The following is an 858,554-nucleotide window of genomic DNA, read 5'->3' as shown; positions in this document are numbered from 1 at the left end:
TGTCTTCTGGGTCAATGCTATTCAGCTGAAGCGTCTCTTGCTTATTTGGTGAAGTCTGATTTGATGCCAGGACTTTTAGCATTTTGGGTGAGTGATATGGGATAGGAGAACTGGAAGGCGCTGGAAGAGAACGAGTAGCGAGTGAGTGAGTGAGTGTGTGTCTATGTGTGTGTCGATGTGAGAGAGAGAGAGCCCAGGCTGAGCACTCACAGTTTAAAGAGGCTATGGGCTGCAACATGGAACATATTTACATGGAGCACTTGCCATATTGCCAGGTGTTCACACTGCCAACAGATTCAGTCTTTTTGACCTGTATTTTAAAAAGGTCTTTAAGTGGCGTGTTCAGAGAAACACCGAGCTGCCCGGAGACCGTGGGACCCACAATGGAGCGGCCACTTCCTTACAGTAAACAGAGCTCCTCCCGTCACCTGCAGCCACAGTCCCGCGATTTCAACTCAACTCCAGAACAAAGCCGCTCCAGATTCCACCAGGACTCTGACCTGAAGCTGCACTGAGTTCAGAGTTTCACTGGTTGGGGAGTCCCAAGTCGTTTCACACACACGCTCAGTTTCCCGGGAAACCCTCTCCAAACTGGGGAAGTGGGCCCACCATTGGGAGGTTTCTCCTCCTTCAAGGGGAGTCACTGATCCTTGATACACCCCAAATAATCAACAACATTTTAGTTGGCGTCAAACCCGAAAGCTGGGCTTCTGATTCACAAAGACCGGGTTCAGCACCAATGCAGTGAGAACATTCATTCCTGACTGTTTCCCTCTGAAGAAGCCTAACATTCACCAGATTTTATAGCGAAATGAGCGTAAACAAGTAAAATGGAAGTGTGGAAACAGTAACATTATCTTCAGATGGTAACATGCCCCTTGGCTGCCGATTCCACACAGAGGATTAGCTTCAACCGCAGACTCTGTTGTGATAGAAACCACATTTCAGCATTTTAAAATGATTGGAATATAATCAGGCAGGCGGGTTGATTGTTCTACAGGCAATAATCTAGCTGGGACCCGAAACATCTTTTAATCAAGTCTTGTCTATAAATTACATTCTGAAAATGAAGCAGCGACATCTCTTCCAGAAACCTGTCGAAAGGGTTGAAGGTTCTCACTTGCTCGGTGTTCTGACAGTGTCTCAGAATCGAGAGGACTCTGAACTCTCAACCACACATTAAAGAAGAAGGATCTTACATAGTTTCTCGCTTTTGTGATGGAAATGGTTGAGCAGCCTGATCAGAGAAACTCTGACACACATCTGGTACAGGTGGGAAGTGAACCCAGGCCTGGTGGCTCTATCACTGGGGCTGGTTCAGGGGTAGGGACACTACCACCACACAGGCGACTGACTGGGTGGAGTTTGCACGTTCTCCCCGTGTCTGCGTGGGTTTCCTCCAGGTGCTCCGGTTTCCTCCCACAGTCCAAAGATGTGCGGGTCAGGTGAATTGGCCATGCTAAATTGCCCGTAGTGTTAGGTAAGGGGTAAATGTAGGGGTATGGGTGGGTTGCGCTTCAGCAGGTCAGTGTGGACTTGTTGGGCCGAAGGGCTTGTTTCCACACTGTAAGTAATCTAATCTAATCTAATCACAGGAGTGCTCTCACCTTTGGGCTATGCTGGACAAGAGGTCAGGAATCATAGGCAGTTATCTACTTTCCAGACAGATAACTGATACGGCTGGCAGATTACGATTAAACAAGTGAAGGGGAAGGTGTGAAGGCACCATCTCTATGAACTACCTCGGCTGGTATTGGGATAGAATCCAAGCTGTTGACTTATATTCTGTACCACTCTCTAGTCATAGAGTCACAGAGATGTACAGCATGGAAACAAACCCTTCGGTCCAACTCGTCCATGTCGACCAGATATCCCAACCCAATCTAGTCCCACCTGCCAGCACTTGGCCCATATCCCTCCAAACCCTTCCTATTCATATACCCATCAAGATGCCTTTTAAATATTGTAATTGTACCAACCTCCATCACTTCATCTGGCAACTCATTCCACACACTTATCCTCTGTGTGAAAAAGTTATCCCTTAGGTCTCTTTTATATCTTTGCCCTCTTAACCTAAACCTATGCTTTCTAGAACTGGACTCCCAGGGAAAAGAGTGTTGCTGGAAAAGCACAGCAGGTCAGGCAGCATCCAAGGAGCAGGAGAATCGACGTTTCAGGCATAAGCTCTTCTTCAGACTTTTCAGCTCTGATCTCCAGCATCTGCAGTCCTCACTTTCTCCAAGGGAAAAGACTTTGTCTACTTATCCTAATCATGCCTCTCATGATTTTGTAAGGTCAACCCCAGGGAAAACAGCCCCAGCCTGTTCAGCCTCTCTCTATAGCTCAAATCCTCTAACTCTGGCAACATCCTTGTAAAACTTTTCAGAACCCTTTCAAGTTTCACAACATCTTTCCAAGAGGAAGGAGACCAGAATTGCACACAATATTCCACAATGTCCTGTACAGCCGCAACATGACCTCCCAACTCCTGTACTCAATACTCTGACCAATAAAAGAAAGCATACCAAACGCCTTTTCACTATCCTATCTACCTGTGACTCCACTTTCAAGGAGCTATGAACCTGCACTGCAAGATCTCTTTGTTCAGCAACACTCCCAAGGACCTTACCATTAAGTGTATAAGTCCTGCTAAGATGTGCTTTCCCAAAATGCAGCACCTCACATTTAACTAAATTAAACTCCATCTGCCACTTCTCAGCCCATTGGCCCACCTGATCAAGATCCCGTTGTAATCTGAAATAACCCTCTTCACTGTCCAATACACCTCCAATTTCGGTGTCATCTGCAAACTTACTAACTCTACCCCGAATGCTCACATCCAAATTATTTATATAAATGATGAAAAGTAGTGGACCCAGCATCAATCTTTGTCACATTCCACTGGTCACAGGCCTCCAGTCTGAAAAACAATCCTCCACCACCACCCTCTGTCTTCTACCTTTGAGCCAGTACTGTATCCAAATGGCTACTTCTCCCTGTATTCCGTGAAATCTAGCCTTGCTAACCAGTCTCCCATGGGGAACCTTGTCAAACGCCTTACTGAAGACCATATAGGTCACGTCCATCACTCTGCCCTCATCAATCCTGTTTGTTACTTGTTCAAAAAACTCAATCAAGTTTGTGAGACATGATGTCCTACGCACAAAGCCATGTTGACTATCTCTAATCAGTCCTTGTCTTTCCAAATACATGTACATTCTGTCCCTCAGGATTCCCTCCAACAACCTGCCCACAATCGACGTCAGGCTCATTGATCTATAGTTCCCTGACTTGTCCTTACTGCCCTTCTTAAACAGTGGCACCACGTTAGCCAACCTCCAGTCTTTTGGCACCTCACCTGTGACTCCTGATGATACAAATATTTCAGCAAAAGGCCCAGCAATCACTTCTCTAGCTTCCCACAGAGTTCCAAGGTACACCTGATCAGGTCATGGGGATTCATCCACTTTTATGTGTTTCAAGACATCCAGCACTTCCTCCTCTGTAATCTGGACATTTTTCAAAATGTCACCATCTATTTCCCTACATTTTATACCTTCAATGTCCTTTTCCACAGTAAACACTGATTCAAAATACTCGTTTAGTAACTCCCCCTTCTCCTGCGGTTCCACACAAAAGCCACCTTGCTGATCTTTGAGGGGCTTATTCTCTCCCTAGTTACCCTATGACTCAATGTTTCATAGAGTCATAGAGATGTACAACATGGAAACAAACCCTTCGGTCCAACTGGTCCATGCCGAACAGATATCCTAACCCAATCTAGTCCCACCTGCCAGCACGCGGGCCATATCCCTCTAAACCCTTCCTATTCAGATACCCATCCAGATGCCTTTTAAGTGTTACAATTGTACCAGCCTCCACCACTTCTTCTGACACTCACTCCATATATGTACCACAATCTGTGTGAAAAGTTGCCCTTCAGGTCTTTTTTTATCTTTCTGCTCTCATCCTAAAGCTTTGCCCTCTAGTTCTGGACTCCCCCACTCCAAGGAAGAGACTTTGTCTATCTATCCTATTCATGCCCCTCATGATTTTATAAACCTCGATAAGGTCACCCCTCAGCCTCTGGCAATCCAGGGAAAAGAACCTCACATTCAACTAACTGAGCTAACCAATCCCCCACTCCATCTCCAACTAGGTGAGAGGAGTTTGTACGAATTATATACACTGTTGTTTTAAAGCAAGGATTTAAGTACTTTGTGCAGCTAAAGTGATTTTGGATGTAAATGTTCATAAATCAGAGATTTGATTAAGTAAATCAGTACTGAAATGAAGCCTCTAATATCACTGCTGTAGCTAAGTGTTATTTATATAGTTGCAACTGGTGGTTAATCTGGATGAAAATTGAATTGCAAGAGAATTGAAACCAATAGTTCTCAGTTTACAACCTGGCTTTTCAAAAGAAAATGCTCTTTGATGTGATTCAGGTATCATTGGTCAGGTTAGCAATTTATTACTCATCCTTAGTTGCTCTTGAACTGAGTGGCATGCTCAGCCATTTCAGAAGATAGTTGAGTCAGAGAGATGAACAGCACAGTAACAGATCCCTCAGTCAATTCACATTGCTTTGGGTCTGGAGTCACATGTAGGACAGGCCAGGTAAGGCCAACAAATTTTCTTCCCTAGAGGACATTTGTAATGGGTTTTTACAACAATTACAATGTGGTCAACATGATGGAAACCAGCTTTCATTTCCAGATTTTTAATAATTGAATTTAATTTCAACAGCTACCATGGTGGGATTTGAACCTGCATCCCTGGATATTAGCCAAGGCTGCTGAGTTATTAATCCAGTGACAATATCACAATACTACCATCACCTCTATGCTTCAGATACATTAATTTGATATTTTGAAAGTTCCCCTTCCCCCTTAGTTCAGAAATATTGACAATTAATTGGTTATTAGGTTGTGAACAGGATTATTTCAGAATAGATATAAGAACTCTCTCCTGTCTGACTCAGTCACACACAGGATCAATCCACTGTTCCTAACCTTGAATTAATTGGTGACAAAACAAAATCTCAACCAATCCAACATTATGCAGTGTTCACTTGGCAAATCAGTGCTTTGTCAACAGGAATTCCTGTTCGCCCCTTCTTCAGGGGTTTGCTTATTTACAGCCAGTGTCTGCATAAACTTCTCAAATATCTCTCTGAATTAATTTCTGAACACTTCCCCATTATTTTCTAAAATAACCTCTGTATCTGTTGACTAACTCCTGTGTGGGGGGAATGTGCTGATAATAAACAGTAAGTCAGTGAACTAGTTCAAATATCACAAATCATAGCTGTCTATCTTCTACCATCGAACACAGTTTCTTCAGCAAAACTTCAAATTAGCTTCCAGGCTTCTGCTAGTGTTAGTGCCACCTTGTAATTAGCTGCCAATATCCTGAGTTTGGTGCCAGCTGATGTTCCCACGTTTAGTAGGGCAGCACCTTGCATTGGTTCAGTGCCTTGATTTGAGAGACTGCATGCTCACTGTTCAAGGAATCAATGAGGTAAGAAAAATCACAACATGCATTTATATCACAAGGATGTCTTAAAGTGTTTCACAGACAACAATGTACTGTACAGTATTGGCACTGTCGTGCAGCAGTCAGTCACAGCAACACAGGGTCCAACAAACAGCAACAAGAAAACCTACATATGGTATGTCTGACTGATATTGGTTGAAGATAAATGTTGATTCAGGACATAAAGAGAATTTTCCGAAAACCCCATTTATTTTATATTTGTTGTTCATCCAGTTTGACTCCAGTGGGTGTATCACTGACTACTGAGGCTGATCTGGAATGTTCCATTGCAATGCAGAAAACTGAGTTCTGGACCAGATGCTGGCTTGGAATCTCCCCCTTGGGGTTTCTCTGCCTCTGATACAAAGGGGGCGGGCTGGTTTTTATTTGGTTTTATCTAGGAGCAGCAATCCTGGACAAGCTTTGACCAGGCCTCAGGGTCAATATCAAAACTAAGCAATACATTCAGATTGCACTGTTTCCTTTCAATGTCACAAGACTCCCAACACTCTGTGGAAGATTCACTTTTGTCTGAGTGCCAGGCATTCTGTCCAAGACACTTACCCAACTCAATGTGACTTTTTCAATGAAGTGTGCATGCTTGGCAGGCCAGCTCATCGGAGAACGTAAGTGACTGGTGTTTTGTTTTGTCCTGTCTTCTGCTCTTCAGAAGCATCTAAAGTCAAGTCATGTAAAAGTGATTGAGCTTCTTTGCATGACTCTGGTGCAGAGTCAATGTTCGATATGTGTGGAGCAGAGTGGGCAGAACCACTGTTCTGTTAACTTTGACTGGTTGCAGACTTACTCCTCTTCAATCCCAGACCGATGTTTGACATCCGCTGAAAACTACATTTGCTTTGACAATTCTTCCATGAGCTTTGTCATTGATATACATAGCTCAAGAGTCTGCTGCAGTGGTATGTCAGTTTATCTGCTTCTGACAGATTCAGGTCATTGATGAAAACCTTGACCTTGAGATGAGGTTTTCCTAAAGCAGGCTGTCTGACTTCAGTGGCTCCTTAGCTTTTCTACCCTTCTCAGTCTTGAATATACTCAGTAACTGAGAATCCACAGTGCCAGCGAGTAGGGAATACCAGAAATTTACAAATCTCTGATTGAAGAAATTTTCCCTGATCACAACTTAAATGGCCAACCTGTTCTCCAGGATGTTGACCTCCTATTGCAGAGTCCCCAGCCAAAAAGGGCAAGATTGAGAAACTCTGATTCAGATCAGAGATATGGAGATAGCTTATGAAAAAATAGAGTTGAGGTAGATAATCAGTCATGATCTACAAAAGTAGAGCAGGCTCAAAGGGCTGAATGGCATACTCCTGCTCCTATATTTCTATGTTCACCATTTTTGCCATTGAGAATACATTTTATAGCATAGACAAGATTATGTGTGGATAGCACAAGGATGAATAGTTTAATATTTGTAGATGTGTTGAATGTATTGTGTTTCCATGAAATGGTCTTGAAATGGGGGAAAAAACTGCAGGAAGCTGCAGCATAGAGGGATTTTGGGATCCTAGATTACAAGGTCAGCAGTTACAAGGACAAGCGACTGGAATTTTGGCTTTTATTTCAAAGGGAGTGGAGTATAAAGGTCAGGAGTTCATGCTAAAACTACATACAGCACTGCTCAGATCAAAGCTGGAATGCTGCGAACAGTACTGATCCTCTTATCTAAAGAAAGATATACTGGCACTGAAAGCAATCCAAAGAAGGGATAGACAGATTTTTAATCAGTATGGGAATCAAATTTGTGGAGAAAGATTGGAAAGTGAAATTGAGGATTATTAGATCAGTCATGACATCATTGAATTGCACAGCAAAATTGATGGGCTGAATGGTCTACTTCCTCTCTAATGGCTTATGGTCTTTGTCTGATCCTGAATATAGATGGACTTTCATATGAGAAGTTGAATAGGTTGGGTCTGTACTCATTGGAGTTAAGGAGAATGAGAGGCAACCTTATTGAAACATACAAAAATCTTGGTGGGCTTGACATTCTATATAATGATCGACCAGGCTTGATGGGCTGAATGTCCTACTACTGCTTCTATATCTTCTGGTCTTATGAATGAAAAGTGAAAATGGTAACTGTGCAGGGCTGGATCTGGTGGTCTTTCAGTAGAAAGAATTATCTGCACAAGCTGAACTGTCTTTTATACACTATGGCGTGAAAGATATATCAAGTGACAACAGTGATACAGAGTCTGATGGTGGAGCTAAACTCTCAAAAGTGTTGTTTCCTTAGATGAGTATGCCTCCCAGCAGTGAGGCAGATACCTGGAACATTCCGGTACTTCCTCCTCCCAAACACACTGGTTCCATCTCCTCCTTTGTGATTGCTGAGTTTGACCTTCTTCCCCAAATGCTTCTGGTAATGTAACATAACTCTAAAGGGAGAAGCATTCAGGTAATTGAACCCAACTACTCTATGAAGCATACCAACAGTGTACATGTAATTTTTATTTAAGTGACAAAATGGTCATTTGTTTTTTCTTTATAACTGTAAGGACCAGAGAGGTTGGACAGGCTAGGTGGGGGAAGAAGTTCCTGATGTTGGGGAAGTCCAGAACTAGGGGGTCACAGTCTAAGAATAAAGGGTAAGCCATGCAGGATTGAGATGAGGAAGAATTACTTCGCTTAGAGAGTTGTGAACCTGTGGATTCTCTACCCCACAGAAAGCTGTGGGGGCCAGTTCATTAGATATTTTCAAGAGAGAGCTGGATGTGACCCTTATGGCTGAGGGAATCAAGGGGAATGGAGAGAAAGTGGAAGTAGGATACTGAAATTGCATGATTAGCCATGATTATGTTGCACGATGGTGCAGGCTCGAAGGGCCGAATGGCCTACTTCTGCACCTATTTCTATGTTTCTATGAGAGCTTTACCAGGTTTCTTCAATAAACTCAAAAATCAATAAGTGGAAAGACAGAATTAAACTATACCCCCTTAAACCAAACACATATAGTCACACAACAGGCAAGATGATACAACTTTGCAGAGATTAAAATAACTTTTAAAAATGGCAAATGGGCCAAGGGGTAAAAATGGGAAAACTTCTAATAGTTCAGTCAATTTCCTGTCAACAGCAACTTCAGTTCAGAGGCAAACTTCAACATATAGGACTCATCTTTTCCAAGCCAAGTTTCTCAAGCAGTTGAAGCCATAAAGTCCATTCGGAGTCCCTTAAAATCTTTGCCTATCTATTTTCCACAAAGTCATTTCACTTCTACCCAAACAGCAGATGGCTAATGGTTCACAGTAAATTTTTGACTTCAGTATTTACTACTGAACACTGTCCTCAGAGATCACATGTGCCTTCAGAACCTTTCTAATTGAGGTGTTTAAAAGGTTACATAGTCTAGTTTCTCATAGTCCTAAAACATTATTATGTATTCCCAACTGACCTCTATGATTGCCAGATTGAATTAATCAACCAGCTTTATTGTCACATGTACTCACAGGAGTACAGTGAAAAGTTTACAGGGTGCCACTTATGGTGCCATCTCAGGTACCAAGGTACCTAGGTACAGATTCTTGTGTACAAATTCTTAAGAAAACAACAAAAATAAAGAAATAAAAAGTCCAGCATTACAGTCCTTCAAACAAAATCACAGACTGTAAAGAATGCAATAAATCATCACAAATGTGTTTCAAAACTCCTCTTCACATACAATGGATTCAATCATCATCAGCATGTGAACATTGAGGGGTGAATATGGTCTTTTGTATTGTCCATTTTTGTTTTCAATGTCCAGAGTGCTCTTAGGCACAACTGAATCTTTTTTTGCCCCATCACCAAATCACCCAAGGTATTTTTTCATCTAGTAACCACCACCAGTGAATCACCCGTTTTTCAGCTGATTAATTTACATGCAAAACCTGTTAACGGCAATGCAGGCCATCAATGATGAGGGAGAGGGGGAGTGGGCTAAATTAAATTGGTGTTGGAAACAGTTGCAAGGTTTGTACCCCTGCAGTGCTCACCTCTATCCAAATACGCATTGCTCAAAATCCTTAGTCAAGATTCTGTTCAGTTGATTCTTTTTAGGCAAAACTACTAAACATGGTGAACAGCTTTTTTAAGGCATGCTAGCAAATCATCTAATAGTCAAACAGTCCCTTAATATTCCTCTGAACAGCTTTCAAATCCTTGAGCAAAATATTATTTTATGTTAAACCTGAGCTATACAGCATTGCAACCACAAAGAACCTAACTTAGTGCCAATAATATCCAAGAAAGGTGACCCCTCGGGAAAAGAAGAACCATATAAAAATTCACCTATTCATCCTCTTAACCAACTAAAAGCCTGCTCCCAGTCCTCCCACACAAAAGTACTTCGACAACTCTCAATCATAATTCTTATTAAAATATCTATTCAAAGATTTCCTTTACAAAATTATCAGAATGGCCCTGATTTAATTATCTTCTCTGGGAGTTTGACTCATGTCCACTGTCCTGATGAAAATCTTGTATGCATGCATCATGCTGAGGGTTTCTGAACATCATATCTGTGTCTTCTTATCCTATATTTATTACAAACATATTCTTTGTAAGATCTGTTTTGTGTTGCCCCTCAAACATTATTCCAGCATTTGTTGCTTGATATTTAAGATTTTCTTCACACATTCATCAACGAGGTGTGAAATCATTCTGATTGCTTTCCTCTGAACCTTTCTTTAAAATGGAGTGAGTATGGTGCCAGATTATGGCGACGTATACACCTTTTTACTGTATTTTCATAAATACAAGTGACAACAAATTACTATTGTATTCCAAAGTATGGTGAGTGTCAATGCACACAATATTCTAGAATTGATCTTGCAGAGATCAGTGCAGCAGCAATATAATTGGCTTTGACTTGTAGTCCAATATGTTCCAAATGACACTCAGCACCTGATTATCCTCAATAAATATCTCCAACTGACTGGGTGCTTTCACAGAATAATCAGCAGTCACTTCCAAATCCCCAAGGAAATGAGTAAGCAAATCATACCACTGCCTCCGGTTAGGAAGTTGCAGACAAGTTTATTTTGGCAATGGATTAAAAAATATTTGCAGTTCTTCTGCTGGGAAACAAAAATAATGTATTTATTTTTCCTGTGTTACACTAAAGCAGCATGAAGAGGCAAAGGCTGACAATCTTTTTCCTATTATTTTAGTCAAAAAGTCTTTGAAAAATCCCTTTTTAAAAGTATTGTACTTTGTTTTACCAGCTCTTAATTCAATGACAGTAGATTTTGCACTGAAAAGGTCTTGAGATGAATGTCATGAAATAACCTCTGATGTATATTACACTGCAAATTTACAACTCAACACGATATTTACTTGGAGTTGCCATCATATTGACCCCAGCATGATCACACTGGTGACACAGAGCTTCAGCAGCACGTGCTCAATCATGACCGGTAACACACTCTGCATTTGTAACTGTATATTCTTACACCTATACCACAATAAGGCAATTGTGCCAAGTTTTAGGAGTAGCATCGTCAACTGTACAATGGGTGTCAACCTTTAGCAATAAGGAAGAACCTGTAGAGTACAGCTATCATTGTGCCAACCATTGTCATGTTCTAAACATCAAAGTCTGTTGCCACATGAGGAGCATTGCTACTTGTTGGCCACCTAGTGGAGTCTGTGACTGGCATTTGTATACTGACTCCTTTGCGATTGTTCTTCTTTGGAGTGTTTAAAAAAATATTCCACCATGGGATATGAGCATTGCTGGGCAGCATTTTTTGCGCATCACTAATTGCTCTTCCGAGGGTTCCAGTGATATTCATAGTTTTTGGAAGTTCAGAGATGAGTCAGCTCCAGGTACTAGAGTGAATAATTCAATTCCTGAACCAGATGAGCCATTGGCATTCCAGAATCCTGGATAATTGGCCTACTCACCTAAATCATTATTGGTATCCAGGAGGGTAGACTTTTCAATTGGAATGGGATTTTTTCCTGTTTATAGTTAGTCCCTCAGGATGGTGCATTATTGGATAGAGCGAACCACGTTAGAGAACCATTGAAAACCTACCAGAAATGCAGAATACCGCAAATGCAAGAGATCTGAAGTAAAAATGGAAAATCCTGGAAATACTCAACAGGAAACTTGCCAGATTGAACAAATTGCATAACTTTAGATTGTTAACCATCCCCCATCATATGTAGGAAGCATGTTGGTATTATTATGACTGATTGCTATATATTAACAAAAAAAAAGAAATGCTGGAAAGACTCAGTAGGTCTAGCAGCATCTGTAGAGAGAGAAAAACAGAGTTAATGTTTCAAGTTCTGAAATAATTCTAAACAAAGGATCACAGTGAGCTTGAAACATGAATTCACGACCGAACAACCCAAATGGCCTCCTTCTTCAAAGACCGCAATCTCCCCTCAGACGTGGTCGATGATGCTCTCCATCGCATCTCCTCCAATTCCCGCACCCCCGCCCTTGAACCCCGCCCCTCCAATCGCCACCAGGACAGAACCCCACTGGTCCTCACCTTCCACCCCACCGGTCCTCACTTTCCACCCCACCAACCTCCGGATACATTGTATCATCCTCCATCATTTCCGCCACCTCCAAACAGACCCCACCATCAGGGATATATTTCCCTCCCCACACCTATCAGCGTTCCGGAGAGACCACTCCCTCCGTGACTTCCTTGTCAGGTCCACAGCCCCCACCAACCCAACCTCCACCCCAGGCACCTTCCCCTGCAACCGCAAGAAGTTAAAACCTTGCGCCCACACCTCCTCCCTCACCTCCCTCCAAGGCCCCAATGGATCCTTCCATATCCGTCGCAAATTCATCTGCACCTCCACACACATAATTTACTGTATCCGTTGCACCCGATGTGGTCTCCTCTACATTGTGGAGACAGGCCGCCTACTTGCGGAACGTTTCAGGGAACACCTCTGGAACACCCGCACAAACCAACCCAACCGCCCCGTGGCTGAACACTTTAACTCCCCCGCCCACTCCGCCAAGGACATGCAGGTCCTTGGCCTCCTCCATCGCCAGACCCTGACCACACAATGTCTGGAGGAAGAGCGCCTCATCTTCCGCCTAGGAACCTTCCAACCACACGGTATGAATGTAGATTTCTCCAGCTTCCTCATTTCCCCTCCCCCCACCTGATCTCAGTCCCAACCCCCGGATTCAGCACCGCCACCTTGACCTGCAAACATCTTCCTGACCTCTCCGTCCCCACCCCCTCTCCGGCCTATCACCCTCACCCCATCATTCTTGACCTGCCATTCTATCTCTCACCCACCCAGCTGCTGTCCTATTCCCTTAATTATCTCTGTCGCTAGCAATAATACAGAAGACTTGTGTACCAGAACTGTTCCAGTACAGTTACAACACTGGTAACTACCCAACAATATGTAAAATTGCCCAGCTATATCCTGTACACAAAAAGCAGGACAAATCCAATGCAGTCAATTACTGTTCCATCAGTCTATTCTCGATCATCAGTAAAGTGATGGAAGGTGTCACCAATAGTGCTATCAAGCAGCACCTGCTCAACGATGTTTGGGTTCCACCAGGGCTACTCAGGTCCTGACATCATTACATCAAACTCTCCGCTGGTTGGAGTCAGACCTGGCACACAAAAAGATGGTCATGATTATTGTACATGAATCATCTCACCTCCAGGTCATCTCTGTAGGCGTTCCTCAAGTGTCCTTGGCCAAACCACCTTCAGCTGTTCTATCAATGACCTTCCCTCCATCATTAGGTCAGAATTGGGAATGATCACCAATGAGTGCACAATTTTTAGCACCGTTCGCGACTCCTCAGATATTGAAGCAGTCTATGTTAAACTACTACAATATCTGGACAATATCCAGATTTGGTCTGAAAAGTGGCAAGTAACATTCATGCCACACAAATGACAGGTAATGGCTATTTGCAATAAGTAACAATCCAGCAACAACTCCTTGACATTCCATGATGTTAACAACACAGACTTCCCCACTAACAACATCTTGAGGTTCACCACTGACCAGAAACGTAATTGATCTCACCATATAAATATAATGGCTACAAGAGCAAGTCAGAGACTAGGAATACTGTGGTAAGTAACTCACCTCTTTCCCCAGATCCTGTCCACCATCCACAAGGAACAAGTCAGGAGTGTGATAGAATACTTCTCACTTGCCTGGATATGTGCAGCTCCAATGTCACTCAAGAAGCTTGACACCATCCAGCAGCCCGCTTGATCCACAGCCTCCACTATCAACACGCAGTAGCAGCAGTGTATACTATCAACAAGACACATGCAGAAATTCACCAAAGATGCTTAGAAAACTCCTTCCAAACTCACAACCACTTCCATCTAGAAGGACAAGGGCAGCAGATACATGTGAACACCACCCCCTGCAAGTTCCCCTCCAAGCCACTTACCATCCTGACTTGGAAATATATTGCTGCTCCTTTACTGATGGTGAGTCAAAATCCTGGAAATCCCTCCCTCAGGACATTGTGGGTCAACCAACAGCATGTGGATTGCAGCAGTTTAAGAAGGTAGCTCACCACCACCTTCTCAAGGGCAACTAGGGATTAGCAATTAACACTAGCCAGCCACCCCATTTCCAATGAGCAAATAAAAACAAAGACATCATGACAATGGTGTATTGTTTCTTCACTGATTGTATTTGCTACTAGATTTTCCATGAACTGTTGGTGGGAACTGTATAAACCTTTAGAATGGAAATAACAATCAAAACATAGTGTTAAATTCAGTAGCTTGTAGTGCCTGTTCTGGCTCATCTGGTAGTATGGTTGCCTCTCAAGTAGAAGTTTATCGGTTTCAGTCCCAATCAAGGCAAACACTCCAGTGCAGTCCTAAGGGAGTACTGTACTATTGCAAGTGCTGTCTTTGGATGAAACCTTAATTCAAGGGTCTCTCCATCCTCTCAGATTGGCCAAACAAATCCTATTACACTATTAAGAGGAGGAGCAAGGGAGTTCTCCCTAGAATTCTGGTTCATACTGATCTGTCAACAAACATCACAAAATCGGAAAGTGCAGTGCTGGAAAAGCACAGCAGGTCAGGCAGCATCCGAGGAGCAGGAGAATCAATGTTCTAGGCATAGGAATGAGGAGGGTGGGTGGGTGGACTGAGATATAAATAGTGGTATGGGCTGTGGGGAAGGTAGCTGGGAAGGCGATAGATAAATGCAGTTGATGGGTGATGGTGATAGGTCAGTGGGGAGGGTGGAGCAGATAGGAGAGAAGGATGATGGACAGTTCAAGAGAGTGGTGCTGAGTTGGAGTGTTGGATCAAAGATGAGGTGGGGGGAGGGGAGATTTGGAAATGAGTGAAGTCAATGTTGGAGGGTCCCAAGCAGAAGATGAGGTGTTCTTCCTTCAGCTGTCAGGTGGCTGCCTGACCTGCTGTATTTTTCCAGCACCACACTTTTTGACTCTGACTCTCCAGCATCTGCAGTTCTCACTTTCTCCTAGTCGCTGAAAACATCTTAATATAGGCATTAACTGGTCATTATCACATTGTCATTTGAGAGCTTGCAATGTGCAAATAGGCTAACATTCTGTCCAGTACGACAGTTACTAAACTTTCAGAAGCTCTATGTAAATAAAATCCCTTTTCAAAAAAGAGATGACAACTGGAAAAAAGGACTATGAATAAATTTGAATGGAGGTGCCATGGTGGGGAGACTTATAAAACTTTTCACTGTGGTTTTGCATGTAAAAGTACACTTGAAAATGAATTTCTATTCTATGCTAAAACCTTGAATTGTGCATGCATAAGTCACAATGATGAAAATAAGAAGCCACAAAAATGTTTCAAAGCAAAGCTGGTGCCTGAACCGAATCAATTCTTTTATGTAACACCATTAATGTAGGAAAACAAGCTTGGATACTTCACTGATCACAGCAAAGCTATTAAGAAAAAAATCAAGTACTTTCAGAATATAAATATTTGTTAAAGTCAGACTTCTCAAAACTAGATTATTGAATGTGGAAAGCTAAATTCTCAACTACTACTTTTGTTTGAAGAATGTATATCTGGTCACTCAGAATCTAAATGAGTTACAATGCTCTCGAAGGGTCATGCATGTAAACTGTTTCCCTAAGTTATCGACTCATTATATAACTAATTTGCACTCAAGACAAAATTCCTTAAACTGCATGTTCACAACTGAGTTGCATGAATTAGGCACGTTATTTGAACCAGTAAAGTCAAGTAAACCACATTTATAGGAAGACACTATTTCCAGCCACATTTTTGAATGTCATTCTTCCACAAGATCTGACAATGATGGGCACATTAGCACAAGGTTGCCTCCAGCATGTCAGTTACACGAATAGGCTTCAATATTAGATCAAGTTTTCATGGCAGCATGCTATAAATAGATGCATCTAACACCTCGACATTAATTGTTCTGCCAATAAAAAATCCACCAAAGAAATTGAAGTGCAGCATGGAATGTAAATTGATATAAAAATTAATTTCCGTATGAAATAATTCAGGAAAGTGATATGAGAATTAATAGGAACAACAAAAACAGAAAGCCCTAAAAGAGGTTCTTAAAAAAACCTGCTAAGACAGTCATTCAAAATACTTACAGTTGCTTGTGGAACTGAAAAGTTCTGATATCTTGAACTCAGAACCAAAGAGAATTTCCATGCAAACAAGTAGAAGAAATACCAAGAAAATCTAAAACCAACACATATATTGTGCAAAGGAAATATATTGCGCAAACCTAATGAAATATTCTGTAGTCTTTTTCACGAGAGAATAGAAAGTGTCTTAAAACTGTCAAAGTCCAATAATCTATGTCACATTATCTTCCTTTGGGGCCCCAGGTTTTTCCAATCACCTGGGAGCACTTTACAGAATTACTTCCACAATAGCCCAGCTTCAAATTCGGAGAAATTGGTAATGATTGACTAGGTGAGATAATTAAACAAGGCACTGCATTAAAGACACCACAGTATAGGGAAGCATGTAACCACTCACATAAATATCTAAAGTATTCAACCAAAAGAAAGTTCAGAAAGCAAACACCTGGCCTACTAAAACAAAGATTAAAAATCAGCAAAACACCACAATTGATAATGCCTCCTCATACTCATGTGCAAAGTCAGCTGTGTACCTGCTGTAGCTGTTTTTCACTGCTGAAAGGCCTGGATTTAATGTTATAACTCTTAATCAAGAGAGCAAGGGCTATTTACAACAAATAGTAAAGTTGGTGGACAGGACAAACAACCTACAATATCTATCAAGATCTGTTCTCCAACAACCATCCAAACATACAGACTAAACAAACTATGTCCTACAGTCTCATAGTAAACAAGGTAATGTAGGAGAGGTCATATAGTCGGATGTTCAAAGAACCTTCACTAAGGTACTGCATGGTTGACTCATGATAAAGATTTTAGTCTGTGGAGTCTAGGGGAAAAAATAGATTGAGAACAAACTGGCTAAATGAAAATAAAACTGCAAAGTGTAGGGAGAAATTTACTTGGATTGTACAAAACTACTGCTACGCATAATGCACATTAATTACTTAGACTGAGAAAGAAGTACTCAGTATCACAATTTGTGGATGACAAAGTGCGAGGGTAGTTAACAGTGAGAAAAAGTATGACATGATACAAGTATAAATTAGTAAACATGCACATTGGGCAGACGAGTGATAAATGGGTCTTTACATAGATAAATGTGAGGTGATGTACCTCATTAGGAAAAATAAAAAGCACCACAGATACCTTAAAACATACTAACGGAAACACATTATTCAGTCCAACCAGTCCATGTCAGTGTTAGTGCCGCACTTGAGCCCCCTCCCATCTAAATCAATGTAATAGCTTTCTATTTACTTCTCCCTCAAATACTTGTTCACCTCCCGTTAAATACTTCTGCACTATTCACTTGAACCACTCCCTCTGGTTGCGACTTCCACGCTATCTGGTCAAGAAATTTATTCTAAATAAATTGAAGAGCAAAGGGATATAGGTGAACAAATTCTTCAAAGCAGCATCAAAAGTCTGTAAGGCAATTAAAAATACTAAAAGAGGCACTGAGATTTATCCCTAAGGGTAAAGATTTCAAAAATAACGGAGTTATGACAAAACTCTGATCAGGCTGCTCGACAGCAAGGTGCACAGTTTTGGTCTCCATGTCATTTATGCACCTTCACCAATGCTTCTAAGATTTATAATGATGGTCCACACTCGACAGATTGGATTGTGGTAGTGGCATTTACCATTTTAGGATGCACTGGAGAAACTCACCAAGACCCTTTGTCAGTATGGGCATTAAATGATTATCTTGCAGAAATGCTCACATCTCATGAATGAATAAAATAAATTAACTTGATCAATAAAAACAAAATGGATGAAAAGGACCTTGCTTCGATTGGCATGGCTACAACAGTTAGCAATCACTACTGTGTTGACCTACTTGGTGGTTTATAAGTGTTACATTTTGCAGTGGGACTACATTCTCATATTATTAATCATACTCACATCTCCACTCATGCCCCATAACTGATTATGTCAAATAGTCATTCAATTTCTAAGAAGTCAGTCAAAATATATCCCTAACATCGTTCAGTAATGTGGATTTCTCTTTTGCGTCTTGTGTATGTGTTGGTTTCTTGAGCCAAGATGTTACTTCCTGTGTGAGCTTGTAACTATTTGATAAATGATATCATAAAATGTATTAGCTTCTGAACTTATAGTATTTGAATTATAGCAACTGTTTTCTGAAAGCATTTTATTCCATTAATAAATAAGAGATTTTTATTGCACTATTTCAGTGCTCATTCATATCAGGGATACAGGGACTACTTACATTGGATAAAAGAAAATTTAACTGAAGGCATTTTAATTAGGAAGGGCTTTGATAATGGGAATAGAGAAAGATGATATTTTATGGTTGGACAGTGGATAACAAGAGATCATCAATTTGAAATTGTCACTAAATCTGAGGAACAAGCTTAGGACTGTTTTTTTTAAATGCAGAGCTACTGGATCAGCAATTGCTTTTCCATTGGGAATAGATGAGGCAGAGATCATTGTATATTTTAAATGATATATGGATATATATTTGAAGCAAAGCAAGATTCAAGGCTGCGGGGAAGAGCAGAACAATGGGACTAATAATAGACTCTACAGAAGGTGCTGATATTACTTAGCAGGTGTTTAGATCGAAAGACAACTAATGAACTCAAAATGTTAATTCAATTTTTCTCTTTCCACAGATGTCACCAGACCAACTGAGCTTCTCTAGAATTTTCTGTTTACTTTCAGATTTCCAGTATCCATAATATTTAGCTTTTGATATTAGACTGTTCTATCAAAGAAAGGCTGAACAGCCTTTTTCTATATTATAAACTTACATTGTTCTGTACTTGGGAATAAAGGAGCTTAAAGTGTATAATAAAACAAAGAACTGTGGAACCTGAAGAAGGGTTACTGGATGTGAAACATTAATGCTGTTTTCTCTGCATAGATGCTGCCACACCTGCTGAGTTTCTCCACTGATTTCTGTTTGTGTTTATTTACAGTGTATGGCCTGGTTCAAAAAATGTTCAGACAGACATTAGCTCTGTTGAACAAATTAAATCCTTATACCATTTTAACTTACCGTTTCAAACTTTGGACCTATGGGCATGTTTCACTGAATTGTAACTATGTGGGTTATTAGGCAAATGACTTCTGATATTTTTTGTTGCTCATCTAATGACTGGTCTTTCATATTTGGAATGGTAGCAGTGTGCAGATCAAGAAAAATGTTGCCATTGATCTCACACTATTATTGGTGCTAACTGTACAGATTGTAATTGCATAATTTAATGCTTGTCTATTATGAAGTAAAAAATAATTACAGTACACCATGTTTTCAGTTAATGATTTTTATTCCAAACTTTACTATTTTATTTTTCCAAACTACTCCTGGTCAATTAATTCCTTGACTCAGTTTTTAAAAATTAAAAATACTTATTCACTGCAAAATGTAACAAGAAAGAATGTGAACACTTATTTTAACAAATACCAATGGAGAGATGCTTTGTTTAAGCACAATATATCCCCCAATTTCTACAGTAGTACTATATAAGAGCAGTATAATCCACTGCTCATTAAAATTATTGGACATTGATTCATACCTGTATTTGTCCAGCTGTGAGACTTCGATTCAATCCAAGCCAGCAGGGAAATCCAAAAACAGAGGCTAGGCATTTCGCCACAAGTAGGGGTGCTCACAGGCAACATGGACAGAAGCCTTTGAACACATTACTTGCCATTCCCTGAGCAATGAAAATGTGGCAATCCTGCAGAGAAAAAGATAAAATGAACAAAATCAAAACAGATTAGCCACTGACTATTTTTTCTAAAAGTACAAACTCCTTAATTACAATTGCCAATTACCCATCTTGAGAATAAGTCCGAAGTTCACTTCAGGAGATTTAACATTTAATGTTTTGCAAAACCTAATTCAAACCAAATGCTCATGACCTTTTAAGTATTCAATTTGACAGATATGATGAACAAATATTCTTTGGATACCAGTCCTTACAGCAATCTGCATGAAAACTTCAGGCTTCCAAAGTTGTGCAGGGCATTCTGTTAAATGTGCTTTCTACAGCAATCAAATGGGAAAACCTTCTGCAGTTGCACCAGAAAACATCTGTTCTCGATGACTGAGATTGATAGGTTTCTATTTACCTTGCTGCTTGCAATTTAACTTTCACTCTAATATTTTGAGTTTTATATAAACTTCTCTTAAATGCTAGCTTCTAATAAGGTAATATAAAATTGAGGGGGTCAATTATATTTTTAACTGTACTCTATGGATTTTCTGTTCTGCCCCACGTGAAAGGTTGTAAATAAATTGAATCTTATAAGCTTAGTTCAAGTGATTAGTCTTTATTGCTTTCATTATTCTGATAGTCATAATTGACTGCTCATGTATTATTCAGATATGGGTGCATTTGAATCATAATATGATTATGGATACTTGTGTTACACAAAATGTATAGTAACAAACTGAATAAAAGTTTTAAAGGGTTAGGTTATAGAAACATGTTGCATAGAGTAGGCTTGTATTTCTTTAAGAATATAAGGTTAAAGGATAGTCTACACCAATAAAAACAGAAATTGTTGGAAAAGCTCAGCAAGTCTGTCAGCATCTGTGGAGAGAAATCAGAGTTAATGTTTCAGGTTGTGTTACTCTTCCTCAGATCCTCTCAAAGGATAGATTAATTGTTCAACAAGCAATGGTCTTAAATGTTTATATCGCATCATATTTTATCATCAATGTCACTCTTTAGGAGGTTGCATCTTCATGGAGCAAAAATTAGTGACAGGCTGAAATGAGAATTTAGCTATTAATGTTCAATCTAATATTTAATTAATCAAACACAGACATGAAAAGCAACCAATTCAGAATATCAATAAAAAAAAGTGATAGGGCATAATGGTAGAGTGCTTTGTTCTGAGCCAGAAGCTTAGTGTTCTAGTCCAAAGCCAGGACTTGCTAGCCATGGAAAGTGCATTCTTAGCATGGCTCAATGAGCTGATAATTCAAAATTAGAAATAAGTAAGCAGGATAATATTCAACTCTTAAATTGATTATTGTTTCCCTAAAGTTGAAATTAGTAAAAGTAGTCAAAATGATAAAATGCTTCATATAATTTCTTAAAATAGTTTTGCTTTCCATTCTTCTTCTTAATGAGCTGAGTGTAAAGCAATTTGAAGCCCTACATCTGTCAGAACTTTTAAAAAGGAAACAACTATATACATGGATAATTAAACTGGAAATGCCTCAGGAATGTTTGCCACAGTTAGGTATATCTTTGAGCCGGAAGCCTGGGAATTTAGTTGCATTTTTCAATGACGCAGTTTTCTCAGTTTTTATTATTTTGGTCTATCACCACGTGAATTTTTCAAAAATGGCCTCAATTTAGGTGCTTGTCGATTAGAATATGTTTCTCTTAAACAAAAAAAAATTATTTCCAAAATCATTGCTTCCTCCTGTATGGTTTGTTTACCTGTCTAAGCTGAATATAAAATTCATGGTACCGTATAACTAAAAATATATAGAACATCAATGGTTTGTTCTGAGAATACGGGGATATTTTAAACCTACATATAGGTTCCACCATCAGTATTTCTATCAAGATGAGAAACTTTAGAAATTAGGATTAGCTTTTATATTCTTTCTTTAATAACAATTACTGATCACTTGAGGAGAAATATATCAGAGGAGATTCTGAGCCTGACAGCATGGATGCATTAAATAACAAAGTTGGAATTAAAGGATAAAATTCACTGATCCTAACTCCCAGCATGATACCACACTTGGGGAATTCTGGATAGAGAAATGGCAAACATGTTGCAGTCTTAAATCCAAACAGCATTCTTCTTGGCTTTGAGACAGACCCAGTAAATTTACCCTTATCTTAACACTGAAAAACCTTATATTTTCAACCACATCTCCAATAACTCTAATTCAGCTTTTGTATTGTTGGATTCAATTACTAAGCTAAGTCAGCCCTCAATGAGACCATCAGCACTAAATGTGTAATCCAAAACAAAAATGAACATGGATAATTATTTTGTAAATGTGCCCACATAATTGTCCTTTAATAATTGCTTAAAATACATTAGTCACCTCATACTTACACGATAAAAATTTCCTAGCTATTTCTTCACACGTTATAATAGTAATTAAAATAAACTGTGTCTGCCTATGAGCATGGTTGATAACCATTCCTTTTCGTTACCAATTTGATCTGTAGATACATAAAAGTGATTGGAAATAGAATACTTTCAAGTTGATCAGTAAGTGCTGTAACATATTACACCATCAAGTTACACAAAGATTATTGTTATCCAAGAAATTATTCTATAACTTTAAGAATTAAGAATTGTAATCAAAAAGTAGCTACAGTACAGGAGGCCATTCAGTCTGTTAGGTCAATTCCACGGTGTGCAGCAGCTTATTGGTGGTATAAAGCTACGACGGTTAAATGTATGCAGTGAAAATAGTCTATGACGGTAGAGCAAAATGACCAATAGATCGCCAGCGGCCCTTCAAAATTCTACACAACTTTCATTTTCATTAATCTTTGCATTATCACTGAAGGTCCAACCTGGTCTGCACCTAGTGCCTACACGACCAGGACCCACACCAGGTGGCTGGAAAAGTAACAGGAGCAGTCAGCCAAAGGCAGGAAGGGCATAATAAAAATGGACGCTATCACTTTGACAGTACTGCACCTGAGTAACTTTCCATTAATTGGAAGGGTGGAAGACCTGATGGCATCGGGATAGAATTTTTATAGAATCCCTGCCGTGTGGAAACAGGCCCTTCAGCCCAACAGACTGGGTGCAATTGTTGGAGGAAACCCACGCAGACATGGGGAGAACATGCAAACTCCACACAGAGAGTCACCTGAGGCTGGAACTGAACCCAGGTCCTTGGCGCTGTGAGGCAGCAGTGCTAACCACTGAGTCACTGTGCCACCCCACATTTCATCTTCTGCCAGTTGGAGTTGCAACTCTTTGCCTGCATCCTGAAAGTAGGAAGTGGGTTAGTGTTGCCCCAGGTAGATCTTGCAGAATCCAAAACATGTTGCCCTGAAATTCTAGGCAGCCACTTTAGTTGTTCTCTCCAAATAGTCCCCAAAATCTTCTTCAGATGTACTGACAGGTCTGCAAGTCTAACAGTAGGGGATCAGAAAGGTCAAATGCTTTTTGTTTAAGACTTTTTATTAGATTCCCTACAGTGCGGAAACAGGCCCTTCAGCCCAACCAGTCCACAACGACTCTCCGAAGAGTAACCCACCCAGACCCATTTCCCTCTGACTAATGCACCTAACACCACGGACAATTTTGCATGGCCAATTCATCTGACCTGCACATCTTTGGACTGTGGGAGGAAACCGGAGCACCCGGAGGAAACCCATGCAGACACAGGGAGAATGTGCAACCTCCACACAGACAGTCACCTGAGGCTGGAATCGAACCTGGGATCATGCTGCTGTGAGACTGCAGTGCTAACCACTGAGTGTGATGGTACCAGATTGTCAAATTCATTTATTCATTTTGAATTTTGGCACAGAGTGTGATGGGGGTCTAAACTGTGACTCTTAATACAGATTTCAGTTTCTGTGAGATGGTTCTCAGTAGGTCTAGGTGATTATGATTCAACATCTCTTTCGAACAGAGCCACAGAGATGAGAATTCACAGGTTTTAAAGACTGCTAAAGACTGCTGTCAGGTAATAAATGTAAAGTTACTGTGCTGGTATGTTTCTGCAACTACCAAAAGACAAAAAGAGTAACCTCCTAATCAATATAGAAATATTAGCCAAAGGGGTACAATAATCCAAAAAAATGCTTCCACAGCATAAAACAGTGCTAGTTCCTCACAAAAATAATGATTTCTGAAGGCAGTCTAACAAAAACACTGTCCTCATTAAATTTGTGCTTACAATAGACTCTTCAATGACCTTCCCAAAATTGCTAACAGTCACACAATTAGTGCTAAATGTGGAAATGATGGCAACATTTGGGTGTGAGGTGTTTAAAGGGTCATTACTGAAGTCAGAACAAATTAATCCAAAATCCAGCCAGAAGGACACTTGCAAATCTGCTTTGAGTTCATTAAGACTTAAAGTGACATATAGAGTTTGCATGATGATATCATGTCATCACAATACTGATACATAAAAGTTACATTAATTGCAGGGTATTCAGAATATTCACGACTGTTTAATATTTAAGAAAAGAAAAATACAGGATAATTTAGAAAATTTGATCCTAAGATTTAATCTTAAATTGAATATTTTAATCAAGTTGGTAGTTCAGAACCCTAAGTACCTCTCGGCAAAGTTTTAACTTCAGAATTATTCTGCTGTAAAACTCAGCACTGCTTGCAAAAGTTGAGTTAAAGTAAACTCAAATTCAGGGACATGAAAGGTATCTAATTAGGAGGCTTTATTCATGTATTATCCTTAATTCCCTTTGAGTTTCATGAAAATTTGCTTGCACTTTCCGCATTAAAGTCTATTTTCTAATTAATGCAATCTGATAATGTAAATTAGTTTTAATATGCATAATTCAAGGCAAGATTAATTCTAATAGTGCACTGATTACAGGACATTGACCCAGATTCATTCTGGAGTATGCATCCAACAATGAAACTGTAAGTAATTCTAAATATGCAAATAGAAAGGCATAATGTTCTTGAAGAGACTGAACTCTACATGCTGTTAATTTGCCTCCCATCAGTAATGAGAGGGAAAGGGTGCTTTGGACATCTACCTGTAATCTATGGCCACTGACATTCGTTTTTCTTTTTGTAGGTTAACAACAAATTGAATTTCCATGATGCTTTTTTTGTGGAGTCCACATGACCCTGCCATTCACTACATGACTCTGGAGAATAGAAGGAGTTATCCAGGTGCAAAAGTCCCATCATCAGATTTTGGCAACAGAAGGAAGGGGAGGGACATGAATCAGACAGAGAATTCAATCATACCAGGATCATTTGAAATCCAAGCTGAGCTTGAACAGATCCCATTTTTGCTGTTCCAAAAGCCTTAACTTACAGCATAACAGTCACAAACTTATGGACTAGATGTAAAAACTCTTGAAGGGCAGAAACAATCTGTTTACATGTCATGATATCTAGCCCTTTAAATATGAATTCAGTTTTGGTCGAACCTATGACACTGATTTGACCTCAGCTAGAGTATTATGTCCAGTTCTATGCATAACATTTTCGGAAATGTATGAAGGCATTGGAGAAAGAGCACAAGGAGGTGGCGATGGCCTAGTGATATTATCGTTAGACTGTTAATGCAGTGACCTGGGTAATGTTCTGGGACCCAATATTGAATCCCGTCACAGCAGATGGAGGAATTTGAATTCAATAACAAAATCTGGAATTTAAAAAAAAGTCTAAGATGATTATGAATCCATTGTTGATTAGTGAATATCAGTAGCCATAGATTATAGGTAGATGGGCCAAATCACCCCACGCCCACATTCTGGGAGGCAAATTAATAGCACAGGTGAAAGTGGGTACTGCAGATGCTGGAGGTTAGAGTCAAGATTAGAGTAGTGCTGGAAAGGCACAGCAGGTCAGGCAGCATCCGAGCAGCAGAAAAATCGATGCTTCGGGCAAAAGCCTTTCATGAAAAAAATCATTCCTGATGAAGGACTTTTGTCTGAAACATCAATTTTCCTGCTCCTCGAATGCTGCCTGACCTGCTGGGCTTTTTCAGCACTTCTCCAATCTTGACTGAAATTAGCAGCATGTAGAGTTCAGTCTCTTCAAAACCATTATGCCTTTCTACTTGCATATTTCAAATTATTTACAAACCTTGTAACAAATCCAACCTGTCTGTATTAGTTGTTAGATTAGGATTTACTCCCAGAATCTTGACTTTCCAATGACTATTTCTGTGTAGGAATTAGATTATCATTTGCAAATCACGATGCTTGTCTTTATTTGACCAGAAAGGATACATGGGTTTAATTATTTTAATGTTTAAGCAAATGTGTATCCTTATTAAGTAGAAATTTTCACTTCATAGTAAAGTAGCAAAGAGATTAAAGTTTCAGTGGTAACTATATTGGACATTTTATCTTCATCGAGAGTTGTTACAAAGCAAATTGATCGTACTTTTCCTTGGAACTATGGATATATACTTAGGAAGGAAATATTTGCACATCTGTGGATCCAGAGAAAGGGAATTGAATTAATTGGACAGCTCTTTCAAAGAACCGACCCAGGTTCAATAAGCCATTTCCACCTTCTATGCTGTGAGATTCAATGATGGCACTTGCTTCAGGATGACCATATAGATACCTGTTACACAGAGGCAATCATATGGCGCCAATAAGACTAGTAAAACCTAAAACAAAAGGTACTTATTTCACAAATCATTAAATAGCTGTAATTTATAATACAAAACAGAAGTCACCTCACAGTGTAAAACAGCTAAATAACAACCATGCTGATGTGGAGCAGTTACAGCCTTTCCTTCACTCCAGTGGAACATTTTCAAAATGTCATCAATATTCCACAGCAATAATGTCACTCACAATGTTGATTTTTTTGAATTGGCAGGAGATGCTGCAATTATTAAAATAACAAATATAATTAACAGTTGACCAGGCTGAATTAATGTACAGCACACATCCATAATTGACACGACTCTCTGGGTTAATGAGTCTAAGTAAATTCTACTCCCTCGTGTTAACAGACTCAGCCACCATTTCAAGCCAATTTGATTACCAATGAGTTTAACATTTCAGATTTCAAACAGTCATTTAATTCAAACTGTCACTTGGTAGTACACAAATTGAGTGCTGTTGGAAAAATGCACATGATGTCAAAACTTTGAGAAATAAATTTTGAAAAGGACATTTTCTTTAAAGAGAAAGCATTATTCATAAACCTTTCAAAAAATATTTCCAAGATGAACATTAAGGAACAAATCAGTACATACACTATTAACTGGCATTCAATACGTTGGTTCTGAACTCAATGCGTATTGATCAATTTGTAAGTAGTTCAGAATTTGTAGCTTTATTAAGAACGTATGAACTAGGAGAGGGAGTAGGCATGTCAGTCCCTTGAGGTAAAAACAATGACTGCAGATGCTGGAAACCAGATTCTGGATTAGTGGTGCTGGAAGAGCACAGCAGTTCAGTCAGCATCCAACGAGCAGCAAAATCGACGTTTCAGGCAAAAGCCCTTCATCGGGAATAAAGACAGAGAGCCTGAAGCGCAGAGAGATAAGCTAGAGGAGGGTGGAGGTGAGGAGAAAGTAGCATAGAGTACAATAGGTGAGTGGGGGAGGGAATGAAGGTGATAGGTCAGGGAGGAGAGGGTGGAGTGGATAGGTGGAAAAGGAGATAGGCAGGTAGGACAAGCCTTCATGGGGACAGTGCTGAGCTGGAAGTTTGGAACTAGGGTGAGGTAGGGGAAGGGGAAATGAGGAAACTGTTGAAGTCCACATTGATGCCCTGGGGTTGAAGTGTTCCGAAGTGGAAGATGAGGCGTTCTTCCTCCAGGCATCTGCTGGTGAGGGAGCGGCGGTGAAGGAGGCCCAGGACCTCCATGTCCTCGGCAGAGTGGGAGGGGGAGTTGAAATGTTGGGCCACGAGGCCTCTTTCACCATTGCTCCCTCACTACCAGACGCCTGGAGGAAGGACACCTCATCTTCTGCATCGGAATACTTCAACCCCAGGGCATCAATGTGGACTTCAACAGTTTCCTCATTTCCCCTTCCCCTACCTCACCCTAGTTCCAAACTTCCAGCTCAGCACTGTCCCCATGAAGGCTTGTCCTACCTGCCTATCTCCTTTTCCACCTATCCACTCCACCCTCTCCTCCCTGACCTATCACCTTCATCCCCTCCCCCACTCACCTATTGTACTCTATGCTATTCTCTCCCCACCTCCACCCTCCTCTAGCTTATCTCTCCACGCTTCAGGCTCACTGCCTCTATTCCCGATGAAGGGCTTTTGCCCTAAACGTCGATTTCACTGCTCCTTGTATGCTGCCTGAACTGCTGTGCTCTACCAGCACCACTGATCCAGAGATCAGTCCCTTGAGCCTGCTCTGCCATTTGACACAGCCGCTGCTGACTTCATGTCAGTCTCAACTCCACTTTCCTATCTGCTCTCCAGAACTCTTAAATTCATTAATAATTATAAGAATATTTTGGGCTGACTTTGGAATTTGGAACTCAATGTCAGAATGAAAAGGAGAAAAGCAGTGGCATAGTGGTAATGTCACTGAACTAGTAACCCAGAAGACCAGACTAATGTTACACTCACAGTGGCGCCGATCCCACCATGACAAGTGGTGGAGTTTAACTTCAATAATTTAAAAAAAAACTATAAAGGAGGCTAATCTCATCAATTGTGACCCATGAGTTCTTTCAAATAAAGACAAACATTGTGATTTGCTAGTGATAATCCAAAACCTACATAGCAAGTTGTCTTTGGAAAGTCAGCATTCTGGAGCAAATCTTAGCTGAACAAGTATTGCTGACAGATTTGGAACATTGAGGCAGAAATATTTGAGGAATTGAATTCTTATTATATGATTCAGATATTACTCTTGGGAAGCATAACGATAGCATGAAGAGATCTGTCTCTTCACGAACATTATGCCTTACCATTTACAAACCTAGAATTACTTACAATTCCATTATTTGATCAGCAATGTAAACTTGTAAATGCTTTACCAACCTTCACCTTTAGAGTTATTTCTTTTCTGGACCTGCTCATATTGTTATTAAAAAAAAATGCCCAGTTCACTAATGTTCTTTCCCTTCTTTAGGGAAGGAAACATTTTCCATCCTTATCTGGTTTACATGTGACTCCATACCCAGAGCAACGATATTGATTCTGAAATGACCTCATATGCAATTCTATTCGAGGCAGTTAAGAACATCTAACAAAAGCTGATGTTGCCAATAAATCCAATATTGCACCAAAAAATACAAAGAAAAGTGGGTCCTTAGCTGTCATTTGTTACCAATGGATTGTCTCAGTGATTTCACAGTAGGTCCAATCAAAAGAAGGTGGTCACTGCTGATCAAGGCAGGAGAAGGACTTCAGGAACTGGGAGTCAGGTAAGATTACCAATTGGCTATCTACTTCTTGGAGTGGAAGCTTCCACTGGGAAAATGCCCTGGCGATGTGACTATGTCATGGAGTTGACACATCTCCTAGGGAAAAGACAACTATCATTAACTTTTATCCATACCCGTCATTATTTTATAAACTTCCATGAGCTCTTGGCTGTTTGTGGCAAGTTGCAGAAATGAGCCAGTCATAGAACCAAGCACCTCTTTACGTAGGATCATAGAAGTAATGATGTCCAATAACAGGCTGACTTGCTGCACCAAGGTCAGAGTTCCAATTCTTGGGAGTAGAAATTATAACCAATGCACTAGAACCCCACCTAGTTTCTGGCTATCGTAACCAAAGATGGAACCTTACCATACCTTGAATGATGAAGGCTATGGTGAGAAATCTGGGAAAATCATGTGAGAAGTCGAGAGAGGCCTACACTGATGTCAGGACCAATTACCTGAATGTCCTAACAGAGTTGCAGGCTTCAAGACGTAATTCTCTCTAGGCAGTGGCAAGAGGCGAATTAATGGGGATTATTGATGGTTACCCATATTAACTGAAAATCTTGCCTTATTAATATGCCACAAAGAAATTAGACACCAAGAATAGTTGACACGGAAGTCAGAGCAGTTATCTGGTGATACCGGCTCACCACTTGCTCCTTTGAACATTTATCTTGGACAGCCAGCATCGACATCTCTGGGCAGCAGCCACGCACACACCACATCCACAGGTACAGACATCCAACAGGTGCCAGCCTCTCAATGCTATCACAGCATATCTCCAATCGACTTGTAGTCCTCTTTGCTCTATGATGCTGCAACAGCAGAGCACTGGCAAATTTCACTGAAATGCTGCTGCACATAGGGACAGGCATCAGCAACTTATGGCTAATCTACTATGCATAGCAACTATGCAGCAACTTATGGCTCCTCGTTTTCTCTCTTAATGCTGTATCTCTTCGCTCTTATCTGGATGCAGACAGCAGCTGTTCCTTTGCTGTATTGCTCTTTACAAACACATGAATAGTAAGGGAATAGAGGGATACAGATCATGGAGGTGAAGACAGTTTTCATATGGAAGGACAAAATGTGTCGTCCCAGGCTTGGAGGGCTGAAGGGCCTGTTCCTATGCTGCATTGTTCTTTGTGTTCATACCATCCTTGCGTTGCCTTTTTGTGCTTTCCCCCTCAACCAGAGTTTAAAGGTTCGTTGTCCAGTTGTGTTGACTTCTTGTTTAGTGCTGACATTAAGTCAGGCAGTTTCTCCTCTAAACTGCATGCACACATGGCCATTCTGATGTTCCACACATGGCAACTGGTCTGTCATGATACTTATAACAGTCTTGACTAAAATAAAATCCAAAAGAAGTGCTGGCGCTGTAAATCAGAAATAAAAACGGAAATTGCTGGTAAAGCTCAGCAGGTCTGGCAGCATCGGAGTTACCGTTTTGGGTCGAGTGACCCTTCCGCAGAACTCCTGAGGAAGAGTCACTCAACCAGAAACATTAATTCTCATTCCTCTCCACTGATGCTGCCAGACATGCTGAGCTTTTCTAGCAATTTCTATTTTTGTTTGTGACAGTATTGACTTCCTGTTCCAGAATTTATTCACCGCACGTGGACCTCAGAGTCTGTGCTGAAGAAAAAATAAATTAAAAGGAACACTGGTCAGTAGTCATGGGAATGGAAATGTTGTTCTATGGCACATTGCTACATCAATCTCAAACCTGCACCACATACCAGCAATGAATGCAGCAATCACACCGCTTATACTACAAGCAATTGGTCATGTCTCAAAAGAATAATCCTAACTGATGTCGAGGGAGGCACTCATCAGTCAGGGGTCCCCAGCTGCACAGTCTGGAGAGGAGGTCATAGTTAGCCCTGTGGATCCAGTGCAGCCCATCCAGGGCATCACAACAACACAATCAAGCAGCAGTATGGATATCAGTCATGAGTTTGGTCACTCATCATTCGGCTAATTTGTTCAAGAGGGTGGGCCACAATCATTCTGGGGGTGGGGTATCCATCCACTAAACTATCAACAGTAAGCAGCACTCTGGCTTCTAAGGGAAACAGTGAAGTACAAGATCTGGCATGTTCAACTCATATGGATGGGACTGTGAGTGGAAATATGAGCAGATACAGACTTAGATAAACATGTTGGGGTTGTGAATTTGATAAGATGCAACACCTATGGGATTCATTGGGAGGACTACTAGGAAGGAACATTTATGTTTGGGGATTTGTCTACATAGAAGTGAAACTGATGGTCTGAGGGGCAGCTGCTGTTGTCTTCCATCATCCTGGAAATCACAAGTGCACAGTTTATAGCTATGTGGGGCCTTTCAAAGGGCAACACCAGTTGAAATGTACCCAGATAATCTAAGTGAAACACACTCATGAGATCAGCATTCCTGTCACCCTTAGCTGAAGTGCAATCCAACTCCTTGAGTCAAGCATTCTTGACCATTTCATGCACATTTACAGCTGAACTCCACTGACCTGTGATGCAATAGCAATATCTGCACATCTAGAAAGATGGAGCAAGGTCACAGGCAGCTGTGATTCACCCATTGCAAGCTCATAGTGCAGCAGCTCCTCATTTCACACCTTGCTCCATGGAGGATAGTGGCTTCACTACCTGATATTTGTGGCTACACAGAGACCTGGATAAACAGATGATAACCCCAGGAGGTGAGCAGCCTGTTAGGAGTTCCACATATCTCTTGCATAGGGCAAATGGATACCAGCTAAAACCACTATCCAGAAGTGCATCAAAATCTACAAGACAGCTTCTTTTGCCACTCGATTTCCTAGCTGTAACTAGTCCCACAATATATTGCTGTTAGAAGGTGCTCTTGGCAAGTGGCAAAGATGTCTCACAATGCAAATAGTACCAGAGGGTTTACAAGTCCCTGTGCCCAATGTCCTGGGTGAATGAGTAGAATAATCAATTTGGAGCTGGAACCTACCCTGGAAAGATACAGTGTGGCCTATTGGATGTTCGATAGCTCAAGACCTGCTTCAGATCATTTTTTCTGCCACTCCTTGGATAAGACGAAGTTTGGTTACTTTCTTTAAATTCAACTTGCATCCATGTGGAATCATTCTCATTTTAATCTGCTCTTCTGCAAGGATACAACAATAATGCTGGCTTGTAAATGATGGAAATCCTGAAGACTGCCATCTGGGCTAGGCCAGGGATCAAGGTCCCTGCTTTTGGTAATGAGCCACACCATTAATACTGGAAGAGATTAGTGGGAGTTAGTGTGACTGCGATAAATATTGCTGCATAAATTATTCCTCTCTTCACTCCTGCTAACATAAAAATAGCCAATGAGTAAGTAGGCTGTTTGGCACCTCTTAGTAATCCTAATAACTGACATAGAAGCAGCAATCAAAACTGGAGGTTTGAGAATTCTCGTTTAAGATAAGGAAAGCATCATTTAGATACCATGCTGTTTCAATCTGAGTGGAGGCAATTCTGAATTCACAATTAATTGTCTTTGGGTCTGCTACATATAATATTGCTAAAACAGATACCTGTTTTATGATTCAAATAGAATTCAGAGTCCCCTGGTACTATTGCCATAGTTGGTAAAAATAACAATTCCTAAAATGAAAAAAAAGTCAAGGGATAAAGCTACCTGATTACTTAACATAGAGAAATGTTTGCCATCAGGAATGGATTAATGGTTTGCTCAGGAAATATTTGCTAAATGATCTGAAAATTTAATGAACATTTGGAGGATTATGTAATTTGGAAATCTGGGAAGGGCAACCTGTTTGTTTCTTACCTGAACAATGGGAAGGAACTCCAGCTGGTAAAATCAAAGCTTATCTGAGTGGTAGACATGTAAGTAAATTCATGCACGATACAATGTGTGGTCATACCACGGAAGGAGGCCTGTCTGCATTTGAAGTTTGCATAGATCTATGAGCTGGTTAGCTCAGTTGGTTAGATGGCTGATTTGTCGCTCAAACACCAACAAAACAGGTCTGGTTCTTGTTCTGACTGCAGTAGACCTAGGACTTGCCTTTTCCTCTGCCCCTGAAAGTGGGGAACAATTAGAAACCATCAATGATAATTTTTTAAAAAACTGCCATGGAGCTGGCTCAGGGTGAAACATCAGCAGACTAACCTTTGGGCAAAGTGCATATTATACCATGACATACACCTTATAGCAATCTTTCCTGCTCTGTAACACAATACAAGTATGCCCAAGTATAGCATCTCCCACCTCAGCCTACCATTTTGTTGTTATGGGCCATGGTGATGTACAATGTAAAGGTACAAAGAAATATGGGTGGCCACTGCTTTAACTGAAGGCTAGCTCTGAACTGATGGCTTCCTGGTTGTTGCAAACAAATCTACTCATCCACCGAGAACTTAATATTTACCAAAGAAAATTTTCTGTAAAAGAGACATTATCTATTACATCAATTTTTGATGCAAACAAAATTATTTCCTCCTCTCCCCCACTCCTATTTTCACAAAGAACAAAAGCATTAAAATGATAATGTTCAAAAATTGCTATAGAGACCAGAAAATCACAGATATGGATTCATTGCCAATACAAGAAAGCATTCTAGAGTCTGGGGATAAAAGCCATGTTAAGATGCTTTTAGCATCTCTCTGCTAATAGGTTTTGAACACAAAATAACTTTGAAGTGACAGTCACAAAATAATCAAGAGCTCTCTTACTGCAGAGCATTTAAGAGGTTTTAGAAAGAAAAGCACATCACTATTATGGTGTGTGACTGGTCCACAAAAACACCACTTACCTAGTTTCCAACTCCCTCACAGGCCCTTAGAAAATACAACTGCTATATTGATAAAAAGACACATGTGAACTGGACAATATGTTTCAAAGACCACTTCCTGGGATTTTATAGATTTCAGTGTGGCTACTTTTAATTCCATCACTAGCATTTTGAAGACCTAGAGAGTGCAAATGGCCTGAGACAAATGTAACAACCTGGAGCAATAGAAAAGCAGAAGACAAAATATAATGTTAAGTAAATAAAATGAAATTGCTGGGAATTGAAAACAAAAAAAAGGAACTTTCCAATGAAGTACACAATATAACTTGTATTGCAGGAAACACACCAGCCAATATAAACACACAAACAACAAGCAATGATGAGGTAATGACCAGATATTTTGTGATATTTTCATTGAGAGATAAATGTTAGCAAGACACCATGGATTATTCTGCTGCTTTGTGAAACGGTGCTATGGGGTTTTCCATAACTATCTAAGAGTGCAGATGACGACTTTGGTTTAGCATATCACCTGAAAGATAGCACCTCTGTTAGGGCAGCATTTCTTCATTTGTCTTTTTTTTCTCCTTGGCTCCTTGTGCTCAGGTGAGAGTTGAACCCACAACACTCCAACACAGAGGCAAGGACACTACAAACAGCCATGACTGACACTGAAACATTCGAAGAGTGAACCTGAGTTATACACAGAAGTTCAATCTGCATCCAGAAATAGAAATGACAATAACTTTCCAGCAAATATCACAACTGAAACATTCCACTTTTTGGGTGACTACTGATTTGAGCTCTGGTTTATGTATTTGTTGTTTTTGTTTCAGATTTCTAAGCAATGCAGGGCTTTTAAAATAAAAGTATTTAAAACATCACCTTTGGAAACAGCTGAAATAATGAATCTGTTACTCAGCCACTTCTACAATATTATCAGAATTGAAACTATGAAACAGACAAAAATTCAGAACTATGGGCACGAAGACCAGATGCCTACTGGAATGTTCATAATTTTAAAAATGGTTATTCTTTGCATTTGGAGATCATTGTAAAACAAGTAAAATACTTGTACCTTCTAACATAGCCAGACATTTTAGTTAGATCACTCATACCAATTTATTCTCTGAAACAGGAGTAGAAGAGACCAATCAATAACCTCTGTATTAAGGTAGATCCTTGGAAACACAATAGCATCAGATAGAATATCCCCTCAAGTGAAGAAAGAGAAAGGAATAAAATATCCGAAGGAAAATCTGGTTGCTGTCAATAAAAAATTGGCAATTATCATTTAAATTATCACTCACCCACCTATCCACTTCCTTTCTCACCCACTCATTCATCCAGTTACTCACTCACCACCCACAACTTTCTCAGCTGTTAAAAACCTTGAGAGACTGGGCGGTGCAGTAGTTCAGTGGTCAGCACTTGACTCACAGCACCAGGGGCACAAAGTTTGATTCCACCCTCAGGTGACTGTCTGTGTGGGGTTTGCACGTCCTCCCTGTCTCTACATGGGTTTCATCAGGGTGTTTCTGCTTCTTCCCACAGTTCAAAGGTGGGTTGGTTAGGTAGATTGCCCATGCTAAACTGCCCACAGTGTCCATGGATGTGCAAGCTGGGTGGGGGTGATGGTGTTAAGACATGGGAAATGCAGGGTTACAGGTATAGGATGAGATGCTGTTTGGAGGGTCACTGTGAACTCGATAAGCTGAATGGCTTGCTTTCACTCTATAGGGATTCTATTATTCTTCTTTGATGTGGAGGTGCAGGTGTTGGACTGGGGTGGACAAAGGTAAAAATCACAAAACACCAGGTCAAAATCCAACATGTTTATTCCTCTGAACCTTTAAATACTGCTGAAGTTGTAATAGAGGGTGTTTTCTCTGTGCTGTTCTGCTTTGCTGATGTGTTGAGGCATTACTGCAATCCAGACAGAAAGTCCCAGCTAAAAGAATGTAAAATGTTCGGGTGCAGAGATCATCACAAGCGACATTGTTACTGACTGGAGGATCTGGACCATTGACTTTATACATCGTGAGTATAATCATCTTGGCTGTTAAAGCAATTTTGTGCTCTCCTGAGATAGTAAAAAGGCTCTGTGTAAATGAAACTTCTTTTGTTAATTTCCTCTTTGTTTGCAAATTTTATACCTTAACTCAATTTACCAGCCTTAGCTCAATTTCCTATGATCTGTGATACAAAACATCTGTCACTATCAATTTCAAAAGCTGACCTGATATGCACTGCCTTTGAGGGAGAATTACAAATATTTACTACCCTTTAAATTGACCAATGAGTTGAAAAGTTCAATACCTATAGGTGCTGCCATTGACTATTAGGGAAAGAGAAGGTCAAAGTTGTCAGGGTATCTTCTACCTGATCATTATCTAGTGAACCCTATTTGGAAGTATGCGTATATCCGACCAGGACAAAATAATGTTCAGTTGTGATCACCACAGCCAACTAACAGTTCAACATCATTGTTAAACTTGTACATAAACAATTACCTGAGCGAGGTGCTGGATAGCTGCTGACACTTATGTAACCATATCCCAGCATGAGTCATTGTCTTCAGAAGAGGAGGTAGTAAAATTAGGACAAAAGGCATAATCAGTGTGCTGCAATGAAATAAAAGCATTCATTTTTTAAATGCAAGTCTTTAACTCCAAATACACAGAAAAACAATCTCCTTGTAATTTTCAGCCTGTTCAAGAAAGGTATATCCAAGAGATCATGCCTTGCATTTCCTCAATCAAAATAAGTCTTACAGAACTGATAAAACAGACAATGTTAGAATTATGAAATCAGATCAGTGATACAGTGATCATGGGCGGCACGGTGGCACAGTGGTTAGCACTGCTGCCTCAGAGCGCCAGCGACCCGGGTTCAATTCCCGACTCAGGCGACTGACTGTGTGGACTTTGCACGTTCTCCCCGTGTCTGCGTGGGTTTCCTCCGGCTGCTCCGGTTTCGTCCCACATTCCAAAGATGTGCAATTCAGGTGAATTGGCCACGCTAAATTGTCCGTAGTGTTAGGTAAGGGGTATATGTTGGGGTATGGGTGAGTTGCGCTTCGGTGGGTCGGTGTGGACTTGTTGGGCCGAAGGGCCTGTTTCCACACTGTAAGTAATCTCATCTCATCTAATTCACAACTTACAAACCTCAAGATAAAGGGGGAAAAAGCTTATCCAACACTACCCTCATCCTGATGGCCACTTTTTTTGTGCAGCAACGTCAGCACACAAATACCAGGTTGCACTATGTGCTGAGGTTCTACCTATCCCTGGTGTTACAAAGGAGAGTCTGGCAGTGTTGCTGCGGAGCATTCCAAGTAGTTGGACTGTGTCATATTACCTGTCCCTCATGAAGAAAATACCTTTGAACACATTCATCAGAATGTGGTCAGCACATAACATCATCAGGAGCCTGCAGGACAAGGTGACAGATCCTATCGGATGGTTTCCTAAGCCATTTGGCAGAATGCCTTTTTGCCAGAACGTACAAGTAAGAACCAACACATAAATTGGCTGGTGGTGAGAAAGGCTCTTTGCATCTGATCCTTCTTACACGTTCAGAGACTCACCCCTTCTGCATGATGCCCTTGAGGTAGTTGTGCAACAGGTGTTGTCTACCTCCCCGTGGAATGTGCCTTTAGAAAGTTCTGGAAAGATGCAGTAGATTTAAGAGTCATAGAGATGTACAGCTGGAAACTGACCCTTCAGTCCAACCTGTCCATGCCGACCAGATATCCTAACCCAATCCAGTCCCACCTGCCAGCACACGACCCATATCCCTCCAAACCCTTCCTATTCATATACCCATCTAAATGCCTCTTAAATGTTGCAATTGTACCAGCCTTCCATCACTTCCTCTGGCAGCTCATTCCATACACACATCACCCTCTGTGTGAAAACGTTTCCCCGGAGGTCTCTTTTATATCTTTCCCCTCACACCCTAAACCTATGCCCTCGAGTTCTGAACTCTCCAACCCCAGAGAAAAGACTTTGCCTATTTACCCTATCCATGCCCCTCATAATTTTATAAACCTCTCTAAGGTCACCCCTCAGCCTCTAGTACTCCAGGGATAACAGCCCCAGCTTGTTCAGCCCCCCCCCCCACCCCATGAAACTCAAATCCTCTAACCGTAGCAACATCCTTTTATATTTTTTCTGAACCCTTTCAAGTTTCTCAACATCTTTCTGACAGGAAAGAGACCAGGATTGCACATTGAAGTTCATCGAGTGACTCCCTTACACAGGACTCCGTGCTCTTCGAACTTTACCCATGGATGCACCTTGAGGACAATCAACTCAATGAATGACACATTTTGGTCTGCCCAAAGCTTTGGACTTCCAGTACAGAGAATTGCCCTTGACCGGGTATGTAGATTTACACAAACCAAAGTCTAGCACTTGGTGCTAACCATTGTGCTAAAGTTTGAGGCAGCTGCTAAAGAAGCACAATAAAGAAAGGTTGCTATGTAAAATCTTTCAGCTTAAGCTATGTGCAGTGTCTCATCACTATCAGGCTTGAATACTCTGCATGTCTTCTTACTGACTTCCTGTTCTGCATCTCCATGAACTCCACATAAAACAAAGCCTTCAAAATATACCCTGTAACCTTATTTCTTTAGATAACCATACATGGTGTGTCCTCCCATTATAACTTTGCTTTATAGAAGGAATATACTTATTCTGAATATTACAAAACATCTCCTTGAATACCTACCACTGCTTCTCTATTGAGTTAACCCCTTGCTTAGCATCCCAGTTAATTTCAGCTAACTCATCTTAGCTGTCCTTATTTAAGTTTAAAATTACTAGTCTTAGACCCATTTGTCTTCTATTTAAACTGTATGTAAAACTCAATCATATTGTGGTCACTGCTGCTTATAGGTGTCTCTACCCTGACATCATTAATTAATCCTATTTCATTATACTTTACCAAGTCTAATAATAACCTGCTTTATGGTAGATTCCAGATTGTGCTACTTTCAGGGACTACCTCGAAAGAGTTCTACGAACTCCTTTCTCAGGCTACCATTGCTCAGTTGATTTTTCCATGTAGATTAAAGTCACTCCCAACTGTGACCCCTTTATCCCATGCATCAAATATTTCCTCTTGCATACTTTATCCTACATTGTAGTTACTGATAGGGGGGCATGCTGACTACACCTACTAGCGATTTCTTTTCCCTACTATTCCTCATCGTCACCCAAACTGATTCTACATCCTGATCTCCTGAACCAAGGCCATCTCTTATCATTGTCCCAATGCCATCTATGATTAATTTTACATTCCTTCCACTAACATGTTTTAGGAGCACAAGTTGAATTTAATTATAAATTTTGTAATATTCAAATCAAAACGTTTTGTAAACTGTCTCTAAAAAATTGGTGAATCATGTGTAGCTCTAGAAAAAAAATTAGATCCAATTTTAACAAAGTTCCTTTCTTCAAATTGATTTTTTATTGTTTTTACAAATGCCTCCTAGTGACTTTTTAAAAAGTCCTGCAAAATGTTTCTCACGAACTGTCACCAATCCTCCCTCACCCTCCAGCACTATTCTCACCAAGTCATAGTGTTCTTATTCTTCCATATTTCAATGAAAATCTTGCCAATGTAAGGACAGAATAATGCTATGGTATTTAACCAGGGTTGCTGCTATACAGCAGACCAAAATGGGAATTTTTATTGTAATTCTGATATTCATTAAAGCACCAAATGAACATACAACATTCCAGAGGGATAGGTTTTTTGTTATTGAAGAATAACTGTCAATATAATTGTGATAGACACGTGAGGCCTAACTTGCTGAAATGTCATATCCCTTGGGTGCCTAACAAATACACCAAACAGTGACCCCACAATTACCTTTACTTAGATGGTGTGCTAAACATGAAAAATAATTCCAGGATATTTCACAGATAAGGTGGCTTGTTCGCTCAGAAGGTAGAGATTGAGACTTTTAATCTTAGGCGTGTGGGTTTGAGCTTCATAACGGGTACCATTGTGTTTAAATGCTGCTGCTTTGGGGATCTGGTTGTGTAGTGATAGTATTCCTATGTCTAAGCCAGAATCACAGAATCCTTAGAGCATGGAAACAGGCCATTTGGCCCATTGAGTCTGCACTGATTCTCCAAAGAGCTGTCCAGCCAGACTCACACTCATGCCCTTTCCCTGTAATCCTACATTTCCCATGGCAAATCCACTCAACCTGCACATCCTCGGACTGTGGGAGGAAACCAAAGCACCCAGAGGAAATTCATGCAGGTGCGGGGACAATGTGCAAACTCCACACAGAGTTGCCTGAGGATGGAGTTCTGAGGCAGCAGTGCTAACCACTGAGTCACTGTGAAGATTGGGCGAACAGCCCACCTGCCCCAGCGGTGTGACATAGCCTGTCCAAGCATCGTAATTAAAATAACTACTACAAGGACAAGTTAAATAAAGTCAAGCAAGTATGGTTGAAATTTGAAAAGGTAAAAGAAATAAGTTTTGAGTAAAGGTTAAGGAAAGGGGTTGAAGAAAAGGCCAAAGCCTGGAAGTGCGGAGGGTGAGGAGGTGGTCTGATGGATGTGATACTGCATGGCAGACATACATGATTCTGGAGTCAAAGGAATCAAAAGTTTAGCACAACTCAAAGCTAAAGGAGGTTGCAAAGATTGAGTGAGGCTCTGCCATGAAGGAAATAATGATGAGATTTTAAACTTAATTTTGACTGACAATGACCAGTTGATTCAAATATTCTGGCACAAGTTTGTTAAAAGTGGAGTTCGTGGAGATGGAAAGGGGTATGTCAGAAAGAAGGCTTTTGGAGTCCTCAAGCCTGACAGTGATGAAGTTATTAATCAATGCTTTAACAAACCAATGGATAAAATAGACAATATGACAGATGGGAAAATCAGCAGCTGTACTGATGAGTGTGTTGGAATTCACTTATCCAGAGTGTGGACCACACTGAAATTGTTCCTTGTAGATTGAGGACAAGCTTGAGCAATGAGGTGATGGGTTACACCTAAATTTCCTATCCCCGGTGTGCTCGTAAACCTGCAGTCATTATATGGCTGCAAATGTGTTGCTGGTCAAAGCACAGCAGGACAGGCAGCATCTCAGGAATAGAGAATTCGACGTTTCGAGCATAAGCCCTTCATCAGGAATAAGAGAGAGAGAGCCAAGCAGGCTAAGATAAAAGGTAGGGAGGAGGGACTAGGGGGAGGGGCGATGGAGGTGGGATAGGTGGTAGGAGGTCAAGGTGAGGGTGATAGGCCGGAGTGGGGTGGGGGCGGAGAGGTCAGGAAGAGGATTGCAGATTAGGAGGGTGGTGCTGAGTTAGAGGAAACCGACTGAGACAAGGTGGGGGGAGGGGAGATGAGGAAACTGGAGAAGTCTGAATTCATACCTTGTGGTTGGAGGGTTCCCAGGCGGAAGATGAGGCGCTCCTCCTCCAGCCGTCGTGTAGTTGTGTTCTGCCGGTGGAGGAGTCCAAGGACCTGCATGTCCTCGGTGGAGTGGGAGAGAGAGTTAAAGTGTTGAGCCACGGGGTGATTGGGTTGGTTGGTTCGGGCGGCCCGGAGGTGTTCTCTGAAGCGTTCAGCAAGTAAGCGGCCCGTCTCCCCAATATAGAGGAGGCCACATCGGGTGCAGCGGATGCAATAGGTGATGTGTGTGGAGGTACAGGTGAACTTGTGGCGGATATGGAAGGATCCCTTGGGGCCTTGGAGGGAAGTGAGTGTGGAGGTGTGGGCGCAAGTTTTTGCAATAGATGATGTTTCCGCTGCACCCGATGTGGCCTCCTCTATATTGGGGAGACGGGCCGCTTACTTGCTGAACGCTTCAGAGAACACCTCCGGGCCGCCCGGACCAACCAACCCAATCACCCCGTGGCTCAACACTTTAACTCTCCCTCCCACTCCACCGAGGACATGCAGGTCCTTGGACTCCTCCACCGGCAGAACACAACTACACGACGGCTGGAGGAGGAGCGCCTCATCTTCCGCCTGGGAACCCTCCAACCACAAGGTATGAATTCAGATTTCTCCAGTTTCCTCATCTCCCCTCCCCCCACCTTGTCTCAGTCGGTTTCCTCTAACTCAGCACCGCCCTCCTAATCTGCAATCCTCTTCCTGACCTCTCCGCCCCCACCCCACTCCGGCCTATCACCCTCACCTTGACCTCCTTCCACCTATCCCACCTCCATCGCCCCTCCCCCTAGTCCCTCCTCCCTACCTTTTATCTTAGCCTGCTTGGCTCTCTCTCTCTTATTCCTGATGAAGGGCTTATGCTCGAAACGTCGAATTCTCTATTCCTGAGATGCTGCCTGGCCTGCTGTGCTTTGACCAGCAACACATTTGCAGCTGTGATCTCCAGCATCTGCAGACCTCATTTTTTACTCGTCATTATATGGCTGGTCCAGTTCAGTTTCTGACCAAGGGTGTTCCCTCATCAATAACATCCTGGTGGTTAGCATTGAGGGAGAAGGGAATGAATGGCTTTGAAGGTATATTTAGATGAGAAAAGATGCATAGATACTCATGTAGAGCATAAACACCAGCATAGTCTGATTTGTTGAGGCGCCTGTCTCTATGCAGTATAGCCACGGTAAAAGCCAGTCAACTTGGAGGGGTGGCAGGCAAGGAATTTGGATAAGGATCAGCAAAACTAAAGTTGTCTGAAATAGCTTTGGAATTAACAATTCATCTTATGCCAAATGTTGCTGAAAATGGATCACGAGTTTTCCTCAGCATTAGACTCTTTGATTGACTTCTTTCTGGAGTATTTTGAAGGTCAAAGAAAAATAATTAATGTCCCAAAGTGCAGCCCAGAAACCATTTGAGATTCTTGAGAAGATTTGAGCTCAAGTAGAGGTTCAGGTTTTAAGTTTGCTCGCTGAGCTGGTGGGTTTTTCTCGGATATTTTGTCACCAGGCTAAGTAACAAAGGAGGAGAAAGTGAGGACTGCAGATGCTGGAGATCAGGGTCGAGAGTGAGTTGCTGGGAAAGCACAGCAGGTCAGGCCGCATCCGAGGAGCATGAGAATCGATGTTCCGAGCATAAGCCCTTCATCAGGAATGCCATCATCAGTAAGCCTCTGGTGAAGTGCTGTCCCACTTTATATTTGTGTGTCTAGGTCTCTTAAGGTGGGTTATATCATTTCCAATTCTTTTTCTCCGAGATTTGTAAATGGGGTCCAAATCGATGTGTTTATATTGATGGAGTTAACTTTGAATGCCAGGCCTCCCTCTAGATATTCCCGTATATGTCTGTTTATCCTGTCCTAGGATGAATGTGTTGTCCCACTCGAGGTGGTGTCCTTCTTCATCTGTATGTAAGGATACTAGTGTCAGTGGCTCATGTTTTTTGGTGGCTAGTTGGTATTTGTGTATCCTAGTGGCTAGTTTTCTGCCTGTCTGTCCTATGCAGTGTTACAGTCTTTGTATAGTAATTTGTAAATGACATTCATTATGGTATAGGGTCCTTTAGGTTCATCAGTAGCTGTTTCAGTGTGTTGGTAGGTTTATGGGCTCCCATGATGCCAAGGGGTCGGAGTGGTCTGGTAGTCATCTCTGAGATGTCACGGTTTCTGGGCATGTTGTGCTTGCTTGTTTGGGTTTGTTGTTTAAGAATTGGCAGACTGTGTTTATCAGGTACCTGATCTTGAATACGCTGTAGATATCTTTCTTCTGCTGCGTGCTGTTTCTTGGTGCTGCAGTCAGTTGTGGGCTGTTTAAATAGTGCCCTGAGGCAGCTCCCGTTTGTGCCAGTTGAGATTATTGCTCCTGTAGTTAAGTATCCAGTCTGCGTGTATTGCCTTCCTGAAGATGCTGGTCTGCATTTCTCCATGAACTGTACGTTCCAGTGTGACACTTAGGAAGGGGAGTCTGTTGCTGTTGTCTTTTGTGAAAGTTATGCCAGTAAGGATGTTGTTGATGATGATGTTGTAGGTTTCTTCTAATTTGTTCTGTTTTGTGATGACAAAGGTGTCATCCACGTAGCAGACCCAAAGTTTGGGTTGGATCGTGGGGAGGGCTAGGAGAAAGTGAGGAATGCACATGCTGGAGGTCATAGAGATGCACAGCATGGAAAGATACGTTTCAGTCCAACTTGTCCATGCTGACCAGATATCTCAACCCCTAGTCCCACCTGCCAGCACCTGGACCATATCCCTCCAAACCCTTTCTATTCATGTACCCATCTAGATGCCTTTTAAATGTTGCAATTGTAGTAACCTCCACCACTTCCTCTGGCAGCTCATTCCATACATGTAACACCTGCTGCATGAAAAGGTTGCCCCTTAGATCTCTTTTATATCTTTCCCCTCTCACCGTTGATTAGTTTGTAGGTCTTGTCATTGAAGGTGCAGTGGGTAGTGAGGCACAGGTCCACTAGCTTGAGGATGTTGTTCTTCCTGATGGAGTTGGCGCTGTCTGGTGTTTGTGTCCTTGGTTCGTCTAGTAGCACAGTCAGTGTTTCTTTGGCCAGGCTGATGCTAATTGATGTGAATAGGACTGCTATGTCACACCTTCTCAAAAAAAAGCTATTTTTCAAATTACATTATATCCCTCAAAGAAGAGTCCACAAATATTTTCAATGATCATTTTCTGTACATACCTATTTCAAAACAAGATTTCCGGAAATGGACATTTTATCTTCCAGGATATTTCCTTTCACTTTAACTTACAATAATTCTAGTGTTTCAAAAAAAAATAGATTTTGAAAGCTACAGTGCTATGTAAAGAAAAATTTTGAATTAACAAAAAGCAGCAATTTTCCTCTCTAGCCATAGATGGCAGTGGAATAATTGACACAGTTCTGTGAATTAAGTTAAAACATCTTCAATCTGCTATCACGCCAAGGTCCAGTTTCTCTTAACCTTTATACTGGTCAAAGAGTATATACGCACATCCAAAAAGTCACAATCTGACTTTGCTCTTTATCAGTAATGGCACAACTGCTGGCTATTTCAAATACATTTCCTAGTTCTTGCCTTTCTCACCCAAAATTAGAGACAAAAAAAAAACTGCAGATGCTGGAATCCAAAGTTGACAGACGGAAGAACACAGCAAGCCAAGCAGCATCAGAAGATGGTGACGTCAACATTTCAGGTACTTTCTCACCCAAAGTAGTGGACTATGATTAGAAGATTGTTGAACCCCATGGATACTAGATGATTTCTGTTTAATCTAAAATGTGAAATAATGGTTGAATAGCATCTTGTGATGCAGTGGTAATGTCTGGTCCCATGTGCTCCAGAAGTGTATAACAACATCCCTGAACAGGAAAAGAATAAAGGTGATTGAAGGAGACTATGACCCTAACTTAAGTTGAAGTGGTAGACATCATAACTGCATTTCTTGTCTGAATAGAAGAACTGCTACAGATAAGGAAAGCCATTCAGCCCATCTATTGTCTTCCCAACTCCTTCCGATATCATTTCTAAGATCTTGTCCTCACTATTTTATCAGATTAACTCCACACATTGATTATCTTTTGAGCGAAAAATAAAATCCTGATGCCAGTACTAAAGTTAGATTTTGCTAGTTTGAACATATATTCAATCACTCCAATCTCCACATTTTATATTAAAGTAATAATGTAAGTTAGATTTGTCCACATTTTAAACAAAATTGCATTGTGGTAGATAAACCAATAACCAATACAATGCTTAATTCTCAAAGTGCTTTATAGAGTTATAACCAGTAAAAAAAATGAAAGAATACCTTATGTAAGTTTAGCAAAAACTTTGGTCTTAAGGAGAATCAGAAAGGATATATTATAGATTTTGAAAGATTTTGGGAGGGAATTCCAGAATCTAGAATCAGGTGACTAGAGACAACAAGAGATAGGAGAAAAGGCTGAAGTCAAAGAATTGGGGAGTTCAACAGAATGGAAGAAGATTCTTGAAATGGGTATGGCCAAGACCATGCAATTTTTTTTGACATGTAGAATCATTTAAAATGTGTGTGCATTGGGGTTCATCAGCAGCAGAGTCAATGTACTTCAGTGAGTACAGCATGGATAGGTAAGTGAGACTTCATGCTGGACAGATTTGGGCAACAGGCTCAAGTTTGCTGTAATGGAGATGGGAGGTACCTGTTCAGAGAAATATTGAAATACTAGTCCAAAGGAGGCAGAGAGATAGGTCAACTTCCAGATCTGCTGTTTTCGGCTAAAAAAACCCTAATTCTCCAGTCTTTTCACAAAATGCAAACTCCCATACTGGGAAGCAGCCTGTTATTTCTTTACCACATGGCCTCCAACTGTTCTTTCTTATATTTCACAGTGACTAGAACTGCATAAATTATTCAACAAATGCCAACTAGAGCACTGTAACATTTCATCATTACCTTCTCTGACATGTTCCAATGTTTGGTTATATAGTTATATCATTGCACATTCATTTGGCTTTGTTGCTTTCCTGCAATGCATTGGTTGGCTATACTTAGTATCAAGGAGAAAGTGAGGACTGCAGATGCTGGAGATCAGAGCTGAAAATGTGTTGCTGGAAAAGCGCAGCAGGTCAGGCAGCATCCAAGAAGCAGGAGAATCGATGTTTCGGGCACGAACCCTTCTTCAGCACTTTCCTCATTCCCGAGGGCTCATGCCCGAAACGTCGATTCTCCTGCTCCTTGGATGCTGCCTGACCTGCTGCGCTTTTCCAGCAACACATTTTCAGCTCTATACTTAGTATCAAATCTACTAACATTTCAAACCTTTCATTCAGCTTCATGGTTGACTATTCCAACTGCATTCATGAAGTGCAAATATCAATCATATTTCCATCCCAAGTGTGGCACTTCACAACTTTTTCCATTAATTTGCTATAACACAGCCCTTCTGCATTTTGCATTAGGCATTCCATGATTTCTGAATTGCCTCCTCCAATTCCATTGTCCCTTCTATTTATAGGAAGGTGGAAACAGGAGAAAGGCCATTCAGCCCTTCAAGTCTATTCAACCATCCCTCTGAAATGACCTAGCAAGCCTGCAGTTCAGGGTGATGATGGCTGGGTGGCAAATTTTCCAGTGGTGCCTTCATCCCATGAAATGACATGTTCTTTATAAAATCCCCAACAGCATAGTTTTTTAATATTCCTCTCTGAAGTACTTATCCAACTGCACTTAAATGCAGTAAGTTTTTGAATGAAGGTCATGGGTATCAGTAACAATAATGCCTGAGATAACCCACTCATTCTGACGTAATTCACTCACAACAACCGGTTGTTTCCTGTGTCTAACTAGATTTAAAAATATATATATATAAAGACTAAACGATAAATAGGTCTGGGACTGTCTCCAGCTTCGCTCTGTGGATCAACGCATATTAATAGAATAAGTGGGGCATCCGATCTGCTTCATGAAGTTCAAATGAAGGTACTTTCCCAAATGTACAAAACATTGTCACTGGGGAGGAATCACGGAAACGTCAAGGATGATATTAGAACCAGGAACAACTAGTCAAAGCAATCCGTCAAACCATCATAAATCTACAGGCAATCAAAACCAAAAGGCCAATCGCACCCACTAAGACAGGAGAGGCTGCCCGCTGGGCCGCCCTCAGTGAGTGAAGGGGGGAAGGAGAGCAGTGCCCGCGGACATTGACCCAGGGAAGGAGGGAGGGAGAAGCCGGCCGGGCGGTACCCTCTCCCCACCCCCTCAGTCGGACCGGGTTCGGGAGCACAGTCTGAGCCGAGCCGAGCCGGTGTCACTCCGGTTCAGCAAAAGCGAGCGATGGCGGCGCGACCGGAGGAGGCCATTTTCCACAGAGCCCAGTGCAGGCGCTTCAAGGGCCTGACCAAAGGTGAGGGGAGGCGGCGGGAGCGAGCGCCTTCGAGGGGAGACGGGGGCTATTCTCCCGGGTGCGCGCCTCGGAGTGGGACACGGGCGCTTCTTGCGGGTGCGCGCCCCGCTGCCGGACGGACGGAGCGCTTCGTACGGGTGCGCGCCTACGAGGAACTGTGGTGGGGGGCCGCTTGTCGCAAGTGCGCGCCTGAGCGGAAGGTGTGGGGGGCGCGTTCCCGCCGGTGTGTTTTCCCGCCCTCTCGGGGTTGTCCGTTGGGGGCGCGAGAGCGTGGTGTCACTCTCTCTCTATCGATCGGTGTAGGGTTTCTGCCGGCTTGCACCCCTCACAGACACACAGGGAAATAAATATTTATTTAGATGTGAGGGAGCTAGCCGCACTAAAATGTCGGCAAGTTGTCTCCGATCAGAAACTTTTCCCGGAGGGCCTGGAGACGGCTGTCAGCGTCCATCAAATTGGTACTTCTCAGTGCAGCAGGATTAATATGGTAGGACTCATGGATTAGGGTTCACCACAAACTATAGAGTCATAGAGATATGCAGCATGGAAATAGACCCTTCAGTCCAACCTGTCCATGCCGACCAGATATCCCAACACAATCTAGTCCCACCTGCCAGCATCCAGCCCATATCCCTCCAAACCCTTCCTATTCATATACCCATCCAAATGCCTCTTAAATGTTGTAATTGTACCAGCCTCCACCACATCCTCTGGCAGCTCATTCCATACACATAACACCCTCTGTGTGAAAAGTTGCCCCTTAGGTCTCTTTTTTATATCTTTTTACTGTTTGTTAATTTTCCCAGACACACTCAGAAGACCAGCGATACAAGAATTCAAACAGCAAAGGCAGTAATTGTGGTGTAGGTGTCAGTCTCTCTCTCTTTCTCCTTCACTGACCTCACCATGTGCTTCCTTTTGTCTGTAGCTCTCCCTTTTAAAAACTGCTGCTTTTTGACTTTTTTTTCCCAAAGTTCCAAAACAGTGCAACAGCAAATGAAACAGTAAATGCTGGCTCCTGGATTTCGAGGAAATTATCTCCAACACCTAAAAAAAATCTAAATAAAGGAGGAGCTGTTACAGCCAGGAATTTTTCCCATCTTCCATCTTGGATTACCCAGAATCCTCATCTATTTGTTTCAGTAGAGTCGTACAACACAGAAACAGACCCTTTGATCCCTAACAAATGTAATCCCAAATTAAACTAGTCACACTTGCATGAATTTGGCTCATTATTCCACTAAACCTTTCCTACTCGTGTATATGTTCAATGCATTTCAATATTCTAACTGTATCTGCCGCTTTCTCAGGCAGTTCATTCCACACCGCCCTCTGCGTGATAATGTTGCCTCTTTTAATTTTTTTCCCATTCATCTTAAACATTTGCCCCCTAGTTTTGGACCTCCCCACTGGAGGGAAAAGACCTTGGGTATTCACCTTATTGATGCCCCTCATGATTTTACAAACCTCAACCTTCTACACTCTGGTGAAAAACATCCCATCCTATCCAGCCTTGCCTTATCATTCAAACCCTCAAGTCTTGGCAATATCCTGATAAATCTTGTCTGAACCCTCTCCGGTTTAATAATATCTTTCCTAAAGTAGGGTGACCAGAACTGTACACAGTATTCCAAAAGTGACCTCACCAATGTTTTGTACAACCTCAACATGATGCCGCAACTCTGGTGCTCAATGTTCTGAGCAATGAAGGCAAGTGTGCTAAATGCCTTCTTAATCACCCTATCTATCTGTGACACAGCTTTCAATCAACTGTGAACATCAACCCCTACATCTCAGTTTGACAACACTATCCAGGGATCTACCATTAACTATACAAGTTCTGCCCTTATTTGTTTTACCAAAATGTAATACCTCACATTTATCCAAGTTAAACTCCATTGTCACTCCTCAGCCCATTGGCCCAGTTGTCAAGATCCTTTGTAATCATAGATAACCTTCCTCATTGTTGACTATATCTCCAAATTTGGTGTCATCTGCAAACTTAGTAACCGTTCCTCTTAAAATCTCATTCAAATTATTCATAAAAATGTAGAAAACCATTGGTCAGGCCTCCAGGCCAAAAAAGCCCTTCACCACTATCCTCTGTCTCCTACCGTCAAACAAATTTTGTGACCACTTGTCAAGCTCTTCCTGAATCTCATGTGATTTAACTTTGCTCATCAGTTTAGCATGCAGAACCTTGCAAAGGCTTTACTAAAATCCATGTGGACAACATCTGTTTGGTTACATCCTCAAAACAATCAAGTTTGTAACACATAATTTCCCATGCACAAAGCCATGCTGACTATCCGTAACTGGTCCTTGCCTCTCCAAACACAAGTAAATCCAATCTCTCAGAATCCCCTCCAAAAACTTACCCACCACTGATGCCAGGCACGTGGTCTGTAGTCCCAGGCTTCTCTTTACACCCTTTCAGAAGTAATGGCACAACATTTACCACCCTCCAGTTCTTCAGCACCTCATCCAGGCAATATCTCTGCTAGGGACCCTGCAGTTTCTTCCCTAAATTCCCACAAATTTCTGAGATACACAAGATCAGGTCCCAGAGATTTATCCATTTTTATGGTTTTTTTAAGATCTCCTTCCTCTTCCGTAATGTGGATTGTTTTCAAAAACAGCAATATTTATTTACTGAAGTTTCCTAAACTTCATGTCTTTCTCCACTGTAAAAACTGACACAAAGTATTTATTTATTATCTCCCATCTCTTTTGGTTCTACACATTGATGACCTTGTTGATCTTTAAGGGGCCTTATTCTCTTCCTAGTTGCTCTTTTGCTCTTAATGTACATATAGAATTTGTTTGGACTGTCCTTCACCTTATCTGCCAGGCTATTTCATGTCCCCTTTTCACCATCTTAAAAATACCTGTGCATCCTTTATACTCTTCAAGAGATTCACATGATCTCGGTGGTCTTTGTCTAACATATGCCTTTTTTTTATTTTTGACCAGAGCCTCAAAATCTGTACAACTATGAGTATCTGTCTCTTTATTCTCACTACTACTAAGGATTACCTCCACCCCATTCCCTACTAGTTTAAAAGGCTCCAGAATAGAACTAGAAAATCTCCCTGCCAGGATACCAGCATCCTCCTGTGAAACCCATCCCATTAAAAAAGTCTCTTCTGCCCCAGATGCGATCCCAATGATTGAAAAACCTGAATCCCTGCTCCCTACAACAGCTCTTCAGCCTCTGATTTATCAGCCCTATTTTCACATTCCTGTTCTTAATAGCACATTGTGCAGGTTTTTAATCAGAGGATTGATCATGATTTCTGATCACCTGATACCTTCAGCTTTTCCTCCCTTCTTTATTATTAAAGGTTGGGGACACCTTTGGTTCAACATTTTCTTTGCTGGTGATTTCCCTTCCTTCTGAACCTCTCCCCTCCCCGTGGTAAACCACCTACAGCCGTCCTTTTCTGATGAGAGAACAGCCTTATGGTCTGGTAGGATTCTGGCATGCTTATCTAAAATGGGGTCGGTTAACTCAGTTGGCCAGACGACTGGTTTACGCTGCAGAGTTAACACCAATCGTGTGGGTTCAATTCCGGCATTGGCTGAGATTAGTGTTCACCCCACCCCTTCGAAATGTAGTGATTCTCAGGTCAAACCAGCCCCCTCTTTTTTTTTCCCCCACCCTACCCCAGCACCATACTCCCTCTTTCCTCTTCCACCCCCAACTCGCTCTCTTTCCTCTTACACCCCCCAACTTCGCTCTCTTTCCTCTCCCCTCCCAACTCTCGCTCTCTTTCCTCTCCCCCCAACTCGGTGTCTTTCCACTCCACCCCCCAACTTGCTCTCTTTTCTCTGCCCCAACTCTTTCTTTTCTCTCCTCCCTCTCTTTTCTCTTCCTCTTCCCCTTCCCACCCCCCACTCTCTCTCTTTTCTCTCTCCCACCCCCACTCTCCCTTTTTTCTCTTCCCCTCAGGAGAGGACAACCCATGGTCTGACTTGGCTGGTGGTCTCCCTGCCGATTGTGTCCTAAGTTAGAATCAAGAGTTCGAAGCTGAAGGAGGGAAGAATTTAGATTCCACCAGTAAACTCACCGAGGTTGCACCAATGACTAATAGCCACAGCCAAAAACACCAGACACAATTATAGAGATATACAGCACAGAAACAGACCCTTCGGTCCTAATCATTCATACCAACCAGATATCCTATATAAATCTAGTCCCATTTACCAGCATTTGGCTCATATCCCTCTAAACCTTTCCTGTTTATATCCCCATCCAGATGTCTTGTAATTGTACCAGCCTCCACAACTTTCTCTGACAGCTCATTCCCTACCCATTCCACCCTCTGCTTGAAAAGGTTGTCCCTTAGGTCCTTTTTAAATCTTTCCCCTCTCACCTTTAACTTATGCCCTCTAGTTTTGGACTCCCCCCAACCCTGGGGAAAACACCTTGCCTAGTACCCTATCCATGCCCCTCATGATTTTATAAGCCTCCGTAAGGTCACCCCTCAGCCACCGACCCTCCAGGGAAAACAGCCCCAGCCTATTCAGCCTCTCCCTACAACTCAAACCCTCCAACCCTGGCAACATCCTTGTAAATCTTTTCTGAATCCTCTCCTGTTTCACAACATCCTTTCTATAGGACTTTAAATTCCTTGTGAGTTATCATAGAACTTCGGTGCAAGAGAAAGAGACATTCCTGATGAAGGGCTTATGCCCAAAACGTCGATTCTCCTACTCCACGAATGCTGCCTGACCTGCTGTGCTTTTCCAGCACCACATTTTTCGATTCTGAGCAGTAGTAGACTATTTGGCCCTTTGAACCTGCTCCACATCTCAATAAGATCACGACTGATTTGGTTGTAGTCTCTGCTCCACTTTCCTGTGCTCCCTATAACCCTTGACTCCGTTGTTGATCAAGGATCTATGTAACTCAGCCTTGTGTACCTTCTGTGGCCCAGCTTCCACTTTACCAGAAATGACAATTCCACAGAATAACAACTCTCTTGAGAAAAATTCTGTTCATCTCCAAGATGTTGCATTTTCACTACCTGAAAAGACTAAGAGAACAGATACAGTTGTCATTTTAAAAAGGGCATTAGATGTATACTTATGTGTATAGGTTCAAGGTCAGTTTCTTCCCTGCTGTTAGTAACTGCTCTAACTTCAAATGATGTTGATCTTGCCAGTATAGATTTTATTTTGTGCGCCTCCTGTCTGCCGTAACCGTGTATGCCTTGCTCTGTCTATGATGTGGAGGTACTGGTGTTGGATTGGACCAGACTGGTGTGGACAAAGTTAAAAATCACATGATACCAGGTTCTAATCCAACAAGGTTTATTTGAAAGTACAAGCTTTCGGAGCACTGCAACCTAACGAAGGAGTAGCATTCCGAAAGCTTGTACTTGCAAATAAATCCTATTGGACTATAACCTATGATCTGTATGTCTTTGTTTGCTATGATCTGCTTGTATTGCTCACAAAACAAAACTTCTCACTGTACTTAAGTACATGACTACAATAAATCAAAAAAAAAGTAAGGATACCCTGAAAGCTTTCCCAAACAAATACAACATCCCCCAAACAAATACAACATCCCCAACAACACATGGGAATTGCTTGCTTTAGAATGCACAAGCTAAGAAGGAGCACTAAAATAAAACTAAGAACAGTGGACACTGAACATCTGAAACAAATAAGGGAAATTGCTGGAGAAGCTCAGAAGGTCTGGCAGTATCTGTGGAGAAAGAAGTGATCATGTTCTAAAATTGTTAAACTTGATTTTGACTCCTGAAGACTAAGGTGCTGAAGTGGAAGATGAGGTGCTGTTCCTCCATCTTGCATTGAACCTCACTGAAGCTCTGAAGCAGGCCCGAGACAGAAATATTGGCATGGGAACAGTGTTATATTGAAGTGGCAGGCAACCGGACACTCAGGCTATTCTTAATGACAGAACGCAGACGTTCTGTGAAATAGTCACCTGCAATTTGTCTCCCCAGTGTAGTGGAGAAAGCATTGTGAGGAGTGAATACAGTAGGTTACATTAAGTGAGCTGCAGGTAAATTATTGCTTCACCTGGAAGGTGTGTCCAGAGTCTTGGATAGTGAGAAGAGAGAAGAGGTGTCAGCAAAGACAGTTCCAGAAAATAAGTCTTCTTGAGAAAAATTCTCTTCATCTCCACAACCTGAAGTGGAAGCCGAGTGTGAGCAATAGAAAGAGCATACGGAATCCAGAGCATCCCATCAGTCTGGCTCCTCAAGCACTGCCTGCCCCACCTGTGGCAGGTCTGCAGTTTCAGGACTGGACTATTCAGCCTTCTCTGAATCCCACCACCCTGGTGTGCAAGCAAGTAACTCTGAACTCCGAGGGACTGCCAAAGAAGAAGGAAGATATATGTTCTGAAACAAAATTTGTAGATGTGTGTGAAAGAGATGGGAAGAAACTAATGGAATCATTCTCGCTCTTGCTCTCTGAGAGAATATAAAGGTGAATAAATCTCCAGGACCGATCTAATGTATCCTGGAATGTTGTGGGAATTAAGGGAGGTAATTGATACAACCCTTGCAGAAATATTTGCATATCTATCTATAGGTGACGTTCCTGATGACTGGAGGTGGCTGATGGTGTTTAAGAAAAATTGTAAGGAGAAACTAGCTAACTATAGATCTGTTAGTTGATTTTGATTGTGGATACACTGTTGGAGGTGATTTTAAAAGATAGCATTTATGGATATTGAGAGAGGTAGAAATTGATCAAAGATAGTCAGCATAGTTTTGTGTGAGGAAAATCATGTCTCACAAACTTGATACAGTTTTTTGAGGAAGTTACCAAAAGAATTGATGAGGGGAGAGCAGTATACATTGTTTGCTTGGGCTTTATTAAAGCCTTTGACAAGGTTCCACATGGTAGACTAATTAGTAAAGTTAGGTCACATGGGATTCTAGAGTGAGCTTTCCAATCGGAAACATAATTGGCTTAACAGCAAGAGACAGTGTGATGGTGGAGCGGTGCTTTTCAGACTCGAGGCCTGTCACCAGTGGTGTTCCATAGAGATCAGTTCTGGGTCCTTTTTGTTTGCAATTTGTATGAAAGATTTGGAGGAGAACATAGAAGGCATGGTTAATAAGTGTGGACAAAACCAGAATTGGTGGCAGAGTAGACAGTGAAGGTGGTTTTCTAAGATTACAAAGGGATCTTGATCAAAGTGTCAGTAGGCTGAAAGATGGCAGATGGAGTTCAATCTGGATAAAGGCGGAGTATTACATTTTGGTATAACAAACAAGGGTAGGGCTTATACAATTAATGAAGGACCTTGGGTAGTGTTGTAGAATAGAGGGACCTAGGAGTGCAGGTACATAATTCTTTGAAGTTTGCTTCAAGGAGAGACAAAGTGGTTAAAAAAGCTTTGAGCAAGCTTGCAATCATTGCTCAGACCTTTTGAGTTTAGGGGATGGGAAGTCATGTTGAGGTTGTACTGGACATTGGTGGGGCCTTTTCTGGAATACTGTGTTCAGTTCTGTCCGTCCTGTTACAGGAAGGATATTATTAATCTGGAGAGGGTTCAGAAGAGATTTACTAGGATGTTGCTGGGTATAGAAAGGCTGGATAAGCTGGGACTTCTTTCACTGGAGCATAGGAGGTTGAAAGATGACCTTTTGGAAGTTTATAAAGTAATGACAGGTTACAGAGATTTAATGGTAGTTCTCTTTTCTCTGGGATAGGATATTTCAAGACTAGAGGGCACAATTTTAAGGCGAGAGGAGAGAGATTTAAAAATGACATGGAGGCACATTTTTTGCATAGAGGATGGTTTGCATGAGGAAATGAAATTTCTGAGGAAGTGGTAGATGTGGGTACAATTACAACATTTAAAAAAACGTTTGGATAATTACATGAATAGGAAGGTTTGGAGGGGTATGGGCCGAGAGCAGCAGGTGGGACTAGTTTAGATTGGGATTATGTTCGCCATTGACTGGTTGGACAGATTGGTCTGTTTCCATGCTGTATGACTCAATGAAAGGGAAAGCTAACTTTTATACCTTATGCCTGAGTGGAGAGTGCTCGTTGATTGACAAGGCTTCAGAAAAGACTTTGATGGATGTTGCCAGGGTTGGAGGATTTGAGCTATAGGGGAGGCTGACCAGGCTGGAGCTGTTTTCTGTGGAGCATTGGAGGCTGAGGTTTATAAAATCATGAGGGGCATGGACAGGGCAAATTCACAAGGTCTTTTCCGCAGGGTGGTGGAGTCCAGAATTGGAGAGCATAGGTTTCGGGTAAGAGGGAAAAATTTAAAAGGGATCTAAGGGGCAACTTTTTCACGCAAAGGGTGGTACATGTATGGAATGAGCTGGCAGAGGAAATGGTGGAGGCTGGTACAATTACATTTAAAAAGCATCTGGATGGGTATATGAATAGGAAAGGTTTAGAGGGATATGGGCCAAATCCTGGCAAATGGGACTAGATTAGGTTGGAATATCTGGTCGAATTGGACTAAAGGGTCTGTTTCCATGCTATACATTTCTATGACTCTGTGACTGTAAGTGAACTCTAATTTGGGAGAGTCAGGTTTATAAGTGCAGTACAGGCCCTTTGGCCCTCGATGTTGCGCCGAACTGCGAAATTAATCTGATACCCGTCTAAACTACACCATTCCATTATTATCCATACGTGTGTCGAATGCCATTTAAATGCCCTTAATGTTGGTGAGTCTAGTACTATTTCAGGCAGGCTGTTCCATGCCCCTAGTACTCTCTGATTAAAGAAAGTACCCCTGAAATCTATCACCCCTCACTTTAAAGCTATGTCCCCTCATGTTAGCCTTCACTTTCCAAGGAAAAAGGCTCTCGTCCACCCTATCTAACCCTCCGATTATCTTATACGTCTTGTTTAAGTCACCTCTCAACCTTCTCTCCAATGAAAACAGCCTCTGTTCCCTCAACCTTTCCTCGTAAGACCTTCCTTCCATACCAGGCAACATCCTAGTAAATCTCCTCTGGACCCTTTCCAAAGCTTTCACATCCTTCCTGTAAATGCGGTGACCAGAACTGTATGCAATACTCCAGGTGTGGCCTTACCACAGCTGAAGCATGACCTTGTGGCTCCAAAACTCAATGCCCCTACCAATAAACGCCAGCACACCATATGCCTTCTTAACAACCCTATCAACCTGGGTGGCAACTTTCAGGGAGTTATGGACCTGGACACCGATCTCTCTGTTCATCTACACTGCCAGGAATTTTACCATTAGCCCAGTACTCTGCATTCCTGTAACTCCTTCCAAAGTGAACTACCTCACTTTTCTACATTAAACTCCATATGCCACTTCTCAGCCCAGTTCTGCATCTTATCTATATCCCTCTGTAACCCACAACATCCTGCAGCACTATTCACAACTCTGCCTACCTTAGTGTCACCTACCAAATGCTCTGCAACCTCCTCCCTGGCTTCCCAGAGAATCAAGAGGATAAATCCCATCCGACCCAGGGGTCTTATCTATTTTCAGATCTTCCAAAATTGTTAAAACGTCCTCTTTGTCAACATCAAACCCATCTAATCTTGTAGCCTGTATCTTCGTATTGTCACTAACATTGCCCTTTTCCAGTGTGAATTCTGATGAAAGGTATTCATTAAGTGCTTCTCCTGTCTCCTCAGAGTCCACACACAATTTTCCACTACTATCTTTGATTGGCCTTAATCTTAGTCATTCTTTTATTCCTGATTTACCGATAGAAAGCCTTAGGAGTTTCTTTTATCCTATCCGCCAACAACTTCTCGTGTCCCCTCCTGGCTCTTATTAGCTCTCTTTAGATCTTTTCTGGCTAACTTATAACTGTCAAGCCCCCTAACTGAGCCTTGACGCCTCATCCTGACATAAGCCTTCCTCTTCCTCTTGACAAGAGCTTCAACTTCTTCAGTAAATCATGGCATCCTCTCGTGACAACTACCTCTCCGCCAGATAGCTATATATTTATCAAAGATCTGCAGTAGTTGTTCCTTGAATAAGCTCAGGAATGAGGCTGGTGTGCCAAGTGGGCTGAGATAAAGGGTAGGGGTGAGGGAATTTGGGGGAGGGGCGCTGGGAATACGATAGCTGGAAGGAGGTGAGGGTGATAGATCGGAGAGGGGATGGGGGCAGAGACGTCGGGAAGAAGATTGCAGGTCAAGAGGGCGGTGCTGAATCTGGGAGTTGGGACTGAGATAAGGTGGGGGGAAGGGAAATGAGGAAGCTGGAGAAATCAACATTCATCCCGTGTGGCCTCCAAGCCCTCCGCTTCTTCCTCTCCCGCCGACCCAACCAGTACCCTTCCACTGACACCCTCCTCCGACTGACTGAACTGGTCTTCACTCTTAACAACTTCTCTTTCCAATCCTCCCACTTCCTCCAAACCAAAGGAGTTGCCATGGGCACCCACATGGTCCCCAACTATGCCTGCCTCTTCATCGGATATGTGAAACAGTCCATCTTCCGCAGCTACACTGGCACCAACCCCCACCTTTTCCTCTGCTACATCGATGATTGTATTGGCGCTATCTCGTGCTCCCACGAGGAGGTTGACCAGTTCATCCACTTTACTAACACCTTCCACCCCGACCTCAAATTTACCTGGACCGTCTCAGACTCCTCCCTCCCCTTCCTAGACCTCTCCATTTCTATCTCGGGCAACACAGACATTTACTACAAACCGACCGACTCCCACAGCCTGCTTGGCACGCCAGCCTCATTCCTGAAGAAGGGCTTGTGTCCGAAACGTCGATTCCCCTGCTCCTCGGATGCTGCCTGGCCTGTTGTGTTTTTCCAGCACCACATTTTTCAACTCTGGTACTCCAGCATCTGCAGTCCTCACTTTCTCCTATATTTTGTGTCAGAAAACCCTCCTACACACATTATACAAAAACTGACCCATCTAAACTACTTGAACTGTAGTATTTCCAGTCAATATTGGGGAAGTTAAAGTCCCCCATGACAACTACCCTGTTACACTCACTCCTATTGAGAATCATCTTTGCTATCTTTGGATTTCAGGTATCCTTTGATACCTGATTTCAGAAGTTTAAATTATGAGGGGAGTTCATAGAAATTAAGTCAGTTTTCTTTAGAATTTAGAAGGTTAGGGGGTGAGCCAGTCAAAATGTACAAGATAATAACAGGAAAATACAGCACAGGTAAAGGTAAACTATTCCCACTGGTTGGGATTCAAGAATAAAGGCTCAGAGTCTGAGAATTTGGACCAGACTCTTCAGGAGAGATGCTTTAAGTATTTCTTTACACAAAGGATCATAGATATTTGGGACTCTTCCACAAATGACAGTGGATGCAGGATCAATTGTTAATTTTAAATCTGGGATAGACCAATTTTTGTTAAGCAAAGGTATTAAGTATTATGGTTTAAAGTTTGGTATATGGAGTTAGGCCACAGATTAGCCATTATCTTGTTGAATGGTGAAACAGGCTTAAGGGGCTGAATAGCCTACACCTGTTCATGTGCGTTGCTGAAGAGAATTAATAATAATTGATTATCAGCAGCAAGACTTTGTTTAAATTTTAAACAGGCAAGTTGACTGTGGTCAGGGCATGACAAATGAACAACATCATCTATTTTGTTGAGTTGCAATCAGTACAGTGCGTATAACATCTTTCCATCTGCAAAGAACCCAACTTTGCATATTCGTATATGTCTTTACCTGTACATAGAAGTGTGTCACACTGCAACTTGACTGATGATCCTAACTTGGTTGTCAGCACACTGAGGGTTATCCTGCAAATACTGTTGAATTACAAAATTTTATCTAACGTTGGATGCTATAGCATATTTTGGTAGATTGTATCAAGCAGCATATTTCTTAGGCTGTTCTCAATGACCGAGGTATTGACTGTAGCCAGCTAGCCTGCATTTGCAAAACTTGCAACTGTTTTCAAAATTAATGTAGTTTTGCAAAGACAAAATGTCTTTTTTCAGCAATACAATTTTATTTGTTTCTGTATCAGATTTAACATTGAGAAGGAGGATGAATTCAAACTTTCCTATTTATTTTCCATTCCTTTAATTTGTTAGCTAAGTTCTGTTGTTCACCAAGATGCTCTCTTGTTCCTGAAATTTGTTAGCTTATGACTTCAACAACTTTTAGGAAAACATTTTGTCAGGTTAAAGGTGCAGGGAACATAACTAATTGGGCATGAGATACCCTGCTTCAACAATTACAGCTCATTTACTGAACATTGGTCATAATATAACAAAAGACCCTATTAGAAATTCGGCATTGTATTGAAGTGTGTAGTTACTCCATAGCAAAAGTCTTTGTGAAGTTCTGTACATGGAATGAATTCAAAAGATTTTAAGCACAGCCTAGCTGTTTTGCTGGCTTTTAGAAAGAACTTTGGCTGATATTTGTGTAAATTCCTATAATTTCTTCTTTTTCCAAGTCCTTGTTTAATTCTTTTAAAAAACTTATGTAATTAACTCCCAGTATCTTATCAGGTTAAACATTCCAAATCATAGCAAATCCCTGAGTGAAAATATTTATTCTCATTTCTTACCTAGAAAGTGGTTTTAAATCTATTATTTTGATTATTGAGCCACATGACAAGAGTTTATTTTTCTCTATTTGCTTAGCACCTTGGAAACCTCCTGTTGTGTTGCCTGTTCTACTGAAGGCCATCCTAAATTTTTGCAAATCCTATTCATATCTGGTATTCCTTCTTCACTGGTAAACCTCCTTAAACACTTTCTAATTCCTTTTTGTATCTTTCCTGAAGGTGGTGCTCAGGAAACTGTATAATTCTGTTTTGCTACAGAGAATGGAAAATACAGACATGTGATTTGGTCCATGAGGATATTTATGTGCCAAGTGCCTCTCTTCCCACTTTCTTCATCTAACGCCATCATATTTATCAATATGGCTAAGTTATTTGCCTCAGTTCTTTGCAAAATGAAATTCCATCTTCTCACCACTCTCTGTATCAAGCTGTGGCTTCTGAATTTCCTATTGAATTTATAGGTAACAAACTTATATTTATGCTTCTAGATCTGGTTTCATTTGCAAATATATACACCTCTATGTTTACATTTTTATCTTAGACCTCAGTCAGGTCACTTCTCAATATTTTCTTTTCAGAGAAAAGAACTCCAGCCTCTTCACTCTTTTCTAATGAAAATGTCAACCAAATAGCTCACTAAAACCCAAACATTGAAACAATTACAAAGTGGTATTTCCAAATTGATACACCTGAGTCTGAAAAAGTTTACTGAACTTTTTCAGAAGACAATCTTTCTGCTTTGGCAATTACTTTAATCTTTAAATTGAGAAACTTTCATTGGAAAAATATTGCATGATTTTATCATGTGAGTGTAGGATGTTTGGTGTTCATTTGTTGTTTGTTTCCTCAATCTCACACTAACCAGAGCAAGGACTCTAGCTCAAACAACTCATTGAAGGTGAGAATCATTATTAGAGGCAGTAAATGTGAATCCCAGTCAAATAATTAAGGATCATGCTTCATTTTATTCATTTGTCTGCTTCTATTTGTACCTTACGTAAATTCATAATTTTGTGCTCCTTCACAATTATCAAACATCAAAGTCACAGCCACATCAGTGAGAGGGAGCGTGCATGGGTTTGAGTGTGGAGCATGTGCATATGAGATCTTGTGTATGAGAGAGGGTCTGAGTGAGTGTCCTCATTTGAACAGATCCTGTGTATGCATAGGGCTTGTCTGTAAGGGATGGCTGTTTTAATATGTTTCTAGCGGGAGCTAGAGAAGTGTAGCAACATGAGGTTATCCAGGGGTTTGCGATAGACTGAGGTGCTGAGGTGTCCATCCTTGATGGTGGTGCAGCTGTCCAAGAATGAGACAAATACTAAATTTAAACAATTAAGCGTTGCATTTCGAGTGATATGACATAGATCCTAAACTATAAACAAACGCTTAAATCAGCTTACTATAACAATCCTGACATTTCAGTTTCCAAGCATCCACCAACTATGGAAAGTCTTTAGTATTTTTAAAAATTTACTGGTGGGACAGGGACATCCCTGGCTGGGCCAGCATTTTTCGCCTGTCCCAATTGTCCTTGAGAAGGTGCTGGTGAGTTACCTTCTTGAACTGCTGCAGCCCATATGCTGTCCATACTAGCAGATACCATACTTCCAATTTCTAGGGCACAGGTCTTTTCAGCGGAAGAGAGACAATCTGGCTGAGTGACCCGCTTGATGAATTGTTAATTGCCACCTTAATCGGGCCCAGGAGCAGCTGCACAAGTAAGGCTTCAGGTCTACCCAGTGGCACTGTGCGGTCATTGATCAGGAGCATGGGACTGAAATGCAACCAGAAATTGAGGAGCAATACCTTAAGATAATGGAGAGAGTCGCAACTTCACACACACACACACACACACACACACACACACACACACACACACACACACACACACACACACACACACACACACACACCCCACATGATGTAAAAACAAATAACTTAACCAGGAATAATGAAAGAATAGGAGATGCTGCAAGTTAAAACATGGGCAGCAGAGTTTAGGATGAGCTCTGTTTTACAGAAGGTACAATGAGGGAGATCAGTCAGGTGCAAGTTGGAATAGGAAGTCCAGAGGCATGGCGCTTAAATTAATGAAAAGACATAAATTAGGGCTTCAGCAGTGAGTAAGCCGAAACAAGTGAAGTTGGGTGATGCCACAGGGGTGAAAATAGGCAGTCTTAGTGATTAGACAAATGAGGTTAGAAATGCATCTTGAACTTGTGACCAGACAAGTGTGTTGCCAGGAAGAGAGGTGGAATTGGTATCTAGGGAACAGACTTTGCAGAGAGGTTAAAAAGATAATGGATTCATTCGTCTTAATATTTAAATACTGAAAATCTCTGCACATTTAGTGGTGAATTTTATAAATCATAGAGTCTCTAGAGTGCAGATAGAGGCTGATTTTTGCACCGACCCTCTAAAGAGCAACCCATCCAGATGTATAAAACGTCCCCACAAAATGCTGGCAAAGCTAGTCTATTAAATACCTTACAGTGAGTGAGTCTCACAAGTATTAAGTTTTTGTAGTTTTGGGATGTGAGAACAATTTCATTCTCTACTGCAGCCGTACCACACAAAGGAGAATATTGTTTGATATTTTATTAATGATGCAATTGCTTGATATTTATGGAATAAAAGATTTTGGGAAAATACAGGAAAGTGGGTGTAACATAAAGTACTGATGTAGGTATGAGGAACTGTGTGGCCACTGCTTGGTTATGGTAGTTCTATGGTTCTGTCATCTTAAGTTCACAAGCAGTCCTTTTTGAGGGTGGTTCATCCATCTGTAAAAGTGCAATTGGAATATCATAGTCATGATGAGCTCTAAGCATTTCCATAAGTGAAACTAAAGTATTGAAATCATGAATAGATTATGGGAAAATCTCTGAATGGTGATCTGTTGTCTTCTCAGAGTGTTGTGATCTTTTCAGTGTATAATAATTTTATTTTGTTACTTCAGTTAACTGTTTTCATACCTGTTGAGACTTTTTCATATCTGTGAACTTCATGCTGATTTGTTGTCAGATCAATGAAAATAAACAATACGATTAACTTGTATCACAAAATGAAAGAAGAAAATTAAAGCAAGTACTTATTAGTCAAGTAAAAGGTGGATCTTTCTGGGAATTTAGTTGAACCATGCTTAGAATAGTGATGTATCACTCTCATTTGCTATCATCACATTGGGATCTGTATGTTTATTTTATGTTGTTAGCCAAAGGTTCAGTTAATGTTTTGTCTTTAGTACTGTTTTTGCAAGTTTATGAAGCATTCCCTTTTTTATTGTTGTTACTATGTTGTCAGCTTGGTAGAGCTGCTAAAGCTTTCACCTTTGAGTCAGACATGCCCCACAATGTGAATGTTTAAAAAGCCATTTAAGTGCTGCACTGGGGCAATGCTTTGAATGAAACATTGTTCCGAGGCCCTCTTTAGCTATATTTACTAAATAAGTTAATTTCCTGATGGCCTTAGAAGAGCAGGCAGAACCTCTGCTATCAAAATTGAACAACTTTTGTCGTAGATTGTGATTCATAACCTATTATGATGGAAGAGAGATCTTTCATATTGAACTCCAGTTGTCTCCAACTTGTGATTACTCATTAGCCTGATATAGTGCTAATAGAAAAGATAAACATCTGTGAGGGAGAGGAAACCGGGGATAGGAAAAATGTATTGACATTTGTTAATTTCATGGAGTCAGGATCAAAGAATTTCTCTGATCAGTTCTCTAGAAATGTTATATACATGCCACAAATCGGTGGTTTCTTACATTGGTCCAGATTACCTTCAACAGAAACTAATGTGTCAGAGTTCTGGATAAGTGCCAGAAACAACAATAGCTACTGCTATGCAAGCATTTACATGTTTTTTTTCTAAAAGCATTTAAAATGTTTATCATCCGTCAATCTTAATTATCCTTTGTACAGAATTCATATAATGTACTATTAATAATGTAACAAACCTATGTGTATGGTGACAAGAAAGGATATTTACACTTAAATCTAATCCTGCAAGAGTTGATGCACTTCCCATTATAAGTGAAGAATAGAGGAAATACTGGTTATCAGAGTCCTGTGGAAGTGGGAATTAAATAGTGTAAAAGAAAGTGGTACAGGGATTAGAAATGTTAATTGCAGATACAGATGTAGTGTTTGAAAAAAACATGGCAGAGCCCAAAGTGGAGAAAGGGTCTAATGTATTTGCTTTCCAGGGAAGAAATAACAAATGTTCTGACTAAATCTTTCAAACAGCCTTGGATATTAAATTTGGAACAGACAACCGAAGGATTGCCCATGTAAAACCTCTGCTCAAATGTGAGGAAAGAGATAACCAAGGAAACTTTAAACCAAGCTACCTAACATCAGTAATGTTTCCAAAAGGCATGATAGTGTAGAATAAAATTAATGTCCCTATACACAGAAGAAAGTCAATTGAGGACATCAAATATAGAGTTATACAGCCTAAGTCATATGTGAAAAAGATTCTTTTGAAGAAATAACTGAACTGAGTGTATTGATAATGCTGAAGGTTTTATTATAAAATCTCACCTTTTTGTTTTCAACTTCCTCTGTAATCTCACCAATGTTAGCCCTTATTTCAAGTGGTTTGGAGGTTAAGAGTAGGAAAGCCTTGCTGCAACAAGGTGTTGGTAAGATCACATTTGGAACTGTGAGCAGTTTTGGTTCTCTTATTGAAGGAAATATATTTCCTTGGAGGCAGTTAAGAGAAGGTTCACGAGGATGATCCCCCCAGTATGGAGGGATTGTCTGATGAACAAGTGTTAAGCAGATTGGAACTCTGCGCATTGGAATTTGGAAGAATGAGAGGTGATCTTATTGAAACACATCGTATTGATAGGGTAAATGCTGAGAGAATATTTCCCTCATGGGAAAGTCGAGAACGAGAGAGCATTGTGTCAGAGTAATGGGACGCCAGCTTAAGACTGAAATGAGGAAGAATTTATTATCTGAGGGTTGTGAGACTTTGGAACTGCTTGTCACCAAGAGTAGTGTGGGCAGTGTCCTTGTTTATACTTAATGCTGAAATAGTTTCCTGATGAAGGGCTTTTGCCCGAAACGTCGATTTCGCTGCACTTTGGATGCTGCCTGAACTGCTGTGCTTTTCCAGCACCACTGATCCAGAATCTGGTTTCCAGCATCTGCAGTCATTGTTTTTACCTAGATTCTTGACCAGTCAAGGGGGAGCCAAAGGGTTGCAGGGAAAAGGCAGAAAAGTAGATGTGGGGAGTGTTGGAAAGCCGTGATCCTATTAAATGGTGGAGCAAGCTATTCTCCTGTACCTATTTGTATTAGTTGCTTCCTTTCCTTGTAATCCCCTCTCTCGCTCTAACCCTCATAAGAGCTTTGTCAAATCTGACCTCTTTTTCTACATTACTGATTTCAATCATTCTCATCTTGACTGTTGTAATTTAGCTGCCAAGGCCCTAAGCTGTGGAATTCCCTCCCCCACCTCCCAAATTTCTCCATATTCCTATCTTTCCTTTGTTTTTAAGATGTTCTTTAAAACCTACTTTAGTGATCTTTTGGACATCTGTCCTCATATTTCCCCTTCTGCCTTGTTGTCACATCTTTCTTAACAATGCTCTTGCGAACTAACTTGTATTATTGTAGCATTAGAGAATCTATACAACTGCAAATTATTGTGTGCGCATGGAACTTTACACGTTTCAAAATATGCACTGTTAAAGGTTTGATTAAAATTAAAGTACTAAAGTTGAAGAAAATGTGGCATCACAGGTTGATGGTTGGTTAAAGAACAGAAAACTGAAAGGGGCAATTGCTGAATGTTTTTCACTGCAGAGATATGAACAGTGGGCCTATGAAATGATTGCATCTCTTATGAGTGCAATTGATCTGCATTATTATAAATTAGTGTAGACAACACAAGAATAGGAAGTCTTGTTAATAGTGACAACACTAAGTGACTTGAAGGCAAGAATCAAATTAGTTAATTGAGAAGATGGATGCCTAGTGAAAACTAACACCGAGATGTGAAGGGATGTATTCTGGTTAATGAACAAAGAGAGAAAATGTAACTTATGGTAAACTTTAAAGGTAGAAGAGCTGACAGACTTGGGAATACTGATATACAATCTTTATAAGAAGACTTTATTGAGAAGACATATTGATTCCGTAAAACACGTGCCCTAGTTTTATCCTTCATGGTGTATGAAGTGTTAATGCTAAATCTATACAAGTCTTTGGTTTGGCTGAACCCATTAGATGGGAATTTTTTCCTGCTCCATCTTTTTTAATATCAATGGTGAGTCTCTAGCAAAGCATGTGAATCAGCAAAGGAGGGAAATATGTTATGAGCAGTCCTAGGTGAGACTCTCCGTTTGATTCCAACCAGGTTACCCCAAATTATGATTTTTGGTGAGGAGAAATGAATTGGTTCCCCTTTATACACCAGTTAATTGCAATAATGTTAATTTTAAAAAGTACCTTTCCTTGTGGATCCCTTTCACCCCGACCAGATAAATTTGTTTTAAAAAGAAACAATTTAACCAGTCTTCCATGAGTTAAAGGAACATGTTTATTAGTCACTAAGTACATAGAGGTTATGACTCAACACTGATACAGATTAGTAAAGAGAAGTGAGTCCAAAAAAGTTAAAAGATGTATGGATCAGTCTCTAGTTTGTTCATGAAGAGTAGATAATACAATGTTGTGGCAGTTACATTGAGTGATATCAGTAGCCCTGTTGGTATTTGAGCAGTGGAGTTTGAGATTCTTGGCTTTAAAGATTTGCTGATATTCTTTTTGTTCTGTTCCCTTTTTGACGGTATTGTATTTCAACATTCCAAGTGAGTACTTGTCTTTTCTTTTCACCCACAGTGCAGGGGTGTCTATGAACAAGGTACGAAGTTAAAAATCACACAACACCAGGTTATCGGGTAAAAACAATGACCGCAGATGCTGGAAACCAGATTCTGGGTCAGTGGTGCTGGAAGAGCACAGCAGTTCAGGCAGCATCCAACGAGCAGCGAAATCGACATTTCGGGCAAAAGCCCTTCATCTTTATTCCTGATGAAGGGCTTTTGCCCGAAACGTTGATTTCGCTGCTTGTTGGATGCTGCCTGAACTGCTGTGCTCTTCCAGCACCACTGATCCAGAACATCAGGTTATAGTCCATCAAGTTGTCCTGTTGGACTATAACCTGGTGTAGTATGATTTTTAACCTTGTCCACCCCAGTCCAACACCGGCACCTCCACATCATGGCTGACAAGGAACAAGAGTAGCCTTCCAAGCCCTTTGAGCCTGTTTCCCTTGTTTTTTGGGCCTTTTGCTGCTGCTGAGTTTTCTTGACAAGGCAGGTACCATGCACAGATGTCTCGGCTGCAGGTTAAAATGTATTCAGAATCTGATTGAGATTGGACATCGATGGCTTGTGGTGAGGGACTCATACTGAAAATGTGTTGCTGGAAAAGCGCAGCAGGTCAGGCAGCATCCAAGGAACAGGAAATTCGATGTTTCGGGCATAAGCCCTTCATCAGGAATATGCCTGAAACGTCGAATTTCCTGTTCCTTGGATGCTGCCTGACCTGCTGCGCTTTTCCAGCAACACATTTTCAGCTCTGATCTCCAGCATCTGCAGACCTCACTTTTTCCTCGAGGGACACCTACTGCCTGAAACATGCATGTTAACTGTTTGGGGCACAGCATGTGAGAAGCCTGGTTTTTATAAGCCCTAAGTTGTGATATTTTAATTACTGCGCCCACTACTCTTGTCAGATGCAGTGGAGGAGGGATTTTAAAATGAGCTATTGTGTCAAATATTATAACGTAGTAATTCTTATAGTATTAAAAATAGTGAGGGCAATTTACCCCTTCACTGGTGCAAAGCGGATGATATTCGATTAACATCCATTTCAGATATATTTATATCAATCTGTTCAGACATGTTATGACACGGGGAAAGTGGTATGTGAACCTGGGCCTCTTGGCTTAGAGGTAGGGCCGAAATCTCTGTGTAATAAGATACTTTTAAAATGCCTTTTCATTTATGCTCAAAGAAAGCTGAAGCTGCATAAAATTAAACATCACTGACATACCTCAAAAATGGTGTTACTTGTATTGGTTGATGTTTGATGGGACTCTGTACATTGAACCAGAATAATATGTTTGTAACCAGTCATGAAATATCCCCTTCCTTTACCCAGCATGCTTTCCAATTAGGCCTATTGGCTGAGCTGCAGTAGACTGCCTCATTCATGGCTTTAGATGATGAGAATCTGGAAGAATCTGGAAGCAATCAATGTGCAATGTGTGCTGTGTGTTCTTTTGGCATAATGGTAGTGTCCCTACCAATGAATCAAAAGGTCCTTGCTCAAGTCCCACCTGTCCTAAGCATGTGTCATAACATCTGAATGGATTGATTTAAAATACATCCACAATGTTGTGGACTAACAAATTGATTATATCTTAGCCTTTGTAGACACCATAGAGGTTCACAGCAAGGAAGATGGCCATTTGGCCCCTCGTGCCCACATTGATCAACAATTGGCTGGCTGCATTAGTCCTATTTTTTTCTTGATCTTGACCCATAACAGGCAGTGAATTCCAGACTCCAACCATCCTCTGAATGAAACAAATTCTCGTCAACTCTCCTTTTAACATTCTATCTTTTAACTTTAATCAATTATCAGAAAAACAGATTTCTGTACTAATGAGGAAAGTGACTTTCTATCCACCCTATCTGGGCCTCTCTTAACTTTTTTTAGACAGCTCTCAGGTCTCCTTTTAACCTTCAGTGCTTCAAGGAACACATCTCAAGGCTATTTAATCTTTCCCCATAGCTCAGACCCTCTGGCCCATGTAGCATGATGCTAAATCTCCTCTGCATCCTTTCTAGTACAATTGCAACATTCCTGAAATTTGGTGACCAGAATTACAGTATTCTGGTCATGAATGAATCTGAGTTCAGAAAAGATTTTCCAAAGATGTTGCCAGAGTTAGAGGATTTGAGCTATAGATAGAGGTTATTTTCTCTGGAGCATCAGAGGCTGAGCAGTAACTTTATAGAGGTTTATAAAATCATAGGAGATTTGGATAGGGTGAATAGCCAAGGTTGTTTTCTCAGGTTTGGGGAGTCCAAGACCAGAGGGCATAGTTTTAGTGTGAGAGGGGAAGGATCTAAAAGGGATCGAAGGGGCAACTGTTTCATGCAGAAGGTGGTGCATGTATGGAATGAGCTGCCAGACGAAGTGGTGGAGGCTGGTACAATTACAACATTTGAAAAGCATTTGAATGGGTACATGAATAGGAAGGGTTTAGAGGAATATGGACCAAATGCTGGCAAATGAGACTAGATTAATTTAGGATATCTGGTCAGCATGAACGAGTTGGACTGGAGAGTCTGTTTCCATGTTGTACTTCTCTATGACTTGATAACCTGCCTGCTCTCATATTTTGTGCCCTCACTAATACATGTAACTCTCACATATGTCTAAATATTTTGTCAATCTACCCTGCTGCCTCCAAGGATCTGTGTATATGCGGACCAAGATTCCTCTGATCTTCAGTACTTTTCAGGGTCCTACCAATCATAGAATGATCCTTTGTCTTGTTAGCCCTCCCCAAATGCATAAACCTCTCTTCTGGAGTGAATTCCATTTGCTACTACTCTGCAAACATGACCAATCTGTTCATATCCTGCAGTTTTTGCTAATCTAATTTTTGTAACACCTATGAACTTCTTGATCATTGTTAAGATATCAAATGATGTTACTGGTCACATCTGACCTGTGACTGAAATTTGGCTTGATTTTTTTTTGTTTTTAAAAAAGGGATCTTTCATTTAAGCACAAGCACACATTGATACAGGTTTGATTTTAACCATAAAACTGATGTTTTATTCATTTGTGGGATGTGGGCGGCATTGGCTGGGCCAGCATTTATTGCCTGTCTCCAGTTGCCATTGAGAAAGTGGTGGTGAGCTGCCTCTTGAACACTGCTGTCCACCTGTTGTGGGTTGACCCACAATGCCGTTAGGGAAAGAATGACAGGATTTTGACCTAGCATCAGTCAAGAAACAGCAATATATTTCCAACTCGGAATGGGAGTGGCTTGGAGGGGTACCGGAAGGTGGGAGTGTTCCCATGTATCTGCTGCCCATGTCCTTCTAGATTAGATTTAAAATTAGATTTTATTATCATGTACATCTGTACTTGAGTACACATGAGTACAGTGAAAAGTGAACAATGGCACCATCTTAGGTATAAAGGTACTTAAGAACAAAAAAATCTTAAGTACAAAGTTAAAAATTAATCATTACAGTCCTTCTTAGTATTAAGTAGAAAAGAAAAAAAGTTAAAACTTTGACAGTCTTTCCTAAGTGCTTAGCCATGCTGGGTTTGCATTCCCCACAAGGGCTCAATTTTCTCCACTTTGGCCCACTCTCTGGGAGACCTTGGGCTGCCTGTTATCACTGCCACCACAGATGCCTGGGGTCCTCTCTCACTGTGGCATTGGGTTCACTCCCCCTGCTTTGGACTTGATGTCTGACTGCCAAAGTTCTGATTAAGGCCCCCAGTCACTGCCACACTCCAGACCACAATGAGCCATGATACTTCTGCCATTGCCTCCACGACTGAGCTCTCTCCAGGAGGTAGGTAAGTAGAAAAAAATCTAAAAGAAAAATGAGAAAACAAAAGTGGACAGAGTGGATGAGCCTATTCCACCACCACCATCATAAATTACCAATGTAGATATCATCAGGAATAAATGATATATTGCAAACAGCTTAACCTTAGAATTATGAATACTAGCAACCTTTATTTTAGATACATAACCATGTTAAAAATTCATTTGGTTGAAGTATCGTAAGAAACAAAGCTTGGTGAAAGATTTTAAACAGCATCTCGAAGGAGTATGAGATTAAGAGACAAAGTGGCTTCACAAAGATGCGAATGGTTGTGGGTTTGGAAGGTGCTGTCTGAGGATTTGCATGACTTGGCTGAGACAGCATTCCCAATTTTGGCACTAGCCCCCAGGTGTTAGTAAGGAAGACTTTGTGGGGTCAACAGTACTGTTTCTGCCATTTGTCTTTTCCTTTGCCTAGGTTGATGCCAGGTGATACATCTGGTTTCTTTTTTTTTGAGACTTTGTAGCGATTGATACAACTGAATAGCTTGCTAGGCCATTTCAGAGGGCAATTGAGAGTCAACCACATTTGTGGGTCTGAAGTCACAGGTCGTTCAGACCAGGTGAGAATGGCAGATGTTGCCATGAAGTCTAATGCTTTCCCTTTTTGTATTGTAGATTTTATAGCTGTGCAAACTGGAAAAGACTGCTGTGCATCTAGATAAGCAGTGTCAGTTGCAACTGGCCTTGAACATTTGTTTAGAAATTGCAAATGGGGAAATTGGCACCCCAACATTACAAACCATATACCTTGTTCAATATCCAAAATAAATGCCAGATGAATTACAAAACTTGCATCACATCATACCCCTAATATTCAAGTCCAGACTATTAATGTACACCACAAACAGATAGCCATTCAAGCACTGGGACATGTGAAACCCCACTGAAAATAGACCTGTCACAGAAACCCCTCATCTGCTTCCTGCACCTCAACTTAGGATCTAATGTGCCACTTGTTTTCCATGGGCTTGTTACTTTCTTGATCAGTCTGTATAAGGGACCTTCTCAAAAGACTTGCTAAAGTCTGTGTCGATCACATCAAGTGCATTGCACTCATCAGCACTCCTGGTTACCTCCTCATGAAATTTGACAAATTTGATCAAGTTTTATTTTTCCTTAAATACATGTTGACTATCTTTGATTAATCTGTGTCTCCAAGTGAAAATATATTCTGTCCCTCCAAAATCTTTCTAATATCTTGCCCACCACAGAGATCAGACAGACTGACCTGAAATTTCTTGGACTATCTCTTTCTCCCTTTTTTAATTTAATTGTATCTTTCCTTTATAGCTTTCTGCATTGTCTTCTTTGCCTGGACAGCAAAGCCATTGTTTATTTTGCAATCTGGCAGATGGATGAAAACTAAACAGGCCCATTGCTCAACTCTGCCTCATGTCCTAATGCTCTGTAGAATTTGGCTTGCAGAGAATTGCAGATTTTAAGTTACACCTATAAGCTTTTGTATAAAAGGCCGCAGTGCATTGTTGAGGACAATTAGTCCTTTGCGTAGGTATTGTTCCATCTAATTCTGTTTCTAATCAATTTGTTTTGTTAGCAATCCTCTTGCACATAGTGATTTGATGTTTTATTGCTTTCATTTTTTTCCACTGTAATTGCTGATTGATTTTTATATTTCATTGTATAAATGGAGATGAATCTGAAGGGATTTGATGATTTTTGTAAAAGTTCTAAAGCTGCAATAATTCAGCAGAAATGCAAATAGGTCTTGACAGCTTTATTTTCACTGGGGATGATTTTGTAAATGGAACAAGTTCATTTGTATTTAAGAATCCCAGGTGACGGGATTCAGAGTTAACAGGTTTGCTTCTGTGATAAAATAAAAAAAGTAATTGATCAAAGCAAAATAAGTCTCACATTTGATTGTGATGCTCTTAAAAGCCTTGGGAACATTGTGACAAATTAGCCTGAGGGTGCTAGTATTGAACAACGAAATAGTGTAGTGCAACCAACTGTTTTGGACAATAAAATAATCTACTACCTGATCTGCTGTCACGTTGCTTAGTTAATCTGGATTCTGAGGCATGCTTATGATGTTCATTTGCTAAAACTGGCTTTTATTTTGGTGCAGCTGGCCAGTTACTCTAGAAATCTAGGTGTTTGTAGCAGCTTATTAATCTCTAAGATGATTTAGTGTTCATACATTGCTTGTAACGTCAGACTAGGAGTCAGAACCCAGAATGAAATGCTTGGTTTCCTTCATTACAGAAAGTGTCATGAAGTGTATCACAAGCCCGTGCTAAACATGAGGTATTTTTAAATATGAAGTTGAATGTCCTATAACATGAGTCCAAGGGTATGTGTTTTGCAAAAAATTGAATGTTATGACAGTTGATGTACATCATATCAGGCAAGTGACTTATGGGTGCCTTCCATCAAATTTAATTTTTATTATTTGACATTCTAAAAGTTGCATCATATTTTTATAATCAAACTGTTTTGTGAAAGTTGCATATTGGTGACCTTGATTATATAGTATAAGATTCTTTAAATGTTCTATTTTCACTTTTTTGCTTTATCTAAGCCCAGACTGTATGTGTGTCTGACTACCCTTCCCGACACTACATAGCCTATTCATCATTTAAGTTTTAAGAATTCTCTTTGTTTGATTTTTTATTTCGAAGGAAAATCTCACCGTATGAAGAAATGCTGATTACATTTTTTATCACCTGCCATTGATTTTAAGTTTGATGTATCTCCCTATATAAAGGATGATTACTTTTGAATCCTACTGAAGCTGGAATGTAAATGTACACACCTCTTTGAGATTCCATCACACAGCCTGTCTGGATTAAAGTTATTTTGGATAAATTTCAAGAACACTGTAACTATGATAACAAATTTACTTCATCCTCCAATATATCTCCAACCATTCATTCAGGTCTTTGAGAGAAGACATTCCTCTTCCTCCTCCTTTCTGTCCTAACTGAGTGACCCCTTACTCTCAGATTATTCCCTCTGATCCTTGATTTTCCCACAAGGGGAAACAACCATTCTGCAGCTACTTTGTCAAATTCTCAAAGAAAATTGCATATTTCAATAAGGTCACCTCTCATTTTTCTAAATTCCAGTGAATACAGGTTCAACCCATCAATGTCTCCTCATAAGACAGTTCTTTCATACCTAGTATCAGCTTACTGAACCTTCTCTGGACTGATTTCAATGACAATATATCTTTCCTTAGGTAGGGGAACCAAAACTGTTTAGTGTTCCAGGTGTAGTCTTGACTAGTGCCTTCTATAGTTTTAGCAAAATCTCCCTACTTTTAGTCTTCATTCCTGCTGAAATAAAGACCAACGGTGCATTTGCATTCCCTATTTCCCACTGATCTTGTAAGCTAGCTTTTGTGATTCATTGTTGAGAACACCCAAATCCTTAAACTCTTTTATAGTTTTCTGCATTCTTTCTCAATTTTAACTAATACTATACTGCCTCTATTCTTCCTGCTAAAGTGCAGAAGCTCACATTTTCTCACATTTCTGTTCCATCTGTCAAATTTTTGCTATCGCTTGACCTGTATCTCCTTCTGAAAACTCTTTGACAATCTCAACATTTGCCTTCCCACCTATTTTTGTCACTGAAAGACTTGGCTATGGGATATACACTTAGCCACCCAGGTCATTTAATATACATTGTAAATAGTTCTGGCACCAGCTGTAATGATTATAATGAGGTCAGGTGGGTGGACCTCCTAGAATATGAGTTCCCTGATTGGGCCAGATTCACAGCCCCAATTAGGAAGCCCTGGCTGATAAATATAAACAGGAATGTCCGAGCTTCTGTTCACTCTGAGACCTGGCTCTGAGAAAGTCGGACCAGTGTCAAATACTATGCGTGTAAAGATAAATGGTGAATGGTGACATCAAACCGGTCTCTGAGGTTATTTCACCAGCATTGGCCTCTGTGGCACAACACTAGTTCTCGGTTGCCATCCTGAAAATGTTCTTCGCCCAACTCTGTCTTCTATTAGTTATCTGATCTTCTTTCCACACTAGTATACTACTTCCAACACTATGGGTTCTCATCTTATTAACTTGTCTAATGTGTGGGGCCTTATCAAATGCTTATTGCAGCTACTGCTTCCCCTTTGTCTACCTATTTGTTAAAGAAGTCTAGTAAATTTGTCAGGCTTGTTTTCCCCCTCATGAAGCCATGCTGACTCTGCTTGAGCAAATTATGTGTTTCTAAATGCTTTGCTATTGCACCCTTTATAATAGAGTCTAACATTTTCCCAATAATAGGACCTACTTTCTTGGGTTTGGAGTTCCAGAGATTCAGGACAACCTTGACCTAGGTCCTCAACTTTAACATTCACTATACAGGATCAGGTATCCTGTTAATTTATGAAGCCTCTTCGTTTGGGATTGCAGTTTTATAAACCATAGATTCTGATGATTTGAGCTTCATTTTGATGCTCTTTGCAGATTTTTACAATTTTTTAACGATGGATATGGAATTTATAATGTCCCTATCCTTGTTTATTGAACCCAACCGAGGTTTACCTTCAACTGAAATGGATTAGAATTCAATGCTATTTTGTATTTCACTTATTGGACAGGATTTGTATTATTGCTAAATCAGTTGAGAATTGATGTAGGCCTGAATCCAAGAATCCTTAGATTCTAGGAAAGTCCCAGAGAATTAGTAGACTGTCAGTATAACACCTTAATTCAAACAGTGGTGACATATACATAGCTAACTATAAGTCAGTTGTTGTTGAGAAAATATTAATAGCAGAACATTTAGAAACAGACAATAAAACGAAGCAGAGTCAACATGGCTTCATGAAGGGGAAATCATGCTTGACAAATTTATTGTAGTTCTTTTGAGAAGGTAGCAATTGGGATAGATAAAAAGGAACCAATAGGTGCAATATATTTGGATTTCTAAGAGGTGTTCGATAAGATACTACACATAAAGCTACTCATGAAGTAAAAGCCCATAGTTTTGTAGGTGATATACTGGGGTGGGTAGAGGATTGGCTATAAAATAGGAGACCACAGTGTTGACATAAAGGGGGCATTTTCAAGATAGTAAACTGTATAGAGGAGTACAACAGGGATTACTGTTGGGCTATACTTATTTACAATATATATAGAAGGTATTATTGCTAGGTTTATGAATCACATTAAAATATGTGGAAGGGCACACAGTAAGGGTGACACAATCTACAGAGGGATATAGACTATTTAAGTAAGCAAAAACTTAGCAGATGGAATATAGTGTGAGAAATTGTGGTATGTACTTTGGCAGGAAGAATAGAAGATCTGGGTATTACTTGAATGAGAAAAGACTGCAGAAAGCTGCAGCACAGTGGAATTTGGAAGTTTTTTAAAATATTGGCTTTGTTGTCTAGACCAGCATTTATTGCCCATCCCTAATTACCCAGAGGGCAGTTAAGAGTCAACCACATTGCTGTAGGTCTGGAATCACATCTAGGCCAGACCAGTTAAGGATGGCACTTTCCTTTTCTAAAGGACATTCGTGAATGAGCTGGGTTTTTTCTGACAATCAACATTGGATTTAATGGTCATCATTGGACTCTTAATTCATGCATGAATCACAAGAAACCATCACCTAAATTCAGTGGGTATTATGGAAGATAAGTGGACAGTTGGCCCTTATTTCTAAAGGAATGGAATATAACGATAGAAAGTCTTGCTAAAATTATACAAGGCATTAGTCCGGTCAGGTCAGCACCACTCTAGTCTTGCCTCTAACCTCCAGCATCTGACTAGTCAGGCCGTCACTGAATACTATGAACAGCTTTGGATCCCTTATCTAAAAGAAGATGTAATGGCATTAGTGGCAGTTCAAAGAAGGTTCATGGGTTGATCCTGGTTGTGGAGAGACTTTCTTCTCAGTACAGGTTGAGAAAGTTTGTGCTTGTAGTCATTGAAGTTTAGAAGAAAGAGAAGTAACCTTACTGAAACATATAAGATTCTTCGGGGTAGACAACATAGATTTGGAAAGGTTGTTTCTCCTTGTGGGAGAGCCAAGGACAAGATGGTGTAATCTCAGTGTAAAGGGTCACCCAGATGAGACAGATGAGGAGGAATTTCTTCTTTTGAGGGTAGTCAGTCTGTGGAATTCATTATTTCCGAGAGCTGTAGCAGCTGTATTGCTAAATATATTCAAGGCTGAGATTGATAAGATTTCTAATCAATAAGGGAACCTATGGTTACAGAGAATAGGTAGAAAAGTGGAATTGAGGATTATCAAATTGATCTCATTGAATGATAGAGTGGACTCGATGAGCCGAATGGCTTACTTCTATTGCAATTTTTAATGATCTGTAAGTGATATCCAGCCACTGGTATTTAAAGACTGAAAACAGAACTTTTTCACCAACAACATTTTGGGGACGTGGAACAGATTCCCATGTGGATGTGGAAGAATGTGAATCAGTTTACTTCATTCAAGAAGAATTATTGTAAAAGAAAGTGAAGTATCCTTAGTGGGATGTAGGCACACACTGTTTATCTGTGATTAACAGAGTATTCATAAAAACCTAAGTGCAAGCTGCTTCTTGCCCCACATGAAGTGTTCCATATTGCATTAAACCTTTTACTTTTAATATCTGTGCAATTAGATGCTTTTTATTGACAGTCCACCACAACATCCTGTTTGCATCAATATTTTTTCTCTCTGGATATACTGGAGGTATATCAACATCAAGTTCTTCCCCTCACTATTGTTAGTCCACCACCTAGACCATTGTAATGCCATCCTTTAAATGATCAGGGTTCACTATTCTGATTGATTATTGTATCAAACACTTAACCAGTGTCTTGTTGGGAAAAGAAATGTGGTTAATAATTTTCAGTAATCACATGGAACTCCTTTTTATCATTCTAATGAGCATTATATCTGAAATGCATACTTAATAAAGCATACTGGACACTAAAACAACCAATTTAATGTTTGTAATCAACACAATAGAAAGAAATAGGTCACCTTGTTGAATTTCTTCCCTCCAGACTCTAATTAGACCACTTTTTTAATATGTTGGAGGTACTTTATAAATGCAAGCTGTTGAAGAAATGGTTTTTGAGTTTTTTTAAAACAATTTACTATTTAATTCATTATATGGATCACTGCGTCGTGAAATGGATTATATAAGGTTTAGTATTTGCCATTAGAAGGCTGGACATTGTTGCATTTAGCATTTACACTTCAACTTAATTTCTGAGAAACATTGCTGGCCTTTCAGATTGAGGAACATGCATTGAAGGAATGAGGATTAAGGTTGTGAATTGACTAAGGGGTTTTAAGGAAAATGCTGTGCTCAGTTAAGAGCATTGAGCAAAATTTTGATTGGGCATATGGATAATTAAAGGAGACAACTTAAAAACTATGTACAATTTGTATGAACAAATCCATCGATTTTTAAACTCTTGGGGGAGTTGTCAGCCATGGATAACACTAACCCATAATGTTAAGCAGGAAAAACACCAGAATGTGAATCTAATTTCTTATCATTTGTTTAAAAAAAAACTCTAGTCATTTCAACAATGACATTTCTATGGTCTCAGTAGTGCACTAACCATAATTAAGAAAGGTTTCTACGATTCACTGTTTGTATCAAGATCATAAAATACATGAATAAGAAAACACTTTTTAAGATGTCACAGGAAATTAGTAACAGCAAAAATCTTTATCCATGATTCATAGAATATTTCATCATCTTTATTTCTTTCTCTAACCTTTAAATTATTTTTATTGTTCATTCATCACATGCTCTTAAAAAGGTGTGCATCAACACATTCACCTATATATCTGTAAAAGCTTAAAATGCTGAACTTGAATATGTCTTCTACGAAACTAAGTAATATACATCTCTTGACCAGCCATCTTCCACTAATTTGTGGCAAACTCAAACTCTGCTTACCCTTGGAATAAGTCTGTCACAAACCGAGATATACCAACCACTCCCTATGGCTTCTGTATCTTTTCATTTGAACTTCCTAACACACTCTTCACTTTTGAAATCTACTATGAGAGAAGAAAGAGATGTACTTGCATTTACGCTCCTACTGCTCCCATAATTACCTGAACCTGGCAACATGGCCGGTTTCTTACTATCATGACTCACCAGCATGTCTTCCCTGGAAGCAGGAGTCTTTTTTTCTCCAGGCTCCCTCTTTCCAACTGTCCTGTTCTCACTTTTCTAGTTATTGTGCCTTCTTGCCCCTTGACATTCATGCTACCACTCATGGCACACCAAGCATCGGTGCTAGAGTCATATAATATAGCGTGGAAGTAGGCCTTTTGGCCCACTCTGACTGCACTGGTTGACAAGCATCTATCTGTTTCCCAGTACATGGTCCATAGCCTTCTACCTTTGGCACTTCAAGTATTAATTTGATAACGACTTAAATATTGTGATGGTTCTTGTCTTTACCCCTGTTTAAGACAATGCGTTCAGATATGCACTACCTTTTGAGTAAAAGCATTTTTCTGTAAATCCCCTCCAAACATGCTGCCCCTTGCCTTAACTCTGCCTCTTGGTTATTCACCTCCTCACTAAGGGGAACAGTTCATCCTATCTATCCTATTCATACCCATCATAATTTTGTTAACCTCAATTAGGTTTTCCCTTGGCCTTCTCTGCCTGAAGGCTGGGGTTGTTTTCCTATTTTTCTTCATAGCTGAAATCATCCAGCCCGGACAACATCCTGGTTGATTCGTATCTGTACCCTCCTTAGTGTAATCATATATTTCACATTTTGTGGCCACTCAGAAATGCATCCAGCTGTGGCCCAACTAATATGTTATATAGTCCCGCTATAACTTCACTGTTCATGCTTTCAGTACCTCAGTTAATATAGGCAGTTATCCCATACATCTTTTAATGACTCTATTGACCTGCCCAGTTGCCTTCAAGGATCAGTGGGCATACATACCAAGGTCCCTCTAATCCTTCATACTTTCCAGAGGCCTACCACTCATTGGATACTCCCTTGCCTTATTCATTGTCCCAAAATTCATTACTTCACGTTTAACAGGATTAAACTCCAATTGTCACTGTTCTGGCCATCTGACCAGACCACCATATATCTCCCTGTATTCTGCAGCTTTTCTCAGATATTTACCATTCCAGAAATTTTTGTGACCTTTATAAACCTGCTGATCAAATTTCCTACATTTGTGTTTCGGTCATTAAATTACACTAATATACTTTCACAAACTATTCTCTCCTGCTGTTACTGTTTTGCTCAACACTCAAGTCTATACAATTTTTAATGTTGAGATCTTGCAGACAAAATTTGACATCATTGTACATTATGCAGTGACACTCCAAAAGTCCATTTCTCTTGTTCTCAGCCCTCAGATTATTGGTCAGATCGTTGTTATTAATTTTCCATCTTGCATCATGTGCCATGGAACTGATGCTGTCAATCTCAATTATCTTTCATTTCTTCATAGAACTCCAGGTAGGGAGAACTTGAATTATCTAAGAGATTAATGGATATAAATACTGCAGATACTAGAAATGTGATATAAAAGCAAAATATCCCTGACTCATGATCATAAAAAGATCAATGCGACCTTTAAAGAATTTTATTCTGAACTATATAGATCGCAGGATTGTGAAGATAGGATTAGGAGGATGCAGTCATTTTTTAAAAATTTGACCTTCCCGGGCCTGACTCCGGAACAGGTGTCGGCCCTAAATACCTCTTTAACAGTCCAAGAAATACTTGAGGCAATTAGGCAACTTCAGAGCGGAAAAGCACCGGGCCCGGATGGTTTTCAAGCTGAATTCTATAAAGAATTTACAGGAATATTGGTTGACCCACTTATGGATATGTATAATTTTGCGCATAGTCAGGTCTGTCTCCCGCCCACGCTGAAAGAAGCAAATATTTCTCTTATCCTCAAAAAAGGAAAAGACCCAGAAGATTGTGCATCTTACAGACCAATATCCTTACTAAATGTAGACTTTAAAATTCTCTCAAAAATGTTAGCACTAAGACTAGAAAGGGTACTGCCATATATTATAAAGGAGGACCAGACGGGATTTATTAAGGGCCGCAGATCATCCAATAATATCAGAAGGGTCTTGAATATGATCCAAGCCTGTCATCAGGGAAAGATACCAGGAGTAGTAATTTCATTGGATGCGGAAAAGGCATTTGATAGGGTTGAATGGTCATATTTATTTTACACATTGGAAAGGTTTGGCGTTGGACAGGTGTTTACCAAATGGGTTTCAACATTGTATAATGACTCCAAAGCAGCTGTTATTACTAATGGGTTAAGATCGGATGGCTTCAATGTGGGTAGGGGCTGCCGTCAAGGATGTCCTCTCTCACCATTGTTGTTTACACTGATAATCGAACCATTAGCAGAAGCCATCCGGACTGATCCTAATATAATGGCCCCGAGGATTGGTACAGGTAAACACAAAATTACCCTCTATGCAGATGACGTTCTCTTATTCCTCAGTAATCCTTTAATGTCAGTGCCTCGTCTAATTCAAGTTATTAATACATTTAGTGCATTCTCAGGCTATAAAATTAATTTTTCCAAATCGGAAGCCATGCCAATGGGTGGTCTGGCTATGATACCCCACTTAATGGACGGATCCCCTTTTCCCTTCCGTTGGTCCCTGGAGGGCTTCTTATATTTAGGTATTTTTATCACGCCAGTATTTGATCAGCTGTATAGGGCTAATTTTGTACAATTAATGGAAAGGATAAGGCAGGACCTCCAGCGATGGAGAGACCTTCCGATTTCCTGGCTAGGGAGAATAGCATTAATTAAAATGAATGTTCTGCCCCGTCTCTTATATCCTATGAGAATGCTCCCGCTGATGCTGCCAAGGCTAGCCCTACGTAAATTATATGGCTGGTTGGGCTCCTTTATTTGGAACCATAGACGGCCCCTTATTAAGCTGAAGAAGCTACAGCTTCCACAGGCAAGGGGAGGACTGGACTTCCCAGACTTTAGGAAATATCAGTTAAGCTCCCTACTAAGTTACATAGCTGATTGGGTTTCATCTGATCCACAATCAATTTGGCTGGATATCGAAGCCTCCCAAGTAAAATACCCACTTATTAACCTTTTATTTTCAGATAAGAGGAAAATCATTACAGACCACTGTAAAAATCCCATAATATTAAACACAATTAAGGCCTGGAATATAATGCGGCAAAATGAGGGTAACTCACATAAAACATCCCCCCATGCACCAATAGTAGGCGCATGGGGATTCCAACCGGGGATTACAGATGCCACCTTTAAACTCTGGAGATCCAGGGGCATCTCATGCTTAGGGGACCTATTTAAAGATGGGATCCTGATGTCCTTTGAGCAGCTGCGTCTGAAATTCGGAATACCTAATGGGGATCTCTTTCGATACTTCCGAGTTCGAGATTATATACAGAGGAAGACTACATTAATAGATAGTTTTTATAAATCAGACAGAGAACGTAATGTCTTACGACCAGCGGGGGCATCCTCCGTTAGTACTATATACCATTTGCTACATGATGGAGTCTCAGGAGACATGGATGACCTGCTTAAAACATGGGAGCAGGACTTGGGGCTAGAAATCTCTGAGGATATGTGGAATGACATTTGGGAAAATGCTAGAAGAATTGCTATCTGTAACAGAACTCAGGCTATCCAACTAAAGATACTTCATAGGGCCCATATAGCTCCGGCTCGACTGGCAAAATTTAAGGCAGGAGCATCTCCAATGTGTCCCAAATGCAAAATAGAGGTGGGTACTCTTGTACATTGTCTGTGGACTTGTCAGAAAATCCGCAGATACTGGACTAAAGTAGCAAATACCCTGACAGAAATTTTAGGAACAGAAATTAGGGTGGACCCTGTATCTCTCCTTTTGGGCTTTTCGAACCTCTCATCTCTGGATATGCATGGGAAGAAACTATTTTCTATTCTCTCTTTCTGTGCAAGGAAAAATATTTTGGTGAACTGGGTGGCTGAGGGCCCCCCTGGACTTTCAAATTGGCACAGATTAATTATGGAATATATCCCCCTTGACTTCCTCACAAATATGGTGCACCGAAAGACTGAATTATTTTATAAAATATGGCAGCCCTTTTTGAATTATATAAATGCAGATATTTCGGCTATCCTAACAAGGGCTTTTATTTAGTGAAGATTTCAGACCGGGCTGCTCCGGGGCCCCTTGGGAGAGGAATCCTGCGCGAATACGGGTTTTATTATATTTGATGTTTATACATTCCGAGCATGTAAGAGACTTAGGTATACACTCTGGTTAGTTATAGGTTAGATTAGTAGAAAGTTGAGTTTTTTTTTCTTTCTTTTTTCGTTTCTTTTTTTTCTTTTTTTGTTTTCTTTCTCTTTTCTTTGTTAAATTATGACTATTGTATATATGATTTAATTGTACATCAATGTTTGTATTTGAGAGTTTTGTTTATTTTTGTAAATTTGCAAAAATGTTAAATTTCAATAAAAATATCTACAAAAAAAATAAAAGCAAAATATGCTCAGCAGTTTGGACAGCACCTGTGACAGGGAAACAAGGTTAATATTTCAGGTCAGGGACCTATCAACAGAATTTTCTGTGTCCCATGGCTCTGTCACATGGAGTGAGAAGACTGAATATTTGATTAGTGTTGAAAGAACTTGGAACAAACTGGGACATTGGGTTTTGGAGGGAGTTGTAAACAAGCATGAAGATTTTGAATTAATTGTGTTGATTGATGGGAAGCAAATGGAGATGAACAAGAAGTAATGATGAGCAGAGCTAAATTATGGTATATGATGCAGACAATGAAGCTTTGAACAAATTGACGTTGACAATGGAAGCTGACCACACTTGTGCTCATATAATGATTGTAGTCAGAAAGGATATCATTGACTTTTGACAAGTGCACAGGCCATAAACTAGACAGAAGTGAATGGGGTGATGCGGAGGGAAGATAGCAGGGTGGTGTTAGCTAGTAGAGACATGCATGCAATTGGTAGATGTATAACAATTCAAATTTACTTATAGATGCCTTTGAGTTCAGTGATGATAATTGCTCCATTAAGCGATTTTTTTTATATATAAATGGCAAATGACACCCGTTAATTTACAAATAGAGCATTGTGTTAGAACTTAGGGTGTAAAATGTAGCTTTCTTACTGTGTTATTCTTTTGACACTATGCGAGGTGTCATTTGGTTAGATTTGTAAACAGTTTTTACTACATTTGACAAAACAATACAGAACACTGTGAAGGATAAGAAACATCTGATGTAATTAATACAGCTTCTATTTGGATGCCAGTGAATAAATATAAGAATGCTTAATCACTAGACTACTCTATTGGGTCTTTACTGAATGGAAAAAAAGTCATTCTCAATCTTTTGATACCTGATGGCTGAGGCAAAGGCAATTTTTCCTCAACCATCTGCTCTATCTGACCGATTTCCCCCCATTGTGCTTATACTTATGTTGTGATGTTCTTGTGTGGCAAGTCTTTCTTGCAGCCTCAACAGATACCAAAAAAAAGATGGCCAGTACCAAGGTCTAAAAATCTTGACTTATCTCATGAATTGTTCATTGCTTGGGCCTCCATGAGGAATGACCTCCAATCTTGCACTGCAAATGTTGTTTATCCACCTGATGTGGATACTACAGAGCTTACCTCAAGTTCAGGTCCACATTCTTTATGGGAAAATTGGCCAAAGAATCTCAAACAGTAATAAAAAGGGCTAAAGCAACAGAGCTGTTTGTTAGAGTAAAAAGTGAGGTCTGCAGATGCTGGAGATCAGAGCTGAAAATATGTTGCTGGTTAAAGCACAGCAGGTCAGGCAGCATTCAAGGAACAGGAATCTGGCCCGAAACGTCGAATTTCCTGTTCCTTGGATGCTGCCTGACCTGCTGTGCTTTAACCAGCAACACATTTTCAGAGCTGTTTGTTAACCTTGTCAGAGAGAAAAAAAATCAGTGAGCTCCTCACACTATTACTGCGTGAATTTTGGAATGCTTCATTCTGATACCTGAACAAAGTAGTGTAGTATTCCATTTTCTCACACTGACATCTCTACTTTGATGAGCGTAGAAATTAATCCAGTGATGAACTTTTTTTTGTATTTTCAATTAAGACTTCTTTGAAGAGAAGGCTACTTCATGAAGAGAAAATGGCAATACCAGGGAGCTGCATTAAAATGACTGCTTCATTTATTGGACAAAATAATCGCCAATAGTCTATGTTTTCCACTCAACTGCTCCATCTGGGTTGGACCGAAGAGTCTATTTCCATGCTGTACATCTCTATGCTCTATCTGTCTTCCTTCTGAACTGTGCTCACCTCTACACCTTTCCCTCTATGTTTCAGTTGGAATATAGCAGCTGGTATAGCCATATGGAAGGGAACAACTTATTATATATGTTGTATCTGTAGGCAGGTGTCAAGTCTGAATACAATTTTTTTTTAACTGTTCCCTAGAGAAAGATTGGAAAGGACCTTTCTACTTCATACAAGGAGCTGATCCACAATTCGGCCTTATGAAAGCGTGGAAGGTTGGAGATCACGATAATAGCGGTGATGAATGGCAGGAAGAAATCAAGCTCACCGAGCAAGCAGTGCAGGCTATCAACAAGTTAACCTTGAAACCCAAGTTCTTTGTACTATGTGGAGATCTTATTCATGCAATGCCAGGTAATCACTATCAATAGAACTTATTGAAAATGCCATGCTATCTGACAACAGCAGTATATTTACACCACTTTGAAAAATGCATTAAATGTTTTCCACTCTGTTTCCAAAATACACTGTGCAGAGATACAGAAATTCCCTGTTGAATCTTCAAATATCTGTTATTGTGTTTGTAGAATACAATGCTTTACAAACCTCTAGATAAAGAGTGAAATGCCTACCATAATTACAACCAAAGAGCTATGAATACCTTCAGAACAAGATGGAAAGTCATTGTTTTCTGCTCTCTGCAGCTCTTGTACCAAAGCTGTGGTGAGCAAGCAGAAATCCACCCTGCAAGCCAACCCCCTCCCCCACCTGAAACTATTAGCATGCTGCTGTGATGCTGGGTATTAATGCTGCAGTTTACCAGGGCGATAGACTATGGGTCATTCTTTACTTCCCTCTTCTGCCGAGTTAATCCTTGGCATCCCATTAGAGGGAAATATTTTTTAGCTGGACTGTCATCAGAGAGAAGACATAAAGTTAATCAATTGAAGCTCCTCGCACATACCTGCTATGACCTTATCATTGGTGAGGCTTTGTTCATGTATGGAAATCAATTTCAGTTAAGGAAGAACTAAATGCATGATTTCGTATAAAAGTCAGATAATAAAAGAGACCGTTTAGTCCTGAAAAGATTGAATAGCTAGTTTAAATGCCAGGAAACATTTTTTGACTAAATGCTGCTGTTATTAATTTTAAATTGCAAATGACTGTTTTTACGATCCCTGACATGACCACCAAATTTATGTAAGTCTGTAAATAAAAGCCATGTTGTGCTTGAACACTCCAAAGGGCACGTTAAAGAGTAAATGCAGTCAAGACAGATTTCACAGATTTCTTGGCAAATCCCCAGATGTTAATGACACTGAGAGTCATCAAATCTCATTAAAACTTTGTCTCCTATGCAAGGGGTTTCAATTCTTCACGCATGAAAATCTAGCCTTGAAACATTCTCAAATGCTGCTCTGTAACGGACTGTGTCTCAATTACTGCTCACTTTCAGGTAGTTCAGTCTCTTTCCCTGGCATTGTGTTCCACTGGATTCCCCAACTGCAGTCAGCATCTATTCATGTTCATAAATTCAGTTCTTTTCATTGACTACTAATTTCACTGAGCAGACACTGTCCCTAGGATTTCTGAGTTCAAGTGTTTCTCTGCACAAGCTGATTATGGATTTAATTCATCCCCACACTCAACTGCACTGAACTATCAATGGTTTCCAGAGACCTCACCTGCCTTAACTGCCTGGAGTCTGCTAGCAGCAACATTATTGAAGCTGCATCTTTGCTTCAGTACCATCCCAGCTAAAATTGTAACTGCACCTAACTTCTTTCAGCAAAAGTCTTTCTGTTGTAATGGTCTTTACAGCCTGAGTTCACTGAATGCTTTCAACTAATTTTGGCTTCAACTCCCAAGACAATCCCTGAACTGTCATCATTACGAGTGTTGTAGATCCACCTCGTTAGCTCTACAAGCCCACGTTTAGGACCCCGTGTCTTTACTCAAACATAGGTAACCTGTTAAAGAAACATGACCTAACCTTTTTCAGTATATAGATTTCAACATGCTTTGTTTGCATTTATCCCATTTCTACTGTTAAAATAAAGTTTTTACTCTTAGGAATTAAAGTTTAGTTGAAATACACTGATCAGAAAGTAGATATTCACAACACCTACTAAAGGAAGAATTAGATTACAGTGTTTTCGATTGTGCTGTCTCCACTAAAATGACGCTGTATTTTCAACACCAATCTTTTCCCCATGTAATAGGAAAAGTCAGCAACTGATAGGTTGACTTCTACTTAGATTTCATTGAAGATGTGTAATTTTGACCTGATCTTATGAAGAACACATCAAACTTATGTCAGTTTTGTAAATGAAGTAACAAACTGTGTTATAGAAACTGAAATGCATATGTAATCAGAAAAAAAATTGATAGCTGATTCAAATAAGCAATCAGCAGGAATGATCGTAGAGCGCTAGAAAAACTGAATAGCCTGAATGTGGATAAATCAGCTGGACCAGATGGACTACGCTCAGAATTCTAAGGGATATTGGTTAAGTGATTGTGGAGGCATTAGTCGTGATCTTTCAGGAATCACTAGAATCAGGGAGGGTCCCAGAGGTCTAGAAAATCGCTAATGTGACATCAGGGAGTAAGGCAAGAGATGGAAAATTACAGGCCAATCAGCCTAACCTCGTTTGTGGGTAAGTTCCTGGAATCCATTGTGAACGATGAGATTTCTGAATACTTGGAAGTGTATGATAAAATAGGGCAAAGTCAGCATGGTTTCATCAAAGGGAGGTCATGCCTGACAAATCTGCGAGAATTCTTTTGAGGAAGTAACAAGTAGGGTAGACCAAAGAGAGCCAATGGATGTTATCTATCTGGACTTTAAGAAAGCCTTGAAAAGGTGCTGCACAGGAGTAAGATAAGGGCCCATGTTGTCAGGGCAATGTGCTAGCATGGCTAGAAGCTTGGCAGTCTGGCAGAAAGCAGAGAATGGGGATAAAAGGGTCCTTTTCAGGATGGTAAATGGTGACAAGTGTTCCAGAAGGTGTTCGGCAAGGCTCCGTGTTGGTGCCACAACTTTTCACTTTATACATTAACAATCTAGATGAAGGAACTGAGGGCATTCTAGCTATGTTTGCAAATGGGACAAAAGTAGATAGAGGGACAGGTGGCACTGAACATGCAGAGAGGCTGCAGAAGGCTTTGGACAGGTTAGGAGAGTGGGCAGACAAGTGGCAGATGGAGTAGAATGTGGGAAAGTGTGAGGTCACGTACTTTGGTAAGAAGAATAGAGGTGTGGACTATTTTCTAAATGGGGAAAAAATCCAGAAGTCGGAAGGGCGAAGGGAGTTGGGAGTTCTATTCCAGGATATTCTCAAGGTAAACTTACAGGTTGACTCAGTAGTTAGGAAGGCAAATGCAATGATGGCATTTATTTTGAGAGGACTTGAATATAAAAGCAGGGATGTACTTCTGAGGCTTTATAAAGCTCTGGTCAGACCACATTCGGAATATTACACACAGCTTTGGGTCCTGTATCTCCGGAACAATGTATTGGCCCTGGAGCATGCTCAGTGAAGGTTCATGGATTTATCCCAGGAATGAAAAGCTTAACAAATGAGGAACATTTGAGGACTCTGGGTCTATATTTGATGGAGTTTAGAAGAATGAGGGGGGATCTTTTTGAGACATACTAATGGCCTGGACAGAGTAGATGTTGGGAAGATATTTCCATTGGTAGGAGACGCTAGGACCCGAGGGCACAGCCTTAGAGTAAAAGGAAGACCTTTTAGAACAGAAATGAGGAGAAACTTCTTCAGTCAGAGAGAGGTGAATCTGTGGAATTCGTACTGAAGCCTGTGGAGGCCAGGTCATTGAATATATTTAACACTGAGATACATAGGTTCTTGAGGATTGAGGGTTACAGGGAGAAAGTGGGAGAATGGCAGAGCTGACTCAATGGGCTGAATTTCTGCTCCTATGTCTTACGTTCTTATTGTCACAATAATTGAGTTGGGTTTCAAGGATGGTCTACAAAGAAGAAATTGAGAGAGTGTGTGCTAGGAAGGAAGTTTCCTATCTTCAGCCCTAGGTGGTAGAAGGCACTGCTGCCAGTGCTGAAGTCAAATGCGCAAGAAATCAGTGCAGAGGAGCACAGAGGTTTAAGCTTGGGGAAGGTTACAGAGATTGGGATAGGTGAAGAAAGAACTTGATCATGATGATGAGAAAGTGGAATTTGAGTTGTGGCAGAATGGAAGCCAGAGTAGATTAGTGAATGCATGGTGATAGATAAGCTTAAATTTAATATGGGATGGAACATCAGCAGTAATGTTCTAAAGATATGAAGGCAGTTGAGGGTGAAGATGGGGGCCTTGCTAGAACCATATTAGAATAGTTGAATCTTGGGGTGACTAAAGGTTGACTTGCTGGTGGTTGATGGTTTGAGGCAAGTGCAACATGGGTGATGCTATAAAGATTGCTGATGATTATACAGAAATGGAAGCAGGCCATCTTTGTGATGGTGAGGATATAAGTAACTGATGTTCAACTGTTTGAATGAAGAGACAACTGTCCATAACACAGCTGATCACAAAGGTACAAAGTGCAACAATATTAGGCAATATGATACCTTGTCTACAAAGCTCAAACTCTGAGAAAAGTTATTTAAATCAAAACTATTCACTTCTTCCACAAGTCAGTCACCCTTAACTGGGATTTTACACTTTATATTCTGAATTTGTTGGGGGTCATTAACATAATACCTCAAATATTCTGTTTTAGTAAAATCAAAGCAACTTTAAAGTCTCTATTAATTTGTCTGTGTAATTCCTATTGTGGTTCTTTTAAACAATTTGGCAACTTGTTGAGTAATTGTTTGTTTGGAAGAATAAACTTGGCTTTATACCAAGCCTCCCACAATATGAGCTGACTTTGCTTTCAATGTGATTCACTGGGAAAGGGTTACTCCTGATTTGATTTTGCTGCAGCTGTATTGCAACCCCAACTGTCAGAAGAGAAACTAAATTACCAGTCTCTTGTTCCTTTAGAGAGCTAGCCCATTTATCTGCCAATCTAGGCTGTCACATTCTACCTAGAATTGTAAAAGATGGTGCAGGTGACTATTATTACCTGTGCTCAGGACTTTGTTATTTTTTATCTGTTAATTTGTGTTACTGCTGCACTTGTGTGCCCTACAAAAATATTTTCACAGCTGCTGGACGGGAGAGAGCTGTCTGAGTTTGTATCAGTTAGCTATACTGATAGTAGTTGTGAGTGAAGTACTGTGGTGCAACTGACAGAAGATGTTAATCTTTTGAATACCTGGGGAGAGCCATATTCATGTGTATTGAATTGTTTTTCACCAAATGGAGGGCATAGCAACTTGTGCACATTTTACTTTTGTATATGAATAACTCAGATTATTTTTGTTTTCTGTTAGATCCATTACGGTATCTCTTTCCACAATTAATTGTAAATAGACAATTTTATCATTTCACAACTTAATGGAGCTGTGCTCTCACCACCTGTGACAAATCCTGTTGCCCTGCTGCTCTTCATGTACCTCAATTGGTTACACAAGCGACCATGCAACATCTTATGTTTTGAGCTTGTGTGAGGGAGAGTGAAAAGATCATTGCAGCATTATCTCTCAACCTATCCTGTCACATTCTACATGGCGTGTAAAAGATGGCGCAGGTGGCAATTACTTGTGCTTGGAGCATAGTTATTTTTTATCTGTTAATTTGTGTTACTGTTGCAGTTACATGCCCTACAAAAATACTTTCACAGCTGCTGGATGAATAATAATGACTGTGGGTTGGTTAGGCTTGAGTGAGAAAGGAAAGCATGATCAATTGTACAACTTAGAAACTCCTGTTTGCCAAATCAATCACACTCAACCCCTTTTGATGAGCATAAGCAGTCCTTACTGCAGCTACTCTATTTCATTATTACTGGAACAAACTTGAATATTTACTTATCCTTGCTTTAAGTGTTATTATAAGCGTCTAAGTAATTACTATCCCAGAACACAATAGGCAGCTGAAGGAAATATATAGTTCAGTTACACAGCATTGCTTTCCACTGAAGCTTTCAGGTAGGTTTAAGAAAGAAACAATATGCTGGTCAGAAGCAGTAGATTACTGTTCTCTCACGCCCTTGAATGAGTTTGCAATCAATATGTAACTCAAGATGATTCCCACTCAATCTAATGACCTTGCAAAAAGTGGTATTTAAAATTTATACATTGTTTACTCATGATAAAGTTAATGAGGAACAGAACCCTTTTTTTATTCTATTGGGGCATGACTATCCATATTTGAGACATTCACCTCAGGTGTATCATGTCAAATGCCTTCCTAAAAGTTGGTCCTAAGTCCAACCTCCAAAAAAATCAACATCTCTAAGTGTATTTTGTTAAAATGTACTTACGTAATGACAGCTATTATTTGGTTTCTCCAGCATGATTTGCAAATGGTGATGTAGGTACCCACTAGAATATTTGGTTGGGATTAACTATGTGGAATGGTTTTACAGTTAGCTGAAAGAAGAAATTTAACCCTTTCAGACTGGCTTTGCTTGTGAACCATATTTAAGTTTTAAAACACTGCTTTGCAAAAAGAAGTACCACTGACCTCAAATAGTTGCTAGGGAAAGGAATAGAGTCGATGATTGATTAAGGTAAGAACTTTGGAAGTAAGACTAAATAAAATGGTCTCATGTGTTCCAAATATTTCAGTTCATTCAATACTAGTCGTGTTAGTCATGAGTCAGTACAATGGTTGAGAATGATGATGGTTCAAGGTTTGTGCGAAGATTTGTAGCTCGGGTGCTTGTTGTAGTGGTTCTGTTCGCCGAGCTGGAAGTTTTTGTTGCAAACGTTTCGTCCCCTGGCTAGGAGACATCATCAGTGCTCTGGAGCCTCCTGCGAAGCGCTTCTTTGATGTTTCTTCCGGTATTTATAGTGGTCTGTCCTTGCCGCTTCCGGGTGTCAGTTTCAGCTGTCCGCTGTAGTGGTTGGTATATTGGGTCCAGGTCGATGTGTTTGTTGATGGAGTTTGTGGATGAATGCCATGCCTCTAGGAATTCCCTGGCTGTTCTCTGTCTGGCTTGCCCTATGATAGTAGTGTTTTCCCAGTCGAATTCATGTTGCTTGTTGTCGGAGTGTGTGGCTACTAGGGATAGCTGGTCGTGTCGTTTCGTGGCTAGTTGGTGTTCATGTATGCGGATTGTTAGCTGTCTTCCTGTTTGTCCTATATAGTGTTTTGTGCAGTCCTTGCATGGTATTTTATAAACCACACTCACAGGAATCCGATTCATGAGAGAAGTAGAAAAGGATAGCCAACTCCCATTCCTAGACGTGATAGTACAGAGAACACCGAATGGAGAATTCACCACAAGGGTACACAGGAAAACAACACACACAGACCAAGTCTTAAACTATGAAAGTAACCACCCCAACACACACAAACGAAGCTGCATCAGGACACTATTCAAAAGAGCTACAACACACTGCAGTACACCAGAACTGCGAAAAGAGGAAGAGGAATACCTATACAAGGTATTCACCAAAAACGGATACCCGCGCAACTTTATCAACAGATGCCTAAGAGATAGACCACGGAACGAGGACATGCCACAACCAAAAGGACTAGCCACACTACCATACATCAGGAGCGTTTCAGAACTGACAGCCAGACTACTGCGACCCTTAGGACTCATAACGGCACACAAAACAACAGCCACGCTCAGACAACAACTTACTAGAACAAAGGAGCCAATACCCAACATGAGCAAAACTAATGTAGTTTATAAAATACCATGCAAGGACTGCACAAAACACTATATAGGACAAACAGGAAGACAGCTAACAATCCGCATACATGAACACCAACTAGCCACGAAACGACACGACCAGTTATCCCTAGTAGCCACACACTCAGACAACAAGCAACATGAATTCGACTGGGAAAACACTACTATCATAGGGCAAGCCAGACAGAGAACAGCCAGGGAATTCCTAGAGGCATGGCATTCATCCACAAACTCCATCAACAAACACATCGACCTGGACCCAATATACCAACCACTACAGCGGACAGCTGAAACTGACACCCGGAAGCGGCAAGGACAGCCCACTATAAATACTGGAAGAAACATCAAAGAAGCGCTTCGCAGGAGGCTCCAGAGCACTGATGATGTCTCCTAGCCAGGGGACGAAACGTTTGCAACAAAAACTTCCAGCTCGGTGAACAGAACCACTACAATGATGATGGTGGTGGGATAAAGTTGGGAGATCTCAGCATCCATGTAGGACCTGATGCTGCTTTCAAATAATATCACCAAGGAAAAATATGCAAATGGGAAATAAGAGAACTCAGGATGGATTTTTGGGGAACACCAAAGACAGCAATATAGGATTTGGAAATGGAGGGAATTCAGGTAATTCTCCTGTATTTAAATTGATAATAAGACTAGGTGAATGCAATACCATCAGCTGAGCTAAAGTAGAGAAGTTTTGAAGGAGAACACTTTACCAGGTTGGGAAAGGCAAAGAGTGATCATTTACCCTTTATCATAGTTATATGCGATGTTATTTGTAATCTCATGATAGCTATCTTGATACTGGGGCACATATCTAATTTATTGATTAGGAGTGCACTAATGGCAGATATGTAGGAGATTTGGACTGTACCTAAGGTGCTGACTCAGCTAAGAATGGCAGTGTAGCCTGACCAGTGGACAAGATCACCCTGCCGAGGGCATGCTAGAGATAGGACAGAAGTAAAAGATGAAGGGCTTTTGCCCGAAACATCGATTTTCCTGCTCCTCAGATGCTGCCTGACCTGCTGTGCTTTCCCAGCACCACTCTGATCTAAACTCTGCTTTCCAGCATGAGCAGTCCTCACTTTTGCCTAGAAGTAAAATAGAATTGAGTCCAGAGCTAGGAGAGCACCTCGGACATATGACCCAATGATGGGCTAGGGACAGGGAGGGAAGCAGCAGAGGCTGTTGAAAGATTTGGCATGATCTTAGTGACAAAAGGTCCTTGAGCTCCTTGTACTTTTTTCTGACCCATTGTACAGGACATCACTTAAAACAATAAGAGTGGGAAGAAAAGCTATTTCAGAAACTAATAATTGGAATACCAGCATGGCTTAAGAGATGAGAAAGAAAGAATTAGGAGAGGAGATTATCAGGAGACTCGATAATCGGTTCTGTAAAGTCATAGAAATCAAAACGTTGTAAGGTGGTATATTTAGCATGTGGAAACTGCAAAAAGAACTAAGAGCAAAAAGCAAGAAAGGTGGTTTGGTAATAGTTGGGGGGGAAATGCCGTTGGCTAATAAGCCTAGACTTGTATCCTGCCTTCATGGAGAGAAGTAGCAGATTTTTTTTAATCCAGCTGGGAAGCAGCATTTAACTCTTTGATTAACATGAGCTTTTCAGAGTTAAGAACTGCTCAGAGTCATAGTCATACAGCACATAAACAAACCCTTCGGTCCAACTCGTCCATGCCGACTAGATATCCCAACCCAATCTAGTTCCATCTGCCAGCACCCAGCCCATATCCCTCCAAACCCTTCCTATTCATATACCCATCCAAATGCCTTGTAAATGTTGCAATCGTACTAGCCTCCACCACTTCCTCTGGCAGCTCATTCCATACATGTACCACCCTCTGTATGAAAATGTTGCCCCTTAGATCTCTTTTACATCTTTCCCCTCTCACCCTAAACCTATGCCCTCTAGTTCTGGACTCCCCCACCCCAGGGAAATGACTTTGTCTATTTATCCTATCCAAGCCCCTTATGATTTTATAAACCTTAATAAGGGTCACCCCTCAGCCTCCGCCGCTCCAGAAAATAGCCACAGCCTATTCAACCTCTCCCTATAGATCAAATCCACCAACCCTGACAACATCCTTGTAAGTTTTTTTCTGAACCCTTCCAAGTTTCACAACACCCTTCCTATAGAAAGGAGATCAGAATTGCACACAATATTCCAAAAGTGGCCTAACCAATGTCCTGTACAGCTGTAATATGACCTCCCAACTCCTGTACTCAATACTCTGACCAACAAAGGAAAACATACCAAATGCTCACTTCACTATCCGATCTACCTGCAGCTCTACCTTCAAGGAGCTATGTACCTGTACTCCAAGGTCTATTTGTTCAGCGACACTTCCTCTGACCTTACCATTAAGTGTATAAGTCCTGCTAAGATTTGCTTTCCCAAAATGCAACACCTCGCATTTATCTAAATTAAACTCTATCTACCACTTCACCATTGGCCCATCTGATCAAGATCTTGGTACGCACTGCTGTGACTGTGCATGTCAAGCAGGCTGCTTTATCCTGGATGATGCCAAGCTTTGTGAGGGTTGTTAGAGCTGCGCACATCCAGGTGAGCATAAAGTATTCCATCAAACCCATGCCCTGAGTCTTGCAGATGGGGTTTAGACTGTGTGGAGTCAAGAAGTGAGTCTCCCGCCAAAGAATTTCCAGCCTCTGAACTGCTTTTGTAGCCAAGTATTCTAAATAGTTGATCCAGTTTAATTTATGGTCAAGGGTAACCTGTTGATGAGAGATTCAGTGATGGTAGTGATGGTAATTTGAAGGTATGATGTTTCGATTCTGTCTTGTTGAAGATGATCATTCCTGCCACTTGTGTGGCGCAAATATTTCTTGTCACTTGTCAGCCCAACCCTGACTATTGTCCTAGTCTTGCTGCATTTGGACACTGAGGACTTCAGTATTTGAGGAGTTGTGAATAGTGCTGAACAATGCACAATCAACAGTGAATAACCCCACCTCTGACCTTTATGATGGAGGGAAGATCATTGATGAAGCAGTAGAAGATGGTTGGGCAAAGAATATTGCCCTGAGGAACTCATTGAGACTAAGACGATTGACCTCCAGCAACTACAACCACCTTCCTTTTGTATTATGTTTAATTCAACCCAATGGAGAGTTTTCCTCCTGATTTTCATTAAATGCAGTCATGTGAAGGTTCCTTGACACCACACTCAATCAAATTGACTTTCTGACTCAAACGTGAGATTGTATCCATTAAGTCACAGCTAACCTTTGAAAGAGAAAATTGAGTTCCAGAAGACAGCATTAGCAGTAAAAGGAGATGAGGTTGGATGATTGCTAAACAACGAGTTTTGATGTCTAGGCATTTTTTCAATAAATAGTTACATACCATTACTATTAAATAACAACAGGGACAGCTATGGACTTCGCTGGAGAATTACTTCAGGTGTTACAAATGTTGGAAGAATATAAGAAGTAATACAAAAATAAAATAACTACAAATGCTAGAAATCTGAAATGAAAACAAGAAAACAAAAAAAAAATGCTGAAACCACACAGGTATGGCAGGGAAGGTGATAGCCTGGTGGTATTGTCACTGGACTGTTAATCCAAAGATCCAGGTAACGTTCTGGGACCTGAGTCTGAATCCCACCATTCACAAGTGGCCTAGGTCTAGGTGAGTTGTATCCCAGGTTGCTGCAGGAAACAAGGGAGGAAATTACAGAGGAAATGGAGGTGAAGGGCTTATGCCCGAAACGTCGAATTTCCTATTCCTTGGATGCTGCCTAACCTGCTGTGCTTTAACCAGCAACACATTTTCAACTGTGATCTCCAGCATCTGCAGACCTCATTTTTTACCCGAGGAAATTACGGAGGTTCAGACCTAAACTTTTACTTTCTCCCAGGTTAGATGGGAGATGCCAGAGGACTGGATGGATGCTAGTGCAATTCCACTTTTCACGAAGGGTGGTAGAAAATAAAACAAGGAATTGGAGACCAGTAAGTCTCACATCAATGAAATGGAAACCATTGGAAACAATTCTGGAAAAGAAATTTAATCCCCACTTAGAGAGGCAAGATTTGAGCAGCATGGCTTTGTCATACCAAACAAATTTGGTTGAATTTTGAGAGGTGACCAGGTGTGTAGATGGGGGTAGTGTGGTTGATATAGTTTATATGGATTTCAGCAAAGCCTTTGACAAGCCCCATGTGAGAGACTGATAAAGAAGGTGAAAGCACATGGGATCCTGTGTATCTAGTATTAAGATAAATTAACACATTCTTTCTTGCATTTGTAAAAACATGAGTAAAAATAAACTAAATACTGTTTGTTTCACGAAGATGTCATCCAGTAATGTGGTTGAAGAGTATGCCCTGGATTAAGGTCACCTAGCAGAATGCATCAGTGTGGGAGAATGATTCAATGTGATTCATGTAAAAATTCAGTACATGCCAAATTTAATTATACCAATAAATATTGAGCTTCTCTTGTTCCTCTTCACCCACAGAATTATAATATTTAGTTGTTTTTCTTTGCCTCTCCAATATATAGTGTGCATAGTCATCTTTTGAGAGAATGCTTACTGTGAAAATGTTTACCAACAGCACCCTAATGATCAGCAGGTCAGGCAGCATCCTGATGATTCCTGATGAAAGGACTTATGCCCAAAATATCGATGCTCCTGTTCATCGGATGCTGCCTGACCTGCTATGCTTTTCCAGCAGCACACTATCAACTCTGACCTCCAGCATCTGCAGTCCTCACTTTCTCCTTGTTGATTTGTACCCCAATAATCAGCCAATCGCACCGTTAGATTCAAATTCCTGTTCAACACAATGTTAGGGTGATTGGTTTTCTTGATATTTATTAATAACTTGCAAATGTTACAAAACCTTTAAACTGTGAGGGGGTTAGTGGATAGGGGAGAGTAGTGAGCACAGGTGGCACATATATGCAAACTGTGAGAACGTCTGCAAACATCGAGAAAGCAGTTAAGAATGTGTATAGGAACACCGGACTTTTGAGTAAAGGTATTGAGTACAAATGCTATGAAGTTATGATAGACCTTTATGAAACACTGGTTTGCTCAGTATTGTATCCAATTCTGGACCTCACAATGTTGGAAGGCACTGGGAGTGTGATTCTGGAGACTAATTGCCTGGCTGTGTATCTGCGCAAAAGGCAAAGTAAAATCAAAGTGATATGAGCCTGTAAATTCTAAATGAGTTGAGAATGCACAAAAAAACAAGAGCAATGTTGATAACATCCAAGTAGGCATAGAGAGAGTAATTGCTAAGAAATCAAATGAAGACATCAGAATGTGCTCTTCTCTGTATGTGTGCCTGTGCCCATGTGCAAAACTGCCTGGCAGCTGAATTACAATGAAAAATATTAGTGTGCTCAAAAGTTCACTTTGGAAGTAATTCATATTATAAGTGAGCTGGAGATGAGCTATGTGTCATGATGCTATGATGAGGCTGGTGCATGTCTGGTACATAAGAGCTTAAGAACTAGGAGTAGGCAATTCAGCACTTTGTGCCTGCTCTGCTGTTTAATACAATCATGGCAGATCTCATCTCTGCTTCAATTTTACTTTCCTGTCTGCTCCCCATAACCCTTTAACCGATTGCTAATTAAAAATCAATCTCCACCTTAAATTTATTCAGTGGTCCCCCTGTCCACTACATTCTAGGTAGTGAATTCCACAAATTCACAATCGTTGGAAAGAAGTAATTCTTCCTCATATCAGTTTTAAGTCTGCCATCCCTTAGCCTAAAAATATAACCGCTTGTTCTAGATTGTCCACTCTTCCTCTATGTTGTCAAGTCCCTTTAGCATCTTATGTTGCTCAATTAAATCTCCACTCATCTATTTAAACTCTAGCAAGTATAGGCCTAAATTGCTCAATCCCTCTTCACAAAATGAGCTGTTTGTCTCTGAAACTAAGCTAATGAACTTTCCAATACGGTTATATCTTTCCTCAAGTAACAGGACCAGAACTGTACAACTGTCTAGATGCAGTCTCACCAATGTCTTATAAAATTGTAATTACACTTTCCTACTTTTATACTCCATTCCGTTGGCAATAAACATCAAGATTCCATTTTCCCTCCCTATTTCCTGCTATACCTACATGATAGCTTTCTGGAATCTTGCATGAGAACACCTAGATTCCTCAGTTTCAAAGCATTTTGAAATTTTTTTCCATTTAAATAATAAGTTGTCTTTTTATTCTTTTGAGCAAAATGGATAACTCACTTTATTCATGTTAGAATCGAGCTGCCAAATTTTGGCCCATTCACCTAACCATTTGTAAATTCCTTATTTCTGCATTGTACCTTACTCTCCCACCAATGTTAGTGTCATTTTGCAAATTTGTATATAGTATATTCTATCTCTGCATCCAAATCATTAGTCTAGATTGTAAGTAGTTGGGGCCCAAGGACCGAACCTTGTGGCACCCAACTAGTTACAGATTTCCAACCTGAAAATGACACATTTAACCTCCCCCTGTGCTTTGTGTTAGTTAGTCAGTGCTTTATCTAAGCTAATTTTACCCCTAGCTGAAAACGTGTTGCTTGGAAAAGTGCAGCAGGTCAGACAGCGTCCAAGGAACAGGAAATTCGACGTTTCGGGCATAAGCCCTTCATCAGGCCTCTGATGAAGGGCTTATGCCCAAAACATCGAATTTCCTGTTCCTTGGATGCTGCCTGACCTGCTGCGCTTTTCCAGCAATACATTTTCAGCTCTGATCTCCAGCATCTGCAGACCTCACTTTCTCCTAGATAATTTTACCCCTAATCCTGTCTGATCTTACTTTGTGTATTAACCATTTGTGTAGCAATTTATCGAATGCCTTCTGGAAGACTAAACAAATTACAGCTAAATCCCCATTATTCCTTATACTTGTTACATAGAATCATTTGATTCCTACAGTGTGGAAGCTGGCTATTTGGCCAATTGAGTCCACAGAGACCCTCCGAAGAGCTTCCCATCCAGACCCACCCCTCTACTCTATTCCTGTAACTCTACTCTTCTCATTGCTAATCTACAGGCAATTTAGTATGGCCAATTCACCTACCCTGCACATTTTTGAACTGTGAGAGAAAACCCATACAGACACGGGCACTCGCCTGAGGGTGGGATTGAACCTGGGTTCCTGATGCTGTGAGGCATCAGTGCTAACCACTGAGCCACTGTGCTGCCCCTTTGAAGAACTCTAGCAAATTAGTCAAACCTGATTTACCCTTCAAAAAGTCACACCGACTCTGATGGACTAAGTTTTGATTTTCCACATATCTCATTACTACTTAATAGTTGATTCTGATTGCAATCATTGACGTTGTTTCTCAACAATGGATGTTGATCTAACTGGCCTATAGTTTCCTATTTTCTGCCTCCTGTCTTTCTTTTTGTGAACAAGACTGCTACATTAGCATTCTTATAATCCTTTCCAATCCAGTGAATTTTGATCTCTATTCCTACTTCCTTTTAAGACCCTCGAGCCCTTAAGATCCTATAAGCTATCAGGCCGTGGAGATATGGCTGTGTCTAATCTCAGTTTGCTCAGTGATGGTGGTTGCTTCCCTAGTAATGGCAATTTAGGTTTTAAGTTCCTTCTTTTGTATAATCTTCATCAATGATAGGGCAGTTGCAGGTGGTTGCCTGGGAGTGCTGACTATGATGGATATCTGGAGAAGGAAATGGTGAACTGGAGCTATTAGCCCAGACTTGCACATCAGAGATTTTTGTCATCTAATTTCCTTCCACTGTCTGGGAAAATAGCAAATTGCATACAAATGAGGGCATTTCCAGTAATAAAGAGATGTTAATACGTGCAAGCAGATCCCTCCCCAATAGCTAATGAGATTCTCTCTTACTGTTAACACCTTGAGTGGAAAATCAGACTTTCCTTTTGGATGTTGAGAAGCTCATCTTTCCGAGCTTCCATTATTTATCTCTTGCTGAACATCAAATATGTGATTCTTATGTGGAGGAATCAATGAAATACAAAATTTGTTTTGGTACTGAGGAGGACTTGAACTTCCAAAACTATTAGTAACAATTTTAAAGCCCCTCCCTTCCTTCAATTTTGATTTGAATAACTCTATCTATGGTCAAAGGAAGAAAAGAAAGTTTCCTTCCATTTCATCTTCATTGAGGAAATATTAAAAAGGAACCGGAATCTTATTCTGTCCCAGCAACCTCCGCAGAACTAATCTGCATCATTTTTGCAGAAAATAATATGGGCATTACTTAAAAATAAATCTTTCTAATTCCTAAATATTCCAGGTTCTCTGAGGAAAGGTCTGTTTTAATTTAAGCTGGGTGGAACTGGGATAAAGTATTATATATGGCTATGTGTTTTTTAAAGAATTTGGGTAATATTAAACTGTCCATTCCACCTATGATTCTACACTGAAGATAAATGCAGTTTTCACTTTTTCAGCTTTGACAGGGAGCAATAGATGCACCGTTTCTCAGGTTGTAATTTTTAAACTTTAGTTTACTACATAGCCAGTTCCTTTGAAATGAACCATTTCTGTGTCAGCTACCAGGCGCCAGCTGTGGTTATTCGCCTGCCTAAAGCTTGATAGACACTGCAGCTGATGTTATATGTAGGAAGGGCCTGGTGCTCATCCAGATTTGCGATTGACTTGGAGAGCAGCATCACAACCATCTGTGCCACAAACTGTGTTTTGAAAAATCTAATTCACTATTGACTTTTCTGAGAAGGAAACTTTCTCTCCTTGCCAGTTGAGTCTTTAAGTGACTTCAGACCCACAACAATTCTTTGATACCTTTTGCATTAAGAATACAAAAAAATTACAGGAGTAGGGTCCATTGCACCTCCAATGCTATTCAATAAAGCTGTTTAAAAACACCCAATACACATACTCATTCACCATTAAGACAAAAGATAGTTTGACATATGTTATGGGTGGAAAAAATATTGGCCAAGAACAAAATTCTATGGATCAAAAGTCCCAATCACTGAGATGTGTTTGATTGCTAAAATCAAAGGAAATTGTAAAACAATGATGATATGCTTTAAAGAGATGATTGATCTTCACTTCGCTAGTTGATCTGATGGGCAAATTATCGTTTCTTTGTTAGAAATTTTATTTTGAAGTTTTCTTGGTTTTTTTTTAATTTTCAAGCCCATGAAAACTGCAAGGAGAGAGATAAAAGTGGAAATTGCTGGTGAAGCTCAGCAGCTCTAGTAGCATCTGTGATGAGAAAGCAGAGTTAATGTTTTGAGTCTGGTGATACTTCAGCAGAAGGGAGATATTTCACTTTTGCCTCAGTACTTTATCAAAATCCTTTTGCGGGTCCATATAAAGCACACCCATTGCACTACTTTATTATTTCTTCAAAGCAAGATTAGTTGAACATGACCTTACTTTTAAATGTGCATGTTGCCTAAACTCTGACAAACCCACATTTCATCAAATATGTAGTATTTTGATCCCATTTCCATTTAGTTTGAGAACCATTTAGCTCAGTTGGTTGGATGGCTGGTGAGTGTTTGGAGTGACATCAATAGGACAAATTCATTACTTCCTCACACAGTGGTAGACTTGGAACCACCTCCTCACCCTGCTCCAGGCATCAAAAGCAATGGCAAACCACCACTGATTTAAAAATGCCAGGAGAAACAGGAATGGGTGAAGCATCAGTAGACACCCCAGGATCTGTCTATGGGAGAAAAGCACACAGGGAATCCCTCTAATGTCTGTAATTTCTGCTGGGTTTCTCTTGCTCTCTAGGATTGTAGCTGAAACTCTGCAGATATGAACCTTTTATTTTTTTCCTTTCTCTGGGCTTTCTGTTGATCTGGCTTCTTTTAATCATCCACATACATTCAAGAAATAAAGTCAATGTAGAAAAAAATATAACGAGACAAATAGAAACATGAGATATGACTGATGAATCCAATATCCTGTGATAAGTAATACATTTCAAAAAATTAGGTCCTATTAAAAATGAAGCAAAAGGATGAATATTTGAGGCTTAAACCCATGCTCCAAGTTATTTTCAAAAATTCCAATTGTATAATACATGTTTGCACACTTTGTCCAAGATTCTTTCTACACAGTTAATTCCTGTCACTGGGAAGAAATTGAATCATTGAACAGAGGACAGCCTGTTCTTCAAATACATCTGAGAGTGCATTTTACATGGTATTTTCATGGTCAGATTACATAATGTGACATCAAAACAAGGGTCAAAAGAGAGTCAGGTTGAAACACCGTAGAGAACACTCCCTGTGCACTAAGTTACCCTTGAGAAATTAAAATGAATTTGAAAGTTTCCCACAAAGATGCGCAACCATATGTTTCATCAGTGTTGTAACTGTCAGTCAGGCATACTGCAGTTGTCACTGTTCTTGCCATCATGTACATTTATGGATTGATATTGTTATCTGGGATGAACAGCTGGCTCTCAATACCAATTTAAACAAATGTCTTTCCTTTACTATTCTAAAAAATATTTCAACTGGTACTAATTTAAGCTATGATTTTTAAATTTAGAGTGCAATTTCAGGACAAAAATGTAGCACTAAAAATTGATGGGAAATGGAGTTTAAAATGTTTTTATTTTTCTTGTGCTTTATTGATTATTCTGATGTGGATGCTTACTGAGCATTTAACTAGGATAGTTAAGCATAGTAACTTTGGATTGCAAGCTACAGTCATTCAAGATTCACCTGTGAGTTTTTATAGCATACAAGCTTTACCTTTTCCTTGAATGTAAACACTGCACCATGAATAATGTGTTCTGGGTGTGGATGCCCTTTTTTTGCCCTTTGATTGTCCCATGTGGAATTTTGTTCCCACAATTTCATCTTTGTTAGATAGGCTACATAATTTTGTATGAACAGTATTGTGTTCACATTTAATTTCCCCATTTACAGAGGTTCAAAAGGCTTTAGAGACATTCTTGGCCAGGTCAGTGACCTATATCTGCAAGACCCCGGCTCTGGAATATCTGCTTTCTGAACCAATGTTACTGCTGAACAATCATTTACTCTAGTAGCTTATCTAACTCCCAATAGAATACATGTGGTAAACCCTGTTAGATTGTGCAAGGTGTTCATCTCTAGAATTACATTTCACACTAACGAGACTGCAGAAGAGACGTAATGCAAAGTTTATCGGAGTGTCATTTTGAAATCTTTGCCCTGGTATTGCTTAGCAACATGGATGGAGCAAGACAATTTTCCTCAGTTGTTGTCACCCCCATGGGCATTCATCTGCAAATCAGTAGTGGATTGTAGTGTTTGTGGCATTGATAAGGCACACATTGCATTGATTTCTGAAACAATTGCACTGGAGTCACTCCGTAACTTAAAAAGCAAAATGCTAAATATGGCAGAAATTGAAATATGAACAGATAATGGTGTCAAAGGGCTGTACTATTCTATGTTTAGTGTAATGTTGGAAAATACTCATTGGATTCAGCATCACTTGGAGAGAGAAAGCATTTAAAATTTTGACTCGATGACTTTTCAACAAGTCATTAACCTGAAATTTTAACTCTTTCTCTCACCTAAGTGCTGCCAGACCTGGTAGGTAGTTCTAGCATTTTCAATTTTTTTTTATTCCCCTCTATCACAACAGCTTTTGTGATCTGCATTCTTGTGTTGAACCTTTTCAGTGTTAAATATGACATATTCTATAAATATCTGCAAATTATTTTGTAAATTTGCTTCATCTTATAGAAAGTGCATTATAAATTGAGAAACATTAAGCATTTGTTAACTTTTTTAAAGAAAAGCTTCTGCTTTTGCGGAAAATATGACCCCCACACCAATTAAATACAAGGCGAGAGGTGTTTATGTATTTTTTCTATTTGACACGACTGTAAGAAAATTACCTGCCTATTCTGCATTATAAAATTTGTCACTTACAGTAATTGAACAACAGCTTTTAATTTTCAATGGTCCTGAAGGTCTCGCAGTCTAAAACAAAGCAGCTGATAGTTTAAATTCTCTATTTAGAAATAATTGGTGTCATGCTACATTTGTGTCAATATCATCTTTCGTTTAATTGGAGGGTGCTGTTTTGTTGCAGTGGAAGTTTAGCTTAATTACTGCAAAGTTTAACAAGTTATGTAAAATAGTTTTCGTCTTCAGAAAGTTCTCTGTATCAAGATTTTGGTTTTAAGAAGTTGACACTAGAAACAGGGGAAATGTATTAGGTGAAGATGTTGTCTTGGGCTTAAGAATGGAAGAACTCAAATGTTTGATAGGGTTGACATTGAGAAGAAGTTTCTGGTTACAGGTTAGAATAGAATTGAGGTCAATAAATATTGGTTACTAATAGATTAATGAAGCCTTCAGACTATTTACCCATAGAATAATTTGATTTTTTGACTTGATTTATTGTAGTCACATGTGCCTAAGTACAGTGAAAAGTTTTGTTTTGCAAGCAGTACAAGCAGATCATAGCAAACAAGAACATTCAGATCATGGGGTGCTTAGACAGAGTGAGGCATACAGATTTCACTGTACAGGAGGTGCACAAAGCAAGATTAATATTAACATAATCAACATGATTTGAAGTTAGAGTCGATTCATCAGTCTAATAGCAGGGCAAAGGTTTTCTTGAACTTTTGGTACTTGTTCAAGCTTCTGTATCTTCTGCCTGGCGGAAGAGTTTGTAGGAGAGCATTATTAGGTTCAGAGGGTCTTCTTGGCAGTCTTTTTGCAGCAATGGGAAGTGTAAATGGAGTCCATGGATGGGAGATTGGCTTCCTTTGATTTGATTTAGAGTCATAGAATCATAGATGTACAACACAGAAACAGATCCTTGCTAACTAGATAGCCTAACCTAATCTAGTCCCATTTGTCAGCACTTGGCCCATATCCCTCTAAACCCTTCTTATTCATATACCCTCCAGGTGCCTTTTAAATGCTACAATTGTACCTGCCTCCACCATTTCCTCTGGCAGCTCATACCATACATGGACCAGCTTCTGTGTGAAAAAACTGCCCTTTAGGTCCCTTTTATATCCCTCTCACCCTAAACCTGTGCCCTCTGGTTCTGGACTCCCTCACCCCAGGGAAAAGACCTCCAGTGCTTCAGGGAAAACACCCCAGCCTATTCAGCCTCTCCCTATAGCTATATTCCTGCTTTCTGTTTATATGTTTGGGTTTCTTTTGGTTGGTGATGTTATTTCCTGTTCTTTTTCTCAGGGGGTGCTAAATGGGGTCCAAATCAATGTGTTTATTGATAAGCATTCCGTTAGGAATGCCATGCTTCTAGAAGTTCTCATGCGTGTTTCTATTTGGCTTGTCCTAGGATGGATATGTTGTTCCAGTTGAAGTGATGTCCTTCCTCTCCTGTATGTTAGGATGCTAGTGAGAGAGGATCATGTCATTTTGTTAATGTATCCTGGTGGCTAGTTTTCTGCCTGTCTGTCCAATGTAGTACGGTTTTTTTTGTAAATAACATTAATTTTGCTTGTTTGTATAGGGTCTGTATAAGTTCATTAGCTGCTATTTTAGTGTCTTGGTGGTTTTGTGGGTTTGTCCGAGACTCCTTGATAGCCCACAAAATACCTACAAGAAACCAAATATATAAACAGAAAGCAAGAATCATCACCAGTGCTTCATCCAGAGGCCCACTGAAGATGTTACCTGGTATGGTGACGAAACATCTGAAAATGAACCTTCTAGCTCAGTGAGCAAACCTACATCCATAAATCTTGATATTGAGAGTTATTGTTCGGTGTTAAACATATCAGAGCCCAGACATCAATTCAGGAATTCATCAGTGTCTTAGGATCAATCAGTTTCAGTTATTTCACCAATGATCTTCCTTCCACCATCATGTCAGGAATTTGGATGTTTGCTGCTGATTGCATTTTTTGAAAAAAATATCACAGGGAATGCACATTGCTGTCTAGTCCAGCATTTATTGTCAATCCCTAATTACCCTTGAGTCAGTTTTAGTGATTCGGAGAAGTGATCCCACAAAGCAAAAAAAGGATCTTGCCTAGGATCCACCAGCAGACTAGTGGGGCCAGCCATTTACCTACCAATTTGAAGAGCCAAGTCAGGTTGTCGCTACAATGACAGACTCTTGATTTGCCAAAACCCAGAAACTAGTTGCTTCAGGTAGGAAGCGACTAGATTTCCTGACCGGAAGCTTTTGATCTCTATTTTCTTAACTAAACTGAAAGGAAATGTTCAGGCCTGTATTTCCAACTCAAAAGACTTAGTCAAAAGGTTGATTTGCATGATTTAAAAAAAACTGTTATAAAGATCATTATATTTTTATTTTTCTGTACATTTTATTGAGCAATGAAATGGGAAAATAGCTTTTTTAAAATATAAAACAAGAATTGCGGAAGGGATTGCCTTTACTTTTTAAAGGCAAGTTACCAATATTTGTTGTCAGTGGTGTTTACACTGCTGCTAACCAATAAATTAGCAGCTTTAGAATTTGTGACCCACTTACTCTGTGCCTCCTAAAAGGAAGTGAAAGTAACAGAAGAAAAGAGATTGTAGATCAGCGAGTCCTGGCAAACAAAAAGGATCATCTCAGCAAATCCGTACTGAGACACATTATTGAACTATTTTCAGTTTTGTTTTCCTCCAGCTATCACATCATTTTTATGTCTCTAAGTGCATGGGTTTTATAAAGGGGTTAGAGTTTTATCTAGTAGTGTAATATAATAGTTTATTTATTTGTAATAAATATTAATTTTTGTTAAGTACAGAAACCTGGCCTATGCTTTCTGATTTCCAGCATGCCACCAATGTGAGGTTTGACACTGCATTCATGCTACCAAATGTGAAATCACCTCTTCTGGTCTGTTTTTGTGTCTGTTATGTTCATGTATTCGTGCTGCTGTGAATGCGCTCAAATATTGAGAAATAAATATTTATTTAAAAATCTAATGAGAAAACCCTCCTCTGTCTGTATTTAATTTGAGTCACAGTATTCAAGGCGTTAAAACATTTCTTCAATTTTAAAAATGCATGTATCTGTGGTCAGTGAAGTGGTGAGAGAATGGGGAACCACCTTTCCATCTCACCTCTGTTTGTTCAGTTCCATTCATAACTCTTCAGATAATGACATAGTTTGTACCTGTATGCAAAAAAACCTGCGCAGCATTCAAGCAGGGGCTGATAAGTAGCAAGTAAGATTCATGTCATAGAAGTACCAGGCAATTACTCTCTCCTAGAAGAGTGAACCTAATAATTTCTCAACATGTAATGGCACTGCCATTTCTGAATTCTTCACTATCGAAAGAAAGAGGGGCAGAGGTTTAGGCAGGAAATTTCAGAGGGCTGGAACTTGATAATGGCGAAGTGATTAAATTGGAGATGCTCATGAGGCAAGAATCAGAAGAGTGCAGATATCTTGGAGCAATGTAAGCCTGGAGGCAATTACAGAGCTAGGGATGGTGAAAGCTGAGGAGAGAATTGAAAAGCAGGATAAACACTTTAAAATCAGGAGATTGCTGGAAACAATTTTCATTACAGTTGAGACCACACCTTCACTATTATAATCTAGCTCCAACCATAACATTTGCAATTAATTTGCAACATTTTTTTCCTCCCCAGTATTTATTCGCCTGATTGTTCTCACACCCCCCCTCAAATGGTTGATTGCTCCGTTAGCATCATTAACAAGACTGTCCAAGACTGACATATGACCCAAGGGCATATGAAGGGCTTATGCCCGAAACGTCGAATTTCCTGTTCCTTGGATGCTGCCTAACCTGCTGTGCTTTAACCAGCAACACATTTTCAGATATGACCCAAGATATCCACTGGGACACTGATGAAGTTTCAGCTTGCTGATCTCCATAGGAATTGCTCAAGAAGTCTGGACTTTGCTGAAATCCAATACAGTGAAGCACCAGGAGACGGAAAGTAGTACAGGCTCATATTCAGATAGAAGTCCTGAAATACATGTTGCTTTAAAATTATATCTGTTATAAGAAGTCATGTGTAAGAGTGAGAAGATCGAGATAATTACAAGGACAAGAAAGGAGAGGAAGAATGGCAAGTTAGAGAAAAAAATGAGCATTCACAGCAGGCAGAGTGTAGAAATAAAAATGGATAGTAGTACAGTAGTTGTAGGATCCAATTAGCAGTGACAGCAAAGAAAAGGACAATTTCTACATCCTCCCTCTCCCACCAGAAATGTGAGAGACCAGCACATGAAAGTACTTGGCTTTACAGTCAGTTTGCTTTGAACAAGCACTGTACCCTGCAGCACACAGACTAGAACTGCACTAACTGCGGAATGCAAGAAGGCCTCTCCATCCTCGAAAAAAATGATGTGGCTTAAATATGTATAACTGTTGCCCAGTTCAAAGCTGTCACATTCTTCCTCTGCCTGACACTTGAAAGCATCAAACACTTTGAGCCTGTTCGTAGACACCAACTAAACAGAAACTCCCCAGTAGCCAAACCACCTTGTACACAATTAGTCACACATTAGAAACAGTGACTGAACAAATATAAAGATTAGGGCAGCCAAATCAATTCACAGGAGCACCATATGTCTTGCTTCATTGTATTAATATACTCCTGCTGTACATTCCATGCAATCAAACATTTATTTTAACACAGATGCAATGCTGGAGGAACTCAGGTGTGGCGGTATCTGTGGAGAGTCCATTATGACTTTTTTTCAGTTCTGCTATCGTACTAACAATCTCAACTGAAATCCCTGCTGGTCAAAGACTGCTGGGTGCCCTTTCTAATCTCCTCTTCCTAAACTTGTCCTATGTCCATGCAGTTTAAAGCACTTAAGGTCTAAATCCAGATAATTTATAAAGGAGTTTAGGATCTCTGCCTCTACCACCAACTCAGACAGCAAATTCCAGGCATCCACCATCTACTGGATAAAAACATTTTTCCTCACATCCCCTCTAATTCTTCTTCCTTTTAGCTTAAATCTCTGCAAAGGAAACAGGTTCCTCCTATATATTCTATCTCTATCCCTCACAATTTAGTATATCTCATTCATGTTACCTCTCAGTCTTCTCTGTTCCAAAAAAAAACAACCCCAACTTCTCCAGTCTCTCCTTGTAGTTCCAATTCTCCAGACCTCACAACATTCTGGTAAATCTTCTCTGCACTCTCTCCAGAGTGATTATGTCCTTCCTGCAATGTGGTGACCAGAACTGCACAAAATGCTGCAGCAGTGGCATTGCCAATGTCTGAAACATTTTCATCATTGTAGCCCTACTTTTGCTTTCTACAGCTCTGCCATTGAAGAAGAGCATTCTATATTGCCTTCTCTACAACGTTATCTACCTGCAATGCTACCTTCAGGGACTTGTGCCCTTGCATGCCAAGAACTCTCACTTCATTCACTCCTGTCGGTATATTCCTGTTTATTGTGCATTCCCTTTTACTATTTGACCTTCTAAATGCATTACCTCACACTTAACAGAGTTGAACTCCATGTGCCACTTTCCTGTCCCTCCACCAATCCATCTGTAACATTTTGGAGCTTACAGATGTCTGCTACGCAGCCAATTCTGGTCCGTCTGCACATTTCCCAATTGTGCCCCCCATGTTCAAGTCCAAATCGTTAATGTATAAGACAAACTGCACGGTTCCTAACACCAAGCCCTGTGGAACACCACTTGAAGCAGCTTTTCATTCACAAGGGGAGCCATTGAACATTACCCATTGTGTCCTGTTACTAACCCAACTTTGGATCCAACACGCATTTAACCTGATCTCGAATTATGTATATTTGACATATAATTTTGACGCAAGGCTAATGTAAAATTGAAGATAGATTCTAGGACTTTAAAAAGGGCCTGTATTGCATCTTTATGTCCTTGTCCAACTTGTGCCCCACTCAACATTTCTTCTTGCTCTGCAGCTGAACAGCCACTCTAAGTTTCCACATATGGCTATCGGCATGCTAACACATGAACTTTTTAAAAAATTCATTTGGAGGATTCTAGTGTCGCTGGCTGGCCAGTATTGATAGCCCATCCTTATTTGCCCTTGAGAAGGTGGTAGTGAGCTGTCTTCTTGAATTGCTATAGTCCACTTACTGTGGGTTGACCCACAATGCTGGTATGGAGGGAATTCCAGGATTTTGAGCCAATGACTGTGAAGGGACAGCGGTATATTTTAAGTCAGGTTGGTGAGTGGCTTGGAGGGGAACTTGCAGGTGGTGGTGTTCCCAAGTACTTTCTACTCTTGTCTTTCTAGATGAAACTGGTCTTGAGTTTGGAAGTTGCTCTTTAAGAATCTTTGGTGAATTTGTGCAGAGCATCTTTTGTAGATAGTACACACTGCTGCTACTGAGCGCCAGTGCTGGAGTATTGAAGGTTTGTAGATGTGGTGCCAATCAAGTGAGTTGCTTTGTCCAGGGTGGTGTCAAGCTTCTTGAGTGTTGTTGGAACTGCACCAATCCAGGCAAGTGGAGAGTATTCCATCAAATTCCTGACTTGTGCCTTGTAGATAGTGGGTAGACTTAGGGGTATCAGGTGAGTTACTCGCCACAGTATCCCACTCTCTGACCTGCTCTTGTAGCCACTGTGTTTATGTGGTGAGTCCAGTTGAGTTTCTGGTCAGTGGTAACCCCAAGGATGTTGACAGCGGGGGATATAGTGATGTTTGTACCATTGAATGTGAAGAGGCAGTGGCTAGAGTGTCTCTTATTGGTGATGGTCATTGTCGGGCATTTGTGTGGCTCGAATGTTACTTGCCACTTGTTGGCCCAAGCCTGAATATCATCCAGGTCTTGTTGCATTTGAGCACGGACTGCTTCAGTATCTGAGGAATTGCAAATGGTGCTGAACACTGTGCAATCAGCAAGCATTCCCACTTCTGGTTTCAATGCCATTCACGGACCTCCAAAAAAAGAGGAAATATTAATTCTATTACACTTGAATACAAAGTGCTGGCTTTTCACACCCATATGTAAAACATAGGATATGTTGATATTGAGGTGAAACTCTAGGCTAGTAGTTAAGCTGTTTTATTTTTGGAAATGAACATTGTCTAGTGGTCATGTGGTGCAAATTCTTTTTACCATTTATCAGTCTGGCTGTTCTCCATATCTTGCTGAGTGCAGGTATGGACTGCTTCGTTATGTGAGAAATTGCAAATGGAGCCAAGCACTCTGTTTGCCTGTATATTTATTTAGAGTCACAAAAGAGGGTTATGTTTAGGAAATTGATTTGTCGCATTCTCTAAATCTGACTCGTGTGAACAGCAGGAATCCAGGGTGCATGACAGATTCTCAATCCATGGGAGGCAATAAAATTTACTGCAGAAGCTAGAAAACAAATGGACATAGAGAATTTCTCATGTTTAGAGTTTTAAAAATTATATAAAAAGCACTTCTTAGTCTGGTAATATAGTCATGATTCATTGTATTTGTGTTACTGTTTTGCAAGTTAAATTTCAATTATGTATGTAGTTGCATTGAGGTGCCATCTTATGTAGTTGCACAGTTTTAGTTCATATCTGCATTTAGTATTCTGTTTTAATGAGGTCTCCTGAGATGATTCTGTGCAGCATGAGTATTAAAGTGAATGTTCCTGCATTCCTTGACTGTCATAGAAAGCATTTGCACTTGATTAAACATTTCATGATGCCAAATTATAATTTAATAGGCTGGGATACTTTCCGGTAGCTTTTAAGACTTCAGCCGCCATTTATGCCCTTCTCAATTGATCTTTAACAGAGAATAATGTAAATCATTGAGGATCAACATTGTAATAAATTTGAATTAGCATAAGTATGGCATTATATTTGCATTTCAGTTGGCAGTGATGTTTAATGTAGAAAATAACAATGAAAGTACAGTCTCAGGATGATAACCTCCAGTGGTTGACCCTTCGATAAGAATTTTCATTCCTGCAAGATTAAGGGCAGTGGGGTGAAATACATGATTGTTAATCATCTTCCTTCAGCTGCCCATCATTCGCAATTGGTCCATTAAATACTTGTTGGTACTTAGCTTCTGAAAGCGGACCTTGGAACTTCAGGGGAACAGCTACACTCTGTGGTGAGATTTTTTGTTGCTGACAAGTACTCCAAGGTGGTGCAAAAACTTAATTAGCAACTTGTAGTGTAATGATATTGAAAATAAACATGATGCAATAGATTTTCATAGAAGGAGGAGGAAGCACATTCTTGAAGAGACCTGCTCAGATCTTGATTACCAATATGTGGTGAACTGGAGACAGTAATTGCATTGGTATGATCAGCAGACCTCATGACACGATTTGAACTGTCTGATTTGTTAGCAGTGACCTTTTGACTTTCCAACCATTATTTTTGGCGGGGCTCTTTGAAGAATCCCCAAAGAAATGGGCCCATCTCAATCTCCTCCAGTAGTCCTCAGCATTACAGATTCCTGCCATCAGCCAATTAGGTTCATTCTGTGATATCAAAAAACAGTTGGAGACACTGGATACTGCAAAGGCTACGAGCCCTGACAACTTTCCAGCAATAGTACTGAAGATTTGTGCTCCAGAACTAGTCGCTCTCCCAGCTAAGTCGTTCTGAACAGTTACAACACTGACATCTACTGGACAATTTGGAAAGTTGCCCAGGTATACCCGGTACATAAAAAGCAGGACAAATCCAATCCGGCCAATTCTCGCCCCATCAGTCTGCTCTCGATCATCAGTAAAGTGCAATCATTGGATATCAGGTGGCAAACTCTCCAGTGATTGGAGACATACCTGACTCATAGGAAGTTGGTCATGGTTGTTGGAGGTCAGTGGCTTCAGTTCTAGAACATCGCTGATGGAGTTCCTCAGGGTAGTGTCTGAGGCTCAACCATCTTCAGATGCTTCACCAATGACCTTCCCTCCATAATAAGGTCAGAAATGGGAATGTTCACCACTGATTGCACAGTATTCAGCATCATTCACAACTTCGCAGATACTGAAGAATTCCATGTTCAAATGCAATCAGATCTGGATAATAACAAGAGGCAAGTAATATTTGTACCACACAAATGCAAATGGCCATCACCAATAAGAGACAATCTCATCATTGCCTCTTAACAGTCAATGTTGTTACCGTCACTGAATCCCGCACTATCAACATTCTGGGATTTATCCTTGACCACAAAGTTGAGAGCATATTGCTGGAAAAGCATAGCCGGTCAGGTAGCATCCGAAGAGCAGGAGAATTGACGTTTCGGGCATAAGCCCTTCATCAGGAATTGAAACGATGTTTCATGCATAAGCCCCTCATCAGAACTGAATCATTGACCACAAAGTCACTTGACTTATGACATAAACACAGCGGCTACAAGAGTAGGTCAGAGGCTAGGAATATTGCAACAAGTGACTCACCTCCTGACTCTCCAAAACCTGTCCACCATCAACAAGACACAAGTCAGGAGTATGATGGAATATTCCCTACTTGCCTGGATGGGTGCAGTTACAACAACGCTCAAGAAGCTTGACACCATCCAGGACAAAGCAGCCTGCTTGACTGGCACCACATCCACAAGCATCACTCCCTCCACTACCAATGCTCAGTAGCAGCAGTGTGTACTATCTACAAAGGATGCACTACAGAAATTCACCCAAAATCCTCAGACAGCACCTTCTAAACCCATGACCGCTTCCATCTAGAAGGACACGAACAGCAGATCTGAAACACTGCCACCTTCAAGTTCCCCTCCAAGACACTCACTACTTTGACTTGGAAATGTATCGCCATCCTTTCATTGTTGCTGGGTCAAAATCCTGGAATTCCTTCCCTTAAGGGCATTATAGATCAACTCACAGCAGGTGCACTTCAAGAAGGCAACTCATTACCACCTTCTCAAGGGCAACTCGGGACAGACAATATATGCTGGCCAGCCAGCAATGCCCACATCCCACAAGTGGATACCTTTTCAAAAATGCCTCCTTTGATCACTGGAACAGATTTGTGGAGTGGTGGGAGGTGACATTGGCCCTTTATTAATATTTAAATTAAATCAGACACAGGGTGTCTCAGTGCAATTGCTCTCTTTGTCTGTTTTTGCCAAAACAATCCCACCATGCATCCTAGTTTCTATCACAATGAGTTTGAAAAAATAATCTGTTCGATATAGAGTTCATTCTTCGCATCTCAATTACAATAAGTTACTTTATTTAAAGGTGGAAACACTAGATGGGCTTTCTAAGCAATATGTTCAATTTCTAAATGTTGTTGTGAGTAAGTCTACAAACAAACCTAAATATTAAAACATTGTAAACAAGTAACTTCTTTGTAAAACAAGTAACAATTTTACTTGCTACTTCTTGTGTTATGACTTGACTGAAATAAGGAATACAGTGCTGCGCAGAAGAGCTATGTTTTTGTCACAAAATGCTCTTAAACCCAATTCTAAGGTGATCTTTTCAACTTGAAAGTAGAAATTGGAGCATGTAATGTCCTCAAGTCTTTATAAAGAACTTTCAAATAACCTAATTCCTTTTGCTTTTGATGTGTAACCCATGAAATAGTGTTGGTAAAGATGGCATTCACTGGTCGTGCTATCTGACATTCCAGTCTCTTGCCAACCAGTCACTTTTTATTGGTTTTTGATGGGCAGCGGATGAGTCTATGCAAATGAGTCCAAGGATTTCAAATCAATCAGCCTGTCAGTACTGAGGCCGGGGAGAATTTGATGTTCCTCTTGCTTCCTACTTCCTGGATTTCCACCCAGTGAAAACCAAGGATTATGTTTGACATAAACATACCACAGTAGGAAATTAATTTGGAAAAGCTCAGATTGGTACTGGAGCCAGAAGCAATCCCACAGCAACATGATTGCATAATAATTGTAACAGCGTTGAAGAGACAATTCCCTTTATTAATGTGAACATCACAATTTATTAGAAAAAAGTTGACAAAAATGTGACAAGTTGTCAAGTGGCATAGACAGGAAGTGTGCACAAATGCATGCGGTGCGGTGGCTCAGTGGATAGCACTGCTACCTCACAGCACCAGGGTCCTAGGATCGATTCCAGCTTTGGGTGACCGTCTGTGTGGAGTTTGCACATTCTCCCCATGTCTGTGTGGGTTTCCTCTGGGTTCTCCAGTTTCCTCTCACAGTCCAAAGATGTGCAGGTTAGGTGGATTGGCCATGCTAAATTGCCCATAGTGTTGGGTGCATTAGTCAGAGGGAAATGGGTCTAGGTGGGTTACTCTTTGGAGGGTCGGTGTGGACTGGTTGAGCCAAAGGGTCTGTTTCCACGCTGAAGGGAATCTAATCAAATATAAAATTTTTAATACAGTATAATACATAGGCAAATATTCAACATCATTTTGGTATATTGCTTTATTAGCTTGGAATGAGTACTGGAGTTAAAAAAAACGATCCTGTAGATTTTAATGCAATTTGTGCATTTGCAATTTTAATAATTTTGTTTCATTGTGAAATGACCATTATTTTTCTTCACTTGCTGGCTCAATGCATTTCCATTAGCACAGCTAATCCTCAAAAATGAGTTGGGAAGAAGGTGAAATTATACATAAATTAATAATCAGATGACCAGAGGCATGTTAGACCCAATAATAGGTACATAGAGTCACAGAGATGTACAACATGGAAACAGACCCTTCGGTCCAACCTGTCCAAGCCAACTAGATATCCCAACCTAATCTATTCCCACCCGCCAGCACCCGGCCTAATTCCCTCCAAACCCTTCCTATTCATATACCTATCCAAATGTCTCTTAAATGTTACAGTTGTACCAGCCTCCACCACTTCCTCTGGCAGCTCATTCCATACACGTACCACCCTCTGCGTGAAAAAGTTTCCACTTAGGTCTTTTTTTATATCTTTCCTCTCTCACCTTAAACCTATGCCCTCTAGTTCTGGACTCCCTGACCCCAGGGAAAAGACTTCGCCTATTTATCCTATCCATTACCCTCATAATTGTTTAAACCTCTACAAGGTCAACCCTCAGCCTCTGACACTCCAGAGAAAACAGTCCAGCCTGTTCAGCCTCTCCCCAGAGCTCAAATCCTCCACCACTGGCAACATCCTTGTAAATCTTTTCTGAACCGTTTCAAGTTTCACAACATCTTTCCGATAGGAAGGAGACCAGAATTGCATGCAATATTCCAACAGTGGCCTAACCAATGTCCTGTACAGCCGCAACATGACCTCCCAACTCCTGTCCTCAATACTCTGACCAACAAAGGAAGGCATACCAAACGCCTTCTTCACTATTCTATCTACCTGCGACTCCACTTTCAAGGAACTATGAACCTGCACTGCAAGGTCTCTTTGTTCAGCAACACTCCCTATGTCCTTAGCATTAAGCGTATAAGTCCTGCTAAGATTTGCTTTCCCAAAATGCAGCATGAATGGCACAGTGCAAAATGCTTAGAATCCATGCATGTTTTAATTTAGTTGATATAAATAAAAGTAGAGCTTGCTTGAAATTGTGCTTTTCATCACCACTGGATATCTCAAAACCCTTTATTGCTAATGGGGTAAGATTGCAACCAGTTAAATTGCAGAGTTTATGCACAAAATCTTGTTAGGTGTGTCTTTGAAATAATAGAGGAGGCTGCTTTGCAGCCCTGTTTTGCCTACAAACATTCCCTATGTCATAAAAACAAATGAAAAGGGTGACGCAGTAAATATGTGGAAAAAGTCTTGTGTCGTTTTTTTTATTTGTTCAAGTTTATAATGGCTTGATTGAGTGCATGAAAAGGCATTGAAATATGGTTTGATGGCTCTGGCAAAGCTCTGTAATCGTTGTCTGCTTATTGTGCTGGCTTTGGATGAGGGTGTACAGTCTGCCATTGTCATCAATGTACTCAGGCTAAACTTTTCTGTGTTTTTGCGATGCATTTAAAAATCTCAGAGCATCCCAGTGGCCTTTGTGGCTTCAGCTAGAGGAATAGGTGAGTGTGTGGCCATTTATCAGAACATTCAGGATCATTGGCCTCCTCAGGCTCCTTGTTTGAAAAATGTACAGCATGTACATTTGTTACAACTGTCCATTCTGTTCTGCAGTGAACAATGTCATCCACCTTGGTGTATTTTTCCATGGTTATCTCTTCTGAAATTTCCAAGCTGGCCTCCTGCAGGTGAATAAGAAGAGCCTTGACATTGGTTAGCTCGTCCCTGCTGCTCCTCTTTCTTTGCTTCTTGCACAGTTGTAACCAGTTTGATTTCAAAGCAGTTAGTAACCGCAACTTCTATCGTCATCTTTCATCATCATTAAGAACCATCTGCCATTGATAGGTTTTTATAAACTCCTCATCAACCCCAATCCATTGGCTCAAGCTTTCAACACTGTATTGGGAGGCCCGCTTGATACTCTTCAGGCCAGCATTGTCAGAATGCACAAGGCAGTTGTCTGTAATGATCATTTTTCTTTTTGCCCTGGTACATTTTGTCTACCCTGCTGATCCTCAAATGCTGGAAGTATTCCAGGTGGTTGTGTTAGCCATGCAGTCTGAGATTACACTCTTCACACTCACAAAGCATTGTGCTTTCCTGAACTTTCCTAAGTAAAGGAAGATTTTTGTTGCCATTCATGTTGGCGCAAATCGGAACAGTGATCTGTTCCACGGTTTGCTTTTCATCATTACACATTTCAACCTTAACCATGAAAGACCATTCTGGTAAAAGATGATAAAACAATTCTGATTTATCTGCATCAGAAATGTCCCTTGGTGAATACTTGTTCAAGATGTGGTCAAGATAATTTTGCAGTCAGTCATCTTTGTTCTTGTTATAGCTGCCCCCCCAATGTGGAAGACAATGCCGCGTCTTGTCTTGAATTGGTTTAGCCGTCCATCACTGCAGGTGAACTCCTTGTGGCCCAGTTTCTTTGCTAGAGCTACTCTTCCAGAAAATGGGGATATTCTCTGCTTGAGCTGAAAATGTGTTGCTGGAAAAGCGCAGCAGGTCAGGCAGCATCCAAGGAGCAGGAGAATCGACGTTTCGGGTATGAGCCCTTCTTCAGTAATGAGGAGAGTGTGCCAAGCAAGCTAAGATAAAAGGCAGGGAGGAGGGACTTGGGGGAGGGGTGTTGGAAATGTGATAGGTGGAAGGAGGTTAAGGTAAGGGTGATAGGCCGGAGTGGAGGTGGGGGTGGAGAGGTCAGGAAGAAGATTGCAGGTTAGGAAGGTGGTGCTGAATTCGAGGGTTGGGACTGAGACAAGGTGGGGGGGGGGGGCGGGTGGAATGAGGAAACTGGAGAAATCTGAGTTCATCCCTTGTGGTTGGAGCGTTCTAGGCAGAAGATGAGGCGCTCTTCCTCCAGCCGTCGTGTTGCTATGGTCTGGCGATGGAGGAGTCCAAGGACCTGCATGTCCTTGGTGGAGTGGGAGGGGGAGTTGAAGTGTTGAGCCACGGGGTGGTTGGGTTGGCTGGTCTGGGTATCCCAGAGGTGTTGTCTGAAACGTTCTGCAAGTAGGCCAGAGAACACCTCTGGGACACCCGGACCATTTCTGACCTCTCATTTCTCATTTCCTCATTTCTGAAGAAGAGCTCATGCCTGAAACGTCGATTCTCCTGCTCCTTGGATGCTGCCTGACCTGCTGCGCTTTTCCAGCAACACATTTTCAGCTCTGATCTCCAGCATCTGCAGTCCTCACTCTCTCCATATTTTCTGCTTGAGCTACCTTAAATCATGTTAGCTGACAATGTCCTTCATGGGATTGGATCAAAACAATCCTTGACCCAACTTTCCCCATTGTTTGGGGTGAAGAATTCCACACACTTTGGGAGAAAAGTTCTCTTCTGTTAGTTAGAGCATTCCAGTGTTTTTATCTTGTGCTTCAGAAAATTGACAAACTCGATGGTGAAATCTCCCACTCATTTGCAATTTCTGCTTTTGACTTCATACCCTAGGTTTCTACTTGGTGTATCAACTTCAGCTTGTCTCCAAAGGATGGCGTGGTTTTAGCTTTCTCATCAGTTTAGCCATAGTTGCAGCATTTCACAAAGGGAGCTTAGTACTGACTGATGGCTTGCCTGTGATCTTGTGCTGTAGTGTGACCTAATGTTTCTTTTGTTAGTTGGCATGGTCATGAGACCATGAGCCAGATCTGTGAATTTGGCTCATCCAGAACTTTTCTTTCCCCCTATTTTGCTGGTGGTGGGAATGGCTGATAATCCATGCTTTGGATTAATGGATTGACTCATTGTGACTTCACTGTACTTAAACATTTGTCATGACTGTACCCCTACCACTCTCTCGTGTAGAAAATTTCTAGACTCTGGACCCTCCAAGAAAAAAATTCACTCCATCTCGATTTTAAATGGGGGAGCCCATTATTTTTAAACAGTATATCTTATGTCCAACCGCTCCCACAAGGAGAAAACATCTTTTCAGCATGTACCCAGTCAAGTCTTCTCAGAATCAGTTGGCTTTCATTCACGGGATGTGAGCATTGCTAGATCAGTATTGATTGCATATACCTAAATGCCCTTGAGAAAGTGGTGATGAGCTACCTTCTAATGCTGCTAGAACTTTGATGTGATCATAAACTAATGATGTCAGAATAACCACCTAGCCAATGCAGTGGAAAATTGGGGTAGAGAATGTCGATAGATCCAATATTGCCAATCTTATGAAAGCAAACTGACTTCATAACTCATTAGTGAGCTTTAGCCTATCCTACGTATGATGAAAAGTAATAATTTATTGTGTTGAGTGAAACAAAAGGTCTATAACCAAATGGCAGCGTCACTTGTAAGTTATGTCAATTTCCAGACATAAAGCCAAAAGCATTGATCGAATGCAGATGTGTAACCTCTATTCATTATATTGTAAAAACAAAATACAAGCAAAATTTCTCCCTAACGTTATATTTACTTAAGACAAGAATTTGTGCCATTTTGGTGAGGAAATCCACAATTTTGATCATAATCCTGATGCAGAATATATATATGCAAGTTATTGGAATATGAATTTGGCTATAGGTTTGTATTTTTTGTAATTTAACGTATTTTTCTAATCAACCTGTTCAGAGATGTTATTACACACCTCTGGAGCAGATGGGACTTGAACCTCTCAATCTAGGAGTAGGGATACTACCATTGTGCCACATTTAGAGACATCTGTAAAAGTTTGTTTGAGATTGTTTAAGTACAGCATTATGGTGCAAATCCTTGTTGTTCCAGTGTGGTCTTGTTTTTTTTTGGGCTGCAGATGTTCCAGAATGTATACTGGCAGTCACACTGAGAAAGTTGCCATGGTTACCTGGCCTTTGCTGACAATGAGAGCAAATGCACCACTTTTTAATTTGAATTCAGAGTAACCTTTGGGGAAGTGCTCCTGGTTAAATCATTATCTTAATATATTTGGGAGCAAAAAGTCATGAGGAAAGGTATAAATAGGAGATTAGAGAATCACAAAATAGTGTAAACATAGGAGGAGGCCATTCAGCCCGTTTGGCCCTCTGAAAGAGCTTTCCAATTAGTTCCATTCTGCTGCCCTTCCTTCTGAGCCATGCACATTTCCTCTTTAATATTTAGCCAGTTTCATTTTGGAAATTGTTATTTAATCTGATTCCTGCACCCTTTCAGCCAGTGTATTCCAGATCATTAAATAGAACAAATTTCTTAAATCTGTGTCATCTAATTATGACACTTCTGCCAATTTAATTTTTACGTTGTCAAAAATGTTCAAGATTTTGAGTGCCTATTAAATCTTCCTTTAAACTTCTCTGCTTTAAAGAGAATTTTTTTTTGACTCTCCATGTACCTTTAATCTTGGCTTCCAGGTGCCATTTTCATAAATCTCCTCTGCACCCTACCTTAGGTTTCATATACTTCCTGAACATTATTCTCAGAATTTAACATAATACTTCAGTTGTTGGACTCGTATTGCCTGTCTGTGCTATTGATTTATAGGATTTTGTATACTTTTTTAACAATTGTTTCAATATGTCTTGTCCTTCAAAGATCTAGTTCATCTTGCTTCTTCTCATTCTTCCAGCTAAAATGTATCATTTGAAATTCCTCTGCATGAAATTGCAACTGTCATGTACCTCACCACAATTATGATCCTAGCTGATGTTATTACTGGAAAATCAGATCCATGGCTGAAATCTGACTTGATTACATCATTTTGTTTTTTCTGGTTTTAATGAGGTGATCTTTCACTGCAGTGTGGCAGATTTAAATTTAACAATAAAACATAAGTAAATTATGCAAAAGCAATTAAGACAAAATAGAATAAACAAAACTATTTGTGTATGTTTAAAGATTTCAAAACACCATACAAAATACAATCCCAAAGATCTCCTGCACCAGAGACAATTCCCTTCTGTTACAGACTGATAAGACTCAGGGCAGCACTGTGGTTCAGTAGTTAGCACTGCTGCCTCGTAGCGCCAGGGACCCGGGTTCGATTGCAGCCTCTGTGTGGAGTTTGCACATTCTCCCTGTGGCTGCATGGGTGTGCTCTGGTTTCCTTCTACAGTCCAAAGATGTGCAGATCAGGTGAGTTGGCCATGCTAAATTGCCCATAGTGTTAGGTGCATTAATCAGGGGTAAAAGTAGGGAAATGGTCTGAGTGGGTTACTCATCGGACGGCCGGTGTGGACTTGGTGCCAAATGGCCTGTTTCCACACTGTAGGAAATCTAATCTAATCTTACTTTGGCATTAGTGCCACATCTTGAAACTTTGATACTCTCTTCCTGGTGCCTTTTTTCTTTCGAATTCATTCACTGGGTGTGTACATTGCTGGCTTGGCTAGTATTTCCTGCCCATCCCTAATTGCCTACAGTTAAGTTACATTGCTATGTGTCTGGAGTCACATATAAGCTCCAACAACATTTAAGAAGCTTGACACCATCCAGGACAAAGCAGCCCATTTGATTGACATTACATCCGCAAGCATCTACTCCCTCCACCACCAATGCTCAGTAGCAGCAGTATGTACTATCTACAAAATGCATTGCAAAATATCACCAAATGTCCTTAGACAGCACCTTCCTCACCCACAAATACTTCCATCTAGAAGGATAAGGACAGCAGATATATGGGAATTCCACCACCCTCAAATTCCCCATCAAGCCATTCACCATCCTGACTTGGAAATATGTCACTATTCCTTCACTGTCGCTGGGTCAGAATTGTAGAATTCACTCCCTAATGGCATTGTGGGTTGAAAAGGCAGCTCATCACCACCTTCTCAAGGGCAACTAGAGATGGGCTATAAATGCTGGCCAGCTAGCAATGTCCACATCCCACAAAACAATAAAAAAAAGCCAAGACCAAGTAAGGATGTCAGTTACCTTCCCTAAAAGACATTAGTGATCAAGATGGATTTATTCTGACAATCAACAGTGGTTTCTTGGTCATCACTAGACTCTTAATTCCAGACATTTATTAGATTCAAAACCACCATCTGCTAATGTGAGATTCGAACCGGGTTCTGGGAACATTACTTGGGTCTCTGGATTAATAGACTAGTGATAATAACACTCGGCCATCACCGTCCTATAGTAAGAAGAGGCTATCAGATACTCAAGATTGAGAATTGAAGTAAAAGTAAACCTAATACTGTCTCTCTGACACAAATTTTTAATTCATCTTTGGCCACAGGAAAAATGTCAAAGGATTGGATGACAGCTAATGTGGTGCCACTTGTTAAAACGGGTGGTAGAGATGGACCAGGAAATTATAGACCACTGAAACTCAACTCAGTGGTAGGGAAAGTATTGGAGAAAATTCTGAACAAGAAAATTAGTACCTACTTGGAAAGGCATGGGTTAATTAGGGATCATCTGCATGGCTTTGTCAGAGGGAGGTCAAGCCATCAAATTTGTTAGAAGTTTTTGAAAATGTGATCACGTGTGGATGAGGGGAGTTCAGTGGATATAGTTTATATGGATTTTAGAAAAGCTTTTGACAAGGTCCCTCATGGGAGACTAATTGAGAAGGTTAAAGCATATGGAATTGAAGGAAACTTGGATCAGAAGTGGTTTAGTCATAGAACATAAAGGATAGTTGTAGGAGATTTTTGAGTGATTGGAGGCCAGGGTCCAGTGGTGTACCACAAGGATCAGCACTGGGACCGTTATTATTTGCCATGTACATAAATGGGATAGAAGAAAATGTGAGGGAAATGTTAATCAAATTTGCAGATGACACCAAAGGGGGTAGAGTCGCTAATAGTGAAGATGGTGACGGTAGAAGATATAGATGGGTTGGTTAGATGGGCAAACGCATGATAGATGGTATTTAACCCTGATAAATGCGAAGTGATGCACTTTGGAAGATACAAGACGAACGAGTATTTAATGAATGGTAGGACATTAGGTAGTTTAGAGGAGCAAAGGAATCTTGGGGCAATTATTCTCAGATTCCTGAAATCGGCAGCGCACATGAATAAGGTAGTTAAGAAGGCATATGGAACACTTGCTTTCATCAGTCATGGCATAGAAAATAAGAGCAAGGAGGTAATATTGAAGTTGTACAGAGCAATGGTGAGGCCACAGCTGGAGTAGTGTGTGCAGTTCTGGTCACCTCACTACAGGAAGGATGTGATAGCACTTGAGGGTGTACAGAGGAGGTTTACCAGGATGTTGTCTGGGATGAAGAAATTGAGCAATAAGAGGAGATTGTATAGGCTTAGATTGTATTCTTTAGAGCAGAGAAGGCTAAGGGGGAGCATGATTTAGGTGTATAAGATTGAGGAGTATGGTCAGGGTGAATAGAGAGTAACTGTTCCCCTTGGTTGAGGAGTCAATCACAAGAGGGCATAGTTTTTGGATAAGGGGTAAGAGATTCAGAGAAAATTTGGGAAAAAAACATTTTCACTCAGTGGGTGATGGAAATCTGGAATGCACTGCCTCTAAAGGAATGCACTGCCGGAAACGTTACAACCTGTAAAAAAAAAACATTTGGATGAGTACTTCAAATATCACGACAATCAAGGGTATGGGACAAGTGCAGGAAATTGGGATTAATTCGCTTTCAGTGGTAGTTATGTCAGTGCAGACTCCATGGGCTTTTCTGCTCTGTATGAATGAATGGTAGATGTGAAATAGAAGGGATTATAAATGTAAAGGAGGCTTTTGGGATTAAGGAGATTGTATTTTATAGGTTGTTTTGAAATCTTTCTAACTACTGTAAACATCCCTCCAGTCTTGGAAAACACTCACCATGAGTCTGTGTTTATTTCCCTTATCCAGCTTTGTGTCTATCTGCTGCTTTAATTTCATGAGTTTCAAATTTGTTTGCTGGTGCATTATGTTCTACTTTAAGAAATATATTTTGAAGTCTAAACAAACATCAACTGCCTTGCCGTCACTTTCATTACTTTACCAGTGACATCAAAATGCCTGCAAGCACTTCACAAAGTACATTACTTGTGAATGTAAACAGATATTCTGTAGTATCAATTACTAACAATGACCAATGGGATGAATGCCTAGTTGTCTATCTGATTTGTTTTGGTGTTATTATTTGAAGGAACAACTAGGGCACAAGGCAAACCCTTTTCTTTTAATATTGCCTTGTGATTTTCAAAGCTTACTTCAACAATAGTGCAAAACCTTCATTTTATGTGTTGTCAGAGGCACAGGCCTCCACTAATGTTTCATTCCACAGCAGTCAACCTACAGTATTCAAGGACTATAAATGCACAACATTCTGATCCGATGGTAGCTGAGTAGACATAAGCATTGCAACATCTATGTAATTCTAAGCATGTCCCACATTTAAATGTCTAATGTACAATTTTAACATGTTTTGTAGCATTCCATTTATGTCTACCTTTAAATACCTCAATGTGAAAACCAGATAAAAAGGATAAGATTGAAATACTGAAATGTCCAAAGACTCTGCCTTCGTAATGTTTTTAATGTAGAATTTGTGATAAGATTAATAGAATAAAGAAGGAAATACAGAACTTTTAGGTGATATGGAAGCCACAAAACACTTCACAGACAATGAAGTAACCTTGAAGATTAATCACCATTATACAGGGGAATGGTGTTGAGAACTCCTCAGCCTATATTTCAATTATTTAATTTATTGCTGATCGTAATAATCATATGATTGATTTTTTAAAAAAGGACTTTAGACAGCTAATAGTTACAATTGGAACTGCATATTCAAAATTGTCTTCATCAGGAATCCTGAGGATATAGTTACTGTTAATGGTATTTTATATAATTTTAAAAAATTGTTGGAATGTAAATAAAATTCTAGTCTACTTTTGTAAGTTGGCATAGTAACCTACATTTTTATTAGGATACATTTCTTAATGTGCAATTCTCTTATTGTTTGTTTGGAAGGTTAGCTAACACTGTCAATAGATGCAGTATCTGATTCACGTGGATGGGATTTGGTGGGCAATGCTGTCATGACTCACTTGAATAGTGCACTGAAAATCAAGCCCTGCTATTCCTGGAGTCATCACAAATGTGAACATTTGATTAAAGCATTGAATTGTGCAATTTTACCTGTCTACTTCAGCTTACCAGGTTCCCTCACCCCCAAAAAAGCAAATAATTATTCATTGTATTCAAACCATTTTTTAATCAATGGCAAAAAAAGAGACTAATTGAATTGCTAATATATAAACTCTATAAATTAAACTCTGTGCCTTTCTTAAAAATTTCCATACACATACAAATAAACACACAAGGGTACAAGATTCAAATATTGTGGATGAGTAAACAAAATGTTGGGGAAGCGTGATTCTGGCACCTGTCTGGATCACAATGTCAATGAATTGTTTTCTTTTGGCTTTCTTGTGATTCTCTGATTCTAGTTAATGATGCAAGATTTTGGATATACCAATTCTCAGTCTTTCATTCACTGGTTGAGAATTGCCCTTTTGTCTCTGAATTCAGTTTTGTTTTGCCATTTTGAATTTGGATTTGTAGAGAGTATAACTTACATCAAAAAGGTGAGGGAGTGCTTTGTGGTTTTTTTTCTCTTCTCCTTGCAGAAGGGAGACAGAGACGGATACTTTTTCTCTGCAAGCTGGATGTTTCTGCCTACAGACCACACCTAAGCCACCTGCTCAGGAACTAATCAAGTTTTTTTTTGTTCATTCATTGGCTGTGGTCATGACCTGCTCGGCTGGCGAGCATCTCCAATTGCTCAGAGGGCTGTTAAGAATCCACCACATTTGTATGGGTCCTGAATCACGTGTTGACCAGACCTGATAAAGATGACAGATTTCCTTCCCTAAAGAACACTGATGAACCAGATAAGACTTTACAACAACCAATAGGGGCTATGCAGTTGTCATTAGGCTAACTTTTTTTATTTTCAGATCTTTATTAAATTCAGAGTTTGTGTTACTAGTCCACTGACCTCATCACTGCCTATCCAATCAATTCCTTGTTGCTATCCTGTGCTCTCCTTAGACTACAAAAACTGATCCCAATTGAAAAGCCTGGCTATCCTGGCATGCCCTGGCATCCCCTGTTACTGGCACTATAATTAAAATCATTGTGCACAGGGTCAAGTGCTGGCTGTCTGAGGCTGCCCTGCATATTTGCAAACAGTTTCTCTGGGCATGGCTGATTGGGGGAAATTGGCATTCTGCTTTGTTTCCAAAGACTTGGAGGTTTTGGTGGGCAGGGTAATGTAGACAAGGGCTGTCATCTACCCAGAAGATTACCATAGGAGGTGTGTCACTAGACCCTGCCAGCCTGTTTGGAGAACCGCACCGTGGTCAGTGTGGTCTCCACATGTCAGAAGAATGACCAGAAGTACAGAAAACCTCATCTGCTCTGCCTCGGTAAATGCTATCATATGCTCTCTGCTATCACACATTCACCCTGTCTGTACTACTATCTCCCACTAAGGCTCATTCAATGCAGCTATCACTATCATATGTAATATTTCCCTGACTCATTCACATCCCAAACTCTTCACAGTACAAGCTCTGCTGTGCCAGCCACTTTGAAGTCATTTATTCAATTCCTCCCTTTTTCTTGAAGGGAAAATGACTCATAGAGTCATAGAGGTGTACAGCATGGAAACAGACCCTTTGATCCAACTCGTTCATGTCAAACAGATATCCCAATCCAATCTAGTCTCATCTGCCAGCATCCAGCCCGTATCCCTCCAAACCCTTCCTATTCATATACCCATCCAGATGCCTTTTAAATGTTACAATTGTACTAGCCTCCACCACTTCCTCTGGCAGCATATTCCATACACGTACCAAAATGCCATCCCGTGTTCCCAATTCTTCCGCCTCCACCGTATCTGCTCCCAGGAGGACCAGTTCCACCACAGAACACACCTGATGGTCTCCTTCTTTCGAGACCGCAATTTCCCTTCCCACATGGTTAAAGATGCTCTCCAACGCATCTCGTCCACATCCCGCACCTCAGCCCTCAGACCCCACCCTTCCAACTGTAACAAGGACAGAACGCCCCTGGTGCTCACCTTCCACCCTACCAACCTTCGCATAAACCAAATCATCCGCTGACATTTCCGCCACCTCCAAAAAGACCCCACTACCAGGGATATATTTCCCTCCCCATCTCTTTCCACCTTCCGCGAAGACCGTTCCCTCCGTGACTACCTGGTCAGGTCCATGCCCCCCTACAACCCACCCTCCCATCCTGGCACCTTCCCTTGCCAACGCAGGAACTGCAAAACCTGCGCCCACACCTCCTCCCTCACCTCCATCCAAGGCCCTAAAGAAGCCTTCCACATCCATCAAAGTTTTACCTGCACAACCACTAATATCATTTATTGTATCCGTTGCTCCCGATGTGGTCTCCTCTACATTGGGGAGACTGGACGCCTCCTAGCAGAGCACTTTAGGGAACATCTCTGGGACACCCGCACTAATCAACCACACCGCCCTGTGGCCCAACATTTCAACTCCCCCTCCCACTATGCCGAGGACATGGAGGTCCTGGGCCTCCTTCATCGCCGCTCCTTCACCACCAGACACCTGGAGGAGGAACACTTCATCTTCTGCCTCGGAACACTTCAACCCCAGGGCATCAATGTGAACTTCACCAGTTTCCTCATTTCCCCTTCCCCCACCTCACCCTAGTTCCAAACTTCCAGCTCAGCACTGTCCCCATGACTTGTCCTACCTGCCTATCTTCTTTTCCACATATCCATTCCACCCTCCCCCCCGCTCCAGACCTATCACCTTCATCTTCCCCCCCCCCCCCCACTCACCTATTGTACTCTATGCTACTTTCTCCCCACACCCACCCTCCTCTAGCTTATCTCTCCACCCTTCAGGCTCTCTTTCCGTATTCCTGATGAAAGGCTTTTGCCCGAAACGTCGTTTTCACTGCTCCTCAGATGCTGCCTGAACTGCTGTGCTCTTCCAGCACCAGAATCTGGTTTCCAGCATCTGCAGTCATTGTTTTTACCCTGATATGTTTCTCAATCCCATTCTCCTGCCTTCTCCCTTAATCCCTGATCTCCTTACTAATCAAGAACCTATCTATCTCTGTCTTAAATAAACACAATGACTTGGCCTCCACAGTCCTTTATGGCAAAGCGTTCTGCAGACTCACCAATCTCTGGCTGAAGAAATTCATTCTCACCTCAGTTCTAAGGATCTCTCCTTCACTCTGAGGCTGTGCACTCTGGTGCTAGTCTTCCCTACTAGTGAAAAAATTGTTTCTGTTTCTACTCTATTCAGGCCTCTCAATATTCTATAAATTTCAATTGGATCCCTCACATCCTTCTAAGCTCCATCAAATATTGCCCCAAAGTCCTTAACCACTCCTCATCTGATAAGTCATTTATCCCCAGGATCATTCTCGTAAATCTCCTCTAGATCTTCTCCAATGCCAGCACATTCTTCCTTGGATATGGGGTCCAAACCTACTCACAATATTCCAAATATGATCGGACCAGTGCTTTATATAGCCTCAGCAGTTCATCTCTGCTTTTGTACTCTAGTCCTCTTGAAATGAATGCTAACATTTCATTTCCCTTCCTAATTGCCAGCTAAACCTGCATGTTAACATTAAGAAAATCCTGAACTAGGCTTCCTACATTCCTTTGTGCTTTACAATTCCAAAGCCTTTCTATATTTAACAAGTAGTCTACACCTCTATTCTTCCTACCAAAATGCATAACACTTTCCCATATTATACTCCACCTGCCAGTTCTTTGCCCACTTTCCTAGTTTATCCAAGTCTTTCTGCAGCCTCCGTGCTTCATCAACACCACCTGTCCCCCCACCTATCTTTGTGTCATCTACAAATTTAGCAATAATGCCCTCAGTGTCTTCGTCTAGATAATCATTAATGTACAACATGAATAGATGTGATCCCAATAGTGGCCCCTGCAGAACTCCCCTAGTGACCAGCTGCCATCCTGAAAAAGATGCCTTTATCTCCATACTGCCTTCTGCCAGTCAGCTAATCCTCTATCCATGCCTCTTCCACCATAGGTTCTTATATAGCAGCCTCTCGTGCTGCACCTTGTCAAAGGCCTTCTGGAAATCCAAATAGATCATACTTACTGTTTCTGCTTTGTCTAACCTGTTCATTACCTCCTCAAAGAATTCTAACAGGTTTGTCGGGCATGATCTCCCCTTGACAAAGCCGTGCTGACTCAGCTGTATTTTACCATGCACTTCCAAGTTCTCCACAATCTAATGGACTCTAATGTCTTACCAATGACCAAGGTCAGGCTAAATGGCCTATAGTTTCCTGTCTCCTACCTCCCTTCTTTTTTAAACAGGGGTATTATCTCAGCTATTTTCCAGCCCTCCATCCTCCCTGACTCCAGTGATTCTTGAGAGGTCACATCAATGCCTCTACAGTCTCCTTCAGAACTCGGGTGCAGTGCATTTGGTCCAGGTCAGACCTTTCAACTTCTCAAGCACCTTCTGCTCACTGATGGCCGCTACATTCACTTTTATCCCCTGACTCTTTTCAAGTCCTGGTATGATGCTAGTATTTTCTGTTGTGAAAACTGATGCAAAGTATCCTATAGTTCCCTGTTACTATTTTCCAGCCTCATTTTCCAGGGCTCCAAAGTTCAGTTGCCTGTCTCTCACTCTTTCATATTACTGGCTAGCTTATTCTCATTTCATCTTCTCCACCCATATTACTTTTTTAAGATATCCTTTACTGTTTTTTAAAAGCATTTACTAAATTTGAGATGGTTAATCTAAGGGGTGTGATGCCTCCTAAAATACAGCATCTAGGTAACTCTCCCCCTCCGTGATGTGTCAGTGTTCAAAGCTCAGACTCCACTTGAGCTTGAGCTCCACAAGCAACCAATACCTGCTACAGATGTGGTCACTATAAACCACAATGGAGTCCATCAGTTCCCTCATCCACATAGTTACAACACATCACCTGGCCCACCACTTTGTTTTTGTTTACTTAATTCATAATTTGATTTTTAAAATTTCATACTGGTCTATTAGTTTGTAGCCTGTAAATATTTCCTCTATTTACCTTCAATCTGAAAGTAACCTATAATAGAAAGTTATCACCAACCAATGAATTATGGTCTACCTGTGATGTCAATCTTTTGTGTTGGGCCCCAATCCTGGGCTCTAATTTATCCTGTTTAAAAAAAAGCCTTACAAACTACGAGCCAAAAAAAATTAAGCAAAAATCACCTCTTCCCCTCTGCCTCCAAATTCCTGTACTATATTGTCACTCTGGATGTGATTTCTTTTTCCTGACAAGTTAGCCTGATTTATGTGCTCAAGTCTTGAACTGGACTTTAAACCACAATATTTTATTTGAAGGATAAGACTGCTGACAGTTCAAGCAAGCAGAAAGATGTATTTGGCAATGATTAAAGTTTTCAGTATGACCACTGTCTCTTGATTAATCTTAGATCACCAGTGCCTTAAATTTGAAATCATTGTTCTTGTCTGTCTTGCATTCAAATTGAAATGAGGGAATGACCAGATAATCTGGTTTTACTGATGATGATTGAGGGATAAAAATTGGCTGAGATCACAGTGAGAGCTTCCTTGCTGCTCTTTGAAGTAGTGTCATGAAATTATTTGAGAGGACAGATTGAGCCTGTGTCTTTTTAATTTCTGTGATTTTTAAAATTTTGCACTGAAATAGCGAAGAACCGTTTTAAAACCAATGTTATGAAGGATTGCTGCATATTTTGAAAAGCAAACAACCTGACACCTTTGGCAAGTATTGACTGGACGGCTGTTTGAGCAGGTGGTAAATTGAAATGGTTGCAGACAAATTGGAGCTGATGAATTCTGAGTACAGTTGGAGCTGGATGGCAACAAGAAATTGATTGGTTTATGGACTAGTGACCAATTAAGAGTAAAAAAAACCTTCTGTCTGTTAACAACTGTGTGATTGGTTCTCTAGTAACTGAACAGCTTGTTTCTAGGAACAAAACAGCAAGGTGGTTCATTGGTTAGCACAGCTGCCTTATGGCAACAGGGACCTGAGTTCAAATCCACCCTTGGGCAACTGTCTGTGTGGAGTTTGCATATTTTCACCATGTCTATGTAGGTTTCCTCCAGGTGCTCTGGTATTCTCCCATGGTGATGTGCAGATTAGTTAGGTTGTCCATGCTAAATTGCCCATTGTGTCCAGGGTTGTGCAGGGTAGGTGGGTTAGCCATTGGAAATGTAATGTTTCAGGAATAGGGATGGGTGTGGGTGGGATGCTGTTCAGATGGTTGGTGTGGACTCGATGGCAGAATGATCTGCTTCCACGTTGTAGGGATTCTGTGAAGATTAAAAAGAGTTTTGGTCTCCACCAGCAATGAAGTTGTCTCTTTGTTCTCTGCAGTTAAAGCCATTTGAAACGTGAAGAAAACAAATTCACCTTTCTTTCAGCAGTTGCTGTAAGCTGTGACTTCTATCTGATATGTTTGAGACTTTTGATACAGCCACCTGTATCTCTTGCAAACTAATGGAAACATCCAAAGAGTGATGACTGAGAGCAATATTCTGACCTGCATAAAAGTCATAAGGATCATTTCAGCCACTGTGAATAGGAACCATTGAACTGCCTGCCATCTTTCCTGATGAAGGGCTTTTGCCGGAAACGTTGATTTTCCTGCTGCTCGGATGCTGCCTGACCTGCTGTGCTTTTCCAGCACCACTCTAATCTGCTTCCATTTTTCCTCTACTCATATCTTACATTTCTCTTATCTGTTAGTTTGACGTGTGTGTGTGTGAATGTAAGGGGGGGTTTATGAGAGGATTAAATATTCAATGTATAGGCTGATGGCTGCCTTTTGCCGGAATCTATTTACTTATAATAAATAGACACAAGTATAGAAACATGGTCAGAGCTTTCCATCAATCTGGAAATAAAAATCCAAGAAATTGGGGAATATGTGTACTTATTGTAACATATTTAACTTTTGTGGACAACTCTGGGAATAGTGGGCTTGATTCCCAGCGTGCTATCCCAGTGATTCATGACAGCATCTCATCTGAGAGACAACACTGGAATGGTAGCCTAGGTTGTACAATCCAGTCTCTGGAGTGGGATTTAAACCTACAACCTTCTGACTTCAGGTGAATGCCTACCAACCAAGCCAGAGCTATTGACTCCATAGTTGTTTTCTTACCTTATTCATCAAAAATAACTATAGTTTGAGTCTGTTTCAATGCCTATGAAAAAAAGATGTTCAGGAAACATTTACGTAGATAATTTGCACGAGAATATTCTTTCCTCCTAAAGTTTCATTTATGAGCTGTAGTTGGCCCCACTTACAAAAATAGAATTTGATCCATTAATAGTGCAGGAAATGTTATTTGTAAACATAATTGTGATGCTAAACATAATTTACATGCACTCTGAGTAAAATCTATGCATTTCCGTTTGCCTGTCATGTAAATTACGGTCATTTTTACATTTTTCGAACAGCTGTGCCACCATCTTCCTCTGATTTTTCAAGCGCTCAAATAGGATATGGAATAGTGCAGCAGTGCATAAATACCAAGTAGCTGCTCCTACCCCTTCAGTTCTGCACCTGGTCCTGCCTTGCCTCTAAATATGCTGTTAACTACATGCTACCCTCTCAGACTAGGGAAGAAAAATGAAGCTGATTCCCAGCAGGAGGCTGGCATGTGCTTAAAATGAAAAGCTACTGTGAGGAAGAAGGGGGTGTAGCATTGAAATGAGTGAAGCAGAAAATAAGTACTCTTAGTAAGGAATGTGTGCTAGTTCTGTTAAGGATATGCTTTTTATAGAGTTACCTTTTGTTTTAAATTGCAATTGCAGTGGTAATTTGCAAGCTGCATAGAAAATAAATCACTGGAAAGCTTGTTGAATTAAAATAAATTTAATGCATTTTCCTTTATCAACTGGATTTTTTTTCTAAAACATAATCTTGCATTTCCTGATGCAAGCTGGCAACTAAATTATTTGGGGAATTATGGTTTTAATTCTTACCAAAAGCAAGATACAATTCCCAGAAGTAAATTCAGCTTCTACTATAATTTTTCAACGAGCCGGTGTATTTTTCAAAACAAATACATTGAACAGAATTAAATATGTTCTGATGCTGACTTATGCTTAAAGCCAGCTGAAATTATGTCACCATAGATAGACAGAAAGCAAAATTTGTGTTGGAAATGGAAATTAAATAATGGGGGATTCACCTGGATTTATGAAGGGGGAATCATGCTTGACATATCTGTTGGAATTCTATGAAGATTTAACTAGTAGAGTTGACAAGGGGAAACCAGCCAGTGTGGTATATTTGGACTTTCAGAAAGCATTTTACAAAGTAATTGTGCAAGATTAAAGTGCATGGAGTTGGTAAGTGTATTAAGATGAATAGAAAACTAGTTGGTAGAGAAGGAAGAGAGTAGGAATTACTTAGTCCTTTTCAAATTGGCACGCAGTAACTAGTGGGGTGCCGCAAGGATTGGTGCTAGGACCCTAGCTATTCACAATATACCACAGAATCCCAACAGTGTGGAAACAGACCATTTGGCCCAACAAGTCCATACCAACCCTCCTAGACCCATTCCCCTACCCTATTACTCTGCATTTACCCCTGACTAATGCACCTAACCTACACACTCCTGAAGACTATGGGCTATTTAGAATGGCCAGTTTACCGAACCTGCATCTTTTTGGACAGTGCGAGGAAACAGGAGCACCTGGAGGAAACCCACGCAGACATGGGGAGAATGTGCAAACTCCACACAGACAGTCGCCTGAGGCTGGAATTGAACCTGGGTCCCTGGCGCTGTGAGGCAGCAGTGCTTACCACTGAGCCACCATGTCACCCATCAATTTATCTTTATGATTTGGATGAGGGAGCAAAATGTAAGGTTTGCAGATGATACCAAGTTGGGTGGGAGGGTGAACTGTGAGGATGCAGAGATCCTTCAGCATGGTCTGGATAGGTTGGGTGAGTGGGCAAATCAATGGCAGACGCAGTATAATTCGGATAAATGTGAGGTTATTCACTTTGGAAGCAAAAACAAGATGGCAGACTACCACCTGAATGGCTGTAAACTGGGAGAGGGGAGTGTGCAGGGGGACCTGGGTATCCTTGTGCATCAGTCGCTGAAAGTAGGCATGCAGGTGCAGCAGGCGTTAAAGAAGGCAAATGGTTTGTTGGCCTTCATTGCGAGGGGTTTTGAGTACAGGCGCAGGGAAATGCTGTTGCAGTTGTATAGGGCCTTGGTGAGAGCACACCTAGAATATTGTGTGCAGTTTTGGTCTCCTTTTCTGAGGAAGGGTGCTCTTGCTCTTGGGGGAGTGCAACGAAAGTTTACCTCGCTGATTCTGGAAATGGCTGACATCTGAGGAGAGATTGACTAGGTTAGGATTGTTTTTGCTAACAGGAATTCAGACAAGTGAGGAGGGATTTCATAGAGACTTACGCAATTCTAACAGGACTAGACGGGGTAGATGCAGGGAGAATGTTCCCGATGGTGGATATATCCAGAACCAGGGGTCACAGTCTGAGGATTCGGGGTGAGCCATTTAAGACAGAGATGAGAAGACATTTCTTCACCCAAAGAGTGGGAGCCTGTGGAATTCATTACCACAGGAAGGAGTTAATGCCAAAACATTGAATGTGTTCAAGTGGCAGCTAGATATAGCATGTGGGGGAATGGGATCAAGGGATATGGGGAGAAAGCAGGATTGGACTACTGAGTTTGACAATCAGTCATGATCATGATGACAGGCAGAGCAGGCTTGAAGGGCTGAATGGCCTCCTCCCACTCATAACTTCAAAGTTTCTATGTCACATGGATTTGGATCAGCAATTGATTGAGTGGGGCAGCTTGAAATCATGAAGACCTGTAGTTGTGATAGCTTTGTTTTATTCTTCTGAGGTTGGGAGGGCTACTCCTGCTCACATCAACTGTTTAAACTATCTTAAGCATGTGGCCAGCACTCTGGCTGCAATTGTTCCTGTTGGTGGGTTTTAAGACTGTGCAAGCCTTAGTCAGCACCATAGTTAAAATTGTGTTCATAACCTGTTACTTTTAATTATATGCAAATGGAGGGAATTCTGGGTTTTTCACTTGAGCAATATAAAGAAATACATTAGGGACTTGTGGTTCAGTAGTAGTGGCCTTACCTCTGAGCCAGAAATTCCAGGTTCGAGTCCCGGAAGTGTGTCATAAACTGTGCATCATTATAAATACTTGTAAAGAATTTGGAAAGGAGAGATATTAAGTTAGGAGTTATATGTTTGTGATGTTTCATTTTAAATATAAAACTGAGTAAAGATGGAAAGCCCATTGGTAAACGATTATTCTGCAGCCACCAGTTCATGTTATATCTCTAAATGAAATAGAAATGAAAACTAAAACTATGTTTGTAAAGTTCACCAAGCTGCATTTTATTCCAAGAAACAAGATTTATCAATTGGCTAAAGCAGAGTATGCTGTTCATTGGTTATCTTGTTGCTTGCTTTTTCTTGCAAACTTTATTGGCTATAGTAGTTTGACCACTTTCCAGTGTTGTAGCAATAGAAAATATTCATACCAACCCAATATAGTCATGGTTTTCCATCTCATTGACACTCCTAAATAAATTTTGTGCCAACATAACTAATCTCAGTTCTATCTCCTTGGTTCTTCCCCAAGCCATTTCTCTGAGAAATACTTGAGGTTTTCTCTTTGTAGATTCTTGTATGTCATTCTACCTCATTGGGTGGATAGTTATTTGATTTCTTGCTTTTCTGAAACGGTGTTAAAATTCTGCACCTTTTCTGAAAATGGCATATTGTGTGACAGATAATGCATTCATTTTTTAATGGCTGGGAACTGGCTGTGCCTGTGAGGCTTGTTTGCTGCAGAGCAGTGGTGATGATTTCTGGTATTTGGTACCTCTCTGCATCAGTGTAATGGTTTCACACATGTGTCATTTGTGGTTTTGTACCTTAAGAACTGATTAGACTTTGTTGGTCCCCCTGCCCAGGTTGTTCTTCTCTTGAGATTAATCTGTGATATTTTGAAGTTCTATTTCACATTCCATCTGAATTTCTCTGGAGTCATATTTTCTTCAAACCATAATAAATTTGACAAACCTATCAGCAATTTTTCTGCAGCAATTCTGTCTCTTATGAATTCTGATTGAAGTCACCACTGTTTCATTTTTCCACTAATCTGTAGATACTGTTAATGAAATAATTCACGGAATCCCCCCCGATGCTGAATTCAGTTAAATCTTGTTTCTTCAAGAATGTTATTAACAAGAATGAAGTAATTGTCAAAAGGTTATTAGTCATTCTTCAAAAGTGTCTGTTGCTTCTTTAACCCTTTGACCAGCTATAACAACATCATCTGTATTCTGTGTATTTACTTTTTCAGTTTTATGTATGAGGAGAGATGGAGTCAGTTCGAATTGTATTCACTGGAGTTTAGAAGAATGACGGGATATCTCATAGTTTCAAATTCTAATTGGTCCAGACAGGTTAATGCAGGAAGGCTCTTCCTGATGGTTGGGGAGTCCAGAATTAGGAGTCATAGTTTAAGAATAATGGATAAACCTTTTAGGAATGAGATGAGACAGTTCTTCAACCAGAGAGTAGTAAGCACATGGAATTCACTGCCACAGAAAGGTTGGGGTCAAAATGTTTTGTTTTCAAGAAGGAAGTTAATACAGCTTTTGTGGGTAAAGGGATCAAAGAATGTGGAGGAAGGCTGTGATTGGAGTATTGAGCTGAATGATCAGCCATGATTATATTGAATGGAGGAGCAGGCTTGAGGGGCCAAATAGCCTAGTCCTGCTCCTACCTGCTTTATTTTTGACTCAGGATCTAATTTGTAAGCAGTTCCGTATCTCAGAAATTGTTTTCTCCAAGATGTCGATTACTGTGTTCTTTTTGGCCCCTCTCTGAAATTAAGTCTTCCTGACAATAATGATGCTATGCCTTCTCAATGTGGTTATACAGGTAATCCTGCTATAATGCACTTTTTGTTAATGTGAATTTTCTATAACATGTTTGACAAATTGGGGACACTTTCTAAAGTGTGAACTTTCAGAACATGTTGACAGTAACTCAATTACATCGCCAACACTTCAAGCGTTATTTCTAAAGCGAGATTTTTCTATAATGTGAAGTTGCACAAGAATGCAACTATCGTTCTAGAAGAACTGCCTGTTTATTTTCCTTGTTTTAAAAAAAGTTTGCTTTCATTGTCATAGCAGTTCTGCTGTTCTTTGACATACTTAAAGGGTTTCCCCAGATTTTGTGAGGAATATGAAAAATTCCTCTGCTTCATATGTAAAATCGAGCATTCCTGCCATTTTGCATCTTCACTTTAGGAATCCTGCTGTTTGCAGTTTTAATAAATTATTCCTTCTTCAGTTGTTGCTTTACTAAATGATTCCCATTTTCCGCAGTTTAACTAAATGATTCTTGCCTTTATCAGTCTCAAGAAGGATCGCACAAGTTTTCCACAATCTGAATAAAGGTCTCCAAAACTTACTATGATTGTTCAAATATGTCTTTTTAAGCTTTTATTCTGCCCACCACTTTAATTACTGACGTCATAATGAGCCCAATCCTGTAACCTCAGATTCCTGTTTCCTTTGCAGTCCTTTACTTCCATTTCTATAGCTGTGCCCTGTGGTGCTTGTTTGTGATGGCACTATGGTGGATCTGAGCTGCAAGTAAATTTTTAACTTTTTGGCCTGATATTTTAAGCTTTAAGTTTTACTCATGCAGCCTCCAATATGTGTTAGCTTCTTACTGAAACCTGACTCACAATGTCGCTTCTCTTCTGTAATTGTAGTCACAGTATTTAGATGCTGAAAATGCTGAATGAAGGTTCCTGATGAAGGGCTCTGGCCCGAAACGTCGAATTTCCTGTTCCTTGGATGCTGCCTAACCTGCTGTGCTTTAACCAGCAACACATTTTCAGCTCTGATCTCCAGCATCTGCAGACCTCACTTTTTACTCACAGTATTTAGATGGCAAATCTAGTTCAATTTCTTGTCAATGGTATCCTCCAGGATATTGATAGTGGGGGATAGTAATGCCATTGAATGTCATTGGGTGATGATATGATACTCTTTTGATGAAGGTTATTACCTGGCACTTGTTTGGTGTAAATGTTACTTGCCACTTGTCAGCCCAAAACTGAATATTGTCTAGGTCTGTTGCATTTGAACATAGACTGCTTCAGTACCTAAGGAGTCATGAATGCTGCTGAATATAATGTAATCATCAGCGAACTCCTCCACTTCTAACCTTATGATGGAGGGAAGGTCAATGATGAAGCAGCTGAATGTTGGGCTAAGGATACCACCACGAGGCACTCCTACCAAAATACTGAGTACTGAGACAACTGACCTCCAGCAACCACAACTATCTTCCTTTGTGCCAGATATGATGCCTATCAGCAGCGAGTTTTCTCCCAGTTTCTGCTGGAACTCCCTGATGCTGCACTCCATCAAATGCAGCCTTGATGTCAAGGGCTGTCACTCTCACCTACTTCTGGTGTTCAGCTCTTTAGTCCATGTTTGTACCAAGTTTGTAATAAGGTCAGGAGCTGAGTGGCCCTGGCGGAACCCAAACTGAGCATCCCTGAGCAGGTGCTGCTGGATAGTATTATTGATGACATCTTCCATCATTTTAATGATGATTGAATGTAAACAGGGGTGGGAGGTTATTGACCGGGTTGGATTTATCTGACTTTTGTGTACAGGAGATCCCCGGCTAGTTTTCCACATTGTTGGGTAGATACTAGAGTTGTAGCTATGCTGGAATAGCTTGGCTAGGGTAATGGCCGGTTCGGGAGCACACATCTTCAGTACTATTGCTGGAATTTTGTCAGGGCCCATAGCTTTTGCAGAATCCAGTTCTTCCAACAGCTTTTTGATATCATGTGAAGTGAATCAAACTGGCTTACAGTTGGCACCTGTGTTGTTGGGGATCTCTGGAAGAGGCTTTGGTTGGCCACATCCATTCATATTTCTGGCTGAAGGTTGTTGCAAATGTTTGTCTTTTGTACTGATGTGTTTGTCTTCCCTATGATAGTGGATGTAGATATTGTGAAGCCTCTTCCTTCAATGAGTTATTTAATTGTCTGCCATCACTCACAAGATGTGGCAGAATTGTAGATCTGATCCAGTTGTTGTACAATCACTTGCTGCAAATGCTGTTTGGCGTGCAAATCATCCTGTTTCATAACTTCAGGTTGACATCTCACTTTTGTTAGGCCTGGTACTGCTCCTGGCAACTTCTCCTGCAATGTTGATCCCCTGGCTTGATAGTTATGGTATACTGGGGAATATGCCAGGCCGTGAAATTGCAGATTATGTTGGAGTACAATTCTGCTGCTGTTGATGGTTCACAGCGCTTCATGGATACCCAGTCTTGAATTCCTTATGTCTGTTAGGACTTGAGTAGCTTAGTCAGTAATGGACATTGCATTCTCTGTCCTTACCAGCTTAGTACTTCATTCCAAGTGGTGCATAACATGGAGGAGTACTAATTCATCAGCTGACGGGATAAGGAGAATGGTATGTGGTGATCTGGAGGAATTTGCTTGCTCATGTTTGACCTGATGCCACGAGACCTCATGCAGTCCAAAGTCAATAAAGAGTACTCCCAGAGTAAGTCTCTCCCAAATATATACTACTGTGTTACCTGGGATATTGCTTGTGAGGTATGGTTCCATGATTAAGGGTAAAAAATGAGGTCTGCAGATGCTGGAGATCAAATCTGAAAATGTGTTGCTGGTTAAAGCACAGCAGGTTAGGCAGCATCCAAGGAATAGGAAATTCAACGTTTCGGGCATAAGCCCTTCATCAGGTTCCTGATGAAGGGCTTATGCCCGAAACGTCGAATTTCCTATTCCTTGGATGCTGCCTAACCTGCTGTGCTTTAACCAGCAACACATTTTCAGCCATGATTCCATGATTAGTTTAGAATGACAGAATGGTCAGAAGAGATATGGTGAGCCAAAGGGCTGTTCCTGTGCTATACCGTTCTATGTTCTACGTTTGTGACTGTCAGACTTCTGACCTGAGGTTCCATGGCATTAGGTTATTCAGAACATGGTATGACAGAGCCTTCCAATTTTGGCACTAGCCCCAAGATGTTGGTACGGTGAACTTTGCAGACTGAACATGGCTGACTTTGCGGTGTCCTGAGTGGTCCATGTGGTTTCATTCCTTTTTTAAGGCTTTTTAGCAATTGAATAGCTTGGTAGACCATTTCAGAGGGCACATTTTACCACATTTCTGTGGGTTTAGAGTCACGTATTAGCTAGACTGCTTATGGATGGCATTTTCCTTCCCTAAGGGGCAGTAGTTGAAACATAGGTTTTTATGATAATGTTTCAAGGTCATGAGACTTGTAATTCCAGATTTTTAGCTGCCAAATCCCTAGAGCAATACCTGAGTCTTTGGATTACTAGTTCCGAAATTCTGAGCTTTCGCCTCCCCTCATTACCAAAAAGATCATTGTTGTCAAATAATCTGAGTTATCAAGAAATCTATGGAATTTACATTGTCAAATGGTGAAGAAATCAAGCTCAATAAAGAACCAAGCAAGCGAAGGTCTCTTCATGCACAGTCCCTTTTGACACCTGTAATTAAGAGTTCATACAAAACTTATTGATGCTAAATAATCACTTGTGATGTAACAGGGGTCATCATTTTGTGATGGTAAGACCGATCACCCCACCATCAACACCGATGTCATTTTTGAAAAAAAAAATTTCATTCCAAAAATTCAGTGAGACAGTTGCTGGTTTGAAAGTGCACTGCAGTGCATTTTTTACTGAGCAGAATGAACAGATTTTATTGTAGTAAATGGCAATTCTGCATGCCACTTCTAATCAGAACGTAGCATAGGGTTGGATCTGCAATTATGACCAACTCCTTCTTCAAGTGTAAAAGCACTTCTAGAATCGATAGTCATTTGAACTTGTTTAACCCTCAAACTGTTAAGCTATCTCTGCCAAGTTATGGTGTTAAACAGAATGGATCATACTAATTCAAAGGCAAAATACTGTGGATGCTAAAAATTGGAAATGGAAATAGAAATTACTGGAAATAGCATCTGTGAAGAGAGAGACAAGGGGCAGTATGTTGCAGGAGTCTGAGCGATGTGGGCTATTGTGCAATGCATGGCAGAATTGGACTGTATAGAAGCTATCACAATGTCAGGAGGACCCTGCGCCATCTGTTACTCCTTCCCTATGGCTTAGCAAGTTTCTTGCTAGGCAGCATAGAGGTGCCAATTAACAGTCTTATTGATTGTTAAACACCTTGGTAATAGCCCAACACGTCTCATTAATATTCAGTCTCCCATCTTGTCAAACTCGACTAGCAAGCTAATTGTCATTATCACTCGAGAAGGAAACCAGAGTGAGCATATGTCAGATTCAGTTTGCTGCTTCTCTGATCCACTTCCACATCAAGGATCTTGTCACAGTTGGCAGCAGAACTCAGTCAAGCCTTTGTTCAGGGCTTCCCAGCACAGTAAGCCAAAGGCAACCTTTGATATCAGTCAGACATTGGTCAGGACACTCACTGTCATTAGTGGGTGAGGAGCTGTGCAAGAGGCAGCACAACACTTATTTCACTCTTTCTGCTCTGTGTGAGGTAATTCTCTCATGAAAATGAGAGAGAAGCAGATATTTCAGGAGGGCAAGGTGGTTGGCATAGCTATTACTGTTAATGCAGGTGAGGAAATGACAGAACGAATGAGCAGAAAGCACAAAGGGAATGCAGGGTTGGTGGTGTCAGGGATTGGGATAGATGATAATCCCTGCAGGTGATGTTGTGGGCAATAGTGAGAGTGGGAGAGCATGAACCTCAGGGCGTGGGTTCAGTAGCAGAGATACTGACTGCGAAGTATCGGGGAGACTTACCTTAAAAGGACATTCATCACCATCTAACAGTGCTGGCTGTTTTCTTCAGACACTTGACTGCTTTAGCCTAGATGGCATCCTTGGACCAGCCTGGCATGGTCTGGTGCCCTGGTCTTGGGGCAGGAGGAAGTCCTACATCTGCACCACACCGTCCAGCAGGATCTCCAGGATCCTCCCCTTAAAGCAGGGTGCCAACTTCACACTGTTAGCCACATTGAAGGCAAATGTCAGCAACCATGTAGGGCACTCTGGACTGACAGTGCTTGTCCAGATGCATATTGGCCTTAAAAAGATGGTGCCTGCACAAGGGATGTGAGTGAATTCTGGGATATTCACTGAAAGGCAAGCTGTTCAGGGAATGGCTTGTGATAAGATGCCATGGGAGTGTGGTAAGTAACCAACGAAGCGAGTTTGATAAACTTGGTCTCTCAGCAATAAACCCTCAAAAAATCTTGTCATGTCTCTAACTTAGCTAAAAAAAAGTAAGATGTAGCGCAAAGTTAACATTTCAGGTCTGTGATTTTCCTCAAAGGATTCAACCTGCTTCAGTTTTTCTTGGCTTCAACTTAAAATTCCTTTAGCATACATTCAGAATAACTGTTTCTGCCTTGGTGGGGATAATATTAATTTACTGCAGTGACTTGAATACGTCTGCAGAATGGACAGGCATGGTGGAGGGTTGCTTTTTGGACTGGAGGTCTGTGGACCAGTGGTGTTCAACAGAGATTGGTATTGGGTCCACTTTTGTTTTTACATTTTATATAAATGGTTTGGATGAGAATATAGATAGTGTGGTTATTAATTTTGCAGATGATGCCAAAATTGATGGTATATGGACAGTGAAGGTTATCTAAGATTACAGAAAGATCTTGATCAATTGGGTCAATTGGGTGAGGAGTGGCAGATGAAGTTTGATTTGGATAAATGCAAGGTATTGCATTTTGATAAAAATAACAAGGGCAGGACTTGTGCAATTGATGCTAGGGCCATAGGTAGTATTGTAGAACAGAGATCTAGGGATTCAGGTATGTAATTCTTTGAAATTTGCGTCACAGGTAGACAGAATGGTTAAGAAAGTGTTGAACACTTGCCTTCATTGCTCAGACCTTTGAATAGAAGAGCTGAGATTGTACAGGACATTGGTGAGGCATCTTCTGGAGTATTGTGTGCAATTCTGGTCGCCCTTCGATAGGGAGGATATTATTAAATTAAAGTATGTTCATTACCAGAATGTTGCCACATATGGAGGGTTTGAATTATTATAATAAGCTGCAGGAGGCTGAGGGGAGACCTAATAGTCAGAGGGAAATGGATCTGGGTGGGTTATTCTTCAGAGGGTTGGTGTGGACTGGTTGGGCCAAAGGGCCTGTTTCCACAGTGTTGGGAATCTAAAAATCTAAAAACAAAACAAAACATGAGTGGCATAAATAAGGTGAATAGCAAGGATCTTTTCCCTCGGGGGAGTTCAAAACTAGGGGCATATTTTTAATGTGAGAGGAGAAAGTTTTAAAAAGGACATGAGGGGCAATGTCTTTACACAGAGAGCAGTTCATGTGTGGAATGAACTATTGCAGGAAGTGGTGGATGCAGGTACAGTTATAACATTTAAAAGAAGTTTGGATAAGTACATGAATAGGAAAGGTCTGGAGGGATATGGCCAAATACAAGCAAGTGGGAGAAGTTTACTTTTGGATCATGGTTGATGTTGACTATTTGAATCAATAGGTCTGTTTCCATGCTATATGTCTATGACAGACAAGATGTGGAGGAGCCAGTGTTGGACTGGGGTGAACAAAGTTAAAAACACAACAGGTTATTGTCCAACAGGTTTATTTGGAAGTACTAGTTTTCAACAGGACCATAAGACACAAAATTTAAAGCAAAAGATTACACTGTCATGCTATATTGAATGATGTATTGAATAATTCTATATTGAACAAACCTAGATTGCTGTTGTGGTTCTGTTCGCCGAGCTGGGAGTTTTTGTTGCAAACGTTTCGTCCCCTTTCTAGGTGACATCCTCAGTGCTTGGGAGCCTCCTGTGAAGCGCTTCTGTGCTGATTCCTCCGGCATTTATAGTGGTGTGTCTCTGCCGCTTTAAATGCCGGAGGAATCAGCACAGAAGCGCTTCACAGGAGGCTCCCAAGCACTGAGGATGTCACCTAGACAGGGGATGAAACATTTGCAACAAAAACTCCCAGCTCGGCGAACAGAACCACAACAACGCGCACCCGAGCTACAAATCTTCTCACAAACTTTGAACCTAGATTGCTGTTGGGTCTTTCATCTTTTAGAAGGGGTTGCAGTTTACGATTCATTAATATGTAATCCCAAAACTTGTTTGAAGTCACATTCTCGAGATAACTTAAGGTTTTATAGAAAAAAAGTGAATCTCACCTCAGACAATGCATTAAAGATGTGAGGTTAAAGTCTGTCTGTGTCCTGATCTTGAGTCAGACTGGTTCTATTTCCAAAGTGGAATTTATAAAATATTACATGGATTGACTGCCTGCAGATTGTGCACTTTTTGAGCAAAATATAATGTATCCACAAATATAGTTCTGCAAATGCAAATACAAATTCACCCCATAGACCTATACGTATGTGTGCATGCGTGTGGGATTCTAGCCAGTAGGTTAGGCTAGAGAAGCGGTGATTGTTTTCTTTGGAGCAAAGTGAATTGATGTGAGGTTTGATAGAGATGTACAAGGCAACAACAGACTTATATAAGATAAACCAGGAAAAAATGTTCCCATTGACTGATGGTACAAGGACATGTGAACACAGATATAACGTTTTAAGCAAGAGAAGCAGTGGAAGTGCTAGGGGGAAGTTTTACACAAAGCAAATGGTAATAACCTGTGACCCACTGTTCATGAAAGTGGGAGAAGCAGAAATCATTAGTGACTTCAAAAACAAAACTGGACAGGCATTTGAAGGAAATAAACTAGCAGCACTACAGGAATAGACTGAGGTGATGGGATTTGTTCCACGGCTTGCTGACATGGACTCAAGGGAATGAATGAACCCCTGTGCTTTAAATTACTAAAAATATTTATCACAAATTTTTTTAAGTGAACTTGAATTTGGAACTGCAGCAAGGTGTGCCCATTTAAGATGTTGCTGAAAAGGAATTCCTTCTCAGAGGATTGTTGATTTTTGGAATTCTCTATCCTGGAGAATAGTTGTGGCTGAATCATCAGAAATATTCTAGAATGAGTTGCAGATGTTTGATCTACAAGGGAGTAGAGAGTTAAGGGCTGGTAGCCAAAAAAGTGATGTTGAGGCAGTGATCAGAATAGCCATAATTAAATGATAGGGCATGCTCAAGGCACTGAAACAATCTCCTATTCCTATTTTTCTCATTTTCTGTGCTGCATTTAGAGCGTAGGGTATGTTTATCATTTACTTAAAATTAGGTTCTGCCTGCAGGAAGAAGTGACAATCTCCAACCCCTCCTGAACATGGCTTTAAAGTTTCATTCCAGCCTCGCCTCACTATTATTAAGTTCACTTACTGAAGTATTAAGGAAGGATGCATGTGGAAGAAAATCATTTGGTTTTATGTTAAGCAAGAAGTGTTGCTCACCTGTTGGCTTACAGTCAACTTTTTTTATGGATGTACAAGAAGTAAAATAAAGCAACAGAAATCCAACTTCAGAGAGCATTGGGCCCCTCGGAAAATACCTGACTTGATATCATGCCTCACCTGATACGGGAATTCCTGGTGGTCAGTGAAAATGATAGTTGAGAGGCTTTTCATGTGTAATCTGATTTGGGTTGGGACTGCTGGCAAAAAAATGCTTTGGATGTCAATGGATGAAAAAATAGTGCAAGGTATAAATGGGATTGCTTATTTGTGTTCCTAGTTTGCAATGTTTCCTTTTCCTTTAATACTGACTAAAAATAATATCAAATCATTGTATAAAGAAAGCAAGTTAATTTACTTTTTTTTGTGATTTGAATGTTATAATAAGCTGTCACTTTCTGTCCCTGTTTCTCTGCCTTCTCTTATTGTGAATCAGTTGCTGACCAGTGCACTCCATGCTCTCCTATCTCTTAGCATAACTCCTGATGTTATGCGTACTCCATCACTTGTCTAATCACATTCATGTTTGTCTCTTTCAACAATTCTTTCCAGGTAATGACAATGTCAACTGGCTGTCAAACAGTGGTCCACCGTTTATTATTTTCTCATCCATAATCCATCTCATCTCCAATCTTGTGCTAGTTCAAGGACCCAATTATTATTCTTGTCCAACTAATTTTCAGCATGTCTGTAGCACCATTAATCAAATGTCTCAGTTTTAAATAAGCATTTAATGTCCTGATAAATGCTGTTACTTTTTAACACCAGCTTTATTTTCTGACAGTATAGAAAATCTTTTATGAAGTCTAGTTTCTATTTTAACAATTTTTTTTCAATTACCTCAGCCATCTGATACAGTTACACTTAGCTGGGTCAACAATGTCACCCAGTCACTCAGTTCCCATATTCTTAAGTCAATTCCAGGAGGTCCATTCAAATCTTAATACTCTTTTAAAGCTATTATCACAAAGAATACTGTATATTTAAACATTCATGATTTGCAGAAATATGAAATTTGTGGCAATATTATCTTCTGCTTCTTATTTATCTTTAGTGGAAAGGAGTAGAAATGACACCGATCACTAGAGCTGACATCTAAATTATTTCAGTATTGAAAAAATGAGGTAGTGAAGAAGAAATTTGAAAAGTTCTAATAATTTCAAACAAAACCATCAGTGTTTAGACAACTTATGATGACCCTGTACTCTTCAAGGGTCTTGTATTCATATTTAAAATAAGAATTTTAAAACAATATCATAAAGTAAACTTCTGAGTGATTATTTGTGCAAAGCCTGTTTGAAATACTACGTTAGATTTAAGGTTTATATGTAAATGTCACTGTTGCTATTGGATTTATAAGTACTCTATGAGTAATAGATGCATCAGAAACTATGCCAGAGTTTAAATAGTAGTTTGTCACTGATTTTTGAACAAACCAGTTCTAATTACAGTTGATCAATATGTTTTAGTTGAAAATCATACACCAAGTTGACTGTTAATATGCTGATAAAATCATTACTGTACATAAGCAGACCATTTAGCTCAGATCTGTGGAGCAATTCAGTCAGTATCAATTCTCCACTCTTATCCTCATGGCCCTGCAAGTTAAATTCCTTCAAGTGCCCACACAATGTGTAGTGACTTTAGTCATGTGTCTACTTTACTGAAAGATTTTTGAAAATCAAAATATATTATGTCTACTACAATACCTTAATCTGCTCTTCCTGTGCTGCTTCAGTGAATTTTCAGTGACAGATTTACAGCTGCTTGCTTTTGTCTGACTCATCTTCACCCATCTTAAGACTCTCGCATGCATCCATGTCCCTGAGCTTAAGCTACTTGAAATGGACAAGAAGCATTTGCATCAAACTTTACTGCTGTGGGTTGATGTCCAGATGAGCATATCTGATGTCATTACTCTGGGCCGTTTTGAGCTGATGGAGGTCCAATAGTGTTGCTCCTAATGAAAATGAACCTTGATGTTAGTATAACCTTTGATTTGAACATGGGCTAATATAAATCTTGCATCTTCAAGCAGATTTTTTTTTCTTGAAGCAGCAAGAAGAGTTAGTAGAGGGGCAGCATGGTGGCTCAGTGGTTAGCACTACTGCCTCACAGCACCAGGGTCCCAGGTTCGATTCCAGCCTTGGGCAACTGTCTGTGTGGAGTTTGCACATTCTCTTCGTGTCTGCGTGGATTTCCTCCGTGTGCTCCGGTTTCCTCCCACAGACAAAAGATGTGCAGGTTAGATGAACTGGCCATGCTAAATTGCCCATAGTGCTACGTGCATTAGTCAGAGGGAAATAGGTCTGGGTGGGTTACTCTTTGGAGGGTCGGTGTGGACTGGTTGGGTCGAAAGGCCTGTTTCTGCACTGTAGGGAATCTAATCTAATCTACAAAGCATTTCTGATGCTTTCGGAAGAAGAATCAAAAGCTGACCTCTATTAGCCTGCAATGTTGTTTCTGTTTTTAGTTCTATGATTTTTGATGCACTTTTCCTTTCACTTTTTGTTGGATACTCGCAGGGTTGTTCATATGCCAAAGGATGCTGAGACCATATGTTTGCGTTCAGGTCCATTAAGAAAGAACACATTACAAGTGCACTCCATCTGACATGCTGAGAAAGGGTTGAGAGTTAAGAAAATCTATTTTTGTATTGTGTCTTTGTAGAAAGACTTTGGACAAAAAGTGAGACTGAAAACTGGTACAGGTGCCGCTTAATGACTACATTCAAATAATACTTTTCATAGATTGTTGTGAGTATGGTCTGACTTGGAACACCATTCTCCAGGCCAAATTGACTACTAGGAACAAAATTCAAATGCAGAAATGGGGCAACACAATGTACAAAAAGGGGCAAGTCTTATAACTTGCATTGTGCCAACTGGTTGTATATTGATCCTAATCCAAGCGGATCCACCATCACCGTTTGTGTTTTTAAAAGTGTACTTCATAAAACTTCTAAGGTTTAGCAAAAAAATAATATTCTGTGAGCAGGCTATGAATTATATTAGCTTTGGCTGAGTAATAGCATTCTTTCTGCCACATTGGGCTTTGAGTTCAAACCACACAGCATGGACTAGAGGACAGCATCTAGACTGGCACTTCAGTGCAATACTCAGATAGTGCTGCTCAGTTGCAGGTACTGTTCTTCAGTGAGGTGTTAAACTAAAACCCCATTTTCACTCTCATGTGGATATTTAAGACCTTGGGGTGCTATTGCGAAAACAGGAATGAGTTTATGCCGGTGTTCTAACTAATACTTAACCTGAACTGACTTCCTTAACAGAGATTATTTGGTCATGATCACATTGCTATTTGTGGGATTTTTCCAAGTACAAATTGGCAGCCCCTTTTTCAATACTACAACAGTGATTATGCTCCACAAGTTACTTCAGTGGCTTTGAAGTGCTTTGGATGTCCTGAGTTTGGAAAGACACCTTTTAAACAGAAATCTCTGAACAATATAATTGATCAGTCATAGTGGATAGTTTTAATTTGTGCTTTTAATCAATGCCAAATTGCCCTATGATTCAGAAAAATTGGAATTCTGTTCCGATATTTGTTGCCAAAGCAGCGTTTTTCATACAGAATGTAAAATTGTTTGCGTTTGTCACTTTCAATGACGTGGACTGACTTCAAAAATCATGTGATGTGAGGTCACCAACAAAATTATTTTATTGCAAGTAAATGCATCATAACTCTTTCAAGAAAAGGTTTACTGGACTAATGACTAATTTGCTACCTTTTATTTTGTAAGAAATGGTCTCATTGTGACTTGAGCACTAAATGTCCAAAAATTAATCTGTAAATGAAAGTTGCCTCCTGCCAAAACTATTGCTCTATAATTAATGTGGCTAAAGTCTTATGTAAGCTAATATGTATCCTTTTACAGGGGTAGTTAAGTTAGAACACTGCTGAGATGATGGGTGGATGCTGAGTCAAAAACTGCTTCGACGCATCGCTATTATTAACGCTGTTGAAAACTGAGGAGGAAAGTGTTGTGATAGATAGGAGTATGGACACCTGTGTAGTTTGCATAGAGAAACTGGGAAGAAGTCACACAGATACACAATTGCACTTATATAATTGGAACTAGTGAATAGCTTGATGTTAATGTGAGACTTATTTTATATTCCCCTGTGGTGCTAAACAAGTGAAAAATTACTTGCTGCCATACACAATGGGGAAGGAGTGGAGAGGGCGCATGGTCATTTTCAAGAGTGAGCTGCCCTTTTCCAGAAATTCTTTTGTGCATTTGGGAATACAAACGCCTTTTCTATTTTGTCTCAAAAAAGAGCCTTAAAATTTGGCCTTCATGGTGTTTGGATTATTTTAATTTTCTTGAAAAATAAGTGGGGATACTTTGTGCCTTTAGTTCAAACTTCAACAGATAGTTTGGTAGAGTTTCTAAATTAAATCCTCTTTAAAACCTACATCATCCATTTTTAATATTCAGATCATAAGTTTAGCGCAACAAATTGGAAGATTTACACTCGACAGTTCCTAAATAGAGTTTTACAATCTCAGCCTTGGGAAATAAGTGCCATGGAACTTACCAAAGTGAGGAATAAAAGTCACAGGTAAGATTGCTGTTGTTCATCACTGATTAACTATCTTTCTCGAGCTAAGTGAAATACCCAGAATGGAAAACACAAGAACCCAAAAGGACCAGAATACAAAAAAAGTTCTTTTTTAAAAATAGCAAACATTCTCCTGCGTTATGCATTTTAAAATCTTGGGTTTCAGTTGTCATGGCCACAGACTTCTCAGTGGTTTTTGAGCTGTGAATTTGTATTAATTTCTAGCTCCCTTTTAGTTCTCAAGAGCAGCAATTTTTTACTAAAAAAAGCAAGTTTAATTCTTGAACAAGATAAAAATTAGTTTATTGCATAAGTATTAGTTAAAATTATTTAGGTAGAAATGGTGAAATTATTAGCTAAAAACATTGAAACAAAGATTAAAAGCAGGATGACCATCATGTGTGAAAATGAAAATGAGATTTGTCTCTACTATCATTGCAGACCTGGTTTCTTTCTCTGAAGGAAAGATGTTGAAACCTTAGATCCAGCAGCTGAAGTGACTTCTATAATTGAATAAATTGGAGGTTTGCCAATAAAGGTGGATCGCTTAGATTTCAGAGAGAGAAATTACAGAATTGTTACTGCACAGGAGGAGGCTATTTGGCCCATCAAGCCTTCACCAGTTTTCTTTTGTTGTTCCTCCTCCTTCACTAGCTCAGCAGTTAAGATTGTGCAGATTGCCTGGATTGTTTTGGCAGAATAGCAGTTGATTTCTGCCTTCCTGCTTGTGCTCCCTTTGGCTGAGAAGCCCATCTCTGATGGTGTATCTCAGCATTCATCGTGACTTCATCTGCACAAAATATAGTTACTCACAGCCAATTATGCAGATCAAAATCTTATTTGTAGTGATTTACCAAAACCGGTAAATCATACTTATTAGATTTCAGTTTGGCCAAAGCCGAAGCACACACTCCATTCAATGTCTTATAGTTGCAATAATTAACTTTTAACTGTCGCTGTCATTAACTTGAGTGGTTCTCATTTTCACATGGTGGTGAGCTACAAAGAGCTGTTCATTCCTCCAGAGGAAGAGGAGTTTCTAGTTAGCCTTGGGAATGTTCACATAATTTTGAAAATTCCCGTGTGATTTTCTCTTTAATCCCAATACCAAAAGAAAGCCACAGGGTAGTCATGTAACTTTTAGAAGCAGTTTCGAAAGATTCTTTGACCATTTTAAAGACCAATTAGCGTCCTTTACAAAATGCAAAACACAACTAGACTTTATCCAGATTGTTACAAGTGAGACTTGAGGGAGCTGTTTTGCTCTGGTCTCGCTACGCCATAGCTCACAGCATAAAATAAAAATACAAGATGATCAATTAAATGTCTGATTTGTTTCATGTTTTAAACAATGAGATCTATCAATCAGTTCTCTTAAGAAATACAAATATTGGTTTATTATCAGAACAAAATTAATATTTTACATTAGAAATATAAATGCTTGTGCCTCTAACATACATACACACACAGACAGACACTCATCCAAGAGGAAATGGATGCAGGAAATCTGAAAATAAAAACAAAGTATTGGAGAAACTCAGCAGGTAGCAAGAGAAACAGAGTTAATGCTTCAAATTTGATATCATTCTTCAAAGATCAACATCTATGATGGAAATGGTTTCTGATGATTTGGACTTAGGGCACAGTTTGAACATATTGAACATATGAACAATGGGTTGAATCCTAAATGTTTTGGGTAAATGTGGATTAGTTTGAGTTTTTTGAACTGTCCAGACGCTTAAGCTCACTGACTTCAGGTAGTTGCTATTTTCTTTCCTATTCCATTCTGTTAATTCCTAACATAATAGAAGATGTCTGTGGTTTTCACCCTTTGTTTCTACATGTTGTTGAGGCCCTGAGCATCTACAAGCCCTTCCCAAGAATCCTATAGACTTCGTACATCCCCAGGTCCTCACCCAACTTGTATAGATGAGCCTGCACCTGTCTATCGTGCTCAGCCTTTCCCATTCATGTATTACCATATTCCCTCCATTACAGATTGTATTGGCCCTCATTGAAATTATCAGTACCCTTTCTTCACCCACCCTGTACACCTCCCTGATACCTGTACACCTCCTTAACATATTAGCCCTAGGTACGGATTGGCCACTCCCTGGACTGCTGAGGCATGGACACCTTTACCAATATCACCCTGACTAGACACCTGTGCATGGTTAATCCCCTGACCTGGTATTAGAGGCTGCCTTTGACTTGCTATGCTGGGACACCCTGATTGAAGGGTGCTTCCATCGACTTCTGAGAAGATGACACCCCTCCAACTTTGAGACATGTTTGCTTATTTATTGCATATGCCTGTCTCTGCCGTCACTGCAACCACTTCTAATGTTATGCTATTCTAGCAAATGGTTTTATGTTATAGACAGACTAACCCTCCTTTAAATATCTCAAATAAACGGCCAAGACCCTCACTTTTTATTATTCAAAGACAAGCATACTGTGCTGTATTCCAGATGTAGTTCAACTGGTTACACTATTTGACTTTAAGCAAATGACACTTTATTCTTACATTCTCGGACAAGAGGTCATAATCTTAAGGTAAAGGGTAGTAAATTTAAAACAAAGTTGAGGATAAACTCCTTCTGCGCTTTTCCAGCAACACAGTTTCAGCGATAAACTACTTCTCTCAAAGGGTTGTGAATCTGTAAAATTCACTATCCCACAGTGTGGTGGATGCTGAGACAGTGAGAAAATTTAATGAGGAGTTAGACAGATTTTTAATTAGTAATGGGTTGAAGGGTTATGGGGAGAAGGTAGAAAAATGAGGATGAGGAGTATATCGGCCATGATCAAATGGCAGAGTAGACTCGATGGTCGAATGGCCTAATTTTGCTCCGATATCTTATGAACTTACAGGATTCATAAAAAGATATTAATTTTTGACTAAACATTGGGGATTAACTTTTACACAATATCAACCATTATACATATACATAGTATACTGTTTTATGATAAAATATTTTGAGTGGGAGTTTGAAAACACGTATTTTTATTGTAGATTGCAATAAACTTGTTCTGTACCTCAGCAACATTCTTTGAATGTGAATGAGTTGATTTATGTTTTCTGAAGTGGTTTATTGTGTAATCAAATACAAGCACCTGAAAACATTCTCACTGATGGATGGTATTTTAATTACTGCCGTCCCATCTTCATTACAGGCATTAAGTAAATCTTGTTCTATGAAGAGTGAAGTATTATTTTCGATATGGCAGTATCATGCCAAAACAATTTACATCATGGTATGATGTGTTTGAAAACAAATATGAGCAAGTTCCTCTAGCACTTTTTACTGAAGATTCTGCCCATTTAATGCAGGTCTTTTTCACGGTCCATGTGCAACAACCACTTAACCAACACTGGATTTAGTTGCAATCTAAGGATGAAGTGCTCAGAAATATCTGACAGAAATGTTACTGTTTTCCATTGTGCAGCTATTAATGTTCAGCTGTTTGACCCCAGTACCAAACAGCTTGACTACAAATTGTTTACTCTCATTGTTTAAAAAATTAGTGCGCGAAAAATTATTGCAGGAAAAATGGGCAAATGAACTTATAGCAACATTACGGCCACCGTAAACATTTAGCTCTTTACCAATGCAGTGTCTACCATCTGTAAAGTGCACTATAACAACCCGCCAAACCTCCTTCAGCAAGCACCTTTCAACACAGTGGCTCTGCCATCTGAAAGAACATACCAGCAGATGCACAGGAATATTAGCACTTACAAATTCACATAGAGCCAAACACACTCCTGAGTTGTAAGTGTTTGGGTATTCCTAGTGTGGGTGCACTAATCCAGATGGGATGCAGAAGTTCAAGATGGCAGTTCATTATCATCTAGTTGAGAACAAATAGGGCAACAGATGCTGACCTTAACAGTAATGCCTACATGCCATGGATTAATAATGAAACTTTCTAATCTAAGGTTATTGACAGAGAAATATTCATTTTGCATCTGTGGCGATAGATGATATAGTAGAAGTCTTGTAGCACTATTGGAAACAGCAAAACAAAAGAAAATAATTTGGAGTGAAGTGCTGTTGCACTGAGAAACCACACATCTTTTCTTCAGTCATTCAGCAGTGCACAATATAATTTAATGTATAAGCTATGAATAGGTATGAATAATTGAATTTAGGACTTTGATGTAACTAGTTTCACCTTGTAGGAATTTGCCACAGTTAAAAGAAATTTTTAATGTTCAAGTACCTCCTTGGCCTTGCCAATCTATCTCTGTAAACATCTCCAGCCATATGTCTCTATGTTTCTCCAACTCTAGATGCTTGTGCTTCACAGTTTCATTCATTCCACCATTGACGGTTGAGCCTTCAGCTATCCATGCTCTAAGTTCTGGAACTCCCTGCCTAAACTTCTCAGCCTTTTGAGATACTGCTTCAAATCCACTTCTTTGACCAAGTGACCTATCCCTGTATTTTCTTTTTTGGCTTAGTGTCTGTTTTTGTCTGATTACACTCTTGTGAACATAGGCACAATAGTAGACTGCCCACTATTCAATTTGGTCATTACGAATTGAATACTTTTATTCACCCCAACCCCACAACCCTGCACACAGCTGGTAATCAGAAATCTGTCAATCATGACCTTAAACATACTGGAAGACTGATCTTCCACAGCCTTCTATAGTCGAGAATTCCAAGAGTTCACAATTCTTTGAGTAAAGAAATTCTCAGACATAGTTGACTTCTCCCTTCTTTTAAAAACTGTGCAGCCCCTCAGTTCTAGACTCCCATCCAGGGGAATCATCTTACCTGCATCTACCCTGTCTGTCCTTTTAACTATTTTCTAAGTTTCAATGACATTGTCTCTCAGTGAAAACTCTAGAGAATACAGGTACAGAGTTAACACAGTCTCTGTCTTTATAGGACGGTCCCACCATCCTGGGAGTGAGTCTAATGAACCTTCATTGCATTGCCTCTATTGCAATAATATCTTTCATGAAATAAGATCAAAACAGAATATAGTATTTTAGGTACAGTCTAACCAATCTCCGATACATTATTCAGCCTGTATTCAGATTAAAGTTACCTATGATAACTGTGTTGCCCACACTATATGATTCTCTCATCTCTTAATTAATATCATGTCCCACACTAACAATACTATTTAGAAGCCGATATCTGCTTTCCTCTTACTTTGTTTTTAGCTCTACCCAAACAGATTGTACATGCTATTCTTCCAATCTAGGTTTCTCCCTTTCTAATTTGTTCATCTCATCCTTTATTGACAATGCAACTCTACTTCCTTCATGCTTCTTGTCTGTTCCTCCTAAACATTGAATATCCTTGAATATTCGCTTCCCAGTCATCATCCTATGCAGCCATGTTTCTGTAATAGTAATTAGATTATACCCATGTAACTTCGTTCCTTTTAGATTGTCTACCTTGTGAATGCAACGTTCATTCAGGTAGAGTGCCCTTAACTTTGTTTTTTTTTGATGCCATTCCGCATTCAAAGCAGAATAAAGTTTCTTGCAATGTTTTTTTAATTGGAAGGCTGTGTTGTCATTGAATTATTTATTCAGGATTTGCACCGTCTGACACGTGAACAATGGCATGTTTCTGTTTAACAATTAGCCACATTACTGCGTGGTCAGAAGGCATCATATCTGAGTTTTGCTATAATATCTCATATTGGATGAAATGAGCTGTTTTATTGGAACATCTGGAAAATATGTTTTACATTATTCCATGCAGACAATACAAATATTTTTTAAAAAATCTCATTGGTACCCTTTTTAAAAGATCTTAAATGAATAAATTTGATTATATTTTACAATCACTGTTTTTTTTGGGGGGTGGGGGTGTTCCATGGGAGAAATTAAGTAATTTTATTTCAAGTAAGCCAATAGAGTTAAATAGACAGCACAGTATGTATTCAACTTGTGCTAATCGGGAATGGGATGGGTAAATGTCTCACCCCACGGATTGTTGACTGGAAGCTAAAGGCCTTGTTATAGTGAGGGAAAGAACAGGAGAAGGAGGCAGCTTTGCCTGATACAAATTTCCAAAGCATCCAGAAAATTACTGGAGAAAAATGTCCTGATACTATGAGTATTCACAATGAAATAAATAGACAACTTTAAACGTTTTATATTTTTATCTTGGCTAAACAAATACTGTCATCATCTTTTTGAGGATTTAACTCGAGCATGCATAATATGATCATTATGAAAAGTAATTGCTAAGTGCAATCAAGGACAGGTGATAGCAATGCACAGGGCTAAATGAAACAGGCTGCCAACTTTATGTTTCTGCCTGTCAGAGTGATGATGTGTACTTTCTATACACTGCATAACATTTAAGGAAGCTAGCGTATATTCAAAGAAATACCTTTACCCCTGCACCCCCCCCTTCTCTTTAATGTGTTCCTGGATGGTTCCTGGCCTCCCATCTCCAAACAATTAGCATACTGGTACACCTACACTCCCATTTATCTGGCCTGACCCTTCATGAATTTGAATAACTCTATAATTTGTAAGGTACAGTGATCCGAACACTGTATTCTGAATGTATTCTAAGTAGGGATTTGTGTGGTTAAAGCAGGCATTTACCCTCTTGTATTCTAGTCCTCTAAATTCAACGGGCAGGATATATCAGTCTTTTGGATGATTTTCTGTTTCTGTTCATGACATTTGAATGATTTATGTAACCAAGTCCCAATCTGCATTTGTCTGCCAAGTTTTTTGAACCTCTAGCTTTTCACTATTTATAAAAGTACCCTGTACTATTCATTATTGATTCGAAAATTCACATTTATCCAAAGTGAAATCCAACTGCCACAGGCTTGCCAATCACTGGTAAGGTCTTCCTTACGCTTGATAATTAATAGCTTAATCCATATTCCCTTGAACATTGACTGAATGGAACATGTACATGAAAGTAAAAGTATGTGGTACTGAAATAGAGATTTATAGCAAAGAACCTTGAATCTGATGTACCATGAAAATAGTGATCTTCCAGTTTTTTTGTCATTTCAAGCCAATATCTGTTACAGGAGGACAGTGAGGGTGAATTTGGTCTTCTGTAGATAAAAGGAAAGTGTTCTAAGTTAAGGAGAATAGTTAAAAAGGAAGTTGGTTGAATAGGCATATGGTAGTTATGGAGAAGTTGGAGAGGAAGTTTTATAGAGTTATTCCAATTCATGAAGGGTCTGGCCAGACAAAATAGGGGCACTGTTCGCACTTGTGTAAATGATCAAGAGTGAGAGGGCACAGATTCAAAGTAATTAGCAAAAGAAACAAAAATGATGTGAGGAAAGCATTTTTCTGTTTAGCATCTGATTGAAGTAGAGGCAGGTTCAAAAGGCATCTGTTAGTTAATGTTTCAGAGAAAAGGTGAAAGAATGGCATTAAATAGATTGCTCATTCAGATGCCAGTCCACGAAGAGTCGAGAATGTGGTGCTTGAAATGGACAGCAGGTCAGGCAGCATCCAAGGAGCAGGAGAATCGACGTTTCGGGTATAAATCCTTCATCAGGAATGAAGGGCTCTTGCCTGAAACGTTGATTCTCCTGCTTCTCAGGTGCTGCCTGACCAGCTGTGCTTTTTCAGCACCACCCTCTCGACTCTGTGATCTCCAGCATCTGCAGCCCTCACTTTCTACTACCTCCCTCATTAAGCCAGTTCTGTGATTCTGTGAAATTTGATTCCAGTGAGAGCTGAACGTGGGCAGGACCAGAATTTGAGGAACTAGGCTGGATAAATAATACACAACTGATCTGAGATCATTAATTTTATGTTGCAGCAAAATGTACATTTCGTTTCATGTGGTGATGAATACGTTGACCATTTAACACAGCATTGCTACTGTTATTTCATTACAAAATATCTTCCTTCCTATTCTTCCTTCTGCAGTCTTCCTATCATAAAATCAATCCAAAATTATATCTTCATCTGTTCGAACCTTGTGTCACCTTCCAATGACCCCATTTTATGGCTGAACAACCTAAGATTTTCCAATGCAGAATTTTATCACAGGTTGACTATTTCAGGGAGGTTTCATGGAAGGGGTTCTTTCTGAGAGCTCTCATGAGTTATATTGTGCAATCCTCTGCTGCTCACCGTGTTATGTATGTACCACATATCACTTTCACGATCTTGCCTTTACAAGCAACGGGAGTGCTCTCTGCTGTGGGGACTTCCTAGGATTTGAGCTGCCAGCACCATATTTAAAGCCATGTTGTGCACCAGGTGAAATGTTGCCAGACTTTAATATGTCTTCATAGCAGATATAGTCAGAGGGACGAATAAGGAAAGTTTCTGAGGGCATTTACATGGCGCAAGTGACACTTCATTGGAAATGGAAGATTGCATCATCAGCTGTCTGATCAACGTCATTATAACAGCATCTACAAGAATGAAGCTGTAGAGGCTGCTTGTCGTTCGTGTCACACCACGTTAGAACCCTGTCTGAAGGAGTTTGCTGTTGTCGGTGAGCTCTAAAGTGCGGTATTGAAATGGTGAATGGTATATAAGTGAGTTCAAAATGTGCCATGATAATGTGGTCGCTCATGACCTTTCACAGATAGCGTTTGCAGGTGGTTGTTGCCTGTGGAATGTGCTTGGAGGTATTGGGGACTGGTGATTCAAACGGGCACCTGTAGGAGCATGCAACAAGCTCTAAACATCGGTTATCTGTTTAGAAATTGATGTCAGGAATTATCGCCATCCTTGTGCTCTCAATGCCTAGGAAAATAGCAAACTATATGTAAATAAGGCAAGATTAGATATTAATGAGATGGTGATGAAAATAGGCCCCTTGCCACTCACTAGTGAGATTCTCACCTCACTCCTAAAACCTTCAGTGGAAAATCAAGTATCTTTTCAGTTCGGAAAGTCTCATTTATCTGACCTCACCTTATTTTCCCAACTGACTTACCATTGCTCATGATGTTTAGAGACTGCAAAGATATCACCTGAAGCACTATATATATTGAGGTACTTCTCATTGTGAGGTATAAATGGTGGCCTAGAAGAATTAGAAATATATGCAGGAATGGGCATGAAACAGTGGATTGAGAAACTAGTGTGAGAAAACCTGGCCTAAAAAGATGTGACTGAAGAATATAGTGGGAGACAAGAAGAACATTGGGAGGGATCTCTAGAAAGTGAGACTCAGGAGACTTAAAGTTGTGCTGCCAGTGGTGGAGCAATGGGAGTGACATGAACTGAAACAATACAAAAATTGAGAAGCCAGCAGCTGCTGGAGGGAGAAAGGTCTGGAGATTTGGTGAGAAGAAGAGTATCTGATCTGAAAGTGAAGATTTTAAAAAATGTCTTTATCAATATTATTATTGAACTGAAATTACAGGGTGGAAATGCTTGCAGTTTTTAATAATAACTTGGTTAAGATGCTAAAGCAACAAAATCTGTAATAATATGAATGCCAAGAATGATATTGATCAATTTTGTCAGCAAACACAAATAATTTTGTGTTTATTTGTGTTTGCTGACAAAGCAGGCACCATAATCACTGTGTTAGATTTAATTTGTACTTTTATATTGTATCAACATTCTGTACTGGAAGAATAAAATACGCTTCTTCCTTGAATTTTTTTTAAACAGTTCAATAATTTTAAAGTAATTGTTCATGATTAGACATGTTTTTATTCTTTTTAATTGCAGTATTCCGGTTCATAAGAATTTTAAATCTCTTTGATAAGTATATGGCATTATATTTTCAACCTATAAAAAGTTTTTGTATACCATCTAATTCAAAAATGTTAGAGCAGTTCTTTAATCTGCACACAGTAGAAATGACGTTAAACAAAATATTTTATAAAGCAACACAGAGGCACTCCTTATTGGTGTTCTGACACCCAGGTAATAGTAAACCCAATATTCCCTTGAACTTGTGCAATAATATGATATATACCATACAGTCCACCATCAGACTATACACCATGTTGAAAAATTCATAGAAATATTCATCACAGCACTGTTCTCTGTACATGCCATTTACGCATTTAGTGTGAGCTCACATCATCTGGAGAATTGACGCAATGGGTATTACATGTGAAGACATTGATTTTGACACAAAATGGGAAATCTACTGCATTGAGACAGGAAATCTTACAAGATATTCTCTCATTTATAGGCATAAATTAAAGGAAAGTTGAGCTCATATAAATCACAGTTTTTTCTTTTATTTTCAGGTAGCCCATTGCGTGAGGAGCAAATATTTGATCTCAAGCATGTTCTGGAGGACATTGATCCTAAGATTCCATTGGTGTTCGTCAGTGGCAACCATGATATAGGAAACTCCCCAACCCCAGAAAGTATTGCCGAATATTGCAAAAACTGGGGAGATGATTACTTCAGTTTCTGGGTTGGGGGAGTGCTATTCCTTGTGCTGAACTCTCAGTTTTTTCAAGATGCTTCCAATTGCCTTGAACTAAAGGAAGCCCACGATCTTTGGCTGGATAATCAACTTGCTACTGCTGAACAGTTAAAAATCAAAAATGTGATTGTGTTCCAGCACATTCCAGCATTTCTGCAAAGCGCTGAAGAAGAGAATGGCTATTTTAACCTGGAGAAGTCAAAACGATTGGATCTTCTGCAGAAATTTGAAAAAGGAGGTATTTTTTTCTATTTTCCTACATGTAGCATCTATTACTCTATTCAGTCTGTAGGAAGTTGGAAAAGAGTCCAAAGCTATTGCACCTGAATGTGGATTTTCCTCTTTGGGTATTCTGTTCCGGAGGAGCACTGTGCCTCTTAGAGAGGGGAGTACTCAAATTTCCCGCTTGAGCCCTTTGTTTCATCCAGCTGCACACATGGGTCCTTGCTCAGTCCCAACAGACCTTGCACTATGTTTGGAGGCAGATTCATGGATATCTCAAGCCTGGTGCAGCAGGGTGAAGAGAGAAAATCCATTTTCCACTTTTTGTCACTAAATTAACAGACTCGCCTGACAATCAAAGGAATGCCTCCAACGAAGAGGTAAATTTCATAACGTCAGTATGTAACATGTGGGATTATATTTTTGCACTGTAGTACTTCTGCTCACAGCCTTTTAGCCAAATTTTGACAATTTTTCTGTTCTTGACAAGCTTTAAAATATTTGTTGAATAGGGACTGTTTTGTTTTTCCAAGAGATTGAGTTCTGTTTACATTGACTTGCTATAGGAAGTAGTTTCCTGGTTGATTTTGATATCTTATTGAGTGGGCAATGTAACAAGCAATATCTTAGGCAAGCTATTTGATTTTCTTTCATTTAAATAGTGGTGTATTATCTGGTCAAACTCATTTCAAATGTCATAACATGCAAAATCAATGTTAAAATTCAGTTATCTGCTTTGGGGAAATCAGAGTAATGGTCTGACCACTGGAAAATCATCCATTTCCTTCTAACAATCCTCCCCATTTTCTTTCAGATGATAGTTCCTTTTGCTTTGAAACTGATTATACTTAACACCTAAATATGTAAAATGAAACTGAACAAACATAGAACACTTAGTAGAATGTGCAGACAGGTGACAAATGCAATTTAATGCAAATACACGATGCAATAGCTTTTATGAGAAAAGAGCAAGAATAGAGTACATATTTTATGGAAAAAACACTGATGAACTTGGGCAAATTGTGCATCCCAGGGGATTCTGGCAAGTGCAGTTAGATACAATAAAAATGACTAGAATTTGGCTTTTTCAATAATGTCTTGAAGTATAAGTGTAAGGAAATTATTAATAAAATGTGCTAGATAGTTCATAATTAAAATACTATGTAGAGCTTTGGACACTCCAACATAGAAAGGACATAAATGCGAACATAAAGCATTGTTTAAGAATTAATCTTGAGACGTGGGAATTGCTGTCAAGTCTGGCATTTATCTCTCACCTCAGTTGCCGTATTTGATACAACTGAATAGCTTGGTAAGTCACTTCAGCAGCATTCAGAATGACAGCAGATATAAGATGCTGTAACTATGAGGAAGAATTGGAGATAGTATGATTATTTCTGCCAAACCAGTGAGGAAAAATACTGTGTCTGAAGTTTGGGGAGTCATTGATGAAAGATCATCTATTTGAAATTTTCATGAAAGTTAAGGAAAGGATAAAGCAAAATCTCTTCCTGCAAAGTGTTATTGGAATTTGGAATGTTTTGTTGCAGGAAGTGTTTGAGACTGAATATCACTCAATTTATACAAGGAACTAGAGATATTGAAACAGAGGAGGATACAAGACTATGGAAAGACAGTCGGGTAACTTTTAGATTGTTCTAACAAAGAGCAGCATATACCTGTACATCTTGGTCTGAATGTCTGATCTTATGCTGTAAATTTCTGTGAATGCCAGCAATTTGAACAGTGTTGGAAATTACATCAAGTAGTACACATATCCAATAATATAAGGGGGAGTGAGTTGGTCCTTGAATTTGAGATAATTAATGAGCTTCCAGGACCTCAATCACCATTGCCAAATTGGAGGCCAGACAGTGGGGTGCAATTACTATTATCTAAGTTAGCAGGTTATCTAGGTTAGTCCTCAATACTTCAAGTCACATTCCATGGGTAGCAACTGCCTGCATCTTTCATACGCAGAGGTTGGCATCAGATGTGCATTAGTCTCACCATGTCATCATGATGAATCTCGGACTCTGTTCTCCACTTCCCCACTGCACTTTGGAGTTCACTCACACCTTACATTGTAACACTGCTGCAAGACTGCTTGCTTGCAGGGACAGGCATCCATCTCATGGATTAGAGCAGAGTGCAGCTTAGAACTGTTAGCTTGTTCTCGTATTCACTCACATTCCACCTACTTGGATGCTGACAATACTTATAGAACATAAGTACAAGGGTAGGAGCAGGCAATTCAGCTCCTTGAGCCTGCTCCATCATTTATGACCGTTATGACTGATCTCATCTCAGCCTCAATTTCACTTCCCTGCCCACTCTCCATAACCCTTCAGCCCATTACTAATTAAAAATCTGTCTCCACCTTAAATTTATTTGATGTCCCATAATCCACCACACTTTGGGCTAGTGAATTCCACAGATACATGACCCTTTTGAGAGAAGTAATTTCTCCTCACCTCTTTTAAATCTGCTACTCCTTATCCCACATTGCCCTTTTACGGGGATCATCCTTTCTAGATCTGCTTTTTCAATCACCTTTAGCATCCTATATATCTCAATTATATCTCTTCACATTCTTCTGAATTCTGGAAAATTGCTCATTGTCTCTTCATAACGTAACACCTTCATCCCTGGAATCAATCTAATGAACCTCTTCTGAACTACCACCAGTGCAACTACAAACCTCCTCAGGGGGATAAAAATTGTATGCAGTACTCCAAGTGCAGTCTCACTAACACCTTGTAAGATTGCAACAACACTTCCCTACTTTTATACTCAACTCTTTTGGTAATATTTGCCAAAATTCCATTTACCTTCCATATTACCTGCTGTAAATACATCCTAGTTTTCTGTGATTTATGCACGAGGGCACCTAGATCCGTCTGCATTGAAGCACTCTGAAGTTCCTCTCCATTTAGATCATAAGTTGCGTTTGTATTCCTCTGACTAAAATGGATAACCTTCCTGTCATCCACATTAAGCTTCGTCTGCTCATTTAACTAACCTATCCATATTCATTTGAAAATTTCTTATTTCTTCACTACAACTTACTTTCCTAGCTATTTTAGTGTCATCTGCAAATTTGGCTGCCTTTCTATTCTGATGTCCAAGTCATTAATTTAGATTGTAAATAGCTGTGACCCGAGGATCAAACCTGTGGCACCCCATTATCTTGCCAATCAGAAAAAGGCCCATTTATCCTGATTCTGCTTTCTGTTAGTTAGCCAATCCTCTATCTAAGATAATAAACTACTCCTAACCCCATGTGACCTTACTTAGTGCACTGCAGCATCTTATCAAGTGCTTTCTCAAAGTCCAGAATACTATATCTACAGAATCCTGATTATCCACATTGTTTGTTACATTTTCGAAGAGCTCAAACAATTTTGTTCGAACCTGGTTTCCTTTCATAAAACTATGTTAACTCTGATGGATTGCATTTTGATTGTCCAAAGGTCCTATTATTACTTTCTTAATAACTAGTAATTTCCCAATGACATGTTAAACTAGAGGGTCAGCAGTTTCTTACTTTCTGCCTCCCTCACTTTTTGAATGAGGGTATTTTATTATTATTTTCTCCAAATCACTGAAACATTTCCTGCATCCATGGGATATTACGTCATGTCTTGCCTTTTAGGGCAGACACAAAACCATGTTTGTCAGCAATGATCAGTAAAGGGGATGGACATGTTCCTGTAAAGCACAGTGATACATCAATGTCACACCTCTAACATGTTTCAGCAGCTTATATGGCAAACACACTACATGGGTTTCAACCAATTGACCATTTCTCAAAATTTGAGCAGATTGTTCCTCAGTCAAGTCAAGAGAGAATGTTGTAAATCAGAGGTCCTGGTGCAGTAAGTAGGGGTATTGTCTGATATCAGTCCACGTGCTTGGACGCAGTTGGTCAGCCACTTGGGGCATTCAGGATCAGGGGTTCTGTATTATTTCATGGAGTGGACTGTGATCAGTCCTGCAGGTCCAGTGCAATCAGGCAGGTGATTAATGGTTTGTAATGTCGGGGAGCTTCGCAGAGATCATTGGAGCCTGGTCACTTTTATAGGTTGGAGTTTTGTTTCCAAGTTGCTAAGGAATGTGGGTCACAGTCAGTCTTGAACGATGTAAAGATGTTATACTGTGTTGGGTGTTAGGGAAAGAACAGCATTCCCTTAGACTAGGTTCTAACATAGTATGGTGCTGAAAATGAGTTGCCTAGTGTAACTGGATCTTAACAAAAGAGAATTAAGGGAAAGCTCAGAGTTTGTTTAATAATAAAATGGTGTAGATAAAGTAAGCCATATTGTTGCATTGCATATAACTAACCAATTAAAGCCAAAAGATATAAGCTAAGAATTCCTTAAAGCTATTCCTGCTTTACACATGTAAGTAGGATTTCCAAAGCACTTCTGATGAAGTTAGCATTGAATGACAGCAACTACTCTGAGAAAATTCTCAACTTCAATTAACATCAGTATAGAATCATTTATTCAAAAAGAGTGCAAAATATTTAGAATTTTCTGAGTGGGGAATCAAAGCAAAAGTAAGTTTGCTGCTTTTCACTGTGCAGTTGAATGCTTGTGAGAGAATTGGGATCAATTATCACATGTTTCACCTATGTTTTTGACTTAGTGTTTTGTCTACTCAAGTTACGTGTGCATGAAGCTAGAAGACAACAGGAAAGCAGAGGAAAATTTAAATTTTGATGGTTTTGGGTACTTTATGTAAAGGGGTATTTTTTAAGTTCATATTTGCAAATAATGAAGCAGTCTAGGCCCAAATATAGCTGGATCTGGATAATATCCAGGTTTGAGTTGTCAGCTGATGAGTAATATTTGTGTCAAGTGGTGACCATCTCCAAAAAAGAATCTAAGCATTGCTACTTGAAATTCAATGACACTACCATCACCAAATTTCTCATTGTCAGCATCCCAGATTACCATTAATCAGAAACTGAACTGGACTAGCAGTACATCTACTGTGACTGCAAGAGCAGGTCAGAAGCTTGGAATCCTGCAGTGAATAATTCACTACCTCCTCCACAAAGCCTAACGACCGTCAACAAGGCACAAGTCAGGACTGTGTTGGAATACTCCAATTTGCCTGGATGCGTGCTGCCTCCAGCAACACTCATTCAGGTCAAAGCAGCCACTTGATTGGCACCACATACACAAATTTCACTCCCTCCACCATCATCGTTCAGTAGCAGTAGTGTGTGTCATCTACAAAATGCACTGCAGAAACTCCCTATAATTCCTTAAGCAGCACATTCAAAACCCACAGACACTTCCAATTAGAAGGACAAGGCCTATAGATACACTTATGCTGTTCCTTTAGTGTAACTGGATCAAAATCCTGAAAGTCCCTCGCTAACAGCATCTCCTGAGACCAAATGAATGGCAGCAGTTCAAGGATCACATTTTTATCCTCAGGCCCAGGCACAGGTTCAAAGCTGTGATCTTTAGATTACAAGATCAAAATTAAAGAAGAGAACTCTCCATCATATTCTCAAGGGTAGCTAGGGCAGAGCAATAAATGCTGACCTAACCAAAGACACCTGCATCCCATGAGTAAAGTTTCAAATGCTAATAATGTAATGATGAATCCAGCTTTTTTTTAGAATCCCTACATTGTGGAAACAGGCCATTTGGCCCAACAACTCCATACCATCCCTCTAAAGGAGTAACCCACCCAGACCCATTCCCCATTATTCTACGTTTTACCCCTGACTAATGCACCTAACCTACAAATCCCTAAACACTCAGGGCAACTTAATATGACCAATTCACCTCACCTGTACATCTTTTGAATTGTGGAAGGAAACTGGAGCACCCAGAGGAAACCCAATCAGGCACAGGAGAATGTTACAAACTCCACACAGTCGCCCAAGGCTGGAATCAAACCTGGACCCCTGGTGTTTTGAGGCAACAGTGCTAACCGCTGAGCCATCGTGCCACCTAACACAGTGCTTCTGGCATATTAATTTGAAAAATAAAACTTGAGATTTATTTTTGCAGCTTTTCATGAAAACCGATCAAAGAAAAAAAGTAGATAGTCTCTTACCTGTGCCAGAAAGGACAGTAGTGAAAAACTAACTAATAGTAAATGGTTAAAATGCATAGAGATACACTGATAAGGCTGCTGCGTTTATACAAACATACAGGAAGCTTTTGACGGTCTAGTTAATTTAACATATAAAGAAAGGGACAGTAAATCTGAATAAAGACTCATGGCTTATGAGGAGATTCTTTAATGTATTTGCGCCTGTTAGAAACGAGAATAACTTTAAAGCTAGTGTAATTTTAATAAAGTTGATGCCAACGCAATGTAACACAAACTGTAAAAGTCAATCTATAGATAGGATCAGTCCCTTCTGTAAAATAAACAGTGGGGGCCACAACACACTGGTAATAAAAATTTCCCCAAGCTGTGCAATACATTGATTTTTGTGGATCAGGTTGTCTGCTAGAATCTATTTCATTTACAATCTAAGGATTTATAAGAGCTAGTATTTGATTACTGTTACAAGATGACTACTTCAATCTTTTACATCAGCCAGGAGTCATTCTTTCACACTGACCTTGTTAGTTGTAATTTATAACAGGATTTTATTAATTGCAATGCTTTTTGAAGTTCAGAGAGAAGGCAGGTAAAAGCAAGTGTATTGTTAGCAAACCTAATGAACTCAAGCATGGAGTAAAAGTATGCACTACCCACTGAGTGACAAGGTGCACCTGACAGCTTTTGTTAACTGCTGGAACAGACTTTGAATTAAAATGTTGTTGGTTAAATTGGATAACATTTGCCCTTTGTTTGATCTGAAAACAAAAGAATATATTCCAGTTTTATTCAATGCAGATTATGTAAAGCATTCATACTGTGGCATACTCGCTAGTTGGAATGTATTCTCTCCTTGAAAAGTGCTTACATGTGTAATACAATTTTATGCATAGATGGAAATTTGTTCTTTAAAGTGCTGTGGTAGAATTGTTGATTTTGTCACCCAATGTGAAAAGGAATTTGAAACTGTGCATACAATTGTGAAGTAGATGAACAAAGATGCTCTTTGTGCAAGAAGATAGCTGACAGATTTGAACCAATCTGTAGGGATAGTTATCAATTCAATGTTATTCTTATGGAAAGATAACTAACACATAATGAATGTTACATTCTTGGGTTGACATGCTATTTCTTTGTCATTACCTTGGTTCAGTGATATCAAATTTTAATCAGGCTGCAAGTAGAATTTAGAAAATACTTATGGAAAAATTATGAATTATTTTTGTGAAGTGGAATGTTAACATGGAAAACACACAAAAAATTGTAAAAGAGAAAAATCAGTGACAATTGTACACAGTATACCATGTGTACAGTTTCTAATGTGTTTAATAACTTTCTAATTCTTAATAACTTGCTAACTTTTTCTACTTAAAGCCAGCTCACTGCCCCTCCCACTTGTTGCTTTCCTCACTGATTGGCCCTCTTCCTCACAGCTTCCTTCTTCCAAATCCTCACCCTTCAGAGAGGAGAAGCAAGAGGGAGAAGGTAAGTGGAGGAATGCAACCAGATGATAGCTCCAGTGGGAGAGAAGTGGCAAACAAAGGAGGGTCAGTTAGTAGTTGGGAGACAACGAGTGGGAGCGAAGCAATGATTCAGTGACTGGCAGAAGGAAAGACCAGTATGGACCACATGGTAAATCTGCTGGTCTTGTAGATGTTGCATCAATCATCATGATTTCCAACTCTTTGGAAATTGTCACTGTAACCATTCAATTAGACTGTGCCACAAATAAAATGAGTTTGTTTGAAATTAACAGTTAAGCAGTTGCAGTTGATAGTTTAGTAAAATAGTATTTTTTAATCCATGTCACCACCATACAAAAAATATAAAGCGGGAGAACGCTTGGCTAATTCTGTCACGATTAGTTGCAGATTAGACTTGGGTCAGAAACTGAAAATCTCCATCCTCATCTTCAAGAGATTTAGAACAATACTGTCATCTACATCCTGGCTTTTCTCAGTCTGAACCAGAAACAGAATCACAGAATTGTTACAATGCCGGAGGAAGTAATTGGCCCATCATATCTCCACGGACTCACAGAGCATCTTAAGTCAATAGATGTGGACCTTGGCTGGAAATATTGACTTTCCTGCTCTTCAGATACTGTCTGACCTACTGTGGTTTTCGATCTCTACATCTATTGACTCTGGCTTACAGCATCTGCAGTCCTCACTGTCTTCTACTCACTGAGCATCTTAGTTTGGTGCCAGTATACTGCATGTAGCTTTGTTTCAAATAATCATCTAATTCCCTCTTGAATGTTTCAATTGAACCTACCACCTACCACTTCAGGCAGTGTATTTCAAGCCCTATATGCTGTATAATCTTTCTTTCTCATCTCACACTTGCTTCAGTTGCAAAACACTTTAAAACTATGCTGTCTGGTTCTTGGCCCATTCACAAATGAGAACACTTTGTCCCTACTCACTCTGTGCAGATTCCTCATGGTTTTGAAAACTCTTATCAAGTCTTCTCTTAGCCTTCTCCTCTCCAAGGAAAACAGTGCCAACTTTTCCAATCTTTCCTAATAGCTGATGTGTTTCATTCCTGGAACCATTTTCATAAACCTCTTCTGCACACTCTCTAATGCATTCACACTTTCCTTTAGTGTGACAACTAGAATTGTTCACAGTTCTCCACCTGAGGTCTAATCAGTGTCTTGTGTAGGTTTATCATAATCTCCCTCCTGTTGTACTCTAATCCCTTATTTATGAAGCTTAGAACACTGTAGACTTCATTAACAGCCCTCACTACCTCTGCTACCACTTTTCATAACTCATGCAAAAACATACCCATTTTCCCTGCTCCTGCACACTTTTTAGAGTAGTGCTGTTTATTTTATACTGTCTTCCCATGTTCTGTACCAAAATGTAGTACTCGCACATCTCTGCACTGAACCTCACCCACCACCTATCCACCCACTTCACCAATGTGTCATTGACATTTTGAAGTTCTACACTGTCCTCAAAGCTTTAAATTCACCATGGTTTGTTTGTTTTGCAAATGTTCTCTTCACACAAAGATCTTGAGTATGTGTTTATATATGAGGAAGATACTGATCAAAAATCCGATACTGATCCCTGGGATTATGCTCATTAACCATTATTCTTCAGAACTGTTATTCTCTGTTTCCTATCCCTCAGTCAATTTTATATCCATGTTGCTACTGTTGCATTTATTCCATAACCTGCAATTTTCTTCACAAGTCTGTTGTGTGGCACTGTATTGAACATCTTTAGGACATCTGTGTATACCACATCAACGACCTTTCCCTCAGCAACCCTCTCACGCCTCTTACCTATAAACATAAATCCCCCAATTTGGTCCTCCTTTTACCACCCTTTCACTCATGAAGTGCTGATAGAAGACTTTGGAATTTCCTTTTACCTTAGTTTCTAGCCTCCTTTTGAAATCCCATGTTGCTTTTCATATTTGCTTTTCACTTTCCTTCTGAATCTCCTGTCCTAAGCTTAGAACAATTGAGAATCGAATTGTCAAGCCTGATTCGCTCGTTGTCCTGACATTTTTTACAGATGTCATTCAGGTATCATTTTTCATTGTAGCAGTACATCGATTTTAATAACCTCATTTGTGGCTTAGTATGCACTAAATTGCCAACATATCTTCGGAAGTGCTGGCAACTGATTTTTACGTTGTTTGGAGCAGCATCATTTGTGGTAGGAAATGGTGTATGGTGCTGACTTTATGAAGATTTTATATTTCCAAGGATAAATTAATTGTTACCTTCATTAGAAATTCAATTATAAAACCTTATTAACTAGATTAGAAAATTATGCCGGCATTAATCTCATGACTAGTGATTTTTTTTTGTTTTTAATAATAACTTGTTGAAAACATGTCAGCGTGCCATAAATAGATTGTCATATTGAAACTTGGATAATTGCCAATTCAGACCTAATTTATGTAGTTAGTGAAGACAATACAGTAATTGCAATTTGCACCCTAAAAGGCCAAAACGTGAATATTTTTGGAGCAATTTTTAATCCAAGTAGTATTGCTTTGGGAACAGTGTACTATACAGATATGCAAGATCCATGAAGTGACAGCTGGTGCAGGGTCAGTCCATTCTCCATGTGCAGACATAATATTTAGCTCATGCTGTGACCCTAAAATAAATGTTACTACATGAGTAATGAAACTAGTTCAAGCCTCAGCACTATAGCTACTCGCAATCAAAAGTCTGTGTCAGCGTATCCATTTTAATTCATTTTAGAGTTTATAATATTTTCTCTCCACTCTTAGAATCATTGAATAGGAGAAAGCGAGGACTGCAAATGCTGGAGAGCAGAATCAAGAGTGTGGTGCTCGGAAAGCATAGCAGGTCAGGCAGCATCCAAGGAGCAGGAGAATCGAAGTTCCCATGAGGAGGTTGAACAGTTCATCAAATTCACCAACACTTTCCACCCTGACCTCAAATTCACCTGGACCAATTCAGACATCTCCTTCCTGGACCTATCCGTCTCCATCTCCAGCGACCAACTAACCACGGACATCTACTACAAACTCACTGACTCTCACAGTGACCTGGACTACACCTCCTCCCATTTCACCTCCTGTAGAATTGGCATCCCTTATTCCCAATTTCTCCACCTCTGCCGCATCTGCTCCCAAGAGGACTAGTTCCACCATAGAATATTCCAGATGGCCTTCTTCCACAATTTCCCCTCTCACAAGGTCGACTATGCCCTCCAGTGCATTCTCCTCCATTTTCTGCACCTCTGCCCTTGAACCCCCCACCCCACCTCTACATTGGGGGGACAGGATGCCAACTTGGGGATCGTCTCAGGGAACAACTCTGGGACTCCAACCAACCCTACTGCCCCGTGGCCAAACACTTTAACTCCCTCTCCCACTCCACCAAGGACATGCAGGTCCTGGGCCTCCTCCATCGCCAAACCCTAACCACCTGACACCTGGAGGAAGAACGCCTCGTCTTCTGCAACCATACGACACGAATGTGGATCTCTCCAGTTTTCTCATTTCCCCTCTCCCCACCTTATCCCAGTCCCACTGCCCTCCTGACTTGTCCATCTTCCTTCCCATCTATCCGCTTCACCCTCACCTCCGACCTATCACCTTCCCACCCACCCACCTTCATCTATCTATCACATTCCCAGATACCTTCTGCCCGCCACTTCTCTCAGCTTCAATCTCTCAGCCTGCCAGCCCACAAGCCTCATTCCTGATGAAGGGCATATGCCCGTAATGTCGACTTTTCTGCTCCTCGGATGCTGCCTGGCCTGCTGTGCTTTTTCAGCACCACACTCTCGACTTAGAATCATTGAATACACAGTATGTAGGGAGTCATTTGACTCCTGCCAGCAAACCCAAAAGAATTTTTCCTTTGCTTTTTCCACATATATTTGAAATGGAAACATTTCAAAGGTATGCATTATTGGATGTTATTATTAATTCTAATTCCATCACTGCCCTAACAAAAAAGCACAAAGCTAAATACTGCAGACACTGTAAATCTGAATTAAAGGAAGAAAATGCTTGGAATACTTAACATGCCTTGCAGCATCTGTGAAGAGAGAAGCAAAGTTAGTGTTTCAGATCATGACGTTTCATCACATTCATCTGTTTTTGTATTGAATGCAAATTTAGATAATGTGCCCTCTACAGTATACATACAGAGAAAGAGAACAATGTTGTAATGCTGATCTCTAGTGGACAGCCCTCCAGTCTGAAAATATCTATTCTCCATTGAGGTAGAAAATGTCCAGTACAGAGGACTGTTGAGTCGACCCATTTCAAATGCCTTGTGCATCAGGATGTGTGTGTTTTATGACAAATAATTTATTTTTAATTCACAAGCTGGAAATCTGAATTGAATTTCATAGAAATACAGACTAAAGTGACTTGACAAAGAAAATTATCTGAATGAACCGTACATCCTGTTCGATTGTGACAACTTCTAAGTAAGACCAACCATCAAACCTAATCACTTGAAAATAGGGACCTTATGTAATCATGTATGAATTGCTGGTCTATTGGTGACAGTAGTCACATGACAAAACAGCCTTCTGTTAATCTAGGTGAGTCCTATTCCTTGTGATCCCTGTTGACCCCATCAATCTCAGCTTCCACACATTCCCACCCAACTCATTCATTTAAATCAACTCTCAACATTACCTTCGAACTCTCAGCCTTCAGCTTGTATTATCGTCTGCCACCCTCAAATGTTGAGTTGAAATTATTAAATAAAATATAAAAGAACTGTGGATCCTGTAAATTAGAAAGAACAACAAAAGTTGCTGGAAAAGCTCAGCAGGTTTGGGGGCATCTGTGAAGAGAAATCAGAGTTAACGTTTTGAATGTGGTGACCATTCTTCAGAACTAGAGAGGGACATTGAACATGAAACATTAACTCTGATTTCTCTTCATTGATGGTGCTGAATATTCCTTCTCTGTGTTTACTGTGGAGAAAGACATGAAGCCATGGGAATTTGTGGAGGTTTATGGTGATATCTTGGGAGTAGTCCATATCATAGCAGAAGAGGTGTTGGACAAATTAGAATGTATGAAGATGGATAAAACTCCTAGTCCTGACCAGATATATCCAAGAACACAGCAAGAGGTTAGAGGAGAAATTACAAGGGGCCTGGCTAGTGTATTTGCATAATTGCTGGCCAAGGTTGAGGTTCTGGAAGATTGGAGGTAGTGAATGTTGTGCCCTTATTCAAGAAGGGCTGCAAAGAAAAGCTTGGAAACTATAGACCAGTAAGCCTAACATCTGTAGTAGGTATATTATTTGAGAAGCTTTGAGGGAGAAGCTATATATGCATTTGGAAAGACAGGGTTTGATTCGAAGTAATCAGCATGCTTTTGTGCATGGGAGATCAGATCTCACAAATTCATTATAGTTCTTTGTTGAAGTGACCAGGAAGGTCAATGAGGGCAGGGTGGTAGACGTAGTCTACATGGATTTCAGTAAGGCTTTTGATAAGGTTCTACATGATAGGCTATGTTGGAAAGTTAGATTACATGGAATTCAGGGGGAGCTGGCAAATTGGATACAAAGGAACTTCGATTATCTGACATTCAATTATCCGCATATCTGGCATTTGATTATCCAGAATTCAGTTAACTGAATGAAATACTCCCCACCCATGTCCTTTGGAAATCGAGGTTTCTCTGTACACAATTGGCTTGAAGGTGGGAAGCAGAGGGTAATAGTGGAAGGATGCTTGTCGGACTGGAGGCGTTTGACTAAAGCTGTGTGCCTCAGAGGTCAGTCTGATGACACTAAAATAGGTGGCATCATGGACAGTGAAGAAGGTTATCAGAAATTGCAGCAGGACCTTGACCAGCTGGCGAAGTGGGCTGAGAAATGGCAAATGGAGGTTGATATAGATAAATGTGAGGTATTGCATTTTGAAAAGTTAAATCAAGGTGGGAGTTTCATTATGAATGGTAGGGCCTTAAGTAGTGTAGTGGAACAGAGGGATTGTGGAGCCCAGGTGCACAGTTTTATGAAAATGGAGGCACGGGTAGACAGGGCAGTGAAGAAGGCTTTTGGCAAACTGGCCATCGTCAGTCAGGATTTTGAATATAGAAGTTGGGAAGTTATGTTACAGTTGTACAGGATGTTGGTGAGGCTACACTTGGAGCATTGTCTGTAGTTTTGGCCACTTTGCTATAGGAAGGGTGTTATTAAACTGGAAAGAGTGCAGAAGAAGTTTACAAGAGTGTTGTCAGGACTCAGGGTCTGAGTTATAGAACATAGAACAGTACAGCACAGAACAGGCCCTTCAGCCCACAATGTTGTGCTGACCATTGATCCTCATGTAAGGTAAACCTAATGTACGAACCCTCAAATTTCTGTGACCATGTGCATGTCAAGCAGTCTCTTAAATATCCCCAGTGACCTCGCTTCCACAACTGCTGCTGGCAACGCATTCCATGCTCTCACAACTCTCTGCTTAAAGAACCCGCTTCTGACATCCCCTCTATACTTTCCGCCAAACAGCTTAAAACTATGACCCCTCGTGTTAACAATTTCTGCTCTGGGAAAAAGTCTCTTGCTATCAACTCTATCTATGCCTTTCATTACCTTGTGCACCTCAATTAGGTCCCCTCTCTTCCTTCTTTTTTCCAATGAAAAAAGTCTGAGCTCAGTCGACCTTTCTTCATAAGATAAGCCCTCCAGTCCAGGCAGCATCCTGGTAAACCTCCTCTGAACCCTCTCCAAAGCATCCACACCTTTCCAGAACTGAACAGGGTATTCCAACAACCCTGTCCACTTGGGTGGCAGTTTTAAGGGATCTATTTACCTGCACACCAAGATCCTGCTGTTCCTCCACACTGAGTTATAGGCAGAGGTTTGACAAAGTTCGTTTTCAGACACTTTGTCACCATACTAGGTAACATCTTGAGTGAGCCTCTGGATGAAGCTCTGATGGTGTAGTCCGCTTTGTGTTTATGTGTTTGGGTTTCCATGGGGTGGTGGCGTCATTTTCTGTGGTGGCGTCATTTCCTGTGGTGATGTCATTTCCTGTTCTTTCTTTCAGGGGTGGTAAATGGGATCCAAGTCAATGTGTTTGTTGATCAGCGTTCTGGTTGGACTGCCATGCTTTTAGGAATTCTCATGTGTGTCTCTCTTTGGCTTGTCCTAAGATGGATGTGTTGTCCCAGTCGAAGTGGTGTCCTTCCTCATCTGTATGTATAGATACTAGTGAGAGTGGATCATGTCTTTTTGTGGCTAGTTGTTGTTAATATATCCTGGTGGCTAGTTTTCTACCTGTTTGTCCAATATAGTATTTGTTACAGTTCTTGCAAGGTATTTTGTAAATGACATCAGTTTTGCTTGTTGTCTATATAGGGTCATTAGCTGCTGTTTTAGTGTTTTGGTGGGTTTGTGGGTTACCATGAAGCCAAGGGATCTGAGTAGTCTGGCAATCATTTCTGAGATGTCTTTGATGTAGGGGAGATGACTAGGGTTTCTGGACGTGTTTTGTCTGCTTTTCTGGGTTTGTTCCCATGCTTTTTGAATATACTGTATAGGTGATTTTCCTCTGCTCTTCGTAGTTGCAGTGTGTGATGGCTCATTGGAATAATGTTCTAATGCAATTTCATTTGTGCATGTTGGGATGATTGCTTCTGTAGTTCAATATTTGGTCCATATGTTGTTTTCCTATAGACGCTGGTTTGAAGTTCCTCATTGGCTGTTTGCTCTACTGCGACATCTGAAAACTAAACTTCCAGCTCAGCGAGCAAACCTACACCCAGAACCTCAACCTGGGCTACAAATCTTCTCAAAACTCACTAGAGGTTGGACAAGCTAGGACTGTTTTCTTTAGAGCATAGGAGACTGAGGATGCAATCATATAGAAGTGTATAAGATCATGAGAGGCATGGATAAGGTGAATGCACTCAGTCTTTTTCCCAGGACTGGGGAGTCGAGATCTGGGGGGCATCACTTTAAGGTTAGAGGAGAAAGAATAAAAGGGAACCTGAAGGGCAACGTTTTTTTACACAGTGTGGTACGCATATGGAATGACCTGCCAGCGAAAGTGCTTGAGGTGGGAACATTAACAACATTTAAAAGACATTTAGGCAAACACTAGGATAAGAAGGGTTTAGATGATATGGCCAAGTGCAGGGAAATGAGGTTAGTGTGGATGGAAATTTTGGTCAGCATGGACCAGTTTGGGCCGAAGGTCTTGTCTCCGTGCTCTAGGACTCTAGGACTCAATGCTGCCAAATCTGCTGATTTTTTTCCAGCAATTCTGTTTTTGTTTCTGAGTTGCAATTATTGTCCATTCTATACTGGAAAAGCGCAACAGGTCAGGCAGCATCCAAGGAGCAGGAGAATCGACGTTTCGGGCATGAGCCCTTCTGGATTCTCCTGCTCCTTGGATGCTGCCTGACCTGCTGCGCTTTTCCAGCAACACATTTTCAGCTCTGATCTCCAGCATCTGCAGTCCTCACTTTCTCCTTGTCCATTCTATATCCTAGCATGATGCCTCACATCAACAAATTGACTTTCCCAGTACAGCAGTGGCCCCTGATAATCTGCCTTGACATTCAGTGACCAGACCCTCAGGACTGATCAAAACTTGTCCTTACAAGTTCACCCCCACTGTGGTCAACTTGTAAGGACAGCTGTGACTAATGAGTAACCAGATCCCTGACTGATCTCTGTGTAGCTCCTTGAGTGATTTACTGTTAATCCCTGGATTGGTTGCACTGGATTTGCAGGACTGATCATGGTTCACTCCCTAGACTGTAATCCTGTGAAACCACTAACCCTGAAACCTGCAAATAGTTGACTGACCATGTCCAAGCCTCTGGTCTGGGATGTCCTCACTGACCAGAGTTTCTCTTGACTGACATGGCCATTTGGTTGAAGCGCATGCAGAATGTTTACCACGTAAGCTGCTGGCACATGCTGTTGGTGTGACATTGATATAGCACAGTGCCATACAGCAACATGTCCACTCCTCGACTGATTACTGGAGTCAAACATGACAAGTTGTCTGATTTTGTGTTTGTGCTGAGACGCAAGGCAAGACAGAAATACTGTAAATCTGTAAATTCTGAATGAGGTGGTGAAATGCAAAAAGCAAAGGCAGAGATGTCGAAGTGAGTGAGCTCTGAGAAAGCAGATGATAAACCCAGAAATGCACCCTGTTCTGATCCATGAGATGTATGCCTATACCTGTGTGTGGATTGGCCTGGCTGCAACATAACGTGAATGGTGTCAGTTTGCATCAAAGTGTAGTACAGTATTGAAGTGAAGGACTGTATTGTAAATGAGTCGAAAATGTGAGGCAGGTGCATGTCCAATGGTAACATCTGTGGACAGGGTTTGCAGGCAATATAGCTAATGCAGCGTGTTATACAATATTGGTGAATGCTGTGTATTTTGGGCTGTCACGTGAGTGACAGAGTCCAGTCACATGATATGAAGATGACGTCATCAGCCATTTTGGAGGAAACGGCTCCTTCGAGTTTGCTGCCTTATAGAGTGAACCCCTTCTTAATAAATGCTTTTGTAGTTTTAAATAGTGCAGCTCCTAGTCCTTCTTGAAACATAACACAAGAAAACTGATGTTGAGGATGTGGGAGAATTGTAATTCAGAAGATCAACAGACCACTGCATCCCTTAAAAGTGAAAGCAAGTCGGTAGCTTTGTATACTTGTGAAATAGGCATTGACAGAGCAATTCCTAAGGTTGCTATCCAAGATCTCAACATTGGAATCACAAAACAACTAAAGAATAGGGAGATTAAAGAAGGCAAAAATTGATCTTTTGAATGCATACTTTCTCATAAAAGCATTAATGAATACTACTGGACAATGTTACTTGGCTGTGGAAGGCAATAAACAATTTGAGACATTTAATATTGGCTCAACATACATTCTTAAGGAGACTACTGTTTTCAGGTTCTCGTGTAGTAATTTTCCGTGTGTAAAATCTCAGCTCAAATACATCATTGGTGAAAGAAAAACCAGTAGAAATCAGAAAGTAACCTAAGAGGTGGATGGTGATAGTAGACAAAGTGATTCTACTGAGCTGTGAAACATCTAAGCCTGATTCTTTAGTGAATTGGTTTAAAGATGAAACAAATTGATTGTTGCAACAAGTCTATAAAGGACTTGGGGAAGTATGCATGTGAAATAGAGAATTCTAAAACCAGAGCCACTGTCATTGTAAATAAGGTGGTAAACCAATTTACCAAAGAATTACACAAAATAGAAACAGAAGAGAAGGGAATTGCGGTTTTTGAATGTGAAATGGAACAGCCATTGGAGAAAAGGGAATGACCAGAAAAGCCAACGAGAAAAATAAATTGTTGCCTGAGGTGTGCTGACAGCCACAGTGGTCAAAGTCCTCTGCAACATCTTACCTACTATCTATTGTATTTATGATTATAAATGTTTCATTGCAGGAACGTTTGATATAAAGGGAAGCAATGTTGTGTATTCGTGCATATTGGAATGTCACTTTTAGAGTGTGGTAAGTGATGCAATGATGGCATCATCAGCCATTTTGGAGAGAAATAACTCAGTATTTTCCCCTGGACCATGTGGCTATCTTTTTTTTTTCTAAACATAACTAATCAGAAAATAATTTAATCCTTAATTTGCTGAGTCAAGTCAAAATTATTAATTATTGGAAAAATAATACAATCCCACAAGGAACCTCAGGTGGAGTTAAGATGAATCATGTCGCGCTTCTGGCTGAGCATTGCTGCAAATGCTTCATCCTTGTCTTTTCCAACTATGTGCTGGGCCTGCCCATCATCTTTTGTGGATAGTTATAGAACCTCCCCCTCCTCCTGTTAGTTTTTCAGTAGTTCACTACCATTCATGACTGAATGTGGCAAGACTACAGTACTTAAGTCTGATCCATTGGTTGTGGGATCACTTTGCTATCTATCAAATGTTGCCTCTACTGTTTGACATATGACTAGTTCTATGTTGTAGATTTAGCAGGTTGACACTTCACTTTTAGGTATGCCTGGTACTGCTCCTAACATACCCTTCAGCATTTTCTTCATTGAACCATTGTTCTTGACAGTGTGGGCAAGGACCAATTGTCTGATTATGACGGACTACTCAGTTTATCTTGCCTTTTACCCTTTGCTACATGGATTTCTTGCTGTTGGGAAAAAAAATTACCACTTTAGATCACTGCCCAGTTATAGTCATCATCATAGAAACAGATCCTTCATTCCAAGTTGAGCATGCTGACCAAGTTTCCCAAACTAAACTAGTCCCAATTGCCTGTGTTTGGCCCATTACTCCTCGATGTATCTTTCCTATTCACGTACCTGTCCAAATGTATTTTAAATGTCTTGTAACTGTACCTGCATCAACCACTTCCTCTGGCAATTCATTTCATAAATGCACCACCCTTTGGTACCTTTTAAATCTTACCCCTCTCGCCTTAAAAATATGCCTTCCAATTTTGAACTCCCCTACCCTAAGAGGAAGACCTTTGCTATTCATGCCCCTCATGATTTTGTAAATCTCTAATGGCCACCCTTCATCCTCCTACACTCCAGTGAAAAACATCCCAGCCTATCTAGCCTCTCCTTATAACTCAAACCCTCCAGTCCTGACAACATCCTTGTCAATCTTTTCTGAATCATCTCCAATTTAATAATATCCTTCCTGTAGGAGGGCAACCAGAACTGTACACAGTACTCCAGAAGTGGCCTCACGAATGTTCTGCACAACCGTGATGTGATATCCCAAATCCTATATTCAGTGTTCTGAGCAATGAAGGCAAGCATGCTAACTGCCTTCTTAATCATCCTGTCTACTTGTGATGCAACTTTCAAAGCATGATGTACCTGAACCCCTAGGCTCCTCTGTTTGAGGAGGCCGTACCCAAGGCCCTGCTATTAACTCTTTAAGTCCTGCCCTTTTTTTTGTCTTACCAAAATCCAGTGCCTCCTATTTATTCAAATTAAACTCCATCTGCCACTCCTCAGCCCATTGACCCAATTGATCAAAATCTCTTTATAATCTTAGATAACCATTGTCCGCTATGCCAACAATTTTGTACATTATTCTTTCAATCTGTGGTGGACATGCAACATTTCCTGAGGTTTGCCTCCAAGAAGCCCTTGAACCTTGATTTCAGCCAACCAAGTTTAACTTGTCATATGTACTACCTGTTCACTGTATCTGAGTTAGGCTGTAATAATTCTTCAATTCCAAACATTTTCTGCACTTTGCAGTATATCAGTGTTAGACACTTTGTTCTCACATTTAATGCCCATGATGTTCCAAATGCATCTCATGGAACCTGTCCAACCACTTAAAATGTCTGAGTACATAGTCCATGTCTCAGCCATATGGTAGGGCAGCTTTGTACACAAGATTTTTTCTAAGTTTTTATACCTTGTTTCCTCTGTCCTGTGTGAAAGTGCAAATACTGAGCTTGTTCTGAACATCTGTATGCCATGCCATCATCAATGCAGACGTTTCTGGAGTATGTGCTTCTGTATTTGATGAAGTTATATATACCCTTTTGGGAGTAGCATTTGGCATAGATAGAAAATTAGCTGATTAATAAGAAGCAGAAAATAGGATGAAAAGGGTCATTTTCAGGATAACAGGATCTCACAAATGGTGTGCCACTGGAGTCGGTGCTGGGCCACAACTGTTTACAATTTATATAAATGATTTGGACATAAGGAGCAAAGGTAAATTTGCTGATGACACAAAAATAGATAAAAATGTGAGTTGTGAAGAAGTCATAAGAAACCTACAAATGGATGTAGATAGGTTAAAAAAATCTGGCAAGTGGAGTACAACATGGGAAAGTGTGAAATTGTCCATTTGGCAGAAAGGATTTTTTTTAAAAAGCATATAATGCACATGGTGAGAGATTGCAGCGCTCTGAGATGCAGAGAGATATGGGTGTCCAGGCGCATGGACTGGAGAAGTGCAGATACAGCACATAATCATGAAAGCTAATAAATAGAACATTATGTTTTACTGTGAAGGGAATTGAATGCAAAAATAGGGGGTTATGCTTCAGTTATACAGGATGTGGAGGTGCCAGTGTTGGACTATGGTGGACAAAGTCAAAAGTCACATAACACCAGCTTATCGTCCAACAGGTTATTTGAAATAGCAAGCTTTCAGAGCACTGCCCCTTCCTCACATGCCACCTGACAAAGGGGCAGAGTTCCAAAAGCTTGTGATTTCAAACAAACCTTGGACTATAACTTGGTACTATGAGACTTTTGACCTCAGTTATACAGCATATTGCTGAAAATGTGTTGCTGAAAAAGCGCAGCAGGTCAGGCAGCATCCAGGGAACAGGAGATTCGACGTTTCGGGCATAAGCCCTTCTTCAGGAAGAAGGGCTTATGCCCGAAACGTCAAATCTCCTGTTCCCGGGATGCTGCCTGACCTGCTGCGCTTTTTCAGCAACACATTTTCAGCTCTGATGTCCAGCATCTGCAGACCTCACTTTCTCCTATACAGCATATTGGTGAGATCACTTCTAAAGTACTGTGCACAGTGTTGGTCACTGTACTTACAGGAGGATGTTAATGCATTAGAAGCAGTTGAGAGAGGGTTTACCAATATCTGGAATAAGAGAAGGGCCAAGTGAGCTACTCTTGTCCTTGTTCTTATGTTTGTGAGGCCATGTTCACAATATGAAAAGGCATAGTCATCAGTAAACAACAATTCGCAAATCTCTGATACTTTAGTTCAGAATCTCAGTCATCTCGAGTTAAAGAGTTTGCGTTATGAGGAAAGGCTGGACAGTCTAGGCCTGTATCATCTGGATTTTGAAAGAGTCAAAAGGGACTTAATTGAAATATAAAAGTTCCTTAGGGACTTGACTGGGTGGATGTTGAAAGGATGTTTCCCCTTCTGGGAGAATCTAGAACTAGGGGTCATTGCATTAAAAAATGATCACCCATTTAAGACCGAGATGAGAAAACATTTTTTTCTCTGAGATGGTTCTGAGTCTTTGGAATTCCTTTCCTTTGAAGGCAATGGGTGTAGAATCTTTAAATATTTTTCAAGGCAGCAATCAAAAGATTCTTGATTACCAAGGAAATGAAAGATTATTTGGGATATACAGGAATGTGCAGCTGAATTTAAAATCAGATCAGCCGTGATCATATTAAACAGCTGAACAGTCTCAAAGGGCTAAGTGGTCCACTCTTGTCCCTTGTTCTTATGTTTGTAAGGCCATCGTTGTGAAAAGGATACAGTCATCACTAAACAACAATTCACAAGTCATCATCTTTACTACCTTAATTCAGAATCTGAGTCATCTCAGGTTGAAGAGATTGCCATTTGTTTTCAATTGAGTGAAAGTTCCATCAAATATTCCAGAAAGTGTGACAGCAAAGAATATACTAAAGAGCCACAACACACCCTGCTTCATATCTTTCTTTTATGTGGAAATCAGAATAGTCTGCAACTATCCTTTCGGTGAAACTGCAGTAATCAGGTCTTTGTAGATCACTGGGTCACGTTCAGTCAGCTTTTTTACGTTGCAAGACAAGTATAACGTAGAATGTGAAAAGATTGCAGGGTTTGTTTGACTTAATGTTGTATATGTGCAGCCATCAAATCAATAAACAGGATGTTAAGCTACTTTTTCAGAATTGCAAGTTAGATGAAGTTTATTTCTGTATTCATATCATCCATTTATGTGGTACTTTGACAGAAGCGTCCAGTTCCAATCACCAACCTGGTCTCTGTTTATGCTCTAGGCCCTAGAACAGTGCATACGTCTCTACATCTGTATATTGGGTTCAGTGCTGGTCACTGAAACACAATACATATTCAAGTTTTGGAGGTAATACCAAGCAGAAACACAAGGCTAGTCACCTGTATTAGATTTTAAATATGAGAAAAGACTGGAAAAGATCAAGGGTTGCAATTGTATAAGATCATCCTACTAATGCAACCTGGACATGAAGAACGATTTCTGTGCCAGAATGATTGAAGGCACAAGACAGACTCAATCCTGGGTCTCATTTAAATTAAGACTGGTGAATTGCTTGTGGTAAAAGAATGGATGTAGATTTCAGACAATGATTCTTGGATAGATGTTCTCAGGATGTGGGTGAGGCAATTACAGAAAAAGTTGATAGAGGGGAAACTTGGGAATACCTATGGCGCACTCTCACCATGGTTAAGTTCCTTTTTAAGACGACTGATGAAGCCACATGTAGACTTGGCTATCCTTCTTTTAATCATAAGTTGCTTTCATGTTACCTGAAATGGGATTAGGCTTCCTAATTGCATATTTAAAACCCAATGTCTTTTTCAAATATTGTGGACAATTATACTTCTGCTGTAAACTATATGTAGGCAATGGGTGTGATTCTTGGGATTCGCAGGCTTCCAATAAGCGATGATGTTTTAGAAAAGAAGATTTTAAATGACATTGAAACATGTTAATTTGGAAAAATAATTTGGATTTGTTGCCCTTTTCCGCTAGTCATTTAAGTTTAAACTAGTAAAGCAGATTTAGAATCTATCAGAATATTTTTTCACACAAAGGATTATCAATACATAGAATAGATTCAAGGACAGAGAAGGAGGTTGAAGGCAATATGCATGGACTCCCTCAAGACCAGTTGAATGATGGGGCAATTTTCAAGTCACTTTGGATGAATGACTTGAGATGAGCTGATTGATCTTTATCTTCTGTAATTATCTTTGGAAATCAAGCCTCATTATTTCTGGAGTTGTCACATAAGTTAACGGGTTTACAAAAGTACACAAATTTTCCCAAATTACCTGTCTTTTACATCCAGAGAACAGAAAGCACAGACAAGGTTCTGTACTTAACAAAATTTGCTATTTATGACAAATAGGTCAATACTAGCTCCAAGCAATTATGATTCTATGAGTTGTCAACTTATGACTGTACTCGTTAAAATGCTAATCTCTTTATAACATGCCCTTACACAACAAAAAATAGGTGAATTAGAATCCCTACAGTGTTGAAACAGGCCATTTGGCCTATAAAGTCCACACTGACTCTCTGAAGAATAACCCACCCAGACCCATTCCCCCGGACTAATGCACCTAACCTACACATCCCTGAACACGATGGACAATTTAGCATGGCCACAGGGAGAATGTGCAAACTCCACACAGACAGTTGCCTGAGGCTGGAATTGAACCCACGTCCCTGACATTGTGAGGCAGCAGTGCTAACCACTGAGTCAACATGCCATTCTGACATGGGCAGAGGGAAAAATTGGGAAGGTAGTTCAATAGGCCCTGTCCATGGGATTTGTTAAGATGATACTTTTGGTTTGTTGCTGTTCCTTCTCCAAAGTGTTTTCACTTACTTGCAGAAGACACATGATCATTGATTCACGCTTGAAGTATTTGACTTATTGATTAAATGCCATAGCTGTGGCAACTGATATGGGGAAGTTACAATAGCTTTCTTCAGGAATGAGATGTTATTTGTACTGCAGAGCAAAAGACAGCCCTTTCTGTTTTGGAGATCTAAGACTTCTGACCAAACATTCCACCCATAAAGCATTCACTTGCTTGGCCTGGGAGCCAGTCACATGGTTTTTGGCATGCAAAGGCCTCTGTCATCGACAATTGGTCACCAATCCCCACACCAATCAGCTACTTAATGTTGGCCAAATCTCTTTCATACACATCCTCTGGCTCCAGCTCATCTGTAGTACTGCTTAAACAAAAGCATTGTACATAGCACTTACAATGGGTGTCAGGTAACTTCCTTCTAAAAAGTGCAATAATTCTTTCCATAATCCTTGGTTTTTAAAATGGTCCTTTTCCCATTTCAGTCCAAAATCAAAAATACGAAAGAGTAAAAAGAAGCAGTGTTTACACCTTACCTTGAACATTAAATTAACAGCCCTTCAGTTGATGTTCAAGTTTGTGCAGACTGCATCAGAAACAATTCTGCTGAAATAATAAGTGGAGGTTTCTGTCTATTTCAGCAGTTTGCCTGGATCAGTAGATGTGAACCGAGCCAGATGGAAGCACTGTTGCATGTACTTGGAGTCTGCCTTAGTTCTACCAGGATTCACATAATAGATTACCATAACTCTCCAGCAGTTGTTGCACTTCTGCATCAAAGCTTATTTTTCAAATTGCTTTTAAATTACAAGATCACTCTATTTACATCCCAGTGTTCATATTTGTTTCGTTGTTGCTGAGATTATTCAGTTTCCATGCTGAACATACAGTAATTTATATATATATAGCTCAAAAGCAACTGGAAGACAAAATAATAGAAGAAAAGGAAAACTTCATGTATTCAGTTCCTTTCACAACCTCAGTACGACCTCAAGTGCTTTCGAGTTGAAGAAATATTTGTGAAGTATTATTACACTTATGAGACATCAAATGTGACAGCCAGTTTGCACACAGCAAAGTCCCACAAACAGCAATAAAATAATGACAAGATTATTCCAGCATTCCAGCACAGTACAGGCCCTTCAACCGTCAATGTTGCGCTAATCTGTGAAACCAATCTAAAGCCTATCTGTCCAACACTATTCCATTTTCATTCGTATGTTTATCCAATGACCATTTAAATGCCCTTAAATTTGGTGAGTCTACTACTGTTGCTTGCAGAGAATTCCATGCCCCTACTACTCTCTGACTAAAGAAACCACCTCTGACATCTGCCCTTTATCTACCACCCCTCAATTTAAAAGTATGTCCCCTTGTGCTAGCCATCACCATCTGAGGACAAAGGTTCTCACTGAGCACATTATCTATTATCTGATTATCTAATATGTCTCAATTAAGTCACCTCTCAACCTCTTCCTCTCCAATGAAAACAGCCTCAAGTCCCTCAGACTTTCCTTATAAGACCTTCCCTCCATACACAGTTGCGTCTTGATAAATTGTCTTTGAACCCTTTCCAAAGCTTCCATATCCTTCTGATAATGCAGTGACCAGAACTATATGTAGTACTCCAAATGCGGCCACCCCAGAGTTTTGTACAGCTGCAACATGACCTCGTGGCTCCAAATCTCACTCCCTTTACCAATATAAAAGCTAACCCACTGTATGCCTTCTATCAACCTGGGTGTCAACTTTCAGAGATCTATGTACATGAACGCCGAGATCTCTCTGCTCATCTACAATGCCAAGAATCTTACCATTAGCCCATACTCTTTATGCCTGTTGCTCCTTCCAAAGTGAATCACCTCACCCTCACCTTAACCTTCTTCCACCTATCACATTCCCAGTGCTCCTCCCCCACGTCCCTCCTCCCTACCTTTTATCTTAGCCTGCTTGGCACACCTTCCTTATTCCTGAAGAAGGGCTTATGCCTGAAACATCGATTCTCCTACTCCTTGGATGCTGCCTGACCTGCTGTGCTTTTCCAGCAACACATTTTTCAGCACCTCACACTTTTCCACATTAAATTCCATTTGCCACTTCTGAGCCCAACTCTGCAGCTTATCTATGTCTCCCTATAACCTGCAACATCCTTCAGTACTGTCCATAACTCCACCAACCTTAGTGTCATCCACAAATTTACTAACCCATCCTTCTATGCCTTCATCCAGGTAATTTATAAAAATGGTAAACAGCAATGGACCCAAAACAGATCCAGTAACTGAATTCCAGGATGAACATTTCACATCAACCACCACCTTCTTTCAGCTAGCTAATTTCTGATCCAAACTGCTCAATCACCCTCAATCACATGCCTCTGTATCTTGTGCGATAGCCTACTGTGGGAACCTAATCAAACACCTTACTGAAATCCATATACACCACATCAACCGCTTTACCCTCATCCCCTGTTTGGTCACCAATTCAAAGAACTCAATAAAGTTTGTGAGGCACAACCTACCCTTCACAAAACCATGTTGACTATCCCTAATCAACTTGAACTTGAAAGACCCTATACAGACAACAAGCAAAACTAATGTCATTTACAAAATACCTTGCCAGAACTGTAACAAACACTACATTGGACAAACAGGCAGAAAACTAGCCACCAGGATACATGAACATCAACCAGCCTCAAAAAGACATGACCCTCTCTCACTAGTATCTTCACATACAGATGAGGAAGGACACCTCTTCGACTGGGACAAAAGATCCATCCTACATCAAGCCAAATAGAGACATATGCGAGAATTCCTGGAAGCACGGCACTCCAACCGGAACACTATCAACAAACACATTGACTTGGATCCCATTTACCACACCGTGAGAAAAATAACAGGAAATGACATCACCACAGGAAATAACACAAATAAAAAGTGGGCCATACCACCAGTGCTTCACCGGAGGCTTGCTGATGATGTCACCTAGTATGGTGATGAAATGTCTGAAAACAAGCCTTTCTGCTCAGTGAGCAAACCTACATCCAGAACAGCAGATCACTTTATACTTTTTCCCCTTTTGCTGTCTATCTCCTGTTTTCTAAGACATTATAAAGAGAAAATTCCAGGTTATTCTTTTGCTCTGTGACCAGCAACACACCATGTTAATTCTGTGCTTGAAGAAATGCTCAGCACAAATGCATAGCATCTCTACAATGCAGATGGAGGCCATTCAGTCCATCGAGTCTGCACTGACATTCAGAAGAGCATCCTACCTAGACCCTTCCCCTCACTCCGGGATTACCATGGCTAATCCACTTAGCCTGCACATCCCTCAACTCTGCGGGGCAATTTATCATGGTCAATCCACCTAACCTGCACACCCTTGGTAGCAAACTGAAGCACTTGGTGGAAACCACGCAGACACTGGGAGAGGATAAAAACTCCACACTGTCGCCCCAAGGTTGGAATCAAATCTGCGTATCTGGTGCTGTGATGCAGCAGGCCTAACCAGTGTGCTACTGTGCTGCCAAGTCAAGGTGAAGAACTGTCAAGCATTTTACTGATATTTATAAGCAGATAGATAAAAGATACATGATTTAGCATGATATAGGATCATCACAATATCACGTAGGCTCTTTTATCACGAATAGGCTAAACTTGTTTTCGCTTCAAAGTTAATTGTCTCATTCTGTTGAGGATATGAAATGTAGTCCAGATGTAATTGAATTTCAAGTCATATGCTGTAGAAAATGTGTGGGAAGGCATTTGAATTAGTCTCGAGAAATTTGTGACGATTTTGACATCGTTTGTCATTCAATATTACTGTACATGACAAAGGCTGCCTTTTACTTTTTTCCAATTGTCTTTATTTGATGAGCGAGTTCCCAATTGTTAATGCTCCTGGATCTAGTAATGAGAAATGAATCAGAGCAGATAAGAGAACTAAACATCAGGGAATATCTAGGTAATAGTAATTATATATAAAGTGTGAAATAATTATCGACTAAGATATAAGTAAGATGAAAACAAATAGAATAGGGAAAAAAAAACTCATTTTGAGGAAGTGAAAATTTAAGTCAAAGACATTTCTCCCAGGCGGGCTTCTGCCTTCGAAGGGAAAAATGTGTGTTCCACGAACGCCAAGTGCCCTATTTTGGCTACAGGATCAACAAGACTTGTTTGTAGATAGAATGTAGGAAGATAACGTGAGGGTGATCAAAAGGGCCCGCTCCCATGTCTGTACCAGGGCTTAAGTCTTTCCTTGAGCTGGTGAATTATTATGGAAGGTTTGTACATAACCTGGTTTCCATCCTGGCACCTTTGCAGCAATTTATTTTAGAAGGGTCTGCCTTAGGAATAGTTGCGTAGTCGAACCATAGCTTTCAGAGAAGTGAAGAAACGACTATCCTTCTCTAAGTGTTGATACACTATGATCCCAAGTGAGATTTCATATTGTCATGCAGTGCCTCTCCATATGGTATCAGGGTTGTATTAGCTCATAGGTAGCCCAATGGAGAGGAACACCTAAAAGCAGAAAGATCTCGTCCTAGCAAAACCTAAACAGCTGGTGATGTTGGGGGCAAGAAAAGTGCTGTCATAACCTCAATTGAAACCTTTTTGGACTCCAAGGGACCAGATCACAATTGAGAGCAAGAGCAAAGTTCGTTGCCAGGAACTGGCTAAATGGGAGAAGACTCTGCAGCAGCTAAATCTAATCTTCCCAGACCTTGAGATGAACAGCTGACTTAACAATTCAGGGCAGCTGCAATCTTGACAGCCTCCAGAATGGGATGGTCACAATTCATGCTCTAGGAGATGACACAGTTTTGTGCTAATGACCCAGGACATCCTTAATAGATGCCTGTACTGTGTTCCTGAGAGTTATGATAAATGACAGTGATATCTGTTGATACATACCATTCTCCTGTCCCTCAGTTTTGGGGATCTTTGCTCCCTCCACTTTACTCTGCAGGTTGTGCAGCAGCTTCTAGAGGTTACTGCTTTTGCTGGGCTTTCTGATCACATTACAGTTATTTTACCTCCTTCAGCATCATCTTCATAATTGAAGTTAAAAATCACACAGCACCAGGTTGTAGTCCAACAGGTTTATTTAGAAATACTAGCTTTCAGAGTGTTGCTGCTTCATCAGGTAGTTGTGAAGCAGGATCATAAGACACAGAATTTATAGCAAAAGATCACAGTGTCATGCATGCAACTGATATATTGAACAAACAATAGATTGCTGTTAAGTCTTTGATCTTTTAGAATGGCTTGCAGGGCACCGCACAACAATCACCAGACAGGGATGTTCCCAGATGAAGAGCTTTTGCCTGAAAGGTTGACTCTCCTGCTCCTTGGATGCTGCCTGACCTGCTGTGCTTTTCCAGCACCACACTCTCAACTCTGATCTCCAGCATCTGCAGTCCTCGCTTTCTCCAAGGATGTTCCCTCCCAGTCGGGGAGCACTTCAGTGGTGAGGACATTCGGCTTTGGATCTTTGGGTGTCCGTCTCTAAGACAGACTTCGGATCACATAACAATGCAGAGTGGCTGAGTAGAGGCTGATAGCCAAATTCGGAAGGCCTCAACAGGGATCTTGGGTTCACGTCACACTGCAGGTGACCCGACTACGCTATACATGCTGACAACATACACATATACACACACTGTTACATACACACTCACGCAGACCCTCTCTCAGATGCACAATTACACCCCCTCCCCCGCACTCTCTCTCTCTATCACACACACACACACACACACACACACACACACACACACACACACACACACACACACACACACCAATCGGCAGGTAGTCAATCCATGTTACCTTTTAGAAATTCCTACTTTGGAAGTTGAACCAGTCTGACTAAAGATTGGGATACAGACAGACTCTAACCTCACACCTTTAATGCATTGCCTGAGCTGAGATGCCACCTCTTTGTATAAAACCTTTATCTCAAGAATGCGATTTGAAAGAAGTTCTGGTATTTACATATTAATGAACCAAAACCTGCAACCCATTCTAAAAGATGAAAGACTGAACAGCAATCTAGATTCGGTCAATATATCATTTCCGTTGCATGCATAACACTGTGCTGTTTTTCTGTAAATTCTGTGCCTTATGATCCTTCTCCATTCGATTATCTGGACATCGGATTATCCAGCCAGATCACAAGTTCCCGATGCTCGACTAAACTGCTATCTGGCATTCGATTAATTGTGTCCTTTGGATAATCAAGGTTCTTCTGTACTTCCAAATAAACCTTTTGGACTCTAAACTGGTGTTGTGTGATATTTAACTTCATAATTGAAACAACATCACAATGATTCCAGCCAAGGTGATCTCCTTCTCAAAAGAAATGAGTAGGTGGTATGTGAGAAATGTCATAAATAGAACAGGTTTCACTAACTGTACTTCTAACTCCTTATACCATTCACAATTAAGTGTCATGTTGTGTGCTGACAGTGTGTGCTATGAAAACTTTGCAAGTAGGTCAATGTCATGCCTTCGTAAGAAACTTTGAAATATGTAATCTTTGTACAACATAAATTTAGCAATCAAAGCATTCTTGCTAAATTAGGGGAGTGGAATTCTGGCAGTAAGCCACCGTAATGGGCCCCTTCCCAAAAAAGGTACACTTGAAAATCTAGACTTGCATACTTATAGTTTAATATGTAAATGTGGTAGCTCTGAAGCGATGTCTTCCATTGTTAGCTGTGGAATATGTTTCATATATGCCAGGCTGAGGTGACACTACTGCGTTCTTATTACATTTGCTAGCTGGCATGACATAGTTAAGATTACTTGTGACCAGGATTTGCATCCCACACAGTTGGATGCTGTGTTCATTTCACGTACTATGAATACAGGTGATGTAAATCTATCGTGTGAAAGTACCTGATTAATTGAATTGCTCCCCAAAGGGCCTCACATTACTCACAAGTAGATTCCCCATACTCAATCAGAAAAATAACACTTACTCCACCCATTCCAGATGTGGTCATGGCATTTTCCATTTCCACTGGACATTTGTGAATTGCATGATTATGGAAGGTAACGCAGATCATGCTTGGCACAGTCCGTCACAAATTCAAACTGGTAGGCAAGGGGCTTGCCCCAAAATCCCATGTTCCTTACTTCCCGGTACTCCCAGTTGCATTATTGTCTCCACTCCTTATATGTTGATTTTCTCTTTCACAATTTTCTCTTCCACAATTATCATCCCCTCTTCATCATTGCCTCCAATCCCCAGAACTGTCTTTCCCGTTCCCTATCACAGCAGTAGTCCCTGATAATCCTTCGACATTCATTGACCTGACCTCCAGGACTGACTAGGGCCCAGTTACCTCACCAACATTGATGGACAGGATTAGAGTGGTGGTGGAAATGTACAGCAGATCAGGCAACATCCGAGGAGCGGGAAATCGGGCAGGAGCCCTCACTTTCACCAACATAGATGGACAGCCCAACTGTTGTGTGGCTGATCCCCTGACTGATCTCTAACTGACTTAAACATGCATCCATGGACTGTGCACTGAACCTGCAGGACTGATAGTAGTCCACTCATCAGACCGTAATGATATGACCACTCCCCCGTGTTCCTGGGTGCCCTGACCAGCTGACTGGATGTTTCCAAGTCCCTGACTCGCTGTGCCAGGACTCTTTGCTTGCAGGTTGCTGCCTGGGCCTGATTGAGGACTATTTCGCTTAGACTTTGAGACGTGGCCATTTGGTAGAAGCATATTTACATGTTTGCTGAGTAAGCTACTGGCACATGTTGTGGTTGTGAGATTGATGTAGCATGCTGCCATACAGCATGCTGCCTAAGAATAAGGTGTAAGCCATTCAGGACTTAGCTGAGGAAAAATGTTTGCACTCAGAGTTGTGAACCTGTGGAATTCTCTCCCACAGAAAGCTGCTGGGGCTAGTTTGTTAGATTTATTCAAGAGGGAGGGAGACATGACCCTGGCTGCTAAAAGGATCAAGGGATATGGAGAGAAAGCAGGAACTGTACACTGAAATTGCATGATCAGCCATGATCATATTGCATGATAGTGTAGGCTCACAGGGATGAATGGCCTACTCCTACACCTATTTTTTATATTTCTATGTCATATGCCCATACCTTGGCTTATCACTGCTGACAACCAAGGCACATTGCCTGGCTGTGTGTGCGCGAAAAGACAAATTAAGACAGAAGGACTGTGACACTTTAAACTCTGGCCGAGAGTCAAAGTGCAAAATGGGAAGGCAAGGCAGACAGAAAATGAGTCAGCACTGAGAGCAAGTGAATTGCCTGGAGATGCACCCTGGTCCGATCTCTGAGATTGGTGGCTGCCCCTGGGAACAAAGTGTCTTGGCAGTGGCATTAGTATGACAGATGCTGGTATACTCCAAAGTGTAGCACTGAAGTTCAGAACAATATTGTAAATGGATGTAGAGATGCCAGTATGTGTCCAATGGCAACACCCATGGACAGGGTGTGGTATGGTTGTAGGCTGAAATGTTGGTGATTGCTGTTCTAGATGGAAGCCCAGAGGAGCAAGTGGCGCGCAGGAATTGGCAGGTAGCCTCTCTGACTTTCATGTAGGAATTGTTGCTATTAGTTTATATTTGACAGGTAGGAGAGTGGGAAACTTCACGTCAATGAGGCAAGATTAAGTAATAATAGCATGCAAAAGAATGCTAATAGGGCTGTTGCTATACATTAGAAAAACTCATGTCTCACTTTTCAAAGCAGCTGGAGAATCGGACAGTTTCCTCTTAAGGTTGAGAATCTAGTTTCTACCAATCTTGCTTGATTTTCCAACTGATTCCCCAACATTTCAGTCCATGACCACACTCCACCCTGCCCATGGATATATTGGCATCTCTAAATCTATTTACAATATTGTTCTGCACTTCAGTGCTGCACTTTGGAGTATACCAGCACTTGTCATAGTAATGCCGCTGCCAAGACACTTTGCTCCCAGGGACAGCCACCAATCTCAGAGATTGGACCAGGGTGCATCTGCAGGCTCCTCACTTGCTATCAGTGCTGATTCATGTGCCTGCCATGTCTTCCTATTTTGCACTTAAACTCTGGCTGAGAGTCAAAAGGGTTGAGGTGCTTCTGTCTGAACTTGCCTTTTAGCCTATGTTGTTTAGGCTAACATCTTGTTTGTCAACAACAAATTAGAAAGTGTCTCTGTGTTGTGATTTTGTTCGCCGAGCTGGGAATTTGTCTTGCAGACGTTTCGTCCCCTGTCTAGGTGACATCTTCAGTGCTTGGGAGCCTCCTGTGAAGTGCTTCTGTGATCTTTCCTCTGGCATTTGTAGTGATTTGTCGCTTCCGGTTGTCAAAAGTGTAAGAAATGTTATGTTGTAACCTCCTTTTCAACATTTCAATAGTGCGTGAGCAGTAGGTTTCCATTTGTCATACCCTCAAATTAATATTAAATGTGAAATTCAGCCAAACCTTTCTCAGATTGTATGTTTAAATATAAATGTAGTATCATTTCCAGTAACTTTTGGTTTCTAGTTTATGGATATAATAGCATATGCACATTGTTACTTTTAGCTGGAAGTTAGAGTCATAGAGTCATATAGCATGGAAACAGACCCTTCGGTCCAACTAATCCATGCTGATCATGTTAAATGTACTCATAGCACATGCTTAATTCAAATAAATTCCATTAAATTTCCTATTCACCATGCTTCGTGTTCAAAGCATTCAGATTAATATTAAATGTCATTTTGATTTAGTGATCATTAGTTGAAGCAATTGGAATAAATTTGGATGGCTCTGCAGCATCCATCTACATTAGAGGGAGACATACTGATACAGAAGTTTGTGCTGACGTTCAAATTATTGTATTGCTGTAAAAGTTTCAAGGACTTAATGCCAATATTGAAGTTGCTTTGTATGATTACAGTAGCCAACTTTAGCAAATCATAACTTTTGGGAAGCTGAGAAAACACTATCAAAAAAATCATGGTTGATCTTTTCCTTGAAAACATAGTCTTATGTACTCAGACATGATCCCAGTGGTCATGTTCTTTCTGTACTTGCATTATCAGAATTACTTCAAGAGGGAATTATCTTGGTAGAACAGCTGCACAGTAATGCCAATTAATTTAGCCACAGATTGGTGGCTGGGGGACAATAAGCTGCCATGGATATGATTAGGGATATTTTATATATAGACGAGCCTTATTTATAGAAAAGTAAGAAACCCTGTGTATGGAGGGCAATTACGTAGATCACCAACACAATATGTTTTGCCTCCTTTCAAAGTGAAATTTCAAAATTATTGCACAATGAAAACCATGTGACATTTTTGTTTGGGAGAATGTGAAATAAGTAATAATTTCCCTACAAATTGTCTCCTCTATCATTAAATATAAAAAAAAGGTTATTATTTTACTTCAATGATGTATTGTCGCCTATTGTAATACTTTGTTATCTGCTATTTATAATACAGTGGCCAATAATGCTAAGATTGTTCAAATTTACATTCACGGCCAGGTTTTATTTAAGACTACGTTAAGTAATTTATTGCACTTGCATTATCTTTTTTCTGATATTTCGACTGCAGTTACACTGCAAACCAGCTTCAGTTTAGATTTCCCTGGAATACTATTCATCTACTGACCACCTCGTCATAGATTGATGTTACTTCTTTGAGGTGATTTTAATTTTGGTACATGATGATATACCATGTTTTATTTTAATTTCAACTGTCTTAAGGTCAATAGCAAGGGACCATAATTTTAAAGTGAAAGGCAAGAGATTTTAGAGGGGAATTTGTGGGAAAATATTCAAGGCTAGGTCCTAGTGCAGGAAGGTGGGACTAGTGTAAGTAGTAGTACATTTTTGGCAGCACAAACTCAATGACTGGAAGGCCTGTTCTGGACCATACAATTCTGTGAGGGTGTATAACAGGTGACCAATTTGATACTGCGTACTTCAAGCTATTGACCACAATTTAAGTTATCCTCCATTAAGTCTGCTGAGCAGTCTAAAGTCTCAAAAGCAACAATGAATTAGGAAACAGTCTGAGGCAAATAAACATAAAATTGCCATAATCCTAACAGACCATAGGGCTTCTCTCTCATTAGAGAGAGAGAGAGGGAGATGGATTGACTGGTGGTGGTTTAATCTGAGAGTCACAACACATTCAGGTAAGGGAAGAGGTTGAGAAGGAAAGTTCTTCATGGTAATCTCAGCTTTTTCAGGAATTGAACCTCCACTGCTAGCATCACTCTGCATTGCAAAACCAGCTGTCCATCCAACTCAGCTAACCAACTCTTCAACTTGAGGAAAGTAGTTACCGCTGTATTCCAGTCAGTCAGCACCATGTTTCCATTCATTAAGTTCTGATTGAAACTCTACAAATTTAGTTTAAAATGAGGGATCACCTTGGGACTGGTTAAAGAAAAACCAGGGAGGACATAGTCTGGCCCATTTTACACCTCCTTACGGCCCTAACAGATGGGAATGTCGCAGAACCGTCCATTTAGAAACAAACTGACACAACAGGAGGCTGCTATCAGTAAACGATGGGGAAGTGCCCCTAAAGTTGTGGGAGGAAGATAATTGCAGTTAGTACAGTGGGGGTCTTGGTTTCTGTTATGTTTTTGCTTGTCTGTGGCACCTGATTTCCTTACCAAGGCCTCATTTTGCACTTGCTGCTAAAATTCATCTTGGGGTCCAGCTGATGTAATAGGAATGTTTAAAGTTGCATTCATGTACTCCCTTTAAAATTTAATTTGTCATTACTTAAGAAGTAATTGCCATGAATACTGACTCACACGTGCTCTTGTACCTATGACTAATGATATTTTTAGTGTCGTTATAGTGTCCAAGCTGCCTCTAATTTGAGGGGTCTATAAAAGCAAGCCTTGGGAGAATACTTTGATCAGGCCTTTTTTCAGTACGTACAGTTTCTTTCAACAGTTATAAATTTAAATATTTGATAAGTGCTAGATGACAGGTAAGAATCCTCAGTCTCAAAAATGGAGTCTCATGAGTTTAAAAATTATCAAGAGCTTCATTGGACCATCTGGCCACTTTTTAAATCAGGCTTGTCAATAGTTTGAGTTCATACCCATGTGGCGGCAAATCAAAGGAATACATATTACAATCTGAGTCAGATTCCGTAATGAGTTTGGAAGCTAATCATGGATTTACACTGCATTGGTGCAATATTATGAGGATGTTTCATAGGTAAGTTGTTCACTTTAAACTGCAAATGAATTTGAAAATTAATTCAGGCCGTCTGCACTTCTTTCATAAATAATGGAAGATTCTGAAAGCACTCGATACGTTTGGCAGCATCCGTGGAGAAAATGACAGGGATGAATTTTTGGTTTAAAACTAGCTAGCTTGGATTGGGAAAGTGCTTAAGTCAGCATATTTGCCTCAGTTTTAAAGATCCTGTCTCACTAAAACTTCACTCTGGAAAGGCAAGGGATGGTTTAGAGTTGGTCTCACTGAGATTGAAGCAGATTGTACGTGACCACAGGGGTGGGAAGGTGTCAAAGTAGGCTGATTAGAAGGCCTGACTTGGTTCTAATTGTTTTGGAAGATGTAAGACTCTCACACTCTCTCTTCTCCTTGCCCCCTCTGGGTCCTCCATAAACCTTTCATGCTATTTCACCCAATAAACATGATGAACAGAACAAATGAACCATAAAATAACAGTGGCAAGTGTTGAAGTGTTGAGGACAAGAGAAAAAACATTCAGAAATCTTCTATGGAAAAGAAATTGCTTTTCACTCATTGCCAGTTGCAGACTGTGGTTCACCATTCTTATGCAGGAGTATGAACCGCACATTACGGAGAAGCTGAACCAAAACGATAAAAATTGTAGGTCACTATGACACACCTATTCCTGCAATTCAAATCAGTACAGGGTATGGGCTTGCTCCCTGTTTCTTTATCCCATCCCAGTGAAATAATTAATATCATGAATAGAGCTGGCTGAAAGCCCAAAACTGAACTGACTTGCTGAAAATCTGTGCCACAGGGTTAAGTCAGTTCAATGATTTTTCGTTAGATTTGGAAGAAACTGGTAATTTAACAGTTTGTAAGTAAATACTGAATTATGGAAATAAAGGAGGATAGGAGGAAAGAACAAACTGGAAGGTCATTGACTGGGTGGAAGATAGGAATGATTAAATGGTCCAGGGGTTAATATTGAACCAGAGAAAGGGATGGGAATTGGACAAGCAAACTCTGCTTTCCTGCTCATCACAAACAATTGGGGACTTCCATCCATTCAATTCTACAATTTTTAACAATTTTGATGAAAATCTGAATTTAATGACCAATTAAACTAGAGTAGTTATTTTAAGACTTGTTATATGATTAAAGGAAGAAAATGTAATACTGAAAAAAAATACAGATTAATATCATAACATAACCTGGGAGCAAAACACATGTAGAAATAAGCAGCTTAATTAGAGTTATATTCAAATCCATCTGTCATCTGATCATCATTTAAAATTACAATTCGTAGAAAGTATGAGGAAAATAAGCAGTGAGGTGACCAGTTCCTGAAATTAGATTTGAAAGAAACGTAGCCTGCTGCTGTGGCAAAGAACTTTCCTGTTGTGTTATATTACCAGGGATGGATAGCATCATTTATTTGACAATAGTCCTCATTAAAAAAATCAATTGTATATTGTGACAACAAATAAGACATGAATCACCTATTAAAATTCAGTATATGGATGCTGAAATCTGTATTTACTATAAATTATGACCATGTATTGTATCTGATTATTCAGAACCCTGAAAGATTATCTTCGCCTCGTTCCTATCATATAAATGAGATGTTTCTACCATACAGCGACCAGGATTCAAAGGAATTTGTGAAGTTACTGTTTCTACATGGTTTGGGCAGGAGAATTCAAAAGAGCTGAAAATAATTTGGAAGCCAGAGCACCAGAGGTGATCTTGCCTGAGAAAGAGAGAAAGAGTTGCTATTGGGAGAAATGGATTGAAATGATGACACATGTGGGATTGGTGTAGTGGGATGGTGGGATGAGTTCTGGATAGAAATGTGTATTTAGGATTCTCATCCTCCAAAGGACTTACTAAAGAAAGCACGAGATTAAAATTTATAGGGGTGGGGGATGTGACATCTTGCCACTCCCCAGAAGGAAAGTCAGATGATAGATGACAAACTGGAAAGAAGCCCATCCTGCTGCTATAACACACTGGTGGCTGAAAAAAACTGAATGGTAGTGAGGTTTCCACCCCTCACCCCATCCACTGGCATTTTTCTGCTATTCCTTCATGAAGTGTGAGCATCGAACATCTGCATTCCATCCCAAATTGCCTGTGAAATCTGTTTTCTCAACATACTATAGGCATAGGGGTTAAATATACCCACAGTGCTGTTAAGAAAGGAGTTTTGGGTTTTTAATCCAGTGAGAGTGAAATGATGGTAGTTATGTTCCAGGTCAGGATGTAATGTGCCATAGAAGGAAACGTGCAGTTGGTGGTGTTCCCATGTGTCTGCTTTTGCTGTTGTCCTTCTAGGTGGTAGGCACTGTTTGAAAAGGACTGTGAAAGGGCTTGGTGAGTTGCTGCAATGCACCTTGAGGATGTTGAGCACTGCTGCAGTGCACCAGTAGTCAAAAGAATGAGTGTTTAAGGTGGAAGGAAGGAGGCTGATCGAGTGTTTTTTTTGGATTGTTCTTGTTGGAGCTGCACTCCTCCAGTTCAGTGGAGAGCATTCGATCACTTTGCTCACTTGTAGGTGGCGATAGGTTTTGGGGAGTCAGGATGTGAGTGACTCACCACAGATTTCCCAACCTTTTACCCTCTCTTGTAGTCACAGTTTTGATGTGGCTTGTCCATTTAGGTTTCTGGTTAATGTAACCCCCCAAGATTTTGATGGTGGAAAATCCCGCATTGGTAATGTCATTTAATGTAAAATGGTCATGATAAGATGCTCTTTTGTTGGAGATAATTATTGCTTGGCACTTTTGCAATGTGAAAGTTCCTTGTCACCTGTCAGCCTAAGCATGAATATTTTTCCAAGTCCTGCTGTCTATGTACACTTAATGCTTCAGTATCTGTGAAGTCACAAATACATTGGAATGTTGTCAATCATCAATTGATACCTCCACTTTTGACTTCTATAATGAAGGAAGGTCATTGAAAAAGCAGCTGAAGATGGTTGAGCCGAGAACCCACCTCTGCTTCAGCATCATCCTGGGGCTAAAATGATTGACCTTCAACCATAATCATCTTTCTTTGTACAAGGTATGAGTCCAACCACTGGGGAGTTTTCTCCCTGATTTCTGGTGTCTTCAATTTTACAAGGACACATTCCCAATACATTCTGTCAAGTACTGACTTGATGCTAAAAGCAGTTACTTCTTCCAGAGGAACTGCAGGAATTCAGCAAGATGTCTGTGACCTCTACAAACCAGAAGAACAAGGAGGTAGGAGCATGGAATCACCACCATCTTTGCAAGTTCCCTCCAAGTATCACACTACTCTGACTAGGATATATTTTGGCTATTGATCATGGTTGTTGGGTCAATATTCTGTAAGTCACCACCTAACAGCATTATGGGTGTATTTGCATCATATGAACTGCAGTGGTTCAAGTAGAAGACTTGCCACCATCTTCCCCAGGACAATCAGTTATAAACAATAGCTGTCAGTCTTACCTACAAGGCCCACAGTCTGTAAATGACTGAGAAAGATTTCTTCAGCCGATACTGTACATTTTGAAATGCAAAATCTTAAAAGTTCAAATGCTATGATTTTCAGTTAATCACTGCACACGTTTTAATATGGAAAATAATTAGTTGTTGACAATTATAATGCATTTCTAATTAGCATTTTAATGAATTATTAGCACTTCTGGATAGCCACAAATAAATGCATCCAAAGCAAATTTTAAAACAGCTGCCAAACACCAAAACTGTTTGCTTATTCCTGTGATATCTTATCACCCATATAAATCCCAGTGACTTCAAAAGATATATTTATGTCAGTAAGTAGTATAATTGATTAGGAAGCAATTGATCACACCTGGAAGATGATTTGGATTTTATGAGGTGAAGCCGAAAATTTTGTCATCAATTCAGGGGATTTTTATCTCGTGCAATGCCTGGCTTTTATATCATTGAATATTAGGAGAAAGTGAGGACTGCAGATAGTGGAGATCAGACTCGAGAGTGTGGTGCTGGAAAAGCACAGCAGGTCAGGCAGCATCCAAGGAGCAGGAGAATCAATGTTTCGGTCATAAGCCCTTCATCAGGAATGAGGCTTGTGGGCCAGGGGAAGCTGAGAGATAAATGGAAGGGAGGTGTGGTTTGGGGGGAATGTAGCTCAGAAGGTGATAGATAGAGAATGTGATAGGTTGGAGAGGAGGGTGGAGTGAATAGATGAGAAAGGTGATGGACAGTTCAGGAGGGCAGTGCGGAGTTGGAGCCTTGGGACTGAAATAATGTTGGGGAGGGGAAATAAGGAAATTGGTGCAATCCACATTGATCCCATGTGGTTGCAGGGTCCCAAGGCGGAACATGAGGTATCGGGTGGTAAAGGTTTGGCGACGGAGGAGGCCCAGGACCTGCATTTAGGCCCAGGACCTGCATTTCCTTGATGGAGTAGGGGAGTTGAAGCGTTCAGCCATGGAGCCGGTGGGGGGGGGGTTGCATTGGTTGGTTGTTACAAGTATCCCAGAGATGTTCCCTGAAATGGTCCACTAGTAGGCATCCTGTCTAACCAATGTTGAGGAGATCACATCAAGTGGTGTGGCACGGTGGCACAGTGGTTAGCACTGCTGCCTCACAGCGCCAGGGACCTGGGTTCGATTCCTGCCTCAGGCGACTGACTGTGTGGAGTTTGCACGTTCTCCCCGTGTCTGCGTGGGTTTCCTCCGGGTGCTCCGGTTTCCTCCCACAGTCCAAAGATGTGCGGGTCAGGTGAATTGGCCATGCTAAATTGCCCGTAGTGTTAGGTAAGGGGTATATGTAGGGGTATGGGTGGGTTGCGCTTCGGCGGGTCGGTGTGGACTTGTTGGGCCGAAGGGCCTGTTTCCACACTGTAAGTAATCTAAAAAGTGCATCGGATATAGTAGATGACATTGGTGGAGGTAAGGTAAATTTCTGTCGGATGTGGAAGGATCCTATCGGACCTTGGATGGAGGTGAGGAGAGTGGTGTGGGTGCAAGTTTTGCACTTCCTGCAGTGGCAGGGAAAGGTGCTGGGAGTGGGGTGTGGGCTGTTGGGGGGCATGGATCTGATGAGGGAGTCACAGAAGGAATGGTCTCTCCAGAATGCTGATAGAGCTGGGGAGGGAAATATATGTCGTCTCCCTAACCTTCATTTACCTATCAAATTTTCAGCTACCTTCCCCCCCCAACCCCAACCTCTCTCCCAATTACTTCTCAGCTCCCCCCGGCCCACAAGCCTCATTCCTGATGAAGGGATTGTGCCCGAAACGCCAATTCTCCTGCCTGACCTGCTGTGCTATTCCACCACTGTCATTGAATATTGTAGTGTCAGGCTCGTATTCAGTAAACCATTTGGGTCACTTCAGTGATATATTTCATAAGTACAAGTCATTTACTGTTGATTCTTGTATTCATAGAAGGTTCACTAGATTGATCCCAGAGCTGAGGGATTTGTCATTGCCTATACTATCTGGAATTTAAAAGAATGAGGGGAGATCAAATTGAAGTATTCAGGCTGATAAAAGGTATGGATAAAATAGATTTGGAGTGGATGCTTCCTACTGTGGGATACTCTCGGATAAGAGGTCAGAATAAGGGGTAACAAATTTATAACAGAATTGAGGAGGAACTACTTCTCCCAAAGGATTGTGAATCTGTGGAATTCACTATCCCAAAGTGAGGTAGATGCTGGGATAGAGAGTAAATTTAAGGAAGATCTAGACAGATTTTTAATTGGTAATGGGTTGAAGGGTTATGTGGAGAAGGCAGGAAAATGGCGGTGAGGAGCATATCAGCCATGATCAAATGGTAGAACAGACTCAGTGGCCAAATTGCCTAATTCTGTTTCTATATCTTTTGAACTTCTGAATCATGTTTTAGGAAGTTCAATTGTGCTCTGTAGGTTTTATTAAATATTGTAAATATCACTTTTAATTATATTACAGTCATAGGAAATGTCTGAGGGAATTAAATGCTTCGCAGTCTCTCTAAACATTAACTAAAATGCAGTGTTTCAGTAATAAATACAGTGCAGAAAACACTCAGCTAGTCGGTTAACATCTTTAAAGACAGAAACAAAGTTAACATTTCACGTCAAATATGACTATTCAGAAGCCAGCTGTGTTTCAGTCTTGGCCAGATATTTTGCCTCTTTCAATATAATTCAGTTAATCTATCAGCAAAATAAATTGGAAGTTGAGAAGTTCCATATCTTTCTTCCACCTAATCCAGTGGGCTATCCACTGTTGGCAGACAGGTGTGATGTTGAAGGTATATCATTCTGCTAGTCGGAGAGAAAGACTGATGTAACTTATTACTACAATTGACATGCGTCTGGCCTGGAAGAATTTTTGCTATATTTCTCATGGGATTTTTCAGGGCAGCCACATGGAGGAAATCATTTAACTTCACCAAATGTTGTGATTTGAACTTGCATTAGGTGCAAGATGTTATTTAATAGTATTTCTTCGATAGTGTTGGGACTTCAACTCCTATGGAGAATTAGGAATGTTAATAAATGCTCCTTTATCTTATGAATGCATTAAAAACGAATGTGTTAGTCACTTTAAGTAAAATAGTCTACTTGAAATATTTGGGATAGTGGAGTATAATTTATAGTTTGTTTATTTTTTATTGTTTAAAAAGCATTTTTAAAAATTCTAGAATTTTTTTTAGGCATCTGTTGAGTTTAAACAATTAGAATTTAACAATCTGCAAAAATGTAAAAGTTGGCAGATGGTGGGTTTCCATTCTGCACATTTCTTCCACTAAATTGCTCAATTATTTGAAGGCAGTTGCAGAATTTCCACAGATCTTCCTGTGACTGCACTGCTAGCTCTTTGCTGGTGGTGTCTGCCTTCTGTTTCATTTATGTACTTAAGGCAATGAAGATGAAAGCGAGGGGAAAAGTCCAATTCAGCAGGATTGGAATTTTACTCAACCATGTTATAGCCTCATAAATAATTTTTGTGCTCTTTTAGAGATGCTCATTTTAGAGAGAAATGATAAGGAAGTTTTTCAAGGTTGTTAACAAATTGTATTTTATGTAGGAAATTAAGTTATTCTTTCCTGAATTCTTAAGCATCAACAACTAACTCAAAACATTATTTAATTTTCCTGCTCGAATGACTTATTTTAAAATGTAATTTTGGTTGCTACCGAAGCCTAAATTTCCTTAACTTACTTGCCATTAATGAGCACGTGGTTAACAGGATCTCGCAGCATGAAACAATTCCTTTGTTCTGGATTAGTTGATTTTCTGTAGATTCGGAAGTGTTCACTTATTTGATATAGGAATGCTGTGTCCTATAAATATTGTGTTATCTGAAACTTTCTTTAAGGATATGAATAATCTGAAGGAAGTGTTCAATACGTCTTCTCCGATGAAGGCTCAGTCAGCTCAAACTGGAATTGGAGTGCAGGGAGTTCCCTGTGCCTTTTACTTTTACTGTTTACTATATACCTGCCTTTCCTTCTGTGGGGAACATCGCTTAGTAAGCCACAACCTGTCAACTTCTTCTGTATTAAAGTTTCAACCACAAGCTACCCAGCCCTCTAAGCTGCTACTAGTGAAAGGCTGCTGCTTGAGTTTGTCCACAAATGTACAATCTTAGAATCTAACACTGTTGCTGTTGCTTAGTTGGGTAGTTGGGGCATCCAGGGAGACATTGTATCTAGATTAGATTAGATTAGATTACTTACAGTGTGGAAACAGGCCCTTCGGCCCAACAAGTCCACACCGACCCGCCGAAGCGCAACCCACCCATACCCCTACATTTACCCCTTACCTAACACTACGGGCAATTTAGCATGGCCAATTCACCTGACCCGCACATCTTTGGACTGTGGGAGGATACCGGAGCACCCGGAGGAAACCCACGCAGACACGGGGAGAACGTGCAAACTCCACACAGTCAGTCGCCTGAGTTAGGAATTGAACCCGGGTCTCAGGCGCTGTGAGACAGCAGTGCTAACCACTGTGCCACCGTGCCGCCTTTATCTAGTGACCATTGAGGCAGGTGCTCAGTTGTAGTCATTCCATCTTACGTGAAGAGAAAGAAGGTGCTAGGCAACAGCTGTGCACTCACCCACAGTATAGGCAGGTAAGCAAAACTGACATATATAAAAGGAAAATACTGTGGATGCATAAAATCTGAAAAAAAATCACAAAGAATGCTGGAGAGACCGTCAGGTCTGGCAGCATCTGTAGAGAGAGAAATGGAGTTCACATTTCAAATACTGTATGACTTTTCTTCAGACTCCTCTTCAGTTCTGAAGAAACAGAATGTTTACTCTCTTTCTCTCTCAACAGATGCCACCAGACCTATTGAATTTCTCCAGCATTCATTGTTTGTTTGACACACTCATTTGGTTCTTCCAGTCAGGTTTCTGAAGCATCAAATTGCTCAATTGAGTAAGAAGCCAATACGGTGAGTTCTATAATTAACAAGAAGAAAATGCAGATAGGCTAAGCACACCATCTAAAGAGGCAGAACTTGTGATAGTTTTTCGTAACAGCAAGAAATTGATTTTAGGCTGTCGCCTGATTAATCATCACACTGTCCATTATTCTGGACACCGCATGTTGAGGGGCTGTTGTTCACTGTCCCCTGTGATTGTGCTCTGACATCCTCTGGCAACAGACCATCCTGTGTTCATCTGCAAATAATCATGGAAACAGGAGCAGCAATAGACTGTTCAACCCTTTGAGCCTGCTTCACACTCAGTATGATCGTAGTTGACCATCCAACTCAGTACCTTGTTCCTGCTTTCACTCCATGCCCTTTGGTCTCTTACTAGGACATCCAAGTATTATTCACTTTCCGTTATCCAATCTATAGCCATTCAAATTAATAGTAGAATTTCCTGTTCCTTGGATGCTGCCTAACCTGCTGTGCTTTAACCAGCAACACATTTTCAGCTCATTCAAATTAATAGTCTGCTTTCCTGTTTTTGCCACCAAAGTGGATAATATTACATTTATCCACATTATACTTCATCTGCTCTGCTACTCTGCATTTGCCTACTCCCTCAACATGTCCAAATTACAGTAAAGCATCTCCGCATCTTCCTCACAGTTTACCCTGCAAGAACATTTATCTCCATGTCAAGTAATTGCTCTTCTAGTCACTCCCATACAACAAACTGAGTCACCTGAAGTGAGTTGTTATTGTCAAGAATACATTACATGAAATGGTGGTAGATATAGATTCACTACAATATCCCAAAAGGGAGGTGGATAAATACGACACCAAAACAAATGTTGAGTTATCAATATGGAGCAGGATAATGAGATTAATTGGAAATCTCTTCCAGAAGTTTGGCTCAGGAATGATGAACAGAATGGCTTCCACCTATGCTGTATCATTCTCAGATCTCTTTGGTTTTAGGTGGTAAATCAATCTCCAAAATGGGCCTAGAACCTCTCACGCATTGTATTTGAGCAGCTCTTTTCATCATTCAGCGTGAAATGCATTATGATCCATAGCAGCAACAAATTCTGGCAAAGCTGTTTAATTTGTCAGCTACGTTTAGAATTTTCACATAAAGAACAGTTTTAAATCTCCACTAGAATCATACAATCATCGTACAGAAGGAGGCTTTTTTTTCTTTACAAGTATATTTTGAATTGCTTTTTGAAAGCTATTAATTACCATTTTAGGTAGTAAATTTCAGATCTTTTTAATGTACTAAATGTAAAACATCTCTCCTACACTCCCATAACCAAAGCTTCTCATCCTTTACCCAAGGAGTGACCTTATGTATATAATATCTGTTAGTGTTACATGTTCAGTTTGTGCAATATCCCCATTAATCTGCTGATAATCCCTCTGGATAGACACCATGAAGCAGCTCAAGCTCTTCTCTAACCTGTAACCAATGAACCTTTTGTGCTGTACACAACAAATGATGTTTACTTTAAAATTAGCAAATGGAAAAGTTAAGCAATAGATTAATCCAACAGAATAGCTCACTAAGTTTGAAGTATGCTTCTGGAAAAGTGTATTTTTGATATCAGGCATTTATAGTTTCACCATCAGTACTAGCTTATTTATTGCATGGGGACAGAAATTCACTAAAAATATAAGAAACCATTGCATTTCTTGGCTGCTTTGAGGTCTGAATGAGGACAACAAAATATACAACAGGATACTTCCACAATAAATATATTAATCAATATAGAATTAAAAAGCATTAGCCCATGCTGATCAATAATTTCCTAGTAATGGGTTTATACTTGTGATGATACTACGGTTGTAACAGATGTATTTTGTCTTGGGTTTTTTTTTATGAAGAAAGGCTGAGACAGAGGTGTCCAATGGTATGCCCAAACCCAATAAAGTAAACAGCTTGTGAGCCTTGTGCTTCATTAAAGTTGGAATAATACAAGCAGCCTGAATGGATGTGGTCAAATTCATTAGACCCAAGAATTTTATTTGTAGCTTTCTGCAGTTTCTGGATTCATGAAGCTGGATGTGGAAGCTCTTATTCCTCTCTCGGTTACAGCTAAAAGCTGGGATGCTGTTCCTGCTGCTAGGAATGCATGTGAGACACTCTCTTACTGAATTTGTCTTTGCCAAGGATGTGTTTACGGGATGTCATTGTATTAGAACAGTTAATTAATGGCAAATATATATTTTAATTTGTTAAACATTTTGATAGTTACAGTTAAGCCAATTCTTTTCTTTTTAGTTTTGTTTTATTTGTATTTTAACCTTAGTGTAAAAATAAAGTTGTTTTGCTTAAAGACAAGTAATTTGACCAATCAAATTGGAGCACAACACCTTACACTTACTTAAAAGTAAGACAAAGTTAGGGTCTCAGCTATCTTCTTACTATATTTCAGTCTGGTCCATAATACATAACAAAAACTCCTCAAACAGGGCAGAGATAGATACCTGCCCCAACAAAAATGTTCAGAAAATTGGGGTTTATCCAAGATGAGTAACCCGGGCAAGCACAAACCCAGCTGCTGCTCCACTCCTCTTAATTGGGAAATCTAACTTGTAACATTCTCACTCTTGACTGGAGGATGAATAACATTTCTGAAACACTTTAATGGCAGTGATTACTCATCTTGACTGTTTTAGGCCTTGTTCCATCATTGTGTGTGTTATTTCTATGATAATTGACATAGGCAGGAAGTGTGTTGGGATGAAGATGACCCAATCTGGTCAGCTACCATGCTCAGCATTTTTCCCTTTGTTTCTTCAACAAATTTTATAATGAAGCAGATATGATTCCCTTATGTTCAGAGCATTACTCCCAAACCATAAACCAGCCCTAAGGAACAACTTTGGTGAGAGACAAAAAAAAACTGCAGATGCTGGAATCCAAAGTAGACAGGAAGGAGGCTGGAAGAACACAGCAAGCTAGGCAGCATCAGGAGGTGGGGAAGTCAACATTTCAGGTGTAACCCTTCTTCAGGACTGGGGTTGAGTGTAGAGGGTACTGCAGATAAAGAGTGTAGTGTCTAAATCATCCTTAAATAACTCCACCGCCAAGAACATCTTCCTTCCCCATCCCTCTCTGCCTTCTGCAAGGACTGTTTCCTTCCATAGTCTTTGGTTAGCGCCTCTCTCCCCACCAATCCTCCTGAGCCCCCAGGTACCTTCCTTGCAACCGGAAATGTTGCAAAACCTGCTGGTACACCACCCCCTTCCCTCCATCCAGGGCCCCAAACAGTCATTTCAGGTGAGACAGAGGTTCACCTGCCTCTCCTCCAACCTAGGTTACTACATCAGATGCTCCGATGTCGCCTTCTCTTCATCGGGTAGACCAAACATAAACTTAGGAACTTAGGGAACAGTTCGCCAAGCATCTCAGCCAGGCCCGCGGGGGCCCAGTCACTGCTCAATTTAATTCTCCTTTCGACTCCCTTTCTGACATGACCATCCGTGGCCTCCTCCATTGCCACAATGAACCAAACCGCAAATTGGCGGCACAACACCTCATCTTCTGCCTGGGCAGCATACAGCCATTTTAAGTAACCTCCCTTGCCATCCCCTGACTCCTTTTCCGCCACCCCCACCCCATCCCTCCCTTTTGACTCCCAGCACACCCTCTACCTGTCCTCACCACCCTGCCCCCACCACCCCGTTTATCTGCGGCTCCCCCTCCACCATCCTCAGTCCTGAAGAAGCGTTACACCCAAAACGTCAACTTCTCCAGCTCCTGATGCTGCCTGGCTCTTCCAGCTTCCTACCTGCCTAAGGAACAAGCAACTATCAATCTAAACATACTGCTGATCATGCTATAGATCATAGAGGGAGTTCAAGTCATTGTGATAACATGAACCTTTACATTCATGTTGCTGCCCGGTGCTATGGATAGTGTTGGTAGAGGCTCCAATTTCATCTCATCTGCCATTGGCATGTGTTGGAAGGATTTGCAAGATGTCACTCAACCCATTATGTTGCATTAACCATCAAGTGGGATTCAAATGCAGAGCATCTGGCTGAGAGATAAGAAAATGACTCACTGTGTTGCAAGTCTTTCTCAGCCTAATTATACAACTTTCCAGCATGCAAAGTCATCATTTAGAGAATTGTATATGTGGTTAAGTTTTGTAGAGAACCTTGAAATGAATCCCACTGTGCCATGTTCTCATCTGATAATCATAAATCTTTTTTTTGCATTAAATATTTATCCATTTTTCTGTTAAATTGCCTGTACCTCAACCAATCCTTCTGGCAAAGATTTCCACACTCTAAAAGTCTTCTGTATGAAGAGATTGCCCCACACTCTAGTTTTTATGGCAGGGATACCACCACTGTGCCACAGAGCTCTAAGGACACCACTTTTAAATTCCTTACTCCCTATTTTCTTATTTTTAAAAACCCACCACCAAATCACTCAGTAAACTGATTTTAAAAATAACAAAGTTCAAGTATTGCCTACGAAGAACAGTATCATCTTGGAAAAGAGAGGTTTTTAAGAGAGGTATAAAAGTAACCCTGGGGGAGTATGTAAAGTGTGAGGGGAATGTAAGAAAGCAATTAGGAGAACAAAGAGGGAGGCATGAAAAAAACACTGACTGGTAAGATTAGGGCGAATCACGATATTCTGCACGTACATCAAGGGAAAGTAGAGCCCATTAGGGATCAAGAGGACAATATGCGCTTGGATTGGAAGACATTGGTAAGTTGTTAAAGGAGTCCTTCACATCTACCTTCACTTGGGAGAAGAATGTACATACAAAATTCAAGAAGATGAATGTGAGGTTTTTGAGCAGATTGATATGGGACATAGTTATTGGAGATTTTGGCTAGCTTAACAGTGGACAAATACCCAGGTCCAGGTGAGTTGTATCACAGGCTGCTGTAGGAAATGAGGGAGGAAAGGCCTCTGACTCAAATTTTTAAATAATCTCTGGCCACAGGTAATATGCCAAAGGTTTGGAGGACATCACTTTAAATGTGATTCCACTTGTCAAGAAGGGTGGTTAGCACTGCTGCTTCACAGCACCACAGACCTGGGTTAGATTCCAGCCTTGGGCAGCTGTCTGTGTGGAGTTTGTATATTCTCCCAGTGTCTGTGTAGGTTTCGTCTAGGTGCTCTGGTTTCCTCCCACAGTCCAAAGATGTGTAGGTTAAGTGAATTGGCCATGCTAAATTGCCCAGTGTCCAGGGATGTGTAGGTTAGGTGCATTAGTCAGGTGAAATGTAGATAATTAGGTAGGGAAATGGGTCCGGTGGGGGGTTACTTTTCGAAGGGTTAGTGTGGAATTGTTGGGCCAAATGGCCTGTTTACATGCTGTAGAGATTCTATTCTATGATTTAAATAAAACGTGAAATTATAGACCAGCGAGTCTCTCATCAGTGGGGAGGAAGCTATTGGAGAAAATTCCAAAGGACAGAATTAGAGAGGCAGGGTTTGATCAAGGATCGTCAGCATTGTTTTGTCAGCAAGAAGTCATGCCTAACAAATTTGATTCAACTTTTTGAAGAGATGTAATTGAGATGGGAAACCTCACAACTTCAAAAAGTACCTGGATGAACACTTGAAATGTCATAACATTCAAGGTTATGGATGAAGTCCTGGAGCGTGGGACTATCCTAGGCTTGTTTCTGACTGCCTGTAAATTCAAGACATGTAGGAGACTCGGCAGACCCCTATACAGTTAAGTATTTTTGTGACCCTGTTATAGCATTTCCAATTTAAACCAGTTTTGCTGGTGCAGATCTGGACTGAAGGTCCTTTATGATTCAATAACAATTTTATAAACCTCATAATTGCAATATGTGGAGTATACAAAATACAGATGAATGTACTATTTTCAAAAGAAATGTATTGTTGAGAGCACCTCTATTTTTCTTTATTTTTCTAATATTTGTTTTAATACTGTGGGCTGAAGTCGAGAATTGAACTTTGAACAGCAGCCTGCTTCAAAAAAAGGAAAGAACAAAAAAAATGTTTACATATGGGAACTGGCTTGAAAAGATGAATTATTGTTCTAAGAGCACTACAGATACTTTGGCACCAGGATTTGTTATGCTCGAGTGGCAGCTGATTGGATATTGCACTGATCATTCAAGGGGAGGCCAATACTGGCTAGTGTACTACCCAGAATGTGGGGAAGAAGAAACAGAAACCACTGATTGAACTGGTTTGATTGGGTTGTTTTGAAGGGCAGAAAGCTGGGTGCTTGGAAGCTACTTAACTAGGAAGCTGTGTTTAAGTTTTATTCTCTCTGCATACCATTAAAGAATTGTTGAATGTTTTAAGAAAAGAATCCCAGTTAACAAGAAATAAACAAATATTCTTAGAGCCTGTTTGCAATGACCACTGACTTCAGAAATCAAGCAAGGTATAATCCTCTGTGCCTGTAATGTGACACATCATTCAGGTACTCCTCATTGAAACTGTTATCGAACTGGCCAGTTACAACACTTATTTTCTTTTTAATTCATCCTTTATCTTTGTGTTTGTCTTGTCTATCTTATCTGTGTGTATGAATGGGGATTAAAATTAAAGAAGATTGGATTTAAGTCACAGACTTTAATTAGATACCTTCTTGTTTAGCTTTGCTTTGCTAAAGTTACAGCTTTATAATAACTTGTTAATTTTTGTTCAAGCAATAAACTCTGTGTCTGATGTCTGTTATGCTTAAAGTCGAGTTAGGAACAATTGGGCAATTTTGAGGGTGACCAAATGTTTTCATTTTGCCGTGTTATGGATCCAGTGTAAATGAGTCTGATTCGGTCTAAGTTATTATTCCTGTGTCATAATATCTATACAATAAATCCGTTGTATCCAAAGTTTGTGAGAAGATTTGTAGCTCGGGTGCTCGTTGTTGTGGTTCTGTTCGCCGAGCTGGGAATTTTTGTTGCAGACGTTTCGTCCCCTGTCTAGGTGACATCCTCAGTGCTTGGGAGGCTCCTCTGAAGCGTTTCTGTGATCTTTCCTTCGGCATTTGTAGTGGTTTTAATCAGTCGCTTCCGGTTGTCAGTTCCAGCTGTCCATTGCAGTGGTCGGTATATTGGGTCCAGGTCAATGTACTTATTGATTGAATCTGTGGATGAGTGCCATGCCTCTAGGAATTCCCTGGCTGTTCTCTGTTTGGCTTGTCCTATATAGTAGTGTTGTCCCAGTCGAATTCATGTTGCTTGTCATCTGCGTGTGTGACTACTAAGGATAGCTAGTCGTGTCGTTTTGTGGCTAGTTGGTGTTCATGGATGCAGATTGTTAGCTGTCTTCCTGTTTGTCCTATGTAGTGTTTTGTGCAGTCCTTGCATGGGACTTTGTACACTACATTGGTTTTGCTCATGCTGGGTAGCGGGTCCTTCGTTCTGGTGAGTTGTTGTCTGAGAGTGGCTGTTGGTTTGTGTGCTGTTATGAGTCCTAGTGGTCGCAGTAGTCTGGCTGTCAGTTCGGAAATGCTCTTTATGTATGGTAGTGTGGCTAGTCCTTTGGGTTGTGGCATGTCCTCGTTCCGTTGTCTTTCCCTTAGGCATCTGTTGATGAAATTGTGCGGTATCCGTTTTTGGTGAATACATTGTATAGGTGTTCTTCTTCCTCTTTTTGCAGTTCTGGTGTATTGCAGTGTGTTGTGGCCCTTTTGAATAGTGTCTTGATGCAACTTCTTTTGTGTGTGTTGGGGTGGTTGCTTTCGTAGTTCAGGACTTGATCTATATGTGTCGCTTTCCTGTATACCTTTGTGGTGAATTCTCCGTTAGGTGTTCTCTGTACCATCATGTCTAGGAATGGGAGTTGGTTGTCCTTTTTTTCCTCTCTAGTCAATCGGATTCCTGTGAGTGTGGCGTTGATGATCCGGTGTGTGTTCTCTATTTCTGTGTTTTTAATGATTACAAAGGTGTCATCTACATATCTGACCCAGGGTTTGGGTTGAATTTGCAGTAAGACTGTTTGTTCTAATCTTTGCATTACCGCTTCTGCTATGAGTCCAGAGATGGGTGTGTCCATGGGTGTGCCGTTGATTTGTTCATATATTTGGTTGTTGAATGTGAAGTGTGTTGTGAGGCACAGGTCCAGTAGTTTGAGTATGCCGTCTTTGTTGATAGGCTCAATGTCCTGTTGTCTGTTCTGTATGCCCAGCAGGTTGGCTATTGTTTCTCTGGCTAGGGTTTTGTCGATAGAGGTAAACAGTGCCGTTACATCGAATGAGACCATGGTTTCTTCCTTGTCTATGTATATATTTCTGATGATGTCCAAGAATTCCTGTGTTGATTGTATAGAGTGCCTGGATCCACTGATCAGGTGTTTCAGTTTCTGCTGTAGTTCTTTAGCCAGTTTGTGTGATGGTGTCCCTGGTAGTGATACTATGGGTCTGAGTGGGATGTCTGGTTTGTGCACTTTAGGTAGTCCATAGAATCTGGGAGGTGTTGTTGTTTTCAGGTTTCATTCTTTGTAGGTCAAACCTGGTTATCTGTCCGTTTTTTTGTAGGTTCCTCAGTGTGTTGTTTATCCTATTGGTGAGCTGTGGAGTGGGGTCAAACTCCCTCTTTTGGTAGGTGTTGGTATCTGCAAGTAGTTGTTGCGCTTTTTGGATGTAGTCTGCTTTGTCCAGGATGACTGTCATTCTGCCTTTGTCTGCTGGTAGTATGATTATGTTCTTATCATTTCTTCGTGATTTTAGTGCTTCCCTCTCCTTGGTGTTGAGGTTGTGTGTTTGTCTTTTCCTTGTTATCAGAGGTACGATACTTTGTCTCACTGTTTGTTGTGTCTCTTCTGTCAGTCCATTGTTCCTCAGTGTGCATTCTAGTGCTGCTAGGAAGTCTGCTGTCTTGGCGTCCCTGTGGTTGTAGTTGAGTCCCTTGGCCAGTATTGTTCTTTCTGTGTCTGTGAGCTGTCTGTGGGAGAGGTTTCTAACCCAGGTGTGTGTTGTGGTGTCCTCTCTGTTGTGTGTTAGTTTGGCCATTTTTTCTTTTAGTGCCGTTTTTTTGCGGTGTGTAGTCCTGTTCTGTCCTATGGTGACAGCCTGTTCTATGGTCTGGGTCCATTCCTGATTGGTGGTTTTTGAAATTCACGATTTTTGGCACACAATTTCTTGTCTGTATTTGTGAAGTCTGTTGTGAGCATCTGTAATAATTACCTGGATCATCTTGAATCCGTTCTGTCTGGCTGTGTCCCTGGCTTGTGGGTTGTTGACTGGTGGTCTGTATCTGACACATGGTGGAAGGATTCGATTCTTTCGGCATTCATGCAGGAACCGGAGTTGTTCGTATGTGGCGCTTAGGCGGTTGGCACAGTTTTCCTATTTCCTGGCTTGTCTTAGCATCTCTCGCCCGTAGGTGTTCAAAGTTTGTGAGAAGATTTGTAGCCCGGGTGCTCGTTGTTGTGGTTCTGTTTGCTGAGCTGGGAACTTATGTTGCAGACGTTTCGTCCCCTGTCTAGGTGATATCCTCAGTGCTTGGGAGCCTCCTGTGGAGTGCTTCTGTTATCTTTCCTCCGGCATTTGTAGTGGTTTGAATCTGTCGCTTCCGGTTGTCAGTTCCAGCTGTCCGTTGCAATGGTCAGTATATTGGGTCCAGGTCAATGTGCTTATTGATTGAATCTGTGGATGAGTGCCATGCCTCTAGGAGGTCTGGAAGAAGATTGCAGGTTAGGAAGGTGGTGTTGAGTGCGAGGGTTGGGACTGAGACAAGGTGGGGGGAAGGGAAATGAGGAAACTGGAGAAATCTGAGTTCATCCCTTGTGGTTGGAGGGTTCCTAGGCGGAAGATGAGGTGCTCTTCCTCCAGCCGTCGTGTTGCTATGGTCTGGCGATGGAGGAGTCCAAGGACCTGCATGTCCTTGGTGGAGTGGGAGGGGGAGTTGAAGTGTTGAGCCACGGAATGGTTGGGTTGGTTGGTCCGGGTGTCCCAGAGGTGTTCTCTGAAACGTTCCGCAAGTAGGCGGCCTGTCTCCCCAATATAGAGGAGGCCATAGCGGATGCAGTAAATAATGTGTGTGGAGGTGCAGGTGAATTTGTGGTGGATATGGAAGGATCCCTTGGGGCCTTGGATGGAAGTGAGGGGGGAGGTGTGGGCATTATTTTGCATTTCTTGCGGTTGCAGGGGAAGGTGCCGGTTGTGGGTTGGTGGGGGGTATGGACCTGACGAGGGAGTCACGGAGGGAGTGGTCTTTTCGGAACGCTGATAAGGGAGGGGTGGGAAATATATCCCTGGTGGTGGGGTCCATTTGGAGGTGGCGGAAATGATGACGGATGATACGATGTATATGGAGGTTGGTGGGGTGGTAAGTGAGGACCAGTGGGGTTCTGTCCTGGTGGTTATTGGAGGAGCGGGAAGTGGAGGAGATGCAGTGGAGAGCATCATCGATCACGTCTGGGGGGGAATTGAGCTCTTTGAAGAAAGAGGCCACCTGGGTATGTTCGGTATTAGAACTGGTCCTCCTGGGAGCAGATGCGGCGGAGACAAAGGAATTGCGAATAAGGGATGGCGTTTTTACAGGGAGCAGGGTGGGAGGAGGTGTAGGCTAGGTAGCTGTGGGAATTGGTCAGTTTATAGCAAATGTCCGTGTTGATTCGGTCGCCTGAGATAGAAATGGAGAGGTCTAGGAAGGGGAGGGAGGAGTCTGAGATAGTCCAAGTAAATTTGAGGTTGGGGTGGAAGGTGTTGGTAAAGTGGATGAACTGGTCAACCTCCTCGTGGGAGCACGAGGCAACGCCAATTCTGTCATTGATGTAGCGGAGGAAAAGGTGGGGGGTGGTGCCAGTGTATCTGCGGAAGATGAACTGTTCCACATATTCTACGAAGAGGCAGGCATAGCTGGGGCCCATGCGGGTGCCCATGGCAACTCCTTTGGTTTGGAGGAAGTTTCCTCATTTCCCCTCCCCCCACCTTGTCTCAATCCAACCCTCGAACTCAGCACCACTTTCCTAACCTGCAATCTTCTTCCTGACCTCTCCACCCCCAAACCTATTCCGGCCTATCACTCTCACCTAAACCTCCTTCTACCTATCGCATTTCCAACGCCCCTCCCCCAAGTCCCTCCTCCCTACCTTTTATCTTAGCCTGTTTGGCACACTTTCCTCATTCCTGAAGAAGGACTCATGCTCCTTGGATGCTGCCTGACCTGCTGCGCTTTTCCAGCAACACATTTTCAGCTCTGATCTCCAGCATCTGCAGTCCTCACTTTCTCCTAGTGTACAAAATCCTATGCAAGGACTGCACAAAACACTACATAGGACAAACAGGAAGACAGCTAACAATCCACATCCATGAACACCAACTAGCCACGAAATGACACGACCAGCTATGCTTAGTAGCCACACACACAGATGACAAGCAACATGATTTTGACTGGGACAACACTACTATTATAGGACAAGCCAAACAGAGAACAGCCAGGGAATTCCTAGAGGCACGGCACTCATCCACAGATTCAATCAATGAGCACATCGACCTGGACCCAATATACCGGCCACTGCAGCGGACAGCCGGAATTGACAACCGGAAGTGGCAGATTCAAGCCACTATAAATGCCAGAGGAAAGATCACAGAAGCGCTTCACAGGAGGCTCCCAAGCACTGAGGATGTCACCTAGACAGGGGACGAAATGTCTGCAACACAAATTCCCAGCTCGGCGAACAGAACCACAACACCCTTTGTATCCATAAAATCGTGAATCGCAAATCTGTCTACTGTGCCAAAACATAAATAACAATATAAATCAATATTCATGCACACAAATCTCATAACTGCGATATTTTTAATCATTTTAACCTATTTTTAGCCAGATTTTTCATCATACATGGGGGTTCTCAGGAATACAGCCCTCGTTGATATGGAGGAATGACTGTATATCAAAATCTAAGAAGTCCAATTTTGAAAGTTACATCCATTTGAAGTGATCTAATTTAAAAATAAGCTAACTTTATGAAAAAGAACTGAATTTACCCTTCTATGTTAGTAACAGCTCTGTGAAGTGCATTCGTTTTAAAGTATAAAACAAAACATTGCTTCCTTTTAAAATATGATCAACATTCTCTTGTACCATCAAAAGAACAGTTGAAATTGGTCAGAATAAATGGAAATGTTGAAGCAGTTTAAAAGCTTTGCTGCATTTTGGTTCAGCTTACAGCTAAAATGGAAAATCCCCACATGTTGTTAGATGTACTGATTGTGGTTTTTACATTGTACATGCCCAGATTTTCTCTCAAGAATTTAAGTTCAGACAACCTTGAAATTTAACAGCTTATAACCTTTTCTTCTTCACAAAATCCCTGATGTAACTTTGCTGTTTGCTGCTTCTAGCACAAAGCCCAGCAGTTGAAAGACTTTCATGGACTGTAACAATTCATGTATATCTATAATACCTAAACATTTACAAAACACTCTGAGGCTTACAATTGGCAAATGAAATTGAGGTAAATGACATTTCTGCCCTAAAATCAGTACATCTGAGAATGGGATTGTCTTCATACAATTCATGTGTCGTGTCCACCCATATCCATTTAAATCATAGGAAAAGGACAGTGGTCTTTGGAATCCAGAGGTTTTGCTATGAACAAGGAGTAATATAGGTTGCAATCCGAAGGCTATAGCTATTAAAAGCGTTAACCGTGACAAAAGCGTTAACTATGAGAATATTTGAGCCTGAGGATTCTTAATATTTGAGCTGTGAATTGCTAAAGCTAGAAACAGGTTTTTCTTGACTGTATTGGGCATGGTTCTGATTGGCTGTAAATTGAAGATCTGGAGGACACTCAGCAGACCTCATTCACATTGTGCAGATCTTGGAACCAGCTATAGCATTCCCAAGGAGAATACTATTTTTTGACATTATTCTGAAGAAAGAGAACGAACAATAGCATAGTTAGGAGCAAATAAGAGTGAAGCAATGTTGGAGGTGCTGACACTGCTCAATATATTACCAGCATCCTTAAAGAAAATGCAGACTACAAACGTACAATAAAGACTTCCATGAGGAACTTCGAGGCAATGAAGGGATTGTGACAATTATTTTATGATATCCAGCAAATATGATCTTCTGTCCAACCTATGCTGTTGTGCCTTGAAGGTAATTGAACTTCCATGAAGCCACAGGATATCTTTGATGTCAGCCAGGCTACAACTGAGGCATTCATTCATCAAATGTGTGCTGCTATTTTCTGCTTCCATGTTTGCCATTGACTCCTCTTTGTGCATGGCACATTCATGTATATCATCTGGTGTAGTTATCTGATCATCAACTCACTGAGGCAAGCTCGTCCTTGCCCTCTTACTGCTTACCTCCACCAACCTCCTAACCCGCACCATCAGCAGCTGCTGTAGTAACAGCTCTTGAATGCTACACTTTCATGTTCAAATAAAGCCAGAATGTGTGGCCATTTTAGCCCGGATTTAGACTGTATATTTGCCTGCGGATATTTATTTGGCTGACTCTCTGAATCATGGTGAACTGGGGAGCATTGGACGAGGTACAGTCCAGCTCAGAGGACATAAACAGCATAATTAGGCCTGGTGGAATGTTGTAATCTTTGTGACAACTAAAGTCTTTACTTTCATCATACAAGAAAGGTGGTCGGGTAGAATTGTCACGTCAACAGGCCTGGGACCTGTCATCAATAACATTCTTTCCTGGAAGCTTAGGAGATGAGTAGGTTGCTTTAATAGATTTTTGTAAACCAAATGCAGTGGCGAATTCTGGAAAAGAAATTGCTTCATTCTCCAGTCAAAATAGCGACTGAAGTTCATAACAACTCCCCTTCAGTTTCCAGATATCTTTTGGAAAATAATGTGATTGTAAGTCAGAGCACTTTCAGAAGAGGGAGATCCATTTATTGCTGTCATGAGAAAATAAGTTTGCTTTGCAAATAAAAATTGCTATTAAAAAAGGAAAGTGAAGAGAATTTACAGCAATTTTAACCAAATCTGCTGGAGTCTAGGTTGATAGACAACAATTGTGTTTAAGGATTAGTATTCAGAAAGAATATTACCAAAAGTGTGAAAAATCTGAACTTTTAAAACTTACAGGCTAACTCTTTATTTTCAGCAGAGGATATTTTAACCTTTGATTTCTACTTTCTGTGTGTTTCTTTAATCTTCCTTTGTGTTCACTCATTTTGTTTTTTTTAAACCTTTTAACTTGCATTCTTTGATTTTTGTCTTCTCCTCCTTAAAACCATTTATTGTAACCACCCCCCACCATTTCTGAATGACTTCCATGTTTCCCTAAAGCTTTGCTATTTTAGCTTTCCTGCTTTTTGCTTTTTCATTTCCTCTTCTCCTCCCCTTACATAATTGGAGTAAATTGGGAGGGTTCAAAAAAAGGAGAAAGTGAGGACTGCAGATGCTGGAGATCAGAGCTGAAAATGTGTTGCTGGAAAAGCGCAGCAGGTCAGGCAGCATCCAAGGCTCATGCCCGAAACATCGATTCTCCTGCTGCCTGACCTGCTGCGCTTTTCCAGCAACACATTTTCAGTGGGGTTCAAAAAAGCCCTCTTTAGGTTTTCTCTCTGATTGTCTGCTTAGAAGATGTCATATGCTAAAATAACACAGCTGAAAACTACCCCATGTATTAGATTTTTATGAAGGTTAAATGGAGGCAATTGTACCAGAAAGGACATGGTTCTAAGCAAATCAGTGATACGACTGGCCCTCATTAAGGTTCAAGCGTAGTTGCTTTTAGCATCCAAATTATAAGCAAATGCAAACTCATAAAAGGTGCAACCATTCTTAAAGAGGAAGCTGGAATGCCTGAAATTTAATGAGACTTCATATGTGGATTCAAGCCTCTTTCATATAAAGGAATGGAAAACGTTTTGATGTACTGCACCACGAAAGAATCTCAGCAGCGAGATGAAGATTCTAGGCTGTTTTCACTTGTGCTGTTTATGCATGTCTGTACTAACCAAAGAGCAGAAGTACTAGTCTCTCTCTGTGAATCTCCACATGATGCCTTCTATATCTCATTGGTGTCTTTGGGATATATTAAGGGAAAGATGTTTCCACAGAAAAAGGAATCTAAAGGCCAAAACATTTAATCCATTTAAATCTCAAAAGCGTATCTCTAATGGTTTGTCTAGGTGCCAGTGTCAGACAAATGGAAATAAGTCGTTGGTTATCTTTTTTCTCAGTTCAATAATGTATGTTCTATGTAGGAATAAATCCAGTGATGGACAGGAAACAATTGACACAAATTAGAATAAAAGATTGAGAAATACTTTGCATTCTGAAAAGAATATTAATATTCATGACCTTGAACCATGTGCACTATTTGTGTAAAGAAGGTTAATAACAGTATAATCTGCTTTTATTAATTTCGGTTGTTTTGATATAACCAAGTATGGCACAAGAATATTCTATGCCATTTACAACTGAATTGCAACTACATTTCATCCCTAAAGCAGGGCTTAAGAAAAGCTAATTAAGTTTGAGCTGAAAGCAATGACCTTCAGCTTTCTATTAATTTATTAATTTAAATTTTTGATATATTGAGGGAACTCTTAAGTCCACACTCATTGTACATAGGGATTTTTTTTAAAAATTGGTTTGTTAGAGGAATAATCCAGAGCTAAACAGACATCACTTTACTCCTGTGATATGATTAGGTATTGTATTACAAATACAAAGGCTGCTCGACATGAATTTTCTATGAAAAGCAAGTGGTTGCAATGCCTCCTGGGTAAGATTACATAACTGCTGGTAGAGTCCGTTTAGTTTAATTTCGGCTGACATGAACATCATTTTCATCCAGTATCTAAGACTAAAAATGGATAATTATTAGCTTTAACCAACAAATTTTACGAAGATAAGTAACCTCATAAGATGTTCTTCAATTGTGTATTTTAATAACTGTATGTTTGGTAGGCCGTAGTGTCAAAATGAGAAGCTAGCTGAACCTGCTTGTTAACATTAAGAGAATTCTGAATTCTGAATTATTTGTGCTTCAAATTTCCAAAGCCTTTCCCCATTTAGAAAACAGTCTGCACCTCTATTCTTCCTATGAAAGTGCATAACCTTATATTTTTGAACATTGTACTCCATCTGTAAATTCTTGCCCACTCTCCTAGTCTGTTCTGTCCAAGTCCACTGCAGCTTCCCTATCTCACCAAGATGACCTGGCCATCCAACTATCTTTGTGCTCATCTGCAAACTTAACAACAATGACCTCCATTCCTCTGTCCAGATCATTAATGTATAATGAATAGTTATTGTCCCAATGCGGACCCCTGTGGAACTCCACTAGTCACCGAGTGTCATTCTGAGAAAGATCCCTTTAGCCCCACGCTCTGCCTTCTTCCAATCAGTCAATCCTCTATGCATCCCACTATCTTGCCCCTTACACCATGGGCTATGATCCTATTCAGCAACCTCCTGTGTAGCACCTTGTGAAAGGCATTCTGGAAATTCAAATAGATCACATCCATTGGCTACCCTTTGTCTAAACGAATAAGAGGTCACGCATTTAAGTCAGTGATTAAGAGGAATTTCTTCTCTCAGCAGATAGTGCATCTGTGATATTCTTTACCCCAAAGGGCTGTCAAGTTTGGGTCCTTGAATGTATTCAAAGCTGAGATACATAGATGTTTAGTTACTAAGTGAATTAGGCGTTAGGAAGACAAGATGGGAAAGTGAAATTAAGGATTAAGAGATCAAATATGATCTCACTGAATAGTGAAGCAGGCTTGATGGGCTGAATGGCCTACTTATGCTCCAATGTCTCATGGTCTTACACTGCAACTTCAGGATACCTGAGTTAATTTGTGCTTGTGCTAATTCCTGAAGTTGCAGCCAGGTTCAGAACAACAGTTCAAATATCCTGGCAATCTCTAGATCAGTAAATTCTAGTGCTTGCTACAAGAACTTGCACCTGACAGACCCTGACAGAAGATAAGACCATAAGACATAGGAGTGGAAGTAACGCCATTCGGCCCATCGAGTCCACTCCACCATTCAATCATGGCTGATGGGCATTTCACCTCCACTTACCCGCATTCTCCCCATAGCCCTTAATTCCTCGTGACATCAAAAATCTATCAATCTCTGCCTTGAAGACATTTAGCATCCCCGCCTCCACTGCACTCTGCGGCAATGAATTTCACAGGCCCACCACTCTCTGGCTGAAGAAATGTCTCCGCATTTCTGTTCTGAATTTACCCCCTCTAATTCTAAGGCGGTGTCCGTGGGTCTTAGTCTCCTCGCCTAACGGAAACAATTTCCTAGCGTCCACCCTTTCCAAGCCATGTATTATCTTGTAAGTTTCTATTAAGTCTCCCCTCAATCTTCTAAACTCCAATGAATACAATCCCAGGATCCTCAGCCGTTCCTCGTATGTTAGACCTACCATTCCAGAGATCATCCATGTGAATCTCCGCTGGACACGTTCCAGTGCCACTATGTCCTTCCTGAGGTGTGGGGACCAAAACTGGACACAGTACTCCAAATGGGGCCTAACCAGAGCTTTATAAAGTCTCAGTAGCACAACGGTGCTTTTATATTCCAACTCTCTTGAGATAAATGACAACATTGCATTCGCTTTCTTAATCACGGACTCAACCTGCATGTTTACCTTTAGAGAATCCTCGACTAGCACTCCCAGATCCTTTTGTACTTTGGCTTTACGAATTTTCTCACTGTTTAGAAAGTAGTCCATGCTTATATTCTTTTTTCCAAAGTGCAAGACCTCGCATTTACTCACGTTGAATTCCATCAGCCATTTCCTGGACCACTCTCCCAAACTGTCTAGATCCTTCTGCAGCCTCCCCACTTCCTCAGTACTACCTGCCTGTCCACCTAACTTCATATCATTGGCAAACTTCGCTAGAATGCCCCCAGTCCCTTCATCCAGATCATTAATATATAACGTGAACAGCTGGGGCCCCAACACTGAACCCTGCAGGATACCGCTTGTGACCGGCTGCCATTCCAAAAAAGAACCTTTTATCCCAACTCTCTGCCTTCTGTCAGACAGCCAATCCTCAATCCATACCAGTAGCCTACCTCGAAAACCATGGGCCCTCACCTTGCTCAGTAGCCTCCCGTGTGGCACCTTATCAAAGGCATTTGGGAAGTCTAAATAGACCACATCCACTGGGTTTCCCTGGTCTAACCTACTTGTCACCTCTTCAAAGAATTCCAACAGGTTTGTCAGACACGACCTCCCCTTACTAAATCCATGTTGACTTGTTCTAATCAGACTCTGCTCTTCCAAGAATTTAGAAACCTCATCCTTAATGATGGATTCTAGAATTTTACCAACAACCAAGGTTAGGCTAATTGGCCTATAATTTTCCATCTTTTGCCTTGATCCTTTCTTGAACAAGGGGGTTACAACAGCGATCTTCCAATTATCCGGTACTTTCCCTGACTCCAGTGACTTTTGAAAGATCTGAATCAACGCCTCTGCTATTTCCTCAGCCACCTCTCTCAGAATCAGGGCCAGGAGATTTATCAACTTTAAGACCTTTTAGCTTTTCTAGCACTAATGTTTGTATAACTGTAACATCAACGCAGTTCTTCACAAAGGTGTGAATAAAATCTACAATGAATATCCCTTTTTTGTACAAGGGAAGCCAGCTACCAATGATTTAATATTTATGACACAAACCTGAGCAAGATTAGAGCTCAGAAAAATCCAGTGGCAGTATTGGCTTGATGGAGCACACTGTTAGTGAAGAGCTGGAGTTATTCTTGTGAAAAAGTACAGGATATTCTTTTATAATGCGATGGTTGCGTTCTTGCGCAACTCTGCATTGTCGAAAAATCGTGCTTTAGAAATAGTGCTTAAAGTGTTGATGATGTAATCACATTGCAGCCAACACATTTTAAAAGTTTGCGCTTTAGAAACAGTGTCCCCAGTTCGTCAATTGAATTACAACAAATTCATGTTAATGAAACATGCGTTTTAGCAGAACAACCTATACTGGAGTGCAAGTTTGGAGTCCATTGAAATAAGCACACAGGAAAGAAAGGTGATCAACAAAGATGGAAACATTAATGCAGTTTGTGACAGACGGCTCTTGAGAGGGAGTTTCAAGTTCAGATCAGAGAAGTGAAGACTTGTAATCCCTCGTGAATTGATATGAAATTTAATGACCCGCTGTAGCATTAACATCTAGGGAAGTTGCTGAGAACTCTGAGAGGTTAGTCTTTAACACATTTGCTATTTGATGTACACTTGGGGTGTTCATATAATCTATTACGTATATTTACCAGGTTAATTCTGAGAATTAGAAATCAGTTGTATGTGCATTGTAAATTGTATTATTGTTTCAACTTTGTTTGATCAAAACTGTCCAATCTTGTGGCTTTATTGTCTTACTGAAGTCGCCGGATCTCTCACATTTTCTACTTTAAAGATAAAAGTTATTGGTCCATTGCCAGATCAAAACAGAACTTGAGAGGTCTGTTCCAGGATTGTGACAAAGGTAAAGTCTTTAGTTTGAACCTTTGCCGTTGCTGTTAAAAGTCATGACTACGAAGCAGTTTTAATAAACATTTTAATCTCCTGTTGAAGCTTTGTGGGCCAGTAACCCAACGTCTTTCTGTGGAATGATGGTCAGTGACAGTGACATTTCAAAGCTAAGGAAAAGTTAGATTATATAACATTTGCTTCTTATCTGACAGTGCAGTGCAGAGGTACCATTGAAAAATGCAGCAACATATCATGAAGCCACCCTGTCTCCCCATTAATTTCTCCATGATACAAATGGAATATCAAAAATGTTAGGTCAGCCGCAGCTCTTGTTCAGAGTGTTTTCTAATCAGATTGTTACACACCTCTGGAGCAAGTGTGACTTGAGAATCTGAGCCACATATCTCCTATCACTGCACCAAAAGAGCCCTGAAAGGTAAACTTGCCATAGTTCCAGATGGCTACCGGGCTTCTCTCTCATTAGAGAGAGCTGAGTGGTGGTGGTTTAAACTGAGGGTCACCACACCTCGAGCAAAAGGAAATGTTAAGACAACGAGTCCTTCCCGGTAGTTCCTGCTCAGAATCTGTATGCTGACTCATTCTTACTCCTTGCTCCGTGTAAAAATTTTGGATATTGAAGATTATGTATTTTTTTTTGTATAGCATGGTAGATTGGTTATGTTTAAAGAAATTATGAATCTAATGCAAAGTAACTGAATAATAAATAAGTACTAATGAAATATTTACACTGTTTAGCAAAGTAGCATGACAATCATAATGAATTATTTTTTTAATGGTGTCTGAGGGGAAAGCACGTAAAAGGATATTTTATCTAAAAATAAGCTAGCCTTCTTCAGCATATTTCTCCATATAAATGCAACATGGGTTTATATTTGTTTTGGCCATGAGTGAGCTGATAATTCTCCCATCCTACAAAATCAGATGTTTGGCTTAAGTATCATGAACTTCTGAATGAAATATCAGGATGTAGAATTTATGGAATTTGTTTTTTAAAGGAACTGCTTAGGTACCTGTTTTAGACTTGATGCTTGAGGAGGAATGAGCAAAGAAATTGTATACAAATGAGAAAGGTTACATCCATGGTAAATTTATGCATATGATCCCAGATTCACCAGACTTTATGAAAGTAATTGTTAAGTAGAAGAGATTCATGAAGTAAAGGACATTGTAACCTTGTGGGAAAGTATGTCCTAATACAATTCATTGTAAGTGGGTTAAGTGGAAAATATGAGTACAACGTACCTACCTATGTATATGTAATAAAACCATTACAATAATTAGCTCTCAAAAATGTTCAATTGATATGAATTATATCCCATTGGCCTTCAGAATGTATTTCACTTGCGATATACATTAAAAATTAATTTGGTGAAGGATTAAATTAGTTAACGAGGTAATGAGATGTGTTTAACGATAGATTACATCCCTCAGTGCAAGCACTAATTAGTTTCTTGTTGTGGAGATGGGATTAGAATGTTTGTGTTTTAAATATTCATTTAACAGGGAAAATAATCCCAGTAATTACAATTGAGGTCACCTCTACGAAACGTAAGGAATATTTTGTGCAAATTATGCCATGATGTGCTATATAATATATGTAACAGGAAATAAAATCCTAAGGCAGAAATTGTTGGGGAAACTCAGCAGGACTGGCAGCGTTTGTGGAGAGAAAGTAGAATTAATGTTGCAAGTCCAATTACCCTTCTTTGGAACTCAAAATATTAACTCTGAGAAGGCATTTTTCTTTAAAATCATCAGAGTCTTTATTTAGACCCCTCTTCAAAATATTGTTACTAGTTCATAGATTCATAGAATCCCTACAGCATGAAAACAGGCCAAGAGGATTGGTGAGGGCAGAGCGGTAAATGTGATCTAGATGGAGTTCAGTAAGGCGTTCGACAAGGTTCCCCATGGGAGACTGATTAGCAAGGTTAGATCTCATGGAATATAGGGAGAACGAGCCATTTGGATACAGAACTGGCTCAAAGGTGGAAGACAGAGGGTGGTGGTGGAGGGTTGTTTTTCAGACTGGAGGCCTGTGACCAGTGGAGTGCCACAAGGATCTGTGCTGTGCCCTCTACTTTTTGTCATTTACATAACTGATTTGGATGCGAGCATAAGAGGTACAGTTAGTAAGTTTGCAGAAGACACCAAAATTGGAGGTGTAGTGGACAGCGAAGAGGGTTACCTCAGATTACAACAGGATCTGGACCAGATTGGCCAATGGGCTGAGAAGTGGCAGAAGGAGTTTAATTCAGATAAATGTGAGGTGCTGCATTCTGTAAAAGCCAATCGGGGCAGGACTTATACACTTAATGGTAAGGTCCTAGGGAGTGTGAGTGAACAAAGAGACTTTGGAGTGCAGGTTTATAGTTCCTTGAATGTGGAGTCGCAGGTAGTTAGGATAGTGAAGAAGGCATTTGGTATCCTTTCCTTTATTGTTCAAAGCATCGAATAATGGAGTTGGGAGATCATGCTGCAGCTGTACAGGACATTGGTTAGGCCACTTTTGGAATATTGTGTGCATTTCTGATCTCCTTCCTATTGGACGGACGTTGTGAATCCTGAAAGGTTTCAGAAAAGATTTACAAGGATGTTGCCAGGGTTGGAGGATTTGATCTTTATGGAGAGGCTGAATAAGCTGGGACCAGATATCCTAACCTAATCTAGTCCCATTTGCCAGCACTTGGCCCACGTCCCTCTAAACTCACCTATTCATACACCCATCCAGATGCCTTTTAAATGCTGCAATTGTACTGGTCTCCACCACTTCCTCTGACAGGCCTTTCTGATCTTTTAGAGGCCCTATTCCCTTCCCAGTTACCCTTAATGTATTTGTAAAATTCCTTTGGATTCTCTTTAACCCTATTTGCCAATGTTATCTCATGTCCCCTTTTTGGCCCCCTGATTTCCCTCTTAAATATGCTCCTACTGCCTCTATACTCTGATAAGGATTCACTCGATCTTTGTCATTTTGTTGTAAACTATATTGGTGCACATAGCTTTCATCATTGCCATATCAATACTAGTGTGTCTACATTTCTTGGCACAATTGTGAGAATGGCTACTTATAATGCGGAATGACTGAATAAGCTGACTAAATACTGTAAAATGTCATTAAGCTGAATAAATTGAAATGTCAAATGGCATAACCACAGACTTGAATGACATTGAGTTGCAGAAAGTTTCAAAATTCAAATTGTTCAATGAAATGCTGTTAAAGTTTTGATTCTGTTATTCAGTTCAAGTGATTATGAATTGTTTGCTCAACGGTCCTTGTAAACTACATTCAAGATGGATGTATAGATATGTGCATTAGGCAGATCTTGAAAATAAACAGATAAGCTACTTTTTTTGTAAACCATCTGAAATATTTTTCTCAGCACATCAGAACAAAAAGGAGAATTCAAATCATTTGCAAGGTTTAATAATCAATGCTGGACTTTTAAAAAAAACTTAACTTAGGAAAACATTTTTTATTATGAAATATTTAAAATGGATATTTATTTAAGGGAGATGATCTGTTGTTCCCTTGGTTGGAATTACTGATAAGGAGACTAATACCAGATGTGGGAGGGAAGTTAATTTCAAACAATCTTTGCACTCACCCATGAATTTTCCATCTCACTTTCTTTGCTAATGGCACATTGTTTTCCATTAACGTCTTAATAGTTGTATGATTTGTATGTGACAGCTTGATAGATTATTTTCCACTGTAGCTAACTTGCCCTCTTTTGAATTCTATTTGTTATTTCACTCCTTGTTTTTCATTCTGAAAAATGTTACACAACCAACAAGTCAACTGAATGTCCTCAGAACAACTGCTGATTAGTCTGTTATATCTGTCTGTATTTTCTCTGATTTGGAGATGCCGGTGTTGGACTGGGGTGTACAAAGTTAAAAAATCACAGAACACCAGGTTATAGTCCAACAGGTTAAATTGGAAGCACACTAGCTTTCGGGGCTTATGCTCGAAACGTCGAATTCCCTATTCCTGAGATGCTGCCTAACCTGCTGTGCTTTAACCAGCAACACATTTTCAGTTCCAATTAAACCTGTTGACTATAACCTGGTGTTGTGTGATTTTTAACCTTGTATTTTCTCTGGTATCATTCCTTGATGTCGCTGTATCATTTCATGAATGATTTCACTCAGTCAAAACTTTTCAAGGTAATATAAAACTTTGACTTAAAGGGTGAACAATCCCTCTCTACTCCCCATTCCTATACACCTGTTCTTATTGAAAGGCTGGATACAATGCAGAAACATAACTGCCAACATACTAATTCCAAATTGAATAAAGTTAAGTACTTCACCACAGGATGGATGAGATGGCAGCGTTTAAAACAGTGGTAACCGATAAGGTTAAATGTGTGAATGGGCATTTTACGTTTTAAAACTCAGAGCAGCTAAGTAAATTGCTGAAAAGAATAACTGCCGTGCAAAAGGTGAGCACTCTATTCTGCCACATTATAACCAGGTTGATAATGAGTTAGGAAATTGACCCCAGGATAAATTACAGAGAGGGTTTTTCCCAAATTAAGTGAGCTTCTTCTTGCACTTGAATAGCAGTAATAGAGGAGATTCTTTGTCCCATTTTTTTTCTCAACTATGTTTCCACATCACAACATGATGTAAGCGCAGTGTTAGCTGGTGACACTTAGCTCCATTCACCACCAGCTTCCTTGTTTTCTCCATTGTCTCTAAACAATCAGACTGTTTGTTCAACAGTTAGTACTGGATGAGCAGGATCTCAGTCCAGTTAAATAGCAGCTAAACCAAAGGTATTGTTCTTTCTCCTTTCTCCTGCTGATTGATTCTGTTCATAAGACCATAAGACATAGGAGCAAAGTTAGACCATTCAGCCCATCGAGGGAAGTGATGGTCTAATGGTATTATTGCTGGACTGTTAATCCAGAGACTCAGGTAATAACTCAGATTACATTCCATAAAATTTGAATTCAGTAAAAAAAATGGAATAAGGAGTCTAATAATAACCGTGAATTCATTGTCGATTGTTGGAAAAAGCCATCTGGTTAACTAATGTCCTTTAGGGAAGGAAACTGCAATCCTTATCTGGTCTGGCCTACATGTGACTCCAGACCCACAGCAATGTGGTTGACTCTTCACTGCTCCTGGGCAATTACGCATGGGCAATAAATGCTACCTAAGCATTGACACCCTCATCCCATGTGTGAATAAAGGGAAAAAAAATCAAGTCTTTTCCACCATTCGATCATTGCTGATATGTTTCTCAACTCCATTCTCCCTGGAAACGATTTTGTGACAAAACTAAATTTATCAAAACCTTCAGATGAATTTCCCACCACATATCCATACCAATACTGCCAATTTCCACTTCTAATATTACCCAGTTCTATGCCTTTCTCAGTTCAATGGTGCTGGAAAGTGAGGTGCTACTTTTTGGACAAGCAAATCAGGGCAGGACTTATGCAGTTAATGGTAAAGTCCTGGAGAATGTTGCTGAACAAAGAGACCTTAGAGTGCAGGTTCATAGTTCCTTGAAAGTAGAGATCCCAAGTAGACAGGATCGTTAAGAAGGGTGTTTGGTACGCTTGCCTTTATTGGTCAGTGCACCGTATAGGAGTTGGAAGGTCATGTAACGGCTGTACAGGATATTTAGAACACCGCATTCAATTCTGGTTTTCCTGCTATAGGAAGGATGTTATGAAACTTGAATTGGCTCAAACAATTTACAAGAATATTGCCAGGGTTGGTGGGTTTGAGCTACAGGGAGGGGCTTAAAAGGTTTTCCCTAGAGTGTCGGAGGCTGAGGGGGCTGACCTTGTTAGACGTTTATAAAATCATGAGAGGCATAGATAGGGTGACTAGCCAAGGTCTGCTCCCAATAGTAGCAGAGATCAAAACTAGGTGGAATAAGTTTAAGGTGAGAGAGGAAAGATTTAACAAGGATCTAAGAGGCAACTTTTTCACACAGAGCATCGATGATGTGTGTATGGAACGAGCTGCCAGAGGAAATGGGGGAGTCCGGCACAATTACAAGATTTAAGAGGCATTTGGATGGATATATGAGTAGGAAGGGGATATGGGCCAAATGCTGGCAAATGGGACTATATTAATACAGAATATCTGGTTGGCATGGATGAGTTGGACCAAAGGGTCTGTTTCCATGCTGTACAGCTCTATGACTCTATAGAATGCCAATTTGTTCCTTTGTTACCTCTTGCCTTGACCATTCTAATACATATCTGTCAGGTGTGCCGTATTCTACCCTCTGTATGATGCCATCCAGAGCTCTGCTCTGTGTGCTCTTATTGTACAAAGTTCCATTCCCCCGCCTCAATCTTGCCTCTGTGTTCACTGACCTGTAGTGGCTTCTGATAAGCAACCTTTTAACTTTATAGAAACAAGAATATGCCATCAGTACCTGAACTGAAAATGTGTTGCTGGAAAAGTGCAGTAGGTCAGGCAGCATCCAAGGAACAGGAGATTCGACATTTCGGGCATAAGCCCTTCTTCAGGAATTCTCACTTTCTCCTCCATCAGTACCTGAAGCCTGTTTTGCCGTTCAGTGAGATGAGCGCTGACCTGCGGCCTAACTCCATAGACCTATATCCCTTAGAAGCTTTGCTAGATAAAAATGTATCTATCTCACATATAAAACTACCAACTGACCTAGCATCAATTGCCATTTGTGGAAGAGAATTCCAAAGATCTATCATTCCAAGTGTAAAAATGCTTCCTAACATCTTTACTTAAAGGCCGAGCCCTAATTTTTAGACCATGCCTACTAGTTGTAGAATCTTCAACTATTGGAGATAGTTTGTCTTTATCTATTGTCTTTTCCTATTAATATCTTGAAGACTTCAATTGGTTCACCTCTTAACATTCTAAAGTCCAGAGAAAATTTGCCTAATTTGTCTAACTTCTCCCCATACCTGAACCCTGAAGTCCTCATATCATTCTTATAAACCAATGTTATGTTCTCTCCAAGGCCAACATATCCTTCCTAAGGTATGATGCCCAGATCTGCTCCCAGTACTCTCAATGGGCCCACACCAGCTATACTTTAAAACTCTCATTCTTATTTTCAATTTAGTGTAACAATTTCCCTAAACATCATGCTACACTCATTCTGTGTTCAGATTCATCATTGAAATGCAACTGTTTAATGTGGTTCCTTTCCACAACAGGTTAGTTGAGAATCCACTAAGTGAATCTTTACTCCTGTGTACCTGCACTGGTCCATACACTCGGTGTATGCTTCAGTACTACAAGATGTAGACAAACTGAAGTATCCTACAGGATAATGGCTACCTCAATTGGATCATTCTTCACTTGCATATAGTCATGAACAGGCCTAAGGATCAAAAAAGTAAATAGTCAACTTCAAGTTACACAGGGGAAGATAACTGTCTCATACTACCAAAATGCAGTGGCAACATGATTGGTATCCTCTACTTGCATGATGCTACTGTCAAGCCAAATAGTCATTCAGTGTAGTGCACAGCTAAACAATATGGATTATGAATTTCAGCACTGATTAATGCCAAGCACATTCCAGTGCCTAATGATTGATCAAAAAACATGTCCTTTTGTCTGCAATAAGCAAACTACTGATTCTACTCAAACAACCCTGCAAACAAAACCAGAGCAGTACATGGTGAAGATTCAAAATATATTATTATTGTTAGGGAACATAGGTTGTAAAGTGGAGAAATTATTTAAAGCTTTAATTTTGATTTGTATTTCTATATTGTTTATGTTAAGAAGGCAAGCACAGACTTCGTTCCATTTCTGGATAATGAGAGTAGTACCAGGTTGTCTGGAGAATTGTTTACATTTAAGTGAGGTTTTTAAAACTAATAAGATAAACAGTTCATTGGTAGAAGAGGATAAAAAAGAAAATACTCTTGCCTCACAACAGGAGTCCAGTATCACAGAAAGACAGAAATCAGACAGTCTGTGCAAGTTCAGTAAAAGTAAGGTGACGTTAGTATCATAGTCTCCAAAACACTCTGCACAAAAAGACCCAGTATCTTAAAAATCTGTCCGAGAAAAGCTCCAGAAGCAGAAAACTGTGAGACAGGATTTCGTGGATCTCATGTTAAGATGTAAGTGAGCTGTGTCAGCAGCTTGTTTCAGGGTATCAAAAAGAAAGATATGTAAAAGAAAATCGTGAATTCAGAAATTTAATTAAATAAACAAATAACAGTCATGTCAACTGAACAAGAATCTTTTGAAGTGGAGACAGGCTGTGATCCTTCACTGAGGTTTGAGTATCTGTAAGGTTTTTATTGAGGATAAAAGGATAGGATCTTTGTTTCTGATATTTTAAACAAGACTGTTTCAACTAGTTTTTGTATACTATCTAATAAACTTTGATGTTCTTTTGTTAAAAGTACATCAGAATCTTGTGAATATGTTCAGTGATTGTTAACCTCAGCAAACAAATAGCAAAAATAAAACTTATGGTCAGTCAATTCAAGTTTCACTCTGGGATCTGACTTATCCAGTATTATCATCAGCTGGGATCTAACAATTATGCCTAAAGTTGGATGTGATTTCACAATTTATGACTTATCCTGAATGAGCAATGAATTACTCTGGCAATGAGTTTGAGATGACCAGTCAGACTTGCAAAGTGGTTCACTTAGAATGGCTGGAAGCTATGTATATTCATGCACAGAAATCTCTCCCCTACATGCAGAAGGGACATGTTCAGGCTTTTTGAAATAAATAGAAGCATAAGGAAAAGTAGCTCCCTGATGCCTAGGAGCGTGAGGGTGGGACTGGGGGAAAGGTAGCTGGGAAGGTGATAGATGGATGTAGGTGGGGGAATGATTGTGATAGGTCAGTAGGGAGGGTGGAGCAGATAGGTGGGAAGAAAGATGGACAGGTGAGACAGGTCAAGAACGTAGTGCAGAGTTGAAGGGTTGGATCTGGGATGAGCTGGGAGTGAAGAGATTTGGAATCTCCCCTCCACCAACAACTGAGTAGCATTTGGGATGTTCCATCAACTTAATGAGATATCCAAAAGTCCCAGCACAGACAGTGAGTGAGTCTTGGTTCACTGTTTTTAAAATCAGAGGAAAAACCGATATGGAAAAGAATGTGACCCATGCCCTGTTAATTTTTTTAAAAATCCAAATTAAATTAACTGTATTGAAAAGTATTTTCCACCAGTTCCTCTCAGTCTTTGAATCTGCACAACAGTTCCAACATCGATTACACTCAGTGATATTCTATCGAGCATAGTGGTACTATAAATAGAATTGCAAACTGAATTTAAAATCTTTAAAATACATTTCTCGGGCTTCAAAAAGCTAAATTATTTGTGAAGAAACTGAACATCATCACAAATTTTAGCACAGGTATGAGTGTCAAAGGAAACTGAATTGAGAAGTCTGAAATGCAACAATGATGTTGTTATGCTGATTAAACATTTTCATTTGTTCCAGGTGTAAAGGCGATCTTTTCAGGCCATTACCATAGGAACGCTGGTGGCAAGTTTAATGATCTGGACATGGTGGTGACTTCAGCGATAGGCTGCCAATTGGGAGAGGACAAGCATGGTGTGCGGGTGGTCGTGGTGACAGAGGACAAGATCCATCACAAGTATATCAGTTTGGATGAACTCAGTGACCTTACAGTCAAGGAAATGATTTCAAGCCATCTTGAAGTAAATGATGAGAGTCCTTGTCTTTTTTATTAAAGTGATCAGAAGAGGCTATTGAATCAGTGTACACAAGGACCATCGCAAGATGAGCAGCATTAATGGGTAAATTTGCGTATCTGTTCAACTCACTTCTATAACCACACAGTGAAATGTCCAGAAAGATTATTCCTGCTGCATTTACCTGAAAGCACCAATACATGTGAATTTGACCAAATCAGCTGCACATTTTTCCATATACTTAGGTAAATATCCAATGCAGTTACACACATAATCTTGAGACTTTAATTACATTCTTTTGGCTACCATCTGTGACAACGTTCCACCAGCTGTCATCACTTTAATCCATGATCTGTATTCAAGCTGTACGCAATCTGTACACGTTGAAATAAATGAAATAATAAAGGCAATGTAAACAAGAACACCGAATGCACTTTCCTTAATTAACAAAAAATCGCAATAAGGATTTTGTTTTTGAAATGTTCATAGCTGAGATAATTAACAATTATAGCAACAGTTTTTTCTATGTAAGGCACAGTTTACAGGATTTCACCTATGGTGAATTTTAATTATCACTTCAGAAGCTTGCCGATAGGCAGGACCTCACGCAGCCACTGAGGTGTGTGTCTGACCAGGGTGTTAATTAGGTGTCACTGTGTTAACGAGACAGCTTGGGCCCATCAATAATTTTCATTCTTGTCAAAAATATAAAGAATAAGCATTCTAGAGAACTTCACAATCACCAATTAGAAATTGATGGGTTTCTAGGATTAAGATCAAAATTGAAATGGCTTTGATTAAAGTTATTTTTAAAAAAAACAGAATTTTTGCAAAGCACAATACAAAATTGACAATAAAGCAAAATGATAATTTTTCATAACTGACTGATCACAAGATGACTTGGTCCTCAGTTCAATTTAATTGTATTATCAAAAGGAACATATGTTTAAGGGAAGATGATGACTATTAGTATTATCGCTAGCATATTAATCCAGAAGCTCGGGTAATGTTCTGGGGAACTGGGTTTGAATCATGCCATGACAGATGGTGGAATTTGAATTCAGTTTAAAAAAGTCAGGAATTAAGACCCAAATGATGATCATGAAACATTGTTGATTGTCAGAAAATCCCATCTGGATCACTCATGTCATTCAGGGAAGCGAATCTGCTATCCTCACCTGGTCTGGCCTACATGTGATTCCAGATACACAGCAATGTGGTTGAAACTTAACTGCCTTCTGAAATGGCCGAGCCTAATTCAGTTGTACCAATCACTACAAAGTCTCAAAAGAAATTAAATTGGAACAGATCACCTGGCATAGACTTAGGCAGCAGAGAAGACAACAGCAGAAAGAGCCCTGTCAACTGTGCAAAGTCCTCCTTCCCAGCTAGTGCTACAATAGGGAGAGCTGTCTCACAGACAAGTCAAGTAAAAGCCTGACATTGTCTGTAAGGTATGATTCCATGAGCATGACTATGTCCCAAACACCACCTATTCCTGGATATGTCCTGTCCCACTGGCAAGACAGACCCAGCAGAGGTGGCTGTACAGTGGTATACAGTCAGTAGGGCATTGCCTTAGGAGTCCTCAATGTTGACTGTGGACCCCATGAAGTCTCATGGCTTCAGGTTAAACATGGGCAAAGAAACCACCTACTGATTACCATGTACCTCGCTCGCTCTTCCTCCTCCATGATGAACAACACTTGGAGGAAACACAGAGGATGGACAGGGGCAAAACATACTCTGGGTGGAGAATTTCAATGTCCACGACTAAGAGTGGCTCAACAGCTGTAGTACTGATCAAGCTGGTCAGGTCCTAAACGGCATTGCTGCTAGACTGAGTCCACAACAGGTGATGAGGGAACCAACAAGAGGGGAGAAAAATACTTGACCTCACCTTTACCAATTTGCTGGCCGCAGACACATCTGTCCATGACAGGATAGGTAAGAGCAACCACCGCACAGTCCTTGTGGAATCGATCATGTTGAGAATATCTTCCATCATGTTTTGTGACACTATCACCGTACTAAATGGGTCAGACTTCGAACAGATCTAGCAACTCAAGACTGGGCATCCCTGAGGTGCAGTTGGCCATTAACAGCAGCAGCATTATACTCCTGTACAATCTGCAACCTCGTGGCCTGGCATATCCCCCACTCAAACATTACCATGAAGCCAAGGGATCAACCTTGGTTCAATGGAGAGTGAAGGGGGGGTGCATATCAGGAACAGCACCAGGCATACCTAAATGAGGGTTAAACCTGGTGAAGCTACAAAATAAGATTATTTGCATGCCAAACAGTATAAGCAGTAAGTGCTACACAGAGGTAAGTAATCCCACAGCCAACAAAACAGATTTAAGCTCTGCAGTCCTGCCACATCCAGTTGACAAAGGTGGGGGACAATTAAACAACTATCCCTCAATGATAGAAGAGCTCAACACATCAACACAAAAGATAAGTCTGAAACATTCACAGTGCTGAGTGAATGATCCATCTTTGATTCCTCCAGTCATCCCCCAACTTCACAGATATCAGTCTCCCCTAATATTAAGAAACAATTGGAGGCACGGAATATTGCAAAGACTGTGGGCCCCTGTCAACATTCTGCAATAGTATTGAAGACTTGCCACTTCCCCAGCCATGCAGTTCCAGTACAGTTACAACACTGGCATCTATCCAGAAATGTGGAAAACTGCTCCTAAATACAAAACCAGGACAAAGCTAACCCAGCCATTTACTGCTCCATCCGTCTAATCTCAATCATCAGTAAAGTGATGGAAGGTGTCATCAACAGTGCTATCAAGCAGCACCTGCTCAGCAATGGCTTGCTTAGTGACGCCAATTTCAGCCAAGTCCACTCTGATTCTGATCTCATTACAACCTGAGTTCAAACATGGACAAGAGAGCTGAATTTGAGAGGTGAGATGAGAGTGAAAGCCCTTGACATCAAGGCTGCTTTTGACCAAGTGTGACATCAAGGACTCCTAGCCAAATTGAAATCACTGGGTATCAGGGCAAACTCTCCACTGTTTGGAGTCATACCTGCTACACAGAAAGAAGGTTATGGCTGTTGAAGATCAATCACTTCAGCTCTAGGACATCCCTGCAGGAATTCCTAAGAGTAGTGTCCCAGGCCCAACCATCTTCAGCTACTTCATCAAACACTTTCTCTCTATTATAAGGTCTGAATTGAGGATGTTTGTCCTCAATTTTCAGCATCATTCATGACTCCTCAGATAGTCAAGACAGTGTCATAATAATCAAAGACTCTTCAACAGTCCCATTTCCAGGGTTGGGCTGACAAGTGACAAGTAACATTTGTCCCCTCTCCCCCATCACATCCCAGATCCAATCCTCCAACATGGCACCACTCTTGACCTGTACTATCTGTCCACCTTCTTCCCACCCATCCGCTCCACCCTCCCCATCTAGCTTTCACAATTACCCCCCACCTGCATCCACCTATTGCCTTCCCATCTACTTTCCACTCTAGCACCACCCCTAGCCCCGATTTATCTATCATCCCTCTTGCCCCTCTAGATTCCTGATGAAGGGCTTATGCCCGAAATGTCGACTCTCCTGCACCTCAGATGCTGCCTGACCTGCTGTGCTTTTCCGGAATCACCCTTTTTGACTCGGACTCTCCCGCATCTGCAGTCCTCACTTTCTCCTAAATGCCAGGCAATGACCATCTCCAATAAGAAACAATCTAACTGTTGCTCCTTGACATTCAGTAGTGTTACCATCAATGACTCTCCCATTATCAACATTGTTGGAGTTATCAATCACCAGAAACTCAACTGGACTTGCCATATAAATACAAGAGCAGGTCAAAGTCTAGGAACACAGTGGCAAGTAACTCACCTATTGAGCCCTCAGAGCCTGACCACTATATATAAGGCACAAATGAGGAGTGTGATGCAAAACTATCCACTTGCCTGGATGGGTGCAGCTCCAATAACACTCAAGAAGCTTGACACCACCCAGGACAAAGCAGCCCACTTGTTTGGCACCACATCCACAAACACCCACTCCCTCCATCACCAATGCTCTGTATTAGCAGTGTGCCATCTACAAGATATGCTGCAGAAATTCACTGAAGATCCTTCGATAGCATCTTTCAAACTCACGGCCACTTCCATTTCGAAGGACAAGGACAGCAGATACATGAGAACACCACAAATTGCAAGTTTCCCTCCAAGCCACTCACTCTCCTGACTTGGAAGTGTACTGTCAGTGATTCAAAATCTGGAAATTCCTTCCTAATGGCATTGTAGGCCAACCGACAGCATTTGGACAGTAGTGGTTCAAGAAGGCAGCTGACCACCACCTTCCCAAGGGCACCTAGGGACGAGCAATAAATGTTGGCCCAGCCAGCAATGCCTACATCCCACAAATGAATTAAAATAAATTGACTTAAATTAGCATTACCATGTTGTGATCTCACTATTGCTTATTCATTATGACTAAAAATCACTTGATTGTCCAGCAGCTAAACAATCAACACCGCATATGCAAGCTTATTTTGCATCAGATCATTGATTCCGACAGAATGGAGGAAAAACCAATCAAATGGAGAAACCAGATTATTGTAATTTGTTAATGTGAAATTTTGAGCATTAGGATGTTACGTAGAGTTCTAAAGAAGGGTTACTGGACCTGAACCATTAATTCTGCTTTCTCTCCATAGATGCTGCCAGACCTGCTGAGTTTTGATTAGATTACTTACAGTGTGGAAACAGGCCATTTGGCCAAACAAGTCCACACCGACCCTCCGAAGAGCAACCCACCCAGACCCATTTCCCTCTGCCTAATGCACCTAACACTACAGGCAATTTAGCGTGGCCAATTCACCTGACCTGCACATCTTTGGACTGTGGGAGGAAACCAGAGCACCCGGTCGAAACCCACACGGATACAGGGAGGATGTGCAAACTCCACACAGGCAGTCGCCTGAGGCAGGAATTGAAACCGGGTCTCTGGTGCTGTGAGGCAGCAGTGCTAACCAACAATTTTTATTTTTGCTTCAGATTTCCAGCATTGGCAGTTCTTGGTTTTATATTATTATAGGATGTTAGATTATTTTGTCTATAGTTTAATAAAGTTTGAAAAGTAATATTGTAAATGATCCCATCAGTCTTCAAGTGAAGCTGAAAGAATGCAATCGCCCAAGACTGAATCTTGCATATTTGGTTAAACTCACTGTCAATAGAAGTAGATTTAGATTTTAAGTTTGACTGTTATATAAACCTTGTTTAGAGCTCCATTTTTGGATCTGAATATGTGAATGGTATTGGGAAGAGTGGGGTGGGGAGTTACTGCTTTGAGTTTGGGAAACTAGAAAGAATGGGTTCCCTGCAGACTCTGACAGGACTTGCACTTTTTATTAAGGTGTCATGGATGCAGTCAACTGGCTTTTGGACTGATAGGCCTTTGAAGAGAAAAGGCTGGAATTCTAGGGAGAAAGTGTCAGCACAGGGAGATCCAAAGCTTTATATACAATGGTGGCTCAGTGCTTCGCACTGCTGTCTCACAGCACCAGGGACCTGAGTTTGATTCCATCATTGGGTGACTGTCTGTGGGAAGTTTACACATCCTCCCTGTGTGTGTGTGTTTCCTCCAGGAGGTCCAGTTTCCTCCCATAGTCCAAAGATCTGCAGGTTAGATTGATTGGTCATGGGAAGTGCAGAGTTATGGGGGCGAGATAGATCTGGGTGGGATAAATTTCAGAGTGTTGGTGTAGACCTGATGGGCTGAATGGCCTGCTGCCAAACTGTAGGGATTCTGTAACGATATTAGGAGGGTCTAGGATGTTATCACGTTTAGGTGATGGGGATGTGTGTGAGAAATCAGAAAGGCATTTGGTCATGGTGTAGGGGGATATGTTGTTTGCTAACCTCATGATATGAAATGGCATCCTTGATTTCCCTCCTTATGTAGTAGACTTCAGCTACCTACGCTGCTGTATCAACCACGGCCTGGAAAAAAGATTAAATTAACACAGGTAAATAAATACGAGGCATTCAAATATAAATTGCCAAACACTTTCCTGGCAGCACATCGGTTGCCCGTTTTCATTAAAATCTGAGGTGGGTTGGCATCAGGTTCAGTATTTTTAAATATTTTAACATCCCACACGTTGGGGTGTTAAAATTTCCCAACTAACTAGCATTCCAGCTTTGTCTGTTGGAACAGGTATTCAAGATAGCTTTTATACCAGTCATTTTCAGAGTAGCTCTTTGTCAATGAACCAGAGTCTTAATTATGTTATGCAAATTTCACAGCAGGTGATTAAAAAGGTGTTTAGCACGCTTGCCTTCAGTCCTTTCAGTAAAGGAGTTGGGAAGTCATGATGACGTTGCACATAACACTGGTGAGGCCTCTTCTGGAACCATGTGTCCAGTTCTGGTCACCCAGTTCTGGAAAGGATATTATTAAGCTAGAGAGGGTTCAGAAGAGAATTACCTGGACATTGCTGGACATGGAAGGTTTGAGTTATAAAGAAAGGCTGGATAGGCTGGTACTTGAATCACTGGAGCATAGGAGGTTGAGAGGTGACTGTATAGGGGTTTAAAAAATCGTGAGGGTATAGATAGTGGTTGGTGTCTTTTCTCTAGGATTTCAAGACAAGGGGGCATATTCCCAAGGAAGTGGTGGATGCAGGCATAGTTACAACATTTAAAAGACACTGATGAATAGGAAAGATTCGGAAGGATGTGGGCCAGGAGCAGGCAAATTTAGTTTGGGATTACGTTCACATGGACTGGTTGGACTAAAACATCTGTTTCTGTGCTGTATGACTCTTAGAGAAATTCACATCCCTCCTGATATCTGATTATTAAATACAAGCATTTCAATCACCAGGCAGCCTGCTTTAGTTAAAGTACCTGTGCTGAGTATTTGGTGGTGATTGTGTCCAATTGAGACCATGGTCACCAATTTCTCAAAAGTATCAAGTCAGGTCTGAATGACTCATATGACCATTATTTCACATTGAACTTTTTTGGTACTCATGTCATGTCATGTCAGGTATTTACCCTTGGCTTGAAAAGAGGCCCGTGGCTCTGTCTGGTGATTCTTCAAGCCCTTTATTTGGCATTTCTTTCTTTATCTGCGTTGGTTTGCCGTTGCCTTCCATGCTGGGGTAGAGTGAGGAGGCAGGTCCAAATTCTACCTCAGCTGGAAAAGGAATTAAACCCTTGCAGTTCCCATTATTCCAACCCACATGCTCATGAACTGTGCTTAGAATGTACTATTCACTGGTAAGGCCTGCATTTATTGCCCATTGTCTGGCGTACAGAAAATACGTCGCAAAATGTTCCAAAATAAATTAGAAGTCTGTTAGACTGAAATCTAATCGAGGGGTTTGAGAGAGATGAGTTTAAATATAGAATGAAATACCTGATACAGAATAATCGGCTGAAACCTAAACTAATTCACCATTTGATTGAGTGCTTTTTAGGTAAATATTTAAGGGGAAGCTGCAAAGTGTTTCCATCTATTCCTCTCCCCCTTCCTATGCTTGTAGGGAATAAGAGAGGCTTGGAGGAGACTCAAAACACCAGCATAAACACCAATCAGAATAGCCTTTTTCTATGTTGTGAATTGAATCTGAAATGTGAAATATATTTGGTTCAGTGCATCTACCTACTGGGTATCAACTGAGTAAACCATATAGTCATTGGGAGTTCCGATGTGGAATTAACATGATATACGGTGGCAAAGAAGCCAATAAAAGAAATGATTTGCATTTATTTGTAGTTTTTATGATATCTTCAATTAATGCCATGGAATTTTTTTTCCATCAATTGGAGATGGCAGATGGAGCCTAAATAATGGCATTTTTGGTAGTGTAACACTCCCTCAGTATTACATCAAAATGTTAGCTAAGACCACGTCTTCAGTTCTCTGGAGTGGAACATGAACCTGCAACCTCCTGACTCCAGGTAAAAGTTTCAGAATATGCCCTATGTTTCACAGATAGTATTGATAATGGATTGTATCAGTGTTTATCCCTTTAAAATAATCCAACTGTTCATTTTACTGATGCTTTGACAAAATGAAAACTTCCAAACCTGTGACCTTTAATGGAGTCATAGTCATAGAGATGTACAGCATGGAAACAGACCCTTCGGTCCATGCAAACCAGATATCCCAACCCAATCTAGTCCCACCAGCCAGCACCCGACCCATATCCCTCCAAACCCTTCCTATTCATATACCCATCCAAATGCCTCTTAAATGTTGCAATTGCACCAGCCTCCACCACTTCCTCTGGTAAGTCATTCTATACACGTACCATCCTCTGTGTGAAAACGTTGCCCCGTAGGTCTCTTTTGTATCTTTCCCCTCTCACCCTAAACCTATGCCCTCTAGTTCTGGACTCCCCCACCCCAGGGAAAAGACTTTGTCTATTTACCCTATCCATACCTCTCATATTTTTGTAAACCTCTATAAGGTCACCCCTCGGCCTCTGACGCTCCAGTGAAAATAGCCCCAGCCTGTTCAGCCTCGCTCTGTAGCTCAAATCCTTCAACCCTGGCAACATCCTTGTAAATCTTTTCTGAACCCTTTCAAGTTTCACAACATCTTTCCAATAGGAAGGAGACCAGAATTGCACGCAATATTCCAACAGTGGCCTAACCAATGTCCTGTACAGCCACAACATGACCTTCCAACTCCTGTACGCAATACTCTGACCAATAAAGGAAAACATACCAAACGCCATCTTCACTATCCTATCTACCTGCAACGCCACTTTCAAGGAGCTATGAACCTGCACTGCAAGGTCTCTTTGTTCAGCAACACTCCCTAGGACCTTACCATTAAGTGTATAAGTCCTGCTAAGATTTGCTTTCCCAAAATGCAGCACCTTACATTTATCTTAATACTTCCCAGAACAAGAGCTATAGATGCCTGGGAATATCACCACCTGCAAGTTTCACTCCAAATCACTCACCATCCCCATTCTAGGTTTGTTCAATACATCAGTTGTATGACACTTTGATCTTTTACTATAAATTTTGTGTCCTATGATCCTGTCCCACTGACTACCTGACAAAAGAGCAGCGCTCCAAAAGCTTGTATTTTCAAATAAACCTGTTGAATTACAACCAGATGTTGTATGATTTTTAACTTTTTCCACTCCAGTCCAACACTGGCACTTCCACATCACCCTGACTGAGAAATACAACACAGTTCCTTCACTGTCGCTGGGTCAAAATCCTGGAAAACCTTCCCCAACAGCCATGTGCATTTGTTTAAATTCCATGGATCTCAGCAGTTTCAGAAGGCAGCTCACCACCACGTTGTCAAAGACAACCGGGGATGTGCAATAAATGCAGGTCCAACCAGCAATGCCTGCAACCTGCTAACAAATAAAAAATATCCAAAAGGTAAACTAAATATAGAACTTTGCTAATATGCCCTCATTATATCCCAGAGTATTGCATTTCAGATCGTCTTTCTTTATCATTTACCTGCACATAATTGCTGTCAGCATAATGGTAAGGTCAAAGGAGTTGAAATTACTTCTACACAAATTGCACAGAGACTTCAGCAAAACCACATCCAAGATTGAACAAGGTGACCCAAATGTTGTTGTTTGAGAAATGCCATTCTGACTTTGAAGCCACAAAAGCAACCTTTCACTCCCTATCTTATGTATGAAATTCAAATATTGGTGCGGTGTAGCTATATTTGAATGAAAGAAATGAATTACATTCACCACAAAAAATTAAATCTTGTCCTTTTTTATTTGTTCATGGGATGTCAGTACCACATTGCACATCTCAAATTTTGTTTTTGGGAAGGTATGTTGAGCTATGGCTTGAACACTGACGTCCATGTGGTTCAGGTACAGGCACAACGCAGTTAGGTAGAATTCTTCAGCTCGTTTTCTAAGTGACAGTGAAGAACAGTGATATATTTCCAAGTCAGTGACTTGGAGGAGAACTATGCATCTGCTGCCCTTGTTCCTGTAACCGGTAAATAAATATAAATTGTTGCTGTTTGTTGAGATTGTGCATTTGGAAGGTGCTGTCGAAGGATCCTCAGTAAGGTGCTGACGTGTAAAGTATACGCAGTGAATGCTGAAGGTGGTGGATGTGATGCCAATCAAGTGGGCTGTTTTGTCCTGGATGGTGTCAAGCTTCTTGAGTGTTGTTGGAGCTGAACTCATCCACTCATGCAGAGTATTCCATTGGCAATGAGGAAAGGTTAAAAAGATTAGGATTGTTTTCGCTGGAAAGATGGTGGCTGACAGGAGACCTGATAGAGGTCTACAACATTATGAGAGGCATAGATAGGGTGGATAGTCACAGGCTTCTCCCCAGGGCTGAAGTTTCAATTATGAGGGGACACAGGTTCAAGGTGAGAGGGGGAGATGTGCAAGGGAAGTTTTTCACATAGAGAGTGACAGGAACAGGCACATTGGCGACACTTAAGAGGCAGCTGGATGGTTACATGAATAGGGAGGGAATAGAAGGGTATGAACCAAATAAGGGCAGGTTTGATTTTTAGTTTAGTTATGCTTGGAGGGCCAAAGGTTTGTTCTTGTGCTGTACAATCTCCTTGTTCTTTATTACATTTCCCACTTATGCCACATAGATGGTGGGCAAGTATTGGAGGTCTGGAATTATTTATTGTATTTTGTTCATGGGTATGGATGTCTTTGGCTGGGCCAGCATTTATTGCCCATTCCTAAACGCCCTCGAGAAGCCAGTGCTGAGCTGTCTTCTTGAACCACGACAGTCCTCAAGTTATAGGGGCTGTTAGAGAGGGAGTTTCTGAATTTTAACCTAGTGACAGTGAGGCAATTTACAATCCTTACCCAGTCCCTCCACTATTAATATCAATCTGATTCATTACCTTGTCTTTGTTCCAAGTGTATGGTTTCCTGTAAATTAAGTGGCAGGTTTCCACTGGATTCCAGTTTAGAAAAGGTTTATTACGCTGATCCTGATACGGAGGGACCATCTTATGAGGAAAGAATAAGTGGATGGATTGGTACTCATAGGAGTTTAGAAGAATGAGAGAAAATCTAATTGAAACATACAAAATTCTTAGGGGACTTGGCAAAGTAGGTGTGGAAAGGTTGTGGGAGAGTCAAGGATCAGATGGCATAATCTCGGAATAAGGGGGTTGCTCTTTTTGGACAGAGTTGAGAAGGAATTTCTTCTCAGAGGGTAATGACTCTGTGATTCTTCACCACAGAAGGCTGTCAAGGCTGGGTCATTAAGTATATTCAAAGCTGAGATAGACAGATGTTTCATCAGTCAAGGGTTATGGAAGTGGAGTTGAGGATTATCAGATCAGCAATGATCTCATTGAATGGTAAAGCAAACTCGACAGGCTGAATGGCCTACTTTGCTTCTACATCTTATGGTCTTATCCTGCAGTAAATTATGGGCCAACCCTTTTACTCATGAAATCACTTATGCTTCTCTCTCTACACCATTCTTGATACCTTTATGAACCTTGTTGATGCTTGTATATTGTGCATGAAATAGTTCTAATTAATGACCAAACCTTTGGTACATTTGATTTACACTACTGTTCGAGCTTTGAAATTCTAATCGACGCTTGTTTTCAAAATGCTTTGCTTCATCCTCAAATTTGAATATTTGTTGTCTGAGGCTTCACTGCCAATTCTATGTCTTTCATAGAGTATATATTTACCCACAGTATTCACTCATATACACTCGTTTCTGTTTGCTGGTATGAAATTTCATTTGTCACTTGCCTGACGAATTGCATCATAGATATATTTTCATAAGGATAATAACTGGATCCTGGCCTTTCCTTCCCTCCCTATTTTGATGTATTTGATTTCACTGAAAGTTTAACTAGTTTATAAATCCGTGCGACTCTCAGAACTGAGGAGCAAATGTTCTACACAAATGCAGAACATTTCAGCACATGAATTACATTTGTGAGCAAAATTAGGGTGCATGGTATTGGGGGCAAAGTACTAACTTGGATTGAAAGTTGGTTGGCTGATAGGAAACAAAGAGTAGTGATAAACGGCTCCATTTCGGAATGGAGGTACCGCAGGGATCAGTACTGGGACTGCAGCTTTTTACAATATATGTTAATGATATAGAAGATGGTATTAGTAATAACATTAGCAAATTTGCTGATGATACTAAGCTGGGTGGCAGGGTGAAATGTGATGAGGATATTAGGAGATTACAGGGTGACCTGCACAAGTTAGGTGAGTAGTCAGATGCATGGCAGATGCAGTTTAATGTGGATAAATGTATGGTTATCCATTTTGCTGGCAAGAACAGGAAGGCAGATTAGTACCTAAATGGAATCAATTTAGGTAAAGGGGCAGTACAGAGAGATCTGGATGTTCTTGTACACCAGTCAATGAAGGTAAGCAAGCAGGTACAGCAGGTAGTGAAGAAGGCTAATAGCATGCTGGCCTTCATAACAAGAGGGATTGAGTATAGAAGCAAAGAGGTTCTTCTGCAGCTGTACAGGGCCCTGGTGAGACCACACCTGGAGTACTGTGTGCAGTTCTGGTCTCCAAATTTGAGGAAAGACATTCTGGCTATTGAGGGAGTGCAGTGTAGGTTCACGAGGTCAATTCCTGGAATGGCGGGATTACCTTACACTGAAAGACTGGAGCGACTGGGCTTGTATACCCTTGAGTTTAGAAGACTGAGAGGGGATATGATTGAGACATATAAGATTATTAAAGGATTGGACACTCTGGAGGCAGGAAACATGTTTCCGCTGATGGGTGAGTGCCAAACCAGAGAACACAGCTTAAAAATACGGGGTAGACCATTTAGGACAGAGATGAGGAGAAACTTCTTCACCCAGAGAGTGGTGGCTGTGTGGAATGCTCTGCCCCTGAGGGCAGTGGAGGCTCAGTCTCTGGATTCATTTAAGAGTTGGATAGAGCTCTCAAGGATTGTGGAATCAAGGGTTATGGAGATAAGGCAGGAACAGGACACTGATTAAGGATGATCAGCCATGATCATTTTGAATGGTGGTGCAGGCTCGAAGGGCAGAATGGCCTACTCCTGCAATAGTCTATTGTCTATTAATTGTACATGTCATTCAAATAAATGTGTCTTTGGGCCTGAAGATTTGTGACCACTTATAGTTTTCCTGTTTTTGACCTTTATATCAGAGCAATAAATTGTTGTGCATTGTGGACATGAATGTATGCGGATTCAGTTTTGAAAGTGTGTTCTTCATACAACAGTTAGGATAGCAACCACCCTTAATAATTAATGAAGCTGAAGAAAATGCAATTAAAATCTCTGTAGTTGCTCATTAATGCTCTTATTATTTAAACATATTCTATATTCATAAGATAACGCTACTAAAATCTATATATATATGGATCACAAGCTTAGACATAATTAAAAACAGTTGAATGAAAACATAATTAGAAGAATTGAAGAAATTCTCCAGTGCCTCAGTTGTAAACACTGCTATTGAGGTTGAATATTCAATTTGTGTTCTTTGATGCTCTGGTTCACCTCAGCACCATGGAATTCTACAATGTTAACATCTCAAGTTAGGCAGGAGTAAAACAAAAGACTAACATTTGATCTTTTCCTTTGTGAAGTTAAAAACCAGGGTTAGGCTCTGCTGTGCTCATCCAAGGACACCATAGTTCATTAACATGCACAAAGCAGGCAAGTACATGAAGAGGTTGGGCCACAGGTTTCACAGCCCCTGGGAGAATTGGAAAATACATAAGATACATGAAAATAAATTATTCAACGAGGAGGAAGATTTAAACACACAGATAATGCCCACCATACTTGGAATGTCAAATTCTAAAGATAATATTATGGAAAGCTAAAATGAAGCTAACACAGATGGCTGAAAATGAAACAGAACTTATGTTGTTATCAAATGTTCTTGCCAAATCAGTTGGAAATTGTAAGTTATCTCATTCAGATTTTTGACGCTGATTCTATTTCTTCCAATTCTTTGTTCACACAACACTATACTCCAGGGCTGAGTCTATTCATAGGTTTTGGCTGTTTTGTTATATAAAGTTTACACTTTTATTTTTCCATACAATTATTCAGAGATTTATCCAGGAGCTGAAAAATAATGTGGAAGTTAATTTATTCATCTTCCTGAATGGTCACGGGGAACTGCTTTGTATATTAAAAGGTGCTACCACATGCTTATAAAACTGCACGTGTAACTACATCACCAGCTACAGAATGCTCTAATTGCTCATTACTCTAACACATTAGAATTATATTGTTCAAAATGACTATTGGAGGGAAGTACTTCATTCACATAGCTAGATTACAGATGGATCATCAACAGATATTAATCCAGTTTTATGATAGATATCTTTTCAACTTCAGTGAAAGGTCAAAGTGAAAATTCCTATAAATCAATATTTCCTCATTAAAACTAGCCTCTGAAGAAATAAACAGCCGTGTACTTTGGATTTTTCTGTAGATGCAATAAGAGCTCCCTAATACTCAAACCAAATTAAAACATAGCATGTCACTGTGTGGCAATGCATAACCAAGCTTCCTCATTCAAATAGACTTCTTTCTGGCAGTAAACCCTGGCATCTACTGAAATGTCAGATAATGGCCACATTGTGAAAATGGGAGTAGAGGTTCTGCTTGAGGCTGGAGTTGCCAGGGGGTTGGGCGGGGGGGGGGCACTGCTCCCTTTTCTGGTTGTATTCATGAAAAGGTCAGAACAATTTCTACATTTAATGGCCATATGTATATTTCTTAGATTTAATGTTAGGGACAAGTTCCTTCCATCAACAACAAGTAATTGGTTTAATATCAATAGCAAACTACTTAAACAAACATGCAAAGATTACTGACAAATGTTTTGAACGAGTAAAATAATACATGTACCTTTTTAAAAACAATAACACAGACAAGTCTGAGGAGAAACAGAAAAGTAGAAACTCTTCAGTGAAAACCAAAATCTATGAATAGACTTGGCTCTGTAAGTGTGCTGTAGTGTTGGGTGGACAAAAGAATTGGGAGAAAAATAGAATTGGTGTCAAACATCCGAAAGAAGCTTACAATTTTCATTTTGGTCATGTCAGAGCTAAGATCATGAAAAAACAATGTCACACTTCGTCCCAAATAGTGTTCTGATTCCAACATTATTCTGAAACACAGGTTCCTGGGGTGTCTGCCTAGAACAGTTGAACCTGTAATTGGCTGAATGTAACTGTAATTGAATTGTAATTCACCTACGCACGCACTCTGAAAGTGGAAAAGAGTCATCTGTGAGGGGCCGCCTTCTGCTGCTGCTGATGAGTTGGCTGAATTCCCTTTGCTGTATTGGTGGTGTTGTTTCCAATGAACCCTATCCAGGAATCCTCTATGATGAGTAAAGATAATTTCCAGCTGGCACAGAGGAAGTGCAAAGAGCGAAGTAGGGAGCAATGTTGCTCTTGTTGTCATTCTAATCCTCTCTGACTGAGTACAAACATGCATTAGTCTCATTCCATTTGCAACCTGGGCCATGTGACCTCTGTCTGAAAGCTCCCCAGATTGTACAATTCCATCCAAGCTCCCTCCTCTTTGAAGGGAATCACTGTTGCTGTTATACTCTGATGTAAGGTGTGATTTGTATTGATTTTAATATTATTTACTTTACAGTTTAGATTTTGAACTAGTGGGTCTTGGACTGTGTATGAGGGGGTTTGGTAATAAACTTATGTTTCTGTATGAGACATTATTTCTAAAATGCTAATTTGTTTTCAGTGAGAGAGTTTTATGAGTGAACAGAGTAAACATTGAAGAGCATTAGGCTACTTTCAGTTAGATGGATCAGGAATTGATTTATTTTTGCTTAGGTAAAACACTCATAACTTGGAAGCTTTTGGTTTCAATTTGTATAAGTTCTGGTTGAAGTTAGATATAAGAGATAATTCACAGAAGTCAGAAATAGGTTACCTCAGTATCAACTTCCTAATGAAGGGTTTATACCAGAAAGGTCAATTCTACTGCTCCTCGGATGCTGCCTGACCTGCTGTGCTTTTCCAGCAACACACTCTCGACAATCTCAGTAACAAAGAAGAGGTTATTCAAAGTTGAGAGAGTCTAAGCTCAGTTGTGTGAGTACTCAAGGAAGAGGATATCAAATTGTCAAAACTGAGCAATAAAAGCACCAACTAATTCAAATCTAGAGATGTGATAGAGATGGGAATTATCGTTGGTGTTTGAGTATTGTAAGGACTATAAAACAATAGAAAATAAGAATAGGTAACAGCCTGTTCATCCCTCGCGACTACTCCACCATTCAACAGGATCATGGCTGATCTGACATTGCTCAAGTCCATTTTCCTGTCCTTTCCCATAACCCGTATTCACCTACTGATTGAGAGTCAATCCATCTCAGCCTTATACACATGGACTTTGCCCTCACAGCTTGCTGCGGTATGAAGTTTGGGCTTATTCCTGTAACATTGATTCTCCTGATGTTCAGATGCTGCCTGACCTACTGTGCTTTTCCAGCACCACACTTTTCGACTCTGATTCGACAGCACGTGCAATCTTCACTCTGTCCGAGTTGATTATAACCTCACTGTGAAGCCTTTTCCAAGGATGCCCACCTTGAAGAAGTTCTCCTTCTCCCTTCACAAGGATCTCAGTGAGGCTCTCTCTCACTGCACCCCCCAGGTCATCAGTCACGTCCTGAAGCAGACTCGCTACTACAGCCACATCTCCTTCCTCAGTACCTGCCCATGCAACCAACTTATACCCCATGGACTCCAGACAACATTCAGACCATCTCAATTTGGACTTGACCAGGACAACCACTACCTACAACAAATCCAAAGTCTCCAGAAATGTTTCTTCCTCCGGATTCTCCGCTCCAGGCTTGCAGCCATGCAGTCTCACTGCAGTTAGCCCTGCCCCAGCTCAGGGCCACACTCTCTCAGACCTGGAAAGGATCTTTGCTATTCTTCATCCTGAGAAGGATCCACACACTCAACAAACATTTTCTTTCTCCAGCTTATTGTACATCAAGGAACGTAAGTACATCAGATTCTCACATACTTACCTTCAAACCCTGGATTCCTCGATCGCTCTGGACCAATCTCTCGGTCTCTGGAATCAGTGGGATGCTAATATCCACACTGCCACTACAGCCACCACTACCACCACAAACAATCCTGATGAAGGGGTTATTCCTGAAACACTGACTCTTCTCGTCCTCGGATGCTGCCTGACCTGCTGTGCTTTTCCAGAGCCATCCTTTTCAACTGAGAAGTTCCAAAGACTCTCAACCCTTTGAGAGGAGAAAGTCATCCTCACCTCAGTTGTAAATTGGTGCCTCTTTACTCTGAGACTACGCCGTCTGGTTTCAGACTCTGCAATGAGGGGAAACATCCTCTCAGCATTTACCCTCTCAACTCCCTTAAGAATCCTGTATGTTTCAATGAGATTACCTCTCATTTTTCTAAACTCCAATGAGTAGAGGGGACCATTGTGTTGGACCTTCTCTGAACTTCCTCCAATGAAACAATGTTTTTCCTTGAATAAGGGGACCAAAACTACTCACAGAACCTCACATGTGGTCTCACCATCACCTCGTACAGTTGCAGTTAGACTTCCCTACTCTTATATTCCAACACTTTGGAAGTAAGGGGCCAACATTCAAACACACTTCCTAATCTTGAAGGTGATGCTGTTGACAGATATAAAACATAATATTTTACTGTGTATTTTGAAACTTTCCAAATTGTGCTTTATTTTAATAACTTGGTTTATTTCATTTTTTTTTCTCATTATCAACTTGTGTTTTATTGTACAAACAGGTTGCAGCATCGTGTGCTTATGCTTCAGTGAAAGACAGACTCTTTAAGTCTGTTCGTGCTTAGTGTCCAATGGTTAGGAGAGGACATGGGGGCTTGAGATGGGGAAGAGAAAGAGAGAGAGGGAGCACCTTCAACCACAATCACACACTTCTATTATCTGTAAAGAACATTGCAACAATGCACCAATACTCTTTCAACATCACTTTCTAAAAACCCACTACTTCTGTCATCTTGAAGGACAAATGCAGCAAATGGCATGAGAACCCAACCACTTGCAAGTTCCCATCCAAGTCCTGCACTGGCCTGACTTGAGGATATATTGCTGTTCCTTCTTTGCTGACTGTTAAAATCCCAGAACTCCCTCCCTAACATAGTTAGTGTCCCTACACCATGTGGACGACTGTGGTTTCAGAAGGAAGCCTGTCACCAGCATGTTGTCCAGGGGAATTATAGCTGGTACATAAATGTTAGCCCAGCCAGCGATGCTCACATTGCCTGAACAAATGACAAAAAAAGTTCAAGGAACACCTATAAGTACTGCTTATGTCAGCAAATGTAAACTCACTGAGGCATAAACAAGTTTGTCATTAAAGGAGGACTCAAATTGGAAAAGGGGAGACCATGACAGACCAGGAAGGACAAAGCAGGATGACCTGGGTAAGAGATGGACAAATTTGAGAGCAATGTTCCCTCTCATCCGTGTGGCTGCTCACAAGTTCCAATGTGCTGTTGCATTGATGTGAGCATTAAAGAGCGGTTTGGCTTGAACACGTGATTATAGCTCGTATCATATATAATAAAATGCCTGAAATACTAAGAAACGAGAACCCCTGTCTCCCTCTGTTCCTGAGTTACCAAAACATCTCGGCAGGGTAACTTGAATAATTCAGAGACTAGAAAGACTAGGAATCCTGCCTAACCTCCCCATTGTCCATGATTCAGTGATGGTGGAGGGCTACAGGGTTGCATTTTCTAGGATGCAGTCTTATTTTTCATTTTTTGATTCTCCCAACATTGGGTAAAGCAGCAGTGTCAGATTATTTGTCCAACCACAACAAAGTTGTGAAAAATAAATTTTAAGCGGAGGTTGAGAGTAGGGAGGGCATGGACAGGATTTCACGGTCACAGGAATGTGTTGGCAGACAGCAAGCTGGTTTGAATTGTGTCTACTTCAAAGCCCCCAGAAGTATCCAAAATAAAGTAGGTGAGCTTGCAGCGTGGATAGGAACCTGGGACTTTGATGTTGTGGCCATTTTGGAAACACGGATAGAGCAGGGTGAGGAATGGATGTTACAGGTTTCAGGATTTCGATCTTTCATTAAGAATAGGTAAGGCGACCATAATTTGATTACGTTTACTTTAGCGATGAAAAGGGATAGGTACATGCCACAGGGCAAGAGTAACAGATGGGGGAAAGGCAATTATAATGCAATTAGACAAGACTTAGGCTGCATAGAATGGGGTAGCAAAATGCAGGGGATGGAGACAATTGAAATGTGGAGCTGGTTTAAGGAACAGATATTGTGTGTCCTTGATAGGTATGTCCCTGTCAGGCAGGGAGGAAGTGATAAGGGAAGGGAACCGTGGTTTACTACAGAAATTGCATCTATTGTTAAGCGGAAGAAGGAGGCTTATGAGAAGTTGAGACGAGATGGTTCAGATGAGGCAATGGAGAGTTACAGATTAGCTAGGAAGGATTTAAAGAGAGGGTTAAGAAGAGCAAAGAGAGGACATGAGCAATCTTTCGCAAATAGAATAAAGGAGAACCCTAAAGCTTTCTATAGGTATGTGAGGAATAAAAGGATAGGAATCAGGCCAGAGACAGAACTGGGAAGTTGTGAGTGGACCCTGTGGAGATCGGAGAGGTGCTGAACGAATATTTCTCATCTGTTCTCACTCGGAAAAAGAATATTGTCGAGGAGAAGAATGAGATATGGGATATTAGACTAGAAAGGATTGAGGTAAGTAAGGAAGAGGTGGTATCAATTCTAGAAGGAGTGAAAGTAGACAAGTCCCCTGGGCCAGATGGGATTTATCTGAAGGTTCTCTGGGAAGCTAGGGAGGAGGTATTGGAGCCTTTGGCGTTGATATTTGAGTCTTCATTGTCTACAGGTTTAGCACCAGAGGGCTGGAGAATTGCAAATGTTGTGCCCTTGTTCAAGAAGGTAAATTTAGACCAGTTGTAGGAAAGGTTTTGGGCAGGATTATAAGAGATAGGATTTAATCATCTAGCAAGCAACAATTTGACTGGAGATAGTCAACAGAGTTTCGTCAAGGGCAGGTCATGTCTCATAAACCTCATTGAATTTTTTGAAAAAGTGACCAAGCATGTGGATGAAGGTAGGGCAGTTGACGTGGTATACATAGACTTCAGTAAAGCCTTTGATAAGGTTCCACGTGGTCGGCTGTTGGAGAAAATGCAGAGGTATGGGATTGAGGGTGATTTAGCAGTCTGGATTAGGAACTGGCTTTCTGTAAGAAGGCAGCAAGTGGTGGTTGATGGAAAATATTCAGCCTGGAGTCTGGTTACTAGTGGTGTGGCACAAGGATCTGTTTTGGGACCACTGCTGTTTGTCATTTTTATAAATGACTTGGACGCAGGCATAGGTGGATGGGTTAGTAAGTTTGCAGATGACACTAAAGCTGGTGGAGTGGTGGACAGTGTGGAAAACTGTTGCAGGTTGCAGAGAGACTTGGGCTGACAGGTGGCAAATGGAGTTCAATGCAGATAAATGTGAAGAGATTCACTTTGGTAAAAATAACAGGAAGGCAGAATACTGGGTCAGTGGAAAGACTTTGGTAGTGTGGATGTGCAGGGGGATCTTGAAGTCCATAAACATAGATCCCTGAAAGTTGATAGAGACATACAAGATGATCAGAGGATTAGATAGGGTAGACAGTGAGAGTCTTTTTCCTTGGATGATGATGTCAGCTTGTACGAGGGAGCATAGCTGCAAATTGAGGGGTGATAGATTTAAGACAGATGTCAGAGGCAAGTTCTTTACTCAGAGAGTGGTAAGGGTGTGGAATGTCCTGCCTGCCAGTACAGTTAACTCAGCCACATTAGGGAGATTTAAACAATCCTTGGATAAGCTCATGGATGATGATGGGATAGTGTAGGGGAAATGGGCTTAGATTAGTTCACAGGTCGGCGCAACATCGAGGGCCGAAGGTCCTGGTCTGCACTGTATTGTTCTATGTTTTATATTCTAAGAGTTCAATGATGAGGTGCAGATCAGCCTCCTGATTAGCTTGCTAGCAGAGTGTTTAACATCACAAGAAAATAATTTGGGTGAATTTCCGAAGAAATCAAAACAAGGGGGACAAACATTTTATATTCCTGACAGTGTCTCCAGGTCAGACAGCCACAGTAATGAGCTGTGCAAATGTTTGCATTGCCAATCCAATCACCATTCTTGTAAAATTAGGGACAAATTGATGCTTTACCTGTGCAAAAGGTCAGAACTGTACTTAAACACAACCTTGAGAGCTGACAGAAAATACCTGTCTGGAGCATATCCCTTCACACAGTTAAAACAAGAGTTTAACAGCTGTCAAAGTGGAGAACACAGGCGTGACATTCTGCTGTTTGCTTGCAGGAAAGCACATTAAAATGTAATTAACGTTTAGTAATTTTTTTTAGGTTCTACACTTCATTATGTTTTTCATTTAAATGATTAAGCAGCAATTTCCAAAACTGTGCAGCCAGAATCTTATTAAAAAATGAACAAGAACAATCAAATACATTCAGCATAGTCACCAAAAACCACTTTACACTGTAATAACCTGCAAGTCGATGGTGAACTGTCTAATGACCCCAGATACTCCTTAATAAAATTGTTGGCAATAGTTCAGTCTGAACTGTATGTCATCTCTTGCTTCCAAGTCACTGCTGATGCCTCACTACAGGAAGTGCCCTGCTTTACTTTTTACTTTATCAAATTAGTTATAGCGTAGTTACTTCCTGACTAGCTCATTAGCCAAAAAGACTAGAGTCTTGATGCAGTTTGATCTCAGCAGCACAGACCTATGGTTCCTTTATTAGTTGTGCAGTTTTTTCGCTCCTTCATCCACTTTTGTTGTCACCCTGCAGCTGCATCACTTTCGGCAACAGAAGGCATCTGAATTAATTTCAGATGGTTAACAAGCAGCTAAAGTAAAATCGCAAGTCAAAAAGAGAACACACGCATAGAGGAAACTTTAGAAGTTGAATTGAACCATGCTCAAGGGCTTCCATCTGCACAGTAGGTGACTAGGAGAATGAAGTCTGTATATTGTGTCCTGCTACTTCACAGAGAAATTCCTCTTACACTGGTCCATTTGTACTGTATTGAATTGTCTGAATGACCTTAGCTTTTTTTTTATGCCGTACAAATTTGCTGAAAAGTAAAATATTCTCTCATTTTACTAAATACAAGTTGATGAGGGGTTTGCTTAAAATTGATGTTAAACACTGCTGTAAGTTATTGATTATAAATTGGTAAACCATCAAGGCTCAACAAAGCAGCAAGATTTTTCTTTGTTAAAAACAAAAAGTGCTAGAGGTCACAGCGGGTTTGGCAGCATCTGTGGAGAGAGAGCAAATGAATCTTGATGACATTTCATCAGAGCTGACGTGAAGTGAGGAGGGGGGTAGGATAGTTCAAGTTACATAATCAAGAGTGTGAGAATGGCAAAACAATGGTGTGTTTATGTACCAGAGTGGAGAGAAGATATTCCCACTGGAGTGGGGTCAGGGAGAGAGGGTAGAGTGACACAGAATGCAACATGTAACGCCAAACACAACGGAAGAAATGGGAATTGTCTCACAATCTGAAGGCATTGAACTCAATATTAAGTCCAGAAGACTGTAAAGTGCCTAGTCTGAAGATGAGATGTTGCTCCTTCAGTTTGTGCTGTGATTCACTCGAGCACTGCAGCACATCATGGTTGTTATTGAAGAATGGAATGGAGTGTCCTGGAGGGAATGATCCCTACGAAATGCAAACGGGGAAGTGAGGGGAAGGTGTGTTTTGATTAGATTAGATTAGATTACCTGCAGTGTGGAAACAGGCCCTTCGGCCCAACAAGTCCACACCAACCCGCTGAAGCGCAACCCACCCATTCCCCTACATTTACCCCTTACCTAACACTACGGGCAATTTAGCATGGCCAATTCACCTGACCTGCACATCTTTGGACTGTGGGAGGAAACCGGAGCACCCGGAGGAAACCCACGCAGACACGGGGAGAATGTGTAAACTCCACACAAGTCGGGAATTGAACCCGGATCTCTGGCGCTGTGAGGCAGCAGTGCTAACCACTGTGCCGCCACACTGTGGTTAGCACTGCTGCCTCACAGAGACAGAGACCCGGGTTCAATTCCCACCTCAGGCGACTGACTGTGTGGAGTTTGCACGTTCTCCCCGTGTCTGCGTGGGTTTCCTCCGGGTGCTCCGGTTTCCTCCCACAGTCCAAAGATGTGCCATGCTAAATTGCCCGTAGTGTTAGGTAAGGGGTAAATGTAGGGGTATGAGTGGGTTGCGCTTCGGCGGGTCAGTGTGGACTTGTTGGGCCGAAGGGCCTGTTTCCACACTGTAAGTAATCTAATTTTGTGGTGGCAGCTGCTGGAGTTGGAGTTGTCCGGAATGGCGGATGATGATCCTTTGAATGTCGAGGCTGGTGGGATGAAAAGTGAGGACAGGGAGGATCTGATCATGCTGTTGTGAGCGATGGGAAGGGGCAATGGTGGAAGCACAGGTGATAGATTGGATGTTGTTCAGGGCCCTGTCAACCACAGTGGGTGGCCCACCACAGTCTTGGAATAAGGAAGCCATGTCAGCAGTGCTGTTTGGAAGGTTTATAACATATTAATCATAAAGCCACACTCAAAGAAGTAACATTTTGAGTTGAATTTTTCTCAGAGAATAATAGTGTCAAAATTTCTCAATCAAACCTGCTCCATTCAGTCCATCAATAATGATCATAGATTTTCCACCCACTCCACCTATAACAGTGTTGCTGACATGGTTTTGGTGTTCAGAAACCAATATTTGGACTGTGTGTCAAATTTTAGGAAAAGATTAAGTCAAGTGGGCGAGTTGGCTAGGCGGCATTTAAAACTAACACAATGTGATGAAACAGGAAGCAGAGAAGAAATAAAAAATTGCTAGTGGAGATAACACATTATGGTACTTGCAGTGGTAGGTGATCCTTTAAAGGCAAGGTTCAGTGGTCCTTATCAAATTGAAAGGAAATTGAGTGAGCTAAATTATTAAATAAGGATAAAAGCAAATTACTGCGGATGCTGAAATCTGAAACCAAAAGAGAAAATGCTGGAAAATCTCAGCAGGTCTGGCAGCATCTGTAAGGAGAGAAAAGAGCTGACGTTTCGAGTCTAACTGACCCTTTGTCAAAGGGTCAGTTAGACTCGAAACGTCAGCTCCTTTCTCTCCTTACAGATGCTGCCCAACCTGCTGAGATTTTCCAGCATTTTCTCTTTTGGTATTAAATAAGGATGCTAGATAGGAAAAAACCTCACAGAATGTATCAGATGAATATGCTCAAAAGGTATTTTGATAAGGAAGGAAAGCAAAAGGAGAATGTGTTACAACACAGAGTGAAAACCAAGTTCTGAGGACTTTGAATTGGACATTCATAGTCATACAGCATGGAAACAGACGCTTGGGCCAATCACTCCATGCCAAATTTATCCCAAACTAAACTAGCTCCACCTGCTACTCCTGGTTCATATCCCTCCAACTCTTTTCTATTCATTGAGTTATGCAAGTATCTTTCAAACATTGTCATTGTACCCACTTCCACCACTTCCTCAGGAAGTTCATTCCATTCATGAACCACCCTCTGCATAAAAAAGTTGCCCCTCATGTCTTTTTTTAAATCTCTCTCCTCTCACCTCAAAAATGTGTCCCTTAGTCTTGAAATCCCCCATTCTAGGGAAAAAAATACCTACCATTAACCCTATCTATACCTCTCATGATTTTATAATCTTCTATAAGATCAACTCTCAACCTGCTACGCTCCAGTGAAAAAGTTCCAGCTTATCTAGCCTTTCTTTATAACTCAAACCTTCTATACCCAGCAACATCCTGGTAAATCTCTTCTGAATCCTCTCCAGCGTAATAATATTCTTCCTACAACTAGGCAACCAGAAGTGGAGACAATATTCATTTCTTCCTATACTCAAAGGACTGAGCAATGGAGGCTAAACAACTTTTTAACCACCATGCCTATATGTGGAACATACTTCAAAGAATTATGTATTTGAATCCCGAAGGTCTACAACATTACCCAAGGCCCTATTAACTGTATAAGTCCTATACCTTGCATTTATCTAGTTTGAACTCCTTCTGCCATTTTTCAGCTCATTGACCCATTGATCAGGTCCCTTTGTAATTTCAGGAAACCTTCACTGTCTATAATGCCACCAATTTTAGTGCCGTCTACAAACTTACGAATCATGCCTTCTATATTCTCATCCAAATTACTTATGCAAATGACAAACAAAAGCGGACGCAAACCCAATCCCTGTTCACAGGCTTCCAGTCCAAAAAACAACCCTCCACCGTCAGTCTCTAGCCGTTAAGCCAGTTATCTACTCAAGTGGAGTGGCAAGCTCATCCTGATTCCCATGTGACCAAACTTTACTAATTAGTATACCATGTGGAACCTTGTCGAAGGCTTTACTAAAGTCCAAGTAAGCAATGTATACTGCTGTACCATCATTAATTTTTTTTGGTAATTTCCTCAAAAAACTCTATCAAGTATCAAGACAGGCTTTAATATAATGAGGGGTACATCGAATTCCAAGAGATCAATTGTGATAGGGGACTCTCTCTACCCACAGACAGATGTTTCTGTAGCCAGCAGCTAAATATCAGAATGGTGTGTTGTTTCCCTGGTGCCAGGGTCAACTATATCTCAGCGATGGTGCAGAATGTTCTCAAAGGGGAGAGGGACCAGCAGGAGGTCACTGTACACGTTAGTACCAATGACATAGGAAGGGAAAAGGATGAGATTCTGAAGGGAGATATCAGAGACTTAGGCAGGAATTTAAAAAGGACATCCTTGAGGGTGGTAATATCTGGATTACTCCCAGTACTATGAGCTAGTGAGGGTATGAAAAGGAGGATAGAGCAGATGAATGTGTGGCTAAGGAGTTGGTGCATGGAAGAAGGATTCACATTTTTAGATCATTGGAATTTCTTCAGGAGTAGAAGAGGACCTGTACAAGAGGATGGATTGCACCTAAATTGGAAGGGGACTAATATACATGCAGGGAAATTTGCTAGAGCTGCTCAGGAGGATTTAAATTTGCTAGGAGTGCAGTTGGGACCCAAAGAGCTAGTGAGGAAAGAGATCAATCTGAGACTGGTACAATTGAGAAAATAAGTGAGTCAAACAGTCAGGGCAGACAGGGACTAAGCAGAGAACAAGGTAGCACTGATAATTTAAACTGCATTTATTTCAATGCAAGAGGCCACACGAGGAAGGCAGATGAACTCAGGACACGGTTAGGAACATGGGACTGGGATATCATAGCAATTATGAAACATGGCTCAGGGATGGGCAGGACTGACAGCTTAATGTTCCGGGATACAAGTACTACAGGAAGGATAGAAAGGGAGGCAAGAGAGGAGGGGGAGTGGCATTTTTGATAAGGGATAGCATTACAGCTGGGCTGAGGGAGGATATACCCAAAAATACATCCAGGGAAGTTTATTGAGTGGAACTGAGAAATAAGAAAGGGATGATCACCTTATTAGGATTGTATTATACACTCCATAATAGTCAGCAGGAAATTGAGAAACAAATTTTTAAGGAGATTTCAGTTATTTGTAAGAATAACTTACAGATGAGTAGTTATGGTAGGGGATTTTAACTTTCCAAACATAGACTGGGACTGCCATAATGCTAAGGTATTAGATGGAGAGGAATTTGTTAAGTGCGTACAGGAACATTTTCTGATTCAGTATGTGGACGTACCTACTACAGAAAGTGCAAAACTTGACCTACTCTTGGAAAATAAGGCAGAGTAGGTGACTGAGGTGTCAGTGGAGGAGCACTTTGGGGCCAGTGACCATAATTCTATTAATTTTAAAATAGTGATGGAAAAGGATAGACAGGATCTAAAAGTTGAAGTTCTAAATTGGAATTGGGCTAATTTTGACAGTATTAGGCAAGAGCTTTCAAAAGCTAATTGGGGGCAGATGTTCGCAGATAAAGAGATGGCTGGAAAATGGGAAGCCTTCAGAAATGAGATAATGAGAGTCCAGAGACAGTATGTTCCTGTTAGGGTGAAAGGGAAGGCTGGTAAGGAATGCTGGATGACTAAAGAAATTGAGGGTTAAGAAATTTGGTTAAGAAAAAGAAGGGAGCATATGTCAGGTATAGACAAGATAGACCAAATGCATCCTTAGAAGAGTATAAGGGCAGGAGGAGTATACTTAAGAAGGAAATCAGGAGGGCAAAAAGGGGACATGAGGTAGCTTTGGCAATAGAGTTAAGGTGAATCCAAAGGGTTTTTACAAATACATTGAGGCCAAAAGGGTAACTGGGGAGAGACTAAACGTATATTTTGCATCAGTGTTTATTGTGGAGAAGGACATGGAAGATATGGAATGTGGGGAAATAGATGGTGACATCTTGAAAATGTCCATATTACAGAGGAGGAAGTGCTAGATGTCTTGAAAAGCATAAAAGTGGATAAATCCCCAGGACCTGATCAGTTGTACCCTAGAAGTCTGTGGGAAGCTAGGGAAGTGATTGCTGGGCCTCTTGTTGAGATATCTGTATCATTGATAGTCATAGGTGAGGTACTGGAAGACTGGTGGTTGACTAACGTGGAGCCACTGTTTAAGAACAGTGGTAAGGACAAGTCAGGGAACTATAGACCAGTGAGCCTGACGTCGGTTGTGGGCAGGTTGTTGGAGGGAATCCTGAGGGACAGGATTTTGGAAAAGCAAGCACTAACTAGGAATAGTCAACATGGCTCTGTGTGTGGGAAATCATGTCTCATGAACCTGATTGAGTTTTTTGAAGTAACAAAGAGGATTGATGAGGGCAGAGTGGTGGACATGATCTATATGGACTACAGTAAGGCGTTTGACAAGGTTCTCATGGGAGACTGATTAGCAAGGTTAGAGCTCATGGAATACAGGGAGAACTAGCCGCTTGGATATAGAACTAGCTCAAAAGTAGAAGACAGAGGGTGGTGGTGGAGGGTTGTTTTTCAGACTGGACGCCTGTGACCAGTGGAGTGCCACAAAGATCAGTGCTGGGTCCACTACTTTTCGTCATTTATATAAATGATTTGGATCTGAGCATAAGAGGTACAGTTAGTAAATTTTGCAGATGACACCAAAATTGGAGGTGTAGTGGACACTAAAGAAGGTTACCTCAGATTACAACGGGATCTTGATCAGATGGGTCAATGGGCTGAGAAGTGGCAGATGGAGTTTAATTTAGATAAATGCGAGGTGCTGCATTCTGGGAAAGCAAATATTAGCACGACTTATACACTTAATGGTACAGTCCTAGGCAGTGTTGCTGAACAAAGATACCTTGGAATGCAGATTCATAGCTCCTTGAAAGTGGAGTCGCAGGTAGATAGGATAGTGAAGACAATGTTTGGTATGCTTTCCTATATTGGTCAGAGTATTGAGTACAGGAGTTGGGAGGCCATGTTGCGGCTGTACAGGACATTGGTTAGGCCACAGTTGGAATATTGTATGCTATTCTGGTCTCCTTCCTATTGGAAAGATGTTGTGAAACTTGAAAGGTTTCAAAAAAGATTTACAAGGATGTTGCCAGGGTTAGAGGGTATGAGCTACAGGGAGGGGCTGAACAATCTAGGGGTGTTTTCCCTGGAGCGTCGGAGGCTGAGGGGTGATCTCATAGAGGTTTACAAAATCATGAGGGGCATGGATAGGATAAATAGATAAAGTATTTTCCCTGGTTTGGGGGAGTCCAGAACTAGAGGGCATAGGTTTAGGGTGAGAGGGGAAAGATATAAAAGAGACCTAAGGGGCAACTTTTTCACGCAGAGGGTGGTGCGAGTATGGAATGAGCTGGTACAATTGCAACATTTAAAAGGCATTTGGATGGGTATTTAATAGGAAGCGTTTGGAGGGATATGGGCCGGGTGCTGGCAGGTGGGGCTAGATTGGTTTGGAATATCTGGTCAGCAAGGATGGGTCTGTTTTCGTGATGTATATCTCTACGACTCCAATATGTCATTTTGTAAGTTTCGCCCATGACTAAAAATACAGCCAGCAACCCTCATCATGAAAAGATCCTTGGATTAACCCTTGAAGACCAGTAACCTACGGGACCAAATGCCAGAAGATGGGTTTAGCCTGAACAGCTTTTTCTTGGTCAGCACAGACACAATGGATCAAATTCTCTTTGACTGTGCTGTGAATACCTCTGTGACTATATGAGGTTAACAGTTAAAGCATCTACTTCATCTTCACACTTAATTCTCAAATATTACATAGCCTTCTGCCATATGAACACCGTGACCCTGATCATTCACATGGCATCCCTCTGGAAAAGCTGCACAGACCACGCTCCATTTAAGATGGTAAAACACAGTGCAGAGACCTAAAAATAATTTATGGTGAAAATAGGCACAGTGTGAACAGCCTTTATCACGCTGTTATGAAATACATTTGCCACAAACTCCAAGACTACTTGGGAATCAAGAAATAGCTAATTGCATTTTAATTAGTAAATTATAAGTTACAGTTATCATTATTGGGCATGTGACTTCAATACAGTATGCTCTTGCTTCTGTGCAGTTCGTTAAACTGTTCTGTGCATTTTACTTTGTTGGTTAATGTTTATGGGATAATTACTGAATGGTCTGTGAAACGGGTCAAGATGTTATGCATTGGTGGCATTGTCACGCTGTCTCTACACGCAGCTCAACCAATCAGAATAAAGACTCCATTGCAGCATGACAAAACTTGACCACTGAAAAAACAGCAGGTCCAATGTATCACATTATGACAAAGACTAAGGACCCTGATAACCAGCGACTAGAGAATTAAAAGAAGAGGCTGTAACACATAAGAACATAAGATATGGGAGCAGAAATTAAGCCATTCAGCCCTGAGTCTGCTCCACCATTCAATCATGGCTAATAGGTTTCTCAACCCCATTCTCCCACTTTTTCCCCATAACCCTTGATCCCCTCGATTATCAAGAACCCATCTATCTCCTTATAACCAACCCAAATGTGTTAAAATATATGAAAGAATGACCCTTGTGTTATCCCATTACTAGAAAAGTGCATTATGGAAAATGGGATTACATATAATCTTGTCTGTTCAGGAAAACATAGGAGGGATCAGTATTTTCCAGACATGTTACTTATCTAAACCCATGCAGCTCAGTACAAATATCATTAAACAAAAAAAAATCTTCTGTCCATAATGAGCATCAATACACCAAATATGTAAACCAAAAGAAAATATATACTTCACACAAATGCAATTCAAATGAAAATGGTTTACTTTCTATTAAATCATATGAATGTAAAATGACTTGTTAAAAGCAAATTAGAGAAATTACATCTTCTTATTGCGTAGTATGCATCATGCAAACAAATATATACAGAACTGCAAAACAAAGCAGATGCCCACAGGACTGAAGATAATAGTAACATGTTTCTTATAATTTGTTGAATATCACATGTAGGTTTCTTTAAAATACACGTAATGATTCAGGAAATATTTATATTGAAAGATATTTAAATTGCACAGAAGAAAGTGAAGAATTTCAATCCTAGATGTGCTCTCACTCAACACATTCATTTTGTACTTATTAGACATCTCTCCAAATCTGGAGAAATAAAAAGTCACTCAGTTCCTCAAATCAATTACAATAAAATTTACAATTAATTTGTCCAATTTGAAACACATCATATCATACTTCCTGTATTCAAGTTAAGGAAAACAAAGTACCTGCAGTGATCAACAGGACTTATAGATATGCAGCATCTTCAGCAACTTTTGAAAAAGATGAAAACGTAGACAATGAATGAATAATTTCTCAATCAGCCTTGTGCTTTCCTTGAGAAGTTAAAAATTAAAATCTTTAGCTGGAAGTTATTATGTAGTTTTTGATTTAGTAGAAAAAGGCAACAGTTTAAATATATACAAAAGAATCAAATTTTAAAAGGCCTGATTGAAGTTTAACCATACATCACTATGAAATAAGATTTCCTGAAAGCATGTTAAAACAGGAGTTTAAAATAAATCAGAAAATGGTGGAATCAAATCAGAAAGTGCCAGAAATACACAGTTGATCAGTCAACATCCATAAAAAAGGAAGTTAATGTTTCAAGAACACTTCTGCGAAAAAGTATTATTAATGACATGTTAACCCACCTGTTTGTACAGAGCATAACTGCCCTACTGTCAATTTCTAACTAGTCACATTCTTTTATATGTTTTCATAAAAACCAATCTTATTTAATTTAAATTAGTTTAATATGGAGGAAGATGACATTACAACCTTTCAAAAAACATCTTTTCCATAGACTCTTGTACCATTTGATACCAGTATAAAACCGCTTCCAACTCACCCATAATTTCATGCTACTGTCAAAGATTGATTTCACCCCCTTTTACCCCCAGGTTTTGGACTAGTCAGAAAATTGACTAAAGGAAGTAAAGAGCAGTGGCTACTGTAACCAAATTAGAATCAATCTACACACTGCTTCCTACCAAAATTTTCTGAAGCAAGTTTATTTGTAATGAATAAATCAAATTAAATTCAATCTTATGGTATAGTACATTGAGGTTAACATTTCAGCATCCTGGCCTCAGGTGCAGAATAATTCTGTACCAGATAAAAACAGCAGACGTCTGCTTATTTCTAAAAAAAAACAATTCTAAGAAAAAGAACAACTGCACAATATTAATGGTTGCACCAGAGATATATTCTGCATTTGATTAATTTAACAACTAAGTAGTTACTAAAAGCTACATTACTCTATGTTAAATACCACAGTCAATGAAGTATGAAATTTGAACAGGAATATTCAAGGCTATGGGTGTAGTGCTAGAAAGTGGGACTAGTGTGGATCTAGTGTAACATTGGCAGTACAGACCAGATGGGCTGAAGGGCATTACTCATTGATTTTGACAAAGTGGCAGAAAATGGTCCAACTCCAAATTGACAAATCTCAAGATTTCAGTGCAAACAATTGTCTAAAAACCGTTTTATCTGCTTAAGAAAAATGTAATTATAAACATCAATAATGAAGACTGGTAATTTGCAATAATTTCCTGGAGAGGAGTTTTAAATCTCTAAATTTGACAGTAAAGGTTCATTTAAAACAAGACATTTTCAGTTCCTGTGCTTTTCTACAGGTTCTTCATTAGATACATCTGCTTTGTAAATCTTTAAGTTTGGATTCTCGGAACTCTAGAAGAAGTCTTTGTGATTAACACAGATTTAAGTTCAAACAACCCACATGTGAATCCCAATGACATTAAAAAAAAGGACTATAAGTAGACCATTTGGCCCTTCAAGCTTATTCTGCAATCCAATGTGGTCATCCAACTCAGCCCCTGTTCCCACTTTCTCCCATAGCCTTTGACCCCTTTGCCCTAAGAACTATAAGTTCTTTTATCTTGTGTTTGAATGTAGCCACTCTTATCAAGTTAGAAGACAATGAAATCTTCTAAGCTTTTCTTCATGGGTTTTGAAGGAGCAGGAATATATGAAGCAAATCTGGTATCCTGCTGCCATCAAGCACTAACCAACTGCAAGATGTTCACAGCATCCATACTGAGCCAGCTTCTGGAATTCAGTGCTGCAAATGTGTTGCTGGTCAAAGCACAGCAGGCCAGGCAGCATCTCAGGAATGATGATGCCTGACCTGCTGTGCTTTGACCAGCAACACATTTGCAGCTGTGATCTCCAGCATCTGCAGACCTCATTTTTTACTCTGGAATTCAGTGCCCAAGCACTGCCTGATCCTTACTGAATTTCTCCCTTACATTCCATCCCAAACCAATTCCTTTCTGCCAGTTGCCGTTTGCCTTGGCAATACTAGCATTCAACTGGGGCTCCCTGCCTCAGGTGAAAACACCAGTTGCAGGCTGGCAGCCACTTCCATTGAGATGGGGTAAGTAGAAAAGCATGAGGGAGAAAGAGGCAAGTTTCTGTGAGAAAATAATTCAAAGAAGCTCGAGTGGAGCATGAATGAGTGCAGCATGGATTGGTTGTATTGACTGGCCTGTTTCTGTGCTCCCATACATGGGAAATTATCCTCAAAGTGCTCAGCAGAATTTAACAATTCATAGGTGAGTACAATTAACATTACAAACTACATTAAGCTAGTAGTGCTTCTACATGATCCATTAAAGAATATTTAATGCACTCAGGAAGCAAAAATCACATAATATTCTCTTCATTTGTTGCAACTTAATTTGCCTTCCTAGACCTCTTTATCTTACACTCTGTTAAAATCACTGACAAAACAATCTAAAACCAGCTGAGAGCATGAAGCTGTCCACTTCAGTCTGATTTTCAGTTTTCTCAGAGCAGCTTTGTCACATATCCATATCAACGAGAGTAGGATTTGGCCCCATGGGATTGCTTCACCATTCCATAAGATCATGGTTGATCTGACTGTGGCCTCAACACTTTCCTCCCTACTCTCTGTCCCTGTCAAGCAAAAATCCATTGAATTCAGCCTTAAAAATCTTCAATAACCTGTCTCTACTGCTCTCTCAGGAGAATAATTCCCCAGATGTACAATCTTCTGAGAGGGGGAAAAAAAATCACTTCATCTCTGTCTTGAGTGAGATACTACTTATTTTTAAACCATATCTCTTAATTCTAGTCTCAACCATAAAGGGAAGCATCCACCCTGTCAATTTTCCTCTGGATCTTTCATTTCAACAAGATCATTTCTCTCATTCCTCTAAACTCCAATGGATACAGGCAAAACCTATCCACTCTTTCTTTATAAGATATCCCCTTCATCCCAGGGATTAGTTGTATGAACCTTCTCTAAATTACTCCTAATGCTATTATATCCTTTCTCAAGTAAGTCAAAAGATCAGTTTTATTCAGAAAATGTAGGCACTGAATAAGATAACATTAAAAAATTACATTAAACTAAAATATAAGCAAATTCAAAAGTGTTCCAAATTACAAGAGACAAACAAGAAATGTGTGGCATCAGTGAATGTAAAGTGATTGCTCTCAGAGATCAGAAAGTGCTATTAGTCATGAACATCTGATTTATTTCATACCCGTTGTGACAATGGATATAAGTCATTAGCATTAGTAATTAGAAGCTGTGAATGGTTTGATAAATCTAACTAAATGCTTACAGAATTCTGTTTTGCAAAAAATAACCTTTACTCAAAGTAGGCCCATTTTTTTAGAGCCGTCCCTGTGCTTTGCTAATGCAAGAATGCATTAGGAACAGCTACTTCAGACAACATTATTGCAAATGCGTACTTTAAGCCAAAATGGTGACGAGTCACTTGATATATCTTAAAACTGCCATTTTATATATATTACATATAGGAACTCTGACAGTCTGTTTCCCTCCCCCCCACCGCAGGATAACACACTAAAGTAATTTATAGACATGAAAACAACAAATGCTGCAGGTCATAGTGGGTCAGATAACATCTATGGAGAACATGCTAATGTTTTGAGTCGAGAGTCTATATCTCCAACATTTGTTGTTTTCAGTGCAGATTTCAGCATCTGCAATAATTTGCTCCTACAATTTATAGACATGGTTGGATAAAACCCATTCATGCCACCATTACCGTATGTTATGCAGTTAGTTCCATTCATTGTATGAAAAATGCACAACAGTAGTAACAGGTTTTTCTGAAGATGAAATCTTCAGTAGAATCTGAAGGATTGACAAAATGGAATAACTTAAGAATTTATGCATTCAAAAATATAATCTTCTTAAAGAGTGATTATTTGATGTTCTTGCAGAGACAAGCCAAAAGGATGGAAAGGACTCTATACAATTCTACAGGAATAATCTTGAATCAATTAAAGTTGATTTCTGCAGTGTATTATTTACAGAAAATTAACTTTCCAATACAGACAAAGTTTGTAAGTGACAAGGGGAATGATCTGGCCCTGTTCACGTAGTTCCAGTACAGGAGGAATTTTTCTGCTCAAATAATTATAAGTTGATCTAACAAAAATATATCAATAGGGGCCATACCTTCTAACCAACTAGATAGTAACCTGGTTCTGAATACCTTTGCAACATTTCAGTCCATAGCATTACTCAGTCAATGGAACTTATTATTATATCTGTGTTTGGGATCAGTTCATTGAAATGAACAGTTTAAATATGAAATACACAGGTTGCTTTCTTGTAAATTGATCGGTTACAAGAGTTGAGAAAACATGGCAAATCAAGTATCTGCATGATTGCATGAAAAGTGGCATGTATTCATTATTCTATAGTTCGTTAAGACATGGCTGAAGGGAATATTTAGAACAGAAAATCCTCTCTTTAGATTTTCCTTGCCCTTTAATGATATTAGAGTGAGTGTCAAATTTTCACTTGGCAAAATCTATACATCAAATTTCACAAGCCAAACTATTAGATTCTCTGGCCGTTCCAGTATTGTAAACCTAGTGAAAATATAACAAAAATGTCAGCATCTTATATTTCATCATGATCATGCATATTTATTAATTATTATTCCTAGGTTCGTTTTCATGGTCCCATAGGCAAGAAAAAGCACTTTTAACAGGACATCTCATTAATTTCTAAAATTCGTGTTTAATCTCTGAACTGAGAGTCCTGTATATATACATTTCCATTATTAAAGTTACATTGCATTATGTCCCCACACACATTTTGGTCCATGTAGCGTTTTCTAAATGGCCTAGTCAGAAACAGTTGTAATGAAATACTTTTCTCAATGAATTTCTAATAAAAAATTAAAATCTAACAGCAGTGCTAAATACAACTTTGAATGTTACATTCCCCACAGGTTGACAGGATAGAGATTAATCTATTTAATATCATGTCTAATCTGCTTTATGTACAACTGAACAGATGCTAACACAGGAGCAGATGACTTCAACTTCTTTCTAAGTAATTAATCACCAAAACAGTGCATAGGAAATGTCAGCACTGCTCAGTGTTAGCTCTCTCCAGTTTTCTGTCACTGCACTTAAGCTTATTTTTCACCAAGAACTGTATACAAGTGAACAGATAAGCATATTCACCAACCTGTTGGATGATGAATATAAAATGTGATGGAAGATGATTGAAAGCTTGTGGTGAAAAAAAAACAGATGAGAGGGATCTGGGCACCTGAATGGATTAGTGGAGTGCTATGGCTGAAGTAGGTTGTAAGAATGCTGAAGACTGATAACAGAGTTGAATGGAGATGATATAGGCCTGCTACAGTATCAACAAAGAGGCTATTAGTTTGGTTTGGTTTTGGGAAACTTGAAGAATTTGAGATTTGATGGAAGAGAAGAATAGAGGGACAAAACATTATTGTGGTCTGATGTTCCAATTCTGGTAAGGATGTTATCCAAAGTGAATTGTAACAGGGTCTTATTTGGTCAGAACGTCTTGAAGCAAAAGGACGAACCTGTTAATGTAACAGCTAATATGGCATTCAAGAGGAAAATAATTTTCTTGCATTGCAATTCATACTACTTACATTTACAGTGTAAACTTTGAAAGTAATTGTAGGTGATATGTATTTTTGATAGAGGAAAATGACCTCAGACTTTAGTATTTGCTCATTTCAGGGAGGAATTACAGTGAACTTTATATAATTTAATTAAAAATGTAAAACTGAAAGCATAAAGATGGACCTAAAATATCCCAAACAAATAATATTGTTTTCAGAAAATGATACTAGCAGAATTACATTTTAAAGTTATTTTGGAGTTGTTTGTTTCTACATTAATCTTAAGACTGCTGCATCTCAATTGGAAAACAATACTGTTTATTAATCATCTCAGATTAAAAGAAACATTCTCTACATTGGCAGATAGTAAACTGTATCTAACTGTAGTGCCTAAATCATGTCTTCACATACTAGGAATGGCGCATCGAGTACAGAGCACCAGTCGTAGCTTTGTGCATTAGTGAAAAATGTATCTCGATTTCCCTTCCTTACTGAGAAACGAAGTTTCAGTTCAACATTATTTTGTAAAAGTCTTGTAACAAAGCTAAGATGCTATATTAATATCTGTCTTTGGATTAGTCATTATTTGTGCATAAGAAGCATATTATCACTGCGAACCTTACCACATTCTCAGAAGAATTAGTATGAGTGGACAATACTTTTATCAATGCAGCTGCAATCATTTCCCAGCGTATAACAATACAAATGTACAGTGACTGATGAGAAATGTTTAAAGAACCAAATTTGGGAATTAAATTGTGAGATTATAACCAGGTGATTATCATGAATTTTAGAGTTGGGAACTATACACATTTTATATTATAAAATTGGGTTCTGAATAAATGGATTTCCAGTTGATATTGAAGATTCTATTAACAAAATAAAACTCATACTCAATCCATTTTTGTTTTTAAAAAGGTGGTGAAAGAAACAGCACTTAGCAACTCTCAATGTCAATAAATTACATCTGGCTTAAAACTTTTTCTGGTTGATATTTATCTGCCAGCTAATCGGTGTCAAATGCAGTAACAGTGCTTTTGTAAATCGGTAAAGGAATTTTTAATCCCCTTAGATGCCGTATATAAACACAGGAGTGGTCATTAAGTGTCCAACAAGTGAACACAAATAAACTGACATGCTTTTGGTGCTTGAGAAAGGGCATTAGGAATTAAGGCAAAAATGTAACGAGCAAATGTTCCAATTGTGCCACCACAATAAATAATCAATACAGACTGTAAACATTTCAAACTGTGCAAGTGAAAGAGAGTCTTATCTTATACTGATATTTCTATGAAGCGAATAATGCATTCCAAATTACCAACAATGTACAAGACCCATGAGAACCTGACACTTTCAAAATCATTTCCCACGACGTTAACACTGTCACTCTATCTTCCTCAGCTTAACCCAGCTGTAGTGTATTGAAAGGTTATCTGATGTTTCACATAAAGGACAGTATGCTGGAATCTTTCGTCAGTTCACAGGTCAAAGGTCGCCACTCTGAGGCTCAGGATTTCGTGTCTCCCTGGGGTGAGTCCTGCTCAATCTAGAAAACTTAGAGGCGACTTTTGACCGTGCCTTACTTGCAGGTTCCCCAGTCGGCTGTACATCACTGTGGAGATAAAAACAATGGATTATTGGCCGTTGAAAAATAACAACATTTTAATAATCTAGCTCATGGTGACTCAACAATTTCATCTGGAAGTGTAGCAACAACAAAACAAAATCCTTGGCTTTTTTAATTGTTTCAATTCAGACCACTGACACTTTGCAGGTATTGCTGTTAAAAAAAAGTGACTCACTGAGAATACTCAGTTTTCTGAAACCACGTTTGTACATCATGACAGACTAGTTCTAGTGATCTACATGTTGCTCTGAAATCTGAAATGTAACTTGTTTAAGCCAGTGGGTCCCAGTAGAATTCAGTTTGTGAGAAATGGTGTCAGCCTACTTCGGAGAGCTAGTCTTTCATTGTTTTGAATCAGATGTAGGATGCCTCCAACTGATGAGCAATGTAACATGCATGAGAACCTGCCAGTTTTCCAGAATATTTCCTATGAAATAAGTTACTTTGTTTTTCTCTGTTTAACTCAGCTTTATCAAACTTTAAGAACTTTAACTGAGAGTAGGAAGCTTGCCACCGTACTCTTGTTCTGATCACAATGCCATTACAATGAGTGCTATCTCAATGGAAAGGGCAGATGTGCTCACAAATGTCCAATATTCTCAACAAGGCTGGGAATGGGAGCATCCTGCCAATCTCAATAGCATGAACACATGTAATGTTGTGCAGTTCTGTTTTCCTGCCCAGTAACCAGCCAACTCACAGCTTGGTCAGTGCGAGGGGAGGAAAACAAGCTTCAGGAATTTGTAGCCTGAAAATGCAAACTGGGGAAAATAGGCTTATGAATGAGAAGACTGTGAAGAGAATTTCGACCCCTCCTGGCTTAAAAAGCAGCAACTTCCTTTGGGGAGCTGGCAGTTCACTAGCCTGTTGCACTGCTGTGCTCCCCAGCTGCTGGGAAACCATGCAGCAGTCTTCGTTATTATCTTGAGACTTGACTATTCTGACAATGCCCTGGGTGACTTCCCATCTCCCCTCAACTTCACTACCCTCTGCTTATCCAAAACTCTGTACCCAATATGCTTACTTGTTCAAGGGGCTGTGCACCTATTACCTGCTGTCCTTCAATGAGCTCCAGATCTAACTTTCCATTTTAAAATGCTTGTCCTTGTTTTCAGGTCACTATGTGGCCTCAGCCCACGTTAACATGGTAATCTCCTTCAGTCTCCCACCCTGCGAGGTCTCTGCTCCCCTTGAATCTCAGCTTCTTCTACATTCTCTTTAAAAGCCCCAGGTGATTGAGCGTTAAGCTGTGTTGTTGGCCATTAGCACTGTGCCCCCTTTTCAAGACCTCTCTGCTTCTCCATCTCTCTTCTGTTGAGAGAAGCTTTAAGTATTTCATCATTTGTGCCTTTGCATGTCACATCTATCACGGCTCAGTGTGAACATATCACAAAGTTATCTATAGCATTTGGTTTTGTGATATTTATAAATTGAAAGTGTGTCTAAATCAGATTCACTTGTCACTGCTAGGCAAAAGAAAAGATTGACCAGAAAGAACGGAGGAGTAAATTTTAATATCAGTCTATTCCAATGATAAATTGCAATAATTTTCCCAATTATGCTTTCTCAGTAAGTATAACATGAATTTTAAATCATATACAATCCATGTTTTTGATATGCAGAATAAATGAATGACTTTGATGTATTACCTGCCCTCACCTGGGACATGGATTTAATTGTGTAAGCATCAATTTTAAACAAAAGCCCTTCAAACTGCATGTCACCTAAATTCCTAGCTCTAAATCAAGTTGCTGAATGTAATGTATCCAGGCCACATGGAATGACCAACTATCTATTGAAATCAGATTATGAGGACATTTCTAGCTATTCAATGCAGCTAACTGCAATAGATTGGTGAAAATATAAGAATTGAATATTTTCCATTGCTACCAAATGCCTGCAATTGCAAATGTTAAATTGCAATTAGCATTTTTCTCTCGATATCACTTCAGCCCATGACTAGCAGCAGGATTTGCTTTCAAGCAGTTTCTGTACTGCATGCAGTCCATTGTGTTGTCAGGTTTATAGACAAGCTATATGTTAAGACCATAAGATATAGGAGTGGAAGTAAGGCCATTCGGCCCATCGAGTCCACTCCGCCATTCAATCGTGGCTGATGGGCATTTCAACTCCACTTACCCACATTCTCCCTGTAGCCCTTAATTCCTTGTGACATCAAGAATTTATCAATCTCTGCCTTGAAGACATTTAGCATCCCGGCCTCCACTGCACTCTGTGGCAATGAATTCCACAGGCCCACCACTCTCTGGCTGAAGAAATGTCTCCACATTTCTGTTCTGAATTGACCCCCTCTAATTTTAAGGCTGTGTCCACGGGTCCTAGTCTCCTCGCCTAACGGAAACAACTTCCTAACGTCCACCCTTTCCAAGCCATGTATTATCTTGCAAGTTTCTATTAGATCTCCCCTTAATCTTCTAAACTCCAATGAATACAATCCCAGGATCCTCAGCTGTTCCTCGTATGTTAGACCTACCATTCCAAGGATCATCCGTGTGAATCTCCGCTGGACACCCTCCAGTGCCAGTATGTCCTTCTGAGGTGTGGGGACCAAAACTGGACACAGTACTCCAAATGGGGCCTAACCAGAGCTTTACAAACTCTCAGTAGCACAACGGTGCTTTTATATTCCAATCCTCTTGAGATAAATGACAACATTGCATTCGCTTTCTTAATCACAGACTCAACCTGCATGTTTACCTTCAGAGAATCCTCGACTAGCACTCCCAGATTAGATTAGATTAGATTAGACTTACAGTGTGGAAACAGGCCCTTCGGCCCAACAAGTCCACACCGACCCGCCGAAGCGCAACCCACTCATATCCCTACATATACCCCTTACCTAACACTACGGGCAATTTAGCATGGCCAATTCACCTGACCCGCACATCTTTGTGACTGTGGGAGGAAACCGGAGCACCCGGAGGAAACCCACGCAGACACGGGGAGAACGTGCAAACTCCACACAGTCAGTCACCTGAGGCGGGAATTGAACCCAGGTCCCTGGCGCTGTGAGGCAGCAGTGCTAACCACTGTGCCTTTTGTACTTTGGCTTTATGAATTTTCTCACCGTTTAGAAAGTAGTCTATGCTTTTATTCTTTTTTCCAAAGTGCAAGACCTCGCATTTGCTCACATTAAATTCCATCAGCCATTTCCTGGACTACTCTCCCAAACTGTCTAGATCCTTATGCAGCCTCCCCACTTCCTCAGTACTACCTGCCTGTCCACCTAACTTCGTATCATCGGCAAACTTCACTAGAATGCCCCCAGTCCCTTCATCCAGATCATTACTATATAACGTGAACAGCTGGGGCCCCAACACTGAACCCTGTGGGACACCGCTTATCACCGGCTGCCATTCCGAAGAAGAACCTTTTATCCCAACTCTCTGCCTTCTGTCAGACAGCCAATCCTCAATCCATACCAGTAGCTCACCTCGAACACCATGGGCCCTCACCTTGCTCAGCAGCCTCCCGTGTGTCATCTTATCAAAGGCCTTTTGGAAGTCCAGGCAGACCACATCCACTGGGTTTCCCTGGTCTAACCTACTTGTCACCTCTTCAAAGAATTCCAACAGGTTTGTCAGACATGACCTCCCCTTACTAAATCCATGCTGACTTGTTCTAATCAGACTCTGCTCTTCCAAGAATTTAGAAACCTCATCCTTAATGATGGATTCTAGAATTTTACCAACAACCAAGGTTAGGCTAATTGGCCTATAATTTTCCATCTTTTGTCTAGATCCTTTCTTGAAAAAGGGGGTTACAACAGCAATCTTCCAATCATCCAGGACTTTCCCTGACTCCAGTGACTTTTGAAAGATCTCAACCAACGCCTCCGCTATTTCCTCAGCCACCTCCCTCAAAACTCTAGCCACCTCCCTCAGAACTCTCTGTTGTACAGATAGAAAGATCTTTTCTCACATTTCAAAATCAAAGTAAGTAAATTTATGGTACAGCCAATTTAGACCAACTAGAGGAACAAAGGACATCGATACTTTTATTGTTTGAACAATCTCAGGAGATTTCTCAGACTGTGGCACATTTGCATGGCACTTTTGATGCAGCGAATGATCTCAAAGCACTTTGCTGGAATAACTATCAAACTAAATGTGACTGAGTCAACAAGAGAATTTAAATTCAATTCAGTGAGGATCCTATTGAATGGCAGAGCAGGCTCTAGTGGGTTGTTCCTATTTCTTTTGGTCTTTTCGATCCCAGCTGAGGGGACATTCTTTCTCCATCTACTATTTCTTTCAGATTTGTGAAAGTTTCTATGCGATCACAATCATTCTTCTAAACTCCAGAGAATAAAGGATTTGTCTCCTTAATCTCTTTTTATAGACAGTTCCAAACTCCTAGGTAGGCTAACCTAAGATTGACCCATTTAATCTTGATTTTTACTTTCTGCCTGCCAATCAATCCCCAACCTACGCTGGTACATTTCACCCAAAACCATTCACCTAAATTCTGTTTACTAACCTCTTCTGAAACTTTCTGAAAATCCAAATACCCCACATCCATTGATTTCTGCTATTGATTCTGTGAGTAGCATCCTTAAAATACACCACCAAGTTTGTCAAACATTATTTCCCCTTCATGCATTCACACTGATTCTGCTCAACAGACAATTATGTGCTAAAAATCCAGAATCACATTCTTTAAAATAGATTCTAGTATATTCCCTACTACTGCCATCAGACTAACAGGTCTGTAGTTCCCCCTTATTTCTCTCCATCTTTTTTTAAACGGTGGGGTTACATTTGCAATCTTCAAATCTGCAGGAAATGTCACAGGACTAAGAGAATTTTAGAAGATGATTGCCAATGGATCTACAATTTCTGTAGCCATCTCCTTAAACGTTCTAGGGTGAAAGTAATAAATTCTGGGGATGTGGCATTTTTCAGTCCCATTATTTTCTCCAGTACTACTTTTACATCGTACTAATTTCTTTCAGTTCCATATTCTCACCAGACTCTTGGATATTGATTATTTCAGAGAGACTCCTTGCATCTTTCTCTGTGAAGACGGATACACAGTACTAATTGAGCTTCTCTGCCATTTTTTTTCTTTCCCATTATAATTTTTTGCCTCAAATTAACCTACATTTATCTTTGATATACTTTTTCATTTTTACACACATATAGAACTTTTCACAGTCCTTCCGTTGTTTCTTCCTATTTTAACATTCACATTCTATTTTCTTTTTCTTTATCCTATTTTGTTGAGTTCTGAACTCTCCCAATCCTCAAGCTTACAACTTTTTGGGCAACTTTGTACATCCCTTCCTTTGACTAAACACCATCTTTAATGTCCCCTGTAAGGTACTCTTCTCTTACTTTTTCTGTTGAGTATCTTTGCCTTAAAGGATTAAAAAATCTGTCATTTCAAGTCTAAGTCTCATGGTAACAATGGAACCACTGTCGACTGTTGTAAAAACCAACCTAGGAGAAAGTGAGGACTGCAGATGCTGGAGATCAGAGCTGGAAAATGTGTTGCTGGAAAAGCGCCGCAGGTCAGGCAGCATCCAAGGAGCAGGAGAATCAACATTTCGGGCATAAGCCTGAAGAAGGGCTTATGCCCGAAACGTCGATTCTCCTGTTCCTTGGATGCTGCCTGACCTGCTGTGCTTTTCCAGCAACACATTTTTCAGCTAAAAACCAACCTAGTTTACTAACATCCTTTACAGTAGGAAATTTCCCATTCTTTCACAGACTACATAGGGCTCCAGAGCTACAGAAAAGTGGTTGACTCTTAAGCACCTTCTGAAATGACCCGGGCGAGCCACACAGTTTTCAACATTAATTAGGGATGTGCAATAAATGCTGGCTTTGCCAGTGATACCTACATTCCATGAATGAATAAGGAAACAAAAAGCAGTTATTCAAATCAGAACCATAGCTGAAGAATGTTTGATAATTTGCTGAATTTTAATCTTGAAAAGAAGTGGCCCGGGGCTGAGAATTGCTAGAATGTGAAAAATCTCAATGGGGGTGGGATTAGGGACAGGAAGCCAATCCACTCACAAGACTGAAGCCTCTGATTAAAACAGCTCTGTATTTTAACTGTGGTGAGGTGTGAATTTCTCAGGCCTCAGAACAGCTGACAACTGAAGGTAGGTTCAGACCAGCGTGAGGAGGAGTTAGTGCTTCTCCCTCACATTCCGAATGGCACGGGGGCCGGATATCTGACAGCCTTCCCTGGGATCAGGTGCCCAAACCCCATGTATTAGAATTCACCATGGGCTCAGGAATTGGATCCTCAAGCTGATATCATTAACAAGGTGTAGCTGGGTCCTACATGTGAATCTCTGCTACTTGCCCAGAGGCCCATCCTGTCTACCAGGCTGACTTCCAGAAGAAAAACTTCTTAAAACAAAACATAATTAGCTGGGGGAGTCAGAACACACTCCAAGCCTTTAACTGAATACACCGCAACCTTCCCCGCGCCCCCCCCCCCCCACCCTCCCAACCCCATCACAAACATAATCTGTCCTGTTAAGAGAGGGCCAATTAATTTGTGGAAACAGATATACAATGAAGGAGTTGGCATTGTATTGGCTTTATGAAGCTCAGAACACTGAATACAGTAAGAGCTTTCCTAGAAGTCTGATCATAGTTTTCAGAGCTGAGTGATTCAAAAGTGCAGCCTGTGATACTCCTCAAAGAAGAGGCACTGTTCTTTTAAACACCATCACTCTGCTGGCTCTACTTTAAGATAAAACCCAAAGGAAGCAGTGTCTGACTTTACGTGGTATCATTCCTGGAGTTTCAGTCACCTAGTTTTCATCTGCAAGGATACAGGAGAGTCAATGTGACAGGCTGTCCCTCCCTCCAAACCACAGATAGCTCACCCACTGAGTATTAAAACAGAACTGTCACATGAAATGACAGGAAGAATGCAAAAGGTTGCAGGACTTTCCAGAGCTATTTGGTTATTTTGGCTCAGTGAGAAAAAGGTAATGCATCTTTTATAAAGACAATAGAACAATTCATTATATAGTTTTTTTTAAGCAAGAATCAAATTTCCTACATTTCTGAACGTACAAAGTGAAGTATGAACAGTTTTTTTTATTCATTCATGGGAAGAGGGCATCGCTGGTTAGGCCAGCATTTATTGCCCATCCTAAATGTTAAGACTCAACCACATCACTGTGGATCTGGAGTCACATGGAGGCCAGACCATGTAAGGATGGTAGTTTCCTCCCCTAAAGGACATTAGTGAACCAGATGGGGTTTTCCTGACAATCAACATTGCATTCATAGTTATCATGTGGTTATTAAAAAAAAATTTACCTCTCAATCAATGCTGCCAAAAACAATTAATTGATCATTTATTAACTTATGACGGTACAAATTGGCAACCATAAGAACAAGTACTGCACTTCAAAATAATCCAATTAATTGCCTTGAGTTCCTCTGAGGACGTATGAAAGATACCATATATAAATAACAGATCTCCATCTTTCTTTGAAAGTCTCACATTCCTCACGTGCTACCTAAAATCATGAAATGTTTTACTCCTGAATAGAATACTTCATGCCCTTGTAATTTCCCCATTTTATATTACTGTACTTTCATTCCAATACAATTCCCTGAACACAGGAGTAGGCACTAGGCAACCTGCTGAGAATCTCTGCTTCAGACACCAGCTGGTTGGACTTAAATAAATAAAATAGAAAATGTTGGAAGGCATAAGCTAGTCTGCCAGCAATGGAAAGAGAAAAGAAGTTTGAAAGAAAATGATTTAGGTATGTGTCCTTTGTAGGAATTGTAAAAATAAACAGATTAAAGAGAAATTGGAAGATAAGAGCACTTTCCAAGCAAGATGTTATTATCAGGCAATCAAAACACATTACAGATAGAGAAAATCAGGTACAACCAAATGCAAGCCAAATGGGATGTGAATGGGAAAAGCTACCAGGCTAATGGGAGAAACAAGGATGGCACGTCATCACAATTCCTGACCAGAGGCTACAGTGTATAGGTGGAAGTTAATGTTTGTGATTTACTCTGTGTTTGATGTTCAACACAGGAGGTTAAAGGTGGAAAGGAGGGAAAAGGAATGGAAGGCGATGTGGTTAGCCAAAGAGTGTTATGGAGTGTGCTTGAAGAAACAGTCAAAATATTCAATAAAGCAATCCAACTGCATTTGATCTCAAAATTGAGAGACCCCAGTGTCCAAAGGAATTTTTATAATCCACTGATATGCTCAGATCCCAAATCCCTACCATCATTACTCAATCATTTTCACAGCAATAAGGTCGTGCTATAGATTTCACCTCAAGTACAGGACTCTCTTTAAATGAATTAATTGGATTGATTGTCACGTGTACCGAGGCACAGTGAAAAGCTTTGTCTTGCGAGCAATACAGGCTGATCACAGAGTTAAGCAGCATAGATAATAAATAATAGGTAAACAGCAGCAAAAACAAAAAACACAGGTACAGGTGAATGTTAAGAGTTTGTAAGTTCATTCAGTATTTTAACAAAAGTAGGATAGAAACTGTTTCGAAACCAGCTGGTGTGCGTGTTCAGGCTTCTGTACCTTCTCCCCGATGGTAGAGGTTGTAGAAAAACATTGCCAGGGTGGGATGGATCTTTGAGAATGCTGGCGGCCTTTCCTTGACAGCGAGCCTGGTAAATGGATTCTACAGATGGGTGGTTGGCCTTTGTGATTCTCTGGGCCGAGTTCACCACTCTCTGTAACCGTCTCCGATCATGAATGGTACAGATGCCATACCAGGTAGTGATACATCCAGACAGAATGCTCTCAATGGCGCACCTATAAAAGTTGGCAAGGGTATTTGCCGTCATGCCAAATTTCCTCAGCTGCCTGAGGAAGAAGAGACGTTGTTGGGCCTTTGTAACCAGTGCATCCACATAAAGAGTCCAAGAAAGCTTGTTGTGGATGACCACTCCAGGAGCTCCACTCAATCCAGCTCTGTGCTGTTAATATGTAGGAGGGCATGAGTAACATCCCACCGAAAGTCAATACTGGAAAGGAATGACTGTAAATCTTCTAGGCAGTAAATTGGAGAGTGTTCAAAATTAGATTTCCTATAAGCTTTCAGCTTCACCATCATCCTTATCAATTTTTATTACTGATGTGTGAGTAGACAGTTTCTGTTAAATGGGACATGAGGAAAAATACATTCTGAAACAACGGTGCTGGTGAGAGAAGCATTGTAGTATCTCATGATTTCTGAGATTATTAGTTTGACTCATTGAAGGAGATCAGGTTTTACAAATTTGAAACAGTCTATCTTTACTTGTTGGTCTCAAACTTAGCAAATTCTTCAGTCTTCTTAGAATTGGCATGAATGTTAGCAAGTCTTTTATTTACTCTCAGGATGAACATGTTGCTGAGAAGGCTAGCATTTACTGCCCACCCTAATTGCCTTTGAGAAGGTGGTAGTGAGTTGCCTTCGTGAAATGTTTCAATCTATGTGTCAACCATTAGTCCACTTCAGAAGCTGAGCACAAAAATCTACCCTGACACTACAGTGCTATCCTGTGGGAGTGCTGGACTCTCAGAGGTGCAGAATTGTCGACGAGGCATTCAACTCCATCTGCCCATCTGGGTAGATGTAAATGATCCCATGGTACTATTTGGAAGAACAGCAGGGTCATAATCCCAAATGTTCTGGCCAATATTCATCCTGCAATCAACACCAGAAACAAAACAATTACCTACTTATCACTACACTGCAGTTTGTGAGCGCTTATTGTGCAAACGTGGCCTACAAGTTTCCCACATTATATCAGCGACTTTGCTTTAAAATATACTGAACTGATTGCAAAGTGATTTGAGACATTTGGTAGCCTTAAAAAGTTGTATATAAATACAAGTCACTCTTTCTTTATTTTTCTTCATGGGAAGTAGGTACATTCTCAGTGATGTTCAGGAGGGAGATCCAAGATTTTGTCTGAGCCATGGTGAAGAAACAGCAATATGGATCTTACATGGTTTGGAGGAAATGTGCAGATGTCACACATGTCCTTCTTCTTCCAAGTAGAATAAGTCACAGGTTTGAAACATGCTGTCAAAGGAGCTCGAGTAAATTGCTGCAATACATATTGCGGATGGTATACATTCCTTCCAGTCTTCAGATGGTGGAGGATGCGAATGGGCTGAACATCCACTTGGCTTCCTTTATCCAGGATGACTAGAAGGTTTCCCATGATTTCTGATTTTGCTAGAGCTTCTTGATGCCACACTTGGTCATTGCTACCTTGATGTCAAGGACAGTCATTATCATCTCAACTCTTCTGCACATATTTGGGTCAAGAATCATTTAATGTTTGCAATACTCAAGGCCTTTCGCACTACCATATATAAACTGATTCTCTGCAAGAACAATTCACTTATTCTAATGCCTCCTGCAGTACCCCTGCAGCCTGCAGATTTTTTTCTCTTTGGACAATTAATGAAATGTCTTTTGAATGCCTCAACTGAATCTGTCTCCCGCCACTGAGATCTAACCACACTTCCAGAGCCTAGCCACTCGCTGTGTCATGTTTCAATTGCTTATTTTGATAGTCATCATAAGTCAATATTCTCGCCTTCTCAACCCTATTGCCAACAGAAACAGCTTCTATCTATCTACTTTGTCCATACAGCTGGTGATTTGGAAGTCCTCTGTCAAATCTTAATCTTCTCGCCTCCAAAGAGAACAATTCTCAAATCTATCCTCATCTATGGAACCTTGAACATGAAATCTTTCTTCACTCTCTCTATTGCCTTCATATCCTTCCAAAAATGTGGTTCTCAGAATTGGAATCTTTCGGTTAATGCTGAATCAGTGTTTTACCCAGCTTTATCAAAACTTGTGTTCTTTTGTACACTACACAGATATTTATAAAGTCCCAAATCCCATATACTTTATCAACCATTTGCTCAACCTGTCGTGTCATCTTCAATTGTTTATATACATACTGCCCTAGCCCCCTCCATTCCTGCATCCTGTTTAGAATTGTATCCTTTGCTTCATGTTTCCTCTTCTTATTTATTCTACCTAATATGTCTCACTTCTCTGTGTTAAATATCACCAGCTACCTGTCTGACCATTCCACAACCTGTCAATGCCCTTCTGAAATTTAACACTGTCCTCCACACAGCTCACAATGTTTCCAAGTTTATGTCATTTGCAAAATTTCAAATTGAGCTTGGCATGTACAAGTCTGGATCATTAATATATATCAGGAAGCGCAAGACAAATTTTCCTGGGCAACTCCTCTGTAAATCATCCTCCAGCCTGAAAAACAATTGTTCACCCACTGCTCTGTTTCCTGTCTTTCAATCAATTTTGTATCTACGCTGCTTCATTTATTCCCTGGCTCCAATTTTGCTGATTATGTGGCTCTTCATCCAATGATTTTTGGAAGACCATGCACAATACATCAATTGCATTACATTCATCCAATGCAATCCCTTCTGCTACCTCAAAAGACTACTTTTTGCTCTTATCAAATCCATGTTAACTTTCAGCAAATTGCCATGTCCAGCAACCTGTAATGAGTTCTGGAATTCAAGGCAATCCAAACTGAAAAGGTTGTTACTGGGTAAGTACCATTTGACAGCACTGTGGACAACAAATGCCACCACTTTGCTGATGATTAATACCAGACTCTTAAGGTGACAATCCACCAAGTTAGGCACATGCTGCTTTTTGTAGATCGGACATACCTGGGAAATTTTCCACATTAGATTTTAGCATTGTGGACGCATTAGAACAGCTTGGCTAGGGGTAATTGCTTGTTTCGAAATACAAGTCTTCATTGGCAGAGCCCCCAGTTTTTGCTGCATCCTGTGCCATCTGACATCTGTATTTATTGTCCATCTCTAGTGGCACTGGAAAGGTGAAAGTTGAACTTTAGGAACTGTTGTGGTGATGTTGTCTCAAAGAAAATAATTCAGCATTAAGCTTTTGTCTCAGATAAATTTATCTGAGTCTATACACGGATGAAATTTCTTTTTGAAAGAGGAAAGTTAGTGATAACTTCGAGAATAATACAGAACATGTTTCAGAGAGGAAACTATATTATTTTATCATGTCAGTATGATGAACCTAACACTTCCATTGACCATTTCAAAGAAATAGATTTTCCTCTTTTTCTCTTTCCTGTACTGCAATGTTGTCAAGTCCATGTTTCTGCAGGTAATGAGAAAAAATATGCGCTGCAGAAAGAAAATTGAACACAAAAAAAACCCGAAGAATTGGTTTGTATGTATGTATGTATTGAAACCATCAGAGTCGTAGACTTGTAATTAAAGAGAGCAGAGATTAAAGGAAAACAAAATCACTAAACTTGAAAGAAGCATGATACATTTGAAGTAAAGATTTATATACTCAGCTTCGATGGTGAGAACTGATAATGGGATACAAAAAAGAGTGGCTAAGGGTACTTCAAAGACTGACAATGAATTTTATGTCCCAATTTAAAATAGAATTTACACAAGCTATAGCTTTAGCCCTTCCTGATTAGATGTTCTAACAAATTATTCAAAATTCAGCAATACATTCTCTAAAAGAATTGGGTGCAAGTATAGGTAGTACCACCAATCAGGAGGCCTGACTCCTAATCACAAAAAATGGAATTGCTCATTCTGCTACATTCTGGTGTTAACAGGATTTATGAAGGGAAATGTAAGGTATTGAGCCATGGCTTTTTGAATGCAGATCTCATTATGGAATCTACAGTAATTATAAAGCACTCATCAACAAAACAGTGCAGTGAATCCTAAAAAGCGATTCTTATATCCATTACTTTGTTTTAGAATTTAATGGAATGTTGGAATTTTAGTCAATTTTTGAAAATGGACAGCGTTATACAGAACACTGAAAATGTGTAAAAGTTGAATGGTGTTTAGATACAAAATTATATGCATCGATCTAATTGAAAACATTAGATAATTAACTGTTGGAAGAGAAGTTTTGCCCAATTAATTTAATGGAGTACTTTTGAAAAAAAAACTTGAACCAGAGGATCAAAAGGAACACTGTAGGTGCTTCTTAACTGGTAAGATGGTACTCAGCAACTAGATTATTGCCTGTAATATGGACAGAAACAATTTAGAAGAGCAGGTAAAAACAAAGCTCTCCAAGATTACTGATAATAACATGGAACAAAATTGGATCAATTAAAAAGTAAGATTACAAGAAATGAGGAGGATCAGAACCAATAACAGGAAATGCTGGAAAAACTCAACAGGTCTGACAGTATCTATACGAGAGAAATAGAGTTAGCAATTCAAGTCCAGTGACCTTTCTTCAGAACCATACAATTTTATAACATGGACAAATTCAATGTAATGAAACTAGCAAAATGAATAAGGAGAGATAACAGACTTATATTCATTTTAAAGAGACAGCTTGTGGAATTTGAAGTTGGTCAAAATCAATGGCACAGATGCATGGTTACAGTAAAGAAAACAAAGATAACTTTGACTGTGCATTCTGGGAGATGGAACATAAACCTCACACCCTCACTGGGTCAGAGTCTAGAACTCCCTGAACACAGCACTGTGGATATACTTACACTGCGCAATTCTAGTGGTTCAAGAAGACAGGTATTTTGAATTGAGCATCTGAGCAATAACAAGATACCTTGGTTTTTGGACAGGAGTATATTAGGGAAAACTAAGTTGGGGAAACTTACTGATATTTTCAAGTCTCTAGCCGACACTGATAAACCGAATGTCTAATAATATGCTTAATGTCACCGACTTTAAAACAAAGGCACATAAAATGGGCAGAGAAAGTGAGTACAGAACAACAAAAATGTAATGACGTTACACAGCAGTGGAGAATCCACAAAACACACCACTTGGATAGGCAACAGAAGAAATCAATATCAGAAAATCCAAGGAGGAAGGGGACATATATTTAGTAGAGGAAGAGATTAAAGGCTTCAAGAATTCAGTGATGTAACATAACTTCAGATTCTCAATAACATACACATTACCACAATGTGAAATCCATGCATTGAGCTGTACAATGTAACTTAAACAATAAAGTCACATTGCTGTATGATACAGGATTTCACTCACATTTACAACACAATCATTTTGCTTCAGTATTCCGTGGCTGAATTCCAAATGTGTTTACTCCACACTATAGGAAACATCTCTAGCACTGGTGAATTAAAAGACTTTTTTTATAATTCATTCATGGGATATGAGGATCAATACCTGGGCCAGCATTTAGTATCCATTCCTAAGTACCCTTGAGAAGCTGCCTTCTTGAACCGCTGCATTGCTTGACAGGCAGTTATACTCACAGTGCTGGTAGGTGGTAAAACATTTTCCATTAGCTTAAAAAAGAAATCAACTCTTTGAAATCTGGGATATTTTCCAAGTGTTGCCAATATTTCAAAATGGAAGGAGTTTAGAACCTAGCAATTATAGGGCAGTTGTTTGATTTCAGTTCGAGGGAAGCTTTTAGAAGACAGTTTCAGAGGTATATTACATGATCTTAGAAAGAGCAGTAGTTATTACAGAATTCCAATATGATTTGTGGAAATGCAGGTCCTGTCTCACTTACTTGGTTAAATTTTCTGAAGCATGTTATGATATATAGAACATGCGCAAATGGTGAGGAGATTTTATGCTGAATTGCAATGTCTTGCATCCTCATAAATAGAGGCAGTAATTAAAGGTAGCATCTCTGCATGGGATTTCACAAGGAACATGATGTCGTGTTCACTGTGCTCAGCAATTATTTCAATCGGGAGGAAAAGTTCTATGCTGCAGATGACATGAATTAGGAACACAGAAAAAATATAGTATGGGCTGATAAACATTTGCTGGAAGAGTGTGACACATGTTCATTAACTTTAATGAATGCCTGAGTAATGCAATTAGAGTCATAGAACACAGAAACAGACCTTTCAGCCCAACTCATCCATGTCTACCAAGTTTTCTCAGCTGAAGTAGTCCCATTTGCCTGCATTTGGTCCATATCCTTCTAAACCTTTCCCATCTATGTACCTGTCCAAAGGTCTTTTAAATGTTGTAACTTAACAACATGCCTCTACCACTTCCATAAAGGACCACCCTCTGTGCAAAAAAGTTGCCCCTCAAGTATCTTTTAAATCTTTCCCCTCTTATCTACACCTATAGTTTTGGGCTCCCCTACCCTGGGGAACTTGGTTATTCACCTCTTGTGATTTTATAAACCTTTATAAGGTTACCCTCAGCCTCCTACACTCCAGTGAAAAAAAACCTCCAGGCTATCCAGCCTCTCCTTATAACTCAAACCCTCCAGTGTCAGTAACATCCCCCTTTCCAGTTTAATAACATCCTTCCTGTAGCAGAGCGACCAGAATTGTACATAGTACTCCAAACATGGCCTTAACAATGTCTTGTATAGTCATAACATGATATTCCAACTCCTGTACTCGATGCTCTAACCAATGAGAGAAAGTGCGCCAGAAGCCTTCTTCACCACCCCATCGACCTGTGACACCGCTTTCAAGGAATTATGTACCTGCATCCCTGGGTTCTTCTGTTCAACAACACTCCCCAGGTACCTATCTTTAACTGTGTAAGTTCTGCTTTGGTTTGTCTTATCAAAATGCAACAACGACGCATTATCAAAATTAATCTCCATCTGCCATTCCTCAGCCCACAGACCTAGTTGATCAAATCCCTTTGTACTCTTCGATAACCTTCTTCACTGTTGACTATACCATGAATTTTGGTGTCATCTACCAATCATGCCTCTTATATTCTCATCCAAATTGCCGATATGAATGACAAACAACAGTGGACCTAGCACCAATTCTTGCAGCATACCACCGGTCACAGGCCTCCAGTCTGAACCACAACCCTTCACCACCATCCTCTGTCTCCTATAGTCAAGCCAATTTTGTATCCAAGTGTCTAACTCTCCCTAGATGCCAAGTGATTGAACCTTCCAAACCAGTCTACCATGCAGAACCTCGAATGCATCTAACTATAAATATAACTTTCAGGGTTTAATGTTAAAGGCTGCAGAATAGGAATCCTGTGGAAGTTATAATTGATAAGTTAAATATGTTAGTGTGCATAGCTAGAATTGTTTAGTGTAAAGTTGGAAACGTGAGGCCATAACTGTGTCCAGTTTTTTAGTTTCATAGAAGCCCTACAATGTGGAAAGAGGCCATTTGACTCATTGAGTCTGCACCAACCATCCAAAGCGCATCCCATCCTCCTACCATATCCTGGTAATCCCACATTTACTATGGCTAATCCACCCAGCTTGTCTATTCCTAGATACTACAGACAATTTAGCATGGGCAACACACCCAAGTTGCACATCTTTGGACTGTGGGAGGAAACCAGAGCACCCAGTGGAAACCCATGCAGACACGGGGAGAATGTGCAAACTCCACACAGACAGTCACCCGAGGCTGGAATCAAACCCAGGTCCTGGCATTGTAAGGCAGTAGTGCTAACCATAGAGCCACTGTGCTCCCATTTTTGCTTCAAGTTTTCCTGCATTGGTTTATCATTTTTAAAATTCATTCACAAGATATGGATGTTGCTGACATAAGCAACATTTATTGTTAATTATAATATCAATTGAGATAGGTTGGTGAATCACTTTGCAGACAATAAAATAACATATTATGCACAACACTTTCCTTTCAAATTATTTTATCATTTCCACTTCTTGTCATCAGGGACTTTTTGATGTCTAATTCAGATTCCATGAACCACCATTGTTGGATTTGAACCCAGATTTTAGCATCCATAGCCCAGCAATAACATCACTAGGCCATCTACTCCCAATAACATTTTAGGATTAAACATGAGATCAGTTAAACATAAGAAGCTATAGTGAATTTCTGAAATGTTAAAAATACTTTGAATCAACATAAGCCTCAAACTGAGATTAACAACTCCTGCCTGTCTTATTTCTTTTTCAAAACTTTTCCTCTCCCTCTGCCAAACAAAATAAGTTTATATTCCTTTCATCTGCTTCCTCAGCATGAATAAAATAGCAAAGCGGGTGAGCAAAGCAGATAGGTAGTCAATCTGGACCTTTCATGAAATCTAAACCACTCCTGCTCCCTCTGTGGACAAAGTTAGGAGTACAACTCTTTACTCACAAGCCAAAACTCATTCAGATCTGGTTTTCAGATTGAAAAAGCCTCAGTTGTCACAGAAGGAAACATTGCCAAAAATAATCTCAGGACTATCAGCTTCTCCACAGCATTGAAATAAAAATATTTGTTCTCTGTCAAAGATTCCTCTATAGCTTTTTCCAAAGTTAGATCTGCAACTGGCCTACTTTCTGGTCTGTGTCATCTGTTTTTTTGGATTTGCCAGTGCTCCTCTTTAATACTGGGGTGGGGGCGTGGGGGTGTGGTGGTGGTGGTGGTGCAGTTCTCACATGAACAATAATAAACAAAGATCTACATGATTATTCAGACTTGTCCTTATTCATGACCTCTTCCCTCCTTGGCACCTGTTTTCCTACCTTCAAAACCTTAACACTTCTCCTCCTCCCACTATTATTTCAGTCATACTCCCTGTTCTTCTACACCTGGTGTTCCTTTGTGAAGCATAGTGCTAAACTTTCCAAAAGTACTACTTGTAAAAATACTATTAATATGCCAATCTTCTCTTATCCTTTTTTTCACATTAGTGGGTGAATGAACAAGTTTTTCTGTCAGCATGCGGTTATGTGGAGCATGTAAAGCCGAGGTTCAAAGGTTTTGTTTTACTTGTTCATGGGATGTGGGTGTTAGCAGCTCAGCTGGCATTTTTTGCCTGTTCTTCATTGCCCAGGGGGTGGTTGTGTTAAGTTAGCTTCATGAATTGCTCCAGTCCCTGGTGTACAGGATTCCCCACATGCTGTTATGAAGGGAGTTCCAGAATTTTGACCCAGTGATATTGAAGGTGCGGTGACTGAAGGAATTCTTTGGCTCGTGTATCTCTAGGTTGACCTGTTTAGTAGCTTTACTGCAAGAAAATCATACAATCCCAGAACACTGATGAAGTTACATGGGTTCATTCTGCTTGATGAAAGAACTAATGAATTAATCATACAGCACGCCATGGAGCTTTTTCCTTCTAAAGTATAATACAGTTTCCCTTTGAAATTTGTTACTGAATCTCCTTCAATCACCTATTCGGACAATGGTTTCCAGATGATCATAACTTGCTGTGTAAAAAAGACTTTTTCTCATATCTCCTCTTTGGCCCTTTGCCAACAATTTTGCATCTGTGACCTCTTGTGCTGATTGAAACATTCTCTCCCTATTGACCCTTATCAAAACTCCCTCAAAATTTTAATTATCTTTATTAAATTCACCTGAAACAAGAATGCTCAAAAGACATTACTTTCAGCTTCCTTAGCCTCTCCACATTACTTAAGTTCCTCAAGCCTCGGGTGGAGGATAAGGTTTTGGGGAGGGGAAGGGTGTAGCCAGTAAAGTGAACAAATAAGTCCACGTTGATCTATCTGCTGGTGAAAGAAACACTGGACATTTTTTTTAAAAAATGTAGCTTCTAAAATGACCCAGCTTTTCAATGAGACATTCTGAGAGCAGGAAGGGTGACACATATGATATATTTTGCAGAAGGATAACAAGTTACAGCTTTGCTGGGCTTAGCACCTGGAGAAAGTGAGGATGGCTGAGGCATTCTTTAGGTGTGAGAATGTCATGACACAATTGCACATTCACAGCTGAGTCTCTGTATGCATAAACAAGCAGGGGATGCAGGATGAACCTATTCATATAATGGGTTTAAATTCCTCAATTAATTACAATTAAAACTAGTTCCATGTAACTACTGTTGATTGCTGTAAAACATTATCTGGTGCACTAATATCCTTTTGGGAAGAAAACATCGAGTAAAAAATGAGGTCTGCAGATGCTGGAGATCACAGCTGCAAATGTGTTGCTGGTCAAAGCACAGCAGGTTAGGCAGCATCTCAGGAATAGAGAATTCGACGTTTCGAGCATAAGCCCTTCATGCTCGAAACGTCGAATTCTCTATTCCTGAGATGCTGCCTAACCTGCTGTGCTTTGACCAGCAACACATTTGCAGCAGGGAAGAAAACATGCCAATCTCACCTGGCCTAGCCTATAGGTCCACAATATACAGTTAAATCTGTCCTCTGAAATGGCCTTGCTAGCCAATCCATTCAAAAGTAATCAAGCACAGCTAACAAATTATGCCCTTGCCAATGATATCCACCCACATGCTGTGAAAGAATTTTAAAATAATTAAAGGATCATATGGCAAATATAAAAGAGGGATTCTCCATGACATCCTCACCAATATTGTAGTCTTCAACCAACATGACAAAATACAGATTATCTGGTCATTATCTCATTGTTGTTGTTGAACTTCACTTGACATAAACCAGTTGCTACATTTTCCCCATTAGCTCATGCCTCATTGGCTGTGAGGACATTCCAAGGTTATGAAAGCCTCTATGTAAATGTAAATTCTTCTTTCCTTTCTCTTGCTGATTTTCTCCTTCCTTCTTTCTTGAAATAATTGATTTATTGAAGGGATACTGTTTCACAATTCACGACCACACACTCATATCTCACCTAACTGACCATTATTATCTCTGAGTCTCAAGTGTCAGCAGTCTTTTAATAGATAGGAGGAAAATCGCAAATGGGCAAATCTCCATTGACGGTCACTTCCTGCAAGTAATCAATGCTTGAAACTTTGGTTTATCCTATCCCAAATGTTAAGGCATTGGAGAAGCCCTGGCTCTCACAAACCCAGTGAGGGATTAAGCAATGGAATCTCCTTGATATTTTGTCTCAGTCATTTACTAGATAAACTTACTGAACAGTTGTGGGTTTAAGAGAGTCAAATTTTGGGAAATAATGTGTCAGCTTTAATTGTGTACACAACACGAGTGCTGCTCAGAAACATAAGGAAGAAATAAAATTGAATATTACTATAGTATTCAAATCAGTTAATACTAATTACACAGTGAAAGTGTGAACTCAGAAACAAAGTCATTGGGATCATGATCTCAATTGGTAAAAAGCAACGCACATTGGAAATCATAAATATAAGTGCTGTTTATGAGAAAACAAAGCAAGAAATGTAGGGGTCATTCTGTGAAAGGATCAAAATGGAGGATCAGCAACAAGTTACTGATGGAAAATATTGGCATTAGAGATCCCAAAACAAAAGCAAAGTAATTTTGTGCCACAGGTGAGGAATTCATATAAGAGAATACCATCTTACTCCTGAAAGAGATTGAAGCAATGCCTTTACAAGAATTCACTTCCATCAAATGGAATTTTTACCCTTACAGAGCTACACTCACTATGTTTAAATACTTTTAAATAATTTGATGTTGAGTAATGTTGTATAATTAATCAAAGATGAATATTTAAACATAAATCATGGAATCGGTTTAAATTGGTTGTCAGCTTTCTCTATATTCAGAAGCATCCTATAAAAGAACAGGTGTTTTAGTTAACACTAGGGCAGTCACATTTCAACAGCAAAATCCCACATGTTTTAGTCTCATTTTTAAATTAATGCAACTCAATCTTTCGTCTAATCATTTCTTCAGTTGCATTTTGCAATATTTCTACTTATATGAAAACTAATCTTGCAAAATTATAAGAAATTGAAGATTTATGCATTTAAAAGGTTGAAGAGAATTCAACAAAACAGAAGCTCCTTCAGTGCATTGAAATCGAAAATCATTTTCTTCTGGACATAGTGATGTGAGATTTCTAGGAAATGGTAGACTAAACTAGCAAATGGTGAAAATGTTCACTGCTTACATCACAGTGATAAAAGTTTTTTAAAAAGCATGGTATATCTATTTAACTCGTTGGTCAAAATCTATTAATTTATTTGAACTGCAAGTATTATTTCATCAAATTCCATGCATACCATTTTTTCAGTCTGTAGCATACTGAGAGCACGGGACTGACAAGTTAAACTCAAGAATCAGAATTCCATGCACTCAAACACTGTTACATTTTCATAGGTTTTAAAATCTCCAGGAAGTAGTAGGGTTAATAGTCAGCTAATAAAAAAAGTATATAAACAGCTTAAACACGACCAAATCCTGCTGTGTAGCTAGTGCATACGATTCTTTTTTAAGAAGTCTCACCTATAATTCTAAGAGCCTTTGCCTTCAATTCACTGTGACTTGTGTGGAATTTATAACTGTGACTAATGTCTACCATCTGATGGTAAAATATCATTCCTTTTGCTACAAGAAATAGCAGCTGAAACAGTAAGTTTAAAAGGTGCATGTCTATGACTATGTTTAGAAAATTGCTAAAAGAGGGTTTAAGCGTCATAAGCATAACAAGCTAGGCTTTTTAATCCTTTCGAAGTTGCCTCACAATTCTGATTATATAGAAAGTAACCTTACTTGTGTAATTGCTGCCAAATTTCAGGTAAAACACCAGCATGAATGCTCAATGTGTTCACAGTCTTGCCTTTCTAATTCAAATTTCAACATTCAGTGTAATCTTGCAGCCTTGATGGATCAATGGCTTTGTCAAAAATGAAAGGAAATAGGAATGCAAAGAGATAAGGAACAGGAAAACGCAGGCTAATGAGAGAAAGAAATATAAGAGACCTAGTCAAAAATACCATACAGATGGAAGAAAATGTCAATCTAATTTTTGGAGCAGGGTTGGTGAGAACTGCCTAGCCAGTCTTTTTCACAATTGCTTTTTTTTTGTGTAAAGCATCATAAATGCTGTAGATAACCTGGCTAAATTCAGGACCATGGTCAGCAGCAACTTGGAGTTTCATTATTAGCAGTTCCCAAGAACTGGCATGGATTTCAACCCCGATAAACTATTTCTTGTGTACAAGACTATCTCTTATTTTTTTCCTGAAAAAGTTTCAAAAATGAGACCTTTACTAAGTATATATGGTCGACAAAGGAATTTTAAGAGTTGAAGAGAAAACTTAGGGTGAAAGCCAATGATATTATAATATATAATTCCAGAAAGTGATCCTTTGGAGGCCCTCAAGTTTGAAGAAAATTGAATGCTTATGAAAACATCAGGCTTTAACTAATCTTCCCCAAAATTCTGAATTCTATCAGTATATTATGTGATGTTTATATAAATACACAAGACTTAAGGGAATTTCTACTGGCTTTGGAGATGGTACAATGATGTTTCACTTATTAGTCACTGGGATATGAGAGAGTGCTCAGGTGTGAGGCTGAGTGAGCTGGGTCTATATTTTCTCGAGTGTGAAAGATGATTTGAAGTGACTTCAGTGAAACATAAAGGATTCTGAAGGGGCTGGATAAGTAGACACTGAAAGAATGTTTCCACTGGGAAATGTAAAACAGAAGATCACGGATTCAGGACAAGGGGTCTATCATTTAGGATTGAGATAATTCATTTAAAGGGTTATGAATCATTGAAATTCTCTGCCCCAGAGGGTTTATGTGTTCCATCACTGAATACATTTGAGACTAGGGTAGGCAGATTTTTGATATCTCATGGATTCAAGGGATAGGGGCAGTGGTTGAGAAAGTGGAGTTGAAGCAAAATTGGAGCCATGATTGTGTTGAATGGTTGAGCAAACTCAGTGGGCTCTGTACTCCTATTTCTAGTATACTGTGTATATGATCTAAAATATAAATGCAACAAAGCAAAATTTGGAGCAGAGAAGGTTGAGGGGGACCTGATAGAGATATATAAGATTATAAGGGGCATTGACAGGGTGGATAGAAAACACTATTCCTCCAAGTCAAAGGGTCAGGAACACGGGGCACATTTAAAGTGAAAGGCAGGAGGCTTAGTGATGTTTCAAGGAAACCCTTTTTTTGACCCAGAGGGTGGTGGAGACTGGAATACACTGCCTTGCCAAGTAATTGAGGCAAGTAACCTCAAAATCATTACACCTCCCAAAATTCACCTACTGTCACAACAGGTCCATGACAGAAGCCGTCTCCCTGGCCCTACACTCATCTCTGGAACATCTAGATAACAAGGAGACCTACATCAGACTCCTATTTATTGACTTTAGCTCCACCTTCAACATCATAATTCCAACAGAACTCATCTCCAAACTCCCAGACCTATGATTCTGCTCCCCTCCTCTGCAAGCAGATCCTCAACTTCATGACCCATAGACCAAATCAGAAATGTTGTATCATACTTTTAAAAAATGCACAAAAAGGCAATTATTTAGAAATGTTTAGTTTATTATAAGTAAGCTTTACTTGGTCATACTGTTGATGACTCCTTTCATCATTTTGCTTATGATTGAGATTAAAATGAAAGGACAGCAACATAAGATTATATTTGTCCTCTATTTAGTCAGTAAATCATACCTGCAAAATCAGATGGATACCACTGCCATCATCCCAATGGAATTGCTTGGAGAGTAATTTCAACATTGTTCTGATACAGAACTAGGAGTTAGAAACACTAGAACAGATCTAATCGCTTTCAGTGTACCCAGTATTTATGTGAAAGCCATATTGAATGAAACAATGGGGTAGACATGGATGGGGATTTGGAAGGGACCAAATGGAATTTTTCATTTGGCTGTTTTGATTGTAGATGTTTATGAACATTTCAGCCTTGTTTCTTGACTTGGGCTGGACCACAGCTTCATTAAGGCCACATTAATGGAGACTCCTCCTCTCTTTATTTCCTCATGACAATCCAAAATATCAAACAGGTGCACTGTTTTACCAATTTCAGCATAGTTAGAAAGACATCTACATATTTTGCCTCTGGTGTGTAAACTGTCAACTTACATGTAAGACTGATTTAATCTTTTCATTTAGATGTATTTTTCTGAATAAGAACTTTGGAAATTTGTTTCAACAAACAACATGAAATATCGCACAGTCAATCTGGTTAGTTGGCCAAAACATTCTGTTCTTATATCCTGCTCTCTGAACCATCTATAATCCATGAGCCAAAAATCCCTGGGCAACCAGATCACTAATTAACAACTTCATGCTTCACCTATTAAAAGGATATGAAAAGAATTTTTGATGAACACACAAGCAACAGGGCACACAGCAGATTAAAGGCTAGCCAGGTGATGCAGTGACACAGTGGGAAAGAACACCAAGAAATGGAATGCTGAGGGAATAGATTTCATTACGCACTCAGTTGACTTTCTGTTTGCCTGTTGGGAACAATAATTCCTGGGCTACTTTTGTGTACCACCTGGCAGGAAGCTTCCAGCAGCATTGATGAGATGTGCAGATGCGTCAGTGAAACAGCCAGACCAAAAGGCACAAGAGGTTGTGCCTTAAAAAAAGACATGATAGGAAAGCAAAAATGCCAATTTCTATTAGAATTGTTTTAGTATGGCATTACTAATGATTAGCTTTATGGAGGGCAGCAATGCTCTTGTTAAAGAATTTAAAAGGCATACTGTAAAACTGTACATTGTGCTTTAGGAAAATGCAGAGAATGAAGTTCTATCCTGTTTCAGCAATCTGTTATTTTCAGAAATAAAAATGAAAGCTGTCATGACACTGGCATCAGTGAAAATGTATTTATTTTACTAGTTAAAGGTAATTAGTACACAATGTTTAAATGCAATTAAACCTTAAATTCAAGTCATGGTTGGTGCATTGTACTGCAGTTATAGTGGGCTGTTCTGATGAAGAATCACTGGAAACATTAACCCTGCTTTCTCCCAATAAGTGCTGATAGATGTGCTGAGTTTCTGTTTTTGTGGGCAGTTAAAAATATTCTGCAAAGTGATATTTGAACTAGCTTTGTCTGAATTTGACACATCTAAGGATGAACAGTGAGATTTTACTTTTTAGGTTCAGGGAATTTCATAGTATAAAACTATGTATCATCTGTGCATCTTTTAGTGAAAGAATTCTTTCAGTCCAAAATGCCTTGTGTAAATTCAATGCCATCCAATTTTTAAAATTAGCATTTGTCTAATTTACTGATACCAATTGGAGAAGAATGCCCAGACAAAGTCTTCAGCAGAAGATAGACTCAGTGTCAATAAATAGAATCAGTTCATTACACAGTACTTCATAGTGTTTTGTTATCTCTCTTGGTCAGATGTGTCATATTATCTTTAAATGATATATACATGATAGCAGTACTGAATCAGCTACGTAATAGAAAGGGAATATGTTGTCACCTCTTCTGAGCATTCTATGGCCAGACACTTGCCACCCCCTCCTCTGCCAATGCCAAGTTGGTGCTGGAAAGCCAGCTGGTCTAGAGTGCTATGACCAGCTGCCAAGCTGCTCAATTCTACAGCTGGGCTCTCTTCAGCCAGGGGTCCTTCAGCTCAACATTCAGAAATGTGTAAGCCTTTGACTGAGCCTCAACAACCTTCCACCTCACATTCTGGAGCAACTGGTGAAGATCTAGAGTAGGTGAGAGAGTGCTTGGAAAGCAGAAGGGCTCACACCTAGCTGATGTATAATATTAGGTGATAGGAAAATTATTTCAAAAATATTTGTGTGCAACATGTGCTCCTAGAGGCAATGTGCTCATTTTTATTCCTGGAGCATTCCTTGATTCCTAACCTGGGCCTCTGCATCTCAGCTCTCCATTGTACAAACTCCCCAGTTAGAACAAAATACAGATATTGTCAAGTTTGGGAAAATGTGACAAAAAAAGTGTTTTTTAAGATGTTAAACACCTACAACATTCTTTTAAAGTTATTTGCCAATGTGTCTAACTTATAGTTTTAATAATTACTTAAATTTCTTCGTAAAACAACCGAATATATAGAAGAGGAGGAGAAAAATCTCAAAATGCACCAAAATTCATAATGCACTGTGCTCAAACCACCTGATGAAAGAGCGGCACTCCAAAAGCTAGTGCTTCCAATTAAACCTGTTGGACTATAACCCGGTGTTGTGTGATTTTTAACTTTGTGCTTAAACAATGCAGTCTCATTAAACACAATGATCATCACAGCACATCCATATTCACTGCACCAAAAAAGGTTCAATGCTTCTACTGACATGGCACAAAATTATTTTGTGGACGATGAGTTGTTCAATGTGCAAGACCTGAAATGCTGGAAATACTCAGCAAATCAGGCAGCATCTGGGTCAGAGAGCAAGAGTTAATGTTTCAGGTCATTGACCTGGGGGGAGGATAGAAAGTCTATAATCAAAAGTAGAAGGCAGGAGATTAAATTATAAAAGGGTTCATGTTATAAGGTTAGGGAAATGGAGAAACTAAAGATTGGTTGAGAGAGTAAATGGGAAGAGCAGAATTATGATCAGCAGCTAAACTAAAATACTACATATGCTGTAAATTTGAAACAAATAGAACGCTAGAAAAGCTCAGCATTCTGAACAAACTGAAGAGCTGTTCTTAACATGAAGTCTGGACTCAAAATATTAACTTTGTTTCTCTCTCCACGATGCTTCCAGACCTGCTAGGTTTCTCCAGCATTCTCTGTGATTGTTGATAATCAACAGCTGCTGTCCAAATAAATAGGGACACAAAGTTATGGCCTGGCTTGTGCTCAATTTTAGATCCAGAAAGCTGGAAGATATCCAGCCAAAAGACAAATCACTATTCCTCCTGTTTTCCATTGAAGCTCAACATGAAACAGAGGAGACTGGGAGCAAACTGTCAATGCTGTAAGAGCAGTGGGAAAACTGAATGCAGGCAACTGGTTGCTTGGAGTCACCTTCCCACAACTTAACAGTACCTAAGGCCTTGATATAATATTTAATAGTGCAGATTTCCTTCAGTATTGGACTATAAACAACACATTACATGACTGCAAGCCCCAATGAAATATTTGATATGAAAAAAACACAGGATCCTGCAGAAATCTGAAACTAATCTGATCTTTGGGATAGTAGGATTGTCCTTTGATGCAAGGTTGAGGAAGAATGTCTTCACTCAGAGGGCGGTGAATCTTTGTTGAGCATATTCAAGGTACAAATTGATAGATTTCTAGATATCAAGTGACGCGGGGATAATGAAGTTTTTAAGTTGAAGATCAGCCATTATCTCGTTGAATGGCAGAACAGGTTTGATGGGTCAAATAACCTACTTTTATTCCTACATCCTGTATCCTAATACAGGAAATGATAGAAATGCTCAGGTCAGTCAGCAGCAGGGCACAGAATGCTTTTGCTTCAAAGCCACAGTGACACTGAACTCTCTTACTTGCAAATTCAATGACCATTCCACTTGGGATTTCTGTTTTTTGACTTTCCATATTATTTCAGTCAATCTCAACAAAGCTGAAGGAATAACACATCATCTTTCTGTTAAACATTTTGGAATTCTGCATCTAGTTTTAAGTATAGCTTTAATAATTTTGGATCATTACTTTATCCACCCAGCTTCCTTAAGGTAAAGGACACAGTGATGCCTGATGGGTCTCTGCATGTTAGTCAGTGGAGATGGGACGAGAAGTGCATAGTGCAGTGGGGAAAAGGCATTCAGTTGGAACACCATGGTAGAGGAACAGTCTGCATTTTTGCTTTCAGCTTACTTGGGTATCTTACAAGTTGTTTGATTCACTTCAAATCTGTTAGCTCTTTTTGGTTGCGAAACCATGCTTCCACCTCAACCCCAACTGAATGGGACACCTCAACTATTCACATACTCTCTTCTGGGCATTTTCAATTACTGTCGCTATGCGTTGCTCTATCATTTCATGTTAATAGCACTTCAATCATGAATCATCTCCTATTTAAACCATTAATTTCAAAATGTTGCTCATCTATAATCTTTTTCAGACCTAACCACTATCCAAAGTTTTAATTATCCTGTGCTCATTGCTTGTGCTAGCTTTGTTTTCCTTTAAATATTTCCTATATATGAATCAAAGCATAATCACAGAATTGTTAAGTGTAGGAGATCATTCAGCTGATCATGTCTACAGCATGCCTGTGATAACTCCTTCTGAGTACAAATGGATAATTTAATGATCCCCATTCACATATGGGATTATTGTTAACATAATCTACCTCATAATACAACCTCAGTAACAATTTTGAATGTTCATTAGTCAGGTCAGAATATTTAAATGTCCAATGCCATACGTGACTTAAGAAGATTTGAAACAGTTTAGATTTAATTTGACATCGTGTTTCACATTGTCCTGACCTGAAGCAGCAAAATAACTCAACTGATGAAGAATCAATGTGGGACTTAAGACATCTGTGACATGCAATGGAAAATATAACCACAGCTGTAACTGCACAGAAAGAAGGTCTAGTTTAAGCTTCATTCTCTATATATTGTTCCTTGGGAGCTCAGATAATCTGTTGATGGTACACAGCTCTATTGGGTTTTTATTTCTCTCAATCCCACAATCACTCCATGCTGTCAGAATTCTAGACCAAAATCAAATAATGCATGAGTCAAACCTTCCTCCAGTTGAACATCAAGGACATCCATTTTGGCTCTCATTAGAAATTTATTCATTTGGCACCAACTCTATCATTAATTTGGGTCATTGAATTGGACTGAACGCGAGATCCTGGTACAGTAGTCAACTCAGAATTAAGGTTCAAACCCTGCATTCTGTCATGAAAGCATTTAAATCGCCAGAGGCAACACCTCCCACCTTCAATCCACCCAGTTTCTTTTTCATATGTTTGTCATCCTGAAACCTCAGTTCTCTGGTTTGTACCTTTTAAAACAAAATTCACAAAATGAGGGTGTTGCTGGCTAGGTCAGCATTTACTGCCCATCCCAGAGGGCAGTTTAGGAGTCAACCACATTGCAATGGGTCAAGACTTACATGTCGGCCAGAGCAGGTAAGATTGGAATTTCTTTTCCTAAAGGACATTAGTGAGCCAGACAGGTTTTTGTGACAATCGGCAATGGTTTCATGGTCATCATAAGACTCTTAATTGCTGATTTTGATTGAATTCAAATTTTATCATCTTCCCATGTCCCCTGAGCACTATCTAGATTAACAATCCAGTGCTAATACCACTACAATACCACCTCCTCCATCGCCTCACTGCATCTCCTCACAACTTCCTAACGTCAAAAACGGAGATGACCACATTCTGTCTACACAAAAAATACAAATTTTAATGGTAGGCAAGTTCTTCTTTAAAATTTAAAGAAAACGTTGAGATAGCTAATGGCATGGTCTAAATGTTGCTCGTAACTGAAAAGAAGCAATTAGTTGTTTGGTTTATCATCCAATTAGTAGTCAGAATTCAGAGAGCAAAGTCCATGTGCATTGTATGTACGAATACAAGTTACCTTGCTTCATTGCAGTAAACAAATATTCAATGGGGATGAATGTGACAGTAAATTCAATGATGATGCCTTTTCTGGTGCCTGGTAGCTGTAGCCTTATAGACAAGGTGCAGGTCCATAAAGCAGTAGCCCCGAAAACTGCTAGTATTATTAAACTGAGGGCATTATTTTGAATCAGGCAGTGGTTAATTAGTCAAAAGAGCAAACTGATTCTTAACTGCTTTACTTAAAATTACCCCAAATTATTTAACTTAATGGATTTGTTTTTAACTCGAGTGAATCCAGTCCCTAAATAATCCATACCACATTTTTAGCTCTTAGACTGACAATATCTCTGTAGTATTTACTATTCTTTGCAAATATTTCATTATAATTGCACAGTAAATCCTAGAATGTGGAACCTCAGAATGTTGCAAAACTATTTACTGTAAAATAGTAGACTTGTCATGTATGGATAATATAAAATAAACAATTGTGGATGCTGGATATCTCAAACAAAAACAGGAAGTGCTGGAGAAACTCAGTTCTGAAGAAGGATAACTGGACTCAAAAACATTCGCTCTTGTTTTCTCTCCACAGATGCTGCCAGAGCTAAAATGTAAACAACTGTGATTGACATGATCAAATTGTCGATGATCAAGTAGTCTGTTTTAGGATAAATTATTGTGCAGGACACAAGGGGGAACAAGACTGTTTTTATTTGAATAGTGCCATGGGCTGGCTACTTTACGTTCACCTGAGAGGGCAGACAAGAGTTTCAGTCCAAAGCATTTCTTATCCGAAAGACAACACTTTTGACAGCGTAGTGCTGCATTTCACCGTGCTGCCCTGACAGAATCTAGTTTAACACTTAAAACACCTGACTGGACTGGAACACAGCCTTCTGACTGGACTGGAACACACAGCCTTCTGACTGGACAGGAACATAACCTTCTGACTGGACTGGAACACACAGCCTTCTGACTGGACTGGAACATAGCCTTCTGACTGGATTGGAACACAGCCTTCTGACTGGACTGGAACATAGCCTTCTGACTGGATTGGAACACAGCCTTCTGACTGGACTGGAACACAGCCTTCTGACTGGACTGGAACACACAGCCTTCTGATTGGATTGGAACACAGCCTTCTGACTGGACTGGAACACACAACCTTCTGACTGGACTGGAACACACAGCCTTCTGACTGGACAGGAACACAGCCTTCTGACTGGACTGGAACACACAGCCTTCTGACTGGACTGGAACACAGCCTTCTGACTGGACTGGAACACACAGCCTTTTGACTCAAAGGAAGTTTGCAAATCACTGAGCCACAACTAACTTACATATCAAAGTTGCCTGCATAACTCTGGTCTACTTTGTTGTAAAATAATCCAAAGGTTTGATTATTTCCACTTTCTATCATGTGTGTGAAGAAAACCAAACCTGCTCAGGCCTATAAATGACCTCTGTAATAACATTTGATTAACACAGTGTAAACAAAGATCTTCCTCAACTCTTACTGGTTAAATATTCATTTTTTGACAACACTGGCACATCCGATAGGACGTATGAGCCCTGGCTGTGCCAATTACGTAATTGCTTATTTTTCCATGTTATGGTACATGTGCCCTGCATGAAGGCAGGTCACTGGCCTAATGTCAGCAGTTCTTTGCCATTACCAGGACAAGAAGGTAGGCTTTCAGTCTAAGTCAGAACAAGAAGCCAACTCTCACTGAGGCCATTATCCTGAAACAGGTACTGGTCAACGAGTCAAAAGAACTAACCAATTCCTAACTGTTTTCCTTAAAATTAACCAAACTTATTTAATTTAAGGGTTTGTTTTTAAATCTAGTGAACCCAGTCCCTAAATAATACATACAACATTCTTAGACTAGCAACATCTCTGTAGCATTTGCTATTCTTTGCAAAGATTTCATTATAATTGCATAGTAAATCCTAACATTGATTAGTGATTAATATTGATCCAGAGAATGTACAGAGTATTAAAACATCTCTAATGAGATGATGCATGTGATAACGTTGTTCTAAATCCACTGGGGACTTCTTTATGACCGAAAACAGATAATTCTGGAGGAAAAATGATAAACTATAATAAATTACAAATCAATTATATGCTGTGAAATTAATATACTGAAGTTCAGTTTATCATGATTTATATTAAATTTAATTTGCCATCAACCTATCTCATCTTTCTAAATATCATACCAGAGTGTCAAGATTATAATGACTATGTTAAAATAATAAGAAAATAAGACCATAAGAAATAGAGTGGAAGTAAGGCCATTCAGCCCATCTAATCCACTCCGCTATTCAATCATGGCTGATGGGCATTTCAATGCCACTTACCCACATTATCCCTGTATCCCTTAATTCCTTGTGAGATTAATAATTTATCAGTCTCTGCCTTGAAGCCATTTAACATCCCAGCCTCTACTGTGCTCCGTGGCAATGAATTCCACAGGCCCACCACTCTCTGGCTGAAGAAATGTCTCCTCATTTCTGTTCTAAATTGACCCCCTCTAATTCTAAGGTTGTGCCCACCAGTTCTAGTAACCCGCCTGACGGAAACAATTTCCCAGCGTCCACCCATTCTAAGCCATGCATTATCTTGTAAGTTTCTATTAGATCTCTCCTCAATCTTCTAAACTCTAATGAATACAATCCCAGGATCCTCAGCCGATCATTGTATGTTAGACCTACCATTCCAGGGATCATCCGTGTGAATCTCCGCTGGACACGCTCCGGTGCCAGTATGTCCTTCCTGAGGTGCGGGGCTCAAAATTGGACACAGTACTCCAAATGGGGCCTAACCAGAGCTTTATAAAGTCTCAGTAGCACAACGGTGCTTTTACATTCCAACCCTCTTGAGATAAACAGAGATCTTTCTGAATAAACAGGGTTCTTGCTTTTAAAAAAAATCATTAATGAGGAACACTCTTACAGAATATCATTGAGAAGGGTATTGAGAAGTATATTCAGAAAACAACCTGATATTATTAGGGGAGGCAGTGACATCGTGATAATGTCACTGAACTAGTTATCCAGAACCCCAGCTGGGGACGTGGTTTAAGCTGAAAAATGTGTTGCTGGAAAAGCACAGCAGGTCAGGCAGCATCCAAGGAGCAGGAGAATCAACATTTCGGGCATAAGCCCTTCTCCAGGAATGAGGAGGGTGTGCATTATTAAAGGACCAGGATTCATTTTCTCTAACAAAGAGGATTACAAAAGGCTCCTTCGAAAAGACTGAAAATTGTGCAGTCCTGTGATTTTATACTTCTGAATCATATGAGAATCTAAAGCTCTCTGTAATAAAGGAAGAAGAAAGATACCAAATATACATAATGCCTTTATATTCTCATGAAGTCCACAAGTATGGTTTTAAAGAAGAACTTGTTTTGCAATGAAGTCAAATGTGACAACCAATTATTATGGAAAGTCACTCAAGGTAAAGACTGGTTAATTTATTTTGGTGATCTTGGCTGCTGGACAAGCATAAGAAAAGAACTCTTCCTGTCTTCTCCAAATACTGCCATGGAATCTATCTTGCCCACAGGCAGAACATTGTGTTTTATTCGAAAGGCAGGTAACTCCAACAATGCAGCAATCTGTCAGCTCTCTGCTGGATTAAGCATTCACTTCCTCAAATGGGGCTCAATTCCATGACCTTCTGACCATAAGATAAACACAAATACTAGGACTGAGCCAACCTGACACTGATGAGTCCAGACATTTCGTTTTAGCAGTGCAAATCTTGCCCGTAGCCTTTGTTATGATAAATATCACAGCTGCAAGTTTGGTTTTCACTAATAACTGCTTCCTAACAAAAACCAAACCCATTTTTTCAATTGCAGTCAGTACAATATTTAAATAATAAGACTTTTCAGGGCTCCTCATTACATACTTCAGTGAATTGTTTTGAAGTTACTATGGTAAAGATTCTTGTCTGTACTGGAGTATAGTTTATATGATTGCAATGGTTAAACTTTTGATGTATTGTGAATATGAATCTTTACACAATGAAGATAAGGTAAATGTATGATTTACACTAAACAACCAATGCAAAGCCAAAAGCAAACCAATAAGCAGCATTCTATTAAATTTGAACCCTCCAAATAACCATCCAATTTAGTTAAAATTATTCAAAGAAGTTAAATAAAATAATTTGAATAATAAAGGACTCAACTCCAGTAAATCATGTTCACAATTATGGAATGATCAATCAATATTACTAAAAAATACTAGGTCTCAACATAAAGTGTCAATTAGTTTTGTGAACCAATAATGTATTTCAGTAACAAGAACAAAATAAAATGAGAAAAATATTTTCATAAGAGCTTGGTAGTTTAAATGATTGCAATGTAAAATACAACACATGAACCAAGCATACATGCAGATTTTTAAATATTGGCAATTCACATATAGATATCCCCCGCTTTTCGAACATTCGCTTTATGTAATTTAGCTTGCACAAGAAACCCACATTAGTACCTATTTTTTGCAAATCAAAGAGAATTTTCACTTTTACAAAAACGGCAATACTCTTTCCCATATAAATCATGCACCTACGCTTTATGCTATTTCCAGCTTACAAAAGGTTTCCTGGGAACGCTCTACTTATGGATAGTGGGGGCTACCTGTACAACGATTATTTGTTGACATGCCAGTGTAAACAAAATTATGGATGAACTGCTTCCATTGAAACAGTCAAATATTGGATTTTATAGCAGAAATACAACCTCAGTAGGGCTAAGAGTGCAGCACTTAACCTGAAAGGTTGAGACTGTGGACATGAGTTCATTGCTAAAACGTAATTCCTCAACCCATTTATGATTTATTAAAGATGATCAGGAATGCTTCAGCAGATTTATTTCCACCTTATGCTTTAGTCACCTCTTAAGCCTTGAATTTCTCTAAAAAAAAATTTAAGCATTCATTACCATCACCAGTTTAGTACAGTTGTCAAGTACTTCAAATGTTATTTATTACTTTAAAATAACTTGTACAATTCATTTAGCAAACTGGGACAACCGTAGGAACAGATACTACTAGCAAAAAGTATCTTCATTTTTGAGATTTATGTTCAAACATCCTAATAAATGAGAAGAGGCTTTGTATCCTTGCAGGTGAGGAAAATAGGAAAAGACATGTACTTTGTATAGCAGGTGAGCTCAGTTGGCTGGATGGCTGGTTTGCGATGCAGAATAATGCCAACAGCATGGGCTTAATGCTCACAGTGACCATGAAACCCTGCTTTCTCAGCCTGGTCTCCCTCCTGAGATGTGGTGACCGTCAGGTTAAACCACCATTCTCTCGCTAATGAGAGAGCAGCCCTAGGGTCCTTTGGGACTACAGTGAAATCCAAATGAGCATTGTGGCTGAACTCCTTTAATTGGTTTCAGAAAACTGGCAGAAAGATACAAATTGCGTGAATAAACATTAAACGGAATAAAAATCACACCATTCCATGAATGAAATAGAAACATAGAGGGAACTGGTGAAAATGGAATATGTATTCCAAAGAAACTCAGCCCTTCATTGCATATTCTGAAAATAAGGCACATATGTGTTCTGTTAAAACAAAAATACATACTTACACACAAAATGGCAGCAGCTGCATAAGGGTCTCTTTTTTAGGATTGGATGTAAACTCTGGAAGTGTTTGTATAATTTTGTTCATTATGCTCCGTAGATACTCCTGGAGTTGTTTACGACGTTCCTCCACAAACTTTGCATCCTTAAAAACATGTGAAAACAAAAATATTGTTACTCATTTGGAAATACACAACTAGAGCATCACATCTCTATCATTTGGAGCCCATTTGCAAAACAATCACCACTCTCCTCTCAGAGTATAAATTTCATTTCCCTTTACTTCAGTACTTCTTGTAAATTGCCCTGAAGAGAATATGAAAATCTTCAAAAAAATGTTTTTCAGCAACCCATAAATAATATTGCATATAGTCCTGACTATATTTCAATACAGTAACACAATGGGCCCAAAATTAAGCTTATACAGCCAATGATCATTTTCAGTATGCTACATCTCAGCAGCACAGACTAGCAACCATTAAGTGTACTTTCTTCCCCACTGTATTAGCTAGTGTTCTTGGGAATACCTACTATATGTCCACGACAGTACCAAAAGTGAAAATAATCTTTTACATTTTACTCTGTTTATTATCTATTTTTCCATATATACTTTGTTTTCAAAAAGGTCTATTGGTAATTTTTGAATGCTGGTGAAATCAATTAAGAAATAATTTGCTTTAAGATTGAAATACAGAAATTCACAAAGAGAAAAGGCTGTCTCCCTGTAGCAAATGTAAAGGTAAAATATCAGAAATAAAACAACTGCTTAAACTGAACTCTCCTGAAAAATGGGGTTTTTACTGTGCAAAGATCCAAGGTTTCTACTAATTTTTAAAAATTTGGACAAAGACACTCGCTGCTTTTAATTCTACATCAAAGAGAAGTGAGTGGATTAAAATTGAACCGATAAATATTTGGTATAATATTCCACTTTAGAAGTTACACAAATATATTCAACACTATTTTACACATTGTGTTCTCCAGTAATATACCATCTGCACACCTGTTAATTCATAGCTGTTTTTGCAACTAATGAATGTCATCATTTAAACATGTGAAGTAACCAACTTTGATCTGACATGAATAAATTGCGTACTAAAATGATTATGTTTGCATCCTTGAATTACAAAAAAAGTTGAGAGATTGTTTGTGTGTGTGTATGGAATGAGCTTGTGTGTATTAGTGCAAGTCATAGTGATCTGCAGCACAAAAAAAATCCCGTCAGCTCATTTTATTCATGCCAGTTAAAAACAACCAGCAAACTGTTCTCCTCCCATTTTCCAGCCCTTGGCCCAAGTTTAGGGATGTGTATCTGTGTGGGTTTGTCTGTACATATTCATGTGCATTTGCAGGTGTGTGCACACACATGCTGACATCCATATATGTATACACTTTTTGTTCTAGCCAAAGTTGTCCCTCAGCACCTTGGTCAAAGCATTGTAAAATCATTAATGGAAGAGAAGTAATGGAGTTCTCCTGACATTCTGGCCAACATGAATCCCTCAGCTAAAACCACAAAACAAATTAGGTGGTAATTTAATCATTGAGGTTTGAGGAATATGACTGCATGAACACTTGTTAGCATGTTTGCCTGCATCTTGATGCCATCCATTTTTGTGACAGTTGGAACACTTTGACAGCATGAAATGTGCTATACAATAGCCATCATGTACAGATGCCGGTATTAGACTTGGGTGGACAAAGTCAGAAGTCACACGACACCAGGTGATAATCCAGCAGATCAATTTAATATCACAACCTTTCGGAGTGCCCCTCCTTTATCAGGTTTACCTTGCCATCCCTGTCCAACGCCGCACCTGCACATCAGGCCTTTCTCAGGTGACACAGGAGCAGTGCTCTGAAAGCTTGTGATTTTAAACAAACCTGTTGGACTATAACCTGGTGTAATGTGACTTTTGACTTTGTGGCATTTAATGCAGGCACCCTTTTTGAAGGGAAAAACAGTTACCATCAAGTTTAGCATCCATTATGTTAGAGGAGTCACAAAGGTTTGTCTGCTTACATTAATCTTTGTTTTTGTCTGTTTGTTTTTGTTCAGATAAGCAGTTAAGACAAATAGGTTTTGTAGCAAGATGATAAATGGATTAGGAGTAATGGTTATTTACACTGCAGAAGTCTGTGTTCTTAAGAGTCAGTACAATTGGCAGCTTTATTTATTCTTTCAAGCTTGATTTCCTCTGTTGCTGTTTGAACTTCAAAGGATTTGTCTTACATCATTAACCCAGCTGACCAGGTTTCTACTTAACTCATCAATAAGTCAGTTGAGAACTGATGTGTTTGCCAAAATGTCATTTAAAATTCTTGTAAGGGAAGCTTAGACCAGGTCCAATTTCATGTTGAATTTTAGTGCAATCATATTTAAAGAGGAATGTTTTGTTGCTCTTGCTTACTTGCTTGAGAACCATGTTACTTTGTGAGAAGGTGGAAGACACTTGGCTCAACACGTCTGCACTCTACAATTTCCCCTTGACTATTGCCTTCGATTTACCCTTTTTTTTCTGAAAAGGTGCTACAATCTCAGTTCTAATTACTTCTTGTGAACAATCTTTACATTTTAAATAACTTTTTTTGAGTAATATACCACCTGGTGAAGGAACGGTGTTCTGAAAGCTAGTGTTTCCAAATAAACCTGTTGGACTATAACCTGGTGTTGTGTGATTTTTAACTTTGTTGAGTAATTTCTCCCCTTATTTTTAATGACGACCAACTGTCACTGACAGAAAGATTTCTCTCATAACACCATCAAATCCATAACTGTTTTAAATAGCCTCTATTAAATCTCTCTTAGCCTTCACAATTTTACTGAAAGTAGTTTCAGTCTCCTTTTGTAGCCATAGTTTCTCCACTCGAATATCATTGAAGTTGCACATTCTATGTGGCTTTCTCTAGTGGAGCTGACAATACTATACCTGTTGCCTTTTATAAATGTAGTAACTTTTATTCATACACTTTGGACGAAATTGAATGCAGATTCCCAGAGTGGGCAAGGTGAAGGGTGCAAATGGATATTAATAGAGAAGACCATGCAACCCATTCCCACTGGCAGCAAAACACAGCCACATTTAGCACTGGGAAAGGGCTGACGGGGGAACCCACTTGCTGGTTACATTGAAACATAGAGAAAAGGAATTGGAGTGGGCTATTTGCCTCTTCAAACCTGCTCCACCATTGTGTGATCACGGCTGAACACCCAATTCATCACTGCTAGCACCTGATGAAGGAGTAATGCTCTGAAAGCTAATATTTTCAAACAAACCCATGGTCTATAACCTGGTGTTTGATTTTTTACCTTGTCCATCACCGCACATCCATATAATTTCTTGCAAACATTCAGTGTTTTGGCCTCAACCACTTTATTTGGCAGAGAATTCCACAGACTCCCCACTTTCTGGGTGAAGAAACATCTCATCTCAGTCCTACATAAACCACCCATGTATCCTAAGATTGTGACCCCTGGTTCTGGACTTCCTGGTCATTGGGAACACCTTGCCCGCATTTTCCCTGTTACAATTTTATAAGTTTCTAAGGGACTTCCACCCCCCCCCCCCCCACCAAAGTCTTCAAAATTCCAATGAAGAAAGTCCTAACCGATCCAGCCCCTCTTCATACATCAGTTCCGCCATCCCAGGAATCAGTCTGGTAAATTTTCATTGCACTCCTTCCGTAGCCAGAACATCCTTTCTTAGATAAAGAAACCAAATCTGCACATAGAGGTTAATTGGCTTCATTGCTGAGCCACCTGAAGCTAAATATAGCTAACCCTACTGCTGAGAGATTCTTCCAAACTCGTGTGCATCTCTTGTGCGTTCTGAAGGTAGGGTGATTGGGTTTTGTCCTTTCAAAGGTACTGAGCGTCTGATCAAGAACCTGGCAGCAGACAGGGAGATGTCCACCAACAGCTACTTGTGTCCTCAACTTGGAAACCCCACCTCATAGCTCTGATAACCTTAAGCCATCTAGGTTTGCCTGGGATCTAGTGAGGATCCCTGGTGAAGTTCTCGGAGAGTATTACTGGCATCAGTCATGACTCTCAGTGGCACTGACTGCCCAGCAGGTCTCAGGGGTGAGACTTTCATTGCACTGATGACTTAATTCTTCGGGAGGCATGTCCCTTGGCGAGATGACACAGATTTGTCACTGGAGGGCTAAACCCCATCAACTACAGTGTTCCCATTCACAAAACACTAAATAGTATTGGACATTATGGCTTGATATACCTCCATTCTTTCAACTCTTAAAGAATAATACGTTATTATACCATCATCTTACGGTTCATCCATCTTTCCATTGAATGTGTACTCCAGGTCCTCTTTGGTCCAACCTGTCCATGCTGACCAGATATCCCAACCCAACCTAGTCCCACTTGCCAGCACCTGGCCCATATCCCTCCAAACTCTTCCTATTCATATACCCATCCAAATGTCTCTTAAATGTTGCAATTGTACCAGCCTCCACCACTTCCTCTGGCAGTTCATTCTATACACGTACCACCCTCCGTATGAAATTGAGTCATACAATAAATTGCATCTGCTGTTTTCCAATTCCATTAAGTTATCCATACCCACCTGATAAACTGTAATAGTCAATGTTTCCCATCTATGCATTTATATCTTAAGCCAGGGTCTGAAGAAATATTTGCTAGACTGCTTTTCAAAGTCTAACAGATTATGAGGGCTTTTGATAGATTCAGCACATTGTCACATTTCATTCAATTCCAGAAATGCTACATCACCGGTTTTTGTGCATTTTAAGTCAAACACTTTTTTCCTAAGGCACCTTGTTTATGGAAGTGATCTTTGATGTTGAACAGAACAAAAATATCCAACTAAAAGCCAGATGTCATAACATAAGTGTAGGAAAGACAAAATAATGTGAAGTTTTCTCAGCTTTCTTCCAACAACATACCTTAAACCTAGCTTTATAAAAGTACTCTTACTATGAATTATTTCATTTGCGCGGATGATTTAGGTGACAAATTAGGGCTATTCATTGCTGTGAAATTAAACCTATTAGGCACTTGCTTGTGACTGCCTGAAATTATTTCACACATAGCTCTTATAAACAACAGATATAAAGAAAAACTTCCATTTCATTAATCTGAACTGGATTTGAACCCACTTTGTCCAATTGTTCCCTGGCTCTTGCATATGAAATGTAACAATTTTTAATATTTATATAACCAAAAATAAAGTGCAATTCATAGCCATTGCCTGAGAAATGGTTTTCCTTATAAATATTGTAGTAATTGATGTTTTCATGGTGAATATTTAACATAACATGCAGATATAACCCACATGTTTTTGGAACAAATTATAAATGTTGTATAGACATAATGTCATCATGACTGAGTACACAGCAGGTTTCTCTCTCACTTCACATCTAAGTGAAGTATAAATCCACAAATACAAAATAGCACAAAATTCATAATTAGCATCGCTGAGTTCAGTACATGTTTTACACATGCTACACATCATTTATAAAATTTCAGATCATAATCTTTTCTTAATTTGCAATATACAGAAAAAAATTATACTTTTCTGGTATTATATCCTGTGCCTTTGATGAAAGAAATCATAAGTGCAATTTAAAATTGTAAATGGTTTGGAAATGACATGTTAATTATCACACCAATGCCATAGATCCATCTCGAAATTGTAAATCATTAAGGTATTATTGGAGACTTCTAGGCATTCCATCAAAAGAAAGTTAATTAAGCTAACTTAAGATGAGATGTCCTAAAACAAATTAGAAGGTTAACATTTTCATTATTACCAACAAAGACACGACAGCTGGCAAACTATAAGCAAGGAGGTCTTTATTCACACTATGTAAAAGACCTACAAAGTTAGCCATGACTCCATATTCTTTGACTAATTAACAATTTGATTTTATATACATATCTTTCAGTTGTCATATTTGTACAAGCTACTCCAATTACTACAGGAATATTTTGTAATTAGGTATAGCCACCTCTAATTATTATGTTCTGAGAATGATGATACTCTACATATTTCCAACCAACAAACAATGCTTTCACATTTGCAGACACTATTAGAACACAGAGATATCTGTACCGAATACTGGAAAGTTATTGAATTGAAATGCTATTTCAGAAACAACATTTAATAGGCAGATGTTCCAATATAAATATATATGAGTTTTAGTAACGGCCCTACCTCTGATCCAGGAGGGCTGGTTCAAGTCCCACCTCCTCCAGAAGTGAGTAATAATATCAAAGAACAGGTTGCTTAAAATAAACGTACTCGTTTTACAGAGAGCAGCATTTGAGAGTAAGCTCTCGACCATGGCCATATTATCTGAATTTTACTGGTTAGCACTATGATAATAGGTACAACATTTGGAATTAAAATTCCTTTTTCTAAAGCTTCATGTTAGACCTTCACTTCACCACAAGTGTGCAGCACTAGAAGGATACTACAGACCCAATACCCAGCTAAGACCTTGGATTATCTTAATGAAGTCAGAAGTCACACGACACCAAGTTATGGTCTAACAGGTTTATTTGAAATCACAAGCTTTTGGAGTGCTTGCTCGTGGGAGAACAACGGTGTGTCTAACTGCCAGACAGGAAATAACAGACAGTCCCACTGGGGTGGGGGGGCACGAGGAGGAGGAGGACACGGTGACAGAGAATGTAACAACTAAAGCAAAAGAAAGGGAAGGAATGGGAGTGGGTTCACAATTTGAAGGTGTTGAACTAAATATTAAATCCAGAAGGTTGTTGATCATTGGACACAACATCGTTCTGCCATTCTCACATTCCGATCACTTAATCTGAACTAACAACATCATTCCTCCCCCAGCACCCTACCCTGCCACCTCTACTATTTCATAAATGCTGTCCCCTCCACATTCTACGTCAGCTCTGATGAACGGTCATCTAGACTCGAAACGTTAGCTTGTTCTCTCTCCATGGACGTTGCCTGACCTGCAGTAATCTTCGGCATTTTTTGTTTTCAGTACAGATTCCAGTATCTACAATAATTTGCTCCTACCCTATTGGTTGTATTAGAAAAAAGCTTATAGTAAAATCAAAGATACCTTGAAATTTTTAAAAGTTTTCTGAATTAGTTAACACCTAATTATGTCTGTTTATATTTATTTCAATATTTAATAACAGTCAGTGTTATGTTATAGCTCTATATAATGTTAAAGTGATTAATTTAAATTAATAATTCTAAACAGAAATACACTGAATTTGGGATGGATCTTGGAAGTGGAGAAGTAAATATAATCCACTTGATTGGCTAAAATAGTGTGAACTGTGTGCCATGGTTTCCTGGCTGGGCGTGCATTCAAATTTCTGATTTAACTAAGAGAATTCCCCAATTAAAGTGTAAGAATTCTTAAGAATTTTGAAAGTATTCCCTTGTACTCACAGTTTTACTTTGAAATGTACACATTAATAGAAATTTACAACATTGGGGAATAGAATTTAATTCAAATTAAATAGACCAAAGCTTGCCTGTGGAAAAAAAAACACCCATATATATAGTTATAGTCTACATGCTTCAAGGTCTCTTTGTACTGAGAGTTCTAGTATTATCATCCAGGCCACATATGCAGATTTATTGAGGACCTTCAATTTATAATGTAACTGCATTTCATAAACAATCTTCTTGTGCAGCTCTGATTAGAGGCGTGTGTTCTGAAACATTAACTCTGTTTGTCCCCGCAGGTTTTGCTTGATAGCTGAATACTTCTAATAAATTTGCTTCTATTTCTTTTGCGTAAGTCTGACTTTAATGGAGCAGGTTACAAAACAACAGTCAATAATTAAGATGAAACACTTGTGAACAGAAATTGTTCACTAATAATATGTACAGTATTGTACTGCTTAGCAATATCTTAAAACACTACAGCAGCAGGAAGGTTCAAAGCACTGAGATTAACAAACACCTCATCTGGATCTAGATTAGGCAAATAGAATGGTCAATTTTATCAGTAACACACACGAATAGGCATTGGCTGCCATCCCTTCAAATTTGGGATCACTACATCATCACGCTTAACCATTGTTAGAATTCAGAGTGAAAATATGGAGGAATTATTGCTTTAGTGCAATATTGCTGAAGGACATCTGGAGTACAATCTATCCTTTGGATCAAGGAATGGGAATGATGAGAAGTCACTAATGAGTTCCTCGTGATAAACCCTAGCTATTGAATAACAGACTACAAACTATCATGGTTGAGAACGCGGTGCTGGAAAAGCATAGCAGGTCAGGCAGTATCCGAGGAGCAGGGGGGTCAACGTTTCGGGCATGAGCCCTTCATCAGGGATGTGGAGGGGCAAAGGGGCTGAGAGATAAATTGGGGTTGGCAGTGGGGTTGGGGGGTAGGGTAGGTGGGAACGAGGGCTGGATGCAAGTGGACGGTTATTGTGATAGATTGGTGGGTCCCGTGATCTTCGGTTTATAAGACCCGATGTCTTACCACTAGCGAGGGTGACCGAGAAAGAGAGGCATCACTTCAGCGCATACATTACAGCCTGGAAGCAGTTACCTGCACTGAAGAGTGGATCATCGGCAACAGCCCCCATGATCAGCAGCAGGAACAGCATCCAGCAGAGGGTGACCGAGAGGGAGAGGCATCTCTTTGGCATTTTTCCCGACTGAGTGCTGCAGACTGGCACATTCCAAGGTTCAGGACTACGTGTTGAGGGACGCGCTGGAGCTTGGGGCAGCTGCCGGCAAGGCGTGGTGGGGGAAGACCACCACGTAACGTCTGCCTGCCTAAGAAGAACAGGGGGCCCACGCAGCCTTTTGGGCTCTGCTGACGCCTCAGCTAAATATATGGACATAGGATTGATAAACATACAGACCTGTATATACAAATGATAAATTCTGATCTCTGTATGCAAATGTTTACGTATGTATGGCATGACCAACTGTACAGACCATCAAATTATTGTATGAATAAAGTATATTTTTGAAATAAAAAAAATCACTTTGGGATTTTCTCACTGACCTATCACAGTTGCCTTCTACTTGTATCCACCTATCACCTTCCCACCAGCCCACCAGCCACCTCCTATTTATCTCTCAGTCCCCTTCCTACCACGCCCCCAGTAGGAGGAATCGAGGTGTAGACTATTTTCTAAACAGGGAAAGGCTTCAGAAATCAGAAGTACTTGCCAGTCCTAGATCAAGATTCTCTTTAGGTTAACATGGAGGTCCAGCTGGCAGTTAGGAAGGCAAACGCAATGTTAGCATTCATTTCGAGAGGGCTAGAATACAAGAGCAGAGATGTTTTGCTGAGACTGTATTAGGCTCTGGTCAGATTGCCATTAGAATATTGTGAACAGTTTTGATCCTTGTATCTAAGGAAGGATGTGTTGGCATTGGAGGGGGTCCAGAAGAGGTTTACAAGAATGATCCAAAGGATGTCATATAAGGAACGGTTGATGACTCTAGGGCTATATTCAGTGGTGTTTAGAAGGATGGTGGGAATCTGATTGAAACTTACAGAACACTGAGAAGCCTGGAATAGAGTGGACGTGAGGATAATGTTTCACTAGTCGGAGAAACCAGAACCAGAGGGCACAATGTCAGAGAGAAGGGAGAACCCTTTAGAACTGAGATGAGGAGAAATTTCTTCAGCCAGAGAGTGGTTGATGCGTGGAACTCATTACTGCAGAGGGCTGTGAAGGCCAAGTCATTCAGTGAATTTAAAACAGAGACGGATAGGTTCATGATTAGTAAGGGAATCGAGTGTTATGGGGAGAAGGCAAAAGAACAGGGTGGAGAAAGGTATCAGCCATGATCGAAAGACAGAGCAAACCTGACAGGCTGAATGGCCTACGTCGGCTCCAATATCATGTGGTCTTATGTTCGTATGTCATAAGCTTGTTTTCAATCAAAACACAGCAAGTATACATGAAAAACATTAAGCTAAATAATAATCTGCAAAGTTTTAGCTATCATAAGTAACATTGTACAGGGTGCAAGGGTTTTTTAAATAGCAAGTTTGTTATTTTAACATGCTGCGGCAGTTGTGCTGACTTGAGCAAAGGACTAGAAGAGAGCAACACTAATCACCATCGAGGTTAGCTGGGTCACTTCGATTTGCTTTCTAATTACTGGAGGATTCTGAGACTATCGTGAGGGAAGACAGGTAGAGTGGTGAATTACTTCATGTACACAGGTAGAAGTAGTTCATGAAATACAATTGGATATATTCACATGCCAGTATAGTCCATAAAAAAATCAGAATGTGTTCGTTTTTTTGTTTGCAAATTGTGTTGTGAAAGTGGCTCCATAATTTATTGAGCTTGTGATTAATGGCTGATCTGTCAGGACCACTCAGGATCGTATACATTTAATTAAGTCACTTCTTACTCTTCTAAACTCCAGCAAAGTACGTGGTAATCAGCAAGAGGTGTCACTGACCATCTATAACCTGATGCCATGACACTTGAAGACAACTCCCTCTGGAACAAGCTACCATCTCTGCTCAATCTGTGGGAAGGGATATACTCAAGGATGATGATGGTGTTGTCTGGGATATTTTCTGGAGGGTACCATTCTGTAAATATGACCAGATCAGGCTGTAGTTTGATTACTGGACAGCTCTCAATTTTTCCACTAGCCCTTGGATGTTAATAAGGAGGAGGGGGCTGGTTTGTTTTATCGATTCCACTTCCTACGTCAGTGATAGGTGATCTGTCATTTGTTTTGACTTTGGAGAAATTTGATATAACTGAGTGGCTTTTTAAGCCATTTCAGAAGGCATTTATAGAGGCAACCGCATGGGTCTGGAGTTACATGTTGGTCAGACCAGCTAAAGACAGCAAATTCCTTCCCTAAAGTATACTGGGCAACCAGATAGGTTTTTACAACAATCAATTACAGTCTATCATCATTAGACTTTTAATTCAGGATTTTTAAAAATGCAAATTCCACCATCTGCCAAGGTGAAATGCAAACTTGGACCTAAAGCATTACCTGGGTCTCTGGATTACTAGTCGTGGCACGGTGACATAGTGGTGAGCACAGCTGCCAGAGACCCGGGTTCAATTCCAGCCTTTGGTGGCTGTTTGTGTGGAGGATGCACATTCTCCCATGTCTGTGTGAGTTTCTGCTCCGTGCTCCAGTTTCTTCCCATGATCCAAGGTTATGCAGGTTAGGTGGGTTGGCCACACTAAATTACCACACAGTGTCTGGGGATGTGCAGGTTAGGTGGATTGGCCATGCTAAGTTACCCCACAATGTCCTGGGATGTGCAGGCTAGGTGTGGTAACTATGGTAAATATGAGGTTATGGGAATAGTGTGAGATACTCTTCAGAGGGTCATTTCAGACTTGATATGCAATGTAGAGATTCCAAGTCAATATCCCTTAAGCTATGGGACTCTAACTACACTTGATACCAAGACAGTCTTAAGCCCCAAAAAGCCCCAGCAAGATGGCGATCAATAATGGATAAGGTGAAAACAAAATAGCTACTACAGTCATTTTAAAAACAAAATGTGGGATATGACAGTCATTGGTAAGGCCAATATTTGTTTCCCACCCCTAAATGCCCTTGAGAAGACAGACTACTGACAGAAAAGAATCTGGTCCGAGTTGCTGGAGGTCTCTCACTACTATTCCAGATCCTAACTGCAGAAGTTCCTCTGGGCAGTGACAATTAACAATTCCGAACACAAGTGGCTAGTACAACAAATAGAAAATGTTATACCAACAGGCATGGAGTGGGCTTCTGTCAATTTCAGTACACATTTTTGGAGCAGAATAATAAGAATTTTAATTTTATTTATTTATTGTCATGTGTATCTTGTTACAAATTATAGTGAAAAGTGTTGTATTGTGTCACCATTCTCTGACACCATCTCAAAACACAGAATACACCAAGACATAGAATATAAAGGCAGAAAAATGAAGTGTTCACCTCTGCAGTCCTTCTTGTTAAGTGCTCCATCATGGGCCACGGGCCTGGTGATCAGGCACACGTCTGCTTCACCGTGCTACTTCTCCTGCTGGAACAAAAGTTGCCGACCTCTGACACCATCTCGCCTCCACCAATACCCTCATCACTATATCCTCAATGGACCTTGCCAATGCAAACGCTTTCAATGTTGCTGGGTATCGCACCGGCCCAGACTCGACTCTCCCACCATGAGTCTGCTCCGGGCACACCTCGCTGATGCAGCCACTGTTGATGACAGCAGATCCTGTAATGGGTCCAAACTCACCTCCATCGCCACCTCCATCAATCTGTGCGAGAAACAGACGCCACCTATAACGCAAACTCGCTTCTATAGCAGCAGCCATGGCTCAGTGCTAGGACCGCATCTATGATGCAGAAAACACTGGGAACCCAAACTTGCCTCTGATGCCACAGCCAAGAGTCCTGCACCTACTTGCTGCCGCCCATGTCATCGCCACAACCAAGCTCTTCATCAAGAGCTAAGTAAAGTAAAACAGAAGAGAAAAAATAAAGAGAGCAAAGAAAGGAAAAAAAAGAAAAGTGGACAAAGCGGACATGACCCTGGCTCAGAAGCCCTACTCCTCTGCCATTTTACTCTAAGTGAGGATATTGACCATGCAGCTGCTAAGTTATGCCAAAACCAGGAAACTTGGTACAAGCAACCAAAGTGCAAACACACTTAACTACCCATTTCCATAACTCATGCACAAGAATACATTACCAGGTCTGAAGCACTGACACAATACAGGTCTTTCTATGTGGAATAAGGATTTTATACCTTATCCATACATAAATAAAAATGCAGAAGACTTGGCAAACATATACTGTATTCAGAAATCATTTCTCTGTTCTATCCCTATTATTAATCATTTGCGATCCAGTTACTTGTCAGGCAAATCCCCATTCCTTGTCCCTGTTACATGCCTCACGGCTATCTAAATTTGGATATCAGAATTACTTTTTTATTCCCCATACAGATTTTTCCTTAGGGAAGCCAATCACTCAATTAAATCTTTTAAAACCATTCTCTTTTTTTTGGATCAATCTGTATTATACATTCAGTGGAGAATATCAAGCCATAAATTCCTGCATAAAGTGGAAGAATTACACTGCATTACTTGGCTAATAGCCATGATTATCCTTCAGGGTTACCATTATCACTCTGATTAAATTCTGTGCCATACCTTGGTGGATGTGACTGCTTCCAACTGTTTCTGGCAAATTGACAGTATCAAAAAACAGCTGGGAATTGTAGCACTAAACTTGAGCATTCAGTACTGCTAATAGTATATATATTGTATAAAATATGATGGCATAAAACACCCAGGAGAATTAGAGGCTGGAATTCAGAAGCCAGCATTCTGAAGCCAGAGGAAGGTAAAATAAATCACCGAGTTACTATGCCTTTTGCCTTAATTACAGCATGAGAAACCCCCAGATTTGAAAGGGGTATTTATTCTGGGTCTTTGCCCTTTTTCCAAGTCTCAGTATGAGTTTTTTTTTGGTAGTGTAGTTCCCACTCAAACCTTTCTTATTATGGATCCATTTGGTAACTCAAGATTTACAGTGTGCCTCTTGACTGGATTGTACTTCTCTGTCCTCTTGCAGCTACAAACAAGGCAATTTCTCAGAATCCAATATACCTTCAAGACCTGCTATCTGAATATGCTGCTTTTTTCAAATTAACTTATCCTATCATATACACTGAGGCAGCTTTAAAAAAAGTGATCTCAATGCCATTCCATCATTGTTGTTGCTGATATAAATGTTTGGCATTTTATCAATTTATGAAGTCACATTTGTTCATAGTAACTTTACTCCTGGGTAAAAGGGAATGCTTGAACAAAACCAAAACCAAATCTAATTTGTCTTTATCGCGGCTGAGGACACAACAGTCAACGATTCTAAGTAAGAAAGGGACCTGGAGGTTTGTCATGGTCATTCATCTATGATAGATGTCAGCAATTTCGCCACGTTCTTAACATGCTGCACAACTAGTAGCTCATAATAGCAAGGAATAATTCCCTTTTACTTACCGTTTATCCAACCTGTAAACGAGATTCAAGATTAACATTATTCTCCATTTACGATTAGTGCTGCAAGAGCATGATAGAGTAGGACAGAACTATCAGCACAGAAGTGAGGAATATCACACACCAATATCCAGTCTCTTTCATGTGAAATTTATTTTTTATTCCTTTCCTGGCAAATCTTAGCCTTTGGCAAGAGGAAATTTGGCAATGTTTAAAAGTGCAGTATTTTGTCTCTCTGGCCAAATAACTTGGAGTTTGAGGTTCAGCATGTGAACAGATTTACTTAAGAACCTCCAGCACCAATCTGATTGCAATTGTTTTGCCATCAGTGTTTCTTTAAATCAAAATTACAATGTCATGTTACAGCCATTCACTGCTCAATGAAATCTTGTTGACTCAACTGTCCTCTCTTGTTCCTTTCAGCAAAGTGAAAAACAGATTAAATACACGGTTCCTGGTACATTAACTACATATTACTTTCATCAAATGAAGTCATGACGAAAAATCACAATCTCTAAAAACTTCAGGGGACAAAATTAGTTCTGAATCTTGGCCATAAACATTGAGTTAGCTGGCCAATTTATGGGCACAATGCTCCCCCTGTTCAATTCCCTGTCCAGTAAGTCTGCAGCTAGGGCAGCAGCCAACTGACTTCCAAATAACTGTGTACCCATCAGAAACAATGCCAGGCATCTTCAATGTGCTTAACAGGAGAGATGATTTTTCCTTCCCTAAGGAAGACAAGAGAACAGTTAATTCTTTAGAACAATCCAAAAGCTTTCATGATCGTTTACCTGGGGCTCACCCACTAATCACTAACTTTACTGAATTAAATTTCACCACCTGATGTGACAAAATTTAAATTTACACTGTTCAAGTCTGTAACTATTTAGATTACAGTGCCCAATCTGAAATAGTAAACTAGGGGATGTTTAATTTCTTACATACCTGTAATCAAGATGCTTAAACTATGATAATTTTGAAACAGCTTTTCTCTTCAATATTCCACTTAAAGATGTCTGAAAATACAATATTTCAGCTAGCTTCTGAAAGCCTGGAATAATTGCTTTAATTGGCTTTGTTTTAAGAGCAATTGATGAAGCACATTGGTGCTTGTGATCATTCGTAGAGAAAAGTCTTTAATTTGCTCTTAACCACAGACTTAAAACACACAAGGCAAAGGGGTAAGTGGGAGATTGCTAACATTATCTAGAGCTCAGAATGAAGAAGAATATGCCACTGGAATGTTAATGTACTGGAAGAAAGAATAAATAAGAAATAGCAATGCTATGTTCCCTTTGAGCACTGACTGAGCATGGTGTGTAAAGCACTTTACAGGATTTATTTAGAAACAATAATGAGCCCTTTTAATTAAAATTATTTTACAATGCAAATTTGTGATATTAGACCTTCATGATTTTCAATCTAATATATACTAGTCACGCATACTTACAGACCAAAAGCAGCATAGTAATTGATCTCTGTGGCACTGCTCGTGAGGATATTATTATGGCTCACATCTCCTAGTCTCTGGATAGTCATCAACCAGATGTATTCTGAACAGTGTGTGGTAAGTCCCTTATGAAAGCCTGCTGCAATGACGACAGAGCAATTGCTCAAGTTTTATAAACTTGCAATGGACAATTATCTGGCATCTGGAACACACCCTCCAGAAAATTACCCAACTATGGGTTAGAGTTGAAGACTTTGGATGGTTTATGTTTACTTAATTGAATAGTCAGCCAGAATATGTAGGAGTGGAATAAAAACCAGCTGTGACTCCTGGCTAACCATAAGTCTGACTCAAATCCAGTCCTACTCCATACAGTTGCAAATGTGTTGCTGGTCAAAGCACAGCAGGTTAGGCAGCATCTCAGGAATAGAGAATTCGACGTTTCGAGCATAAGCCCTTCATCAGGAATAAGAGAGAGAGAGCCAAGCAGGCTAAGATAAAAGGTAGGGAGGAGGGACTAGGGGGAGGGGCGATGGAGGTGGGATAGGTGGAAGGAGGTCAAGGTGAGGGTGATAGGCCGGAGTGGGGTGGGGGCGGAGAGGTCAGGAAGAGGATTGCAGGTTAGGAGGGCGGTGCTGAGTTGAGGGAACCGACTGAGACGAGGTGGGGGGAGGGGAAATGAGGAAGCTGGAGAAATCTGAATTCATACCTTGTGGTTGGAGGGTTCCCAGGCGGAAGATGAGGCGCTCCTCCTCCAGCCGTCGTGTAGTTGTGTTCTGCCGGTGGAGGAGTCCAAGGACCTGCATGTCCTCGGTGGAGTGGGAGGGGGAGTTAAAGTGTTGAGCCATGGGGTGATTGGGTTGGTTGGTTCGGGCGGCCCAGAGGTGTTCTCTGAAGCGTTCCGCAAGTAAGCGGCCTGTCTCACCAATATAGAGGAGGCCACATCGGGTGCAGCGGATGCAATAGATGATGTGTGTGGAGGTACAGGTGAACTTGTGGCGGATATGGAAGGATCCCTTGGGGCCTTGGAGGGAAGTGAGTGTGGAGGTGTGGGCGCAAGTTTTACATTTCCTGCGGTTGCAGGGGAAGGTGCCGGGGGTGGAGGTTGGGTTGGTGGGGGGTGTGGATCTGACAAGGGAGTCACGAAGGGAGTGGTCCTTGCGGAACGCTGATAGGGGAGGGGAGGGAAATATATCCTTGGTGGTGGGGTCCGTTTGGAGGTGGCGGAAATGGCGGCGGATAATACGTTGTATGCGCAGGTTGGTGGGGTGGTAGGTGAGAACCAGTGGGGTTCTGTCTTGGTGGCGGTTGGAGGAGCGGGGCTCAAGGGCGGAGGAGCGGGAAGTGGAGGAGATGCGGTGGAGGGCATCGTCGATCACGTCTGGGGGGAATCTGCGGTCCTGGAAGAAGGAGGCCATCTGGGTTGTGCGGTGTTGGAATTGGTCCTCCTGGGAGCAGATGCGGCGGAGACGAAGGAATTGGGAATATGGGATGGCGTTTTTACAGGGGGCAGGGTGGGAGGAGGTGTAGTCCAGGTAGCTGTGGGAGTCAGTCGGTTTATAATAGATGTCTGTGTTGAGTCGGTCGCCCGAGACAATTCCAACACCGCACAACCCAGATGGCCCAATTCCAACACCGCACAACCCAGATGGCCTCCTTCTTCCAGGACCGCAGATTCCCCCCAGACGTGATCGACGATGCCCTCCACCGCATCTCCTCCACTTCCCGCTCCTCCGCCCTTGAGCCCCGCTCCTCCAACCGCCACCAAGACAGAACCCCACTGGTTCTCACCTACCACCCCACCAACCTGCGCATACAACGTATTATCCGCCGCCATTTCCGCCACCTCCAAACGGACCCCACCACCAAGGATATATTTCCCTCCCCTCCCCTATCAGCGTTCCGCAAGGACCACTCCCTTCGTGACTCCCTTGTCAGATCCACACCCCCCACCAACCCAACCTCCACCCCCGGCACCTTCCCCTGCAACCGCAGGAAATGTAAAACTTGCGCCCACACCTCCACACTCACTTCCCTCCAAGGCCCCAAGGGATCCTTCCATATCCGCCACAAGTTCACCTGTACCTCCACACACATCATCTATTGCATCCGCTGCACCTGATGTGGCCTCCTCTATATTGGTGAGACAGGCCGCTTACTTGCGGAACGCTTCAGAGAACACCTCTGGGCCGCCCGAACCAACCAACCCAATCACCCCGTGGCTCAACACTTTAACTCCCCCTCCCACTCCACCGAGGACATGCAGGTCCTTGGACTCCTCCACCGGCAGAACACAACTACACGACGGCTGGAGGAGGAGCGCCTCATCTTCCGCCTGGGAACCCTCCAACCACAAGGTATGAATTCAGATTTCTCCAGCTTCCTCATTTCCCCTCCCCCCACCTCGTCTCAGTCGGTTCCCTCAACTCAGCACCGCCCTCCTAACCTGCAATCCTCTTCCTGACCTCTCCGCCCCCACCCCACTCCGGCCTATCACCCTCACCTTGACCTCCTTCCACCTATCCCACCTCCATCGCCCCTCCCCCTAGTCCCTCCTCCCTACCTTTTATCTCAGCCTGCTTGGCTCTCTCTCTCTTATTCCTGATGAAGGGCTTATGCTCGAAACGTCGAATTCTCTATTCCTGAGATGCTGCCTGGCCTGCTGTGCTTTGACCAGCAACACATTTGCAGCTGTGATCTCCAGCATCTGCAGACCTCATTTTTTACTACTCCATACAGTTAGTTCACAATCCCTCACACTGACACACACATTGTGGGCAGATGAGCCTCATCACAGACACATACCACTTGCTCCAGGCAGACTTAATTGGTTGTATGGCCTACATCTACATCTACATCTCATCACATCAGATTCAACGTGATACTTGACCCAACTCCATAGCTGACTGACCTAACCTGACACCACCTCATGAGCAAAACCAATGTCGTGTACAAAATCCCACGCAAGGACTGCACAAAACACTACGTAGGACAAACAGGAAGACAGCTAACGACCCGCATCCATGAACACCAACTAGCCACGAAACGACACGACCAGCTATCCTTAGTAGTCACACACGCAGATGACAAGCAACATGAATTCGACTGGGTCCCAATATACCAACCAATACAGCGGACAGCTGAAACTGACAACCGGAAGCGGCAAGGACAGGCCACTATAAATATTGGAAGAAACATCAAAGAAGCACTTCGCAGGAGGCTCCAAAGCACTGATGATGTCGCCTAGCCAGGGGACGAAATGTTTGCAACAAAAACTTCCAGCTCGGTGAACAGAACCACAACAACTGTATCTGTTGCACCCGGTGTGGTCTCCTCTACATTGGAGAGAGGGGCTGTCTTCTTGCAGATCATTTCAGAGAACATCTCTGGGACACACGCACTCACCAACCACACCGACCCGTGGCTGAACACTTCAATTCCCTCTCCCATGTGTCAACAGTTTCCGCATTTCCCCTCCCCCCACATTATCCCAGTCCCAGGCCTCCAACTCAGCACTACCCTCCTGACCTCTCCATCACCTTTCCCATCTATCCGCTCTACCCCCCCTCCCCAAAACCTAGCACCTTCTCTCTCACCTTCTCAGCTACCTTCTCTCCAACCCCACCCCCCTCCCATATATTTCTTAGCCCCCAGCCCACAAGCCTCATTCCTGATGAAGGGCTTGTGCCCGAAACGCCAATTCTCCTGCTCCTCGGATGCTGCCTGACCTGCTGTGCTTTTCCAGCACCACACTCTCGACTCTGATCTCTAGCATCTGCAGTCCTCACTTTCTCCTACATGGGAGATGCAACTAAAGATTAATTGTTTTTCAAGTTTGACCTCAAATTTAATGATGACTTGCATTTATGTAGTGTCCTTCTCAATCACAGGACATCCCAAAGTACTTTACAGCCACTGAAGTACTTTAGTTGTGTGGTTACTGTTACATTGTAGGAAATGTAGCAACTTATTTTCGCAGAGCAACCTCTCACATACAACAATGTGGAATCATCAGATAGTCTTTCTCCTGTGATGCCAACTGAGGGACAAATGTTGGCCAGGACACTGGGCAATAACTCCCCTGCTCTTCTTTAATAGGAATTCCTTGGGATCACTTACATTCACCCGAGACAGAGATGGGGACTCAGTTTAATGCTAACTAACCTCAGAGAGTACAGCATTCTCTCAGTATTGCAAGGTTTGGATTTCTGAGCTCAAGTTGTCATGGAGTGGACTCAGTTACAGCCTTCTGACAAGGAACTTAGATTGCTGCCACTGAATCACAGATGATACATTGGTTTTTATATGTAGGACATTAATTAAGAGTTTGCACCCCTTGTGTCTTATACACACTCTGATTCGGGACAGTTTTTTCAAACTAAATATCCCAATTCCTACCTTTCAGTTATCTGAAATCAGAAACACGACAGATAATATGTACACACGGATGTGAAGTTTTTACAACAATAGAAACCAGGTCAGGGGGTGTGTTGTTTCACAGGAATAGGATCATTATAATATTATGCTTCTGAAGTTTAGATGTGAGCCTTTCCCATGTTATGAAGCTGAACTGAATGAACAATTAATACAAAACCTAATTTTATAGTAAATATTGTGTTCCGTAAAATATCTGGGTTACAAATGACTTTTATCATTTTGAAAAAAGCCATGTAACATACACTAGGCTCTAAAGTCACTAAATTTCCTGTCTCAAAGCAGGAACCACCCTAGGTTCAAGCCCCATTCCAGGATTTGTTGACAACAAAAGGACTCAGCCATTGGTGCAGATGAGCCAGTGTGTATTGTCCTGGATAAACAGGGAGAGCATCTAGAAGCAAAACCACCCACCAAATCCAAAAATGATGGTTAACATGAAGCTGATCAACCAGCATCCTGGCAACCAGGATACATTGGGAAAAACTGAAAGAGAAACTAACTAACACGGAAATGGGCATTAGATATTATGCGGCATCTTAAGTAAATGCAAACAGAATTTACTTTTTAGGAACATATTTTAAAAAAGGTTTTCTCCAATGCAAATTCTTAGTGATGATAACAAGGATAATCTAGATTTATTCAAATAATAAATCAACAATTCTAAATGTATCATTTACAAAGTGTTCATTTGCTGCTTAGCATTGACATTCTTTTTCCAGCGCCTTGTCTGATTGGTAGAATCTGTCCTCAATTTTTGTCTGGAATGCAGTCAATATTACATTCAGTGGCTGGTTAAAAACCTTCACATGAGTGTTACTTAGAGTCTTCTTGATAAATGGCAAAAAGTACAAGTTCCAGAAGACTAAGGGCAGAATCTCATTCCCTCCCCTCAGGTGAGTTTGGTCTTGCAAAGTCACTTAATCAGATAGAAGGGTGACAAATTTGGACACAGTCCTAGGCAAATTCCGCCATTCAGCCCCATCACCAATTAAAGTCCTTAAATGGGAAGTTAATGCCTACCTAAAGGTTTTATCCTGCTACTGCTGGTCTGCACCCAGCACAGTGTGGGGCCTCATGATCAAATCAAACAAACCCATGTGATGTCGCTTTCTGGCTCGTAGATGGTTCCTTATTAAAACAGGCACTCGGGTACCCGCTTGCTGGACCTGGCAATGGGAAGGGGGTGGCGGCAGTGATGCTGAGATGAAGTCACCTCTTCCTTGCACCAACCTCTCCTGCCCATGGTCTGGTGACGATACTAGGCTTCAGGTAGGTGTCTTACTGGCAACAGCCGTCACTTCCCCGGTGGCGTGCCTAGTCAATTGGAATGTCCTTTGATTGGCTGGCACTTCACCCAGTTTGGTCACTTCAAACCCTGGGGTCCTTGATCCCAGGTCGTCCCAATGTTGGCCTGTAAAATGCCTGCATGGATTAAGTTGCTGCAGGACTTTACTCAGAGAGATGGCACAGTGCTCTGGTTGGTTATTCAGCCCTTGAATGAGGTCCCCATCAGCAACATGACAATCTCCCAAAGGTTACTGATCAGTAGATACTCTAGCACTGTTAAGAATTTTGACTGGGAGTCACCATCCTATTATAAAATTGCTGTATTAAGATTCCTCAGCCCATCAACGTCCCACTATTGCATGAAATAGGCACTTAAAGAAGTTCAGTACAGCTTAGTTTTGAGACAAGTAGGGTCCAACCTAGTATCACAAAATCTTACAGCTTATTTGGTCTTTGATTGCTCTGCAAAAAGGCTACTCCAATTGGTCTTATTCCTTCATTTGCTCATATATTTTTTATTCAGTCACTCCATGGAGTTGTTCTTTCAAATACACATTGCTACTCATGCAGAATATCTATTTCTACAGCATCTGAAGTTTTAGCAATTTGCGATAATGAAGCAAACATGTTGAAAGTAGAGTTGTGGGAGTTAATTAGCACAATGCTATTTGCTCTTATGCAGTTTCAGAAGTGGATTATCAAAGGTGTCACAGTGTGATAACAAATTATCCAATTTGTTACCGTCCATCTGTATCACTTACCACAGAAATCATCCTTTGCTGTGTTGCAGGACAAAACACCAGGCTCTACTTTAATGTTTCATTCAGTCAACAGTGAGTCATTATTTAACTTGCTTAATGTTTACACCAATAGCTTTTCATCAATTTTATCTTGGCATTATAAAAAGTAATATTGCAAACAAATCATCACCACAGAAATTCCAGTAGTCTCATTCAACTACACAGCTCCTCTATCAGTATCATGATAAAATCAAAGGGCATCATTTGTGGCATTACTGGAATAAAATTGATACCAATTTCTTTAAAGATCTGGTGTTTTCTTCTATCCTTCTAAACAGCAATAATTCCCTTCTCTCTGATTGCAAAATATTGGATTAAAAACAACCCATTAAAAGAAACTTGTTTGGATGTAACTTGATTGCCTATTAATTTTGGTTAATCACAGGAGAGAGAGGGCAATAAAATCCCAAAACATTTCAGCAAACAAGTTCACAGCAATTACAAACATTCGCATGCTATTTCTGTTTAAAAGGTATTATAATTTTCACTTTAATGTAAGTGTGCTGCGGGTCCAAAATGTAAGCTTTACCTACAATGGGAAAGTTACATTGAAAATATCAGTGTGCATGTTTCAAACATGAATGATCAGCAACATTTGTTTCTATAATTATTAAAATGTGTGCATTTTGCAAAACAATACAAAAGTACCTTGTTTCCAATAGCTTTTTTAGGTGGGAAATTAAAGGTGTTCACCAAAGGGAACTTGGTCCGTAGTCTGATGTGCAGTGCTCTGAATTCAGTGTACCTCCTGTAGACATTCCATTCATCATCTTTGATCCGGATGTAAACCTGCCAGAAAAACAATCAAAACAATCAATGTCTTGATGCTCACAGAGATAATGTGGTGCTACCCAACTGATGTTTGTAAATGCATGAAATTCCAATTTTCATTTAAAGAACTGGAGCTCAAATGGATCATAGATAATTTATATGTACACAGCATGCATCACCAAGTTGTTCTTAAGAACAGTCTACAATCTCCATAATGCCCAGGCTACCTCACAGAAGATACCGAAAATCAACATTCAGTGCAGAAGACAGATTTAAGGGCTTAGATTCTACATAAAAAGTTATTAATACATAAAAAGCAGGAATTGTTACACGTTAACTCTTTCAATTATGTATTTTTCAATTTCATGGAATTACCAATGGGAACTGGACAGGGCCTGTAAGGAATATAAAGAAAGAAGGAAAGAACGCTAGGAGAGAATTAGGAGAGCAAGAAAGGAGCCATTTAATGACCTCAGCAAGCAGGATTAAAGAGAACCCCAAGGCATGCTATACATACATTAAAAGCAAGAGGATAACTAGGGAGAAGGTAGGGCCACTCAAGGGCAAAGGAGGGAACTTCTGCTTGGAGGCAGAGGATGTGGGTAAGATCTTAAATGAGTACTTTGCATCAGTGTTCACCCAAGAAAAGGATATGGAAGATAGTGAAATTTGTGCACAGTATGCTGATATGTTACTGCATTTTGAGATCAAGAAAGAAGTGACATTGGGTTTCTTGAAGAAGTGTTAAGGTGGATAAGTGTCCAAGGCCTCTTGGTATGATTAGATTACCTACAGTATGGAAACAGGCCCTTCGGTCCAACAAGTCCACACCAACCCTCTAAAGACAAATTAGCATGGTCAATTCACCTAACCTGCACATCTTTGGATTGTGGGAGGAAACTGGAGCACCTGGAGGAAACCCACGCAGACATGGGGAGAATATGCAAACTCCATACAGAGAGTCGCCCGAGGCAGGAATCGAACTTGCGACCCTGGCACTGTGAGGCAGCAGTGCTAACTACTGAGCCCCGTGCCATATCTACCCAAGGTTCTTGAGAGAAACAAGAGAGGAGATTGCTGGAGCCTTGACCAGGATCTTTGTATCCTCAATAGCCACTGCAGAACTCCCAGAGGACTGAAGTGTAGCTAATGTTGTTCCTCTGTTCAAGAAGGGAAATAGGAACAATCTGGGAAACTACAGACTGGTGAGTCTCACATCAGCAATTGGGAAGATGTTGGAAAGAATTCTTAGGGATAGAATTTATGCACATTTGGAAAAGTATGGCCTAATTAGGAACATTCAGCATGGCTTTTTGCAGGGCAGGTCATGGCTTACTAACTTGACTGAATTTTTCGAAGAGGTGAAAAAGGTGATCAATGAGGTTTGAGAGTGGATGTTGTCTACGTTGAGTTTAGTAAGACTTTTGGCAGGTCCGTCCTGGTAGGTTCATCCAAGAAGATTAAGATGCATGGGATTAAGATTGATTGGGCTGCATGGATTCAGAATTGGCTTGCCTGTAGAAGGCAGAGGGCAGTGGTAGAGGATGTAATTCAGAGATCTGTACTGGGACCTTTGCTGTTTGTATGATTAGATTAGATTTCCTACAGTGTGGAAACAGGCCCTTCGGCCCAGCAAGTCCACAGCAACCCACCCAGACCTATCTCCCCTACATTTACCCCTAACTAATGCACCTAACACAATTGGCATAGCCAATTCACCCAATCTGCACATCTTTGGACTGTAGGATGAAACTGGAGCACCTGGAGGAAACCCACACAGACACGGGGAGAATGTGTAAACTCCACACAGATAGTTGCCTGAGATAGGAATTGAACCCGGGTCCCCTGCGCTGTGAGACAGCAGTGCTAACCACTGAACCACCGTGCCGCCCATTTGTTATATATATAAATGACCTGGATGAAAATGTAGATGGGTGGGTTAGTATATTTGTAGAGGATATAAACATTGGTGGAGTTATGAATAGTATAGCGACTGGGCTTGTATACCTTTGAGTTTAGAAGAATGAGAGGGGATATGATTGAGACATATAGGATTATTAAAGGATTGGACACTCTGGCAGCAGGAAACATGTTTCTGCTGATGGGTGAGTGCCGAACCAGAGGACACAGCTTAAAAATACGGGGTAGACCATTTAGGACAAAGATGAGGAGAAACTTCTTCACCCAGAGAGTGGTGGCTGTGTGGAATGCTCTGCCTCAGAGGGCAGTGGAGGCCCAGTCTCTGGATTCATTTAAGAAAGAGTTGGATAGAGCTCTCAAAGATAGTAGAATCAAGGGTTATGGAGATAAGGCAGGAAGCGGATACTGATTAGGAATGATCAGCCATGATCATATTGAATGATGGTGCAGGCTCGAAGGGCTGAATGGCCTACTCCTGCACCTATTGTCTATAGAAGGTTGTCAAAGGATATAGAGAGGTACAGAACAGTTGCAGACATGGGCAGAGAACTGGCAGATGGAGGTTAATCAGGGTAAGTGTGAGGGGCTGCATTTTGGGAGAACAAATGTTAAGAAAAAGTATATAATTAATGGCAGGACCCTGAACAGTATTGATGTATGCTGGAATCTTGGGCTTCAAGTCCACAGCTCCCTGAAAGTGGCCATGCAAGTAGATAGGGTGGTAAAGAAGGCAATATAGCAAGCTTGACTTTATTATTTGGGGAACTGAGTGATTGAGGGATGTTCAGAATGGTGATGTTTGCTGTCAATCAGGAGGCAGTGGTCTAATGGTATTATCACTAGACTGTTAATCCAGAGATCCAGACAATGTTCTTGGGACCATGGTTCAAATGCTGCCATGGCAGATGGTGGAATCTGAATTTTTAAAAAAGCTGGAATTAAAAGTCCATTGCCAATTGTCAGAAAAATCTACCTGGTTCGCAAATGTCCTTTAGGAAAGGAAACTGCCACCCTTACCTGGTCTGACCGATATGTGACTCCATACCCACAGCAGTTGGTTGGTTCTTAACTGCTCTCTGGGCAATTAGGGATGTCACCCACATCCCATGAATGAATATAAGAAAAAACTCAGCAGGCAGAGCTTGATCAGTTAGTACAGTACAATGTGGGTTCCAGAGAGAGGGTTGGGGAGAGAACTGGATTTCAGACAAGTGTGTGGGTTTTCTTTGAGCTTCATGACTTGGAGGTGCTGGTGTTGGACTGGGGTGGACAAAGTTAAAAATCACACAACACCAGGTTGTCACTTGATAAAGGAACAGCGCTCTGAAAGCAAGTGCTTCCAAATAAACCTGTTGGACTGTAACCTGGTGTTGTGTGATTTTTAACTTCCTTGAGCTTCACTGTGAACAAGAGGTTCAATATGTGCTAGCACAAAAAAAAATGACTTGTGTTGGTCTCAACATTCTCTGAAAAGAAATTAACGCCATTTAACTGTTCATATACCAAACCAGGCCATCAAATATTGTTATTGTCTGGCTAGACACCAGTCGCTTTTTCTTTTTAAAAGTAAGTGAAATCCAGGTACTCACTCTGGGAATAAAGCAGAAAGATTTCAAGGTTTTGAACAAAGAGCAATAAAATGTACTACACAATGTTAGGACATTAATACAATCTACACACACACAAATACACATAACTGAGAAACTAACCTGAGATAGACAAACTTTGATTGAACAGCCCAAATAATATATTAAATAATCAATCTGGTCAAGAGAGAAACCATGAATTTCTAGCTTTAGAACACCCACAAAAGCCACTCTGTTACAGATTGCCTCAATGTCTGCTCACGTTCTGGTAATTCTTCTTCCTTTCCTCGGTCTATGCTCTCCAGAACTCTGAAACCTGTACTTCAGTACATAGTCACAGGCACAACTCCCACTATTCACAGATACCTAGCTGCACCAAGTTAGTACTGCTCTGGGGTATTTATTTATGTTATTCAGCTGATCCAACAAAAGAACGCAAGTGGACTTTCCAGCCCTCATTCTCTGCTTCACTGGTATATTAACTGTGTGTAGGCTACAACTGAACTTTTCACAGCTCCAAAACTTTCCAAAGACCAGGCCCCAATTGTCACTGCATCTGCTGGCTTCCAAGACTTGCTCTGAGGTCTAACTGTACAGAGATGTTCTTCAGAATTCTCCCTGAGCCCAACTATATAGAACCAATTGCCTATATAGCAGCACTATTCTGCATGGAGTACTCCTGGCCACTCTTTCTTCCTGCAGCTCCAACTGACTGTAACCTCTGAACTATGCTTCAGTGGCCCTTGAATTATTTCAGAGATTGATTGGAGGTCTCATAGTAAGGCTTATTCCTAGGCAATACTGAATGCAAGTCATTTTTTGGAACAGTTGGATATACAACTTCTTGGAACTCTGTTTCCTGAATATTATAATTTTTACTGATTGCTGGCTTACACAGTATTAATGCATGCAAAAATAATGGATTTCATCCCATAAATTTAAAAACATAAACTTAAAGGTAATAGATTTTAAAGCTTCAAATACTGTAGTTCAGGAAAGATCGCCCAGATTGGGGAGCTGGTAATTGGGGGACATTGTGACATTGGTAATTTGTAACCACAAACAGTGCTGTGAAGGCACTTATTGAATGGATAATTTCATCCCTTTAGCTGCCTAAGTTTCTCAAAGCCAGGGAGTCTCTCCACAATGTTTAAAAATAGAAGCTTTGTTAAAAGGTTCCTTTTAAAAGGCTTCATGACTGACCTGCTCCCTGAGGAAGAACTGTATGTGCTTTCATGATTTTGTCACAAATGGAAGTGGGTGGTTTCAAGGTGGTTTGAGTTCCCATTTCAGATTTCGAACATTTAACACCGAATTCAAACCACTCTCACCTGCGTTTTAGCAGGTTAAAGGCACCCTCATTAACTCTTCAATTTCTAACGGTTGAAAATGAATCCTAAGGCAGACACAGAGTGACTGTTGTGAAATTTTTTAAACAGCTTTTTCATTACTGCTCCAATCTCCAAAACCAAGGACAAGCTATTGCCAAAATAACAACCACTTTCCAGATCTCTCTCATTCACAATTATATCACACTTTGATCTTAATACTGCTTACTGCTGCTCCTTGCTGCTTTCATTTGACTATAAAATAAATTTTGAACCAATCTGGCAGCTTCATTTTTCATCAGCCATATGCAGCAAAATGTTGTTCAGCTCAGTTTGTGTTCGTAAGGCTAAAGAAGGCTAAAGACAGCAAATTAAAGTAGTTGGGATTTCAAAGGTTAGCTCAATGTTTTAGTCCAATGAAGATGTTTGCTTTTTTCTGTAACTGTTTTGTTAAACATAGTGCTATGTTTCACTGGGCTTGAAATCAAGCCCTGTTATTCCTGTAATTGTCACAGAAGTTCAAATTTTATTAAGTATGTTATGCAGAATTCCCAAAGTTACCTGTCATTTACACCCAAATTGCCAGAAGGTTTGTGTCAGGTTTTAGTACTTAATAAGAATGCTATTTATTGCAAATAAATGGATTCTAACTGCAGATGAGCGATTATGAACTAAAGGCATGTGAACCTACTAATCAACTTATGAAACTCCCTCTCTCTACCTACACACACAAATTAATGGGTGTTCAGGACAAAGGCAAAGACTGGGAAGGCAGTTCAGCAGTCTAGGGATTGCTGAGATGTTCAGAAAATACTCTTTTTCAATCTTCCTTCACCAGATACTTTCACTTGTTTATATAAGTCATTAAGTATTTGGTTCACACTTATAGAAGTCTCTGACTTACATAATTCGGTCCAATTTGCCCATGCTGACCAAGTTTCCCAAGCTAAACTAGTCCTATTTGCCTGCATTTGGCCCATATACCTCTAAACCTTTCTTATTCATGTACCTGTCCCAATGTCTTCAAAATGTTGTTACTGTACCTGCATCTAGCACTTTCCCTGGTAGTTCAATTCACATACAAACCATTCTGTGTGAAATACTTATTAATTATTATAGCAACTGCCGAGGGGAAATACACTGGCTATATTCAGACTTGACAGGCAGGTGGTGGTGTAGTGATAATGTCGCTAGACTAGTAACTGAAAACCCCAGGCTAATGTTCTAGAAACATGGGTTCAAATCTCACTATGGCAGATGGTGAAATTTAAGTTTAGTAAAAATATCTAGCCTAATGGCAACTATGTAACCTTTGTTAAATAGAGCAAAACAAATCTGAATCACTAGTGTCCTTTGAGGAAGGAAATCTGCTGTCTTACCTGATCGAGAGACAAAGAAACTGCAGATGCTGGAATTTAAGGTCAGCATGCAGGAGGCTGGAAGAGACAGCAAGCCTGGCAGCATTAGGAGGTAGAGAAGTCAACATTTCAAGTGTAACCCTTCAAGAAGGGTTACACACAAAACATCAACTTCTCCACTTCCTGATGCAATTGGGCAATTCAGAATGGGTAATCAATGCTGACTTAGCCAGTGATGTCCATATCCCATGAATGAATAAAGAAAAAATGCGTTACTGCTTAGAAGAAAACTTCTCCTCTTCCAGAGATCCAATTTTGTCTGGCTAAATATCCATAAGCTGTTCAGTTACTTAGGAACGAATCACATAGCTGTTGACAGGTGGGAAGTCTCTAGCATTAATAAATGGTTGGTGGAGTAAGACCAGTCAGCTACTTGTTACCTGCCAAATCCCCATTTGTGCACAGGCCCTTGGCTCCAGATGGTCTGTGACTTGTCTTCCCCACTGCCTGTACCTACAGCTGTGTAATCTGCACTTACACTGACTGTCAGGTTACTTGCTTTTAAGAAGTGCAGCAATCTTCCAACAATCCTTTGAAACCCAATTATTTTTCCCCTTTTCAGTTCTTAATCAAAAATGCAGAAAAATGAAAATGGTCTTCACAGTAGCAACTTATCAGCACAGTAGGAAGTGGGACAGAAATTTGTTATCGGTGCACGAGTCACTTGGCTGAAAGTAAAGGAAGAGAGGCCTGTGCCTAAACTTCACTTTCATGTTGGGCTCAGGATGGCCAATTCCACATGTAGTCAAACTAGCAGTGATTAAATATCTAGCAGGGGTCCATCACAGTGCAATGCTTTTTTTCATACCTTTTTCCATGACAATACTAAGGACATTGCACCCTCCTGTCCTACTATGCTCTTGACTGTCCAATCTTCCACCCAGAAGTTACTCTTGAGCTGTGACTAATGTGGCAGGCACTCAGATTATTTGCACAGAGACTAGAGGCAGCAGCTTCTGAGGCGGAAGATGAGGCGTTCTTCCTCCAGGCGTCGGGTGGTGAGGGAGCAATGGTGAAGGAGGCCCAGGACCTCCATGTCCTCGGCAGAGTGGGAGGGGGAGTTGAAATGTTGGTCCACAGGGCGGTGCGGTTGATTGGTGCGGGTGTCTCGGAGATGTTCCCTAAAGCGCTCTGCTAGGAGGCGTCCAGTCTCCCCAATGTAGAGGAGACTGCATCGGGAGCAATGGATACAATAAATGATATTAGTGGATGTGCAGGTAAAACTTTGATGGATGTGGAAGGCTCCTTTAGGGCCTTGGATAGAGGTGAGGGAGGAGGTGTGGGCACAGGTTTTACAATTCCTGCGGTGGCAGGGTAAGGTGCCAGGACGGGAGGGTGGATTGTTGGGGGCCGTGGACCTGACCAGATGGTCACGGAGGGAATGGTCTTTGCGGAAGGCAGAAAAGGGTGGGGAGGGAAATATATCCCTGGTGGTGGGGTCCGTTAGGAGATGGCGGAAATGTCGTCGGACGATTTGGTTTATGTGGAGGTTGGTAGGGTGGAAGGTGAGCACCAGGGGGTTCTGTCCTTCTTACGGTTGGAGGGGTGGGGTCTGAGGGCAGAGGTGCGAAAGGACCAAGGAAGCCTTCCACATCCATCAAGGTTTTACCTGCACATCCACCAATATCATTTATTGTATCCGTTGCTCCCAATGCAGTCTCCTCCACATTAGGGAGACAGGACGCCTCCTAGCAGAGCGTTTTAGGGAACATCTCTGGGACACCAATCAATCACACCGCCCTGTGGGCCAACATTTCAACTCCCCCTCAGCTGAGGACATGGACGTCCTGGGCCTCCTTCACCACCGCTCCCTCACCACCCAACGCCTGGAGGAAGAACGCCTCATCTTCCGCCTTGGAACACTTCAACCCCAGGGCATCAATGTGGACTTCACCAGTTTCCTCACTTCCCCTTCCCCCACCTCACCCCAGTTCCAAACTTCCAGCTCAGCACTGTCCCCATGACTTGTTCTACCTGCCTATCTTCCTTTCCACCTATCCATTCCACCCTCCTCTGACCTATCACCTTCATCCCCACCCCCATTCACACACTGTATTCTTTGCTACCTTCCCCCACCCTCCTCTGATCTATCACCTCCATTCCCACCCCCATTCACTTATTGTACTCTGTGCTACTTTCTCCCTACCTCACCCTCCTCTCATTTATCTCTCCACCCTGCAGGCTCTCTGCCTCTATTCCTGATGAAGGGCTTTTGCCCGAAACGTCGATTTTCCTGCTCCTTGGATGCTGCTTGAACTGCTGTACTTTTCCAGCACCACTCCAACCTAGTACCTCCTATGTTGACATAGTCAACTTGCATAAAGCAGATCCTTCCTTTTAAGGTAAGTAGCTTCACATAAAACTTTGCTGCCTTTTATAACATGATGTGTCCATAATGCTTTCCTGTTTAGGGTGAGATATAGGAGCAACAAATCCAGAGAACTCTGCCTCAGAATAGTCAGGACTGGATATGAAGAAAAGAGGGTTTTTAACAGGTACAATAGGAGCAAATCAAAGGAGATCGTCATGGAATATAGAAAGTATAGGGAGGAACTTAAGAAAACAATTAGGAGAGCAAAGGGGGCGGGGTGTGAAAAATCACTGATGAGTAAGATATTCTAGATTAGATTACTTACAGTGTGGAAACAGGCCCTTCGGCCCAACAAGTCCTCACCGACCCGCCGAAGCGTAAACCACCCATACCCCTACATTTACCCCTTAAACCCCTACATTTTATCCTGGATCTCATGTGCTTTTACCTTGTTTTTCAGTCTCCCATATGGCACCCTGTCAAAGGCTTTGCTGAAATCCATATAAACTACATCAGCTGCACTACCATCATTCATATACCTGGTCACCATCTTGAAAATGTCAATCAAATTTGCATCTCCAAGTGGAGACCAGTTCTTCCTTCAGAATTTTCTGCAATAGTTTCCTTTTCAATGAAGTGAGACTCACTAGTCCCCAATTTTACTCTACAAGGGACCCACAGAAATTATTCTCCAGTCCTCTGACATCTCCCCTGTGGCCTGAAAGGATTTAGAAATGTGGGTCAGAGTCCCTATACATTCCTCCCTCATCTCTCACAGCAGTCTGTCAAACTGCTCAAGAATCTCATAGTTCTGTTTCCCAAATTTTATACTTAAATTCTTCATCTCCCAAGTGAAGACAAGTGTGAAGTAATCATTTAACTCTTTATCAGTGTCTTTTGGCTCCATGCCCGGATTATCCCAGTCTCTATTGGGCTGTACTCTACCCCTGGTTATAAGTATATCAAGGAAAAGAGAAAAAACCAGGGGTAGAGTACAGCCCAATAGAGACTGGGATAATCCGGGCATGGAGCCAAAAGACACTGATAAAGAGTTAAATGATTACTTCACACTTGTCTTCACTTGGGAGATGAAGAATTTAAGTATAAAATTTGGGAAACAGAACTATGAGATTCTTGAGCAGTTTGACAGACTGCTGTGAGAGATGAGGGAGGAATGTATAGGGACTCTGACCCACATTTCTAAATCCTTTCAGGCCACAGGGGAGATGTCAGAGGACTGGAGAATAATTTCTGTGGGTCCCTTGTAGAGTAAAATTGGGGACTAGTGAGTCTCACTTCATTGAAAAGGAAACTATTGCAGAAAATTCTGAAGGAAGAACTGGTCTCCACTTGGAGATGCAAATTTGATTGACATTTTCAAGATGGTGACCAGGTATATGAATGATGGTAGTGCAGCTGATGTAGTTTATATGGATTTCAGCAAAGCCTTTGACAGGGTGCCATATGGGAGACTGAAAAACAAGGTAAAAGCACATGAGATCCAGGATAATCTGGCAAGTTGGATCCAAAATTTACTTAGTTGTAGGGGACAGAGGATGGTGATAGAATTCTGCTTGTGTGACTGGAGGACAGTGTCCATTGAAGTACCACAGGGATCAGTGCCGCATCTCTTATTGTTTGTTATATATATACACACACACACACATACATATAAAAAACGATAAAGAAAAAAATGTGGGGGTAGGATGGAGAAGTAAGTTTACGGATGACACGAAGATTGGCTGGGTGGATGATAGTGAGGAAGAAGGGTCTTGAGTTATAGGAGGATACAGATGGACTGGTCAAATAGGCAGATCTATGGCAGATGGAATTTAACCCTGAGAAGTGAGAAGCGATGCACTTTGGAAGAAGTAACAAGACAAGGGAGCACTCAATGAATGGCAGGATACTAGGAAGCTCAGAGAAACATAAAGATCTTGGGGTCATTTTCAACAGATCTCTGAAGATGGCAGGGAAGGCTAATAGAGTTGCTAAGGAGGCATAGGAGACACTTGTCTTTCTCAGTCATGGCATAGATGATAAGAACAGAGAGGTATGTTGGACCTTTGATTAGGCCACAGCTCAAGCACAGCATGCAGTTTTGGTCACTGCACTATATGAAGGATAGATGTGATATAGGAGAAAGTTGCCTGGGATAGAGTAGTTTAGCTCTGAAGAGAGGTTGGGTAAGCTTGAGTTATTTTCTTCAGAGCACAGAAGGCTGGGGGTGGTGGTGGGGGGGGCTGATTGATGAGGGACGTGGACAGGGTGAATAGAAAGCAGCTGTTTCCCTTAGCTGAAGGGCTAATAAGAAGGGGCATAAAAAGGACAGAGTGGTGGGAATCTAGAATGTACTGTCTGGGAGGATAGTTGAGTTGGGAAACCTCACAACCTTTAAAAAGTACTTGGATGAGCACTTGAGATGTCATAACATTCAAGGCTACAGACCACCTGCGAGCAAATTGGACTAATGTAGTGTAGTACTTTTTTGTCAGTGAAGACTGATGAAGGGCATCTTCTGTATTAAATGATCCTATTACTCTGTGATTCCTCTAAACATCCTGTTTCCAACATTCTGGTTACATCTGCTTTTGGCTAATTAGCTTATTTCCCTCAAATGATAATTTCAGTTCTGATTGTCCCAGCTGTCAATTTGTATCTTCCTGATGTGGCTAACTCTGTCCTCAATATTGCCACCTAGGTGTAACCTCAGGCCAGTTTTCTCACCCTGTCCATATTCCCACTGCCTTTGCATGTTCCTGCTTTGCCCTGCCATCTCTGCTTCAAGGATCAGTGACTGGAGCCAAGCACTTTCAAGAACTTAAATCGAGATTACAAGCACCAGTATAACAAAGCAAACCAGACTTTCTACCAAGAACTGAGGGAATGGGTTAATGGCTTTCCTGCCATTGAATCAGGAGGTATTTCTTAATCGTTTAACGTGCTTAGTGCTCTTGCATAGCATTAATATGGGGAATCAGCTTTTCTAACTGCTTTACAACTTTGCAAGTGAAAAATTATCTCTGTTATTATGCAAACTATCAGAAGGAAAGCACTGTCAGAGTTGAGATCCCACAATAATATTAGTTCCTTCAGCTAATAGCTCAGAGCATTAATCCTCTGTCTGAAAAATCTCTCCTTTCACATTCACTTCATTTATTCCTGAATCTAACTGAACGGTATATATCCTAGATTCACTAACCCAGACAGCCCAACCATAGTCAGGCCTGCAAGGTTATGGATTGCTTCCTAGTAATTCCCATATCCAAAGGAATAACCCAGCTGACCAAGATCTATACCACAAGATGTCGGAGCTGAAATAGGTCATTCAGCTCATTAAGTCCACTTCACCATTCAATGAGATTATGGTTGATCTGATAATCACTTTCCTGACTTATCCCCATAACTCCAGATATTCTTATTGATTAAAAATATATCTCGGCCCTGAATGTACTTAGTAACACAGCATCAACAGCCCTCTGCAGTAAAGAATTCCACTACCTTCTGAGAGAAGAAAGACTTCATCTTTATATGAAAAGGAAAAACATTTACTTTTACAGAGATTATACCCTCTGATTCCACACTCCTCTCAAGGAGAAACAACCTTTCCACATCTACCCTGCCAAGGCCCGAGGCATCTTGTTTCAGTAAGGTCTTGTCTCATTCTTCTAACCTCCAATGAGTACAAGCACAACCTACTAAACCTCATAAGAAATCCCTCCACACCTGGAATCAATCGAGTGAACTTCCTCTGGACCATCTCCAATGTCAGTATAGCTTTTCGTGGATGAGTGATCCAAGGCTGTACACAGTACTCCACTTAATTCATGTCTTGTATAGACCCAGACCCCAACCACATCCCTGTGTCCCTACATTTCCCATGACTAACCCACAAAGCCTGTGCATCCCTGGACACTATGGGCAATTTAGCATGGCCAATTCACCTGACCTGCACACTCTTGGACTGTAGAAGGAAACCAGAGCACCCAGAAAAACACACACACACACACACAGACACACACACACACACCAAACTCCACACAGACAGTTGGCCAAGGCTGCAATCAAACCCAGGTCCCTGGCGCTGTGTGCCATTGCTATTATCTGCCAAACCTGGATGCTTTGTGATTCAACAAGAATGGCCAAATCCCTCAATTCTGGAGCTTACTGCAGTCTTTCCCCATTTAGAAAGTATTCAGCTCTTTTATTTTCCCCACAAAAAAGCATTACTGCACATTTTCCCACATTATATTCCATTTCCCAAATTATAATCCCTCTGTAGATTCTTTCAGTTACCTTTACTGGCTTTCCACCTTTTTTTTGTGTCATCTCTAAACTTCGCTGTAATACATTCACTTTCCTCATCCTAATCATTCATATATATAGTAAATAATTGTGATTAAAGTCTGGTTGAAGATTTGTAGCTCGGGTGTCCGTTGTTGTGGTTCTGTTCGCCGAGCTGGAAGTTTTTGCTGCAAACGTTTCGTTCCCTGGCTAGGGAACATCATCAGTGCTATTGGAGCCTCCTGTGAAGCGCTGCTTTGATGTTTCTTCCGGTATTTATAGTGGTTTGTTCTTGCCGCTTCCGGCTTCTCAGACCCATAGTATCACTACCAGGGACACCAGCATACAAACTGGCCAAAGAACTACAACAAAAACTGAAACACCTAGTCAGCGGATCCAAACACTCCATACAATCAACACAGGAATTCTTGGACATCATCAGGAATACACACATAGACAAAGAAGAAACCATGGTATCATTCGACGTGACGGCACTGTTCACATCAATTGACAAAACCCTAGCCAGAGAAACAATAGCCAACCTACTGGACATACATAACAGAACACAGGAGGCCGAACCTATCAACAAGGACGGCATACTTAAACTACCAGACCTGTGCCTCACCACACACTTTACATTCAACAATCAGATATACGAACAAATCAACGGAACACCCATGGGATCACCAATCTCGGGACTCATAGCAGAGGCAGTTATGCAAAGGTTAGAGCATACAGCCCTACCACAAATCCAACCCAAACTCTGGATCAGATACGTCGATGACACCTTTGTAATCATCAAAAACACAGAAATAGAAAAAACACACCGAATCATCAACGCCACACTCACAGGAATACGATTCACGAGGGAAGAGGAAAAGGATAGCCAACTCCCATTCCTAGACATGTTAGTAGAGAGAACACCCAACGGAGAATTCACCACAAGGGTACACAGGAAACCAACACACACAGACCAAGTCCTAAACTATGAAAGGAACGACCCCAACACACACAAACGAAGCTGCATCAGGACACTATTCAAAAGAGCTACAACACACTGCAGTACACCAGAACTGCGAAAAGAGGAAGAGGAACACCTATACAAGGTATTCGCCAAAAACGGATACCCACGCAACTTTATCACCAGATGCCTAAGAGATAGACCATGGAACGAGGACATGCCACAACCAAAAGGACTAGCCACACTACCATACGTCAGGAGCGTCTCAGAACTGACAGACAGACTACTGCGACCCTTAGGACTCATAACAGCACACAAGCCAACTTCCACACTCAGACAACAACTCACTAGAACAAAGGACCCAATAGCCAGCACGAGCCAAACTAACGTAGTTTACAAAATACCATGCAAGGACTGCACAAAACACTATATAGGACAAACAGGAAGACAGCTAACAATCCGCATCCATGAACATCAGCTAGCCACAAAACGACACGACCAGCTATCCCTAGTAGCCATACACTCAGACAACCAGGAACATGAATTTGACTGGGAAAACACTACCATCATAGGACAAGCCAGACAGAGAACAGCCAGGGAATTCCTAGAGGCATGGCATTCATCCACAAACTCCATTAACAGACACATGGACCTGGACCCCATATACAAACCACTACAGCTGAAACTGACACCCGGAAGCGGCAAGAACATCCATCAACAGACACATCGACCTGGACCCCACATACAAACTATTACAGCTGAAACTGACACCCGGAAGCGGCAAGAACAAACCACTATAAATACCGGAAGAAACATCAAAGCAGCGCTTCACAGGAGGCTCCAATAGCACTGATGGTGTTCCCTAGCCAGGGAACGAAACGTTTGCAGCAAAAACTTCCAGCTCGGCGAACAGAACCACAACAAATAATTGTGAGCCCAACATTGATCCCTGTGACACTCCACTGGATAAAAAAGTGCCAACCTGAAAATGCTTCCTTTATCTCTCAACTTTTCGTCTTCTATTAGTCAATTCTCTATCCATGCTAACATACTAATCCCAACTCAGTGGACTGTTATCTCATTAAGTAGCCTTACGTGCAGTGCTTTTTCAAACACCTTTAGCAAATCCCTTTGTCTACCCTGTTGTTACCTGATTCTGATAAATTTATTTGGGTACTATTCCCCCTTCCAAGAAGCCATGCTGACTCTTGCTTGACTGTGTTATGCATTTCTGAATGGTCTGAAATTATAGCTTTTATAATAGACATTTTCCAAATGTCTGATGTTAAACTAACTGGCCTATAGTTTTGTGTCTCTCGTTGTGTATCTCTTACCTAGGTTTATGTATCTCTCTCTCTCTCCCTTTTGTGAATAAAAGACTCCTACAACACACTGCCCTTTTTTATGCTTTAGAAGATCCCTGAAAATATCAACATAGTTGTTAAAAACATCTCTAGAACACTCACAATATTATAAATAAAACTGAATATTAACTTCGTATAAATCAAAGGCTCGATACGTTACATGGTGTGAGAAATCACAAGTGTGATCACTCGCAGGTGTTAACTGACTGCATGTGGAGTAATAAAACATCACAAATAATTCCACATCGGAATTGGTTTCACTGCACACATGGGTGCACATTTTTTATATATATATATATATATAATATTTAAGCTTTCCACCAGTGTGTGGCTCCAATAGTTTCAAACGTTTACTGCCACATTTAATCCTTCACATTTTGTAAGTTGGTTCAAAGTAAAACCGCAGCAGGCAGCAGGAATATATAAAATCATAGCAAGATCAGCAGCTGGGAAACTACCAATGGGTGGCTGCACAAAATATATGAAAATAACCAATCCTGAAAAAACAGTAAAGAAAAGCACCAATGATAAACTGTAAAATATTATCCAATTGAATCACTCGAGTGAAGCTTTAGAAGAAATTTTAGATGACAGTTTTGTTCTCTGTAACTGAAAATTCTAATGACCAAAATACTTAAACAAAATAGAAATATTAAAAGAACATATCTTACAATAACATAATTATGTTTGACCATTGATCATTTTAAATCAGAGGGCTGGATTTTTGTTAGGTACTAGGTGAAGAAAGATAAAGAGCTGAGGACTGAGTAAAGATTTAGAACAGCGAGGATTTTGATGAATGGTGGAACGGTATCAAGGGGCTGAATTGTGCCTGTCTATCCTATTTTCTTCTTTAACTTTTAATACTCTGCATTAAGGCTTTTAGTTCAAGGTCTCAGCTTGTATTAAAAATCAAGGCTCTACCTCAAAATTCTTATCCCAAAACTGTTGAGAAGAGTTACTACACACATCCATTAATTTCTCAACAGTCAACAGCTTTCTTAAACAGCTGATGTACAGAGAATTTCTCATATCTAATAAGAATCTGGATTTTTTTCTCTTTTCAAAATTGCTCTGAAACAAGTTGGGAGTTTGGGTTCTCAATACAGGTTTTGCAATAAAATATTAATAACTTTTTCTCATCCATTTTGAACTGTAACTATTACCCCACATGCTGTCAGATAACACTATGTGTCATCACACCTGTGATTTCTCACACTGACATTTAAAGAACGAAAATAAAGTTTGTTTATTATGAATGACCTTTTTTCTCAGCAGAAAGAATGCAACAGACTTTCTTTATCAAAAGTGATTTAAATCTTGGTGGAAGAGGAAGCTGACTTATTGGCTTCCTTCTGGTTATGCTTCTGTCTATTTATTTTCATTCAAAAATACCTACCTGGTTTGACCTACATTCAGACGCCCGGCAATGCAGTTGACTGTTAGCTGCCTCTGAAAGTAAGCAACTCAATTCAAGGGCAAAGAGGGACGGACAAAAAATGCCGGCCTTACATCCACATCCCAATAACAAATGAAAATAAACAGACTAATTCGTCATTGATTGCACACCACCATCAAAATACGCCCGGCTGAAATTTAATTTCACTCATATCTCCCTTTCTATTCACCTTCAAATATACCATCTGTATAGGCTGTGAATGAATACAAGTAAAAGGAAAATAACATCTATAAATATCAACACATTTTCCTTGATCATTTCATTTTGAAATAATCATACAAGTTTATCAGGAGGTCAAAGTAATGAGCACTACCTAGGCTTTTATTAAACACCTCAGTCTGTGGTCTTGGCATCTACATCAGCACAGCTGTTGTTTAGCACATTTTACATTTGTGACAAATGGTAGTTATTGTTTAATCCTAAACCTTATAACAAAATCCTTACTCTCCTGGTGGTTGATGAGGCAAGCAAGAGAGGAATGAAGAGTGTGAGAGAAGTTTTATAATCCGCTTGCCCTATTACTTAATTCTTCTTGCTCTTTGATAGTAAAGAGGAGCTTTCAGAACCAAAACAAATGTTTTATTTCTCTCACCTAGTGACCACAGAACATGGTAAGAGTTTTACATTTTCACATTCCTCAACTGACCTTCAAAGTGAATCCAGCCATCAAACAGTGCTCTAGAACAATTTATAATTGATTAGATTTTTCCACCTATCTAAACAATACAAACTGCACTGTTTATAGTTGCAGGATATTCTAATGCATAAAGCCAAGCTGCAAGAGGAGATTGTGCCTGGGCTGCAAGGTGAAAATAAATTAAAAATGACCACATGCTTCCTGAAGGATTAGGATCTAGATTAACATCAAACATATGGTGCAATTAAACTACTGCATGCCCAGAATCAAATATTTCTGATGAGTTATAACATTCTGGTAACTGATCTAAAATAATTTTGCATTTTGGTTTTGGTATATCACTAAATAACACATTTTACATAAATGATGGATCATGATATTATGTAGACTGTACAAAATATGACAAAATCTTGTATTTTTCGAAACAGATAAAAAGACAATTCAACAATTAATGACAAATCAATATTTTTCAACATCACTGTGTCCTAAAGTCAATTCTTGAAGACAGCAAAAGTTCTAAATAAATGACTTTCTGAACATCAGCAGCAAAGTTTTATGAGATTGAAATAGTGCTGTCAGAATCTGAAAGAAAACTCCAAAAAACATCAGATACAATTATCAATCAGCTAATATGTGAGAACTCTCAACAACGCCAAAATCTCCCTGGTTAGATTTAAAATTTAAATTTTTTTTGTAGATTTTTCATTTTACACAGGCTTAACACAGTGTGCTTTTCTTTAGAGCAAACATAATTTCATGCCAATACATGCCAACAGCTTATTCTTGTTTTGAATTTTTGCCAAAAGTAGATGCACTTAAAAATCCAACACAGTTGTCTCTGACCAAAATACCAAAGTTCCCACATCGCAAATCATAAGTTACTGCTGCTGCCCTGAAGGATTCATGTGCAAACTCCATCTGGATAGGGAATCATCATTCTTGATCCTTCAAAGTTCCCAAATGTTGAGATGTCACCAAAGTTTGCCTCTCTCAGGAACACAGGAGCAGGAACAGGCTATTCAGCCGATTGATCATGGCTGATTACTCACATGAATGCCATTTCTCCCCCATACAATCCCCTTGATCCTTTGTGTCAACTTATAAATTTGGCAATCTCTACTTTAAAAATACTCAATGATTAAGCTTCTAAAATTATCCTTGATTGAGAATTCCAAGAGATTCCCCCATTTTGAAATTGTGTAACTGTTTTTAGATTTCCTCAACCAAGAAAACACCGTGGTTTTAAGTATTTTGGGCGGCACGGTGGCACATTGGGTAGCACTGCTGCCTCACAGCGCCAGAGACCCTGGTTCAATTCCCGACTCAGGTGACTGTCTGTGTGGAGTTTGCACATTCTCCCGTGTCTGTGTGGGTTTCCTCCGGGTGCTCCGGTTTCCTCCCACAGTCCAACGATGTGCCGGTTAGGTGAATTGGCCATGCTAAATTGCCCGTAGTGTTAGGTGAAGGGGTAAACGTAGGGGAATGGGTCTGGGTGGGTTGCTTCAGTGGGTCGGTGTGGACTTGTTGGGCCAAAGGGCCTGTTTCCACACTGTAGGTAATCTAATCTATTTTGTAGGTTTCAATAAGATCACCTTGCATTCCTTGAAATGTGAGTGAATACACATCCAGTTTACCCAATCTCTGAGCGTAGAACAGTCCAGCCATCCCAGGAACAAGTCGAGTGAACCTGCCTTGCATGCCGTCTACCAATTATATTCCTCCTAATATAAGTAGACCAAAACTGCACACAATATTTCAGATGCAGTGTAACCAAGGTGCTATAGCCTTTGCTACCTCTGAACCCAAATTCTTTTGCAATAAAGGCTGACATACCATTAGCCTATCTAATAGTTTGTTGCACCTTTACATTAATCTTCAGAAACTTATCTAAGATACTCAGGTCCTATTTGTACATGTACACTTTCCAACTCCTTAACTGTTATGACATACTTCACATACCTGTTTTCCCATTAAGTGTAAACCTGACTTTTTTTCCACAATATATTCTATCTACCATGTTCTTGCTCGCTCACTAAATCTGTTGAAATCCTCTTGAAGTCACTTTGTATGTTCATCCTAGTGCACGTTCCTACCTAGCCATATATCATCCATGAACTTGGAAACATTATACTTCATCTCCATAACCAAATCATTGATCAATATTGTGAACAACTGGCCCAAGTACTGAGTCTTTCAGCACCACAGTAATCACAGCCTACCAAACTGAAAGTGACCCAGTTATTACTACTCTCTACTTTCTGCCTGTTAGCCAATTGTTAATTGTTGCCAATGCCATACTTCCTATTTCATGTGTTTTACTTTTGCTATCCAAACTCCAAGTAGGACTTTATCAAAAGCCTTCTGAAAATGCAAGTAATCCAAATGCTCCGACACCCCTTTGTTAATTTTGTTATTAACCTCTTCAAAAATTCCACAGGGTTATCAAACATGATTGCCAACTCACAAACTCGCATTCATTATTCCCAACCAGATTATTATCTAACTGTCTATTTACCATAACCGTTATAATAGATTCTAGCATTTGCCCTATGAGTGATTAAAGACTGACAGGTCTGCATTTCCCAGTTCAGTCTCTCCCTCCCTTCTTAAATATTGGGGTGACATTTGTTAACTCTCAATTACAGGAAGCATTCCAGAACCTACAGAAGATGATCACTAATGCATCCATTATCTCCACAGCTATCTCTTTAAAGTCTCTAGGACATAGAATATCAGGTCCCTGAGAGGTATTAATCTTCAGTCCTGTTAATTTCTTCAGCACAACATCATTGTTGATTTTCTTTAGTTCCACATTCTCCCTATTCCTTTGGAGTTTTAATTCTGGGAGATTTCCAGTATGGTCCTCAGTGACAGTTGAAACAAAGGACTATTCTCTGCCATTTTCCCTATTTCCCATTACACATGCTCCTGATCCTGCCTGTAGTAGACTCAACATTTGTCTTACCTAAATGTTTCTTTTTTTAAGTATGTGTACAATCCGTTTTTATGCTGTTTCCAGCTTGTATGCATATTGTATTCTCTCGTTCTTTACCAGTTTCTTGGTCCCCCTTTACTATATTTTATAATCCTCCCAAATCTCAGGCTTAATACTGTTTCTAGCAACATAGAGGCTTTTTCTTTTACAATCTTCAACTTCCTTTGATAGTCACAGTTATCTGACTTTATCTTGTGTCTTGAGGAGTAGGCCATTCAGCCCTTCGAGCCTGCACCGCCATTCAATATGATCATTGGCTGATCATTCCTAATCAGTAGCAATGTAACAAGGCTATCCATTGCCCATCGTATTGTCATACCTTTTAATGATTATCCACTCAACCTCAGCCAAATTTTCCTTCCACTTTCATAATCTTCTTTGTACAGATTTAACAGCCTGGCTTCACTTTTAGATGTAATGTAAAATTCTACCATATTATGATCACTCATCCCTACAGATTATGTTACAACAAGAATATTAGAAACTGTCATTACATAATACTGTACTAAAAACAAAATAGCCTGACCTGTAATCATTTTCTCAACATTCTGCTTAGAAAATTCATCTCCAGTACACTTTATAAACTCATTCTCCACAGCTTCAGCATCATTAGGTTACCCAGTTAATAAACAAAATGAGGTCACCTACGATTGCTGCATGCTTCTCTCTTCACATGGTTAATTCTATAGTGACATTATCACTACTGTTTGATGGCCCCAAAACTACACTCAACTGGATCAGTGTAGCTTGAACAACACTCATGAAATTTGACACCACCCAAGACAACGGGGCACCACATCCACAAGCATTCACTCCATCCACCTCCAATACTCAGCAGTAATACTGTGTACATCCTTCAAGATGCCATGCAGAAATTCACCAAAACTCCTTTAGCAGCATTTCCTAAACCAACAACCACAACAATCCAGTAGAACAAGGGCAACAGGCACATGGGAATGCCACCATCACCAAATTTCCAATCAAGCTCCTCACCATCCTGACTCGGAAATATTTTACCATTTCCATGTTGCTGGGTTAAATTGCTGGAACTCCCTCTCTATTGGCATTGTGTGTCTACCTACATCAAATAGACAGCTAAAAATCATGCACCGGGTTACAGTCCAACAGGTTTAAATGGAAGCCTGAGCTTTCAAAGCGCCACTCCTTCACTACCTGATGAAGGAGAGGCGCTCCGAAAGCTAGCGTTTCCAATTAAACCTGTTGGACTATAACCTGATCTTGTGTGATTTTCAACTTTGTACACCCCAGTCCAACACCGGCATCTCCAAATCACAAATAGACAGCAGCGGTTCAAGAAAACAGCTCATTACCAGCTTCACAAGGGAACAAGGGATAGAGAATATATACTGGCTCAGCCAGTAATGCCCGCATCCCATGAATTAATTAAAAAAGAAGTCTGTTGCCTCAAACTTTTTCTTAGTTCAACCAAAACAGAGTTTACATTTAGTTCTTTCGATCCCAAATTCTCTGTTACTAATGTGGAGAGCATATTGCTTATTATTAGCAGAATGCCACTTGCTTTTCCCTTTTGTCTATCCTTCCTAAGTATCAAATATCCTCCAATATAGTGCTGGCCACCCTGCAGCTATGTTTCCATAACAGCAACAGATCATACCAGGTACGAAAGCAGCTTCACATGTCAGTTGAAGAAACAACATTTTGGAAAGATGCACTTAATTGTGACAGATACCAGAAAATATACCATTATCTCAAAAGAATCCAACAATTTTCATGTGCAGGTGAGATAATGTAAGATATATAAATACATGAAATCATTGAAGCAGTGGTATAGCTTGTTCAACTCCCTCAAGAATGGGTTGATTTCAATTTGTATTCTATGATTTGAAGTTGAAGAGACTCAAGCATAATATATTTGTCCAGGGACAAACAGTAAGTGACAACTTGTCTAGGCATGTTTTTGTTTCCCTAGGACAGATAGGAATACAGGTATTTCTGTCCGCTCAGCATGGAAGTATACAGTTTTGGTAAATGTAGAGAGCAAAACAAAGCAAAATTTGGAAGGGAGTGCACTTTTTGAGTCTCACATCTGGGCTGAAATTCACACAAGCATCAGAATTGCCTCCCATTGACATTATATTCTCTGGATAAAATGTGTATCAGTATATAGAAAAAAAATGATCAGAGTTCTAGGTTGAAAGCAAAATCTCTGTAAGATTGTGATTTGGTTTTTCCCTACAAATACCAAATTATAAACATCAAAACATATGTAACGAATGATGATAAATCTGGATGGAACGAGCAAATGCAAATCTTTTCTATTTCAGTAGTTCCATTTGAATGAAAGTCCCAAGTGCAATGTAAAAATGATAGCTTTCAAAGGAAGATTATTGTCAAAGCTCTGCTAGCCAAAAAAGCTCATGTATTATTCCACTCAAACATTACAAATATTCTCAACAATCATGTATATTTAGCGTTACTCTCAAAAATACAACCTATTTAATGTCCAATGTGAAGAAGTGGAGGTGCCGGTTGTTGGACTGGGATGGATAAAGTCAGGAGTCACATGACACCAAGTTATAGTCCAACAGGTTTATTTCAAATCACAAGCTTTCAGAGTGACCCCTCTGACCAAGAAGTAGCACTCTGAAAGCTTGTGATTTCAAATAAACCTGTTGGACAATAACCTGGTGTCATGTGATTTCTGACAATGTGTAGGAGCACAATGACAATAACACAGAAGTCATTGTGTTCGAATCAAGGTTCAAAACTAATGCAACCATTCTCCTTGTCCATCTTAGAAGAATTTACGTTATAAGTCATAATCATAAATGAAGGCTTAAGGTGGTGCTAAGAAATGAAGTGTGCAATCATTAAGGCAGCCTCTTGAACATTTATAGAGATTCATGATAGTTTCAAGCTACACCCACAGTAGTGCCAGGAGTAGTCAGCAATCCAGTCTCATACTGGTTAGAAGATTATAGGGTAGAATTTTTGACTAACTGGGAATGGAGGCATCAAGTTCCCCAAGCAGTAAACAAGATCCTTGATGCTCATATCAAATCCCAGCATTTGTGTAGAAGATAGTCACAAAGAAACCCCTTGTCAGGAATGTTTTGACAAACTGTTCCATCAAGAACTTCTTAATAAAGTCCACATAGGGAAATGTTTTTTAATTTATTCATTTTAATAGATGTGGGCGGCAGTTATTACCCGCTCAGAGCTGCCCTTGAGAATGTGGAGGTGAACTGCCTTCTTGAACCGTTGCGATCCAGCTGCTGTGAGTTGACCCAAAATGCCCGAAGGGAGGGAATTCCAGGATTTTGACCTAATGACACTGAAGGAACAGTGATATATTTCCAAGTCAGGATGGTGAGTATCCTGGAGGGGAAATTGAAGGTGGTGTTATTCCCATATATCCGCTGAACCTGTCCTTCTAGATGTAAGTGGTCATAGGTTTGGAAGGTGCTGTCTGAGGATCTTTGATAAATTTCTGCAGTACATTTTGTAGATGGTACACACTGCTGCTACTGAGCATCGGTGGTGGAGGGAGGGGATGTTTGTGGATGTGGTGCCAATCAAGCGGGCTGCTTTGTCCTGGATGGTGTCAAGCTTCTTGAGTGTTGTTGGGACTGTCCCCATCCAAGTAAATGGGGAGTATTCCATCACATTCCTGACCTGTGCGTTATACATGGTGGACAGGCCTTAGGGAGTCAGGAGGTGTATTAGTTGCTACAGTATTCCTAGCATTTGACCTGCTCTTGTAGCCACTGTGTTTATATGGTGTGTCCAGTTGGGCTTCTGGTCAATGAAAGCCCCAGGATGTTGACAGTTGGGGATTTGGTGATGGTAACACCATTAAATACTAAGGGGTGGTGGTTAGATGGTCTCTTATCGGTAATGTTATTACCATTTGTTAGCCCCAACCTCGACATTGTCCAGATCTTGTTGCATTTGGACATGGACTACTTCAGTATCTCCAGCTACAGTGACAAAAAAAATGAAACATACATTCTTCCTTCAATAGACTTAGTGTATGCAGTTATAGTTTGCGTGTCATCAACACTCCCTATGCTATGGTGGTTTAAGCAAATGATAGTTTAACATTGTAACCAGTCTTTCCCCTACCAAGTTATCTTCTTTGAAGGGAAGAATATAGTAGAATATTATTTAAATGGAGAAAGACTATAGAATGCTACAGCTTCCATGTGAATTCCTGAAATTCCTTATGCATACACCATAAAATGGTAGCAAGGAAGGAATGTTGGCCTTTATTTCAAATGGAACAGAGCAGAGAGAGGTCTTATCCTTTTATCTAAGGAAAGGCAGACTGGCATTGGAGGCTGCCCAGAGAAAGTTTGTATGATTGATTCCTGATATGAGGTGACCATCTTATGAGGAGAATTGGTTAAGTTGGACCTGTACTAATTGAAGCTTGTAAGAATGAGGAGATCCTATTGTCCCGATTCTTAGGAGACTTGACAGGGTAGATGTGGATTGGTTATGTCTCCTTGTGGGAAAGTCGTGGACTAGAGGACACAATTCCAGAATTAAGGAGTCACCTGTTTGAGACAGAGATGAGGAGGAATTTCCTCTCTCAGAGGGCAGTGAATTTGTGGAACTATTTACTGCAGAATGCTATTGAGGCTGGATCATTAAATAATTCATGGATGAAATAGATTTTTAATCAGTACAACAATCAATGGTTAGGGCAAAAAACAGGGAAGTGGAGAAGATTATGTGATCAACCATATAAGAATTCGGAGCAGGAGCAGCACCTCGAACCCGCTCCACCATTCAATGCAATTACGGTTGCTGTCATCTCAGCTTCAATACGACTCTCCTGCCAACTCTCCATAATTCTCTGACTCATTTCTAATTAAAAATCTGTCTACCTCCTTCTTAAATGCATTCAATAGCCTGGTGTCGAACAATAACAGTGAAAGTGTATTGGACTATAGCCTTTGAATGAAAGTGGTTTGAAGCCCAAGTGAAAAGATTCAAGGATTCCTTTAGAATTAATGTCCACGTAGTACCGAATCGAGTTTTGAGAGGATTTGTTGCTCAGTTTGAAGTTCTGGTTGTAAGTTTGCTGGCTGAGCTGGAAGGTTCATTTTCAGACATTTCATCACCATACTAGGTAACCTCTTCAGTGAGCCCCCAGACAAAGCATTGCTGATGATTCCTGCTTTCTATTTATATGTTTGGGTTTCTCTGGGTTGGTGATGTCATTTCCTATGGTGATGTCATAGGGTCCAAGCCAATCCAAAAAAAACCATGCAAGGACTGTAACAAACACTACATTGGACAAACAGGAAGAAAACTAGCCAACAGGATACATGAACATCACCTAGCCACAAAGCGACATGACCCTCTCTCACTAATATCCTTATATACAGATGAGGAAGTACACCAATTCGACTGGGACAACACATTCATCCTAGGACAAGCCAAACAGAAACAAGCACGAGTATACCTAGAAGCTGGCATTCCAACAGGAACTCTATTAACAAACACACTGACTTGGACCAGATTTACTCCTCCAAGAAAAAGAACAGGAAATAATAACACCATAGGAAATGACATCACCACAGGAAATGACATCACTAACCCAAAGAACCCAAACATATAAATAGAAAGCAAGAATTATCAACAATGCTTCGTCCACGGGCTCATTGAAGATGTTACCTGGTATGGTGATGAAACGTCTGAAAATGAACCTTCCAGCTCAGCGAGCAAATCTACATTCAGAGCACTGAAACAATAAAAGCAAAACACGTTCTTTTATCAGTCTGTAATTCAGAGTGATATAACAAATAAAATAAATATATTGCCTTTTCTAAAATCTTTGCTACCTTTTAGCTTTGTAGACTTAACCTAAATAGAGCTTAGGAAATGTACAAGAAAGATCTGAGCAAGTGAAAAGAAAAGCAAAGCAAATTAATTAGTTCAATTACCATTTTACTCAGACATGGTGAACAGCATGTGGGCAACATCTAATTTCCAGACTAATTATCTTTTGATTTAATTGTTTTTCTCCCGCTCTATTTTGCTAAATTCTCTGTGGAAGAGTAGAATCATACAATCCTTGAGCCAACATTCTACCAAATTCCATTTCAAGGCTGATGCAAAAGAGTTGGACCAATTGGCAAACCTTCAGCTTTGGAGCACGTCCCAATCCCCACAATTAATTTTAAGCATGAATATTGTGTATAATTATAAATGCAAATTCTGCCCATATAATTAAAGACTTATTTTGTTAGGAGGATGTGAATATTATGAAATTGATCATCAAATAAATTAATCTCATGCACAGCCAAGGCACCCATCAGCATGCATTCAGTGTGATACTGCTCTGCTATGTGGCATGAAGAAATCACTCCTTGTCACTAACATCACAGAAGTGCATTCTGGTCATCCTTAATGGATCTGGAATACAAATGACTCCAGATCCACAGCAATATGGTTGACACTTACCTACCTCCTGGTCACTTAGGGATCAGCAACAAATGCTGGCCGAACCAGTAACACCCAAACCCCACAAATGAGGAAGACGAAAAGATGACCAATCAACTGGACCAAAATCTTCCATCTTTCAGCACATACCCATGACAACGTTAGTGAAAGTGCATTACATGGATCAATAAAGTCAACTTGGACTTAGACGTGGGATTTTAACTTTGCTCACTGGTTCCCTGAGTGGAGTAACTACCAGCACCAAAGGAGATCACTGAAACAGAAGACAAGGATGAGACCTCCAGTTCCCACCAACCCAGCCAAAGAATGGGCCAGTTAAGGACTGGCTGCTAGTATGGGGGAGCAGGAAGGAAAAAAGGAAACATTCTTTAAATATTGACATCTTTTAAGGTAACAAGTAGCTACCTTCAGCCAGAAGGGGATGTTCCATCACAGCCTCCTCCAGCAGTCCCCAGCATCACAGTTACCAATCTTCAGTCTTCATGCAATATCAATAAATGGTTGTAGGCACTAGATACTCTAAAAGCTATGAAGCTGACAACATTCTGGCAATAGTACTGAAGACCTGTGCTCCAGAACTTGCCGTTCCCCTAGTCAAGCTGTTCCAGTACAGTTACAACATTGGTATCTACCTGATAATGTGGAAACTGCCCAGGTGTGTTCTGTACACAGGCAACAGGTCAAATCCAACTGGGCCAATTACTGCCCCGCCAGTCTATTCTCAATCATCAATGAAATTATTAAGGTGTCATCAACACTACTATCAAGCAGCTTCTGCTCAGCAATAACTTGCTTAGTGACACCCAGAGCCATTCTTCTCCTGATCTCATTACAATCTTGGTTCAAACACAGATAAAGGAGCTGAAATCCAAAGGTGAGGTGAGACTGACATCAAGATCACATTGGACTGAGTATGGCATCAAAGAGTCCTAGCAAAAACTGGACATAATGGGTTTGAAAGGGCAGATTTTCTGCTAATTGGTGTCATATCTGACACATAGAAAGATGACTGTGGTTGTTGAAGATGAGTCATCTCAGCTACAGGATATCTCTGCAGGAGTTCCTCAGAGTAGTGTCCTCAGCCCAACTGTCTTCAGCTGCTTTATCAATGACCTGTCTTCCATCATAAAGTCAGAAGTGGGGATGACTGCACAATATTCAGCATCATTTGTGGCGACTCAGGCATTGAAGCAGTCCATATTCAAATGCAACAAGATTGGACAATATCCAGGCTTGGGCTAACAAGTAACAAGTAACGTTTGCATCATACAAATGCCAAGCAATGACTGTCTCCAATAAGAAACAATCTAACTCATTGACATTCACTGATTTTACTACCACTGAATCGCAGACTATAAACATCCTGGGGGTTACCACTGACCAGAAACTCAACTAGACTTGTCACACAAACACAGCTGTTGCAAGAGCAGGTCAGATACTAAGAATACTTCTGCGAATAACTCACCTCCTGACCCCCCCAAAGCATGTCCATCATCTACAAGGCACAAATTAGAAGTGTGATGGAATACTCCCCATTTTCCTGGATGGGTGCAGATCCACACTCTCCACACCGATAATCAGTAGCAGCAGTGTGCACTACCTAGAAAATGCACTGCAGAAATTCACTAAAGGTCCTTAGACAACACTTTCTAAATCCACAACCACTTCTATCTAGAAGGGCAGGGGCAGCAGATTCATGGGAACACCCCCTGCAAGTTTCCCTTCGAGACACTCACCACCCCAACTTGGAAATATATTGTTGTTACTTCAGTATCGCTGGGTTAAAATCCTGGAGCTCCCTTCCTATTGGCATTGTGAGTCAACCCACAGCACATGGACTGCAGTGGTTCAAAAAGCAGCTCACCGCCACCTTCTCAAGGACAGCAAGGGATGGGCAATAAATACTGTCCCAGCCAAAATTGCATGCACCTCACAAGTAAATAAAAGAAAAAGTAAAAAATAATTCTGGTGAAGATCCAGCAGTGGATAGCCAACGGTGGGATTTCTGGAAGTAATTAGATGTCCTCAGTTTACCTCAAATGGCAGAAATGCTCAAAGCACTTTCAAACTAAGTATCTACTTCCCAATCTTCAGTTCCCTTCCAGGTTGAGATCATTGCTGTGGATAATCCCAGGACATTTATCTTAATCTACAGGTTTCCTTGGCATATATATTTTTAATATTTCTATATAAAAATCATATATTACAGTGTGTCCATTTTTGAAATAAATTTAGTACACAATTCAATAATTTTGATGACAAAGTTATTTTTATTTTTCAGTCACAGCATGTGGGTGTCACTATCTAGGTTAGCATTTATTGCCCATCCCTAACTTCCCAGAAAGCAGTTCAGGGTCAATCACATTGCTTTGAGTTTGGAGTCACATGTAGGCCAGATCAAGTATGTCTGGCAGATTTCCTTCCCTAAAGGGCAAGAGCGAACCAGGTAGGATTTACAACAATTGATAGTGAATATGCGTTTACATTAGGCTAGCTTGTTATTCCAGATTCAGTTTAATGAATTCAACCGTCACTATTTGCAATAATAGGATTTGAACCTATTTTCTCCGAACACTAGCCTGCTGTTCTAGATTACCAGCCTGATGAAATTGCCACCAGACCACCACATCCTAAACTAGTGGTTATTTTGTCCAATCTCATGATTGACAGCATGAAAAGTAATGCATTTGTGTGGGTGAATTCACTAATTAAGAAAGTAAGGTGACCACAATCTCTTGTGAATGTGAATATGCAGTTATTCAGAAGGATCAGTTATCTCATGGAAAATATTTGAAGAGGAAAACAAATTAAAATAATTGCTTACAAGAGGATGTGATTTGTTCTTTAAAATGTAATCACTTCTGAGACAATGTAATGGTAGAAGGTAGAAGATTAATTAATATTATTAATATTATTATTAGATTGGCTTCCTTTCCCTCTGTGTGAACTAGACAGTTTCTGATTTGTGTCAGTGGAGTGTACAAATTAATGACTTTGTTACTTGACTGAGCCTCCCCATTCATCATCATTTTCTGTTGACTTGAGAAAGAAAGCTAGTCATAATTATAGCAAAGCTTCGACATTGTATAAAAAGATCCCACAAAATCCCACAATGGTTAGCTCACTCTTCTCTGCTGAAAAGCATCTTCATCCGCTAATGTCAAACATTTTTCTGTCTTTATGCTTGCTAAACACTTTTCGTTCCTGGTTTGGAAAACCCTAGATTTTAAAAATCTCATCCTTATTTTCAAATCCCTCCATGGCTTCACCCGTAACTCTCCACGTAAACGCCAACTGTTTTACAATCCTCTGAAATGTTTGCGCTCTTCAAATACTGTCCTCCTGCGCACCCTCAATCTTCAATCACTCTACGACTGACCAGGGCTGCCTCAGCCCATAGATTTATCATTCCTTCTTTGACTATCTCTGGCTCCTTACCAACCACACCTCAAAAATATTCTCTTTGACCAAACACTTAGTCAAAGTACTCAGTAGTAACAGTCTTGTGAAGTGTCTTGGAATGTTTTGCTTCATCAAAAGTGCTGTATACATTTAAATTGTTCTATATATTCAATACAAAGTAATTTGAAGTTTTTTTTCTAGTTAAAGTAAAAATAAACAAGAAAAATTGATTAGAACCAATATTTTCTGAATAAGCCAAAATACTGCAGATGCATGAAATCTGAAATAAAAAATGCTGAAGAAACTCAGATCTTCAGCATTTGTGGAGAGAGATAGAGAATTAATTTGTTTTGAGTCCAATGGCTCCTCTTCAGAATTGAACTCAGTTTACCAATATTCTTATGCCTTCTTATAAATATATTTATTCCTTTCAAAAATTAAGTGATCGTATTCATTTCAACATCCAAAACAATTTCTATGCTCCAACTGTGTTTTCTTTATTCTTTCACACAATGTAGGTCTCACTGACGAGGTCAGCATCCATTCCCCATCCATAATTGCCCAGAATACAGTTAAAAGTGAACCACAATGCTGTGGGTGTGGAGTCACATGTAGGCCAGGCCACATAAGGATGGCAGATTTCCTTCCCTGAAATGATCAATGAACCAGGCGGATTTATACAATAATCGGCAGTTTACTGAATTCAAATTTCAACATCTGCCACACTGGAAACCAAACTCATGTTCCCGGAACATTAATATCAATTACTAGTCCATTGGAATTACCTTGCCCGACAAATTATGTCCTCATTTTTAAATACAAAGTTTAGAAATTATTACAGAACTCATGTCAAAAGATGTTAGCATTAAAAATACATCAGGGTTATAAAACAAAATGTTATAAACATTAGCTGCACTCCACTGTCCAGTAAGGATAGATAGTAACATGAAGTCTCATTCACACTGACTGCTTTCACGCAGAGCAACAAGATTTAACTCCCATTACAGCAGAAATATAATGGTGTCCTTTTGTTTGCTCCATTGCAGAACCATTTGTTTTCTCCACTTCAATTTTCTGCTATAATTTAAGATTATTTCATATCATACAATAATTACAGGCACTGAAATGGTATGCAGTGTTCTCATTTTTATTGAAAATGTGTATTCAAAAAGAACTAGAAATTGAATGCTATGAAAACACTGCCAACAGAAAGATAAAAAGCAGTTTGCAATCTACGCTCTGTAATTTGTTGGGGCCAATGAATACAAAAGTTCTTTATTCTCATTTATGTACTGCACTGTTATTAATCACAACCCAGGGATTCTATTATTGCCTGACCTGCTAGATTACATTCAATTCTACATTTAAACAAATGCTATCTATTATCTATTTAGAGTAACTAGCCATTCTCTACCATTCAACAGTTATTCAAATATTTTACTTTTTGGACCTTAGCAACATCAGCATGTTATTCATTCCACCAAAGTTAAATGTGCATGCAGATAGGTCTATGGATAACATGTCAAACTGATAGATTGGTTCTCAGCTGATGGTCATTTTAATCTGAAGCCATGCTGCTTCAGTTATGCTGCATGAATGTTAAGAATCTGTTGGAACAGAAAACCAAAGCAGCTCTCACAGACACCTGAAATTATTCCAATGCTCATGCAATGAAGTTGGTATAAAAGATGCATAGTGATGCACTTAATTGAAAAATCATTATTTGTAGATGATAACCTTTTTAAAACTTTTAGTGAATAAATAACCACATGGCAGAATTATGAACAACATGTAACCAGCACAGAGGCAATTTAAGGAGAAACTATATAGATATATAAAGGGGGAAAAGGAAGAAAATATACTAATCGGAATAATTGGATTAAGGAGAGAAGAGCTTCTGTAGCATAAGAGTTAGAAGGAGTTCAGGCTTTCTTTCAAGGAAGAAGCAAAGAGCCCTTAGACCATTTCAATGGAAAATGGATGTGTAGAGGACACAGCTGATGCCTGCAAACTGGAAATTTTCAAATTGACAAAAAAAAATCGTCAGAAGAATCATGGGTTAAGTGGGAAGAGAATGGATAAGTGGATAAAAAAAAAATCAAGTCAAGGTAGGAACAAATAAGTTCCATGTCAGGGAGAGGCTGAAACAATGGGTCAGCCCAGGCAATCTTTTGCAGATTTTGCAAAATGCTTACTTCAATGTTCAATTCCTCTTGTAACAAAGGACAGCACTCCATTAGCCTTCCTAATTACACGCTGTATCTGAATGTTAACTTTTGTGACATGTGGACCGAACACTTAGTTTGCTCTGTGCCTTGGAATTCTGCAGTTGTTAGCCATCTGTATTTTAATGCTTCCTGCCAAAGTGAATGCCTCTACATTTTCACACAGAATTCTTCAGCTGCCAGATGTGCCTACCTATAGCCGTCTGCAAACTCCTTCTGTTTTTTGGACAGGATACATTGCATCATCCCTGGATTTGGCTACCATTCCTTTGTTTCCCTCATCATTGAAATTGTGATGAAAAGTGTGTGGCTTGTAAGGAATGTTGTGCAAAAATTCATAATTTATATTGACATCTCTAAAATTTTCTGCTTGAACTGACATCTCTTTAAGCAGCATTGATCCAACAATAGTGTCACATAATCAACACTGTAATAGCTGTAAGATTTGCAGCTGTAAATTACATCATAGAAAATATTAACAGAACAGAGCCTTGGAGAGGAAATCAGGATGAAGTCTTAAATATACACTTCTTAATTCCTGGTTGGAATATGAACCTTTTGTAAATGTGTATGCATCATTGCTTTGCAACATCTGATGCTGGTGAGCTGCCACTCAGCAAGGATAAAAAGGACATTTTACTCAAAGATTGATCAATATAAAAACCATTTTGTAACAAACAGAAACATGCTGTACTCCTACTTTGTGTTGGCTGATGCGGGAAGAATGAACCTCCCAGATGCAGAGGGATCAGGTTATGTTTAGAGGAGTAGAATCTAGTCTTATTGTACCTACATGACAGCAAATAATAGCCAAAGTGAAACCATTGATTCTTTCTCCAAAAGATCAATACATTTTTTGACTCTTGAACACATTGGAAAAGACTTTTGTTATTTAAGGGAATCATAATGAAAAACATGGAACATAAAAGCAAGCTTTAATTTATGTATAAAGCATAGTGATGATCACTAATTTTTGAGATTGCTTTGTGGAACGGTTGGATTGAGTTGTAAAAAGTCTCAATTTTCCAAAGAGTTACTTTTCTTCTCACTTAAACAGAATGTGGGTTAAATCCGTGGCATCCATAGGGATCATCAGAGAACTCTGTACACATTTTTCCATTATATGTTTTATCATGCATCTCAGAACTTTTCCTTATCTGTGACAGCAGAGTTAACTAGACTCTGATTCATAGGTAGCAAATCTCTTAAAAGTAAAGACTAAGTCACCAGTAGCTAGCATTAGATTTCATAGAATTTTTTTTAACAACCTTCCAGCAAGTAGAAGTAAGTTAACATTCCAATGTACCATTCCATTCTGTAGTATTGTTGAAAAAAAGACACATTTTGTTGATGATTTACATCTTGCATTTATTAGGACAATTTGTAATCAGTACTGAAATAATGGGAAAACAACACTTATACTGTATGAGAGGAGAGCGTTAATTGGTTGGCAAATAATTAGTCTGAGGCCAAGGAAAGTGTACCAGTTAATGATAACTGACAGTTAACTGTCAAGTTTTGTTTAAATTGAAAACAAGTCTACATAATTCAAGGACCGCAGATTCCCCCCAGACGTGATCGATGATGCCCTCCACCACATCTCCTCCACTTCCCGCTCCTCCGCCCTTGAGCCCCGCTCCTCCAACCGCCACCAAGACAGAACCCCGCTGGTTCTCACCTACCACCCCACCAACCTCCGTATACAACGTATCATCCGCCGTCATTTCCGCCACCTCCAAACGGACCCCACCACCAGGGATATATTTCCCTCCCCTCTCCTATCAGCGTTCCGCAAAGACCACTCCCTTCGTGACTCCCTCGTCAGGTCCGCACCCCCTACCAACCCAACCTTCACTCCCGGCACCTTCCCCTGCAACCGCAGGAAATGTAAAACTTGCGCCCACACCTCCTCCCTCACTTCCCTCAAGGCCCCAAGGGATCCTTCCATTTCCGCCACAAGTTCACCTGTACCTCCACACACATCATCTATTGCATCTGCTGCACCCGATGTGACCTCCTCTATATTGGGGAGACGGGCCGCTTACTTGCGGAACACTTCAGAGAACACCTCTGGGACGCCCGGACCAACCAACCCAACCACCCCGTGGCTCAACACTTTAACTCTCCCTCCCACTCCACAGAGGACATGCAGGTCCTTGGACTCCTCCACCGGCAGAACATAACAACACGACGGCTAGAGGAGGAGTGCCTCATCTTCCGCCTGGGAACCCTCCAACCACAAGGAATGAACTCAGATTTCTCCAGTTTCCTCATTTCCCCTCCCCCCACCTTGTCTCAGTCGGTTCCCTCAACTCAGCACTGCCCTCCTAACTGCAATCTTCTTCCTGACCTCTCCGCCCCCACCCCACTCCGGCCTATCACCCTCACCTTGACCTCCTTCCACCTATCACATCTCCATCGCCCCTTCCCCAAGTCCCTCCTCCCTACCTTTTATCTTAGCCTGCTTGGCACACTCTCCTCATTCCTGATGAAGGGCTTATGCCCGAAACGTCGAATTTCCTGTTCATTGGATGCTGCCTGACCTGCTGTGCTTTAACCAGCAACACATTTTCAGCAGTACATAATTAAAGTCACAACGGCTCTGACATTGATATTATACATAACTCATTGTAGGTATGCATGCAACCTTTACATAATAAGTACGAGCAGACAGCCTGAAATAGCATAGCCCCCTGGCTATTTGCAACAAGCATGGTACTGGTCGTATATGGTAACCAACCCATGGTTCAAAACTCACAACACAATGTTCAACATTAGATAGTATTCCCTGATAGGCCATTTGCTTAATAATCCTGAGTGGTGCAAAGAATTCAGTCGACAATAACTTAGCATCATCTTTTGGCCTCACAGTATGGCATACTTCAGCAGTACTGTAAGCTACATACATTTATATACAGGTTCTATTTTTTTTGCAGACAAGAAGAACATATACCCGTTTTCCCTCAACAAAATAAGTGACAGCCATTCTCTGGCTTATTTCTAACCAGAGTCAACTATCTGATTTAAAAGTTAAATAAAGTTTCACTGCTGTCAGTCATCATTAACTAGTGCTTTATCCATGGCAATGCCTCCACAAATCAGAGTCCACCAGCCAACTGATCAGCATTGTCCTCCCATGCAATACAAACATCATTTCCCCTTTGTGGCTTTGCTTGCAAATTATCTTGATGAGTGCAAGATGAAAAGTTTCAATAAAATGTGTTTTTTTTCAGAATTAGCCAAATTCTGTATCACTATTAACAATTTATTTCTGTCTTACTTAGAATTTTCAGACAATCTCTGAAAATCTCAAACACGCATTCAGAAGTAATTTTCAACAACTGAACAGAAGCTACACAACATTTAAGTTAGAATCTTATATTTTTAACAAATGAAACATCTACTTGAGTAAATATTATAGGATGTCTACTTTCGAATTGAATTGCTTGATCCCTCCATCTTATACCTGGCTGTCAGATAAAATGTTTAAAATACGTAATAGCTGTGTCAATATGTTTTCCTGCCAATTAGATTATCCAAATCTTGTTATGTGGAATACCATGTAAGATATGAGAGGAAATGTATAAATTTTGCCACAAGCTTTTCTAAAAAACACCTTCACAGGACATCTCTGGCTAGGCGAACATTCATTGCCCCATTCCGATTTACCCTTGAGAAGGTGGTGGTGAGCTGTCTTCCTGAACTGTTGCAATCTACATGCTATAGGTAGACTCACAAAGCTGAGGGGAGGAATTCTAGGATTTTGACTCAGTGACATTGGAGGAACAATGATATATTTACAGGTAGTGGTGTCCCCACGCTTGCAGCATTCACATGGTAAAACAATGCAAAACAAAATAGACAATAGACAGGAGTAGGCTATTCTGCCCTTCGAGCCTGCACCACCATTCAATATGCTCATGGCTGATCATCCTTAGTCAGTATCCTGTTCTTGCCTGATCTCCATAACCTTTGATTCCACTATCCTTGAGAGCTCTATCCAGCTCTAAAATATAAGTTTTACTGCTATGCAAACATGATACTTGATATTTTGGATTGAGTATTTTAACACAAAGGTTTCTAATTTCATCCCAGTAAGAGATTTCTTTCTTACTCTGCACATACAATTTGTTTTAGGACAGTCTTAATCAATTGGTCATTGTAACAAGAAAGTCACAGGCTGTTAAAATAATGGAAAATCTCTTTGCTTCTGATACATTTTGCCTCAGGTATATGGCCTTTGAAATTACACCAAGGCATATTTTAATCTTGACTTATTCACTTGAAACTTCTCTTCATTAATTTTAGTAGAGTGTTATCCCATTCAAAATAAATACTGACGTCAACAGAGGGAGAAATTTCAGAGAAATCAATTAGGCATTGTACACTAAAACACAGTATACAATATACCTGTACTTTTAGGCAAGTTGGTTAAGCATGGAACAAGAAAGAGCTTTTCTTAAAATTGAAAATCAGTTTTACAAGCATTATATTTGAGTTACATTGCAGTGGGATGCAACAAAGAGCACAACGAATGAACAAAATATAATTTTAAAAATCCATAGGTTGTCAATACAATGCATTAAGGTTTCTGTCCAAGACTGAAACACTGTATGCTCATTTATTGCTATGGGGAAAGTAAAATAACAGCAAAATGAATGGTAATCCATCTGCAGGTTTCCTGTTTCTTATGTTTTTGGCATGTGTAGTACACCTCATTAAACAGAAACCCATTACCTATTTGACACAAAATGATTTATCTTTATTATTTGTTAAATACTGCTCATCCATTTTTATAATTTATGTGTTGCTGCACATTATCATAAAGCCAACTCTGAAAAATAGTTATTATCCATTTCCCAAAAGAAATATTTGTCATGCCATGCTGTTAAAAGCAAAACTTTGTGGTTTCCCAACAAAGACAGAATAATTTAGTTGTCAATGTTAACGAAATTTGACATTTGAACAGTTAGATACATATTTCCTTTTGCAGATTGTTCAGTTTGTCATTATATGTTATTGGTTTTTCCTCTGCACTGCAATATACATCGGTATTTTGGGTCATTTTTACTCATTTCTGAAATTCCATTATTTTTCCACTTCACAGCATTATACTTCAGGCTAGCTGCGTCAGTTAATTTATTATGCTATACTCATTCCATTTGCTTTATGTCGGGTAGCAGAAGAAGTCAGTTTGCATTTTAGAATTATAATATTTGTACTGAAAATTACTTTCAATTTCATCAAACCATATTAGAATTAATTTCTGAAGAAAGTACCCCATCGCACAAAACCACTTCCATTTGCTACTTATCACAAAGTCGAGTTCCTAAAATTCCAAAATGTTATTTATTAATATCTGTTGTCTGAAACTTAAAATCTGCCATATCCCTATCTTAATCATCAATAACTGGGTACAATGCAATTGTTCTGATAGTATCTTCCCAGACAAGTAACCTCCCAAGAGCTCCTATCTAAAAGCACATATGAAGAACCATTTGAGAGGGATAACGAACTGCTAGCCACAGCTAGGGGATAGAACCATAGTAATAAGCATCATCTCTGACAGTGAGAAGGCTGAGCAGAATTACAGGAATTTTAAGAGGCATTCTGGCAGTGCAGACTATCAGTTATTCAATCAGCTGGAAAACTGTGTATTGACTCTTGTATTTCCTCATCTACATGTTTCCAAACTCAATCAAACTGCATGGAAGAACACTTGAATCAATAAAGGGCACCGCCATAAAAAAGAAAAGGGTAAGAAATTGACATAGCCAGCTGTTTGGCGCCTCTAAGTTTCTGGATGCAGAACAGGTTTAGAAAAGGTCGAAAACAAGTGTTCTTGTTTGTTTTGGTCAATATGGTAATGGGGAATAGAAACAACAAATAGTAAGTCTTCTATAATTGCTTGGAAAATATCAGCAAGAGTGAAGTTAAGATAAATGAACAGGTCACAGAAGTCAGGCATCTGAAAAAACGTCTTCCATAATTAGCGACTGGGAGCTGGATAAGAGAAGTTTGTTTTTCCTCTGCTCCAGATTATTACAGATTTTTATAATATTGAACTTTGTAGCAATCAGATCCACCAAACCCATCAGGGTTTTATCTATTACTGGCAGGAGTTTTTCGGGCTCTGGAATCAAACATCTGAAAATATTTTATATTTTGTTTCCGCAGCCTTTGTTCAGTCTAATACTGAATTCATGCCGTTTTGATTGAGTTTTCTAACTGCAAAGCCCCATTTGGCATTCTTCAATTTTCCCTAAAGACATACTTCTACAGATTGTCTTAAATTTAGATTGTGCACTGTTCTGAGTCTGCATGATCTATGAAGTCCTTTTCAACCTCAAAATGCCACCACAGTGAGCTGCTATAACTCTAAATCACTTGAGACAAGGTCAGTGTGAGCTGCAGGACACAGATAAGAACCCAAACGTCTGCAGGGAATGGATAATTCTAACTTTTGCCACCAAGCTCTGCAACTTGCAAGTTACAGTTTAGAATTTCATAGGAAGATCATTACTTTGCTGTGAATTTGGGATCACATCCAAAATGTACTTGCGTTGGGCGGGGGAAGGGGAAATAATTTTCTAACACACTATTAATTCAGTCAAGACCTAGGAAAAATATATGAAAAATTATGGTTTGTACTGGTTAATTTGTTTAATTTTACACCATGACTTCTAAAATAACAGACACATTTACTGGGAATGTATGCAATACTAGCTTGAAAATTTTAGACTTTTTTTAACATATTGCTTTTAAAAATTCCATTAACATATTCAATCTTTTCTGAAATGGAAAAATTGTTGCATGTAACCATGAAATGTCAATATGGTTTAACAGAACTCATACATTTTGTTTTACTGTGTTTTTTTTTACGAATTGGCTTGAATTTATAAACATTAATCTAGAAAACAGCTCAATCAAGACAGTCATGTTCATTTTAGCTACTTTATTAAAGGGTGCTGGCAAGCATTTCATTTGTGTTAAAAAGTGTGATACAACTTCTAAATACATTATCCCTTTAGGCTGAAGCTCCCATCTGTTTTAAACTGATAACATTCTCAGTAATGTCACTTAGTCTATATTTTCCCTTTGACCATTCATTTGTGGAATGGGATTTTTTTTAAAGTGCTTCTATAGAAGTCTGCAAAGAGGTTTATGCTAAATAGATAAGTTAACATTTGGCAATAAGAATCATATATATCTTTCATCCTACAAAACGTTTTTCAAAATAATTTTTCAGTCACCAATTCATTATCTAAATTTTCAATATAATGATAACACCATGTTTGATTTCCAAAGTAACAATCAATGAACCATGGAAGCAGTCTTTTGTACTGGAACATAACATCTACATCAGTGCATGTACTGCTTCATTGTAAACCTTCTCAAAAGTACTGAGAAATTTAAAACAGCTTCAAAGATATGCACGTTGGGTGCATTGGCCATGCTAAATTGCCTATAGTGTTCAGGAATATATAGATTAGGTTTATTAGCCATGGGAAATGCAGGGTTACAGGCATTGGGGAGGCGGGGGGGGGGGGGGGGCATCTGGGTGGGATGTTCTTTGGAGGGTCGGTGTGGCCCTGTTGGGCCGAATGGCCTGTTTCCATACTGTTGGGATTCTATGATGATAACCTCATTGTATGACCTGGTGACAGTTGAGGAGGGTGAGGGGCAGAGGTGATGCATGGAGAATTTTCTCAGATGTTGCTACTTAAATAACTAAATTAAATGGATATGGCATAAAGGGGACATTAATACATTACAAAGATATTGAGAGCAAAGGTTCAAACATGTTTCTTAGAAGGCATCATTAGTGATTCAAAAATGCAGACAGCATTGCTAACCTAAATATAGATGTGCTCAAATGTAAGTAAGTAAAATTTAAAAAAACAAAAGTAATTGCAAAAGAGTTAGGTACTTGCTATCTTCAATTATTCTGCAGAGTATTTAGCAATGTCACAATTTCTTCTTTAAGAGTACAGAATTTGTTTAATACCCTGAGAAAGCTCTGCTTTCTGTACAAAAGCATTGCTGTTGCAACGTTGTATTTTACACCCTGACTTACACACAACAGCCTGTTTTTAGTTTTGTTTCTTTTTTTTTAGCTGTTTCTCAGGGCTCAAATTAATTGTTACTTATTAAAACTTTAATTACTTCAAATGTGCAATAATTGGGCCTGAGTGTGTTACAGAGCTGGAACATGTTCCAGAATTTCACAGGATGTCAAACAGAAGGAGCTGTCGTTTTTAAGTCATCAGGTTACAAGGCTAAGCACCAATTTCACAACACTTGGTTTAATAAAAGGCATTGCAATTTCAAGCATTTACCATTATTTTTAAACTTTGTCTTTCTGTTGAACAATATCAGGATGCACTGATTAAGACACTGATAAGACAATAGACAATAGGTGGAGTAGGCCATTCTGCCCTTCGAGCCTGCACCACCATTCAACATGATCATGGCTGATCATCCTTAATCAGTGTCCTGTTCCTGCCTTATCTCCATAACCGCTGAAAATGTGTTGCTGGAAAGGCGCAGCAGGTCAGGCAGCATCCAAGGAGCAGGAGAATCGATGTTTCGGGCATGAGCCCTTCTTCAGGATTCCTGAAGAAGGGCTCATGCCCGAAACGTCGATTTTCCTGCTCCTTGGATGCTGCCTGACCTGCTGCGCCTTTCCAGCAACACATTTTCAGCTCTGATCTCCAGCATCTGCAGTCTTCACTTTCTCCTTATCTCCATAACCCTTGATTCCACAATCCTTGAGAGCTCTATCCAACTCTTTCTTAAATGAATCCAGAGACAGGGCCTCCACTGCCCTCTGGGGCGGAGCATTCCACACAGCCACCACTCTCTGGGTGAAGAAGTTTCTCCTCATCTCTGTCCTAAATGGTCTATTCTGTATTTTTAAGCTGTGTCCTCTGGTTCAGCACTCACCCATCAGCGGAAACATGTTTCCTGCCTCCAAAGTGTCCAATCCTTTAATAATCTTATACGTCTCAATCAGATCCCCTCTCAGTCTTCTAAACTCAAGGGTATACAAGTCCAGTCGCTCCAGTCTTTCAGCGTAAGGTAGTCCCGCTATTCCAGGAATTGACCTCGTGAACCTACGCTACACTCCCTCAATAGCCAGAATAAAACTGATAAAAGGGATAGAATTACTTATTATGTTGCATAGAAATGATACTCATTGGGTCTTCTGAAAAACCTAGGCACTGGAAGTGTTGCTTATGCAGGTGAGAGCATACAAGGCAATTTAGGTAAAATCTGCAGCACCTTGAACCTTAGGGAGCAATGGAATACAGGATAGCCTAATCTCACATCTCGATTTGCTCTCTCTATTGGGAAAGGGAAGTCGATATTCCCGAGGTGCTGGGTGCTTTTGAGACTTCTCAAACAGTGCATCACAAACTGAGAGATGCTGCTGGAGCCTGATGGAAGTCCATTGTGCAAGGTTAGCAAGTGAACCCCAACCCAAATCAATAACTCTGACTTCTCTCTACAGATGCTGTCAGACCTGCTAAGCCTCTCCAGCAATTTCTGTTTTGTTAGTTATTAAAGTGACCTTGACAAAGATTTGTTTGAAGCTGTATTGTGTCTGCAGTAAATTACACAGGGTGGTGACAGCCTCCTTGGTGAGGCGCAGTCCTCTCTCACATTGCTCCGAAGTGAAGGCACAAGAAATACTCTCGCTCTCTCCAGCTCCTTTGTTATTCTCAACATTCTTCAGTTCCTAAAAGCAGACTTACTCAATTATCCATCACTGGAAATAAAACTCTTTTCAGCAATACAGTACAAACAAAAGGTTATTAAAAATAAATTGACGTTGTTGAATGTGGAGTCCAGCAGCCTAAAAGGTCTATCAGGAATTAAACTATATCGAGTGGACAATCCACTTAAATAGCAGCTTTACACATTCCCTTGCTGCAGGTTAGTGTTATGATTTGCTACCTGTAGCATCAGAATGAGCATTTTAAATACTCCTGGTGCCTACATAAACACTGATAGAAGAATCCAATCTGATAAGGTGGTGGGCTGTCTCCCCACATGGAGTGGGATTTAAGCAACTTGTCCTTAAATTTCGAGAACCTTACGCAGTATTCTTGGAAGCGTACACAGGTATTTTAGGTGCAGTATGATGATTTATACAATGGCTCACTGCTTCAATATTTTGATTTAAATTGAACATATTTTCTTTAAACCACTATATTGAATAAGCTCAAAAGGAAATTGTTCTCTATCGGCTTTTCTCAGGAGTAGCATTTCCATTGAAGCTTCTAATTTGACCTACAAAATGTTATATTTTAGCTTCATTGCGATGTGTTGAGCTGCAGTGTTTAATGTGGAAAACAAAGCACGTATCTTGATGCTGTTAGGAAGGTCATTTAGGGCAAGATAGGCAGAATTATGACTGTTGGTAAGGGCAGCTGGAAGGGTTGTCATGGGACTGAACAGCTCCTTCTGGATGCTGCTTTTGAGGAACTGCATTTCAGACAATGTCAAGAAAATCATTTGGAATTTGACAGTCTGATTGTGATTTTCTTGCCTGAAAGACAACCATGCCTGAAGGTACTAGAATTTCAGCTCTGGGTACTACTTGGCTGGACATCTTATATTTTTCCCAAAATAAAGTGTGACTCTGCACAAAGCTATGAAATTAAACGTGTGATGGTATCAGTAAACTGCCTTAGAAACAGTATTTTTCACACTATTGCATTAGAAATTGTCAGATTGCTACATTTATAAAATTGGAGACCTTTTAGTTTAATTTTATTTTGAACACAGATTAATAGCTTTGCAAAGTACTGCCATAGTTAATGCTGTTAAAAGAGCATTAAGATTAATTACAGTAATTTTGGAAAGGCTAGTTGTTGCAAAGCAGCAATATAATGTGAAATTTCAACACAACATTTAAACATGTGACCCACTTAGGAAAATCAATTAATGCTTGAGCCTCACTTATTCCCAGGGTCATCACAAAAGTTAAAGATTTAATCATACTCAAAGTCTCAAATTTTCCTATGTAATGAACTTAGATTAATAGAAAACACTGACCAGCTTTCTGTATCTAAGAAACTATTATTTATTACAAAGACATCAATTTTAACCAAGGGCAAACAAAACCATGAAGTATAAACATATACTAGCTGAAACTTTACTCCGTTTCTTAAATGTCTGAATGCACATACAGATAAACAAACAAACATGGATGTTATGGGTGAAGAAAACATACTGGGGAAAAAAATGTTCAATAGCACCAGTCCATAGAATTCGATGAGGCCTCCTGTTTGCTTGACAAGTCCATCTGATATCTGAGTTTTTTATTCTATACAAGTTTTTTTCAATTCTTTACTGCAGACACAGAGCAACTGGCACACTAATTATTCAGTCTTTCAGTCACTGGCTTGAGGTAACCGTTAATGGCAAACAGTGGGAGAAAATAGTTCGCTATTTTCCAGGTCTTAGTTATTTCACTGGAGACAGTGAGTGAGAGTGAGAAAAAGGGGGTGGGTGGTTGGGGGGACTTTTCCTCTTGCAATCTAGAAGCTTCTGCCATGGAGTCATAGAGTCCTACAGCACATAAACAGGCCCATCAGCCCAAACTGGTCCATGCCAACCTAAATGTTCATTCATGCTAACCCCATTTCTCTGCAGTTGGCCCATATCCTTCTATTCCTCCTGTAGCTAAGGCTTCACTATCCCTCCACTTCAGGCTCACTGCCTTTATTCCTGATGAAGGGCTTTTGCCCGAAACGTTGATTTCGCTGCTCCTTGGATGCTGCCTGAACTGCTGTGCTCTTCCAGCACCACTAATCCAGAATCCCTCTATTCCTTTCCTATCCATGTATGTTCTTATTTATCCAAACTCCTTCTTAGTGTACCTGCCTCAACCACTTCTGCTGGCTCATTCCACATGTGTACCACCCTCTATGTAAAAAAGATCCCCCCTCAGGTTCCCTTTTATTTTTCCCCTTTAACCTTAAAGTGATGCCCACTTGTCTTCGATTCCCTAACCCTAGGAAAAAGACTGAGTGCATTCACTATATCCATGCCTCTCATGATCTTATACACCTCTATAAGGACACCCCTCAGTCTCCTACACTCTAAAGAAAAAAGTCCTTGCTCTTCGAGAGTTATGTAAACATGACCTAAAATGAGTGCAAGTGACTTGTTCTTATAAGGACAGTAACTCCTTCCACTACACTTGATTTAAAGCACTCATTTCCCAAATTTGGTCCACAATCCAAAATAAAAAGACATAGTTGTTGCAAATTATGCAGTGATATTAATATGTTATACATTATTAACGTGAATCACCACATAATACTTCATTTGTAGAAAGGATTCACAATCTGGAAACATTAATGTATCTCAACCTTTCTCTGTTGCAGTATTTTATGCCTTGGGTGCACTGCCAAGAGACTGCATGGTTCCATGTTTTTGGTTATAAATTTGTCAGAAAACATTAGAAAACGGGGCTAATTCATGCTATTGGTGGAGATCATAGAGAGACTATCATGAAAACTGTGTGAGTGGCTGTACTATTAAGAATCATATAGTAATTCAGAACAAGTCAGCAAGATATCCCATAAAAGGTCTTTAATGTTTGTTCAAAAATGTTTTGGTAAAAGGTCATGGGGAATACAGGGAAGAGAATAATGGAATAATCTATAAAGAGCTTAGTTTAGCTTTCACTTCAAGCCATTAGATTAAGTGAAGCATCATGTAAAATTTTCTAGGAGAAAGTGAGGTCTGCAGATGCTGGAGATAAGAGCTGAAAATGTGTTGCTGGAAAAGCGCAGCAGGTCAGGCAGCATCCAAGGAGCAGGCGAATTGACGTTTCAGGCATGAGCCCTTCTTCAGGAATGTAAAATTAGTTGTTTAACATACATTGAAAATCTGTTTAAAGGAGCACAGATTTCACAGAAACACTGCGTTATCACAATGCATGACATTATATGGCATATTACTATTCTCACTCTTACCACATGGGTTTGCCAAGCACTTTTTGTGAAGATTGTGCCCTTTAAAAGCAGCCTATGCATGTAACTGCAATATTACACTCTCGATCAAATCTTCAACACTTCGCCAAGTTAGAATGCAGAAATCAGTTAGCTCAGTTAGCTGGGCAGGTGGTTTGCAATCCAGAATGAAACCAATAGTGTGGGTTCAATTTCCACACTGGCTAACGTTAGCTTCTTAATCTCTACTCTCGCTGACCATCAGGTTAAACAACCACCAGTCATCTCTGTCTCATAAAAGAACAGCACTATGGTAACTTTACCTTTTTAACTTTATTTAGCTGGTGTGGGGGTTCGAGCTGTGCTGTTGATGTTAATTTGAACCTGAAGCTAAGCATTAAAGCAACTGAACTAACCAGGTTCCTACAAGCAGGATTGCTACTTGTTAATGCCAGAGATTTCACCAAAGAGTATAAAATTTGCATTGGTTCATATTTCCAGAGCCCCTATGAACTACAGCAAAGTCAGTAAAAACAAATTTTCAAGTCAAATATAGCTCTTCTTCAGAATAAACAAGAATCATACTCAACTAGAAAATTTTAACTCTGTTACTTTCTCCATGAATGCTGCCAGACCTACTGAGCTTTTCCATCATTTGGTTCTTATTTCAGATTTCCAGCATTCAAAATATTTTGGTTTTATTTCAATGCTTATTTGCAGGAATGCAAATAAGTTCTGCTTTTCTCTTCAAAGGACTTCCATTTGTCAATTTTACTTTGTTTGCCTCCATTGCTTTCCATTTCCCTCCCTGGGTTTAATAAGGTGAAGCAATGTAAATTTTTTTTGCAGTTAGGAATTTGCTGGTTTGCGCTTGGTGTCCCCTTTTCCATTTGATTTAGCAAAGGCGCAGAGAAAGGCTGGCAGAAATGTCAAGTTCTACTGGCTAAGTGCAGTTTGCACTTACCTTTATGTCATCCATTGAACTCAGGCATAGAAACTTAGCAGTGACGTCCGTAAAGTTAAGAAATATAAAAAGGCTCAATTCCTTTATCAGTAGCTGTCACGTTGTATCAATCAACTAATCCTGGTGAAGGGAGACCAGAAGGATTATCTACTCAGCAGATACGGCTATCCTCTCAACTAGCTTCAACACTTTGCTATCTGCTAGAAATAAACCTGCAGATAGCCTTGTATGTAGAGATGGCAATGCCAGTGGCCTTCACCTTGTATACTACAGGATCCTTCCAGACTGATGCCTGGTTAAATGCTGGTAAAAACAATGACTGCAGATGCTGGAAACCAGATTCTGGATCAGTGGTGCTGGAAGAGCACAGCAGTTCAGGCAGCATCCAATGAGCAGCAAAATCGACGTTTCGGGCAAAAGCCTCCTGATGAAGGGCTTTTGCCCGAAACGTCGATTTCTCTGCTCGTTGGATGCTGCCTGAACTGCTGTGCTCTTCCAGCACCACTGATCCAGAATCTGGATAAATGCTGTCATTTATTTTGATGATCAGCATATCCAACTGGCAACCAATAACACTATTCAACGATCTAGCACGTTGAAGTCCCTTCCAGTTAACCTGCAACAGCAGCATGATAGTATTCCTGAAGAAGGGCTCATGCTCCTTGGATACTGCCTGACCTGCTGCGCTTTTCCAGCAACACATTTTCAGCATGATAGTGTTGCCCATTTTTGAAAGTGAAATTCTAGGAGTACAGCAACTTCTCAGGAAGCCACCCAACTGCCAATGTCATACTGGACAGAAACATCCATGCTTAATATAGTGAAGAGCAGTACCACATCTAGGCAGATAAATGTCTGTTTGTTGGGTACAAGCGTTTCAGAAGTTAAACAATAAATTTCAGATTGGAGAAACTTCACAGAGGGTTATGAGGACAATGAAAGTAAAAGAAGTACAAAAAAATGTTCTGCATCCTTTATGTACAGCTGCCCTGTTGTATTAGTAAACCAGGTGAAGGAAGACCAGAGAGGTAAATTGTTCAGCAGCCACAGCTATCCTCTTCAGCCAGCCTTGTGGCAGCTCCTGACAGCTACATTCATAATACTACCTTACTCAGGCCCAATTAACCACTAGGATCAATACGGAACATATGGACTGAACATTGTATCTAACAACGGCATGTCTGAAGAGATAGCATTCCCCATACCACATCAAACTCCAGTACGGGATACTTCGCTACACAAAAAAAGGATGAAATATGAAGGAAAAGTATCATGAGAAAGGAAGCCAGACAATCACACAGCCATAAAAATACAGTTCAAGAAGCTCTACCAGTCAAGTGGACTGGTGCTACAGGGCATCGTTCCAGTCCCATTTAGAGAAATGAAAAACAAAATGCTGAGAAATTCGGCAGGTCTGGCAGCATCAGGAAGAGAAGCAGACTTAATGTTTCTTCAGAAAAAGAGTCATATTGGACTTGAAACATTAATTCTGTGTCTTGCGCCACGAATTCTGTCATACCAATTGAGTTTCTCATCAATTTCTGTTTTTATTTCAGATTTCCAGCATCCATAGTATCTTGCTTTTATTTCACCTTATTAGAACAATCCCATCCACTAATAAAATAAATCAAAATGCCCACTATAGTCTAAGTGCTTTTCCATATGTCCAAAGCAGAAGATGCTTCTATAGGCAAACCCATGTTTTACATGAGCCAAACCATGACCTAATGCATAAAATAAGCTGCAAAGTGGGATGCCTCAGGTGACCACAGAAAATGAAGCTTCTCTCTCCGCAGCTGCTGATTTTCTCCAGTACTTTCTGGTTTTTGTTTCAGATCTCCAGCATGCACAACTCAGGGTGCTCCGGTTTCCTCCCACAATCCAAAAACGTAAAGGTTAGGTAAATTGGCTATGCTAAATTGTCCGTAGTGTTGGTGAAGGGGTAAATGTAGGGGAATGGGTCTGGGTGGGTTGCGCTTCAGCGGGTCGGTGTGGGCTTGTTGGGCCGAAGGGCCTGTTTCCACACTGCAAGTAATCTAATCTAAAAAAAACTCTTTGGTTTGTATTAAAGAAAATCAAGTTATCGGTATTTCATCAATTATTAGAAAAATAATACCCTTGCACACTATTTTAATTCAGACCTCTTCTATATTGTCCAGAGCTTCAAATCCAGTTTCAGAAAAAAAGACTCTTTTCTTTGGTTTATTGCAGCTCTCTGACATTAACCACTTCAGACTTATACCATTCATTTCCTTCACAGATTGAAGGAGAATCTACCAGCGTACAATCAGAGGAGAAGGCATGGGTACAGTTGAGCATTTGCCCGAAACGTCAATTTTCCTGGTCCTCGGACGCTGCCTGACCTGCCGTGCGTTTCCAGCACCACTCTAATCTAGACCACAGTTGTGCATAGTCCAGGCTGCACTCTGAGCTCATGACGAAGATCTTTTTCCCTTCTCATGATTAGCATAATCATTCTGTGTTGCTTGAATGTTGTGTTTTAGTGCTATATCTAACGTATTTGGAGTTTTTCAGTGCATGAATACTTTATGTCTTTTTAGCCCACTGCATTATTCTCACTCACATTTGCTGCTTTTTTTTCATATGCCTGCATGATCTCCTTGATGATCTTTCATATCGACAAACTGTTTTCTATTAAGCAGTTTGCAGAACATTTAACACCATTACTCATTGGCCGACATATCTCGTAATTCTCTCCCATCCCCCTGTATTTTTCTAAAATTACTAAAATGCCTGTTCATCTCTCAACCTTCAATGCTGATGATGACTACAAACCTAAGTTATCATCAAATGCCTTTCCTCTTCAGAAACGCCAACTGAGCTGCCAATATATTTCCAGATTACTCTTGCCTTCTTTGCAGAATTCCAGTATTTTTATTGTCTTTTTTATTAGATACTAGTAGATCTTATATCCTCTGTCACAAACCTCAGATTCAGGTTCCAGATACTAAGAAGTAAGATAAAACATAACCAGGAACAACAGAGCAAGCACTAGCTTTCATTTAAAAATATCCGATTTCTCACCGGTACTTAAATACTTTTTCAAAATTTTAAACAATTTAGAGCTTTGATGCGTGTAACTTGGAAGGCATACTACAGCATTGTGGGTCTACCTACACAATGCACTAAAGCCATTCAAGAGGCAACTCACCACCACCTTCTCTCAGAAAACTAGAAGGGCAATAAATGCTCGCCCAGCCAGCAGCACCCACATCCTGTGAATCTTTTTGTTTAAATGAGAAAAAGCTTACATATTAAATTAAATATTCCCAAGTAATCACTAGTTTAAGGTTCATTAACAGCCTCCATATTACACAAGTTATATTCAACCTTTTGTTATAGGTCAGATCAAATCCCCTCAAAACATGTCAAGAAGATAGCCTAGACCCTAAATTTTGCTTATTTTAAAGGCAAGTGCCAGGCACTGCATTCCTGGTGCAATTTGATTCATAAAACCACCAGGCTTAAAGCAAAACACACTTTATTCATACACTATAGTTAAAATACAATCAAAAGAAGGAAGGATTGGAAAACCTAGCAGAATGATAGATTATTTAACTACTAAACAGTGACTGTTCAATATAGTAACATCTCATAAATACACTCTTAGCAAAGGCAAATTTAGCAAAATAGTCTCACATGCAGTTCTCCAGACCAGGAGGAAAGAACATCAAGAAAAAACTCAGAGAGACCTCAAGTGTTTTGCTGCAGCGTGCAGAGATATACTGAAGCTTCCAAACCCGAACAGCTAATGAAAACTAAAGTAAAATCCTGCTTCTGTGGGAGCTTGACCTGACCGCTTTAGGCTGCTTCTATTGCTCCAATTTTTAAAAACCCAAGGCTCCACAAGCTGTTTATTGGCTTGAAGCAGACTGCTCATATTTCTGTCTCGACTTCTCTTCACAAAAAAAACCCAGAACAAAATGCAGTATTATCACACCTTTGAATACCAATTTAAGATAAAGGAATATCAAAAGCTAACTTTAAAAGTTTTGTCAAAACGATGATCAAAAATTGTGGAGGCAGATATTTTCAATGAATTAATCTGTGTTAATCAATTGGAACATAAACTCCAAAGGAAAATACTGCGAAGGCTAGGAATGTGAAATAAATGTAGAAAATGCTAGAAATAGGTGATCAGCCAGTCCAAGTTGACAGAGGAAAACAGAGTTCATGTTTCAAGTCCATGGTCTTCATAACAGTGGTTCTGAAAAAGACATGAAAAATCAGGGGTCTGTTTCTCTCAAAGCAGGTACAATTCAGCCTCTTCAGCGTTTCTAGCAGTTTCTGTTTAATTCTTGTGGTAGCACTCTGTAAATGAAAATAACTAACATGGGACATGATTAGATTCATGGATCAGTGGCGCTGGAAGAGCACAGCAGTTCAGGCAGCATCCGAGGAGCAGCGAAATCGACATTTCAGGCAAAAGCCCTTCATCAAGAATAAAGGCAGTGAGCCGGAAGCATGGAGTGATTAGATTCATTCCAAACTTTCCACCAGATGCAGGAAAGAAGACAGCATCATGCCTGATAACTAAGACCCATCTCTAGTTTAAGACAATGACAACTAATAGTCATAGATTCATAGAGATGTACAGCACAAATCCTTTGATCCAACCCGTCCATGCCGACCAGATGTCCCAACACAATCTAGTCCCACCTGTCAGCACTTGGCCCATATCCCTCCAAACCCTTCCTATTCATATAACCATACAGATGCCTTTTAAATGTTGCAATTGTACCAGCTTCCACCACTTCCTCTGGCAGCTCATTCCATACACGTACCACCCTTTGCATGAAAACATTGCCCCGTAGGTCTCTTTTATATCTTTCCCTTCTCACCCTAAATCTATGCCCTCTAATTCTAGACTCCCTCACCCCAAGGAAAACATTTCCTCTATTTATCCTATCCACGCCCCTCATTATTTTATAAACCTCTATAAGGTCACCCTTCAGCCTCCGATGCTCCAGGGAAAACAGCCCCAGTCTATTCAGCTTCTCCATATAGCTCAAACCCTCCAAACCTGGCAACATCCTTGTAAATCTTTTCTAAACCCTTTCAAGTTTCACATCATCCTTCCTATAGCTGGGAGCCCAAAAGTGGCCTAACCAATGTCCTGTACAGCCACAACATGACCTCCCAACATACTCAATGCTCTGACCAATAAAGGAAAGCATACCAAATATCTTCTTCACTATCCTATCTACCTGTGACTCTACTTTCAAGGAACTATGAACCTGCATTCTAAGCTCTCCTTGCTCCGCAACACTCCCGAGGACCTCGACATCAAGTGTATAAGTCCTGCTAAGATTTTCTTTCCCAAAATGCAGCACCCCGCATTTATTTAAACTAAACTCCATCTGCCACTCCTCAGCCCACTGGCCCATCTGATTAAGATCCCAATGTTAAGTGAGGTAACCTTCTTCGCTGTCCACTACATCTCCAATTTTGGTGTCCTCTGCAAACTTAGTAACTATTCCTCCTATATTCATATCCAAATCATTGATACAAATGACGAAAAGTAGTGGACCCAGCACCGATCCATGTAGCGCTTCACTGGTCACAGGCCTCCAGTCTGAAAAACAACCCTCCACCACCAGCCTCTGTCTTCTACCTTCGAGCCAGTTCTGCATCCAAATGACTAGTTCTCCCTGTATCCCATGAGATTTAACATTGTTAACCAGTCTCCCATTGGGAACCTTATTGAACATCTTACTGAAGTCCAAATAGAGCACATCCACCGCTGTGCCCTCATCAATCCTCTTTGTCACTTTTTAAAAAAACTTAATCAAGTTTGTGAGACACGAGTTTCCACACAAAAAGCCATGTTGACGATGCCTGATCAGTCCTTGCCTTTCCAAATATGCCTAAATCCTGTCCCTCAGGATTCCTTCCAACAACTTCCCCACCACCGACATCGGGCTCACTGGTCTATAATTCCCTGCTGTGTCCTTACCACCTTTCGTAAATAATGGTACCATGTCAGCCAACCTCCAGTCCACTGGCACCTCACCTGTGACTATCGATGATATAAATATCTCAGCAAGGGGCTCAGCAATACTTCCCTAGCTTCCCACAGAGTTCCAGGGTACACCTGATCAGACCCTGGGGATTTATTCACTTTTATGCGTTTCAAGACATCCAACAGTTCCTCCTCTGCAATATGGATATATTTCAAGATGTCAACATCTATTTCCTCTACATTCTATATCTTCTATGCCCTTCTCCACAGTAAACACTAATGCAAAATACTCGTTTAGTATCATTAGTATCAAAATACTCGTTTAGTATTAGAGACATATAAGATAATCAGAGGGTTAGATAGGGTGGACAGGGAGAGCCTTTTTCCAAGAATGGTGACAGCGAGCACAAGGGGGCATAGCTTTAAATTGAGGGGTGATAGATATAGGACAGATGCCAGAGGTAGTTTCTTTACTCAGAGAGTAGTAAGGGTATGGAATACTTTGCCTGCAATGGTAGTAGATTTACCAACTTTAAGTACATTTAAGTCGTCATTGGACAAGCATATGGACATACGTGGAATAGTGTCGGTTAGATGGGCTTCAGATTGGTATGACAGGTCGGCGCAACAACGAGGGCTGAAGGGCCTGTGCTGCACTGTAATGTTCTATATACTATGTTCTATCTCCCCCATCTCCTGCGGCTCCACACAAAGGCTACCTGTTGATCTCTGAGGGCCCTATTCTCTCCCTAGTTACCCTTTTGTCCTCAAAGTATTTGTAAAAACCCTTTAGGTTCTCCTTAATCCTATTTGCCAAAGCTATCTCATGTCCCTTTTTTGCCCTCCTAATTTCCCTCTTGAGTATACTCCTACTGCCTTGATACTCATCTTAGGATTCACTCTATCTCTCCTGTCTATACCTGAAATATACTTCCTTCTTTTTCTTAACCAAACCCTCAATTTCTCTAGTCATCCAGCATTCCCTTTACCTACCAGCCTTTCTTTTCACCCAAACAGGAATATAGTGTCTCTGGAGTCCCGTTAGCTCATTTCTGAAGGCTTCCCATTTTCCAGCCATCTCTTTACCTGCAAACATCTGCACCCCATCAGCTTTTGAAAGACCCTGGCTAATACCGTATAAATTAGCCTTTCCCCAACCTAGAACTTCAACTGTTAGATCTGGTCTGTCCCTTTCCATGACTAATTTAAAATTAATAGATTTATCGTCGCTGGCCCCAAAGTTCTCCCCCACTGACACCTCAGTCACCTGCCCTGCCTTATTTCCCAAGAGTAGGTCGAGTTTTGCACCTTCTCTAGTAGGTACATCCACAGACTGACTCAGAAATTTTTCTTGTACACTCTTAACAAATTCCTCTCCATCTAAACCCTTATCACTATAGCAGTCCCAGTCGATGTTTGGAAAGTTAAACTGCCCTACCATAACCACCTTATTATTCTTACAGATAACTGAAATCTGCTTCCAAATCTGTTCTCAATTTCCCTCTGACTATTAGGGGGTCTATAATACAATCCCAATAAGGTAATCATCCCTTTCTTATTTCTCAGTTCCACCCAAATAACTTGCCTAGATATATTTCCAGGAATATCCTCCCTCATACAGCTGTAATGCTATCCCTTATCAGAAAACACCATTCCCCCTCCTCTATTGCCTCCCTTTCTATACTTCCTATAACATTTGTTTCCTGGAACATTAAGCTGCCAGTCCTGCCCATCCCTGAGCCATGTTTCTGTAATTGCTATGATATCCCAGCCCCATGTTCCTAACCATGCCCTGAGTTAACCTGCATTCTCTGTTAGTCTTCTTGAATTGAAGTAAATGCAGTTTAACTTATCAGTCCTATCATGTTCTCTGCTTTGTTCTTGCCTGTCTTGATCAATTAACTCACTTCTCTTCTCAACTTTACCACTCTCCGATTGATCTCTTTTCCTCACTATCTCTCTCTGGATCCCACTCCCCCTCCTTACTAGTTTAAATCTTCCCTCTAGCAGCTCTAGCAAATCTCCCTGCCAGTATATTAGTCCCCTTCCAATTCAGGTGCAATCCATCCCTCTTGTACAGGTCATTTCTACCCCAGAAGAGATTCCAATGATCCAAAAAATGAGAATCTTCCTCCCATACTGCAGCTCTTCAGCCACACATTCGTCTGCTCTATCCTCCTATTCCTGCCCTCACTAGCTCATTGCACCAGGAGTAATCCAAATATTACTAACCTCCATGACCTCCTTTTTAAATTCCCTGCGTTCTCCCTTCAGAATCTAATCCCTTTCCTTTCCTATGCCATTGGTACCAATGTGTACAATGACCGCCTGCTGGCCCCTCTCCCCTTTGAAAACATTCTGCACCCTCTCTGAGACATGTTTGATCCTGGCATCAGGGACGCAATACACCATTTTGATTTTTCGCTATCGGCCATAGAAACGTCTATGAAGGTCCAAGGAATCCTGACTCAGCAAAAATCTGGTCCAATGTTTCTTAATATAGATCAAATGTTGCATATTTGGAAAGAGGGAAACTAAAGTAAGACAGTTGACTGGCCATTATCCAAAATGCTCATTGAAGAACAGTGCAGCCATGATGGGCTGAATGGCTTTCTTCTGCACCATAAAAATTCTGTGATTCTATGCATTTTTTAATCTTAAAAGACAGAGATTAATACATTCATGAAATGCTGCCTCGAGAGTTAATATGCCTAACGTTTGACTTGTTCTTAAAGGTTTTCCAGTGAAAGAATAAAAATGCTGGGTGATTGCAGTGCTTTAGTTTGCATTTGAGGGTTCTTTACTTTCTTTTTCAGTTTTTTCATTATTTCCTGTCAACTGCTCAGACAAAAGTGTATTTTTGCAATCTTACAGTTCCTTTCTCAGTCGCAGATCCTTGATATGACATCATAAGATTGGAGATTAAATGAACATGTATTTAGTTTAATGCAGTAAACCCTGTTAGATCCTAGTCCAGTAATAGATCCCAAAATCTACCTGACAGTTATGCACTCTGCTTGGTCAGCATTCAACAAGCAATTTCTCTCTTGGCAGATTGCATTACTCAAACTTCTGCACATATTCAGATAAATAGACAATAGACAATAGGTGCAGGAGTAGGCCATTTAGCCCTTCAAGCCAGCACCACAATTCATTATGATCATGGCTGATCATCCTCAATCAGTATCCTGTTCCTGCCTTATCCCCATAAACCTTGATTCCACTGTCCTTAACAACATAAAATGAATAGTTGTGTTAATAGAGAGACTGGATGTGAAAAAAAGGTTCCCTTAGCAGCTTCATTCATATCAAGTATTTTTGACCCTTACTAAGTCTTGTAAACACATTGAATCTACAAACTAGCTCAGTTTTCTACTATAAAGGTTAGCCCTGTTTTTATTGCATTAAGTAACTGAGGAGCTTCAGCTTCAAAGCAAGTGCTTATTGTTTAGGAACCCACTACCAATCATTCCCTTAGCCCTAGCTCTAGTCAGACACTCGGGTTTAGAAGAGCTAATGAAGCTGTTCAATTGTAAGATTCAGTTCAGCTCACCCAATTTGATAAAAATAAAGTATCTGACGTCTACAATAAGATAATATTTCTTCAAATATTAGATAATCCATTTATTCCCTCATATCACAGCAACATCAATTTCTAAGCTGTAGCAATTATTAATTATTTTGCAAACTGTATTAGCATTTTAAATTAAAGAAAGGAGCAGCAAATGTGGCTTATAAAGCTGCATTTCAGGCAAAGACCTTGAAAGTTAGGTACAATTCATTCTTTTTGTTTCCTTACATCACCCTACTGTCTGAAAATTGGCTGCGATCCAACCAAAAATAAAAGCAAATTTATTGCAAGTGTCTAACTTTATGTCCTTCGATTGCGACTAGACTTATTCATTTTTTTGAGCTAACAGCTCCCTGAGGCAAAAATGGTACTGTTCTTGCCACAAGCAGATGGTCTGGAATGAAAACCAGTAAATGTTCCTAAGAATGTATCACTGACTATAACATGAGAAGTTCACGGACCTTCATCGAATCCAATCACACAAAATTAACGTTGAGGTCATCAGCAACTACACTAAAAAAGATTGCAATTAGATTTATGTTTCAGTCACAGCAAGATGAAATAAATGAAAAAAAATCTGAATATATCTGAACTGAAAACTATGCAATAACAATAAACCTAAATTTACGAATTACAATTAAAATGTGTTCATTTAATGTGGGTGAGGTTGTGTTACTGGTTCCTAGTTTATTGTTTGTAGTTGCTAAAATTCACAATGGCAGGAGAACCCTACCCTGTGGAATGCCCATCTTGCAATATGAGGCAAATCAAGGACATGTCCAGTGTCCATGCTGACTATATAGGCAAGGTTAAAATCAATTAGGAGAAAGTGAGGACTGCAGATGCTGGAGATCAGAGCTGAAAAATGTGTTGCTGGAAAAGCGCAGCAGGTCAGGCAGCATCCAAGGAACACGAGAATCGACATGCCCATTCCTGAAAAAGGGCTTATGCCCGAAACATTGATTCTCCTGCTCTTTGAATGCTGCCTGACCTGCTGCACTTTTCCAACAACACATTTTTCAGCAAGGTTAAAAATCACACAACATCAGGTTATAATCCAACAGGTTTATTTGAAAGCACTAGCTTTCGGAGCACTGCTCCTTAATCAGGTGGTTGTGGAGAATAAGATCGTAAGACACGGAATTTACAGCAAAAGTTTATAGTGTGATGCAACTGAAATTATATATTGAAACAGACCTGGATTGTTTGTTTAGTCTCTTTTAGAATGACCATGTTGGTTTCAGTGTTTTCATATGTAAATCGCAGAACTTTTTTAGAAGTTACATTCTCAAGTTCACTTAAAAGCCAATTGATCAGAGATCAAGTTCAGCATGTTTCTGTGAGGATGAAAGATAAGATGGTCAGAGATTTTTAAAGTTTAGTTAAAAATAAAAAGGTAACATAAGTTATGTTCGGGAACCAGAAATCAAACAAGGCGCTTGAAGAATATAAAGGAAGCACAAAAGAACTTAAATAAGAAATTAAGAGGTCTAGAAGGGGCCACAAAATTATCCTTGTCCTAGGATAAGGAGAATCCCAAGACATTTTATATACATATATTAGAGCAAGAAGATAACTGGGAAAAGAGTAGGTCCACTCAAGGACATTTATGCACGGATTCGGAGGAAATGGGTGAGGTCCTAAATGAGTACTTCACATCAGTATTCACTAAGGTGGAGGTCATGGATGATGGCAAAATTTGGGAGGGTATGTTAATATTTCAGGACATGTCAATATTAAGGAGGAGGTGGTGCTGGGTGTCTTGAAAAACATTAATGTAGATAAGCCCTAGGGCCTGATGACATCTATCCCAGAATACTGAAAGAGGTTAGGGAAAAGATTGTTTGGACTTTGATAAAGATCTTTATTTCTTCTTTGGCCACAGGCTAGGTCCCAGAAGACTAGGGAATAAGCAAACTTGTTCCTTTGTTTAACAAGGTCAACAGAGTTAATCCAGGAAATTATAAAATGGTGAATATTACATCAGTGGTAGGGAAATTACTGGAGAAGGTTCTTAGAAACAGGATTTACTCACAGTTGGAAAATAATGGATTTATTAGGGATAGTCAGCATGGCTTTATGCAGGGGAGATCCTTGTCTGAATTTTGTCTGCTTTTTTTTGAGAAAGTAACAAAGATGATTGATGAAGGTAAGGCAGTGAATGTTGTCTACATCAACTTTACTGAAGTATTTGGCAAGGTCCCTCATGGTAGGCTAGTCCAGAAGACTGAGTCACAAGGGATCCATGGTAACTTGGCAAATTGGATACCAAATTGGCTTGGTTATAGGAGACAGAGGGTAGTTATGAAAGGTGTTTTTCTGTCTGGAGGTCAGTTATCAGTGTAATCTGCAAGGATTAGGGCTGGTACCTCTGTTGTTTGTAAATTATATAACTACATAATTAATTAGATCAAACTAAAGAAGTCAGGTTATAATGTTTTCTTGAGCGTAAAACAGTATACAAAACTAATGCTGAAAAATGTGCTATCAATACACATGGACAAACACAGGAATAAATTTAAAAAGCAGAAATTATCTGCTATAGTAGGGAAGGATAGATTACTCAATTCTAAAAAAAAGTCATTTGCCGATTTAAGTGTTAGATTTTAAACCTGAGGTTAGCTTTCATCTGCTGAATTGCATTCTGCAAAACTTGCAAAGTTTACAGGTCTTGAGTGAATGGTTGTTAGCCCAAATTTCTTTTGCACTGGACACAGGCTTCAAAGTTGAAACAGAAACGTGAAATAGAGACTTGCAGTCTGCTTGTTGTTGCCAGGTAGGACAGGTCATGACGCCGGTACCAGGTTGGAAGGTTGGAACTGGGGTAAGGTGTGGCGAGGGAAAATGAGGAAACTGGTGAAATCCACATTGATGCCATGTCATTGGAGAGTCCCAAGGCAGAAGATGAGGCGTCCTTCCTACTGGTGTCTGGTGGTTAGGGTATGGCGATGGAGGAGGCCCAGGACCTGCATGTTCTTGGCGAAGTGCAAGGGGGAGTTAAAGTATTCGGCCACGGGGCGTTAGGGTTGGTTAGTGTGGGTGTCCCAGAGATGTTCTCTGAAGTGCTCGCTTTTAGAGTATGTAAATGTATATATAAAATACAAAAAAAGGAACAGAGTGTTTTATTTCACTATTTGTGGATAACACCATGTTAGAAGACAGTAAATTACACAAATAGGAACAGGTAGTAACAAAGGACAAGAAACTGATTAATCCAGTGGAAAGTTATGGTAGATAAAGTTCACTGTGGGGAGGTGTGAGATTGTCCACTTTGGATCCAAGAAAGTCAAATTATAGTATTTGCTGTTCTGAAGATGGGTCAGTGGACCCTAAATATTAACTCTGCTTTCCTCGCTCAATATTCTCCCAGAAGATGAAACATTATTTTTACCTGCACCCTGCCAATGTTAAAATGCGAGAAGATGACTGTTTTCAACCAAGTCCTCATTTTTAGCAAAAGCCTTATTTCAATTAACCACGCTCCATAAAACCCATACACCACTGATTACTGGTTTTCCATATTTATACAACCAATTCATACCCAATTAACCCAATTAATATCCATCAACTGGTCCCCTGTTTCATTAGGTTTCAGGCATCACTTCAGACATTATTAGGCAACAACAGTCAAGATCCCATAGGATCTCACAGGGACACCCAGATTTCTGCAGTTCAGAGCTCAGCAGTTTTTCAATATTTAGACAATACGTAGTTTTTTACTCTTGTTGCCAATGTGCACAATTTCACACTCTCCCATGCTATATTTTATTTATCAGACTAGTATTGTAGAAGGGAAAGGTAAAAGATAGGTTAGAGAAAGGAGTTGTAAATAGTTGTTAGTTAATTATTCTCTGTTATGCTTTTAGAAATAAAGTTGTTAATTTTTACCTTTGGGGTTGTGCTTGACCTCTCAAACATTCACATATTACTGCATGGGATAAATCTTCTCTGTGTTGCTGGTTTAAATTAAGTAGGAGGTTTACATCATGTTGTAATATCAAGTAAGCAAATTAAGCCTCACAACCTACCTGATTAATGGTGGAATTTAGCGACAATTGCAACCAAAAGCATCTGTCGCTGTCTCTTACACCGCAACGAGTGCAAAACCAGCGTCCAACAAGTCCCCTCTCACCTCAGTCCTCAGCCCCAAAGGATCCTTTCACATCTGACAGAAATTTACCTGTACTTCCACACACATGATATACTGTATTCGTTGCACCTGATGTAGTCTCCTCTACATTAAGGAGACAGAAGGCCAACTTGCGGATCATTTCAGAGAACATCTTTGGGACACTCGCACCAACCAACCCCACTGCCCCATGGCTGAACACTTTAACTCCCCCTCCCACTCCACCAAGGAAATGCAGGTCTTGGGCCTCCTCCAACATCAAACCCTAACCACCTGGCTCCTGAAGGAAGAAAGGCGAAAGTGAGGACTGCAGATGCTGGAGTTCAGAGTCAAGATTAGAGTTGTGCTGAAAAAGCACAGCAGGTCCCTGTTTCCTGGTGAAAGGCTTTTTGCCCGAAACATTGATTTCCCTTCTCCTCGGATGCTGCCTGGACTGGAAGCAGAAAGCCTCATCTTCCGCCTTGGGACGCTGCAACACGGATCAATGTGGATTTTACCAGTTTCCTCACTGCCCCTCCCCCCCACCTTATCCTATTCCCAGGCCTCCAATGAGGCACTGTCTTCTTGACCTGTCCATCTTCCTTTCCACCTATCTCTCTCTCCTTTACATTCCTCTCCGGCCTATTAATTTCACCTCCACCTTCATCCGTCAATCACATTCCCAGCTACCTTCCCCCCAGCCCCAACCCCCTCCCATTTATCTCTCTGTCCCCTTGGCCCAAAAGCCTCATTGCTGATGAAGGGCTTCTCCTGCTCCTTGGATGCTGCCTGACCTGCTGTGCTTTTCCAGCACCACACTCTCATCTAAAGTTGTGTCCAATGTTCGTTTCTTATACTGTGTTGTTCTCCAGAGTTCTGTAACTGAAAATTCCTTAAGCTGAATTTGTATAGGATTTTCTGTTTTGGGAAGTTTTTGATGTGACATTATTGATGATTATTTAGATCCATCCTTTCTAAGCATTGATTACACTTCTGGAGTAATCAAGTTTGTTGCTTGCCTTCTTATCAGAGGCAGGTTCCCCGTTCCTTGTTACATTCGGTCTTTTCTAGAATTAACCCTTTTAGCTCAGGAGATACCCTCTCCAGGCAATCTTAATTGCCCATTTGTCATAAGGCAGCAGTTTATCGAGCAGTATTACCTCCTCTCTCTCCCATAAAACAACATGCTTATGGTTAATGGGGATAGTTAATTAGCATGCTGCTTTTAACTCCTTTAGAACAATTTCTCCTTGTCCCTTTCATCTCAGGCAGCAGTTCATTCACAAAGTGTTTGAAATAACCCCACAGGGTCTGGCGTCTCATCATTACGTCACCTTTAATTTACCCATTAACAGTGCTCAACTATAATACTATCTTGTATAGTTCAAGCACTTGAATGTCAGTATATCTGACATGCATCATTTTTATGTCAGCCAGAGCTCCCTGATTGTACCAGATTAACAGCCCCAATGAGTAAACTCATATTCTATGAGGTCCACTTGCTGACTGCATTATAATCACTGCAGAGTTATGGCTGATTCTTTCAATCCTTGAACTGTTATTAAAGTGTCCAAGTTTACATTATCACACCAACACTTTAATATTTTATGAAAACTGAAAACAAGTCACTGATAGCAATGGCTTGTTACCTGTTCTGAATTGCTGCAATTCTTCCTTTAAGAGCAGACCAGATATTAAATTTACACTGTATTGTTACTGCACCCTTTCATGGTCAACAGATTCAAAAAATCCACATCAATTCAATGCAAGATTTTTCATTATTATCTAAATAGATCTTGGGTATTTTTTGGTCAAAAAACGTACATTTATACAATAAAAACATAAATTATACATGATGACAAATAATTTATTGAATTAATGAAACCAATAGCTAGCAACAAAAAAGGTTGAGTTTAGTCAACTGTCTAGTGGAAATATTCATCTTAGCATAATCGTTTGTTCAAGTTACATGCATTAAATATTTCTGATCTTATTATTTCAATGTGGATAACAGTCAGTTTGCAAATCCTGCATTAGATTCGTTGGCATATTTCAACAATAAATACTTTCTATTGAATGATTAAACACAGACTCAGTAAGATATCCTAACAGTTGAGATTCAATATAAGGTAACCATGACATTTACCACTAGTTAGATTACGAATAGATAACCATTTGGCTTCTTTGTGGCATACAATCACAGCTCTGCCATAAGCTTTTAATGAGTGGAACCTACCAAATGGAAATAAAGTAGCAATTAGGAGCTACAGTCTGTGACTGCAGTCACTGGTAACTCCAAATGGGCTTTCTAATACTGATTAACTAAATGTAAAAATAATGTTAGCTCTCTGAATCAGTAATGAAGTAAGCCTCATTTGAGAAACTACGCCCACCCGCCTATCAATATTGTTTCTTTGAGGCACAACAATACTAAAACCTTCAGATGTGTAGAATAAATGACTGATCAGAAAGCAGTGTAAGGAAATTAACAGTAACAACAGTGGACTAATCAGCCCTTACAAGCCTGTTCTGCCATTCAATCAGATCATGCTAATCTGCATGTCAACTTCTTCCACCACTTTTGGTCAATATCTTTGCATATTTTTATCAATAAAAATTTGTTGCTGTCAGTTTTGAGAATTTTAATTGGTCAGCATCCAAGGCTTTTGGAGCCAAAATGAGCCATTTCCATTATTTCTTGTATGAAGAAGTGCCTCTCCACTACATTCCAGGTCAAGTTTTCATGTTAAGATTATACCTTTTCATTTAGATTCCTCCAGCAGAAGAAACAGCTACTCTGAATCTATGTTTGAATTATCTCATACAGATTACCTTCGTCTTTGAAATGCAAAGGAACAGAAGTTGAGTTTATGCAGCCTCACACACAATTTATTCCTAAAAACCTTTCCAAACTTAATACATCTTTCCAGATGGGATGGCTAAGGCTGGATATAACATCACTGATTCTCTCCTTTATTTCCAGATCCCTTGAGACAAAAGCAAATATTCAATTTTTTTTTGGCTATTTTTGTATCTCTGCATGAGCCCTGAGGACAAAAATTCTTTACCACAACCATTGTTCCTAGTCTCGCACCATTAAGAAAATAACAAAAAAATACCCAAAGAACTGCAGATGCTGGTAATCAAAAAGAAAAATCAGAAATTGCTGGAGAAGCTTAGCAAGTTTGGCAGCATCTGTGGAGGGAAAGCAGAGTTAATATTTAGGGTCCACTGACCCATCTTCAGAACAGCAAATGCTATAATTTGACTTTCTTAGATCCAAAGTGGACAATCTCACACCTCCCCACAGTGAACTTTATCTACCATAACTTTCCACTGGATTAATCAGTTTCTTGTCCTTTGTTACTACCTGTTCCTATTTGTGTAATTTACTGTCTACTAACATGGTGTTATCCACAAATAGTGAAATAAAACACTCTGTTCCTTTTTTTGTATTTATATATACATTTACATACTCTAAAAGAGTTCAGAAAAAATTTGCAAACATGTTACCAAGGTTTGAGGATTTGAGCTATGGGGAGAGGCTGAATCGGCTAGGGCTTTTTCCCTTGGAGCGTTGGAAGCTGAGAGGCAACCTTATAAAGGTTCACAAAATCACGAGGGACATGGATCGGGTAAACAGACAAGGTCTTTTCCCCAGAGTAGGGGAGTCCAAATCTAGAGGATTAGGGTGAGGGGGAGAAAGATTTAAAAGGGACCTAAAGGCCAACCTTTTCACGAAGAGGAATGAGCTGCCAGAGGAAGTGGTGGAGTCTGGTACAATTACCACATTTAAAGGACACCTGGATGGGTACATGAATAAAAAGGGTTTAGAGGGATATGAGCCAAATGCTGGCAAATGGGATGAGAGCAATTTAGGATATGTGGTTAGCATGGATGAATTGGATGGAAGGCTCTACTTCTATGCTTACAATTCTATGACTCTATAACACTACATGCTCAAATGCCAAGACCTCAGTACAGATGCTAACAACCAGAGTTCAACCCTACTTTATCCTTACTCTTATGCCCAACTTGAAAAAGTACTAGTCTGGCATCTCATGATTATCATTGTACAATACTATCCTAGCATGTTCACACCCCCTGTTAAAATACTTCTAATTGCAATAGCTTAACCATGGCATTTAATAGGTTAGCAGTAATTATGCCTCAAAACTGCCACTATTTCAATAAACTGATGATCTAATGATAAAATACAATTAAAGTACAAGCATTTAATATCAATTTCTCCTGCATTACTATTAAACTGGATAGAAACTATCTCACTTACCTATGTCAAAATCACAGCAGGGTGAGCAATTGTTACACACCACAGGACTAATGATTTTCCTAGTCAAATATATGCAATGTATCTTAACTCAACTTGCAATGTAACTAGAAAACAAAGAGCTATTTCGTGACAACCAAAACTCAACTTTGATGATGATCATCTTTTACATGCTTTAAAACAAAGCCAGGCTCAAATTCTAAACAGCAGATATTTGTCATTTGCTGTTCACTGATGTACATTTCAGAGTGTAATTCCAGTTCACATATACCATAACAGATTAATTGGAAGTAGATCAAAACTTTACTTATTTTAATAGATGGAAATAGCTCATAAAGCTATTATATTTGGAAGGGAAAAAGAGGAATATCCTGATGTTAGAGAGGACTGTCATCCTCTGACTTCTCTGAAATAAGCCACAAATGCCCAACTGAAACTATCCAATCAGCTTTGTGAGAACATTTTTACAGAACAAAAATGCTTCATAAACAACAGTGTGGCTGAGTTGCACGTTATTACCTTTTGATGTGGATGTTTGTGACTAGGTCAGCATTTGTTGTCCATCTCTCATATTTTTGAAAAGATATATATATATTTTCAAGGTTGCTTTATCGACCGCTTTCTTCAACTCAGACATCTTACACAGGATTTTCCAGGCTACTGCAGCTTGTGGAAATGCATGAAAAGTGCACAAGATATAGGCTGTCCACAGAGCAAAACTGACACACTTATATTCATAAAATTGTTTGAGGAGGTAACAAGCAGGATTGATAAAGAGGACCAATAGATGTAATAGATTTGGATTTCCAAGAAGTGTTTGATAAGGTACTACACATAAGGTTACCTAATAAGATAAGAACCAATAGTGCTGGAGGTAGTATCTTAGCATGGATAGAGGATTAGCTAACTCATAGAAGACATAGTTGGGACAAATGGAGTTTTCTCAAGATGGCAACCTGTAACTAGTGGATTGCCAGCTTTGGCAGCACTCTGATAGTTTAGGTTTAAAAGGTTTTGGACTACATAATCCAAAAGTATTATTCACTGGTCTACCCTGGAATACAAAGCTCTGTTCGTTGCTTTTAAAATTCTCTCTTTATAAATTTTTTTCTGCTTCACTGAAAGAACAGGGTATCAACACGAAGAAAAACATAAGGCTCTGCATTCTGATAAGACATCGTATCATTGCCTCGGGCAGAGAAGTTTTCCAAATAACTTGATGCGACATGAAGTCGAAAGTAACAGAGGAATGTGTACCTTTGTAATGTACTGTCTAATACAGATGCAGACCACTGCTGGAAGAAGTTGACTGATCTCATAAAATTGAATACAATAAGGATGGGACACCTCAAAAATGCAACTCCTTTTATGCACTTCTTGAAATTATACTGTTTTCATTCCTCCCTTCTTCAGAGCTGCTAATTCTCATAGGAGAAGGAAGTTAACTGCTTGAAGCTACCAATTTTTAATACCACTCTAAGTTCATGACATTTCGTCCTCGCACCAGTCCTCTTCTGGTACTAGATTCATGAATATCACTTTTCATTATTTTTCTTAGAACCACACAATAATGAAGGAGGTTAATAGCTTATTGTGGCTGTCTTTGCTACAGCTATCTGAGCATTATGCAACTCCATTGCACTTTTTCCATAATCCTGAATCTTTATTCCTTTCAAGTATTTCTCCAATTTTCTAAATGATTATATTTGTTTTCATAATCTTATCAGGTAATGCATTCCAGGTCACAGCAGCACACTGCATAAATAAAGTTCCTCATGTCAACTTTCATCTTTTCATCAATCACCTTAAATCTTAAATGCACCAGTCAGTGAGGTTATCACCAGAGGAAACCAGTTTTTTCACATTTCACCCATCAAAACCATTTGTGATTTTGAACACCTCATCAAATTTAATCTTCTAAGCTTTAGCAAATACAAATCCAGCTTCTCCAACCTCTCCACATAACGAAGAATCAGCTCTGGTTCCATTTGAATATATCTCTTTGTACTTTCTCCACGGTCTTGATGTCCTTCGTTCTGCCAAAACTGAACTGCAGCTCAGGCCAAAGTAATGTTTCACAAAGGCTCAATGTAACTTTCCGCTCTTTTGCATTCTATCAATAAAGTTAGGGATCCCAAGATGCACAGGGGACAATTTCAATGTTTGTAGATGACATGAAACTCAGAAGCATTGTAAACAGTGAGGAGAACAATACAGAACTTCAAAAGGACAGAAACAAGATGATGGACTGGGCAGATGAGTGGCAGGTGAAGTTCAGTGCAGAAAGTGCTCTGTGATACATTTTGGTAAGACATAAAATAAAGCGCACAAATCTTCAGGGTGTACAGGAACAGAGGCATCTGGTGCATATGTGCACTGATCATTAAAAACAAAAAGAGCATTTAGTGAAACAAAAAGCATATTGGGCTTTATCAATTGAGGCCATAATATACAATAGCAAGAAGTGATACTGAACTTGTACAAGGCACTTGTTGGACCTCAGCTAGAATATTATGCGCAGTTCTGGGCTCCATAGAAAAGGAAACATTTGTATGCATTGGAGAGTACACATTGGATAATGGCGCTAATTTAGAAAGCTGGAGCATACATAATGGGCCAGACAGCCTCCTTCAGCGATGTGACACTTACATGATTCCATACTTTGTTTTGACAGCGTTTTCAACTTATTCTTCCATTCTCAAAGATGTATGCCCATGCACCCAGTCTTTCTGTGCCTTTCCCACTCTATTTATACTTACTTTTCTAATTAACCTCTTTAGAAATGTTACTACACATCACTGGAACAGTTGTGAGTTAAATCCAAGCCTCCTAGTCCAAGGGCAGAAACAATACCACTGCACAGTCTTCATCTTGCTTCTTATCAAAATGTATCACTCCACTCCACTTTATTAAAATTCATTTGCTACTGTCTAGCCATTTTATCAGTCTGTCTGTGTGTCCTCTTGAAATTGGTACAAGACCTGGCACTGCAGTAAGCAATGTATCAGAGAGTCATAGAGATGTACAGCATGGAAACAGACCCTTCGGTCCAACTCGTCAATGCCGACCAGATATCCCAACACAATCTAGTCCCAGCTGCCAGCACCCAGCCCACATCCTTCCAAACCCTTCCTATTCATATACCCATCCAAATGCCTCTTAAATGTTGCAATTCTACCAGCCTCCACCACTTCCTCTGGCAGCTCATTCCATATACGTAGCACCCTCTGTGAAAATGTTGCCCCTTAGGTCTCTTTTATATCTTTCCCCTGTCACCCCAAACCTATGTCCTCTAGTTCTGGACTCCCCCATCCCAGGGAAAGGATTTTGCCTATTTACCCTATCCATGCCCCTCATACTTTTTTAAGCCTCTATAAGGTCACCCCTCAGCCTCCGATGCTCCAGGGAAAACAGCCCCAGCCTGTTCAACCTCTCTCTATAGCTCAAATCCTCCAACCTTGGCAACATCCTTGTAAATCTTTTCTGAACCCTTTCCAGTTTCACAACATCTTTCCGATAGGAAGGAGACCAGAATTGCATGCAATATTCCAACAGTGGCCTAACCAATGTCCTGTACAGCCACAACATGACCTCCCAACTCCTGTACTCAATACTTTGACCAATAAACAAAAGCATACCAAACGCCTTCTTCACTATCCTATCTACCTGCGACTCCACTTTCAAGGAGCTATGAACCTGCACTCCATGGTCTCTTTGTTCAGCAACACTCCCTAGGACCTTACCATTAAGTGTAGAAGTTCTGCTATGATTTGCTTTCCCAAAATGCAGCACCTCACATTTAACTAAATTAAACACTATCAGCCACCTCTCAGCCCATTGGTCCATCTGATCAAGATCCTGTTGTAATCTGAGGTAACCCTCTTCGCTGTCCACTACACCTCCAATTTTGGTGTCATCTGCAAACTTACTAACTCTACCTCTAATGCTCGCATCCAAATCATTTACGTAAATGACAAAAAGTAGAGGACGCAGCATCGATCCTTGTGGCACTCCACTGGTCACAGGCCACCATCCCCCACCACACTCTGTCTTCTACCTTTGAGCCAGTTCTGTATCCAAATGGCTAGTTCTACCTGTATTCCATGAGATCTAACTTTGCTAATCAGTCTCCCATGGGGAACCTTGTCGAACGCCTTACTTAAGTCCATATAGATCACATCTACCGCTCTGCCCTCATCAATCCTCTTTGTTACTTCTTCAAAAAACTCAATCAAGTTTGTGAGACATGATTTCCCACGCACAAAGCCATGTTGACTATCCCTAATCAGTCCTTGCCTTTCCAAAAACATGTACATCTTATCCCTCAGGATTCCCTCCAACAACTTGCCCACCACTGACATCAGGTTCACTGGTCTATAGTTCCCTGGCTTGTCCTTACCACCCTTCTTAAACAGTGGCACCACGTTAGCCAACCTCCAGTCCTCCGGCACCTCACCTGTGCCTATCGATGATACAAGAGGCCCAGCAATCACTTCTCTAGCTTCCCAAAGACTACTACGGTGCACCTGATCAGGTCCTGGGGATTTATCCACTTTTACCTGTTTCAAGGCATCCAGCACTTCCTCTTTTATTGGTCAGAGTACTGAGTACTGGAGTTGGGAGATCATGTTGCGGCTGTACAGGACAACGGTTAGGCTATTGTTGGAATATTGCATGCAATTCTGGTCTCCTTCCTATTGGAAAGATGTTATGAACCTTGACAGGATTCAGAAAAGATTTACAAGGATGTTGTCAGGGTTGGAGGATTTGAGCTATAGAGAGAAGTTGAACAAACTGGGGCTGTTTTCCCTGGAGTGTCGGACGCTGAGGGGTGACCTTATAGAGATTTATAAAATCATGACGGAGATGGATAGGGTAAATAGATAAAGTCTTTTCCCTGGGGTGGGGGAGTCCAGAACTAGAAGGCTTAGGTTTAGGGTGAGAGGGGAAAGATGTAAAAGGGACCTAAGGGGCAACTTTTCCACACAGAGGGTGGTACGTGCATGGAATGAGCTGCCACAGGAAGTGGTGGAGGCTGGTACAATTGCAACATTTAAAAGGCATCTGGATGGCTATATGAATAGGAAGGGTTTTGAGGGATTTGGGCCGGATGCCGGCAGGTGGAACTAGATGGGTTGGGATATCTATTCAGCATGGACGGGTTGGACCGAAGGGTCTGTTTCTGTGGTGTACATCTCTATGACTCTAAGTGGCAGATCCTCTGAGTGGGATCAGTTAAAATTGCCAAAGCAATGACCAGCCAACGATAGCCAGCTTGATGTTTAGAAAAGACTAAAATAAAGACATGCATTTATATAGCAGTTTTCATGGCTGCAGAATATTTATGCCTATGAAATATAATGTTACAGAAAGCCTTGCAGTTTACGATCAATATTGGCAGAGCAACAATCAATTTATACGCAGCAAGCTCCCACACAATTCAATGAGATATTGGCCAGACAATCTGAATGCACATGGTTGAAGAATAAATATTGACAGGACGTTGTAACTAACTAACCTGATCTTCTTCACAACAGTGCCATAGGCTATTTTATATTCACTTGACAGCGCAGCCAAGGCCTTGCTTTACTATCGCATATGAAAGTTAGCCCTTCAATTATGCAGGACTCTGTCAGTTTTATACTACAGTGCCTGTCTTGATTAAAGTGCCCAAGCCCTGACGTGTGAAACAACCCTCTGACTCAAGGGTGAGTGTGCTGTCAACTGAGCCATCATTGACAGAGAAAGTGTTTGAGTTTAACAATTATTATCTAAGGATTAGCTTACTGCTTAGTTTTTTATTTAATTATTCGCTTTATATGAGGAGTTGGATGGAAGATTATGGAATTATGAATGAAATGCAATATAGTATATCTGTTTCCTAACTATGTAATATAAATGTACTTGATTATTTCAAATCAAAATCTGGTTCTACCTCACACTCCTATATATCAAGAGTGAAAATTTATGGTGGACCAAGATACTAAGTAGCTAAAAGCAATGATCAGATAGGGCTTGATAGGCAAGCTACAAAAAGCCTAACTAGATTTTAAGCCAAGGATGAACTAAAATATTGGAGGACTTGAGCTAAAATAAGTGCTGTAAAAACATAAAGGTAATTCAGGTAGTCAGTAAAACAGTCAAATTTCTAATGTAATAGCACTTGGGTTTCAAACTGAAAATATTCAAGTAACAAGAGACAAGAAACTTCCCTGGTTAAATCAGACAGAGTGATTTGTGCATGTAGGTTTGCTTGCTGAGCTGGAAGGTTCATTTCCAGACTTTTCATCACCCTACAAGGTAACATCTTCAGTCGGCCTCTGGGCGAAGCATGGTTAATAATTCCTGCTTTCCATTTATATGTTTGGGTTTCTTTGTGTTGGTGATGCCATTTCCTATAGTGATGTCATTTCCTGTGGTAATGTAATTTCCTGTTCTTTTCTCAATGGGTGGTAGATGGGGTCTAACTCAATGTGCTTGTTGATAGAGTTTCGGTTTGAATGCCATGCTTCTAGGAATTCTCATGTGTGTCTCTATTTGGCTTGTCCTAGGGTGGACAAGTGGCGATAGACACAACACTACAACTAGAGAACCGAATCACAGCCCTACTCAAAAAACTTCAGAAATCTGAAATAAATAAGACTGACTTCCAAATAGTGACACTAGATGGATCCAACACACCATGCTTCTACAGATTACCCAAAATTCACAAACCAGGAGCCCCCCTCCAATCCACAATCTCGCAACCTGGAACACCGACTTACAGATTGGCCAAGGAGCTACACCAAAAACGAAAACACTTACACACTCACACCACTCCACCCAAGAATTTCTGAAGACCATCGAAGACACTAAGACAGAGGAGGATGAAATAATGGTCTCCTTTGGTGTAATAGCCCTGTTTACATCTATCAACATTAATCTGGCCAAGGAATCACTGACTACACTATTAGAAGACCCAAAGACACATACACCAAACACCACTAACTTCATCAGCAAGGACAGTATCATCAAGCTAGTGGACCTATGCCTTACCACACACTTCACCTTCAACAACATAACCTACAGACAAACCAACGGAACACCCATGGGTTCTCTGATATCAGGGCTCTTAGTAGAGACAGTAATGCAGAGACTTGAACGAACAGCTCTGCCAACCATCAAACCCAAATGTTGGGTCTGCTATGTGGATGACACCTTTGTCATCATTAAACAAAACAAATTAGAGGAAACCTTCAAGACCATCAATAATACCCTTACTGGCATAAAATTCACTAAAGAGGAGGAAAACAACAACAAACTACCATTCATAGATGTCACAGTAGAGTGAACAACCAATGGGGAAACGTCAAACCAGCATCTACAGGAAAACAACACACACGGACCAAATACTGAATTACAGAAGCAATCATTCCAACACCAACAAACGAAGCTGCATCTGAACATTATTCCGAGTCACCACACACTGCAGCACAGACGAACTACGCCTTGCAGAGGAAAATCACTTATACAATGTATTCAAAAAGAATTATCAACAGTGCTTCGCCCAGAGGCTCAGTGAAGATGTTACCTAGTAGCTTGACAAAACGTCTGGAAATGCACCTTCCAGCTCAGCGAGCAAACCTCCATGTGGAATCTCAACCTGAGCTACAAATCTTCTCAAAACTCGATAGTGATTTATCAGCTCACTAATTAGGATAACAGTGTTTTGTTTTGGATATGAACTGAATTGACTACTGAAATAGTTTCAGCCCGACAGTGTGCTGAACTGCTGGACATACTCTCTTTCAGATGAAATCTTAAACTGAGGCAATGTCTACATTCACCTCTTGATGTACAAGTTCCTGTAGGGACTGTTGAGAAAAAGCAAGTTAGTTACTCCCAAAGTTTTGGCCAATATTTATTCTTCAACCAACATTACAAAAACAGATTATTATCAGTGCTTTTTGTGAGAGTTCGCTGTCCACTAATTGGCTGCTGCCCTTGCTGCATTCCAACACTTTAAAAGTACTTAATCAGTAGTGAAATGTGTGAGACATCTGGTGGGCATGAAATGTGTACTTCATAAATGCAACATCTTATTTTACATGTTTGAGGTACACAGGATATGTCATAGAGTCATGGAAACAGACCCTTTGGTCCAACCCGTCCATGCCGACCAGATATCCCAACACAATCTAGTCCCATCTGCCAGTACCTGTCCCATATCCCCCCAAACCCTTCCTATTCATATACTCATTCAAATGCCTCTTAAATGTTGCAATTGTACCAGCCTCCACCACATCCTCTGGCAGCTCATTCCATACACGTACCACGCTCTGCATGAAAAAGTTGCCCCTGAGGTCTCTTTTATATCTTTCCCCTGTCACCCTAAACCTATGCCCTTTAGTTCTGGACTCCCCCACCCCAGGGAAAAGACTTTGTCTATTTATTCTATCCATGCCCCTCGTAATTTTGTAAACCTCTATAAGGTCACCCCTCAGCCTCTGACACTCCAGGGAAAACAGCCCCAGCCTGTTCAGACTCTCCCTGTAGCTCAGATCCTCCAACCTTGGCAACATCCTTGTAAATCTTTTCTGAACCCTTTCCAGTTTCACAACATCTTTCCGATAGGAAGGAGACCAGAATTGCACACAATATTCCAACAGTAGCCTAACCAATGTCCTGTACAGCCGCAACATGACCTCCCAACTCCTGTACTCAATACTCTGACCAATAAAGGAAAGCATACCAAACGCCTTTTTCACTATCCTATCTACCTGCAGGGACTCCACTTTCAAGGAGCTATGAACCTGCACTCCAAGGTCTCTTTGTTCAGCAACACTCCCTAGGACTTTACCATTAGGTGTATAAGTCCTGCTATGATTTGCTTTCCTAAAATGCAGTACCTCGCATTTATCTGAATTAAACTCCATCTGCCACTTCTCAGCTCATTGGTCCAGATCCTATTATAATCTGAGGTAACCCTCTTCGCTGACCACTACATCTCTAATTTTGGTGTCATCTGCAAACTTACTAACTCTACCTCTTATGCTCACATCCAAATCATTTATGTAAATGACAAAAAGTAGAGGACCCAGCACCGATCTTTGTGGCACTCCACTGGTCACAGGCCTCCAGTCTGAAAAACAACCCTCCACCACCACCCTCTGTCTTCTACCTTTGAGCCAGTTCTGTATCCAAATAGCTAGTTCTCCCTGTATTCCATGAGATCTAAGCTTGCTAATCAGTCTCCCATGGGGAACTTGTCGAACGCCTTATGTCGAAGTCCACATAGATCACATCGACTGCTCTACCCTCATCAATCTTCTTTGTTACTTCTTCAAAAAACTCAATCAAGTTTGTGAGACATGATTTTCCACGCACAAAGCCATGCTGACTATCCCTAATCAGTCCTTGCCTTTCCAAAAACATGTACATCCTGTCCCTCAGGATTCCCTCCAACAACTTGCCCATCACTGACATCAGGCTCACCGGTCTATAGTTCCCTGGCTTGTCCTTACCACCCTTCTTAAACAGTGGCACCACGTTAGCCAACCTCCAGTCTTCCGGCACCTCACCTGTGACTATCGATGATACAAATATCTCAGTAAGAGGCCCAGCAATCACTTCTCTAGCTTCCCACAGAGTTCTCAGGTACACCTGATCAGGTGGGGATTTATCCACCTTTACCTGTTTCAAGACATCCAGCACTTCCTCCTCTGTAATCTGGACATTTTGCAAGATGTCACCATCTATTTCCCTATAGTCTATATCTTCCATATCCTTTTCCAAAGTAAATACTGATGCAAAATATTCATTTAGTACCTCCCTCAGTTTCTGTGGCTCCACACAAAGGCCGCCTTGCTGATCTTTGAGGGGCCCTATTCTCTCCCTAGTTACCCTTTCGTCCTTAATATCCAAAGGTAAAAACCCTTTGGATTCTCCTTAATTCTATTTGCCAAAGCTATCTCATGTCCCCATTTTACCCTCCTGATTTCCCTCTTAAGTATACTCCTACTTTCTTTATACTCTTCTAAGGATTCACTCGATCTATCCTGTCTATACCTGATATATGCTTCCTTCTTTTTCATAACCAAACCCTCAACTTCTTTAGTCATCCAGCATTCCCTATACCTACCAGCCTTCCTTTTCACCCTGACAGGAATATATTTTCTCTGGATTCTTGTTATCTCATTTCTGAAGGCTTCCCATTTTCCAGCCGACTCTTTACCTGTGAACATCTGCCTCCAAGCAGCTTTCGAAAGTTCTTGTCTAATACCGTCAAAATTTGCCTTTTTCCAATTTAGAACTTCAACTTTTAGATCTGGTCTATCCTTTTCCATCACTATTTTAAAATTAATAGAATTATGGTCACTGGCCCCAAAATGCTCCCCCACTGACACCTCAGTCACTTGCCCTGCCTTATTTCCCAAGAGAAGGTCAAGGTTTGCACCTTCTCTCGTAGGTACATTCACATACTGAATCAGAAAATTGTCTTGTACACACTTAAGAAATTCCTCTCCATCTAAACCTTTAACACTATGGCAGTCCCAGTCGATGTTTGGAAAGTTAAAATCCCCTACCATAACTACCCTATTATTCTTACAGATAGCTGAGATCTCCTTACAAGTTTGTTTCTCAATTTCCCTCTGACTATTAGGGGGTCTATAATACAATCCCAATAAGGTCATCATCCCTTTCTTATTTCTCAGTTCCACCCAAATAATATCCCTGGATGTATTTCTGGGAATATCCTCCCTCAGCCCAGCTGTAATGCTATCCCTTATCAAAAATGCCACTCCCCCTCCTCTCTTGCCTCCCTTTCTATCTTTCCTGTAGCATTTGTATACTGGAACATTAAGCTGCCAGTCTGCCCATCCCTGAGCCATGTTTCTGTAATTGCTATGGTATCCCAGTCCCATGTTCCTAACCATGCCCTGAGTTCATCTGCCTTCCCTGTTAGGCCCCTTGCATTGAAATAAATGCAGTTTAGTTTATTAATCCTAACTTGTCCCTGCCTGCCCTGATTGTTTGACTCACGTCTGTTCTCAGCTGTATCCGTCTCAGGTCGATCTCTTTCCTCACTACCTCCCTGCGTTCCACCCCTGCCCCCCGCCCCACCTTACTAGTTTAAATCCTACCATGCAGTTCTAGCAAGTTTCCCTGCCAGTATATTAGTCCCCTTCCAATTTAGGTGCAATCCGTCTTTCTTGTACAGGTCACTTCTACCCCAAAAGAGATTCCAATGACCCAAAAATGTGAATCCTTCTCCCATACTCCAGCTCCTCAGCCATGCATTCATCTGCTCTATCCTCCTAGTCCTGCCCTCACTAGCTCGTAGCACCGGGAGTAATCCAGATATTACTACCCTGAGGACCTCCTTTTTAAATTTCTGCCTAACTCTCTGTAATCTCCCTTCAGAATCTCAACCTTTTCCCTTCCAATGTCATTGGTTCCAATGTGGACAATGACCTCCTGCTGGCCCCTCTCCCCCGTGAGAACATTCTGCACTCTCTCTGAGACACCCTTGATCCTGGCACCAGGGAAACAACACACCATTCTGCTTTTTCTCTGCTGGCCACAGAAACGTCTGTCTGTACCTCTGACTACAGAATCCCTTAACACAATTGATCTCTTGGAAGCCGACGTACCCCTCGTTACATTAGAGCCAGTCTCAATACCAGAAACTTGGCTGTTCGTGCTACGGTCCCCGGAGAATCCATCACCCGCTACATTTTCCAAAACAGCATACCTGTTTGAAATGGGTATATCCACAAAAGACTCCTGCCCTAGGTGCCGACCTCTCTCACCTTTCCTGGAGTCAACCCATCTATGTGACTGTATCTGAGACTTTCCCCTCTTCCTATAACTGCCATCCATCACATATTGTTGCTGTTGCAAATTCCTCCTCGCTCCTATCTGTCTCTCCAACCGACCCACTCGATCTGATAAGATTCGCATCCAACAGCATTTATGGCAGATATAATCCGCAGTAACCCTTAAACTCTCTTTAAACTCCCACATCTGACAAGAAGTACATATCACTGCAAAGGCCATTTTTGTTCCTTCACAATCTACAGACCCAGAAAATAACACTGTCTTATTCCTCTACAAATACTGCCTCAGGTAAAATTAATAGCTATGGCTTATATTTTAAGTTTAATCAAGAGACTTATCTCCAAAAACATATAATCAAGAAAGAATCCTCTATACTCACTACTGCAGCCTTTCTCTTGGACAGACTTAAACAATTAACTTATCTGATTCTGTGCTGTGAACTTCGCCCAACAGTTCCTCCAAGATTAGTTGTGAATTTCACTGTTTGTTAATTTTCCCAGGTGCACTCTGAGTCCAGCGATACACAAATTCAAACAGCAAAGGCAGTAACTGTGTAGGTTCTCTCTCTCTCTCTCACTCTCTCTCTCTCTCTCCTGCACTGTCCTCACCATGTGCTTCCTTTGTCTGCTCTTCTCCCTTTTTAAAACTGCTGTTGTTTTGACTTTTTTTTCCCAAAGTTCCAAAACAATGCAACAGCATATAGAACAGGAATTGCTGCTCCTGGAATTCGAGGAAATCACCTCCAGTACCTAAAATACCTCAAAAAAAGGAGCAGCTGTTACAGCCAGAAATTTTTCCCATCCTCCCTCTTGGATTACCATATGTGTTTAAGCTTTTAATGGCATTTCATTATAGCACAGTACCTTTGATTATGGATGGTGGCACAGGATTTAAAGGGATGATGCTGTGTAAGTTAGGAGATGCTGGAGCTAATTCATTCTACATGTAGCATCTTTTCTTGACACCATTCCGAAAGTAATTTTACTAGATTGCTTTCCCATCAATGCAACTCTCTTCACATCATTCTCTCAAAACTCTCTTGGCTAAAACTTAGAACATAGAACATAGAACATAGAAGGATACAGCGCAGTACAGGCCCTTCGGCCTACTTGCCACCTCTTTCTCCATCTTTATGACCCTTTGATCTTTTACTTATAAATTCTGTGTCCAATATATCGTCCTTCACTAGCACTGAAAAAGGAGCAGCGCTCCAAAACCTTGTCTTCAAACAAACCTGTTGGGCTATAACCCAGTGTTGTGTGGATTTTTGACCTATGCCCTCTGGCTTTGTCCATCCTTTCTGGTTTGGAATTCTGTACCTTTTTCACATTTGGAAAGATGGGATGAATTTTGGAGTTTGGATTTCAACAAAGTGGAATGTAGGTTTTGGTTACTTTGGAGAAGGGTAGTCAGAGTTCTTCCATTACATAGTGACTAATCCAACACTGCTCAGAAAGCATGTGGCTGAGGCCTTTTTGATACACAATGGAATATTGATAGCACTCTAGAGATTAACAACAAATGGGTAAACATTGAAGGTCATTAGTTTGTTCTCAGTTCAGAATCATTAAAGATTGATTTTAGATTAGAAAACACAGGACATGAAGATTTTTAGGGCAGTCCAGAGGAGAGTTGACTGGTATCAGAAGTAATCACAATTTCTTTTCATATAGGACTATAAGACAGTTCAGGAAAAACACAGTCAGCTCACTAGAAAAGCTTAGTTCGTGCAACTTCTAAACCAGGTAGGTTTGGTTAGAAACCTGAAGGTTTTTAGCACTGAGAAAGTTACGCTCTCAGAGTTGCAGAAAAGTCCACATTGGCAGTTTTAAAAAAAGCTTATCAAATCATTTCCACAATCCACAGCGAAGAAAATGCCAGGAGTTAATCAAATAGAATCCGCAGAAGTAACAGAGTCATAGAGCACATAAACAGAATCTTCAGTCCAACTTGTCCACGCCAACCAGATATAGTGGGCGGCACAGTGGCACAGTGGTTAGCACTGCTGCCTCACAGCGCCAGAGACCCGGGTTCAATTCCTGCCTGCGTGGAGTTTGCACGTTCTCCCCGTGTCTGCGTGGGTTTCCTCTGGGTGCTCCGGTTTCCTCCCACAGTCCAAAGATGTGCGGGTCAGGTGAATTGGCCATGCTAAATTGCCCGTAGTGTTAGGTAAGGGGTAAATGTAGGGGTAGGGGTATGGGTGGGTTGCGCTTCGGCGGGTCGGTGTGGACTTGTTGGGCCGAAGGGCCTGTTTCCACACTGTAAGTAATCTAATCTAATCTAATATCAATTCAGTCTGTTTCACCAGCATCTGGCCCATATCCCTCTATACCCTTCCTATTTACATACCTATCCAGATGCCTTTTAAATGTTGTCGTTTACCAGCCTCTAGTACCTCCTCTGGCAGTTCATTCTATACACATACCAACCTCTGCATGCAAAAATTGTCCCTTGGGTGACTTTTAGATCTTTCTTCTCTCACCTTAAACCTATGCTCTCTTGCTTTGGACTCCCCCACCCTGGGAAAAAAGACCTTGACTATCTATTTCCCTCATGGTTCTATAAACCTCGGTAAGGTCACCCCTCAGCCTCCAACACTCCAGGGAAAATAGCCCCATCCTGTTCAGCTTCTCCTGACAGCTGCCACCCTCCAATCTTGGCAACATCCTTGTAAATCTTTTCTGAAACCTTCCAAGTTTGGCAAATTAACTAAAAGTGACCTCACCGATATTCTGTACAGCTGCAACATGACCTCCCAACTCCTATACTCAATCCACTGACCAATAAAGACAAGTTGCAAGATGTAGTGCAATTTTTCTGGACTTGAATTTCTGTGAATTGATGGTAAAGGGAAATAGTTTGAAAAACTTGCTTTATTGTGTGTTGGAAGATTTGTGAAGTGTCTTTATATCTAAATAGATTGTTTCCATCTTTTGTGAAATAAACGTCTATTGCTAAAGAAACTCAGCAACCTCATCTGACTATGTTGCAGTGACGGATCAACTTGTTCACAACAAATATGATAAAAATATGATCTATCACACTGATTTCATTCTGCGGTCTTACTTATCCAGCAGTACCATAAGTTGGGCTCATAACGGAAAAATAAAAGGTAATGAAAATTCTAGTTTATTGCTATTGAAACATTATATATCAAATTGGTGTGCTCCAGCTTCCTATATCAAACAACAGGAAATGCCTTGGGCACAGTTAAATGTTTTATTTAATAGATTGCAATCCCACCTACCCCCAAATACTCTCTTTGGAATGCTTCAGCAAGACACATTATTAGTGACTGAAGTAGCATCTGTAAGTCCACATTCAAATGAAAAAATATCTTGTACAGTCACTAGTGTAAACAGTTGCACGCCATGAAGTGAGAGTTGGACTCTGAAGAAAGAAGGTGACAGGAAGATAACATCTTTTGAAATGTGGGTGTGGTGGACAATACTCAGTATCAGCTGAATATGTAGGAAGATTGAGAGCAGAAGTTCAGAAATCAAAAACTTTTCCTGACCTTAGTTGGAGAAAGAGAGATAGAAAATACAGTCATTAGAAATGAAGACCCAATGCCCTTCACCTGACAATAATTTAAAGAGAAATTGAGGGCAAAAGCAGCAGAGGCAGAAGAAAGAGCAGATCGCTAGATAACATTGAGAGATGGACTATGGGGATCTTGAGGAAAGCCAGAAACAGATTAAGAAGATACTAATGGCCCCACAAAAGCTATGATGAAAACAAGCAAACAAACATGAACTGCTCCCAGGACTCTTATTAAATACTTTTCTGCACAATTTCTTGGTATGTCTTTTACTCATTTCTATAGCCTTACTTTTAAAACATGTCAGCTTAAATCAGTGATGTGTTTTGTTTTCTATATTCTGAGACAACAGGAGTTGAACTGAGTATACTATACATTCTCCAGTGAATATCATATCACAACATATCTTAATTGTTCAATTTTGGCTGTCCCAAGTAAAAACAGCAAAAAAAACCCCAAAAAGCTAACAATCAGTTCACTGGAGATTTGGTCTGCAAGTGGAAACTATTCTTCAGTCACTTACAAAAGAATGAATGTTTTGAAAAATGCTTAGCTGAAGTAAAAACTCACCTCCACAAAAGAAACAGTATAATGGGAAAAGAAAATCAATATCACAAATTTCAGAAGTACCACATAGCACAATCCATCTGATTGTATCTTAAATTCAGTTATGCTTGAGGTTTTGCACAAATGCTGATAATTTTCAGACAACCGAGGCAGAATACACCAAAAGTTGAACCTCTCCACACACACAGAAAGCAACTAATTACTCACACAATAACAATTAGCGGCCACGTAAGTTACTTTAATTTTAAGCAGCCCCGTTCAAGTAACTAATTTCTTTGAATTTTGCTCAGAACCATCTAAGCATAGCACTTTATAAAGTCAGATCTGCACCTTCAAACAGTAGTTAATATATACAAGGAAAAGAAATTTTGACTCTAACCCTACCGCAGAGACGTTAACTGAAGACCACAGACTTCCAACACTAATCTGCAATCACTGAATCCAAATTTAGTACAACACATTTCCTCAGAAGCTAGATTCTGAAAAAACAAATATGTTGTCTTTTCCAATCACTAAAGTGAGTTTCTTTCAGCAGATGCTGCTTACATATGGTTGCTGCACGTTCTAGTCAACACTTAAAATGGTTCATAACGTTGTTGCACTTTTTTTCTTTGTGTATGACTTTAAGAACAGAAAATGTCATCACAGTTATAATGTCAATTTCCCTATGTCCAATGTTCTGCTGATGACCAAGTGTAACTCCAAGATGTTGCCTGTAAACGTGAGTACGGACAAGATGTTATTATGTGCTCCACAGTTTGGTCAAGGTTCTTGTAGTTAACAGCCAGGTAAGGTTTGAGGTGTCTTTTGTACATCAGGTGGCTACTCCGGCCATGTACAGTCCATATTTTATTGGGGATTGTCAACATGCTCCAGGGGCAAATTGATAATTAAGAAGTTAGGTCAGAAACAACATGTTTATGTGGGAAGGTGTTTTTGACCCAAGCTGTCATCCAGGTTTCAGCATTGTTATAGTGTTGCAGATGTTCAATTCACGTCCAAAGGGTGTTTAATAGAATTTTGTTGCATTGGAAGGTGGCTATGAGTGATGTAACTGTGTAAATTAGTTTGGATGGAGGTGAAGAGACAGAAATAGAGTGTATACATGAGTCATGTAGTGAAATATTGTGTTGTTTGAAAGAAAAGGTAGGTTTAGGACAATTATCTTTATTCAAAGTACTCTTGCATAAATAATTTTTCTCACAGCATGGTGTATTTTTGTTGATTTATTGTGTTCCAACTCATGACAGTATATTACCCTCAGTCAACAGTTTATGCCACAAAGTTCTGCAAAACAGAATCACTTGCTAATCAAGGGTAAATCATCAAAAATGAAGTAAAAGTGCACGTCACAAACTCGATGTTTCAAAAATTTAGCTAACTGATGAAAGAGTGTAATCACCCAGGTAAAAAGTGCTGTGAAGAAGGCATATGGTGTACTGGCTTTTATTGGTAGAGGAATTGAGTTCCGGAGTCCTGAGGTCATGTTGCAGTTGTATAAGACTCTGGTGCGGCTGCATCTAGAGTATTGTGTGCAGTTTTGGTCGCCATACTATAGGAAGGATGTGGAGGCACTGGAACGGGTGCAGAGGAGGTTTACAAAGACGTTGCCTGGTATGGTAGGAAGATCGTATGAGGAAAGGCTGAGGCACTTGGGCTGTTTTCATTGGAGAAAAGAAGGTTTAGGGGTGACTTGATAGAGGTGTACAAGATGATTTGGGGTTTAGATAGGGTTGACCATGAGAACCTTTTTCCACGTATGGAGTCAGATATTACGAGGGGGCATAGCTTTAAATTAAGGGGTGGTAGGTATAGGACAGATGTTAGGGGTAGATTCTTTACTCAGCAAGTCGTGAGTTCATGGAATGCCCTGCCAGTAGCAGTGGTGGACTCTCCCTCTTTATGGGCATTTAAACGGGCATTGGATAGGCATATGGAGGAAAGTGGGCTAGTGTAGGTTAGGTGGGCTTGGATCGGCGCAACATTGAGGGTCGAAGAGCTGGTACTGCGCTGTATTTTTCTATGTTCTAATCCAAATACAATGACAAAGCTTGTTTGGAGGGGGTTTTGATGGCAAACTGTTAATAGTTACTCTCTAAAACTGACCATGACTTCAGGATCTAGCACAAATTAGTGCAAGAATTCTTAAGTTGGATTCTGCTACTCACTGCGCCTCCAGGCTGCACTCCAGACACCATGCTTCCTCACTCCATATCATCTCTCTTCTTGCACAACTATGTTGGAAAACTCATTAAATATCACAGATTGTTTAATGAGCATTCTTAATGGCATTCCTAGTGACAACCACTGTTAAATAATGTATCGGATGTGAAAAATAATATTGTATTTTTGGATTATCATTAAAGATCCCATTAAGATTAAGTAGTTAGTTTTTTTTAAAACTAAGTTATTTTCAAAAACAATTATTAAAGATTCTTAACATTTCAGCTTTTACAATCACCTTATTGTATGGCCTACTTTTTTTTATTTTGCTATTTGCAAAATGCTTAACACATGATATGAATAGCATACTTGTAATTTCCTGGTTGGCTGTCTGAGTGAATTCGTTAAGGCTGCTTGGAAAGCTTAATGACAACAAAACTTCTCCAGATAGTAAGTTTCTATTAAAGAGTACTGTAATTCACTGTATGTTGGGTGCAGGTCAGATTCTCACCAAGGAGACTGCTGTTTTCTCAACAAGACTTTGTTCAAAGTCAGCAGCAAGGACCTCTACTTTGCTGTTGACTGCAAATCCTAGGGGAGTATAACAATTGTAAACAAATACTGAGCATAACTAAAGTGTTGATATAAGTACCCTTTCAAATCCTTAACCAAAGAGAATGCAGGTTGACTTTTCAAATAGATATTGCAAAGATGACACAGGACGTGATTCATTGGCCAATGTCATGTGTCTCATCAACTGTTTAGTTGGTGCTTAGACTATACTTGAATTAGGTAGCAAGATCACATGAATCCTGAATAACATTTAACTGTGAAAGTAGACAGCATACCAAGAATACAAATATTCGCAACAAAGGAAAATTTGGAAGGGTAAAACTGTAAAATCAGTGATTCTGATAAGATTTAATACTGAGGGCTTTGAGATATTTTAAAAACTAAGTAAAAGCATTCAACCATGTATTTTCCAGAGGGGATGTCACAGAGGTTCACCAGAATAATTCATGGAATGTTGAGACTGTCACATGAGGGGAGGTTGAGGAAACTTTATTTGTTGGTCTGCATTCTTTAGTGTTTAGTAGAATAAAACATAATATCACTGAAACGTATAACATTATTAAAGAGGAGATGTAGAAAGAATGTCTCTCTTGGTTAGTGAGTATAGAACTAGGGGACACAGCTTCAGAATAATGGAGAAGGCCATTTGGGACTGAGAGGAGAGGATAGAGAATCTTTGGTATTCTCTGCCTCATGAGGTCGTGGAGGCTCCGCTTTTGAGACTAGTCAAGGTGAGACTGATAGATTTCTAGATAAAAATGACATGAAGAAATTTGGGAAGAGTGTGGAAAAATGACTTTGAGATGGATGAGCAGCCATGATCTAGAATAATTCTAGGCCTGATTGGCCTAACCCTGCTCCTATATTCCTATTGCACCAATTCAAGAATTCACTCGATGAGGCAGCCTTTTTATTCATAAAAAAATGTGGATGTAACCCTCTTAAACAAAGTTAACCTTCATGTAAGACTACAGTTGTGCTTGCCCATTGGCGTATTATGAAAGAACATTGCATGTTTTGCTAAGCTGTCAACTTATCAGTAGATTTTGAATTTTCTTCTCATGAGTTTTTTTTGTGTATTAACATTAATGATCAGAAAATTGCATCAACACATCTGCAAGGCTTTATTGATGTGGTCTGCAAAGTATGGACCCAAGAATTTCCAAACTTTATGAGAAAAAGTGCTTCTATTATATCAAGTTTACCACTATTTTTGCAATTACTTCCATTATTGATAGGTTTTGCTAAAATCCCACTTCTGAGATACTAAGGGAATAAAGTTTTCTGTTGATATTGATCAGTGTCCCTTGATGAATTTTTCATTCTCTCATCTGAAGAAGCAGAGTATACGAACAGGTAGAGAGTCAAAGCTTTGGTCGTGACCGCAGTCTGGTGAATCAATATCCATGGTACAGTCACTCGGTTACATCAGTAAAATATTTGTCAGATCTGAAGTTACATATGACAATCCATGTGGACAACCAACAATACTGTAAACACCAAAATTTCTATTCTATGAAAAAGCAAACATGCACAAAAAAAATCTATTTTAAAAGATGGCCAATGGGATTGTGTGCACCCTGTCAGAACACAGAAGGTGTCTCCCCTCAAGAAAGATGAGAATCAGTAATTAATGATTAAGAACTGCTAACAGACATTTAACTTTTAAAAAAGGAACTGGGCAAGATAAAGTGTGGTGCTGGAAAAAGCGCAGCAGGTCAGGCAGCATCTGAGGAGCAGGAGAATCGAGGTTTTGGGCAGGAACTTCATCCAGATGAAGGATCCTACTTGAAATGTTGATTCTCCTGCTTGTCAGATGCTGCCTGACCTACTGTGTGTTTTCCAGCGCCACACTCTATCTACTCTGACTCTCCAACATCTGCAGTCCTCACTATCACCTAAGAAAGTAACTAAAATAACAAAACCAAATCTAAAAGTAAAATTAGCAGAAATACCTATTTACAGAGATAGAATTGTCTGAAGATATGTGTGCATTTATTGATCATTCAGTCCAATTATGTGAACTGGCTACCAACTAATTTCAGTTTTCTGTATACCACAGGCGAGACCACATGAGAATATTAGCCAATTATATTTGGAACAGACTAGTTCAGTGCTATTCACCCAAGAAACAATCTTATGTGTACACTTTCTGCTAGTCTGAAGTGAGATAAGAAATCACCTACTGTCCTAGTTATTGTAGCGGACAGTGAGGATTGTTGGCTCATTAAGATATCGTCAATGAGGATTTATGCTAAGTTCACATTTAACAAAAATATACAATTCACTCACAAATATCCAGGGAACAACAATGTTGAAAAGCAGCAAACATTAGATAAATGTTAGAGGAATAATTTGATAAAGGTATTGAGAAATTAGATTCATACACAGAGGTCCAATAGTCAGCACCATCAATGATAAGATGGGCTGAATAACATGTTTCTGTATCAAAGTTTATATAATTTTATGATTTTCAGCACCAATATATTGGACGAAGCCCAGAAAGTGTCACTCATGTCTCTGAGCTCTAAATTACTGAACAACTTCACAGTGATGAAATAGCTTCGCAGAAACTGAAGATATGGTAGGTGAACATGAGTCAAGGTCTAAAAAATGCTATGAGCAAAATTATATAGATAATAGCAAAACCTTCACTCAGCACCAAAGCACAACACATTAAAATGTTCCAATGTGTTTACAATTAAGAGCTATGGAAAAGAAACAGAATTGTTTCTGTAAAATTGGAGACATTAGCTAGAAAAAGATAAACAAACTCCAGATGTCACATTGTTTCCTGGATTCCTGAAGCTAGAATGGCAAGTGGACAGCAGCAAATCAAGGGTGGTGGAGGAGATGTCAATATCAATAAATACTTGCTATCTTTTTCCTGATTGCAGGAAGTCCTTTCAAAAAAGCTTTCCCACCAGAACATATGCAAAGGAAATTACATATGGTCTGTGGAAGCAGAAACCAAATGAAAAAAACTGTTTATCTTACAGCCATTAAAATGCATGTAACTACTTCAGCTAATTCAGACGATTTTGTTTAAGGTGGGTGGCCTGTGGGATTAGAAGACTGGCAGTGTGTAAATGTGGCATTACGAAAGTCAGGTGCAGATTTTGACAGTTTGACCAACACACACAGTAAAGATACAACATTTTATTGCATGAAACTTTGACTCATACCTGGTAAACATGAAATGCATTAGCAGCTCGTCCACGTAGAAATACCGTTGGAATCCAAACATTTATCAATGCACAGTGAGCCCTAACACAAACAAAGAGATCCACAGTAAATTTCAAAGGAAAGTGCAAAGTTTACAAACCAAAATTACAGACAAAATAATCTAGAGATGTAATTCATTTAGAGCAATTGAAGAGAGCCTCTAAATAATATGTCCAAGATATGTAACATGACAGCTGGCAAGCTGGATCAGCCTCAATGAAGCTTTTCGCACTTCATTTCTAAACTAATCTGCTTAAAAAATTTCTAACTTAACATTTTCAGCAAGTAATAAAAATGCTGCACATTGCACAGTTGACAATGAAACATTCTGTGAAAATGCAAAAAAGTCAGAGGCCTAAAGAGTGCTAATAATGCTAAAGCATAAGGAATCCACATCACTTGAATTTAAAGATTTGTATGGAATCAATGAATGAATACAAACATCAGGAGATCTTACAGTTCACAAAGGTGGGCCAATTTTAATAGTTCACACATTCATTTGAAACAAAATAAGTGCGCTTGTGTAGAAATTGCTGTTTGTTTCTCATAACATTTCATTTAAAGCAGCTTGCAGGCATGACATATTCATGGTTTCTGAAGTGAAACACTGCCTGATGACATGCCAACTATGCAATTTTTTGGTTGTCTTAAGTGCATCCATTGTTTCCAAATATGTTCAGCACAGTACTCATTGCAAGGAGGATTTCTGCGATTGACAGAAAACCTAACCCTGCTGAGAAAGATAGCCGAGGTAGATGAAGTCAGCATTGTAATCAAATTCCAGAATGTGATGGGTTGTCCTTCTGTCACAGCAGGAATGGAAATGAATTTGAAAAGCAGCTACATCCTTTAGTATGGATATTAACCGTCATGCTGAATAATAGACATCTTCCCACTGTTAATGGAAAACAACTCTGTGATAATACTTCAGTTAACATTCATTTAATTCAGCTAAAGCTTAAGTATTATATAAATAAAAATTGTTGTACAGCTTTTCAGTTGTAAACTCAAGTACATTGTTGTAATATTTTCAACCACAGCTCATCATGGTTTTGTCAAAATGGTTTCAATTCCAGGCAATGTGTAATTGCTGCTTCGAGGAATGAAACATTCTGCTAAGTGACTTTGGGTACAACCCAACAAGATTCATCCTTTCTCCCCACAGGGTCTCAAGAATGCTACAGACTGACCACTTCCTGATGGACTAGTGGTCAAAGGTGTTTTCCTTTGCAAATTTCTCCACGAAGGACAGGTGGTACATAATGGTCCAACTACTTGGAATGCTCCACAGCACTGAGGGCAGTCCCAACCATTGCAACACCAGGGAGTGCTTGTTGCCCATCCATGGTTACTCTTGAAAAGGTGGTGGTGAGCTGCATTCACTCAGTCCTTGGGGAGGTTGGTACACACACAGAAGTGGCAGAATGCGAACTCCAGGAATTTGACCCAGGGTAAGGGAAAGAATGGCAATGCATTTCCAAATCCATTTAGGTCTGTGGCCTGGAGGGAAATTTGCAGTTGATGGAGTTCCCATGTATCTGCTACCGTTGATAGTATACAATTATTATTCCAGAGCTGGGAGGATTGCTTGGCTACAGTTAGCACTTAGCATCCCAGTAAAACCATGTTTTACCACATTAAATAGTTATATTTTGGGGGAATTATAGCAGCCGTATTGCAGCCTAAAAGGAAGCAAGCTGCTGTCAGTTCACTGATATTTAAAGATTGCCATTCAGCAGAGACTTCTACGGAGGTGTAGATAATTTATGACGGCAACTGACTAGATGTTCACTTTTAACAGACATGTAGGACCAGAAGTTGCTGTTGTTCCACAGGGTAGAAAATGCTGATAGGTATGTCATCATTACAAGTGCAAAATCCAGAGCTGCAGTGACAATCCAGGTACCCACAGTCTTGCAATATTTTGCCCTTTCTCTCCACTCCATTCAATGGTTCGAGGACCAATCAAAGTAACACAAAAGTAAAATTGAAGGAATTTTCCCTCAAATTTAAAAGAATTTGAAACAATACAATAAGTAAGAAACAATGAGCACTGAACCAGCTAGATATTCTGAGAAGTGGATACACTGCATGTGGATTGGAATATGAACATTGAAACAATGCATTAATGTTAATGCAACTCCATAAATAGTGCTGCAATGCAACCCAATACAAAGTGATGAATACAACCCAATTGAATTGCAGTAACCTATTAGGATGAAAAATGATGTGGTGCAATAGAACTGGAGACAAAACTAAATATAATGAGAAAAGCAATGTAATTGGATGAATTGAATACAATTCAATATGCTGAAAAATTATGCAATGTACTTGAGCTAGTGTCTAGTATCATGAGAAGTGATGCAGTGCAGTGATTTTGCAAGAACGCTAAATTGTAAGGGAAATACATTGGATCAAAAGACCAATAAAATGAAAATTAGTGAAAATTGCACACACTAATGTAACTCAACACAATATAATCAAGCTCTTGTAATGAAATTTCATGAGTCACAAGCCATCGAAGCAATTGCAATGCAAATGAAGAGATATATGACAAGTGCCATGAATAAAGATTTTCAATATGAAAGGATGCGAATACAAGATGCAAAATGGACTTCTGACAGGATTTGAAGTGCTGAGCTGAATCAGAAAGAGCTGCAACTGAGAATCAGTACAATGGGGTTCAAATCAAAGCTTTATAACAGATGAGATACAAAGAGAGCTGGAATGCAAATGGAACACACACTCACGTGATCATTACAGACAGACTAATGAGTTTGGCCAGTAACAAGAACTGATAAAAAATTAGAATAATACAACATTTTATAAGGTGGCAAATGTGCATTTGTTGCAAACTAATTTATAGACAATCCAATAGGGGTGGGGGGTGGGAAGAGAGAAAAGATTTGCAGGTTAAGTACGACTGTTTAATTAGTCAAAAGTATTCTGCTAATGGATTTGTGAATTAATTTATTACTTCTCAAAGATACAAAAGTCTTTTGAATATTAATAATAGAATTTAACTTCTGCTAAGAAAAAGAATGCTATCAAAACCAAGATACTTGCTGCCGAGGAAGTGAAAACTCAATTTTATTTTTAACATGCTACGCGAAGAATTTAGAAATAGTAATGTAGGCTAAAAGGTTATGATTTATGCTTAGGTGTGTTGCTGCCTAGTGTAAACTGCAACAGCCCATATGAATTTGAGCTCAAAGATGAAAAATAGATAAAGGAATAAGATTCACACAAGCAGTCGATCAAATAATAAAAGCAGTGGCAAGTCGAAACACCTATTTGTGCAAATGGAAATACAAAATGAATAGTACAAAATGCATAAGTGTTAAAGATAGGAAATTACCAACAACAATAAGTAAATGCAGAGAATAGAGATCAACAAACTGGAGATTTGGCCAAGATTATCTTCCACCAAAATGAATTCAATTAAAATGTGACAAATACTACACCTGATGAAAAGATTTCCAGCAGATTTCAAAATTAAAATATGAAACCTTGAGTTATTTAATTTGACAAGCTAGTAAATTGGCAGCAATTACCTAAAATAATTGAAGTCCAGAAGGCAAAAACAATACTAAGCTTGAGTAATTGATCACCAATGTGGAAATCAAAATTAAACACATTACATAACACAAAGTCACTTTCGTACTCATAAGAAATTATAGTGTCACTGATACAGATCATAAAATATCACTTAGAATGCTATTTATTATCATATGATGCACATTTGCCAGATCTGGATTATACTGTTAATTTAAAAAATATTGAGGAATAAGTAGCAACAGTATCCATCCTGCTAGGTTTGAAATAAGGTCTGCATTCCCCTGTGAAATAAAGATGCACCAAAATACCACTTGCATCATTTTCTGCATCATACACAAATTAAGTAATGGTACATTTATGAAATATGGTTTTATGGGTAGATATTAGAGGGTTTGGTGTCAGTGTGCTGAGTCAGACAATATTGCCAAATTACAAAATGCTCACATAAATGCACATCCAAAATCAGTTTGTACTGTAACAAGAATGATCCCTGGAATGGTAGGTCTAACATACGAGGAACGGCTGAGGATCCTGGAATTGTATTCATTGGAGTTTAGAAGATTGAGGGGAGACTTAATAGAAACTTACAAAATAATACATGGCTTGGAAAGGGTGGACGCTAGGAAATTGTTTCTGTTAGACGAGGAGACTAGGACCCCGTGGACGCAGCCTTAGAATTAGAGGGAGTAAATTCAGAACAGAAATGCGGAGACATTTCTTCAGCCAGAGAGTGGTGGGCCTGTGGAATTCATTGCCGCAGAGTGCAGTGGAGGCTGGGACGCTAAATGTCTTCAATGAAGAGATTGATAAATTCTTGATGTCACAAGGAATTAAGGGCTACGGGGAGAATGCGTGTAAGTGGAGTTGAAATGCCCATCAGCCATGATTGAATGGCAGAGTGGACTCGATGGGCCAAATGGCCTTACTCCCACTCCTATGTCTTACGGTCTAAGAATAGTGATTCACACTATTCAAAGGAACAGTAGCTACGTTATCAGATTGCCATAAATCTCTTTAAAATGGTTAATGCAGGGATGTAAATGGCAAAACAAAACTCTGGAAACCTAGTGATTATTTATGGATCTCCTCTTGGCTGCATCAGGTGCATTATTTCATAAACAAAAATAGGAATTTCTGGAGATCTCAGTAGGTCAGGCAGCATCTGTGGAGAGGAAACAGAGTTAAAGTTTTGGGTCCAGCGACCTTTCTTCAGAGCGGACCCAAAACGTTAACTCTGCTCTCTCTCTGTAGATACCGCCAGATATGCTTCATTTCTCCAGCAATTCCAGTATTTTGTTTTGGATTTCAGGCATCTGCAGTCCTTTATTTGTTTAGCATTATTTAATAATATTACTTAATAAAAGCAAGACGCTAAAGATATTGGATGTATTCCTATGGTGTTCTTGGGGGTTATTTGGCAGGGGACATAAAATTGGGCACCGTTACAGCAACTTGCAACTAACACCTACTCACTACCTAATGATTAAACTTGCAGCTGGGGAGGGGCAGTGAAGCCCAATTAAGGCTCTTAAATAGTCAAGTATGGGAAGTGTTAGGAAGCATTATTAAGGGTAGGTTGTGTTCAGAAACTTTATTGTTAGGTAGTGCTCACGTAAGGTAGTACTAGCAAGTCTGGAAACTGTTAGCTTCACTAGACAACAGTAAGCCATTATGTTACACTAAGAACAGACTGAAACACTGCTGGCATAATGGGGCCACAGGGAGGGTGAACAGATAACAGGACATTGAAACCGTGTTAGATTGCACGTAGCTAATACTGAGGTAACCGAATCTTATCTCTTCTGGAACCAATACTATTAGAGAATACCGCTTCTTACCAAATAAGGATGTAGCACTGGGATGTGAGGGGCTAAAAGCTAGACAAAGAGAACAATAGATCAGAACGCACCTTCTCCAGTGAAGAGTAAATATCTCACTGTATGTTCTGTGTACGGCTCTCTCATTAAACCAGCTTATATTTTGAATCAGATCCAGTGTCTCTCTCCTTCAAACGAACACGGGACAGTAGCCCCGTCCTAACAGATTGTATTGGCCTAGTGGTATTATCACTAGATTATTCACTCAGAAACGCAGCTAATATTCTGGAGACCCAGGTTCAAACCCCACTATGGCAGATGATGGAGTTTGAATTCAAAAAAAAGTTTGGAATTAAGAGTCTAATGATGACCATGAAACCATTGTCAATTGTCAGAAAAAACCCAAACGGTTCACTAATGTCCTTTAGGAAAGTACATCTTATATCTTTACATTGTCTGGCCTATATGCGACTCCAAAGCCAAAGCAATGTGGTTGACTCTTAACTGCCCTCTGGGCAATAAATGCTATACTAGCCTGAGGAGACTGCAGACTTGCTGTAAAGTCCAGCTCTGCAGCATCCTTTTTTAGGGAGTTCCTGCTTTTTCAGCATTGGCCATCGCTCCCAGTGGCACCTCTAGATCAAGAGAATGCTTGGTCATTTAAAAGCCCAGCTCTTCACAGATGGGGTGGAGGTCCCATCGTAATGCCTGATGAAGTAGTATAGCTGCAGGAAGACTTAGTCATGCATGCTTACTCTTGACTTTTCAGATTGGGGTTGGGGTTGAAGAGTAGGGGGAGTGAGACAAAACCACCAGCTCCACATAAAATGTTAGCATTAATGTCATACCTTTTGGTCTTTCTGGTCCACAGAACCTAACACAATCAAATCAGTAGGATGCAACTAAGTCTGTAATGATATCTTTAAGAACAAAAGGTAAATCTTTGATCCACTTCTTGCGTCTCCAAACTGTCAGTTCCAATTTCACATCTTATTGAATCACAGGAAGGACTGCCCCAGCTCCCTGACTTATTTGACTCATCACAAATCACACTATTGTTCTTCCTCAAAATAACTTCCTTTCTCAGACTACCACTACTTTCATCTTACGACTAAAACTTTGCTGTCCTAGGAAACTACTGTTCTTCAGAAATCCGGAGTGATCAGTTTATTGATTTGAAACCTTTCTCATTCTAAATAGTGGCAGATCTTTGACACAGTGAGGCCCAAAATGTCAGTGGGATACATTTTGGTTTACAGACCTGAGACTTTGGGGTGGCACAGTGGTTAGCATTGCTGCCTCACAGCACCAGAAACCCAGGTTCAATTCCAGCCTCAGGTGACTGTGTGGAGTTTCCACATTCTCTCCATATCTGCATGGATTTCCTCCAGGCACTCTGGTTTCCTCCCACAGTCCAAATATATGCAGATTAGGTGAATTGGCCATGCTAAATTGCCCATAGTGGGATGTGTAGTTTAGGTGCATTAGTCAGGGGAAATGCAGAGTAATAGGGTAGGGGAATGGATTTAGGTGGATTACTCTTCAGAATATCAGTGTGATGTGTTGGGCCAAATGGCCTGCTTCCACACTGTACAGATACTATGCTTTTATGAAATTATTTGTGAATAAAAGATAATCCATCTATCAACATGTGATCTTTCTTCGCCACAGGAACACTCAAATAGATCCTGAAACAAAGCTAGTATTGATGGCTGAGGTGACAAAATAAAATTCAAGTGTTTCAATGAGAAAGAGTTATAAGAATTATGTCAAGCAAAAGGCAACTTACATTTCAAAATCTGATAAACTTTGATCCTCAGAGGTTTGACTTAAATCACCAGGAACCTATTAAAGGAAAGAAAATGATCTTCAACTTGAGCAATTTGATACTTTACAAATTGAAAGTGGTATAATCCATGGACTATAATGTTTGCACTCTAATGCAAGAAGATAGATAACAATCCTGAACGTAATTAACTTTTAAACAGTGCAAATGGCAATATATAGAAACAAAATTTTAAGTGCAGAATAGCAAATATGAACTTTGCTAGGAAGATTCTTTATCTGTCACCGAACACCAAAGGAAGCTTTCGCACCAACATTTAGTTGCAGCCCCAATTATGCTTGTCAAAGAATATCAGAGTTTCATTCAGGAAATCTTGGGTTCTCATCACTGTCTGAGTAGATTATGAAAAATTTGAAACAGAATCCCTAACAGAACACTTAAAATTAATAAATGGAGCTATATTGCACAAAATATTTGTTACAGACATACCAAAATGGCAAAAACAAAAGCGTCCAAGCCTTGACCCAACTATATAAGGCCAAATACAGCGGATACTGGAAATCTGAAACAGAGAACACTGGAGAAACTCAGCAGGTCTATCATCATCTGCGGAGAGGGAGAAAGAATTAACATTTTAAATCCAGTATGGCTCTTTTTCTGGACCCATCTATGTTATTTAGTAGCACCTGGATTGCAGTGGTCAAGGGAGCAGCTCACTATCAACTACTCAAGGGCAACTAAGGACACGCAATAAATGATGGTCCAGCAGTGAAGCCCTCGTCCATCAAATGACTAAAAGAAGAGCATAAAAATAGGTGCCTGGTGCACTCAGTAACTCATCGCCATAAAAGTCTCTGAACTAAACTAATGAAACTATCCGAACTATACTATCAGTAGGTCCCACACAGATTACATTCCTTCCCTAGAGGAAGACACTTCATTTATCCTGCAGGGAATGCCCTGCTTAATGTGAAGTTTTACAAGTTTACAAGCAATAAACTACACACCATTGATCCTGCTAGAGTCATAATATCATCAGGACCTTGGCTTGTGGGTTAATCTAGATACAAATGTAATATTGTGTAGAGTATAATAGTCAACCAACTTAGCCAGGTATAGAATATAGCTTCCACAGCAAGTGTGGTTAGCGTAGAAGGTGACAGTTATGAAGGAAGGTTAAAAATGAAAGCAATAAATAGATGTGACCAACAGGGCATTTGGCCCATAATGTGAAAATAACTTAATATCTGTGTAGATGAAAATTTTGATGTGTGGCAGAGACAAACAGCTTTAGATTTGATTGTTAGGACTCTATGCCAAGCAAGACAAAATAGTGGTCATTTAAGAGAACTTAAGAAGGGAGGATTCATAAAATGGGCAAGGGAATCTCAATGTGCAATTCATACGCATTCAATATAATACCAATTGTATTTCACCTGCTCATTAACATGATTGCTGTGCGGAGTTGTATTGTTATATGCTAGCATTGCTTAAAGCTTGCATGCACTGTTTTGAGGAAACACTCCTGGTTGGCTGTAGTTCTTGACATCCTTCAGTCCATCTCGTCCGTGGCCAAAATTATTTTCATTGAAACAAGATATGTTCTTTTGAGATGAATGATTTTGCAGAACCTTTCAAGCATTTAGTTTGAAACAAGAACAACTTTTAATCTGATATTTAGAATTCTAAATTAAAGCAAACAGATGCACATGAACAACAAGTTCTGAACAACAATAAACAGAAATACACATCAGAATGCACAGATTCCAGCAGTAAAATGAGGAATTCCTGCCAGCAAGATAAATTGTTCCTATGGCATGCTGCATCATATGAAACAGCTGAAATTTGTTTAACAACTTTATCTATTAAGTATTCCTTAATTAAACACATGGACTAATGCACATCAAACATATTCAAATATGCCTAAAAATGCTCAAATGCAAGTCTATCTAAATATGCTGCTGTTACACTTAAATCTGCTAAATTGTAGCCCAGTTACACAAGGTTTGGCATTTCATTAAACTCATTGAGAGGTGGTCACAGTTATTTCAAATTAGATGAACAGCCTGAAGAGGGTTTCAGGACAGAGTCACATTAATTGACATTTCCCTAATCCAATACATTTGTTGACCAAGCTAACAGTTTTTTTTTAAACAAAGATGAACATCTGACAATTCATGAGGTTAAAGCGAGATTTGATTCTTTTCTTTCTGTCATGCAATTATTCACTCAATTAATATTAAGCCAATAGTTTTCTCCTTGCAAAATTATTAACATTACTGGTAAAATTCTGACAGAGGAATATTAAGTTTACCACAAAATGTAAGAATTTAACCGGAAATAATATAAGTACTTTTACAAAGACAAATCTATCACACAGAATGTTTCTATGCTTCATTATCTGAAACAGGTGTTCACATAAGTTTCAGTCGATGTAATAAAAGTCACTGCCCTCTAAAGTTAGAAAATTTAAAATAGAATTAGATGCTCCTTGTACTTATAATAGTAATTCCTCTAAAACTACAATGGTAAAAGTGGATAATTGCTTCACAACATACCACCTGATTATAAACTGATTCTATCAGAACATTAAACCATAAGAAGCATAATGTTTTGTGTTTCCTTTTTAAGAAAACATATTTTTGAACATAAATATTGATTCCCATAACTCTACTTTTTTTTGCATTTATTTTAGACTTTGCAATGGAATTTGACTGGGATATTTCAAATTTCAATGAGAACTAAATTGTAATTAATGTATGCATTGCTTTTCCAGTGAGTACTTTTCTGTTTTGCGAAAAATCAGAACTATTCACAGTGCAGTTTATCTAGACCTGTGGCTAATATATGCAGTTCCTGGCTTGCGTAAGTCCAATATAAGCCTGCCTGATGTCCTTAACTTGGTTGCTGATGTAATTATTAGCACATTCCTAATGAAGGGCTTTTGCCCAAAACGTCGATTCTCCTGCTCCTCAGATGCTGCCTGACCTGCTGTGTTTTTCCAGCACCACACTCTCCACTCAAATCTCCAGCATCTGCAGTCCTCACTTTTGCCTAATTCTTAGCACAGTCCAGTTTATTTCTAAGCACTGTCAAATAGCAAAATTACATCTAATGTTGGACATCATCTCTGAGGCTTGTAAGCATGGACTGGTTGAGCAGAACTGGTATGCTGCCTGCTGCCAATGATCAACAGGACATATTGACTGAAACTCTAAGATTTTGTGGTTCAATGACAATTATAGTCTATGTTTGCTTTGGGAGAGAGCCAAACTGAAAGGTCTACTGGCTCTGATGTGTTTCTTGAAGTGTTAATCAGATCCCTTGTAAGACAGCTTGTCCCTCTGAGCTATTAATTTCATAGATCTCTACCAGAACAATAAAGTAGCAGCAGAATAATTTGATCATCTGTTAGTGAAGTAAAGCTAGCTAGCACACAGGTGCAGCAGGTAATCAGGAGGACTCATGGACTGGTGTCCCTTATTTCGAGGGGGTTTGGAGAATAAGAGAGGGGGAAGTCTTACTGCAACTACACACAGTGCTGCTGAGACCATGTCTGGAATATTGTGAGCAGTTTGGTCCCATTATTTGAGGGAAGGTATCATTTCATTGGAGGCAGTTCATAGAAGGTTCACTAGGATGATCCCTGCTATGGAAGGATCGCCTTGTGAGCAAAGGCCAAACAGGTTGGGACTCTACTTAATGGAGTTTAGAAGATTATGTGGAGTTCCCAATGTTGGATGGGTTGGACAAAGTGAAAAATCACGCAACACCAGGTTGAACTATAACCTGGCTTTGTGTAATTTTTAAATGAGCATAAAAGAATGAGAGGTGATCTCATTGTATCATACAGGTTTCTTAAAGGACTTAACAGGGTTAATGCTGAGAGGCTGTTTCTCCACATGGGAAAGTCCAGGATCAGAGGTCTCAGAAAAATGGAGTCAATTTAATACTGAAATGAAGAGGAATTTCCTCTCATAGAAGGTTGAGTGTCTTTGGAACTCCTTGCCTCAGAGCTGTGGGGGCAGAGTTCTTGTGTACATTAAAGGCTGAGATAAATTGATTCTCAATCAGTCGAGGAATCAAGGGTTACAGAGAAAGTAGACATGTGGAATATCAGATCAGCCATGAATGATAAAGCACATTTGAGGGCTGAACGGCCTACTCCTGTTCCTATTTCTTACAATCTTCTGGTCTATCCTTATCTTTTAACTAAATGAATCTTATGTGAGTCCATAAAAACTGTTGATGCCTGAATCAAATTAACTAAAATTACTTTCAAAAGATCATGCTGGCTTGTGTTCTCCAAAAGAAATAAACAGCATTTAAGATATACCTTAATACTGTACTAAAGTGTGTTAAAACTAGAATGTTACAGTAAAATGTACAGAACTCTAAATAACTATGCAAAACTAATATACAAAGGTTGGTTACATATCTTAAGTTAGAAAACTAAACCTGCTATATCCTTAAGTAAAATATCTTTTGCCTTGAAGCATTTTCAGACTTGTTTATCAGAGTTTGTATTAGCTTGGGCCATGTAAACAGCTATAAAGCCGTAAACACATGACTTTATTTTTGACCTGTCGGGAGTTAGTATGCTCAGTTAACTGAACAGCTGGTTTGCAATGCAGTGTGTTGCTAACAGTGTCAGTTCAATTCCCACACCAGCTGAGGTTGCCATGAAGCACTCTTCTCAACTTCTCCCCTCGCCTGAGGCACTGTGACTCTCAGGCGAAAATAACCACCACTCGTTTCTCTCTAATGAGAGAACAGCCTTACGGTCCAGCAGGGCAAAGATGACTTTACTTTTTCATTTTTGACCTCGACCATTTAGATATTCTTTCTTACAGAAAACCTTAAATAGACAGGACATAATTTAGCTTCTCCCTTGCTTGAACATGTCATAATTATTGAAAAATAACAATCTTATGGGCCCAATTTTGTGAATGAAAATGCTTTAGCATTTGATACTTTACATAGTTTAGTAGCACTTCATTAATTCACCGTGTGTATTCGATTAAATGTATGCGCAAAGATGTACTTAAATTAATATCTTTTCGTCAATTCTTTACAATCCCTCTTTAGCATTTTCCACAGCCCCAAGCTCTTTTCTCATATGTCCAACTCCATCCTTACTTTCCAATTATTATGAAATCATTTTCTCTCAGAAGAATGCCTTTTTTATCTAAAATGTCTTCTTAAACCGACCATCTTAACTAAACATGTTCTGGACTCTTCTACAGTGCCATGCAGTTTCAATATTAGTCACTCCATATGTTTGCGACAGATGTCGACTCACCATAACTGCACAATTACAATGGAATCCCAATATTATGTTGCATTTATTGGTTTCTCCTTAATCATATTTAAAGCTTAAGGGTATCGATACGTGTGTGTGGAGAAGGCTTATTTCTTTCTGATCCCAATACCTTGGAATGATGATCAGTATATCAAATTAAGTTTAAGTCTCTTTAAAGAAAACATTCAGACAAGGATACAAACATTACCAAGAGAAATTTGGCAAATTACTGATATAATCCATACCTTTCTGATTCTTACTAACACACTAAAACAAACGACATCCATAATGTTCAATACCAATTTATACTTGTGTTTTCCTTTACTCTATCTCCTACCCTCGCTCACTTATTCCTTGTAAAAACTACACATTCCACGAGTTATTATCCTATCTGATTCATAAGCATGTAAAAAGGTTTAATGCCTTCTGCAACATTTGCGATGATTCCTTTTTTCAGTAATTACACATTCCATCTGATTCCAAATCTGAATATATGTTATTCATTCTCCCAGTGTCTGTGTGGGTTTCCTGTCAGTGCTCTGGCTTCCTCCCACAGTCCAAAGATTTACAGGTTAGGTGAACTGACCATGCTAAATTGCCCATAGTGTCCAGGGATGTGCAAACTAGGTGGATTAGCCATGGTAAAGATAGAGTTACTGGGATAAGGTAGGGGGGAGGTGGGTCTGGATGAGATGCTCTTGGGAGGACAGTGTGGACTTCATGGGCTGAAAGGCATGCTTCCACACTGTAGGAGTTCTGTCATTCTTAGATAATTATTCTTCGTGAGCGAATCACGGTTTCTTCTGCCTTTATCACAGATGCTTGATACCTAACTGGTTCAAAACAGAAGCTGGATTCTCTTTTTGCTCAATTAATTCATACCCACCTTTGCACATTCATACTGTAAAATAATGTTTAACTCTTCTGAGGATTATTTAAACCTTTCCAAATAAATTATAATCTCTAATTTCCCATAGTTCAAGATCTTACTCCTCCTTTACCTCAGCATTTTTGTTAATCCCTGTGCTTTTTCGCTAACTCCCAAGTTCCTGAGTGCCCAATTGACATGAGCTACATAAACTCAGCATTTCTTTTAAAGTCCTGATCTTCTTTGCATAACACCAGATAACCACTAATAATACAACGTATTATTATTCATGACACCTTTATTGCAAATCATCACACAAAAGAACATCTCTTACCTATTAGAGGAGCACAGTAAATTCCAAAGTTATTTGCATACCAGGACATTAAAAACAACAAATTAGTCACATTTGCTTGCTTCTTACCTTAAATTGTATTTTACTTGGTAACTCACCAAATCATACTAAAATTGTTTCAATATAAATAATCTCAACTTCACACAATAATGTGGTTGCATAACAATATGTTTAATTTATTTCCCTTCAAATAAAAGGTTTCTTCCTTGATACTCAAACACGTAAACCACCTGAATTGTTTTTATATTTACTTTTTATTTAAAATTAAATATTCTAACCATCACTTTTAAACTGAAATATATTTTTTTCCTTTAAGTGAACAGAACAGCAAAAATAAACTCAATCCTGCCATCTTAAGAGTTGTTAGCAGGTGGTACAGCACACACACTTCTAATTAGACCAATACTGAACCGATGTCACACTGACCATTTGTGTGGTCACCAAAATATCTCTTTAGCTTGATGGCAGCACCCAGTTAGTATGGAAAGCAATTCAAGGGTTTACTGCAAAGTAGCAGTGGATACAGCTAGCTTCACCTATAGTTCAAATTTTGATGCACCTTTTCCTTCCAGAGTTACTGAATTAAGCTGAGAACTTAAATCGAAGTGATGGCCATATTCCTTTTCATAACTTGCACAATATACAGTATGTGATGATTTCATTGGGGTAGCTTTCATCATGCAGGAGAATTCTGATAAATCCCATCTCAGTATTGGCTAAATATAAGGTGAAAGTGAGGACTGCAGATGCTGAAGATCAGAGCTGAAAAATGTGTTATTGGAAAAGCACAGCAGGTCAGGCAGCATCCAAGGAGCAGGAGAATCGACGTTTCGGGCATAAGCCCAACGTTTCCTGAAGAAGGGCTTATGCCCGAAACGTTCATTCTCCTACTCCTGGGATACTGCCTAACCTGCTAAATATAAAGTGAGCAAATGACTAAAGCCCTATTAACATTAAGATTGGTCTTGTACCCTGCGATATTGTAGGAATCGCAATGTATATATTAACCAATGAATACAGGTTTTTGGTAGAACCCATGGACAGAGTTATCAGCTAACAGACTGAGGAGAAGGAACTCATTTGAACACTCCATTTCAATGACAAATTTGAGCACAGGATGAATTTTATTTAGTTGTGCACAGAAATTATTTGAAACTGCTGTAGTCTAAAACATGGGTTGAAAAGTGTGGTGCTGGAAAAGTGCAGCAGGCCAGGCAGCATCCGAGGAGCAGGAGAATCGACGTTTCGGGCATAAGCCTTTCTTCAGGAATGAGGCTGGTGTGCCAAGTGGGCTGAGATAAAAATTGGCTGGGGGGAGGGGGGCACTGGGAATACGATAGGTGGAAGGAGGTGAGGGTGAGGGTGATAGGCCGGAGAGAAGGTGGGGGCGGAGAGGTCAGGAAGAAGATTGCAGGTCAAGAGGGCGGTGCTGAATCCGGGGGTTGGGACTGAGATAAGGTGGGAGGAGGGGAAATGAGGAAGCTGGAGAAATCTATATTCAACCCGTGTGGTTGGAGGGCTTCTAGGCAGAAGATGAGACATCGTATGGCCAGGGCCTGGCAACGGAGGAGGCCAAGGACATGCATGCCCTTGGCGAAGTGGGAGGTGGAGTTAAAGTGTTCAGCCACGGGGCGGTTGGGTTGGTTGGTGCGGGCGTCCCAGAGGTGTTCCCTGAAACTTTCTACATCGGGTGCAACGGATACAGTAAACGATGTGAGCGGAGGTGCAGGTGAATTCAACTCTGGTCTCCAGCATCTGCAGTCCTCACTTTCTCCTAGTAGACTAAAATATCATAAACAACTCGTCTAGATATAGGACATATGTAAGGGCTAAGAGGTTATTGAGTAAAAAGTGAGGTCTGCAGATGCTGGAGATCAGAGCTGAAAATGTATTGCTGGTTAAAGCGCAGCAGGTCAGGCAGCATCCAAGGAACAGGAAATTCGACGGTTCGGGCACAAGCCCTTCATCAGGAATGAGGAAAGTGTGTCCAGCAGGCTAAGATAAAAGGTAGGGAGGAGGGACTTGGGGGAGGGGCGATGGAGATGTGATAGGTGGAAGGAGGTCAAGGTGAGGATGATAGGCTGGAGTGGGGTGGGGGCGGAGAGGTCAGGAAGAAAATTGCAGGTTAGGAGGGTGGTGCTCACGAAGACCACTCCCTTCGTGACTCCCTCGTCAGGTCCACACCCCCCACCAACCCAACCTCCACTCCCGGCACCTTCCCCTGCAACCGCAGGAAATGCAAAACTTGTGCCCACACCTCCTCCCTTAACTCTCTCCAAGGCCCCAAGTGATCCTTCCATATCCACCACAAATTCACCTGTACCTCCACACACATCATCTATTGCATCCGCTGCACCCGATGTGGCCTCCTCTATATTGGGGAGACGGGCCGCCTACTTGCGGAACGCTTCAGGAACACCTCTGGGACGCCCGGACCAACCAACCCAACCACCCCGTGGCTCAACACTTTAACTCTCCCTCCCACTCCACCACCGCCAGAACATAACAACATGACGGTTGGAGGAAGAGCGCCTCATCTTCCGCCTGGGAACCCTCCAACCACAAGGGATGAACTCAGATTTCTCCAGTTTCCTCATTTCCCCTCCCCCCACCTTGTCTCAATCGATTCCCTCGAACTCAGCACCACCCTCCTAACCTGCAATTTTCTTCGTGACCTCTCCGCCCCCACCCCACTCCGGCCTATCACCCTCACCTTGACCTCCTTCCACCTATCACATCTCCATCGCCCCTCCCCCAAGTCCCTCCTCCCTACCTTTTATCTTAGCCTGCCTGGCACCCTCTCCTCATTCCTGATGAAGGGCTTGTGCCCAAAACGTCGAATTTCCTGTTCCCTGGATGCTGCCTGACCTGCTGCGCTTTAACCAGCAACACATTTTCAGCTAAGAGGTTATTGGTCATTCCAGCTAAATTTTAATTATATACAAACTGCAGTGCCAGTGTGATGCCAAGCATGTTGACCATACATCCTATTGATTGGTGAACTGCATCAAACAGCACATTCCAGTGACTATTTGCAGCAGGCAGTGGGATGATTGAGCTGAACCAGCCCATGGTTACAAACCTCAGAAAACCATGTCTAACATTAGATGTAATTCTGCTTTTGGACAACATGCATTAGCTAATCTAGACTGTGCAAAGAATTACAACAGAAACCAATTTAAGATCATCAATCACACTCTCAATACGATGTATTTGCATATGTTAGAATCTGCATATATTAAAACACATTATTTTTTGTAAGCAAAATTCATAAATACAATGCATCCTTTTCACTTGGAAAAAGAGGTAATGCAGACTGCCAATTTCTGCTGCATTGCAATACCCCGACCAATCTAACAACCTACCTGGTCTGAGAACTGAGATCAACAGCTAAGTGTTCCTACTGCATCTTAATGCAAATGATGACCTAACTAATCAAGGTCCTCTGCTAATGATGTCTAACATGTGCTTCTTTCTCAAGTTTATTCTTATGTTCTAGTCCTGACAAGTGCAAGACAAAAAGTTTCAAGTTTGTGTTTCTTGTTAGTAATTGGTTCAGTTCCTGCACCTGAGGTCACCATGAATGTCCTACATTTTCAACCTCACCCCTTGCCTGAGGGGTGGTGAGCCTCAGGTTAAACTCACCATCAGTCATCCCTTTCCTAATGATTAAGCAGCCTTATGGTCCACTGGGACTCTGGAAACTTTATTTTTATAAATGCTGATTAATAACATTCCAATTAAAGTTCATAATCCTTTGGTCATCCAGATTTGGTTAAAAAATTTGTAATTTTATTAAATGAATCTGGATGGAGACCTTTCTATCAAGGTCTGCAGTTTTCCAATATTATACTTCTGCATCATTCAAGTGACATTAAGACATATACAAAAAAGAGACTTGACGTAGACAAAACAACTATAAAACATGATGTGGGTCTGTTCATTATTAAGAAATGTAAAGCCCAAGTGAAGCTAAACCTTAATTATAATACAAGAGTAAAAACATTGTTTTGCCTCAATTTGGTGAAGCAATGACCAATAGAAAGTAGTGAGGGCCTTCACACATTCCTACCCAACAGCTACATCATTTGAAAAAGTTGATTTCAACTGGAACGAACATCAAGCAGTGTAAAACAGGCTGGCAATTATCTCCGGTTTATTCTATCCTATTACTAAGGACAAATTTGAGTTTCATTTTTTTCTGTGCAGAATTTAAATCTCATCCATGTTGATTTTTAAAACAATCCAAACTACTTAGCCATACTTTTCTAAAATATGGCATCTGTTTAAAAATATCACCCTGTACTTGTTAAATAATATTGTCTCCTTCCATTTAATGAATTCAACAAGTGGTCTATGATTCCTAATTGCAGTTTACAGTAATTAGCAAACATAAGTCCAAGCAGATAATTTTAGTGAGATTCATTTGACAGTTTATTGTTTGAATGCTAAAACTAAGTGTGAAGGGCTTACTGGGAGTTCCTTATCTTCATTTTAATGTTCAGTTTTATCTTCTTTCCAATCCTCATATTCAGAAATCACACAACACAGGTTATCGTCCCAACAGGTCTATCTGAAATCACAAGTTTTCCGAGCACTGCTCCTTCATCACCTGACTGAAGGAGCAGGACTCCAAAGTTTGTAATTTCAAATAAATCTGTTGGACTATAATCTGGGGTCATGTGATTTCTGACTTTGTCCATCACAGTCCAACACTGGCACCTCCACATTAACCCTCATAGTGTTTAGTTTTTCTTTAAGTTTCGTTGCAACTACCTATTTGACCAATTCAGTTATTCACTTTTATTTAACAACTTCTGATTTCATGGCAATAATCACATTGCTCCAAATGCTTTCCTTATTTCTTGTCTCTCTAACATTTTTGAATTAGATTATTATCTGGTATTATTCTTAAAATTAAAGCTTTAACTCCAATAGTGTTTTATCTCACTTATACTAGATTTAACCCAACATTATGTGAAATCTAACAATACTCTTTCTCCGTCCCAAACTATAATATGCTCTCCATATTACTATCATGGCTATAACACTGACAACTGGTGGATTTCATTTATTTCTTTGCTTAAATGTTGTCAGACATTTTTTCCTTTCTTTGTCGAATTTCCTTGGAGTTAAATCTAGTTATAGTTATTCAGGTATTTTAGCCCCTCTTTCCAATATGAAGGACAATTTAAATCTGCATGCATTCCACTTTTATATAACTCAAAGAAGTAACATAAAATTTTCAAATCTGTTCTGTAATGCTGAGAGAGATAAACTAAAGATCAAGAGAACTAAACACTAAGAAGCCACACAACACAAATCCAGTGAAGCCATCACAGCATCATCTGTAGATCTTCTATTCTAACACTAATCTTGTAAAGTGCAGACTTTGATGAGTAAAAACTTAACATATTCATAATTTATTACATTGTTACTATTGTGCCTAAAGATTCTGCTAATTCCAAGAAGTTAGGGACTTGTAGTCTAAATTCTAAATCCACGGAAAATTAGATCATTCGTTTCTGTCAAGCACAGATTTAGATTAGATTAGATTACTTACAGTGTGGAAACAGGCCTTTCGGCCCAACAAGTACACACCGACCCGCCGAAGCGCAACCCACCCATACCCCTACATTTACCCCTTACCTAACACTATGGGCAATTTAGCATGGCCAATTCACCTGACCCACACATCTTTGGACTGTGGGAGGAAACCGGAGCACCCGGAGGAAACCCACGCAGACATGGGGAGAACGTGCAAACTCCACACAGTCGCCTGAGTCGGGAATTGAACCCGGGTCTCAGGCGCTGTGAGACAGCAGTGCTAACCACTGTGCCACCGTGAGAAATGCCTACAATCAACATTTTCACTTCTTTTAAATTACAACACTGCTTTGCAAATAAAAGGTCTGTCATTCAGAGTTCAAAGCAAATAGTCTTCCACTCCATTTTGCAGTGGCATTAGGAACAACGGTACTTTAAATTTTAACTAAATATCATGGTTTAAGACAGACGTATTCATAATCTCCCTATGGAAATCTGAATTCCAGGATTAATCATATGTGATTTGAGCATTACATAGAACATAGAACATGGAACATGGAACATTACAGCACAGTACAGGCCCTTCGGCCCTCAATGTTGCGCTGACCTGTGAAACCTATCTGAAGCCACTATTCCATTCTCGTCCATATGTCTATCCAATGACCATTTAAACGACCTTAAAGTTGGCGAGTTTACTACTGTTGCAGACAGTGCATTCCACGCTCCTCCTACTCTCTGAGTAAGGCACTTAACATACTAACCAGTTCATAATACATTGTTCATGATAATAACAGTCCATACTCCAGTAATATTAACTGAGGTTTGGGACGTCTAACATCTGTACAAAAATGCAACTTTCATTTTCGCACAGCCTAAAAGTGAACTGGATAAGATATAAAAATAAAGTAGGTTTTAAACTATTTAAGATAAATAAAATACAATTGAAGAATTAATAGTAATTTCAATATTCTGCTTTCAACAACTAATACAATAGATCACTAAAATAGTGATATAAAGTATGATATATGATTCGGGAATTACTCTATGATTTCTGTTCTTTTCACCAGCCTACCTAATCATCATCATCAAGTTTTCCAACTTAAAAAGCAATATGATTGCACATAAAGTACTAATTTATAACGTTTCCAAGCAGGATACGTTATCATGTTTCTGTCCATTGTGAAACTATCTGAATCCCATACATCAACAAAACAATTTAACTAATATATTATTAAAATAATACATAAATTAAGAACCCATGACAGTATTTTCCAACAAATGTGAAAATTAACTAAACTTGCTGGCAAGAAAATTGTTTAGCCTAAAATATTTTCATAGGCCAAAAAATATCTCAACTAGGTATGTAGTTTCTTGCCTCCAAAATTGTAGCCAAGTGGAATGTGATCACATATTCAATCTGGAGCAGGTATATTTTTCAGGAATTATTTGGCCTAATCTTTCAAAATGTTTAAAGTTCATAAAACATGCAAAGCAGGAGTTTTCTATTGATGTTGACTCTCATTACATTGTCTTATGAACCCATAACGTCTACCAACATTGACATAACAGGAGACATCTCAATCACAATAGGGCATTTGTCAGAAACTCTTTTTCCCCCACCAGAGGTAAAGTTTAAAGTAATGCCTGAGTATTTTTGCCAAACTTCTAGTTAGTTTTCTAATGGAAAGGGTGGAGGTTGAATTGAAGCTTCCTGTTCATTGCCATTTCATCTGGAGATATTTTATAGTTCAGGGTGACATAAACATAGTAAAAATGTGCATGAATATCTGTTGAGTGCAGCTATTATGCCCAGATAAATGTCCACTGAGATAGATATCCTGTTAATATCCTGCATAGCTATGAAAATCGATATAAAAATAAAATGTTAGGGAAACTCACCAGGTCTAGCAGCATCTTAGTGGCAGCAAGAGAACTAACAGGATCACAGAATTACAACAAAAGAGTGGGAGACCATTCAGCATTTTGGGATTTAGTGCCAAAATCCTGCTTTTTCTCTGCAAGCTATTTCTATTTAAAAATCATCCAAAATCATTTTGAAAGCTGCAATTGAATCTGCATTTCCAGGATGTGCATTTCAAACACAAACTACTCACTGTGTAAGAGTGTTTTTCTCATAATCAACAGAGCTACTCTCCCTCCTTTCTTGCCTCTCGTTCTATAGCCTGTAAGCCCCGGAACACTGAGCTGCCAATCCTGTCCCGCCCTTGCATGTTTGTGTAATAGCTATGAAGTCCATGTCCCATGTTCCTGTACATGCCCTGAGTTCATCTGCCTTACCTGTAAGATTCTTTGTGTTGAAATAAATGCAGTTTAATTCTTCAGAGCTACCTCATTCTCTGATTTGCACTTGCTTGCCTTTTTCAAATAACTTGTTCTTTTTTTTAAATTCAGAACCATCCTCATTTGTTTTTCTATTCTCACTATGACTTAGGCTCCCCCCATACACCCTCCTCCTATCAATTTAAAGGCTCCTGAATAGCACTAGTAAATCTCCTCACCAGAATATTGGTCCCCTTCCAGTTCAGGTGAAATCCATCCCTTTCATACAGGTCTTTTCTGCCCCAGCAGAGATCCCAATGATTCAAAAATCTGAATCCTTGTCGGCTGCACCATCTCCTCAGCCATTGATTAATCTGCCCTATCTCCTTATTCCTACTCTCACTAGCATGTGACACAGGGAGTAATCCAGACATCACTACCTTTGAGGTTCTGCTTTTTAGCCTCCTGCCCAACTTCCTATATTCTCTCCACATAGGCTCAACTGTTTTCCCTTATTATGTCATTATTATCATTTGATAAAGCAAATATTCTTGAATATATTTAACAAATTCCTCACCATCCAAGCCCTTAACATTATGGCACTCCCAGTCAATGTTTGGAAAGTTACAATTGCCTCCTATTACAACCCTATTATTCTTACATGTATTCTAAGCTCTCTCCATATATTCGGTTCTCAATATCTCTCTGAGTATCAAGGGGGGCTATAGTACAATCCCACCAAGGTGATCATCCCTTCTTATTTCTGAGTTCCACCAACATAGCTTCAATGAATGATCCCTCAAAAATATCCTCTCTAAGTACAGCAGTAATGCTTCCCTTAATCAAAAAAGCGGCTCCCCCTCCTCTCTTGCCTCCTTTCCTTTCTTTCCTCTGTACGATGAGCAAGCTCAGAGGTATTATGTTCCTGTTAGAGTGAAAGGTAAGGCTTGTAAGAGTAGAAAACAATGGATAGAACATAGATCATTACAGTGCAGTACAGGCCCTTGAGCCCTCAATGTTGCACCGACCTGTGGAACTAATCCGAAGCCCATCTACTCTACACAATTCCATTTTTATCCATATGTATGCAATGAGTAAAGATATTGAGCTTTGGGTGGCATAGTGGCTCAGTGGTTAGCACTGCTGCCTCACAGCGCGAGGGACCCAGGTTCGATTCCAGCCACGGGTGACTGTGTGGAGTTTGCACATTCTCCCAGTGTCTGCATGGGTTTCCTCCAGGTGCTGTGGTTTCCTCCCACAGTCCAAAGATATGCAGGCCAGGTGAATTGGCCATGCTAAACTGCCAATAGTGTTAGGCACATTAGTCAGAGGGTGGGTTTCTCTTCGGAGGGTCGGTGTAGACTTGTTGGGTGGAAGCGCCTGTTTCCACACTGGATGGAATCTAATCTTTATTCAGGCTCTGGTCAAGAATAAGGAGACATATATTAGGTATAGATAGCATGAATCCAGTAAATCACTTGAAGAATATAGGGATATACGGGCATTCTTAAGAGGTAAATCTGGAGAGCAAAAAGGAAACATGCAATGGCCTTGGCACACAAGGTAAGGAAATTCCAAAGAGATTCTACAAGTACATTAAGAGCTAAAGAGCAACTAGGGAGACAATAGCCCGCTCCCTTAAAGATCAAAGGAGATGGGAGAGATACTAAACAAATATTTTGCATCAATTTTTACCAAGGAGATGATAAAACTAGGAGAAATAAATATTGATGTCTTGAAAACAGCCCATGTTGCAGAAGAGGAAGTGCTGGAGGTCTTAAAAAACATAAAGGTAGATAAATCCCCAGGACGTGATCAAGTGTATTCAGGTTGTTGCGGTAAATTAAGGATGAAATTGCAAAACCCCTAGCAAAGATATCTGTATTATCTACAGCTACGGTTGAGGTGTTGGGAGGACTGGAGGGTGGCTAATGTTGTGTCGTTATTCAAGAAAAGTTGTAAGGAGAAGACTGGAAACTACAGACCTGTCAATCTGACATCAGTGGTGGGTAAATGTTTTGGAGAGGATTCTGAGAGATAGGATATACATGCATTTGGAGAGGCAAGGACTGATTAGGAATAATTAGCTTGGTTTGAGCATGGAACAACAAAATCATGTCTCACAAATTTGAATGAGTTTTTTGAGGATGACGAGGACAGATTGATGAGGACAGAGCGGTAGACGTTGTCTAGTTGGACTTCAGAAAAGTCTTTGACAGGGTTCCACATGGTAGGCTGATTAGTACAGTTAGCTCACATGGGATTCAGGGATTGCTTACCAATTGGCTTGACAGGAGGAGACAGTAGAGGGGTGCTTTTTGGACTGGAGGCCTACAACCAGTGATGTTCTGGAGGGATTGGCGCCATGTCCACCTTTGTTTGTCATTTATATAAATGATCAGGATGGAAATTCAGGAGGCATGGTTAACGAGTTTGCGGATGACACCAAAATGTTTGGTATTGTCGACAGTAAAGAAGATTATCTAAGATTACCAACGGATCTTGATCAATTGGCTAATGGGCTGACAAATGGCAAGTGGAGTTTAATTTTGGATAAATACGAGGTATTGTATTTTGGTAAAACAAACAAGGGCAGCACTTATACAGTTAATTGTGCTGTCAAGCAGACAGATCTGGGGGTACAGGTACATAGTTCTTTGAAAGTTGTGTCACAGGTAGACAGGGTAATTAGGAAGGCATTTATCACACTTGCCTCCAGTTTTCAGTCTATTGAGTATAAGAGTTGGGATGTCATGCTGAGGTTGTACAGGACATTGGTGAGGCCACTTCTGGAGTTTTGTGTGCAGTTCTGGTCGCCCTGCTATCGGAAGCATATTGTTAAACTTAAAAAAGTTCAGAAAAGATGATAAACTGAAATTGCAAGCACCAGAAGGTCGGAGTCATGCTTGTGAATTAGCAGAGTTGTTCTGCAAAGCAATATATTTTTTTTTAAAAATGACACAAAATGCTTTTAAAGTCCAAGCCATCAAATTCAGGGCAGAAACTATTGGCAGTAGGAGCACAGAGAAATAACATGTCCCATAAATTAACAATTTGTTCATAAGTTAACTCTGTTGCCATCATATGTATTTGTCTTAATATACTATGGGAAAAAATACAATTGTACTCTAAGCCAATTTTCTTCGAAATTGTATAATAAACAAGAACATTACATCAATCATCACAGCTATTAAGTGTACCATATCATAGGATATGAAAAATGATGCACAGCTTTGAGTAAAAAAAATCAAGCTAATCTGAAAGCATAAAAAAACCTTGATCATAATCCAAAACTGTCTAGTGAGTTGGTATTGAAAAGGATTTAAGATCCAATTAGATTTCACAGTGCGTATCAGCAAATGCACAAATCCAAACCTCACCTTGAATATGCACAGCAGAGTTTTACATCAATTTAAATAACCTTTTAAGCTTTTGTGGCATTGTGAGTTATTTTTACAGTTCAAAGAGTGCACACTTTGCAAAGCAAAGCATTAGATGGGACACATCAAAATGTTGTTATAACTCTTTATATGAGCCTACTTAAATGAGCAGAGAAAACCATAGGTCCTTTCCTATTACAGACAAATTGCATCAAGATGCAAAGAGTACATCAGTGCATGTACAAATAATAATTAGTTGTAATTTAATTTTGGTATTGATTATTCAAGGCACGTCTGAAATATGATCAATGATTAGAAAAGGACTGAAATACAATGAAAAACCAAAACACAGATCAAAAGATGGTTGGAAAAATAAACTCAAACAAAACCAAACTTTAATAGAGTAATAAAACAATCATACTATGGGTTCTGCACTATACAAACACTTGTATCATAAATCATTCAGGGGGATGCACACTCAGTCCTTGTCTGTAAGCCTGTCAAATTAATTATGCATTTGTATTTTCTATGTTAAAGCTGATTTTCAGTTCTTGTCTGAATATACCAACACAGATGTTAACCCAGTTAAAATGAACTTATTAGGCCAGTTTTCTTTTGTCATTGATGAATAAGAAATGCTTGTCATTTATAGCAGTTTGACTCACTCATGGACTTTCAGGGGATTTTTACAGTAATCCTACAGTTAAAATTCCACCCCCAACCCCAGGGCCTAGAATTATGTGAACATAACCCTGTAGTGGAATCCATAGCTTCAATGTTCATATGTTTTTAGATAGATCCTAATTGTGAAGGGGGACCAAAAATAGAAACTGAGAAAGGAAACTCTCTCTGGCTTTCTGTGGGAACTGGGGCTGAAACAGAGTGGAAACTAAAACTTCTGAGAAGACTGAAACAGGTTGGAACAAAAAAAGTACAGTCATCCAAAACCAATGAACAATTGTTCCAATGCAGTACAGGCAGACTGAAGATGACAGCACTGATCCGAAAGCTGAGACAAAGTGGATTATCCATTCTTCATTTCTAGCTGAAGATGGACACAACTACTTCAGCCTTACCTTTTGCACTGTTGTGACAAATTCATCCATCACTGAGGGCAGGGATACTTGCAGTACTTCCAGTGGTTATTTAATTATCCACCACCATTCAGAATTGGATGTGACAGGTGAGCAGAACTTGGATCTGATCTGTTGGTTGAGGAATTGCTTAAAAGATTTACTTGATATGTCAGTAGCCCTGCAATGTAGCTTTATCAGCTGGACACTTCATTCTTCTGCTGTTCCTGGCATGCTCTCCTGCACTCTTCACTGAACCACTACTTTCTTCCCACTTGATGTAAATAGTAGAGTGGGTGATATGCCAGGCCACGAAGTTACAGCCGTGGTTGAAGATAATTGATCAACTGATCACAGCGCCAGATGAATGCCCAGTTTAATTGGGAGACCTGTTTGATATCTGTCCTATTTACCACAATACAAGGCTGCATCTTCAAGATGGGACTTTGCCTCCACAGTTACTGTGCAATGGCCACTATCATAAATAAGTGCATCTACAACAGGTAGATTCACGGGGATGAGGTCAAGTATGTTTTTCGCACTCGTTGGTTCCTTCAACAGCTGCATCAAACCCAATCTAGCAGCTATGGCCTTGAGCACACAATGAGCACTGGTCATAGTGGTGCCAACAAGCCACTCGTGGTGATGGATATTGAAGTCCTCTATCCAGAAAGGATTTTGCATCCTTGTCAACAACAGTGCTTCCTCCAAGTTGTGTTCAACTTGGGGAAATATAGATTCATCAGGTGAAGAGAATACTAGGTGGTAATCTGCAGGAGGTTTCCTTGCCCATGATCAGATACCATGAAACTTCATGGGATTCGAAGTCAATGTTGAGGACTCCCAGAGTAACTCATTTTTGGTGCACACCATTGTGCTGACACCTCTGATGGGACTGCTTTGGATGTGATGGTGGAGTCTAGGACATTGCTGCAGCTCTCACATCAAGATAGTATTTGATGAATCTATGCCATCAGACCATCGCCATTTATGATGAAAACAGTGTGCTAGAAACCAGGGTTGGTTTTGCACATTTGTTGGTTGGGGATCAAGTTTGTTCCTTCAAGAAGGATGACCGAAGAAGACTGGGTTCTGAAGGATCTTGTGACAGATTGCTGTGCAAATTCTATCAGAGCTGTTTCTGCAATTTAATGAGTAATTTGAGATTTACAATTGATCACAATTAGCCTTTTAATTTGTAATTAACTAATGTTGATTATGAGTTTTAGACTATAGGGGATTAGTTATATTTGATTAACTTTTACTGAAAACAACGAATGCTGGGGATCACAGCAGGTCAGACAGCATCCTTGAGAAAGAGCAAGCTAACGTTTCGAGTCTAGATGACTCTTCAGTTTGATGCGTGTACAGTGCAAAGTTCTTTTGTTTAAGGTATTAAATCCCGTGGCTTCATTCCTTCAGTAAATGACTGGGATTTTGGGTTTCTTTTTGAAAAACAAAAAAATTACCATCTCAATTGTGAGCATAACAATAGAGCAAGCCATGATTTGGAGATGCCGGTATTGGACTGGGGTATATAAAGTTAACAATCACACAACACCAAGTTATAGTCCAACAGATTTATTTGGAAGCATTAGCTTTCGGAGCACTGCTCCTTCAGCAGGTAGTTGTAGTGTATAAGATCATAAGACACAGAATTTATAGCAAAGGTTTACAGTGTGATACAACTGAAATTATATATTGAAAAAGACTTGGATTGTTTGTTAAGTCTCTCATCTTTTAAAATGACCATGTTGGTTTCAGTTCTTTCACGTGTAAATCACAGAACATTTTTTAAAAGTTACATTCTCAAGATGTCATGTTGGCCCAGAGAATGCACTGAAGGTGTGAGGTGCTAATAGCAGGAGAGATTCCTGGTTAGACACATGATGGAAGAAACCTGGAGTCAATCACTTTCAGACTTGAATATACGTGAATGTTGCTACAGCTGTCTGTGAATAATGCACTACTATGACATGGGAACCATTACTGAATGACATGAATGTTTTCAGCTGATCTGTGACTCATAATTGGAAGTGTCACAGACTCTACTTTTCTAAACTCTAAAGGAGCTAAATATTGCTGAAGAAAGCGAAGGAACTCCTTTCACATTGACTGGTAAGACAATATCAGAACAATCTTAAATTTAAATAATGTTTCACAGTCATTTTCCATTTGTTTGCATGGACACAAGGTGATAATACAAATTATGTTGAAAAGGGAAAGTTACTATGGTCTGGAGGATAATAGGCTAATCTTTCATTAAATACAGACTTGTCAGTTTAACTGGAGGATCACCATCCCACACAAGAAGAACAGTCATGAAGTTGAATCCTACCTGGAGACTTCAGCCAATATGGGAATTCAATCTTTTCAGAGAATCCATACAGTGTGGAAACAGGGATTTCACTCATCAAGTCCACATCGACCCTCTGAAATGTAACCCACCCAGACCCATTCCCTTACCCTATTACACTACATTTACCCCAACTAACTGACACATCCCTGACCACTACAGGCAATTTAGCATGGCCAATTCACCTGACCTGCACATCTTTGGACTGTGGGAGGAAACTGGAGCACCCGGAGGAAACCAATGCAGAGATTGTGCAAACTCCACACAGACAGTCACCCAAGGCTGGAATCGAACCCAGGTCCCTGACACTGTAAGGTAGCATTTCTAACCACTGGGTCACTGTGTCATCCAAATCTTTATTGCTGCCATCACTCTTCATCACAAGCCAGCTACTCAGCCACCTGAGCTAACTGAACCCAAACTTCATCACTACGTCACTTAACAGTTGACCTGGGTCTTACTTTCCTCAAATATATCATAGAACATAGAACAGTACAGCACTGTACAGGCCCCTCAGCCCAAGATGCTGTGCCAGCATTTTATCCTACTCTAAAATCAAACTAACCTAAATACCCTTCATCGTACTAACTTCCATGTGCCAATCCAAGAGTTGCTTAAATGCCCCTAATGTATCTGACTTTACTATCATCGCCTGCAGTGCATTCCATACACTCACCACTCTCTCTGTAAAGAACCTGCATCAACTCCAAAACCTTTCACCTAAAAATTATGCCCCCTCGTGATAGACATTTCCACCCTGGGAAAAAGTCTCTGGCTATCCACTCGGTCTTTGCTTCTCAACATCTTGTACACCTCTATCAAGTCACCTCTCACCCTTCTTTGCACCCTACTCCCTCAATCTTTCTTCATAAGACACACGATTCAGTCCATGCAGCATCCTGGTAAATCTTCTCTGCACCCTCTCTAAAGCTTTCACATCTTTCCTATAATGAGGCGATCAAAACTGAACACAATATTCCAAATGTGGTCTAACCAGGGCTCTTCAAAGCTGCAGCATAACCTCACGGCTCTTAAACTCAATCACACTGCTAATGAAAGCCAATACAACATACGCCTTCTTAACAACGCTATCGACTTGGGTGGCAACTTTGAGGGATCTCTGGACATGGACCCCAAGATCCTTCTGTTCCTCCACACTGCCAAGTATCCTGTCTTTAATCCTGTATTCTGCATTCAAATTCGACCTTCCAAAGTGAATGATCCATTGAAACAGTATACTATTCTTCCAACAGTCTAAACATTAAATATACATTTAAATTAAAAAATATCTGTAACAGTGGAATACCATTTTTGCTTAATTCATAATAAAAATCTTCTCAACTCTGTTTCTCAAAAGTTCTGCACTTTCTGGATTAAAATATATCCATGGTTACACATTGATAATACTTAATGAAATGTTTTACATTTGTACTTTTGTAGTTTACATATAAATTCCATTTCTATACTGCTTAGTTTACTTCAACTAAGGTTTTTACCTATTATTGCCATACCCATTATAATTATGCCGGATCTACCACACATTAACAAGCTGCTTGGTTTAACTGGTTTATGTTGGTGTCTATATGCCACACGAGTCTCCTTCCATTCTGCTTCCATATCACTCTGTTCTTTTTTTCCTTCATTAATATACCCAGCCTCCCCTTCAGGATGTCAATGTTATCTGCTTTAAACACTCCAAATGCGTGTGCTCTCCGCGTTTGGTCACAAATCAAGTCTTCCTTATGGTCAAAGGTATACATGAGAGCATTCAGATGTTTGTTTTTTTAATTAATTCATGGGACATGTTCATCATTGGCTAGCCAACGTTTATTGTCGAGCCCTAGTCATCCTTGTGGTGGTGGTGGTGAGCTGCCTTCCAGAAACACTGCAGTCCACATGCTATAAGTTCATCCACAATGCCCTTAGGGAGAGAATTCCATGGAATCTTTCCTCAGATATTCTGCTAAAACCAGATATTAACTCCACATGCAATGTAATCATTGAATTATACAGTACAGAACAAGCCCTTGAATCCAACGAGTCTGTACTGCTGAAAATCAACCAGAGTTTATCGAGCACTCTTCATAGCTAAAATGCTTCACCCCAGACAAAATCCACTTTGCACCCCCTGCAGTGTAATCACATCCTTCCTATGTGTGTTGAGCAGTACTGCACTCAGTACTCCACCTGCAGCCTAACCAACGTTCTGCACAGCCTCAACATAACCTTCCTGCTCTTATAATCTATACCAGGACTGATAAAAGTAAGTGTCACTTATGTCTTCTTAACCACCGTATTAACCTGTCCTGTGCTTTCAAGGGTCTCTGGACAAGCATCCTAAGATCCCTCTGTTTGTCTGAGCTTCCCGGTGTCTTGCCATTCGTTGAGTATTCCTTTGTTTTGTAGTTCTTCTTTAGTGCATCACCTCACATTTATCAGGGCTAAATTTCATCTGCAACTGATCTGTCCATCTAACCAATCTATATATTTGTCTGTAGCCAAACACTTTCCACTTCACTGACAACCACCTAACCAATCTTGTAAATTTATTTATCATCGCTCTCACATTCTCACCTTCATTGTTTATGAATATTACAACTGATAAGGGACTTATCACTGACTCCTGCAGTACGTTACTGCAAACTGGGTTTGGAGGTTATCAGCCTCCATGCCTTGCATTGATGTTTACCACAGAAGCAGAGGCAGAACACAAAAAGAAGTAAGGTAAATTTCAGACAAGCATGTTTACAACATGTTTAAAGTATTATAGTTCAACTGTCACATAATAATTTAAAAAAAAGATTAACATTGCTAATACTTCCAACCAATTTGCAGTGCGGCTCAGGGTTCAAGAAAGGGTCTGCTGAAGTGATAAAACTTAAAAGAGAGGGATATCACATCTCAATAAATCCCAAGGACTTGACTGCAGGAGTGCCAAAACAGATAAAATCAGATTATGTGTTTTTAAAACATACATTTTGTTTTATTGCAAAATTGGATGGCTGTCATTCTGCATTATTTGCAAAATATAAATGTTAGCAGTGTGACAACTCCTTTCAGATTTTGCAATCTTTATTTTGCAAATCCTGAACAAAATCATCTTTAATCATTTCTTTGCCAGTGCTTTGGGACACATCTTCTTGCTGATTTAATTCCAATATTCAGGTAACCTTCCATATCCAAAGTAGAATAAATTTACAAGCGATAAAAACATGTTGTTAGGTTTTGAAAAAAGAAACATTAGACTATAATGCTGTTAAAATGAAATCAGATAGATCGATGTCACAGATGAAGACATAGAGTCATAACCTTAGCCAAAGAAGAAAGGATGGCATTATGCACAATAAACAAAGTTGAAGCAGTTAGATGTCACCAACATAACATAAATAACTGGCAATCTTACATAATTCCAAACGTTTAATACCTGACAGACACTTCATAATGCAAACAGATTCACTGAAATCCCATGATGTTGCTGCAACTCTGAAAACCAATATAACAACAGAAGCATTGCCAATAAATTATTTATCACATTTGTTTATCTCAAACATAAATATATTGCAACTTTTGTAACTGTGAAGCTATAAAAAACAGGAGTCAGTTCCCAAACTGACTCCCCAACACAGTGGAATGAGTAATTATGTTCCAACTCTAATACCGTGGTGGTTGTAACTCCAGTGATATATGATTTAACACCATCAGCATCTTGCCATACATGTAAGGTGAATAACATGCAGGATAGAGCAGCACCATGTGGAGCAATTTTGCTGAAAACTGAAGAGACTATTCAATGTAACCCTTGTAATACCTCCAGAGCCATCAACTCCTCCTTACTGAAGCTGTGAAATGCAGCAAGATCTGGACAATATCCAGGCTTGAGCTGACAAGTGCTAAGTAACATGTGCGCCACACAAATGCCAGGCGATGACCATCACCAATAACAAACGATCTAAACATTGCGCTTGATATTCAATGGTGTCACCATCACTGAATTTCCCCACTATCAACATCCTTGAGGTTATCATTGACCAGAAACTCAACTGGACTCACCACGTAAACACAATAGCTACAAAGAGCAGGTCAGAGGCTAGGAATGCTGCAGCAAATAACTCACCTCTGACTCCCCAAAACCTGTCCATCATTGACAAGGTACAATCAGGAGTGTGATGAAATGAGTGCAGTTGCCTGGATGGGTGCAGCCCCAACAACATTCAAAAAGCTTGACACCATCCAGGAAAAAGCAGCACGCCTCATTGGCACCACATCCACAAGCATCCACTCTTTCCACCACCACCACTCAGTAGCAACAGTGTGTACTATCTACAAAACGCACTGCAGAAATTCACCAAAGATCCTCAGAAAACACCTTCCAAACCCAAGACCACTTCCGTCTGGAAGGACATGGGGAACACCACCACCTTCAAGTTCACCTCCAAGCCACTCATCATCCTGACTTGGAAATGTATCTCTGTTCCTTCAGTGTCACTGGGTCAACATCCAGGAATTCCCTCTTTAATGGCATTGTGAGTCAACCCACAGCAGATGGACTGCAACAGTTCAAGAAGGCAACTCATCACCACTTTCTCAAGGATGGCAATAAATGCTGGCCAGCCAGCTGTGCCCACATCCCATAAATGAAATAAAAAAATTAATGATCCTGGAACTAAGGGAACAGTTGCTTTCTATTCATCCTGTCCATGCCCCTCATAATTTTATACACCTCTATCATGCCCCATCTCAGCCTTATCTGCTCCAAAGAAAACAAAGTTTTGCACAACTCCAACATAACCTCCCTACTCTGAAAGCCCATACCATGATTTATAAAAGCAAGTTTCCTCTATGAGAAGAAGAGAATGCCGTGATGGAAAAGCACAGCAGGTCAGGCAGCTTCCTTACTCTATTAACTTTCCAATGCCTTCAGGGATCTGTGGACAGTACCCCAAGATCCCTCAATTCCTCTGAGTTTCCCAGTGTCCTGCCATTCACGGACACATCCTTGGCATGTGTCCTAGTGCTTGAAACACAAAAGGTTAGTATGGAGGTACAGCAAGCAACTAAGAAAGCTAATAGCATGTTATGATTTATTGGAAGGAGAATTAAATATTCAAGTGGAGAGGTTTTTCTTCTGTTATACAGTATTCTGGTGAGAATAGATCCAGAATGGGTGGCACGGTGGTCCAGTGGTTAGCACTACCGCCTCGCGGCGCCAGAGACCCGGGTTCAATTCCCACCTCAGGCAACTGACTGCGTGGAGTTTGCACATTCTCCCCGTATCTGTGTAGGTTTCCTCCGGGTGCTCCGGTTTCCTCCCACAGTCCAAAGATGTGCAGGTTAGGCGAATTGGTTGTGCTAAATTGCCTGTATTGTTAGGTGAAGGGGTAAATGTAGGGGTATGTGGGTTGCACTTCGGCGGGTCGGTGTGGACTTGTTGGGCCGAAGGGCCTGTTTCCACACTGTAAGTAATCTAAAAAAAATCTATTCTTCTCAGAATTGGTCACCTTACTTAAGGATGGATACACATGCATCGGAGGCAACTCAGAGAAGGCTTACCAGACTAATAAATGGGTGAGTTGTTCTTGGAGGAAAGGGCTGAACAGGCTCTGCTTGTTTCTGCTGGAGTTTGAGAAGTAAGCAGTGATTCAATGAAACATACAAGACCCTGAGGAATCCTGACAGGGTAAATGTAGAGAGGATGTTTATGATTATGGGAGAATCTATATCTAAAGGTTACTCTTTGACAATAAGGGGTTGCCTTTTTAGCACAGGCATGAAGCAATTTTCTTTTTTTAGACATTGTCAAGAGTCTTTGGAACTCCATTCCTGAAAAGGCAGTGTTGGCAAACCCTTTGAAAATTTTAAAGCAGAGTTGGATAAGCAAGAAGGTGAAGTGGGCGGCACGGTGGCACAGTGGTTAGCACTGCTGCCTCACAGCGCCAGAGACCCGGGGTCAATTCCCGTCTCAGGCGACTGACTGTGTGGAGTTTGCACGTTCTCCCCGTGTCTGCGTGGACCCCCTCTGGGTGCTCCGGTTTCCTCCCACAGTCCAAAGATGTGCGGGTCAGGTGAATTGGCCATGCTAAAATTGCCCGTAGTGTTAGGTAAGGGGTAAATGTAGAGGTAGGGGTATGGGTGGGTTGCGCTTCGGCGGGTCGGTGTGGACTTGTTGGGCCGAAGGGCCTGTTTCCACACTGTAAGTAATCTAAAAAAAATTTATCAGGGACCATGGGAATGTGTATTTGAGGTTACACTCAAATTAGCTACTATCTTATTAAATGATAGAGCAGACTTATGAAACTGGATGGTCTCCCCCCTGCCCCTTGTTTGCAAATTTGTATACAAATTTCACGAAGCTGGTAATGGATTCAATTATGTTGAAAATAGTTTTAATCGGAGTCATAGAGATGTACAGTATGGAAAGAAACAAGGAACAAAGAAAATTTACAGCACAGAACAGATCCTTTGGCCCTCCTAACCTGAGCCGATCCAAATCCATTGTCTAAACCTATCGCCCAATTCCTAAGCATTTGTATCCCTCTGCTCCCACCTACTCATGCATCTGTCCAGATGCACCTTAAATGAATCTACCATGCCTGCCTCTACCCTTCAGTCCAACTCGTCCATGCTGACCAGATATTCCAACCCAATCTAGTCCCACCTGCCAGCACCCAGCCCATATCCCTCTAAACCCTTCCTAATCCTGTACCCATCCAGATGCCTTTGATATGTTGCAAATGTATTAGCCTCCACCATTTCCTCTGGCAGCTCATTCCATACATGCACAACACTCTGTGTGAAAATGTTGCCCCTTAGGTCTCTTTTATATTTTTCCTCTCTCACTTTAAGCTTATGCCCTCTCGTTCTGGACTCCCCTACCCCAAGGAAAAGACTTTCTCTATTTATCCTATCCATGTCCCTCATAATTTTATAAACCTCTATAAGGTCACCTCTCAGCCTCCGATGCTCCAAGGAAAACAGCCCCAACCTGTTCAACCTCTCCCTATAGCTCAAATCCTCCAACCTTGGCAACATCCTTGTAAATCTTTTCTGAACCCTTTCAAGTTTCACTACATCCTTCAGATAGAAAGAAGACCAGAATTGCATGCAATATTCCAACAGTGGCCTAACCAACATCCTGTACAGCCACAACATGACCTCCCAACTTCTGTACTCAATACTCTGACCACTAAAGGAAAGCATACCAAACGCCTTCTTCATTATCCTAACTAACTACCTGCGACTCCACTTTCAAGGAGCTATGAACCTGCACTCCAAAGTCTCTTTGTTCAGCAACACTCCCCAGGACCTTGCCATTAAGTATAAGTCCTGCTAAGATTTGCCTTTCCAAATGCAGCACCTCACATTTATCTAAATTAAATTCCATCTACTACTTCTCAGCCCATTGGCTCATCTGATCAAGATCATGTTGTATTCTGAGGTAACCTTCTTCGCTGTCCACTGCACCTCCAATTTTGGTGTCATCTGCAAACTTACTAATTATACCTCTTATGCTCACATCTAAATCATTTATATACATTATGAAAATTAGTGGACCAGCACCAATCTTCTTGAATTAAATTTTACATAAATGCATTGGAATGTAAATTATTTTAATTTGTTTGTTTTAAAGCATATCTTGTAACTTGCCTTTTTTCTAATTATGCCTTCGCAGAACAACAAACTCGATTTGATTATAAAATCATTGCACACTCCATAGGAAAGTTCTTCATTCTCACTCCTCAAAAACCTCTTCTCCAAGTGTTCCCAAGATTCGAAACGGTTACATATTTAATCTATTTCTTTCCAAATGTCGTAAACAGCAAACAACAGATTTTTTTTTACCAGCTTTCAAATAGAACTTCTGAAATGTTCTGGCATTCTGTCCCTACTTTATTAGCTTCATAACTTTATCCAAACACATGTTTTTCTGTTGCTGCACCTATGTACTTTGTACACATACGATAATCGTCCACTTGAAATGTACAGTTCACAATTATCCACTAGCTCCAAACTGAGTATATAAAACTACTTACCGGCCCTCGTAAATCAATGAGTTCCTGCCTCATCTGTGAGATAAGGGCCTCCTTAGCCATCAGTAATCTGTGTAGTCTTTCATTGAATTCTATGAGTTCACCATGCATCTCTGCCACCTACAAACAAAGGATGCAGAAAATTAGAAATAAAATGCAGCCCACAGGGTTCAAACTCAATTATTTAGATTTCAAACACGCTGTGCCTAATAAAGAAGTCACCAAAATAAGGATTTTCAAGCAACTACAATTGCCAATTTAAAGTTCTACAAAAAAAAGATTGAAATGTCTACCAAGTACTTCAGTGAAATATCTCAACTGGAGAAGTTGTTCTCCTTAGGGAACAGTCAGTTGATGGAAGCATTCAAAACTGAGAGGGTTTTAGGACAGAGTGTACAGGAAGAAACGGTTCCCTTTGGTACGAGGATCGGGAATCACAGGGCACAGTTGAAAGGTAATTGGAAACAAGAAGAAAATCTTATTTTACGCAGCAAGTTATTAAGGTCTGTAAAGTCTGAGTTTGTCTTGGAGCCAGGGCAGGTTTGATTGAAGAATTCAACAGAGAATTGGATCATTATCTGAGAAAAAGCTGTGCAGGGCTACCAAGAAAGTGACACTGGCTGAATTTCTCCTGCAGAGGGCTAGCATGGAAACAATGATCTGAATAGCCTCCTTCTGTGCTGCAACCATTCTCTGAAGTACATGTGAAGATGCAGGGGAACATCATTTCGTTAAAATCCATGCCATTCACCATAAAGTAAAGTGCTTCATGATACTCATGATGCATTCCACAAAAAAGTCAGTACTTTGAGCAATGCAATCAGCTCATAGCTGACTCAGTTGGCAGATGGGTATCTTTTGGAAACTCATTATATTTTGCATTCTTGTGTTATACATATTGGAACATATTAACAAACGTTCCTCATTATGGCCCTCACATCATTTTGACTATATTACCTTAAAGTACGTGAATAGTGTTTTAATATTTTATAGCATGGTTTCCAGCTACACCACTAAATCGTCTACTGTTCATTGACGCCATGGTCTTACACCCACTGCTAGAAAGACAGAATCCACTGATCTTCACCACAAACTATGTTCCCTCATTACTAACGTAATATCTCTCCCACATAACTGTCAGATGTTGAGCCAGACTGCTCACAACCATGATGTCATATCTGTCTCTGTTCTTCATATTATTCATATTCACATGATCACTAGAGACAAAATTATACAGCACGGACACAGACCCTTTGGTCCAACTCATCCCTGCCATTCAGACATCCCAATCTGACCTAGTCCCATTTGCCAGTTTTTGGCCCATATTCCTCTAAACCTTGCGCATTCATGCACCCACCCCGATGACTTTCAAATGTTGGAACTGAACCCACCTCCACCACTTCCTCTGGCAGCTTGTTCCACACATGCATTACCCTCTATGTGAAAAAGTTACGCCTCAAGAAAGATTTTAAATCTTTCCCTTCCCACCTTAAATCTATATTCCCTCTAGTTTTGGACTCCCCAAAGACCTTGACTACACATCTTATCCATGCCCCTCATGATTTTATAAACCTCTATAAAGTCACCCTTCAGGCTTTGGTGATCCAGCCTATTCAGTCTCTCCCTTTAAGTTAAACTCTCCAGTCCTGGAAACACCATTGTAAATTTCTTCTGCACCCTCTCAAATTTAACAACATCACTCCTATTGAAGGACAACTAGAATGATACGCGCATTCTAAAAGTGGCCTCACCAATGTCTTGTACAGCTGCAATATGCTGTCCCAATGCCTACACTTAATGTCCTGATCCGTGAAGGTAAGTATGCCAAATGCCTTCTTCACCACCTTGTCTATCTGGGATTCGACTTTCAAGGAACAAAGCACTTGCACCCTTACAAATCCTTGTTTGGCAACACTCCCCAGGGTCCTACCATTAACTATCAAAGCCCTCCTCTGATCTGCCTTACCAAAATGCAACACCTCACAATATCTAAATTAAACTCCATCTGCAACTCATCGGCCCATTGGTCCATCTGATCAAGGTCCCATTGTACTCTGAGATAATTTTCTTCATTATCCATTCCACCAATATTTTTGGTGTCATCTGCAAATTTATTAACCATACCTCCTATATTTTCACATCCAAATCATTCATATAAATGATGAAAAACAGTGGACCCAGCATCAATCCTTGTGACACACTGCTGGTCACAGGTCTCCAGTCTGAAAAGCAACCCTCCACCACAACCCTCTGTCTCATTCCTTCAAACAAATTTGAAATCCAATTGACAAGCTGACCCTGGATTCCATGTGATCTAACCTTATTAACCAGTCTACCAGGCAGAACCTTGCTGAATGCTTTGCTGAAGACTATATAGATAACATCTAAAATCTGCTTTCATCAATGTTCTTTGTCACCTTTTCAAAAAAGCTCAGTCAAGTTAGTGAGATTTCTTATGCACAAAGCCATACAAAGTATTAACATGTTCTATTTCCATCTGTGTATAGCATCTGATGCTGACCTGGCATCGGCTCATTAATTGTTAAAATCTTCACCCATGTGTTTGATACCTATAGATTTGCTTATTCAATGTATTCCGGTGATCTTCCATATTATTTTCTAATTTCATGATCCCCCTCAAACCTTTGCTGCCTGTGTCCTAATATACACCAAGACTGCTCATCCACTTACTATACATGTGTGGATTTCTTTTGTATTCACTCATGGAATGGCCAACATTTATTGCTCAGCCGAAGATGCCCTTGAGAAGGTGGGGTGAGCTGCCTTCTTGAACCATTGCAGTCCACCTGCTGTAGGTTAGACCCACATTGCGCTCAAAGGGGAATGTCAGGATTTTAACTCAGTGACAGTGAAGGAACGATGATATACTTCCAAGTCAGGATGGTGAGTGGCTTGGAGGGGAACGTGCTGGAGGTGACGTCACCATGTACTTGCTGCCATTGTCCTTTGAGATGAAGGTGGTCGTGGGTTTGGAAGGTGCTTACAAATTGGTAAATTGCTGCAGTACATTATACAGAGAGTACACAGTTTCTATTGAGTTTCTTTTCATCTAGGTTAAACAGCATTTTATATCAGCATTCTCATTTTTGTGTTAAAACCATACAATGGTCTCCTCCCTTTGATTTCTTAAATCTCTTTCAGCCTGATAATTCCCCCTCCATCTCGGCACTTCGACATTCCTGAGTTTCACTGCTCCATTATTGGTAACTATCCTTTCAGCTACTAAGATCCTGAGCTCTGAAATTCCCTCCTTCAATCTCTCCCAAAGCACCCTAGAATATATTATTACAGTAAAGGTGCTAAATAAATGTAAGTTTTCTTGACATTAAAGAATCAAGCACATTTATTTCAAGTAGCGATAGCAAATTCTAACCCATGCTTTGAACATTGGGTATGAAAGTATCATTAAGACATATATCCTCTACAAATTAAGAAAGAATTACTCAAGGAAGCTAGAGATATCTTTGTTTTTCTGTGACCGCACCAAATGTTTCAGACAGCAGTCAATCCACTAAAGCCAAAGTAGTTAACTGGGACCATTTGTAGTGAATGGCCTAAAAGACTGAGTCTCTTTGAATTTACTTACTAGTTAGTTATTATTTTTATCATGTCAAAGCAATCCCCATTAACAGAAGCTCTATTATGAGGACAATGAAGGAGTCATCATGTTAGCATACCAACTTCAAATAGATCAAATGAAACATTTGGCTGCATTAGCTTAACAACGCATAATACAGTACATTCATCCATGAGTCATAGATTGCACAGGACTGTGTTTATGAGCAGTGGAACATCCACTACAGGGAAAAACTCTGCAAGGATCACATGATGAACAGTCCACATTGCAGCAACAGAGACAGAGATCCTCAAGGAGGTAGACGATCCTCTTGTACACAGCTCTTCTTGCATGCTGTTTCTTTTACAGATCAAAGACAAAGCAATAAATTGTTTTAAGAGTCTAAGGTTAAAAGAACCTTATATGAAGAGTCTCCTCATTCCTCTAAACAGTAAAGCATTTCACATTTCTCACTGACATTGATACACTATTGGCTACTCACAGAATCACAGGAATGATTACATTTGACCTATCATCTCTCTGCTGGCTCAACTATCACAACTATGATGAATACATTTTAAGTACATTTCTAATTCAGTGTCATTTTTCAAATGTTCCAACTATTTAAGAAAAATATACAATTTACAAAAAAAAAATTATGGAGGCTTGTTTGCAAAAATCCAAGCCACAGTCCCAAATAGTTGGTCAGTGCTTTCCAGTGGAATTTCGATTATCTACCAGTCTTTACTTTCTTCCATGTGAAAACTCCTCTTCATTTTGGTGGATGTTTGAGATTCTATCCTTGATAACTGGATCAATAAGTAAAACACTAATCTTCTAAATAAAGATGATTCATTGATGATTCAATGATTAGGGGGCGGCACGGTGGCACAGTGGTTAGAACTGCTGCCTCACAGCGCCAGGGACCTGGGTTCAATTCCCGCCTCAGGCGACTGACTGTGTGGAGTTTGCACATTCTCCCCGTGTCTGCGTGGGTTTCCTCCGGGTGCTCCGGTTTCCTCCCACAGTCCAAAGATGTGCGGGTCAGGTGAATTGGCCATACTAAATTGCCCGTAGTGTTAGGTAAGGGGTATATGTAGGGGTATCGGTGGGTTGCACTTCGGCGGGTCGGTGTGGACTTGTTGGGCCGAAGGGCCTGTTTCCACACTGTAAGTAATCTAAAAAGTAATCTAAATCTAAATTCTCTCCCAATTTTCTGAGATAATGTAGTGCAATAATAATCGGTCAGAATTTACTGAAGTAATGATAAGACTAATGGTGCTCCTGAGGATTAATGGATAAATAGTGTACCAACTTCAGGCATGGAACAAATGTGCTGTCAAATATGAATATCCAAAAGTAACTGTCCAAGTTAGATTTGCAAAAGTGGCATTTTGTAACCTGCCTCAGTCTTGCACTGAACATTATGAATTTGCTATATTGCACAGTAGATACAAAATAAACTTGTTGCATATATTTAAATATAATATTACCACAATATGATTTTATATTCATACATATTCATGGGATGTGGATGTGTTGGTTGGGCATTTATTGCCTATCCAAGGGCAGATAAGAGTCAACCACATTTGAGTATGGACAACAGATTTTTTTTTCCCCTAAAAGGGCTTCAGTGGAGAGATACATTTTTATGACAATCAACAATGGTTTCATGGCCACCATTAAGCTAACATTTTTATTGCCGTTAGGGATAGATCATACATGCTAGCCCAGCCAATGATTATTTCATTATATTAATCTCATTAATGAAAAATAAAGCAAATTATTGTTGCAATAACATGTCACCAGTACTTTGAAAATGTACATGGACGAAACTCATGCAGAAAATATGCACAAAGTATTGCGACATCTTGAAGAGAAGCTCCACTATTGAGATGTTAAGAGAACATTACGTTGAGGGTGCAATCTTAAAACTCTGTCTTCAGGATAAAAATCAAATACCGAATGACCATAATGCAGGTTTAGAGTCACAGAGATATACAGCACGGAAATAGATCCTTCCATCCAACTCAACCAGATGTCCTAAATTAGTCAAGTCCTGTTTGCCAGCACTTGGCCCATAGCCCTTTAAACCCTTCCTATTCATATACCCATTAGTCTGGTTAAGTGTTTTATCACGTCACAATCAATATACAGTATAAATTGATTTAACATAGTGGTCACTGCATTTGTAGTAGTTCATTGTTTCTGAATGTGCTATACAAGGGGCTTTGGCAGACTGAATATGTGGAATTGGTGGATAGATGCATTAAAAACCACAACATGCTATTGTTTTTGGGACAGAACAATTATTGTCATTTACCAGCAACACCCAGAAGAGCCGACAAAAAGATTTTCCAGTCAGCCACTCTTAAATCTTGACTGGCTCCAACAAATCATGTCAGCAGTCAATGGCACACAAACCACATAAAAGCAATTGGCAAAGAAGTGTTTGAATAAGGAAAACTCTAGGGCCTCATTTACTTTTAAATGACACATCAGTTTCACTTTAGAATCCAAAATCTTTGAGTTTACCAGCTGTAAAAACTGCTAGTTATATTGGAGATGAATTCCAGAGCCAACAGCCTGCAATATCACAGCTGATGCTGTCCAGACCAGTATTGAGGCTCATATGTATGTGCTAATAAAGGGATTGCTGTTCAGTAAAACCCACTTTGACTGTCAGAATTTTAATTGATTGAATCTCCCACCGTAAGGTCCTGTAGAAATACGTTTGTATATTAGAATCATAGAGATGTACAGCATGGAAACAGACTCTTCGGTCCAACCCGTGAAAGAATTTATTTTCTTTGAGAAGTATGGGTCATACATCTCCAGACTATTTTGGAGTAGACATTTTCAAACGTTGGCAGAACCTTGCGCCTCTCCAGTGACAGATTTTCTAGTAGCTGCAGCATTCAGTCAGGTCAGAGAATGGCAGAATTTTCATGATCCACCTACCTCCAACTTGATTAGATCAGCCCATGATACCCATCCACACTCATCTATGGCTCCTTATAACTTGCATGTCTCCTTACAGCCCCTCTGCCTACATTGTCATGTTGACATATTCATAACCTCAATCTAATCCTTTCATGACCTCTTTGAACTTGTCAATCAAACTGTGAACTTAGGATTCCGTCATGAAATATGAAGTTGATGAGACAACTCAATGACACAGACAAGCTTAAAAGGACTGGAAATTTATCATGGGAAGGACCATGGGTGGCCTTCACATATTCCTGTCAGATGAGCTCTTAACTGGCCAGTTAACGCTGATTGTTGCAGGCTGACCCTTTCTGCAAAGTTTGATGATATTTTTGGCAAGGCTGTAAGATGATACAACACTAGCTTCCTGTGGACTCTTCCCTTCTCAAAGCTCATTTCCTTGACAAAGTGAATCACATGAACCTTATCTCCAGGTAGAAAGGCAAACTAGCTCAACTTTATTCGATCTTGAAATTAAATAGACAAGTTGATGTGTAACCAGCTGCAGAAATTAACACTCCTAACATCTCCAGTGAGTTGAAATCTAAGGCCTAGATTTTCGCTGAGATTCAGAGGACTTTTAAAAATGGCAGAGGGAACTGGATTCAGAACACTCACCCCACATTGACAGATCCCACCTTTGCTGGTAAAGGAAAGGGGTGAGGTTCAGTCCTGGGCTCAAACATACCCCATTTCTTCTGTAGCAAGAACCTTAAAACTGTTTGCAAGTCATGAATTATTTAAGCAGAGCTAAATGTACTTGAGGAATGGATAAGATCTGTAAAACTGACAAGTAATGATGCTATATAAATTTCCAGTCCTTTTAAACTTGCCTGTGTCATTGAGTTGCCTCATCAACTTATTATTTCAAGAGGGAATCTTAAATTCACAGTTTACTGACAACTCAAAGAGGTCACTAAAGGATTAGATTACATGAGGTTATGAATATGTCAGCATGCCAGTGTAGGCACAGGGGTTAAAAGGGGTCATGCAAGTTACAAGAAGCTGTAGACAGGTGTAGATGGGAATCATGGGTTGACATTAAGTTGGCATTAGGGCATTGAAGTGGGACATGGGTGGTGGGGTGAGGGCATATATGGAGTGAGGGCCTAAAATTGAACAAAACAACGAAAACAAACACCGTGGCCTCCTCCAATCTGCACTCAGGGATGGGAAGCTTAACTCTATCCTGCAACTGCTCCCTCAGAATGGAAATCCCACCATTCACAGAACACAGAACATAGAAAAGTACAGCACAGAACAGGCCCTTTGACCCATGATGTTGTGCGGAGGATTAATCCTAATGTAAAATAAAATAATTTAACCTACGCACCCCTCAATTCACTGCTATCAATGTGCATGTCCAGCAGTAGCTTACATGTCCCTAATGCCTCTGCTTCCACCACTACAGCTGGCAACGCATTCCATGCATTCACAACTCTCTGCGTAAAGAACCTTTCTCTGACATCCACTCTATACCTTTCTCCTAATATCTTAAAACTGTGACCCCTCGTGCCAGTCAATCCTATCCTGGGGAAAAGTTTCTGGCTATTGACTCTATCCTTGCCTCTCATTATCTTGTACACCTCTAAACTGCTGGAGTGAGAACAGCAATCGCTCCATCCCTGGATGGTCTCGAACCAGCAACCTTTCGATTAACAGCGAACACCCTGACCAATTGCGCCACAGACACAGACACTCATTCAGAGGAGTTTCTCCTGAGGCAGATGTGGCAAGTTGGGAATATTCCCAACTCTCACTGTCTGCCTTGGAAGCAAAACTATGGCCAAATAATCTAACCACCATCAGTGCAGCTGCTCAGAAGGTTGTTTACATGTGTGACCATCATACAGCTTCTTCCCTGTAAAACAACTTTCCCCACACTTTGAGCAACCAAGCCCAGCATGGACTGATGTCAGCAGAGTTCAAAGCAGGTCAGAAGAGCACCCATTCTCCATCCGCACCTCCATTCCTCCATTTTAGTCTAAAGTAAAGACATAGTCCCAAAACGTACTTGTACAACTGCATAGTTTAAAAAATGATTCCAAAACCCTTTCCATTCCACATTCTTATAAAATGTTACATTTGTAACAGTATGTTCAGATCAATTATTTTTGATGATTTCTCTACTCAGTTTGCCTCAAGGTTAGAAATAACAAGTGGTCTACTTTCAAATTTGTCTGCTGCTCTGTAGTCATACAGTGGAAGATACTTAAGATTGCTGTCACCAGTTGTCTGAGTTGAATGGCTGAGCAGCCAAATATATCAACAGTTTATTCAAACTCGCAGACAGTTGTGATAGAACATGGTGACATTATTGTACTAATAAACCACTGTATTCCATTGGGTCTTAAATATTATTCCAGGCAATCGAGGAAATTGAGTTGGGGAAAACAATTACCCTAACCATTCCTGTTGGAGAAAACAAAAATAACATTGTTGCTGTCCTCTCATTTCAACTAATTACATGGTTCGTGTTTGAAAAATGTGCCATTTTCCAAGTGTAATTAAATACTACCTGTTTCATATTAATGTCACATCGCCATAACTCAGAAATACTATTGCAATCATGTATTTAGAAATTTAGAAATCTGAAATGCAAAGGGATTTGGGAATTCTAGCTCAGGTTTCTCTTTAGGTAAACTTGCAGGTTGAGTCAGTGGTTAGGAAGACAAATAAAATGTTGGCATTCATCTCAAGAAGACTAGAATATAAAAGCACGAATGCATTTCTGAGGCTTTATAAGGCTCTAGTCAGACCACATTTAGAATACTGTGAGCAATTTTGGGCCCTTACTTCAGGAAGGATGCACTGGCCCTGGAGCGGGTCCAGAGGAGGTTCACAAGAATGATCCCAGGAATGAAAGATGCAACATATGTGGAAAGTTTGAGGACTCTGGGACTATACTCGATGGAGTTGAGAAGGATGAGAGGGGATTTGGTTGAAACTTACAGAATGCTGAATGGCCTAGTCCGGGTGGACATTGGGAAGATGTTTCCAATGGTAGAAGAGACTAGGACCCAAGGGCACAGCCTTGGAATAAAGGGAAGACATTTTAGAATGGAGAAATGGAGAAACTTCTTCAGTCAGAGAGTGGTGAATCTGTGGAATTCATTAGCACAGAAGGTTATGAAGGCCAGGTCATTTAGTATATTTAAGACATATAGATAGGCTCTTGTTTGTCAAGGAGATCAAAGGTTACAGGGAGAAAGCAGAAGAATGGGATTGAGAAACGTATCAGCTAAGATTGAACGATGGAGCAGAATGGATGGACAGGATGGCCTAATTTCTGTTCTTATGTCTTATGGAAATACAGCTCAGAGATATGCAGAGCAATGATATAAAATAAAGGGTACAGTTCCAAAGGAAGTTCTAGAACAGGAAGAACTGGGGACATATGCAAATGAAACATAGAGAGTAGCAGGACAGATTATGAGCATGGTTAATAAAGAAAATGGAATGCTAGGCTTATCAACAGAGGGGTAGAGTGCAGAAGCAATGAAGTTATATTAAACATTATCATTATCTGAGAAGTGGGGGTGCCTGTGTTGGATTGGAGTGGACAAAGTTAAAAATCACACAACACCAGATTATAGTTCAACCTGTTGAACTATAACTTGATGTTGTGTGATTTTTAACATTATCTGAGAAGGAAATGTTTGCAGGGCTAATTGGAAAAGCCAGGGAATGACTGTTGTGAATCACTCCTCCAAGGAGCCAGCAAAGACCTAACAGGCTGAATGGCCTCCGCAAATGCTATAACCATTCTGTGATTCTATATAGCCAAACAATTGAGAGCAAATCAAGGGTGTTGTTACTTAAATAGTGCAGTGGGCATGTCAGGCTGCACTTTGATCATCATGCTCAGTTCTGGTCAATCAGAATTCAACTCATATGAAAAGTCTCCTGTTCAGTTTCCTGGCCATAGCATCAGTATGGAGTTATGTGGGATTACATGGGGTTGCAGGTCTCTGACTAAAATCTAAATTTTCATGGGCATTCATCTATTAAAGTGATGTAGAGAGGGTACACAACACTGACTATGTCCCTAACCCCACGTACTTTGCTCAAGTCCCCACTTTCTAGAGGCTATGTATCTGCAAGACTATAGAGAATAACAGCTGTTTCCATTGCTCCATATACAAGCATACAAGTTACTCTGCCATTTAATAAAATTACAATTGCATTTCCATAGAAATCCACAGAATCCGTATAAGGTGGAAACAGGCCATTCAGCCAACAAGTCTACACTGATAATCTGAACAGCATCCCACCAACAGACCCAACTTCCCCAACAACCATGCAAACCCCCTAGCTAACGCACTTGACCTGCATACTATGGGTAATTTGGCATGGCCAATCCATCTAACTTGCACATTTTTGGATTGTGGGAGGAAACCGGAGCGCCTGGCAGAAACCCACATAGACACGGCGAGATTGTGCAAACCACACAGACCAAGGCGAGAATTGAACCCAAGTCCCTGGCATTGTATGGCATCAGTGCTAACCACTGAGCCACCGTGACACCATTACTTCCCATTCCAACCTATCCCTGGACAACCTTCCACCATTTTTGTTTACACAAACACGCATAATACACCAGTGAGAGTGCAACACACCTCAAAGTCATCTACAAGGAAAAGACAAATAGTTAATTGCCTTACGAGACCTAAAGAGACCACAGAACTGTCATGCAAAGTGCTACATTTGTGTCAAGAGTCAGGTAATAGAGAGACTTGACACAAGTGCAAAGAACAAAGAAAATTACAGCACAGGATCAGGCCCTTCAGCCCTCCAGGTCTGCACTGATCCAGATCCTCTATCTAAACTTGTCGCCTATCTTCTAAGAATCTGTTTCCCTCTGCTCTCCGCCCATTCATGTATCTGTCTAGACACATCTTAAATGACGCTATTGTGCCCACCTCCACCACCTCAGCTGGCAACGTATTCCAGGCACCCACTGCCCTCTGCATAAAGAACTTTCCACACACATTTCCCTTAGGCATTTTCCCTCTCACCTTGAACTCGTGATCCCTAGTAATTGAGTCCCCCACTCTGGGAAAAAGCTTCTTGCTGTTCACCCTGTCTATATCTCTCATGATTTTGAAGACCTCAATCAGGTCCCCACTCAACCTCTGTTTTCCTAATGAAAATAATCCTAATCTACTCAACCTCTCTTCATAGCTAGCACCCTCCATACCAGGTAACATCCTGGTGAACCTCCTCTGCACCCTCTCCAAGCATCTACATCCTTTTGGTAATGTCACAGACCAGAACTGTACTTCAATAGTTATTCCAAATATGGCCAAACCAAAGTTCTATAGAACTGTAATATGGCCTGCCAACTCTTGTATTTAATACCTGGTCCAATGAAGGAAAACATGTTGTATGCCTTCTTGACCACTCTATCAACCTGCGTAGCCACCTTCAGGGTACAATGGACCCAAACACCCAGATCTCTCTGTACATCAATTTTCGCAGGGCTTTTCCATTTACTGTATAGTTCGCTCTTGAATTGGCTCTTCCAAAATGGAGCACTTTGCATTTGTTCAGATTGAACTCCATCTGCCATTTCTCTGTCCAACTCTCTAATCTACCTATATTCTGCTGCATTCTCCAACAGTCCTCTTCACTACCTGCTACTCCACCAATCTTAGTGGGTACTTGGAGTGGCTCCACTCTTTCAAAATGACTTTTAATGTTTGTGTTGACTCTACTTGAGGTCACTTCAGCAATAGCAGCTAAATTTGAGGTAGCCTGCGGTCTCCTTTGCCGGCTTGCCTCAGTTGACTGCGTTGGATATGCTTTGGTGGTCCATGGCCTAGAGTGGTCAAGCCTGCAGGGGGTCTCCAGCAAAGGTGTAGTTGCAACCAGTTTGGTATGATCCAATGGAGATGTTAATGTCCCTGGTGGAGGGGAGGTGGTGGTGCAGCACAGCACTTCTGGAGTATCCTGAGGTAACAATCCCTGGATTCTTGTCTGTTACTCCTCATTCCTGTCAAAGTTAAAAATCACACAACACCAGGTTATAGTCCAACAGGTTTATTTAGGAGTACAAGTTTTCGGAGTCTTGCTCCTTCATCAGGTATAACCTGGTGCCTGGTGCTGTGTGATTTTTAACTTTGTCTACCCCAGTCCAAGACAAGCACCTCTACCTCATCCCTGTCAGCATTTAATCTCACCCCTTGAGGAGACACAGCAGCTGGAGGCAGGTTGAGATCCCTAGAACTCCACTCTTACCCAGATGATGAAGAAATGGAGTGAATGGTTTCTGTGTAAATCCAGCAGGTACTGCATGTCCTGCTGCCACTTGGTGCACAGAAGATGTAATACACTTGTATGCCAGAACCACACACCCTGGGTAGTCTCCTCTGCCCTTCACTCCAATCTACAAATGATCTTTGGCATTCCTTCCAGATGCTCCCCTTCTTATCTATGCATCTCCATCTGCTCAATAACCAGAGGCTCATCATCTAAACTTGGCTAAGCAATGGCCTATTCTCCAGCAGTCTTCAGGATGTTCAATGCTTTGACTGCTTCTTTGCCCTCTAGGTGTGAACCCATGCCTGTGTTGTGCTCACTAGAATGTGAGCCCAAACCCACTCCAGTCAAGGCTACTCACCAAAGTGATTGCCTCTGAGCTGAGGAAGGTGGGAGCAATGCCTAAATGTGGCATCCTTGGAGGTTCATGACTGTTCTTCCTCAGAGATTTGGTTCGAGGAGTTAATAGGGATGGCCCTGGGGGGGCTAGGGTTCTTCTTCCTTTTGTCCTGGCTTAGATTGGGATCCAGAGGCAATAGGAAAAAAACAAGAATGTGCCAGAGTCACGAGCTTCTAACCTAATCCAAGGCTTCGTTTAGTCATTGGTGCTTGATGTGCAACTGGAGGCTCTCTCGCTAAATGGCTGGAGTTTTCCAATGTCCTTTGTGGCAAAGCCAAGTACCCCTTGCTCTCTGGCCAGCTCAGTACCTGCTCCTTAAAATCAGTCAGAGCCTTGTGTCAAACATTCCCCTCTGCCTGGTGACTTTTATACTTATTGTGCGTGTTCTTCTCCTGCAGAAGAGAAGCATTCAGCATGCATAAGCACTAGCTCTCCATTGATAGGTAAAGTTAGACATTTCAATTCCCAGAGCCGTAATTGTCTGAGTGCATTACTAGTAAGAATAACTTGGTCTGGGGAAGCTGAGCATTAAAGGATTCTGAACGAACAGTGGTTCAGTATCATCAAAGAGCTGCAGCTAATGTAAACCTATGAAGTAATGTATGATATGTGCATCTGAGGTACCGGTGAAATATTCATCCTAAAGTCATCTTTTGTCCTTATCCCATGCCCACCTTTAGTGAAAAGCTATCAGATGTCTATATTGCCCAATTTGTTGAGAAAGATCAATAAGCTGATGAAATGTGAGAAACCAAGTGTTGTAACTCATTTTATATTTTAGTGAGAGTTCTGGCAAGTAGTACTGTACTGATGGCTGTAATGATGTGACAGACATCGAATGAAGATGAATTATTGAATGGAGTTGCCTGGCACCAAATCTTGCGCATGGCAGTCCTCTGCACTTTCTACCTTACAATGACAACTCTCATTCATAGGGGCATGAAACATTGAGTGGGTAGTGACTCATATCCTGGCAGGGCAGAGATTATTCATCCAGTTATAAACTGGAGTCAGGTTCTTTTCAACTGCCCATAGGTGCTGGTCTCTGCAGCCTCCTTTGTCCAGTGTGTTTGTGGCAGTCAGGATGCAGGAGAACCTCTTGGAAAGCACCACTTTTTGCATAATCTCTGACATCTCTAAAGTGGTTGCACAACATGAACGGGGGTTGAGTGACGTTACTGGGTTGCAGAGAGTGAAGTGTTATCCAAATACACACCCCCGGCTCCAGCTCATAAAACTTGTACTTTACCCATGCAAGATTATGCAATGATTTGTGTATAAAGTAAGCCCATGAGGAAACCAACCAGTCCCTGAACTGGCTGGCCTCCAGACACAGTCTTAAAAAAACAAGTTACGAACTCACAGAAAGACACAGAAAGAAGTGGTTAACACTGCTAACCATTGCCAGGGACCTGGGCTAAATTCAAATTTTGGATGGTTGTCTGTGTGGAGTTTGCATATTCTCCCAATGTCTGTATGGGTTTCCACTGGGTGCTCCAATTTCCACCCACAATCCAAAAATGTGCAGATTAGGTGGACTGGCTATGCTAGCTCATCTGTGATGTGCAGGTAAGGTGGATTAGCCATGGTAAGTGCACGATCACAGGGGTAGGGTGGGGGTCTGGGTAGGAATGCTCTTCAGAGGGTCAGTGCAAACTCAATGGACTGAATGGACTGTAGGGATTACAGTTTACTGACTGTAATATGTTTTAACTAGTCTTAAGCATGTGAGAGGCACAGTATAAATGCAAATCTTCCTTTAGTTCTGAAACGTCAATTGTTTGCATGGGGACTTGAACCCACAATCCTCTGACTCAGAACTGAGAGTGTCCCGCTGAGCCATGACTGACACCTGGAATGTCAGGAGTTATTTAAAACTGCAATTGTGCAAGTGTCTGCACAGTTCTCTACATTTTAAAGGCGAACTGTTGCCTGCAACTGTAAGAACTCAAGACTTGACATTTTTCTTTAAGTGTTTCTTCATAAAGAAACCTCTTGAATACAAACAATAGAAACTTGACTGCTGTTGCATTCTAACAAATGAGCGAGAATCATTTGTGGTTTTTTTGCTCAAGTTCATAATGCAGCTATTTTCAAAAAGTGTCCCCACAGAGCAGAATGACCAACTGGGAGATTTCAGTTCATCAAATTGCGGCATTGAATAGTTCAGTTTCATATGCTGGTCACTGGAAAACATTGGAGGGCACCAGATATGATACAGTTTAATGTGTTGGTTATTTTTGGTTACAAGATAATAAAATGATGCTGTTATTAGTTCACAAGGATATTAATGAGTTTAAACAATGATGAGGAATGGATGCTTTTGATAGACGCACAAAGTGTTATTTGCATGCTGTCAAGCTGGTTTGAAAATTTCATCTGTATTAGGACTCTGATTGCTAACTTGAATACTGTTTCTTTTCTTGCTGTGACATTCTGTACTTTTACACATTGTCTAGGTTTTGTGGTCAGCTATCAAATGTTGCCATTAGTCACTGACTGCACTGACAAATGTGAACTTAGTTTGTTAAGTGCAGCAAGAATTTTTGCAACAGTACGGTCCAACAACAAAACAAACTGTGGGATCTTAGCAGCAAGGCACATTCCTCACAAAAACTTAATGACATTACAACCTGAACATCAATTTTCAGCTCAAAAGCAAGTGAGTGTTTTGTTCTGATTCTGACTACTTCTAATTACTTCAAATATTGTTAAAAAGTGTTTTTTGAAGTACTCAGACAGAGGGCTAAAAGGAAGAGAGACTGAAGCTCGAATTTTAGCACCTGATTGGGAGCGTAGGGGGTTCTGCTTGACGAGGGACAATGTGCTGCAGAGCTTCAGATTTTCATTGCTGCGGTGCCAGGTTCCTGGAAATTGTGGCAGCAGCCTAGAAAACAATGTGATGGCTGCCAAGCTGGGCATGTCTACACTGGCACACCAGCATTCTGTCGAAGGAATTAGAAAAACACAAAAATCAGCCCCTACCCCAACACACATTACACCCCATGTCCCACTCATGCCAACCCATTCTGCCTCATGCTCTCCACCCACCCACAAACACTCAAATCCTCCATGCTGACCTATACCCCCCTACCCACATCCCAAACCACTTTATAGTCCCTATGTCAATCAAAGGTCCTCTACCCGGCTCTGTGGCACTTCATGCCATCCATGTCAAACTATGCCTCTTAATCCATGCTCCATGTCCTTTACAGTCACAACATCAACCTATCTACCTTTACACATGCTATATAATGCCTCATGTCCTTTGTGTCAATTTATGCCCTTTTTGCTCTTTATAGCTCCCATGTTAACTTACCAACCAATGCTCTCTCTACATCACTCTTTGCCCCTACACATACCAGTACAGCTTACTTAGCATCTACCATGTGCAGACCTCAGAACCAACGCTAATTAAATGAAATTCTTAAGTGTTTATTCTTAAATTCATTATTTCAAAAGAAACTCAATTGATAAAAACCCATTCACTACATTGAACATTCTTTAATCCAAGATTTGACAATCAAATTGTGAACTGACAGGCACCCCACTGTGAAAGATGTGAATCAGGCAAGCTGCACTAGTCCTATCATTATAACTGACAGGTTTGTGTCAACAGCCATTGTGAAATTACAAGCATTGGTTTTAGTTAAACACTACGTAGAGTTATTTATGAATAGTTAAAGGCCGGGTGTTTTAAATGTCATAACAGCCAATTTTGACAATGGTGACAGCTCCCTCAGTTCCAAAGACTTTTGCACACGTTCATGTCTACTTTCAAAGATCACATTACCTTATCCAAAAGAGTACCGTACTTCACCAAAGGGTATTCTATCAATTCAAAGAACTCCGGCAGCTTTAGACATTCTCCAACAAATTTTGAAGTTCATACGTCCTGCCTGTGCATCCCTCTAGCAAACATCTGATCAGCGAGAGACATCTGTACATTAAACTGCCTCTGTGAACAATGGATTTGCTAATTTAAATATGCCCTTATCTCTCAACTCCACCCCTTTCCTGGCACCCACAAGATAATAGAAGGTGTTGCGTTCAAGAGTGGAACATCTGGATGCAGGTCTCTGCCTCTGTTTTCATAATGATGGATAGACCCCCTGTTTTGGTGAAAGTTCAAGCAGAAAAGGAGGCATAGAAACGAAAGTGAGATAATGAGATAGATATAGCAAGGAAGAGAAGCTGGGGTTGAAGCCCTGCTAAACAAAGGAAAGTAACAAAAAGAAATCAACAAACAGACATGAGGCCTGGAAACAGCATGAAGGAACAGTGGATTGAGGACAGACAGAAGGAGTCAGACACAGCGTGAGAAGAAGAGAGACTTAAACACTGAATACAGCCTGTCTGACTCAGGCGGTCCCCGGGTATAACAAGAGAGCTGGTAACATGATTATTTGTATACAAATGCTCAGGAGGCAGATGTACAAAATTCTATGATTGTATCCAGAATATTAAATTTGTTTTAAAGTTAGAGTGTCATCAGTTGGAACATGACCAGATTCCCCAATCCATCATCTGGTAATATGTCTGTGTTTTACAGCATGCATGTTGTTGTATTGCAGAAGTTCCTTTCAACACAATTTTTAAAAAATTGAATATGCAACTTTAAAAAAGCCTGACAAATAGTGAGGTTTACACTGTAAATGATCTCACTGTTCACAATGACTTTACACATTTAGATATACCAGGGAGAGTTGTTTTTAATTAAACTGTTTGTTAATTTATACTGTGGAATCTCCTGAAAAGTTTCTGTACCTGCTAAATTCAGCTGCAAAAATAGTTGCACAAATCATTGTAACTTGTGGGCAATTAGCCCATGTTGGTGAATCTCTGCATATTTACAGACCAACTTGAGAGTCATCACCACACACTACCTCCCCCACTGAGGCCCACCAGCAACTTCAGGTCTTCACTTTTGCAGCCCTCAAAGTGGTGAACACCTTAGTGCTTGAGATATCACAGATTTCAAGCCCATATGTTGTATGGAAAAATAAATAATCAGTTGCTGCAAATGGGAGAAAGGTCATTGTGAAGTTGAGTAATTTTAGAAATGAAATTTCATGAATTGCTCATATGAAAGCAGATTCTGACCAGACTTTTTCTGGTTGTCACTTTTCAAATGTCTTGCACCTTGCCATTTCAAATAATTGAAATCAGAATCCATCTTCAGTGTTCTCAAGTCATTATTTTGACACATTCCTAGCTGTGAGGAATTCAGATTAATCCTGAGATCAAGTTGCCTGTGGAGTACATACCTGGCATCAGGCATTTCAGATGCATGATCATTCTTTGGGGTATGTTCAGTCATTTCACTGTTTGTCACATGGATACTTCCCACTTGAGAAAATAAAAAAGTAAAAAGTGTATCGAAATCTTTAAGAATCAGTAATGGTTTTGGAGAAGCTATTGAAAAGGGCTGCTAAAACCTTAGTGCACTGAGAGATGCACTTTCACAATATAAACAGTGCCTTGAATATGATAGCAAGTTGCAGATGATTTTTCAGTCATGAAAAGATGATAATTTGTTCACATCTGCTGCTTTTGTGAACTATGATTCGTTCGCACATCAAAGACCTTCTCTATCTCACTTACAATACTTCGATGTTCTTTCACAATGTGATACATTGATGAACAAAAAGTGGAGGATTTTTGTATGTAGCTGCACATTAGAGACCAACTGGTCCATGGTAGTGTATATATTTCAAATGAGCTGTCCCCTTACCACACCATTTGATTTTATCCAGCCTTATTGGTATGTCCTTCTCTATATTTTTCCTTCGTAAATCTTCTAGCTTTTCCTTAAATGCTTTATTCATTTTAGTTGGCCCATGTTAATGCAACATCTGTCGGTAAAGAAATTTCTCCTGAATTTCACTAACATGCACCAGCTTCCCCCAAATACATCTTAATGTACAATTTATTTTTAAACAGCAGAATCAAGCCCTTGATTTTGGATTTCCATACGAGTGGAAACATGGTATAATCACCCTACATTTATTTATCCAGCAACCAAGAGAAGATCACTCTGCTGTTAAGAAACTGTGATGTGAACTTAAAAGGGAATGAAAATGAAGATATGTCTTACGTTCAAAATGATTCTCCTATTTTTCATGAATATGGAAAGTTATGAATGTTCACATCAGCTTTCTGAATGTCTATGTTTGCACTCTTTTCCTTCTGTGCTGCTCTGATCCTTCACTGCAGAAAGTGGTTTCGTGTGTCAAGGATGATAGTCACTTGAATGCTTGCAATCTACCAACTATTGATGGGCATGCAGTAGAAGTTCTGGGGAAAACCCAGGTTACAATTACCGTGTCCCATCCCTCCTTACATCAGATCCCAGCTTCCCTTCAGTCTTATAATAATAAAGTGTGTACTTTTTAAAATGTATTTGTTTATAAGATAATAAAATGCTGGCTAATCAATCATAGCCACATCCTATAAAAAAACAAATTGAATTGCAAGTTTTGGACTGTGGGAATTAATTTCACAGAGTTAGACAGTGATTACAAGATATGCTGCTATTACAAATATGAAGTTTAAGAGACTATGATGTTTGGGACTGCTCTTAATTTACGGTAAGATGATGGACCTATTCAAACATAAGAAGCCTGTGTGTGGTTTGATTGTCAAAGGTTGTCGGAGAAGAAAGAGGGGAAAAATTGTTTTACTGGGAAGAAGGTGCAAGACATTAGCACCTATAAAAAATGAACCAAGCAGCAATGGTAATGGTGGAAATACTGTTCACTTCTTTACCATAAAAATCCTGTTTTCACAAAAAAACCTGTTATTTATCAAAGAAACCCGGTTGATGGTCATTTTACTCTAAACGTAATACACACAGAATAGATAATAATCCTAATATTGCTGCAGGAACTCAGCATGTCTGGCAACATCTGTGGAGAGAAAACAGTTAATGTTTCAAATCCAGTGACCCTTCTTCAACACTGGAAACTGGACTCAAAATGTTAATTCTTGCTTTCTCTCCAAGTTCCTCCAGCAATTTCTGTTTTTGTTTTAGTTTTCCAGCACCTGCTTTTTTTTTTATTTTAGATATTAATTCATTTTGGTATCTGGATAAAACATTTAGATTAATATTGTGAACAGTGCAGCAGTGGGATTAGAGAGAGCCATGCACTCCTCGAGCCAGGGATGTAACATTAAATCCACATTTATACGTTTAGGTAAGAATTTCATGCTACAGGATACTCACCCCGCCTCCCTCACACCATGGTACTGCAGAGCCAGACTGATCAATTATATGTAAAGGGTGTATTTAAATAACAAGGAAAGTACAAACTTCAACATATTATTTTCAAATAATAATTTTTAATTCTGTAGAAACATTTCAAAACAATATTTTAAATGCGGATTGTTCAGTTGATCATTGTTAAAAATTTAAATATTTTAAGACCACCTTAAAATTCCCATTGAATTGCATCTATATTCAGAGTACATGTTTCCAGGATTTGTTAAAGTTGTGATATTTTTTGATCTGGCAAAACAATGTGATCTTATACAAACAAAAAGAAAATGTGATCATAACCAGAATACTGGGCATCACGGTGGCTCAGTGGTTAACAGTGCTGCCTCACAGTACCAAGGACCCCGATTCAATTCCAGCTTTGAGTAACTGTATGGAGTTTGAATGTTCTCCCCACATTTGCATGGGTTTCACTGGGTGCTCTGGTTTCCTCCCACTGTCCAAAGATGTGCAGGTTAGGTGGATTGGTCATGCTAAATCGCCCACAGTGATCAGGGATGTGCAGAATAGATGGATTAGCCATTGTAAATGCAGGGTTACAGGGATAAGGTGGGACTAGGAGCCTAGGTCTGGGTGGGATGCTCTTTAGAGGGTCAGTGCAGACTCAATGGGTTGAACAGCCTCTTTTCACAATTTGGGTATTCTATGATTCCAAACTAGAGTTCACATTGAGACATAGGTTACACTAAAGAATACGTGGAATGTTCTCATCGATGCTTTTACCACTTTTGACAATGCTATAGCTCAAAAGATGACAAATGATGTAAAATAACAAAGTAAGATTATCTGTTATTAAGTACGATTTTTTTTTGGATTGTGCCCATCCTACTAACTCCTTTCTACCTCAAAGATTTATGCTGCAATACATAGGACGAGGCAGGGATTTAATCCTGTTGGTTGCCCTTTATTAATCAGTTTGTACGTGAATCCTAAATGTGCAATCTTTGATTGCATAATGCTGAACTGCAGAGTAAGTAGAGGATCATGTCTGATCTAGTTGCACTGGATCCTGATGAAGGGCTTATGCCCGAAATGTCAATTCTCCTGCTCCTCTGATACTTCCTGACTTGTTGTGCTTTTCCAGCACTACATTCTCGGCACTGTGTCACCAGTTTGCACACATGTAGTGAGTAGCCACTGAATAAGATACAGGAATGCAATCTTTTCCTTAGTGAGAACACATAGGATTTTGTTGCAGTAAGAAAGCACAGTATGTGGGATCTGCTTAAACTTTGTTGACTCTTAGATTAGATTAGATTACTTACAGTGTGGAAACAGGTCCTTCGGCCCAACAAGTCCACACTGACCCGCCGAAGCGTAACCCACCCATACCCCCACACTTGCCCCCTACCTAACACTATGGACAATTTAGCATGGCCAATTCACCTGACCCACACATCTTTGGAATGTGGGAGGAAACCGGAGCATCCGGAGGAAACCCACGCAGACACGGGGAGAACGTGCAAACTCCACACAGTCAGAGGCGGGAATTGAACCCGGATCTCTGGCGCTGTAAGGCAGCAGTGCTAACCACTGTGCCACCGTGAATCCTCTCCCAGTTTTTCCCCATCTCTGGGCTAGAAGGCTCTGTTTTTTAAATTCATTCATGGGATGAGGGCATCACTTGCTAGGCCAGCATTTATTTCCCATTCCTAATGGTCCAGAGGGCAGTTTGGAGTCAACCACATTGTTGTGGGTCTGGGCTCACATGTAGGCCTGACTGGGGGAGAGGGGCTGTTTCCCTCCCTAAACGGCATAAGTGAACTTGATGGTTTTTTCTAACAATTGGCAACGGATTCATGATCATCATTAGACTCCTAATTCCAGAACTTTGTTTAGTTCAAATTCCACCATCAGCTATGGTGGGATTTGAACCTAAGCGCCCAGAACATTATCTGGGTCTCTGGATTGATAGTCCAGCGATAAGTCTCACGAGACTAATGCCCTATAATTCAGGTCCTGTTTGCTCTAGAGGTGTATAGTACATGTATGAATCAAATGATTGAGAATTAAGGGCTCCTATGATGTAGAGGTAGTGTTTGTAGCTCTGCACTAGAAGATCGTGAAGATGGCATTTGGTTTTTTTTTTATTGGTCAGAGTATTGAGTACAGGAGTTGGGAGGTCATGTTGCGGCCGTACAGGACGTTGGTTAGGCCATTGTTGGAACATTGCATGCAATTATGGTCTCCCTCCTATCGGAAAGATATTGTGAAACTTGAAAGGGTTCAGAAAAGATTTACAAGGATGTTGCCAGAATTGGAGGATTTGAGCTATAGGGAGAGGCGGAACAGGCTGGGGCTGTTTTCTTTGGAGCATCGGAGGCTGAGGGGTGACCTTATAAAGGTTTACAAAATTATGAGGGGCATGGATAGGATAAATAGACTAAAGTCTTTTCCCTGGGGTCGGGGAGTCCAGAACTAGAGGGCATAGGTTTAGGGTGAGAGGAGAAAGATACAAAAGGGATCTAAGGGGCAACTTTTTCACGCAGAGGGTGCTACATGTATGGAATGAGCTGCCAGAGGAAGTAGTGGAGGCTGGTACAGTTGCAACATTTAAAAGGCATTTGGATGAGTATATGAATAGGAAGGGTTTGGAGGGATATCAGCCGAGTGCTAGCAGGTGGGACTAGATTGGGTTGGGATATCTGGTCAGCATGGACAGGTTGGACTGAAGGGTCTGTTTCCATGCTGTACATCTCTATGACTCTATCTGGGTTCAGGATCTAGGTAAAAACAATGACTGCAGATGCTGGAAATCAGATTCTGGATTAGTGGTGCTGGAACAGCACAGCTGTTCAGGCAGCATCCGAGGAGCAGTAAAATCGACGTTTCGGGCAAAAGCCCTTCATCAGGAATAAAGGCAGAGAGCCTGAAGGGTGAAGAGATAAGCTAGAGGAGGGTGAGGGTGGGGAGAAAGTAACATAGAGTACAATAGGTTAGTAGGGGAGGGGATGAAGGTGATAAGTAAGGGAGGAGGGTGGAGTGGATAGGTGGAAAAGAAGATAGGCAGGTAGGACAGGTCATGGGGACAGTGCTGAGCTGGGGGAAGGGGAAATGAGGAAACTGTTGAAGTCCACATTGATGCCCTGGGGTTGAAGTGTTCCGAGGCGGAACATGAGGCGTTCTTCCTCCAGGCATCTGGTGGTGAGGGAGCGGCGGTGAAGGAGGTCCAGGAACTCCATGTCCTCGGCTGAGTGGGAGGGGGAGTTGAAATGTTGGGCCATAGGGCGGTGTGGTTGATTGGTGCGGGTGTCCCGGAGATGTTCCCTAAAGTGCTCTGCTAGAAGCGTCCAGTCTCCCCAATGTAGAGGAGACCGCATTAGGAGCAACGGATACAATAAATGCTATTAGTGGATATGCAGGTAAAACTTTGATGGATGTGGAAGGCTCCTTTAGGGCCTTGGATGGAGGTGAGGGAGGAGGTGTGGGTGCAGGTTTTGCAGTTCCTGCGGTGGGAGGGGAAGATGCCAGAATGGGAGGGTGGGTTGTTGGGGGGCGTGGACCTGACCAGGTAGTCATGGAGAGAACGGTCTTTGCGGAAGGCGGAAAGGGGTGGGGAGGGAAATATATCCCTGCTGGTGGGGTCTGTTTGGAGGTAGCGGAAATGTCGGCGGATGCTTTGGTTTCTGCAAAGGTTGGTAGGGTGGAAGGTGAGCACCAGGGGCGTTCTGTCCTTGTTACGGTTGGAGGGGTTCAAGGTCTACCTGCCCTGATCATGTGTCATAAAATATCTGATTGGTTAGACAAATTGATTAAAACATCGATTCTCCAATCAGATGTTAATAGTTCAGGCTATCAACATCTTTTCTTCACCAGCATCCTGCACCCATTACTCCTAGACCCCACACCCTCCCAACTATAGCACAGATGCTGTCCCGTCCACACTTTATTTCAGCTCTGATGTGGAATCATCGAGATGCGAAACATTAGTTTGCTCCCTCTATATGGTTGCTGTCTGATCCACTGTGATTTCCAGCATCTGTTGTTTTCAGTGGAGGTTCCAGGATCTGCAGTAATTTGTTCTGAGTATTCCCCAATCAGTATGGTTTAAACAATCAAGCTATACCTGTGTGGAAGTTAAACTGCATATTTCATAATCTAGCTTTCCCATTGTTAGAATGCAATGTTTCCTTCAACTTGCTGCAAGCATTCTGACAAGATGACAATTGGTCAATTTAGTACTTAAGAAAAAGTTCATCATGTGCACAAAAATACACAGAATAAGTTTTCTATTAATTTTCATAATCTCTGGCTGAATTTAGTCATTGCTGATAATTTGTAAATGAGATTTAGGCAGATTGCTGATCTAAGAACAAGAAAATAATATATTTTTAATCTCGATGTAAAAGAAAGCACAAGGCTGTCTATTTCAATGTCTCCTATTATCAACTGCCAGATACGGATATGTGTTTTTGCATACAACAGCAGTTCCATGAATGAGGAAATTAATAGTATGGTTAATAAAATGATACATGACACTACCCATCTAGGTATAAAGCAAATTAATACAAATGTTGTCATAGTTGAAATTTTTAACTGCCAAAACCTGAGAACATTTAGCTTTAATAATTTTAAAAAGCTACAAAACTGTTACTTTGTTTTTAATATTTTGCACTGCCAAAAACCTCTTGGTGTAAAGGAAGATTAAATGACTTTCAGATTGAAAGTATGGTGTGTATGATATGAAACAATTTTCATTATTTCAAAGGTCTGGGATATCATGCTGAGAAGGAAATGAAAATGCACTCAGACATACAGGTATTTAACAGATACTTCCTTTGGGGAACTGAATATGTACATTGGTTTGTACTGATGGCTGACACCCTTTTTCTTAAGTAGAATATTGTACACATGTTGAAGCCTATTGCTGAAAGCAAGTGCTCCCAATAGCATGAATTGTGATCTGTAATACCGAGTGCTTAATGTTAGAAGTTAATAGTTTATCAGAGATGTGAGATTAAGGAGGCCTGTTTGGCTGACTTGTCATAAAGATGAGATCTGTGATTGAAATCTATTGCTGCTGAGGCTAAGTCCAGGAATAAAGGCTGGCAACCTTCATCAATCATTGTCATACAATCCCACCAACTTCTAAAGGATGGAGCAGTAAATCTCTTTACAAGGAGGAGAAGCTTGAACACAAAATTTGCTGTTTGCAGAAGCAAAGCTGCCAGATCCCTCACCCACTTACTTATATAAGATCCCGACCTTACTGCTAAGAGAGAGACAGACAGACACAAGGGCCTGGAAATTCAATTTTGCCATTTCTGCACAACAGGCATAAAAAGGGCAATGTGGCAGGTATGTATTCCACGCCAGTACTGCACCAGCTTCCAAACAGAATGAGACTCTTCTGTATGAATTCCGAATGCACGGTACAAACATTTAAAAGTCTTGTTACCATTTTAAGCAACAGTGCTACACTTGTTATGAGATCCATTTGTGAAACTAGTCTGATCTAGAGCACAGCATGATAAAATTCAGCTTGCACTTTGCATCACTAATAGGTAGAAAGGATCCTTTAACAGGACAATTAAATTGATTAATTTACTACTATCGTTTACACAGATTGACTATATGAAAAATTGGAAGGGATGGAATGGTTTGGGCATTTTCTGAATTGAAAAAGGTTTACTATGTAGTTTCATTGAGGAATTAAGTCACACAATTTAATGTGCGCTGTAAGCCAGCTATTGTTTGCTGAAATTCAATTAACTTTACAGAAATGGTTAAGGCACGAGAGGTGGGGTTCATGCCCCTTAATTTTTGTAAAAACTTGGTTTTCAAAGACTATGGGGTCTCCATATGAACATTTACCAAACAACCTTTTCCGAATCTAGTTTTCTTTTTGTTTCACAGACCAAAGTGTCAGTAAGAAAGACACCCCAGAAACAGCTAAACTCTCTTCTTTTCTCTGTAGAAGATCTTGGGAACTGATAAACTTTCCAAATACCAGTATTTCAGATTACTTTGTAAAACCCAAGAAGGTGATCCAAAAGCTCAGATATTGGTTGATTGCAATAAGAACTGAAGTTTTTTCATTGGTCTGTGACTGAGAGCAATTTCAACTTTGTCAACAGGAAACTCCATAGACAGTGAGAAATCATAATGTTTCATCTCTTGTTTTCAGACTATTGGCCCTCATGGACGGTTTTTTCCCTTTTGAACTTTTCTTTAAAAATGAAAACAATCTCCACAGTAGTCTGTTTTTTGTGAATGTTTTGGATTAAGGGTATATGGCTGCAATTTTGGATTCCATATTATCCAGTGTTTGCCACGTTTTAAAGAGTAAGTTTATTTATAATAAAAGGATTATTTTGAATTAGTTGTTTTTTAAAATGGCGCATATCTAGTCTACTTTTTCATTTCAATACGAAAAGGAAACAAGCGGCTATTTTGGTGACTGAATCAACACATTTTTATTTATGGTATAACGGGTAATCCAAAATCTGGTTTCCAGCATCTGCAGTCATTGTTTTTACCTAACTGGTGAAGTAGCAGAGCTTGATCATCAGTGCATTTCTCCCATCAGTATTTTATCCATTTCAGGCTTTTTGGTTGATGTCAGGTATTTTTGTTTGAATATTTTGTGTTTTTAACAAATAATTTCAGATGCACAGTTACCTTTTCCTGCCTCAGAACACTTTTCGTGCAATTGCAAAACCTGCGCCCACACCTCCTCCCTCACCTCAATCCAAGGCCCCAAAGGAGCCTTCCGCATCCATCAAAGTTTCACCGGCACTTCCACATATGTCATTTACTGTTATGTGTTGTTCCTTATGCGGTCTCCTCCAAATTGGGCAGACAGGATGCCTACTCGCAGAGCACTTCAAAGAACATCTCCGGGACACCTGCACCAATCGACACTACCTCCCAGTGGCCGAAAGCTTTAACTCTCCCTCCCACTCTACCGAGGACATGCAGGTCCTGGGCCTCCTCTATCGTCACTTACTTACCACCCGACGCCTGGAGGAGGCATGCTTCATCTTCCGCCTCAGGACTCTCCAACCCCATGGCATCAATGTGGATTTCACCAGTTTCCTCATTTCCCCTCCCCCCTTACTCTAGTTCCAACCTTCCAGCTCCGCACCAACCTCATGACCCGTCCATTTGTCAATCTTCCTTCCCACCTATCCACTCCACCCTCCCCTCCGACCTACCACCTTTACCACCATCTCTATCCACCTATTGCACTCGGAGTTACCTCCCCCCACCCCCAGCCCCACCCTCCTGCCATTTATCTCTCCACCCCTGAGACTCCCAGCCTCATTCCCAGCTTTTGCCCAAAACATCGATCTTCCTACTCCTTGGATGCTGCCTGACTAGCTGTGTTTTTCCAGCATCACACTCTTGGCAGTCAGTTGATGCTAGGTTTTCAGGGAACAGTTATTTTATTTATCTTGAGCCAGTCCTCTGCAGTACCATTATTTCAAACTGTTACTCACAAGCTGGCTACTGGCCGACAGGGACTATCCACTGATAGTATTCCTAAGACCATAAGACAGAGGAGTGGAAGTTAAGGCCATTCGGCCCATCGAGTCCACTCCGCCATTCAATCATGGCTCATGGGCACTTCAACTCCACTTACCCGCATTTTCCCCGTAGCCCTTAATTCCTCGAGACATCAAGAATCTATCAATCTCTGCCTTGAAGACATTTAGCGTCCCGGTCTCCACTGCACTCTGCGGCAATGAAATCCACAGGCCCACCACTCTCTGGCTGAAGAAATGTCTCTATATTTCTGTTCTGAATTGGCCCCCGCTAATTTTAAGACTGTATCCACGGGTCCTAGTCTCCTCGCCTAACGGAAAAAATTTCCTAGCATCCACCCTATCCAAGCCATGTATTATCTTGGAAGTTTCTATTAAGTCTCCCCTCAATCTTCTAAACTCCAATGAATACAAACCCAGGCTCCTCAGCCGTTCCTCATATGTTAGACCAACCATTCCAGGGATCATCCATGTGAATCTCCGCTGAACATGTTTCAGTGCCAGTATGTCCTTCCTGAGGTGTGGGGACCAAAACTGGACACAGTACTCCAAATGGGGCCTAACCAGAGCTTTATAAACTCTCAGTAGCACAACGCTGCTTTTATATTCCAACCCTCTTGGGATAAGTGACAACATTGCATTCGCTTTCTTAATCACGGACTCAACCTGCATGTTTACCTTTAGAGAATTCTCGACTAGCACTCCCAGATCCCTTTGTACTTTGGCTTTACGAATTTTCTCACCGTTTAGAAAGTAGTCTATGCTTTTATTCTTTTTGCCAAAGTGCAAGACCTCGCATTTGCTCACGTTGAATTCCATCAGCCATTTCCTGAACCACTCTCCCAAACTGTCTAGATCCTTATGCAGCCTCCCCACTTCCTCAGCACTACGTGCCTGTCCACCTAACTTCGTATCATCGGCAAACTTCGCTTGAATGCTCCGAGTCCCTTCATCCAGATCATTAATGTATAATGTGAACAGCTGTGGCCCCAACACTGAACCCTGAGGGACACCGCTTGTCACCGGCTGCCATTCCGAAAAAGAACCTTTTATCCCAACTCTCTGCCTTCTGACAGACAGCCAATCCTCAATCCATACCAGTAGCTCATCTCGAACACCATGGGCCCTCACCTTGCTCAGCAGCCTCCTGTGTGGCACCTTATCAAAGGCCTTTTGGAAGTTTAGATAGACCACATCCACTGGGTTTCCATGGTCTAACCTACTTGTCAGCTCTTCAAAGAGTTCCAACAGGTTTGTCAGGCATGACCTCCCCTTACTAAATCCATGTTGACTTGTTCTAATCAGACTCTGCTCTTCCAAGAATTTAGAAACCTCATCCTTAATGATGGATTCTAGAATTTTACCAACAACCGAGGTTAGGTTAATTGGCCTATAATTTTCCATCTTTTGTCTTGATCCTTTCTTGAACAAGGGGGTTACAACAGCAATCTTCCAATCATCCGGGACTTTCCCTGACTCCAGTGATTCTTGAAAGATCTCAACCAATGCCTCCGCTATTTCCTCAGCCACCTCTCTCAGAACTCTAGGATGTATCCCATCGGGGCCAGGAGATTTATCAATCTTAAGACCTTTTAGCTTTTCTAGCACTTTCTCTTTTGTAATGACAACCATACTCAACTCAGCCCCCTGACTCCCTTTAATTGTTGGGATATTACTCATGTCTTCCACTGTGAAAACTGACGCAAAGTACTTGTTAAGTTCTCCTATTTCCTTATCTCCCATCACTAGGCTTCCAGCATCAGTTTGAAGTGGCCCAATGTCTACTTTTGTCTGTTGTTTGTTTCTTATTTATTGAAAGAAACTTTTACTATCATTTCTAAACTCGTCTATCATCTCGTGTCATAAAAACAGGGCACATCCACGGAGCTGACATGCAATAGAAACCATACTGCCAGAAGAAACAGCATCATGCAGAAAGACAGTTTGTGCATGAAAGACTCACACTAACTGTACTATTGCACAATAACCTTCACCAATTATCTAGATTTTCAATCTAGATACGCAACTTTGTTCAGCTCTTACCAACACTTAGCAATTAAAAGTGCAACTGGAACAAAAAATAAAAGATTCATCACACCTCAGGCCGTCACTTCTTACTTGTTTTATTGCACTGCAGATATACAGAGTAGCTTTTATCCAAAATGTTGTATTAAAAGTCTTAGTATAGATTTGGTAAAAGGAGAATTTGACTTATTCAGTCACAGTTCCTGGTGTTATGCCTTTTCTATTGTTAAAACTGCAGTGCTTCGAATTCAGGGGATAAAATCGCAGAGGTAACAGGAGGCTCATTGCTGGTTTAAAGCTAGTGAGAAACCATGTTGCCTCTTTTCAGGAAGACCAGCTACCATCATGTGCCATTCAGGCACTTGACAGGCCAAATGCAAGCTTTGCTCCAAGAACAAGGACTCGAGGAGCAGAAGAGCTGCCTGCTGAAGCTGTTAGCCAACCAGATGCAAATTATAGAATAAAAATTTAAAAAGCAAGATAAAAGAGAAATATGAAAGAAAAGAATGGAAGTAGAAAGAAGAAAAAAATTAAGGTGAAGGGCCAGAGGTTTAGAGGGGATCTGAGGAAATGATATTTCATCCAAAGGGTGGCAGAGGTCATGAATGCACTGCTTGGGAGGGTAGTTAAAACAAGCAACCTCACAACCTTTAAAAAGTATTTGGATGACCAACTTGAGGTGTCATGATATTCAAGGTTATGGACCTAGTGCTAGAAAATGGGATTAGTGTAGTTAGGCCAGTGCAGACTTGATGGGCCTAAGGGCCTTTTTTAGACTGTATGACTCTCAAAATGTTGGGAAACCAAATCAAAATTACAAAGAAACTAGCAAAATGGGTACAAACGAAAGTGGGAGAAGTATGAAATGAAGTTGAGGGAGCACAAAAGACAGAAATAGAGGATTAGAAAAAAAGCAAGATAGGAACAAAAAAGAGAAAGGATAAGGGTAGGACTGCAGATATATAAATAAAGGAGGAGACAGAGAGTAAACCAAACTATAGGGACAGGAGGAATGAGAAAGAACAGAAGCTGTATTAGGCATATGGCCATTCTGGGCTCATTAAAAGAGCTATGTACTGCTGAAAAAGAGTCATAAATACATATATAATACATTTATTTGATCTTTGTCTGTCCATTATTCTAGTGAAGGTTTAAACCCAATTAAAGTATGGTTTACTCATGCAATGAAACTGCACAGGACCTTCATGTCAACACATTTACCTTTTGTCCATTATTATTACTGACAATAATTTTCACCCTAAATATCGTAGATAACAGAGGAGGAATTAATTTCATTTTGTCCCAACTGATGTTTGCATCTTGAAATAATACAAGTTTCCTACCAGAAATAGGACAACAGTTTGGCTATTGACCCAGTTGTACTGCAAACCACATCAATGCAGCATGCACTTTACAAGTTAAAAATAACTTTTCAAACCCATTGGATTTGAAAAAGTACTTTTCAGAAAACAGCACCTGAATGTTTAGTATACTGGGGTGTGCAACCTCATACCTATTTTAACAGTTGTGCGGCCACAGTTATTTAAATGTTAAACGTTGATTAAAAGGGGCAAATTTCAGAAGAAGGAAGTGGCTTTAAACCTCATAATGTGTTCTGAATGACAATAATACTGCAGGTGACCTGAAGATCTTGTATCATTGAGGTATTCAAACAGGTTACTTAGTTGTCAGCATAACTTCTGATTGAATGTAAATAAGATAAAATGCACTGAAGATACAAAAACTGAATATCACACAAACTAACATGAAATCTGATGTTAATAGATAATTGTTTATAGTTCCAAACACATGACCTCTTTAATCTAGAAAGACAAGAGTTGCAGATACATTGGAACATCACTTGCATGTTCCTCTAAGTCACATACCATTCTGCCTTGAAAATATATCACTGTCCCTTCAATTTTGCTAGGTTACAGTCCTGGAACTCCCTTCTGAACAGCACGTTAACTATAGTGGTTCAAGTAAGCAAGTGGCCACTGCATTCTCAATGTCAATTAAGGATGGGCAATAAGTGCTAGCCTAGTCCACCTCTATGAAAGATGTTCTAAAAATATTCTGCTCATGCCAAAAATACAGAAAAATAATGCTATTATTGGGATACAATGAATAATTTGCATATTCTGTAAAGTAGGCATTGCTGGGGGTCAGATGGGGGTGTTGGTCAAGTAAGAACTCATAGGTCTGGAGATTCCTGTGATGCGAGGTGAAGATGGAGAGGAGACAATTAAAGTAGGAAAAGCTGAAATCAGTAGGGTGTTATACACTATCAAAAGTCTGCAATTAAATGCTAAGGGACTGAACAAGGAGCCAAAGTCTTAAACCAAGGGTTGGGTAGTTGCAAAACTCTTGTCATGAAAACATATTATAGCCATATTTCTTTTGTACTTTTAAATAAGCCATGAATTTTTGTTTAAGAATAACAAAAAGGATGTACAAACCAAAATTGGCTGGGAATGTAAATAAGAATACAATAGTGACTATCGAGAGAGCGAGAGAGAGAGTGTGAGCGAGCCAGACAGACGATCAAATGTCACACCAAGAGAGTGTCAATGACCTTCAGACAAAGATATGTGAAAAGAACAAATACAATGCAAAAACTGACCTGTAATTAATGGTGGTTGCAGATTATAGAAATAATCTCCTTTGAGGTGTATCTCAGGCTATCAGCATGGTGTGAAGCAAAAGAATGCAGTTCTGTGTTTTGCCCTCGCAGGGTTACATAAGGACAGGTATTTAATCTGGGTTGGTATGCTAGTCTGATGTTCTTGTTCTAAGGTGCTGAAGAACATTCACTCATTGGCAAAATGTCTTTGCCTCTCACACACATACAAGTCAGCAAAATTGACACTGAGAAAAAAAAGACAACTCTCTTTGGCTAACTTGCAGCACTAAGAATTTCCAGATCACCTACAGTCAAAGTCAGCACTACCTGAACCATTCAACTAAATGGGCATGACATTTCACCAACTACTTCTCATGACCAAACCAAAGGCTGATGCCTATATCCTTATCTTACTGCTCCATATTTTCTGACTTATTTCTAATTTGTGTCTCTGTTGCATTTCATGATTTTTCCTTGTGTTTTTTGTAATTAATAAGCTCTCTCTTTCTTAACTCAAGAAAGCCTAGCTAGATTGGATTATTTTAAAACACAGAATCATAGAATCCTGACAATGTAGAAGGAGGCCGTTCGGCCCATACTGACCTCCCTACCCTATCCCTGTAATCTTGCATTTCCCATGGTTAATCCCCCTAGACTGCGCATCTTTGGACTGTGGGAGAAAACCAGACCACCAGAGAAACCTACGCAGACATGGGGAGAATGTGCAAACGCCACACAGTCACAAGGGTGGAATCAAACCAGAGTTCCTGGTGCTGTGAGGCAGCAGTGCTAACCACCGTGTCACTTCTACATAAATACGCTGGAACTGAGAAAGTATCTATGAGAGAAGGGATGCCTTATGTTAAATTACTCTTGAGCAGGGGTCTTAGTGAATACTGAAGGGGAACCAGCTTCTCTCTCCTCACCCAAGAGTAAGATGTTTTTTGGAGTGTCCATCCACATTCAAACAATTTAGGGGTAGAAATCACCCAGGACTCTTTTGTAACAAATGTCCTGGAAAATCAGTCAGAAGTCTAAAAGAAGATGATTTTGGAACATCTGCTACAAAGGTTCTGCAACTTAAGTGTTATACTTTCAAGTTCAGTTTTGAAAATCAGAGTCTGACAGCAAATAGAAAATAACCATGCTGCTGTACTGTCTGGGCTATAAATGTTTTGATCATCTATCATAGCTAGCTTTTAAGTATCACAATGCATCATTCTATCCTGAAGTAGTTTTAGTTAATGTAAAATAATATTTTGTTAGTGGGTTTAAAACTGTAATTTTCTTTACATCAAAGAGGTTAGGCTCGGGGGAGTACAAATAAGCAAAGTTAGTCGTGGCATTGATATCATTAAATAAATCCAGTACTTATTGTGTGTTTGATATGAATGACACTTAGAAATTCTATCCCCATAAGAGTTGCTTAATGTACTGCCTGGGGCATCATAGAAGTTTAACGGCCAATGCACATCTCCATTGATTTGGAAGGTGACAGTGATCTGGATAAGTTCTAATGAGTTTTTTATTGCAGTCAGTTTTAATAAGACAAATGATACAAAGGTAATTTGTTTTTGTTCAAGAACATAATCAATATAAATGATAAAAAAATGTGTCTTTATATGCTTTTCCAATACTGTTATCTGCAGCCAGAGAACACAATTTGTCTGTTGCCATTCTAACTACAAATAGGTCAAAGCAATTATAGTTACAGAGTGGTGCAGTAATATTGTCACTGGACTAATAACCCAGAGGCCGAGGCTAATGTTCAGGGGACATTTTTGGAGCGTCCCGTCCACATTCAAACAAATTAGGGCCAGAAATTGCCCAGGAATCTTTCGTAACCATCTCACCAAGCAGATGGTCAGAAGTCAAAGCTCTGAAAGTTTATGATTTTAAATAAATCTGTTGGATCTATAACCTGGTCCTTGACCTTGTCCACCCAAGTTCAACACCGGCATCTCCACATCAGGCCTACCTAGCAGTTGGTGAAATTTGAATTCAGTTAATACGACCTGGAGTTAAAAGCTAGTTGTATGGTGGTCATGAAAGCATCCTAAAAATCAATCTGGTTCATTATTACCCTTTTGGGAAGAAAATCTGTTACCCTTACCTATACTGGCCCACATAGTTCCAGACCCACTGCAATGTTGTTGACTTTGAACTGCCCTCTGAAATGCATAGCTAACTACTCAGTTCCAGGGCAATTAGGGTTGGGCCTGGCCAGTAATGCCCACATTCTAGGAAAGGAACAAAAACTTTAATGCTGGAAGGGCTGTCATTATTTGAAAGAAAAAGATAGGTTAGCAGATTATCAAGACAACTGAAATTCTCATGATTTGCAAAACCAACCATTCAGCAGCTTCTTTCAGATTCTGGCTGTCTGCTGTGTAATTCCAGCACTTATTGCTTTTACACTGAATTCTGTGCAGCTACCGCACTTTTTTGAAGAAAATTATATTTCTAGGAACATTACATCTTGCATATTAACATGATAAAAATACTCCCACTGTGACCAGGTGCACATGGACAATTACCAATGTTAAATTCTGATACTATGTATAGTCACCTCAGTAAATCAACATGCAACAAGAACTCTCAATAAATGTGGTTGCTAAATATCGCCTGATGTACAAGTGTTCCATACATTGGTGATCTTGAAATCTGAAACTTGTTCAAAAGTTAAGCTTTCATCCCAATGGTATTTTCCTCTGCATAATTCTTAATTCCTTTTCGTCAAGGAGACGGTGTTGGAGTGGGGTGGACAAAGTTAAAAATCACACAACAGATTATAGTCCAATAGATTTATTTGGAAGCACTAGCTTTCAGAGTGCTGCTTCTTCATCAGATAAATAGCAGTGCTCTGAAAGCTAGTACTTACAAATAAACTTGTTGGACTACAACCTGGTGTCGTGTGATTTTTTTTAACTAATTCCTTTTTAGAATGCAAGTTTTCCAGCAATTACTTTGATCAAGTGAGCAATATGCTTAGATCACTTAACAAAGCCATAAACAGTTTCTGCTGAATGTAACGAAACTGAACTGAGAGGAATAATGCAAGATGCCCTGATACACTGAAGGATTAAGATGACATCAAATTACATTAATAACAAATATCTATTCCTTTGAAAAGTTTTGAAGCATCTTTTGAAAACAAAAATCTCAATATATAACAATGATGTGTGAACAACTCTGCAGTATAACAGTGAGCAGAAAGTGAATGGAAGTAGAGGTCAAAATAACCTGCACACATACACCCATTTACTCAAATCTATATACAGTCCCATGTACCCCATTCATTCACTTGCACTCATTCACTATCACATATTAAGAAAGTTTAATGTTGCTGACTAACATGCATTTCCTCCTGTTTGTCTCACAGTATCAGTTTGTGCTGAAATATTTTCCAGTTCTACTTATCTGCATTTTGAATGACAACTTGATTTGGCAGGTTCACAAGTGGTGGCACAATGGCTCAGAGGTTAGCACAGCGCAAGGCACCCAGGTTCAATTCCACCCTGCGGCGTTTGTCTGCGTGGAGTTTGCACATTCTCTTCACGTCCGCGTGGGTGTCTGCCAGGTGCTCCGGTTTCCTCCCGCAGTCCAAAATTGTTAGGTGGATTGGCTGTACTAGATTGTCTCATCGTGTACAGAGGTGTGTAAGTTAGCCATGGGAAATGCAGGGTTTCAGGAATAGGGTAAGGAGATGGGTCTGGGTGGGATGATTTTCGGAGGGTGGGTATGGACCTGTTGGGCCAAATGGCCTGTTTCCACACCCCCAGCAATTCTATTCTATTGTAAGTCTGATTTAGATCTCCTACTGGGTCAAAAATGCACAAGTCATATTTTGGACACTCCTCTTGTGAAATCTAGATTTGCTTGAAGGCAGTTATCGCGGATGTCTAAAAGTACTGGCCCTCAAACCTCCGTACCCAGATTTAGGTCTCCGGTGCCATTTTCATCTATCTGAGCAAAGATTCAGAGTATGGTATCATATAAGTTATCCTCGGGTGTTTTCGTTTTTCAGATTAATGAAGTCTAAGATTGAGAAGTACTGTGTTTCACTTACATTTGGAATTTTCATTAAATCAAACCATACTGGCTCAGAATTTGCTAATTTAATAACAGTGAGTTTATGGTGCACATCACTGGTGCCTTACAAAGCAACAATTTGCAGCAAGTATTATGTTAAGAGTTAGAATTGCTGCAAATTGCTAAACAACTTGCACTGCTCTGTTGCTAATCCCTCAAAAATAGAACCTCATCAGTCTCACCGCAAGCATCAAGCAATTACTGGAGTTGTGTCCTAAATATGAATTAAACCTGCCACCAAACGTTAGCGCAGCTAATTCATGATAAATGGTTCTGACGTGAAACTCAACTCTGGAAGGCCAGAGAGGGGGGTGCTGTAATTGTGGAGATGTATTCTTGCAGGTAACAAATTATTCTAAAGATTTTGAAATTTTAACTATACTTTCCTCTTCTTTTGCTTTGCATCCCTCTCTTCATTTCTCTTACTGTATCCAAATTGACTCTAAATCAGACTATTTCCAATTCAGTTTTTCATGGTTTCCTTCTGTGTCCTCACATTTGGGGGGCACTGCTCCCTCACAGAGCCAGGGATTCAGGTTTGATTCCTGCCTCGGGTGACTGTCTTAGTGGAGTTTGTACATCCAGCCCGTGTCTGCGTGGGTTTCCTCCAGGTGCTCCGGTTTTCTTCCATAATCCAAAAATGTGCTGATTAGGTGAACTGGCCATCTCAATTGGCCATAGTGCTCAGGGATGTGTAGGTGAGGTGCATTAGTCAGGGGTAAATGTAGAATAACAGGGTAGGGGAATTGATCTGGGTAGGTTACTCTTTGGAGGGTCGGTGTGGACTTGTTGGGCCAACTGGCCTGTGTCTCCACTATAGGGATTCTATGATTCTATGATGCTTAAATTGGTTAAGGAGATTGACTATTGATTCCATCATTCTCTAAGGATACAGATGCCCATTAACATTATCCCATCATTATCAACTTGCACATTCATCAATTTGTGGTCTTCCAAGAATGGTTCTCTGTTCATTGACGGCAGCAAATACTGTAATTGGGGCTTACGTGAGTAGATGTTTGCATCACTCAGCCAGTGTGCAAACACTAACAAGGCAATAATGCCAACAAAGTTCAGCCTCAGCAATGCTTTGCAAGTAAGCTTAACGTGAGTAGACAGTGCCTTTGTTAACAAGCATTTCAGGAAAAAAAATCAAACTTCAAAATACAATAATTTTGATTTTCACAGGAACATCAGAGACATTTCTGATTTCAATCAACAAATCAACACCAGGGAACATCTACCTTTTATTCCTATAATTGCATAGACAGGATAGGCAATACAAACATACAAGATTTATACGCTCAGGACTGAAAACTAAAAAACGCTGTAGATCACGGCAGGTCAGGCAGCATCCATAGAGATCATGCTTCATCAGACCTGAAGTAAAGTGAGGAGGAGGCAGCATTTATGCAATGGGGAGAGCGTGTTGGAGTGCAGGGGGAGAAAGGATGTTGATTGTTCAGATTAAGTGATCGCTATGGATAAAGCAAGTTAGCTTCTGTAATCGGTAAAGTTTCTCAAAGTGTTAAGCAGGAGCATCATCAAAAAGGAGACACTGGCCACACAAGGCATTAACAAGGCATGTAAAACATAGGTTTAAAGGAGCATTTTCAAACAGGAAAAGAGAATAGAGAAGCAGAGTATTTTAAGAAAGACATTGCACAACTAAGACAGCTAAAGACATGGTCATTAAAGGTAGAGAAATTAAAATTGGGAATGTGTGTAAATCATTAAAATTAAAAGGGTGGAGCAGAAATCTCAGAGTTGTGGAGCTATAGAAGATTACAGAAATAAAGAAGCACAAAGTCACACAGAGATTTTAAAACAAGGATAAGAATGACCAAATCAAGGGTCAGCAAATGCGGTGATGATGAGTGAATGGGACTTGGTGCGAGCTGAAGAATATGGACAACAGAGTTTTACATGAGCATAAGTTTGAAGGATTTTTTTTGAGAATGATCAGGAATGCAGTGGATTAATCCAGCCTAATTCAACTTTCATGAAAGTTTCAGTAACACACGATCTGAGGCAAGAGTGGTACATTGCAATGTTACAGAGTAGAAGCAAGTGTTCATATTAATCATGCAGGTATGTGGTCAGATGCACATCTCAGGATCAAAGAGGGAAAAAACTATTTTCCTTTTAAGTTTGCTTTTACTTCCCATTGAAATGTAATGTTAGCCAAACTAAACATAACTGGTAATCATGAGCTAAAAGGAAATTAAAAATGAACAACCTCTTTGCACCTTTGTATGAATGCTTTTTTATTTGATCATTTTGAATATTTGTGGCCTGGTGAGCTCAAGTGGTACAGCATAAGACTCTTAATCTTAGGGTTGTGGATTTGAGCCTCATGTTGGGCATTAATAGTTGGGCAGCATGTAGCACATTGGTTAGCACTGCTGCCTCAAAGTGCAAGGGACCTGGGTTTGATTCCAACCTCGAGTGACTGTGTAGAGTTTGCACATTCTCCCCATGTCTGTGTGGGTTTCTGCCAGGTGTCCCGTTTCCTCCCATGGTCCAGGGGTGTGCAGGTTGGGTGGATTAGCCATGGTAAATTCAGGGTTACAGGGATATTAGGGAATCTGGGTGTTCTTTGGAGGGTCAGTGCCGAATAGCCTCTTTCTGTACTGTAGGGATTCTATACACAAATGTATACGTTAGAGTGAATCAATATTGTTTAATGTCAGGAACCTTGTTCATTTCATCTGAAGCCGCCCAAGAAGTTAAATAAATTACTATTTGATCACCATGGGTTCCTGCCTTTAAATCAGTTTCTAAATTATAAATTCAGGACATAACATTAGAATTCACAATGTCTTCTAATGAACTGCACATAATGGTGTAGATAATAGTGGGGAAACTTGCTTCCTATTCAATTCATTTACTGCATCCGCTGCACCCGATGTAGCCTCCTCTATATTGGGGAGACAAGCCGCCTACTTGCGGAATGTTTCAGAGAACACCCCGGGACACCCGGACCAACCAACCAACCACATCGTGACTCAACTCTTCAACTCCCCCTCCCATTCCACCAAGGACATGCAGGTCCTTGGACTCCTCCATTGCCAGACTATAGCAACATGATGGCTGGAGGAAGAGCGCCTCATCTTCCACCTAGGAACCCTCCAACCACAAGGGATGAACTCAAGATTTCTCCAGTTTCCTCATTTCCCCTCCCCCCACCTTGTCTCAGTCTCATCCCTCGAACTCAGCACAGCCTTCCTAACCTGCAAACTTCTTCCTGACCTCTCCGCCCCCACCCCCACTCCAACCTAACACCCTCACCTTGACCTCCTTCCACCTATTGCATTTCCAACGCCCCTCCCCCAAGTCCCTCCTCCCTACCTTTTATCTTAGCCTGCTGGACACGCTTTCCTCATTCCTGAAGAAGGGCTCATGCCCGAAACGTCGATTCTCCTGCTCCTTGGATGCTGCCTGACCTGCTGCGCTTTTCCAGCAACACATTTTCAGCTCTAATCTCCAGCATCTGCAGTCCTCACTTTCTCCTCCTATTCAATTCAGCCCAGGACTACAATCCTACAGATACTTTACCATTACAATACACACCTTTTATAGTTTGACAGCAATTTATTCAAAGCTGGACAATGATAGAAAATGTAGAGTGTGCAGGAGGTTTTATTTTCTCCCAATGCGAATGTGAACAAAAAACAAAGATAAATATATTTAAATACAACAATAAAATGATTTCTGAAAACTGTTCTGCTTCTTCATTTTTACAAATGAATTGAAAGACTGATGTTCTGCTCATCTTTGTTTCACAGTTGGAAAAATGAAACTTTTATTGTCCAGCTTCAATAAGCTCTAATATTTTTCTCCTGCAGAAAAACTGCTCTGAAATAATGGTAATGCAGTAAATTACAGTGCAATTTCTCCATCTCTCTCTCTCTCTCAGAGGAGCGGCAACAAAGACTCATCACTCTTGGGAAGGAAGACAAAAGTAATGTCTAGATCAAAAGTGACAATGATAGAATCTAAGAAGAGGAATACTGTTCAGTCACTCAGTGAGAAAAAGTTGAAGTTTTGCCCACAGCTTCCAATAATGTGTAAAATGTGGAAGAAAAGCTAACCTCAATTTATTTAGTGTTTGTAACGTTCCCAGAGCTTGCCTAAGCTTTTCACAACCAATTAACTATTGTTTAAGTGTAATCACTGGTGTCATAAGTATTTGGAGGGCACCTCGAAATCATCACTGTTGTCACATTTGTGAACACAATATCCAGTTCCTGCACAGCAAGCTTCCAGACTTGAAGTGACCGATTTATCTGTTTCATTAGTTGAGCAGTGAATGTTAACCACAGGAATTCCATGTTCTTCCAACAAAAAAAAGTGTCTCAGATTGTTTTCCATAGTATCTGTCCATCTGAAAAGTCTAGGTTTAACAATTCATCTGAGAAACAGCTTCTATTTAGGACCTTGAATCCAATCCATAGTATCATTCCTCAGGCAAGTTTTACATTTTTTATTAGTGAATTGACCTTATATTATTTCAAAAGCTATGTGATAATGCTAAAATGCTGGATGAAGAGTGTCATAACATTTGATTGTGTTTGAAACTTTTCAAAAGATGAATAATATAAAAGCATTGCTGACTTGAACCTCATTCTGGTCTTTAACAACACATGATTGTGGGTCAGTGCTTGGTTCAGGGATTACTGGACACCAGCATCTTGCATTGTTTGAGAGCACAAGAATGGAATATAGAAAGAACCATATCCATTTTAATAAATAGGCAATCATGAGAATATTGAAATTAAATCAAATTGTATTTTAAATGTTACTTTTAACTAATCAATTCAGAAGGGAAGGATCATAAATTTGAATCTGTAAGACTTTTCTGCAGAACTCATTTAAATTGCTTAATACATTCTGCAGTGTTTAACACATTAGTGATCCTACTGCCAACAAATGAAAACTAAAGAGTACAGTTCTGCTAATAGACCATAAGTGACAAATTACTGATGAGTTGTCCAGTCATCCTTTTTCATGGAATAGAATCCAAATTCTACTTTCCCAGCTAAATATGTTATTTATATGGATCCAAAATATTTGCATGGCTGCAAAAGATATTTCATTATATTCACTTGTTGAGTCCAAATGTTCAAGTATGTGTTTCATACCACTAATGGGCACCATCACTGATTTGCTGCTGTTGACAACATTTTTCAGGATGAAAGAACTGCTATTTTATTCTATTCATTAATCTGAAAATATGACTTTAATAACTAAACAATTGTCAAAACGTTGCCCAGTGACAGACCATACTATTTTATAATACAGAAGTTATTTTTTTCAGGAAACAGATTACAAATATGTATGCTGAACACTTTCCATTTTGAACTATCATTGAAAATGCACAACACTTGAGATTATCTAAAATATAACAAATTCACAAAATATGGAGCTCAGTTGTAATGCAATTTTGAGGCGTTCTGCAGTTAAACAATAACATTATATAATAACCAAGACATGAACCAAAAGGGATTCAAAACTGGACCCACATTTACCAGTGTTTGCATACAGGCTTAATGCAATATGGATGTACTACAACCTAGAAAATAATGCAGCCTGTATGTCAAAACATCTGTCATGTCTGTGTGTACATAACAAACATCAAAGTTGTGAGGCAGTCTGATATGTATGATTTTGTGCAGCTGCAATAACAACTAGAGGCAAAGTTTATTTTGCACCAGATAAAAGCAAGGGCATACAAAGGAATGAAGGGGAAAAGATGAGTTTAAACTATGAGACAAGGGAGTCATTTAACAAAGAATATTAAGGTAAGCAAATTTTATAGCATGTCATTGGAAAAATGCATTAAAGTATTTAGCATGGATCCACAATCATCACATTTTTATAAAATTAATATCTCCAGAAACCAGAAATGAAGCTAAAACAACATCTGAGAATAAATTAATCAAGACTAAGTACCAATGTATGGCTGGTTAGATTATACGTTTGCTCTCATTGTCTGCAGGTGTTCCTTAATCAAAGATTTAGTGGTCAATAAAAAAAGGTTATCTCAAAGTACAACAGGACCTTGTGGGGCAACATGGTGGCTCAGTGTTTAGCACTGCTAGCTCACAGTGCTAGGGACCTGGGTTTGATTCAAGCCTCTGTCTGTGTGGAGTTTGTGCATTCTTCCTCAGCCTGCAGATTGGGTGGATTGGGAGATGCAGGATTACAGGAAGAGGGTGGATTTGGGGGGGGTGTGTGGACTCGATGGGCCGAATAGCCTGTCTGCGCTCTGTGAGAATTCTCTGAAAATGCATTCTCTTTGCAAATTACTTGCATCTTGGACAAAGAGTCTGCATTTAAAAAGAATACAACAGGATCTTGATCAAACGGGCAATGGGCCCAAGAGAGGTAGCTGGAATTTAATTTAGACAAATATAAAGTGTTGAATTTTGGTAAGGCAAACCCGGGTAGGACTTATACAATTAGTGGTAGGGCCGTGGAAAGTGTTGCTGAACAAAGACACATCAGTTTTTCAATTCATTTGTATGCACCTGATGTATTCCTGATGAAGGGCTTTTGCCCAAAACGTCGATTTTACTGCTCCTCGGATGCTGCCTGAACTGCTGTGCTCTTCCAGCACCACTAATCCAGAATCTGGTTTCCAGCATCTGCAGTCATTGTTTTTACTTAGGATGATGAAGGCAGCATTTTGTATACTTGCCTTCATTGGTCAGAACATAGGAGTATAGGAGTTGGGATGTCATGTTGTGACTGTTCAGGACATTGGGGAGACCACTTTTGGAATACTAGGTACAATTCTGATCACCCTTCTGTAGGAAGACTTTTGTTAAATGTGAGAGCGTACAGAAAAGACTTACAAGAATGTTGGCAGGATTGGAGGGTTTGAGTTATAGGGAGAGCTTTTTTCCTTGGAGTGTCAGAGACTGAGGAGTGACCTTATAGGGATTTATAAAATCATGAGGGGCATGGATAGGGTGAATAGCCAAGATTTTTACCAAGTTGATTTTAACCCTTCTGCAAATCCTCTTGCAAGGATGCCTGCCTTGAAGAAGTTTTCCTCCTCTCTCTACAAGTATCTCAGTGAGTCTCTCTCTCACTGCAACCCCTAGGTCATCTCCTCTGCCTTGAAGCTCTTCAACCATGTCCTGAAACAGACTCGCCCTCATGACCTGTCCTACCTGCCTATCTTCCTTTCCACCTATCCACTTCACCCCCCTCTCTGACCTATCACCTTCATCCCCACCCCCATTCACCCATTGTACACTTTGCTACCTTCCCTCACCCTCCGCTCTGACCTATCAGCTCCATCCCCATCCCCATTCATTTATTGTATTCTATGCTACTTTCCCCCCAGCCCCACCCTCCTTTCATTTATCTCTCCACTCTGCAGGCACCCTGCCTCTAATCCTGATGAAGGGCTTTTTCCCAAAACGTTGATTTTCCTGCTCCTTGGATGCTGCCTGATCTGCTGTACTTTTCCAGCACCACTATAATCTAGACTCTGGTTTCCAGCATCTGCAGTCCTTGTTTTTACCTGAATAGCCAAGGTCTTTTTCTGAGGGTAAGGGACTCCAGAACTAGTGGATGTAGGTTTAAGGTGAGAGAGGAAAGATTTATAAAGGACCTGAGAGGTAACTTTGTCACACAGAGGGCAGTGCATATATGGAACAAAGTGACAGAGGAATTGGTGGAGGCCGGTACAATTACAACATTTAAAAGGCCTCTGGATGGGTATGTAAATAGCAAGTGTTTAGAGGGACATGAGCCAAATGGTGGCAAATGGACCAGGTCAGACTGGGATGTCTGGTCAAGCAGATGATTTGGATCAAAGGGTTTGTTTCCATACTCTATGACTCTATTTTAACGTTAAGGAGAAAGTGAGGTCTGCAGATGCTGGAGATCAGAGCTGAAAATGTGTTGCTGGAAAAGCGCAGCAGGTCAGGCAGCATCCAAGGAGCAGGAGATTCGACGATTCGGACGTTTCCTGAAGAAGGGCTTATGCCTGAAATGTTGAATCTCCTGTTTCTTGGATGCTGCCTGACCTGCTGTGCTTTTCCAGCAACACATTTTCAGTTCTACTTTAACGTTAACCAGTTTTACTATTTAAGTCAGTTGTCAGTTTTGCACATTAAAAGCTTCAGTCATTCTGTCTGGATGATTCCCTTAGAAGCATTCTGCACTTCTATATTATAACCCGTCAACAAATTTTCTTAAGGAGACTGGAGCACAATGATGGAAAGGAGAGTATATGGGAAACGCAAAGTTACAGGGATAGAGTATGGGGATTCTGGGTGGGATGCTTCTCAGAGGGTGAGTGTGGACTCAATGGGTCAAATGGCCTGCTTCCAAGCTGTAGAGATTCTATGATATTTGTCTAATAATACATAATCTTGCTGGCATAATACTCGACCTTAATTATTTTGCATCAAGAAAAACTACTACTATAACTGAGTTACATTAATTAATTTCTGGGTTCCATCATGTGCAATAGCAACGCTAGCCTAACTGATGTCAGAATAATCTGAATCAGTGAACAAATGTAGATTGGAATGTATTGCTTTGTGAAGAGGAGAACAGTTCTATAATCTAGTATCAGGCAAGGACTTTTTTAGCTGCTAAATTCAACAAAATTTGTGAAAATTCATGTGACATTGCTAACACAGAAAGCATTAGGACAGTTTTCCTTTATCACTGTGGTTGGGGTTCCACTCTTATCCCATAATGGACAAGAACAGCATAAAGTAGCAGTAAAAAGTGAGGTCTGCAGATGCTGGAGATCAGAGCTGAAAATGTGTTGCTGGTTAAAGCACAGCAGGTCAGGCAGCATCCAAGGAACAGGAAATTCGACGTTTCGGGCCAGAGCCTGATGAAGGGCTCTGGCCCGAAACGTCGAATTTCCTGTTCCTTGGATGCTGCCTGACCTGCTGTGCTTTAACAAGAACAGCATAAAACCTTCCTCTTTCTGTTTTCTTCATAAAACATGTTTGGTCACACAATGAAGCTTATGAGCAGGAGCTAATACTACAAAGTTTCATGTAATTAGGTAAACACTGACAATTAACCAAATAATTGTTGTTGGAAGAGATAGAAAGTCCATGTTTATCTTTGAGATCAGAGTTAAGGAACATGACAAAAAAAATTGGTGATAGCAAACAAACATTTTTTTGATATACTTTTATTAGAGACCTTTTTAAAGCTTTTACAAAACATCTATATACAAAACAAACAAAAACAGTAAAATAGAGGCAGTACAACATCATATTGCGATAGTATATAATGAACAACCTACTATTCCACCAGAACAAACGTATCAACTTAACTTAAATTAAACTACAAACATATGAAATAAAAATTAAATTAAACAATTCAAATTAACTTAGATTAAATTATATCTCACTACTTTATTCTATTTCACTCATCGCACTGCCACTGAGGCTCCCATCTCTGAGAGCACCAGTCATTGTACCCATATTCTTTTATCCAGCCTCCCCCTCCCAGGGCCCCACGCGTACCCAGACTGATTCCCACATCTATACCACGGCCCTAATTAATATTGCTGATAAGTTTGCATCAATATAATTTAGAAAAGGCTGCTATATCTTGTAATATTGCTCCGCTTTGTGGTGCACCATATTTGCGAGGTAGTCTTGGGGGAGATGCTCCATCACCAGCCTATGCCACCCCAGAAGATCTGGTGGTTTTTCCGACTTCCAATTCATTAAAATGTTCTTTCTCGCACAGTGGGTAAGAATGTTTCACAGTCTCTTCCCGTGTTCCCCGAGAGAGGGAAAATTTGGCAACCTCAGAGGAAGAATTACCAGATCCACGTTAATTTCAATCCCAAGATGTCCTTTAGTTCCCTTACTATAGGACTCCAGTATCTCTGGATCTTACAACATGACCAATAGCAGTGTGGGAGAGTGCCTCGACTAATGTTACACTGGGGACACCCTGATGACTTTCGTTTTAGATTAAATTCCCTACAGTGTGGAAACAGGCCCTTCGGCCCAGCAACAAATCCACACCAACCCTCTGAAGAGTAACCCACCCAGACCCATTTCCATCTGACGAATGCATCTAGCACAATGGGCAATTTAGCATGGCCAATCCAACTGACCTGCACATCTTTGGACTGTGGGAGGAAACTGGAAACCCACGCAGACATGGGGAAAATGTGCAAACTCCACCCAGACAGTCTGCCCGAGGCTGGAATCGAACCTGGAACTCTGGTGCTGTGAGGCAGCTGTACTAACCACTAAGCCACCGTGCCGCCCCAATGACACTCCTCTCTTGAGCTTAGCTAGCCTCTCTGCACCATATGAGCCCTATGTAAGATCTTCAATTGCATGGCCTGCACTCTGTTACATATTGAAATTTTTCTTACTTTTCTCCATATATCTTCCCATTCCTCCAATGAGATATTCTTTCCTAGCTCTCGATTCCACGTCCCTAAGGCACGTCCTTTCTGTAAATGATGCAAAGCACTGACTGAAAGAGCGCCGGTACACCGGAGACTCTTTTCTCCACATCTGACTTGTAACACTGAGCCAGGAGCGTGGTCTTTCTCAGTATATAATTCTTTATCTGACAGTATCAGAAAAGGTCCCTATTAGATAATCTATATTTCTGACTTATGTGGCTAAATGACATCAAGACCACCCCTCAAATAAATCTCCCAGACAAGAGATTCCCTTATTCTCCCATAACTTAAAGCCGGAGTCCATTGCCCCAGGTTTAAATCCTTGGGCTCCCACCAACGGGATAAATGGCGAGGTCGTAAACCAATTGCCCTCGCCTTGCCTCATTATCCTCCAGGCTTTTACCATATTTAAAATTACTGGATTCTTGCACTGCTCAGTCACAGATTTCATTTTACCCATAAATAACAGATTAACTAGGGAACATCTCGACTGTGAGGCTTCAACATTAAGCCAAATCAACTCCGAATTCCCCCATACCCAGTCACTAACATACGCTAACAGGGCGCTTATTTGATATCTCTTCAAGTCTGGAAGATGCACCCCTCCCTCACCCTGCAAAGCTGCAATTTGGTAAATTTAATTAGAGGGCACCTGTGACACCAAATAAAGGACCCTAACCAACCATTGAGCCTCGGTGACACTCAACTGGGTAGCAACAACAGGAGTATTCTCACAGGGTACAACAGGCGTGGAAGAACACTCATTTTAATCAGGGCTATTCGGCCCAACCATGATAACGACAACCCCGCCCACTGCTGCAAATCCTGTTTTATCCTCTCCAGTAGTTGCATATTGTTAGCTTCATACAGCTGGTGGAAGACAGGGGTAATAAAAATTTCCAAATACAAAAAATCTTTTGACGACCATCTAAACAAGAATTACATTCCATCCTTCAGATCAGGCACCTCCACTAATCCCCCCAATGGCAAGGCTCCCAATTTTGTAAAGTTGATCCTGTAGCCCGAAAAACCACCATTTTAATTAATTATTTGAATCAATTGAGGAACAGACTCCTCTGGATTGGCCAAGACCAAAAGGATGTCATCAGTATATAGGGTGATCTTATGCTCCCCTATTTCCACCCTTGGCGCCACTATTTCAGGATCCCTCCCTCAGCTAACAGCTCAATTGCCAAGGTAAATAACAGCGGTGAAAGAGAACACCCCTGTCAACCACTTATTTGAGAGAAAGAGAGACAATCAAGAAATAAGAGGTACAGATTGTCTCTCTTTCTCTCGCTCCCCACTCTCTCATCACCTTTTTCCTCTCCTCTTCCCCCTTTGCTCCCCTTCTCACTTGTTTTCCATTTTGTCTCTGCTTCACCCATCCCCCCCATTCCCCCCCATATTTTGTGACATAGCACTGGCTTCAGCCTTGGTCATTCACAGCTCCTAATCTCCCTATAATCTCTCCATGCACTGTCATTATCACCTCTTGATTGCTACCTTTGCTTCTGGAGCCATGACTCACCTTCGCTCAGCCTGGTATAAATACCTCCCTATTTCTCCCTTTTTTTTAGCTTTGACAAAGGGTCAGTTAGACTCGAAACATCAGCTCTTTTCTCTCCTTACAGATGCTGCCAGACCTGCTGAGATTTTCCAGCATTTTCCCTATCATAATATACTTCCTCAGCTATCTGCAGCTGGGTCTCCAGCATCCATTGTTGCTCCTCCCACTGCCCTTCTCTTCTTAATTAGGGCTCCTGAGAAGTCCTGAAAAACCATTATTCTTGAGGCTTTGTACATTAAAGCCTGTGAATCTCTTCCCAGTTTTCTTTCTCTATCAATCACTAACCGTTTTTCTTTACAATACAGGAGCTGCACTAAGACCGCGCACAGGTGTGGGTCCAACCTGGATCTGTGCATTGCGATCCGGTGGGCCCGCTCCACACTCAACAAGCCCGACTCCACCTCCAGCCTCAAGAACTTTGGAAGCAACTTCTCCAAGAAGACAACGAGGTCCTCGCCTTCCAGAAGACCCACGGGCTGTACGTTTTTTCTTCTATTTTTATTTTACAGGTTGTCCACTTGCTCCTGAAGGACCCGAAACTGGTCTTCCAGTATTTGGATTCCCCCTCCTGAGATCTTTGCCATGGTCTCCAATGCCACGGTCCTCTCCTCCACTGCCTCTCCTCTTCGGTCCAACAGTTGAATTTCCTGCTCATGCTTTTTGCAGTGTGCCAGATAGTGGTTCCACTGCTGCTTCAACCTTCTCTCAGAGTTTGACAAACTCCGAGAGTAACTGCTGCTGCCCCATTAAATGCAAAGGGGCCGCCCTGGGAGTTTGAGCACTGGATGCAGGCACCCCCGATGCAGTAGGGGAGTACCCTGTCTGCTGTACTCCTTTAGGCCCCCTTTCCTTTAAGAGTTTTCATTCTGGCCTTAAAGCTATCACACCACAATTTTAGCAGCTCCAGATGTTCAGCAAGTTTATATTAGCAGTTTGTTTCTCCTGGGGGTGGTTGGTGAGGGGTGGGGGGGGCGGTAAAGGTCACCTTGCCCGAGGGTCTGGCACAGAGCTCAGCACAAGAAACCACTCAGACTGTCGTCATCTTGGATGTCCTTCACAAACAAACTTTCTAAGTATAATACCAGCACTAAGATAGAAGACCAAAAGATAATCCTATAGAGATCTTCAAAATTAGTAAGTGCTTGATCACTTGAGGGGAGATTAGGTAAATACAGGGGGTAAAAAGAACAGCCATGTTGACAAAGTGAGATGAAGTGAGGGGGGAGTAAATTCATATGGAGCATAAACATTGACATAGATCAAAAGGCCTCTTTCTTCACTATTACATTGTGTGTGGCTGGGGCTTGGTGAAACAAACTCGACATGGTTTCATTCAGGCTCATGTCACTGAATGCTGAAGTGAAAAAGTTACATTCCCATTACAACACAGCCCATGAAGACTGTGAATTTACAAACAAATATAAAAAGTAAAGCTTCAGATTCTACTCAGTTGACAACTGAAATAGTTGACTATCTTTCAATCAATTCTTAACAGGCAACTCCAAAGCTGATAATTAGTTACAGTGTGCAATGTACTAGAAAATCAATTAATAGCTGTGCTTCTCTGAACTTTCAAATGACTGAGAAATGTTTTACAGCAGTGGAGAGTGGGATAGGTCATCAGAGATCAGGTAGATACCTAGGTTGCATTAGACTAATTTACTCTGGTGTGTGTGTCAATTTCATGCACACAAAGCATAATCAGTTACTTCTGTGTTGGTTGGTTGCTGAACATCCTCTTAGGGGATGTCTGTGGCAGAGGCCTTTTTGGTGATAGCTGTGTCTCTAAGGGAGAAACCTAGTTTGATGGAAGCTCTCAATTTCTGCCTGCTTAACCCTGAGGAATCTGCTTCAAGCTGCAGTACTTGCACTGGATGCTCAGCTTCAATCTATCAAGTTTCCAGCTGTTATATGGTATGGTGGGAGGAATAACACTATTCCTATTTTAAGATCATCATCATCTTTCTACAGTTCTGCCTTGCTCCCAGTGGAAAGGCCTACATCTTTCTTTCTCTGTGAGTGACTTTACTGCAGAAACCCTCATTGATAGTTCATTCCAAACATCTAGCTGATACAAAGACAGTTTAATCGATAAGGAAATCAAGAGTTCTGAGGAGAAGGGAGGAAAGTGGTATTGAGGATTATCAGATCAGCTATAATCTAATGAATGGCAGAGCAGACACAAACTCAATAAACTGCATGAGCTACTTCTGTTCCTAGGTCTTATGGACAGGAAGAATTTTGCATTGAAAATACCCTTTGTTCAACATTTGTCTAACAGTCTTGCTTCTCTGCCAAGAGTGTGTTTTTTTTATTTGTTCATGGATGAGGACATCTGCAATAGGGTTTGGGTTGAGGTTAGGGTGGCATTTATTGCCATACTTAATTGCCCAGATGGCAGTTAAGCATCAGCTACATTATTCTAGATGTGTAGTCACACGTAGGTCAGACTGGGTAAGGATGGCAATTTTCCTCCCTAAAGGAAATTGGTGAACGAGATGGGTTTTTCTGATAATCGACAACGGTTTCATGTTCATTATTAGACTCTTAATTCCAAAGTGTCACTGAATTCAAATTACACCATCTGCTGTGGCGGAATTCAAAGCTGGATTGCCAGAACATTACTTGGATTAATAGTCATTTGGTAATACCACTAAGCCATTGCCTCCTGTATAGTGCAAGATAGGAAGACATAGGACAGAAAAAATCAAAACAGATTCTAGATGAAATACTGAAAAAGGGGCTTACAATAGGACCTGATCATGCAACACTCACGATGACAATTTATTAGTGAAAATGAAGCCAGAGTTTAACAGCAAGAGGCTGTTAACAATTGAAAAGGTGACACACCTAGAGATTTCAAGAAAAATATACTTAGTATTTTTCCCAATTGAAAAGGAGCTTGAATCTAGTGTCAATAATTACCTCTGTTAATTTAATTTAAAGATAGAAATTACTTTTGAAGTGAAAGATTAGCTTTCAAGCAACAGGTTTGCAAAACTGGACAATCATTTATGAATTGAAACACTATCAAATCAAATGATAGACTTACAAATAGATAGAGATTGACAGCTTTATTAAACACAGACCAAGCTAACTGTTTGTACTGTGACTGTAACAATGCTACTTCTGAAAGCAAAATAAAAATTATCAATATCCGACGTCAAGATTTTATCAGGGCAATGATGGCTGGAATTTGACAAAACCAAAGTTAAACTGGAAAACTGAATTTAGAAAATGGATTTCAATTAGTAACATATGAACCATCTCAGAAACAAAGAATTAAAGAATACCATTAAGCATATTGATAGAATATTTTAAAAAGACAATGACACTTTTAACTGTTAACATGAAAAGTGCTTTATATAACATGGAACTGAACTGGAGAGGACAGTTTCAACAGTTCTCATCATGTGTGCGCCTGATTTCAATAAGGACAGCAGTAAGTGTTGATCAGTGTTATTTAAGGAAAAAGGCACAATATAATGATCAATGTATCTTCCTTGCAATGCTGGAATGACTTATCCTGTATGCTGCAAGTCTGGGCACAACAAACAAAGATAGACCAAGGTTTGGAAACGACACCTACAGGCTGATGTTACTTATTGGCAAACCATTCTCGCAAGTTCAGATATAAAGGGTAAGTCACTCAGATGAGGTCAGCAGTAGTCCTTGCATGAGTTTCCACCGACGTTACAGATGATGACATGAAATGGGAGCAGGAGTAGGCCATTCAATGCTCAAGCCTGGTCTAGCTTTTGATAAGATCATAACTAATCTCATTGTGGTCTCTACTGTCCTATCAAGAGAGGACTTGATAAGAAAAATATGATTGCTAACAGTGTTTTATTACTCTCTAAATCCTTCTACATGATGTCACCTCTCAAATATATACCTTTATTTCAGCAACTCCATGTGTTATGACCCCAGTTACGAAAATATTGGAAAGCTTGATATTTGTTAGGATCAGGACTACTGGACCAACATTATTTAAATTATTTTTGTGGAAGAACTAAGGAGAGGAAAATATATGATAGGATTTCAGGCTCAAAAGGATCTTCATTATACAAGTTTACTTACCTTTCCACACTGTTGGGCAACTGTTAACTTGTCTCATTGGTTCTTCTTGTTTTAAGTTCCACAAAAATATCAGATTTAAATCATGTTTTAAGTGTTAAGTTATTGGTGAGCTATAAAGCTCACAGAAACATTTAACCCAAGTCATCTCTATCTCTCCAAATGTGTCGCTATCCAGCCCTCTCAGACAATCCATCTATGCTTTTCTCCCGCATCTACTAAGGATCCCCTTAAATGCATCATTTCAACAGTTTCTAGTTTCATATTCCAACCACTCTCTGGGTATGACTGAAATTTGTCATAGCCACACTCTAAGTCAGGGAGAGTGTTTGGTTGTCTAGGTCATGGATGATGTCATCACGAGATGCTACCCATTTGGATGAGTTTTCAAAATGTGAAAGTATTATTGTGTTGCAGCAGTTCCAGGGTTTGTTCCATCAAAATTAGGTGCAAATATAGCAAACTTTGTTTTAAATGGCACCTTATAAACCAGCACTTTCGTTTAACCAGAAAATGTTTTATACTTCAAATGCTGGAAGCTTACTGTATTATCACAATTTCTGTGACGTCTACATGGTCATATAAGGGTCTGAGTGAAAAAGCTCTCTGTTAAGTTTTATTTAAGGCAAAGTTGCATTATTATTTAAGTGATTTATGCTGTATATAAAGTATATCGTTTATATATATATATATATATAATATACACACACACACCCTGTTTTACGTTTCTATTCCTTAGTGTGTGCTTTTACATTAAATATGTGGACCTCTTGATTGTCCAGAATATCTGATTATCCAGCACACTCATGGTCCCATTGGTGCCAGAAAACAAAAAGTTTGCAGTACCACTAATTCATTTTGTAAATTCTTGAAGAACACCTCAGGGGTAAATAATTAAATTACTGCAAACCAAGATAACTAACATAATTAACAAATATTAAAAAACAAAATTAGTATGGTAAAGGTAGAATAGAAACAAATGCAGTATTATATTTTGGATGACAAAACTAGGAGTCACAAGCCTGTTTAACTGAGAGAGCATCAATGATTAAAACCTCCAAAACACATGCATTTTGTTCCAAATTTAGAACAGTAACAATCAGAACACTGATTTTCAGCTTTCCTTTTTTTCAACTGAAGGATGTTTCATCATTAATTGCACTGCAGTGTTTCAGCGACTCTGAGAGACAAATTGGACATCTCTGCTACAGCCATCAGCAATTGGCGTCAACACTATTGAAAAGGGATCATTCTGTCACTGGCAAAAGTAGAATGTGTTCAATCAATAAGAGCACACTGTCACTGTAGCTGGTGGTCTATTGTTAATCTTCCCAAGTAAACAACAAGGACATCTGCTGTATCAGACTTCAGGAAACTAAAGTTTCAAAAGGAGGGTACAACTGAAACAAACTCTGGGGTGAATTTTATGATCTTGTGGTGTCAATGTTAATGAAAAGGGATGCAGTGCTTTCCATTTTTGGCAGTATCAACACTAAGCACCCACAGATCTAGCAGAACACTAAGTGGATGCCAAGTTTGTATTTTCTCCAAATATAAGAACATAGGAAATAGGAGCATGAGTAGGAGATATGCAAGTGTGGTGGATTGGCCATGCTAAATTACCCTTAGTGTTCAGTGATGTGCAGGTTAGGTGCGTTAGCTATAAAGAAATTCAGGGATGGGGTGGGAAGTTTGGGTCTGGGTGGGATACTCTTCGGAGGATCGGTGTGGACTTGTTGTGCTGGATGGCCTGTTTCCACACGGCAGGGGTTCCACAGAGTAAATATACAGCCCCATGAGTCTATCCAGAAATTCAACAAAATCATGGCTGATCTTCTTCAGTTTCGCACCAAAAAGTACACTTTCACCTTTGCCAGTATCATTCATTCTCTTGGCCTGAATAAGGATCATTAATACCAGTTGTAAATAACTTTATACCGCGGATTCAAATTTAATAGAAACTACGTAACTTCATTTAAAATGAAACATTTACTGCAGCTTACTACATCACCGATGAAAGTATGTCAAGGACATAAGACACCATCACTTGTCAAACCCCAGGCCTAAATTCCTTATCTCAAGGCTCATGAAAGCTAATCATCATTGCTGAGAGGGAACCTGAAAAACTTTTTGATTCACTTGTTCTTAAACTTTGCAAGTTGGAGGTCCACTGAAAAATGCTCACCCTCTGTGATGATACCAGTCATGATCAATCAGCAGGTGAAAATAAAACTGTCTCTCTTTCTCACTTATGCAAGTTTTCCTTTAACTCTGCTAACTTCAAATTCGATTGTTTAGTTTTTACCACTTTCACTCTATACTTCACTTTTCTTAAAGATATAATCTAAATTTGTTTAATATATCATTACAGCTCCATGACAATGAACTCTTTTGTTATAAATTCTGTCTTTTGTGGGCCTGTTTCACAATCACCTGATGAAGAGGCAGCACTTTGAAAGCTGATGCTTCCAAATAAATCTGTTGGACTACAACCTGGTGTTGTGTGATTTTTTAATTTTGTCCACCCCAATCCAACATGGGCACTTCCAAATCACCACTTTTCTTTGCCATATTCTTTTCACCCATCTCTTTCCCATTTTTTGTCTCTATTTCTCCTTTTTTGTTAATTTACTTCTCCATCACACAAATGAAAGTGCGAGAAAGGAATTAAGCATTTTCACCCAGCAATGAAATGGCAATGCCCACAGTTCACCAAGACTTTATATGTTTCATGATCCAGCTGAAAAATGACAAAGCAACTGTGCTTCTCAGAGGAAACTGCATGGGGCAGAGGGATGCAAGGAGGTAATTAATTGTTTCCACCTTGCCTTTGTGGAATGCAACTGTTGTAATCCAGCCATAGCAATTATTGACAACAGTTATCAGTTTTAAAATTTCACGCAGGTTAAATGATTAAATACAACTTTTAAATAAATGATGTTCTGAATCAGATCCTTTTATGTTATTGAGCAAGGTTGAATGGATTTTATGACACATTCAATGTTAGCCTCAGTTAATGGACTCAAAGTCAGCCAAGCAGTCAAGCCCAAACCATGATAAATGGTTATCAATTCCATATAGGCACTGGAGATTCAACTATGAGAGAAACCTTAACAAAGAGCTTTTTAGTCTTAAAGATGCACACAGCTGTGGGATTAGTTTAGCTCTTCCTATGACCACAGAACTAAAGCAAAAGAGCCAGGTTTTCAGCCTAGATAGCTGTTTCTTCAGTAATTCCAAATGGGCTGCCCAAGCAATCTCCCCCATGGCTTGTATTCATCAGGCAATCAATCTTTTGGGAACAAAATGTACCTTTATAACAAATCAAAACACATAGTAAACTAGAACAGTGTGCAGAATACTTAAATACCTTTTTTATATTTGTTCACAGAATGTAAGCAATCACTAGCTAGGCCAATATTTATTGCCAATCCCTAATTGCCCCGGAAAATATGAGCTAACCTGATGAATCGCTGTAGTCCTGGAGGAGAAAATACCCCCAATGAAGTGTTAGGAAGCGTATTCCAGACTTCTGACCCAGCAACAGTGAAGAACAGCAATATACCTTCCCTCCAAGTCAGGATGGTGCGTTCTGAAGAAGGGTCACTGGATCTGAAGAATTAACTCTGCTTTCTCTCCACGGATTTTGCCTGACCTGCTGAGCTTTTCCAGCAAATTCTTATTTTGCTTCTGATTTCCAGTATCCACAATTCTTTGCTACTCTTTTGTTAGGGTGGTGTGTGGCCTGGAGGGGAATGTGGAGGGGCATGGTGGTGTAACCATGCATCTCCTGCTCTTATCCTTCTGGAATTTCGAAAGTTCTGTTAGAAGTCCTTGTTGAGTTACAGCAGTGTACCTTATAGATGGTAAACAAGTGCAATATGTGTCAATCAGTGCTTAAGAGAATTAAGCTTCAAAGTCAGAGACAGATGTCAACCAAGCAGGCTGCTTTGTCCTGGATGGTGTAATGTTCCAAATGTAATTGAATGTTGACTAGCATCAATTATACCACTGAATGTCAAGGGGCAACTGTTAGATTCTCTACTGTTGCAAATGGACATCATCTGGCACTCATGTAGCACAAAAGTTACTTGCAACTTATTGGTCCAAATTTGCATTATGATCAGATAGTGCTGCATACAGAAACGACTGGTTCAGTATCAGAGAAGTTGAAAATGGTATTGAACATTATGCAACCATCAGGGAAGATTCCCATTTCTGATCTTATTATTGAGGGAAGCACATTGATGAGGTCATTCAAGATGACTGGGGCTAGGACAGAACCTTGTTATACAGTGGTAATGCTAGCTACTTCTAGGCCAGTTAACATTTTGATTCAAGTTTTGGAACATTGCATGCAATTCTGGTCTCCTTCCTATTGGAAGGACATTGTGAAACTTAAAAGAGTTCAGAAAATATTTACAAGGATGTTGCCAAGGTTGGAGGATTTGAGCTATAGGGAGAGGCTGAATAGGCTGGGGCTGTTTTCCCTGGAGCGTCAAAGGCTGAGGGGTGACCTCACAGAGGTTTATAAAAATCATGAGGGGCATGGATAGGGTAAAAAGAGAACGTCTTTTCCCTGGGGTGGGGAGTCCAGAACTAGAGAGCATAGGCTGAGGGCGAGGGGGGAAAGATATAAAAGGGACCTAAGGGGCAACTTTTTCACACAGAGGGTGGTGAGTGTATGGAATGAGCTGCCAGACGAAGTGGTGGAGGCTGGTACATTTGCAACATTTAAAAGGCATCTGGATGGGTATATGAATAGGAAGGGTTTAGAGGGATAATGGGCCAACTGCTGACAAATGGGACTAGATTAGGTTGGGATATCTGGTCATCATGAACTAGTTGGACCAAAGGGTCTGTTTCTGTGCTGTACATCTCTATGACTTTAAGTCTGACCGACTCTAGAGATGTGTTATAACATGCCTGAAAAGGATAATTAAAAGCAGCTACACTTTAAGGTTTTTAATGGCACAGTGGAAATGTCTCTACCTATGAGCTATGAGACCTGGGCTCAAGTATTTGAGAGGTGTACAATAAAACCCTGGATGGTTGATTAAAAATACCTACCCTGAGCAATTTGGAAGCTCTAGTCGAGCACTGGTGGTGTCACTATCTCTGAGCCAGGAGCCCCGGGTTCAAGTCCCACCTGCTCCAGAGATAACAAAACCAAAAGAACTGCTGATGCTGGAAATCACACCTGGACCCTCAACACCAGCTCCATGGCCAAGAATTCCCAGCAGCGTCTCTACTTTCTACACATGCTGAGGAAAGCCCACCTCCCATCCCCAATCTTCATCACATTCTACAGAGGGTTCATTGAGAGTACCATGAGCTGCTGCATCACGGTCTGATTCAGGAATTGCACCGTCTTAGACCCTACAACAGATAGTGAGAACAGCTGAGAAGATACACCACTTGCTGCATCCAAAAATCTAAGAACATTGTGGAAAACCCCTCACAACCCTCACTCAAACTCTTCTCCCCTCTGCCATCTGGCAGAAGATACCCGAGTATTCAGTCTCTCTCGGCCAGACTGTGTAAAAGCTTCTTCCCCTAAGCCATCTGGCTCCTTAACACAGTATTATCGGACCTTTTTGCATCTGAAATTCTTTGCACAACTTTGAATTGCTGCTAGAAAAATATCTATTATCCATCATTCTTCTATTACACAGTAACACGTGTGTTTCGTACTTCTTATGCACTTTATGCCACGTATGATTGTGTAGTTTGTGCTGTCCATGTAGCACCCTCGGTCCCGGAGGGACACTGTCTCGTTTTTACTGTATCAGTTGCATATGGTAGAAATGACAAATAAAAAGCTACTCTCTCAGAAACAAAAACAGAAATTGCTGAAAAAGCTCAATCAGCCTGGCAGCATTCTGAAAAAACATCACAAGACATGAAATGTTAACTCTTCATACATGCTGCCAGACCGGTTGAGTTATTCCAGTAAGGCCTGATTATAGATTTTTCTAGAAGTGCAATTTAGCTTCTTTGAAATTTAGGACAGTACACAGTAGGGAATTTAACACAATAATCACAAAACTAAGGCTGCAAATTCGAGTCCAAAGACAGATTTAAAACCTAGTAATTTAAAAAAAATTGTATTTGTGTATTCCCCAATCGTGTTTAATTATGGAAATAATAACATAATCATAATAGAGACAAATCATTTCCATTAATTGTTTTTTTTTAACAACGTAATTGACAAAACAGAAGTGACACTGGATTTTGAAAATACAAAAGGTCTACATTGTTACTGGGAAAAGATAACTACAACACAGAACAGCAGCCTGAGGTTCTAAGCTGCTGGGACATCGCAAGAATTTTTTTTAACAAGAACTGCATTACAGCATATTTTTCATTTCCAGGTCCACCGAGTTAAAAGAAATCAATTTGAGTTGATTGAAAACACCCTTTTCCAAATACTGCGCTTTGGGAAAAAGATAGAGCTGAAAGTAAAGAATATTTGAGTTGATAACGAAAGCTACCCTGTATAAGTCATAAATCAAAAACATAGTGAGGCTTTACATGTTTCACCTTCAAATCTCCAGCCACAAAATGCTTTTGGAACAACCTTCCTCATCCCATCTCACTTACTGTACAGCATAATTTCTGTATCTATTTAATTCATTGAACAGAATAATCTATTATTTAAAAGCATTTAACCGTAAATCATACAGACTAACACGAGTAAATCCCTGGAAAAGCATACAGGCAGTGGGAGTATATTTAAGAGCGAAATCAGGAGAGCAAAAAGGGGACATGAGATAACTTTGGTAAACAGGGTTAAGGAGAATCCAAAAGGATTTTACAAATACATTAAGGACAAAAGGGTAACGAGGGAGAGAACAGTCCCATTAAAGACCAGCAAAGTTGCCTATGTGTGGAATAACAGGAGATTGGGGAGATACTAAACGAGTATTTTGCATCAGTGTTTACTGTGGAGGACAAGGAAGAAAGAGACCGTGGCTAAATAAATAGCGACGTATTGAAAAATGTCCATCTAACAGAGGTTGTGGTACTGGATGTCATAAACACACAAAGGTGGATAAACCCTGGGACCTGATCAGGTATACTCTCGAACTCTATGGGTAACTAGGGAAGTGATTGCTGGGCCCCTACCTGAGATATTGTTTCACTAATAGCCACAGATGAGGTGCCAGAAGACTGGAGGTTGGCTAACGTGGTACCACTATTTCAGAAAGGTGGTAAAGAAAAGCCATGGAACTATAGACTGGTGCGCCTGACATCGGTGGTGGGCAAGTTGTTGGAGGGAATCCTGAGGGAGAGGATTTGGAAAGACAAGGACTGATCAGGGATAGTCAACATGACTTTGTGCGTGGGAAATCATGTCACACTAACTATTGAGTTTTTTGAAGAAGTAACAAAGAGGATTAATGAGGCAGAGCGGTGAACGCAATCTATATGGATTTCAGTAAGGCTTTCGACAAGGTTCCTCATGGTAGACTGGTTAGCCAGGTTAGATCACATGGAATACAGGGAGAACTAGCAAATAGCTAGTTACAGAGCTGGCATGAAGGTAGAAGAAGATGGTGGAGGGTTACTTTTCAGACTGGAGGCCTGCAACCAGTGGTGTGCCACAAGGATCAGTGCTGGGTCCACTGCTTTTCATCATTTATGTAAATGATTTGGATGTGAACATAAGAGGTATGGCTACTAAGTTTGCCAATGACACCAAAATTGGAAGTCAGGTGGACAACAAAGAAGATTATCTCAGTGTACTGCGGGATCTTAATCAGATCAGCCAATAGTTTGAGGAGTGGTAAATGGAGTTTAGTTTAAATAAGCACTGCATTTTGGAAAGGCAAATCAGGGCAGGATGTGTACACTTAATGGTAATGTTCTGAGGAGTGTTGCTGAACAAAAAGACCTTGGAGTGCAGGTTGAAAGTGGAGTCACAGGCAAACAGGATAGTGAAGAAAGTGTTTGGTATGCTGTCTTTATTGGTCAGGGCATCAAGAAATGGAGTTGGGAGGTCTGTTGTAGCTATACAGAACACTAGTTAGGCCACTTTTGGAATACTGTTTGCAATTCTGAACTTCCTGCTATAGAAAGGATGTTGTGAAACTTGAAAGGGTTCATAAAACATTTACAAGGATGTTGCCAGGGTTGGAGGGTTTGAGCTATAGGGAGAGGTTGAACAAGCTGGGGTTGTTTTCCCTGGAGCGTCAGAGGCTGAAGGGTGACCTTACAGAAGTTTATAAAATCATGAGGGACATTGACAGGGTGAATACACAAAATCTTTTTCCAGGGTAGCACAGTTCAAAACTAGAGGGCATATGTTTAAGGTGAGAGGGGCAAGATTTAAAAGGGACCTAAAGGATAAAGTTTTCGCACAGAGGGTGGTGCATGGATCGAATGAGGTGCCAGAGGAAGTGGCGAAGGCCAGTACAATTATAACATTTAAAAGGCATCTGGATGGGTATATGAATAGAAAGTGTTCAGAGAGATATGGGCCAAATCCTGGCAAATGGGACTAGATTTATTTTGGTAATCTGGTCAGCATGGGTGAGTTGGGCCAAAGAGTCTATGTCTGTGCTGTACAGCTCTATGACTCTACAAGATTGCTTCTTTGCTCGTGAGGGAAGGAAAGGCGTACATCTCCCCAGGGAAATTCAAACTTAGCAAGGCTATTTGAACTTACTGCTGACTACAAACAAACTCCATTTTAGTCTCTACAAGGACTTAATTTGCAATCATGGATTTATAATTCCATTAAAACACCCTTGCAGGGCAGGTAAGGTCTGATCAAGTGAAATGATCTGATGTTTTTAGTATCACCAACCCCCTAAACTTGGAAAAATAAGCAGTCTTAAGGTCTCAGTGAGAGTTTTGAAAAACTCATGCTCGACTACTTTGATTAAAGCAAATCAAATCTGCATATGTGCATAGATTGGCAGCTAGATGGCAACAAGAAGTTGACTGGTCTATGAACTGGTGACCAGTTAGTGATGACTAGGGCCTTTTTGCCTTTTGAGCCTTTTGCCTCAATGTGTATTTGGTAGCAGGTAACTCAACGGCTTGGACTGGGAACAAGTTACAGAGAAGGGTTTTGTTTTCCACCAACTCAAGCGCTATATCTTGGTTCTCTGCAGTCAAAACACACTTCAAACCTGAAGAACACCAGTTAATCTTTCCTTCAGTAGATGCTAAGTTGTGGCTTTAAATTGATGTATCAGACATTTTATAAGTGAACGAGCCATTGTGTGTATCTTGCAAACCACTGAAAGCAGTTGGAAAAGGGAAGCCAGGAAGAAACTTTCGGATCAGCACAAGAACCAACTCAAGAGATTTGAAGACAAAGACAACTGAACTACCTTCCCAGTTTTTTTCCCTTTATCCATGTGTTCTTCCCTGTCTGTACATCTGTATGTGTCTAAGGGAGAGTCTACAAGAGGATTTAAATTTTAATTAGTCAGTTATATGCCAACAGTTTATACTGCTTATCTATAGTTAGAGTCTAATCACTTGTATTAAGTATTAATTCTTCCTAAGTACTGAAATCTGATCCATGCTATCAACCTGTGTCTGAAAATTAGGTAAATTGGAGAATATTGTGCACTTATTTTAAAATCGTTATATTTACAATGATTCTGGGAATAGCGGGGTTTGATTTCCAGTGTAATATCCCAGTGAATCACGACAATGGGCTATAAAGCATCCATTAAGGGTGACCCCGATTCTGGGGAACTCACTGAGAGACAACTTTTGGGTTCATGTTGCAGGCTTCCTGTGCCTTTCTCATGTAGACAAAGTACGCTGCTGTCAGAAGTGGTCTTTAATCAAATCATGAAGTAGGCATGCAGGCCACTAAATTTCTTGGCTTTGGCAATATCTTATGATAGTGACAAGACATCAGGCGTACCTCCCAATGCCCTTCCTTGACATATGGGTGGCATGGTGACTCAGTGGTTAGCACTGCTGCCTCACAGCACCAGGGTCCCAGGTTCGATTCCAGCCTCGGGTAACTGTCTCTGTGTAGAGTTTGCATATTCTCCCCGTGTCTGCGTGGGTTTCCTCTGGGTGCTCCGGTTTCCTCCCACATTCCAAAGATGTGCAGGTCAGGTGAATTGGCCATGCTAAATTGCCCACAGTGTTAGGTGCATTAGTCGGAGAGTAATGGGTATGGGTGGGTTACACTATGGAGGAGGGTTGTGGACTGGTTGGGCCGAAGGGCCTGTTTCCACACTGTAGGGAATCTAATCTAATCATATTGCATGGCCTTTCCAACCCAGCTTAAATGGGCTGCAAAACCTCAGCCCAAAATCCACGAACCCAACTGAAAAAGATGACAGTGAAACAAAAAGCTTGGAAAGCTTTAAGTAATTCTGAAAAATGCATGAACTTTATGTTGAAACAAAGAGAACTATACAAGATTATGAAAGGATTAAAGGATTGGACACTCTGGAGTCAGGAAGCATGTTTCCGCTGATGGGTGAGTCCCGAACCAGAGGACACAGCTTAAAAATAAGGGGCAGGCCACTTAGAACAGAGTTGAGGAGAAACTTCTTCACCCAGAGAGTGGTGGGTGTGTGGAATGCTCTGTCCCAGAGGGCAGTGGAGGCCAAGTCTCTGGATACTTTCAAGAAATAGTTGGATAGAACTCTTAAGGATAGTAGAATCAAGGGTTATGGAGATAAGGCAGGAACAGGATACTGATTGGGGATGATCAGCCATGATCATAATGAATAGTGGTGCTGGCTTGAAGGGCAGAATACTCCTGCACCTATTGTCTATTGGTGGACGAGTAACTGAGAATTGGAATAGAGAGATTATAAATGACATAAAGAAAGGATAGGAAATGCTATGCAAATTTCTTAGCAGGAGATAAATGAATGAGAAATATTATTCAGAGTTGACTCAACATCTAATGCTATTTTCTCGCTCCTCCACCCTCTGTCCTTCCTCAAACACATCTGTGAAAACAGCATTTCTCAGGAAAGTAGCAAGCTAAAGCAACCTGATTCTACTCCCAATCACTGTGTATTCTTATCAGCAGCACAACTGCATCATAACCAAGACCAATTTTGTTTTATCTTTTAAAATGAAGTATTTTGTGAAGTGTAGTAGGTACAATTTTAGAGAATACTGGCTTGTTAAGTAATTAAATGGACTACTACCAAATCCAACAAACTGTAGCAATTGTAATAGTTCTACTAGCTCATAGGGTATAAGTGAAATTTCACATGACCTGCAGCTGCAATATCATCTCAAGCAATGTTCCAGCCGACCGCACTGAAATATAACTTCTTCCCACTGATCCAAATATTTTGCAATTTTGTTCACATTGCCAGCAGGTTATCTTCCTTTGTAATGCTTAAATGCTTTCAAATGTAGTTCAAGGACAGTTGGCTACTCTACATGTGATGCTTTAACAATTCATCCCAATTATTTATTTAAACTTCAGCTTCTGAAGGTCATTTTTCATTTGAATGGAATAAGTAATGGATAGTCAACACACATCCTAACATAACACAGGCCAGATATTGCAATAACAAGTAATTCCACAGCATCTCCCAACAGTCAGATTTGTCTTGACATCCTTAACTCAAAATTAAGAAAAGTGTAAGTGCGAACCAGTACAGGGATAACTTGATTTCTCCAGAACTAATCAGATTGAAGGGTTGAGAAATAATCAGTGAACCTCAGCATAGGTGTAATTGAGAATTAAAATCAGAAATACTGCAAATACTCAACAGGTCTGGTTGCTGTACAGAGAAAATGATTTAATGGGGTAAATTTTCAAGTCCCCTTGAGATTTATGCAGAGTCAAGAGGGCTAATAACACAATGTGAAATCTGTCAGGTTCCCTGAAGCTATCCTATCTTCAGACACCTTTTCCCAAAAGGTCATAATGTCCAAGAAATCAGTGACTAGATCCAATGGGAAAGTGAGGCAACAGGACTAGAAATTAAGCCAATTAAAGCCCTAACATTTTTTTCAAAGTTTGGTCTGTCACATGGCTGCTCTCAACCCCTACGCTTGTAGGGAGCCCAATAACACTGTAGAGGGAGTGTCAAGTAAGGATCTCAGTAATCCACAAGCGGCTGAATTCATTAGCTGCATGAGGGGAGTCAAAGTAGTCAAAGGGGCTGAGAGCAACTGCAGGCCTTCTCACACTGTCATGATGTGCCTCACTTTTCATCACAAAAGAGGAAGGCCTTTGTGAGGTGCGTCAACTTGAGGAACCTTCCTCCTGCAACCCACATCATTCCCAAAGGGTCTGCCATTTGAACATTGCCGCAGGTCCTATTTTTGAGCAGCCTTCTTCAATCAACAAACTTAAATGGACAACAAGAACAGAGGCTGCCAATTAGAAGACCACAAAGTTGTTCTGGCAGGTATGGAAGCGGCTATTTCACAGATTTACCAGAACGATTCCTGGGATGAGAGATTTCAGTTGACGTCCTGATGCTCGAAACATCAATTCTCCTGCTCCTCGGATGCTGCCTGACCAGCTTTGCTTTTCTAGCACCACACTCTTTGACTCTGATCTCCAGCATCTGCAGTCCTTACTTTCTCCTAGTTGATTATAACCTTACTGTGAAGCTCTTCCAAGGATGCCCATCGTGAAGAAGTTCTCCTGTTCCCTTTACAAGGATCTCAGTGAGTCTCGCTCTCTGTCACTGCATCCCCAGGTCATCTTCTCTGCCCTGAAGCTCTTCAGCCACATCCTGAAGCAGCCATAGCCTTCATTCCTCTTGAAGAACTTATGCTCGAAATGTTAATTCTTCTGCTCCTCAGATGCTGCTTGACCAGCTGTGCTTCTCCAGCACCACACTCTTCAGCTTTGATCTCCAGCATCTGCAGTCCTCACTTTCTCCAGAGAGGTATAAGGTAGACAAAGAAAAGCTGATGGCACAAGGCAAAGGGGAGGCACAGATTTAAACTTTTAGGGAACAGATGCCGGGGTTACATGAGGAAGAATGTTTCTCGTACAGTGAGTGGCACTGACTATGAGAGTAATGGAAGCTCAGAAGTACAGATATGGAGCAGGAAAATCAAACATAATGGAAAAACCTAATAGACAGCAATTAATGAGCTGAACAACTTTTTTCTACGCTGCAAGGTTCCTGTGACTTTATGGTCTCAATATCAGGATCCCAATAGCCATAGAAAATTCTAATCCAAACACCTCAGTCTGAATAAAGGGTTGCTAAAAGGCTTGACAAAAGTTTTACCAAGTCACCAATCCCAAATTTCTTGATGTAGGTTTGCTCGCTGAGTTGGAAGTTTCATTTTCAGGCGTTTCATCACCATGCTGCGTAACATCTTCAGTGAGCCTCCTAACGAAGCACCACTGATGTTTCCTGCTTTCTATTTATATCTTTGGGATTCTTTGGGTTGGTGATGTTATTTTGTGTTCTTTTTCTCAGGGGGTGGCAAATGGGGCCCAAGTCAATATGTTTGTTGATAGAGTTCCGTTTGGAATGCCATGCCATGCTTGGCATCATGGTAGTCCACAAACCCACTGACACACTAAAACAGCAGCTAATGAACTTAAAAAAACCCTATATAGACAACAAGCAAAACTAACATCATTTACAAAATACCGTGCAAGAACAGTAACAAACACTACATTGGACAAACAGGCAGAAAACTCGCCACCAGGATACATGAACATCAACTAGCCACAAAATGTCATGACCCTCTCTCACTAGTATCCCTACATACAGATAAGGAAGGACACCACTTGGACTAGGACAACACATCCATCCTAGAACAAACCAAACATGCACGCGAATTCCGAGAAGCATGGCATTCCAACCAGAACTCAATCAACAAACACACTGACATGGACCCGATTTACTTCCCCTGAGAAAAAGAACAGGAAATTACATCACTAACCCAGAGAAACCCAAAGATAAAAATAGAAAGTAGGAAACATCAGCAGTGCTTCGTCCAGAGGCTTACTGAAGATGTTACTTAGTATGGTGATGAAACATCTGAATTCCAGCTCAGCGAGCAAACCTACATCCTCAACCTGAGCTACAAACGTTCACAAAACTCGCTAATCCCAAATTTAAACAGCTTCTTTCTCCACTGAAGCAACCAAAGCTGATGACAAATTCCATCATTTTCAGTTTTTATCTTAGATTTCCAGCACCAGCAGTATTTTGGCTCTGCAATTTAAAGTGGATGAATTAAATGTTAAATATGTGCCAGAGAAACAGTGAGGAAAAATGATTAGATTAAGAGAGAATGAAAAATATTGGCAGAAAAAAGGAAAAGGAAAAAGTATTATTTTCATCTTTATGTTTTTAAAATCTCAAGCAACAATCAAAACGTGAAGAAAATAGACTCCATGCTTGTTAACAGTTAACTTTCAGTGCCAGAAATGTGAATTGTCAGTTCTGGAAATGAGCACATTATTAAAAGAGTATTTATGGTTGAAATGATGAGTTAACTTCAATGATGAGTATAGTTCAGATTTACCCTACAGATACAGTAACTACATGATATTCAATGCATTTCACTTGTGAAGCAGACAGCGGGAAGTCACTTTTGCGCAGTTAATGCTACAATGGTACAATTCAGACAACATTTGAATATTAGGATTCATCCATGCATCTGACCTTTACCTATGCCTGCTGTACCATTTATGCGTAAATAACCTCAAGAATCATTAGCCTCGCTAGCAGGACAGTAAAATCTGACTTGTTCCATGACCACAAATTATCAATAATAAATCCATGAGTTCAACATACAGGCTGCATTCCTTATAATAAGTGAAGCAAACACTGTGATCAATAACATCCTGTGCAGTGAATGATTTCTGTCACTGGGATACTGACTGCTTTAATTCAATTTTATGCTGAGATTTTGAAACAGATTTCCATACATCAATGGACTAATGGTCTATTGTGGAACTATGATCTTCGTTCTTGCTTGAAGATCAAGGATTTGGAAATGGCACTTAAAATGCTTAGTCGGAATCATCATTATAGTGATTAACACATTGGCAGTTGGTGATGATCATTCCAACAGGTAATGCATATGACTTGTGACATACAAAGATAATGTGAGGCTGACGACTCTCTATTCAACAGCAAGTCATCCTGTGTGGATTATGTCCCGAACTGCAGGCACATTTTGTGTTTTTCCTTTGAAGAATACACAAGGACAGGGGATAAAAAAACCACTTTCAATTCCACTGATGTGTGCTTATGGGAGTGAAAATGCTCATGTATGCCAGCCTGTGATGAAGCAATAGCAACACGTGAAGGTCACATTATAGAACTACTCTCAAGTCATCCCTGTATTGGTGTATGGAGTTAGATTACAAATCAACCATGATCTCACTGCATAGTGGAAAATTCTTCTCCATCCCAAATCGTTAAGGCTTTCTACACAAACAAGACAATTATCAAGAACTATCATTTTGATTTTAATTTCTCTGTGGAGGTTGTGTTGTCTGAAATAGATCACAGCAGCACTACTGTCATGAAATAATAGATTTCTAGCAACAGCTGAGTTTGTGTTACTCAAACTGTCTCATTTGAGCATTCAATTTTTAGTCTTCACTTGCAGTTTTCTGTGATATTGTTTATGATGAGCGACAGATTAAGCTGTAACATTACGAGGTACATTGTTGTATAATGGATAACGCATTAACATGATAGATGAATTGCAATGACTGAAATAGCTTACTTGGCCTTTTAATAATAGTAAAATAGATAATATTGTCCTCAAGTTAATGTATAGAAAAAGATAGCTCGCACAGTTTTTCTGGTTTTTCACTCAACAGTGAACAACCAATATTCCACTTTAATTCATCCTGTACCCCAGTCAACCTTACACACTTCAAGTTAGAAACTTAATAGATTTATTTTAAAAACAGATCAACATTTAATCAAATTCATCATCATTCAGTTTGGAATGAAATTGGTCTTAATAATGTACAAAGTGACTGAAATACTATGATACACAAAAACACAGACTATCCACTGATAAAAGTATATTTAAGAGAATCAGTATTTTTTGTGTGTGCATGAGAGAAAGAGAGACACAAAATGAGTAACCGTGTTGATGCTGGTAAATGAGAGACTGTGAAAGAAAGAAACAGAAATGTGTCAAAACTCCAAATGTGCCCCAAAATTTCTTAGCAGCTTTGCCCTGTTACTTTTTCAAGGAACTTTCCTCACTTTTGACTTGTGTAGCTTTTTACAAAATTCTGCTTTCCTGCTGCTTCACTTTGAGTTAATCAGTAAGTTAACAGCTGAAGCGTGACAGAAAGTAAATGTGATTCTTGCAGGAAGTCTGTGCTGTATGAAAGGTTTTTAATATATTGTGAATTTTGTTTAAAATGAGATGCCTTGTGTAAGGTGAAAGCATGCAGAAGAAAATCCTATAACTAAAATGCAAAAAGATCGTTTTAGATTCAAATTTTACAGGAAAAGTCAAATGTTTAAGATTGAGGAAAGCAATATGTATTTTAATGAACCAAAGGGGAAAAAAAGGTCTGTTAACACAGCCTGTCACTGGTTAACCAGCTCAAGGCTCTAAGGTGTACAGAAATGACTTTTTTCAAGATGTGAAAATGTATGCAATTCAAACACTGGAAATATTTAAGTCGCTAAGTGAGATGTCCTTGAAATATATAGACAGCATTAGCAAACATCAAAAAGTGGAAATCTCAGCTTTCAATCTAAAAAGGTAAAGATATAAATAATTGTGGCACAATGTTACTTGAGAAGGTAAGGCATAATTACTAATGTTATCTTCTGATCAACACATAAAACTGGTGCACAGTATATTGAGTGCTTACATTGTATAATACTCACAAAGGGGAGTTGTTTTTAAAAAGCCATACAGCTAAAGGTTGCTTGTAAACAGGTCAGAATTTTCATTTAAAGGTCAAGTCCATTACCACATTTCCTAGGTTCAAATGATGTTTTATTATCAGTTGCACTAATAGAAAATCCATTTATAAAATGGTATAATAGGATCCTATGACACAGGAGCAGAATTAGGCCATTCAGACCATTGAGGTAAAAATGAGGACTGCAGATGCTGGAAACCAGAGTCTAGATTAGAGTGGTGCTGGAAAAGCACAGCACGTCAGGCAACATTTGGACCATTGAGTCTGCCCTGCCATTCGATCATGATGACATGTTTATCAACTCTATTTGCATCATAACCCTTGATCCCCTTATCAATCAAGAACCATCCATTCTGTTTTAAATACACTCAACGAGCTCCACGGATAAACCATCCTCACTGAAGGGGTACATAAAACCATAAGATATAGGAGCATAACTAGGTCATTCAGTCCCTCACGTTTGCTCTGCCAATCTATCCATCAACACTGATGTTTCTCAATGCCATTCCCCTGCCTTCCCTCCATAAAGCAGCAAAGTGGTGGTCAGTGGCAAAGCAACTGGTGAGTCTGGGTAGGACATAGCCCAGCATAGGGGAGAGTGAGCCCTTATCGGGAAAGCCCAACTTGGAGCATCTGCAGGCACATGGCTTAAGAAAGAACTGTAATGTTTAACTTTTAACTTAATTTCTTTATTTTTCTATTTTGTACTAAGAACAACTGTAGTGTTGATTTTTTTACCGTTTCTTTACTTTTCTATTTTTGTACCAAGCTTCGTACCCAGGTACGTTTATACCACTGAGAATGGCAATATTGTACATTTTTCACAGTACACCTGTACTTGAGTACATGTGACAATAAAACCTATTTTACCATGCACTTCCAAGTTGTCTACAATCTCATCCTTAATAACTGACAATACAATCTTACCAACAATGGGGATCTGGATAACCAGCCTATAGTTTCCTGTCTTCTGCCTCTCTCATTTCTTAAACAAGGGCTTTAACATTTGCCATTTTCCAGTCCTCTGGGGTCATCCCTGACGCCAGTGATTCCTGAAGGACCACCACCAATGCCTCTACAATCTCCTCAGCTATCTCCTTTGGAGCTCTGGGTGTAGTCCATCTAATTCAGGTGATTTATCCATCTTCAGACCTTTTAGCTTCTGCAGCACCGTCTCCTTAGTGATGGCCATTATTTAAAAAGACCAGGTTCTATTTGGAACTTTGCTAGATCAGTGTAGGACAGACAGCTATAGTATCTTTTCAAACTCCAACTCCACTCAATCTAATGGGGTGCCAGAAGTCTTAACTACTAGTCATATGCCCAATTTACTTCCAAGCAGGTGTGCAGACAAGACTGTACAAAATGGCACCAAATTAGCAACTTTGCTCACTCTACACCGGGACAGCATATTAGCTCAGTGGTTAGTGGTGCTGCCTCACAGCACCAGGGATCCGGATTCAATTTCACCATCAGGCAACTGTCTGTGGTTTGTACATTTGCCCCATGGGTTTCCTCCAGGTTCTCTGGTTTCCTCCCACAGTTCAAAGATGTACACGTTAGGTAGAGTTAGGTGCAAGTTATGTGGAGCTAGTTAGGTGCCATGCTAAATTGCCCAAAACATCCAGAGATGTGCAGGCTAGGTGAATTGGTCATGGAAAATGCATGGTTACAGGAATAGGATAGGGGAGTGGGTCTGGGTACAAAGCTCTTCAGAGTCTGTTTCCACCCTGTAGGAACACTATGATTCTTGACCTAGGAATGGTTGTGATGCAGAACAAAAGAAATCTGATTTGCAAGAAGACAGCATGAAAATGAAAACTTAACTATTTCCTGGCACTATGAAAACTCTAGAAATGGCCAGAATGCCTAGAAATTCTAAAAAAAAATACAATTATAACTACTGGCATCTCATGCAAAATTATATAGCATAGATCTAATAATAATTAAAGCCTAAATTTACTATTACTTTAAAAAACTTTTGGAAGTTTTACAATTCATACTGTTCAGTTTTTTAAAAATTGGCAGGTATTCAAGTGGCAAAATTGGTCAAAAAATCCTACATTTAAAAAGATCAGTTTCTATTTGGAACATTGCTAGGTCAAGAAAACAAAGAATAGACTGGGGGAGAAAAGCACCATTTAACAAAATGACAACCTGCAATTATTTACACAATACGTGGACGCTATTTATGGGTCTCAATGGCAGATCTAAAGTTCTGGCAAGTGCACACACAGGATCTCAGCCTTATTATACAAGCTTTTGACCCAGTATGTTTTAACAATGCAGTAGTCTTTTCTACAAGAGTATTTTTGGGCACATTGTTCTCCAGATTTATTATACTGTCAGTTACGAGAAAAATCATGGCTGGCAGCCAGCAATTGTAACACTTCACATTTATGAAGAAATGGATTCTTGTCGTCGAAGGATGCTTCAGGCACACTGACGCCTGCCTGGTCAGAACCATCATCTCATACATTGACCACTAAGAGAGTACAATCATTCCTTTAAATCGGGAAGTTTAACACAAATCTCTTTTTTATTTGACATAGAATCTCAGATACAAAGCTGTGTACCCAATATTACAAGTAGTTGTCAATGGTACGAGAGACACTTAGTATATGTCTATAATAGAATGTTCACAGAGAGATCACCAATGTGATTACACAAATCTGATTTGCAGTTCAAAAAGCAGATTAATCCATCAATCTGAATAAAGTCAGATAGTGCAGCTGAAAATCAGCAGAAAAGACCAATCATCACTGTTTAATTGAAGCAAGGTTTACATAAAATGGCTCCCATTTAAAAACCATATTAATGATACATCCCATGGATGGATTACAAAGCATGCCATGGTATAATGTCAAATTTGGAAATTCTGTTTCCCAAGACAGGGAGACGTGCAATAGACTGACCTTTATATGAAGAAGGGAGCAAAACACTTTGAGCTTCAGGAACTATTCTGATGGGTTTAAACTAGCTCAGCAGGGGGATGGGCACCTGAGGTATAGTTCCAATACACAGGAGGGTGAAATAGGGAGGACAGGAACAGGATTTCACAGTCACAGGAATGTGCTGGCAGACAGCAAGCTAGTTTGAAGTGTGTTAACTTCAATGCCAGAAGTATACGAAAATAGATTGCCAATGCTTACAGCATGGATAGGTACCTGGGACTTCAATGTTGTGGCCATTTTGGAGACATGGATACAGCAGAGTCAGGAATGGATGTTGCAAATTCCAGGATTAAGACCTTTCATTAAGAAGAAGGAAGGCCATAAAAGAGGAGGAGGTGTGGCCTTGTTAGTCAAGGACAGTATAGCAGTGGCTGAAAGAACTTTTGACAAGGACTCGCCTACTGAGGTGGTATGGGCTGAGGTTAGAAACAACAGAGGAGAGGTCACACTGCTGGGAGCTTTTCACAGGTCTCTGCAGAGGTCCAGGGAGGTGGAGGAGAGGATTGGCAAAATTATTCTGGGTAGGAGTGAAAGGAACAGGGTGGTCATTACAGGGGGCTTTAACTTCCCCAACATTGACTGGAAAAAGCTATGACTGTATTAAATTAGATGGATCAGTCTTCGTCCAATGTGTGCAGAAGGGTTTCCTGACACAGTATGTCGAAGGGCCGACAAGAGGGGAGGCCCCACTGGATCTAGTGCTTGGTGATGAAACATGCCAGGTGTTTGATTTAATTGTAGGTGAGCACTTTGGAGAGTGAACATTAATTCGGTTACATTTAGTTTAGCAAAGGAAAGGGATAGGTACATGCCACAGGGCAAGTTATCAATGGGACAAGGGCAATCATAATGCAATTAGGCATGACTTAGGATGCATAGAATGGAGGTAGCAAAATGTAAGGGATGGGGGCAATTGAAAAGTGGAGCTGGTTTTAAGACCATACCATAAGACATAGGAGTGGAAGTAAGGCCATTCGGCCCATCGAGTCCACTCCGCCATTCAATCATGGCTCATGGGCATTTCAACTCCACTTACCAGCGTTCTCCCCGTAGCCCTTAATTCTTCAAGACATCAAGAATCTATCAATCTCTGCCTTGAAGACATTTAGCGTCCCGGCCTCCACTGCACCCTGTGGCAATGAATTCCACAGGCCCACCACTCTATGGCTGAAGAAATGTCTCCGCATTTCTGTTCTGAATTGACCCCCTCTAATTCTACGGGTCCTAGTCTCCTCGCCTAATGGAAACAATTTCCTAGCGTCCACCCTTTCCAAGCCATGTATTATCTTGTACGTCTCTATTAAGTCTCCCCTTAATCTTCTAAACTCCAATGAATACAATCCCAGGGTCCTCAGCCGTTCCTCATATGTTAGACCTACCATTCCAGGGATCATCCGTGTGAATCTCCACTGGACACGTTCCAGTGCCACTATGTCCTTCCTGAGGTGTGGGGACCAAAACTGGACACAGTACTCCAAATGGGGCCTAACCAGAGCTTTATAAAGTCTCCGTAGCACATCACTGCTTTTATATTCCAACCCTCTTGAGATAAGTGACAACATTGCATTCACTTTCTTAATCACGGACTCAACCTGCATGTTTACCTTTAGAGAACTCTCGACTAGCACTCCCAGATCCCTTTGTACTTTGGCTATAGGAATTTTCTCACCGTTTAGAAAGTAGTCTATGCTTTTATTCTTTTTTCCAAAGTACAAGACCTCGCACTTGCTCACGTTGAATTCCATCAGCCATTTCCTGGACCACTCTCCCAAACTGTCTAGATCCTTCTGAAGCCTCCCCACTTCCTCAGTACTACGTGCCTGTCCACCTAACTTCATATCATCTGCAAACTTCGCTAGAATGCCCCCAGTCCCTTCATCCAGATCATTAATATATAACGTGAACAGCTGGGGCCCCAACACTGAACCTTGCGGGACACCGCTCGTCACCGGCTGCCATTCTGAAAAAGAACCTTTTATCCCAACTCTCTGCCTTCTGTCAGACAGCCAATCCGCAATCCATCCCACTAGCTCACCTCGAACACCATGGGCCATCACCTTGCTCGGCAGCCTCCCGCGTGGCACCTTATCAAAGGCCTTTTGAAAGTCTAGATAGACCACATCCACTGGGTTTCCCTGGTCTAACCTACTTGTCACCTCTTCAAAGAATTCCAACAGGTTTGTCAGGCATGACCTCTGCTTACTAAATCCATGTTGACTTGTTCTAATCAGACTCTGCTCTTCTAAGAATTTAGAAACCTCATCCTTAATGATGGATTCTAGAATTTTACCAACAACCGAGGTTAGGCTAATTGGCTAATTAAGCGACAGATATTGCGTGTCCTTGATATGTCCCTGTCAGGCAGGGAGGAAGTGATAAGGTAAGGGAACTGTGGTTTATTAAAGAAATTGCATCTCTTGTTAAGCGGAAGAAGGAGGCTTATATGAACTTGAAACAAGATGAACATAGAACAATACAGCACAATACAGTGCCGAACATTTGTCCTAGCTTAAGCACCTATCCATGTACCTATCCAATTGCTGCTTAAAAGGTCACCAATGATTCTGACTCTGCCACTCCCACAGGCAGCGCATTCCATGCTCCCACCACTCTCTGGGTAAAGAACCTACCCCTGACATCGCCCCTCCACCTTCCACCCTTCACTTTAAATTTATGTTCCCTTGTAACACTCTGTTGTACCCGGGGAAAAAGTCTCTGACTATCTACTCTATCTATTCCCCTGATTATCTTATAAACCTCTATCAAGTCACCCCTCATCCTTCGCCATTCCAATGAGAAAAGGCCTAGCATTCTCAACCTATCCTCGTACGACCTATTCTCCATTCCAGGCAACATCCTGGTAAATCTCCTCTGCACCCTCTCCAAATCTTCCACATCTTTCCTGAAATGAGGCGATGGGAACTGCACGCAGTACTCCAAATGTGGCCTTACCAAGGTCCTATACAGCTGCAACATCACCTCATGATTCTTGAATTCAATCCCTCTGCTAATGAACATTAATCCACCATAGGCCTTCTTACAAGCTCTATCCACCTGAGTGGCAACTTTCAAAGAGCTATGAACATAGACCCCAAGATCCCTCTGCTCCTCCACCTTACTAAGAACCCTACCGTTAACCCTGTATTCCACATTCTTATTTGTCATTCCAAAATGGACAACCCCACACTTGACAGGATTGGACTCCATCTGCCACTCCTCAGCCCAGCTCTGCATCATATCTAAGTCCCTTTGCAGCCGACAACAAGCCCTCCTCACTATCCACAACTCCACCAATCTTCATATCGTCTGCAAATTTACTGATCCACCCTTCGACTCCCTCTTCCAAGTCATTAATAAAAATTACAAACAGCAGAGGACCCAGAACTGATCCCTGCGGAATTCCACTTGTAACTGGGCTCCAGGCTGAATATTTACCATCTACCATCGCTCTCTGACTTCGACCGGTTAGCCAGTTCTCTATCCATCTGGCCAAATTTCCCACTATCCCATGCCTCCTGACTTTCCGCATAAGCCTACCATGGAGAACCTTATCAAATGCCTTACTAAAATCCATGTACACTACATCCACTGCTCTACCCTCATCCACATGCTTGATCACCTCTTCAAAGAATTCAATAAGAATTGTAAGGCAAGACCTACCCCTCTCAAATCCGTGCTGGCTGTCCCTCATCAAGCAAAGTCTTTCCAGATACTCATAAATCCTATCCCTCAGTACCCTTTCCATTACTTTGCCTACCACTGAAGTAAGACTAACTGACCTGTAATTCCCAGGGTTATCCCTATTCCCTTTTTTGAACAGGGGCACAACATTCACCACTCTCCAGTCCCCTGGCACCACCCCCATTGACAGTGAAGACGAAAAGATCATTGCCAACGGTTCTGCAATTTCCTCTCTTGCTTCCCACATAACCCTACGATATATCCCATCAGGCCCAGGGGACTTGTCTGTCCTCAAGTTTTTCAAAATGCCCAACACATCTTCCTTTCTAACAAGTATCTCCTCTAACTTACCAGTCCATTTCGGATGCGGCAATGGAGATTACAGATTGGCTAGAAAGGATTTAAAGACAGGGTTAAGAAGAGCAAGGAGAGGACATGAGCAGTCTTAAGCAGGTAGAATAAAGAAGAACCCTAAAGCTTTCTATAGGTGTGTGAAGAATAAAAGGATGACTCGGGTAGGAATAGGGCCAGTCAAAGACAGAAGTGGGACATTGTGTTTGGACACTGTGGAGATCGGAGAGGTGCTAAACGAATATTTCTCATCTGTTTTCACTCAGGAAAAGAGAATATTGTAGAGGAGAAGAATGAGATGGGGGATATCAGACTAGAAAGGATCAAGGTTAGTAAGGAAGAGGTGGTATCAATTCTAGAAGGAGTGAAAGTAGACAAGTCCCCTGGGCTGGATGGAATCTATCTGAGGACTCTCTGGGAAGCTAGGGAAGAGATAGCGGAACCTTTGGCTTTGATATTTGAGTCGTCATTGTCTACAGGTTTAATACCAGAGCACTGGAGGATTGCAAATGTTGTGTCCTTGTTCAAGAAGGGTGTGTAGAGATGACCTAGGTAATTTTAGACTAGTGAGCCTTATGTCTGTTGTAGGAAAAGTTTTGGAAAGTATTATAAGAGATAGGATTTATAATCATCTAGCAAGCAACAATTTGATTGCAGATAGTCAACATGGTTTCATCAAGAGCAGATCATGTCTCCCAAATCTCACTGAGTTTTTTGAGAAGGTGACAAAGCATGTGGATGAGGATAGGGCAGTTGATGTGGTGTACATGGACTTCAGTAAAGCCTTTGATAAGGTTCCACATGGTAGGCTGTTGGAGAAAATGCAGAGGCATGGGATTGAAGGTGATTTAGCAGTTTGGATTAGGAATTGGCTTTTTGAAAGAAGGCAGCAAGTGATGGTTGACATAAAATATTCAGACTGGAGTCCAGTTACTGGTGGTGTGCCACAGGGATCTCTTTTGGGACCACTGCTGTTGGTCATTTTTATAAATGACTTAGACGCAAGCATAGGTGGATGGGTCAGTAAGTTTGCAGATGATACTAAAGTTGGTGGAGTGGTGGAGAGTGTGGAAGAATGTTACAGGTTGCAGGGGAACTCGTATAAACTGCAGAATTGGGTTGCGAGGTGGCAAATGGAGTTCAAAGCAGATAGATGTGAGGTAATTCACTTTGGTAAGAATAACAGGAAGGCAGAATACTGGGTCAATGGAGAGATTCTTTGGTAGTGTAGGTGTGCAGAGGGATCTCGGGGTCCATCTACATAGATCCCTGAAAGTTGCCAATCAGGTTGATAGTGCTGTTATGAATGTGTTAGGTTTTATTGGTAGAGGGATTGAGTTCCAGAGCCGTAATGTACAAATATACAAAATGCTAGTGAGGTCGCCCCATTTCAGGAATGATGTGGAAGCATTGGAAAAGGTACAGAGGAGATTTACCAGGATATTGCCTAGTCTGGAAGGAAGGTCTTATGAGTAAAGGCTGAGAGACTTGCGTCTGTTCTCATTGGAGAAAAGAAGGCGAAGAGGGGATTTGATAGAGACATACAAGATGATCAGAAGATTAGATAGGGTAGACAGTGAAAGCCTTTGACTTGTCCTAGGATGGATATGTTGTTCCAATCAAAGTGGTGTCCCTCCTCATCTGAATATAAAGGTACTAGTGATAGTAGTTTTTTTTTGTGGCTAGTTGATGTTCAAATATCAAATGCCTAGTTTTCTGCCTGTTTGTCCAATGTAGTGTTTGTTATAGTTCTTGCAAGGTATTTTGTAAATGACATTCATTTTGCTTGTTTGATGTATGGGGTCTTTTAAGTTCATTAGCTGCTGTTTTTGTGTGTTGATGGGTTTGTGGGCTACGATGGTTAGGATTTTGAGTGAGAAACCATTATGCAAATTTTGAGGAGATTTATTTACTTACTGCTCTAAGTAAAAATACCCAGTCTTGGAGGAAAAGCTGAAGTGTTCTACTAAGAATTTGCCGAATGTATTAAAACACACTAAACAATAATTTTAATGAGGTTAATGGTTAAAATATAATTTCTGATTTTTAATTTTTGTTCAAAACTCTGTTAGCATAATCCTCCAAATTCTCCCTCATATGCTTACCTAGTCTTAAATATATTGGTAATTTATACCTCAACCATGTCGAGGCAAAAGGTAGCACCTCACACTTAACTGTACTGATATTCATTTATCAATCATAGGTATGTAGTATGCAAACTCGTTACTACCTTCTTTAAGGTATGCTGAATACTTTCTCCATATAGATTACAACCAGAACCTCCTCTCACCACTCCCACCCACACAATTTGGTATCGTCAACAAATTTACAAATTAAGCTTTCGATTCCAAAATCATTAATGTAGATTTTTTTTAATCAAATACGGACCTGGACTTTAATTAAGCTTGATTTTCAAACCAACCATTCACTGTTTGGACACACAAAGAAAAGAACAACTGATAATTCTCGTGACATTTACAATGTCTCAAGGTTGGTGAAGTCACACAACAAAGCCTTGAAAAAGACTTTTTCAAAAGTCTAGGATGGAATATTGCGAAAGGTATAATCTGCCTTTGTAGCCCTTCTTTAATGCTGGCTTTATCTCAATTTGTAATAAACCTCTTGTAGACTTTATATTGACAAAAGATGTAGATTAATTTAGGATCGATGCTAAGTCTTCATTTAAATAAATTATTTGGATGTGAACATAGGAGGTCTGGTGGCTAAGTTTGCAGATGAAACCAAAATTGGAGGTGTAGTGGACAGCGAAGAAGGTTACCTTAGAGTACAATGGGAAAATATTCAGATGGGTCAATGGGCCAAAGAGTGGTAGTTGGAATTTAATTCAGATAAATGTGAAGTGCTGCATTTTGGAAAGGCATATTAGGGCAGGACTTATACACTTAATGGTAAGTTCCTGGGGAGTGTTGCTGAACAAGGAGACCTTGGAGTGCAGGTTCATAGTTCCTTGAAAGTGGAGTTACAAATAGATATGATAGTGAAGGTGGTGTTTGGTATGCTTGCCTTTATTGATCAGTGCATTGAGCAGAGGTTGGGAGGTCATGTTGCAGTTGTACAGGACATTGGTTAGGCCACTATTGGATTACTGCATCAGTGCAGTGAAACCGAATCATTTCTTTGCTGTATCTGTTCCTGTGAGGATCAGGCTTGAACATAAATCACAACCAGCCAGAGCAATCTGTTTATTCTGCTTCAAGCACATAATGATAAAAACAAAACAAATACCGGTAATTCTTCTATAATGAAGGGTTGCATCCCATTGAAACCTTGCTTAATAGAAATAATGGGGTCTATGGGAAAAGTGCGGTTGGGGCAGACCAGCAAAAATTAACATTCACAAATCACTCAAAAATCACCCAGAAATCTAATGCAAAATATAGCACAGCCTAAAATGAAGGTTGAAATCATATTTACTTACGAAACAAAAGTAAATTTAATCCACTACATTTTAAAAAATGTAAGAAAGCTGCTCGCTGTACAGTACCTCTCACAGGAAGTTGCTCAGTGGGCAGGTGACATCAGCGCATGTGCAGAACGATACAAACATCAGTACGTGCACATAATGTAGCATGCAAACTGATCCCCACTGGAATCACGTTATTGCCAATGGAGGTAAGTGTTCTTCAAATACCATTCCCTAATTTTTCAGCGATGTTATAGCCAAATCGCACTGCCTAAACTCATACTATCCCAGAACTACCTGTAAATTCCCCTAAGCAAACTAACATATGAACATTTTTTAAAATCACACTCAGACACACAAGACACTGTATTTGTAATCCAGGCAACTCAGCTGCACAGAAATAAATCATTTGAATCCTTGAATGGATCTTCACATTTTATTTCCAATCTAACCTATCTCTAATTTTTAAAAAATCTACAAGCAGCAAGAGAACATGACCCACTCTCTCACAGCAAATTAAGTGTGTTTCTTTGGATGATCACACAGGTAGTATTTTCAATTCTTTTAAGACCAAAAAAAATGTGCAAAAGTTCAATTGCTCAATGCATTAAATGGGAAGTTACCTTTTGGTGCACTCCAGTTACGATAGACCAGTATATCCACAACCAATTTTGGAATCCACTGTAAATAACAAGCTCTCAACCTAACAACGGCTGAGCTGGAACTCATCACCAATTTAGCTTTCATTTTCTCACTAATTAAACTAAGTTAACTTTTAAGCCTCTTTCTCATAGCTTAATTGTACCAAAGGAAAAAGTGCATTAGCCCAATATATGAAAATACAAACCAGCAGCAGACGTTGGGCATTAAGCCCCTCAAATCTCCTCCTCCATACAGTAAGATCATGTAGATTTGTTTGTGTTCCAAATTCCACATTCTCATTTTCCCCAGTTAACTAACGATTCTTGTTAGGCAGGGGAATCAATCTTATCTTCGCCATAAAAATATTCAATGACTCAGCCTCCACTGCAACCTAATATAATGTTCCTGCATTACAGAGTTCCGTTGGCATTGCTAATTTGAAATGGTATAATGGCTGCAGAAAGGCAGTTCGAGGGGGATCTGCCTTTGGAGGTAGTATGGGCTGAAGTCAGAAATAGGAAAGGAGCAGTCACCTTGTTGGGTGTTTACTATAGGCCCCCCAATAGCAGCAGAGATGTGGAGAAACAGATTGGGAAACGGATTTTGGAAAGGTGCAGAAGCCACAGGGTAGTAGTCATGGGCGATTTCAACTTCCCAAATATTGATTGGAAGCACTTTAGGTCAAGTAGATTGGACAGGGCGGTGTTTGTGCAGTGTGTCCAAGAAGCTTTTCTAACTCAGTACGTAGATTATCCGACCAGAGGGGAGGCCATATTGGATTTGGAACTTGGTAACGAATCAGGACAAATGATGGGCTTTTTAGTGGGTGAGCATTTTGGTGATGGTGACCACAATTCTGTGACTTTCACCTTGGTTATGGAGAGAGATAGGTGTGTGCAACAGGGTAGGTTTTACAATTGTGGGAAGGGTAACTACGATGCTGCAAGACAGGATCTGAGGAGCATAAGTTGGGAGCATAGGCTGTCAGAGAAGGATGTCATTGAAATGTGGAACTTTTTCAAGGAACAGATACGACGTGTCCTTGATATGTATGTACCTGTCAGGCAGGAAAGAGATGGTCGTGTGAGGGAACCTTGGTTGATGAGGGAGGTTGAATGTCTAGAAAAGAGGAAGAAGGAGGCTTACATAAAGTTGAGGAAACAAGGTTCAGACAGGGCATTGGAGGGATACAAGATTGCCAGGAGGGAGCTGAAGAAAGGGATTAGGACAGTAAAGAGAGGGCATGAAAAATCTTTGGCGGATAGGATCAAGGATAACCCCAAGGCCTTTTATGCGTATGTGGGAAACATGAGAATGATGAGAACGAGGGTAGGTCCGATCAATTCAGTAGTGGGAGACTGTGTATTGAGTCGGAAAAGATAGGAGAGGTCTTGAATGAGTACTTTTCTTCAGCATTTACAAATGAGAGGGACTGTATTGTTGAAGAGAAGAGTATGAAACGGTCTGGTAAGCTGAAGGAGATACTTGTTAGGAAGGAAGACGTGTTGGGCATTTTGAAAAACTTGAGGATAGACAAGTCCCCCGGGCCTGACGGGATATATCGTAGGATTATGTGGGAAGCAAGAGAGGAAATTGCAGAACCGTTGGCAATGATCTTTTCGTCTTCACTGTCAATGGGGGTGGTGCCAGGGGACTGGAGAGTGGCGAATCTTGTGCCCCTGTTCAAAAAAGGGAATAGGGATAATCCCGGGAATTACAGGCCAGATAGTCTTACTTCAGTGGTAGGCAAAGTAATGGAAAGGGTACTGAGGGATAGGATTTATGAGTATCTGGAAAGACACTGCTTGATTAGGGACAGCCAGCACAGATTTGTGAGAGGTAGGTCTTGCCTTACAAGTCTTATTGAATTCTTTGAGGAGGTGACCAAGCATGTGGTTGAGGGTAGAGCAGTGGATGTAGTGTACATGGATTTTAGTAAGGCATTTGATAAGGTTCTCCATGGTAGGCTTATGCGGAAAGTCAGGAGGCATGGGATAGTGGGAAATTTGGCCAGATGGATAGAGAAGTGGCTAACCAGTCGAAGTCAGAAAATGGTGGTAGATGGTAAATATTCAGCCTGGAGCCCAGTTACAAGTGGAGTTCCGCAGGGATCAGTTCTGGGTCCTCTGCTGTTTGTAATTTTTATTAATGACTTGGAAGAGGGAGTCAACGGGTGGATCAGTAAATTTTCAGACGATACGAAGATTGGTGGAATTGTGGATTGTGAGGAGGGCTGTTGTCGGCTGCAAAGGGACTTAGATATGATGCAGAGCTGGGCTGAGGAGTGGCAGATGGAGTTCAGCCCTGTCAAGTGTGAGGTTATCCATTTTGGAATGACAAATAAGAATGCGGAATACAGGGTTAACGGTAGGGTTCTTAGTTAGGTGGAGGAGCAGAGGGATCTTGGGGTCTAGGACTGAATAGGACCTTGGTAAGGCCACATTTATTACTATGTGCAGTTCTGGTCGCCTCACTTTTGGAAAGATGTGGAAGCTTTGGAGAGGATGCAGAGGAGATTTACCAGGATGTTGCCTGGAATGGAGAATAGGTCATACAAGGATAGGTTGAGAGTGCTAGGCCTTTTCTCATTGGAATGGCGAAGGATGAGGGGTGACTTGATAGAGGTTTATAGGATGATCAGGGGAATAGATAGAGTAGACAGTCAGAGACGTTTTCCCCGGGTACAACAGAGTGTTACAAGGGAACATAAATTTAAAGTGAAGGGTGGAAGGTGGAGGGGGTTGTCAGGGGTAGGTTCTTTACCCAGAGAGTGGTGGGGGCATGGAATGGGTAGGATCAAGGATAACCCCAAGGCCTTTTATGCGTAAGTGGGAGTGGCAGAGTCAGAATCATTGGTGACCTTTAAGCTGCAATTGGATAGGTACATGGATAGGTGCTTTCGCTCAGACAAATATTCGGCACAACATCATGGGCCGAAGGGCCTGTTCAGTGCTGTATTGTTCTCTGTTCTAGTTCCAAAATCTCACATCTCTCCAAGAGAAAAAAAACCCCTTCATTTCTATACTAAAAGGAAGACCTCCAATTTGAATAGCATTTATAGGTAGTTCCCCTATAATGTAATAGTGTATTCCTGTGTGACATCACGTTATAGAGAATCACACAATATAAATAATGGGGTCTATGGGAAAAATAATGTTGGAGCAAACCGCCAAAAATATCACGAAAAATCAAGACGAAAATAATAGTTAGCCTAACACAAATGGTAGCACAGTCTAAGTAAATCTTTAAATCATGCACTTTAATGAAATAATACAATACATTTAACACTTTAACACTACAATCACTGACTACAGCACTGTACCTTTCACATAGTTGGGTTTTGTTGTTCAGCTAGTGTCAGGGATGGAATCACGTAAGAGTGAACGGGAGTTCACTTTACAAAAAAGGTTCGCTATTCACTAATCTCATTACAGCCAAATCGTGTTTAATAAACACACTTTATAGGAGAATTACCTGTAACACTAGTTCTGGAATCACTCAGAAGAGCAAACATTATATTCACATACACCTTGTCAGTCATTCAGAATGTTGTACACTTCAACACAATCACCCTTGCACTTCTAATTCCAGTGAAAACTAGACCAGCCTTTTCACTCTTTCCTAAGACAATCTGCCCATTATATGTATCAATCTTGTGAACCTCCTCTAGAACATACGACATTACAGTGCACTACAGGCCCTTCAGCCCTTGATGTTACGCTGACCTGTGAAACCAATCTGAAGTCCATCTAATCTAACTACTCCATTATCATCCAACATTATCTTCTGAACTGACTCCAAGGCATTTACATTCTTCCTTAAACAAGGAGACCAATGCGTGGAAGGATATTGTGAAACTTGAAAGGGTTCAGAAAAGATTTACAAGAATGTTGCCAGGGTTGGAGGATTTGAGCTGTAGGGAGAGGTTGAATAGGCTAGGGCAACAGAGGCTGAAGGGTGACCTTATAGTGGTTTATAAAATCATGAAAGGCATGGATAGGATAAATAGACAAAGTCTCTTCTCTGGTGTGGAGAAGTCCAGAATTAGAGGGCATAGGTTTAGGATGAGAGGGAAAATAGATAAAAGAGAACTATGTAGCAATGTTTTCATGCAGAGGGTGGTATGGGTACGGAATAAGCTGCCAGAGGAAGTGGTGGAGGCCAGTATGATTGCAACATTTAAAAGGCATCTAGATGGGTATATGAATAGGAAGGGTTTGGAGGGATATGGGCCGGTTGCTGGCAGGTGGGACTAGATTGGGTTGGGATATCTGGTCGGCACGGACAAGTTGGACCAAAGGTTCTGTTTCCATGCTGTACATCTCTATGACTCTATGATTCTATAACTCAAGCGTTTTTTTGTTCAATTCCTCTTGTAATAAAGGATAGCATCCCATCAGCCTTCCTAATATGTGCATATCTCTTGTAACTCATATTAAGAACACCTCAATGACTTTGCACTTTGGAATAGCTTTCTGCAAGAATAAAGGGTTCATTTCCTGAATCTGACAAATTTTGAAAAATTAACACCAATGCATCTATGAGCTCATTAGCTATAGCTTTCAAGACTCTAAGATGACGTCCACTAGAATTTGAGACTTGTTAGCCTGCAGCTCCAAGAGCTTGCTCAGTACCACATCACAAGTGACTGGAAATTCACTCAGGCCATTTCTTCCTTCTATCTTTACAATTGCAGGTATTAATGAATTTTCTTTGTATCCTCTATAGTGAAGATAGAACAGAAATATTAATTTATTCCACCATTTCTTTACCACACACTATCGACTCTCCATTCATACTCTCGGAAGGATGAACAGTCATTTTACCTTTTTAGATACATATAGTATCTATTTTTATATTTCTAGCTAACTTCATTTCAGGTTTTAACATATTAATTCTGATTAATCTTTTAGCTATTCTCTGCTGTAATCTGACCAGTCATCTGTAATGCAATTTACCTTTGCGCATACATTCACATATGCTCTTTAAGTTTGATGTTCTCCTTAACTTCTTTTGTTAACCATGGATGATGGTCCTCCCTTTGTAATATTTCCATATAGTAGGAACGTACTTCTTCTGAATACTCTGAAACACCCTTTTAAAATCTGTCACTGCTTCTCAACTGGCCTTTATGCTCACCAATATCTGAGTCCACTTCAGCTAGCTCTGCTTTCATGCCCATATTATTGTCCTGTCTTACTTTTGAACTCCTTGCAATGCATCAGTCACACTGAACTTTGAGTGGTTATTGTTTTGCAATACATTCTGAGAAAGCATGGAATTTGACTCAAGGAAAGGTGAACAATAAGAATGAATCCCGTTCCATGGTTGTTCACACAACCATTCCCAGTTACTAATTCACTACATTTCCATGGCAAATGTTCTTACGAATCAGAGTCCACTTGTCAACCAATCAGCATGCTCTTCTCATGCAGTATGGGATACTGTCCTCCTCTACACTGACATTCTTTTGAATTGTCCCAATGAGTCAAAACAAACAGCTTCAACAGAAAATATATCTGATCCAGTAGTACTTAATTTCCTATCTCCATTAATGCACATCAAAAGTATGAGCCATTTCCCCCCTTATTTACAGCTGCCGAGCTGTCAGGAAAACCAACAAAGGAAAATTAAAAAAACAGCTTACCTTAACATTTAGATACCCAAATAAGTGGAAGGGTACATAACTAAAAGGTTTCCTTACCTCTATTAGCTTTCGCTCATAGGTGTTAGCCAGCTCATCATTATCGACCACAGGTTTAGGTTCTGGGATCATAATATCAGAATCACCACTCCGTAAGTTTGGAAGAACTAAACAAGATGAAATAGTGAGAAAAGTTTAAAATTGCGACTTGTTATGCTACATCACACAAAGAAACTTATAAACAGTCAATTGGTCATAAAGAACTTGAGTATTGCTATAAAAAAAGTCTATTTTGTTGAAGCTTTTTGTCTTGCACTCATCAGGACAATTCGCAAGAAATACCACCGTAAAAGGGAAAACATCATGCTGATTAATTGGCAAATAGGTTCCGATTGGTAGAGACACAGCCATAGAAAATGTAGCAGTTAGATGTTGACTGATGACGAATATCAAGCATTTTGTTTGGTATTTCTCACAAATTGTCCAAATGAATGCAAAATAAAAAGCTTCAATAAAATATGTCTTTTTCCTGCAACACTAAATAACCTTATTCCTTATGGTACTGAAGCACTATTGTACACTAAAATATCATTCCAACCACAAAGTTTATTACTTTGGCAGAATCTTCTGTACTTTCTAGTGAGCTTGCAAGTAAAAAGAGCATTTAATTAAGTAAATTAATTAAGTGGTGTGCCAGCACCCCCTGCTTCTCAGCTTCACTTAAGTTGTGAGTGTTAAGACCCATATCGACCCTCTCACTCTGCCACCAACTCATGCCTTTTTAAGAGCTTCAGCCTGTTGCCTGCAGGAATTAATTCAGTTGCAGATGGGCTTGTCACTTATGGCATGCATGGCAGCCAAATCAGCTTACCCCTTATGAGGGAGAAACAAAAGCATTCAACGCTCAAGTGAAATGGACATCAGGAAAAGCAAGGCAGGGGAACAGACACTGAGAACCATCCCACCTGCCTTTTCTGTTGATCTTCCAAGACTTAGCTGTGGTCTGGATCACCTCATAATCCTGAAATTCCGATATATGATCATTTCAGCAATAGCCATGGACTTCCAAGTGGCGCTGATTCCAGGTTATCATAATTCATAACAATAATGTCGGCCTTCCCTAAAAAAGGCAGTACGGGGCACTCACTAGTTTTCCAGCTTGGAAGGAAGAACAGTGATGTCTCATTGAGATTCCATTCTGTATTTTTTAAGTATTGTCATTTAGCCATACCTACATAATTTGTAAAATAACTCTCAACTATTGAATTAGCTTTGAGTTTATGTTATGATATTAATTTCAAATGAATATTTAATATATCACCTTATTCACATAAGAAGCAAGCAACAATATGACTTAAAGATTGAAATCTTAAAAACTGGCACATAAAACTAATAAAATCTCCAAAATAAATTCATCGCTAAATTATCCTGAAATTCCACATTTTTGCTCAAAACACCTTTCAGCATTAAAAGGTTCAATCATGTCTGAAGGTGTCAGTCAAATGAATTGCTAAGATTGCAAATATTTAATTTGTTTTCACAAATTCACTTGTGGAAGAAATAGTTTGTATAAATCAATATCTATATTGGAGCATAAATAATCTTAAGTAGGAATGCATTCTGATTTTAACCATTCACTGTCCATTTGCCAGCGTGCTCCATGCCTTGCAGTCGCTTGAGATTCACGCAACAATTAACCCCATATAAAGATCAGAAATGAGAACGGGGTAACCTACATTTCCTTGAGCCATTTCTGCCGTTCAATAAAATTGTGAACTGTCTTTTATCTTAATTTCTGCCCTGCTGTCTTATTCTTTGAATTCCTTCATATTTAAAATAATAAAGTAATCAAGAAATAACACCTCCCATTTGGGATTAATTAAACAAGATTGCAGGGAAAATCTTTCATAGGATGAATTCATTAAGCTATTCATTACTATATACCTCATATGACACAGCTCACCCAGGCAGTTTTAAAAAAATATTTTATTCATATTGCCAGATTTCCAAATAGCTAAAATTGGGTCTCCAAAGCAACCAATCTCCATTAAAATTATGAAGTTACCATGTTTGAAGGAAGGGTCACTGGACCTGAAATGCTGGCTCTGTTTTCTCTCAGACTTGAGACTATCCAGGGCAAAGTAGCCCATTTGATTGACACTGCATCCACAAGCATCCACTCCATCCACCATTAATGCTCAGTAACAGTAGTATGTGACCAGTGGAGTGCCACAAGGATCAGTGCTGGGTCCTCTACTTTTTGTCATTTACATCAATGATTTGGATGCGAGCATAAGAGGTACAGTTAGTAAGTTTGCAGATGACACCAAAATTGGAGGTGTAGTGGATAGCGAAGAGGGTTACCTCACATTACAACAGGATCTTGACCAGATGGGCCAATGGGCTAAGAAGTGGCAGATGGAGTTTAATTCAGATAAATGTGAGGTGCTGCATTTTGGGAACGCAAATCTTATACACTTAATGGTAAGGTCCTAGGGATGGTTACTGAACAAAGAGACCTTGGAGTGCAGATTCATAGCTCCTTGAAAGTGGAGTCACAGGTAGATAAGATAGTGAAGAAGGCATTTGGTATGCTTTCCTTTATTGGTCAGAGTATTGAGGACAGGAGTTGGGAGGTCATGTTGCGGCTGTGCAGGACACTGGTTAGGCCACTGTTGGAATATTGCGTGCAATTCTGGTCTCCTTCCTATCAGAAAGATGTTGTGAAACTTGAAAGGTTTCAGAAAATATTCACAAGGATGTTGCCAGGGTTGGAGGATCTGAGCTACAGGGAGAGGCTGAACAGGCTGGGGCTGTTTTCCCTGGAGTATCAGAGGCTGAGGGGTGACCTTATAGAGGTTTACAAAATTATGAGGGGCATGGATAGCTTAAATAGGCAAAGTCTTTTCACTGGGGTCAGGGAATCCAGAAGTAGAGGGCATAGGTTCAGGGTGAGAGGGAAAGATATAAAAGAGACCTAAGGGTCAACGTGTTCACACAGAGGCTGGTACGTGTATGGAATGAGCTGCCAGAGGATGTGGTGGCCAGTACAATTGCAACACTTAAGAGGCATTTGGATGGGTATATGAATATGAAGGGCTTGGAGGGATATGGGCCGTGTGCTGGCAGGTGGGACTAGATTGGGTTGGGATATCTGGTCGACATGGACAGGTTGGACCGTAGGGTCTGTTTCCATGCTATACATCTCTATGAATCTATGTACCATCTACATGATGCACCGCAGAAATCACCGAAGATCCTCAGATAGCCCCTTTCAAATTCACAACCATTTGCATCTAGCAGGCTAAGGACAGCAGATACATTGGAACACCACCACCAACTGCAAATTTCCCTCCAAGCCACTCACCATTCTGACTTGGAAATATATCTCCGTTCCTTCAATGTTGCTGGGTCAAAATCATGGAAAGCTCTCCCTGACGGTGTTGTAAGATAACCTACAGGTATGAACTGCAGCATTCAAAAAGGCAGCTCACCACCACCTTCTCAAGGGCAACTAGGAGTGGACAATAAATGCTGGCCCAGCCATTGCAACCCACATCCCATGAATGAATTTTTAAAAATAAGCATACGCGCCAGCATTACAACTTCAAACATTGATCAACTAGCTATACTTCCCACAATGTTGCATCCTTCACAGACACTACTCACACCTTAAATACAACATGCAGCTCTTCAACCAAATGAGGCACCATACACGGACAACCATATTTGCAAACCATATTCAAAATTACCTTCATCTCTTCCAGATCAAACAGCACATAACAAAAAGCAACAGAATCTGATGTTGGATGGTCAACTGTGCCTGCTTAAGATGTTCTGCTATGACCAGAGGACCAGAAGAGAGAATCTTTTCACATAACAATATGTGGCCGCTCCAGCTTCAGTCTTGATCCCTTAACTCCAAAGCGATTTTCACGCCAATGTACCATATCATAAAATCCCTACAGTGTGGAAACAGGTCTTTCAGCCCAACAAGTCTACACTGACCCTCCGACAAGTAACCCACTCAAACCCATTCCCCTACATTTACCCCCAACTAACCTACACATCCCTGAACACTTTAGGCATTTCAGCATGGCCAATTCATCTTTGGATTGTCGGAGTAACCCACACGAACACAAGGAGAATGTGCAAACTCCACACAGACAGTTGCCCAGGGCTGGAATTGAACCCAGGTCCCTTGCGCTGTGAGGCAACAATGCTAACCACTGAGCCACCGTGCCACTGGACAGTCAATTGTAGACATTAAGTGAACTCTGAAAGCTGAGTGTGGCCTTAAGTAGTACTTGATATCCTCAGCAAAATCATTAGCCCCTTACTTACCCTCCAGGCTATGAATTTTAATGCTTGCTTCAACTCATTTGCTAAAAAGCCATCTTGTGTTCACAGTTTAAGACAGGTCTTCATGATAGCTCTTCAGCAGTAAGTAGTATCATCCCCTTAGCACCAGTATGTTTGAAATATATCTCACTGTGTAAAGTGGGAATTAGCTGGATAGCTGGTTTGTAATGCATACTCAATGGGCTGAATGGCCTACTTCTACCCCATATCTTACGTTCTTACGGAATCTGGCAGTTTGAGTACAGATCTCAAATCATGCAAATATACCTATATGGGAACAGAGTCACAAAGCCAGGGGATAGTACCATTTGTAACAAAACATTTCTCATTCTTGTCCAAAGGAAACAAACACTCACAAATAACACATTAGCAATCAATTTAAGGAAATCCATTAACTATTTAATGAGAATAAGCATCAAAATGAACAATTTTACAGGCTAATTGGCCATTTCACTTTAAATGTAATCTCTAGATGTCCACTACATTGCTTACATTTTACACCATGTAAAACCAACTAAAATTTGATGATACTATGTCGAATCAGCTTTGTGATGTCGCTGATTGCTCTTGTTCCTGTTGATCTAATTACAAATACACAAAGTGAAAGAATAGTGCAATTAAGAGTGGTCACTCATTAAAAAGAAATCAATACAAGCCTGATGAACAGCTTCAAACTCAAGTTATAGCGATGCTTAGTTTTAGTGACTGCGACAATATCTCCAGGTTTCCCACCTTGGGTCACAAGCTAATTTTAGTGCAATTTTAGTGAAGAGAGTCAGTGATTTCACAAGGTAAAATCTGCAAGATTCTGACTAGTCCAGTTAAAAATACTTGAGACCGTCCCTCAAGTTGGTTTTAATTTAAATCAAAAATAAAAAGAATTAAATAAGGTTTGGAGTGAGATTCCCAAAGGATTCAGTGTTGAGATCCTCACTGTTCCTGATATATACAAATGAATAGACCATGTTTCAAAAGGTGCTCTTTCTTTTTTTTTGAATGATATGAAACTTGAAAGCATTGTAAATTGTGAGGAAGTAAGTGTAAAAATTCAAAAGGGCATAAAATATAATGATGGAGTGGGCAGATGAGTGGTAGATGAAGTTCAAAACAGAGAACTGAGGTGACACATTTTGGTAGGAAGGATACAGAGAGACAATATAAAATAAAAGGTATAACCCCATAAAAGGAGTACAGGAGCAGAGGGACCTAGGTGTGTCTGTGCATTTTCTTTTGACTTCTGTTATAGGATACAGGCATCACCAGCAAGGCCAACAGTTGTCGTCCATCCGAAATCCCTGAACTCAGTGGCTAACTCAGCCAATTCGATCCACCATATTTCCATGGACCTGTCATCGCATGTCAGTAAGACGGCAGATTTCCTTCCCAAAAAGACATCACTGAACCACAGAGATTTTTATGACAATTGCTAATGGATTCATGATTCGTATTACTGAGACTTTCAATTCCAGAATTCATTAATTGAATTTAAATTCCAAGAGCTGGAATGGTGGGATTTGAACCCATGTCGCCAGAACATTAGATTGGACATTGTGACTACTGGTCCAGTGACATTATAACTAGACCATCATCTCCACCGAAATGTCATTATAGTGACAGGATATGTTTAGAAGGCATTAATGAAGTGCACAATCACCTATGCTTTATTAATAGGGGTATAGAGTATAAAGGTAAGGAGTTCATGTTGATTTCAAATAAGACTCTGGTTCAGCCTCAGCTCTGAGCATAACATTATGGGGAAGTTATGAAGGCATTGGAGTGAATGCAGAAGAGGATTGGGAGAATGGTTCCAGCAGTGAAGAAAATTATGAATAAAGACTGAAGAGGCAAGGATTGTTCTCCTCGGAGAAGAAACGGCTGATCTAACTTAAATATTCAAAAACATGAGAAGTCTGGACAGAGTAAAAAGGGTTTCCACTCATGAATGGATGGAGAGAGAGAGAGAGATTACAAATTTAAGTTTATCAGAGACAAAACTAAAAGTGGTAATGCATGTGTGATTAGGGTCTGAAGTGCATTGCCTGACAGTAGGGTGGAGGCAAGTTCAACCAAGGCATTCAACAGAAAATTAGTTGGTCACTTGAACAGGAATCTACAGAGTTACAGGAAGAAAGCAGAAGAATGGCACTACACACATGTTCATTTGGAAAGCTGGAGCAGACATCATGGGATTTCAGGCCTCTTTTTTATTCACTCACGGGATATGGGCGTCATCGGCTAGGCCAGTATTTATTGCCTATCCCTAATTGCTCAGAGGGAGTTCAGAGTCAATCACATTGCTGTGGGTCTGGAATCACATGTAGGCCAAATCAGGTAAAGACAGATTTCTTGCCCCAAAGGGCAGATTTCTTTTTCCTACACAAAAACGGATACTGAAGCACTTGAGAGGATACTAAGGGAGTAACCAGAATATTTGAAGAGATGGAGGGATTGGATTATAACAACTAACGACATAAATTATTCATATTCTCACTGGCAAAGGTAAGGTTGAGAGGGATAATATGAATACTGTTTTTAGGATTTAAAAGTGACTAGGTTATACAGAACTGGCAAGCTGTTTCATTTCTCCCTGAACAGTAGGGAGATAAATTCTAAACGAACCTTGGGAGACATTATCACAGGGAGCAAGTAGTTAAACCTACAGAACAAGCTCATCAGGCATTTGAAGCAGACAGTGTTGTTTCACTGCAGTGCAAATAAGGTGGATTTCTTCCACAAGATTTTTTTTTAAAGCAGCATGAGTAATTTGAGACACAATATAGCATGCCTACAGAAAAGAGGAAACTCTAAACTTATGCTGGGGATTAATCCAGCCCTACAGCACAGACCTGGAAGCAGAGTGTGTTGGAAAATATGGGAACCTGAATTGAGAGAACTCCAATGCCTTCACACTGCTGGGAAAAGGGAACTTTCATGGAGACAGGTTGGCAACAAGATTGGCTGTCTGCCATACGAAGGAGGGCAGTCAACTAGGCTGTTAAAGCCTGAATTAATGATGAATTTGCAGCCTCCTCAGCAGTCTGTCTAGCAGATTAGCCATTTGTGACATGTGGAGACCACCAGTTCAATGGAACAGCACCACAACATTGGAAAGGAAGTATAGAGCCAGAGACTACATTCCCCAAGACACTGCCAAGCAGGGAAATCCTGCCCTGCACTCCAAGTGATACAAAAGCTGAGGTCCTCGTGAATTTTGATTCTGAACCATGCCTCTACGTCCTGATAATCTTGATGAATGAAACTCGAGTTTCTGGTTCTTGCCTGAATCTGAAGCATTAGGAAGTCAGCTGTTGTGATGAACTTTGCTGCAAGGTTGTGCTCTTGTTTCTGGCAAATGTAGGCTCACTTAGCTCTCAACTTGCTTAATTTGTGCATTTTACTCAAGTGGCAAACTTACTTAAACAAATCACAGTAGCATAAAATTTTGCAAGCATCTGCGGATAAAGGAATAAAGACAGACCCCAGGACAAAGAGATGACATTGTTAAAAACAAAACTGAAGTAGTACTGAAATGAATCATGTGGGCCTCTGTCATTAATCAAAACAAGTTAGTTCAAAATTTGAATTTTATATGCAATGTTAAATACCTGAAATGATTAGGACTTAGCAGTCAGAATATTGATGTCAACATTTTTAAATACAGTATAAATTGGCTGATATATTCATGTATTTAAGACACTACATAAGTTAACATCCTCCTTAATGGGCCTCTGAAATAGTTACTGTCCACCAAAATGCTCAATGTTGATTTCATTATGAGATATAAAGAGTATCAATCCACAAAATGTGTTAACTGATTTTAATTTTAAAATCCATCGTAATTTGTTTATTTTCCTGAGTTGACATTATGAGAATATCCAAATGTTTCACTGTTGAAAACACTGCAGTATTAAATCATGAAATTTACATGTTTTTGTAACGTAGCATTCAAAAACACTGATACAGCAAAGTGATTTAAAATGGCTTCTGCTCTGCATGAAAGCAACAAAATTAAGATCTGCACATCTGAAAAATGCTAAGACTGTCAATGTTCCATGATTAAGAGTTGTCACCGTTCATTCAGAATATTTAAGTATACAATAAGATATTATTACAAATAATGATTTTAAATTATAACCATCTGAGCTTATTTATTCACCTGACCATTATCAAAACCAAAATGTCACTTCTCAAAAAAGCAGAGTGTTTTTGTATCATATAGTATAAGCATTATAGCTGTGAGAACATTTTTAGTAAAATTCAGTCATAAATTCAATCTTAACAAGATGACATTTATTTGAACCTGTAGTTCATGAACACAATATATTCTTCTCTTCCAATATGCAGCAAGTTATAAAATTAGGGTTCCTTGTGATGCAGCAGCTATGTTCCTAACTGGAGGGCTGGGTTCAAGTCCCACCTGCTCCAGAGGTATGGCATAGCATTTCTGAACAGGTTGGTTAGAAAATATCTCAAGGTATAAAATTAAATACAAGGTTCAGGCAATATCAACAATAATGTAAATCAAAATGCTTCAGTTTCAGGGGGAGGTGATGGCCAAGTGATATTATCATTGTACTGTTAATCCTGAGACCCAGGTAATGCTCTGGAGAGCTGGGCTCGAATCCCACCTTGGCAGATGGTGGAATTTAAATTCAATATCTGGAATTAAGTGTCTAATGATGACAATGAATCTATTGTTGATTGTCAGGAAAAGCCTATCTGGTTCACTAATGTTCTTTCAGAGAGGAAACTTGTATCCTTCCCTGGTCTGGCAGGTGTGACTCCAGACCCACAGCAATGGGGTTGCCTCTTAACAATTTGAGATGGGCAATAAATTCTGGCCTAGCCAGCAATGCCCTCATCCAGTGAATGATTTTTTTAAAATTAAAATTGTTCTATGCATCTAACAGTGCCTTCTATTCACCACACAATTTGACTCCGTGTATTTTCTACCAATTGTCTCACTTCTCTACCAAGATGCGAAACCATCCTGAAAAAGCAGAAACTAAAAATAAAACAATAAGAAATGGACTATATCACAGGTGGTACATTCTTTCCTTAATTGAGATTCAGGTCACCAATTTCACATGATTTCAGTGGGAAGGTGGTGTGTCGTGATAATGTCATTGGACATTCTGGAGTTCATGGAATTCAATAAAGATCAGCATTAAAAAGCTAACCTAAACACAAATATGCAATTATTGTCAACCGCTGTCTATATGCGACTCCAGACCTATTCAACACACAACAGATGCTGGCCTAGCAACGTCCACATGTTGTGCACAAAAAATAGAAAAGATTATTTCAGGTTTGCATCAGCTTAAACTGGAATAACTATAGGTTGTGGTGATATGATTTCTGAATGGACTTCATGTCAACTAGTGGCAATATCACCTCCAATAATATAGTACATTGACGTACCAGTTTGATTTTGCTTTGAAACAAGTTAACACCATTAGCAGAAGGCTAAGGTACCCTCTCATAGTCCTCACATTACAAACTCAAACATAAAAAACAGAGCCTTGTACCTGCACCCCTTAGAACATAGAAAAGTACAGCACAGAACAGGCCCTTTGGCCTACAATGTTTTGCTGAGATTAAATCCTAATGTCAAATATAGTAACTTAACCTACGCACCCTTCAACTCACTGCTATCCACGTGCATGTCCAGCAGTCACTTAAATGTCCCCAATGACTCAGCTTCCACCACCACAGCTGGCAACACATTCCATGTATTCACAATTCTCTGCGTAAAGAACTTACCTCTGATGTCTCCTTTATACCTTCCTCCTAATATCTTCAAACTATGACTTCTCGTACCAGTCAATCCTGCCCCGGGGAAAAGTCTCTGGCTATTGATTCTATCTATTCCTCTCATTATTTTGTACACCTCGATCAGGTCTCCTCTCTTCTTCCTTCATAAAGCAAGCCCTCCAGGACTTATACACTTAATGGTAAGGTCCTAGGGAGTGTTGCTAAACAAAGAGACCTTGGAGTGCAGGTTCATAGCTCCTTGAAAGTGGAATCACAGGTAGATAGGATAGTGAAGAAGGCATTTGGTATGCTTTCCTTTATTGGTCAGAGTATTGAGTACAGGAGTTGGGAGGTCATGTGACGGCTGTGCAGGGCATTGGTTAGGCCACTGTTGGAATATTGCATGCAATTCTGGTCCCCTTCCTATCGGAAAGATGTTGTGAAACTTGGAAGGGTTCAGAAAAGATTCACAAGGATTTTGCCAGGTTTGGAGGATCTGAGCTACAGGGAGAGGCTGAACAGGCTGGGGCTGTTTTCCCTGGAGCATCGGAGACTGAGGGGTGACCTTATAGAGGTTTACAAAATTATGAGGGGCATGGATAGGATAAGTAGACAAAGTCTTTTCCCTGGGGTCAGGGAGTTCAGAACTAGAGGGCATAGGTTTAGGGTGAGAGGGGAAAGGTATAAAAGAGACCTAAGAGGCAACTTTTTCATGCAGAGGGTGGTAAGTGTGTGGAATAAGCTGCCAGAAGATGTGGTGGAGGCTGGTACAATTGCAACATTTAGGAGGCATTTGGATGGGTATATGAATGGGAAGGGTTTGGAGGGATATGGGCCGTGTGCTGGCAGGTAGACTAGATTGGGTTGGGATATCTGGTCAGCATGGACGGGTTGGACCAAAGGTTCTGTTTCCATGCCATACATCTCTATGACTCTATGACTCCAGTCCAGGCAGCATCCTGGTAAACCCTCTTTGCACCCTCTCCAAAGCCTCTGCACCTTCCCTTGACACATCTCAATTGACCTGCAGGTAATGCACTGCCAGCAATATAACTCTGGACCTCCAGATAGCTGGTCTGAGGCCATTAGCAATAGTACATATACAACTGGCCCTCTCTCGCCATATCTAACTGATATGTCTATTTAGGGTGAAAGTCCACATACTGAAAATAAGCTATGCTCAGTTCACATTCATTTATGAACTTTTTTTTGTTGCATACTTCCCATGTAGCTTTGCAGAATGATGAGTTGAGGAATAACTGATGAAACTTCTCCGGAACTGTTGTCATGTTCCAAATGTTTGATCACTCTTACAGACTGAAGCTATTTTTTGTCTTGCATGAGCTATGTAGCCAAACTGTACTTCAGATGAGACTGCTCAAGCATAATGAGCAAAGTATGGCATCGCTTATGCATCTTAATTTGAAAAATAAAGTTTCTTCATTTCTACATAAAGGTTTTTATTTTAAGAAATCAACAAACGCTAACCAGGAAATTCTGTACTGTTACCCAGTGATGTGCTTTCTGTGAAAAGGTTTTCTTCCTCATTAGCTTGCATTCAAAAAACTTCAACACAGCCAACTGCACCATCTGCCAGAAGCCTGATAGTCCTTCCTGCTTTAGCTTCACATCACATGTTTAAGTTCTGGATCAGCTAATGCTATGCCAGTCATTACCTTCTAAATTTCTGTCCCAAGAGCCAAAGGTGGTAAGTCAGATAAGAGAGCTCCGTGCCATTTACATCAAATTAGAATACTGCCATACTTTCCTCGATATAAAATATCCTGCTGTAAAATGACAATTTTGTTTCAAAATGCATTCACGCTTCACAATAAGATGCCGATATATTTGGTAAAATACATTCCCTAGTATCACACAAAGCTGAATAAAATTATATGATAATATAATTAATATCTTTTGTTTTCTGTAACTCACATCACCTTTAGACAAAACAGAAATGCTGCAAGTACTTCAAATCGATTTGGGAGCTAACCTTCGAAACAAAATTAAGCAAAGAATAATAGATGCCACCATATACCGTATTTACTGTGTCCCAATATTCTTAATAGTAACTAATCAACTCAAGACTTTATGATTGAAAGTCTGCATCTAAAACATAATTACTACCTTATATCTTACTGCTACATAACTGAAATGGAGCAGCGAACGTTGAGTTAATGTAAGCTACCAGTTAAAGATACAGCAGGCCAGTTAGAGACAAGTGGAGTGAGGAAAGGGAAGGGAAAGAGAAGTAAGTTAATGAGAACATAAGAACACATGAACTAGGAACAGGCGAAGGCCATCTGGCCCTTTCAGCCTGCTTCACCATTCAATAAGATCTTGGCTGACCTTATCATGGCCTCAGCTCCATTTACCCGCCCTCTCACCAAAACCCTTAATTCCTTTACTGTTCAAAAAAAATCTTTCTTAGCTTTACAAACATTTACTGGAGACGCATCAACTACTTCACTGGGCAGGGATTCCCATATATTCACAGCCCTCTGGATGAAGGAGTTCCTTCTCAATTCAGTCCTAAATCTGCTCCCCCTAAGTTTGAGGCTATGCCCTCTTGTCCTAGTTTCACTTACCAGTAGAACATGTTCTCTACATCTACCTTATCTATTCTCTTCATAATTGTATATGCTTCTATAAGATTCGTCCCTCAGTCTTCTAAATTCCAATGAATATCATCCCAGTCTACTCAGTTTCTCCTCATAAGCCAACATCATCAACTCCGGAATCAACCCAGTGAACCTTCTCTGCACCCCCTCTAGTGCCAGTCCATCCTTTCTCAAGTAAGGAGACCAAATCTGCACACAGTACTCGTGATGTGGCCTCACTAGCACCCTGTATAGCTGCAACATAACCTCCCTGCTTTTAAACTCAATCACTTTAATAATGAAGGACAAAATTCTATTTGCCTGATGTACCTGCAGAACAACCTTCTGTGATTCATACACAAGGACACCCAAATCTCTCTGCACAGTAGCATGCTGCAACATTTTACCATTCAAGTAATTTTTACTGTTATTCCTACCAAAATGGGTAACTTCACATTTATTAATAAATTTATTAACATTGTACTTCATCTGCCAGACCTTTGCCCACTCACTTAAAGCATCTAGGTTCCACTGTAAACTTTCATAGGTCTCTGCATACTTGCTCTGCCATTCATCTTCATGTCATTGCAAACTTAGACATACTACACATGGTCCCCAACACCAAATCATTATGCAAACTGTAACTAATTGCAGTCCCAACACTAATCCCTGAGGCACACCACTAGTTACTGATTGCCAACAAGAATAGCACTCATTTATCCCAACTCTTTGCTTCCTGTTAGTTAACCAATCCTCTATCCTCTAATGGATATCCATAACACGATGCACCTTTTATTTTACGCAGCAGCCTCTTGTGCAGCACCTTGTCAAAGGCCTTTTGGCAATCTGGATGCACCAGAACTAATGGGTGTCCGTTCTCCACCGTGCTCGTAATGTCTTCAGAGAACTCCAGTAGATTAGTTACACATGATCTGTCCTTCATGAACCCATGCTGCGTCAACCCAATGGGGCAATTTCTATCCAGATGCCTTGCTATTCCTTCCTTGATAATAAACTCAAGCATCTTTCCACTACAGAAGTTAAGTTTACCTGATTATAATTCCCCATCTTTTGTCTGCCATCCTTTTTCAACAGGGGCGTCACATTTGCTATTTTCCAATCTGCTGGAATTGCCCCAGAGTCCAGGGAATTTTGGAAAATTACCATTTGCTATTTCTCCCACCATCTCTTTTAGTACCCTGGGATGCATTCCATCAGAGTCAGGAGACTTGTCTATCCTTAGCTACATTATCTTGCCCAAGACTACCTCTTCCATGATAATGATTGCTTCTAGGTACTCATTTAATGGAACATAGAAGAACTGGAGGCTTATTGAGTGGATGGCGTAATAATGTTGGATACTAAAACCTGACACACTGTTCGATTAAATTTTGGCATATATGATGACACGTGAAGCCTCACACAAAGCCCTCCAAACATTGAGGAAGACTTTTGTGCTGAGCACAAAAGTAAGTTATCGGTGTGGGTGGTTCAGCTCCACGTGAGTGTGTCTTAAGCTCCTGCTGTTCTTCATAACACAGCCCATTTCACTGACTTGTTCCTTTGCTTCATAGGGGTCCACAGCACAGAAAAAGGTCTTTTGGCCAATTGTGTCCACGCTAATCAAAAATAACCATCTTGGCCACCACAAGTGCACATCCAAAACTTCTTAAATGTTCCGAGTGTTTTTGCCTCTACCACCTTTACAGGTACTGAGTTACAGATTCCCACAATTCCTGAGTGAAGAAATATTTCCTCATCTCCTCTAAATCTACTGCCCCCTACTTTGAATCTATGCCCCCTGGTCTTTGACCCCTTCATGAAGTGGAAAACGTTTTTATCCTATCTATGCCCCTCATTATCTTCTATATCTCAAATATGTCTCCTCTCAATCTCCTCTGCTCTAAGGAAAACCATGTCAGTCGATTGAACCTCTCTTCATAAGTGAAATTCTCCAGCCCAGGCAACATCCGAATCCTAACCCTAACTCTCCTCTGCACCCTTTCCAGTGCTGCTATATGGTACCTCTGAGCAAGATACCTATTTGTGGGTGGAAACATTCAATTGATTACTATTGAAAGTATAGTTTGTTTGCCTGAAAAGGGGGAGTCAACATATATGCTGAGTATACGAACATGATTTTTGGAGCTGAAAATAAAAGGGGTTGCCTTATGCCCTATATTCTGTGGTTCTCTGACCTTTACAAATTGAGGGAAAGAGGAAGGAGAAGGCAGGTGGGACAATATGAGAGAATTAAGACATTCGGAGAAAAGGGAGAACACGAAGACAGAGAAAAGATCAGGAAGACAGGAACCAAGTGAGGCCCAAAAGTAGTAAAACGTTGGGAGGGACAATAGGGATAGAGAAAATGGCCTCAAGTCAAGGAAAGAGGACAACTGGAGTGGAAAGGAGGGGGAAAAGGGCCAGATAAATGACAAGCAAAGAGGTTAGGAGAATCACTGCAGGTAAGGAGTGGAAAACAAAAAAAGAAAGGACAATTGGGATAACTATTAACTAGTCAAAAGCAAATGGAACTGGGAAATTAATAAAATGGATAATTCATTAATTTAACTCAAACGTGCATACAGCATGGAGAATCAGTGTTGATAAATGAACAAAGTTGCAAATAATTAGGATAAATTAATTAAGTAAAGTGGGGACAAAGATGGCAAAATTAAAGGTGTGGCAATAGGAAACTGGAAACCCTTTCATTCACAACGCTTATTAAAATAAATCTGAGCCTCAATCAACATCCGTCAAAATTAGAAAAAATATTTTAAATCATTTCAGAAAAAGCTGATGATATAACGAAGTCTATCAACTTGACAATTCTCGAGGTCCCTTGGCACACATCCTACCTGTGGAGGAGAAAGTGAGGACTGCAGATGCTGAAGATCAGAATCGAGAGTGTGCCGCTGGAAAAGCACAGCAGGTCAGGCAGCATCTGAGGAGCAGGAGAACCAGGAATCTTGATGAAGGGCTTTTGCCTTTCCAACACTACACTCTGACACATATCCTATCTGCACTCACTATTAAGTTAACTAGATTAGATTAGAACCCACCCAGACCCATTCCCTTCTGACTAATGCACCTACACTACGGGCAATTTAGCATGGCCAATTCACCTGGCCTGCACATCTTTGGGTTGGAAAGGCCAGGCAATATGATTAGATTAGATTCCCTACAGTGTGGAAACAAGCCCTTCAGCCCAACCAGTCCACAACCCCCCTCCATAGAGTAACCCACCCATACCCATTACTCTCCAACTAATGCACCTAACACTGTGGGCAATTTAGCGCGGCCAATTTGCCTGACCTGCACATCTTTGGAATGTGGGAGGAAACTGGAGCACCTGGAGGAAACCCACGTAGACATGGGGAGAATCTACAAACTCCACACAGACAGTTGCCTGAGGCTGGAATTGAAACTGGGTCCCTGGTGCTGTGAGGCAGTAGCACTAACCACTGAGCCACCGTGCCGCCCCATTTCAACAGATGCAAGTTGCTGTGATTTTCAGTCTGAATAATTTTATGCAACAATAAATTCTTCTGCGGAAGTATCCGATATATGTGAAAGACATCAAAACAGAGATCCAGGAGTTTTACAATGTAGATTAAAATGACATTTCTTATTCACGGTGAACGACCATTTTTTCAGCTCATGTTTATCACAGAGAAGTTTACATTTCATTTATTTCTGTTTTAGAATTCAACCATATCATGTCTGCCATCATTCAAACACCTCTACTGAAATCTCCGAAAATCACACAAGCACAACACAGCTAGAGATCAGAATCAGTGAGGCCGAATAGAACACATTATACGATCCATATCTACATGGTTAATACTTGCACTGAATCACTGTTTCTTTCAAACTGTCAGAATAAGAGCAACTGAGTGTCTTATAAACTACCTGTTTTCAGTGTATATTCTGTTTACTAACTAGAAAAATATTAAGGTTGGGGACCTACCTGGTAATATATATATGATTGGACTCATCTTCATGGCTCATTATGTCTGTTCATGCACAGACCAAGCAAGACTCAAAAAAAAATCAATGTCCCCTTACCATTACTGACTGTTCACAATACGAGTCAAGATTAGAGTGGTGCTGGAAAAGCATAGCAGGTCAGGCAGCATCCATGGAGCAGGAAAATTTATGTTACGGGCAAAAGCCCTTCATCAGGAACAAGGCCTCATTCCTGATGAAGGATTTTTGCCTGAAACGTCGATTTTCTTGCTTCTCAGACACTGCCTGACATTCTGTGCTTTTATAGCACCGCTCTAATCTTGACTCTAATTTCCAGCATCTGCAGTACCCACCGCCGCCTTGTTCGCAATATGAATTGACCAAATGCCTGTGTACGCAACTGCAACCATTTCAAAATTACTTGTCTACATACAAAATGAAAGAGTGCTTCACATTGACTAAGACCACATAAGAATTACATACTAAGAGTAACAGCACGTCCATGTGCTCTTTCGACATTGCCAGTTTATTTTGCTTGCTTTTGCATGTGAGATGAGGGTGTCGCTGAATAAGCCAGCATTTATTGCCCTTTAGAAGTTGGTGGTGAGCTGTCTTCTTGAACTACTACAGTCCATGTACTGAAGGTAGACCCATAATGCCACTAGGGAAGGAACTCCAGGATTTTGACCTAGCAACAGTAAAGGAATAGAGATACATTTCAAATCAGATGCTGAGTGGATTGGAGGGGAACCTGCAGGTGGTGGCATTCCCATGTATCTGCTACCCTTGTCCTTCTAGATAGAAGTAATAGGGAATTTGCAATGTACTGGGTAAAGATTGTTGGCAAATTTCTGCATTCCTCTCTAGATAATACAAATGGCTACTAGTGAGTATCAGTGGTGGAAGGAGTGAATGTTTGGGGATGTGGTGCCAATCAAATGGGCTGCTTTGTCCTGGATAATGTCAAGTTTCTTGAATGTTTTGGAGTTGTACCCATCCAGGAAAGTGGGGAGTATTCTATCACACTCCTGATCTGTGCCTTGTAAATAGTGAACAGGCTTTGGGGAGTCAGAAGGAAAGTTACTCGTCACAATATTTCCAACCTCTGGCATCTGTTTCAGCCACTTATTTACATGCCGACATCAGTTGAGTTCTGTTCAATGGTAACCCCTGCAATGTTGAAATGGTGGAATTCAGTGATGGTAATGCTACTGAACATCAAGGGGCAGTAGTCAGCTTGTAAGTTATTGGAGATGCCTGGCATTTGTGTGACACAAATGTTATTTGCCACTTGTCAACCCAAGCCTGGATAGTGTCCAGATCTTGTTCAACATGGACTGCTTCCGTACCTGAGGAGTCTCAAATAGTGCTGAATATTGTGCAACTGATGATGAACATCCCCACCTCTGATGGCATAATGGAGGGAATGTCATTGATGAAGCAAGTGAAGATGGTTGAGCAGAGGACACTATTCTGAGGAAGTCCTGCAGATGTGCCCTGGAGCCGAGATGACTGATCTCCAACAACAACTACTAACCTTCTCTGTGCAAGGTGACTCCAACCATCGGAGAGCTTCCCACCTCCAATTCCCATTGATTCCAATTATTTACCAGCATACCACTTAAACAAGCTATTGACATCTGCACTATGTCACTATATCAAACAATCTAGATGTGCCATCTGTGTTAACTGAATTCATGAAGTCAGCAACTTGTGCAGTTGATTTCAGTTTTAACAACACCTTATTTATCCAATTAGATGACATGGCTAATGGGAGGCCCAGCCTTTGCTAACATCTTTATTGGTTATCATGAGAAGTACGTTGTGATGGAAAGACCACGAACCTCCTACTTCTTGCAAAGTTCTGATATGTATAGGACACACTTGTAACATTTGTATCCAGTCACATCAAAGCATTTTGTTATACAGTTTAATAAACATCATTCCACATTCAAATGTGCTCCGTTTCAATGGTAATCAAATAAGCTCCCCTTCCTCAATGTATTTGTTAAGAAAATGGGTTAACTACTATATACTGAAAGCCTACATCCACCAGTCAATATACAAATTGAAATTCTTTCAGACCCACACACACAAGTTGGATCTAATTGGCAATCTTGTGAATAGCGCCCTAACCATCTGCTCATCATGTGATCTTAATGCTGATTTAGGCCATATCAAAACTATTTTGCATGTTAATGAGTACCATGATCAAATCATGATTCATTGCATGTCATGAAAACTCATGACACATCCATCACTAGTGGCTCTGAGGGGGGCCCAATCTACATTAGATTACCCTGGAACAACTGGTGAAGTTTAGTACAGTAATGGTACTACTACATGAAATCCATGAGTATTTTTCTCGATAACAGGATGCTGCCATTGAGCCAACAAAGACATTTTGCCTACAACACAAAGATGCAATGTAATATGTGAGCTCCAAGTATAGCATTCACAACAAGCAAGTCCCATTGACCATTTGGCCAGGACTATAATTTGATAGGTTTTTCCTGTGCTGAAGCTATATAGACACTCAGGACCCTGCCACGTGTAGACAAAACAAATGTGTATATTCATTGTAGCTTTATTTAAAAAATGGCTTAATGGAGACAACAAAAACCTGCAGCATCTCCATGTCAATGGTGAGACCCAATCAATAGCTAACTGCTTGGTCTGAGAATTAAAGATGACAGTTACATGTCTTGCAGTATCTCCATGCCAATTACGGCCCAACCAATCAGCATCCTCTTCTCATTCTGTACAAAATGGTGCCTATTTTATCCAAGGCGAAAGTGAGGACTGCAGATGCTGGAGATTAGAGTTAGAGTCAAGAGTGTGGTGCTGGAAAAGCACAGCAGGTCGGCAGCATCCGAGGAGCAGGAATATTGACATTTCGGGCAACAGCCCTTCATCAGGAAGGAAATGTCGATTTTTCTGCTCCTCAAATGCTGCCTGACCTCCTGTGGTTTTCCAGCACCACACTCTTGACTCCATTTTTGCCAAGTCTGTTTCCTGCATCCAAGTTCTGAAGAGTGCAAGATAAAAATCTTTAACTTCTCATTCCTTTTAGCAATGCAGAATTATTCTTGTATCCAGGGAGAACTGAGGTGAGTTACGACTTATTTCTTTATTTCAGGTCTTTCATAACAAGGCGCTGTTCATGCAATTCGCAGCAATTCATTACATCAACACTTCATGTAGCAAAATCCCATTGATAACATCACAAGAAGACAATGCCTCAATTAATCTCACATCTCAAAAGATGGCATTTTCAACAGGGCAACATTTCCTCACTACTGTACTGGAATTCCAGCCTTGGGTTCTGTGTTGAAGTTCTGCAGGTGGACTTTAATTCACTCGTGACTCGAAGATGAGAGACAAATAGGCTTGTCCAATTCCTTTTTTTTGTAGGAACAGAAGTAGACCATTTGGTCCTTGTTGCCTGCTCCATAATTCACAACTAAGTTCATAGCCGATCTGGTTGTGGTCTCATTTCCACTTTGCTGCCCATATCCCATAACCCTTAACTTTCATGCCGATGAAAACTTAGAATTTTACAAATAAGCTCCTAACAATATAACAGCTTCAACCTCTAAACCGCACAGCCATGCCAAGGTTCCAGTTTCAGAATTTGTTGCCCCATATAGACCTTTGAAGGTTTGCCCAGAACAGAAATTAGAGGAAATGCAAGTCTCGACTCTGGTTCTTCAATTGAAGTCCTAATCTATTATATCCTATATAGAATTGTAATATCATCCTCCATCAATGCTGCCAAGCTGCCTTCACTTTGCCCTTCACTGTCAAATCTGAATACTTGATCATTAGGATTGTTAAAGAACTCATTCTGTGTCTCGTTTGAACCATGTCTCTGTGAATGCAACAACGTCATAATCCCATGTAGCAACATCATTGACATTTTTAAAATGGATACATTTAAAAATAACTCACTTTGAATTACATGACTCATAAGCATTTTGTAATATTTTAAATCAGATCACAGGAAATTCAAATTCAACAACTTTTTCTTGGAAATTGGTCTGACATACACTGTGTGTCAATAAATTGAACAGGAATCAAATCACAGCAGCGAAATTACATTTCTGCATTAATCATTTAAATACTGTGACCTTTTCTCAGCTGTGTCTCATTGCTCTGGTCAGAGCACTCAATGATAATTTAGTTAGGTCTCCTTGGTTGACATAAATTTTATTCCTGATGAAGAATTATTAGTAATTTATGTTATGGTTACCTCATTCTCATTGAAATAGTGAAACTGGCATCAGGAAGTCTACAGCTTTCTAAAAACAATAACTACATCATTACATTTACTTTAATTTTTAATCATTTCACCATGGATATATTGCAGAAACAATCTGACTTCTACATTAAATTATAAAGGATGAATAGGAATGCTTTACAGGATTCTAACATACTCTGCAGGTTTGGTTGACAACATGAAACAAAAAGAATAGTTAAATATTTACATAGTGCTATCAACAGCTTGCATTACTGAGTTGCAATTATGCTTTTAAGTTAAAAATATACAGATTAGTATTTCCTAAACAGATTATCTTTCACCAACAGAGCGACCTGCTACAGATCAAACTCCAGATGACATGTCCAAAGCAGCAGGCTGGAGAAAATAAATGATAATTTGACATTCCAGTGATTGTTCATAATCATTGCTGCTGCAAAATTCTTTTAATTTAAACCTAGCAGAAGTCATTGCCAAGTAACGCTGATAGATTCTGTTCATAATGGGAAGGTGTAGTGAGTTTTCACAAAAATTATCACTTGTATGTAGGCTTTCAATAAACAAAGAGAGATGTAAAAAGCTGATACGGTCAGACAGCAAATTGCTTTGAGAAGGTTGAAAAGACAGAAGATTACAGAAAGAGAAGGTGCTGCTCTGATATGCTAGACAGAAGGGAGAGGAGTTAACTTGATTCAAGTTAATAAAACAACCCACTGTTGCAGGGTAACGCAATGCATTCGTTATTTAACAGCATTACATGAAGATAAATGAACTAGTGAATCTGAGCTTAATGGTTTCTTACTGTGAAATAAAGAAGCTCAATAATTTGTGTCTAGTCTTGACTTGCTAAATGGCAATTCAAACTGCCAGGCAGAATACAAGTTGTAAGGAGAGGACAACACTCAACAACTTCAAGAAGTGCCCAATGCCATCAAAACGGTAAGGTTGAGAAGATGTATGCAACAGGCTTGAACTATTGTATTTGTATTTAGTATATCTGTAATTCTACAACATGTAATTAACTAATGCAATTAATGCAAAATATCTAAATTTTCAAGAGAGAATGATAAAAGAATGAAGTGGAAAAATAACAAGTTATTAGTAGTGATGACCACACATTCCAAGTTAAAAGATTGCTTTATATTATTAACAAGGAAGAGAAAGTGACAATGAGAAACATGTCAGTAAAAGTGAGGCTATTCACCTTGAAAGGTAGAAAGTCAAAACAAGATTTGATAGAGATATTAAGATTATGAGGGATCTGGGCTGAGGAGAAAGGAAGAAACTGTTTGCATTGGTGGAAAGATCAAGAACCAGAGGACACTGATTTAAGGTGAACAGCAAAATAAGCAATGGCACCATGCAGAAAATCGTTGACACAATGAATAGTTTGGAACTAACATGCACTGTCTGAGTGTGTTGTATAGGTAGATTCAGTTGTGGCTTTCAAGAGAGTTGGATCCTGATCTGAAGATGAAAAATTGGCAGAGGAATGCTGAAAAGGTGCAGAACGGCAAGAGATGAATTGCCCTTGCAGGAAACCAGTGCACGTAAAACACACTGAATGGCCTCGTTCAACAGTACAGTACAACCATTCATGAGAATATTCTATGAAAGCAGATTTTTTTTAAAATGTGAGCAGATACTTCCGAAAGGAAAATTTTAATTAGGGGAGGACATTGAGTATTCTTCTTCAGTACAAACAGAAGGCATACTTTTGCCGTGAAAGTAAATTCAGGAAGTAAAATGAGAGGTAGAATATTACAATAAAAGTCAAGAATTAGAGAATTTCATTCATCTAAATGAGGGCAAAATGTTGCTATATGAGAGTAAAATCCCTTATGGGACAGACCTGGGGAAAAAATCAATGGCTCTGTAAGTTACATTTCTTTTGAGATTGATTGTGTGCTGGCATGCTAGAGATTGGTTGATAACCATTTTTGAATCTGTGGTTTTAGTCTGTGATAGAGAAAACTTTTTTTTAGTTTAAAAACTAAAATTACAGCATAAACAGAAGGCCTTGATTGGCAAGCTTAGCAGGTGTCTTTGAGGATGCAAATGCAAAATGGTCCATGAGGAAAATATGGATGACGTAGTAAAGATTGACTTTCAGGAAAAGCCTTGATAAGCAACCACACAGAAACTAACAGAAATTAAAGGTTCAGAATTTGGGACAGAATTGAAAATTAGATTGAAAAGTAGATATAAAGAAGAAAACATAGTAACAGCAAAGGGCAGCTATTCACGACGGTTCTTGTACCAAATGATTCTGTTCTGGTGTATGTGTTTTGAACAATTTCTGCTTTCTTTGTACATCCACAATATTAATGGATTCTAAACAGTGTCCAAACTTGCAGACAATACTAAAATGAGAAGCGTAACAAATAAACTTAAGAACCAAAGGAAGCTGCAAAAGCTGGTAATGCACAAAATCCATCACTGGCATCAACTTATTCAGATACCACCATTTGTATGGAAGAACTTACTTGCTTAAATAAGCTGATAAACATTTAAGGCTTTTGCTTTCTCAAAAAAAAACTTGCCGAAGCAATGATTACTTCAGCTGGCAGGAAGTGATCCCAAGTTAAAATGCACACCTGCCAAATGCCTGAGAAAATCAATGTAGAAGTTGTCAGCTTGTGGACAGTAAGTCTGCTAATCCTGTTCATTTTCTGGACACATAACAACAGAATTTAGCAAAGTTACAATTTTAAAGGTATTTTAAATACGAGGATACACATTAAAATCAATATTAAGGTACAGCATCAATGGTAAAGGGCTGCCAAAAGTCAAAGTAGAAAAATTGTGACTTACAAATACAACATTTTATACAACATGCAAAAGGTTCTATTGAAAACTCACTACTGAATGTTGTAAAATAGAACAGATGGCATATTAAGTCCCTACTGAGCAATGAAGAAGTTATTGCCTGTGAATTCAAGTTTGACTTGCAAGTAATTTGCCTATTCAGAGAAGGCGTCATAAATTAAGTGCATAAAATCTAATCTAAAAGTCTGAAAAGAAATTCTTGCATTTAAATGTGCCTTCATCACCATCACTGAAACATTGTAAAGTGCTTCACACAATTAAATACTTCCTTTAGCATTTAATGATCATTATATATGCAACTGTGCTAATTGTAAGGATTTCAGTATCTTAAAAGGTTAATATTGAGTCAGAGATTACAAAAGGTGAATGCAAAATATAGTTAAAACAGAAGCAATAAGTATCAATTGCTCATTCTTTGGAAGAAATATCTACAGAACTGCTACATTAGGCATAGTATTTAGCAGTCCATGAGAAAAGACTAATAATCTATAAACACTATATTGTAGTGGAATAGTATTTCTGTTTATACATATTTCGTACATTATTTGTGTTTAGATTTGATATTTTCAAATTTTGATATATTGTTGCTTCAACATTTTTTGTTGTTTTTAATCTTTCCTACTCCTTCATTCCTCACCATAAACACAGCAAAATTGCCCAAAAACAAACTGCTTCAGAAGCATGTTCTGAACCATTTGGGTGTACTGCTGCACACAATTCCTCAATCATGATGCCAACATTTTTTTCTAAAAATGCAGTTTTTAAAAAAAATTAATTCACTGAATAAGGGTGCCACTGGCTAGGCCAGCATTTATTGCCCATCCCTAATTGCGCAGAGGGCAGTTAGGAGTCAACCACATTGCCATGGGTCTGGAGTCACATGTAGGCCAGTCCAGGTAAGGATGGCAGCTTTCTTCCTTGAAGGACACTTGAGAACCAGATGGGTTTTCGAACAAAAAACAATGGATTTATAGTCATCATTCGACTCTTAATTCCAGATTTTTATTGAATTCAAATTCACCATCTGCCGTGTGGGATTTGAACCCAGATCATTGCCTGAGACTCTGGCTTAGCAATCCAGCGTTAATACAACTAGGCTGCAACTTCCCTAGTAACACATATAACATATATAATATTTTAAATATCCATCATAAATTCTTTAAAGATACCTCACGGTTCAGTTTATCTCAACAGAAAGCAGTCCACTGAGGCAGTCACGTAATGGTACTGTAACAAGACTATTAACCCAGAGTCTCAGGTAATGTTTTGGGGTCTTGGCTTCAAATCCTGCCATGGCAGATGGCAGAATTTGAATTCAATGCAAGAAAAGTCTAATGGTGACCATGAGACTATGGTTGGGAAATCCCATATGGTTGACTTTCAGGGAAGGAAACTGCCATACTACAAGTAACCTATATATGCCACCAGACCCACAGCACAGTTGACTCTGAACAATTACTGATGGCTACCTTCTATGATTGAATTCAGAAAGAAAACTGCACATAAAATTATTTGCACATAATATGAACAGACTTTTTATGTACAGTGGTAAACAATGCATAGGAGACAAGCACACAAACAAACCCTCTCAGACAGAAAACAGCAGAGCCTGCTAAGAATGAATGCATCAATATATATAGAACAAAATAGACAATAGACAATAAGTGCAGGAGTGGGCCATTCTGCCCTTCGAGCCTGCACCATCATTCAATATGATCATGGCTGATCATCCTTAATCAGTATCCTGTTCCTGCCTTATCTCCATAACCCTTGATTCCACAATCCTTGAGAGCTCTATCCAACTCTTTCTTAAATGAATCCAGAGACTGGGCCTCCACTGCCCTCTAGGGCAGAGCATTCCACACAGCCACCACTCTCTGGGTGAAGAAGTTTCTCCTCATCTCTGTCCTAAATGGTCTACTCCGTACTTTGAAGCTGTGTCCTCTGGTTCGGCACTCACCCATCAGCTGAAACATGTTTCCTGCCTTCAGAGTGTCCAATCCTTTAATAATCTTATATGTCTCAATCATATCCCCTCTCAGTCTTCTAAACTCAAAGAGTATACAAGCCCAGTCCCTCCAGTCTTTCAGTGTAAGGTAATCCCACCATTCCAGGAATTGACCTCGTGAACCTATGCTGCACTCCCTCAATAGCCAGAATGTCTTTCCTCAAATTTGGAGACCAGAACTGCACACAGTACTCCACGTGTGGTCTCACCAGGGCCCTGTACAGCTGCAGAAGAACCTCTTTGCTTCTATGGTCAATCCCTCTTGTTATGAAGGCCAGCATGCTATTAGCCTTCTTCACTACCTGCTGTACCTGCATGCTTACCTTCATTGACTGGTGTACAAGAACACCCAGATCTCTCTGTACTGCCCCTTTACCTGAATTGATTCCATTTAGGTACTAATCTGCCTTCCTGTTCTTGCCACCAAAGTGGATAACCATACATTTATCCACATTAAACTGCTTCTGCCATGCATCTGACCACTCACTTAACTTGTCCAGGTCACCCTGTAATCTCCTAACATCCTCATCACATTTCACCCTGCCACCCCAGCTTAGTATCATCAGCAAATTTGCTAATTTATTACTTATACCATCTTCTATATCATTAACATGTATTGTAAAAAGCTGCGGTCTCAGCACTGATCCCTGCGGTACTCCACTGGTCACTGCCTGCCATTCCGAAATGGAGCCGTTTATCACTACTCTTTGTTTCCTGTCAGCCAACCAACTTTCAATCCAAGTTAGTACTTTGCCCCCAATACCATGTACCCTAATTTTGCTCACTAACCTCCTATGTGGGACTTTATCAAAAGCTTTCTGAAAGTCCAGGTTCACTACATCTACTAGATCTCCCTCGTCCATCTTCAGAGTTACATCCTCAAAAAATTCCAGAAGATTAGTCAAGCATGATTTCCCTTTCATAAATCCATGCTGACTCTGACCTATCCTGTTACTACTATCCAGATGTGTCGTAATTTCATCCTTTATAATAGACTCCAGCATCTTTCCCACCACTGAGGTCAGACTAACTGGTCTATAATATCCTCTTTTTCTCTCGCTCCTTTCTTAAAAAGTGGTATAACTTTAGCCACCCTCCAATCCGCAGGAACTGATCCCGAATCGATCGAACTCTGGAATATAATCACCAGCGTATCCACGATTTCTCGAGCCACCTCCTTCAGTACCCTGGGATGTAGACCATCAGGCCCCGGGGACTTATCAACCTTCAGATAAGTCTCTGAAGTCTCTCCAACACCAATTCCTGGCAAATATAAATTCCCTTCAGTTCAGGTCCTTCAGTCACTATTACCTCAGAGAGATTGCTTGTGTCTTCCCCAGTGAACACAGATCAGAAGTACCAATTCAATTCTTCTGCCATTTCTTTGTTCCCCATAATATATTCCCCTGTTTCTGTCTTCAAGGGCCCAATTTTAGTCTTAACCATTTTTTTGCCTTTCACATACCTAAAAAAAACTTTTAATATCCTCCTTTATATTATTGGCCAGTATACCTTCGTACCTCAATTTTTCTCTGCGTATTTCCTTCTTAGTAATCCTCTGTTGTTCTTTAAAAGCTTCCCACTCCTCCGTTTTCCCACTTATCTTTGCTATGTTAAAATAGGCACATCTGATAAAATGGAAGTTTATCTTTTAAGTAATATTTCTTTAAGCATCTGTAAATCTTGCTCCTATAATAAAACAAAATGGCCCAGCTATTAGGTAAATTATTTTGTATGGATTTTATATCACATGCAAGAAACTGCATTGTTTCCGCAATACTTAAAGAACAAACTGGCTTGGAAAAGTAAAAGAAATTATTTCTATCAAAAAGTAACAATGCAGTTTTGAGAGACAAACATCAGTATCATCAATTCAAATGAATAGTCAAGTTATATGATAAAAACCTGAAAGAACTGCAGATGCTGTAAATCAGAAACAAAGACAGAAGTTGCTGGAAAAGCTCAGCAGGTCTGGCAGCATTTGTGAACAGAAATCAGAGTTAATTTTTTGGGTCCGGTGACCCTTCCTCAGAACTTTAGTATAAGATATATATTTGTTTTGTAGTATGAAAAAAAATCAGCAGCAAAAGTGAGAGGTGGAGAGTAATTGACATAAGGCAAAGATATAAAAAAAACACATGCACTTCTTCCATTAAACACAGCTGTTAAAATTAATGCAAGCTCCCACAAGCAGCTACTTGATCATTAAACTAGAAAATTGGCTTTTGTGACATTGATTGAGGGATTAATATTGACTCCCCTCTTAAAAATTATGCCATGGGATCTTATACATCTAAGGCATCAGGCAGATGAGTCTGCACTTCAACATTTCATTCCAAAGACAGCACCTCCAACAGTAATGCACTATAATGTTACGGCACAGAAGTAGTAGATGGAAAGGAAAGTACACTGATAACCATATCATCCAGGTCCTGCTTTTAAATCCAACTTGGTTAGACTATGGTCATTTATTCAACTGTCAAAAGGATGTCTCGGCACGCATTCCTCTCCTATCTCCACAGTTAACTCCAGTTTGCAAATAACCCAACCTTGACTTCTTTCTGCTCTCTCCACCCCCTCTCCACCACACCCCCACACTCCCTCCACAGGAGTCTTCAAAATCATGATCTTAAAAGTTTCCATCAAATATATACCCCTTCATTGTTATCTCCCTTTTCTCTGTAACTACTTCCAATACTACATATATATCAGTAATAAATATAGGAAGTACTTTTAGTAATGTATTGTGTGAAAGAAGTCACACAATAATAAAGCTTAGTAGATTAATTGAATGATAAATTAAGGTCTGACCTGGCATGAGCAGTCCATTTAAAAACCAACTGCAATTGGGTGGAAGCTTTATCTGTTTTTCCATTGGTCATAAAGTTCACCTTCACAAAACCTCAGGTGGAAATCAGATTCCCTGACACTTAGTTTCAGTCATACTCCTAAAAACAATTCAAATTGCAATGATCCCTTTGACAGTAACTTCTAATTTTCACCTTTGAGCAATCACACTCTGCTCCTATTGTCAACTCTGACCCAAGTAGTCTATGAGACAGAAGCCAAAGCCATTTCTTTTGTCAATAGAGTCTATAAGTTAATCAGTGCCTTACAACTGCTTTCACATATCAATTTTAGCTGTTCTCCCTGGATCTGTATTTTCAATCAATCTGCCCAGGGAAGTTATGGAGCAGATGTGATTTGAACCCAGGCCTCCTGTCTCAGAGGTAGAGTCAATATCACTGCATGAATATCCTCTATTCTTCCCTTATATTGTTACAGCACGGGGTAAACCCTTCTGCTAATTAAACCAAACACACAGAAAAATTCACCTCACCTCATAATTTATTAAAGTATAAGTGAGAGAATGACAAATTCCACTATTTAAAGAAAAAAAACAATTTTATTCTTTAATTCCAAAACAGAATATTAAACAACTATTTACAATTCTAAGTCTCCTTTCTCTTAAAACTTTCTTATCTCCCTCGCCCACTCTACAACAGTATACAGATCTGATAAAGCCCCTATTAAATTTACAATAAACCAATTTTCAAAACTGTAATCTTTGGGTGTTGAACTTCCTCTGTTTGTAGATTTCCCTGGGTCATCTTTGGTCTTCTGCCGCAAAGACGTTTCATACGACAAAGGTACCTTTCAAAAAGAAGGGTTGCAGGCAGTGTTTCAAATGGCAGGTGGTGCTCTCTCACGAGCTAGCCATACAAAATGCCAGCTTTTTATACAGCAAAATATCGGATTGTCTCATTGCTTCGATGTTGTCAAAACAGTAAAATCAAAATCATTTGGGTTTTAGTATCTTGGGGCACAATTTAAACTGATTGGCTAAATTCAAATTGCTGTGAAAACAATTCTGTGTCTGAGTTACAGCTAAAATGTTACATCTTCAAACTGTCCAGTATACTTTGTGCCTGCAGTCAGTCACATGACAAGTGCTTGCCAGTTTTTCAGCTTTCACCCTCTCTTAAAAGTACAGTATACACCTTCAATTTCATAACAATATCTACAAAGTCAATCAATTAATCAACTAATTCGAGTCACACACTGAAGTACTTGCTATATGAAGATACACCCTCCAGTCATTTGGCACATTGGTCATCCCCGAACCCTGGGCCTGAAAGCTTCGGTTTCCAATCCCATTTCAGGTGTCATATCCACAATGGTCGTAACAGTGAACATCTTCCCCACACCCCCACCCACAAGTCTAGCTTTCTAGCAAAGCTTCACGGAGTACCAGCATGCACAGTATGAACTTGCTTCAAATCCTCTCTGAAAGAAGAATCAAAACATCTAAGCCATAAACTACCCTTGACATGATGTAGCAATAGACAGATCTTCTGTTCTTTCCCAATCTATCAAACGGGAACAATGTAGCATTGGACAGGAAACAAGAGAGGGACAGCAAAAGAAAGGATGAGCAAAAGACGCAAGAAAGAAGATTATCCTCCATGATAATCCTCAACATTAGTGCCCCGCATGACTGCATACTCAGCCCCTAATTATATTCCTTATTCATTCATGAGTGTGTAGTCAAGTTCAGTTCTAACTCCATTTACAAATTTGCTGATGACACTACCATTGTGGGTTGGCTCTCAAACAAGACATTACAGAAAAGAGATAGAGAGATAAGTGGCAGCAAAACAATGGAGCAGGTCATCAAATTCAGGGAGCTGAATGGAGAACACGCCTCCAAACTCTATCAACGGTGCTAAAGTGGAGGTGATCAAGAGAGTTCAGTTTCTAGGAGTAAATATCCCAACGGTCTTTCCTGGTCCATCCACATTGACACTATAATCAAGAAAGCAAGCAAACACCTCTATTTCCTCAGAAGGCTAAGAAAATTCTGCATGTCTACAATGACCGTTACCAATTTTTAAAGATGTACCATAGACAGCATCCCATGTGGATGCATTGCAGCTTACTATAGCAACTGCTCTGCCTAAGACCACACGAAATTACAGAGAGTTGTGACCGCAGCCTGTCCATCATGAAAACCAGCCTTCCTTCCATTGACTCCATCTACATTTCTCGCTGCCTCTGGAAAATAACCAACATTATCAAAGACTCCTCCCACCCTGATTATACTGTTCCCCCACCCTCTTCCATTGGACATAAGTTACAAATGTTTGAAAACGTGCCCAAATAGATTCAATAATAGCTTCTTCCCCACTGTTATCAGACTTATGAACAATCAGCATCAAACAATTGCAGTCTTATAAATTGTTTGATTGTTTATTGTGCAAAAAGAACAATAATTTATATGCGATCATTATTTCAGATTGTGGCATCCTTTTAACTCTCTGTGCCTACAATCAATGCAACTTGCAGTGAAGTTTTGACATGCTTTACTCAAGTTAAATAATGGGATTTGCATTTTCAAGTAATCAGCACTAGCTTAACATTTACCAACATTAATTCCAGTATTTTAGGAATGCATAGCTCACCTTCCAAAGCCATCTGAATGTAGTGAAGTTCAAAATACAAAAATAAGTGCAAGAGACAGGCAGAGTGCAAAAGTAAGTGAAAAAGAGAGGGAAAGAGAAAGACAAAGTAAGAAAGAATGGGGGGAGGGGGCAGAGAAGATGGTAGAGGGGGATTGGAGAGAAATAGCAACCGTCATAGAGAAAACAAGCCTGAAGCGTAGGTTACATGCGCACTTCCCCATAGTACTGTAGTCGGGAAGAAAGAATGAGTGTGCATGTGTATTAGGCTAACCTAACTATCATAAGAAAATAAATTAGTACTGCTGATACAGTTTGTTAAAGTGAGGATGATGTAAAAACTTGTACATGAAATCAAGAGCTACTTATTCATTAAAATATTGGTTAATTTACTTTGTAAATCCTTACAAACACCAATACTGTTCACAGAAATTTGGTTCCATTTGGGCTGATCTGAACCATGGCTGAAAAGTGTGGTGCTGGAAAAAAACAGCAGGCCAGGCAGCCTGAACCATGTTTGATCTTTCTTACAGCCTGTTTACAACATGCCTTTAGCCACAAAAAAAATCAAAGTGTGCCCTTGAGTAATATACTGCCCAACATAAGCAGAGAGGTGGCTAATGGGGATGTGAATAGGCTGCTTACAAGGGGTTGACTGAAATTGGCATTTCGTAACAACATTAAATTCAACAGTCTAAGTGATTTATATTATTATTAGAGGTGGAGTTTAAAAAGAATCCTACAGTGATTACAAAGCACAATTTAATGAAGAACAGCTGCAAATTCAGTAAAAAATCAAATTAGTAGTTGCTGTGTAAATGGGTTTTATAACTACAAAAGACCAACGATGTATGACTAATGGTTGAAGTTGCAAGAAAGGGAACCAATTTATTGTCAAGTTTTATGTAAGAGACCAGTCAGAGATTATAATGGCCAAAATTGTACAACAAAGAAATGTATCATTAATGGTTCTCATTTGCATTACATATTTAGTAATACAAAAGGAAATATTTGCTTAGAAGTCTTATTTAGAACCATAGGACATGCAGGACAAAAGGAGCCAATTCATCTTGTGGCATCCAAGCCAGCTCTCTATAAGAATTAATGAGTTAGTTCCATTTCCTAGCCCATTCTTTGTAACCCTTCTAATTTCCTCTATTCAGGTGTATCTCCAGGTTACTTTTGAAAGACACAATTGAATCAAAAACCACCAAACACTCATGGAGTGCAAGCCATATCCTAACAACCTACTGTACAAACAAAATCTTGCTCAAGTTGAATTCGTTCTCTTGACGATCACCTTAAATCTGTATCTTCTGGTTCTTAACCCTTCCGACAATGTGAAAAGGTTCTCTTTGTATATTTTGCCCAGATTCCTGTTTACTTCAAATCTTCTCACAACTTCATACTTCATTAAGGAAAATAGAACAGATTCTCCAATCAAGCCATGCAATTCATATGGAATTATAAAAAATTAATTTAAAATGAAAAGGGTGCACTGTGCAAGTCCTGAAGTGATGACTCTGAGGTCAAGATTATTGGATAGTAAACTATTATTGATAAATTACCTTCATTCAAAAAGGAACTGGATTATCCAAATGGCCTGAGAAGCATTGTTCATTTGGGAGCAGGTGCAGACCCAACAGGTTGAGTAGTCTCATATGTTGTAAAACTTCTGTGATTCTGCAATGGTTTTCCTTTGTTTATGTACTTACTCAATGCTACACCTATTTTAGATTTTAAAAACTCTTTCCTATCAAAATTTGTCATAACCCTATATTTTACAGAATCTTGATTTGATCACTATAATCCATGATCCGGTACTGTTTACATGACAATACTCCACAACTAAGACAAATGATCTGCATTATTAATGGTGCATTGCAGCAACATACAGGTGTACAGATGCAGTTCCTCGATGCAGCTGATCTTCACTGAAGCAGAACAGATTCTTTGATTGATTAACTGCTCCACAAATAAATATACAATAAAAGACTTGAAAGCTGTTTGAGAAGTTATTGTTCAGAACATTGTGATTAAAACTATGCTGACCACAGGCAACGTAAGCGACTCTCACAAGCCTCCACCCTGATGTCAGTGAGATTTGTTCTCAAAATGTAGCCAAAAATCCAAGTTCTGGATTTTGCTAGTCTTTGTTGCTTAATAACAAGAAAATAACCACTTTTCATTCCTGCCGTGTTTCTTTCCTCCACCAACTCCCTTGAACTAAGTGCACCATTCCTGTTTGACAACTTCTTTCCCTTAGAGGCATAGAGATGTACAGCACACAAACAGACCCTTCGGTTCAACTCATCAACAGATGTCCTAAATTAACCTAGTCCCATTTGCCAGCATTCAGCCCATATTCTGCTAAACCCTTTGTATTCATGTACTCATCCAGCTGCCTTTCAAATGTTTTAATTGTACCAGCCTCCACCACTTCCTCTGGCAGGTCATTCCATACATGCACCACACTCTCTGTGAAAAAGTTGCCCCTTTGGTTCCTTTTAAATCTTTTCCCCTCTCTCGCCTAAGCCCTTTAGCTTTGGAGTCCCTTACCCTGGGGAAAAGACCTTGACTATTCATCCTATCCATGCCACTCATGATCTCATAAAATTTTATGACGTCACCCCTCAACCTCTGAAGCTCCAGGGAAAACAGCTCCAGCCTATTGGCCTGTCCCGACAGCTAAAACCCTCCAACCTTGGCAACATCCTCGTTGTTTTCAAGTTTCACAACCTCCCTCCTATACCAGCGAGACCAGAAATGAACACAGTACTCCAAAAGTGATCTAATCTATGTGACCTCCAAACTCCAAAACTCAATTGATTGACAAATAACGACAAGCATATCAAATACTTTCTTCACCATCCTGTCCCTTAAACCTCATTCCGTGAGTAAAATATCTACTAGTACTGTGGTTATCATCTCGCAGTTTTAATCAAAGCAGAAATATTCATGATACTGGAGGCAAGTTGTTCATACATCAGCAGAGTGTTCTTATATTTCTGGTAAATAAACAATGTGAACAGTTCTATTATGAGCCTCAGGGCTTAATAGAGTCATAGAGAGTCAGAGAGAAGTACAGCATGGAAAAAGACCCTTCGGTCCAACTTGTCCAAGATTACTAAATATCCTAACCTAACCTTGTCCCATTTGCCAGCACTTGGCCCATATCCCTCTAAATCCTTCCTAATCATGTAACCACCCAGATGCCTTTTAAATACTGTGAGTGTACCAACCTCCACAACTTGCTTCCCTACACACACCACCCTCTGTGAAAAAGTTGCCACTTAGGTCTCTTTCATATCTTTCCCCTCTCTCCCTAAGTCTATGCCCTCTAGTTCTGGACTCCCCCACCCAGGGAAAAGACTATCTATTTTGATGATGTGGCCTCCTCTATATTGGTGAGACTTGCGGAACGCTTCAGAGAACACCTCCGGGCCGCCCGAACCAACCAACCCAATCACCCCGTGGCTCAACACTTTAACTCTCCCTCCCACTCCACCGAGGACATGCAGGTCCTTGGACTCCTCCACCGGCAGAACATAACAACACGACGGCTGGAGGAGGAGCGCCTCATCTTCCGCCTGGGAACCCTCCAACCACAAGGTATGAATTCAGATTTCTCCAGTTTCCTCATTTCCCCTCCCCCACCTTGTCTCAGCACCGCCCTCCTAACCTGCAATCCTCTTCCTGACCTCTCCGCCCCCACCCCACTCCGGCCTATCACCCTCACCTTGACCTCCTTCCACCTATCCCACCTCCATCGCCCCTCCCCCTAGTCCCTCCTCCCTACCTTTTATCTTAGCCTGCTTGGCTACTCTCTCTTATTCCTGATGAAGGGCTTATGCTCGAAACGTCGAATTCTCTATTCCTGAGATGCTGCCTGGCCTGCTGTGCTTTGACCAGCAACACATTTGCAGCTATCTATTTTATTCTATCCATGCCAGGGAACTAGAGGGCATTGGGTTGGGGTAAGAGGGGAAAGATATACAAGAGACCTAAGAAGCAACTTTTTCACGCATAGGGTGGTATGTGTATGGAATGAGCTGCCAGAAGAAGTGGTGGAGGCTGGTACAATAACAGCATTTAAAAGGCATCTGGATGGGTATATGAATAGGAAGGGTTTGGAGGGATATGGGCCGGGTGCTGGCAGGTGGGACTAGATTGGGTTGGGATATCTGGTCGGCATGGATGGGTTGGACCGAAGGGTCTGTTTCCATGCTGTACATCTCTATGACTCAATGTCCCTGATAATTTTATAAACTTTTCTAAGGTCACCCCTCAGCCTCTGACGCTCCAGGAAAAACAGCCGTAGCCTATTCAACCTCTCCCTGTAGCTCAAATCGTCCAACCCAGGCAACATCCTTGTAAATCTTTTTTGAGCCCTTTCAAGTTTCACAACATCCTTCTGATAGAAGGAAGATCAGAATTGCATGCAATATTCCAACAGTGGCCTATCCAATTTCCTGTACAGCCAAAACATTACCTCCCAACTCCTGTAATCAATACTCTGAACAATAAAGGAAAGCATACCAAATGCCTTCTGCACTATTCTATCTACTTGCGACTCCACTTTCAGGGAGCTATGAACCTGCACTCCAAGGTCTCTTTGTTTAGCAATACTGCCTAGGACTTTACCATTAAGTGTAAAAGTCCTGCTAAGATTTGCTTTCCCAAAATGCAGCACCTCGCATTTATCTAAATTAAACGTCATCTGCCACCCCTCAGTCCATTGGCCCATCTGATTAAGATCCCGTTGTACTCTAAGGTAACCTTCTTCGCTGTCCACTACACCTCCATTTTGATGTCATCTGCAAATTTACGAACTATACTTCCCAGGTTCACATCCAAAACATTTAAATAAATGACAAAAAGTAGAGGACCCAGCACTGATCCTTGTTGCACTCCACTGGTCACAGGCCTCCAGTCTGAAAAACAACCCTCCACCACCACCCTCTGTCTTCTACCTTTGAGCCAGTTCTGTATGCAAATGACAAGTTCCCCCTGTATTCCATGAGATCTAACCTTGCTAATCAGTCGCCATGGGGAACCTTGTCGAACGCCTTACTGAAGTCCATATAGATCACGTCCATCGCTCTGTCCTCATCAATCTTCTTCAAAGAAAACTCAATCAATTTTGTGAGACATAATTTCCCATGCACATAGCCATGCTGATGATCCCTAATCAGTCCTTGCTTTTCTAAATACATGTGCATCCTATCCCTCAGGATTCCATTCAACAACTTGCCCACCACCAATGTCAGGCTCACTGGTCTATTGTTTCCTGGCTTGTCCTGACCACCTTTCTTGAATAGTGGCATCAGGTTAGTCAACCTCCAATGTTCCAGCGCCTCACCTGTGACTATCGATGATACAAGTACCTCAGCAAGATGCCCAAGCAATCACTTCCCTAGCTTCCCACAAAGTTCTAGGGTACACGTGATCAGGTCCTGGGGATTTATCCATGTTTATGTGTTTCAATACATCCAGCACCTCCTCTTCTGTAATATGGACATTTTTCAAGAAGTCACCATCTATTTTCCCACATTCTATACCTTCAATGTCCTTCTCCACAGTAAACACTGATGCAAAATACTGCTTCTCCTGCAGCTCCATACAAAAGCCACCTTGTTGATCTTTGAGGGGTCCTATTCTCTCCTTAGTTACCCTTTTGTCCTTCATGTATTTATAAAAACTCTTTGGATTCTCCTTATCCCAATTTGCCAAAGTTAACTCATGGCCCATTTTTGCCCTCCTAATTTATCTCTTAAGTATACTCCTAGTGTCTTTATACTCTTCTCAGGATTCTCTTGATCTCTTCTGTCTGTACCTGACATATGCTTCCTTCTTTTTCTTAACCAAACCCTCAATTTCTCTCATCATCCAGCATTGCCTACACCTACCAGCCTTTCCTTTCACCCTAACAGGAATACACTGTCTCTGGACTCTCATTATCTCATTTTTGAAGGTTTCCTACTTTCCAGCTGTCCCTTTACCTGCAAACATCTACCCCAATCAGCTTTTGAAAGTTCTTGCCTAATACTGTCAAAATTAGCCTTCCTCCAATTTAGAACTTCAACTTTTAGATCCTTTTCTAAGTCTCTCCTTTTCTATCACTATTTTAAAACTAATAGTTATGGTGGCTAGCCCCAAAGTGCTCCCCCACTGACACCTCAGTCACCTGCCCCCTGCCTTATTTCCCAAGAGTAGGTCAAGTTTTGCACCTACTCTCATAGGAACATCCACATACTGAATCAGAATTTTTCTTTGTACAAACTTAACAAATTCCTCTCCATCTAGACCCTTCACACTGTGGTAGTCCCAGTCTATGTTTGGAAAGTTAAAATCCCCTACCATAGCCACCCTATTATTCTTACAGATAACTGAGATCTCCTGATAAGTTTGTTTCTTAATTTCCCTCTGACTATTAGGGGCTCTATAATACAATCCCAATAAGGTGATCACCCCTTACGTATTTCTCCAATCCACCCAAATAACTTCCCTGGATGTATTCCCAGGAATATCCTCCCTAAGTACAGCTGCAATGCTATCCCTTATCAAAAACACCACTTCCCCTCCTCTCTTGCCTCCCCCCCGCCCCCGTTTCTATAACATTTGTATCCTGGAACATTAAGCTGCCAGTCTTGTCCATCCCTGAGCCATGTTACGTAGGGTTGTTATTTATCACATTTTCAAGCAAAAATAATGACTCTTTCTCTTTACACTGCTACTGAAGTACACATATGTAAATTTTATATTCACTCATGGGACAATGGTGTTGCTGGCTGGCCAGCATTTATTGTCAGTCCATAGTTGCCCTTGAGAACATGGTGGTGAGCTGAATAGTGGTTTTCAAACTTTTAAGGAGATGGTGAATATATAATGACTAAATTGCATCAGGAAATCTTGTTAATGGACAATTCACCCCCACCTTTCTTCGCTCCTAAAGCGATAAATTCACGGTGGGCAACAGTTCTATATAACATCATAGCATGGAAACAGACTCTCTGGTCGAACTCATCCATGCCGACAAGATATCCTAACTTAATCTAGTCCCATTTTCCAGCACTTGGCTCATATCTCTCGAAAGCTTTCCTATTCATATACCCATTTATGTACAACTTTGAAGGTGAATAATGGCAAGTGCATTGTAAATGTACCTCCCTCCTCACATGCAGACTTCCAAGTTAGAATTACGGTCTGTCAATTAAGGACAGGAATCATGGCTGACATTTGAACTTGCTTCCTAAATTGAAGTGAAGATACTGCAGCACTTACAGATGCTGCCATGGTGGAGATTAAGCAATTCAAGGATTGAGCAGAGGTATTTGTTTCTCAGTGGTTCATCAGAACCAACGACATGCAAGTCCAGTAAGCTACAAAAGTCTTTTGGAAAATTACACTGATATTTAGAGTTAATTTATACTGTACCTACAACTGTGACCACTGTGACAGATAAGACTTCTTCCCCTAAAATTATTAATCAGGCATTGAGTCAAAATTCCTCAAGTTTAGGTGCTAAATTAAATTCAATTTAATTAAAGATTTGGTAACTGTGATTGTGCTTCTACGTCCAGCTAATAATTTTGAAGGATTCTGATCATTTAAGATAATGTCTACTGTCACAAACTTAATATTAAAACCTATAGCAGTTATACAAATACATAATTCTAACAGCCATCCTTTTTAAATGCAAATGAGGTAACTCAACGTAAATTTGCAATTTAAAACAACAGTATCAAATCTCTTATTTTCATGAGCACTGTTTCATTACAGACAGCATTTTGGGCAAGCAACATGAGTGACATTGATGTTTTTTAAGTTCATCATTCTTTTAAGTTTTTTTTAAATTTCACCTCCCTGTTTTTCTGTTTTCTCAATTTCCTTTAACAAGTCTTTTCGTTTCACTTTCTAAGTTCACTCTTTTTTTCTCCTGCATTCCAGTTGTAATACCCAATTTTAGATTTCCTATCTTCCAACTCTAAATACTCACTTGAACCGTATCCTCCTGATGAGATCCTGCTTTCACTTCTACCTTCAATTTACCTGCTAGCTCTCTAGGTTAAGCTTTAGTTAAATATTTCAAATATTATATCTTGCACTCTAGTAAACTCTTAATATTCAAGGCTATCTTAAAAAATAAAGATAAGATCCCTCTTAAATCCCATGAATTCAAATCCCAGATGAGCTCCTAATTTCGATAATCGCAGTTGATGTCATTACTGGAGAAGTCTTGGTTAGCACTGCTGCCTCACAGCACCAGAGACCCGGGTTCAATTCCCGACTCAGGCGACTGACTGTGTGGAGTTTGCACATTCTCCCCGTGTCTGCGTGGGTTTCCTCCGGGTGCTCCGGTTTCCTCCCACAGTCCAAAGATGTGCGGGTCAGGTGAATTGGCCATGCTAGATTGCCCGTAGTGTTAGGTAAGGGGTAAATGTAAGGGTATGGGTGGGTTGCGCTTCGGCGGGTCGGTGTGGACTTGTTGGGCCGAAGGGCCTGTTTCCACACTGTAAGTAATCTAATCTAAGTCAGATCCTACACTAAAATCTGGATTAACAGATCATATTTGGTTTTTTTTAATTTAGCATGGTGGTCTTTCACTAAAACATAAACATGCAGTGCTGCAGAGTTAGTTTTAACAATAAAGCAGATACTTACAACACAAAGAGATAAAATAGAAAAAGCTAAGCTATATAAACACTCTTTAAAGTTTCAAAACACAACTCAGCAAAATCAATATTTCAAATATCCCAATAAGTAACCTTCACAGCACTCAAATACCAGAGAAACTTCCCTCCACCATCACCTCCACAGGTTTAACTTACCTGTTTTTTCAATTCCCAGTTTGCTCTTTCTTCAGTATTCAAAAACTGACCTTAGATTTTCTAAACTTCAAATAACTAGTTCAGGGTTTGAACCAAACACTGCCGATTTGAAACATTCAAATCCTTGCACTGAGGTAATCTCTTTCTTACTTTTTGAACTAACTTGTTGCTCCAAGTTTCACACATCCAACTTCAATCAGGACATCCGTGAATTGAAACCAAAAGGATTCCAAACTGTGGGTGTTCCGCCTAAGCAAAAAAGGAAAAAAACGCTTCTTCTAGCTAGAAGCAGCCAAATGTCTTCAGTGTTTGATATGTCCACTTGTAAAACTCTCTCAATGCAAACAAATTTGCACGAGCACTCCAGGAACTTTCTCTCTCGTACTGATTTCATAATACCATGGCTCCAGAAATACTGTCAAGGTAATCATTAAATCCACTCACACACAAGGACCAAAAGCTAGATAGCACAAGTTCAAAATCCAAACTCTAAACTAAATGATATTAAAGCATTCATAAATCACATTTTAAATTGCATGCTCTTTGCATCCCTTTATAACAATGTTTAACCACACTTCAAAGACATTCTTTAACGTCTTATAGTGTCAATGTCACTGATTATATACAAAAGATCAACTAATTAAAAGCAAACACTTGTTCGACATGCAGAGCTGACTTATCCATTAATTGTATTGCTCTTTGTTGATACATTTACAAAATTTCATCAGGTGAAGCCTCACTCCTTCATTCTGATTAATAGATTTCTTTCTAATTTAGCGGGTCATTCTTTTCAATCATGTAATGTAATTACAAACAATTTAATAGCATGTCTTATGATCAGGTAGTCACAAACATGCTCTAGAAAAAACACTATCGATACTGTAAATAGGAACATAAGAACAAAAGAAAAGCTGTAAGTATGTAACAGACCAGGCTGCATCTGTGGAAAATAGCAGTCAATATTTGAAGTCTTTTGAGACTCCTAATACCATCCCCAACAAGAAAAGAAAACATTGAAGATTGTTTATTCCACAAACAACTATTCCTTAAACAAAAAAAATTCTTAAATATTAATAGCTCAGCGTAGGTCTGTGCTTTAAACAAGAACACAAGAAAAGGAGTATGCCATTTTGTCTGTTGAGCCTACTCCCCCATTTAAAACAATCATGACTGAGTTTCCACAGCCCTCTGGAATACGGAATTCCAAACATTCATGACCCTCTGAGTAAAAAGAAAATTTTAGCCTCATCTCAACTTTAAGTGGCATCTGCTTTATTTTAAAATTGTGCCACTTGTTCCAGACTCCACTACTACAGGGAAGCATCTTACCTGCATCCACCCTGTTTATCCTTTGAAGCATTTTGTATTTCAATGAGATCACCTCTCATTCTTTGAAACTCTAGAGAATACAGGCCCAGTTTACCCATTCTCTATCTCTTTGCAGGACCATTCACGACCCCAGGAATAAATCTGGTGAATCTTTTTGCACTCCCTTTGTGACAATAATATCTTTCCTGAGATAAGGAAACCAAAATTGATACAATACTCCATGTGCTGTCTAACCAAGCTCCTATACAATTGTAGCAAGACTTCATTACTCTTGTACTCAAATCCACTCGCAATAAAGGTGAATATTCCATTAGCTTTCCTAATAACCTGATGCACTGCAGGTTAACCTTCATGTTGACAAGGGCACTTAAGTACCTTTGCATATCGACACTTTCCAAACTCTCATCACTTAAGAAATACTCTTCCCATATTTTTCACATTACGTTTCACCCGCCACATTCATGCCCAATCTCCAATCCTGTCCCAAATCCTCCTGAAAATACCTTCCTCATATTTATCAATCCAGCTTAGTTTTGAAAGTATTGGTCCCCATGTCCAAATAACTGATATATATTTTGAACTGTTGGAGCCCAAGTTTTGACCCTTGTAGTACCCCACATTCTACCATTGCGAGATGGATCCTTTATTCCAACTCTCTGTAAGCGAATGCCTAATTTATGCCAGTACATTACCTACTACATCATGTGCCTTAATTTTGAGAATAAACTCCCCTGTGGGGGACCTTATCAAAAGCATAATGAAAATCCAAATAAGCAGGTTAACCATATATATCAGTTAAAAAGTGGTCATTTGTTAATCGAATATAATCTCAATAGTGTTGCTACTATGCATCTGAAACTTCAGTTTGCCAGCTGACTGGAGAGACATTACATGCAGTTTTGAAATCCAAAAGAAGATCTGAATGTTGCTGTCAGAACAATGGACACAAATTCGTTAACAAATACTTGAGGCCACCAATACACAGTTTGAAGCAAACGTGACACCTCAAAGCTGCAAAATGATATTGTTAGTAATAATTTGATATTGGATTTGAAAGAGAGGAAGAGAGGGTCACAGATCAAGGCTTTGAATTTAACCAAGTCAAACTTGTAAGGTAATACAAGTCAGATTAACTTGTGATTACCTTACTTTGGAACTAAAAGACAACAAAATATTAACAATACTTGGTATCTAAACTAGGAGGAGAAATGTGGTAAATTTAATATCAGTTTAAAGAAAGAAAACTGAAAACAATCTTTTTTTAAATCATATTATATTTCCATCCAAAGGTATTAAAATTCTAAAGCTTTCTAAAGAAAGACAAATTTCACTTCATGATTTAAGGGGGAGGGGCAAAGTGAGAATACAGTTAACCAAAGAGTAGCATATTAACATCAACTGTGAGCAAATTACTGCAATTCATTATCAGTTGAGTTTCCCAATATTTAATGGGAGGGTGCAGACAAGCTATCGTTTAGAGTTGTTCCCTGAAAACAGTCCCAAACAGAGAGGTTTTTCAACAGGAGGGTGGATTCAGAAAGGCAGGAAGGGAAAGTGAATGAAGTGAGGAAAAATACTGATGATCATGAGGAAGAGAAAGATCTTACAGAATCTGTAGGGTAGTCAGGAAGGAGAGAATGGCCATGGTGCATAAAGCTCTGGTGGTGGATTTGAGGGAGTTTCCAACAACCCTGAGACAGAGGGAAAAACAAAAACAGAAATTACTGCAACAGCTCAGCAGGGCTGACAGCATCTGTGGAGAGAAATCAAAGCTAACATTAGGGTCCAGTGACCCTTCCTCATTACCGTGGGACAGAAGGCTCTGGATTGCAGACTTGGACCGGGACATATGAATAAGGAGTAGGACGACGCCCTTCACTCCTTCAAGCCTGTTCTGCCATTCAATAAGATCATGGCTGACCTGATTATAGCATCATACTACCCGCATTCACACCTTCCACATTTTCCCGCCTTGGCTTGGGACCACCTGACAGAGAGGAAGTCTTGGGATTGCAGGTTCTGTGGGAGATGGGTAAGCCAACCATGGCAATAAGTAAATTACCAAAAGATTTGGAGGAGGACTTGGACAAGGAACTCCTGTTACTATTGGGCTAAATCAAGTTCTAAAAGGAAGCACAAGGTGTCTGCAGCTAATTGCTCCAGTCTCTGTTTAGCTACTGGTTTCAAGCCTGGGAAACAAAGCTCACAGCTGTGAAATTTAACTCAGAGCCCAAAGTGCCCTGTAGGAGCATGATTAAAGTGTGAAGTGAAGCAGCCCACCTCTCAAGAGCAGGTCAGTGACATGTCACCCAACTTGCTGCCCCAAAAATAACAGCAGCCACATACACGGAGGGTAAGTATGTTGTTGACTTTGAGCGTTGTTCATTGCAAAACTGGATCAACCATTAAAGTATCCTTCCCTCACCATGACAAAGCTATCTGTTTCTCCTCTTTTCACAATAATTTCAATTAACCTATATGCCATTAATTCAGACAAGACATCTCTCCCTTTTCACTCCATTCATTCCAAACTGTGACAGATTTCTGTTTTCATTGATATTCCCTAACACATCGAAAGTGGAAGACAAAGTAAAGGATCCATTCTTCTTTACCACAATAGTAGGAAAAATCAGATCAGGAAAAGGCAGCAGAAAGGGATCGCTGTTGCTACTGATTCTTGTGAGCAAAAGCTGACCTCCAAATTCTGTGAATAGAAAACACTGGTATCGATGATAGGTTAGCCAAAGATGTTGTGAAATAAAAGGTTTGATTTCTATATTTATAAAGTTTTAACTTTCAACTTAATTTAACAATATTTTGTCATGGGTTTGTGAATAGCTTTACATCAGTGTAGCCATTCAGCAAGGAACAAAAGGTTTTCTGTCAATTTATGAAAGTGTATTCTTTTAAAATTCTTCAATCTGACTTCTCTCTGACTTGCTGTTCAAGTTGTGAACACTAATAGCAGAAATCAAACGAGAGGAAAAAGGCTGATTGCGACTAATCAAAGATATTTGCCTCTGTCATGAGCAATCAATAAAAGGACTAAAAATGTACTTTCAAATGAACATCACATAAACCTAACAACATTTTGTGGAAAATCAGTTTACGATATTAGATTATCCCATTATTGTAAAAAATCAATAGTTAACAGGTTGTAGATCATTGTTAAAATCTCAATGATGTGTATTAAAATGTATAATGGCAATCCCAGCAATCCCACATGATGAAAGCAGGGTAAGATCAATGGAACAACCGAAGAGAATAGATTTAATAAGACCATTAAATAACTGTGCAAGTCTAAGGTTAAAATTCTGCAAAGTCATATCCAAGAAATTTCAAATGAAACACCAGTTTAAAGAATTTTTGAATGATACTAGCTGCATTCTTTAGCATACTGAAATCAATGTAAAAATCAAACCAAAATTGATGAGCCACAGCAGTTTACATTTTATGACTGTAGTCAGAATTTCATGGCAGAGATAACAACATTCATAATTAATAAATAAAGTAATCCTACAAAGTATAAAATTTCACGTTTATCCACGTATGGTAATCTGGGTCCACTATGTGGATGACACCTTTGTCATCACAAAACGAAATAAGATAGAAGAGACATTTAATATCATCAACAACACCCTCACAGGCATAAAATTCACCAAGCAGGAAGAAACCGACAACAAACTCACATTCCTGGACGTCACAGTCGAAAGAAAGGACAACGGAGAACTACAAACCTGCGTATACAGAAAACCGACAAACACTGACCAAATACTTAACTACACCAGCAACCATCCCAACACACACAAACGAAGCTGCATTAGAACACTATTCCAAAGAGCCACCACACACTGCAGCACAGACGAACTTCGGAAAACAGAGGAGTACCACCTATACAACATATTCAAGAAGAACGGATACTCAAAAAATACAGTGCGCAGATTACTCAAGAACAAACCACGACAAGCAGACCAAACACAGCCAGAAACCCTAACCACCTTACCATACATCAAAGAAGTTTCAGAAATGACAGCCAGACTACTAAGACCCCTTCGAATCCTAGTAGCACACAAACCCACCAACTCTCTCAAACAAAAACTAACAAACTTAAAAGACCCAGTACAACCCATGGACAAAACCAACGTCATTTACAAAATTCCATGCAAGGACTGCCACAAACACTATGAAGGACAAACAGGAAGAAAGTTAGCCACCAGGATACACGAACACCAGCTAGCCACAAAAAGACATGAGTAAAAAGTGAGGTCTGCAGATGCTGGAGATCAGAGCTGAAAATGTGTTGCTGGTTAAAGCGCAGCAGGTCAGGCAGCATCCAAGGAACAGGAAATTTGACGTTTCGGGCATAAGCCTGATGAAGGGCTTATGCCCGAAACATCGAATTTCCTGTTCCTTGGATGCTGCCTGACAAAAAGACATGACCCTCTCTCCCTCGCAGCCCTACACACAGATGGAAAAAAAAAACACCATTTCGACAGGGACAACACATCTATCCTGGGACAGACTAAGCAAAGACATGCCAGAGAATTCCTAGAGGCCTGGCACTCCAACCACAATGCCATAAACAAACACATTGATCTAGATGCCATCTATCAACCCCTCAGAAAATGAACAGGAAATGACATCACCACAAACTCCAGGAACCCCATTCAGGAGAACGATATAAATAGAAAGCAGGAGACAACAGCTTCGCTTCACTTGGAGGTGGCCACTGATGATGTTACCTAGCCAGGTAATGAAACATCTGGATATCAAACCTACAGCTCAGTGAGCAAACCTACACCCTGGAAGTAGACCTCTGCTTTAAAATAAGAAAACAGGCTTAATGATTGTTTTCTAAGTATTCAGTGATAAATTCATGATCAGCAATACTGAAGGAACAAATGAAAAGTCAAAACATAAAAAGCTTTTAACTTCAAGCAGTTCTGTTTTGGAGACACAGAAGCATCTTAAGAACATGAAGCATAGAACATAAGAAAAAATGACTATGTACCAATGGTAAATCAAATCTGAATCATGTATGCAATCTTTTAGTGACCATATAAATTTATCTCAATACCCTATTAATGTACCAAACAAGCATATTGAGTGATTTTCTATTCCTGAGTAAATCACACGAGATGCCATTCACTCACTCAAGGGATAACTGGATAAAGCATTAAATTTACAGATAATATCTTGAACTGAAATAGAATCTGGTACAGCACTAGGATGAGATATTACCTCTTAAATTCAGACAAGGAAATCTGTTCAACTGCTCTGATTTGAAATGATTTCACATGGTACGTTGTAAAGCAAGATGGTGCAAAAGCGCAATTTCAGATTTTTTTTAGAGGAATAGGTTTTACTCTTTTTTTATATAACTACCTCAATTTGATATATTCCATCCGGGAAAAATAAAGTCACAGCATCAATGTTGTAGCATATGGGTTCTCTAGTGCAATGCATCCAAAACAGAGAATGTATTCACTGCATTCTGAGCACATAGTTACGTGAATACAAAAATCGTGCGTGTTGATCCATCAGTACAGAAGCCACATTGACTCTCTCACAAATACATTCAGCAGGTACTTGAAATATTTTAAGAAGGAGCTGTTCCAATTCCTTGCCTGAAACATCCAAAAAATAAATTACCTATGGACATGGGAAATGTGTTTTTTTCACAATTCAGTAACCCTTTTTTTAAGGGTACCCCTTCCTCTTTGAAGAAGTGCAAGATGATCCTGGCCTCCACTTTACCATATTACTTCTGGAATTCCATCTACTGCCACAATCTTTCTTGATTACAGGGAGATGAATGGCTTTTCAAACTCATTCACAGATATCAAGTTCTTCACTGCCAAGCATTGCAACTGCTCATCCTCAGCAAAAGGCAGATTTCTATCATAGAACGAGAGTGGTGCAACCTTTATTCCAGTATACACATATTTTAAATGTCCAAAGGACCCTGGATATTTATATTTTGAGACACAGATGTAGCCAATAATATGCCAGTCATTTTGCTGTTGTACAATGCATTTTGCTTTTCACAATCCAAAATTAGCGCAGCTCAGAAAAAGTACTCATTAAGCACAACCAGAGTAATGAGGAGACACTACCCCATCCCTATAATCCAGTATACCACTGAAAATCAGAAATCCATCCATCTTTATCTTAAACATACTAAAAGACTTAGCTTCCCAACGCCTCTCTAGGAAAGAGTTCCAAAGGTTCACAAACACCTGAATAAAATAATTTCACCTCACCTCCTTATTTGAAATTTGAACCATCTTACCTGCATCTACCCTGTCTATCCCTTCAAGCATTTTGTTAGTTTCAATGAGGTCACCTCTCATTCTTTGGAAGTCTAAAGAATATCGACCCAGTATGCTTAATCTCTCTTTATAGGACAGTCTTATAATCTGGGAAAGGTCTGGTGAAGTTTTGTTACACTGCCCCTATGACAATAATACCTTGTCTGAGACAAGGAGGCCAAAACTGCATAAAGTTCTCTACGTCCCTGGACAATTGAAGCAAGATATCACTAGTCCTGAACCCCAAATCCTCTGATAATAAAGGCTAACACTCCATGCAGTACCATGGCCTTGAATCTTGATGCGCACAAAAGCCTTTGAATACCTCAGATAAATGAGTAAATATGCCAGGACATTACAGAGAAGTGCAAAAACTATTGATTAGTGATATTAAACATTGCTAGCACCATCTTCTTATGCTGTATAAAATGATGATTCTTTTTCAAATCTGTTTTTATTGCATCCTAGTTGTGATAAGAGTACAACAAAGGGTTTCAATGTATCATTCCCTTTTAGCAATATTTAAATAATGATATTTGGTCATTTTAATTATCCAGATATTGTTTGAGGTAATATTTGAACAGTACATTTCTCAAATGTAGCCCATTTAACATCAGCGATATATATGGTTTTAGAAACAAAGTAAACAATAAAGGGCTTGAAATAATTAAAGACATCCAGCATGGATTTGTAATAAAAACAGAAAATGCCGGAAAAACTGTGCAAGTCTAACAGCATCTTCAGAGAGGAAAATAGGATTGCAATTTCTTTTCAAAAAGGTTTTGGAGGTCTGGTTATAGAGTGAATGGTTTTGGTACATAAATGGGTTTTTGTTTATTTCATACTGTTTGCCACCCTATGTGGTAAATGATTGAGCCTAAAAAGGTTTATTAGTGTGTTCTGAAATCTAATTTTTTTTAAAAAGCTAGTGGAAGACACCCTTCGTTGAATGACAAAAACATTTAGTTTGAAGTCTGGTATGACTTCTGCCGAACCAATGGAACTGTAAAATTATAATAGGTCTTGCTTAACTAATCTATTCAATATTCTGGTAAAGTGCCTGAGAAGGCTGAAGAGGAGAAAGAATGGTTACTGTCTATATGGATTATAAGAAAACATTTGAAATATAAAAGGCTGGTTAACAACATTGAGGCTCACTGAATAGAAAGGTCTGTGTCAGCTGGCTCAAGGACTCAGAATGGTAGGTCATGGCAAATGCAGTTTTTTTTTTACATGAGGATAGGAGCCAGTAGAGTTCTTCGCATATCAGTGGTAGGACTACTGCTTCTAGCATGCAATTTGGAAAACAAAGTAAAACTTCAATATTTTCATGTGAGACCAAATCTGGGGATTTAGCAAACAATGAGTACAATATAAATCAGCTGAAACAGGACACAGATAAACTGGCAGCAGGTGCAGACAAGTGGCAGGTGATTTTTTTTTAAATTCATTCTCAAGATGTGGGCAGCACTTATAGTTCAACCCTAACTATCCTTGCTGAAGTGATACATTGAGAATTTAATACTGATAAGTGAGAAGTAATGCATATTGGTAGAAGGGATAGGGAGAGGCAACACAGACTTAATGGTGTTGGCACACTTTCAAAGAGTGTACAGGGACAGAGAGACTTTAGGTTCAGGTGTACAAATCCTTTAACGGGAACAGATAGATCGAGAAAGCAATTAGCAAAGTAAACAGGATACTCTTTTTGTAAACCGATATTCTACATCTATCTTTATACATAGAGGTGCTGAACATAAAAATAGAGAAGTTATGCTAAAACTCTATAAAGTTCTTCAGCAGCTTAAAAGAAGTCTTTTGAAAATAATGTTTATAAGCATTACCTCTATTCCACGATTAGATAAGATTACTTTTTTTTAAGATTAGATTTTACTTACAGTATGGAAACAGTCCCTTCGGCCCAGCAAGTCCACACCGACCCACCGAAGCGCAACCCACCCACACTACGGGCAATTTAGCATGGCCAATTCACCTAACCTGCATATTTTTGGACTGTGGGAGGAAACCAGAGCACTCTGAGGAAACCCACGCAGACACAGGGGGAATGTGCAAACTCCATACAGTCAGTCCCGAGGCAGGTATTTAACCCGGGTCTTTGGTGCTGTGAGGCAGCAGCGCTAACCACTGTGTCACCATGCCACCCAATCTTCATTGCAATCTTCTCTACCTTCAGTCTATTGCTGGCTAAGCAAGCAATTTAATATTATTTTAAGATTGTTAATTGTGAACACGTGACAGGCACTGGTAAATTATGATAACGTATTTTATGAGACCCTGGACCCAACTTCCGGTCAGCCTAAAGCCTGAAAATGAACCCAGGTGAATTTCCGCACCACTGTGTTTTGGGGAGACAATGGCCCAGTGGTATTATTGATAGGTTATTAGCCTGAAGACCCAAGTAATGTTCTCAGGACCTGCATTCAAATCAAACCACAGCAGAATGGTAGAATTTGAAGTCAATAAAAAATCTGGAATTAAGAGTTGAATGATGACCATGACATTTTTGTTGATTGTCAGAAAAACCCACCTCATTCACTAAAATCCTTCAGGGAAGGAAACTGCCATCCTTATCTGCTCTGGCCTACACCTGACTCTTAACTGCCCTCTCGGCAATTAGGTTTGGGCAATAAAGGCTGGCCAAGCCAGTGATGCCCACATCCCATGAGTGAAGTTTTTAAAAATGTGATGAAACTATGGGTTTTATCTATGTGATTTTTCGCATTAGTTACTGTAGACTTGGATTTCTGGGCTTGAGTTTGTAACTGGTGGATCTTTTTGTGCATCTGAAGTTTATGATTAATTTCTAAGTATTTCTGGAACCCTGGTAATTTATTTTCAAAAAGGTCTTTGAGATCTGGCTACAGAGTGAATGGTTTGTTACATTAATGGACTTTTTAAATTTCATATTGTTTGCCATCCCTTCTGGGAAATGATTGAGCCTAAAAGGTTTGTTAGTGTTTTCTGGAACCTATTTTTTTTTAAAGCTAGTAGGAGACATTTTTCGCTGAGTGACAAAACCTTTTAGTTTCACTTTTAATTTTGGATCATGTTTTATCCTTTGAATGACACTGGCAGAGATGGCTGGAGAGACCAGTCCTCCTAAGAGAAGAATACACTTGAGTTAGATCGTTAGAGTGAAGAGTTAGTATTGGTTTCAGAAGCTAAGTGCAGTGAAGCTCAAGTGTATATCTCCATAAAGATCTTGCCACTGTTCTAATTCAAAAACTGAAGCCCCAAGTGACTTCCTTCTGAGGCATCAGATACATGACACTGGTGTATTACAGAAGTGTTCCTTTGGTTGCTATACCAGAACTGTTTTGAGAACTGTTTCAGGGATGTTTTGGGCATTGTGTAAAAGCACCTTTTCTTCAATTCATAAAGGAGTGTTTACTATCTTTGAATTTGTAATACAGTCAGATAGGAGGAGAAAGTGAGGTCTGCAGATGCTGGAGATCAGAGCTGAAAATGTGTTGCTGGAAAAGCGCAGCAGGTCAGGCAGCATCCAAGGAGCAGGAGATTAGATGTTTCGGGCATAAGCCCTCCTTCAGCTTATGCTCGAAATGTTGAATCTCCTGCTCCTTGGATGCTGCCTGACCTGCTGTGCTTTTCCAGCAACACATTTTCAGCTCAAAACAGTCAGATAGTTTGGATTACACTATTTTACCTTCATTCCTTTTGTCATAAGTTTGTGTTTTCTTGTTAAAGCAAAATCAGCAGCATTGCCTGCTTATGGTTTAGCAAGAGACAACTTTTTCACAAACAAATCAAATAAAATATATGATCTATCAAATAAGGCTTCTTATTGGGATCAGACTTGTCTGGTAATAACATCTGCTGGAATCAAAAACAAAAGTTATTTAAACTGAATACAATGTAAGTGTAGAAAAATGGCCCAAGCCCCTTCAAAGTTACAAACAGAAAGGAAAATAGGAATTAAGCCAAAAAAAGAGATCTTCGGCGAGATAATCAAAAGCTTGATCAGACAAATGGTGGGAACTAGAGTCATGCTCACAGACGCTCTGGTCCAACTCGTCCGCACCAAGCAGACATCCCAATCCAACCTAGTCCCATTTGCCAGCATTTAGCTCAAATCTCTTGAAACTCTTCCTATTCATTTACCTATCCAGGTGCTTTTTAAATTGTACCAGCCTCCACCACGACTTCTGGCAGCTCATTCTACACATGCACCACCCTCTGTGTGAAAAAGCTACTCCTTAGGTCCTTTTTAAATCGTTCCCCTCTCATGTTAAACATAAGCACTCTAGGTTTGGACTTACCCACCACAGGAAAAAAAAGCCTGAGCTATTCACCCTATGTCCCTCATGATTTTATAAAGCTCTATAAAGTGACTCCTCAGCCTCCTATGATCCAAGAGGAAAAAAGTCCCAGCCAATTCAGCCTCTCCCATAACTCAAAACCTTCAGTCCTAGCAACACCCTTGCAAATCTTTTCTGCACCTTCTCATGTTTAACAACATCCTTCCGACAGGAGGGCAATCAGAATTGTACACAGTACTCCAAACTCCTCAACAATATCTTGTACAGCTGCAACATGATAGCCCAACCCGTATAGTCAACGTTCTGACCAATGAAGACAAGTGTGCCAAACACGTTCTTCAGCACCCTGTCTACCTGAGACGACTTTATTTTCAAGGAACTATGCACCCGCACCCCAAGGTCTCTTTGTTCGGCAACACTCTTCAAGGCCCTACCATTAACTGTGTAAGTCTGCCCTGGTTTGTTTTACCAAAATTCAACATCTCACATCTATCTAAATTAAACTCTATCTGCCACACCTGGGCCCAATGGCCTATGTGAGCAAGGTCCCATTGTAATCTGAGAAAATCTTCTTCACGGTCAACCACACCACCTATTTTGATGCCATCAGCAAACTTATTAACCATGTCTCCTATGGGTACAATGGGAATAAAAATATGTTTATATATTGCTGTATTTTAATAGTAACATAATGGCACGGCAAAATCAAAACATACAATGTAAATATCTAAAATATAATTGTTATTCAGCAGATTTCACATTCATTTTCTTAAGTAGCGGAAATAGAGAGAGTTTATGCAAAAAATTTTGATTAGTTTGTTAATTTTTTTCCAGTGCTGCCCATCAGTTACAGTTGACATCCAACCTGACTGAAAAGCATAATTTAATATGAATAAAGTATTAATATACTTCATCACTGGAATTGAAAGTGTACTGCTTCTATTTTACAAAGTATTACAATGATGGAGCATACTTTATATTCAAATGTATAGCTCTAACAACATAATGGTTAAACACCTTCAAGACATATAAACTTTGCCAAATATAACATTAATGCAAAGAAGGTTTACCAGTATCTGTTGTGCTGCTTTTATTCTTTTCCAAGTGGTTAATGAAGAGCTTTCTCAGAAGTGAAACTAACACTATAGCATGTACACCATTTCCAACTGCATTAAATGTTTAATTTGTTTTTGCTGTTGGTTGGGATTTAAAATCCCTCTGACCACTCAATTAACAATTTCCACAAACAAAACATAGAAATGGTCTCCTGGAGAACTATTAATCCTGACAGCCCCTTTATACAACTGGTGAGCGTTCATTTCATAACGGCTAAGTTAAAATGGCCTATGGTACAAAATGGCAGTATGTGAATTCATCACTCATTCCAATGGACCCGGCTCAGCCAAGTCTCAGTATAAATTCTTTCACACCACATACTGCTGTCAAACATCAGCCAATGTTTCACACTGAAAGAGCATTCTTGATTTTCACGCTGCATCAGTCTGTCTTGGGGTGGTGAAACTACAATCCTATCCACGCAACCAGTTACCTGATATCATTGGTGTGATCACACTGCTATTCAACTCCACTTAACAACATCTGGTAAATAATAAGCTGACAATTAAAAAGTATTTCTGCAATATTACTGCAAAAAAATGATGTATTATTAATCACAGAATTTCAAACATTAATATTTACATTGGTGAAGTCATCATCCTGATACTCCTAACCTACAAACCTGAAATAAAAAGTGTTGCCTTAATGACATTTTACAAATAATCCACAAAACCCACATCAACCAATGATTATGTCAAGATCCAATATTAACCTACATACAGCAATTCTTCGACAAGTTGTATGTTTCTGAATTCATGAGCATGAAAACATTCTCAAATCGCACAATCTTAGCAAACCTTTTCCAGTTGTGATTCATTATTGCTATCTGTGTTTGTTAAATGCTTAAGATTTACATAGGTTCAAAATGCTGAAGAGGCACCATTAAGGTATTATATGTGCTGAGCTTTCACTTGCAACAAATGACAATAAACTGTTGCTTTAAATAAATACACCAACAGTATAATTTTATAATCAATATTTAAGTATTTAAGATGAATGAACCAATATCGTTGCATTCTTTCACAAGAAAAATCTTACTCATGTAATTCCATTAAAATTACTTCACTTTCGACCAAAATTGCTTCAGAGAACAGGACAGCTGGCTGAGCTTGATAAAACACAATAAAGACAACAAACACTTTAAAGCCACAAGTGGCAATGCTTTTAAGGCAACATACCTTAATTAAGTTTACATCACATCACTAAAACATGCAAACCTCTAATATTGGAAATTAACTCATCAATATGATCTCTTGCAGCCACAAACTTAACAAGAAAGAAAAAAAATTGCTCAAGATTCCTGTTTAAAGGTCAAACTTTGTTCACAAAAGAGTATTCTAAAAGATCAAACACTAGATATAACATCATAATTACAGCTAAAGCTGAATGATTTCACACAATTACATTCTTACTAAAACTCAGAACTAGATAAGCATTACAAATAAGTGAGGAATTGAAGTGTACCCTTTTACAGAAAAATGTTCCTTCTTGTATTGTATTAAAGAATGGTCTAGAGGTATAATTTTTGCCAATGAAGCGATAAATACTGTTTCATAAAGGATGTGTAATATTAATGTGTCATATTAGACATTATTCTCTTACTGGGAAATAAAGATGTTTATTTCCTTATAAAGAATTTCATGTGTGCCATTACAGACTACTTACTTCAAAAATGAAAAGGAACCAGAAAATTAAAATCTTAATTAATATTTTGGCCAGCTCAGCATCACAAGTAACTTCATTAAAATTCATTGAAAATAGGAATGAATAATTAAAGTAACTGAAGTATCAAAGGCAGGAAAATTGGTGCAACAGTTACAGTGGATGTCTCTCAACTGTCTAACAATCTGATTAACTGTCACTGTCCAACACTATTTCTTCCTAACACTATTTGGATCTTTCTCATCTTTGATCTCAGTAAGCCTTATGATGCTTTGTCATAAATGTTCTAATCCTCGCTGGTACTATTTACTTAACATTCAGGAACATTCAAACTCCTGGTACACAGTTGCACCAAACCTTTTTTGAGACTGAGCAAGTAGTTCTTTCAGAATCCTGGTAGTTTCTATCTTTTCTGCACAAAAATACAGAAGCAAAATCCAAAATATAAAAGCATGTAAATAAAATGAATAGATTTTTAACCCGCTGTGATTAGTGCTACATCATAGTCAAACATTTCCACTCAATTTCACTGCCTTATTTGGCGTGATTCCCCCAAAATCATTGTAACTTATGCAAGAAAGAACATAAATCAACATTGCACATTCTTCTGTGCCAGACTGAAAAGATTATGTCCACCTATGAAACTGGCTGTGCCTCCGGGTTCGTTGATTACCACTGAGTGTTTCTGTAAATTACAGCTGTTTTCACACCTTCAATGAGATTTCAAAAATTAAGTGGGAACTTTTGGGCACAGGACATTATTCATGTTTTGAAAAGTCTTGAATGAATTTTATTTAACTTTGTCAAAGAACTCCAATCTAATTAAAGAATAGTTTTGTGTATTTTGAAAGCCACTTGCATTTGAGTAAAATGGGTTGAGTTGGTGAATTGATAGTGCAATTTCAAATGTTTATCACGTGATAAATTCATTTTAGCTGTATCAATCAAGACTTACTACATTACTGCCCATAAATATATCAAGCAATACTTATCAAGGCAAAACATTTTACTTCAAATGTTACATTACAATGCTGCCCAACTATATGATTAGCCCACCACATGAAAAGTACTTCAAATGTCAGAACTGTTGGGCTTTTATTAATCATCCTGATAGAAAAGCTCATCTTGAATAATGATTCCCTCCCTATGCTATATTGAAAATATTCTGAATTTGTTATACTTGTGTTTGGTGACCTACATACAATAGACAGAGGCAATTTTCAATTTTAGAGGTAACTGTAGAAAAATAAACTTTTAACTTAATAAAATATACCAAAACACGTTACAGTAGTGTTAGAGAACAATCTAACACCATGCCACTAGGTCTGAGGACCAAAAGCCTGGTCAAAAAGGTAAGTTTTAAAAAGCATTTTAAAGGAGGAAACAGAAGGAGAGAGGCAGTGAGACATTAATTACTGATTAAGATTTTGCACAACAGAAATTGAACTTTTACTCTTAGGGCATATCCTGAAACAATATACTACCCAGAACTTGATGACCAGCAGCAAAACAATGCTGCTCACTACTGATCTCAAAGAGTCAAGTCTAGAATTTCAAGTATCTTTGTGACATGGTTTTCAACTTTTCTCGACATTAGTTTGAATCTGATCCCAAAGCAAGGTCAGATTTGGAATCAAAAATTGTCTCGTATTGAAATATTAATTATTTCTCCGCACAGATGCTGTCTGATCTGCTGTGTCTCTCCAGATTTCTTTGCTTTTATTACAAAAGAATTTGATATTGCAAACATACAAAAATAGTTTTCAAGGTCCAAGATGGTCCTCAGGAGTAGTTTTGGCTTAGAAATTATACCTTATTAACAAGGTGCAAGTTTTTCTTGGAGTACTAACAGTGATGTTAAAGCATGAAAGGGGTATTTCTTGTCACTCCAATCATGGCGAATTGAGTGCAGTCCATGGGGTCTTCAACAAAAAAAAGTGGAGTGAATCACTGACAGCATTTTTAAGATTTCTGCACTTAGCTGCATGTTCCAATACCAGGGGTTTCTGCTCAGTTCAGACGGATAATGACAACAAATGTTGACAGGTTTATCATCATTGCTGCTAAATCTGGACCAACTATACCTGCTATTTAATGTCATAATTAATGGTCCACTTCTCTAAAGGCTGCTGCTACAAACTCTTACCATCGTTCACGTGGCCTCCTTCTCGCTTTAACATTTGGACAGCTCCTACGTATTTCTTCAACTGCACCTTCAACACTTCGTTTTCTCTGCAGACACCAAACAAAACAAATTAAGGTGAACTTAATTGAAATACAAGTGTACATCAGCATACAAAAAGTACTATTTTATTCATTAAGTTAATATATTCAACAGTTATGTACTGCAAAGCCTAATATTTTGAACGCAAATTTGACAAAAATAGTTTTAATACATTTGAGATCATTCAATATTCCACTGCTCAATACTAGCTCGTGCCAACTCCTCTTCATCCATCACTTCTGTGCTCCCTGACTTATGTTGACTTTTAGTTAAACATTTTCTTTAAAATTCTCATTCTTGTTTTCAAATTTCTCCATGGTCGCACCGCACCATTCTTGTAATCTTCTAATGCTGCACAACCCGTGAGTTCTTCCTCTTCCTCTTTTTCTTAAAATAGTTATTATTACTCTTTTAAAAGCTCTTTGTGCTTTCAGCTGTCAAGATCCTTGGGCAGAAGTTACTGGCCATGTGAGGAGCCAATCCACTGGCTAGTAATTCTGCCACACCCATTTCCAAGAGACTTGATGGGATTTAATCCCTTTCATGGGGATTTAGAATACCTAATAATAGAATTCCTATTGTGAGGCCAAAGTCTCACCTTCTAGAGCTGTCAGTTGCCCATTAACAGTGAACCACCAAGAGCAACGGCCACTACAAATACTGTTGTGTAGCTTCTACCAAGGACCAATACTGAAGCCCCATGAAAAAAGTGAGTGAAGTGGCCATCAGGAAGGTGCAGACAATAAGTGAGTGAATGTTGGGAAGGGGTGGAGTTATTAATTTAGAGGAGGAATGAAGTCTTTCATACCAGCCAGTGGATGCCTACATTAGAAACAGATCATATCACCCCCTACCAGGTCCAAGAGACGTCCACCACAGCTTTTAAGCCAGCTGGTCTGATGTGATGAAAACTGAATAATATAAATTACATTTTAGGACCTAGGATTTCAAAACAATGGCAAATGAAAATTTTTACTTTTGTGAAGGATTTTCTTTAAAAACAGAAAAAGTCAGAGAACCTTTTGAGAACATAATTTACCTTATCCAGCAGTGCTCAGAATTCAAGTGGCAGTAGAACCCTGTGGTGTTCATAAAAAATGGTTTCTACTGTGGTAATTTACGACTGGTCAGTAAAGGCCATTTGTTCTTTGTTTTAGTCCAGAATAATCAAGGATTGACTTTAAGTTAGAAAATTCAGAGGCTGAAAATGTTTAGGGCAGTTGGTGTACAATAAGATGCCACAAACAGCAATCTGATAATGTCCAAGAATCCAGAGGAGACTTCACTGAGGTTAGGAGCAAGTATATTTTCCTTCCAAGAAAGGAACTTTTTAAAAGCAATTCAAGAAATAAGTTACCCCAGGACAAGTTTAGCTTGTGTAATTTCCAGATTAGCAGAGTTTTTAAGAAATCTATAGGTTATTAGAAGCTGAGAAAGTTCAAACTCAAATTTTAAGTAGTTTCATGTAAGAAGACTCCACAATTCATAGGAAAGAAACTAGTGTGAGTCAGTTAAGTAAACCCTGAAGTTCTGATATAAAAGGGTAAATTCTCTGGACTTCAATTTCCATAAATGAATGGTGTTGGGAAATAGTTTGAAAATATTACTTTGTTCTTCTTCTTAAGACTTTTTAAAAAATACTTTTCTATATTATGATAACTTGATTTCACTTGTGTATTCTTGTGTATGATAAATGAGTTAAATTGAATTTATTGTCACGTGTACGAGACACAGTGAAAAGCTTTGTCTTGTGAGCAATACAGGCAGATCACAGAGTTAAGTAGCACAGATAGTAAATAATAGGTTAACAGCAGCAAAAACAAAAACACAGGTACAGGTGAATGTTAAGAGTTTGAGAGTCCATTCAGTATTCTAACAACAGTTAGGTAGAAACTGTTTCGAAACCAGCTGGTGCATGTTCAGGCTGCTGTACCTTCTCCCCAATGGTAGAGGTTGTAGAAAAACATTGCCAGGGTGGGATGGATCTTTGAGAATGCTGGCGGCCTTTCCTTGACAGCGGGCCTGGTAGATGGATTCTATCGATGGGAGGTTGGTCTTTGTGATTGTCCGGGCCGAGTTCACCACTCTCTGTAACCGTCTCCAATCTCGAATGGTACAGTTGCCATACCAGGTAGTGATACATCCAGACAGAATGCTCTCAATGGCGCACCTATAAAAGTTGGCAAGGGTATTCGCCATCATGCCAAATTTTCTCAGCTGCCTGAGGAAGAAAAGACATTATTGGGGCTTTGTAACCAGTGCGTCCACACGAAGAGTCCAAGAAAGCTTGTTGTGGATTACCACTCCCAGGAACTTGACACTCTCCACTCGTTCCACCTCTGTGCTGTTAATGTGTAGGGGGGTATGAGTAACATCCCACCGAAAGTTAATAATGAGTTCCTTGGTTTTGCCGGAATTGAGCGCTGTGTTATTAAAGGATCTGCAGTCTTTCCCAACTATGTTTCAACCACTTTGCTAATTAAAAAACGGGATTTATCGGGCCAGTTTCCAATCTGAGTTCTGATTTGTCCAGTAGTACGATCAACTGAGATGATAACACAGCGTGGTCATGCCTCATCCCGCTACTGTTTAAGTGGCTCTTAAGAGCCGCTATTGATTTCTGGGCTTCTTAAATTATTCAACACCAATGAAAGAACATAACATCTGTGCAAAGAGAAACAGTGAAGTATTTCGAGCATTTTCTGCTTTCATTTGAAATTCTAATTATCTACAATGCTTGTACATTTTTTAAGAGCAGTAAAGTGATAACAATTTTATTGTGTGACCTTGTCTGAATTCAACTGATCTTTGTCTCCTAAACACAATCAAACAAAAATTATACAGGGCCCTTAACATGGATGACACATCACCAAAAATATGTCTACCACATTAAATTCACAGTTTGTCAAAGAAGGAAATAAACTTGCGACCACATCTTTGCATCATAATTATCTTTTAAAATTTAAACAGGGTGGACATATCAGGCACGTTCAAGTTGTCATCATTAAGGTCCATTCCTTTTTGTCACATTCACCAATAAAGGCAGCCACATACTATCTGTCACAAAGTCACTTCAATTACGTATCTGCACTCAGGGATAGTTACACAGTTACAAATACAGTCTTGCAAATGAGAAGATATACTAGGATTACATCTCTTTCGGACCCCAGGGCAGTTTATGAGGGAAAGCAGGGGATTTCCCCTGTGTTCTGGTCAACATTTATTCCTTAAAACAAAAACATTCAAATGGATTCTTGGACATTATCAGATTGCTGGTTGTGGCATCTTGTTGTGCACCAACTGGCTAGCATGTTTCCTTTTGTTATAACAGTGACTCCACTTCTTCAGCTGTGAATTGCATTGAAATATCCAGAGTTAATGAAGGGATTTATAACAAATGAAAGTTCCTTCTCTCTTGTACTCGCTGTTCTACACCAAGTAACACTCGCCCGTGTGCGAAATCATCCAAAACAATTACAAATGGGAAAAATCAAGTTGACTGAGCACAACATGGTATTGAGTCAGATATGAAATTCACATATATTCCTATAGCATGACTACTGCAAGACACAGTCCTGAATGAATGATCAGAGCTGTGTCACTTAAAGATTAAATATATTTATGCCTCCCATGACATATAATCGATTTCACTGTTAAAATTATTTATCAAACACAACTAATTTACTCAGCATTAATTACAGGGCTTTAAATATTTAAACAACAATTACATCACATCTCACCCATTTGACCCATGCAGGTACAGAACAGTCATTTCCAGAAGAATAATAATTAATATCTATACAGAATAATAATGTTGAAAAATTACCCCGTCTACTCAACTCTCAAATGGCCAACATTCCAGGGCATGACCAAACAAAAATCACTTCAAAGACATTGTGAACCTCTCCTTGAAGCACTGAGGCATTGACCTGAATGACTAGCAAACATCTGCTATCAATCGAGCTGTATCACATTTATCGCCCAAACCTTACTGATGAGGGAGAGAAGGAAAGAAAAGGGAGTAAATCTTGTGACTTGATTGAGTTTTTAGAGGACATAACCAAAAAGATTGACAAGGGCAGACTGGTAGACATTATTCACATGGATGTTAATAAAGCCTTTGACAAGGTTCCGTATGGTAGACTAATTAGTAAAGTTAGATCATGTGGGATGCAGGGTGAGCATGCCAATTGGATACAAAATTGGCTTGACTTTAGGAAATAGAGGATGGCAGGAGAGGGTTGTTTTTCGGACGGGAGGCCTGTGAAAAGCAGTATTCCATAGGGATCGGTACTGGGTCCACTTTTGTTTATTCTTTATATAAAAAATTTGGATGAAAATATAGGAGACATGGTTAGTAGGATTGCAGATGACACCAAAATTGGTGGCAAAGGGGAGAGTGAAGAAGATTATCTCAGATTACAAAAGATTTTGATCAAGTCAATCAACCGGCTGAGAAATGGCAGATGGAGCTTAATTTGGATAAATGTGAGGTGTTGCATTTTGGTAAAATAAACAAGGGCAGAACTTATTCAATTATTGGTAGAGCCCTGGATAGTCTTGTACAACTTAGGGGTTCAAGTATATCATTCTTTGAAATTTGCATCACAGGTAGACAAGGTGGCTAAGGAGGTATTTAGCACGCTTGCCTTCATTGCTCACACCTTTGAGTATAGGAGTTGGGACATCATGTTGAGATTGTACAGGGTGTTGGCAAGACCTCTTCTGGAGTACTGTGTCCAGTTCTGGTCACTCTGCTATCGGAATGAAATTATTAAATTAGTGAGATTCAGAAAAGAATTACCAGGATGCTGATGGAATGGTGAGTTTGAGTTTTGAAAACAGGCTGGATAGATGACGATCATTTTCACTGCAGCGTAGGAGGTTGAGGGGTGATCTTAGAGAGATTTATAGTATCATGAAGGGGCAATCATAATAGGCAACATCATAGAATCATAAAGTACAGAAGAGGCCCTTCAGCCCATCAACTCTGTACACGAAAAAAAAACTAAATCTACACTAGTCCCACTTTCCAGCACTTGTCCCAAAGCCTTGAATGCTATGACAGTTCAAGTGCTTGTGACAATACTCTGTAAAGATTGTGAGATTACTGACTCCAACTACTCTGCCAAGCAGTGTGTTCCAGACCCCGACCATACTCTGGGTGAAACATTTTTTCTCAAGTTCCTGCTAAACCTCCTGCCAGTCACTCTAAAAGTGTAGCCCTTTGTTATTGATCTTTCAACGAGAGGAACAGCTACTTTCTATCCACTCTATCCATGCCTCTCAATCTTATCAGGTGTCCCCGCAACCTTCCCTGCTCCAAACGAAACAACCCAAATGTTACGACATCCGGTAAACCAGCAGGCCCCCCTCCCCATTTTAAACCAGCAACACTGAAAGAATTTACCCTGTGTGGTAATCTGTGAAAATTCGAGAGGCCAAGAACTATTTAAAGTAAAAATTACCAACTTTATTTCTTAAAGTATAACAGAGAACAATTAGAGTCATATAACGAACTCCTTCCTCTAACCTATCTTTTACTTTCCCTTCTACAATACTGGTCTGATAAACGCCACACCCCAAACCCCTGAGTAAGATTTACCAAAAAATCAAATTTCAAAACCAGACGGCTGTCAAATCTTCCCTTTGTATCTTCTGCCATAAATTTTCTTCTTAGGGATTTCTGTTTCACAGGTCATGGATAGATGAGATACCCTTAAGAGAGCTTTCGAACAGTATGTACATGCTGGTGGCTGGGCAGTTCTCCCTCAACTGTTCAAGTTTTTCTGGTCTTCTACCCCAAAGCATTGGATTGTGTCATTGGCTTTTAATTTCCTCAATATACTCAATTCAAACTTGATTGGAGTTTGTTTTTTTTAAGAGGAGTATAATTTAAACAGATTGGCTGAATTTGAATTTGTTTTTGTATCCAGGTAACCAGCTACTCTAGCTGCTGGACCACATTACATTGTAAATTCCCGGCACTCTCTGTGTCTCTCTAAGTTCTTCACTCTCAAAGGTACAGTGCACTTCTACACCTTCATAAAACCTCCCCCTTAAGAAAAAAAAACCATCGTAATGAAAAGATGGCTTCATTTTTTTCTATTCTTGAAACACATTATCCTGACTTAGCGATAACTTTAATCAAAATTCACCTTAACTTCTTCACATATAACATTAAATAAATACAAATCTCATCTAAACTTTATCAGGTAAATCCACGATAACGCATCTGCGATTAAATTCTTATGACCTGCAACATGTACGATTTCACTTTCACTTTCTTGATTTATCCATGCATTACAACATCCCTGTTTTGTCTGTAAGACTCCAATAAAATAGTTGCATATTCTTCACTTTAAAGCGTTCTAAGAACGTGAGCAGATTGTGATCCATGTACACCATCATCTCCAAAACACTGGTTATGACATGCATATTAAAATGCTGTAAGGCCAATACCAAACTCAATAGTTCTTTTTCAATTGTAGAGTATTTCCTCTGGTGGATGTTGATCTTCTTTGAAAATTAACTAACTGGCAGTTCAATCCCACCCTCATCTTCCCGTAGGAATACAGTTTCAACTCCTAGGTCACCAGCATTGATGGCAACTTTAAAAGGTTTTGAAAACCGTGGTGTAGCTAAAACTGGTTTGGTTGTTAATATTGATTTCAAATGGTTGACTGCCTCTTGGCATTGTTCTGTCCACCAAATCTTTGTATTCTTCAGCAAATCAGTTAACTGCACTGCACTGCTAAAGTTTGGAACAAACTTCCGATATAATCACTGAGTCCTAAGAATTGAAGCAACTCTTTCAAGGTTGGTCGTGGAAATTCCTCGACGGGCTTCAACTTTGTGTTCCGTGGGATCAACCTTCCACGACCGATGTTATGTCCCAAGAACAGCACCTTTGCTTTTGCAAATTCAGTTATATTTAAGGGTATCACCAGTTTTGCTTCTCAAAGTTGTTCAACAGTACCATGTAATCTTTCCAGGACTTACTAAAGATCACTACATCACCCAAATAGACTGCACAGTTTGTTAACCCAGCAACAACTCTGTTCATGAGTTTTTGGAATGTGGCGCGTCCATTCTGCATAACACAATCTTATCCAGCCCTGGCTCATAATTACTCCATCCAGGACAACATCCTGAAGAATCTCCTCTGCACCCCTTCCAATGCAATCACATCTTTCCTATAGTGCAGTGACCAGAACTGCACACAGTATCCAACTGTGCCCTAATAGCTTCAAAATAAACTTGTTGCTCCTATAATTTGCTTCAACTAATAAAGGGAAGTGTCCTGTATGCTGCCTTAACTCCCCATCAATCTAACCTGCCAGCTTCAGGGATCTTCTAGGAGAAAGTGAAGACTGCAGATGCTGGAGATCAGAGCTGAAAACGTGTTGCTGGAAAAGCACAGCAGGTCAGGCAGCATCCAAGGAGCAGGAGAATTGACATTTTAGGCATGAGCCCTTCTTCAGGAAGGGCTGAAGGGCTCATGCCCGAAACGTCGATTCTCCTGCTCCTTGGATGCTGCCTGACCTGCTGCGCCTTTCCAGCAACACATTTTCAGCTTTAGGGATCTGTGGACAAACACTCCAAGATTCCTGTTTCTCGAAGTTTCCTCGTGTTCTGCTGTTTATTGGGTCTTGTTACTTTGTTTCAATAATCAGCAACACCCACATTGCATGAATGAGTTTTTAAAATGAATTTGTGTTTCAAAGTATTTTAACTTTTATTGTGTGCAAAACTTTCATTTGGTTACCATTATGGGGCGGCACAGTGGCTCAGTGGTTAGCACTGCTGCCTCACAGCACCAGGGTTCCAGGTTCGATTCCAGCCTTGGGCGACTGTCTGTGTGGAGTTTGCACATTCTACCCATGTCTGCGTGGATTTCCTCCCGGTCCTCCGGTTTCCTCCCACAGTCCAAAGATGTGCAGGTCAGGTGAATTGGCCATGTTAAATTGCCCATAATGTTAGGTGCATTAGTCAGAGGGAAATGGGTGTGGGTGGGTTACTCTTTGGAGAGTCGGTGTGGACTTGTTGGGCCGAAGGGCCTGTTTCCACACTGTAGGGAATCTAATCATTTCTCACTCTGACGGCGTTTACTCTCACATTTTGGATTTATCCATGCATTACAACATCCCTGTTTTGATGATATTAGATGACCTTGCCATTTAATCAAACTCCAAGGTAACCAATGTGTCATACAGAGTTCATTTATGCTTGTGTGAAGATTTATACTTACAAAGAAAATTCCCATTATCAATGAATATGCAGTTTCTGCATTTTTTGGATTAAAAATCTAAAATATCAATAACAAGCTGTGCATGCTTACTTTTCACTAACATCAGCTACAAGTAAATGGTCTCACTGATCTCTTTTAATCATTAAAACAGGCAAGAAGAGGCAAATAGGTTGACAGTCCTTCCTATATCCTAATGTAACATTTGCAATCATAGGAACCCACCAGAGTTTAGAACATAGAACATAGAACAGTACAGCACAGAACAGGCCCTTCAGCCCACGATCTTGTGCCGACCACTGATCCTCATTTGAGGTAAACCTAATGTATGAACCCTCAAATTTCTGTGACCACATGCATGTCCAGCAGTCTCTTAAATATCTCCAATGACCTTGCTTCCACAACTGCTGCTGGCAACGCATTCCATGGTCTTACAACTCTCTGCATAAAGAACCCGCTTCTGACATCCCCTCTATACTTTCCGCCAAACAGCTTAAAACTATGACCCCTCGTGTTAACAATTTCTACCCTGGGAACAAGTTTCTGGCTATCAACTCTCTATGCCTCTCATTATCTTGTATACCTCAATTAGGTCTCATCTCTTCCTTCTTTTTTCCAATGAAAAAAGTCCAAGCTCAGTCAACCTCTCTTCGCAAGATAAGCCCTCCATTCCAGGCAGCATCCTGGTAAACCTCCTCTGAACCCTCTCCAAAGCATCCACATCTTTCCTAAAATAGGGCGACCAAAACTGCACACAGTATTCCAAGTGCGGTCTAACCAAAGTTTTATAGAGCTGCAGCAAGATCTCACGGCTCTTAAACTTAATCCCCCTGTTAATGAAAGCCAAAACACCATATGCTTTCTTAACAACCCTGTCCACTTGGGTGGCAATTTTAAGGGATCTATGTACCTGCACACCAAGATCCCGCTGTTCCTCCACACTACCAAGAACCCTGTCTTTAATCCTGTACTCAACTTTCAAGTTTGATCTTTCAAATGCATCACTTCGCATTTGTCCAGGTTGAACTGCATCTGCCACCTCTCAGCCCATCTCTGCATCCTGTCAATGTCCCGCTGCAGCCTACAACAGCCCGCTATACTGTCAACGTCACCTCCAAACTTTGTGTCATCTGCAAACTTGCTAGCCCCTCCTTCAATCTCCTCATCCAAGTCATTAATAAGAATTACAAAGAGTAGAGGCCTAAGAACAGAGCCCTGTGAAACACCACTCACCACTGACTTCAGGCAGAATATTTTCCTTCCACTACCACTCACTGTCTTCTGTCGACCAGCCAATTCTGTATTCAGACATCTAAACTTCTCTATATTCCATTCCTTCTGACCTTCTGAACAAGCCTACCATGGGGAACCTTATCAAATGCCTTACTGAAGTCCAGATACACCACATCCACCACTCGACCCTCATCAACTTGTCTAGTAACATCCTCAAAGAACTCAATAAGATTTGTGAGGCATGACCTGTCCCTCACAAAGCCATGCTGACTGCCTTTAATCAAGCCATGCTCTTCCAGATGGTCATAAATCCTATCCCTCAGAATCCTTTCTAACACCTTGCAGACGACAGACGTGAGACTGACTGGTCTGTAATTGCCAGGGATGTCCCTATTTCATTTCTTGAAGAGAGGAATTACATTTGCCTCCCTCCAGTCCTCAGGTACGACTCCAGTGGAGAGCGAGGATGCAAAGATCTTCGCAAACAACAAAGCAATCACATTTCTTGCTTCCCAAAGCAGCCGAGGACAAATCTGGTCTGGCCCTGGTGACTTGTCAATCTTATTGTTTGTCAAAATTTTCAACACACCAGCTTCCTCAATCTCTATCTGTTCCAGCATGCTTACCTGCTCAATGGTTTCATTCACTACAAGGTCCTTTTCTTTAGTAAAAACAGAAGCAAAAAACTCATTTAGGGCTTCCCCTACCTCCTCAGACTCTATACACAAGTTCCCTATGCTATACGTAATCGGCCCTACTCTTTCTTTGATCATTCTCTTATTCCTCACATACGTGTAAAATGCCTTTGGATCCTCCCTAATCCTTCCTGCCAAGCCTTTTCAGTGCCCCCTCCTGGCTCTCCTCAGACCACTTTTGAGCTCCTTCCTCACCTGCCTGTAATCCTCTAGAGCTGAGCAAGACCCTCGCTTCCTCCACCTTACGTGAGCTGCCTTCTTTCTTTTGATGAGAAGCTCCTCCGCTCTCGTCATCCAAGGTTCCTTTATCTTACCTCTTCTTGCCTGTCTCAGAGGAACACATTTGTGCATCACTCGCAACAACTGTTCCTTAAACAGTCTCCACATGTCTATAGTGCCCTTTCTATGGAACAACTGCTCCCAGTCCATGCTTCCCAACTCACGTCTGATAGTATCATAGTTTCCTTTTCCCCAATTAAATATCCTCCCATTGTGCCTGCTTCTCTCCTTCTCCATAGCTATGTAGAATGTGAGGCAGTTGTGGTCACTATCCCAAAATGCTCTCCCACCGCAAGATCTGACACCTGCCCCGACTCATTGCCGAGCACCAAATCCAAAATGGCCTCTCCCCTCGTTGGCCTGTCAATGTACTGAGTTAGGAAACCCTCCTGAACACACCTTACAAAAATAGCTCCTTCCAAACCATCTGCTCGAAGGAGGTTCAATCAACATTGGGAAAGTTAAAGTAACCCATTACAACTACCCTACTACATTCACACTTTTTCAAAATCTGCCGACCTATGCTTTCTTCCATCTCCCTGCTGCCATTGGGGGGTCTGTAGTAAACCCCTAATGAGGTGACTGCTCCCTTAATGTTCTTAATTTCCACCCATACTGACTCAGTAAGCAGACCTTCCTCGACAATGGTTACTTCTGTAGCTGTGATACCCTCTCTGATTAGCTGTGCTACACCCCCTCCTCTTTTTCCCCCCTCCCTATTCTTTTTAAATGCTCTAAACCCTGGAACATCCAGCAACCATTCCTGCCCCTGAGAAACCCAAGTCTCTGTTATGGCCACAACATCATAGCACCAGGTACTGATCCATGCTCTAAGCTCATCACTTTTATTCCTGATACTCCTTGCATTAAAGCAAACACACTTTAACCGATCCCTTGGTTCTTTCCCAGGAAATGTCTCCCCACTGGCTGCGCTACCTCTTGCTATTGCATCATCTCCATCAACTCTCACCACTGGTACATAGCTCAGGATCCCTCCCCCACCCCCCCCCTCCCCACCCAGTGTAAACCCTCCTGAACAACTTGAGCAAACCTTCCACCCAGGACATTGGTCCCTTTCCAGTTCAGGTGCAGCCCGTCCTTCATGTACAGGTCCCACCTTCCCCAGAAGGCATCCCAATCATCTACATATCTGAAGCCCTCTCTTCTACACCAGCTGTGCAGCCACGTGTTAAGCTGCGCCCGCTCTCTGTTCCTCGTCTCACTATCTCATGGCACCGGTAGTAAACTAGAGAACACTACTCTGTTCGTCCTGCTCTGCAGCTTCCATCCTAACTCCCTGTAATCACTTTATATATCTTCGATCCCTTTCCTGGCTACATCATCGGTGCCAATATGTAACACGATTTCTGGCTGTTCGCCCTCCCCTTTCAGAATCTTATACACCTGATCGGAGATGTCCCGGACCCTAGCACCAGGGAGGCAACAAATCTTCCAGGAATCCCAATCCTGACCACAAAATCTCCAGTCAACTTTCCTAACAATCGAGTCTCCTATCACTAGTGCTTTTCTATTCTGCCCCCTTCCCTGCTGGGCCACAGTGTCAGGCTCAGTGCCAGAGAACTGACTACTACAGCTTTCCTGTGGTAGGTCATCCCCCCGCAGCAGTATCCAAAACGATATACCTATTGCTGAGGGGAATGTCCACAGGGGATCTCTGCACTGTCTGACTGTCCCCTTTCCTCCCCCTAACTGTAACCCATCTATCCTTATCCTGAGCCTTAGGAGTGACCAACTTCCGGTAACTCCTCTCAATTACCCCCTCAGCCTCCCGAATGATCCATAGTTCATCCAGCTCTAGCTCCAATTCCCTAACACGGTTTTCAAGGAGCTGGAGTTGGGTGCACTTCGCACAGATGTAGCCAGCGGAGACGTGTGCCATGTCTCTCACCTGCCACATTCTGCAAGAGGAGCAAGCAACAGCCCTAGCATCCATACCCCACTTATCTGAACGCCCACACAATAGTAAACAAGAAAGCTTGATTCAATTGCTATAAAATCAAGCAATAAACTTATATTCAATAAAGCAAGTTTAGAAATGAGCCGTACCTTATTAACTTGGTTAGAGGAGGAGGGCTGGTGGGAGACACTACACTTGTCGTGCCTTGGGTTTAGCCGACTTGCTAATATATATGGTCACTTACTTTCCTTCCGGTAAGGAATTTTAAAAAGTCTCTCTTACCTGAGCTGTAGCCTTCCTGGTTTGCCTTACCTCCGCTGCTGCTCCCACTCAAGCAAGAACCCAGGAAATTCACAATTGTCAGTGTTTTTGAACAAGAGATTGGAACCCAGTCAAATTTTCAGTGATTCAGGGTTTGTACAAAAGCCCCAGGAAATTATGGCATTGCAAGAAAGGCACTGCTACTGATCAAAGGCATAATTTCCTGTAACATTATGAGTGGCTAGAATAATACAGCCTGTAATAACTTTGGCAGTTTCATGGTGATATGGGCCAGAAAATAACAGCCAGAAAATGCAACTTGCTTTCCTCTTATTTCTGCTAATAATTTATTTCATAAGAAGGAAGGTTCCATAAATTGACCATAATCAAAGCAACAGTGTGATGTTGTTCATTGGCTGTACAGAAATCACAGAACAGCAAAAGTTGATTCTTGATGAATTTTGAAATGCCCTAGATATGGAAACCATGGGAACCTCATGCATTTAACAACCCATTTACAATAAAGAACTCAACGTATTGCTTTCAGATACCAGCCTCCAGGGCATTTTAGCACTCCAAATGTCACAAATCTAGAGTCTGACTTCAATGCGACTGCTATCAAAAACAGCAATATGCAATCATGATAACAATGCATTACACACTGCATTTAACACAATAAATCATCCCAAGGTGCTTAACAAGATATCAATAAAATTATTTTTGATATTGAGCCACAGAAGGAATAAAAAAATCAGGAAAATGACAAAATGTTTTATCAGAAGAATAGATTTTAAGCTGGATCTTCCAGCAAAGAGGGGCACAGAGGGGGAGAGATTCTGGACGCAATTCCACAGTTTATGGACAAGACAGCTGAAATGCCACTGGTACAGCAATTAAAATAGGAATGAGCAGGAGGCAGGTAAAGATGTTGAGGGCTTGTAGAGCTAGAGGAGACTACACAAATAGGGAGGGGTTTAAAAAAAAGGATGAGGATTTTAAAACTAAAATATTTCAGAGGAAAAACCAGAGAAGGGATAATGAGTGAATGGAATTAGAGCATGCTAATGTTTGGTCAGCAGAATTTTGGATGAGCATAAAATTACACAGGGTGACTGATTGGAAGATGCTGGTTTGGATTACTGCATGGTAGTCCAGTCTTGAGATAACAAGGGACACACATGGGTTTCAACAACACATAACTGTGACATGGTCAGATGTGACTGCTATTACAGAAATGGAAGTTGGAGTTATTTTGACAAAGGTGCAGATACCCAACTGGAAACTCATCTCGGGGCAAACACAACAGCCTCTTACTCAGTTTAAGATCATTATTGTGGATGATAGCAGTGGACAGTGAACATATGGGACAACATATAATGGTTCAATCTCCCTCAAAATGCGTGCTCATCCACCAGTGAATGTTAGAAAAGTGGAATGACAAAATAGAAAATTCAGGGGTCCAAATCAGTAAAGGTTAGAAAGAGCTGAATGCCATCAGCATACCTTGCCTGACAGGTGACGTGACCACATGAGACAGAACCTCATAGCAATAAAGTCTGGAAAGTTCTGTACTTTATTCGTTTGCTTTCATGAATAACCTATTAGCTAAAGTGTTTGCTTTTTTCAGCGCAGACAAGCAGGAGGCTGGGTGAATACGGCAATCGGGAGGTTGAGAATTCGATCTTTCAGGTGTAACCCTTCTTCAGGACTGGGAGTGGGTGGGACAGGATGGTGAGGTGGGGATAGGTGAGGACAGGTAGATGGTATGACCTGGTTGGTCAATGGGAGGGATGAATCCAATAGGTGGCTGAGAGGAATGGGGAAGGCGTGCTGGGGAAAGAGTCAGAGGATGGGAAGGGAGGCTATTTGAAATTGGAGAACTCAACATTGAGTCCTCCAAGCTGTCGGCTGCCCAGATGGAAGATGAGGGGTCATTCCTCCAATTTGCGGTTTGATTCGTTGTGGCAATGGAGGCGGCCAAGGATGGTCACTTCAGAAAGGGAGTGGGAAGGGGAATTAAAATGGGCGGTGACTGGGAGGTCCAGTCAGCCCCTGCGGGCCCACTGAGATGCTTGTTGAAATGTTCACTAAGTTGACATTTGGTCTCCCCAAATGTAGAGAAAACCACTTCAGGAGCACCGGATACAGGAAACTAGATTGGAAAAGCAGCAGGTAAATCTCGGTCTCCTCTGGAAGAATTGATCGGCGCCCTGGATGAGGGTGAGGGAGTGGTGTGCCGGTAGGTTTTGCATCTTTTCCGATTGCAGGGGAGGGTTCCTGGGGTTCAGCGGGGTTGGTGGGGAGAGTGGCACGAACCAAGGACTGGTGAAGGGAACAGCCTTGCGGAAGGCAGAGAGAGGTGGGGAGGGGAAGATGTTCTTGGCGATGGGATCTATTTAGAGTTGGCTGAAGTGTTTAAGGATGACACATTGGATGCAGAGACCGGTGGGTGGTGGGTTGTAGGTGAGGACAAGGTGGAGGAGCGCTGTCTTTACTGCGTTGAGTGGGCGATTTAGAGTGGCAGAATGGGGAATGGAGGTGGTGGGGCAGTATCCTGTAAGAACTTCAACCCGATCTCCCAATTTCTCCGCCTCTGCTCCTTCTCCTTGGACGAGGAGACATTCCTTTCCCAAGCATCCCAGATATCCACTTATTTCGAACAACATTCTTTTCCCCCCTCTGTCATCTAAACAGCCCTCTGCTGCAACACCTCTATTCCTGGTTCCACTGCTCTAAACTCCCCCAATGCAATAAAGACAGAGTCTCCAAAGCATCAATTAACACTCCTGTCAACTCCTAACAGACTTCACCACCAAGAACATTTTACCCTCCCCTCCCATCTCTGTCTTCCTCAAGGACCATTCCATTCGACAGTCCTTGGTTAACGCCACTCTCCCCACCAACCGCCCCGAACCCCTATTTACCTTTCCCTGCAACTGGAAAAGTTGCAAAACCTGCCAGCACACTAACTCTCTCACCTCCATCCAGGGCCCTGAACAGTTGTTCCAGGTGAGACAAAGGTTCCAACCTAGTTTATTATATCCAGTGCTCCCAATGTGGTCTTCTCTACATCGGGGAGACCAAACGTAAACTCAAGGAACAATTCATTGAGCATCTCAGCCGGGCCCACAGGACCTGACCGGACCTCCCAGTCACCGCCCATTTTAATTTCCAACATGACCATCCTTGGCCTCCTCCTCCATTGCCACACTGAACCAAACCGCAAACTGGAGGAATGACACCTCATCTTCTGTCTGGACTGCCAACAAACGGAGGACTCAACACTGAGTTCTCCAATTTCAACTAACCTCCCTACCCTTCCCTGAATCCCTTCCCCAAGCCCCTCCCCCTCCTTTCCATTCCTTTCCTCCCAGCCACCTATTGGATTCATCCCTCCCATCTATCAACCAGGTCCTACCCTCTACCTGTCTTCATCTATCCCCACCTTGCCAGCCTGCAAACCCCCTACTCTTTTATCTGCAGCTCCCATTACACCCAACCCCAGTGTTGAAAAAGGTTGCACATGAAACATCAACTTCTCCACCTCCTGATGCTGCCTGGCTTGCTGTGTTCTCCCAGCCTCTTGCTTGTCTATCTTAGATTCCAGCATCTGCTGTTTTCTCAGCCAGAAATTGCAAGCTTCTTACTCTTTCCCTCCTAAACAATGCATGCATATTTATGTTTTTGCATCAATATTTTGGGAATACTTAATGCGATCAGTATTTATACTTATTATTACTTACTGAGTCTGTTATCCAGTCAAGGTGAAATATTTGATTAATTCTTGTTTTGATAATGTATACACAATAGTGTTATTAAGAAACCTGATCAATTGACTTGATGTTTAAAACCTGTTAATAGTAAAGAAACTTAACTGGGCATCTTGATAAAGATAAAAACGTTTTTCCGAGTTGTGCTATAACCCATGGAATAATAGGACTTTCTGAGGTGGACATTAGCAAGTGGGTGCTGATGACAAGGAGTTGGAAGAAAGAACATTCTCCTCCAGCCCAAGTGGTAACAAACCCTACAACTCTACTCATCATTCCTGAATAGGGGTATCTGCCCTTAATTGTTAAGTGGTAATGCCATCTGCAAGTGCATATCTGAAAGCTTCTGGTGGTAATCATCCTGCTCTGCTTTGAGGTTGCCTAATGGTCAAACAGCCAGCTGACATTTAAACACTGAGCAGCACAATTAGACTCTTGCTCAATTCCTGTCAGACTAAATGTTATTTACAGAACCTTCTTTTACATGCGAGTTTTAAAAAATTTAGACTATTAGTCTGACTTGTCAGTCCATATTCCACTGGCCTGTGATCTCACTAATCTCTTGGTATCCTGATGTAGATCTACTTTATATGAAAAATACGAATACAAATTATGGTGACAGCACAAAATAAGGTCAAAGATAATTGAATTCAATTGGGTTTGCAACAAAACAATGTACAAAGCTCCAGCCCTTGAGTGTTCTTCTGTCCTGAAAGATAACAGTAGTTAACTGCATGAATGAAGGTCAGGATTCGGTCTTCCCGAGAAACAGCAACAATAACCCAAATACATTATGCATTACATTTATGAGGAAAAAGTACATTAACCATTGAAGGCTAGGCTTTGAAAGTAAATCAATTCATTCTAAGGCCAGAACAGCTTTTCTGCTATTACAGTCATAATTATTCAGGGCACATTATTTCATCAAACTTCTGTCTTCCAACTCAAGCAGTTCAAAAACCATTTAAGCACAGCTGTGCTGTATTTTTGTTCTGACAGTCATTTGAAGAATCCAAAGACCATATTGATTGTTGTAGAATGCTGCAATAGAAAGCTGTTCAATTTTGCCACTTATCTAGCTATCAAACACTTAGTTTGTCAGGTGCACAGACGATACATAGTGTAGCGGGTCCATTTGTTAGTAATATGTAAATAAAGTTATATGAAAATGTCTGCTGTTATAATGAGTAGTTATAACTTAATTATTCTTCACTGGCATTTTCAAGAGAACAGACAGCTAGCTTTATGCTGCTGGAATAAACGTTTAAGATATTTAACACTAAAACCTAGTCCTCAAAATGAAAAAAAATGAAAATACCAGTCAGTATTGAAGAATAAAATAGGATTTTCCATTCCAGGACAGAGCATCTCCATCCAAGCACTGTCAGGTCATATCTACTATGTTCTAGGTGCTCAGTAAATCTTTCCACTCCAGCCTGATATGTGTCAAACTCAATCCTGATGGCATTAGTTTGATTTTTCATGAAATTTGGACACCTCACTCTGTAGGCCTCCTGAGTAACATTGCATCATCATAATTACTGCATCATCATAATTACTCAATGCTGTTCATTTACATCAGCCACCAATTGTTTGCATCCGTCCAAATGAATTTCACAGAGGGTCCTTCTCGTCAGAGGATTAGAAAAAACTTAGCTTTTCAGCATATATTGAATTCAAAGTATGATCCTGCAAGCAAAAGGACATTATATCCAATAGGATCAGCCAGTACTATGCCAAACAGAAACACTTCCTGATTATTCAGTTTACTTACAATTTTTATTGAAAAAAAGCTAGTCACAAGTCAGATTAGCATTATCCAGAAATAAATCTCTGATCACTGTGATTACTAGATAACATGGCAACACAAAGAAATGCACCAATAAAAAGATATACTGTGAAAATTATAAACTTTGCTGATAGAAAGTGCAGTTAAGTAACAGACAACACAGAATGTCCTGTGTAAGCTTCTCTTTTTCAATGCATTCTTAATGAAATTTTAGTCTTGAGCTAAATTTCTAAGGTTCAAAATAACACATTAAAAACAATCACAAAAAAATTATGGAGAAATTGCTGAAGCTGTTAAGAAATTATTTCTTATGGTTCTGTAGGTTGGGTGTGTCACAAGGCAAGACCCAGTGAATTCATTCACTTTCAAATAAAGATACAGGAGATATTTTTATGGGCCAGTTAACATAACACTTTGAGCAGGAAAAAACAATTCAATCTTTAGTTAGAAATGAAATTCTTATGGAGGAAATGCAACAGATGTTACATAAATAAGCTTTAAGAAAGTCTTTAACAAGGAACCATACAAAAGATTATTAAAAAATTGAGAGGTATCATATGAAAATAAGGTAACAAATTGAAGTAAAAACCATCTAGAAAGAGGAAAGAGAGAGAAGGGTTAAGGATAGTTTCTAAAAGCAACTGACAATTTAATGATATTGCTTCCGAATTGCTTCTGTTCATAACATATCCTTGCTAATAGGTGGAATTAGCTAGGATTGTTAATGGAATCAATGATACTGGCAGAACTGGAGGATGACATTTAGCTCATTTCGCTCTCATTTCTTATCTGTAATCCTGAAAGTTTCTCATTCCAAAGTTCTTTTCCGATTTCTCTTTAATATGATTTATAGAATTATCTTCCACCACCTTTTCAGAACTTTCCATATCTTCACAACTCTGTGTGGAATATTTCATCCTCGTCTCTCTTTTCAGACCTTTCATAAATGACTTCAAATCTATAATCTCTAATCTGTTTCCTGGCACTATGCTAATTGTGTATCCAAACCACCATTTGCCCTTAGTTACATAGGTTTTCATCTTCTTAACTAGTCTCAAGTGGCACTTTGGCGAATGCCTTCCAAAAGTTCATGCATATAAAATCGACTGCACTATCTTCTCCATTACCACATCAAAGAATTCCATTAAATTAGTCAGACACATTGTTCCTTTAAAAATCCATGTTCTTGATTAACCCATGTCTGTCCAAATAAAAGTTAATTTGCTCCCAATAATGGTTTCTACTCATTTATTGACTACTGAAATGAGGCTGACTCATCCGTAATTCCCTGGTTTCCATCTCTCAACTGGTGGTAGATTATAAGCAAGCCACTGTTTTCTAGGACTACTTTTATATTCAATTTGGGTTGAAAGATTGAATATCACTGCTATTTCAAAGTTTGTTCCTTTCAGCAACCTAGAATGTATTCCATTTGAACAAGGTGGGTTCACTAAGTCTCAGTAGTGTGAATCATTTTAGTATGTGTTTACTATTCTGCACATAACCTCTCCTTTTTAATGTAACCTGTGCATCATTTTCTTCCTTAAAGACAGATGTACAGTTCTTAAGATGTTAGCCTTGTATTTTGTATACTCTTCATGTTTCTAAATGTTAGTGAATTTCTTCATCACAAACACTGAAATCATTCACTATTTACAAGGTTCCCCATACCCTCTCTTTTTGACCAAGTCAAAGCAAGACACCCCCCACCAAGTTCTAGTCTTTTGCTTTCCTCTTTTGGGCTATTTTATCCATGAGGCACGTCCACTTATCAAAACCACATTCATCACACCCCTTAAATTAAAAAAATGAACTCCTCATTCTTGGAAAAACCACTGCCCTATCCATTAAAATAAACCCCTGCTCAATTTTGTTGAAGTCTTTACCTCTAAACATCTAATCTTGGTTCCCCAATCTCTTCCTTACAAGCTGCTAATTGGCAATGTTAGACCTCACCATGGTAACACGTTAAAACTCTGCTGTTCCCAGAGTTGTCATAAAAGTTAAAATTTTTAGAAGTATGCAGAATTCCCCATATTCTGTCTTTCAAACCCAGGTTGACAGAAAACATGGACCAATTTTCTGTACTTAAGAACAACTACAACTTATTACCAATAAATGGATATTAACTGCAGATAAACAATTATGAACCGTTAACATGTAATTTTACTAGTTAAAGTTATAATTCACAAATTTCCACTTATTCATTTATACATAGATGGACAAAAAACAAATGTGGGCTTGTGGACAGGTGGAAAAACTGGGAAGGAGGTTAGGTAGTCCCTATCCACAGAGTTTACTGAAATAATTCTTTTGCTGATCAGAATGCTGCTTCTCAACCTTCCCCATTTGTTTGCAAAAGGTACAAAGCAATTGGTTTGATTTTGTAAAGATCTTTGACCTTTTAATTAAAGGTCCCAGCTTACAGAACTTATGAAGAAAAAAATAACAGAGTTCTCACAGTATTTGAAATACAAATGTTTGATAAGTTTCATGACTTGGAGATGCCGGTGTTGGACTGGGGTGTACAAAGTTAAAAATCACACACCACCAAGTTTTAGTCCAACAGGTTTAATTGGAAGCACACTGGGCGGCACGGTGGCACAGTGGTTAGCACTGCTGCCTCACAGCGCCAGAGATCCAGGTTCAATTCCCGCCTCAGGCGACTGACTGTGTCGCGTTTGCACGTTCTCCCTGTGTCTGCATGGGTTTCCTCCGGGTGCTCCGGTTTCCTCCCACAGTCCAAAGATGTGCAGATCAGATGAATTGGCCATGCTAAATTGCCCACAGTGTTAGGTAAGGGGTTAATGTAGGGGTATGGGTGGGTTGCGCTTCGGCGGGTCGGTGTGGACTTGTTGGGCTGAAGGGCCTGTTTCCACACTGTAAGTAATCTAATCTAATCTAATCTTTCGGATTGCTGCTCCTTCATCAGGTGATTGTGGAGGACACAATTGTAAGGCACAGAATTTATAGCAAAAATTTACAGTGTGATGTAACTGAAATTATACATTGAAAAATACCCAGGCATTTGGATAGGTATATGAATAGGAAGGGTTTGGAGGGTTATGGGCCAGGTGCTGGCAGGTGGGACTAGATTGGGTTGGGATATCTAGTCGGCATGGACGGGTTGGACCAAAAGGTCTGTTTCACTCTGTACATCTCTATGACTCTAAGTGACCATCAAGGTTGATATGGGCAGGGCATTGGTCTTGGTTTACATGGATTTCAGTAAGGCCTTAATAAGGTTCCACGTGGCTGCTCTGGAAGGTTAGATCACATGGAATTCAGGGGGGTGCTGACAAATTGGATACACAATTGGCTTGATGGTAGGAAGCAGAGAGTAATGGTAAAAGGATGCTTGTAGGACTGGAAGCCTGTGACTCATGGTGTGCCTCAGGGGTCAGTGATAGACCCATTGCTGTTTGTTATCTATATCAAAGATTTGGATGAGAATGTACAAGACATGATTAGTAATTTTGCAGATGACATCAAAATAGGTGGTATTGTGGACAGTGAGGAAGCTTATCAGAAATTGCAACTGGACCTTGATCAGCTGAGGAAAAAATGTCAAATGGAGTTTAATATAGATAAGTGCGAGGTCTTGCATTTTGAAAAGTCAGATCAAGATAAGAGTTTTATGATGCATGGTAGGGCCTTAAGGAATGTAGTAGAACAGAGGGGCCTTGCAGTTCAGATGCACTGTTCTCTGAAAATGGAGTCACAGGTAGACAGGGTAGCAACAGCGACTTTTGACACACTGGCCTTCATCAGTCAGGACATGGAGTAAAGAAGTCAGGAAGTTATGTTGCAGTTGTACAGGACGTTGGCGAGGCCATGCTTGGAGTATTGTGTTCAGGTTTGATATAGGAAGGATATTATTAAGCTGGAAAGAGTACAGAAACAATTTACAAGGAGGTTGCCAGGACTCAAGAGATGGGGTTACAGGGAGAGGTTGAACAAGCTGGGTCTTTTTTCTTTAGAGCGTAGGAGAGTGAGGCGGGATCTCTTAGAAGTGCATAAAATCATGAAAGGCATGGATAGGGTGAACGCACTTAGCCTTTTTCCCAGGGTTGGGAAATTGAGGACTGAAGGGCATCAGTTTAAGCTAAGAGGGGAAAGAATAAATGGGAACCTGAGGGGCAAATTTTATTTTACACAGAAGTTGGTACACATTTGGAATGAGCTGCCAGCGGAAGTGGTTGAGATGGGTACATTAACTATATTTATTTGGACAATACATGGATAGGAAACATTTAGAAGGATATGCGCCAAGTGCAGGGAAATGGGGTTAGTGTTGATGGACATTTTGGTCGGCATGAACCAGTTTGGGCCAAAGGGCCTGTTTCCATGCTATAGGACTCTATGACTACGACTGCAGTGGAGTGTCACAACCATCAGTCTCAGAGTCCCAATTATTGACGGTGCATATTAATGATTTGGAGGAGGGTGCTGATGATAGGAAAATAAGTGGGAGGACATCTCCTGCTGAGGACATAAAGAATCTGTCAGGAGATCTAGCTAAATTCAGTGAGTGAGCAAACATTTGGAGGATAGAGTTTAATGTAGGAAAGTGTACAACCATGCACTTTGCTATGAAGAAACAAAGGGCAGATGATTATTTGTATGGAGGGAGACACAAAAAAGGTGTAGCAGGTTCTGGTGTACTTGTGCATGAAATACAAAAGTTAGCATGTAGATGCAGCAAGTAATTAAGAAGGTAATTGGAATTTTGGCCTTGATCGTTAGGGAATTCAAGTTCAAAAACAGAAATCTTGTTACAACTGCAAGGTATTTTGAGGACCATAGTGGACAATTTTTGTACACATATTTTTAAAAATCATATACTGGCATTAGAGGCAGTTCAAAAAGATTCATTAAACTAATTCCAGGGATTGATATTTCAAAACAACTAAACCAGTTAGGCCTTTAGTCATTGTAGTTTACAAGAATGAGGACTGATCTCATTTAAACATACAAGATTCTGTGGGGTGGTTGGCAGGATAGATGTTGAGAAGAAATTTTCTCTAGTGAATAAAATGTTCTTACCAGTGGGAGAATGTTGAACTAGACAATAGAATTATAGAATAAGGGAACACTAACTTAAAAGTGCGATGCAAAGGATTTTCTTCTCTCAAAGGGCAGCAAATAATTGAAATTCTCAATCCATGGAAAGTTATGGAGGTTAGAACATCAAAGGTGTTTAAAGAGAGTATTTAAAGAGTTGATGTTAATGCTAAGCTGGTATGAAAAAGGTGTTGAGTATTACAACGATCATCTGTGATTTTACTGAAAGGACGGACAGTCTGAATGGCTGATTCCTGCTCCTATTTCTTATGTTTGCTTCCCATACCAAGCTACACACATCCATTACCAAATCCTTCCACAGACTTTCCATATCTCAATCTCCTAAAACCTGATTTAAAACTCTGATCTTCCTTGTTCCCTTAAGTCCCCTAAATTGCTCTGCCTCCAACTTTCTCACCTTCTCTAGATCTACTTATTTCTTTAATGATCATATGAAACATTTTTTAAGTGAATTCATTTCAGCTATTAAACTAAGTATTCTTCATTGTGTGTGTCATATTATCATCCAATTAACATGAGCTAAGTAAGCAATCCAATCAAGCAAACCATTACACCTTTCAAAGCATGACAGCACACCCTCTGCTTCCTCACTCATAATAAGTTGAGCAGCCATGCATAACCATCACAGCATTTCATGACCTACACAGTCTAAGAAGCAAATGCATGCTAAGACTACGTTTTCTGGTGCTTAGAAAAATCTTAGCTTAAATAGTACCATTAAAACAACTTTCCACTATCCATTATATTCTGATAAGCCAGGCAGTCCAAAATAATACCAAATGTCTTTTTGTACCCCAACCCCTTCCCTCCTCACGACTGTTTCAGAGAACATCTCTGGGTCACCCACACCCACCAATCCCATGGTCACATGGCTGAACACTTCAACTCCCCCTCCCACTCCGTCAAGGACATGCAGGTCCTAGGCATTCTTCACCGCCAAACCGTTACCACCTGGCAACAGGAGGAAGAATGCCTCATATTCCACTTTGGGACCCTGCAACCACACGGGATAAATGTGAATTTCAACAGCTTCCTCATTTCCTCACGCCCAACATTATCCCAGTGCCAAGCCTCCAAATAGGCTCCGCCCTCTGGACCTGTCCATCACTCTGTCCTCTGACCTATCACCTTCTCCCCCACCATCATCCACCTATCTCTTTCTCAGCTACCTTACCCCCAATCCCACCCCCTCCCAATTATCTCTCAGCCCCAACCCACTTGCCTGATGATGGGCATATGCCCAAAACATCAATTCTCCTACTCCTCGGATATTGCCTGACCTGCTGTGTCATTCCATCAACACACTCTCAACTCTGATTTCCAGCATCTGCAAGCCTCACCTTCTCCTTCCCAACATTAAAATTAAAACAAACCAACAATAACCAGGTCTCTCATTTTCCTTAAAAACAGCTTACTCCAATTATCAATGAGTATAACAATGAGGTCAGATATGTTGGAAAAGATGACAGTGAAGTAGAAAATCAATTTGATCTTCATTTCTGAATCATTTCATAATGTCAAATAAATGCAATAGTTCATCAGAATGTCACGCTTGTCAGTTTTTGAATGACAGTCTTGAACACTGTGTATACAGATTTTATCAGTCATGCTATGTTAATGGTATACGATGATATTCATATTTAACAATTTCAAGACCAAATCTGAGAAATAAATTTGATAGTCACTCACCTTGTTAAGATTTTATCAGACTCAATCTATTTATATGGGTGATCTATCCAACATTAAAATTCTAATATAGGACAAACAACAGTCCATATGTCAATGTAGACTTATAGTTATTGAAAGCTGTTTCATAACAATTTCATTATTATAATTTCTGAATTTAAACAAGAGTATTTGAAATTAGTGAATTTTGACAGGATATGTTGCTCAGGTTGAAGTTCTGGTTGTAAGTTTGCTTGCTGAGCTGGAAGGTTCATTTTCAGACATTTCATCACCGTACTAGGTGCACTGGACAACAAAATTGGACAAACAGATAGAAAACTATCCACCAGTATACATGAACATCAACTAGCCACAAAACGACATCACCCACTCTCACTAGTATCTTTACATACAGATGAGGAAGGAAATCACTTCGACTGGGACAATGCATCCATCCGAGGACAAGCCAAACAGAGACATGCACAAGAATTCCTAGAAGCATAGCACTCCAACCAGAACTCTATCAACAAACACATTGACTTGGATCTCAGTTACCACCCTCTGAGAAAAAGAACAGGAACTGACATCACCACAGGGAATCACATTACCAACCTCCTTCAAGGAAACCTAAACCAAAATATATAAATAGAAAGCAGGCCATACCACCAGTGTTTCACCAGAGGCTCACTGATGATATCACCTAGTATGGTGATGAAACTTCTGAAAATCAACCTTCCAGTTCAGCGAGCAAACTTACATCCAGTATTTGAAATTTTACATATTCACAGATGACAGCAAAGAAAAGACAGATATCAACAGGAACAGTCACGCACTCCCACACAACTGATGATGAAAAAAATACAAATAGCCAGAGAAAATGAAGTATTTCTACATGAAGCAGATGTCCATCCAAAAAATCATGCCAGTAACCAATGAAGGGTGGACCTGAAGCAAGCAACTGCTAACTTTGCAAGAAGAAATGAATGAAAAAGGTAAACTGACTTAAGTCACAATTGGGACTGTGGTAAGCTACACCTAGCCATGTTCCTGACAGTTAGAAAGGCAAAAAGGCAACATTTTCCATTCCTGATAGGTAACCAATGGTACTCTAATGGAAGTATGTGAGTGTGAACTTGGTAAATTGTAAAATTTTGTGTAAAATATTATTCACCATGACTGACTTTGTAAATTCAGCTGCAAACTTAGCAAAATTTTGGTTTTAGTTTTGTAACTTGTTTTCAATTTTTCCCTTTTTCCAAAGCATTGATTCCCTGCTGATGATGCAGTTTCAGTCCAGCCCTTCCTCATATATAAGCCAGAACATTATACACCAGCAAGGTATTTGGCCACAAGATGGGAACAGAGTCAAATCCAGACTATTCTCATCTGATGTTCACACACTCTCATACTTCCATTAGAGCACCATTGGTTACCTATCAGGAATGGAAAATGTGGCCTTTTCACCTTTCTACCTATAAGGAACACGGCTAAGTGTAGCTTACCAGAGTCACAGCTGTGACTGAAGTAACTAAACAGAGACGAAAGATCCAAATAATTAATTTGTACGACTGACATAGTTGCTCAACTAACTTCCTGAACCATTGGCAGTAAGTATTACAATAAGTAAAATAACATTAGTTTACATTTCCAAACAATTCAACTGATTCTGGGTATCTCATGCATTTCAAAAGTTTACCAAATAACATGGCATTTGTGACATTTCATTGTTTTCGTTACTTTAATGGTGCTAGCTCCTTCGGAAGTGAAAGTAGCAGAAATAACTGCATGAAATAAAGCTGAAGTCTCCCAAGTGTTGTCAATACTAAAACAATTTTTCCAATTCAGCTACAACCATTTTGAGGCTGTAGTTCAGTAAAACGTTTAGAAGGTTTTAAAAACATTAGGCAGGAACAATGAAACAGAAATGTTTTACAGCACAAAGTATTTTTGCTTCTTACAAAGTTCTTTAAACAAGATTACATTAACATAGGACTCAAGCAGTCTCTATCTCTCAAAAAACCTGAGTGGTTCACCGCACCATCATCGATAACATTGCAGACATATCGCTAACAAATACATCTATGTAAAACACCAGCACATATCTTATACGCAAACTGCAAGTAATGGAATAGATCTTTTTCCATTAGAGATAGATCAGGGAAATAATTACATTTTGTAAGATGATTACATCAATGCTTTCCCTAATACAAATTTCAATGATATGTATTCTATAGACACACATATATGCATAAAATTATTTAAACAGTGCGTTTAACTCTGCATTTAAAAAGCCTGTCAATCGTTGACAGCATTACATTACTGAGAAACTGTTATTTTACAAAGATCACAGCAGCAGTTTCACCAACTGTGCAATATCTACCAGTTTTTTTTATTTTGACTAATGTTTTTTTCAGGACACTTTCCTCTGGTGTTAATAGAAATCATGACAAAATTAGTAGCACTAATTAACAGCTCTGCAGAATAACACTTCTCCCCCAAATTTGAAAATCCTACATTTTAAAACTACTAATTGCATTAGTTAAGCAGCTGAAAGATTCACAGATTGTGGTTATTTTGCAATCGAGACAAAAAAAACCATGTTGTTCAACTGTTAAATAAAAGCATTTTTATGCGCAGTAAAATCTTTCATTAGTATGTGTCCTGTCTGTACTATGGCTTTCTGTGTTCACAAATTGTGTGACAAAACTTTCCAATAATGAGGAATGTTTATGTGAAATTAAATTCTAGGATCAGAATCTGGCCAGCTCGTGTCCACAATATTTTCAAAATACTTACTGAAAGGTTTTTCAATGACCTGTTACAAACATGAGATGATCTTATAATATTGTGTCCTTAAGGCAAAATGCAGGGGTAATATGACCAGTTGTGATCTCTGCCTGACCGCAAACCAGCATAGTTAGATTGTTAGACACAAACAGGGACTCAAATCGTGTCTTTCGAAAGAAGGCATAAGGTGTTTATGCTTAAAGATAATGTGGCAGCTTGTATGCTAACAGTGCACAGGAAAATACCTAGAATGTTCAGTTCTAAATATTTCTGCCTTAAATTGTCCATTACGTTCAAGGTGACAGAGAGTTGGGCTCTCAAGGATTGCTAATCAGCATCTTTACCGAGATATAGTGACAATGCAAATCACATGAGCCCTATGAAAAACTTTGAGATGGATAGGGTACAGAGGAAGGCACTGTGATTTAATGTTACCAGAATAATGGTACTAGTAATAAGTTAGCCTGTCATGGTTCAGAAGAGAGAAAACAAAGATTTCTGATGTCCATCGTGCAGTAATGTGGGTGGAAATGTATACTTCGATTGACAAGCCCAAATTCATATGGAGTTAAAACCAGGCTAGAAGATTTGCCTAGCTTCAGCTGTAGAGAGAACTACCAAAAAATTCTGAATGAAAGTCAGTACTAATAGTTACCAAAATCAGGAAGGAAAAGACTGGAAGGAAACCCTTGGGAACTAAGAGTCAGTTTGGCCTGGTATGGGAAGAATGAAACTTTAATTAAAGGACCATATCATGTATGCCTGTGGCTAAGTTTTCTGAGTTATGCTGGGAGCTTAGTTCCATAGTTTAAAGTGTAAGTTACCGACAAAAATAGTGCCTATATAATGCTTTCTCATTGTTTTTTCCAGTAAGTGTGTTCAAAGATGAAATCTTGTGTCATTCATTCAGCTTTCAGCTGAAAGTGCACATTTCTTTTTGAAGTTATTAGCCTCTAACTGGATTGTAAAAATCACTTTGTTCTCAGAAACTGAAATAGTTGAAAAAGCTGAACTGAACTCAAACTAACAACTAGAACAAACTGAATCAAAACAAATTTCTATTTTAATTAAACAATCTTCTGTACCTTTAATATCCTGATTTACAGATTTTATGTAAAGACCTCAGCTTCTGTCAAACGCGTGAATTCAAAGTTATCATTTCCCAACTCTGACACTAAGATAAATTTGAATTATATATTCGAGACATGCAGTACATCTAATTTTCCAGGATGCATCAGTACAAGCCAGAAAAAATGATAATATATTTTACCCAGCTTCTAGTAGTTTTTAGTCATGCTTTTTGAAAAGTACTTGAAAGCCAAATTTCAAACACTTCACCATCATACACGTTGAGTGTTTTGTTTTGTGTTCTATAAATTTCAAGAGCAGGGAGTGGGATGTAGAATTTATGTTATCTTGGTGCAATATTGTTTGAATTTCAAAAATGTAATTAAAGATGAACTAATCACCTAATGTCATCAGTTCAGGAAAAATAGTCAAAGCTTACACCTGGAGATAGAAACTCTGATATTCAATGTTAACCCTAGGCTAAGAAATTGTGAGTCTGATATTGATAAAGTCAGGGGAGAGCTCAGGGTCTTTAAAGAATTGCTTGTGAGCCAGGAGGAGAAGTTACTTCCCCTGAGAACCAAAACCATTTCCAAACCTCCACCAATCCTCCACCATCCACAGGCTCATGGGTCAGAACCTACTGTGCTCTGCTCCAAAGACATCCCTGTCCAACTGCAAACTTGTCAATCAAGATGAAGTTGGGAAACTAACTAATAGAAAATATGCATACATTGGAGCAAAAATTTCCAGAAACTTTCTTATTTGAATCTTGACAATCTGTGCTTATTAATGGCCAGGCCTCACTGTATCCAAGTTTGCAAGTATATCTTGATTTAATTTCTGAACTTTACCAAATGTTTTTGGCTCAATTATGAATGACAACAGTAAATGCGTAAACAGTGCAGTTCATCATATGTGAAGTTGACGTGTTTTCTCTCTCAAGAACATGACAACAACGAATATGATGGGCAGGAGCACACAAGGGGGCTTGTCTACATTTTGTAGATTGTCGAATTCTTTTAACTCAAGTATTTTAATTCATTAGTAAATTTGCTATGAGGCAACACTTGTTCTTTCCCACCTTCTACATTTAAAAAGATTACACGTGTATGCCAAAAACTGAAAAAGTAAACACAATCTCAGGAGAAACTTTGGCATGTGACACTTTACCCTTCATAGAATGATGCCCAAAGTCCATCCTCCCTTTCCACAATTACTGTCCCAGGCTAGTTCACCTCTCCTACCTTGCCAATGCCTGAACTTTGGCAGCATGTCGTTCATCTTGCTCTTGTAGTTTTTTTTTCTGGTTGTCAATTTCTTGCCTGAGTGCTGCAGAATGTTCCATCTCACCATCAAGTAAGTTTCGCAGTGATCTGGAAAAAAAGGCGTACCATCTGTTACACTAGACCAATGAAGAAACCTAGTGGCCCAAGTGCAAGCTATAAAGTTCTAAAATACCATACAACTTAGTGGGCGGCACGGTGGCACAGTGGTTAGAACTGCTGCCTCACAGCGCCTGAGACCCGGGTTCAATTCCCGACTCAGGCGACTGACTGTGTGGAGTTTGCACGTTCTCCCCATGTCTGCGTGGGTTTCCTCCGGGTGCTCCAGTTTCCTCCCACAGTCCAAAGATGTGCGGGTCAGGTGAATTGGCCAGGATAAATTGCCCGTAGTGTTAGGTAGGGGTAAATGTAGGGGTATGGGTGGGTTGCGCTTCGGCGGGTCGGTGTGGACTTGTTGGGCCGAAGGGCCTGTTTCCACACTAAGTCTAATCTTATTTAAATATTGCGGTCCTCAGCATTACGCCATTTACACATTATACAACATTATATTATTATAATAATAGCACTATTTAAGATAATCTACACACATTAAGGAAATATTCTCCACAGGCTGAATTAACCACACTAAATTGCTATGATCCCCTCACCAGGCTTTCTTGGGGGTGAGGAAATACAATTCAAAATTATTGATCTGGAGGTCTGCAGCATTTCTTCCAGAAAACTGAGAATTACAATTTTCATCTATTAAGAGAATGCGAAATATAAACCCCATCTGAATTTCTCCCTGGATAACCTTCCATCTATCAGCCTGTAAACTGAGAACTATTCACTCTTGGCAAAATAACTCCATCACCACTGTCTAACCTTTTCAGTCTGCATTCACCACCCTCCAATCCCCTCTAAACCTTCCTACACTTGAATAACGCCATCTCTGGCGCTCTCTCTCATCCTGTGCTCTTGATCATCAGCGAGGTTTTCTCCAACTTCCTCTTTGCTGTCCTCATCACTCACGTCTCCTGCCTTCTTTCAAAATCACTCCTTCTAGTGTTCAGCTCTGATAAAAGGTTCTCCCCAACTGCTTCATTCACTTTTGGTTGAATTTTCAAATTACTGACAACAGAGATATTACCACAGTACTTTTGAAATTCTTAATTTGCTGAAATATGTCCTTGTCTCAGCTTTTTCCCAAAACAAAAGGGTAAATTATTATTTAAAAGGGAAACAGTTCAAAACGTGTCAGTGCATCTGGGCATCTTTGTGCATGAATTGCAGAAAGTGTAGAAACAGGTGCAGCATGTAATAAGACAGGCAAAAGGAATTCTGTCAGTTATTGCAAAAGGACTGGATTTAAAAAGTGAAATGTTCTTATATTTATATAAGGCATTGGTGAGACCACACCTGGAATATTGGGAACAGTTTTGGTCTCCTTACTTGAGGAAAGATATAGTGGCACTGGAGGCAGTTCAGAGGAAATTCACCAAGTTGATTCCAGAGATGAAAGGGCTATCAAACGAACAGCGGTTGAATAACTTGGGCTTATCTCACTGGAGTTTAGAAGAATGAAGGGAAGATCTAAGTTAGGTAGCTAAAATACTAAAGGGGTCTGATAAGGTGAATGTTGAACAGATGTTCCCCCTTCTGGGACAGTCTCAAACAAGAGGTTATAGGTATTGAGTGAGAGGAGGTAGGTTCAAACTGAAATAAGGAGAAACTACTACATGTCATTCTTCTGTAACATGTGGTTCATTAACGGAAATTCACTGTCATGCAATTGATGAATTGGGGGCACTGTTTCTAAAACACAAACTTTTAAAATGTGTGTTGGCTGTAATGCTATTATATCGCCACACTTTAAGCGCTGTTTCTAAAGCACAATTTTTCTATCATGCAGGGTTGCTCAAGAACACAACCATTACATTATAGAAGAACTACCCAGAGGGTAGTGAATCTCTGGAACTCACGATGCCAGAATGTAGTGGAGGTAGAATTAACCTACAGACTCAAGAAAGAAATGAATATGTTCTGATGAAAAGCCAGATAAAGGGCTATAGGGAGCAGACAGGAAAGTGGAGTTGAGACCAGGATAAGATTAGCCATGTTAATATTAAATGGCAGAGCAGGCTCAAAGGGTTGAATTGTCTACTCCCGCTGCTAATTCCTATGTTCAGTAAATTAATCGTGGCCTTTAATACCTATTGACCCCTGATATACACCGATCATGACTTTCTAAGTCTGTAACTTAAGCATTCATGACACATTTGGCCTAACCATCCATTGCCAGATGTAGCTCAATGATCAAATTCTCCCCAACCAAAATGGCACACATTCTGAGGTCATCCAAGAGAAAAAGAGCATGTTAAGTCATATAAACTACAGCAGAATGACGCCTGAATACCTTCCATTGTCACTTTCACCCTCACCTCCAGCAAGTGTGATAGTTTTTTTTACCATCAACATAGAGATCACCCACTCAGCTGAATCCACCACTTCTCCCAACTTGCTGTTTGTAGTTACTCCATACAGGAAATCTGCTGTCACAGGACAACATACTCAACTGCTTAGGTCATTCTGACACACCCACTGCGGCTGATCTGTGACAACTCTATCACACCTGTCATTCAACGACACTGATATCAATGCCCATCCTTCTGCTGTCCTACACTTTACACTTACTGGAAGAGATAGCTGTAGCTTTTTAGCTCTGAACAAAATAATGACATTTTCTTTTCTGGATGTCACTTCTTGAGGTTCTTCTCCTGCAATTTTAAGTAGCTCCTCTTTTGTCTTAAGGTCTGTACTGTATATAGAACTTTTAACATTTTATCTTAGTTCATCTTATACAGGCCTCTATATTTCTTCCACAGATTTTATTGTCCAAGCTCCAGAGACTCAGAGCAAAGTGGATAATACGTATTACCTTAAATTTCTCTAACTGAAACCAAATCTTGCTCAGTGTACACTCGCTTCTGACCTTAATTCCCATTTCTCATTTGTCCCCGTCAGCCCCTTGATATCACCACATTGTATTTTCAGCTCCTCCAACTATTCCCACAAAACTGCTGGCCAGCCAAGTTCCATTCCTAAACATGTAGTAATATAATAAATTCACTCCAGCAAACAACCACAAAATGCACCTTCACAGCACCTAAAACATAGCAAACTATTCCAAGTTTAATTAGGGTCCTGATAAGAAGCAGGCTATTGAAACAAAAACTGACAACACTAATGAAGGTGATATTAGAACAGTGGATGAAATGCTAGGTTAGTAGGTTTTAAAAAAACATTTTATAGCAATGAAGAGATTTAGAATGACAAAGAAGAATGACATTCTAGAATTAGGGCCTAAGTGGTTGAATGCATGACCACCAACTGTGAGCCAAATAGTTGGGGTAGATACAACAGTCCAGGATTGCAGAAAGGGATAATTTGAAACTAATTTCCACTTTAAATAAAACCAAACTAAAAATTAGAATGCCCTAAAAGTTTCAGTGGGTAAACACGTTGCTGAGCTGGTATGGTAATGGTGAATATAGACTAGGGAAATCCCAGGTTGGAACCCTTATCTGAACTAAATTAGATCATCACATCTGAGATGGCAGTAGGCAATACAGATGCTTTCATTGGCTCAAAGGCTACAAGGTAAAAATCAGAAAAAAAAATCAGTGTTCCAACTCTCATTTCCTGTCCAGTAAACCTTGCTAAAACAGAACTCCTATTGGATTCCACTGGCTTACACAGAGTCTTTCAGGTTTGAAACAGGCCATTCAGTCCAACCAATCACTGCCAGCATTAATGCACCACACAAGCCTTTTTCTCAACCCCCATTATATAACCCAGCTGGGGAAGGCAAAAACCACCATGGGAGGTGAAGGCAGAGAGATAATGTCACTCAGCTAGTAATCTAGAGGCCCAGGTTTGGAGGCCATATTCAAATCCCACATCCCACCTTAGCAGCTCGCTGAATTTACAGTCAATTAATAAACTTGAACAATAAAACTATTCTCAGGTTGGTGATCATGAAACTATCTTTGATAATTATAAAACCCATCAGGTTCACTCACGTACTTTAGGGGAGGAATTCAGCTGTTCTTACCTATGTGCTAAACCACTCACTTCAATAACATTTATGGATGGACAGCAAATGTGAAACTGGTCAGCAATCACAGAGTCTACTTGCAAAAGTGAACTGGTGAGAGTTAGGACCTAAGCAAGAGTTTTGTATGAGTAGAAGCTTCTGAAGGATGCAAAATGGGAGGCGAAGCCTGCGAGCATTGATCTATCACAGCCTAGAGTGACAAAAAATGCTGTGAAGTATAAACTATTCCTGTAGTTCTAGGTAGTAGCTATTTCTTAACCCTGTACTAAGCATTAGAAATGACATTCACTTTTCTCTAAGGACATGAAATGTCTCAAAGTAACTAAAAATAGGAGAAATGAAAATAATATGACTTAAAGAGTTAAAGGAACAATGTAGGCAAAAACTATTCATTTAGATTCAACCTAGTAACTGCAAATCTGTCTCAAATTGTACTGTGCAATACTGTAATGCATTTCAATCTAAACTTTACATTCAATCGGTATACCTGACACAATTTTCAATAACAGTCTAAATAATAGGCTGCATCTGTAATTGCGTAATTTAAATTTAAATCTGTTTTAATAGGCCGTTGGGTTTTACCTGAATGTGATAATACTGTGGCTTTGAGGAATGCATTTTGTCCTGGTGTTTCTTTAATGAAGAAAGGTTGTAACAGAGATCCCAGGCAGCCTGCTCCAAAGCCACGAACGTAAACAGGTTGCAAGACCTTGGGTTTATTGAGGTTGGAACAATAGAAGCAGCATGAATGGATGGAGCGAACTCCCATAGGACCAGGGTTCATAATTTTAGTTTTTCAGTGCAGGGGCATTGACGCCTGGTGTGGACACTGCAACACAGCTCTCTCTCCCTCTCACATACACACAAGAATTGCATATGAGACAACCTATTTTACGGAATTCACCTTGTCAAGGATGCATTTATCAGATGTTACGATACTGGAACAGTTACTCTTTAGTAGTTAAATAATCTATTATTATATTACGCTTTTCAACAGAATTAAGTTATTCCAATTTCTTCTTTCTTATGTTATATTTTAACTTGGTAAGGTCCAAGATAGTGTTGCTGAACAAAGAGACCTTGGAGTGCAAGCTCATCACTCCACAGGATAGCGAAGAAAGCATTTGGTATGCTTTCCTTTATTGGTCACAGCACTGAGTACAGGAGTTGGGAGGTCATGTTGCAGCTGTACAGGACATTGGTTAGGCCACTGTTGGAATATTGTGTGCAATTCTGGTCTCCTTCCTAACAGAAGGATGTTGTGAAACTTGAAAGGGTTCAGAAAAAAATTACAAGGATGTTGCCAGGGATGGAGGATTTGAGCTATAGGGAGCATTTAAATCGGCTGGAGCTGTTTTCTCAGGAGAGTCGGAGGTTGCGGGGTGACCTGATAGAGGTTTATAAAATCATGAGGGGCATGGATAGGGTAAATGGACAAGATCTTTTCCCTGGGGTGGGGGAGTCCAGAACTAGAGGGCATTGGTTTAGGGTGAAAGGGAAAAGAAATAGAAGAGACCTAAAGGGCAACCTTTTCATGCAGAGGGTGGTGCGTGTGTGGAATGAGCTGCCAGAGGAAGTGGTGGAGGTTAGTACAATTGCAACATTTAAAAGGCATCTGGATGGGTATATGAATAGGAAGGGTTTGGAGGGATATGAGCCGGGTGCTGGCATGTGGAATTAGATTGGGTTGGGATATAGGATCAGCATGAACGAGTTGGACCAAAGGGTCTGTTTCCGTGCTGAACATCACTATGACTCCACAACTATAACGTACGAATAAAATGCATTTTGCTTCAAGATTGACCAATTGAATTGCAACCTGAATGAAACCCCTGGCACTTGCCTTCAAAATAAGAAAAACATTAGAGTCTAGGCTGTCTTCATAATATATTTTAAGGGGGTTTGGTCTGGTCCATAACACTGACTTTTACATTTTATGTTCTGATACATAGTTGTGCAGGGCTTGATTTTTTTAAATTTAATCATGGCACATTGGTTGGCCAGCATTTATTGCTCTGATTGCCCTTGAACTGAGTGGCTTACTCGGCCATTTCAGAGGGCAACTGCGAGGCAACTACACTGCTGAGAGTCTGGTCTTGCGTGTAGGCCAGACCAGGTGAGGATGGCAGATTTCCTTCCCTGAAGGACAACAGTGAGCCAGATGAGTTCTTCTGATAATTAGCAATGGTTTCACAGCATCAGCAGATTCTTAATTCCAGATTTTTTTAAAATTGGATTTAAAATCTACTATTCCTGGGTCCCCAGAAGTTAGCTCAGTTTCTGGATTAATAGTTTAGCAATAATACCACTAGGCCATTGAATTTAAATTAATCACATAGCAGAGAAAAAGCTCTTTCCCAGCACAAATACTAGAGAACAATTGTGTTAGGGGACTAACTAATCTAAGGCACAGACAGAAGGACCTGTGGCCAGATGCAAAAAATCAGAAAGGTGTGTTGCTTCCCTGGTGCCAGGATCAAAGATGTCTCAGCGAGGGCGCAGAATGTTCTCAAGAGGGAGAGGGACCAGCAGGAGATCATTGTACACATTGGGACCTATGACATAGGAAGGGAAAAGGGATGAGGTTCTGAAGGGAGAATATAGAGAGTTAGGCAGGAATTTAAAAAGGAGATCCTCAAGAGTAATAATATCTGGAGTATTTCCAGTGCTGCGAGCTAGTGAGGGTAGGAATAGGAGGATAGAGCAGATGAATGCTTGGCTGAGGAGCTGGTGTTTAGGAGAAGGATTCACATTTTTGGATCACTGGAATCTCTTCCGGGGTAGAAGTGACCTGTACAAGAAGGACAGATTGCACCTGAATTGGAAGGGTTTGGAGGGATAAGGGCCAGGTGCTGGCAGGTGGGATTAGATTGGGTTGGGATATATGGTTGGACCAAAGGGTCTGTTTCCGTGCTGTCCATCTCTATGATTCTATAACTCCATAACTACAATGTACGAATAAAATGTATTTTGCTTCAAGATTGACCAACCATATACTTGACTAATTTACTAGCAGGGAGATTTGCTAGAGCTGCTCAGGAGGATTTAAGTTATTAAGGTGGGGTGGGGGGGGGGGGGGGGGGGGGGGACCCAGAGAGATAGTGAGGAAAGAGATCAATCTGAAACAGGTACAGTTGATAACAGAAGCCAGTCAAACAGTCAGGGCAGGCAGGGAAAAAGCAGAGAATAAGATAGAACTGATAAATTAAACTACATTTATTTTAATGCAAGAGGCCAAAAAGGGAAAGCAGATGAACTCAGAGCATGGTTAGGAAGGTGGGACTGGGATATCATAGCAATTACTGAAATGTGGCTCAGGGATGGACAGGACTGGTAGCTCAATGTTTCAGGATACAAACGCTACAGGAGGGACAGAAAGAGAGGCAAGAGAGGAGGGGGAAGAGGCGTCTTTGATAAGGGATAGCATTATAGCTGTACTCAGGGAGGACATTCCCGAAAATACATCCAGGGAAATTATTTGGGTTGAACTGAGAAATAAGAAAGAGATGATCACCTTATTAGGATTGTATTATAGATTCCCCCCTCCCCCCAATAGTCAGAGGGAAATTGAGAAATAAATTTGTCAGGAGATTTCAGTTATCTGCAAGAATAGGGTAATAATAGTAGGGGATTTTAACTTTCCAAACATCGACTGGGACTGCCATAGTGTTAAGGATTTAGATGCAAAGGAATTTGTTAAGTGCGCACAAAAAAAATTCCGATTCAATATGTGGATGTACCTATTAGAGAAGGTGCAAAACTTGCCCCACTCTTGGAAAATACAGCAGGGCAGGTGACTGAGGTTTCAGTGGAGGAGCACTTTAAGGCCATAATTCTATTAGTTTTAAAATAATGAAGGAAAAGGACAGACTAGATCTAAAAGTTGAAGTTCTAAACTGGAGGAAGGCCAATTTTGATGGTAGTAGGCAAGAACTTTCGAAAGTTCACTGGGGGCAGACGTTCGCAGGTAAAGGGAAGGCTGGAAAATGGCAGCCTTCAAACATGAGATAACAAGAGACAGTAAATTCCTGTTAGGGTGAAAGGAAAGGCTGGTAGGTATAGGCAATGCTGGATGACTCAAGAAATTGAGGGTTTGGTTAAGAAAAAAATGGAAGCATATGTCAGGTATAGACAGGACAGATTGAGTGAATCCTTCGAAGAGTATAAAGGCTGTAGGAGTATACTTAAGAGGGAGATCAGGAGGGCAAAAGGGGGATATGAGATAAGTTTGGAAAATCAGATTAAGGGGAATCCAAAAAAGTTTTACAAATACATTAAGGACGAAAGGGTAACTAGGGAGAGAATAGGCGGAATGAGACTATTTGACGTTGCCCTTTTGGCGCTGATCATTTGGCCCTGCTGTTTTGGCTCTAAACTGTCTTGGCACTCATTACTTTGGCGCTGAGCTGTTTTGGCGCCAATTCAGAATAAAAAAAAGTCTTGTAGAGCCTGAAAGAAATTCGTTTTTATTGCACTGTAAGAAATAAATCTAATTTTTTTATTCATTATTTTTAACCTATTCATCATAAAAACAAATTTCTACATTTTGCTACATTTATCAAACACATAGAGATAACCCATCGTGTGAAAATTTTGGTTTGTCTCTCTTGCTTAGAATGCTTTCAGCCATTTCTGGTATGGGCTCTACAAGAAAATAGAAAGAAAATTGTATTACAGCTTTCCTGTGTGAAGACAAAAGGGCTTAAGTATCATCAAGGCAGTAGATGACTATTAACAATTGTTAAATGAGAAAATGATTATAAAACGAGATTTGAATCTACAGCGGGTCATTACAGTTTTGACTATCAACTCTTGCTAGTTGAGAAAATTACATCGGGCCGTTAGTCATCCTCTCTTCTTTAACCAACCAAGACTTTTTTTTTAAATTCTGAATTGGTGCCAAAACAGCTCAGTGCCAAAGTAATGAGCGCCAAAACAGTTTAGAGTCAAAACAGCGGGGCCAAATGATCGGCGCCAAAACGTACCCGACCTTAGAATAGGGCCCCTCAAAGGTCAGCAAGGTGGCTTTTGTGTGGAACCGCAGGAGTTGGGCAAGATACTAAATGAATACTTTGCATCAGTGTTTACTGTGGAAAAGTACATGGAAGGTAGGGAAATACATGGGCACATCTTGAAAGATGTCCATATTACAGAGGAGGAATTGCTGAAATGCACAAACATGGTTAAAAGCCCAGGACCTGCTCAGGAGTAGCCTTGAACTCTGGAAGTGATTGCTGGGCCCCTTGCTGTGATATTTGTATCACAAATTTGAAAGACTGGAGGTTGGCTAACGTGGTGCCACTGTTTAAGAAGGGTGGTAAGGACAAGTCAGGGAACTATAGATCAGTAAGCCTGACATCAGTGGTGGGCAAGTTGTTGGAGGGAATCCTGAGGGACAGGATGTATATGTATTTGGAAAGGCAAGGACTCATCAGGGATAATCAACATGGCTGTGTGCGTGGGAAATCATGTATCACAAATCTGAAGTAACAAAGAAGATTGATGAGGGCAGAGTGGTGGGCATGATCTATATGGACATCAGTAAGGCATTTGACAAGGTTCCCCATGGGAGACTGGTTAGCAAGGTTAGAACTCACGGAATACAGGGAGAACTAGCCATTTGCATACAAAACTGGCTCAAAGTTGAAAACGGAGGTGGTGGAGGGTTGTTTTCCAGTCTGGAGGCCTGTGACCAGTGGAGTGCCATAAGGATCAGTGCTGGGTCCTCTACTTTTCGTCATTTATATAAATGATTTGGATGCGAGCATAAGATGTATAGTTAGTAAGTTTGCAGATGGCACCAAAATTGGAGGTGCAGTGGACAGCAAAGAAAGTTACTGCAGGTTACAACAGGGTCTGGACCAGATTGGCGAATGGGCTGAGAAGTGGCAGATGGAGGTTAACTTAAATAAATGTGAGGTGCTGCATTTTGGGAAAGAAATCTTACAGGATTTACACACTTAATGGTAAGGTCCTAGGGAGTGTTGCTGAACAAAGAGACCTTGGAGTACAGGTTCATAGCTCTTTGAAAGTGCAGTCACAGGTAAATAGGATAGTGAAGGAGGCATTTAGTATGCTTTCCTTTATTGGTCAGAGTATTGCGTTCAGGAGTTGGGAGGTCATGTTGTAGTTGTACAAGACATTGTTTAGGCCACTGTTGGAGTATTGCATGCAATTCTGGTCTCCTTCCCATTGGAAGGATGTTGTAAAACTTGAAAGGGCTCAGAAAAGATTTACAAGAATGTTACCAGGGTTGGAGAATTTGAGCAAGGGGGAGAGGTTGAACAGGCTGGGGCGGTTTTCCCTGGAGCATTGCAGGCTGAGGGGTGACCTTATAGAGGTTTATAAAATTATGAGGGGCATGGATAGGACAAATAGACAAAATCTCTTTCATGGGGTGAGGGGAGTCCATAACTAGAGGGCACAGATTTAGGGTGAGAGGGGAAAGATATAAAAGAGACCTTAGGGGCAACGTTTTCACGCAGAGGGTGGTACGGGTATGGAATGAGCTGCCAGAGGAAGTGGTGGAGGCTGGTACAATTGCAACGTTTAAAGGCATCTGAATAGGAAGGGTTTGGAGGGATATGGGCCGAGTGCTGGCAGGTGGGACTAGATTAGATTGGGATATCTTGACAAGTTGGACCAAAGGGTTTGTTTCCGTGTTGTACATCTCTATGACTCTCTACACAAAAGCAGTGAATGGGCAACAACATAAACGAAGATTCCTTCTCCAAGTTACTGTCAACGTACATAATTGAAACTGAATAATAGCAATTAGCTGCAAATGTTCTTTTTAAACAGTACAAGTGCAATAAATAAGATTTTACAAAGAAGAATCATGTATGTCAAGCTAGGAAGCAGTGCCAAAGCCATAACAAAAGTTGTATACAATCCAGGAAAGAAAAGACATTTACCATTTTTCTGACATTTGTAAATTACACAAATAATTGCATGATCTTATCATATTGCAGATGCTCAGAACACTCAGGAACTGTCAGAAAGGTAATTTCCACATTAAGTAGGACGAGACAAAAATTTAGCATGCCTTTGATTTTCAGTGATAAACACATAGAGTCATAGAGGTGAACAGCATGGTCCAACCTGTCCACACCGACCAGATATCCCAACCCAATCTAGTCCCACCTGCCAGCACCTGGCCCATATCCCTCCAAACCCTTCCTATTCATATACCCATCCAAATGCCTCTTAAATGTTGCAATTGTACCAGCCTCCACCACTTTCTCTGGCAGCTCATTCCATACCCATACCACCCTCTGTGAGAAAAAGTTGCCCCTTAGGTCTCTTTTATATCTTTCCCCTCTCACTCTAAACCTATGCCCTCTACATCACTGACAAAATGTAGCAAACGTCCACATAAACTATGGAAGTTGCAGGTTTGAACCTTTATTTGCTCGAAGTCAGATAATTTCATCTGAAATGGCAGTGGGCAATTCAATTGTCTTCACTGACTCCAAGATTATGAGTTTAAAAGAAAAGCCAGCAAGTGTTCCAACTCAGTTTCTGTCCAATAAACCTTGCGAAAAGAAAAATTATTTTGGGTCGCACAATTTTTTATCCTGCCGAGGGGGCGAGACAGACTGGGAGAGGGACAACAAGGGAGAGAGGGGGAGAGAGAGAGAGAAAGAGCGCGAGAGAGAGAGAGAGAGAGAGAAAGAAGCAGAATGAGTGTGAGATGCTGCAAACTGGAAGTGTACCATTAGGATAGCTTTTCTCATAATTTAAATTTCACCATTTGCCGTGATGGGATTTCAATCCCTGTCGCTCAGCGCATTCTAGATTACTAGTCCAGCGACATTGCAAGTATCCCACTATCTGCTCATTAATAATGGAGTTGCTTTTCTTGAAAATTAACTCCTCTCTTCCACCACAATTTCAAATTTCAAATGTTTACTAACTTCTGTGTAGAATGGCTGGTCTTGGATTTTATATGCCTTTGGTCCTTGTGGTTTTATAAAGGTGTGTTTTGTCCTGGTTTCTTTTAGAGAGAGACTGGGGTACAGGTGTCAAGCAGTCTTGAGAAGATAAACAATTGGTGAGGCCTTGAGGTTTTTATTTTCAAGTTGGAACAAAAGAAGTAGCCTGAATGGGTGTGGTCAAGTTCTCACAGATCCAGAATTTTTAGCTAACTTTCAGCAGTTGTTGCTGGGGTCTCAGCAGGATTTGGCAGACCATGAAACTCTCCCAGCTGCTACACACTCTCTTTCAGAATTGTCTTTTGATGTTCTTTCCACCGAGATTAAAGAACTGTATGTGAGACAACCTATTTTTTGCCAAGGATGTGTTTATGGGATGCAACCAAGTTGGAACATTTAATCAGTAACAGTCGCTGTTTAATAGTAAAATAATCTATTATTCTGCTAAGTGTTTCAAGTAGAGTTGTTATTCCAAATTCCTCTTTCTTTTGCTATGTTTTAACAATCGCATTTGAATAATTGTGTTTTGCTTAATATCAAGTAATTTGACAAATCAAATTGCACTTGGAACACAGCACCTGGCATTTATCTTTAAAATAACAAAAAGGGTCTAGGCTACCTTCTTAATATAATTTGAGGGATGTCTGGGTTGGTCCATAAAAGTCCCCTTGCTGCCGCTAGTACCTTTTAGGTATACTTTTGTCCAAGGCCGGCATGATCTGGTGTGGATAAGGATAGCCAACTTCCAACCTAACTAGAAGAGTCCATTGTAGTAAACAAGATATAGTTTATTGCATCTCTCAACTATTTACACGTATCTCATACCCTTATGACAACATTAGAGATATTAAAATGACCTGCTATTAGGTTGACTCTTCAAAAATCCTTAGTTATTCTGCCCACCGATCCTCATTATTACAATAGGTGGTATTTGTCACACTCAATCAGTAATAAACCTTTCATTCTCACAGACAACAGCTTTGTACTTGACTCATAAACCAGCAAAAACAAATTCTACTTATCCAATCATTTCCTTCTAAAATCATAAAATTCTCAATCTAATTACTTCTTAACCTACTATATTCCAGGGAATACAGTCATACTTTATGTAACCTCTCTTCATAGTACTACCTTTGGAATTCCTGGTAACACTGTAATAAATCTGCACAATGCTTCTCAGAAAATCAATGTTGTTTTTGAGGTGCATTAATATATGGATTAATCACAGCTTTGTTCAGCTGTTGTAAAACATTCTCCCCTTCATAGTCTAGTGCTCTAGTTGTAAATGCCAACATTTCATGAACTGTTTTGATTCCTTTTCATACCAGGGTACTACAATTTACTTGTCTACGAACCCCTAAATCACTGTGCATTTCCACTATTCCTAGTTATTAGTACAAATCTTTTTATCAGTCAGAAATGACGAAGCTCACATATAACTATGTTGAAATTCATTTATCAAGATTTGCCCACTCACTTTAATAGTGGGGGAACGAAAGGAGCAGGGCACCATAGTCCATACCTCTGTAGTCATCTCCAATAACCCCAACCTTCTATACTTGGTTTACATCATATTTGCGAAAACAATTTTACTTCCTGAACCCAAGACACAAGTGGAAAATCGTACTCAACATTTCACAAACTTTAAACATTTACGCATTTTAGCAGCAGCTACGGATACATTAAAGTTGCTAATATATCATGTAAAAACAAATTCTTCCAAAAGAATCAACAGATCCAAGGATAATGAAAATAAAATACGTAATTGTAAAATGACAAAATAACTTCACCAGTGTAGCACAAAGTTTAAACTGTACTCTTTATTGCACAGGGCTTTTGTGAGATCACATCTGCTTAACAGTGGGCAGTTTTGATCTCCAGATTTTATTTATTATTGTCACATGTACCAAGATACAGTGAAAAGTATTGTTTTGTGTGCTAACCAGACAAATCATGCCTTACATAAATACATCAGAGCGATAGAATAGAATACAGAATATACTGTTACAGCTACAGAGAGAATGCAGAGAGAGATCAACTCTAATATATGAGAGGTCCATTCATAAGTCTGATAACAGTGGGGAAGAAGCTGTTCTTGAATCTGTTGGTAAATGTTTTCAAACGTTTATATTTTCTGCCTGATGAAAGAGAATATAACTGAGGTGGGAGAGATCTTTGATTATGTTGGCTGCTTTCCCAAGGCAGCAGGAAGTGTAGATGGAGTCAATGGAAGGAAAGCTAGATTTTGTGATGTACTGAGCTGCGTACAGATTTATAACTTCTTTGGGATGGAAATACTTGCATTAATGATGCTATAGCAAAGTTCACTAAATTGATGTCTGGCATGAGGGCAATGTCCTATGATGATAGGCTGAGCAAAATTGAGTCTATTTTTTATAGAGTTTGGAAGAATCGGATGTGAATATTGAAGATTCTAAAGTGTTTTGATAGGGCACACTCTGAGGAATTGTTTCTACCAATTGAGGAATCTAAAACCAGAGTGCAACCTCAGAATATGGGGCCAATCATTTGGGACTGAATTGAGAAATAATTTCACTTAAAGGGTTGAGAATTTGGAATCCCCTGCCTCAGAGGGTTGTAGATACACTATTGTTGAGTACATTTCAGGCTGGTACAGACATATATTTGGTTTCTCAGGAAATCAACGGACATGAGGAGTGAGGAAAGAAGTAAAGTTGTAAATCATGATCAGTTTGATTGTGCTTAATGGCAAGGCAAACTCAATGGACCAAGTGGTCTACTCTTGCTTAATGTATTAAGCAAAATGATTACATTTTGTAACACATATCTACAAGTCCTTAGCAAATACAATTTAAACAGAGAGTACAGTATCAATGTTCTGTAATTTCAGTCAAAGCAGGAAATATAATTTTATGAATACACAAAGAGAATAGAAATAAGTTTTAATATCTTACCAAAGACTCTAGTGTTTCAGTTCATTTGCAAAAGTCAGAAATTACTGAAAAGCTATGCTTTGATCCATCAATATGTTCTTAACTCACTGCATGAAGATCAACAATACCTGTTTTGCTCTTCCAATTCATCTTTTCTGTTCATCATGGCTACAATGGCTTGACGTAGTTCATCTGAGGAAGCAAACCTTATGTTAACAGGTGTACTGAGAACACAACCAATACAAAAATAACTCCTTTTCAGTTGTCACAAGTTATTCAGCCAGAAACACTGGTATTTCACTTCGCCAATTATCTTTCAGAAGTCTAACTGAGAATGATTGTGCACTGGAGGACTGCAAAGAGGCTGAGATAATGCACATTTTCAAAAGATAAAGAAAACTAACCTGGGAAAATAAAAGCCAAATGCTCAAAACATCTTATCCTGGGTGGGGGGAGATGCAGAATAATTTGAGTTCATGAACTTTCGAAAGCCTTTGAAAGGTTTTCTCACTGGGGTTTGAAGAGTGGTGAACACTGAAGCACAGATTGTGGAGCAGGGTAGAAAATTACATTAAAACAAGTTAGAGGTAAGCGTCAGAGATTAGAAGGGCAGATCCTCAGTGTGAATGGAAGCAGGTAGCAGTATTCCACCACGGTTTTGTTCAGTGGCCATTTCTGCACTCTGCACACACCAAAGACAGAGACCTTGGTTAGAAAGAGTGCTATCCAAATTTGCAGAAATCATTAAAATAGAAGACAACATAAATAGTCTTAAGGGCAAAAGGAACTATGATGACACAAGAATATGGATTTGGCAAAAAAAATGGTAAACAGAATTTCATGTGAGTTCATTAAGACTACAAACTATGGTTTAAAAACAAAACAGCTTTGAATGGAACAAGATCAGCAAGGTTTCAGAATTCAGATTAACAAAGCAATATCAGGAATATCTGTAGTGCTTGAGATCTATAGCAAGTGGAATATTCAGTTTTATGGTAATACTTAGAACACTCCAGCTAAAATATTTCACACATTATTAAGTACAGAAATCATGTTGAGGCAACAAAGAGGGTACAGCGCAGATTCACCAGAATGCCATTTGGTATGAGCAAATACAAATATGAAGACTTGAAAATTTAGGACTGCTTTTGTTCAAGCAATGTGAGGAAGGGGGAGGCAATGAGTTCCTGGTATTATCGCTCAATTGCTCATCCAGAAATTTAGCTAACGTTCTGGGGACCCAGGTTCAAATCTCACCACAGCAAATGTGATTTTAATTTTTAAAAAATCCTGGAATTAAAAATCTAATGATAACCATGAATCCTTGTTGTTTGTTGGGAAAACCCATCTGTTTCACTAATGTCCTTCAGGGAGGGCAATCTGTCATCCTTACCTAGTCTGGCCTACATGTGATTCCAGATCCACGGCAATGTGGTTGATTCATAAGTGCCTTAGGGATGGGCTATTAGGGATGGACAGTAAAAGTAGAATAACAATAGAGAATAGTAGGAACCTTTCTTTACTCGGGCTAACCTGGTGACTATAGCAGGCATCATGTAAGCTTTTAAGAATAGGTTATGTTAGAGCAAAGATGAAATAAAACTGTGAGGAATAAATTTAGAAAAGAAGACTACTGTTATTATCAAAGTTTACAATGGCCACTTTACACATTTCCCCAGACATAAACGTTACTAACACTCTAATTCTTCCCTCCCCTTTTGAAGTGTTAGGGTGGACCATTGTACTTAGTTAACATGAAATGGCTTTCCGTGGTTTTTAGTTGATGTAAAAATGGTCAAAGAAGGTGGTTAGCTGAAACAGTAATTTAAACAGTCAGGATCGTGACCTTCATACTTATAGCAACTAGGGATAAAACATAAAACATCTCATAAAAATCACACAATGGGATCTTAAAAAGAAGAAGCAAAGATGCAGCCACTGCTTACAGGGAGACATCCTTCAGAGGAAACTTATAGAAGCCCCTTTTGCAAACTAAATTAAAGTTTGCTGTTTAGTATGGGATAGAAAAGGAAAAGCATGATTCACATTAGTTACGATCTTTTAAGTGATTGTAATCACACATTGTAATACAGAGACTTACATATATAAAATTGGAGTTTTAAATGTTAGAGACTTGAACGGATTTAATTATCCCGAAGACAGACAGTCTTAGATAGTCGGGAGAAGCCCATAGCCTGTTAGCAGGAAAGATTAAGTAACAGGTGCAGAAGTCAGCAGTACTGGAATGTGGTTGAATAAGGTGCATTGTGAAAACCGAATAATAGGTGATAAGGGTGTCTGGTAAACATCATGAGATCATAGCGAGGTCTATAGCTGTCCATCAACTGATCACACAGTCACATGACTGATTACATACACATCCAGTCAGGCCAATCAATAACATGATTGGTTTGCAATTGATTTGTAAATGCTAAAGGTCTGAAAGCAAACGCCTAAAAGTTTACGTCATTTCTTTGTTCAGTGAAGAAGCTTCTGGACCCTGAGAGGTTTTTTTCCCATCAATGTAACATAATAAACTCTTTGATACTGGAAGTGGACTCCAGGTGTTGAGTGATTCATTTACTCATTCTGCCCAACAGGTTAAATAAGTGGTTGAAGAAAAGGGGAAGGCAGCGCATTGAAACAGTGGGGAATATGAATTGTGACCACCTTTTACATGGGCATAGACAACGACGTGGTGACCAGTGTCTTTTTGATGTACTGTGACTTTAATCAGAAAAATATTATAAAAAGAAACCTGTTTTCTTTTACATCAGGCATAAAATCTTAGCCTGTCTACCTTCTCTAATTAGTGACATTTCTATTTGCAATTTATCACCCACTGGAGAATACAATTTAATGCCCATTTTTTCTAATCTCATCCAACATAATTTCAGGATAATTTCCAGTCTCATAGGGCTGTGCAGTACAGAAGCTTGAAAGAAATTATATTAACACAAGAGAAAAGGCAACATTAAAGACACAAAGTAACACAAAAGGGATTGTGACATGTACATGCTCACAGATTCATGATGAAAAATATAAAAACTTACATACTGCTTTATCAACAAAAGCCTCTGTGGCTTTTCAAAATGCTAACTAGGTCAGAAGTTTTGAACAGATTTTAAAGGATCTCAGAAGACACACAGTATTGCTTTCGAGACAAAATAACAGCATGAGAAAACATTATTCCAAGAGTATTAATCTGCATTAACAAGATCCTGTAGAGGTAATCAAATGTAATGTCAAAATCGAAGAGTCTAATATTTTTTGCTTTTGTTTGTAACAAGCCGACAGAGACATCTGCCCTTCTGACACATCTTGTTCTTCAATTATCTTGGGTTTAACTTGCATAGAACCAAGCCAACGATCATTGTTGGAAGCCAATAAGTATTCAAGGACTCAGGAAGCTTGAACAGTGCTTCCCCGAAGAAAACGACAACAACTGATACTAATTCCAATTGCACTGTAAGGAATGTTCATCCTTCAATAAGTTTGAAGGATGTCTTGGGGAACGGACATACTTCCTCTTGCCTGATACCTGAATGATGATGAATTACCCAGTCACCTTTGCGACTGATTTGGAAACTTGGGCTCCAACTTTTGGTGGCAGGCATAGCTCCTAGGAACTATTGAGAGTCTGCATTTTTAAAATTGATTTAAAAATCAAACCTGCACTATTAGTTTTGTTTCTTGCTTTTCTTTAGATTTTAAGTAGTACGACTGTGTCGATGGCAGAGGAAGTGAATGTATGTGTATGTTGTGCCAATCAAACAGGCTTATTTTCCCTGAATGGAGTCGCTTCATGAGTTTCTTGAGCTACACATATGCAGACAAGTGGGGAGTGTTCCACCACACCCCTGGCATGAGCACTGTAGATGATGGACAAGCTTTGGAGAGTCAGCAGGTGAATTACTCACTGTATCATTCCCAGCCTGTGAACAGTTCTTGTAGCTATAGTATTTATATGGCTAGTTCAGTTCAGTTTCTGATCAACCGGAATGAAGAGGATTGATGTGAGCAGAGCAGTGCACGTGATTTATATGGACTCCAGTAAGGCATTCGACAAGGTTTCTCATGGTAGACTGGTTAGCAAGGTTAGATCACTTGGAATACAGGGAGCACTAGCCATTTGGATACAGAACTGGCTCGAAGGTAGGTAACAGAGGGTGGTAGGGGAGGGTTGCTTTTCAGACTGGAGGCCTGTGACCACTGGTGTGCCACAAGGATCGGTGCTGGGTCTACTGCCTTTTGTCATTTATGTGAACAAAGGAGGTATAGTCAGTAACTTTGCTGATGATACCAAAATTGGAGATGTAGTGGACAGCGAAGGTTACCTCAGAGTTCAACAGGATCTTAATCAATGGGCCAATGGACAAAGGAGTGGCAAACGGAGTTTAAAATTTAGATAAATATATATGAGCTGCTACATTTTGGAGCAGCAAATCAAGGCAGGACCTATACACTTAATGCTAAGGTCCTGGGGAATGCTGCTGAACAAAGAGACCTTGGAATGCCGGTTCATAGCTCCTTGAAAGTAGAGTTGCAGGTAGATAGGATAATCAAGGAGGCCAAAAGAGAAAATGCTGGAAAATCTCAGCAGGTCTGACAGCATCTGTAAGGAGAGAAAAGAGCTGACGTTTCGAGTCTAACTGACCCTTTGTCAAAGGGTCAGTTAGACTTGAAACGTCAGCTCTTTTCTCCCCTTACAGATGCTGCCAGACCTGCTGAGATTTTCCAGCATTTTCTCTTTAGATTTCAGATTCCAGCATTCGCAGTAATTGCTTTTATACAGTCAAGGAGGTGTTTGGTATGTTTTCCTTTATTGGTCAGAGCAGTGAGTATAGCAGTTGGGAGGTCATATTGCAAATGTACAGGACATTGATTAAGAATATTGTGTGTAATTCTGGTGCCTGTGCAATAGGAAGAATGTTGTGAAACTTGAAAGGGTTCAGAGAAGATTTACAAGGATGTTGCCAGGGTTGGAGGTTTTGAGCTATAGGGAAAGGCTTAATCGGCTAGAGCTATTTTCCATGGAGCGTCAGAGGTTGAGGAGTGACCTTATAGAGATTTATAAAATCATGAAGGGGATGAATGGAGTAAATAGATAAGGTATTTTCCTTGGGGTGGGGAATCTATAACGAAATCATAGGTTGAGGGTGAGGGGAAAGATTTAAAAGGGGCCACAAAGAGGCAACTTTTTCACGCGAAGGGTGGTGCGCGTATGGAATGAGTTGCCAGAGGAAGTGATGGAGGCTAGTACAATTACAGCATTTAAAAGGCATCTGGATGGGTATGTGAATAAGAAAGATTTAAAGGGATATGGACCAAGTGCTGGCAAATGGGCCTAGATTAGTTTAGGATATCTGCCTGACATGAGCGAGTTGGACTAAAGGGTCTGTTTTCGTGCTGTACAGATGTTTAATTTGGCACAAAATTGCTCCAAATAATTCATTCATGATCCATAAAGTAAGATATTTTTCCAGTTTATTAGTCATAGAATCTGAGACAAAGGTTGGTTCATTTCCTCCTCAGATGCAGTTACCAATAAAAAAAATTGCAGTTCCTACAAATGTTCTTAGCTTCCTGGTACTTTATTGGCTGGTTTCTTGCTTACATATTGTCTGTATGTTTTTGCTGGTTAAGGCCAGTACTTTTTCCTGAGAGAGAAGTGCAGAAAACAGTTTACTTTTCTGTAATCTCACAAAAGCCCTTAGAACCTCCCATGAAATACTTGTTCCAATGTGTACTTTGGGATGGATGTGCCTATGTTAACAATGCGTCAATGACACATGGAACTCTCCCACTCTCTCTCCCCTCCCCCCACCCAAACCAAAGCATACACACCTCCCACCTCAAAGCTCTCAGCAATTAGCTTGTTCTCTCACTTTCAGCTTGAGGTGGTTTTGCATTTTTAAGCAATTTGCCTTGGTTCAGTCAAACTTGCAACAGTTTCAACCATTTGAAAGCTTTAAAAATCCTACCATCAAAATTTAAGAGGTATAGTCTCATGACACTCTCCATAAATGGCTTAGAACATATTCTTTCCATCTGTCTGTTAACTCAAAAAGGGCCAGTCAAACTCAAATACCTATTTTTCAATGCTGTACCCCAATAACAAAGTTAATAATCAGTTCTACAAGCAGCTTGACACTGCTGCTATCAGCAAAATCCTTAAGTCTTTACAGTTCATCTGCAATGAAAGCAGCTCCACTGCAAAGATAGGGAGGCCACATTGATTGCAATGAACAGTTGGAGGAATGGATGGAAAACTGGAGTGAGTTGCCATCTAGGGACACTGTCTCTGACAAAACTCTAGATACCATACAAAGTCCACGTCTTGGCAAAGCTTGCACCAAACCAAGTGCAGAAGAGCTTAACTCAGTTGCCATTAGAAAAGCCCCATGATGCTATACTGTCTGAACTCATTAACCACAGGAAATAGGCATTGCACTCTTTCACCATCAGCACAAACATCTGAGTCTCATTTTGTGATGGAGACAGTACATCAGTGTTTAGATAAAGCAAAGATTGAGAGTCTGTGGCAGAACAAAGGTGACTGCAGTGATTGCACTTCCCTAATAAGCATCATTCCTCTTTGTCAGGCTGCAAAAGCTAGCTGAATACATCTACCCCAAAATGCAGTGTGTTTTGAGAACTGGAAGATCTACAATTCATGTGATCGTCTCAGTCTAGTACCTACAAAAGAAATGCCATGAACGAAGAAGAATCTATATAATGCCTTCGTCAATCTCATTGAAGCATTCAAGTATGCAATCAAAGGCAGTCTCTTTAAGTTGCTGGAAGAAATTGGCTACCCAGTGAAACTGCTCAACATGATCCCCTCTTTCTGTGATAATATGATGGATAAGGTCAGCTGCGACAGGGAACATCAGGGTTATTTGATATCTGAATGACATCAAATGCAAAGTGGTGATCTGACGCCAACAACCTTGCCATTTTCCTTTCTTTGCTGCATCATACTCGTTCAGGTCATTGGCAGAGGGTGTCTACTATATACCAGAACTAACAGAAAGCTGTTCACAGCCTTGCTTGCCTGAGATTCAAATCAAGGTGCACTAAGTCCTTGCAGAGATTTGCATTATACTGAAGATACCACAATAGTACATTCCATAGAGAGGAATATTTCCAACAGCAAACAGACAGATTCTCAAGAGTTTGATTTAACCATCAGCATCTGGAAAACACAACTGACAATGTGATACTGAAGATTATTGAGAGCTTCGTATTTCTAGGTTCAACAACCAACAGCAATCTGTCAGTTGATGCAATGAAAAATTTGTAATTGTTTTATTCATGTTTAGTGACACTGTATGGAACAACAGCAACCTGAAGGAGAACAACACAGTGCAAATCTGTCAAACTAGCATCCTCAGTGTCGTGGTAAGATCTTCACAACCTATCCCAGCTAGGTAAAAAGGCTGAACTGTTTCTAGCTTAGCTATCTTGGATGTATTCAACATCTCTTGGCAGGACAAGATCAACATCTTGCACCACCTGAAATGTGCTAATTCCATCAGCATGTACATATTTCCATATTCATCAGATGGATGACAGCTGTAAGACCAAAAAATTTTAGCACAATGACTTAGCTACTGCATTACAACCTCCTTGGTATTTGCAAATGGCATGTGAAAATGTTGTACATTTACACAACATCTGAGACAATATCAGATGTGGGAGCTTTAAAACTAAACAAAGAACTTTAGATGCTTAAAATCAGAATCAAAAATAGAAATTGCTGAAGAAACTCAGCAGCGACTGAACTAAAAACATTATCTCTGCTCTCTCTCCACAAATGCTGCTAGAACTGTGGAAACTGTTTGGAAAGATATTGGAAGAGGTGAGCAAAGACAAAAAGCTCAGCTGGCCAACAAGAGAGGTCAGAGAAAGAGGTCCATGAATCCTGTGCTTTCTCAGCCCACTGTGTTCACCTGCATCAAACATGACATTGTTTGCCAGATTGGGACTCCTAACACACATTAGGTAAAGCTTAACACAAACAGGTGACCAATGTAGTGTGAACTGTCATCTTACAAGATGGAATTCTGACTGTTAACCATTGTAATACAATATAATCTGTGAAGGAAAACTTTCCTTTTTGAGAAATATTCCTTAAGGCTCCCTGGTTTGACAAATTCCGTCTCTCTCTCTCTCTCATCTATCATCCAACTCTATCAGTGTCAAATGGAATTAAGTACAATGCATGTTGTGCAAGGATTAGCAAACATTTTGCCCTAGTAAAACTGCTGAATAGGAAACATTTTATTTATTACAGGATCACAGCTCATGTCATAGAAATTACATGTGCCATTTCCAACACATGCATACAATGAATTATGTTATCTGTTTTTTTACATCCAAGATTGCTTTTGTGTGTATATACAGATTGGTCTCCAGGAAAACAAAATACAGCTAAACATAAAATTCAGAACAGTACTTCAAGGAAGCTCAAAAATAATTTCATCAACAGAATTTCAACCATTTTCAGGTTTATAAACACACACAATGAATTCATTACTTGGAGAAGGATAGTCTGCTATTCCCATCATGCAACTGTTAGCAATTTAAATTAGTGACCATTTGAACAATATTTTAAACTGTCAAAAGCAAATTCACAGATTTGTGACAATGACAAATGAATGAGTACAAGAAAACATGTACAATGAAATCCACTCACAAGTTTTCAAGTTTCCTGACATAATTTTTCCAAAGCAATTCACTTTAGTGCATACTTACTAATTTTTTTATCTAATAGTCACTTTTTGTAAATTTCAACTGTCAACCTACATGCAATTTCTATCCACATCTACATTCCATCACTCTGCTCTTGTTGCACAAGACAGATGGAAATGTTTGCAGCTTCTTCCAAATGGGCAATATAATCAAGGTTTCTGCAAAATTGCAACAGCCATCACTCCAGAATGTGACAGCCTTATTTTGTAATTGTACTGCGAAAAGAATATCCTAAATGTTTCCTGAAACAAACTAAGCTTCTGGAGTGAAACTCTGACAACTGGCAGTTTATTGGACTATGTTCTCTCCACTGCAAATAGGATTTGGCAGATAAGCAGAGACATTAATGCACAGTTAAAAACGATATATTCTAATCTCATTAACAAGGACCCTGACATAATCCTCAGTATCAAGCCTTTCAGTAAAACATCACAATGAGAATGAAGTATGCAGGCAGATTACAATGATAATGCTTTTCGTTGCCAAGTTAACTTGTAAATATTTTACTGAGTTTTGAAGCCAAGATTGAAGAAAATGTTCAATCAAGAAAAGTAAAGAAAAACTTAGGTGGATTACTTATTTGAAGAAAGAAGAAAACAATTGCAAGCACAGACTACTTGGCAGAATTTTTTCCTGATAGTGCTTAATTTGTAAAGCTAAGTTGCCTTCTACTGGCCAAAGGCAGACTGTTAAACTCAACAGAGTAAAAATTACATATTACATATTCAATCCATTATGGCTGCCACAGAACTTGCCTCATATTTAAATAATATTAAGATGGATTCAAGTATTTGTGCCCTGCTGCATCTTCAGCTTACTTAAAGTCTAGTATTTTTGCTAGTAGGAAAATCAATTACTATGGAGAAGATACTCTGGAACTCAAGAGTCGAGCTCAATGATGCCATTAGTGAAACTATCTACTAAATTGCTGTTTTCATTAGAAAGCAGGGATCAGTAAATTCAGTTGCATGTTTACAGTAATTTTCATGGTGCTACCCCATGAATTATAGTTCCAGAAAGACTCTGTATCTCATTAGACTGAAGGAGGGCTACACTGTCATCTTTTTCTATTCATCCTTTCCCTTTGTAATGGATTTTTATTTACAGAATGCCCAGGAAGCAGCTGCTCAAAACTGTGTTGCCTTCTACCATCCACCAGAAACTATTCTTCCAAAACAAATAGAATTGTTACCAGAACAGAGTAAAAAAAACCATCAGGGAAGATGGAAAATGCTGGGGTTACTTTCTCTGGAAAGAAAAATACTGAGGAATGACTAATAAGAGGTTTTTCAAAAATATAAAAGGACCAGATAGTGCAAACAACAAAGATGTTTTCATTTGTGAGGACAATAAAAACAAGGGACCAGGAATATAGGACAGGCAATAGTAAACATCTTTATCCAGAAAGTGATTAGAATGTGGAACTCATTACCATGAGGATTATTTGAGGTTTTGACAGCATTGATGTAATAGGTAGCTAAACACATGAAGAAAGGAGGATATACTTGACAAGAGGGAAGCGGCTCTTGTGAAGCACTAGCACTGGAATGAGTTTGTTGGATATAAAAGCGTATTTCCCGTGTTGTGCTCTGATGTTCTTACCATCATTCATGAAATATATATACTTTTGGCAAAAGATGAGATAAACAAATTAAGAGTACAGTTTACATCCTTGACATAAATTCCACTTTGATGTGTAATTTTACCAAGCTAAAATTATTTTAAAGACAGAAAAATTAAACTCAATGCCTATTTATAGTAAACTATAGAAGTGAGACTCCGAGTCAAACAATATATAAAGGAAACAGACTTTAACATTTCCAAAAAAACCAATCTGACCAACAAAAATATAGTGATATCGAAAAGTTAGAAACAAAGCAGACTCTACTGCCAGCTGAGATATCTTGGGCCGTTACACAATCCTTGGGCCACATGGGTTGAATACAATGGTAATGGTAATGGTCACTTTAAGAACAGGCTGAAATGGAAGACACTTCTGTGAAATCTGCCTCTTACTTTGTCTCTCTCAGTGACTGGCCATCAAATTAATAAAATCTCCTGTTAATTCAGGCACCTTGAAATTTGATCCCATTGAAATATTGCAATATATGAAGTTGTGATAACATATCTAAAGCCCAATCTGAAATGACCCAACCACTGTCTGAGTCAGTCTTTTATTTTACTGAGCCAAAAATAACAAATAAACCTATTATTATCACACTAGACACACTACCCCCTACCTACAAACCATTTAAATGTTTGACCCTGACTGCAGCAATATGATAGACAGTAACATATAATTGTATCTGTGTGGATCTCTTTCAATGGCTCTTTTCATTATTACTGACAAAAAGAAGAACCTGACTTCCAGACACTTAGAATGCAAATGAATGTTTCTATAAATATGGAGACTAAACTGCACAAAGCTTGCCAGGTGTAATCTCACTGATGAAGGGCTTATGCCCGAAACACCGATTCTCCTGCTCCTATGATGCTGCCTGACCTGATGCGCTTTTCCAGCAACACATTTTTCAGCTCTGATCTCCAGTATCTGCAGTCCTCACTTTCTCCTAATCATCTCACTACATACTTGTACAATTGTAGAAGGATTTCTTTAAACTTGGACTTCAGTCCCTTTGTTTGCAATGCTCCTTGTTGATTACTTGCTATACCTGCATGCTAATTTTCTGTGTTTCCTGTACGGTACAGTTAGTAAGTTCGCAGATGACACCAAAGTTGGAGGTGTAGGGGACCGCGAAGAGGGTTACCTCAGATTACAACAGGATCTGGACCAGATGGGCCAATGGGCTGAGAAGTGGCAGATGGAGTTTAATTCAGATAAATGCAAGGTGCTGCATTTTGGGAAAGCAAATCTTAGCAGGACTTATACACTTAATGGTAAGGTCCTAGGGAGTGTTGCTGAACAAAGAGACCTTGGAGTGCAGGTTCATAGTTCCTTGAAAGTGGAGTCACAGGTAGATAGGATAGTGAAGAAGGCGTTTGGTATGCTTTCCTTTATTGGTCAGAGTATTGAGTACAGGAGTTGGGAGGTCATGTTGCGGCTGTACAGGACATTGGTTAGGCCGCTGTTGGAATATTGTGTACAATTCTGGTCTCCTTCCTATCGGAAAGATGTTGTGAAACTTGAAAAGGTTCAGAAAAGATTTACAAGGATGTTTCCAGGGTTCGAGGATCTGAGCTACAGGGAGAGGTTGAACAGGCTGAGGGTGTTTTCCCTGGAGCGTCGGACGCTGAGGGGTGACCTTATAGAGGTTTACAAAATTATGAGGGGCATGGATAGGATAAATAGACAAAGTCTTTTCCCTGGGGTGGGGGGGTCCAGAACTAAAGGTTTATGGTGAGAGGGGAAAGATATAAAAGAGACCTCAGGGGCAACTTTTTCACGCAGAGGGTGGTACGTATATGGAATAAGCTGCCAGAGGATGTGGTGGAGGCTGGTAGAATTGCAACATTTAAGAGACATTTGGATGGGTATATGAATAGGAAGGGTTTGGAGGGATATTGGCCGGGTGTTGGCAGGTGGGACTAGATTGGGTTGGGACATCTGGTCGGCATGGATGGGTTGGACCGAAGTGTCTGTTTCCATGCTGTACATCTCTATGATTCTATGACTCTAAGTGCAGGCAAGTACCTCGAGATATCAACATTTATAAATTTTATATATTTTTAGTTCTCAATACCAAAGTGAATTTCTTCCACTTCCTAACATGGTACTCCATAAGCCACCTTATTTACCATTCACTCAATCTGTCCATGTCTTTGTGGAGTGTCTTTCCATTACACACACTTCATCTAAATCTTCAATCATGTATTGCAGCACTGATGTCTGCAGTGCCTCCTCTTTTACAACCTGCTAAGTAAAGAATGCAATGTTTATCTCTACTGCTTAGCATACTTTGAAATAATATTTTATGATCTTGCGTTAGCTACTGTTTTGAACAATTTAATTTTAATTTCTGTTATAGAGATAATTAACAAGGCAGCTTGCTTATGAGGAACTGGCCTTACTGGCTTAAATTGCCTTAAGGTGCGATGTGTATTTATACAATGTGTAATTTAACAGAATTAAGAACTACAGATGCTGGAAATGAAATAAAAACAGGAGGTGCTGGAGAAAGTCAGCAGAGAAACAAAGTTAACATTTCAAGTCCAAGTCCATATCATAATAGGTCTGTTGAAGGGTCACATTGGACTTGAACATTAACTAGTAAGTTAACAGTTTGAACTGGGTACGATTCCTACCTTTAACCAAAAAGGTTTGTATTATGAATAGGTTTTACATTACTAATTGTCTTAATTCTTCAACTGTGGAATAAAATACCAATACTTTAAAAAGGACATCCCGATATTTTTCAAGAAACAACTGTACTTGATTGCTTTAGTACTCCTGGGAATGTCAGAAAAATGGTTTAGCAATACTTGACATGATAGATAAGATTATATTTAGATTAGATTCCCTAGAGTATAGAAACAGGCCCTTCAGCCCAACAAGTCCACACCGACCTTCTGAAGAGTAACCCACCCAGATCCATTTCCCTAATCTTTATTCACCCCTGACACTTGTATAGCACTTTCATTTGAAAGGATGTGTCACCAGTTAACACAATTAAATATTAGTTCCTGGGCCTAGCGAATAGGAGATGGGTATTTGTTTAGTCTATCATGACTCTAATTGCACAGGTTTGGTGACACCTGATGACCCTCATCTTAAGCCAATGGAAAGCGTTAATGTGAATCATTTCTTAATAAGGAATAATACACCCCCTGAATAACAGATGGAAATTCAAGTGTTCTTTTTGACGTAGCTTTACCACAGCTTGAGTTGTACAGTTACTTGCTTACATCAATTCAGAGATCAAAGAAAGGAATCACCTATAATGACAACAATCTAGGAATCCCACGCATTGAGGATAAGAAACTTCTGTGTTGTCTTCATTGCTTTTTTTAAAAAAAATAACAGGTTTAATGGTCAACTAAAGTACATGAGGCTCTCTGCTTCCTGTCCAATGACAATTAGTTCAATTGGCTTTGTGGCTAGTTTGGAATGCAAAATGCAACTGGCTTCTGGTCATTTTATGTCTATATAAGTTTCACTGTCCCCCATTATTTAAGTATATAGCCATTATTTAATAATAAAGTCATTTTCAATACAAGTGCATCAAGACAAGCCCCAAAATCTGTCTTCACCTGATGCCAAGCCAAATGCAGGTCTGAATATTGAACAGTGATTCAGACAGTACCAGCTGTGCACAAGTTCTCAGAAAATCAAACAAGTCATATTATGCACTGTTTCAATTCAAAACTCACTGAATATATTCCTTTAGCCAAACGTGAAAGACAGCAAATGCCCGATAACCAGGTTTGTACATCCACTTAGCAGTAACACAGAGCTGTTCTACACTCTTAGGTTTATTCAGCATATTAGATAGGAAAATTAATGGATTGACATTGAAGAATATGTCAGGGTATAAGATTGCATGGGGCCAATACAAAAGAAATTTCAGCATACAAGACTTAGTTATGCTAGGTAAAAGTACATATAACTTCATATCAATGACAACCACCTGATGAAAGGAGCTAGTGCTTCCAAATAAACCTGTTGGACTATAACCTGGTGTTGGGTAATTTTTAATTCTGTCCACCCCAGTCCAACATCAGCACCTCCAAATCATTCAGATCAATACATCAAGAGGGAGAAAATTCTAGTGAAGTTCTTATTTGAACTTTAAATTACTTGCACGAGATACTGGAATGCAGTTCTTGAACATTTATTAACATCAGTAGCTGGTTATGTCAGGAAAAATATTTTGAACCCCCCAGAGCCAACACTAAATACTCTCCAAGTACAAATGCAGGGACAAAGCACTGTTCTCTAACCCATTACAACGTACCATCTTTCAAATCTCAGAATAACACAACCAGCTATCTAGTTGAAAAGACTAGTTCCCTGTATTGCATGCCTACCAGTGCCCATTTACAGGTAGATCTACACTTGTGACGTCTGCGGCTATGAGAACTTTACCTTTACTATAGTTTCGTAAGTGAATTCACAAAAAGACTTCCTTAAAAGTAGATTCTAGCATTTTTCCAGTTTTATCGCTTCCTTACTTCTTGAATAGTACTTGTGTATTTGCTGACTTCCTAATTACCGGGACAATTCTAGGATCAAGGACATGTCATTGAGTACTAAAAGATACCACAGGAAGAACGAAAGGTATCCATACCTGGTGTTGTGTGATTTTTAACTTTATCCATACCAAACTTCACAATTGCTACAAAAAAGGACTGTGGACATACATTGTATAAATCTTCAAAAAAGCTTAGGATTCAGTTAACCATTGGCATAGGTTTGATAATGCATTCAGGGACAGAAGTTTTGATTTTCATTATGTATCATAAATCACACAAGTGTGAAATCACCTTTCGTGATGCATAGTCATGCACCCTGTGCACATCAATTCTACCTTGCACCGGGTCATGTAAGATACAAGCAGTAACGGATAATGTACTGAAAATACAAGCAGCTGGTGTAATTCAACTTTAAGTCACAACTGGAAGGAAATGAATAAAATATAACAAACTTCAAGCAAACTTTTATCTCAGAATGGCTTCTTGCCCTTCACATTAAAATAGCTGTCAAATATGTGAGCACAGTTCGTGGCATTAGTTATAAGAATTGAAATGGATCAAATTCCTGGCTCAAAAATTCTCAAACTCCTGCTCCCTTAAGTTCCATTCCAGAACTTCAATGCTTTCCATTTTCCCTTCCCATGCTACAAAAAGAGGGATTTATGAACAGTCATATTCCAACATCTTGAAGAAATCACAAAGTTCTTCAAGTGAATACTGGACGCCTTGACATCTATCAAAATATATTCATCTGGTGGAATAGTGTAGATTAGATGGGCTTCAGATCGGTTTCACAGGTCGACACAACGTCAAGGGCTGAATGGCCTGTACTGTACTATATTGTTCTATGTTCTATGGGGTTACAACATGAGAATTTTGGGACAGTGGAAACTATCCTCAACATTTGTCTTTTCCTTCCCTCACACCTTCTTAAATAAAGTGTAACTGCAAAAACGCTAGTGCCAATGCAGAGGAAAACATGACAATTCATGTTTGTGGCAGTCAACTGAAAAGGTCTCTGAATGTTCTGAATCATAATCTGGAAAGAACTGACTATCTTATTCCTGATGAAGGGCTTATGCTCGAAACGTCGAATTCTCTATTCCTGAGATGCTGCCTAACCTGCTGTGCTTTGACCAGCAACACATTTGCAGCTATCTTACCATTACCAAAACTTGAAGTTAAATAATTACTAAATAAATGCACTGATTATGTAAATCCTATATTTATTTGTCAGAAAAGCATCTGAAAACAAAGAAATTTAAAGAATTTATATCTAGAAATCTGACATGCTGGTTGAAAGTGAAAGAGGGTGACCTCTACTTTTGGAAAATACTTTGTACAACATTAAGTACAGACTGGAGAGATTAAATAAGTAACTGCATTTCCTCAAATAAAAGAGCGCTTTTCATTTTTCAGGACAGTCATCCCCAGCTTAAAGATCCCCATCTTCAATAGTATTATTTAGCAGAGCAGAAAAAAGATCCTAGTTCTCACACATAAATACAAACATTATTCAAAAGGATGGCAGTTCACTGTTGATATGGAAGGAGTATGCTCAATTGGATCCTTTTTTGTTCGGTGTCTCTCATAGGTCATTGGATTAAATCCTGGAACTCCCTTCCTACCAGCATTGTAGATGTACATACACAAGGTAGACCGCAGCTCACCAGCACCTTCTTAAGAAAAGTTAGGGGTGGGCAACAAATGTCGGCCTTATCAGTGATTCTCTCATCTCATGAAGGAACAGCAAAAAGACAATGCAGTTACACACAAGTTGAATACGGCATTCAAAGAATCATAGATAGAACAATAGCATAGTAACAGATGGTCCAACTTATGTGGCCTACGCCCATGTTTATGAAGCACACAACTCCTCCTCCAATCTAGCAATCTCTCCCTAACTTGTCCTGATATCCCTCTATTCCCTTGAACCTTATGCATGCATTTTGCTATCCCTTAAATGCACCAAGCAATGTGCTTTAATAGTTCCTTTTTCTCACTGTGTTCAGTGTAAGGAAATACTTAAGTTATTTATCTGACATTTAATGGCTATCTTACAATTATTCCCTCACGTTTTGGACTGAAAAGTGAAAACAGTTTCTTCATCATACTGAACCATTCATAACTTTGAAAATCTCAAACAGGTTTTTTTCTTTGTCTTCCAGAGGTAACACTCCCAATCTGATCAATAACTTCAAAAGTTGCATTCATTTAATTTTGGCAACATACTTTAAAATACTTTCAATGCTTATCCAATCCTACAGGAGCTCTGCAGCTCATGCGGCCATCAGGGGGCCATCTCTCACTGGTCATTATTTGCTTTTTAAAAGAAGTAACATGACATATTTTTCATAATTTTCACAAGAACCTTGCATTTAATTTCTCATTTGCACTGTGGATAGAAATGTGCTGCTACACAACATAACACCCGATTTAGTATCATCCTCAATCAACTCTCCTTCAGCATGTCAAATCTGAAATGAACTGAAATGATCAAGAACACGGATGATGAATGTGCTTGCTCCACTGTTGAATTGCCTCTATGTTAAATCTGTCAAAATTATGTATCAAATTAATCTGGAATAATGCAGTTTTCTAACATAAAGCTAGACATATTTTGAACAAACTACTCCAAATGATTTGTCATCTCTCAATTCTCAGTCTGATAAGAGCAGATAGCAAAATAAATGTAAAAGAAAATATCCACAAAGTTTTTCAGAATTAAGTAAACAGTGCCCCTTTACTCAACCAAGTTATGAGTTTGACACAGTTAATCTTTATTGTGCGTATAATGGAATTTGAACGATAGAGACTCATGAACACAAAATTGCTTCCTTCAATACCACAAGCAGGATTTCATATAACTACATTACACAGAATATTTAACACAGAAACTGACCGTTCACTCCAACCATCCATGCTGGTATGGACATTGCATATAGCACCCTCCCATTCTCACTCATTCAATTCTATCAAAACAACCTTCAATTTCCTACTTCCTCATTTATTTATTTAATTCAATCATTTTGTTATTGACCTGAACTACTCTCCTTGTAGTGCCAGTTCCACATTCTTATTTTTTCTTGGTAAAGAAAATTGTTCCAAATTCCATATTTCACAAAGTATTTATTTTCTCGGAGTTGAGAAAATCATATAAATAGTCTACTCAAAATGCAGAACTTAAAAACCACAGAAACTGGCACTCCACGTAAATCGGTTTATCCAACAAAATGCATAATTGAGTGAGATGAAACACAGTTGCTCGCCAGATTCCCTGGATAGTGAGCTACCAGTCTCAGGCAAGCAGTCACAGGGAGGTGTTTAATTATTACTAAATGCTTCGCCATGGGTGAGACAAAAGAAAAATTAAATCAGATTTGGAGTGCTTCGAAGATGCTCTTCTGCATTTTGAATTGGCTGGTTAACAGAACCAGATGCAGATGTTGTTTCAGAAGTACCCTAACCCTAACCCTAACCCTATCGCTCTTATTCCTGATGAAGGGCTTATGCTCGAAACGTCGAATTCTCTATTCCTGAGATGCTGCCTGGCCTGCTGTGCTTTGACCAGCAACACATTTGCAGCTGTGATCTCCAGCATCTGCAGACCTCACTTTTTACTCAGAAGTGGTCCAACTAACTTTCGCTGAAGTACCACGTGCAACCAACGAGCACTAGAGAAGGGAAGCAAATAAAAATACAAAATCTGAATAATATGAAGATAAAAATGAAGAGAGAGAGAAAAGGAAAGAAAAACAAGAAACCTTCTACAGGGTAGATGTGACCAGTTTTGTTTTTGTTTATTCATGAGATGAGGGCATCGCTGACTACGCCAGTATTTTTACCCATCACTAATTGCCCAGATGGCAGTTAACCACATTGTTGTAAGTCTGCAGTTACATGAAGGCCAGACCAGGTAAGGATAGAAGTTTCCCTAAAGGACATTAATGAACCACTTGGGGTCTTTTTTCCGACAATCAGCAATGGTTTTTCTGTCATTATAAGACTCTTATTTCCAGATTTTTATTGAATTCAAACTCCAACATCTGCCATGATGGGATTCAAACATAAGTTCTCAGAACATTAGCTGGGTCTCTGGATTAACAGTCCAGCGATAATATCTCCAAGCCATCACCTCCCTCTGCAGAGATACTTAAAAGACAATTCTGCAGAGATATCATGGATATTAAATTCTTAACTATGTACCCAATCAAGCCACATTTCAAATTATTGATATTCCAGACTAAGTTTCCCATGGATGTCTGGAATGGCCCAGCCATCTTGGATTATTCTAGTGGACATTGTAGCAGTCAGTATGAGCACAGTGTTACAGGCCTGGAAACTACTTGTGTTCAGGTTGTGTATTTTTGATACAAAAGATAAAACTCAAAACAATGAATAAAAACATGAGTGATTTCAAGAATTCAGCAAGTGATGACTGGTTTCATCTATGACGTTGGGTGTAGGAGTAGTATGACTCCCATTTTACTGGCCTGAATTCTAACTTCAATCAACAGTCAGTTCTTCACCTTTCTTCTAACTATCCTTAAATTCAATTAAGAATTAAGTGTTAAAAAAAAGACAAGCACCCAGGTGTTAATGTTTACACCAGCTGTCAAGAATGATGCAGTCATACTATGAAGCTCATTAAATCAAAATGACTTAAAGGTATAAAAGGGAATAAAATCTTGAATTCACACCAAAATGTAAACTGACACCTGATCACACACAAATATGTCCTGTAACATATACTCTTTTATCATTTATGTAACTGTAATGTGGTCATAATGATATAACATGAAGGCACAAGCTATCTGCAATCAGTTTGAACGAAAGCTACAAAAATCTGGCATGAACTTGGTTGCACTGCTACAAATACAGACAAAATACAATTGCACCTCCTACTGGATTTTTCTTTGGTTACAATCTTCAGCACATACCGGCTGTTAACTAGAATTTCATTTTAAGATTGCCACCTTGCCCAGACAATTTGACAGCAATTTCTGTACAGCTAGCTGAACATGGATATTCCACAAGCTAATATTGCTGCAATAAACTGACAACTCTAATTTAATCTGGATGTCAAATAAACTCTCAGTTAAAATTTTCAAGTACTGCAGTGACAAGTATAAATTAATTAGTCAATTATACTTGGACATTTGAAATCCAGTATTTTTTCAAAGCACAGAAGCAGATTTTAGTTGATGTAACGCTTCTTTTTGTTTCCTTTATAATGCCTTTATTTCCTTAACAGCATTGCAAGGATATAGATTTCAGTGATATGGACTATTCTCCCAAACTCTGCATCAATGTCAGCATCATGGAGTCATTACTTCAGCACAAAACTTCCTATACTGTACTTCCCAACAACATACCTCAGGACACCCATGTTGCAGCAGTATATTTCAATTCTGCACACTGGGTCTCTTATGAAGTTAGGCAAAAGCAGCTCTGGACACGACAAGCCAATTAAAGGGGAGGCAACATTTTTTGTTTTAAACAAAATAAGCTACATTGGATCCTGATAACCATAGGAAGTGATTCACTATAATGCACAAGATTTCTTACAATATAAGAGAATATTAAACTAATTCTTTGTCTCCCGCATCCCCACAGAAATTAAAAATGGTGTATAGAATACACTTTGGCATTATTAATGCAATCAACACAGTGTCTGTGTAATTATCCAGTTTAATCATCATTTGCCACTCTTTCATTTATTAGTACAGCAGATTATCTTTAATTGGAATAATTTGCCAAACTGAAATACGTAGAAGGTAACAGCCTGGAATTTGTGAATGTCAAGGTGGAGGGACTGTCCGTGCTCACCATTACTATGATCCAAACTTTACAATATCTTCTGCATATGGGCAATGTGGAACTATGCTCCTCAAGAGAGTAAACTGCTGCATTTTCACAGATACAATCAATCCAGAATCAGTGATTTAACATATCGTCAGTTTACACAATATTCATAATGCAAAAATCATGGAAAAAAAAGAAGCCTTGATGAATGAGCTTTGATTGAGTTTTTAGCAGGTACTAAAGAAATATTACTGAACACCCTATCTGGTCCTGAAAAACTAAGTGTGGAATGTTATTCAGTTAACTCCACTGCACAATAAAGATGCCAGGATTACTGGAATTAAACATCATAAATGCTTTTATGATTATTATAGGTTCAACCTTGATCACATGTATACAACCTAATCCTTAGCTTGATTTCAGTAAAATCACTGAAAAGTGAATTGTATTCCATACTTTGCACTTCTTTGTATGCTGTGAAAAGTCTTCAATCTGTCTGGCTGCTCACCTTGCTTGGTATCTTCCCTAATTCTGACTATGATCAATTCCCTATGAATGGCACGAGATTAAACTCAGGCACTATATTGATAATGTTACTGGGATAGTATTCCAAAGACCCCAAGCTAATGTTCGGAAACAGGAATTCAAATCCCGCCATAGTATTTGGTGGAACCCTAGTTTAATCAATGTATCTAGAATTAAAAACCTACTGGCCTTGATAGTAAATCTTTCATTTCATGAAAAGTACTTTAAGGATAGGGATAATGATAGTCTAGATCCTGCTAAATCTTTGTGGGCAGCTTTCTTTGGTGTCACTGAAAATCACCAACTCTTTGCTGCTGTGTTCTGACAAAAATCAGCAACAATGAATACTTGGGAACACTACAACATTAAAATATAAACCAAGTTGTTCAGATAATTTTCTGAATGACAGCAACAAAAGTTTTGTAATTACCAATCATTCATAGACAAATCAAAACTACTCTGAAATATCAGACGTGCTATCAATTTTCCAAATTAGATCATCTCTAGTCCAGGTGTGCTTTCTTGTATGGAGTCAAGTGAAACCATTCACGGTGGCACCCTTAAGTCTAATCCTATCAGTTTCAGTTTTACAACCATGTGCTTTGGAATTCCAAACACAAATAGGTGCCATTAGATAACTGTGCTTTTCATATTTCACCTGACGAAACAGCAGCACTCCGAAAGCTTGCGACTATAACCTGTTCTTGTGTAACTTCTGACTTTTCATAAAAGACAGAGTCTTTCATTTGTATTTTGGGCCATGACAATAGATGTTTTCAGGGAAAGTCTGAACTGGTTGGAGTAATTAAATACGGATAGTGTGTATCATTGTCCAACATGATCAAAAGCCTGTCAGTAATGTTATTCTGTTCAGTGAAGACAGATAAAAGTTGTTAAAACTAAGCATATTGGGTACATTTATTATTTTGCCTGACAAATTTATTTCAACACAGAAATAAAAGCAGGAGTAGATCCATTGGTCCACTGTGCCTATTCCATCATTCAGGATGCTCATGGTCTTGAGTTCACTCTCCTATCCATACCTCATATCCTTTGATGCTGAGATACTAAAAATCCATCCATATCAACCTTCAATGTATTCAAGGCTGGCTGGTAGGATAATCTGTGAGGAGTATGCAGAAATATGTGATTTGGACATACTGAATGAATACATAAATGTATGACAGGTGAAGTATCATGTGGATAAGTGTGAGGTCATCTACTTTGGTAACAAAAATAGGAAGGCAGATTATTATCTGAATGGTGATGGACCGGGAAAGGCGGGGGGGGTACAATGAAATCTGGGTGCCCCTGTACACAAGTCACAGGAAGTAAACAGACAAATGCAGCAGAACATGAAGATGTGAGTATAGGAGCAGGAATGTTTTGCTTCAATTAGGCTTGGTGACACTGCACCCAGGAATACTGTGTGCAGTGCTGGTCTCCTCAGTCCCGGAATACAGAAGCGATGTATGAATAAAGACTGGCCAAGTGAGAATATATATTTCCTGTACTTTAGAAGAAGGGGGACTTCATAGAAACATATAAAATTCTCACAGTTCTAGAAGGGTAAAGGCAGGAAGGATGTTCCCGATTCCCGGAGAGTACAGAATGAAGGGTCACAATGTAAGGATACAGGGTAGGCCATTTGGGACAGAAATGAGGAGCAATTTCTTCACCCAGAGAGTTTAGATTAGATTACTTACAGTGTGGAAACAGGCCCTTCAGCCCAACAAGTCCACACCGACCCACCGAAGCACAACTCACCCAGACCCATTCCCCTACATTTACCCCTTCACCTAACACTACGGGCAATTTTTACCTAATTCACCTAACCTGCACATTTTTGAACTGTGGGAGGAAACTGCAGCTCCCGGAGGAAACCCAGGCAGACACAGGGAGAATGTGCAAACTCCACACAGTCAGTCGCCTGAGACGGGATTTGAACCCTGGTTTCTGGCGCTGTGAGGCAGCAGTGTTAACCACTGTGACACCAAGCCTATGGAATTTACTGCCAACGAAAGCTGTTAAAGCCTAAATACTGAATACTTTCAAGAGGAGTTGGATATGTTTAGCCTAAAGGGATCAAAAGGCATGAGGAGAACACAGGAACAGGGTGCCTAATTGGATGATCAGACATCATACTGAATGGCCGAACAGGCTCAAAGGACAAAAGGCTTACTCCTGCTCCTGTCTTCTCAGTTTCTATGTTTCAAGATGGAGTATTGATAACATTCTGGAGTAAAGAATTTAAAACTGTTCTCACTCATCTTAGTCCTAAATAACTGGCTGCTTGTCTTGAGACTGCACCTGTGTTTTACACTCCCTGACCGTAGAAACAATATCTCAGTGTATACCTTATCAAGCCCCGTTATGGTTACGTACATTTCACTGAGATCACCTCATATTCTTCTAAACTCCAAGAAAAAAGACCCAATTTGCTCATTGTATGACAGTCCTTTAATCGTAGGGACTTTTACTAGTGTAGTTTTACTCTTCCACCTCTAATGAAAGTACATCTTTTCATAAATGTGGAGACTAAACTTACATACTAATATGTGGTCTTGCTAAAATTTTAACAAAGCCTCTTTTCCTATGCTCCAATCTCCTGGTAATAAAGGCTAACATACCATTCCCTTTCTAAATTATGCCTATACCTACATTTTAACTATCTGCATTCTTTTTATGGGAACAGACTTTTTTTTAAACTTCAACATTTCAAATCTGTTTCAAAATATGTTACCAATTATAATCCACTCCACATGATATCAAAAAACAGCTGAAGACACTAGGTACTGATAAGGATATAAGCCGTGATAATATTCTGACAGCTGTGTTGAAGACTTGCGCTTTGGAAGTAGCTGCATCCTGAACTAGACTGTTCCAACACAAGTACAACACAAGCACCTATCCAACGTTGTGGCAAATTGCCAGGTATATCCTGTCTATAAAACACAGGACAAATTCAAGCAGTCAATTACCATTCTATCAAGCTGTTCTCAGACATCAGCAAAGTGATGAGAAGTGTCATTGCAAGCACTGCTTGATAACATTATCAAAGGAATAACATGCTTGCTGACACTGTTTGGATTCTGCCAGGAACATTCAGTCTTGGTCCAAACATAGACAAAAGTGCTTAACTCCAAAGGTGTCATGCCTGTAATTGTCCTAGACATCAAGACATCATTCGATCAAGTGAGGTATCAAGGAGCCTGAGGAAAACCGAACTCAACTGGGAATCGGGTGAAGTCATTCTTAATACAAAAGTTGTGGTTGTTGGAGGTGAGTCAACTTAGCACAAAGCTAAGTTGTATGAATTCCTCAGTATCCTAGGCTCAGCCATCTTTAGCTCCTTCAACTTCCCTCCATCATAAGATTATAAAGTGGAGATTATATAGTGTGATTATTTGTCAGCCTAAATCTAGATATTGTCTGGGACTTGCTGCATATGGACATGGACTGCTTCAATATTTGAGTTGTCACGAATAGTGCTGAGTATCAAGGTCATTATTGAAGCTTAACACCATTCAGGATAAAGCAGCCTGCTTGATTGGAAATCCATCCACCACCTTCAGCATTTACTTCCTTCACCACTGAAGCACAGTGGCACCAATGTACACCATTCAGAAGATACACTGCAGTAAATCACCATGTTTCCTTCAACAACACCTTCCAAACTAGCAACCTCTACCATCCAGAAGGACAAAGGCAGCAGATGCATTGGAGCACTACTTCTGCAAATTTCTGTCCCAGTCACACACTGTCCAGATTTGAAGATATATCACCATCCCTTCAGTCTCGTTGGGTCAAAGTCCTGGAACACCCTTCCTATCAACCCTGTGAGAGTCCCTACACACAAGGTTCAAGAAGACATCACAACAAAATGTCCTCAATGACAATTAGGGACAGTCAATAAACACAAGTCAATTTCGTCCACATGCCATGAATGAATAATAAACAACATATTACTTGAGGAGTACAGAATAAAATATCATGCTGACTACAAGTCAAAATATTTTATTTTCTAAACCTTGATAGGCAGAATTTTTCTTTAGCTGAAAATGTGTTGCTGGTCAAAGCACAGCAGGTCAGGCAGCATCTCAGGAATAGGGAATTCGACGTTTCGAGCATAAGCCCTTCATCAGGAATGAGAGAGAGTAGCCAAGCAGGCTAAGATAAAAGGTAGGGAGGAGGGACTTGGGGGAGGGGCGATGGAGGTGGGATAGGTGGAAGGAGGTCAAGGTGAGGGTGATAGGCCGGAGTGGGGTGGGGGCGGAGAGGTCAGGAAGGAGATTGCAGGTTAGGAGTGCGGTGCTGAGTTGAGGGAACCGACTGAGACAAGGTGGGGGGAGGGGAAATGAGGAAACTGGAGAAATCTGAATTCATACCTTGTGGTTGGAGGGTTCCCAGGCGGAAGATGAGGCGCTCCTCCTCCAGCCGTCGTGTTGTTATGTTCTGCCGGTGGAGGAGTCCAAGGATCTGCATGTCCTCGATGGAGTGGGAGGGAGAGTTAAAGTGTTGAGCCACGGGGTGGTTGGGTTAGTTGGTCCGGGCGGCCCAGAGGTGTTCTCTGAAGCGTTCCGCAAGTAAGCGGCCTGTCTCCCCAATATAGAGGCGGCCACATCGGGTGCAGTGGATGCAATAGATGATGTTATATAGAAGGATACAGCGCAGTACAGGCCCTTCGGCCCTCGATGTTGCGCCGACCGAATCCTACCTAACCTATACTAGCCCAATAACTTCCAAATGCCTATCCAATGCCCGCTTAAATGACCATAAAGAAGGAGAGTTCACCACTGATACGGGCAGGGCATTCCATGAACTCACAACCCGCTGTGTGAAGAATCTACCCCTAACATCTGTCCTATACCTACCACCCCTTAATTTAAAGCTATGTCCCCTAGTAACACCTGACTCCATTAGCGGTAAAAGGTTCTTAGTATCTACCCTATCTAAACCCCTAATCATCTTATACACTTCTATCAGATCTCCCCTAAACCTTCTCTTCTCCAATGAGAACAGCCCCAAGTGCCTCAGCCTTTCCTCATAAGATTTTCCTACCATTCCAGGCAACATCCTGGTAAACCTCCTCTGCACTCGTTCTAAAGCTTCCACATCCTTCCTATAGTATGGCGACCAAAACTGCACACAATACTCCAGATGAGGCCGCACCAGAGTCTTATACAACTGCAACATGACCTCAGGACTCCGGAACTCAATTCCTCTGCCAATAAAGCCCAGTACACCATATGCCTTCCTCACAGCACTATTTACCTGGGTGGCAACTTTCAGAGATCTGTGTACATGGACACCAAGATCCCTCTGTTCTGTGTGGAGGTACAGGTGAACTTGTGGCGGATATGGAAGGATCCCTTGGGGCCTTGGAGGGAAGTGAGTGTGGAGGTTGGGCGCAAGTTTTACATTTCCTGCGGTTGCAGGGGAAAGTGCCGGGGGTGGAGGTTGGGTTGGTGGGGGGTGTGGATCTGACGAGGGAGAATTTTTCTTTAGCATATGCAACTAGAGAAAAAGCTGAAGTTGGGCAGATAGTGATAAATGTATACCACACTGGAGCATAGCAGGTTGAGAGGCAACCTGATATAAAATAATGAGGGGTATGGATAGAATTAATGGTAGTTGTCTTTCCCTGGGATGGGGGATTTGAAGACTATGGTGCATTTTTAAAGGTGAGAGGAGAGACATTTCAAAAAGACATATCGGGCAATTTTTTTACACAAAGGGTGATTCATGTGTGGAATGAACTTCCTGAGGAAGTGGTGGATGTAGGTACAAATTCAATGTTTAAAAGAAATTTGGATAAGTACATGAATAGGAAAGGTTTGAAGGGATATGGGCCAGGAGCAGACAGGTAGGACTAGTTTAGTTTGTGATTATGTCTGGCATGGTTGGACCAAATGGTCTGTTTCTGTGCTGTTTGACTCTATGACTCTCACATGGAAAATAATAGACAGAAAATCAACGTTAGCCAATGAAACAGAAAAGATATTGTGATCATTGAGCTTTTATTCAGCTTCAGCACTTCTTAAAAATTTTTTTTAATTAAATCAGCTCTCTGAATCAATTTAGGTACTTCAACCAACACTTCTCACATTCATGTATGCTGACAGCTAGACTGCAGAAATAATGACGTCTTCACCTATTTCACCAAAAGTTGATTAGAATCGACAGTGGCTGCATTATCATCAGTTAAAATGGTTTATTATTTTTCTTTCTGTTTTAATGTGTAAATACTGAACAAAATGACTAGCAATAATGGCTAGTTGATTGGGCAACTTGAAGAAGATGCGCTTGCAAATGAGGTTTGATAAATAGCCGTAATCACTTCACCATGAATTGACTTGAGCATTAGGATAAAGAGTAAAACTTAGAAATCCCAAGCTAAAGAATTTCTAAACAGGCTGTCATTAAAAAAGCAAATAAATTCATTAGTAGTTAGCAATATTTTCTGCACAAGAATATTAATTCTAAAACAAAAGTCAATCTTTTAAAGGAAAATGCAGGAGGACTCTCAACTGGATGATAACCAATCATATTGTCGCTAAGAATATTCTTCAAATCAAGGCTTAGGTTATTCTTAGAGAGGAGTCCTTTCACAAATATAAAATAGATTGACTTAGTTGCACCATTCACAGAAAACATAAGCCTTATCAATACATCTGCAGCTTATTACTTATGTAATTGGACAGTCCCCTACAAAAGTATTTTTTAAATTGCCACTTAACAGTTCCCAGACTGCAGTCCTTTTGCAAAAGCTGCATACAAGCTAAAACCTTCTTTCACATCATATGATTTAGGATTTCATCACCAGGCAACAGTTGAATTCACCAACAATAATTTTCACTCAGTGCCAGTTTGATCATTATGCACAGCAGCCCACCTGGTAAATAAAACTGCATGATTCACTCTGTGAAAGTACACCACCTGCCTGCTGAGTCACAAAGCTTCTGAGAAAGCATTAGTTACTCATCTACCTGTTCATATTGGAAAACATCCTGTTATTCAGCTGTCAAATCAGAAACATTCATAGCACAATGTACCTACTGAACTGCAAAGCAGTTCTAACTTTGTTCATAAGGTACATCACATCATCTGTCATTTGTGAAAGAAAATCTAAGTGTTGCAAATCAGCCATTTGAACACAAGAGGGCTTCTCGTTGCTGTTCCATTTTCTCGCAAGATAGTCAAAAGTACATTTGTTATCATTCCAGACGATGTTAATACTGTTCTAGTCAAATCCCAGATACTGAACACAAGGTCGTTCATGTTCTTCAGCACAATAAGACAAGTTTATTGCACAAAGAAAAGAAAAACAAAATTGTGCATAGGATAGCTTAGAAAGATTTTAACATAAACAGCAAAACAAAAGGCCCAGTTGTCTGACCTCAGAATGCTGCAATGCTCCAGCGAATCACAGCAGAAAACTGGAGGACAAACATCTCATCTTTAGGCTAGGCACTTTACAACCATTAGGACTCAATACAGAGGAAACTCAACTATCCGAATACCAATTATCCAAAAATCTGAAGGAGATCTCGAGGTGCCGATAGAAACATTACATCAAAGACGTGTTTCCAGCAGAGATCGCGTCTTTTGTTTACAGTGATTAAACAGGCACTGTCTCCAAATGACTGACCTGCCGTCCTCTCTCTTTCCCCACACTTTATTCTATAGAGGAGTGTACCCTAACCCCACCCCCCACCTTCCCAGACATAATCTCTCCAACATTGTCCTGTACAGGGCAAACATGGAAATTTGCAGTAAAAGGTTGTGTTTGTGTGTGTGTGCGCGCAGCAGACTTGTTGGTGCGCAGTCTGGATGACCCAGAGAGGGACCGAGGGGAGGATGGATGGCAGTGGGAGGGTGCTGTCTTGGGGGCGGGGGCTCGCACGCTTTGTCCTGGGGGTTGGAGTTGGACGGAGTTGGGTGGCAGGGGGCAGGTTTGGACGGGGATGGGGGGCAGGGTTGGATGGGGTTGAGGGGTGGGTTTGGATGGGGTTGGGGGCGGGGTTGGACAGGGCTGAGGGGTGGGTGTGGGTTTGGAGGAGGTTGAGGGGCGGGGATGGGTTTGGACGAGGTTAGGGGGTGGGGAGCGGGGTTGGGGTGCGGGGGTGGTTTTGGACGAGGTTGGGGGGCGGGTTTGGATGGAGTTGAACGGGGTGGGGGGTAGTTTTGGGCGGGGTTGGGGGTGGGAAGTGGGGTTGGATGGGGTTGGAGGCGGGTTGGATGGGGTTGGGGGTGGGGAGCGGAGTTGGACAGAGTTGGGGGGATAGGGTTGAGGTGTGGGGACGGGTTTGGATGGGGTTGGGGAGTGGGGTTAGATGGGGAACGAGAGGGGGCAGTCTTGGGGGCGTGGTCTCACGCACTGTGCTGCTGCAGTCTCCTGAATAGGCAGCAGACTTTAAAACACTGAGCCCCAGAGGAAAGGCATTTAATCAATTTTTCGAATAATCGATTATCCGAACAAAATAGTGCCCTCCCATCACATTCGGATTATCAAGTTTCCACTGTACTGAGTTCAACACTTTCAAATTGAGAACCCATTCCTTCCCTTCCTTATAGCTTCGCTTGTTACATTCTGTCACAATATCCCCTCTCCCCTCCTCTTACTGCAGTGGGACTGGTCTGTTCTCTCCAATCTCTCAGTTAGACACACCTTTGTTCTGCCATCCTCACATTCCAATCACTTAATCTGAACTACCAACATCCTTTCTCCCCCAGCATTCCAACCTTGCCCCTCTCTCTGTAACACTACTGCATAAATGCTGCCTCCCTCCACACTTCCCATCAGTTCTGATGGAGAGTCATCTAGACTCGAAACATTAGCTTGCTTTCTATCCATGGCTGCTGCCTGACCCACTGAGGTCTTCAGCATTTTGTGATTTTAAAACCATGTTTCAACCTGTTTCCTCGCATTATCCATCACAGATACAGTATCACAGAGAAATAGCACTCCAGTCTCAACGTTTTTCTTTCTTAGAAATTATTCTTTCCAGCTCCTTTTATTGGACAGCTGAGAGATTTATGACTACTTTCTAGTTTCGCTGCTATGAATCTCCTTTCAGATCTGACAACTAGAAAATATCCATACAAACTTTCACAGCTTGGAGACTTCAAACTAAAAATCTTCTACTAGAATGGCTACTTTCAAGTAAAACTTAGATTCTTCTGCTTGGAGGAAACTCTTCTCCTGAACTGAATCCGGATTCTTCTGAACTGAATTCAAAAGTGAAAACTAGTGCCCCAATACATTAACTCTCTTGGAAACTCAACAGTATGGACATTCCAGGAGAAAGTGAGGACTGAAGATGCTGGAGATCAGAGCTGAAAATGTGTTGCTGGAAAAGCGCAGCAGGTCAGGCAGCATCCAAGGAGCAGGAGAGTCGACGTTTCGGGCATGAGCCCTTCTTCAGGAATGAAAGGAGGGCTAAAGAAGAGCTCATGTCCGAAACGTCGACTCTCCTGCTCCTTGGATGCTGCCTGACTTGCTGCGCTTTTCCAGCAACATAGTATGGACGTTCCATCAATTAATGCCACAAGTATTCTGGTAAGCACTAATCGGTAGCAGGTTTTACCTTGAAAATTATGTACTTAATTTAATGTTCCAAATAACTTTCTTGCCCAAACAGCTCAGTCAATAGAACAACAGACTTTTACCAGCTGAATGGTGCAATGGAAGTATGCTCATCCCATAACCCAAAGGTCAAGGATCAAAGCCATCTTTTGCTACTTTAGGGTTCTTGTGACACAGTGAACCCTTTGGAAGAGAAGGTGAAGTCCCATCTAGCTCACACATGTTTTATACTGTGTCTGAACAAGTTGATTAAAAATATCTCCAAATAACCTTCAAACCTCTTTTTAAAAAAAACTTCACAGAAATAAAACTCAAAATTAGTCACCCTCTCCGATAAAATTTCAAACTCCCAAAATGATAATAACATGTTATATACGTATCACACATTTCTTGTATGTTTTGTTTCCATTAATATGTAGTCAACTAGATGATAGATATGCAATCATCAGAAATGAAAATATGAATTTCCTGCTTGTCAAAAATCAGGACAAAAATTATTTATTTGTACCTTTTATCTAAAATGAGTCATTACAAAACTTTAGCATTAACAATTACTTTCTAATTATATGATCACATCTAGCTATAAGTCTAGCTCCAACTCGAATTATTTTTGAAACCTGCATCCACATGTTCTTCCTATCTGAAAAGCTTATTTTCTGAATCACTATTCAGGCACATGCCTGATGCTTTAAAGCAGCTGCACAATTTATGAACTAGTTGCCAATGCCAAAAAAAATCTTGAGAGTGGCATATGGTCTCAGAGTTCCAAAATCCATGAGCTGAATCCTACCATGGTTTTTTAAAAGTGCCAAATGTCATTCTCTCCACCAGGCAGACTGCAAACTTGCCTCATTAACTAGTACCACACCCTAAGAATACCCATGCTGTTCAACACAAGCCCAATTCTCCAATCACCGGTCCTGGAATAACTCAGTGGCGGGATATCCCAGGAACTCTGGCTGCAGAATCTTTAGGTCACTGTGCATCCAATCAAGCACTGTCAGTTCAGAGCTGTCCTGCATTCTCATGACATTTGGCTCAAACATTGCAATTAAGGAGAATTTGACATCTACTTTGCAGACAAGGACCTGAAGGTCCTGGTGTGTAGGATGGGAAAAAGGAGGACTGTCCTTTTCTCCCCAACGTCAGTATGGAAACCAATGACACCAGATCGTATCAGCCTGATTCAGGTCAGTGTGGTCTCAGCTGTTTGGAGCATGCCCAGCAAAATAGGAAGAAAGTTAATGGCTTCTCAAGTTCCACCAAGATAAGTACCACCATCTTCTCTCTGCTACCACACACACATTATACCAAGGCTTGCTCTCTACCACTTGCTAATACATCTAAATCTTCTCTCACTCATTCTCACCTAACTCAATCCCCCACACTAGTAACCTTGCACGCCCACTGCAGCTACTGCTCACTTACTCTGAACACCTCACCACCTTTCACACACCTTCACCAGCACTATCAGCTGTACCATTTTCATCTAACTTAATTGCTCCTTTTCTCTCATTCCAGGAGAAAATAGCCCACGATAGGCAGAAAGATCCACATCGGGTGAAAAACATTCAGCTTCCTAATCTCCTATGAGAATATCTTGACCCTGACCACCTCAAGCAGCAGACAGTGCCCAAGCTTGATTTACTGTGCTAGGGTCTTCTGACCAAAGAGTGTCTCCCTTGATTTGACAGAGGACTATTCCCTTTCCACGTTAAGACATGACCATTTGGCTGAGGCACATGCAGGATGTTAGCTGCATAGGCCACTGACACAGTGCACAGTTGTGAGATCAATGCAGCGCACTGCCACACAGCAACATGTCCAACCACTGACTGATCACTATTGACAGGCTTTGTGTCACCCTAAAAGGGGAGGCACAACAGAAGTATTGTGAGCCTATTGACTCTGGCTCAGTGGACAAAGTGCAAGGTGGCTAGGCAAGGCAAAATGCTGTGGGCAAAATCAGCTGAAGGTGAGTGAGCACAATGCAGCCTGGTCCAATCCAAGCACACACACTGCCCTTACTGCAGCACTGCGAAGATAAGAGTTGGGAAAAACTGAAATATTCAAATGCAAAAGCATAGTATAAGCGAATTGGTAATGGACAATGAGGATACAATAATGCTGTTCCACATCACATACCAACATGTGTGGAAGTAGGCTCACTGCCCACAGAGGGTGCGTTGAAATGTTGGTGCCATGTGTCCAAATCGGAGATTCAAAGGAAGCAAATGATGAGCTGGAGTTGCTAAGTACTTGCTCATGTCAGGAATTAGAATCATAGAGTCACAGAGATATACAGCATGGAAACAGACCTTTCGGTTTAACTGGTCCATGCCGACTGGATATTCCAAACTAATCGAGTCCATTTGCCATCACCTGGCCCATATCCCCTTAAACACTCCCTATTCATATACCCATCCAGATACCTTTTAAATGTTGCAATGGTACCAGCCTCCACCACTTCTGGCAGCTCATTCCATACACGTACCACCCTCTGTGCGAAAAGGTTGCACCTTAGATGCAACTTTATCTTTCCCCTCTCACCCTAAACCTATGCCCTCTAGTTCTGGCCCCACCCCAGTGAAAAGACTTTGTCTGTTTATCCTATCCATGCCCCTCATGATTTGATAAACCTCCGTTAGCTCATCTCTCAGCCTCCGACGCTAAACAAGTCCCAATCTATTCAAGCTCTCCCTATAGCTCAAATCCTCCAACCCTGGCAACATCCTTATAAATCTTTTCCGAACCCTTTCAAGTTTCACAACATCCTTTCAATGGGAAGGAGACCAGAATTGCACACAACATTCCAAAACTGGCTTAACCAATGTCCTGTACAGCCACAACATGACCTCCCAATTCCTGTACTCAATACTCTGACCAATAAAGGAAAGCATACTTGCGACTCCACTTTCAGGGAACTATGAACCTGCATTCCAAGGTCTATTTGTTCAGCAACACTCCCCAGGACCTTACCATTAAGTGTATAAGTCCTGTAAGATTTGCATTCCCAAAATACAGCACCTCACATTTATCGAAATTAAACTCCATTTGCCATTTTTCAGCCTACTGGCCCATCTGATCAAGATCCTGTTGTAATCTGAGGAAACCTTCTTTGCTGTCCACTACATCTCCAATTTTAGTGTCATCTGCAAACGTAGTAACTGTACCTCCTATATTCATATCCAAACCATTTATATAAATGATGAAAAGTAGTGCACCCAGCACCAATCCTCATGGCTAGTTCTCAGTGTCTAGTTTCTGTCTGGCAGATATTATCATAATGGAGTGAGGTCAGATGAGAAAATAATCAGAATTATAATTAATGATAAAATTCCTGCTAATAGGCCTCTCGTAGCTGACTCACGAGTTCTCTGTCTTGACATGCAGAACTTAATTGAAAAACGGTCTCAACTTCAATAAAGGCCTTGCTTGACTTCTCTTGCAATTCTCTTGCCATCGCCTATGGCGGTCAGGCCCTGGAAAGATTCCAGCCATGTCAATTTTTATTTAGATTATTGGAAAAATGCATTGTCATCATGCAAGTTTTAATGCTGGGCCTCTATATTTGAATCATTTTCCAATCATAGCTGATTTCTGTATTTAGAGAAGCAATAGAAGCTGGTCCACTGCAAGTATTGACATCTGATATGCATTTTGCTCCATTATCTAACACAAGACTGTCTGAATAAGTTAAAATATGCTATTCTCAGATAATCAACTTCTATGTGCATTTGCTTGTCAGAATTTTCCACAGTTGACATATAATACAATTCTATTGGCTGTATTGGCAAGATTGTTTATTTTTCGTTTGCATGGCTTCTATTTTTAATAATTCATGAGACCAATGTTCAGACAAAGTTCAGATCCCCAGTTTCTCCACTGGTCTATGCAATGCCTGATTTGATGAAACTGTCTCATTGCAAGACTAATCACAGTCCTAAAAAACATAGAGAACATTGTGCAACATCTGCCACCAACTGTTATATTGAACCAAAAGTTGACTCATTGCTCATTCTCAACATACATTGTACTTCTTCATGTACAATCCCAATTATGCCAATAATTTTCCTAAATAACCAATGTGTTTTGAAAATCGACCAGAGCAAACCTTTGTAAATACTATTGCCCACCTTCTGAAAGTCAATTAAATTTGGTCCCTGTCAGGCAGGGAGGAAGTGATAAGTTAAGGGAACCGTGGTTTACTACAGAAATTGCATCTCTTGTTAAGAAGAAGAAGGAGGCTTATGTGTTGTTGAGACAAGGCGGTTCAGATGAGGCGACGGAGAGTTACAGATCAGCCAGGAAGGATTTAACGAGAGAGTTAAGAAGAGCAAAGAGAGGACAGGGAGCAGTCTTTAGCAAATAGAATAAAGGAGAACCCTCAGGCTTTCTATAGGTATGTGAGGAATAAAAGGATGATTAGGGTAGGAATAAGGCCAGTCAAAGACAGAAGTGGGAAGTTGAGTGTGGACCCTTTGGAGATCGGAGAGGTGCTAAATGAACATTTCTCATTGGTTTTCATTCAGGAAAAGGAGAATATTGTAGAGGAGAAGAATGAGATGCGAGATATTCGACTATAAGGATTGACGTTAGTTATGAATAGGTGTTATCAATTCTAGAAGGAGTGAAGTAGAAAAGTCCCTTGGGCCGGATGGGATTTATCCGAGAATTCTCTGGGAAGCTAGGGAGGAGATAGCAGAGCCCTTGGCTTTGATATTTGAGTCGTCATTGTCTACAGAAGATTGGAGAATTGCAAATGTTGTGTCCTTGTTCAAGAAGGGCAGTAGAGATAGCAGAGCCATTGGCCTTGATTTTTATGTCGTCATTGTCAACGGGAATAGTACCAGAAGACTGGAGGATAGCGAATGTGGTCCCCTTGTTCAAGAAGGGGAGTAGGGATAGCCCGAGTAACTATAGGCCAGTGAGTCTCACTTCTGTTGTGGGTAAAGTCTTAGAGAGAATTGTAAGGGATAAGATTTATGAACATCTGGATAGGAATAATGTGATCAAGGATAGTCAGCATGGTTTTGTGAAGGGCAGGTCGTGCCTCACAAACCTTATTGAGTTCTTTGAGAAGGTGACTAAGGTGGTGGATGAGGGTAAAGCAGTAGATGTGGTGTATATGGATTTTAGCAAGGCGTTCGATAAGGTACCCCATGGTAGGCTAATGCAAAAACTACGGAGGTATGGCATTGAGGGTGCATTAGAGGTTTGGATTAGGAATTGGCTGGCTGGAAGGAGACAGAGGGTAGTAGTTGATGGACTAGGTTCATCTTGGAGTGCAGTTACTAGCGGTGTACCACAGGGATCTGTTTTGGGACCGTTGCTGTTTGTCATCTTTATAAATGATCTAGAGGAGGGGCTTGAAAGCTGGGTAAGCAAGTTTGCGGATGACACAAAGGTCGGTGGAGTTGTGGACAGTGAAGAAGGATGTGGCAGGTTACAGCGGGATATAGATAGGTTGCAGAGCTGGGCAGAAAGGTGGCAGATGGAATTCAATGTAGCTAAGTGTGAAGTCATTCACTTTGGTAGGAGTAACAAGAAGATGGATTACTGGGCTAATGGTAGGCTACTTGGTAGTGTGGATGAGCAGAGGGATCTTGGTGTCCATGTACACAGATCTCTGAAAGTTGCCACCCAGGTAAATAGTGCTGTGAGGAAGGCATATGGTGTACTGGGCTTTATTGGTAGAGGAATTGAGTTCCGGAGTCCTGAGGTCATGTTGCAGTTGTATAAGACTCTGGTGCGGCCTCATCTAGAGTATTGTGTGCAGTTTTGGTCGCCATACTATAGGAAGGATGTGGAGGCATTGGAACGAGTGCAGAGGTGGTTTACCAGGATGTTGCCTGGCATGGTAGGAAGATCGTATGAGGAAAGGCTGAGACACTTGGGCCTGTTCTCATTGGAGAAAAGAAGGTTTAGGGGAGATTTGATAGAGGTGTATAAGATGATTAGGGGTTTAGATAGGGTAGACACTGAGAACCTTTTACCGCTAATGGAGTCAGCTGTTACTAGGGGACACAGCTTTAAATTAAGGGGTGGTAGGTATAGGACAGATGTTAGGGGTGGATTCTTTACGCAGCGGGTTGTGAGTTCATGGAATGCCCTGCCAGTAGCAGTGGTGGACTCTCCCTCTTTATGGTCATTTAAGCGGGCATTGGATAGGCATATGGAAGTTATTGGGCTAGTGTAGGTTAGGTAGGCTTTGGTCGGCGCAACATCGAGGGCCGAAGGGCCTGTACTGCGCTGTATTTTTCTATGTTCTATGTTCTAGATGACCCAGGTAATTACAGATCAGTGAGCCCTATTTCTGTTGTAGGAAAGGCTTTGGAAAGGACTATAAGAGGTAAGATTTATAATCATCTAGCAAGCAACAATTTGACTTCAGATAGTCAACATGGTTTTTGTCAAGGGCATGCCGTGTCTCACAAACCTCACTAGGTTTTTTGAGAAGGTGATCAAGCATGTAAATGAGGATAGGGCAGTTGACATGGTATACATGGACTTCAATAAAGCCTTTGAAAAGGTTCCACATGGTAGGCTGTTGGAGAAAGTGCAGAGGCATGGGATTGAGGGTGATTTAGCAGTGTGGATTAGAAACTGGTTTTCTGAAAGAAGGCAGCGAGTGGTGCTTGATGGAACATATTCAGTCTGGAGTCCGGTTACCAATGGTGTGCCGTAAGGATCTGTTTTGGGACCACTGCTGTTGGTCATTTTTATAAATGACTTAGACGCAGGCATAGGTGGATGGATTAGTAAATTTGCAGATGACACTAATGTCAGTAGAGTAGTAGACAGTTTGGTAGAATGTTACAGGTTGCAGGGGGACTTGGATAAACTGCAGAATTGGGCTGAGAGGTGGCAAATGGAGTTCAATGTAACTAAATGTGAGGTGATTCACTTTGGGAAGAATAACAGGAAGGCAGAGTACTGGGTCAATGGAATGATTCTTGATAGTGTGGATGTGCAGAAGGATCTTGGAGTCCATGTACATAGATCCCTGAAAGTTGCCGCCCAGGTGGATAGTGCTGTTAAGAAGGTTTCATTCATAGAGGGATTGAGTTCCGGAGCTGCAATATACAAAACGTTGGTGCGGCCACACTTGGAATATTGTGTACAGTTCTGGTCCCTATATTTCGGGAAGGATGTGGAAGCATTGGAAAAGGTGCAGAGGAGATTTACCAGGATGTTGCCTGGAGGGAAGGTCATATGAGCAAAGGCTGAGAGACTCGGGTCTGTTCTCATTGGAAAGAAGAAGTCTAAGAGGAGATTTGATAGAGACATACAAGATGATCAGAGGATTAGATAGAATAGAAAGTCTTTTTCCTAGGATGATGATGACGTCAGCTTGTATGAGGGGCATAACTACAAATTGAGGGGTGATAGATTTAAGACAGATGTCAGAGGCAGGTTCTTTACGCAGAGAGTGGTAAGGGAGTAGAATGCCCTACCTGCTAATGTAGTCAACTCAGCCACATAAGGGAGATTTAAACAATCCTTAGATAAACACATAGATGATTTTGGGATAGTGTAGGAGGACAAGCTGAGAACAGTTCACAGGTCGGCGCAATACCGAGGGCCGTAGGGCCTGTTCTGCGCTGTATTGTTCTATATTCTATGAATAACTTTTTCAGCAAAGCAAAGAATAAAAAAAGACTAAAGATTAAAATAACAAAAACCAGCTCACATCTCCCAGAGTCAGTTATCAATAGCTGTTCTAATTTTATTGAGGTTAATTGTGCAGAAACATTTGCCACAGACAACAATAATGTTATACCACAGCAGATGTCACAATCAAACCCATCCCTCTGTTTAGGAAGTCTGACAATCATTCCTTTTGTCCAAATTTCCATGGTTCTTCTTTCACCCCAAACTAAAGAAAGAGACACAAAGCAGTAGCCAAATTCTCATCTCCATTAACTTTGACTCAACCCCTACAAATTATGGATTGTCATTTGATCCTTAAATTAGCTCTGGTGGAAAATAGCTCCTGTACGGAGGTTTCACATTTGACATCAAGTTCAGCCACTTTTCCAACATAGCTTTCAATCTACTATTTGAAACAGTTTTGTTCAAAATTTCATACAAAGTGCTCTGTCATCTGCTTTTCATATCTTCTGATTTTGTAACAAGTGTATCATGTGTGTTTCCAACAGAAGCTTCAATGTAATGATCAAAATGTCTTGTGTGATAAAGGCTCATAATTTATTATCATAATTTGTGAATTTGGATTCAAAAGTATAGGTAAATATGTTTTTGGTTTTTGTTCTGTTAAAGGGATTTGTTTTCAAAAAGGGGATCAGGAAGTCATTTTTTAACCAGAGTGTTGAAATATAATTTCCAAGAAACAGTGGTTAGCACTGCTGCCTCGCAGGGCCAGGGTTCTGGGTTCGATTCCAGCCTCAGGTGACTGTCTGCGTGGAGTTCACACATTCTCTCTGTGTGTGTGTGGGTTAGGCTGCACGGTGGGTCAGTGGTTAGCACGACTGCCTTACGGTGCCAGGGTCCTGGGTTCAATTCCAGCCTCAGGTGACTGTCTGCGTGGAGTTCGCACATTCTCCCTGTGTGTGTGGGGGTTAGGCTGCACGGTGGGTCAGTGGTTAGCACCACTGCCTTACGGTGCCAGGGACCTGGGTTTGATTCCAGCCTCTGTCTGTGTGGAGTTTGGACTGTCTTCCCCTGTATCTGCATGGGTTTGCTCCAGTTTCCTCCCACAATCCAAACATGGTGCAGATTTACATGCTACATTGTCCATGTTGTCTGAATGGGTCAGTGTCAAGGAAATTACTTAGGTCGAGACTTGCTTCAAGAAGTTTTGTGGGTGGCACAATGGTTAGCACTGCTGTCTCACAGAGCTAGAGACCCAGGTTCAATACCCACCTCAGGCAACTGTCTGCGTGGAGTTTGCACATCCTCCCTGTGTCTGCGTGGGTTTCCTCTGGGTGCTCCGGTTTCCTCCCACAGTCCAAATATGTGCAGGTTAGATGAATTAGCCATGCTAAATTGCCCGTAGTATTAGGTGTGGGGGAATGGGTCTGGGTGGGTTGCTCTTCAGAGGGTCGGGTGTGGACTTGTTGGGTCGAAGGGCCTGTTTCCATACTGTAAGTAATCTAAATCTAAGTTTAAATGACAAGCAAACTGCTTGGGGAGCTAATGAATGATTAAGTTATTTAGCAAGTAGATCTTATGTGACATCAGAAAGTTGGACCAGGACCATCGAAAGTTGAGAATAGTTGAAAACAACAGTTTCAACAGGCAGTTCATAGCTATCTAGGTTTTCAAAGCTGAAAAGTCATCTTAAAATGGTTTATGCAGATTAAGTGTCGGAGAAATTTGCCCTATAGGTTAGAGATCACAAACACCGCTCGAAGTGAAATTGACAAAACGGTTTATTGCAAGCGATATCGCGGGAAGAGAAATTGACTATGCTGACACAGAACTGACAGTCTGTACAGGTAGATCAGAATTTTGCTTCTCAGAGCTGAGGATGAGACCATTTTTATAGTAATGCTGCACAATGACATTGTCATTTCACATTTCTTAATCAATGTATCTGGAAATGGAGTGATTTAGTTACAAGGATGCTAATTGGAAAACAAGTATCGAATGAATGTCCTGTTCCTTCACACAATGCGACATCCTGACAGTATCATGGTTCCATTCCTCTTCACAGGGAGGTGTTAAAGTCTCTTCTGAAGTGGCGAGGTGCTTCCATTGTCCTATTCCTGGCGCATGCTGGTGCCGTCTGTCTGTCCTGCTCTTTGTGTGGCTTTGGTATTGCTGGGTGGTGAAACTGTCCTTAGGGCTTTGAGATATCTGTGGTGCTCTGTCATGTCCATGGGAGCTTAAAGTGTATTCTCTTGTCTGCATGTTGTCTGATTCAGCTTGTGAGTTGTTTGGGAATTCTGAGTGTTCTAGCACAGTTTGGCCAATTTTGCTTTTCTGGGCCCATCATGGGTTAGCAAATCTTTTCCCACATTAAGTAAATAAGATTTTTCAGTCAGGCAGTCGGTGTTAATTGTATAAAGAAACTTAAATGAAAGCATTTTAAAGCCTATCAAAATTCATTGTCCTAAGCATCCAACACAAAATGTTCAAGTGCATTCTGAGTCACTTTGTTATGGGAACATTGTGAGGATCCCACAATGGATCAGAAATGGCACTTGTGGCACTTGAGGTTTTGGAATTATCCATCCACAACAAATCAGCTTCATCTCCGTTAATTGAATTGCATATTCCACATTTTTGGAATGATTTGATGACAGCTGAAGACAAATCTGTTGACAGAATGATCTGACGGAAGAATTTCAAAAGAGCGATGAATAGGGTTCAAGCTAGGTACAATACCATGAGAAATAAATACAAGGTATCCAAAGCTAGAATTCCTTGGATGACTCAGGATATTGATGAGAAAATAAGGAAGCAAAAGAAGGCATATAATGCATACTAAAATAGTTATTGAAATCAACAAGAGTATCTCAAGTGCAACAGAGAGACTAAGGTTAACAAGAAGCATTAGGGAAAAAATGGCAGGCTGCACTAAAACAGAAAGCAAAATGTTTCTCAAATATAATAGTAGTAAAAGATTAATTAAGGATAGAGTGGGGCCCATGAGGATTTTGCAGAATAAGCTGCTCTTTGAAGTAAAGGGTATGGCAGAGGTATTGAATGAGTAGTTTGCTTCTGTCTTTAAAAAATTAGAAAATTGTCTGGAGAAAATGTTGATGTTGAGGTAACTGATCAGGACAGAATTAGGTAATGAAGAAATGCAAAAAGGGCAGGCGGCACTCCAGGTAAAGAAGTCACGAGGCCCAGATGGGATGCATCCTAGATTGCTGAGAGAGGGGCATTTTGTATTTGACAGAAGTTTTCCAGTTCCCTCCTGAACACAGGGAAATGAAAGTTTGCAAATCTGATGCCACTACTTAAGAAAGGGGCAAAGGTTAATGCAGGAAACTACAGAACTGTCGGCTTGATATCAATAGTGGGAAAACTGATGGAGGCCATGATACAGGATAAGGTAAATATACACCAAAAGAAAAATAAGTTGATACTTGACAGTCAACATGGCTTTGTCAAAGGCATGGCATGTCTGACAAATTTGATTCAATTCTTCAACAAGGTGTCACAGGCAGAGGATGAGGAATTAGTGTTGGGACCACAGCTTTTTTTGATTTTTTTAAAGATTTGTAGATGGGTGTTGAGGGCAAAATCTCTAAATTTGCAGGTACTAAGCGAGGGAGAAGAGTGAATTATGAGGATGACGCTGACTAACTCAGAAGGACCTTGACAAGTTGGCCAAATGGGTTGACACCTGGCAGATGAATTTCAATGCAGAGGTAATGCATTTTTGTACAAGAAACATGGAGAGACAATACAGGCTCAATGGCACAACATTGAGAGGATACTGGAGCAGAAGGACCTTGGGGTTCAAGTACATAATTCTCTAAAGGTGGCTAAGCAAGGTGAAACAGTTGTTCAGAAGGCTTGCGTGTTCCTTGGGTTTATAAATTGAGACAGAGAGAATAAAAGCAAGGAAGTTGATGCTTCACCTCTACAAATCATTTGTCAGTCTACACTGGAATCTTGTGTCAGTCTATGCACCTTATGTAAGGAAAGATGTTAGAGAACTGGAGAGAGTGCAAAAGAGATTTACTGAATGCTACCAGAAATGAGGGTTTTTAAATACAAGGAAAGATTAGAGAAATTGGGTTTATTCTTCTTGGAGCAGAGAAGATTGATCATGAACAATTTTGAAAAGGTAAAGAAGGATATCCACTCGTTCGTATGTCAGTAACTGCAGGTCACAGTTCAAGATTGTCAGCAAGAGAAGTAGGAATGTGTTGAGGAGAACGTTCATCAGTCAGAGTTGTTAGGATTTGGAAAACGCTGCCTGAGAGAGTGGTCTGTGCTGATTTCATAGGAAGTTTCAAAAGAGAGCCAGATATACATCTAAAAATGATTAATTTACAGGACTATGGAGATGGGGCTGGAGAATGGGACTAGCTAGGTAGCTCTTTCAGGAGCCAGTACAAAAATAGAAGAGCCGAATAGCTGCCTTCTATATCGTAATATTCTACATTCATATTATTTAAATTCAGGTTGCCCATCAGAGGCATCATCCAAAAACACAATCTCAGTTGCCACAACATAGACTTTTGCAGCTTTTGACGATACTCTGGCAAAAGAGGTGTTTATTTAGCCTTGGTTTTACAAAGGTAACGTGTGGTCTGCTCAAAGACAATAAATAATCTCAGAGGTGTTGAGTTTTTTTAAAGTTGGAACAATAGATACAGCCTGAACGGGTTGGGTCAAGCTCCCACAGAATCAGCATTTTTAGTTTCAGCTTTTAGCCGTTGCTGGGGTCTGGAAGCTGGATTTGGAAGATTTCATTCCTCTCTCTGTCACAGCTAAAAGCTGGGGGCTCTTCCTGATGCTGCACCTGACGAAGGGGCTGTCCTCCGAAAGCTTGTGATTTCAAAGCTTTTGGACTATAGCCTGGTATCGTGTGACTTCTGACTTTATCCACTTCAATCCAAAATGGCACTTCCACACCATGGTTAGAATTGCATGTGAATCAATCTATTTTACAAAATTTGCCTTTTCCAAGTGTTTTTTTAAAGAATGTCACTAAATTGGAATAGTTAATTAGTAATAGTTAATATATGTATTATTTTGTTAAGGATTTCGATAGAGTTACAGTTAAGCCAATTCTTTTATTTTCATTCTGTATTTTAACTGAAGTGTAATTATAAAGTGTGTTTTGCTTGAAGTCGAGTAGTTTGATCACTCAAATTGCCTTTGGAATGCAATGCCTTATAGTTACCTTTAAAAATTACAAAGATTTAGGGTCTAGGCATTCTTCTTAAGGAGGAGGTTTGGTCTGATCTATAACAAGCTGATTCTCATCACCTCTTCTCTCAATTCTTCCACTGCCATCAAATTGCCAGACAACTTGTTCAACATCCAGTATCAGGTGAGCAGGAATTTCCTCTAGATAAATTTTAGGAGGACCAAAGACAGTCCCCACTATAAATTCTGCTCTCTCACAACCAATTCTATTGTCCTACGTGGCAAGTGTCTCAAGTCGAGTCAAAATGTTTGCAACCTCAATGTCAGATTTAACCTCATATTGAGCGTTCTCCCACTCATCAAATCCATCTGTAGCTTGGCTCCACCGCTGTAAATTCCTACAATGCTCCAGGATATCTATCCTCCTTTAATTCAGGCTATTTGAGCTGTTCCAAATAAAATCCCTCCATTCAGTTGCCTAGCCACTAGAATCTGGAATTCCCCTCATAAACCCGTCATCTTTTCCCTCCTTGAAGTAGCTCCTTAAGACTTGCTTCTTTGTTATAGCTTTTGGTTAGCTGCTCTCATTTTCTGTTTTGAAATGTCTCTGATGTATCTGGAATGTTATGTTTAATAATATTTAAGAGATTAAAGAAATACATATTGCAGATGAGATCTGCACAACCAAGAAACACACAGCACAAAGCACAGAAGTGCAACATCAATATTTAAGAGTATGGCATACGACTGTGAGATATCCAGTTTTTGTCCTCAGTAATGAGTGTCAGCACACAATGTGGGCGATCTAGCGAATATTATTTACCTTCAAACACTATCCTCATCTGTTAACAGGTTAGAAAATTGAGAGATTATATTAGTGCCTTCAACTGCCTGCAGACCTGAAACCTGGACTTTAAGTCATCACTGCAGCTTTTACTATTAGGATTGTAATGGTATTGCAGTTGCTAAGCTTTCCTCTTTCTTCCTGCATTTTTGCAGGGCAAAGTGCAATGAACAATCCAAGCTAAACTGCAAATGTCATAATTCATATAAAATTTAAACAAGTGTTTGCTGCCCTCAACTCCAAAGCAGACAACTGGTAGTTGCAGTAGCAGAGACATCACCAACAGAGATGCTACTGGCACCATCCTGCATCAAACATTAGGACCATTCATGCCAACAAGCAACTGAACTCTATTTTTATTAACTGCAGAACTACAAAATATGTTCTTTTTCAAATACTTCTCTCACTTCAAATGTTCATTCATAAAGTCAGAAAATATGGGATACAGGGAGATTTGGCTATGTGGATTCAGAATTGTTAGCTAACAGAAGGCAGAGAGTGGTTGTGGATAGAAAGTATTCTGCCTGGAGGTCGGTGTTGAGTGGGGTGCCACAGGGCTCTGTTCTTGGGCCTCTGCTCTTTGTAGTATTTATAAATGACTTGGATGACGAGGCTGAGCGGTGGGTTAGTAAATTTGCAGATAACACAAAGGTTGGAGGTTTTATCGATAGTATAGAGGGCTGCAGCGTGACATAGACAGGATGCAGAGCTGGGCTGAGAAATGGCAGATGGAGTTCAACCTGGATAAATGTGAAGTGGTGCATTTTGGAAGGTCGAACTCAAATGCTGAATTTGGATTAAAGACAGGATTCTTGGCAGTAAAAGAGAAAAGAAAAAGAAAATGGTGCCAAATATCATCTCGTTTGATGGGGACAATACAGAGGAGGATCAAAGCTCTGCCGAACAAGTGAAAACTTCAGATTTAACCAGAAAAAGTTCTGAGGAAAATTCAGGAAGATCGTCTTCAGCTGTTTCTTCAGCCATGGATTCTTCCATGACTTTAGCTTCTTTTAGTCCTGATTTGAGTAGAAAACCTGATTTTAATGGAAAACAACTCAACTGCAGTACCTTGAAAACTGTGGATGTATGCCTTAATGGTGATTCCAATCACAAGAAGCTAGATTGGGCCAAATAGTGGATGAATGTGGGAATGGAACAACTAAATTTGGAATTTGAGGTGAGAGGTATTTTTATTAAGATATATGTAAATAGTTGTTTGGTTACAGTTAGATAGGATAGTGAAGAATGCGTTTGGTATGCTTTCCTTTATTGTTCAGAGGATTGAGTACAGGAGTTGGGAGGTCATGTTGTAGCTGTATAGGACATTGGTTAGGCCACTTTTGAAATATTGCGTGCAATTCCGGTCTCCCTTCTATCGGAAAGATGTTGTCAATCTTGACAGGGTTCGGAAAAGATTTATTTGGATGTTGCCAGAGTTGGAGGATTTGAGCTATAGGGAGAGGCTGAACAGGCTGGGATTGTTCTTCCTGGAGCGTCAGAGACTGAGGGATGACCTTGTAGAAGTTTATAAAATCATTAGGGGCATGATTAGGATAAATAGACAGTCTTTTCGTTGGGTTGGGGGAGTCCAGAACTAGAGGGCATTTGTTTAGGGTGAGAGGGGAAAGATGCAAAAGAGACCTGAGGGGCAACTTTTTCATGCAGAGGGTGGTTTGTGTATCAAATGAGCTGCCAGAGGAAATGTTGGAGGCTGGTACAATTGCAACATTTAAAGGCAGCTGGGTGGTTATATGAATGGGAAGGGTTTAGAGGGATATGGGATAAGTGATGGCAAATGGAACTAGATTAGGTTAGGATATTTGGTCGGCATGGACGAGTTGGACCGAAGGGCCTGTTTCCGTGCTGTACTTCTCTCTGACCCTGACTCTCTATTACAGAACTTGAGAACTACTGAAATAAAGACACACTGTAACAAACTTTTCACCTTTTACTGATCAGGTCAATTCATGAGAACACGAATATAAAGGGGTAAGCGAGTAATTATTATGAATGAGAAAATTCTGAATTGTTGTCAAGTGGATACTGATTGATAGAGGTGTTAGCATAGAGAATGCATCAATTAGTAAATTAAAGTTTTGAGGATGCAACTATTATGGTAGGTACATACATGTCTTTATGTGTCAGTTATTTGGACTTCCAGAAGGCAATCAGTGAGGTTCCACACAAGTGGCTGTTTGCAATAGTGAAAATATGTGGAATTTGTTTAGATTAGATTAGATTCCCTACAGTGCGGAAACAGGCCCTTCAGCCCAACAAGTCTACTCCGACCCTCCAAAAAGCAACCCACACAGACTCCTCTCCCTCTGACTAATGCACCTAACTCTATGGGCAATTTAGCATGACCAATTCTTTGGGGAGGTGTCAAGACAGGTCGACGAAGGTCAAGCAGGGGATGTGGTGTATATGGACTTCAGCAAGGCATTTGATAAGGTTCCCATGGTAGGCTCATTCATAAAGTCAGGAAGTATGGGACACAGGGAGATTTGGCTATCTGGATTCAGAATTGGCTGGCTGACAGAAGGCAGAGAATGGTTGTAGATGGAACTTATTCTGCCTTGAGGTCAGTGTTGAGTGGGGTCTCGCAGGGCACTGTTTTTGGGCCTCTGCTGTTTGTAATTTTTATAGATGACTTGAATGAAGAGGTTGAGGGGTGGGTTAGTAAATTTGCAGATGACACAAAGGTTGGAGGTGTCGTCGATAATATAGAGGGCTACTGCAGGCTGCAGTGTGACATAGACAGGATGCAGAGCTGGGCTGAGAAATGACAGATGGAGTTCACCTGGATAAATGCGAAGTGATGCATTTTGGAAGGTCAAACTCGAATGCTAAATTTGGATTAAAGACAGGATTCTTGGCAGAATGGAGGAACAGAGGGATCTGGGTGTGCAAGTACACAGATCCCTCAAAGTTGCCACACAAGTGGATAGGATTGTTAAGAAAGCATATGGTGTTTTGGCTTTCATTAACAGGGAGATCGAGTTTAAGAGCCGTGAGGTTTTGCTGCAGCTCTACAAATTGCTGGTGAGACCACACTTGGAATATTGTGTTCAGTTCTGGTTGCCCTACTATAGGAGAGATACAGAGGCGTTGGAGAGGGTGCAAAGAAGGCTTACTAGGATGCTGCCTGGACTGGAGGGCTTGCCTTATGAAGAAAGGTTGAATAAGCTCAGACTTTTCTCTCTGGAGAGAAGGAGGAAGAGAGGAGACCTGATCGAGGTGTACAAGACAATGAGTGGAACAGATAGAGTCAATAGCCAGAGACTTTTCCCCAGGGCAGGATTGACTGGTACGGGGAGCCATAATTTGAAGATATTAGGAGGAAGGTATAAAGGAAACATCAGAGTAGGTTCTTTATGCAGAGAGTTGTGAATGCATGGAATGCATTGCCAGCTGAGGTGGTGGAAGCGAAGTCATTGGGGACATTTAAGCGACTGCTGGATGTGCATATGGGGTGCGTAGGTTAAGTTACTATATTTTACATTAGGATTAAGTCTCAGCACAACACTGTGAGCCTAAGGGCCTGTTCTATGCTGTATGTTTCTATGTTGTATGTTTCTGTCATTTTATAGACTGGGTGGGATAGCCCTCAATCTACATTTGCAATCTCATTTGTTTTCTGGATGACACAGCAACAATGCTCGCATGGTGGCTCAGTATTTAGCATTGTTGCCTCACAACGCCAGGGGCCCAGGTTCAATTCCAACCTCACACTGACTGTGTAGAGTTTGCACATTCTTCCTGTGTCTGCGTGGGTATCCTCCAGGTGCTCCGGTTTCCTCCCACAGTCCAAACATGTGTGGCATAGGTGGATTGGGCATGAGAAATTGCCCATGGTGTCCAGGGATTTGAAGGCTAGGTGGATTAGCCACAGAAAATTGCAGGGTTACAGGGGTGGGGTAAGGGTTTAGGTCTGGGTGGGTTGCTTTTTGAAGCCGCTGAGAATGAGTTGCTGGAAAAGCGCAGCAGGTCAGGTAGCATCCAAGGAGCAGGAAAATCGACGTTTCGGACATGAGCCCTTCATCAGAAATCCTGAAGGAGTGCTCATGCCCGAAACGTCGATTCTCCTGCTCCTTGGATGCTGCCTGACCTGCTGCGCTTTTCAAGCAACACATTTTCAGTTCTGATCTCCAGCGTCTGCAGTCTTCACTTTCTCCTGCTTTTTGAAGTCATAGAGTCATAGAGATGTACAGCATCTTTGGTCCAACCTGTCCTTGCCAACCAGATATCCCAATCCAATCTAGTCCCACTTGGGATATATGGGCACCCGGCCCATATCCCTCCAAACCCTTCCTATTCATATACCCATCCAAATGCCTCTTAAATGTTGCAATTGTACCAGCCTTCACCACTTCCTCTGGCAGCTCATTTCATATCCGTACCACCCTCTGCGTGAAAAGTTGCCCCTTAGATCTCTTTTATATCTTTCCCCTCTCACCCTAAACCTATGCCCTCTAGGTCTGGATTCTCTGACCCCAGGGAAAAGACTTTGCCTTTTTATCCTATCCATGCCCCTCACAATTTTGTAAACCTCTATCAGGTCACCCCTCAGCCTCTGACGCTCCAGGGAAAACAGCTCCAGACCGTTTAGCCTTTCCTGGACTTGATGGGCTGAATTGTCTGCTTCCACACTGTTGAGATTCTATATAAAATTGATCATGAATATATCCACAACATGTGAAGTGAATCTTTTCTCAGCATTAAACCTTCCCAATAACTCAATGGTAAAGGGAGGAGTGTCAATACATCCAGCGAACAATGCTACATACTATCCATTATCAAATGCTGAATTAAATGACATTACAGACCATCTGCCAAAAGTATACTGCTCACCATTGCTTTTAATCAGCAAAAGACTCTTGCTCAATTCATAAAACCATTTGAAAACACAAAGAGTGAGTCTAAGATCAGCACAGTATCAACTTACATGCTAAATAGTCTAAGACACAGTTATGATCTCAATTCTCCTGCATTATAAATTTACTTAAAGTACACATTACAGGAACGATTTGGAGGCTTTGGAGAGGGTGCAGAAGTGGTTTACCAGGACTCTGTCTGGATACAAATAATAAATATTTTGTAAAGACTCTCACCAACAGTCATGGCATCTGAGACAGAAGAAGTTGGCAAAAGGCCACTAACAATATCGGCCCGAAGTGGAGGCATGAACTATAAGGAGAGGCTAGAAATCTCAGATTGTTTTCTCTGGAGCAGCAGAGGCTGAGGGAGGACTTGATAGAAGTCAGTAAAATTATGAGATACATAGATAGGGTTGACGGTCAGAATCTTTTCCCCAGAGTGAAATGTCTAAAACTAAGAGGCATTCGTTTAACATGAGAAGGAAAAGTTCAAAGGAGATTTGAGGGGCAAGAGTGGTAGTAGTGTGGAACACACTGCCGGCGTGGCAGTGCAGGCAGATACAGTAGGGGATTTTAGATAAGCATATGAACACACAAAGAATGGATGGAAATGGACCAAGGGCAGACAGAAGGGATTAGTTTAATTTGGCAAAATGTTCGACACAACATCATGGGCCAAAGGGCCTGCTCCTGTGCTATAGAGTTCTATGTTCTTTAAGAACAATTTTTAACAGAATAACATGCTTTACCTCAATCACAATGGAGGAACTGTGTTATGAATTAGAAGATGAAAAAAGTAAGATTGTTAACTCAATGTTAATTAATGTACAATGTATCTGGACTGACAATCAAAGTGGATGATGACGAACTTAACAAGCTAGGCAGGGGGGATGCATTTTGAAAACAACTTAAGTTACGTAGCACCGACTGAGACAAATGGGAGATGCAATAAGAGGATCAGAATGGCATTCAGTCCTACAAACTGTACAATTTTAAAATCCAATTCGGTGGTCATTTTCCTACGACTCAAATTACAATAGCAGCAAAATCTAAGCGGCAGACAGTGCTCTGTGTGCAAGTGCAGAATGAATTGCTTTGCTTCAAGAACTCTGAAATTGTGCCATGAGGAACTCCTGAAAAACTGAACAACTCTCAGACTTTTATAACAATTAAAATGTTCACTAGGATTTTCTTCATTATATTCCACTGTCCCCAAGACAAAATGTTCAGATTAAGAACTCAAAAATATGACTAATGAATTCAAATACACTGTACTTAGTTGGTTAAAAGAAAAAAACTGACAGACATTGCTTTTAATTCAATTCACACAGAAATTATAAATATTTTGTAAAGACACTTACCAACAGTCATGGTTTCTGGGACAGTAGAAGTTGGCAAAAGGCCACTACCAATATCAGCCTGAAGTGAAGGAGCTGCTTCAGCACTGTGCAGAGACACAACACAAACCTCAGGAAAATACTTTTTTTATAAAATATGACTGAAATAAATTAATCACTTTGACAGCATCAATACTCTTCAGAAACCAGGAGTTTGATACTATTACAATTAATAGAATATTTCTGGAAAAACAAGTCTCACATCAACAATATAATCAATGACAAATGTCATTTAAACCTCACCTATATTGATGCTGGGATCCTTTCTGGGCAAGTTCAACAGCCAGAATAACATTTTCATGTTCATCACAGTACACCAGATTATCAGAAGTGGCATCTGCAACATATGTAACTTACATTATTTGTCTCAATAAGCTAATTTTGCACACCTAAAACTTTAAAAGACTCCTGTTCTTAAAACAAAGTTTAATGTTATGTGCAATTACTCTTTCAACCTGACCCTTATTCCAAAGTTATAAAACAAGAAGATAATTACTTGTGATTAGCCGTCTGACAATTACTTAGGATTCTGGAACGTTTCAGTGGAGTTATAACTGGAAATATAACTGTACAATTTCCCAGTTTATTTTCTTTGGATATAGATTTAATTCCCAACTATAGTTCTGAAACACCAGTTACAGTTACCAATTAATATATCCTACTGTCTCACCATTGTGGCAAACATATTAATACAAGCACAATAAACAGAAAACAGAAATCATTTCTTGTTGCTCCTCACTTTGCTCATGACAAAGCTGAGGGAAAATGTAATAACGCGATGAAAGCCAATGGAATGAAGAATAAACAAATTGTTACTTTTTAATTATACACACAGGTCTAAAATGAAAACCTATCAAAAAAAAAGTTTTTCCTGATATCTTCTGAATTTAGCTACCTTGACAATATATCTAAGAAGTCGAAATGTGTGGTGCTGGAAAAGCACAGCATTCCTGATGAAGGGCTTATGCTCGAAACGTCGAATTCTCTATTCCTGAGATGCTGCCTAACCTGCTGTGCTTTGACCAGCAACACATTTGCAGCTGTGATCTCCAGCATCTGCAGACCTCATTTTTTACTCTAAGCACAGCAGGTCAAGCAGCATCCGAGGAGCAGGATAATTAACTTTTCAGGCAAAAGGCCTTCATCAGGAAAGTTGGGGGGAGGTGCAGAGAACAGGGCTGAGAGATAGATAGGAAGGTGGGGGTGAGGTAGCTGGGAAGGCGATAGGTAGATGCAGGTGGGAGGTGATGGTTATAGGTCAGAGGGGAAAGTGGAGGAAATGGGTGGGAAGGAAGAGGGCAGGAAGGACAGTTCAAGAGTTGAAGGGTTGGATCTGGGATGAGTTTGGGGGGGCGGGGAAATGAGGAAGTTCTTCTCCCCTCTCCACAAGGAGTTTCCTCATCTCCCCTCCCCCCACCAACTCATCCCATAATCAGTACCACCCTCTTGAACTGCCCTACCTGCCCAGCTTCCTTCCCACCCATTTCCTCCACTCTCTTTCTGACCTATCACCATCACTCCCACCTGCATCTACCTATCACGTTCCCAGATACCTCACTCCCACATTTCTATTTATCTCTCAGCCCCCTTCTCTTCACTGTCCCTCAACTTTCCTGATGAAGACCTTATGCTTGAAACATTGATTCTTCTGCTCCTCGGATCTGATTGAACTGCTGTGCTTTTCCAGCAGCACACTTTTCGATTCTGATCTCCACATCTGCAGTCCTCACTTTCTCCTAACATATCTAAGGATTATATCCTTTATTAGAAGGACATTTTCATTTTTAAATGAAGATAACATTAAAATATTTGAGGGTGCTTCATGTTTACTCGGCATCACCCCTGTACAACAGGGACAAAAGAATACTGCAACTTCCCCTGACCAAGTACGCATGTGTAAACTACATGCATGGCAGTAATTCAGGTTAGTCAATGAAGGCAACACTTGACAAGTCATCAAAATTGACAACATAACAAGCTTGAAAGAAAAGTAATGGGAAAAAAATTCTCAAGAGGCAAGTAACTCTGCTCTGCAAAAGAGCAAACAATATAAAGCAAATTTGCATTTGAACTGTGTGTCATACTTTAGTGATGATTTGGAGGTGCTGGTGTATGGACTGGGGTGGACAAAGTTAAAAATCACACACCAGATTATAGTCCAACAGGTCGAGTAACCTGTTGGACTGGAACCTGGTGTTGTGTGATTTTTAACTTCATACTTTAGTGAGACACCAGGGGGTGCTACAGATTAAAGAAGGAATAAGCATGAAGCTTTCACGTACAGCACCTACCAGACTGAGAATAGGAACCAACTGCCATGACTGGAAAAAGAATGTCAGAGCTGTCATTGTCATTCAGAACTTGAAGAGTATTCCAGCTGGACATTTGAGAAATGGATACATTTTGCACAAGAGATCTGTAGAATTAAAAATAGGCAGTGTGATCACTATAAAATATTATATAGGATTACATAGAACACACATTGCAGGAAGAAGCTATTCTGCCCAACCTGTCCATGTCAGTGTTTATGCTCAAATCAAGCCATCTCCTCCCTTTTTTATGTCAACCTACCATCATAACCATCTTGCTCTTCACATGTTTATCTATTTTCCATTTAAATGCATGCTAGAAACTTGGAAATTCCACATTTCTGTACAAAATAAGAGACTTGTTTTATCAATTGCTTGTTCACTTTCTATTGTTCCCAAACAAAACCATAATTTTCTCAGGATTAATTTTTCTCTTTAATTCTTTCACATAGGCTTTTCAGCATTTCAGAGGATTCACTTTGGATAATCAGTATTTATTTTGCATTTTACTCTGATATCAGACGTGCAAGTATACTTATTAGGCAAATATGATCACAGTCTGTTGTCTACTTTAAAATTTAAAACTGTTTCCTCAAAATTATGGAATTTTTCAGTGAAATAGACAATGAAGAGTGTTCCCATTTCTGGGGAAGTGCAAATCTTGGGGTTACCAACATAAGATAGTCACTAATAAATTAGACAGGGAATTCAGAAGAAGCCTATGTCATCAAAGAATCTCCTTCATTTACTGTCCCTTGATTTGAGGATGATAACTATTAGAGCGTTCTCACTGGAAAATGACATCAGCACATATAAAGAGAAACTTTGAGAATCTTGGAGCAAAGTATCCTTACCGTGGTCAGACAATCTGGGTTCATATCCCACCTGTCTCAGAGGTATGTTGTAACATGTCTCAATTAGTTGATTAGAAAGTACTTTTTTTAAATAAAAAGATACTTCACTTCCTTTAAGGCTTATAACTACTTTCGAATTGAATTTTGTTCTTTTGATTTTTCCCTGAGTATATAAAGACAAGTAGGACATGATTTTCTCCATCCGAGGTGGTGAGAAGGGATACTAATTGGGTGAGTTTCCCTGGAGAGATAATAAATGCTGGGTGAGAAGATATATAGGCAATCCTCTCAACTTTCCACCAATTGTTGTCCTTATTAAATAATTAGGATGGCCTATTTCTGCTTCTACATTTTATGGTCTAATTTATTAGATTTTAATTCAGAAGGAGAAACAGGATTTGGCTAATTACACAAATTAAGATTAAGTGAAGAACTAAGATACACTTAATAACAATGCTGATAACAGCTAAGTTAATAGGAAGTCCAAAGACTGGCATGTAGCTACACACACCATACGTGCATTGCATCTACTTTCCATATATTCTGCAGCAGAATGATGCTGCAGTGAATAAAGTAATAAAAAATGTTTCTATTAAAATTCACAATGATTATTTAAAAATCAGAAAATACACTAATATACTTAAAAATTCTAACAAAACACACATAATTTATGAATGGCATATCACAAATTGCAACAACCATAACTCTTTTTCAACAGAATTTATTACCATCAATCTGACATTTCAAATGTCCTCTGCAAGAAAAAGGTGACACAAAATTTCATGACTACTATTTCAAACTGTTAAAATTATGACAGTAAATACTGACAGTACAGCTAACACACAAGGTTTTTATACGCTGTATTGTATAGCGTAGCACACATTTTTGTGCCCAAAACCAAAAAACACAAATTTGAAAGCAAGTGCAGATCAATCACACACCTGAACCTGTTGATGATTTCAACTTCCTGCCACCCACTTCCTAACTGCTCACTAGCCAAGACAGTAAGGTTCCCACAATGGGCGGCACAGTGGCTCAGTGGTTAGCACTGCTGCCTCACAGCACCAGGGAGTTGGCTTCGATTCCAGTCTCAGGCGACTGTCTGTGTGGAGTTTGCACATTCTCCCGTGTCTGTGTGGGTTTCCTCTGGGTACTCAGGTTTCCCCCACAATCCAATCCAAAGGTGTGCCGGTTAGGTGAATTGAACATAGAACATGGAAAAGTACAGCACAGAACAGTTGCTTTGGCCCACGATGTTGTGCCGAGGTTTAATCCTATGTGAAATATAATAACTTAACTTACACACTCCTCAACTCACTGCTATCCATGTGCACGTCCAGCAGTCGCTTAAATGTCCCCAATGACTTCGCTTCCACCACCACTGTTGGCAATACATTCCATGCATTCACAACCCTCTGCATAAAGAACCTACCTCGGAGGTCTCCTTTATACCTTCCTCCTAATATCTACAAACTATGGCTCCCCGTACCAGTCAATCCTGCCCTGGGGAAAGGTCTCTGGCTATTGACTCTATCTGTTCCATTCATCATCTTGTATACCTCGATCAGGTCTCCTCTCCAGAGAGAAAAGTCTGAGCTTATTCAACCTTTCTTCATAAAGCAAGTCCTCCAGTCCAGGCAGCATCCTGGTAAACCTTCTTTGCACCCTCTCCAAAGCCTCCGAATCTTTCCTATAGTAGGGCGACCAGAACTGGACACAATATTCCAAGTGTGGTCTCACCAGGGACTTGTAGAGCTGTAGCAAAACTTCACGGCTCTTAAACTCGATCTCCCTGTTAATGAAAGCCAAAACACCATATGCTTTCTTAACAATCCTATCCACTTGGGTGGCATCTTTGAGGGATCTATGTACTTGCCAGAGGGTGTGTACTTGCACACCCAGATCCATCTGTTCTTCCATTCTGCCAAGAATCCTGTCTTTAATCCAAATTCAGCATTCGAGTTTGACCTTCCAAAATGCATCACTTTGCATTTATCCAGGTGAACTCCATCTGTCATTTCTCAGCCCAACTCTGCATCCTGTCTATGTCACGTTGCAGCCTGCAGTAGTCCTCTATATTATCGACGACACCTCCAACCTTTGTGTCATCTGCAAATTTACTAACCCACCCCTCAACCTCTTCATTCAAGTCATCTATAAAAACTACAAAGAGCAGAGTCCCAAGAACAGTGCCCTGCGGGACCCCACTCAACACTGACCTCAAGGCAGAATACTTTCCATCTACAACCATTCTCCGCCTTCTGTCAGCCAACCAATACTGAATCCAGATAGCCAAATCTCCTTGTATCCCATACTTCCTGACTTTATGAATGAGCCTACCATGGGAACCTTATCAAATGCCTTGCTGAAGTCCATATACACCACATCCCCTGCTTGACCTTTGTTGATCTGTCTTGACACCTCCCCAAAGATTTGGTCATGCTAAATTTCCCATAGAGTTAGGTGCATTAGTGAGAGGAAGAGGAGTATGTGTGGGTTGCTATTTGGAGGGTCGGAGTAGACTTGTTGGGCTGAAGGGCCTGTTTCCGCACTGTAGAAAATCTAATCTAATCTAAACAAATTCCACATATTTTCACTATTGCAAACAGCCACTTGTGTGGAACCTCACTGATTGCCTTCTGGAAGTCCAAATAACTGACACATAAAGACATGTATGTACCTACCATAATAGTTGCATCCTCAAAACTTTAATTTACTAATTGATGCATTCTCTATGCTAATACCTCTATCAATCAGTATCCACTTGACAACAATTCAGAATTTTCTCATTCATAATAATTATTCGCTTACCCCTTTATATTCGTGTTCTCATGAATTGACCTGATCAGTAAAAGGTGAAAAGTTTGTTACAGTGTGTCTTTATTTCAGTAGTTCTCAAGTTCTGTAATAGAGAGTCAGGGTCAGAGAGAAGTACAGCACGGAAACAGACCCTTCGGTCCAACTCGTCCATGCCGACCAAATATCCTAACCTAATCTAGTCCCATTTGCCATCACTTTTATCCCATATCCCTCTCAACCTTCCCTGTTCATATAAACACCCAGATGCCTTTTAAATGTTGCAATTGTACCAGCCTCCAACATTTCCTCTGGCAGCTCATTTGATACACACACCACCCTCTGCGTGAAAAAGTTGCCCCTTAGGTCTCTTTTGCATCTTTCCCCTCTCACCCTAAACATATGCCCTCTAGTTCTGGACTCCCCCAACCCAACGAAAAGACTGTCTATTTATCTTAATCATTCCCCTCATGATTTTATAAACTTCTACAAGGTCATCCCTCAGTCTCTGACGCTCCAGGAAGAACAATCCCAGCCTGTTCAGCCTCTCCCTATAGCTCAAATCCTCCAACTCTGGCAACATCCAAATAAATCTTTTCCGAACCCTGTCAAGATTGACAACATCTTTCCGATAGAAGGGTGACCGGAATTGCACGCAATATTTCAAAAGTGGCCTAACCAATGTCCTATACAGCTGCAACATGACCTCCCAACTCCTGTACTCAATCCTCTGAACAATAAAGGAAAGCATTCCAAACGCATTCTTCACTATCCTATCTAACTGTAACCAAACAACTATTTATATATATCATAATAAAAATACCTCTCACCTCAAATTCCAAATTTAGTTGTTCCATTCCCACATTCACCCACTATTTGGCCCAATTAAACAAATAGGAAAAATAGAACAGATAATGTCAACGGGGGGGGGGGGGGGGTGTTCACAGGTGAAGGATAAAGGGTTTTAGGACTAAGATAAGGAGAAATTTCTTCACTCAGAGAGTGGTGAACCTGTGAAATTCACTACTACAGAAAGTGGTTAAGGCCAAAACATTATGTTTTCAAGAAGGATGTAGATATAGCTCCTGTGGCTAAAGGGTTTTGGGGAGGATTAGGGTATTGAGCTTGATGATCAGCTGTGATCACACTGAATATGGAGCAGACTTGAGGGGTCAAATAGCACACTTCTGCTCCTATCTTCTATGTTTCTATGTGCCTGAGGAGGCAAACATACGTGAAAAGAAAATACATACGTATTAGCTGACAAACATGGATAAAAAATAATCAGAATACTTTACTTAGCTGTCTACTATGGTCCTGCTAATGAACAGTATGACATCTTAGTGAAATTTAAGGGAGGAGTTACAGTCTCCCAGGATCTATTGCACCCAGCTCCATCTATTATTTTGTTCTTCATAAACTGATCATAAGTCAAAAAGAAAGCCACCTCGTGATCATTTTTTTTGAGGAAGTGGATCTTTTTCTCTCAAATAATTGAGTTTTATCAATTGCATTCACTGATAGTTGAGAAAATGATTGGAGGCCTCAACAGGACTGTGCAAAATAGCATGGGAGAAATACTAGCTGCAATCAAAGGTGATTCTCATCAATTGCGTTTTGAGAAAAAGAAAATAAGCGTGCTATATTTAGCTTTAGAAAGAACTGACAAAAGAAGAATTCTAATTTTAAACACTCACTGTTCAGAATCAGGTCTGCCCTCCTCATTCTCTTTACTTTGAGAGATCTTTTGGTATATGTGTTCTCTATCTACATCTTCATCTTCATCATCATCATCGTCATCATCAATACTTTTCATATCTAGCTTCTTGTGATTGGAATCACCATTAAGGCATACATCCACAGTTTTCAAGATACTGCAGTTGAGTTGTTTTCCATTAAAATCAGGTTTTCTACTCAAATCAGGACTAAAAGAAGCTAAAGTCATGGAAGAATCCATGGCTGAAGAAACAGCTGAAGACGATCTTTCTGAATTTTCCTCAGAACTTTCTCTGGTTAAATCTGAAGTTTTCACTTGTTCGGCAGAGCTTTGGTCCTCCTCCGCATTGTCCCCATCAAATGAGATGATATTTGGCACCATTTTCTTTTTCTTCTTTTCTCTTTTACTTTTTCCATCTATTAAAGAACAACAAAATCCAGAGTTAATTGGGATGCTTTCCCACGCCAAGAAATACTACAACTGAAGTTTACCAATCAAAGGTATTGTGTTTTAGTTGATCTGTTTTACTCATTTTGAGTACGTTTTACGCCACTAAATACCTCAAAGAATTTTCTGAAAGTGCAAATATTTTACTGCAACACATATATCCACATGAAATGCTTTGAAATGTATTCACTTCTTCCAGATAATTTCAAATAAAATTTTCCAAACGAAAGTTAGGATAATGAAGAAAGTGTTTGATGGTCAGTATTGAGTACAGGAATTGGGCTGTACTCAGTTGCGGCTGTACAGGACATTAGTTAGGCCACTTTTGGAATATTGCGTGCAATTCTGGTCTCCTTCCTATCAGAATGATGTTGTGAAACTTGAACGGATTCAGAAAAGATTTACAAGCATGTTGCCAGGTTTGGAGGATTTGAGCTATAGGGAGAGGTTGAATTGGCTGGGGCTGTTTTCCCTGGACCATCAGAGGCTGAGGGGTGACCTTATAGAGGTTTATAAAATCATGAGAATTCACAGTAGGCTCCCTACCTTTTATCTTAGCCTGCTTGGCACACCCTCCTCATTCCTGAAGAAAGGCTTATGCCCAAAACGTCGATTCTCCTTCTCCTTTGATGCTCTGACCTGCTGCGTTTTTCCAGCAACCCATTTTTAAGCTCTAATCCCCAGCATCTGCAGTCCTCACTTTCTTCTAGTTGATTTTAACCTACTACGAATCCTCTTGCAAGGGTGCCTTCCTTGAAGAAGCTCTCCTCCTCCCTCTACAAGGATCTCAGTGAGTCCCTCTCTCACTGCACCCCACAGGTCATCTCATCTGACCTATTGCATTCCCAACGCCCCTCCCCCAAGTCCCTCCTCCCTTCCTTTTATCTTAGCCTGCTTGGCACACCCTCCTTATTCCTGAAGAAAGGATTATGCCCGAGACGTTGATTCTCCTTCTCCTCTGATGCTGCCTGACCTGCTGCGCTTTTCCAGCGACACATTTTTAAGCTCTGATCCCCAGCATCTGCAGTCCTCACTTTCTCCTAGTTGAAACTTTCTATGGACTGCTGTAGTAGGTCAAATTTTTTAAGTAACATAAGAGACATATTTAAGTAGTTCGCACATTATTTAAAATTAGGATATTTGGTTCAGATCTGAAACATATCAATGGTCTGCACATGAGAAGAATCGTGGCAAATAGAATTCAATCTAGAGTGAGATTTAGAGATGGGTAATAAATAGTAGAAGGAACAGTGAAGCATTGTCTGCATGATCACAGCTCCTTGACGATAAGAGGACAGACAGATAAGGTGTTTAAGAAGGCAAATGGGATACTTTCCATGACTGACTAAAGCATACAGTATCAAAGTAACCTGTGTAAGAGCAAGTAAGTTATGCCAGAACTGCATTAAACACTAGTTATACAACAGCAGGAGTACTACGTACATCACAATAAAGGAATTATGTGGATACAGAGGATTTTCACGAGGCTGTTGCCTGAGATAGATGATAATAGCAATGGGGCAAGAATGAATAGGCTCAGCTTGTTTTCTTTGGAACAAAGGCAGCTGATAGGAAAAATACTCAACTTGTACGAAACTATTAGGAGCCTAGACACAGTGGAGAGAAAGGACCTATTTTCATTAATAGGAAGAAAGGTAAATAATCAAACGGCATAGAAATTTAAGTAATTGCCAGAATTAACGGAAGTGCTTTTATTTCCATCCAGAAGGTGGTGCTAAATGCCTGAAAAAGTACTAGAGGCAGAAACCCTCACTACATTTAAAACATCCTTTAAAATGCATTTGATACGCCATAATCTATAGATTTTCAAACAAGATCTGGAAGGCAGGATTAATCTGGATAAATCCTTTTTGGTCAGCAGAGAAATACTAAACCAAGTAACCTCCACATTTGTGCTGTCAAACTGTTTTTATTCTTTTTTGTTAAACTATCAGATTATAAACTTGCCTGGAGTACAAGTGACTGTCGTTTCAATTCCAAAACCTTTAACTTCCAGTTCTGCTTCTCTGAAACCTTCAACATTCCTTAAGCGTTTTTGTAAGTTAGCAAATTTTGTTTTCCTACTTTATCCTTCCTATATTTGCCATGCAGCCTTTTTACTTTGTGCTTGAGTTAGCTTTGTTGCAACATACACAGAGAATTCTTCCCCTTGCCACATTCCAGTGGTGAGCACCTGACTGAGTGATCACTTTCTATGTTCCAAGCTTGCATCACAGCTTCCAACCACAATATCGAGGTGCAGCAAAGCATCTGTTACTTTCTCTCTAAGCTCAACATAATCATCAGTACCTCTCATCAACCTTAAAATAAATCCTTATCCATCCACAGTGTCTGGAAAATGTGGAAAAATGTGTATTTTTGCATTCTTCCATCCAACACTTCAACCTCAATTATTTGAGAAAGTTCTGCCTGATTAGTGTCAACCTGCAGAAACATGATTAAAACAGCAATGTATATCTCACACATTAACTTATATGTAACTGCTCAGTAGGGTGCAGTGCTTGTGTTGCTGATGTAGAAGTCTGAAGGTCAAATTAAATCCTATCAAAGCAGTTTGATATTGTGAAGTCAATTTAAGGACAAGTAAATTTGACAGAAGGTACAATGGATGTGAAGGTTTAGAGAGGGTGCAGACAAGATTTACAAGAATATTTTGAGGGACAAGGTACTTCATGTATGCAGCCTGTTAATCTTTACAGCTGGAAATGAAGATCCAGGAGTCCACTTGAAATGCAGAGAATTATTGGCCGTGTCATTTAACACTCACCATTGAAGTCATCCAAAGAAGAGTCATTCGTAAATTCTTTTCACCAAATGCTGCAGATATGTCCTTAATTCACCAGTGTGAAATATTTTTATCATAAGGATATGAAAACTGCCATGATGATGCAAACCTTTCACTGCTTAACTTGCAGGCAGCATAATATGAATGGAGTATTACTTTAGTTTCAAGAATTATTCAACAGTACACTGACTTTTTTAAAATCATTCCCAGGAGGTAGAGATTACTGGCAAGGCTAGTATTTATTACTCATTCCAAATTTTCTTTACCTGAGTGATTCATGGACAATTTCAGACTGTAATTAAAATTAACAGCATTGCTGTGGATCTTGTTTCACAATTACATCATATCAGTTAAGAACAGCAAACATCTTTCCATAAAAGTACACTGGTGAATCATTTAACAATCCAGAGGTTTCACAGTCACCATTAATGATCTTAGCTTTTTATTCGAGCCATGGTGAGATTTGAATTTATCTTCTGATCAGTGATCCAAATTACTGGACTGCTAGTTTAGTGACAAATGCATTCTGCTATCATTCCAATTATTTATCATTCTCATGTAAATATTAACTTGTTTTATAACAATGCTCTCTCAAAATATTTGAAACCTAAGCGCTGTTACTGTGCTCCTAAAAAGGGACTGGTTAGCTCAGTTGGCTAAATGGCTCGTTTGTGATGCAGAGTGATGCCAACAGCATGGGTTCAATTCCTGCTCCAGTGGAAGCTACCATGAAGGACTCTCCTTCTCACTCTCTCCCCTTGTCTAAGGCATGATAACCCTCCAGTTAAATCATCATGAGTCCTCTCTATCCCTAATGACAGAGCAGCTGTATGATCTGGGAGGACTTCACTTGTAGATGTATTATTCTTCATTCCACTAGGAGGAGGTATCAACAACACATGGGGCCACTTTTACAGCTTTGTATGTTATGCAATCATTTTAAAATCAGGTGTCCCTATTCACCCTTTCAAATTTGAGGCCTCACCTTAACCACTCTCTTGGTTCTGTGGCCAAAGCAGCCTATATCAAAAATACCAAAAATATGGCACGTACAAAACATATACAGAGGTAAACAAATCCAAATAGCCTTAAGCCGAAGTGATATTACAGACTGGATTACAGCTAGAGATAGCTTTTTACTGAAGACAATAAAGCTCAATCTACAGTAGCAATCTGACCGAACAGCTGTACTCTCAAATATCAAGTATATCTTCCAACAGAAAGATTTTAAAGAAATGATTAGTGTAACAAACTCATGAAAACTTAGCAAACAAAAGGGCTTATGCCCGAAACATCGAATTTCCTGTTCCTTGGATGCTGCCTGACCTGCTGCGCTTTTCCAGCAACACATTTTCAGCAAACAAATCCATCTGTCCTGTTCCACATATTCCTGGATCATGAACAACGTAAATCTGTACTATCAGTTAAACTTAATGTAACATCATCAAAATTTGTATCCACATTACTTGAATTGATCTAAAGGACAAAGGAAAGGCATGAACCAATTTTTATACATCATGGAGACAAACATCAGAGTGATCCATTATTTTTAACTTTACAATTATAATTTTTAAGGACACTATCGATGTTGTGTGTCAGAAAGTAGCATACCTTGTGTTACAGTTTTAGACAGAACTGGCAGTCGGTCAGATTCGGGCTCAGGTCGCATGAAACTGGGCACTGCAGAAGCCGTTGTGATTTCTTTCAGGAGCGTGCTGACCCCCTGTGTGGATTCCTTTAACAGGGATGTGACATTTTGAGTTGATTCCTTGAACAAGTTTGCAACCGCAGATACTGGCTTGTTAGGTCCATTCAAATCCTCATTGTCAATGTTGATTGCAAAGAGGATAGAGTTTAATCCTTTAAACAAAATTAACAGACTAAAATGACAAATAGTTTTTGACTGGATTCACTTAATTCCTTTTAAACAAAGCTATACTTCTGGGGTAAATTGACACAATAAGTTCCAGGTTAAGATCTAAGGATGTGACTTACAAATCAGAGTTGATGTTTAGTAAAGTAAAATATTTGTTAGCATAGTGACCAACACTTCCATCCTCTTGAAAAGAGGCAAGTGCTTAGTATCACCAACCTTTGGGAACAAATGGTTTGTTCTATAAGTCAATGCTCAAAAATGCTCCCTAATCCCAAATAACTTCTGGAAATGCAAACAATAAATTTAAGGTGATAACATCCCTTAATGTACATTGATGTACATCCCCCAAAATGAAATACCTTCAATTATTGACTATCAAAGAAGTGAATCTTGAAACTGCTACCAGCTTTCACGTAGTAACAAATCAATGCCAAAAAGATAAAAGAGAACTGAAATATATTTCTGAACAACCAATAGGTGGAAAACTAAGGATCTTTTTACTGGAGCCAAGAAAACAGAAGCACATATTGGAAGTTAGGTTATTTTCCATTGAAAGTTATTTTCCATATATCCAAGTACAATTGTTTGGAACACTTCCTACTTTCTGGCATAATGTGCTTTATAAATAACATGCTAGAGCAAAATAAAAAGGAAACAACTCATTGTACAGTTCTTGCAAAAGGAAATAGACACATTAAATGTTAATGATAGTTTCAAACTAAAAGTTAAATGCATGTATAATTTAAAGAACAAATTAAATTTAAATCTGTTTTGCCAATTTACCAAACACATTCCTAAGAGCAGAATAAATAGGAGTTGTCCATATGCATTTTCAAACCTGATCCACCATTTAATGAAATCATGGCTAATCTACATATTCAATAACTCCTTCCCAACTGATTCTTTTTTGACATGGTCATTCATGGAATGTGGGCAACGCTGGCTGGGCCACATTTATTACTCATTCCTACTTGCTACTTGAATTGATGGGATTACTAAGGCTATTTCAGAGGTCAGTTAAGAGTTATTCACGTTAGTATGGATTTGGTATCACATGCAGGGCAGACCCAGTAAGGATGACAGATTTCCTTTCCTAAAGAACGAGATGGGTTTTTACAACAACCAACAATGGTTACATGGTCACCAGTAGCCTAAGCTTTATTTCCAGATTTTCATTGATTCAAATTTCACTACCTGGCACAGTGACATTTAAACTCATGTTCACATGAGGTTCCACATCCAGGTCCTTGGATAATAAGCTCATGACAATACCCCTCTGCCACCACCTCCCAAATCTCAATTCCCTTGTGCAAAAAGCTATTGGTCTCAGCTTTGAACATATGCAAAAGCTCAACATTCACAGCTCTCTGGAGTGGATAATTCCAAAGATTCATAAGCTCAGAGGGAAAATAAATTCCCTCATCTTAGTTCAAAATAACCACTCCTTTATCCTGAGACCATACACCAATTCTATCCTCTTCAAACAGGGAATACAGCCTCTCAGCATCTACCCGCTCAGAATTTAGCATTTTTCAATGAGAACAACTCTCACTGTCCTATACTCCAGGCAGTACAGGTCCATTCCCTCGAGCCCTGCTAATAGGGCAACCTTTCATCCAAAGAAACAATCTAATGAAACTTCACTGGAAGAAAGTAAATCCTACCTTAGGTTTGGGGGTCAAAACTACATACAGTATTCAAAATGTGCCTTACTAAACATCCAACACAATTCCAAAAAGACATCCTCACTCTTCTGTTCCAAACATCTTGTAACAAAGGCTGACATACATGTGATTTGCCCAAATGAGTGTGCAACACAAGACATTTTACATTATCCAGAACAAAGCAGGCTGCTTCATCAGCGGTCCAAGCACCAGTATCAAACAGTGGCAACAATGTGAACCATATATAAGGCACTCTGCAACTATTCAACTGGAATCTTTCACAGAACCTTCAAAGCCCTTAACTTCTAAAACCCATAAGGACAAAGGCAGCACTCGCATAGATTCACCACCATCCACAATATTTAATGAAAAGCATATAGCATCCTGTCTTGGAACTGTATCAGTGTTCCTTTACTGTCACTGGCCAAAATCATGTAATTCTTTTCCTACTGAACTGTGGGTGTACTTGAAACAGACAAGACACCAAGCCATTGAAGAAACCAGCTCACAAACACCTTCTGAAGGATAATTAAGATCAGACAATAAATGCCCACATCCCCTAAAAGATCTTTTTAAAAACTTATCCTTCTTAAAATAATGCACAAGCACCTGTCATTAAGAAAAAGTCATGATGTGGAGGAGCTGGTGTTGGACTGGAATGGACAAAATCAAAAATCACACAACACTGGGTTATAGTCCAACAGGTTTATATTTAAAGCCACAAACTTTCGGAGGAAGGAGCGAGACTCTGAAAGCTTGCGGTTTCAAATAAACCTGTTGGATTATAACTCAGTGGTGTGTAAGTCACAACAAAAAGCAGGTTGTAGCACAAATTAAGGCACACTGGTGGTTTTTCCTGAAACCAGGACTTCCAACCGTTATATGATTACATTACGAGGAAGCACATAGGAAAAAAACTAGCTAATTATTTTTGTTTTAAGCAATTATCATAATAGGTTCTTTTGGATGAAGCGTTGAAATTCCACAAGAATTTATGCATTTCAAGTATACAGATCATTCAGCTATAACACAAGTTTGTTGACACGAATTTATTGTAACACAGTTGACAAACTGAGGATAATTTTTCTAAAATGAGAACTTTTTAAAACGTGTGTTGACTGTAATGTGATTACATCGCTGGCATTTTAAATGCTGTTTCTAAAATATAATTCTTCTCTAATAGAGGGTTGCACAAGAACACAACAATCGTTAATCAAGAACTGACTGTACAAATGAACATAATAATTTTACTCTGTGCTGCTGCCAATTGACAATATTCAGGTCTTTGAAAGTGCATTCTTAGTGAATTAGAGTTGTTAAGGTGTTGGCATGGCTGGCAACCTTGACCAATGGTCTGGAGAGAGTTTTGAATCTCACTAAAACAGATGGCAAATAGAGAATTTGTCTAATAGAGACCATATTACAAATGCCGTAGAAACCCATCGAGTTCAATAAAGTCTATTAGGGAAGGAAATCTGTTGTTCGTATCTGTGGTTCCAGACACACAATAGGGTTGACTCTTAACTGCCTTGTGAAAGGACCCAGAAAGCCACTCAGATCAAGAATAACTAAGAATAATAAATAAATACTGGATTTGTCAGCAGAACCCAGGCACAAATAACAATAATAGGGTGGAAAACCTTACACTGTAGCAGAGGAACTCACTCTACCTGCAGCTATATCATGAGAAGAAGGCACAAACATTCATGCCAGTATCAAACAGCAGTGTCATGTTGATTTAACAGCAATGATATCTTGACTCACTTGCTGTGACAGATCAATAGCAACCAAATTGGTTCTGCAGTCATAATATAGTAGACTTAGCCCAACTTTTGGTGTACATTTTTAAAAATTCAATACAGGAGGATATATTCTTTTGCCAGATTTTGCCTACTGGAACAATGACAACTTGGACTCAAAGCACAACCAACTGCTTTGGTTCAACTTCAAACATGAATTATTTGTTCATCGAGAAGTCTGGAAGATGATCAATAAAGGAACACGATGTTGCATAGGTACTGCAGAAACAATTTTGAAAGACTCTCATTTGATTCTTCCTAAGGATACAGAGATCATTTGGTCACATTGCATTGTGTTATGGACTAGACGTGACCACTCAAAACATTCTTAAGCAGGCAACCCAGATCATAACTTTGCAATTTGTTTCAGTAAGTGGACAGTGAAAACTACCCAGAACACGTTAGCTAGGTTGATTATCAGGTTTTAAAACAGACAGAAATTTATTCACAAAATTGCACAATTGAACACAAAGAACAGAATAAAGAACCCCTATAGAACTCAGTCTATCCAGACCAGACTTAATTATGCTGTTCTGAATATACACAACAGTCCCAGAAAGAAAACCTCTTTAAAAAAGTAGTAAAAATGGAACAAATGCTTACAGAAGGAGACAGAAAGAGAAAGAGAGAGAGAGAGCCTGTTTCCAAACAGCTGAACTCCTAACTAATTCTGGGCTGAACTACTCAGCTAGAGAGTTGACCACTCCCCCTTCATTATATAGGTCACTTTTGAAACATGACGACTTTAGTCTGAAGTCTCACCTGTTAACATATAAACAAAAGGCCTCTCAATACCCTTTCTCAGCTCTGTATCAAACTAGTCACCTTGGAGCCAGGAGCTGTTTACAATCCCTCTGAGAAAAACCAAGGACACAGTCTCCTTGAGAAAAGGAACAGTTTTTAGAAAAAGGGACGAGCTTTGTGACCCCTCCCGCCCCTTAAAAAAAAACCATCAAAATCAAAAGATGGCTTCATTTTTAAAACCCTTCAAACCTGTTTCATAGTCTAAACACAAGTGTACACTACACTAACTATACATATGCCAACAGGCATAACCACATGGAAATTCAGGCCATGGCACACCCTCCACCAAACGCCTCCGTTTCTCATTCGAGCCTCGATAACGCATCAGCAATCACGTTTCCGCGACCTGCCGTGTACACAATTGTCAAAATGAGTGGCTACAACAACAAGCTCCATCTAAACAGGCAGGCATTTTTGTCCTTAAATATTTCCACAAATGCCAATGGGTTACGATTGTCTCAGATACTTTTCTGGTAATATAAATACTGAAATGTTGTAGTGTCAACACCAAGTTTAAGTCTCTTTCTCCAACGTTGAATATTTCTGTTGATGAACGTTCAACTTCCTGGAAAAATACCTCATGGGTCTTTCCATCCCTTCGTCATCTTCCTGCAAAAGCACTGCACCAACACTCACATCACTGGCATCGATAGCCAACTAGAAAAGCTTTGTGTAATTTGGTGTGGCTAATACTGGGGCAGTGGTTAACACTGCCTTTTGACAATCCGCTGTCCACTGAAACCTCTTGCCCTTTTTTAACAATTCAGTGAGTGCAGCAGTCTAGTTGCTAACGTTTGGCACAAAGTTTCAGTAAAATCCACTCAATCCCAGGACCCGTAGTGCTGCTTATTTTGTTGGTGTGGGAAATTCTGCAATTACTTTCGTTCTCCCATCCTGTGGGGCCATTTGTCCATGTCCAATAATACAGCCCAGGAAGGTTACTCAAGCTTTTGCAAATTCACTTTTAGCTAGGTTTACCACCAAGCCTGCTTTCTGAAGTCAATCAAACAAGTCCCAATAAATGCAAACGTTCATTCAACGAGTGACTAAAAACCACCAGGTCATCAATGTAAACAACACAGTTGGGTAATCCGGCAATGACCTTATTAGTCAGTCTCTGAAATATGGCTAGAGCATTTTTCATACCAAATGGCATGACTTTGAACTGATATAGTCCATTTGGCATTACGAAAGCTAAAACTGCCTTTGCTCTCTCTGACAGAGATACTTGCCAGTAGCCTCTGAGCAAGTCCAAATTAGAAATGTATAATTACTTGTCCCACTTTTTTGACACAGTCCTCCAACCGTGGAATTGGACATGCATCAGTCTTTGTAACAGCGTTAACTTTGCGATAGTCCACACATAACCCAAAGGCTTTCTATAGGTATGTCAGGAATAAAAGGATGACTAGGGTAGGTATCGGTCCAGTCAAGGATAGTAGTGGGAAGTTGTGTGTGGAGGCGGAGGAGATTGGAGAGACACTAAATCAATACTTTTCATCAGTATTCACTCAGGAACAGGACACTGTTGCTGATGTGAATATGGAGTCACAAATGATTAGAATGGATGGCCTGGAAATATGCAGGGAAGAGGTTCTGGGAATATTGGAGAGGATGAAAATAGATAAGTCTCCTGGGCCTGATGGCATTTACCCTAGGATCCTATGGGAAGCTAGGGAGGAGATAGCAGAGCCATTGGCCTGGATTTTTATGTCGTCATTGTCAACGGGAATAGTACGGGAGGACTGGAGGATAGCGAATGTGGTCCCCTTGTTCAAGAAGGGGAGTAGGGATAGCCCTAGTAACTATAGGCCAGTGAGTCTGACTTCAGTGGTGGGCAAAGTCTTAGAGAGAATGGTAAGGGATAAGATTTATGAACATCTGGATAGGAATAACGTGATCAAGGATAGCCAGCATGGTTTTGTGAAGGGCAGGTCGTGCCTCACAAACCTTATTGAGTTCTTTGAGAAGGTGACTAAGGAAGTGGACGAGGGTAAAGCAGTAGATGTTGTGTATATGGATTTTAGTAAGGCGTTCGATAAGGTTGCCCATGGTAGGCTAATGCTAAAACTACCGAGGTATGGCATTGAGGATACATTAGAGGTTTGGATTAGGAATTGGCTGGCTGGAAGGAGACAGAGGGTAGTAGTTGATGGACTATGTTCATCTTGGAGTGCAGTTACTAGCGGTGTACCACAAGGATCTGTTTTGGGACCATTGCTTTTTGTTATCTTTATAAATGATCTAGAGGAAGGGCTTGAAAGCTGGGTAAGCAAGTTTGCGGATGACACAAAAGTCGGTGGAGTTGTGGATAGTGAGGAAGGAAGTGGTAGGTTACAGCGGGATATAGATAAGTTGCAGAGCTGGGCAGAAATGTGGCAAATGGAATTCAATGTAGCTAAGTGTGAAGTCATTCACTTTGGTAGGAGTAACAAGAAGATGGATTACTGGGCTAATGGTAGGCTACTTGGTAGTGTGGATGAGCAGAGGGATCTTGGTGTCCATGTACACAGATCTCTGAAAGTTGCCACCCAGGTAAATAGTGCTGTGAGGAAGGCATATGGTGTACTGGGCTTTATTGGTAGAGGAATTGAGTTCCGGAGTCCTGAGGTCATGTTGCAACTGTATAAGACTCTGGTGCGGCCTCATCTGGAGTATTGTGTGCAGTTTTGGTCGCCATACTATAGGAAGGATGTGGAGGCATTGGAACGAGTGCAGAGGAGGTTTACCAGGATGTTGCCTGGAATGGTAGGAAAATCTTATGAGGAAAGGCTGAGGCACTTGGGGCTGTTCTCATTGGAGAAGAGAAGGTTTAGGGGAGATTTGATAGAGGTGTATAAGATGATTAGGGGTTTAGATAGGGTCGACACTGAGAACCTTTTACCACTAATGGAGTCAGGTGTTACTAGGGGACACAGCTTTAAATTAAGGGGTGGTAGGTATAGGACAGATGTTAGGGGTAGATTCTTTACACAGCGGGTTGTGAGTTCATGGAATGCCCTGCCAGTAGCAGTGGTGAACTCTCCTTCTTTATGGTCATTTAAGCGGGCATTGGATAGGCATTTGGAAGTTATTGGGCTAGTGTAGGTTAGGTAGGATTCGGTCGGCGCAACATCGAGGGCCGAAGGGCCTGTACTGCGCTGTATCTTTCTATGTTCTATGACGGTTGGGTACCATCTGGTTTTGGCACCATGACAATGGATGAGCTCCAGACAATGTAGCTCACTTTGATAATGCCATCTTGGGGCATGCGCTCTATCTCCTTCTGAACCTGTGCCAAATTTAGAATGTCATGCCTTTGAGGATGTTGCTTTATCAGAAATGCATCTCCTATCTCAACATCATGCACAATTAGGTTAGTACTTCCCAGTTTATTTCAGCATATCTCCCCATGTGATAGTAATAACTCCTTCAGGTCATTTCGATTTTCTTGTGGAAGGTAACTCAATAATTTATCCCAATTTTTGACAACTTTCTCATTGTCCAATTTGATTGAGGAATGTCCAATTCAGAATCCTCTGAACTTGGTTCTTCATTTTGTGCTGTAATCATTAACACCTTCTCTTCTTGCTTTCCTTCCCTATAAAAATACCTTTTAGCATATTCACATGGCACACTGAGCGATTTCTTCCTGTCTGGAGTCCTTATCAAGTGGTTCACCTCACTCGATTTCCTCTCCATTTGATAAGGTCCATTAAACCTTGCTTTTAAAGGCCTACCTGTTATTGGAAGTATCACTAATACCTTATTGCAAATTGGTGTTTTCGTATCTGCTTCCTATTTTACTGTATGCTGTGATACTTTTAAATGCTGTCTAGCCAACTCTCAAGGTCTATTTAATCGTTCTCTAAGATTTGATACGTAGTCCAAATGAGTGGTCTCTGAATTCTGACTTATTAATTTCTCCTTATTCAATTTTAATGGTCCTCCTACTTCATGCCCAAACATCAACTCAACTGGACTGAATTCGGTCCTTTCATTCAGTGCATCTCTAATCGCAACAAGTACAAATGGAACTCCCTTATCCCAATCATCTGGATAATCCTGACCATAAGCCCTCAACATGGTCTTTAGTGTTTGATGCCATCTCTCTAGTGCTCCCTGTGATTCTAGATGGTTTCTGATGGAAACACTACATTAGAGATCATTGGTAAACAAAATAGATATGACAGCATTGGCTTATTTATTCTTCCACCCTAGAACAAAGATATTGATATCAACTGTATCATTACAACAATACAGCTGATAAAATTAGGTTAATTTAACTTTCTCTAATCATACGAGTCAAGTGATCACACGTCCCAGAACATAGCAATATTAGGAAATCCAACTTCAACAAAACATTTAATAAAAATTTTGCTCATTCTACAAGAATGTTCCTGCAGTGATATGATAAGATAATACTTTGGAGAGATGTTACAAGGATTGATGTTATGCTCTCACAAGCATGGAAGGTACTGTCGGTAACCAACAATTTCTTCACTGATTTGTGAAAGAGGTTAGATCTAAATCAAATCAGAAAGATATCTGAACTAGTACCAAGTAAAACATGGCTACAACTTGAGAAATACCCATTAAGGAGAGTAAGAAGGAAGGGTAAAATAGGCAACATATAGACCTCAATTCACTGAGCTAAATCTTTAATGTGATGGTCCATCAGTGTTTTACATTTATTCTTATAAATTACAGGGGATGTAAATTAACAGTTATTTTTATAACCTAAATTTTATAAGTTAAACATTATAAATACAACATTATTTTTTAGCCCAAATTCAAACATATGAAGTATTCCTCAGTCTGTCACAATAGGCCTTCAGACTGCCATGCTACCAAAATTGCTAAGACAAGTAATTAAAAAGAAGCCCTGCATGCAATCTGAACATCAAGAAACAAATGCATGTGTGAATACTCTTATCTGGTGAATTCTGGGGAGTACTCAAAGCTCACTGCACTGAAAATAAGGTCTTCATACACCGTTCTGCAGCTCCCAATACAGCCTAATACTTGCATAACGTGTGGAAGCTCCAGGTATACAACTTGCAAAACATATTTACTTCTGTTTGTGAATATCATAGGCACAAAAATATTATAGGCACAGCCACTAGAAAACATGTACAGATAGCATATCTTACCTGCTGCCATCGTAGGTAGCATACTAGCACGCTCTTCCTCTCTCATAAAGGACCAGTCTTCATAGAAGATACTAAAAATTACATGATTCACAAAAAATTATTCCTATGCTCATAAGATACAGCACAACACAACACAATAAAGTTGAATTTTAAATCATAATATGCTTTCAGTGCCATGCAGTACTTATACGAAATAGGTTTTAAGTTCCACAGCCATTCAATCAGAATCAGGTATCCTTCAGATAAACAAACCAAAAAACGTCACCCACGAGAGCCAACATGACACTTCAAACACCTGATTACTGACGGTAAAATAATAACTTTGCAACATTTTACAAGAAACAGCTTTGACATTGCTATACATTAGGCATGTATAAGATAACTATTTGTTTCCATGGCATTAATTAAGAGACAAAAATATATCTTCAAAAATAATTCCCAATAGCAGAGTCAGTGGTTTCAAGCAATTTAACAAAAATACATATTAACAGAATTGCAACAATCCCTAGTAGCATTTTTATGAACAAACTTTAATTCAAATATTACAAGTTTCAATACTTGTCTGTCTGGCTAAGCACAACTGGAGTTACATTTTCCAACAAGTGAGGAGCAATGAGGATGGCTGAAGACAGGTAGCACAAAGCCAAATGCTGAACCCACTTTGTAAACTGACTTTCTTTAAAAGGTCAATTTACAAAGACTGGAAACTGTCTATCTACACAATCAAACAAGCACAAAATTATTTTAAAAGACCTCATGCAACTTCAAACTGGAACACAGATAGAATGGACTGAATATTGTACTTTTTTAGTTAAATGTCAGTTGCATCAACTTTTTCTGGAAACCTTTTTGTCATGAGGCCTTGTGAAATTTCTTACTGTATTTTACCAAACTTTCTTGATCAATTGCCACCCATCCCATTTGGAGAAAGTGAGGACTGCAGATGCTGGAGATCAGAGTCAAGAGTGTGATGCTGGAAAAGCACAGCAAGTCAGGCAGCACCTGAGGAGCAGGACAATTGATGTTTCGGGCATAAGCTCTTCATTCCATTTGGACCCCGTCATCTAATTCTGTTCTCATCTTACCATGCCCCATTCTCAGACAATATGTTGCCTTGACAGAGGACTGCTGCAGCAAGGCAAGTTGCCTGGTTGTCTTATTGTGGTAATTGGAATTGTAAAGCAAGGCATGAATGCTGTGAACATCCAAGTGAGCGTGAAATGAGTGAGCCCCAAGTCATCAACCCTAAGATGCAGCCTCCTCCAATCCATGTTGATGAAGCAAAATAAACAGACTGGGTTGGATTTGTCTGGCTTTTTATGCGGAGGACATACCTGGGCAATTTTCCATATTGGTGGGTAGCTGTCAGCTGGTCTAGCTGCACTGGAACATCTTGACTAAGGGTGCAGCTATTTCTGGAGCACAATTTTTCAGCACTATTGCCAGAATAATGTAACAACCCATTGAGAATGTGTTTTGGGTAGGAGGAGGTAGGGAACCAGTTACGTTTTGAGTTTTGTGAAATAAAAGGTTCAGTTGAGCATGACTCAGAACAGATAAGAACTTGCAGTTAACAATGGGGTGCAGGAGGCAAGGGTAATAGGTTAAAAAAGTGGAAAATTATGTCGAACCATTTAACAATATTGGAAGCATTCAGTATGTAAGGTCAGTTTAACAAGGTATTCATAATTTGAAACCAATTAAGGTTAAAAACATTCATTGTGTAACAGCAGATGGCTTAATCTTTATTATTGCCACGCGCTGATTGTAACTGTCACCCAATCAATATGTATGTGGTCTTATCTGGATGCTCTCCCCTGTAAAATGACGAGTTAATTCATTAAGAAACTGCTGTTCGAGAGAGAGAAGACCGAGAATTCATGTCCCTGCACACACTGGCGATTGTTCCCTCTCCCTCCAGGGCCTGGAATAAAGATGAAGGAGGTAAAACTACACTGTGACACTGAACATTTTGCTTCGACTGAGGGAGGAAATGGGACGACAATACCATAACAGCCAACAGACACTAGAAAGGATATCAAATTTCAGAGGCTACACAAGTTAAAAGCAACAATTTTTCAACCATTTGTTACCTTAAAAGATTTGCATCACCAAGAAGCATATGCATATAACGTTCAAGTGAATGCTCATTGAGTGCAGATCGAAGCCAGGCTCTGCCACGTCCAATATCTGTAGTAATATTCTTTAAAGAGTAGTATCGTTGCAATTCATGTTTATTCAGATGTTCTTTCACATAATACCAAAACACAGGGTCTAAAAAGAAAAGCAGGTTATTTTTAAAATACTTGAGATAAATAAAACATGAAAAATTAACCCTGCTTACTATGATGTATGATGATTGACTTTTTTCTTTCAGTATACCATGCAAGATTAAACGAGTTTCACTAAGAACAAATGATGCACCTTATCTTGATCCATAACAGCCACCTCCAGCACAAACTAGTTCCAAGAAGGATGCTGATGCCCTGAATGCATACCTACCACATTTACTACCTCAAAGCCTAGAATGTTATATCTACAGCAGCATGAGAGAGAGCAGGCAGGTTCCCAAACTTCTGTGGATTTTGTCCTGATGTAAGTTTATGTGACTTTCCACTGGAATTTGAGATTTCAATTTCTCTGCCCTATTCAAACTTTGAAAATATGGCTCAACTTACCTTGTTTCAACCAAGTAGTGAATCTGAAGCCACAAAATATACAGTAAGGTACATTACTTCACATTCTTATTGTTTTGTAGAAAGAACAATGCTGTTGTTGGCAAGAACATTATATGATAAAATGTAAAATGTATTAAAAGAAAAAGACAAAAGACTGAAAACAACTACAGATTCTAGAAATCTGAAACAAAAACTGAAATTGCTCGAAAATCTTAGCCAGTCTAGCAGCATCGGTGAAGAGAAATCAGAGTTAACGTTTTGGGTCCAGTGACCCTTCTTCAGAACAATTCTGAGGAAGGGTCACTGGACCCAAAACATTAATTCTGATTTCTTTCCACAAATGCTGCCAGACTGGCTGGGATTTTCCAGCAATTCTTACTTTTGTTAAAAGAAGACAAGTTGCTTTTACACAAGCACTGTTTTTTACACCCTTAGAATACTCCAAAGCACTTTTGCACGTTTGTCAAAGTGCAACATTCTGTAACATTCTACATTCAAAATTTTAATATCTTTCAAATACAATATTCATAAAATTAGATCGCTCATGACAATTTGAATGATAATCTAGACTCAAAGTATGAATGTTGATGCTTACAATGGTTTGGATTCAGCTTAAATCTAATATGTCTTGACCACAAGGTAACAAAGTCTCTGCCTGAAGGTAAAGGCATTCTTAATGTACACTAATGCTCAAAGTAACAGCCTCACAGTTTTTAAATGTAATATGTGTAAGAGCATTTTTTTTGGTACTTCGCACAATTTTCGTTAGCTGCAGGTAATGTTGTTCTCTTTTCTTAACTTCATTCCTAGTCACCCATTTCAAAAAAGATAGTGCTTAACTCTCTGTCTATGTTCGGTTCATGGTATCTTAAAACAGAGATACTTTATTCACTTGTTTATTGTTCCTAGAAACTTCTGTTGAGAATTAGTTAAAATGAAAACAAAATCTCCCACCCACTTCCAGAGAGAAGTCTTTTTCTTGTCATGTCATCAATGATCAATGGCTAATCAGATAGTAATTTACCATGGTCTAGACCTGGCTGACTGCTTCCAATCACCTCTGCTGTTAACCAGGACTGCTAGTCCTCCTTAGCAACATCAAAAACATCTCCATTCACAACATCAGTAATGTTCAATCTCAGTAAATATTATGTACTGTCTGAAAAGTTCGAACAAGGAAATTATTTTCTTTTTCGCACCAAAACTCATTAGTTTCTGATTCTATAGTGTATTTCCAGAGAAACAGTATGAAGTATGAAAACCCAATGTATATTAATTATCCTTCGTCTCTCTCATTCCCAAATACAAAGATAAAAGTGAATAAATAAAAACAGGAATTCCAGGAAAATCTGAATGTCTATTGATAGAGGAAAAGAGAGCTGAAGTTTTGAATCCAATATGGTTTCTTCATAACCCAAAGAGCAATCATATTGGACTTGAAATTCTTGACCTGCAATCTTCTTCCCGACCTCTCCGCCCCCACCCCCACTCCGGCCTATCACCCTCACCTTAACCTCCTTCCACCTATCGCATTTCCAACACCCCTCCCCCAAGTCCCTCCTCCCTGCCTTTTATCTTAGCCTGCTTGGCACATCTTCCTCATTCCTGAAGAAGGGCTTATGCCCGAAACGTCGATTCTCCTGCTCCTTGGATGCTGCCTGACCTGCTGCGCTTTTCCAGCAACACATTTTTCAGCTCTGATCTCCGCTATCTGCAGTCTTCACTTTCTCCTGTTCTCATGCATGGAAATTTCAGTACACGGGTGAGATCTGCAATGCATGATGAGGTTCCAGAATGAAAGGAGGGCCTACTTGGTGGAATAATCATGCAAGCCTCATTGAAATTAGCCAATTTTGTTGCTTCATCTGGTAGTTCTACTCAAATTTGTGCTGTCATGTTGCATTATTTCTAGCAATATGTAATGATAAAGAAAATTAATACATAAGCACTGGCTGAAGAACCTTTGGAGTCATTCTTTGGTTTAATTCTTTGGTTTGTTTCTTCACCAATATTAGCTTTCAGAATAAACAGAACAATTAGTATTCTGCATTATCCTAATTTTTTTTTCATTGACGGTTATCTCCTAAATAAATTTGCTTTATATTTGCTAGCATTTACTTTATTTTTTCAGTAATGTAATAACAGAACACTGCCTACTTGTTCATAGAATCCTTACAGTGTGGAAGCAGGCCATTCGGCCCATCAAGTCCAAACTAACCCTCCAAACAGCATCCCATCCCTCACCCTAATCTGTTACCCTGCACTTCCTGAGGGCCAATCCCTGGACACTATGGACAATTTAGCATGGGCAATCCATCCTAATCTGCACATCTTTGACTGCGGGAGGGGAAATTGGAACACCCGGAAGAAACGCATACAGATCTGGGGAGACTGTGCAAGCTCCACACAGACAGTTGCCCAAGGATGGAATTGAACCCTGGTCCCTGGCACTGGTGGGCAGCAGTGCTAACCACAGAGTCACCACTGCTTGTGAAACTTTCAATATTCCCTCGTGATGATGTACACTCTCTGAATGCAAGTTCCTCATTTCTAATTTAGTAGGTAAGACTTCATTTCAGCAAACTGCCACTTTTTTTTGCCTGACATGTCAAGACAAACCCTGCAGTCTGACAGTTTCAGATCCAAAATGACAAATACATGCCAGATGCACAATTGCCAATTCAAGAAATGAGTTAAATGCTAGCACTGATTCCAGTCACATCATAACGTACTTACCACCATTTCCTTTCATTTGTTAAAGGCAGGTTACTCATGGCTGAACAAACGCTCACCCAGCGACTCAAAATTTTCATTCCTGCATTCATTGCATGTATAAATATAAAGTTGGGAGTAAAAATTTACCCTCATTCCAACCCAAAACATGCATCCTAACTAATTTCAGTTCTTTATTTTGGTTTAAACTTCCTTACTTCGAATCTGTACTATGTAAGCTGAGAATTTATTGCCAATGATGCAATGTCTTTAAAACTAAATACGTAAAGATGCAAACTGAATCAATTTGCAGCACCCTCAAAAACTTTCTTGAAAAACATTCGTTACCTACCCCAAATTGCTCTAAATAGTCCACTTAACTTTCATCACTGTAAATAGACATTCTTTTGAGCACAGGGTAGTCAATCAATATTTTCAGGGAATCTCAAAAAACTAAAGAATTTCTACGCTGTAAACTGGAGGCACTAACTAACGCAGAAAAAGGAGGAAATAGTGTCACTGCAATTTAATTCTCCTTGAATCAGTAACATTTAAAGACTTTAAGAATTCAGGCACACCTAATCAAAAAGAAGTTCTTGATCATTTGAAAACTACACTGCAAAAAGAACTGCAACTTTCATGTGCCAATTATGGAACAGAAATATCTAGTCGAAATATAAGCCAACTTTTGAACAATCATGACATTAATGAGATTATTATAATTTGGGGTCATAGCTTTAAATTTTGAGTGAATGAAGACAGTCATATGAACTATTCTACAGTCTACCTGGCAAAAGCATGCATAGTTTAATTGTTAGGTATTATTGGAGGTTTCATTTTATTCTAATTCGAAGATGATGCAAGGAAACAGTCTCTAGGTTTACTACAACTAAAATTTGTGACATCCAGCAGCCCAGAAAGACGTTGTTAGCAAGTTGCGAACAATGACACTGCAAGCTGTCCAGTCACTTCTAAACAAATTGTGATCAAAAATTGCTAATCAGCATTTCTACCTAGATTAACTGCATGGTTGATGTGACATGAGAAAAGAGGGCAAAAGAAGCTATTTTTGACCACAGGTTACATACTTCCTGACATATCAATAAGAAACCCCAAACATATAAATAGAAAGCAGGAATCATGTACACTCAGTCACCTAAGGCCAACTGAAAATGTTACATAGTAAGGTGATGAAACGTCTGGAAATGAACCTCTCAGCTCAGCGAGCAAACCTACATCCAGTACATCAATAATATCATAGCAGATATTCTACATGATCAGAGAGAAAAGGCTACTTGCCTTCGCAACCTACAACAGCCAAACACAGGAGGAAGACATTTTTCAGCCATTTAAAGATTCCAGAAAATTTGTTCAAAGGGAGATGGTAGTGGCTGTTGAAGGCCAATTATCTCAGCAGCAGCATGGTGCTGCAGGACTATCTCTGGGCGGTGTCCTAGGCCCAATCATTTTCAGCTGTACCAGAGGGAAGAAAAGTCATCCAAACAGGCTTTTGGGCCGATGGTGGATCTAAAGGAGACACATCAAACTGTCTACAGGTGTTTTTCTCAGTCACTCTGCTACTGCTGGGCAAAACAGACATATGGAAACTCATTGGAAACTGGGAGCAATTATTTAACTTTGTTAAAGGACTATCAATCCATGTTTTAGGTGAGAACTATATAACAGGAATGTCACTTTCCATAGGAAAAGTACAAACTGTCTAAAAAAAAGCTGTACTTATTTTGAACATTTTGTTTTAATTGTATGTTAAAGTAAATGTTTAAAAAACAAAATCTTTACTGATTATTCTTTCGCATAAATGAAATTTCACATCTTTTTTAAGTATTACTGGTCTCTACAAGGATCATAAAACTGTGCATATATTGAAAGCAGAAATGTGATGTAAAATCCAGAAATTTTAATATTCTTGCAGATTTTACTTTTCCATACTTATCATCAGAAAGTTAATTTAAATACAAAACAATTCTCAAAAAATTTCAACTGACATGTGACATTATGGACTTTGTGTCATAACTTTTCACATAAAGTTAAATAAGCCATAGAAATAATGGAAATTCCTTCTTCAACCACTGCCATAGAAACTGGTTACTTAGCCAGAAGTGAAAGTGGTTCTTAGGTAAAATGAATCATTACACTGAGTGCAGTCAGGATGCAGACAGTAATGATATTAGAGATGCATACTACCAAAAAATACATAGAGTTCTAATCACAGAAATTCAGAAGAAAAAAATGAAACATAATTCTGTCTAAAATGTAGTTTTAAGAAATGAGCCATTCACCCCTTTGCAACATAAATCTCATACCCAAAAAGTTGTTTACTTAACATTTGGGCATATTGGTGAATTTTAATTTTACACTTACTCTCCAGTCAACGATAAACTGAAATTTTAATTTTTCCTTCTGCCTGGTACAAGGCATTTGTCTGCACTTTACTAATTGAAATAACGTAAGTAACTGCTTAATAGCACAAAACAAGTTATAGTGAGATTTTATTTAGTGAAGCTAAACGTTACTAATCTCGTAGGGTAGAGTGGTATTACCTCTAGGATTAATGGTGCTGGAAGAGCACAGCAGTTCAGGCAGCATCCAAAAAGCAGCGAAATCGATGTTTTGGACAAAAGCCCTTCCTCAGGAATCCTGATCAAGGGCTTTTGCCTGAAACATCGATTTCGCTGCTTCTTGGATGCTGCCTGAATCTGGAATCTGGTTTCTAGCATCTGCTGTCATTGTTTTTACCTGGTATTACCTCTAGACTATTAATCCCAAAACTCAAATAATGTTCTGGGTACTGGTTTTGAATCCCACCATGGCAGATTAAGAAGTTTGAATTCAATAAAAATCTAACCAGGGAAATGATTGGCCTACTCAAGAACAAAAGAGGGAATGTATGTATGGAACAAAAGAGGTAGGTGAGGTCTTAAACAAGTACTTTGTATTCATCAAAGAGGAGAAATTGGCAGAGAATGATCTCACGGAAGGAGAGTGTCAAATTGCTACGCCAAGTTGCTATTGAAAAGGGAGAGGTGCTGTGTGTCTTAAAATGTATTTATATAAATCCCTGGGTCCTGATAAATCCCTGGGTCCAGAATATCGAGGGATGCAAGAAAACAAATTGCTGGAGCATTGACAGACACCTTTGAATCCTCTTTGGCTACAGGTGAAGTCCCAGAAGACTGAGAACAACTAACGTTGTCCCATTGTTTAAGAAGGATCACAGGGATAATCCAGGAAATTATAGACCTGTGAGCATCATGTCAGTGGTAGGGAAATTATTGGAAAATATTCTCAGGTCAAGATCTATAAGCAAATGGACTGATTAGCGATAAGCAGCATGGTTTTGTGCAGGGGAGGCCATGCCTCACTAATTTGATCAAGTTTTTAAGGAGGTGACAAAGATGATTGATGAGGGAAACACAGTTAATGTTGTCCACATGAACTTCAGTAAAGCCTTTGACAAGGTCCCTCAAGGCAGACTGATACAAAATGTGAAGTCACATGGTATCAGAGGTGAGCTGGCAAGCTGGATACAGAACTAGTTTAAGTCAACGCAGACAGATGGTAGCGGTGCAAGGATGCTTTGCGGAATGAAAGGCTGTAACTTGTGACGATACTGTCACTTTGAAAGGTTATTTTGTCCTTGGATTTTTTTCAAGTGAGGTCATAAAGGCAGAGGTATCGATATGTCTGGAAATATCTCTTTAACGATGACAGGGGAGTGGCCAGTTCTTCCAGATGAAGATTTTTCTAATTGGTTAAGTTGTAGCAGTCACAGAAGCTGCTCCAATGCAAAAAGGTTCCATGCTTCAGCAGATGATCCCTAGCTGACTTTTCTCTCCGAAATCGCTCCCTGCCTATAAGAACTCGTTTTTGAATTTACCTTTTTCCAAGGGGTGTGTTTATGGGATGTACAGGAATTGGAACAGCTACTTAGTTAAGTACCATGTCAGGTCAGTTGAGTTTGCTAACAGTTAATCTCTTCTAAATTCCGTTTTCTTTTTTTCATGTTTCAACTGTAGTGTTTAAATAAATGCTGTTTTGCTCAGATTAGTTTGACCAGATGCATCACACCAGGAATATCCACTTCACATCTGCTTATAAAATAAGGAGAAGTGAGGGCCAAGGCTACCTTCTTAAAATATTTTGAGGGGATCTGGCCGAGTCCATAAGAAACTCATGGTATTGCACAGGGATCATGCTAGGACCTCAGCTATTCATGATCTATATAAAAGATTTGGAGGAAAACATAGCTGGTCTAATCAGTAAGTTTTGCAGACAATACAAAATTTGGAGGAGTTGTGGATAATGAAGATTGTCAGAAGATACTGCAGGATATCGATTAGTTGGAGGCATGGGCAGAAAAATGGCAGATGGAGTTTAATCCAGACAAATGTGAGGTGATGCATTTTGAAAGGTCAAGTACAGGTGGAAATTATGCAATGAACGGCAGAATTCCTTTAGAATATTGATATGCAGTGTTATGAAGGTGTAGAGGTACTGTACCTTTAAGAGAGTTGAAAAGCTAGCAAAGACAAGCACAGAGAGTCCAGATCAAGGCAACAATGTAACCCTTGGTAGAAACAGCTCGCAGCAGCTGGGTTGCCATGAAACAAAAAACCACTAATTCAAATTCAGCCAATCAGTTTGAATTATGCCCCAAGATACCAGAATCCAATCAAATTGAAATTTAGTATTTTGATAACCAATTAAATGATCCAATTTATGGGGTATAAAACTAAACATTTTGAACAGTTAGGCAGAGAACTGCCAAGCCACCAACAAGTACAGACGGCCAACAGAATAGGTCACTGAAAGGGACCTGTCTATATTAAGTTTGCACAGCAGAACATCAAAATGATAACAGAGGAAAATCTGCAGAGGAAGATACAAAGAAGAATCAACAGGTAACTGGTTTTGAAAGTTAAATTTTTTTTTAATCTAAATCAGGATTTTTTATCAGACTAATATTGTAGAGTGGGAGTTAAAAGATAGGTTTAAGAGAATAGAGTTGTAAATAGTTGTTGGTTTTAATATTCTCTGTTGGACTTAATGAACAAGTTGTTAGTTTTTACTTCAAATAGTGACTTCTGGGATAGTTCTTTACCTCTCAAATTTTAACAGATTACAGCACAGGGTGAATCTCTTCTGTGATGCTGGTTTAAGCTAGCAGAGAGGTTTACCCTGTGTTGTAACAGCAGAGAGATCTGAGTATGCAGGTCCACAGATCACTGAAGGTGACAGTGCAGGTAAGTAAGGTAGTTAAAAAAAAGGCCAATGCCATGTTTGCCTTCATTGGAAGGGGACACTGAGTATAAAAATAGAAATGTCATGCTGCAGCTGTATAGAACTTGAGGTTGGCCACAGTTTGAATTTTGTGTACAGTCTGGTCACTATGCTACCAGAAGGACATGGATGTTTTGGAGAGGGTTCAGAAAAGGTTTACCAGGATGTTACCTGTTACAGGGAATTTAGCAATGAAGAAAGGTGAGATTGACTAAGCTATGTGCACTGGAATGCAGGTAGTTGAGGGAGGACCTAATAGATCTTCATGAGATTGTGAATGGCACAGATAGAGTGGAAAGTATGCAGCTTTTCCCAGGATGGAGGGGTCAATTACTATAGGGTGACAGGTTTAAGGTATGGGGGTGGAACTGTAAAAGAGATGTGCAAGGCACATTTTTCACACAAAGGGTGGTGAGTGCCCAGAACCCGCTACCAGAGAAGATGGTGGATGCAAGCACAATAATAGCATTCAAGAAGCACCTTGACAAATTAATGAATAAGAAAGGAACAGAGGGATATGAATCCTGTCAGGGAAGACAGTTTTAATACGGAAGGGCAAAATGTGTCAGCGCAGCCTTGGAGGGCCGAAGGGCCTGCTCCTGTGCTGTATCGTTTTTTTTTGTTCTAGAACAAACAGTGTTAAGGATGACCATGAAACCATTGTGGATTGTCAAAAAAACCTATCTGATTCACTGTCCTTTAGGGAAGTAAACCGCTGTCCTTACCTGGTCTGGCTTACTGATAATTCCAGACCCACAGCAATGAGGTTGATTCTTAACTGTCGTCCAGACAATTAGAGATGGGCAGTAAATGCTGACCGAAAATCACACAAATGAATCAAAAAGAAAATCTTTGTATGCAAATTGCTCTTCAGTATTTATTCTACTGGTCCCAAAGAGAAGGAATGCAGGAAACACTTAGGATGGCAGTAAAGGAAATTAGTCCCTTTTGAACATGCTTTCGCTAGAATACCATACCATTAGTGTGTATGTAGCAACTCTTAGAATTAACAATATGAAAAAGAGATACAATAACTGATCTGTGCTGTAAGTTTAATTTCACTGGAAACTTCTTAAGGTTATATTTCTCTTGAAATTAATCAATCGAATGATAATTCTATAGTTATGGTAACTTTGTACAGCCCCTCCAAAAAAGCAGCTTTTCATCGAGAGTTCCTCAGCACAGTGGCTCAGTAGTTAGCACTGCTGCCTCACAGCACCACGGACCCAGATTCAATTCCAGCCTCAGGCTGTGTGGAGTTTGCACGTTCTCCCCATGTCTGCGTGGGTTTCCTCCAGGTGCTCCAGTTTTCTTTCACAGTCCAAAGATGTGTAGGTTAGGTGAATTGGCCATGCTAAATTGCCCATAGTGTTCAGGACATGCAGAATACCTGCATTCGTCAGGGGTAATTATAGTGTAATAGGGTAGGGGAATAGGTCTGGGTTACTCTTTGGAGGATTGGTGTGGATTGTTGGGCCAAATAGTCTGTTTCTACACTGTAGGGGTTCTATGATTCTTTCATGGGATGGCATGGCGGCTCAGTGGTTAATACTGCTGCCTCATAGCATCACAGACCCAGATTAGATTCCAGCCTCGGGCGACTGTGTGGAGTTTGCACATTCTCCCTGTGTCTGAGTGGGTTTCCTCCAGGTGCTCTAGTTTCCTTCCACCGTCCAAAGGTTTGCAGATTAGGAGAACTGGCCATGCTAAATTGCCCATGGTATTCAAGGATATTTAGTTTAGTTGCCTTAGTAGGGGAAATATAGGGGAATGGGTGGGATGTTCTTCGGAGGGTCGGTATGGACTTGTTGGGCTGAATGTTTCCACACTGTTGGGATTCTATGAGTTCCCTACAAATCTGGATAGATATTTAAGGAAAAACTACAAAGCTGTGTTAGGATCTTCAGTTAACTTTGCCCGTTTCTGAGATTTGCTAAAATTAAAAAGTTAATTAATGCATGGAACAGAAAATATTGTTTTAATGTACGACTCTCTGACACAATAACACCCTCCTCATTCCTAAAGAAGAGCTTATGCCTGAAACGTCGATTCTCCTTCTCCTTTGATGCTGCCTGACCTGCTGCGCTTTTCCAGCAATACATTTTTAAGCTCTGATCCCCAGCCTCTGCAGTCCTCACTTCCTCTATGACACAATAATCCAGTAAGAATTAGACTACTTAGACTGGATTGTCATTATGAACAGATCATTAAGAAGCCACAGGAAAACAACAAATAAATTACAACATATCAATACGACCAACAAGACCTCTGAAATTTATTGAGAGATGAGATGGAAAAGTATTATAAAATCTGTCATAGGGTTCAGCTTAAAGTGAGATAAGGAAAATGATGCAAGGACCTGATTGGTCAAGGACACAGGTATCTACCAATGCACCAGAAATTAATGACAGATGAATAGCTTTAAAGCATTTTACACATGCTGGTTTAAACAAGACTTAATGTTTTAATGGGTATTTCAAAATAAAGTGTATCATTCTCAGACCATAAAGCACTTTCAAGAATCTGTCCACAATTGAGGGTACGAAGTAAAAGACTTTGGAAAACCTCAGTGCAATTTTGCAGTGGAGAAAAACTCACAAAACTTCAATCTGATGGCCCTGCATAATTCAAGGAATCAAACAGACTGACGATGCTGAGAAAGCTAGAGTTCAGAGGAAGGGTCACTGGACCCTGAATTCTCTCCACAGATGCTGCCATACCTGCCAAACTTTTCCAGCAATTTCTGATTTTTTTCTGATTTCCAGCTTCTGCAGTTCTTTAAGTTTTTATCCATAAGAAGAAGCTGGTTAGAACAGTGGATGACAGGATTCTGTGGAGGTCAATAATCCACCCAAAGTTTCATGAATTAACATGAAAAGATAGACAATATCACTGCTAACAAACAAGCTCATTCTTCAAAATGCTCAGCACTGGTTAAATATATGCAACTGTGGCACCAATAGATATATAATCCTTATAAAATCAAAGTACTGAGGGTGCTGGAAATCCAAAACAGAAACTGCCCTTTCTGGAAATGCACATTTTCAAGCCAAAGAATAAATGAGGCACAGAAGGAAGCATGGTCTAATTGATTTTCATAGGCAAATTTAACATAGCATTTTCAGATCTAAAAGATTTATGTTAATGTAATGATGTAATTAATATGATGTTCATTTCTTTTTTTACATTTCTGCAATATATAGTGTTCACACACATGCACATTTTAAGTGCACGCACATTCATGTGCACTCTCACATATTCCGACCTCTGTGCATAAAACCTGAATCAGCTCTTCATTGGCGTAGTCATGCAAACAGTAATCATGCACACACATGAATGCACAACCCACAGCAACCCACAACTTAATTTCCTGGAAATGCGGGCTCATATGAACGATGAAATGGAGAAATTGTGACATAATGCTTAACTAAAAATTAGTGAGTACTGTCTTCACCAATGCAAAGAATAACTTCCTTTCACTAGATTGAAATGTCAAACAATGGCTTGTCCACATGACTAAAACATTTCATCCAAGTCACGATTGCACTGCTCCATGTGAGACCATGCTGAGCTTCAATTGGGTTACATTTTTCACTACACTTCAATAGTGGCTAAACTGCAAACTTCAAAAAACTTAATTGGCTGAAAAATGTAGATGTTCTGACGTTATGAATAACATTAAATCAGTTCACTTTATATATTAATTATCTGGGTGAAGGGACTGGGGGCATTCTGACGAAGTTTGCCAATGATAAGAAGTTAGGTGGACAGGCAGGTAGTACTGAGGAGGTGGGGAGGCTGCAGAAAGATTAAGACAATTTAGGAGAGTGGTCTAAGAAACGGCTGATGAAATTCAATGTGAGCAAAGGCGAGGACTTGCACTTTGGAAAAAAGAACACAGACATGGACTATTTTATAAAAGATGAGAAAATTCATAAAGCCAAAGTACAAAGGATCTCGGAGTGCTAGTCCAGGATTCTCTAAAGGTTAACTTACAGGTTGAGTCTGTGATTAAGAAAGCAAATGTAATGTTGTCATTTACCTCAAGAGTAAAAAGTGAGGTCTGCAGATGCTGGAGATCAGAGCTGAAAATGTGTTGCTGGTTAAAGCACAGCAGGTTAGGCAGCATCCAAGGAACAGGAAATTCGACCTTTCGGGCCAATTTCCTGTTCCTTGGATGCTGCCTAACCTGCTGTGCTTTAACCAGCAACACATTTTCAGCATTTATCTCAAGAGGGCTGAAATGTAAAAGCAATGATGTACTACTGAGACTTTATAAAGTTCTGGTTAGGCCCCATTTAGAATACTGTCCAGTTTTAGGCCCCACACCTCTGGAAGGATATACTGGCAGCAGAGCGTGTCCAGCGGAGATCCATACCTTGAATGGTAGGCCGAATATATAATGAACAGCAGAGGATCCTGGGACTGAATTCATGAGAGTTTAGAAGATTGAGGAGAGATCTAATAGAAACAAACAAGATAATTCAGGGCTTAGAATGGGTGGACGCTGGGAAATTGTTTCCAAAAGGCAGGGATACTAGGAGCTATGGGCACAGCCTTAGAATTAGAGGGGGGCAATTTAGAATGGAAATGAGGAGACATTTCTTCAGCCAGAGAGTGATGGCTATGGAATTCATTGCCATGGAGCGCAATGGAGGCCAGGATGTTAAATGTCTTCAAGGCAGAGATTGATAAATTCTTAATCTCACAAGGAATTAAGGGATACGGGGAGAGTGCAGGTAAGTGGTGTTAAAATGCCTATTAGCCATTATTGAATGGTAGAATGGACTCGATGGGCCAAATGGCCTTACTTCCACTCCTACTCCCTATGTTCTTGTGGTCTTATAGTTCTGTTTCTTTCTTACAACCTCAATGCTTAATTGAAAAACCACATTTATCCAACTGCTAAATTAAGACTTTTACAGGATTGTTTAAAGTTATGTGCAAACAAAGTAAGGATGATGTGAGAAAACTTATTTTCACACAGCAAACAGTTAGGGTATGGAATGCATTGCCTGGAAATATGGAGGATGCAGGTTCAATTGAAGTATTCAACAGGGAATTGGATGTTTATTTGAATAGAAATCATTTGCAGGGAAATGGAGAAAAGGCAGAATATTGGCACGAGGTAATACAACCCATTTAGGCATAATGGGTCAAATGGTCTCCTTTTGTCTTACATTCTGAGATCCTACTTATAAGCAATTCATAATTTGAGTACTGTTTTGGCATACTTAAGCATTAATGAATTTGAACATGACAATTTTTAACAAGTGCACTTTCTTGAAGATTTTCCTCTTGCATTCATCTGGACAATTTGCAAAGATACTAATGTAAAGGTAGTCCACGCATCAATGAATTTAATACACATCGTGACGTCAAATACTTCTTCCGCCACCTCCGCCTCAGAGCTTATTTTTACAATTAGGACTCCTGCCCACCTTCTGAGGACCTCTTCACTCACCTCCAACACATTCCATCCACCTGGACACCCCACACTGTCCTATTACCTGCCCTCGACCTCTTCATTTCCAGCTGCCACCAAGACATTACATTTACTTCTTCAATGTTTATACTGGATGAGGGTACAATGCAGATTGGTTGGTAAGTGGTACCTCACTGGTAGAGGAATTACCATAGAAAATGCACCAGTTAACAATGACTGACCATTAACTACCAAATTTTATAGAAATTCTGATGGATCATGGCCTGAAACAGTTGCATTGTATTTACCTATTCTCTCTGCCTGCAAAGAATAGGGGCCTGTGCATGGTTTATGCAACGGTACAACACTGCCAACTCAAATACCAATCCTAAATTGGTTAGCATGATCTTTTGCAGAGTGAGGATAATCCAGGAAATATTGTCCAATTAGAAAATAGGAGCAGGAGTAGGTCTTCAGCCCTTTGAGCCTGCTCCACCATTCAATATGACCATGGCTGATCATCCAACTCTGTCCCCAGTTCCTGCTTTCTTCCCCTTTGACCTACTTAGCCTTCTTGAAAAATATTTTGGGCTCAACTGTTTTTTGCGGTTCAGACTTTCACTGGATCATCACTCTCCAAGTGAAGACATCTTTAAGTCAGCTCAGTTCTACTCCCTACCCTTAGACTCTGATTCCTGTTTCTGGACTCCCCAGTCATCAGGAATGTTCTTCGAATTTTATAGGTTTCTATGAAATTGCCGCTCATTCTTCTATTATCCAGTGAATATATGTAGTCAGTTCTGCTATAATGCGGTAGTTCCGTTCTCGTGCAATTCCGCGTTTTAAGAAAATCGCATAATATCAGCACCATTTAAACTAATAGGGCCAGAATCGCATTATAACCAGTACAAACTTTAAAAGTTTGCGCTATAGAAACAGTGTCCCCAATTCGTCAATCACTTTATAATAAATTCGCATTAACAAAACACACATTATAGCAGAACGACCTGTAGTCCTAACTGATCAGTCTGTATTCATACTTCAGTCCTGCCATCCTAGGAACCAGTATGGAAGATCTTAACTGGAAGCACTCTTTCCATAGCCAGAACATCTTTGCTCAGATAAAGTGCCTAAAACGGCACACAATACTCCAAGTGTGGTCTCACTAAGACCTGTACAATTATATCAAGACATCCATAATTCTATACTCAAATCCTTTTGGTAGGAAAGCTAACATACCAACTGTCTTCTTCATTGCCTGCTGCACCTGCAAAATTGCTTTTAGAAATAGCGTACAGTGACACTCCAGTTTTGTTGCATCTTCCCCTTTACTAACATATTGCCATTCAGACAATAACTTACCTTTTTGTTTTTGCTACCTAAATGGATAACCTACATTACATTTCTTCTGCCATGCGTTTTCCCACTCACTCAACTTGTCCAAATCACATTGGTGCATCTCGGCATCTTCCTCATAGTTAATCCTCCCATCCAACTATGTATCATCTCTAAATTTGGAGATGTTACATTTATTTTCTCAACTAAATCAATAACATATATATTGAAAACAGCTGGGGTCCCTGATCCCTACAATACCCCACTCGTCACTGGCTGCAAAATGGAAAATGACCCAATTATTCCTACTATTTTCTGTCTGCCAACTAGTTCTCTATCCATGTCAATACACTATCCTGAAATTAATTTTACATGCTAATTTTCTTATCGAAGGCCTTCAAAAAGTCCAAGTAAACCACATCCACTGGCTCCACCTTACCAACTCTGAGTTACATTCTTGAAGAATTTCAATAGATTTGTGAAACACAAACAACCATTCACATTCACATTGCCTGTGATGGAAGGTGATCGTGGTTGTTGGAGATCAGTCATCTCAGCTCCAGAACACCTCCGCACAAGTTCCTCAAGGTAGTGTCCAACGCCTAACCACCTTCAGCTGCTTTAGCAATGGCCTTCCTTCCATCATAAGGTCAGAAGTGGGGATGTTTGCCAACAACTGCACAATGTTCAGCACCATTCCTGACTCCTCAGATATTGAAGCAGTCCATGTTCAAATGTAACAAGATCTGAACAATATCAAGGCTTGGGCTGATAAGTGGCAAGTAATATTCATGCCACACTAGCACCATCACCAATAAAAGACAGTCTAACCATCATTCCTTGGCATTCAGCCATGTTACCATCAGTGATTCCCCTACTATCAACATCCTCGGGGTGAACATTATCCAGAAACTGAACCACATAAACACAATGGCTGCAAGAGCAGGTCTGAAGTTAGGAATACTGCAGCGAGTAACCCACCTCCTGACTCCTCAAAGCCTGTTCACCATCTACAAGATACAAATCAGGAATGTGATGGAACACTCCCCACTTACCTGGATGAGTGCAGCCCTAACGACACTCAAGAAGCTTGACACCATCCAGGACAAAGCAGTCCACTTGACTGGCACCACATCCACCACCGACAATCAGTAGCAGCAGTGTGTACTATGTACAAGGGTCGGGTACGTTTTGCTGTAGATCATTTGGCTCCGCCGTTTTGGCTCTAAATTGTTTTGGCACTCATTACTTTGGCGCTGAGCTGTTTTGGCGCCAATTCAGAATTTAAAAAATCTTTGTTTGGTTAAAGAAGAGAGGATGACTAACGACCCAACATAATTTTCTCAACTAGCAAGAGTTTATAGCCAAAGCTGTAATGACCCGCTGTAGATTCAAATCTCATTTTGTAATCATTTTCTCATTTAACAATTATTAATAGCCATCTATTACCTTGATGATACTTAAGCCCTTCTGTCTTCACACTGGAAAGCTGTAATACAATTTTCTTTCTATTTTGTTGTTGAGCCCATACCAGAAATGGCTGAAAACATTCTAAGCAAGAGAGACAAACCAAAATTTTCACACGATGGGTTATCTATATGTACTGGCGCCAAAACAGCTCAGTGCCAAAGTAATGAGCGCCAAAACAATTTAGAGCCAAAACAGCAGGGCCAAATGATCGGCGCCAAAGGTGTGGTGCCAAATAGTGCCATTCCGATCTACAAGATGCACTGTAGAAATTCACCAAAGGTCCTCAGACAGCACACTTCCAATCACACAATCACTTCCATCTACTAACAAAACACGCATTATAGCAGAATGACCTGTAATGCTAACTGATCCAGTCTGTATTCATACTTCAGTGCTGCCATCCTTAGAATCAGTATGGAAAATCTTCATTGGAAGCACTCTTTCCATAGCCAGAACAACATTCCTCAGATAAAGTGCCTAAAATTGCACATAATACTGCAAGTGAGGCCTCACTGAGACCTGTACAATTACAGCAAGACACCCGTGATACTACACTCTCTACCTGCTCTGTAGTTAGTTCCTCAGCATTTTTGGACAGAAAATCTCATACACACTGCAGAAACTTCTTCGCTGCTGCGTTTGATTTACCCAATCTATATGCAGATTAAAGTTGCCCATAATTCCACCCATATCTCTACTGCTTATGTCTCTACTTTACTGGTAATACCTTCCCTAACATCACCACTACAGTTTGGGGATCAACATTGCTACCCTCACTATCATTTTCTACCCTGTAGTGATTCTAAACTCTACCCACACGGATTCCACCTCACCAGAGCACCACCCATCCTTACTAGTGTTAATGCCCTTCATAACTAACAATGCTACCCCACCTCCTTTTCCTGCTTGCTGTATTTTTAAAAACTGAATACTTTCTCATAATCAGTTCCTATCCCTGTAGCTACAGCTCTGTAATCGCAGCTGCATCATACCCATTTATATCTATTTGGACAATTAATTCATCTACATTATTGCAATTGCCCCATGCTTTAAGACACAAAATCTTAAAGCTTGTCTTTCTATTTGCAGAATGTGGGTCAGTTGAGTATGGTTGTTACCTTGCTTATTGCAAGTGGCTAAAGGGTAATGGTGTTTGACACAATCTGCTGGTCTTTGGCTTCCACTGCAAGATGAAAAGTTTCAAAGAATTCTCTCTTTTTTCAGAAAGACTTAAGTATGTTAAACTGACTTGAATTGAAAAATGTGGTGCTGGAAAAACACAGCAGGCCCGGCAGCATCCGAGGAGCAGGAGAATAGACGTTTCGGGCATAAGCCCTTCTTCAGGAATGATTCTCCTGCTCCTCGGATGCTGCCTGGCCTGCTGTGTTTTTCCAGCATCATATTATTCAACTCTGGTCTCCAGCATCAACAGTCCTCACTTTCTCCTAAACTGATTTGATCTCAATCAATTCACTAAGGAGTCTAAAAATAATAAGATAATTATATTAAGGGCTTCATCTACCCCATAATAGGGTAATGATAGAAGAAGTTTCAACTATCCCAATATTAATTTGGATAATCATAGTATAATGGGCTTAGAGGGTGCGGATTTCTTCAAATGTATACAAGAGAGTTTTTTATACAATCATGTAAATAATCTTACAAGGGATGGTGCAACATTGCATCTAAATCTGGGGACTGAAGCCAGATAGGTGCGTAAAGGTGACACTACTGAAGCATTTCAGTGATAGCTACCACAATACATTTTACGTTTAGAACTATAAAAATGATATAGCATAGGAGGCTATTTGACCCATCTTGTCCAGGCCAACCCAAAGACACTCAGATGCTCTTCCTAATCTCATCTTCCCACACACAATCCACAGTCCTGTAGTTAACAGCACTGAAGGTGCAGATCCACGGAATTTTCGAATAAGCTTAAGGTCTCTGCCTCAACCACCATTCAGTTAGCTAATTCCAGACATCCACCACCCTCTGTGTAAAAAAAAAGTCTTTCCTCGCATTCCCTCTAATTCTTTTGCCATTAGCTTGAATCTATGACCCCTGGTTTTTGGATTCTCTGTCGAGGGATTGTGAACAAGGGTCATTTGACCTGAAACATTAACTCTGATTTCTCTCCACAGATACTGACAGACCCTTTCCAGCAATTCCTTTGTTGTTTCTGATTTACAGCATCCGCAGATCTTTCAGTTTTGTTTTATTAAAGTCAATCAGGATCTGGCCAAAGCAGACAGAGAATAGCTACTTGAACGGGAACAGAGAGAACCATTCACAAAGGTACTGGGGGAAATTAAGCCCAATATGTTCCCTACAGTGTGATATGTTGTAGTAACAAGGCCAGACAATTCTAGAGGTCTAGGAATATTCAGGATTGAAATAAAAAATGTATTACAAGTATAAAGAGAGCAAAACAACAAAGGCCTAATCGGAGTACAGAAATTGCAGGGGGAGCTCAAGAAAGCAAGTAGGAGCCCAAGAAAGGAGCATGAGAAAACACTGGCAGGTAAGATTAGGAAGAATCCCAAAAGACTCTACAACTATATCATGGGGAAGAGAAAAAACAGGGAAAGACTGTGCATGAATCTGGAGAACACTGGTGAGTGTTAAATGAGTACTTCACATCTGTCTTTACTCAGGAGAAAGAGGATGCAAGTACAGAATTTGAGAAGATGGACTGTGAAGTTCTTCAGTATATTTATATTACTCAGGAGGTAGTAGCAGATTGGCAGGTCTAGATGAAACATATTCCAGGCTGCTCAGAAATAAGAAAAGAAATTACAGAGGCCCTGACCTAAATTTTTAAACCATCGCTAGCCACAGGGGAGGAACCAGAGGACTGGAGGACAAGGAGGGTTAAAAAATAGGTCAGCTAACAACAGACCAGTGAGATTAATATTAGTGGTACAGAAATTAATGGAGAGAATCATGAAGAAGAAAATTAATCTTATCAGAGAGGCAAAGTTTGATCATGGAAAGTCAGTAGGTCATGCCTGACAAATTTGGTAGAATTTTTCAAGGTGGTGCCCAAGTGCATGGATGAGGATAGGCAGCTGATGTAGTTTTTTTGAATTTCAGCAAAGCCTCTGACAAAGTCCCTCATGGGAAACTGATAAAGAAGGTTAAGCTCATGGCATCTAGGGTAACTTGGCAAGCTGAATCAAAAACTGGCTTTGTGACAAGAGACAGATGGTGGTGATAGAAGGTGGTTGTGTTACGGGAGCCCCATTTGGTGGTGCACCACAGGGATCAGCGGGTTACCCAGGTCACTTATTGTTTGTGCTTTTCATAAATGATGTAGATGAGAATGCGGTCTGGTGGTTTGGACAGGGGAGATGGTGAATGATTACTAAGTTTGTGGATGACGAAGACTGGCTGGATTACTGACAGTGATGAGGATGGTGTTAGGTGAAAGAAGAATAAATTGGTCAGACGGGCAGATCAGTGGCAGATGGAATTTAACCCCAATAAGTGTGATGTGATGTACTTTGGTAGGAAGAACAAGATAACGGAATACTCAATGAATGGCAGGACGTAAGGAACAGACGGATCTTGGTGAACTTGTCTACAGATCCAAGGTAACATGACAGGTTAACAGGGTAATTCAGAAGGCATATGGAACATTTGCCTTTATCAGTTTTGGCACAGATTATAAGAGCAGGGAGGTTATGTTGGAGTTGTACAGGACTTTGATTGGGCCACAGCTGGATCACTGTGTGCAGTTCTGGTCTTCACACTACAGGAAGGATGTGATTGCACTGGAGGGGGTGCAGAGGAGATCATCAGGATGTTGCCTGGGATGGAACATTTCAGCGATGCTGAGGAGCTGCCTAGGTGCATATGCTTATGAGGGGCATGGACAGGGTGAAAGCAGTTGTTTCCCTTAATTGAAGGGTCATTGACAAGGGGGGATAATTTTCAAGTGATAGGCAGGTAGCAGGTGCCTTAAGGAAAAGTTTTTTCACCTAATGGATAGTGGGTGTCCATAATGCACTGCCTGGGAGGGTACATGGCAATGGGCCTACTGCATGAGTGGGACCAGCATAGATAGCGGCATACTTTTGGCAGTGCCGATCAATGGGCTAAATGGACTCTTCTGTACTGTATAGTTTTCTATGATTTTATAACTGGGATAGAAAGAAATTATTCCCAATGATTGGCAAGTTATTATTAAGAGAAAGTGTGCGTAATTTGGAGTCAGACATTTCATAAAAGGTGATAGAAATGCGACATTGTCTCCTGCATAAGGTAGATTGTTTTTAATTTTAAAATTAAGATTGATTGATTATTACTCAAAGGTAAAAACAATGAGTGCAGATGCTGGAAACCAGATTCTGGATCAGTGGTGCTGGAAGAGCACAGCAGTTCAGGCAGCATCCAACGAGCAGCGAAATCGACGTTACAGGCAAAAGCCCTTCATCAGGAATAAAGGCAGTGGGCCGGAAGCATGGAGAGATAAGCTAGGGAAGGGTGGGGGTGGGGAAGGAGTAGCATAGAGTACAATGGGTGAGTGGGGGAGGAGATGAAGGTGATATGTCAGGGAGGAGAGGGTAGAGTGGATAGGTGGAAAAGGAGCTAGGCAGGTCATGGGGACAGCGCTGAGCTGCAAGTTTGAAACTAGGATGAAGTGGGGGAAAGGGGAAATGAGGAAGCTGTTGAAGTCCACATTGATGCCCTGGAGTTGAAGTGTTCTGAGGTGGAAGATGAGGCATTCTTCCTCCAGGCGTCTGGTGGTGAGGGAGCGACGAAGGAGGCCCAGGATCTCCATGTCCTCTGCAGAATGGGAGGGGGAGTTGAAATGTTGTGCCACAGGGCGGTGTGGTTGATTGGTGCGGGTGTCCCGGAGATGTTCCCTAAAGCGCTCTGCTAGGAGGCGCCCAGTCTCCCCAATGTAGAGGAGACCGCATCGGGAGCAACGGATACAATAAATGATATTAGTGGATGTGCAGATAAAACTTTGATGGATGTGGAAGGCTCCTTTAGGGCCTTGGATGGAGGTGAGGGAGGAGGTGTGTGCACAGGTTTTACAGTTCCTGCGGCAGCAGGGGAACATGCCAGGATGGGAGGGTGGGTCATAGGGGGGCGTGGACCTGACCAGGTAGTCACAGAGGGAACGGTCTTTGCAGAAGGCGGAAAGGGGTGCGGAGGGAAATATATCCCTCGTGATGGGGTCTTTTTGGGCCCACACCTCTTCCCTCACCTCCATCCAAGGCCCTAAAGGAGCCTTCCACATCCATCAAAGTTTTACCTGCACACCCACTAATATCATTTATTGTATCCGTTGCTCCCGATGCGGTCTCCTCTACATTGGACAGACTGGGTGCCTCCTAGCAGAGCGCTTTAGGGAACATCTCCGAGACACCCGCACCAATCAACCACACCGCCCTGTGGCCCAACATTTCAACTCCCCCTTCCACTCTGCCGAGGACAAGGAGATCCTGGGCCTCCTTCACCATCGCTCCCTCACCACCAGACGCCTGGAGGAAGAATGCCTCATCTTCCGTCTCGGAACACTTCAACCACAGGGCATCAATGTAGACTTCAACAGCTTCCTCATTTCCCCTTCCCCCACCTCATCCTAGTTTCAAACTTCCAGCTCAGCACTGTCCCCATGACTTGTCTGGACTTGTCCGACCTGCCTAGCTCCTTTTCCACCTATCCACTCCACCCTCTCCTCCCTGACCTATCACCTTCATCTCCTCCCCCACTCACTCATTGTACTCTATGCTACTCTCTCCCCAACCCCACCCTTCCCTAGCTTATCTCTCCATGCTTCCGGCCCACTGCCTTTATTCCTGATGAAGGGCTTTTGCCCGAAACGTCGATTTCGCTGCTCGTTGGATGCTGCCTGAACTGCTGTGCTCTTCCAGCACCATTAATCCAGAATATTATTCAAAGTACTTAAGGCTACGAACAAAGGCAAATACACAAGGTTACTTAAAAGCAGATCAGGTTTGAGGTGGTAATATCAATACCTCTCTTCATTTTTACTGAAACTAAAATGCGCCTTGTGCAATAAACCACATGAATCAATGAAACTTTCAGTAAACTTTATTCCTCATTAATTTCTGGAATTCCACTTTATCCAATTGTGCATTAAAAACTCTTAAACATGTGCATCAGTCAAAACATATTTGAAATTGCAAATAAGACAGAAAAGATTCCCATATACAAAGAGGTGAGTATCAAAACCAGACTAGAGACAATGGCCTTACTATTTTGGTGCTGCTTATGTAGCACATTTCTCCAAAAAATAAGCACTCCCTTCCTTTTTAGGACTTGCAGCAATCTGTTATCTTTATGCAGGTCAATAATAAAAAGTTTCTTCAGCAATGGGGGCTTTAAGCCTAAGTAAGATGAACAGAGTCTAACACAAGGCCTTTTCATTCTGAAATCTTTAAACTGAAGAAAACTATTTCGAGAACACAGGAAAATTGTTGTGTAATACTTGTAATTCTATTATCTTTGGCAAAAGTACCACTTTTTTTTAATAAAACACATTTACAAACTATTGCTGTTTTAAGTTGCGTCACTTGTTAGTGAAAATCGTGAATAGAAAACTGGCTGGGAATTAATTGGGGGAATAAAAGGGATATGTTTCGAGTGTTGACAAGTTCTCCGGTCCTGATGGACTTCACCCTCGAACTGATGAGATAGTAGCTGTATTTGTTTTAATTTTCCAACATTTCCCAGATTCAGGAAAGGCTGATATTTTCCAATCTTAATGTCACTGCTTTGTTCAAAAACAGAGCAAGACAGAAAAGAGGAAACCACTGAATTGTAAGCTTATCATCTGTAATATGGAAAGTGTTATAATTTATTATTAAAGATTATTGGGGAGTCTACATACTTTTGTGTGCTTTTCTGCAAGGGAAATCACTGAACAATTTTTTTGTTTTCCGAACAACACGATACGAATCCCCTTGGATGGACTGGACTTGGATTTCCAAATGGCATTTGATAAGATGTCCTCTCAAAGGTCACTGAGTAAGATAAAAGCTGACATGTTGGGGGTAACATTGTGGCATGGATAGAAAATTGGCTAGCTAATAAGAAAGGGAAACTAGGCATAAATGGGCCATTTCTGATTGGGAAGATATAATTAGCACTGAAAATGTGTTGCTGGAAAAGCGCAGCAGGTCAGGCAGCATCCAAGGAACAGGAAATTCGACGTTTCGGGCCAGAGCCCTTCATCAGGAGCCCTTCATCTTCATTTACTCGAAGATATAATTAGCAGTATGGCACGGGAATCTGTACTGGGACCTCAACCTTTCACACTTCATTTAAATGACTTGAATGTCGGACTGAAGGCACTGTTGCTACGTTTGCTGATGACAAAAATAGGTATGAAAGTAACTTGTGAAAAGGAAATAAAAAGGCAACAAAAGAATATATTAGTTAAATATGTGGGCAAAGGTCAGGAAATGAAGTACCATGTGGCAACTGTGTAATTTACTATTTTTGCAGGAAGAATAAAAAAGCACATTATCTAAATCATGAGAGACTGCAGAGCGTCTGAGGTGCAGAGAGATCTCAATGAGTCAATGTCCTACTTCGTGAACAGTTAGTATGCAGGTACAACAAGCATCACAAAATGAGAAGATTATACTTCAGTTACACAGGGTATGATAAAACTCCATCTGGAGTATTGTGAACAGTAATGGCCTCCTTATTTAAGGAAACAAATGCACTGGAAGCAGTTCAGAGAAAGTTTATAAGACTAATATCTGGAACTGTATTATTGTTTTTAAGAGCTGCAAATGTGTTGCTGGTCAAAGCACAGCAGGTTAGGCAGCATCTCAGGAATAGAGAATTCGACGTTTCGAGCATAAGCCCTTCATCAGGAATAAGAGAGAGAGAGCCAAGCCGGCTGAGATAAAAGGTAGGGAGGAGGGACTAGGGGGAGGGGCGATGGAGGTGGGATAGGTGGAAGGAGGTCAAGGTGAGGGTGATAGGCCGGAGTGGGGTGGGGGCGGAGAGGTCAGGAAGAGGATTGCAGGTTAGGAGGGCGGTGCTGAGTTGAGGGAACCGACTGAGACAAGGTGGGGGGAGGGGAAATGAGGAAGCTGGAGAAATCTGAATTCATACCTTGTGGTTGGAGGGTTCCCAGGCGGAAGATGAGGCGCTCCTCCTCCAGCCGTCGTGTAGTTGTGTTCTGCCGGTGGAGGAGTCCAAGGACCTGCATGTCCTCGGTGGAGTGGGAGGGGGAGTTAAAGTGTTGAGCCACGGGGTGATTGGGTTGGTTGGTTCGGGCGGCCCAGAGGTGTTCTCTGAAGCGTTCCGCAAGTAAGCGGCCTGTCTCACCAATATAGAGGAGGCCACATCGGGTGCAGCGGATGCAATAGATGATGTGTGTGGAGGTACAGGTGAACTTGTGGCGGATATGGAAGGATCCCTTGGGGCCTTGGAGGGAAGTGAGTGTGGAGGTGTGGGCGCAAGTTTTACATTTCCTGCGGTTGCAGGGGAAGGTGCCGGGGGTGGAGGTTGGGTTGGTGGGGGGTGTGGATCTGACAAGGGAGTCACGAAGGGAGTGGTCCTTGCGGAACGCTGATAGGGGAGGGGAGGGAAATATATCCTTGGTGGTGGGGTCCGTTTGGAGGTGGCGGAAATGGCGGCGGATAATACGTTGTATGCGCAGGTTGGTGGGGTGGTAGGTGAGAACCAGTGGGGTTCTGTCTTGGTGGCGGTTGGAGGAGCGGGGCTCAAGGGCGGAGGAGCGGGAAGTGGAGGAGATGCGGTGGAGGGCATCGTCGATCACGTCTGGGGGGAATCTGCGGTCCTTGAAGAAGGAGGCCATCTGGGTTGTGCGGTGTTGGAATTGGTCCTCCTGGGAGCAGATGCGGCGGAGACGAAGGAATTGGGAATATGGGATGGCGTTTTTACAGGGGGCAGGGTGGGAGGAGGTGTAGTCCAGGTAGCTGTGGGAGTCAGTCGGTTTATAATAGATGTCTGTGTTGAGTCGGTCGCCCGAGATAGAAATGGAAAGGTCTAGGAAGGGGAGGGAGGAGTCTGAGACAGTCCAGGTGAATTTCAGGTCGGGATGGAAGGTGTTAGTAAAGTTGATGAACTGTTCAACCTCCTCGTGGGAGCACGAGGCAGCGCGAGGAGGTTGAACAGTTCATCAACTTTACTAACACCTTCCATCCCGACCTGAAATTCACCTGGACTGTCTCAGACTCCTCCCTCCCCTTCCTAGACCTTTCCATTTCTATCTCGGGCGACCGACTCAACACAGACATCTATTATAAACCGACTGACTCCCACAGCTACCTGGACTACACCTCCTCCCACCCTGCCCCCTGTAAAAACGCCATCCCATATTCCCAATTCCTTCGTCTCCGCCGCATCTGCTCCCAGGAGGACCAATTCCAACACCGCACAACCCAGATGGCCTCCTTCTTCAAGGACCGCAGATTCCCCCCAGACGTGATCGACGATGCCCTCCACCGCATCTCCTCCACTTCCCGCTCCTCCGCCCTTGAGCCCCGCTCCTCCAACCGCCACCAAGACAGAACCCCACTGGTTCTCACCTACCACCCCACCAACCTGCGCATACAACGTATTATCCGCCGCCATTTCCGCCACCTCCAAACGGACCCCACCACCAAGGATATATTTCCCTCCCCTCCCCTATCAGCGTTCCGCAAGGACCACTCCCTTCGTGACTCCCTTGTCAGATCCACACCCCCCACCAACCCAACCTCCACCCCCGGCACCTTCCCCTGCAACCGCAGGAAATGTAAAACTTGCGCCCACACCTCCACACTCACTTCCCTCCAAGGCCCCAAGGGATCCTTCCATATCCGCCACAAGTTCACCTGTACCTCCACACACATCATCTATTGCATCCGCTGCACCCGATGTGGCCTCCTCTATATTGGTGAGACAGGCCGCTTACTTGCGGAACGCTTCAGAGAACACCTCTGGGCCGCCCGAACCAACCAACCCAATCACCCCGTGGCTCAACACTTTAACTCCCCCTCCCACTCCACCGAGGACATGCAGGTCCTTGGACTCCTCCACCGGCAGAACACAACTACACGACGGCTGGAGGAGGAGCGCCTCATCTTCCGCCTGGGAACCCTCCAACCACAAGGTATGAATTCAGATTTCTCCAGCTTCCTCATTTCCCCTCCCCCCACCTTGTCTCAGTCGGTTCCCTCAACTCAGCACCGCCCTCCTAACCTGCAATCCTCTTCCTGACCTCTCCGCCCCCACCCCACTCCGGCCTATCACCCTCACCTTGACCTCCTTCCACCTATCCCACCTCCATCGCCCCTCCCCCTAGTCCCTCCTCCCTACCTTTTATCTCAGCCGGCTTGGCTCTCTCTCTCTTATTCCTGATGAAGGGCTTATGCTCGAAACGTCGAATTCTCTATTCCTGAGATGCTGCCTAACCTGCTGTGCTTTGACCAGCAACACATTTGCAGCTGTGATCTCCAGCATCTGCAGACCTCATTTTTTACTATTGTTTTTAAGAGGAAAGGTTAAACAAGCTGGGCTTGAAATCAATGCAGTCTCGAAGAGTGAGGAGTTACTTGACTGAACCATAATCTTGAAACGTACTGACAGCCTGGATAAAGGAAAGAATATTTCTAGAACTAGAAGTCACTGTTTAAAAATAAGGGGTTGCCCACTTGAAACAGAAATAAGGAGAAATTCTTTCTACCAGAGGGTCTTAAGTCTTTCAAACGCTCTTCTACATAAGGGGGTAGAAGCAGATTCTTTAAATATGCTTAAGGCAGAGGTATATAACATCTTTTATGAGCAAGGAGAATGAAAAGTTATCAGGAATAGGCAGGAATGTGGAGCAATCAGATCAGCCATGATTTTACTGAATGGTAGTAACAGGCTCAAGGGGCCAAATGGCCTACTCCTGCTCATAAATTGGGCTTTATTAAAACCTAGATTTAAGAACTGAGTGCCCAAATAATGTTGGCATGAGAAGTGAACTGAGCAAAAATGAACGAAACAAGTGGACAGCACAGTCATTACATAATGAATGGTTATATCCTAATGTTGATAGCACTTCCTCCTGGAGATTTCTTCCCTTTTTTAGCAGGGGTCCCTTGCCCTCTGTGCATTGTGCTCCTTTTACCAGTGTTCTTGTATTCCAAAGAGAAGCTTACGATTGCCCAATTTGAGCAGGCAACATTAGCAATCCAGAGAGGTTTTTACTTTGCTTATGTGGCTTAGGAAACACAATCTGCCATCCCAACTCAGCCTGGCCTATGGAAGTACCGGAGTTGGGAGGTCATGTTACGGTTGTACAGGCCATTGGTTAGGCCACTTTTGGAATATTGCGTGCAATTCTGGTCTCCTTCCTATCTGAAGGATGTTGTGAAACTTGAAAGGGTTCAGAAAAGGTTTAAAAGGATATTGCCAGGGTTGGAGAATCTGAGCTATAGGGAGAGGTTGAATAAACTGGGGCTGTTTTCCCTGAAGCATCGAAGGCTGAGGGTGATCTTTATAGAGGTTTATAAAATCATGAGGGCATGGATAGGATAAACAGACAAAGTCTTTTCCCTGGGGGTGGGGAAATTCCAGAATTACAGGGCATAGGTTTACGGTGAGAGGGGGAAGATATAAAAGGGACCTAAGGGGCAACTTTTTCATACAGAGGGTGATACATGTATGGATGAGGTGCCAGAAATGGTGGGGGTTAGTAGGATTACAACATTTAAAAGGCATCTGGAGGGGAGATGAATAGGAGGGATATGGGCTGGGTGCTGGCTGATGGGACTAGATTCGTTTGGGATATCTGGTCGGCATGGACGAAGGGTCTGTTTCCATGATCACTATGACTCTATGACTCTAATACAGTGTAATTGTTTGCATGATAAGCAGAAGCACAAAACTATAACAATGTCAAATGAGTATTGCGTACTTTGGGCTTTATTACAAGAATTATACTACCTTCTACAAGACAACTGGGAGGCAGTATGAGCACTTCAATGCTTGCCAGACTTGACTTGAAATATCAGGTTCACGTTAATGCACCCCAAACAAGGAAGGATGTAGAACATAGAACATTACAGCATAGTACAGGCCCTTCAGCCCTCAATTTTGCGCGACCTGTGAAGCCAATCTGAAAGCTATTTATCCTACACTATTCCATTTTCATTCATATGTTTATCCAATGCCATTTAAATGCCCTTAAAGTTGGCAAGTCTACTCCTGTTGCAGGCTCTGAGCAAAGAAACTACCTTCAACATCTGTCCTACATCTATCACCCCTCAATTTGAAGCTATGTCCCCCCGTGCTATTCACAGCCATCTGAGGAAAAAGGCTGTCACTGTCCACCCTATCTAACCCTCGGATCGTCTAATATGTCTCAATTAAGTCACCTCTCAACCATCTTCGCTCAAGAGAAAACAGCCTCAAGTCCCTCATTCTTTCCTCATAAGACATTCCTTCCATGCCAGGCAACATCCTAGTAAATCTCCTCTGAACCCTTTCCAAAGCTTCCACATCCTTCCCTATGTAGTGACCAGAACTGTACGCAATATTCCAAGTGGGACCGCATCAGAGTTTTGTACAGCTGCAACATGACCTCGTGGCTCTGAAACTCAATCCCTCTACCAATAAAAGCTAACACACTGTATGCCATCTTAACAACCCTACCAACCTGGGTGGTAACTTTCAGGGATCTACGTAAATGGACACAGAGATCTCTCTGCGCATCTACACTACAAAGAATCTTTCCATTACCCAAGTACCCTTTATTCTGTTGCTTCCACCAAAGTGAATCTTATCCACTTTAAACTCCATTTGCCACCTCTCAGCCCAGCTCTGTAGCTTACCTACGTCCCTCTGTAACCTGCAACATCCTTCAACACTCCACAACTCCACCAATCTTAGTGTCATCTGCAAATTTACTAACCCATCCTTCTACACACTCATCTAGGTCATTCATAAAAATGGCAAATAGCAGTGGCCCCAAACAGATCATTGCGGTACACAACTAGTAACTGAACTCCAGAAAGAACATTTCCCATCACCCACTATCCTCTATCTTCTTTCAGCTAGCCAATTTTCGATCCAAACCACTAAATCACGCTCAATCCCATGCCTCCGTATTTTGTGTAATAGCCTATTGTGGGGAACCTTATCAAATGCCTTACTGAAATCCATATAGACGACATCAGTCCCATGTGCTCGGCTTTAAAACTCCAGGTACGAATGATTGAGACACAGGGACTGAAGTATGTTGGAAAACTGAGTAAATTGGTTTGTATTCATCAGAGTGAAGTAAGGGGTGATCAGACAGAAGTATTTACAAAACTAAATGAGTTCACAAATCAAAAGTAGAAACATTTTCTTATTGCCACGCTCTCATTGGTATGCACATTATGAACTAAGATAATAACCAAAAAGACAAGTAAACCCGATTATTTTAATGATGTGGCAAAACCTAGGTCTAAATCCAGCGCAGGACAAGCTTAAGCTCCAACAGCATTTTAAGAGTACCTGTGATATTAAGTCAGAAACATCAAAATTCATTATGAGCAACAGGGTGAAATGAAAATCAGCTTGTTGGCTTCACTCATTACTTTAATTTCTTTTAGTAGAATTCATCAAGCTGTCAGCAGATCTCTTCAGACAATCCTTGTCCCCACTCCTGTATCCTGATACTTTAAAAGGGTGCTTGCCACTTGCAAATCAGAGGATACCTGTGTTCAACATACATGACTGTACCTGCTCAGAGATGTGTCTCAAATGAAACCCCACCCAAAAGTCAAAGAGCCACAAACAAGTTCTTGAAGAGCCAGATGGGGCTCACAGCCATCTGTTGAGAACTAACTTATTAGCTCCCTGCAAATCTGTAAACAAGAACAATGTGGACCTTACCATATTTGTACCTGTATGAAGAAATCTAATTTTAGCAAACCAAATTCTTACTTAGACACAAAATAATTTGACAAATATTAATGGAGATATTTGTTCAAAATTTCTAATAAAAGCATATTTAAGCATTAAAAAAATTAAATTAAATAGAAACTGCAGCAATTCAATTGTGAAAACATTTAATTTAAAAGTAAAAGTCTGTTGAAAGATTTCATTCGATTATTACCTGTTTCAGTTTTATTGGCAAATCCTGCTGCCTGTTTGATAGCAGCTGCTGTAAGTGCTAATCCTCTGCTTCTCCGTAAACCGTGTTGTAACACAGTCTCAAACTGAGCACACAGGCAGATAACCCTGTTAACAAAACAAGTGAAATGTATGACAATGTAATTTCAAAGTTTGTGAGAAGATTTGTAGCTCAGATGCTCGTCGTTGTGGTTCTGTTGTGAACCACAACAATGTAATTTGTGTAGAGACAATATCTTTAAAAGGTCTACTTTTGTTGAATACCTGACACCAGCTGAAACTTAAGGTGCAAAGGTAACTTGCAAGAAATGTCATTCTTTGATAAAGAGCACAAAACATATTGCCACAGACATAATGGGCTGAAAGGCCTGTTCCTGCTGTCCTGTCTACGTTCTGTGTTATTAAAACAAAGTACATTTGGTTCAGAAAATAGATAAACAATTAGCTCAAATTTGAGGATGATTCAAATATGAAATTCAGATATGAAAAGAATTGCACAACATAGTCCGTTTAGTGCTCTCTGATAAGTATGATTCTTAAAAACTAAGACAATTACTTTGCAGAATTGTACCAAAAAAAACTTTTATCAGTGCTGTTGAGATGAGATAAGTTTTGATCAGAAAAGGCTCAACAAAATGACTTGTGTTTGTGTTACCACACTTGTAGATAGAGTTGACACACAAGTTTATCGGATTCTTTGGACATCATTAAAAGGAGTATTCATGTAAAAAGAAAGAAAATGTTAATTTATATTGTTTTATTTTCTGGAGGCTTCATACATCTTTAGTCTAAGATGTATGAAACAGCATTTACAGTCAGGTTTACAATTAATTGAACTGTTTTAGCACCACAGACATTTTAATGCTTTACATTGAAGAAATGTTCATTCAATAAATATGTCAGGAAATTATTTTCTCATGAAGTGTATCTATAAGTTGAATTTTGAAAATATGGTAGTGTAGCCTGCATCACTTTAAAAATTTCAATCAAGTAAAAATTGTTTCACTTATTAAAACTTTAATGTTTGTTCCTTACAAAATAATAACACTTTGTGATGAAAATGCTGTTTGTTGGTCCTTAGCTTCTGGCATAGCATAATAACCAGTGATTCCTTTGCCTTATCCTCAGCCTCCATACACAGGCCTAAGTAATAAAGTTATTCAATCTGCAACAACATACTTTCAGTGTAAGTACATACTGAGAAACCTTCATGATCCAACACTTTAGTTTTTCAGTCACTGTAATCAAAATGTACTGATTTCATAACGTTTGTCACTGTACTTTCTTGAGAATGCAACTAAAAAAAAACTTTCCTGAAAATAGCCGCACAACAGTTACAATAAACTCTAGAATGCCGCTTTTTATAGTGAACACAAATTGTCCCAACAATCCGATAAACTGTGTTAACTCTATCTACAAGTGTGCTCACACAAACACAAGTCAATTTGTTGAGATTTTTCTGGTCAAGCCTTACACATAAGCTCCCAATTCAACAGCACTGATCAAACCCCTGTTTTATTACAATTTTGCACAATAGTTTATTTTGTTCTGGTTTTTAAGAATCATACTTATCAGAAGCACTAAATGGGCTATGTTGTGCAACTTTCAAGATGGGGTCTCCTCTAAGAAATTCAAAATTGTGAAACATATTCAAATTTAACAATCACCCAGTGAAAAGAAGCTGATAGAAGACCACAACATCAGGATTTGGGGTTGTATTTTAGCAAGTTCCATATCAAGGAGGATTGCAAGATGGATTTATTTCAGGCTGGTTCAAAGGCTGAGTGATTTGTTAAATTCATATAGACATGTGAAATTGAGAGACATTGACCTGCAAAAAAATCAGTCCACAATAAGTGAACTGCATTATCTCAAACAGAAAAAGGTCAAAGCTAAAATTAATACAACCAGGAAAGAAAAGAAACATTGAAATAAGATTGTGATTATCCTTTCACAATCTTAGGATACTCCAAAGCACTATGCACTGTGCTTTTGAGGGGCATTGCTCTCATATCAAAGGGAAACTTGGCACATAATTGTGTGTACCAAGGCTTCCACACAAAGTTGTGCAATTAATTACCAGATATTGAGTTGAAGTATGAACACAGGACGCTGGGAGGTTGCCCATGCTTCTCTTCAAATACTGCCATAGTATGCCCACTGACTGACAGTTCAGCCCTCAGTCCAATTCCTTATCTAAAAACTATCTCCAAAAATGCAACAAGTAATGAACTAAATCTAGATCACATGCTCTACTCCTGAAATGTGGCTTGAACTCATGATCTCTGGGCTTACAGCCAAGACTCAGCTGGAAAAGTGGTTTGAAGTCAAGGTAATAAATTAGAAACAAATTTTGAAAGTATTCTTCACAACTGAAAATCTATTTCTTCAATACTGATAAAGGAAGAAATAAATTCTGCAAATCTACATGAAGACAAAAATGTTGGTAATATATTGTACACACCAAGTGATAAATAACCACCACTTCAAGAAGAAATTGGTGTTTCTCTTACCGACTGTCAGTATCTGATGCAATTTCTTTTCTTCCTCCAAAGCGAATTTGGCACTATATTTGAAAAAGGGAAGTGAATGTCCAATGAGAAAGCAGAGAAGAGTTTCATGTAATGAAAAGAGAAATGTTTTTAGTCCTAAGAAGGCTATATTTCAATAGCACAAATTAATTATTATTCAATTGTTTCAATATCTGCAACGTTGGTTTTGGTACTATAGCATTCACCCAAATCATATTCTTCAACTGACTCAAGCATCAAACACTACCACTGCAGCCAATACACAGCGACAGGAGTTATCCAGTTAATGCCCCTAGAAAAAGCAACAGACTGATTCATCTACATCAATATGTGACCAATCATCTGAGCCTCCCCACTATTGGAGACTGCATATTTGAAGATCCAACACCGAAGAATGGAAATAGAGGTAAGAGAACAACAGCAAGGAGAAAAGAGAAAAAAAAATCTCCCAATAATGATTTCCATTTTGAGTGATCAAGCTGTTATCTCTGTCTGTAATAATAGTTGGAAGACTAGCAGTCTTATACTGTATTACAATACAGGGTTTGAAACTGAGATTTTCTGTGGTCACATTGGAAACAACAGTGAGGCACTGATGTGACAGAAAAAAATTGTGCTGAAGTTGAAGCAACACACTAATAAACAATGTTAGCAGGCCAGGTGGTTTAGGAACAATACCAAAGTTAATTCAACAGAAATATGAGGATGTCCTCAAATGACATCATTTAAGCGCTTTTCCAAATAATCCTGCACAAATTGAAGAATATGCTGGAAGACTAACTGAAACTATGCAAAATACAACATTAGCAATCATAATATTCAGCACAAGTACAAAGTTTACAGTAATTGAGCACAGTATCATATTGGGCAAAGCAGTAGTCACTGTGATCGCATTTACAGGCGCAGGTAAAAGGCAAGGAATTTAACTCAGTTTATGACTTCCCATCTACAAGGGACAACTCAGAACTTCAGAAGTGTGACAGTATGGTCACCACTTGCCTGGATGAGACCTGCTCCAGCAACACTCAAATTAAGAGGCCCTCTTGCATGGCCTTCCGTTGATGAACTGAATATTCACTTACTCCACCCAATTCACAGCAGCAGCAGTACATACCATCTATGAACTGAGCGCAACAACTCATCAAGGTTCCTTTGACAGCACCTTCCAAATCTGTGACATCTGCTGCCAAGAAGGATGAGTAGACAGGCAGGAGGCTGGAAGAACACAGCAAGCCAAGCTGCATCAGGAGATGGAAAAGTCGGCATTTCAAGTGTAACCCTTCTTCAGGACTGGAGGTGGGTGTAAGGGAAGCTGCAGATAAAGTGGGTGGGGTAGGCAGGATGGTGAAGTGGGGATAGGTAAAGACAGACAGCGGTTACGGCGCAATTGGTCAATGTGAGGAATGAATCCAATAGGTGGCTGGAAGGAGTGGAAGGGAGGGGAAGGGCTGGGAAGGGAAGACATTTGAAATTGGAGAACTGAACATTGAGTCCTCTGGGCTGTATGCTGCCCATGCGGAAGACGAAGTGTTGTTCCTCCAATCAGCAGTTTGGTTCATTGTGGCAATGAAGCATTGCAAGGGTACCTACACCAAACTGCAGCAGTTCAAAAAGGCAGCTCACCATCATCTTTTCCAAGGACAACTGGTGATGGACAATAAATGCTGTTGTGAACGAATACATTTAAAAAAGCGAGAATTACACAGCAAGTCAATGCTATACAGTTTGGGATTCCATCAGGAATATGGCTCTGGAGCTCATTAAAACCTTGGTCTGAATAAGAACGAAGAGTTCAATTTAAGAGGGGATATGAGAGCACTGCCCTTGAAATTAAGGTAGCAGTAGACCAGTTTTCCCTTTCATTGAGTCATTGTGGCATCGAGGAACCCTGGCAAAATTGGAAGCAGTGGGAACCAGGGGAAAACTCACCAATGGTTGGAATCATACGTGACACAAAGGCAGATGTGGTTTGTAGGAACCAATCATGTCAGTTCCAGGATATTGCTGTAGGGGTTCTTCAAGGTCGTGCCCAAAGCCCAATCAGCTTCACCTGTTGCATCACTGATCTTCCTCCCTTCATTAGATTAAAAATAAGTATGCTCACAGAAGTTTGCACAATGTTCAGTCCTATTTGTGATTCTTCAGATAGTGTGCCAACATACAGGAAGACCTGGGTGACTTATCAAGCTTCGGCTGATAAGTGGCAAATAAGATTTGTTGCCATACAATCATCTTCAACAAAATAAAATCTAACCAAAGCCCAATGACATTCACTGGCATTACAACTGCTAAATTTCTCACTAAAAACAGTCAGGCAGTTACCACTGAATTGAATAAGCCATATAGATACAACAATTACAAGTACAGGTCAGCCACTGGAAATTCTGAACTGAGTAACTCATCTCCCAACTCCAAACCCATTCATCATCTGTAAGGCACAAATCAGCAATGTGAAAGTATACGCTTCACTTGCCTGGAGGAGTTTGGCTCCAACAATATTCAAGATAAACACTATTCAGGACAAAACAGTCCCCTTGATAGGCAACCATCCAGCAACTTAAACATTCTCCTAGCTCAGAGACAGAGATGCTACCCTCTAAGTCACAAAACCTCCTATGATTATATAAACAGCATCTCATAAAGGTCAAAATTGTTCTGCTATTGCACACAAAATAAATAAAATCAAGACTCATATTAGAACTTAAATGTGATTAGAAATCCAATTCTTTTAAAAACATGAAAATAATTTTTAAAGTCTAGCATTCTATGAGCAGCACACTGTGAATATGCATAAAATGCTATTTATGCTCTCACAAAAGCAGGTGACCCAACAACTTAACTGGAAAATTATCTTTATATGTTATACATAGGGCTGAATCAAAGTGGTTTTTAATGCATTCATGTTGATTTAGCAATAAATTGCTATTCTTCAAGATGGAAACTGTGAGACACTTTTAGTTACTGTAAGGTAAGTGATATTGCGTGAAAAATACAAAGTTCACATAACAAAAGCAATTTTGGGCTTTTTTAAAAAACATTTCCACTATATTAAAGTGATATTTCAAAAATACTTCAAAAAGAAATTTTCTATGAGGAAGTGAAAATACTCGAATTTTCCTGTAACACCAGAATTAGGTGTTGCATTGTAATCACGAGCTAAGCCACCACTGAAAAGGACTCATCTGAATTACGTTTGAAGCAGATTTGAAAAGAACCTCACCGAAAATTAAAATTCAAAAGCCTGCATCCAACATTCTTAAGTCAGCTTCTTTTAACAAAAACAATCAAGACATCTGTGAGAAACTAAGGTGAAATCTGGACCTTTATTAAAAAAAACATGCATTCTGACAGAGGCTACATGGTTGCAAATTTGGAAGCTTTAATGTAATGTAACTGCATGACACTGATGGTATAATCTGATAGGCTCGCGGACGCCTCCTCTTATCGCCCCCTCGACCACGACCCCACCTCCCACCACCAAACCAGACCATCCATAACCTCATCACCTCAGGGGATCTCCCATCCACTGCCTCCAACCTCATAGTCCCACAACCCCGCACCGCCCGTTTCTACCTCCTGCCCAAAATCCACAAACCTGAATGCCCCGGCCGACCCATTGTCTCAGCCTGCTCCTGCCCCACCGAACTCATCTCCCAATACCTGGACACGGTTCTGTCCCCTTTAGTCCAAGAACTCCCCACCTACCTTCGGGACACCACCCACGCCCTCCACCTCCTCCAGGATTTTCGCTTCCCCGGTCCCCAACGCCTTATTTTCACTATGTACATCCAGTCCCTGTACACCTCCATCCCCCATCACGAAGGACTCAAAGCCCTCCGCTTCTTCCTTTCCCGCCGCACCAACCAGTACCCTTCCACTGACACCCTCCTTCGACTGACTGAACTGGTCCTCACCCTGAATAACTTCTCTTTTCAATCCTCCCACTTCCTCCAAACTAAAGGAGTTGCCATGGGCACCCGCATGGGCCCCAGCTATGCCTGTCTCTTCGTAGGATATGTGGAACAGTCCATCTTCCGCAACTACACTGGCACCACCCCCCACCTTTTCCTCCGCTACATCGATGACTGTATCGGCGCTGCCTCGTGCTCCCACGAGGAGGTTGAACAGTTCATCAACTTTACTAACACCTTCCATCCCGACCTCAAATTCACCTGGACTGTCTCAGACTCCTCCCTCCCCTTCCTAGACCTTTCCATTTCTATCTCAGGCGACCGACTCAACACAGACATCTACTATAAACCGACTGACTCCCACAGCTATCTGGACTACACCTCCTCCCACCCTGCCCCCTGTAAAAACTCCATCCCATATTCCCAATTCCTTCGTCTCCGCCGCATCTGCTCCCAGGAGGACCAGTTCCAACACCGCACAGCCCAGATGGCCTCCTTCTTCAAGGACCACAGATTCCCCCCAAACGTGATCGACGATGCCCTCCACCGCATCTCCTCCACTTCCCGCTCCTCCGCCCTTGAGCCCCGCCCCTCCAACCGCCACCAAGACAGAACCCCACTGGTTCTCACCTACCACCCCACCAACCTCCGTATACAGCGTATCATCCGCCGTCATTTCCGCCACCTCCAAACGGACCCCACCACCAGGGATATATTTCCCTCCCCTCCCCTATCAGCGTTCCGCAAAGACCACTCCCTTCGTGACTCCCTCGTCAGGTCCACACCCCCCACCAACCCAACCTCCACTCCCGGCACCTTCCCCTGCAACCACAGGAAATGTAAAACTTGCGCCCACACCTCCTCCCTCACTTCCCTCCAAGGCCCCAAGGGATCCTTCCATATCCGCCACAAGTTCACCTGTACCTCCACACACATCATCTATTGCATCCGCTGCACCCGATGTGGCCTCCTCTATATTGGGGAGACAGGCCGCTTACTTGCGGAACGCTTCAGAGAACACCTCTGGGCCGCCCGGACCAACCAACCCAACCACCCCGTGGCTCAACACTTTAACTCTCCCTCCCACTCCACCAAGCATATGCAGGTCCTTGGACTCCTCCACCGGCACAACATAACAACACGACAGTTGGAGGAAGAACGCCTCATCTTCCGTCTGGGAACCCTCCAACCACAAGGGATGAACTCGGATTTCTCCAGTTTCCTCATTTCCCCTCCCCCCACCTTGTCTCAGTCGGTTCCCTCAACTCAGCACCGCCCTCCCAACCTGCAATCTTCTTCCTAACCTCTCCGCCCCCACCCCACTCCGGCCTATCACCCTCACCTTGACCTCCTTCCACCTATCACATTTCCATCGCCCCTCCCCCAAGTCCCTCCTCCCTACCTTTTATCTTAGCCTGCCTGGCACTCTCTCCTCATTCCTGATGAAGGGCTTATGCCCGAAACATCGAATTTCCTATTCCTTGGATGCTGCCTGACCTGCTGTGCTTTAACCAGCAACACATTTTCAACAGGTATAATCTGATAGTTTACTATTTTATTCCCATATATAAAAGGTGGTATTGAAATTGATTTGCAGACTTGTTAAGGAGCCTAGTCAAGAATTTCCAGGTTAGCAATCTAGACATAATTGAATTAATACAATTTAAATTAATTTTAGTTTAGGTTTCAACTCAATATCATTTGCATATTGCCATCAATAAAATCTTCAATGAATCGGCATTTTAGAACTTGAGACAGTCTGCACCACTGAGAGCTGATCTACTTTTATTCCTCTTATGAAATATTAACTCAGGTATTTCCATTAGAGATACTGACTGAGCGTTTGTTGATCATATTAACCTGTAAAGTAATTTCTGGCTTATGAATGCACAATTTTGTAATGATACACAAGATTTATTTACCTGCTTAACAGCATCGAGAAGTCTTTCAAGCAGAGACTGCCTCCTACAGTCATTTTGTTGGGACACTGAAATTAAAATCAATGCTCAAAATTAGATGTAAACCATTTTACGTGCATTGAATCATATTACGTGTATAGAATAATAGTATGATTACAGCATCAAAGCAAATCTAAGAAAGAATTTCATTTCACCAATCTTTACTTGCCAATCTCTTTGAATTGGTGTCCTTTGTTTCCCAACATTTCAATCTACTCTGACCACAATCCTCATGGTTGTGAAGTCCCCAAATCAAATTTCCTCACATCCTTGAATTTCCCAAGAAAATCAGACCCAGCTCCTCCAATCAATGCATATAACTGAAATTTCTCATTTTTTGAGCCACTCTTGTGAATCTTTTCTACATTCTTGCTACTGCCTTCACATCCTTCCAGAGGTCCAGTTCACGGACACAATACTCCACTGGAAGTTGAACCAGTGTTTCATGCAGGTTTATCAAAACTTCCTTGTTTTTGTAAAAAATGCTCATATTTATCAAGTTCAGGATCCAGTACCCTGTTTTCCCATCCAGTCTTGCCATCTAAGATTTATACACATATACCCCAGGCCCCTTTGCCCCTATACTCTGTTTAATTTGTACTTTACATTTCATATTACTTCTTCTCCTTCTTCCGCCTGTGGGCGGCACGATGGCACAGTGGTTAGCACTGCTGTCTCACAGCGCCTGAAACCCGGGTTCAATTCCCGACTCAGGCGACTGACTGTGTGGAGTTTGCACGTTCTCCCCGTGTCTGCATGGGTTTCCTCCGGGTGCTCCGGTTTCCTCCCACAGTCCAAAGATGTGCGGGTCAGGTGAATTGGCCATGCTAAATTGCCCGTAGTGTTAGGTTAGGGGTAAATGTAGGGGTATGGGTGGGTTGCGCTTCGGCGGGTCGGTGTGGACTTGTTGGGCCGAAGGGCCTGTTTCCACACTGTAAGTAATCTAATCTAATCTAGAACTTTCCAAAATAACCAGCTTCATGTTTCTCTGAATTACATTTCATCTCCCATTTGTCCATTTATTTCACAAATCTGTCTATCCTTTTGAAGTTTAAACCTCCTTTTCTTGGTTCTTCAGGATTGAGGATGGCCTGCATGATTTGCGTTTCTTTCACAAGAGGTGCAGAAGATGTGTCTGGACATTTTATCACATTCTCCAGTATCTCAATCTCAGCTCCTTGTGTTCCTGACAAAGCACCTCAGCATGTTCTGTACCTTTCTGAACAAAGCTTCTTTATTTTGGTTCACCCCAAGTCAGGATCTCCCACGCATCAGTGAGGATGCTTGATCGCTTCAGGCACACTTTGAGAATATTCCTGAAGCGCCTTCGCTGTTTCCCATTAAGCCTCCAGCCATGACCGAGGAGAACAGTTCTTTTGAGTCTGCTGGCAGGCATTTGAAAGGCGAATCTAGTTTTGCATGATTACCATCTCATGGCTGGGCATATTATTTTGGTAGTGAACACTGCTGTTGGACCGTCATTCTTGCCACCAGATTTGAATATCTTGCAAAGACACCACTTATAGTACGTCTCCAATGTTTTTAAATGCCTGCTGGAAGTTGTCCAAGTTTCTAAAACACAGAAGCATGAAAGGATCACTGCTGCACAGAAATCCATAACCTTGGTCTTGGGTTTGAGATCATAGTCTCCCAAGTCTGTCTTTCCAAGTTTAACCCTATGTACAATACAGATTACAACATGTCTATGTTTTGCATCATCTACATTTTTTTTAAATCGGTCCCTCCATTCCCAAATGTAGAACATTAATATATATCAAGATGTCCACAAATATATAATAAAGCATCCTGAAAAACAAGCTTAATTCCTTGTTCTCCTTTGTTCTTTAAGGGATCAGATGATGCCATTTTTGCCTGCATGATGATAACTACACTAAATAATGTTAGATGCAGCACATAAATACTTTTGCACTGCTGCTAAGTAACACAAAATAAATAGACTTTTTTTTACATGTTATGAAAGTTAAACAGTATTTTTGGTGTACTCTTTGGCTCATAGCAAGTAATACCTTAGAAGCTCTGCATGTCACATGCAAAATATTTCAGCAAATGTTCAGTAACATAGAACAAGTAAATATTAGAGTAATGTCATTCATCACTCCAAGGCTGAAAGTGGAGACAGAATACTGCTACCAGGCTTCTACAAATATTTCAAGGGCCACAGACTGAAAAAAAAACACTTTTTCTCATTTCCTCATCGCATTTTTCTGATTATAAAAATGAGTGGAAAACTTTATTGTACTTGTTAATCTGAATATACAAGATGCTCAATTAATATATATGATTTGTGGAGTTGTGACACAGAACTCTACCAAATTGTTCCAAAATATAGACATTATACATAGGAAATTCCAATTCTCACAACATACTGTGGGTGGAAGTTGGAAGGAAATCTAGTGCCAAGTAGTTCATCACAGTATGAGAATACTGCCAAAAATTCTTGTACATTTTATCAATCAATTCTTAAAGCAAAATTAAAGTCAGTTCAATCAGAAAGACATCCCACTCAAAAAGACTATAAGACGTAGGAGTAAGAGACCATAAGACATAGGAGCAGAAATTAGGCCATTCAGCCATTGAGTCTGCTCTGCCACTCAATCATGTCCACATTGTTTTCAACCCCATTCTCCTGCTTTCTCCACGTGACCCTTGAGCCCCTTGATATTCCAAAACCTATCTATCTCAGTCTTAAAAATACTCAATGACCTGGTCTCCACAGCCTTCCGCTGCAACGAATTCCACAGATTTACCACTCTCTGGCTGAAGAAAGATCTGCTTATCCCTGTTTGACAAGGTCTTCCCTTTACTCTAAGGTTATGCCCTTGGATCCTTGAATCTCCTACCAATGGAAACATCTTTCCAACATCCCCTCTGTCCAGGCTATTCAGTATTCTGTATGTTTCAATTAGATCCCCCATCATCTTTCTAAACTTCTTTAAGTAGAACTCCAGAGTCCCCAAATGTTCCTCATATGTTAAGCTTTTTATTTCTGGGACCATTCTCGACAACGTCTTCTGAAAACACTTCAGGACCAGTACATCTTTTCTGAGATATGGAGCCCAAAATTGTGCACAACATGTGGTCTGACCAGAGTCTTACAGAGCCTCAGAAGTACATCACTGTTTTTATATTCAAGTCCTTTCAAAATAAATGCCCTCATTACATTTGCCTTTCCTTTTTCTCAAAGTTACCGTGTCCTTGATTTTTTACAGAGGGGTCTTAAAACAGCCCAGGCTCTGAAAAAGCTGAGTTAGTGCAGAGATGAATGGTTTATTGGTGCCTTCTTTGTATATCCCTAAACAGATGATACCTCAGGCCAAAGGCTTTCATATTTTAGAATTAACTTGTTAATAAAAGGGGAGCAGCCAGTCCAGGCAGCTGAGGTGTTTTGTTTCAGTTACAATAGGGGATGCGTGAAAAGCTGCTAGACTTCTTGCTCTCTAGCCTTGCAAACTGGCAAACTGTAAGTCTGTGTCATGTTTTACCATTTGTGCTAAGGGATGTGTGTGTTTTCAGAACAGCATCATTAAGTCAGGTTTGGACAGGTTAAGTTATCAGGTGTTCTATTTTCTGGTTTTTGTGTTTCATTCTGTAATTTTGGAAATAAATTTTGTTTGTTTAAAACTTGGCAGTCAACCCAGCTAATTTACACTGGGAATATCCACTATACACCTAGCTAAACAAACAGCAAAGCTACCTGCTTAAAGAGGTTTTGAGGGGTCTGACCTAGTCCATAACACTTTGTAAATGCTGATTCAACCTGCAAGTTTACCTGAGAGAATCCTGGAATGGAACTCCCAAGTCTCCTTGCACTTCAGACTTCTGAATTTTCTCCCCATTTAGAAGTAGTCCATGCCTCTATTCTTCCTACCAAAGTGCATCACTTCACACTTGCCCATGTTGTACCCCATCTGTCACTTCTTTGCCCACTCTCCTAACCTGTCCAAATCCTCTGCAACCTCCTTACCTCCTCAATGCTATTATCCCTCTACCTATCTTTGTATCACCTACAAATGCAGCCAAAATGCCCTGAGTTCCTTCATGTAACTTGTTAATGTATAAAGTAAAACGTTGTGACCCCAACACTGAGCCTTGCAGAACACCACTTGTCACCCAGTCCCATCCTGAGAAGGACCCTTTTATCCCCACTCTCTGCTTTCTGCCAGACAGCCTAGCTTCTATCCATGCTAGCACCTTTCCTCTGACACCACTGGCCCTCATCTTACTCATTAGCCTCAGTGCAGCACCTTTTCAAAGGCCTTCTCAAAGTCCAGGTAGATAACCTCCATTGGCTCTCCTTGGTCTAACCTGCTCCTTACTTTCTCAAAGAATTCTATCAGATTTCCCCTTGAAGAATTCTAGACCTCACCTTGATGAGACCATCCTGACTTTACCCTATCTTACCATATACTTCCAAGTATTCAGAAATCTCATCTTTCACAATGGATTCCAGGATCTTACCCACAACAGAGGTTAGGCTAATCAGTCTTTCCATCTTTTGCCTTACTCCCTTTTCAAACAGGGCTGTCACATTAAGAAATAGCTGGAATCAGGGAGGGTCCCAGAGGTCTGGAAAATCATGAAAGATCACCACTAATGCCCCACAAACTCTTCAGCTATCTCCCTTAAAGCTCTGAGGTGTAGTCCACCTGGTTCAAGTGATTTATCCATCTTCAGGCCATTCAGTTTTTGTAGTAAAATTAGATCATTTGGTCCATCGAGTCCGCTGTACTATTCAATGAGATCCTGGCTGATCTGATCATTCTCAACTCTACTTTTCTGCCTTTTCCCTGTAAACCTTGATTCCCTTATTCATTAAGGATCTAGTACAGCCTTGAATATTTTTAACAACCCAGCCTCTACAACCCTCTGCAGTAAAGAATTCCATGGACTCTCTACCCACCGACAGGCAACAAAAATATTTTTAAATAAGTATTTAGACTTTTAAATCCCCAGTTATGCTGAAAATAAACTGGCATTTTTATTATGTATAAATAGATCAACAGAATTACCAAAAATTAAAAGTTTTATTTGAGGTGAGACATCTGGAGTAAAGTACAAACTAGCAAGTTCCCATTTCCTCTAACTTCATTCTCACGTGTCAGTCCACCAGTTGAGGTGACCAGTACCCATACAGTAGAATTTCTAACCTAAACTTCAACCACTCCATCTCCCTGTCTCTCCATCTCTCTATCCTCCTTTAAAGAGATCCTTGAAACCCAAAACTCAGATCAAGTTTCTGGCTTCCTCTGAGTCCCCGCTGAGCTTAACATGCATTTATTTTCCTAACCTGTGAGATCCCTTGGGAATGCTTTACTGCATTCAAGGAGTTTATGTAAATACAAGGAAAAGGCTTCAAAATCCATTATGGTGGTTCAAGATTTTAATCTGCTTCTGACTAGACTGGAAAGAAGTGAGATAGCAGGATTCTGCAATTAAAACATGAATTTTGTAACATAAGATTTCATGACCCCAAAAAATGCCCCAGGAGTTCTAATGGAAACACAAAAAACCCCAAAAAAGACAGATTTCAGATACTAGCACAATTAATTAAAAGTAGTGCAAATATCGATTATGGAAATAACTTGAATACCTGGAACTGGTCTGTGAATGTCTGGAACTCTACAGGATTATTGTTACTCTATCCTTGAAGCATAGAATACTAAAAAAAATCAGAGCAGGAATAGGCCATTTGGATCTTTCTGCCACCATTCAATATGATCATGGCTAATCTACCAATTCAGTACCCTGTTCCTCCTCAATCTTCTAAATTCCAGTGAATATAGTCCTAACCAATCCTGTTTCTCTTCAGACATCAGTTCTATCAATCCAGGAATGGGGAAGTTGAAAGACTTACAAAAAAGGTATTCCTCACAAGCATGAAAAAAAAGAAACATGTGATCGAGGAAGTAAGTACTTTGCTTGCAAGGCAAAAATCAACTTTCATTTCTGTCGCATCTCTAGGACATTACAAGCACCTATCAAGTGGTTTGACGTATGTACAGGCTGTAACATAAGAACTATGAGGAGTAGGTAATCTCTGTTTAGTTATGTTTGTTGGCTGAATAGTAAGTAGTCATCAGGTCACCAGAAGAACTGCCTTGCTCTTTTTCAAAGTAGTGCCACAGGCTAGTAACCTAAAAGATAAAGTTGTCATAGTGCTATAGCCACAGAAGTACTCTGTCATTAAAGAGAAATAGCTGACCTAGGTGGTGGTTTAACCTGAGGGTCACCACACCTCAGATGAGGGGAGGGGTCCTGAAGGAGAATCCTTCATGGTAACCTCAACCAGTGCAGGAACTTAACCCATGCATTAGCAGCATTCTACAAATCAGCTGTCAAGCCAACCCAAAGGACCCCACTCCCAAAGGATGGTAATAGTCTACAAAAAGAAACTCACACTTGCATCTTATGGATTGTGTCATTCTCAATTCTCATGAAAACAGTATTGCCACAGTGATCACTTCATGATCTGGCATACTGGAGGTCCACCCCAAGACCCAAGGTAGTTAATGGAAATTGTCAGATAATCAAATTTTGGCGTTTCCAAATTATACTTGTAGTATACACTAACAGCTGATCAGAGGATTATAACCCATTTCCTCTCTCTCCAATGCCTGCCTATCTTCTACAAGGCACAAATAGGGAATATGATGGAATATTCCTTATCTGCCTGGATGAGTGCAGCTGCAACAGCACTCAAGAAGATTGACACTACTATGAACAAAGCTCCCTATTTGACTGATACTATACAACCTTTATCATTTATTCCCTTCACCACTAGCGCATAGTGGCAGCAGTGCACACCATGAGCTGAAAAATGTGTTGATGGAAAAGCGCAGCAGGTCAGGCAGCATCCAAAGAGCAGGAGAATCGATGTTTCAGGCATAAGCCCTTCTTCCAGCGCTTTTCCAGCAACACATTTTTCAGCTATGATCTCCAGTATCTGCAGTCCTCACTTTCTCCCAGTGCACACCATCTACAACATGCAATTCACAGTTGTCAGCACCACTGCCTCAGTGTCAAGGACGCGGGTTCAGTTCTAGCCTTTGGTCTGTGTGGAGTTTGCACGTTCTGCCCATGTCTTTGCAGGTTTCTGTTTGATGCGATAATTTCCTCCAGAAGTTCAAAGATGTGCAGGTTAGGTGCATTTGCCACACTAAATTGCCCCGAGGTGTCCAGGGATGTGCAGGCTAGGTGGATTTGCCATGGGAAATGCAGAGTTATGGAGATAGAACGGAGGCAGTTGAGTCTGGGTGGGATGCTCTTCAGAGGATCAGTCCAGGATCGATGGGCCAAATGGTCTCTTTCTGCACTGTAGGGATTTTATGATTCTATGAATTCACCAAGGCTCCTTAAACAGCACGTTCCCACAATCTCTACGACCTGGAAGGATTCATTGGAACACCACCATATTTAAGTTCTCCTTGAAGTCAAGTGCAATCCAGGCTTGAAACTGTAATCACCATTCCTTTATTACCACTGGGTCAAAATCCCAGACTCCCTTCCAAACAGCACTGAGTGTACCTGCAACAAAGGACTGCAGTGGTTCAAGACAGCATCTCAATATTGCCTTCTCCCAGGCAATTAGGGATGAGCATTAAATGCTAGTCCAGCCAGCAATGCCAATATTCCATAAACCAATTTTAAAAAACTGAAACACAAAGTGTGGGTTAAAGTTCTATTACAAAGTGAATCAGCTATTTAAAAGTTAAATCCCTATGATAGTTCGTCCAAAGTGGGAATAGTATTTCCCCTAGATCACACTAGTTCAAAACAAAATAATAAAGATAAAGGAACAAACATCAAGAACAATTCACTGCAATATCCACAGATGCGAAGTTCAAATATCTCAGGAGAAATCATAATTACTCAATGCAGTAGCAACCGTTCTGCTAATTACAAAATACATCTTTTCCTTATTGTACAAATGAATAAATGGAATGCTGGAAAATACCAGCAATACATTTTAAATAACAACTTCAACATTAAAGAAATTAGGCAATCTTGAAACAGTTATTAAAAAGCCCAGCTAACAATACCACATATCATTTATATTACTGTTGGACTTGCAGTATCACTTCTGAATGGATATTAATAATTTCATTGTGATCCTCAACATGGTAGTGTTATATAATTTTGTGGTGGATGACATATCACAACATCTAACACCATTATTTGAATAGCCCACCTAAGCTGGAGTTAAGGTTATAATCATTTCAATATAATTTTGTAGTTCTGACATTCCAATGGCTTGACTAATTCTGAATGCCATTGTACTGAGGTATTTAGGAAAATCTGCTGCTGCTGCTACACTTATAGCTGCTCCTGCCAGGAGATTTGCTGTCATGGTGCAATGGACATGCATCTTACTCCACCCTCACACATCCACTGGAACTTGTCTATGACCACCGTGTGACATCCATCATCCAGCTTAGGTCAACTCCTCTTTCTGTTACCCTCCAACTTTACCTTCTGGATCTCAGCAAGTTTTTCACTCTAAATGAACGGTCAAAATACTTACATTTTCTTTTCTGGATGTCACTTTTTGGAATACATTTTGCTCTTGCAAATTCATGAACTTCTTCATTTGTCTTATGGTCTGTAAGATGGAATTTTTAACAGACATCAAGATCTACACTTCAGGTGCCTCTGTTTTCTTCCACAGCACTTGATTTATTGTCCAGGTTTTTGAGATGTATGGGAAAATGAACAGAACACAGCATCTCAAGATTTTTCCTTGTTTCAAGCTTGATTTTGTTGTTAGCACATCTTTCATCTTCACAAGACAACTTCTGCATCATATCTCCCATCTTTTGAATCATGTGTCCTAAATAGACAGATTTACCTACTTGTTCTAATGTGACACCATCCACTTCAATCTTTACTGTAATTTCATCTGCTGTTTTCCTTCTAATCAAACTATAAAAAAGTTAATGTAAAAAGCATATTTTTATGCATTAAATGATAAATCCCAATATAAAAATCTCCACTGTGTACTTATACAAAGGAGAAAATCAAACTGAATGTTAACACATAAAATACTTCTAATGCATTTCTGAATCTCTCATCACATTGTCTATAAGACGACTGAGGAAAAAGCATTGCATTGGAAAGTGGATGTGGTTTTGCGTTAGTAACTGGAACTAAGAAAATAATGGAAGTATACGTTAATATCTGACTGTCCCCAAAATCTGAACACATTACTAGGTATCAATTTATTTAATTCAACAATCTGTACTTGATATAATAGCTAATATTTAAATCAATAAATGAATCGAGACAAACTGGAATTATCAAGGTGGTCAGTAATTCTACTTACGACATTGCAAGGCAAAAACTCACTTCCTAACTCTGCAAAGCCTGTTCACCATCTACAAGGCACAAATCAGAAATGTGATAGAATATTCTCCACTTGTCTGCATGTATGCAGCACCAACAACATTCAAGAAACTCAAAACGATCCAAAGCAAAGTAGCTCACTCGATTAGGAGCCTGTCCACTACATACAACATTCAGTTCACTTCACTAATGTTCAAGGAGTTTTCAAAGGGATTTCAGGAGAGACTTTTTTACCTGGAGGGTGGGACGTATCCAGAAATCACCGCCCAAAAAGATAGTAGAGGGGGGAACCTCATGACATTTAACAGTACTTGGATGAACACTTGAAATGCCATAGCATACAAGGCTACCAGCCAAGTGCTAGAAAATGTGATGAGGTTCGATGGATGTATGATGACCAGCATAGGCACGATGGGCCTCTTTCCATGTTGTAAAAATTCTATGGTTCTCAGTGCTATTAATAGCAGCCTCCAGGCAATCAAAGCTGACGAAAAGTCCTGAGTTGCTGAGAAGATCTCAAAGCAGAAAGCTGTGAGGGTTTCAGAAAAGGAAGACACCATACAAGGCTGAAGAGATGGGTTTAACATGAATCCATGTTAAGAAATAAATGTGCTGAGTTAGTGATTTGAATTACGAGTCTCAGGAAGAGACTTTATCTCAAGAAAACAGCATTAAGTAAATGCACAGCACAAATCTCTAAAAAGGGAAATTTGATAATAGCTGTGCCAGAGTAAGAAGTTTTAGCATGGTAACTGGAGGGAGACCTCATTAATGTTCGTGTCTGCAAGGTCATTGTTGGCAGAAAAGCAATGAACCTTTCTTTCTAATGTTTGCAATGTAACCTTTCAACTAAACTCTCTACAATCAAACAATTTGCAATTTTCTGTTGTGTAATAAAGTTGTGTCTTTTTATTAAAAGTAAGTTTAACATATTCACAAGAGACTGCCAATGACTGACCTCCGAAGTAAATAAAGAAACGAAAATAAAACTAATGACCTATATTGCACAAAATACGGAGGCATGGGACTGAGGATGATTTTGCAATGGGGATCAGAAATTGGCTAGCTGAAAGTAGACAGAGGATGGTGATTGATGGAAAATGTTCTTCCTGGAGTTCAGTTACTAGTGGTGTACCACAAAGATCTGTACTGGGCCTACTGCTGTTGGTCATTTTTATAAATGACCTGGATGAGGGTGTAGAAGGATAGATTAGTAAATGTGTGGATGACACTAAGGTCGGTGGAGTTGTGGATAGTGCTGAAGGATATTGCAGGTTACAGAGGGACATGGATAAGCTGCAGAGCTGGGCCGAGAGGTGGCAAATGAAGTTTAATGCTGAAAACTCTGGAAGGAGTAACAGGAATACAGAGTACTGGGCTAATGGTAAGATTCTTGGTAGTGTAGATGAACAGAGAGATCTCGGTGTCCATGTACATAGATGCCTGAAAGTTGAAACTCAGGTTGATCAGGTTGTTAAGGCGGCATACAGTGTGTTCGCTTTCATTGGTAGAGGGATTGAGTTTCGCAGCCACGAGATCATGCTGCACCTTTACAAAACTCTGATGTGGCCCCACTTCAGAGTATTGCATATAGTTCTGGTCACCACATTATAGGAAGGATATGGAAGCTTTGTAAAATGTTCAGAGGAGATTTATAGAGTCATAGAGATGTACAGCATGGAAACAGACCCTTCGGTCCAACCCGTCCATGCCGACCAGATATCCCAACCCAATCTAGTCCCACCTTCCAGCACCCGGCCCATATCCCTCCAAACCCTTCCTATTCATATACCCATTCAAATGCCTCTTAAATGTTGCAATTGTACCAGCCTCTACCACTTCCTCTAGCAGCTCACTCCATACCCGTACCACCCAGTGTGAAAACGTTGCCCCGTAGGTCTCTTTTATATGTTTCCCCTCTCACCCTAAACCAATGCCCTCTAGTTCTGGACTCCCCCACCCCAGGGAAAAGACTTTGCCTATTTACCCTATCAATGCCCTTAATAATTTTCTAAACCTCTATAAGGTCACCCCCTCAGCCTCCGATGCTCCAGGGAGAACAGCCCCAGCCTGTTCAGCCTCTCCCTATAGCTCAAATCCTCCAACCCTAGCAACATCCTTGTAACTTTTTTCTGAACCCTTTCAAGTTTCACAACATCTTTCCAATAGGAAGGAGACCAGAATTGCATGCAAAATTCCAACAGTGGCCTAACCAGTGTCCTATACAACCGCAACATGACCTCCTAACTCCTGTACTCAATACTCTGACCAAGAAAGGAAAGCATACCAAACGCCTATCCACTTGCGACTCCACTTTCAAGGAGCTATGAACCTGCACTCCCAGGTCTAATTGTTCAGCAACACTCCCTAGGACCTTACCATTAAGTGTATAAGTCCTGCTAAGATTTGCTTCCCCAATGCAGCACCTCGCATTTGTTTGAATTAAATTCCATCTGCCATTTCTCAGCCCATTGGCCCATCTGGTCAAGATCTTGTTGTAATCTGAGGTAACCCTCTCTAGGATGTTGCCCGGTATGGAAAGAAGGTCTTACAAGGAAAGGCTGAGGGACATCAGACTGTTTTCATTAGAGAGAAAAAAGTTGAGAGGTGACTTAATTGAGAGGCATATGATAACCAGAGAGTTAGATAAGATGGACAGTGAGAGCCTTTTTCCTCAGATGGTGATGGCTAGCACAAGGTGACACAGCTTTAAATTGAGGGGTGATAAATACAGGACAGATGTCAGAGGTACTTTCTTTACTCAGTGCATGGTAAGGGCGTGGAATCCAATGCCTGCAACAGTAGTAGACTCGCCACCTTTAAGGGCATTTAAACGGCCACTGGATAAACATATGAATGAAAATGGAACAGTCTAGGATAGATAGGCTTCAGATTGATTCCACAGGTCAGTGCAACATCAATGGCCGAAGGGCCTGTACTGCGCTGGAATGTTCTATGTTCTATCAAGCCAGGTTTCACTCTGAGATCTGATTGGTTGAGTACCTCCATGAGCTGTGAACACAGCAAAGTGTAAAGAAGGAACTGGAAAAAGTGCAATTATCAGAGGAAGGGTTCTGAAAAAACAATTAAAACTAAAAGAAGACAATGTCTAATGGTCTGATGGCCTGCATCCAAGGGTCTTACAAGAATGACTGCTAAGACAGTAGATCCATTGGTTGTAATTTTCCAAAATTCCTTAAATTCTGGATTGGAACAAATTGGAAAATAGCAAATCTCACTCCTCTGTTCAAAATGAAGAGAGGCAGAAAGCAGAGATTACAAGCCAATTCACCTAATACCTGCCAAAAGGAAATTGCAGCAGGTCAGTTTGAAAATCTTCAGAAATCAGATTACAGGCCATTCTGCTATATTGCATGTTGTGTCAACACGAATTGGCTGTAATGCAATTGACTAATAGGAGCACTGTTTCTAAAAAACAAAATGTGTGCTGATTATAATGTGATTGCATTGCCAACACTTTAAGTGCTATTTTTATTGCATGATTTTTATGCAGCATGGGGTTGCACAAAAACGCAACCAATGCGTAATAGAACAACAACTTGTATGTGGCTTTGCCAAAGGGAAACCAGATTTAACTAATTTATTAGAGGTCTTTGAGGAAGTAGCAAGCAACATGAATATTTGGGAACTTGTGAATGTAATGTTCTTGAATTTTAAGAAAACATTTAACAATGTGCCACAGCAAAGATCACTGGATAAAATCTGAGCTCATGATGTAGGAGGCAACTTTTTATCATGATCAGAACTTTGTTCAGCTTACCAGAAAGAGAAGGCAAGTATAATGGGTGTTTTTCAGGTTGACAAGATATGACTTGATGCCACACGGTCAGTGCTAGTGCCTCAACTATTTGCAATATATAATCGGTTGGATGAAGGGACTGAATATACAGTTCCAAAATTTGTTGATGGTATTAAAATAGATAAGACAAGAAATTGCATTGAGGACGTACAGGCTGCAAATATATGGGTAAAATATAAATTTGCCATTGTCCCATTGAACTGCTCTCTCATAACAGAGATCCAAATCGTGGTGATAAAATCTGAGGGTCGTCATGCCTGAGGCCAGGGATGAAGATAAGAAGTTAGTATCTCCATGGTAACTTTAACCGATGCAGGAATTGTACCAGCAATGTTAGCATCACTCTATCACAAACCAACTGTCCAGCCAACTAAACTAAATGACATAAGAGATCTAGACAGGTTAGGTGAGTCACCAGAAAAATTGGCAGATGAGGTATAACATTGGAAAATGCAAACTTGTCCACTGTGGCAGGTAAAAATAGAAAAGTGCTTTAAGTCGAGAGATTGCAGAGCTCTGTAGCATAAATAAATCTAGGTGTTCTGGTAAATGAATCATGAAAAGATAGAACGCAGGTAAAGCAAAAGATTAGAAAAATGAATACAAGGTTATAGAATATTGCGATGGAAACGGAATATAAATATGGGCAAGTTTTTCTAGTTTTGTAAAGGGTGTTGATATAATTGAAATGAGAAGATGTTGAGAGAAAGCTTTAAAGACTGATTCTGGGGATGAAGAAGGCATCTTATGAAGAAAGTTTGGACAAATTGGGTCTGTATTCTTTGGAATTCAGAAGAATCAGAGGCAATTTTATTAAAACATAATCAAGAGGACCTGAAAGGACAGACGCTGACAGAAGGGAGAGATTAGAAGCAGAAGACACTTTAAAAATAAGGGTCTGCTACTTAAGACAGAGTGGAGGTGAAAGATTTTCCATCAGAGGGTTGTCAGCCCATGGAATGCATTGAATATCTTTAATGCTCAGTAGGACAGATTCTGAAATGAGAAGGGAGTCAAAAGGTTAGAGGAGGTAGACAGAAAAATACAGCTGAATCTACAATCAAAGTAACCACAATCTTTTCAAATGGCAGAGCTGACTCCAAGGGTCGAACGCCTACTCCTGCTCCAAATTCAAATGTTTCTATTGTTACAAAGCCTGATTGCATTTGTTAAGATTGTGTTTTTTTTCCCCATTTCCTAATCAGCTTATTACTCCCAAAATTCAAATTAAGAGCTGATTTATTTAATTTTACTTCAACTGGAATTCTGATTGTAAAGAATAATTTGTGGTGTATTTCCACCAAAGACTGGTTGGGACTGCTCCATTAGAAGAAAAGTCTTTCATTGAAGATAGAAAAATCAGCTGGACAAAACAACAGATGGATTCAGATGAGTCACTCAGTTGTTTCAATGAGTGGTGAAAGACCTCAGTTCACATCAATGCCAGAACAATCAGAGCATCAATGAAAGATTATACAGGACTAATATAAATGTTTACGTATAGTTTTTTTTCTGTTGTAAATGCTGTAACAGTTTTATTCAAAATTATGACATAGGAAGTAAGATTAGCATGAATTAGAATTACAACCTTTGTTCCTAATTCATTGGTAGATACTTTTCAATCAACCTGTTGAAAGATGCTGTTACATACCTCTGGAGCAGGTTATAGAACAACATGAACCCAGGTCTCTTGGTCCATGGTTTGAGACACTACTATTGTACCACAAGAGCCCCAGTTTTAATTTGTTGGAAAAGACTTTATGTTAGGATCTTTCAGGTGCTCACAAGAACCTAAATTGAAAAAAATGGATCAAGGGAAACAAACATATCGGTCAATTTAAAAGTGATGCAGGTTAATAAAGTCATAAAATAGTTAACAAAGCACTGGGTTCTGGTTTGAGAAGGATAGAAATGAAAGGCAGTGATGTTAAACTTGTGCAAAACCTTGGCGAAACAATACTGAGTACTGAGTCCAGTCTCCATATTCGATGAAAACAATGGAGAAGGGGCTAAAATGGTTTAATGATGATAAATACTGGATAAATCTCTGTTCATCTCACAGGAAAGACTGAATATACTGGGGTCCCCCAGAAGGATCAGTGATCTGTGAGAGGTCTTTTAAGGTTATGAATTGTTTATGAAAAGGTACAAGTAGTGTGGCTTGCATTTGCAATGAAAAGCAAAATCTGGCACATATAAATTCAACAGGAAATTCTGAAGAGAACTTTTACACCTAGAGATTAATGCCAATCTCTCTAACAGGGAGGAGTTGAGGGGAAGAATGTAGGTGTATTTAAGAGGTAGCTAGAAAAACATCGAACAGAGAAACAAATTAAAGACTGCACTGAAAGGGTTAAAGGATTGGAGGAAGGCTCTCTTGAAGTACAAATACCAGTTGGACTCCTCTTCTAGACACTGAACCAAGCCAGTGAAATTATATGTAATATTAACGCCATCTGTTCCTTTTTAATACACGTTACTTCAAATCTGTACATTCAAAATACAAGTTAGTATGTAAAAAACTCTAGATTTTCTTCAACACTCAAAACTCCATCGTACTGCCAATAATGACAATTTATTAGGGTGATATATCAAGAATCTGAAGTTTCATAAAGTCAGGAACTCTAAAAGCAAAAACTTACACTTTAGTGCAACATTCCGATTAGCATTTATCTCCAAATACACTTAATACAAGCATGAAAACAAGCAAACTGTTCACTGGTAGCATTTTTGAAGACAGAACATATTCACAATCTATTTACATATGTCCAAGGAGAGAGAGTGAAATTAAGATTCAGGCTTTGGTTCTGTTCTGGCAAAAACCGATTGCCATTAAAAACTAACACATAGAAAAAAATTAAGGCATAAACTGCTGTTCTATTTTTTGGTATTTACACCATAGATTCTTGTCGACAATAGCAAAACCTGCCTCTTCCATCAGCTGTCATCCCATTCCTTACAAATTAATTATTCTCACCAACCCTGTATCTAGATAAATGTCATTTGGCTCAAGGATCAGAATGAGCAGCTTTGCCACTGAAGTTCAGCTTAAAGGTGTGTTACAGATAACCCATCTTCAGTGGGAAAAGGAACATAAAGTCGCATCAGAAAACATAAACATTTAAATAAATTCTAAATAATATTAAGAGAAGAACCGTTGGCAAAGTTTAAGATCTATTTAGACAGACACACAAACAGCAGAGAATAGGTGGATACAGACCATGTGTAGGCAGATGGGATTAGTTTAGGATAGCATCATGGTCTGAACAGATATGGTGGGCTGAAGGACCTGTTCCTGTGCTGTAATATTCTGTTTTATGTTCTACGTAAACAATATTCAGTCCAAATCATATTTACACATGTATAACCCTTACTATTTTATCTTCAAATGTCCAAACAGCAATTATTCTACTATGTTCCCAACGTAACATTGATTCTTGAATCACAGTTTCCCACCTTTTTTTCATCTGTGGGATGTGGGCGTTCTGACTGGGCCAGCATTTATTGCCCATCCCTAGCTGCCCTTGAGAAGGTGGTAATGAGCTGGCTTCTCAAACCGCTGCAGTCCAAATGTTGTGGGTTGACCCACATACTATGAGGGAGGGATTTCCAGGATTTTGACCCAGCAACAGTGAAGGAACATTGATATATTTCCAAGTCAGGATGGTGAGTGGCTTGCAGGGGAACTTGAAGGTGGTGGTGTTCCCATGTACTTTTTGCCCTTGTCCTTCGAGATAGAAGTGGTCATGTATTTGGAAGATGCTGTCGAAGTATCTTCGGTGAAATTCTCCAGTGCATCTTGTAGATGGTACATGCTGCTACAACTTGACGGAGGGAGTAGATGTGGTGCCAATCAAGTGGGCTGCTTTGTCCTGGATGGTGTCAAGCTGCTTGAGAGTTCAGATTAGATTAGATTCCCTGCAGTGTGGAAACACGCCCTTCGGCCCAACCAGTCCACAACGACACTCCGAAGAGTAACCCACCCAGACCCATTTCCCTCTGACTAGTGCACCTAACACTATGGGCAATTTAGCATGGCCAATTCACCTGACCTACACATCTTTGGACTGAGAGAGGAAACTGGAGCACCCAGAGGAAACCCACGCAGACACGGGGAGAACGTACAAACTCCACACAGACAGTCGCCCAGAGCTGGAATCAAACCTGGGACCCTGGTGCTGTGAGGCAGCAGTGTAAACCACTGAGCCACCGTGCCGCCCCAAATTGTTGGAGCTTCACTCATCCAGGCAAGTGAAACATATTCCATCACACTCCTGACTTGTGCCTTGTAGATGGCAGTCAGGAAGTGAGTTACTCGCTACAACATTCCTAGCCTCTGAGCTGTGTTCTAGCCACTGTATTTAGGTGGAGAAAGTGAGGACTGCAGATGCTGGATATCAGAGTTGATAGCGTGGTGCTGCAAAAGCACAGCAGGTCAGGCAGCATCAGAGGAGCAGGAGAATCGATGTTTCAGGCATGATAAAGGGCTTATGCCCGAGACGTTGATTCTCTTGCTCCTTAAATGCTGCCTGGCCTGCTGGGCTTTTGTAGCATCACACTCTCAAACTGTATTTATGTGGCAAGTTCAGTTGAGTTTCTGGCCAATGGTAATCAACCACTGAATGTCAAGCAGTGGTGGTTACATCGTCTCTTACTATTGAAGTCAAAGCCTGACATTTGTGTGGCACATATGGAATTTGCTACTTGTCAGCTCAAGCCTGGACATTGTTCAGATTTTGTTGCATTTGAACATGGACCACTTCAGTATCTGAGGAGTGACCGGTGCCAAGCATTGTGCAATTATCAGTGAACATCTGCACTTCCAATCTCGTGATGGAAGGAAGGACATTGATGAAGCAGCTGAAAACGGTTGAGCCTTGGACACTACCATGAGAAACCCCTGCAGAGACATCCTGGAGTGAGATGACTGACTGCCAACAACCACAACCATCTTCTTATGTGCCAGGTATGACTCCAACTAGTGTAGAGTGTGTCCGCTGCTACCCATTACTTCTAGTTTTGCTAGGGCTCCTTAATACCACACTCAGTTGAATGTAGTCTTACTGTTAAGGGCTGTCACTCTCATCTCACCTCGCAAATTCAGCTCTTTTGTCCATATTTGAAGCAAGGTTGTAATGAGATCGGGAGCTGAGTAGTCCTGATGGTACGCAATCTGGCGTCACTGAGCAGATTATCGAGTCGATGCTCAATAGCACCACTAATGACAACTTCCAGCACTTTACTGATAATCTAGAGTAAACTGATGGACCAGTATTTGCATGGGTTAGTCCCACTTTTTATGGACAAGGTTCTACCTGGGCATTTTTTTCTACATTGTTGGGTAGATGCCAGTATTGTAACTATACTGAAAGAGCTTGGCTAGGAAAGCAGCAAGTTCTGGAGCACAGCCTTCACTACTCTTGTTAGAATGTTGTCAGGGCCCATAGCCTTCGTTGTATGCAGTATCTCCAACCGCTTCTTGATATGATGTGGAGTGAATCAAATTGGCTGAAGACTAGTATCTGAAATGCTGGGGATTACTGGAGGAGGCGGAGATGAATCATCTACTTGGCACTTTTAGCTGAAGACTGCTGTGAAAGCTTCAGCCTTATCTTCTGCACTGATGTACTGCGCTCTTCCAGCATTGAGGATTGGGATATTCATGGAGCCGCCTCCTCCAAAGAGTTGTTTAATTATCCACCATCATTCACAAATGAATGTGGCAGGACTGCAGAGCTTAGATCTGATCCATTGGTTGTGAGATCACTTACCTCTGTAGTATCACTTGCTGCTTATGATGTTTGGCATGCACACAGTCCTGCTTGGTAGCATCACCAGATTGACACCTCATTTTCAGATATGCCAGGTACTACACCTGGCATGACCTTTTGCACTCTCCATTGAATCAGGGTTGATGCCTGGCTTGATGGAAATGGTTGAGGAGGAGATGTGCTGAGCCATGAAATTGCAGATTGTGATGGAGTACAGTTCTACTCCTGTTGATGGCCCGTAGCACCTCATGGATACCCAGTCTTGAATTGCTGTTTTAAGTCTGCATTCTTTAGCATGGTGATAGTAGTTATTCACAATGCGAAGGTGGGACTTGGTCTCTACAAGGAGTGTGCAGTGGTCACTCTTACTGACACCAATATTACTTGACATGTCAAGTTATTGATGTAGCCTCAGCCTGACAATTAACTGTGAGACAGCAAACGATGCATTCTAAATTATGAAAAATCCTTTGAAATTCTCCGAAAATGAACACATTTAATAAAACCATTATTCTCCATTGGTATTTTACTGTTAAGCCATTCATAGTATTCCAGCATAATGCTGTGGACCTCAAGGCACCAGAACAAAAGAGAAGCCAATACAACATCACTACAAAATTATTTTAATTTTAACATTAAACTCATAATGCTGACAATGTGACTTACAAACACTTCCTCATTGTCACTCTCAATATTAATAATTAGACTGTGAACTCAATTCCTGTTCAGCAAAACCTGTATACTAACATTTTATGATTCGTATATTAGAATATCCAGGTCCCTCTGGAATCTGCAATTTCTCTTCATTTAAGTAATTTTTTTAATACTCCCTGACAAAGGGAACATTTTCCTATAATGCTACATTATACCCCATCTGTCAATACTTTACTCACTCACATAGCCTATTATTTGTTAGGCACCATTTCTTTTTAATTTATTTTCCTACGTATCCTTGCATCATCAGCAAATTTCACAATTATACATTCAGATCCAAGTTATTCATATTGATTGTAAATAGTTGAGGCCGCAGCACCGATTCCTGGGATACTCCACTTGTTACATCTTACCAACACAAAAATGGCTCACTTATACTTATTCTTTCCTGTTAGCTTACCAATCCTCTCACTATATCAATATATTACCCTCTATACATAGAGATTTTTATTTTGTCTAATAGTCCATGATGTGGCACCTTGTTTAATGTCTTATGGAAGTCTAAATATGTATCTTTAGCTGGTTCGGCTATATACACTTGGTTAATTCGACAAAAAAACTTTGAAAATTAGTCAAACATGGTTTCTCTCTAACAAATCCATGTTGATTCTGCCTGACTGCACTAAGATTTGAGCTGCTCTGCAAGAACCTCCTTGAAAAGACTTTGGCATTTTTGCCATTACAGATGTGAAGCTGAGTGGTCTGTAGTATTTGCTTTCTTGAACAGAAGATTTACATTCACGATGTTCCAACTGGATAGTATCCCATCTTGCTTATTCCTCTGAAAGGCAGTTCTCATTTTTTCCAAAATTGCTAACTCAAGACCTTGGCCTCCATTCACCATCTAAATACATCCTGACAGAGGATCGTGTCGGAAATCCCAGGCATAAAACTGCTATCAGTATTCTGTAGTGCATGGATCAAACATCATTCTATATTCAAAACAGGCTTGCTTCAGATCACAAACACATTTTATTAATGTTAACAATTTATCAATTTGTTAACGTTGACTTTTAAAAGTAACAAAATTCAGATTCAACAGCCTAACACTGGTGCTGATAAAGGCTATGAATGGTTACCATACTTTGTCTAGTAAAAGAAAAATGTAGGATTTGTAATATTGTACTAAATTAGAGATAAAATACCCAAGCAATCTGTATAACAATTCTAAAATATTAATTGTGATTAGATGACAGCAAGCACATCAATAAAAATTTTAAAGTTGAAGTGTATATCGAATGTTCTAATTTCCTGCATCATTCAGGGGTTGTCAAAAAACAAAATAAATCACATCTGCTTTTCCACGTTATCAGATGTCAGGTACAACAAAAACTAATTAGCAAACTTTTTGCTTGTTAGAAATCATATCATTTTTACTCAATTATGTTACTTATATGCCAGTTTTCAGAAAACCAACTCAATATAACAGTGGGTTATCTACAGTGATGTGTAAAAGAAAAGCACAGGTTTCATCCTGAATGAATTGTCACCTATACAAAACACAACTGAGAGCAATGTTCAGCTCATGAAGATTTTATTAACAGATAAACAATTGCAATTTCATCTCTTAAACACTATTCGAGTCCTTGGCTTGCTAGTTACAAATGATTATTCTTAGCGATTCCAAAGATTGATGATATTTTTTAAGTAAGGGAAGATGTGGCACCAGCCTTTTTTTTAAAAATAGTATCAGAACAAGCAAACATCTCGTTAGGTAGCTTCCTCTTGAAATTGAAATAAAAGTGTTGGGAACTCAATAGGTCCAGCAGCATCAAGGCAAAGAGAAACTTAGTTAACGTTCCAAGTTTAATGTGACTTTGTTGGAACTGAAGATGGCAAAAATGTGATGAGGTTCATGCTGTTAAAAAAGTGGAGAAAAGTGGATCAGAAGAAGAAGCAGAGAAAAGTTAACAGGTAAGGGAGATTATACTTCAAAGATGCTATCAAGTAAAAAGGAGATGTAATGGTTGTAGAGAAGCATCAATTTATATATCAAAATGAAGGTCTGAATCACTGAACATTCTGAAGAATTCAGGAGCCTGTCAAGTGCCCAAACTGAAAATGAGGTGCTGTTCTTCCAGTTTCAGTTCAGTTTCAAAAGAACACTGCAGGAGACTAGGGCAGAAAAATGAACGCGCAAGTAAGATGGTGTATGGAAATAGCAAATGGTGAGAAAGTCAAAATCCTGCATGTAGACCGAGAAGAGATATTCTGCAAAGCCATCACCCAGTCTACATTTTGTAAAGCAGACTATACCGTGAGCAGTTGTTTCTCCCACCAGATGCTTTTTGTTTGAATTAATTCATGGGATGTTGCCTTTGTTTGCTGTATGAATATATTTTGATCACTATTTGCCCCTGAGATGAGGGCGTTATCTTTTTGAAGTACTGCAGTTCACATGGTGTATGCATACTTGCAATGTTGAAAGGAAATACCCACTGCTGCTACTGAGTGTCAGAGGCAGAGGGAATGAATGTTTGTGGGTGTGGTGCCAATCAAGTTTTGTCCTGAAAGATGTCAAGCTACTTGAGTGCTTTTGCAGCTGCATTGCAAGTTGGGAGTATTGCACTGCAATCCTGACATGTGCCTTGTAAAGATTGTCCTGTTCTTGTAGACACAGGATTTATATTGCTAGTCCAATTCAGTTTCTTCTCAATACTGGTCCCCAAGATGTGTACATTCAGTGACAGTGATGCATTGAATGTCAAGGGGCAGTGATTAGATTCTTTATTGTAGAAAATGACCATTTCCTGGCATGTGGCACATATTTTACTTGTCCTATGTCAGCCCAACACTCAACAGGGACCTGGTCTTGTTGCATTTGGCCATGGATTCTTCAGTTTCTGAGGAGTTGTGAGAGGTTCTGAATATTGTGCAGTCATCAGTGAACATCCACATTTCTAGCCTTATGATGGAAGGTTAATCATTGATCAAGCAGCTGAAGTTGGTTAGGTCTAGGACACTGAGGAACACCTCCAATGATACCCTGGAGCTGAGAGGACTCACATCCGATAAACATATGCTTTTGTGCCCAGTATGACTCCAGCCAGTGTAGAGGATTTCAACTCTATTTTTGCCAAGAATCCTTGATGCCATAGTCAAAAGCAGTCTTAAAAAGCCAAAAACAGCAATTGCGTTCACTTCACCTGTGGAGTTTAGTTCTCCTGTCAATTTCTGAAAAAAGACTTTCATGACAGGTAGAGCTGTTTCTCCAGTAGATCTCCAACATTTTGCATTTGTTTCAGATTGTCCTTAACTGTCAAAATACTTACAACCACTGGTATGGATTATGGGAAACTCAGTACTGCAGCACTAAACAATAAGGTTCTATAAAAAGCAGAAGTTTCACACAACCATTTTACTCAACCACAGATAAATCAAGAGGAAGAAAACGTATATCCCAAGACGTCTCACGGAAAAAAAAGCTCCTTGATTTATTTGGCATTGCTTTTAACTAAGGTTAGCGAAAATTCCATTGAAAACTAGCAAAATGAGTCACCGTGAAAGCAGTTATATACAGCTGTAACGAATCCTTTCCTCAAACACATGAAACTGCAAAGAGACGTTTATCCAACTTGTAGACTGTTTCGTGGTACAGTACTTTCAAACTTTCCAACCAACGAAGCCGTCAACTTGCCTTCCTTCCTGCCTGTCAAAACGTCAGACTTTGCGAGACATTTCCAAGTAGACACAGTAAACAGCACTGAAGTGCTTTGCCCTGGTTATGTAACTAGCGTGGGCTACTCTGGCATTTCGAGTTGCCAGGTTAAATCGTTCCGTTTGCTTGCAGCGAGTGATCTTAGCTCACCACTCGGGCTCACAAAGCTTTTATGTGTCATGCCACTTGTCATACTTGGCTGCTTCCACCACAACATCAAGTGAGTGGTCTGAAGGGTTCAAGCTTTGGGAGGTGAGTGCAGGAAACAAAATCACAAGCAAGTTTTGGTTTTAATAAGAGTTTTACTGGAAGGAAGGGTGTGGAGATGGTCCAGGGGAAAGATCGGGTGCAGAAAAAAAAGTAAATGGGTCTGCCTTTGGAGTGATGAGGTTAGTAATAACAATAAACAGAAAGCTGAGAGAGGCAGGAATCCCCCTGTCTGTCTGTCTGTCTGTCTGTCAGGCTCCCCCCAGGGAGACAGCCCTCACCCTGACCACCAGCTGAACCCACACACACCAAAAAAAGCACCCCGCGATCGGCGAGCTGCACATAATTACCGCTCATGTTTCCTGCCATTTCAGCCCCGAACGGCTCGCATCAGGCGACGGACTGGGGAACGTCAACAACATCGCGGCGGCGACGCCAAACCTCCGCCATTTCCTGGCAGCCGCCCGGCGCGCATGCGTGTCCCCCCTCTCTCCCCCCACCGGGACGCCACGCCGCGCCTGCGCGCCTCAGACCTCCTACCGCGCATGCTCTGTCCCAGAGGCCTCCTACCGCGCATGCTCTGTCCCAGAGGAGCAACAGCAAGGGAAGTGCGCTAAGTCACAGTTGAGAAGAATGATGTGGACATGGTCGTGTTATACTGGGGTGTACAAAAGTTAACAATAGACTTAATATGTAAACGTTTGCTATAAATTCTGTGTCTTACTATCTTATACTCCACAGCCACCTGATAAAGGAGCAGGACTCCAAAAGCTAATGCTTCCAAATAAACCTGTTGGACTATAACTTGGTATTGTGTGATTTTTAAAGTTGAGAAGAAGGTGCAGTACTTGGAAAGTCCACAACGACTCGAGTTTCTTTTCCCCCTCATTACACTTTTGTGTGTTCTTGTTTGGTTCAAAAATGAAATGCAGATTGGTAGGATGTTGGAACAAATCACTGCAGATGATGGAATCTACTGAGAGTCCTAAAGCATGGTCATAAGGCTGTTGGGAGTCATGGAGATGGACAGCAGGAAAAGAGAACCTTCGTTCCAACTTGTCCATGCTGACCAGCTATCACAAATCAATCTAGTCCCATTTGCCAGCACTTGGCCCAAATTCCTTCCTGATGAAGGGCTTTTGCCAGAAACGTCGAATTTTCTGTTCCTTGGATGCTGCCTGACCTGTTGCGCTTTAACCAGCAACACATTTTCAGCCCAAATTTCCCCTAAATCCTTCCTATTAATGTACCCATCCAGATGCATTTTAAACGCTATAATTGTACTAGCCTCAACCATATCATCTGGCAGCTCATTCCAGACATGCACCACCCTCTGCATGAAAAGGTTGCCCTTTAGGTTCCTTTTAACCCTTTCCCCTCTCACCCTAAACCTACGCCCTCTAGTTCTGGGCTCCCCTACTCCAAGGAAAAGACCTTGTCTATTTATCCTATCCATGCCCCTTATGATTTTATAAACTTCTATAAGGTCACCCCTCAGCCACTGACACTCCAAGGAAAATGGCCCCTGCCTATTCAGCATCTTCCCTCCAAACCTGGCAACATCCTCACAAATCTTTTTTGAACCCTTTCAAGTTTCACAACACCTTAACTTCTTCACCAGCACCCTACACCCACTATCACCAGCCCCATTCCCCATGATTTTATAAACTTCTATAAGGTCACCCCTCAGCCACTGACACTCCAAGGAAAACGGCTCCTGCCTATTCAGCAACTTCTCTCCAAACCTGGAACATCCTCACAAAGATCTGCGGGTCAGATGAATTGGCCATGCTAAATTGCCCGTAGTGTTAGGTAAGGGGTAAATGTAGGGGTATGGGTGGGTTGCGCTTCAGCGGGTCGGTGTGGACTTGTTGGGCCGAAGGGCCTGTTTCCACACTGTAAGTAATCTAATCTAAAAAAAACTTTTTTGAACCCTTTCAAGTTTCACAACACATTAACATCTTCACCAGCACCCTACACCCACTATCACCAGCCCCATTCCCCATGATTTTATAAACTTCTATAAGGTCACCCCTCAGCCACTGACACTCCAAGGAAAACGGCTCCTGCCTATTCAGCATCTTCCCTCCAAACCTGGAACATCCTCACAAAGATGTGCGGGTCAGGTGAATTGGCCATGCTAAATTGACGGTAGTGTTAGGTAAGGGGTAAATGTAGGGGTATGGGTGGGTTGTGCTTCGGCGTGTCGGTGTGGACTTGTTGGGCCGAAGGGCCTGTTTCCACGCTGTAAGTAATCTAATCTAAAAAAAATCTTTTTTGAACCCTTTCAAGTTTCACAACACCTTAACATCTTCACCAGCACCCTACACCCACTATCACCAGCCCCATTCCCACTTCCCACCAACTATCCACACTTCAGATCTGATGAAGAGTCATCTAGACTCGAAATGTTAGCTTGCTCTTTCTCCATGAATGCTGCCTGACCCACTGTGATCTCCAGCATTTGGTGTTTTCAGAGCAGTTTGATAAGAACTTAGGTGTGGAAAAAGTGAGGTCTGCAGATGCTGGAGATCAGAGCTGAAAATGTGTTGCTGGAAAAGCGCAGCAGGTCAGGCAGCATCCAAGGAACAGGAAATTCGACCAAGAACTTATGTCCAAGAACTTAGGTGTGTCATTTTTATTAAATGATTGAAACAAAACAGAACTTACTGGGCAACTCAGCAGGTCTGCCAGCACCTGTGCAGAGAAAACAGACTCAACATTTTGAGTCCACTGACCCACCTTCAGATCTTTAGTTCTGAAGAAGAGTTGCTGGACTTGAAACTGTAATTCTGATTTCTCTATACAGATAATGCCAAATTAATTGAGGTTTTCCCATAAGTTATGTTATTGTTTGTTTCAGATGCCCAACACCCACAACTCTTTATTTTATTAAATGCCTGATTGTCTTACTCAAAAAAGAACAGAATTGATGCTAAACCTGTGAATCATGTTAATTACCATATTTATGAATTGCCCTGAAGGAGTGAAAATTTCAAAACAATGATGTGGTTAGTTGATGTTCCAAGTAAAGTAATCCCAACTTCCTGAAGACAGTTTCCTACAAAAGCTTACACAATGGGCTTTTCAAAATAATGTATTCTTAGAAAAAGTTATCTTTAAACATTGAGAGTAGATTCTGCATTTTAATCACAATAGTTACCTAATTTATTGAACTTGCTTCATGTTTATTTTTGTTGTATAAACAATTTTTAATATTACTTTGAATGAATGTAAATGTTTTGCTTCTGTCATCGCTGTAGGGATACAAAAAGGATCCAGTAATACCTGTAAACCAGGAGGTCTAAGAGAGGGAGGAATTTTATTATTTGTTGGCAGAATGTGAGTGAGAATTGGCACAGGTCTGTGCTGGAGCTTCAACATTTTACAATTTATATCAAAGGCTTCAGTGAGGACAGCTAAATTTGCAACTGACACAGAGATAGATAGGAAAGCATGTTGAGAAGAGGACATCCATCGATTATAGATATACATAGATTGAATGAGTACTTGGCAAAGTTTAAAGTAATTAGACAGAATCAATGCTGTTTTGTGGAAGGTGAACCATATTTAAGCAATACACTCGGCATCTTTGAAGAAGTAAATATTCTTTTGGATGGAGGTTTGCTCGCTGAGCTGCAAGGTTTATTTCCAGATGTTTCGTTATCCTGCTAAGTAACATCTCCAATGGGCCTCAGGCGAAGCTAGTTGGTGTTCATGTATCCTGGTGGCTAGATTTCTGCATGTTTGTCCAATGTAGTGTTTGTTACAGTCCTTGCACGGTATTTGTAAATAACATTAGTTTTGTTCATTGTCTGTTGGACAAACAGGCAGAAAAGTAGCCACCAGGATACATGAACACTAACTAGCCACAAAAAGACATGACCCTCTCTTGCTAGTATCCTCACATATGGATGAGGAAGGACACCACTTCGACTGGGACAACACTTCCATCCTAGGACAAGCCAAACAAAGACACACATGAGAATTCCAATCGGAACTCTATCAATAAACACATTGAGTTAAATCCCATCTACCACCCCCTGAGAAAAGGAACCGGAAGTGACTTCACCACAGGAAATAACATCATCACAGGAAATGACATCACCAACCCATGAAACCCGAACATATAAATAGAAAGAAGGAATTTTTAGCATTGCTTCACCTGAGGCCCACTGAAGATGTTACCTAGTAGAGTAACATCTGGAAATGAACCTTGCAGTTCAGCGAGCAAACCTACATCCAAAACCTCAACCTGAGCTACAAATCTTCTCAAAAGTCGCTAAGTAAATATGCTGTTAGCAAAGAGGAACTTATGCATGTATTGCACTTGGATTTCCATGAGATATTTGATAAGGTGCCAAATAAAGTTTATTGTGGAAAACGCATAAACTATTTAACAGGAAAGATAAAGTAGACACGAATTATTATTTTTTACTGGAAAAATGAATGGTGTATCACATGGATCAATGCTGGGACCTCAACATTATAGTTTTTACAAATGACTTCGATAGAGGGACTAAAGGCATGGTTGCTAAAACTACTGATGACACAAAGGTAGTCCACAAGATGAGCTTGTGGCGCAACGGTAGCGAGTCTGACTCCAGAGCAGAAGGTTGTGTGTTCAAATTACGTCAGGCTCACTGAAGTCATCTTCTTGGGGGGGATGACTTACCAGGGGCAAGCAACGAGGTTCAGGCCTCTGGCACGGAGCCTGGCCCCGTTGCTCAGAAGGGAAGGGTGGAGAAAGGTAGAGCGATAGTTCTTGGGGACTCGATAGTGAGAGGTACAGACAGACGGTTTTGTGGGGGCAACAGTGACTCACGTTTGGTATGTTGCCTCCCAGGTGCAAGGGTACGTGATGTCGCTGATCGTGTTTTCCGGGTCCTTAAGGGGGAGGGGGAGCAGCCCCAGATCGTGGTCCACGTTGGCACCAACGATATAGGTAGGAAGAGGGGTGAGGATGTCAGACAGGCTTTCAGGGAGCTAGGTTGGAAGCTCAGAGTTAGAACAAACAGAGTTGTAGTCTCTGGTTTGTTACCCGTGCCACGTGATAGAGAGTCGAGGAATAGGGAGAGAGAGCAGTTAAATGCGTGGCTACAGGGATGGTGCAGGAGGGAGGGATTCCGGTTTCTGGACAACTGGGGTTCTTTCTGGGGAAGGTGGGACCTCTATAAAAAGGATGGTCTACACCTGAACCTGAGGGGCACCAGTATCCTTGGGGGGAGGTTTGCTAGTGCTCTTTGGAAGGGTTTAAACTAACTCCGCCGGGGCATGGGAACCTGGACTGTAGCTTTAGGGTGCAGGACCTTGAGTGTAGGGAGGTTATGAATAATGCAGCGATCTCAAAGGAGGGTGCCTGTAAACAGAAGGGTGGATTGAAGTGTGTATACTTCAATGCCAGAAGTATAAGAAATAAGGTAGGTGAACTTGCAGCGTGGGTTGGTACCTGGGACTTCGATGTTGTGGCCATTACAGAGACGTGGGTAGAACAGGGACAAGAATGGCTGTTGCAGGTTCCAGGGTTTAAATGTTTTAGTAGGATCAGACATGGGGGTAAAAAAGGGGGAGGTGTGGCATTACTTGTCAAAGATAGTATTACAGCAGTGGAATGGACGATGGAAGAGGACTTGCCATCTGAGGTAGTTTGGGCTGAGGTTAGAAATAGGAAAGGTGAGGTCACCCTGTTAGGTGTTTTCTACAGGCCTCCTAATAGTCCTAGAGAAGTAGAGGATAATATTGCGAGGATGATTCAGGAAAAGAGTGAAGGTAGCAGGGTGGTTGTTATGGGGGACTTTAACTTCCCAGATATTGACTGGGAGAGCTATAGCTCGAGTTCATTAGATGGGTCGGTGTTTATCCAATGTGTGCAGGAGGGTTTCCTGACACAATATGTAGACAGGCCAACAAGAGGTGAGGCTATACTGGATTTGGTTCTAGGTAATGAACCAGGCCAGGTGTTAGACTTGGAGGTAGGTGAGCACTTCGGGGACAGTGACCACAACTCGGTGACTTTTACTTTAGTGATGGAGAGGGATAAGTGTGCGCCGCAGGGGAAGAGTTATAGCTGGGGGCAGGGAAATTATGATGCAGTGAGGCATGACTTAGGATGTGTGGATTGGAAAAACAGGCTTCAAGAGAAGAACACTAATGAGATGTGGGGATTGTTCAAGGAGCAGCTACTACGTGTTCTCGATAAGTATGTACCAGTCAGGCATGGTGCAAAGGGCCTTGTGAGGCAGCCGTGGTTTAGTAAGGAATTGGAATCCCTTGTGAAAGGGAAGAAGGCGGCATATGTAAAGATGAGGCGTGAAGGTTCAGTTGGGGCGATAGAGAGTTATAAGGTAGCCAGGAAGGATCTAAAGAGAGAGCTAAGAGAAGCGAGAAGGGGACATGAAAAGTCTTTAGTTGGTAGGATTAGGGAAAATCCAAAGGCTTTCTATAGGTATGTCAGGAATAAAAGGATGACTAGGGTAGGTATCGGTCCAGTCAAGGATAGTAGTGGGAAGTTGTGTGTGGAGGCGGAGGAGATTGGAGAGACACTAAATCAATACTTTTCATCAGTATTCACTCAGGAACAGGACACTGTTGCTGATGTGAATATGGAGTCACAAATGATTAGAATGGATGGCCTGGAAATATGCAGGGAAGAGGTTCTGGGAATATTGGAGAGGATGAAAATAGATAAGTCTCCTGGGCCTGATAGCATTTACCCTAGGATCCTATGGGAAGCTAGGGAGGAGATAGCAGAGCCATTGGCCTGGATTTTTATGTCGTCATTGTCAACGGGAATAGTACCAGAGGACTGGAGGATAGCGAATGTGGTCCCCTTGTTCAAGAAAGGGAGTAGGGATAGCCCTAGTAACTATAGGCCAGTGAGTCTGACTTCAGTGGTGGGCAAAGTCTTAGAGAGAATGGTAAGGGATAAGATTTATGAACATCTGGATAGGAATAACGTGATCAAGGATAGCCAGCATGGTTTTGTGAAGGGCAGGTCGTGCCTCACAAACCTTATTGAGTTCTTTGAGAAGGTGACTAAGGAAGTGGACGAGGGTAAAGCAGTAGATGTTGTGTATATGGATTTTAGTAAGGCATTCCATAAGGTTCCCCATGGTAGGCTAATGCTAAAACTACGGAGGTATGGCATTGAGGATACATTAGAGGTTTGGATTAGGAATTGGCTGGCTGGAAGGAGACAGAGGGTAGTAGTTGATGGACTATGTTCATCTTGGAGTGCAGTTACTAGCGGTGTACCACAAGGATCTGTTTTGGGACCATTGCTTTTTGTTATCTTTATAAATGATCTAGAGGAAGGGCTTGAAAGCTGGGTAAGCAAGTTTGCGGATGACACAAAAGTCGGTGGAGTTGTGGATAGTGAGGAAGGAAGTGGTAGGTTACAGCGGGATATAGATAAGTTGCAGAGCTGGGCAGAAATGTGGCAAATGGAATTCAATGTAGCTAAGTGTGAAGTCATTCACTTTGGTAGGAGTAACAAGAAGATGGATTACTGGGCTAATGGTAGGCTACTTGGTAGTGTGGATGAGCAGAGGGATCTTGGTGTCCATGTACACAGATCTCTGAAAGTTGCCACCCAGGTAAATAGTGCTGTGAGGAAGGCATATGGTGTACTGGGCTTTATTGGTAGAGGAATTGAGTTCCGGAGTCCTGAGGTCATGTTGCAACTGTATAAGACTCTGGTGCGGCCTCATCTGGAGTATTGTGTGCAGTTTTGGTCGCCAAGGATGTGGAGGCATTGGAACGAGTGCAGAGGAGGTTTACCAGGATGTTGCCTGGAATGGTAGGAAAATCTTATGAGGAAAGGCTGAGGCACTTGGGGCTGTTCTCATTGGAGAAGAGAAGGTTTAGGGGAGATTTGATAGAGGTGTATAAGATGATTAGGGGTTTAGATAGGGTCGACACTGAGAACCTTTTACCGCTAATGGAGTCAGGTGTTACTAGGGGACACAGCTTTAAATTAAGGGGTGGTAGGTATAGGACAGATGTTAGGGGTAGATTCTTTACACAGCGGGTTGTGAGTTCATGGAATGCCCTGCCAGTAGCAGTGGTGAACTCTCCTTCTTTATGGTCATTTAAGCGGGCATTGGATAGGCATTTGGAAGTTATTGGGCTAGTGTAGGTTAGGTAGGATTCGGTCGGCGCAACATCGAGGGCCGAAGGGCCTGTACTGCGCTGTATCTTTCTATGTTCTATGTTCTATGTAAGATATAGCAGCAGAATTAGGCCATTTGGCCCATCAACTCTTCTCCACAATTCAATCATGACTCATATGATTCACAACCCCATTCTTCTGCCTTCCCTCCGTAACCCTTAATACCCTTAACAATCAAGAACTTATTTCTGCCTTAAATACACTCAATGACCCAACCTCCATTGCCTTCTGCAGCAATGAATTCCAAACATCAACCAACCTCTGGTTAAAGAAATCCCTCCTCATCTCAGTTCTAAAAAGTTGTTCCTTCACTCTGAGGCTGTACACTTGGGTCCGAGTTTCTCCTTCTAGTGGAAACATCTCCACGTCCACCCTATCCAGACCTCTCAGTATTCTGTAAGTTTCAATGAGTAAGGGGAGACAACTTGTGAAGTGGAGACAGGTGGTTACAAACTGATGTAATTAGGTTAAATGAGTGGGCAAAGATCTGGCATATGGAGTATACATGGCAAAATGTGAAATTTTCTGTTATGGTAGAAAATAAAAGAATTATTTTCCCTTAATAGTGAGAGGTTGCAGAGGGATCTGCCTGTCCTACTGCATGAATCAATATATGCAGGCAAGTATGCAAGTAAAACAAGTAACTAGGAAAGCTAACAAAATTTTATTGTTTAATTTGAGGGAAATTGAATCTAAAAATAGAGATGTTCAGCTTTGGTTATACAGGCTATTTGTAAGGCGGTCTCTGTTTTTTTCTGCAAACAGTATTGGTCTCCTCATCTAAGGAAGGATGTAAATACTTGGAAGCAGTTCAAAGATGATTTATTTGATTGATGCCTGGAATGGGGGGCACTCAGTGGTAGTCTTGTGAGGAAAGATTAGCCAGGCTAGGGTTAAATCTGCTGGAATGTAGAAGAGTAATTGCTAACTTGATTGATGTTGAGGATTCTTGACATGAAGGATGTGGAGAGGATGTTTCCTCTTGTGGGAGATTATAGAATAGGAATCACTGTTTAAAAATAAGAGAACGAACAACAAGTTTCTGTCAGAGAGTTGAGAGTTTTTGGAACTCTCTTTCTCAAAAGAGACTCTTTAAATAATTTTAAGGCAGAGGTAGATATAGTCTGGATAAGCAAGAGGGTGGAAGCATATCAAAAGAAGTAGGTATGTGGATTTGAGATCACAATCAGATCAGCCATGATCTTATTGAATGATGGAACAGGGTTAAAGGGTTAAGTGCCTTCTCTTCTTAATTTATATATTCTTAGAGAAAAGGAAAGATACATTGATGAACTTAAAGTGAAAGAGGAGAAACTAAAGATATAAGATTAAACTAAGAATGAGACATTCCATTTTAATAATCTACTTACAAATCATACACAGTAGGTTTACACAGTAGAAAGGCCAAGTGAGTAATTGTATGGTCAAGACAATTGAGATCCAAAGTGTTATGACACATCATTTTATTTTAATATTATTTAGTTCAAAGATCATTAATCAGGTACAAAGACATACATAACTTTAATATTGTATATTTAAATAATAGATGTCTTGGAATACAGTTTCAATAAGCAAAGAGAATGTTAAGGTAGAAAACGGTTAAACTAATGTGTTGGATCAACAAGATTTTAATTTTGTTCAAAATCAGGAATGGAAGATGTGTCAATATGATATAAACTGGAGAAGCCATGTGATTATTTAACATTAAGCAAAATCTGTCAATATTTTCACTTTGCTTATCATCTGTGTGACATCCCCAGCAGATTAACACTTCAAAAAAACAGTGGAAATTCCTGCATTGGCCACAGTTATATTTTCAGCCGAGTACAGTTTATACGTAGAAAATTCACTTCCAAGCCTCCACCCAAGCAGTTGCATGGGGAAGGAGATACAGATCTGCCAGAGTAAGAGAAACAGATAGTTGCCAAGCTGTACAAGTAATATTCCTGGTAAAAAGGCCAATGCACAGCTCTGCTCTGGGATCGGCAAAGTAAGCTGTCCAAATACCCGGCATTGTCCCCACCAAACTTAGAATTTTGGTCTCTTGGATCCAGGATTTAATTAGATAAATTGCAAGAAACAAGTGAGACTTCTGCATCATTTATCTATAACTACTCAGACTTTGTGACTGCCATGTCTGGCTCAGTCTGGCCTACATGTCACTCTGGACCACACAGCAATTCTGACAAAGTGTCACTGGACTCTGTTTGTTTCCCTAACAATGCTGTCAGCCCTGTTGAGTTTCCTTTCTCTTTCCACAGAATTTTGATTGGCCTTTAATTTTATATTAAGGGATAAGTAACAAGTGGCCATGCCAGCGATACCCATATTTCATGCAAAAAATAAACTTTAAAAATGTATAATTCAGATGAAGGCTATCAGTTCTAACTGGTCAATCTGAATGTCTGTAATCCACACCAGCCTCCTGCTACTGTAAAGTCCTTTTCCCACTGTAACTCCGTACTCAAGTTCCCTTAATATACTTAGAGTCAGAGAGGTGGACAGCACGGAAACAGACCCTTCAGTCCAACTTGTCCATGTTGCCCAAATATCCTAACCTAATCTAGTCCCATTTGCAAGCATTTGGCCCGCATCCTTCCATACCCTTCCTATTCATATACCCATCCAGATGCCTTTTAAATGGTACAATTGTACCAACCTCCATCACTTCTTCTGGCAGCTCATTCCATACAAGTACCACCCACTGTGTGAAAAAGTTGGCCCGTAGATCTCTTTTATATCTTGCCTCTCTCACCCTGAACCTATGCCCTCTAGTTCTGGACACCCTCACCCCAGGAAAAGACTTTGTCTATTTATCCTATCCATGCCCCTCATGATTGTTTATACTTCTATAAGATCACCCCTCAGCCTCCAACGCTCCAGGGAAACCAGCCACAGCCTATTCAACGTATCCCTATAGCTCAAATCCTCCAACCCTGGCAACATCTTTGTAAATCTTTTCTGAAACCTTTCAAGTTTCACAACATCTTTCTGATAGGAAGGAAACCAGAATTGCACTCAGTAATCCAAAACTGGCTTGACCAATGTCCTGTACAGCCGCAACAAGACCTCCCAACTCCTATATTCAATACTTTGAACAACAAAGGAAAGCATACCAAACGCCTTCTTCACTATCCTGCCTACCCGTGACTCTACTTTCAAGGAGCTATGAACCTGCACTCCAAGGTCTCTTTGTTAGCAATACTCCCCAGGACCTTACAATTAAGTATATTAGTCCTGCTAGGATTTGCTTTTCCAAAATGCAGCACCTCGCATTTATCTAAATTAAACTCCATCTGCCACTCCTCAGCCCATTGGCCCATTTGATCAAGATCCCATTGTAATCTGAGGTAACCTTCTTCGCTGTCCAATGCACCTCCAATTTTGCTGTCATCTGCAAACTTACTAACTATACCTCCTATGTTAACATCCAAATCATTTATATAAATGACAAAAGGTAGTGGACCTAGCACCAATCCTTGTGGTACTCCACTGGTCACGCTGGCCTTGTACACATCAAGCCTCCAAATAAATAAATTAGTGCTACCTGCTTCAACCACTCTGCATGACAGTGTGATAAACATCCTTACTCCCAAAGTGATTCCTTGTACCTTTGTTTGATCTGTCAATTCACTTTTGAATTTATGGTCATGCTCCGGATGTGCCCATACAGGTAATTAATTTCAATGAAGGCATTTGAAAATGTGAAAAGACTCTGAGAAATCCACTCTTGGTCTTCTTTATTCCAGACAAAGCACCCCAGGCTGTGCAATCTTTCATGTTAGGTACATCCCCTCGACCAGGGGATTGGGTCAACACTTTTTTTGTAAGATACCAGTAAATAAGTGATCCAGCCAAACATCTACATAAATTTAGCAGTACCTTCCTTAAATAGTAACCATGGATTAGCCCTGTGCCAAAATCAGTTTTTGTTCTGTGTGTTTGAAGCAGGCAGCTTGTGGAGAGTCCATTAGCTGGAAATTATAACATCAGCACGAGTTGTTCCAAAGGTTGCTATAATCAACCTTGCCTAGGAACAGGGGCAGAACTTGTTGTGATGGTTTTTAATAGGTCAATCATAACAGTTCAAGGATCACTGAACAGCAGTAATAATTAAAGAAGGTGACTCCATGTTAGTTGGTGCTGAAAATGTGTTGCTGGTCAAAGCACAGCAGGCCAGGCAGCATCTCAGGAATAGGGAATTCGACGTTTCGAGCATAAGCCCTTCATCAGGAGGCTTATGCTCGAAACGTCGAATTCCCTATTCCTGAGATGCTGCCTGGCCTGCTGTGCTTTGACCAGCAACACATTTTCAGCTGTGATCTCCAGCATCTGCAGACCCCATTTTTTACTCCATGTTAGTTGGTGGCAATTTAAGCAGAAGGCCGCTACCTTTGTGTGCTGGTCAATCAGGCAACAGAGGAGCTGTATTAGCAGTTGCTGGGTAGTCAGGTCTCAAGAAATGTCCAAGGATGTTTAAAAAATGGTGAACTACCAAAGCAAGGGTAGTTGTTGAGATGGTCCACAATGGAACAGGCTTTGAGGGCATTCCAAAGCTAGGTCTTCAAAAGCTTTAATGAGATTTTGGTATCACTATGTCTGAGGATGTCATTGAGGGATCTGTGTAACCTGTCTTAATCGTATCTGCTATTTGATATGCAAAGTGGGGTAACTAACCACAGGTGTTCAACCACAGCCACTTCATATTAATTCTGAATGTTTGACTTCAATTTGTACGTACCCAGTACATTACTATATAAATTTGGGCTATTAAAATAAATTTTAATTTGCTCATTCAAAATTGTGGAATCCTGTAACCTTATCCTTTGTAAATTTGTGTTTGTAATAACCCCAATAAACTTCCCCCACTGATTAAGCTTTATCATGTGCATTCCTACTTGCAATTCCAGCTCACATTTGTTATATTTCAATTAATTGCAATTATTCACAGACTCTACAAGCCATTTTACATTTTCCCATATTTTGTTACAGTCCTCTGATTTAGTATCATTCCAAATTGTACATTGTGACTTTGAGAGTCCAGATCACTTATATTTATAGTACCAGCAGTGGTCCCACCGCAAATCTTTTTTTCAATATATTCATTCACGGGATGTGGTTGTCACTGGCTAGGCCAGCTTTTATTGTCTATCCCTAATTTCCCATACAGCAATTGACAGTCAACTACATTACTCTGGGTCTGAAGTCACATATAGGACAGATCAGGTAAGGGTGGTGGCAGATTTCCTTTCCTGAAGGACACTAATAGACCAGATGAATTTTTACAACAATTAATAATAGTTAGGTGGTTGCCATTAGCCTAGCTTTTTATTCCAGTTTTTTTTTGTTAAATTCAAATTTTAACATCAGCTGCGATGGGATTGGAACCGTGAGGTTTTATATTACTAGTCAGTGATATTACTACTTTAAGTTGTTTAAGGGTGTCAGAAATTAGTTTCTATGTGTTTAAATGAGGCTTTTAAAAAGTCTTGAGGTGAATGGTTCAGTGTTTTAGAAAATGAACAAGATGCCTTATGAAACAGGGAGATAGAGCCAGAAACCAGTTCTTATAGAAGGACAGAGCCATCGAGAGGATAATGTGTGTGCAGGTTTCCTTCAGACAGAAACAGGTCAGTCTAGTCTGTAAAAGCAGAAGTGCAAGTTAGCAATTTCTAGAAACGTCCAGGCAGGAGAAAAAAGTCCTGAATCATTTAGGAAAGTAAGACAAAGCTCCAGAAACAGAAGGTCAAGAAGGGGAGATGAAGGAATCCATGTTAAGAAATAAGGGAACTGTGTTAATATTAATAGTTTAACAACCTCATGAAAAGATAGTAACTGAAGAAATAGCACCAATTTAATGCAGAAGTTTGCTGGAAAGAAAAAAATAGTACAGTTATGCCAACTGAACTAGGAATTTTAAAGTAGTTTCAGGGTGACCCTTCACTGACGTTTGAGTATTTGTAAGGTTGTAATTGAAATCAAAAAAAGTATTGAATCTGTATTCCTTATATTTGTAATGTGACTATCTCAAACAATTCTTGTACAGAGTGATTATGAGGTTTTTTTCCCTTTTGTGTATAATGAACTTTGATAATCTTTTGTTAAAAGTACATGGCAGACTCTTGTGAATATGTTCAGTAAATGATCAACACGGTAACCAAAGTACAAAATTAAACTATAGTCTATTAAGCCAGGTTGCTCTCTGGAATCTGATTGTTTAGGATAACTATCAGCTGGAATCATAACAAAAGCATCTATTAGATACAGTATATCTTCATTTAGAAAAAGAATTGCTGTACCAGAAAAATGGATTACATATGCTTTGTGTGTCAACTTAAGGATTGCAGGAATTACAGCTTGTAAAACAACAAATATATGTATTTTAGTTTAAATCAACTACATTTGTCAACAAATTAGTACCAAATGATCAGCTTACATTTCACATAATTTCCTATCTCTTGTTATTTAAAGTATGGATTCAGATTCGCTGAGGTCTCTTTCAGCAACAAGTTTACAGGGACCTTGTCAGTTTATTTGCAGTTTAGAAAATCAGACCTTTTTGCTACACCATTCCACAGTTTTGGTTGTGACAAGAATTGTTGCTCCTTCTTCAGTAGCTGGTAAAGGAAGTGAAGCATCACAGTCACAGTTTTCCTGAGTACCTGCTTCCAACGTTTTTATTCCATTTCCTCGAGATGTGCAATTGGTAACTTCACTTTCCACACACAGTTCATATTGTTGATTCCTCACAGGAGAGAATCTCTGTTCATCTTTAGCCAAAGTGTGTTCCTTGGAACCTGAAACAGTGGCACTGCTATCGTACGTAACCTCTGAAATTAGAATATAAATAAATAGGCAATGACCTTGTCATGTAAGTTATAGAGTCATAATCATAGAGATGTACAGCATGGAAACAACCCTTTGGTCCAACTCATCTGTGCCAACCTGATAACCTACATTAATCTAGTCCCATTTCCCACCACTTGGCCCATATCCCTCTAAACCCTTCCCATTCATATGCCCAAGCAGATGCCTTTTAAATATTGAAATTGTACCAATCCCCATCACTTCCCCTGGCAGCTCATTGCATACACACACCACCCTCTGCATAAAAAAGTTGCCCCTTAGGTCCCTATTATACCTTTCCCTTCTCACCCTAAACCTATGCCCTCTGGTTCTGGATTCACCCACCCCAGTGAAAAGACTTTGTCTGTTTATCCTATCCATGCCCCTCATGATTTTATAAACCTCTATAAGATCATCCCTCAGCCTCTGATGCTCTCCCTTGTAGCCCTACACAAGGATGAAAAAAACCATTTCGACTGGGACAACACATCTATCCTGCGACAGGCTAAGCAAAGACATGCCAGAGAATTCCTAGAGACCTGACACCCCAACCACAATGCCATAAACAAACACATAGATCTAGATACAATCTATCAACCCCTCAGAAAACGAACAGGAAATGACATCACCACAAACCCGAGGAACCCCATCCAGGACAAACATATAAACTGAAAGCAGGAGACAACAGCTTCGCTTCACTTGGAGGTCACCACTGATGATGTTACCTAGCCAGGTCATGAAACGTTTGGATATCAAACCTACAGTTCAGCAAGCAAACCTACACCCTAAACCTCAACCTGAGCTACAAACCTTCACAAACCTTGCAAAAAACTTCTTCACTATCCTAGCTACCTGCGATTCTACTTTCAAGGAGCTATGAACCTGCACTCCAAGGTCTCTTTGTTCAGCAACACTCCCTAGGACCTTACCATTAAGTGTATAAGTCCTGCTAAGATTTGCTTTTCCGAAGTGCAGCACCACGCAACTATCTAAATTAAACTCCAGCTGCCACTCCTCAGCCCATTGGCCCATCTGATCAAGATCCCATTGTAATCTGAGGTAACCTTCTTCATTGTCCATTATACCTCCAATTTTGGTGTCATCTGCAAACTTACTAACTCTACCTCTTATGCTCACATCCAAATCATTTATATAAATGATGAAAAGAAGTGGACAAAGCACCAAACTTGTGGCACTCCACTAGTCACAGGCCTCCAGTCTGAAAAACAACCATCTACCACCACCCCCTGTCTTCCACCTTTGAGCCAGTTCTGAATCCAAATGGTTAGTTCTCCCTGTATTCCATGAGATCTAACCAGTCTCCCATGGGGAACCTTGTCGAACGCCTTATTGAAGTCCATATAGATCACGCCTACTGCTCTGCCTTAACAATCCTCTTTGTTACTTCTTCAAAAAACTCAAACAAGTTCATGATTTTCCATGCACAAAGCCATGTTGACTATCCCTAATCAGTCTTTGCCTTTCCAAATATGTGTAAATCCTTTCCCTTAGGGATCCCTCCAACAACTCGCCTACCACTGCTGTCAGGCTCAATGGTCTATAGTTCCCTGGCATATCATTACCAGCTTTGTTAAATAGTGGTACCACATTAGCCAACCTCCAGTTTTCCGGCACCTCACCTGTGACTATTGATGATACAAATATCTCAGCAAGGGTCCCAGCAAGCACTTCCCTAGCTTCCCACAGAGTTCTAGGGTACATCTGATCAGGTCCTGGAGATTTATTCACCTTTATGCATTTCAAGACATCTAACACTTCCTCCTCTGTAATATGGATATTTTTCAAGATGTCACCATCTATTTCCTCCAATCTATATCTTCCATCTCCGTCTACGCAGTAAACACTGATGCAAAATACTCATTTAGTATCTGTCCCATCTCCTGTGTCTCCACGCAAAGGTCGCCCCCTTACTGATCTTTGAGGGGTCCTATTCGCTCCCTTGTTATCCTTTTGTCCTTAATGTATTTGCATAAACCCTTTGAATTCTCCTTAACCCTATTTTCCAAAGCTATCTCATGTAGCCTTTTTGCCCTCCTGAATTACCTCTTAAGTTTACTCCTACTGCCTTTATACTCTCCTAAGGATTCACTTGATCTATTCTGTCTTTACCTGACATATGCTCTCTTCTTTTACTTAACCAAACCCTCAGTTTCGCTAATCATCCTTTCCTTTCACCCTAACAGGAATATACTTCTCTGGACTCTTGTTATCTCATTTCTGAAGGCTTCCCATTTTCCAGCTATCTTTTTGCCTGCAAGCATCTGTCCCCAATCAGCTTTTGAAAGTAAAAATTGGCCTTTGTCAAATTTAGAACTTCAACTGTTAGGTCTGGTCTATCCTTTTCCATCACTATTTTTAAAACTAATAGAATAGTGGTCGCTGGCTCGAAAGTGCTCCCCCACTGACACCTCAGTCACCTGCCCTGCCTGATTTCCCAAGAGTCGGTCAAGTTTTGCACCTTCTATAGTAGGTACATCCACATTTGCCAGGGTTGGAGGATTTGAGCTGCTGGAGCGTCGGAGGTTGAGGGGTGACCTTCATAGAGGTTTACAAAATTATGAGGATATGGATAGGATAAATAGGCAAAGTCTTTTCCCTGGGGACGAAGAGTCTAGAACTAGAGGGCATAAGTTTAGGGTGAGAGGGGAAAGATATAAAAGAGACCTAAGGGGCAACTTTTTCAAGCAGAGGGTGGTATGTGTATGGAATGAGCTGCCAGAGGAAGTGGTGGAGGCTGTTACAATTGCAACATTTAAGAGGCATTTTGATGGGTATATGAGTAGGAAAGGTTTGGAGGGAGATGGGCCGGGTGCTGGCAGGTGGGACTAGATCGGGTTGGGATATCTGGTCAGCATGGACGGGTTGGACGAAAGGGTCTGTTTCCATGCTGTACATCTCTATGACTCTATGACATATTGAATCAGAAATTTTTTTGTGCACCTTTAACAAATTCCTCTGCATCTAAATCCTTAATACTATGGCAGCCCCAGTCTATGTTTGGAAAGTTAAAATCCCCTGCAAATGCTACCCTATTCTTGCAGATAACTGAATTCTCCTTACAAATTTATTTCTCAATTTCCCGCTGACTATTAGGAGGTCTATAATACAATCCCAATAAGGTGATCATCCCTTTTCTGTTTCTGAGTTCCATCCAAATAACTTCCCTGGATATATTTCCAGGAATATCCTCCCTCAATACAGCTGTAATGCTATCCTTTATCAAAAACACCATTCTCTACACACACACACGCACACACACACACACACACACCTCCCTTGAGTCTCTTTCTGTCCTTCTTGTAGCATTTGTGGGTGGCACGGTGGCACAGTGGGCGGCACGGTGGCACAGTGGTTAGCACTGCTGCCTCACAGCGCCTGAGACCCAGGTTCAATTCCCGACTCAGGCGACTGACTGTATGGAGTTTGCACGTTCTCCCGTGTCTGCGTGGGTTTCCTCCGGGTGCTCCGGTTTCCTCCCACAGTCCAAAGATGTGCGGGTCAGGTGAATGTTAGGTAGGGGTAAATGTAGGGGTATGGGTGGGTTGCGCTTCGGCGGGTCGGTGTGGACTTGTTGGGCCGAAGGGCCTGTTTCCACACTGTAAGTCTAATCTAAAAGATAATTTGTATCCTGGAATGTCACGCTCTCAGTCCTGTCCATCCCTGAGCCACATTTCTGTAATTGCTATGATATCCCAGTCTCATGTTCCTAACCATGCTCTGAGTTCATTTGTCTTCCCTGTTAGGCCTTTTGTATTGAAATAAATGCAGTTTAATGTATCAGTCCTACCTTGTTCTCTGCTTTGTCCCTGCCTGCCCTGACTGTTTGACTCACTTCTTCCTCGCTATCTCCCAGCCGCCACACCCCCGCCACCCCCACCTTCCTAGTTTATTTCTGCTGAGCAGCTCCAGCAAATCTCCCTGCCAGTATATTAGTCCCCTTCCAATTCAGGTGCAATCCATCCTTCTTGTACAAATCACTTCTACCCCAGAAGAGATTCCAATGATCCAAAAATGTGAATCCTTCTCCCATGCACCAGCTCCTCAGCCATGCATTCATCTCCCTTTGTCAATATTGTCTATTTTGCCTTGAATACACTCACCATCTGTTTCACTTGCTCCTTCTCCTCCTCTGTCTTAGAATCACAGGATCATACTGCATGGAGACAAGCCTTTCAGTCGAACTGGTCCGTGCCATGTCAAGTTCCCCAAACTAACCTCGTTCCACTTGTCTGCACCTGGCCCATATCCTGCTAAACCTTTCCTCTTTATGCGCCTGTCCAAATGTCCTTTAAATGTTATAACTGTACCTGCATCTGCCACTATGTCACCCCTCAACCTTCAGTGAAAAAAGTCTCAGCCTATCCAGCCTCTCCTTATAGCTCAAACCCTCCAGTTCTAAAAACATCTGATAAATCTTTTCTGAACCCTCTCCAATTTAATAATCTCCTTCAACGGCATAAAAGCCATAAATTCTCCAGTCCCCTTCAGTTCCAAAGAACAGTCATATCTGACTTGAAACATTAAATTTGTTTCTCATTCCACAGATACGCCCAGACCTGCTGTTTCTCCAGCACTTATGCATTTTATTTTATGCTTCATATCAAAGTTATTGTGTTCTGCAATTCCACTTGCTCCACACTGACCCAGGACTTTTAAAATATATAAATTGATTTTCTTTCCTCTAAACATATGTTCACTGGCATGTGGCAGAGCACTGAGTGCCATGATAGCTTGTTGCAAATTCAAGCCTATTGCATTGACTTCTCTTTTATTTATCCTCTTTTTACATTCCTGAGAAAATTTCACACAATGTCAGAAATGTGGAAAAATGTTACAATTGTGCATCACTATAAATCTGTCAGGTCATTGATATTTTAATTTTTCTGGACGTACAGGTTGACATTTGAATCTTAACACTGGTGATTATTCCGATGCATGGAAGCAGCTCTAAAATGTGCAGAGTATACTGAATTGTATCACATAGGTGGAAGCCATTTGGCCCATTAGGTCTGTGGCAGCCATTTTGTAGTCGTGTCACTTTCCTATCCTTTCCTATCCCTGTTTTTCTTTACTACTTCAAGTATTTATCAAATTATTTGAGAAGATTACTATTGAACATATATCCTCTGTAGCGATTGGAACAAGGTCAGCCAGGTGGTCCTCATAGAATGAGTTCTCTGATTGGAGCTGTTAATCTGATCCAATCAGCGAGTTATGGCTGACAGACATAAACAGGAGTGTCAGGGGTTTTGTTCAGTCTAGGAGCCAGCTTTCAACTAGCTGGGTTCATGTCATGTACTGTGTAGGGTAAGTAAAGGCTGGTTTGATGACAGGAAACCGGCCTTTGTGGGTATTTCACCACAATGCTATCTGGCACTGCATTCTAATCTAGTTATTGTATTTAAAAAATGATTATTTATATTGGCTCTAGTTCTTTTCCTAATCACTTAAAATTTATTGGACCCTTCTCTGTATCAGTGAACAGGAGTTAGGTCTGTTGACAAGGGCAGTTACATTTTTACCATTTGACAAAATTAGACAAGAAAAATCCATAATTCATAATGAGTATAGAACTAGGGGACTTAATCTCAGAATGAAGGTTAGACCATTAAGACAGATTAGGAGGACTTTCTTCATTCAAAGGGTGGTGAATCTTTGGAATTCTCTACTTCAGAGAGCTGTAGAATAAAAATCATTGAGCATGTTCAAGGGAGAAAGTGATACATTTGCAGAGACAAATGACATTAAAAGGACATGGAGATGGCATGGGCAAGTGGCACTGAAGTAGAAGATCAGCCATGATTGAGCTGAATTGCAGGGAAGGCTGAATGGGCTACTCCTCCATGCGCTGAATGACCTACTCCTGTTTCAAAGTTCAGGTTTGACATTCTGTAAAAATTTATCAATTTCTAAAATCACATTACCAATATTCAATATGTTTAAGGTGACAATAACCTTGCCCAACTAAGATAAACTTTTTCCGCGTGTATTTCACTTTTCTTGCAACATTGTTTGCGCATCATATTTACTCAATAAGATGTAATTTCAGAAACAAAAACAGAAATTGCTGGAAAAACTTGGCAGAGTTGGCAGCATTGTGGAGAGAAAACAGAATTAACATTTCAGATCCAGTGACTTTTCTTCAAAACAGTTTTCCCAGCAACTTCTGTTTTTTGTTTCTGATTTCCAACGCCAGCAGTTCTTTTTTTTTAAGAGGTGATTTCAACCACGTATTATTTCAAATTTTGTTTCCAAACAAAGGAACAGCTTAAGTAGATCTAATCTTTCATCTAACCTTTGAATTTGAATATTTTAACCTAAAGTTTGAATATTTTAACTTGATAGCTCTTAAAACTTAAATTTTGAGGTCAAAAGCATTTAAAATATTTTTCTAATCAGATGATTGATTACCTATATAAAAAAAGTTTTCATATGATTCATGAGTAAAAATCTGAATATTTTACCATCACCTGTAGATTTAAACAATGTTCTTGATTTCCTTTGGTGTAATTTTCGAAGAACAAATGCGAACACAAACAACACTATAATTAAAAGTGGAAGCAATCCAATAATAACCCAGAAGTTTCGAACTGTCTCATTACTCCAGGTAGACGTGGAAGATTCTGGAATTTCTGTGTGAAAAAAGAACAGATTTATATCGGTTATAGTTGAATACAGATGCCCATTGCACCTCAATTATGCATTATAAGGCAATAATAATTTCACATTACAGTCAATTAAATCAAACTCTTTAAATGGAAAGTTGTTTAAATTCCACTCATGAGAATAATTTGTAATAAATAATATGCTCATATTCTGTTACAACAGCTTCCAACATTTGTCACTGAAATCATATTGAATTCTGTTATTCACCTTCCATCAGGTCTCTAAAACAACATTCACTGCTTGGAGATGCTCAAAAATTAGAGTTGCCTGACTTCAAATTCCCCAAAATAGAAGAGAATCATTCTGCTGATTCTCACATTCTGTTGATATGGCCAAGATCTGGTGCTCAAGCCACAAAATAGGTATTTTCTAGTCGACTCTGTTCAGAGATGTTATAACACACTTCTGGATATGTTGGGACTTCAACTTAAGCCTTCTGACCCAGAGCTAGGGACACTACCACTGTGTCACAAGACCTCTAACCCTCACTAGGGGTAAACCCTTTCTTTCAAATCATCACAGACAGCTACCAGTATTGTTCAAATGCCACTAAACCAATGTAACTGATGACTGGTGTTGAGCAAAGATGTAATTTAAAATGCATGCTACACACCAGCTATTTTCATGCAGGTTGGTACTCACCCATTTAAAAATTCCAAAGTATTTTGATAAAGTTAGGTCTTTGGTCAGCTTCAACCGATTGTTTGCAACAGAAGCTAGCCAGAAAATGAGAAATTTCAGGTGACGTCAGTGAGATGGCTTGCTCACCTACTATGTATAGTGAACAACTATGTGGTATTTGATGCTAATGGAGATGCACTGTATCCCTGACAGCAACGTCTGGATTTCTATTCTTGACTGAGCATGTGCAGCTTCCAGAAGTTGCTGTCAGTGTGAGAACAGTGATGACATTGAAGGTTAACATTTTCTCTACTGTGACAATGTTAGAACCAAACAAGCTGAAAATGTGTTGCTGGAAAAGTGCAGCAGGTCAGGCAGCATCCAAACAGCAGGAGAATTGACGTTTCGGGCATGAGCCCTTTACCTCACTTTCTCCCCTTTGAACCAAACGAACCTATTCAAACTTTGAACTGGAAGTACATAAGCATCTCAGGCAAATTGAATGACAGGAATATAATTTAATAGAGAAAACAAAAGAAATAGGATTGCGAGCCCACAGCCTCTGAGAAGGAACATTCCAAAGATTCATAATCCTTTGAATGAAGAAAGGTTTCCTCATCTCAGTCATAACTGGTCAACTCATTATTGTGAAACACTAAACAATGATTCTAACTCTCGAACAGGAGAAAACCACCTTCCCCAGCAACAATCCTGTCAAACCTGTGACAAGATTTTTCAATGTTTTACGAGATCAACAATGTCCATTGAAGCTTATTCAACTCCTCACAAGAATGGGTTAAATCATTCCTTCCAAACACATCTCCAAAATGATCAAGATTCACAACACACAAATCATTCAGTTCGGAAAATACCAGAGGTGGACAAAATAAATTGTTAATGCTCCTTTTGACCAACAGTTCTACTTTTACTAGGTGAAGAGATTTCTTCTTTAAAAATGTTACTGTTTGAATAATGGCAAATATATTTATTTTTCCTACATTATAGCAAGGATTCTCAAAAAAGCAGAGAAATTTAGGAGGAATTTAAACCGATGAATTGAAGAAGAATATTTATCACTATTTCAGAAGAAGAGAAATTATACACTTTTTAACATACTGGACAAATACTCAAAGAATTTCATCAAGGTTAGACTAGCAAAGTAAGATCTCAAATAGACTAACAAAATTTAGAACTAATTATTTGACTGTACAGTGCACTGTGACACTTTGAAGACATGAAAGGTATTATAAGGTGCCCAGATTTGGTCAGGTCCTGTAGACCAATACATGTGTCTGCCCCCATTTGAGACACAATCGTACAGCCTGGTCAGACTGCTCATTGAATACTCTTATTTCCAGCCTTGGGAAATGAGGAACATATGAACAGGCGAGGTCACTCAGCTCATTGATCCTGCTTCACATTTCAATACGATCATAGCTGATGATCAAGCTTGATACCACTTTCCCATACTGTCTTCCTATCCATGATATCTTTGCATCCAGAAACGTATTGATTTCTATCTTGGTCAATGAGAGTCAGTCAAACTAATGTGACCTCGAAATGCAGGGATCTCAGAAAAGGAACACAAGAAATAAACAATAATATCATTCACAACTTATACATTTAATGGTAAGGTCCTAGGGAGGGTTGCTGAACAAGAACATAGAACATAGAAAAGTACAGCACAGAACAGGCCCTTTGGCCCACGATGTTGTGCCGAGGTTTAATCCTAATGTAAAATATAGTAACTTAACCTACACACCCCTCAACTCAATGCTATTCATGTGCATGTCTAGTAATTGCTTAAATGTCCCCAGTGACTCTGCTTCCACCACCACAGCTGGCAAAGCATTCCATGCATTCACTTCTGCGTAAAGAACCTACCTCTGACATCTCCTTTATACCTTCCACGTAATATCTTCGACTTATGTCTCCTCGTACCAGTCAATCCTGCCCTGGGGAAAAGTCTCTGGCTATTGACTCTATCTAGACAAATAGACCTTGGAGTGCAGGTTCATAGTTCCTTAAAAATAGAGTCACACATAGATAGCATAGTGAAGAAGGCGTTTGGTATGCTTTCCTTTTTTGGTCAGAGCATTGACTATAGGTGTTGGGAGGTCACATTGCAGCTGTACAGGATGTTTGTTAGCCACTTTTGGAATATTGCATGCAATTCTGGTCTCCTTCCTGTCAGGAGGATGCTGTGAAACTTGAAAGGGATCAGGGTTGGTTGGAGGGTATGAGCAATAGGGAGATGCTGAACAGCTGGGGTGCTTTTCCTGAAGCATCAGAGGTTGAAGGGTGACATTATAGAGGGTTACAAAATCATGAGGGGCATGGATAGGATAAATCAACAAAGTCTTTTCCCTGGGGTTGGGGACTCCAGAACTAGCGGGCATAGGTTTAGAGTGAGAGGGGAAAGATATAAAAGGGACCTACGGGGCAACATTTTCATGCTGAAAATGGTGCATGTACGGTTTGAGCTGCCAGAGGAAATGGAGGAAGCAGGTACATTGCAGCATTTAAAAGGCATCTGGATGGGTATATGAATAGGAAGGGCTTTACAGGGATATGGGCCAAATGCAGGGGACTAGATTAGGTTGGGATATCTGGTCAGCATGGATGGAAGGGTCTGGTTCCGTGCTGTACATCTCTATGACTCTGTGAATATAAGTCAAGAAGTATATGGAAAAAAGATAAATCCAGAATATTACTTTCAATTGAGCAGTGTGCATTGAGCAAAGGGAGACCAGTTTAAACATGAAGAAGGTAATTTTAGGATTAATATCAGGACTTTCTTTTTACACAGAGAGTGATCAACATCTGGAATGTAGTCTCAGGGAGAGCAATCAAAGTAATGATTCTGGAATCATTTGTGTAACAGTTGAATGCAGCAATATGGGAAGGGAAGAGCAGTTCGTCAAGAGTGTATTAAAATGCACTGAAAGATGCCAGAGGCTCCAATAATCTACTGATGACACAAAACCATTTAGTAACTCAGATTTACCACGAACAAGTAGTTACTCGTTTCAGTTAGTAATTTGTTTTTAGAAGTACTGAATGCAAAAGTCAATGTCTTGCTCAATATGGTTAAAAAAAGAATCTAATAGCTAGACTGCAGAGTTGATTGGATTTTTGCCATGATACCAGTTCCACTGCATTCAGAAACTATCCTTCTATTTCAATCTGGCAGTCTGGTTGCCAAACCATTTTTCCAGGTTCTTGCAAATGCAAGGTGTTTTTACACAGCACCTCTTGAATCTAAGTGAATTGAGTCACTAAAGAAAGTGTTGAAAAAACCGAGTTGCACAGTGGAATTGTTCATTGTTCTTTGACACGTGTGAACTCATCGAGGAGAAAGTGAGGTCTGCAAATACTGGAGATCAGAGCTGAAAATGTGTTGCTGGAAAAGCGCAGCAGGTCAGGCAGCATCCAAGGAACAGGAGATTCGACGTTTCGGGCATAAACCCTTCTTCAGGAATTCCTGAAGAAGGGCTTATGCCCGAAACGTCGAATCTCCTGTTCCTTGGATGCTGCCTGACCTGCTGCGCTTTTCCAGCAACACATTTTCAGCACATGTGAACTCATCCCAGCATAGAAATAATTTTCACTTTCTGACAGAAGTTCTGTGTTCTCTTAGCAGCACAGGCTTGTAATGCCCTCAATGAAACACAAACACTGCACTCATTTGACAATCCCACTGAAAGCCCTTACAATCTTTCTGAATAGGAATTGGAAATAAAAATTATACCACTCAAGGTGGACCTATCTTAAAAATTCACCGAAGCGCACAGCTGTCATTCAAAGCATTTTAATCCAACTCTAGGTGGTAATTTGAATTTAACTCATTTGTGAGAAACTAAAACCATACGACAAGCTATAATTTCATACATCATTTAATTATACATTCCAGGTGACTGAGAGGTGTTTTCTTGTCTAAGTCATCAACATCTTTGATATTAAGTGATGAATGAATTGAAGGTCACAACAAAATTTTAGCTTGCAAGCTCCAAATTTGTGGACAAAATTTAGGATTTGAGGTTATCTTCTGTTCAGGGTGGGGGTTAGTTTAGAGTGAAAATCATAGTTTTATGTGTTAATAGGGGTTTGTCAGTGGGGGATTACCCTGGTTTGCTAGAAAAAATTAACACCATTGTTAAAGACATTTATACATTTCAACAATATTTCTTTTCTATTAGTACAATCTGAAAAATTAACCTTTTTCTTTTCCAAAGGGCTGCATATACATACAACATAGAACATTGAAAAGTACAGCACAGAACAGGCCATTTGGTCCACAATGTTGTGCCAAGGATTAATCCTAATGTAAAATAAAATAACTTAACCTATGCACACCTCAACTCACTGCTATTCATGTGCATGTCCAGCAGTTCCTTAAATGTCCCTAATGACTCTGCTTCCACCACCACCCCGGCAACATATTCCATGCATAAAGAACCTTCCTCTGACATCCCTTCTATACCTTTCTCCTAATATCTTAAAACTATGACCCCTCGTGCCAGTCAATCCTGCCTGGGGAAAAATTTCTGGCTATTGACTCCATCCATTCCTCTCATTATCTTGTATAACTGGAAAATTTAAAAAAAACAAATGAATGTCAGACGGTTAGGGAGAAGCTATGGATAAAATAGATAAATCACTGTTTTAGGTGTAGACAATTCACTTCAGCTAATTCTACGTCAATTTGCTAGCAGGATTAAGAGTGTGGTACCAAGTTAACAATACTGAACCCACTTGAACATAAGTCTTATTGTCACGGACTTCTACTCGCATTAAAGAAACCACGAGAGAGCAAAAGCTTGCAGATAATTGATTGGGTAGAATTCTCCAAACCCACAAACTCTACTGCCTTAAGAACAAGGGTGGCTGACACACAGGAACACCACTACCTGCAAATTCCCCTCCAAGCTTCATCCCGATTTGGAAATATATCACCATTTCTTTACTGTCTCTGGGTCAAGCACTGTGGGAGTGTCCCTACACCAGATGGGCTGCAGTTGTTCAAGAAAACATCTCGGCGCTATCCTCGTAACGGCAACTAGAGATGGACAACAAATGGTGCCCCAGACAGTATGCCCCACATCTCTTGGGAGGAAAGAAAATTAAAGTGCCTTGATGTAACAGTGCAACAGGACAGATCCAGCATTTATATGTAATGTTAAAGTATACAAAGTAATTACTTTAAAACAGAGTTGTGCATACTGGGTGCATACACCAGTGACCCTGCAGTTTCTCTGACTATGATAACAACTAGTGTTAAAAATTTGTATCTGGCCAATAAGCAGAGAAGCAAAAAGCTTCTTAGGCAAGCATATTTATTGAAGTATTATTTAGTTATGAAAGAGCAGGATCCAGTGACATGGTTGTGTGGTTTGTGGCAAATATTCATTGCCCATATTCCTATCTGTATTTAACAGCAGTGATCAATGCAGTTTCGTGGTCTGAATGTTTTTGCAGTGTTGATAATCAAAAGTTCACAATGCACTGAGAGAGGGAAATTGACAGACCTCCGAAAAGTTTTTTTGTGGGAAGATAAAATTGTATCATCTTGTGAAATTATAACGATCTTCAAAAAGAAGCAGAACTGCAGGAATCAGGAGAAATTTTATGTATGTAGACTCAGTGGAAGTGTTGGTTTTATAGAAGCTGTTACATGTAGAAAAAAGATTTATATTTCATTACTTCTCTACTCTGCACAATTCCATGAAGATGCTCCATTGAACCAATCTTTGAAAAAGCTTCTGATTATCTGACTTGATATTTCTTTATGTGGCTTGGTGTAATTCTTTTAATAATTGCTCCTTTGAAGCATCTTGGGACATTTTAATCTGTTGAGGGGCGCTACCTGAATAAATATAGATTTTAATTATATGACTTTATAAGCAAGGTGAAACTTCCTTTGTCAGCACAATTTTCACCATTATCTGAAGAACCTGCAGAAAGCTAGCTCACAACATTTGAATGTCAGACTGAACTAGTTTCAATCCACTGAGGCTTTCTACTCTAAGAGCTAAAATTGTAGTTGTAGAATATAAGATTGGAATGATTTGCTTGCTATAGAATGTGATAAGTTAGATGCAGATGATATGGCTTCCTTCTGATGGCAAATGAAAATTTCAACACCTGCCAGGTGGTGAAATAAATCCACACTGCCCATTTACATAATTCAGCTTCTGGCAGCTCAGTAATTGGTGAGGTTAAAGCTATTCTATTTGGCTGATCCAGAAACTCTGTCCCTGAGCCCTGATTCTCCTGATAGATTATATTGATAGAGACTGACTAGACAGGGGTTATATTCATTGGAATTTAGAAGAATGAGGAGGGATCTTATAGAAACCTATAAAATTATGAAGGGAATAGATAAGATAGAAGTAGGGTATAGACTCAAAATTAGAGGGAGCAGATTTAGGACTGAATTGAGAAGGAAACTCTTAACCCAGAGGGTTGTGAATCTGTGGAATTCTATGCCCAGTGAAATAGTTGAGGCTTCCTCACTGAATGTTTTTAAAGCTAAGATAGATAATTTTTCTTAACAATAAAGGAACTAAGGGTTATGGTGAGGTGGCGGGGGGGGGGTGTAAATGGAGCTGAGGCCACAAAATGATCAGCCATGATTTTATTGAACGGTGGAGCAGGCTCGAAGGGCTGGATGGCCTACTCCTGCTCCTATTCTTATGTTCTTATAATTCGATTGTCCGTGTAGGATGTCGACTGGGATTCAATGTCCCAGTACAACTTCATTAAACGAGTCTCAGTCCATTCATTCTACCACCAAGACCAACAGTCTCAACCTCCAAAAACTACCTCCTATTTGGACTCATTCCCCATCCTCTTTTTTTCCTACAGCACAGAGACAAGCCCTTCAGCCCAAACTGGTCCATGCCAACCAAAATGTCTGCCCAAGCTAACCCCATTTCCCTACACTTTGCCCAATCCTTCTAAACCTTTCCTATCCACCTATTTGTCCAAATACCTTTTAAATATTGCTAATGTATGCATCTCAACCACTTCCACTGGTAGCTCATTCCATAATGGTGTTTCTTGGTGTTTCTTTTCTTCACTCCTGGCCTCAGCATGAACCCGACAAAGTGCCCATGGTTGTATCGCTCAGTGGCATACAGCAGTTTCTCAGTGGCCCGTGGCAGTGTCACGGCCCAGTCTCTCAGCAGCCCCTGGCAGTGCCTTAGCCCGGTCTCTCAGTGGCATAAGCGGTCTCTCAGCAGCCCGTGGTGGTGTCTTAGCCTGGTCTCTCAGGGCATACAGCGTTCTCTCAGCAGCCCGTAGCGGTGTCTTAGCCTGGTCTCTCAGTGGCATACAAAAGTCTCTCAGTGGCCCATGGTGGTGTCTTAGCCTGGTCTCTCAGTGGTGTACAACAGTCTCTCAGCATCCCGTGGCGGTGTCTTAGCCTGGTCTCTCAGTGGCATACAGTGGTCTCTCAGCAGCCCATGGTGGTGTCTTAGCCCGGTCTCTCAGTGGCATACAGTGGTCTCTCAGCAGCCCGTGGTGGTGTCTTAGCCTGGTCTCTCAGTGGCATACAGTGGTCTCTCAGCAGCCCGTGGTGGTGTCTTAGCCCGGTCTCTCAGTGGCATACAGCAATCTCTCAGTGGCCCGTGGTGGTGTCACAGCCCAGTCTCTCAGCAGCCCATGGTGGTGTCTTAGCCCGCTCTCTCAGGCATACAGCAGTTTCTCAGCAGCCCATGGTGGTGGCATGACCAAGTCTCTTAGCAGCCCATGGTGGTGTCTTGGCCCGGTCACTCTGTAGCAGTTCCCCAGTATCTGTGGCAGCAGCGTCGAGAGCAGATAGCTGAGGTTCTCCCAGACAGTGCAATAAGCAGACTTTTAACTTAATTCCTTTATTTTTCCAGTTTAAGAAGCTCTTTAATGTTAATTATTATTTATTTATGTTTCTACTTATTGTAAAGCTCATGCTTAATTTATTAACTCTGTTTCTCTTGCTACTTTGCACCTACGTTTCTTTTATACCTAGAAACCTTTGTACCTATGATGGCACTTTGCGGGGCTACATTATACACTTTTCACTGTACTTCTGTATTTCTGCACTTGAGTGCATGTGACAATAAAATCTGCATCTAAAAATTTCATCAGCAGAATTGCATCCACCTTATTCCCATTAGGTCATTGTCTGCTTGTATAAACTCTTAGAAACAAAAAAATTCCAGATGCTGGAAGAACACAGCAAGCCAGGCAGCAACTGGAGATGGAAAAGTCAACATTGCAGGTATAACCCTTCCTCAGGAATTGTGACCACCAGTTCAGGCATAATGAATTTCAATAGCTCTCTTTTGTTCAGAACTGGCTAGAGGAGACATCTCATCTCTTGGTCTTTTGAGGAGATCCACACAATGAATGGGTGTGACATTCCAGGACGTTGATGTCTCTATCCTACACGCAATCCCTTGAGAGCAGGGATGACTTCCTTCACTTGGAGTTCGGGGTCGTACAGTTACGAAGCACTCCAATACGAGATCCACACACCTTGTCACAGGTGGAGCTGGTAATGGTGGTGGGATACTCAGGATTTCACACACTCCTTCCACCGTTTGCATTTCATTTTCATCTAGGCCAATCAAACATGCTTGAAATGGTTTGCACCTTCATGGATGCTAATAGAGTCATTGAATCATACAGCATGAAACAGACCGTTCAGTTCAACTCATGTTTGCTGACCAAGTTTCGCAAACTAAACTAGTCCCATTTGCCTGCATTTGGCCCATATCTCTCTAAATAATCATGTAACTGTCCAAATATCTTTTAAATGTTGTAACATACTGGTAAATTTTTGTTGAACTCTCTCCAATTTAATAATATTCTCTCCAATTTGAGAGTGTATAGGGCAAAAGCACCCCATAATTGAGTGGAGCTATTGGATTATTTCACTGAAGCTTTGAAGACATCCTAAAAGCATTTTCTCTGCTTTCCTGGTAACTGCTTAATGTGAAGTTCAGAGTAGAAAGCCTGTTATATACCTAGTAATTACATTTTGATTTAATTCTGAAACATTTCCTTTCTTAGTTTCCACTCACCTTTTCAGTTTTTGTTGCAGTGTCTTATCTGGTTAATGTTTATTTACTTAAGAGTAGACGGCTATTTCAGCAGTCTTCAGTCAAGCACATGGATGATGTGGCCCAACACAGTTGATTGTCTGCAGTCAGTGTGTTGATGCTGGGTACATTAACCTGGGAGTAGACACTGTTTAGGAGCCCCTATCTTGTCAGCATATTTGTACAATTTTGCAAGGGCATCCCTGGTAACATTTATGAAGGGATTTGGAATGTGAAATGACCCATCTAAGAAATGTACATAAGGGCAGCTACTGCCCTATAGACCATGAGATTGGTATTGGGTTTGAGGCCTCTTTATCAAATACTGTGCTCCCTAGCACTGGCACACTGATGGCAGTGTCAAATTTCATCACTGTCTGCTGTAGTTGAAAGGAGGCTCCCAAAAATTGATCCACACTGTCCGATGATCTCACTGTCGACAGTGAGTGGGCAGTGTTGTGTGGTGGGAACAGTCTGATAAAGAACCTTTGTTTTCTGGATGTTACCCCTTTATGAATGTGTTGATTGTAGTTTGGTTATTGTTGATTATAGCTCAACCTCTGAGTGTGCACACAAGTCATCTACGTACAGCAGCTCAACGACAAAGGGTAGGATGATCTTGATTCTGGATTGGAGGTGACGCAGGTCAAACAGCTCTGCATTCGTCTGGAAGAGAAACTCCAGTTCAGCAGAAAGTTTCATAGAGATGGGGTGAAGTATTGTAGTGAAGGAGATGGAGAACAGCATTGGTGCATTGACCCCAGTTGGCACACATATTGGGTCGGTGGTGGACCACAGATGAACATTTGGTTTGAATGCTTATGTGCAGCATGTGGAGGACAGTGACAAATTTCTGTGGGTATCCAAATTTCAGGAGGAGGCTCCATAATTCCTCCAGGTTGACAGAGTCAAAATGTTTTTTGAGATTAAAGAACATATAGAGGTTGCTGCTGCTTTCTCTCTTTTCTTGGATTACCTTGCTGTGAAGACAATATTCACTGACTCTGGATGGATGGAATCCTCACTGTGATTCTGGGAGGAACTCTTCAGCTACTGGGAGGAGGTAATTGAGGGGAAATTTTGTCATGACCTTTGCTGTGGTACACTGTGTGAGACCCCTCCATGGTTTTCACAATTGATGTTATCTCTTTTTTTGAATATGGTCACATTTATGGCATCTCAGAAGTCTGTTGGTATGCTGTCCTCTTCCCAGGTGTGGAAAGTGAAATTGTGTATTTGTGCTAATGGTATTTCCCAGCCGTACCTCAGTATTTCAGCAGAGATTCTGACTGCTTTGACTACTAAGTTGGTTCTCAGCTTTTGAATGGCCTTTCTAACTCGTGACTGAGGTTATGGGATAGCATAGTGGCTCAGTGGTTAACATTGCTGCTTCACAGCACCAGGGGACTGGGTTCGATTCCACCATCGGGGAAGAGTTTGCACATTCTCCCCATGTTTGCATGGGTTTCCACCGGGTGCTCCAGTTTCCTGCCACAGCCCAAAGATTTGCAAGTTAGGTGGATTGGCCAGGCTAAATTGCTCATTGATGCATTAGTCAGGGGTAAATATAGGGTACGAGGCTGGGTGAGTTACTCTTTGGAGGATCAGTGTGGACTTGTTGGGCAAAAGGGCGTGTTTCCATACTGGAGGGAATCTAATCGAATATAAATTCCCAATAGTGTCCAGGGATTCATAGGTTAGGTGTGATATGGATGTGCCGGTATTAGACTAGGGTGAACAAAGTCAAAAAGCACACAACACCAGGTTTTAGTCCAACAGGTTTATTTGGAAATACTAGTTTTCAGAATGCTGCTCCTAGGTGTATTAGCCATGGGAAATGCAGGGCTACATGGATAGGTTAGGGGGATGGGTCTGGGTGGAATGTTCTTCAGCGGGTTGTTGGGCTGAATGGCTTGTGGGGATTTTCAATTCAGGTGTGGTTGAAAGCATTCACTTCAGAGACTTTCAGTGGGGAGATCCCTCCATGTGCTCCCTCCATGGAGCATTCACTGCGTCTGTGTTCTTGATGAGTGCCATTTCATTTTTAGCTCTCATAGCAGAAGTTCCGGAGTGCTTGGGTCATGACTGCACTAAAGAAACACCACACATCACAGCTGAGTTGCTAGATTCCTGTGCTCCTTTCATTCACTATTTTTAGGGCATGGTTACTGGTGACCCACTTTATTCTAGTGCTTCCAGTTTTGGAACATCTTACCCTTGTAATTCAGTAGCTCCTGGCTGTTCAAGACAAACTAGTCTTGATGTTTCTTGGTAAATAAACGTAGAGTCTCCTAAGAAATATTAGTCATGATAGATTGAAAGGTAGACCAGGCACTGGGGTTTCTGTTCACTGAGCATCTCCAAGTTCACTGTGGAGCGTGGACTGAGTAGGTCTTTCTTCACAGCATCCTCAAGTCCATCAACATTGAATTTCCTGTGCCAGTGCTTCTTCTGCTGCAGTTTTTTCTTTGGGTCAAGCTGAAGGAAAGGTAAAGAGGGTTGGGTGACAGTTGATTTAGCAGTTGTCAGCTCATGTCATGGCATGGCTGATGCCAACATCCTCATATTTCTCACTGTGGTGATGTATTCAAACCAATGCCAATGTCCAGAGCAAGGATGTTACCATGAGACCTTGTATTTGTCTTTTTCTGGCAAAATAAAGGGTTTGTTATGAGCAGATCATGTTGTAGACATTTTGGGTCAGGAGGAGGATTAGCTTCATCATTACCTGCCCTGTACCTTCCTTGCCAAAATATCTTTCCAGAGGTTTCTGAGTCTCCCAATATGAGTATTGAAATCATCAAGCAGAATCAGTTTATTTCCCATTGGCACACTGGACAACAACTGAGGTAGAGTTCCTTCTTGATCTCAACTGTTAACTTTAAGGATTGAGGCACGCACACTGACCATGGCATTATGCTTCTGAGTTAGGGCGTGCCGAAAGGTCATTGGGTGTTCATTTAACCCAGATGGAGACTTGAGGAGATGATAAATTTGTTCATATTTAATGGTGTAACCAACCCAAAGGAGTCAGTGTTCTTCTTTAGATTTCATCTTCCAGAAGAAAAGCAACCACCAATTTTTTTTCTTTGAGTTGATCATCTCCTGCCCACTGTGTCTCTCTCAGGGGACAGGTATATAGATGTCAAACTCTGGAGTTTCTGGGACAGGATAGCGGAGCAAGATTGAGGACTGTTACAATTGGGGTTGGTCGTGAGTATCCTCATTATCCAAGTCCCCAATTTTATATTGAGAGAGTCACAGAGAGTCATAGAGTTATACAGCAGAAGAGGCTCTTTGGCCCATTACATCTGTTTCAACCAGTCTACATGAAGGCTATTTTCCAACATTTGTCCCATTGTTTTATATGTTATGATATTGCCAGTGTCTTCCAAGTATTTTTAAAAGATTGTGAGCTTTCCCACTTCTACTCCCCTTCCAGGCAATGCAATTCAGATTCCTACCACCCTCTGGGGGAAATCCTTCTTCCTTAAACCTCTCCTAAATCTCCCGTCCTTCATCTTAAAATTATACGCCCTCTTGCTTGATCCTTCAATCAACGGGAACAGCTGATTCCTATCCACTCTGTCCATGCCCCTCAATCTTACATCAATCAAGTCTTCTCTGTTTTAAAGAAAACAACCTGAGCTTATTCAGTCTCTCTTTATAGCTAAGCTGCTCCATTGCAGGCAATATCACCTGTGCACACTCTCTAATGCAATCACACCCTTCTTCTAGTGTGGAAGACATTTGGTGTGAGGGGGATCTTTTAGTGTGCTGTGGCCTTGTATATCAACTACCACAGAGACCTGGCAAAGTATGGTCTTGACCAACAAGAGGGACAGCCAGCAAAATTGGAAAACAGGATCCACTGCATTCACAAGGTTGTTTCTGATAACTATTGATCAGAACTTTCCACAAGTTCATAACATGAATGGCTGTAGCCATCTAATCATCCAGCAAAGTTTGTTTTAGACATTCAACAAGAAAGCATAGCTTTTAAATTAAATGTGTGATCTCTCCATTCATGATTAATGGACATTACACTGGCCCACAATCTCATCTCCTGATTTCCTACATGGATCCAATCTCAAACTCTGAAGTGCTTTATTCTGTTAAAGAACAGACTCGTGCCCAATCTCCTGTGCCCCAGTGTTTTGATTCCAGCATTGGTCAGAGGCTGTGAGTAAAAGGTCAGTTCTTTTGATCAAAGTTGAGATTGGCAAATCAATGAAGGGCAAGGAAAATCATTACTATGCAGAATGTAGGAATATTTTCACAAATCTGATCTTTAACAATATTCTTTTCTGCCAAAAACCATGGCCTTTCCTCTTTAAATAAGCATTGAATGTCTAGCACCACAGAGATAATGTTACTGGGCAATAACCTGGAGGTCTAGATTAATTAAACGATTTATCCAATATTTTTTCAAAGCCCTCTAAAGCATCTGGGAAATTTAAATTCATTCATGTCGAACTAAAAAAAAGTATTCATATCGAGCAACATAAAAATAGATTCCTACTTTACTTTAGGGAAGGAAATCTACTATGCCTACCCAGTCTCGCCTACAATGACCCAAACTTGCTACAACTCTATCCTACATTCCAGCCTATCGCCGTCACCCCCCGCCCCACCTTAATCCACTTATTGTATTGCCACCTACTCTTCAACTTGGCACTGCCCTCTTGAACTGTCCTACTTTTCCATCTTCCTTCCTACCTATCTGCTCCACTCTCCACTCCGACCTATCACCATCACCGCCCACCTTCACCCACCTATCACATTCCCAGCTACCTTCACCCCGGCCCCACCCCCCTCCCCCTCCCATTTATCTCTCAGCCCCCTTGGGTCCCCCCTCATTTCTGATGAAGAGTTTATGCTCAAAACATCAACTCTCCTGTGCTTTTCTAGCACTACACTTTTTGACCCTAACCTATAAGTGACCCAAACTTGCAGCAACTCTCACCTACATGTGAGCCAAACTTGCTACATGGTCCACTCTTCATTGTCCCCTGCACTGGCCTGACCAGTTCAGTCATCTGCTTTCAAGGTGACAGCTGATGAGGATGTGCAGTGAATGCATGCCTCTCCACCAATACCCACATCCTGTGAATTAATTAAAAACTGAAGCCACAGCTTTCTCACATGTTAACAAACCATACAGTTGAATTAAATTTTGCAAAAATTACATGTAATTTCAACACTGAGTCATTGGCCCCATGATCAACCAAAATGATTTGCTGCTGAAAACTAACAGAAGTGTATTTCTTAGAAATTAGAATTAGAAATGTTAAGCAGTTGGTGCCAACATTGGCAAACTGCCAGAAAGATGACTGTTGCAAAAAAAATCAAATATCACATTGTGTATAGGAGGAAATATATAAAAGGAAAGAAATATGGTTTCAAAAAGGAAACAAAGTGTTATTCTTAAGCAAGATAACCAACTTTGAGATGTCTCACCGTTGACAGTTGATTTTTATGCCTACAAAAATTAGTATGTGACAACCTGTTTTCAAGATTTTATTTTCTATGATAGGATTGAATATTTCCAATGCTGCACAAGAAATTGTCATCTTGCTAAGTAGTCTAGAAATTTCAGCCAGTATAAATTGAAATTATACATCCAAGGACAAATGAGAATCTTTTACTTTCCTCAATTTTTTCAACTGACCAGCTTACATTCTTATATTTAAACAGAAAGTGCTGGAGAATCTCAGCAGGTCTGGTAGCATCTATGGAGAGAGAAGCAGAGTTAACATTTCAAGTCTGATATTACTCTTCATCGGAAGGCAGCTCATCACCACCTTCTCCAGGCAAAGATGGATGGGCAATAAATGCTGACATCAACAGTGACACCTATTAGCTATGAAATATTTTTTTAAAAAGAAAGCACACTGATTGTTTGACCAACGTAAAGCTGCCGTGCACTAGTAAAAGAATAGGACTCTCTATCAGTTTACATGATCGTCAAAAATGCTAAAGTTTAGTCCTAAAGTTTAAAAATTGATTCTCAAAAGCTGTATTATTCACTAGTGCGTCCATCTTATTTGATTCCATGGAAATAAACAAACAAGGAAGGGATAACAGATGACACCAGAACTGCAGTCTCTCCTACCTCACCCCATCTACAAATCCAGGCACAGCTCCCAGCAGTGACATTCGTGTGCTACCTTTATCACAGGGACAGCACTGCCACTGAATCAAGGCTGATACAGTATTCATCTTTTAAGACACCAGCTTCCTGCAGGAGGATAGACAGGCCATTAGCAATATCCACCAGTCTCCTGTGTGTGGCTGTAATATAAAGTCAAATATTTGATTCAGCAGTGCTAATATCTCCACCATCTTTTCCAACAAGTAGAAACATCAGCATGACATGACTGCATAATTTCAATGTGATGTTGCATTCCTGAAATTAGGACAGTCATTGATCATCTAGGCCTCATGGGTATAATGCAAACAACGACATTAACAAAGGACAATTTTATTCCAGCAGTACACACCTGTTCACTGAGCTAACAACCATACAACAGTTAGACAGTACATGCTTCTCAAGCAGATATTTTCATCTTAAGACAATGATTTGTACACAGCTTAATTCAAACTGGAACAAAAGAGAGCAAGCTGGCTCCTTGGAGAGCAACAAAACCTCCACTGGTTGAGTGATGACCTTATAGAATACTCCTCTGGGGTTACAATTAGGGTATGGATATTTGTAGATGTGATACCAATCAAGTGGACTGCTCTGTCCTGGATAGTATCAACCTTCTTCAGTGCTGTTAGAGCTGAATCCGTCCAGGCAAGTGGGGAGTATTCTATCACATTTTCTGACTTTTGCCTTGTCGATGATAGTCAGGCTTTGGGGTGTCAGGAGCTGAGTTATTCATCGCAGTATTCCTAGCCTCTGACCTGCTCTTATAGCCATTGTGTTTATGTGATGGGTCCAGTTGAATTTCAGGTCAATGATATCTTCCAGGATGTTGATAGCAGAACACTGATGATAACAATGTTGATGGTCAAGGGTGGTAGTCATTGCCTGCCATTTATGTGGCACAAATGTTACTTGCCACTTGTCATCCCAAGCCTGGATATTGTTGCATTTGAACATAGACTGCTTCAATATCTGAGGAGTTATAAATGTTGCTGAAAACTTTGCAATCATTGGCAAATATGCATTCTGACCTTAGTGGGAAGATAGGCCGGTAGGACAGGTCATGGGAACGGTGCTGAGCTGGAAGTTTGGAACTGGGGTGAGGTGAGGGAAGGGGAAATGAGGAAACTGGTGAAGTCCACATTGATGCCCTGGGGTTGAAGTGTTCCGAGGTGGAAGATGAGGCGTTCTTCCTCCAGGTGGTGAGGGAGCAGCGGTGAAGGAGACCCAGGATCTCCATGTCCTCGGCTGAGTGAGAGGGGGAGTTGAAATGTTGGGCCACAGGGCGGTGTGGTTGATTGGTGCGGGTGTCCCAGAGATGTTCCCTAAAGCACTCTGCTAGGAGGTGTCCAGTCTCCCCAATGTAGAGGAGACCGCATCAGGAGCAACAGATTTGCAGGTAAAACTTTGATGAATGTGGAAGGCTCCTTTAGGGCCTTGGATGGAGATGAGGGAGGAGGTGTGGGCGCAGGTTTTGCAATTCCTGTGGTGGCAAGGGAAGGTGCCAGAATGGGGGGGGGGGTTGTTGGGGTGGCGTGGATCTGACCAGGTAGTCACGGAGGGAACGCTCTTTGCGGAAGGCGGAAAGGGGTGGGGAGGGAAATATATTGCTGGTGTTGGGGTCCGTTTGGAGGTGGCAGAAATGTTAGCGGGTGATTTGGTTTATGCGAAGGTTGGTAGGGTGGAAGGTGAGAACCAGGGGGATTCTGTCCTTGTTACGGTTGGACGTTGGGGTCTGAGGGCGAAGGTGCGGGATGTGGATGAGATGCTTTGGAGGGCAACTTTAACCACGTGGGAAGGGAAATTGCGGTCTCTAAAGAAGGAGGCCGTCTGATGTGTTCTGTGGTGGAACTGGTCCTCCTGGGAGCAGATACGGCGGAGGCGGAGGTGGAGGAATTGGGAATACGGGACGGCATTTTTGCAGGAGGGAAGAGGTGTAATCCAGGTAGTGTGGGAGTCGGTGGGTTTGTAAAAAATGGGCTTTTGCCCAAAACATCGATTCTTCTGCTCCTCGGATGCTGCTTGAACTGCTGTGCTTTTCCAGCACCACTCTACTCTAGAATCTGGTTTCCAGCATCTGCAGTCATTGTTTTTACCTATATGTAACACATGTACATATACTCCATTTTGCAATTAATTCTTGTAATTAAATTTGTATGTAGTTCTTGTGATTTGATGGAATTATAAGTGCAACTGACATTGTTACCTTCTATGATTCACCTTTAATAAAGTGTACAATGATTTCTGATAAGACAACACCGCCGCCCAAACTCATCACAGTGATAAGGTTCGATACCTGGTATGGTCTATTGAGGATTCTTGTAACTCTCAATGCTTCTACATCTCTCTCTTCTGTGGAAAATGAAAAACTGTGCAAGATTGCACTACCTTTTTGAAGTGACTGCCTTCTTAGGGAACTCAATGGGTGATAACTGGAAGTAATGTGAATAAGATGGCCACCATACTTAAGAGACCATTTAGAAATTTGGTACATACCACCTAGTCATTCAAAACATCATTGGCTGTTCACTCATTGGTAAGAGAATCAGATTTCACGGAAACCACTGACCATTCACAGAGGTAGTAACTAGTAAGTGTTAAAAAAAACAATAACTTTTAATAGCCAGGCAGAAACAAAGCAAAGAGAAGACGGGAGACTGGACGCCTCTTAGCAGTGTGCTTTAGGGAACATCTCCGGGACACCCGCACCAATCAACCACACCGCCCTGTGGCCCAACATTTCAACTCCCCCTCCCACTCTGCCGATGACATTGATGTCCTGGGCCTCCTTCACCGCCGCTCCCTCACCACCAGACACCTGGAGGAAGAACGCCTCATCTTCCGCCTCGGAACACTTCAACCTCAGGGCATCAATGTGGACTTCAACAGTTTCTTCATTTCCCCTTCCCCCACCTCACCCCCGTTCCAAACTTCCAGCTCAGTACTGTCCCACTGACTTGTCCTACCTGCCTATCTTCTTTTCCACCTATCCACTCCACCCTCCCCCCTCCCCCGACCTATCACCTTCATCCCCTCCCCCACTCACCTATTGTACTCTAAGCTACTTTCTCCCCACCCCCACCCTCCTCTAACTTATCTCTCCACACTTCAGGCTCTCTGCCTTTATTCCTCATGAAGGGCCTTTGCCTGAAATGTCGATTTTACTGCTCCTCGGATGCTGCCTGAACTGCTATGCTTTTCCAGCACCACTAATCCAGAATGAACATGAGTCAAACATCCAGCTGGCTCTATGTCAGGATCTGGTATCCCAAGTATCACTCTTTTGCATCTATTATGATTATTTTAATAAATTCTGTGAAACCTGTGAAGACTTAATTGCATTCAGAGTTGTCTTGTAATTAACAAGATCTGACATATCTTTTAGATTGGCTATCCCAACCCAATCTATAATTGAAATTGATTTTGGTCTTACAATTAAAGTTAAATGCTAGATCTTACATATCTTTCCTAATCTTTGATTTGGATTCTATTTTCCCCAAATGCCTGAGAAGACTTGAGGTGAGTTTTCATTTTAACGTTCACAATATAAATACAGTTATAAAGCATTCAAAATTAACTACGTACTTATTAGGCTAAAATCATTGGTCGTGTTTTTAAAATAAAATTAGCAGTAGCATTTTAGGCATCTAAAGCAGAAGTTTCTAAGATAGATGAATACTTGCAGAACTGTACTCTACAAATTCCAAAACCAGACTGTTTAGAAAAGATAATCACTTTTGAGAAATGTGAATGGCCCAATTCACAAAACACCCTGACAGCACCAGCATATTCAACCGGATGTGAAATAAACATTAGATATAATCACTTTGGACAATGGACTGTGGATTGGAAAGCAACTCTCCCAGCCATAACCTAATCATGTCGAAGCCATGGGTCTGGAAACAACTTGCTATTACCACATTTGTGTAATTGGTCAGTTGGTGAAGGTGATCATGTTGTGTAAAAAATGAGGTCTGCAGATGCTGGAGATCACAGCTGCAAATGTGTTGCTGGTCAAAGCACAGCAGGTTAGGCAGCATCTCAGGAATAGAGAATTCGACGTTTCGAGCATAAGCCCTTCATCAGGAATTATCCCATATTTAATAACATATTTCTTCCAGACCATAAAACACAATGTGCAGAGGAGGAGATCCTGAATGGGTTCTGTCACTATCAATCCTAAAGAATTGACGTCTGGCTGTTGTTTGACTAACAATATGCTGTAAGCAATGTCTAAAAACCAACCTAGTTGTTGCTGAGTCCAGAAAACCAAACAGAAATCATTCAACAACTTCATAAAATTCTCCTATTGTAAAATTCATTGATTTGATTGATTTGATTTATTGTTATCACGTGTCTAAAGTACAGTGAAAAGTTTTATTTTTTGAGCAGTACAGGCAGATCATAACGTACAAGGACATACAGATCATAGGGGCATAGAGCAAGGCATACAAGTTTACGGCTGTACAGGGGTGTACAAAAGCACGTTCAACATTAGATTTGAAATTCAGCAGTCTAATAACAATAGGGAAGAAGCTGTTCTTGAACCTGTTGATACGTGATTAAGCTTCTGAATCTTCTGCCTGTTGGAAGAGGTTGGAAGAAAGTAATACTAGGGCAGGAGGGATTTTTGATGATGTTGGCATCTTTTCTGCGCCAGTGAGAAGTTTAGATGGAGTACATGGATGGGAGGTTGGCTTTCATGATGGTCTGGGCCATGTACAAACTTTCTGTAGTTTCTTATGGTCCTGGACAGAGCAGTTTCAGGACCAAGCCATTATGCACCCAGATGAAATGGTTTCTATGGTACATCTGTAAAAGTTGATGAGAGTCTTTAAAATCATGCCAAATTTCATTAGCCTCCTGAGGGAGAAGAAATATCATTGTGCTTTCTGACTGTCACATCTACGTGTGAGGTCCAGGACAGATTGTTATTATTGTCACTCCGATGAACTTGATGCTCTTGACTCTCTCCACCTCAATTCCATTAGTGCAGATAGGGGTGTGTCCTCGTCCTTTCCTCCCAAAATCAATAAGCAGTTCTTCAGTTTTCAGTCCAGTGTTGAAACCATCCAAAGCATCAAACTGCAGAACAAACCTATTAATAATTGACTATTTAAGTTACATCCAAACTTTACAATTTACTACTCTGCATATGTATGAACCCTTGAACACTCGTGTGAAAGAGATTGAGAATTTTTATTCTTTCGATTTAGATAGGGCATTAAATACAAGAAATATTATTCTCTTTTTCTTTAAGAAAGAATTATAAAAAGAATTTTAAAAAGAATTATAAGAATACCTGTATATTTGTGTCTTTTACAGTCATAGCAGTTTAAGAATGTTTAAACACAGACTGAATCAGAAAATGTACTCTTTATATCAAAAAAATTCTGTTGCAATCAAATGAGGAGTGGGGCAAGAGGGGAGTCCATTCTGTCATTTCTCACCTGATCAAAATATTATGTTATTGTAGTAGAAGACAGAAATATCTGAAACAAACTCCTGAAAATGAGCCAAGTTTCATTTTGTTTTACGAGTGTCATCTTGTCCTGGTAGCAAGCAAAAACAGGCTTTGAGATTTTGTGAGTTTATGGGTAATATACTGTGGCTAATGTGACACCCCATTCAAAAAGGAAGGCAAAAATCAGGTAACTATAGTCCGATTAGTCCAAGACCTATTATGGAAAGTACTGAAATCAATTATTAAAGAAGCAACAACAGAACATTTTGAAAATCATAATCCAATCAAGCAGAGTCAACATGACTTCATGAAAGAGAAATCTTGACTGAATAATTTATTGGAGTTTTCAAGGAAGTCTCAACTAGTGTGGACAGAAGGGATAGGGCGGCATGGTGACTCAGTGGTTAGCACTGCTGCCTCACAGCTCCAGGGACTCGGGTTCAATTCCAGCCTCGGGAAACTACCTGCATGAAGTTTGCATATTCACCCCGTGTCTGTGTGGGTTTCCTCCCACAACCCATACTGCCCATAGTGTTCAGGGATGCCTAGGTTAGGAGCATTAGTTGGGGAATGGGTCTGGATGGGTTACTCTTTGGAATTCCGGTGTGGACTTCTTCGGCCAAATGTAATTCTGATTCAGTTGATGTGTTATACTTGGACTTCCAGAAGCCGTTCGCCAAGGTATCTTACAAAAGGTTAATTCATAAGAGAAGATCCCATGTTTGGAGGTGGTATACTGCTGTGCGTAGAGAATTGGCTAATGCACAGGAAACAGCAAATGGAGATATGGGGTTCTTTTTCAGGTTAGTGACACATGACCAGTGGGATTCCACAGGGAACACTGCTGGGACCACAACAGATTGCAATGTATATTGCATCCATGGCAGCTACATTGGTGAGGCTCAGTGAGGACTCATGGTAGCAAGGGCACTGGTAAAGGCAAGATGATGTCAAAGAGTGGCAGCTCTTGTTTCAGCAGCGGCACAGTGCAGAGGACTCAAGGCTGGCCACCAGGCCCATGGTGGAGCATTTAACTAGAACCACTCTATCACTGTAAAGTTAAATACTATTCCTTTAATTTTCTGCGTTTGTGTTCTATGTTTGGTTTATTTTACCGTGTTTTAAAGATGGCACCAAAGAGTGGAGGCATTGTACAACACTTCTCACTGTATTTTATAAAAGAAAATGACAATAAATAAATTAATAAATCAATAAATATTAATGACATGGAGAAAGGAACCATTGTGAGTGGAATACAAACAATTAACAGAGAAATATTGATAGATTAAATGAGCAAAAAGTTGGCAAATGGAGAAGAATGTGGGAAAATGTGAAGTTGTTCATTTTGGAAGGGAGAACAAAAGAACAGAATATAATTTAATTGGAGGAAAATTGCAGAAAAATGCAATACAAAGGGACTTGGGGCACTTGTACATGAAACACAGAAAGCTAGCACAGACTGCATCAGGAAATCTGGACTTCTGATGGAACGTTGGGCCTTATTTCAATGGAGGTTTGGAGTACAAGAGTCTTACAAGGTGCTGGTGAGAGCAGATTGGGAATACTCAGAGCAGTTTTGGTCCTTTTATTTAAGGAAAGATATTGTTTCATTGGAGGTAGAACAGAGAAGGTTCCCTAAGATGATCCCTGGATGGAGGGATTGTCTTATGAACAAAGGTTAAACAGGTTGGGATGCTGCTCACTGGAGTTTAGACGAATGAGAAGTGATTCTCATTGAAACATACAGGATTTTTAATAGGATCAATGCTGAGAGGATGTTTCCCCTCATGGTAGTGTCTAGGACCTGTTGGGGATAATCTGCTATCGGGGTACCTACATTGGGGCTAGGGAGGGGAGCACCATTATTAAAGCAGACACTGTCAGGTACCAGCTAAAACACAGCCATGTAAAGTAAACCCAGCCACTGCAGGCCACATTCCTTGGGGATTAGAACATGTCCGTCAGTTTCAGATCATCCTGTTACAATCTCATTGTTAATAAAGGAAACCGGTAACTATCGGATAGTGTAAATCGCACTGATACTACACTTGATTGATAAAGTACTTGCTAATGCCTCCGCTGACGTCAAACTCATTCGGGTCCTGTGTTAAATGATAATACCTGTATATTCAGCTATGGAGAACTATTGTGAGCGCCCAGACAGCCAGACGCATGGCAATGAGGAAACCCTTCCAAACAATAAACTTTTAATTTACAAGATCGGAAACTGCTGAACCCAGGATGTCTGCCCATTGTTCAGCACAGCAGGAGCTGGACAGGTATCTCGGGGCAGCCAATAGAGACACTAATCCCTTCACAGACAGGTGAACCAACCAATGAGAGAACCAAACGAGGGAAAACTGACCGGGAACTTGAGGAAGCGCGAAGTATAACTGCACCAGATCCGAAGGGAAAGACAGAACGCCTTCTCCAACGAATTGCATGCATTTGAATTCGTTGTATAGTTTGCCAGTCTTGATTCTGTAATAAACGGTGTTTTTGCTCCAAACTCTAGCCGGTTTGATCTCTCCTTCCAACGAACACGTGGAGACGAGACCATACGGTTTCCGTCTCAACAGATGGTGAGCCTGAACGTGGGAAGGGAAAGAGACGACTGCAGGTTGGCCACGTTGGCGGACCGGAGGGCAGACAAACTTTCGGCCGAACTTTTAAAAGGTGAGGAAGCGCCTGTTAAAGCAAAGACTTCCAGTAGATACATTTTTTCAGTTAGTCAGTCTTTGTCTGCTCCCTGATCCTCACCAACACAAACAGTACTTTTAAATCAGTTTGGCAGCAACGTTGCAGAGTCCATACTGGTAAGCTATTTTCTCACTTCTTCACTAATACCTGCCTGTTCTCGCGGTACTGAAGTGTCTAATTGATCGATGGCTAGCCTTAAGTTAATGCGCAGTTTTTTGAGTTGAGTTTTACGCGTGGATTTCGGATCCTGGACGCGGTTTTTGAGTTAAGTTAATGCGTGGATTTCGGATCCTGGACGCAGTTTTTTGAGTTGAGTTTTACGCGTGGATTTCGGATCCTGGACGCGGTTTTTGACTTAAGTTAATGCGTGGATTTCGGATCCTGGACGCAGCTTTTGAGTTAATTTAATGCGTGGATTTCGGATCCTGGACGCAGTTTTTTGAGTTGAGTTAATGCGTGAATTTCGGATCCTGGACGCGGTTTTTGAGTTAATTTAATGCGTGGATTTCGGATCCTGGACGCAGTTTTTTGAGTTGAGTTTTACGCGTGGATTTCGGATCCTGGACGCAGTTTTTGAGTTAAGTTAATGCGTGGATTTCGGATCCTGGACGCAGTTTTTGAGTTGAGTTTTACGCGTGGATTTCGGATCCTGGACACGGTTTTTGAGTTAAGTTAATGCGTGGATTTCGGATCCTGGACGCAGCTTTCTGAGTTAAGGTAAAGCGTGGCTTACGGAGCCTGGACGCTTTTTGAAATTAATTAATACAGCGCTGACCGCACTTGACTGATTGGATCCTTTCTCTTTTTAATAAGCACTTTAACTCTGACAACTATCGATAGACACACTCGCTGCTAGCATCCTAAGGGGACAGAGGGCGGATCTCATCTCCTGGATAGGGTTTACCTGCACAGGCGTTTGCCTTAGACCGGTTGTTAAGAGCAGAGATCTGCCACGCGAAGGTCAGGCTTTTGAAAGACGCTGTTTTTAATGCGGTACCCATCGGGGGGATCCGACATGGGGGACTTGATTTCGGACCACCGAGGATGTAATGCCTCGAAACATGTCACTAAAACTGGGGACAAGGGACTGCGACAGACTGAGACGAGAGTACAGACATACCGACAGTATGCGTGGGTTGGCATGGATGTGGATGAAAACCAGTGTGGGGCCGGCCCAGTGAGAGGGGGAGTGAGTGAGTGAGTGCAGTGATTTTTAACAGACGTGGCGAATGGAGGTGTCGCAGCAAATGTTTCATCCCAGATCTCGGTGTACAGTGGACCGTCGCCGACTGCCTGAGTAACGGAGAGGGACCGTGGGAAGCCGCCCAGCAGCCGAAAGCAGTTTTACTGCTGTCGGAGTACGTGAGTGTTGTTCCCTACACTTAGCGGTTTGGGATTGCTCACTTAATGGTCTGGGATTTTTCTCCATAGTCTCGTTTTGATTTTTTAGGATTAAATACCGCTTGTTCCCCCACTATCACTTTTAATTACTCTTATACTTGGAAGGGAATACCTGGATGTAGGGAGGGGGCGCAGGAAGGGATGGTGGAGCTTTTTATTTTTTATAACACTACGGTTGTGGAATCCTAAGACGGTAAATCCCAGGGTGTCCCGTGCTCACCCTAGTTTTGGCGGGTCACCCTTCTCTGGGCGGGTCACCTTAGTTTTTTTTTTAGATTAGATTACTTACAGTGTGGAAACAGGCCCTTCGGCCCAACAAGTCCACACCGACCCACCGAAGCGTAACCCACCCACACCCTTACATTTACCCCCTACCTAACACTATGGACAATTTAGCATGGCCAATTTACCTGACCTGCACATCTTTGGAATGTGGGAGGAAACCGGAGCACCCGGAGGAAACCCACGCAGGCACGGGGAGAACGTGCAAACTCCACACAGTCAGTCGCCTGAGGCGGGAATTGAACCCGGGTCTCTGGTGCTGTGAGGCAGCAGTGCTAACCACTGTGCCACCGTTCTTGGCGGGCTTTCTTGCTTTTGGCGCGAAGGCTCAGGTTGGGCGGGGTCAGCTGACTTTTGGCGCGAATGCTCAGTTGGGGCGGTGCCCGTTCGCTTTTGGCGCGAATGCTCACTCTTGGCAGGATTGCACAGTCTAGAAGGGCCTGCTCGCCTGCGGACGTTCCACGACCCTATTAGCTCAACTACCGCGCCACCACTACACCGATGGGTCTCTCAAGCATCATTGCCCTACTCCATGGGATAACCCGATGAACAGGTCCTCTTCAGTTGCTGGGATGTTGATATGAATCATGCCTCTAACCACATCTTGTCTGACAGGTTGTACCTTTTACTATTAACTATAACGTCGACCAACAACATGCGCATTGCCGTATCGCCATACTGTGCGTTTTCATTTACAATGTTTTGTAGGTCCAGTGTTTGGCCGTCCCACTGCCCAAATATCCCCCAACCCACTTATTTTTGTCTCTCTCTCTTTTTCCCCCGCTGGTCACAGGCCTCAGGCCTCCAACTAGGACCTGCTACTCAGCACACAGCAGGGTGCTTGGCCCATCTCTCTTCCTCGCGGCCACTCACTCATCTTTTTGTCCACCGACATGGGTGTTTAGGCCATCCTTGTTCCCCTCATGCTCACAAAGTGCCAAGAACGAGGGGGGGCCCACCTACTCCTTCTTCCGTCTATGCCCTCCAAATTTTTCTGCCCCCTCTCACGAACCCATTTTTATCTTTTCTCCCGAGTCCACAGACTTTTTCTTTCGCTAAAGCATGATGGACGCTCATTTTAAAGCAATTTCCTCCTGCTACTTGTCCCCCCCCTCAAGTTTGCGGCTAGGGAGGGTTGAGCTACTGCTGCCACAGACACTGCCATTTCCAGTCCCTAAAGCGGGTATAGGCAACCATGCGGGGTGAAGATGCCAGCCAGTCTGCCTGTCTGAGGCTACACTCACCAATGCTTTGAATATGCAACCTGTAACTGCCGGACGCTACCAAACCTTCCCCAGTGGAATCTAGTACAGACTCCTCTTGCCGATTGTGCTGCCCTATCCTACACCCCGCTCCCCATTCCCCACGCCGTGGTCACGCCCCTTCATCGTCTCCTCCCAAACCTACACACTTTATGTTCACCGCCGGATCTGAGGTCGTCTTAGCTTTGCCTTTCTCTCAGCCTGCATTGAATTCACCTGGTTCTCACTGAATTGAGGATCCGCTGATCCCTACGCTCCATCTCTTTTTAAGGTTTTAAGCTCCCTGAGGTTTTCTACCAGGACACAATAACTCATCTTCTGGCCTCATCTCTCCATTAGGGCATTTCACTCACTATGCTTCTACTGCCGTGCTCTGGGGCCCATCTTCTTTCCAAAGTCTCATGCTCCTTGAGGTTTGCTACCAGGACCTTCCCCGCTCTCATGCTTCCTGAGGTTTGCTACCAGGGCTTCCCAACCCTCATGCCCTGCCCAAACCCTTCAGTCTCCTCAACTGCGAGTACTCCTCGCCAATTCATCTGTTCATAGCTTTGGCGACGCACAGGTTCGCACTGAGAACGGCAGGGTGACCAGGTCCCTCTATGAATCCTCTCCTACGGGTATCTTTTAAAGGCTGCTACTTCCCCCGAATTCATCAAATCTTCATGTATTTCACGTAGGAAACTGCTACACAGCCAATTTCTGCCCTGATCTGTCTGACCAGCTTTTGAGATTCTCTCTCTCTCTGTCTCCTTTCCAACATGCCCGCAGCACCGGCGCACACTCCTTTGGCTAGAGCACACGGCCCCTCTCACAAGCAGGTTCTTCATTAGGCCAGGATCGTCTTTGCACCTCTCGTTCTGCGCCTCATTCAGGGCAACAAGCCCCCTCAGGGAATTGGTCCAACTTCGAACCACCGCAAATCTCCCAATTGCCCAGAGTTTTGCTTTGCTCATGAGGCTCCCAGTGAGAACGGCCCCGCTCCATAATCATTATCATCATACCTTGTACCGAGCTGGCTGGGAACACATACGCATTGCTCCAGGTCAGCAGAACCTAATATATCTCTACAATCACTCGATGAGACATGGCCTGATGGGGAGGTGCAGTCTGAGCTACGGCCCGACATGGGTCCATTTCACTAATATCCTTACTCTTCGTGTACTTTATTCCGCTCTCTAAACTCTTCATTCAGCCTTATCTTAAGAGATCCACCTTGTTTATCATGGACTCCGCTTCGAGCGGGCAAATAGCCACCAGGATAAGCTTGTGCCCTTTAGCAGGTGGCTCAACCCCTTTTTGTCTACATCGGTCTTTCTCCATGGTATAGGCGCCTTTCCTGATGTTACCAATACTTTCTGCCTCACAGTCGCGGATCGCTCCAATATCCCACCCAAGTGTCTAGGGGCGACAATCCTGCCCTGCCTGCTAAAGGGGGTTCCTGGCTACCTTGCCGCTTATTCAGAGCTGATGGGGATCCTCATCATTTCCACATTAATGACCCTTATCCTAAACGGTCTCCATGGGTGGCTCATCAAACGATTATCCTACGACAGCCCCACTGGTTGTGCACCCGAGCACGGGCAGTTCCCCGCGGTACAAATCGATACTACTTGTGCCCCTTGCCGTTCATTATCAAAGCGTACCGTTTGCCTTCCCCTATGCAGTCTACTGTGGTCCCCTTCTCACTATCACCAATCCCACTTCCCTCTTGAGGGACTTACTCTATTTTTCGACACGACTCTTGGCCAAATGTTTGTTACTCTCCAAACATTGCGTTTTTAATACATACAGGCGTCTGTGCTATCTCTCCGGTGCGTGTCGGCTCCCTCAATGGCTTTCTTTCGAATTCGTCTGATCCTGTTGTACTCATGACTAACTTTTCATCTTCATGTACGCTAAATGAAGCCTGGTTGTCCAAAGAGCCCCCACTTATTTATTTTGCCCGTTTAAATTGGGGATATGTGAATTGATCCTTCCATAACAGCGGGTGGGTGAGATGTACTGTGTGCCTTAGCAATTGAGACACTGCTGTTCTCGCAAGCGGCCTTTGCGGACTGTCCAGTATTCCTGACTGGCCTCAGCCACCCTCGGAGGCCACTGACCATGCTACTGAGCTGCCCACGCCTGTCCTTGGGGTGGTGAAACGAATGTCGGCGTCGATTACTCAATGCAGCACGACTGGTTAGCCAATGACGGGTAAGATCCCTCGGGCGAGGGACAACCTAAGACAGGCACAGTCGCGCATTGACATCGCAACGCGTGGCCTCCGTTCATCTCCATTTGATGAGATTTCTGCCTGCTTGCATCCGTGTCGGATGGTTGGACAGCACTGCTGCTCTCTGGAGCATACTGATCTACGGGACCACCGGGGCACAGTACAGTTTCACACTGGGTTTCAGATCTCTAGCGGGTACCTAACTGCTGGTACCAGGCTGTTCCTACTCCCTTTCCAAACTTACAACGCCTATTTACATTTGCCGGCTCTTTGGACTACAGACGTGCGTTTACTAAATGGCTTACTCATTCTAACGCACTCGCGTACATTTCGCCAGCTCTGAATGACTTATTGCAATGCTTGTCTAATCCTGTGCTTTTCCTTATTTCTGCAGACACTGCCTCAATTACTTCAACTATTAGTTTAGCTTAGCATGCAGCCGTGACCATCTATTGCTTAATTGTGTAGCGGCGCGTTTTTCAGGGCACCCTTCATCCCCATATGACTGTCTCCTTAGAACCGGTGAGTCTGGTCGATACAACACCGGACACCGGTCGCCTCGTGGGGTTGCGTTCCTTACGGGATAAGGGGGTGTGGCCTCTTTCAAGGCCAAGGGAGGGAATGTTGGGGATAATCTGCTATCGGGGTACCTACATTGGGGCTAGGGAGGGGAGCACCATTATTAAAGCAGACACTGTCAGGTACCAGCTAAAACACAGCCATGTAAAGTAAACCCAGCCACTGCAGGCCACATTCCTTGGGGATTAGAACATGTCCGTCAGTTTCAGATCATCCTGTTACAATCTCATTGTTAATAAAGGAAACCGGTAACTATCGGATAGTGTAAATCGCACCGATACTACACTTGATTGATAAAGTACTTGCTAATGCCTCCACTGACGTCAAACTCATTCGGGTCCTGTGTTAAATGATAATACCTGTATATTCAGCTATGGAGAACTATTGTGAGCGCCCAGACAGCCAGACGCATGGCAATGAGGAAACCCTTCCAAACAATAAACTTTTAATTTACAAGATCGGAAACTGCTGAACCCAGGATGTCTGCCCATTGTTCAGCACAGCAGGAGCTGGACAGGTATCTCGGGGCAGCCAATAGAGACACTAATCCCTTCACAGACAGGTGAACCAACCAATGAGAGAACCAAACGAGGGAAAACTGACCGGGAACTTGAGGAAGCGCGAAGTATAACTGCACCAGATCCGAAGGGAAAGACAGAACGCCTTCTCCAACGAATTGCATGCATTTGAATTCGTTGTATAGTTTGCCAGTCTTGATTCTGTAATAAACGGTGTTTTTGCTCCAAACTCTAGCCGGTGTGATCTCTCCTTCCAAAGAACACGTGGAGACGAGACCATACGGTTTCCGTCTCAACAGACCAGTGGACATTATCTCAAAATAAAGGGGCATCAATTTAAGACTGAAATGAGGAGGAATTTCTCCTCTCAGAGGGTTAGGAGTCTTTGGAACTCCTTGCCACAGAGGGTTGTGGGAGCAGAGTTCTTGTGTACACTAAAGGCTGAGAAAGATAGACAGATTCTTGATCACTTGGGGAATCAAGGGTTGCGAGAAAAAGCAGGAAAGTGAAGGTGCAGAATGTCAGATTGTCCATGATTCTATTGAATGGTGGAGCAGACCTGAGGGTCCAAATGGCCTACTCCTGTTCCTATTTCATAAGATCTTATGCCTAACATGTCTAACCAGCAATCCATCCTGCTGGTAAACTAATGAGCATCAATTAGCTGGCCAGAGGAATTTGCTGTGTGAAAGTCCTTTAAAGATTCTACAGAGTGCAACAATCTCAGATCTAAACTCTAGCTTAAATTTTTGCAATACTGCAGAATGGTCATGCATGGTGTGTATCTAAAGGGATAGTTGCAAGATAAGTTTAAATTGGGATGCAAGAAATAAGTAACAGGTTAATAATGTAACAGCTCCTTACGTAACTATCTAGGACAACCACTTAATATAAAAGACTCTCTCTGGAGCCTTGCTTTCTGAGCTATTTTTCGGTTGTGCAATATTTGCATCAATCAGCTCTTGCTGCCATTGCAGTTTCTGTGTATACTGGTATTTAATAACAAAATGAACAGAGCATTATTTCAGTTCTCTCATTGTAACCTGGATGTCATTAGACATTGAAAGCTTTGAATGAACCATAATTACTCCCAAGATCACAACACACATCTAGAATTGAAAACATGCCCCTCCTACTGAAACATGATCATTTCCTTCATGATAATTTTGAGTCAAAGAATTTTTCCTGCTGAAGCCAAAAGAACAAGGTCAATCATGTTTTGGTCAGTAAACCATTCTTTCCACACCAGTCACAATATTATTAGAGGAAGAAAAATTAGTAATTTACAGAACTTTCATATTGCTGAAAAAAGACATAATTTGTTGAAGCTTTTCAACTTGGGCTCATCAGGACTACTCACAAGAAATACCAATGTAAAGAGAAAACAACATTTCTACTGTATGAGAAAAGTGTGTAACCTGATTCATAAAAGGCATTGCCACGGAGGAATGCACCAGTTAATGATAACTGACAGTTAACTGCCAATGTTTGTTTAAATTATAAACTTGGTTGATTGACTCTGAACCAGAAGATGGCTGTCACCTATTTTGTTGCACTAAAACAGGTGTACATGTTCTTTCTGACTGCAAAGGCGGGGCTTTTGTATTCATCTTTCTGGCTCCCAGTAAGCACAAATGCTCCATACTGTGGATCCGACTGCAATCCTTACTTTCCCTATACTTCTGTATTTCCTGTGAATAATCCTGATTTCTGCAGGACGAAAGACTTAAACAAAATGTGTCATTTTCAGCAATACTCAAGAACTTGACTAAGAGTTCAGGAAGTACAGATTTCGCACACTCCTGCGTAACAGTAGTTTGATAAACATGGGAAGATTTCCCTAATCTAAAGATCTGAAGCAAAAATAGAAATTGTTGGAGAAATTCAACATGTCTGGCAGCATCCATAGAGAGAAAACAGAGTTTACATTTTGAGTTCAGTGACCCTTCTTGAAACGGCAATGGCCTTGAAACATTAACTTTACTTACTCTGCACTGCTGCCAGACATGTTGAGTTTCTCCAGCAAGTTCTATTTTGGTTACATATTAAGCTTTTATTCAATCAGAATAAAGTGTCATCCAGAGCCTCAAACAAACTGCAAAACACCAAGAGAAGAAAAACTGACTTTTACACATTGTGATGTTGACCTTAGCTGAAGTCTCTTTATCAGCATCTGTGATCAAGATATTCTGATATAACTTGAAGAGCATTCATTTTCTTCTGAAATTGAAGAACACTTTGACCTTTAATTTTTAAGTATCAGATAATAAATGCAGTTTTCATGCAGGAAATATATTCAACCTTAAATTAGCATTAAAACTGAAAAGAATGTGTGTGGATGGCATAATGTTATGACTTTCACTCAATGTCTGAATGATGTTCTTCTAACCCATGTATAGTGATTGTAACAAGGTCAGCCAGATAGACCTCATATAATATGAGTTCTCTGATTGGGGCTCTTAACCGGATCCAATCAGGGAGCCCTTGCTGACAGATATAGACAGGAATGTCAGAGGTTCTGTTCACTCTCAGAGCTGGCTCTGAGGAGCCAGTGTCAAGTATTATGCATGTATAAATAACGTGTGAATTGGCAACAGGATACCTGCCTCTGTCGAGTTATTTCACCATGTGTTTTCATTTAGTATTGACTGTTCCTCAGAGAGAGGAGAAATTGACATCTCTTCATTACCAGGAGTTTAGCAGCTAACAAGACACCTGCTGTGAATTATGGATTGACAGAACATATCTCCAATATCATTCCTAATTTAAGGATCATTAGCAGTTGTTGAGGAGGATACTAAATGAGAGATACTGCAACAGCAGCCTACAGCTAGAGGACTCTTGTGGCACAGTGATAAGTGTCCCTGCTTCCAGGTTCAAATCCCACTGTGCAGTATCACAAATATCCAAACAGGTTGATTCAAAATACTTCTCACTGCATAGTAGTTTTCCAGAAGGCAAAGATGCAAACATTAGAAGAGGTGACAAATGCTCTTTAGGAAAGCACTTCTTGGCAGGTGAGGGCAAGACCAAAGTGGAGTGAAGATAAAGACAGAAGCACATGTTGTGATGGAATGGAGGCAAATGGTTTTGGTAATGAATTGCCTATGGCATTTGAAGATCAGCTTCTATTTGAACAAAATCCAAAGACCAGTTAGGCAACCAGAGAGTGAGATGTAATCAATGCAAGCATGGTTAGGATGCAAGTATAGCAAGTAATTAGAAGAGCTACAGGAATGTCATTACTTATTGCAAAGGGATTTAAATACAAAAGTATGAAGGATACGCTTCAGTTATACAAGGCATTGGTAACCACACCTGGAGTACTGTGAACAGTATTGGTTTCCATTTTTAAGGAAGGACATAATTGAAAGCTATTCCGAGAAGGTTATCAGAAGATCACCAGACTAGTAGCTGGAATGGGCAGGTTGACTCATAAGGAAAGGTCAGACAGGCTAGGCTTGTATCTACTGGAGTCGAAAAGTAAACAGGCAATTGATTGACACTTATTAAATCCTGAGGTACATGTGAAGAAGCGGTTTTCTCTTAAGGGAACATTTAGAATTAGAGTACTTTATTAAAAATTCAGGGGTTGCTAATTCAAGGCAGAGAAGATAATTTATTTTCTGCACATGAATATTTGGAATTCCTTTCTTCATAAGGTGGTAAAAGCAGAGTCTCAAAATATTTTTGAATAAGCAAGGGGTGAAAAGGGTATTGAAAAGGTGGGAATGACCAGCAATCATGGATTATGTCCCAGAGTTCTGAAGGAAACAGCTGAGGAAATTGCGGATGCATTGGTGATGGTCTTTCTGGAATCAGGGAAGGTCCCAGAGGCCTGGAAACTGGCCAATGTAACATCCTGTTTAAGAAGGGAGGGAGGCAGAAAACAGGAAGTTATAGGCCAGTTAGCATGACCACGGTTATTGGTATGATTTTAGAGTCCATTATGAAGGATAAGATTGTGGAAAATATGGAAGTGCAGGGTAAAATAGTGCTGAGTAACCACAAATTTGTCAAGGGGAGGTCATGACTGATAAATCTGTCAGAATTCTTTGAGGAAGTAACAAGCAAGTTAGACAAAGGAGAGCCAGTTGATGTGATCTATTTAGATTTCCAGAAGGTCTTTGTCAAAGTGCCATATAGGAGTCTGTTAAATAAGAAAAAGTACTGGCATGGATAAAGAATTGGCTGACTGGCAGAAGGCAGAGACTGAGGATAATGGGGTATTTTCAGGACGGCAGCCAGTGACTAGTGGAGTTCCACAGTGTTCACTGTTGGGACCACAACTATTCGTGTTATACATTAACGATCTGGACACAGGCACTGAGGGCATTGTTGCTAGGTGTGCAGGTAGCAGAAAGATTAGATTAGATTACTTACAGTGTGGAAACAGGCCCTTCGGCCCAACAAGTCCACACCGACCCGCCGAAGCACAACCCACCCATACCCCTACATTTACCCCTTACCTAACACTACGGGCAATTTAGCATGGCCAATTCACCTGACCCGCACATCTTTGTGACTGTGGGAGGAAACCGGAGCACCCGGAGGAAACCCACGCAGACACGGGGAGAACGTGCAAACTCCACACAGACAGTCGCCTGAGTCGGGAATTGAACCTGGGTCTCTGGTGCTGTGAGGCAGCAGTGCTAACCACTGTGCCACCGTGCCGCCCACGGATAGGCTGAGGGACAGTTGTGTTGAGGAACAGGGAAGCTGCAGAAGAACTTGGACAGTCTAGGAGAGGAGGAAAACAAGCGGAATACAATGTAGGAAAGTGTGAGGTTATGCACTTTGATAGGAAAAATAAAGGAATAGACAATGTTCTATATGGGAAAAAGCTTCAGATATCTGGACTTTAGAATCTGAGTTCACAATTATCTTATGTAAACTTGAAAGTTCGGTTGGCAATTGGGAAGGCAAATGCAATGTAACACTAATTTTGAGATGGCTAGAAAACAAGAGCAGGGATGGCTGTGCTAAGGCTGTATAAAGCTCTGGACCCCACAGAATAATTTCCTGATTTGGCTTTAATCTGGTTAATCAGGGAGCCATGGCTGACAGACATAAACAGGAATGTCAGAGGTTCAGTTCACTCTCTAAGAGTTGGCTCTGAGGAAGCCAGGCCAGTGTTAGGTATTCTGCATAAAAGGTGACTTGGTGATGGGATACCGGCATTTGTGGAATTATTTTAGTGGTGATATGTGTAAAGCATGTTCCTGAAGAAATTTGCTCACAGCAGTCATCTTTGAGTTGGGGTGAGCATTTCTGGCGTCATGCCATTATTTGGGAAGCTTGACTCATTCAATCCTGCTGTCAAAGATGGGCCCCTGTATGTGGTAAGATTGTGTTAATTTTTCTAGATAAATGACCTTGGGGCAGACAAAAAGCAACAATTAAGTCCCCTGACAGTTTGTGACCCACAACATTTTCAGTTATTAAGAGCCTAACTTTCCCTGAGGTACCAGAAACTAAAGCCTTTCAAGAGTTGACTGAGTTAGTTGAGGAATTTTATGACTCCAAAACTTCTCTAATCCTATTGGCAATTCGAGAACCAGAGGAACCCGTTTTGGGATTTTCGACTTGGTTAAGATGACTGGCAGAGACATGTGACTTTAGTTTAACCTTTAATGAAATGTTGAAAGATTATTTGGAATGTGGGATTAATGATGTAGTCATGGAAAAGCACCTACTAGCTGAAGCCCAAAAGGACTTCAAACAGGCAGCACAACTGGCTTCATCATTAGAAAATACGGCAAGTGGAGCATATAAGTTGCAGGGTATTCTGATGGAACTGAACATCGTCGCCAGGTCGACTGAGCTTTGGGTACATCAACTGAGTGAAGACAATGGCATAGGCATAGTCAAGACATATCCTGGTGTTGGGAGTCTAGGTCAGCCCAAAGCAAAACCCCAAAGCCTAGTCTCAAGCAAATAGTTAACATTTTCTTCAGGATCCGGGCTGGCAGGCCATTGTTGTTACTGCCAGTATGTGGACTCAATGCAGCAAAAGAATCTTGTAATGAAGTTGAAAGTGTGTACTGTACCTTTAAGAGAGAGTGTATACAGGCATCTGTCATATGACTGACTAGCAGTCTCAGAGTGTACTGGAAATTTGAAAATATGTAACATTTGGCTGTGATGTTCACAACAGTTTAACTTTAACCAATCAGTTTAAACTTTGCCCCAGGACACTAAAAGCCAATGGGATTTGTATTATACTGTTTTGATAACATCGAACCAAAGAGACAATACGATGTTTGAGGTAGAAGTAAGCCAGCATTTTGAGAGTTAGCCAGAGAGAGGCCAAACTGCCATTTAGAGAGGGGGAGAGAGAGACTGCCATTCAAAACACTTTCTATCAAAGGTACCTTTCTCATATGAAATATCTTTGCAGCAAAAGACTGAAGACAACCCAAGGAGATCTACAAGCAGAGGAAGACAAAAGATGACAGCCGCTGTCTGGTTTTGAAAATTAAGTTGATGTAATTTCAATAGGGGCTTTTATTGGATCAGTTTATTGTTATAGAGTTGGAGGTAGATAACAAACCTTTAAAAGAAAGGAGGCTTAGAGTTGTACATTGTTGTTGCTTAATCTTGACTTTTGGAGTTAAGGAATAAATTGATATTTTTTCTTTAAATAGTGAAATTTGGGAGTTCTCTGTCACTCATACTTCAACAGATTATGAAGCGAGGTGAGCTTTTCTGAGTGTTTGGTTTAAATAGCAGAAGGGTTTACCGCCGTGTTGAAACAGTTTGGGGGCTCGGCTCCATGATTTGAGCAGGTTTAGACAGATCCAGTCTGAGATTTTGACAGATTTGAACAGATTTAGGATACGAAAGGTCCCAGTAGATATAAGTACTTGCTAATTAGTGTCCTAGATCTTTAAATAAAACGTAGATGAGACAATTTGTTGAATTTTGGTTATTTACATTTGGTGAAATTAAAAGTGAGAGAAATGGCTCTTAAGATTGCTAAAGAGGTACTGGGGTTGACGATGATTCCAATATTTGCCAAGAAAGCTTAGGGGGAGAGAAAAATACCATACTTTTAGAATTAGCAAAGAGGTTAGATTTGGGTTTAACCAAGGACAAAAGTAAAGCTGAAATTGTAAGGGAGTTAGTCAAGCACTTAGGGGTGTCACAGAAACAGACAAGTGCAGTAGCGTTAGAAAAACTTAATTACAATTGAGGAAAATGGAGTTAGAAAATAAATAGGGAGAGAGGGAAAAAGGGAGAGAGAAAGAGAAAGAGACAGAAGAAAGACAAAGAGAGAGAAGAAAGCGAAAGGGAGAGGAGGTACTTAGCTAAGCAAAGAGAGAGAGAAAAAAGAGATGGAAAGAGAGAGAGACAAGAGAGAGAAAGAGAAAGAAGAAAGAGAAAGGGAGAGATAATTTGAACTTGATAAGTTGTGAATTAATCAGGAAAGTCAAGTTAACAGGATGGAGGTGAACAGAGAAGATAATGACATATACAAATGTGTTAAAATACTGCCACATTTCATTTGAAAAATTGGCTAGGCAGATGAAGTGGTCAGAGGACCTGTGAGTAATGCTAGTTCAGACTAAGCTGGTAGGCAGAGTGAGTGAGGTATTTGCAACGCTGTCAGATGAGTGGTCAAGAGATTATGAAGTCAAACAGGCTACTTTGAGTGCTTATGATTTGGTATCAGACAGTGGTTCAGAAACATAAAGAAGGAACCAGGTCACACTTATGTTGAGTTTGAAAGTGTTAACACAGTAATTTTGATAGATGGGTGCAGGCCTTAAAAATAAATAAGACTTATGAGGCTTGAAGAGAGATTATTCTGCAGGAGGAGTTTAAAAACTCACTTTCAGAGATGATAAAAATTCATGTGGATGACCAGAAAGTTCAAGAAATGAAAAGAGCAGTAGAGATGGCAGATGAATTTACATTGGTGCATAAGGCAAAGTTTAGCTTACAGCAAGAATTTCACCTTGTGAGGGATAGAAATGGGAGAAGGGGAGATCCTACACTATAAAACAAAAAGTAGAGAACACTGGTATTAGTTTACCACAGGTTAAAAAAAGAAGCCCAAGAGGGTGGAAAGGAGGTGAAAGGCCTCAGGTATTTCCATTGTGGTAAAGTGGGAAACATAAAGTTACAGTGCTGATTGCTAAAGAAAGGTACTGTGGGAAAAGATGTGGGAAAAGAAGCTAAGACAGTGGCATTAGTGAAAGTAGTAAAGGAAACCTCAAGAAAACTCAAGGAAGGCTGGGTATGGAGTTAGCGCCTGATCTCTATAAAGAATTCGCCTCTGTGGCTAAAGTTTATTCAGAAAGAACAGGGGGAGAAGGGAAAGAAGTTATCATTTTAAGAGATACAGATCTGGCCAGTCTCTAAGAGTAAGAGATGAACATACTTGCACTCTTTCTGACTTGTTACCTGAGGGATGGTAATTTGTGGGATAGATGGACAGAAATTTAATGTTCCCCTATGTAAGATCAGGTTGGAGTGCCAACTCAAGACTGGGGAAGTAACAGAGGGAGTCATTGACAGAGCGTCAGTTCCAGGAATACAGTTTGTTCTTGAGAATGATTTAGCAGGATCCAAGGTGGGAGTGACATCCCTTGTTGTAGAGAAGCCAAAGGAAGACCAAGGAACTGAGGAGATAAAAGAAAAATACCCTGGTATTTTCCCAGACTGTGTTGTAAAAGATCCCACTTTCATAAGTCACAGCAAAAACTGAAGAAAAAAATGAAGGAGTTGAGATTCAGTTAGCGGACACTCGGTTTGACAAAAACCTGAACTGGCAGAGAGTCAGGCAGAAATGTTTAGTCCTGAAAGGTTAATAGACTTACAACAGAAAGACAAGACAATAAAAGATATACATGTGAATGCATACTCAGAAAAGGAGGCAGAGAATATTCCTGAGGGTTATTAACTTAAAGATAGAAGCCTAAGACAAAAATGGAGACCATGGCAGTTTAGTGCATTGGAAAAATGGGCAGAAGTGCACCAGATTGTGTTGCCAGTAGCATACAGACAGGAAGTGTTACGGGTAGCACATGAACTACCAGTAGGAGGTCACCTAGGTGTACAGAAAACTCAGGCTAAGGTACAAAAGCATTTCTATGGGCCTAGAACGCATAAGGATGTGGTTAACTTTTGCTGTATATGTCGTACATGCCAAATGGAAGGTAAGCCACAGGCAGAAATAAAACCAACACCTTTGTTGCCATTTCCAGCAATCAAAGAACCTATCACACAGGTTGTGATTGATTGTGTAGGTCCCCTCCCAAGAACTAAAAAGGGAATCATAATGGATGCATCTACATTATGGAGTATTAAGGCAAAAAGAGAGATAGAGCAGTTAGTAGCATTCTTCACATGGTATGGGCTACCCAGAGAGATTCAATAAGACCAAAGGTCTAATTGACTGAAAATCTGTTTAAAGAAGTCATGGATAGCTTAGGTATACAGCACTTTAAATCAAGTACGTATCATCCTGAATTCCAGGGAGCTTTGGAAAGGTGGCATTAGATCCTGAAGATCATGTTAAGAGCATACTGTTATGATGGCCTGAACGATTGGGATAAAGTTATCCCATTCATATTGTTTACCATTAGAGATGCTCAAATGAATCTACTCAGGTTACTCCCTTTGAGTTAATATTCGGACATGAAGTGAGAGCCTCTTTGAATTTAATTAAAGAGAAATTGACAGGACTGAAGTCAGAGATCTCACACTTGGATTATGTATCGGAGGTGAGAGAGAGATTAATTCAGATAGGTGAGTTAGCTAATCAGCACCTGAAGAAGGCACGGCATAGAATGATTTTGGATTAGTGGTGCTGGAAGAGCACAGCAGTTCAGGCAGCATCTGAGGAGCAGCAAAATCAATGTTTCGGGCAAAAGTCCTTCATCAGGGATAAAGGCAGAGAGTCTGAAGCGTGGAGAGATAAACTACAGGAGGGTGGGGGTGGGGAGAAAGTAGCATGGAGTACAATAGGTGAGTGGGGGTGGGGATGAAGGTGATAGGTCAGGGAGGAGGGTGGAGTGGATAGGTGGAAAAGAAGATAGGCAGGTAGGACAAGTCATGGGGACAGTGCTGAGCTGGAAGTTTGGAACTAGGGTGAGGTGGGGGAAGGGGAAATGAAGTCAACATTGATGCCCTGGGGTTGAAGTGTTCCAAGGCGGAAGATGAGGCGTTCTTCCTCCAGGCGTCGGGTGGTGAGGGAGCAGCGGTGAAGGAGGCCCAGGACCTCCATGTCCTCGGCAGAGTGGGAGGGGGAGTTGAAATGTTGGGCCATGGGACGGTGTGGTTGATTGGTGTGGGTGTCCCGGAGATGTTCCCTAAAGCGCTCTGTTAGGAGGCGTCCAGTCTCCCCAATGTAGAGGAGACCGCATCGGGAGCAACGGATGCAATAAATTATATTAGTGGATGTGCAGGTAAAATTTTGATGGATGTGGAACGCTCCTTTAGGACCTTGGATGGAGGTGAGGGAGGAGGTGTGGACACAGGTTTTACAATTCCTGCGGTGGCAGGGAAAGGTGCCAGGATGGGACGGTGGGTTGTAGGGGGGTGTGGATCTGACCAGGTAGTCATGGAGGGAACGGTCTTTGCGGAAGGTGGAAAGGGGTGGGGAGGGAAATATATCCCTGGTGGTGGAGTCTTTTTGGAGGTGGTGGAAATGTCGGCGGATGATTTGGTTTATGTGAAGGTTGGTAGGGTGGAAGGTGAGCACCAGGGGCGTTCTGTCCTTGTTACGGTTGGAGGGGTGGGGTCTGAGGGCGGAGGTGCGGGATGTGGATGAGATGCGTTGGAGGGCGTCTTTAACCACATGGGAAGGGAAATTGCGGTCTCTAAAGAAGGAGGCCATCTGGTGTGTTCTGTGGTGGAACTGGTCCTCCTGGGAGCAGATACGACAGAGGCGGGCAACGCATCTCATCCACATCCCGCAGCTCCGCCCTCAGACCCCACCCCTCCAACCGTAACATGGACAGAATGTCCCTGGTGCTCACCTTCCACCCTACCAACCTTCGCATAAACCAAATCATCCGCCGACATTTCTGTCACCTCCAAAAAGACCTCACCACCAGGGATATATTTCCCTCCCCACCCCTTTCTGCCTTCCGCAAAGACCGTTCCCTCCATGATTACCTGGTCAGGTTCAAGGCCCCAACAACCCACCTCCCATCCTGGCACCTTCCCCTGCCACCACAGGAATTGCAAAACCTGCGCCCACACCTCCTCCCTCACTCCATCCAAAGTCCTAAAGGAGCCTTCAACATCCATCAACGTTTTACCTGCCCATCCACTAATATCATTTATTGTATCCGTTGCTCCCGATGCGGTCTCCTCTACATTGGGGAGACTGGATGCTTTCTAGCAAAAGCTTTAGTGAACATCTCCGGGACACCCGCACCAATCAACCACACCGCTCTGTGGCCCAACATTTCAACTCCCCCTCCCACTCTGCCGAGGACATGGAGGTCCTGGGCTTCCTTCACCACCGCTCCCTCACCACCAGACGCCTGGAGGAAAAATACCTCATCTTCCGCCTTGGAACACTTCAACCCCAGGGAATCAATGTGGACTTCAACATTTTCCTCATTTCCCCTTCCCCTACCTCACCCTAGTTCCAAACTTCCAGCCAACACTGTCCCCATGACTTGTCCGACCTGCCTATCTTCTTTTCCACCTATCCACTCCACCATCCTCCCTGACCTATCACCCTCATCCCCTCCCCGACTCACCTATTGTACTCCATACTACTTTCTCCCCATCCCCACCCTCCTGTAGTTTATCTCTCCACGCTTCAGGCTCTCTGCCTTTATCCCTGATGAAGGGCTTTTGCCCGAAACGTTGATTTTGCTGCTCCTCAGATGCTGCCTGAACTGCTGTGCTCTTCCAGCACCACTAATCCAAAATCTGATTTCCAGCATCTGCAGTCATTGTTTTTACCACAGCATAGAATGAAGCAGGTGGCAGATAAAAACTCTGAAAGTCGGATGTTTTCCTGTCGGGATGATGTATTAGTATGGTTACCAGTGGTAGGAAAGTAGAGGTGATGTTCTTGGGACATAGCCTTGGTCATGGAAGGTTGACTCCAAGGAATGCAAAGACGAAGGCCATTGAGGAATTAACAGAAGAGTTTATCGCTGTGTTGTAAGTCCTACTAGATCTAAATTGGTAAGAGATCTCATACATCAGCATCCAAAAAAATGCATACCCTGGAAAATCCACCTACATCTGGTTTGGAAGACTTAAACTGCTTAGCAACATCCAAATCAGAACCATTCAAAATAAACATCTAGTTAAATGGTCACCCAGTTCTAACAGAGGTCCTTCTCAAAGCTGGACATGAGCCATATGTACTTGCAATTACAGTTAGATGAAGATTCCCAGAAGTATACTACAATTAAGACCCATAAGGGTTTGTACAAATATACGGAACTGCTCTTCTTTTTATCATCAGCTTGTGCAATTTTACAACAGACGATGGAAAACATTTGCAAGGTCCACCTTAGGTGATGTGTTAATAACAGGGAAGACCAATAAGGAGCACATTGAGAAGTTGGACGTAGTCCTTCGACATTTCTCCCAAGCAGGCGTACACCTGAGAAGAGATAAGTGCATTTCAGGCACCACAAGTGACCTACAGTTGCTTCTGCTGTAACGCATGTTTCTTCAATGCAAATTGGCTTTAATGCATTTGAAGAATTTAGACCATTATTTGTAGAACGAGAACTTTCCTTACTTGTATTGGCTGTAACGAGATTCTGGCCCCCTTAGTTTAATTGGGGCAGCTATTGCATGATTTTCTTATAACGTGATATTGCAAGAGAACGGAACTTTCACATTATATCAGATCCGCTACAGAGTTGGCAAAACCGGGTTATACCCATTGGAAATGAAGTGAGGGCAATCAAAGGTGCCCCAGATCCCTCATTTGTACTGGAGCTTAGGTCTTGCCTTGGGCTGGTAAATTATTATGGAAAGTTCATACATAACCTGGCCTCCATCATGGCACCTTTGTATCAACTCCTTAAAAAGAGTCAGCCTTGGAAATGGTCGCATAGCCAAGCATTAGCTCTGAGGGAAGTGAAGAAACAGCAATCATCCTCTAAGGTGTTGGCACAGTATGATTCCAAGCGAGATCTGGTATTGATACGCGGTGTCTCCCTGTACAGTATCAGGGTAGTATTAGCTCTTAAGGTGGTCCAACAGAGTGGAATGTCCAATTGCGTATGCATCCAGGAGTTCGGCAAATGCATTGCGTAAATACATCCAGATAGAGAAGGAAGGTTTGGCAGTCATATTTGGAGTCAAGAAGTTCCAACAATAACTTTATGGATGTAAATTTGTAATTCCTGCAATGTGTACTTAAAGATGACGAGGCACTGCTGACCACAGCTTCAGGCCAAATTCAGCGGTGGGCTCTTATACTAAGTGTGTATAATGACAAGTTGGAGCATCTCCTGGGTGGCCAGCAAATGTGGATGCATTTAGCAGCCTCCCAGTGGCAGAATTACGACTGATGATACCACCTCTGGTTTTAAACTTTCTGGACACACTTCCAGTCACAACTGGCAACATCAAACTTTGAATGCAGAAAGATCCAGTCCTGAAACAGCTCATGGTGATGGTGGGTACCAAAGGTACATCACAACCAGAATCGAAACCTTTCTGGACCCGGAGAGACTAGATCACTGTAGAGAACGGAATATTGTTACAGGGAGCAAGAGTGATTGTACAGAGCAAATATCGCTGCCAGGTATTGGCTAAACTCCACCCAGGTCATTCAGGGGGGTCCAAAATGAAGATATTGATGAGAAGTTATGTTTGGTAGCCAAGACTGGATGTAGACATAGCCGCTTTGGTGGGGCAATGCCCAGAGTGACAATGGGGGCAAACATTACAGCCAACACATTCATAGGAATGGCTGAGTAAATCCTGGACTCGGTTACATGTCAACTATGCAGGTCCTTTTGTGGGTTCAATGTTCTTAGTCATTGTGGATGCCCACTCAGTGGCTGGACATACATAGAGTTCATTTATCAAACACGGGGATGACAACAGAAAAGCTGCACGCATCTTTTGCAGTCCACGGGCTCCAAGAGGTGTTGTTCACAGAAATTGGGCTATCATTTACCACCAAGGAATTTGAGTATTTGCGAACATCAAATGGAATTTGACATATAATGACAGCTCTGTACCATCCATCATCCAATGGTCTGGTGGAAAGACCAGACCAAACTTTGAAGGCAGGCTTAAAGAAACAGCCTAATCTTCACTAGTTACCAACTGTCCAGGTTCCTATTTGTCTATTCCTGAGATGCTGCCTGGCCTGCTGTGCTTTGACCAGCAACACATTTGCACCTATTTGATTATAGGATCACCCTTTGCGCAACGATACGGATAGCTTCAGTAGAGTTGCTAATGAGGAGGAGACTCCACCCCAGGTTAACTCTGATCTTCCTCAACCTTGGTGGGGGGGTTGAGGGAGGTGGGGGGGGGGGGAGGAGACAGGGTGAAACTGCATAAAACTGCATCAAGAATACAGTGCCAGACACAAGACCCTGCTAAGCAAGCCAGTGACCAGTGGTGTGCCACAAGGATCAGTGCTGGGTCCACTGCTTTTTGTCACTTGTATAAATGATTTGGATGTGAACACAGGAGATATAGTTAGTAAGTTTGCAGATGACACCAAAATTGGAGGTGTAGTGGACAGCGAAGAAGGTTACCTCAGAGTACAACAGGATCTTGATCAGGTGGGGCAATGGCCCGAGGAGCGGCAGATGGAGTTTAATTTAGATAAATGTGAAGGAATGCACTTGGGAAAAGCAAATCAGGGCAGGACTTATGCACTTAATGTCAAGATCCTGGGAAGTATTGCTGAACAAAAAAGACGTTGGAGTGCAGGTCTATAGTTGCTTGAAAGTGGAGTCTCAAATCAATAAGATAGTGAAGAAGGTGTTTGGTCTGCTTTCCTTTATTGGTCAGAACATTGAGTGTAGGAGTTGGGAGGTCATGTTGCAGCTGTACAGGACTTTTGGAATATTGTGTGCAATTCTGGTCTCCATCCTATCAGAAGGATATTGTGAAATTTGAAAGGGTTCAGAAAAGATTTACAAGGATGTTGTCAGCGTTGGAGGGTTTGAGCTATAGGGAGGGGCTGAATAAGCAGGAATGTCAAAGGCTGAGGAGTGACCTTATCGAGGTTTACAAAATCATGAGAGGCTTGGATAAGGTAAATAGAGAAGGTATTTTCCCCCTGGGATGAGGGAGTCCAGAACTAGAGACCATAGGTTTAGGGTGAGAGGGGAAAGATTTAAAAGGGATCTAAAGACGGAACTTTATCAAGCAAAGGACAGTGTATGTATGGAATGAGCTACCAGAGGAAGTGGTGGAGGCTGGTAAATTAAAACATTTAAAGGACATTTGGATGGGTATATGAATAGGAAGGGTTTGGAAGGATATGGGCCAGGTGCTAACAGGTGGGACTAGATGAGTTGAGATATCTGGTCAGCATGGACGAGTTGGACTGAAGGGACTGTTTCCATGGTGTACATCTCTATGACTCCATGAGAGTTTGCTACAGGGAACAAAGTTTGGTGTAGAAACCACAGAAATGCATGGGTAAGAGGCATGACTGATGCGAGGTCAATTTCAGTGAAGTATAACGTTTGGGTAGGTGCAACAATCCTGACAAGCACGTAGACCATACAAAAGCTGTGAACGCACAAACAGTGCAGGAACAAAACATTCTCGACTCCCCCAACCAGGCGCAAAGCCTGCCAGAACTCTCTGTCAAGTGTTGAGGAGAACTCTGAACCTAAGATGGACACAGTGGATGTCACCGCATTAATGCCTTTGCTGCCAGAAGAAATAAATTTCTTCCAATCTGCTTCAAGCACGTGTTACATGCCACTCATTTCAAAAGCAGAGTCAGAGGAACCTGACCCAGGAGGTTCTCCAATAAAAACAACTGGCCTATTTCCTCAGACTTAGAGGGGGAGAGATATATTGATTGTAACAAGGTGAGTCAGGTGAACCTCATAGAATGAGTACCTAATTGGGGCTGTTAACCTGGTCCAATCAGGGAGCTTTGGCTGACAGATAAAGAAAGGACTGTGTGGGCTATGGAGGGGGTCGTGAGGTCCAATTGCCTGCCCCTCTCCCGCGGTTATGTTAGAGCCCAGATGTCTCTGGAGAAGGAGCACGCGGTGTCCACCAACACCCTGGAGTTGTTCAGGGAGAGGTGGGCGCCGCAGGGAGTGGAGTGCATCATTTCCCCCTCCAACTCTATTTTGATTTAGTCCCTGCCCTCCCCTTCACTGTTTTGATCACACAGCATTGCCCTTTGATGTGAAGGGCACTGCTCGTCACAGGCCACTCGGGTGTTTTCCTACTTTTCCTGGTGGTGGAAATTAAATAAAGATTTGTGCACTTTATGTCTCTCACTGTGTCTCACAGCTGCACACACACACACACACCATGGGTGCTGGGAAAGAAATAAGCACTACCGCAGTTAGGCGGTAGTGTGGGGGTTAAAAAAAAAAGAAAAAAAAAAAAAGGAAAGGACTGTGTGGGCTATGGAGGGGGTCGTGAGGTCCAATTGCCTGCCCCTCTCCCGCGGTTATGTTAGAGCCCAGATGTCTCTGGAGAAGGAGCACGCGGTGTCCACCAACACCCTGGAGTTGTTCAGGGAGAGGTGGGCGCCGCAGGGAGTGGAGTGCATCATTTCCCCTCCAACTCTATTTTGATTTAGTTCCTGCCCTCCCCTTCACTGTTTTGATCACACAGCATTGCCCTTTGATGTGAAGGGCACTGCTTGTCACTGGCCACTCGGGTGTTTTCCTATTTTCCTGGTGGTGGAAATTAAATAAAGATTTGTGCACTCTGTGTCTCTCACTGTGTCTCACACCTGCACACACACACCATGGGTGCTGGGAAAAAATAAAAAATAAAATAAAAAAAAAGATAAAAAAAAAGGACTGTGTGGGCTATGGAGGGGGTCGTGAGGTCCAATTGCCTGCCCCTCTCCCGCGGTTATGTTAGAGCCCAGATGTCTCTGGAGAAGGAGCACGCGGTGTCCACCAACACCCTGGAGTTGTTCAGGGAGAGGTGGGCGCCGCAGGGAGTGGAGTGCATCATTTCCCCCTCCAACTCTATTTTGATTTAGTCCCTGCCCTCCCCTTCACTGTTTTGATCACACAGCATTGCCCTTTGATGTGAAGGGCACTGCTCGTCACAGGCCACTCGGGTGTTTTCCTACTTTTCCTGGTGGTGGAAATTAAATAAAGATTTGTGCACTTTATGTCTCTCACTGTGTCTCACAGCTGCACATACACACCATGGGTGCTGGGGTTAAAAATAATAAGCACTACCGCAGTTAGGTGGTAGTGTGGGGGTTAATAAAATAAAAAAAATAAAAAAGAAAAAAAATATAACCAGGAGAGTTGAATACATCTTTTCCCCCTCCAACTCTATTTTAATTTAGTAAAAAAAAATAAAGAAAGGACTGTGTGGGCTATGGAGGGGGTCGTGAGGTCCAATTGCCTGCCCCTCTCCCGCGGTTATGTTAGAGCCCAGATGTCTCTGGAGAAGGAGCACGCGGTGTCCATCAACACCCTGGAGTTGTTCAGGGAGAGGTGGGCGCAGCAGGGAATGGAGTGCATCATTTCCCCCTCCAACTCTATTTTGATTTAGTCCCTGCCCTCTCCTTCACTGTTTTGATCACACAGCATTGCCCTTTGATGTGAAGGACACTGCTTGTCACAGGCCACTCGGGTGTTTCCTTTCTTCCTGGTGGTGGAAATTAAATAAAGATTTGTGCACTTTGTGTCTCTCACTGTGTCTCACACCTGCACACACACACACCATGGGTGCTGGGGAAAAAATAAGCACTACCGCAGTTAGGCAGTAGTGCGGGGGTTAATAAAATAAAGCAAAAAAAAAGAAAAAAATATATATAAACAGGAGATGATCACACAGCATTGCCCTTAGGGAAAAAACCAACAATGTTAAGGGCACTGCTTGTCACAAAAAAAATTAACAAAAGACTTATTGCCCTTTGATGTGAAGAGCAAAAGAGAAGAAAAAAAAAGAAAGGACTGTGTGGGCTTTGGAGGGGGTCGTTAGATCCAATTGCCTGCCCCTCTTCCGCGGTTATGTTAGAGCCCAGATGTCTCTGGAGAAGGAGCACGCGGTGTCCATCAACACCCTGGAGTTGTTCAGGGAGAGGTGGGTGCCACAGGGAGTGGAGTGCATCATTTCCCCCTCCAATTCTATTTTGATTTAGTCCCTGCCCTCTCCTTCACTGTTTGATCACACAGCATTGCCCTTTTTGATATGATAGGCACTGCTTGTCACTGGCTACCCGGGTGTTTTCTTATCTTCCTGGTGGTGGAAATTGAATAAAGATTTGTGTATTTTGTGTCTCTCACTGTGTCTCACACCTGTACACACATACCATGGGTGCCGGGGAAAAAATAAGCACTACTGCAGTTAGGCGGTAGTGTGGGGGTTAAAAAAAAGAAAGGACTGTGTGGGCCGTGGAGGGGGTCATTAGGTCCAATTGCCTGCCCCTCTTCCACGGTTATGTTAGAGCCCAGATGTCTCTGGAGAAGGAGCACGCAGTGTCCACCAACACCCTGGAGTTGTTCAGGGAGAGGTGGGCGCCGGATGGAGTGGAGTGAATTATTTCCCCCTCCAACTCTATTTGGATTTAGTCCCTGCCCTCCCCTTCACTGTTTGTTCACAGAGCATTTCCCTTTGATGTGAAGGGCACTGCTTGTCACTGGCCACTCGGGTGTTTCCTTTCTTCCTGGTGATGGAAATTTGAATAAAGATGTGTGCACCTTGTGTCTTTCACTGTGTCTCACACCTGCACACACACACCATGGGTGCTGGGGGAAAGAATAAGCACTACCACAGTTAGGCGGTAGTGTGGGGGTTTTAAAAAAAGAGTGTCAGGGATTCTGTTAACAAGAAAAAAACCAAAAATGACTATGTGGGTCGTGAAGGGGGTCGTTAGGCCCAATTGCCTGCCCCTCTTCCGCGGTTATGTTAGAGCCGGAATGTATCTGGAGAAGGAGCACGCAGTGTCCACCAACACCCTGGAGTTGTTCAGGGAGAGGTGGGTGCCGCAGGGAGTGGAGTGTATTATTTCCCCCTCCAACTCTATTTGATTTAATCCCTGCCCTCCCCTTCACTGTTTGATCACAGTATTGCCCATTAATGTGAAGGGCACTGCTTGTCACTGGCCACTCAGGTGTTCCCTTTCTTCCTGGTGGTGGAAACTGAATAACAATTCAAGCACCTTGTGTCTTTCACTGCGTCTCACACCTGCACACAAACACCATGGGTGCTGGGGTAAAAATAAGCACTACCACAGTTAGCGGTAGTGTGGGGGAAAAAAAAGAAAGGACTGTATGGGCCATGGAGGGGGTCGTTAGGTCTAATTGCCTGCCCCTCTTCCACGGTTATGTTAGAGCACACAGTGTCCATCAACAATCTTGAGCTGTTCAGGGAGAGGTGGGCGCCGCAGGAAGTGGAGTGTATTATTTCCCCTCCAACTTTATTTTGATTTAGTCCCTGCCCTCCCCTTCACTGTTTGATCACACAGCATTGCCCTTTGATGTGAAGGGCACTGCTTGTTACTGGCCATTTGGGTGTTTCCTTTCTTCCTGGTGGTGGAAATTTGAATAAAGATTCATGCACCTTGTGTCTTTCACTGTGTCTCACACCTGCATGCACACAACATGGGTGCTGGGGAAAAAAAAGAAAAACAAAAAAAGCAATAAAAAAAGGACTGTGTGGGCCATGGAGGGGGTCGTTAGGACTGATTGCCTGCCCCTCTTCCGCGGTTATATTAGAGACCGGGTGTCTCTGGAAAAGGAGCATGCGGTGTCCAACAACACCGTTGAGCTCTTCAGGGAGAGATGGGCACTGCAGGGAGTGGAGTGTATTATTTCCCCTTCCAATTTTATCTTGATTTAATTCCTGCCCTCCCCTCCACAGTTAAAATAAAAAAAGAGAAAGAAAGGACTGTCTGACATCCTGACACTGAGAGCTGGCTCTGAGTGAGCTGGACCAATGTCAAGGACGTTGCATGTATAAATAAAGGATGATTGGGTAATGAGATACCATTCTCTGTGGAGTGATTTCACAGTTGTCATGCCTCATTAAGATTACAGGTCTATTTATGGCCCAGGTACAATTAGGTACAATTAAAGAATATTTTCTGTTATTGCAGAAGTTTTCTTTTGGTTTGCATGGGTTGCTTAACAGTAAAACTAGCAGAAGATATCTGGCTTTCATTCTCATAATAAGAACATGAAATTTGCATATATCACAGACATGTGTCAAAATGTGTATGAAAAGGATGTTTCAAGCATAGAAGGAAATAATTTGCATAACTCATGGAGTCTGGGTCTCAAATTTGTTGAAAGCCAATGGAGATTGTTTGAAGTACGGTCACTCGTACATGGTAGCCAATGTACACAACTGATCCTACACCGTGCATTGACAAATAAGGAGAGTCACAATAGCCTTTATTGTCATGTAAGCAGTTAACATGTCTCTTTGTATTATTCGTGGGATGTGGGCATCACTGATTAGGCCATGTTTGTTGCCCATCCCTGAGAAGATAATAGTGAGTCCCCTTTTTCGACTGCTGTAGTCTAAAAGGAAGTCTTAGCTTGATATTTTTCCTTCATTTTTTTCATGGGATGTTGATGTTTTGTCAATTTATTAACCATCTATAATTCTCTTGGAACTGAGTGGTGTGCTGGGCCACTTCAGAGGGCATTTAAATATCAACCACATTGTGTGAGTCTGGAGTCATATGTTGGCCAGACTAGGTAAGGACAGCAGATTTCCTTCCATAAAAAGACAAATAAGTTTTTACAACAACCACTGAAATTAGCTTTACTAGAAGATTTACAACCCATATCCCTAAAGCATTAGCCTGGCCCACTAGGTTACTTCAATACTTCTACACCATCATCTCCCCTAACAAAACAACACCTTCAACAAAGCAGCACTCCAACAATACTGCACTGACATATCCATCAGGATTGTGTTTTCTAATCACTACAATGGGACAGAACTACCACCGAGCAAAGGCCAGCAGCAAAAGCAGATTGTTCATCTCAGCAAGTCCATGCTGAACTTTTCCTCTCTTAATTCTGGCTCTGGCACTTAAACAAAAATATAACATCCACAACAAAAATATTACATTCACACTAAACTCTTATTGCCACATCTTTGTCATAATTTCTAATGACCAGTTTGTACATTCTGGTCATTTGATTCTAATATTATTCAATAATCCCTTGTTTTCAATCCACTTTCTGAATTATCCAATATATTGCAATAACACATTACAAAAACTGGAAATTACACTTAAACACACCCAATATCTTGTCTTTTGATACTTCCATTACTGTTTATAGTAAAGGGGAGAGAGAGTGAGTGAGATGGAAACATTGCCATGAGTGAGTGTACTGTTTGCATACCGACTGTCCTGTTTATGTTGTGTTCTGTAAAATTTGGAAAGTAAAAGGAAAAAGACAAAAGAAAGGTAGGTCTGGAAGAGAGAGAAGAAGGCTGATAAGGCAACTCATACAAAGTGTATTTTTCTTTAAATTTTCAGACTGAAAGTGAATAAAGCCTCTTTAATGGACACTGATCTTTGTTTTTCCTCAATTCAAGCTTGCCATTCAGTCAGAATTGTAGATTTCTACTATGGGTCTTTATGTTACTGAACAGGCCAATTCTTGACACACAGATCTTTGGGCACATGGGTATGGCATCCCATGAGAGCAGTGAAATCCCGAAGGCAGGAATTACTTCCTTTTCTTTTCTGCTACTGTGATGATGCTATGACTCAAAGCATGATGCAGCTTGATGGACAGGTTGTTGCTATTTTGAATAAAGAGAAATAGATAGTAAGGTAGAATAAGAGGAAAACTAGCAGTGAGTTAGAAGGCCTCTGGCCTCTTGCTATCTTACAGTGAATGAGTGGGAATACGGAAATAAATTTGGAATGAGCTGCCAGAGGAGGTGGTAGAGGCTGGTACAATTACAACATTTCAAAAGCATCTGGATGGGTACATGATTAGAAGGGGGTTTAGGGGGATATGGGCCAAATAAGATTAGATTAATGTAGGCTATCTGGTCAATGACTTGAACTGAAAGGTCTGTTTCCATGCTGTAACCCTATGACTCACAGAATCCCTGCAGTGTGGAAACAGGCCCTTCGGCCCAACAGGTTCACACCAACCCTCCAAAGAGTATCCCACCCAGATCCACTACCTTACCCTATTACTCTACATTTACCCTGACTAATGCACCTAACTACACATCCCTGAAAACTATGGGCAATTTAGCATGGCCAATTCACCAAACCTACACATCTTTGGATTGTGGAAGGTAACCAGAGCACCAAGAGGAAACCCACACAGACACAGGGAGAATATGCAAACTCCACACAAATACTCACCAAAGGTTGGAATCAAGCCCAGATCCCTGGTGCTGTGAGGTAGCAGTGATAACCACTGAGCCACCAACTCTATAAGTGAATCGCAGATGCTTTAAGTTGGGAAAAAGTTGAGCTAGGCAGGAGATAAAGCATAATTGCAATTCTTGTTTCTCAAACCTATAAAACATGTTGTTTTCTGCTGTAATGATGCTTTGACTTTGCTAATTTGCATTGCTCACATGATGAGAATTATAACTTTTAAAAATCTGTGTTCACTTTAAATTTCAAAATGGGTAAATGAAGAATCAAAAATTAAAGATATACATTAGAAGCTGATAAAAGTTGTGTGTATCTATTCTTAGGTGACAGTGTATGGATGATTTAAGAGAATTCCATGTCAAATGAGCATGTTATTCAAATTTAAAAATGATTAATGGCCAAATTCCTGAGGTATAACATTGCAAACAAATCAAACATATCTCTGAGGGTTTCATCATATCACCTCCCACTCAGTCAAAAAGTCTTTTCACTCCCCATTTTCAGTGTTTTAATAACTAAGAACAATAGCCAATTTGTACTCCAACATTGATGGAACTGTCAAAGTCGACCATACTCAGTTCACTGAAACTGACAGCAACTGCTGGAATCTGCATATGTGCAGAATACTGGGGAAAGAGACAAACAAACTGCAGATGATGGACTCCAAAGAAAACAGGCAGGGAAACGTCGAAATTCTCCACCCCCTGATGCTGCCTGGAAAATTGGGGAAAATCAGAAGTTGGCAGGTGTAATTCTACACTTCTCCAGAGGGAGTGCTGTTGAACGAACCCCTCTCCAGAAACTGCAGCTTGTGAATTTGACAAGAACCTCCCCTGTTAGTCTCACATGGAGTCTGCTCCGCTATTAAAATGTGATCATGGCTGATTCAATCTTTCTCAACTCCCCTTTTATGCCTTTTCTTCATTGCCCTTGATCCCTTTACTGATTAAAAATCTATCTCTGACATGAATGTATTTAATGGCTCACCCTTATATTATCTCTGCGATAAATAATTCCACAGATTCGCCACCCTGTGAGAGAAAAATTCCTCATCTAGGTCTTAAATAGGTAACTGCTTATTCTGAAACATCTTATTCCTGGAGAGTTTACAATTCCTCCCTGCATTACACCGTGCAATAAAATGCGTTTACATTCCACAGTGATCCAATAGCCATCAGATCTACTGAGAACCAACTTGCATTTAAACAAATTGACAGGATACCAGAATTGCAATTATACTCCGAGTGAATATTGCAGGACCGAAGTTACAGTTGTCTTACTTGAAAAGATCTACCACGAGTTCAAGCACAGTTCCTGCAGTGCAGGTAGAACGACACTTCTGCTCTTGGGGTGATTTTAATCAAGCTGTTCAAACAGATTATGGTATGCCTGGTGGAATTTGAATCCAGACTTTTAAGTCCCAGACGCAAAGACAATTTCACTGCGTCAGAAGACTATTGGATAATGTGATTTATCTTAGTGTCTCTGACATGTCCATGAGATCATAAACCAAGAACACTCCTCTAATATATGGCTCTTGCGGCACAGTGGTAGTGTCTGGGTTCAACACCAGCTGCTTCCAGAGGTGTGTCATAAAAATGATTTAAAATAGCCATTTTTATTGTGACAATTCTGAAGTAAATTAATGTAAACACAGTGTTCCAACAATTCAAACTATTGGTTATGAAAATCAAGAGAAGACAAAGTTAAAAATCACACAACACCAGATTATAGTCCGACAGGTTTAATTGGAAGCACACTAGCTTTCAGACCGTCGCTCCGAAAGCTAGTGCTTCCAATTAAACCTGTTGGACTATAACCTGGTGTTGTGTGATTTTTAACTTTGTACACCCCAGTCCAACACCGGCATCTCCAAATCATGAATAGAAGACAAGCATTTCAGTGAAACGGGTGAATGCAGAGGATTAGGAAGATGAAGATACCTCATTGCACAAGTACAGGATAATTTTAAAGCTACAAAAGCAATGAAGGGGGCCGACTGTACCCAGTATTTGAAAGATGACAATTTGATAATACATTGTAATGTTATAAAACTAAATAAATTAGTCAGTAAATCGAATCAGACACCACAGAGTTAAAATTCAATTTGCACCTTGTGGTTTTCTATTCTTAAGAATCAGCACACTGGATTTGAAACATTAACTTTCTCTCTCTCTCTCCCCACAGATGCTGCCAGACCTGCTGAGTTTCTCCAGCAACCTCTGTGCTATGTTTCAGATTTCCAACAGCCGCAGTATATTGTATTCATCTGGTTAAATCAATCAGATGATCAAACCGCCAAATGGAAATACTACAGCCACGTGTACCCCTTAATTTGAAAAAGGAACACAAACAATGAGTTGTAACCAAACATAAACCTTTACAAACTATAAATGCAGTTTCAGGGGGCTGTTGTGGCTCATTGGTAATGCTCAGGGTCAGGTCCCATCTGGCTCCAAATCCGTGCTCATAACGATATCTATAAGTGCCAGTGAAAAGCAGCCAGTTCCCCACATCTTTCCACTTAGCCAGAGTTTTGAAAAGTCTCGGACGTGTCTGTGACCTGTTTCCCACTCGGGACCTGACAGTAATGGGAGGCAGTGAATTGCATGAATTACAGAGAGAGCTCTATGGTTCAGGTTGATTCAGCCACACTCACCGAGACAGATGTCATCCTGGCACACGCTGGGTCGTGTTTGCAAATTGTTGCACCGCAGCTGACAGGGTTCGCATGCACCCATCAACTCATCATAGTAAAATGACTTGGAGCAGGTTGGAGCCATGGTGCGGGTGCTCAGAGGAATTGGCTGATCTTTCCACGCGCAGCGGTGTTCTCCTGTCCATGCAGGGAGCCCAAGTGATGGGACACACTCCAGGCAACGCTCTGAACCGCTGACACTGAAACAAGCCAAGATTGACTGCTCTCAGTTCTATTCGAAAGAACAAGAGGGATTTTCCCCTTGCGCTCCCTGGGGAACTTTGGTTCAGTTTAAAATATTATATGATAAAATGTAAAGTCGTCATCACGTTGAGGTATGCCTACACTTATGAATAAAATCATTTGAAATCGGGCAGAGGTGCTGGGGATTTCTACCCAGAGTGACCTCTGTAAATTTAAGAGACAGTCAGCAACAAGCTTGAGCAAGAAATTGGTTTTTATTTTGTTTCTTTAGCTGTTGTAAGTTTTTTTTAGGAAGAGGTGCTAACCTCAAATCCAATAGTGAAAAGGTGTCAGAAATTAAATGTTGGATTCCCTTCCAAATTTGCTTTTGCACATTTTTTTTCCCTTAAACTTCTTGGATCTCCCTCCCCAACAGCACTGGGGTTCAAGAAGGCAGCTCACCGTCATCTTCTCCAGGACAATTAGGGACAGGCAATAAATGCTGATCTCTAGCCGGTGTCGCCCACGTCCCCTGAATGAATGAAGAAGACCATGTTTGCAAACTCCGGACAGTGACCATTAGCCTCCCTGGAGCTGAGAATGCAGAAATCTGTATCAAACAGACAGCGCCCTCTGCTGAATACACCCGAGACACAAAGATTCTGATGGTTCTGTGAAGACTAATAATTCTTCAAACATCTGTTAGTTTCTTCTTTTGATCATAACTGAACAGTGAACACTAGTTTAGTTCATCATGGAATTTAAATTGGAATAAAACGCTTTTCTTTCCTTTAAGTTTGACAAGGATGTGAGTGTCACAGGTTGGACATTTATTACCGACCCCTAATTCCCCCAGAGAAAGTGGTGGTGAACTGCCTTCTTGAACTGCTGCAGTCCATTTCGTGTAAATACACCCACAGTGCCATCAAGGATGAATTTCCAGGATTTGGACATAGTGACAGTGAATGAACTGTGATATGATTCTAAATGAGGATAGTGACTGACTGTGACTGGAATTTGTCATAGAGTCACATGATACAGCACTGAAACTGACCCTTCAGTCCAACTTGTCCATGCCAACCAAGTTTCCCAAACTAAACTAATCCCATTTGCCTGGCCACTAAACCTTTCCTATTCAAGTGCCTGTCCAAATATCTTTTAAATGTTGTAACTGTACCTGCATCTTCCATTTCCTTGGGCAGTTTGTTCCATACTTGAATCATCCTCTCTATATGAAAAAGTTACCCTTTGGGACCCTTTTAAATCTTTCTCCTCTCACCTTAAAATT

The 858,554-nt window shown here is 40.5% G+C and overlaps 3 protein-coding genes across 4 annotated transcripts; 1 reads left to right on the top strand and 2 right to left on the bottom strand.

Moving 5' to 3' along the window:
- The first annotated feature begins 47,228 nt into the window (after positions 1 to 47,228).
- cpped1 (calcineurin-like phosphoesterase domain containing 1) lies at positions 47,229 to 235,957 on the top strand. The gene is made up of 4 exons (XM_060840113.1): positions 47,229 to 47,763; positions 85,401 to 85,613; positions 161,547 to 161,969; positions 235,321 to 235,957. Exons 1-4 carry the CDS (start codon positions 47,694 to 47,696, stop codon positions 235,572 to 235,574), a joined length of 960 nt encoding a protein of 319 aa, XP_060696096.1. The 5' UTR covers positions 47,229 to 47,693; the 3' UTR covers positions 235,575 to 235,957.
- Positions 235,958 to 272,296: 36,339 nt separating this feature from the next.
- Positions 272,297 to 780,388, bottom strand: snx29 (sorting nexin 29). 2 transcript variants are annotated; one of them, XM_060840443.1, is made up of 21 exons: positions 780,259 to 780,388; positions 756,343 to 756,407; positions 750,492 to 750,544; positions 747,962 to 748,086; positions 717,042 to 717,222; positions 714,949 to 715,019; positions 705,285 to 705,533; positions 700,401 to 700,836; positions 695,036 to 695,160; positions 692,988 to 693,081; positions 692,709 to 692,791; positions 642,131 to 642,194; positions 627,019 to 627,147; positions 596,896 to 596,981; positions 540,024 to 540,130; positions 453,623 to 453,739; positions 424,438 to 424,493; positions 417,234 to 417,315; positions 331,031 to 331,171; positions 308,407 to 308,546; positions 272,297 to 273,609 (listed from the first exon to the last, which is right to left on the bottom strand). In XM_060840443.1, exons 1-21 carry the CDS (start codon positions 780,275 to 780,277, stop codon positions 273,483 to 273,485), a joined length of 2,550 nt encoding a protein of 849 aa, XP_060696426.1. In that variant the 5' UTR covers positions 780,278 to 780,388; the 3' UTR covers positions 272,297 to 273,482. The 2 variants fall into 2 exon arrangements, with proteins under 2 accessions (XP_060696426.1, XP_060696427.1); XM_060840444.1 differs by lacking the exon at positions 750,492 to 750,544.
- A 14,206-nt stretch (positions 780,389 to 794,594) lies between these two features.
- LOC132825559 (tumor necrosis factor receptor superfamily member 17-like) lies at positions 794,595 to 857,168 on the bottom strand. Its single transcript, XM_060840936.1, has 3 exons — positions 857,045 to 857,168; positions 801,410 to 801,577; positions 794,595 to 794,908 (listed from the first exon to the last, which is right to left on the bottom strand). The coding sequence occupies exons 1-3, from the start codon at positions 857,166 to 857,168 to the stop codon at positions 794,628 to 794,630; spliced, it is 573 nt and encodes a 190-aa protein (XP_060696919.1). The 3' UTR covers positions 794,595 to 794,627.
- Positions 857,169 to 858,554: the final 1,386 nt, after the last annotated feature.

Source organism: Hemiscyllium ocellatum, chromosome 20 (genome assembly GCF_020745735.1).
Source record: "Hemiscyllium ocellatum isolate sHemOce1 chromosome 20, sHemOce1.pat.X.cur, whole genome shotgun sequence".
Lineage (NCBI taxonomy): Eukaryota > Metazoa > Chordata > Chondrichthyes > Orectolobiformes > Hemiscylliidae > Hemiscyllium > Hemiscyllium ocellatum.
The sequence above is the reverse complement of the archived record's forward strand: the minus strand, read 5'-3'. Positions and strand labels throughout refer to the sequence as shown.

What these genes read in the sequence shown, in the direction of transcription:
- snx29 (XM_060840443.1), bottom strand. An exon ending in CCCAGAAACCATGACTGTTG is followed by an intron (nt 642,195 to 692,708) that starts GTAAGTGTCTTT and finishes TTGCTTCCTCAG; the next exon opens with ATGAACTACGTCAAGCCATT. An exon ending in ATGAGCGAAAGCTAATAGAG is followed by an intron (nt 453,740 to 540,023) that starts GTAAGGAAACCT and finishes CTTTGTTTGTAG; the next exon opens with GTGGCAGAGATGCATGGTGA.
- LOC132825559 (XM_060840936.1), bottom strand. Translation starts at nt 857,168, where the DNA reads ATGGCTCCAACCTGCTCCAAGTCATTTTACTATGATGAGTTGATGGGT. An exon ending in CCAGGATGACATCTGTCTCG is followed by an intron (nt 801,578 to 857,044) that starts GTGAGTGTGGCT and finishes TTTTTCACACAG; the next exon opens with AAATTCCAGAATCTTCCACG. An exon ending in GTTTAAATCTACAGGTGATG is followed by an intron (nt 794,909 to 801,409) that starts GTAAAATATTCA and finishes TTCTAATTTCAG; the next exon opens with AGGTTACGTACGATAGCAGT.
- cpped1 (XM_060840113.1), top strand. Translation starts at nt 47,694, where the DNA reads ATGGCGGCGCGACCGGAGGAGGCCATTTTCCACAGAGCCCAGTGCAGG. An exon ending in TCTTATTCATGCAATGCCAG is followed by an intron (nt 85,614 to 161,546) that starts GTAATCACTATC and finishes TTTTATTTTCAG; the next exon opens with GTAGCCCATTGCGTGAGGAG. An exon ending in GCAGAAATTTGAAAAAGGAG is followed by an intron (nt 161,970 to 235,320) that starts GTATTTTTTTCT and finishes CATTTGTTCCAG; the next exon opens with GTGTAAAGGCGATCTTTTCA.